Source organism: Cotesia typhae, unplaced genomic scaffold (assembly GCF_013202065.1).
Source record: "Cotesia typhae breed Kobodo isofemale line unplaced genomic scaffold, CoteBio_Ctyphae contig_4, whole genome shotgun sequence".
In the NCBI taxonomy this organism is placed as follows: Eukaryota; Metazoa; Arthropoda; class Insecta; order Hymenoptera; family Braconidae; genus Cotesia; species Cotesia typhae.
The window spans coordinates 7,742,973-8,865,050 of record NW_027423748.1 but is presented as its reverse complement, the minus strand read 5'-3'; the positions used below and the strand labels follow the sequence as shown (position 1 = coordinate 8,865,050).

Genomic DNA, 1,122,078 nt, shown 5'->3' with positions numbered 1-1,122,078 from the left:
GGTTAATTTTAATTTTATTCTGTCTTAGAAACGGAATACTTGTGGGTAATAAATATTTGGTAATTACGGATATTTCAAGTTTGAACTTTAATTATAATTCTAGTCCAAAATATTAATTTTTTATAATCAAATTAAAATGATTATAAAAAATCTTTAATTTTTTTTTCAAGCAAATTTTTTGTACGTTCTTTTGGAATTTGAGAAGTGAATTATCTAAAATAAATTTAACGTTGTCTATAAAATTCGTCAATAAAGTTAAAAAATTTCTTACAAAAGTAATAAATCTTAAATATAATTCAAAATAATAAAAATTGGCCCTAAAAAATGTAAATAAAAATTAAAAAAATATTCTGGGCATCAGAGCGACGCACAAAGTTGTACAAATGGGCATGCCTACAACAGAACACTCGGCTGTGTGTCCAGTTAATTACTCACGCAGTAAATTATCTGGTAATGAGGTGCCGGGTTGAGGCCCGAGGCATAACTATCCGCTCGTCACTGGGAATGTTCTCGCTGCTAACTGAGTATTATATTCCGAGTATAGGCCCGTAGTCCTATCTCCTGGTGATGGTGGTGTGCAGTCAGCGTCGAGATAGGGCACCCCCGAAGAGAGGAGAACCAATAAATCCGCCAGCACCTAAGAAAGGGATATTGTTAGTTGTAAGGTAAATCATTTCTCGGGTCGAATGCAATGTGCCACCTTCCACCCGTCCACCACCACCTTCCAACACGTTCGTCTGCTCTTTTATTTATATTTTATATTTTTTATTTCGCATCACTTTAACCTTCTCACTTCTGTTCCTCTTGCTCTTGTTGTCCGGGCCATCTCCATCTCCTTATTATTCTTGTACTTCATCTACTTTTACTTTTATTTTTCCTTTTTATTCCCTTCACCGTCTTCACCTCTCTCCAAAGCTCTCAGACGTTTGTTATCTTCTCAGTACCACGAACATCACCTTACGGCTTCCTAGTGGTCGGTCCAGTTAGCGTCAATAACCAGACACATGACTTGGTCATTAAAGACCGAGATATCCTTTAAACTTTACACGATATCATTTATTTTATTCATTTTCTCCTATTTATTTTTTAATAATAATAAAAATACTTTCAGTGGTCAATTTTAAGTTTATTCATTAATTTTTTCTTGGTAAAAATTTTTTATCAAGCTTTAATGTTTAATTTTATGTAAATTTCTCTGAAAATTACAATCAATTATTATCTTAATTTATACTCTAGATTTTAGCTTTTAAATTATGTTAATTTTTTTATTAGTAAATAATTATTTTAAATGTATAAAAGAAATTGTGTAACATTTATAATCTTTAATGAAATAATCAATAAAAATTGTTTTTAAAAAAATGAATAATTTTTTTCAGACTAAAAAAAAAAATATTTTTTTTACATTTTAAGCAAAACTAAATATTATTATTGCTTAAAAAAAATATGTAAAGGCCTTATAATTTCCTTAAGTTAGTAAATAAATTGATTAATTACTAAATATAAATTTTTTCAGTGGAGTAAAAAATTAATTGAGAGGAAAAATACTTTTTTTAGATTAAAAAAAAGTAATTTTATTACTTGTATCGATAAAAAAAACAATTAATTAAAAGAAGGCAGCGACTAATGCAATGAAAAGACAGAAAGTTGCCAGGTGAGGATTGAGGATTGAAGATTGAAGCCTGAGTAATAAGTAACGAGTGTGTTATTAACGGGTACGGATAAAAAACAGTAGCCAAGATGTAGAAGCGAAGAAATGATAACTCGGATATTTTGTGAATAGAATTGAATAAGGAGAGAAAAATAATATAAAAAAAGCGAGAAAAGGTTGCTCGTTATACGGTAGCCAGTAACCACCAGCTACAACGCTAATGACCCTGAGGAACAGAGAGAGTGTTGTGCCCGTGTCTGTAGTCGGAATAAGAATCGAGCCAGAGGTTCCACTGTAGTACTGAGCCGGCCATACAGGCATTACATTAGTACGTCAAGGAACCCGTGACTGGTGACCTGAGGAGGAGCCACAGCCACGTCAGTCATTAATAATAATACACCAGAACCTACAAATATATATATATATTTATATTTATATATATAAGGAGAGATAGGTGTCTCTCTGGCGCCCCATGATGAAATTGATTAGTCAACGTTTTTAAGATCGTTTATTTAACCGAAAATATTTAGTGAGAGACAGGTAGACAAAGATCAGTCAAACATCATCAGTCTAAATGTTTTTCCAGAGAATCGCCATGGGAACTTGAATTATAAATGTTAAATGTTAATTTCGTTGTATTGTTAAAATAAAATGCTTTATTTATATTAGGCCGCTGGCTGGGTAGAAATATCCGTCCTTTTTTTTTTTTTTTTGGCCCTCGATTAACAAATTTTTTTTTTTTTACAGATACTTTATCGTGAAAATCTTAGAACGTTGCTTGATACCAATTATTTATTTATTTTTTTAACATTAAGCATACATTTTAAAAAAACATTTATGAATGAAATAGTATTTAAATTATTTTTATCAAATTAAATTTATTCAAGAGAAAAATTCTTTAATTAAGAAATTTATTTTAAAGATGATTGATTTTTTTTTTAAATCAAAAAAAATAATTAGTTTACTTAAAAATAATGTAGTAACTTTGTACTATTTTGTACAAATTAAACTCTATTGTACTTTAAAAATCTACATTTACAAAATCAATAGACACATTCAGAAAAAATAAATTTTTGGTTAAAAAAAAATATAAATAAATATAAAAGATTGAATTTTACGTAAAAATCACTTGAAATAATAATTTAAAATTTTTCCACAATTTATTAGCAATAACTCATTGGTAGTTTAATTTTTCCCATTCCAATTCAAAGCTTTCCATTTAAAAGCCAATAAAAATTTAAAAGTCAAAATTTCGTTCCGCGCCATTAATTTGTTAGCAATACAGTAAATAACTCCCAGCGATTTATCCTGTGGATGATGAGCTCCTGAACGTTTACGGATAGATGGCCGATAAAATTGGGTTAGTTTAACTTTCTTGAAGCTGTGAGAAGTTATAAAATAAGCAGTTAGAAGTAGCAAGTTCGTGGGAATCTTTAAAAATATGTATGGACACTGACAATTGGCTTGAAGGCGGAATGAAAATCGGGAGAATAAATTCCAGCGAATAATTTTAATGCCGAGTAGTATAGAGGCGATAAAAATTTTAAATGCCTGTTTGATCGGAATTGGCTCGTTTCCTGATTTTTAAAATAAGTCCATTTAATCATCTGAGAGCCAAGTCTGCAAGGTCTGACTTAGCTTTCAGCAAATAATAGACTGGTTTATTCTCCACTGTCTATCGTCTATCGCAGTATTCATGAGCAGTATGAATACTGAGCGGATTATTAAATTGGTGGGTTAACACTTTACTTAGTAAGTGAGCTTACCTGTTTTTTCCATTCTGATCTATTCTGGTTGTGTTAAATGGCCTCAACATATTATATTGACCACACACGAGTCACTTGTGGGCTTATGTTGAGGATACCGAGTTACTTTTATGATAAAACCATGATATGATATTCCAGTCAGCCGATGTGAGCGCTGGACAACGAGCGGTGTAGTGTCACGACGCCTCCGCGCTGAATGACAAACGCCAGATACCCAGGTTATTATTATATTTTATGGGTATTTCCATACTGTGTCGACGCTCAACCTGGGTAATTGCCAAAGAAACATTTCATCCGACTCTCTTCTCTTATTTTTTATTTATTTTTTTTTTATTATTTTTTTATGAATTATAAATTATAAATTATTAATACTTTAAAATTTTTATCTTTTATTGCTGGCTCATTCGACCGTGCTTGAAGTAGTTAAGCAGGTATTAGCCATTAGCGATTTGTGTTGAAAATTCAAAGAAGCTATTGAGTCGTTAAAATAATTGGAAAAAATTTTTATTATTCATTTTAAATTAAAAATTTTTTTTTGGCTATGAAAAAATTAAAAAAATTAATTATGAAATGTAATTCATTTACTGACTGTAGGACAACGTCCCCTAACAGCCAAAAATGACATAAAGTGTTACAGAGTGTGTGAAAAAATCAAATATTAATTAAAATATAAAATTTTTATAAAAAATAATTAGAAATGACAATTATTATATGGTCTCTTATCATTAGAATGCACGTAAAGTTATAACCTAACAAGAAAAAAAAATAATAATAATTATTTAGCATTAAAAAGAATATTTTTATATGAGTAACATTAACCTCTTGAAATAATTTAAAAACGAACAATTATTGATAAACAATGAGCGATAAATAACGTAAAAAAAAGCGCCGTAAATTCTTAGTAGATAATTCTAGAGCAGTCAACATTATTGGTTATTGTTCCTCAGAATAATTAAGGCGAGAAAAGTGGGTGGATCCGTAAAAATGATTATTATTAACATTACATTTATTACAAGTCTATTGTAAGGGATAATTCGAGTTCTTTCATTCCGCAGCATGAGCGAGGACAAAAAATCGAGAGTTTATTTTCAACAAATTGTACTTTTTCCAACAGTCGGTGATTTTCAATGGCATCAATTATTACAAAATTATTTCTTGAGAATAATGTGCGAAGCATTCGAGCAATGACTTTAAGTGTATCATTGACAAGAACAAAGATAAACTCCGGATCGAGCAGATCGTTATTACGCCTCTTAGCGGGCCAGTGTATACAGAGTATACAGAGTTGCAACTTGCAAGTAAGTTTCTCGTACTGGAGAATAATACACCCAAAGAGCAGAGACCAAAGAAAATAAAATAAAGGAAAAAAATGATAAAAAAGCCGAGAGGCGGGAAAGTAATGCCATAACGTCGGTCAAACGGATACCGCCCTTGAGGTCTACATTTACTGGTGAATTTTATAGGCAGGAGGTGTAGCGAGCACCACCTTGAGATGATGATCGGCTCCTGGCCTGATGCTCCGGCAGAAGCCTCAGATCCGCTTTCGTTTGCTTTAGTTGTGTTTTGCAGCTAAGCCGAGAGTTGTTGCTGTTGTTGTTGTTGTTGTTGTTGTTGTTGTTGTTGGGTGTCTTGATGGCCATTCCAGTAACAGTTAATGTGCGAGAGCTAACGCGAAACAGATTGCACGAGTTTTATACTTGCACAGAGCCTTTTTTTGCGCATCAATTACAATAGCTTTACGATAGTTAGTCAACAGTTCTTACGATCGTAAACCGACATTAAATCTTTCGGCCTCTTCTTACTTTCGACCGATTTCTCGCTTCGTCTGTATATGCATGTCGATATGGATGAACACATTTAAGCCAATTATATTTGTATCAAGGTATTAAAATACTTTTATTGTTTGGCCCAAGATTTACACCAACTGAGTAAATTTATGTCGCGGTTTATTGCTCAGCTTTGACAGGAAAACTTACTCAGACAGATAGTGCTTATTTTGATCCAACGAATTTTTGGGTTAATGATTTTAAGAGACAGAACTTCAATTATTGTGATTAAAATGTCAATTTGATTTTTTTTTTAATAAATTGCTTTAGTAAATTAAAAGTTTTGAAATAGCAAAAAATTCTTTGGAAGAATTTTAATCTAACAAAACATTTAAATATTATAAAAATGGACCATATTAAAACATATATATATATTTACCAAAAAAAAAAAAAAAAAGTTAATCATGACAGGACATAAATAAAGCAAAGGAAACAAAACTACCTTGATAATTGTAGCAGTGATAAACCAGTCGGCTGGCAATTTACCATTCACCCGCATATTCCTCGCAATAATCCCTTTTATTTGTTGTCTTACCAACTCGCCGACGCTTTAAGTGTCTCAGCTATAATTGGAGCAGCCTTACTACTGCATTATACTTTTGCTCGCATGTAAAGGTACCCACAGATAAAGAATAGAGGTAGATAAATAAACCGTGATTCCAAGGTAAGGGCTCGTGGCAACTTTTATTGAGGAACACCGCTTCGAGTTCAATATCTTTTATGCAACTCATAATAGACAGAGCGGTAGTTTGTTCTCCACAATGTGCAGTGAAAGTGTAACTTGTGTGCGTAGGCAGCACTTGCACTTATCCACTTACGAGTAAATGATTCAAGTAATCCCTTTAAACTTTTCCTTTTTTCAGGAGTTCAAAAGGGGAGGCTGGAAGAATGATCGGTTGGCGTTACTCAGAGATCAAGGTAAGAAATTGATGGACAATACTCTTGAGAAAAACAAAGTACAGGTTAATTTAAGCGCTAATCTTACCGAACAATTTACTTGAAACTCCTACTGGGAACTTCAAACAGCAGTAGAATGAGTAAGAGTAATATTACCTGTAACCTGCGAATACCGACGGGGTACTTACTCGCTCAACTCAACTATCAGTAGTTGGTTTAAAACTCCGCTTATTTTTACCAAGTTATAACCTCCCGGGTACAACATTCAGTTATCTATATCTGTATCTGTATCTATGAAGATGGTTAAGTGTACGATAACTTTGGTACTGGACTGTTTTTCCAGACTGTTTGCTGCGTCGTCAGCAAGGCGTAACACTTTACTACGCAATCAACAACTCAGGCATCTGATTATTCTCGCACGCTTGTAACTTATAGCGCTTATTCTCTTCTTCTCAGCTCAGTAATTCAAACAAACAAAATTGCTTTATGACCGATCTATTGGAAAAATTATCATTCTTTGTTTTACGGAATATATACTGCTCAAGTTTTGTTTTACAATTGTGTAAAAATCAACAAAGTGCCTACTGTTTTAAAAAAAAATTTTTTTAAGACCTTTTTTTGCAAGGTTCATTGGGAATACATCAAGGTACTAAATACTTTTGTAAAAAAAAATTTATAAAAGGTATCCGACAATTTTTTAGATTTTTAAAACAATTATTATCAAAAAAATTCCACTTGTAGAAATTAGACGAAAAAATATCAAGATTTAATGATTAATTTAATTTTTTTAAAAATATGAGCATTGAATTTATACATACTTGATGATATTAATAATAATAATTATTATATTGATCAGTTAAAATTAGTTTAGCAATAAAAACTAACAATAATAATAAAAAGAAGACAAAGGAAGAAAGAAAGAAAGAAAGAAAGGATGGAATTTTTATTATTTTCTTTCTCATTGTTTCATTCAGTCTAAACTGCTGATGAGTTCTCGATGACGTGGTCACACCCGGTGAACTCTCAGTGCTCGAGGCGAGAGAGTAGATACATACGTGGTATGTATGTATGTGGGGGCTACTATTGTACATACAAGATACCTTGGTATGCCATCACAGCGTGGGAGTTAAACTTGACGGTGGAATAAATTACGCACGTACTCGGTTTGGGCGTGCGTGGATGTGGATATGTGTTATGGGTAGAGCAGCGTATAGTAGTGTAAGATGCCCGGGGAGTAGAGCGGGAAGCCAGTTCGCGACATAACAGTATGACAGTTGAGTTGGCACTCTGAGAAATGACAGAGACGGAGATTTAAATGATGAGAGAGCTACTCTCTGATGATTAACTTTAAATATTTACACACATCGTATGGACAGGATCACATGGATGACCCTTATCCCGAGGATCTGCGGGGACGATGGCTGATGATATGAGTTAGGCTGTTCACGTACCCGCTGGTAATTATGGATGCGTTTAAGCAGCGGCAGTTTCGGAAACTAAATAAAATAATCTACGTGAGTGGAGCTTTTTATTGCCGGATTAAAGTCAAACCTGAAATTACCCCGCGGCCCCCAACTATCTCCATCTCCTCCTGGATAATCTCGTGTCACTGGTGTCTTTACAAGGAGAAACAACAAACTCGATTAAATAAAAGTTATAAAACTGCTGACCATTGTTCTGACGTGGTTTTCGGGTTTTAGAATTTTTAAGAGGTTCTATTGCTCCCAACTTGCAAAAAGTTTGATCGAAAAATTTAATTGAACCCGCGAATAATGCTCTATTTAAAATTTTTCTCTTAAATTGTCTAATAAAAATTTAAATGAAGAATTAATTTTAATAATTGAGTTTTATTCTTAAAACTCAATAGTTTTAAGACTTGAAATTTAATTAGAGTATTAAAAGTATCACAACAGGTACTGTTAAAATACTTTTGAAATAAATTTTAGGGATAATTTTTTTTGTAAGGGTCAAATATCAAAAATTTATTTAAAAATGGAGTAGATAAAGAAATTTAATTAAGAAAAATTGATCAACTTAAGAAATAAACATTTCTAAACAATTAATTGGATTAAAAAAAAAAATTCTTAAATCTAAGAAGCTTGATCACGTTGAATCAAGCAGAAAATTTTTTAATCAAATAAAATTACGTAGAACCAAAAATAATTTTTAAATTAAGAATTTTCATAAATAATAATTTTATTTTTGATTCTAAGGCTTGATATTTCTTATTATCTGTCGCAAGGTCAAAAAACGATAACAACAACCATTTTTTATATCCACATTACAATATTATTATTTATTTACTTATTTTGTAATTTTAAAGATGAAAGAATGCTGGAGCGAGTACATTCGAGAGGTAGTTATTTTTAAAATGTTAAAACAGAGTCGAGGAAAACGAGGCATGAAAGCTCTTTAGACGGTATTTACTGCCAGTAAGTTACTCTATTGGCTTTTTTTTTCTTATTTCATTACTCTCTTTTTACTATCATTATTATTCTTATTCTTCCAAGCTGTCTTCTCTTAACATCAATGATTCGGAAATTCCATACATAAGAAATATCCTTGTTCATACATTTTAATCCTGTATAATATATCCTCCAAAAACTAATAGTTAATTAAAAGCCTCACAAATCCTCCCGCTGTAAACTAGATCGAATAATTAAATTTACAATCATAACCACAATCAAGGTTGTCTTAAAAAAATAGGAAAAAAAAATTTTTTTTAGATGTAGATGAGTATCAGCAAATCGAAGTTGTGCCCTTCGGCACGTTCCTTTAAGCGATGAATCTCCAGCATAGTCTCTTCTGGGCACGGCCGTCACCGCAGCGATAATTCAATACGACAACACGACTTGTACGACAATAATTCAGGTAGCCTTGGGTTGCCTCGAAGAGTGCAGGATCAACCCGGTTGACTTATTCTCAGTATTGCTCTTGCTCTCCCTTTAAGTTTAACTTTAAGTTAAGCCCGGCTCTAGACCAGTTGGTACAAGTACAAGTATAAGTACCTACCAAAGGACTGCAAACTGCAAACTCCAGACTGGACTGCTCGTGTCGTGTAGAGTGTACAGCTGAATGCTGAATGCTGCTGGTGAATCCAATGGGAATAATGTATAAATAAAAAGGAGCAGAGAACCAAAAAAAAAAAAAGGAGAAAAGTGAACGGGTGAAGTGAAGAGAAAGAGAGGAAAGAGTCACGCCCGCGTTACTATGTGGTTGGTAATTTATTCGTGCGTTTACAACGTCGGTGGCAAAGAGGAATAAAGCTAAATAAAAAATAAAAAATAAAAAATAAAAGTATGGAAGTAAGCATACTATAGTAGTGTAGAATTCTACTGCACAACGATAAGAAGGGCAAGAGAATGAATAAGAATCTTGAGCTTCTTATTCTTATTTTTTTATTCTTATTATTATTATTATTATTATTATTATTTATCTCTGTTGTTGCTTTTATTTTTGTTTTCTAGTGATTTTTTTTTTTTTTGGTTTGTTGGTGCTGGTGCTTTTTCCTCCTTATGCTTACTTTCACTCTCGATGGACCCTGCAGGGTGTCCAGAGTCTCCAGAGTTCGTCCTGGTGGTATTGGTATTGCAAAATGAACAGGAAAGATACCCAACCCGCGCCAGACCAAAGACCAGAGACCGGTGGTTATTATAAAACAAAAGACGATGCTTGATGTCGATAATAAAGAAGAGGTACGTACGCCGTTTGCCGAGGGCACAAGTTAAGGCTAAGGCTAAGCTACGACGACATGGTTAAATATTAAACAGAAAATAAAATAATGAAATAATAATAAAAAGAGTCGAAAATGCACCTCGACAAAACTTTATAAAAAAGGGCGTCAAGCTGACAAAAGAAAACCGATCTTGCTGGATCGAGGATGTGGTTCCACGCACTGCGATCAACTTAATTCGTTTTATTATTACCTTCGCACTATCTTTTTCCCGGGAATTTTATTGTTGTTGTTACGCACTTTTTTAAGAATAAGGCTTCTGCTTATGGGAATTTCTGGGATTATAATTTTTTATACTTTTCAAATGGAGAAATTGTTTTTATTGATTGCGTGGGAGATGTATAGTTTTTTTTAAATTGGAAGTTAGGACTTTTTTGGTTTAAGAAAAAAATTGATTGGATTTATTGATTTGAAATAAGCTACAACTCTTCAAATCGTGACTCTGTATCACAACAGTAACTATTGAAACAAATGATCAGAGAATCAAAAGCCGAAAGACCGAAATATTGCATCGTAAGCTCAAAGAGTAGTGTCTAATCAATTGAACCCAACATTTCAGCCCCTTATTTTACAACCCTTGGTACTCACTCGTAAGTACCCACACAGTACAGTAAGGACTAGGAACTCTAGCTCCTGTACAATGTTATGTAAGGCCCATTGTTTCTCGATATAACTGGCACTCGACAATACAATGTTGAATCACTCACTCATTCTTTTACTTACTCTTTATCCAGCACTCAGCTACTGTGGTTGTACTTATATTATACCAGTGTACTAGCACTACTCACTACTGTTTCTCGTTACGCGGGTAACCGGACAAGAAAGCTGCCACGCGCTCCAAACAATACTCACCAGTCAAAACATTGTTATTTCAAATTTTCCCACTTCGCGGCGCTTAATCGGGCTCTCATGATCATGACACTTGACTTTCTTTGGCTGTAAATACACTTAAATTGTCATGCAATTGTTTACTTTTTTCTTTATGTCGCTTTTGTTGAGCCTTAATCATCTCTCATTAAAAAAAGTCCGATTTTTTTTTAAATCACATAAATTATTAATTCAAATTTTAATTATCTTGAAATTTTTCTTTATTCAAATTTTTTTTTTTTTCAAATTTTTTAAGAACAAAATATTCAAAATTTTATAATTATCTCTTCAATTTTTTATCGCCAAAAAAAAAACAACAAATTTAAACTTCTATAAAATTATAAAAATGACTTACTCCACTTCCTTCTCCAAAATTCCTCTCACCATTTCTAAAAATCGACCCAAAAAAAAAAAAAAAGTTAACAAGTGAACAAACAACTCAGTCATTGGCCAAAAAAATTAATAAGACACTTAAAAATCGAGTAAAACAACCCACAAAAAAGGCGTTGCAGATAAAATAAAATAAATTAAATTAAATTAAATTAACCATTATCATAGTTATTGTATTGTGAGAAATGATTAATAGATTAGGAGATAAATTACCGAAAGTAATTCATTACCAGCAACAATAACAAGGATCGGTATTAACAACAGTAATAGCAACAGAGGTTCATTTGTTCTCTTTAAATCACGGCATGGACAGTCGAGGTCAAGATGATATTATACGTGTAGTCCTCCCTTTACTCTTTGCTTTTAGATCGTGCATAGAGCGGTCTACACTTCCACAGTATACTCCAGCATGACCTGGCATTTATACATTTATACATTTGTACCTTGTGTGCATTCGTGCCTCTTAACAATTGTTCATCAACATCCCTTAAATCAGTTGATTTCAATTTTTCGTCAGCCTTGTTCCTCGTCAGAACTGTGCTTGCGTGTACACAGTAAAAATTTTTTCTCAAACTAGTTTGGGTTTTTTTCGATGTTAAAATTTAACAAAAAAACTAATAATGTGTACACATAACACATATGTATCGCTGATTGTATAATTGGGTGGTAAACTTACGATATATGCGTCACTCATCGATGCGATGATTTAGTCCCATCTTCCATCACATATGATCACATATGAACATGTATCGCTCACATTAGTAGGACGTATAAGTAATACAAGTAATACAAGTAGAAGCAACTTCGGTCAATCACGTCGTAATTACTTTAAATGCTGCGACTCGCTCGACACAATATCTAACCCGTCAACGAGTAACATTTAACATCTCACGTCTCCATATAATACCTCGTCTCGCGACTCATCATCATCTTACAAAAGTTACTGGTTCGTTAAAATAACGAGTTGCGTATCTGTATATTTACACTTACACTTACACTTAATCTTGAGTCAGAGGAGGGGGAGGGGGAGGAGCACAGCATACTTGTCTCGATAAAATTAATTGGTAATAGACTGGCTCGTACTTATATTAACAGGCGAATATTACGATTAATATTGACTGGACCACTTTGCCACGAGATCTCTGCACACGTATCGTGTACAATTAAATCTTCATCATCACTATTAATAATCTTTTATACATTCTATTAGACTTCTCATCGTTCATCGTTCATTAGCTTTTAGCTTCTTTTTTATTTTCATTATCATTTTTATTGCCCGAGGTGAATTAGCTGGCTTTAATTAATTAAAATTCTCCGCTTTCATTTTTATTTTTTGCTTCGACATTTTTTGTTGGGACAGAAATTTTTTTTTTAATTAATTTTGAAGATTGTAGACTATATTTGACAATAATAAAAAGCTTAAGCCAATGAGCGTAACGACATTAATAACAAAACGATCGACAAAACGTGTAGTTGCACTGGCTATCTCCCCATAAATCTCCAAGCCCAAGGTCTCTTCGAAATTGGTTCCTGCACAACCTACAAACTACAAGTTATACTACAAGTTGGGCTGTTTCGAACGAATATAGGGTGACGATCATGACCTGCACTACTTATCGTGGTTAGTGAGCTCAGCTGGACGTTCACATACCCTATATTTCTAGTTTGATGTAAACTTTAAGTATTAAATTTCATACATTTACACATTTTTTATTTTTATTATTGTTATTAATGTGTGTGTTATTGGAAAAAAATTTACTTGATTGAAGAGAAATATTATTGAGCCAAGAGTGTTATTTTTAATAATTTAACTATTAAAAAAATTATTGAATCAAGAAAAATTTATTAATTAACAAAATTCACTGCCTGTTTTTGAATATTAATATTATTTTCTTAGCTTAAAAAAATTTTTTTTTGGACCAAATTAATTTTTTTATTATTGTAGTATACTTATTTCAATTTTAAATTATTATGCTTAAAAAAAACAAAGATTTAATATTTTTTAATAAATTTAACTTTAACAATTTTATTAAAAAATAAATTTAAAAATTTTTCAATAATTAAAAAAAAAAATATTATTAAAAAGCACAAAAAAGGACTTAATTCGCAATCTTATTATCTAAAAAACAAAGTCAAGGTAACTCGAGCTCCCTGAGTATAAAAAAAGAAATAATAAAATTTATTTCAGTCCTGAAGTTAATTAAGTGAGTGAATTATTTGATTATATTGACATTATGGAGTTGGAATAACATATTTAAATATAATTTATAAAACTACTGAGAACCGACAGTCGACAGTAGTTTGTTGGGGTATACCCGAGGAGGTAAAAATAAGGTAGAGGAGAGGTAGAGGAGAGCTCAGGCCCTTAGGAGAGACAAAGAGAGAGTGATACGGTTGGGCGATCGTTCTCGGAATATCCATATGTATATAAATATACAAATGTGAGAGAAAGAGCCTCGGCCGTATCGGGTTCGCGAAGGTGAAGCGCGAGGACAGGGGGAGGACGGAACGGTGACAGGGGATAAGGTGGAAGCATATAGATATATAATGTGAATATGTATTTTATAACAACAATAATAATAATAATAATAATAATAATAATAACAATAATAATCATAATCATAGCATTATACATCTAAATATAAATATAAATATAAATATAAACTAGCCGTATAAGCGAGCAAGTCTGTCTGCGTTGGAGTGTAGACTGGTGCAGAGTGAACGGTCTCCAGTTGAATTAGTGAACGAGCCGCTGGAGTGTGGCTGGCGGAAGGGAGTCCATGGCATGTCCCCCGTAATTATATCAACAATAAAACAATTTTGATAATTATCTCAACTAGTGTATGGGAACACGCGGCATGATGGTCGCTGCGTCTAGTCTGGCTGGGCCTATGTTTTGCTGGTTGCTGGTTGCTATTTACTGTGAGGTCGCGCAAGCGCACTGTCCTTCGCTTTTAATCCGCTGCATTACATATTTTTATTTTATTTAAAAAAAAAAAAGAAATAAATTAATGATCCTCTTAGTAGAGGACGGGTTGACAGAAAAGACTCGGTCGTGGAATCGTCTAGGGCCTGGGCAGTCACAGTCGCACACACGGTTCCGAGCTCACAATTACTTGGTCAGAATAATGACAATAATTACCATTTATATGCAAGTGCCGTCATTATCTGCACACGAGCAGAGCACGCATTCAATTTTATATCTAATTTGAATAATTCAAACAAATCTCTCCTTCCTGTATAGTACGGTATAGTACAGAGAGCCACTCGCCTTCCTTTTTCCTTCGGTGTCTACTGAGCACGGTGGAGCAAACTCAATGAGCGGGACACGATCCCGCTGTTTATTTTGTTTTATAAATAAGCTTGTAAATTAATATTTGTCGGGTGTTATCATCTTAGATACAACACGGAGATTAGTTATTTTTGTGGAGATTTTTTTATGGATGTTTTATTTAAGTATTAAAGTAAAAAATTAAATTTTTAATCGAGAAATTTATTTGGAAAGATTTTATTGATTTTAATCGAAGAGAAAAATTTTTTTTAAATCAATTTCTCTATTTAAAATTTAATTTTTTTGAACAAATTTTTGGGTGTATAATTGAAAAATTAAAATTTATTACAAATTACACAAAAAAAATTTTTTAATTCCGTCAAAATTGTTTCAAACTACTCCACAAAATTATTAATGGTTTAATAAAAATTAAAAAATTTTTAATTACCGAAAATTTTAAGTTTGAAAATCAAATCTTTAGAATTTGATAAAAAATAAGCCAGCGTTCTTATGTCTTGCATTACCAATCAACGAGCGTATTTAAATTTATCAAAAAAAAAAAAAAATCATCACCAAGTCCAGAAATTTCTCCAGTAGTTAGTACTTAGTACTTAGCAATTGTATTATTTAATTATATGTGAAAGAAACTCGCATGTTGCAAACGTTTAAACGTTTTACGTATGAGAGTGTACGCCAACATATATTTGTAAACCATCAGCAGAGCAAGTAGGCATTAACATAAATTGCCCGTTGAGTTTTTAATACCCAGCTTGTGTTATATTTCATAATTCGCGTTAATACAAGGCTGATAATTTTAACGTCACCATACGTGGTGCAGTAATTATTGTTGGAAAAATTTAAGCGCCTGACTTAGACATTTAAGAAAAAAAAAAAATTAGTGGTCTTAAGATTTGCTAGCTGAAAGCCAAAATCAGGAATTAGAGGGTAGCGCTAACGCGACAGAGAGCCTGGATAAATAAATAAACGAAAATAAAGAAAGAGGAAGGAAAAAAGTTTAGCGAGTGAGTCGATACTCGACCCTCGAAATTAATAACGAAACGCCAGGCTAGAAGGCATTGAGCTCTAAGGACTCTCATCGCGGATTTAATAAGGGCAAGTGCGAGAAAGCCAACGATATGAAGTACTCTTGGTCAGATAGAGACCGCTTCTGTTCGGGGTATCGCGAAGATTCGATGGTGATGGAAAAAAAAAAATAAAAAGAGAGAATCAACACAAAAGCGTGTCCTCTAGACTCTTTTTCATGGTTAGACCAGAGCACAGTGGGTATAAGGTATACAGGAACCACCACTATCACCGAGATCCCCGCTGCCTCGACAATGAAAATGACTAAAACCAACTAAGGACAAAATGATAATAAAGCCAATAATTAAGCTTCGATATAGATATTAAGAGCGAACAAAGAGGAAATAAGAAATAATAAGCAGAAGGAATAAAAAGTAAAGATAGGAAAATATAAATAAAAGAGAAATAGTTAATATATATGAGGGAAGTTCAGAACAGCTTTCATTGTACGGTCAGTTGAAAAGAAACCACCAGTCATCGAGGATTTTCATCGAGTGTACTTGCTCACCAGACTCCAGGGAAACAATAACTTCAATAATATCGTAATAATACTACTCCTACTACCGTTGAATTATTAGCTTTTTGTTATTGGATTAATAATTTTTTTTTTAGTCATTTTTTTTTTGGTCGGAAATTGAGAAATTTTGACATTCTTTAAGATCTAAGCTCATCCTGATGTTACGCTCATCAAGACCTTTCATTTGAATACCCACACGAATTTTTTATATATTTCATATATTTCACAAATATGAGAAATATCATATATATAAAATATATGAAAAAAATCGTGTGGGTATTCAAATGAAAGGTTTCGATAAGTGTAACTCTAAAATGAGCTTATATCGTTAAAAATATCATCAGTGGACAAAATACAACGGCATTTCTTAATTATTAATTTTTTTTACAAACAAATTTAAATTATATTATTTTTTGAAAATTAAAAAATTAAATATTTTATTCCTCCATAACTTCAATTATAAAATATCTTTTTGATATAAATAATAAAATAATTACTGTTATAAATATTAAAAAAATTTTTTTTTATTATTAATAAAAATTCAGAGCAACTACCGACAACCGCAAAAAGGTATGCAAATCAGAAGGTAATTTTTTACATATCCCGTTTTAAAATTTCAACAGTAGTCGAAAAAATAGTTAAATAAAATCTGTAGATAAGGATCGACATGTAGTGTCTAGGCGATATAAAAATAAAAGTATAATAAAAATGGTTATAAACGTATGCAGACTTTTAATAAACGAAATACCAGAACATAAAACGTCAGTCTGAGCATGTCTAAATAGAGAAAGCAATTGATATCAATCAGAAAATGTGATCGGCGTTAATAAAAAATAAATCCAGCAGCAGCAACAGCAGCAGCAATGAGTAACCAGATATAATCAGCGGAGTTAAATGAAATGAAAATTAAATAAACGGAACCTCTTAAACTCTTTGATGTAAATAATAATTATTTATTTTGGTACGACCTACATTGATTAATGTGAATAATAAAACCTAGTCGCGTAACTAAACTCCGAGTTGAGTAATATAAAATATAAAATATCTAAAACGTAAAACGTCAACGAGGAGTAAATTAAAAAATCACTGAGAGGTTTATTTAAAATATTATTCTTAATAAGTTACAATTCCATTACTCTTGAGTTTATTTTTTACACTCAGAGGAATTTTATTGGCCGAATAAAAAATAAGAAGCAATAACACACTGAATAAAACATAAAATAAAAACTAGTTGAGTTCGGTACTAAACGGTAGTCGGGCTTGGAGCCGAGGCCGGATCGGAAGGAGTCGGAAAGGAGAAACAAAAGGCGATCGCGTATGAACGGCAATTAGTTCCTCTAATGGGGAGTGAAACAAAACAAAAGAGCTGAAGGGTTTCGAGGTGAGACTCAAGACTGGAGACGGAGGCTGTGCAAGGGAATGAGAAATAATAAAATAAAATAAAGTTAAGAGAGTAGTATAGAGGAAACAGCTAAAACAGAACAAGTAGAAGAAAGCGACGAAAAATAAATAAAATAAAACCAGAAAGGGAAATAAAACAAAAAACAAAAAGAATAAAGAAGCCAGAGGAACAATGGTCGAGGGCCACCTTACCGGCCAAACACGCCAAGGCTTTCTTTAGCTTTAGCCTTAGCTTGCGACACCACCGAGCTCTGCTCTTATGAGAGCCCAGAGGTGTGAGAGACTCCTGGAATGGCTAATAATGAGTCGCCGAGGGCCGATACGAGGGGACCCGGCTGCAATATCGTCCCGGATTACCCCGATCGTCATGACAAAAAATCCCCCTTTTCTTCGTTCTCTCTTCGAGACATCGGCAAACATTCGGCTCTTTTATTCATAATTACAATTTTTTTTTCTTTCGTCGTTTTGACGGAACAGGCGAGGAATTGAATTAATCTATATTATTAATTCAAGAGAATAAGAAAAATTTTGTTTCCAGAATTTATAGAAAAAATTACAGTGTTTTAAAACTATTTTGATGATTTTTTTCGCTTTTATGGCACTTAAAAAATTTTTTAAAAGTATGAAATTAATCTCTATTAAATTATCTTGACAATAATACGCTAAATATTTTGATTCTGTGAATTAACAAGGCTATAATAATAAAAACAGCTGCCGAAATGAGGCGAAAAAAATTTTTCGATGATAAAGCACTCTCTGATGCTTCGCTTCATGAGTCGTGCAATAGGAATTTTATAAAAATAGCAAAATTTTTCAAATACTCAATAGTTAGACATCTATAAAATGTTTTAAAAGAACTGAATAATTTTTCAGTATGTGACAAAAAAAATTGCGACCTTTGAAAAATAGTTTTAGAGCGAATAGAAATTTAAAAAATTTTCTAGTCACATTTTTTCGATGAAAAATCTTAAAATTTCTCTGGTGGGGAAAAGTCAAAAGCCGAAATAAAATATTTGGACGGCTTTGAGGGGGAAGGATGCGTCGATAAAAAAAAAAGTTATGAGTGATGTTGCAGAGCGGAGTACAATGCACTTGAGAATAGTCGAACAGTGCGTCTTATTTCCGCGTTTTTCTCCCGGTTCTTAACACGTTCTTTCGGCACACCGACCTCAGGCACGCGCGAGTCCACAAATCAATATTTTCTACATATTTCTATTTTTTAGCCATCATTTGGCATGTGTGGTAGCCACACTTCGGGTTAAACGCTAGAGTTCCTCTTAATCGCGGCGAAAATTCACCGCAGAAGAAAATCAAGTGGGTAAGAATAAAAATTTAATTCTTAAATAAAAGCTAAGCAGCAAGACAGTGGAAAAACTTGGTAGCGTCTCTGACCACTGTAGATGGTAGTTGGTATTATGAAATAAATCTCGTTATTGCACGAGGAGAGAAGAAGCGGGTGGTCACTTTTAATTAAAGAACTCCGAGCGTCAGCTGCTTCTTCCATCCAAGATTCCGTGGCAAAACACTACGACCACTGTACACTACTTTTCTTTGCTACCTTCACTTGTTTACTTCTATATGTCTGCACATTTTCCTTATTCTGCTTTTTTATTTTTCTCTTATTCTCGTATACAGGGGTTTATTTTTTCATACTCCTTTTCTTTGTTTTGATAAGTGTCATCTTTAACCATCCTCACCGGCAATTATCACGGAATTTTATAAGTTTAATTAATTACGGCTGATTTAATTAGAAATTGAAATTTATTTTTGATAAAAATTGAAAAATTTATTATTGTTGAATAATTATTCTATTTTTTTATACATTTGCTTGTATTTTTTCTACAGGGGGTAGAATAATTAAAAAAAAAAAAAAATATGTAGTTGTTAAAAAAAAGAAGTTAAATTATGAAACTAAATATTTATAGAAAAAAATATCTTAAGATCTGATTTTATCCTAGAGTTTTAATTTAAAATTCTAGAAATTTAATTCCGAGAAATATGTCACTTCTTAAAATAGAGAGAAATTTTCTAAAAAATGTTGAAAAAAATTTTTGAACCAAGAAAATAATTTTGAAGAGTTTAATTATTTTGAATCAAGACGAAAAATTCTTAAATAAAAAAAAATTTCTTGTTTTAAAAATTTTTCTACTCAAATTGGGAAAATGAAATTTTTCAAAATTATTCACTCAATTTTTTTTTCTGTGTACTAGAATGAAATTTTATCGATTGAAAAAATAGAACATATAATTTTTCACAACATAAATCGAGCGTGTAAACATAAAAATGTAAGTACAAAGTATAACCCCAGCGCGTGCTGTGAAAAATAATGGTCTCGCTAATTGATTTGCAGGTAGAGCTCGATGAGGGAACAAGTGCCGCGATCCTGAATCAGACTCTGAATCGTGGGATCGATTGATACCGAGCCGTAAGATACTGTCGGTGGTCAATGCACCCGGCATTAATGCATACATATATACATACACCAGATTTGCATATTCATAATGCTCTATGCCCGCGGTGCTATGCAGCGAGAATGTAGAAATGCCAGCGCTGGTCTTGGCTGCGGACCTTCCAGTGCTATTGCATTGCCATTATATTGAGTACCCGAGTACAGAACTTGGGAGTGACCGGTATATAACTTACCAGAGATTCATCGGCTTAACGGTTCCGTACAGTACCAACACTTTTTATTTTTCATCTCTATTCCCTTCGTAGACGGATAATACACACAGCATATGCATAGAATTTTCAGAGGACGATTACATCTCATTACGGCCTCGGAATTCCCCATTTGTCTCTAACTAATCGTTCATGTTCTCTCTTTTTATTTCCGTCTGAGTCTTCTTATTCTTCGTTGTTTTTGCGAGGAACTCTTGGCATTAATAATTAAACCCTAAGAAAGTAATTAAGCCGCGAATTGGCTTCTACTTAATCAGCTCTCGTCTGCAGCGTTAACCTCGCTGAGTAGTTCACCCCCCGGAGTGTTTCGACGCTAAGTTTGCACTCGGATACGATTATTGGTCTGTTGCTTATTTTTATTTTTATTTGATTAGAAGTATTTATTTTAATGAAAAGTGAACAATTTTCTATTTTCGTTCATTTTTAAATCATGAAAATTTTACAGTTATTTTTTTTTTTTTTATAAAAAGATGTTTATAATTAAGAATTTTACTTTGTCTAATTTATTTTTTTTAAGTAGGAAATTTTTAGAATTTTTGATTAAAAAAAAAAAAAAATTAATAAGAAGGTAAAAAAATTCTAAATTTTTATAAAATATTATTAATTATTGATACAATCAATAATATTCAAAATTTTGATTTTACTTTTAAAGATTTTTTTAATCTGATCATATATGAATTCATCACACTATGCCATAAAATTACCCTCCCTCTAGTTCTCCAAAACGAATCCTCCTCTCTAATTACCAACCAACGGACAAAATTAAAATTTTCCTTAAAGAGAGCATCAAAACTAAACACGATATGATACTCTTCTTGATATTTGGTCTCCTCGTGCTGTTCTCAGCTGTTCTGCGCGTAAACACGTGCGCGCCGAGGGGGGGTGTTCTCGTGTGTGCGCGTGCGACTGGCGCGTGTGCGAATGTACGTACACGACACACACACACACACTCAGAAGCTCGCTGGGTGGTGGATGTCAGTGTTTTATGCGCTATATATACACACATCCACTATCCAACGATCCATCCATACATGCATACATCCGTGCTTCTACGATGTGCGATCTACAATGTACGATGTACGTGTGAGTAACGCGCGTGTGAAATTAGTGGTATGTGTGGAGACCAAAACGAGGGAGGCAAGCCAGTAGCTCAGACGCGCCGGAGCGGCTAGCAGCCATTTTACTCGATCCCTGTAACCAGCTATCCATACTTAAAATAAATGCTATTTATTATTTTATATAATTAATCCATTAGATATTGACGTATGTTAATGTACATACGATCAAGTAGGCAACATCGACCGCATGCACCGTATTTTTATTCAACGTGTTATCTACCGTCGTCAGTGCCGGGTGTAGTTATGTTTCTACTACTGCCTTATAACTGTCAAACTAAACCGCAGTGACAGTTTTTATTAATGATTGTCATTGTTCATGATTTTTTTTACTCAGAGCTTTAGTTTAGCTTATGCATTAATTATTTTTATATTTTATTTTACACTGCAAGGATAATTGATCAAGGATTATATAATCAAGTGGATTTATATAATTTAAATATTAAGTTGAAAAATAAAAATTTTTATTCAAGTGTGACTGGCTCACGTGTTCTTGTTCTTGTTCTTGTTCTTGTTTTTGGTCTTCTCTGTACTTTGTACTCAGGTACTTTGTACACAGGATTAAGTGCAGGATTGGGCGGGGTGTGTGTCACAGTTCACGAGGGATTAAATTTTTGGTGATAGAAGATCCAAGCTTGAGAGAAGAGGAGCACGCAAACGGCGAGCACGAGGTGAGCATATCTCTGCGCAAGCTCGGGGAAATTCACCGCCTGCTTTGCATACCGCCACCACCGGCCTGGTAGCTCTCCAGGCAGCCACCTATCCCAAAGTGCGAGCCTCATCCCGAGAGTCGCCTCGCGGATCCTGGAACCACCGCCCCCGCGGTCCACCTCCCACCTCACGATAGGTGTTTTGCGAATCAAGCTTTGATTATTAAGCTCTTTGTATTGTTTTTTTTTTTTTTTTTTAGGGTCGCAATTTTTTAGTTGGAAAGATATGAATTTGTTTTTATATACTTGAGGCTTGTTGGGAGGAGGAGGGAATATAGGATGCAGTTTGGAGAGTTTTTTACTGAAGCGCCTCAATGGGGACGATGTTGACCTACTATTAGGTCAGACTAACTGTCGCCTTTGGGAGCTTTTTTTTAAATAGAGGAATTTTTTTGTGAAATAGGAAAAAATTTATGAATTTTAATTACTTATTCTTTAATTTAATGTTTTTTTTGGACGAAATTTTAATTTTTTAGCTAAAATTTTTTTATTCAAGAATTGGAACCTAATTTTTCAGCTTAAAAATTTTTAAGATGAAATTAAGATTGATTAATATTTATTTTTTAAATAATTTTTACCAGCAAAAAGCTCTAAGTTAATTTTATATTATTAATAACAAAATTTTTAATTGATTTTTATTAAATATTAAAATATTAAACAAGAGATTGACTTTTTAAAAAATTTGAACCGTCAAAAAAATCTTAAAAATAAATTTTTTACAGAATTATTTCTTCAATTTATGACTCGACTATATTTTATCATTTTTTTCGCGCATATTGCTGGGATTCAAAACCAAATAGGAAGTTATTGAAGATCCTTACTAAAAAAAAAAAAAAATAAATAAAGAATAAAAGCAATTGCTAATTCGCGATTCTATGCATAGCATAGTCTTAGGTTCTATGCATAGGTTCTATGCTTAGGTTCTATGCATAGCATAGTCTTAGGTTCAAAAGCAAGCACAAAATAATATCCCCTAAGCGTATAAACATAAGCATGAGTATATATGAGCTTGACTATATAATAGCGCAAGTATAAAGCGAGTAGAGTGTAAAATATACATGGAGATATATATATTAAAGCTGTAACGCGCGTTCACCCGCACTAATGCTGTCTCACGTAATGAGCGACTTGGCTCCAATGAGCACATATTTTCTTTTACGATGCCTAAATATAATCCTGACGATGCCACAACTGCCTGGAACCATCGCGCTAACCTGATATCCAAAATTTTATTCGCCTTAGTCATTTATTCGCAATATTTTCATTATTATCATTCTTTTTTTTTGCATAGAAATAAAATTAATGAATAATTGAAAAAATGTATCATGTCAGAGCTGAAAGTGATTAAGAACAAGTAAAGGGGCCGCGTGCACTTTCGTGTCGATCGTCTTGCCGACAATTTTTTTACTTATTTCTATTCAGTTTACAAGTAGTAGCGTTTTATTTTTATTATTATTTAGTTTTTTTGGCGGTCAGCGACCGAAAATAAATGAACGCCCTGATGTCGTGGCACGGATGCATTATTTCACTCTATTCCGCCTCCATCAGTCTAAAGGTAAACGTAATTACTGCGAATGCTACTGAACTAAATAACCTACACACTATATAAGATACTTTATATTTGTATGTGTGTACAGTAAACACTGTCTTACACGAGCACCTGTCTCGAGATACTCTCTAATTAAATCTTGCAATATTTATGAGTTTCGCGGATATGATATGACATGCTCATTTTATTTTGGCACTACATTGCTTATTTATTTAATTGCAATAATTTGTTTAACTTTTAATTCATTAAAACTTTTAGTCGATGCGACTTGCAAACTTTTGGCTTCGTATTTATATTTATTTTTGGTCTATCGAACGCCAAGACTTATTTTCATTAAGATCGAAAATTAAGATACTCAATACTGGATTACTAATTTAATTAACGAAAGTTTTACTTTGAATTCAGAGCTCAATTATTATTATTTATTATTGAATGGAAATTTTAATTTAATATTTCATTTTTATCATTTTTTTTTTTTTTTATTAAAATTTTTTTTTATTTTAAATTATTTTGAATATAATAAAAAATTATTTAATAAAAACATCATTTAAAAAATTTTTTATGTCAATTTAGCAAACAAAAATTTTATCAAATAAAATTTTTTCACTCAAAAAAATTTTTTTTTAATCAAGTCAATTTTATCAGTTGAAAAATTAAATTTAAATAAAATCTTTTACCATTTTTTAATCTCTCCAATTTTTTGCCTAAAATTTAAAAATTCAATCAACTAAAATAATTTTTTTTTTTAAATGCAAAAAAAAATCCAAAAACAGTCTAGTAATCTTTTCCATCAAAGATATCAATCAGCCATCTAAACAAAGCCGAGACAATTACCGATACTCTTGAAGCTCATTTTTAATAAGAATAAATATATTTTTCGTGCCTCCCGGTGACATTTGCGTGTACCCCTGGCTCGCGAGGCTCGATCCTGACACGCCAGACGACAATTAACCCGACAAACCGAGCGACCAAACGTCGTGCTCGCGGGCACCTTCTCTTCCCTGTAACCCTTGCCACCGTAAGTAGCCGTAGGGTGTAAGTCCATTGTTATCTCGATTATTATTCCGGTGCCTTAATTACACCTTGTCCGGCTAGACCGTGTCATTGTTTCCTAAGAATCATTAATTTTTATTTTTATCATTATTATTATCCAAATGATTCCGCCGAAATAATTCCTTAAATGTTGAACCTTAGACTGAAGCTCAACCCCGAGTTTGTTCTATCTCAACTTTTTTATTATCGGTTTCTCCGAACTCGGGTGTTTTATTTAGTTTTCTTGGCGAACAATGTCCTTGGAGGTTTTTTTTTTCAGCCCCTCATTAAAAGCACCACCGCATTCGTGCGGCTAATTACTAGCCCCTCCACCGTATTCCGATCAAAGCGAGCCGTTACTGGCACCTCCGAGTACCAGTAATTTAGAGACTAATCACCGCTATTTTTTTAGTTTTCTTTCCTATTCCACTCGACTAAGACTACTCTATTCTGTTCCTCGCTCGCTCCTCATTCTTTCATCATGGCTCTCGGCTCTTAGTCCGGCGAGATCCTTCGGGCTTGATTTGCTGCTTCAATTACACTCCTTGGATTGAAAACAAAAACAGAAAAAAAAAACTATGAGAAAGTGGATTAACTATATGAAAGTGGTAAAAGTCATTCTTCTATGCTGTAGACCCAACAATAAATAATTACCAGTGATAAAATTCCTCTTTCGCGAGCCAAACCAACCAAAAATACTACCAATGAATAAAAATAGTTAATGGATTTAATTAAAGTACTTGTTTTATTCAATTAAAGAGTGAAATGTTGAAATTGATTTTTTTTTAACACAAAATTATTTTAATTTAAATAATTTTTTTTTTAGTTGAAAAAAATTAAGAAAAATTCAAAATTTTGTTTTTGATCCAATAAAAATTTTTTCCAAAAATTTAAAATCAATATTCTGAGTCAAATGTTGGATTTAAAAAATTTTAATTATAAAATTCCTAAAAAATAAACTAAATTTTATTTTACCCCCAAAAAAATTTTTTTTTCTTCTCAATAAATAAAACAAATAAAAAAATGACCTCCGTTTTGCGAACGGTACAATTAAGTGACATGTAAATTAAAATTGTTTAGACATCGCGCCATTTTTTTTTTATTTACGAGCATGTGTATATTTATAAGCTTTTAATATATTTACAAGTCCATTACAGCCCACCCGTTATTTTTATTGAAGGTTAATTCGGTCTATCGACAACAAATACCAAAGTAAATAAATATAATTCTCACGATTAATAACCAAAATTAATATCCAACCTGGAATATTAATAAACCTTAATTAATAACCGCGTAATTAGAGACGACGTGACTTTGGACAGAAATCTAGTGTCGCCTTTCGTCTCTACTCTACTTATACTGCGATCGGCTTGAATGACGGTATAAAAGAAAGACGCGACAAAGGATATGTGTAGATAAAATAGCACTAGAGCATAATATAATATAATTTAATATAATATAATACAGTAAGAGCGTGCCAGTTAGATAGAATATATGCTCTAATTTTAGGCGATTGCCTCGCTCCCTCATACTCACCAAGGGATTATAATTAGATACAGAAATACCCGAGTAGTATTATATAGCATATATATATAATATAGTATAGAAGAATGCCACCCACTTAAACTTGTACGTACTCTTTCTTACTGTACGCTCTTTCATCCTCTTTTATTCTTCTGTTTTATTATATTAGTGTACGTCCGATGTGTATGTATGTATGTATATACATACATATACATATAACAGTAATGTACACACACGTTATAACCGAGCCGCGTACCATCTATGCACATACATATTGCTATTTTATCTTAAATTACCGCCATTTGTCCACCGGTAAATTGCCGCATTAACTCTGCCGAATTCTAGCCATACAATATTCATAAATCGATTCATTCATTCTCTTGTTCATTTCATTTTTATTTATTTATTTTTTTTTTTATTTTTAAGTGTACTTGTACTTGATTTTCCCATCAAGCACTTAGATTTTAGATTTTTATATTTAAATTTTTTTATTGCCCAGCCACTACTTACTAAAGTAAGACGGTTCTGATGTTACGTGAATTAATGATGACCCGATGGAGTTTGAGTTTATAAATTGGAAAAGTGAGACTAGTTAAAGTTACCGGCTTATATAAGTCCTCGGTATTATATTTTTAAATTTGGGGGTTGCAATTTATTCGCGGATTAGTTTTTCAGGCTGTTAAATCGATCGCCGGAGGCTGATACGTTACCGAAATAAAAATTTTATTTAAGCCGGTGTATTAATGAGAAACGACGGAGCGGGAGTTAAACTTTGTGCTGAGAATTTTTAGATGAATTAATTATCATCTTTAAAATTAATATCAATATTTTTAAGAAAATATTTGATTACTTTTTTTGGTAAAGTATATAGAAAAAAAAATATTTCAAAAAAAAAAAATTTATCATCCATTGAATAAATTTATTTTCTTAGTTAAAATTTTTTTAATGCTATTAATTTAAAAAAATTATTCTGAAGTGAAAAAAATAATTTTTTTCAATTAAACAAAATTTTTTTTTTGTCTGTTATTATTTTATACACACATACAAATCTATAAAATGAAAATAATAAAAATATAGACGTAAAAGTGAGTAACTTTATGGCTAAAGAACTTGGCAAATATTTATTTACTGGATGGCCGGGTAATTAATCAAAGAAACGTGATAGAAAGGAACGATGTGCCAGCGACGGTTATATTAGAGCGAGCCAGGACTATCACCGGCACCATTACCACCCTCTTTTGTCTAGAGCTGAGCACAGCACGGGGAGAAGCCAAAAAGACATGAGATAGATGTATTAGGGCACCCAGTTTTCGGAGCAGCCCCCTCGCTATAATGTCGGAGAGGTAATTATTATTCGAGCCAATCGATACGCCGTCATAGTAGTAGTAGTAGTAGTAGTAGTAGTAGTAGTAGTCGAGTGCAGCGATGAGCCTAGATCAAAAAAATAATGATAATGATAATGATAATACATTATGAAGAAATAAAAGAAGTTTGGCAGAGTCGAGCGTGCATTCGCTACCCCTGATGCCCTCCACTCGACCCTTTATGCCGTAATGTACCGCTATACCGTTGGTTATTCGCATATCTCTATACACACGTCTATATATACACATATCTACGCCTGTCTTTATAGATCTGTATGTGTAAAAATATATTTATTTATTAATATACATGTATTATACAGAACCAGTAATTTCCACCGGTTTTTTACCACTCGAGTAGCGGCTCTCACTTTCGGGCCCTCCCCCGAGCGAGATGAATCGAGCCGGAAGAAGTTGCGTAAGAATAAGTGTACCACCCGGTCTGCGAGAAGTTCAAACCCGTATAGTTCGTATATGTTAGAAAAAAGGAACAGAGAGAGAGAGAGACAAGGAAAGTTTGACTTCCGTTGGCAGTTGTTGGCTAGCGGAATTATTCTTATTAAACTCATCTGTTTCTTTATTTCATACATCACACATAACACCAATATTTTTAGGTGGACTTTTATTTATTCACCAATGGAAACGGCATTCCGGTGGAGGCAAAATAAGAGGAACTGTACTTTATTGTGAAGTAATTGAATATTCGATTTTTTTCTTTAAATAACTGTTTTTTAAATATGAATTTTTTTTTGGAAAAAAAAAAAAAAAAAAAAAAATTTACTTGATTTAAGAAAAATTTTTGGGAATTTTAATTTTAGAATTATTTTAAGTAAAAAAATTTTTTTTTTCAACAAAAATTTGAAGACAAAAAATTCTTGAATTAATTCATCGAGCTTTTCATAATAATATTTCTTTTTAATTAATAGAGCATGGGTCCGCAAGTTAATAATTATTAGTTTGTAAATGTAAATGATAAAAATTAATAACGAGATTATAAGAGTGAGAAATAATCCCAGCAACAGTTTGTTAACTTATAAATAATTCCAATGAAATTCCTCCAATCTATTTATTATTTTTTAAGCAGCGAAATAACAAGATCCTTGAAGTGTGTTAATGTTAAATAATGCTGATGACAACGATAAAAATAAATCTGAAAAGCACTAGACGACGATGAGATTTCACTGACGGTGATTTATTTCCTTACTGTTGCTGTTAATGCCACCCCACTTCCTTCATATTTATTTTTTATCCCCCTCTCCACCTCAGAGCTCACACTCGCGACTCCCAACTCGCGAATTCGACATGAATCGTGCAGAATATTATTTTCTCTTTGTCCGCGCTAGATGAAATACTACGCTATTAATAATCCAATAGCCGAAGCTTTAAATTTATTAAAAATAAAATACGAAACGAGTTCACGCGCCTGGACGCTCCCTGTTGACTGACGTTAGAATACACACATACACAACACTTACACACACATACCAGGGGATAAGAGATTAACCATGTGTGTTACACATCCACATCAACACTAAAATACGTAGTCGAAAATATTTAGTAGGTTTATGCCGCCGACACTCGAGTTGCCAAATGTACAGCTTTGAACGAATAGTTTTATGTGTGCCAGGGGATTTAATTATTCTTGCTTACTATTTTCGCGTACGTCAGCTCACATCTACACACATGCACCCAATATTACCCGGTAAATAATTAACATCGTAAGTTGCTCATGTTTATGAGAAATTCGCCGGCGTTGTCGTTGCCAGTAACATCCGCTACACCTCCACCTTTTTCTTCTTCTTCTTCATCATCATCATCATCATCATCAGCATCATCAGCATCGTCTTCCTCATGTTCTTTTTATTCTTATTCTTGATAATAATGAAATGAACATTAACTGCAAATGCAGAAGCCACTCTCAATCACTGTACAAAAGTTGGTCGGTTATTCAGAGTAGTTGTCATCGAACTCATCGTATATGTGCCTGGTAACCGTATGAAATTAAATTTGAAATCTGAGCGAGTAGATGAAACGCATTTCTTATTCCATCTGTTTACAAGCTTCTGCAGCAATAACTAAGACTACAACAACTACAACTTCAAATACAACTAAAACTACTTAAATTACAACTACATCGACACTAAGAACTACATCTGCACCTACAACTATAATTAAAACTATTAAAATTACAATTAAAACTACAGCTTAAACTACTTAAACTACAACTACAACTACAGCTTAAATTACTCAAACTACAGCTGTAACTACTAAAGTTACAACTACAACAACAAGAACAACTACAACTAATAAGAACGAAGACAAGCCTGAGGACACTTGTTAAAGTATCTTTAACTGGTATTTTCCATCTTCCTCTTCAATATTCCCTTCATCTGGCTATTAGGTTCTCTCATATTATGGCACTACTCTTAACATACATAAAAGTACATACTCGAGAGCACGCAGATGTACCCAGCGGGCAACGTACTACGTAAAACCCTGACAATAAGATCCTGGGCCGGTCCCACAGCTCGCCGAGTGATTGCCGGTTAAAGGATCACCCGAGTGTAACCGGCTTGCTCTTGCTCTCTTACATATTTATATTTATGTATTATTTTTAATATCATTTCTCCGGCTGTCTGTCGTGTAGAAAACCTCCACCTCCACCTCCACCCACAACTCCCACATCGGAGTTGACCATCTCCACCTCCAGGAGCAGGAGGGGCGAAGACAGGAGACAGGAGACACTCGTTGGAGTCATGGTCTCTAATTTTTACGGTCCACCTTATGTTATACTATATATGTCGTATGTTATATTATATATATGTATATGTGTGTCTCGTTTCCCCCTTGGGTATATTTACAACTATGTCGACCGGTCATTAAATCCGATAATTAATCATAATCACAATTGTTGTCCATTAACCGACGGCTTAATTGCTGTTATCCTACTGTACTGCTCTGTGCGGACTCGAGAAGCAAGAACTCGGTTTAGTTGGCCACCTAGACACGCTTCCTCGAGAAAAATAGTAAATTCAAGCGTCAGTGAGTCCCCAACATCTAACATGGCGCCGGTTGTCGCTAAACTGTAAGAGTACATGTATTTCATTACATTACATTACGTTACTTAGTATAGGAGTATTGTAATGTAATATAATATAATAATATAAGATAATATAATGCCAGAGACAATTAAGGAGGGGTCGATTCACGTGGAAACGTTACCCAACCGAATCGTCTAGCCTAAACACAAGTAATTACCTCATTCCGTTGAAGGATCGTGTAATTATTATTAATTATCTCGGTTATTTATTATTTTATTCTACTTTCCCAACGATCAAATTCGAGTATATATAAGATTTCTGTTTACTTCGCGGTGGGATTTCATTGCCGGGTTTGCTAAAATTTAACAATTGGCAGGCTGAGATCGGAAGTAGTTTGAAATTTTTTCGAGATTAACAAGTTCAAGTATAAATTATCCAGACTGAAAATGGAATGTATATATTAATGGAGGTTGATAAAAAAATTTTGATTTATATATTTTTCTTTAGAGTGTATAAAAAAAATTTACAAATATTTTTATTCAAAAATAATTGACTCCCAATTAAAATTTCCAAAAATAATAAATCTTTAATTAAATTTCATTTTCTCTAATAAATAAACTTCTCTATCCCATAAATCTGAATTTTTCTACCTCGACGTCATTACTAACTAAATGAAAGCATATCAGACACACTATATATCCAACCCTTATCAATTTCCGTCTCATCATGGCTCGCAATCCCAGTAAAAGAAAAAAAAAAATTATAATTTATCAGTCGTTTGAAAAAATCTCGTTGATTTTTAATATCGAGTTTTTAAATAAAATATTTCGGGGTGACTGACATCATCCTGAGCTGATTGTAGCATATTAGAGACTCGGCTAATTTCGTTCTCGGTCTCTATCTTTATTTAATCGGTGGTCTCTTTCTCGGGCGCCCAACCACCCCGTGACCGTAGAAAGAAATAAAATAAAAGTAAGAGAAAGAGTAAGGGGTGCGAGTCTTGGTCTTGCCGGTGACTGTGTGTGTACAGAAGATGCGGGAAGAGAACAAGGTTGGCTGTTCGTAAGACCAAGACCACCTTAGGAAGTTCATGCACACGAGTAATGGCAACAGTAACAGTAACAGCGAAAGTATTAGCGGGAAAAGTAGTGGTGAGCAATAGTGTAGGAGAAAGACGACCCGGTTGGTCAGTAGCTCCTTACTTAAGGGGGTGGCGAGTCTGTTCTTAATTAACGCTCGCCTCTTCTGCTCGATCCCCTGGCCGCCGTTTTCCGGTAATGAGGGTGCTCCTCTGTGTGGGTGAGACTCGTGGCCAGTGAACGTACACTCACGGGCTCTGTGTAAGGGTGACCTAGATGAGACGGGCTCGTCTAGCTAATTCTTTTCTTCCTTACTTCTTACTGACCACTAAAGTAAGTAGATGGCCATGTGCCACCCTCCGAGGCTCCCATCCGCTACAAAGAGTTTGTACCCGCAGCTTATATCGACGCCACACAGCACATACCAACACAGACCATTAATGAGTATCTTCTCGTGTACGCTCTTAGCGAAAGAGCCAGAGAAAGAAGCATATCCCATCACCGATAGTCTAGACTAGTTGCTTTCCTTCCTATCATTTCTCTAAAATAAAAACTAACACCGTTTGCTACATTTTTTACTCCTACCGCTCTGGAATTCTAAGCGATCCTGAATACTGGAAGGATGGAGAACTTTGCTGGGTCACTGTTTTTGTCCCGGATGTTTTTCAGTTTTGGGAAAAAGGGGAGGAATTGTTTTTTAACTAGTTTGTTGAATTTTGGGAGATTCATTTTAAAATTATTTTCTTGGTTCAAAAATTTTTCTCTTAATTCAAGTTAATTTTCTTTCTGTAACTAAACTGATTTAGTAACAAAATTTTTAGTCATTTATTTAGGAAAAAAAAAATTTTTTTACCTGTCAAATATTATTTGTTATAGTTTAATAAATGATTTTTTTTTCTAAATAAATTATATTAATATAAACAAAGCCTTAGTACATAGAAATAAATATTTCATTAAATTAACACATAAAAGTGTTAAATATTTTTACCACAAAATTTTTTGACGCAAAATTTTTTACTGTGTACTAAATCATTAAGTAACTATTACTAAACCTTATTAAATATAACTAAATCCTTCTATGAGTAATAAGTTTAAAAATAACCTAAATTTAATTAAAAATATTAAATGCTGAAAAGATCACCCGAGCAAAAATGATCACAAGCGTCCTGGCATACAATATATAACCACACTAAAGTGATAATTTATTCGCCGGTATAATCTCCCAATCTGCAAGATAATGAGAGCGAAGATAAAAGAAACTTAAATATTCAATGCGATTAATTCGCGTCACCCGATGAACAGGATTTAAACGTGACACGTACCCACTGTCCCGATGATCAAAGAGAGAGGAGAGAGATAAAAAAGAGAAGGAGCATTTAACTAAAGAGGGCACACATGTTGCGATTCCCGAGCACAATAGGCGCACACCGAGGAAGCGAGAGCAAAAAAAGCCACCCAACTGTTCATCCCCCCGGGCAATCCATATATATATATATATAACTGTACACTACCACAGTGAGATACTCACAACACAGAACGCGAGAAAGTCCCGGTGGTTGGAACACAAGGGGGTTGTTGAGCCGTTCGCGGGCCGATTGTTTCCAACAGGTTTCCAGGGCTTTTGTTTCAGCACGTTCTCATGCGCGTAGGAACTGGTCATTGCTCGACCCCGAAAACGGTTAAACAATCACTGAAAGACCGTTACACTTATGTCTCCTTTTCCTGTACTCGGGCTTTCGCACATGACACCACATGACCATCCCCCGGTGTCAAGGTACTCAATACAAGTGCTATCCTTACCAATACAACCTTTATATTCAATTGGACGCTTCAATGAATTCCTAATTATTGAATTTTTTCACATTTCCCTTTTTAAAATATTAAAATTTTTTTTTTAATTTATTTTAATAATATCAAAATAAATATTTATCTTGGGATTTTTGTCTTGAGATTACCTTTATTTATTGTTATTTTTTTTTCCAAACTTTTCTGATTAATAAATAAATAAAAAATATTAAAATAAACATAATAAAATCTCAGAATTGTTTTGAAAAAATAAATTAGTATAAAAAAAATTTTTTAAAACTGCACCATAATTTTTTTTAAATATTTTCTTGCTACTAATTAATTTTTTGGACAAAAAAAAATTATTATTTGTCAGCTGATTTTATTATTATTTATTTTCATGGATTAAAAAAATGTTTTTTTCTCTAAAAACTAATAAATAAATAATTAAACTCTTAATTTTTCAAGTATATTTATAAAAAAATAACAAATCTCTCGATTTAAATAAACTTTGACTAATAAATACTTTGATTTTTAAACTTTAAAATTTTTTCAGTACTCCAAAAAAAAAAAAAAAATGTACATCAATGTTTAATGTTGAAGAACGACTCGGATGCATCGTTACCTCGAGTGCATGTAATCCTTACCCTCATCCTCGAACCGTAAATCCATCACTGTCGATACTCGAAACTAAGGATCGGAAATACGTGTACGTTATTATGATACGTGTAATATCGGGAGAAATCAACGTGTCAGCCAGTTTATATTTACAACGACACCGCGGTGTTATTGACTATACGTTAGTTACTTCTATTTTAAATGTCAGTAGTAAAACTAAAAATAAAAACAATAGCCAAGCTAAAGGGAAACAATTCTTATTGCTATTATTATTATCATCACACAAATAAATTTATTTGAAATCTTAGTAAAGAAAGAAAAGGGTTGTTTACCCTTTCGTACGCTTGTCAATATATAATAAATAATAGTAGACCTGTTCCTAGACAATGACGTCAGAGAAGTAACATTAAATGTTGAATATAAATAAAATAAATCGTTATCGCGATAAACTTTTGCAGAGTTGAGTACCTCTGGCGACAGACGGGCGACTTTAGCGATGTTCCAATGGTGTGGTGGCGGTTCATCCACAAATTAAACAAACACTTCATTGACGCGTTGATCCTTCGGTAACCTCAGTGCTATTTAGAGGCTGCTGAGATCGAACCAGATGAAGATACAGATACTCATCCCGGGAGTTATATTGAGAATAAGGGTGAGGGTGAAAAGTAAAGAATAAGACGCAACACTAAAGACGAAAGACCAAAGACTAAAGACTAGAAGTGAATTCTTAAACAAAGAGACAGATACCGAGGGAGCTCGAAATGACCCGACTACTGTACACAGCATACAAGGTCTTAGTAAGACTTAACGAATATTGCCGTCGATATCCCGGTGCTCCCTCGTCGCTTTAACCACCGGCAACCCCGGAGCTTTTGTCTTTCGCGAGTCACGTGACCACGGGTTTTCGCTCCCTTCATTTACTCTACAGCTACTACTATTTTTATTATTTTCTCTCGGTCTTTCTTTCTTTCTTTCTTTTTGTCACTACGCTCCTCTGATGTCATCGAATTTATTTTAATCCCGACTGTGTATCCACTCCTCTGATCACTCAGGCTACTCTTAAATGCTTCCTTCACCGGCGCTTAATTTGTCATTTAATCCAATTGCCTTGTAGTACTACCGCTGCTATTAATTGACAAATTATTTAATCCTCCGAGAATTGATTGTTACTAATTTTAGGCATGTATTTTTACGTTTCTAAATTAATAATATTTTTATCGGTCCTCAATTGTGATAAAAATAATTCTTCTATAAAAATAAAAATATTTTATTTATAGGAATTTTTTTTTATTTTAAGTATGAATTTTTTTTTCTTGTTATTTATTTTTAGATACGCTTATCATTGAGATCAAATTTCTTACAATGAATAAAGAGGATTCTTAAATGAAAAATAAATTTTTAGACAAAATATTTGTAAATAAACATTTTTTTTAATTTATTTAAAATTTTTTTCTTATTTAAAAAAAATTTATTGAGTAATAATTTATCTTAAAAATTTATTTAAAAAAATTTATCCTGAAAATTTCTGCAGTTAAATTAATAATTATAATATTTATTTATTTTATCAAAGTTTAATAATTTTTTCAATTTTTGGATGAATTTAATTTAAAAATAAAAATTTGTAATTTTTTTAAATGAAGTATAGAGAAGTGTAAATGTAATTTAAGAACAAGTGTAATTAAAGGAGAAAGAAAGCTTGATGTAATAAACCGAAGTTCTAATTGTGACAGTGGCGGTCAGGGTAGAATGAAGAGAGGAGAGAAAAAAAAATAAACTGCAAGAATCGTCGAAGGCGTCTTGTCGCAAAGCTCGACTCTCGGTTAATTAGAGCTGTTACAGAGCAAGCGAACGTGTGCGTCGAAAGAAGAATTACAGTACGTCTCACGTTTCTTCTTTTATTCCATCCTTCAATATCACCTCGACTCTTCTTTATTTTCATTCTTACTCTTCGGGATTTTTTTATCCTTGCACCTCTGCTCGCCCTATTTTATTTTTCCTTACTTTCGCAAAGTTTCTTTAATGGTACAGTGTCCACTCTCAACACGCTCACCGACAGCCCAGCAGCCCATTTGTGTTCGGGTGTGTTTGTTTAATCAGACTTGAAGCTCAGTCTTCATTACCCGTACTAATTTATCTGGCCTGTCGCCCGATTCCTGCTGGACTGTATCGTCTCTTCCTCTGCTCTCGACGAAACCACCCACTACTGGTCTTTACTTTCAGTCGGGTTTAATTGTCCAAATTTTAATTATAAATAATCTTATGATTTCCCATGAGAAATAGAAGTAATTTCATCACAAATCTAAAATTTAAATAGTAATTTGATTATTAATATAGTATATTGAAAAAATAATTACCAAAAAATATTTATTTCTTTATTAATTTATTTATAATTATTAATTTTAATTTTTATATTAATTTATTTATAGAAGCTTTTAAAAATTGTTCTCTTGGTTCAAAAATTAATTTAATTTTTTTTTAGAGTAATAATTAGTTTCTAAACTGTTAAAAAAATTAATTTAGTTGTAAATCTATACTTATTGATAAATATGACAATTTTTTCATAAATTAAACGAAACTTATTTAGTTATAAATAAGTTAATAAAAATTTTTAATCAGAGTTTCCTTGGGATAAAACGAAGGAGCTTTCTTGGAATTTCATAACCGGCAGCTGACTTTGAGTACACTAAAAGTAATAACAAAAATAAAAATCAAAGTAATATGCAAGTATATAAGTTAGACTATTAACCAGTACACGCATTAGGTTGCGGGTGCATGTGGAAATGTGTTGGGTGTAGAAGCAGTTGTGGGAGTATCAGTAATTTGAACGACGTTGTTGCGCCACATCGGAGCCGCTCTATAATTAGTACAGAGACCGGACGATTTTTATTTTCGGTTAAACTTGAACGTCCTTGCTAAATGCCACGGTGACTTTTTCGTACATTTTGTATATTTAATGCTCTCCTTTTTTTTTATTCGAGCAGTCATCGTCGATTTTTATTTTAAAGATAATAAAGTAGGTTTCATGAAATGCTCGCTCGTATCTTTAAATATAAATAATAATATAATAAAATAACAGGTACGGTTATTTAAAACTTTATAAGCTTAAGCTTAGGAGTTTTTATATTTAATTTATTAAATTTTTAAAAATGCAGGCTTTTAAAAAAAAATTAATTAATAATAATTTTTTTTGTTTACAAATTTTTCAAGACCCTTGCAATGACACTAAATTTATTAATTTAATAATATAAATTAAAAATTGACGTCAAATAATTTTTATAAAAATTTAAATAAAAAATCTCTTAAAATTTTATGTACATAAATTGTATTAAAATTAAAAAAAATTTTCTATAAATTATAATGAAAGTAATTATTTTTTTTTGCAGCTTCTGGACCGAATTCAAAGGATGTGACGTCAGGAGAAAGGACTCCGGATCTGTGGTGAGTAAACTGATGAAGAATAAGCACGCTGTTACTAAGCTTTTAGATAGGTCGTTACCTTGGAGTATGAGGATGAGGCTTAGGGTGAGGGGTTAACTCATAGAAGCTAAGGAGTAGGCAAAAAGTAAAATGGAATGAAAGCATAAAATCGAAGAAGGCCTGCAGCGACTCGGAATCACTCAGAGGAACCATTCCAGCGTAACTTTATTTTTATCCGGTATATATATACGGTTTACAACGTCTCGTCCACTCGCGTGGCATCTTAGCTGGCATTTCGATGCATAATAAACGACCAGTTAGCCGTAGGTACCTATACACATATATATAATGTACTCACACCTTGCTGCTGGCCTCTCGACATCTCCGTGCCCTCTTTCAGATTTTCTCACTTCGACGCCTCCGCATCTAAACCCCTTTTTACTTTTTTAACCATCTTTTGTTTTGACTCGTCAGTTTATTATTCCCACTTTTATTTTTTTTTATTTATTTACATTCAAGGCAGTACATCTGGAGTCTCCTCTTTTCAGTCTCAGTCTTTAGTCAGTCAAAGTTAATATTTTATTTATTTTTTTTTATTTCAAAGCTGAAAATAGCGAGGGTCTGACATTTTTAGAATTCATTTCAGTGCAATTTAAAAAATTCACAAATTTTGTTGGACATTAAGAGAGTCTCGGCTCAGAAATAATTTACGAGGCACTTGGTCCCGATTAACAAGCCGAAAAATGACGAGCTGAAGCTTGATTCGCGACTGAGAGATAGACTAAATCTCTCGCGGACTTACTGTCATCAAATAAAAATAAAAAATAAAATTTCTAACAATGATAATGACAAAATATAAATATAATTTATTTCTGGTTCTCAGAACGGATGGAATAAGCTCGGACTCGAGAGAAATCTTCTGAAACTCCATCATAATATGTCCGTTTTTGAATCACGACGGACTTATTGCTCAACTGGATGGATATATATATATAGATATATATAGGGAAATAAACGTATACATTTGCGAGTAAAGCGTCTTACGCTTATGCTTATGCAAGAACAATATCCTACTCATTTAGCCCGACATGTACATGCACATGAATATAAATCTCCTTTTATAGATTCCTTTTCACTGGAATTGTCCAGGTATCGTTACAATGGACCAAATCCGATTTGAGATCGTTAGTGTCCAGTTTAAAATTTTTTTAAAGGTTTCCTATCCCTCTTTTTAAGTCGCGTACTCGCTTGAGATAGATTTTACCAAAGAAACTAGAATTTAGGATGGACTGGAGCTCAGTGAGTTAGTATTTTCGGGATTGATATTTAAATTTCTTACAGTGATGATTTTAAAAATTTTGTATTAAAAAATTTAAAAATATGTATCAAAATCAAACCAAAAACTAAAAAACGAACTGATTTTTAACCTCTTAACTTCAACTTTCTAAAAAAAAAAATCAAAGTACAATTTACCACCCTGAAATCTCCTAATCTAGATCAAAAGCAGCCAATGGCTATTATTAACTCAATCGCCGTTAAGTAACCTCCTTGGCGAAAGTAATCCCACAATATTCATCGGACAAGAACGGAAGTAAGAATAAGAGCAGACCTCATAACTTCCGAGTCATCTGGCGTGTCAGATGCACCCAACACCCGTTACATAAACTTGCACACGAGAGGCGGCATATTTCATAACAACGTACGCCAATATATTTATATCCGGAGAACAAAAAGGCCAAAACAAAATAACTCTACACGTGTGTAATGTATGACTGTAGGTATAAGTACGTTTCTCTTGACTGGTTAGACGAGAGTGCAACATCCTCGCTCATTACACCCCCCAATTAAGCCCCAATTCGCAATAATAACCGAGTGCCCATCCGGTCCAAAAAACTCGCAGGCTCTTGAACCGAAGTAACTATACGCAGCTCCCTACAGGATGGATTTTTTGCCGGTCCTCATCCGCAATGAATTTGTATCAAGGGTTATTTCATTTGTCGGTTTTTCATCAGCGGATAACTAATCAAACGAATTCCCGGGCGTCCGAAATTTTTCCAGAGAGAAGCCGGCTATTTTTCATAGACAGTCAAAAGCTTTATGCAGAGGCTGATCCTGGCATCCAGACGGGGTTAGGATCCGTCGAAATGAATGTAAAATAAAAAAATAAAATTCTGGTTAAATAAAATGCCGGCAAATTGCAACGGGACGTTTGCATCAACGATCGGGCCAATTGCGTAAGCGCAAATTTGTCCATCTAACTCTTGTTGGGTATGTGCATGCATGAGTGTAGACAAAATGAGTTTTGGTGGAGGTGCGAGGCCAGGATCTAGATGCAGTTGTGTGTTATACAATGCACACACTAGGCTTATATGTTGATGTGTTATATATTGGGGAAATATGCGAAAGCACGGAAACTACTGCAGTAGCCAGGAGAGGTCCCAAACGCGTTACAACGAACAATATACGACAATGGGATCGCATCCGATTTTTGCATGCCAATTTCGCTCGGCTGCATTGTGCTGTAGACAATGCGCCAATAATTGCGCTAAACGGTTACCATTCATAAGCCCATTCGACTGAATTCAAACCACCTTTATCGTATCCATTATCGCAGCAGCCTCGTGGCCCAAAATATAATCGCTCGAGCTCTCTCTCTCTCTCGCGCTGTCACTGTCTGTCTCGCTCAAGGCAATATCACTGTGTAGATAGATATAAATATGGACTTCTAAAGGTCTGTTTTTTTTTTTTTTATTTTTAACGATTCGTGTTTTTAACCAATATACTCTGGCTTATCACGCGGACAAAAGGCTCGCATTGGACGCGAGAAATTTTATTTTTAAAAGCCCTCCAACGCTCGATTGACAAATACTTTAATGCTTCAAATGGCTGGCAATTTTTTGAGGGGATTTTTGGGGAATTTAACAAACATATTGTAAATAATTTTCTTTGTTTGTAGAAGTTATTTTTTTTTTTTACTTACTCTGATTAGAAAAAAAATCGTGAATTAAAAATTTTATTTTTATTAAGAATTTTATTTCCAGATTAATTTAAAAAAAAAGAAATTCTTCCAAATTACTCAAATTTAATAAAAGTATCTCAATTTAAGTCAACATTTTTTTTTATTTTTGTATAATTATTAATAATAATTCTGTTGACGTCCATAAAATAATAATTGGTTTGAGATAATTAGTGTTTGGTCATAAAAAAAGTATTCAAGCGTGATTCATGGAGTTGTTAACTGACGGTTACAAAGATTTTTGTTGAATTACTGGATGATCCTTGATTATTTGTGATTAATTGGGGTCACGGTGAGGTTTCAGATCGATTGATCGATCGTATGGTTTAATATTTTTACCACCTCGTATCTTATTCCCCTTTTATTTCTCGCTGACCAAAACTTGTCTCTAATAATAGTAGACGCCTAAAACTAAAAAGTTCCACACATGTATGAATGTGTAAGCAATCTACGTAGGCATTAACACAAACTTTCACGGCCGCGGCGATAGAGGAACAAAATAAAACAATTCCGGCTATTTCTGGTCGTGCGTTCTACGTTCTACCTGGAGGCAACCGCGAGAATAAACCGTCTTAATGTTAGTTTGTGTACGTGCGAGTCCTCGGGCGAAAGGTTCTTCGATGCGATGAGAGACCCAAAAACCGATTCAAGTTAATTGGACGCTATAGGTAATTACGCGCAATTAGGAGTTGCTCCGGCGAAAACGTCCCTTTGCAGAGTTAAAACGTACTCCATATCCTTGACTTAAAGTCCATCGGGCCCCAAATAAAAGCTGAGAGCCATAAATCCGAGAGTGAGAACTGAATTGAAATTAATACTGACGAGACTGAGACAGCGATCTGGTGAGAAGAATTTCAGATAGAGAGGGTTGACGATCTACAGTGTATTTTAAGAAATTAGACGCAGCTCGAGATACTTTTCGGAGGATCCTCAGGTACAAAAATTATCTGGCGACGAAAAAACAACAGAGAAGCAATTAATAATATTGTATATGCTGTTATTATATTCCGACTTTGTTTAATATTACCAAGCGCTTTTAGTTTGTTTCGCAAAGCCGCCCTCTATTTATATTTCATGGTGGCCGGTTTCCGATTATTTTCTCTGCCTGTTAATTGCCTTAATTACTTGATTTTGTTTCGGCTTTCGCGTTCTTGGAAAGTATTAATAGCAGTTTTGTAACTATAACTTATTCTTAAAAGGTCACAAGTTATTTTTTGATAAAAAAAAGCTTGTATATTAAATATTGATTTTTTAACGATTAAAACTTTAAAGTTATAATTTTTTTAGCAATTTTTTGATTTTTATTTTTATTAATTAACAATAAAAAAAATTTTTTTTTAGATATTAATATAAAAATTCAATAAAAAATAATTATATTGACAGTAAAAATACCTTGCTTGCTTTAAAAACTAATTTTATGCCTGGTATAAATTATAAATTTAAAATTCGGTCTTAATAGTTTTTTTCTTCCCCGAAAGAATAATAAAAATTGTATTGATAGGTTTTTTATTTCCAAGACACAATGCAGGAAAATGAAAATGAAGGAAGGAATAAATTTTTATAATACATAATAATAATAATAATAATAATAATAATAATAATAATAATAATAATAATAATAATAATAATAATAATAATAATAATAATAATAATAATAATAATAATAATAATAATAATAATAATAATAATAATAATAAAAAAATAAGGAAAAATGGATGAATATGGATTCGGGTGAGAAAGAAAAGAATAAGATAAAAGAGGGTGAGTTAAGACGGACCGCTGGGCCAGGACAATCCGTCATTAGTAAACAAATAGTTTAGCGAACGAGCAGGAACTACAGTAGGCTCTTGCCTACATAAACTTTAAACAACAATGAGTTTTAAAAAAGAATCGATGTACACCTGGCCGATGTTGATGCCGATCATCTCGATGCTGATGATGATGATGATGATGATGATGAGTGTAGGTGTAGGTCCAGAGAGTATACAAGTGAGCATATGTTCTTCTTCCATATACCTGCCCAAAGAATGCCTTGAGAAAATTACCTCGAAAAATGGGCCCAATCAAGTCTTTGATTTTGAGCCCGTATTTTCTCGACACATTTATATTTAACATTAACATGTACATAATTAATAATGTCTTAAGTCTCAACAATGACAATTATTTATTAATACTCACGTTCGTTTCTTTCATTATTTATCGAAGCCAAGAATTCCTTTCCTTTGTTCGGGTCCTATCACTTTTATTTACTCTTCTAACGAAGCATTGATGCTTCATTTTTTAACCTAAATGATTCGAGCTTACACGAGAGGCATAACAATAAATTTCGAGGTCAAGTGAAATATTTGGATAAGGTTAATATAACATTTTTTTATTTCAATTAAAATTCTTAAATTCTAAAAATATCATAAACTTTTTTTTGGTAGGATTTAATTTGAATTTTTAATTGGAACAAAAATTACGTAGCTAAATTTTGATTATAACTGTGAAAAATTAATTAATCAACAGATAAACTTCTTAAAAAAGTAAAAAAAAAAATATTATTATTTCATTACTTAATTTTTTTTAAATTTAACTTCCTGCTAACGAGAAAATTAAACGATCATACGCCACCTATTGGAAATTTTCGGAACTAATTTCGTTAAAAAATTAAATATGGATGTACATGACTATATTAGACCTTATATGGTTCATTTTTGTATCAAGCCATGTATGAATGTATCATATTGTATGATATAGGCACATGAGGCAACTTATGGGGCATAAAATATTTTTTCCGGGATATTTTCATAAGAATATTGATAAGTAGTCAGATAATTAGGCTAACTGTTTGCAGAGACACAATGTAGATGTAGATAGCAAAAAGCTAAAGCGAAACAAACGAATAGAAGCAAAGGAAGGATCTTTAGTAGGGGTCAACGTCCATTTGGTAGTATACAATTAACGCGGCACCCGTCAGTTACGCCCTTCCGCGGGCATCCAGCTCCACAAACCGTGCTGCAGTATTTAATCTATGGATATATATTTAAATGTAAATGTAAATGTGTACAAATAAAACGAGTGGCAAATGAATCTGAGAAAATTCCACTGCAGTACGATCAGTTACGCTTCGCTGGCGAACTGTTTGATCTAATTCGACCGTGACACTCTCATGAAAACGATCAAAATCGCATGAATTTCATTTGCCTGGCACTTTTTATTTCATACTCTGCAAATTACGTAAGAGATACTTATTTATTATAACTGTTATTATACTGTTTTATTATCCATTTAATTAATTTATTTTACTCACATATGCCTTCATTAATTTTTAAAATAATTTTTAAGAAAAAAATTGAACAATATTTATTTTTCAAAAAAATTCTCACAAAATTTTTTAACTTTAAAATTTAAAAAAAAATTCCACCGAATCATTAAAAAAGAAATTCCAAATATCTAAGGCACTAAGTACTAAGATCAACTCACCATATTGAGATTAGTTGGTATATAATCCTTCTAAGCATGTAAACTGAGGACAAGGATATAAATAGTTATTTACTTGGAAAAATGTAAAGATTATAATATTATTGTAATATCTCCTGTCCCCCGAGGATGACATTTAATTTTTTTCACTAGACACACACACATATTTAATGTAACTGACAATTGAAAAAAATCTGTTCGTACGTTAATAGTTAAATAACAATAGCGGCTATTGATGAGCGATAATTTTAAAAATACAATAATATTCAGTAAGTACTATTGAAAATACTTGTCAGTCATCGTAAAATCAAATGGAGTGAAGAATAGGACCACCGATCATCATCATCATCATCATCATCATTACCATTGTTATTATTTATTATTATTATTCCCCGAAATATTCACATGGTCGTTATTATTCGTTAATCATCTATAAGAATCCTCGAGCACAACTAGGAATAATTAAAACGAATGATTCATCAACCGTTAGATATGTGATGAGATTAAAAAAATTAATGACTCTTTGTCATCAGGCGTTTGGTCACATTCACATCGACGAAGCCCGAGAGAGATAAATATATAAATATATAAATGTATAGAGAGGGTGTGGATTGTGGATTATGGATGTAAAGGCCCTATCTGTTCATTGCGAACGTCCAGAAAATACCGGTCGTCCCTTTGTCCTCCATCTTACACCACATGTGTGTCTTATATATTATTGTGTATGTTGTGTGTATATATTACGCACCAAACTACACTTAAATAGACAGAGAGAGGGAAAAAAAATACCGAAGCAACCCAGTTAGACAGAGATCTCGAAATTTAAGTTGAAAAAATAGTCGAGAATAAAGAAGTTGGACCTGAAGTTAGATTAGCATGACAATGTGCTCACCGGCCACTCATTATGGCCGCCAATTCTGAGCCCGTCTTTTGATTTTATTATTATTCTATATAAATATCAGTCTCTTTTTTATTTACCGACCTTTTTTATATTTTTTTAAATATATATTGTAATTATAATTATAATGTTCTAATGAATGGATAAAGCAAACATTTTGGAGGGAATTAAGAAAATTATACGAAATTCAGTGGTTGGTTTTATTGTTAAAAATTGTAATTATTAGTTTTTTTTTTTTATTAATCATTTAAAGTTAATTTACATTGATTGTGAATAGCATGAAGTCACTTATAGATAATTTTGATGATTGAATTAAATTTTTCTGGGAAAATTAGACCCGTTGGAATTAATTATAGCTTGGGATACTTCTTTTTTTATTTTTATGTTGTGTAAATAAGGTTTTTCTTTGTGATTAATTATAATTCTTCGGGGTATTAATGAAATTTAAGCTGATCTTGGATTTAGAAGGTAATTTTTTTAATAAAATTAGAATTTAGATTAGAATGGTATTTAAATTTAGGAAATATATTTGGTTGGTGTGTCATTGAATTTCTGACGCATAGAATCTGACATGTGGACGTAAATTTATTTATCGGAGTTGTAAAATAAATAGTTTTTGACATTAAGTTTTTAATGATCGGTATATTCATTGAAATTTGAATTAATAAATAGAAATAAGGAATTGTATCTTAATTGAAATAGTCACTAATGGAAAGAATTAAAAATTAATAACACAAAATTTTATTTAGATGTTCTAACTTTTTGTTTAAAAAATTAAAAATAATTAAAAGTTTTAAAAATCATTGAATTCGATAAAAATTTTTAAATTGTTTTTTTTTTAATTTATTTCAATTTCGAAGTTTTAGCCTTCTAAAAATTATTTTTAATTTCAAAATTTTTATGGCCAGAATTAAAAATTAAAAAATAGAAAGTTGGACAATAAAATTCAAATTTTTTAAGTAAATATTTATCCGCAGTCAATAAATTTTTTTTTATCGATAAAAAAAAATATTTATTTATTATTTATATTCGATAAACGACGAAATTGTTTCAAAATAAATGAATTTATTACCAATTAATGTTAATAAATTCTTCTATTACTAATTTCTAAGTAAGATGACGTATTATTAAAAAGAATTCTCGGTACTAAAAATTTGAAAGTGATGTTGAGAGACTCGACAAACCTAATAGCGTGTTACCCAATAACGTTTTTTAAAAATTACACCTAATTAACTGATCAAGTTATGAAAAATGTACCATGAAATGGTCTGTCTTCGATGAAGAGTTGTCGAAAGAAGAAATTATGATTGAGTCGTTAATTAGTGAGGTTCACTATACAAAAGCTATGAGCTATGAGATATGAGATAGGAGATTAATGTCGAAATTAACTGTTGAAAAAGAATGATTCATCAGAGAGATGATGGCCGAACAAATATTAAAATTGAAAATTTCTTGTAAGATTTTCTTTATTTAATTTTTTTAATATAACTGAGTAGAGTTCGTTAACGAGTCGAAGTAAATCGTGAAGAAAAAGGGAAAGCGATCGATCACCAATGAAACGAGCTCCAGCTCTGGAGTAGCTTAAGTCTGCTCCGTTTTCTTTTCTCTTTGGGCTCCTCTACTCTAAAGTACAAGCTATATACGTAGAACGTCTAATATAAATGAATGTATTTCTTTGGTTTGGTCTACCTTAAAGAGTAAGTCATTGTGCGTCTCTTCTGAGCCGATAAAATGCGTGAATTCGAAGAAATCGTACCAAATCTTTCGGTAACAATAACGTTTCAAGGTTTATAAAAGATGTGGGAGACTATCCATCTTTGACATTCATTCACCGAATGAGTGAGTCGTAGGTGGGGTTATCTAAGCATATACATATACATACTGAGGGTGGAACGGCTGACGCTGATGCTGATGTCGATCAAAAGGGGGTGAGACATTCCAACTTCTCAAAAATCAAAATTGTTATTGTTATTCTTTAAATTTATCACATCGATTATCTGATGGCTTGTTTTTTTCGTTATTTAGTATTTTATTTTATTAATAAATTTTTTTTTGCAGTAAACTGATTTTTTTTATTGAATAAACTGATTTAGTTTATTCTCTTAATAATGAAGATTTTCAAAATTTTTTTTAATTAAATTTTTTGATTAGTTTTAAAGATTTTAATCTTAAAAAAAAAATTAAATAACTAAAAATTGTGAATCAATAATTTAGAAAGAAAAATCTAAAAAATTTCATTTTTTTATATGAATTTTTCAATTTATAATTTAAAAAAAATTATTCAAAGAAAAATTTAAATTTTCCTAAATTATTATATTCTTAACGAATAAAAAAAATTTTTCTATGAATTTTTTAAGGGTTAAAATTTAATGGAGTAAATTTTTTTTTTTTTTTTTTTTTTATCAATTTAATATTCATGAATATTGATAAATAAATAAATAAATAAATAGACAGAACAGAGTATTAAAAATAATAAATGCGTCATTACTGGTTGAATATTGTAACCAGCTCGTCATTCGTGCATTATTATTTCAACGCAATGATGCATTATTATAGTAGTAATGCATATAATTCAAGGAATATTAATATTAAGTAGGAGCCTTTCGTGCATGTAAGTTGTATCATTAACTCATATCGAGTATTTTTCGTTTCGACTCTAATAATATATATTGTTAATAGATAAATATATCAATTGCAAGAATACGAGAACAATGTTTCCTTTATTTTATTTTTTTAATGAGTTTAATTGACATAGTCATAGTCATTGTTTTTTTTTTTTTTATTCACAAACAAAAATAAAAAGAGTAATAGAATTTTATTGCACGAATTTTACCTCGGGAAATTATGTAATTGAATTTTATTTGAAAAATAAACCTTCGACAATAATCCATTGACATTTTAATAGTAAAAATTTCCGACTAATAATAAAATAAAAAATCAAATCACCGAAAATCTCCAGCGGAGTCAGATCTGATTTTTTATTTTTTATTATTTTTTTCCCGAGTCATAACTATAGAATTTTTTAGTTGTCACTGGTCGAACGATACTTATATTGCCAGTAAGGCTGGGGCAAAATGAAACACAATAAAAGGTATAGATAGAAAAGGAGAAAAAAAAAGAGGGATCACCTGGCGGAGCCTCAATGTCTCGGCAAACTAAAATACAAATACAAATGAAACGCTTTTGTCAAAACGGGAAACTTAACGATTTCCGAGTACCAGAAACTCCAAAGTTCTTCTAATGACTATGACCGTGTGTACACACAGAACAAGAACATTGATGGTTTAGGATCAAGCATTCAGCGCTGGGCATTGAGCATTCCACCTTTTGAATTCTTGGAAACACCGCGATCCCGGATCCAGCCAATAATCTTTCAATGGTTCATGCAAGAACGGACATCCAAGAGAATAGAACGATCGTTTTATTACAACAATAATCAATAATAATGAATATAATAATGGAGATAATAAAATTAAGATTCTAGATCTATAAATAAAGAAAAGAATTTTCTTTAGAAATTCTGAAATTTTTTTTCTAATTATTCACCAATCTAATAAAAAAAAAAAAAAAATATAGAAAAATACTATTAATTTTTACGGTAATATTATTGAAGTAAAAAATAATAAACTTGAAAAATTCATAAGATGAATAATTATTTTTGATTATTTTAATATTAAATAACAGTAAAATAAAATGTTCTTACTGAAACTGCCAAAAAATTTCTTTCCATGTAAGTTCTAATTCCTATTTGAAGCCTGTCCGTTATTGCACCCTTATTCTGGGCTAGTTAACTCCCCGAAGTCCAAAGTAAAAAAAAAAAAAATAAACGGAACTAAAATAGCCGAAAAATGAAAGAAATAAAAATAGCCACCCGCTTTATTTCACGCGTGGTCACTTGCTACTCTTCTCTTTTCATCTTGTTATTTTCCGGCAGTTTTTCCATTTCACTTACTCATCGTTCGTTTCTTTAGCGTTGAGGCGGTCCACCAGTGCGTCTATTAATCTGTAGCACAATATATAATGTATAATGTAACTGGTATGGTGTGTAAGTAATTCTCTTTCTCACGGTTTGCCAAAAAGAACCTACGCCGTGCTGGCAGGTAGTACTATTGTCACAGCATAAATACTTTTACTTACTTCTTAATGCTTTGCATTTGTTTGGGTGGGTGTTGTTCATTCTCTATTCGCATTTATTTGATGTTTACTGGCAGTCCGACCAGTCCACGGATATTACTATGAAACATTTATCTTTTCAAATTTAGAATAGTGTTTTGCTCTGCACACCTGCAGGCTGCTGGAAATTAAAGTGATGCCTGTAAAACGACTTTGGGGAATTTTAGTGACAGTACAAAGATTTTAAGGTTCAATGTTAAATATCATTTTTTTTTGTTATTGATGAATTTTAAGCATTGAATTCAGAGAATTTATTTGAATTGGAAATTTTTTAGCTGTGTGATTAATTGAAGTTTTTTTTTTTTTAGTTAAACAAATTTGAAAAAAAATTTAGTAATTTTTTTTTTTAATAATAAAAATGACTAATATATTTTTTTGAAAATTTAATGAAAATTATTATTGAATAAGTAAAAAAAATTTTTTGTTAAATTAAAAAAAAAAATTGATTAAAAAGTAATTTATTTTTTAAATAAAATCAAAAAATTGTCAGACATCTTCTGATTAAAGTATATAATTAAATAGATTAATTTTTTAATTTAAATGTAAAAATTTAATTTTTTTTTATACAAAAACAAATTTACTCATGAAAATTCGGACGGTAATTAAATACAAAGATGACAGATTTTTAGTTAGTCCAGCTGCTCTTCAGCTGGCCTGAAGTACCTGCGCCGTAGCGATGACCCACGTGAGAAGTGATGGAGCGCGTATACTGTCCTGCATTAATTTATGCGAGCGACATAATATAAAAGCGCAGTTAAATACAATGCCAAAAAAATAATGGCGAGTAATGAAAAGAAGAAGCCCAACCGAAGACAGAAAACAGATATAATATAATATAAGATAAGTAGAACAGTCGAATCTTTGGCCAGGTGATGACCGAGTGGATCTCGATGATCTTGGGGTAAACTACCCCTGGATACATATATAAATGTATATGCTCGACGCGAGACCCTGGGGCGTGTGAAAACACGAAGTCCTTTGTCTTGGAGTTCTCAGGATAGGACTCTTACTCTTCATTCCCGTGACCACTCTTCTATTTGGACACTCGCTTCATATTTAGACTTTCAATCTACCGTATGTTATTATTATAATTATTTGCTGTTTTTTTGGGCGTCGTTGTCATTTCTACGAATAATACCACCCGTATAGAATTATATAGATCCAAAAATGAAAATAAGTATAATAATGTTTAAGTAAACTAAAGTGAAAAAAGTTTGAAGTTGTAAAGAATCAGGGACCGATGGAAAACTCTTCGGATGTCTTTCTAGTCAAAGGCAAATTGTATTCATCCGAAACTCTTTATATTTGTGTCAAAAATAAGAAAAGCGCGGCTTTGAGTCTGGAGAATTTAGTGCAATAAAAAAATAATGTATTTTAAGAAAAATATTTAGTTTTTTAAATTAAAAACCAAAAAATTAGATTATACAAATTTTTATTTTAATTATCAAAATATCAAATAATTATATAAAAATTTAATATTAATTTTTTTACATTAAAAAAAAAATTTTATTTTAAAAAGTTTGATTATTTTTAATTAAAAATAAAATTTACTATTATAATAAAAATTATCAAACACTAGTTTTATAATTTTTAGCAAAATTTATTGTAATTAGTTGATTTAATTAGGCATTTAAATTAAATAAATAAAGATTAAAAAATTATTTCCGTAAAATTCAATTAAAAAAATAAATTAATAAAATTAACCATAGAAGTAGATTATAATTTACCATAAATAAAAAAAAAATCTTGAGTAGAATAATAGGAAGCCTGGGAAGCGGGAAACCTGTGTTCAAGTGAATTTACCCCGGGGCTGGGTGACCCGAGACAATGAGTCCATTGTCACAGATACTTTTTGGACATTGAGACAGCAGATCACCGTCATCAGACTCCTATCCAGGACCGTGGGTATTATGTACTTCGACATAATTCTCTGCTATGCCTCTGCCCTGGTCCCTCTTACATTAGTCCCTCGGGAGTTTCAGAAGCGAAAAGAAAAGAGATTAACGAATTCGGAAGCGCCCCAGCATTTTTACGGTCGATTACGACGCCAGGACATCACCATCGCCATTGTACGTGCGCAAATAGTGAACCAAGAGCGAAGAGCTCCTCACAGAAACAGAGATAAACAAATGTGGAAAGACTGAGACTGAGATGCCTCGGCGTAAATAAGACAACGGAGATCGGTATCGAGATTACGCGCCCCAGGTACCGGGTTTAGGTGTCACAAATTTTCTGCTCCTCGGCGGCTCATTGGCTCGTCATCCGCCTTACTGACAACATACTGAGTTTATTTTTCTACACAATCGCTGGCGTTATTTATTTCGAATTAATAAACTTTCATTTTATTTTTACTAGTTTTGCCAACATGTTTATTATCAATAATTTAATTTATCAATATTCTTACAAATTTTTGATAAATTATTAATTATTGACAGTTTTTAGAATATAAGCTTATCCTGATGTTACGCTCATTGAGACCTTTTATTTGAGTACCCACACGAATTTTTTCATATATTTTATTTATATATATATATATATATATATATATATATATATATATATATATATATATATATATATAATATTTCTCATATTTATGAAATATATAAAATATATAAAAAAATTCACGTGGGTATTCAAATGAAAGGTCTTGATGTATGCAATTTCAGGATGAGCTTATATCTCAAAAAATGTCAATAATTAAGAAATGAATTTGTATTTTGTCTACTGTAGATATTTTTAACGATACAAGCTCATCCTGAAGTTTTCCACAACATATATCTAATCCGTGTAAAATATTTAACCGACAACTGAAAGAAGCATGACGTAAAAACACGTGGTTCCATTCATGATCGAGCTTGTCGACTTGCCAGTACATGACGACACTGTACTACGGCACGAGCGCGTGTCAGTACCAGAGATCGCCGAGATGGATGTTACACTACATAATATACGATATATATATATATATATATATATATATATATATATATATATATATATATACATATCATATGTTATATGTTATGTGTCGTCTGTCGTGTCGCACCCACTCTACTGTACACTTCTATTCTAAAAGAGCCACTGACATTGCACGGCACAACGCGGGGTGAAACGTCGAAGGGGTTGAGAGAAAGAGCACGCGTGTGTGGATGAATCACTAGCTCGTGCATCGGACCACCCTCGCAGCTCCTACTCGCCGAACCCATAACCTAAGCTGTAAAATTCTGCTCAAATTCACCCGGAGATCTATCCACATACCACACACTGGCCTCCTCTACTTCCTACTTCTAGTCTTCACTTCACCACACATGTGTATCATATATACTTATATATGTATGCTCGAACGTCCTTGCTGGCTATACAGTAGTGAATACTGCTATACACACATGTTATTGACCTTATACTCACCAGTTATGACCTCGTATCACATGTCGTACCAATGTCAACTTGGTAACTCTCAGTCTCTATCTCAATAGGCTAGTACTAGACAGTGTTATGTTTCGACGATCTCTGACTGGATGTCCCGTCAATGTCCAACATACATACAGTGAAAGTCATACATTATATATATTTATTTTTGAATATATAAATATAAATATATTTTTGGGAATGTTTAGAAAAATTTTGAAAAAAATTTACGATTTTTGAAGTTTAATTTTTTGGTTGACTATTAAGGTCGTTCTTTCCCACCCATAGCTTATGTACAGAAAAAAAAATTTACTTGAATCAAGTAAATAATTTTGAAGAATTTCATCTTCTTGATTTGAGTAAAAAAAATTCTTAAACTAAGAAATTTTTCTTGGTTTAAATAAATTTTACTTAGTTCAAGAATTTTTTTTTTATTCAAGTTAATTTTTTTTTATAAAAATAAAAATTTTTTTTTTATAAAAATAAACTATCTTAGAATTTTTGCTTTGACAGATGTTCAGTCATCAAATTGATAATAAACCATCTAATGCGTAGCATCTAAAATTACATTCTTTAATTGTTAAATAAATTAATCATCAATAAAATATTCGTATGTGGTAATTTAAGTTAGTTAAAACTATATATAAATCGTCAGACTAACAAATTACGGAGTTTACTAAGAAATAATTGAATTAAGAAAAAAAAATCCTTATAGTCTTAAATAATTAATAAATTACTAAATAATTTTGAGGATTAATCGCTAATATTTTAGATTGTGAAAAATAATTTTTTTTGTATAAATTTATGAACGTATTCTCAAATAAACTTAACTTGGAGTCGTTAAGATTCTCGAATTTAAAATCCGGCAAAAATCTAAACGACGAGTTTTTACTAGAGCATTTTTTACCCACTAGGCTCCGGATTGTCGATCTGAATTAGAATAGGCCATAAAACAAGAAGCCAGGCTACTTGTCGATCCAGTGTCGAATAAGGGAACAAAAAAATGATTATAGTATCGAAGGTAGGAATTTTTAACGGGAGAATTCCATTCTCTTTGATATATATTATATAAAGTATTATAAAGTTTTAAAAAATTGAAATAAAATTTTTATTTTTGTTCAGTCCCCTGTCGAGCTCAGGTATGACTATTTTATTTTTTTTATTGTTTATAATTTTATTTTGGCGTGGACAGAGGACAACGGAGGATAAATACACGCGGGTTATAACTCAATATCGGGTATATATATATATATATATATATATATATATATATATATATATATATATATATAGCGAGGAGAGAGATTGGACGTCCGAGAGCTCCAAACGGAGAAAAGGGAAAGGGAGCATTGGCAAAAATGTTTTAGATCGACCTCGAGGGCAGAGAAGAACATTAAAAGGGAGAAGACATTAAGAACCGCCACAGATCTTGTATAAGGACCGAGGATGAGGATGAGGATCCTGGACCGAGAGAGAGGCACCTCGGGAGACGGAGCAACGTCTCTCAAGAGAAGGAGAGATGGCTAGAGGTGACAAAGAGGGCACGGTACTGAGCTGAGTATGAGTACGGGCACTCACGTATGAACCAGGAGCTCATAATTTCTTATAATGTCCTCTTCTAAGGATGCCTAGTGTATACACCCTCCGGCAAGCTGTGCTCTTGTCTGGATGGGCTTGCAGGACACTGCAGACAGTCACTACCAGATAGCTGGGACATCGTTAAACCGCTCCAAATCTGTCCAGACATGTTTATACTACCCGGTTTTTAATTCCTTTTTGGTTAAGATTTTTTATTTGCTTGTTTACTGTTCCGGGTTTGGAGTTAAGGATTTAAATATTCTTTTGGAAAATTTTAAAAAGTCTGGAAAAATTATTTTAATCTGAATATTCATATCGGTCCATGAAGCCATAAAAAAATACAAATATTACAAATAAAAAAATAAATTTTATTAAAAAAAAAACAAATTTGATTAAAAAAATTTTTAAATCATTAAATTCAAAAAATTACAGACAATAAGAACAAAATAATTTATCACAAAACATCCCTAAAGTAAAATCTCTTTCTGTAATCCAAGCATATTTTCTTATGATATATTTATTCACCTAAAAAACATCCATAAATAATCCAGCAAAGTATTTAATTTAAGAATTCACTTGACAATTTTTTTAGCGAATTTCCTCGAGCTAACAAGTCGCAACAAGGGAATTTCGCGTGCACTTGTTACTTTTTATGAATCTCAAGAGTTCGACAAAGCATACTTATGTACACCCTCACTCTATATACGTCTAAGTATGTGAATATTCCCATGTGCTCCCATCCTCGCCTCGGATCTGCACCTTGTACGTGGATGAGGCTTGAAAACGACAAAGAGTATCTTTTCTTTCTTGTCCGGGTGGGTCTCCTTGTCTCCGCAGTTGCTCCTCCTCTCCTTCCTCTCCTCAGCTGCATATCCTCCGATTCAGCTCCTCCGTACATATATATATAAGAGTTAATCTTGATATAATGGCCACGACTGTCGCGCGGTATCCGCAAGACAATAGTCCCCGAGATATATCGTTAGTCCTCGGCCTCTCTCGCGCGCCCTCTCAACCGACTCGAGCCATTAGAAGGCGGGACTCTTTATTTACCTCGCGGGGTGTCGAGCGCGATCTGCACAAAACACTGCTGCAAATATATACATATATACTAGGGTGGGTCAAAAAAATCGAATAATTTATTTTTGATTTTATACTTTGAAAAATAGGTTCATAGACACCTAAAAAGAATTCTCTCCAAGTATAAGCTCTTAATTATAACGGGAAGGTCCTCCGCTTTGCGGGTTTCTATTTTTTTCGAATAATCAGATAAAAAAATTTATATCTCGCTTCCAACTGCTTGGAAAAATATTCCGTGGCATAGATTTTGTGAGAAATTGAATGCTTTACAAAAAAGGTCTCTTATGACTTATTCAAAAACTCAACCGATTAAAAGATATTCATAGTTGAAGTTTGGCTATTTTAAGGAAAATATTCGTTTTTATTATGAATTTTATAAGTCGATGAAAAAAAATTATTTCGGATTGCGGAACTCATGATTTTGTAGGAAATTTACTGTTCTACAAAAATGGTCTCTTATGATTTTTTGATTAAGTGAAGCCGTTACGAGATATTCATCGTCAAACATTAACGAATATCAATATTTCCAGTTTTTGATCAATAATTCGATAAATTTTAATTTAAACTATGAGTTTCAGGAAAATTTACATAAATTTGAGTTTCGATATAATATATAATATATATTATATACTCTAGACTGCACACGCGAGTGGTACTTTTATTTCCAGCTACGCTGAGCTATCCTCGTCCTCTTTCCTCCTCTGCATATAAGTTCATGTGTGTTTGTGTGTTTGTGTGTGTACATCGCTGGAGCTGGACTACGACAATGACCGTGGGTTTAAAATAAAATCAACACTTATACACACCGCTGCGTTCTGATATGTTCCAAGAGCCGAGGGCTGAGGATTTAACACACTCCCGACTCACTACTGCTTCTCGGGAATCCTTGTCGTTAAATCTTGTCCTTATTTTATTTTTTACATTCATATATAGATAAATATAAATAAATACATACAATATACAAGGATATACTCCTTGGATGTAAATTTACAATGGAAAAATTTATAAGATATATTGTTCACATAAAAGTTTGGTTAATCCAATCCAAATATGTCTTGAGTCTTTTAATTTTTTTAAAGGAAAAAAATTCGTTTATTTAGTCCTCTAAATTAAAATACATGAAAGTCTTGAAGTTCGTCAAAGATCGAAACTCGCAAAAAACGGGCCACGATTCATTATTGGTTAAAATTTAGGCCCGCGCGTAGCGCGCTATTCAAATTTCTAGTGTTATAAAAAAATCATATTTATAATAAGAAAAAAGTTTCTATAAATATAATATCTTCAATTAACCTGAATTGTTTTCATCACAAATTAACGCTCATTGAACCCTTATAAAAATAGTATCCTTAAAAAATATTATTAACTTATAGTATAAAAATACTCACCTAAAATTAGCAATAATTAAGCCTTGGTATTAATACAAGACAATTCAATTAAATTGAGTGCCGGTGGAGAAGGCATTTAAAATTAGTCTGAAAAGCAAAACATTTAATATTAGAAAAATTAGAGCAATTCTTTATAAAAAAATACAAATATCAATTTATTTCTACCTAAAGAATCAATTAATACTAAAAAAATTTTCTTAAAATTCCACTTGAACAAATTTAGAGGTGACTTTTAACGAATCATCAATGACCTCGGGTGATAAATTAATTAATTACAGACTTGGTGCTGACTAGCGGAAAAAATCAAACGGCGGAAAAACCTTACTGGCAATCAACGAAAACAGATGAATTAATGGCCGCCCCTATCACTCTATTCTATAAATGTGTAGAGAGTATGAAGCATCCCTCGAGATAATACTGTCTATATATCTCGGATCTTATGAGGGACCCGCAATTGTATTAACCAACATACGAAATACACTTTATTTATATATGTACATATATGTTCCACACACTACGACCTATATTGATATATAGCCGGCAAATGTACTCGCAAAAAAGTAAATAACCATCGCTATTGCTGTACCACCACTACACCCAATTTATACTAATCCAAACTGAGAATCGGGCAGTCGATCGCTCGATTTTCCATTTGAACTTTTGTCGATTATCTTTTCATCATTTTCTCTATTACTCAACGAATAGAGGAGGTAATTTATATTGGAGTTATTGAATTATTTCTTGAGATAAAAAATTAACAAAAAAAAATGCTATTAATTTATTTTTTTTTTAATGAAAAATATTTATTAAAAAAAAATTGATTAATTTATTTTAATTAATAAAAAAAATTTTGTTTTAATTAATTAATGCTTTTTAATACAAAAATAAAATTCTTAATTAATTTTATTTAATGAAAAATATTTATTAAAAAAAAAAAAAAATTAAATTAATAAAAAAAAAATTAGTCGGCATAAAGTACGGTTGCCAATTGGAACATGAGGGTTGAATGCCCAGTATTCTTCAATATTTCACGGATAATTTTTATCTCCGTACAAAGCGAGAGAAAAGATGGAAATAAAGGTAGAAATAAAAAAATAAAAAAAAAAGAATGAAATAAAGTAAAGAAAGATATAAGGGAGTGTATAAGGTATAAGAGAGAATAGTAACTACCGGCGATGGTTTGGGCAAGATCCCGAAGGCACAATACCGAAAAATTCTTACATGTCGGTCGCTCGGCTCATGAGCAGACTACCCTGCCATCACACCCTCATTTTTGGCTTAACGGAGACCCTCGGGCGGGTTAATTCATTATTAAATAGCACAAACGTGCATTCAACGCAATTCTCGTGCTCATACACATCTTGCTCGTACGTTCGACTATATACTGCCATAACGACCTACGGCTGACGATAAATAAAGATATGCCTCGCCAAAATAATCTGAGCCGAGGTAGGGGGCAAGAGGTGGTACAAGATTCTATTGCTATTGAGGAAACTCTTGTTATATTTATAAAAACTCGGAAAATATTTTTATTTATTTTTGTTATTTAATGGACTAGAGAGAGTTCAATGACAATTATTTTTATTAATTGTCATTTAAACTTAAAAAAAAAAAATGATTTTATTTAAAAGAAAAATTTTTCTTGATTAAAGAATTTGCGGTAATTAATTTTTTTTTTTATCAAATTAATCAATTTTTTTTTTAAATTGTTTTGTAAAATGTTGTATAGATAAATAACTTAATCAAAAAATTATTTTATAGATAATTATCAATTGTAATTCTGTTCTGAACTTTTGATTAAATACTAACTCATAGATATGAATATAAATATAAATATAAATAAAGATAAAGATAAGGATAGAGAAAAATTAGTGTTGGTCCCGATCGGACCAGAGGACGGAGCGGACATATGGTCGGCTGGTTCGACCGATTAGACACATTTGCATCACAATGCTAAAGTCTGCAGCTACCATGCTCGGGCTTTATTACGACCACCGCGGTCCATAGTCTGCTACATGTACACCAACATATATTTATATCTGTATGAATGTATGTGGTATATGAACAGGGTTAATGTGAATTCGAGCTAAGGCTAAGGCGACGCCATGCCACTGACATAATGGTACTTAACCTGGTAAGCACACTAGCATAGTATGGTTTAGTGGTTGTCGACTTGTGTGTGTGATAAAAAAACAATTTTTTTCGAATTTTTTAATCTTGTTTCCCTTGGCACCCGCTGGGCCTTTTGTTTAAGCGTATACTTAAATGCTCTACTCTGCATTGTGTTATTTAGATTCTTTTTAAAACCTCTATACAAATACACCACCGAAATAAAAGCTAAAGGGGGACTAGTTTTGTCATTGTAACGATCGCTTTTTTTACGCACTGATAAAGTGCTTTTGCTTTGGTTAGATCGATATTTTTAGATAAATAAAGAGTCCAAAAAAAAAAAAATTATTGTAAAATTCACTATTGTTAATTAAATTAAAAAAAAAATTTACATGCATAATAATAAAAATCAAAACTAATTGATTGAAAAATTAAAAGATTGAAAATATTTTTAATTAAATTTTTTTTTATTTTTTAAAAAATTTATTTTTAAATTAAAAATGGTTAAAAACGGTAATAAAAATAGTATCCATTAAAATATGGACTAATTATTGACTATAAAAATTTTTATAAATATTTCTCGAGTAATTTATTTTATATCGAAAATGAATAAAAAAGAATGCAATGTAGATGTTATGAAAAGAGATGAATGAAACGGGGAATAAAAAAACTAAAGAGTGTTACAGAAGCGTATGAGGTTCAATTATTGTAGACGATACATTACGTAGCCGGGAGTGTAGCATAAGCAGTTGGTACGCGAGAAAACAGAAACTAAACTCTCAACATACAACCAGTCAGCTAGACATATATATTTAGTCTCGATTATTTATGATTACGATTATTTCGGTCGAGTTTCGAGCGCTTTATTGAATGTTTAGCATGTGTCTATGCTCACCACACTGCACACCGCTAATTCTGACCGGTATTAAACTCTAGATGCGAGATCACCAAAAGCACATTTTTTAGCTTCCGAGCCACCACATTGAATCGCAAATCAAACATACTAAAGTTATGTCGATAAAAATAGATAGTATAATTTACAGCCGGCGTTAATGTGGAAAATAAAAGTAAAAAGGTAATAGTAATAGTTTTCTATTACCTCAAGCCTTAGCTCAGAAATATTGCTGACTAAAATTACCTGAGCACAATGAGCGCCTTAAGTAATTCCAATAATTGTCCACCCGCACAGATGAAAGCTATAAAACTCTCGATAAATTTATTTCTAATGATCATTATATACCAATCGAATGGTTTTTGCATCTTCTACAATGTCTTTAGGCTGATCTCGTTTGTTGGATAAAATTTACAATAGTAGATCGTAAAAATTACTAAATAAGAAGTATAGTCCACTGTTACTATTTTATGAAATAAAAATTACGATGGTAAAATAGTAAAAATTCCTTCAATTTTTTTCCCGTGTACTTAAACGTGAGAGACCTTTTAGTGTCGTCTATTAAACGTCGTCATAATGTTCCGAACCAATCTGCGGTTGAGTCGCGTGAAAGGTATCTCTTTACTCGAGGCATTTTCCAATCAGGATATTCTTAAGTTAAATATCTCCGCATGCCAAATAAAAATTTATTCTCATTTAAATTAAAGGTTATCGTAATTACCCTTTAGTCCTTAATTTATTTATCTGCCTAAGGAGATTTTAAGTTCGGGTGAAGTTTGGAAATTCTTGGCTGTTTATCTCAATACAATAACGAAACAGAAAAAAAATTTTTTTTTTCTATAATTTATTAAAGTAATTAATTAATAAAGGATGAAATATTAAAAATTAAATGCTTAGGACAGTTGTCTCATTTTCAAACCCAATAATCAGATTATTGAGTTCAATTATAAAAATTTCAACAATACTGGAAAGAACCAGGTCTCAAAAATTGAAATTCTTATACCCTACTAGGTCCAAAAAATTTTTTGGAAAAATTCTAGCTCATTAAAAATTAACCAAAAATCTAAAAAGAAATTGAGCATAAAATAAAATTGATCAGCTTAAAATGACAATTCGAAAATAGCCATAGATACTCGGATGTATTGCATGCGTCTTGATATTGCTCGGAGTAGGCTCGCGTAATATAAAATCCGCGAGTTGGAGGGGGAGGGTGTGGGTGGGATTGAAGTTAGTGAGTGAAAGAATAAAGAAGACAGGAACAGCGCGTGCGAGTGAGAAAAGAAGTGTGAGGTAGTATCGCTTTGGACGCTGGACGAGGCGCACGCTCCATAAGATCCAACTGTACCACGCGGTTTTCACGCGTTACCAATATAACTGCAAAAGTTTAACGTGTGTGCCTATGTGTGCCTATGTGTGTCTATGTGTGCGTATGCACAGAGACATATGTGAAGATATTGGATGTTCACAAAAGCCGGGCGAAATGTGAGTGACTGAAAAGCGCCAAGCCGGTACAATACTAAATACTCCTGCGTGTTGTATCCGTAATTCTCCAGACACACCGTTCATCGTGGATCGTTGATCGTTTTTGAATGAATGAACGGTGATGAATTAACGGGAAGTCTTTTGAGGAAAACTTATAAATTATTGATCCGTTTAATAATTTACATTTCATTATTCCTCTCGAGTGATCCGTCTTTATCATCTTCTTTATTTGTGGTGTGAATTCTCCAGGCTCTGTAACGGTTTCATTTACACTGGCAATTGTAAGTGTAAACTGTAAACTGTATGCAGCCTAACGAATAAAAGGTGACGACATGTATTAGGAAGGAAGTGGTTCACCGCGAGGATGATATGAAAGCAATAACGGAGCCCTGCTAAACAGAAAACATAAAACAGAAAACAGAAAACGGAGATGAGAATTATTTAAATGCCGGTATTGAATTATTTTATTGTTGGTAATGATAATGAAAATTATGAATTGAGGCCCTGAGATCGACAAGAAGTCCTTGATAAAAATCATCTGTTAGGCTAAGCATGCTCGTGAATTCCTTTGCTTGAATGAGACAAACTTTTGGAAGGCTGACGTGTGGGAAATCAGGGTAAATGCTGATGTTGGTGGACCCGATGCTGGTACTCATCAACATCAACCGGTGTCTGGTGAAGTCGAGTGGAAGCGGGGATTTATAACCTCTACGGGATGGAAAATGATGCACCGATCGTGGATTAGTGAAGATTGCTTTATTAAAGGAAGATAGTGATGGTTTGTAGATAAGAAGCACAGCTTTGGAATTTGATTGGAGAAAAGGAAGTGGTTAGGCGGACAGACACGTGGTGGCAATTTTTGTTTTTAGTTTAGAACTCGTTGATTAGTGGGCTTCAAGCTTTGTGGAGTGATTGTTTATGATAATGTGCTAATTAAGCAGTGGGTTATTTTTGGAGATATGATTTTGAAATTGGAGGTATTTAATTATTTTATTTTTCTAATGTAATTGAAGATGTCTTTGCACATTCGAGAAAAAAATGATAAAGACGCCATCTATCGATCTTCGGTAAAACTAAAAATTTATTGACGATAATTCTGTCATTATCTAACAAATAATAATAAAAAATATTTGACTTGGAAAATAATAATTTTATTTTGTTTAATATTTAATTACATTGATTAATAATTTGATTAATAATTATAAATAAAAAATGAAATTTGTAATGAAGTATGATGGGTTAGAAATTGAAACAGAAACATCTTGGAGTATTTTTCCGAGTATTATCAAATATAAGAAATATTATGACTGAATAGTTGGTTTTAATTAACAAAAATGACAATAAATTTAAATGTTGACTGAAGTGTTGAAAAACTTAATCGTATCAAACGTACTAGTATCATTGAATGTATTTATAGATAAATCCATTCAATGTTTAGATAGAATATTTTATTATATATAAATGTTAGTAATCAAATACTTGCAGATGATAATTAATGAGGGTGTTTATTTAACGAAACGCCGTTGAAATAAAAGCAAAACACTTAAACTGAAATTGAACGTAAAAATGATGTTGATTTAATTTGTCGTGATCTTGATTTGTTTTTATACAATTTTTAACGGCCTATTAAATTTTTATCATCGACACACATCAGTTATACTCAACTGCACACTATACTGCGTACACAAATAACTTTCTATCCAACTAAACCAAGAATCGTAAATAACAATACCAATAAATACCAGAATCAAGCTTTAACTATCGAGAACTTTGAAAACTTTCGAGTTTTTTAAAATCAAATATTAACGTAACTCGTATCCATATTTAATTTAGTCTAAGTAACATCGGTCTGGAAATATGGAAAAAATTATAAAGTTTAATGTGTAATTTGATACGTTAAATAAAAGGTCGGATCTATAAAACCGTCAGAATTCGTTGTGGGAATTAATAATATAAAAAAAAAAAAAAAGTAATAATAAACACTAAAGAGATAAATGCATCGATTTGAACGGTCTTGGCACGCGTTTCTGATGACGGGCCAACTCGAAAATTCTTCATACACACTTCACCTCAATTTCCCACTTTTTATAATACAATCATCAACATCATTATTATTATAATTATCATTATACGCATTTCTTGTGTTTTTTTAAACCGTCAATATTTTACTGCTTATTAATTTCTTTATTTACATTTTTATTCCTTGGATTATTTTTACTTACATGAATATTCTGCTCTAAAGCAGTACCACGTACATTCCTCAAATACTCTTTTGGATTACCCGTAGGTCGGACAGTAGGACGAGTCATTTATATTTTTTATTTTTCCTAGAAATTCAAATCTCGATCCGTCTGCTGATAATTACTGTTTATTATAAATATTTATAGCGTGATCACACTTTTGGTGTGATAATGACGTATTTATTTTGGAATTAACAAAAAAATTGAATTTTTTCTTTTCTAGTCATCGTTTTTTTTTTTTCTCAGTGGAACTTTAAAAATAATCAATTGATTTATTTAACTTAATAATAAATAAACTGTGTACAATTTTAAATTAAAAATTTGGACATCTAATTTATAAAATTTTAATAAATTTTACTGTAATTTAATTCTAAAAATTTTCTACGATTTTATTGGTTAAATAAAAATAGTCGATGATATTAATAAATAAAATTTAATGAATTTTCCGCATAAAATTTCAAAAAAATTTCATTGCAAACTTGTAAACTCAAAAAAAAAAAATTAAAATTAATTTAAAAAATTACTTACGATGATTGAAATAAAATTAATTTCCGTCGCCATGACGAGCACTTTAAACATTCAATTACAATTAGTAACCTGATTATACGACAAGCGATGACGTAAATATGTATAAATAATAATTTTATTCATAATTGTGTAATTACCGCGCAATTAAGAGGCGTTAGGAGTCTATCAGACTAAAAATCATCAACAAAAATTACATAGTCCTCTTTCTGTTCGTATTTTCCAGCTCTTACCATATGATACATAAATATTAATTCCCGAGTTTTCGAAAGAATAACAGTTTCCATGGATTATGTAATATTTAATCTCCCCGAACTTTTTTCAATTTAACTAATGCAGCGTACTCGTACTCGTACGTTCCTAGTCCATCAATCCCCGTACATTTTACCGCGATTACTTTAATATTCTTGCAACGGGAATTATTCTAAAGGGCACCTGAACCCTCGCGTGGAACCTACACTACTAATACTCATACTTATTTTTTTTTTTCTATATGTATTTATGTGTAGATATAAAAGTAGACGAGCAATCCGATCGGATCGAATCGCGAAGCTCACGCGTGCATCTGCATTCCAATAGGCTGCCGCGACGAATCAACATCGGTTAATTATCATTACAATACTGTTTGTGGATGTAATAAAAAAAATTATTAAGTAATTTATTTAATAAGAAGATAAGATTAAAATTAATGGACTATTTAAATTAAATATTTCTTTTTTTTTTTTTAAATCATTCAAGGATTTTAATTGTAAATTATCGATTTCCGTAAGAATAATTGTTTTATTCGCCTTGCAAGTGAATTAATTACGATGTAAAATAATTATTTAATATTTATTGATTATTTGAATAAATAAATAAATAAATCAAATAATTTTACACTGTAAAATGTTTTCAATCTAACATATTAAAGGCAAGTGAGCAATCAGTCAAACAAACTAATGAGTGACCGGCATTGTTCGGTTAAATTCTTTAATTCCCGGCAATTATATGCGCAGGAACAGTAATTAGCACGCTCAGTTTTAGCGCAGTCACATGCCCATTCATCATTCACAGGATGTTAAATATTATTTTATTAAATAATTATCGCACGACAAAGTTTATTAAAAAAGAACACTTGGCTATCTATTATTATTTTTTTTTCTTAATTTTATTTTATTATTATTAACATCTTTTAAAAATAATTACTTGCAATTATAAAATTAATTACCGCAATTTATAACCCCTACTTACGACGTATAATTATTTTATTTTAAGCCGTGTTCTTATCTAAATGAAAATAATGATAATTATAATTATTATTATTATAATTACCCGAAAATTATAATTAAATATAGCGGCCTCAATTAAACGAGATTCATTGAAATAATTCCTTTAGCAAAAAAATTAAGCCAAAATATAAGTATAAGTATAAGAAAAAAAATAAATAAACTCAGGTTGAACACGCGAGGATACCAAATGATAATTCGCCGAACGATTAATCATATTAATTGCGACAAGAACTGTTCAAGCAGAAGGGACGTGAATATTGAGATTGAGGATGAGGATGTGCCCCTCAGAGTTAAAAAAGTTTTTTTTTTTCTTTTTTTTTTAATAACGCGAGACGCTTAATTATAAATTGTAATTAACGCTAAGCCAGCAAACACTCACACATACACACGGGTATATAGGCTCAGGAATTAATTAATGCCTCACCCTGCCGACAATTAATAACTTTTATTTGCTGACAAAAAAACACTTGATTAAATAAATAATTTTTTATTCTGTTTTTTAATATCAAATATTATTGATTTTTTTTTATTTTATTATTATTATTATTGTCTATATTATTAGAAGAATAAGAAAAACTTTATGTCCAGGATATAGTCATATGATAAAATAGTTTTCTTTCAAGGTTTCATATTATTCTCAGCGATAGTCAATTTATTATGATAAGTATTTAGGCGGCAATCAAAAATTTTTTATCCCTAGATACATAATTTAGAAATGACCTTGTATCTTGTGAACTGTTGACATTTTTAAAGATATAAGCTCATCCTGACATTACACTCATTGAGAGCTTTCATTTGAGTACCCACATCAATTTTTCATATATTTTATATATTTACTTATATGAATATATGAAAAATATATCAAAATGCATATGGGTACTCAAATGAAAGCTCTTGATGAGTGTGACATCGGGATGAGCTTTTATTTTTTAAAATGTCAATAATTAAGAAAGTACGGTGCAATTTAACAAAAATCATTATTTTTAAACATTATAATTTGTAAACAAAAAAAAATTATTATTAATTAATTTATTATGACATGATATTAAAAAATTTTTAATTTGTGTAATAATAATATACTCACTTTCAAAATTATTACATTTATTATTATTATTATTATTATTATTATTATTATTATTATTATTATTATTAATATTATTATTCAAAAATAAAGAAAAGTAACAAGAGTAGTTGATAAAGTAGACTTGCGTGATGAATTTAATCCACACACATTTAATATATTAGCAACATCACTAGTGTAATCACAATTGTATCTTCCTACGTCAAAAAATTTTATTATTACTAATTACTTGAGTGGTCGTGTGTTTGTAAAGGGAAGATGAGCTAAATTCGCTGACAATTCATGATCTAAAAAGGCTAATTAGAACGACAATCGCAATCACAATCACAATCACAATCACTATCCAGCATCTAACATCCACCTCGATCTCTATTAACGTATGTACAGCATTGTAACGTATTGTATTATTAAAAATTCGTATAGGTACCTGCCTTAAATATCTTACATACACAAGAAAGCAACCTAACCACACGGCTTGACACCACCCACGTGACTTAATTTTGCCCGGGCAAATATATATCCTGTTGCAGGTGATAAAAGATCATAAATGTTTTACGACGTTAAATAATAGCTTCAATAATAGCCATCCAATCGACATCGAGTTCGCCAGACATTTCTCGGAATTACTTCAGAGCATGATATGGATCACACTCTCACGACATAATCCCGATCAATTAATGGCCTATAATTAATCTAGTTAACTGGTTTACGAGTGATGTGACACCGTAATAAACATTACTTTTATTTATTAATCAAATATATATAAATTTGTATTTCTATCTCTATCGTTATTTTTATCTATACATATATACTTAACTAACAGCTCGACAGTTAATAACATTTAATTGGTCAATTATTTTACTCTATATTTTAATGTAATATTTTTATATTAATTCCACTTATCATACCCGCAGTAATAATAATTGATAAATGTCCGGCGTAATAAATGACCAGTATAAAAATAGAGGAGCAAAAAAATAAAATACCAATTGTCATAAATATTGTTAATGATTCGAGCCGAGATTAGAAAAATCCCCAGCCCTTCCTTTACTCTGATATACAGGTCGGTGGCCTCAGAAAAATATAAAACCCATTAACCAACCGCTGAAAGGGCTGTGCTCAAAAGTTATTTATATGTGCGACATTTATTTCCTCGAATAAAATGCCCGTTTATTTATTTGTCTAGGGGTGGGTTTATCGGGGGAACTTCTCGGTAATTATCTGGTCTAGTCTAGTAGAGTCTGTTGAACTCTACTTTGATAATTATATGTTTAAAATTAAATAAAGAGATAAAATAGAAGCAAAGTATGCTGTAGTAGTCATTGGGGCCGTGCGCGAAGGACTCCGGTGGTGTTACGAGTAAATCCGTTCTCGAGTGCCGAAAGAAGGTGGAGTTGGATCACATGTAGCGTGGGAGAATGTGTTGAAGGGTGGTTTAGCGCTACTAGAAAAAACACCAGAGTAATGAAATGATAAATCTATCGGGTGTACTGTGAGGTCGAAAAGCAAAACATTAGTGTGTAAATGAGGAGAGAAATCGCTTCGCTGGTGAGGAGATTCGGGATTGAGGGAAGATATAAATTGATATAAATAGAAATAGAAATATAAAGAAGAAATAGAAAAAATATAGATTTTATTTTACGGAAAAGTCCGGTAAATTTCATTTCCATGAATTTAAAAAAAAATTACTATTTTTAATAAATAATAAAGCAGCCCCCTAGGTTATAATACACTCCGGTAATTTTTCTCCTGAATTCAGCAATAAATTAAAAATAAAATTTCTTTCCATATATTAATAAGAAATTGAACTTGTAATTTAATTTCGCTTGGAATAGATGTGATGGATTCAGCTTGACACGTGCAAAAATGACTCACACACATGCGGAGTATGTGGTGTGTAGTACATAGCAGGGAGAGATTTCCTATTCCAGCACATTCCGTTTTGTGGTTGCCTCCAGGTATGTAGCGATATATTTACCAAGTGGGATGAAGGATGGAGGATGTAGGAAAGAAATGGAAGTTATCCACATCAAGCACATACTGGCAATTGCGAATAGGAGTGCTGCAGATACTCCAAGCAGTTGATAGTTGATTGTATTTTTCCGAATCAATATCATTAATGTAATACAGCGAGGATGCCTGATGAGGACGCGATTACGCCCGCGGAAAATTCCAGAGCTTCGTGCTCGGTCTTTCTCCTAATCGCGATCTCGTATATTAATAATACACACCCGGCGCTCTTACGTATTTCTCTTTTCTTATTTGCTTCATTTATTTTATTTCGTTTCCATTGCTTTTTATTTTTTTTTCTTTATTTTCTTCTTTTGTGTTATTTCCTTCAGGTACTGATAATTAATGAGTTATCCTCCGAATTATTTTACGAAAAACATTTCTAATTAAAATCAGTGAGAAAAAATTACAAAAAAAAAAAAATTTTATTTAATTTAATTAAATTAAAGCAAAAGTGTAATCAAATTTATGTAGAATAAAATTCAATTGACAATTTGCACATTAAAGATGACTATTATTCGAAAGCGACATCCGCTGTTTCATAAATTAAAATGAATAAAATTATCAATGAGTTTCAGCAATCTGTAACGATTAACATATCCACACTTGTTAATCACTTATCGCCTGGTAATTCAATTAATGTAATTAATTACGCTCCGCTTATCCAAGACGCAAATATTAATACTTCATTAATATTTCGAACGATGCGTCAAAACTGTTCACTGACTGTGGGCAAAAAGCTGATATAATCGTCAAAACAAAATAAAAAAAATTATAATAGAATAGAATAGTAGATATTCGCGTATGTGAATCGTTATTACTGTTACTGTTACTTCCTCAAAGTTGATTGGTAATGAGATCTCTAGATAAATTTAATCAGTTGATTTTAATCAAAGACTCTCTACCTCAACCTCTAGATCACCGTAAGCTAAAGTTGTACTGATTGTACCAAGAGGCACGCGCATTTAATTCTTACTTCTTACCACATGTACACAGATTCATTCTTTAGTCGCTCCGGGCGACATATATATTTTATTATCATGATTATTCATTTTTTATCTATTTATTAAAAATTTTTTTTCATTACATTATTATTATTATTATTATTATTATTATTATTATTATTATTATTATTAAAAAATAAAAATATTTTTACACGTTACAAGTTTAAAAGGCATGCATAATAAATATAATTGTTATAGTAATAGTGAATATAAAATAATAAAGTAAGATCGGCATGAGTAAGAATAATTTACGTTAAAATCGACGTGCGACACATTGCAAGTACGACTGCGATCTAATCGTGATTAGAGTTCACGGACGTGTGTATAGTACAGTACAATATACACATATGTGTCATGTTATAAGGTATATCTCACGTTCGATACGCGTCACAATCCTCTGGGTTCTGTCCGCGGCCGCAGCGAGTGTGACGATGATATTAATTAACGTCCTCAAGATACGATCAATGGAAACTTTACGACTGCGACTTTGACTGCGATGAGTTAAGTAGTATAGAAAGAGCCTTATCTGTACGGTAAATGCATTAAAAGGCCTCCTAGCTACTCTTACTTATTTTATTTACTCTTTTACTTAATACAGTATATAGTTCTGTACTTGTATTTGATAATCGTGATCTCTGATGAGCTCCACGAGCTAGTATAAATAGGTTACGTCCTATCGGGTACATCTCGGCTTTCTCTATTCTATGGATAAGTCTTAGTCTGAAAAGGCTCTAACCAATTTCCAATTAAACCATTTCTTATTTTTTATTTTTATTCTTTTATTGATAATTGATAATGATAATATTCCTTTTTATAATTAACAAAACAAAAAAAAATCTTAAAAAATTTAATAAAAAATTCCAATATCCATTTAAAAATTTTTTTAAATTAATAAAGGTAACTTTAATAAATTTTAAAGCTCTAAAAAATAATTAAAAAAATTTTCCTTTAATAATTTAATACTAAAAAAAAAAATTCCCTTCTTAATTAAATAAAAAATGTCAATATAAAATTAAAAAATAAATATTAATAAGCAACTCGGTAAATAAAGAGGGACGTAAGTTAATTACAGCTGTATACAACGGATCACCTTGAGCGTATCAGTAAGCCAGGTCTTACTGTACGTCTTGTGGGCAAAGGCCAGGTTTGAGATCGGGCGTTTAATTTAAAAAAAAAAAAAAAAAATAAAAATAAAAATAAAAATCAAGACTGAAGTTTAAGGGTTAAGAGTTAAGGGTTGAGGTGGCAGTGTCATGATATTGTTCCGTGGTTAATATCTTCCGAGCTACGAACTACAAGTTCGGTAATAATATATTAAATACACAAATAAAAGCTCACGTATGTACGTACAATACAGTTCGCAATTTTCCGTTGCTTATTCTTATTATCGCAGCTCTTCTCCTCTTCAGAGGATAAAAATGCCGGCTAAAACCAAGCCAAGACTCGCCCCAGGGGATTATTGAATTTTGAAATTTTATATTACGCACCTCAGCCCTGTAATTGTATTAAAGGCAGCCCCCGTCGAATTTCTCTTTGGGAAAAGAAAAAGAGTGAGGAATAAAAAACTATATAGGTATTTAGATGCCGTGCTGGCGAATCGAACGTGAGTGAATTAAAGGGAAAAAAATAATTTGAGACTTGGGTTTTTCTTTGTGTGTTCGAGTTTCGAGCTCGAGTACGTCCCTTCTGACAATGAGGTTCTCTTTTACTCTTCGCCCGTACCCGGGATGCTATATAGATATGAATAAGGATATAGATATAGATATAGATGTGTCGAGGTAAGGGGCCGGTATTCTGTACGGTAACGAGATGTCATAAGGCTGCATAATTGCGTCACAGACGGATAATAGAGTAATCGCATGAGCTTCAACGTCTGTAGCGAGTACCGAGGGATTATTTTGTGCTTTAAGGAATAAATTTGTGGATATTAATATTAATATTAATATGTAATTAAATTACCGAGTCAGATAATTGCTGAGAAACACTTTCTTCAAATTGACCATGCGGTGCATTACTTAATACAGCTGTCGAGGTTTATGTGTGTGTAGAGGTCGCCCCTCGATGCCTACTAGCCCGAAAGCTCTACTTGCTCCCACTCTGAGGGGAAGATTACGCTGGACATGTGTCGATAGCCAAGCACGCGGAAAAGCACACACTGAAGCTCATTCTACTCACCTCATCCGATCCAGTTCTCTGCTCGACCGGATCCGGAACCGTTTCTAATAGCGCCGGATCCCGACTATTGCGTGTTCATCGCTCGACGATAATTCTATTGATCAACTCGCCCTAATAAAAATTACTTTTAATCGTTTTATTATTACATTTTTTTAAATAAATAAATAATAATTATTTAAGGATTTATTTTTATTAATAATATTTATTAAAAATTTTATGACATAAAATTAATTAAAAAAAATTATTAAAGGATATCAAGTCTTAATTAAATGAATATTTTACTAATAAAAAATTACTTTAAGTACAGTGCTATAATTGTATTTATAAAAATCAATAATTATTTTTATTTAAATTTATGTTAAGTAAATTAAAAATAAAAAGAAAAAGAAATTTTTTTTACAAATTATAAAACCAGTAATTAAAAAAAATTTATCACTTAATACTAAGTATCACAATAATCAGTGAGCCCAGCAAAGCAATCTCTCTAAAAATCTTTACTACCTAGTACCGCGTAAAGAAGCTTTTTAACCACCGAGTACACTGCAATGAGTTGTTTAAAGAGCCATACAAAAAGTTTATTGCATCGAGTGGCAAAGTGTAGGCATGATATTATGACAAATGACTTCTCCGAAGCAAAATAAAAAAATGTGTAAACAAGTAGCTGGCTCTTGGAACCACCACTTCAACTCTTCGTACAGCTAACTCTGAATACTCCTCTAATATAACCGCCCTTGCGAGCCACCCGCGTCAATTACTTCACGCTCGTCACGCGTCCACTACCCGTTCTTGCTCCGCAATAATATTGCAGGCCATCCTACAAACCGTCTAGCCATAAATATATGCAATTCTCCGTCCTCGTCCCCATCTACATAAATGTATAAATATATAAATATATAAATGGACAGACAGGCGAGCGAGCTAGAGCATTACGAATATAAATTGAGAATGGGTATTCGTAAAAGCTCGCCACCGATGGACCTTACTTGTATTACCTTAGACATGACGAACGAATAAGAAACGTTACTTGTATAGTAATGTTGCAGACCTCCCTTTAATATCTGCATATATATTCACATATATCGACATCAGAAATAGGAATAAGGAGCAAGAAGACTGAATTGTATGTTAGAAGATGGGCTCGAGAACGAGGAGTTCAAGCGTACATGCTGGATGTACAATGTACGGAGTATACATATGTATATGTGGGCAATGTTATGAATACATTACGCTGGGGGTGTTACGAGATGCTGTACTGGCACATGCGCTCAGTATGCATCTACCTACTCTGTCCTCGGGCATATAGACTAATGATAAGTCAAGCATTTTAACTATTGATGGTCTAGAATTTTGGTGGAATTATAATACAATATTTACATTTTATTTAATAAAAACTTTTTATTAGTTTTCGGAATTTAATCAAAATAATATAATTTTTTTTTTTTTTGTTTTATTAAAGATCATTTTATAGGAATTTTACTTGAATCAAGCAAATCATGTAGACTCCCTGAGCACGGGCTCATGCAGATGAATATCCTCCCGTGATATAATAGGAGGAGCTGAGCCCCTCTGCAGCTCCTGTTTTGCTTAATTACTTGGAGGCGTTAACTAACTTTCCCACCCGGATTTTGAAAGCTGCAACCCTTTGACACAAACCTCCGCCGTATCATTGGCTGACTGATCCGCGAATGCTGGACCGTTTTAATTTAACTTCTCAATTAAATTTAGATGCTGGAGAGTTTTCTGCTTAATTTTTTTACCTTGAAATTCAAAAAATAAATTATCATTTTTTTATTGCTAGAATTAGAAGTAACATTATTATGATTATGAAATAAAGGACCTGCAAGGTGAGCTTTTTTGTAACAACGTCGAGACAGTTTCTCAGTGTCTCCGCGCAGGCCCTATGCAAAACAGTCGGTGGGAGGCCGAAGAGAACCCCGGAGCACTGTGATCAGGCAAACAACCCCTTAGTTCTGGCGTAGCCGGCCGCAGACGCCCCCACCACGGATTCGCGCACCGTCGCGACTAGAGCGCCTCTATCTCTCTCCCGCGGCGAGTTACCCGCGACTTTAACAAGTCTGACGTGTACTTTCTATTATTTCAATTAATTGGATTTTATTTACTGTCATTATCAAATTAATTATATAAACAATACACATTTAAAAAAAAAAAAATAAAAAATAGAGTTCCTTAAATTTATTTTTTGTGGAATTTAAAAAGTTTTCAAAAATGGATTTTTTTATCAAAAAGTGACGAGGTACTTATTTTTTTTTGCCGCTAATTAATAAATAACACCAAAGTTTTTTTTTTATGAAAAAAAAATATTTTTTTTAATTTTTTTGAAAATAATAAAAATTATTAAAAAAAATTTTTTTTTCTCCAATAATTCTTGAATTTTATTTATTTTGACTAAAAAAAAAAATTACCTGCTATTTTAATTATGATTAATAAAAATCCACGGAATGTTGAATGTATCCCCGCGAGCGAGCGGAAACACGTGTGCCACCACGCGGTCGCGTAAAAAAAATAAAAAAATGTTAGATTGAAAATAACAATACAAATAGATAAAATCCAATAACATTATTAACTAAAAAGTAATTAAATATTGTGCAGTAACACGCTTTCGGCGCCTTGACAGTTAATCCAATCATACAAAACTAATTACTTGATAATTATTTTTGTAATTAAATATTTAATTACCCTGTGCTGCTGTCATGATTATAACTCTATTATTATTTTTTATTCCTTGGCTCTCGACTCTCGAGTACCAGTATCGCTATTTTAATTCCTACTTAAGTTAACTTAATTATTGTTATTATTATTATTGAATAAAATGCCAGTGGTTGAGCGATGTCTCAATAGTAAACACCTCGCAGTAAAGTACAGGCTCAGCGATCGGAGATAAAAATCAAAATTGATAAATTTTTTAATTATCATTAAAGTAATTTATAATAAAGTCAGGCTTTGCTTGGTGTATTATTGTATTTTATATAAATATATATGTATATACTGAGGCGTTGTAATTAAATTTAAATTTATGTACTTTTAATCGTTAAATTTTATCGAGAGATAAAAAGTTAATTTATTACGGACACTGTAGTATATGTGTACGATGTGTATTTGATGAATGATTAGTATTTTAAAGGCAGATGACACCAAAAACAGAAATAAACGAAACTAAGTGTATTTATATATACGTATGGATGTGTGGATGTAGGTATTAACACAAAGAACCGGAAATTCGACAATGTTAAAGACAATAAATTTGTCTTATTAATTCTACTCGAGTATCACGTGACAGTGTTTGCCTACCATTGAATTCTAATGTCATGTAGTAATGTCACGGTGTACATAAGCTATTTTAATGTACCAATCATACACCCATACGCCAAATATCTTAGTATGTATCGATGTGTGTTTATGTCTAGTCTGTAATTATTAATTGGTAAAGACGCTGGATCGTAATTATAAATGTAAATTAGTCGCCAGTAATTCAAAGACGTCATTTTAATACCGCCTAGTGTTGGACGATTATTATGATTATTGTTATTATTATTTTATTGAAGTAATGAGTGTATGAGGCATGAGGTATGATAGATGGATAATAAGTTTCACAATTCCGCCTTCGTCTTCTCTGCTCGGGTAGAAACTACTCCATCATCGGTAATCAAACAGTAGGATCGTCACTCATTGTCATTTAAAACCGCTATTTTAATTACTAGTTTATTAATTTGCTCGGTTATTTGTGTCAATCTTCTCAAGGTTGAGGAGGTTTTAAAAAAATTTTTTTAGGACAAGTTTGCTTAAATGTTATTTGAATAAAATTTAACAATAAATAATTCTATTGAAAATTTTTTTAATTATTTTTTTTACTAAAAAATAAAAATGGTATTAAAATTTTTTATCAATAAAATGAATAAAAAATTTCCTTGAATTTTCTTAAAAATTCTCCGACCTTATTAGGTCGCAATAAAACCCCAATAATCAATCTCTAATTAATTAAAGCTCCCAGTAAAAGTACCCAACCAACAAGATAATTAAAACAAAAGCAAATAACGAAAAAAAAAAAAGTCGACCGTCGACAAGAAATGTAATAATTGGAATTTAAAAAAACTGACAGGAACTGATTGGAGTGAATGATACACATAAATCTAACTCCGTTTGGCAATAAACGTTCCATCGGTTGTTCACATATGTACCTCGAATCCTTGTAAACTTACACGTACGTTCAACATATAATACTATTGGTATCAGAATAAGCCAAGCCCTGGGCTGTGAGGAACATAGACGCAGACAGTTGATTATAAATACTAATAACAGCGAAACCAAAAAAAAAAAAAAAAAACAACAAGGAAGAGAGAAAACCGAAATGAAGGAGGACAGAAGAGGAAGAATATCGCACCAACACCATACCAGTGTCATACAATCGCAAGGCGAGAACCAGCCACGAAGAAAAGATAAAGAAGAAGAAGAAGAAGAAGAAGATGTAGTAGAGGAGTTTAAGTAGAAGAACTACAAGTAAAAGTGGGACGCGACGAGTTACAGGCACTCATTTGTTGCTGTTTATTAATTCGAGGCGAGGCAGGAGACATCCACTCTAGCACGCATTCAAACACGTATACATACATTCTTTCACTCACTCACTCCCTCTACATCAACACAAACTCATCCTTTTTTTACTCTTTCACTCACTGTTTAGTCGTGTTACTATACCACCGAGTACAGCCTCTACTCCACTCGTTTTAGAGGTTCGCCCACGCTTAGCTTCACTTATAAGAAAAACACCGTCTTTATCTCAGCTCCGGGCTCCGATTGACATATACTTCACCACTACATACTTATATATTTATTCATTTATTTATAAATTTATAAATTGAGTATTCATACCCGGGATTAATTTACGAAATTTTACGGATTTTATTAATTGTCGCGGACAATTTTGTTGTTTTACTATAAATCTCACATCAAATTAAATTTTATAGACACTATTAATTATATTTTTATTATATTTAATAAAAATTTTCAGGCCTTTATTATTTATTTTATATTATTAATGATTTAATTACAATATATAATTTTTAATTATTTTTTTAATAATAATTTAAGATAATTTATAAACTATTTAAAAATAACAATAAGAATAAAGTACTCTGGAATTCTGGCACACTCGCTGTTTATAATAATCGGGACAATTATAATGATGACGATAGTCCATACTACATCATTGTTTTCTTAATAATATATATGTACAATATAATATACTTGAAGCATCTCTTGATCTCCGTTATGTCAGTAAGCTAGTGTGGTGTGTAAAGCTCCACCCTAGTCGCGATCGCGAGAACACTTGTAATTGTCGACGCGGATAATTACCGTGATTGGATCTCAGCCGAGTGTGTAAGATGAAATAGAAGCTCATATGTGTGTTATGACATACACAATTCTAAGTGTGTAACGTTTGTTTTACACACATTTGCCCACATGGTTATTCACACACACATTAGCTCAGACAATTATACATTTCTTGTAAGTGGTATCGTCTACAAAATGCGGTCGAGTGCGATCATAGCTAAGGATAAAAATAAATGCCTTGTCGTCCAATAGACATTATAAAATTATTAAATATCATTCGGTATTATAATTTATTTGTGGATTTTAAATTATTTTCTGGCTGCTAGAGGACCGCGATAAACTCATTTATATTTTTTGCCTGCTTGACAAGTTTACTTTTTTTTTTTTTTTATTAATGTAGAAAGTAAGCAGCTGAAAAAATTTTATTAATAAAATTTTAATTTTTTTATTAAAATTTTAATTTTGTTATTTTACTTAAATTAACAGATCTGTCAGAAATTAAGAACTGACATTGTTATTTTGTCAACTAATGACATTTTTAAAGATATAAGCTCATTTTGACATTAAACTCATCAAGAGCTTTCTTTTAAAACCTTTAAAACATTTATTATTAAATTTCCCTTTTAATAATAACATTTTTTCTCAAAAAACAATCATCAAACTTCTGTTATTTTTAGTACCACATTTTATTTAGTTATAACTCATAACGTTCACATTAATACACACATATTCATTAAAAAAAAAATGTATACTTACTTATCGGATTATCGTGAGGAATTCCGAAATCGAAATTTATGAGAGACCACGACGGGAGATAAAAATATGCCCGGTGGCTAATTGATTCACAGCGTTGATGGAGGTCCAGTGTATGACATTTCTTCGGAGACAAGTTATTATTATAATGTGTATATTTATTTATTTATACACATGCACATTGCCCATCTGTATACGTCCATACATCTAAATATAAATATAAATATAATATGCACATGCGTTCATGTAGCGGGCGCTAAAAATTATGTGCAAAAAGAAAAGGAAGATAAATATTATTATGTAGTAAAAGAGTGAGGCGGTAACGAGGCGTCTCTTACCTTACTGAGACATTCGCTTGGTTATTACGAGCAACACCACGGGAACTATCTGGTTTGGTGGCAAGGAATAAAAAGACCGCGTAACTGTCCGCTGTGGGTCCACGGGTTCACTTCTGCAGTGAATAACTCTTATGTATATAATATATAATATATGTACCTATAGACGGGATAAAAAATTATTCTCGCGCCCAAAGACATGCAAATTTATAAAGACCCGAGACCGCGGATAGGACGGAGGACACTCCACTGGGTCTTAGTTATACTATATATGGTTTATGGTATATAGTGTAACGCATCATTCACTCTTACTGGCACGCCGAGCTACACATTGTCGAGGGGCTATTAATTAATGGCCGCTTAATTGCACCGTCCGTCGAGGAGAAATGTCAAATTTTCTCCATTAGGCGGGCACTCTTGTAATCTTTATTTTTTTATTTTTTTTTTTTTTTTTTTTTTTTCGTTATTTTTTAGTTGCCGACCGCAATGACGATTCGCCACGCCAGCTTTAAACACTTCTAATCTAAATGGGCTATTTTAGGATTCATAATTTTAATATTTATCGCGTCTTTATGTCTATAGGTCATTCCACGGCGGATCTGATTTTTAATTTCTTTTTTATTAATTAAAAATTCCTTCAATTTTTTGTATTTTAATTTTCTCCTGGAATCAATGATTAAAAAAAAAACGAAATTTTTATATAAATTTAAAATTTTAATAATTAATTTTATTATTAACTTTAAATCAAAAATTTTTCACCAAAAAAATTAAAAAAACTACCCTTTTGATTTTGTCTAAAAAATTAAAGTTTTTTCATCGATAAAATTAATAAAAAATTTCCTTGAATTTTTTTTTAAATTCTGCGACTTTATTAGGCCACAATAAAACCCCAATAATCAATCTCTAATTAATTAAAGCTTCTAAAAAAGTAATCAACCAACAAGGCAATTAAACCAGAAGATTATATTTTTAAAAATGACAATTTAGATTAATTATCTCTTAATATTATTTTATATTAAAAAATTTCCTATGAAATAAAATAATAAAATTAATTTTACTTCTGTGCACAAATTTATTAAATATAAAAAATACAATAATGTTTTGTATGACACAAAACAGAAGAGTAGCAATCGTAACAGTGTACAGAAAGGATGAAATTCTCGAGCTGCAGTTGAAGACGTATACGTATGGATGGTTATATATTGTACGTATATCATACGTATTGCTGGGGGTGCATCACTTCCCCGGGATATTTATGAAAAATTTAAAAAGTTTTTACCGGTTGAGATTTATGCTCGATGTATTTATTGTTAGTGAGATATCAGACGCGTAGGCAATCCACTTTTTCGCGGTTCAATAAAGTTCCGATCGATCTTTGAGTCGAACTATTCCTTTCCGTAGGCGTGGCGTTTCGGGCCTGGATTTCCATATATCTGTATGAATGTGTGTAAATAAATACACATCAATACTAAACACGTACACTGGATGTCTACTAATGTACCGTGTATGTGCTGTAGATGTTTATACATGCAGCCCGCTCGAAGGGAATTGCTTTTGACGTCAAGGAAGATCTTTTTATCCCGCGAATCGTGACCTGAAAATTTCAACTCCCAAGCATGCATTATTTCCACCGGCTGATCGAGCTCTTATCTCTTCTGTTGCAGGACGTGAGGGTGTCGAAGGATCGTAGATGTGTTTTGCAGTATCCTCTACTGGTGAGTTTGATAAAAAATAAAAATAAGTCTTTACATTTATTTATTCTTGCTGTGCATTCATTTTTTGTCACACAAAAAAAAATTAATTTAAATCAAAAAGAAATAATTTTTTCTTTTGAATCAAGACTCTGATAATTTTTCTCATTTATAAATTTAACTATAAAAAAATTTTTCTAAAAACACAAACTAAAATTTTTCTACAATTCGCTCCAATATTTATCTCTTATTAATTAATATTTATGCTCCACATTTGCGGGAAATAAAAAAAATCGACTAGTCCTGTAATGTCAAGAGATAGGACATATATATGTACATAAAGATGCGATGAGAAAAAGGTCAAGAAACCCTTGTTCGACCCTCAACTCTGGTACTTGGCTTACCACACCCCGAAAAAATAACGTGGTTTTTCTTGGACAAACGTTTTATTTGCACGTACAACAGCAAAGCATCCACACATGCTCATACTTACTCTCAACTCTTCAGAGATTATTACAGACATTCTGAATAAAATATTTTACGGGCCGTAAAAAATAATTTTAATCAAAATCAATAAAATAAATTCATAAATATTCAACTACTGATTTACAGCTGACTCCTAAAAAGTAGATTTGAATAATTATTTTAATTACTCGTCTCAAAATCGCTTTTAGGGTCATCAAAAAAAAAAAATAGTCTGACTATACTGTAATATACACAGCCTGTGGCATAGGTACGATCGACTGGAATCGGATGTAAAATATAATACAATAAATAAAAAGGCAAAAGAAGAAATTAAAAAAATAAAAGTAAAGTGGTAGAAGGTGGCTGGTGGATGCAGAGGGTCCAGCTACCTTTTCTTTCCCATAAATACGGATTTAGTCAGCGGTTTACGAGCCAAAACGTGTCGAGCGTCGCGTCCGAGCTGCGCCTAAATTATTAAAGTCGTAAACGATCGAAATCGTCGTTAAACGGCGAGCATCCACACACACAGAGACACACTAACAATTTAAGAACAGTATCCAGTATCTTTCCAGACTCCTATCCGACACGTCGTTTTTCTTCGGGTTTCATTGTTAGATCCGAGTAGGCCGCTTGGCTACCACGCTCAAGTACTATACGTAGGACGTACGGTCTCAAGACTTACACATAATAATAACACCGTCTTTTATTTTGTTATTGTACATAAATACACACACATGGTACATTAAAAATATCATCACACATCCCTGCGCAAAGCTGTTAATTTAAATTTCGCGGCAGTTCACCTTCAAATTAATATAAATTAATTTTTTTACGATGTTCCGTTTTATTTAAAACATTCATTTCGCGGTCAATAAAGTTGCCATTGACGTTAATAATTAATTTTTTTAATAAATTAATGAAAAAAAATTTTTTTAATACGAAATTTTGAGAGAAAAAAATTTTTGTTTGTTTAAAATCAGTTGAGCTGCGCGTTTTTTATCTAGTCTCGTTTATTTTTCTACGACTCGCGACTAATGCTACACATCTACCACACCACGTCTGGGCGCCCCAAAAAGCTGCGTTAGCTTGTCACGTATCGGGAGATAGCTGATGTGTTGCCGTTTCCCTCCTTGGGTGGCTAAAAAGAAGCAAAATTGATTTGCAATTTAAATCGATTCGCGACGTGCCAACCTGAGAAATCAATACGGGATTTTTTTTTTTAAATTGCGCTAATTTTTTTAACCCTTTAGCGGAGAATGATGAAAAACAGGGAAGAATAAAGCCATATCATTGGGTTTAGAGCCTTAAGATATTGTCCTTTACCTTGGATATACTCTCAGTCAATCTGGAGTCTAGTTTGGAGGGCCAAGAGCGAAGTTAGGGGTGAATCTGCTTAACCCACCTGATGTATTGCGTGGGTGCATATCTAAACTGGGTGAATTAAATGATAACGTAGTTTCTGTTCAATCAGATCACTTTCTACAGTACTCTCTTCTCTCGAGGATATATTTTGTGGGGATTTATTTCAGCGTGGGTGTGGAGTGTCAAATCAATTTATATTAGGATGAGTTTTCTTTCTTTATACATTGTATATACATTTGGGTAGAAATTTTCGATGTAATTTGAGGAAAAAAACGAGAATGTGGATCAAAATTTGTTGATAAAACTACGTCGACTATGTTTAAGGCAAAACATTTTTTTATTGAAGAATTTTTCAATTTATTTGAAGATATTATTTTTCAAAGTGATAATCTTGGATCAAAATTTTTTTTCTTTAACCCAGACAATTTTTACCAGTGCATATATGATCATATATGACCTCACATCATCACCAATAGTCATATATAGATATACATACCCATATATAATTTTTTTATAAATTTAGTTTCAGAAAATTTCCACAGATGGCGCATGGTCGCTTAATCTTCTCCTTACTAGAGAGTTAATTTTTTAAAATTAAGTAAAAAAATAAAAATTCTTATTTTTCTCTCTCTTAAGAAGCTTATCTGACATTTTTTAGATTAAGCAAATGTTAAATCAATTTTTAATTAAGTCGACTTACTAATAGAAGCACACTATTGGCCATATACGGTTATATCATGTCCTATACAGCCTTATATCGACAAAAAACTCTTGAAAATTGTCTGAATCCTAACAAAACTAAACCCCAAGTCAATAAAACCTTTAAAATTCGTCAATATCTCCTTCATCCTCTCCTCGGATCGTTAACGCGTAGCGTTACATAATCTCCGGGCTCCCACCACTCAGCAGTATAAGCAATAGCAATAGCAATATCTACGGGGATTTAAACGATAAAAGAGACGTATCGAGTGTACACTGGGGGTGTCTTCCACAAAGCCGAGCTGTTTTAATTGAGTTTATCACGAAGGGCGATAATAAGGAATAATCATCGGAGGGTCATAACCGCGAATTTTCGGTATAAGATCTTGATGAGGGCCTCCTCTTAAATAATTACACCCTCGGCTCGAACACCCGTCAATTACCACGCCGAAGTACTACTGATGATCTTGAATCGTCAAAGAACAATCGATTTAATTATCTCTTTGAACACACATAAATATTCCGGGTTCCATTGTAATGTTTAGGGGAAGGAAGGAAGCATTTGAATAAATCTTTAGATCGATAAAAAGACCTCGGGAAGATGTTTAAATAAAAAGTGTCTCATTTTATTTTTTTTCCGCCCCCGCGACGCACCAGTGGTAGTGGTAGTGGTAGCGGTAGTGCTATGTGCTATTACAATGTATGTGTATATCCTCAAATGGTATCCAAATGTGTGGAGATCTCGAGAGTCCTCCTATGAAGAAAGAAAAATAAAAGAAACACTCAACCGTCCAGGTCGAGATCGTAGACAACGGCATAGACACACACACACACACACACACACACACACACACACACACACACACACACACACACACACACACACACACACACACACACACACACACACACACACACACACACACACACACACACACACACACACACACAGACACACACATATATATATATATATATATATATATATATATATATATATATATATATATATATATATATATATATATATATATATATATATATATATATATATATATATATATCTCACATACTCACATATGCAAACACATCTACGTCTACATCTACATTTAGAAGAAGAAAAAGAAGCGAGGATTCCCGGGCGAACAAAGAAGCTGCAGCTCAGTACGATTTTCCTTGGAAGCCGCCTTTCGCCTCTCGTCGACTAATGCCACCCCCTGTGCATCCGTAACGCCACCCTCTCCTCTCCACATACGTGGAATCCTGGTTAAGTCTCCCTCCCAATCACCGTACACACATACATCTCTTCTCTTCTTCTTCTTGTGCTTTCCTTTCTTTTCTCATTCTTACCCTGGAACTCTTACTAGAGCTCTTACTGGTCGGTTGTAAAGACAGAAGTAGGGGTAGACTAGGAGCACTCATCCTTAAACTACCCATCCTCACCCTCGCTCCGATATTTCCCTATCGATTGAGACTGCTGGACTTGCTCTTTATTTCCTTACACCGCCTGACCTTATACCCGAGGAGCTTCATCCCCTTCATCCTCGGCTGTCCCGGCCACCTGAGCTCATCCTACACCCTTCGCTCCTTCACTCCACCCACCCTCTCAATTCTGATTTCTCAAAGTTTATTCACATTCATCCGTCTTTATATTTTCGGCTTTTTGTTCTTTTATATTCGCAGAGATCCTCTGTCCGTCTTTCATTTTCTACCAGGCTTTATTACCAAGTGTCCGATCTTGATTTAGCCGCACAAATCCGATCGATATTTTAGAAATTTTTTGGTATAGTTATTCTTATTTTCTCGCGGTTCGAAGGATCCGTTCTAAAGAGCTGTCAAAGTAATCAGACACGGAATTTTTATTTTATTTTATAGTAATGAAAAGTTTTTAGATATTTATTTGAATTTTTTTATTTTAGATGACTTTAAAATTATTTAAAAAAAAAAAATATTGGAGCTCTTAATTTTTTTTTTTAATTTTAAAAATTTTTTAAGTCACTAAAATAAAATTTTTTATAAATAAAAATTTATTAAAATAAATTTAAAAACTTCTGCATAATTTTTTTAGATATAATTTTATTTAAAACTCTTCTTTTTTTAAATTTTATTTAAAATAAAATGGCATTTAATTTATTTACAAGTAATAGAGTAAGAAACGGTGATTGGGTAGCATGTGAAAAAAAAATGAGTTTAGTTTGATTGGAACAAGGCCGAACCACGCGACGGTAGATCGCTCGTGTACATCTATATGACAACGCGGTAATGTAATTATGGTAATGACTTGTCGTTCGTTACGTGAATAATCCATCTATCGCATCGCCCGCTGATAGAAAATAATAAAACCTCTGCAAGCTGTATTAACTTACTGGCGACATAATATTATACTAAGTGAAATATCTCCAGATTGTTGTTAAAGAATAATAACAATAACCGTAATAGTAACAATAATAGTAATAGCAATGGCAATAATAAAATAACCAGCTACTGAATTTTATTATTATATTATAAATTCACATTGTAAACTAAATTAGAGACGTAATAATGGAAAGAATATAAGCTTACACGCGTTTCGTGAGAATCGACGTTTTAAAGTCGCTGTACTTCCCCGTGTTCTCTTGTGTCTGTGCTATATAATATGTAACGAGAAGAAGAGCGTCTTGTGTCTTATCTTGTGCATTGCCCTGACGCAGCTTAGCATCGGCGTATACTTACACTCGTTACTTAAAATAAAAAATCAGGCAGCTAAGCCGAACAAGCTCGAGCCACGCGACCATTACTGCATCGCGAGTAATCAAATTATGGTAATCACCGCTCCAACATTGCTTACAGTGTTCGGCGTAGGCTATACGTCTATGCATCGATCATTACTCAACACGACCACGAGATTGTTAATTCTGCCTTTACTTACCTTGCTGATATTTTTCTTTTTATTGCCGCTCTAAAATTAGGCTTTTATTGTCATTAGTCATTAGGAATAAACAACCCCTTAGCCTGGTCGCTAATGAATTATTCAGCTGGTTTGTTTTATTTAAATCCTGGAGAATTATTAGTGGAATTACATAAGCATAACTTTTTTTTTTAATGGTTAATTAATTTGGACAAAATTTGATTTTTTTTTTTAATTATTTATTCATTTTTAATCTTTCATTATCAAGTCAAATTTTTTTTAATTGTTAATCATTACAATAATCATATATACTATTTTTTGTAATATAGTTAAGGAGATCTAAGTACCCTCCAATGTAAAGAATTAATAATAAATTTTTTAATTAAAAAATTAATTGTTAAAAAAATTTATAAAAAAGATATTAAAATATTTTTGATAAATTTGAACATTGCGCCCAATATCGAGCCTCCTATTAATTAATAATTTAAAATTTAAATTTTAAAAATAAATTTTGGGCCTGAAGGTTCAAAATTAATTCCGGAAAAAAAAGAAAATATCAAATATCTAAAGGTGTCAAAATTTTGACATGCAGATATCAAAATGTCACCTATTTGTGGGCTCAATCGGTTGAGCTCGATCAGATCAATCGAAGCACCCCCGTTGTTATAATATTGGCAGCTCACACAAAGTTCTCACGTGACAGACAAAGGTCTAGTAATGTGAAATGAAAATCCTTTCTCTCTTGCTCTTGTTCTTGCCGCCGATGTATCCTTATATACAGAAGAAAAAAAATATAATATATAATAATATAATAAAATATAATCCATATAGATGCATAGAGAAAGAATACGTCAAATGTATAAGAATAGGAGAAATGAAATGAAAAGAGGAAAGAAGTGGAGAAAGAAAGAGTACTTATAACTTATAACAAATAACAAATATCTGAAAGGTTTTCACACTCAAACCTTCAGTACACATACATACACATTCGTGAAATCAGTTACCGAATCACGGGTTTCCATTCTTGTAATAAGAATGCAAGGGAATAACTCTACCCTCGGGTTGGCTCTTAATTTTTGAGTGAGGCCCAAACTCAGAGCAAGAGCAAGAGCAAAAATCAGAGCCCCTTTCCCCGTCCCCCGCGTGGAGATCATTAATTTGTAACGAACCGGCGCCGCCTGTTATTATCGTACGTTACGCGATCACGCACATCAACCATCCAAGAGCAACATTTACTTCAAGTGTTAGTTATTATATTCAAAATAATAATATAATATGTAATGTTTAACATGGACTATTAATTTTATATTGTATTTGCTTGGGAGTTCACTTACGTGTGAAATATGCATTACTGCTCTACTTTCGTCAATATTATAATTATTATTGATTTTATATTTGCTAAAAATAAATCAGATTATCTAATGATATTTTTTTAATTTTAAAATTAATAATTAAATTTTAAATAAATTTATTTTCTTAAAAAAAAAAAAAAAAATAAATAATTGTTTAAAAACGTCAATAGTTAAAAAAGCACAGTGCAATTTAACAAAAGTCATTATCACTATTATTATTATTATATTCATAAAATTATTAGTTGTAGATAAAGAAAATTTAAATAGAAATAAAAAAAAAAATTTAGAATAAAAATTATTAGAAATCCCTGAGGCAGACGCACTTCCATGCGGGTGATTTCGATCGAATCTCATTATGACACCACGAGATTTTTACGCCTCATATTTTTTATCATCTCGTCCCCTTTCTAAAAAGAGGGTTTGAGGGTTTGCGCCGTCGAGTCATGAACCGGTGAGTGTTTATAAGTTTCTTTTTTTGGTAGCTCAGGTTCATACCAAAGAAGTATACAAGTGGCGGTAGGGTGAAGATGGAGGTGAAGGGGATGAGCCGGAATTCGTTCGATCTCATTTCGCGGATTTCCAAGTTTCGGACAGACCCCTACCGGATAGGTCGTTCAAGATTTATGACGGAAAAGATAATTAAAAAAAGGACGCTTTTATCATGACTACAGCAGCCGTCGCTGGCTACTGGATTAGACGAAATTAATTACCGATTGAATTCTATCGTCTGCTAGTAATTCTCTTTTATTTTCACTAAGATTTTTTACAGGAATGAAACAGAAAATTCCAAAAAATGTGAATTTAGCTTATATGAATTTTTTTTATCATAATATATTGTAGGACTCTATGACTCTCGATACATCAGAGATCAAAGAACTGATGTAAAAATAAACCCTAGAAATAGCCCCAGGGATCGAAGCTCAAGCTTCGTTCAAATTTATTTATTGTAGAAAAATCCATTCCTTGGGTTTTAATTTTTATTGCCGATTCTGGAAGTGATGCAAGGACAATCCAACAAAGCAAAGGGCATTACAGGCGAGATAAGATACTTTACAGGCTGTTTAGTAGGACAATTAAGCGCCGAAGATACCTCTCACCGAGTAAAGAAGAGAAAAAAGGAGAGGAGCACTAGACTACTCCAGCGAGAGTTTGAGCGCTTAAAAGTTTGAGCCCCAAATAAAAGTAGAAGCGTCCTGGCCGCGAGGGTGCGTTAATCGAAATGAAACCGTGCGAATGAAAATTGTATGGTACCCGAATAGATTATCCCACGAGTTTAACGGCTCTTGCATTATTTTTAAAGTTTATATTTTATTTTATTTCTCATCTTTCTTGGTGGGTATACACTCTGTAGTCTTTTATACTCTTTATTCGTTTTACACTTACCACGAGGGTAAAAAAGAGTGTTCAATCTGCAATCAAGAATTCTTTCAGCCGAGCGGCGTTGATTGCGAGCCGTTAATTACAAGACATTTTTTCTCGGTCTCCTCCTCCTTGTTCGACGAGAGAACCGAGGTACGGGTCTTCTCTGCTTATCTGCTCGGAGAAGTCGCCCCAACGCAATTTCAATTTACCAAATGCCGCCCAAGGGGGACATCAACCGACCGAGAGATATCTGCGTCTTAGTCAACATCCTAAGATCTTGTGACTGACACCCATCACTGGGTCAAGAATCGTTTTTGGTCTTCTCGAATCATTAGTGAATCAAATGTTGATCAACTTTTTTTTTTTCACACAAAAAATCGTCTATCAAAATTATTAAAAATTACGCTGATAAAAAAATTTCTTTGATTGAAGAAAAAAAATTAATTTCAATGAATTAAAATTTAATTAAATTAAAAAAAATTTCAGTTTAATTACATTATTTAAAAAAAAAAATTTATTTTCAATCCTAAAATAATTTATTTATTTCTAACTAAAAAATAAATTATCTAATTTTTTATTTAACATAAAATTTTGAATATAAATAAATTTTATCAAAATTAAATAAAAATAAAAAGTGAATAAATTATTTAAAATAATTATCCAGACAAAACAGTAGTTCTATTCTCTCCCGGAAGTTCGTTATTTTTTTCATTGACCCGCGAGTGCCGGGCCTAAAGCTTCTGGAGGTAAAGGGGATGAAGGAGGTGAAGCTTTGGGGGGTGGCCCGGCAAGAAGCTCCGTAGAATTAACCGAAAGAATAAGGGCTGGTTAGTTTGCTATTTTAGCCTGCACGCTTGTAATTATGCCGGCGCAGTGATTGGCGTGGTTCGTGGAGTCAGCGGATGGGGTTAGTGAGCTGCTGGCTGCTGGTTGTGTTTAAAGCGTGTGTTTAAATGCGGGGGTGTGAGCCATCAGTCGGCCGCCCGAAAAAAGTATAAGAATAAAATACAGAGGAGTTTTTTTTGTTAGCTCGAATTCATTAAGGCTGAAAATCAATAGACGTTTTCTTCGCTGGCGTCTGCAGCTGAAAAAAAATTAAGAAACCAGCAACTAAACTCGGTATAGAACAGAACGAGCGAGAAAATAAAAACCGAATGAACGAATAGAGTATCTATGTATATAAACTCTCTCGATGGAGGAGCGTTCGCCGCGTAGAAAATAATCCACCCCTTTAAGACTGTTTTTCCCTTATTTATTTTTTTTATGCTCCTCTTTTTTGGCTGATAAAAATCTCTCGGTATTGGTCGTAGTGCACACATATACACACTTATATATACACTCAAATTGCACCTACATTCTTGTAAAAATCGAGGGGAAATTAGAGTTAAAACGAGTCATTCTATACCAAATCATTAAACTTTTTTTGCTACGGTATTAAAAGTTTTATTTTTGAGCAAATAAATTGTTTAAAAATGTTCAAACTTTTTTTTTTTAATTTTTTGGACTAAATTTATTTATTTTAATTAATTAAATTTAAAAATTAAAGTTTTTAATAATAAATTAATAATTGCGTAAAAAATTTAATTAATTTCAAAAATTTTCAAACTTAGTTTTGAATTTTTTACCCCAAAAATATTTTTTTTAAATTAAGCACACCAAATTTACACAATAAAAATTTTTGTGTCAAATATTGAACACTTTAAAACATTAACTTAACATTAAAAAAGTGTTAAATATTTCACCCAAAATTTATTTGACTTAAAATTTTTTACAGTGTTTAAATCTTAAAAATTATAATTCATTAAAAATCTTAAACAGCAGTTATATAATAAAAAAAAAGAAATTCCCTCCATAAATCTACACGCATAAACATCGACATAATAATAATAATAATAGCAAGTTGTATAAGTACAAGCAGTAAAGTACGTAGTGGTTAAAATGTGACTTTGGCGTATTATTACGTGAATCTGATTCTTATCCCACGACTGAGACTGAAAGTTTAAGTACACGAGGGAGTAATTAGGTCAGAAGTATTATATGCGTTTTTAATTCGACACTTAGTACAAATCGATGTTAGCAATGGTGCAGTGCACCCTCTATATAGATATACGGAGACATGTTATTAATGAAATGCCGTGTTGTAATGCCCTGTCCGCAAAACTGGGTAAAACTTGTCTTGCCGCGTTAAATAACTTGACGTTAAATAACATGAGCGTGTAAGTGAGTTGTACATGAACATTATTACAAGAGGGAGGCCAGTCTGTATGTGACTCTGTATCTGTATATTTATTGTAAGAACGAGCGCTCGTGGGGGAGGGGGGAGGGGGATCGCCGCTAGGTGCAATTACCATTGATTACGCGCGAATAACGGGGTCGTGAGCCTATGGTTTATCCATCGTCGTTGGGCTCACACACATGCTCACACTCCCATCACTCGCTAAACCTTATTTTCCCCCTTCCCCTTTTTATCCTTTATTATTATAATAATAATTATTATTATATTACTATAGTTTGAATTTTTATTTTCTTTTCCGCGTTGGAGTATTTTATAACGACCAGTTGCTCTTATTCTCTTACTCCGAGGTGCATTTAGAGTCCGAGATACCATCTTCGGGATAATATATGTTGCGGAGAACTAAGTACGAGCAAGACTGAGTTGACTAGACTGGAGGAAAAGATTCTAATGAAATTGCTCTATTCCGTTTAATGGAATAGAAGATATAATTAAATAGTTTATTGTCGTTGAGACACACGACAATCTTTCCACGCTGGCATCGAGGATCGATCAATCTCCAGCTCGGTTCCGCGAATCAAACCACTTGATTGTCTGTCACAAGTCCAATCGTTACTTCTGTTACGGTAAAATATTTCAGTGTGAAATTTTGTTGGTAGCTTTGAAATTAAAATTATGAGCTTAATATTAAAAATATGAAAAAATTATTAGACATTTTTTTTTAGATAATTTAATTTTATTTAATGTAGATCCACAGATTAGAATTTTTTTCTCGATATAAAAATTTTACATAGATATTTTTACCACAAGAATATTTTAATATAAAATTTTATCTATAACTTCAAAATTAAAATAATGATTTAAATATCAAAAATATGAAAAATTTACATGCGACATTTCCTGTAGAGAATTAAAAAGAAAGATCTACAGATTATAATTTTTGTCCAGAGAAGAGTTTCACAAAAAAATTTCCACCAATGATAATTTTAAAAATAGAGTAAATCCAGAATCTCAAGTACTGAATTAAAACCCAGGGAGCGGTGAAACGACAAAGGGCTGAAGAGTGAGTTGAATTAACGGTAAACCACTCGGATGAGGTCATTAGTATATGGTATAGGGAAGAAATAAAAGTTTTTTCTGTCGCGGGCAATCGTCGGAGGGAATTTTCAATCGCGAGCCCCTAGGGAACGTCTTCCCTCGAATATACGCATAATACATACATGTATTAAGTGTAACGAGGCCCGAGCGAAGCCTTCCACCCCAAGAAATTTTCCTTGTAAAAAAGTTCGACGGAAAAAGAATGCCGCGAAAAAATTTCTTAATCAATTATTCGCACTCGGTGACCGCCTGAGTGAATTCTCAACTCGGTTTGGTTATTTGTCAGAATTTTTAAAATTACCCTTCGCTCAGCAGAGCCTTTTTTTCCATCGAAATTTAATTTTCGAGTTAACAGAAAAAAAAATCCAATTTTTTTATTTTATTTTAATAATTTAGAGGAGTTTTGGGAGTGAGTGACAAAAAGGAGGGAAGCCTTGAGGCGAGTAAGCTTGTGGAGGTATATTTACCTCATGCTCATGCTCACACACATGCAAAAGAGAGTAGCGCCGGCGGCGAGGGTAATTAGAGTGAGGTTGTGTCTATCGAGAGGGTAGAGGACGGAAGATAGAGTCAGTCCGGCCGTCGAGGTGGAACGGCGCCAGATAAGACTTAATATTTGATCGTAAGCCCGGCTCTTGGCTCACCACGAACCACCCCCAGCTTCCAGGCACCCCTACCTCCTTCTCCTTCTTCTCCCACACCCTGACTTCCTTATTTTTCTTTTATTTCTCCACATCTTTTATTTTATTTCGGGGGTTTTTTTTCTCTATTTCTCCGTCTCGATTCCGGGCGATCGATGACTCCTTACGGTCCGCTTGTCCACCCCTTGACCATTCATCGACCTGACTACGACTCACTGCCGGTGCTAAATCTGTTGACACTTCACTCCGTCGCCCTCGATGCTATATGTACTTTACTTACTTTATTTAACTTTCTCTTTCGCTTTATCTTTCTCACATTCGCTGCTGAGAACTCAACCGAATTCCGATTCTGACCACGAGCGACTATCATCGGCTCGTTTCGTTCCAGCCACCGATTCTGTACTGTCTTTCACATAACACTTTTGCTTCCAATTATCACTCTATCGAAATCATTTCTTACTTTTTTTTTTAAATTTTTTTACAAAAAAATTAAATAAATTTATTATTTAATTATTTTTGTAATTTATTTTTTTTTTCTGGACGTATTATCATTTAATTCCATAAAAAATGAAGCTAATCAGTATGTACACTGTTAAAAAAATAAACTTGATTAAAAAAAAATTTTTTGCACCAAGAATAATTTTTTTTTTAAAGAATTTATTTTTTTTCAGTCTAGAATAAAAAATATTACTATTGAGATTTTCTGTTCCATGTAAAATGGAATTCTAAGAGTAAAAACAGCAAACAGGACATCACATCGGCGGATAATGATCGAGTCGGTCGAGTAGCTTTCGGTGGCCGGGGGCTTGAGCATGAAAATCGTATGGTAATGGCAACGGTGAATGCGAATAGATCGAGTAGAGTATATAGCATATAGACACGCGTATGAGTGTATGAGTCCGGAGTAGTGCCCTGGTCTATCCATCTTGGCGATGGCGTGTAAGGAGGATACGGAGAGAATCTTAAACATTCTGTGGTATGCCTTTACGTCAGTTGTATCCTATTAATCGGAATATCGACGTCTGGGTGTGTGTCTTAAGACTGTATTAGAGGGAAGAAGCGCCCGAACGAACGCAAGGGTATAATGTTGCGAGTCTGAAGTTGAAGGAGGAGTGGAATGAGGTGGTGGAGAACTCGAGGCACTCCGAGCTCTACTCCAGACTTGAGCTCGCGTGCCTCTGATAATTATACGCTCGAGCCGACTCGAGACTGGAGAATCAAGTCTAAGGTTCTCTGGCTCTGGCTCTGGTTATTCGACAGGGTCGGAGTTGACCGGCGTCTAATCGATTCACCGCTTCGACATGGAAATCCTCGAGTGTCCCCAGGGCAATCGATACAACTTTCCTTCTTTTCCATTCCGAGACTAAACAATTATTTTTTTTTTTTTTTTTTTTTTTAATCGAATGAATTTATTTTAAATTTAATTATCAATTTAAAATATTTAAAAATATCATCGGTAGACAAAATACAACTTCATTTCTTAATTATTGACATTTTTTAAGATATAAGCTCATCCTGAAGTTATACTCATCAAGACCTTTCATTTGAATACCCACACGATTTTTTTTATATATTTTATATATATGATATTTCTCATATTTGTGAAATAAATAAAATATATAAAAAAATTCGTGTGGGTATTCAAACGAAAGATCTCGATAAGTGTAACTCTAGGATGAGCTTATATCATTAAAAATAATAGCAGAAAAATAATTATAAAAATAAAAATTAAAAATAGTAAAAAAAAAAAAACTTTTAATCTAAAATAAAATAACTGAAATGCAATAAAAATTCTTCAAGTCTTTAGACAAAAGCTAATGAAAAAAATGTGGATAAATACTTAGAAATGCACCGACTATTTTATTCAACACTAATCCGATTTATTTGCGCAATTATCGGATTTACTTAACTCGATCCATAATATGCGGACTATGCAGCCCACACACACTCACATGCAATCTATAGATTAGAGAGTAGAGTAAAGAGCCTTTTTATAAATACATACAATATATATTGAACTTTCTTTACCTTCAGCACTAGCTAAAAGCTACTAAAAGTATCATTATGCAGTTTGAATAATTTCTTTCATGTGTATCATCATTATCAACTCTACATACTTCATAATTATTCATCATATTCTATTATATTCATTCCGAGACAATTCTTACAGACATTCCAAATTAATTTACTCCGTATAATTTATTACAGCAGCTTTTTTATTAAATTTTTCATTAATTTAAAAAAACAGATCACTAATTCGACATTATTACATTTTTGCAATAAAACGGAGGGAGGATTATTATTAAAATTTTTTTTTTCTGAAAGTTAACAACATATATTTTTTTTTTTGAAAATAATTTAATGCATCATAAATAAACATAAATATTTAAATATTTGGCAAATTGAATAAAAGGTTTAATATATGGAGGATGTAATATTACGAAAGAGAGTGAGCTCGCCATCTGTCAAGCGACCGAACTGGATTTTAAGTTTGCCGTTCGAGTTAACAATCAGCCGATACGATGATAAAATTAATAAAAAAAAAAAAATAATAATAATAATGAAGGAAAAGATCAGGAGAAAGCGATAAAGAATAAAGCCTAATTTTACAGTCACGATAATGAATTCGATTGGTTAACTTAAAAGTATCGGGGTATCGACACTTTAAACTCCGTCAAGTGAACCGTTTCTGTTCATGTATATATATATGATACTACTATTGTATGCTGTAATACAATCGGGTATATTAAATATTCATCGAGTACGATGTACGATGCCAAGGGATAAGGATGCTAAAAGAAATGGTTGCAATTACGTAACGACATCCGGCACGATAATAAATTTTTTAAGAAACACCGACGCCAATAATATCACGACTTCACTGCTGATGTTCACAGGCGTGTAAAATCGCCGCTTATGAACCTTCACTAATGTTCAAATTTTTTTCTTTCATATTCTAGATCTTTATTTGAATAATAAGATGGGATTTTTTTTTAAATCGATGTTCAAATTTTGTTAATTAAAATTAAAAAATAATTTTTACAAGTCAAATAATTTATTGATGTGGTCATATGTATTTTTAGGGAAAATAAAAAATTGTAAAAAATTTTTTTCCTATTTGTTTGTAGCTTGATATGGCCATATATGGTCATATAAGGTCATATATGGAAATTTTCTTTATATGGCCATGTCAAAAAAAAAATTTTACCAGTATAATTAAAAAAAAAAAATAAACACAAAGGAAACTAGATTACTCAAGACTTGAGAATAATGATTGATTGGATTGTCGGGATTATTTGCATGGGTAGTATGTCCATACATTTGGTTAATTTGCACAAGGTACATAGTATAAGTATAACTCGGTTGATAATAATCATGGAAACTTGGCAAACACTTAATATCAGTGTTCGCGGAATTCTTATACGTGACGTAAATCTCTTCATGTCATCATCAGTCATCATAATCACTCATCACTTACTCTTATACTGTATTATAATATACTTATACTTATATTATAATTGATTTAATTATGTAACTGAAGATAACATAACGATCCTTGCTCGTTCTCATTAGATTTTTCTGTTTACTTTCGAGTAGAGTGTCGTTGTTGATATTTATACTGATAACGATACTGTTTGGTAAAGATCTCGGCGCTAAATTCAAATTGACATTGATGTGAAGATTCTATCATCTTATAAACGGATCGGCAATAAAATAGTCAGGTTACCGCCCACGCCTGACAATTCACGTCACCGTTTTATCAGCCATCATTTACCGGGCATTTTACTATATACCCGAGTGGAACTGAGAGTTGAGATATTGCAAGTTTGTTGCAACTATTGGGAACTTTATGATTGTACATGCGTATGTCCAAGTTTATGCGATAAAACGCACATTATTTCGTTGACAATGTAATGAGTTAAGGGAAATTTAGTGACGATTAAGTCTTTCTAAGTACATAAACATAAAGTTAACATTTATACAAGGATTTTATTTTTATTTATTTAGATACGTGGGTGGTGATTTTTTTTTTTTTTTTTTTTCGTATTATTACAGTTGAAAATTTCTTTAAAAAAATTTTTCTTTCCTTATTTTCAAAAAAGAAATTTTTTCTAACAATTTCCTCTGATAAAAAAATTTACCCTGTTTGTATTAAGTTCCAAAAGTAAATACCACATTTGCCTCCTTGTGTTGACAATCCCAATTAAATTAAATCCCATTCCTGCGGCAAAAATTTCAAACGCGTGACATGTAAAATAATCTCAACAACTGACTGTAAAAAAATGTAAATAAATTAAAATAAAATCACCCGACGAATTTACCAACCAAAAATATCATTAAATTCAGTCGCGTGTCGGATTTTCACTTGTAGCAAGTGAAAAGATCACCTCGCGCAATAATATGCACCCATCCACCGAAAACTAATAAGCCGACACTTATATACAAATATACAAATACATAAATACATTAATGACTCCTGGAGGTTGAGCCGAGGACCTTGAAGGATATTAGAATGATAATCGTCGGACGCGTGCTCGCGCATCAAAATCGCCGCACGGGCTTCAAGAAAAGAATAATAAATAATATCGGTGAGAAAAATAAGGGACTGTATTTTTATAACATTTAAGATCCTTTCCGACACGAGCCGGAAGCTGGCCAACCCGAGGACTAGATCTGCAAGACTGGGGTCGCCTAAATTTATTCCCGAGCTTCTGTCCAAAATTAAGGGTCCCATGAATAATATTCGCTCATACATTTATACATACATACCTACATCTATCTACTGCATATGTGAGGCTAAAAAACGCCGTAATAAATGATGAGACAATTTCGTAAAAGTAAAATCGATTTTACCCACCAACAATGGAGTTAATCAAACGGGTGAAATTGATTTTGATCGATGGTGGTTCGTGGTTATTGAAATTAAATCGTGTAGAATTTAGAACCGAGTCGTTTAACATGTACATGACAATGCTGCATCATAAACTTTATTCAAAAGTACAGAGTGTACTACCCAAAAAATTTAATAGTAATAATAACGGCTGCTATACATTAGGGTCGATCAAAAAAAATTATTGGGGGTAGAATTTGTGCCTTAAAAAAAAAAAAAAAAAAAAAATTTCTGATTTTTTTTTAAACACGCTGATTTTCTAAATAATCAATTAATTTAATTTTTCAGCTTTAACATAAAATTTTTAACATTGTATTTATCTACATAACTAAAGGTACTACCGTATAAAAAAAAATAATAATAATACAATACTTATAACGATGATCCCCGTTTACTTACAATCAAATTTAACCTCCATTCTACGTCAAATAAGAGAACTATCTTCGTAAATTCGTTAAAATATAATGTAACAATATTGCAGATGGGATGTAGTATGTAGTATGTAATGTATTGATAGTATTGAGATATATAACGTGTAGCACGTGACCTTTGGATAAATTCAAATTTAAATTACAATATTTTTATTTAACTTCTTTCTAACATAAAGCATCGCTCGATCTACCACCGAAAATTGAATATTTATGCGAGCACGTGGTATATATAAGAATACAAGCACTTTTTTGGCGCATTCGGGACTCTCACGCGAAGAGCTAAGAGCTCGTTTGCATCTAATCGCTAATTCACTTTTTTACCGGCGAATTTTGCATACCTGGCTCGGGATGAGTTTAGGGTAAGTCCTCACAATAGAATTTTTCGGTGGATTCAATTCTTGGTGCACTTGTCGCGAGATGCTATCGCTGAACCCTTCGGTGCAAGGAATTGAACATATTGTACATTAATATGAATGCGTGGAGGACAATGAAAGATTACAATGAGGAAATAAAGTTGAGTGAATGATTATTTTTGATATTGTACCTGGTGTAGCGTTATCGAGCATCGGAAGTAACGTTATAAGTGAAGATTCTTTCGTGGTTTGCTTCTTTTGAAAGTTCTTGGTGGGTTTGGAAATTACGGTGTTCAGTTTTGGAGAATGGATTTTAGGATAAGTGTTTTATTTAATTTTTAGAAGGACTTCTGTTGAAAAAATATCCAGAGGTGATCTTTCAGCATTTTTTTTTTTTTTTTTAATAATAATCAAAAGCCAAAAATACCTATCTATCGGTGCGTCATTGGCACACAATTAAAGTAGCATAAAAACCAAATAGATTTAACGATTTTTATAGAGCGTTTCACACTCCCGACTCAGTGTGATGTTAATGCCATAAAAGAAGGATTGAATGATGTGTAACTATAACTATAAAAGAAAAGTAAATTGGGTGACTAGAAATAGAGAATTCGATCGTTAAACGCCTCTCGGAGGGTCGTAACGGGCCAAATTCTAACCGATTCGTCCCGATAATCGGCGATTGGATCCTCGTCCCCACACACCGACATTATTCCATTACATAACATACAAATGAATAAATATAAATACGGATTGCAGTCGAACAAAGAAAACAAAATTTACCCTGAGATTTGGGCAAGGCATTAGTCTGTCACCTTTTTGCTTCTGGGTTCCCTTTCCCCGGAGCCGCCCCCGGATCCCCCCTGTACTGTACTACTACACAACCGGGTACTTTATGACTGGCACGTTCATTTGAGCCGGAGACGAGGTTCATTTGAAGCCTGCCCCAGATATCTAACGAACCCCAAAGGTGAAGACTTCTTGGGCCAAAGCCTCAGACATTTGCCATCGAGTACCCGAGTCCTGTGCATTTGCAGAACAAAAATAATAAAGGGGAGGAACTGAAGGATCGAGGGTCCTATTCCTCGAGAGCTGAACACCGCAACGTACTTTAATTGTATCAGGATGTCGAAGGGTCTTCATCACATCACACATAACAGCGGTCTCGGAATTTGGGTCGATAGGTCTCTCGGTGTATTAAGACCAACGAGGATGCACTGTTTCTATTATTGTCTCACGGGTGATCTCTCTTAAAGATCCCATTCCTATTTCGGGATTTGGAGTCGCTCTGAATGGTGACGAGCTCACGGGCCCGTACATGTTTCTTTGTCCTCAGATATTGGCTTATTCGCTCGTTGTTACTTGCTTCCTTATGTCTATTATATCTCCTTGTCCAGCAGATATAATATAATAATATAATATAATATAATATTGTATGTGGATGTGGAGCACCATCAGATCAGTCGCTGCGACTTTTAGACTAGTTGCAGGGTGGATTATAATGCCGAGTGTTTCTGGGAGGGGAATAAATGAATCTTCCGGGGGATAAAGAAAGTTAAGTTAAATAAAATTATTTTTTTTTTTTATGTTTCTTGTCTATTCATATGTATGTGTGTGAGGTACACGGGCATTATATTTGTCTCTTGAGGACAATGAAGGTGAATTAAGGATTAAGGACATGGAGCAGTGTGGGAATATAGAATGACAGGAGAATATTATTTGAGTGTTTTTGTCTGGGATTTTGTCATGTTCGTACACAAGGTACTGTATATCTGCAGACCAAATTGTTATTTTTCACTAAGAGTGAGGAAGAATAAGGGATGATGGAATTTAAATTAAGGGTCGTTTGGTAACGATTTTGGCAGAAATTTTTTTGATTAAACAGCAAAAAATTTCAGAAAAAATTTTTTAATTGAGGAATTTTTTTTATTAAATAAATTGCATTTATAATTTTTTAAAATTTAATTAATAATAATTTATTAATTGAAAAAAAAAAAAATCCCTGAATTTTTGTTAGCTGTCTATTAATTCAAACATAATTTTACTATAAAATTTTTGAACCTAAATTTTTATTTTAAAACGATAATTTTCATGTTTAACAAAGACCTTCATTAAAATTTTTATCCATAAAACCTCAAAGAAAGTAAATTTTGAACATAATAGCATTCCAAGCTAATTATCCCTCTGTTTTATAAAATAAAAATTTCTCCTCACAGTATATCACGCTAAAGTGTGAACCTCAGACAAAATCTCAAAACGACAAAATAATTTTTTTTTATATGACTTTAATTGTATGTCGATGACACGCCGATACAAATATTTTATGTCCTAGCTTACACTTATACTCAGAACCACGATAATTTTATTCAACTTTTTAACCAGCATGTATATATATAGATATGTGGACATTGCGATGAGCGTGTCTTTGATCGGCGGATCTAATCTAGCGATATCGGCGCGGACGATCAAATCATTCAGATCCTGTCCTCATCATCCTCGTGTTTATGTATATTTATATACATTTATATATTTAGGAGTTAATTTATTGGATATTTAAATGTCACGCAACGTGGTTATACACTTTTGGAATGCGTGTGATTATGTTGTTTAGTGTTTTGTTGGTATGTGGAAACTCCCAGGTACAATACACATTCATAAAACATAAAACAAGTACAGGAATTAAATTATGTCTTGATTTCGAACCTGGATATTATATCACTTGATTATTTATTTTTATCAACTGTACTGTACCTACTAATTTAAAAAATATAAAATAATAATAATAATAATTTATACTGTAAAAAAAGTATGGAGAATAATCGAGCTATCGATCGCAGTTAAACATCACCGATCTGTCAGTTTGTACCGGTAGATCCGAATGATTCGCGAGTTCGTATTGGTAAAGAGAAACTACTTTTCAATATAATAGTCTTTATCAGACAAGCGTGAGAATAAAATCAGTTAACGGCAAAGAACGCTCGGTTTTTAATTAAATCAATTCATTTTTTACAGATAACCGTTTCCGAGATTCCTTTCATCGGAAAAAAAAAACAAATAAAATACTTTAATTTTTTTTTAGACACTTACTCTGATAAAAGTTTCAATTAAATCTGAATATTTCATTTTCTATGCCTGAAAATTTTAATAATAAATCAATTTTTTTTTTTTTTGACTTTTTTATTAACACTCAAGACAGAAAAAGTTTATTTTTTCTGTGGTGAATTGAATTAAAAATAAATAATTATTATTTGAGAAGTAACTAGTTAATAATTGCCTAAATTTCAACAGGTTATAGGCTTGGAAAAATTTTTTAATTTTTTAAAGAAGAAAAAAATAATTTAAGTATTAAATTTTTATATGAAAAATTTTTTTAAATAGAAAATTATTATTCAAAAACTTCCCGAGGTATAATTGACTGAAATAAATTCCCGATGCGTCGAATTTAAACGTGAGAAACCGGAATTACTTTGCGCAATAAACCTGTAAGCCGATGATAAAATATGATGGTTCTTTGAAAGTAAACAAATAATTTTAAAAAAAGGCATCTCATTTTGAATTTAAATCTTCTCCCGGTAGCCCAACGAGAGTAATAGTAAAAATAATAATAATGACAATAATAACAATAACAACCACAGTAATAAAAAAAGCAGTTGCAGTAACGCGTTGTTTCCTAGGAGGTTTATTCATTCGCATTCCACAAAGGTTCTGAACTGGACTCACCTCCGGTATGTGCATCAAGCAGAGAATCGGGTTTTTACTTGTATTAGAAAGAGAGAGTGAAAAAAAAAAGAGAGAAGGAATAGATCCTTGGATTGATTTTCCTGAAGACTGAGGACTAGGGTTTAAATTATAAATGATTCTCATGTCAATTCAAATTAAAATCCACGCATTTAATTTGTGTGTGTCTATCTACCTATTTATCAAACGGCTTACGGGTTAATGACGAAGCGGTTTATAAATTCATTTCTTGTGTTATTAAAGATGTCACTTTTGGTTTTGATTTTTTGGAAGTAGATTAAGGGCGAAATATGCTATCGAGATTTTGTTTGCAATTATAATCACGTTGTTTAAAAAATGACTTTTGTTAAATTGCACTGTACTTCGTTTAATATTGACGTTTTTGAAGATATAAGCTCATCCCGATGGTACACTCATCAAGAGCTTTCATTTGAGTACCCGCATGCATTTTGATATATTTTTCATATATACACACATATATATATATATATATATATATATATATATATATATATATATATATATATATATATATTATATATATAATATATATTTTTTTTATATATTTATACATATTATATAATATATATATATTATATATATATTATATAATATGTATAAATATATAAAAAATTGATGTGGGTAGTCAAATGAAAGGTCTTGATGAGTGTAATGTCAGAATGAGCTTATATTTTGAAAAATATCAATATTAAGGCACAAATTCAAGTCAAGACCTTTGCAATGACACTAAATTTCATTAAAAAAAAAAAAAAAAAAAAAAAAAAACAGATTTTATTTTACGACTATCCTAGAAATAAAATAATAATATCGATAATAATAATAACTTATGTTCAAAAAATTTTTTGAAATTGTTATTATTTCGAAATTTACATTTTTTTTAATTTGTATATGTTTTAGAATTTTGTTAAATTTTACAAAACCAAAAAATGGTATCGCATAAAATCAAAATACTAAAGTTAGACATACGATACACGGATGCGTCGCATAAGGTCGCATGATTTTTCTAGGTGTAGTTTCCGGTGTGACGTCATAATTAGGGTAATTACAATTACGGGTATATGAGCGAGTAAGAGATACGCGACACAATGACCGTAGCGATAGATGTGAATATGTGAAGCACATAGCATGTACGTATACGGCAATATAATAATATCGTGCATCAACCGCGGATGGACAGTCGGACAAGCGAGATAATTAGGCGGGACGAGACAGGACGTGCGCATTAATTAATTAGCTCAATCTAAGTCCACTTCATTTATTGTACCATCTTTAACGCTCATACGTCTTAATAGTTTTATTATTTTTTCATCGCAGAATAACATTCCACGTCACGACTAGACTGATATTTACTTTTACTGCTATGCTTTCCAACAGAAATAGGTCGCTTGTATTTTTTATTATCATTGCATTACAATAAATAAATTTAAACGATGGACAATAATATCATCCACAGATTTATTGATAGTTTTAATTTAAATTTAACTTCTATTTAAAAAAAAAAAAAATCAACTCGATTTAAAAAAGAAAATTTTAATCTAAAATAATTTTTAGAAAATTAAAATCAACTATTCAACAATTTATTCATTTATATTAATTAATTAAAATGTTGAAATTTTTTTTTTGAATTTTTGATAACTAAAAAAAAATATAATTTTATTAAAATTTGAATTTTAATAATTTTTACTAAAAAATTAACATATTAAATTTATTTTTCCATCAAATTTAAATAAAAAATTAAACCAATTTTCTTAATTCGCGTCGACATAATAATTGAGTAAAAAAAAATTTAATTACAATAATTTATGGAAGAATGTAACGATATTCAGAACCAAGTCATCCGATCAGCCATCTAATTTATCCACTGCAAGATTATTCGGCTACTCACCATCACAAAATATATAATATGTATAAGAAAAACGTCAATAATGAAAGCCGTCTAATTAATTACCGAGTTTAAGACCCAAGGAATAGTCGTAGTTCAGAGTACAGTACAGTCTATGCGATTGTAATCTCCTCAACTGGAATTCAAATTTGATTAATGATCTTCTGTTTTTTTTTTCTCATCGTCCATATCAATCGTCTGTTTTTTCTGTTATTTTCTCGTTTGATTTTAATTCCACATACACAAGTTTCATAAATTTTCCCACAGTCGGACAAAAATTGCTCCTCAATTTTATCGGAATAATTAATAATTAATAATTATAATTAATGAATAGAAGACGAGGAATTTATATTTTTATGCTAACATTAAGAGTAAAGTGCCGGTGAAAAATAAATAAAAATGAAATGAATTAGTCGGTGACATCAGCTGGCTCCGGGTGAGTATCGGTGGGCTGGTGAGCAGAAGGATCCCTGAAAAATAATTAATTTATGCTAACGAATGAGAAGCGTAACGGCTGCGCTCTTAAATTCGCGCCATTGAGCGTCCAAGTGTCTGTAAATCCCTCTTATCTCTGCTGTACTAATACTAATGCTATCACTAATACTAATACTGATACAAGAGCGCGGTTTTTATTTTTATTCCTCAGTAAATATCTGGCTGTTGGCTGGTTCTGGGCCAGATTTTTATATTATATGTATATAACACTCATACGCAGTTCACTGGTTATATCCGTCGTCGAACATGTTCGACAAAATCCTCAGCTCTCACTAATACGACGTCCTATTCGTTGTCTGAGAAAAAACCCGTAAATTAAACCGAGCAAGGATGTAATAGATTTTAAATCCCCTGGGTATTTTTTGCCCTTTCATTTACTGGTGACGGTAATTAATTTTGTTACTTCTGGGTTTATAATTGTGGATAATAAGTCCTAAGAACTGCGTGAGGGGCAATAAATCTTTTTTTTTTTCAATATTTCTAAATATTAAATTAATTTTTGATTGAAAAAAAATGTTTAAATTAAAAATTTTGTTTGTAAAAAAAAATCAAATTTCAGGATTGATTGGTTAACATTGATTAGAATGTATTCAATGATTTAAAAGTAAACAAACGAAGAAAGGTTGTGTACTTAAAGAGTAATACACTTAATAAGAAATGAATTTTGTAAAATACAACAGGGGTTTTTATGTAGGTTTTTATTTTTTACCTCTAGGAAGAGGAACAGAGTGATACGCGAACGAGGAGTTTTATAAGGTTAATAAAATTGTAAGTGTGTTATAAAACTTGGCAAGTAGCTGTATCGGATACTATTCTCCACGTCATAGTGACACTAAATCTGGTGAACCTTTATGTACTGACTATACTTTTTTACATATATTATACTTATATACATTTATATATTTGTTGCATAATCATTAAAGTCAATGTTGATTTACTAAATCATTTAAATTTTTATTTTTAATCTTCAAAATTTGTAAAAATTAATCTTTAAATTATTTAATTTTTTTTAGCATTCATTTCATTTTTTATTAATTAAATAAATAAATATTTTCATAATTAAAAAAAAAAAAAATTTTTTTTCGCATTGAAAAAATCATGTAAATATTTTAAAGAACTCTAAAAAAAATAAATTGAATTCTTAAATAATTAAAATTAAAAATTATCAATTTTTAACAACTTAAATTGTTTTTTCAAATCCTCAACAAAGGGTTGGAATAAAAGCTAATTAGCCTGATTGTATTAGGAATAATAATTGAATTGACTGGTGTTAATGAGGGTATGAAGACACGTCTAATAACAGAGATGCGTCACCGCGGAAACCGACGATTATATACTTAACTACGATTTCTTAATTCACATCTTAGTACAGTACAGTACAAATGAAGTAGTAAGCGACTGATTACACTGGCACTGATCGAGCACACGTGGATTGACTGAATTAGTTAATTGTTATCAAGTTTATTACTTCATGTAGAATAATAATAATAATAATAATAATAATAATAATAATAATAATAATAATAATAATAATAATAATAATAATAATAGTAATATAATTTATATTGTGTTAAGACTGGATAAGATTATTACATTATTAAAACACATTGAATTGAATATTGGATGATCAAATCGATTACGATGGCGAGAATCCCGAGTCAGTATTGTGGGGGTAAGGTCGAAGAATCCCCGAGAAGAGATAAGGATCAACGACGTTTGTAATTCTTCGACTCGATGTAATTAATTATCTTAAGGCTGTGGATCGTGGATAGAGATTTACCCCCCGCGGAAAACCTGCACGAATTGCTCATAACTCCTAGATATATATATTTATATACTTATGCTTATACTTGCGTCCCACATGTTGTATTATGTGCTTAAAAAAAAAAAAAAAAAAAAAACAAATTTAACGTAAGAACGACAGACGTTTATCCTTCACATTTTATCTAGATTTTTTGAGTAATATCGTTGAATAATAATTCATTAATAATTAATTATAATTATTTAAAATATTTAAATTATTTTAATGACTTTTTTATTTGGGTATGATAACAATTTGATTGATGATCTTTGGGGAATAGTCATAAATATTATTTTTATTGTATTTATTCCCGAGTATTAATGACTGGGGATTTGATTGGTAGTAAAGTTACTTTTTAATGGGAAATATTGTCTTGGATGAGGATGAGGACCATTTAAATTTTTTAGTAATTACGACAGTGACTCAATTAACATTAACATTAAATAGTCTCGCCGAAAAACTTACTTTTTATTACTTATACTCCAAGCGGTAATTAAAATCCACATTAAAATTTTATTTTTTAGTGTTTTTAGTGTTTAGTGTTTGTTAATTTTACTTTAATATTATAAATTCTTGAGTTTATACTTAAAAATTTTAAGCGTCTATTATTCATTTGAGTCATAAAATTCAACAGTTAAGTACATTAAATTTTTTTTGTCGGTTCTGGTTGTTTAAATATTTTTGAAAATATTTCTTAATTTTCAGTTTTTATTTATTGAATTAATTTTATTAAATTTGAATAAAAAAAAAATTAAATTTTGAAGTCCAAATTTTTATAAAAAATTTTCTTAACTATTTTACGCTTCAATTAAAAAAAAAAAAAAAAAATTATCCTAAATTCCATTAATTTTTTTTTAATAAAACAATAAAATTTTTCAATTTCTTATTTTCAAAACCAAAAAATGTATTTTTTTAAATTAAGAAATTAAAAACAAAAAACTAACTTTCTTTCTAAGTCTTAATCATCACATATCAAAGTACATGCCTCAAACGACTAATAAAAAAATAAAAAATAATGATTAAATCAAAGACAGCCTCGAAAGAAGCCATAAAATAATTTCCCAAATAAATAATCTTAACTGGAATGGATGTTTAATGTTGGGAAACTATCGATCCTTATCACAATATTTATCGAATATTGAATGTATTAGTTGACTGAAAGAGCAACAATGACCCGTAACTCGGCTAACAGTACCCACAAGTCAGAGATATATGTAAATGAATTCTCGATATAGTATTATAGATATTACAAGCCCGGAAAAAGGAATCTGTCCTCACGGAATGGTGAACTAAGTAAATCTTTCGAATTTATATTACAGATATAATATATAATACAGGAAAGATGATCCCGTTCGGATTGTCAATACAGCCGAGTCCGAGTCGGTCCCATCTAAATAGAGCCTAGAGTAGATCCATGTTGCCTCTATCTGTGTCTATTTTCTATCCACTCTATTTAAATGTATAAGAAAATACATACACACATTTAAATTTTCGGTCTCGCTCTAGCATACTCAGTCACTCGAGCATGTTTATGTTTCACCGGGTTATTTTCTCGCATCACCAAGTCCAAAGATGTTTCACTGCGACGTATTCTCGAATATAGGATACCTGGATCCATTCAGGTATTTATATTACGCCGTGGTTGTGTTGTAGAGCTCCACCACCAGTAAAGACTTTGGATCAAAGCAGGACACCAGCTAGAAATAGAGCAAGATAAAGATAAAGACGCGGTTACAGTCATAATGCATCTCCTCAGCTCCCTTCAGCATCCGCTTTATATTTTAAAGACCAGATATGTCACTCGGATAGAAAATATAAAATAATCTCGGCTCTGGGTTTATATTGGGGTGAGTTTTTATGCTTCAGTTATTGTTGTGAAATAAAAATTTATGTAAAGAAATAAATTCTTTTAATTCAATTGGTACTTTGTCCTTGTGAATGTATTTTAGTTTTGATTTTTTTGAGTATAAATTAATATATGATATTAAATTAAAAAAAAATTATATTTTTTATTTAGTTAAACAAAAAAAATTTTAAAAAGTTTCAGTAAAACATTTTTAATAGGATACAAAAAATTATAATAAAATTTCAGGGTTTAAAAATTGTCAATTAAAGATTAATCGATCTATTTACTCTTAATACTTTATAAAAAAAAAATTCCTTGACTTAAGAACTAGCCACAATAATTTTTCCAAAATTTTATTAATAAAATACTTTTACAAACTAAAAAAATTGTTTAAAAATTAGCAGCAATTTTTTTCACCTCCCAAGAAGGCCCAAAATTAAAATAAAGCAATTTAAAAATCCTCTTCGTCCCAAAAATGACAATTTCAAATCCATTTTTTAGCAGGAAAAAAATAAAACCACTTCTTATATTTCTGCAGGTATAGTCTTAACAATCCAAACACCTAAAAGTCTAAAAATAGTCTGACCTTGTAGCAGCCCGAGCATTCCAAAAACTAAATAAAATAAAAGTACTTTCACTGGGAATCTCTTGACAAATTTTGAAGTTTAAAGTAGAGGTGAAGAACCATGACCTTCTTGATGAATATCCGCAAAGTTTCATCGCAAAACTCTCCACAATCTAAACCATCATTATCACTATAAATGTTATCTAAACCCACACCGTTTCTGGTTTTCTTGGCAGAGTATAGCTAGTGTTACAAATGCGGAGGCCGAGGAAGGGCGGGATGTCGGCTGTCTTGTCGGTGCTACCAACTCGTGCTCTAAAGAACCCATCTTCAATCTCCTGCGGGCCCTCCCGGTTGCTGTGTACATTTTTTAACTAAAATACACATCCCTCTCTCGCTCACCTGCAATATATGGACACATAAAATACACATCTACGTATTTATTATATCCGTATTATTTATATTCACATCCACATAAAAAATAAAAAAATAAAAAAAACTGTTGGTTCGCTCGTGGATCATCACTTCTCATTTCTCATATATATATATATATATATATATATATATATATATATATATATATATATATATATATATATATATATATATATATAAATATGATAATAATAATAATAATAATAATAATAATAATATTCTCCAGTTCAGGTAGAAAAGACCGTGAAGGTGGCTCACGCGTGCGCGTATCATTGACACACACATACTTTAGAGCCCACGATTTAGATCGCGCTTCCAAGTATTATATTCGCCATATATAACATAACTATATAACTATAACTATAACTATACCGATACCTCACGGGTTTTTTCTCTCAACACCCAGCTGGTTTGTGTACGTCCTGTATTATGCTATACTCTCTGGCTCTATCTGGCTGTGGTGTGTATATATGATTCATTTTTCAACCGATTACGGGCTATGGGGCGTTAGATACGTCACAAATCTGTTAATTTTTTATCCTTTTTCTGGCAAACTCACTCCAGAGGTCAACAACAGGTGGGACCAACAAATTTATTAACTTATTTTTATTATTATAGTTTTATCCTCGGTATATAAGAGTCTACTTTTGGGTTTAATTCAATAATTCATTAAATATAGATTTTTTTTTTTTAAATAAACACGTTAATATATTATATTATTTATAAATATCATTGTGAATATAAATATGAATAATAATGTCTGATCGGAGAAAGAACCTGGAATTAATTGTCACTTTGAAAGAGGACGTTGTTTATGTCGATTTTTTATTGGAGAAGGATAAATAATTCAAGCTGTTAAAGAGTTTCATTTTTATTTTTTGATATAAATTTTCAATTCAATTATTTTTAGAAAAATTATATTGAAAAAAAATTTATTTATTTCAAATTGAGAATTTTTTTATAAATTATATTAAAAAAATTGATTTAAAATTTGAAGCTTTTAATTTTAAAGTTTGAAAAATTTTTTAAAGGGGTCTTCTGTTTGGATGCTCTGATTTTAGAGCATCTAGTAGGGATTTTTTTATAAAGACCTTTTTAAAACCTTTTACGAAATTAAATTAACGTAAAAAAAAAAATTGTAATATTAATTTATAATTTGAAATATTTGATCTATTATTTTTTAATAAAAATTACAAAGCATTTATACAATAAAATCAGTCATTAAATATATATTGATCGGGAATTTATTACGACAAAGTGGAACTGAGTGGGAGTTGCAGAATTCCAAGTTACCGATAATCGAATTTTTCCGGCGCATCTGACGCGTACACTCTCCGTGCCGGTTAGGTCGTTAGATTGATTCAATTGAAGACACTTTGCTCGAACTAAGCGGCTTCAAACTTCTTTAGACCGACAAACAACACATAGACTTAATCTCAGAGTTACCGCAGTTACAAAAAATAAACAACTACAAATACTAAATACTCTGAATCGCGGCAATTAGCTCTCGGCCAATTAAATTTCACTAAAAAAACTTATTTTATCATATAAATACAATGGCCACAAGATTTTGCTTATTCTCTTAATAATATAGATAATCTTGAAAAAAAATTAAATTTTTTTTGACAACATATTAAAAGCTCTTTTTCATCATTATCATTATTTTTAAAAGTAAAGCGATAAGTCAGTAAGCTCAAATGCTTTTCCACAAGACCATTGTCATGTTTGGTATCTTGAAAAATAAAAGAGTCACCTCGGAGTGACTGAAGAAGACCTTGAGGGTGGAAAAAGTTCTTGAGCGAAAGCCAAAGGGACGTGGACATGTTGTTATTTTTTTTTTGTATCCATGTAACCCAGCTGTGGGAGTAGGTATTATATTGATTGGCGGAAGTGTGTTACGGGACGTGACCCTGGCCTACCACAAAACGCGTGCAGGGTAGGTAGGGCCGGTCCGGGTTGAGTCGGACAAAAAGAGCAGAGCCGGTGCAAGACGTGCGGGCTCTCCCAATGGGCCACAGAGTGCCCATCAGCGCTCGATATATCGATTCTGAGTCGAGCAAAGAACCACTTCACTCGTATACTTGTACTTTCATCCCTTACATGGACATGAAACTTCCCTTGCACGTCTACGTATGTGGTATGTGGTATTGATATGTGGAATGTGTGTGTGTGTAGGCTCGACCACTCGATATTTCAGTGGTGGCTATAGATAGTGCAGAACGGAGGGCTAATGGAGCTTCCGTGTGGTCACTTGTTGCCTCAGCCACCCCTCAGACTCGCCATGTCCCCTATGTACTACATGTATGTTTGGGAAACGCCGCTTTGGTTGTCTGCCGCAGACTTGCCCGACAAATACGTCAAGGACGGGGTTATTGGCTGGAGAAACAAATTTATCCTTTTTCGTAGTTTGTCTTTCGTTTTTTTTTTTTGTTTGGCTCTGAGCTTACTTTTAAAGGATCTAGAGATCAAATTATTGACTAAAATTTTTATTTAAATTTTTGATTAAAAAATTGAAGGAAAAAATTAAATTTTAATTTTAAATTCAAAGCGCACTAATAGAAGGATAGATTAAGTATTAATAATTTAATTTATTTGAAGACAATTATTTAATTTATTAAATTTTAATAAATATTTTTCAACATTCAATAAATATTTATTTAAGAGAAAAAAATTATATTCTCAAAAATTAGACTGGAAAATAAAACCCAACTCGAATTCCAGCTAAAATTTTTACATACAAAGACTAAGACTGAGGTCAGTCGGTTTACGAGCGATCAAAGCGAGATAAAATTTTCGAAAGCGATTTAATTTAAAGTTGTATTATACTTGTAAATAAAAATATCAGGCGTCGTTAATGGAAAATTTTAATGCCGGGCCACTAATTGTCAGATAACTGTACAGTAATTTTACGGTGTAAATAGAGGCCGTAGCTGAGTGAGACATGGTACAGCTGATAAAAATTAGTCATGTCTCATGTATAGTTTGAGTTCAAGGTTTTATTTGCTCCAGCCCAATAAGAGGTATTATATACAGTAAGGGGCTTGTATATTGTATTTGAGTGATCCAAGAAACAAAAAAGATAATAGAGACGAAACAAAAATATGTTTCAACTCTGTATCTGGTCTCTATCTCTACCTGTGTCTTGAGATGATAGTACGAGTCTATTAGTCGGCTCTGGATGCTTAGGGATTTAAATAACTAAAAGACAAGATGACAAATTCTTCGAGATATTTAGTGTTTTGGCCTTCTTTGAGGTAACATTATTATGTATTATAATTATCTTTGGTTGAAGGTATGTTTAGTTAAATGTACCAAATTTTAAATTAAAAAAAATTTTATCGATGGGCTTATACAATCAACGTGTCACATTAAATTAAAATTGAATAAAAATGTTTAAGAAACTTTTTAGAGGAGTTAAAAAAAAGAATTTTTATTTTGTAACTTATTTCCTTGGACTGAACTTTCCTATAGTGAGAATATTCGGCGGCTATGCGCCACCTGGTGGATTTTTTCAATACTAACTTCGTCAAAAATTATATATTGATATATTTGACAATATTAGAGCATATATGGGAATATAAGACTGTATATGAATTGATAAAAAAATATTTTGACTTAAAGAAAATTTTTAATCAAGGATTTTTTATTTTGAAAAATTTTTTTTAGAACAAGTTAATTTTATGTCAGTGTGGGCACTTTTAAAAATTTTTTCACGGACATTAGGATTAATATTAAAGACAAAAGATAACGAATGACAGGCTGAAAATATCTGTGAAAATTTCACAAAATTTAGAGATTAAATTTCTCAATTAATTTGAAGTAAAATAAAAAAAAAAAGTCGAAGAATAAGATGGCGGTAAAAGAGGATAATGCACGTGTGACGGTATAAGTGGTATGAAGAAAGCTTTTTCTCGGGCTTTCACATGCGGGCAGTTACGTCCCGACGTGGCGATGTTTTAGCGTATTGATCCACCAGTAAGGGGGCTTTCGGGGTTTTTGTGTGCAAGTGTAAGTGTAATATAAGAATAAGATGGAGTGTAGAGTGTAGAATGCTCGCCGCAATGTGGTTAAGCGCATTAGACTGTTTATATGAGAGAGTAAGAGGGTTTAGAATTAGATATACGTATATAATAGAAGAGTTGAAAAACTGGACGGTTGCACTTACGCTCATAATCATTCCTTTCTTTGGTACAACACAAATCCTCGTTACTTTTACACTTATGTGGAATACATGTTTGTGTTCAAAGAAATTTTATTTGCAATTTGTCCTGATAATTATTATATTTTATAATTAGTCTTGTTAAAAATATGAACATATGCTGATTAATTCACCGTTCTTCAGCAGAAATTTAAAGTTTAAACTTTCATAGACTGAACGTACCCTCGAGGCAAGTGTATTATAAATTATAACATTAACTGAGAATAATTTCCACAGCGAAACTATACGGAATAATAATTTAAATAGAGACCCGAAGGATAATTATACGTCCGCGTAACTCTGTCGCAGACTTGATATGAGGGACTTGTCTTCAGAGCCTCTCCCGCCCTGTAAGTCTCGAGCCTAAACTTCGCGAATTATGAATCTATACTATGCAGTTAATGAATATAGATATTTAAAGTTTAAAGAAGGCGTATTATACTTCTAATTCTACTTCACCAACTTGGTTATCGATTAAATAATTGCTTTGTAATTCCTGTCACAGTCGACCTCTCGTCGACTTTTCATATCACATGCATTATTTGTGCAGTAATTATATTTCTCTACACTGCTAATAACTTCTATCTATCTCCTATCCTTTATGTTACACTACAAATTTACGTACCGGGTATAATTATTTACATTTATTATTTATTCATTTTATTTTTAGTTAATTGATTACTTTGTGTTTGGTAACACGGTTGCATGTCCTATTTTAAAATTTTACTGCTATTCAAATAATTTATTTTTAGTTAATTATATTTTAATTTTGCTTTATTAACTTGTACAAAATTTTATGCATTGCATGTTTTCATATATGACATCATGCATTAACTTATATGTTACATGGATAATCAGATATGATCAATGATTATGTAAAAAACTAATTTTTTTAACATGTGTTAATACATTAAACAGATAAATTTTTATTTATGTTTCAGGGTTAATTTCTATGCTGTCAAATTTTATCGGTGAGTGAAAATTATAAAATTCTTAAATTTATTCAAATAGAATACAATTAAGCAAACAAGCGTAAGGGTATCTTAGTCGCGAGTTAAATTAACAAGAGTGGAGATAAAAAAATTGAATTAAATTTATTTAAATAAAACAAATGTTTAGAGCAGGAATGTACAACCGTATACACATCTGTGGACCGAGACACGCATTATAAATTGCTCGTAAAAATTCCGGGATCAAAAAAAGTCGCTCTTTCCCGGATAATTCACGCTTGTCTCCCGGTTTTTGTTGGATATCAGTTGACACCTCTCGATTCGCTCTCGTCGGGTTTGACGCGCTCGTCGTCACTTTAATGACCGGCACAATCATACCATACAGCCAACTAAGTGTACATCCATATAATGCCGTGTGTACCGAGAAGGTACTTCTTTCTATACGATGCAGTCTCTACATAACACGGTATCGATACCAACGATTACTTACTCGACTGCGAGACTCATGTGTGTAACAACTACTCTTATAACTAGCGAATTAACAACGAATAAATGTTTAAACCGGTTAGTTAAAGTGTGTGGCATGCAGTTAACGACATTCTTTTACGCCCTCGATTTTTTTTTATTTTTTTTTAAATATATAATTATTGCTATTTTTAATTAGAACGAAAAAATAAAGCAAAGAATGCTTTGGCTTAATAAAACGAGACTTTAGAATTTTTATTGCATATCCTTTAAAAAAAAAAAAAAATAAATAAATAAATAAATAAATAAAATAATTCAAATAAATTTTTTGAATTTATTTCAAGTGAAAAAAATTTGATTAATTTTTTAGAAATAAAAAGTGAGAAAAATAAATAAAGTATAAATATGTGTGAGTGAGTGTGTGTATTATGAATAAGTAACCTAGGATGTGGCGGGTACCGGGTACGTACTGATAAAAAGTATCGTAAAACCACTCTATCCTTATTTTATATATCCTCGTGGATCGTTATATATTTTATTTAGTAGAGTATACCTAGAGATGTGTGAATGTGTGGATATGATATCTACGCATCAGCAGCTTAAGCGAAAAAAACGTTATTATATATACACAACGGCAGGGAAGCGTCTTTATCGTTGAAATTACGCTATTCGATATATATTTAAGCGAGTTTATAGTCAGCGGACGATCCTCTCGGCGTCTTTCAGCATCGCCGTGGAAATTGTATCATCGACGCGACCGGGGATGAGAAATAAAATAATAAAACCCGCGAGAAAAGAAGAAAAGATGAGCTGCCGGCAGAGTGTGCTAAATCGAATAAGAGATGCAATCTTCCTCAGATAAGAAACGTGCATGTGAGAAATCAATTGTACGCCGTAATGGATGAATTTAAATAAATCGACGTCACGTTTATACACACTCTCTATTTACATCAATGCCTATTCCATATATTTTGTTAAATCTCATTTTTTTTCGCCGACTCACTCATCTTCACTCGGTTAGTCAAATACTTTAAGGTTTATTTAAAAAAAAAAAAAAAAAAAAAAAAAAAAATTAATCATCAATGAAAACCTGAATTTTCTTAAGTAGCTTCAATATGAGCAGATGATATTAGACATAAATTAGCAAACATATGACATAAACATAGGCTCATACATTAATAATGAATGTAAAGAGTATGAATCACAAAAAGGTACGTACGTTAATCCCGATGTATTGTTTCACTGACGGAAGTTAGTCTTTTATTACTCCACTTCCGGCAGTCACTTGACACACGGATGTACCAGTTCGCCGTACACATAAGCCACGCGCAAGTTTTGATTATATCTACAATCCACCATCCACCATCCACCAGCCGACGACGATGACGACGAAAAGCATTATTTAGTAGTAATATTTCCGATGAAAAATGTTTATCTAGCTGCAGACTGGCAATCTTTGATCATCAAATAAAACCTGTAGGTACAAATAAATATGCATGCATTAAATTGTTTGGATAGAAAGTACATATCGCGAAATGCAAGCGTTAATTTACTAAAATTAAAAACAAAAAACCCGAACTAAATTGAGGACTAAGGGGAGTGATTATATCTTTGGGTTATAAATGTACATGGTTAGATTACGCGTGTGAGTGCATGAGTAAATGGCAAAATGGATGTAAACGTAAATGTAAATGTAAATGTAAATGTATGCCGGTGAAATTAAAATTGTAAGAAATAAAATAAAAGAACAGAATCAACGTATGTTATATGTATGGATATATAAAACACTGTATATTTTCTGCCGCTTCGTTGATCCCGATTGCGTCCCTCGAATTCCGGTAATTATCATAATTGCCCCTCGACTCCGCGCCCAAATCGCCGCTCCTGCTTCTTCGTACACTTGATTCTAGTGGAAACTTTCATGTGAACTCAAATAAATTATTTTTAACTTTTGCTTTTTTAAATAAAATAATAAAATAAAAAAAACTAATCCTCAATTAAAGAAGGATAATTACTTTAATCAGACTTTTATTGCACGAGGTAATTCGCATTCATAACTCCACATCCGGTTACAAAGAATTCCATTCGATAAATTGTTCGAAGAAAATATTGGTATCGAGGAGCTAATTTATAATTAATAATTACTTATTACTTATTACTAATATCAGGTGTGTCAAATAATTGTTATAAAAATATCTCGGGAAACATTTTTTATAATTATGTCAATTCAATTATATGTTACCTTATTTAGCAAAAAAAAAAAATATTCTTAAATTTAAAATGTCACAATTTTTTTTTTTTAATTAAAAATATTTTAAAAAACAATCTAATGTTTTTTTTATTAATTTTTAATAAATATAATTTTGCTATGTATTTAAAAAAAAATTTTATTAAGAGTTTCCAATGAGGCAAATTTAAAATGTCAATTACTCTGTACTAAAATAATATAGTCGTAATAATATCAAAGTATTGATCTCGTAACTGAAATTAATTAAAAATAAAAAAAAAGCCTCATTAATTAAACCCGTAAATTAAACTCATATGTGCCAGCTTGTCGTCCAGCGAAGCAACCAGCGGCGATATAATTCTCTTCGCAACAAGACGCATTATAAGTTTTTCACGAAAGTTAATTTCGCAAGATAGCGAGCACACACATATATAGACATAAATAGATATCCACACACGAACACCCTCATAGACACATACAGACACCGAGCTAACGATCTTGCGGTATCTTTTCTTATTCTTGGAAGCTAAAGACCCAGCATATATCTGGGGTCTATACATCGGGTGTCTCCCTCTTCTCGGACATCGGGCTCTTTCTACCGCGGTAGCGGGTGAAAACCACCCTTAATTCTTTCCAACAGTCTCGCTCCAACTAACAACAGTTAAGAGTTTGTGGAAGCGTCTCTATGGTTAATTAAACGCATAGATCACCTCTAACTCCCTTTTCACCCTTCACCCTCCCTTCGACTTTATATTAAACTCCAGTGTCGTGCCAAGCTTCTGGACTCCCTTAATAATCTACTAGATTTTAAATAATTATTATTTTGTTCAAAATAATTAATGATGATTAATTATTAATAGTAATTAATTTTTTTTTATTGTGGGAGGTGAATAGTCTCAAATAAAAAGGACAATAATCCGCCCGGTTAACATTTAAACACTATTCAATATTTTATTTTGAAAATAATCTGAGGTTGATGTCGCTTGCCTCCTGTTCACGCCCACGTGTCCTCTTCAAGTGTATTTGTATGGATGTATGAATGTATGTAGATATCGAGAGAGGAGAGGAGAGAAGAGACAAGTTTAAAAAATACCGGTTTGTTTTTTCTTAAGACAAGCTAAGGTATGACCCCACATTAAACTGGCTCATTAACTTACGCATCCAAAATATATTTAGTAAAGTGCATTCAAATTGTTGTAGGTAAATATTTTTGAGTTACTATAATTGATTTTTTATTAGCAAGCTGATAACTAAGTAATTAATCCAGAAATAATCTACTGAAAAAATTATTTATCAAATTAATAATTCAAAAATTTTTTCTCTTGATAAAAAAATTAATTTAATTCAAAAGTAAAAATTTTAATTCAAGAAAATTATTTTAAAATTAAATTTACATGAATTATGAATAATTTTTTAATTAAATTAATAACAATTTTGTAAGTTGAAAATTTAGTTTTAAAATTAATTGAATTTTTTTATTCGAGGATTAAAAATAAAAAATCAAACAATTTACAAAAAAAGCGTTAAATACATACGGCACTGGGATAAGAAAAACACACAAGATAGGATATTCTTATATGAATCGATGAAAGAACCGCGAGCATGCGCATTATGTCTTAATAACTCATACGTTACCACCCTCATGTGGTCCATCCCCGAGGGGTTGAGAGGATAGAAACCCCTTGTTCCTTGCTCCTTGCTCCTTGCTCCTTGCTCCTTGCATTACTCTTGAGCTCAAGTATGTAGATGTAGATAGAGCCAGAGCTAGCTCGGAGATGGAGATGGAGATTGAAAGCTTGGATCTGAGATCTGGGCTCTGGGCATGGCCAAGGATCGCAATATGCATACACGACCCTCAGCCTCTCGAAATGCGAATAAGAAATAAGAAACATATATATCTCGGTATGGATTCTTTAAATTTTTAAACGGGTTCACACCTCGCCTCTCGCCTCCTGCTTCTCCGGCCTCTCGCCTGGTACTCTCGTGTGTGTCTAGTGTGTCAGATGAGTAACCCGATACCGTGTGTGTTAATTAAAAACTCGGTATTGAGGAGATTTATTCCCCGAGATAACTATTACTTTTAAATTTGTTTAATTTTTGTTGAATGTTTTTTTGGTTCATGTGATAATTAATTTTTTTTACGAGGTTCCGATATAATTCTCTGGGTTCCCAGTGCGTGGATCCTCGGCTCGGGTTCTCTATACTATACACTATACACTCGACGAATCTATAAACCGTATCTTTGGTTTCGAAACTTAAACGTGCCAGCTTGAACAAATTAGCTCCCTATCTGAAACAACTTCTCGGAATAGCCGTTACTCAGGACGAGTTAACCGGCCCACATCCCAGGTAAAATAACATTCTGCTGGTGTGTAAACCAAAAAAATAATCTCACATGTGATTATGATTCCTTTTTTACACTCTGTGATTTGTGACGAAGGTTAAATAGAGACGCCGTAAGTCCTTTGAAAATTTTGATACAAATTTTTATATGGGCATATATGGCTAAGTCAATATTTCTAATGTCTATATATGGTCTGATATGGTTTGATGTACCTATATATAATGTTTTTTATATGATCAAACATATCCTGAGACAAAAATTCATCAGTCTTACATTTATTATTATCATTCTAAATTTTTTTTTTGCATTAAAAAAATTCCAATAATTAAAAATAAACATAATTCATAAATATATTCATACATTCTAAAAAAAAAAAAAACGAAATCCAATATTTTATTCTTAACAAAACATCGAATAAATAATTTTTTGCTATAAATTCCACTGGTCCGGTTAATTCTGGCCAATTTAGATCTCCAATAATATAACACAAACATACAATACATTTTTTTGGGCTGTACAAACACAAATATTTGCGTGTAGACACACATCAGACACGGAGTTTGGACGTCAAGTTAACACAGAAGCGCGAGTACATGCGTGAGTTTACGCGTAGGCGTTTATTCTTACCTCTTAGACTTCTTATGTGTATAAGTACTTTATGCTATCTCTCTTCTGGCAGCGAAACTCGCCCTAGGTCACGGTCATTGCGAATTTTCCCGAAAATTGCAAATTTAACAGTCATTTACAAAAAAGTCTAATTTAGCAAAAAAGCCTTATATGGCATTTGGCAATATATATGGCAACTTGCCATATATATGGCCAATTGCCATATAAAAAAATTTTTTTCACGGGTTACTTAAGCTTTTTTTATCGATGGGTAAAATTTTATTGCTACCAGTGAAAATCAATGATTCACTTAGTATGCAAATAAAACAGCCAATCCAATTAAATTTAAATTTGAATTTAAATTAAAAACCGTAGTGATAAGTAATTCTTCAATCACGTCGTTTTAATCGTTAGGAGAATTAGATAGGCGAGTACAGTAGTATGGGCCCGGTACATACAGATATAGATGTAGAGTAATAGAGGGGCTACTAAATGCCGTTCAAATCAAACTAAACGTAGTATGTACTACGATATGTATCAAACGTATTGTATGTACGTAAGTTTTCTTGCTCTGTTGCTCTGGTCAGCTTGTCGCTAAAAGTTCCATCCGTCTTTGTCCCTCTAGCGGTGGCGGACGATTGTATTGGGCTATTATGTATCAGGCATATACCGTCTATTCTATTGGTACGTTAGATGTACTTGATACACCGAGCACGATCTTGCGAATCAACAGATACAATTAATAGCTTGCTCTACGTGTATGTACGGTCCCTTTGGTATTATATATAAAATCATCGATGTATTTCTCGAAAATGTGAGGACAACACATGTGTAATATGTCTGTTAAATTAAATGTTTAATGCTGAATGCATGAAATTGGTGGCAAAAAATAATAATGAAGCATTTAAACCCAAAATGAAATAATAGTCTAATAAAGTAATAATAGAGCAATTAAAACCTGTTGAATTGGCTCATCAGCCAGATTACTGCCGAGAGTACATCTCGAATACCGCAAAGCGTTGTTATGGCGAGAGAAGGGTTACTGATGAATATTCTCCGCAGAAATTTGTTAACGAGCTGGAGAATGAGGCTGGGGAAGAAGGACGACTCTCTAACCGGGGCTAATGAAAAGCACATTATTACCCTGGGCGGGATGAGCGGGTTAAACGCGTTAATTTGCGTGGGAGGATGATAGGGTTGAGATCTACAGCCTGCGACCCTCTTCGCGTTTAATTATCCATGAAACATGCCTTAAATATTGTCAGAGGCTTCTGGCTCTGATAAACGTCAACATCAAAGGGGTTCAACCCTCTCGAGCCATGATTTAGAGACTCTCAAGTGATACCAGATTTATTTGGATTTTTAGTATTCATTTTTTGTATTAGAAAAAAAATTTTTTTTTAATTGATTTCAATTTTTTTTCATTTAATTGAATAAAAAAATTAAAAATTGTTTTAAAAATAATTTTTATTGATTATATAAAATTGAATAAATTTTCAAAAAATGATTTTTGAATTTTAATTTCTAAAAACTAAAATAAATTTCCAAAAATAGCTACCAAATATTCACAAAAAAAAACCACTTTCATAAACAGTATTTCCACAAAAAAAAAAAAAATAAACGCTATGAATACTAAAAAGTATAAATTGACGAGATTGTTTTTCAATGAAACGGCGGACAAAAAGCAGTAAAAGACTTGGGAGCGTTCACCCTTTTTCAGCAAACTCTTCTGTCAAGCAATATCTGAACAGAGCCCGGATAGGAGGATAGGAAATAACCCTTGCTTTGCATCTCACCTGTTGCGCATCGCCCTCGACACCTTGTACTCGATCTTTCAGCTCCCCTAGCTCTCATCAGCCAACACTAGCTTCTACTTTTTCCTCTCCACTCACTTTGGGGTTAATTAAAGCCTTAAGACAGACATTGTTTTTGCTCCCAGTAACGAGTGCTAATAGCCGCAGAAGAACCACCAGCCTTAGCAATAGCAGTAATAGTAAACGAGTCTTTTAAATACTTGCATCCAGAATCGGGCCGTTTCACCCTTCTTATCCTTATCCCTGTTCCAGCCGCTGGAATTAATTAACTGAGATTCCAAGCGGACTCATTTACAAGGGGATGTTTATTTTAATTTAAATCGGACTACAGTAATAACAAGACCGAGAAAATGTAAACGACCACTCAGCTCTGAATTCTTGATTCTTATTCTCAGAGACTTTTTATTACTTAATTAACTTTTTTTCGGTTATTGTCTTCATTTTCCTCTTGTTCTTGTACTTACTCTTATTACTCATTCTTAATTTACCCGAGAGTAGCAAAACCACTTGACTGTCTGCGAGATAAAAAGACCTTTTTACTTTTTTTCATTTCACCAAAATTTCTGAATTATTTATTTTTAATTTTCTGGTCTTTTTTAAAGATATAAGCTTATCCCGACATTACACTCATCAAGAGCTTTCATTTGAGTACCCACATCAATTTTTCATATATCTATATATATTATATATATAGATATATATGTATATATGAAAAATATATCAAAATGCATGTGGGTACTTAAATGGAAGCTCTTGAAGAGTATGACATCAGGATGAGCTTATATTTTTAAAAATGTCAATCTTTAAAAAAATTTATTATTTAATAAATAAAAATTTTATTTATTTATAGTTCACAAGTTACGTAAGTTATTATGTGAATGCAAGGTTGCTAGTTTTTAATTAAATAATTTTCAGAAATAAAATAATTAATTATTCATAATAAAAAGTGCAGAGGAATTTTTTTAACATCTTTTTTTTTCAAGAAAAACAATAAGAAGATGCAATAAATTGTTAAATTGTGTATAAAGTTTGTGGTAATTGCGAATAAAGGACGAGAGAAAGAAATCTTAAGGAAGAAATAGTAAGAGAAGAAAGGAGAAAAGATATCTAAGCAAGTGTATATTGTATATTGCTCAGCAGAGAATGGATTCCCGCGGGTTGCAATTATTTTCTCGTTATTTACCTGCGCGAACGACCGGCACGACGTCTAATTATCGCGGCACAAAATAATCGGTGCCACTAGCTCTCTGTTATTAACTTACACCAAATAGCCGCGGTGTATATATGGCAGCCCTGCATCAAACGAATATATATGTGTGTTGGTGTACGAAAAAAGATGAGGATAAATAAGAAAAAAATAATGAGTGAAATGAAGTGAGAGAGGGCATGGAGGATAACATTAACTACTTCGACTCGTTGAATGCCGAATGAATCGTTTCACGTGAAACCGCTTTGGGCATCATGCATTTCTGCACGAGATCGAGTATTAACTGTAAAATAACCAAATTATAAAAAGTTAATTGACGTAAATTAACGAATAAATTAAAAGTATCGTTAAGGTTGTTGGGATTAAGGACTTTTGTAATTACATATGAGGATTATTGTTCTTCAATTATTATTGTTATTTTTTATTTATTCAATTATTATTATTATCATTAAAAATTTTTTTTAAATGATAAATTAAATAAAATTAGGAAAATTAATTGAATTATTTAATCAACTTTAATTAAAATTTAAAATGAGCTTTAATATAACTAACGAAAGTCCTTAAATTATAATTTTTCGACGATAAATTCCAGGAAAGTAATTAATTTTCCATCTGAAACGAGATTAATAATCTTATTTTAGACGAGACTAACTGAACGTCAACAGAGAAGAGCGTGGAGGAAAAATTAAAAAGTTTAACAGCATCAGCCAGGAGGATAAGTAAGGAAAAAATTAAGTTATGAAAGCTGGCGAAAAAATTGAAGCGGGAACAAAAACACAAGCATCCGGCGTGCAATTAGCCATTGTATAATTATCTTTTCCCCAGCCGAATATAACTCGCTATTATATATATTCCAACCAAAAATGTGGAGACGTATATCTATATCTATATATATAGTGAGAGCAAAGTGGACTAGCTCTTTCTTCGAGACTCGGTTCTTTTATACGTTCTTTGGTATTTCTGGTGCGCTATCATCGGGATGAGTTAGTTTGTGTTATTCAAGGGTGATATCGAAACAAAGTAATTCCATTACGCGAGAAAACTTTAGCCCCATTTGTTTCAATCTTCGTTTTGGGTTAAATGAAAAAATAAGGAAAAGGAAAAAATTCTTCGTTAACGACCGAAATAAATGAGGATGATAAGGAACAAAAAGGGTATTATATAAATATAAATATAAATAATAAAATAAATAAATGGAAGATAAACAAAGGCTGTAATGGCGCATCGATGACGAAGGAAAAGTCATTTATTTATCCATTCATTTATTCTGTTAATTGCTGACGAGCGTTTAATTTATACAAGCATTTTAAGTGCTGACTTTTAATGAATAATAACAATAGCCCGAGGAAATTATAAGAAGGGAATGAATTTTTATAATAGAAAGTAAGACCGAGAACAATTCAAGGAGCGGAACTCGAGCAAAAGGAGACGCATTGTCTTGGATTCAAGATCGAACTTTTTCATTAGATCCCTGGATTTTTATTTCTTATCTGTGTTAATTATCCTTATGGCTAAATTATTTATACTCCAAAGACTCTGGTATCTATACTAGATCATTCTTTTAATTTATTCACGGTCCAAATATATTTAGACTTATAGCTTAAATAATGAAAAAATCTTAAGTTTAAGTGAACAATAGGACGCGACCTCTAACCCTACTTTATAAAAAAAATGTTGACACTTATCACAAGGCTCTATTTTTTTTTTTATTTTTTACAATTAATTTTATTTTAAAATTCAAATCATTAATTTTTTTACACCATAAATTTTGGAACATTTTAATCAAGTATCAATTGTAAATATAATTGTTAAAAATGACAAACTGAAAATTTTTTTTAAAAAAAATTTTTTATGAAAATAATATTGATTTTTTTTATTAAATTTCAAAAAAAAAAAATTAAAATAATTTATTAAAAATTTTGTCAAAAAAAAAATTACTTGTCGAAATATTGATATTTTTTTTTCAACTGATGTTCATTTGAAGATCTAAAGAAGCTTACACGCGGATATAACACTTTATAATGTACTGGCTGACGGAAAAAATAAACCGAGATCGGAGATCCGAAACCGGGCTCCAGACTCTGAGTAATAGTGTAAGTAAGTAAGAGTAAGAGTAAGAGTAAGAGTACATTACAAATCTTACGCGTGTGTTCGTGAAGCGAGAGGGGGCTCGCATGCTCGTTCACTTAACGAAGATTAATTGCGCTTAAACCAACTGCGCGGAAAGCGTACCGACGTTGAGTTCTCACGTGACACCCATTACCCTTTCGGATTCGCTAATGCAAACGAAAAAATTTTTCTTATTACATTAATTTGGCTTTTGAAAAAAAAAAGCCCGAAAATTAACATCGAGAGTGAGTAAAAAAAAAAATAGTTTGAACTGTCAGCTCGATAACGATCGATGATTATATTATTGAATAATTATTTTCATTATTAACCAATAACTTGTAACTTGTAGTTGTATTAATAATAATTTCCGATGGCCGATAAAAAATCAAATAATTAAGGTCTATTTGGTATTCAAATAGACCTAATGAGCGGCCAAATTTCGAGGCTCCGAACTCGAGATTGTTGATTAGAGTGACTGTCAAAATTAAAGTTAAATATCAAGTCTAAACTGACAGACTCAAATATCGGGCTGTAGCAGCCAATAGAATGATAATTCAATTAAATAAAATGATCGACGCTGACACACTTTTAAAAGTTCGTTAGATCTTTTTATACAACTTCCAGGTTGCTCAGCAGGTTAAAAAAATATTCGCTAAGAATTCGGTATTTATTCACGCTTTTGTTGCTATAATAGTCCAGTCAATTAAAGTGTATTTAAAATTTTTTCGATCGCTGATAATTTAACCGGATGTTTATCATATTATATTATGAATTGTGATTAATTGTATCCGAGTGATAAGATAAATTTTGAGGTTCAAATTTTAGGCTAGTAAATTTTTTAATTTTAATTAAAAAATTGATTAGTCAAAAAATAAACTAATTGGCTTTTTTTGACTTTTATATTGAGAAAAAAAATTAATTTAAAATTCATTGCTTTAAAATAAGAAAAATATTTTTTACGAACAACATTTATATAATTTTGTTATTTTGTACACTAAAAATAACAATTTCATTTTTAAATTTTTAAAAATAATAATAAACATAAATATTTTTCATTTAATTTAAAAAAATTTTAAACCAAGCTTCATCACCCACAAGTACCTCAATAAATGACTAAAAATGACAATAAATGACTTAAACTAAAAAAGCGTGATGTTGATGGAAGCAGGAAGGTGTAAGGTAACGTGATCTTGAATGTTGAATGGTGAATCCTGAATCCAGAATCCTATTCTTGCTGCCTGGCTTTCCCATGAACGATGTATCATCGCCCACGGGTCTATTACATTTCTAAGCGATACAAGAGACGCACAATGCACCAGCAACAACATATCGCGCTCTTTTTTACATATCACATCACACAGAGCAGAGGCTCTGCTCGACGTAGTAAATCCACGTGGGCTGAGGCTAATTATGCGGCGCACCTTCGGGCATCTCTTCTTATTCGTTATTCGGCTCCCCTCGAACAACATTTAACACAAACATTCTCTTGTGTTGTGTACTAATGTACTCTGCATTCCATATAATACTTAATGGTTTATACACTCAATATTAGTCCGAGTACTAGTATTAGTATCCTACATTGCCATACAGTCAACAGTAGAATAGAGCCGAACGTGCTCGGGCACTTTTCACCAGTCGTTTAATTTACATAACAAATTGCACTCGTAATTAAGCAGCGGACGTGGAAGAACGAGCCAGAGTAAAGGTAGAGAGGTGCGAGGTAACCAAGAGTGGATAAGGTATACCCGCCAGACGTTGATGGAGGAGTTGACTCTACATTCTTAAAGGCAAAAATAAAATCGCTGTAGTGATTCTCTATTTTTTTGTTTTAAAAATCACTTTACTTGGAAATCTTTATTACTTTACTCAACAATATATGTATATTGTGTATTATATATCTTTTACAATAAAGTACCTGCGTAAACGGCGCAAAGGGGTGGGCAAGCGGGCGTGACTGTGTTAACTTGGGTGATGTTTATAAGAGTAGGCTTGCTCCCTTAATTACTTAGATTTAATCAACGGCTCTGATGCTAATGTGTTGTACATGAGCATGTAAATTATTTATTTATGACAGCTACTTTTTTTATCTTTTAAATGTCTTTATGTTGTACTGACAAGCTTAATTTTTTCGATATCAAATCTTTTTACCTACAAATATTTTTTTAATAAATTTTTTATGGATAAAAAATTGCATTTGATTCAAAAATTAAATCTTGAAAAAATTTTTAAATTTTTTAACCACGTTAACAAACGAATAATTTTATTTTAATTAAATAAAAAAAAATATTTAATGTCATTTTTATTGTTAATAAAATCAAAAATTTTTTTTTCTCTATTAAAAAAATAAATTACTTGAGAAATAAATTATTGCTAAAAAAGTAAAATAAAAAAATAAAATTATACCATCTGAAAATAAGCCAAAATTCATTTTGTAAAGTAAAAACAATATTAATAAAGTAATTTTCTACATAATACACAACTTAAATTCACTTGGCAGCAATCCTCCCTTAATTTTGTTTAAAGTATGAAATATAAATCATTAACTTTGGAGAAACAAAGCAATTTAACGGTAAATAATCTGAGTTAAATAGTTGAGATTAATATAAGCCGTGATTGTGAATCTGGATTCAGAGTTTAGAACTCTGACTAAAGCACACATGTGTGTGTGTCAGTCTAAGTAATGAGGCTGAGTGATTGCGTCGTCTTAGCAAATTCATATCAAAGGTAGCGTCTATCGTCTCTCGCCTAATATATATAATACAATACAGTAGCAATAAAATATGCTTGAGTTTTAGTATAAGTAAAGTTTAAAGTATAATACACATGTTTTAGAATTAATAATAATAAGTGTGTGTTTAAGCTTGTAGAATATATTATAATTCTCCGGGGGCCTCCGGCGTGGCTAATTGTGTTGCGTGGGTGCGAATATGGTTTATAGTTCGGCGGAAAAGCTGGCCCACAGCCAGGCAAACGAGCTCACGTGACGTCACGCAACGGAAATAGCTACGCAGGCTAATTAGGCGAGCCAACTACACTGTACATACAATAATACATACACATTACACATTACACTTGTATGTATGGAGATTTTATTTTATGGTACGCTCCAATGCTGGGGGAATTCATGCGTCTCCTCATTTGCGGATTGCACTCGTCTCGAATGCTCAAATGTGTGTATATGTAGATTTGTTATTACTCTTAGTTCTCTCTCTCACACACACACGCTCGTGTAATTACAAATGCACACACAGTGTATCCCAACTTGTACATGGATATCTAAGAACATTGTATACAATTGTTTTGACAGTCAATTGTAAACGCGTGGAGTTACAGAAATAAAAATCACGAGATCAAAGCTCGCTGGACAGTGAGTTAAATTTCCGGTGATGCCTCAAGCAACTGCATACTACTTTTAATACCATCAAAATACGGTTTATTATGTTTATTATTACTATTTAAAACAATAATAAACCTACTCCTTAAATAATAAAAAATGTAAATTAAATTTTCAGAATAAAAATTATGATGAACCCTTAAAAATATTTCTAAATTAAAACCAAAAAAAAAAAAAAATTCACAATCCCAAAAAACAGACATTAAAGAGAAAAGTGCCCCAAGATTTACTTTAAATTTTATATTGATTCAAACTCAGCTAGTTAGCGATGCTTTATACGAACTCGAGAATTTATTTTAAAAAAACACTTCTATTCCTTTTTCCCACTATTACTCTTGCTGTTACTCTCCAAAGACGGTATATCTTAAAGAGTCACGTTATACTCCTACACATATGTTGATACATTGATAGATTCTTATGTGGATGTGTGTGACATTTTGTCAAGTGTGTAAAAGTGTAATGGGGCCGTAGGTGACAACCCTCTCAGAACTCTCTTTGTAACTCACTTTTTTTCTCACCAACACACTAAATTTTTTCTTATATGCTTGTATCGTACTCCTTGTGCCCTCCACCCTCCTCCCCTTTCCCTCGAATGTTAACGTTATTTTCACAGGGCTATACCGCGCACTTTATTTACGAACATCGAAAGGGAAATATGTAGTCAAACGCGAAACATATTGAACTTGGGACACTTTTTACTCGGTAGTTTACGTTTATGCAGTGTATTTTTATCGAGTGTATATTATTTTCTTTCTTCTTAAACTTTTTATATTTATTCATCGTTTTTTGCCTACTAGTTATCGGGGGCACAGAGCTCTACGCGATTTTAAAATAGAATTGCAATTTTAATATTATTTTTATTTTTATAACGTGTTTACAGTTCCGAGCTAGTATTTAATCGCCGGCTCGGGAACTAAATAAAACACCTTTATACTTTACTTTCCTTGCATTCAACTGATAAGTGTACTCGCTGTAGCTATATTTATAGTTGTATTTACACGACAATAAAATCGCTCGAACCATAACCGTTCGTTTAATATTTTATCCATTTAAAGTGCAAAAAATATTCTTATTCTATAAACGTAATATAAGTTTTATACTTTATATATATTTATAAGAAGCTGCGTTATCCACCCGCGTCGACATCTCGCGGATTTTTCTCAAACCGAGGTCGTCGCGACGCCTTAGCGGCTAAGATTTCTCACGTGGTCGCCTAGATTTTTTACAAATATCTTTCTGTCGTGCGATATTGATGTCAGACGGGGAAATATTTTAGGCTTTAACTCTTCTGGTTGATTTTTATCAATATAAAATTTTCCTTAAATTTTTTTTAATTAAAAAATTTAAATTACTTTTAAAAAAATGAGTTTGTAAATTAATACTTGAACCAGCAAGCATTTAAATATTTTATTTTCAAATTTAGTTGGCCAAAAGCGGTAGTATCATCAACCATCATACACGACACAGGACAGTAAATGCCAAAAAGACGCGACAGCCTGCCCGGTAATATCTGCCGTGAGGTATATATGCCTGAACGGCCCGCTCTTATGAATAAATATCACCATTCCTGCGGGGATCAGTCTTATAGCTCCTACAACTACAAGTGTACTAACTATAAGTGTACAACTATGCTCCTCTCGAGTCTGAAGGACATGGACGCGGCACAACAGATCGATAAAAATTCGTCTCGTACCTGGCTCCCATAAATATTCCAATAAAGCCTTAACTTATCCTTCCAGAGCACACACACACACACACACACACACACACACACACACACACAACTTCCTACTCGTTCATCGTCTCCAGCCTTCTTCTATTTCTATTCCTATTTTATATATTTTATATATCTATATATACTACCGCCTCGAAATTTTTATTCGCAAACGCAGAAGTCGTCACATCACATCACATATCCGAATCCTTAGCGCGTGGCCCACTATTTTATTTATTTTATTCTATTTTATCATCCTCGCCGTCACCGAAATCCCTCGATATGACTTTGCTTATTCTCAGATCAAGTAATATGAATTTTTTCGCGGAATTTTCACGACTTGTCGAGATGAAAAATTCACAATATTTTGTACTTTAAATTTATTTATGAAAATTCTTTTAATAATTATTCCTAATTACAATGGAAAAAAATATAGAAAAGTATTATTAATTTTTACTGCAGTATTATTGAAGTAAAAAATAATAAATGTGAAAAATTAATAAGATGAATAATTATTTTTTACTATTTTAATATTAAAAATTACAATAAAATAAAATTGTTTTTATTTATTTATTTATTTAAAATTTTATTTATTTATTGATTTTAAAATTATTTTTTTATTAGCTGTATAAAAAATTACACCGAAAAAAAAAAAATTAATTAAACATTCAATCTTATTAATCTAAAATCTAGTTTTTCCAAAATATGAAACCTATAAATAAATAATAATATTCCATTAAATTAAATTAAATTAATGGTAAAACAGCCCCCTAGATACACTTCCCCAATTTTTTTCATCAATTTAATAGTAAATTTTAAAGTTTTTTTTTTTTTCCGTGTAGATAAATTGAATATGGGCAATTTTAGTGGAGTTACTTTGTCAGTGCTCATTAAAATTTTATTTATTTATGCGACATTCGTGGGTACTTGGGGCTCAATACTTGATAATACATTGTAAGAACTTTCTGTACTCTCGGTTGTTTTCCCGACCCGGCCTCACGATACCAGTTTGTAAGAGCATATCATTTGCTAAATCGTTTTTTATTCGATGACGGTAATATGTAACACGCAACATATGTAATACTTTGTCAATAATGGCGACTATCAGGATCATGATGTCTAATGTATAATGACAATCCCAGTAATCATCATCATCATCATCATAATCATAATCACAATCATAGACAAGATCTCAGCAATTTTTAGAACTAGAATCGTCTATACCCGGTCATTCTCGATAAGTTGCTGCAATTTGGCACAAACTACAAAGTCTAGAGTTTAAAGACGATTGTTATTGTTATATTGGAGTTGGAGAACTTAAACTTAACTCAAAAAATCATTAAATTGATCCACCAGCGGTCGTTGACTTTACTCTAATTTAATTCGCCGGCTATGAGAATGAGAGGTCATTAAAAAAACATACATCAACTCCGATCTTCTTCTGCATTATTTAGTTAGTCTAGTTTTACTTTTAATTTGTTATTTATTTACTAAATCTGTTGATCATTTTTTTATTAGTTACTTTTATTTCACTAAAAAATGTTCGATTAAAATTCAAGTAATAAAAAAATTAATTTGAATAAAAATAATCAATTCAAAAAATTATTAAATTAAAAAAAATTTCTTTAAAAATTCTACAATTTCTGATTTAATAAAAATTTTATCAATTATTATTTACAAATAAAATTAAGAAAAATGTTTTTCATTAAAATATTATTAAATTAAATAAATTAATAAAATGAATAATTATTATTGACTATTTTGATGTGAAAAATTATATTAAAAGTTGTAAGTAATTATCTGGCGCCATCGAACTATTGAAATTAAACATAAAAGGATGTCCTGTCCGGCAGACAAACACACGTAATACAAAAAACGACGGGCATAATAAACCCGGGCCTGTAATTTTTTAATTACGTTGGCACCTCGTTCGGATTCGAAACTGGGCAGGCGACCTAACAAGCAACAGAGCCCGAGGGTTGAAGTTACTCAAGCCCGGTGACTTGCAGACCCAAATATCCTTCAGCTTTATTTTTAATAACACCTCCTCTTCCTTCTTTTTCTACGCACGGTGTTATTATAATGTACACACAGTTGCTCACCACTCGGCATCATGATTAGTGATTGTGATTATGATTATCATTATAATTGCTCTACCTACTATGCTTTGTTAGTGAATGTAAACAGATGTTCCCGTCGAGCGTTACTTTTACTTTTTACCGAGAACCGAACGGGAAATGGAAAACTAATTAGTCAGGTAGAAAAATCTTTTACTGGCTTTTTTTTTAGAATTTTTTTAACATTTGTAATTATCTACTAGGCTATTTCATTTGTGGAGTTCAAGGTAGCGACAGGCAGCAAATTAAAATAATGTAAAAACAAATTTAATTATTAAAAAAAAAAATAATTTTTAACTAAAATAATTATTTAAAATTTTATAAATTTTTTTTAATAAAAAATTCATTTTTAAAAATAAGAAAATTAAAATTTGTCTGAAAAATAAATCATAAACAAACAATCAGCAAATTAAAAATAAAAGGTCATAAACAATGAAAGCAACATGAAGATTATTATTGCATTAGCGTAGGCTGGATCAGCAGATGTTAATTGTAAGTGCGCGATAAAACGATTTAACCGTCGATTTGGGATTTAACGTACCTGAAAGCGCACGAGGGTATTACAAGTATATTACACATATGTACAAGCTTACACATTAAATGCTCGCGTGCCAGGAAAAGGCGCGAAGGACGTAACGGAGATACAACCTCGATATGCCATAGGTACAGACCGATCCGCTCGATAAGGTAATTACTAAATGCTAATATACTGACCATTTAGTATTTGTTCTCTATTACACACATGTGCTTCATCGTCCAGCTAGAACACACTACCCCGCCCGCTTATGTTCTCTGCACGGAACATAAACATAAACTGTGTGCGATGATTTCGCTGGATCACTATCGCGCTTTAGTTGTCTCTTTAATATTTTTTCTCATAACTCGTACATACTAATAACATCAACAATAACAAAAAAAAAATAATAATAAAAATTTTTTAAGTTAAAAAATTTATTGTTCTATTTAAAAAATTTTTTTTAATCCAAATTGATAATAATAATAATAATTTCTACGGCATAAAAGTTAACATGCGTACAAACATAAACATAAACATAAACATGAACGATTAGCCGTGTCCTCCGTCACTAATGTTCTGCTTTATAATACATGTGCTCTACATACGTACTGAAAAAAAAAAAAAAAAAAAAAAAAAAAAAAATGATTATTGATTGTATAAGTTGTTAATTCCTCCGATTTGTCGACACTTATTTCCGCTAATTACTCCGCCATTGCTTTGAAAATAAAAATCGCTGTGTGAATATGCATAAATGTAAGTGTGCTTACAAGAGAGTAATAAACACAATCATATACACACTAAAAACTCGTTATCATAGACTTGTATCACGTGATTGTTGCATGTTATTCCCATTGAGTGTTATTAAATACGATTTCCACTATTAGTCACGCATTTATTTGCATCCCCTTGTACGATATACTTATTTAAGCAGTGTGGGTTCGTGTCCAGCTGAAAAAAACCGACGCATCTATCGTCTAGAGCTCTACACTATCATACCCTAGACCTTCCTCGTGAACGTCTGCTCAAAAAACAATTTATTTCAGCGAAATGAATTGTGTGTTTCGAAGAGACGAACAAATATTCACTTGTGACAAATAATGGGAGGAGTAAATGCGGTAAATTTTATTGATAATTCAAAAATAAATAATTTTTTAGTCGACTAAATGATATTTATTAATATCATAGATATTATCGAGGATTTTTAGCGATGAGTCATTCATTTTTGACAGAGTAATTTTTTTTTTTTTGGTAAAAAAATTAAATTACAATTATTAAGGTTTTTTAATTGAATAAAATTTATTTAATAATTTTTTTATTTTATTTATAAATAACTATTTGTTTGACTAAAAATTATCTAAAAGATTTAGAACAAAATTTACCGGTGTTTCATAACTACAGTAGTGACATCGAACACAAGTTATATTGAGCAGTGATACAAGATATAAGGTTCAACAAAACGCACAATAGAGTAAGGTCATGGGCACAACTCCCTCTGTGGATATATACGATATCATACACAAGACACGCGTGTTCCAGCTAAGCCATATGTAGTGCGACCTACGTACGGCGAGTTGTCGACCGCCGTCCCAGGGTGTCAGCACGCTCTACTGTCTGCCATCTACTATCTCCTGTTTGCTGTCTGCTGTCTACTGTCGTCTATACACCACAATAGACAGCTAAGCGGTCTTCTATTGCTGTTGCTGTTACTATATATTCACACATAGCACATATAACATACCTCGAGAACCTCCATCGCATACAATACTAAGAGTCAGAGTAGAGAGTGAATGGAGGACGATCAATGACCTCCTATTTTACTATTTACTATGTACTAATATAATCCCAAGTCTAGTCTGTCCAATTTGCGATTTAATGTTGAACTAGCAACCTTGCAGTCACTATGTGACTGCCGAGACGTGTACTTTCTTAAATATTGACGTTTTTAAATATATAAGCTCATCCTGATGTTACAATCATCAAAAGCTTTCATTTGAGTACCCACATCAATTTTTCATATATTTTTCATATATACATATATATAAATATATGAAAAATTGATGTGGGTACTCAAATGAAAGGTCTTGATGAGTGTAACATCGGGATGTGCTTATATTTTTAAAAATGTCAATAGTTGACAAGATACAAGGTCGAAAAAATTTTTTTCTTCTTTAAAATTTTTTTAGAAAAAATAAAAATAAAGAGTGAGAATTGTCAATAGATATATGAATTAGGATTACACGGTTGCGAATAATAATGGCGTGAGGCGTGACATGGCCCGGGATGGACAATGGTCACGCGGGTGACGGGTGGTTGCATTGTCCTGTCAGTTACTTTATATGTATTTCAGTTACACTGGCTGTGGCCTTGACAGAAGAAATGGGTTTAAGCAGGTGTGTGGTGTGTCCTCTATCCTATACTCTGCTTGCTGGTACTATTGCCCTGGGGTTAGTAGTGTGTCGTGTTGTTAAATTTACCCCAGTGTGATATGTGCGAAGCAGGAGCAACCACTTCACTTTTTTTTTGCCCCAAAGCCCACGGCGAACTTGACCCTCGATTTAAACTTTCACATACGTTATTACAAACGGGGAAATTACTGAATTTTTAGGGCATTTTTGATGGATGAGTGAATTGGGTTAAGGAATTGGGTTAATAATTCGCGAGTGATGTTTTTGTGATGAGTAGTAAATATTTTAGAGTTTTAAAAAGTTTTTTTTTTTATTTAAAAATCAAAATTTTGGGTTAAATATTGAAGATACAAAAAATTAAATTTTTTACAAAAACAGTCATCTATTTTTTCATAATTTTGATCTTTTGGACAGAAAACGACTTAAGAGTAGAAATATCTTACAAAAATAAAATAAAAAAAATTTTTTTCTGAATCTAAATTTTTATTTTTAGCGAATTAAAAAAAATAATATTATTGGTCCCATAATTTAGGGATCGGCGTTGCCGGACATTAGGACCGCGAGTGTCTTTTTGTACTTTATTCCCACTTACTAATACATTATATCAGCTGCTATGCATTAATCTACGTACGGACGTGAGCGTGAATGCCCATGGACAAGGATGTGTCCCAAGACGAGTGATCATTACTCTCAAAATAAGAGCGAGAGAGAAAGTATTAGAGACACGCGGTCGTCGCAGCACTCTAATTACGGCTAATTTTGTTAATTACCGTGAGGTACAAGAGACCCCCTCATTTCTCGAGCTCGACTAATTCGGGGGTCCAACATTGTGTCTAGACTTTAAACAACATCCTCATCCGTGCGTCCCACGGTCATGGACAATGTTAAGCTCAGGACAGTAAAATAACTCCCAAAAAATAAAATATTTAGAAATAAAAATGAACCGCCGGTTGCTCTGAAAAATTTATTCGCTAATTTATCCACCAGCTTTCTCTTTCTTGCTCTTGCTCTTGGACTTGTATCAGCAAATTAGCCAACTGAACCAGACAAAGATGAAGACTGAGCCGATAATACCAGCTCCCTTGAGCATGATATTTATTTCTTCCACCCTCGGTCATTTTGCATCCGTTAGAAAAAAATTCGCGTGCCGAAATCACCGCGTTAATTTGACTGTTGCCTAGAGGTTTAGTTTCAACTCTTATATACAATTCTTAACTATAATTTTCTCGTCTACTTCTACATCTCTAGCTCATCAGCTATTGGTTATCCCGGTTTTATTCTGCTGGGAACAATTACCGAGGGATTATGCTTCCAAGAATTGTTTAGCATAACTCATTTATTTAGCAAACTCTTCCTCAAATCCTCTTCTTTGCTTTTCTTATTCTCATTTTTTATAACTCGCTCGAAGAATTTTCTTTTCAATTTTCAAAGCTATTTTTACAGATGACTCGCTCTACGACTCAAAATTCAGGGTTCATTTTCTATGAATTTTAAAACCGAGCACAAATTTTGGTCATTCATTTCAATAACAGCTAAATCACGTTTGGAGGATATTAATCTTTTGAGGAAGTATTTTTCAAAGTTTATGCAAATTTTTAAGTGAATATAATCGATTATGATAATTATTTTAAAAAAAAAAACCTTCACTAGGTAGCTGTTGAAAATTAAAAATTATAGATAATTTTTATCACAATTTATAAATTATAGTTTGGGTAATTTTGAAAACAATTTTACATTAATATTTGCCATTGATATGTACAAAAAAAAATTAACAAATTTTATTTAGAGCAAAATTTGAATAAATTTAATATTGTCAAAAAAAATTTGAAAATATAATAAAATCCATAATGTGAGTGACTGTTTTTCAATAAAAACAATTTTTACCAGCGACCTTCAATAACAAAAACAAAAAATAAAAACCTAACACGAAAAACAACCTCAAGGACTGTCTTTAACTCAAAACTATAACGAGAAAAATTTATTTGCAATAGAAATAGACTAAGAAAGACTGGCTGGTACCAGCGGCGACAGCGGGTGTGACGAAAAAATAAAAAATTAAAAAAAAGGCGACTAATATAAATTGAGAAAGGAAAATTTTTTTTTTAGTTTTGAGCAAAGTTACAGACGAAGACAAAGGCTGGATCATCAACGGTACCAGCAGAATTTTCCCAGGTAAATTTCAGGCCCGACACAAAGAAACTCCATCGGCAGTTTGGAGTAAAGTGTAAAGTGAAGATTAAAAGGCTTATTCTCTTTCCATAATTCTCCTCCGGTAGGGGTTTTCTGCCAACGTGTTGCTGTGTATGGTGACAGGAGTCTCGTGAAAAGCCGCGGTGTCAAGCTAAAGAGACCCCGGCATTGAAAAATACGGCGGGGGGCTTACGCTCAGAAGACAATGACGATTCGTGAAACACCGGAGGATCGAGGGTGCAAGAACAATATTGTTGCTTAGTTTGAAAGATCGAGGGGAAGCATCACCTGTTGGTGTTATGTTGGAGCTGATGGACCTGAGTGTGAGCAGGCTGTCCATCTCTCCATGGAAATCTGGTTGGTGGCTTCCGCATTGTACCTGACATTCCATTCTCTTTGAGAATCCAGAATAAGAATAATAAAATAAAAACGTCCGTGGGACAATCTCGTTCCGTTCACGTGCATCAGGATCTATATTGTCACCTTTCCTTCCAAATAAAAGATATTTTGTTAGTTATTCTTTTTCTTTGTGTCTTTTCTCGAAAGTGCCCAAAGACACAATGAAAAAATATTCGTTAATGTAATACTTTTGCTAAACAAAATAATAACCGCCGTAAATGTGAGTCTGAATTATCCAAAATGGATCGTTTTTTTTTTTTTACATTTTTTAAATTTACAATTCCTCATTCTTTTTATTCACATCAAATTTAAACGCTTCTCACGATTCTTTCATTGACTATTTCTATGAAAATTCATTTCCTACGAAATTTTTTTAAATCCATCTTTTATTATGTCTTTTATTTTTTTTTTATATATATATATTATGAAAAATTACAAAAAGTCAATTTCAATGCCGATTTCTCACTCGTAATTCTCCGGAATATTACGAAATTTTTTTCAACCTTCATTCACAGTACACGCTTTTGTCGATTTAATTAAACATCAATGCCCAATGCCCGTCATAAATATTATTTCTTTCTTATGTAATTTTTATTTTATTACAAAAACTACTCTGTTGTAATTTACGCCCAAAAAAAAATTTTTTTAATTAAAATTAACATTTTTTTTTTTAAATTATAAATTTTTTCAACATCAAAAATTTTAACTACCCTCCTAATAAAAGCCCCAATAAAATTCACACTCGTCATAAAAACGAAAACCTAAAATAACGGTCATGATTGTTCGTTACAATTAATATTCAAGGGTGATCACAATAGCCGCTCTGAAAGGTCAGTGTGTACTTTAACAAATAAAAAAAAAGCTCACCTCCAGGCCTTATATTGGGGTCCGCATGATGCCCCAACAAAATTCTATCACTGCATAACATAACTACACTCCCAATACAACTTATGTATAGTATGAGACCGCGTATTAGTAGTACTATGCCCGTATGCCGACAGCCGCATGGATATGAGAGTAAAAAAGGCGCCCAGCAGTCTGGCCAGTCCGGTTTTCTCTATCTCGGGTAACTTGTATGTATATATACTTTATACAATGTATTTATACATACCAGGTACCAAGTGCAAGTTCAAAAGTTGCTTTTTATTTAACTTACTGACGTAACATGTCACTGTTTATAAATATACGCCGCGCACAACAATTGAATGAGAGTTTTTGTGGAAATTCGAGGCAACTGAATCTACAAAACCCTTTTTTATCGGATCGAAATCAGTAGAGGCTACTTGTGTTACCTTTACCTGCCTCAAGTTCTAATTCTCATTGTTGTAATAATAACAATAAAAAATAATTACAATTAAAATGTCTTTAAAAGTTGGCAAATTCGCGAATTTTTAGTACCTCCATAATTTTTTAATTTAAAATTTTTTACTACACAAAATTTGAATTTATTTTCATTATTTGATACAAATTTATTTTGTAAATAAATATTTAATAACTTCAACAACATATTACTCATTGAATATTTCAGATCGCGTGCATAAGCGAGAGCCGACGTCGAATTTTTCACCCCACGGAATACGAATATTATCGAAAAAATTTAGCGATACGATTCCCTTAGTCATGCGTAACACTAGCTAACAGTAATGTGTACAAGTAGAGGAGCCGCTAAATTATTATTAGAATGTGTAATAACTGGAATAAAAAAAAATCATACCCTTTGGTACACGCAACTGAGTGAGTGACTCGTAACTCGAGTGAAATGTGTGTAATTTTGACAAGTCACATTGGGGATTGGGGTAACTCAGGTTTTTAGTGCGGAAGGTTATGAACTATTATATTATTAATACTTCTAGAAAAAATTCTATTTTTATCCAATCTTTTATTTATATTTAACGTTCTTGCTGATATGTCATGTCTCAAAACTTTTTTCCACTCTCTTACATGTGTTTTTTATTTTTAAATTTTATGCCGGACGAGTTTGAAAACACGGGAAAATTTAAACCCTTCGTAACTATTAAATCGATTGTTTGTTGCACAACAAACTACAGAACTCTTTTTTTAATCGTTTATTATTCATATAGCGAAGGGAAAGAAAGTTGTTGACAATAGAGGTTATAATTGTCCTTGTAGAGGGTAATTAGTAAACAAATTATTTATAAACATTTTACATTTATCTTTTAAGCTTGCAGTGAGGAAATTTTTTTTTTTTTAAAACTGTTAATTTAGTTTTTAAAAGGGTTAGTAATATTGAAAGTAAATTTTTTTTTGCTTTGTAATATAAAAAATAAAGAAAAGGATTTATTAAATTTTTCAATAATTAGGAATTTCATCAATTAAATAATAAAATATTCTAAAAAATTTAATTTTAAAACAAGACAAAAAATTCTCAACTAAATAAAAATTTTTTTGGTAAATTCAAAAGTGATTAAAAGTATTTTAATATAAACTTTATTCTCACGATTTAAATAAATTTTTTTTAATGTATAAATTAATACACAAAAAAAAAAAAATATTTACTCAAACCAAAAAAAATTTTCTCCATCCGCAAAGCATGAAAAAAAATTTTTTTCCATGTCTCCATTTATCAAAAAGTTAATAACTAAAACAATTTTTCTCCTAAAAAAATTCCTACCTCAATACTAAAGAAAAAAAAAAAGTACCTGAGCATCTCGAGATCTACCTGGTCCATTCAAGTTTAAAATCTCAGGATACTTTAATTCTCGAAGCTTAGTTTGTCTCACTGTAGCGAGAATCCAGGATCGAGGATCTGGCATCCCTGTCCCACACCTGAAAAGTCCTTTATTACTGCTCGAATCCTACTCTGCTCTAGCATAGTTCAATTCTGGTAGAGTCCAGTCGAATTAACCCGGAATTCTTTGCGTTAGTTTAATGGGCCCGTTCACTCCAGACCCAGCACCTCTTTACAAAATTTTTTAGCTAACTCCGATGCCCAGTCGTCAGAGATCCTCGATCCGAATAATCAGCCGGCTACTGTAGTACTGTATAGTGTCGTCACAGTTTAAAACTTTTTAGCGATAGTAATAATTGATCAGGCCGGTATATTTTATATGTAATAGTAATAGTGTGTTGTTTGTTAAAACTCACTCCCTGAGTTGTCTACAGCACATCGGCATCTCCATATCCATCCATCTCTCCGTCCACGTCTATCCGTCTCCCATAACTACGTCCTTACATATACATATACATATATTTTTAAAAATATATACATCCAACAGTTAAAGTGGGCCTCTACTCAGCTGAGCTGAAATCCCTCAAAAGAATGCAGCGTCCTCGACGCATACCGGCCAACAGAATATCGCGGAGCGTTTTGAAGCCCCATAAAACCAAACGGACAGACAAACCGTCGTACTTTTATACTCTCATCTCCTCATCCTCCTTCTCTATACATATATACGCTTATTCGCCACTTAAATGCTATTATACACATCAACATCAACGCATACACGAGGAACGCAGCAATGCCCATCGCGTTCGGCACACAAAGCGTTACCATCGCATCAGGTTATTTTATTTTATTTTATTTTATTTTATTTTATTTGGATGCTCCTCGCCACCAGAGTTGCAGCTAGAGAATTAGCATATTTCAAAATATATACCTCGCACGTCGTCCTCTATCCTCATCTCGCCATTACTATATACTCTATACTATTTTCGAGTGTATTTTATTGACAAACTGATTTGTGACGTCGTAACCCATCACCGTACAGCCAGTTTTGACGGCCAGCCTTTGTACCTATTCACATTTTCTGTTGTACTCACTTTTTACTCATTTTTATTAGACCAACTAAGCTCGAAATTTATTTTTAATTTTTTGAGTAGGATTATGGCTCATAGACAGATAAATATATGTATTTTGTAATTGATGCAAACATTTTTGAAAACAAATTCCTGATTTCTTCTAATTTGATAATTTTTATTTTTAATTAAAAACAATAAAATTCTTCAAAATTTTATTCTTTGTCCAAGATTATTTCTTTTAATAAAAAAAAAAAATTTATTACATATTTCTTCACTTGAATATTATTCCAACAAGATCCGAGCATAAATAATAAATAAAATCTATTAAATATCCGAGATTTATTTCCTTTATCAATAAAATATAGGATATAAATTGCGTTTCCTAATTTTTTAACCGTTTTATTTTCCTCGCCATGGGCGTCCGTGGACGGATAGTAAACTTTATTTGTTCATAATGGTCTATGATTGTAATACATACTCCGGTTCCCGTTGTTATTTCATCCTGGAGTCTAATATGGGTATGGGTTAGTGTATCACAAAGTATAAGTAATATAAATAGGGAAAATAAGTTAGACAGCTCGACACCTGGCCGAAGGCATTCTTACCCGGAATCCTCACCAGCATATCCAGATCCAGATCTCGATAGAGACTGTCTTCCTTCAACTTCACTCGAATCCATATCCTGTCTGCGCAGTGACGTTCATTCACGTAAAGACTTTCACTCTTACTCACAAATAAAAAAAAACCCTCTGGTCTCTGGTCTCTGCTTTTTATCTTTCTCTTTCTCTCTTTCTGTATTACTATACTCTTACTATACTACTGTACGGGGGAATTTTGTACTCACTTCGCCTTGACCTCGCCATCTGATCGTAAACAATGAAATAAATTTCGGTATCCCCGAAATTCTCGTACGATGCGACCTAGACTGCGCTACTTGCCGGCTTGTTTTCCGTCGATGGTATTTACATTTTATTTATATTGTGAACCCAAGACGCGGGAAAATGGAGTAGAGGTTAGAGAAGAAGAGACGCCAAAGTGTCTATCACACCAGTATTCTAAAAGGAAAAGGGAAAGCCGAGCTGATATTATATCTCGTACTTATACTCGGTCCCTTACATGGATAAAGTCAAGACACTTCTTCGTCCCTTTTTACTACTTCGTATGTGTATTGTTGTATTGACGCTGTGGGAGATATATAATTTGATATCAACGAAAGTGAGTAAAAGCACTATTAAAATAACAATAGGAAAAACCTCCTTGACTAAATCAAAACTTTTTCAATTTGGATTTTTGAATTTAATGTACTTGCGGTTTTAGAAAAAAATTACTTTTATTTTTTTAGAAATATTGAAAGATTTTTTTATGCAATTTTAAGAAATTTTTTTTGTTTGAATTTGTGGTTTTAAATTATTTAGATACTTTATTTTATAATAATTAGCAGCAATTTTTAAGTTTTAAGCAAAAAAATACGTTTTAAAATAGTAATAGCTATGTAAACGACAAAAAAAGTTAAAATGCCACTTTAAAGTTCGAGTTATAATTTAAAAAATTAAAAATTAACCCTAATTACAATTACCCCTTCACCAGCTTCTCACTTAAAAAATTTATATAAGCGAAAAATCTACGCGGCATCTATGTAACATATAAGGTGACATAGAAGTTACAATAAGGTACCGGTGGGTAATAATTGAAATGTATCATTAATTTTTATATTAATATATTAGCCATAAAATATTATGGAGTAATGGTAATTTTCACCATAAACGAACACAAAATTATATTTTTTCAAAAAACTTGCGAGTAGGTCTTATATTTTATACGAAAAAAAAAAAAAATAAATAAATGTCAACATACATGTTCGAATATATCTTATCCTATATTTGGGCTATTTATACTATAGAAATGTCATCAATAGAGTCAGGAAGTTGGCGTTTTTACTTTACTCAAATTTGAGGTTAAACATATGAATGCTCATTAAAACAACTGCGAAATTCCTGACCCTAATTATCAATAATCGATCAAAAACAGGGAAAACTAGCCGGCGGATCTCTTCCTCTCTTATCCGGAGTCCGCGGGGGTGAGGACCATTACCGGCGATATCCGTCGCGAGAGCTTTGATTCCGAACCAAAGCATAAGCATCAAGAACCTTATCATACCAGCTGCTTATTCCGATGATCAGCGTTAGCATAACTGGAGTAGAGCCTCGACCAGATCTAGCTCCAGATCCAGATCTCCTCTTCCTCTTTCTCAGTCCCGAGTCTAGTCCGGCAAAGCCTCATCCTCATCTCTCGTCTTGAGGTAGGAAAAATTCCTCCTCTCTCTCGACATTACCATTACATTGTGATAGTGATTGTGATTGTGATTGTAAGCATTGTCCACCCCCACTGTCATCTCAATCTTATCGCCGCTTGGCGCAGCATCTCTGCTCCTCTCACACAGATAACAACCAAAACATATATATATATATATATATATATAAACACCGACACATCTCGGTCCCCGCTACTTGGCTCACACATTCGCGAGGTACTTGCGCGAGTTTTCCCCGCCCACCGCGAGTTATTAACTCCGCCCCTTGATCTCCCACCCGATCTGCGCTGGGGCTTCGCGGCCGCAGCGCAGTTCGGCTTGGAGGGGCTTTAAGCGTGTCTGAGGGTGGTGGAAACCCGGTACGGAGGGGCGGGGAGCTGTCAGTTCAGCGGTGCGACCCGATGTGGGCACTTCGCCGTCCGACCTTTCTTCATTATAATATAATATTATACACTAATATTTCGTGTACACGTATTTATAAATCCAGTACGTTTTTTAGTGCTCCGAAAGAACAACAACGCAAGCCAGTGTATTTTTAAATTATTTTATTAATCAACACGCATATTAATTGTTTTTTATTTAAATTATTATTCATTATTAATTATCACATAAAATAAAATAAAATATTTAAAACAAAACGTACGTCGATTTTAATTAATATATTACGCGCGCGGTTAATATAAATTACTTAGCCAATAATTTTAATTGATAATAAACTGTGTCATACATTCAGGAGTTTTAATTATCATTTTATTAGATTGATATATTTATTTTTAAATAAATATTAATTGTAAGTGTAATATTATTTACCGGCAAGTTTTTACGAGTTACGTGATTTAGTTTTCCGTGGGACTGAATAATTATTATTAATTATTAATTATTAATTATTATTATTATTATTATTAATTGATGGACTGACTGGAAAAATTGTTACTGTGAGGAACGAGTGGATTACTGTTTTAATTAACCTGATATTTATTTATTAATAATAAAAATATTAAATTAGTGTGTGACACTATTTTAAAATAATTATAAAAATAATTGTGATTGCGAATTTAGCGGTAATTCTGGTTCCTATTGTCACCGGGGTCCTCGGTAGTGATCCTCGTGAGTGATCTGATTGTTGAAATGGCGAGATGTGTCGAAATGTTTAATTGGGAATAAACGGAGTAGAAATAATAAATATTAAAGAGTGGTTTGTTATTTGGCTATACTCTGGATACTCGTTCTTCACTTCATTAGTTATTATCACTGATTACTATTGTATTTATGCTCATGATATATACTTGTTAAAAAAGTATTGTAGTTAACAATTAATATTGGAGGACTGTGTTGTGCGCGTCGTGCCAGTGCGAGACTCAAGGGAGCTTGAGATATTTTTATTTTTATTGATGATCATTTTTTAAATTTTATTTTTTTTAATTAAACCGTGGTTTTTTTGTTGGTGGTTTGTTTAGTGCGATTGTTTATCGCTGCCGATTTTGGAGCTTACGGGATATGAACCCAGGTATGTGAAGTGGTTATCAGTGGGTTTTATCTATTTGTTGCTTTTTAGAGGAGTATTTTTGTGTGAGTCGGAAATTTTTGAGTGAATATTAGGCCGGGTTTCGAAAATTATTCAGCCGCGAAATTTTCGAGTTGAGATTTTTAAAGTGATACTTTATTGTTGATGACACTGAAATCTGAAGACGAACTTTGGAATTTTTTTAATGGACAAATTACAATTATTTAAAAAAAATTTATGATGCAGAAATTTAAAAATATCCAAAAATTTTTGTAATAAATTAATTGTGAAAAAAAAATCATTTCTAAAAAATTGAACTTGTAATTTTTTTTTGATTATTTCTACAAGTGAAATTTTTGACTGAATTTTTTTCATGATTAATTTTTATTTAAATCTGAAAAAATTGTTGGTTGTTTTTTAATTTCATTTTACATGTGGATTTTTTTGAATGTAATTTGTTCTGTAAAAAATCCTAAAAATTGTCTAATTGATTTCAGTATATAACAGAAAAATTAAGAAACACTTCAAACAAATTTCAAGAACATGAAACTGACTTTAGTTGATTTTTTTCAATGAAAATTGAATTAAAAGTGCTTAGAAAATTTTTTAAGTGTTTTTTCTATTTTATTTTGTTGTAAATTGGAAATTTTCCGAAGTCTGTAACCATCACGTTCTTTAATTGCTCGATACTAAATTATTTGGGAATTAATAGTTGAAAAATTTTCGGTGCTAATTTTTCAAATGAGTTTTTATAATTTATTAAAAAAATTCTGAGATTTTCCAAAAATGAACATGAAGAAATTTTTAAGTTTTTCTTTTTATTGAAAATAAAATTCCCGTTTTTTTAGTTTGTCAGTGAATAATAATTTTATACATAATTCTTTTTGAAACTAACAAAATTTTTTATTCAATCTTAAACTCGGATAATTTTTTATTGTTTAAAATTTTTTTTCAAGTAAAATTCAGTTCTTTTTACTTGCAACTATAAATTTATAATTTTCAAATAAAATTAAAATAAAAGAACACACTTAACAATTTACTTTAATTTAAAGTTTTCTTTATCAAAGTTTTCAATTAAAAAATCAAAAAGTTCATTACAATTTTTTACAACATTAAAAATTGACATTTGAAATTTATTTTCATAAAAATATTAAAAAATTTTAATTAATTTTTTCTTCAACATTAATTTCAATTTTATTAATTTTCTTTTATAAAAGAAAAGCATACGATTGTTTAAAAAATTAATAAAAATAAAAATCACACGAATATTTTACTCAAAAAAAAAAATTCCGTCAGTGATTAAAAGAAGCAAGAGAAAATCATGTAAGCTTAAAGCACATATGATAACATGTTAATAATCGTTAGTTTACTCAAAACATCTCGTACTCGGTCCGCAAGATCTGTCTCTTATAAATATGCGATATCTCGTTGAGCCGTGAGATATAAACCGTCAGTCAGTACATACATACACTTATAATAGAGCTTATAGTAGAGCACATAAGTACAAGTACATCAACATCAACATCAACATAGCGTTCACGTACGTGCATATACATTATATAGGATGTGTGATGTGTGTACCCGTGGGTGCCTCGCGGAAGTCGTGAAACGCGTGCGGCACGTCAGATTTTGATCTGAACGAGATAAGGAAACCGGTAGGTCGGTAGGTAGCCAACTCTCCCTCTTTCTCTTTACTCAACTCACCTCAACTTAAACTCAAACCTCTGCTCGTGTGCAGGCACGTGATTTCTATGATTGACTTCACTTCTACTCCACTCGCCAGCCCTCATATCGTCCGCACTCCAAACATTGCATTCTGCATAAGTACAATTTATTACCATAAGTACTATTTTTTTTTTTTTTTTTATTTTACAAAATAGTACCTGCAGGTCTAGTCAACTCCAAAATCAGAACTTACTTTTATTATTATTCGGCAGCTGTCTGTTGGCCGTAATATTATTACTTGTTACTTATTACATCGTATGTGTAACGCTAATTGATAAAACACTCATATCGCCAAACCGCGGACTTGCTAATAAATGTTGCGGTAATTTTAAACGCTAAAATTGTGATTTAATTAACAAAATATTTTTTAGTTTTTAAATGTGTCATTTTTTTTATTGGAATAAATTTTTTATTGATTAAAAAACTTTTATAATTATTTAGCTGATAATTTTTGACTTTATTATAAAATAAATTTGTTAAAAAAAAATTTGAATGTTGAATAATTTAATTAAATAAAAATTAACAGAAAAATTTTGTTTTTAATTTTTTTGGACAGTAATTGAATGGAATAAAAAAATTTTTTTTGACATAACAAAAATAGTCTACCTGAGAATGTTGATAAATATTAAACGCAAAGTTATTCGGTAAAGATTTAAGCCACGCGTGAGTTGCAAATGAGCCGATGCACGCGCAGAAACGTTGGACCCTTATGCATAATATAACTTATATAAATATTATATATAAGCAGTGAATTAATTTATCCAAGAGTGAAAACGTAAAAATTAATGCACATGTGCTTAAGTACTGAATGAGAATAAGAATAACTAAACCCTTTTTGTCGCACGCGCCAAAATGTTTTATTTAAATATAAATAAAATAATGAAAACATTATTGAGTGATGAAGAATATTTCAGAGTCTCAAATTCAAGTCTTATATTATATATTCAAGCTGTACTCTATTAATATTATTATTACTATTGCGATTGATACGGCGGGTTATTGGCTATTGCACAAATAAAGTAGCTCACCGGAGATAATAATGCATAAATACAACCGTAAAGCCTTTTTAAATCGTAAAACAATATTTATCGGGACTTTTTGTATCGCGAGTGACTGATGCTCGTCGCGGAGTGGAGACTTTAACGCCAATGCCGAGTCCCGACGGATAGGATGTTAAGGAAAATATTATATTAAGTTTATCGTGGATTTCACTTTGAAGCTTCTGACTTATTTATCACTATCGCGGGTAATTACTGTTTTACTTTTTACGCCGTTAAAAAATTACCGATTATTAGTTTTTAACTACTAAGTGTTACTTGAATTTAATGGCTTTAAAGTAAAGAAAAAAAAATATTTTTTTTTTTATTTAGAATAAATTTGAGTAAATATTTAAAAAAAAAAAAAATTACTCCAAAAATTAAAATTAATTTTTTTCAACAAAAAAATTTATTTTTATTCAAAACAAATTATTGTATTTTTAAAATCATAAAATAAAAAATTTTTACAGATAAAAAATGAAATAATCAATAATTAATTATTAAAAAATTTGACAGATATTAAAATAATTAAAAAAAAAAATGAAAAATTTAATGTAAAAAGAATGGAATAATCAATAGTTAATTATATCAACTTATTACAAATGTCTGCTAATTTACTTTCAAAGCAAAAAAAAATTTCATAAATTAATAATACATAATAAGGGTAAATATTCCTTCTCAAGAACAAACAAAACGAATAACCAAAAAAAAATTCGAGTTACTTATTAATTATTAAGAGGATATATGTGCAGACAATTTCTCCGACAAAAAGTATCCGCATGTACGAAAATAAAAGTCTCGCGGTATCTAAAAGAAATATTTGACTGATAAATATTAATGACGCAAGTCGGGATATTTGTGCTTAATTAAGACCATATATATATATATATACGGAATTTATTACTGAAAAAATATGAAATATTTAGAGTATGTACTAATATAAGTATAGTCCTGTGACCGGTTTGGTGTTGACACAATGCCGTATATTATCGTAATCTATTATCGTAGCGCACAAGCGCGTGCATTTTTATTTAAGCGGTCTTAAACTAGACTCTTTAGCCTCCTTCTGGTATATAGTCTCAACTCTTAAATTATTATTGTATATTGTATATCAAGCCGAAAGCTGAGAGCCAGATCTATTTGACATAATATTTCATTCTTGTCTATATAAATTATTTAAATACACACCGTTAAAAAAGGTTTTTATTGTTGCGCTCTACGTAAACCTATTTTTTTATTGCCTCGTTTCGTTTAAATATTTCCTTACGGTTTACCGTAAAACAACGATAAATACAAATATAAATATAAAAATTTTAATGGATGAGTTTTAGATGAGTGGAATAAATTTTTTGTGTATCAATTAAACATTTAAGCAAGTAAATATTTTATTAAAAATTTATTCTGCACTCCAAAATTTTTTCTAAGTTCAATTTTAAAAAAAAAAAAAAAAAAAAAAAAAAATTAATTAAAGTAAAAATAAATAAAACTCTTTATTACGAACAAAATAATTTCTTTTAGCTGTTAATAGATAGTGTTGATAATTTCTTCTGGTTCAATAAAAAAGATAAATTTTTTATCGCCACTCATAAAATTTTCACGCGTGAAATTATATCTAATTTTTATTTTAAATTAATTTAAAGGGATGTTACCGCAATTATTGAATAAATAATCTTACTAATGTCTAGCAGAGCAGTTAAATATTTCGCGATGAATTTTATTATTCTTGGAGCATTTGAGTGCACCGGAATAATATGTACCGATTATACTGGTTTACTTATTACATTATATTATATTATTATTTAAACCAGTGTACAAGCATTAATAAAGAGTAATAAGCATTTTTAAACGTAACTGTTTCTTATTGACAATTAACCCTCTTTTCCGCGATCCGCGATCTCTCTACTTGCTCGCCTCAGCAATAATAATATCGCATCGTACACCGATCATTAGCAGGCTTAATTACAGCACGTCGATGATTATTGTACACTGGCATTCCATCGCGAAATGACGACCTATACACTGAGAACTTTTACATTTATACATACGTTTATAGATTACTTACACTTACACTTAGACTTATTGAACCGCTTATGTGTGTATTAATGTAATGTGTATAGTATAGACTGAGACGTTTGTGGAAGCACATAATCCGAGAAAGGCGAAAAGACGAGTGCCTATACACTATATTAATCGGCCCCTCTCCTCCGTAATGCCTATATGTCTATAAATATTTTCTCTTTCTTTTTATCACTCTCTGTTAGATCCGAAAGAGCAAACAGTTAAGTCTGTCTTTGATGCTATAGTAATATAGTGATAGCTAAGCTATATTACTTCTGATCGTAAACATCGACTTTGTCGTTAGAAACTGGTTTACTTCTCTGGTATCTCCAATAATGTCAACGACATCCTATTTTATAAATCACTAAACAGCCAGCTCACTCATGCCGATCAAAAAATATTTTAATTATTTGCCGAAGAACTAATTCACTCATTAGTATCTAATAAAACTTCATGTACGCTAGTTTTTGTATGAAAATTTTTCCGATAGAATTTTCTTGAAAAAAATTTGACATTTTATTTTTTTTTTAATCATTAATTTTTTTTTTAAATTGTAATAAAATTTAGTCTTTAAAAGCTTAAAAAAAATTTTTTAAATACTTCTGTCTCAACAAATTAAAATAATTAATTTATTTTTTAAAATTAATATTGTAAAAAAATGTGATCATTAAAATTAAAAAAAAAAAAATATTTAAAACTATTGTTTGTCCTTGTTCCTTTGAACAAAAATTTTTTTTCATAAATTTTTGCTCCAATTTAAAAAAAAAATGAGACCTTAAAATTATATTTCAACACCTAATAATTTATTTAAAAATTAATAAGTTGGTCTTTAAAATCTTGAAGAAATAATTTTTACCTTGAAAATATTTGAAACTTTTGTTTGTCCTTCAGAAAAATATTTTTTCTTTGTTACAAATAATTTTTCTGGTTTTACCTTGAACATAAATTAGTTCAGTTTAAGAATTTTAACCTAATGGAATTGTCGTGTTCAATTATAAAAATAAATGAATAAATTACTGGAAAAAAATTTTCCGGATAATTAAAAAAAAAAATTTATTTACTCCAAACTATAATTTTGTAACAGATGACCCGATGAATTGTCTCTTTGTAATAATAGTAATAATATATAATATAATAAAAATAAAATAAGTAAAGCGGTTTATTGTATATATAATATATTATTCATTTATCCCTGTGGACATAATCAGTACCCTTTTGAGAGATATTAGCCACTATTGTGAATCGACAATCCCACTAGATTTTCATTTAACTTTCTTCAAATCTCATTGTCTATTACATTGTGCATTACCCCACTACCGAGGACAATACGGACCAAAGTAGATAAAATAATAACCCATTATCATCCGAGTAATGAATTAACCGGGTTTGACAGGTTCAAATCATCCGAACTAATAGTTAAGCCCGGATGTGGAGACTGTCACGATTTTTTACAACTAAGCGGTTAAATTAACCGTGGGAATATTTGTTAGGTAATAGTTTAATAGTTTATAGTTAATATATAATAAATAGTTGTTCCTAACAACAATAAAAATTTATTCAAATTAGCGAGCCCGCGGCAACCTCTACTCGAAACTCATTTAACTTCACCAAAGCAAATCTCAAACGGCATTCTCCATAATAGAATAATTCAAACATATTTTATCTATTTTTTCTGTCAATCAGACATCAACCTTCTATTCTATTTTATACAAAATTCCATACTATTTATTTCCACCTTTACTTTATTTCACTTTTGCACAATGCAATGCTCACACGTAAATAGTAATCACGGTGACTTATAACTGCAAGCTTCCAATTGACAATAATGTTTCTTGTTAAAATATAAAATTACGTTTTTTATTTTTAAAATACCGGATCATAAATTAACTTAATTTTCCCTTCTCTTGTTTGTAATAAAATAAATATTTTTTATTTTTAATACCTCAATAAATATTCTCAAAATATTCATTATAAATGCTTTGAATTTAATTTATTTTCCCTCCAATATTTTGCTCATAATTTTAATTCTAAATTTTAGTAACCAATATTTTCAATTTTTTTGTCAAAATCCTCAATTTCTCTTTCATAATCACTCACAATTCATCAAACAAAATAAAAATGACTAATTTATACTCATTTGAAAGGGCACAATATAAATAATATAAATTCCCTGGTCCCATTACAAACAACTCGACCAGTAACAGTACCAACAACAATAAATAATAGCCCAGTAGCTCTCTCCGATAATATCTCAAGTCACACACGGTTGTAGAACACCTTGCCAGAGAATCGTAGCTCTCACGACGACAGTCCTAATGAATACTTCTCTCAGTTCGCCAAACAAGCACCAGAGCTGCTCTTTCAAGCCCAATAAAAAAAAAACCATCCAGCAAATTAATCCCACTGAATTTTACACTTAAAAATTAAATTTTAAACCTCTCTACAAAAAAAAAAAAAAAAAAAAAAAAAAAACCTGACACGTGTGTTTAAAATTTCTTTCCCGTCAAACATCCTATCCGCGGTCTTGATTACTGTCCAAATACGAGGTGTGGCAGCCTCCCACGCGAAATCACTATCCGGGGCTTGAGTGTTAGCCTCCACTCGTTTAGTCAACAAAAAACCGGGCAATAACTCATCGGTGACGTTATTAGTGAAACTGATAATGAGAAATCGAATAAATAAATGACCTTTGTGTCAGTCGAGAGGAAAGAAGGGGAAGGGGAGGAGGACGGAGCAATAACTAATAGCCATATGAAACAAAACAAAACAGAGGACAATTATTAAAAAAAAAAAAATATATGTAAAAAAAATAAGGGGGTAGAGTTCTGGACATCACACATGTATTGCAGCAGCACTGATGGTCGTCCAATGGCTATCTAACAACTGGACACATCTTATCGGGAATCTGATCTCTCTTCACCCGGTTACGAACTAACACGCAGGCTTATTGTCGCACAGACACCACAAAATGGACGTGTGTGAGCTTTAGGTTATACTTATGCTTGGCGTGAGGCACTACCGTGTCTCTCGGCGAAGATATTTATGTATGATTCGCCCGGACGTGTTGGTATGTGTGTCTTACCACCAGCGACGAATCTGAGCAGCCCTTTAGCTTTTATTAACACCCCTCGCGGTATTTTTTCACAATCAGGACAAATAAATAATAATGCACACGTTCATTGAGTTTGAGGTGAGGTGCAAAAGGCATAATTCTCGACGCGACATAATTCATCGACGTAAACTCTGTTATCAATTAAAAAAATCTCGTGTGAGAGCACCACCCGCGAGTGAATAATATTCAAGGGAATAATGATGATAATAATGACGATGATAATGAAATAAGAAAAAAATATAAATGTGTGGTAGGCTTCGTATGGATGTGTGTATGTATAATAACTGGTACAAAAGGAAAAATAAAAATAAAGGGAAAAAGAGACAAAAGAATGATCGAGGCCCGCTGGCGTTTTTATTTATTTACGAAAGTGTACTACCTTGGGGTCTTAGGCCTACCTTCTTTGTCTCTTAATCCCTAATCCGCAATCAGGGCCCATTGTTCGGATCAACGAGATACAGGGGCCTCATATTGTTGTAGAACACACCGGCAGGCTCACCGATATTTAGTGCGCGCGCATATTCCGCGTGACTTCGCGAGGACCGGCTCATCACGGGTTTCCGAGGTATGTTATAATACGGGGACCCGTCCAGAGGATTATCTGAGGTTTCAATTCAATTGGGAGCTAAGTTTTACTTCAACTGCTTGAATAATTATTGTTAGATTTTTTTTTTAATCTTTACAAAAAATTATTATTAAAATTAAAATTATTATTATTATTATTATTATTTTTTTATTTATTTTTTTTTTCTCAGTGTACATCAAAAAAATAAATTTTCTCAATTAAACTAAACTTTTTTCCTATGAGAAAATCTCAACAATTTCTTTAAAAAAAAATTCTAAACCCCATTAAACATCCGCTGATTTAAATGTTATTAAAAATTTCACACCACATTAATAAAGTAATTTTACAAAATTCACCATATCTACCCACGAGCTTACAGACTTCCATTGCCTTCAACTCCATAAGAAAACTTCGACAGCGTAAAATAATGGATGAGTATGCATAGACATATGATTATTTTAACTATTACGATGCGTTGGCAGTAGATGAGCCGAAAATAACTCTTCCTTAAACGACAAAATGCTTACAACCCTGCAGATAAAACACAGGGTGCTTTAATAATCAAATTACTCTCAAAGACGCGACAAGATATTAAAATCTTCTCTGTCCAATTAATAATCTCGGAGGAAGTACTAACTAAAGTGGATGACATGAGGACTGACCAGATTTATAACTCGCGGATTAGATTTTATGTTATACGGACATAAATATAGAGCGGAGCAGAGTGAGTATATCACTTAGGGATCACTATATCACCCTTAAACACATATCCGAGATTACTAGACACGTAATTCGCGACACACGTGTGTTATGGGTGGATGGTACCTGCTGCTGGGTATGGACATGATATAGATGTGTTATTCATGGATCGAGGGTACAAATTATTTATATTTATACTTATATATTTTTACAACATGTATTTTCGAGGGCTAGCTGTTGACCCGTCAAGTATTATGTGTAGTCAGTTCACTGTAGCGAGTGCTTGGTTCCGAGAGCGGCAGCATGGCTGGCGTGATTGCGTGCCGGGATGCAGGGGGATGATTGAGCGTATTTTTGCACTCTATAAAGTGCACAAATTGAAAGTTAACCGACACGCGACTACCCACTGTATGTACGCTCTGCACCAAGTCAGTAAGACTATTTTGTTGTTTTATTTCTTTTTTTTATTTAGTATGTATTGAGATATACAACCTCTGTAGAGTGCTAATAATGAGAGTAAGAGTAACAGCCAGTAGGTTCAAATAAACACGTATGTTATCATAATTACCGAGCTAAGAGGATAAATTACCCAAATTTACTTTAAATTATATATTCACTTAACCATTGACATGTACATTGTAGATATTTTTTACTTTGTTAGATTTAATACTTCCAAACATATTTACGTACTTTTGGGAGTTTTATTTTTGAGGCGTTTGCTTGGTTTTTTAAATTAGTTGAATGAAATTTTTACTTTGTAGCTGATTTATTTTAATGAATTCTTATTATTTGTATGCGTGAAAATTTTGGGAGTAATTTAAATAAATATTTCATAAAATTCAACGTTAAATTATGGAGTAATTTTTTTATGAAAAATTTTTTTACTTCTTTGCTTAAAAAAAAAAAATAGCAAAAAAATTTTTTTTGCTTAAAAAATTTAAATTTAATTTTAAAAAATAATTTTTTTAACAATTTTTAAGTACAAAAAAAAAGCTTAATAATTATCTCAATTATTTAATAAAGTTTAAAATTAATTTCCAAAGTTATTTTTTGATAAAAAAATTTTTTTTTAATAATTTTTCATATAATTTATTTTCTAAAAAATTATAAAATAATTTTTTTTTTCAATTTTGAAAGTATAATTATTCCTCAAAAATTTCATTTTAAATATTGTACCAAATTTTACCGTAAAACTCACAAATCATTAAAAAAAAAAAAAAAAAAAATAGAAAGTGAAGATGATTAGACAGTAGAGAGTGTAATTTTAAGAAAACTGTATCCATGCAGTGTTTAACTTGAGCAGAGATAAAGTTGACGTGGCGCGAGTTATCGATAGCCTTGAGGTGTCCGTCGGTGATTTAAAAGACGACGAGCTTGCGACGTGTCGCCGGTATGCCAATCGCGGTGTGTGTATGTTCGCCTGGTTGCCGAACTAGTTTTTGCCCCCCTGAGCGACAACGTGCTCCCACCACGGCCAATCGGGGCTCCGAACCCCGGCGACCGCCACCATGCTGTCCTCGTGTCGTGGGCTTTGACTTTGGCTTTTACATCCTACTGCCGTACATATAATACAAACACATACACACGAATACTTCCTTCGCGAACATTTATTCCGTGTTTGATATTGTGTGCTCTTATTTTTATTTTTCATTATTCCCTCTGCACTTTGTTTCAATAAATTACGCTTTTTATTTCAGTTAAATTTCACTTTAATTTAGTAAAGCCTCCAGATTGATTCAGTAGAAAACACAAAACAGTGCAGGGGAGTCGCCAGTATACTTGTATGTTGTATACAATGTCTATAATACATATATATATATACGATGTACGAAGTGAATCGGTGGGTCAAGAGACCCCCTATACGACTATCCGACCCGCCCACTAAATTCCTACGATTACTGTAAATAGACGACTATCAAATCGGGTTTACAAATCTCCGGTGTAGTACTATTACACAAATCTGTAATCTATCGAAGGACATTAATTATCGGGATGTCAAAATAAACAATTATTTATCCTAAATCTTGCCATTTATTTTTATTTTATTCAATTAGCAATGATTAATTTTGACATTTATTTTTAAATAACATTTTTTATAGTGAATTTTATTTTTTTTATTTATTTATAATTATATTATTTACGGTAAGGAAAATTTTTAATTTTAATTAGTACTTTTATCGATTTATTAAGATCAAATTTTATTTAAAATATTCTTTTATATTATTGTATTAAAAATGACTTCTAAATTGTAAAGAAAAAAATTTTTTTGAACTGGAAAAATTAATTAGAAAAATTTATTTTAATTGAGAAAATTAATTTTTTTTTGTATAAAATTTAGACTTAAAATTTCTACAATTAAAATTTAATACAATGCAATATTTAAAAATTTTGAGAAAATTTGTAAAATTAACAAAACTAATAAAGATTGCTAATAAAATATCAATTAAAATAAATTCAAAGTTTACGAAACAAAAATAAAAAAAAATAAAACAGATTTATTACCAACTCATCGAGTTAGTTATTCCGAACAATCAAACAGTTATAAAACCTAGTCGATCTGTCATGCGTAAAGATGTGTCCTCAATACAATACTAATACTAATACCACAGGGACCGAATAATTGAGTTGCTGTGTAATTATCTTTCGACAATTAACCATTAATCGAGTCTACAGAACTATCGACCACATATATATATTCAATCAACCTTCTCAAGCTTAAATTATCCCTAAAAGCTATTTTAATTGACACCGTTTCCAAACTCACACTCAAAATAATTAATTAAAACTGTCGATTCATTTATTTATCAATCATTCTTTTAAATTGCGCTCGGTAGGCTTGCGCAACCGTTATTAATGGCCTGAGTTAATTAAAAAACCCACTGTTATGTTAACTCTACTAAAAAATAGTCGAGATTATAATCAACTCCGAAAAAATAATAATAACAACGATTTCCTTAATTAATTTAATTTCTTTTCCCTTTTTCTTCTCTTCTTTTTATGAATATTTTTTTTTTAAATTTATATAATTACTCAACTTCTCGCCAGATGTTTCTCCGGACCAAGGTCCCCAGAAAACCCGAATACGAGCCTAAATCGTCTGTACCTTAGTTTTAGAACTTAATAAGTCTTTTGTTGTAAATTCTTTTCTCATCCTCGTCGTAAAAATAAATGTTACGTCTCAATATTACACTAATAATAACAAAAGCAATAAAATGTTATTTATTGTCTTTAAAATAAAATTGCGGACAAAATAATTCTCACTGTTCCCACTAGATGTCGCTGGCCGGCTTTTTTCTCGTTTGTTAAGTTAACCGGCGGCTTATTTTATACTAAATAAATTTTTAAAATAAAAAAATTTCACACAGTGAGCATTAAAATTAACCGAAGTAATTCTTGAGAATGTTAGAAAATATTTTCGAAGATATAATTAATGATGTTGAGGTTTGAATGGTATTAATTGAAGTTGGCTGTCTGTTATTGTTGATCTTGATCTTGTATGGGATACGCCAGCGGAATAATATTATATTAGTATTAGTATTAGTTGAGTGTTGGTGTGTGTGTGTATGGATATGTACATTCATTCTGTTTAGTTTCTCATTCTTTATTCTCGCTGTGCTGATGGACATTGTTCCAATCTGGCAGGTAGAATTTAAAATAAAAATAAAAGGAAAATTGAAAACACGGTTTATAGGTATTTTAAGAAAAACCATGCTGGTACTATAAAATTCTTTTGACGCTGGTAGTATGCACTTCAGAGAGAAAAATAGTGCTTAGGATCCTTGGTAATATACTCCCACGCCGGGTGAATCTCTTCACAATAGAATCAGATGGAGAATTTTAGATTTTTTTCTTTTCTTTTCGGGTTTCTTCGGATAATATAACTTTTCTTTTTCGAGGATTAAGGCAATTTTGAATTTGAAATTTTAATAAGGTATTGTGTTAATTTTGGAATTTTAAACCCCACTAAAAAAATATTTACTCATCTGGTAAATTTTTAAGCTACCTAATGAAATAAAATAAAATAAAATTATGGGTTAAAATTTTTTTTTTTTTGGGGATTGAAATAAAAAATATTGTAAAAAATTAATTGATTAAAATAATTGGAGTTTTAGAGAAATATTGGGGGTAGAATTGAAATTATTTAAGGCGATGAAAAGTGTAACTACAGATGTAATTCCATGGCAGGTAAATAAATATGTCAAGAATTAGTTGACTAGTGTAGCGAAAATTGTTTCGTAAAGATTTTTAAAATTCATTAGGGATAATTTATTCATACTTTGACAAGATGGTGGGGGTCCTTTTTTGTCTATAAGAAAACCTCACTGCAATGAACTCGAGTTAGAACAGGTAGGATGAATAAATTAAGTATTGCTGTTAGCAATAGCGATGGTCAATTTATCCGCTTTGGGAAGTTTAACCTGGAGACCGTAGAATTTATTCAGGTACTCCAAACCGAGATGAGAAGAATTTTTCACTTTGGATGTACTTGTCAGAGTAATTTTGAAATTTACAGAATCTTAAAATTTTATTTATTATTAAATAATTTGTATAAAAAATTTTTAAAATCAAGGATGTGTGAAAAAAAAAATTATTTTTAATTTTTGGTTAAATTTTAAATATACTTTTTTTTTATTTCATTGATAAAAAAATAGCTATTAAAATTTATATATTTTATAAAAATTATTTATTTATTAAAAAAAAATTTTATAAGAGTTTTTCCTGTAAAATTATATTTTCCCATGGCTCTAACGGAGGCGATCCCAGGAGAAAAAAACCATCAAATGTTTAAACTCCGACCCAGTTAACAGTTAAGTTAGTAGGGATGAAAAACCGGCCAACATTGTCAGTATAATTAACAATACGGTTTTAACATTGTTTGTACATACATATGTATGTTAAAAATATGTAGATGGATTTTAGGTGAATACCACGCACCTGGTGATATGACTGCCTGCGCATTTTAGGGTTTGTCAATATAATACCAACGGCACCTGAAAAAGTCCGAAGTTACCCCCCCGACTGCACACCTGTTTCGCCTTTGCCACACAACAAACTTGAGCAAACTTTTGCTGAAATGAAGTTTCGACTTTATACACACGGAATACAGAATATGACTATAGTTCCAGAATTGTAAACTATCGATGCAATATGTATACACAAATACTTTATTGTTGCTCGCAAGTTTATGCACACACCTAATCACATATGCTTTTGTGTGTATTTATATATTTAAGTTAATATTTTATCAGGCAACTTAAATAGAATCTTCAATAGTTTTGTTTGTGTTTAATAGTAATCAAGTAAATTTTATTTTTATTTTTAAAGTTAAAACTTGTGTGTTATGTATTTAGTATTAATTTATGGCCTGCTATGATCTGGTGTGGAAATTTAAAACACCCGTGGTGTGAAAGTGGGTAAATAACAATTTAGACCACCCATTGTAGCTATTGGAAATAAAATAAAGTGCTTTTCCGGAGAAAATTATGTTGTGAAGTTCTTATCTAATCCATCTTTGAGGTTTAACGTTTTAGGGAAATATTTGGGTTCAAGTTCAGAATAAGATCGAAAGAGATGTTTCTTTTCTTAAGATATTTTATCGATAATTTAACGTTTTTTAGAAACTCATTTTTTTTTGTGTAAATTAAAGAGGCTTTAAATGTTTTAACCACTTTTTTTTTTTTTTTTTTAATTTAGAAAAAATAATTTTTTTTAAATAGTAGAAAAATTTTGTTGAAGATTTTTTTTATCAAATTTAAAAATTATCTTAAATAAAAATTTTTTTTTGCATTTCTTAAAAATTAATCATTCAAAAATTCTTCAAATTCATCTTAAATAATCTATAAATAATAAATAAAAGCTACTAAAGATTTATCTAGAGAACGTCAAAGATTTCAGTGATTAAAATTTCACCTTGTAGGCGATTATAATGATTACTTCACAATTAATCATTCAGAGGATTTATCGAGTGTCTGAAAACAAAGCTCGTGATTGTGTGAAAGAGAGAAATTAGTTTTACAACCGGTCTGAAAAATGATAATAAATTCATCTGATTAGCGATTAAGCCTCAGATAAATTAAGTAATAAATATAAAAGTCAACAAAATGTGATAAATAACCCCCGAGAATAGTAGTGTCTAATGTCTGTGGAAATTCCATAATTCCATGCATCCCTCGGCTAATTTAAACTTCCTGTCTACAGCATTTTATTCACTTTAAACACGATTTCGTGTCTTAAGAACTTATTATTGTTCTTATTCTCCAGCGAAACCTTCGTTCCTTCGTATTGCTTGTTCTCTCTGCTTACCTCCAAATACAAACATAAATATCTATGTAAATAAGGCCGTATTTTGGTATCCATGCACACACTAACACAGATGGGCCACAATCAAGACAATTTTCGGCCATGAACAATATTATACACAAGAACAAGATAAAAAATGCTATTACTAGCAGACATTCTTTGAATAGTTAAACTTTGAATAGATGGACGATGGACAGAGACAAGGACGAGGAGGGGGCTAGGGTTGTGTAGATCCTCCTTTACATGAGTTTGAGTTTTAGCTGACTGGTTAGCTTATATTATATTATATTATATTATATTATATTATATTATAGTTTATAGTTATAAGCGCGACTAGCACAGCCCGAGTAGGCACGTGTACCGTGATTAATCATTCAACGTGTGAGTCATTGGATTCGCTTACCGACGGCTCGAGAGTAATGCGCCTAAGCGAAAAGACTTAACTATTACGTATTATACACACGGATATAATACCACTCACCGCGTAGTGAGTGAGATGAAGACGGCAACCTTCTCTCTACTCTGTCTTACTTCCCCCTCAACGCTTTAGACTTGCCGCGATAGACTTTTCTATCAATTGCACTCCTAAAGGCAATTATCGCCGCGAACCCGGATAATAAACACCTTTTGTTTATTAAACTCGAAGAATTTTTGTTTTAAGATTATTATTAGTACAAAAGAGATATTAATTATTGGCTTGAGTGGGAGTTATCGCCCACGAATCCTAGTTGTTATTTCTTACAATTGAACATAGGTATAATTTTTTTTTTTTTTTTTTTTGGATTTGTGGGTATTGAGTCGCGGGCCATTTTTGGATATTTTTGGGTGGTCTTTTATCGGGTGACGAAGCTTAATTTTTATATCCAGAAAAATTTTTTTAACTTATAAAACACATAAAAAAAAATTAATTTGAATTAAGTAAATAAATGTGAAGAATTACATCTTCTTGATTTTAGTAAAAAAAAATTCTTAAAAAAATTTTTCTTGGTTTAAATAAATTTTATTTGATTCAAGAATCTTTCGTCTTAATTCAAGACAATGAAACTCATCAAAATTATTTTCTTGGCTCAAGAATTTTTTTCTTGAATCAAATTATTTTTTTTTTATTTTAACGAAAAAACTTTATAAAAAATAAATTAAAAAAATATATAAGTGAAGATCATTTCGCCACAATTTCAACAAAAATTTTGAAGTTACATATTAAATTTTTTTAATAATTCCTTTGAAAAGCTTCAATTGACTATATAGCGGCATAATTCGTTAAATGAATTAATTAACAATTGAAAAATTTAAATAACACATAATTAGATGTGATTGGCGTGATATTTTCCTGAGTAATATAATGAAATAATAAAAAGCAGACTCTGGAGTAGCTGCCGATTCTTAATGAACTAAAATTGAATAAGTGAGACATTTTAAAATAAAATCAGAGTAGTAGTCATATCAGTGGCAAGTGAATCGTAGCAAGGAAGCGAATTATTTCATTATATTTTATGATGTGAGCTGCGAGCTTTGTATAATATACGAAGCCCGTAGAATCCGGTATTAGCACAACACATATGACAGAGGTACGACACATAACATACTAGATATAATAGTAATAGGTGGAATGTCGACTCGACATATTATGTACTGGATTGGTATTGCAGATACCGGCGTATAGACAACACAAATAGAGTTTCAGTGAATAAGCTTATAAATGAGCCAGTCGACGTAATAACTGAACGTGTAGGGACAAAAGACAAAGATAAAGATGATTATATTAGTGCTACTGCACGCCGAATGTACAGCATATAAGTTATAGACTGAGCTCGCTAGGTAAAAGTATTTTTTGCTTTGACGTACGAACTAAATATCGCCGCGGCGAGCGGTCGAGAGGGTCGCTAATGACAAAATCAATGCGACATAATTAGACATGGCTGCTCAGCTACTATTACATTATATTATATGTATTATATTGTACTTGCTCGTTCATACACACATTTATACCTTGCATGCATTTATGTGAATTTATGTGTTTATATGGACGTGGATGTCGTGAATTTATAAAGCCTCGTCGCACCTGGAAATTATTGCAAAAACATCCCTTAATGTGCTCGACAAAAAAATTTACTAGATTTAATATCTTTAATTATTATTATTATTATTATTATTGAAATTATAAATTATTTTTGGCTTGAAGAAAATTTATTTATTTAATTTAAAATTGATAAAATTTAAAAATTCTGAAAAATTATCGATTTAAAAATTCAGTCCTAATTTTTTTGAACAATACAGAGACGGTTTAATTTTATAAATAATATAGTAAGATACTGATAAAAGGGTTGTGATACAAGAAACAATTTTCCCACGGGAAAATGAAAAGCTTGATAACACGTTGATTTGAATGGTTAACACTTGCATTGTATTTCGTTGAATTAAACTCCACAAAAAGGTAAATTACAATGTTTAACCGACTCTCAAGCTCGAGTTAAATTAAATACAAATATACAAATATAAATATAAAAAATGAAAATAATAAAAAGATAATGGACAATATATACATTTAATACATACAGTGGGACGTGCATTCATTAGTGTAGAGCGAGTAAACAGCCGGTGATTTAATAACACGTGTACGTTTTTTCCACCCTCGTCGCGGCGCTATTCAAATAATAAATACATAAAATGCAATAGAACCGCAATCGTGAAATAATAATAGATAACACTATTTCATACTGCATCGATTGTTGTTTGAATTATTTTCCCACCCGAGAAAAAGCCGCTGTATGCATTAAATATATCTTTGTTAAATAAATTTTAAAGAGAATATTAAATATAAAGTTTGAGGCGCAATTAATCGATGAAGCCAATGAGGTCGCTTTAAATTGCCAATATAAAAACCAAGCATTTTATTATTATTTATTTAATGAGCGGAGTGTAAAATCGGTTTGCTGGTTAGTTAGAAAAAATAAAACGCGTCAAGTATTATGTGTCAATATTAATGTTTATAAAAGAGACGTTTATAAGGTTTTAACATTTTTATTTATCGCGATTACGAGATGACAATATTGACCCCTGACGATTATTATCTCCACTTGATTGCCATTAGTCACTGCATACGAATCGTACAGTGTGTGTTTTAGTTGTAAGCGGGCATTTTATCTGTATTGTATATAAATATATATGTATCTATCTATGTACTAATAAGTAATGCATAATACCTGCACGGGATTACTTCATCATGCAAAGCGTTTTTTAGCGCTACGAAGATCTTTCTCACACTGTAGATTTTAAATTGTTGATTGTACCCTGTATTGCATAGGTGAATTACGGTGATATGTGTGTATTTATACCAAATACAAGTTGATTATAAGTAAAAATAACCGTTGTACTGCAAATATGAGGGTTAAAAATACAATAGACCACCCCCGGTTGGTTTACTTTAGTCCGCGCCCTTCTAATCTTAATTCCAATGACAATTACTATGTCCGAGTTAGAAGTAACATATGAGGAAGTCAAAATATTAAATACACTATAATTAATTATAATGACATTGTTTAATTTTGTTAAAAACAAAATACATTGAATTGTTATTATTATTATCATTATTATTCATTTGGAGTCAATACTGCTGCAAGGTTGCTAATAATAATAACAAAAATTTTAAACTGTTTGAAAAAATTTTAAAATAAAAAATGTATTTTTTTTTTATCATTATTATTATTCAAAAATTTTTTTAATTTAAAAATTCACAATAATAATAATTAAAAAAAATTGTACAATGACTAGTATAACAAACTTGTTGATTAAATTAATATTTTGTTTAAAAATTGTCATGTCAAGATGTTGTTAATTTGACCGTTGAAATCACTCGTACAATTAACGGGATAATGAGACAGGAATAATGAAAAGAGTGACCGAGCGTGTCCTGCTGGGTCGTGGACTTGGAACGATAATTTATTAACGATGACGCGGAAGAAAATATTACATACATTGCCCAATAACATTATACATACATACATTCAAACATTCATGCATAATCGCCATACAAGACAAGTAGAATGTTCACTTAAAAAAAAAAAAAAAAATACAATTATCACGACAGGAGCATTTATAACAAACAATAATTATTATTTTGATTTTTGACCGGCGTAAAATCAATCGGTAATAGTTTATTCGTGTTCATCCATTAAATTAAATCTATGTAGACATATAAATCTGTTATTGTCTGGAGCCTGAGATCAGATGCGGGCTCATTGTCTGCAAAATTATTACTAATTGCTAGTCGTCCTTCGTGTGGTCCGCGCCGGTCATATTTATGCACACATACGCTGCGCGAAATGTCTTACTGTCCTCCAGATAATGCGCAAGACTGCAGCTAGACCATTTTAAATTTAAATGCATTAATTCGATATTACAATTCCTGTTTAATGTCTATTTTTATTTATACTTATCAGCAAGCAAAGACAATAAAAATAACCATATTATTATTTTTATTTTTATTTTTACTTTTATATATATACATACTAAATAAAATCCGCGTGTGTGATTCGTCGAATGACCGCGACTCGCTGAGACGCGACCTCTATGGCGAAAAACAGAACCACGCCTCGGCATCAATCAGGCGCCTCGAATAACTCATCATTTATCAATTCGTTATTTTGCTACAATATTAATTTAATATTGAAATAAAAATTTCTGTATCAATTTGTAAAATTCATTTCAAATCGCTTGAATTTTTTAACAATTACCCATTAATAAAATTATCCATAAAAATATTTAATTGATCTTTGTTCCCATTTTAAAAATCAATAAACTTATAAATATCTAAAGTATCTTACGCGTAATGAAAATTAAAATAAATAAATTTTTTACTCCAATATAAATTTTAATTAAACTCCGACGTAATGTTAAAACAAATGGCAAAATCATGTTCCCATTTAATAAGTATTTTTTATCGTAATAATATTTAATGTAAATTAAAAAATTTACACGAAAATTCTCTCTCCAGTATATTTATTAATATTAACGCTTTTATGCTATGGGTTTACCTTCTTGAGTCTAGTTAAAAAAAGGGGAATTAAATTTAACGGGCCTCGAAATTAATATTTCAAAAATGAACTTTCATATTTATAATCAAAATAAATAATGATAATGATAATGAGCGCCGTCGGGATGATTGGCACATTAGACCGTCACATACTCACACATTGATACATTTATACAACATATAAAAGTTAACATCCATCGAAGAGTATTTTATGAGCAAGAGAATGATGTGGAACGGTTAAAAGACACTCTACTGGGTGTACCACACCTAGATACACCGCACCGAGGATAATTATTAATTAACGATCGTTTAGTGCCCATTCGGTCTCTTGTACTCGAGTCTTATGAGTTTGTTGAGATTGCAGTCTGCAGTGTGCTCTGTCCTTATATTATTATATATTATGTTACTACTCCTACATAATCAATGTTAAGTTCTGGGTGTATAAGTGACAGCATAATGGACCAGACGCCATTAAAGGTTTATGTTGCTGTTTTGCACATGTGCAGGACATTAATACCGTATGCAGCTCGCTCTGTCTTATCTCTACACATTCAAGAGTAAGCGATAATCTCGACCCCTTTCTTTAAATTCATCTCGCATTTATTTATTTACTTGTTTTTTTCTTGTTGTTGGAATTTTTAGCGATTTAACTGGAGGAAAGTGCGTGAGCGCGAAAGTGATACAGGAATAAATCGGTATCAACATCAATATAGCTATCGGTATCGGTTTAAGACTGTCTTTGCTTGTGTTTGCTGTTGTATTTATATTTTGTATCGTGTAATGAATCACGCCTCGCTCGATACACCTATAGTGTAATTTAATTTACCACGCGGTCGGCAAAAGTATCCAGTCGACTCCAGTTGGTATTGGGATCGAGATCAGGACACTAATGACCGTTTCCTGAGCATTGTTCGACACTAACTTTTAACTCATGAATATTTTAATAGATAAACGAGCTTTAACGCGTATAATCTCTTTAGAATTGTATGGAGATATTATTATCATTATTATTATTTTAATTATTATCATTATCAATTTTCAAGCTAGCTAAAAAAAAAATAATAATATTAATAACTAGCAACCTAGCAGTCACTATGTGACTGCCGTGGCTTTTGAACTATAAAAAATTTTAATGTTGCTTCATTAAATAGTGAATTTTGTTAAATTACTCTGTACTTTCGTAATTACTGACATTTTTTAAGATATAAGCTCATTCCGGTGTTACACTCATCAAGAGCTTTCATTTGAGCACCCACATGCATTTTGATATATTTTTCATATATTCATATATCCAAATATATAAAATATATGAAAAATTGATGTGGGTACTCAAATGAAAGGTCTCGGCGAGTCTAACATCGGGATGAGCTTATATTTTTAATTTTAATAATATACATAATACTGGCTTAAAAATTTTTTATATTTATTACTATTATTTTTTTTCAAGTATTATGTGTATATATAATAATACAAAGTGAAGATTAGGGTAAAATGGGCCTTACTTCATTACATATGATAAGGAGTAAAACATAAAACATAAAAATATTTTTATGTTTTATTTTATCGGTGAACAAATATTTGAAGGCTTATTATTAAAAGAAAAATATGAGTTTGAGTTGATGTTAAAAATGTTAATAATAATAATAAGTGGGTAAACAATAGAAAATACAATAAATAAAAAGTACTTTTGAGGTTTTAGTTGGTTGGTTTGTTGGTTGGTTGGAATGACTAATTACTCTGTTGAAAATAGTTATTGTTATAGTTATTTGGATGGTTTAGTTTACATAAATTTATTTTTTTTGTGTTTATGTTGATTTAAATGTCAATTGATAAAGATTATTATTAATAACAGTCACGGCAAATATTTGTAGACAATACAGCTGTTATGTATGATTTCAAAATTGTTTTGTATGCGTAAACTAATTTTTGGTTTGTTCTTATTCTTAAAGTTTACAAAACTATCAGAATTATAAATAACGCGGTGCAAATTATCAAGATTATAAATTAAAAAAATTTTAATCAAAAGCAAAAATTTATTTGTAACATAAAAATAAATGAAAGCAATTATTAAACGGGTGTTTCCTGGAATGACATGCACTCCAGACATACTAAACTCTGAAGTAGATCAAAGTATTATGTATACCGTAAATAAAACAAATGTAAGAGTTTGAACAAACAAGTGATCGATTAAAAATTGAACGACACGAATTAGTAACCGAAGGCGAAACCAATGATAGCCACCCCTACTACCACCCCCACAAAATACAAAAAGAATACTAATATATAATATTATTATATAAGGAAAGTTTAACTCAAAGTATCCGTGGCTGTATTTAAGCTTTAAATATTACTTCCAGGGAATATCCATGCACGTACACACAAGCTATAGTAATAGTTGTAATGTACAAGTAAAGTACACATACAAAAGTTTATTCTTTACTAATTCGGTTCAGTCTATCGCGTGCTCCGTTTGTTTGTCGAATGTCGGGCAACCTCTGATGGTACGGTTCCTGGTAATACGGAAATGTCAGATAAGACACTACAAGACTGCTTGTATTTCACAATCCACCTGTTTATATATTTATTACTATATCAATGAATAATAATGAATAATTAACAGCGAGCAATAAATCACTATCTCAATAATCAAACTAATTATTTTTATTTTTATGTTTATTATTGTTGATATTAATTACAACCGTTAATCGATTTATTTAGGAGATATATTTATTTATACTTATTCATTTATTTTCATAGATAATAGCCGATATCTTTACCGGATTTATCGATTGTTGTTTTATCTAATGACTCGATAAGAATGTTACATAAAAATATTTTTTTTTTTCTAATAAGTGTAAGCAAATATATATTAATTATTTTCATTTAATATTTTTTTTTTTTTAATTAATGAAGAAATTATTTAAAATTTATTGATAATTTTTATTCATTAATTTAAATAATTTATTTCTTTAATTTTTAAAATTAAAATTTTATTCAATTTTATTTTATTATTTTAATATTTTCAAAAATAGTTAATAAGTCAAATAAAATAAAAAATTAAAAATTAATTGAATAAAACAATTATTAAATTTTATTTTAAATAAAAATTTTTCTCGATTTAATAATTATAAAAAAAAGCCAAAAAAAATTTTAATAAATTTGAAATTAACAAATCAAAATTGAAAGATTATTTAAGAAATTATTATTTAAGAAACTGGTTACAAGAAAAAAAAGAAAACTCCAAAACCATAATAACCAAGTATCCGCTACAAAGTACAACAAAGTAACATTGATTCATTGCAAAAAAATTTTTTTATGAATAAAACCACTTTGCGTGGTAATATGTTCAATGAAAGTTCTACTTTTCTTTGTACAAAAAGATGAAAGAAAGAATAAACAATGCAACATAATAAACCCGAAAAATCTAGACGGAAAAAGACAAGCCACGAAAGCGGAAGACCGACGCCGATATGTTTTTAACCACCGCGACTGTTATTATATTCTTTCGCGTATTGTAGTGTCTTACTTTAGAACGAGGGTGTTTTTTGTTGAAAGAAGACAATAAAGGGTTATATTAGTCGAGGGCGTCAAAGGGTTCCAGTTAAAGTTGTGTTTTGATAAAAGCTTCTTTACTTTTGACTGTTCCTTTTAACAGCACTAAATTAGCCGATTCATTTAATTTATAAAGTCTAGAATAAAATAAAAAAAAATTGTAATTTTTACTCCAAAAATTCGGAGATTTATAAGTTAAATATTTGATAATTTTTTTGGAGTAAAAATGTAAATGATCCGAGAATGAATAAAAGGCGAAGTAAAGCAAGAGCGTTTAAAAACACACCCCCGCAGTTTGAAGCCTTGGATCCGTATTCTCCCTTATAATTTCCTGGGATGATGCTCCTTATTTCTTATCCTGGTGCATATTGCACCGTGAGAAACATCGGATCGCCCGCAACACGCATGCAACCTAACCCGTTCGTCTGAAGCCGCCTTGAGCTCATACCATACCTCCGTAACATTATTTTCTGCTCTTTCGCGGTCGCCGATTATTAGACATATCATCGGTACACACATACACATACACATGCATCTATATTACTACACACTACATACTTAATACTTTATACTACATCGGCTCAATGTCTGACGATTACATTTTCATGTTTTTATTTCTTCAGGATCCATAACAACTTTAAAGATTGGGGCTTAAATATCTGTGTGGCTAACGTTTAATCATTATTAGTTCTTATTACTTATTACTCTTACAACTCTCTTTACTCTTAACTCTTTACTCCTTTTTCTTATTATTATTTTATTTTATCCAGTGTGCAGTATTGTATACCGCGTTCGAAGTAATTACTCCCGTTTACCTTAACATTATAAATAAAATAAAATAATAAATTATTTTTAAAGTTTTCCATTATGAATAAATTTTTTTTAATTTATTTAAAAAGTACCCAAACTACTAGTGTAATTATAAATATAAAAAAAATCATTAAGTCAAAGTTTTCTCATTCATAATTCGCAATTTCGGCAGCTTGCTAGTTATTAATTAATTTACAAAATTTTAAAAACCGTCAGTTGTTTAAAATTTCGAGCACCAAGTTAACTATTCGACCGTTAAAAATTGAAAAGAAAGTCCATTAATAAATGAAATGAAATTTCCTCGACTCTAAAATTAAATACTTGTGAATATAAAAAAAATAAAAAATAAAAAAAAGTCATATGGCAAAAAAATGTGGATAAAGATATCATTTATCCACATGTTACATCTTACATAGTAACATAGTAGCTGGACATAAAATTATTGAGAGTCTGTCGATTGGTCTGGCTTCCGGCTTGGTTTTCCACAGCACCATTATTACTAACAGTAATAATATAATAGTAGCAGAGGACAATGGTTTGACAAAGTAATATGCCGATATACCGCCGGCAATTGTCAGTAATTCTTATTAAATAAAGCATTTAGCATTTCTTTTTTTACGCAACGGCAATCTCGGTATTGGCCATCGACATCGGTCACTCCACGACCGCTAGCCTGGCTCAAAAGCTTTGGCTTCGATGGGACTTATCGAGCACCTGTGCTTCTGACTGTCGTTTCTTTTTCCGGCTTTCACTAATAAAACTCGAGGAATAAATACCGGACGCACCTCCACTCGAACCTCCAAAGCCAATCCACAATTACATGCAACCCGAGTAAAGTGAGCCTCACACTATGGTTCATATACGCTATACATAATACATAAGGAACAAAAAGCCTCGTATCGCTACGGATTCAATCGATTTATTTTATTCGGGCTCTCGATATCGTGAGAGTCTGGCATCCATCACGCGAGCTCTCCGAATGACGGGGACAATGACAACCGCCCAATTTCGTACAAAAAAAACCAACCACCCCTTCATGCTAAGATATATACCACGCACGAATCTCTATTTGTTGCTGTCCTGGACACGAAACTCTGCATTCACTGAGAAACTTTATTTCAACGATTCTTTCCTTAAAACTCTCCGGTTTATTTTCTTACAAATTATTCATCATTATCATTATGATTGTGATTATGATGCATGAAAACCCCCTCGATTTTTTCGGGTAACCTTCACTGTCTCTATTTCGAGTGTCTCCGCTTTATTACGCTAATCGATACCGGCTTAATGAATAGTACGACCAAAGTTTCAAGTCATCCGACAAAGTCACGATAGTCTTGGTCTATTGATTAGTCGAGTCGATACCGATTGTCCAGACTTTTGTCAAAAAAATTTAATAAATTTCATCTTTAAAAAGTGAGAAAATTATTGCAAAAAAAAATTTAATTTAAATGCCGCTCTTCATTTAATAGTTTAATAATTATTTAATTAATTTTTAATAAAAAAAAAACATCAAAAAATAAAAAAAAACAATTTTTTTTATTAAATTTTAACGTCAATTTAAATAAAAAATCATTATTTAGCAGCAAGAAAAAAAAATATAGATTTTTTGAATAAAATGAATCCAAAAAATATATAATTTAATAAGCATAATAGAATAAAAAAAAATCCCTTAAAATGAAAGGTCCAATGAAGCTTGTAAATATTTTATAAAGTAGGAAAAAGATCGCCAGGTGTCTCAGCAGATGTTTTGGGTCCTTCAGGCACTCTGGCTCTATACTAAACTAGGTAACAAACCCAGTATACAGTATCTAAATTCTCCCTCTTTACTTTCATTATCCTCATAGCTTGCACTGTTCCTTAAACCTTAAAACTCGGTATACCTTGATAGAGGAAAGAGTATCTGGCAGAATCATAAAGACTCGATCAGACCCGTGATCGACTGCTTTCACAAAAATAAAAGACCGTATGGGGATCGGGTGCCGTTGATTATTAGCTAGATGGTGGTAGAAAAAGCCGATAAAAAATCTAACAATACAATAACGGCATGTCCAGAACAAATCTTATAATCGTGACAAATCGCTTGACTAAAAGTTAAAATAAATTAACAAAATGTGTTCACGTAAACATAAGCTTTTTGCCGGGAGTTTTTTTTTTTTTTGTCAACTTTAGTACAAATACTTCAATACACACCGGAACAACTTTCTATGTGTTGGTGATTAATATGATCCAACTGAACCTAACAGTGTGTACCAAAACCGATGAAAGCTGATGGGCAAATGGCGGTTGGAAAGCCGAGAAGAAAGGCGTTAAATAGTTAATTACCGGATTTAGAACGCGATTAGCTTTTTAGAGTCGTTATTTCTTATAATTATATATAATATATATATAGTATAGGTGTATCAGTATAAAAAAGTTTTAACAAAGTTGATCGAAAAGTTGATCTGCCCGTACTTACCATCGCCAGTTAACAGCAAAAATGCGATGACAACGCAGCATGTTGTCTCCCAGTGGACCGCTAATTTCTCCGTTGATCCAGTGAAATCACGTCAGCCTTTTTGATCATCGTCGTTCATTTCTGGATTTAATTGCTTGTCTTTAGAACAGTTCTCAGCATCATACCATTACACAGTTTTACTCTATATAAGTACAGTTTTACTTCTTGCATCAAGTTCAACAATCAGCAATATTTTCATTTAAAAAATTCTTAACATCACTTTGATGCAAAACACATCTTCAAAGTCGCTTGGTCACGCTCGGTGCCTAGAACATAAAGATATAAAAAAGTTGGATAATTTTTCAAGCCTTCACCATCAATCTCAGTTAATTTTTATCCCGAATTCCAGAAAAACCAGCTAAAATCAGTGCATACCACCGATTCATGACTGATGATTAATGATTGCTGGTAAATGCAACAATTATTAGCCTATGTTGCATTACAAGACATTAAAGATGTATTCTTGAGATAAATAATGTAGCATTAGGCCTGGGACGACATAAGTCTGAGTCTAGAGTTCTGGAGTTCTGGAGTTCTGGAGTACGCTGGAAGATCCTCATGAGAGATTGATCTGAGATGAAAGCAGCTCAAGAGAGCTGAAAACAGTGATCAGGCATAGCAAATGAGGGACAAGAGGGATAAAGACAGATTAAAAGAGAGGATATGGTTATGGCATGGTAGATAAAGAGCCCTGGAGCCGTCACGGTGCTCTACACCACCCCCACGTGCATCCTATTCCAGTATTTCTACTTGAACAGCCTCAGTAAAGTGAGATACGCTTACACCTACTTATATGTACCAGTATTTTGATCCGTTAGATTCCACGGATACCAACAACCTCCTCCCACCCTTTCCTCCTACTCCTCCAGCCTTACTCTCACTCCTGCTGAGGAGCAAGAGTATCCACGTCTCACTCTGGTCCAGGGGAAGGGGAAGGAGGAATGGAAGTTAAGATGATCCCTCGACTTGATTTCACGTAATTGGGATGCAATTATAAAATGGCCGGGCGCTCCCGGCGCTTTTACACCGTTCGCTTCGAAGAAAAACCACACGGAATATTATCCATCTCTCAAATTATATATATATATCCTCCTCTTCCTTTTATTTTGTTTTATTATCTTGGCTCATTCTCCACTACCACGCTCGTTCTTCATTTTTAAATTTCATAAAAACACATTTTTAGGTACTTAGGCGTTTGGAAAATTTGCATACTCAATAATTTACAATCCAATCTTTTACTATAATTATACAGATGGAATAAATTTTTTCGTTTTAAACCAATAATAGTCGAGATTTTTTTTTTTTTGATTACCTGGTTTTACTAATCTGCTGTAACTCTAAGCAAAACTTGGTTATCAATTATTGCAATGATAAAAATTACAAGTCAATTAAAAATATTTTTATCATTTTTTAACCTTGAGAATTTTTAATTGAAAATTCCAATTATGTTAATTTCATATATTACAGCTATTTTTTTTTTTAAACAATTTTTATTTATGTATTTTCTGCACGGAAAAAAAATGGAAAATTACAATTTTTGAAAAATTAAAAAAATTGTAATTTAAAAAATTTATGACTCGTAAACTGTATCTCCGTTAAAATTTTCCTCTTTTATTTTATTATTTCTTTTTTTTTTTATAATTGTTGTTATTATGAGTATTATCCATAGAGAACATACAACTAGTCTCTTTATACTCAATATTAGCTATCTATCTGTTCTATGTTTGAAACTTGGAGGGTCGAGGAACCTATCGATACAGAATCGATAGATAAGTCGGGTCGATGGGTCGCAAACACAGCTGTGCTTTACATCAGGTATCCACACACACAGGCATACGTGGACATAGATGTGTATCACGCGGTACAGTACAAAGCGTTGTTACATTACCTGAGAGCTCCTCTCTCAGGCTTTGTGTTTGGCTATTATGTCGTATAACTAAACCAAACCAAACGAAACCGTTTCCTTGCTCATCGTCACACACACACACACACACACACACACACACACACACACACACACACACACACACACACACACACACACACACACACACACACACACACACACACACACACACACACACACACACACACACACACACACACACACACACACACACACACATCGCGCGCGCGCGCGTATGCAAACAAAAGTATGAGTATTATTACAGTGTGTGTAATTATACTAGTCTGTTTGTATTTCTAATTGTGTGCCCAGCTTGCCACATTTCTGCGTATTTCACTATCTTTCGGTCTGGCCCACTCTTCATCACCTCCGTATCTTTGTTGTTTGTTCGGATTAACGGACTTTCTAAAAAAAGTACAAATATATAGATATAGAGCACAGAGTTTGTCACTGATGATTTAACAACGAATGCTTTTTATCAATATACGTATAATACGCATTTACATAATATGTATGTACATACGTGGATAAATGAATGAGCGGGCTGTCTATTAATAGTAAAATATTGATAACATGTATATGTATCTATTGATAATTGATAATCTTTTATATTTAATCAATCTATGGAGCATTTTAATGCTTATGAAATCATACGTGTATGCTAATACGGATTAACAATAACACTGATATTTATTTAGTGCAATCAAATTTACGATAAAAACTAAATTTTATATTTAGATAATATTTCAATATTTTTAAAAATAAAAATCTTCAATATTGAATACTCGTAATTATTTTTACTTTAATTTGAATGACATTTAAAATAAAAAAAATCTAATAAAAATATTTTTTTAATTGTTTCAGGCACGACCTGGGGTTGCGACGGGGTAGCTCATAAATCTACCTTGGTCACCGAAGAAAAACCAGGACAATCATCGTCAACTTCATCTTCCTTAGTAGAAGACTCATCATCATCAAAAATTTTGTACTCTCTGGCTGTTGAACTAAACGCAGCCGAATGCGCGGTTGGTGATGTGAGGCTGGAGTTCGCCTCACGCCTGGGGTGATGCCCTCCAGTGAGCCCCATCCCCCTCAGTACCACCTGCCGCACCACACGATTCCGCCGTCCCTCCAGCACTCGTCAACCTCCTCAGTCCTCGAGCAGCACCAGCAGCTCTATCAGCAACTAGTGGCGGCCCACCACCAGAGCCACCAAGCCCAGCAGAGTTCTCAAAATCAGCAACACGGCGTTACTTTTCAAAATTCCGCGTTCCCGCACTCGAAACAGGAGATGAGCCCGGAGGAGGAGGGCGGCCGAGGCGCCGGGTCCCCTCCGGCGGCCGGGGCTGCGCTTCAGCAACCCCACCACCCGCGAACAGCCAGTCCGCCTTCCGGAACCGAGCCCTGCACTCGGGACGCGATCCCTACCCCTACACCCACCGCAGACACCACCAACTCTACCTCCACGGTACAACTAACCGGAACTGGGACCGCGACCTCCGGGTCCACCATGACACTCCAGTCCCAGTCGCAGGGGCTGAGTCCGAGCCCCAGTCCCACTGGCGGCGACGTCGAGAAGTTCGACGGGAAGATCGTCTACAACCCAGACGGCTCTGCTTACATTATCGAGGGCGAGAGCGAGCTCAGCGAGGACGAGTCTCTTCCTGACGGATGCATCGTCGACGGCCGGGGAATTTCCGTCTCCCACTCCCTGGTCTTTCCGCAAATCGCGAGCGCCTTCTACGTCTCCAGGCTGTACGCCCACCAGGCCTACCAGCAGCAGCAGCAACAGCAGCAACAAAGGACCCAGTCCTCGCACAATCCTGACCTCCCGGTGATGCACAGTTACCGAGTCATCAGCTACAGAAGCGCGGAAGGGACCAAGCAGACGATACAGACGCCAGCTCCGCCTCCACCCTCAACTTCGGTTCCAGTAAAGCCGATCCTGATGTGCTTCATCTGCAAGCTGAGCTTCGGGTACGCCAAAAGCTTCGTTGCTCACGCCCAGGGCGAGCACCAGTTGACAATGACTGACGATGAAAGGCAGGTGCTTTCCCATGCCACCACTTCCGCGATTATCCAAGCAGTGGGAAGAGGAAAGCAGCCGGTGGTGAGCTTTCTTGAACCGGTCACCAGTGCCCAGACCTCTGCAGTGACCTCCTCTTCGCAAACCGCGCCAAGAATCAGCGCTATCGCAAGCAATAGCACCACCACCACCACCAGCAACAACGATAACAACGACGAAACGCAGACGACGACGAGCACACCTGCAAGCACACCAGGCATTCCCAGCAGTCCCCAGGCTCAGCAAAGGCCGTCTCCCAGCACCCCAACGACTCCCACGTCGCATTCTTCGCTGAACTTCAACCACCAGCAGTCCCACACGTGGACTGGAGGTCAAGTCAGCGCAGCTTCCTGGGCGAAAGCTCCCGACGCAATGCACTATACTTCTCCGCCGCCGCCTCCACCTTCTTCGACCAAAGGCTCGCCGTCCTCTTACGCCGCGTTGACTCAGCAGCCTCCGAACTTCTTAACTGGTACGACGATCGGTGTGTGTCCTGAGCACATGCAAGGCAGGCCCAGCGGTGTCGAGTGTCCCAAGTGCGAGCTTATCTTGGCGAGCAGTAGGCTTGCAGGTCCAGGTGGTCCTCTTGCGGGTATTCACAGCAGAAACTCCTGCAAGACTCTTAAATGTCCCAAGTGTAATTGGCACTACAAGTACCAAGAGACTCTTGAGATCCACATGAAGGAAAAGCACCCTGAAAGCGAGACTTCCTGCATCTACTGTATTGCCGGTCAGCCTCATCCCAGATTAGCCCGCGGAGAAACCTACACCTGCGGGTACAAGCCCTACAGGTGTGAAGTCTGCAATTATTCCACCACCACCAAGGGGAATCTGAGCATCCACATGCAGAGCGACAAGCATCTCAATAACATGCAGGAGCTCCAGCAGGGAGGCGGAGCTGTTGCAGCTGCTGCAGCCACTAGCAATCCTTCCTCGTCTCAGGACGCGCCGATGCCCACGCGGAGTCCGCACCATCAGAACCACAGTCCCCATTTGAGCGGGCCTGCTGCCACCCAGGGCAAGCCCAAGCCCACTTTCAGGTGCGACGTCTGTAATTATGAGACTAATGTAGCCAGGAATCTCAGGATACACATGACCAGTGAGAAACACACGCACAATATGTTAGTGTTGCAGCAGAATGTCAAGCACATGCAGACTCTTTCTGCGCTCCAGTCCCACCATCAGCAGCAGCAGCAGCAGCAGCAACAGCAGCACCATCAGCAGCAGCAGCAACAACAACAACAGCAGCAGCAACAGCAACAGCAGCAGCAGCAGTTGGAGCAGTTATTGCATCTGGGAGGGCTTGACAAGCCCCAACATGCTGAAGCTGCGCTTGCGGACATGGCTTACAACCAGGCGCTGCTGATCCAGATGATGACTGGAGGACAACTGCCCCCTCAGCTCCCTCCCGAGCTTATGGGAGGCATGGCCAGCATGTCTGCGATGGGAAACTTGGGAGGCGATGTTGGATTGTCTCCCGAGAGCATGGAACCTCCTCCAGAGACTGCGGACCCAGATCCTGCTCAACTTTATCAGTGCTGCGTCTGCAATAACTTCAGCACAGACTCCCTGGAGGCCCTGGGGCACCATCTGGCGGTCGACAGGACCAGGACCAGGGAGGGGGAGATTCTGGCTCTGGTGTCCGGAAACTTTGTGTGCAAGCTCTGTAATTACAAGACTAACTTGAAGGCGAACTTCCAGCTGCACTGCAAGACGGATAAACATCTCCAGCGGCTGCAGCACGTTAACCATGTCAAGGAGGGCGGGATCAGAAACGAGTGGAAGTTGAAGTACTTGGCCTCTCCCACCAGCACGGCACAGTTGAGGTGTCATGCTTGTGACTATTACACCAACAGTGCGCATAAGTTGGCTCTTCATGCATCCTCGCCAAGACATGAAGCTGCCGCGCTGCTGCTCAGACACCTTGTTGAAGCCAGCTCCGGGGTTCAGTCGGTCGGCAAGATCTACCACTGCGCCTTGTGCGGGTTCAACGCGAGACATAGACTGCATTTACTCCAACATGTCAGGTCTTTTAAGCACTTGCATATGGAGCAGCTTCATCAGATGCACAGGAGGAATACTATTCAGAGCAACGATCCCCCGCATACTGATATTGGGGATGTTTTTCAAGTTGTTGCTGATCCTGATGCACCTGCTAATCAGCAAACTAGTCCCACTACTCCTACTACACCGAATCCCAGCATTAATCATGGTAAGTTGGTGTTTTTTTTTTTTTTAAATACAACCAAATATTAATCTTTTAATTGAAAAAATCTGTACACGTATTGTCTAAATGGCGGCATTTTTTTTTATTAGATTTAAAATCATTGATTTGAATAGTACGTCATTAACTTGAAAAACTAAACAGTTGTCGGAATTAGAGATGATTATTTATTATAACGAATAGTTAATACAAAGACGCTTGAATTAGAAACAATAAAACGACAATTATGATGGTCAAATAGAACAAATAAAAAGATGTTTATTGCAATACAAGGATGTCTATTTATTTTAATATGCAAATTCAGACTATTTGTCTATTATTGTATTATTAAAACAAGCAAAAGCAGAGTTTAAAATTTTTTTTCGTCATATAAATTCAAATTATCATTAAATTTAATAATCCAAAAATATCAAACGCTTTTAACTTTAATATTTTTTATTTATCAAAGCAAATTAATTCTTTTATCGCTTGTAATTAATTTTGCCTAAAAAATTAATGCTAAATTTCATAAAAACGAGAGTGAATTTTTTAACTAGAGAATTTCTTCGAAAATTGTAACAATAAATTCAGATTTATAAGAAAAAAAAAAAGTGGCCTATAATTATAAAAAATGATTTGTATTCTTTGTCCGGTAACAAAGCACACGTGTTTCGTGGTTGACTTATAGAAAACAGAAATAAAATTACAAAATTCCCCGTGCAATTAACTCATGACGAAACGAGCTGACTACACCATACATATAATACAACAAAAACTAATAACATATCGCGATTGTTATGATAAGTGCCACGTGGTAGAGTCGATACTCACCCGAAGACAGTCTTTCATTGAAGACTGTGCTCTTCTTATATTATATTTGTCGGCCATCTGACGTTATTGTGAATTGAAAATAATCAACGTGTGTGCGATTGGCGACAATAAGGGAATTAAAATTCATTATTACAAATAACAATAATTAATAACACCACTGCTCCTCCTATTCTCATCGATTACATTCTAAGCAATTAATTCTGACTCGGTAAATAACGGTTATTAATTTTTTGTGCCCTTGTGTGCTCAATAATGGCATATGGCGCCGTCGTGTGCCATCATCTTCCTTTTTCTTCGGATTACTACCGCAGTCTATTGTAATATTTCCATAGGAAACAAATGCTAAGTAAAAAATATTAAATTTAAAATATCCTCTTTGTACTTTTTACGCAGACTATCGATATGAAAATAAATATAAATACAATTACAATAATAAAAATACGAAAACAAGGCCAGAGAATGAGAGCACGCGCTGTCTCTCGGGTCATTCCTCGGCAACTGACGTTCGTGTGGATTTGGTTTAAAAAATTGTCTAAAATTTGATTTTTTAACAAAAATTGTTAAAAAGAAAATAAAAAAATTTTTTTAAAGGAAATTTATAAAATTTCTCAATTTAAAAATAAATTTTATATTAAAAAAAAATGATGTATAATTCCTCAAAAGATGTCTGTTAGTCTCAATAAGATACATCTGGTCATTAATAAAGTCTTTATAAATTTAAAATTTTTTCTATTCGTTTATACTTCTTCTTTTAAAAAAAAAAAAAAAAAAAAAAAAAAAAATTATTTTCATTGTTTCTTTGTATTGTTTGCGTTCGATATCTTACAGCCCATTTCCTTTCATTACCAATATTTACATATTTATTTTCACAATCGCTTAGTACAACTTTCTCTTGAATTAATAAAACGAAAAATAAAAAAGTAAAATGCCAGTTGCATCGATGTTATTCTTCGGTACATGCGTGTTATTTATTTATTAAAAATTTTATTTTATTGGAAACAAAACACCTGAGCGGCCGGACGAGGGCGTACCTAACGGTATTTAATTTTATTGTATTTTTTGGAAATAGTACACCGAAATAATCCATTAATTTTTAATTAAAGTTCTAAATTTAGAAATTTCGAGATTTTAGTTTTTACTTTAAAATGTTTCGTTATCCTACCAGTATAACTTTAATGTCCTATGGTTGTTTCAGTGCACCATGTTTAACAATACAATTGACGTCCTCTCTTTCGAGATTTGAAATTTAAGATTGTTTAATACCTTTACCTGCTCGAATGGGTCGGAAGCGTCATCACCGGTGGGCACAGTACTTAGAAAAGGTTTAGTGTCAAATAACTGGGGGAGAGGAGGGGATTTACCTCTGAATTTTCTGAACTAGCTTTAATTTTTCCGACGACTCAGTGTCCGGGCGACTTTGGGTATTTACAGATCGTACCTTCGCTTCAATTTTTATATTTTATTTTATTTTATTTTTATGTGACAAAGGGGATCAGATACTCCGGTATTGAAAATGTTACTTTTTTACGGTCAAATTTTTTTTAGTTATAATATTTATTTTAACAATAGCTTTTAGCTATTTATTAGATAAGTAGAAAAATGAATGATGAAGTGGCTAAAGAGACTAGACAAATACAAACTTTATTACTTAAATCTAGAACTAAAAAAAGGCCGATTAAAATGAGTGAGTTTCAAAATTTTTGAGTGAATTTTATTGGTGTGAAATTTAAAAAAAAAAAACTTTATTTTATCGTGAAAAAGTTTTAAGTTCAATTTTTTTAGGAAATTATTTTTATTTAAGTGTGAAAAAATTTTTCATCGCTTTTTTTTTATGCAATAAAATAAAAGGAAAAATTTCAACGTGGAATTTTTTAAATTTGATGGACAATTTTCGATAAAAAGTTAAAAAAAAATCAAATAATTTTTATAAGTTTGATTTTAAGTTCAAAAATTGTGTTTAAGAAGTTAAATTATTTAAATAAAAATTTATCTACGTTATATACGCGATAATTGATGTTATATGATGGATACAAAAATGACACGTAGATATAAAATGATGATGGATATAAATTTGACACGTGGCTTTTGGATTACGGTTCTTCAAAATATACAAATTCGTTTTTTTTTTTTAATTATTTAATCGGTTACAAAAATTAAAATAATAATTTTTGTGTGCTTCTAACGCGATTCGACTTTAAAAATAAAACTTAAATATTAGTATTGGTGATCTAATCCGTAGAGTTCAATACATTCCACAAAGATAATTTTTCCTTGAGAAAAAAAACCCGAACATTTATCTTAATCCATTGTTTACGTTGATTTTAAATTCTTAAAATAACCTAGAATTTTTCTAAAATTTTATTCTCTATCCATTTAAAGATTATTAGTCACTTTATTTATTTTTCTCAATTTTTAAATATTTTAATAAAGTTTTTCTAATAAATCATTAATAAAAATTAAATTATTAATAAAAAATTTTTCTTCGAAGTTCTACCAACGGAAGTGACTCATTTAAAAAAAATAAATAAATTTTATAATTAAAGTAAATTAACCGCAAAGAAAAATCAGTGACAACCATTATGATAATCAAAGTTAATTTGACTAGATAATTATAACAAGAAAAATAAATTCGATATTAAAAAAAAAAGATAGATAAAAAAGAAAATTGGATAAATGTATGAAAGTTTTATTTGTTAGAGTATTTATGAAGATTTGTTGCGAGTAAGCTAATCATAAATTACGATCTTAGCTGTCCGTGACTCCGTCATTAACGACACGACGCCCTGGAGCACTCGCAACATGTAGCGGTTATTGAAAAACTGCCGTTTATCCTCCACCGAGTAGAGTTAAGAGTAGAGAGCATAAGTGTACTACTATATACTACATTTTAATTTTATTTTATTTCAATATATATTTATACATTAGTTTGTTAGTTAGTTATTTTCATTTTTTAACAATCGCGTAAGTCTATTTAGAATTTTTTACTCCGGTACGTCGCCTTTGCTTGTCATTAGTCGTTCGTGATTCTCGGCGTGAAAATTAACATTAAAACGGTCAAACGGATACCGGTTTTTAACAAACCCAGCCAACAGGATTATAAATAATTCGTAAGACTCGGGTTTATTTAATATTTATATCCATATCCATACCCATAGACAATACGCTGCAGATATTGTACACGGTGACTGTTGAAATTATTTTACACACTTTAATTTTTAAAATATTCTAATGAAAATTAATTGAACTGAATCTTCTGTGTGAATTTTATTCCAAACTGATAAATTGATTTAAAAAAAAAAATTATTTTTAAGAATTTTAATGTCTTAAATTAAGCAGAAAAATTTGCACTAAGATTCTTCAAAATAGTTTTCTTGCTTGAAAAAATTTTTTTTATTCAATTTTCATTTTTTCATCAATCTACTTAGACGATCAAAGTTTAAAAAAAATTAAGCATTAACAACAACAAAAAAATTCACCAAAACTCCCCAAATTTTTGTTACAGAACGACAAGAAGGCAGTGAGTGCGACAGCGAAGTAAAACAAGAGCCAGACAACGACCATGACCCGGACCAAGATCAAGAAAACGAACCGGACGAGGTGGTGTGTCCCTTGTGCACGTACCAACCGACCTCGAAAGAAGAGTTGAAGCAGCACTTGCAAATAGCGCATATGCAAGACTCGGACGAAAAAATGGAAGTGAAAGAAGAGCCTAGCCAAGACTTTATCTGTCCTCTGTGCCAGGACGGCTTCAAAGACCGACCAGCTTTGGAGAAACACGTGATGCAAATCCACTCGGTAAACGCGGACGGTCTTGCGCGACTGCTTCTGCTGGTAGACCAGAGCCACTGGCTGAACAACAACCCAAGAAACACATCTACCCCCGCAATACCTCCGACGTCTCCGTCAACCGCCAAGCAGAACGTTGCATCCGAGGAAGAGAACGACCGAGCTCCAGAAGAAGTTGACGAGCTGACCCGTTGCAGCATTTGCGGGCGCTTGTGTCGTTCCTTGGAAGAACTCCAGCAGCACCACCGAGAATCTCACCCCGCTGCCACACCAGCGCTGGCAGTCAGCGAGAAACACGTCTATAAATACCGGTGCGGACAATGCAGCCTGGCGTTCAAAACCTTGGACAAGCTGCAGCAGCACGCTCAGTACCACGCAATCAGAGACTCAACCAAGTGCGCCCTCTGCGGACGTTCCTTTCGTTCCATTCAAGCTCTGCAGAAGCATATTGAAGCAGCTCACGGGGACTTGCAAGAAGACGCGATCAACCAGTACAAACAAAGTCTTCTACAAGCTCACCCTCTTCTCCAAGCCATCACCGAGGAAGCCCTCAGGCGTCAGGTCAGTCTAGCAGAGGAGCAAAACGCCGAAGAAGAAACTCGCGGGAGCGTCAGCGGAGTCGGAAATGCCAGCGCTACCGGCGGAGATGAAGACGAGAGTGATGCCAGCGACTCGTCCTCCATGCACAAAGACCAGAGACTTATGGAAGATTACTTGAACAGCCAAGCGATGGCTGAAGACTCCTACCAATCGAATGACGCAGGTCGTAAATTCAAGTGCCATCGTTGCAAAGTAGCCTTCACTAGACAAAGCTACCTCACTGGACACAACAAGACTCTTCTTCATCGCAAGGGCGAGAAGATGACCTACCCGATGGAGAAATACCTCGACCCCAACAGACCCTACAAGTGCGACGTCTGCAAGGAAAGCTTCACGCAAAAGAATATCTTGCTGGTTCACTACAACAGTGTCAGCCACTTGCATAAATTGAAACGCGCTGTGCAAGAACAGGGTAATAATAACACGATATCAGTTCCGCCATCGAGTCCCACTGACACACCAGATTCTCAGGTTGATCAGGACAAAAAGCCCTACAAGTGTAATATTTGCAAGGTTTCATACACCCAAAGCAGTACTTTGGACATTCACATGCGAAGTGTGCTACACCAAACGCGGACCAGTAAGATTCCTGATCTCGCGGCCAGTGGGCAGCTGGATTTAGCGAGGCCTTTGATTGAACAGCCGAGTTTGAGTCCTGAAAGTCCGCCTTATAATGTGAATAATAATTCCGGGACTAACAACAGCAATGTCATTTCTTGTGGAAGGTGTAATGCTTCGTTTGTGAATCAAGAACAATTAGTGACACATCAGCAGCTGTATTGTATGTTTAGCAGTCCTTTGGCGCTATTTCAGCAACTGGCAGCGACTCAACAATTGGCTGAAAATGCGCAAAATGCCGCGGGGCAGCAAATTGTGCAGCAGGTCGCCCAGCAGCAGCATCAGAATCAGGCTCAGGATATTCTCTCGCAGCCTAGACACAAGACTTCGCAGATGTACAAGCATTTGTTGGAGAGTTTCGGATTTGACTTGGTGATGCAGTTCAATGAGAACCACCAGAGAAGACAGAGGAAAGAGGAGGAGGCCGCTGCTGCGCTACAGGCTCAGCAGGAGCAGCAAAAACAGGAACAACAGAAGCAGGCGCTTGCTGCTCAGCAACAAATGCAGCAGGCTAGTGCTCAGGAAAGGGATGAAGATGAAGATGGGGAAGAAGAAGCGATACCCGAACTGACTCGCAGCACTTGTCAGCATTGCAATAAAGAGTTCAGCAGTGTCTGGGTGCTGAAGGCCCATTGTGAAGAAGTACACAGAGATCTGGTGCCTAGAGAATTCCTGGAGAAGTACGCACAGCAGTTCAAGTGTGAATATGAGAAAAAAAGCGTTGTTGTGACTGCTGCGACGTCCTCGTCGACAAACACTGCGCCTAGAAGTTCAACACCTGCCAATGTGAACAATCAGGGCCAGCAACTGCCGCAGGATTTGAGCTCTGACAAAGAAAAAGACAAGAAAGACAAAGAGAGGGAGAAAGACAAGGACAAGGAGGACAGAGAGAAGGACAAGGAGGAAAAAGAAAGAGGTAGAGGAACTCCTGAAGCTTCTTCAACGACTCCAGCGACTACACCTGCGCTGTCAAACACTCCCGTCTCCAGTACTGACTCAACGGGACAAGCCAATGCGCACCATGGAGTTCAGCAGCATCCTCAATTACAATTGTCTCAGCAACAGCTCAATGACATGCAAGCAGCAGCTTTCATGGCAGCCTCCCAACTTCAACATTTACAACAGTATCCACAATTGATGATGGGTATGATGGGATTGCCGTTCAATCTAGCAGCGATGAATTTACAACCACCACTAGTACCCATGATGCTTCCCCCACCGCCGTATGATGGCGCTGCGCCGCCATATCCGGCGATTAATCCACAAGCTGATATTCTTGCCAAGCAGCATTTACTACAGCAGCAGCAGCAGCAACAACAAGCTGCGGTAAGTTTTAATTTTTTTTTCTTCAACTTGTTTACTTGGAAAAAATTTTTTTTTTCTTTAAATAGAATTTTGATATTTTTTGCTAAAAATTCTTTTAATAATTCACTTTAAAAATTGGTTTCATTTTAAACAATTATGATCAAAGCTAAAAATTTTTTTATTTATATTTACAGGCAAACGCAGCATCTCAAAAGCGTGCCCGAACCCGAATTACCGACGACCAACTGAAGATCCTTCGAGCTCACTTCGACATAAACAACTCCCCCGGTGAAGAACAAATAATGGAGATGGCTGCTCAGAGTGGGCTTCTACCAAAAGTAATCAAGCACTGGTTCCGTAACACGCTCTTCAAAGAGCGACAGCGCAACAAAGACAGTCCCTACAACTTCAACAACCCGCCGTGTACAACTTTGAACCTGGAAGAGTACGAAAAAACCGGTGAAGCCAAAGTAACTCCCTTGAACTCCAGCGGAAACTCTGGAGCGAGTTCCTCTGACGATAAAAGCCCGAACAAGCAATCAGCATCACCACCAGCGATCTCTATTCCGTCTACCGCGACATCAACTGCTACCTCGACAGCACCCATTACCGAGATAAAGCAGGAGCCAATCAGCGAGCCGATGCTCAGTCACCAACTGCATCAACAATTGCAGGCTCAACAGCTGGACGAGTCCCATCATTCTCCAGGGAGTTCCGGGGACCAACAGTCAAGGCCTCACTCTCCAGCCCTCAGCATGAGCTCAGTGTTTTCTGGTCTTCACCACGATCTGTCCTCGCACATGCCTTCGACAACCAGCGCGTCAAGCGCCCCGATGCTCCCGCCAAAGTTAACGCCGCAGAACTTCACCAGCCCAAACTCTGGGCTCGCGGGAACTATTCCGACCTCAATGGCCGGCGCCCTCTCTTTGACACCTCAGCGATCGATCAGCCCCGGGCGTAATCCCACGGATTTTTCCTTTAGCGGCAACAGCAACGGCAGCAATTCCTCAAGCAGCTCTGGAAAAAGAGCAAACCGAACTAGGTTCACCGACTACCAGATAAAAGTCCTCCAGGAGTTCTTTGAGAACAATGCTTACCCCAAGGACGACGACCTGGAGTATCTCAGCAAGCTCCTGGGTCTCAGTCCCCGAGTAATCGTCGTTTGGTTCCAGAACGCCCGACAGAAGGCCCGCAAGGTCTACGAAAACCAGCCGGCGACCGAGCCAGTCTCTTCAGGTGGAAACCGTGAGGTCGATGACGGTTCCGGGAGGTTCCAACGCACTCCCGGGCTCAACTACCAGTGCAAAAAGTGTCTGCTAGTGTTCCAGAGATACTACGAACTGATTCGTCATCAAAAGACCCACTGCTTTAAAGAGGAAGATGCTAAAAGAAGTGCCCAGGCTCAAGCAGCCGCTGCTCAAGTTGCCGCAGTTCTAAGTTCTGAAGATAGTAATAGCAGTTCCACCACGACGACAAACACCGTTCCAAACAACCCATTCAACGTTCCGGTCCTAACCGACCAGCTCCAACAGCCTCTCAATACTCCCACACCCCCGCATCTGCAGCCGACTCAACCGGTTCAAATTCCGCCGAGTCAGCAACAGCAAAACCAAAACCAAAACCAGCAGCCAAACCCCCAAGTAGAAGTCAAGGAGGAAAATTTTCAGTGCGACAAGTGTAATCTGATGTTCAGTCGGTTTGAACTTTGGCGCGAGCACCAGTTGGTACATATCATGAACCCATCCCTTTTTCCGGCCTCTTACGCGCCTGACTCAGCCTTTGGGATCCTTCAACAGCAAGCTCTGAACGCCACCACCGGATCTGATCTACAGCAGCATCCACTGTTGGCGATGATGCAAGACCGGAAAAGGAAGTTTGACGACTATGACGACAGTATTGTTGGAAATGAGAGCCGCAGCAACTCTGAGCACAGTGAGCAGCCTAAAGACAAGCGGCTGAGAACGACCATCTTGCCGGAACAGCTGGACTACCTTTACCAGAAATACCAGATCGAGTCAAACCCCTCGAGGAAGATGCTAGAGACGATAGCCCGCGAGGTGAATCTCAAGAAACGCGTCGTCCAGGTGTGGTTTCAGAACACTCGCGCTCGAGAACGCAAAGGCCAGTTCCGAGCTCACAGCCAGGTCATCAACAAACGGTGTCCCTTTTGTCCCGCGCTTTTCAAAGTAAAGTCCGCGCTTGAGTCCCATCTGAGTAGCAAGCACGCCGACCAAGTCGCGAGGGGCGAAGTTAACATTGACAACATTCCCGATGAAGAACTCTCGATGGACTCGGCTCCTTCGAACCCAAGCACTCCCAGCCTGATGCCGCCGCTGTTCTCGGCGTTCAACAACGAGCTCGACACCTCGATAATCAAGAGGCTCTACGAGGAGTCCATGAAGAGCTACATGAGCGAACTCACAGCTCACACCTCAAACGGCCGCCCTGAAACTGCTGCCACCCAGGGAATGAGCAACAGCAACGCCAATACTACCACCGGGGAATCCCCTTTGGATCTGAGCAAGCCCGTCGACCTAAGCAGGTCCATGAAATTCAGTCTCACTGGGCTGAGCAGTCTTTTGGAGGAGCAGCAGAGTGTTCCTCAGCACTTTCGCGGTGGAAGCGACTGCGGGCCTCTGACGGACTTGTCCGAGCGCAGCATTTGTGACGACGACAGCATGAGCGAGACCACCGAGTTCCTGGATGACGAAAGCGGGCCTCCCAGCCCCGCGTCCAGCACTCAAAGCTCGAGACACGGCGCCGCTACGACACCTAGCGGAATTACCACTCCCACCGGTCTGCCTGGGAGTGGGGGAAATGCCAGCGGAGGGAACGGAGCCGGAAGCAACTCTAACGCCGGCGGGCAATCTGGGGGAAAGCGGTACCGCACTCAAATGTCCGCGACTCAAGTAAAAGTAATGAAGTCCCTGTTTTCGGACTACAAAACTCCGACGATGGCCGAGTGCGAGATGCTGGGACGCGAGATCGGGCTTCCAAAGCGTGTGGTCCAGGTGAGCTTCATTGGCGCTGCTACTGGTCAACAACGCATTTAATGTACAAATTAATTAATAATAATTAATATTAATATTAATATATTTAAAGTATTTCGAGCAAATGAATTAATATTTTAATATTTGAGTTAGATTTTGAAATAATTAAATAAATTAATTTATTTTAAGCAAAATGAGATAGACAATTTTGACTAACATCAAGGGAGTTTTAGGTATGGTTCCAGAACGCACGCGCAAAAGAGAAGAAAGCTCGCCTCGCGGCCGGCCTCCCGGCAGAGGGATCTACCGTCCAGCCGCACCGCGGCCCGACTGGCCCTGACGAATGCAGACTATGTTCTGTAAGGTACTCACCCAAGTCACCACTCCAAGAGCACGTATTTTCAAAGCGCCACATCGAAGCCGTCAGGCTCGCTGTTGAAGATGGCTCTCTGGTCCCGCCCACACCCGGCGCTCCGATCAACCTCGGGAATATCGCGGCCTCCGCACAACACACCGCCGGACAGAATCAGCCGACCAGCGAGGAGAACATGATGTACGGAGCCCTGTTTCTCCATCCTACGGCGATGTTTCAGGGGCAGCAACACCAGGCCACTACTACCGGGGCCAACACCGCTACCACCACCCCCGGTGAGTGTCTGGCTGACCTCTTAGACTCCTAAAAAATTTAATATTTATATTACATGCATATATTAATTCGATTATTATCATTACTATTATTATTAATGAGTAAACAAATAGTTAGTTTATTATTATCATTATTATTGAGTAATTAATATTTAATATAAGATGATAATTATAATTATAATTGTCGCAGTCATCGCGTGCACGCCCAATGCTTTTTATTCAGCATTTTTATTTTCAAAGATTTTATTATTATTTTTATTTTTAATTTAAAAAATTTTTGACGCGATTTTTGGTTAAAAAAAGTGTGCGCGCGGTTACTTGCATCCGCATTATTATGCACGTATAAATATATATGAATCGTTATTATTCATTGTCTGACTATTATTATTATTATTATTATTATTATTATTATTTTGAAAAATGTATACTAATTACTACATTTATTTATTGGACCCGTGTGATAATCTAGTGGGTCCAATTTTTTGGTTAATAATTAGACTCAGCTCATTTATTATAATAATAATTATTATATATAACTACAACTATAGATAAATAATTAATGTATAACGAGTGATTTATTTATACGAGTGCTTAAGAGCAATAATTATAAAAACTATTTTAAATATATATATATATATATATATATATATATATATATATATATATATATATATATATATATATATATATATATATATATATATATATTATGATTAAAAGAAAAAAAAATTTTTTTTGGTGTAATTAAATAAGTTTAATTACATGAATATAAATAATTTGAGAGTTTATTAACTCTGATGGTCGCTGCCGATTTTTAGAGCTTAGATAATTACGCAAGTTTATTAAGTATCGCCTGTACAGTAAAGACTTTTAAGTAGGACTAGATAATTATAAATTTATTGATTAATTATTAATTAGCGATTTTTATTAACGCGGCTTTAGGCGACCGTGAAACTTTTTTTTTTTAAATAAATTTATAAACAAATATATAAATATAAATAAATAAATAAATATATATATATATATATATATATATATATATATATATATATATATATATATATATATATATGAACATGAATATGAGTATGATTATTATTATTATTATTATATAGTATAGCGAATAAATAAATATAAAGAACTGGAGAACGGACTAGATTGCCTTTGTTTAATTTTATTATTAATTTTTAATTTTTAATTTTTAATTTTTAAGTAGCAAAAATATTTCTTTTTTCATCTCATCACTGTCACAATAACTCAAGCCATTCCAATGAATGTGTCTCTCTGCTGGTTTTTGTAGAGACCCTTTACACACATGGAATAAACGAGACACTGTAAATACCTCGTAACCTTCTCATTTTTATTATTTTTATTTTTTATTATTATTTTATTTTGTTTTATTTTATTAAACTTAGTCAGTTCTTTATCGCAGATTCCTCCTCTTTCTCTCTCTCTCTCTCTCTCTCTCTCTCTCTCTCTCTCTCGATTTATTTTTATGTATCAGGGTTACTTGAGAGCCGGGCCCATCGCCGCATTCGATTGGGCCGATAAAATCCCCACATAGCACACAGCACACATGAACACACCCCCCAGTGTGCACCAGTATGTGTGAATCGACTCCAGTCCGCCCACGGGGGTACGCGACCCTCAGTATTTAAATCCGCGATCCAAGAGAGAGAAAGAGAGAGAGAGCCTGCTCACTATAAATATGCGCACGCGTCTAAGTACTACATTCTACAATCTTAAATTTAAAATCGACAATCTGTATTTTACATTACTGCATTACATTTTAATAAAATAATAATAACAAACAAACTTATTGATTAATAAATAATACAATAAACATTACTTTTTCCGCCATTACAATTTATTAGCACTCCCAATAGACTTTTAATCATCATCATTATTCATTATTTTATTAGTTACATGTCTTGTGATTATTATTAACTCAAGTGCCTCATATTTTATTATTATCAGTCGACATTTATTCAATTTTTTAATGTAAAAAAAATTTTTTTTTCCTTTTTAAATCGCAAATGAGCAATTGAGAGTATAAAGTTCAGATTTAATTAACAAGTTTGACATATCGATACTGCTATTCTAATACGTCGTATTCCAAGAAATTTGACAAATTGACTTTTTTTAAAAAATAGAATCATAACAATATTATACAAGTCATACTAAAATTTTAAAGATCGAATTAATCAAATTAATTACTATTTTTAAATAAATATTTTCGTCAGTAGAATCCCATTTAATCAATGTTAAAAATGAAGAGTTTTTATTGTCTGCTGTAAAATTTTCTAAATGTGAAATACGACGTATTAGAATGGCAGTATCGATATTAAGACTATGAAAAAGTACAGATACATTTTTACAGACTTATTTTTGTCATCTCAGCACATTTTTGTGACAAAAAATACATTCATTATTATAAATGTTATGTATGTTGGTCCTATTACTCCTCTGTACATAGTCTATTATTATTATTATTATTATTATTATTATTATTATTATTATTATTATTATTATTATTATTATTATTATTATTATTATTATTATTATTATTATTATTATTATTATTATTATTATTATTATTATTATTATTATTATTATTATTATTATTATTATTATTATTATTTTTTCCGTTCTAGTCTAAAATAAAGCTATACTATCGAACGATTAATTTTATTGGTTTTATTATTTTATTTAAATTTTATAAATTAAGTTCCAAGTTTTAAACCGTTCCTAATTCCTAATTCCTAATTAACGTAACGAGAGAAAATAAGCTTAAGAGAAAATTAGCATAGCAAGAGCAAAAGAGATTAAATAAATAACTGAATTGAAAATAGAGTTATTGATATGTTGTATGATGATTGATAGATGATAGTTGTAATTGAGTGTTTATTGTTTGCATGTATGTCGATAACAATTGATACAATTGATTGATTTTTAAATAATTATCTATGTGATTAATTATTGAGAAATAAATTTTAATTAGTTGCAATGGTGTCTTGTTAAACTTTAAATACATATTTACTTCTTCTCCCTTTTTATTTATTTATTTATTTATTTATTTTTTTATTATAATTCGATAGATTTTTAAATCATATAAGTCGCATGATTTCATACGAGTTACGAGTATCAAGAATTTTTTTTTCTTCAGTTTATTATTTGGACCACGGTAGGTTATTTTATGTTTTTATTATTTATTTGTTTTTCACACACTTGAAATATTTTTTTTCTAATTATTATTAATAGTAAATTAATTTTTAAAAATATTAAAAGTGTGGAATTTTCTTTGACTAAAGAAAAATAATTTTTATTAAGAGTTAAGAGTAAAGATAAAAAGCAGCAATAAACGTAAAAAGTGCAGTATAGTTTGTATTTATCGTAAAGTACGGGTGGCCGTATAGTAGAGGTGCAACGAGTACTAAACAATGATCTCGCATTTCAAGGATCGAGTATTTTAAAACCAAAAGTTATTTATTTAATATTTTCTCCGGGTTTTATTTATGAAACTAAAAAATGAGGGAGGATGATTCGCGAAGCATAGAACTACCATCATTACGCCAGTTTAATATTGTGCCGCTGGCCTTCGTGGAACTTGAGGATTGAGGATGGAACTACGCTCAGCTCGTGTCTCTCTACTCTGTATCTGGTACTGGTACTTTTATCTTAGAGCTCTAATAACGTCGTGCAGCCACCGATTAACAACCACTGAGTTCCGCCTCCGAGATTCCTTATTCCTTCCACTCGGACTTTTACTCCCTCGCAATTAACCTGTACCTGTGCCTGTTGGGTAATTAACCGCAGTATTTTCTTTTTATACTAGATATATATACTGCATCGTTTTGCCTCCTACGATGTAATTTAAGCTCGATGATTTTTTTTATAAAAAAATAAAGTTATAATTAACAAATTTATTTATTTAATTGTATCCGTAATTTATTTTTTAAATTTAAATTAAAAAATTTTATAAATTAAAATTTCGTAGAAATTTAAATTTAATAAATTCAATTTTTCATTAAAATTTTAAATTTTTTTAAAAGAAAAACAAAATTTTTAATCAACTTTTGACTTTAAATTTTACCCTAAAATTGACAGAAAATAAAAATAATTATTATGAGTTGAATTTGCGTCTTTTTTTAATTAAAAAATCTACTAATTATTTTATTAATTTCTCTTTTAATTAAATAAAAAATCCCAAATTAAAAAATTAAATGATAATATAATTTATATCAATTAATTCTCAATATTTTTATAATTTACTCAAATAAAAAATTAATTAGCTGAATTTTACTCCAAAAAATTAATTATATTTTTATCCAGTTTTCTTCTTCTGACAAAAAAAATCTAAATTAATAATTCTCCCGACTAAACACAAATTAAATTATCCTTTTCTATAAAATTCATAAATTCCAAGTCAACAAGTTGCACCGCGGCACGTGACCTTCTTCGAACTTGAAACCCTTTCCCTCAGAAGAGCCAACTAAACTAATACAACACATCCGAAGAATTTTCAAATGCAAATTCGCGTCGCACGCGAGTCCTGTCCCTTGTCCCGCGGTTGCACTGTACTCAGTACTTAGCATAATTTGGAATCGCTGAAACCCTCGACAATACAATATAATATAGCATACATAACTGAGCACAAAAGTGTATAAGTACGCAGAGCAGTACGGGCGGAAAATATATCCCGATAATATTATTCTACATACATAACAGCATAATATGGAAGTAGATCCCTAGCTGGTATCAAACTCTTACAACTCGACGCCCTAGCGATCACACATTAGCATAGGTTTTCAAAATAGGAGCCTAAACGCGGGCACGTGGCCTACACGGACGAATTCGTTGCACGTTTGTTATACATTTTATATTATATATTATACATTACATATTATATAATATTATACCATACTATATGTCTGGTATATTCAACAATAATAATAAAAACATACATCCAAAGGGTTGCAGATTTACTAACGTTATGTTACATTATATCACGAATTACGAATTACGGCATTATGAATATACGAATTGAGGCTGAATATTTTTTCATATCGTTACAACTGTAAATTCAGGGGCTGCTGCATATATTGTATATTGTGTATATCGCACTCGACGCAGCGCGTGTCGGGGACGATAGAATTCACCGGACAAATTCCTCCCGTATATTTATTTGTCAAATTCAAATTTCTTTGGCCCTTTCTCGCCTCAAATGCTATATAGTTATAACTTATCACTACCGATTGAACTTTTACTTGAAAACGAGGAACCAACTGATGGAGCGCACCATGTACATATTCAATAAGGCTCACGAGCCATCAGGCGTGTGCCGTTATTTTGCAAGGGCCAATAAATTGTATTTATGTCTTTTTGAATAAATTTTTTGAGATTTATTAAAACGTCACTTTTTTTTAGAAACAATTTTTTTGTACAAATTAATATACTTAAAGAGAAAAAATAATTAATTAATAGTGCTCAAATAAATTATCTCTAAAAATCTGCCCTGATTTAAAAAAAAATTTAAATATACGCAGGTATTTTCTCGTGATCTAACCAAAAAAAAATCTTGATAAATGGGCGTCCGAATAATTAAAAATCGACCCAATTTTACGTAATCACAAAACCCTGGTCAGGAGCGATTTTGATCAGGGTTAGGAATTAATTAAGCGGCGCTTTTAAAGGACACTGGTGTGTGGATTCAACTGACCGATATCCAGATTAAAATAGCATTAACTTCTAACTTATCCTGAAAATAAAACCTCCTCGCCCATAGACTAAAGACTAAAGACTAAAGACCAAAGACCAAAGACCAAAGACTATACACAGATAAGTAGACGACTTACGGATCGGTCTTTTGAGATCGGATCTTTTTCGCGGTATCCAAATAAAATGGAGGTTGAGAAAGGCCGCTGACTACGAATTAGCATGCCCGGACTATTATTTTACTTTTCATATCCACTGTCTTGTTATTTATTTTGGCTGGTGTCGCTTTGGTTCTCGCTATTCAGCGAATCCTTTATTCAATCCTTTATCCCTTTGGTTTGAGCTGCTGCCGCCGGGTCACCTCCGTTTTAGTTTTAGTTTTAGGTGACGGCAATTCTAACTCCTAGCTCGTCTTCTCGACAAATAAACCAAAACAAAATAAAATAAAATAAAATAAAAAAGTTAAGGACATGATGAGAAGTTGTTGAGCCATATGTTGCCCAATTCTCTTCCCCGCACTATTAATTACATCGATCTCTTATATTTTTTATTTTATTATATTCTATGATGATATATTATATCACAGAAGAAATAGATCCTCGTCGTTGTTGTTGTTATTATTATTACATTAGTTTGCTACTCATGATCGTTAATAACTCCCCTAGTTTTTTAACGCTACTGTTTTTTATGTTTTCTGTAAATCGGGCACGCCGGCTTTGCCTATTACTATTATTATCACCATATATGCTAGAATAGATCCGAGATATTTGGGGATACTACTAGGTACACTCGCTTAATATCATCAAGGGTGAGAACTAAACCTAAAAAATAAAAAGGCCACGCGTCAATATGTGTAACGACCTTCTCTATGTACTGAAAAATTTATTTTTTATTTATATATTCTATATTATATATTATATAAAAGCCGAAACATTATAAATCATTAGTGTCGCGAAGAAGCCATTATGACTCACAACCGCTGGGGGATTTACTAAATGGATAAAAAAATAATGCTCAAGGGTTTACGTGTGAGTGAAAGTGAGAGTGGTAGCACATGTGTGAGTTGCATTATGTTGGGAAAAATTTATCGAGACAGAATGTGTTTTTTGGTAATAATGTTTAATGCTTAATGTGCTTAATGGTTAATACTTCTCGGGACTTGGGATGAAATCTTAAATATATTGAATGAAAGTTTTTTATAGGGTTCTTTTATTCGTACGATGACCTTATGCTCTTTTTTTTTATCAATTGTTTGGAAATCTTCGATTTATAAAATTTGAAATATTTTTATCATTAATTTTCTTTATTATTAAAATTTTTTTTTTAATTCAATTAGTCATATTATTAATATTCGTAATCATTGATATTATTAAATATTTAATAAATAAATATATTAATAAATAATAAATATTTTTTTTTTATTTAAAATTTTTTTACGAAAAAGAAAAACATTTTAGTGATAAAAAATTGAATTGACTAATAATGAGAAACTTATTAAGCCTTTAAAATATCGTAGTATTTATATTATGCAGAGGAATTTATTGTGCTATTTAGTATTAAGTAAATTTTATTGTATAGTACACGCATTAAAATATCAATGGAAGCCCATTAAATTAACGTGAAAATATTTATTCCGGAGATAAAGATTTTTAAAATGGTAATTTATGAATAATTTGTATGTAAATAAAAGTATTTCCGTTTATCTAATATAATCTTGTAGATCGATCGATAATTTCTATCGACTATTAAATGATAATATAAAGATACTATTTTACTTTTCCGAATAGTACATGAATCGCTTAAAATTATTGAATAAAAAAGTTTATAAAATGGATAAATATTTAAGATTGCACTAAAGATTGGAATGTGTTAAAAGTCGGCACGCGACGATGGAGAAAGGAATCGAACGAGTTTTCAACCGATCAACATCGACGCCTTTAAATTATCCAGAAAAAAAAAAACATTCCGTATTCACACCGAAAAATATTTTTTTTTTACTCTATGCTACTTCAAGTTTTTTTTTTTTTTTTTTCCCCATAAAAATAACAATAATTATAATTACAAGTGAGTTTAAAATTTAGTTGGACAGTAAAGTTGGATATTGCCGGAAAAAATGAGAACAGATAACAATAAAAATAAAATAATGCTCGAACTCCCACAATGCTCCTCACTTATTTCCAAGACATTTTCTTTTACACTCTAACAACAACTCGGTGTCGTAAAATATCGATTTAATATCACCTGGACTCGTATACCGGATGTAGCAGTAGATGCTTTTTACTTTTATTTTTAAAACTAACTCTTTAACTTCTCATTCAAAGCCCAGGCTTGCTATACATTCTTAAGTATTTAAAGTCGCGATTATTTAAATCATTTTTTGAAAATATTATTATTATTTTCAAAATAAAATCGAATTTTATCTAAGCTTTAACTAGTTAAAAAAAAAGAATAATAATAATAATTTTAATGAAACAGAAAAAAAAATAAAATGATTTAAATTATTAAAATTAAAATTATTATTTTTTTTTATTTTTATTTTTATTATATAAAATAATAATACAACTAAAATACATAATAATAATTCAGTACATAAACAATAATAATAATAATAATAATAATAATAAATAAAAAGAAAATAAAAATGAGTAAGAGCAAGGTAAAGAGGTACACGTACACCTCACGGCGCGTCTCGCGTCTCGGGGGCTTGAACCCGCGACCGCAGATCGGGGAGCGCGTCGGCGGCCGGTGGTTCAAGTTGTTGTCTGAATTATACTCTGATTATACTCCGGGTATGATTAAACATTAAACAACGCCATTACAGACAGAGAGAATATAAGTAAAGTACGTGGCTGGAATCGCGGAGAAACGAGCAGTGCAGAATTGAGACTTGGACCTCAACCAGAGATAGAGATAGAGACCAGAGAGACCAGAGGAGCAATATAAAGACCAACCTGCAAAATAAGCCTCCTTTTTTATCCTCCAAGGGTGTTTAGTATTATCTCGGTGGTGTACGACCTGTACGGGAGAGGCTCGCTTCTCAATAGTGGGGATTATTTGATGTTGAGATTTTATATTGAGGGGAAAAGGTGACCGCGAACTGAAACGCGAATCCCGTGTCCTCCTACAAACTCAACTTGTTCTTTCTATTATAGTGTTTTCATTGGTCTTCCGTCTCTCTTCCTATTCCGTCGTCAGGAGCCGAGCATAAAGAGGCTTCAGACTCTGGATTAGTTTGTAATCCCACTACCGAGCAAAGCAGTTACCAGAAACAAGAATCCGGCGTAATTAGTTATTCGTGAGTAGTATAGAGCTGAACCTGAGGCAAAACCCTATTTGCTTTACTGCATTCCAAGCGCCATTAAACATTTACATTGCTCATTTATTTTACTCGGCATTATATTACAAGGGATTTATTTTTTATTATAATCTCCGTTGATAATTCAAAATTTTCTAGTTTTAAATTTATAATTTTACTTTTATTGCTTGTAATTGTGATTACAATTATAATTATAATTATAATTGCAGAGATGACTAATTTATAATGAGGACGAGGAGTAGAGTAATATAAAGCAAATAACTCGTATTTAGTATACCTTATTCTGATGGGGCTGGTCTTAACTCTGGTGTAATCATCATCTCGAGTATAATTGTCTCCGTGGTTCAGAACAAATTTTTTCCTTTAGTTATTATTTTTTTTTTTTTCGCTTATAGCTGTTTTTTTATCTCTCGTGCTTTACACTGTAATTATTTACGTATAATTTAGGTTGAGAAAAAATATCTGGATACAAGGACGCGGAGATTGCATTCGTGAGAAATGAAATAACGAGTTAAATGTATTTATAAATAATTAAAGTTCATTATAAAACTCTCTTTTATTTTTTCACTTTGTTTAATTATTTTTTTATCAATTTTATGGTTTATGGAATATTATACGCATTGAAAAATTTCATTTATTATTTTTTTAATAATTAAAATTTTAAGTAATAAAAATTATAATTTAATTTTTTTGCCCTAAAAAAATTTTCAATTAAAATTATTTGAAAAAATTCTTGATCAAATTTTTGGTATTAAATTTATTTAAATAATTTTATTACCAAACAAAATTTTAATATAAAATATTTTTAAATTAATTACTTTAATAAAATTAAATAAATTAAAATTCGAATCAAAAATTTGAATTCAAAATTAAAACAATCAAATTCTATTCCCAAAAAAAAAGTCGAGTTGGTTGCGTGTGAATGATACCTTCTATTTGGATTAGATATTTGATGTCTACAAGCCATAAAGCATATCGGCCCTTAGCACTGCATGCTACGCTATATACTACTCTAGAATGCAAACTTCCTATCCCGTGTCTCTTCCTATGTATATAGTACGACTGGGCATTACCAAGATTACAGACGAGAGCCGTACATAGTAGGCGTAAGACGTAATAACCCTTGTGCTATTCTGCCCTCGACAATTCGCGGATATGGGGAGTTCTAGCCGTTGGCCGTGGCTCTTAGCTCTTGTCTCAACTCCACTCGTACTCACAATCAGTCTACGGTCTGACTCTAGCTCTATTAAAACCGTAGGAGATAATCGAGACCGTAATACGCCGCAAACCCGCGAACCTGGCAAACCACCGCAATTTTCTTCTTATGCACTCTTTTTTTATTTTATTTCCACACTTCAATACTTTTATTTGCCTTCAATTATTTACTTATTTAGTTAAAGCTCAAGGTTTACATTTTTTTTGTTTTAATATTAATTAATTAATTATAATTTTATATTTATAACACAATAAATGTTAAATTTAGACATAAAAGTGTTAAATATTCAACACAAAAATTTTTAACACAAAATTTTTTGACGCAATGACGCAAAATTTTTTACTGTGTAAATTTCACTAAAAAAAAACCGATTTTATAAGACTATCCTGGAGGCAACATTTTTCTTATTCTTTTAATAATATATGTAATCAAAAAAAAATTTTTTTATTATTAATTAAAATAATTTAGAAGTAAAAAAAAATTTTTTTAAGCATAAAAAAATTTTTTTTTACTTGTATGATAATTTATAATTAAAAAAAAAAAAAAAAGTTGGATATGTACACTTTGACATTGCGGGGGTTGATATAAAAACGCTCAAGTGGCCAAGAAAGAATATAAGTAGAAAAAGTATAAAGCAAAGATTGAAGATTGGGAACAAGATGTTGGAACGAAGGAAAATATAAACATACTTATATATTTATATTTAATGTATATACACTTATTATCAAGAAAATGTACAGAAGGAGTAAGAAGAGAAGGGGGAGGAAGATATAACTCCTAGTTTCTCCCTAATAAGCTCACTGCAAGCTCCTACCCGTTAGTCATACATTTATACGGGGATGTATCTATCGTCTTGCTCCAGTATAGTACTCGGTTACTTTCTTACTCCGCCTCGAGGGTAAATTCTCTGAGATACGTATCCTTGGTTATTAATGTACGTCTGCTACCACCCCCGGCAACTCACCCTTTTACCCCATATGAGTATATAAATATACATAGGCATAGATGAAGATGTACAAGTATGTGGAGGGAAATAAAAGATAACGCGGGTAGATGAACTGCCAAACTGTGAAACATGGAAAGTACGTGAAAAATATCTGTCTGGAGAGGTTTAAACTTTTTTTTGATTGAAGAATTATGATTTTCTGACTTAAATCTAAAATTAGATTCGGAATTATTGATCTGGCTGGAGATATATAGAGAGACATTCTTAAGATGTGAATTTTTGTTATTGTGCTCCGCAATAACAACCCTTGTAGTCAACAATCCGATACTTTATATATTATTGTACGGAGTAATTTTGTTATTGATCGGCGATCATCCAGTGATTCTACATACGAGAAATAATAAGAGTCTTGAGATTTTTTGGAGAGAAATTCAATTATGTAAAAATTATTCAGTTCAATTATTCAAGATTTTAAACAAAATAATACAAACAATTTAAGGCTTGAATTAATGAATTAAAAATTTTTAAAAATATGATGATTAATTTTGTATTGAAGAATTTAGAGAAAAATAATCAAAATTGAGGGCTAAAAAAAATTTATAAGAATTTAAAAGGAGCAAAAAAAATTTTGCTTGTATTAAATAGAGAATCTCTGAGCAAAAAACTGTCAAATAAATTTTATTTGACAAGAAATTTATTAAATTGAAAAAAATTCAATTAAATTATTGTTTTAAAAATTTATTCATAAATTTTACTTTGAACTGCAATTTTTTTTATCCAGATATTAACTGATTTAAGTTATTAATCGGCTAATTATTGAATTAATGACTTTTTTTAATTATTTAAGAACGTTCTAAAGAAATAACAAATTTTTTTTAACTTCGTTATTATTATAAGATTTTTATGAATAATCTAAAATAATTAATTTAAAATCAACTTCTTTAAAATTATAAAATTCCTTGAATATATTAACAATAAATTTTTTAAACATGACAAAAAGTCGAAAGGAGACAAAAAAATATTTTTGTTTATGAATAAAATAAAGTGCATAATGAATACAAAAATGGAATATGTAACGAAGCCAGGGAGCTAAAAAATGTTTTATATATATAAATAAAAAATAAAAATAAAATAATGAAGAATGAGAGTTAAATCAATGAATTCTCGTCCGCCGCCTCTCCAACATTATGCGCATTCCGTAAAAAAGGGCGCCGTCATGATGCGACGGTTTGAGGTACGGTTGTATCTCTTCTATACATAACAACAAATACACTGTATATACATATACATATACATAGACAATCGACAATCGAGAGGACGCCCGCGCGGATCAAAAAGACGACGCGATCGCTAATAATATCGGCGGATGCCAGGGAATCCGCGGAGGGACGCTCGTCTGCGTGGCGAGTCGACCGTAAATCTGCCACCGTCACCCTGCTGTCCAGAGTACTAGCGCGTCTTTCTCTCTTTTTATCGCTCTCTCACTCCAATCCCTCTGTCCGCTGGTTGCTGTACTGGCTGATGACGGGCTGCCTTTATCTTGTCTCCCTCGCGGACCGATACTATAAGCTACAAGTATAAGTATAAGATATACATATATTATACGCTCTCTTTCGTATATTGTATTATATTATATTCTTACATCTCTTTCTTTCGCTCAATCTTCTCTTACGGATGTTTTCTCCGTTAAACTTTACAGCCCACATTATTACACGTCAAGTTGTTGCTATTATTCCACAACGAGAGCGCGAAACTCCCGGATTTTACTTTTGTCCTCAACTTTCCACTTTTACTAGATTTACATTTTTTTATTTTATTATTTTACCTATTATTGATGTAACAATTTAAAAAAAGTTTCCAAAATATGAAAATTTGATACAAAGATTTTTTTTTTTAATTTTAAATAATTTAACTTTGAATATAATTTTAATTTCATGCTTTTTTGATGTATTACTGTTGCCGCTAGACTCTTCTTATAAGTATTAATATTTTATTAGTGTATTAATTTTAATGATATTAGGTATTAGGCGATAAAAGATGATTTAGCGCGAAAAAAACACATTGTCTCTGCAAAAGCCAGAGAAGAAAAGAAAAAATAAAATAATGGCTCTTAGAGTGTCTCATACATGTATAGAGAGGAACCAAACGTCTAGAGGGTCTAGAGTCTAGATAGAGTTCAGAAGAGGGTCTGGAGCATAAATACAATCCTGATTTATGGTCTGTCTGAAATATACTTATATACGAGCTGAATATTAGCTCCGCGAATAGTAGAAATATACTCTACTGCATATAATATTATGAAAGGCTCGATTATTATAAAACCACTTAACTGCGCCGCGTAATGTGGGATTGTATATGTTATAGATTAAAAACAATAGATTCAATTCAAAATTAATCTATGAACTTTGAAGTAACTGAAAATTAGACGTGGGACTGACAAAAAAAATCAATTTGATTCAATAAAATTTGAATCAAAAAAATAATTTAGAAGAATTTCATTTTTTTTTCAATAAAAAATTATTTTTTGAACCAAGAAATTTTAAAATTTCACATTGTTCTAGAATTTTTTTGCTTCATATTCAAAATATTGTTTTTCAAAATTTGTTTAAAAATTCTATTCTTTAATCAGCTTTATTTTTCTGTCAGTGTAAGATAATTTTTATTTATTCTTCAAATAAAAATTCTATTGGATGAAAAGAAGCTTTTAAATAGAAATTAGAATGTAAAAAAAAATAAAAAATTCAACCAATTTAAACAAATAACAAAATTACAATATTTTATTGACCTAACTGATCCTTTAGGGTGTAAAATAGCGAGAGTAACTTCAATAAAGACGATTAATAAAATAAAAACAATAAAAGAGTTTCTTAAAAAGCTGGATAGCGTTCGAGGAGTTAATATATATGAGCATAAATAATATAAAGAGGAAAGAGGAATGGTAGGCGAGACAACGACGGTTACGCCCCTGCAAAAGAGGTGGTCGCGATCCGCGGTAGGAAGGAAGCGCAAATACCCGGGATTGGTTCTCTCGCTCCCGAGTAAAGACAACTGAGATCTGAGAGTGTCTTTGAGCATACTCTGCTCATTGCTGTCCATTTCAGTCTAAGGAGCACGTGTGTGTCCATGTGTAGGTGTGTATGTGTGTGGGTGTGAGCATGTGTGTGCATGTATGTCCCGCTTGCACCCACAGCCGGCAGCATCCGAGCAAGAAGATGCAGCCTCATTTTAATCTCGACTTGGAACTACCCATTACCATTACCCAGCTGCACGTATGTAGACTGTAACATTCTGGAAGTGGGGGTGGACTCACTCTCCTCACCCTCCGATGTTATTTCATCTGAGGATGAGTGTGAGTGTGAGGAACTGGACCAGATATAAGATATAAGGCCGCGTTGATGAGTCTGCATTCTGTTTTATGCTCTCTGCTCGCATCTGCATCTATATAAATACACATAACTGAGTAGACGGATGAGACATTAACCTCCGTGACCTTATGTCAACCCCTATCAAAGTTGTTCCCGATCTAGATACTCAAGAGTTGATTTATAAATATTTCTTCTGACCTCTCTTATAATCGATCACTTTGCTTGCTCATTTTTATTATAATTATTTATTCGCTTCTTTTGATTTATTGTTTGTTAGCATAGAATTTTTTTAATTTAATTTTATGAAATTTTTTAAGGGGGTTTTCTGGTCTAGAATAATTTAAAAAATTAGCAGCTGATGAAGTGGGGAAGTCTCAAAAATTTCAATCTATTTTGAAGATCGATAAAAAGAAAATTTACACTTTTTTTTTTTTAATTTAAATTATCCTTAAATAGTAAAACCTAAAAAATTGATAAAAAAATTTTTTGTAGAGAATTAAATTTCCTGAAAAAAAAAAATTCACCAATGATTTTTTCGTATTTTTGATATTTTACTCAGAAATTTGATTCCAAACTTTTGATTGATTAAAATTTATATTTTAATTCCTTTAAAATATTTTAAAACTTTAGAATTAAAATTCTGACTGTAATGGGAAATTTGGAAAAATTGATAAAGAATTTATGTGAAGGAAAATAGATTTCCAATAAAAATTGTCCAAAAATTTAAATATAAATCTTTAATTCAAGGAATTAAAAGAATAGAAAAATGAAAATGATAATATCTGGGATTATTGTGGCAAAGTGAAGATAAAATTCCAGAGATCCGGGGACTTATAGGGTCCAGAGTAGGGAGAAGGTTACACCTTTGGGGCATTGTTCGGCTCGGGGTTACAATGAGGAAACGAAAGATTCCTGGATGCTGTAACGTCTGTAAATCCATGCAGCGACACACCTGGCTGGGTGGCAAAGCATACTTTTATTCTTGTTTTCGTCTTCGGGTCTATTCTCTTTTCTCTGGTACACTTTAGATCTTAAATTTAACATTTAACAATCCTCATTTTGGAGTTTCATTATCTATGGGCTCTATTCTTCGTAAGTAGTGTGTGTGAGTTGTGAGCAAAGACACCCCCGAAAGGAAACATAAATGACAAAGACTATTCTCTTTTGCGACAAAAAGATCCTGGATCTGCTCTGTATAGTTTTCAGCTGATAAAAAATAAACTAAAGCAAAAGCAACCAAACTAATAATAATAATAATGAAAAGATGACGGAGGATTTAGAATCGGGGGTGTCGAGTTTATAACCTTACATTGGGCTGATTATGCGCATTGATTAAGGGCTGGGAACAGAGACTTGAAATATTAGACCCTGAGAATTTTAAATTCCGCTGGAGATTGCACGCCCACTTGTTAAATTTCTTTGATTAAAAAAAAAAAAAAATAGAATTAATTTTTTTTTTTTTTTTTTTATTATAAAATTTACTAAAAATTTTTCAACTGTGTAAAATTGAAAAAAACTCGAGTTTCATATCCAGTTTGTATTTCGCGGACTACCGATGGCCTTCGATCCTGATACAGATGATCCGGCGAGTTGCTTTTCACCGGTGTCCATTTACCAGGACAACAAGGGGCTAAAATTTTAAATCCCGTTCTTAGAACACGGAATCTGAGTAGAGTAGACTATAAAATAATAAAACAGTAGATCCTTAATATAATACATATACATATTACTTTTTTCGCGTCGGTTGCAGCCATAGTAAGGATCTCAGGAGTAGAAATTTAAATTTAAATACCACACGTTCTTTAAATTATACTTAACTATAATTTAAAAGTGTTAATATTTTATTAAGTGCAATCACTTAAATTTATCACTGAACAGTAATTTAGGAACTAAAACCGGTTTTTAATTTAAACGTCTACGTAATCATACGTGAGTATTTATAAATATCTAGATATATATTTTTATTTTGTCAATTCTTAATAACTTCCTAAGGCGAAGGAGGGTGACGTCACTCTAAATACCAATAACACGATATACTGGATTTGTTTTCATTTATTTTAATAAAAATTCTTTTAGAGAAAAAAATTCGTCTGTATTATCATTTTTTATTTTTAATCAATCATTTATTTTAATGGATTAATAAAGAAAATATTTAATTGACACAATCGATCATTTAAATTTTTTAAACGATCCATTTTTCAAAAATCTCTTATCATTTAGTCAGAATTTTAATTTTAAAGTTATAAAATGTTTAAAATAAATAAAAAATGTGGATTTTTATCAGTTCAAAATTTAAAATCAAAATTCTGAGTAAAACTTAAAAAATATAAAAAAATCATAAGATACCTTTTTTATAGAAAATTAAATTTTCTTTAAAAAATGTCATGTAAATTTTTCCATATCTCTTATCATTTCCTCAGAATTTTAATTTTAAAATAAAGTGCAATTTATAAAATTACAATTAAATTTTTTTTTTGAAAAAATTAAAAAAGGAAATTGTAATGCTTCGAACAATTGAAGTTCCTCGCGTAAGTACACTCTCAAAAGAAAAACAATCGGTTTCATTTAGAAAAAAAAAAAAAAAACAAAAACAGCGACGATCCCCTGGCTAATCACGTTGATTTACGTGGTGTTTATACTTATTTATATTTCGAACGTTTAGTGCAGCGGTCGAGTGATCTATGACTCTTATTAACTGGTCTTGTTAAATGCGGCCTGAGGCCGTGAGAGTAAGAAGGTCCTTAAACAAATCCGCGAGCGAATATTGAGCGTAGTAGTCTGCTCTTGTTATTCTGTCCTCTTGCTCTGCGGGTTCATAGTTGTCATCTTTTTACTTTGGCAAACTAAATAGTTGTTGTTAGACTATTATATTATGCTTGCCGGTGCACCAGCACTTAAAACTTTTCTCGTCCAATCTACTCCCCGTGCTTCTATTCTAATCCTCGAGATAGCTGAGCTTCAGGCGAGCCCGTGCCGTGTCCGTGCCCGTGATCCGAGCCTTCATAAACTAGGACCTCACTGCCATATTTTAAATGCACATAACCCAGTACAACCAAGAAGGCGTGTATGTACTCCGATCCGATGTAGTCATGACGAGAAATAACTGCGACATACTTTTTTATCTATACTAACAAGTTACTTGCAAAAAATCCTCGTTACTCTGATTAAAATGTGAAAAATTTGAGGAGTGGATCGTGGATCACTTTTAATTAATTTAATTCCTCCGGAGTAAATTTTTTATTTTTTATTTGATAAAAAAAAAAAATTGCATCAATATTTTTAAAAAAATTCTTACCAGTTGGATTTTTTAATAATTTTGCTGTAAAAAAATTTTTTTGTCAAAAAATCCTTAAAGTTGACATAAAAAAGTTAATTTCATTAACATTAAACTAATTTAAATAAATTAAGTATTTTATTTAAATTAATTTTATTTAATTGAACGTATTAATGTTAATAATTAATTATTTCTTACTTTTTATTTTAAGATTATTATAAAATAAATAAAATAATCTTTATTAAAATTTTTTTTCAATTTTCCAAAGTCAAATTTTTCACAAAATATAATTAATATTTATTTTACTCTAAAAACTCCAAATTGACTCTCGATTTTTTACAGTGTCTTATTTTTGTTCCAATAACTAATTTTGTTTCCATTTGAGTGTAAATTGTAACGCGCCTAGCGGATAGGGCCATAAAATATCCGATAAAAGTTAAAAGGGTCTTTAGCAGCAACGAAATGGAAATGAGAATGAAAAATTTCTCGGTCGAGAAATAAGTGCGTGGTTTTAAATAAGATAAAGGCATTAGTTTCTAATACTGCTTATGTTACTTAGTTTGCGTCTGACTGGCAATAGTTAAGTACCGATCGCGGGTCATGGAGAACGGTCGTCTTCTCTGACACCTCATTCGGGGTAATAAAAAGAGAGAATAAGTGCTAGGAGGAATGAGTGTGTTCGAAGCTCGTATAACGCCTCTTTCATTGCTCTTACAGGCCCGACAGTGTACATATATACATGTGTGTGGATATAAAGAGAAAAGTTACGGGCATTCCCGAATGGACTGTAATCATCCTTTCAAAAATAAGGCCCGAGAGCTGGATTGAGAACGAAAGTAACGATGTAAAATTAAAAGTGTAGCAGTGATATTTTAAAAAAAATCTAGGATGAAAATTTATTTAATTTTGACTTTAAATAGAATTAATAATTTTTTAATTGTATTATTAATATCCTGGTAGCGTAAGGAGAAGAGCATCTGACATTTATAACAGAAGATCTAGGTTCGATTCCTGGCTTAGTATTGTTTCTCAAATTTTTTTCCGAATCAAGTTTTAATTAAATTTAAATTATTCAATAAATATAAATTAATTTCTAATTAATAATTTCTAATAAATAAAAATATATTTAAAATTTTTTTTTTTTTTTTTTAAGATAGTGATTCTGTAAAATTTACTTCGGAAATTAAATAAAGAAAAGATTTTTTTGCAAATTTTTCACTTGAAAAAAAATTTTTTTCAAAAAATTTTTTCGCATATTTTTAAAGATAATTAAATTACATGGCTACTTTCATGATATTTTCCACACACAGAGAGCTTTCAACACTCTACAGTCGGGACCCAACAAACAGAGATCGCGATACACAAAGCGAAAAATTACGGGCATTCCCGAAGGGAGTGTAATCATCCTTTCAGAAATAAGACCCACAAGGACAGAATAAAAGAGAATAATAATAATAATAATAATAAAAATAAAAATAATAAGTAGCAGTGGTGTTTAAAACCGGAGCTAAAGGTTTTTAGCTTAACAAAACTCACGAATTTAAGTATTTTTGTTTTATTTGTTGGTTTATTTTGAAAACAATTGTTTACGGACTCTGGAGATTTGCAAGAGTCGCGAAGCCGAGGACGAGGAAGAAAAGAAGCCGGGAGGAGAGGGAGAGACCGAGGCAGAAGGCTTTGAATCACTCGTGACTCCAAGCTGTCTGGGCTCAGCTCGGGCCTCTACTCGTTCGTGCAGAGCCTCTTCCTCTTGATTCTCCTTATTCCTTATTCCTTATGCCTTCTTAATCTTATTTTCCTCCTTACTCCTTTTCCTTTTTATTTATAACAGGCGAGCGGTCGCGGTCTTGGCCCGCTCTGCATCCTTGTCTTATTAACTGCTCCGGGTTATTGGATCCGAGGATCGCGGTGTTACTTTTATTTTATTGTTTTCTATTCGCCGAGCGGGCACGGATACCGGGGAGCAAAAACTCACAGCCGACCACCTAGTTCTCGCCGACCGAGTCCACTCTAGTTAAATAAAACCACTGCTGTTACTCCTCGGCCCAGAGGACTGCTGGATACTGGACCTCGATCCTGGACCCTGCTATAGTACTTTGCGCTTCTACTCGACTGGGGACTCGCCATCGATTTTATTTCTTACCCGATCGCTCTCGCCGATTGCATCGACGCGCTATCGATCCTCCAAATTGAAAGCCACCGCTTGACAGTCCAATATTTACTATTATTATTCCTTTAGTAGCTAAAAAACATCTATACACATTTTTATTGCCCCTATTTCACAATTAAGTATGCCTTTTAATTTTTGAGGATCATTGTAGAATTAAATTATAAATATTTCTATTTTTATTTTATTTTAGACAACTTTTAAAATTTTGTAAAATAGCGCAAAAAAAAAATAATCTAGATAATAAAACAATAAATTAAAATCTGTATTAAGAAATGGCCTTGTATCTTGTAAACTATTGACATTTTTAACGATATAAGCTCATCTCGACATTACATTCATCGAGACCTTTCATTTGAGTACCCACATCAATTTTTCATATATTTATATATATTATATATATATATATATATATATATATATATATATATATATTAAAAATATATCAAAATGCATGTGAGTACTTAAATGAAAGCTCTTGATGAGTGTAACATCGGGATGAGCTTATATCTTTGAAAATGTCAATAGTTAAGATAGTACAGTGCAATTTTTCAAAATTTTCTAAAATTCTTTCACAATTTATCTATTGATTAAAAACCATCCAAAAATGTCCAAGAATTCTCTTTCTTTCTCTCTAAAATCCTTTTCATTAGAAAAAAAAAAAAAAATAAAAGAAAATCCCTCGATATGTTTGCATTAAAATAAAGTGACTTTTTTTCCTTTAGGAACCTTCAGCCCTCCATAAATATAAAATACAAAGATATAAATAGAGTTAAGTTTTGTTTGAAAGCCCATAAAACAGTATGAGTAAATAATTTACCAAAGATCATGGCAGGGAGAGATTTGTGTTATCAAAAGCACAAGAAACATCGCAATGTATAAATGGATCGTAGGCAGCTCCTGCGCAGGAGGTAACTCGATTAAAGTCTCTGTTATTGCACACAGATACAAGCAAATACGAATACACACATATGAGGCTGATAGCAATAGCAAATGGTGAAGAGACACGAATATACGGTGGTTGTGCTCCTGCAAGCTGCATACGGCACTCAGGATTGAGGATCCAGCATCCAGCATAAGGCACCGAGGTAGAGCATACAACCAAGTAGAGAACAGACAACACATAGCTACACCGGAGTTATTTATTGTTATGACTGCGTCTCGTGCATTCCTCCACCTCCCCCCGCGTGGGTGTCTGGGAGCAAAAAGACCGCTCTTCGGTCTACGGTCTTCCTTGCTCGTATATATATCGTGTATCTCCAACATACGTGGATACAGATAGCGCTATAATACTCGGTATCCCGTCAAGGATTCGCGCCCTTCTTACTTACTTATTATTATTTTTAGCTTCACCAGCATACAGCATGTCCTCCTCCTCTACTATCACTCGCGAACAACACCGCCTACTCCCGCTGCACCCCGCTGGGCCTCGACACCTTTCAGCCCACGTAAGAATTCGAGCTCAAAAAATACAACACTTTATAATTATCATTTATAATATAACGATTCAATAACTTTATTACCCAGGTATTTTTCATTTTTTTTTTTTATTCACGGCAAGAAGTCGGGAGTAAATTTTTAATTCCTTTGAGTTACGGAGTTTTAATAAAAGTAAAAAATAAAGTTTTAATGGAAATATGAATTTAAAAAATTTTTAAATATTCTGACTAAAATTTGACAAATTTTTTTATCAAAAAATTGACTTTTAAAAGTTTTTTTTCGTTCAATCAAAAATTTCAAAAATCATTTTTATGAGTTGAAATTTGATACACCGTAAAATTAAACAATTACGAAATTATTTTTGACAATAATTGATCTGAAAAATAAAAAAATTATCTAATGACTGATTTTTATTATCACAAAAAATTTGAATTTTTAAAAAATAATTATTCATAAAAAAAAATCAACTAAATCCTTGATTTTTCCCCATTGCTATATTTACGTACCTCAGTAACATAAATTACAATAATGATTAGTAGAATAATATAAAAATAAAAAGTAAAAAAATGAAAATCACACGTATGACGGGACATAAATAGAATGCAGTGAGTAAAAAACTAAAAAAAATTGAAATGAAAAAAATAAATGCCACCGGATTGACGACGAGTCTCGACCGCAGACTAATATATTCGCACTCACAAACACTTAACTCTCAGTCTTCTGTCTTCTGTCTCATATCGCGTTCTCTTGGTCTTGCTAACCAAACGCATTTCCGTTAACATTTACAATATACATGCAGTAAGCAGTCATCCCTCAAGTAACTCGCTGGTTGCTCCAGACTCCTGCCAATCTGCATAAGCATTTAACCTCCCGTGAATCTCTTTTCAACAGCAACAAAACATTCAATTTTAATACCTAAATCGCCAATAAAAATTTAACGGCTAATTTATAAACATTTTTTTTATTCCGTCGAGGCAAGAATAAATAAATAAAATAAAATAACTTAAATGAGGAATTGAGTATAAGTAGATACAGTATTGAGAAGAAGGCGAAAGTTTACGACAGTTCCAACGCTACCAGACTTTTATTTTTATTATTCTTGATCTCGTACTTCTGGTACAGCCCAAAGAATAAGTCCGAGAGACATCAAGTTCATCCCACACTTACTCGAATTCTCGCGACATATATTTGTAAATAAATTTATATAAAGCATGTAGTCTGATTAATTCTCCATAGAGCGATTGCAACTTGTCTGGAATAGCGATACACCGGGAAATTAAACATCAATTGTGAACTACTGGTAAATAAATAACAAATAAACCAGACATTTTATTTAAGATTCAACTCAACTAGAGTACTGAGAGAAGAGTAAGTGCTCGAGTAACTATAACAGCCCACGTTGCACTGCTGACCAGAGCCAAGAAATTGGTAAAGTCTGATACAAGAACCAGTAACGTGTTGGACAGTTACTACAGAGTGTATTGTGTGTGTGTATGAATATGCTGGGAGGGCTGTAAATTATAAGACCGCGAGCAGTCGAACCTGGACCTCGAGAGTCGAGGACTTAACCTCAGACAGACTCGTAAAAATAGCGTTCTTGCTTGTATTCTTTTGAATATTTTATTTTATTTGTTATTTTTTTTTCTGCTGAGAATTCTTGCTTTGGTGCTTGGAAACTTTTAATTTTTAATTAAACTCTAAATTTTTAGAGTAATTAAAAAAATTTGTGGTTTACTCATCGAAGAATTTATTATTAACTTGATAAATTAATTTGTTTATTAAGAATAAATTATTTGTCTTATTTTTTGTCTATTGGAATTTTTTTAGTGGAGGTAGTTTGAAAAATTTACAACAGATGGCGCATGATCGTTAAATTATCTCCTTAAAAGAGAGTTAAGTTCGAGGTATAAAGATATAAAATAAAATTAATTTTTTCAATTTTTTTTAAGAAGCATATCTGACATGACGAAAATTTTCCACCAAATGATTATCATTATTTTGATTATTATTCATTATACATACATGCATATATTGTATCGAGTAACGTCAATCAGAATCATGGTATACGGGATATAATTTATTCCGATGGACGATACGTTAAAGTGATCGATTGAGTTTACTTACAGGGTGATATGTTTTTTCAGTTCTCTTTATGCGATCGTACTGTGTATTTGCTACGTAATGCCAACATAATACCGATCCTTTTTGTCTATTCCACACCCTCTTTGTGTATTTTATTTATCATCATTATAATGAAATAAAAATAATAATAAACACAATACCACTAAATCGCGGGAATGGGAATCCGGTGTCAGATCTCACAGATTTCGGTTTACAATAACTAAACGAATTTTTTTTATTTTTTATTTTATATATTTTCTATGAATAAGAAAGACAACTCACGTTAACACAACACAAGGGGAATAAATTAAGAGGGGGCCACCTCGCATCCATCATTTGATAAATTTACAAAGCCACGGGCTATGAATAATTAAAAAAGCGAACATATTTATAAATCTATGTGTATTTTTTTCTGTTATATAACAAATAAAATTGTAAGAAATAACAAATAAAAAACTGGGCTTAATATTTGAATAAATAAAACAAGACGGACGATAATGAGCGGGAGTTAATTGAATAAGTAATGAGTACATAATAATTCAAGAGCATAACTAAAAAAATAAACTTGAGAAAATAACGTACAAACAACGTACAACGAGCTAGCGATGCGATGAGAAAGAGGCTCTAATTGAGTCGCGCCCTCTACTCCGAGAAGACACTCATAATCGGTGGCTCGCTAACACCCCGTGTCAACAATCAGCGCCCGGTTTAATTATGCACGCCTCTAATTACCGAGCTGGGAGTTGTGGATGTTGGCCCGGTGATATGCTAAATAAAGTAGTTGTAGTTGTCGTAATACACCAAGTAGAGGGCTTGTTTCAACCAGGTGTACACACATTTTTTGCTCATTCCGACTCAACTCTTTTATTTATATATTAACTCCTGGGCTCTTGACGTTGTCCGCCTACCGGTAGACACTTAACAATTTTCTCCGTCAACTTATTCATGCTTTTCTACGTTTAACAACGAGTAATATAATGCTTGATGTCTGTCCAGAGTAATGTGTAAGTTTAAGTGTGTAATTTGTTCTGTTAATTCAATCTGTGTTAACCGTTTAATTACACACCGGCGAGCACTAAAATTGTTAGTTATATTGATTAACTTATTATTATTTCGTTTGCGTTTAAAATATGACGATTTTTAAATTAGCTAATTTTTTAGACAATTTTGGATGGGTAAATAATTATTTTAATAAATTATCAGATTTTAAGGTCGTGAGATACTAATTGCAATTGATTAGTTAAGATTTTATTGCACAAAAAAAATTAGCGATTCAAGGCAAAAAATTTGATTTAAGATAAAAATTTTTGAATTAAAATCATCATTTTCGAATACTTGATAATTTTTAATCAAAAAAAAAGCAAAATTTTATTCATTTATAGTTGACAAGTCACAGTAGTCACATAGTGACTGCAAGGTTGCTAGTTTTATTTTCATAAAAAATTTCTCTCTTTAATTAAATTTATTTAGCAGTATACATTTTTTTTCGAAATAATTTTTTGGATCAAGTAGTATTTTTTCGGTGTGACAATAAAATTTTCAACATTATGATATGATAAATTAAATATTCACAGAACTACAAGCTAGGTATGACAGAAAAAAAAAATTTTTTTTAGGGGACCATATAAAGAAGACATTTAGTTGTAACGTGTAGTGTACCCCTGAGGACAGTAATGTAAGATAAGATACGAAGGAAGGAACGGTAAGGACGAACGCATCTGACCAAGCATACCGAGTAGGCATTACCTGATTGTTTTAAGACGATCAAGTCGAGGTTCACGTAGTACATTCCACTACTTAGTCTTTTTCATTATTCTTTCCTACAATGTACCAGTTGTTTATTATTTTCCTTGTTATTATTGTTAGTACTGCTGTGTATAACTTTGATCTTGGGCTGTGGTCTTGTTACGGACAGTGCATTAGTGTTTAAAAAAGTAACGAGAGTAGGTCTAGTCCCGGGATCTGGAGTCACCACGTACTCGCGGAAATTGGCCGGCCGGGAATTACTGATAAACGGTCGGCTGGTTGGTTGGTTGGCAGCAAGGGCTGCGAATAGAAGAATAAACTGATGATGTCGTGGTGGAACTCCAGTAGAAGCAAACGAGGAGAAACGACCGCTTATAAGAGCACGTAGGATCGTGGCTTCAATTTTCCGGCATTTCTATTCCAGGTTGATACTGAGAACGAGAACGAGACTGAGACTGAGACTGAAACTGACTGAAAATACACTGCTACTCTCTTTGCTTGCTCACAGATCCATGTTAAATTATTACTCTACATTTTGTCTAGTTATTGCGCTGCGCGGTTCCGAGTATATTAAATTCATTGCCCAGAGGAATTTTAAATTTATGCTACCTGAGTTTAGATGTTTTCATTTTTTAAACACTCTTTTGTTATTATTTTATAAATTACGTTTTATTATTTTACTTATTAAATTACTGAATAAAAAATACTGGAAAAATTTTTAAATTCAAGTATTCTAAGAATAAGATTACTTGTTATAAAAAAATTCAAGAGTGTTATATCAAATAAAAATTGATTAAAATAAAAACCAATGTTAGATAAGCTTCTTAGAAAAATCAAAATATAATTTTTATTTTATTACTTAATGTCTCAAACTTAACTCTCTTATAACGAGACAATTCAGCAACCATGCGCCATCTGTTGGAGATTATTTAAACTATCTATACTAAAAATGATTATGATTATTTTCTGTCAATTGAATCTTTTAACTAAAAGAAATTTGAACTAACTGTATCAAAAAATTAAAAAAAAGTAATTTTTCAACATTTTAGCACATAATTTTTATATACTCAATTTTCTGTCTAAACTATTACTGCTACTCTGACCGCAGTAGTGATAGGTTGTCCAAATGAAATAAAGAGTAATCGTAAATCTCAGATCATTTTGTCCGAAGCAGTCATGCAAGCATTCAACAAGCTAAGTCTCTTTGAGCGAGGTGTAATGAATATTTTTTAGCCTGGCGGACGCGAGTGTCAAATAGGCTTGACACGGAATGAAAAACCCCGATGCAGTTATAGGGAGTCTCTCTTCTATACACAACAGTAGACTCAACTCACCGTTTTGTAGACTCCGATGAGTCAGGATTTTTATTTCATTTTATTCTTTCTCGATTCGAGAGTACAGATAATCATTCACGCTGCCCGAGGGGCTCAATAACGCTATTAACAATCGATATGTCGGGGGCTAAATATATTACACCTCATACTCATCCTCTCAAAGCAACAATGACCGATTTTAATTATTTTATTTTTTATTTATCATCTTTCTGGTACTTATTTTAATGACTAACAAGCAATGTCACTGCTCGTGAGAATCAAAAGACACTACATAGAAAATTTGAGATCATTTTTAAATGATTGAGTTATAAATTTGTTTAAAGGTGGAGACTTTAATCACGCTTGTCGCTTCCAATTTAAGTATAACTGCAAAAAAGATAATAAAAGTCCGCGTGTATGTGTATGTGTATGTGTATGTGTTTGCTTAAGGAATCGCTTCGGATTCCTATCCATGCCAGACTCCTAATGACATTCTCGATTCTCGATCAAAGGAAAACCAAGTATATAAGTAGATGTATAAGGCGCCAAGCCACCCTTTAATAAGATATACGCTGATGAGGATACGGAAAATTTAAAGCTCTTTTAAGAGTTTTTGCACTTATCTTAAAACGAAGGATCATTCCGACCACGTATTCAGCGAATCTATCGTATCATCGAACCCTCATTTGCTCTGGTACCAATAATTTCATTAAAATTACATTTTTTATCTAATTTTTTTTTGTAACATTTGCTCGATAATTGAACAACAGTCGAAAATTATAGAAGAAAAATTAAAATAAAAATTTTAGTCGTGTCAGTAAAATATATAAAAATTAACATAGTTGTAAAAATAATTTAATTTTGATTTTTCATTTGGAATGTTCGAAATTTTAATTAAACAATTCTAATTTTAGGTAAAAAATGTTAAAAATTTATAAATTAAAAAAAATAATTTTTTCTTCATAATTATTGAGGTAAATAAAAATTTCAAATTTAAACAAAAAAATGACTAAATTTTTAGAAATGATTATTTAAAAAAATATTTATTTAAAGAAATATTTTTGTTTTTTATAATTCAAAAAAAAAATCAAAAATTTTAATTTCGATTAAAAAATGTAAATAAATTTTTCCTCTAACTTTATAATAAAATAAAAATTAGTACGCTAACTAAGTAGTACAGATCAGAGTCGTCTTTTGGCTGATGATACAAACGCAGAAGCTCCGCTGGCCAATAATGAATACGTATAAGGACATACACGTCCAAGTAGACTTATTTGAAATGTAAAGAGTGTGTTCATTCCTCCTCTTTCTTCTCATTTTCCTCACAGTATTATCCGTCCTCTTCTACATCTACTCCCAGTTAAAAGTTGTCCTCTTTGTAGAGTAACTCTCATTTGATCTCTTTTATTATTATTTAAGCTGTTGACTGTTGCCCGGGCAGGACATTCCGATGCACGTGAACATAGGTATTGCGTGGCATACATGCATAATTGTATATAAAATAAAATTATTTATATGCGGAGAAGAATAAGGTATCTCGGTATTATATCTGTGAGTCGTAAGTGTGGCTGGTCGTTGTCTCATCGCGGATAGCAAGGAGTTTCAGCTCGAGAGTAGCCAGTATGTGTGTGTTTGTGTGTGTGTGTGTGCAGTAAAATAAACAAAACACAAAGTAAAATAAAAATAATAATGTAAACCGGAGATCTGTAAGACGGAGGAAAGAGAATAAGCAATGAGAATAATAAGAGTAAGAGTTGAACTAACAATAAGAATAAGAACAAGTTAAAATAAGAACAAGTTATTTGGTCCGTCTGCTACTTGACAATCTGTCCTCTGTTCTCTGGGCATTCGTCCTTTCATTCTACTTTTGTATATAGTACCATCACCGTGAATTCTTACTCCGTGTTTGTTGCTCACCGCTTAGTTTAGTTTCAGTATAAGTATAATATAAGTATGCAGGCGAATGTGGAGAGGATCTGAGGACCTCACGAGAAATAAATACACACTAAAGGGCACCTCACAATGAAAGAGAGTGATGGCTGTCCGCGTACTCGTTGGAATTTAAACTTATTTTCTTTTGATTTTATTTTATTTTGGCCAACAGATGCTGCTACGCTTTTCTGACAGTCTGATTACTCATCCGCGATTTTTAATTAAGAACAGTATTAGGATATATGTGTTTTACTTGGCTACTATTAATTATTTTTAAGCAATTCAAGAGATTATTTTTGAATTATTTAATGAAGAAAATTTCTTAAATTTTTAAATATGATCAAATATTTGTTAAATAAAATTATGAAAATTATTTTTAATTAAAAAATATTTATTGTTTATTTTATGGATTTTTGATAAATTTTATTTGATTTAAAAATTTTTAGTTTTGATTCAAAACACCGAAAGAAAACTTAATTTTTTAAATTCCAGTAATTTATTTTTATTTATTTTTTTATTTATTTATTTTTAATTTAATTTTTATAGAAAATAAGTCTTTAATTTTTATAAATTTTGAAAAAATATTTAAGCTAAAAAACAAATTCATATCTTTTATTTTTGATCCAAAATTTGAGTTAAAAGTCAGAAAAAAAAAATAGAATGACAAAAATTTCTAACAGTAATAATCAAAAAAAAAAAAGAATCAATGGCTCCTTTGATGGCGCTGGATCCCTTCCAGGGGGAGCAGAAGAACCAGCAAAATTATAAAACTAAGGATAAGGATGTGTGAAACTGAAACTTTGCGCAGGAGCTAAAGCTGGAGTGAAATAAGAGCAGGCAACGAGGGTGAGAATCGGGGGCGGGATTACCGGCACGGGTCCACGACCGCCTTGCAGGGGGTTAAAGTCCGGCTACGCCTCCTCTATGTAACCACCCTCTATAAATGAACACACGCGCAAGTAGCGTTTAACGCGTACATGTCGTATGTGAGACTACCACCCACCCTCATCTCATCTCATCTCATCTTGTTCAAGCGCGAATAAGCAAACTGCACTCACTCGATCTGGGCAGCTCCGAATAGATTGTGAGCGGTATTATAGAAAGCAAAGGAGGTAAAGGGAATCATGCTGAGCTTAAGCAAATCCGAGACGAAACGCTAAAGATTCTGGGCTATTTGAATAGGATCGATTCTCAATAAATAAGGATTCTCATGATAATAGCTACCGTTTGAAAAACCAAATCTAACTTTGAGTTTTCCCATTTCCACCCAGATAACGAGACGTCCCACGTCGCGTACGTATATTTATCTCCCCCTCAGACACGCCGTTTCGAACCGTCGCTATTACTTCTCTCTTCTAGTCGTCACAAGATTTTTCCATAGTTCGAGCTAGAACTTCCCGCTCTCTTCAAAGCTTTTTCGATCACCGAAAATTCAAAATACGCTTACTGAGAAATCTACTAAGCCGAAGGGAGAAAATTTACCCTTGGCAATTTATCTCGAGTGTATATTTTATTTACTGCAAATATACGACACTAAAAAAGAGTTTATGTCAATCGAAAGTGTTTTTCAAAATTCTTATTAAATTTTCAATCTAAACTTTCAATTTCAAGTGAAAAGAAAATTTTTTATTCTTTATATATCGAAAAAAAATTTATTCAAGCCAAAACTATTAGGATCTTTCTCATTAATTTTTTCTTTAAAAGAAATTAAATTTCCTGTAAAAAAAAAAATCTCATCATATTTTCCAATTTCGTTATTTCAAAAACGTTATAAGTTTTTGAAAATTAAATTAAAAATTTTCTAAAGAGCTTTCGAGTGCGGAGGATATTAAAAAAGTAGAGGAAATATTATATGGACTTGTTACTCTTACGGAGATACGAAAGTTGAATATGTGTGAGTTGAATATGAGCTTGGAGTTTGGGGAAGAAAGAAAATTGAGTGAGGTTCCCCTCTCGGCTCTGGCTCGTGTGTAAACTTCGTGTGCAAGAATTTCCTTAGGCAAATATTGCCCGGGTTCGCGAGTTCTAGTCCGGGGTTTCGTGAGTAGATGTGGAAGAGCGTTGAGGGTTTCTCCATGCTCAACTCATGTGTAGACATACGTGACACACAGGTGAACTGCTCAGCTCCGGATGAGCTGGCGAGGGAGGGAAAGATGAAGGGCGGAGGGCGCGGAGGGAGGATGTGGGTCGCGAAGCGCTAGAGTGGCTGCGACCCTTAGGGCAAAGAAAATGAGATTTTTCTACGAGCGAGCGAGCCGGACGAGCCCGACTGCCGACTGGAGAATGAATTTGAAATTAGTTCGTGCCGCCCAACTTATTTTCTTCTCTCTCGCTCATATGTGCTCGCATGGGTGCCTTGTCTTAGCACACAGTATTACCTGAGAGTATAAAGCCAATCTCCACGTACGAGAACATTTCGCTCATGAAAGTTGTTTTTACAGTTTCTGCGGAGCGGAACCGAAAACCCGACGGCGCTCTACTCGGTAACTATTTAACTCCCCAACCCCAACTTTGGATCTACTTTAATTTCTCCTTCGCGAGTTCTTTTCTGGGCGAAAAAGCTCCAGACTCCCACGTCACACATCCCACATGCATAAGCGACTTTTAATAACGTCGGAGCTGAATCACATACGAAAAAATGGAAATATGTAATCATCTTTGCGCATGCATTAGTTTTTATAACTTTATAATTTTTTTTTAATATTTAATTTATGATGGAAAGTTTTATATTTGCAATTTTTTTTTATAAAAAGTAAATTTGATTTTTAATCATAGATAATTTTATAAAAAAATTGAGTTGAAGGTTAAAAAATTGCATGCGAAAAATCTATTAGATAATTTTTTGTAATAATCATTTTATGTATAAAAATCAGTTCATTTAATTTTACTACAAGCCTATAAGTACACATGAGCATAAGTAGTTGCGGTTAATAAAATTAACAGTCCATATAACATTAATGATAGTCGCGTGGACAGTGACGTTAATTATTCACCTACACTAGAACAAATAAATCTAGCAATAATAATAATAAGACGGTAGTTTGTTGTTCATAAAAGCTTTCAAGTTGCCATCGATATAAGACAGATAATTCTTTCTGTAAATTTTAGCCAGTAAAATATAAAATGGATAAAATTAATGACAGAGACAATGAATGTATCATTGTGAGATAAATGCTCTTGATAAAGCGTAAGTTTACTAAAAATATTTTTAACAATCAGCATAAAAGTTTTAAAAAAGTTTATTTAACTTACTACCGCAGTATCATGAATCTTAAGTGTGTTTTTATTTATATTGTCTCTCATGATTCCATTGTTGTTTTTAACGAGTTATCCTTTCATAAAAAACTACTTGTCTATTTACTTTAACAAACATACTTTATCACGTATATTATATCACAATCATTTTTATTGTTATTATTTTATTTTATTTTTTCTTTTATATACTGAGAAAAGTTACAGACCTAAAAAATCCAAGAACGGTAAAATAAATGTACTTTTTTGATGAGATATAGGGTGAGTTGCATTTAAAAAAAATAATAAATAAATAAATGAATAAATGTGGATCGAGGGAGAGAGAACCTGACATGTCAACGTGCTGTTACGTATAGTATACGCGCTATGAAAAAATAAATATCTAAACAGAGTCTCGAGATCTCTGAAATAAAATTTACTTTATTATTATAGACATAGACGCGCTTCCACTCGCGAATAAAAATAAACAAGGGAAAAATTAAATAAATAAATGCAATAAAGAAGGTCTAAGATAGTAGGTAGAGGGTAGAGGGTAGTCGAAATAAATCCGCGGTAATCGCGGTGGCGGGACTTGCATGCCAAACGCCCGTTTTTAATACTCCGCTGGGAAAATAAGAAAAACTCATCAAGTTAGGACGATTGGCTCTCTTTTGTGTGTCTGTGTGTGTGTTTTCGGTGCTCGGTACTCGGTACTCGATGGGCTTCTGCACCCTCCGAGGGATCATCGTAATTTCTCTTGTAATAAAACCGCTGTGTACTTTGCTGTTATGTATTTCGGTATATAATAGTTTGAATTTTTTTTTTTTTTTTTTTGACAATCTTTTAAATGTGTACAATTTTTTTTTCGGGGAAAGTTTGGATAAAATATCAAGGAAAATTTATCGATGAATTTGGATGGTAATTATGAGTGTAGGTAATGTCGGTTATTAGTTGATTAGCGCAAGGGGTTGGGGCCGGAGTTGGCGACTGAGCTAGTAAATTTTTCGAGGCCGCGCAATCATCGCGCATTGAAGGGAATATCGTATTAGTGATAAGCCATTGATATTGCTTGAATCAAAGAAATCTAAGAGTGGGGATAGTAGGGCGAAATCCCCGGGGACTCCAATCAAGACGGAGAATAATAATTTCTCCCTGATTTGGATCCTCGTTCCTTGGGAACTATTTTTCTACGTCAAATCAACCGCTTATAACTACATTTATTCGGAGCTGAAATCTTTCCATCTCTTTAACCACGACAAATAATTTTTCTTATACTTCAAAGCCATTTATCTAGTCACTTATTCAAATTTTATTTTACAGTTTTATTTTAATCAATATTTATAACCAGTAAAATCGTTTGTTATCTTTTTTATTCATGGGCTTACGGCAATTTTATCTCTAATGAAAAATTAACTTTCACAAAATGAGTTTTTCTTTTTTTTTTCTGCAATTATCTTTTGAAAAATTACTGTCAAGAAATGTTTTTTTTTTGCAGTGGAAAATTTTTTATAAATAATTGACGAGTTTTTTAGTGGCACTTAAATATTTTAATAAATTAAAAATTAATTGCTTCTCAAGCTGGAATTTATCGAGCTGTTGATGGAAGCGAACCCGATAATTACTATTTAAAATAACAAAAAGATAAAATTTAATTAAGAAAGATAATGAAATTAATTATTTGAAACGAAATAATAATTTGTTATTTTTATTATAAACTTGAATAGACATACAAGGTCGACGTGGTATTTCGTCACACCTCCGTCATCTTGCCTTTGTTTTAGCCGCCTCTCACACCAGCTTAACATCAAACCTTTTTTTTTTTTATTCAAAACTTTTTGTTTTGTCCATCTTAGCATCTTATACACGGCCTACCTATACAACTTCTTGCCCGCATTTCGCCACTTAACTCCAGTAGTGTCACGTCATTCCATCTATACATGTACCCACACTCTATACAATAGAGAGAAGAGAGATGTATAGATCTATAGCTATACTTGAACGGCATATATTGAAAGATGCAAGTTCTGGTTCTTCAATTTCAGCTTCAGCTCTCAGGCTTCTTCTCAGCTTTGTCTTTTCACATTTCACATTAAACACATTTTTTTACTTTTAATTAACCCGAACTTCACTCGACCGAATCTAATTCTTCAGGACAATGAAGCTGGATAGTTTTTAACTTTCAACAGTTTTTAGATCTTGAAGAATTTTATTCATTGAATTAAAAAAATTTTTTGTCAAATTCAAATAAATGAAAAATTAAGAAAAAATCTTAAATTAAAAAGAAAAATTAATAAATCCCGTAAAATTTACTTGAACATTAAAAATTCTTAGTGGAAAATTTTTTTTGCTTGATTCAAGATCATCAAGGTCTTTAAAATTATTTTCTTAGTTCAAAATATTTTTTCTTCAATTAATTTAATTTTTCATCAGTAAAATACTAGACTTTTATCCATAAAAACAGTTTTAATTGAAGACCGAATTTTTTTTTGGAGCAAAAATAAATTTTCTTATCTCTAATCCTTGTATTACAATTTAAATCTAAAATACAAGATTACTTTACATCAAACACGAAAAAAATTCTTCGATTATCAATATAAAGTTGAATAAAATATTTTATCATGTGAATAGAGATTAAAAATCTAGATTTACAAATGAGGAATGCATTGACCCGATTGGAAGAGTAGACGCTCGTCGGGCGTCTGCCTGTCTGTGAGTATGTCTGACAACGGCTAGCAGAAAGAGGATAGTCGTCTGAATGGACCGTGGAATGTGCCGTCACACACCCCCTCTAATATATATACAGATACAATATACATCGACATATTCTTGTTCTTGAATACGCAACATAGACTCCTCTCACCCGTTGGCTCTCTTAATCTCTCCCTTTTTTACACACACCGCATGTTAGTATACATATATAAATATATAGATAACTGCTTCACCCACATAGTGAATAAAACTCGGACCTCGCGATGGCTAGCAATCAATAAATTCAATCAAATGTCCTTCTGCTCTCCTCTTCGTCTACTTATTCTCATTCTTATTCTTATTCTTCTTCTTAGCAATCTCTATAAATTCAATTGAGTTTCAATCAACCGGCTCTTATTATTCTACCAGTCGAGTCCCCGATGCATTTGATTAGAAATTTATTAAAAGACGAATGGCGATCAAATATTTTGTAATTAATTTTGTGTCAAGTCTTTATTCCACAAATTTATATTTTATTTCAATTCAATTTAAAAAAATGAAAAAATTTATTTCATTTTTTTTTACAAACTTACAAACAGAATTAAATACAAAGGCGTGTAAAAAAAAAGAAAAGGATGAACAAAAACCGGTGGTTGAACTTATAGAAGCGACAACTTCTCGCTCGAGATCGGTAAAAAATAATAAAAATCCAGCAGGACCTTTGTAGTCCGTGGTGATAATTTTTAATCAGTTCGTCGGTTTTTGCCGCGTGAAAAAGACACGGAATGAATCAGGAGACAGAGGACGAAAGCGAGAGAGACAGAGAGAAAGAGGTAGAAAAAGGGAAGACGAGTAATAGAGAGAAAAGTGCTCTTTTGTGTTAATACTGTTGATCTCTGCACCGTCGGGTGAATAAGAACAATAAGAGGACTATCGAGTACTCGGTACTGAGGATTGACTCTGGAAGATCGCGATCAAGGTGGAGAGAGACAAACTTGAGATAATTGGCGGCCGAGACTCTGAATCTCTCTTTAGTTAGAGTAACTGCTTAAAACATTCAGTAAGACACTTGCTCGGTCTACTCAACCACAATGTTCGCAACCTTTATTTACATTTAACTTGTTGTCACTCTGGTCCCTCACGTCACCGGTGAATTGTTATTCTAGTTTATTATCGGTTTTTCATTTTTATTTGTCGGTAATTAAAATTTTAAATTACGAAAATGTTTAATAATTTTTTAATATTAAAAAATTAGAGTAAAAAATTTTTTTTTTTTTTAATTTTAATCTAAATTTTCAAATGAAAAAAAAAATAATTAAATTTAAATAAATCCAGTCATATCTAATTCAATTTAGAATCTGATTTAATACTTTACTAAAAGATGCACACAATCCTCTTCTCTATCTACTACATACTACATCATACCACATTATATATTTATGGGTGTATATATGTGTACTCAAGAGTAGAGAAAAGTCCATTTATTCTTCCCATTAAATTTCCACGAGCCAATTACTTTTTATGATACCGCTTTGACAAATGGAGTAACGTTTCTCTAATTTTATTTATTCTTTTTTCACTCGATATCAAATGATACATTATACTCACTAAAATAATCATAAATCAGAGATTATAAACCACTGAAACAAGATTTAAATATTTTTCCTCATTTTTTAAGAATATTGCAATAAATTCTTAATTAATAATACCGAAAAAATAATTTTGACTTTATAAATATTTTTTTCTGTCGTTTAAAAAAATTATTGTTTTAAAATTAATTCCTAATTTCGTATGCAAAGGTCGTAAATTAAGGATTGTTATATTATTATATGTGTATAAAAAATAGAATAAAAGTAAAAGTGGTTTATTGGGTCATATTTATCATGAAGAGTTTTATAAAGTTAATAAACCTCTACTGACTCCTTTACTTCAGTCGGTAGATCCTTTATTCTCATCTATACTATCTGCTTGGGTAGGGGGGGTTTAACTAAATTCGTAGCAGCGACGATTTACGATGTTAACACTCGACCGACAAGAGTATACCACTCTCAGATCTGTACAAAGTGAATAAAAAGATCAATAAATATAAAACCGACACTAACAACTGCCCGAATATAAAACCGAGTGAAAAATAAAGTTTACTTGTGTGAGTACTAGTCTCATGCACATTTATATATATAAAAGGAAAGAGAAAAAGGAGGAAGAGGAAGAGGGTAACAAGAAAAAAATCCTTGGAGACTAAAGCGAGATAAACGAGTCGCCACATTTTACCATCCGGTAAATTAAGAGAGCGCTTTTCGACGCCTTACAGCCTTCCTCCCAATCCCCGAGCTCTTTACTCACTCACACTTACTCCTCCACTCCATCCATGCTGATTACAAGCACACGAGTTGAGAGTGGTGTTGCGAATCGCCCGACGTCCGATCGAGAGAGATAAATATAGGGAGCAAATAGAAGAAAAAGTCAAAAAACAAAAAAAAGATCGGGATTTTCGCAGCAGAAAGCTTTTCCGCAGATATCTTACCCTTTGGTCCGTCGAGAAGCTAAATATCCTTGCCCAGAGTCCACCCTCTCTAATGTATTCACAAATCTTATTCTAACGCGCCGTTATCATTCTTTCTACAGACTCCCTCTTGCTCTTTAGACTGAGAAGAGAAGACGGAGAATATTCACCCCCTTCCGTCTTCAAGAAACGGTCTCGGCGAGGAAAAATTCATTTCGCGGCTCGACGCCCTCGGATATAACAGCCTACTGTTCAATTGCATCGATTATCCTTTCTTTTGATTTTTTTATTACATTCAGAGAATTTTAGATGATTGTAATTGAATGAAAAAATTTTATAATGCCCGCGAAAAAATTTTCTTATATGATTTGTCTATATTAAAAAATAATGGACTGACATATTAGACTTAGTATGGTTTAAAATATTTTTATACGATTTAATATATCCATGCATAATTTTTTTTTATTAAAGTTAGTGTTTTTCTCAAATGATTATTTTATAACGATCAACGAGGAGTATTTCAGTAGAGACTCTTAATAAATAATTTTCCTTATCAAAGGCACGAAAAAAATTCCAACAGCTTTGAGTTGTCTTCATAACTCTCGAGAGTATAAAAACGCGTGGAAGACAAAGAATAAAAATCCGATTACGAGGTATATACAGTGTCGAACGATAAAAACATCCGAGTTGTAAGTAGAGGTGAGTCGGGATAAGGCGGGGGGTGGGTGATATAGAAAGTCTTCGGGATAGGATATATTCGAGGAGGAAGAAAACGAGTCGAAGACTCGCGTCGTCATTTCGGAATATGAGATTTCCACGGGGTTCGCGACACGGAAAATCCGAGGGTCTCGACATGCGAGCTACATATGGTGTATACATGTGCGGAAATGTGTGAGTGAGCTTGAAGTAAATTTCCGGGCTGGATAAAGAACGAATAAGAAGTTGGAAGTACAGCAAAGGCATCACATGCGAGTGAGAGTACACGCATACGTATATGGAATGACTACCGCGTCCGCGCATCAACAGACGAAAGGACATTATTGGATTCTGAGCATTCCCGGAGTTATTAAAATTCGTAGCTCGACACGAGTAGAAGGGGCTGATGCTGATGCTGATGCTGATGCTGATGCTGGAGCTGGAGCTGGAGCTAGGGGTGGGATCAAGTCGATAGGGGCTAAGGAATCCCGAGGGGGGGTAAGACCTTCTCTGGAATATTAAAGTCCTTCGGATACTCTTTTGCTTCCATTCCTTTTTCTTTAAACTTTTATTTTTCTTTTTGCTTATCATATCGGGGTATAGCTTATTCTTTTTCGAGATTCAAACCCAACTTATATTCGGTGTATTTTTTATCCTTCGTACCGTATGCATGTGCTCTGCCGGAGCTCCACGAGGATACACTCTTCTTTGTCTCTCATATCATTACATAGCAAAGTGGAGGAGTCGGCTCGTTAACAACCTGGGGTTGTAAAGTAAAATCGAAAAAATCACTGGGGCTGTTGATGATGACGAAGTTCCGTTTTTAAATTCACGCGAGTAATAAAGAATACGGGCGGTGGAAAATTCGGGGATAAATATACGGATCCCCTTTTCATTTGAATTATCTTCGAGATGATGGCGAGCGGAATTTTTTATTTTTAAATTGATTTCACAGTCGTGTTTCTTTTTTTAGATTAAAAATACTGGGGTGCACTTTTGAGTTTAATTTTTTTTTTTGGTGAAAAAAATTTATGTAATTTTAAATTATATTCAATGTGAATATATTTCACGTTCGAATTATTACTAATCAAGAAAATATTTTTCAAGATAAATTTTTTTTTCTGTGTATAGACAATAAAAATTATCAAAAAAAAAAATAAATATTTTCTAAGAAAAGAATTGGAGAAAATTAAATTAAACTCACCATTATCACGCCTGAATAATCATTACATACCGGACGACAACTTGAAACCTGAAACAAAAAAAATTTTATTTTATAAATTTTATTACATCCGGATAAAATAAATGTGGATCGAAGCGAGGACCAATCGCTGTTTAAAGATAAAAAGAAACTTATATTGAATGAAAGGTTTTTTATTTGTAGTGCATATGTAAAGCCGGGTAATGCATGACCTGAAAGAGATGATACGGGACCTTTGGGATGGCAGAGCAGCAGAATGCCGGGATGGTTTGATATTTGGTTAGCATTGCTATCCACTGGACCGGAAATAACCTTTAGAGAGTTTTTCTGGGCGGGGTAACCGGACCGGAATATTCGCTCTTTGGAGTGAGCCTAGGCCCGGCAGTGCATCGCCCGAGTTTTAAAGAGCGCTTTCATTTGGTAATTGCTGTTCTAAATGATTGCCATTCCCGAGCACTGTCTACTCCTGTATGCCAGTAATAGTGCCGACCAGTGATAAAGGTAAAAACTACCCATTTTAATCTCCCGTCTCTCTTTTTCACTCTCTGGCTCCCTGAGCGCTTTATTTCTCATTTTTTAGCGCTTTTGTATCCCACTCAAGTTGAAACCGTTGAAAAGCTTCCACGTGACCTCGATATCCGATCCCGATGGCGATGGATAGATAATTAATCAAGATATGGAGGCATTACATGATGAATGTGTAAAATTTTTGTTTGGGTTTACATATTTTTAGTTGGCACGAGTTTAAAAGCCAATTTTTTTTACTTCCGTTATTGGCTTGTGCTTTTATATTTTATGTTATAAATAAAAGCACAACCGTTGGTATTGATGATTGATGCTGGTCAGTCTGCTGACACTATTTAAATAAAAATGGCTTTGCTGATTATCGTATAAAATAGAACTCGCGATTCTGCCAAAAGATAACTGACATTTCCTCATTCTGTAGTGCATTATAATGATAAAAAATGTGAACTTAATTTAAGAAAAAATAAGCAAAAAATTTATTGAATTAACCATTTGATGAACGAACTAATAATCAAAACAATTTAACTTCGTATTAATTTTGGATAAAAAAAATTTTTCCTGTGATTGTTACTCAATATAAAAAAAATTACAAATTAATGAATAATTAGATAAAAAAATTAATAAAAAATATCACCAATTTTTTTTTTAGAAATTAATAATTTGGGAAAAATTTCCAAATACTTCTCAATTATAAAAAAAAATTAAAACTTAAAAAATTAATTTTCTAACTGCAATTTTCTTGGGATATAACCAATGAAAAAATTTCCATCAATCAAACAGCCTGAAGACTCAATTCCAAAATAAACTTCTCGACCATTTTAGGGGTTGATAACTTTCTTTTCTAAAAAAAAATCCATAGCGGTAATTTACAACCTAATAAATAACCGATGTATCTTACCATCCACCGAGACCAGATGTTCTAATAAAAAGTTAAATCGTAACTCAAAAATCGCGAGGAGTCGATACGAGAGAGATTGAACCGTAACAATCGCCGAATTTTCTCCTCATTTGCCGTCTAAGCACATAAAGAAAAATGGCTTATGTATGGTGCGAATCATAAATTTAAAATTACCAAAGGAAAGGACGATGGGGAGTTCGATCCCGGGACTAATTCACGTCCATTCTTCGCAACCCTTCAGCGGGTTCTTCTCCGCCTATTCTATATTTTTAAAAATCAACTTCTTACTTTTTGGTCTGTCTCTCCACCCATTGCATTTGTTCGCAACCATTCAGTGGGTTAACTTAACTTGTAGACTATGATACTCTTGGACCCTTGCATAAATTCGGCAAGTCTTTCTCCTTCTTTTTATGACTTTATGCTTGTACTTGCACAGTCGTACATCGTATATAAATTTATAGGTTACGTCTATATTATATATCAGTATCTGTGCATGCCCATGCCGATATTTCAGTCCCTCAGCAATCCGTTTCTATATTTTTCATTTTGTCGACCCTTTTTCCCGATATCATTGTCCGGGCTCGCGTTTGTAACCCAGAGCTCGTAAATAAGGATCGAATGCTTTGGGATAAGTCGAACACACCCCTTGAGGGTACACACTGCTCTACATACAACACATAACATTCTACATGTATGCTTTGCTTTACTTTACTTTGAGCTTTGGGCTGTACCCCACTATAACCACTCAGTGGTTGAAATCGAGTGACCCGTTAACGGCGGAACATTAATTTTATAATGGAATATCGATTCGACAGTATGTCGATTAAATGTACACAATCTTTTACCTCCAGCAATACACATGTCAACTTATACTGAATGTACTTTTATTAATAAAAAAATTTTGCTAATGGGAATTGATACAAGATACAAGTGTTTTTTATTTTTTAATTTTATCAAATAGTTTATTATTAATTTTCTATTACTTGTTCACTCTATTAAACTAAATTAGTCAAAAGCTAATATCATAAAGTCAATAATTATTTTTTTAAAATATCTAAAGTACACTACTTTAGATATTGAGCCTGATATGCCCATATATAATTTTTCAATAAAATAGTGTCAAAAGTCTCCAACAGGTGGCGCATGATCGAATAATTTTCTCAATATAAGAGAGTTCAGTTTTAAAATCTAACCAAATTTTTTTTCAATCTCCTAAAAATCTAATTTGAAATCTATTTTTAATTCAATTGGCTACTAAAAAAATTTTTAACCAATATTCATAAAATATTCTGAGAATTTTTCTATAAATTTTTTTATCACGACACGTTTTTTAGTAACTTCTATTTATGTTATTTTTACCCTCGTCTGCAATATAATTCGATCTTCATTCGATCTCGTGGTAACCAATCGCAAGAGAACTGAATCGCATCACGTTCGCGGCTCCAAGAAAAGACGATCATATATATAAAAGCGTGTGTCTGTATCCTTACATGCAATGTATTCGTATTTGTATTATATCTCGAGTAGTACGAATACCCGAACATATATATCTGTATCTGTATCTGTACTCTTGTGTGCGATCCACGAAGAAACCCCGGACTTTTTCTGGGGTCGAAAGTCGCAGAGGTTACAGTCACGTATATCAAGTGAAAGAAAACGAAAATAAATTTAAAATGTATATTGAAAATAAAAATATAAGTTGCAATAATAATAATAATAATTATAATCAGAAGAATAACTGAGTAGAGATAAAACCAGAATTTAAAAAACAGTTACGCTTAAAACGTATAATTTTTTTCTTGAAATATCTCAGAAGATCGTTCAACCCTCATTGACACCCTCTCCGCGACTTACAACAAAACTCGAGATCGATCGTCTTAAACCACCCTCTATTGTTCCCGACACCCCCGGGACACTTTTAGGACGTGGACCTTCCGCCGGAATTTACATCTCCGCAGCGACCCTCTACTTAGTCCCTTCAACTTTTCATCCGAGGTAGTCTTCTTAACAGCTCGCGAGAGTTTTTAAACATTTTTATCTAACCCCCGACAGCGAGTTGTCGTTAGTACTTAAAAAAAAAAATTTCAGGTGTGAAAATTTTATTTATTAAAGTTGATAAAAAATTTTTTATAATTTTTCTTTGAGACTTGAGGTAGATCGGACAGTTAGATGATTTAAATATGAAAATATTAGTCGATATTAAACATATATAAAATAATTTTTTTTTTTAATTCTGACCAAGAGGTTTTCTGCAATTAATTTTTAAATTAAGTTCTGTTATTTTCTACAAACATTTTTTTATAGTTAATTTTGTTTTCTTTATCTTGTTTCTAATGAAATTTTTTTTATTGAAAATTAAAGTAATAAGAAGTGTCAAAGTCGAATTTTTATACTCATTTTCCATTCAAAGGTCTAACAAATATTTTTTCACGGTTAATAAACATTTAATAAATATTTGTTACGATTTGTTAAATGTTAATAAATATTTATTAAATCATCATGTTAAAAAAATACGCTAGTAATCGTTAATAAATCTTAAACTGAAAAAAAAAAAAAATTAATGTCTATTAAATTAAAATAGATAAAAGTCTTGAAGAAAAATTGTATTTGATTTATGAATTTTTTGCCGCAATTAAAGTTCAAAATTTTTTTTCATGGTAAAGAATAATAAAAAATTTTTTCATCAATGCAACAGTAGCGTGTAAAAACCATAAATTTGCTATAGTCAATCTTCAGTGAAGTTCATTCGCTCTCGCTGTGAAGTTCAGCGCGAACATATCAACTATCCGCGCATGAGCAAGGGAGCTAAAGTAAATTGATCAGTTGACTATTAGAAGCAAGCGAAGTACCAGAAAGACACTGGTCTATAAATTTCTTGCGAATTAGATAGAATTGAGGAGTTAGGAGTTAGAAGTTATAAGTTATAAGTAATGGGATGGACGACTCGGTGTCTGTTGGTCTGGGTCGTCACGGAGGTGGGCGAGTGGATGGAGGGCAGGGGCAGACCAGACTGAAAACTAAACCCGAGACCAAGAAACGAAAAATCCGCGAGACCGAGAAACCAGGAGACTCCTAACCAGTACAGAGAAAGAAAGAAAGAAAGGTTTTATCTGCTAGCCAGTTATTTATCGCTTTCCGTTGTAGCGCTGGCGTCGGCGCTCGGCCAATCACAAGTTAGTGTACCCCAGTACCAGTCCGCGCCATCCGCATACATTATCGTGCTGCTAGCTGCTCAGAGTTCTCTCGCTCAAGTTAAACTCGCGGGCCCGCTTGGCCATTGTCTTTCCTGCGTTGTAAATCACATTTTATTCCCTCGCTTTAGGTCTTATTTTATTTATTTGTCGGGAAGGGAAACGGATCGCTACCGTGCCCCCGCCCTTCGTCCCTAAGCCGGAGCCTATACCCTAACCCGCACTCTATACCTTTACTTGCAGTATCCTTAATATAATGTAAGCCTTAAACCTTAAAGCTTGAGGTGGTACGGAGTTCGGCCACTGAGCATCGATATCTGCTTCCTTGGTGTTACACCGACGCGCGAACACAGACCGAGATTTGCTGCCCCGCGAGACTATCCACGCGAACTCCAAACACGGGCTAATGTAATTTAACTGAAACTTGAACTTTTACTAAAAAGGATCATTTTTTTTTTTGAATCTTGAAGTCTATCCTCATGAAAAAAATTTTTAAAACATTCAAAGCGACTAAAATATTCATAAAAAATTGACTTTTAATATAATTAACTTTTAGCTGATATTTTTATATATTTTAAATGTAATTTAAATATTAAAAATATATCTTACACCATAAAAAATTTTTTTTCTTTTAATTGATTTATATTTCAACATATATATTTTTTTTATAGGCATGTAGTGCTTTTTTTGGTTTAAAATACTCGCTAGAATTCTAATTTCATCTTACATCTTATATATTTTATATGAAATTGGAGTAATAATATTTTTATTGAATATAAAATATTTTTTAAAAATTAAAATATTTTTTTTTACGTTTATATAATTAATTATTTATTTTTTTAAAGGTAGAACAGTTATTTGACTGTAGTTTTTGTAAATGTGTTTTGTATACACTGACAGAAAATAATAATCTTATAATTAAAAAAAAAAATTTTAATAATCTTATTGATTAAAAAATGATTCACAATTTTTTCTATCAGTGTAAAATGTAATGAAGTAAATGTGTAGGTATTTCAGCTTGCAGTAGCCTAAATACAATATACGTCGTTCGTTAAAGAATTCTACAAATTATCGTTGAAGGCACCGCCGGTAATTTGTCGAGGGAGTTTGGCCTGATTCTTCAGTAAAATAAAATAAAGTTCTAACAAAATAGCGAGTCTGATTAATAAAAACTTGTGTCACTTCGACACTGGTTAACTAAATTAGCATTGCCTGCTTCGAAATTCGTAGAGTTCACACCGAATGTATTCTATTGGTCATGCTAAATAACCGCTTGTTGTATTGTTAGATGAATAAATTAAATTGTATAACTTTTACGTAGAGTCCTCGTGACGGAATAAAGAAAATGCTTGTGATAGTTTCAGTGATGCAAGTTAACCATGCAGGCCAGGCTCTCTCCCAGTCTCAGTCGCGTCCTGGCCACCAACAGGTCAGTAACAACGAGACTAATTACCTTAACTATACCTATTAGATTATTAAATAATTATTTTTATCCAATTTTACGAATGAATCTTCAAAATTGAAAAAAAATTATTTTCTAATTTTTAAATATTTTCTTTGTTTAAATTAAAAATATCGAAGATACAAAAAAAAAAGCATATGGAGCTTATTAAATTTTCTACAAAAAATGTATCTTGTAAATTTTCCGTACCTCTAAAATTTAAGCCAAAATTTGAATTTAAAATTTTCATAAAAAATTGACTTTTGATAAATATTAAAATTAAGAATAAAAAAAAAATAATTAGACTATCAAGTGACCTAATTGCCGGCTTAATGACACAAATGACAGGTTTAGCAGGGATAAAATTTTTTTACGTCTCACTGTTCTAGTATCCCGTTGACTTAGTACCCGCAGAAATTTTTTGCCGTTATTTTTTGCAACACTTTTTGTAACAGCAGCCCTCGAATTACGCCGTGGGGTCCTGGCAGGGATCTCTTTTTTTTTTTCCCGTGGAGTGATCCATGCACTCGAGGCTCATTTGCATGTCGAGGGGAGAAAGAACCGCTTAGAATAAAAATAAAAAAAAGAAACACATAATGAAAAAAGCCCGCAAAAAAAAGTAACGAACGCGAGCCGACTGAAAACAAACCCCGAGCAGAGAACAAGGGATGCTGACGGTTTGACTAATTTGAGGTTTGACTAATTTAGCACTTGACTAAAAGTTGGTGAAAAAAACTTAACACCGAGTAGGGGCCGGGCTATTCGAAATCTAATCCTCGACAGGGGTATCAGGGGTAGTTAAAACTCACTCTCGACTCATCAAAATGAATTACCCGATTTAAACCAGTATTTCAAACAGACCTTTGCTTTTTTTATCTTTTATTTATTTTATCTGGCCACCTTGCACTTTCATTACATTTGTTTTCACGCATTGATATTATTATTACACAAGGGGAATTTTTTTTCTATGGATAAACTGTAATACATGCAAAACACTTTACTGCAGGTTAACAAAAAATTCAAACCCTACTCAAAAACAAAAACGACAATTAAATAAATAATGAATAAAAAAAACACAATTATTTGTGAGTGACATATGACGCAACAAATTAGTGAACTATTTTTGTTGATGATAATGAACTCGTCGTTATAAATGTAATTATCTTAATTTGGTCCCCTGACCCTCTGACAGTTGTGTGCAGGTGTCACTAATTATTTTTTCCCGGGTAATTTTATAGGATTAATATTGGTCTAGTATATGTATGTGTGTGTATGTGGAGCACCGTAATGTTTGTTCACATAAATATATAAATAACAAAAGAACTAGAGGAAGTAGAGTGCGAAGAAATGAGGAGGGCGGAAAAGTCATCAGAACAGAGTGTAAGTGCTCGGCAAGTAGTGTATGTGTATACACTAGGGGACAGACAGCTGCTGGATCAATTAGTGGTTAACGATAAAAAATTAACCGCGATAATTACAAATACAGTCCACTTCCTTAATCACAATGTTTCGTAAATATTATTACTTTTTAATGATGGGGGTGGAGGACATTTCTTGGGGTACTTTGATAATTGATTTTTTTTAATAGTTAAAATATTAATGGTAATATTGTTTAATAATCACAGTTAAACCCAATTTTCGAGTGAATTAAATAAATTAAAAATCTTTTTTTTGGCTCAGTAATTTTTGTCTCATATTTTTTCGATGTAATTTTTTCATTCAAACAAATTAAATATCTATTCAATTTATTCAAAATTGAGTTTAATTAAATTAACTGTAATAATTGTTAAAAAAATTCACAACTTTGAAATTTACGAACATTGTGATAAATAATAAATAGTAAAAATGTAGGAATTTATTAATTAATTTTTATTGACAATAGAATTTGTATTAACCTCATAAAAATTAACTCGACCACGGATTGCGGTTTAAAAAAAATTTATTACAGATAACATGTGATAAAATAATTCAGAACAAGTAATAAAATAATTTATGTATAGAAGGATAAATTTATAATGGATTAAAAGTGTCGGTTTGTGTATAATTAGCATAGTAAAATAAAAAAAGTAAGCATGTTAGCGTCAGGAAGAAAAAAAGATAATAACGCGATGATATTCACTTGTGATAGAGTTTTATCTCGTTAACTCGCGTGAGCATGAAACAGATCTGCAGGGCGTCACCCAGACCCCTGACCCATAGAAATATTGTCGAGAACAAAACAAAAAATGGTAACAACTAACAACTTTAAATCCATTGTCATGCAGAGCGCCCTCTCGTCTCTCGTGCTCGCTGCATATACACACTCTCTGTATACTGTATACATATTTTAAAGACTCATTGTGTCTGGTGTTTGTAACAACGGTATAAAACAGCCACAAGAATCATCATAATACACATAATAATAATATAATATATAATATAATATCAAGCGTGCATATTACGCCGCCACACGCTTCTGTAAACAGACACATTTTTTTCTCACAGTCTTATTCTCTTCACTCTATTGTCATTCATAAGCCGCGATTATTGTCATTTCATAGAACGTTTAACGTCCCCTTGTCCTCAACTCCCCGCCCAACCCCCGTTACCTACCGTCCAAAATTAAAGGTGTTGAATAATGATAAATGATAATAGTTTTGATTTTTTCTTATTATCTTATCTTATTTTTATTTTTAAGTTTATTTAAAAATTTTATAATTTTAAAATCTTTTGACTTAAAAAAAAATCAAAATATTTGATAAATTTTTTGAATGTTTGGCTAATTAATTGCTCCAAAAATTAATAAATGTCAATTTTCATTTCTTAAAAATCCAAATCTCTCAAAATTTAAATAACCAATTGATTTCCATAAAAAAAAAAAAAAAAAAAAAAAAAAAAAATTTTTTTTTCTCTACGAAACTTCCCATTTTTTCCTATTCTATCTACAATAATACAAAGATGCGGAGAAATAGAGTCAGAGCAGGAGTAAAAAAGCTGAAATGAAACGATAGAAGTGTATCGACTAAACAAAGTGTCACGGACAAAGCAAAGTGACAAGTCGCTCAGATGGCGTGGCGTGAAAACGATCGGCTGGTAATCGAAATTCTCTCGTTCCAAACACCAACCACCAACCACCACCACCTACACCTATTCCTCACCAGTCTTCGTCTTGGTTTTCGTTTATTAGATCGACTGTCTCGTGGTCGTTTACAATGTTATTTATATACGCTTTTAGAGAGCCCGATATACTTATACTTCTGCACAGCTGAACTAAACTGAACGACTAGTGCAATACCAGGACTATCTATACATTGGGACTCTTTTATTTCCCGCTATCACGCCTTTAGTTATTTATTTATTTATTTTTATTTTTTTATTTATTTATTTATTTTTTTTTATTACGAGGATAGAAGTTGTCTTATTTGCTATCACTATCACGTGAATATTCATTGCTACTTGCCACCAAAATTAAAATTTTATTCAATTTCTTGTCTTTTTCTCATTCTCACATGACTTATGAATATATAAAATGTCTGTCAAGCTAGGGAGTCTTAGTCAAGTCTATTCACTTCAATCTTCAATCTTATTTATTATTATTATTATTATTATTGTTATTATTATTATTGAGCCAACATGTTAAAATTTATAGAAAAAAAAAAATAATAATAATTCAAATTACTAAAAAAGGAATAAGATGAGTTTTTTGTTTATGGATTTTTAAAAATTATTATTATTATTATTAGTCCTATTACCAGAATAATGAATAAGTATTGATAGCTTTTTCGCGATTTTATTCACACTCTATCATTTTGTACTCGACGTGACACTTATCAATGACTATGGAAAATTTATCCCTAGTAAATGCCCACTTAAATAGTTTTTTTTTTCTTTATTTATATATTTTTTTATTCCTTAGTCCTTATTCTTCTTCATTATTTTATTATTCAATTGTGGTTTTATTTCTAGTCAATGATTACGTGCACGAACGAAAAAAGTTACCAGGGAAAATAAAATTGCACGCACCACATTGAATGATTCCAATGAATTTTTAATCAGTCAATGAAAGTCTCCCCTAAAAATTACTTATTTCACTTTTTGTTCTTTTTTTACGCATCAATAAACTTTCTCTGCTTTTCCGTTTCTTTTAAAATGATCCTTGAAAAAATTTGTAACATTGACCACTTCCAATGAAACTTATTGTTACAACCTGGTTAATAATATGGCGAAAAGGGTTAGGGAAAAATTCTGCCGGTAAAAAAAGTGGAAGGTAAAAATAAAGAAAAATTTTGTTTTACTATTATTCAAATTTCAATGAAAAATGGGACGTTAATGTTCATTTTTTAACCGACAATATAAAAAACATTATGTCAAAAATTATTGAGCAAGTGAAAAGTGATCACTTGTCAGAAGTGATGATTTTTAAAAGTTCAAGTAAATAGATAAAAAGTTATAATAAAATTGTCTTGATAGGCCTCGCGATTTCCATAAATTATCTTTTTTATAAAACACGCAAAAATAAAAAATTCATGCCAACAAAACGTAATTGCTACGACAGCACTGACGGATGATAAAATAAAAGGTCATACAAGTAAAGAGAGAGAGATAGAGACCGCGAGAGTCTTTTATAGACATATATCATATGTGAAAAGGAAATAATGAGTGTCATTAAAAAACTTTCTACTCTACTGTCATCGAGCCGCCCGTCTAATAGACGTCGTGCAAAACCTGTCATCGAACTATAATCACCGGCCATGCACTCATAACACGGTACATGGTGCACGGTGGCTCACCCCAAGAAAAAATAGCCATCGATTCATCGCCACATTTATAGACAATACTTTACTCAAAAACAGCATTCACTTCGAAAAAATAATTTTGCCACTAAAATTTATTTGTACAGTGTAGAGTTTGATTTTAAATTGATTTAATCTTTCTTAGTGCATTATTCACTCTGAAAAAAATTTTATTAAATTTATTAGTGATAAAAATATAATTAAAATTTACAATACTTGGATAATTTTCGTATTAAAGTTTATATTTTCAAGAGAAAAAAAAAAAAAAGAAAAAATTATTTACTGGCGATTTTTACCAAGTAGTACCCTCGAGTTTTTTTATCGTTATTTTTTCTTTCCCCTAGACAAAACTTCACACCCGTCAAGTTATTAACGTAAAAAATAACCGACATTAATACCGAGACCATAAATATAAATAAGCGTTTTCCTCCCCGTGCAGTGTATAGTTTAGAATATAGTAACATAAGTAACGAAAGGAAAAAAATAATAACCAACTCCACACTCGACATTCGACTACTGCCATGAAGGGCCTAATATTTTCCAGACGAACCGAAAGGGCTCTTCTAATTCTATTCTGTGTTACATTATTTCACTTTGTTCCGCGCTTAGTATTAGACAAAAGTTTACTCCTGACGGGTGTTGTGCGGTAAACTGACATATGGGTCCATCATAATGATCATAATATAGAATAAAAAATAAAAATAATAATGATGATGATGATGATGATGATCAACCCATTGGTTGATTGGTACTCAAGCGAAGCGTACTCGTTAAAATTCCGCGTGACAAGAGTGCCATTGAATAAAAAATAAAGTAAAAGTAACAAAGTGAGAACGATAGATATAGATAGATAGATAGATAGATAGGTACAGGGGTGCTATGTTGATAGAGGTTTTTTTATCTCACCGTCATACAAAGATGATGGATGTCCCCCGGTAATAAAGGAAAGGAGGGTAAGGGCTAAAAGCTTTCCGGTTGACTCCACAATTTAAGAATAAAATTAACGAAAATAATGATATAAAGAGAATCATAAATTAATTTTTCAAATTAAGAGGACGCCGTTTATTACATTTTTCTTTTTTTTTATTAATAGTTATTACGTGTAGGAGGGAATTTTTGAATTATACTTCAAGGGAATATTTTGAAGGAAAAATTGGAATAGAAGATGAAAAAAATTTGATAAAATTTTTAAGAAGAAAATTAAATTGATGAAAAAATTGAGAATTAAAATGAAAAAATTTTGAATTAAATATATTATTTCAAAAGAATTTTATATTAAAGGAAAAAACAATTATTTTGCGGAAAAGAATTTTTTTAAATTAAATATTTCAATTTTTTGACGAAAAAATTTCAATGTCTGCATAGATAAAAAAAATTAACGAAAAAAAAATCATATTTAAGAGCTTTAAGATAAAGCTCTTAAATATGATTTTTTTTTCGTTAATTTTTTTTATCTTCTTGATTTGGTTAGAAAAATTTTTAAACTAAGAAATTTTAATTCAAAATTTTCAAATTTAATTTATGTCACCTAAAATTCGGAAAAAATGACAAAGGCAGGTTTGGGAAGGTGATAAAAAAAGATTTGTAGAGTAGAATAGAATGATTTATGGTTTACCCTGGGGTTAGAAAGAGGCTAAAGGCTGCTAATGTACCTCGGAAAAAGCTGAGCCCCCTCAGTCGGACCTTTTTGGTCTTGTGAGCTGTAGGTCTAGATTTGGCTCGGGCTGATAGGTGGATAGAGATATAAAATGAGGAGAAGAGAGAATATATTTGTATTTATATATATTTTTCTATATATAGAGGGAAAGATAATCAAGTATCCGTCCTAACAGCAAGATCTATGAGCTAGGATGTACATAATCCACACTTTTTGTTTCTCACGCGAGAACAAACTCAAGCTGTGGCTGCACGGTGTTGGCTGCACGTTCTTCGTGACGTTTAGTTGAGTTCGACGAACTTGATACAAGAAACTCTGGCTCAAGCCTTGTGGTAGCTATTCAAATCATTTTAACAATGAGATTTTATCAGAAGGTCAAGAATTACATATTTTATCTTGAATATGTTTGATGAATAAAATTTATAATTTTAGTTCGACTGAAAAAAGGAAACTTCTTGAACAACTCTTGAGTTGTTTTCAATAAATATACTCAAATTATTTTTATTTTAATAGCTTAAAATTTTTAAGCAAGGATAAAAATATTTTGTAAAATAAATTGAATTAAAATTCTACAAATTAAATTAATTTTATCTGTTCATAGAAATAAAAATGTCAATTGATATTTTAAAAATATATATCGTGTGTATTAAAAATTTTGATTAAATTTTTTCCAAAAAAAAAAAAATGTCTTAATATTTTTTTTACTGCAGTCTCTTTAAAAATTCAAAGTAAAAAATGAAATTTAGATTGAAAATAAAAAAAATAAAATAGTTATACATGTGTAAATTAGAATGGCGAATTTCCAGAAATAAAGAATAGAACAAGACAACAGAATAAGACATGAGCTTTTCTGACGCTGGTCTGGACGTGTGTCCGTATATTACTTACTCCTGTATGTAGGTAATATAGCCAGAGAAAAATAAAATCCACATATAAATGTTGTGTAAGGAGAAGAGGAATAAACGCGGATGAAAATGGGCAGGGAGAAGAGGGCTTGCGTGTGCAGCGGTAGCAATGAGACTGTAGCATATTTCGCGCTAGTAGACCCGAGAACCGAGACTACGACCCTACTGTGTAAGGGGTGCCATCAGATGATTTAGTAATGAAGATATTAACGGCGAGCTCGAGAGTTTAACCACAGAATACTGAGATTCAACTATCTAGCGGCCGACATAACTCACATTTATTACTTCTCTATCTCTCACAAGTCCTCCTTAACCTCCACTTGTATTCCTCCCTCTGAGTCCGTATTCTTATGCCGTTATGCTGGTAATTAACATTAAGATTGAGATTGCCCGGACAAAACTCGGCCAATATTTTATTTCCTCGACTCCCAAATACTATTTTAGTTATTGTATCTTTGAGTATTTGTACTTTGATATTATATTAGGGCTCTGTGGTTTTGTGTGTTGTGTAATAAAAGATTTCATATCACTGGTTATTTTCGCAGTGTGCCAAAAACTACGGCAATTTAGTAACAACTTGATGATATTTTTATGATTATCCGCTTCCTTATTGTCTACTTGTTTCTTCATTTTTTTTTATTTGTGATTGTTAGTTTTGTATTTAGGTCGTTAGTCGATGGTCATTAGAATTCGAATCAGGGTTAATATTCTTTTAATGTTAACAAATATTTATGTTTGATATAATCTATTACAAATAATCTTAATTTATATTTGTTGATTGAAAGAAAAGAAAAAATTTTTTTTATTTGACAATTTTTTTGATCATTATTGTTATTATTATTATTTTATTTTCATTGATTTAATTTGAAACTTGAATTCTCAAGAATAATAAACATTCTCCAAAAATAAAATTAACTGTTATTACTTCCTGTAAATAATAATTCATCACATTATTACTTTTAAAAATTTTATTTTAAGTGTTAACTAAAAAAAATAAATATAATGAATTGTAAAAAAAAAATGTAGTATATAAAAAAGCAAGTGGTTATTATTTACAAATAATATGACTTTCTACCAGGAATTAAAAATATACATGACCTTAAATTAAACTGTTGATCCTGATGGGCAACAAAGGTCGAGCCTCGGCGCTGACACTCGCGATAATTCACGAGAGACAGCCACCACGGTGAGCATACCAATAAGCAAAAATTCACGTACCGATCGTTATGCCTCCGGCAGGTACAAAATAAATAAAACTCTGGATGGAAATAAAATTATAAACTGAGTTAAATAAAATAAAGTATTAAAAGTAAACTCCCTGCGTTGGCCCGGACATTGTTGGTATGCAACAAGATTTAGCGAGGCGATGCACTTTGTGGATTAAATCATAATGCACGATACTAATGTAATGTTAAATATTTATATGTATAATACTTGAATTTGGACAGGTGGCGCTTTGGATCGGTATTCATCCGTGGTTCTCTCGGTTCACCACATTCATGCGAATACTCTATGGTAGTTGCTAATTTTGGTACGCTTTAAACATTTGTCATGACGCGAATAAAATAACAAGTTATCATTTTTTTTTTTTTTGAATTCTTTTGTGATGAGTTCGCTTGAATTTGCATGATTTACTGAAGGAATTTTCGTATAAATTGATAATCCAATGATTTAAAGTCATTTGATTTATAAAAAGTTACAATGAAATATTTAATTTAAAAATTTTGGGTAAATTATTAAATATACAAAAAAATTTCTATAAAATTTTATCAGACAAAAATTTTATTTTAAGTTCAAAATTATTATTGAATCAATAGAATTAATTATGACTTTTAAAAAATCAAAATAAAAATTCAGAATGAATTTTTAAGGATAAAAAAATTTCTTCAAAATTTTTTTTTAATTAATTGAATCAATTATAACTTATGAAAGTTGAAAATAAAAATTATGAGTAAGTTAAGGCATAAAAAAATTTTATTACAAGTTTTTTTTATCAAATAAACTTATAATTTTGAATAAAAAATTATTTTTGAATCAACTGAGTCAATAAAAAGCTTTAAAAGCTCAAAATAAAAAATAAATAGTCCAACAAACGTTCTAGAAGCCCCCAGGAATATTAACTTACACTTGATCGATCGTCGCGATTTAATTGCATTAGATTAAGCTCTGAATGTGTCAGAAAGTCATTAGGTCAGTAGATATCACAGAAAACAAGTCAATTAAATCCCAAAAGACTTTTAAAAATAGCGATAAAATTGTTAACATGAAACCCGAAGCCCTGAAAAAAAAAAAAAAAAAAAAAAAAGAGAGAGAACAAAGAAAGGCAGATTGTTTGAAGGGTAAATCATTTAAGTTATTTTCGTTCCATAAACTAAATGAGTCTCTAACGGGCCTTGAGCTTTAAGCCTTTAAGCACCTGCCGTAAAGTCTGATAATTGTCTCAGCGAATCACGGAAAGAGGAAGAGGAACGAGCAGGTCGCGGCGCACCCTACTCCCTTCTACATAGTAAGCCATTCAGGGTTGGACATGCAAATAACTCGGGGTTAGTTAGCTAATATAATGGGAATGGGGTCGGCTCCTATCGTATCGCTGATTCATTAATTACGAGGGAAAGAGTTGAAGGGTTGATGGCTTAATTGCCGGCTCGCACAGCGTCAACATCAGCATTAAACCCGAGAGTGTGAGTGAGTGTTGGCATGTTATACCCTCAAACAATATTTACCCACCGCTTGCTCTTTTAACTCGTCCACTCACACTCGCGTCATCTTTTGTCTCTCAATCCGTATCTTCATCCTCTACCCTTCAGCTCTTCAACCCTTGAATCGGCTACTGGCACCTCACCTCACCTCGTCTCTCCTCTGCCCTGATACGAACAAGGAGCAACAGGTCACCGTATCTCTCGAGCTCTGATACTGTGTTGGTCTGTTGGTGGAAACACCAAACCTTTTATTATTCCCTTTATTTCGCCCTCTCTCCTCCAAAGTCATTATCACGCTTCTTTTTTAATTTTACTAAACTCCGAGCTCAAACCCGGCTCTTGGCTTCAACTCGTTTACCCCTAAATTAAATGTTAACTCGCGCTAATTAATTACCGCTCGTTTCAGCTCGCACCCTCCGCCGGACTCAGACGAGACTAAGACACTGTTTCCCGGCGAGGGAAACCTTAATTGCGTAGCTGACGCTCCATTAACGCCTCATTTTCATCTTTTTTATCACCTGCTGAGAATTGGTTTAGTTTTATGGTGACAATTAGAATAATTAATTGAATTTTCAATGCAAATTGAAGAAATTTGTTGTTTAAATTGTAATTTTGTGCAAAGAGTCTCAATTCCGGATTTTTAAATTTTGCGTAATTTTTTTTCATAAATAAAATTCATTAATAGTAACATAAAAAAATAGTTTTACATATTTCAACTGCTATTTTGTCTGTAATTTTATTTCAAGAACTAAACAACAAATTTTTTATTAAAAAAATAGCTTTAAAAATGACAAAATTCTTATTTAGCCATTTTAAAAATTAATTTGATGTTTTTCTTTAGCAAATAAACTTTAATATTAAAAAAAAATTGCATTTTTTGCAAAATAACATTCCCGCCCCAGAGAATAAAACAGATAAAAGAGCGATTGAATAAAGAAAATAATAAAAACTATAAGACCAAGGATAGCATCAGTGACCAAGTGTTTCCGGTTAGGCTTAAAGAGCGTTTAATTAGTACAAGTTGCTCGTACCGACAGCCTTTTCTCAATCGGTTCTATCGTCTAATCTTGTATCTTCCCCTGTATACTTTACAGTAACTATAGCGCAACACCTTCAACTGTGTCTTAGTTCTTTCACACATGTGTTACAAGTTACAAGTTATATCATCCACTCTCACACAGATAGAATAGGTGTCGTGTCCGGGTGTGAAGAGCGATGAGATAGTCAAGCTTCTTGACCACGTAGATTTCGCCCGTCCCAGTTTAATCTCCCCTAACAATCTTCACACTTACTAAATTTTATTTCGTCGTTTAATGTAATAAATTGTTTATTAACCCGACCGGCTAGTGGTATAATATTATAAACGTAATATGTACTGAGTAATAATAAAGATGAAAAAATGCTTTTGAGCTTTATCGAGTATGAATGATAAAATGTATAATATTCGTGATTAAATGAATAACTTTTTGGAAGGATTCTCCCCTTTACTCTTTACTTAACGTTATAATAAAGTTTTAAACCCGAGTAAAGGATTGAATAATCAGCGAGTGAGTAGAGCTGTAGTGATGTAGACAGAAAGGCGTCGTGTTAACCCACGTAGTGTAGGATCGCGTGCTACCACGCACTTTGTTCCCCTAACTCTTATTCACGCCTTATACAGTTCTCAATGTGAATACGTTAATTCGCTGATTGCCTTAATTACTTATTAACTTAATCATTTTCCAATAAAAATTTATGACTACACTTATAATTTTAACTTTATTATTATTTAAAAAATAATAATAATAATTGATTTATTAGAAATAAATTTAACTATCAATAACATAAAACTAATAAATAATTTATAATTAATTTAATAAAAGTGAAAGCTCTTGAATAAAATAAATTATAAAATTCCAACAGATGAATTGTCGTCATGATGATTCTACCTCTGATTGATAACTAGAGCAATTACGTTTTCCCGAGCATAACAACCACGTTGTAGAGTTAAATTACTCGTTAATTTATTTCTCCATTTATATTTTATATGTATATATGTAAAGCCCTCACGGCAAATATATAAAACGATTTCACTTTATTCGCGGATAATTCAGCTCCACCTCCACTTTATTATTTATTATTTTTTATCATTTGAATTTTATTTTATTAATTTGCACACAAGCTACATATACATTTATATACTTCAACATTCCACATTCACATTATAATACTGTATAAGTATTAGAATGTACAATGTATAATGTCGAGACTAGACATTTGTATCGATTCAACTCAACTCAACTCGAATGGTGCGGAACTTTGCCGATTCTAATGACCATTTGTCACACAAGCCGTACGGGAAATAAAATTATACCGTGATTTCTAATCGAGTTACGAAAACCCGTCTGTCCATCACGTATCTGACTTTAGTGACTCAAACTTTCGAGATAAATAATGTGTTTTGGAAAAAAAAAAAAAATATTCAATCAAATTTACCGGCCTCAAGCATTTTTGCATTGATAGAAGGATTTGTTTATATTTAATAATCTTTATTAATTGTTAATAAATTATTTTTTACATCATAGGATTTAATAAATTATTTATTAAACATTAATTGAATGTTAAAAAATATTTATTAAGATTTAATAAATTAAATAATTAAATAATAAGTTGATAAATGTGAAAAATAAAATTTTTTATTAAAAATTTTATTTTTTAAATAATTATTTCAAAAACAAAAGTTAAAAAAAAAATAACAAGCAAATGATTCTCACGATATAATACCACACATCTATTATTATTAACTTAAGTGTGTGTCTAAAAGTGCATATAGATAATTGGCCGATAATGACCGCCTAATATCGCCCGAGGAAGACTATCAAAAAATTCTTAACAATTTAAAAAAGTAATCTTTGGGCTTAGGTATGAGATGATCTTCGGTAAAATGAGGTGAAGTGAGGTGAGGCAGAGTTTTGAGCAGTCGGATTATTTAAGTTATAAACTGACTGGGAAATAATTTAACGGTGCGCTGGCGGTTGAGTAATTGACGAGGTAGGCAGCAGTATAATGCCGGTAAAGTTGGTTACGAATATAAATTACACGTAGAGCGAGAGAGAAGTCGCATTCGAGTTAATACGTCCGATAAGGCTTCTTAATCCCTCGCAAAACGGTCTCGGCCTAGTTCTTCTTTCTTCGGCAGTGGCAGAACATTGAACATACCCACCCTCAATACTACCGTCTAGCCCTGAGTACACAACAGCGACGTTAATTACTCTAATCACGTGCTGGCGTGATATTCGTTACGTCGTGAATTACTATGAGTTTAATGCGGAACTAAATATTAACGGGTGAGCTTAGAGGTCAGGGGTCACTAAGAAGACCCTAATGTGTAATGTCTAATATGTCATGCCCTATATATATTTCTGATATAAATAATTACAATTGCTTTTTTTATTTTGTTCAAAAAAATATTCGCTGTTAATTATTTGGATATTTTTTTTAATTCGCGAGAAAATTTTTAGCCGTAAATTCTTGATCAATAATTTTATAAATTAATTGCACTGTCAAAAATAAAATGAAACAATTAAAATGATGAATAAAAATTCATTTAGAATTTTTAAGATCTTTTTTTAAATTAAATATTTGGCTTAATGATTTTTTTATATTTATAATCACACTGTGCATAGTTTTGGTCCTTTTAAATAAATTAAAAAAATAATTTAATGGAAAAAGGGACTGAAAAAATTTATAGAACCAAAAAACTATTAAAAACTCCTCCAAAAACTTAACATAAAAAATTAAACTATAAAAATTTCTTTAAAAATAATAATATGCTCGTCACAAAATTTTCCTTTCTCTCTCAATTATTTAAATCATAAATAACTATCGCTAAAAAATATCAAACTCAATTTACGATAAAAAAAATACCCGTTACTAAATTTTTCTTAATAAAATTAAAAAACAAAACTTTTGTCGTGAAACAAATAATTCACCACTAATTAAAACTCAATACTTTTCCTCGGAATTGTTTGCCTCAAATAAAGGATAAATCCGTAATAATTCCAGTCCAATTAAAAACAAAGATAATTAAATCCATTATGGCCGTTAATAAAGAAAACGAGCTACAAAGAAGTGTCCCGAGTGGAGGTGAATATTAAAATATTCATTGGGATCTCTGTAAACTTTATCGAGTTATTAAATATTTTATTTAAAACTTACTTATTTACAATAATAATAATTATGATTATTATTATTTTGTTAGACTTTTATTTATCTGGTCTTTCGTTTTTTGCCCGGAAAAAAAGTGGCAAAGTCTTATTGTTTGCTCGCTTTGTCCGGATCTTTCTAATTATAAAATTCCTCGCGACCCTTACGTCTTACTTAAGAATTAATTTTTACTTGTGATCCCCCCTCCCCGCCCCCACGGGTCTAAGATAGTAAGATAGACCGCGTAGACCGAGGAAAACCCAGGAACGAAGATCCAGGAAGCTAAAATAAAGAAATTAGAAACAAAAAGAACGAAAATAAATAAAAAAGAAGAAAGTGAAGCTTTTTATTATACTAGAGACGTAACAAGGGCAGATCAGGACGAGGATGAGGGTGCCGCGGTAATTATTATTCAAATATTTTCCTTTGGCATAGCCCGGCCGCATTAATATTTACAATGCTCCCCTCGCGTTCCCAGCCGCCCCTCAGATTCACGGTATCAAGGCACTATAGAGTACTACTGTACCAGCGGGATCGCAATCGCGAGAGAAAAGAGTCGAGTCGATGCTGAAAAAATTAAAATCCGAGCGAGAATAAGCGAAGAAGGTACACACTGGGGCTTGAGATTCCGAGATGCGAAGCCAAATAAAGCTAAACATTTCTCTATCTCGTATCCACGCAAAATAATACAAGCCTCGAGTCTTCGATTTCGCGTTTAATACTATCCACTTATGCAAACGAGTCCTGAGAGATCGACTTGCGTTCTCTATCTCGTATAGACATGTATACTTGTATTGGGCTCGTTTATAGTGTTCTACCCACTCGCGATCGCGATCTAAGGGTTTCAGAGTAAGAGTAAGAACAAGATTCACCACAAATAACTAAACTTTAGTATATAGTGAAGTAACTATACTACACGTGGAATTGAAGATTCGCGGTGAGCTGAGACTACTCTCAATGCTCTCAATGCTCTACTCAGATTGGATCGATTATTGACTATTGATTCTCAGACTGATCTCTGTTCTTAGCTGTCAGATTCGAGGCTCGTGGTTTGGGGATTGTCGATAAATAAAATGGCTTTGTTGAGAGAAATTGTAGCTGGAGATTTGTGGATGAGATAATTTTAACTTGGATTTGTGGTAGGAGGTTGCAATTTTTAAGAAAATTATTGACATTGATTTTTATTTTAATTAATTATTGAAGAAATAAAAATTTATTTTTTTATTCTTCAAGGCCATATATATAAAAATTTTTTATCAAAAAAGCAACAAAAAACATCAATCTAAAAAAGTAGCGAAGGCATCTCAGACTATTCCAGTAGAATAAACGTCAAGTAGACGTTAGATGTTAGAGCCCGTTGACGTCGAGCATGTAAATAAACGAGCTCACTCTTCGCTCACAGCACAAGTATATAATACTCCATAGCATATGAGAGAAGAATACGTAAAGTAGAAAAATAGGTAAAGATTTGAGTATAAAATTCGATTTTAGTGACTGCGTCTGATCTGCGTAACAAGCTGATAGGAGTTCACTCGAACAGATTAAATTGGCATCTACATGCAGAGTACTGTAGGACTTTCCCGCATGATCAACCCCCAAGTTTGCTTTCTACTTTCTTTCGACATGGTAAAAATTGAAAATAAAAAGTTGAAATTTGAGGCGCCCTAACGATGTACCAACAAACACACACACATACACACAGTAAAGGTCGATGAATATGAGGTACTGCTGTACTAAGCAGATTGGGGCAACGGGTCGTGGTGGTACAAAGTAAAGAGAAAGAAAAAGAGTGGAAAAAATAGAGTAGAGCAGATATGACATGGGGGAAGGTGGTTAAAGAGCAGAATATAAAAATAAAAAAAGTTTAGCTAAGAAAAGAAAGCTCAGGAATGATCCGTCGTCTCCGGAGTATTTCTTTTTACCCCGAAGGGGTTTCACCCCTTAATTATCCGGCTGACAATTATTTTTAACGATTCCGCGATATCTTAACGAGCCTCGATCCGCTAACTTGGTAGGCGGGGAGCAGCACAATGGTGTCTTTTCTTCATTTCTTTTACGCTTTCTTATTTCCTCGTTTCTCTGTTTATTTTTTCTTGGTCGGATGGTTGGTATTTTTTTTGCCTTTACAATCTACTGAAAGAGAGAAGAAGGGCTTTAAAATCTAGCACTGCTCACTGCTCTTTCACGTGTTCTCTCCTGTCGAGGATACCATGTAATGAGAGCAGAGCTCAAGCAGTTACTTGTCTGGTGTAGTGGTCTTGGTCGAGGTCTTGCTCAGCTCACCGAAACCAGCTGATTCTTCTTTTACTTAGCGACTTTAAATCCTCGGGGATAATGATCATGCTAAAGGGGCAAATTACTCGCCTGCTTTTTGCCCCAATCAATTTTTATCGAGTGACCTCGTGGATTTTTTTTTTTAATTATTTTTATCTACTATTTATATACCGATCTGTCCCAGAAATTAATATTTTTTTTTTATTAAAAATTCTACCTAATTATTATTTTTATTATTCATAATTACAAGTGTGAAGAACTAATTTTTTATTAAAAAAAAAATTTTATTTATTCTCAATTTTCGATTGCATTAAAAAAATATTTTTATCAGACTTATCATATTATTTTATTTTTACCTTTAAGTGATAGAATAAAATAATCTTTATTGACAATTGTATTAAAGTAAATTAATATCAGTAGTTATTTTGTCTACATTCCTGAGAATATTTTACTATCTTTAAACCTTGATCTCTTATTTACAAAATAAAATTTATCCAAAATATATGACAAGAAAAAAAATTTAATCTGTTATTGTTGTTTATTAATCAATAAAAATTATTGTAATAATCTAATTTAGTTGTAAATAGTCAATGACCATAAATAACCGCTTGGTATTTAATTTAAAAATCCGGGACTTAAATATAAGCAGTAAGTGTCAATAAATAAATAAATAAACAAGCGACCGGAAAATGAAATTCTGAATGAGTGAATTAAAAGTAATTTATAGCGTTAGAAAAAAATTAAAAGTTATTTAAGATGGGTTTTATCGTTAGAATTTTTATTAATGGCTACAAGTGGATATTAGAAAGACATTTATCCACAACGGTATTATATGTAAACTCGGAACTTGGTGTCGAGATGAATATTTATACCGGGATAATGGTAAAAAATAAATAAATAAGATAAAAACAAATGGAGGAGCACTGTTAATGAATGGAAGAGAGACGACGAGGAGAAAAAAAAAGAGGGAGAGAGAGAGAGAGGGAGAGGAAAGACTAGAAAGAGATTGCCCGTAGCCAGTCAACGTTGGTTGATTGTCATTATCATTAAATGACGATTTAATGATTAAGGCGCGCCGGACGTGGGACGTACTGGCTACATATTATATCCTCGTGTAATTACCTCGCTTCGATTATTAGACGATTAGACCTCGGCCAGTGGTAATGGACAGTCTTGATGCTCGTGTTACCAGCACCGAGCATCGAGCATCACAGATTTTCACTCGACTGCGACGACCACTACATTTATGTAATTTCATAGTCTCTGATGATGCTTTTATGTTACTCTACACTATATATTATGCGTCAAGGGGACGACTAGTCATTCTGATTTTATTTATATGTCTTTTATGCTCACTGTTATTCTATTTGGACTTAGTCTATTCAATTTTCTTAATTATTATTATCTATTAAACATTTTTTTCCATAACTCTATTTTATGACACTAAACCCCATCTTTATAAATATCAACAAGTGACAATTAAAAATCTTCTACCTTTGATAATAATTTTTTATGGCCTGTTAATTATTATTATTTTTATTACAAGCCAATATAAAAATTTTTAAATATTTTTTGCACGCCTCATATCGTGAATTTAAAATTTTTCTTGCAATAAAAAAAAAATGTATCCTTTAAATTAATAAAAAATTCACTTTTATAAAAGATATATTAAAAAAAAAATTTTAATTGTTAATTTAAAGTAAAAAAATTTAATTTCTGAATTATTATTATTATTTAAATGAATTAATTCTTTATCACATAAATTTTTCCCTTCATAATAATTTATAAGTTTACACTGGCTTTAGCCTTCTCCCATAAGATAATTTTTTGTTATCAAAAACAGTTAATTTACTTCTACTCCAAATTCTTTTCTAATCTCTAACAAATATTATTCCTGATCATTTTTCCGATAGAAAAATCTATTTTTATTCTCTGATGTATTTTTTTATTTTTTATACACTGAAAAAAAAAAAAATTCTTGAATTAAGTAAAATTTATTTAAACGAAGAAAAATTTCCTAGTTGAAGAATTTTTCTACTCAAATCAAGAAGATGAAATTTTTCAAAATTATTTACTTGATTAAAGTAAATTTTTTTTCTGTGTAAAACTTCCTTATAAATCACAGAGAGCCTAAATCTCAATAAATAACAATTCCGACAAAAACAAAGCTTAATACAAATTACAACAATTATTAATAATTAATGTCAATTATTAATTTATGGATAATAATTATCAATACATTCACAACTTAGCTGATGGCAACGTACGTCCTTGATCGAAGTACTTATATCAAAGTTAATTTAGTATTATAAATATATATGTGTATATTTAAGCCCTCTTTGAATGGACGCTCCAGGCGTGTATTTACATCCGTGCAAGTGTCCATACTAATACAAAGATATCATACTGATTGCGTTGTTTTATTATCATCATCATCATCATAAGTCCTCTATTAGATCCTATCCCTCATCTTTTTTATTTAGAGTGTGGTCTCTGGCGATCGCATTTAAATAATTAAAGAATAAACCAGTGTTCTAACTCGGAGCTGCTAGCTCGCCGACAGATGATAATATGACAATATGACAACTAACAGTGAGAGTTTTATTCGGATCGGGATTAATGGAATAATCGGTGGTGCTTATTATTGGCATTAGCCATGCAGTATGTACAGTACAGAACAACACAAGTTTAAGTGACAGTAACATCACTAACCAGATATTAATAAGAGCAGAGACTGGCCAGGGTGCGGGTGGCCGAGTGATAATGATTAACTACACGGCACACATACATAACTAATAACTAAAACACATAAATACATGCTGACTCTTCTCTCTCTCTCTCTACTCCGGATTATTCAGATAATGTCTCTGATGATGTGATGTGTCTCGGATGATGCTTATACTCGTTACAACACGCACAGCGTTGCTCTGGGCTCCGATGACGGGCGGGGTGAGACAATTGCTCCGATAATACGGGCCTTCCTGCCTGGCACTCGGTGATACCGACGGCAAATCAAGTGCGACTAACTACCGACTACCACGGGGACGGATTATTTATGATTTAGCTTAGATTTTAATATTAATCATTTAATTGCCCTCTCGCTCGGAGCTTTAGTACAGACAAGAAGAACAGAAAAAAAATCATTTGGAATTTTTAGACACCTTAAGAGTCATAAACTGTTAAGTAAAAATTTTGACTCGTGGTTTTTTGTTTTTTTTTGTAGCAGTAGAAATTACTTGGGTACTTTTGGAATAAATATCACCGATTAATCGAAAGATTAAAAAGTGCTCCAATAATATGACACAAAAATCAAGATTGAATGTTTTTTAATTTAGAAATTTTTCAAGTTAATTTAACTGAGTTCAAAAATTTTTTTGCGTGAAATTCTTAAAAATTATTTTATTGGTTAATGATAATTTTTTAACTCAAATATATTTTTGAAATTAGTAAATTAAAATCTTATATTAATAAGAATGTACCATAGTAAAATGTTAAATTAAAAAATTCTAAATTTCACAACTTAGAACTAGAAAAATAATTCTCATCACTGAAAAATTCTCTATACCATCTAGCATAGTAATTATCATTATTATGATAATTAGAAAAAATTAACTATCCTCTCGAAAATAATTAAAAGACACCTTTTCAATTAATCTTTCCTCGAAATCTCGGTCCCACAATATTTATCCTCATAATTTCGGAAAAAGTTCGAAGTGAAGTACACATTGATCAATAAATGAAAAAAAGCCGTATCCTCAGATTAGGTTATCCATATTTATAACCTGTGCGCTGGAGAGTTCGCTGAGGGATTTCCACCTAAAATAGCCCACCACTTATTGGCTTTATTTTATTTATGTCTTACTGGGCCTCGGAATTTGTTTACGGCCGGCCCCGGGATCTTTATCTTCCTCGTGTAGACAACCATCGAGATTAGTTTTTTCGAGTTATTATACAGCTTTATCGAGACACTTACGATATAAATTACTAATTAATTAGTCGCCGTTGTCGCAAGTATCATTTTTTTATCTCTACTGAAACAAAACATATAGACGGAGGGGATAAGTGATGACTTTATGCTTGACTCATCAGGAATAAATTATGACACACCTTAAAATCCGATGGGACATATTTTTTTTCTCTAGTAAATACAATATCCAAATAATTAATCAATATCAATTAAACATTCAAGGCAATCCAAAAATAACCACTCTGGTTCAAAATTTGAATAAAAAAAAATAAAAAACGGAGCAGGATAATAACGTAATTGTCGCACAGAGAAAGTAAAAAATCTCAGCGGCGGTCGAAGATATTTACTTGCGGTCAAAAGTGCCTACTTCATGGAACTGGTTCCTCGGGCGGTCGGCATTGACGACATCTCTGATTGTACATATCATCCTGTATAGAACAGCATAGCACGACATGGTAGAAGAAAAAAAAATTAAGGAGAAGAGAGAGAAAAGTGTCGTCGCCGCGAGCCGAGAGCATCGACGAGATAACGAAATTAGTCTCGCACTAATTTATTTCCTAATTCTCGGGGCTCGCAGAGGTGTGAAACAGTCGTTCCGAAGCAAGAATTCACGATAACGGGTCTGCTCGAGACAACAAGAAGCACAAGCCCATGCCTCTTCTGCTGTAGACGTATATATATATATATATATATATATATATATATATATATATATATATATATATATATATATATATATATATAAAAACAAAAATAATAAAATTAACAAAAATAAATAAAGGCAAATAAAAGGTATCTTTTACAAGTGAAAGGGATTAAGAAGTGGAAAAGTCGTTTAACGAGCATGCAAACGAGACAGAAAGTCACGAACCATCGGAAATATCTTTACTATATTCTTTTTCTTGTTCTTATAGATGAGTTTTGTTTAAAATAAGTTAAATAAACCCGAGAAAGAGAGAAAAGAAGAGAAGAGAAGAGCAAGGGTTAAGGAATTCAAGCCTACGCCTACGCCGCACTGTGTTTTCCTCATGAGTTGAGGCCAGCAGCGACCGCATGCGGACGGAGCTCGCCCTCTGCCTCACGACTCTGGAATTTCCCTGTTTAAGCTCTCGCTTTACTTATGAGGAGATACGGCACCGAGAAATTCAAGACGAGAATCTAGGCTCTTTATTGATACTCTTTTTACTTTTTTAGTGTGTAATTCTATCGGGGTCTATGTCTCTATTTGAAGCTATTACTTGCAGAGGTACCAGTTGAGCTTGTTTATCTCTTAATAATACTTTATCGGCGTATTGAAATACGTATTAATCTTTTATTAAAATAAATAATTTATTAGATAATGGTTATTATCTGGACTCATGACCGTCAATTTTTATCTTTGATTCTTAATGTGTTAATATTTGACTCTGATAATTTTAAAAGGTGTATGTTGAGAATATATGCTTCCAAATCTTTGGGCTTTGTGTATCGGGGTTCAAAAAAAATATTTTATAAATAAATATGTATTTTTTTAAGATCATTAATGTTAATTATTTTTTTGGAGACTTTCATGATTAATAAAAAAAATTTTTAATGATGATAAAAAATTTTTTTATGATAATTAAAAAATTTTTTATAAATAAAAATGAATTTTTTAATTATTTTTTTAAGATTAATAAAAAAATTTTTAAATGATAATTAGTTTGTGTAAAATTTTGAACAATTAAAAAAAAAAAATTAATGAATTCACCTAATTTTTTTTTGCAAATTAATATTTATAAAATATTAATTTAGTTACTCATAAATTTAATTTGTGATCATCTTTATAATTATTCAATAAATCATTTAATGTAATTTTAATGATTAGCATTAAAAATAAAAATTGATCATAAATAAATCAAGTAATTATAATAAGTGATAATTAAACTGAGAATCACTGCACTGGGAGGGGCAATAAGAATCTCCAGCCGCACATTTAAGAAAAACACATAACGCAGACTTAAACCTGACGTATATAGTATTACTATCTCAATCCATACGCAAATGAGTCTTGTATTATTATTACTCTCTTCCCTTGTGCTTGGTACATTAAAAATAAAATAATGTAAGCGCAATCTCGTGTTAATTCAAACATTATAACCTTATTTTACACGCTCGTATGCATTACTAGCATCCAACGTCTACCATATACAATATAATACAATATAAAGTATAAATATACACATAATTTATATAATACACTCGCGAGTGTGAAGTATCATGTACTGAGTGTGTGTGAGTGTGTTGTGAGAAATGAGCGTGGGGCGTGGGGTGGCGTTGATGGGCAAGCAAATCAAAGCCACTCAAAGAAATAACCAGTGCTCATTAAGAGCAATAATCCATGATGATCTTCTTCTTTCTTCGCCTCTCGGTTCTTCCATACTCATTTCATTTCATTAACGTCATTATACATTCACACAGATGTGTATGTTCATACGCTCGATTCATGTTTCTCTTATTAAGCCGATTGTTTCAAGGGTGTCACACACAAATTGCCAAGTGTATTCTATTAACTCTATCACCAATCATCATCGCTAATCTTCCTGATTATATTTCGCCTAGTTAATCTTCACATTCTCACGTTAAGCTCTTTTATAAAGAAACAACTTTTTATTTTAATAAATTATAGCTTGAAAAAGTAAGAAATACTATTTAAATTAAAATCAAGCCAAATTAAAATAATTTTTAATAAATTAAAAATAAGAATTGTGATTAATTAAAAATTCATTTTTAATTCACTTAACAGAGAAAAAAAAATCCTGTCAAAAATACAGAAAAATTTTTTAAATTTAAATTTTTGGAAATGAAATTTTTACATTTCAAAAAATATAAAAATGTGGAAAAAAATTTTAATTTTAAAAAATTATGAAATTTTTTAAACTAAAAATTAATTTTCAAATTTTTTAGAATCCTCTTAAATACAGTAAAAACGACAAAAGATTTTTTTATTTCTAATCCCGAGTAAAAATGTCGTAGTCTTTGAATTCAAGTTTAAATTATTACAACCAAGTAAACACGTTAGGTATAAATCTACTTCATTAATTAACTACTTATAAATTATTTCAGATAAGAAAGTAATATAACATCCTCAAATATTGTTATTTTTTACTTTAATAAAAGACTCGAGTACTTTTAATTAGTCATTCCAAAAACAAGTCAAACATTAAGATCATTCACAACAACATAAAACCCAGAAATGTTCTTTATTTTTTCAAGGCTTTCGTGACCTTAGTTTCTCTTACAAATTATCGGAATCGATAATTCTATGTACAAATAATTTAAAAGATAGAGATGTTATTCACTAAAAAAATACGTTATCTCCCAGCCAACGATGTTTGCTTCCAGTGGATTCGATTCTAGGTGTTGGTGCTCGGTATACTCGCGTAAAGATCGTATGTTATGGCGATGGCATGGGATATGCGTGCAATGTTATTGTATATTCTCCGTAGCGCATAATCTCTTATGAGTAATGTATGATATGTAATAATGTGCAAAATCGTTTATAGAGTAAGAGATCTCGAGACTCGAGGCTCGAGCACTAAGCAGACGGGAAATAAAATTAAAGGTTTTTTTTAAAATATGAGAATTGTTGACACGAGAGGCGCGATCGAGCAAAGACGGATAAACGCGTCCGTGGGAAGAACGTTGGTCAAATAAAAGATTGCGAGTTTGAACAGTGGTTCTCACTTTCATACCCATATACATATATACACACATACACACATGTATATATTAGACCATTAAATAAACACGGAAGTGATGTATATGTATTTTTAATAGTTTTATCTCCTTTAATATTATTACACACTTATTCATAATTATAGACTCATGACATCTTTATTCATGTTTACTGTTATTAAATCATTAACTATTTTACGGAATTCCCAGTACTGGAAATTTTTTTGCCTGTAAATTCTTTAGTGAAAAGGCTGTAATTAAAAATCCATTTGTTATTTCTATTTTTTTTTTGCAAGAATATGAAATTATTTTTTTTTTTTAATTATTTGATCGAACAAATTTAAATTAAACAATCGTAAAAATTTTGTAATTATTACAAATTATTCTTTAATTGTTCATTCAGAAAAAAAAATAGTATTCAAGTCGAAAAATTGATATTTGAAAAATATCAAGTGACGAGATATTTTTTTTAATTTTTGCAAAACAAAAATAGGGTAAAAGTACCAATTTTGGACAACTTATGATCATTTTTGGCCACTTGATATTTTACCCAACACTAGTTAATTTTTTTATCAGTGTAAATATCGAGTTTTGTTAATTTTTAATGTCACGATTCGTAAATTTGCCTTTGAAATTTTTCAATCTTTTTTTTTTTTTAATCTATTACGACTGACAGTATGAGTTAAAGAAAATAAAAAAAAAATATAAGTTGTATTGAAAAGATAGCAACATAAGAAAAGTAGAAGGCAGAGGCATGTTCGATTAAACTCTCATCTAGAATCTAGAATTGATTTGTACTGACTTAGTTGTCATAATATGGTAGATGTAGATGTATCTGTATGATATTAATATATGTGTTTGTATGTATGGGAGGATGTATAGAGGTATATAGCCGGGTTATAGGTATGTAGGTATAGTATAGACATGATCGAGGTAGAATTTATGTGAAACCTGTTTCGCCTTGGGACAGGTAAATTGGCAGTTATTAGCCTGCCCGTGGGGCCGAGATACATTGATGGGATAATTTCTCTCTATCGTTGTCTACTCACACTCGAACACGTTTCTTTATTTTTTATCGTTCAGAGAAATTATAAAAAATACTTAATATGACGGATTAGCGGGTAATCGACTATTAGGGCTGGTGTTTGTTTTTTAAGAAATTTTTCATTTTAAAAGATAAGTAAATTGTTAAAATAATAAATAAATAGATGCTAAACATTTTACTCTGGATTTTTCAAGTTTAAACGCACATTTTGGTACAATGTACGCCTGATGATTTCATTTCATGTTTGTTGATTCGGCTAATCAAATGGGTGACAGGTTTATGGGATGACGCGCGTGGGTAACGTAGCTTGTACTTGATACCAGATGAGAGTCGTTACGAGGCAGGAAGTGTTAATGATACCCCTGGTTATTCACCGAACACTCTCCTGTAATTATTGTACGATAGCCGTGGTTTAGTAAAGATGGAACAGGAGTTTGATGCGATGAATCGAGACTCAACAGAATGCTTTAATATTTTTATTAAAAATGGGGGTTTTTTATTTTTTGTTTTTGATAGGCTTTTATGTATAATCGATACTTGAATTTTCCTAGATATTTATTAAATAATTATTATCAATAATTTTACGATTTAATTATATTTTTTCATAAATATTTTTTATGGAAAAAATTTTTTGACAAAAATTAAATATGAAAAATTTTATCTCCTGTTTACATTTTTGACATTTTTTAAGATATAAGCTCATCCTGATGTTACGCTCATCGAGACCTTTCATTTAAGTACGCACATGATTTTTTTCATATATTTTATATATATAATATTTCCCATATTTGTGAAATATATAAAATATATAAAAAATTCGTGTGGGTATTCAAATGAAAGGTCTCGATGAGTGTAACTCCAGAATGAGCTTATATTTTAAAAAATATCTTAAAATTTCTTAATTATTGATTTTTGTTTTAAATTTAAGTTCATCAATAATTATAAAAATTGTTAAAAAATATTTACAACAAAAAATTAATAAAAAAAAATATTATTTGGTTTCAGTAGCGACTACAAGCCTAAACCCGAGCATAGGACTGATGTCGCTGCCAGTGGAGAACGGTCCATCTGTCCAGGTGCCGCGTTCGCTGATGCAAGCCTTCTTGAAGCAGGACCCGAACCACCCCGGCCTGGAAACCGTGCGTCTGCCGAACCCGCTGGTCGGTAATGAAGAGCCGTGCACACTTCCGTCATACTGCCGCGAAATAGAATCCGAAGTTTGTCTGGTCTGTCGGCGCTGCGGTCGCGCGTATCCTCAAGAATCCTCCCTGTTAACGCACCAGCGGTCCTGTTATTTGGGCAACCAACAGCGCCGAGGGGCCTTGCGTCTAGTTCAGGCCCGCTTCAGCTGTAGTTTGTGCGATACCGCGGCCTCTACTCGGACTTACGGCACCCTGAGCGAGTGGCGCCGCCACGCGGAGACCGTACAACACCGCGCGAGGCTCGAGTCTCTTCAAATTCAGCAGCGAACTTCAGGGTCTTCAAACTTCGGTCAATTTTCCGGCTCGGACTTCAATTTGGGACTCAATCTCGACCAAGACGCTAATGATGAAGAAGCCAACCCTCTTGTCGATGAAATGGAGGACGTTGTAAACCAAATCACGCTTCTTGCGGCCCGCGCAGCCGCAGAAAGCACGTCCACGAGCACTCAGAGCGCGGTTGTTTCTCAGGACAACAATAATGGAGAAGCTAAGCGGCAAAAGTTGGTCCAGGAAGTCGCGGCCTTGGCTGGAGCACGTTAAGTTTTTTTTTTTTCATCATCAAAGAGCTCAATTTACCGATTAAAGACTTTTACGAGGGAATGATTTTTTTATTTATCGGTTAATTAAATAATTGACCAATTAATTAGGGATAAACTGGTTACTTGGGTGGTAAAGAATTATTAATTAATTGCTAATAATAATTATCATCAAGTATTTAAATGATGATGATTGTTATTACTCAATTTATGGGGCTACGGTGCGAAGGTGATAGTGATAATGATAAAGATAAGTGTACGGACTTAAATAAAAAGACAAGAATTGTAACGACCGAATATGAGTGATTTGTAAACAGGCTTTAATGTTAATTAAAGAAAACGAAAATAAACTAATGTACTGATTTTTTATTTAAATAGTACATTACTCTAGTTTCGTTGTACTGTGTGTATTATTTTAGTAGGCAAGACGCGTCTCGATGCGCGCACTCAACGAAGTTCCTCTAAGTTAACTATTAATTATATTTATATGGTGATTATTTTCAGTTATTAGTTATTAATTATTAATTATTGTGAAATGGTAAATATTGATATTGTAATTTAGTTGAGCGAAAACGTATGGGGTTGAAAATTTCGGAAATGGGATGTAATGAGAGAAATGGCACGACGACGGCGTCGTGATGGTCTGACTAACGTTCCTATGTAAAGTTTTATTATTATTAATAATTTAAGGGATGGAATAGAAGTTAATTGGAGGTTGTTTTTAGGTAGGGATATCATTTTGTTGTCACATTCTTTCTATTCACTTGCTCTCTCTCTTTCTCTCTCTCTCTGACACTTTCATCTACAGACTCTGACATTGGAAATACACGGAAAATTTTTTTTATAAATATTTTCAAGTTGAAGTGATTGTTGAATCTTTTCAAGAGAATATTAGTCTAGTATTTACTTGTGAAAATAAATTATTTATTGACTAACAATAAAAAATTAAGAAGTTAGATTTGATGAAAATTAGGAAAAATTTTTTCCGTGTATTTTAAATAATTTTTCGGCTGTTTTATATTAAAATTCAAAGAGAATTGTTTTTAATTAATATTTTTTAAGTTTGTAAAAAAATTTTTTAATTTAATAAATGATAAAATAAAATGCATCATTTATTAAAAAAATGCAATAAATTTCTTCACGTAAGAAAAATTAACAACGAAGAACTTAAAAACATTGATAATATTTTTTTTTTAATAAAAATTCAATGAATTTTGATTAAAAACAGTCACTACTTTTTCAAACATAAAAAAAAAAACAAGGTTCCCAGCGTTAATGCGCGCGCATCAAGACACTTAAATTTATTTGCAACAATAAAATTTAAGCTTCTTATAATAAAATAAAATAGAAAAGAGTAGCGATTTAAAAATAAAACAAATCACTGTCACCCACCACTCGAATGTGACTTTAAATAAAAACAAAAGCTGGAACTGACACTAGGATATCAATACACACATAATCTTGTATTATCAACAATCACAATAAAATAAAAAATAAAATCGACACGGACTAGGAGTTTTAACGCACGGTTTTTATGCTGGGACGCGAGTTGTATTAATATATAAGTGAATTTTTAAAATTCAAACTCGCGGGGAGATACGCGATTACCTAATAAAAGGAAATGACAATGATTGATCATAATCATTAACACAAGACTTGACAATTCGAGCACCAATTGCACTGAGTGCGATTACAAATGACGGAATAAAGTTGAGAATAAAAGAAGAATTAAAAAAACAAAAAAAAAAAAATACGAATAATAAATTGATGAAATGAAAACCCAGCAACATGGTTCCTATATTTAATAAATTATATTTAATAATGGTGAATAAAATGAAGAAAAAAATGATTAATATTAAATATAGTAAGAGTAATAATTATAACAATAATAAACAATATTTATAGTTGTTAATAGTAACGGTTTCGATTAATGATAATGATAATTATCGATAATTATTGCGGATGCGAATGAAGTTTTTAAAAAATAATTATTTTCAAATTTTACAAGGGGTCGACTAATAAATAAAAGTGATTATCAGTTTTTATGTTTGAGCGTAGAGTTGTTGGGCGCCATTAAATGATACGAGTAAGCCGAGTACATCAGTCGCTTTTTTAACACCATTTTTAATTCAGAGGTACTTTTTTTTTTTTAATGAAAAACTATGATTAATATAAAAAAAAAAAATAATAACAATAAAAGACTTGGAGTGAGCAGTCATACACTTAATAAAAACCACTAATAGATTTAATTAATAAATATATAAGAATAAATCACTATGATGGAATTAAGTTGAAGAATATAAATATAAATAAAAATATATTATATATATTTAAGTAGATAAATATATAAATATATATAAATATATAATAATGTTGTGACGTATAGAAACTGCGGATATATAAATAGAACTTTTTTTACACACGTACGTAAGTAATTTAATTATTATAATTATTGATAATTGATGAGCTTTAGAATTTGATTCTCAGGCGGAAGTTTTAAATAATTGAGGGTCGGATTTTAAAGCATTTGTTTTTCTCTAAGAATGAAAATGCGTTTGTATTTGCAATCATTCGCCCAATGGGATTGAAACAGTATGATTTTAGGTAAAGATAATTATAATTGTAATTGAATATACAAATTAATTTATTTATTAACGAAGCGGAAAAGTAATAATATTTTTAAGATTAAGTAACTCGAGTTCCTGTCGCTAAATAAATGCTTTTCTATATTATATGTAACGTTGGTGACGAATATTTATTATTATTATTATATTATTAATTATTAATTATTAATTATTATATTTGAATTATTGATACTATATTTACATGAGTGTATAGTGAGGAATCGGAAGGTTTATGAAGTGCTTCTTTTACTCAGTAGTGCGGGGGATTTCGATTTATTGTGAATTATTAATTTTTAATAATCTGATATCTAAACGGGTAGTCGCCCATCGAAGGTTAGTCAAGTACCTCGTGATTATTAGTGATCGATTTCTAAGGGTAATTATTAAGCGTAAGAATTAGTTTTGGGTTTTTACGAACGAATCTCATTTGATTTGTAATTGTAATGTGAAAGTATAGGGTTATATTTATTTTTTAGGATGGCTAATATACGATTTAACTTTGTAAAGTAACAAGCAATTGAAGGAATTGGGGGATGTTAAGATTAAAAAGCTGCCCGGTTGGTTTTTCTGCTGATGGAAATTTTATTTTTATCGAAAATTAATGCAATTAACTATTTCTTTTGAAATTTTATTAAATTTTTGATGTAAAAAAATTTAATAATAAATTTTAATATTTCTTGTTTCAAAAATTGTTTTTTAAAATTTTTGATCCAGAAAAATTAAATGAATTTAGATTTAATTCATTAAAAAAATTATTTTTAATTTGACGAAAGGTTTAATTAATTTAAAAAGTGATTTTTAATTTTTTAAAAAATTTTTAAAATTAGAGGATCAAAAAATCATTTTTTACGAAAAAAAAATTTTTTGGAATATAAAATAAACTTAATAACGATTTAATAAAAATATTTGGACTTATAAAAAAATTTGTATATTCTGACTGTACATAGAAGACATTATTTTGTTTCACAAAAAAAAAATCAATGTCAATAAAAATAATTGTTTCCGTCAGCGTATCGGCAATTTAGTTCAGTACCATATTATTTACCATCTATTTATATCGGGTATTTTTTACAAAGAAAAGTTGTAAAGAGTAATCAATAAAGCTTTTCGTGTACATGGCGGTGACAATCGTCCTACAATGTAATCTAATAAATGAAGTGCATATTAAAGAATAAAAATGTATATTTTTTCCGAGAATCATCGAGGCTTGGCAACAACGAATTGTATTCCAGGTTTAAAGAAAAATAGACAGAAAAGATAAAGGGTGAATAGAAAAATACAGATATTAAATTAATAATAAATAAGTCAGGTTCTGGTTAACAGTAAAGTGTACAGAGTACAGAGCACAAGGGGAATAGGAACCCGGGCAGCAATTTAAATGCATATTATATTATGTCATCGTTTAGAAGTTAAATACGTACGTGTGCTCGCGGATTCTTCGCCGGAGAGAAATATAATATGATATTATTATTAAAATATAAAAATAAATAAATAACGAGTTATATTTTCATCGGGAGGGAATCGACTGTAACTAGACGAGTATTAATATTTAATAAACTTTATTATTTTGACTTTTGTACTCGTACGAACAAATAAGTGATAGAGTTACCGAACCTCGCTACTAGCTGTTCCTAAAGCAACAATGAATGAGTGATAATGGATTTTAAGGATAAGATGCTGTTTATTATTATTGATTAATTATCAATTACTAATTATTAATTATTAACTATTAATTATAACATTTTAAGTAAAAAAAAAAAAAAAAAACGACTGCTGCTCCTTTATTTATAATTTCATATTTTTTTACCGTGTGCTTAAATAAAAATCTCTGAAAATTTGACATTTATTTATAAATAAATAATTATAGTTTTTCGATCACCTCTGAATTTCTCCACCTCAGCTTTGGCAAAAAATAAACAATTGTTTATTGATAAAAAATCAATAGACGTTAACTTTTATTATCGTTGAAATTTTCAACGAGTTAAAAAAAGTTAAATTTCTAGATAAAAATATTTGGGAATTTATTAATGAGTAATTAATAAATTCCCATATAAAATGTTATGCGACTGAGTACTCAAAAGTAAGAAAGCGACTAAAAAGGAGAATAAAAAATGAGATGCAGGTAAAATTAAACGAAGGGAAGGGGTTTTGGTTTTAAATCGTTGAGTTTTTTGATATTTTTATGTCTTATTATTGAAATACCTCATTAATTGATTAATTTATTACTATTTATTATTACAATTATTAACTAAGTTATTAATTAATTAATTATTGTGAATTATTAATATTGAAGAATTAAGTTATGAATTTTTATCACCAATATAAGTGATTAATTATTGAGTCGTTTGCGACAAAGTATTTTGTTCATTTATAAATTTTTTCAGATCTAAATCTGTCTTTTTTTTAAAAAAAAGTAAAAAAAAATTGACTATTAAATGATACTATTGATATGGTAGCGACTAATTCTTGTGAGAGATTGCCATGTGTATATCTAATTAATGTAATCGCTAAAAAATATTAAAAAATAATATAAAATAAAATAAAAAAAAAAAAACTAGGGTTCCCGGGGAGCCTTTGGGGGCAACCCCGAGGCACGGGGCCCGAACACTGGCTCCCAGTTGCGTGGACGAAGGCACCGTTGGCACTTTTTTCAGCACTTGTTTAAGCGTTTACCCGGTTACGCGCATTTTTCACCAATTAGCCAAAAGCACTTTTTTTTTTAATACTTTTTTTCACGCATTCACATTTTTGTTTCGCACTTTTTTTTTTTTTTTTTTGTCAACAAGTTTGTGATTAGTTGCAGTGTATGGTACATAATTTTGTGGACACGTTGGGCGCCATACTGCCTCCCGGTTTTAAAATCGGGCTAAGTATAATGATAATAATTATAATCATAATAATATTTGTATTGCAGACTAATTATTTTGATTAAACTGTACAAATGGTGAAAGTGAACGAGATTATTGAATTTTTCCGGGTTGGCAGAATTTTAAAAATGACCGAAAAATGTCATGTTTCATATTAACTATACGTAGAAGCGCAAATGAAAATTTGAATAATAATAATGATGATGATAATATTGAGCGATAAACAAGAGAGAGAAAGAGCGCCAACGCGATGGCCCGACTCCGAAAAAAACGGGCTGCTGGAGCGGTGCAATCATGTTCCTACTAGATTTCATATCTAAGCAAGTAATTTATTGTACTACTTAATTATAATGATAATGATGAATGATACGATGATATTATATATATATATATATATATATATATATATATATATATATATATATATATATATATATATATATATTATTGGATATATATATAAATATATATTATAAAAATATATATAAATATACATAATGGTATGACTAGCTGTAGTCCGTAAAGTAAAGACACTGCAGACGTTTTTCCCTTTATACACGAAAAGTTTAAATAAAAATAATAAATAAAAAGTAATAATACACACACGATTAATAATACACTGAGGGTGAGACCGATTGACAGGTATACGTACACCTCCCCGTAATTAAAGTAAATATGATTAATAAAGAATAATTAAATAAATAAAAGTTAAAGTTAAAGTAAAAGCAGTAATAAAATAAACCGGGTGGTTGGGCGCCATCACCCGCCGCTCGGTTTATTTAATATGTCATAGTAATAATAGGTAATGTTAATTTTTTTCATAAGAGCTTTAATAAAATACGAGCTCCGACTACATACATTCCTACAAATCTTGTACACATTTAATATCTAATATTGTTCAATAAAATATTGTTGACTAACTAAAACTTCAAAATTGTTCCAATTTTATTAAATTGGCAATCACGTCCAGGGTTTTGTTTGTCTTGTCATTTTCATACATACATGCCACTGATATAAATGTCACATTTAAAATAAAATTGTTTTTAGTATAGACAAATGGGAGTTTTGTGTGAAAATTCCAATTCCACGTGCCATATCTTAAGCTGTAATTTGTTAATTTTTTGGATTTTGTTTCAAATGTACCAAAGATGTTTTTGATCATATGTAAAAAATTTTTGTTGTTATTATTATTATTGTTATTATTGTTTCGTTATTTAAAATGAGTTAAAGTATCATTTTTGTAACTCACATATCAATTATTTGGAATATTTATTTGCAGAATTGTTATTTTGTGGTAGATTATTTTTTGTTCAAATTTAAATGGGTGTAATCGAAAAAATTCAAAATAAAATTTATTACAATACGCTTGAATAAATATTCAAACAAAAGTCATTTAGTTTCCGGTGAATTCAAATAGTGAAAATGAAATATCAAAAATGTAAAACACAGAGGCCATTGGACTCGATTACTCTTACAAATTTGAACTTATTGGAACGAGAATTGACAGCTGGTATGTGATGGTGGTTGAATTAAATTAAAATGAGAGTGATTTTGGAAATAAATATCTATAATCTACCACAAAACGCCTTATCATCTGTGAAAGCTGCGAGTTGTTTATTAATATCCTGAGTTATGATACCGATCCTCAAATCACATTCCCGATAATAAAATAATAAAACAAAAATATTGTAAATGATTATACTGATACTGATACTGTTACTGATATATATGTATGTATGTATATGTATATGTATGCATAAAATTGATTTGGATACTCTCCTTTTTCTTCCCCAGCCCTGCGTGCCACTCCCTACTGTAATACAGTATCGCAAGCTCATCTGGTTTACGTATAATATAATACTAATAATATTAATAAATAATAATAATAATAACAATAATAATAATAATATGATTAATATTAATATTAATAATGATAATGATAAGAATAATAATGAAGATAATGATTAAATAAATAAAATAAATAACAACTCAAATAAGATGAAACAAACTAAAACTGTACTAAACCTCGACGTATTCTATTAAACGCTAGTTTATCAGAAAATTGAATCATTGTCTTATCAATTACCCTGACCTATTTAGTTTTTAGACTGTAGTTAATTGAATAATTCTTTTCGATTTTATATTTGTAGAATGATTTGAAAATTATTTATTGATTTTGATTAATTGATTTCCAAAAAACTCATTTTCAAGATTAATGATGCCGTTAGTTAAAAATTTTTTTTTAAATTGATTGGTTCAGAATTAAAGCAGCGTATTTGTTAATTTTTAATGATATGAACCTTCAAATTAATAAAAATTAATATCATAAAACTAATGTTATTTTTTATAATATATTTGACAACATTTAGTAAAAATTATAATTTTTTCGTCATTGGAAGCAAAAATCTTGAAAAAATATGGATTTTTTTTATTTACTTAAATTTCTTGACTTTTTGATGAAATTTTCTATCTCTGATAGACTATAAAAATTAAAAAATGAAAATTTTTTTGTAATTTGAAGACTTTGGTGTCTTTATTTTCATAATTTATAGAAAGTTCAATTTTTCAATTTTTTTCATGGTAAGTAATAATTTGAAAAATTTTTTTAACGAAAAATTTTTCATAAAAAGTCGAGATTGAAAGTTAAAAAAAACTATTAGATTGATTTTATAATACAAAGTTTAAAGAGTCTGGTAAATTATTTTTATTCGATCTTATTTTATAATTTTCTGGTCCATAAAGCCGCGGATAAATTGGAGAATCCGTAGAAAGCAATAAAAAAGTATTGGGATACACCTGGATGATGAAGAGCCAATAGGTCGTGGTGAAGTATGAGGGTGAGTATCATCTTATGGGGAGTGCGAGTGGGGTGTGAGCTTGAGGCTGAGGCTGATCCGAACTGTATGTATATTACTCGGGATAGGAATAGAGACGGTAGCGGCAATATACCATCGCCAGTGGCATTAGATCCACACTACATACTACACACAAGAGTAAAAGCCAGCTAGTGTTTGCTCGCGAGATGGAACGCAAATTAGGTTTGTACTGGGATCGAACTTTACTCGAGTCGTATCGAAATAAAGGCGACACATAAAATGTATATACGGTCCCGTATCGACCTCGCGATAACCTTTGGGGTTTCCTAGTGCTCCGGTACTTTTTTTTCTCTTTTCTCTCACCCCTAAGAGCTCAAAGAGACCAAGAACTCGAGAACACTTTCAACTCCATCTTCCGTCTATAACACACCAAGATGTACGATCTAGATACGTATTTATTCGCTATATATCTCCCGTGTGAGTTCGTGTGTGTGACATGAGTTCACGTTTCAAAGTTGATGTTCTATCTGAGCTCTTTGTAAAATTGAAATTGAAACATCTATTCTGTAATAAAAAGAATACAAAACAACCGGATATATTTTTTACGTGATCGAGTTTGCATTTTAAATATTTTTTAAGTTTTACGCCAAGAGATGTACATTAAAAAGAAACAATACTTAATGTTAGAAAAATATCGTTTTCTTAAAAAAATTTTATTCTACACTGATAAAATTTTTTTTTTAATTTTATAAGCGTGAATAAAATTTTTGATAAATAATTTTAAATTTTTCATTTAAAAAATAAACTGTAATTATTTACAAGTGGGGTCCACCTAATTTTTGGCCATCTCTGAGAGAAAAATTAATATTTTTTAATTTTCTTGTTCTGCTCGGTTTTACGATAGCTTTTTTTCCTTCAAAAGTTGGAAGAAATAGCTTTCATGTTTTTGGATAAAATTTCTATTTTGTCTTTTTTGATGTTCTTAATATATTTTTTTCAAACGTACATTAAAAAAAAAAAAAAAAAAAAAAAAAAACCAAGTTTCAGGACCTTCGAGTAAGTAACCGTATTTTCAATTTATTTTAAACCTTTAATTCAAACCGTGGGACGTTAAAAATTTGAGCATATGGCTGGAGTAAGTTAAACTAATCCAAATGTACGAGGTACGTGTGAATAAAAGGCTGGAAAAAAATCCAGGCGTGTTCATAAATTAAAAATAAATAAATAAATAAAATAAAATGAAATGAAAAAGGGCAGGCTGAGGTATAAGGCTTAACTCTCAGCCTCTGCTCGGATAGGATGGGATGAGAGACGTAACTTATGTCCAGCAACGAGTTATTATTTACTTATTAGACGTCGGACGTAACACACGGTGGGGGTGTGAAAATGAGCTAAGACCTGCCGGAGGAGAAATTAAAAACGTGACTCTACTGAACGGGTAGCATTGCAGACAGAGCCGACTCCAAGAGTGGTATTAAGAGCGGGAGGGAGACCCGCGAGCACTAACGAGAAGATACGACCGGACCAGCCACCACAGTCAAACACCATACCTAACATACTGGCACGCCGCAACTGCCACGCTGTCTTATTATATGTAGTTGTTCTTCTGTACTGTGTACTGTATACTGTACTTGAGCTGTACACTATTATACACAATATACACCCAGTACTGAAAGCAAAAAGCACTCCTCTCTTTTTCTCCTCACCTCCTCTCGCTGCTCCTGCTGTTGTAGTATTATGTACTGTGTTATGTTGCGTTATTAGTGGCGAACGCGCGCAGCTTACGACGAGAAACTGTTACGCTCGAAAAGTGATTTAGATGATCCTCGTTATCCTTTTCATATTTTATTTTTCTCTTACGACTTAACTCTAATTTATAGATTACATTTCTTTAATGCCTTTTCATTCTTTTTTTTTTTTTTAATATTCTTAAGTGATATTTATTGCTAAAAATTCAAATCTCAAATTAATGGATCAAGGATCTAATTCTGAATGTCTCATGTAAATTCTTTGCCTAATTTCTGGACTGAGAAAATTTTTTTGAGTCAAGTAAAATCATCAAAAATAAAGACTCCACTTGTAAAAAAATTTCTTTTCATGTAAAAGGCTCATTAAATTTAATTTCAACATAAATGGAAATTAAATATTGTCAACTAAAAATTACAATAATTTTCTGTCAGTGGATTAATGTCACCATTCTTACATTAATGATCAGCCATAATTCAAAAGTCACGCGTAATAACTTAAAGCGTACATGTTTAAACTCATAACAATCGTTCTTACTGCACCTATCCAGTGTCTAGCTGACACGAAAAGCGCATAAGAGTATTTATAAAACATAGTCGGCAATGCATTTCAGGAGCCGAGTTGTAGCTGACAAGAAAGAGCCAACAACCATTAGAATAATTTATGCAAAGCAATAACACGGAAACGCAAATTGCTACACTAATCCCCTTCATGGCGTGTAGAAATTCCAGGAATACCCACCACCCGCGTGCATCAACATTTTCGTTTTCCCAACTAAAGGCTAGGCTAGATACTATAGACCGGTTACGTGTGTTTTTGGATCCTGTAATAAGTGAAGATTATTATATGTGCGCCTTACACCAATGGAAATAACGAAATAACACACACGCGGGTTAAATTTAACCAACGCCCTTCCCCCGTTGCTCTAGCCAATAGTAGTCTCGTGAAAAGTCTCGGGGAAAATAAGTAAAAATAAATTTAACCCCTAACGCTCGTCACCGTACAATTTTACATATTAAGTAAAACATACAACCCCAAGGATCTAATGTTGGGAAAATATCTCGTATGAGTTTATGAATATGTAGACTTTATACCTTGTACACGTGTGGCGATGGTGATGAAGAAAAAGCGAGGCGATACGAGAAGAAAAGAGAGGAAGGGCAACGTAAGAGGATCAAATAAAATGATGATGATAATAATAATAGTAATGAAAATAATGATAATAAAGTACATAAAGTAAGAAAGGTCTTATATATAAGCAAGAGTATGAGTATGAGTATGAGCATGAGCATGAGCATGAGCATGCCGGGGTAGTTTGACTTTGTGTAATATAAGTAAAGGGAAAGAAGAGAAGGGACGAGAAAGAAAGTAGTCTCATATCATTATGAACACATCACCATGTTTGCCTTTAATACTTTTTGGTCCTTTATTCCCCATCCTCATTTTATTTTAAACACTGTCCGGTGTCACGTGTGTTTGAAAGCCCTCGCCTTGGCATCATCGACGAGTCCTGTCGATAACAGAATTCATTTAAAATATGAGATAAAAGCCTCACGAGAAAATATATAAAAAAAGGACGATGCCAATGACGGGGACGGGAATCGAAGAGTGGGTACTCTAAGAGCTCTCTAATCAGGGACAATGTCAACAGAATTAAAGATAATGTTTGCTCGACTACTAACGTTTGCACCAGGGCGAGTCCTGTACTCTCAAGAGGAGGTATTACCTTATGCACACATTTTTATATGGTTGAGTAATTTCATTTCTTGAGCATCTTCCTTTTCAAGTTTAAATTTCCAATCATAAATTATAATTTACATCATGTAATTTTGAATTTAAGATCGTGAAAAAATTTTTCGTGGATTTTAATAATTTTTTTATGTTTATCTGAGACTTTAATTGTTCTAAAACCGACCTCTATATTTTAAATCAAGAGAAAAAATTTACTTAAATAAAAAAAAAATTTCTCAAAATTATTTTCTTGGTTCAAAAATTTCTCTCTTGAATAAAATTAATTTATTTGTAACTATTGTTATTATTTTTTTAATAGAAGAAGTAGCCATTATTCAAATGATGATTAAATAACTTAATTATAATTCAATAGATTTAAAATTGATTTATCTCCAATTTAAAACCCCTGAAGATTAAAAATAACAATTAAATAATCCCTGTTATAATCATTAATTATAAATCCACAACAAAATTACCTAAAACTCAAAGAAACATCCTAAATTTAATTACTCCTTCTGTTGACATGTGCTCAATAAACAAATCGAAAAGCAAATGACATTTAAAAATAAAATATAAAAATAAACAAATAAATATAATGACATTGCTGAAGCGAGGAAGACAAAGAGGATCGAGGATAAAAGACCTGGAGGCGGAGAGGGAGCAGAGAGCCTCAGATCATCCTAGAGTGTTTGTCCAAGAGGAACTGGAAACTGGAGAAGAATATAACGTAGTATGTTCTCAGTGAGCTGTGCAGCGTGAGTGCGGGCTCAGGGTTGAGAGTGGTAGTGCCTTGGGGGATGAGAATTGAATGATGGAGGGATGAGACGGCGTCCTCTTAGCGCATTTCAATATATGGAAAAGGCCTTTGAGGTTGTGGGTCGCCGATGCTTGTACAAGAGGAAGAGGAAGAGGAACAACTCAAGCTCGAGCTAGAAAAAGAAGAACAACAAGTTTAAGAAGTAGGAGCTTAAAAGAAGGGGTGCGGGGTGCTATTGATTCTTCTTTTAATCTCGTCGTCGTGACCCACCCCATTAGGGGTTGGAGGTGGAGGCAGGACGTTCGCCTGAAAGAAACGATGGCGCTAGTAGTGATGGTGATGCTGCTGGTTACCCTGAGTATAATGTATCAGGACAAGAACGAGGATAGGAACGAGGGATGAAGATAAGAAGAGTAAGGATGAAAAAGAACGACGGAAGAGGTGATGGTCGCTCGAGATCCTGCTGGTGGGTTTACTTATTTGAATGTGTTGTCGCGCGTGCCGAGACAAAAACAGCTCCCAAGAATAGAAGTATAGATAAGAGTTAGAGTAGAAGAGGAAGAAAATAAAGAAAGAATTCGTTAAATCGATGTATCCTCCTTGCTGTCCACCCACAACTTGCTCAGCCACCCTCTTATTCACGCTCTGTAACCTACCGCGGATTCTTATAAGAGGAACTTCTTATTCTTGCAACTTTTGGTTTGGTCTTTTTGGCTAGACGCCGTTTATCCCTCTCTTCGGTTTTCTCTTCACTTTTACATTCGGGCTACGGGTAACCGCATACTCTTGCACACGTATATTATTTATATCCCACAACTCACATTTAAATGACGGTTGTGTTACTGTGTGTATACACTTTATTTTTATATATATATTTATATGACTATCTCTTACCCGGTGTCCACGATATTTATCGCTCAGTGTTTATCCGAGCGAATCGATCTGCCAGAGGCGTTGAGTTCATATGAGGGAAAATGATAGTAAGTTTAGGGATAGCGTTATTTTTAACTTTTTTATGATACTTCGATGGCTGACGATCTTCTAGTGGCTTCCAAGACTGGGTTCATTATGAGTCTGGTCCGATCGGGATAAATTTTAAATCTATGTATTTTTGTATGCTTTAGATTTATATCGCGGGGTGTTTAAATAGATTTGCGCGAGGTTTTTATCGATAGTTTATCTGGGAGGTGTTTCTAGTGCAAAAAAAATTTTAATAATAGTTGTTTTTGTCCTGCGGAATTTTGTAATTTACAGAAAAAAATTACTATAAATTATTTAAAACCGGAATATGTTTTTTGATTTATTTAAACTGTAAATATTTTAAATAGTATTTATTTATTCAGTTAGTTTGAAGAAAAGTTTGTAAATTTACAGAAATCTAAAGCTTAAGCATAAGAAATGTTTTTAGTTTTAATTCAACAAAACAGTAAAGTTTTATTTATCTAGACGGATTTGCTTAAGAGTTTAAGAATAACAAGATATATATGAGATTGCAGTAGAGTATTAAAACTCGATTTATAAAAGGGAGTGAGTATGTAAGTATAAAATGCGGGAAACGCAATAAGCGTAACGCAATAAAATTGCACCGAGTCTTTTCCGTTATCCGTGGACTTTTCCCAGCTATATCTTCCCAGTAACATCCCCATATATTTACTCACATCGTCTCCTACTCCCCCTCAATATATGGCAACATACTTGGCATATTTGTCCCTCTTTATTCATCTTGGGTCTTTGTCTCTCCCGTATAATACAAAACCGTACGCTGCGATTGCGACTGTCGCGGGTGGAAAAAAAAAAAAAAAAAAAATAAAAAAATATCAGCAGTGTAGTATATAGTATACAGAATACAGTATGTAGTATATTTCCGTGTGTGGAAAGACGTCGTGCCCTGTGAGCTGAGGGGTGGCAATGATGGAAAAACGGGGCGAGTAGCGAGTAGAGAGAGTCACCCCGGTTATTTTTTATTTTACTTTCCTTCTTCACTTTCGACTACTCCCAAGCAGTTGACGACTGGCTCCATTCGACGAATAGAAAGTCCCTTAAAGGCACCGACTACCGCCAAAGTGAGAAAATGTTACTAAACATGAGACACGAGAGAGAGCAAAAGCAAACTAAGCGTGGGGTAGGCTATTGATTTTTTTTATTTTATAATTAGGGGCGCGCACCCCTTGGCTGCCAGAAAAACACGTCACCCATACCCGAACGCAAAAAATAAAGTAAAAAAAAATATATAATGTGAGCACCCCCTTTTCCCTGCCCTGATCCTGGCATGCCGGAAAGTACTTTTTAAAAGTTCCAACTCGGGTGAGAGTGTGACAGACGTCCTATCTCCAACCTCTGTCTTTTTTCAGATTCTCAGGACCCTGCTGTAAGTTCTGTACCCCTTTTTTCCTGACAGCCGATACCCTCACCCCCCGAGCGATCGACATTCGTCAATCGCAATAAGGGGACCAAGTTCCTGAGGGGTTAAAAAAAACCAGTCACCGTCATCAAAGTGCCGGATGAGCACGCTCGAGATCGCGCGCTAACTAAATATAAATATAAATAAAATAAAATTGTTAAATATTTATTCGAATTTTATTGGACTTTAGACGGATAGTTTATGTTTGATATTGTTTTTGGGATTAAGAAAAATTTTTTAGGCCTGAAAAATTGAAGACTTGGAAGAAAATTATTTAAAGAGTATTAAAATGTAAAGAAGTTAGAAATAAAGTATGGAGATTTCGAAGGGTGACTATAAATGCCCGGTAAATAATGAAGGCGCTGGCCAACAATTTCAAGCAAAGTATTGTAGAAATCACGCTACCTGCACAATTGAGACATAAACATCGTTAATTCTAGGTATTGTGTACTGCAGTTACTGTTTTTTATTAATTTTAATGGTAATTTTTTCTGAAACTTTTATCGACAGAACTAATTATTAAAATTTTTTTCAATTTAAAATTATTTTTTTGAAATTTACACGCTACTTTTTTAACCTTGATAAGATATTAGTCTTTAATAATATTTACCAATAAAAAAATGAAAATTTATCAACTCAACAAATACATTAAATCGCCTTTAACAATAACTATTTCTATTCAATAATAAAAATTTCTGAATACGACAAATATTTTGATTTAACAACCTCGCACTTAAAAAGTGACACTGTCAGTAGCCATCATGTTCCATTGAGCCGACCTACGAGCTACCAGGCTCAAACAGCCTCGATAAAATCTCTCCAAAAAATTTTTTTACAAAAAAAGAATCTTAAAAATCAAAAACAAAATTTTCTCTGGCATCCGATTTTTCAAGCCGCTGCATATTTATCTCCAACCATTTTCCTATCCCGCGGCTGCGAGCTCGCGACATGTCGATAAAGAACCCGCGAGACGTTTCAGGGAGAAAACGCACGAGATTTCGGCATCCTTGACTCTAGAAAATAAAAAAGCGCGATAGAAGCTGAGAACCTTGTAGAAAGGGAGACAGAGATTTCCTTTTCCCTCAGTTTCTTTATCTCCCTCCATTCATACTCAGAAAAGGCTCTCTCATTCGTAGGTGAGGTGACAATTCCTCATCTGCCTTCGGCGACTCTTTTTCCCGCAATTCCTTTTCTCACCCACCCACTTTCTTACATCTCACATTACACATACGCAGAAATATAAGTCGGGAGGGGTGAGCACTCTACATACATGTCCTCACGTCATTCGAAGTACTGTATACACATATAGCAGAAAAGTCACAACGATTGATCGCGAAATTTCTCACACATGGAAATTACATATAAGCCGCACACCAGCAGATAGAGCATGTAGTGTGTGGTACATACAGCACATAACATATAGCAGTCCTGTGTGTCACACAGAAGAGTGTAATATGCAAAGACCCGCCCCCGGTTGCCATGGCTACGTGGTGGAAGCTCCTAGCTCCTTCAACTCGGTCTCTTTCTCAGGGAGTAGGTGGCCCCCCTTTTAGCGGGATGTTGAAAGAAGAGACGAGAAAAGTAAAACGAGTATAAGTGAACCCAAGTATTTGGGGGCTGCTACTCGGTACCAGAAGCCAGTAGCACACATACTGTTATGTAGAAAAGGGAATAAGGATAAGGGGAAGCTAGACACTCTGGGAAATTTGTATAACTACCCCCACAAGGGGGAACTCGGGGTGCACCTCGGCCTTTGGGAAGAAGAAGAAGACGCAGAAGAAGCTGGAATCGGAGTTAGGAGTTTCTGTTCCCTATCCCGGCCCGGGGAGAAGAATGGGGGGGGGGGATTCTAAGAGGGCAAAGAGGCACACATCGATCGCATCTTTTTAAAGCCGTATGTGTTCTTTCTTATTCACAACCGTAGCTTTATAAAATCGCCAGTTCTCCCTACCCGCCCTCGCCTCCTACTCGAGTTCGTTCTTCTGGTGCTTACCCAACCCCAGTCTACCGGTTCTTCTTTCCACCCTATCAGCCTAACTCCAATTCGAATCCCAACCCAATTCCATCCCCATGCTCCAGCCAGCTTTCATGTGTTGAGTCTTATTTTCTGTCTGTGTAACTGAGTAATGCCGGACTCTGAATAATGTTTATGCCTCCATTAAAATCCTCCACCAAGGGTTTGTTTATCGCTACCCAATGGGATCAAACTTTCCAAGAGACACACACACACACACATACGCATTAAGATTTATGTACTTAGCATTATTTGTACCTCACTTTATGCGTTCCCGAATCTTTTAGAGCCTTTATTTTCCTACCGCGAAAGAGAAATAATAATAAGGCTAATGTGATGATGCTTTGTATAAGAATAAGGAGACGTAAATTCTCGACGAGCAGCTATAAGATAGATCTAATGTAAGCTACTGAATGTTATATATCGTAACGGGTAGGAGAAAGAAAGAAGCTGAGGATTTTACTGTTGAGTTAACTATTTTTGTGTTTGCTTCTATTGCATTTTTAAATTCTCGAGAGCTGAATTGTAAAAGCGTCCTCCTAGGCACGCCGTTAACTCGTTAAGTACAACACGAATGTGCTATTCCGGAGTAAGAGACTTCGGGGAATGTCGTGATGTAAGCTCGTCAAGTGGCAAAGTTGATGGGAGCTTTCAGCTCGAGTATGTCTTCGGCTGTTAGTTTACTGGATGGTAATTTTCAAAATGCTCTTGTAAGCTCAGCTCTACTGCTTTTAAATTGTTGGTAAATAAAACGGCAAGCTATTATTCTATAAACCGAAATGAGCTAAAGATGATAATTTTGTATTAATCGCTTTTGCTAGACTCTTCATTCTAATTGTAGTTATTTTGCTGATTGGCTGAGTAGAGACTTGTGCCTTTATGATTGTGTGTCAGGTAGTGGCATGTTAAAGAAATGAATTGAGAATTTGGGATTATTGTTATTAATTTTTGGGTAATAATTATTGGGTTGTTAGGTTCGTGTGCTTTTTAGGAAACTCGTTTTTGAGGAATATTGATTTGTAACGTCCTTCTATTGTATATGAAACTCAATTTTATGTCATACAAATAATTTATTGCCCATAAAATGATTATTTACTGATAAGAAATTGAAAATTAATATAGTTTCAAATTATAAAATTAATAAAATCGATTAAAGAGTCTAATTTACCGTAAATTCAATTAATAAATTCTTTAAAGGAGTTCCAAGTCTATTATAATAGAATGGCGTCGATAATTTGACAAAATGTCGCCTTGGATGCGCGCACATACTGATCCACGTTTATTTTTGATATTTTCTTAATCAACATGCCTTATTTTGTTCAACATTACAGTTACTGATGAGTTATTAAAATTAAAATAAAATTTTTCATGTAACGTGAATTAAGAAGAAATCGAGCTTCTCACAACGAACTGATAAAGGATGCTTCGATACAAGATAACAGTGTGGTTGGTCTCCGATGGCCAGTGGATTAAAATAAGAGCAAATGTATTTGAACTCGAAAACATTGAGCATATCTCGAGCACTTGGAGATATAATAATCATACCGATAATTATGTAGGTAAATGTAGGTACGGAGTATATATACCTCCGCGCCGGCCAGCTGCCTTATTCGAACCTTCTTCCACTAATTATCATCGTAAGCATCGGCTTAATTGCTATACACTCCTCGGACTCGCCTCTTTCTCTCCGATCTTAAGACTTAAAACCGTTTATTTATATTTATTTTCATTACTCATATCTTTCTCATATTTACAGCCTCTTCTTCTCCTTATACATCTACATGCACACAGGATATAATATCTAACAATATGAGTATGTATATCTATAATTGAACTAAAAACAAAAAATGGTTATCTTATTGTGCTAAAACACAAAAATATAACGTGAAGCGATATAATTCTTGGTTGGTGCTTCGATCGTGAGTATTGGCCTTTTCTCGTGATAGCTACCAGCACTTCGGGCATTAATCTCCACACCGGTAAAATCCAGTAATCGTGATGAGTTGAGGGCAAAAATAGCGGATAAATTTCAAGTTTTATATATAATAGTTTTACTTTTGTTTCCGTATTTAGAATCATTATCATTACTCTAAATCCATGCATAATGCTCTATTTTAATCGATAAATTTTATTTCAAAGTTTCACTTTAACATTCCATTTTTTCATCTACCTAATGTGTAATAAATTAAATTTTATAAACCTTGTTGAACCTGTCTATGACCTGACATATCTACTTGTCTAATTTTTATGTTTATAAAAAAATATAATTAAAAAAAAAAATTTATTTATTCATCAAATTGAGCTGATTGTTTGAAATTTCCTTGTCTCATATCATACATTATCCTGACGTTAAATCAGAACTCCTTACAGTAAACCAGGCGCGAATTTTGCCGGACGTTTAGGTATGTCGCGACTAAATAACACCGCGTAGTGGATGATTACAACGTATGCCGCGAGATCAAACCAATTGGTTGATGCCGGAGATGAAAAAAAAAAAAAGAAAGTAATGTTTCGGAAAAAAGGATAAATATACAAGTATAGTGCAGTGTATATTCTTCGGAATAAGTTGTGGTGTACCTCGTACCAGGTACTTGTAGAAGGGTGCTTGTGGTGTGTGTGCGTGGGTGGAGCATGGACTGGACCGTGGACTCCTCGAGGGCAGAATTATCATACCCACACACCGACACCGCGGTCTGATCTAATCACACTGGCATATACATTAAATAAGCGCTCTCTACTTGGGACCCTATGGGGCATGATGCTGCCCGCGAAACACCGTCAAGATATGTGTGTATGTGTGTCTATCTATGTGTGAGTGATGTGGGACTAAATAAAGGACTGAAAGAGAGAAGGAGTGAAAGGGATCGCGATTGAGAGAGACAGCCGGATTGTTTTCAGCTGGAACTCGAGTATAAATTGGCCAATTATTCGGAAATAAGGTAATTATATAAGAAGGGGAGTGATGATCGATACCAAATGAAGAGAGAAGAGAGAAGAGAGAAGAGAACGCGAGATACTACACTGAGCAAGGTGAGGCCGGAGTGAGAATAAGAGCTGACCAGGTGAACGGGGTGAAGGATGAGGGGAGGGAAGGAATCGAAGAGAGAAATCAAACCGATTATCTTACTATGAATATAACCAGCTCAGCCAGAAATCGGTATCGCCTGGTTGTATGAAAAGATTACAAGTAAGAAAGAGATGATGATGAGGGATGGAATGGAAAATCGGCTATTCTCACTCACCCCGAGGAGGTGCCGGACCACCAGATTTTTATGCTACGATTTTGATGGCTCGACGGAGCATCACGGCAGATGTTGAGGACTGACTAAACGCCTGGCCGAGAAATTAGCCAATGAGTAATGACGCGAGTATCAACTCGATGTATAAACTGAAATCAAGGTTTTGATCGCGATTTATTTTTTATCTCCCTTTTTTTTCTGGTGGCTGGAGAACGCCGATGGAATTATTGGTACTGGAATGCCGGAGAGAGATGAAATTATCGAGCAAAATTGCGAGGAGCAGGTGTCTTATGGACAAATCGATTTCAAAATAGTCTTACTTGGGTATAAGTGATTTGTAAATAAGGATTTATTGGGCATCGGGTGATAATTTTATCATTTGAAAATTAACACGGTGGAAATTGTTACTTTTGGTGGAGGAATCAAGGTCATTAAGAGGTAATACTCGCGATGTATGTAATTTTCCAACAATAATCCATTGGTTCACTCTCTATATCTTGAATTATTACCATTAGAGATTTTTTTATTAAAAAATCACGTGATACATAAGACAAATGTTTAACATCTAATTATTAATTCGAAAAAATTTCAATTAAATTGTTGAAAAAAAATGAAATAATTTGATTAAATTCCACAGACGAAAAATAACAAGATCCGTGAGGTCTTGATAGATCATACAAGATGAATAAAAATATTAAAAAAGCCGACGTTAAACCTCGAGTATGAATAATTGAACTTGACACTGAAGTTATCACCAGACCGTGACGAAGGAGTTTTGAGTTGTAGGAACGGATAGATGGATGTAACGCTAGTACAGCAAGAGTCGAGTTTCGAAGAGGTAACAGTTAACTTTATGGTATAAAACTATTGGTATCTTGAGAAAAGAACCGAGAGGGATTAAGCTGGAGCCATTAAGGGCTGCGTGGTGGCCCGAGGCCGGAATTAGCATACTCTCGAAGTGACTCCACCTCCGCTGGAACGATCCCAATGCCCAAGGAATATAACTTAAGTTCAAGCGGATATTATGCCACCATTCTTACCTCCATAATGTGCGCTTAACTACAGGTAGGGGGTTGATGCCCAGCTCGAGGGAGAGCTCCATCAAAGGTCGAGTGCCCGAGAAGGATGAGCTATCGGATACTGCCTCTTGTTCGAGGTTCCTCTCCAAAGAAGCAAAGACCGTCCAGGAGACGGGGGAAATCAAGGAGGATATGAAGCCCCGAGCACTCCGCTTGCAGTACTATCAGCTTGATCACTTTTAATTATAATTATATGCAGTCCCGGATCCGATAAAAATCGGGCAGGGGAAAGAATCGAACCAAAGCAAGGGCCCCCTTGAATAATACCGAACAAGACGCGAGAGTCCCACCCAAGCGCGTGCCGTTGACGCCCAACATTTTGGATACTTTGCTGATCTCTTCTCCGTCTAGTTATTTTTTAGTGTCTCTGCATTCTTCGGCTCTTTGTTCTTGTTCTTCATCGAGCTATTCTTTTCAATCACCTCAACTCGGTGTGGGGTTCATTTAAAGCAGATAGATACGTTAAATCCTAACACTGTTTTCCGGCAGTTATCAAATACGATATATTTCAAATATTAGCTTTGTTCATATGCATATTATTATACGGCAAATAAATAAATTTCTAAATCATCGTGTAATGACCTCTAAGTGTGACGTGGAATCACTGTCGGCATCTAATGCAACCAACCAAGGAAGAGCTTCAACTCAACTAAACTCTACCCCGAGAGAATAAACGAGAATAAAAAGATTTGCACGATCGTGAATAAGTATAAATTGAAGATATCTCGCAAAGTCAACGTTACGTTACGTTACCGCGGTCTCTAGTCTCTCTCTCTCTCTCTCTCTCTCTCTCTCTGCTCTCTCTATCTTTCTTTATATATATATATATATATATATATATATATATATATATATATATATATATATATATATATATATATATATATATAGTATTATTCAGAGTCGTTGGCTGGTTGTACTGGATGGTGAAGAAAAGCGATTCCGATTAACCTGGCGCCAGAGGCCTCGATGTGATGCTAAGCCTAATAATTGGTTGTTGCAAATAAAATCCTATACTCTGTACTTGTTGAGGAAGATGAGCTTTCTTAGTCTTCAAATTTTGGGTAAAAAGTAATTATAATTTTTGATTGATTTAATCCCTTCAGAATAAAATTTATTCCGAGAAGGACTTTTTGATATTTAATTAAAAAAATCTGCAGAATTTATTTTTTTTTATCCAAATGAAATAAAAAAATTGTTATTCATTTAAAAACTGAGAAATTAAATTTTTCAAAATTTCCACATATAAAAACATAATTATCATCATTAATAACTATCAATTATACGCGATTGCGGTAATCTGGTTTACTTTCAAATATGTATTTCAAATTATACTTAATAACATCCACTTAAGAGTAGCGATTATTTAAAAAAAATTTTTATGGTATTATTTAGAACATTATAATGAATCTAATTAATACAATGTTGAGTCTTAAACTTTTTTTTACGAGTCAGGTTGTTGCATTTTATCGCCAATTAAAGTTTGCGAGCATATTTTTTCGCTCTTGACTACAACGGAGAAAGAGTTTTAGTGCAAGCAAGATGAAATAATGTTTCAGAATCCGCGCTGAGGAGTTTTAAACAATGAATAAAAAAGGTATTAGCTACATTACATTATATTCTATTGTACAATGTCTAATTGTGCTTTTAACCAGCCGCATTTTGATAAGCTCTGAATGTCATTGCAATGTTAGCTCGTTACCGTATAAAATAAAATTTCTTTGGGGCAAAAGAGATTGAATTGGAGTTAAAAAAAAATAGTTCGTGATTCTAGTAAATATATTATGAGAGTAAATATATATCAAGTCACGACGTAAGTTTATATAATTTTATATGAAGAAATAAAAAAAAGTCCCAACTCTCACTAAAACTTTTTTAATAACAACATTCTTGGTGTATCCCTTTGGCATAAATTACCCGTGGTGATATTCTCGCGTCGTTATGTGCCGCTGCACGTTCCACCGCGGATAATCGTTGTTCCCTTGCAAATAAAAATTCCCCCTAATAAAAATAAGAAACAAACTAAGAGGAACAATAATAATAAAAATAATAAAAATGAGGCTGAAGAATAAAAAATGAATAAAGAAAATATGAACACGAGGAAAAAAAAAATAAAATACAAATTACAAATAGAGGCATGCCCTCATACGCGATATATACCAGCACAATATTTCGATCTCCACACTTTCTTCGGCTCTCCCTACTAATCGAACAGACCATCCGATATTCCATCGTGGAATTGATTTCCTCCTCATCTGAATATAATTTTCCTCGGACTTGATCTCGCCACGGTAGAGAGAGATAGATATAATGATTATAATAATAATAATAATAATAATAATAATAATAATAATAATAATAATAATAATAATAATAATAATAATAATAATAATAATAATAATAATAATAATAATGATGATAATAATAACAGTAACAGTAACAATAACGATATTAAATAAAAATAAATAAATAAAAACAGTAAAGGAGAAACAATATACATATAATGATGGAGTTATGCCGTAACACCTTCCAGGCATATTGAAACTCTCTTTTAATGCTCTGCTGGTGTAGGTGAATTCGATGAGGACGGACGTAACAATAAATGAAATATTAAATTGTAAAACAATGAGAGTCCGAACAAAGCATTGTTTTAAATATAGTGAATTTTTAGAGAAAATAATGAAAGAGTTTATAAATTATGAAAATTTTTTAACTCAGATTTGAATTTTTGTAGAATTTGTTTCTGCACAAAAATGTTATAAAAATGATTGCATAAGAATTTTATGTCATCATTATTTATAAATTTATATTTAATTATATAAAATTATAAATAAGTGTTTATGTAAACTTATATAAGAGTTTCGACCATATGAAATTTTATGCAGTTTTATATAATGCATTTTTCAAATGAAAAATTTACGAAATCTTCTAATGCTAAATTTACATTTTTTCCATATAAATTTAAAAGATTTTTCTACAATTTTCAAAAGATTTTTTTATCAAAAATTTTCACTTGTAAATTATTAAAAAAAATCACAAGATTTAAATAATAACAAATAGTAAAAATATTTTAAAATAAAACAATAATAACAGTTGAGTTAAACTGAGGACACGATAAAATTGGAGCCTCGTAGTGATACATTTAGTGTAGAGATTTATAGTTATTATTATCCTAATAGACTAGGCGCGATTTGCAACAGACAAAATGATGAACAAGACGGTATTAAAAATAAATAATAAAACAACTAAAATGAGAATGGTGTACATAAAAGAGCAGATGACGAGCAGAGGTAAGGCACAAGGGGAAGTAAAAGAAATCAGATGGGGTATTCCCAATCATTTCGATGATTGCCGTTCGAACAATCCTCAAGTCCCCCGTACCCGAACCGTACTTCTCTTCTCTTTTCTTCTCCTTATCTACATCCACATTTACATCAACATTAGTATACTCTCTTGTTCTTTTCTCAGTAGAGTAGTAACTAAAGAGGGACGCTTCTTATTTTCTTTCACCCGCACAATCGATACCGAGAATATGCATTCGTGCAAGAGTATTGTAAATGCCGGTAAAGGAATGGGGTAAAGTAAAAAAATAAATCAACATTTATGGATAAGAATTTATAGAGTAAGGCAAATCAAAATCAATTTTCGTTCTTTAATATGCCGAAGCATTACCTCGTCCACATCTTGGTACTTAATATTTTATTTTTATTTATATTTGTTTTTAATTTTTTTAGTGTTTGTTCTGGTTGCAGCTCGTAGACAAGCAATTTACTTTATGGATGAGTTTACAATTGTATCAGAATAATTCTCAGAACAAAATAAACAAAAGTGATACGACAGCGATCTCGGGAGGAATGAGAATGATGAAATTGTCGAGTAATCAAAGTTTTCTCACTTTAACAAAAGCTGTGTGTTAAATCACGGTGATGAGCTTCAAGTTATGTATATTTATGTATGGGTGTACCCATCCTCATCTTCTACCAACACAAATATAAGTATAATGGCAAATGTTGGACGTGCGGACGTACATAAGGATGCAGATAGTTAAGAGAATGAGGGAGGCGCGGGTGAGGGACTGAAATGAGGATTGAGAAGCGAATTATGAGGACCTGAAAGTATACACACAGCATACATATTTATATATATACATTCTGAAAGAAAACAACGGGCTCGAAAACTAAGAGCAACATTGGCAGCAGTTTGAAATACACTTGACTGAATTATGAACCGTAAAAACTCCCAGTATAGTAAAGCCCAACTAAACCGACTTACGATACTTATAACTATAACTATAACCGTATAGTAGTACTCACTCTCAGCTTGAAGCACTGGGTTATTATCGTGCGTGGCTCGGTGTGGTCTGCGGTCCAAACGCCTCTGCATACTCTATCTTCAATGTAAGATGCAAGATGCGAGGAGTTACCAGCGGCCTGGAAAATTATAAAAATTCTAAAATAAATATAAATATAAATAATATATTTTTGAGGGAGGAAAAATGGTTTGTAGTTTAAGGTGGACTTATATTATTTTCTCGCGATATTACGAGCGTTTTACTTTTTTCTTTTGCAAACAGTTCTCGGAGTAGTAGTCAGGTCTCGTTAACGCGTATGTTTTTTAAAAGAGTATTACGATAAATGACTGGCCCTTGGGACCTTATGCTCGTAACCAAGTTTAACTATTTGAGTCAATAGTATAATAAACAATACTTGTAAATATTTGCTGGGATTTATTGGAGGAAAAATTATTGAGGGTGTAATTAAGGGACTTGTTATTATTACTGTTAAATATAGGAAATATTTTTAATATTTTTAAATATTTTTATGAAATTGCATTGAAAAAAAAATTATAGCGACGATTTTTGATCTCATTTCTAATCGAATGAAAAGTAAAAATTTTGGAGCATAAAAAACTGTCATAAATGATAAATGTGTATTCATATTCATATTAAGTAAATACAAATATAAAAGTTTGGTGTATTATATGAAAAATAAAATCCAGCAAGTAAAGACAAAAGTTTAAAGTTAAACTTATAACGTCAGCCATTCACTTAGCGATGGTAATTGTGCGCACGCGCGAATCATCGAAAGTCACGGGAGGACGCACCTGTGATACGCAAACCCAAGTCGAGCAAAAATCAACGATGTATATATAGATATATGCATATATGTATGAAAACACCTGGTTTTTTTCTCATACCTCCCGCGAAGCACTTTACTCTCTTCTTCATCCCCCAGGCATGCAACCGCCACCGTTCCCTTTCACAAGCAACGCGAGTCTATTCTATATATGTAGTGTAGTATAATGTGTACGATACACTTCTGTGATATGTACTCATGTATTCACATCCACAGATTCGCGAATGATGTATATGCGTAATGTATAAATCTCGCATTTCGACTCCTCTCAGTACAACTTAAAATTTCATGAGAGTCTGAGCACTTTCCAGCATCTTTAAAAGTTCATATGTGCTGTGTGTGCTGAGTTAAAGGGCACACTGAGATATCTCATTTTAAAGTTTAATCGATAAGATCCGCGGATTTTTTAAAAGTTATTTAAATTGACAGTTTGTTTGTTTTAGAATCAATAATAGCAAACATAAATAAAATGTTACGAAAATTTTTTGTAAGATTTACTTCTTTATTCTTTGTAGAAAAAAAAAGTCATGCATTAAAATTACTGAAAATTTTATTGAATTTATGGTTTTATTTTAAATTTCTATAAATGTAATTTTTACATAATTGAAAAAAAAAATTATTTTCATTCAAGACAAAGAATTCTAAAATTAAGTAAAATTGACTTGAATCAAAAAGAAAATTTTATTCAACCATTTCAGCAATTTTTTCCTGTATTCTAAAAAATTATTTCCTACATTTAAAATTCATAGGAAAAAAACAAAGATCTTAATCATAAAAAGTACGACTTGTAAACAAAAATAATAAATACAAGATAACTTATATTAATTCAATCAAAAGTTAAATCAACTCTAAAATGAAATTTTTTGTATCAGATCACCAGCATTATTACTTATACAGAAATAAAAATATTTGAATAATAAAACAACATCAGATAAAAGTGGTTAAGAAGCGGCCGTTATACATTTCGATTATTCAAGATCGGCTGGGCTGGCTTGGCCTCCCTGGGCACGGAGTGGCCGCTCCAAGAAGAAGTACCCAGAAATACCGGGCACAACCAATGATAATTCATGGTGAATTCAATTTGAATAATTCCACCGCGTGCGGTTTATACTCCTGGCATCGGCATCGGCATTCCCCGCTACACCATCGAGTACCAGCACACCTTATTATCTCACGTACCTCTGGTACCACCAGTCTGATACTCTGCTTGAGTCCAACAGCGAGCAACAAAGCTACACTCACCTACAACTTACAACAAACCTTAATCCTATCATATCAATACCGATACCAATCCAGCATCCAGCATCTAGCATATCCACCAATCGACGTACCCCATTACCATCTTTACCCAGGATATTTTCCATTACTCGCTTTATATATTATTTATATTTATATAATTTATTTAACAACCACACTCGACTTTATATTCTCTGTTGAAGATATCCAATCCACCCCCACCGTTTAAATCTAAATATTTCAATGAGATCTCTTTGTTTCATCCAGATCGGTTCTTAACTCTGCTGTTAACTCATAGCGCGAGACCAATTCCACTCGGGCCTGGGGGCTCATTATGCCGTCCAGCATAAAAATATTCTTCGGCAGCAAGTATTTCTTAAAGCACACGTCTTCTTCTTTCTCGTATTTTTCTTCTTTCAACAGAGAGGTATGTGCCATATTGAGGAAGGTATGCGCCTCGTCATGCCAAGATTAAAGATCTTCTTCAACTAAAACTTATTCTCATTTCTTCTCGATTCTTAAAGCCATCTTATTCCCTTTGGCCGTAACCTCTTATCGTCTTTATGAACACAAGTCCGCTGACATCGCTCAGATCATCAGCGCCATCCACTCAAGGCAAGGGTGGAGGAATATTCTTAATAAAAAGTGTTATCGCCTCTTACAGAGAAGCACTCGATTGATACCTCCTGCGTACCGATCTTGACATAAATTTATACCTTCTTTAGTTCATTTATCCTCCACCTGACTAGTAAACTCTACTTATGTTCTACACAATAACTTACTTCTTGTCGTTTAGTTAGCCTAACCTTTGAGAAAACATTTTTGAACATACTGTCAATTATTTGAGCAAAGTGATTGTTATTTTTTGCTAACCAGATTCTTTAATTTTTTACTGAATAAAAAAAAAATTGGTTTTATTTGTTTAAAAATAACAAAATAAATTGTTAGCGTAAGTGAAATTTGGAGAGCACACGTAATAGAAGCCCGGATGTCTCATTGTGACTTTTCTAAAAATTTATATAAAGATAGAAATATATAGATACAGATATAGTGATATGAAATGTGTAATACATAAATACATATATATATATGTATATATATATATATATATATATATATATATATATATATATATATCGAGTTGTAAAAGAAAACTAAGTTGCTTCAAGGGGTTACTCTTGTCATGCGTTGCCTTTCGTGAAATACGTGATCGACATAAAGAAATAATCAGAGTCAACATATCCCACTAGGAATTCTTCCCGTGAAAAACCGCGTAAATGCTTCATGCATAAAATATATGTATGTACATATATTTATTGTACACATATACATATGTATGTATACAGAAGATATTATATTATACGGCTAATACATAGACATCCGAATATGTGTGTTTTTTCTTCAACTTCTACTTCTGGGCTTTCACAAATCATTCGTTTGATATATATAATACTGTATGTATACACACAGCCCACCCTCTCAATTCTCGATTCTATTTTAGTAACGATACCTCGGAGGACATGTGTTCCACTCGGTGCGGGGATGGGAATCAGTAAAAAATATAAAAAGAAGTAAAGAAACAAGTCAGGCAATTGGCGATTATCGATTACCTGTCGCGGGAATTCAACGAGGGCTAACTTGATGCGCGCGACCCCGAAACGAGCCTCGGGATAATGTATAAGTAGTCTTTTAACGTTATTTTTTCTTACTTTCATAAGTCTTTGTTCGGGAAATCCTAGTTTTTAGAGTGGTACGGCTTTTTGTTTAAAATTAAAGGGGATGCTTTTTCTCGCGCTCTTTCTGTCAATTTTTGCTTTGAGTTTTGGTTATTTTGATTTTTTTAAACTCTAGCATTATTGAGGCTTCATTTGTGAATTTAAGTTTCAAGTTCGAAACTTTTATTTGGGGTAAAAAGTTTATGCAATGTTGCAGTTTTATCGAGTTTTAAGTTGACTTAGTGTATGGATAATTTTAATCAAATAATTTGGGCTTTAAAAATAGGTACCCATGAAAATTTTTTTATAATAAAAATTATTAATGATTTTATACTAAGTTAAAAAAAAAAAAATTATCAAACCTTTCAATTAAATACAAAATTTTTTTATGAAACAGAAAAATTTTCTCATAAATAATTTATTTTATCGGTCAATAAAATACTAAAGCAATTAAATTGTTAATGAGAAGTTTTTTAATTAATAATTATTTCGGTCAACGAACTCGAAGATTAATAATAAAATTAATGAAACTAAAGATTGTATAAATGATTTTTTTTTCTTTTCTACAGCAAGTTCCGTGGTCTCAAAGTTTCTTGTCTGATTCGTGATTCAGTTAGACTTTGAGGTTTGAGGTCGAGCAATCGTCATTATGTCGCCCTGGCATCGGCGCCGTCGTCAGCCGCTGCGTTAGTCCGAATGAAAGAACAAACGCATCAGCAGAAGCCACGAGGTAAGTTGAAGAGTAAAAATGGATAAAATAAAAATAAATGAAAATGAAAATAAAAATAAGTAAAAAAGGAGCAAGAGCCAGAGTGGTGAACTGGGAGGGTGAGGGGTGAAGGAACATAGCAGTTGCGTGGAGAATGAAAAAAAATATAATAAAAATTGAGGTAGTGAGGGACAAAAACGAGGCATTAGCGCTGTCGAGCTACCGTGTGGCGTTGGTACTTAAACTCACTCTCGGCCTACTACTCAGAGGTTCTTATTTGACCGCCTGCTGGTGCATCTCCGCCAGCTCCTCACTGATGTCCACTTCTACTTACCAAATTAACATTATTACGACGCTCTCTCGCAATCAGTCTACCAGGGATATAATCAATGTATAACCGAGTCTTAGCAGTAATTTAAGAATAATGAAAAAACTATAATGATAAAAATATTAAATTAAACTACTTCAATCTTCATTTCTCGACGCTCAAAGCTATACTACCTATCCTCCTTATTCTTATTCTCGGTTCCATTATTATCACTATTGAAATTAACATTTATCATTGAATTTTATTTATTGGAGGTCATACTGGATAATTAAATTCCACATTATGCAGTCGGTTAATTATTGTAAGTTATCACGACCAATTAGTTGATTCAAAAAAATTTTTTCTTCAAAATTTCAATCTTGTTTTAAGATATTCAGCTTTTTTTAATTTTTACTAGCAATGTTTTTAAAGATATAAGCTCATCCCGATGTTACACTCACCAAGAGCTTTCATTTAAGTACCCACATGCATTTTTATATATTTTTAATATATACATATATATAATATATATAAATATATGAAAAATTGATGTGGGTACTTAAATGAAAGGTCTCGATGAGTGTAACATCAGGATGAACTTATATCTTTAAAAATGTCAATAGTTCACAAGATACAAGATAGAGTATTTTCGAATGCAGCCTAAATACTTATCAATTTTAGTAATAGTAAAAAAAAAAGAATGATAATTTACAATAAGAATTTAAATTTCCGACAACCATGTAGTAAAAAGTTTGCGATATTAAATTCAAACATAACAATAGAACAAATAAATGCACGGAACACGTTATACAATGAATGTAGTTTGCGACGAGCAAAGTGCTTTTGGTGTCGTGTCTTGAGTGTAAGACCCAACACATGAAGTAAGTACTCGAACTCGGCGACGATCATGACAAGAGACTCAATGGGTTTAGGTGATATTTATGTGTATAAATACATTTAAATATAGAAAGCTATGACTAAAGTTTAAGTTTACGTTAGCAAAGACTGCAGACTAAATAGAGTGTCCTTTTCTGGAAGGAAAGGATCAGTCTCGGTCTTGACAACTCTAACTGTCCTTTGCTACTCATCTTACGCGTTCCTCACTGGAGTGTGTACCCTTACAACGACTTAACTCGACATCGCTAATATAACATGAGTTGACGTGTAAACATGCACGCGATGAAAAATAATACCCGAAAAAAATAAAAAATTAGTTTTGGCTCTGGTGGTAATTACTGGCAAGACGATAGACGATGCCAGATGCTTATTGACAGACACAACCATGAATAAGGATAAGTTTGAATAAGGCTGAAGTTATTTTATTGAATAAATTTAACGTAGTACTTGATGTTTTCTCTGTGATCAGGAAAAAAGTTGCGCAGTGTGTACTCAGTATTGACGTGTGTGAATAAGAATAATAATAGAAGATGAGAATAAAATAATTTTAGTGAGACAAGTTTGGTAGGGAGTAGAGATAAGAGGGAAAAAGCACGTTCAGTTGTCCTTAAATTTTATTCTCACTCGAAGTCGTCAATACGAATGAACAATTTGACGAATCTCCTGGTTGGATCGGGCGTTGGATCCGATTCAAAATAGGATACATTTTGTCGCACGATACGTGGGTTTCCAGTGCACGGTTGAGCAACTCCCGCTGATGATATTCGCGAGGGAGTGACGGAGAGTGTGTGGAATATAATATATGTAATGGTAATGCCAGGGTGGGAGGGTGAAAGGGAAGTAGAGCGTTATCGAAGGGAGCAAACGGTAGGAAAGTAGGAGAGACGACTAAGAGAGTGCCTCCTTTGTACCTTTGAACTCGTTTCCGCAGACGGTTTTATTTTTTAGATTTTTTTAACGAAAACGTTTCTTTGAAGTGGAAAAGTTTTCGGCGAGAAGAAAGAAAACTACAAGAAGATGACTCCCGGGCACGTTTTAGTTTGTACGACTCCTTTTCCTTTCCTTTATTCATTTTTTTTTCTCCACGCAAAGTACGCGGGCTCGCATTTTTTACCGGTAATTTACTGGGGAATTTGTTTATGACCTCACGATGAGTAAATAATGCGGTTTAATTTTTTTTTTTTTTTTTTTTTTTTTATAGTTAATTATGGAGCATTTTTAATGATATTTTAGTGGTTTGAATCGTGTGTCCATAATTAATTATTAAGAATTATAATGCAAATGTTAATTCATACTCAGATTATAATTAAGATGAAATCTAAAAAATTAAAATAATGCATGCGTTGAATTTTTTTTTAAATATTTACACACAGAAAAAAAATTAAATTTAATCAAATAAATAATTTTGAAGGATTTCATCTTTTTGATTCGTCAATTTTTTTTTTCTGTGCAGAATTGAAATAAAATTTTGTATTAAATAAAAACAATTAAAATATAATTGCATTTTATTTTTAACTGATTATTAAACATGAAAAAAAATTAATCAAACATTATTTAAAGAAAATAAGCTGGTATATAATTAATTACCCCAAAAAAGTAATTTATAAATGCCAGTCGAATCATTATAAATGCATTATTTTTCAAAGTACCCTCTCAGCCCGGCTCCATTATTTTCCTCGACTTTATGGTAAGGTATTTAGAATTTCCAGTATATAAAATAGTAGGATCGATATATGCAGAGAGTCGATGACTCCCGAGAGACACGACGAGAAATTTTATTCATCAACTGCGTTCTCAGCTCGCACACTCGCGATCTGACTCTGGTGTACATCCCTCCACGAGAGAAGACGTATATGCGGGTGCTGAGCAAAAGGACCAAGACGTCCAAAGGCGTATTAGGTATAGGTATATTACACACATTTAAGCTCACTAATACCAATAGCAAGATGAAGTTTAAAAAAGGAGAGGTGTCGCGGTGTCAGCGACAGTGAAAAATTCGCCAATTAAAAAAATCTCATTTCTTTGGGTAACGAGGGGTGCCGCGCAATTAACGTCAAGGCCGAAAATGATTTATAAGCGGGCGGGTGTTTGGCGTATGCTCGCCCTGGGGTAGCTTATCATAAATTAATGAATTATCAGAAAGAACCTATGTATATACTATACATATATATGTATACATGAAGAGCATAGAACCTAGCCCCGCGGGTAATGCTAAAATAAAATATAAAAAAGTGGCTATATACTCTTCTCTCAACTCGGGCTGTATATTAAAAAATATATACATATATATTTTTAATATTCAAGAGTCGCAGAACCATCTATATAAAACGTCAAATATTCATAAACGTGAACCTGGTGTTATGTGTATACTAAAGGTGTTAACAGGGACGGATCTCAGTACCTTGTTAACGTAATTTGAATTTATAAAATATTTAAGAGGATAAAAGTTTGTGTACGCCGATGTACATAATGTAAAGAGTATCGGCTTCGTTACATAGAATACTATATAATATAATATACTTGAAACAAAATAATAATAATGATGATGATGATAATGATAATGGTGATAAAGATACCTAAGAACGAGTACTTACTAAATGTACAATGTATGTACTAGCTAGATATTTATCAATTTTTTTTTTTTTTTTTTTTTGGTCACTCACCCGTCAAGCGGCCTCGAACACATCACACTAAGGTACCGTGGAATCGCTGGACTCTGGAGCGGGAGTAGTATTGAGAGTGATCAGGTAGACTGGATCTGTTGGATGAAATAAAGTGTAAGTGTATAAGGAATTATATCAAGGTTGGAGATAAATAAAAGCACATGCCAAAGCCAAACCCGGTGACTTTTGTTTAATCACCGGTGTTTTTGCTTTTAATGTACTTGTTGTTTCATGTAGGACGATAGGTACTATAGGTATGGGTATTTATTATTGTGTTATGGTGTTGGGTGGGTCCAAGCTCAAGTATTATGGGTGTTTTATGTTGACCAAGCAAATGTTTTTGAGACCCTGAAACAGTACACGCCACTCTCAATCAATTTCACGGAGCCCGAACTGTTAATTATACAGTGAGACCGAGTACCAGGTTGTAAGAACAACCATTGTCATGATTTTAAAACATTCGATGACTTTCATTACATGCTTTTAACACGATCGCTTGTTAAGCCCAGCTTCTCGGACAAAAAAATTCATATTATATTATTTAGTATACGTGTAATTAAATGTAAGGCTTTGGTTTAGCTTTAGTTCAATCTTTTCTGAGCGGTTTTTTTTTAGTCGGGATAAACTTCCTTGAAAAACATAAATTTAAGCCATAAATTTAATTGGTCGTGATATGGGAAATTGCAGACTTACAATTTTTGTTTTTTTGATTGATTTTTGTTTTTTAGGGCAGTTTTTAATTAAAAAATGACCTTGTATCTCGTGAACTATTGATATTTTTAGAGATATAAGCTCATCCCGATGTTACACTCATCAAGAGCTTTCATTTGAGTACCCACATGCATTTTTGATATATTTTTCATTTATAAATATATATAATATATATAAATAAATGAAAAAATGATGTGGGTGCTTAAATGAAAATAAAATAATTCCAAGTAAAATAATTATCAACTTTTAAAAAAAAATAATAGACTCTTCATTTAAAATAAATAAATTTAATGAAGAATTTGATTATGTTTTTTATAAAAAAAAATCTACTGCTATCTTATAATATTGAATTCATGTCAAAAAATTTTCTGGTTGATAATTAAATTAATTTTTAATTAAATAAAAATACATTAAAATGATGGTGAAAGTATCAGACATCCCATAAATTTTTTATTTAATTCACAAAATTGTGAAAAAAAAAATCAAATAATTAATTTAAAATTGAGAAATTATTTTTAAAATAATTTATATCAAAAAAGCGAAAAAAAAAAAAAAAAGATGGCTGCTACTATCAACATCGTTGCATGTATTTTCTCAAATCTATATAATTTTCGTTGAGACAAATGCAAAGCATTTAATCCATCCCATGTTATACTTCTATTCTGAAAAAAAAACATACAAAAATAATTATTTACCATCAAATATAAAATAATTCTTCAATAAATATATAAAAAAAAAGTGATATTGTTGACGAAAAATAATGAGTTGACTCCAATACGAAATTTTACATGTCCGACAATGACCTTGTAGGTTAAAATTTAATAAAAAAAAAAAAATAAATAAATAAATAACCGACGCGAATACTTTTAATATTTACCGAAAATCGATCGCGCGCGAGTTTAAATAAATACTGAATAACAAAAAGAATTATTAATTACTTAATTAATTAATTAAAACATTAATTACAACCGCGAAATGTCATCCTGAAGCTTGCCGTGACTGTTCTGAGGTGAGAATGATGCGCACGACGCAATGACGTTGCAAATAATGGCGGCGTAAAAGCGCGCGATTTTAAAAACTGTCAAATCTGCATTATCGATTGGCTGTTTTTAATTAGTGCGCTTCCAGGCCACTAGCAGCGCCACTGGCGCAATATGGCCATGTGCTGGAAGTGGTTACGTATTTAATGGGAATAAAAAATATGTAATTGAAAATTTATAACAAGTTAATGTTAAATACCGCGGCCACTGATTATTATTAGTCATTCTTATTGCCGTTCTTTCCGTGTTCTGACGCAATTTAAATACGTGTAATGTAAACGCGTTGTTTAACAAGTGTCCAATTAAAAAAAACTCGGTGGCATGTGTTAAAAATTTATTTACGTGGACACTAAGTTATTATTTATTGATAAAGTTCATTTGACGATCAGTAAAAATTAAAGAATAATTAATTATTTAAATATTTTTGAATTATAACAATGACATTCTGTCCCGCTGCGTCGTCTTCTATGTCAACTGTCAGGCCTAGATGCAGTTGTCAATCTCGTAATGTTAACCAAGGTTGTTTTTCAACAGTACCAGGTGGTGTTGGTGTTACTGGATGTGTTATCAAAAATTATCAACCTCATGGGAATCTTGCTAGAATTTTATGGGAAAAACAGAAAGCTGATGAAAGATTGCGCACTTATGACAAGACACGTGTATGTATTTATTTATTTATTTATTTATCCAGACATATGAATATGAAATTAGCATAAAAATTAATTTAATGACATTAAACTCAGCTGTCACTTGACAAATTTTTAAATTTTGTTTAACAATTAAATTAATTCTAATGAATTATTTTTAAAAAATTGCATTTTTAATGTTTTAAAATTTTTACATGTCAATTTTTTCTTTTTATTTTTTTTTGCCATAATTTATTTGTTAAAAAAAGTTCTAAAAATTATTAAATATCTGCTAAATTAATTTTTGTATTAATTTAACAGAAATTCCATAATTTTAAGAATTTTTCTAACAAATAAATTATGGCAAAAAAACATAAGATTTATTTTAAATAAATTAATTGTTATAAAAAAATTTTACATTTACAAATTAAAAAAAATTAGGAATTAAATTTTTTTTTTTTTTAATTTTAATATTTCTAATTTTTTTTTAAATAATATACAAATAGGTCGTGTTTGCTCGTTTCAGAATTAAAAAAAAAATTTTTTTTATTTAATATTCAACTCATTATTTATTTATAATTGAAAAATTCTCTCATATCTGCTTTCGTCATTATAAAAATCCATTTATATATTTTTTCCAATAATTTTATTTAATTACACATAATTATCGCTTCAAAATTATCTATTTACGGATTCAATTACGCAACTATGATTATTTTTTTACCATAAATGAATGCTTTAAAAAAGAAAGGATAATTCTTATTGAAAGAGCGTAGGAGTGCGAGGAAATAAATAAACCGCTGAGCTGAATGAAAAATTGTAAACTCTGAATGGAGCGAAGATTAAAATGAAAAATGAAGCGTCAATAATATCGATGTAATATGTAGTGATTTATTAAAAATATTGAGTGGGTAATTTGCTGGCTAAGACATTGAGTCAAATGAGGCCGTACCCAAGTTGGCGCCACGACTATTGGCGCGAATTTAATTGTAAACGAACTCAATGTATGTTATATTTGAATACTTTTGATCGGAATGGGGCAGTATAGAGAGTAGAGGGTGCAGTGGGGGGTATGTAGTAATGAAGAGAAAAGAGTTAGCGAGTGGAGATAAAATGAAGGACCGGGATTGGCAATGCTCCATTGTGGTGATGCTGCTAGCTGGTATGTTGCTATTATATGTATGGATGTATCAATTACTCGTGAGCATCGTCAAATGACTTGGTGATTATAGTTACTGGCTCGCTTTGTAAAGCTAAGCGTCTGTGATGATGATATTATTAATTGGAACAATCAATTGTGAATTGACTCCATGAGTTATAATATGCTTCATTTTGCGTGTCTTGTATAATAATTATTTACAATGAGGTCACGGTTGTATTATGTTACAGGGACGTATTCATTTATTTTTAATCTTTAATAATTAATATTCATTATTAATATTTAATAATAGTTATAAATTATTTATGCAATTTTTACATTGTACGTGATTTATCTGCCGAGTCTGGATTTAGTAAATATTTGCTATTTTTATAATAGATTTTTTTTTATTGTAAATTAATTCCATTCTTATCTTAAATTATGTAATGATTTTTATTTTACTTCAATAATTTTTTTATATAATCCAAAGATTTTTTACTATTTAAAATTTATCATAAAAATACAAATTTTTTAAATTCATAAATTCCCAAAAAAAATATTCCATTTTTAAATTAAAATTAAATGATTAATTAATTAAAAAAAAAAAATTAGTTTTTAAACTTTTTGAATTAGAAAATAAAAAAAAGATTGTTTAAGAAAAAATATTGAATTAAAATTATAAATTATATTTCTTGTACAAATAAAATAAAAATTTCTAATCCACAGGAAATAATTAAAGATAAGATAAATTGAAGCGACTAATAACTCGCAATTAGCACGTGGACCTGTTGCGTGTACTTTTAAGTAGCAAGTAGAATAATATTTTAGTAGTCATACTGTTGTTGAACAAGCACTAAAATCGGGCACGATAATATGAATAAAATAAAAAGAAAGACGGGCATTACATTCCTCGGTAATGTAAGCGGATTGAGACGGATCGCGGACTGCGGGAATAATATCAGCAATCCATATGAAGAAGAAAGAGAAATGAGGGATCCTGGACAGGACTCAAGGAAGGGCGGGGAGGGAGAGAGAGGGCCAATAATAATTAGTACAATTACCACGCAAGGCCAACCACTGCAGGCAATACCCCCCACCGACACTGGAGGCCTAACTGAGAGCTCTGGTCAAGATTCAAGCCTGTGCTCGGTAATTATGGATAATTACGTCCTCGATATTCCTGAAAACATCGCCCGCGCGCGTACCGGTGGCCTGCGTTCCTCTGGCTCTTACTCTCCACCGGGATATTGCTCTTTATTATCGGTTATCCCTTTCTCTCACTCTCGTTCGTTAAGTTTTAGCTGAGACCTCCGAACCCGGGATGCTATTTTCTCACGTGAACGTTTATTCTTTCAGTTATTTATAATTACTGACCGTCAATACTTTTCCGTTCCGCTCAGTTGTCCGTTGTTGGAGGTAAGGGGATTCAACTCACAAAAAACCTACCATTTTGCTGTATTTTATGCACTTATTATTTTTTATGCACTCGGTAATATTTATTATTTTTGAAACAACAAACCCTCTAAGACCGTGTTATTAGCTCCAATCATTTAAAGAATTTTAAATCGTTTGTTTTTGTTTATACAGTTTGTACACTGGAATGAGGAACAAATTAGAGATATTATTTTGGTAATAATTACTTTGCTGGTTTTAAAAATTTTTTTTATCAGTTATTAGACTTCAGATATTTATCATTAGACAAAAAAAAAGTTTACTTTAATAATTAAGAATAATTGAGAAATATTAGTGAATTAAAAACAGTAATCCTTAATTTAACAGAGAAATATCGAATCAAAGGTCCTCAAAAACGTGGACTGCCAAAAAAAGGGCGCGGCCGAGTATAGGATCCTCAGAATAAAATATTCCTCCATACCACAATCCAGCCTGCCAGATACAGATAGAAATACAGATGAAAGGTTTAACGGATAAAAAATAAAAGGGCTCTCCTCCTCTCCTTATAACACAACAACAAACGAATATACGAAACCGTAAGAAAAGTATTTTTAAGTATGAGTATTAAGTGACTGATGGATGAGGCTCTGGAGACCGACCCGGGCTTACTTACAGCCGAAGAATGGCCAAAAAACAATAGGCTATTCATAAATTTTGATTTTGTTTCTTAAAAATAAGAAATATCATTTTTAAATTTTGCGGTGAGAGTTTTCTCTAAGGAGGACCTCAGCTCAGACGCAAAAGCGTCATCACGCGAGGGGTCTTCGGTCTCAATCTGAAAGGCTGTACTTATACTTAGTCACTTGCTTCTATTAGAGACTTTTCGTACATTACGTGGTGCCTATAGAGAGATTACGAATAATGATAAAAATGCAAATGCAAATGGTGGTTTTAGCGGTTCCGCCCGGTATAATTGTTGATTGTTGCCCTGTATAACTTTTGTAATATAAACAGCTATAAAGTGCCTCCATACATTGAAAACATTTCCTTATTTATTGCACACATGTAATGCCAAAAGTCTAATATAAGTAAAGTGTCTTTAAAAGTGGAGGACAAAGTGCGGCATTGATGGCATGTCATTCACCTGAGTCATTATGCCAATCTGTGGGCAACATTATATTCCCGAATATAACGGTATAATTTACCAAACCCTTGCCTCTACTCGTACTCGACAGGGTTCTATACCTTATATATCTTATATATGTATATATTGATGGATATAGATATAGATATGTATGTATCAAGGAAACCGACAGGTCTCTGCGCCTGCGATTAATAACAATAGTCTTACCATTATCATTATATTGTTTCCCATCACGCGATAGCCGTTGGAAAGCGTCCGGAGAGAAAATTGTTTCACATTATATGTATAGTCGAGCGACCACGATCGTCAAACAATATTTTTTTTTGAAACAATGTAACCCATAATTATTCATGTCATTACAATCATAATCACACTTTAGCTCACTCCTCACTCATAGTGCCTTTACTTTTTCGTGGCTTTATTTGAAAATTACTGGCTCGTATTCTCCTGTTATTATTTGGAAATTTGTATGCATTAAATAAATAAGCGTTGTTAAAAAACAATAAATTTATTACTGCAATTAAATATTTTATTTTACGCTCATTACATCCAATTGCTTCGATTTAAGACATATTTTCCTTAAAGGCCTTTTATCGCCCGTTTTTTACACTTTTATTTTGCTTTTCTTTTTAAATAAAAGTCCAATAAAATATTTAATAATTCAGGGTTATTAAAAATTTCTTTTTTTTTCCAGCGATATTAAGTTTACTAATTTTATTAAATGAATAACTGATTTTCGTTCCTTCTTTACATGGATGTATTATAAAATTGTGTTTTGAAAAATTTTTTAAGCTATGTAATTTTTTCAAAAAAGTCAGAATTTTTTTTTTTTTCCAAAATAAGGATAAAAATTTTTCTTCATACTTAAATGATAAATGAAAAATTTTCCTTTAATTCTAATCTTCAATTTTCTAACGAAATAAATACCTCCCGAATAAAATATAAAAAAAAAATTCTTAGGCGGCAAACGAAATTACCTATAAAAACGTTTAGAAAAATTTCCTTTAAATTGTGAATATTTAAGTAGAGTAAAAAAATAATATATATCTTTGCAATCAAGCATCAGATATTCGCCCTTCGGGATCATCTCGGGTGGATGGTGGATTTGGATTGAGAGCGAGAAAGACGGTGGTGGGTGAATATATTGGGGGTGTGAGAATGAGGAGGTTGATTGGAAAAGCGACCGGTTTAACTAACCGTGAGCGCTTTTAACCCAAAGCAATCGACTAACGAACGCGTTCATTCGCGCTGCGCCGAGAATATCGGTCTTGATGCATCGCTGTCGAATGCGCCGAATACCTTTCTCACCTTCTCCATACCCATCATAGCTCACCATACATCTTTACTCATCGTTTCTTCACTTATTCATTTCCCCGCACCTTCACCCTTACTCTTACCCAAGGTCTCTCCAGTCCCAGCCCCAGCCCCAGAACCTCCATCACGTTCCACACTTACTCAAGTCCACCCGGCGCATTTATTCCACCTTCTCCTCTCCAGTTCTACACCCAACCAGATCCGTAACGTTATTTCCGCAAAGTGTTCGCCACCTATCACCTACCACCCGCTACTTTGGATCGTTATCAGTCGGCTCATCGATACACTCACCCGAACCGAATCTAATGCTCAGACTCAACTGTTATGTACGTACTACAGATATGAGAAATCAATCATGCGTTAAACTCATCGTTAAGATCTTTACCACCATCTTCAATCTAATATATTAAATTTATATATTTATACACTATATATTATATAGGATTTATATTCAAGTATATGTTAGTAAAGTAGAAAGAAATTTAAACTTCTCGCTTTGAAAATTAATAATTTAAAAAATATCAAGTTATTGATTTTTCTTCAGATTTTTATAAAATTAATATTTTTACCTTAAAAAAAAGTAATAATTAAATTAAATGTTGGAAAAAAAAAAAAAAACGTACACTCAAAGAAAAAATTATTAAATTCAAAAGAAAATCATTTTAAAGCGCTTCATTATCATAATTTAAGCATATAAATTTTTTTTCGAATTTTTAATATTTTTTTCTTACTCTAAAGTATGTTTATTAATGATGTAGGTCCATCTTGAGGAAGACTCTACCTTCAAAGATAAATTTTAAGCCCTATAAAGATTAAAAATTCGATAAATTTATAAGATTTTCCATAACTTTCTCTCTACTCATATTAAAAATTTTTTCTTGATATTTATTTAATATAAATATTTTAAAAAAAAAAAAAAAATTGTTAGATATTTTTTATTTAAAAAATTACAAAAGAATTGAAAAATATAATTTTTAAATTATTACAGTAAATTTTCTGTTCGATTTATTCTTAAATACTTTCCCAAGAGTCCAGTTTTTCTCAACAAAAAACATTAACCATACTCTAATTATGTTTTTATCCGATAAATTTTTTTTTCCAAACAAAACTTCCGCAAAAAAGGGAATCTTAGTAAAAAAAAGTGGTGAAAAAATACTCAGTACAAGAGAAAGAGTTGATTAAAGAATAATTACTAAAATAAAAAATAATTATCATTCGATCTAAATCAATTAAACACACGTCCTAGTTTTCAGTAAAATTTAGTTCAAACGTAGAAAGCAAATAAATAATATTTTTTGAGTTAACTAACAGAAATAATAACTGGCAGTAAATAATTATCAAGATCTGGGAATAATGAAGCTATAACATGCGTGACAAATTTAAAAAATCGCGAAGAAAAAAAAATAATTGTGTGTAAAAAAAATAAAAAGCTGTTTGTAATCATAACTCGATCTTCAGTGATAAGATCGGGCAGTAGGTTTAAGCGAGAAAAAGATATCACGCACGAATAACTCGTCACGATACATAGTTTATACAGACAGACATATATACGACATAGCAATAGAGGGTAATATTGTATTATAATACCGTGGTATGGTGTGTATTTGTCGAATATGAATATGTGGAAAGAGCAATAATGAAATCATGAACTAAGTAGTATAACTAGTTCAGCGGTTACTTTATTTTTATTAGTCGACAGGACTGAATCCGCGACCAAATGTTGAGGAGAATGTGGTATGTGGTGTGTGATAAGATTTTTATTATTTATTCGCGTTAAGTGTATACATCTGTATTCATTATTTATTATTACTTATTACTTATTACATTCGTGATGACGCGTCGCGGTCACGCATTCTCGTTTCACACATGGCGTCAGTTGGAGATGAAGAAAAGAAGAAGAGTAATAATAATGATAATGATAATAAGAAGAAGAACCAGAACCAGAAACAGAAGCAGAAGCTAAAGCTAAAGAAGTATAATGAAAAATAAAAATAAAAAAAAACAGCAGGACATCTGAGCAATACTTAATAGCACAGGAAGGGAATGCGTTTGTCTTGCAATCCAACACGCTTGTGGAATTCTGAGAACGTATGCACCAACAGGACACTCAAAATAAGTTTCAAAAATTCTTTTGTACATCTCAGCTCTAATTAAAAGTGAATATTAATTTTTATTTAAAATATTTCGGGTGGAGTAAACATGTGTATAGAAAAAGAAGGATTTATTTTTGTTGGAGAGAAATTTAAGGGCAATTTTTGGTGAATTGAAAAATATTTTTAAAGGTAATTATTGGTTTTTATTTTGGACGTCGGTTAAATACCATATACGTCTTTAAAATGCTGCTGCTGGTCTTTGTCAACATGATACGCCAGATATAGAATATACAGAACATAACAGAGGAGAAGAGAGAAAAGGTGGAGAATATACCCAACAGGATACTTTTGAGCGCCACAGAAGTCACCACTAATGACACCAAAAGGAATGCTGTCCGGCAACGCGCGACCGCACGCTACTCCAGTAGCCATTTGTAATTCTGATAAAAAAAATTTATTAAATCAAAGTACGCTTTACCTGCAAAATTACTTTGCTGAAAGAACAAACTATTCTATCGACAGTTTTAACATTTATATTTTAAAAATTCATTCGAAGAATTTAAGACAAAATGTCAATTAATTTTTTTTTTTAGTTTTGGGTTGAAAAATTAAAATATAACCAACCATAAGTAGCCGATCACCCGTTGAAAGAGCTAGGCATTATCAACCCAAGTTAATTGTGCAATAAAAACGGATCGATAAATCATGGATGAAAAAAAGAGCCTAGTTTGCTAATAAATTAGCATTAAACACAAGAAAGTTGGTGGAGAATAAGTATGAGAGTAAGAATACTGGCTGAAAGACTGAAACTGCAAGAGTAGTAGACTTAACTGTCAATCGAAAAGTCAAGACCGTGATATGCGAGACATGTCGTTAATATTGTACGTATTGTATATTATAAATTTTATTATTGTCGTTTTTATGTCGAATAAACCGACGTTCGACCTTCACTCACATTACAAGTAACGTAACCTCTATTAAATCAATCATAAATGTGTACAATATAGATATAGATGCGTGTGTGGAGAGATCTGTCTCGGGTGTACAAATTAAATCGTTTATATTTATACTATTTTATTATCCAACAATTTAATTAATGATGACAGTAGGAGAGTAGTAATAGCAATACTAATACTAATACTAATGATAATAGTAATAGTATAAGTATTGGTTGTTGTAGGGCTGTCTAGACTAAAGAAACCTAATGGATTTCACCCATGCAATTGCTTGATGGATATCGATTTGATATCTCTCAAATGTCGCTGCTTTAATTAGAGAAATCAATTAACGTCAACGTCCAACCGGATACATATATTGATCCAACTTGATTTCATTTGTACATTTATAACTTTACTGTTTATCTAGCTTAATATTGTGAATAAAAGTCAACACTTTGATTACAATTTTCTATTGAGAAGTAATGATCACTCTACCACTTGTATTAATCAATTTTAAAGAATAATAAGTGGCATTTAATAAATTTTACCGAGTAAAATATTGCTTGAAAAACAATCCACTCAATTTATTTTTAATTAAAACGTCATTTGAAAGTCTTCAGTCCAGCATAATTCAAGAAATGTAATTACCATTTCTGAATTGACTCATCTAGGATATTGTGGGTTAATTACCGCATTCATAAGCTTTCTTTAAAGTGTCACTGGTAGCTAATAAAAATTTTTTGTTCAATTAGAATTTGTTTTATTTGGCTTGAATCGTATAATTTTTTGTCTCGCGTTAACCGCGGAGGCTTAAGGCTTTGAGGCTGACGAATCACCGGGAAGCAAAAAGTCAGGAGAAATGCGCGTGAATGAGAATGAAAAAGCGACTAGTGTCCCCCGTTGAGACGTTAAAGTATCCGTAATTATCTTTCCAACTACGTTTATTATTTTGTCATTGGCCATGAGAAAAATCCGACAAAAACCCGCTGATTCAATTTTTCGTACAAATGGCCTCTTCATTTTAATTTATTTTATTTTAAAATTACTATTAATAAAATTTAGATTAGAGTACGAGGCGTGGTATACTAATTTAGATGGAAATATATTTTTTATTCTGTTACAGTGGTACAGGGTAGACAAAACCAAAATTCGGGAGGATATTCTTAAGCTCTGGAAGCCATTAGGAGTTGGAGAACGCAAAGATCAGCCGGACAAAAGCGCTGAAGATTTTTTGGCAAGGTCCGCCAATAAATCCGACTCACTTTTGCTTCAAGTTTGGCACTCATTAGCGACATCTGCTTTGTCTAGGTTTATTACTCGAACTTCAATAAATGGGTGAGTCTCTTTTCACAAAATTATTTTTTCCAAATTCAATAAAGTATTAAGAAAATTTTTGAGCTAAGTAAAATTTACTAAAATTAAAATAAATATTTATAATGCTCTTCTCTCCGTGTGATAAGACTTTTGTGTACAAAATCACATATTTTGATTTTCCTATGAAAAAATCAAATCCCAAAACTGTCTATATCCTTAGTGCATCAGCCAGTGTAAAAATATTCACACGAAATAATTTACAGCGGCGTCGAGCGTAATTTTTTACAGTGCAAATCCCGAGGGCCTAAGGTTGTACCAACAACGGATACACGGTGCGATCATAATTCTCATATCTAGCGGTCCAGGTTCTCTTAAGATCCTCTCGCGGCACTTTTGATGAAGGACATCTCGCCGCTAATTATGATTAATTTGCGGGGCGAACTCGGCCTCCTGTACGAGTAGCCACTGAAAGATCACTGATCTCGCTCTACTGGTTCACGGAATGTAATTAATATTCTCAGCAGGACACTTAACTCATCCAAGTATTCGCTATTCGCTTCTTCAGCATCATCAGCTGGCATTTATTTTAATCATCCCAACACACCGTAACTTTACATTTATTATTTTTAATTTTAATTATAATTACAACTTTAATTATAATCAGGATCACGGTCATTATTATTATCATCTTATAATACTTAATACGGTACATATTTTATTTTCCGAGAGATTTTTCTCCCCGAGATTGAACCAGTAGCAAAAAACATCTATCTAATCACTCTCAATTTTAATAAACGGTTCCAAGCGTAGCAGCTAACGTGGAGATGCACATTTCGGCTGAGGTTTATCTCTTCTTCTTTTTTGACGTGAAGGTGGAGCTCTGGAAGCTGGCCATCAATAACCTGTGCAGTCCTCAACTCGAGAGCATAGGTGTTCTAGGTTGATGACTGATGGCTGATGGTTGATTGCACACCGAACCAGAGTGCAGCCACGGAAGCAGGCTTGCAATGTGCTGGAGAGCCACCGCTTGTCGAGGAGACGAGAAGGCGGAGATCCTATCTCCCGGTTATTAATTAACCGTTCAGATGGTAAAACCTCTTTTCATCACCTACCAAACGATCTACCATAGCCGAGGATAGACAGATCGTGCTATTTAACCTCCACTCTCCTTCTATTCGCTGTAATATACATACCATATATATATATATACTACAGCAATCTCTTATTTCGATAATTGGCTAATGATACTTATCGAACGGCTTTCACTTTGATTGTTTATATTATTTTGCACGGAAGACATTCTTCTGAGATTGCGGTATTTGCATTACATCTCAACTTTTGATATGTGTATTTGCGGTGATTGACGATGGCTGCTTGACCTGAGTCTGAGATTTGAGGAACTTTGGGAAATTTTATTGATTTTAGAATCAATTTTGAAACTTTAGAGGTTTTAGACGGGAAATTTTTTTATTTCAATTTTAAAACGTAGATTTTTAGAGCTAAAAAAATTTACAGAATCATTAAAGTTAATCGAATGGGAAATTTTCAGTTCACAGAAAAAAAAAAAACTTGAATCAAATAAAATTTACTTAATTTTTAGCCACCGACTATTTTCCACTAAACTCATCCCTTAGTTTGTCTCCATCATTGTCCTCTCGTTCTTGTCTATCTCAGCTACTTTCCATGGTATCTGCGCGACTGATTGCTTTTTAGTAATTTTTTGTCTCATCATCGCAACTTCACGCGCAATTTCGACGGATTGACGAGCAGGTGACGTTCGAGGGCCGTTCACTCGCTGCTTTTTCAGTCAATTAAGATTGATTTTACTCGCTCGTTCCATTTATTCTCAACTACATTTAATTTAAATAGAATGAGCGACAAAAAATGAACTATTGAATCAAACAAATAATTTGACCGCGATTGATTTTAAAAATTTAGCTCGGTGTTGAAAACTCTGGAAACTGAGCGAGATAAAAATATCAATCGTCTGAAGGAACATGACAAAGAAAGTCGGGATAAGAGTTTAGTGTCTGGCTGGATGGAACAGGCGGTGAAGTCCGGCATTAAGTACCTGGTAGCAAGTTTTTGCTCGGGTTTGAGCATTGGAGACTAAAGCTAAAGCTAAAGATGAGTCCACGCGTTTATTCTGGAGTATTCAGTACGAGAGATAAAGAGTAAAAAATTTTTAAAATAAGTAGAGTGATTGAGGGAGAGGAGGGAAAAAGAAGTGTTTAGTTCCGCGCGCCACCTGTTACCTCCCTCATGTCTTCTCTTATTCTCCCGGCTCGTCTCTTTATTCTATCTTTTATATAATGTGATGTGATGAGACGAGTAGGGAGAGAGTAAGGGTTAAGGTAAAGTATTTGGACCCCCGAGGTTTATTTCTTCAACTACGGAATCTTTTGATCTTTAAATTCAATTTTAACGTCACCGTCAGATTTATACTGATGATACCTTCTTTAATCCATTCATCTTTACCAACATACGTGCTTTGTATTTTATATTTTATCCGCTAATTACCTTTTACGTATAAGGCCAAAAATTTTGGTCTTTGTTGATATTTTTACTCAATCTTGCTCAAGTTTTAAAATTAAATTTTTTAATTTTAATTCAAATTCAGTTTGATATAAAATTAAAATATACATTAAATTTTATTGATAAAATGGAAAAATTAAATTTTAATTGAAAGTATATGCATTAATATAATAGATAATATTAAATTTTTAAAGGACGTAAAGGATCATAAAATTTTATTATTCCATACAAGATAAATAGAGTACTTTTCTTTAGTGCAAATTAATGGAGGGATTTGGTTAAATATTATTTTTATGGTTGAATAAAAAAATTTTATAGTTAGTTGGAAAACAATTACTAGTAAAATTGTCGCATTTATTACTATGTATTAAAGGTATAGATAATTTTTTTTATGGATTTTCTTGGTTACATACGAATGTATGTATGTATACGTATATATTTGTTTACTTCTCGCTCATCGACATTAAACTAATAATGTTTCCGTTCTGAGGAAGCTCTTAATGTCACTTTACATTATTTTTTACTACCAATGGCATAATAATATTCTTGGGAATACTTATGCTTATTTGCATGTGAGGAGTTTTGTATTAAAGTACACTTATATGGATATGGATATAGTAGTATAGATGTTTGTAAATACATACATGTGGTTGAGTGGATGTGGGGTTCTATATATAATATACCGAATGAAAACGTACTTAGGTGGCGGCATTTCTGCAGAATTACCAATTTCAAAGTTTGCAATTATGGAAGAACGTAAGTACACGAATATATATTCACGTTAGATCCAGGTACTGTATAGTATATACCGACCTGATATCACTCCGACGTAATGTAATGTGATGTGATGTATTTACTACTATGCACTGTGTTATATGTTGACGACCTGGTTTGTGACCTAAGTTTATTTCTCATGGGAATTGCTGCAAGACGAGTTATCTCATTAAAATCATATCTATCTGCAGAAACTCAATGACATATTCCTTGATTATACATCTGAGAATCGGTTTTCTTTAAAGATACATTTACTCTTTTTTAGTCATTTATTTATTTACATTTTTCTGTAATTAACATCATTAAAAATATAATAATAATAATAACTAGCAACTCACTATATGACTGCTGCGACTTGTGAAAAAAAAAAAAAATTAAAATTTTGCTTTATTGAATAATGACTTTTCTAAATTGCACTGTACTTTCTTAAATATTGACGTTTTTAAAGGTACAAGCTCATTCTGATGTTACACTCATCAAGAGCTTTCATTTGAGTACCCACATGCATTTTTGATATATTTTTTATATATACATATATATAAATATATAAAATATATGAAAAATTGATGTGGGTACTCAAATGAAAGATCTCGATGAGTATAACATTAGGATGAGCTTATATTTTTAAAAATGTCAATAGTTCACAAGATACAAGATCATTTCTTAATTATCTATCTAGAGATAAAGCATTTTTGAATGCAGCCTATATAATTTGACTATTGGCTAGAATGTAATGAAACCTTGAAAAGGCATCAATTTAAGTCAAGACTTTTGCAATGACACTAAATTTCACAAAAAAAAAGTGACTTTATCATATGACTATCCTAGAAACAAAATTTTCCTTATTCTCTTGAAAATATTAATATTATTATTATTATCATGCAAGTAATATTTAATAAAAAAAAAAATTTAATTTAAAATGGATTTACTGCCAAAGGCAACAATAAAGTCGTATAGCTTCTCTTAAATATACACATATACATAAATACATATATCTTCTCCGTAGTAAAAGCAGACTCGATATCGGACGGCCATTATTCTCACACGGTTGATGATAGTGTGTGCGACAACGCCCGGATCTTTTTCCACCCCCTGTTATATATTCACGCGCAAACATATACCTCGACACATGCATATATATAAATACATACGTATATGTAGTCACATATAGAGAACAAGAGACGAGAAAAGAAGCAAGTAAAAGCAACCAAGCGCGAGTAGCTAATATATATAGAATCGTCGTCTTATGTGGCAAAGGCAGCAGTGGCCATCCTTTCTACAACTCCGGGGGATCTTACTCTCATGTACATATCACACATATGAGGGCATGGCTTTCAAGTACACACATAAGGATACAGACACTTTGTATTTGTGTAACTATGTACGTGGATGTGGAGGTTATCGCGAGAGGGTTCTCGCTTCTCATTCCCGCCCCTTGCCTCTCGCCGAGAAAAAATTTTCCTTTTTCTCAATTCTTTTTTTTTCTTGTTGGTTGCCGCAGCTACTGCTTTTCTCAATCTCTCCTCTTTTATTTTATTTTATTTATCTTTTTATTTTTTATCGTCATCACCTCACCGCTCCTCTCCTCTTCTCTACGCGTTTCTTTCTTCTCTATAAAGAGTACGTCCCTCGACCCGGTTTTTCCTCGGTAAGGATCAGAAAAACCCGGGCTCCCGATTGGTTCCTCGCAGGGTGTGCAGACTAGTTGGTCAGTAATTATCATTAGCGCGTTTGCGCAATAACGAAAGCCACGCCAAGACCCCTAGGATATATACCTTAGGGTGTTTCCACGATTGGCAACCCTCTTTGTAATTAAACAGAACCAGCGCAAGCGCAATTTAAATTTCTCACACTTACTTTTATTTATTCATTTCTCTCTTTGCTTCTATATGTGTATTTTAAATTAAAATTACTTTGTGTTATCTCGTCAGACCGTCAGACAGAGACCGCGGAATAAGAAAAGCTCCTATACCAACCGGTCCCCTTCTCCACTGTTCGCTGTTATTACCATTCTAAAACTCAAACCCCCACGAATAGAAACTCTCTTATTCTGCGACGAGTCCTTTGGCTTCAGACTTCCCATTGCCATTAGTAATTATGATTTTCGGGTGACGCCCTTTATTAAACTATTCAGAGTTTTTTTTACCCCAGAGCAGAGCTTGCGCAGTTTTTAATTACTAATTATCAATATCTACGCTCATGCTCAGATTATTTTTTCAATTTTGCTGATGTTAAAATTTTTCTCTCTAAAATTAAACGAATAAAATTTTTAATTATTGAAATTATTAGTGTTAAAATTACCACTAATAAGTCTATATATTGAAAAAAAATTACTTGAATTAATACAAAAATTCTTCAACTGCCAAAATCATTTTGAAGAGTTTCATTGTCTTGGATTAAATGAATGTTATGAAAATTTAATTAAATGAAAAATTCTCGAATCAATAAAAATTTTTTAGTTCAAGAATTTTTCTACTTAGTTATTTTTTATTAATTTAAAATTAAAAAAAAAAATCAAATACAATCAAGAGAAAAATACAAAAACTGAAAAAATTTTTAATTTGCATATCTTTTAAAGAAATTTTTTTATTTTTTATCTTTTGGTAAAACTTCGTTATATGATTAAAAAAAAATTTCTGACCACAATTTGTCCAAATCGTAAGGGGTTGATTCCAACTATTTGTCGATTTGACATGGAATTACCTAAATATAAGTCTATTTATTGGCTTATGTGCTGCAAGTACTTCCCCCGCATAAAAAATGCCTTTGCCTTTACCTTTGGTTTAGCTTCGCTTTCAACAAACGGGTTTGAAAACAATAATGCAGGGGTAAAAATGCGCTTGGCATTTTTTCAAGTGTGAAAAGGGAATTTAATGATATAGTCTAAAAAACACGTGTTTTTATTTCATAAATGTTATTTATAGGAAAACGGTGTTCTGGGTAAAGTTAATTATAGATTCCGTAAGGGTAGGTGTCAATTTATATGAATTATGTAGTAGTTTGTGGTGATAACAATGGAACATATAGATTGAAGTGTGAAACAAGGAGTATAAAAAACGAACGATAGTTGAATAAAAAATTTATTTATTTTATTCGATAGACGTTTTTTTTTTTGGACATTTATAAATTATAGGGCTTTAAATGATTTGAGCGATTTGAAATTACTCTTATTTATTTTAATATTGTAAGAAGTTTTTTTTTTTTTTTTTATCTTTTATACAAGATAACATTGAGCTTTAGATATACTTCTGATCAATGGGTTCGAATAAATATTGAAAATACAAGAGTAAATACAAATAATGTAAATAATTTATAAAAAAAAAATTAAGTTTCAAATTGAAAGAAAATCAAAATATTTCATTCATTTTAAATGTTAAAAAATTATTTCTTCTATTAATTAAAAATTTATTAAATTAATTGAAAATTTATTTTGTTGATAAAATAAGATAATTAAAAAAAAAAATCAGACTCAATTTTTTTATAAAAAATTTTTTTTCTTCTAAATTATTTATTTTTACTTATTAAATATTAAAAAAAAACACAAGAAATCATATATAATATATCAAAAGCTTTAAAGCTAATTGAACATTTTATTTTTACAAAATTTAATAATAAAAATCAAAATTTGACCGTAAAAAAAAAATCTTTTAAAATTGATACAAAAAAAAATCAGGTGACCATTTTACTAAACAATTGCCCAAAAATCAATTTCAAATCTCCTCAAACTCCCTTTTTTATTTTATTTTAAACCGCTAAAACTGCTTCTCCCTTGAATTAACCTCAAAGACACACTCCATCTCTCCAATTGATCTCAACTTATTCTCTCCAGTCTCTCACAAAAATATCAAGTGTAGATTTTATTTTTCAGCCCTTAAACTTTAGCGCAAATAAAGAAACGTCGTAATCATCTTGTGGAGGTGGAGTTAGTTCTTCTGTCGTGTATGTGTATGTGGAGTCTGGTTCGCGGGGGTGAGTTGATAGTATAAAGAGAGGATGGCGAATGTGGATGATGATAAAATCTCGCACGTTCTTGACGTTTTATCTGTCTTGCATATAATACTGGCTCTTTGTTGGTATTAAAAGAGCTAGTACTTTAAGTAAAAATGGGCTGTGCGATGAGTTTTTTCTCGCGAGCCATGATAATGGGATCCTTCTGAGTAGAGCTGGGGATTACTTTACGGCTTCTATCCCTAGCCCTCCTACACAGCAGACTCTAGCTGTACGGGGATGTTTCGTAAGGACGTAGGATCCCTTAGGATCCCGATTCATCAGCTCAATAATAATTATTATGTCTTTTTTATTTATTTTTACCACTACAGAGTATTACTCGCGGTGAAAAATTATAAAAAAACATTCATATTTATTTTTAAATGATACAGACTAATATTGGGCATAAATTCGAAGATGGACGATGGAATGTGGGAAATTTAAAGATTAAAATTTCTAGATACTTTAGTCGCATTAAAAAATTTAACATATCATTTCGACGTTGTGATTTTATTTAAATTCCAGCGAGCATTAGAGCAAGACTAACAACTATTCTTCCGTGATATACATCCGTCTTTATCTCTTTATATTTACGGTATATGTATGCATAATAATATGGACGTATATATAAGTAAAAAATATTCTTGGGTTTATATATGCCAACGTGCCGAGTCATAGAAGATTCTGCCGTGCACAAGTACGTTTTTTACGATAATGTTTTTTTTCTCTATTAATCTTTCGGAAACAAAATACCTTGAATTTTATCATTTATTACATTTATTGTTGTAGAAAATTTATAAAAATACTAGCATGGAATAATAGAGAAGGAAAAAAAATATTATTAAAGTTTCTGAATTTTTTATCCAAGTTATTTATAAATTTTTTTGGTATAGTATTCTATTTTTTAATAGACATCAAACTTCATATTTAATATTAAACAGTGGATTTTTATTGACGGACATAATTTATCATTTTTTTTTATTAATTATAATATATAAATAGTAAAAATTTCAATAAAAAAATTTTCAATAATTTTTTTGGTCCTAGTAGAATTTTTTTTTGTCTAAATATTTAATTAAAAAATTCACAATTTTAATTGTTCATAAATTACACTATTTAATTTAAAAAAAATTTTTTTTTGCACTAAAAAAATAAAGTAAAATTAATTTTAAAAAAAAAAAAAAAACTTTTGAACCAAGAAAATTATTTTAAAGAATTAAATCAATAAAAATTCTTGAACCAACTAAAATTTTTTCAAATCAAAAACAATTTCTCAGTCTAAAAATTTTTCTCCATAAAAATCAAGTCTCAATTTTTGCTCAGAAAATTTAAATTATATTGGATTTAAAATTTTTAATTTTTCTCCGTGCAATATTCTTCTCGCAATAAATAATCCAACTTTTACCTTCCCTAATCCGGAAAGTATCACCAACCCCTGAAAGCTTTCTACCAGCAGGTAAACCACCCCAAGGAGCCAAACCTGTCCAAAAGCCCCTGAAACCTCTAGCTAACCAAAGAAGAGATAATTGTCCTCTCAAATCTATTCAGAAGAATAAAACTCGCACTCATCTGAGCTCATACAAATACTCAATGCAGGTTGTTTAAAGTTCTTCCCCTGAGTCTTGGATCCCACCACAGTAACAAAGAGGAGTGGCTTGTCTCACTTCTCTCCTCGGTCCATCGACACGCCTGCCCAGGATCCCCTTATCCAGCATCCGCGTGGACCCGAGCCGTTATATCTTAAGTCTCCCACTCAGTGTGTATAATAGAACATACACCGAGATCCCCACTATTAGCGACCACCTCTTAATGCCTGGCTGCAACACAGTCAAGTAAAGTCTAGGATCTAGCATCCAGTACTAGTCACATCACCTTCTACTTACTCACACTCTTGAAGACGAGACTCCCCCTTCCTCCTACTCTTATTTCAGCCTCCTACCCCTATTATGCCCAGCTGGAGAAAGAAAGACTTATTCTTATTATATATATTATATATTACGTAGTTTAGTTCAGCACGGATAGGAGTTCGAGAGCTAGCTAAGGTAAGGCTAACAAGACTCTGTTAGTGTCTTTGTCTAGATAATAGCAATATCAATAGTAATAGTAAGAGTCTAGCAATAGTAGGTGCAGTATAAGTACAGAGAGGGACAGAAATAAGTATAAGGGGCGATACCAGGCTAAATACAACCACTTTTCCACCACCTACTACATTTTCTCCTTATCCTCACTCAGTATCTGTACTGTCTTATTCCCCCCCCCCTCTCTTAACTTCTACTTGGTTTATTTATTTTCAGTCGTTCAATGTCCTCAAGCCAAATAAAACTATCCCTACTCCTCCTGCTCCTACCCCGTTCTTAGACCCGCCAAGATCCACATGTGCCAATACATTCGATCCATATATGGCTGGAATTTAATGCTAGATCGTAGCCGGGTGATGCTGATGGCGAGAGGGTTCGCTGCTCGGAATACCGCTGCATACATTGTCACTTTCAACAAACTAACACACGGTACGCAAATAAGTTCTAGTTCAGCTTAATATCTTCCTGGGTGCTGCTGCTAAGGATTCTAATGGAGTTTGAGTTGAGAGATGGTACTAGAGGAAAATAGACAGAACTTTGGAGAGATAAGAACTGCTGATGATTCAATAAATGAAACTTTTTGGTCAAATAGGCTATTTGCAGCGAACTTGATGGTTGATAAGTCCGGATGATTGTTAATTAATTTATTGATGAGCTATTATCTTAAAATAAAAAAAAAAATATTACTAATTTTTATAGAAAAATTTAAAAATCCGCGAAGAAAAAAATCAGAAAAAAAATATTGACATCTAACTTATTTTTAATATTTTTTAAATAAAGAAATTTCTTCCTTAAAAAATTTTTCTACACGATTAAAAATAATCAAATTTGTTCTCTTAAATCCAACAAATTATTTCCAAACACAAAAAATGAAACATTTAAAGCAAAATTATTTATTCACTTGAAAAAAAAAAATTTTTTTTTCTCGATCTCCGTACAAGAATCGCGATATAATTCACTTATTTCCTCGATATCGCCAATAAAGAGGGTGTCATGTCAATAGTACCTCCGATCGGCGATTGAATTAACAGAGGAACTCTCGGCGGCATTATATACCCGGGTGTCCCGGCGCAAGTAAAAAAGCCGGCCCGTTTTTGCTGTGAACCACCGCAAAAAGGTAACAAAAATAAAAAGTAAGCTCAGCGGCATTAGCAAGTCCGCGGCAATCCATCAATGCCGCGGTATTTTGATCGTGAATTCAGTTAGTAAGCTTAAAGATATAAATAAGGCCGGTAGAGTATAGCAGTAAGGAGTAAGGAGTAACGAGTGTAGTAGCCGGTCGGTTTATTTAGGGATAAGAGAGGCTGGTGGACAATCAGGTGGTGCCACCCCAAGGAGCCACCAAACTCTGGAGGGCTCGGTAACTCCGTCGGTTTTAAACTTGTAGAGTCCTCTCCTCGCACCACCCGGGTGCCTAGTCCCATCGCCCCTGCCATCAATTAACGAGCACCAAGGGTCTATTGAATAATAAACAAAATAAAAAGTAAACTTTATGGAGTTGAATCAGCGAAATAAAGAGAAAGGACCGAGAAGAAGAGGACAAGAACGAAAGTATAAAAAACGAACAAAAAAAAAATTATTTTAAAGTTTGCGGATAAGAGAGCAAGCTCTCATTGTTCAATGTTCGATGGCTCCTCAGCTCCTGGGTCCTCAGGTTCTCTGCTCCAGATCCTTATTTCCATCTCCATCTCCATCTCGGGAATCGTTCGAGATCGTTTTATTATTCTCCATGTCATCAGATTCATTTTCAGATTCAATATTATTTATTTTATTTTGGCAAAGTTTGCTTTGTCTTTAATTCGGGGCTTGGCGAATCGCGAAACAACTTTTATTTAACTTTGAATCGATGAACAAGGAACAAGGAACAAGGAGGAGAGACGTACACACGTGCGGGCCACAAATCAGACGTGCGGATCGCTATAGTCCCTAGCGGCGCGAGCGACAATTAATTCACCGCTTTTGCTCTTCGCTACCTATCCCTCGTCTTCTCTTCTTATTCTATATAATGCGGCATTGTGTTGCATCTACGCCTCGTCGTGCCCTTATGTATAAACATCCATGTGTAGTCCTTTGCCTTTGCCTTTGCCTTTATCTTATATTTTTTTTTTTTTTTTTTTTTTTTTCTGGGTTGTTTTGCTCAACTGGAAACTGGACGTGTATATGTAGTACCTTCAGCGCATCCTTTAATTTGGAGAACGGCGGCACGCGGTCTAGAGCTTAAGCTCGAGGTGCGCTAAGATCTTCCGCGCGAGATACCTTTTTTATACTATCCGTTGGTTCTTAATCGGGTATTAACATTTTTTATAATAATGCGAGAACGATGTATGCTTTTTAAGAGAAAAATTTTCATAGAAAATTAACTGAACACAAAAAAGTGTTAAATTTAAACATAAAAATTTTTTGGCGCAATGACGCAAAATTTTCATTGTGTATATTTTGATAAGTTTCATTGTTTTTAATTGGGCAAAAAAATTTTTTAATTGAAAAAATTATCTTCATAATTCAAAATTATTTATTTTACATTAAATTACAAATTAATGAGCAAAAATTTGAATGAAAAACTGAAAAAATCAAATTTTTTTAATTTTTAAATTATAAAAAAAAAAAAATGTAAATTTTTAAATTATAAAAAAAAATGTAAATTTTTTTTTCAAAAAAAAAAAAATTCTGCTCAATTTAAAATGATCTTTTTGACTAAAAGATTTCTCTTTTTTAACCAACCAAATTTCTCATGTTAAATTTTAGAATTGAAAAAAAAAAAAATTCTTAAAAAATTATTAAAATAATTTAAAAAAAATATTTCCATAACAAAAATTCGTGAAACAAGATAAAAAATAATCGTACATATATGTATACCCTATTAATAAACTTGCTTATTAAAATAAAAGCACGACATCTCCGATTCTCCACTAAAAACTGTCTCGTAGAATTACAACTATAAAAAAAATAAGTACTCGTGCCTTGGACACGCCAAAAAAATCCGAGATCAAAGGAAGTAAGTAAATGGAATATTCCAACTTTTTAATGGAATACCAGAGCTAATTTAACGCTTGCGACGGATTAAGACAATCTATATCTAGAACTATACATTAATAACAACTAGTGACTAGCTATGATAAAAGACAAGGATGTAATAGTTAACAGCAGAAGCAGAGCCGGAGGTCGAAGTTGATGTAGCATCAACACATAGCCCAGAAAAAGAGTTGTTAACTATACTTTTTAGTCCTCCGCATACTTAGTACTTAGTACTTAGTACTTAGTACCTATAGTACCCAGTCAAGTACTTGGACTGCATCAACTAAGGCGGCACGCTGTCTAGTAACTTTTATCATGACCATGGTCACGTTCAACGCTTGCTTTTCATCACAGCAGAGGCCAGCTTAATCATTATATGTTATTCTGATAATGATTATGACCATCATGACTGTTTATGTCTAGTCATTAAACTAGACTGTGATAACTTGAAACTGCCTTTACAGTTTATTTTTGTTGTATTCTCAGGGCAAAAGTGTTGGGAAAATTAGGGGGCTACCCATAATTGAACGCGCCGCGTCGGTTGTTATTGCCCTATCGTGATACTTATCACTAGTAAGTACTTATCACTGGTAATATAGATAGTATAGAGTCTCACAAACTAGAATCGACCTAAAGTTTAGAGTTTTAAGTCTTAGGTTAGGTCTTAAGTCTAAAGTCCAGAGTCGAAGATCCGTTGTCAGGATTTACCACCCATATTGGACTCTACATAAAATATAATGTACAATGTATAATCTTATATCATATCATGCTACACCTGTATATTCACCATCGCCTATGCTTTTTTTTATTTTTTTTTTTGACTCGCGGCTAAAGTTTCTATTGTAAAGTTGGAACCGTAAAGAAGAAACATGCATGGAAAAAAAATTTTTTTCTTAATTCATTGGTAAATTCTGGACAAAATACAACGTAATTTCTTAATTATTGACATTTTTTAAGATATAAGCCCATCCTGATGTTACGCTCGTCAAGACCTTTCATTTGAATACCCACACGAATTTTTGATATATTTTATATTTTATATATTTCACAAATATGAGAAATATCATATATATATAAAATATATGAAAAAATTCGTGTAGGTATTCAAATGAAAGGTCTCGATAAGGGTAACATCAGAATAAGCTTATTATATCTCAAAAAATGTCAACAATTAAGAAATTTTGAATTTTTAGGAATTTTTTAACTCAAACCAAGAAAATTAAATTCTTCAAAATTATTTACTTGATTCAAGTAAATTTTTTTTCTGTGTAATAAAATTATTTTCACGGTAATTTTTAAAGAAAATTCTTTCTTGTTCAAAAACAATTTCGGTCTTCTTTACAATTTTCTCGATTCAAGTAATCTTTTTTTTTCCTGTATATATCTTGTGCAGAAGAATGAGATGGTAAAATGTGTTAAGAATGATGTATAAAATGTGTTATGTAGTGGATAGTGGACAGTATATGTAGGGAGTTGTAGGTAGTGTTAAAGAGCAGCGACCATGGAGAACCGTTTACCTAATAATAGCAATAATATGTTAATGGGATGCGTATCGAGGATCTTAAGAATCCGAACTGGGGTGCAGGCTATTGTTTGCAAATATCTCTTTAAAAATGTTTACTTGTGTGCCGAGTGGATCAACGATAACCAAGTAAAGAGTCTGTCACGATACCCGCCTACTAAAATGATAATGAAAATAAATTTACCAAATTATCAATTTTTTTTTTTTTTTTTTTTTTTTTAATTAAAATTTTTAATAATTTGTCAAAAAATTTTGAATTTTGCTTGCAGCTTACTGGGACGAGGTTCCATGCATGTTTTTTCGACGGAGCAATTTTTGGAACTGATGAACGCGAGTGGATTCAGAGGACCCTGGGACACTGTAGTCGATCTTGGGGCTGGAGACGGTACTACTACAGCACACATTTCTCATCTTTTTAAAAAAGTTTACGCGACTGATGTATCAGCGCCTATGAGATGGGCATTAGCTAGGCGTAAATTTACGTGAGTTTTATTTATTAAAAATATTTTATTTTATTTAAATTCATTAAATTGAATAAAAACAGAGTCCTGAATGTGAATGACTGGGACAAAACGGGGCCATTCAACGTGATCCTGTGCCTAAACCTCCTGGACCGCTGCGACAGGCCTAACACCCTCCTGAATCAACTGCGAGACACACTAGCCCCCGGAGGACGTCTCGTAGTAGCACTGGTGCTTCCCTTCAGCCCCTACGTCGAGACAGGAGAGCGTGGGGACCATAAGCCTATGGAGTACTTGCCTATCAGAGGATTCGGCCTAGAAGAGCAGGTCGCGACAGTTATTGACCGCGTCTTTAAACCCGTTGGCCTAAAATGCTTAGTTTGGAGCAAACTTCCTTATCTCTGTGAGGGAGATTTAAGACAGTCCTATTGTTTTTTGGAGGACGTTATTTTTATACTTGAAGCTGAGGTAATTTTTTTTTTTTTATTTTTAATTTATAATTTATTTTTAATTAATTAATTTATTTATAATAATTTAATTTATTATTAATTCATAATTAAATAATTTATTTATAATTAATTTATTTTATTTTATTTTTAATTTATAATTAAATTTTTATTTATAATAAATTAATTTAATTTTAGGAAGGAACAGAACAACGAATAAAAGAGCCAATAAAAGAAAATAAAATGACTGATTGTGATAAAAAGGATTGACGATTAAAAAAAAAAGAAAAAAAAATAAATCCAGGTAAATCACACTTGTAAAAATGTATTTTTATTAATAATCAATACGTTGAATCGATAAGTGCAGGATAAGAATACAGGATATAGTAATACTGGCAAGCGACGTCATTTTTTTTTTTAGCGGTGCAGACACATCAGTAGCATTATTGGTGTATAATATTATTAATTATTCGTTACAAAGACTGAATTAACAACGGATTAACTTAATAGCCTCGCTATCGATTATATTTAAATAAAACCGTAATTGTCAATCAATTAATTGTTATAAAAAAGATTTTAGTTTAAATTATCGGTAGTGAGACTAAGTTATTAAATTAATACATGATTGATAATTTATGTTATGTTAAATTATTACGGTATATATTATTGTATATTATTAACAGATAATTGTAATTGTACATTGTAAATTGATACAGTCATATTGTAATTGTCGATATTGCAATTAATATTGTTATTATTGCAGCTGATTAATTAATAATCAATAATTGTAAATGTTAATTAATAACAGATAATTTTTTATAAAACAAATTTACAGCGAGTCTACCGCGCTAAAAACATATCAAACAAACATTCGATAACTATAAAATATCAATAATCATTTAAATAATAATAATAATGATAATAATAATAATAATATATACATATAAAATTTTTTAAAACGTACAAACTCGTGTGAAAAAATCATTAGACATTTCATAGCCAAAAAAAAAATAACAATCTTTAACTTTAGATTATTTTTTTTTTCTTTTATATATATAATATATAAATATAAATAAAACATATAAAAATGCTGCATTACTTTACAATTCTAATTCTAATTATTATTAGTTATTAGTTTAGATAAAATAGTTGTTATTTTAGGCGTTTAGTATCAAAATCAGTTTTGTTAATTTATTTTTGTAGAGTCATGGATAGCGCCAACATTTTTGCCAAAATTTTAAAATTATAAGAAATTTTTTTCTAAGATTCAATTTTTACCAACTGATATTGAAGATATTTTTTTATACGACCAATACTTTCACCATAATATCATTAATTAAAAATTTTCCTTTTTAAATTAAGACAAAAATGCTGGCAGCAGTCATGGATTAAATCAGACGTCTGATAACTTTCGTATCATTGGATTATAAATAATTAACAAATTATATTATTTGTTATTAATATATATGTTTATACATTAATTAATTTTATTTTTTTTAATTTTAAAAGAAAGTGTAATTAATAACTTCGCTTTAAATTAAAACTTAATTTAAATAACTAGTTTTGATACTCGGTGCCTTATCGAAAGAAAACCTGCCTGTGGAGCTTACTTTTATTTAATTATCAATATTTTTTTATTAATTATTAATTTTTGATTATTATAAATAATAAAATTCAATTACTTCCATAACAGATACCCTAGTAATCTCTTTCTTAATTTAAATAAATAAATTAAAAATACTTAATAAATTTTGGCAATTATTACAATACATCGGACGAATTTTAACCATTTCAATCTTAATCAATACAAATTTATATTTTTAAAGCCTGAATAATTTGTCCAATAAATTCATCCATTTATTCATTTATTAATTATTTTTTTTTTCTGTCTAAAAATATATATTATAAATACTGATCATTATTATATATTATATTACTAATTTTTTTTTTCTTCTTAATATCAGTACATTGCCAGTAGCAAGATATATAATAGTAATAAGTAATAATAAATTACTTATACAGCAATACGCACCAATAAGCACCACTGGCAGGGTGAAACTTAAAAATTTATGGTATTTACTTAATATATAACCAACAAAGACCGGAAAAAAAAAATCGCGTTACTAATGCCGTATAAATTTTTTTTTTTTTTTTTTTTTTTTTAGCGTAGGTGTTGAAATGCTTCCTTTTGGCATTAGTAACGCGATATTTATTCCCGATCTTTGATAACCAGACTCAATCATCATTCGCTTTTCCTCAATTATTAATTTTATTTATCAATTAATTATTTAATTTATTGTTTTCACTCTTTTATCATTAATTTACTTTATTAATTTTATTAATTAAAATTCGAGACAGACCTAGATAATAATTTCTTTGACTACCGACTTTATCACAGTCCACGCATGACTTATTTTTGCCACCGTCACATCAAAAAGCCTAAACGCCAACGCTTTTTTGAGCAAACTAATCATTTATTTATTTTTTTTTTTTTTTATTATTATTTTATTCGTCAATTAAAAAATTACCGAGTTTTTTTTATTATTTATCTTTACTATTAAAGTTGATTCGATGACTCTTCGTGTGACTAGAACACATTTAGTACAAACGAGTACTAAATTATAGTGATGATCTTTAATAATTTTAACTTTAATTTAATAAAAAACATATTTATAAAATTTTTTAAAGAAAAATTAATCCAATTTACGAGCTTTGCATAATTCTTCACGTACTCCCGCAGCTTTTCTATTGCATACATCAATATTTATTACCATTTTTAGCTTAAATAATGATAATCAAAAAACTTTTCACTGTTATACACAATTTGAGTCTAAATATTTTTTTTTTTTTTTTTTTTTTAAATTTGTTACAATCGTGCAGATAATATTTTGACTCAAATAATAAAATCTCAATTAAAAAAAAAAAAAAAAAAAAAGATTATAAACTTACAATGAAGTTGATAAATATGAAGAAGTATGATCTAATCTATGTTTATCTTCATTTTTCCAGCTGGAAACCGGAAAATGAGGCGGTGGAAGAAAACTTCTGAGCGACTGCACCAATTGTATTGTATCAACAAGCGCTGGAACAACAAATACAATTAACTTCTGATTAATAAATATCAATATCAAATATCAACATAGTATAAAAAAGAAAACCAAAAATATTAATTGATAGTCTTAAACATTCAACGAATTATTAGCGTCCAATTAACAAATTTTAAATTACTACGTAATATAAAAAAAAAAACACCAATTCACCCTACCTCTAAATGTATTATAATTATTAATTATTTCAAATCTTTATTTTTTTCACTGACTGATTTAACAATCTTAAGAAATCAAAGTTTCTTCCGTTATAATCTACACTTATATTTTTTTAACGTCATTTATTTTTATTAAAATGGAACTTACTGTTATAAAATAACTTTTGAATATTGTTTAATCAAATGTTATATATTAATATATTAAATTAAGTGTTAATTGTTTAAATAAATTAACTTTAATGTATACTTACTTTTTTGTAGAGCTTCTGATTGTTTTCCGTAGGGCTTGCACATCGCAGGACGTACGCATGCTTTCATTCTTGACATATTTTTCATGACTTCTGTGAATGCTCGTACTATTTTTCCTCCACCAGCTAAGTAATTAATTAATTAATTTAAATTAATAATCTAGATTATTTATTTAGTAATTATTTAATAAAATAAAATTTTAATTTGTTATATTTTATAAGTCACGGCAGTCACATAGTGACTGCAAGTTTGTTGTTAAATCTTAATTAAGAAATTACGGTGAAAATATTAATGGTATAAAAAAATATAAAAAAGATTTTTGATAGAAACTTAAATTTTTTTTATAATAAATAAAAACAATTTTTTTAATTGAAACTTACTGTCTGGATTAGAAGAATTAGGACGCGAATTTTTGTCATCATTAGCCCAAGCGCCGTTGTGTAACGCAAGTAAATCCTTATTAGCATTACTGAGTCCCTGGAGATTGCCAAGGCCCAGATTATTGAGTCCTTCGATGCTGTCAATATTATTAGACCTCAAAAAATCCGTGAGTTTATGATCATTCATCGCAGCAGCAGCGACTGCTGCAGCATTATTGTTAGCCATGATAGACTCGTAGTGATGCTTCCCTAGAGACTGCTTGCGTTCCTGAGAAGAAGCTGGTCTGTGGGGAATATTGAGTGAAGGACGACCTGGAGGCCGCTGCTGGAGATTCATCTGGGTGGTGTTCCTCTGTTGAAGCTCCGACAAGTCGCTGGAAGAGGACCCAGCGACAGGCATGTGGCTGCTGTTGGACTGGGAGTTGCTCATTCCGAAGTCAGAGTTGTGCGAGAAGCTGGACCTGAGTAGCGAGGCAGCAGCTTCGCTGTCCTGGATGTAAGTCGGAGCCATGTGGCCCATTTTCTGGGTCAACTCCATCTGGTTCTTGTAGTACCGACACGCCGGGTTGGGACAGTTTTGGACCACTTCGATTATAAACTCCTTCTCCATGCCGAAACACTCACGGCCGATAGTGTAAGATTCCATCACAGCTCTCACGGTCCCTTCAAGACCCAAGTGCAATCCCGTAGGCCCGTTCATGTGCTTCAGCATCACTGCGTTTGCAAAATGCTCGTAGGGAAGTATTATTTTACCATTTTCTCGTAATATCAAACGGCCGTGGGCGTCCAATGCTACTCTAGATGCCATCATTCTGAAAAATAAATTTATTTCCCCTGCAATTTGGGACTTTCCCAAAAATTGATAAAGAATTGATAAAACTTATTCAGTTTTATTAAGACATGTCTGTTAATTTGAATGTAATTAATTTTGTTAATAATTAACGAGAAATTTTCTATTTTAAAAAAGCTTGATCGCTAATTATTCATTAAAGTGCGCGCGCATGTAATGTTATCAAACTTTTAACTTAATTTTTTTAATAATATTACTAAAATCAGCAGACATTTCACAATTTTTTATACTTTTATAAAAATTATATTATAATAAAAATAATTTAGCAAAAAATTCCTTGTAAAAATTTTTTAAAATATTATAAAAATATATATTTTTTTTTAATTGTCAGATACTTATTTCAGTATGTTATAAATTGTAATTAAAAAAATTTTTAATTACTGTAAGTATGCAGCACTGGGTAACATGGAAGCCTCTTTCAATTCCGTAAAACACTGGAGCAATTCGATACTAGGATTCCATCCTTTGTTTTGTAAATACAATTGCAAAAGCATGTACATCTTCTCAGTAATATACCCAGCACCGCTGGGTGAACCTTGTGGGTATCCGGAGCTATTGCCTCCGCCTCCAGCTCCTCCAGTTCCTGTTGGTGGACCCATCTCTGTTTGCATTCCTTTAGCGACGATATTTTTCATTGTTTCTGCCAGGTCCATGCTGAAATAATGAAAACTTAATTTTTTTATTGAAAAAATTATTACAAAAAAATAAAAAAATCTGAAAAACTATTGTAAAAAAAAATTAGCAAAAAAAATTGACATGTTAAAAAATTTCACACATTATTTTTTAAGTTTTTTACAATTGAATTTTTTTGTCATCATTTTTTTAGGAAAAAAATAAAATTCTAAATATTTTTAGATGTCGGCTAATTTAATGTTCATAATAATTTAAATGATTATTAATCATATTAAATAAAATCTAAAATTTCTAAATTTCTCTAGATAGTCATGCAGTAATTATTAACAAGAAATAAAATAATAATAAAATCACCATGTTGATTCCGTAGAAGTTGCGGATTTACATTTTCCGGAAACTATTTATATTTGTTAATCTTATTAACATTATTACCATTAACATTGCTATCACCATCGCTATCACTGTTAAAAAATGTGCGTAATGGTCATGTTGCGTGTTGGTTATATGTAATTCCAATTATATTTATTGTTTTAAATATATATATCAGCCAGTGATTTATGGGTGTGATTTTTTGCCCGTACTTTCTACGGCCATTGTTGTTTTTTGGCGATGTAGGATGTAATGCACAAATTCGCGTTCACTAACCACGGAATTGAGAGAGAGAATAATAGAAATAATAATAATCATAATAATAAAATAAAAAAGAAAAGAACGATTTTAATTTCGCGAGCCACCGCGCCCCTTTGTTCAGATCTCCCATCAATTATTTTCTCAAATAAATAAATAAATTGTTGTTGTAAATACTTACCCCGGGTTTTTTATTTTGCTTTTTATTTATTTATATATTATTGTTTATTCCTACGCTGCTCATTCTTGTAATTTATCTCTACTTTTTTATTAAATTGCAAATATTCGCGAATATTTATTTCTTGAAACTCCCGGCAGGGGTCACTTTTTTGAATTTGAATTTTGGCGCGAATTTTATCGCAAAGATTGTCGCGGCTTTTTTATGCTTTTAAATCAATAAATCTTATGTTTAAAATTAAATAAAGTTTTAAATTAGCATTTAAATAGATAAACGAAAAGTTTAAAAATAATAAATAATAAAAATCATATAAAAAAAAAATTAATTTTCATGAATAAATACAATATAAAGAAATAATTGTTTTAATTTGCTTTAACAAATAAATTATAGCAAAAAAAATCATTAAAAAAATGGACTTGTAGAAATTTTAATAAATTAAAAATGCAATTTTTTTTTAAATAATCTTTTAGAACAAATTTTTTGTTGAAGAAGATTAAAAAATTATAAAGTAACAGCTAAGTTTAATTTCACATATTTTAATCATTTGAATTTAGCGCTCTTTTTTTTTAAACCAATCAGCGCGTAAGTACTTTACCGACTGCTGATTTGTAAATAACTATATTTTGTTTGTAAACGAGCTTAAAAAAAAATTAATTTGAATTTACATTTTCACACTTATTCCCTTAATTATTATTATTATTATAGAAGTTAATAAATTTATCGTGTAATTTTCCAGTGCCTGTTGAAAATTTGCAAGCCTTTCAATACGTAAAAAAATTGTCAGTGTATGCGTTGATCTGGGAGCGAGTTCGACAATCCAATAAAATTTTTAGTATAGTAAAATAAAGTCAGGACAGTATATCTATATTTAACATCGACAATAAACATACAGTACATACAAACAGTAAAAAGTATGTGTACAATCTACAATGTAATAAGTATGAAAATAATTCTTTTTTTCATAAACTTTTGACGCGTTGCAGTGTTATTTTTCTAAAAATTAGAAAATTAAACACTCGTGCTCATTTCTGGTGTGGTATTGTAGCTTGTAATAAGTTTATTTGAATTTTCTGGTGATTTATAAATTCACGTAGTTAAATACCGTCACACAACTTTATTCTATACGATATATGTATAGATTATTCACATACACGCAGTCTACATACTGTAATAATTGCAAAAAGGATTTTAAAAGTACAAACGATTGCGTGTATTGTATATTGTGTATCGAACAAAAAATTAACGGACAATAAAACACGTAAACTGTAAACTGGCATTGTTTTAATTAATCGCGAAGCATATACCAGCGAGCAAGTAAACCTTAGCGCATACATAAACTTATTACACGCTAATAATATCTAATAATAATAATTTACGTGTGCTTTTAAAAATAACAATTGTTTAATTATATAAAAAATAAATTAAAAAATGATTAATTATTTTTCAGTTGCTGAAAGTGTGTGAATTGGTAATAGTTGTGTAAAAAAAAAATAAATCAATCGAAAAAAAATCTTATTTTATTGAAGGAATAATTATATCATCATCTGGAGTTATGTCGCTTTATTTATCATCGTGTAATGAGGACTCTTGCGCAATTAACTGACACCAAGAGTGGTCAGTGCAATAGCGATTGCGATGATATGAATTCGCTATGGAAATCATGATACAATAACCTCCAACTATTTTTTTGTTGTTACGATTGGAACTGCCTGCTATCCAGTCGAGTTTCGTTGCTGTCAAACCAACATCCAAGACTTGTTGAGGTTCACTTTAGTTTGCCGCTGTTTATTATGTTTATTTAATATAAAGTATTTGTGTTGTTTTAATGTATATAGTTATATCTATGGTGTGTCACGTGAAATTTTTACCATCGACGTACCCGTTGTCATCCTTAATGTATCGTTTAAATTCATCTGGTTATAAAAAATCCTCGGAATTAGAATCGATAGCTTATAAAAATTACATTCGTCCGTTTCATTGAAATTCAATGAAAATATTAGGACTTTGGTTATTCTTTTGTTTTGTTCAGTTATTTATTTAATTATTGGAGCTAATTTTATGGTAAGTTTTCTTATATTTTTTTTTTTCATAGTTATTTATTATGATATGAAAATAAATTCAGTTTTTGACTTTTTTTTTAATTTATTAAATTAGAACTAAAAATTATTTTTAAAAAATTAAACTTATAGTTTTTTAAATTATTTATAAATGAAATTTTTTTTTTATTGATTTGTAATAATTTTTTCAATGAAAAAAAAATTCAAAAAATTTTTACATGTGTTTATAAACTCAGTATTATTTATTTATTTATTATTATGATATTAAAATTATTTATAAATGAGCGAAAAAACAATATACATAAAAGCTGGGCGTTGTTTGTTCGCTTACCATTTATCAACTTCACCAAATATTTCATTTAATAATTAAATGTCAATATTAATTTAATCAATTCTACTGATTGTTTCAGATTTAAATAAAAGGATCAATTAAAAACTCAGGAGTTATAAATTAAGGAATAAAAAAGGGTCTGAAAATAAATCATAAGACAAAAAAAAAAAAAAAAAACCAGAAGATGTCTCAGTTGAATATAAGCAGCGGAAAACGTGGCCGAGGAGTAGCAAGTACTTCTGCAGCAGCAGTTTCTGCATCCAACAGCTCGACGGACTTGGCGAGCTTGTTCGAGTGCCCAGTCTGCTTTGAATATGTTTTGCCTCCTATTTTGCAGTGTCAGAGTGGTCACTTGGTTTGCAGTAATTGCAGACCCAAATTAACTTGTTGTCCTACTTGTCGAGGTCCATTAGGTCAGTATCAGTATTAGCATTAGTATTTGCAGAGAAATAATAGTTGCGCGTAAGAGTTAAAAACAAATGACCGTGAACTTGTCGTGTTAATTAAATTTGGTTATTTGTTTAGGTAACATTCGTAACCTTGCGATGGAAAAAGTTGCGAGTAACGTCATGTTTCCGTGCAAGTATTCAACGAGCGGATGCACAGTGTCGATGGTACATATAGAGAAGCCGGACCACGAAGATGCATGCGAATTCCGTCCTTACAGTTGTCCGTGTCCTGGTGCTTCATGCAAGTGGCAAGGCTCATTAGAGGAAGTCATGCCTCATCTTGTTATGAGTCATAAAAGTATTACTACATTACAAGGTGATTTTACTGGATTCACTGGATTTTATTAATTATTTATTTTATTAAAAAAATAGGTTCATTATTATTTTTTTTTTTTTAAAGGTGAAGATATTGTATTTTTGGCTACTGACATAAATCTCCCTGGTGCTGTCGATTGGGTTATGATGCAGTCATGTTTTGGTCATCACTTTATGCTTGTGCTAGAAAAGCAAGAAAAGTATGATGGCCATCAACAATTTTTTGCTATTGCACAGTTAATTGGATCTCGTAAACAAGCTGAAAATTTTTCATACAGGTATTTTTTTATCGTTTAATTTTTTTTTTTTATTTAATTAATTTTTAATTAAAGTTTAAGTTTTAAGATAAATTTTTTTTTTATTTTAATTATCATTATAATTAAAAAATAAAAAAAAAATAATTAATGTCATTCAGATTGGAACTTAATGGTAATCGACGACGATTGACATGGGAAGCGATGCCGAGATCGATTCATGAAGGTGTCTGTTGTGCGATTCTCGCTTCCGACTGCCTCGTTTTCGATACATCAATAGCACGACGTTTCGCTGACAACGGAAATTTAGCAATCAACGTTACGATATCCATGGTATAGATCGAAAATAATTAAAAATTAACAAAAAAAAAAACAAAACAAATAACTTTTACTCTCTCAGTAATAACAATAATAAGCGTTTAAACTTTAGTGAAATCTTTGGATGGAAATTATCCATATAATTATATTTCATACTTTTTACTAATAAAAATTTGAACATACTGGCAAAAAATAATTTTTAAAGTCTAAAAATTTTGAATCGCAAAAAAATTAATCTATTTTTTTTTTTTTTTTTCCCAAACCAACTAATGGATTTTAAATACTCAAATCGAGCTACTAGTTCTGCTGAAGAACAACGAAAAGTAAATTAAATTAATTTTGATTTATAAACAAGATATTAATTTAATTATTAAATATATTATTTACTATTATTATTGCTGTGAGTGTTACTGATAAAAGTCTAGACTGAATTGTACATTGTGGTTACAATAATACCAATAGTAATAGTCTATTATAACAATTACGATTATTATTATTTTTTTTATTACTACACTTTATTATTTTAATATTTTTTTCATTAAATTGAGTAATTTATAAATTATTCAATGTATTTAATTTAAAATTATGACACTTGAACTAGAACAAATATTTTGAATTTCTATGCATTGAAAATTAAATTATTAAAAATAAAACAAAACGCTTGTTTTAATAATTACCTAATTTAAGTTTAAAATTATTGTCGATAATTATTTAATTTAATTGTAGATTTAATTGTAACTGAATTGAACCAGCAGCTTATCGTACGAATAAATCACAGGTTAAATAATAATTAATAATTGTAATGATACATAAAATTTATATTTTTATTTTGATTGTGTAGATCTAGGTACGATGTGATAAATATTAATTATTAGCTAATTACAACGTCAACACTAAATTAGATAACGTAATCTGCTGTAATGTCTGATAGTTTTTTTTTAGCTTATCATTATTATTATTATTATTATTACACAAATAATTCAATAATTATTATTAATTAAATGACAAATATTATTTGTTTCAATATTTTGTTAATTATTCAACAGTTACACTTAATGATAAATGAATAGTTATTAATGTATGTTCATAGTATTTTGTAATTGTCTTGAAAATAATTTTTTGAACCCATATGAGTTGGTTATCAATTACTATTATTATTAATTAATTTATATAAAAAATAAAATGAAATAAAAGGTTGTAAAGACAATTGTTAGCATCGATTGTTATTTTTTTCCTTCATAATTTTAAATTTTTATTTGTGTGAATATTTTATTTTTTATTTTTTTTAGTGATTAGTAATTGTAAATACTCATTAATAATAAAACTGCAAATTAATGAATAGTTTTAGCCGATAAATTTATTTAATGTTTTATTTAGTATTGCATTTTTGAAAAATATATAAAAAAAATTAACAATTGAAAAAAAAATTAATTATCACAATTTTAAGAAATTTTCAAAAAAATTTATAAATTAAAAAATCCTTTCATGAAAATTAATGTAGCACATATTAAATAATTTAAAAAATTTTAAACAAATAAATTATTGCCAAAAATAATTTTTCAAACCAAATTTGTTAGTAAAAAAAAAAATTAAAAAATGGTCAAGACTTAACTTAAATGTCATACTAAATTAATATAAAAATACAGATTGTTTGTTAAAATTATAATAATACTGAAATAAACAGACATCTGTCAATTTCAGAATTTTTTTAACCAACAAATTTTCACAAAAAAAAAATCCACATGTCAAAATAAAAAAAAAAAAAAAAAAAAAAACAGTTTTTTTTTTAAATATTTTTTTGCACTAATTTATTTTTAAATTCACCAAAAATTTGACAGATGTCAGCTGATTTCATAAAAATTTAAATTGCAAATAAATTAATTAGAATAAAAATAATAGAATTGAAAGAGTTGATAAAAATGACTTAACTTTTTTACACTGACAATAATTGGTCGATTCTCATGTCGACGACAATGACAACCAATGAAAATGTTATAAAAGAAACGGCGGCAAGAATCGGACCAATAGGAGTCGTAATAGTAACCCATTTTCAATATTAAAGTATGACCTGTAGGTATTTGTAGAAACTAAACGGTGGTTATGAAAAGTAAAGGCAGCAGCAGTAGCGGACATAGCACACAGCAGCAAATCAAGATGGCATCCAAAGAGAGTACGAGTACCGTGTCAAAGGAGCAGCACGATGTCAATAGTGACTCCAAACAACACGTCAATCAGTTTATTAGCAATAAAGTGATATTTAACAAGACAGAGCTACACGACAAATTAATAAGTGACATAACTGACAAGTGTATTAGTGATGATTTAAATGTTAATAATAACAGTGTAATAACATCGTTGTCGAGCGGGACGCCCACGGAATTAACATTGGCGTCATCAACAACTACTAGACTATTTTCTTCCCAGCGCAATGACAGTGGATTTGTAAATTCACCTCCACGTAATTCCCAGTACAATTATCCCGATAATGATGAAGGCCCTGATCATCGAGATCTGCCTGATGGGACTGTCAACATTGCCGTAATGCCTCAGTTGCCGTTTGATACATCATCTCCCAACATTATGTCCGGTAATAGGAATCTTAAGGACGCAAATATATCTACGTCCCTTTCGCGTGCTAATACTACCGATTCTGATGGTAACTCTTTGTTTTTTTAATTCTACTTTGCTTTGCTTTACCACTAAACCTCTTTTTTACTCGATTTAGATTTTTGTATTATATATATATATATATATATATATATATATATATATATATATATATATATATATATATATATATATATATATTTTAGTTTTATAAATAATTCCCGTGTGTTGTTACTTGTTAGTTGGACTGTGTCTAATTTATCTACCTTATTATATTGTTTTATAGAACTTTAAGGAACTATTCGTTTGTTAATTATTTTATTTTTTTCACAGAATCCAATTGTGGAACTCCAAGAGAACCTGTTAAAACTTCACGAGATATTATTAATATACATGTGAGTAATTAATTTATTATTTTATTATTTTATAGTGTATTATACTACAATACACTATTTTTGATCTTCTTTATATTATTATGAAACCCTATTTTTACTGGATACAAACTTTAATTCATTTTTAATATTTTTAGACTTAACATATTATTAAAAAAATTACATGTAGAAAATAAAATTAAACATGTGCAATTTTAAAATTATTTATATATGTTTTTTTTAGTTAATTTATTAGAAAAATATCAAAAATTTTTATGAAAATTAAGTTAGCCAACATCCAAAAATGTTTAGAATTTTTTTTATTAATAAATTTATTACCAAATAATAAAAAAAAATTTTTTCCTCGGAAAAAATATTTCTGATCAAATTTTAAAAATAATAAATTAATAATTAAAAATATTCATTTATAATTTTGGATAAATTCCAATTCGTTATTTATTTTTTAATATTTAAAAAAAATATTTACATATATTTTTATTATTTAGAACAAATAATAATAAATAATCAATTAGTATTAAAAATTCATTTAAATAATTTTTAATTTCTGTACAATTTATTTTCGAATTCTTAATAATTTTATTATCAAATAAATTATAATTAAATAATAATTTGTAGAATTTACTACTTTTTTTTTTTCTTCAATAAATTTATTTCTAATAGCAAAAATATTAACCATATATTGTTTGATTGCATCATTACAGGTTGATACGACATTCAACGAACCGATGCCAGAAACAAGCATCCTCAGCAGCAAGCTTCCCACCGCGAAACCCTTGGAAAAAGACTGTGGAAACGTATCCAGCAAAACTCCGCAAATCGGCGAGAGTCCTCACAGCAGCGGAAACAACATCCTAACCAGCCCGCGAAGCCCCGACTACCCTCCTCGAGTACCAGCAAACCCACTTTCACCCGACACAACTTTCACATCAACCGAGAACTCAGTCCCAAGAACTCCAGTCGCCATGGAAGCCAAATACGCGACTAGTTCTCCAGAAAACCCTCCCTTAAAATCATCCGCCGAGCTTCCGAAGATCGACGAAAGTCCGCCGATTCCTCCAGAGAGTAAGATAAAAACCGAGCCTCCGGACTTGACCCCAAGAAATATCGACGAGGAAAAACCAGCGGTAGGACTTGACCAGAAAATAAAAGTAACCTGCGAGTCTCGTCCACCAGTGTCTTCATCTCCAACCTCGACAACGACCCTCACGCACCAGTCTCACCCTGAAAAAAGTTCGAGCGAGAAACGCAGCCGCAGCAGCGACAGACATCGCTGTTCCCGGTGCTACAAGCGCAGCAAAATAAAGCGAGCCAGCATTGGCGTGCAGTGTCGACGCGATCGCAACGCGACTCCGCTTCAGCTCCAGCGCAAAGATTCAGAATTCACTCACCCAGCCAACGTGAACCTTCGCCTCCATCTCGAGACAAAGAGCTGCAAATTACTGCAGCAGATAACCGGGATCGCGTCGATCAAGTACAATGAGGAGCTGGAAGGTCTCAAGTACCGAAAGTTCATTCACATAGAGCCTTATCCTAACGGAGGCGCTACCGTCGTTCATATGTACCAAGACGAGATCGACGGCTTGTCAAAGGAGCAAATGGACGAGCTCACCCAGGAGTTCTTCAAAGTAGTCTTCGGAGAGGATGAAAACGGCAATGCGCATCACGTTATGGGAATAGTTCACAATTCCGCAGCGTATTTGCCAGACTTGCTGGACCACATGGCGTACAATTACCCGACACTGACCGTAAAAAATGGAGTGCTTGGTCGCAACAGCGACATTGAGACCACGACTATGTTACAGTACAAAGAGCACGTGTACAAAGCCTACAACAACGGGACCGTGAGGTACGGACCGCTGCACCAGATCAGTCTCGTCGGGACCGTCCACGAGGAAGTCGGCGGATATTTTCCCGACTTGCTCCGAAGATTGGAGGAGAATCCCTTTCTAAGACTAACGATGCCCTGGGGCGCGATGTCGGTGGTAAAAATGGAGACTCCCCAAGAGTCCAATGATGGTCCGATTCTGTGGATCCGTCCGGGCGAGCAGCTAGTCCCTACCGCGGACATAAACAAGAGTCCGTGTAAAAGACGTAGAACGGGAATCAACGAACTGAGGAATCTCCAGTACTTGCCGAGGTTAAGCGAAGCAAGGGAGTACATGTTCGAAGACCGGACTCGTGCTCACGCGGATCATGTAGGTCATGGACTCGACCGGATGACCACCGCCGCGGTGGGAGTTCTAAAGGCTATCCACGGTGGCCAGCCCTCGGAGTACAACAGAATAACTAAAGACGTCGTCGCGTTTTACGCTGGAGACTTTCCGGAGCTGGTGGAACAGCTGCAGCTAGACTTGCACGAGCCTCCGATTTCGCAGTGCGTCCAGTGGATTGAAGACGCTAAATTGAATCAATTGAGAAGACAAGGCATTCGCTACGCTCGGATTAATTTGTATGACAATGATATTTATTTTTTACCGAGGAATATCATCCATCAGTTTCGCACCGTTTCCGCGGTGTCCAGCATCGCCTGGCATGTTAGGTTAAAACAGTATTACCCTGATGCAGTTACTAACTCCAGTGTGAGACACAATCGCTCGATACCGGAAAATAGCAGTCAATTTAAAGAAAAAACTGATTTGGTTGATGAGCAGAAGGAGAATGCTGATAGGCAGCACATGGCTGAAAAGAAGGCCAAGGAGAGGGCTGCTGAGTATCAAGGGAATCTTAAGAAGTCTGATCAGCATGGCAGGAAGCGTAATAAGAGTCGCGAAAGGCGCAGTCAGGATTGCAAGAGAAAGGAACGGAGAAATTCGACCAGTAAATTGGAGAAAGTTGGAGGCAAAGGTGATGATATTTCTATTTCTAGCAAAAGGAAGTCTACTGATGATGACAGGAGGTCTAGTAAGAAACACGATGACCGGCACCGACGGAGGTCGCTTAGTAAATCACGAAGGCGGAGTAGGTCTAGTGAGAAAAAGAAGAAAGAAGAGGGGAATAATTCTGGGAGTGAGGTCAAACCTTGCTTGCCTGAGCCTAAAGAGACGGAGACGAAAGAGAGGGAGGTTAAAGATGAAGAAGTTATTCAGCAAAGATGTGAGGCTGAAGATGTCAGGCTCGATGAAGAAACTAAGACCGCGAGACGCTCCGCGGGGAAGGAATACGCGACTGATGTTGTTGACGAAGCGTTGGAGATCGCTGTGTACAAATCTAAAACCGATGTTGAAGAAGTCTGCCAGTCGCTGAGGGACGGGGTCGCGGAGGCTTCCAAGGAAGTCGCTGAGAGAATTAAAAAGGAGTGTGCTGAGTTGGCGAAAAAGTCATATGAGGACAAGGAGAAGTTTGAGGAGCTCGAGAGGCTGCTGGTTGAAGAAACTATGACGGCGTTTACTTCCGAGAGGGAGTGTGCGACGGAAAACGCGCTCAAAGCGCTGGTAGAGATGGCCGAGGAGGAGGCCAAGGAACGGAATCGAGAAGTCGAGCCTGAAGTTGTTAAGAAGGTAGAGGAGAAGCAGGAAGTCAACCTTGAGTGGCGGCTGGAGAAACACAGGACCAAGGAGAACTCCAGGAAGTATGACAGGGACTCCAGGGACCGGCATAGAGAGAAAGATAGGGATAAAGAACGGAAGAGTAAGTCTACTAGCAACTCTCATACTTCTTCCTCTTCCTCGCCTTCTTCGTCGTCCAGCTCTTCGGTGACTAAGTCTAAAGACGACTCCAGGAGTTCTAAGGATAAAAAGCGCGAATCTCATCGGCATGAGAAGGATTATCACAGGAAGAGCTCCCACAGAAGCTCTACATTGCAGTCGAATTCCAGTCACAAGAGGAAACAGAGCTCCAGAGATGGACACAAGGATTCTAAAAGGATTTGCACTGAGTCTGATAGGCAGGCTAGTGTCATTGGTGTTAATAATAGTACCAGCGGTAGTGGGAATGTTAGTACTACCACCAGTTTAACGATGTCTTCGGTTACTTTATCTTCGGGGGGAAAAGAAGATGCTCCGAGTGCTAGTAGCAATGGTAATTTTAATGCTACGTGAATTTTTACAAGTTTTGTGGAATTAATTATTTTTAATTATTTTGAGCGATCAAAGTTTATTGTGACGAATTTTCACTTGTGTGGTTATTGTTGAACAATAAAAAAACACAATTGTGATGATTATTAATTACAATTAAAAATTATTATTTATTAGATTAAGGGGATCTGGTGGTCTAGCGGCCAAAAATTTAAGATATTTTAAAAAATTGTATTTTTATATCAAGTTTATGACTTAATGATTTCAAATTTTTATTACACTTATTCTATGACTTATCAATTACACAGAAAGAACAAGATAACACTGGGTATCATCCCAGATTAAAATTAGTATAATCCAGATATCATTCAGTATAATCTAGATTACAATGAATATTATCCAGATATCACCCAGTATAATCTGGATTATACTAGCTGCTATATGATATTTCTTTTTTTTTTCACCTCAAATATCACTGAGTATAATCTGGGATGATATCCAGTGTTATCTTGTTCTTTCCGTGTAGTTGATAAGTAATAGAATAAGTGTAATAAAAATTTGAAAGCATTAGTCATTACCTTCATGGCGAAATAAAATTTTTAAAATAGTTTAAATAAAAGGTTTTTAGACCACCAGGGTTCCCTTAAGTTATGATTGAAAAGTATTGATTGGAAATACATTTATTTTATTAATATTATTATTTTAATGATAAATATTATTGAAATTAATATTTTTCGTTTGTAAATATTTGAATTATTGGTGTGATTAATATGTTTCTTAAATATTTAATATTTATTTGATCTATTTAGTAGAAAGTCATAAATTGTTTATTTTCATGATATTAATATTTTGAGGCTTTATTATTACTATTATTATTATTATCATTAATTATTACTTAACGTTAACTATGTGGGATTTAATTTATATATTATATATTATTATTTTATTTTATTTTATTTTATAAGCTTAATAATTAATTTGAATTATTAAAAATCAAAAATTTTAATTAAATAAAAATTATAATATCAAAATTTATTAAATTAGTTGAAATAAAAATTAAAGATCAATGAGAAGAAAAAAAAATTATCTGAGAGAAAAATATATCAAAGTACGAGTACACGCACCAATAAACTTTATAATTAAAAAAAAAAAAAAAAAAAAGTAATAATAATTGAGGTAAAAGACTCAGTTATTGATACTTGCAATTTTATTTTAATTAAAAAAAAAAAAACAAATCAAATTTAATAAATTAATAAATCTAATTTTTGAATTACAAATTTTTAAATAATTGGTTTTTTAAAAAAATTTTATTTTTTTAATTAGAAAAAAAATTGCAAGTGTCTAACAACTAGGCCAGTGTCAATAACTGGGTCTTTTAATTTAGTAAAAAATATAATAACTCATAATTTTATTTAAATAAATAAATATGAGAGTTGTTATTAATGTTTACTTATTTGAAAATTAATTTAGAAGTTTTGAGTGAATTTATTATTGTATTGTAGATAGTATATATAAGATATATTTGCACATGTAATACACTCAACAATAATTGTAATAATTTTAAGGTAAATAATAATGAGAAAAAGCGGAAGGGAGGAAGGTTTAAAGGGGGAAAAAAAAAAAAAAAAAAAAAAAAAAAAACTAATTATCAATTGGAATTGAATTAGCGTGTATATTTTTGTAAATATAATTATAGACTACGATGTTGAGTACCCAGATAAAAAAAAATATATATATATTGATTAAAATAAAAATATATATATTGAAAAATAGACAGAACTTGGATACTGAAATAAAAAGAGATATATTATTGAAAATAAGCGCGACAGCGCTACATCTTGCTTAATGAATTATTTTTCATTTAACATTTATTACTTAACTTTAATTAGTTTATCGGTTTTATTTCAAATAGAAAGTACGATAGTATAAATACTATTTAAAAATACAATAATACAAAACGTTTAAGTGAACGTGGATCTACGTGTTGTGTTATGACAATTAAAATTGTAATAATTGATAATTATAAGATTATAGAGATTGTAAGTAGTTTTACATATTGTACTCTTTCAACACCATATTTAGATGACACGCATTCCACCATCTAAGTTTTTAATAAAACAAATAAAAATATAAATTACTTTATCATATAATTTTTGTATTTATTTCACCTAAACCTTTTATATGATAAGAATAATTAGCTAGAAAAAAAAAATTTCCGTTTTTATTAAATAATAAATTTTGTTAAATTGCTCTGTACTTTTTTAAATATTGACGTTTTTAAAGATATAAGCCCATCCTGATGTTACAATCATCAAGAGCTTTCATTAGAGTACCCACATGCATTTTTGATATATTTTTCATATATACATATATATAATATATATAAATATATAAAAAATTGATGTGGGTACTCAAATGAAAGGTCTCGATGCGTGTAACATTGGGATGAGCTTATATCTTTAAAAATGTCAATAATTCACAAGATTAACCATAAACTCCCATTTTATCATATAAATACACTGACCAAAAAATTTTGCTTATTTTCTTAATAATATAAATAAATATTTAAAAAAAGTAACTTACCTTTAAAATTAGCCGCACTTAATCAATTTTTTTCTTCCATTAAATACTCTTAAAAAAATTCTAAAATAATAAGATAGAATTGTAATTGAACCTCGATTTTTATTAGTTAAATTATTACAGTTTATGATTTATAAAATACAAAAAAAAAACAACAGTATGCATTTTATCAGTATAATTGTCAATTACAATGAAAATTTAGAAAAAAAAAAAAAAAACTAACTATAACTAGCCTTATTATATTAATCATATTCCTTTAATTAAATCACTTGGATTTCTATTTGAAATTAATTTACAAAATCAATATTTATTTTATCTATTATTTAGTAATTATTACATAAATGAAATACATTATAAACATTAGATTTCAATTATACTTAATATTTGTTTTTGTTTTATAAAAAGTTTACATAAATGTTTCTCCCGTACAATTAATAAATAAACTAATACAAAATATATGATAATTATCGTAATCATTATTATTATTTATATTATTATTATCATCAATATTTAAATTCAAGGTTGCTGAAAATTGCGATATAAAATTCAAATAATTACATTTTAATCTTTTTTATTTTATTTTATTTATTACATAATAATAATAAATATAATAATAATAATAATAATAATAATAATAATAATAATAATAATAATAATAATTACAATTGATAATAAATATCCGCTGATTAAATTCTTGTAAATAATTAGCGTGAGGTCATATAATATAATTAGGCCATTATAATAACGAAATTAGGACAAAATAATAACGAGAAATAATAACTGATCATGCAAAAAAAAAACTAGTAATTAAAGAGCAAATTCATGCCACTATTACTTCAAATAATTTATTTAAACTCAATTGAAAAAAAAATCTAGTACCTAACAATTATTACTTGTTATTATAATTATTATTGAAATCATCAGACAAAATCAAATGACTATATAATTATTTTCCGTAAATTATCATGGAAAAAAAAAGGTTTAAGATCACTTGACTAGTGAGCGCAGGCCCTAAATACGTACGGAAGAAATAATTATTAGTTTTTTTTTTTTTTTATTTTTTAGTTTTTTATAGAACATCTCTATAAGTTTTTATTTAAACTTTAAATGGACACAATATAAGTTGCTATTAGACATTACTTCCACATTTAATATCTAAACAATTTTTTTTTTTAATGATAAATTTATTTTATTTTATTAATTATTATTATAGCTGATACAATGAAAGTCATGATTAATTGTGCAATGTTGTGTGAAATTATTTGGCTAACAATTTTTTTTTTTTTCTTCAATTATTTCAAATAAGCTTTCACAAAAATTAATAATTATGACAAACAATTAGACAATTAATAAACCTGAAATAACATTTATTTTTATACACTAAAATACAGATTTATTTACTGATGATTTTTAATTATTAATATCTAAATATATTTTTTAATAATTTTTATTTTTATTATTATTATATAAATAGACGTATTTTTTCGAAATTAAAAAAATAGGAACAAACAAATAAATTTATCTAGTTAGTGTGTCATTAAGCATACAATAATATAACGAGTTGTTTTTTTTTTTTTTTTTTTTTTTTTTTTTTCCAAACTATTTTGCCACTTATACAATAATTAATAATTAATAATTAATAATATTTGTTTTAATTAACGTTAAATATTATTTTACATATCTTCATTACCATTAAATATATATTTTAATCGCATGATCGTGTTATTGTAATAGTAATTCAATTTTAGTTATATATTCCAGGAGGGCAACTGCTTGCAAGGCTTCATTCATCGTATTTATTATTATTTTTCATTTTTCTTCGGCTGGACCCCGTCAAACTGGCTAAAATTCTATCATTTATTTACATCTATATTTTATTCACTCTCTTTTTCTATTAATATTAGTTGTTATTTATCATTTATTATTTAGTAGTAGTATCTTTATTTGCTCTGTCGCTCTGCAAGAGTCTTATAATTATCTTCCGTTCTTTCTTCTTTGTTTTTTTATTCTTCTTTCACCTTTGTATTCAGTTAATACCTAATGCTTGCTTTGTAGCAAGCTGGTAATTTTACTTTTTAATTGATCTTAGACTTATTTTAGGAGAGAAGATCTGTAACAGAAAAATCATTATTTTTTTTTTATATACTTTAATTTTTAAATTAATTAATTACTAGCAATAATGACATTTTATAAGATATAAGCTCATCCGGATGTTACACTCATCAAGAGCTTTCATTTGAGTACCCACATGCATTTTTGATATATTTTTTATATATACATATATATAAATATATAAATATATGAAATATATGAAAAATTGATGTGGGTACTCAAATGAAAGCTCTTGATGAGTGTAACATCCCGATGAGCTTATATCTTAAAAAATGTCAGTAGTTGACAAAATACAAGGTCAGTTCTTAATCATTGACATTTTTAAAGATATAAGCTCATCCCGATGTTACACACACCAAGACGTTTCATTTGAGTACCCACATGCATTTTTGATATATTTTTCATATATACATATATATAATATATATAAATATATGAAAAATTGATGTGGGTATTCAAATGAAAGGTCTCGATGAGTGTAATGTCAGTGTGAGTTTATATCTTTAAAAATGTCAATAGTTCACAAGATACAAGGTCATTTCTTAATTATTTAAAATAATATATTTTTAATTGATTAAAATTTTTTTGATAAATTTTTCTTCTTAATTAATTTAAATTTAAAATTAAAAAAATTATAAATTTACCTGGTAGTTGATTATCCTGGGTCTTATTATTGGTGAAAGCATCTGAGAACGGATTGGTATTGGCATTATTAGGAGATACAGGCATAAATGGATTGACGACCATCGGCGTGAATGGCATTGCCGTTGGGTTCAAATTAGAATTAAGTGTATCTTCATTTGAAATATTTGAAGTTAAATCAAATATTGTTCCGGCACTGTTATTACTCAGAGTGTCAAACTCTGATAAGTCTAACAGGTTGTTCGTGACGTTGTTCTGCTTTCTATAATAAAAATAGTTACCAAAAAATAGTAATAGTAATAATTATATTAACAATAACAAAACTTCACTATGTACAGCCTTTTTCAATACTTACTAATTCTAATTTCATTTTAATTTTATTTTTTATTTTACCTTTTATATCTTTAGAAAATTTTCCAGACATTAATCGTCAAATGTGTACACGGCAAAAGTAGACAGAAGTTGACAAAATTAAAAAAAAATAACTATTTTTCCAGTTAATGACCAATAGTCCCAATTTATTAATTAAAATTTTTCTATTTTACGGCTGTACAATCTGGTTTGTTAATTTAAATTAGATTTACAGTTTAAAAATTAATAGTAATATTTTTTTTTTAATTAATAATAATTGTACAGTTTCAACCAAAACCAATTTTAGTAATTAATTATTAATAAAAAAAAAAAAAAATCTTATTTATAAATAATTAAAATTACAATCTAAAATACAAGAGAATAAATTACAGTAGGCATAAATTTTATGATAATAAAAATAATAGACACCTTAAAATTAAAAAAAATTAAAAAAATTTATCGGAACGTGGTCAATAAGTAGAACGTTTATTCAAAAATAGACAAATTTCGAATAAGAAAATAGTAGCAAAAACTACAAAAAAAATTGATTAATATTAATAGTAATAATAATAATAATAATAGTATTATTGCATGCAATTATGAGCAAAGCATTAAGGCATTTAAAGGCTCAAAGCATCGAGGAAAAAGAGTACTCAGTAAAATCAATCAATTAAATATTTATCCAAGCGCTAGAAAAATTGGAAAAATCTAAAGACTGATTTTAAAATTATAACTTAAATAAATAAAAATTAACTTTACTGAGTTATCGTGAAATTATATACAATTTATTTGTAATTAACTTGTTTATGCTATTCATCTCTCTTTACATTATTTACATTATTATTTGTCAAGTTCAACATTAAACCATTGTTAGCAATATATTTTAAATAATTATTTAATTAATCGCTTGCTAGAAAATTATCGACAGACATTAATAAACATTTCTTTAATTCAACCGTAACTACACAAAATTATTTTTTTCTTCAGATACTTTACCTAATTCGCAGATAAATATAAATTATAAAATATATATTGTAATGTATTTATATTTATAATTGTTAATGTTAGTTTAATTTTTATAATATAGTAATTATAATAATTATTCTTTACAATGGCATTAAAGTAACACACACACTCGAAAATTTTTGATTTTTCAACATCATTCATGCTCGTCAACTCCCCCACTACTTTTGCAATGTACTCTCGCTTTTTATATTTATTTATTCTATAAAGTAACGAGCCACTCATATATTAATCAATAAATAGGCAGTTATTATTATTATATTTATATATTTTGAACATAAACAAATGTTCATTATTTTTCGAGCATGAAAACTCTTAATAAATGATTGTATACGGAAAAAATAAGATGACACTTGATATCATCCCAGATTATACTCAATGATATCTGGATTATACTCATTATAATCTGGATTATACTCATTGTAATCTGGGATGATATTCAGTGTTATTTTGTTTTTACCGTGTACTGCAAATTAGCCGACATTTAACTTTTTTTCTACAAATTATAAAAAAAAAAAATTCAATTAAATTAAATCAAACTGAAAAGATTGAAAAAAAATTTTTTTTTTTTGGAAAATAATGAAAAAAAAAAAAAAAATTAAATGTCGGCTTATTTAAAATTACTAAAAATAGCAGACACTTGAAAATTTAAAGAAATTTTGAAAGAATTTACATGAATTTAAAAAAAATGAAAATATAAAAAAATAAGTCTGCTATTTAAAGTTTTTTTTAATTTGGCTCGATTAACTATCATAAATATTTATATGCTAACTTACATTTATTCAATAAACACAATAATAAATATTAAATGAACACAAATAACCGTGAGTTTAGCAGTGAAGTGTAAGCTCAATTAATAATTAATAATAAAACCTGTGCGCAATAATAATAATAATAATAATAATAATAATAATAATAATAATAATAAGAATTTAAATTGAAATTTTAGCATAGAGCAGGAACTATCGCGACAATAAAGTGCCATTATATTTACTCATTACTCATTATTCCAATAATATATCCAGTATTATATTAGCAATTAAAAATAATCGATAGCCTAATTAATACAGAATCGCCAAAAAATTATTTCGGTAGTGATTGACTCGTATACAAATGAATTAGCGGTTTGATAATTAATAAAAAATATAAGTGTGTGTTAGTAAACACTTGTTACTAAAAAAAAAGCGCGGAAATATTTTTTTTTATACATATTATTAATTGTGATAGTAATAATTAATAATTTTAGAATGTATAATAACACTGTTGTATGTTTTTAATAGAAATAATTTAGTATTTAGTATGATCTGTGAAAGGTATTTGTTTTGTCCTGTTAAATACTTACACAGTAGCATTGTCGAGAGTAATCTGGGAGTTGATGCCATTGCCGTGGTTATTCGTATGATGGCCGTTTAATTCTTCGACGTTGCCCTGATTGTTTTCTAAGAGCGTCGCTGTCTTGTTGTTTGAATTATTAATGCCATTGCTGTGTGTGCCATTGCGCACAATATTGTCTGGTGGAGCTGTTGGGCTATTGTTACCAGAACGATGATCTTGCTGCTCGGAGGTGATAAACTGCTGAGTTGCCTCTGAGATAAGACTCGCGGTCATGACGTCCTCAACTTTGTTGCCTGGTACTGCTTTGTTTTCCTCGTTAGGGCTGTCGTCCTTTGATTTATCTCCATCCTGTGTAATAAAATATGTTTGTATTAAATAGTATCTAATTTCATCTTTTAGGAGAGACTTTTAGGCAAAAAAATTTTTTTTTATTTTTGAAAATAAAAAAAAAAATAATTTTAAGTCTTTATAACTTTTTCTCTAATTCTCTTCTTCAGTATAGAAAAAACAAATCATTACCTTAGTAGGAGTGTTTGCTTGATTATTCCCTCCACGTGTTCGTTTCATAATAGCTTCGACTCGTTTGCGTCTCGCAATTCTCTCCTCCTCTTCTTTTTTAAGCCGCTCGACCATTTCAAGTCTTTGTCTAAAGAAGAAAAAAAAAAAAAACAATCAAATTAGCTCTAAATGTATTCCAAGAAAGACCTAGACAAAAAAAAAAGCAATTACTTTTCCGCTTCCTCGCGAGCTTTGCGATCAGCTTCTTCTTTCTCGAGCTTCTGACGAGCCTCTTCCTCACGCCTCTTGCGCTCCTCTTCTTCACGCCTCTGGGCGTCCTCGATGGCCTGTTGAAGCCGAAGTTCCTCAGCAAGACGAGCTTCGTTCGCAAGACGAGTAGCTTCTTCCTCTAGACGTCGCTGCTCCTCTTCTTCAGCACGCAATCGTTCCTCTTCAAGTCTCGCCTCTTCTTCCAGTCGTTGACGCTCGAGTTCAGCCTCGCGCTCAGCCTGTTCACGTGCCAGTCTTCTGCGTTCAGCCAGCGCAGCCTTAGCTTCGTCCTCGGTGGTGATACGGATCTTGGCAATCATCGAAGCGGACATGTCAACAGCTTCCTCACTCAGTCCCTCGTCAGCGGACTTCTTATCAGCGACTTCGTGGTTATCTTTCTTCTCTTTCTCCTTTTCTTCCTTGAGAGAAATGTTTCCATTAGAAGCCGGCTCTGCTTTTTGGGCTGGACTGACAGAGTTGGACTGGCTGAGCTCCGGCTGCCGGATTGTTTCAATAACTTTGCCTGTCATCTCGGTGACACCTTGGGATTTTTCATTTCCCATGTCCTTCTTCTCCTCCTCGTGCTCCATCTCAGACCGAAGCTCCAGCTCCGGTTGTTTGTCTTCAGCGGTTTTAATCACTGCGATCTCATGTTGAACAAGCTGTTCTTCCTTACTGTCGTTTATTTTTATTATCTCCTGAGTGTCTTGTCTTATCAGAGACAGAGGCGGTTGCTCAGCACCAGGACTCTGGAGCGGTGTTGCCTTCGGAGTTATGCGTGGTGACGCACGAGCGCTCTTAATCAATCTGTCACCGGGCTTCTTTATTATTTCTTTCTCGGTGCTACTTGCACGAGGAGTTGAAGATGACGACGGTTTCTTTGGAGTTGAGTGGACCTTTGGCAGTGGTGGCTTTGAATCTTTAGATTTTGCTTCACCTGATACATCTGAAAAAAATTTTTTTTTTTTATTAATTGATTGTTTAGTTTTTGGTTTTGATTAAAATTATTATTTTGCTGGTCTGATTCCAAACAGGCTTGATATTTTTTTTTTCTTATTAAATCCAAAAAGATTTTTTAAAATAATGTGAAGAATAATAATTCTATATAGAATTTCGATATAAATTTTAAGCATAATTTTTTTGAAAAATTTGATATTAAATTAAAGAAGAAATAAATTTTTTCCTAATATTCTTAAAAATAAAAAACTAAAGGTATTTTTTTTTAATATTAAATTTTCTTTAAAAAAAAAAAAAAAAAAAAAAATAATTTTTTTTTGGTTTTAAAATTTCCAAAAAAATATTAAAAAATAAATTTACCTGTTTGGTATCAAACTTAATTTGTATTTACATGTGCAATAGCTCGAAGTAAATAATCAAAAAAATTATATAAAGATTAAATAGCAAAAATAAATTGTAATTTAATAAATAATTAAATGAAATAAATATTTAATTGTCGTGTGATGTATCTATAAAATCAGTGTAATAGATTTATATTTATCTATGTATTTTTTTTTTTTTTTTTTTTTTTTTGTTATAAAAGCCATGCTCACTGTGTCGATCTGTGACAGTAACGCCAGTTCCGGCAATAGAAGCGGGTCGCGGACGTCGCGGAGTTGATGTGCGAGGACGTAGATTGACGTTACTACTGGCCACGCTGCTGTTGCTCTGTTGGCTCATGGAACTGTGAGGTCGTGATGGACTGTTTGGTGTCACTTCACCGCTGCGGATACCTATGCAACCCATTTTTCATTCCCGATAAAGATTTTATTTTATTTTATTTATTTTAGTTTTGTTAATTTAATTTAGTCACCCTCAAGTAAATTGAGGCATCCAAAAATCGAAAACATTTTAGTAGATTTATTATTGATACTCTATTTTATAATAATAATAATAATTATAATAATAATGATGATGATGATGATGATGATAATAGTAATGAAAATGAGGATGAGAATGCGAATAAAATCCATCACCAATAGCGACTATGAACGAGTTAAAAAATTTGGCAACTCGCCCGCTCCAATAAAAATGTCACCGTATAATGTGAAGCAATTATTGAAATTATATTACTTGTAGAAGACTGTGTAAAATAATAAGTTTTTTCAAAAATAAAAAAAAAATAAAATAAGTTTTTTTGTAAAATAATTAATAGAAATAAATAAATGATAATAGTAATACAGATTGCACATCAAATACAAGTATATAATTTCAGTTTGTTTTATTTTATTTCTTATTAATTATTTACAGTTACATGTACAGCTTACCGGATGCAGTTGGGTTTTTATTACCGTGTCCTTCACCGTAGAAAAGCACGTCTTGATGAGTCAAGAGCATTGGTGCTAAGTTTTTTTGTTAGTCAATTATTTAAAGCATGATTAGTGGGGTTTTAATATCTTATAAATTCCAAGTCTTATTTATAATTATAATAATTAATTTTTTTTTTGTTAGAAAAGTTTGAAAGAAATTAGTAGTAAAGTGCATTAATTTATTTTAATTAATATTTTTTTTTATGAAAAAAGAGAAAGTAGATTTAGATTATTATAAAGAAGAAATAATTTAAAATATTTAGAAATTTTTTGTTGGGGAATTTTTTATTAAAAATTATTTTATTTATTTAAAACAAAATTTTAATTTTTTGTTTTTGCAAAAATTAAAAAAAAAATCCCGATTAATCATTTTTAACTCTAATTGACAAACAAATAATAAAATAAATAAATAATATGATATGATGCATGCATAAGTACTTGCGTTCCCAACTCCTCGGTGTTATTTACCATAAAATTAATTAATAAATTTAACATTATATACATCAATAATTAATGAATTAACAACTTAACAATAATAAGTAGCTTTTATAGCAATAATAGCAATTAATGAATAATTAACATCGGTAATTAAAAATTTAATTACTGTCTATTTAGTGTAGGATTTAATAGCCTAGCTGGCCGGCAGTAGCTGGGGTATTTACAAAAGCGTAAATATTAAAACTCAAATATTGAAAATTAGAATTTAAATTACAAGAGGGAAGAGTTGAGGACACGAGAACTAATCAAATCATACCTTGTTGATGCTGCTGAGCATACTGCTCACGTGCCTTTCTGCGGAGTTTCTCAGCCCGAGTCTGCCTTGGAGTAGGAACTGCACCGGGTAAAGTGCCCATGCTACGCGAGTTATCAGACCGTTTAAGACTCAAACTGGCCTTGCTAATGGACCCGGGCGCAGCCAAATGCGACATGCTGCGACTCATGCTGGAAGCGCCCAGGGTCTGAGCAGAGTGCCGGTCTGGATTGTGCTGGGGATTGCTCTGCTGCTCGCTCAGAGTCCCGAGCTCGCCCACGCGCGGCTTCCTCGGCTGCGCAAGCTGATCCAGCCTCGACATTGAGTAAGTCCTACCTGGAGAGCGTGTGAAGGCCTTGGCGCTCGAACTCCGACCCGATATCGGTGGTGTGTCCCTTGGCGACGGCATCGTCGGCATCAGGTCCGTTCGGCGGCGGTTTACGCGGAGGTACACTGCGTTCGGGGTTCCTGCTGGACCATCGTTCTCCTCACCTGCAATAGTTTTTGCTTAAGAAGCTACCACTAAGCAACTTTTGACATTTCAAACTTTTATCGTTACTATCAACTCTTTTTAACTAGTTTGTTCTCTTGGTTTTAGTTTTCTGGCCTTTTTTTTATACTCAAGATTATTTTAACTATTTTTTTTTGTAGAAAAAAATATTGACATGTATGAAAAAAAAAAAAAAAATTTTTTCAGTTTAAAGTGTAAATTTTTATAGTCAAGTATTTTAAGCAGAAAAAAAAAAGAAAAAATAAAATTTCAAATACTATTTTTATAAAATTTAATTGAGAGTATTAATTTTAATCATTTGTGTAAAAAATAAAGTTGTAAATATTTTATATTATTAAGAGCATAAGAAAAATTTAGTGTTCTATTTTTTTTTGCTCAAAATACTTGACTGTTAATATTTACACTATAAATTTAAAAATTCTATTATTTTCCTTACAGACAATTTAAAAAAGCATCTATACAATTTTCAATAATTTATCTATCTAAAAACAAAATAAAAAATTGTTAAATTATTTTTAATTATTAGTATCTTTTTTCGGTAATTATACAACAGAATTTATTGATTTTAAATTATGAATTATGAATTAATAAATATCGAAAGCAAATTGACAGTTTTTTTTTTAACAAAACTATAAGAATTTAATTTAAGTTAAAGAAGTTTAAAAAATTCTAAAGAATTTTTTTCTAAAAAAAAACTAGCTCATACTTTGAAATTTATCGGTGACATCTTCAAAACTTATTAAAAAAAAGTTTATTAAATAAAATTCATAAAAAAAATTCATAAAGTATAATTACCAACAACTTCTGGCCACACAAAAATAAATCTAAACTTAAAACTAAGGAAAGAGGAGTAAAATAGGACAGCACAAGAATCCAATAATAAAAACAACAATAAAAAAAAAAAAAAAAAAACCAAATAGCTAGAATGCATGAAAACAAAAATATTTGATCGAACGTGAAGAAATATATGCGCCATTAGAAACGGTGAAGACATACCAAACAAAAAAGACATGCTCTGCAGACAACGGTAACAAAGTATAGAACATTTAGCATAGAACTTGTTATAATTTATATAATAACAATAAAAAAAAATCCGCTAATAAATATTAAAAAAATAAAACGTGAGTATGTAGTTTGAATGTTGCTGGTGATTAATGTTTGCGGAGACGGAGGTGAGTCATGCGTAAGGATTAGGACGTGAAACAAACAAAATCAATAATTATAATAAATAACAAATAAAAGATGAAAACAGACGGTTTATCCCGGATGCATCGTCTATCAGCCCTCCTCAAAACCTCACTCATATAATTGTCAGAATTTTTTTCTTGTACGGTTGGAACTCACCACTGGCCTGCTGGATTGGCGCACGTCTAGAGTCACTATCCGACTTATCATCGATGGCAAAGATGTCGGTCGAATGAGGCAGCGAGAGGCTGGCTCTTTTATTTTTCACGTGGGTTAGACAAGGATCAGGACTAGAATTCCAATTAAACACTTCGTACATAGACGAGGACATTCTCATATCTGTAAAAAATCAGGCAACCAAAATCCTTCCTTTTATTCACGAGATAAGAATTTTAAATCCAGGGTTTATTATTTTATTGTAAAATAAAAATTAATTAATTTTGAAAATTTAACTCCAATTAATTTAATTTAATTTAATTAATAAAAATTTCAATTGAAAAAGAATCTCTGCAATTTAATATTGAAATTAAAAAATTTTTAAGTTTAAAGTAAAATTTAAATGACAATGGGGTGTATGAGGATGGAGTGACATGAGTGTGTGCATCGATGCGCAACTAAAGGAAGCAAAGAGAGGAGTGCTCGTGAAGGAAACTCAATTGGTACATGTCGTATGCTCCGAATATAATATAAATAAAATCACTTTGCTTCTCTGTGTACTCGGAAAAAAAAAAAAATAAACACTTGATTAATCATAAATCATAATATAATAATTAAGGACGTAAATAAAATAAAATAGACAGTTTTGGGGCAGGGTAGACATAACATCTAATGAATTTCATGCCTGACACTTAACGGATTTATCAAAGTTGAGCATAATGTAACTTATCATAAGTATCGCTAAGTAACTGAGAATTTTTATAGTTCATAAGTAATAAGTAATAATGATGGGAAACTTTTGATGAAATTACTGAGCCGAATTTAAAACATTGATTGATGATTTAGATACTGATTACTGATTTTATTGCGATATAAAACTAACGAATGAAGGGTCTCTTTGTCTGAGACAAAGTTTAATGGAAGTAATGTATAGTACAGCTTATTTATACATACATACTACTTGCAAAGCATTACTATCACTTGAGAATCGTACCTGTGATGCCGGACATCCGGTTCTCTACGACGTTAGTTGTCGATTGTGGTACATAATTTACGATTCAAGTTTTTTAGATGGAAGCTAGGTATATATATATATATATATATATATATATATATATATATATATATATATATATATATATATATATATTTTTTTTTTTTTTTTTTTTTTTTAATTTACGAGTGCGAATTTTTAAATTAAATAAAAAATTTTTAATTTCTAATTTAAATAAAAAATAAAAAATTTTTTTAATTAAATTTTTTGAGATGTTTAAATTTTTGTTTTAATATTCACTCAAATAAAATCTTTCACATACATTTTAATCCAATGGACTAATATGTCTACAATTTAAAAATTCGGCATTTATAGGTAGAAATAAATTTTATTTCTAAAAACTTAAATTTTGGGTTTGAAAATTCTTCAAAATAAAATTTCGACTTTTAATGAACATAAAAAAAAATTTGTTGATAGATAAGTTAATTAATTTTGCTTTTATATAATTATAATTGAAAAATTTCAACAGCAATAAGGCAATTATAAATTATAATGACATAAAAGGAAATTTAGACACTAGATAAATTTTATTAAATTTTCAACGACTTTTATCAGCAGATTTAATTGTTTCTCAGGTCGTTAACTTTTACCAGGTTGTTTAAACTTTTTTATCGAGTAATTGGATGTAATCACTCATTAAAATTCTGAGCAACATTTACAATCAATAAAAATGGGCCGCTTGTACTTGAATCGTAAAATATAAAACTAATAATTAGATAAAAATTCAATAAATTGTTTGCAATAACCAACAACACAACTGAACAATTGTGGGTGAAAAACTTAAGCTAGTTTTAATAATAACAATTATAATATAATATAATATAATAGAAAGAACAAAGCTTGAAAGTTGATACGAAGATCTTAATTGGTGATGTTGTTATTCTAAGTGAAGAATAAACTGATAAAATTAATGGTTAGAGGCCTGACCTTCACCGAAGTTTCTGGAGCAGAAGTGTCCTAAATTCGGCCCAGCAGCAACAATAAAGCCTCGATACGAAAAAAGTATCTCTACTCCACCATTTGATTATAAAATTATAAAAAATAAGTTTGTAAATAATTTGTAATCACCTTCGCCGGGCTTGCGATCAAGTCCACCGGCGGATGTTGCGCGCTTTTTGCTCCCGTCGAGCTCACGCTCGGAGGATCGCCTGGTGAGGGGCTGGGCTGCGGGGAACATCATCACGTTGGTGGTTGAGGTCGCTCTGCGCGTGGCCCAGTAGGAAGAGCCGCCCGTGTCCGCGGGCTCCAGCATCCTCGGGGTCGAGCTCCCGAACGCAAACACGATATGTGATCTCTCGTTTTTCTTCTTGGCTTCGATGCGTGCTTCGCGCTCCTGGTTTTTCCGGAGGATCGCTTCGCGTCGTTCTCTTTCTGCTTCCCATATCATGCGCTTTCTTTCCTCGACTTGAGTTCGTCTGAAATTTTTACAATTTTTTTCAAGTATTAGTAATTTTTTTAAACAACATTAATCTAAAATTGTATCAATTTTTTTTTTTTAAGCTTATAAAGTGAAATTAAAAAAAAAAATATTCATTTTATTTAAAAAAAATTAAAAAATTAAAAAATTAAGCTCATCCTGATGTTACGCTCATCGAGATCTTTTATTCTCGAATAAGTACCCACATGATTTTTTCCATATATTTTATATATATGATATTTATCATATTTGTGGAATATATAAAATATATGGAAAAAATCGTGTTGGTATTTAAATGAAAGGTCTCGATGAGTGTAACTCCAGGATGAACTTATATCGTTCAAAATATCATCAGTAGACAAAATACCACGTAAAATTTTAATAAAGGATTAATCATAAATTAATAAAAAAAAAAAAATTACCTATCACTATCCCTCAATCTAAGTTCATCAATTCGTCTTCTCCGTTCTTCATCCCTTTGCTCGCGGAACTTTTGAGCGGAAAGAGCTTGCATTTTCAACTCCTCGAGCTTTCGTTGTCTCTCCTCATTTTGTCTTTCACGCACAAGCTTTGCCCTGTCCAGCTCTTTTAGACTTCCAGTCGACTCTCGTCCTGCAACAACGTCCATACAAACTTTGTCAGTTCCTAACAAGATATAACTTCAACCAACTTTTATAATAATAATAATAATAATAATAATAATAATAATAATAAGCAACAACACAAAATAACACATAATATACAAGTACAGGTACACTATGCAGTGTAAAGTGCACTTTGTATTTAAGTGAGGAACTTCCGACGTCTTGATGACGCATGAAAGATACTTTTAGTTAGTACTGTGAAAATAACGGTGGTAAAATGTTAGTGAAAGGACAGTTAAATAATGCACTAAATAAACTCAGTACAGGTTAATGTTTTTATTTTATTTAATAATATATACCTTGCTTGCCACTTTCATGATCGCCATCTAGGGAGTCTTCGTCGTAGAGACTCCGACGCTTCGAATCTGTCGATTTTTAAAATAATGATTGATGATATTAAAAAAAATAACATAAATATTCAATGTATGATTGATTACATACAGTTGGTAAAAATAATAAATGATAAATAATAAAAAATATTATTGATGAGATGTCATTTAAACTCAAAATCAGCCAGGCAATCGTTAGTGTCAATTTTTTACCGTACTATAAAAAATGTTAATTAAAAACTCAAAGCATATTATTAATACTAAACTTAATTTATATAATTAATGCACAAATATTTAAATTCTCAGCGGAAGAATAAAAGTTTGTTTAGCCGCAGAACGGAGTCTACAGTCTGTACATTGTACATGTATAATCATATTTGTTGGTGTGAAGACTACTGTATTTCAACAGAATATTCAACTTGTACATTTGTTCAATGAATGCTCGTTACGTCAGTTTCTACGTGAGTTTCATGTAGCATGTGGTTTTGCTTTTAAATTAAACATGATCAACTTCTCGTTATTCTTTGTGTCTATGCTTCTCTATGTTTGCTTTTTCATTATAAAAATACAAAAAAAAAATTTTACTGGTAATCATTTGTATTAATTTAATTGTTTGTCAATTTTTTACTGTAGAAAATTTATGGAGTAAAAAAAAGATTCAATTTTCTAAGAGAAATAAATTTTTATTTCTTCACTTAAAAATAACAAAAAATAAAGGCAGTCAGTAAAATTTAAACACCATGCATAATTGTTAATTTTTTAGGGTAAACAATTATTTTATCCAGCAATTATTTTACCTGGGTTCAGCGAATCTCGGCTGTGTCCGATATCGGCAAACCAATGAATCGTTTGTTCTAAGAAAAATTAATTTAAAAGGTTTTTTATCTCGGTAATTTTTTTTTTTTATTTGTCATTGTAATTGCATTACATAACGATCGGCAGTTAATTGTGTAACTATATTTAGCAACGAGATTGGGCTGGATTATTTAGTGTTAGGTAATTGTGAGACTAGATACAGTAAGGTAGACTCTTTTAGTAACAGACAAATTTGTTGAATTATTTCCGTCGGTTGATTACAAGTGTCAAAAGCAAAACTAGCTCTGTTGGGAACTCGGTATCTGTACCACCCACTGTCTTATACTTTATAACACCAACGGTAATAGACTACTCGCTTCGAGTCTAGTAGGTGAAATTAAAAGGCGTTAGTTTGGTAATTGGGATGTGCTGTTAATAATGACAACGAAAATCGAAATTTCACAGATGCATTCAAGCTTATACTCAATGATTAATTGTTCTATCCGATTTCTAATTTGCTTCGGTGATTTCTATCTTTCAAACGTCACGTCTTTAATAATGAGAAATAAATTTAATTGCTAATTTGCAGAAGAGAAAAAAAATTTCAACTCTTCAAAATTAAAAGCAAAAAAATAAATTAGGAGTGAATTTATTTCAATAAAAAAAAATTAGATTAAATAATTTGATACCGCCGCTGGGAATTGAACCCCGACTTTCTGCGTACGAGTTATGCTACTCAACTCCTTCGCCACAGTAAAATTGTCAAGGTATTCCGATCGGAAAAAAATTGATGAAAATCAATTAATATTGACACTGTCGATCTAGAAATCGCAGACTTAATTAAATTTATCATATTCTCCGGGAAAAAAATTATAAAACAAACTTGAAAAATTGTTGATTGAAATAATAATTAAATTTATATAATTAAAAAAAAATAATAATAACCGCAAGCTTGACTGAATGTAGCAAACGTACAAACTTGAGAAGCGAAAATGATTAATCAGTGAGACGTCAATTACGAGCAGTTGCTATGTGTTCGACAATTGGATTTGCGCGATATACGCGGTAACAACGAGGAGAAAGTCGGGAGTGGAATGAAGGACGAAGGCTTCAGGGTGAGTGAGTAGTTGCTTTATTTCCTGCGTCCTCCGTGCGAATTCCCTCGGTGTTGTTACGTGTAGGGTAGTAGTAGAGACAGAAACATGAAATTGAATTTTGTTGTGAATATCGAGTGATCGAGACCGACAGTTCAGCAGTTTTGCTTCTGCTGATACAGCTGACGTGATATTTCTCCTGCTTCTTACACGGTGATATGTTTTTTAATGTAATCTTAAAATTAAAAATTCTTTTTTCTTTTATTTCTTAATTACGTGTTTTGTCGCAGCAATTTTTTAAATTTCTTTCCCTCGGCTGTTTTTTTTTTTTTTTTTTTTTTTTTTTCGTCCACGTATGTTCATTACTCTTATTAGGATTCTGTAAGTAGGTCACCGAGACAATAGAAAAATGTCTCTGGAACTTTTGTTGGTTTGTCTGAAAAATTTTTTTCTTAGTACGTTTTTAATTGTCATTTTTTGAATTTTTACTTCATCAAATTACACTTTACTCTCAACTACTAATTATTCACTTTTTTTATACTTCAATGTGCAATAGAGTATTTTAATTCAAAAATTGCTTTTTTAATTAATGTTTGATACTCAATCGATCAAATTTCAATTTTTTTATTTTTTACTCCAATAATAATCTTGTAACAATTATTTTTAGTAAATAAAATAACAAAATTTCCAGGTAATTATTTTTATTAAAGACAATAATGAAACTCTTGTATTTTAAACAGTAAAAATCAACAACTTGCATTTCACAACTTTTGAACATTATTAAATTATGCAAAGAGAGTTGCTCTGAAAAAGTATATCACAGTACTTTCAAATATAATTAAGATTGTTTGTGCGAGAAAATAGCTCTTTGGTGTTACTTTTATTCTTTACCCCAATTGGAAAGTTATCTGAAGGGCGTAATGTTCTTGGTATAAATATTCGCTCAAAAGAATTTTAACGAAGTAATTTAAATACAAAATCTTTTTATGTACACGTACCAGGTTAAGAAGACGAGAAAACAAAGTAAATTTGCATTGGATAAGCCGGGAATAAATTTGCTTTTGACAGAGTTTCTAAATTTTACATCAAAAAACAAATAAATAAAATAAATACGATGTTTAAACTGAAGGGTTTAGCGTTGTTTTATTTTATTTTTTGGACTACCACTACTACTATTACTGGTGGTGCCACTAGAGAAGAACAGAGATCAGATACTGACCCAAGAAATATATCGTGAAGTACGTAGGCGTTTATCGTATTTTATCGAATGTCTATCGCTGAACACTTTAAATCGTGGAGTATTGCATCTGGCGACCAGAAACCACATCTTTACTTTTTTTGTTATTTTTATTTGTCTCTATCTTTTGTTACAGATAGGATAGGGTGTACTTTTCTATACCCTGGAGATCTACTGGCAGTAACGTTAAAATCGATAGGAACTATTTGTCTCTGAGTAAATCCTCAGAGATTCACTATTATACATTTTTTATAAAATAAGATTCTTCAAGATATAAATAAATATTTACATTTTTATCAATTGTCACCGGAGTAAATTTTTTTTTAGTTTTCTTACAATATCATTCTGTTATTCTAGATTTTTATTTTCTATTTTCTATTTTTATTGTGACAATTTGCAAAAATGAAAGATCCAGAGGGATTTCAAACCTCTGTTGGCTTCAAGAACCTCAATAATTTTTTTTTTGTATGTATGTATTATTATTTAGTGAATAGTTGTTCATATCCATCATTAATCAGATAAATATTTTCATTAAACTGTGAACTATCATTTATTAAATTATTATTCGTAAAAAAAATAATAAATTAATAAGTTTGAACTAAAAAAATAAAAGTCAATTTTATTTTTTTTTTTTTATTGACAATAAATCACAACAATTGTATTATTAAAAAAAAAATTCTAAATAAATTTATTGAATTTACTTCGTCTAAAAAAATAAAAAAAAAAAAAAAAAAAAGATTGTAATTTAATGATGCGTTAAGAGAAAGTTTTGGCAGTAATTAAATATTTGTCTGGAAATAAAATATAGGAATAGTTTGATACATTTTTTATGTGACATATATATATATATATATATATATATATATATATATATATATATATATATATATATATATATATATATATATCGCGGTGAATGTATGTATTATGTTTATGTGTTATGTACAAAGTAGTATAAAGTACAAGGAACAATAAAAGAGAAAATAAAAGACATATGTACTTTGAAACAGATAAAAGACACGATACGGCCAAACTTTTATTTGTTTGATCTCGTGAAAATACTGTGGATTAATGTTTGAAACCTTTTAATGTGGGATGTGGATTTCAATCGTCCAATTGCCGGACCAAAAGACAAGACTTTTGTCCTCTAGGACTAAAACTATCTCAACAATTTATAAATTTATAAAGTTCTGCATCGAAGCGACTGAAAATTACTGTCGGAAGTTAACTAAACAGTAAGTAGTAAGTAGCGAGCTTAATAAAAAAAGTTTATAAAAAATATAAAACGAAATAAAATAAACTGGAAAACTCTTAAGAACGTAATCATTTTTTGAACTTATCTGGTAAAGTTTATAAAAGTTAATAACGATACATCCCAACGAATTATCTTTGAGTTTTATAATTAAACTTTGTAACAAGATTATGATACGATAATTTAATTTTTTATAATAAAATGTTGGATTTAAAAGATTGAATTTAGGGCTTTCATGTATCAAAAGCTTTTTCTGAAATAGAATACACTGTAAAATGTAGCACGTACGATTCAAATGGTTTCGCGGCGTCAATAGCAACAACGGCTATTGAAGTTGCTGCTCTAAACAACAAAAAAGTACTCAAGTAAATTGAACCCGGTATTATTTTAGCTGAGAAAAATACTGAGCGATCTAAACAGTGATTTCGCTCACGTAGCATTTCTTTTATTTTTGCACTTCTTAACTTGGAAATCATTTAATTGAATGGCGAGCTTTTACTTGTGAATTATTTTTTAAATTACACTCGCTTTAATTTTTGGTTGAAACAAAAGACATTGTTGCATTGAAAACAATTTATGGTAGTACCAAAAAAAAAAAAGGAATAAAAAATTTACAGTGATAATTTGATCATTAAATTTGGTACACAAAAAAATAAAGTTCAAATGAAAACTCTTTGACTTTTTCTAACGACGTTGGCTTGATTTTGAGATTAATTAAAAAATGATGTGGTATACTTCAAACATCAACGGAGATTACATTAAAGTAAAGGAAACGAGTAACGAATGTTCATATATTATTTTTAAGGATTTAGATCCAGCCGTAACACTTTAAATTCCGGAATTAAATTTCAAGCAAATAAGCTCGCTGGGACCTTGCTGTTTGTGTAAATAAATTTTTAATTTCACTCGGTAATTTACTCACCTTTCGTGAGAGAGTGGCGATGGTGTGCAGAACTGGACCTTTGGTTTGATTCCTCAGGAGCGGCTCCGGCTGGAAAAAAAAACTACAAATTAATTTTATTTATTTTAAAATTAATGAAATTAAGAAATGATCCTTATAGCTCACAAATAGTGACTGCAAGGTTGCTAGTAAGAAATTAATTTGTTAAAAAATTAAAATTTTTCTTACAGTAACTTTCTTGTTGAAAAAAAAAAATTGTTGATTTATTTTTAAATAATTTTTTTCTCTCAGTGTTCAAAATGATTTTTTTTTTTATCAAATAGCAACTGAACAGAAGTAGTTAAAATTGGTATTTTTTTGATAAAATAGAAACTTTTCTTGCTAACGAGACATCGTTATCGCGAGAACGCGAGTGATATAAAGGGAGGTGTGGATCGCGATGATGAACAAGGATATTGTAATACGAAACAAGCGATAAAGCTGAAAGTGTCGGCTGGACAATTGCCCGTAACCTTCTATTGAATGTGTGGTATATGTACATACACTGGTTCTATTGCCGATGATGCGAATGGGAGGACGGTAATGGATCAATATATTGAGGCTACGCCATCCAGCATTGATCGGTGAATCTCGAGATGCTGGATACTCGATGGTGGATGATGATGCGAATCGGAGCTAAATGGCCCATAATATCTTTAACATAATCGTGATCACGTCAACAAGCGATCGAGAACATCATTTGGTACATGACGTTTATCGCGATCTGGCACATGACATTCTCGTTATTTGAAACTCTGTCTATGAAATTTTGCTGAAATTATGAAATAATAATTCTTGGAGCAAAAGGACGGTAGGCTTGCAATAATTTTGGAATTATTGTCAATACATTAAATGATAATTTATTGTCAAGTAAAAAACACATTGATAAATGTTTATGTGTTTTTAAATGAAGCAGCTGAATATATCTCTAAATCAAGGGAGAATATTTGACCCGAATCGACAGCGATAATTATTTAACTAAATCATTGATGTGAACTGGAAATTTACCTCTAATATAATAAATTTCCCTAAATAAATTGACCCTTTTATTTATTTTATTTGTATAAAAAATTATTTTAAATTTAATAATTAATAATCGATGAAAATTTTTATCGAGACAGAGATCTGATTGATAATTTATAAAATGAATTAATAATTAATTTAAAATCATTAAAATTTAATAAATTCATTTTTTTAATTTATAAAAAAAACTTTATTTTATTTGAGGCTGATGATCGGAGCTTTAAAATACTTCTAATAATTAAAAAAAGGTTTTGTTTAATAAATTTGGATCGCGATTGATTTTTCAAATTAATAAAGTTTGATTGAAATAAAATAAAATGAAATACGAAGCAAACTTGAAATTAAATTCTGAATGAGCTGCTCAAAATTTCGGTGAATAAATGTCAAATAGAGATTAAAAATCCATCGAGCCGAAGTTTTGCTCGGTATCGTGAGTCAGTGCTATTTATTCCTGTTATGTGCATGTGAAAGACCCCAGCCCGAGCATATGTAAGTCTCAATATTAAGAGGGTGGAAATAAAAACGAATGCTAGTTCTAGATCTTGGAAAAAAGAAATAAGAAATAAGAAAGAGGGTAGGTTTGAGCTTGAGACATCTAGACATGTTCGGTTTATCGGGAGAGTATTCGCATGCTTGCATTTAATCCAGCAACCTGGTACATATGTATATATGTACATATCTGTCTATATATAGGCAAGTAAGAGAGTGCTGCAGAGGAGTTGGAGCGAGTAAGAACGAGAAGATTGTGCATGCATATCCATACAGGTGCCTTGGAGGGTAAGTAATTTCACAGAAGCAAGTTAGCACGATATATACCTATATCTATACCCTCACATATATGTATAGTATATATTGCGGAAGATATTAGTTATACTGAGATGAAGCGACTAAATTAAGTCACGATTATTAATGTCGTTTTTACGCTGTTATGAATATATTTTATACTTTTAAGCCTTTTGGTAATAAGAATATTTATTTAAATTAAATTTATGACTATTCTTTGTGGAATAAAATTTTTATTGAAGAAGTTTTAAATTTTTCTTTTGAAGTTATTTGGAAATTTTTGTTCAACTGTTTAGAAGTTTCTTTGATGTAATATAAGGGTTGGAGGGTTATTTTTATCTTCCGTGAAAAATTTTTCAGGCATTGCCTTATATAACCTATTTTCATTTATGATCATGTCAGGTTTTTTTTTGTAAATTTTTTTTTTTTTTTTTTTAGAAATATATACGTCAAATTAAAAAAAAATTGGTTTAATAGTTAATTAAACTCAAAACCAATTACAGATAAACTCTCCAGAAGAGTCAAAAAATTTATTTTTATTTTAGAAATTAATACTTTCAAATTAAACTCTCTTGTAAGGAGACAATTCAGCGACTATGCGCCACCTATTGGATATTTTCAACACTATCTTTAGTTAAAAAATTACCCATAAATATATATGATTATTTAAGGCTTCATATGGGTATATTAAGCGAGATATGACTTAATGTGACCATATATAGCTTAATATAACCAATTTTCATGTCAAACTATGTGTTAAAAAATTTTTTCACGGACCGTTTGAATATTAAGGATTTTAATTTAATAATTTTTAGTATTTAATGATGATAGTAATGAAAATAATTGTAATAATTATTTTGAATATATGTATTGAGGTATTTACCGATAATTAAGAGTGTAATTTATGGAAATAGAAAACAATTTCCGCTTTTAATTTATCAAAACTCGAACAATCGTTGTACCTTTATGATCACATCGATTAACGCACTAAAATAAATTGAAAATCCATTTGTTTACACTGAACATCCGTATAATCGTATTATTGCGTGTAAACTATGGTCCTACGTCTACACAAGGGGCAGTGCCAGTGTATTTACCGAGCAATTTCCCGTACGTGACGAATTGTCGCGATGGATTTGGCCACCAATCGTTGAAACACAAGTTAGGGAGAAAAGAACAGAAGAACTAATGTAGAACATAAAATAAAAAGAAGATGTCGTCCTTCTTGAATAAATTTCCAGTAAAAAGTACAAAATGTCACAGTGGAAAATCCGAAGCTCCGATTTAAAACAATTGTTAATCTCATCTGAGTTTAACGACGCGTAATAACAGTAAAACAGTAAAATAAACATCAACTTTATGGCTTCGTTTAACTTTGTGTGTCGCGTCTGCATATTTCTCTTGTCGATATCAAATGAGTGTCAGATTAAAACAAAAGGAAAATTTTGATTTTTTATTTAATTTGATACTTTTATTTAGTTAGAGCTGTTATCCGTCATCTTAAATTCCGCAAGTTCTTTCCATTTGTGGAAAACAAAGTTTTTGAGCAATTACACAACTTCTCTATTTTTTTTTCTGTTCTTTGGTTGTTCCTGTTAAATAAAAAAAACTGTGTAGCTTATATACATCCCAGTATATAGCGCAAGCACCAGCATATTGTATTTCACATATAATATATAATATATTATTGCAAGCAACCGTTTCTACTAGCAGAAATAAAATAATAAAACGGTCTTAAGGATAATGAGACGTAAGCGTGTAGCACGATAAAGCTGTTTTCTGCCCGCCTCCCACCTCCCACTATTATTATTAAAAGGTCGAGAAAGAAGTTTTTTTTTTTAATAATAATAATAATAATACATTTTTCGTCATCGTTATGATCCTTGGCACTTGGTTTTTTAAACATCGTTAATTACTCAGGTACTCCAGCTCACGATGGAAACTCTTTTTTATTCTTTAGAATGACGGACAAAAGTGTTTTTACTAAAATGTCAAGTTTTTTAATATTTTTCATCTACTTAATTCTTTCAAAGACTTTTTTCATTCACTGTATACTCTACTGTATTTTTATATGCTTTAAGTTTTCATTGTTTTTTATTTAACAATAAATCTTTTGTGAAAAATCAAAATATCACTTTTAATGATAAGTTTTTGATTGAATTTTTTATTTTTGAAATTTTTTGTAACTTTTTAAAGATTACAAAAATTATTGAATTTATTGATAGTTCACAAAATTAAAAAAAAAAAATTATTTAGTTAATGAATATTAATTAATGACCATTACAATCCCAAAATAGCTTGAAATTCTCATCCAGATCCTTGCATAGATCTCGGAATAATGTCAAAATGATCAAACTAGACATAAAGTTTAATTTACACTAAATTGAGTATTCAACAAATTTGAATGGATAATTAATGGTAATACTTGTTTGGACATTAATTAATTCCCCTTCCGCGCGAAGGAGTTCTTGAGGTTTAACCGAGGGTATGTTAGATATCAGACGAGATCAACTTTGACGTTAACTATTCCTGTTTTGGCAACGTTATGTATTATAAACTTTGATATATGTCAGAGATGCCTTAAGAGTTGAGTCTAGGCTAAGTCAAATTTACACACTTGAGATATTTCTAACACGTGAACACATCTTATCATATTGAAAATAAAATATCAAATGTATTATTTTAATATTTATTCGAATTTAAAATACGAGTGATGGATGTTTGAAAAATGAATATTGAAAAATAAATAAAAGCTTTTTTTTAATGTTTATCCAAGAGATTGATCAAAATAATTGGAAATGTGTCCAATGAAAATTCAAAATCCATTTATTTAAATTAAAAAAAATATTCGATTGGATGATTGCCAGTTCCGTAGACATAAAAGATTATTTTATTTATTTATTTTTTTTATTTAATAATAATAATAATTGTTATTATTATTATTATTATGTATCCTTTGAATATTAAGAGAGATTAAAGGGCTGTAACACTCTCCGAGTTGTATCGGAGAATAAAACAAAGCTTTGAAGTGGACGTTGAGGAAAAGCTGGTACACCAACAGATTACAGTCTAGTTTTAGTTCGAGAAAGACAAGTAATGAAATTCTATTGCGTCATAATTCATGCGAGGCCACAAATTCACTAGAGGTATCCTGGAATTCAGGATCCCAAGGGTGGGTTCTGGGGTATATGGCACACAAAACCGATATACCCAACTATACAACAGTACAACAACTATTCACTTGAACACTAAATCCCACAGACTCGTGATAGAGCATTCACAGTCTCGTAGCTACCTCATCATTTTTTATCTAATTAATCATGTCATCTCATAATCCATCTTGTTCCCTTTTCATTGGACTCTTTACTCTCTAATTTAATATTTAATATTTAATATTTAATATTTTGTATAAATAGTCTGCTGCAGGCATTAATTTTTTACACTCGCTATTGTGTCAAATGAAACTTTTTTAATAAAACCAAATATCGAGTAAATGTTACTGTGCCATGGAAACTTTTCATTCCGAATTTAGTTAGAAATTTTTTTAACGCCGTGAATTCTCAATTAATTAAAGAGAGAAATTCGAACAAGCTATAATTATAATTTTAATTACAATTATAAAATAAATGAATGCGTAAGCACTTTTATTCAAAATAAAATATCACTAGTACCAGCACGAGCACCTGGAAAAGTCTAACAAGTGAAATAGAAAATGCGAGGAATGAAACAGATCCAATTGAAGCAGTTGAATGTAAATGTAAATTGATTACGCAATCGCGTTATATGATAATCTTTAAGCGCTTTCACGTTCACCTTCTACGCTCAAGAATGTGAGCTACTTATCAACAAGACACTGATGGAATTACACTCAGTAGTTTGTTATTATCCGGTGCCGATAAAAACTCCATCTCACTGAATTTATATCGGTTTTACTTCAAATTTTTGAGTTAATATTTACGTAACAATCGATAAAAAGCATGCTATTAAATTTAATAAAAAATCAGAGGGTTGCTGAAATTTTTTTTCATGCTTTTATTAGCATTGTGTAACTAAATTTTTTTTTTTCATAGATTTTATGATTTAAATAAAAGTTATGAATATTTTTAAAGCTTTGTTTGCAGAAAAAACGTTTGTAATTTTGGTAAATTTAAAGCTCTATTATGTTTGCCCTAAAAAGCTTTGTAAGGGCTTTAAAAATTTTATTTATGATTTTTAGGGCTTGTTCAACTGAATCGAACAATTTTGATAGACATTTTCAGTGAATAGTTAAAAAAATAGACCATAAAAAAATTTTTTTTTGAATAAACGTTTGGATTTGGATTTTTGACCGCGACCTTTGACCCAGAGATCGATGATTTTCATTCAAGATAACATCTTTATATGTTGAATGTTATTTTTCGTTCATTTTAAAATTTTTTGCAGCAATAAATATTTTTAAAAATTCGTAAAAAAATTGATTTTTTTTTTTTTTTTAATGAAAAAGTCGATAAAATTGAATGAAAAAAATTAAAAATTAACTTTCGTTGGTATTAGTAGTATCATTAATTAGAACTTTCGGTTCTTTCTAAAGATAAATGTTTTTTGAAACGATTAAAAGTATTAAAGCAGAATGAAATAACTTGAACAATAGTCTGAAACTTATTGTCTCTTTTCCATTGTTAAAGACTTAATCTCTATAAATCCGATAAGCTTGATCCGACTCTGAGTTAACGATCTGAATTATCAAAACGTTTGCATGCATATGCTTTAACACTTTTATGCATTGTAGTCATGTACAACGATGGAAAATAAAAAAAAAATGATTTTTCTCGAAATAGAATAACTGAAAAATAAAGGTAAAAATACAAAATATCTTCTACAATCCGGAATCCAATAGTCGCCGGAGGGTTATTCTGTTTTGTAATATAATCGATTCAAAATGTTCGTGAGAAAACAGCACAGCACTGAGAAAATTCATTCACCACAATACCGAGACAAACTTGCTTCAGGCAACAAAGACTTTCAAAGATCACTTCAGAAATAATAAATTTTAACAATAACAATAGGAAAAACATTACTAGAGTCTATAATTCTAAAGTTTAGAGTGCAGAAAAAAATGTTTTTTTGCTGCTGAAAATTTTTTTTAATTCAATTAAATTTATAAATTTTTATTTCTAAAGATAATTATTTTTTTTTTTTTTTTTTTTTTTTTGGGTAAATTTCAAGTTGCAATTGATTTATTCTCAAGCCGATTGAATGCACTTGAGCACAAGCTTTTCTGCTTCACTAGCGGAAAGTCCGATTGACATTTACAGTGAAATGAAGAAGACTTCAGAGATTTTTTTCGTCCTTTTTGTTTTTAGATCCGTACTCTATTTTCATTTTGCATTTGAATAATGCCATTCTACTGAATTAAATAAAAGCTTTATACAATCCTCTAGTACTTTTGAAAATATTGAAATTTCTGCGTTTAAAACAGTCGCAATTTTTAAATATTTTACATATAAAGGAAGCAACTATTATCATTTAAATTCTAACATCATTAGTTTCTCTAAAATTCCGCTCAAACTTTTAATAAATTCAAAATGTAAAAAATGACATCTGGCTAAAATAAAAAATTAAATTTTCCTTTTTTTTTTTCATAAAAAAAAAAATATCGCTTAAATTTCTTTTAAAAAAAAAAATATAATTTTTTCTAAATTGTCAATAAAAATGAAAATGGCCTTCATCAAAAGCAAGATAAAAATAAATTTTTATTTAATATAAAAAATAGAAACGTTGATTGAGTATATATTTCTATCAAAAGAATTTCATGAAAGAAAAAAGTATATTGTATGTAATACATGATATTGGGTATAAGAAATAAAAACAAGTAAAGAGGAAGAAGAAGATTTCTCTTAGAGCCTCTATAAGTCAGAAGAGCAAATTAGATTTGCTTTCGCTTCTATACCATCACCTAGGTTTTGTGTCTCTGCTTAACCCCTCAGTGCTTCGCCAGATATCTTCTCTGTGAACTCTACAGATAATAGTAATAGTGTATGCAATATAATAGTAAATGTTCCCTCATATTTGCCAACCACTCTCTTCGCAACCCTTTTGTTGAGTATATAGTACACAACCCTAGCACATACTTGATGAAACTTCTGCCTAACTCTATTGGTGCTCGAGTGCGTTCTTCTGTGTCGTGCATTCGACTCGGATTTCAGGTCGAACTAGATATTGTGTAACACAACGACCGGCGCTATCTGTTGGCGAATATCTAAAAAGCACTAAATAAAGAGTTAATTACCAATTTAACTGGGCTCGCTTTACTCATTTCCAATTAATTTTCTGGAAAGTTTGTTAGGTCTAATGCAGTTTGCTAATGACAGGGTAACTTTTTATCAACTCCACCTATCAACTACTTTAATGGACTTTGAAGAGAAAATATTTCCTAAGAGTGTCCTTCTATTCGCTTCTCACTTCACTCTCTATGTCTCGGATTGTTCTGTTCTAACTGATGGGTCTTGTCGTCGGTTCTTCTTGTGACAATGCCAGTTTCTATCTTAGACACCTGGAATTTAATCACTGACAACTTCAATCCCTTTTTAAATTACTTGAGGACTCTGGAGTCCTTTCTAAACTTTTTTATATTTTCTCAAGGGATATTAATAATATTGTTTTGCATTAAAATGATAAATTGTCGTTTTAACTATTAATGTTTTTATCATCAGGAATATTTTATGGAAAAAGTTTACTCATTTCACAAAAATTGTAAACATTATTTTTAATTATTAAATTTTTTATAATTAATTTTTAATGTTAAAAAATTAATTCGTTTTGTCAAACCAATTTTTATCCTTAATTTTTAAAAAAGAGAAAAATAATTGTAGAATAAATTTTATTGACTCAAAAAAATTTTTTTCTAGAATAAACCAAAGTTTTTTTGATCCAAATAAATTTTTTTTGTGTGTATAATTGTAATTACCAAATTTTAAAACAGTTTTGTAAAATTTATTGGGCTATAAAATAGCTAAAATCACAATTACTTATTTCAAATTTAAAGCAACAAACTTATGTGAATTTAATAGAAACATTAGAATTGCTAAGACTCAATAAATTTGTTTTGACCTAAATTTACTCAAGTTTAGTGAACCAGCAAATTTCAAAGTATTAAAGCTAAAGCTAGAAATCAGATGACATTTCAAACTTTTTAGAATACAAAAAAACTAACTCGAAACATTGAATTTCAAAATAACGATGTAGCTTATAACTCAGCTTATATTCGTGAGCTTTGACATTTAAAATATTTTATTAAAGGCAATATGAAGCTTGAAGGTATTTTGTAAGTTTAAATTTTCTTGGTTAATTCTAAAGTTATTATGATAATAATCCAAGTCTAGTACAAGTTCATTAAGTTGGAATTGCAATCTAAGCCCTGTAAGTTCACGGTTGGCGAATAGATTAATAATATTTCGAGTTGAAACTTCAAACATAACTATCAAGAAAATCTTATTACATTTGTGATTATTTCTTTCTAAGAAATAGCACCAATTTCATCGCATAAATAATAAAAATATAGCGTCTGGATTTTCCCTTCTGTCTTTTCTCAACCTCTACGCCAATACTAAGTGAAGGTTTTTTTTTTTTTAAATAACTAATAAAGATATTATTTAAATAACTGCGGTTTTCATTCAGCGAGGATTAATTAAGAAGAGTGTTTTACCAAAGCTCGGATATTAAATGGATTATCGACTTGATTAAAATTTTAAATTAACCTGCAAACAATACCGAACTTTTATTCAAACAGAAAAAGCTTGGACTTAACTCCCCAGATTTACATAAAATTATTTTATTTTCATTTTCATTTTCATAAAACATAACAAAGAGTAAGAGATTAAAAATCGGGTGCGGTTTTGGCAAAGATATGAACAAGTCATAAAGTCATAGAGCACTTGGGAGCCTCTGTTACACTTGTGAGGGAATTAAGCGTCAGCAATTTGTGGTGTAGAACACCAACCTTTGGCTAAATTTCTCATGTCCTTTACAAGCGTCTAGATCAATTACGAACATCTATAGGCACACCTTACATCTTTACAAAAACATAAAAAACTCTTGAATTTATTTTGACAAAAACAAAAAATTCTTTTTCATAAAATAAAGTTCTATTAAATTAAGACAAAAAATTTTTTTGCAAAAAAAAAACGGGTCTAAATAATTTTTAGTTAAAAAAACCTTTTTTCTGTACAAAAAATGTCTTTTCAAATCTTTCAATAGTTATTATGTGTTACACACAAAAAAATATGTATTTATGTTATATATTTGTAGTTTCTGCCTTGAGATTTACAGAATTTATTGTCGCTGACTCGAAACATTCAGAGAAGTAGACATATTATTTTTATTGGAAGGAAAACGATCGGATCGACGCCTCCGAGTCTTTTATAAGTTATTTCAAGTGATCGAAAAAAAAGTAGGTTAGTAAATTCTGTAGTCTGCCTATTATTTTTTATTTTTTAATTTTTTCAACTGTCCTACATATCCTACGTCGTACTTACTTACGTCGTTATTGAATAAAAGGTTTATATTTTATGGAAAATGGAAAATACGATTCTATTCGCGGAGACAACTTTTAGATTTTTTATCAGAATTTTATCTTCTATTCATTTTTCCGACTGATTAATAAAATTTAAGTATTTTTTAGCATTATCCATTAAAAAAAAAAAAAATATGCATTAATAAATTTCAATACAATTTAATTTTTAATAATTTGACCAAGTGAAAAAAATAAATCAACACTATTCGTTTTTCATGAAAATTTTACCTTCATCTCCCGAGGTCGAGGAGTCATCTTGATCGGTCGAAGACCCTGAGGAGTCCCTACGGTACCTGCCGTACTCTCGACGGTGGTACTCATAGTTAATGTTTTGATTTTGGCAATAATACATTTGGTCTCTGTCTCTGTCTCTGTCACAGGACACGGATCTGCACTCGCGGATATCGTCCGGATACGAGTAGTACCTGCGGCGATCGCGTCGCGATTTTCTGCTGAAATCCGTGGGCATCGCAGCTCGCTTTCTATTCAATAATTTCAATTTAAATTTCGATAAATTTGTCTTTACCAAAAATTGATAAAAACAAATTTATCGCTAAAATGAAAAACCTACTCGACATATTCGTAGCTAGGCCTCTTGTTAGGGACTTCCCGCGCGTCCTTAGTCGTGGATGGCTCGCTTCCTTGGTGAAGATGTTGTCTGCTGACGTGTGTGTTGGCCGATGATGGTGTCGATAGAGATGACTCTCCGACTTGGTCATTGGGAGAGTTGAGGTTGACATTTGCCAATTCAGCGTTGGCAGAAGTTTTTGCTTCTTTAGCGGGTGAGGACGGCGGTGACGTTGGTGGCGATGAGCTGGGACTTCCTGACCGACCAGAACTGTAGCAGACAGCGGCCTTCCGGAGAGTCTCCCTGCACAGCTCAGAGAACATTCTGTCTCATCCCCCATGGCCCTTCCCAGGACCCTTATGCGTCCACAATTCCCAGTCCAATTCAACAATTCTCAGCTTTATTTTTTTTTTTATTTTTCTTTTCCACAATTACTGATTATAATTGAACGAAATTCTCCGCCCCCGCTGCCTCCGACACATTTTCTGGCTTTCAAAAAAATTTTCCGATGCTCCACTTTGGATTTAATGTCAACCGTCATCATTTTTATTTTATTAAACACCCTATTTTATTTTTATTTTATAATTTTCTCACTCAACTACAATGAGATAATTCCGCATTAATTGTACTCGTTTGATTGATTCACGTCTAGCCGCGCAATTGTAAAAGCGTGACGGCCTGATTTGCATTTGAGTTGATGTAATGTTAATGAAAAGTATTATCACTGAATAAATTTATATTTTTCACTCAATGTATGTTAATTATTATTTGCTAAAAGTCAGTCTGGTATCTATGAAGATTGTTGTGTTTACTATCGACTAATCGAAGCCCACCCGACATTTAGTGAAGGTCATTTTGATGAAACCCTTTGATTTTTGGCAAAGAGCCAGGCTGAGAAAAATAATGTTATATCTGATTTTCTGTTGTGTTGAAAGCTTTTTATTTTAAAAATAAGAAAATCTTTTATTTTCCGGTGACAAATTTTAATACTGTTGATGGGAAGATTAATTGAATTTTTTAGAACAGATTGAGGAAAATTTTTTAGTAAGTGGTAGTGGATTACGTAATTTGTTTTATAACGTAAAATTTTATTGAAGCGATATATGGAATTTAAATTTGGGACAAGTTATATAAAAGCTGGACGAAATATAAAAATGTAAAATTTAATTTTAAAAAATCGAATTATATTAACGAGAAAATTATTTAAATTTTGTGTAAGAAGTAAGAACTAATTTGATTAATTTGTAATACGATTACTCCCTCGTTGAATATAATTGTAAAATAACGTTACAAGAGAATCTTAAATGAAGTTATTTTTTTCTGTTCCAAGTAATGTGTGAGAAATGTATGAGTAGAGGTTAAGAGTTAGTTATAAGTTGAGGATGGGAATAAAGATGTAAATCCTCTACTTTACTCCGGAATAGGTTAATGGATAAGTTGATAGATGAAGAGAGAATGCAGCTAAAGTAAAATAAAAGAGAAAAGATAATAGTTATCATTGATCTGACTTAGCCGAGCAAAATTTGTCTATAAAGTTTGCTTAGTATGGAGTGGCGGATGGTTTGAGTTATTCGATGAATTGATGGTTCAGTTGGATTCAAGTCAAATCCATTTCTCAATACTCTTTTAATTTAATAGTTATTTATTTTTATGCAGAACTATTTCAATGCAGTTTATCGTGTCGTTAAATATAATATTTATAAAAACACGCGAATTGTTAATTTTTATTGTTGCTAGATTTTTTAATGCCGTACTGCAGGTTTTATGACAGTCTTCAGAAATGGAATCACGCGAATTGCTAAGGCTGCAAGTATATGACGATAAAATAATAATAATAATAATAATAATAATAATAATAATAATAATAATAATAATAATAGTGCATATGTGTGTAAATGGAGATTCGGGAATAAAAGATTAGAAGTTGAGTAAAAAATAAAAGTAGCTTTAGCTTAACTTGTATTAGTGGAGGTCAGATGCTAAACGATAGGGTTTTATGGCGCGATGACGATGACGATGAGAATTTAATGACGGTGATCGTTAAGCCGGTGAGGTTTAGTTTTGTTCCCAGGGAACTTGGAAACTTGTAGACGAGGATAGCAACTGGGTTGGAATGGAATTTAGTATGGAATGCCGGTCCTATTGTTCAGACTTTTGTCTTATTTCTGTTTCTTTAAAAAATATGCTAGTAAATTATCTAATTGCTAATGTAAAAAAATCTGGGGATCACTTTTGGATAATTATGGTCATTTTTGTAATATTTGTTTCTCTGCAATTAAGATTCGAGGAAGTTTATGTTTGTTCTATTCTGTCGAGTTTATGTTTATGGTAATTAAATATTTACAGAGCTAATTGGTTAGTGAGATGCATGCTTCGGAGTAGGAGAAATTGTTTGAGCACTACTAAATTGATAGACAATTACTTTGAAGAAACTTTAAATTGGATCATTTTTAGTAACTTAAAGTGATAAGTTTGGTTGTGAGTTAATAAATTTTTATTTATTATTGGTAAAATGATTTTTATTTTACGTAAAAAAAATTTATTTAAATTTAGGAACAATTATTATTTTTTTTTAATAATCACTTAACAAATCATTTGATTTAATGTTGAGAAAAAATAAATATTTTACTTGAAAATTTACATTTATTTTTTTACAAGTAAAAATAAAATAATTTTTTTCACTGAAAAATCACTTTAAACAATAAAAAGTAAAAGATTTATTTTTACATAAAAATCACTTAAAAATAAATTAAATAAATCACATATTGAAGAGTTTGTTCATAAAAGTAATGAAAAATGTTGAATCCATTAAAAATATTAAAGGCATGTTCAATACAAAGGATTCTATGGTAAGAAAAGCCATTGAAGGAAAAGATCTTTGAAAACTGAAGGATTTAGAATTTTCAGAATATTTAAAAGTGAAAATAAAATAAAAAAGCATGGGACGGAATAAAATAAAAAAAAATTAATCCCAGCGATGTATTATGAAAAAGGTCAAAGGATAACGATCCGTTACCACTTATAAATATTTAAATAAATATTTTTCACCGTACAAGTGACAAAGTTCAAGGGAGCCTCGGACACGAGGATTTTTGGTCCTCGTGGTGTTTAAATTCACGATCCAACCGGGCAGATGTATTATGTGTGATATATAAACATACGTGTGTATATGTATACGTATGTGATAAAGATACGTGTCGAGGAGAAAGCCGGTTGGTCTCCGGGCGAGAACTGCTGGAACTGAAAGGGCAAAATCGCGAGAACGTTAAAGAGGACGTGCGCGAATGTCTCGAGAGAGGGATGACTACCAGCAGTGAGAGCATAAACAGGGTGGGAGGACATTCCCACTCTCGGCCAGAGGAACTTTCTCTCTCCCTCGCTCTCACCCCTGGAGTACCTCCTCGTGTATCCAAGATCGACGCACGTACCAGGGGTAGTACGTGATATTCTCAAACCATGGAATTTATCATTTTATTTTAGTTAACATTTTTTTCTTCCGCCAGATATCTTATAAGTAGGAAAGAAATAAGGGCGCAGGTGATACGTCACAAATTTTTTTGAAGTTATACTTCTTTTGGCGCGTTGGAGAAAATTGATGAGGGTGAATTTTTACGATGCGCGCGCACACCGACTCCCAAATTTAACAGTATGAAATTAGTTCTAGGTGGCATGAAAGTCGATAGCTATGTTCAAGTTGTATATTCTAGTATTTTTGTACTTAGAAGTTCTAAGTTAGAATAGGGATGCACGATTCCAAAAGAAAAATCGATCTCGAGAATCGCGATAAATTTTATCGAAAGAATTGATCCTTGATAAAATTGAGTGTGAAAGAATCGATTCACTGATAATCGATCGTTTGAATGAAGGCGTAATTTTCAAGTTTAAAGAATTCCATATCATTATAATGAACTAATTTAAAAATTAATATGGCTTATACTAATGCATTTTCAATTATTAAAATAGACATTTCTTCTAGATTGAAAATAATATTTTATTGCACTTAATAACAGTGAATTATAATTTTTTTACTAAATGCTTTCTAATATTTAAATGAGTTAATTAATTATTAATTAAATTGATTTAATTAAATATTAATACTGCTATTAAATATTAATCAAATAAAAAGTATTATTAGTTAAATGTATATTTTAATAAAAAAATAAATATTTTTTTCTAGTTTCAAAAAGAATAATAAAATTATTAAAAGAAAGTAAAATTAAGTTCTTCTTATTAGAAATACCATTCCGCTGTTGGTAGGGATTTAAGGAACAATATTTGCTGTAAATGGTCAGCACTTAATCGATTTCTGATAGCATTTCCAATATGACTAGTAATAGAAAAAAGTCTTTCACACGGGACAGAAGTTGCAGGAATCGTGAGGTGTTCTAAGGCTATCGATGATAAAACTGGTGCAGATTTTTTTTTCTCGGTTCAAAACTCAATTGCGTTTTCATCTTCTTGAGAAGGACTATCGATAAATTTTTTTTTCTAATACGATTATAAAAATTTTCAATGACACAGAATTTATTAGATACTTCACCATATTTGTATTTTATTTATATAGTAAATGAGTTAAAAAATTACACTTGTTGATTTGAATAATTTCTATAAGTGGGATTTTTTCTCATTTTAACTGCTACAATTAATTTGTTATAATATTTAAAAAAAATTTATCTCAATTTTAGAATCAAGTTTTTAAATTACTTAAAAAATACTTTCTTTCAAAATTTCCGGTCATCGTCACCATTTTATTTTTAGACGATCGATTCCGACTCTGAAGAATCGATCTAAATAATCGAATCGACAACAGGAAAAGATCGATTCTAGTAAGAATCGATTTTGAATCGTGCATCCCTAAGTTAGAACACGTGTTTCGTTACAGTATAATCAAACAGTGTGAATAAATAAACGTTATTTTGGTGTTTTTATTAAATCAATTTTATACACGACGGTGATAGTATATACTAATAATTTATTAGTATACATGTATATATATATATATATATATATATATATATATATATATATATATATATATATATATAAATTGAATATTAGTGATAAAACTGATTTAAATAAACTATTTTGAGTGCATTTATAAATTTAAGGTTGATTGTCGGTATGTATAATTAATTTATATCATTAATAAAAAATTATTACGTTATTATTATTTAAAAAATAATTTTTTTATGTTTTGTTTTATTTCTGATACATTAATAAATTTTAAGTATAAATAAAAAAAATTAATTTATTTTCTATACATGTTTATATAAACCCTAAATACTGAGTGTTCATACTATTTTTGATCTTAACTATTCGTTAAATTTGATTTATTGATATTTTAATTATTTTTTTTATATTCTTATTATAACAAACAAATTTTATTAAGTAACTCTAAAAATTACGAGCACTCAGCTTAACATGAGATATTTATATAAACATATATTTTCAATTTATTCAAGTAGTAGTTGAAATAATCGAAAATAAATTCTAATAAATAAACTTAAATGAATTTTAATAAATAAATTTAAAATTTAAATCAACTTATAAAAAACATTATAATTAATTTTCTGTACGAATTCATATCTATCTACCTATTATCTTTTGCAGGTTTCTCTGAAACTAATAGTACTATATCGTTAAATTTCAATTTCTGTTTAAGTAATATATTTAATGTAGTCATATTTTCACGTAAATAAAACGTTTTTCATTTAAATGTAATCTTTTTAATTAATTTTAGTATAATATTTATCGTTAATCACCACTGAATTTTAGTTATTTTTTTTTCTATACGCCAAAGAAGTATAACTTCTAACGCGTGTACATGAGTACACACACTCTTTTCTTTTCTTTCTTAAGGAACAATTTTTTTTTTTTTTTTATATAGAGCTAAAACCTCAACTCTGTGATTTTATTTCTATATCTTTCATAATAATTCTCCTCTTATCTCAATCCTTAAATGCCTGAAAAATTATCTGGCTTCAGACATAAATTTTTTATTGACTTTAATATTTTTTTTAGTTATAAAAAATTTATTCGCTTGCCGCAATTTTTCTTTTAAGCAAAAAAAAAATTTTTATATACTCAAATAATAATTTATTTTAAAATTGACTATTAAAAATTTCTAATTTACTGAAAAAAATTTTTTTTATGTTAAAAATAATTTAAATAATATTTCTAATAATTATTTTTAAATAAAAAAATTTTTAACTTCTTTATAAAATATTTTTTTTTGTCAAATTAAGATTTTTTGAGACTTAAAAAAATTAATGTCTCGTAAAAATGTTTTTCTGATTAAGATTTAATTTATTTACTGTGTATTATAAAAATAAATGACAGATCAAGGTACGCATGAGGGTTAGTACACGGCGACCCGCCATTTTCGCAAGCTCTTTCCTCTCTCTCTTCTCCCAACATGTTCGCAATGGCGCTGTTGCATCGATCAGTTGCGTCGCCATAGCACATCCTATCCTTTATACCCTCAACTTATTTTCCGGATTAGTCCTGAAGTTCGACACAAAAGTCGAAACACTCAAAAGCGTAAAAAGTACTCAAAACCTTCCTTTTATTTCTATTCACCCATTTATTTTCCCTCTGCGGACCTCGTTCCCCTTCCAGATCCAGATCTTTTCCACGCGGGTGACTGTCCGCAATTTCCCGTAATCTAAGTTCTGACCCGCATCCTATCTCATCCTGTCTCGGTCGTATATAAGACAGAAACCGCGTAGGAGTTACTGCTAGAAGACAAAGCTCCCAAGATGGACACCGGTCACGTGGGCGCAATATAATATTGATGGCCCGCTTAATCCCATCGAGCTTTTCCTCTTGAAGTGGAAATAAAATAAAACCTATGACCTTGGAAAAAACATTAAAACTCCTGACCCAATAATATATTTTTATAATATTTAGTCCTCGCGGCACACGACAGATAAAAGCGCTGCTTTTTTATTTTTTCATTTTCCCAAAACTCGCGTTTGCTGATACGTTATCAGGCATAAAAATCACGGGCTCTATTTTCCTATTTTCCGGGATATTTTACTCGAGAGAGAGCAAGGACTCGAGTTTTTAGTCCAGGTCGTGTCCTCAAACACTTTCTATTCCACAGAATCGATTCAAACTTTTCCTCCAGGCTTTCACTGCTTTTTTATTATTTTTTACCAAAAACTATCCAGATTGAATTATTATTAAATGCCAAGGATGTTTTTTACTTTGAATTAATTTTATTAGTTCTATTGAAAATTCAAGTTATCAAGGATATTATACGTCCAAAGTAAAAATAATAAAAAATACTACATTGAAAAAAAAAACTTTAGTAACTTTGCAGAGTTTACCTGAAAAAAATTTTGTTTACAAATTCAAAATAATTTTTTTTTTTGGTTCAAGAATTTTTCTCTTGAAACAATTTTTTTTTCTCGAGGTGTAGCAAGTTTAAAAAAAATTTTCATCGCAGGATTTAATACCAGGATTTTTTAGAGAATTGTATCGTAAACCTAATATCCGTTATTATAGCTTCTTTTAACTGCATTTAACTTCCGACAGTTGCATCGCGTGTTCTCTTGTCACTCGAGCATTGTACTTTACATCATCATGGCGACTGCACTATTAGTAGTACATACTGTGGCATATAATACAGAGACACACACCAGTACACAGTTCACAATATGTATATAACAATATAATACCAGCAGACAGACAAAGAATACCAGAATAAGAGTACAAGTGTCTAGAATCTCGTCTACAAACTATAACTATAATCATTCTATGGATATTCATGTAATGTATCGCTGAGTTTCTCAAACAACGTCATTCCATCAAGAGTTTAATGGAATTCCCACCCGCTTTTACTTGTTTTTTTAAAAACTTTGAATTTCATCGCGATTCGCTTCTTCTATTCATTGCAGTTCTTCCTTCTGAAATTTATGTTTTAATTATAATAATTATTCATATTCATTTCTGTCACTTATAAAGACAGACTAAGAGAAGAACCAAATTTTAACTTTTTAAATAAAATTAACTTTAATTAATATAAATAATTTTTAAAAGTGGGAATTTTATCATCGGATTACGGGTGATATCCCACATCTGCGCAAGCTCGGTGGAAATATCGAGGGATGATGAGCTTTTAAAAATAAACTTCCATGTTAATAATAAATTACATGCCCAGATAAATCCGTGATTCAAATAAACAAGATACAATATTTGATTATTAATTATTAATCTATCTAAAATTAAGTGAAATTTAATAAAATATTAACCGGGTGCAATCACTCAATTAACTGATAAAATATTTGAACAATTTTAATCATAAGTTGTAATTTTAAAAACAATTAATATCAGATAAAGGGTTTGTACTTTCAGGTCATGGAAAAAACTCTCGTAACTTTATTTTTCCTTAACTTAACCCAACAAAGCTTTTATCTATTCAAGAATTTATGTCAAGGAGTTGCTTTTTCTATCACGAGAACCGTGTTCGACACTTCCATTATTCATTACATCTCAAGTTTTAATATAATGATATAACAATAACGTCTTACTTAATTTACTCTTAAAAAAATAAATTATAAATTACAAGTCCGAAAAAAAAAAAAAAAAAAAAATCCCAAGTTGATAAAATTTGTTGATAGTTTTTTTTTCTCAAACTTCGTCAGCCTTGAGCGTTTGAAGCGTGAGCTGTTAATCTGTCTGTTAATTAAAATTTTTTAATGAGGTCTTTCAGAGGAGAATTAGCAACGGTCGTACAACTTTAGGGACTGGTTCGGAAATGATAACGACAGTTAAAGCCTCAGCTTGTCAATTATCCAGCTTGAGTTTGTATGAATTGAAGTCGCTTTTAACCTAAAGCCGGCCATAATACCGCGGAGCGTCGAGCGCCGTCTACACAGCAGCGTCTGGTACTAGTACTCTGCATAATAGTAAATTAGTGACAGTCCGATAGATGGATAAGGTATGAAGCAGTCATATCCGGATTTAATGTGTCACGTTAAATTCTATATTTTGTAAAGATAAATTCATACCAACTAAAATCAGCTCGTGAATGTGAGCTGCCGATCTAATCCCTCCATTGTCCTCACGTCGACCAGTATTTCACCGTCGGCCCTTTAGTATAAATGTACCACCGAATTGGACGTTTTTTAATTCGCTCCTCCGGGGTACTCGGAAGCTCTCTATTAAAAAAAGATATTAAAACTGCTCTAATTTCACTTTGCTCTAATTTTCCGCGGCCTGACGTTTAAAAAATTTTTTTAATATTCAAATTTATAACCCATTAGTTGTGAAATAAAATTTTTGGAAATATTTTAAGTAATTGGAGATGATACACGAGTAATGGGAAAGAATGTAAACAAGTAAAGGGTATTACGCAAAATGGATGATCAGATATTGGCTCGAACGGTAGTTACAGCTTATTTTAGTTTATTTTATTACTTTTTCATAACCGAACCACTGCTGGGATCGAACTTGACAGATAGAAATATGTAAGGTTGGTTCCTTTCCAAGTGCCAAGTAAAAACACGGCGAGACAAACTCGGCAATTCGGCAATGAAATTTTTCAACGACGCCATCCTTCTCAAACTCTACTACTCTGTATTATTGCATTATATGTGGTTTTATTGTGAGAATAAGTGTATTTCGTCTGGTGACTCTCGAGATCTGGAGTAGATTCTTGAAAACTTATGCTTGCTATCCTTATGTAACTTGCTTGCCCATACCCATGTTAATATGTCTATTTAGAGGGGAAACTTTTTTGTTTATTCTGCAGAAAGTACGAACAAGAACAAAATATTTCCAAGGGGATGTTTCATTAAGTAATAAAATTGAAATTGAAATTTTTATCAGTTAGAATAGTTTTTGTATTGATTCGAGGGAAAAATTTTTGAACCAAAATCATTATTTTGAAGAGTTTGATCATTTTTAATCAAACAGAAAAATTTTTGAACTAAGAAATTTTTAATAAAATATTTCAGTAAGAAAAATACTCAAGATAAAATCCAAGAATTTTTTTTTATCAAAATAATAGCTACAAGCAATGATGAAAGAGGGAAAACGGTAATATTTACTGGCAAAGCCTCGAAGGAAGCCACAAAAAGTACAGAATAATATCGAGCATGTCGAAATATACCTCGAAGCAGTGGTCACTGTTTTTTATCACCGTTTTTGGACGACGGGCAAATAATATTTATTGCTAAAATTTTGGTGTAGTACTTTATGTCCCTAAATAAGATATTATAGATTATATTATATTTCATATAAGGTGAGTGTGTTATATAAATATAAATATAAATATGTTACGAAGCTGAAAATGAGGGAAAAAGTATCACGACGAAAAAAATGGTATGCCTGAATATGGACGAGAACGTGCTCGCTCCTAATATAGCGATGGATCTCCACTCTCTTGAACGTCGACGGTGAGAGCGATCGACATCGAAGTAATATCAGCTATATCGCACGTATTGAATGTGCCAACGTGAATCATTTCCAATCAAAGAAGACACAAAGCGTTCGAGATTAGTCAATGGAAAATGATAAAATGTTATCTGATATAATATAAAGATTCTGCTTTTTGTATCGCAGAGTAAAGAATTTTTTAATTAAAACATTAAATTCCTTATTGGTACTTATATTTATCTCATAAAATATATTATTTTGTTTTTCATATTACGTTCAAGGCAATCTATATAAATTAAAGTTCTTCTTCTCGTTGTTCTGTTCAATAAATTTTGTGTAATTGAGGGTAAAAATGATTTTTATAAAAGTAAAATATTATATCAATTTGTTATTTTTTAGGGATTTCATAATTACTGTTAAATATTTATGGATATGTTGAAATTATATTATTATCACGAATAAGAAAGTTTGTCAGTTTTATTCACTGTGAATTTAATTTTAATTTGTCGAAGAAAAGAGAAGAGAATTTTCAGTCCAGATGTAGACCTATTTTAACTGTAATAAAAACTAGCCCTAGGCGTTCCTTATCAACTTAAGCCATTTTTCTGCCTACCGGTATTCTCAATTTATGAGATCAGCAGAATCGTATTTTTGAACTGTTGTTTTATTGGAAGTCCTAAAAAGGTTCGAGTTATAAGATATTGAGGGTTTTTATCACATCAACGAAAGAAGAAACTTCATAAAACATCGTAAAATTTTATTTGAAAAAATCCGTAATTTCAAGGATCGTATGACGATTTTTTCAAAATATCAAAATACTTTTTTTTTAAAAAAAATTATATTTGTTTTTTATTTTTAAAGTTGAAGATTTAAGAAAAAGCACATTAAAAAAAAATTAACTTAAAGTAGAATTTAAATGCAGAAATTTTGAGTTAAGAAAATAATTTTAAAGAATTTTTTTTTTTAATTAAGCTGAAAACTTTTTGAACCGTCAAATTTGCTAAAATCAAAAAAATTTCTTAATTCAACAATTTTAATTAATAAATAATTTTTTCAAAATGATTTTTCTGATTCAAAAATTTTTCAACTTGAATTAAATTAATTTTTCTCATCAGCGCGTCTTAAAAAAAATTTAATAGAAAATTAAAAATTCTAATAAAATAACCGAGAATTTATGGAGATAAATAATGATATAATATCAACTAATTATCGATAACAGGCATTAATTGATAATAGTTATCTATTAAATTCTAATTGTTACGACTCTAAAAAACATTAATGATAATTTAGCGATAATGATAACGACTGACGACCAATAGACAAGATACCTTGTCTAAAATTAAAACGTTGATAAAACAAAATTAAAATAACATTGATTTTCTACAAACCAAAACAAACTGTCAACATTTTAAATTCTTACTAAAATATAAAGTTCGAATGTAAACATCAATAGTTAGTAAAATTTACCTTGACTCAACAACCTCTGTTAAATTTTAAACCGATTAAAAATTAACGGCAAAGTATTTTAACGTTTCACGCTGTAATTGTAAAGTCTAGAATTTTTATATCAACTGTAATAATTTAATAATAATTAATAATTGAAGAGTCTTCAGGATAAAATGTTAAATTTTTCTATATATATATATATATATATATATATATATATATATATATATATATATATATATATATATATATATTCTTTAATTGGATCGATACTTAGTACGCATCATACAATTTGGTCGTTATCGACAGGAAAATTTAAAATCACATCGCTTGCAGAGCTGCAATTTGCTCATCAAATTTTCATGCACGTACCCTAACTAACTAAATTCAAATTTACTTTCTATGTAATATTAACTGATTAAAGTAATTAAATTGTTAATATAATCAATAGGATAAGCTTAAGCCTTGAATTTAAAAAAATTTTAATCAGAAGTACTTTGCATTAATTATTGAATTAATATTATTTAATGTTTTAAAGTGAATGACTGATTTAAGTAAGTAACTCTTATCACAAATAAATGATTTATTACATACTTATAAGTACTCTATGATTAGCTCCATTTAGAGTGGATGAGTGGTCTCGATACTCACCTGCAACATAAAAAAAAAAAAAAAAAAATAATTAATTGAATGAAATTATTTTATACAATTGAAACAAAACAAACAAATAATTTTATTTATTTTTAGTTTACAATGTTACGGTAAACAGCGCAGTTGATTGTTGATAGTTAATTGTTTAATTATCAAGTAAATTAAAATGATTGACTAGTGATTTATAATAGAGTGATTGCAATGCCAGAAGTTTTCGCTCTCGCGTTTAGTCTCATCTCGTCTATTAATTAGCAGATCTGCAAGGTTGGAAGTACAGCTCGATTGTTTGTATTTCATGGAAATAGTTTATTATTATCTTGTTAGAATAAGCTTTTAGATTCTAGAGTGATATACATCTGTATCAAGATATTCCTGCATTTTCTCGGGGGTTTCACGTTTAGTACATTTAATTTAATAATTAATCAAGTTCTGTGAATTTATCAAGTAATTAGAATTGGAATTGAGTTTCTTTAGAGAAAAATGGTTGGATAGTTTAACAGAAAATTTTTTTTTTATTTTATCTGTTAATTAGTGATTGAGGATTGATATAAATAATTATTTCTTCATGAAATAAATTTGTTTTTAAAATAAAAAATTAATTTATAAAATTATATAAACATTTTTTTAATAGCTTATTTTTGTACATACTTAATATATTTTAACATTAATTAAAATACATTAACAAATATACAAAATTTATGTATGTAAATATATAAAAATTTATAAATTTCCATACGTAAATTTTATAAATATTATTCATATGTTTTTTTATAAATTTTGTAATATAATAAATGTTAAAATATATACAAAAATTGACCAAAAGTTAACTATTAAAAATACATTTTTCATAGTCTTATTTATCATTCATATATTTATATCTTATCACATATTTTTGCTATAAATTTTTAAAATGATTAACTGCCTGTTGTTTATTTCAAAATTCGCCCTTGAGCTCATAAATGTTAACCAAAAATAAAAACAAAGAAAAGCACCTTCTCTAAAATGAACTTTTCTGCTGATGCGATGCCGCAAAATTTGTTCAACTTGAGTAATATCATGTGGACCGAGATTTTCCCTCGACAAAGAGCTCACGAGGATTCCTCTCAAGGTCGCAAGCGTGCTACTTGGTATTCCCCGATCCATCTCGCCAATTCCCATATCCTTTTCCTCCTTTTCACCTTCTCACTATTTATTATTACACCCGTTATCCGTCATTTGACTTCGGCTTATAATATATTTTTCCCATCATTATCACTAACATTAACTTTAAACAGAAATCATTTGACTTAGCTCCGTATTTTCACTTTTACAGGAGAATATTACACTCCCTTATCAGTAATCACTATCTATTCTTCATTCATCAAGTTTTAAAATAATATTTTTATCAGATTAACTTATCACTCAAAATTCTTCACTAAAATTTATTTTATTAACATTTATTATTATTCTCAAATATTTAATTATAATTTTCGTCAACCCTTCAACACGTGGGTAGGTTAGTCGACTAACTTTCTTTACTCTAGCCTTGAAATTAAAACCACATGGTTTTTGCACATGCGCATGCGCATTAGATCATTAAAATAAAATTTTCCTATAATAATCATAATTCATTTAAAATTTTAAATATTATTTAATGATCTTAATTATTTTATTATAATTAAAAAAAATTATATAATATTTAATATTGAATAAATTATTATGATTTTTTAATTAAGAAAGATTTTATATATAAATGGTAATAATAATAATAATAATTATATGCCGTATGGCGGAATTAGCCGAACTATGCCGAATATGTACAACCACTGAAATTTCCAATTCTTCAATACTATAGCTATGATATGAAAAATGATTTTAATGATTTAATGATTTTCAATTTAATGATTTTCAAAAAAAATTTTTTCAATTATTTCTAAACGAAAAAAATAAATTTATATTGCACATATTGCAAGAATAGTAAATTATATAAAGATAAAAGAAATTAACTAGTGTAATATTTGAGATAAAACTTGAGCGAAAAAAAAATCTCATAACCCACGTGTTTAAGGGTTAACTTGCATTCTTTCTAACTGACAAGAAGTCAAAACCACTTTATCAAACGTTGAAAAAATTCACAATTATTTTCCGTAAATAAAAAAAATTAATAGTAAAAATAATAAATTTAATTTATAGTTAAAAATTTATTTTTAAACGTCAACTTTGTTCAATAATTAAAATTGATCGAGTACTTGTCGCAATGATCAACAAATAGTAACTAAACCTCTAATAAGAAACGAGCATTATCTGCTACGTCTATACACTCAGTAAAATACGTGAAAGGAAATATTATTCGAAATATAAAATAAAATTTTTGTAAGTATAAAATAGTTAATAGTTATAATGATTATTATTATTGTTATTTGGCAGCCGTAAGTTTTCAATGAATCAAATAAATGAGTTTGAAAGATAAATAATGTGGCTGTAGTTGTATTTGATACTATTGATATTCTATTTAACTGAAAATAGTTGTAATTGGCAAACGATCAACAATGACTATTGCTGGTATGTGAAGTGACTGAAACCTGTCTCCCACCAAATAACAAAGCTACGTCACGCAATGATTCAAGATCTTTTACGTCATTGACTATAAATGCATCAAGGCAAAATAAAAACCGAGATAACGAGTTGACTTATATTATATCATTTTATTATTTTGAAAACTTTATTTATCAAGTATTTTTGTCTTAAAAATTTTTTTGAATTGAAAAATAATTTTTTTTCTACATTTATTATTATTATTATAAAAAATATTAAAAGATAATCTGAGTAATTTCTTTGTAAATAACTGTAAAACATGAAATTAATAATGATAATGAGCGTAGATAATAAATTTTAAGAGATTACACACTTTCGACCTAATTAATTTCCCCGTCATAACAATAATTAAATTCCAGATGTAATAGTCTATTAAATTAACAAATTTTAATTCACTCTACCGTATAAATACCAACTACCAACTGTAATACATTATCTGTCCAAAAATTACACACTTATAGGGACTATCCATCATTAAATTTAAAGGGAACTTCCACCAGTTTTAATTACACTCACTTTGGAGCAAATTTCTCCAAAAAGTCAAACTCTGCGGCAATTTTTGACGCATATGTTTCACGACACTGGCGTGTTCGAGTATACCGGCCGCAATAAAAACTAAAACATTGTATTGTTATACTATATTTTGCAGACTATGTAGATTGAAGCAGCAGTAAGTAAATGAACCGCTTGTGCTTGTTATGTTAAGAATATATAAACTAAACTGGTGTGGGCACTTGGCGATATCTGAGTCTTGGCTGCACCTTAGTCAGCTACCACAACACTCTGGCAATGTGCTTTCGCACTCCCGTTTGTCGCTCATCGAATATTAAGGTGGGGAAAGGAAAGTCACGACGAGACCAAGTGAGATTATATTAAAAAAAAAAATATTTATATAATATATCTCTGAATTTTGGCCGTAATAATTATTTAACTTTACGGAGAATTAAAAGATTAATTTTCTGAATTGGAAAAAATTTCTTTTCAATTTTGATTTTTTAAATATTTATTCTAATATACAATGAATAAAATTTTAAACACACATGTGTATTTAAATGGAGAGTTCTATAAATACAACAATTATCTAAGCGATGAATCAAACACGCACTTGTAAAGATAAAAATTATCATTTAAATTTTCTTTTCCTATGAATAAAGTCCCGGAGAATTCAAATGAAATATTTAAACTTCCGGTTTCACTTTCAAAAATTATTAAAAATAAACATGAGTAGTTGTTAACTATTTATTTGTTGTTTGTAATTAAAGCGATAATCAACATAAAAAACAAGTTTAAAGTTAATTATCATTGTTTCTATTTCTTCTCTAGTTAACGGCAATTGTTTGAAACTGCGGATGCGTGAGGTAATAATTAAAGATAATATAATTTACACAATATAATACCCGGAAAAAAACATAAATTTTGAAATAATATTGACATTGAGCCAGTGGAGTAAAATGAAATAGATAAGTATGTTGGGTGATTTTTTTTTTTAAGTTGAAAAATTATAAATGCAATGTAAATACTGCATTAAAGATTTATTTAAATTTTAGAATAAAGGGCCATTAGGAAAATTTCAAGGGATGAGTACGTGTGTTATGTTAACTTTTCTTTCAGGATTTTGAGTTATGAGAAAATTTGTTCTTGGTTGGGGTTTTTTTTTTTTTTTTTTTTTACAAGGAAAATCGCAGCACTCGCGAAGAATAGTCGCGGTTGTAATAACTCGATTTGAATAAATCATTTTTATTTCAGTTTAATGATCTGTAAAGTTGCTCTCTATTGAGAGATAACTCGGAAAAATAATTCCAAGAAAATTTTGTTCTCTTCGAGTTTTCAGTCCGAAGTTTTAATGGCGTAAATCAATTAAAAGAAAATTTGTTCGAGTTAAATTTAAGTGAAAAGTTTTAATTATTTTTTTTTTCTATTAAATAAATTATCAAGTATTTGTTAATTTTACTGTCATAATTAATTATACTCACATAAAATATTGCAAAAATTAACTCGATGCAATAAATAGTTAACAGATTTATTTTCAAGAGTGAAACTTGTTTACAGATCTAGTTAATTTTATTACAATGTAATAAAACATTTTATTGTACTGTAATAATTATTTTAATTAAAGTAATGGCGTGAAAATATTTGAATAATAAATTGTTTGCCTTGCAGTGGAATAATAATGTTACTGTGTGAGTTATTTTTATTATTGTCTATTGTAACTTCTACTTGTTAATAAATTAACATTTTCAATAGTCGTAGTTAACATTCAAATTTTTTTTTATCAAGTTATGAAAGTAACAAATGGTTTTTATGAAACTTTTTTTTAAAATGAGATATTGGAATGTTGAAAAAAAATTGAAAATGAAAGTAATAATGTTTGGATAAAAAGTTATGAATAAAATATTATTTATTCACAGTTAATTATCCAATGAAATTACGAGGTGAAATACAATAAACAGTCTGTGAAATAACAAGAGTATATTTTATTTATTATAACCGGAAAGGAAAAAAATTTATATTATTTACATGAGAAAATTTAGCGTTTAGTTCAATGTAAAGAAAATAGAATAATTCATCATCAAATTTAAATTTAAATTCGAATTTATCTGCAAAACACAGTAAATATTCTCGGAAATTAAGAATTCAATTTATTTTACCGGATAAATATTAATGCGAATTAAAAATCTGCTGGACGGTCATTTTACTGAAATCTATTTTTCAAATGTTTAAATAGTAAATACGATTAAAATAATGGCAGACCAAGCCAGAAAAGTAATTACCATAAAATAAAACAAAACTGGATAGACATTTGAAGTAGGCGCTGCGGAAATGCAGACGTAGGAGCCTTGAAGCACCAGGAAGTGAGAAATAATTACGTGAGAGCCTAAATGAAAAGCATTAGCTACAAGAGTGATTTGTATTTCCAGTTAAGTGAAAAATCAGAAAGATAGTGAATTAAATTAATAACGAAACATCATTTTAGTTTGCGGGCGTTTAATTTACACCGGTATTGTGATTTAAGATGCGTAGTTTTAATATAGAAATAATGTTAATGCGTTTATAACAACGAGAGCGTAAACTTGTTACTTTTCTCACGAGGAATACTGAATGTCGACTGTGGGATTTTACTGGACTAACGTAGTGTAGGCCTTGACATTACAAAAAAAAAAAAAAAAAAACAAGTCCAAGTTAAAGTATAAGTACACGTAAACTAAAAGTCTGTCTTAGTCTTGTCTTATCTTCTCAGCGATTGAGTGGTGTATGAAAGGGAAAATAATGTTAAATGTACTAAGACAAGACTATACTAGTATTTTATACATATAATGTAAGTAAAACATGATTGAGTTTAGAAGAAACAGCTTTTACCGCACGCGACGACAAGGTCGAAAAGAGTCGACGACTTAATTCTTATTATTATTATTATTATTGCTGGAAATATTAATAATAATAAATTAATTATTGTAGTTAATATTTTTACAACAATAAAAATATTTCTAAAGTGTTTTATTGAATTGTTTTAAAGGAACACAACCAACCATTTTATTATGTCACACTTTTAATATTTTAGTAAGAATGTCAAGGAAATGAAGGCCATAAAATAAATTATTCAAACTAGAAAAACATCCGAAATATAAAAATACAAAATTGATAACTTCTGATAATTTAGTTAAATAATTTTTGATTGAATTAATAGAGGTTAAAGTTTAAATAGATATTGTATATTATTTGTAATTGTAATTGTGATTAAAAGAAAATAAATAAATTTAAAATTCTGTAAGCGATGACGAATATGGTGTGATCAAGTGTATAAGAGACTGAATTATGTTAATTATTCTTTCTATTTAAATATTACGTAGGAGGTATTTTGAAATAATGATTTAATTTTACTTCAATGCAGACGGCATTCCAAGATGGTAATTAATTTTTTAAAACGATGAGCATGAAAAGATGTTTTTTTTTTTTTTTAAAGAAAATCAATATGAAAATAACTAATATGATAGCCAATTAGATTTAATGGACGGTTGGATGCTGATTGTTAGGCAATAGCGTTTATTAAAATTAATATCAATGGAATAGAATAATAGATTTGATGCTTGTGATAAATATCAGGCAGATTTCAATTATTTTTTAATAATTTTAATTAAATTTTTGACATTTTAATATTGTAATTTGTTCAAAATGTCATGGAATTAATTTTTATTTAATTATGGAAAAATGCACATAGTAATTGGAATGTCAATAGTTTTTATAATTCTCGTACTCGTTGAAAAAAAATTCATTAACAACTAAATATTTACACGTTTGTATAAAAACTACCCTTTACTAACATCTGTAACGCTCAAGTAAATAAATATCCAAAAAAGAAAGCAAACAATTGATAACACCGCTAACATAAATCCGTCGAATTTTTCCAGTAGAAAAAATTTTCACCAAAAAATTCTTTACTTTTCCACTAATGAATTCTCCCTTTAAAGCAAAAAGCGCCTACTTACACTCTTACACTCGAGGGAAACAAGCCAAAGCAAAAGGGAGCGCTAAGCGTGGGAGTAAAAAAATATAAATGGCTCGGAAATTAAGTCTGTGCGCTGTCACGTCGCAAATCATTAAAATTTAACTCTCTGCCCCGTTAATCGCCAACTTTTGGCACTCTTTTGGCCTCTACATAAACTTCTTTCTTCTATTTTACTCATTTCTTTTTATTTACTACAAACTCTTTCTTAAAACAAGAAGAAAACTAAAACAAAAACTATTGTTGTTAAAAATAAAATACTTCTAACCGAAAAAAGCCCTTAAAACAAAAAAAAATACAATACAATTCTTGTTACCACAAAAAATGTGTATTTTAATTTTTTCCGTCTAAAAAAGAACAAACGCCGCCAACAAATATGAAAAATCACCCCAATTATCAGTAATTAAATATCTAATTAAATTTTGAGGTTTAATATGGCAATAAACAACGCGAGTAATCGTCTCAACGCGTTACTAACGGTTTATCCTCGCTCCTCGCTAATTAACAAACTTTTTGGTTCAGCAAATATGAGACTGATTATAAGCACTAACATGCCATCTGCCTTGTAATAATTCAGTATTAGTACTAGACTAGCGGTTTACAACCAAGTGTAAAGGATAAATTAATAACAATAACAATAACGAGTCTCAAAGGATCTATATCAGACAGAAAGCACGTGGCTGTAATTCCCACTTAATTGCTTTAATTTTTACGGTGAAAACACTGATTTAATTATTATGTTAGCATACAAGTTAATACAGGTTTCAATTATTAATAAAATAAAATAAAATCATTAATTACGTACAACAACTCTTAATCACCGGAGTTGACAAAGTAGAACTGGTTTTAATTCAAATAATCCGTAATTATAATTATAATTTATTTTATTTGTGCAGTACAGGTGCAAGAGTAAGAGAACGTGAATATAGGTCAAGTAATATAATGTGTGTAGGCTTGGTTGGTTGAATCGTGTGTCAAGTAGGTTTAGTTTTGCTTAAAAGGAATTACATACATGAATTATTATCAAACATGTGTCTTTATATTTCATATTTTTTATTTATAGTAAATTCCACGTTATATTTCTTTAGAGATGGAAAAAGATAATGCATTGCATCTGCAGTGAACTCGTTTGGTATCAAGGTGAATAATATATGTAGGATAGGATGAAATTTCTAAATTTTCAAAGTGTTATCAGCGGTGAAAGTCGGTAAGAGATACCGACTACCGTCAATTCTGTTTTATCAAGGACAGAATCCGTGATGGTAACTTAGAGAAAATCTAATGCTGCAATTTGGAGGTAACTTTACAGCAAAAATTGTAGAGATTAAATTAGAAATAAATTTCTATTCAACTTGACTTTAAAAATTACGAAGAAGTTGAGCGAAAGTAATTTTTATTTTTTATCGTAAGTTCAAATATCGTTAGCAGTAAATTTGCCGGTAACTTAACGTCAAATTGACGCAACTACTGATGGAAAACTTTTTGCCGAGAAAGCTTATATACTTATCGGGGTATATATCAGTTGAACAAGTTCGGACTGTTTTACCGAGCGCAAGAAAGATAAGACTAAGATAATGAGATTGATTTATTCGGAGATTGGAGGGTTATAAATAAATATAACCTTGGCAAAGGGATATTGATCTTGTAGAGAAAACTAAAGCGATGTAATATTGTATAAGCGAGTAGACGGATTTGATTAATGCGACTTGGCCGGGAAGATTTTAATAAAAGAGATGAAGATTTTAATATAATGTAAGATAAAGGTATATTTTGATGGTACAAAAATAATGAAAGAAGAAAGAAGATAAAAGATGGAGGATGACGATTGATGGGCGTAGTGTCTCGCCCCCGCAATATAAATAAGATGATACTGAGACGATGCAAACCGGGAGATTAACGTCAAGTGTCCATGGCACTCCTCAAAAATAATTTTTCAATTATTATACGGGGAACCGGCTGGATAATTGTGGCTAATACTAAACTATTATACTCGCGGTGTGAGCTGTAATTTTCAGGACAATTTTATATTTTTTATTTAAATATTAATAAGTGGTGTTATATTTGTATTAAAATTATATTGGTATTTGTTGCTTAAGGTTACTGAGAAAATAGACGGTGTTTAAGTGCAATATAGTCGATTTCTGAAATGGATCTGTGAATTGCATTATTGTCGGGTGAATATTTAGAAGCTCAGAGTCTACTCGATTATTGAGTTTATCTGCTACGGCGTATTTTATAGTTGCATGTATGCAATATCGAATTTAGCAACATAAAAAATTCACACTCTGTGAGTATGAGAGCGAAAAATTGTTTAACTGGAATTAGATCCGTGTTTTTGGGTCATGAGATCATTTTCAGGTGTATCGGGATTAAATGCAAATATTTCGGATCTACATTTGATTTATGAAGTTCGATTGAGTACATAAAGCGAAAAATCTACTGACCGATTTTTTCCAAGCTTCATTTGTTGTGAAATAAAATAGTTTGTATTGATTATTGATTATGATTCATGACTAATCATATTCAAAAATGATTATGCAAACACATTCCATAATAGCTAGAAGATTGTATTCAACGATTTGTTTTTTCTTTTTTTTTAATTAGACTTTTAGGTCTTATTTTTCCCATTGTTTTCTCGTTTGGAGCTCTACACTGAGAAAAGACTATTCTTGAGTGATTTTTTGTTTGGATAGTACCGAGTAAATATTATCTAACTTCACGTAGAGATTCTGGTTATTTCAACGTTTTTTTTTTTTTATCTTCAAGAGAATTTTTTTTTAAATTTCATTTTTTTTTTATTAAGAATCACTAAAATCAAGTTAATTTATAGCGTCGGTAGAATATGTACATTCATTTAAGTAAATTTATTCTAGTTCCTCAGTAAAAGATTATGATTTATCACATTCGGAATATATTTTTAAGTATTTAAAATTTTTAAAAAGTTCTCATGAGTTATACTCATAAATTTTTCTACATTTGTATTAATATTTCATTAGATTCAGATTTATCTAATCCTATAAGATGGATGGTGAAAAGATAAAAGTACGTGATCAGAATATTAACAATCCCAAGGGGCAAAAAAACTATATTTAAGTTTACAACTAAACTACACAGAAAAAAAAGTTTACTTGAGCAAAGAAAATTAATGAGGAAAAATTTTTTTTATCTAAGAAAATTTGATTTTTTTATCAATATTTTCTTCAACTTTTTTCCTATTCAAAGATTTATTTTTTTTGTGTTTAGTAGGTAATTTTTAAATTTGATATTTTTCTTAGGAATATACTGACATATTTTCCGATCCTATCACTTTCAATTTACCGGTAAAGTGAAGTATAAATTTGATTCTCGATAATAACATCGATTAAGTACAATAATAATAATAATAATAATAATAATAAAAAAAAAAAAAAAAAAAAAAAAAAAAAAAAAAAAGATAAACTGCCTATCAAACTTGTTAACTTCAATGACTACAGCGAACCCTTTTAATGTGAACAAATTTACACTGTCGGATTGTCTAAATATAATATTTGACATAGTTTCGGCAAATATTTCATCCGAAATATTTTTAGCGAACGCTATTACGGCCAATGAATAATAAATGTAAAGAGAAAATAAAATAGACAAGAGGGAAGTCGCAATAATTGTTGGACATAAAATCCAGAGGTGTAAATTTCTATTGTCGGAAAAGAGGACAAAGTATAGAGGAAAGTAAATAATAAAAAAGTTAGTACTTCGCCGAAAAATAGTAAAAATTGTAAACTATCCGAAGGGCATTTGCGTGATGCACGCGATGGACATTGCGATTGAATCAACATAACACATAACATTTATTTTAACACTATGTACACATTTATATATGTAAAAGTATGTAAAACTGAACTGACAAGAGCAAGACTGTGACTTTGGTTAAGGACGTCAACCCGGTATCGATTCTTGGCCAGGACACGCGCGCGTCAATTATGTCTCATTAAGTTATTTACGTATTTCGAATTCAAAAGGAGCTAAGTGGATTAGATTGAAAAATAATAAAATTTAATGCCAACTTTAGCATGTAATACTAATGTGTCGTGAATAAATTAGCTGTCGGGTGTTGATGTCGATGTAGATGATGATCTACATGTGTTCTGTTCAAACGACACCTTGATATTTCCGTAATTTGTGTGAATGCCTTCATGACAACTCACACCTCAGAACACGTGTCTATTATCAGGCTACTTATATTTAGAATACCTCCATAATACATAATAGTAATAATAGTTCATAATTTAATTAAGGATATCGAAGGATATTAAATTTGTGTGACCTGTATTATTTAATTAAAAACACTTGACCTAAAATTTTAGCTCTGGGGTTTCGTTTCTGTTTATTTTTAATGAGTCTTAAAATTTACCCATTGATTTTTACTTATTTAATTTTCTGTTATGAATTTATCAGCTTTGGTGTAGAATTAAAATGATTTGTGTAAATTATAAAAATCAACCGAAATATTTACCAAAAACAAAAAAAATTACCGTTACTTATTACGTTTTTTTTACGTTAGAACATACATGATAATAAAACGTCGAAAAACACACAAGCCATTAAAGTCGTACCCATGAAATAATATTTGTATAATTACAACATTTAGTTTATATATTATAGATAATTATACAGCTCACATTGCACTCCGAGATTTATTAATAATAACAGAGTTGAATTTTTGGAATAATTTCTTGGTAGTTAAAGTGTAATTAATGATCTACCGAACGTTTTAAATTTGACAAATTGGGTATTTTTTCAGTTTTCATCGGGTGTCTTGAGACAGTGATAAATGTGAATTGAAGATGAGAATTTAATGATTTTTATTGTTATTAATTTGTATTAGAATCAAAAAATTTAATATTGTATTTAAGAAAAAAATAAAAAATATATCGAATTTTATTATTTGGTTTTTTTGACATAAAAAATCAAAAAATTAATATTTTATTAATGTAATTTTTGAAGAAAAAAAATAATTTTGAAAAAAATTCATTTTTTTTCATTAAAACAACAAATAAAATTTTTTTTTCAAATATTCTATTTTTTAAAATTTAAAAAAAAATTGATGCGATTGTTAAAAAAATATTCTTAATAAAATTTTTACAGGTTAAAGTATTGTAGACCGTGAAACTAAAAAATTACCGTAATTACAACTTCTGATGTAATTTTTACAGCGAATTACAGTTTACGCAAACAAAATTTCAAAAGTCCGAATATAAACGTCTAATGTTTAATGTATCCGTGGTTGAAGTTAGTACAGTATGGCAATACAAGTAAGCCGGTGGGTTATTTAATGGTCATTATAATAGTAATTATAATGAGGGGGACCAAAGCAGAGTCTGAGGCTGAGTTTGAGCCTGAGCCGAGAGAATAAGGGTCAGAGAGAATAATAGACAGTAGAAGTTATTAGGCAGATAATAAGATGAGGTAAATGTAAAGGTAAAGAGTGTAATGTAAGATTAAAACGAAAGCTTAAGCCGTGAATCACGCATCACGCCTTCTATTCCTTAACTTGTAAGTATTATAAGTAATATAAGTATAAAGACCCACTATACAGCTATTAAATCTCTCCCCCTCTACTCCTTCTCTTTTCTCAGTACAGTAGTTAAACTGTACAAGTTAGAGGACTACACTGATAGACCACGAGTTCTATTTCTATTCGTTTTATATTATTTATATATTAGTAAAGTAACGTAAAGGTACCAAACGGTAGTCACGGCGTGACTGCATGCAACTGGCCTTTGCACCTGCGGCGCCGTTTCAAACGCTAACGCGAATGCGACCAAGATTTACTCTAGACGATAACGACCCTCGTTTCTTGGTCGCTCATCGCCATCGCCATCGCTATTGCTATTACTATCGTAAGAGTAATAGTACTTGTACTTGTACCTGTTTTAGTATAGGACTACTGTTTAGTTGTACTTATATTAATGTACCAGTGTATGCTAGTAGTTCCTGTGGTTTAGTAGATATGGAGGAGTAGTCCGCTCTTTTTTACCCCTTTTTATTACACACTCTTTGTTTACTTCCTACACATTTACCGTTATATGCGATATTTAAATGTCAATACTTTCCGTGATTAAGTATGTTTATATTTTATTTTATTTTTTTTTTTTATAACAAGATGAAGGGGGAAAAATTGCTTTAATATTTTTATAATGACTAGCGAGTTTTTTATCTGAATAATTTTTTTATGGTAATTTTTGAGTAATTTATTTTTTAATAGGTTTGGAAAATAAAATGGTAAATGATAAATTTTTTTAGTAGAAATTTAAAAGGCTAATTATTTAATTACTATTGTTTAATAAATTAAGTATGATCATAAATTAAACGTTTGAAGTTTTTGACAAAAATTAGAGTAATAAAATAAGAAATAAATTTTTAATAAAATTAATTATTAGTAAAATTGTGCTAATAAAGTTAGTATTTGCTTTTATGGACATGAATTAATAATTTCCTGAGTTATAAAAGCGTAAATCATTTTCTATAATTAATATAAATATATTGTCAAATTAATTATCACTTTAATAAGTCATGTAACAAGAATACTCACATAAAAAATATTTATACTCGGATAATAAATCAAAGAATTTAATTTAGCAAATAAATATTACTGCTCGTTAAATAATTGCAACTTATAAATAATATTTAATTAGAGTGTTGGGCATTGATATAGTGATTATAAATTTGAAAGTTAAAAAAAGTTAAAGTGATAGAATATTTATTAAATAACTCGAGAAAAATTTAAACTTTGTTCTAAATTGACAATTTTTTTATTCATCAAATTAATAAAATTTGACAATTTTATTTTTAAATTGAAATGTAATTTAAAATCAAGACAAGAAATTTATTTGAATAAAAATGCATGAATTTTCTAAATAAATAAATAGTTACAATGAAAAAAGAAACGATTAATAAAAATAAAAATGATATTGTTATGAATTGGTTTCATGATACTGCTCTTGAATAATGCAGTAGTCTGTTGGGATTTAATTGACGACAAGGAGCAATTGAGGCTAAATCTGATTCTGAATAAGAGAGAGGTATTCTACATCTCCGAAGGCATGAAATTGTGCATCGCAAGTCTAAGTGTTGTAGACTAATAGTGTACACTGTTAAAGATATAATTGTGTATATATTACATAGTAGGATATACCCAAAGATTCAAATAAAGAGATTAGATAGTTAAAAAAAAAAAAGAATTATGTCAGGAAGCTAATAATTTCGCAGCTGACATTTCCCGTCGTACATTTAATTATAAATTTTGTGGTTAGCTACGTTAATCGGTTTAATTTTCTGACACTTATCTTTATAGTATGTAGTATACACAGTAGATAGCTTTTATAGGCATGTAATAGTTTAAATAATAGCCGCACCTTACTTGTTACAATTATATTAGTCTTTACAAATGAAACAGCTCTCGTTCCATCTGATTGATTACTCTAATTCTAAATCACGCGGATTACGAAATTAATTCATACTGACTCTATACTTTAACTTATTATGCATTCGATTGAATATTTATTTTCAAATAAATTTTGCTTGAAGCTCTTTACTGTAATTTTGAATAATTATTCATCAATTACTTCACAGTTTTTTAAAATAAATATTCATTATAAAAAATTAGGGCCCTAGCATATTTTTACGCATGAAAAATTAAGAATAAAATATTTTTAAAAAGTCTTATAAAAACAATTAAAGTCTTAATTACTCGAAATTTTATATTTGAATTTCAAAATAAGTAAACAAATTTTTAATTACCACAACCCTGAAGCCGGTTAATAAAAACAGAGTACTCACCTGTAACAAAAAAAAAAAAAGAAACATTAAATCAGTAAATATTAAATAACGCAAAAACTAATAAATAAAGAGAAACCATTATTATACGAAGTATAAAAAATATACCTCGGGTCTATTTACCATCTGTTGGTTAATTTTATCGTGCTTCTTATTTACAATGTCATTTCAAAGGACCTGACATTAATAAAGGCATAAACGCTTTGATGTAACCACTATTTTATTAAATCTAATTTACGAAAAACAAAGTTCACGTTTTATAATTTATTTTTTCCTTTGAAACAAATTAATGACGCCCTAGATAATTTTAATACCTGTAAAATGACCTTCTCTTTCTATCTTTTTATAACAAGGTCAGTTAATTTTCTGGGTGATTTACCTGAACAATCGATTAACATACCATCAAATAAAATAATTGTCCGGGCAATACAAACAGTCCGTTCTCTTACAATTTATAATTTAAATTGAACTATACACTGCTAATTTTTTTTATAAATTAAAATTTTCAATGAAATTTATCTGATGATTTTCAGAGTGACCGAGTGTCTGAGCATGACAATTATTATCATTGTATTCATTATTGTATTAGATAGAAACAAGTTATTTAGTCATATAAAGCTTGTTGGCAGGACTTGATGAGTGGTTACTCTGTGGTGCGCGAATTATCGTGGTACTGTGTACTGTGTGTGGTGTGACACACAAAGAACAACCGAGACCGCGTTTAAGAGGAGAGTTAATACTCACTCATGTTCACATTCTTCTTCTTTCAGACCAACGAACTGTAAATAATTTGTTAAGATGACTGGAAAAGTAATTATTTATTTATCTATTTATTTATTTTAATTCAAATAAATTCATCCCCGATAAAAGATAAAATAAAACTTTTAGCTTTGTTCTTAACATTTTTTTTTATGACGTAATTTAAATCAAATAGTTGCCGAGTTTTGTAAAACTGAAGGGTCAGCGACCCGGAATTAACTCCGAGGATCGATAAATCTTATCATTGCTTAATTAATTATTCTGAAGACTCATTTCGGGCTAATCAATCCTCAAGAGCTGAGTTTTTATGTTTTAACTTTACTCTTTTTTTTTTTGGATTGGCTTAAAGTTTGGATTAATTAAAAAAATGTAACAGACATGTAACCGGGTCGGTCAAAGTTTTGACATTATCTGGTTAAATTTATTTTAATCCGCAGATTTAAGAGTTTTTTGATACGAAACTGAATAATGGATAATAGAATAGAAAGTTACATCAACATCAGTCGGTTTTTTGAGCGAGGATTTTATGTGAAGAAAGTAATTACCCATTGAATAATGGGTGGCGAAAAAATAATTTAAACTTTCTTTTCTAGGCGCTAAATGCACAAATTTACTTCTCATGTTTGTGATTAATATTTGTGAGGTTCTTAATATATAAAATTACCACGTCTTTTTAGAATAGAGAAGACTATAGTGATAAGGCCTTTTATTATTTGGATACTAGAAAAAAAGCTGCTGGGAAAATTTGGCACGAGTTTATGTGTGCTCGGAATAAGTTAGGAGGCTTACGCTCGGCTGGAAGAAGATAAGAAATTTTTTGCATGAAGGATAACTGTTACTTTGGTTTTTATTGTGCTTTCAAGTAAATTATGTGTATTGTCATTTTTTTAGTTTTATTTTAGTAGAGTACAGAAGAATGGAGAATTGTGAGAATTTTTGAAGCGAGTAATAATGTAAAAAAAATTAACTATAATAATGATTATTATATTTTTGGATGGAGAGTAAGACTTATTACGACAAAATAATAATTTTAAAAAATATATTTTGATAAAAACTAGGGGAGGTTTTTTTATAACAATTTTTACGGGTATAAAAAAATATGAGATTTAATTTAATAAAAATTTGACTAAAATAAAAGAAGTTATTCTTAAATAAAATATAGATCAAAATTATAAGAGGTATTTTTAATTCCATTCAGAAATTTTTAAATTAAAATATTAAAAAATATAAAAATGTGAACAATTATATTTTTCCAACAAATAAAATTGAATAAAGATAATTTTAAACTAAAGAACAATATAACTTAACTCACTTGTTTCTCTTTCTATGCAAAATCCCGAGATTTCTGGTTAGTCAGGCGCATATAAAAAGTTTTAACGTAAAGAGAAACTGCAGTTTATTTTTTATTGTGCTTTTGAGTAAATTATTGTCGGTATTTATTGAATAACTTCCTTAATTACCTTCTTAGAAAACGTGTCACTGTGACTCATGAGAAAACGAATAGTAAAAAGCTAATTGTCAGTTTAGTCTGACAATTATTTCGAGAGTCAATTATTAAAAAAAAAAAAAAAATCAATTTTAAAATTAAATTAAAGTGTAAATGAATAAAAATGTACTCAGTTGATAACGAGATTAATCAACGATGAGGCGTTTATTATTAAAGTGATCGGAGTGACGTCAGCTAAAGGAGATCCATCTATCTCTAATATATAGATGCGATCCAGTAATAAATTTATCTCGAGCAGTGTGTCATCGTAAAACGTGCATTACACACATTATGTTGGAATACAAAGGCTGCACTTAAGACTATATATAGTATGAAATGCAATATAACATAACATATGAGTGATGAGTCGAGCAGAGTAGTAAGTTCAGCACAGGTCAATCACTATCGTATACTAAGACAAAGCTACAACTCATTAACTCTCAACTCACAGTAGAAATTTATTTTTACCGTCACAGAGTGAAGGTGTAATTGCAATTGGTAATTAGTAATTAGTAATAACTAATAACTATTGTCAAAAATGATTTACAGTAAAAATTTTTAAAAAAACTTACAAAGCCAAACGTTTCCACGTGGCGCGGTGTGCAGCCGATTAAAGTGAAGATTGAAATCTAGTCCAGCTAGATCTTGCTTCAACTGAGCACTATCCATTACAAGAGCTCTTTCAGGTAACAAAAAAAGATGATCACTACCTTCGGCAGGCCCCAAAGTTCTAGGCAATCTACCGATCCCGAGTAGGCCCGATCGTGCCGTCAACATTCTCGATAAATTGTTATTATTAATCCCGATTTCTTTACTGACACGCGATGACGATGACGAGACATTATTTCGCCCCGGGCTCGTCACTTTGGGCCTAACAAATTTTTTTTTCCTTCCTTCCACTCTTACACTAAAAAAAAAAAACGACTATTTTTTGGGTTCTTGTTTGCAGAAATTGACAATTTTTTTTTTTTTTACAATAAATATTGTCTTTAAAAATTCGTCTCAATTGATTCAGTTAAAAAATTGTCAATTTGTGATTTTTTAAATTGATTTATGACTGTGAATGTAGCATACACTTGTTAATTTTTTTTTTGGAGTTAAAAAAAATAATAAATCAAATTTTATTTAACTGTTGACGAAAAATGCGCTTATAGAGAATGTTAGAAACTATTTATCTTTAATTTTTAAATGTTAAATAATTCTTACAAACAAAAAAAATTTTCTTTGTTATTTTAACACCTGTAAATATCAGTTTGACATTAGTTTGATATTTTAAAGATCGAAAGTATTATAAATAATTGTTAACAAACAATTCAAAAAATATTTTCAAAATGTCACGAATGATTTTTAATAAATTTTTTTTTCTATTGAATTGACGTTAATTAATTTATAAACGTCACAAATTGTACTGCTACTTTCACTGTCATCGAATGTCAGCTATCACGAGTATTATTTAATTTTCACTAAAATTTAATTACACTTAAAAATATCCATAATTTTTACCTCAAAAAATTAAAATTTAAAACGAACACTTTTTCACTGAATAATTATGTAAATAAGCTGTAAGTATTTTTGAATGTAAACAAACGCACGATAACACTAAAATTTTTATCTTTCTTCAACAGACAATGTCTGAGATTTTAATGTCAAATGAAAAATTTAGCCATTGAGTCATATTGTTATTATTATTAATACTTTTATTACGAGTGTGAGTTTACGTCCAATAATTGATAATCCAATACTATTTTTAACGTAAGGTTTCGTTGACGAAATCCACAATCGGCTCAATGCTGAATGGTTGAATGCTATTTTACATAAATTTTTAAATTTAAACGATCCCACGGTTTTTAATTTATAACTAGTTTAGTTTGTTTTTTAGCAGATTAATTTATCACAATTAGGAGTAAATTTTAAACTAATAAAGTTAAGTATGTTTAAATTAATTAAATAAAATGAAATGAGATGGAGGATTTAAATAGAGTGCAATTATATGCAAATTATACAAGTGTCATTAATTGATTAACAGCCGGCAACTCGTGGGATATATACATATATGAAAGGCAATATATAAAGTGAGTCCACTCAGAACGACGCCCGCATTGAGACTGAATGATCGCAACATATTGAGAGCGACGAGGACTCCCGAGTTTCAGCCGAGAAAGGCCGAGGTATTTAACAACTCCATTCAATGGACACAATTTACAATAGAAGACTAACAATAATTATGATACTAATTACGTTAATAACTAATAATAATTGTTATTATTATTTAAAATGAAAAGTTCAAAAATGAAAAATTGTCTGTCAATTTATAAAATGTACAAATCGTAATAGACATGATATAAGCATAGTATTGCTATAATAATCACAATATAAAAATTTAATTTGAAAAGTATGAATAAAATTTGGAGCAAAAAATTTATGTTTGACAAATTTTCTAATAAAATAATAAATTCATGAACTATTGTTAAAAAACTAAAAAAAATAACGCCCGAACAGGGACTTGAACCCTGGACCCTCAGATTAAAAGTCTGATGCTCTACCGGCTGAGCTATCCGGGCCTGGTCATGAAGAGATTCTCTGTTTTATTTGAATCTAATAACGTGCTAAAGGAATGACAGTGTTTTTTTTACTCAAAAACCCAAAAAAAAAATTTTTTTTAACTTCCCGCTACGAAAATCAATGATTTTTTTTATCTAAAACATTTTTTTAGTTTGCTTTTTAGCATCTTTTATTGAGGAAACTTAATTGTTATAATCATTTAAAGAGACATAAATACCTAAAGTTTCTGCCCCATCAAAGTTGATGTAGTTAATTACAGTGCAATTAATGAAACACTTACTCTCAACTGCCAAGAATTCCTTTGTTATTAAAATACTCTAAATTCTTGATAAAAAAAGCTATAAATAAATTATCGCCAAAATAACCTTGGTAAATAAAGCCGCTGAAAAGGCGCCAAGTTAAATTGTCTGGGAGCCATAAAGTATTTCCTCAACCTATGTATACAACTATCATATCACATTATACTGTTCCGAGTAAAAGTAGCATCGTATTAGATATATTGGTATAGGGTAAAGTTGAGGTAATGCGCGTAAAAGCGTGTTTAGAGGCAACCTTTAAGTCGCGTTGCATCTGATGGTATATCAAGAATTTCATTTAATATATAAGATGAAATGAAGCCTTACGCAAGGATGCATAACCATCAGTTACTCATTATACTCAATCGGGACTTCTGTTTAATGTTTTTTTTTTTTTTTTTTTTTTTCCCCAATGCACCCCTTTTGATCTACCAACAATGAGCTGGCACTTATCGACAAATTAAACCGACAAAAAATTTAAAAGGAAAATATAATCAAGTGGAAAGAAACTTTTTCCAATTCTCCTTTCTATTCAATTAATTTACTCTCATTAATTTACTCTTTTACCTTTTAATAATTACAACAATTGTAGTATCAGTGGAAATAATTAATCAACTTGTCAAGCAGTCTTGGATATTTATAACATGATATGTGCTAGACCAAGTTAATGTAATGAATATGGACGATATAACATCCAAAGTACCATGGGATTTTTTATGGCTAGCTCTTTATCTAGTATCTCAAGAAGTTTTCAGCTTAAGGTTGCAGGGGTTGGTTTTAGAGATATGAGGGTTGAAAGAGGGTTCCAAGTAGATGAACAAGTTTCTATGATAAAGATTGGGGTTCTTTTAAAAGGTTACAGATTTTTCAGAAAGCTCCAAAATGAGCAAAATTTTTTCAAAAAGAAAAATTTTTCAATAGCTTTTTTTTTCTTAATTATGCAAAATTTAATTATTTTCTGAAAGCAATCACCGATAATTTAATTAAAAATTCGCTCGAAATGATTAATGAGAATTTTTGAAGGAACCATTAAATCTCGGTCACTATGTCGATAGTCGTAGTATCAAAAAGTTATAAAATAATCAGTTAATTAATGATTCGAATAATAAAACAACCTAATTTTCTAATCAATAACAAACGATAATTTTAAACAATCAAAAGCCTAGAAACAGAGTACGTACAATGGAAAAAAATTTTCTAATCGAGAAAATGATTTTGAAGGGATTTATCTTCTTCATTTTAATAGAAAAATTCTTGAACTAAGTAATTTTCCACGATTTTAGTAAATTTTATTTTCAAAAAAAAAATTCTTGAATCAAGTAAATTTTTTTTTAAACGTAGAATAGAATGTAAGCTTCATTAAAACTTTAATGGAGGACTACTAGTAAATAAACGAATAAAATTAATAAAACTAATATAGACTTCAATGAAAAAATTAAAATGACGAAGTTAATAGTGTTTTATAGCTCGGTCTTCCGCGTGCGTGTTTAGAGTTTAAAGCACTGAGGAGACTCTAAATAAAATGACTAATGAGTAATAAGTATTTATAAATGATATTATATCTTGAAGCAGCATGAGGTCTGAAGCATGGAACTTCCGTTTGCAACAAACATAATTCACAACAATGTACAGTATACAATACAATAGTACTTAAATCCATTACATCTCGATGTCACGACGGGGTATTCAATTCACTTCTTTATAATCAACTGACCGCGATGGCAATTCCCTAAATTGAATTTTAATTACTTATTAAATTTCTAATGAAAAGTTCATCTCGCTCTCACTGGAAATTAAAATTATACTAATATTATTAAATTACTCTGTTTAATTTAATTAAATGAAAATAAAAATGTGACGTTGGTGAGCGATGGAGATTTTCCTTTACTCTGGCTTGCGATACCAGCAAAGTAGATGGATAAAATTTATCTTTTAATAAAGAAATGAAGTCGAGTACGTTCGATAGTACGTCGTACTAGTATTCAACCGTCGAGGTACGAGTATATTTGTGTAGATTGGAAGCCACACGTCACCTGGAAGCCTCATATCATGCCTTATATAGAGATAAACACCGTTGCCTTGCATGAAGAAAAATCCCTCATAAAGACATTTAATTATTGGTTTTATTTATTTTAAAAATTTTATATAACAGTTATGTCGCAGACTTTTGATAAAAAGTAAAAATAACTCATGATTCATGAATTATGAGCAATTTATTTTGGGATTGAAGAAATTTCAAGTCCATTTTTTACCGAAAATTCTATTCATTGAATTTTTATTTTCGTTGTATAGAAAATATTGTGGAAATGATAAATGACAATAGTATAAGTAGTTGAAAATGAAAGGACGAAAGGTATGTGTGAGTCATCAAAAAAATAGATGTAGCGTTAACAGCGTATGATATGAGCGATATGATGTATTGAGTGCGAGTTTTGATGAATTGGAAGTGTTGGATGTATATATTTATCCGTTACTTTTTATTATTTTATTGGCTGCGTTACTCTCAATATAATAATATAATAATACACTACACTCTGTAGTGATACTTATTATACGACAAAGTCACGGCTACTTTAAAACCGTTCGTTTATATCAGTGTATTATGCCGAGGATATACACACTGTCAGTCAAGGATGTTGATAGTTGATAATAAATTCCAGAGGGTTTTGTCTTTTTATTACATTGAATATTAATCGGTTTTATTTACATGACACTCAACAGTGTAGTGAGCTCTTTCATTCAATGTCAGTGTTCTTATGTGATTAATTGTAAGGTTCGACTCAATGTCAATTATCAAGATCAAATATGTTAAGTTTGTAATTGGAAAGCTTAAGACTTTAAGTTCAACAGTAAATTTTAGAATTTTCTATGATAGGATTATTATTATTATTATTATTATTATTATTATTATTATTATTATTATTATTATATCAAACATGAATGAACGCAGATTTAAATAAGCTGACGAAAAAACATGAAACTTAATAATGTTTCATGTCTGGGTTACGGGACAATTGACCCTTGTTACAAAATAACCTTGTCACGGGATAAACTAGAGTAAAATAACCTTATTATTCAATAACCTACGGATATACAGTACAGTATTAGCATAAGAGGACAAATTTAGTATTTAGTATAAACAGTGACTTTAATTGTCGGACGAATATAAAGTTATTACAAAGCTTTATTTACCGCGGGAAGTTATCTGAAATTACTGAAGGGATAGAATTAAATCCAGGCATTCTAATCTTGTATCTTTAACTTTTCATGTGTAAAATGTGGGGATATATGTTTGGGGATTTGCGTCGGATTATTGTGGATAGGAATTAATTGCTGGGTTAACAATTTCTGCTACTAAATCGATAGAGCATAGAAAACAGAAATAATTAGTGAAAGACTGAAAAAAAAAATAATCTCTTTTTTCGATGAATTTGATAACGAAAATATAATATGAATAATGAAATATCAAACAAAACAAATAAATGATATTAAGTTTTAAGATAGATATCCTGTGCTGCACCTGTGGGTACTTGTGATCCGTAACAACCTAATCGGTCAATTCTCTGAGGATTAGATGGGTTGGGTAGGTATCGTAGAATTTCTCGAGACAAAAAACAGACGGAAGTTATTGAGCTGATTGTTAAGATAAATATGCAAATTGCATTTCTTTCATCTCAATTAAATGAAATAATACTCTGCTACACGACATACATTTACTGTTTCTATTCTCTGTAATTTTAATCGAACAAGAAAATAAGAACTTACTTAGAAACTATAGAGAGAATTTCTAAAATTACTTTCAAACACTCTTAATTATCCATTTTTATCAAAGATTAAATTAACCCAAGGTTGCTGTATGAAAAGTTGACTAACTGCCAAAGATCATGCGATGATTCACGTAGATCTAGGATCTGTGGGCGATAGAAACTGCGCGTAAATCTTCACCCGATGAGGTCAGAGATAACTAAGGAATGCAGCCTTACCAATTTTCAGTGCCTCACCACTGATGGGAAAATTACTAAAAGGAGAAGAAGGCAAAGATGGAGTTCGAATACAGGGATGTGTCATTCAAAGGAGAATAGAAAATAAAGAAAAGCGATTACAATTGCGTCCAGGGTTGTCGTTTTGTCGAAGGGGTCGTATCGACCCTCCGTACTGGCGCCGTCACACGTTTCCTTGGCAACCTAACCATTTTCCGTCATATTACATATATATATATTTTTTTAGTCTCACAGAAAACTATTTTTTATTTTTCACTTTAACTTTAATCATTATAAATAATTACCGTCAAGTTTTTTCAAGAAAAACTTTTTTAATTTTGCTTGCTTGTAATTTTTTAATGTAAGAAAATTTAATAAAGTTAAAAAAATGTTTCTTTCAATTTCTGTAATATTTATATTTTTAATTTTAGTTATTAATTAAAAATGAACGTTTATAAATTTGAATTTTAATAAAAATTGTTTTCAGAGAGAATTTTATAAGACTTCAATATTTATTGAAATAATTTTTATAAATGAAAAATAATTTTCCTCGAGACTGCGGAGGCATTTGAAGTGTTGAATGGCATTATTGATCAAGTAGTTTATATCAAGGTTGTTTCAAAATAAATATCCATGTGATTTATGTATGATAAATGAGTAGATTAATTTTTTTCGGATTAAAAATCATTTCTGCTGATTAATGGCCCGAAAAAAAAACCATAAAAAAATTCCTTTAATGCATGGATAACTTTTTTTATCGACTTAAAATTATAGATCGTAGGCAAGAGTCGTATCGGTATAAAATAAAATAAAATAAGCGGACAAACGAGACAAGACAGGTCTCTGAGAAAAGGAAAAAAAAAAAATATTAGAGAGCAAAAAAATAAATTTTTTTATTATCGTCATTATATATTTGCTAAAAATTAACGTCCGAGTAGTGAAGTTATACCGGGAGATGTAATAGGTGGTGGTTCATTGGTGCATAACGACAGAGTATAAGTAGAGGTAGAGGAACGGCATAAAACATGAAATCTCAGTGTTTATTCCTAGATTCGATGATCGTGACGACCCCTTTTAGAGTGAAATTGCGGTCTACGCCCTGGATGTCAGGAGCTGCTGTGAAACGTGGTTATTCTACGCACAAAATGTACGTATGTACGTGATATGACTTCCGGGTGGTTATAGCGTAAAGGTAGGTATATAAGCGGCATTTTATTTTATATTAAATGATCACGAGGAGACGATATTACCTGATAGATCAAGAGAGCAAAAGAGAGAAAGAAGACAAGATGTTGAGAGTACTTGATGGCTAACAGAGGATAATTTTCTTCCAAGGCGGAACGATTAGCAGAGATGATTAGATGGGACGAGAGCATGAGATTAATAGTCGACGGATCAAATGATAGAAAAGATCAACGGATCAGTTTCGTGTTGTAATAAAATCTTTACACTTTAATTGCATCTTTCATATTCTGATCTACGATTTATATTTATTTTCAATACTCACTTTTTATTCGGATTATTATCGAGTCTTTTCTTCAACTTCCCGAGATGGAAAAATTTTTTTTAATTCAGGAATTTATTATTTTTTTCTAGTTTTCTGATATTGTACTCGTACACAGAAAAAAAAACTTCTTGCACCAAAAGAATTTTTTTTTTTTTTTTTTTCAGTGTAAATTCTTAAATAAAATTTCATCACTAAGTAACAATATAAAAAACTTTTGACTTTTAAAATTTTATTGTTTCTACTTTTAAAAAAATTCAGTGAAATTACAAAAAAATTAACTGGTATTTATTTTCCAATTGCGCAAATTCAAACCAAGTCTTCTTCCTCAATAGAAATGTTAAAAAGGCTTACCTTTACCGATCGATAATAAAAGATAAAACGATACACGAAACCCCATACTGATATACTAATACCAATGAAACCCAATATCTTAGCCCCCACGTTGCGGAATTCACGTCAATTTATCACAAAACTTTTATGTCGGTTAATGTATAAAGTCAAACGCGAAACGCGATAGAGTATAAATTATCGCGCTTTTAGAAAGATAAATGTATGACTAATTTCGCTGTTATTTACCCAAAGTTTAACTATTAACAATTACACAAACTGTTTAAAATCTCACGCATAGACATATATGGTGTACAAGACTTATGGTATGTTATATAGGGAAAGGGAGAAGCTGATTGCGAGGGTGTAAATTTAAGGATTAGTCACGCACAATACCCTGACGAGTGACCTACCTCAAATGACACATTTTATCTCAACTCTCTGCAAAAATTAGCATACAATAGGTGTGAAAATTCATTGAACATTTGAATAAATTCAATAAATTTAATGAAACATCTCTGTAAAATTACATGTATTAAATATTTTTTGCTGAGCTACGGATTGCGGAGGTATCGAGAATTATAATAATAATAAAAATTTAATAATCGTAGATCATATGTAATTATTTGAAAAATTGCAGATAATTTATAGAAAATGTCTATGATCAATGATTGACTTTCATCAGCTGATAATAGTCTTCTCACGATAAATTTTGCCGGTGTGTAGATAAATATGTGTATGCATAACTGTTATTTGAATTAACCGAGAATAAAAGGCAGGTTTAATAGCAAATGGCAAATAAATATATTACAATGTATCAATATGTACATTTCAAATGAAACATTTACATCGACAACGAACACACAAAAGGTGGATATATGAAATCAAATGTGTAATAACAAATAGTAGTAGTGAGCTGTAAATAATGTTAGTCAACAGTTTAGTTATGGGTATCAAGAATCGCGTACAACGATTATTCAATGTTAAGAAAATAAAGATGAGATGTGGGTCATTTATTGTGAAGTACGGTTGTTCGATTCAAGATAATGCTCGTGTTTAATAAAAGGAATTTTTAATGTATATTATTAATTTCATTTTCGATCTAGTTTTAATACGAATTTAGATTGATTCAATGATTGATCTTTTGATCATAATAATTATTTTAAATCGATCATAAATTTTTTTTTTAAATAAATGTTCTTCGGATAATAAAAAAAAATTGTTAAAATTATTTCAGTCATTTTAATGCTACTGGGGATCGAACCCGGCACTTCAATCTTTCAAGCGCATGATCGTAGCGTCTGATTACGGTTGAATTTATTTAGTTAAAAAAATTATTTTTAATTTAAAAAAGCTACCAAAATATTCTTCTAAAAATTGAGATTATTTTTCAAGTATTTGAACAAGGCTAAAATTGACCTAATTAGTGATACCGTTAACCTAGTAAATTTAACCCTACTTGAGCAATATTTATCCATAAAAAATAATCCATCATGCCTCGAAATTCTAGACAAAGTGTTTACTTAAAAATTTTCTATTACTTTTTCTAGCGTGTACTCAACCTCACTTCTACACACAATATATTAATATCATATCATATATTTGATGGGAATTCAAACGGATAGACCATTTTTTATGTCAATGACTGGAAAGTTTTTCTCAAATCATATTTCTTATTTCTTTTTATAATTCTAATATTAATACTACTTAATATATTTTTTTTTTTTTATTTAAATACTCTACTCTACTATTTTTTATTACAATCTTCGTACGTTCTTTACGTGAAAGTTCGGACATAAAGCATATAATAACAACAATAATATCTAGTTGTTTTAAATATCCTAAGAAAATGACTGGTTTTAAAAACAACATCGAGGCATTTACTTCTCTGCTATCTTAATTTTCTTTCACTTTAAGTTATGAAAATTTTTTACGGGCATTTTGTGCCGGGCACTTAAATATTTAAACTATTTAAACCTGCAAAATCTAGGTCGTACTCAAAATACATAAACTTTATATCTTACAATTTATATATTTCAGCATAAAAAAATTCGAAAACCAGCACATTTTTTTTATCGCGTATTATTGTAATCCATCCATCCATCATTTTATTGTTAACTTAAAAAAAAAAAAAAAATTGACATTTTATTAGCTGAAGTGAAACTTTAATTTAAAAATAACTTAATGTTTCATCGATAAAGTGGGTATTGAAATTTTTTAACTGACAATTATTATTATTGTCGAATTAAAGGTAATGTGAGCAAAAGAAATATAAGTGTAAGTAAAATAAAATAAAAAAAAAAAAAGGTTTAAGTATAAAAGAGAGATAATTTTAACGGTATTCATCTATTGAGCCTGGTTTTTCTGCGGTTCGGTTAGTTCTCAAGTTTTTTGCTACATACAATACTACGATGCCCATCAAAACGGGTGAAGAACCGTGAGATAAACAAAGCGGGTAACCTGCTCTGTCTTTAGTGCTATTATTCTCTTTCTTGGTCTAATCGACGCTCAACAATGTCAATTGGGCCGAGTTATGCAATTGCACCTACAGTGATGGCCTGCATTGGGGTTCGTCGAATCTTCTCTCATCTCTTTTTACCACTAAAATCCCCTTTTTTACACACATACCCGTTGCTGTACTCACTGCTTACTACCGTTAGCTTATATGCAATTAAATGATCCAAAGTAGCCAGTCATTCAACAGTAATAGTAATAGTCATAGTATTAGTAATATAATAATACAAATTTGAATTTGAATATTTTTATAAGATTACTAAACTGTTCGGTTAATTGTAATTTGATTATAGTATTTAACACTCAGAAGCGTTACTAAATATTTTTAATATTAAGGGCCTTTTTATTATCAATACAGCTTTTACTTTCTAGAGAAATTATTTTCACTCACCCATTTTTTAATTTAACCTTAATCTCGAATTATAGAATTAGTTTTTGGACTCACCTGTAACAAAAAAATTTTATTTATTAATACAAGGTTTTTTTTTTTAATATTAAAATTTATTTATTACCAAGAATTATTTTCAAGTCATAATTACATTAAAAAAAAATTAAACTTTTAGCAGAACAATTTAAATGTAACAAGCAAAAGCCTCTTTATCAAAGAAGGAAAAAAGTAATTCTCAACAAATATCAACAGCTTCACCTTCTTTACCTGCGATCAACAGAAATATCTTGACGAGCGATGGTAAAGAAGAATGCATCCAGTATCATCAGACGTATACACAACATAATAAATATAAACTTATCAAAGTTTACTGCGATTCCACAGTATGACTTGTTTAAAAGCTATTTATTGATTTTTGCGGTAATTAGTAATGCTGCAGTATTTTATAAGTCATAAGTCATGAGTTACATAATATAAATAATATAATCATATAACAAAAGTTGGAAAATCTGAAGAAATATTGCTTCCCATGCATACAATACTCGACTGTTTGAAAATAGAGATAATTATCACTATCACTATCACATAGTTTGATCATTTTTATATTGTGCGATATTACGACATGTTAAGTGATTGCATGTCACTGGGTTTTCTAGTAACCTGGAAATATAAATATAATATCAAAGAGATAAAATAGACAGATCACGATTATATCGACCTGGACTTGTTTGACCTTCTAGATTCCCCAGCAAATATATATTCAGCTTGTTGTTGTTATTATTATTATTATTATTATTATTATCATCACTATATTTTACCGAAGTAAATTTACAGTAGTCTAAAAACTTAGTAAATAATAATAACATAAAGCTCACGACTCACGAATAAAATTTTATAGTACTGCAAGATAAGAGAGCTTGGAATCCAGGCGATCGATCCAAGTAAATTTAGAATTGCCAAAATGCCACACGAACCGACGTTCCATTTAGCGTTTCATACTCACAATCATTAAAAAACGATCTATTACATCGATTAGGCATAAATTAAGGAAATTTGAGTGCTTGAAAAGAGTTCAATTCTATAAAATGTCAAATTTACTTCATATAAATCAATTGATCTCATAAATCATAAGAATTAATAACCAACTTTTCCTTACTCTAATCCAGTAAATAAAATGCATTGGTCCTATCCTTGACACTCGCAATCAAGGGCCGTGACACTTTTCTTTCAGAGATCGATACTTCACTCTACTTATCGCACTGCTCTAATTCCTACTCATTATTATTAACATTAAAATTTCGCTAATATTATTATGTTAAACGTCTCAATGCATAAACAACGGAGAAAATATAATTTATTAAAAATGAAACCTCCAATAACCGTAAATCGAAATTTTTATCTCACATATTAACAATCAAAACCGAGACAATCTAATCTCAATGTCCATGTTAAGAATTTAATTGCCTGTGGTACTTTCTCTATCCGCGTAATCGCCCGACTAATGCAAACATGAAATATATATCCACAACCTGGCAGTACATATTTACACGTTTAATAGAAACAGAATAGGTGATTAATCGGCTGACCTCATAGTTTCTTTCATCCAGTAAAAATTTGTTGCTTGTTCAGCAAGTTTCAAGCACATTCATTCCTTTACATTCATTTATTTTCATTCTTTCTCTTGTCACTGCTATCAGTAAGATTTTATTTATTTATTTATGCTGCAGTTTAACGGTATTGCAGTAGTATAGGTCAATTTGTGATTATTTTATCAGTAGCTTAAAAAATTAATATTGAGTCTTAAGGAGACCCAATCATTGATGTGATATAAAATACACTGACAAAAAAATAATCTTGTTTCAAACAAACTTTTCTTGGCTAGATTTTTTTCTTGACTCAATTTTTTTTTTCTCAGCTTATTAGCATTAAATCTTGACATAAATAGGAACAATTTTAAAAAGTGGTGTAATTATCTTTTAAAATTTTAATTTCACGATAAAGTGGCAAGTGAAGTGTGGTAAGTGATATGAATGAACATGAAAACATATAAGTTATTACTGTGACCCTCTACTTTCTACCGGGGATTAAATATGCAAGTATGAAGAATTAATTGATGTGATAAGATGGGAATTGAGGGAGTTATCGTGAAAAACAAGCCTACGCAACGATATAACATGGCATATACATGTAATGTAGGCTGGAAACATCAAAACTAGTGTTCTGTCTAAGCAGAGCTCTATGATATCCATATAATAAGTCTTGTCTTATTACTCAAGTTAAATGTCTTCATCCAATTACCTTCGATGCCGAGGAGGCATACTGAGGATTTAATGGTGTGCCGAGAATTTCAAAGAGAAAATTTAACGAGCCGACTTATAAATGGCTAGTCTCTACTCCCTTCACACTATTTTTCACCTCAGGCATTTTTGTTTTAATCTAACTTTCGGCTCGCTTCATATATTATATTATTATTTATTATACATTGAGACTTGTGTTTTGATCCCTAGTATATAAGTATTTACTATGGTTATTATTTTATTTTACGATCGATTTTTTATGATACTGAATATTTTACAAGGTTTTAGATTGCTAGAATGTTTGTGAATTTTTTTTTTCAATCCAACTATTTGAAATTATTTTTTTTTTAGTTTTTTAAATGTTTGAAAATTATTTTTTTGACACAATTAATATTTTAACAGCTATCTAAAATATTTAAATAGAAAAAAAAAATCATAAATAAGAGAATAAACTCCAAAAATAATATTGTGTGTTATTAAAAAAAAAAAAAGTAAAAAATCTTGGCGATAATTTTAGCATTCTTGGCTGGCACGAGGAACAATCTTCAAGAACGAGATTCTTCTTTAATCGGCGCTGGCCAACATAAAATAAAAAAGTTTAGAAGAAACACACGAGGCTACTTCTCAATCTTATAATTAAAATCGAGTTAAAAAATCTAAACATTTTTTTTTTTTCAAGCTTAAATATTTTTAAAATGATATTGATAATAAATGATTAATAACAATAAAAAATGACAATTGGCATTGACGTTAGGTAAAAATATTTCGTAGTAACGATAAATAACTCGGTTGCGAGGTCAGATCGATGGATAAATCGTGTATGATGGGATCGAGGATGTGAAATGAGAGTAAAAAAGAAAATAAACTAAACGAAAGGTAGGGAATAAAAATCAATGAATGTCGGACACGTGGGTTTAGTTACTACTCGGTGTACAGTGTACACTTACTCTAGTACTAGTGCTCGTACATTTACTCTTTCACTGTACACCAGTTTAGTTAATTTGCATCACAAATCACGAGTAATATATACAATGCGATATAATATGATACAATATAAGTGGTGTGATTGTGTCAAATCGAATAATACTACCGGGCAATTCGATTAAACGTTCCGTTTGTGAGCTCTTTTGAGGTTTCGCGACATCGATGCGCCCGCTTTTTTTTTTTTTTACTAAGATATTTCAATCATAATAATTGTCAATTTAGAGTCCATTTAAGTACCATTTAAACTTTTTTAAGCACACTTTATTTTGTTTGATGATAAAAAAAAATTTTAAAGATAAAAAAATTAATGAGTAATTAATTTAAAAATAGATATGACGTAAAGTTGATTAGAAAAATATCGACTGATGGAAGAATTTATGTTTTTTCGTAAAATAAAAAACAGAAAAAAATTTTTTTTTTGGAGTATGAATATATATGAGAGTGTTTGTTTACCTCGAGTGATTGGCCAGTCTGAAGTACTCAATTTTTTGCGACACCACATGGTTCATAATAATAAATTGTTTCGATATTAATTATAAATAAATAATTGAGAAAATATAATCCAAAAAATTTTTTCACTTTACTTGTACTGACAGAAGTTTGCTTGAATTTAAAATTTATAACAGTGATTTTTATTATTGTTAAAGATATATTTATTTATTTATTTATTTTTTTTTTTTTTTTTTTCAATGTTTTAAGTAAGGATGAAAATGTCAAGAATAGAGAACATAGCAGTGAGCAATAGAGCGGTGAAATACCACGAGCTTTTCAAGTAGACTAGACATACATGAGAGACGCAGTTGTTGAACTTGGCGTCGCGACGGTACGTCGGCAAATGGCGCCCCCTTTTTCTCGGTCGATATAGCGATTTTTAACGGGAAACTTACGTTAAAATTGTGTAATTTAAAATAATTTCTTCATTTTTTTTTTTTTTTTTTTTTATGAAATAAATAAATAAATTTAATTAAGAAAATAATATTTTTAGAAACTAGCCAATGTCAAAAAATTTAAATATTAAATTTCGCGGTTAATTTTATACAATTAACATATTAAGTCAATGACCGCAATTATTTAAGTATATAAATGGATATTTGTTTGTAAATGATTGCCAGGTAAATAAGAAAGAATAAATGATAATAATAATAATAATAATAAGAGTAAGGGAATCACAGAAACTCGTTCTGCCAGACAGAGTGAATTATATAATTATATTTACATTCTAGAGTTGTGTAAATTTAAAAATAAATAATTGAAGATGACGCTTGAAATTAAATGTGACATCAACGTAAGCGAATTAAGAAAACTAATATTGACAGAAAACGATAGTAATTTGTTTTTATCGATAAATCTAAGTATTCTAGAAATAAAGAGCAAAAAATAGAGTGTTGAGAATGCCGCGATTATTCATATTGTTTAACTAGCCGCGGTACCGATAACCTTTGATATAAAGAACGCGGATAATGATATTAAGATTAATACAAGGTTGAATCTCTGTTCCCAGTTGGGGATAGCCATTTTGCGGGACATGTTTCGTCCATTTAAAGTTAATTGCTGCGAGTAAACATTATCGTTATTCAAATCGGACGGTCATTTAAATACTCGGCGTACGCGTTTAAACATCTTATTCGGTTCTTGTTTGTTGAGAAGTGAAGATCTTTTATTATAAGTTTTGTAGTTACAAGTTTCAATATGATTATACGTGAGTAGTTTGTGGTCAATAATTATTATCAATTATTTTTATTCAAATTTAAATGATTAAAAAAATATTTTTCAATGTTATGTTGATATTTTTAATTGTTTCGATAGATAAAATTAGAGCGAATTTTTATTTGATATAAAAAGATTTGTAATGACTTGAAAATTGAATTTATTACAGTTTGTTTTTTGAAATAACGTTCTAAATTGTTTACTAATTTTAATTGCTTAAACCATTTGACAATAAATTTTCAACAAGTAATGAAATTTGAAAATTTAAACGCGGACTTGTGAATTGATGACTAAATTTGAATTTATTTTGCAGAATTATTCAGCGCGTTGTTATTAGCAGTGAGTGTTACAAATACACAGGCCCAATGCGTTCAATCCAATGAGCCAGCTCTCAAAGCTGTTTCTGATGGCGCAAATCGATTTGCCAATAATTTTTTCAAGGTACAATTTAATTCGAAGCAAAATTAATTTTTTTTCTACTTAAATTCTTTTTAAATATCAAAGCTGACAAATCTTTAAACTTTTTCAGGTTTTGGCAAAAAGTGAACCTGGAAATTTCGTTTGTTCGCCGGTTGGTGTCAATGTCGTCTTGTCAATGGCTAATTTTGGAGCTCGTGGTCCTACAGAGAAGCAAATGGAGTCGGCACTAAGCTTGCCCTGTGATAAAAGTGTCACCAAAAGCGGATTCCAAGAACTTATTGATTCATTGAATGTAAGCGATTCAATATTAATTAACAAGTGAGCTTTAAAGCTTTAAATTGTAAACCTTGTTGTAGAATGTCAAAGGAGCTGAATTAAGGCTGGCTAATAAAATATTCACGACAAACAAATACGAACTGCAACCGGAATTTGAAGATATTATGATAAAACACTTTAAATCAAAAACTCAACCTGTTGATTTCGATAAGCCTGAAAATGCTGCGAAGATAATTAACAATTGGTCTGCGAATAAAACAAACAATCGTATTACCGAAATTTTTAAGGCTGGTACGCTTCAGTTTTTAAATACTTAGTTTGAAATTAAATTTTAAAAAAATTAATTAATTAAGTTTGCGTTTAATGCAGACGATCTTCGAGATGTGTCAGTGGTGTTGGTTAACGCAGTTTACTTCAAAGGTAAATGGGCGAATAAATTCAATCCTGAATTTACAAAACTCGCGCCTTTTTACACTGACGAGAAAAATTGGAAAAATGTGTCAATGATGCAGAGACACGGAAGCTTTTATTGGGGTAGAATACGCGAATTTAGTGCTCAATTTATTGAGCTACCCTACGAGGTAAATATTCATAGACTTGGCAATAAATTTTCGTGTCTGAAAATTATTAATTTAAATTGTATCAAATTGTATTTTTTGATTAAAATTCTTTCACTTTAGAGCGAAAATCCTGAAGAAACATTAAGTATGTTCGTAATTCTTCCCGATGAAATAAACGAGCTATCAAAAATTGAAAACGATATAGAAAAGATAAATTTCACTCAATTGCCTGGTCATAGAAGCTATGTCAGCCTCTCCATGCCGAAATTCGAAAGCGAAAGCTTTTTTGACTTGAAGTCAACCTTGCAAAAGGTTTTTATCAATCAAAATATTTTAAATTATTTTTATGATTATTATTATTAACAATTGTTTCACTTGAAGATGGGTATAACCGAGATCTTCAAAAACACCGCCGATTTGCCAGGTATCCTCAAAGGCCCTCCCATCAAAGTAAATAAGATTGTTCAAAAATCTTACATCGAAGTAAACGAAGAAGGTAGTGAAGCAGCTGCGACGACAGGTAAATTATATTCACATTATAATCATCAACATTTTCATCATGTGCTTGATTGCTCATTGCTAATCAACAAATTTCCGATTTCCTTTAAACATCTATTTTACTTATTTTCTATTTTACACAGTAATAATTTTTTACTTTTAATTGTTACTACACTTTAGGAATTCTTATGGGCGAATCTGGACGACCGGGACCACCACAACTCCCGGAGATTTTTCAAATAAACAGACCTTTTATTTACACAATTATCCACCGAAATAGCAACACAGTTCTATTTCAAGGGCACATAAGCAGTCCAGTTTAAAGTAAAAAAAATTATTTTTAACGAAAAAATTATTCTATAACGATTTATAGAATCATTAGTCATGGAAATCGTCTTTAAAACATTTTTTTTGAAAAGCTTATTATCGTCGCATTCTTTTCATTATTAGTTATGGCTTATGAGAGTTTTTTTCTCATACGTTAACTATAAATAATAAAGGAATTGAAATATTTTGTCACAAATTTAAAATAAATTTAAAACATTTAGAATTTCCATCAGAATATGTCGACTGGCACAACTAACGGAATATTTAGTAGAGAGACGAACCAAACATGTGATGAAAATATAAAATCATTAACAAATATTCAAATTGCTTGGTTGATTTAATTGCAGGTTTGGATCTTATATCAGTATCAGCACCACTTGAATTTCTGATTAACACTCCATTTATCGCGAAAATAGTATCAAAAACCACTGGAACAGTAATTTTTAGCGCACGAATAACCAGTCCTGAGGCATAATACAACTAACACGGGAATCACACACACACACACACACACACACACACACACACACACACACACACACACACACACACACACACACACACACACACACACACACACACATGATCGTGAATTCAAAAATGCTTTGTATAGTTGCTGTAAAACCATTCTTTGATTTCAGGCGCCGGATTTGTCACTTTGTCATTACCACCGCAATTCAATGTTAATAGGGCATTTTTGTATGTGATTGTGAAGAAAAATTCTCAAACCCAACTTTTCAGTGGTCGTGTGAATTTTTGAATGCCTGTTAAGTCCTTTTTGTAATGGAATTAATTTTTTGCACTGAATTATCTTTTTAGGAATTGAGATGGGAATTAGAAAACTTATTCTACAACCACGTCGGAAAATTATTAAATTTGATAGGCCTTTTGTTTATGCAATTGTTTGTAGAAGCAGCAAAACAATGCTTTTTCAAGGACATGTCATTCTTCCAAACTGAATATTGATAATGAAAATTTTATTATACTTATTGGGTAATAAAAAAGTTACTTTTTAAAACAACGAGCTCTTATTTATTCCCGAATGATTGATTCATTTAAAAAATAATAGGTAATTTTAGGATTTTTGACTCACCCATTTGAAGCAATTTAAGAAACTTAGAATCATTATTTTTTAAAGTCAAGTTGAGTTTTAGTGATTCACACTTACCCGAAACAAGAAAAAATAAACAAATTATTAATTGAGATACTAAAAAAAAAATTAACTACATTGTTTATTATTATAAATTATATTTATAGTTAGATCATAGATTCAAATAAAAATAAAAAAGTGCACAAATTTCCAATTAAGATTTATTTTATTATTAATCCTACTAATGAAAGGAAGCAAGCTTGTCAATAAATAAATATGTGATCATTTTTGAATCTTTTAATCAACAGTTAATAGGAAAAGTAATTAGAGTTAATCAAAAGTATGTCATGACTAATGTCATATCAAAAACATCGTATGAATCACACAAGATAAGAACGATAACACCGTTACTTCATTTTTCAATAGTTTAGACTTAAAAAAAAATTCCATTCTCAAGCATCCACGTAAAAAAATGATCTAAGAAGTAGAAAACTTAGCATCTGCCGGTATTGAATAAAAGGTGGTTGATTTTTCGATATTAAAATATTGGGGACTAACCAGAAATTCATATTTGGTTATTAAATTTAACTGCTGTACTAAAACAAATAATTTAAGCTCATTTTTTCGACTCAGATTCGTCAAAATAATTCCTTAGTCGACAACCTTATAAGTGATAAATATATGTTAAAGCATTAAAAAGTTGCTCTCTTTTAACATGGTTTTTATTACGTAAACAATAATGATTAACTATGAGTCATAGATTAGACAAAAGAACTAAGTTGTTTTTGACCAATAGGAATTTTAATGCGAGTTAAAAAAAAAAGATATTTCTCCGGAAAAACGGTGAAACTTTAGCTGAGTGAATTTGTAATTGTGAAAACTATCGCACTCAATATAATGACAAGTAAGTAAAATTGGAACAATTAATTATAAAATCAACATTAGAAATTAATCACAACATTAAATTGATTCTAGAGTTGATATTAATCGCCACAATAGTGGTTTTGACTATTCCCGATTCCTCCTGCTATTCAAAATGTATTGCATCAAAATCTATAAAATATCCTCAGAGATTTGTTTTCACAATGACTGATTTATTCCTGAGTGATATTTATAAAGTAAGACCCCAAATCTCTTTTATTATAAAGAAAAAAAATCTTAAATTATTGAGCATAGATATTTTTTAGATTCTAGCGAGGTATGAAAAAGGTAATATAATTTTTTCGCCACTTAGTTTAAACGCCGTACTGACTATGGTTAGTTTGGGCGCAAGAGGGAAGACTTCTTCAGAACTAAGTACATCCTTGCGACTGTCTTGTAATAAGAATATCGCTGGAGAAGGATACCGACAACTTATTCATTTTCTACTCGTAAGTTTTAAGTCTATTATTTTGACAATACACTCGGGATTCGACTACATTTAGTTTTAATGATAGAAAATCGAAGGGGTCAAGCTTAAGTTTGCCAATAAAATTTTCGTACCACAAACGTCAGTACTAAAGAACAGCTTTAGGAGTAAAATGACATGGTTTTTCAATTCCGATACATCCATAATTGATCCAACGAGACCAGAAAAAGCTGCTGAAGATATTAATCGTTGGTATGCCAAGGAAACTGAAAATCATATAACGAATTTATACGAGCCCAGTAAGTTTAAAATTTTCGATAAGCATCAGTTCAGGGAAATTAATTATTAATTTTATTGATTTTAAAATTTTCAATCGCAGGTGATATTGAAAACGCGAAAATCTTGTTGGCTAATGCCGTTTACTTCAAAGGCAGCTGGGCTAATAAGTTCAACCCTCGATGGACGCAACCATATCCTTTCTATGTTAATGGTAATAGAAAATCAATAAAAGATGTACCGATGATGTTTTTAGACGCCGAGTTCTACTGGGGCTATATTCAAGATTTAAAGTCTGGTTTTATTGAACTTCCATATGACAGTCAAACGAATCCGGCGATGAAAATGACGATCATTCTTCCAAATCTAGGAGTTGACATTAGAGATGTTGAGAGGAATATTAGCAAATTACCTAGGATTCAGTATCGCGGAGCTACAAGCAAGATTGCTTTGCATTTGCCAAAATTCAAAATCGAGAGCAAATTTGATCTAAAACCGATTCTAAAAAAAGTAACTATAAAATTTGAATTTTTTATTTGATTACTTTGATTTGGTGATATTTTTATTTATGTATGTTTAAAGATAGGGATTAATGATATGTTTGAGAACACGGCTGATTTCCAAAATATGACCGAGAATTCTGGGTTAAAAGTTACCAAAGTCGTCCAGAAAGTTGTCATTGAAGTCAATGAAGAGGGTAGTGAAGCCGTTGTTGCTTCAGGTAGCCCAAAATTTTTGTTGAATTTATTGTTAAAACCAATTTTGATATCATTATTCATTTAATTTAGGAATGACAATGGAATCAAGAGATGCTAGTCCAGTTTTCACTGTAAACAGACCATTTTTATGTGTTATTTCTATGGAAAGAATGAAATGGATATTATTTTTCGCTCGTGTAATGGACCCGACTGCAGTTTGATTTCATTTGCATCATCTTAAAAATTTTTCTAAGAACCAAAATTTTGAATAATTCTAAAAGAAGACAACATGAGGCAGTTTTTATGAATTTGGAAATTTGTACTAAATATTGAATAATGCATAATAAAATAAAATACAGAAAAATAATCATTAAATTTTTGTGATTCTTTCAAAACCGAAGTATAATCATTATATTAAAAAGATATTGCTTCAACGTTGAAGAGATTTTTTTTATGTGAATCACATGACAAAGCAATAATTTTTTGTAAAAAGTTTGATAACGATAACAAACATTTTTTATGTAAGTTAAGCTTTTTTTTTTATATATTGAATCTAATGAAAAAAAAATAGGTTGTTTAAAAACTTTTTCACAATAACACAGTAATTAACGAAATAATTCCATGATGTTATGATAACTAGAAACGTTTTATAATTTATTTAATTGCCGTCAATTTTTTAAAATTAAAAATAAATCCAACAGCGATAATTTGTAATTGTTTTTTTATAGAAACTAATTTTACTCACCTATATTTTTATTAAACCTTATTCCTAATTTAAGCATCAATTAATGGACTCACCTAAAACATAAAAAAAAAATTTATTAAATAATGCAAAGTTTACTTTTCATTTTTTTTTATATTTAAAAATTTTAAGATTTTTCAAGTAAAATCAACGTAAAGAGATTTATTAATAGAACAATTTTATCATTAGAAAAAAATGTTTAATAGCAATCCGTTCAGTTTCAAATTATAAAAGTGGGGAGTTATCAGTTTTATCTTCTACGAATCAGAAGACCGACATTGAATAAACGAAATTCTTTTTTCAGGGATTGGCGTGTAAAAATATGGGAACTAGTTCAAATTTTCCTGAGGCATTTTTTAATTGATATATAAACTCTGGTCTATAAAATTATAGACTCGCATTAATTGTCTTGCTGGAGGTCGTTAATCAACTCAAATTAACAAGATCAACTGATTAAACTGAAGATCTGTGAGTATTTTGAAAACAATTTATTTTTAACACACTATAATATGAATATTAAATTGAAATTCAACAATTTTATCATTGATCAGCGATCCTAGGTGTTTTCTTCGGTGTCGTAGTATTAGCTTTGATTGCACCGGGCTCATGGTCAGCAGCGGTTAAATCAGAAGTTGAAAGCTCAAGCTCGTATGAATTTAAGCCAATTGGCTCGATCTTACTGCATCAACTTGTTTTAATTATCAACTATATTAATGGTCATCTTTTGAACGTAAGAAAAAAATTGCAAAAACTATACAGAGAAAGTATTCTACTCACAAATGTCATTCTTTTTACTGAAATTTTAGGTTGCAGCGAGCAACGAATTAGATAACATGGCTTTCTGTCCCTTCAGCCTTGATATTTTACTTGCGATGTTGGATTTTGGAGTCCAACCTATTGTTCATCAACAATTAAACGCATCTTTATTCTTTCCGACTGATAACCTCATAGGCAAAGAAGTACTTCATCAACTCATCCACAACGTTACCGTAATATCGAGCTCTTGTTTCAAAATAGGCTTTCTAAGACTTTCTAATCAATATTTTATGTGAGAACTCCTTTTGATTTTCAGAAACTTCCAAAGGATAAATTTAAAGTTGAGACCAATATCTACAATCAAAAAGACCTAAACTTGAACCTAGATTTTCTGGGAATAGTAACAAATGACTTAGAAGCAAATCAACCTCATCCAGTCAACTTCAGCAACACTGAAGAAGTTGCCTTAAAATTCAACAAATGGACTTCTGACAATACAGGAGGATTTGTTCATGACTTGATTAAACCTGGTAAGTATTTTTTTCTTTAAAATTATTGGAATCTTAGAATACCAATTAGGAAATAGTTTTAGAACTTTATTTTATGATCTTTGTAATGTTGACAGACGATCTCGGAAGAAGTTTACTAGTATTTGCAAACATTAGTGACATGGATATAGAATTTAAAAACGCGTTTATCACATCGTACCGTCCAGGAGTTTTTAGAACTAATTTTTTTTTTTTGGCTAGATGATCTTTTTTTGATTTTTATTTAATTTATGTTTGGGTAGCATTATGTTACTTTGGAAATTTATGATGAAAATAAATTTAATGCTACATTACTGTTTAATGTAAAAAATTTATCGACATTGAACTTATCGATTTGATAACACTTTGCCTTTTAAAGAAAAAAAAAAAAAAAATGAATAGACATTTAAAACAAAATATGACATTACGTAAATGGCACATTAAATAGCCGAGATCAAAACTAGAACTCAGACTTATAAACTGCAACTAATATCGACTAAGAGGTTAGATACTGCATCAATAATGAGATATCGTAAGTAACAGAACATAATTTCTATAATACAACATGTTTTTTTATTAACATTAATTAACGCTGTTTGTTCTTCAGAACTAACATGGCTTGGAGCTATTTTAGTAATTTCAAATTTTGCGACCATAATCGCTGATGGCCCGGAAAATAAGGATTCTCTAATGGCAGTTGCTAATGGAATGAACCAATTTGCTACTGAATTTTATCAAGTACGATTCTGCTATTCTTTATAATTTCGGTTATTAAACAAAAAATTTACTATTTAGAAATCATCGGAGAACAATCCGAATAATCTAATCTGTTCACCAATAAGTGCCGGCGTAGTTCTGGCAATGGCAACTTACGGCGCTCGAGGGAATACGGAGAAACAAATGCGAGCAAGTTTACGTATGCCTGAAGATAACGCCGTTGGTAAAAACGGTTTCCAATCGTTGCTTGACAGTCTACATGTGAGCTTGATTAATTTTTCTTCAAATATTCTCGAAAGAGTTTAAACAATTTCTTGATACAGAATAATTTTTCGTTATGCTAGGGTATCAATAGCGTTGATCTTAAATTGGCTCAAAAAATTTTTACGGCAATAGGTTTTGAAGTAAAACAAGACTTCAAAGATATTACTGAAAAAAACTTTTACTCAGTTGCAGAGAGTTTGGATTTTGATAACAAAGCAGAAGACGCTAGCCGGACAATTAATAATTGGTGCTCACAACAAACAAATGATCATATTAAGAACCTTCTCAGTGAAGGTAGTCTAGTAGAATTTATTTTGTTTATTATTTACTTATCTCATTATAATCGAGCTTAATTTCGAGCATTTTTAATTTTTATAGATGATGTTAAAGGAGCTTCAATAGTTTTGGTAAATGCCGTTTATTTCAAAGGCAATTGGGAAGAAAAATTTGAAAAATACCTTTCAGAACCGATACCGTTCCATATAGATGAAAAAACTACTAAAGATGCTGACATGATGTTCAAACGAAAGAACTTTAATTACGGAAAACTTTCTGATCTCGATGCTATTTTTGTTGAACTTCCGTACAAAGTAACTTATTACTCACAATTTATTCCTGTAAAAAGTATCTCATCTGAATTTATTTGTGTATGTGTTTCCATAAAAATTTGCATTTCAGAAAACTACCGAAAACGACGCAACAAGTATGTTCATAATTCTACCAAATCAAATTACTGGTTTAAAGAAAGCTGAAGAGTCATTGAATAAAGTTAACTTCAAAGAACTTCACGACAATCAACATTCAACCCTTTTGCAGTTATCACTGCCTAAATTCAAAGTAGAAAGCACGCTTCAACTACAACCGATACTCGAAAAAATGGGAATGACCGATATGTTTCAAAATTCAGCTGATTTTGGAGGAATAACGGAAGCTCCACCACTAACAATCAGTAAAGTTGTTCAGAAAGCTTTCATTGAAGTTAACGAAGAGGGAAGCGAAGCAGCTGCAGCTACTGGTAATTGAAATTACTGTTAATAATTTTTTTTTTATTGTTTGAAGACGCTAAAAGTTTGTAACTTGTAAAATTTGTGATTACAGGGATGGTTGGGATGGCGAGATCTGGAAATTTCCACGGTCCGAAACATATATCAGTTATTATTGACAGACCGTTTATTTTTACAATTGTCCATCCTGCAACAAATACTATTCTGTCCCAAGGACACATTACTGATCCAATGATATAATAAAATTTGTTTTTTTGATCTAATAAAACATTTTATAATTTGATTATTGTAATAAAAAAGACACAAATGAATGAAAAATATTGATAAGTATTTGCTTAAAAATAATCAAGTGTAATGTAAATATTATTTCCACAAATAAGCTAATTTATATGTAGAGCCTTATGTAATAGAGACTATCTCTTGACACTGACGCTAATGATACAAATAATAGTTGACACAAATACAGATACTGTATTTAAATCATTATGTTGATAACTTTATTGATCTTTCGTCTTTGAAGTATCATTATAAATTATATTAAATAGGAAAAATAAAAAATCTATTAAAAATTATTAATAAGTACCGACAAAAAGAAGAGGAAATTCGTAACACTAGCTTACTTGTTGATTTATTTTCGAGAGATTTATTATAAACTTTTATGATCTCGATATTTTGTCATCCGGTTGTTTTATTACTTGGTTATTTTGTTACATGGTAATAATTTCATTAAAACAGGAAATACATTAAAAATTAATAATAAGTACCAATAAAAAGAAGGGGAAATCCCTAATACTAACTCAGTCTTTATAAGCTAAGATAGCGGCTTCAGTAATTATTCAGCGGTTGTACTCCGATTTGTTTAGAACGCGGTGATTACGTTGCGATATTCACTGCGATGGCTTACTGTGAGTAACAAAATTTACTTCGAATAAGAATCTTAGAAAGTTATTTATTTAACGATAAATTATTCTAGATATTACTTGGATTGTTGGAGCCATTCTGATAGTTCACAATTTCGGGAATATTTTGACAGCTTCAGTTCCTGAAACCGAGGAAATTTCGAGACATGTATTCCAAGGAATAAGACAATTTTCTCAGGAATTCTATCATGTATGCACTAAAATAAATATTAATTTAATAAAAAAGTAAATTTGTTATTGATTCTAATGAAATGAAATTATTTAGAAAGTAAATGATGGATCAGATAATCTTATATGCTCACCAATGAGCGCGAACATGATTTTAGCAATGGCTGCGTACGGGGCTCGAGGAAATACGGCTAAGCAAATGCGAGCAGGTTTACACCTGTCCGAAGACGATTCAGCTGGTAGAAACAGCTATCGAAAATTAATGGATACTTTTGCTGTAAGTAATCTTGTGATAAATCTTGTGGTAATTATTACTCAAAGTATTATTTTCTCTTGTAGAACGTAAAAGCGATAGAGCTTAAATTAGCCAATAAAATATTTTTGGGAAAAGGTGTCGAATTGAAACCTGATTACAAAGATATGACTGAAAAAGATTTTGGATCGACTGCAGAGATTGTGGATTTCAGTAAAGGGGCTGAAGCTGCAGCAACTATCAACAATTGGTCTGCTGAAAAAACTAACAATCGTATCAAAGACGTCGTTAGTCCAGGTAACTATTAAAATGAATCGATGTAATAGATTGTCATGTCGGAAGCATGGCTAATATATTTTTGAACAATTTTAGACGACGTTAAAGATGCAAGTCTCGTATTGGTTAATGCATTGTACTTCAAAGGAGATTGGGTTTCACCTTTTAAATCTTATATGACTCGATCGAAGCCTTTCAATGTTGATAAAAAAACTACAAAAGAAGTCGACATGATGTTCCAACAAAAACGCTTCAATTATGGAACTCTTCCTGAACTTGACGCTATTTATGTGGAGCTTCCTTACATTGTATTTATTTTTACACGTTAAATTTTGATTTGCATTATGTTTAAAAATTTTTTGAATATAATTAACATCATTTGATTTTTTTCAGTCAAGTACAGACAGCGATTCAACTACTATGTTTATCATTCTTCCCAATACGGTAGGTGGCCTGCCGAAAGCTGAAGAATCAATTCCCAAACTGAACATCAAAGGGCTTTTCGAAAACCAACATGAAACGTTAGTGAATCTCTGGTTGCCTAAATTCAAAATAGAAAGTACCATCAATGTTAACGATGTTCTCGAGAAATTGGGAATGACTGACATGTTTACAAATGACGCTAATTTTACGGGAATTACCGAAAAACCAAAACTGAAGGTCAGCAAAGTAATCCAAAAGGCATTTATCGAAGTTAACGAGAAAGGAAGTGAAGCCGCGGCTGTTACTGGTAAAATATTTTCACTAATTTTTTGTAATTATTTATCGCAAATTGATCTGTTTTGTTGATATTTGAATTTTTTTTTTTTATTTTAGCCATGGTAGCAATGCCAATGTCAGCACCAATTTTTCCTACTCCACCAATTGATGTCAAAGTTGATCATCCTTTCGCATTTATACTCTACCACCATGAAACCGATACTATTTTATTCCAAGGACATGTAACATCACCGTCCAAATAATTAACATACTTGACCTGGAATTTTTGTGAAGATTTTTAAAAAATATCTACTTCGATTTTTTTGAATAAATATTTACAGACATAAAAATAAATAATTTTCGTTTTTAAATTAGATTTAAAGCAAATGAAGAGTAAATATAAAAAAAAATTTTTTACTGAGAAACGATCGTATATTATATCAAGTGTCGATCAAAATGAAATATTTGAGATAAAAAAAATGAAAAAATAACATTAATGTACGAAAGTCAATTGTATTATATAATTTAACAAGCAAAAGAGAAAAACACAGATGAATATTTTACAATAAAAATATTTTTTCCAAGAATTATTAATCCTTCCAATATGGCTGACTCGATAAGCAATCATTGCTATTTCCATCCATATGGCGACAATCAGCCTAAAGAAGGAGTAAAAATAAAATAATGTTTTTACCAAGAAACGTTCATACATTATGTTAATATTGATTGTCAGTAAATAAATTATTTGATAATGAAAAACGGGGAAAAACAATATCGATGTACAAGACAATAAATTACATAATGTAATTTGACAAACGAGACAGAAAAACCCAGATGACTAACTCAGTGTACATAGTGTATACAATGTTGTATCAGTATAAAAAAATTTTATGTTGAATAACCAACAATTACTCTATAAACAGTTGATAGTTAAGAGAAGCTCGTTGGAATCACTAGTAAGAAAATCATAACATAAACATAAGTTATCAGCGATAACTTACTCGCCTATGGCCTCTCAACATTAAAACTAATAAAAGATTTTTTCAAGTGCTTTTATATCCAGTTCAGAAATGTTTAAGTGAGAAAAGGGGGGAATTTCTTTGTAATCAGCCTTTAAATAACGACGACATTTTTATACGTTATCATTCACAACTCGTATTGCGGCCAACGTAGATCATCGAGTATTTTATACTTTTTAAACAAAAATGATTCACCGTAAGTACACTTTTATTTTTGCACATACACGTCAAATAACAAAAAATTAATGACAATCGATAAAAGCCGTGATAATGTGTATAATTGATAAATAAAATAATTTATTGTAGAAACGAAATGGCTGATAGGATCCGTTTTAATATTGACAATGTTAAACTGCGAAAATTCGTTGGCATCGCCGGAAAATGAAGAAAATTTAAGAGCAGTTTCCGGTGGAATGAACCAATTTTCGGCAGATTTTTACAAAGTGAGTATATTAATGTAATCTTTTATGGAATTTAGTTTGTAAAAATATTTGATTGCTACTTTTAGCAAAAAGTATTTTATTACGATTATTTCTTTAAATATTGATTTGATAATTGTTTAATTCACTCAGACGTCATCGGAAAGCACAAAAGATAATCTTATCTGCTCACCACTAAGTGCTGGTATTGTATTGTCTATGGCAGCGTACGGCGCTCGTGGAAACACGGAAAAACAAATGCGAACGAGTTTACGTATGCCTGAGAACGACGCTGTCGGTAAGAGCGGTATCCAGTCTCTTATTGATACCCTCAATGTAAGTATACTATTTTATTACTTTAGAAAAATTTTTTTCAGAATTTTAATGGACATAAATATACAATATAGAATTTTTTATACACCGACGTATTAAGAAATTAAAGAATTATTTTTTATGGAATAATTGAATTAAATTATTTAAATAATTTTATCTATTTATTTAAAATTAAGATTTCATTATATTTATAAAAAATACTTCTTAAAATTTTTTTGATATTATAGAGTGTGAAGAAAGTTCAGCTAAAACTAGCGCAAAAAATTTTCACAACTACGGGCTTCGAAATGAAACCTGATTTCAAAGCTATAACCGAAAACAACTTCCGATCAACTGCACAAAGTTTAGATTTTACTAAAGCTGTCGAGTCTTCACAAACGATAAATAAATGGTGCGAAGAACAAACGAACAGCAGGATTAAAGAGATCATCCAACCAGGTTAGCAACTTGTGGAAAATTGAATCCTTAAAAAATGAATTAGTAAATTTTATAAAAAATATTCAAACATTAACAGATGACTTGAATGGAGCTGCGATGGTTTTGCTAAACGCAGTTTATTTCAAAGGTAACTGGCTGTCAAAGTTTAAAGGCGAACAAACTTTACGACAGCCATTCCATGTCGATGAAAAAACCACGAAAGACGTTGATATGATGCATCAAAAACACGCGTTCAATTATGGAGAGCTGCCTGAACTTGATGCTATTTTTGTAGAACTTCCATACGAGGTACATTTCTATTGAGTGATTTCTTAATTAAGAGAATCCGCCTAATCCGTTTGATTTTATAGAAAGAAGACGAAAATGATGCAATCAGTATGTTTATAATTCTGCCTAACAATGTTAATGGTCTTTCAAAATCTGAAAATTCTTTGCACACCCTCAACTTCAAAAACATGCATGACAATCAAAGAATGACTGATATGCACTTGTACATGCCTAAATTCAAAATTGAGAGCACACTTCAGCTCCAGCCGATTTTGGAGAAGGTGGGAATGACTGATATGTTCTCAGACAGCGCTGATTTCACGGGTATAACAGATTCTCCGCCCTTAAAAGTGAGCAAAGTAATTCAAAAGGCATTCATTGAAGTAAATGAAGAAGGAAGTGAAGCTTCAGCAGTTACAGGTGATTATTCTATTATATTATTGAAGTATCTGGCTCGACTGGTGTCAGCAAAAGTATCTTTTATTCTAGCGGGGGTGATATCGTTTAGATCGTCTAAAATTCCACACCCTACACCGATAACAGTGATGATTGACAGACCCTTTATCTATACGATTGTCCATTCTGCAGCGAATGCTGTTTTGTTCCAAGGACATATTTCCGAGCCGGTTTTCTAATTTTGTTTGATATAAATTAGATTATAAAAAATAGATATATTTTAAACTGATTTTACGACAATAAAGAGTATTGATTGGAAAGAATCAAATTTTTGATCCTTTAATTTGGAAATTAAAAATACTTTTTTTCAGCTATTGTTGCAGTTCCCATGTCTGCCTTGATAGATTACCCAGAACCGATTGCTGTTGAAATTAATCGACCTTTTATATACGTTATTCATCACAGTGGTACTAATTCTGTTCTGTTCCAAGGTCATGTTACTTTGCCTACCATGGATTAAAGAACATTGTTGCAAAATATTTTTGTAATTAGAAATATGTTTCCAATAAAAACTTTGAAAAATATTATTTTAATCTGGTTTCTAATTTTGATTATTTCCTTAAAAAAATTTTAGAACATGTAAAATAATTTTTATTTATTTTTTTTTAAACAAAAATTGTATATAATGCTGGTCCTACGAACTGAGTTCAAGCACAACAGTTCAAGTTGTGAATTTTGACGACCCTACAATAGTTAATTAGACAATTAATTATTAGTGCTTCGAAAAAAATCAAAGATTTTTATCAAAATTTGACAAGCGGGTAGATAGATATAGAACAGACTAATATAGTAGCACGATTCTGCAGTAATATTATTGGAGCCAGTGAGCAGTCACCCGAACTTGATGAATAAAAAAACGTACGCAGGCGCACAAAAAATTTCCTAGTGCATGGATTCCGATACAATCATAGTAAAGTGTTCACCACTCCTACAATTGTATCAGTTGCGTAGTAAGTAGCCAGTAAAAATTTCTAGAATTTATTTGTCAACAAAACTGTGAAAATTGTGAGTTATTAAGGCTGATAATTTTTAAATAAATTGATTTATTTGTAACACTAACATGGGATATGAATGTTCGTCCGATGGCACGGAACACAGGACTATGCATAGACTATATCCTTACTGAGGCTTCACACTTACATACACGAAACAGACATAGTGTAGGCTTATTCACGTGCCACTGAACGAATATTCACACCCCGCTTCTATTTAAACTTTCAATACATTACTATTAATATTTTTCTAATATAAAATTTATGGTGATTGAATTGAAGTTAATTAGCCTCGAAATATATCGATTATCGAGTAATATGGCCACTTATTTCTTATTGGTTGAAATTAAGCCGCGAGCGCAATTTAAATGTCTAGTCTAATACAATTTTTAAAGTATTACTGTCAATATTGTAAGTGTCAAATATTAAATAAAAAATCTCATTTGATTTACATCATAAATTTACTTGTACGACATCGCTTTGGAGAAAAAAAGAGAGAGAAAATTTTTAATGTTTTTATCCATCATTGTTTAAATTTAAAGAATTTTTATTTTATTGTAAAAATCTCTAAAAACTGGTTTGTCGAATTCTACATTACAACATTTTTGCCTTCAGAATGTTAGACACACATTATTTTAATCCTTAATTAAAAAACAAACGGAAAATACAATACCCGATTGGTATTATCGTTTTCTGTGTTGTTGGCCTCCATAGACAGTAGAATAAAGCAGGAATTCTAATAATTGTAGAAATATCTACGATATAAAAATGTCAATACGCACTGCAAATTCATACTATCAACATACATACATAAACTATAGCATGACTTAGCGCTATTATATCTAACACTAATACTAACACGAACATCTATTGAGTTAGCGCATGGACCGTATTGCCCCACCATCAATTCAAAGCGAATCTCTCAGTAGCTCCACAATAGTTGTTACTTACTCTTCGTGCAGTGAGACAGTTGCAGACAAAGTCACTTTTCTTTGACACTTTGTCGAAAATAAGACTAATAATAATAAATACAAGTGATCATAATTGATACTAACTAACAGTTATTGAGTTAATACATTTGTTCATTAAAATACTAGTGAGTACACACGTTATTTATATTATTGATTACCTAAGTGAATTACCTTCAATTCAAGACTTGTTATTTTATCATTCACGATAAATACTAACTTCATATCGTTAATTGAACGATTATGGATACGTGCAAATTTTTTATTAAAATTTATTTAATTTTTTGTATAAGTTTATGTAAAACATATTTTACTTAAAAACAGTTTAAAGTCCGATTAGTTTTATCAGACTTTTTTAAATTTTGGTTATTAAAAATGTTTAGGCTATGTTTCTTATAACTTTTTTGTTAATTAAAGATATTTATGAATTTAAAAAAAAAAAAAAAAGTGATTTAGAAAAATTTAGACTGCAAATAAGCGGTGAGTAGTTTTGATAGTAAAATTGACGTCTACATTTATTTAATTGAGAAAGACTACAAATTTTAATTAATTTATCATTCAATGAGCATTAGTTAATTGTAAAATTTTTGGGTTTAAAAAATTATTTTCTCATTTGTCGAAAAGATATTAATAATTGATAACATTAAGATAGCGTTTAATCAACAAACAAACAGACATACGCAAATAAATTTGATTGTATGGTTGTAAAATTATTTTTTACGGGAGTCAAATCTAAATTTACTTAATGTCAAAAATAAAATTATTTCAATCAATAACAATAAAAATTATCTTTCATTGACTAAATCAGCTCTGGGAATCTTTTAATAAAAAAAGCAAACGCATCCCGAAAAAATGACCGAAGATCGCCCGGAAATAAAAAACATGCATGCAGTTTTAAGCGGAATAGGAAAATTTTCAACGGATTTTCACAAGGTAAGTAGAAAAAAAATTTTTTATCTATAATACATACTAATGATTATGATTTTTAATCGTATATTCAGACGATATCGGGTTATAATAAAGATAATATAATTTATTCGCCTCTAAGTATCGGAATCATGTTATCTATGGCAGCTTATGGGGCAAACGAAACAACAGAACAACAGTTGATATCTGGTCTACATCTGCCTGACGATAAAGAAGCTAACAAAAACGGATTTCAGAAGCTTGTTGATACTTTCAACGTAAGATTACATTCAATTTTATAGCTTTGAGGTTTATCATACTATACGATCTATTGCATGCCAAACTTTTGTCTTGTATGTAGAAAATGGAAAAAGTAAGACTTAACTTGAGTCAAAAAGTTTTCGTCTCAGAAAGTTATGAAGTTAAACACGACTTCAAGCATACCACCAAGAACGTCTTTGGGTCATCGACTAGACACGTGAATTTTAAGCACTCATCAGAGGCGGTTAAAGCGATCAATAAGTGGTGTGCCAAAAAAACTAACGACGCTATCACTAGGATAATCGATTCTCGTAGGTTATCGTTGATAAATTTGATATTTATAAACAGATTTGTTAAATTTAAGTTTACCTAAACGTTTTATATGTGGGTATAGTAATAATGTCTTCTATAATTATTTTTGATTCATACAGATGACATCAATGACGCAATAATGATTTTGGCAAGTGTCGCTTATTTTACTGGTCCATGGTTATTAAAATTCGATTCTGAAAATACCCGACCTAGGCTGTTCAATATTGATGAAAAAACCACAAAGCATGTCGACGTAATGTACCAGCTTAATTCCTTCAATTATGGAACATTGCCAGATTTGGATGCCATATATATTGAACTTCCTTACGAGGTAAGAAATAAATAAAAAAAAAATTTTTAAACTCCAGATAAAATCCTTATTTCCGAAGGATTAAATGATAATAATTTAAAAAATTAACAGAAACTTCACAGAGAAGACGCTACAAGTATGTTTGTAATTTTACCAAATCAAATTGAAGGTCTCAGTAAAGTTGAAGAAAATCTAGATCAGATAAACTTTGCGTCGTTGGTAGACCATCACTTAAAGACTGAAATATATTTGCACATGCCAAAGTTCAAAGTTGAAAGTAACCTGAACCTTGAACCGTTTCTTGAAAAAATAGAAATGAGTAATATGTTTCGTGATGACGCTAATTTCTCGGGCATTTCCGAGCGTCAGCCACTTAAGATCAGTAAAATAATCCAAAAGGCTTTGATAGAAGTTCATGAACATGGTACTGAGGCGGCAACTACTACTGGTAATTATTTTTTTTTGTCTGGAAATAAATTTGTCTAGATTGCATTACTTCTGCTTCTATTTCATTCTACTCTCATACATATTTGTTATAAACTGGACTTTGAATCGCTTAACAATATAATTTATCATACATTATTATTTTACTTATTTTTCAGATAATAATGTGCTTTTTGAATCATCAAGGAGTTGGCACACGATACCAATCACCGTTGATGTAAATCGTCCTTTTGTTTTTGTTATTTATCACAACGCTACAAATAGTATTTTACTTCAAGGACACGTTAAGTCGCCAATGAAGGACTGAGTGATAATTTTTATTATTGTTTCAATTATTACGATTATGAATCATAAATTGGGTTGATGAAACACTAATTTAGAATGCAAATGACTAATTAGAATAATTTAAATTTAAATAGTGGGAACGGTAACTTGGTTCTTTAAATCAAGTTGAAACTTAATACATGTTAAAATTGAAAATGATTTTATTGTAATTTGCATACCACAGCATTAAAATTAATAAAGAATGACTTATTTCATTGTCAAAAATATGTATACATTCGTTATGTAATTTTAAGATTTATCTTTTATTTAATCAATCGTCACGTCAATGTCTTATTAAAAAATAAATATGTACAGATTAATATCTTCAATAAAATTCTAATTTAATAATACAATCTGTGTTTTATTTTTAATTAATGGTGTAGAAAGTATTATAATGTTATTTGGGTTTTAATTAACAGTTCAAGATCATTTACGTTACGGTGAATTTATCCGAGATCATTTTGGTATTTAAAAAGCTTCCGCTGTCATCATGTCATCTGTATCCTCGCCAACATCATGAACTTCAGTAAGTAAAAAATATTTTTAATTTCCATGTAAATAAATTTTGATTTAATATTTAAAAAATTTTGAAACTTGAATAGGACAAAGTTAATCTCAAAATCTTTCGAAGTTACTGAAAAAATTAATTTTCTTAGAAATATGGTTTATTTTTGGAGCAATTTTGGCTTGCACGTCAGCAAAAGCTGTTTCGAGACGAAAAAAAAATGGTCTTTATCAAACAACTAAAGGAATGAACCAATTCGCGGTAGAATTATACAAGGTAGAAACATTATTAACCCGTCTAACTAAAAAAACAATTATTTTTACACCCATTTAATTTGTAACTTTAGAAAACGGCTAAATTACACAAGGATAACTTGATAAGTTCACCCTTGAGTACAGGCATTGCATTATCAATGGTAGCTTATGGCGCCCGGGGTGCCACGGAATATGAAATGAAGTCTAATTTACATTTGCCAGTAGACGATAAGCTTGGGCAAAAGGGTTTCCTGTCACTTATCACGACATTGCATGTAAGAACTAGCAACTAACTAACGATAAGGATTAGTTACAGCTGGCGCTTAATGAAAAATTTTTGTTAAACAGAAAATAAAAAAGGTTAATTTCAAGTTAGTGCAAGGATTGTTTATCGACTATCACTTGAAAGTCAAGGGAGAATTTAGTAATATGACCAAAAACGTCTTTAAGTCGCCTACAAGAAGACTCAAGTTTGAAGACCCCGAGAATACAGCTCAGTTTATTAATGACTGGTGCAAAGGACGCACCAGAAACCTGATCAAAGATATCGTTCAACCTGGTACTCTATCATCAGTCATGTTTTTACTGTACTGTACATTTATTAGAGTTTTTAACTTAAAATTTTCATTATGATTCCCCAAAAAATAGAAGACATCAAAGAAGGCTTTTCAGTCCTCGTAAGCGGAGTCTATTTCAAAGGATCTTGGAAGTCGCCGTTCAAAACCGAACACACCAGTCTGCAACCATTTTTCGTTAATTCAGAAGCTTACAAGTACGTTCCAATGATGTATCAAAAAAGTAGGCTTCGTTATGGATTTCTCGCTGAAGGAGAAGCTGTTTACGCCGAACTTCCTTATGATGTATGAAAAATTTTACTATTTTTACAATGCTCAAGTAATTAAAAAACTAATAATTGTGAAACAGACTAGAGGTTCCCGCCATTCTTTGATTATGTTTGTGATTCTACCGATAAAAGAAGACGGTCTGGAAAAAATCGAGCAAACTCTAGGGTATATAGACTACAGAAAACTTCATCTCGAAGGTCATGAGGACAACATAGAGCTCTACATGTCTAAATTTAAAATCGAGAGCACAATTGACTTTCAACCAATTTTGGATAAGATGGGAATGCGGAGAATGTTTCGTGATCGCGCCGATTTCAGCGGAATCACTAAAAAACCTATGAAAATCACTAAAGCGGTGCAGAAAGCTATCATTGAAGTTGACGAAGCTGGAAGCGAAACCACAGCTTCTACTGGTGAGTAAAAATGAGTAAATTGTTGAAAGTTATTGAAGAACTAATCGTAAGTGAATTTCATTAAAGGACTGGCGAGAAAAATAACATCTGGAATAAATTCTTCACGCATAGTCCTCAACAGGCCGTTTATCGTCAAGATTGTCCATATTCCAACGAATACAATACTTTTTCAAGGACACGTCGTTGATCCATCAAAGTAGACCAATAAAAATACGATATCAATAACGATTTATTTACATTCAATTGTACATTTTGTAATTATAATAATGTAAATGCTAGAAAAATAAATATTTTGTACAATGAAATGAGCAATGATGATAGTTGATTTATGCTTTGAGGGTAAACAAGACGCAAGTGTAGTCAATAAAAATCTAAAAACAACACATGCGTGCAGCCCACGTGACATTACGTCATCCCTATTGCAGATGTAAGCATCCACTTGCTTCCTGTATGAACACGCCAATTCGCGGTTAATTTTTGCATTTTAAACAGACAAGTTTGCAAGATGTCTGAAGAGAATAAAGCTCTGCATATCGTAGCCTCTGGTATCAATCAGTTGTCGACCAATTTTTACAAAGTATTTGCCTAATTTTAAAAATAATAATTTATAATTGCAACGACAAATAAACAATATTGGTAATAATAATTTTTAATATTGAATTTAGGCACTGGCAGGAGATGAAAGTTCAAACTTTATCTGCTCGCCGATTAGTGTGTCGATGGTGTTATCGATGGTCACCTATGGGGCTCGCGAAAACACGGAGAAAGAACTGAGAAACGCCTTGAGATTTTCCGAAGACGATCAAGTTAACAAGAACGGCTTTCAATTGCTCGTTGACTCTCTGAACGTAAGTTTTTTTAATGATGTTTGTTGGCTATCTCTGCAAGTACTTGACTGAGCTGTTTTGACAGGCTGTCGAGAAAGTGGAGCTTTGTTTGGCCAACAAAATTTACTTCAATGTAGGATTTAACGTGAAGACAGAATTTAAAGAGCTGACGGAAAAAACATTCCGATCTGTGTCGGAAGTTATCGATTTTGGAAAATCTGCAGAAGCCGCTGGGACTATTAATGCTTGGTGTGGAGAAAAGACTAATAATTTTATAAAAGACGTTGTTAAACCAGGCAAGTTATTCTTATCAATTTATTAATAGATCTTGTTAAAGAGCCTTCAATAATAGTCTTATGCAATGGAAAATGAATTAATTTTCTTAGCTGATTTATGCGACTCGCAAATCGTTCTGATAAATGCGGTGTACTTTAAAGGCAAATGGAAGTGGAAATTTAATCCTAAGTATACAGAACCCGAGCCGTTTCATATTGATGAGAATACTGTTAAGGACGTGCCGATGATGCGGAAAAAAGCCAGATATAACTACAACGAGCTGCCTGATCTTGACACTAAAATTATCGAGCTTCTTTATAAAGTATTTATTCATTGTTTCGAGAAACAATTTCAATCAGTATACTATTTTTCATTGTTATTGATATTTATACTTGTCGATAGAGCGGTGATGGAAACCATCCTGTCACGATGTTTATTATCTTACCCAATGAGGTCAATAGTGCTAATAAAATCGAGGTCAATTTACATGATGTTAACTTCAAGGATTTACATGAAAATTCTGGAGAGCATATGAAAGAATGCGAATTACAACTTCCTAGGTTCAAAGTCGAGAGCACGTTGAATTTAAAAAATATTTTGACGAAAGTAAATAATTTTTTTTTTTTAATTAATAATTCAATTTTGAAGAAAACATTTTTTTTAACTGTGTTTTTTTTTTTTTTATATTTTCATTAGTTGGGTTTGAAAGAAATTTTTGAACCGTCTGCAAACTTTAGTGGAATTTCCGAATCGTCGCAATTGAGCGTCAGTAAAGTGATACAAAAAACTATTTTAGAAGTTAACGAAATAGGAAGTGTAGCCGCTTCAGCAACGGGTAAAATTTTTGCTTTCTCCAAAAATAGCTGCTAGTCGCTTTAAGCTATTCAATTTTTTATTTTTGACCTATTTAGTATCACATTATTTTATCATTAAAACTAATTAAATTTTTTTTCTTTCTAGTTATAATATTTATAATTAATCGTATTGAAATTTGACTAACTAAATTTTAAAATAGCTCAAAAATTAAAAACTAGATGGGCTTACGAAAAATTTAATGAACAAATATTTCTCTGCAATAATTGAAATTATTCAATTTGAAATTTAAATGATTACTCATAGCTAAATTGTAGATTTAAATATTATCAAGCCATTGTTATTTAAATGTAAATTCATCAAGTTAAATATTTAATCAAATTTATAAAAATCTTTTATTTTTCGAGCAGCATTGTTAATGCCAAAGAAAGCATCCTTCATGGAACCCACACCGTTCATCGTAAACAGACCATTTGTGTGTGTAATAGTCGCCACAGAAACTGGGGCACCACTTTTCAATGCCCGTATCATCGATCCGACTGCTGGATAAATTAAGACTGACAATAAATAATTCACGGCTTAATTTCAATCTAACATAAGCATTTAAACTATTTCTGAATAATTACACAACATTGCGCGCGAGTCATTGACCTCTGTATTGACTAACCTTCAGACGACGAAGACTCATTCATAAAAAAAATAAATAAAGTATTTAACTAAAACCCTATGGAGTAATTCAGCTTTAAAAGAACACGATAATTATATTGATGATTCAACGCGGAAATCCTTAAATTTCATTAGTCATGAGATAAAAATAACCATTGTAATTACTTAGAGTGTTGTTGAATATGTAACTTATAATTTTCAGTAAATAATAGAAATAATATATAAAATGTTTAATAAAAAACAAAAAAAAATTAAATAACCCGCTTAAGTTAGCAGCAGATAAAATAAATAAATGACTGAGCTAAATTAAGAGAAATATTATGAAAATTTCCTACGAACTTATTTATTCAATATACCTTTAAAATTAATTTAACGATAATACCAAGATTAAAATTAAAAGATTGCACGGTATCTCGAAGATTAATATTTTAGCAAAAAGTCGAGTGAGCATAACCGGGAATACAAATAAACATAACAATCACGTGACTTTGCGTCATCGCGCAATAGTCTAGTAGCAGGCGTTGTCTTCGCTATACTAACGAAAAGGCGCCAGTTCGTCGCATTTACTCGCAGGGAGACCTTCTATTCAATCGATCGCGGGTCTACGCTTAACTAGCATACCACAGTTTACGTTGAGCATTTATTCACGAAAAAAAATCTATTCGCGATGACTACACCTGTGAACGAAGCTTTACACACCGTAGCAACAAGTCTGGATAAATTTTCTACCAATTTTTACCAGGTATGTACCTAATTTAAAATATAATAACAGATAATTGTGATTACAAATAAACAACATTGGAAATAATAATTTGTAATATTAAATTTAGGCACTGGGAGGAGATGAAAGTTCAAACTTCATCTGCTCGCCGGTCAGTGTGTCGATGGTGTTATCGATGGTCACCTATGGGGCTCGCGGAAACACGGAGAAAGAACTGAGAAATGCCTTGAGATTGTCCGAAGACGATCAAGTTAACAAGAATGGCTTTCAATCGCTTGTTGACTCTCTGAATGTAAGTTTTTTTTAATGATGTTTGTTGGCTACCTCTGCAAGTACTTGACTGAGTTTCTTGACAGGCTGTCAAAAAAGTGGAGCTCCGTTTGGCCAACAAAATTTACTTCAATGTGGGATTTAATGTGAAGACAGAATTTAAAGAGCTGACGGAAAAAACATTCCGATCTGTGTCGGAAGTTATCGATTTTGGAAAATCTACAGAAGCCGCTGGGACTATTAATGCTTGGTGTGAAGAGAAGACTAATAATCGCATCAAAGATGTCATAAAATCAGGCAAGTACTTCTGTACAATTATTATTTATAAATCACACAATTGGAGCTCACAAGTAGATTACATCAGCGGATGTGATCAGAAGCGAAATACGCGATAATTTTTTACTTGTATTGAACTAAAAATGAACAGGTAATTCTGCTACGGGTATTGTCTTTCCGATAACGCTGCTGATTGAAAGATATGACTCGTTACTTCAGAATAAATATACTGTTGTATGTGATAAATCTTGATAATTTAATTTATTACTTTATATAATATAATAAAATACGTTCCAGATGACCTGGATGGAGATACGAGGCTCGTTTTGATCAACGCGGTCTATTTCAAAGGAAATTGGAAACAAAAGTTCGATCCTGAGCTAACGGAACCCATGCCGTTCCATGTCGACGAAAATACTACCAAACAAGTTCCGATGATGTTCAGGAAAGGATACTATAATTTCGGCCATATTCCGGAGTTTGAAGCTACTTATGTTGAACTTCCTTACGAGGTATCTATTTTTTATTCTGAATCTTTAATGTTTATATTTTTGATTGTCTACATTGGTAGACTTTTAGCTAACTTAATTTTTGACTCACTGTTTTTCAGAGCACTGATTCCAGCGATTCAATCAGTATGTTCATTATCTTGCCGACTGAAATGAATGGACTGAAGGTATGTGAGAGACATTTGCATGAAATAAACTTCAAAGATCTTCACAGGGATAGCGCTCGCATAGAAGTTGAGCTAAGGCTTCCAAAATTTAAAATCGAAAGTGAATTCCAGCTTAAAGACACTCTTGTTAAGGTAAGCTGTGCTCGTTAGCCGCAGGAGTAAGATAATAATTTTTTAAATGGCTCCTAATGTCCAAATTATTTAAATTGATTATTTTAGATGGGAGTGAAGGACATTTTTGAAAATTCAGCTGATTTTGGAAATATCACCGATTCTGAACGATTAAAAGTCAGTAAAGTTATTCAGAAAGGATTTATTGAAGTTAATGAAGAAGGCAGTGAAGCTGCAGCAGTAACTGGTAAGTTTCACTTTCTTGAATGTATTTTTTTTTTCCTATGTGTTATAAAATTTTTGAATGATTGTTTTTATCATCATTGAATCATTTTCTCGTAAATAATCGTGTATTGTTGTTTTTGTTGGAGCTATGTTAATGATGAAATGCAGTTTACCGATGACAGTTAATTTCACCGTGGATAGACCATTTATCTGTGCTATTGTGGCCACTCAAACTGGAGCACAACTTTTCAACGTCCGTGTCGTCGATCCTATTCAAGCTTAATTCATTTATCGTCACGGCTTTTCATTTTCATTTTATTTCAGTCACTGAATGAAAACTTTACTATTATTTTAGCTTTGTTTTAATCTAACGAAACTTCACTGTTTGTAATAAATAATTTTTGTAAATAACTATTAACTATTTATGGAAAAAAATGATTTTCAATATCAATTAACTTTACTTGTTATTTATTTTTAATTGTAAATGAATTGTATTTTGACAAGAAGCTATTACTGCAAAATAAAAAATAATAAAATAAATCTCTGTAATTATTATGAAATCAGATAAAAAGATAAATTAGCCATCGCGAATCAGACTGTGAATAATTATAACGTAAATATTGAATATGTAAGTTAATGAAATAATTTATTACATGAAAAATAATGAGTTTTTGATTTGAATTTTATGTTGCAGCTATGATGGCGGTTACTTACAGTATGATACTATCGACACCATCAATTACAGTCGACAAACCTTTTATCTGCGCAATAGTGGCAACTGATACGGGATTTCAACTTTTCAATGCACGCATTAATGACCCGACGTTAATTTAAATTTTATAATGTCATGTTGTAATTAAGACTAATAATAACTGGCTAATAGTGAGTCTAATTTAAAAAAAAAAAAAAAAAAAAAAGCTATGTAATAAATATAGGGTATGCATAGGTTACGTTCTTATGCTATGGTTCTCTCACGTTCTATTCCACCTACTCAAGACTGCTGTTTGACTTGAATCTAATTAAAATTATAATACACCTTTATGTATATGTCGTACATAGTGTATAACCGATACCGTGGATACACAGCTATTTTTATTATTTTAAAATCGAGGAACACCAGATCGATGACGGTGCATCTTGCGCACCAAGAATTATCGGCATGAAAGTTTACGTGTGTTTAATAACGGAGCTTAGAGACGCTTTCAAGATAGTCGAGGCCTAGCAAGTGCGACTGTATCACGACTATCTTCTGGTATTGTTTCCCAGTGAATTAATAGTAATTAAACTTATTTGTAATATTGTTTCTAGTTTTTTGTTAATCATTTTTTTTACTCGAGCACACTAAGAGACAAATTTATTTGCTGATAGGAAAAATTAACTTGTGTTTAATAAAACGCTTATTTAGCTTCTTTCTTTGATTATTATTTAATTTAGTATAGATGGAAATGTTATTTAAATCCTGGTCAAAGTTTTATTTAAATAAAATCGCTGTTTATTGATATTCAATACATGTGTTGTTTGTATGCTCCACAGATTCAATTATGAATTTAATTTGATACGTTAATTAATTTAATTTAATATAAATTTCATTCATTTAATAAATAAAATTCACATTAATACACTGCAATGTTCAACAATACAAAGTAAGAATTTTTACTAAAATCCAAAGACGTTTTTATTCGTGATGAATAAATTTGTCTCTAAGCACACCAGCGAGCGAATCTCTGATTCATTTATTAATCGCTCTAATTTTTAAATAAACAATTTCATTACTTATTCAGATATTAAAATGTCTTTGACTCACCCACTCGATGCGATTTTTAAAATTCACCGGCAATATTAAGAAAAACAAAAATATCCAGCTTTAATGACAAACACTTACCTGAAACAGAAAGAAATAAATAAATTATTATCTATCTTAAATTTTAAAACAATAATTCTTCAAGTAAATATTTCAAGTTTTGAGATAAGGTATTACTTAACTCTCTAATAAAATTATTTAAACTCAAAATTAAATAAAATGGCCTGATTATTGTCTGTATTACTACCTAAAGCTTACAAATTTTAATACTATCTTAGTACTCCGATTTCAAATGTTTAACTTAAAGGTAGTAATTAATCTATGCCGAAATAACAATCACACCTGATAATAAATTAATCCGGTAATTAAGCGTATATAGCAATCTATTATCACACTCTAGCTCGTGCTGATGCGATTAAATGACCAAACATTACAAGACAGCACACATAATAACACACCAACACGATAGTAATCTATCTCATAAAGTTGAGCCTAATGACCTAGCCAGAACCTTAGACTTGATGACCTTCCGAAGCAATTTGTTGAAATAAAAATTATCTACACCATGTTAATAACCTGACACTTTTTATTTTCAGTCACCATGTGGTTACTTGGTAATTCGACGAATTAAATTTTAATTAACTTCTTATCTAAATTAATATTTGTTATAATTAAGAATTATTTAAAATAATTTTCAAAACAATTGTCATAGTCACGAATTATTTTTTTTAATAAGAATATAAGGTGACATTTAAAAGGTTTATTATTTTTTTTAATGAGTTAAGTATTTAAAAGAAACTATTGTTATTTTTCACAGCTCATGTTATTTCATTCAAACTTCGTTGGATGTAATAAAAAGGGTTTAATTTTTTTGTAAAAAAGGAAAAAAAAAAAAATTAATTATACCTAGCTCACACTGATCGTAGCCAGAAATCATGACGACAACCATGATGAACAAGTAAAAATCTGGACACTTTTTATAAATCCAAATTGGCAATCACACGCGATAAAAGTTTATTAATCAAAATAAAACGATAAAAATAAAAGATATAAAACTTTAGAATTTTAATTGTTACAGTTAATTACGTAGTATGTAGTGTGCAGTGCGATCGCATGAAACCTAGTGAGAAGTGAGCGGATAAGAATGAATCAACCCCCTACCAGTAGAGCTAACTTTCCGATAACAATCACCCCCACTAAAAAACCCCGAGTTAAATGAGGTGTAATATATGTACCTGCTGTATTTATTTATTATCTATTATCTATTATTTTTAAAAAAATTTCTTATCACTTGGTTTATCTGGTCGCGATTTAACTGTCTAGTATTTTTAAAGTAGACATAAAAATTTAGTATACATTGTACATTGTCTGGATTAATATACTTCGCTTATATTTTATATTTAACTTCTATTCATTGTGTTGTATTGTGATGTGTTGAAAGTTTACGTGACGTGACATGATGACATGTAAAAAATGAGCGTACCGGTGATTGCATTTAAAAGGATGAAATGGTTAAAATTATAATTAAAATAAAAAACTCTCTTCTCATTACTATAAATATAGTAAAAATAATAAAAATAAAAAATAGTAAATCTCTGAGTAAGTAAAGAGTGGAAAGTGCAGTTAGTCACGTTTAACAAATGTACTAATGACGCACGCGCCAATTTGAGTTGATTCAACACATGTATTAAGAATATAAGATACAAGAACTACCAGCTAGAATTGTCTCTCTGTGTCACGCCGTTATAATCAAACTTTAACTCAAACGCTATTACTACGTCAACAGTATATCTAGCTATGTATCTGTATCTAATATGTATTTTTATATTTTTACAGTATGCCTACTTAATAATTCTATACTACTATACTACTTCTTGTACTGAAAGCGACATACAACGTTACTGCATTAAACTCGGACTACACTAGTTTACTTATATTAATATAACCATATTTATTATTCCGAGCCGACTATCTTTTTAAGTTGATCGTAATGTGTAATGCAAGGCCTTACTTACTTTATACACTAAACTAGAATTAAATTATATCAAAGCATATATGAGAAAGTAGGGTTTCTTTACAAGATAGCAATTATAAAAAAAAATTGGAGTTTAAAAAAAAATAAACAATTAAATTTAAGAGTAGAAAATATTTTTAAGAATATTTAATTGATTTTATTGTAAAAAAAAAAGCATGAAATTTTTGTTTATATTAAAAGTATATTTTTTTTACAATAAAATTAATTTTTTTTTAATTACTCTTCTTCTTTTTTTTTAGTTGAAAATTATTTTCTACTTTTAAATTTGTTTTTCTATGTAAAACTAATCAATTTTTTATCATCATAATCCTAATAAGGACACTAGAAGAAAATAATTAAATTATTTTGTCATCGGTCCTAGATACGTGTAAAAATTTTCAAGTTAATCAGACGTTTCAAAGGCGGTAAAAATGACGTTGAAAGATTCCGTTACATAAATACATACATACAGGTCAAGCTAATGAAATCAACATAAAAAAACGAATCATCAGTAAGTTTGACCCTTTAACACCCAATACATTACATTATTTATTTATAGAAAAATAAATTCTTCTTGATTTAGAAATTTTACTTGATTCAAAAATTTTTCGTCTTGATTCAAGACAATTACTCTCTTCATAATTATTTTCTTGGTTCAAGAATTTGTCTCTCGAATCAAGTTAATTTTTTTTTTCAGTTTAGTAACAGGTTTTTTTATCTAAGTTATTTTATCTGAGAAATTTTTGACATAAAATTCAAAACCGAACGGCGTAAATAAAATATTCAAAGCAGTAAAACTTCAAATTTCCTGACTGAGCCCTTAATTGTGTCGATAAAAACTTAATAATAAATTTCCAAAAAATAAGAAAAAAAAAAAAACTTTCTAAATTGGAAACAATCTTAAACATATGCAGGTGAAATTGTCAATTGCGGTCAATAACACCTGCGTGAGGCCCACGCTGGTAGCGTTCAGTTGCATTCCACCTGCGTCCTTCTGACCAATATATCCTATCCTATATTACAATATACCTACTGCAGTAATATTAATACACACTGTCCTATTCTATGCAATTCATACACGAACACACCCTTCATACTCACGTTACAATTTACATGAACACGCCGCGCCCTTTTATTTATTTTATTTTCCATCTCTATCTTTATCTTACATCCCATAGATCCGAGATATATCTTTATAAATATATAAATAAATAATAAGCATAGACAATATGACTTTTATTTATTCTATAAGCAGCCATAGCCTTTCTCCAATCTTCCATCATTAGATTCTCGGTTTAAAAAACGCCTACGAGACGTCTTTTCTTATTCTTGTCCTAAAGAAAAGAGGTGGAAGCGAAAAAAATCAATAACTATCTTCTTACCGTGTTTTACTCGTTACTTATTTATTTTTTTTTTCTGCAAGACTTAAATTGCCGGTTAGATTTTCTGTTTGCTATTTAGAGGAGCGCAGATCGAGCTTGCGGTTATCCTCCGTTACGCGAAATAAACGCACGTGATGTGGTGCATGTACGTCTTATTATTATTTGGTTGTATTGCCGCGGTTGACGGAAATTACGGAAATATTAATATAACTTGAGTAAAAACGTTTTGTGAAATAAATATTACAGGAAATAAGAGAGAATTATTTTATGTGAAATAATTAAATTTTAAAAATATTTTTATATGTTTATGAATGTTAAAACGGAGCATCAAGAAATTAGAAATATTAATTTGTTAATAAACAGTCTAATAATTAACTCACTTGTTAACTATTAAAAACTTTCACGGTAATTAGTTGTGCTTTATTAAATTTCTTTTTATCAATTTAATCTTGGGTACTTTCGACGCGCATGCTAACAGGCTCACTTAATTGTCAACAACAGAGTAATCTAATAAAATTTAAGATTTTTATTGTTTATAATTTACAGCGAAATGCGTTTTAATATTAGGTTAATTTTGATGTTGATATAAATTAGGAGAATAGTGTCGTGAAACTTTCCCAAGATTTACCGGAAACACCAAACCCAGCAACCGTAACCTTATATATGTATACTAATAAACTATACTTCTATGGTCACAGACTGGTGATTACGCCCTTTTATGCTACACACTCCTTAAATTTTCTTCTGATTATGATTGATTGTTTTTTAACTTGGCTTTAAACTTTTGTTGAATTTTATTTTTTATTTAAATTAGCTTCAAGCTACGTCTTTGAGCAACGTAATGTCTTGTTATATTAAATGTTAAATCATGATGAGACCAGTCAAGTTTTTTTGGATAAATATCAAGTCAATGATTGTATGAAACATATGGACAATTGCGTAAGAAAAAGTTTTAAATACTTTGGAATTTTTTTTTTTTTTAATAATTATTTTTGTAATGAAATTATAGAAAATTTATTTAATTTTTTATTATGATTTTTTTAGTGAAATTATTAAACTGTTGAGATTTTTAAAGATATAAGCTCACTCCGGCATTATACTCATCAAGACCTTTCATTTGGGTACCCACATCAATTTTTCATATATTTTATATACTTATATATTTCACAAATACCATAAATATAAAATATATAAAAAATGCCATGTGGGTACTCAAATGAAAGCTCCTGATGAGAGTAACATTGGGATGAGCTTATATCTTTAAAAACGTCAATATGTAAGAAAGTACAGTGCAATTTAACAAGTCATTATTTAATAAAGCAAAATTTTGATCATTTATAGTTCACAAATCAGGGCAATCACATAGTGATTGCAAGATTGCTAGTATTTTAATTGTTGATCTAAAAAATTTCCTCTGAAAAATTTATTATATAAAAATGACTAAAAATATCAACTCCAAAAGCCTGACCTTACATCATCAATCTAAATAAATACATTTTGAAATAAGTAAAATCTCTCTCAAAAAAAAATAAAATCCAGGCAATAAATCAAATTAGAATAGTACTGAGTAAAGTATATCTATGCAGTAAATTATTTGCATGAATCACGCGAGGGCGCACTCTTGCAAACAGAATTAATTACCAGAAATTAAAATACAAATATATGCCGAAAGAAAAACAAACTCCGCAGAGTTTTTAAAAGTAACTCATATACTGATGAATGGTGGCCGAGCTAAGTACGACCGTGAGCTAATGTTAGTTTCATTTTGAAATAATTACAAACAATCGCACTAACAATCCCAGTCCAGTAGTTAGTAATAAGTTCACATGTGTACTACACAATAAACCAACAGCAGAACTGCGAATTATTAATATAAATATAATTTTTTTTAGTTTGCATTGTCATCGTTCTCGTACTCTCATACTAGAAATAAACAAACTAAAAAATATAAATGTGTCATGATACGATAAATTGATTCTAAGACTCGACAATTGCTCGAATCAATTGTCAAATTTAATTTATTAAAAAATAAATACGACTAAACATCGTCAATAAATTTACTATTCATTTATGGTAACATTTTTTGATTTATAAAAAGAATTTTAATTTTTTTATAATGTTCATTGTAATTACAATTGCTTATGATTTTTTTATTGACACTTCAATTTAGTTGAAAATTAATAATTTTGTTTAAAAATAATTTTTTTTTAATTAACTTGTAGAATTTTATTTTTTTAAAATGTATTTTAATATTTATTTAGTTGAAGTAATAAAAATATAATGGTAATAATTTATTTTAGAGTCATATCTATTGATTAAGGTTTCATATCAGTAAATATATTATTTGGAGTGAAAAAAAAAATCTTTGATAAAAAATTTTTAATAAATAGCTAAGACATTAAACTATTTCTTAAAAATTTATCAAGAAATTATTCATTTTTAAAAATATCATTTTTAATTATATAAATAATTTTTTTTACCTTTTAATAGAAAATTATTGAACGATATATAAAAAAAATTATTTTTTCACCATAAAATAAAATCTTTATAAACACAAAAATGATGGAAGGTCTAATCTATTTATAGAATAAATTTGTGACCAAGAATTTTAGCACTTTGAAGCAACTTACTCCAAACAATAAAGTGTAGACACGTTAACTTAAACTCTTATACTTTACTAAAGTATACTAACTATTACACTTGTTATTTTTTTAGCACATTCTTTTTTCACACCCGGTTCTTTTTTTCTCAGTTTAATTCACGAGGGAGGATAAAAATACGGCAGCCAGGACCAGGACAGCCATAATACCTCGACGCGGTTTATGAACACATGTGTCGGCTTGTTAACGCTAAATAGTACGATACTATATAATATATTTATAGAGAATTCGGGCATCGAATTGAATTTAATTATCAAAAAGAGAAAGAATAAAAGTTACCTCCGAAAACCATCATTATAATCATAAATTACATTAAAGTTAGCTTATTTTTTATTTATTTTTAACTGTAAATAAATAAATAAATAAATTTGTTCCTAAAAATAATTTTTAAAAAATTGGATTTTTTATTTTTGTAAATTTCTACATGTCAATTTTTTTTAACCATAATTTGTTTGTTAAAAAAATTCTTAAAATTAATAATGCTGAAGTTAGCCGTCAGCTGTCAATTTTAAAAATTTTAATAACAAATCAATTATATTAAAAAAAAATGCTTCTAAAAATTTTCACTTGTAATTTTTATTAATTTTCACATGTGGAATTTTTTAATTTAATTTTTTTTTAGAATAATTGCATTATTATAAAATTTTAAAATAATTCTTAATGTCTGCCAATTTCAGTGTCATTAAAATTATCAAATATTTGCTAAATTAATTTTCATTGATTATAATTACTATCTTGACGATGACAGTTATGTCCGAAAATTTGTTTAAAAAAACAAATCAAATTTTTAAAATTTCCAACAATCATTCATACCAAGTAAAACTTTAAGAACTTGGTTCTATTCTCTGTCAACTTAATTAAATTTCCATTGTTGATAAATAAATTCACTTTTAAAAATAGAAAAATGAGTAAAGAATTGCTAAAAAATTTTTTTTTGTATGAAATTAAAAAAAAAATATAATTACAATGAAATAGTAGTAGCAATGATAGACAGAGGGTGGTGATATGTTCATCTGGCTACAACATTCCCCCACATTGATCTAGGGCTGTCAAAAAAAAAGTCTCCCACGTTCAACGACCTGACAGACAATAATCCTGCATAAAACCTGTCACTCTAAATAAATAACTTGTAATTTTTTAAGCTACTGTACAAGATTGATTAGCGGGAAAAATATAGCTCTAATAACTTGATATAAAATCGGCGAGGCTCCATGCCCGTTGACCCGGAGATCAAACGTGCAGATGGCGATATTTTTTATCAGACAATGCACCACCTCAGAGCTGTTGTTTTATTATATAACGGGTGATTGGTGATCGGGCGATTGTTTCTGATAGTCATTTGTTACAAACGTGTGATTATTTTATAAATTACCTCGATTATTGGCGAGCTCGTTATTTTCCTCCTTATTGTCAGCCATCTTAGCACCAGTCACTGGTTGGTCACACAATTCTACTAACCACTGTTAAACTACCAATGCACGACGGGTAAAAACAAACCGAGAAGTTTCATTTGCAACACGCACTGGCTGCCGCGACGCATGCGCCACCTGCGGGGAATATTTTGGTACTAATTTTCAGGGATGTAACGGACAATTTTTTCACCCAGAGTTTTGGAAATAATTTGTAAATAAAATATTTTGTGGTTGTGAGTAAACAATTTGATTATCAATTAGATGATGTATTAAATTATTTTTTAAAATACTGAAGTTAGCCGTCAGCTGTTAATTTAAAAAATTTTTTTATTAAATCTATTACAATAAAAAAAAAGTGCTTGTAAAAATTTTCACTTAATTATTTTTATTAATTTTCACATGTGAAACTTTTTAATTTATTTTTTTTTATAATAACACTAAAGTTGACAGATTTAAAAAATTTTTTTTAAATCCTACAGCAATTTAATTATTAAAAAGTTTCATGAAAATTAATTTAGCAGATATTTGATAATTTTTAGAACTTTTGTTTACAAACAAATTGTGGCAAAAGAATGAGGAAAGAAAATTGACATCTAGAAATTTTAAAAACAACGAAATTCAATTTTTTAAAAATAATTTTTCATATTTAATTTAATTGTTTAATAAAATTAAAAATTAATCTGGTAACAGCTAAATGATGTTAAAGTTAGCAGCCACTTGAGAATTTTTTAATTTTATTTAACAAATAAATCTTTCCTGAAAAACTATTTTTTATTTTTTTCCAATTTCTAAACTTCAATTTTTTTTTCTCATTTATTTTTGCTATAATTTATTTGTTAAAAAATTTTAAAAATTAATAAATAGCTGCTAAATTAATTTATGTCGCTCATTTTCAGTGTCATATATTTTATTGTAATAAAATAAATGAAACATTCATGGAAAAAAAAATTGTTTTTAAAAGTGAAAAATTTTTTTAAATATATGTGTTAATTTTTATTTTTTTTTACATGCAAATTATTTTTATAAATAAAAAATTATGCATTTGTTATTAGTACTTTAATTAGTAGTTTTTTTTTTTGTGTGAATTAAAAAAAAAAATACTATTAAATTTGCTTACATAAAAAAAAATTTAATGAAAAAAGTAAATTAATTAATTAAAATTAAAAAAAAAAATTTAAGTAAATTTTATGTTTTAATTTTTTATAACAATTTAAATTTTTCAATAAAAATCAACGTCAATTTTTAATAATCTACAAAAAAATTTCTTACATGAAAATCTTATCAACTCTAAAATATCTAACGCAATAGTTGAGTATTATTCTACAAAAAAAAATGTATGTATAATATATTGATATTTATATGTGTGTATATATTGTAGGAACGAATGATGGAGATGGAGACAAGGTAGACGTGGTTGGTGTAAAATAATCAGTTGCGTTAGATCCAGCGAGCCAAACGTTGACGTTAACGTGGCTTCCGCTATTTATCGGCGGTACATCGCTTCAATATAAATAAATAATCCAAGAAAAGTAAACCAACTTTGTTAATCACCTTAAGTAATTATTTTTTTGATTAACAATAAAGACACCAACAATGTCTGGAAGACAAGTGGTTATTGTGTCTGCTGTTAGAACTCCAATAGGTAAATAAATTACTCTATTAAGTTGAAAAAATTTTTTAAAAATTATATTAGCAAGTTAAAATTTAAATGCTGATTATTCCTGTAACGAGATAGGAATTCTAATTTTAACCATAATTAAACGGAGATTTTTAAAAATATTTTTTATCTGAGTTAATGATTATTTGACAGATAAATAACCTGGTGCTACTTTCGAAAATACCGTTAGGGCAAATTAACTACCCATTTTTGTGGATGAAAAATTATAAAAATAAGTAGCAATTAAATTTGACTCATTTATTTTTTATTGATTGATTGATTGATTGCAGGATCGTTTTGCGGTGGACTGTCGACACTTAAAGCCTCTGATTTAGGCAGTATTGTCATAAAAGAAAGTTTAGCGAGGGCTAATCTTAAACCTTCTGATGTTTCTGAAGTTATTATGGGTCAAGTATGTTATTTTAATTATAATTTTTTTTTTATTTCAATTATAAATAACTAGCAATCTTGCAGTCACTATGTGACTTCTGTGACTTGTGAAGTATAAATAAATAAAATTTTGCTTTATTAAATAATTATTTTTGTTAAATTGTACGATATTTTCTTAACTAATGACATTTTTAAAGATACAAGCTCATCGTGATGTTACACTCATCAAGAGCTTTCATTTGAGTACCCACATGAATTTTTCATATATTTTTCATATATACATATATATAATATATATAAATATATGAAAAATTGATGTGGGTACTCAAATGAAAGGTCTTGATGAGTGTAACATCGGGATGAGCTTATATCTTTAAAAATGTCAATATTTTACAAGATACAAAGTCATTTCTTATCATATGACTATCCTGGAAACAAAATTTTTCTAATTCTCTTTTAATAATAAAAATAATTAAAATTTCAGGCATTGCCAGCAGGACAAGGTCAAAATCCAGCACGTCAAGCTTCTATGAAAGCTGGTCTCCCAATATCCGTACCTGCATACCTGATAAATATGCTCTGTGGCTCTGGTCTCAAGTATGAAAAAAAAAAAAAAAAAAAAAAAAAAAAGAAGAAAAAAAAAAGATGAATTATTTATATTACACATAAATAATTTTTTCAGATCAGTTACCAATGGATATGTATCCATCAAAGCAGGCGAGTGCGAAGTTGTAGTCGCTGGAGGTCAAGAAAGCATGAGCCAGGCACCTCACGCAATTCATCTTAGAAACGGTGTTAAAATGGGGGATGCCACAATGGTTGACACGATGACGTTTGACGGATTGACTGACGCATTCACTGGGATCCATATGGGAAATACAGGTTCTTACAATTATTATTTTTCTGTCGCGCTTTACTGAATCTATGATTTATTGGAAAATAAATTTTTTTTAGCTGAAAATATCGCCAAGAGATTTAAAATATGTCGCGAAGATCAAGATACATTAGCAGCACAATCTCAACAAAGAGCAGAAACTGCTATAGCTGCTGGGTACTTTAAAAAAGAAATTGTAACTGTCGAAGTTCCTGGCAGGAAACAGTCGACTTTTCTTTCTCAAGACGAGTATCCTAAAGCTGGAACTACTGCTGAAAATCTTGGAAAATTACGTCCTGTTTTTGATAAAGTATGTAAAGAATAATTATTCTTGACATTAACAAGTATAATTCTTTATTTGATTTAAATTTATTATTTCGGAGTAATTCTAAATTAGTTAGAATTGCGCGTTAGATAAAATTTGTTTGTTTAGCTATTTTTTTTGTACATGTAAATGCCGTGATATGTCAAATATGAATTCATATAATTAAGAGATTGAGATAAATTTTGTGACGTGAATCGATTTTTAGAAAAAAAATAATTGTAAGAAATTCTAAATAATATTTCAATATGAAATAATAAAAATAAATTTACTTAATAAAAAAAAATAAAAAATACAGACAGAAGGAACCGTGACAGCTGGCAATGCATCAGGAATAAATGACGGTGCAGCGGCAGTTGTACTTATGTCAGCAGAAGCCGCTAAAGCAAGAGGAATTCCAGCACTTGCTCGAATAGTTGCTATTGCTGAGGGAGGCGTTGAGCCTGATGTTATGGGTCTAGGCCCGGTACCAACTGTTGAATTGGTGGTAAGTGCCACACAATTATCATTACATACTACTAGACTATTTCGACATAATTGTCCACTTATGTACTTACGAATGACAATCATAATCGTACTCTAGTTGAAAAAAGCCAACTGGACAAAGGACCAGGTTGATTTGTATGAATTAAACGAAGCGTTTGCTGTTCAGTCAATTGCTTGCATGAAAGAGCTAGGGCTAGATCCTGAAAAGGTTAATATCAACGGTGGAGCTATTGCTCTAGGTCATCCTCTAGGCGCTTCTGGTAAATATTTATTTTGTAAATTATATTGTATTTAAAAAAAAAATAATTCTTTAAATTCTTGTTTCAGGAACAAGAGTTCTAGTTACGCTGTTACACTTGTTAGAAAGAACTGGAGGCAAAAAAGGTGTTGCTTCATTGTGTATTGGAGGTGGAATGGGCATCGCAATCGCTGTCGAAAGAGATTAATCAGCAGTTTCAAGTATTCACAATTCAAATGAATTTAAATGGTCGTATTGCAAAAAAAAAAGAACAGTTTTTAGTTAAATTAGATATTCCCTAAATGTATTATATTTTATCAGCATTAGCTGGCTGTTGAGTTCTTGTTACGTTTTGAGTATTTTATATTTTATAATTCAACTTAATATTTATCCTGATACTAATACGATGAAACTCATTTATGCTGGATGCATTAGTACCTGTATAATTCTGTTACATGTTTTTTTTTGTGACATAAAAATATCACTTTTATTGAAATAAAGTATCATTTAATGATCAAATAAAATATATTTCAATACTTGAAAAAATGATATATCTCAAGGCAGAATTGTACGTACCAACTCAGGAACTAAAAAATACACTGTTAAAAAATTTTGCAAATTTTAGTATAAAGTAAAAGACCCGGTTATTGATACTAGCCTAGTTATTGACACTTGCAATTTTATTTTAATTAAAGAAAAAACAAATTAACTCTAATAAATTAATAAATATAATTTTTGAATTATAAATTTTAAGATAATTGATTTTTTAAGAACATTTAATTTTTTTTAATTAGAATAAAATTACTGAGTCTTTTACTTTACTAGATTTTATAGTATTAAAAATATACAATATCGTCACGGAAATTGACTTCTAAAATATTTTTATAAAAAAATTTTTTTTTTCTTTAACAGTATAGTAAAACTTTAAAATCTCAGATTTTTATGTCCACCAGTATTTTTATATAAAATTTATTACCGTTGTGTATTGTTATGCTGATTAATAAATAACTAAGAATCAATTAAACCATGCTGATATTTATTGAGCCACAAAAATAATTTTTTTTTATAAAAAAATATGTAATACTGCTATTTGCTAGTAGAAGGCACGGCCAAGTCTTTATTTCGGAGTTGCTCACGCAAATCATCATCTTCAGCTTGTTTATCCAACATTTTTTTCATTTTAAATGTGCGATGACGTTGTTCCTTTAATGACTGCTGCTTTGGTTCTCTTAGTAACGATAACTGTCGGCTAATTGCTGGAACTATGGATATCTGTAACAAAACTTACTCCTTATAATTTTCTTCAAAAATAAAAAAAAAATATACAAACCAAATATATTTATTTACGCTAAAACTTATTGATGAAATTACCTGGAGTCAAGTATAATTCAAGAAATCAAAAAAGACCATTAGGCTTAGCCGGATAATATCCGTGTCTAGTCAAATCATTTTTATCAAAACTCTCATAAATTTTATCCAACGGATTGCGCGCAATAAGTTTAATAGAAGGAATACAGAGCTTTGAATAATTTTCAATCAAAAAACTCCAGTAGCTTTTCTCATATTTTTCTTCTCCACTATTATTATTAACCTTAACAGAAAAATAAGAGCCCCAATAATTAGACACCATAGTTTCAGCATCTGAGTGAGGAAGAGTGATATGATCCATGCCCTCATCATGCATCTCTTCACTGACAACGACAGAATCTAAGCCAGCGTGTCCAGCAGGCACAAAGACGTCTTGAATCAAATTATCTCCCAAGTACAAGCACTTCGGCTCTGATTTTCCGGTAATTTTACCAAACAAGCTCTTTAATTCCTTCCAATTTCCTTGAGAATAAATTCCTCCCCGAGTCAACTCATCGCCTTTTACTTCCTGGGCTTCTTCATACCCTTCTAGAGCTAGAAACGGTCTTGAGGCGGTAAAAAATCCCGGCTTTTTGGCAAAACATACCACAACATCCAACAAAGACCTCCAGTCCTCCCCGATCGTGTGCGTGGCCGTAAAATCAGCAAAGTCTAAATTAGATCCAGTCACCAGAAAAGTAACTCTCGTTTTTTTTCAACTCCTTCAGCCAGCTCACGATTTCTTGGCTGCATTTTCTGAGATATTTATCGGGATTAGTCTTTAAATTAACAAAATACTCTCCAAGATTTTTTTTAAATTGTCCTCTCTCGTACATGTTCATCAAAGCTTCAGTAACATCGTTCCATGCTTCGTACTTTTCTGTTTTTCCGCCACTTCTGCTGTCTATGTCATCAACAGCTCTTGCGAACGTCAAAGAAGCCGGCATGTCGTAGTAATCCATCAGAGCTCTCATCATCTTGGAGTGAGGTCCTTTCCAGACATCCAGGGGGTTGCTGATAAACACATCGAGACTCCCAACGTTGGTTCGGGTAGATCGAGTTTATTTGGTCTAACGAGAGTGAAGCTATTCCGTGATTCACGCGTTGGATTACTCCTTTGAAGTCGGGCTTCAGGATGTTCCCGCGGTCGAAGTCTAAAACTAGTCCTTTTTGCATAAAATCAATGTCCTTTGGTGTCAGCGGCTTTTGTAAAAATTCCGGGTTGTAGTTCTTTTTGGTCACCAGGTACTTCGAGAGGACTTGGTACTCCATTTCTATCATGTTGGTTACGTTGTACCAGAGTAGTGTGTGGTCTAGGTCGAAGCCGATGCAGTCGTAGTCGCTCAGTTTGAAAGTACTCATTTTTTTTTAGTAGGTCGTGGATTTAAAGTGTTTTTTAAAAAATTTGCGTTGAAATCTGGTGATTTTTGAAATTTATTTTTATGATATTGAAAATAGCAGACTTTTTATTTTTTTTTTTTTTTTTTTATTGTAAATAAATAAATTTTAATTTATTTAATAGAATTTTTAAAAATTTATAATTTTATAAAACTACATTTTTATTTTTTAAATTTAAATTAAATTTACTTTAAATTAAAAATTTTTTTATGTAAATATTATAAAAAATAAATTTTTTCAATAATTAAATTAATATATAATAAAATTGTAAATTTTAAAATTTAAAAACAATATTCAATTTAAATTATATAAATTTTTGAATTTTCTATATTACAAAATATTTTAAATTACTATAAGAATTTTTTTTTTTAAGTTTGATATTTTCATTAGCATAAAATTTGAATTTTTCAATCACTGAACTTAAACTCACTTTTCTTTAATTTGTTACAATAAATTACAGAAAATTTAGAAACAGACTTTAAACCAAAATAAGGTTAGAAAAGATAAAGAATTTTGTCCAATAATCTGTATCTAGGTACATGTGATGTAAAAACGAGTAATAAGGGTTTTGAATCTAAATAGCACGTGGGTTTTATATACTTCCCGTCATATAAACTTCGAATAAAAAATTTTAATTTATAAACAAATTTAATATTTTCTTACATTAGCAGGGATGTGGACACATCGAATATTCCTCGACTGAACGAATAACGTGTCAAACTTGACAGTTTCACCATTTGAGTTCGTGAAAAAACTGTTTTTCATTGTCACGTTCATGAACCTAAAAAAACAACATGAGGGATGAAATTTTTTTAAAAAATTAAAAAAATTTTATAAAAAAAATACTTACGCGTCTGTTTCTTCTACAGTTCCATAAACGTAAGATTCATTTCGTAAATCAATTGTTGTTTTGTAACCTTTTACAGCTTGTAATAAAATTGATAAATTATTATAAAGTGCAAACTTTTCAGCTTTTGATATGCGTACTCGCGGATTCATGTTTGGATTTATAAACGCGCAGATTTTTTCACGCATAGGGAGCGCTTTTAAAACATGACGAGCGGCTTTTTACGATGAGAAAATGAGATTTAAAATTCTTTAGAAAAAGAATTCAATTTTTCTTAAGTTTTAAAAACTGACACAGTTAAAATTATAAACTTCAAATAATTTATAATTAAAAAATTGAAAAAAAAAAAATTAATCTTGTAATTTTTAAACATTTTAATTGCTAAAAAGTTTTTGACTTTTTAAAAAACAACAAACACTTAATTTTTTCATAAATTTATTTAAAAATATTTTATAAAAAAAAATTTAAGTTTTTGGTATTAAATTTCAATAATTTAAAACTAGCAACCTTTTGCAGTTACTATGTGACTGCCGTGACTAGTGAATTATAAATAAATAAAATTTTGCTTTATTAAATAATAACTTTTGATAAATTGCACCGTACTTTCTTAATTATTGACGTTTTTAAAGATATAAGCTCATCCCGATGTTACTGTCATCAGGAGCTTTCATTTGAGTACCCACATGCATTTTTATATATTTTTCATATATACATATATATAAATATATAAAATATATGAAAAAATGATGTGGATACTCAAATGAAAGCTCTCGATGAGTGTAATGTCGGAGTGAGCTTATATCTTTAAAAATGCCAATAGTTCACGAGATACAAGGTCATTTCTTAATTATGTATCAAGAGATAGAGTATTTTCGAATGCAGCCTAAATAAATTGACTATCGGTGAGAATGATATAAAACCTTGAAAAGGCACAAATTTAAATCAAAACTTTTGCAATGACACTAAATTTCACTAAAAAAACCGATTTCATTATATAACTGTCCTGGAAACAAAATTTTTCTTATTATCTTTTAATAATATAGATTAAAGAATCTGTAGAAATTAAAAAAAATACTTTTTTATAATGAAAGTGGATGATAACAATTTAATGGATAAATTTGATGTGTCTGGTGCTACCGTGTCCTAGATTTGATCCAATGTCAATAAATAGACATTACTATACTACAATATTATTAATGGGGATTTGATGATATTTATAGGCTTGGAGATAAAATGTCCTATTTAACAGGCTGTTTATTTTTATTGCAATAAGAGACGATACCCAGCCACCTGATTTATGGCATAATTCAATAAATGACGTTTTCCTGTGAGTCCCTTCTCCACGACGATGACCCCCTCGTAAAATCCCGGCCCCTTTGCTCCGCATCCTGGATGAACCACTTTAGCTGACTGATTGAACATCCAAACGACACGATAAGCTTTTTTGTCTCAGCTTAGGTACTTTAAGTATTAAATATTAACTCAGATGAGCTATTTTTATTCTAAATTAAAAGTTACCTCAAGTCTTTAATTTTTTATTAAGTTTTGTTGGAATTGCATCGGTATCAGACATGAGTGAGTTTTTCAGTTTTTATCAAAAATTTTCTGCGAAAAAAGTTTATTTCAAGTAGTAACAGCAATCTTAAAGTTTTGAGAAATTATAATTAATTTCCACATGTTTTAAAATAAATTATAAAAATTTTTAATTAAATTTCAAAAGTTACTACTTAAAATAATTTTTTTTATAATCAAATCAATTCGTTAATTTATTAAAAATTAATTGAATTTTAGGATGTGATTCTGTTAAAACTGGTCTAAAATGTTCATTAATTTTGTGCGATAACAAAAACACTCGATTTTTCTTCTAAAAATATAAAAAATAAAATAAAAATAAAAAATGTCTTTGAAGCAAAGAATTACTGGAGCAGTTGCTGTTTTACGAGGTGCATCTATTCCAGAACCGCAGTATGTAATTACAAAAAAATATAATTATTTACTTGATTTATATTTAAGTAATCAAACTTGTTAACTTCAGACAAAATGTTGAAGCAGGGGAGAAAGAAAAAAAAAATCCTGATTCGGATGAATCTAAGTCCAATAAATACCAAGCAGTTAGTAAAATAAATTTATAATTATAAACTATAACTTAAAAATTACAATAATAAATCATTTCAGTTAAAAAAATGGTTTTCGATGAATTTATTGCTGGTGCTGACAGTAATTGGAGTTTTTAGCGGGCTGGGACTGGGATTTCTCGGTCGTCTAGCCAATTTATCGCCAGACACAATTATGCTTGTAAATTATCCCGGAGAAATTTTGATGCGTCTGCTAAAAATGTTCATTTTGCCACTGATTATTTCTTCATTAATTACTGGTAATAATTCAATCTTCTATTACTTCATTAAATAAGTAATTTTTTAATAAAAAATTTACAAATTTACTGATTAAAGGAATGGCTCACATGGATCCTAGGAGTTCTGGACGAATGGGGTACAGAGCGCTGACTTATTATACAGTGACAACATTGTTAGCAGCTATAGTTGGTATCGCCGTGGTCCTTGCAATTCATCCTGGAGACCCGCTGATAAAAAATTCCGTATCAACAACTTCTGCCTTTTCAGATGCTTCTAAAGTTTCAACTCTAGACGCTCTTTTAGACATTGGACGGTATTAATTGCATAAAAAAGAGTTTTTTTTAATTATTTAACAATTAAAAACATTAATTGTGATGACAAGACCAAATGATTGTAAGTATATTATTTTTTTTCAGAAACATGGTCCCAGAAAATTTAATCCAAGCGAGTTTTCAACAAGCCCAGACTACGTATATAAAAAAACCAGTGATCGTAGTTTTCGGTCGAATGAACAACAGCGAAACTGTAATCGAACGGACACTAATTTACAAAGACGGTACCAATGTCTTGGGGATGATTGTCTTTTGCATAACTTTTGGTGTCTTAGTTGGCCAACTGGGGCCCAAAGCCCAGATTATGGTTGACTTTTTCGGCGCGCTAAATGAGATAATCATGAAAATCGTTCATCTTGTCATAATCTGGTAATCTATTTTATTACTTGAAATGACCTTGTATCTCGTGAACTATTGACATTTTTAAAGATATAAGCTCACCCCGACATTATACTCATCGAGAGCTTTCATTTGAGTATCCACATCATTTTTTCATATATTTTATATATATATATATATATATATATATATATATATATATATATATATATATATATATATATATATATATATATATGAAAAAATATCAAAATGCATGTGGGTACTCAAATGAAAGCTCTTGATGAGTGTGACATCGGGATGAGCTTATATCTTTAAGAAGTTTGTTATATCTTTAAAAACTCTGAAAATTAAATCAAACATCATTAGGTACTCGCCTTTCGGAATAATGTGTCTGATAGCCGGCAAAGTGATGTCTATAGACAACATAGTATCCACTGCCCAAATGCTGGGATTTTACATGATCACTGTCGCGATTGGTTTGTCAATTCACGGTCTCATTACTCTGCCGTTGATTTTCTGGATCATTACGAGAAGAAATCCAGCGACTTATTTTAAGGGAATGATCCAAGCTTGGATTACTGCTGCCGCGACTGCTTCTAGGTATTAAAATCACAATTTATAAATAAATAAAGCTTTATTTTACTAAATAAATAATCGTATGAACAACTTACAGTGCAGCTGCATTGCCAATAACATTCAGATGTCTGGAAGAAAATAATAAAATAGACGCTCGCGTTACACGATTCGTTGTTTCTGTGGGAGCTACCGTAAACATGGACGGCACAGCATTGTACGAAGCGATCGCTGCTATTTTTATTGCCCAGTTAAACGGAATTTCTCTGAGCTTTGGAGACATTATCACCGTTAGGTATATTAACTTTTCAGTTGTGAATTTAATGAGAAATAAAATGAATTTTATGTTTGATTTTAAAGTTTCACCGCTACGCTGGCGAGTATTGGAGCTGCTAGTATTCCAAGTTCTGCTCTGGTGACCATGTTGTTGGTATTAGGAGCACTCGGACTCCCGACAAATGATGTTTCTCTTCTATTTGCTGTTGATTGGTTACTGTAAATAATTATGTTATCTGTTTTATTTTAAAAAAAATTGTTGGAAAAATTATTTGAAAAATTTTACTTATCTTCAAATTTTTATGATCTTGATTTTTTTTTTTCACATTTTTTATCATAAATTATGGCCGAGAATGGTATTGACCCCACGTGTAAATAATTACCATTTTTTTCAACACTTTTTTAAAAACTTTTTATATAAATTATTGAATCAATAAATTTTTTATTTCAGAGACCGACTGAGGACTTCGGTAAATGTCCTCGGAGACGGATTCGGCGCGGGGATAGTTTATCATTTGAGCAAAGACGAGCTTGATCTTGTGGACCAAGCTAAAAAAATAGACACCATTGAATTAGGCGACCCGGAAGCTGAAAATTCAGGTGTAAATCAAGTTGCTGAAGTTTCAGAAACAAAAATTTAAATAAAAAAAATTTTTATAATCATTGGAATATTTTTTTATAAATTGTCACTAAAAAAAGCTGCCATGACATTCAAACATTTAGATATTTATTAACTGTATTACATGCATGCCAAGTACAAAGCTTCAAATTGAACATTAAATTAAATTTGTCATATTGACGTGTTTGATTGACTTTCTTTGATAATAAATTAATAATTACAAACATATTAACTGTAAATTTGATGTATTATAATGAAAATAATTAATAATTTTATAATTAACTAATAAATAGTATGCTATTCAATAGTTTTTAAATATATTATTTTCTTATACATCAACATCGATAATTCAAAATGTGTAAAAGTGTAAAGTCACTCATAATAACATCGTTATAAGTGCGATTTATTTACAAAATTTATCTAGGGTTCAATAGACGTGGACCATGCCGTACAGGAATCTGTTTAAATAATTTTAATTAAGGAAAATAATTTTTAATTAATAAGATAAAAAAATAATTAGAATTAATTAATAAATATTAGAAAGGATACGTCCAGAATAAAATGTACGTCTGCAGATGATAATAAATTTGTTAAGGAAAATATTTAAAGCTGTAAAAAAAATTTTATTATTGATAAATATTGTTTAATTAATTTTTTTATTAAGGATACAAATAGACCGCCGAAAAATCCATTTGTCAGCAAACTGTAACGACTGATAAAATATTTCTTCCAATTTCCTCTAGCTTTAAATAATAACATTCCCTAAAAAATTAAATTTTTATTAGTTTATTGATAATTAAAAATAATAATAAGAAATAAAACTTACCCATAAACTTACTACAGCAAAGATATAAAAACCAAAACCATAAAGACCAGTTAGTCCCAATAAACCAGCAGTTCCACCGGATAACGCGGACATTGATATTTTGCAGTATTCAACAACTGCTGCATTATTTCTTACAGCACCTTCGCTGTATGCTATGACATCTAAAAAATTAAATTAAATTAATTAATGAAAATTAGATTCTATCAGCTGACATCTGACACATTTTTTGTTTTATTTAAAAAATAAATTAGTACTAAGAAAATATTTTTAAAAAATTACACTTAGGGTCAGTTTTTCAATTTAAGATAAAATTTTATCCAATGATAAAATATATCTATAATTTATAAATGTTGTCAAATATCAATTACTTTCAATATTATAATAAAAAAAAAAATAATTATAATAAATATGTGAATAAAAAATACATGAGTAACATGAGAAAAAAAATTGAAGTTAAATAATATTGATTTGATAGTTGTTTACAAAAGAGTGTCAATAATTGTGACATTAATAATTCATCTGACATTTTGACAGAATCAACCTGACAAGAATAATAATTAGTCCTTATTTTTTAACTTTTCAGTAGTTAAAATTATTCTTTATCATCAAAATTTTATAAATATGTTAAAATAATTTTTTATTAATTGAAGTTTGAAAAATTACTTGGAATAAAAAAATCTGTCATTAGCACATGCTTCAAAAGATTTGATATTTTTTTTTAATATTAAAGTTTAAAAAAATAATAATGAAAATAGTTAATGCAATAACAATTTATTTAATTTTTTCTCTTTAATAATTAATAACTGTATAAATTTACTGTAACCTAGAACCACAGTAAACAATTAAAATAAAAATTTAATAAATAATAACTTACCTTCAGATTTTTCTTGTTTAGTTCTGTTTTTAGCAGACATTTTAAGCGCGTAAATAAATTATTTATTTAATTAACAACAATAACTGGCATAATAAAACTAGCCAAAATGATTATAAACAATTTTTCGTCGACGTGTGTTTTGTGTCACAAATCACAATTCACTGAGAGTTGGAAGACATTTGTTTGTCATCCGAAGACATGGTAAATTTCTATATTACCAATTTAAAAAGCGCGGGAAATTTAAAATTTTTAAAAACAATATTTTAAGTTATTGTAAATTTATAAATACATGACTTGGATTTTTCTCAAGGCGACACTTGAGTATTATTTTATTTTTACCTAACTATTGTTTTGTCATGTTACGTTTTTCTCGCATATGTATAGAGATACATTTATGCGTGTAAAAGCAATTTCTTTTATTAATTAAAGAAAAAAATATAAACAAAAAAAAATTTTTGTAATATTTTTTAAATTAGCACGTAAAAATATTATTAATGACCTATTTTTCAAAAACTACCAAACTTGTGCTATATTTAAAAAAATCAAAAATATCGATCTTAAACTTTAAGCACAAAGTCAATTTTTTAATTGATATTAGAAAAATTTTTATCAGCAGAAATTGTCTGCTTTAAAATAAAAAATAAAAAAATCGAAAAAGCGCGTAGGGTTTTTGATAAAAATGTAAACTATGAGACGAGGGTTCTCAAAAATCATCCTGGGAGTAGTTCAGGGCGTCGTGGAACGTCGCGGCTCAATTGCTCAAAATAGCCGAGAGCCACTTGGTCTACTCCCATCCTTGTTCTCTTCTCTTATTTACGAAGCACACATCTTGATCTTTTTATGCCGAGACACCTCCGTGGTATCCAACTTAAATTTTCAGCCGGGTTATTTTTCGGCCAGGCGGAGTACTCTAACCACCTCTGTCTTCTGTGGACAAATATATTACATATTGGCTCCTATATTTATATTTATACCTATATCCATCTGTTCAAACCTAAAAACTCAGTACACGATCTTCAAAAATAATAATTCAATAAAAATAATAATAAGTTCAGTGCATTTCTAAATTAATTTTATTTGTTAAAAGTGTGTCAGTGCTCAGTGAAATTTATTTTCTTTCAAACTTGTATTGTAAGAATTTTAAATTTTACTCACTCTAAACATTATTGAATATTATTCACGATTTATTATCATAAAATCTTATGCAAATAGTTCCTCTTAGATAAATCAATCAACAGTTATATATATATATATATATATATATATATATATATATATATATATATATATATATATATATATATATATATATATATATATATTGCTCGGATAAATAAGTAAATTCGATTGACATGTCATCGTTTTCGTAAATTCTAGACTCGGCTGTACGGAAGTTCCAAAAATAAAATTCATTTTAGGTGATTCATTCTTGAATCAAGAATTTATTAACATCTTTCGTGGAGTAGAAATAACTAATTTATTTCATTCAATTTACAATATTTATTTAAATAATTTAAACACTCAGTTTTTTAAAATTACTTCAAATATTATTGAATTCAATAAAAATTTCAAAGAGAAATTTAAAAATTTTAATCGATAGTTTTTAAATAAATAAATAAATAAAAATCAATAGACTTATAAATTAATGAAACTATTGAAATTTCAATCAACTATTTTAACCATAATAATAATAAAAAAAAATAATAAACAATTATAGCCGATTGCTAACCCACTTAACTTTCGGGAGCTTTCGAGTAGAAAAAGTCTAAATACCATTAGCATAATAAATTTTATTAATGTTTTATAAATTTGGGCCACTGCCAATTTTATGTAAACGTTTTCACGTTGCGTACCGTTGCGTAAAACAGGAAGCGCTTTAGTTAAGAGAAAGCCGGCACATCAATACCTAAATAAAGATAAAAAGCTTGAATATATGTTAAAATTCTTGAATCATTGACTCATCAATTAAATTCGAGCTTTGTATCAATCAAAATTTCGATAAAAAATTTCCAACTTTTATTCAAAGTAGAAATTATTTATCCCCTTTATTTAGCCAAGAAATTTATTGAGATTAGTCGTGAATAAAATAGAGGAGTAAAATTTAAAACAAAAATGTTAAATTGTAGCAAAAATAACGCCGCATGCGCGAGCTACCTGAAGGGGTTGAATTCCACAGAAGACTAACACTAGTGTAGCTTTTTTATCCCTCTACCCTACAGCACTACGTTCGTCGAGTTTGCAGATCGTTTGAGGTCCGAGGGGGGAAAAAGGGTAGAAGTGCGATCCTTGTGTATGTGATCACATCATCGTATCGGGAAATTTAGCGAAGAGTTGGGTGTTCAGTCGTCAAACGGACGCTTGGACTGTACTGTTGCACCCGCGTTTATCTAAATCAGGTGTAACACGGAGCCATGCAGACACGCGGTTGGCTCACTTTTGAGTGACTTGTTATTATTGTTGGATTGTGATTGTTTGGTTTTTTTTTTTTTTTTTTGGTTTTATTGGCACACGCTCGACAAGTGTGTGTTGTTCATTATTATTACTATTATTATTGTTGTTGATACATGATTGCTGTGGTACAGTCATCAGAAACTAGAGCTAATTGGATTATTGCGACGGTAGATGCAGATACAGTTGTCTTGAGTCGTGGAGGGAGACAAAGACCAGAGGAAACGTCATCGGAGTCAGACCTACTCTCTGATCTCTATAGGATACACGAGGTCTGAGGATGGCTGACAGCGAGGGTGGATCCGAACAGGATGATGTTTCATTTCTCCGCACGGTGAGCTTTTATTCAGTTTTTTATTTTCACTACTCCTTCCTATCTCCTTACTCAGAAGATTTTTATTTTATCACACGAAATAGCAAGCCTCGTTTATGATGAATTTTTTTAGGCAATGAAATTAAAAAAAAAATCATTATTCAATAATTTAATAATTTTTTTATGTGGATGAAATATTAGAAAAACAAAATATCAGATGTAAAAAAAAAAAAAAACATTTTTTAGTATTTATGAATTTTTTCAATAAAATATTTTTATTTTTCTACATTTCAGCATCATAAAAAAAGTTTTGATAATTTTTGTATTTTTTTTTTTGCAGAAAAATAATGAAAGTTTTAAAGAGTCATTAGATAATTTTTATAATTAAAAAAAAAAAATGAATTTGATATCAACAGAGAAAAATGTTAAATTTAATTTTTTTTTCAGTTTTGATGGTTTTTATATTCATAATTATTAATTATATAATTTACGCGTATAAAATAAAAAAAATTTATGACAAATATTTTGATAAGAAAATTTTCAAAAATAAGGAATAATTTTCAGTAAAATAAAATACCTGTCATGTAAAAAGAGTATTTTAAAATAATAATATTGAGTAAAAATATTATGAATGATCTAATAATTATGAGAAAGTGGTGAGAAGCATCGAGAGGCTTCGAATCGACCCTGACCCTTAAAGAAAGTGATAACGAGGGATTTGAATATTCGTTTATGTTAGTTGGAGGTTGGACTTATTTATATTTATGATTATACCTTTTATTGGAAAGTGCAGAGAGGTGTTATGTGTATGTGGGGTAATACGCATGCTAGAGAAGAGACAACCGAGTATAATTGTATCGTCAGTGTAATGTGAGTGGGCCTCTTAGACATCCTCCTATATATCCTTATCATAACTTTACTTGTTATAGTTTCAATAGCTCTAAACTTTATAATTAAATGATATATTGCGTATAGAAATATATAATATAAATACATATATGTGACGTGAACAAGTGCAGGGTGGATTATCTGGTACACAGGTGAATATAATGGGATCCATGTGTATCGGTCTGGTTTGGTTCACTTTCTGCTCAAGATAATATGATAGATATATATCGACCCCATTAAAGAAAGATGATAAAGCTGGTACAGTATGGAGAGAGATGTATATCAGATAAAGCACACACGTCGCTGCTCATGAGGGCCGATAAGTCACTTTTTATAGAACACTTTTTTCAATATTCTGTTTAAATTTGTTTCAGAAATTCGTTTGAGTTTCGCTTTTTCCGAGCTAGATTGCTGAGTTTATGGTTATCATACATCAGGTGCCAAACGCGTTGAATTTCGTCCTTCTATTGTAGTATTATCCGCCGAATTACTATATACCGAGCGCAACTATTAATTGCCACCGCAGTTCTACTGCAGTAATGAATTCCTAATTCCCTTAAATGTTTTTCTGGAATTTTTTACGTTTATTAAGTCAAGTACTTTTTGTTTATATATTCTATTTGCGTTCAACTCTGATGTTTTGTGATCTACAATGAAAAGTTTTAATAATTTGAGTGATGTAAGTCTAAGTAGCTTGAAAAAACTTTGAAATTTGAAATTTTTTAATTTCTAAAATTCTTTGAGATAAAAAAAAATTATCATTGTTTTGAAAAATAAATTTTTTTAAATTCATATCAAATTTCAACGTTCATCATAATAAATTACCAATTTTTAATTAAAAAATATTTACCATTTTTCAAATCAACAATCCTTCCTCTTTTTCTTAACTTCCTTTTTAATTTTTTTATCTTCAGACTTCATCTTCTTCCCTTTCCTCCCCTTTCCTTTTTTGCCACCATCTTCAGTCTTGAAAGCTTTTCCATTACGAGATTTGGCTTTTTTGATATATTCCTCCTTTTGCTGCCTGGTCATGCTGCTCCAAATTTTTCCAGCCTGACAGGCGACCTCGGTAATGCACTTACTCGGGTTTTTATAATACATTTGCAGATAGAATATAATAAAGGGATTAAGCGAGCGGCGTTTACAGGAATTCCGCTTGAATTTTCTCTTACGATGTTTAACGCCCTTCATCTTCCTTTTGCATACGCAGGGTCCTTTGGACATAGTCGCGGGCTTCACTATTTCTGTTTTTATTTTACTGTCTTTGTCAGGCTCCTCATCTTTATTCGGGTCTTTCTTATCTGAGGTGAAAAAGCCCTCGGTTTCGACGTTACTGGTTGGTCCTTCATCGATATTTTCACTGCAAGTTAAAATTTATTTATTCTGATGCTAAACACTAAACAACGTTGGTATTATTCTAGACCAGTTGACAATTGGCAGCTCGCCAAAATTTACTTCGCCTCAGAGACATTCCCGCCGAATTTATTTTGTGTTGCTCTGTTATTTTTTATTGCGGTAAGCTCGTCAGTTGATTGATCGATCCGATCGAATGCACTTTCAGCGTGACCTTGATATTTATTTTAGACTTCATCGGATCAATGCTCTTTCTAATTTTCAAGTGTTTGATACTTTGTTTAATTGTTCAAAACTGATCGAGAGTATTTTAAAAATTATTTCAATTTAATAATTTACCTGCAAGCTTTTTTTTTTTTTTTTCGAAAAAAATTAGTTATTGCCTAATTGCTCAGAAGCTTTAGCTTCATTCATCATTCATCAGGTCATGCAATCTAGAGCACCTGAATTTTAGAGGCAATAAATAAAATATCTTTTTAAGAGATGCGATAAAATTTTATAGTTTTTTAAAAACGTAAACTGATGAAAATTTTATTTTATTTAAGAGAGAAAATTTTGATTAAAGAAAAATTAATTTATAAAAAAAATTATTGTCAAATATTTAACTAAGAACTTTTTTTCTCAACAAAATGTTAAAATTTGAAAATGTTTTTAATATACGATATATTTACAGTTTCTTGACTCTATAAAAGTCTAAGCAAAAGAAAAATAAACAAACTTTTAAAAACTTTAAAGCTTTTAATCTCCGGTAATACTATTATAATTAAAGTGATTACTAATCTCACCAATTGACTAGATCAGATACATATAGTAGAATAATTTACAGGCACTTTACTAACAATTTATTCAGCGCAGTATTGAATAAAGCTTAAGCTTAAATTGATCTTATAAAGTAGAGAAAAAAGACCAGCAACTCTCAATCTATAAAACGCTACAGGTGTCTTTAATTAATATTTAAATTTCACTCCCTTGGCGTAACTTTTTTTTATTGAAAAGCGCATCATAATCTGACAGCACGAGGTTATTAAAAGTGACAAAACTGTTTGTTTCTGTTATTAATTAAGTAACTAATAAACTTGCCTGTAATCTCGGCCGTCATTTTCCGCATCGTCCATGCTCCAAAGAACTTTGTCTTTTTACGGTTGATTTAATTTTTTATTTTTATAAATTTTTAGTGGTTAATTGGGCGAAAAAATACTTGAAAAATTTTTAAAACTAACTTTAATACGTGCCCATAATTTACGGTGAAACAAATGAGTGTTATTATATACGTGTGTGTTTCGCTAACCTTGACCGTATATGACTAATAATGTTGTTGCAATAAATAATATGAATAGTAGGTTTTTAAAAATCGATATACCGTTATTAAATTTTATGGCTTTTGACACGGACTTATTATTAAATTTATGAATATTCAACGTTAGTTTAAATTCATTTTTTTATTTTTATCCGGAGAAAATTTTATTATTGAAAGACCAATTAAAAATTTTCGACTTAAAAAAAAAAGTATGTGTGGTTAAAAATGAAAAAACTATTTTTATTTTATCAATAAGTCAAGTGGAATTTTTGAATAAATGGTTAACACTTTTGTTCTACATTCAAGCGGATTTACGAAAATATATTTTTAATAATAATAATAGCAGTATTGTATCAACACAATACGAAATGATGAAGTACACGCGACGTTTTATATAAATTTAGGTCAATACTCTGTCACACAATTGTCGTACATATATCTAGCTGAGATAATGTGATGTACCCCCGAGACTCTTCCATAAATTAACTCTCTTATTACATTTTACTGTAATAATTTCATTAATGTACATTTGTACTGTTGATGTTAATTAAACTTTCTTCAGTTCATAAAAGTATTTTATGATTTTATTTGAACTCGTGAAATATAGAATATACACAAATAAAAAATTAATTCTTGATTAGACAGAATAATTTTCTCAACTCAAGAAAATATTTTTAAAGACAATAATTATTTTGAGATAAATCAAATTTTATCGAGCGAAGAAAAATTTCTTGCTTCAAGAAAAATTTTACTTGAGCTAAGACTATTTTAATCTCTGTCATTAAATTTTCATGGTTCAAATAAATCTTTTTTTGTGTATTCTTCATTAAAAATCATTTGAAATTTAAAAAAAAATTTTCTAAGTATTGAAAAAATTTTCTTTTTTTTTCCAATCTCTATTTCAGTCGACTATAAATTTTAATAAATTTGTAAGTTTTTCAACTTCAATCTTTTCTAAATGTGGCTGCAGTGTTTAAATGAAGTTTTAGGATAAAAATAAATCTATTTTATTTTCAACACTTGATTTTAAAAAAGTTCAAACACTTAAGAATATTTAATGGAATTTTGAGTGCATTTTTTTTTTTTTTTTTTTAAATAGAAATATTCAGAAAAAAAAAAAATTTTTTCAACGTCCTTGACCCGCATTTATATAGTCTCGGAAGTTCCCCCTGAGTTTCATCGCCTTATCATAGTCTATTTTACTCTTACCTGTCGTCAATTGAATTATTAACGTTTCATTCTCTCTACTCCGTTTAACTGCATACACAATCGGGTGAAATAAATCCCGTTTGTATGCATTTATATAACACAAATACACATTACCCACTACACTTGTAATGTCTATATTACATCTCTGTGTATATATACAAATAATTAATCTTATAACTTTTGGCTAGATCAACCCATTCATGAATTTATTTCCATTCCAAATGAATAAAGCGCTAATTAAAATGTTTAATTATCATCAACGCTAAATTACAACTATTATTGCAATTAATTTATCATGATATCATCATAGAGCGTAGTACTCAAAATTCAACGCGTTTAGTTTGAATCAAGCAAAGTACTGAAAAAGAAGATTCTTTTCAATGAAAAATAGTTTTAACTTGAGTAATTTTTATTAATATAACAATAAAGTTCTAGCGGTTTATAAACCTGCCAAGAAATCGCGTGCCATTGACAATTTCCGACCCTGGTTATGCTAATGTGTCCTTTTCTTACAATATTTATTAATGCATGCTCTGTATCAATTGATTTTACGGCAAATCCTTAAATGCAATTATCGATTTTATTGCAATTTTTTTTTTATTTAATTCAGAAGATTGATATTATAAATTTTAAATGGCTCGTTTAAATAAACATTAGTTTTTTCAATTGGCATTATTGTGCGATGAATAACTCACTTAATAAATATATTTATAAATAATAGTAGCATTCTTTGGGAATAGTGTCATTAGAGCCAAATTTATTTTGGCAACGAGCTCACACAAGTTCATTTATGACTTCAAAGTATTCTAGTAATTTCTGACAATTTTTGTTAATAATAAATAACATCAATAATTGTTAATCAAATTAATTTTTTATTAAATCCTTAGATTATTTTAGGAAGAAAGTATATAATGACCTTGTATCTCGTGAACTATTGACATTTTTAAAGATATAAGCTCACCCCGACATTACACTCATCGAGAGCTTTCATTTGAGTACCCACATCAATTTTTCATATATTTATTTATATATATATATATATATATATATATATATATATATATATATATATATATATATATATATATATATATATATATATATAATATATATAATATATATAATATATATATATATATATATATATATATATATATATATATATATATATATATATATATATATATATATATATATATATATATATATATATATATATATATATATATATATATATATATATATATATATATATATATATATATATATATATGTATATATGAAAATATATGAAAATGCATGTGGGTACTCAAATGAAAGCTCTTGATGAGTGTAACGTCGGGATGAGCTTATATATTTAAAAACGTCAATATTTAAGAAAGTACAGTGTAATTTAACAAAAGTCTGAATGAAATAAATATTTTCTACTTTTGAATGACGAACTAACCTTGATAAAAATTTAAATTTTACAGGAGGATATGGTATGTCTATCCTGTACGGCTACAGGTGAGCGAGTTTGTCTAGCAGCTGAGGGATTTGGTAATCGTCACTGTTTTCTAGAAAATATCGCAGACAAGGTGAGTATCATCATATCAATTATTTATTGCATATTAAAAGCGTCAGGACCATTTGAGGTAAAAACTTTTACCCGTAACTTCATTTCACAATCCATTCTTTATACATCGTGTGAAAAACTGTAAAAACCGCTGTGAAGAGAAATTTTCTCTCAAACAAGTTTAAAATGCAGTTTCAGAATAATTGATTTAGAGTAAGCTCTCGGAAAAGTTTTACATTTTTTATTATTTTTGATTGAAAACTTCTATACCAATATTATATAGCTAACACGTTTTTATTAGTTTGCATACGACGGAAGGTTGATACTCAATTAATCTAAAGTACATACACTATTAATTGACCCAGTTTCTTTTGTAACTTTGAATTACATCAGTGAATATACATAACAGTGTAATACATAACACGTGGAAAATTATTAACCGGATATTTATGACTCAGGAATAATTATATGATCAACTAATTAATAAATTGCTAATTCAATTTGACGGGTGAACTTTGATACTCTCCATAGTAATTTTGAACTGTTAATTATTTGAATTAATAACCTACTTATTTATTAGATCAAGAATGATATTAATGACCCTATATAAATTTAAATCCGAAATTAAAAATTGTCAGAAAAAATATTAATAGTTTAGTGGAATATTTTCAAATTTTTAGGTCATCATTATTAATTATTAATTATTTCTGAGTCATAATTACAAAAGAAGTTGACCTATTTTGCGATAAAAAATTTGAATTGATAAAAACAAGAAAATCAATCAATTTATCGTTAAAAATACTTTGTCTCAATTCTAAAATAGTGCAAATTTTTTTTTCTTTCAAGTTACGTAATAAAAAAATTTTTAACCTATCAAAATAACTTGCTGAATTACAGAACATACCACCAGACCTCTCTCAATGTGTCTTTGTGATAGAACAAGCTCTCTCGGTGCGAGCTTTGCAGGAATTAGTGACAGCAGCTGGTTCAGAGACGGTAACGTAACTAAAAAAAACCTTAGAATTACTTTTAATTTTAAAAATCATCGCATCAAACATTCTTTAATCCCCATTACACATTTTATTGTTTTTCTATCTCGGAGCTTTCGAGACCGCGGATTTAAAAAGCTTATAGTCATGGACTTTGCTGATATAGAGTTAACGCACCCTTTTTTGTAAACAAATACCTCAAACAAGTACATTTAAAATAATGCTCAGAAAAATTGCATGTGTCAATGTTAATGTTAATGTAATTCCCTTTGTAATTTAAGCAAAATAAATTATTAAGAATCCAAATACTTTACTACATATTAATTACACTTGATTTTTGTATTTTACATCCCCCCATAAATGCATCAATTCCTTTTAATAAATAAAAATATTCCATTTGTAAGTAACTCATTTCGATTTGTGTTTTTTTTTTTCATTTGCAGCAGCAAGACACACTTGTAAGTACCTAATAATTTGCGATTTTTTTTCCTAATTAATTTAATACTAATAGTAAATAATAATTAAGCTCGTGGTTTATTTAATATTCAGTATTGCTTGTGATAAATCTATTTAGTTGACTAAAATGCTTACTATCAGCTTGATTTTGACGTTAAAAAAAATTAGAATAGGAAATTTGGACTTTTTATTGTTTACAAGAAAATATGCGGGAAAAATAGTCACTAGAAAAAATGAAAAATAAATCATAACTTTTAATAACAATTAAATCATAATAACCTTTCAAAATTTTAATTGGCTTTAACTTGTAAATATTTTCAAAATTACTAACCATGAAAATTTAAATAAATCTTATAAAATATCAAGATCTTAGTACTTTTTTTATTAATTTATCTTATAATAGTATTATTTAATTGGATTAAATGGTAAAAAACTCAATTTTCAGTTTTAAATTTATTATTTTGCAAAATTAAATTTTATGTCAAATTTACACCGATAGCGTAAAAAATAAAGACTAACAACTTTTTAGGGCAAAGGTACAGGATCAGGACATCGTACGCTCCTCTACGGAAATGCTATTTTACTCAGGCATCAAAACAGCGATATGGTATGCATAAAAATATAAAATAGCTAAAAAAAACTAATGAATTTTATTAGCCGTAAGATAATTAATAATTAAAAAAATTTCAGTACCTCGCCTGTTTGTCAACAAGCTCATCAAATGACAAATTGTCGTTTGATGTGGGTCTACAAGAGCACTCTCAAGGTTCGTTTAGCTAATTACTCTAGTTTATAACACGAAATCCATATATAGTTCAAGCTATCAAGCAAAGGGCTGAGCAATCCTTTTAATTATTTTCTACTTGGGTCTGTCAAACAGGAGAGGCTTGTTGGTGGACAGTGCATCCAGCTTCCAAACAAAGATCTGAAGGAGAAAAAGTCAGAGTCGGTGACGACCTTATTCTTGTATCCGTCGCTACCGAAAGATACTTGGTAATTATTTGTCAAGAATTATTAAAAAAAAGAAATTTGAAAAACAAATAATACATTTTTAATTCTAGTTCTCTAATTAATTTTCAATTGTACTTTATTGAATATCTCAATCAACCTTCAATTATACCGACAATTTATCCCGGACAATTTTCTCGAGTTGACATTACTCAAATAATTAGCATATAAACACAAAACAAGTGCTGCATTGCTAATTATTATTATTAGTATTTTATATAACAGGCCTAGACGATTGGAAAATAGAACTAGATCATTTAATCATTTATGTGGTATTTTATTTATAATCGCAGTTCAATCATTGCATACTAATCACAGATTAGAACTAAATATTTACAAATCACCGGTTTGTCTATTTATTGTATCACGAGGCTTGATTAAATGCTTAGCAATGATTTAAATAGATCAATAAATCTAAAGATAAAAAATTTAAGTGTCAAATATTTATAATTAAAATTTTAAAACCTCAAAAATTAACGAATTTCTTTCAGTGTTTTGAATAATTAAAACATCAAAGAAAGACTCTTAAGAGTTCAAAGATTAAAAATAAATCACAGGATGACAGAAAACTAAAAAACTTTTTATTTTCCCCTATTGACGTCATAAATTGTTTGGTATCATACAAAAAAAGCGTCACAATTTTCTATTTTTTCAATTTTCTATTTCGTCATACACTTCTACCGAAATGTTGAAAAAACAATTTATAAAATTAGATCACGCTAACTTCCGTGAGCGTTTTTTTTTTTGTCGATATTAAATCTTCTCAAATAAAAAAATACCAAATGTATAAATAAACAATTTAAAAGTGAATTGAACTATTTTCTAGCACACGACGAAAGAAAATAATTTATCGGTAGTAAATGCATCATTTCACGTGACACACTGGTCAGTTCAGCCCTATGGGACCGGAATCAGCAGGATGAAATACGTCGGCTACGTGTTTGGAGGGGATGTACTTAGATTTTTCCACGGAGGCGACGAGTGCTTAACTATTCCATCTACTTGGAGTACTTCACCTGGTCAAAAGTACTTGTCAATTGTTTTACTATCTACACTGTAAAAAATCGGGAGTGAATTTAAAGTTAATTTAAACTTTTATTAATTTTTAAAACTCCTAAATGCTTATTTTGAAATTTTTAAATAAATAAAAACTATTTTTTTATTTTTATTCAATAAAAAAACACTTTTTTTTCTTAATAAAATTTACTCCAGAGAGATTTAATCAATTAAAAATAATTTATTTCGTTTTCACTCCGTAAATTATTTACAGTATACTTCGATTTAATCGAGAAAAAAAGCCGAGAGTTGATATTGATTGTTCACTTATTATTTATTGTTTACAGCATTGTTATTTACGAAGGAGGTAGCGTTATGAGTCAAGCACGATCACTCTGGCGCTTAGAACTGGCACGTACCAAATGGGCCGGTGGTTTTATCAATTGGTTGCACCCAATGCGAATAAGACATTTAACAACGGGCCGTTATCTCGGCGTTAAAGAGAATAACGAACTATATTTAGTCCATAGGTAAAAATATTTTCCTCATATAATTATAAAGTTCATGAGTCACGGAATTGTCAGCACTTTTATTTAATGTTGATAGTGCATTACTATCTATCAGCAAACATCAGAAAAGTATTATATTATATGAAAGCTTAAGCGTGAGGAATTTGATACATAATACAAAATCAATAGACAGTAAAAATATATGACACAAAGTGTACAAAACGACTTTAAATGAAAAATTTATTTATAGAAATGAAGCTACGATTGAGACTTCGACCTTCTGGCTACGTCAGGAGAAGGACGACCAAAAAATAGTCCTTGAGGATAAGGATCTTGAAGTCATTGGAATGCCTATTATTAAGTATGGTGATTCTACGGTCATCATGCAGCATTCTACGACATGTCTTTGGGTTTCTTATAAGGTATAAAAGATGAAATTAGATAAAATTTTGTCCTTATTTTTGAAATTATTGATTGAGTTTTTTTATATAAAAAAGGTCACCGTAATTTCATCTCTGCTTATTTTTACAGTCCTACGAGACAAAGAAGAAGGGTGTCGGCAAAGTAGAAGAAAAACAGGCAGTTTTGCATGAGGAAGGTAAGATGGACGACGGGTTAGACTTTTCGAGGTCGCAAGAAGAAGAATCAAGGACCGCGAGAGTCATACGTAAATGCAGCAGCCTTTTTACTCAATTCATCACGTAAATATTTTTATTTATTCCCAAAAAAAATAAAGTAACAAATTTTTAACTGTTTTTTTTTTTTTTTTTTTAAATCTAATAATTTATTAAAATTTTTAGAGGCCTAGAAACGTTACAGGTTGACCGAAGAGCGTCAATGTTTTTTCAAAATGTCAATCTTAATGAAATGGTCATGTGTTTGGAGGATTTGATTAATTACTTCGCCCAGCCTGAGGATGATATGGGTACAGATATTGATTTATAAAAAAAAAAACAAATATTATAAGTGTCACGATATGAGTGATCAATTATTATTGATTATGATTTTGATGAATTACAGAACACGAAGAGAAACAAAACCGATTCCGAGCTTTGAGAAACCGCCAGGATTTATTCCAAGAAGAAGGAATTCTGAACTTGATACTGGAGGCTATTGACAAGATAAACGTAATAACATCTCAGGGGTTTTTGGTCGCGATGTTTGGGGATGAGAGCGGACAGGCGTGGGATCAAATTTCAGGATACTTATATCAATTACTGGCAGCAATAATAAAGGGAAACCATACCAACTGTGCTCAATTCGCGAATAGCAATCGTTTAAATTGGTTGTTCAGTCGATTGGGGTCACAGGCCTCCAGTGAAGGCACTGGAATGCTTGACGTGCTTCATTGTGTCCTCATCGACTCACCAGAAGCGCTGAATATGATGAGGGTAATTACATTACTTGTTTTATAATCAATTATTTGATAAGAGGTTGAAAATCAAAACAATCAATTGGATTTTATAGGACGAACATATTAAAGTTATAATATCACTCTTGGAAAAACACGGTCGCGACCCAAAAGTCCTGGATGTCCTCTGCTCCCTCTGCGTGGGAAATGGTGTCGCAGTTCGGTCGTCCCAGAACAATATCTGCGATTTTCTTCTTCCTGGGAAAAATTTACTTCTTCAAACGCAATTGGTGGACCACGTGGCCAGTGTAAGACCTAATATTTTTGTTGGTAGAGTCGAGGGCTCTGCGGTCTACCAGAAGTGGTACTTTGAAGTTACGGTGGATCATATCGAACAAACGACACATATGATGCCACACTTGAGGATTGGCTGGGCCAACACTACTGGGTAAGTTTCAATTAAAGTAGCAGAAAAGGAAAGAAATAGCAAAAATTACATATGCCGAATGAACTACCTTAAACTCAAAAATTTTTAACTCGGTTAAATTTGGATAGTTTTAATTTGATGTAATTTAATTTAATGATAAATTCTTTAAATTTTCTATAATTTTATCATTTTTTTTTTTCTGAAAATTTCCATCTGTTTACGATTACATCGGACCTAAACGAACTGTCAATCGTTTGAAAACAAACAAAATAAAAATATATTCATGAAATGTATCGTGAATCATGATATAGTATGATAAAATTGATTTATTCGACTGCAGGTACGTTCCATATCCAGGAGGCGGTGAAAAATGGGGTGGCAACGGTGTTGGGGATGATTTATACTCATTCGGATTTGACGGGGCATTCCTGTGGACCGGAGGTAGAAAGACACCAGTACTAAACAACGCTACGGAGCCGTATATCAGAAAAGGTGACGTGGTTGGGTGCGCGCTGGATTTGACCGTCCCCGTAATAACATTCACGTTCAACGGATCAAACATTTCCGGGTCCTTTAGGAATTTCAATCTTGACGGGATGTTTTTCCCAGTGATAAGTTGCTCTTCAAAATTGTCCTGCCGATTTTTGCTTGGAGGTGACCAAGGAAGGATGAAGTTCCAGCCACCTGAAGAATTTTCTCCGTTGGTTGAGAGCTTATTACCGCAGCAAATTCTTTCCCTCGACCCGTGCTTCTACTTCGGAAACATGAACAAGGTAGTCTTGGCCGGTCCTTGGTCCGTCGAAGACGATACAGCTTTTGTTCCTGCTCCAGTGGACACCAGCATGGTCAATCTCCCGGCTTATGTCGAACAAATACGCGACAAATTGGCGGAAAACATCCACGAGATGTGGGCGATGAACAAAATTGAAGCGGGATGGATATTTGGAGAACAGCGCGATGATATGAGGAAGATTCACCCTTGTATTGTTCAATTTGAAAAACTACCGGCTGCTGAAAAAAGATACGACACGCAGCTGGCTGTCCAGACGTTGAAGACAATTTTAGCGTTGGGTTACTATATCACGGTAGATAAGCCGGAGCAAAGGATCAAGACTCTGAGGCTCCCGAATGAACCGTTTTTGCAGAGTAGTGGGTATAAACCCGCGCCTCTAGATTTGACCGCGATTACCCTGACGCCAAAAATGGAAGAACTGGTGGACCAATTGGCGGAGAATACTCACAATTTGTGGGCTAAAGAGAGGATCAGTCAAGGGTGGACCTACGGGCTTAACGAGGATTCGGAGATGAGACGCAGTCCGCATTTAGTGCCTTATCCAAAAGTCGACGAAGCTATCAAAAAGGCTAACAGAGACACTGCTAGTGAAACTGTTAGAACGCTTTTAGTTTATGGATATATGTTGGATCCGCCTACTGGGGAACAGCATGAAGGTAAATTTTTTTTTATAAAATATTATAATATATTTCAGCTGCATTAATATAATTTTATCTTTGATAAAATACGTGGGTCATTAGTTTCAGGATTTTAATTGCTGGGTAAAAGTAACAGTTGAAATTATTGAGTTCAAAGTTAAATTTGATCAAAGAGAAGAGATTGTCTTTTTTAAGAAAAATTAATGAACATAACGCGACTTTACATTATTAAAAATATTTTTTGATTCAAAAATTGATGGGTCATTATTCTTTTTAAAAGAATCAATCTAATTTAAAGTGAATTTTTGAAATTGTTTTTTATATGATGATTGATGATTTATTTATATATTTTTTTTTTTAGCATTACTTCTAGAAGCAAGCAGACTACGTCAATTATGTTTTAGAACATACAGAGTAGAGAAGCACTACGCAGTAACCAGTGGAAAATGGTACTTTGAGTTTGAAGTACTGACTGCAGGACCGATGCGCGTAGGGTGGGCAAAGGCCGATTGCACGCCTGGAAACATGCTCGGAAGTGACGACTGCACTTGGGCTTTTGATGGGTATAACGTATGTCATTATCAAAATAAACAGAAAAAAAATTTTTTTATATCATTAAAATTATTCATCACTCATAATCTCTCGTTATAAATGATTTATAAGTTTAGTCTATAAAAATAAAACGTCAAATATTTAATCAATTACCTACAATAGTCAAATATCATGATAATAAAAATAGTCGTAAATATCAGGTGACCAAAGTACACGGTGGTAGCAGCGATTCTTTCGGTTACAAATATCAAGTGGGTGACGTAGTCGGCTGTTTCATAGACATCACGGACAGAACGATCAGTAAGAGTCCCTACTAAACCACAACAAATTTACCATTTTCTGCCGTACAATCTTTTTTTGATCGATAATACTAAGTAGAGTAATTTTCTGCTCACTTTACTGAAGTTTTATAGTAAAAAAATTGTGTACAATCAGATTGTACTGCAGTTAAATGTCCCAATAGACGAACCTCTGTTTAAAATAGCGTCGTTGTTTTTTTTTTTTTTTTTTTTTAATTAAAATTTTATGTTCATTTCATCATTACTGTATATTTTGCTTTTTATGTTCTCACTACATTTTATGTTGATTGAGTTGTTTTTTGCATCTTGTCTTGTAAAACAATTTTATTGAGGATTCAAAGACATCCGGCAGAGTTTAGGGGTTCTAAAAAAATTATATGACGCCTTAGTCTTTTCTAGGACTTATTGAACATTTTCATCTGGAGTTTACATTTTTTATTTTTTTATCCCGAAATTTACTATAATTTTTTTTTCTTTTAATTATTCAATCTTATGTCCAAGAATTTATTTTATTTCAAAAATTTTTATTGAAATTCATCGACGGAAATTAATTATTATCAGAGAATTTATTTTAATCCACGGTGTGGTCTATTTGAAAACCTATCGAAGAATTTTTCAAAATTTACGACCGGAGTTTAGTTTAAAATTAAAATTCAATCCACAAGGACTCAAAAAGACGGTAATAAAAAATATTCAAGTATCAACAAAACAAAAACAATAAAATACACATAGACGGTAATTAACAGTGAAACTAAATAACAAATAATAAATGAGGTGTAAGTCAAGGCACAAATGTTAATACATGGTCCTTGAATTGTTTATAAATTTTTATTTTAAAGGAGGAAAAAGTATTCTCGGGCAACGCCGAAACGTTTGGCAAACAATGGCAAGTTGGAGATGTTGTTGGTGTATTCCTGGATCTTATTGACCGAACAATTAGTAAGACGGAGTCTTTTAACCAACGCTTCAGCTGCCATTACAAGCTACATTTATATATATTTACAAATATATATCTGAGTGTAGAGTTAGACTATTGGATATTTTGATTCTTATACAAATTTTACAATTTTAATGAATTTTTAAAAATATAAAAATTTTTTATTCCAAATTTTTAATAAATTTATTTTTCTACTTTTACTAATAAAAATATTTATTCAAATTTAAATCTCATTTTTTGATGTCCAGTATTCTACTCAGCCTTTACACTGTTCAACATTAACCAATAATGAGTGGACCCTTTTTTTTTACTGTATATAAAAAAAAAATACATCAATCATTATTGAAATACAAACATTGGTCATTTCATTAAACCAATATCAAAATCTAACAGTTTCAAATAAAAATGTAATTAACTATACCACTTATTAACATTTATAAATTTTTTACCAATGATATTCTACAATATTAATGCATGCTGATAATTTTTTACCCTCTATTAAAATAAATAACAATTCATCATTAAAAAACAATAAATTGTAAATATTTAGAAACTCAAAAACTAAAATTTCGCTGATGTAGTGGCTTGTTCCCAATTATTTTTATTAAAATTTGTTTCTTACTAATTAATTTTCTGTATTTTATTGTTAATTATATATAGCTTGATTGTCAAAAGACTTGACTTTTAAAAAGTCAAGTTTTTACTGAGCTCAATAGATAATTTTTATTGAAAAGTTGTATTGAAGTGAAAAATTAATTTGGTTTTCTATATCAGGTTTTTCGTTGAATGGAGAGCTTCTTATGGACGCGCTCGGAGGAGAAACATCATTCGCTGATGTTCAAGGTGACTCTTTTGTACCAGCTTTTACATTGGGAGTAGGTCAAAGAGCTAAATTAACATTTGGGCAGGATGTTAATACTTTGAGGTACTTTACAACTTGTGGTCTTCAGGAAGGATATGAACCTTTTTGTGTGTAAGTTATTTATTTGAGTAATTAATTCGAAGAAATTTATTTAATGGTAATATTATCTATAAATTACAAACTTGTAATTAAATAAGAGAAATAATTTTGAACATAAATATTTAGTAAAATATTGAAATTAAAATAAAAAGAAATTAAAGAAAAACTATTTTAAAAATATGTCACTTTTTTTTTTTTCATTTCTTTACATGGAATTTTTTTAGTAAATTTTTTTTACGATAATTTAATTTTTATAAAAATCTAAAAAATTGTTAGATGTCTATTAATTTCAGAGAATTAAATTTCTCATAAAACTTTTTGATTTTAGAAACATGAATAGAGCAGTGACATATTGGTACACAAAAGATCAACCGATTTTTGAAAACACCGACGACATGATTGACGGGAGAATTGATGTCGCGAGAATTCCCGCGGGGTCTGACAGTCCACCGTGTCTCAAAATATCACACAATACATTTGAGACCATGGAGAAGGCTAATTGGGAATTTCTCCGTCTGTCTTTGCCCGTTATCTGTCAATCATCTTTCATAACGGAGAACGAGAAAGCGAGACGATGGCAAGAGATTAAAATGCGCCAAAATAGATTGTTGATTGAACAAAATGAACAATACCACGCGGCCACACCGTCAGCTCATATGGAGCAGATTATGAAGTCTGGATTTAGTATGAGTGATATTAAAGGTTTGTTAAAAATTATTTATCAATAATTAAATTTCAGTAGTAAAAAATTAAATGGTTAATTATTGATCAGATCGATTTAGAATTTTGACCAATTAAAATATCAAATTATAATTATAATTGACAAATCTTTGAATAATAATAGTCGTTTATCCAGAGTACGGTTTAAGTAATTCAATCTGTATCATGCTCGTGTGTTTAAATTTATATGACGCTTATGTTAATGAACTATTGAATTATTGATATGTAATCACAATCAGTGTTCTAGTAACCTAATGTCAATACTATAATGTCCTACTGTCTGATCAATAATAATTGACTATTATTTAAAGATATCTAGACTAGGGTGGGTCAAAAAAATCGAATAATTTATTTTTGACTTTATACTCTGAAAAATAGGTTCGTAGACACCTAAAAAGAATTCTCTCCAAGTATAAGCTCTTAATTATAACGGGAAGGTCCTCCGCTTTGCGGGTTTCTATTTTTTTCGAATAATCAGATAAAAAAATTTATATCTCGCTTCCAACTGCTTGGAAAAATATTCCGTGGCATAGATTTTGTGAGAAATTGAATGCTTTACAAAAAAGGTCTCTTATGACTTTTTCAAAAACTCAACCGATTAAAAGATATTCATAGTTGAAGTTTGGCTATTTTAAGGAAAATATTCGTTTTTATTATGAATTTTATAAGTCGATGAAAAAAATTATTTCGGATTGCGGAACTCATGATTTTGTAGGAAATTTACTGCTCTACAAAAATGGTCTCTTATGATTTTTTGATTAAGTGAAGCCGTTACGAGATATTCATCGTCAAACATTAACGAATATCAATATTTCCAGTTTTTGATCAATAATTCGATAAATTTTAATTTAAACTATGAGTTTCAGGAAAATTTACATAAATTTGAGTTTCGATCGATAAAGAAATGTTATAAACAATTTTTTTAATATTGTTTTCAGTCTTGAGCTTGTTTGATTGCATTAAAACAAGAAATTAGAGCATTTTTTCGACATATAGCCAATGATTAGTTTAATTTGAAGTGAATGACATATTTCTTTGTCAAATTTAATATGAAAAGTATTGAATCAAGTGAGAAACAACCAGTATTTAACTTTTTTATAGATAAATTTTTTATTGAATTATCAATTGCAATATAATTGTCTATATTTTTAACATAACAGTACGCTATTACTATAAATAATTTCTTTTTATTACAATTTGGGAATGTTTTTGATGTTCTTTGACAACTTGCAATAAGTACTGGAATTGTTCTTCATTTTTGTCAAGCATTGATTATATTCACTGACTAATGCAACAGCTCGCTCTGCTGAATCATTGACAACTTTTAGTTGTTGAAAGTATTCTTTATTTTCGAGATAACTCTCATTAGTAGGCCATAATTCAACATCGACATCAAGAAAGTCATACGGTAGATCGAAGATTTTGAAAAGATTTAATGACTTTTTAGACACAAAGTCACTCAGAGTTCTCTGCGCCAATGAATTCAAATCTTTTTAGCAATTACAAATCTTTTAGCTTTAGAATCTGTACCTTCACGAGTATTAACAGCTTCAACAATACTTTTTTTTCCTTCTAATGGAACGCCATCGTCAAACAGTGATAAAATGGCAAGTTCATCGCTCAAATACCATAAGTGCGAAATCATTTTTTCACACGTAGCTGAAGAAATCAAAGGATTGATATGTTTGTACTCCAATAAATTTTTCATAAACTGCAAGTCATGATAAGCAGCAGTTGTTGCAGAAGTTGATGAAAACCAAGCTTTTAAATACAATGTGACTATAAAAATACAGAAATGACGAAGACCATGCAATTCTTTCTGAGAGAGTTTGAATTCATCTCTGAATAGATACATTTTCAAACTATAAATGGCCTTAGCCATCCATCTAGCATGATGAACAGTACCAGGACGTTTGAAAGAAATCTTTTCTTGAGGCATTTCTCCAAGGAAAATCAATGATAATTCCAATAATTCTTTATCTAACTTATTATAACATTTCTTTATCGATCGAAACTCAAATTTATGTAAATTTTCCTGAAACTCATAGTTTAAATTAAAATTTATCGAATTATTGATCAAAAACTGGAAATATTGATATTCGTTAATGTTTGACGATGAATATCTCGTAACGGCTTCACTTAATCAAAAAATCATAAGAGACCATTTTTGTAGAGCAGTAAATTTCCTACAAAATCATGAGTTCCGCAATCCGAAATAATTTTTTTCATCGACTTATAAAATTCATAATAAAAACGAATATTTTCCTTAAAATAGCCAAACTTCAACTATGAATATCTTTTAATCGGTTGAGTTTTTGAAAAAGTCATAAGAGACCTTTTTTGTAAAGCATTCAATTTCTCACAAAATCTATGCCACGGAATATTTTTCCAAGCAGTTGGAAGCGAGATATAAATTTTTTTATCTGATTATTCGAAAAAAATAGAAACCCGCAAAGCGGAGGACCTTCCCGTTATAATTAAGAGCTTATACTTGGAGAGAATTCTTTTTAGGTGTCTACGAACCTATTTTTCAGAGTATAAAATCAAAAATAAATTATTCGATTTTTTTGACCCACCCTAATCTAGACAGTAAATTGTTGAATAAAAATCATTAAAATTTTATACACAGAAAAAAAAAATTTCTTGCACCCAGAAAATTTTACCCTCTAGTCAAGAATTTTTATTTTTGATGTATTTTTTAGTAAAACAAAAAAATATCAAATTTTTAAAATATCAAATACAGGATTACAAAGAAATTACTCAGAAGATGCTGTCGAAGATGCTATTGAAATGATGAAAGAATCACCTTTACCTCAAAGAAGCAAACCAGCAAGACCTCCCCGCAAAAATTCTCTCTACGAATCTCATAATTTAAATCACGACAGCGGTAATGAGGGCGAGATAAATGGATTTGAGGAGATGAACGGAGACGCAAAGGATGATAAAAAATTAAAACGTGGCAGATCACCGTTCAGGTAAATTAAATCTCTTAATTTTACACTGAATTATTATTATTATTATTATTATTATTATTATTATTATTATTATTATTATTATTACGATAAAAATTAAATTGTCAGTACGCTTAAAGAAGAAGTGGAGGAGAGTCCGTAAGTCCGTGTTTTAATCATTTAGTTAATTTTAGAAAATTTACTTCACAAATCAACCCAGCGTATTTTATTAAAATTTTTCTAAATTTGTTTACAGATTTTTTTCGCGCAAAGCCAAGTCTCCGGATGCAAAGTCAAGGACTCCAGAACCGGGTATGCTCGATATGACGGACAAAGCGGCTAGAGGTGTTTCTGCGTCGAGACTTTCTAACAAATCGCCTCAAATTCGCGTATCGACGGTAAGTTAAGCTCTAATGTATTAAATAAAGTTTCACTAGTGCTATACTGTTCGGATTGAATATAATAAAGAGCTTAAAAGTTAATTCCAAGGGATAAATATTAAAATTTATTCCAGACTGACTTGAAAGTAGTCCCGCCCCAAATCCCGGAACGCAATGCGCCAAAAGCGATGTCTGTAAACTTGACTGGAACAGGAGTAGAAGCTATTGGAAATGAACTTTTCGACGCAGATTGTTTGAAATTGATGAATGAATATTTTTACGGAGTAAGAGTATTCCCTGGGCAGGATCCAACTCATGTTTATGTAGGTTGGGTCACATCACAATATCATCTACATACCAAGGACTTTAATCTCTCACGTGTTAGGAAATCCTCCGTTGTTATTGTTGATGAATATGACCGTGTTGTTGAACAGTAAGTGACCGATTTTCCGACGAAATATTCTCTTTAAATTCTTCGAATCAGACATAAAAATTGAATCCAATAATAAATTACAGAGTAGACAGACAAAGTTGCTACATGGTTCGAGCAGACGAGCTCTACAACGAAGTCACTCAAGATGCGTCTGGAAAAGGAGCTTCTCAAGGAATGTTCGTCGGCTGCTTCGTAGACACAGTGACTGGTCTCGTATCTTTTACCTGCGAGGGAAAAGAAACCAGTCACAAATTCAAAATGGAGCCTGATACAAAACTCTTCCCCGCGATTTTCGTCGAAGCTACCAGCAAAGAAATCCTCCAGATTGAATTGGGCCGCACGTCAACGACTCTCCCACTCTCAGCGGCTGTTCTTCAAAACTCCGAACGTCACGTGACTCCGCAGTTTCCTCCGCGTCTGAAAGTCCAGTGCTTGAAACCCCATCAGTGGGCAAGAGTCCCCAATCAATCTCTCCAGGTGCATGCTTTAAAGCTTTCTGACATTAGAGGGTGGTCTATGCTTTGCGAGGACGCAATTTCAATGCTGGCCTTGCATATTCCTGAAGAGGATCGATGCATTGACATTCTGGAGCTTATCGAGATGGATAAGCTTTTAAGGTAAACAGCAAACTGTCTGATGAATGATTTTTTTAAGAGAAATGAAAGTTTGTGATTATAAAAAAAAATTTATTCCAGTTTCCATGCACATACTTTGATTTTGTACGCTGCATTGTGTTATCAATCAAACTATAGAGCAGCCCACGCGCTTTGTCTCCACGTCGATCAGAAACAATTGTTGTATGCGATACGCGCTGAATACATGTCAGGTCCGCTACGTCAAGGATTTTATGACCTCCTCATTGCTCTTCATCTCGAGTCACATGCAACGACCATGGAAACTTGCAAAAATGAATTCATTATCCCTCTTGGTATTATTATTATTATTTTTTTTTTTTTTTAATAAAATTCTGACTTTTACTTGAATTAATTTTAGGACAAGAATTGAAAGATCTTTACGAAAACGAGGAAATGTGTCACAGCTTGAGATACCTAGAAACAGAATCTGTAAGACCACAGATGAAAATGACCGACATCAGGTAAGTTTTTAATTCCCCATGCAGTTACGACTCCCTTTACTAATCAATCGGCATCAAGGGTATTTCCTTCCAGCGAAAACCAAAATATTGAGAACATCCGCAGTCTCTACAGCCCGTTCTTTCCTCTGGATATCGTAAGGGATTACGTTATGATGGCGCTCAATGAAGCCGTGGAAATAAACCAAGTCCACAATCGCGATCCCATTGGTGGCAGCAACGAGAATCTCTTTTTGTATGTCTAAAAAAATAGCAGCTTCAAAGAGTTATTTTGTTTAAACTCTACTCTGCTTTTTTTTTTTATAATTGATATTTTTTAGATTGCTAATTAATTTTTTTATAGAATTATTTATGTGCAATTTTATTTTTAGACCTTTATTGAAACTTACGGATCGGTTACTTTTGGTTGGAAAACTGAGAAATGAAGACATTGCAAAACTTCTAATAATGATCAATCCAGAAACTTGGGACCCAACTTTTGATAAAGGTAAAAATTTAATTACATAAATTTTTGTTTTACTCCTTAAAATATTTAAAAATTATTATTCAATACTTTGTATGTTTAGAAGGAAAAGATGAGCACAAAAAAGGATTACTACATATGAAAATGGCCGAAGGAGCAAAGCTTCAGATGTGTTACCTCCTCCACCACTTATGCGACATCCAACTCCGTCACAGAGTAGAATCAATAATCGCGTTTAGTCACGACTTCGTCGGAGAGCTCCAAGCGGATCAATTGCGGCGTTACATAGACATAAAGCAATCGGATTTGCCTTCAGCGGTTGCTGCCAAAAAGACCAAAGAGTACCGTTGTCCACCCCGCGAGCAAATGAACTCTATCCTAAGTTTCAAAAGCTTGGAGGATGACGATCCCGATAATATTCCCTGTGGAGAAGATTTAATAGCAAAGATGAACGAGTTTCACGGTAAACTCATGTCCTACGTTTCCCTTCAAGCCATCGAGGAATCTTCAGATACTACTGACGAATTTGCCGAGCCTCTGAAACCAGAAGGCTGGAAGAAAGTTTTCTCCATTATTCCCTTCAAGTCACAGGCGCTGATGATAAAAGAAGTCGAGGAGGAGCAGAAACCAGAGGAGGAACCTGTTAAGAAAACTCCTGAAGAAGTATTCCGCAAGGTTTTGATCTCGACAATTGTCAGTTGGGCCGAAGAAACCCAAATTGAAACTCCGAAACTCGTTAGAGAGATGTTCAGTCTCTTGGTGAGACAGTATGACACAGTAGGCGAGTTGATAAGAGCTTTGGAAAAGACTTACGTAATCAACAGCAAGACCAAAGATGATGTGGCTGGAATGTGGGTCGGGTTGGTCCAAATTCGCGCACTGCTCCCTGTCCAGATGTCTCAGGAAGAAGAAGAACTGGTAAGAGAAAGATTGTGGAAACTTGTCAACAATCACACTTTCTTCCAGCACCCAGATTTGATCCGTGTGCTGAGAATCCACGAGAACGTGATGGCTATTATGATCAACACGCTGGGTCGTAGGTCCCAAGCTCAATCAGACACCCAAACTCAGGCCCAAGTCACAGAAGGCGAGGCTCCTTCAAAGGAAAAAGACACCTCGCATGAAATGGTCGTCGCTTGTTGCAGATTTTTGTGTTACTTCTGCAGAACTTCTAGGCAGAATCAGAAAGCTATGTTCGACCACTTCAACTTCTTGTTAGAAAACAGTAATATTTTGCTGTCAAGGCCTTCGTTGAGAGGTTCCACGCCGCTGGATGTTGCTTACTCAAGTCTGATGGAAAATACTGAGCTTGCTCTGGCTTTGAGGGAACATTATTTGGAGAAAATTGCTGTTTACTTGTCGCGCTGCGGCTTGCAATCTAATTCAGAGCTTGTAGAAAAGGGATATCCTGATCTTGGGTGGGATCCGGTTGAAGGAGAACGTTATCTTGATTTCTTGAGATTCTGCGTTTGGGTTAATGGTAAATCTTTTAAATTCATTGCTTTCTGGATAATTAAACAATAAATGAATTTCATATACATGATTTTGTTTATTGTCCAGGTGAAAGTGTTGAAGAAAATGCAAACTTAGTTATCCGCTTGCTGATTCGTCGACCAGAATGTCTTGGACCAGCTTTACGTGGTGAAGGCGAGGGACTTCTGCAAGCTATTATTGAAGCTAACAAAATGTCTGAACGAATCGCGGACCGGCGAAAAGTAAGTTAGAATAGAGTAATTAATAGTTTTTAGAAATCAATCAGAAATCATCGATAATTTAATCGGTTAATTCGTGAGTAAGATGATCAAATTATTAGAATTGTCGATCGTGTTTTTCCCTTTAGTCTTATAGTTTTTTATTAACTGTTTTTTTTTTTTTTTTTTTTTAGTCTTTTAATTTAGTTGTCGGTTTGGATAAAAATTACTCAGATAAAATAGTGGTGGTCATTTTGAATTAATGTGTAACATATCATACACTTATTACAGCGATACAAAATTTATTCTACACTGAAATACAAAATTAACAGCACTATTTTTTAATATAGTCGTTTTTAAAAATTAGTATTTAAAAAAAAATAATTGGATGATGCACGAAGCATGATTATCAAAGTCGTGATTAATAAATTTCCTGATTAAAAATTTAAATTTTTACAAAAAATAATTACTGATAGGTAGTTAATAATCAACCAAGCATGATTGATGTGTCTGAGACTAATAGATTGTCAATATAGCGTTTTAAACAGGTCCACGATGAAGCCGAGGGCAATGCGATAATCGCCCAATTTGAACACCCACTTCCCGAATCGGATGACGATGAAGATTACATCGACACTGGAGCTGCTATTTTAAACTTCTACTGTACGCTTGTCGACTTATTGGGCCGCTGTGCTCCAGATGCTTCAGTTATCGAGCAAGGTAGTAAAAAAATTAATAAAACAATGAATCAAATCAATTGACAAATAAATTAATATTTTGATAAATTTTCAGGCAAAAATGAATCACTGAGAGCCCGAGCAATCTTGAGATCTCTCGTTCCGCTGGATGATCTTCAAGGAGTGTTATCTCTGCGCTTTACTCTTCTGAATCCTGCAGCTGGTCAGGAAAGACCAAAAAGCGACACACCGTCAGGATTGATTCCAGGCCACAAGCAGAGTGTTGTGTTGTTCTTGGAGCGGGTCTACGGTATCGAGACTAAAGAACTATTCTTCAAGATTCTAGAAGAAGCTTTTCTGCCCGACTTGCGTGCTGCTACGATGCTGGACAGAAACGATGGCTATGAATCAGACATGGCTCTCGCGATGAATCGTTACATTGGAAATAGTATTCTTCCTTTGTTGATCAATTTATCGAAATTTTATAACGAAGCTGATAATTACGCTAGCTTGCTTGATGCAACTCTGCATACTGTCTATCGACTCAGTAAGAACAGGATGTTGACCAAAGGACAACGTGAAGCTGTATCAGACTTCTTGGTAGCATTGACTAGGTATTTTTTAATATTAATATTTTCAAGTGCAGTACCGACAGTACTACCTTAATATTTACTAGCAATCTTGCAAAATTTTGCTTCATTAAATAATGATTTTTTTCAATTATTACGTTTTAAATATAAATGAATTGAAAATGGTTCCAAAGCAATAAATTAATTTTTAATTTCAGTCAAATGCAACCGAGTATGCTGCTAAAACTTCTTCGTAAGCTCACTATTGATGTCTCCCAATTATCAGAGTACACTACAGTCGCTTTACGAGTACGTAAAATATGATTTACATTAAAAATCATAAATTAAAATACAAGAGACTAATTAAAAAAATTTTTGTAGCTTCTCACACTGCATTACGATCGTTGCGCTAAATATTACGGCTCGACGGGTGGTCAAGGTTCCAGTGACGAAGAAAAGCGGCTGACAATGGTATTATTCAGCAATATATTCGATTCACTGTCCAAGATGGACTACGATCCCGAACTATTCGGTAAAGCATTGCCGTGTCTCACAGCGATCGGTTGTGCTTTACCACCAGATTATTCTCTCTCCAAGAATTACGACGATGAGTGGTACAGCAGCAAATCGGCTTCAACACAGTCTCCAGATGGACCTTACAACCCCGCACCTATCAACACCACGAGCGTCGTTCTCAACAATGATTTGAATCAAATAGTCCAAAAGTTTTCCGAACATTATCACGACGCTTGGGCTAATCGTAAGCTTGAAAACGGCTGGACTTACGGAGAGTCATGGTCTGATGCCAATAAAACTCATCCCAGGTTGAAGCCCTACAATATGCTGAATGATTACGAGAAAGAACGGTACAAAGAACCGGTAAGGGAGAGCTTGAAAGCTCTGCTTGCAATTGGGTGGAGTGTCGAACATGCTGAAGTTGATGTTCCTTCAACGAACCGTAGTTCTTTGAGACGATCTTCCAAGAGTCAGGTACTTGTTATAGTACTTTTATTAAATATTAAATTGTTTTTTAAAGTGATGATAAATTTTAAACTAATTGTATTTCCTTACAAGTGGAAGATTCTCCAAAATAGAGTTAGACAATTTGTTAATTAGAGTGTTGAAATTATTTTTTATAAAACATTCATTAACTTTTATCCATTAATTATTAATTCTTTCAGAGTGATGCGGCGAATCCGTTTAATTACAATCCACATCCAGTTGATATGACCAACCTTACATTGAGCAGAGAAATGCAAAATATGGCTGAAAGATTAGCCGACAATGCTCACGACATTTGGGCAAAGAAGAAAAAAGAAGAATTGATAACTTCAGGAGGTGGAATTCACCCTCAATTAGTTCCCTATGATTTACTGACAGACAAGGAAAAACGCAAAGACCGCGAACGTTCTCAGGAATTTTTAAAGTATCTTCAGTACCAAGGTTACAAATTGCACAAACCAAACCGCGGTGGCGAAACAGAAGTCGCGGGAGCTGGAGCTGCTGTTGAACTTAGATTCGCGTATTCGCTTCTGGAGAAATTGATCGCGTATTTGGACAAGGCGACTATCAACATGAAGCTTTTGAAGCCTTCAGACACATACAGCAGAAGAAACAGTTTTAAAACGTCAACACGAGATATTAAATTCTTCAGCAAAGTCGTGTTACCTTTGATGGAAAAATACTTCAGTACTCATAGAAATTACTTTATTGCTGTTGCAACGGCGACTAATAATGTTGGTGCAGCTTCGCTTAAAGAAAAAGAAATGGTTGCTGCGTTGTTTTGTAAATTAGCGAGCTTGTTGCGCTCAAGACTCGCGGCTTTTGGCGCGGATGTAAGAATCACTGTACGATGTCTTCAGGTACTTGTTAAAGGAATTGACGCGAAATCGCTGGTTAAAAATTGTCCTGAGTTTATTAGAACTTCTATGCTGACTTTCTTTAATAACACTGCGGATGATCTTGGTCACATGATTTTGAATCTTCAGGAGGGAAGGTATAGTCATCTTCGTGGGACACATTTGAAGACTTCCACGTCTTTGTTTTATATCAATAGTGTTGTTTTGCCAACACTCACTGCTATGTTCGATCATCTTGCTGTTTGTGAATACGGCAGTGATCTTTTGCGTAAGTAACAGTTAATAATTTTTTTCATACTTAAATTTTATTTTTTCAAATATTTATTTGATTAAACATTTATTCCAAATAAAAAAGTATCAAATGTTAAAGTAAAAGACTACAATTATTCAATAAAACAAAATAAATGTTTGAAAAAAATTGGGATATAAAAAAAATTTGTAATAGTTAAATCAGAAATTAAAAGATTTATGTTTACACATTGCAGTTGATCAAATTCAAGTAGCATCATACAAAATGCTGGCGTCACTCTACACCCTAGGAACTGATGCAACATTGACCCACGACCGCAAGTACCTAAAGACTGAAATCGAACGAAACAAACCAAATTTGGGATCCTGCCTCGGCGCATTCTCCAGTTGTTTCCCGGTAGCTTTTCTCGAGCCTCACCTCAACAAACATAATCAATTTTCCTTACTAAACCGCATCGCCGATAATTCTCTCGAAGCCCAAGATATAATGACGCGAATGGACTCAAGTATGCCGACTCTGGAAACGATTCTCGCAGAAGTTGACGCTTTCGTCGAGTCCGAACAAACTTACAACGACGCGCCGCATATCGTCGACGTGATACTACCTCTTCTGTGTTCTTATCTACCATTCTGGTGGGCTCAGGGTCCAGATAATGTTAATCCTACCGAAGGTACCTACGTCAGTATGGTAACTAGCGACCACATGAACCAGTTGCTTAAAAATGTATTGAAGTTAATTAAAAAAAATATCGGAAACGAAAATGCTCCATGGATGACCCGCATCGCAGCTTACACTCAACAGATTATCATCAACTCCTCAGAGGAATTGTTGAAAGATCCATTTTTGCCGCTTGCTGAAAGGGTCAGGAAACGGACTGACAATATGTTCCACAAAGAAGAATCACTTCGCGGGTTCATTAAGTCGTCAACTGACGATACTTCACAAGTGGAAGCTCAGATTCAAGAAGATTGGCAGCTTCTTGTACGAGATATTTACGCTTTCTATCCATTATTGATTAAGTACGTTGACTTGCAACGTAATCATTGGTTGAGAAATAATATTCCTGAGGCTGAAGACTTGTATAATCATGTAGCAGCTATTTTTAACATCTGGTCAAAATCTCAATACTTCCTTAAAGAAGAACAAAACTTTATTTCGGCAAATGAAATTGATAATATGGTTCTTATTATGCCTACTGCGATTCGAAGGACTGCTACTGTTACAGATGGATCTGCTCCTGCTCCCGGAAAGGTTTTAATTTATTTTTTTTTATACGAATTTTTTATATATTTCATAAATATGAGAAATATCATATATATAAAATATATAAAAAAAATCGTGTGCGTACTCAAATGTAAGGTCTCGATGAGCGTAACATCAGAATGAGCTTATACTTAGAAAAAACTCATTCTGGAGTTACACTCCATCAATTTTTTATTGATTAGTCAATCGTATTCAATTTTATAATCCATTAAAATTACATTAATAATTTTTTCTAACAGAAAAAGAAGAAGAACCGTGACAAAAAACGTGACAAAGACAAAGAAGTCCAGGCATCATTAATGGTAGCCTGTCTGAAACGTTTATTACCAGTGGGACTTAATTTATTCGCTGGGCGAGAGCAAGAGTTAGTTCAACACTGCAAAGACCGTTTTCTCAAGAAGCTTCCGGAAGCAGATATCGCGGAGTTCGCTAAAATACAACTGACTCTACCCGATAAAATAGACCCCGCGGACGAAATGTCTTGGCAGCATTACTTGTACTCGAAGTTGGGGCAAAAGAAGGATATTGTTGAACCAGGGAAGCCACCACAAACCGAGGATGTCGTTATGAGAATCACCGACATGGCCAAAGTTCTCTACGGACTTCATATGGTAAATTATTTTTATTATATTGTTTAAACATAACTCGATCACGATTAATTTCATCAATTTTTGTGGTATAAGTTTTTCGAGATGTTTATTTACAATTTATGAATTGTTTTTTGAGTAGATTGATCATCCTCAGCAGCAAGGCAAGAGTAGTTACAAATCCGTGGTCTCTATTCAACGGAAACGAGCGGTTATCGCTTGTTTCCGTCAGAATCCCTTACATTCCTTACCCAGGTATCCTTATTTTTATTTATGTGTGGTCCTTTATGGTTAATTTTATTCATTTAATTTAATTATTAATTGATTTTTTGATAATTTGTTGTGATTTTGGATTTGCTAATCAATCATTTTTATTTTTAACATTAACATCAAAATTTTGATCACGTCATTAAAAATTAAATAATCTTTATTATATACAATAATTACTAATAAAATGAGTTGTGTGTGCATGTTAAACTAATAGGCTACTAAACCAATGCCATCAAGAGACGGATGGAAACGCGTGTTGTGTGCCGCAAGAAAACGCGCTGCTGTTGCATGTCTTCGTAGTGAGCCTTTGTATAAATTGAGGAGGTAAATTACTCAATTATTTATTTAATACATTGAATAATTTTTTTAACGCGAATAAATAATTAAAATAATTATGATGATAATATTAAAAATTTATGAATGAATTATTTTAGACATCGGGCCATAAATATATTTGCAAGAACTTATTACGAACTATGGCTCCAAGATGAAAATGTTGGACAGGAAAAAATGATTGAAGATTTAACGGTAATTTTTAATAACTCAAAACTAAATGAGATAAATTTTTTTAAATTAAATTATTTATTTTGGATCCAGCAATCTTTTGAAGACGCAGAACTTAAAAAAGTAGACTCCGCGGAAGACGAAGGAAAACCCGATCCCCTAACACAATTGGTAACAACTTTCTGTCGTGGCGCGATGACCGAGCGCACTGGTGCACTTCAGGAAGACCCTCTGTATATGAGTTACGCGCAAATTATTTCAAAGTCCTGCGGGGAAGAAGAAGAAGAGGGTGAAGATGAAGAGGGTGGTGGTGGCGAAGAAGAGGGTCAGGCTTCTATTCATGTAAGTTTTTTAAAAATTTATAAGTAAATAAAAATAATATAACAATAGTACTAGCTTTTTGTGGCTTAAGTTTTGAGGATTGAAATTCATTTAATTCATTGAATTGAATCATGAATGCTATATAAAATAAAAAATTGAGAATATTAATGCATGTATTCTCTTTTTTTAAATCATAACACTTCGGCCAGCAGAATAAAGAAGTATTGGTAAGATTGGGTAGTTTGAATTAACGTCGTTGTTGTTATTTATCGATTGTATTGATGTCAGTCGTATTCTTTGTGATTTATCATTAACCAATGTTTATCTTTCATTGTATTTATCATTAATATTTATTTTTGAAAACTGTTCAAATTATTGTCATGTATTTTGGATTGTAATTATAATTTTTTGCAATGTCTCTTTGTAATTTGTCATTAATTTTTTTTTTAATTGATTTAATAATTTTAATGTGTGATTTTTTGCTAACTTAAGAGGCCAATGTATAAATTAATGGTAAGATTATTCAATTACGTTTAGGCAAAGCTATTCCATTTTAACTAATAATAAATATTTATTATCTGTTTAAAATAAATTTAGGAACAAGAAATGGAAAAACAAAAATTGCTATTCCACCAAGCACGGCTTGCAAATCGAGGTGTCGCGGAAATGGTTCTCCTTCACATATCAGCATGCAAAGGAGTACCCAGTGAAATGGTAATGAAAACTCTTGAGCTGGGAATATCGATCCTCCGCGGCGGTAATATTGATATCCAGCATGGAATGTTGAATCACTTAAAAGAGAAAAAAGACGTCGGATTTTTCACTTCAATCGCGGGGCTCATGAATTCCTGCAGCGTGTTAGATCTCGATGCCTTTGAGAGGAACACCAAAGCCGAGGGGTTGGGTGTGGGATCTGACGGAGCTGCCGGTGAAAAAAATATGCATGACGCTGAATTTACATGCGCTTTATTCAGGTTTATTCAATTGACTTGTGAAGGTCACAATTTAGGTAGGCGAATGTTTAAATTTATTTTCCGTTTTTTTACTGAACACTTTTTGAATTTTAATTCAACTTTTTTTCATTCATAGACTGGCAAAATTATTTGAGAACGCAGGCTGGAAACACGACGACTGTAAACGTGGTAATTTGTACAGTAGATTACCTACTGCGATTACAAGAGTCAATAATGGACTTTTACTGGCATTACTCGAGTAAAGAATTGATAGATCCCGCAGGTAAAGCTAATTTCTTCAAAGCAATCAGTGTTGCTAGTCAAGTATTTAACACATTGACTGAAGTAATCCAAGGTCCTTGCGCTCAAAATCAACAAGCGCTTGCTCACTCCCGTTTATGGGACGCTGTCGGTGGTTTCTTGTTTTTGTTCTCTCATATGCAGGATAAATTGTCGAAACATTCAAGTCAAGTCGATTTATTGAAAGAGTTGCTAAATCTTCAGAAAGATATGATTACTATGATGTTGTCTATGTTGGAAGGTAATTATTATTTTTTTTGTAACTCTTAATATAGATTTAATTTTTTTTCTAATGTATGACAATTTTTTTTCATCAGGAAATGTTGTAAATGGTACAATTGGTAAACAGATGGTTGATACATTGGTAGAGTCTGCGAGTAATGTTGAATTGATCCTCAAGTACTTTGACATGTTTTTGAAATTGAAAGATCTCGTGTCCTCGCCAAGTTTCCTTGAAGTTGATCTCAATAAAGACGGATGGGTGTATCCAAAAGACTTTAAAGAGAAAATGGAGCAGCAGAAAAGTTATACACCGTAAGTTTATCAACTATATATCCAAACTAATATTTAGAAGATTAAATTGAATGAAACTCTTAAACTTGAACCTTTTAATGTTTAGAGAGGAAATAGATTTCTTGTTGGCGTGTTGTGAGATAAATCATGACGGGAAAATAGATTACGTCGCTTTTATGAATCGATTCCACGAGCCAGCCAAAGAAATAGGATTCAACTTAGCGGTGTTGCTAACGAATTTATCAGAGCATATGCCAAATGAACCCCGTCTGGCGCGCTTCCTCGAGACGGCGGGCTCTGTTCTCAATTACTTTGAGCCATTCCTCGGTAGAATTGAAATCCTCGGCGGAAATAGGAAAATAGAACGCGTTTACTTTGAGATAAAGGAGTCGAATATTGAGCAGTGGGAGAAACCACAGATTAAAGAATCCAAGCGGTCGTATTTCTATAGCACGGTGGTTGAAGCGGGAGACAAAGAGAAGCTTGAGACGTTTATTAACTTCTGCGAAGACGCTATTTTTGAAATGCAACATGCGAGCGCGCTTATGGCTGTTGAAGAGAGCGGAGGAATCGGCAAAGCCAGAGAATCCTCTTACACTTATATTACCGAGGACGATGAGGAAAAAAATAAAGATCCAATTAGACGAGGGATCCAAGCGTTCAAAGACGGAATTTCATGTTTTTTTGCAATGTTCTCGATTGCTAATATTAAGAACAAAATTGCGGAAATGCAGCAAATGACGATACCTGAGCTAATTGTTGGATTTTTCAAAATGATATTTTACGCGTTTTATTACTCTGGATTTGGGGTTGGAATTGTTATTAATTACTTTTTGCAATTTTTATTGGCTTTGATGCGCGGTCCCCATGTCGAAGAACTTGTTGTTGAAGTTAAGGAAGAGGAAGAAAAATATTCACGGCATTTACCTACACTACCACCGACTCCTGATGAATCTAATTTACAAGTAATATTTTTTTTTTATATTTCAAAGTTATTTTATGTTTTTAATTATTTAAATAAAATTTTAACAGACCCTTTAAATTTTTTAGAAAATATAAAAGTAATCCAAAAAATTATAAAAATTATTTTTACATAAATTTTTTGAATAAATTAATTAAAAAATAAATTAAATCAGGTACAAGCATTTGGTATGGACATAACTAAAGAAGAAGGTGGTCAAATAAAAATAGCCGCTCACGAATCGAATCCCTCGTCTCCCCAATCCAGCATAGATGAACCAGGAGAAAGTACTCCTGAAGAAGGTTTAGTTGACGGCGCTAGTAAAGCTGACGGTGAATCTGAAGGACCTGTTACCTTGGCTGATCTTCTAGGGTATGCCATTTTTATCATCCGCTTTATGCGTGAAGCTAATCATCGCCATTTTTTTAAATATTCAATTTTATTCACAAAATAATAATATAATTTTCCAGCGGTGAACAAGCAAGAGCTCAAGCCGCTGCAACAGCAGAAGCAGCAGCAGCCCAACAAGCCGCAATGGCTGCAGTTGAAGCTGAAGCTAAGCAAGACGTCGCTGTAGAGCCATCAGCCGGTTACACAATTGACTTTTCAGCTTACACTCATAGATTCCTTTCGATGTTGGCTAGAAATTTCTACTATCTTAAATATGCAGCACTAGGTCTTGCTTTTGCGATCAACATTATCCTTCTGTTCTACCGAGTAATACAACATTATTGATAAAATTAATTTAAATGATTAGTTAATTTTAATTATAGTGTGAACTATTAACAAATTTTTAATCATCAGGTATCATCTGCATTGGACCAAGATGACGGCAGTGGAGATTCTATCGATGATATCTTGTCAGAAATGTCGGGAGCAAGTGGTTCGGGTTCGGGTTCAGGAAGCGGTTTCGCGGAAACTGCGAGCAGTGGTGACGATGAAGACGGCTCTGAAGAAGAAGAAGATGATCTGCTTGAATATGTCTCTGTTCCAGAAGACTATTTTTGGCTAGCTCACTTGATGAGACTAATGGCCGGTTTACACTCTCTAGTATCTTTGGCAATGCTTGTCGCTTACTACCACCTCAAAGTACCGCTTGCTATTTTTAAACGTGAAAAAGAAGTCGCCCGTCGAGTTGAATTCGACGGTTTGTATATTATGGAGAACACTTCTATCGAGGGTGAAGAACTTAAAGAAAAATGGGATAAAATAGTTATATCTGCCAAGACTTTTCCTGTTAACTATTGGGATAAGTTTGTTAAGAAAAAAGTCAGACAAAAATACAGCGAAACTTATGACTTCGATGCTATTAGTAATCTTTTGGGGATGGAGAAAACTTCGTTTAGTCAACAAGAAGACGAAGGATCTGGGATTATACATTTGTAAGTTTTCATTATTATACTTCAATTTTTTTTTTTAAATATTATAAAATCATTCTGACCAATCTGATGATTATGTAATAATTTTTTCAGCTTCTTTAGCATCGATTGGAGGTATCAATTATGGAAAGCTGGTGTCACAATAACAGATCAAGTAATATATTAATTACTAGTACTATAACCGATTTGTCTAAAGGACTTCATCAATAACTAACTAACTTTCTCACTTTCAGTCGTTCTTGTACAGTTTGTGGTACTTTACATTCTCAATTCTCGGCAATTACAACAACTTCTTCTTCGCGGCTCATTTACTGGACGTCGCGGTTGGATTCAAAACACTGAGAACTATTTTAGAGTCTGTCACGCACAATGGAAAACAATTAGTATTAACAGTCATGCTGCTCACTATTATCGTGTATATTTACACAGTCATAGCCTTTAATTTCTTCCGTAAATTTTACATACAAGATGAAGACGAAGAGATCGACAAAAAATGTCACGACATGTTAACGGTTGGTATTTTCAATTAATACATTAAAGTTGAATAACTTTTTCCACAATATTTTATCATAAAAAGTCATTTTATCATATAAATACACTGGCCACAAAATTTTGCTCATTCTCTTAATAATATAGATATAATTATCTTCTTCCACAGTGTTTCGTTTTCCATCTTTATAAAGGAGTAAGAGCTGGAGGTGGTATCGGTGATGAAATTGGTGAACCCGACGGCGATGATTATGAAGCTTACCGAATTATGTTTGACATTACATTTTTCTTTTTTGTAATTGTTATCCTTCTTGCTATTATTCAAGGTAATATTTATTTCAAACTCAATATTTATTTTAAAAAATTCATATTTAAATTTGTAGATAAAGTGATAATAAATTAATTTTAATTAAAAATTTCTATCAACAGTTTTTAATTACTTTTCATTAGCGGGTTTCATTTAATCCCTAATTGAATTGCGCTGTTTATTATTTATTTTATTTTTTAATTAACTGAAGCCGTGAATAATTACAGGTTTGATCATTGATGCATTCGGAGAGCTTCGTGATCAATTAGAAAGTGTTAAAACAAATATGGAAAGTAATTGCTTTATATGCGGATTGGGGAAAGAATATTTTGATGCTGTTCCTCGTGGATTTGAAACGCACGTTACACAAGAGCATAATTTAGCAAATTACATGTAAGTATTTTTTTTTAAATTTAATTATCAATTCAATTAATAATTATAAATACTATTAACTCGATGTTATTTTTTAAGGTTCTTCCTCATGCATCTCATTAATAAGCCAGACACCGAGTACACAGGTCAAGAGACTTATGTATGGAACATGTATCAACAGCGTCAGTGGGACTTTTTCCCGGTTGGTGACTGCTTTAGAAAACAGAACGAAGCCGTAGAGGAAGAAGTCAAGAAAAAATAATTTTAAGTGTTTCTTTTTTTTTTTTTTTTTTTTTTTTTTTTTTTTTTCATTCAATTGATTATTTAATAAATTAAATAAAATATTATTTACTTACAGACGACTAAATATAAAGACAACCGACAGTAATGAATTGACAGAAAAAATTATTAAATCAATGACAATCTCATATCGTAGCGGGCTTTGAGTTTTTCGCAAACTCGTCTGTCGCACTGAATCAAAATTTTAAACAATTACAATTATTAAAAAGAAATACTAGTACTAGTAATTAATAATTTTTGTTTTATCACAACTAGTGACTATTGAACGCGAATACGTACGTGATAATAATAAAGTGCTTAAAATTGAGGCTTTTTAAATTTATAAAATTGGCTTCAAATTACATTAGATTACGATAAATAATAATATTAATAATTAAAAGTAATAAGCATTGAACCAAAATTTTTAAATAATAAGTAATGATGATAAAAATAAAAATTTAACTAATTTTTCATAGCCATGAAATTTAAAATATTAATAATAATTCCAAAACTTGCAATTAAATTTCACCTATTTTTTCAACTTTATAATAGCTTAATATTCAAACCAATAGTTAATTACTAGACTATTAAAATTAGTACGTACGATTAATAAAGTAAAAAATCAACTATAGATTTTAAAACTAAAGAATGCACAAATTAATTATTTTAAATGATAAATGAAAAAAAAAAATCTCATTATTTTCTACAATACTTTATCGAGTGCGACATTACACACAAATAACAATCAATATTATTAAGAATTAATAATTATTTATATCTAATGTGCGTTAAAAATATTTAAAATATTTATATTGTTACATGAATGGAAGTGTGTTTATCCTATTAAATAATTTATCTGTTGTTTTTGATTGTTATCCATGACTGAACTCATTAAGAATCATCTTTAATTATTAAAAATCCATAACATATATATAAATATATTATAATATATTTGAGATTGTCAATATATTTGTAAATAAAACAAAAAATGATAAATCTTCGGCAGGGCTATCCGAATAAAAATAAAATATCATTCTATAAAAACCACATATTGATCTTTTTAATTATAAATATTATAAAAAATTGGTGTTTTAATTTTTAAATCAAAATTCTATTTAAAAATAAAATTATTTACCATCATTGATATTTAAGTCAGGATTTTTATATATTACTTCTGATGTAACTTTACTTGAAACACACGGCCAATTTTTTATAATAAATAAATTAACTCACGAAAAGATTGCTAGATTGAAAAGGATGTAAGAGTTATTTTAAAAATTCATAATGTCATATAATCAATGAGAAATGTCACGTGTGAAGTAGGATTTATTTACGAAAGTGGATGCTGTTGTGCAGCAATAGTTTTCAACTAACATACATACATCCATAAATACATATGTGTATGTGTACTTTATTTTTAGTCTATGGTGTGTGGTGCGGAGTGTAAATGTAATGGAGAAAGAGTGATGAACAAGGGTGAAAAGATATAATAGAAGATGGGAGTAGAGAGAAAGAGCATCAGCTTCTGTTCAGGTTTAGCCGCAGTAGCGGTGGCTGGAATTATGCGGGGGATGAAAGAGGAAATAGTAGTAGTAGTAGTAGTAGTAGGAGTAGTAGTAGTAGTAGCAGTAGGGTTTTGAAGTAAGGGAAGAAATGGGGTCGCGCAGGCGTAAGTTACGGACGCCGGTGTTGTACGAGACAGGGTGAAAATGCACCCTTGCATGGGAGTGTCATCGGGCGCTCGTAATTGTCATAAAAACGTAAATATGCAGCCTAGAAATGGTATTTGTGACAAAATCGAAAACTACATATCGGAGTTGAGTCAGTGGTGAGTGATTATCCTCAGCATATTGTTAGCTTATTGCTATTATTAAAAGTGCTTGTTTTCCTTTATTTTATTTTGGTCACATGATTTTATGTTGATGGAAAGGAAAGATCGGTGCTTCCGGCATCGTAAGGGAGGTTCCTGGGTTAAAGTGGCGGGTGTTTATTACTCGCGTCCCTCTTTAATGCTCTCATTTTACCGTACCGGCTTTAATATAGTGCAAAACGTACAACGTTGAATTCAGAATCAGAATATATGTTGTATGTAGTATGTATTCCTATGCAATGTACATACTACTTTGTTCGACTGTGCTATGTTTTAGCTGAGAGCTGACTAAAGATCTATGAGAGTTTTTAAAGTCTACTTTATTTACATTTTTTGTCACTCAGTTTGTTCATGTTTTTATCCTCTATTGACTTTATTTCTTTTGTATTATTTACTCAAATTCTATTATTTTTATTCTACTCTTTATCGTGGTATAAATGTTTATAAAAGTTTTGCTTTGAATAATATTTAAACGCGGTTTCATTTTATTTTTTGCTTCTCATATTTTTCCTCGTTAAGCAGATAAAAAAAAAATTTAACATCATTAATTTCTCTAAAAAGTCTCTTTAAAAAATTCAATTAAAAATGTTTTCTTCATAAAGAACATCAAAAACTCAATAATACATTTGAAATATTATTCTCGCTATCATTAATTAATTTCTCAAAATGAGGAGCTTGAAGTTAAAAAAAAAAAAAAAAACTAGAGTTTATATAAATAAAAATATTAGAGATTTTCTCACCCAGAAAATATTAATCAAAGAAAAAAAAACATTTTCCTATAAAATTTCCAGGTCAGTATGGAGGACAATAATACTCGGACAATTTTTGTCAATAGTCCTCTACTGGATGACTCAATTAAATCATCACATTAACACCGTGTCATTACCAAAACTCAGTATTCCAACAGGTAAAATAAATTCGCTTTTATCGAAAGATATTTAAGCATCAACTTGAATGAATAATAAAATTAAATTCCAAAAAAAATAGGTCAAAATCTTCCGCATTATGTAATGCTGTGTCTGGTGTACACGACGTGGATGTCCTGCCGAGGAGCTGGTAATGGTTTAATTTCTGTATTAAGAGCCCGAGGATGGAGGTATTTATTGCTTGCATTTATTGACGTCGAGGCTAATACTCTCATAACTTCTTCTCACCAATTCACGAGTTTGGCAAGTATCCAGGTACACTTTAAAATTTAAATCAACTTTTACTTTTTTTTTTTATATCATTTATGATACAACTATTTAATTACTCAGCTCTCAATCGCACTACTTATACATATATATTTTTAAAGTAATGTAAATTACATTGCTGAAGAAAACTAACGAGCAATTTGAATATTAAACTTGACTTTATATTTCTATTGCATATATACCTCTTTATTTGTTAAAGTTACTCGACTGCGTAGCAATTCCGGTGGCTCTGGCACTTTCATGTCTGGTTTTGGGGGTTCGATATCGAATTGTTCATATTGTCGGTATTTCCGTTTGTTTAATGGGAGTTGGGTGTCTCGTTTGGGCTGGTATTGATGACAATAAAGACATCGGAATTAATGGTAAACTATTGAATTTTATTATCGCGTAATTGAATCACTTTGATAGTGCAAAACTTTTAATTTAAATTAATTATTCAATCTTTCAGGCAAAAATCAACTAGTCGGCGATATGTTGTGTCTTGGAGGTGCTGTACTATTCTCAGTAACAACTGTCCTTCAAGAATTAGCCGTTAAGACAGTGGATATTATCGAGTACTTGGGAATGATTGGATTCTTTGGAACTATTCTAAGCTGTATTCAAATGTAAGTATTTATTCCGTATACATTTTATGATATGGAATATTATAAGTGTGCAATAAATTATAAATTTTTTAATGTTAATCGATTTTATTGCTATTTCAGTGCTGTGTTAGAAAGACTACAAATAGAATCGGCGTCTTGGAGTACTGCGACACCGGTTGTAATAACCGCGTTAATATTTTACTGTATAACTCAGTTTGTATTTTTTTCACTTGTTCCGGTTATTTTATTCGAATCTGGAGCTACTGCGTTACAATTATTCCTCCTTACTGCCGATTTCTTTAATGTACTTTTGGGAATGCTTACACATCAATACAAGGTAAGATTTTTAACTATTTATAAAGAGATAATAGCGTTTTTAAAGAAGTATTTAAAAATTTTTTTGTTAAAATTAAAAATTTTATTTATTTACTCAGTTATTCATTTATTATTCATTATTCATTGGAATAGAAGTTAACGAAATTGCAAGTACAGACAGAGCTTTAGAATGCACTCTATGTTGACATTTAATGAATGTCACGAGACAATTTGGGATTGAAATTCCTTGCATTATTGATTTTCAGTAATGTAATAAATTAAAGTGCAAAGTAAATACTGTTGTTGTTCTTTAATTCATTTACACTTTTTATTTTACTGATTGAACTTTTGAGTTGAATAATTTATGCTATAAAAGGTTTCAGTTATTTTAAAGTTATTTAAATTTTATTACAACATAAAAATGCAATTTTTTTTGAAAAAGTACGTCAGAGTTTTTTTTTTTTTAAGACGAATAACTTCAAAAATACTTCAAGATAAAAAAATTGTTAGTTTATTATAATTTTAGAAAACTCAAGATGAAGTTTTGTATTTTATTTCTAACTTTACTTTAATTTATTGCAGTTCCATACGTTATATTTTCTCTCATACACATTGACAATGACCGGGATATTTATTTACGCAATAAAAAGGACACCCATGTCATCAAATTCACGCAGACAGCAACAATTAGAAACACCGGCGCCGGATTATAGGTAAAACTATTTTATAAAAAATTTTTATTGCTATTATTTATAAGCAATAAATAAATTATCAGAATAATAAAATATTAATTGACTTAAAGTGACGTGATTTTAAGACGCATGTCGCACCCGGATGGTGGAGAAGTAGAAATGGCCACAAGCTCAGGTATGTCAGTGGTTAGCGGCCCTTTGGACGGAATTGATGTCAAAGTACCATCAATTATTGAAAGTGAACGAGAGACAATGGATGCTGGCAGTTTGCCTATAAGTGTAAGCTCCGATACGGCCTTTACGTCTTTTTACGGAAGCCAGTCTAACTTATAATTTTATATAAATAAGTTTTTATTTTATTTATATTATATATTGCATTACTCATTGTCTCATTACTTCACCAAAATACATTAAGTCATGATACTCAACTTCATTAACAATAATACTAATATTTATCACTCATAATTCATAATTAATTAATTATCGTAACAATAATTAGTTAAAAAGATAATGAAAATAAAATAATATAATATATCAATCAAAATAAATAAAATGAGATCAAACAATTTTAATAATTAGAACGTTCATAATGAATGTATTGACAATTATCTTAAGGGAACACAATTTGAAAAGGAATATTGTTTGTCTATTATTATTTTCAGTAGTTATTTACGAATTCTAATACCGTTCATTCATTTGAATTATTATTATTAGTATTATTAAATCGAGTAGTTAAGTAATAATGTAATGATTAATGATAATAATTATTCTTCCGAAATGATTTGACGTTTAAATATTAAACGTTTAATCGTGATTGATACGTAAACGAATGAAGGGGTATTACTATACATAGGAAATTAATTAGAAATTTAAAATAGATTATGTAATAATTAATAATTAGTACTGGTAATCTTATTAACCCATTTGATGACACTTTTTATAAAAAAAAAAAAAAAAAAAAAAAAAAAACTTTCGGAGATCTTTAAAGATTTAATAATAATACGACTATTTATTAATGTTAGTACGCATAAACTTGTAGTGAAGAAAGAATAGTGACAATAGATAAAATAACTAACGAAAAAAATTTTAACTGTAAGAAAATAATAATGTACAATAATTTATAATTGTGACAATCTCACATGAGACAGCTTGTAGCAGCACAATTTGAAATTTTTTTTTTAACATTGTACATTTAAGTAATATTCAAGTATAATTATTTGCTTGGGCTGTGCATAAATCTCCCGGGAATCGTAACTTTAAAATCAAACGAGTGAATTATGAGACAATTTTTGATGTGCCAAATATTTTTTTATGAATTTGTAATATACTTTTGTTATGAAAGAACACGGGTTTTATTTGAGTATTGTTATTAGTCCGGATATACTTGTAATTTAATTTTTTGTGAAGTTATTTCATACAAATGATTGTATAAATTAAAATATGTATACGTGTAATAATCCATCGATTTAATGTTAATTGCTCAAAAATATATTGAGCATATAAATTTTTTTTATATTTTTTATTTATAAGTATATAATTTTTGTATTCTTGTATTAAATTTATTTGGAGTATGTATTTTTTTTTAATTTTTTGTTTTTAAATAAATTATTTAAAGAAAAACAAAAAAAAATCATTTTCAAATAGTAGAAAATAATTCTATTAATTTTTCCTAACAAAGTTTTAGATTCAATTAGATTAAAAAATTTGTGACTTGCTATTTGTGGTAATAATCAGCTCATTAGAAGTTAAAAAAAAATTTATATTAGTAATAATTTTCACTCACCACATCAGAAGAATGCTAGGCCTGCAGTCATCAACCAACATTTTCTGAAATAAATTAATAAAATTATATATATATATATATTTTACTCTCTTCATGACTTTAATATTTAATTTAATATCTTACCCTGATGGACGTATTTCTGCTTTAGGACACCTAACAGGACTCCACACCTCAGATAATTTTGGACTCATCATCACTATTTACTTTGTAACACTCACTACATCACTTACATCACTACATCACTTACATCGCTTACATCACTTTATAACTATATATAGTATACATACTCACACTCACTTTCACAATATTAAAACAAAACTTATTTTAAATTAATTATCAACATGAAATACTTGCTCATTCCAATCAAAACGACTGACTCAATAAATTAATCCGTCAACTTCATGACTCTACAAGGTTAGCAGTCATTAGAGAATTTTTTAATTAACAAATAAATTAGTTCCAAAAAATTATTTTAAAAAATTGCATTTTTTATTTACTTAAATTCCTACATGTCAATTTTTTTTTTTTTTTTATTTTTTTTTGATGACATTAGAGTTAGCTGACACTTGACAATTTTTTAGTTTTGTTTTTAACAAAAAAATTTGCTCCAAAAAATTATTTTAAAAAATTGCATTTGTAGTTTTTTAAAATTTTTTGATGTCAATTTTTTTTATAATTTTTTTTTGCCATAATTTATTTGGTACAAAAATTCTTAAAATTGTTAACTATCTGCTTAGTTAATTTTTATTTTTTTTTGCCATATATTCTTTGTTAAAAAAAAATTCTAAAAATTATTTAATATCTACTGGGCTCATTTTCATATCAATTTTAGCTTAGAAAAAGTTAAGTGAATTGTTATATACCTTCTTTTATACTGTTGATGCCAAAAGTCAACTAACAATGATAAAAAAATTCGTTTTATTTTACATCAGACATTATTTGCTACTATTAATATCTAATACTACTGAATAATTATTTTTGGGACGAAATTTCATATACCGAATGTCAAGTGAAGTTAATTAATTATTACTTTAATAATTGAAAGATTGACGAACTTACTTACTGTTGGAGCTTGATGCTTTGTTCGGGTAGAGCCGGTTGTGTTGCGTGAAATGGCGTCGTTCTAATTGTAACGGTTTCTGCGCGAGCGCAACTATGATACTGCGCATGCGCGAAATTTGAAATTAACCAATAGGAAACTCGAAAAAAAACTGGTGAGAATTTCTTGGAATTTTGTAGTAATTAAATTATTAAAAAAAAATTAATTAAAAAGTTTTACATGTGAAAATTAATAAAAATTACAAGTGAAAATTTTTCGAAGCATTTTTTTATTATGATTGATTTATTAAAAAAATTTTTAAAATTGACAATTGACTGCTTCAGTATTATAATTTCACTCGTAATGGCGGTTGATCCGCGAGTCACGGCGTCGTCACGACACTCGGAACACACCACCGATCCGAACAGGCAACGGAAGCGCCAATGCTGAGTTCAGACTCTCTACTTCAGTTGTAATTTATGACAAATGAGTTTATTAATTAAATAATTATTTAAGAATAAGTATTTTTTTTTTTAATGCTGTGTAAATTAAAGTGTGTATGTAGTTGTGAAGTAATAGTTGTAAAGAATGAGTGTTTTAAAGTGAATATTGGTGAATGTCAACGATGGATCCGAAGTCATCCGAGCTGAGAGGACCTGCTGGGTGTCCTATAGCAGTAGTACGTCCACCAAGGTAAAGTATTAATTAAATTAAATAGTAACTATTAAAAGTAATTTTATAAATTTAACATGAAAATAAAGTTGGCCGACATCTTAAAATTTTTATACTTTTTTTTATTAAAAAAATGATGAAAAAAATTTTTTTTTGATTATATTTAATAAATTAATCAAAATCAAAAAATTAAAAATGTCGGCTAACTTAATTGTTATAATTTAATAGAAATAAAATTTATATTTTGATTTTTTTATTTCAGAAAAATCTAGTTGATGACTGCAGGCTTAGTATTTTTCTTGGTGAGGTAAATAAAGATATTTCATACATTATTTTTTATGATTTAAAAATTTTTAAATTATATTTATTATGAATTTAGAAACATTTTTTTTTATTTTATGGAAATTTTCTTAGTATGATAATTAATTCAAAATTTTTTGATTGATTCGTGCTCTAGAGACAAAGTTGAGCTATTTTTTAATTTAGTTAAGATATCATTATATTAAACATCGTTCATCGTTTAATTTACTTGATAATTTTGATATTTTTAATAAATATCAATTTTTTATTAATATTTTATTTTAATAATTAATAAATTACATTGAAAAAATATGGTAATAGTTGTTACTCTTATTGTAAGATGTAAAGGTAAGAATCTTTCTTATCAACGAAATAAAAATAGCTACAACGCGGAGCTGTTTTTTGTTGCGTTTTTAGTTTGCGTCTTCATGCACTTTGTATGAGTAACGTTGTGATTGTTGTTTGAGAATGTCGTAATTAAACTTGTGTAATAGTGAATAAAATATAAATAAGTGCATTAATTCAAAACAATGGCGACTTCCATTGAAATTCCCCTCAAGGATACTGACGAGGTATGTACCAGAGTAATTATATTTTTCAGTGAAAGATTTTTAGTCAAACAACTGGATTTAACCTTTAAAAATGTAACCTTAGATTCTATACGATGCACTTAATTTAATTTATTAATATATAATCTTAATTATAACATTTGTAATAAAAAATTATATTTTTTAGGTTATTGAGCTTAGTGTACAACAACTACCAGACGGAGATGAAGTTCTCACGATTTTGCGTCAAGAATCAGCTAAACTGCACATCTGGGTCGATTTGGCTGTAAATAATTTTTTTATTTAATATTTTTGGACTTACAGTATCAGGAACAATTGTCAGGAAATTTTTGAGAAGATAATAGAAATTTTTAAATATTGAAATTTTGAAACCACAACAATATTAGTCGTATTAAAATTTCAAAGGTCAAACTGATAAAATTAAAAAAAAAAATTTTTTTTGAAAATTTCCACATTGGTGTCACTATCATCTTCTGAAAATTGTTGTAAATTATTGAAAAAAAAAAAATTAAACTAAATCAACGAAGTTTTATTCATATAATTTTTTTTTTACTTAGCTCGCATACTACAAACAAAAAAATATCGATGACTTTATCAAGATCCTGGAGTCTTCGCGCAATGACGCAAACACCGAATACAAAGAATTCGAAAAAGATCAAATGCGTGCCCTGGACATGTTGGCAGCATACTACGTCCAGGAGGCAAACCGCGAGAAGAACAAAGACAAAAAGCGTGACTTGTTCACCAAAGCCACGCTGCTGTACACTACTGCTGACAAAATAATAATGTACGATCAGAACCACTTGCTGGGACGAGCTTACTTCTGTTTACTCGAAGGCGACAAGCTAGATCAAGCGGACGCGCAGTTCAATTTCGTGCTGAACCAGTCGCAAAACAACATTCCGTCTCTCCTTGGAAAAGCTTGCATCGCCTTCAATAAAAAAGATTATCGAGGCGCGTTAGCCTTTTATAAAAAAGCCCTCAGGACAAATCCTAACTGTCCTGCAGCAGTTCGCTTGGGAATGGGTCACTGTTTCATGAAATTAAACAACCAAGACAAGGCCCGATTGGCATTCGAACGTGCTCTTGATCTTGATCCACAGTGTGTCGGTGCTCTAGTTGGATTGTCTGTGTTAAAATTGAACCTTCAGCAGTCTGACGACATAAGAAGTGGAGTCCAAATGCTTTCCAAGGCTTACACCATCGACTCTACAAACCCGATGGTGCTGAATCATCTCGCGAATCACTTTTTCTTCAAAAAGGATTACAACAAAGTCCAACATCTGGCATTACACGCTTTCCACAACACAGAAAACGAAGCAATGCGCGCTGAAAGTTGTTACCAACTAGCACGAGCGTTCCACGTCCAGAGAGACTATGATCAAGCCTTTCAATATTACTATCAAGCGACTCAGTTTGCACCATCAGCATTTGTTCTTCCGCATTTCGGTCTCGGTCAAATGTACGTCTACCGTGGAGACTCGGAAAACGCAGCTCAGTGCTTCGAAAAGGTCCTCAAAGTCCAGCCAGGCAATTACGAAACCATGAAGATCTTGGGATCGCTATACGCAAACTCACCATCGCAGTCAAAGCGTGATATCGCCAGAAATCATCTGAGAAAAGTAACTGAGCAGTTTCCCGACGACGTGGAAGCTTGGATAGAGCTTGCTCAGATTCTCGAGCAGAGCGACTTGAATGGTGCTCTAAATGCATACGGAACAGCCACAAAAATATTAAAAGAAAAAGTTGAAGCTGATATTCCTCCAGAGATTTTAAATAACGTTGGAGCGCTGCATTATCGTCTCGGTAATTTAGAAGAAGCGCGTAAGAATCTTGAAGAATCGTTGGCTCGTTCTAGAGCAGACGCTCAGGATGATCCTAATTACTACAATTCAATTGCTGTGACAACTACTTATAATTTAGCACGACTTAACGAAGCGCTATGTGTTTTTGATCGCGCTGAAAAATTGTATAAGGATATTCTTAAAGAGCATCCTAATTACATGGACTGTTACTTGAGATTAGGCTGCATGGCGAGAGATAAGGGACAAATTTATGAAGCTTCTGATTGGTTCAAGGACGCGTTGAGGATAAATAATGAGCACCCAGACGCTTGGTCTCTGCTGGGTAATTTGCATCTTGCAAAAATGGAGTGGGGGCCTGGTCAAAAGAAATTTGAAAGAATTCTCAAGAATCCATCGACTAGTACTGATGCGTATTCGCTGATTGCGCTGGGTAATATTTGGTTACAGACTTTGCACCAGAGTGGCAAAGATAAAGAGCGCGAGAAGCGTCACCAAGATCGTGCTTTGATGATGTACAAGCAGGTGTTGCGCAATGATCCGAAGAATATTTGGGCTGCTAATGGAATTGGTGCAGTTTTGGCTCATAAAGGCTGTGTTAATGAAGCGCGAGATATATTTGCGCAAGTTAGAGAAGCTACTGCGGAATTCTGTGATGTTTGGTTGAATATAGCACACATTTATGTTGAACAGAAACAATTTGTCAGCGCGATTCAGATGTATGAGAATTGTTTGAGAAAGTTTTACAAGTATCATCACGTTGAGGTGCTGCAGTATCTTGCACGAGCGTATTTCAAGGCTGGAAAATTGAAGGAAGCCAAGATGACGTTGCTGAAAGCAAGACGAGTCGCTCCACAAGATACTATTTTGCTTTACAATATTGCGTTGGTGCTTCAGCGATTAGCTACGCAGATTCTCAAGGATGAAAAATCAACACTGACAACTGTACTTCAAGCAGTTCACGAATTGGGATTGTCACATAAATACTTCCAATATTTGGCGGCTCATGGTGACAGAATGGAACAATTGGCGGAAGCTGAGGCTCGCAGGTGCCAAGATCTTCTTTCGCAAGCTCAATACCACGTTGCTAGGGCACGTAGATTGGATGAAGAAGAAAAGATGCTCCGTAAGAAGCAAGAGGAGGAGAGGTTAGCGTTCAAGTTGAAGCAGAATGAAGAAAAGAAGATAATTGAAGAGATGAAACGGCAAAAGGAGGAAGAGATGTTGCAAAAGCGACAAGAGTATGTAGAAAAAACAAAAAATGTCATTGTTTTTGGAGACATGCCGTCAGAAAAAGCTACAAAGAAAGGAAAGCGAGGAAGATCTGACCAATATGTTAGTGACAGTGGAGGTTCAGGTGGTGAAGAGCGAAGGCCTGACGATGCACCGAGAGAGAAGAAAAAGAAGAGGAAAGTCAGCGGTGATCGAAAAGAGCGCAGAAGTAGGAAGTCGGACAGTGATAAACCCAAAGGTCTGCGAGGCAGAAAACTTGGCAGTGGGAAGAAACCAAAGAAACCGGCACCAGAGGTCATCAGGAACTCCAAGTTTCTGTCTAAAGAGACTATCTCGACGAGTGAGTCGGAAAGCGAGGACGAAAGAAAGAAAGACCAGCCAGGCAGCAACAAAAGCAAAAAGCGGATCCGATCTGAATCGGAAGGCTCTCGGTCCCGTTCACGATCCAGAAGCGGCTCGAGAAGTTCATCGCGTTCAAAGTCCAGATCCAAGTCTAGATCTCGATCCAAGAGTGGCTCGAGATCAAGGACCAGATCCGGATCTCGTTCCAGGTCTAGGTCTCGTTCAAAGAGTGGCTCACGCTCGAGGTCTGGATCTCGACACAGTGGAAGTAGATCGAGATCTCGATCAAGGTCAAAATCGAGATCACGATCAAGATCAAAGTCTGGGTCACCAGCTAGGTCTAGGTCTAGATCGGGGTCCAGGAAAAGCGGCTCCAGAAGCAGATCAAGATCTAGGTCCAGATCTGCCAGTGGGTCAAGAAAAAGCGGTTCAAGGTCCAGGTCACAATCACGATCCAAAAGTCGTTCGAGGTCCAAGTCTAGAAGCCGCTCTCGCAGTAGATCTCGCAGCGCGAGTGGTTCAGCTAGGTAATTCAAATTGTTGATGATTTTATTTCAATTTATTGCTAAAAATGGCTAAACTCTGTATTTAATTAGTACAACATTAAATTTCAATAAATATATTAAGCAGTAATGAATGATTTATTACAGGTCTGCTTCACCGGTGTCAAGAAAATCAGTTTCAGAGAGCGATGGTTAATCTACAGGCTGTCATCCAGTGTAATACACTAATATCATTTTTTATACATATTGTAACTTTGTAAATAAGTCAAAACAACTAGACATTATTGAAATATAATAGGACTTGTAAAATAAAATGTGTATTGACTTAAAAAAGACATGTATGTACTTGTTAATTATTTTAATAAAAAAGACGTTTCATAAATAATAAAAATCAAATAGCTACTACTCATATTATTTATTCATTAAATTACAAGTTCATCAGATTTTCAAGCTGGCTTCAAGTGTTGAAGATAATCTGTCTTTATTAATTCAATCACTTGAGCTCATCTTTAGGTGACCTTATTATTTAGTTATTAATTTTGTATAATACTCAGCAATCGATTCGAGTCCCACCCTGTCTACATCTACTGTTTACTTTGAGTCTATAAACTATGCAAATAAATTACTGATTAATCAGTATCCCACTTCATAAATTATGCTTCGATAATTTCATTGACATTTAACCGTAATCAACATCATCTACTTTTATTTTTTCACATAAATTACATTAAAAAAAAAAAGTAATTTATTTTATTTTAATAATTTATTATTTTTCAAAACAATAATAATTATTAAAATTGTTTGATAAACTCTCGAATAAATATTGATAAATTTATAAAGTTTTTAAATAAATCAATCGCTGCTAATACTTTCATAGAACTTAAGAATATTTAAGTTGACTTTTGAATTTTCTAAAACTTTACATCATAAATTTTTTTCTAAAACTAAACTTATTTATTTTTTAAAGATATTCTATTAGTTTTTATTCAATTTTAAACGATTAATTTATTTAATTTATTAAATAAAAGTTAACTTTATACAAAATTTAATTTATTTAATAACTTTATTACGGTTTATCAAATTAGAAATCTTCATTTATTCAAATTTTATTCTACTAATGTCTTAATAAACTCTTGCAGCATACTTACTTTTAATAAAACCAACAAGAATATTCTCAATTTAAACTTTGCTGATTAACATGTGTCTTAACGTCTGAGAGTACATCTGAAATAAATTTTCTTGATGCTTTTTATGTAGACTAGTATACAAACAAGTTTCAGCATGAGTTTTGATGTCAACAGAAATTAAATTGACCAGTTCCAGACTTTTCATATTTATTTCTAAATTACAAATAATAAATAAAAAACCATAAAAACTTGAAAAAATAATTATATTTTATTAACTTGTACTACAAATATGTTTTCACCGGCTATTGCATCTGGCAATTTAGACAGTACATATCCTTTACACTGACATTGATTTTTCGTGTCAGGTAGAACGTGCCAACTCGTTTAACTGGAGTTTTCTGAGAGAAAAATAGCCGGAAAATTTTTATAAATATTAAAGTAGTTAGATGATATATTAAAGTACTTTAAAAATTTTATTATCATGCACAACATTTACTCTTATGTTTTTTTCAAGCCAACTTTTTCTTTATCTTATATTTTATGAGAGGTACTGCGGATTTGTATTATTGCTTTGTAAATTTATAAATATCACTGCGGATTCGGACCCAGCCTAATGGATTCCCTGGGAAATATTATTTACTAGCCCGTTGGGAGAATAGATATCGCGAAGAATTATTTATCTCGGCGTTCTGATAAGACCAGGACAGACAAACTCTCTAGAGCTTCAAGTCCTGCGGTTAACTCTTGCATATTCAGATATTTTACGGTATTAATTTTTTTTACGGTATTAATTTAATTAGTATAGATAAATAAATTAAAAAACTCTTATACTTCATTATAATGAAAAATTTTTCATTATGACAACTTTTGACAAAATAATATTTTAATCAAAAGTTAAATCGAAAATTCAACTCATAAAAGAGTGCTCATTTAATTTCAAAACTATCTAGTCCCAGACGTTAAATCAAGTTCGAAAAATTCATCACAAAACTCACTCTGATTGAGTAAGAGTAAGAATTCAAGTCAAAGCAAAAAATAAAGGTAAAAAAGTTCGAGAGTTGAATATGAATGTGGTTCACTCGGGCAAGTTTGGCTATTTCTCAAAGTTTCTCGAGCACACCAGAGTAGTTAGTAGTTATACGAGTACGAAAGTATAAGTATAAGTATAAGTTGAAGTAATAGAAGAAAATAAAGGAAAAACGAAAGCTAGACTGTATTTTAATCCTCAAGCTGTCTTCATTCCAAATACTTTAGAAGCTCTCGAATAATTTTTGGCTGTTATTATAAGGACTTAAGAAACTAATGACTCCACTAAATCCACCAGCTGTATTAAGCTCACTTTTGTTTTTGACTTGTGTTTTTTATGGTAAAGATGACACATTCGAGTAATCAATAGAACAGTGAATAGACTCTGTCAATCATTCGCGTCAATTGCTCGCAACTCACCTGTTAGCGTTTTATTTCGGTAATTGGTCTATTGAAGAAAGTGTTTAACTTATGATAGTTAAATCGAAAACTTGCCGGTAAACATATTGTGTGCATTGCGCGGACGCGTTGCCCATGGTGAGTACTCTAGATTCAGTAAGGTTCAAGCCGCATCGTAGTACGGTTCGCCAATAAAAAGTTATAACCACTAACTAGCTGTCTTACTTCCTCGAGCTTTTAATTTACTGTTTAATCCTACCGCGAATAGCGAGATTTCTTACTTTTTTTTGAACTTATTTAGCTTCCTTTTTCTATACTTGATCCAGCCGCTAGTTTTTAATGGCCTGGGTAAGTGCTTTTTTTATTTAAATTAATTTTTTTAAAACCGCTACAAAAAGTTTTTTTATCTTAACACTTGAATTGATTTTTAATTTTATTACTCGAGTTACTTTTGTAAATAATTTTTTTTTAATTCTCACAAAATATTAAAAAAAAATTACACTCAAAACTTTTATAAAGAATTAATTCGACAAATTTTTCACATTAATTTCTATAAAAAATTTATAGAACAAAAAAAATATTTTTATTTTTATTATTGAGGTTGAATAATAATTTGTCAGTATTGACGTATAAAAAAATAATAACAATAACACGTGATACCAAGTATGAAATTAAATCGATAGATTGCTATATAATGCCGTCAATCTGTGTCTTACAATTCTGACATTTTATTAATGATTTAACAAAGTAAAAAGCGTGGGACAAGGATAATAATAATGAGAAAAAAAAATTTTTTTCAAAGCAAAATAAAATTTTATCGAGTAATTTTCAATTACACGTCAGACTCGTTAATTGCGCTTCTCTTATCGAGATTCAATTAAGATATCCAGTTACCGGCAGCTTGTCTTGAAACATTTATACATTATAAAACTCTTTGATAGTTATTAAAAATGGAACATCTTTCAAAGTTTCTATCTGCAAAAAGTTCCTTTTTTATGGCTTACATTATGATTATTGAATTTAAAAAATATCTGAATAATGTGAGGTATCTCGGTAAATTTTTTATTCATTGAATGTATAATTTTTCTTTGAGGTTTGTAAAAACAGGATAATTAATGAATAGAGCAAATGGTAAATTTAATGGTTTAATTTACAAACGGATAGAACAGAGTATATAATGAGGGAAAATGAAAAGCAAATACAACAAAGGGATATGTTGTTTAATTAACACTGCAAAAAGTATTAAAATTTCGACGTATATCTTTGTTATTTACAGTTTTATTATTTCTTGTATACAATGATAATTAGTATCTATAAAAATGTAGATGAAAAAAAGCGAAAATTTTGGTTGATTGCAAAAAAAATTAATTTATAATTTATAATTAAATCAATCAAGTACGATTTAATAAATTTAAAGGTTCTTTAAATTTAATCCTTTGAAACACTTTACTAATCATATAAGAAATATTGCTAATTATTTTTGATAAGCTTTTACAATCATAAAATTTATTTCTATATATAGATTTTTTAAGGTTTCACATTTTTTTAATTTATTAAATTATTAAGCTTTTTGGAAGTAAAGATCATCTTGATTTACTCTTCTATTTACTTAAATTTCATCGTATTTACGTAAGCGCGAGTAGGTCGAGTTAAACTTGAGAAATTAGACAAATTAGTAAAATAGACATAAACTTCAGATGTGTATATAAACTTAATGTAATTACCTAAAATAATTAACTTCCATCAAATGAATAAGGCCACCCATAAAGTTCATCATTTATAAAACTAACTAAGCATATTTTTACGAGACATACAAATTTATAAGCAATTAAATAGAAATAGAATTATTGAAATCCAGCAAAATTAGTTTAAATTTTAATTAAATCCTATTTACAAGTCTGGCAATAGAAGCTTGAAGCTTGCAGCTCGTATGAATGCAATGCAAAAGTACCTGGACAGTGTATGATTGCAAGCAAAGTGAGTAATTTCTTGTGTAATGTATTGTCCATTGTTAAAATTGATTGTCGTGGTATAGGATGCAGTAGTTCATTCAAGTCGGCAACATAGAAGCTTTAACGAATGCACCTACGACCTCGATCGCTGCAACGAGTCCCATATCGTCAGAGTTAGTTTAGTTCTTCAGCACGCGTTCTGGTGATAATTATTCCCGCACGTATTCTTTTGTTAGAAATTTATCTTTTTTTCTTTCTCGAAACACTTTGAATTTCAATACTGTATACAGCTGTTTGTTAACGTTGTTCTATTGATTAATCAGGCGATCGGGAAAATTGTGTCAAGTTGTTTTCAGATAATTGAACTTTACTTATTTTTTATTGTCAATCGTTAATCGATTCTGTAAATTACAAATTCCAAGCTTCAATTCTCTAGTGTTGACAACTTTTCAAAGATTTAACGGTTTTGATTTTTAATTGAAATTCTACAAATAAAAAAAAAAAAAATGCTAACTGATCTTTTTAAAATTTACTTTTTAATTATTATCATCTTTATTTTTTTTTTAAATTAATAATCCACAAAAATTTTAATAATATTTGTTAGAGGGTAAAATGAAGGAGATTGATTTATAAAATCCTCTTTGATATTAAATTGTCTATATCATGTCACATAAATTAATTGATCAGCCGTAAGCAGGCGAGATTGTTACAACGTGAAGACTATCACATGCTGTGGTCTACTTGTGGCAATCTATCGGGGGAAAAATATGTGACCGGTACAGAATTTAATGTTGAAAGGCAACCAACCTTGCCACTTCGATTGATCCAAGAGTTAATCTTGATGTGTGCTCGAAACCCTCTAGAGGCTGAAATGGCTAGTAATCAGTTACTAGACACACCAGGGCTAGCTCGAGTAATTAGTTTAGCTTTTACTATACACACAAATCTTAATTAGTTGTTGTTAAATATTTTTTTTTTCTAAAAAGATAATTATTTTAGAATTTTTAAATAATTGTAATTAGTAGAAAAAAAAAAAAATTGTGAAATTGTTTTTGTATCTCAGAGCCTCGATATTGATACAAGTGTTAAAGCTTTTTATATTCTTATCACAGTAGCTAAAAATCTTTAGCTAAAGGCACGATCAGAACTCTAGATAGAGATAGCCATAATTGCTTAGATGTATACTCGAGAATCCGTGATGCATACAAGGTGATCTCAAGGCTATTTGTTTATCGATTATAGTTAAAAAATAATCGTAAATTATTTTATTTATTATTTTTCAAGATTGATGAGGAGTAAAATTCTTTAATAGGACAGAATTGACTAATTAAAATTTTTTTAATTTTTATTTCTGAAGTTTTTTACTAATTTTACTCTTAAAATAAAATTATAATTTAATTATCAAAGTTTGTAGTAAGCAAACATTAAAATTAAAAAATTACAAAGATTGTTGAATTTTTATGAATTGATTATATAGTGTTATCGTCAAAAAAAAATTAGAAAAATTAACTTATGACCTTTATTATAAAATTTAACAAAATAATAATAATAATAATAATGCTCAATTTAAATAAACGATTTTACCTAATATATGTTAATTCTAAGGTGAAAATTCATCACCAGTCGCTTCATCAATTTTGATAGGTAAATAAATTACTAACTTAAGATAATTGTATGCGTGTCTTAATTGTGGAAGTTGAGAGTGCTGTAGAATCGACGTATAGAAGTATAGATGGTTAGAAATTAACGATAATTGAAGGGTGGTCATTAAAGTTTCAGAAGTTTACTCTTTAAGTTTCTTACACTGATGAGGAAAATAGAGGGTGTACTCGTGGTAATTGACTGCTAAGGAGGAAAAACTTTGTGTTGAAACTATTTCACTATTTTATCGATAAACTCAAAAGCTCGCTGGTCATGTAACCAAATAAGCTCATATCTATAGTACATAGTTGTTTGTATCTTTTATATTTTATTTCATTTTCAAAAACTATTACTAATATATTGTACTCAGTAAATACATAAAAAAAAAAAAAAAAAAAAAAAAAATTACTACTGTCCAGTGAAATTTAATTTTGAGCATCAAAAAATTTTCTATTCAAATCCGAACAAATAAAATTTCTCGTGTATTAGATTTCTTTTTTATAGATAAAATGGAATATTTCTATGAAATATGAGATATCCGTTGAATTTTACGAGAAAAAAATATGATTGAAAAATAAACTAAAGATAATATATTTATTTATACACAAGTCGAAAAAAAAATTTTTATATTCAATTTACGATAAATGAAAAGTTGGGTAGGATTGTTTTAAAAATGTATATTCTAATTTAATTATAAATACATGAGATATTGCGTTAAGAACTGCAACAGTTATGGTATTTTTTAATTACTTACTTTTATTTTCTGTAATTATTAAATCCCATGATATAGAAAGTTATTGTTTGTTAAATTTATGACTAGTGAGAGTTTAAGTCAATATTATTTATTTAAGCAAAAATGACAAAGTAACTTGTAAATAATTATATTGTACATAGAGGTATAATTGAAACATTTAATTGTAGTTTGTGACAACTTTCCAATCTCAAATGAATACATATTAGTGCTTATATTTACTTTAAGAACAGAAACAAGTTAGTTCTTGTAAATAATTCATGTTATAGTACTGTTGAGATTATTTAACTTCGTTAAACTATTGTTATATTAATACAGTGGAAAAATATGGCTTTTAAACTTAGTTTGAAATAAAAGCTGTTAATTAGAAAAAATATTTAATTGAAAAAAAAATTTTTTACACAGTAGTATTAAATAAAAAAGAAAACATCAGCATTAACATTTGTTTTAATAATATAAAATTATTATTTAAATAAAATTTGTAGAAAGAGGATAAAATTCAATAAATTTGAAATTAAAATTTTATTCAATTTATCAAATGTAATTTTTTACGTCAATTTAATTCACAATAAAAAAATAGATATTTTGCGGGATAGAAATGTGTGGGGCATGAAAATTTATTTATTTGGATTTAATTCGTTCAATTAATTTTTTTTTCATGGATTTAATGAGCTGAGTATTTTTCAAGCGACAAAAAAGAGATTTTCTCCGGAAAAAAAGCGGTGAATATCGGAAAAGTTGAGGTCAGAGTTTCCGATCGTGTGGAGTAAGATGGGAAAGAAAAATAAAATGAGGAAAAGTAAAAAAGGAAATAAAAGGGATGAGTTGGTGTGTAGGAGAGATGAAAAACTTTCCAGTTTGTTCGCAATGGAATAAATTTCAGCTGAGTATAGATTGAAAAGAGACCGATAGAGAATGTAAGGAAAGAGAAAAAATAAAAAGACCCGTTTGAATAGGGGTCTGAGGTTAGTGATTCTCTTTCTACTTGAATTGTCGGACTCAATAGTTTCAACTTGATATACTGTTACGAAAATTTTTACTGGCTGTCGTTAGTTTATATAAATAGTTACCAGTGACCAGTGACCGGTAGCTACTCACTGGCAATCGATCACCAAAGCCTATTTGTCGGATAAATGTTCGAGCATGAGTCAGCTTATTTTTATGTTATTTCTCTAAATATTTCATTTGTAATAAACTTTGTGCTTTTAACTCAAATTTTGACATTTTCATGCTTTGTAAATATGAAAAAATATTTATTAATCGCTGTCATAAACATTCCACATTCTCGTTTGATTGTTAATCAGAGCCAGTTTTTGCTTTGTGAAGTGTAGATTTGATTTGTTAATTTTACAAAGCAAATCAATAGTAAACAATTGGATAATAACGTCCATTAAAGTATTTTATTTCTTTATATTAAATTGATACAAAAAATTAATTGCTAAATTAATGAGTGCATACTAAACTAAACTTTACAAGAAATATATTAATCTTTATTTTAATGCCAGTTGTTTCATTTTTATTCGTGAATAAATTTTGAAATACTCAAAGCTTTGAATAGAGTAATTAGCTTGCTTCATAAAATGCTTCCTTAATTTATTAAATTCTTCATTTGTAACTGTACGTCAATGATTACAATGAAGGTAATTGCAAGTAAAAAAGAGAAGTAAGACTAAATGATAGAAAAAAATTTAATCGGATTTGTTAGAATATAAAATTCGTACAATCACTTAGGAAATTTTATAATTTAATAAAAAATTTAAAAAGAGAAATTAAAAATATCTTCCGATTGTGAGGTTAAACTTTTGTTAATTATCTAAACGCATAGAACTCAAAGTTTTTAAGTAGCCAGTATATTTAGGACAATAGATAAGTCGATTTTTTTATAAAAAACATTATTCACATCCCGACGAAATACCAAATCCTTTCGCTTAATAGAAGCAGAGAGTTTCTAAGCCGAGGCGCTATTAATTCTCCAGAGCTTGAGATACATATTCATGTTTCTGTAAGGATCTGAAATTACTGAGCGATTCACTTTAAAATGCAGTTTAACTTTCGGCATACATTTTCCTCTGATTTTGAGTTTATAATCTTTTTGTCATATGTGCGTTCAATACACAAATGCAATAAAATATTTCATTTGTATAATCAAAAAAACGAATGAATTTTTTAAAATTATTTATGCCGTAAAAAATATATAAAAAGTACCAGAATTTTCAATTTTCTATCTCTTTGAAATGAATATTCAATGAAAATAGTATCGAGAAATAATTTAAATGTTCGAGATTTGAAATAATTATTTGGGTGAATTTGACAAATAAATATTGAATAAATTATAAATTTATAAAATCGTAGAAACGTCGAGAAAATGAATGCATTTTAATTCGTGAATATATGGCGGTATAATGGAATTGTAAATGTGAGAAGTTTTCGAATTGATTGTGTAAGCCATGTGTGTGAGTGTGTAAGTGTATAAATTCAGCTAGTGTAGTATGCACGGAAAACAAGCCAGGGAAAAGCACGTTGTATGAACATATGCTTTGAGAAAATGAATGAGTAGGTCGGTATGTTATAAATCATCAAAATATTTGTTTGATGTCAACCTGTCATCAAATAAGACGGAATATAAAACGTAAAATCCCAACTTAACAATTTTCTTGTGTTTTAACAGTCTGTCACTAGCAAAACGTGACTTGGATCAACTCCATTTTACATTCCTCCGACCTCGTATTTTTTTAACGTCAAATTAGCTTCAGGGGAGAAAACTTTTCTGGATCATATTTCACTTCAGTTATGCAACAAATCTGTTTATTCGGTTCGTTTTACTTTTTATACAGAACACTAATTTACATCTTACATATTATACAGTTCCAAAAATGACTAATATCAAATTATGAATCTTTCAAAAAATAGTTTTTTATTTTTTTAGATTGTGTGAAGGTTAAAATTTTTTGAAAAATTAGTACTTTTTAGTATATTTAATAATATTATGTGTCCTCTGATTAAAAATTTCGTTAAAAAACTCGGTAATATTAATTAAACTGCTTTTATGTACATAATTAATTTTGTAATACATATTGTCTCACAAAGATAATGAAAGATACTAGATGCGATTAAGCTATGTACCGAGACTAGAGTCAGCTTTGTTCTTTCCAAAAGAAAATAGCTCGTATCATCTACACGGTTTATTTTATAACAGATAATATTATTTTATCAAAGTCCGTAGGCGCCTTTAAAATAATAATGAAAATCATATTATCTCTATATATATAATTTAATATACCTTTTTTCAAATTTTTGAATCATAATTTAATCGAGTGCAATTGTTCGTTTGATGTTATTGTTCAAACAAAAAATAACATGTGCACATTCATGAAATGCAATAAATAATAGAAGAAGAATAGAACTTTTTTATTACTGTCGAGGAAATTGATAAGGGTGTGGTACTGTTTTATACAGGAGAATTTGGAAACGGGAACTGGGAAAATCAACAGCTTGTACAGACATTTGGTTAACCGCCGCGAGTCTCCAGTAGCTGTATACCAAACTATTTCACGTATATATTTTTACGTTCTCGTTTCCCTCGAGACTGTTTTTATTTTCTTTCATTTTATTTTCCATTTTACCTCATCCGGCTATTTTTCACTCTACACTTCCTATTTTATTCGTTTATTTTCATTATATATAAACTATTTTATTTATCTATTTTTTAACGGTACCGCATAACGTGAGCAATTAACACAAACTGACAGTTTTTGCGTGAATATCTAGTGTGAAATCAATCATTTTTAAATATTTCATCAATAACGTTTCATTTCTGTTTTTATTACCACACTGTGAGTATGCAAAATACGACCGAATTGTATAACCAGTTAATAAGTGATAAATTATAGCCGCAGAATAGACTGCGCAAGCTATAATAGTCTCTATACCTTTGTTAATTTGAAATCTATATTTATATTTCTAGATTTCTTAAATTTATGAATTTTTATATAATTACTTTTTTGTCTTGCTCAGTTCTGTTTCTTCAGAATAAATTAGTTTAACTAATAGAATTACTTTATAAATATTCTCTTACACGAAATTTTTTTTTTTTCGAACCTCTTTCCAGTCACCTGACGAAGATTGTAAAACTTTTTAGCTTTTTTCTCAGATCGCTTATGCATTACCTCAAAAACCTTTCATCCACCTTTTTTTCTTTAAAAAATTTATCTAAAATTCACTTTTTACAAAGAGGCTAAATAAAATTTTCTTATAGAGTTATATTTTTTTATTTGAATTTTATTCATTTTATAAGCGATCATTTTATAATCAAGTCAGGTGGTAGCGTTTCGGCACGACCCTTATCCATAATAAAAATAATAAAATAAAAAATAGGTAACATCAGGCATGCATAAGTCTACCATTTAAGAGGCGCAACGCTTTCTGCGAGAAATATGATGATCTCATCAAAAAATTCAAGGGTTTTACGAGAATAATTTATCTGTCACATTACACTTTATTTTTCTGCACATATGTCTTCGTTATTATGAAAAATGCTTATGTTTGCTCGAGCGTAGGTTTTTGCAGTTTTTCTAAAGTTTTTCCGTTTTTATCCATGTGTTTATAGTAATTCACCTTTGAAGCTCGCCACAAATTTTTTAATGAGACACATCAATTGATTACCGCCAATTAGATTTTGTCTATTCAGCCTATTCAGCGGGTTCTATTATATAGGATGAATGAAGAAAATAAATAAATGGATCGGTGCTCTGAATAATTGATGAAAATGCATGAGACTTATGTGAAATAAACCAGTGGCGTACATCGATGCTTGCGTACACCTACTATATGCAAATTGAAATGCATACCACAGAGTGAGAAGCGACAATTGAATCATGAAAAGAGATTTAACGAATAAATATACAGACCATCGCTGTAAATGAATGTTCTTTATTTTTAATAATAATTTACACAGACCGTTCTCATGAGAATTTTAATTCAATGAGCGGTTATCCATGCGAGCATTTGATAATTGTGTGTAACATTATTTTGATAGGCCCAATTTCTTACGTAAAATATTCTATGCAAATCTTACTTGAAAATTTGTAATTTAAAATTTTTTTAAAAAATTAATAAATAGAAAATTAATTCAAAAGAAAAAATCTTGAACTACAGAAAACATTTTGAAGAATTTTATTATCGTAAATCAATTAAGAAAAATTTTGAACTCAAAATGTTTTGTTTGAATCAAAATAAATTTTTTTTTAAATTAATTTCAAATGCAAAAAAATGAATGGTTACCATAACTGAGTCATCAATAATTATTACAAATTATTATCGCCCTCATTCTCTTGAGAATTAGTCGTGCGTACAGAATGCCTAGTGACTTTCGAGTCTGACAATGAGTATGAGGGGTTAACTTGATCGATTTTGCCCACGAATAATACAAAAATAAAATAATTTATTCCTTTAGCCACTAAAACAACAAACATCACATACGACTCTTTTAAACTTTATTTAATAAACAAAATTTGTAAATATTTGTTTTCATATCAATATTCGGCTGGAAATAACTCGATATATTTTTAGTGATAAATTTGATCATGAAAATGATAACGGGTTTGCTTTTAGAGACATTAAAAAGTTATCTACGGTTGAAAGTTAGTTGATAGCTCGCTTGCATAGACATTTTATTTTTAAAGGTTTTTAATTTCGTAACCAATCATTCAATTTGTTATCGAGTTTTTTACTCTTTTACTCAAATCATAAATAAATTTGAGTATCAGTGGAGTCATGCCATCACTCACTTTCATTATTATACTTTACTACTCAGAACTATCGACTAAATTCAATATTTTAGTCTACTGTTCAGAGCTTTTGCTGAAAGAAAGCTACTCCAGAAATAAAAGTAATTTTATACTGAAAGACGAAAGACGAATATACTTTTGAAGGATGAAAGCCAAAATTCAGTGAACAAAAGTTAAATTGTGAGTTTTAGAAGAATGTCAGGGAAATAAATGCGTGTTTGGTCGTACAATCAATAAAAATAATTTCCATTTTATTATTTCGAGATTTTTTCCAAAAATATTTCATTATAATCAACTTTCGTTTCATGCATGTACTTGACTATATTTTCGTGTTATTTACTCTAATCTAGAGATTAATCGTGTGATTAAAATAAAAAATTACAGGATAAAAATAATTTGTTTTCTTCATTCTAATAGTCTGATTAAATATTTTATTTTCGCGGTTCCTCTTAAATTTTGCACTGTAATATTTTCTCATGAACTTTGAATATCTTTCCCTATTACGGAAGTACGTAAAATCGATTGCAATATAAATGCTAATAAGGATTAAACGAAAATCAGATCATATATTTCGGAAAATTAGATCCTTAAATCCAGATTATTTTTCACATTCAATAGCTTACATTTATACTTGTTTGAAATCTGCAATTTATTAATTAATTCAAGTTCATTTTTTAAAACTAGCTGATGTAAATGAATAATGATAATGATTCAAGTCGTAAGCTGCAACTCGTTACAGTGTTTGGGTCAAGAGGACAAGGCTAAAATAAAGTTTCAAGAGTAACTAAGATACTGAAGTTGGTAAAAAGTTTTAACGTCATACTAAGTTTCCGTTATTATATTAGTTGCTTCATTACTGTTTTTTATGGTTAACTTTTACTTTTAGATAAATAAGTACGATGACTTTTTTTTGCTCGAACAACCTCTTCTGCATACTAATTGCTTTTGGTAATGTCAATTGAAATTCATTAGAAATTTGTAATAAATTAAGAGTTTTGACATTTTTAATACATGCAAATTTTGTGATAATAATAAAATGGATCAGACAATTTTTTACAGAAATTTTATAGAATTTTAGACACATTTGAGTGCTTTATGAGGTAAGGCGTTTACAGAACCAAAATAAGATTTAGAAGAGAGATAAATAAAACCATTAGCTCGTAAAGACTAAGAGGAGATTAAAAGTAGGGGTATGAAAAAAAAAAAATAGAATTCCGGTAATGAAATATACACAATAAGCTTCTTTACAACGCTGTGTATCTGTTAATCCAAACCCTGTATAAAAAATACTCTAACGCCCAAAAATTATCAACAAAAATCGACAATGTGATTTGTTTATCCATAATTTTGTAACCGGGGGGTTTAGCCCAGATCCAGTTAGCTACCCCTTTCCTCTTTAGAAAGGGCGCCACTGGGATTTTAGACACGGTGTCCCAGAAACCGGGGAAGCATGAGAGGGAAAAGACAGGGTCGTGAGAAGTCCGAGAAAGGCTGTAAATAAAACTGAGAAAAAATTATTTATAACAATTTAAAATGATTTATTCAATCAATCTACAAACTTGACAATTTCCTTATAACTAACTTAATTGTGAGAACCTCTTACCTACGTTGGCTCTTGCCAATTATTCTTACAACTTAAACTAACTTAATCGTGAGAACCTCGTCACTCCGACGGAATACCTTAAAATCTAAATTTTCCCTCGTCAACCTGACGGAATACCATAAAATACCAATTAATTACCTCGTCAACCTGACGGAATACCAATTAACATTATTTACCTCGTCAACCTGACGGAATACCGATTAAAACCTATTCCCGACTGCGCCCCCGACTCGGGCGTTTACGCAGCGGTTTCCTAACTTAATCCGTTGTACCCCCGATTCGGGCGTCTATACAACGTTTCTAAATACTCACTAAATTCCATACAGAAATCGTCCACCGGACGCTAACTTAATACCCACTTTATCCGAATTACTAATTATCTAAATTCCTTGAATTTTACGCTCAACATTTCTTTAATACCCAATACCAAATTCGCTAATTTAATTCATTACCAAAATTTCTCAGCTAAATTCATTAACAATTTTCTCAATAGATTAATTCACTAAATTTACTAAATTAATTAAATTCAGCCCAACGGCCTAGAATAAATTTTACAAAATTTCAAATTTCAAATTCTACAAATTTAACAAGCCTCATTAAATATTCAAACTGCATATATTCCAAAGTGACCTTGACTATCTAAATTACACAAATGCTTCTACTATTCCAACTTAATCAAATAATTTTAACTAAATAATTTCCCATAACTAAAAGACTTGTAACAAACTAATTAATTGACGTTTATGAATAATTTACTTATAAAAGAATCTACTAAATTAAAAGTGACATCTGAGACAATAGCGATCATTAATTGACAAAATTTTATTACAGTTAGTTCGGCCTCTCAATTTTCAAATTCAAGCTTGGCCTGAAATAATTGTAATAATAATACCTGACTTAACTTTTACAACTCTCCTAACGTTGAGTGAAGTCCTGGTGGAAACTGGCGAAATCAGCGGCTGGTTGGTCTCTCTCTCTCGTCTTCAATGAACTATCTGACTCCAAGTAAAGGGTTCACAATCCCGGATCGTCCATTGACTTCCTTCTTGATGGTCCCAGATCTTGATGACAGAATTTACTACACAGCACTACACTGACTCACTGTTTTGCCAAAAGCCTCACTGTCTCAAAGCGTCACTGGCTCAAAAGCCTGGCTCAAAAGGTGTTACTTGTTCCAAGAGCTGGCTCAAAAAGCGTTACTTGTTCCAGGGCCTGGCTCAAAAAGCCTCGATGTTTCTTTTGTCGGCTCTTTTATAACCCTTGACTCCGAGTTCTCGAACTTTCCTATTGTCAACCCCGCTTCGTTTTTGGGGACTTTCGATTTGCACGCCCGGTGACAAGTCTGAACTACTTGTCAAAAATCGAACGGTAAGGGAAAACCCTCATTTATCGTGGCGTCAATAAAGTGGTCGATAACGACCATGGGAAGTTCAGTTTTCCCTGTCACAATTTATTTACTCGACTGAATCCGACTACCAGAAAGTCCGGAAAAATTTTAACAGCTAGTTATAAAAATAAATATAAGTTAAAAAATGGCGCAGAAAAAAAGGAGATGAAATAATAATATTCTATCTCGTATTTTCTTGAGAGTAGGCCAACTCTCTGGAGTCCTAGTATCTATTACACCCTCACAAACACCTTCTTCCCTACATTTTCTTTCTATTTCACCCTGATCTCCCATCCGTTCTTTTTTTTTGTTATATATCTTCTGCTCTGTTCTATTCCTGCGGCATATAACTGTACTGTCAGTCGACAGCACACTTATACTGTCTACAATATCCCTCAACCCATGACAAAAAAACAGCTTTGGCCTGAACTCCTCAGAACTCACTCATTTCACGGTACGGAATACGGGAACTACGGCTTTTACTCTACCGTAGGAAATCCCTCTTCTCTCTTTACTTCTGCTTTTCTTTCTCGCTGTATTTTATATTTTTTCTTTTTTCACAGTAGAAGCAGAACTCCTTTTTACTTTTCTCTCCTTCGATAAAATATATAATATTTAAACTAATTTAATAAAAAATAATATGATATAAAAAAGTACACATTTTAGTCTTTTGGTCGGAGTGTTACTTTTTACGTCAAAGTAAAATTAATCCACTTTAAAACTTCAAGTATTTGTTTTTTGTTCCATTAAAGAGATAATGATGAGATGATACTTTTATTGAATTATATATATATATTACTCGGCTTGGATATATATTTTTTAGCATTAAACATTGAACGGCGGTGAAAATGTTATTGATATGGTACACAGTATTTTTAATAGCCTAGCTACATATATGAAATATATAAATTTAATGAAGAAATAAATTTTGACTGAAGTGTGAGAATATTAAATAAAAAAATTTGACTTGATAGTCAATGTATTATTCAAGTAAATTATTGAAATTAAAGTCATTTTTGACATCATCACAAATATGGCAGGTATGTCAGGTTATGAACGAACTGAGCGAGTTTACAGAGGTAGACCGCTAGATCCAAAACAATTTGAAGATGATCCAGAAAAAGATTATAATCGTGATATGTTAAGACCATTACCATTAGAAACATCATTACCTCTTATAATTGAAGATGTATCAACTGACAATGATATTTCAATAAAAAAATCTATAGGAGCTGGCTGTGGCTTAGTAAGTTTAATAACAGAGAATCTTTTGATTCATCCCTTTATTGTTTTAAGAAGACAATGTCAAGTAAATCCCAGATCGTCAACTTACCACTTAGTGCCAATAATCTTGATACCTGTGATAGTGAGATTACATCAAACGCAAGGTTTGAGTACGCTCTCGAAAGGTATTGGTTCAGTTTTGTTGGTACGAGGTTTATCAGCAGCTGTTGAAGATGTTATTTCTAAACTTACTCCTTGGCCAAAAGAAATCAACAGAGAGAGCTCTATGAAAGCTTTTGGACAACATTTACTACTTAAATGTGTTTCAATTGGAATAGTCGCTCCGTTTTATTCAGCATCTCTGGTAGAAACAGTGCAATCGGAGATAGCATCTGAGAAACCTGGGGTACTCGACATATTTCGAGATGGAGCTATTAGATTATTAGAAGTAGGATCTAAAGGCAGGCTTATTCCAATTTATGCACTTCTTACTCCACACGTTACTTATGGAGTTGCTAAATATTTATTTGCATTGATTGTAAGGAGTGTTGTTAGTCGAGTGATGTGGTTAAGAGATAGAAAATTGCAAGAAAGAACTGGAGCTTATAGTCGAGACATAGTTTCTGAAGGAATAATGCAAGATATTGAATTACATTCAACATTAATATCTATGTGTGCAGCAGACGTAATATTTTATCCACTTGAAACTATTGTACATCGACTTCATCTACAAGGCACTCGAACTATTATTGATAATCTTAATAACGGACGAAGTGTTATGCCCCTTTTAACGGGATACAGTGGAGCTATTGATTGTTATCGTACAATTGTAAGTACTGAGGGGGCATTAGGTTTATATAAAGGATTTGGTGCTCTTGTATTACAATTTGGTATAAATTTTTTAGTCCTAAAAGCAACTAAATATATCCTCACAGAAATTGGAACAATGTTTAAGAGCAAACCAAAAGTAGTTAAAACTCCACAAAATATTTATTATGGTGAAATTTATTTTATAGAAAATGCTGTGTATAGATTGATTGATAACTAATGATAATATTTGATTTTTTTTTCTAATAGCAATTAAAAATTAAATTTTTTGAAAAACATTTTTGTATTTTAATTAACTTAATAATGAAATGAGTTTAAAAAGAAAATAATAATAATTGGGGTAAAAATACTAATTCAGACGAATTAAATTCGCGTTCAAAAACTTAAAAATTTCTTATAAAAAAAAACACTTTTAATTAAAAATATTGAATATTTACCATTTTTTCTACTGTATGAAAAAAATACTTGAATTATAAATATAATTAATAATATTTAATTATACGACTTTTGCTTTTATATTTTATTTATTAAAATAAAGTAAAAAAATTCCAAAAATAGCGTCTGAAATCAGTATTTTTACTTTAAGATTTTATGATAGTAACACATATACTTCGAATGATATTTATAACATAAACTTTCAGTATAAAAATCTTTAAAACTAGTTCATTTATGGAAATTTTAATAACTTAGACAAAAAAGGAATATGTTTTAAATCTACTTTCTATTCTGATGTAATTTTTTCATAATCATTTATTATAAATATACGATTATATATATATTACTCGGCTTGGATATATATTTTTTATTTTGTATGAAAGGAGTATAATTTAGTAAGAGTAGCTAAATCCTGAAAAGAGAAGCGAAAAAAAATTTCTAAGGATACCGTAGTGTCATGGGTGATACCTAGTGATCAGAGTAAATCCCAAAGAAAGTAGATAGAAAGATGTTAGTAGTATAAGATCCTCTCTATCTTATATATTTTTCTTTTCAAGGTTAAATTCCACTTTAACCTTTTTTTATCAATACTGTAAATAATAAAAGACTGAGATTTATAGTTTAGATTTCTGGAGATTTATTCTCAAGCCTTATAGTCAAATTTTCATTTATCTTAAGCGATTTTTTTCCTTGCTATACATATAACCACAATCAAGGGATGATGATTTGATCTTTCAACGAAAAAATTTAAAAAATGATCAGTAAATTTATTCAAAAAAAATTAAAATAAAATTAATGACACAAATACTCAGACAAATTCGCTCTTTTTGCGATAAAAGTAATCGTTTTACTGCGGGAAACTTTTATTTGCGTTCTGTCTCATTTTACCCTGGGGACCACTAGTATATATTACACGATTGTTTTATATTGCGACGTAGAAAATATGGAGAATTTCCTCGACTTGATGGATGAGTTAGAAGAGTGTGTTTCTTTTGTCCACGATGTAAGATCGATATTTTGTTTATTCTAGTGGTGTTTTCCGAGTTTCTAGTCCTCGGGCTAGGAGATCTAGGATTACGTTATCATCAATCACTTCAACGTGTCACTGAGTCGTTTAATGCACTCTAATTTACAACTGGACATGTTGAGTGGTAGTCGAGTCACTAGCTGTATTTTTCAATTAATTTTTAAGGGTTAATTATGTATGTAAATATAACTAGTGTATTTTTAATTACTCTTCAACCGATAATTACCTCAACATGTTGCCAAACAACAAACTTAGTTATTTTTTAAAAAACTCAAAGTCATTAAATGAAATTTTATTAAATTTTACACAATTGAATTTTTCTAATTTTGAAATATTTAATAACATTGCCATGAGTGCTTTGCTTTGTATTCAATTCGAACAAAGCTTCATTAGATTTAGGTCATACGCTCAATTTCAAATCACTTATTACATCATCAATAATAAGCAATTAATAATAAATGCTCAATAATTGCTGCGTAATTAATAATGAGTCGATGCATTATATGAAATTATTATAAGTCTGATTGAACCTAACTTTGAGGGTAATAATAAGTTAAATGACTCGTGACAAATTAATCCATAACCTCATTTAACCTTGACCATATAATGGTTTGTGTCTTTAGGCTTGTTGGGGTGGGAGTCTGGGTCTAAGTAATATTTATTACCCTGAAATTTTTGTTTTATTTATCGAAATAATCCTGAGTGTTTTTTAAAGACAAACTTATACAGGTATATGAGTAATTAGTCATTAGTCGTTAAGTTAGTAATTAAGGTTTTTTTTTTTTAAAAAAAAAAAAAAAAGAATAAACAGTCTAGGCATTCTAAAAAAAAGTGAGAGCAAAAGTTAAACAAAGTAAAATTTTATTAAAAGAAACATGAGCCATAATCACATCAAAGATATAATGGGAATAGGTTGCATTTAGTAATGAAATTAACGTCACTCTGCTTTCAGACAATATAACCCACGCATGTCAACCTGTTAAATTTACAGTTTCGACGATGAAGCTCGTTTAAAGCTCATGATATTACGCATGAAAAAGTTGTAAAATTAGATTTGTTGGGAACTGGTGGAAAAGCTGTGTGAGTACCACAAGTAACTCTATTTCCGAATATATGAGGCTGTCAAAGTATGCTAGTGTAGAGCGGGGAGTAAAATGTTGTATCGCCGAGTGGGAAATATAATGGGTTTGCTTTTATACAACCAATGCACGAGACATGTTCGTAACACCTACGTAAATTAAATCACGTAATTAACACTTGCATGAATGAAGTTTGAGAAAATTTAACGCTATTATAGACTTACTCAAATAAACTTATACAGGTATTAGACTTAACTTTTATCATAATACATAACTGGTGATCATTATGTGGATAATCATTTGATAGAATTATTAGAAATTTAGTACTTGATCATTTGTGCTGTTATTGTAAATAATTTTTTTTTTTTTTTTTTTATTAAAAATTTAAAGTTTATTACTTTTGATATTAGCAAAAACATCTTTTAATATAAATCCAAATCACGTATTTCTACCGTACTTCAGGCAATTCATTTACTACCAACCCACGTGCGAGATACTGGAACGGTCGCTCAAAATTATCTCAGCATAAAAAAATATTTTGAAAACTAAAATAAAATATTTTAAACATTTTTAAAAAATTGTTAGATAAAAAGAAAAAGAAGCATTAGTTCTTATTAGCATGTTAAAAATTGATGAAAACTTATCTCTACTTAAATTTTAAATCAATCAAAAAAATTATTGAATAAAATAATTTTTTTATTTCGGTTAAGTAAATTACTTAATTCAAGAATTTTTTTTTCTTAAATCAAGTCAAATTTTTATCAATGTATGGCTGAAAATAAATGAATATAATTCCAAATATTCAAGGCATTTATAATTTTCACAAGTGGTGATAAAATTAAGTTAGATAACTTGTATTTGGATATCTTGAATTCCCTCTAAACTTAAAGGAATATCATCCGAGAGTTGTTAGTTGGTTTAGTCGAGCTCATCTCTATCCGCAAACGAACATTATGTTAGTTTGAACATGGAAATTCGCGGAACCTCTGTCAGAGATCTTAACTAAGTTACAAACCTTGAGAATCTGGTGATTTTAAATAAGATTATCCACATGCTTAGTTTTATCTACATTTATGTAGATACTAGCCTTTTGTACAATCTAATAAAAAAAATTTTTTTATTTCAATTACTAAATGGCATCCTGTAGTTTTTCCGAAATTTATACCGACTATACATAAATTTTCTGTATTGGAATATGTCGAGGTAAATATCATCAATACATATACTTATACATTTTTTTCTGTAAAAAAAATTTTTACTTATATTTCTCTATATGCATTTGCTTCGACGGTTTTACCTTTTCAAACACATTGAGAAGATAGCGCAGCATTAAAATAAGAAAAATTTGTCAGAGATATGAAAGCTTTCCGTTTTCTTTAGACGAAATCGTCGTAGACGATTGACGTCTCTCCTCTTTCTTGCATTGCTCTCTATAATCCACCGTCTTGCTGTCTTCAATGCCTCATACATCATTTACTAAGTAAATTTATCTTATTCCATCTTTCCAACCTCCGTAAGTTTATACCAAACTTCTTTTTTAAAAATTTAATCTCAAACCTCTCAACTATTTTTTTCTCTTTATACTTCAACCAAAATAAACTTTCAATTCATAAATAAAATCACGTACATTAAAAAATTTTATAATTTATAAATATAATCATTATTTATAAGATTAAAAAAAAACAAAAACTTCCCATTTTTTTGAAAATCATTAATTTTCTTAGCGAGAAGTTAAAACATCTTATGAATATTTTCCTCCATATTTATAAAAAAAAGAAAATTAAATAAAAAACAATATTATTAATAACGGAAGTACTTTTATTTCCAATCAAATTGGACAAAGTTTCTTAAAGTTATTTCCACTTGTGACTTTTCCATATTTCCACTTTAATCTTTGTCGTTTCCTACGTGCTTACATTCTGATCAATTTATCATGAGTAAGCCGTGTATTCAGTGCCTTTAATATCAAGTTATTTCTATGAGAATCCATTAAAAAAATTTATTCATCTTGCTTATTTATTTTTAATTTTTTTTTTTATCATATTTTGTTATTAACCTTGATATAGTCTAGTCTCGATCTTCAATCCTCCATTTGCTAAGAACTAATCACAGACATTCACAAAATAAATCTCTGCGAATTCATATCTCAAAGCTTTCTATTATATGCATATGGAATATCATATTTTTCTTTATATACTGAAATTATTTTTACATTCAAATAAAATCCAAATATTTTCTATCATTAAACTCGATCTACTTCCGCAGATCTCAGATTATCTCTCGGATTATATTTATTGATTGTGAGAGTGCTTTTATAAAGAAAAAAGATTTCTGCTTTGCATTTTAGATAAATATTATTTTATTGTTGTATACACAAGTAACCTGTATGAGAACTGAAAACCCATCAGTTTATTTTATGTTATGTAATATAAATTTCATGGCATAAAAAATGATTTGAGATATTTATATTTTTACCTCAAATTGGATACACAAGTACTCAACTTTATGTTGGATATTTTTTGTGATTCATGAAAACTTTGAAGGTATATATTGTACAAAAACTTGTGTGGCAAATGTAAGCGATAAATTCAGAATAAGCATGTCAATTATTTTTTAAATGGAGCTGTAAAAATGTCACGAGTAATACTTGTGATAAATCATTCTGACATTTATTATTTATCAAATTTTTATGAGATTAGGTATTCATATTGATGATTGATTTTCCTGGTAAATTATTCTACTGTCCATTCGAATATCATGTCGTTAAATTGCTTACGGAATTTTTTTTTATATAGTAGTAGGTTAATTAAAACATATTAATTTATAATAAAATATTTTTCTTATGTTTTAACAGAAAAGACTTGATAATAATTTTTATTATAATTTGTTTAAATGCGAATAAATTAATAAAAAATTATAAAAGTATACTGAGGTAAGAACAGGGTGATTAGTAAACTAAATCGGTTAGTAAAAATGATTATAAAATTAGCAAGTGCTTATTTTTACTGGGTACTAAACACTTTAATTTTTGCATTGCGAGAAGTTGTTAATACTGCGACAATTTTCGTAACACGAACAACTTGAGCAAACGACACGCTAAACTCCTCTTAAACTTGCATTAACGCAACAAATGGGCAACCAACCTAGTGCTATAATTATTTTTGAGTCCTCAAATTAGTGAAAAATAAATACTGAACATTTTCTATGAAATATTATTCTTCTAGTTTAAATTGTAAATGTTTAATTAACGTGAAAGTATTAAGTTAAAAAAAAAAACTTTTCTTGCTTTTATGAGTGCGATTATTGACACTTTGTCTATCTGACATTGTTATTAAATTCATTTCAAAATGTTTTCTGAGAAATCACTTGCCTTTCCCAGGTATGGAATTCCTAACCTTTATTCAGCGCTCCAGGCAACAAGCTGATAAAGGATTCTTTGGATGACAGGCGTTGTTTATAAATGAAAATACGACTAGACAAAATGAGATATTAATTATTATTGTTATTCATTTATGAACTATAAGATAGGGATTATAAGTCTCAAACTGATTTTGTAAATTTTTAATTTAAAAATTTTATAATTAAGAAAAATTTAATTTAATTAAAATAATTTTGGTTTATATTGTAAATTTTAATAATTAGGCGCTCGAAAAAAAAAAATGCCAAAGTAACAATTTCAAAATATAATTTTTACAAATTTTGAAAAAAATTAATTTTAAAACTAAAAATCAATATTTAGAATTTTTATAATATTAAAAATTTATTTTTTTATAACCTAGTATTTAATAGACAATAATTTTCCCATAAAGCTCAATTAAGTGCAATGAAATAATTGCTTACAAGCAAAGAACAATGATTTAACATTTAACAAAGAACAACAATTTATATGACAAGCATTTAATAATTTTTGACAAGCTGTTAAAAAAGAGAATAAATGAAACGAGGTTGACCGTTAAAAATAATGAAAGTATTAAACCCAGGAGTCATAGACTATACAATGCCCAGTGGTGCATTTATCTATGTAAATAAGCGTAGGAAAATAGAAGTAATTTAAAAAAGTATTTAAAAATTTAGCTTGATTTAATTAATAAAAGTTTTTCTGGGTAAACAGAGACCTAAGAATTTTTCCATTAAATTTAAAAACAGCGGGACTATTTAAATTCACAAATTAACTTGGTTTCGTTTTACACATGTATAGTGTAGTGAATATAATAGAATGAAGATGTTGATGAGAAGAAATGGGTGAAGGAAGACCGGGAAGGATTAAATAAATAATGAAAAAATAAAATTAAGTAAAAAATAATAATAGAATAAAAGTCGCGTTTGCGGACTCGAGATCGGGATGGAAACGCAAAAGTAGATGAAATCTGTGCGCTGACGCCAACTCCCTTGTTTCTATACGTCTGACGGGCTCAGTAACGACGGGGCTGGCGACTGGAGTAGTACAGCAACTCCTGCGCGCAGCCAGTCCATCTCTGGCGAACGAAAAGCCCGCGTCAAATATTTATACCTATCACTTACTTTATCGCGGACATCCCTTTATTTTATTTTTTTTTTATAATTTATTATGAACTTATTATTCATTAAATTATATTTATAAAAAAATTTAACAATTGTTGATGCTGTATTTACATAAGATTAATATTATATATTATTAATGTTAATTATTAAATATATTTATTAATAAATTTATTGAGTATTGTGTGGTAGTGGTAATTAATTATTAAATTAGTAATCGTTTATTATTAAATTAAACTATCGATAAATTAATTAATCCATTAGATAATATAAATAAAAATAATAATAATAATAATTATAATTATAATTATAAATGTGAGTAAATAATTTAGTGGTGTGCTTTATTATTTATTTATAAATTTCAATATTATAAATAATTATAAGAGCTGGTTTGGCGGGCCAACGATAATATTTTGTGCAACATGTGCACATTTAATTACTTATTGGGGTGAGTTCATCATTCACATTATTAAGAGGGAAATTAAATGTTTTTTTTAAGTTGTATGCACAAGATAAATTGGGTTAATGTCGTTAATTTTATATTAAAGCGGTCGAGACGTGAATTTCCGCTTTTTCATGTTTTCACGATAATTTATATAATGTACGAAAAGGTTAGAACTTGAATGGTATAAAAAATCCAACCAAAAAAATGAATTATAAAGTATGAGAGTTATTACGTTTTAAAAATTCAAAAAATAATTTTCTATGAATTGTTTTCATATTTTTTTAATTTCTATTATATTTTTATAAATTCATAAATAATTAATTTTTTTTAAGACTGAGTTATTGAGATGTTCTAAAAATTTATGATTACTGAGCAATCAATTAATTTTAGTTCAAACAATAATTAATCAAATAATTATTTATTACAAAGCAAACTTATTAATAAAAAACTTTTTTAAAAATTAAATAAAAAATATTTTTTAAAAACAAATTTAATTGTCTGTAAAAAATCTTTGATGTGTTTTTATCGTAATCTCAGTGAGTATAAAGGTACAAAGCTTCAAACACTCGTGCCAGATTAAGTTCAAGTATCCATGGTTATAAAGTTTTTTGTTTTAATTTAATGGGTATCATTATGGAACACGATTTGTTACAGTGATTAATTTAATCCCCAGACTTTTAAAAAACCGCAATAATTTTCTTTTAAAAAAATTACGTAATAATTTAATTACTTAATAAATCATTTTATAATAAATTTATTTTATCATTGAAAGTAATTTCTTTAAATTAAAATTGCTTGGTAGTTTTAATCACTTAAGAATTTTTTTGTTATTATTAAAGCATTAGTACAAAGTAAATACAAAGATATTGTTCTTGATTTATTTCGTAGATTTATTTCGTAGATTGAAAAAAAGCTGATGACTTTGTGGCGAGCTAGTAACAGGCAATTTTTTATAAAATTACCAGTGAATTTTTTTATCTGATTTTATTTGACTTTGAATTTTGTTGATTATTAGCAAAAAGTTTGCGGCAGTTAGTCAGTTTGTCTAGTAATTTGCCTAATTAGGTAGCATGTCCTATATAGTTCGATATTAGAGGGTCTTAGAGTATCAGAGTATCAATAGTTAATTAGACTTACTGGGTTCAATTCCCAGAGGAAATCTTAGTCGGAAATAGCGTCTTGGGATCGACTTGAGTTTAAACTACGCTACTAAAATGTCGATGCTCATTAGCATGGATTAATAATTCAAAATTACGCTTCTGTGCTTGTGATCTGTTGACATGTGCTTCACTGTAGTAAGATGAATAATTTTTAATAACTAATTTAATTTATTTAAAAACATACTTTTTTTTTTTTTATTAAAAATAAATTTTTTTTCTTGAGAAATATTTTTAAGTAAAATTACATTAAATATTTATTCATGTTCTATTTGTACATTATAAAAAAAAAAATGTTTCCTGGATAAATAAATTTTTTTTTTCAATAGCTCTGAATCTGCAAATAAATTAAACATGGGTATGATTTATATGCGAGGAAAATATAGAATAGAATAGAATAAAAAAGTAAAAAATGTTTTAGAGCAACAATGAAATGAAATCCATTCATATAATTTAATACACATTACAATCGCAGTATAAAAATAATATAATATCATGCAGAAGTAAAATAGATATTATGTTCAGAAGATGAAATAAAAAAAAAGAGTCAAGGTAAAATAATAATTAAGTGAATAAAGGAAATTAATTCACATTTTCAACGGAATTTACTTTTTATGTTTTATAAAAATAGTTTGAGATTAATTAAATTAAATTTTTGTAAATATCATGGAATTGTTGTCTGGAATTTTTATATCAAGCTGGAAGCCAAAGTTAATATTTAATATTTTATTTTCAACTTGTGTCCCGAAGGATAAAATTAATAAAATGAAAAAAATTAAATTAATAAATATTAATAGTTCTTAGAATAATTAATAATTTTTATTAGTTTAATTAAAAGATAATTTTAATTTGAAAAATAAATTTTTAAGCTCCGTAAGATACTGAAAGTACTCTAAGCAAGTGAAAAAATTTTTACACCAGCTTTCTTTGCTGCTGTAAAATAATAAAGAAACATTCTTGTGAAATAAAAGATCCAGCGAGAAATAAAATAATTTAATTGTGACATTTTTTCCCGCGCAAAAAAAGTTAAAGCGACATTTATGAGGTACTGAGACAACAGTAACTATTACAAGCATCACTTGCTCACAGTCAGTACACACAGTTTACACGTCTTCAATTGCAGAAACAATGAACCACCTACCTGAAAGCTTTATTGCTGTGAAATAGCGACACTGCGCGTGATATGTCCCGCAGCAATCTTTCTTTTCAGCTGTCTGATTACTAGTATATTTTATTCTTGTGCAGGTGAGAGAGGGAATTATCTAGTTACACTGAACAGTAAAAATTTATACCTATATATTTTAGTAATGAAATTAAAAAAAACTTTGAGAGGGTATTGATTTTGCGTAGTCGGGTATTTTTTAAGCAAAGTTTATTAAAAGCGAAATAGTTTGGTTTAAAAATCCAATTTATATTCCAAAAATTTCATCAAAGCTTTGGGATCTATCTGTGAAAAAACTTGTAAAAAAAAAGTGGATATATGTGGTCCTACTACACTTCATCTTGATCGTTTGACGTTCACGAATAATTTTCCTGATGGCGCATTAAAACCCGTAACGCCAATATTTTTTACTTGAGAAAAATTATTCGCTCAGCTATCGAACACTAAAAGCCTTGTGAGAATAATTCGATTCCCATCAAATAGTAACGAAATATGAATTTTATCTTGTTACATGTGGGATGGAAGGATCTTTTTTTTTTTCATATCATTCAATAAAAAATGTTAGGGGTGAAAAATAAATAAAATACTTTGAAACAATAATCATTTTTCAACTTTGGAGTATTTTGAAGGGGAAAAATTAATAATTAATCATAAAAACCCATTTTATCATATAAATACACGGGTCACAAAATTTTGTGTATTCTCTTAACGATATAGATTATGTCAAAAACTGTATGTTTAAAATTTAATTTAAAAATTTGGACCCAAACATTTTTTTAACAAAATTTTTCACTGTATAATTTTTCAAAAAATTCGTGTTTTCTACATCGTGATTAAAAATCGCAAAGACATTTTTTTTATTATCAATTTCAAATTTTTAATTCAGTAACTACAGTTCAAATGGGTTATATAGTTTAAATATTGTTTCAACAGCTTGGGGACCTATCATAAAATTCAGCAGTACACAGACACACAGTACAGTTACAGATGTTTATTCGCCTACGACAATGAATAAATGTATCCACGCATATGTATGTGAATTATAAAATAAAGTAAAACTCATATAACAAAACAATAAAGTTTAATCCTTTATGGAGCTTTTGTGAATTTAGTTAGTGTATAAATGTTAAAATTAATACTCTTGATAACAGACACAATCTGCGTATGTGTTAGATTTATAACAGTTATATTTGTCGAAAGTTTGACTGAATTACATACTAAACCAAACTACAATCTAAAACTTTTGTTATAAATTCAAAATTTTATTATACCCTCAAAAAGTTATTAGACATTTTCATTTCCATAAATGTTTTTTTTTTTATCTATGATAATATTTTTACTGTAATAAATTTATTAGTGATGGTGATGGTGATAGTGATAAAAATAATGATAATAATAATAATATTATAATATAACGATAATGATAATACAGCTTTAATTATCAGATAAAGTAGCTTGGCTTCGGTAATGACTAGATAAAAATTATTAAATTCAACGTCTTAAGTGCGCAGGTTTAATTAATTTTTTTTTTTTTTTTTTTCTAGAATTATGGAGAGTGAACTTTTTTTTACTCTAATAAGAAACAGCGATAGAGATTGAATTATTTAATTAAATTAGTGCTTGATAGTTGCAATTATAATTTTATTCAAACAAATGACTAAAGTTTGTTGTATGCATTATAAATTCGGTGAAATATTTGAACGATGTATGAATTAAATTCATTCATTTTCAAAAATAATTAATAACATAACTAATAACACTCAGGAGCTAAAATACGTAGCGGGATTTTATGAAATAAAAGTTGTACATAAATTTCAGCAAAACTTTCGTGTGCCTTCATCCCCATTCAAACAAGTATTTTATCTTTTATTTAATTTGTATTACATAAAATTTAACAAGAAACTTTTCATCATACAACTTTAATATTTTACTGTTCTTGTAATGGCTCAAGAAAAAAAATTTTTTCTTATAATTTATATTCTTATGAGTTGAGACAGATTTTTCATAAAAATTTTAATTAAAGATTCACTTTATTCTCAACGACAATAATAATAATAAATAATAATAACATAGCCACTGAAAAATACGTTATTTTAAAATTAAAATTGAGAAATAAAAAATTTATTTATTTATTTATAATTAAGAAAATATTAGTAATAAATATAAAATTAATAATTATTCATTTAATGAAATGAAAAATTTATAAAAAAAACCCGAATTTTTCTAATTTCTACACGAAAAAATTTTCTAACTTTAGAAATAATATTCTGCCTCAAGGGTGAGAGATACAAGTAAATTTATAAGGACTTATTTTATAGAACACTAAATTTCCTACAAAAAAGTGCTCGAACAATTTTCTCGTATCTTCAAAATTTAACCCACAATTCAAAACGCAAATTTTAACAAATTATTGTCACACTAATTTATTCTGTTCAATGTTTCATATTATGTCACAGCAATTTGTTGAATAAAAAATGAGTGTGGAACAATATAACTCTTTTCATTGACCAATTGACGAGAGAATACATAAATCTTTCAATCTAGTAAAATAAATAGGTACAGTAAAAAACATAGATATATCTTTTTAAAAAGAGAGATGAAAAATAGCGTTAATCAATAGAGTACAGCGTAAAGGATGTGGAATCAGAAAGCTGATATTCATCTTCTTACACCCACAGTTCATTTTTCAAATTTATTTTCACCAAATATAGATTGTATAGTTCCTATCACCTTCGCTCTATTACACTCGATACTCCCACATGTCTACTTTCATCAATTTATCATCCATCATCATTATCTTTTTCTTTCGCTGCTTTGAACTAAACTCACTTTTGCTTTTATACTTTTTCACGCTTTTTCTATCCTCGCTATTCTTTAAAAAACAGCCTTCATTAGAGGTGACTTTAAATTACACACTAGAACACTGGAAAATGTGATCTTTAAATGTATTTACTTCCTTTGACTGAACTTTTCAACTATAATAACGTTCGAGATATTACAAAAACAAAATTGAAAAATTGCGAAATTATGAATTTGTATATCCTTTGAAAAAAGAAATTTTTTGTAAAATATAAACAATTTTTCAAAATTATTTTTCTTCCAAAATGATTTCTTTTTTATCACTGTTATTTCAGAATTAAAACAATGCCGTGATGCTTTTAAGGAGTACTTCGTCCCGACGCAGAAGGGCGTCGAGGAGCGTCGCTAGTTCGCCCCAATCCGGGAGCGCACCTGGGGCCACCCCCGTCCCGAGGGCTCGAAGGGCCTCCGTAGCAACTGACAAGGCGATATCATTAACATTAAACACCTCCAGTTCCGGCACTAACGAAATGGACAGACAACGTTCGCCTCGCGGCAGCGTAGTTCCGAACATTGCGTTTGAAGCCGAGGACTTTCACGATGAGGTAATTTACACTGTTTGCATTTGGCATCCAATAATGTCAACCAGAAATTAATGCAAACGTTAGTTACTATTGTATCATTAACTACAATCTTAATTAGTACATGCATTATTAAATTTACCTTTTATATATATTATCAGATCAGTAAATTATTGAACGCCTAATTAAATATTTTATATTCTATTTTTTTTAAGAAGTAAAAAAAAATCTAGATTTATTTTTTTGACTGCTTGCAGCCAATTAGTCGGAGAATTCTACCAGACCCCGAGCTCTGCGGATCGCGAGGCCTACTACCGGACCCCAACAGAAGTTCCCGAAATTCACTAGTCCCTGACGATTACATGAGGTCACCTCGTGGATCATTAGTTCCCGACTCCGCGCGGAGTCCTAGAAATAGTTTGGTACCTGACGGCTCTAGGAGTCCTCGGCACTCGTTGGTTCCCGACGGGCCCCACAGCCCGAGGAACATCTACGGCGTGGGAGGGTCCGAGCCTGCCTACAATCGGAGTCCCAGAGGCAGCATAGTCCCCGGGTCCGCGGCAGCCTTGTCCACGGCCCGGAATAGCCTGATGCCTGACAACGGGGGGATCAGAAGCTCGAGGCATTCGCTGCTCCCGGAAAGTACATCTCGAAGCCCGAGAGGCAGCATCGCCAACATCGAGTTCGACAGAACCCCGCGGGGGTCAATTTGTCCGGATGTCCCGAGGTCACTGAGAGGGAACGCCAGCACGCCTATCGACCAGGAGAGAAGTCCTCGCGGGTCCATCTGTCCGGAAATGATCGAGAGAGGCGCCCTGAGGTCTCCCAGAGGCAGCATCGCGCCTAACATCGACCAAGAGCGGAGTCCGCGAGGGTCCATCAGCTCGGAGTACCACAACCCGAGTCCGCGGGACTCCATAATGCCCGAGGTCAGCAAGTCCCCTCGAGGGTCCATCGCACCAGATCCTAATCGCTCGCCCAGAGGATCCATCTATCCCGAACCCGCGAGGAGCCCCAGAGGATCGATAGTCCCTCAGGAAGCGGGAAATAGGTCGCCCAGGGGCTCTGTTGCTGTTGTTCCTGACTTGGATCGCAATCAGAGAGGATCTATTGGTGGCGCGCCTGATCAGGACAATCCTAGTCGCAGTCCGAGGGGCAGCATTGGGCCGGAAATCGATCATAGTCCCAGAGGAAGTCTTGGTGGCTATGAGAAGCGAAATCATCGGGGCAATAATCTTGCGTTTCAAGAACCTCGGAGAGCTTCTGCTGATCAAGGTATACTCATTAGGGTGGGTCAAAAAAATCGAATAATTTATTTTTGACTTTATACTCTGAAAAATAGGTTCGTAGACACCTAAAAAGAATTCTCTCCAAGTATAAGCTCTTAATTATAACGGGAAGGTCCTCCGCTTTGCGAGCTGTTGCATTAGTCAGTGAATATAATCAATGCTTGACAAAAAATGAAGAACAATTCCAGTACTTATTGCAAGTTGTCAAAGAACATCAAAAAACATTCCCAAATTGTAATAAAAGAAATTATTTATAGTAATAGCGTACTGTTATGTTAAAAATATAGACAATTATATTGCAATTGATAATTCAATAAAAAATTTATCTATAAAAAAGTTAAATACTGGTTGTTTCTCACTTGATTCAATACTTTTCATATTAAATTTGACAAAGAAATATGTCATTCACTTCAAATTAAACTAATCATTGGCTATATGTCGAAAAAAATGCTCTAATTTCTTGTTTTAATGCAATCAAACAAGCTCAAGACTGAAAACAATATTAAAAAAATTGTTTATAACATTTCTTTATCGATCGAAACTCAAATTTATGTAAATTTTCCTGAAACTCATAGTTTAAATTAAAATTTATCGAATTATTGATCAAAAACTGGAAATATTGATATTCGTTAATGTTTGACGATGAATATCTCGTAACGGCTTCACTTAATCAAAAAATTATAAGAGACCATTTTTGTAGAGCAGTAAATTTCCTACAAAATCATGAGTTCCGCAATCAGAAATAATTTTTTTTCATCGACTTATAAAATTCATAATAAAAACGAATATTTTCCTTAAAATAGCCAAACTTCAACTATGAATATCTTTTAATCGGTTGAGTTTTTGAAAAAGTCATAAGAGACCTTTTTTGTAAAGCATTCAATTTCTCACAAAATCTATGCCACGGAATATTTTTCCAAGCAGTTGGAAGCGAGATATACATTTTTTTATCTGATTATTCGAAAAAAATAGAAACCCGCAAAGCGGAGGACCTTCCCGTTATAATTAAGAGCTTATACTTGGAGAGAATTCTTTTTAGGTGTCTACGAACCTATTTTTCAGAGTATAAAGTCAAAAATAAATTATTCGATTTTTTTGACCCACCCTAATACTCATGGATTTATTTTTATATTTCGACGTTCTAATTAACAATTCTTCCAACTCCTTATTTTTTAGAAGGTGATTTTTTTCCATATTGATGGAGCAATAGTCTAATTATAAATTATTTAAATGATTTAAACCAAAATATTATACCTCTATTAGATATTAAATTGTTTTTTAAAATGATAATGATAATAAATTTTGAATTAATTATTTTTTCTTACAAATGAAAGATTTTCTAAAATGGAGTTAGACAATTTGCTAATTAGAACGTCGATTGTTATCTTACATTGTGAGGAAGTTTTGTTAATTTACATCATACATTTTTTTCGTCAACTTGACATTTAATTTTAATGTATTTTTGTATACTAAAATATTATTAAATTTACAAATTTTTTTTCAGTGGAGAGAAAAAAATAATATAAAATGAAAATTTAACTTTTAGAGTTTTTATGTTCGACTAAAAAAAAAAAAAGGAAAGTCTTACAAGAAATTTTCTTGGCTTAAGAAATAAAAAAAATTTTCTTGGGACAAAAAATTAGTTCACCAAAGAATTTTTTTTCCGTGTACTTTTTCTAAACTCAACTTAATTCTTTTTAACATTGTTCTTAAATATAACCTTGTACTTCATAATTTAGAACATAAATAAATTAGGTTTCATATATATTATTTATTTAAAAAATGATAAGTAAAAATCACTTATGATAGGGCCGTAAATACACGTTCGCGTGTATTTCAAGGGACATAAAACTAGATCGTAAAGTACACCCGATTCTCATTAAATCGCAGCTACTTGGATGTTTATGAGAAAAAACGAATGTGAAAAAAGGTTGTAAAAATGTAAGTCGTGAGATAGCTCGAAGATCTTAACGTGTATTTCTCTTAGTCTACTGGTACTTTTGCTGATGTTACTGCAGATACTGTGACGCTACTACTTGCACTCGATAAGACACGATCACTCGATATACTATCATGAGAATAACGCCATTTCCAATTGCAGATCAAAAAAAAAAATGTAACGTATAAGTTACATGATTTCAGATGGGGGTGTAAAAAATGTGATTTATTAAATCGAGTCGAGAGTTAACAAGATATCGAGATTTTTTTATCGTCTCAATTTTCTTTCACTGGACATTACTTAAAAGTCTATTGAACTTTTTTTTTTTTATTTTGGGTCATAAAGTACCGACATTTTAACTGACTAAAGACAAAATCATTGATTTTTCGATAAATAAATTAAATATTAACATTTTATCCGCTTAGAGCAAAATTATTAAAACTTAATGAAAACTGTAATCTAAAATCTCTTGATAATTTCATATAATTACAATTTTTTTTCCATTAATTAAATGATATGGTAATTCTGAAATAATTTACCTCGGTAATTAACAACGACAATTAACCCTAATTTCGTACCGCTGTCGCTTATTTATATCCAGAATTTTTTATTAAATGTCTCAAGTAATTAATGTTATTAAATTTTCACTAAAAAAAATAAAACAACTAAAAATATTTTTCTATTTTATTAGTCATTAAAACCTAATTAATTAAAAAATTGTGGTTAGATTTTAAATTAATAATAAATTTCTAGCAATAGTAATGTAATGTATTAAATAATAACCATAAAAAAAAAAAGAAAATTTTTTTGAAGCATAAAATAGTGAGTGAAAAAAGGGTAATTTATTTTAAAGGTACGTCAGCAAATCGCAGTGGGTCACCTTATCGTTATCGTGACGGTAACACAAGTAGCGTGAGATCTGGTCCAGGTCATGGAACACAAACGAATTTAGGGTATGGAACAAATGCTTGGGCTGAATCTAGACGAGCCAGCAGTTCGGTCTCACAGGTAAAATCACAAAAATAATCATTTATATCTTATATCTACCGTAAGAAAATTGATATTGCTCCTCCTCCTTCCTATTCATTCTTTTCTCTTTCGGTATGTAGTAGTAAATTACATGAAAAAATTTCCAGATAGAATATAAAAAAGCCCAATGTGTAGTCAACATTTTTTGGTCTTCCATTTTTCATTATTCTTCGTAAAAATAATAATATTGACAACATATCACGCGGAAAATTTATTTCTTTTTTACCCCATCAATTTTAATTTCGTATCTTAAAAATCGAGATTAATTATTGTCGACTTTGAGTAATAATAATTTTCATAAATTATAAATTAATTCTTTTATCATTTATTTGAAATAAAAATAAAAATTCAGACTACAATTATTTATAAAACTCTTTAAAAACATAATTGAATTAGACGTTAATTTAAAGTTCAAAAATAGTTTGATTAAAATACATAAATGATTTTCAACTCACGTTCAGCAAGCGATTGACAGCTAGTATTATATATTTAGCGCGACCACATATTCGCCAGGTAATTACTTTGCCCAAGTATACTCATGAACTAGTTACTTAGTTGTTCAATCGCACCTTTATTGTATTGGCGTTTATTGCTTTACTTGAACTACAATTACCACAAGTGAAAGTTTTAACCCTCAACTTGACCATAACTTGATCTTACAGCAATCAAAATAATCTTAGTTACAAGCTACAATATTTATTATTTTATCAAATAAGTAAAGAAGCGTCAAATTCTTGAATGATTAAAACTTTTCAAACAGTTTAGAAGCGTTCAAAGTTTAATATACAAACGAAAGTTTGCCTTAAATAATTAAAATAAATAACTGAATTCAAGAAAAAGATGCTTTTAATTAAGCAAAGAATTTCATTTATGTTTAAAATAATCCCTAAGTTTTATGAAACTTCTCAATTCATGCGAAACAATAGAAAAAAAAATATACTTGAGCTGTTGTGACATTGGAATTCCAGGAATCTCTGCAAAATACATTTTTATCTTCTTGAGTACCTCCTAACACGATAGTATAGCTCTGAAAATGAGTAAGACAATCAAAGTAAACGAGCTTTATTATTCTCAATGTCTGCTTTATACTTAACGGCAAGCGTTGGGGAAAAAGTAAAATAAGACTACGTGACCCGAGTTTCAGAAAAACTAGAATAAAATAAAATTCCAGCGGTGCACTTAAGCTTCGTAATTTTTTTTTACGAAAGAGTGTTTTTTATCGACATTAAATTCTCTTATATATATCTATATATACGTTTTATCTGAATGGTATTGTGTCTTTCACTTAAATATTTAAACTCTTAAACTCTTTCATCTCAGTTCCGTTTCTATTTAATTGTCTTTAAATAGTAGCTTCCTCTATCTAAATTTTTTTTACTCATGATTTACTTGTCTATTTTTTTTTACTTAACTTTCTTTTAGCTACTTCGGGTTAATGAACATTTTAAATGACACGTTAATTGCTCAGAAATTAAAATGACATAATCGCTTCTATATTAACATGTATATTTTTTTTTAATTTTAAAATCTGGAAGTAAATTTAACATTTATTAAAATTTTTTTTGCTGCCATTTCAACCATCATGATTTAAGAATTTTTGAGAATTACTAATTATCATTGAAAAAAAATTGGTTCAATGATTTTTCATCACAATAAATTTAGTTTGGTAGAATTTTTTTGTTAAAAAAAAATGATTTATATTTATTAATTTATTCGTATTATTTTTTGTAGTAAAAATATTTTTTTTTGTCATTAATAAATCTTATTTTATTTTTAATTTTACGATAAAAAAATAATAAATTCATGAAGAATTAATTTTTAATAATTAAAATATTAAGTCAATGCCAAAAAAATATACATACTAAATTTTTCATGATTTTATAAAGCTCAAATATTTGTTATAAATTTTTAAAATAAATTTCAAAGATTCACAGTCTTCATTTTCATCGAAATGATTTTTATCAGTTCAATCTATAAAGTAAAAGCCCGTATTTACGTATCGTGTTAGCAAACTACTTGACTTTACTCTACATACAGTAAGAAACTCTAAAAGTAAATGCACTTACTAGCATTGCTCTAAAAAATAACTCTGAGTACACAAAGCAGCTTTCAAAGTAAATCAGTTGATTTTGCAGGTACAAAGCAACAAGCAACAAAGGAAAATATTGTCGAGCTGTTCTGACTACGCTCTTTTGTGTTGTTTAATAAACTGAAAAACGCTATAAATTAATAAATCTAATAAATGAAAAAGTAAGTCAGCTTTTCAGAGTCATGAATTTTCATTTGCATAAAACAGTAATTTAATAAAAAAAAAAAAAATAATAATTGACGACAATAATAATATTTTCATGTGTCTTATGCCCTGCTGGATTGCTGGAAGGCTTATTATATTTTGTACCGAAGATATTGCATATGAGGACATATCTTACATACAATAGCTGTTCGAGTACACTCAAGTAGTTATCGATAGATTGTGTGTTGATACTCGACTATATTGGAAATGATCTGGGTATATATAACCTGAGAAGTTTACTCTAGAGCACCCAATCAAGTGGCAATGTCAAGACTCAATTTGTCTTGAAATTTCCATCATTATTGATTCAGTAATTAGCTAACAATTCGTGATTGTTGTCTCTAATTTGCAATTAATAATTTATCATTTCATCAATAAAATAAATTTGTTTTACTGTTGTTATTTTATAGAGCATCTTTTTGAAGAGTTTAATCATCTTAAATAGAACAAAAAAATTTTTAAACTAAAAATTATTCTTCGTTAAAAATAAAATTAAGATTAATTGGCTTGGAACTAAATTTTAGTTGATTCAAGCTAACCTAATTCTTCAAAATAATTTTTTTTCGTCCAAAATTTTTAATTTTTAAGAAAACAATTTTTTTGCCAGTGTGTTAATTAACAAAATATTTATACACATCAAACTGTAAGAGGAAAATTTTAAAAAATTTTTATTTTCTTCAACTGTTGACTAGGAGCTTAATTATATAATTAAAAATGATCATAAGACTTTTCTATTTGGGTAGTCTGTAAAAATTTCAATACGATTGAAAAATATGATAAAATTTATAATTTCTTGACGTAATCTCGTAACTTGGGATTTTAATTTTACTACAGCGAAAAATAATGAAACTTTTATAAAAAATAAAAATATTTAATAATTTCTCATACGAATTTTCAAAACACGAAATTTAATCCTAAACTATTTAATAACTTTTGCACGATGCATATTTACAAACCACAATTATTTTGAACGCTAAATTACAATCATAATTATTGTAATAAAAGTATCAAATAACTTCGTTATAATGATGATAAGTCACGATGTTATGGAATTAAAATAAAATTAAGATTTTTTTTTCACCGACCTTATTTCACGGAAAGTAATAAAAATTAAAAATAATTAAATCGATGTTAAAGTATAAGAAAATGAAGAATTTTTGATTAAATTAGTTTTCAGGAGACGAATCACGTCGGCTTTGTATGAGAACGGTAAATTCAACAGAAAAGGGAACAACCGCTTCAAGTGGATTGGGAGTTGCGACGTACGGATCTTTAGTATTTCAACTAAAAGACGCCCACAGAGAAGCTAGTGGCATCTGTGACTTTGTGTTCCGGGCGATGGGGGTTGTCAGCAAAACTATGTTTGTCACTATCTGCCTCGCATGTCTTTCAACTGTCCCCATTATCATGCTCATTATGGGTAATTATTATCTTTATTATTATCATTATTATTATTATTATTATTATTATTATTTTGTTATTAAATGCTCAGGGGGGTTATCCCCGGAGTCCGATTCTCCGAGGGCCCAGCCTGAGCTCCATCCGTTACTGCTGGACCACTCCGCACAACAAGGCGGCTAGTGATCACAGCAGGCCAAAGTCATTTCCCTTAAGAGACGGAGAGAACCAAGTAAAACAGCCTTCTGCATCCTAACTGCCAAGAACTCAGCTTTTGATGAGCAAGCTGGAACTTTGGCAAGTGAGGATACAAAAGACTGTTTCATCCCTCCTAGGACGCCAACAATCAGGACGACAAGCTTGACACGGTAACCTGGGTAAAGTTTGCCAATTTCAAACAGGAGATCCTGATATATTTGTCTTTTGTGCTCTTCTTTGGCTGAGATGTTGTATTCAGCCGGGGCCGAGAACTCAATGACATAAATGTCACGAGTGGCCTTGTCGAAGAGCACAATATCAGGTTTATTGTGATCTATCCGCCGGGTTGTTGCAAATGGCATGTTCCAATAAATTTTGCAACTGTCATTCTCAACAACCTGGGGAATATCTCCTGGCAAATAAGGCAGCACTGGTGTCACGTCAATACCGTAGCAATGACGAAGATAGTAGTACAGTACTCTCAGGGCAGCATTGTGACGCTGGATATATGCACCTCTCGCCAGCACTGGACATGCCGACAAAAGGTGCATAAGCGTCTCCGGATGTTGTCTACACCTCCTACAGGACGTGTCCGGAAGCTGCACCTGGAGCACCTTGCTACGGTACTCAAGAGTGTTAATGACACCATCTTGGCAGGCAAATATGAACCCTTCAGTCTCGGACATCAGGCCCGCTGACTTTAAGAAGGAAAACGTCAGCTGGATGGACAAGCCATGATCACGCACGTGTTTAAAGAACACGCTGTGCATGGACTTGTCCATCAGTTCGCCAAGGAGTAGTTTTTCCTCGGCGTTCCTGATGACGCTCTTAAATTCCTCCTTTCGGAGTTCCATAAGAGCGTTTATTTCTCCAAGACCAAGGGTTCTTGCCGCATATATTGCTGCCTTATACAAGAATGACCCCTTATGCGCATTTTCATGTTTATGTACAATTTGCATAAGAAAGTCATCCTCGTCTGCAGTGAAATTGACAACTTCGTGAGTTAAACCCAGGACCAAACGGTCGTGAAGCCGCTCCAAACTCTGCAAACCTCTCCCACCGATGGACCGGGAGAGGTATAATCTGGCGACTGATGAATTGGGGTGCATGCTCCGATTCATATTAATGATCTTACGGGTTTTGATGTCGAGATCTCGTAAATCCTTTCGGGTCCATTTCAGGACACCGAAAGAGTATAGTAAGACTGGGACAGCGAGCATGTTAGTAGCTGAGACTTTGTTTTTGCCGGAAAGTTCGGAGGACCAAATTTTCCGGAGTCTCCTAACATACTCGCTCTGGAGAGTTGTTCGGACTTCAGAGACCGCATGCATGCGGTGCTCTTCCATTCCTAGATATCTATACAACTCCCCGGCGTCTAATTGGCTTAAGACGCTCCCATCCACTAATTCGACATCATCACCAGTATCAGAGCACTTACCCCTCGCCAGATGTACGACCGCACACTTGTCCAACCCAAAAGACATTCCGACATCTCGTGTGTACTCTGCTACGATGTTGAGGGCCGCTTGTAGATGATCTTTATCAGCGCTATACAACTTCAGATCATCCATGTAAAGCAGATGGGTAATCGAATAGTTTCGATCACCCGGAGGCCCCACAGAGTACCCATGAGTTTTACGGAGAACAACAGATATAGGCAGCAGTGAAATGCAAAACAGCAGAGGGCTCAAGGAATCGCCTTGGAAGACCCCTCGTTTGTACTCTACAACTCCGGTTACGTGCAATGCGTTTCCACTTCCAATGTGAAATCGCGTTCGCCAGAGCTGCATTGTACGCCGAATACATTCCACTATTTCGGGATTGACTCCCAGGCATTTGAGTAGATATAAAATCAACTCATGTGGAGTTGAGTCAAATGCCTTGCGATAGTCAATCCAAGCCATTGACAGGTTGCGTTGATAGTAGATCGCATCTTGTAAGACGCATCGATCCACTATCAGGTTCTCCTTGCAACCTGACAGGCCTCTTTACTGCCACGTTGTTCATATATCTGTTGCCATACAGGCTCTATCTGCTGCAAGATACGGTTATTTAAAATTTTTGTAAAAATTTTATAAACCGCATTCAAGCAGGTGATAGGCCTGAAATTCTTAGGGTCAGACAAGTCACCTTTTTTAGGTATCAGTACGGTTCGCCCTTCTACAAGCCAGTCCGGAATCGGATCGTCAGCTCTAATGTATGATGTAAATATGCGGGCCAGATGGAGGTGGGTAGAAGTAAACTTCTTCCACCAACAGACATTAATGCCGTCTGGTCCCGGGGCAGCCCAATTTTTGCTGCCATTTAGAGCTGAACGAACTTCATCCACACTGACTGCAGGGCTCTCTTCATCAGCATTCTGTCGACGGTGTTCCCGACAGAATATTTTGAAGTCGTGCAGAGCTGGAGTGTTGGCGTTCACGTTTGGTTGATCTCCATACAACTCAGTCCAAAAGCTTCCACCCGCTCAGGTGTTGGATAATTCCCGGTAACATCGGTCTTTGGTGTCAGAAACCGTGAAGGGCTGGATTGAAACAACGAGTTGTCGACCAACCGCTTCAGCCTTTTCTCTAATGACTTTTTAGCAGCCACTAGAGCCCGCAATTTATTAAGAGACTCTTCCTTGATGACATGAAGAGTACTCTTGTTCAGTGTGTGATGACGCCACCGAAGTTCAGCAGCAATGCGCCGAATTCGGGGCGTGTATGGTGTTTGAGTTGTGTCGTACTCAATCACACACTGAATGCGGGAGACCATTATTATTATTATTATTATTATTATTATTATTATTATTATTATTATTATTTGTTATTAATTGCTCAGGGGGGTTTTCCCCGGAGTCCGACTCTCCGAGGGCCCAGCCTGAGCGCCATCCATTACTGCTGCACCACTCCACACAACAAGGCGGTTAGTGAGTGCAGCAGGCCAAATTCATTTGCCTAAGTAGACGCAGGGATCCCAAAATGACAGCCTTTTGCATCCGCACTGCTAGAGACACGGCTGCTGAACTGCAAGCCGGTATCTTCGCAAGTGAAGACACAAAAGACTGTTTCATCCCTCCAAGGACGCCGACAACCAAAACGACGAGCTTGACACGGTAACCTGGGTACAGTTTGCCAATTTCAAACAGGAGATCCTGATATATCTGGTGTTTGTGCTCTTCTTTGGCCGAGATATTGTATTCGGCTGGGGCCGAAAACTCAATGACATAAATGTCACGAGTAGCCTTGTCAAAGAGCACAATATCAGGTTTGTTGTGGTCAATCCGCCGGGTTGTTGCGAATGGTATGTTCCAATAAATTTTGGAACTGTCATTCTCAACAACCTGCGGAATATCTCCTGGCAGATAAGGCAACACTGGTGTCTCATCGATACCGCAGCTATATCTGAGATGATAATAGAGTACTCGCAGGGCAGCATTGTGACGCTGTATGTAGGCACCTCTTGCCAGCACAGGACATGCCGACAAAAGGTGCATCAGCGTCTCCGGATGTTGTTTACACGTCCGACAGGACGTGTCCGGAAGCTGCGCCTGGAGCACCTTGCTACGGTATTCGAGAGTGTTGATAACACCATCTTGGCAGGCAAATATAAACCCTTCGGTCTCGGACATCAGGCCAGCTGACTTCAAGAAGGAGAATGTCAGCTGGGTGGACAAGCCATGGTCACGGACGTGTTTGAAATACACGCTGTGCATGGACTTGTCCATGTGTTCACCGAGGAGTTTTTTTCCTCGGCTATCCTGACGACGCTCTTGAACTCCTTTTTCGGGAGTTCAATGAGAGCGTTTATTTCTCCGAGACCTAAGGTATTTGCCGCGTAGATTGCTGCCTTATACAAGAACGACCCCTTCCGCGCATTTTCATGACTATGAACAAATTGCATCAGGAAGTCGTCCTCGTCTGCTGTGAAATTGGCAACCTCGTATGTTAAACCCAGAACCAAACGATCGTGAAGCCGCTCCAAGCTCTGCAATCCTCTCCCTCCGATGTTCCGGGAGAGGTACATCCTGGCGACTGATGAATTAGGGTGCATGCTCTGATTCATATTGATGACTTTACGGGTTTTGATGTCGAGATCTTTCAACTCATTTCGAGGCCATTTCAGGATCCCAAAAGAGTAAAGTAGGACCGGGACAGCGAGCATGTTAGTAGCTGAGACTTTGTTCTTGCCGGAAAGTTCTGATGACCAGATCTTCCGGAGTCTCCTAACATACTCACTGCGAAGAGTTGTTCGGACTTCAGAGACGGCATGCATTTGCCGCTCTTCAATCCCTAGATATCTGTACAACTCTCCGGCGTCTAATTCTCTTAAGACGCTCCCATCCACTAATTCGACATCTCCACCCGTATCAGAGCACTTACCCTTCGCCAGGTGTACGACCGCACACTTGTCCAACCCAAAAGACATTCCGACATCTCGTGTGTACTCTGCTACGATGTTGATGGCCGTTTGTAGATGATCTTTGTTGGCACTGTATATCTTTAGATCATCCATAAACAGTTGGTGAGTGATCGAGTATACTCGATCACTCGGTAGCCCCGCAGAGTACCCACGAGTTTGTCGGAGGGCAACAGATATTGGCAGCAGTGAGATGCAAAACAACAGAGGGCTCAGAGAATCTCCCTGAAAGACGCCTCTCTTGTACTGAACAGTTCCGGTTACGTGCAATGCATTTCCACTTCCTATGTGAAAACGCGTTCGCCAGAGCTGCATCGTACGTTGTATGCATCCCACTGTTTGGCGATTGATTCCGAGGCATTTGAGCAGATAGAGAATCAACTCATGTGAAGTTGAGTCAAATGCCTTACGGTAGTCAATCCAGGCCATAGACAGGTTGCGTTGGTAGTAGATTGCGTCTTGAATGACGCATCTATCTACCAACAAGTTGATCTTGCAACCTGACACGCCCTGTTTACTGCCACGTTGTTCGTATATCTGTTGCCACACAGGCTCTATCTCCTGCAAGATACGGTTATTTAAGATTTTTGTAAAAATCTGTAAACTGCATTCAAGCAAGTGATAGGCCTGTAGTTCTTTGGGTCGGACAAGTCACCCTTTTTAGGGATGAGTACGGTTCGCCCTTCTACCAGCCAGTCTGGAATTGGTTCGTCGCCCTGAATGTATGATGTAAAAATCCGGGCCAGATGAGCATGTGTAGAAGAAAATTTCTTCCACCAGAAGATGTTTATGCCATCTGGACCCGGGGCAGCCCAGTTCTTGCTGCCATTCAGGGCTTTACGAACCTCTTCCACACTGACTGCAGGGCTCTCTTCGGCGATATCCTGCCGTCGGTGTTCTCGACAGAATGCCTCGAAGTCGTGCAGAGCTGGAGTATCCGGGTTGACGTTTGGTTGATCTCCGTACAATTCACTCCAAAAGGCTTCCACTCGCTCAGATGATGGATAATTCTCGGGAACAGCGGTCTTAGGTGACAGAAAGCGTGAAGGGTTGGATCGAAACAAAGAGTTGTCGATCAACCGCTTCAGCCTTTTCTCTGTGACTTTTTGGAAGCCACCAGAGCCCGCAACCTGTTAAGAGACTCTTCTTTGATGACAAGAAGAGTACTCTTGTTCAGTGTGTGATGTCGCCTTCGAAGTTCTGCCGCCAGGCGACGAACTTTGGCGTGTACGGTCTTTGAGTACTAACATACTCTATCACACACTGAATGCGGGAGACTTGTTTCCGAGAAATGTCAATTTTGTGTCCAAGTTGAGCGATGCGCAGCTTCAACTTCGCCTCGAAAGAGAGAGAATGTCTTCTCTCTATCGGCAGAAGCGAAGCCGCGGCACCGTAGACAACTTGGTTGACAGTGAGCAGAGTGGAGTCCTCTTGAAGCTGTGTGGGGAGATCTTCGTTCACCGTGTCGAGCTGTTGTTTTGAGTGAGTCATCTTTTTGGAGATGCTCACTTGTCGACCTGTAAAGAGGTTGTCGTTGTCCTCGGAGAAACGGTGCCGTTCTTGGTGTAGCGGTGCTGGAAATGAAGGCCGATTAGACTGCCTTCTATTTGGCAGCAGCGATCGTCGATTATGCCGAAGGTATGAGGCGTAATTACGCAGGTGTTTGGGCGTAAAATGTCTGTGCTCCGGATGCATGCCACACCAAAGTGTGTGCATCCGGGCCATATACCCTGATACCTCCGGCTCGCTGTTCTGCCAGCACACCAAGAGATCGGCGCGAAGCTCCTCCGTCCACTTAAACTTAATCCTATAAGCGCCGGGGTCGTCATAAGTCATCGGGTCCGGTGTGCTCCTCCCACCTGATGACTGGTCCTCATCCGAAGAGGACCGGTTGTGGGGAGCACTTCTGAGATTATACTGTTTTGGAACTCAGATATTACGGTGCAACGGGTAGTTGGCCCGTTGCTCCGGTTACGTTGTTAGCCTACAGACCAGATGTTGCGGTCTGCGTTTCCCGCGGTGCGCCACTAGGAGGCCACGTAACAAGCACCGTTATTATTATTATTATTATTATTATTATTATTATTATTATTATTATTATTATTATTATTATTATTATTATTATTATTAACGCAAATATCATTATTATATACTCATCAAATAACTAATTTCTTATCTCTGAGGTTAAAATGTACTTCAAAGGTATTCGAGGCATTCAAAGATATGAATTTCATCACAAGTTTTGTTTCAGATGCTTTTAGATAGATTATTACCTCTATCAAGTTCAGAATTCATAAAAATTTTTAAATTATTCGAAATCTTACAACAATCCTTATACTTTTCTTCCTTAATAATTTAACTTATAATTTATCAGACAGAAAAAATATTTCGATTTTTTATCACTTTAATACACAAATTAATTTTGAAAAATTTTTCCAGAGGATAGATATTATCAATTAAAAATTTTTTTAACGAAGGATTTTTAAAAATAATCATAAAAATTCATAAAATAAATTTTTTACCTAGATTGAAGTTTTTAATTATCAGAAAAAATTCTAAATATCATTTTTATGCCCAGAAAAAAAAAATTAACTTGAATCAAATGAAAAATTCTTGAACCAAAAAAATAATTTTGAAAAGTTTTATTGTCTTGAATCAAGACAAAAAATTTTTCAATCTTTCATTCTTCAATTTTTTAATTTTTCTACTCAAATCTATTTAATACTCTTCAAAATTATTTACTTCATTCCAGTAAATTTTCTTTTCTGTATGGATTAAAGTATTGCAGACCGTGAAACAAAGCAATTCCTTAAAACTAAATTATTTTTTAAATTCTAAATCTCCCTTAATACTCGGCGTATATTTTAAAAAATTTCTAAAAGTCCCTTAAAAAATTTACAAATTTAAAATTAATCAAATTTTTTATTCAAGCCGAAAAAACTCGTTCTAATTAAAACAACTCACCCTCAAAGACCCAAAAATACTCGAGTATTTTTGAAGCAACATTAATCCTCGAATTGAATATCATAAAAATAAATAAAACATATAAAATATAACACAGTGTGTAAAATACAATACAACAAAGTAACATAAAAAGCATATAATTAACAGTAGCTTAGTCGAAATATATAATACATGATATCGACCGCAGATAATCGACTAGTAGGTTATGACACGCGAGGCTCCTATCCGAGAGACCGAGCACCGGGTTAGCAAAGCAAGCTCTTCTCGACATGCAAGCCCACTTAATTTCACTTGTGCCACTGGCCTCTGCTGTATAATGTTGAATATCTACATACATACATATTACAACATTATATAACTATCAGCATTACATATACGAGCTGAAATAAACGATCGATATATCCGGGTAGTATATTATATATTTATACATATACATATATATGAACGATATTACATAGTATGCTACTGTCTATATTTATACAGACTTCATATTTGTATCTACTGTTCTAAGTATGTGTAAAACATGAACACCTAATGTGAATAATTATATACGAAATATTTATATTATATAGATTGTACAGTAATGTAAATTCATGTGAATGTTCATATGTCCTTTGACGAGCTTTTACACGTCCATTTAGATCGCGAGTACTTGTGATGTTGATTAAGAGATGTTTGTTATTATGAACGCAGTATCAACATTTTCCTATTTGTCCGTGGCCACATAGTTTGACGTTGGTTTTCATGATAATTATCTGATCAATGATAGTTTGTACAATGTTTAATGGGTAAATATTTCATATCTGGTTATTAATTATCACAGTCATTTATAATTCTATTACATATTATATAATCAATATTAAATTTAAATGATAATACTATTACATAGACACTAATAATTAAGCTACTATCATCATTTAAATTTTAATTAGAGCCTGAAAAATTTGGAAATTATTATCGCGGTATTGTTCATAAAAAACTGGGTTTCATGTTTTGAAAAAATTCTCAGCGTGGAAAAACAACAGGATGCAATCTAGTAGTTGAAATAATTTTTTTTTTTTTTTAATTAAAAAAAAATAATTAATTAAATTTTTTTATAAAAATATTTACTTTATTTCAGTTCTTATTCACTTACTTGTTTACTAAAAAAATATTCCTAGAGAGCTTGAAATATATTGTCCTAGTAACTTTATTTATTTATATAGCTACGCTATAAATTATAGGATACTTTTTTTAATTTTCTATATGTAGTTGAAAATTTTTTAACTCTACAATTTAAGTGTCAAAGTTGTTATTTTCATAAAATGACATAAAAAAATTAAAGAAACTGTATACTGGGACTATAGTAAGTATATTTGTGCACGAATCAATGAATAGGCTGACCCCCCATTGTGAGGCTCCACGTCTCCTCAGTGAGAGAGGGGATGAAAGATAAATCTTAAAATTAAGCAAATACTCTTCCGTTCAAATAATAATGGTTGTGTTAACCTTAAAGTGAACATATTTACTTCAGCATACAAAAACTTGAAAAAGAGTGAGTTTTTTAAAAGTTACTAGTAACATTTAAAAGTCTTGTTAAAAATGGAGTTAATTACTGTGGAAGAATATAATAAAGTTACAAAACAAATTGAAGACGGTCACGTAAATGTGAATTCGAGGTATGTGTTGGGAGAATACGGAGAAGTCTCGATCCTCCATATTGCTGTACATATGAAGGACTATAAATTTATCAGCCATCTTTTAAATGAACGCGTAGACGTGACCATCAACGAGGCGAGCTGCGGTACAGTTTTACATCTCGCAGTTTTCGAGAAACTGAAGAATTTGGTGATATTCAGGATTCTTGATTCAGGTGCAGATATCAACGCCCAGGATTCCGCCGGGAACACTGCGCTCCATCTAGCAGTCAAAGGAAACCAAGTCAAAATCGCCAAGATGCTACTGGAACATGGAGCCGACGTGGACGTGACTTGTTTTCCAACGAGGGAGATTGATTGTTGGAGTCCTCTAGACCTTGCTATCATCGGGAACAATTTGGAGCTCATTGAAGTGCTTTTGACTAACGAGTTAGATATCGACTGCAGGTCAAAAGTGAGATACTCTCCTTTGGTGATAGCGAGTCTCTATGGGTCTGACACAGCCGTGGAGATGATTCTACGAAGAAGAGCAGACGTCAACTACTGCAAGGAGGAAGGTCTGATAACAGAGTTTCCACTGCAAGCTGCTGTCATTTCTGGGGACCTGAGCAAGGTCAAGATTCTACTGAGGAGTGTCAATATCCAGGTTAACAAAAAAAACCTGGGTGGAGAGACTTCTCTTCATTATGCCATGAGCTCTCCGAAGAAGAGCTGTCTCCAATGCCTCCTGGACGCGGGAGCTGATGTCAACTTGCTGAACAATCGCGGTCAATTGCCTCTTGAGTCAAATGATCGGAAAAGTGCAGCACGCAAAAGGCTCTTACTCAAACATCATCTGGTGAAATTGGACACAGCTGGATGTCGGCTTGCCGAAGGGAACTTGAAGGCCATCCAAGGGAAGGAGTTCGAAGATTTGAGGTTAAAGTGCGCCATGGAAGTGAAGGAACTGAAGCAGACATTCGTTGGATCGAGCAATTTCAATCTGTTCTCGGTTCTTCATAAAAACGCGCATTGGTTGGCAAGAAGGCTGAAGCGGATCGACGAAGGAGATATTTTAAATTCAAACATCCGTGAGCGCTTTCCGCTCTATGGAAATATGCTACATTATAAGTTAAAGATGGGAGCTAATAGAAAACAGTTGTTGATCAATGTTGAAGAGTTGATCAACGATATTTTTCTACATGAACTCCCATATACGTTTGTGAGAAATATAAGTAGTTATTTAACCAATGAGGATTTGGAGATAATCAATGAAGACAAATCAAGCTACAGCCTTTGGGTATAATTATTCAATTTTTATTTTTTGAAAGAAAATGTAAATTTTTTTATTCTTGAGTTTTTTTTTTTTAATTGTTATTAAAAATGTAGCTGTGATTAATTTTTAAATTATGTAAAGATTTTTTTTTTCTTATTATATTTATTGATTTTTAATAAATGTCTAGTGTTATTATATTAAATTTAAATTAAACGAAAAATTATAAATTAATAGTAGTTAAAAATTTTCAAAAAATAATTTTGTATCTGTGAACTTAGTTTATTATTAAATGTAAATCTTATCTTAAAAATGTGTATAAACCTTTTCACTTTGAAAAAAAATTGTAATAATTCTGACTCTCTTTTTTTTTTAATTAATTTTTTTTATTTTATTTCAAACATTGTAAAAATTTTTAAGTAAACTCAATTGTTTCTATTATATTCATAAATTATATTTATTTCAATAATAAAGGTCTCAAATTGAAAATAAACTCAAGTTTATCCCTAACAAAGTCTCAGGACTTCCATGAATAAAACAAATCAAATGTATTAGATAATACTTAGGCCCAGACGCCTCGTAGTGACCGAGCCTCAAGACACAAGCCATAATATGGTCAAGGCTAATTGAGGTTATAGATCAAGTTATCACGAGTCAATGACCTTATTTAATAGTATTAATTTTTATTTTAAAAATTAACTCAGATATTTTAGGGCTTTTTAGACAATTTTTTTGTGATCGTTCTTTAAAAATTAATGCATTTATATTATAAAAAATAATTTAAAAAAATTTTTCAATTTTATTAACGTAAAAATTAAGTTTGATAAACTTTTATTTAAACGACGGGAAAAGTAATGCGCAAGTTATAACCCGCGCCTGACTATTGAAGTGCTCCATCACTGAATTAAGAGCTGACAGAAGCTATTCGCCTGGCGTAGATAATTTAACTAAATTTTGTAAGATAAATACTGAGTAATTGTTTATTTTTCTTCAAATTAATTTCACAATAAAATTTAGTGTCAGCAGTAATTTAAATTTAATAAATTTGTGATAAAATTACCGATAAAAAATAAACGATTTAGGATTCGGGAATATTGAGCGGTGTATTAAAAACGACGACAGTCGAATTATAGGATAAAAAAGTAAATTATTAAAAAAAAAAAAAAAAAAAAAATCAGAATCAATTTGGCGTTAATCCAAAGCGATTTGAATAGGATATATTGACATCTAAAATTGCCTAGTTGACAATTGTTATGCGGATTGGTATCCTCTCTCTCTCTCTCCTACTTCCGTTTCCTCTTTAGACGTAGACGAATCCTGTCGCTAGGCTGTCAATTATAATCGAAACTTAATTTACTGTTGACAGTCAGCGTGAACTTGTGCTATTGATTCTCCTTTATCTGATATTGCTTGGACATGACAAAAGCAATTTCTCTTTTAGCCACAGGGTGTTGCAGGGAATGAGGATGAACCATTAAATGGCTATCACTTATCTTATAAGTCACTTTTTATTTGTTTTATCTAATTATAAATTTTTTTTATTTTCATTATTTTTTTAATAATAATAACAATCATCAATATTATTAAGAGAATAAGAAAAATTTTGTGTCCAGAATATAGTCATATGATAAAATTGATTTTTTTTAATGAAATTTAGTGTCATTGCAAAAGTCTTGATTTGAATTTGTGCCTTTTTAAGATTTCATATCATTCTCACCGATAGTCAATTTATTATGATAAGCAATTAGACTTTATTTTAAAATGCTCTATCTCTAGATACATAATTAAGAAATGACTTTGTATCTTGTGAACTACTAACATTTTTAAAGATATAAGCTCATCCTGATGTGGCACTCATCAAGAGCTTTCATTTGAGTACCCACATCAATTTTTCATATATTTATATATGTTATATATATGTATATATGAAATATATATTAAAAATCCATGTGGGTACTCAAATGAAAGCTCTTGATAAGTGTAACATCAGAATGAGCTTATATCTTTAAAAACGTCAATATTTAAGAAAGTAAAGTGCAATTTAACAAAAGTCATTAATTAATAAAGCATAATTTTATTTATTTATAGTTCACAAGTTACAGCAGTCAGATAATGACTGCAAGGTTACTGGTAATAATAACAATAATAACTTACGTTTAAAATTTTGTAAGAAATTATTATTATTATTATCATTATTGTTATTATAATTATTATTAAATGATCATTATGCTTGATGCGTAGGATTACAATTCATCAAAGACTGTCCAAAGGAACCTCACATACCGGTTTACATGATAGTAGGTGGAACATTGGGAGGAGTGAGAATGTTCTGGGCCTTGTACTCGCAAATTCGATCAAGGCGGCTTGAAATCCTGAGTGTTCCGAACGCAAGCCCGCACATATCACCCATGCAATTGGTCTCTATAGCTCTGACGTGCTTCCTAACCGTCTGGTTCGTATTAGGTGAGACTCTCTATGCCATTACTCAGATATATATCTCCGATATCGACCTCAAGTTATTTATGTCCTCATAACTCATTTTACATTTATTCTCATTATTTATAGTTACTCTTTTATTATTGAGCAATCACACACTGGTAGAGAATTTTTAAACTCGTTATTAGATAGTAATAAGTAATAACATTTTAATTTATTTTATTTTATAATAAATAATAATAAATTGATTGAAAAGAATTATAAAATCAGTAGACAAAATCCACTTTACTGAAAGTAATTATTTAAAAAAAAAAAAAACAATCAAATAATCTAATCATTAATCGGGATATTTATCTTCCAAGACCTTAATAACATCGCGCTTAATTTAATTGCTCGTAGAGTAGAGTCGATTTATCTTAGCAGTTCTTTACGTTCGAGTCGTTACTCCAACACTTTCTAAGTTTATCTAATTAATTTTATTTTCATTAATTTTACTCAAAAATCTTCTTTATTTATTATAAATTATCACTGTCCTCTTTCTCTCAATCATTAATTCCCGGTGGACTCAGGTAATTATTGGATTCTGAAGATCAGATGGCCGGACTTTGAAGCTAAAATGTTCGACCCGGATCATTGGTGCGCCAAGACTCTCTACATCTTTGCGGTGGTCCATCTTGGCGTGATATACGCAGTAATTGGCGTCAGTATCGTCACAGCTCTGGGATTGGCCGTTTGTAGAGTCCTGGCTTGTCCTTGGTTCGAGAGGTAAGTTTTTTTTTTTTAATATATATAATAATTTTTAAATAAAAATAACCCGATGAAAAAATATTTAAAACTTTGAAGAATGTGGTCTGTAAAGTTCAAGTAAATTTATGAAGCTCAGGCCTGTTTAAGTTCAAAAGTTATCGTCATACATTACGTTATTTGATAATAAAAGTGAGACATTTTTTAGAATCTGAATCTTAAGTTGAATTTTCATAAACTACTTTATAAGTACGCTTTACTTTCCGAGTTTTAGAGAGGTTGCAACGAGTGTGCATTCAAATTCATATATATATAAAATTCTTTTATGGTTTCTTGGATCATCTGAGATATTTATTGGATTTTTATGAAAGTAAAAATAATTAAGGAAAAAAAAATAGATTTAAATATTGTTTAACGAAAATTCAATTTGAAGATTGGGACAAAATTAAATTTTTAATAAAAATTTTTAATTATCTGAGTGAATTTTAAAGTTTCTTTTTTTTTCGTGTAATAATAAAATTTAATTAGAATTTTTTTAAAGATCTAATTACTTATATCTTCCCATAAATTATCATCAATAAATTTATTTCTAAAAATTATCAGATCACTTCAAGGTTAATTTATTGAAAAAAATTATACTGAAATTCAAAGATATTAATAATTAAAAAAATTGATATAAAAAAAAAATTTACATGCAAATTTTTTTCATGTGAAAATTGTAAATTTTTGGAGGTAATTGAATATTAAAAAAAAAAAAAAAAAAAAAAATGAAAAAAATGTCTGATGTTACTAAATGACACTTCTCTTTAAAATAAAGAGCCTTAGTTATTGTAGACTTTGAAACTAAAAGAATTGAGGTATAAGATATAATATAATGAATGAACCTGAGGCATGCATTATTTTTATTTTTTTATTGATGATATAGATATAAATAACCACGGCAGTCGGTTCGCTTGAGGGAATGTATTGGCGAAAGAGCAGCTGGTGCGACTACCAGCGATAGTGGCTCGACTAGACGACTAAAAAGAATCTCTTTAGACGGTAGAATCATTCGGGAAGTTAACGAGGACGATGAAGAGGAAACTCTCTGTAAAAAACACGACCTGGAAAATGATCTCGTAGTCGTAGTCAACCCTGGGAATGACAAAGTCGTTGAAATTGTCCCAGAGATTAAATTTTCTAGTCGGGTGCAATTTCGCGCCCCTGAAATCATTGAATTATAATAATATAAATAATAAATAAATAAATAATCGTAACAAACAATAAGTGACTAGTAAGTATGTAACAATAAGCTTAATAATACATTTTTTTTAATATTAATATTTAAAAATATATTGATATAATTAATAGTAATTGTAAGTTCTTAATATTAAAATTAATTAGCTTAAGTAAATTTTTTTTTTTACTAAAAAAATAAATTTTTGATTTAAAAAAAAAAATTGTAAAATGTAATTAAATTTCTGACTGATTCTCTTATTAATCTGACTTTGTGCTTTTGTTATATTATGTTTATTTAGAATATAGTATAAATTCATAAATGTGAAGATATATATAGACGTGCAGCGCTTAAAAGGTATGCTGTGAACTGCATTGTTTTACATATTTCCACAAGTGTAAAGATGCTTTAGATTTTCTTTACAATTGTAATCGCGAGTTGAGATTTATTATTATTATTATTATTATTATTATTATTATTATACTGTATTATATACATCCGTAATACGTATTCCGTTTGATCTGATGACCATATGCGCTTTTTAATCTAACTTCTTACTCGCGCTAGCTTTTTACGATTGACCTTTTACAATGTATATTATTATTATTATTATTGTGTATAGATGTGTAACTTTTACGGGTGATGTAGATGCTAATGATATGATATCTATATTTATCTACACACAAAAAATATAACAGGAGCTATTGTGGTTTGAAATACAGTCAAACAAAAATTTTTAAACAAAAAAATTAATTAGAAAAAAATTTTTTTTTTTATTTGAAACTGTTAATTTTTTTTTATAATTTCAAACTGTAATAGTTCGTCTCATATTTTTCTTTTTTGGGTATTTATGGTATTTTAAGTCTTTAGAAATTTTGAGGAATTTTAAATTGATACTAAGGCGGAAATTTTTTAAAATTTTATTTTGTAATTTTAAAAATTTTTCAATATTTAAAATGCTAAATAATTTAAATTTATAATAAAAATTTAACACAGGTGGAATTGAAATTTTATTTTTTATTTAAAGTCGACAGAAAAAAAATTCTTCAATGCGGGTCTCGTCTTGGTATCAATAAAATATATATTGTATGGAGAAAAAAAATTTTATTACATCAAAATTTACCAACTTAATTGTAATAGTTTTGATAAAATTAAATTATTCGCGATGATTAGTTGACGAAATTTTTTTATGAATTTTACAAAAAAAAGCAACGAATTTTTCTTTTAGCTTTGATTAATTTTTTTCTAATGATTGTTGGTAAATTTACCAAACACTTCAGCAAAAAAAGTTTAAAAACAAAGAACCCTATGATATAATAACGTCCAAATGTGTTATCAAAGTAAAAGAGTCAATTAAACGTAAATAATCCAGTAACATAGAATAAAATATATACATGTAAATTAAAAACTAAAGATATTTTACCAAGCTTCACTAAAAAAGTAGCTCATTGAAAATATATCGAAAAAATAAATCATCAACTACTGATAATTATAAATTATAATAAATGGATGAATGATGAATATTGAATAGTAAATAATTAATTTTAAGGAAATATTTATATGTACAAAAAAAAAAACTCTTTCATCTCGTAGGAACCTGACCAAAATGTCTTACGCTAATAATTTATTTTTATCGTGCAAGTAAATAATTGTTTTGGATTGACGGTATTTGTGTAAAAAATTCTTTTTGAAACATTTTTATTCTTATTTTTTTTTTTTTTTTATATTGGATCTTTTCTTTTAGAAAAAAATTTTTAATCATAATAATTTTAATATAAAAAATTTATATCCACACATATATATTTTTGCCGAAGATGTATATGTGGTCAATTTGTTAAACTTAGAAAAAATAATTAAATTGGTTTAAAAAAAAATTTTTTTTTTTAGCCACGAAAATTATTTTGACTCTTTAAAATAATTTTCTTGACTTGAAAAATTTTTTTCTGAATTAAGTTAATTTTTTTAAATTTCTAAATTTCATTGAAAAAACCGATTTTATCATATGACTATTCTGGACACAAAATTTTCGGGAAAAATATAAAATATGTGAGGACATATTTTTTTTTTTTTATTGTCTGCATTTTTTTATACATGTTAACATAAAAATTTTTCCCTAGCGAAATAAATAATAAAAATTCACATTAAAAATAATAAATACCACGAAAACAACTTAATTTTTTCAGAATCCCTCGAGATTTATTTCTCATTACAAACGGCTCAATTTAATTCTCAGTAAGACTTAACACGAAGCAAAATAAAAGTATATCTGCTATAAAAGTGTACAGAAACTCTACTTGGTTCTATTTTATAGTAAATGATGAAATGAGAATCCCGATAAGCCGCTCACGAGAACCCGCACAGTAGTGTCGGCGTCTACGATAAAAATAAAACTTAAATTTTAAATAAAAAACAAAAAAAAAATGTACAGACGACTTTACTTTCAAATACTCTGTTTATTCTAGATTCTCGATAATCGTGGGCGTTTGCCCTACTTACCCCTCAGTCTGAACACATGTAAACTCAATAAAATGCACATACATACACACTTGATCACACAAACATTCACAAACTGACTCAATAGAACACGTGATGTTAATTTTTTATGACTTTTAATTTACTAAAAAATTCTGTGATTTAAATTTTTTATGCTTGAATAAATTTATTCGTGAAAATAGTTGATGATTATTCACAAAAATTCTTTCGGTAAATTTTCGTCCATAAATTTATTAAAAAGTATGACTGGATTCATATTTAATAAAAATAATTACAAAAAAATGAATTAATAATGTGACTAACAATGAACGGTGCTAATGAAAAATTTAATTAAATAAAATAAAATAAGTAAAAAAAAAAAAAAAAAAAAAAAAAAAAATAACAATTTACCACTGTTACCTTGTCCTATAGTTTAATTAGTGTAAGAATTTTGAAATTATAAAAAAACGTTGCGTGACAAAAAAATTAACGATATAATTAATTTAACCGCATTGTTACTGTCATTCTGCGAAAAAAAAATTGAATTATTTTTATACAGTAATTATTGAAAAAAAAAAAAATATATATTAATAATAATTAATTAAAACTAACGTGATCTTTGAATTTATTTGGACAAAAAATGAGCATTGATATTATTATTAATAATATTTATTAAAGAGTGAAAGAAAAAAAATTGACATGCCGCGTATGAGGGTTTGGAGTTCAGATGCTCGCTTTATATTTTTTAGATGTTATAAATATATACATATGTGGTGGATAATTCTATTTGTGGTGTTTAAAGTTATAGATATATTATATCATAAATAATATATTATGTATTAACAATAATAATAATTATAATAATAGTAATAATAACGAAGGCCCGTTGACCGTAAACACAATTGGTGAAATACTAACGGGCCTCGGAAGTAATTATGGTCCGGGCTTTAATCGTAATGCACGCGACGAGCTGACATATTTAATTAAAATGTTTTACACTCGTTCGTTCATTTATTATTAATTCATTCATTAAATGTCGACTTGACGAGTGCAATTATCAATTATATATTAACATTATACATACAAGTTGGTTTTGGGTTTATTTATCGTTATATAGAGATTATAAATGTCGATTATAATTAAAATTTTAGAGTAAATGATAATGATGGTATTGAATGATATTAAATAAAAAAAAAATTTATTGTTTTCATTAATTAATATAATTAGTAAAGATTTTAGAGGTAATTTTTTATATTTTAAATTTAATCAAGTTTTTTTTTTTTTTTTTTTTAAATAAAATTGTAGAAATTAAAAATAAGAAGGCTTGAGTGTAATTTATTAGTTAAAAATTTATTTTAAAAAATTCCTCAATTTTTAGTTATTCAAATTAGCGCGCGAAAAATAATAATAAGCTTAAAGAATTTTTTTTATCAATCAATTTTTGAATTTTCATAAAAACTCCGCCATTATTTAATTTAAAAAAAAATTGCTGTTATTTTTAAAAATGAAATTAAAAAAATTACGTAAAATTTTTTAAATGGGTCCAACCATAAAAAAAAAACTCATTGAAATTTCAAATTAATAGAATTCGTCTGTAGTAAAAATTGTTTTAAATTTTTTCAATTCAGTTAAACTAAAATATTAACTGTAAAAAAGTAAAACTTTTATATTTTCATTGAATAATTTATCATTAAAAAAAAAAATAAAATTGTAAACATATATATAAATATATATTTACTGTCTTTTAAATCGTAAGGTGAAATGTGTAACGAGTTGATTAACAATGACATTGATAATCCATTCAACGTACACCACACATTAACATATATCATACGTCATATAATAAATAATGTAATATTGTACTGGAATTAACAGACATTCGACATAACGAAGTGTAGTTTGAAGTGTATATGCTACTGTTTTCATTAAAAAAATTGTACAAGAAAAAAAAATAATAATTGTAATATCAATAATAATTAATAATTCACATACATACTACCACAGGAATATTATAATTAAATAATAAATTAAGCAAACAACAATAATTGTAATTATTTAAAGCATCCAATGGCCATCTGATAAATTATAAATTATTAAATTATAAATTGTAAACTGTGACCTATTTGTAATGCAAATAATGGTAAATAAATCTTATTACTTATTATTATTAATTATTACTATAGAAAATATTTATTAATTATGCCTACAATAAATAAAGTAAAATTGTCATTACTATTTATTTTGTTATTTATTTCATTAATAACCCTTTATTAATTAACATTTTCCTTATCCATAAATTTTTGTATTTATTTTTAGTTATCATTTGTGAACTATAAATAAATAAAATATTGTTTTATTAAATAATGACTTTTGTTAAATTGCACTGTAGTTTCTTAAATATTGACGTTTTTAAAGATATAAGCTCATTCTGATGTTACACTCATCAAGAGCTTTCATTTGAGTACCTACATCAATTTTTCATATATTTTATATATATTATATATATGTATATATGAAAAATATATCAAAAATTCATGTGGGTACTCAAATGAAAGCTCTTGATGAGTGTAACATCGGTATGAGCTTAGATCTTTACAAATGTCAATAGTTGACCAGATATAAGGTCATTTCTTAAAGTCTCGATTAAGCATAAGCTTTAATAGTTATTATCACTATTAAAAAAAATAATGTATTTAATTATTAAAATTGCTTCACAGTTACTTTTACATAAATGAAAACAATATTTAACGCATTAATGTGGAAGCAAAAATATTTGTGGTTGTGAGCCAGTAACTAAATTACCAGACTGGTCGATCGATAACGACATAAACCGGGTTTAAACTCAAACGCGCAAAGTTGAAAAAGCCATAAACGAAATAATGTCCCAATGGTTGAATTTTGGTTAAGCGAAATATAATGAAATTACTGGTTAGCCGCGTCGCATATAATGTAAAAAATATGAAATTCTATTTAAATGCAAATACACAAAGGATATGTGTGTTACCTAACAGCGGTGAAAAAAAGCATATGCTAAAGCACACGTGTCGCGAACCCAAAGATTTGCCATTATATTGAAACTTATTTAAACTATGCTCGAAAACTTTTTGCTTCTTTTGAATAAATTTTATTTCAATATTTAACCTTCGTTTTATTGAGAAAATTTTAATAAAAAAAAAAAAAAAAAAAAAAACCTCCGATTTAAGAACTGGTTCTTATCACATATAATTTCTAGAGCCAAGAAAATTTACACTCCAGTCAAAAAAAATTTTTTTTCAGTGTATTTGAGAAGTGCAAATTGAAGCTACGTCACCACAAGAAGAAATCGTTTGCTTGAATAAATTAGTAATTATATAATTTTTAAAAGTTAGTATGCTGATTTCATTTAACCACTTTTAATAACCCCACACTGTCCACAAAATGTTAAAATTGTTTTATTAAAATGTCAATAACTTAATATAATTTAAAATGTAATCGGATAAAGCTTAACCCGCCTGGCTGATTTGATTCCAATAGAATCTGGTTAGAGCAATAATTCGGTGTTTTCTTTCTCAGCAATTCGAGTACTTTTTTGGGTTAGCTATCTGACACTCGAGTCGAGATTATATTGGGGCTTCGGGTCGATTAATATACATATACACTTGTGTTACATACGTGTGTAGCCACGTAGAAGTGAAATATGTAAGGACACAAAAGCAAAATAAAGAGACGGTGAAAAAAATGTCACATGACACTGACGTAACAGTCCGAAAGGGATTTTTTTATTAAGACCGCGCTCTAAAGAGAACAATTGAAAGGAACTATTTAGAGCTTGGCAACTCGAGGTGCCTTTTTAATCGGTCAGATCAAGTGGCTCGTGTTGTGACAGCAATTGTAAAATTATATCAACCAACTTTCAATCCGTTTTATTCGCTGTACTGTGGGAACTGTTAACTCTTTTCACTTAGTTATATTTTGTCGATAGTTTTCATTATTTTATTTGCATTTTTTTTCAATTGTACAATCCACACATTTTATCGGAGTTTCTTTATTTTATTAAGATTCGCCGCATTGATTTTTAGTAACATATGTTACATTCAAAGGAAGAAAGTTATTTAAGTAGAAAATTGTATACTTGTAATATAGATGACCTGGTCAACTAGAATTGACAAAATAATTCTGAGGGTATGACGCATTTAGCCTTCACTTCAATGAAATTAAACGCAAGTAATAGTTATCGATTGAATTTTACGATAATTCCAGAAGATGATGTTAGTACATCATGTATATACTAATTCTAAAATTATATTTTAAAATAATGTTGTTTTAGTTAAAAAAGCGGGATTTTTTTTTAACTTTAACTTTTTGGTAAATTTTATTTAATAAGAAGTCAAAAATTAATAAATGTCAACTTAAATGAATTAATTATAAAAAATAATTTTTTTATAATTGCACTTTACATTTTCTACGTAAGAAATTTTTATCTTACATATTTTTTTTTCATTATTTATCTGTTAAAAAAAAAACCCTAAAATTTTTTAAATATTTTATTTTTGATAAAATTTTATAAATTGGATAATTTTTCTAAGTAAAAATGTGACTTTAATTAAAAATGCAAGAACTTATAAAAAATGTGACTTTATAATTTATTTAATAATCAATTAATAACTATACTTAACTGTTAATAAGGTAAAAAAATAATGGATAGTGATCAAAATCATAAATCAGTATCAAATCTTTGATCACTGCCCCCAGTCCTGAATAAACATGACAATAAATGTTTAATAAAGATAATAGGTACTAAATCAAAATTTTTTTATCTATTGATAAATTATACAGTACCTCCATGAAAAGTGACTGCATAAAAACCATTTTTATTTATGAATTTAAATGACAGCAGTAATCTGATACAAAGTAAAGTATAGCAATCACTGATCAGCAATCGCTGTTCGGTTATACCATTACCATAACATCAACATCACCAAAGTGACTCTAAAACACTTAGGCGCAATTGATTTCTAGATTACAGAGTACCAAAGCTCTTCTGGCGCTTTGAGCTAAGAACTGCAAGCAAAGGCTAAAATTAAAAAGCCAAGAGTCAAAGATAAAATGGGGTAGGCGTTAGCAATTTAAACACAAGGGTCCTACTTACAGTTCCTGCTTATATTCTGTATGTGGGGAATTTTTTAAGTGTAAGAGAATAAATAAAGTTTAAAGACCTGATCTTATCTCGGTCGTGTCAAATTACCAACATGCTGGACAGCACTCTACTCAGACCTATTTTTATTGTTATTAGTTAATAGTGTATTGGTAGAGGGTTGAAATAAAAAAAATATACGGGTATAAATAAATGAGCTTTTTTTATTTATATATTTTATATTACGGAGAGTATAGGTATGTACCATACAGACCTCGCGTGTTTCGATTATCCACTATTTTATGGGCTATTAAAGTCAACTGTAATACTGTAGCGAGTGTAAAAATCGTACCCAAGAAAAACGATATTTGCTCGCCGATAATATCCTTGAGACTTTAATCATCCATTAAAAATTTTTTTTTTACTTAGATTACATGAATAAAAAATTATTTTACCGCTTTTTTTATCAATGTAAAATTTTTTATTGAACTTAAGGGTGCTTTATGATTTGGTAAATAATTTCATGACTTTTTTTAGTACGCTTTAATACATTTAAATAATATTTTTAACTTCCTGAAGATTTTCAAAAATCGGGAAGTTATTTTTTTCACCCCGTTTTGCAAAAATCAAGCTTTCATCAGATTTTTCCTAATTTATTTAATTTTAAGTAGATGTCACGACAAGAAAAGACACCAACAGGTTATGGGTTTGTTTTTTTCGCACGCACCAGTGCTGCCTCTCTTTACAGACTATCGCTCACTTACTTCCACTCACGTAAATTATCGAAAGTCACTAACTTTAAATATTTTGTATAAAAAAATTAATACCGCTCATTTATGTTATTTTTGATAAAAAATACTTGTTATAACTTCAATTAAATATTTTTAATTTAAAAAAAAAAAATTCTAAGAGAAGTATAAAATTCTAAGAAAACATGTTAAATGTACGATTTTTAATTGCTAATATTTTTAATGCTAATACAATATTTTTTAATGCTTAATATTTTAATTGCTAAAATTTCTAATGCTTTAAGAGGACACTTAAAAGTAAGTGTATTTAAAAATTGAATAATATTTTAAGACAAATGATTTATGACGATACCTTTTCAAAAAAATAAATTTAAAACATTTCTGAGCTAATTTTTGAACATATTGATCGTAAAATCGATTGATATCTTCTTACGGATGAAATATTAAATTAAAATAATTTTAATTGTGTCTCAGAGATGGCGCTATTGTGATTATCTAAGACAAATTTTTTTTTATAATTAAATAAATCAGTAAAAAAGACGAATCGATTTTATAATTATTTGTTGTCAATTATTATTTGAAAGGCCGGCGGAAAATGAGTTAAAAGAGTAACAGAATAATTTAGTTTATTATCACATCATCTAGCATCTGCTGTCGCGAAAAAAGGACACAATAATTGAAGGCAAAAAGAAAAGGAGTACAAAAGAAGATAAAGAGATGTAGATGTATATACACGTAAAATAAAGAGTGAGGAAGTAGCTTTGAAAGTAATAATAATAATAGAGAGTAGGATTGAATTGACGTCAAATTGAATTATGTTGTCCCGGCAAAGCGTGTGCCACCAGCTTCTGCCCTCGCTACAATCTTTTCATTACATTTAACGACGCTTAGGTATACTTTTTTTATATAATACAATAATATAATGTTATATTTTATATTAAAAGCAAGAGTTGCTTCGTTACATAATACACTGCACCGTAGATTGTAAACTGAAGGCTATTATCGTCTTTGTTATAGATAAACAGATAAAGGGGGCTTGGTATTATTTATTCGATATTTTGGGCCGAAAGTTGTCAAAGGTGGATATCAACCGTGATGCGTATTTACATTCTTGTTCAATAACCGCAGATAAAAATCGATTTATTTATTGCTTTCATCACATCACCTGGTTTTTTTGTAGAAAAATATTTTTTTGTTCTTTGGAAAGATATATTACTCTATGGAAAAAATTGGTCATTCTCTAATTATTAAGTTAGCCGTCAGCTGTTAATTTTAAAAATTTTTTTAATAAATTTTATTAATTTTAACATGTGAAACTTTTTAATTAAATTTTTTTTTATAATAATTTAATTGCTATAAAATTCTAAAAAAATTTTTAATATCTGTCAACTTCTATAATAAGCTTAAATTAGGAATTAATAAAGGTAAAATGATGAAGACAACTCTTGCAACATGCATTGCACCCATTCGCAGTTTTTCTGCAAAATTTATCATGATCATGACCACGAAAATAAAAATTAATATTTTATTTTGCAGAATATTTGATTAATTAATTGAAATTTAGGATCTAAATATAGACAATTACATTTATGGACAACACATGATATGAGACGACATACAACACGTTACTCGCAAGTATTATCTCCATTTTGGTCCAGACAAGGTATCAATATAATTAATAAGCCCGATACTACAGTGCTTTGTGGTAGCTTCCAGATAATCCCAGTCTATAGAGAACAATGTTTTACTATATATGTAATTACATCTTCTCCTATAAGCTTAATTCGTGTCACGTGTCGTGGTCGAGATCTGTCAACAGAAGTAATCTCACCGACGGATGCTTCTGAATTAGGTTTATACAGAATACCGTATATAGTATGCACTAAAACTCACGTAAAGGATGGTGAAATGTTTCATGTCGAATACTTGAGTTATATATTAACTTGAGACATTTTCCCAAGAAACTTGAAACTCTCTGTCATTCGTTAGAAAATTTATTTTGGATTAAAAAAAAAAATAGAACCTCTATAACTTTTTGGAAAAAATTAAATTGAGGCACATTTCTTTTTTCAAAAATTTTTCACTCGATTTTAGACAAATAAAAATATGTATTTAAATTTTTTTTACAGTGTTTACTTTTTACAAGAAAAAAATCATCAAGTTATTCGTTGTCAAATTATAAAATTATAAAGTTAAATAGAACTTCCTTAATTAATTAAAATTTGAACTTTTCAAATTAAAAAATTCTATAACATCTCAATCGATTTAAAAAAATTTTTTTATATATTTACATTATTTAATTTTTTCATTGAACTTTAGCTTATCGAGGTTCTACTGTAATAAATTTTCAATTACATACCCAACAATTTTAAGAGACTGTTAAACAACGGTAAAATTAACGATAAGAATTAATAAGTAAAACATCTAATAAATCTTGCGGTCTTAAATCAAACCACCTCATGACTTGATCATCCCTTAGACGTTAATATAAACATACATTTATGTAAGTTCTTTATGTTTATATTGTACCAAAAGCAGCATAAGCAGTTTTAATTTGAAATCTAGTCGAATAACTTAGCTCTGCACGCGATGGGACCAACGCTCATGTGCTGAAGTATAACTGGGTGTGGCTAATGCAAATCGTTCTTCAATGTATGCTTGAGTGGTTTCGAATTAAATAAAGAATATTATATTATATTACATTATATTATTATGTAACCAAACGTGAGAGATGATGTGTAATGTATATAAAAGGGAATTATCGCGGTCGCCGGTAGCTTCCGACAGCCGGAGTTGCGAAACCGGATGAAGATACCACCAGCCGTCACAAAATGGCCGATTGTTTATTATTTTCAACATGCTTTGTATTATTCTCCACACTTTCTTGATCAGAAATTTGCTGAGTTATTTTCTTGTGATTAGATCTTTGATTAAGACTAATTATTTCGTTATGATGAATCAGAATTGTCGTTTGATAGTTGGTTCTATTTATTGAGTCAAAAATAATTTGATTTTTTTACGTTTAAATGATTCATGGTAATTAATTTTTGGTAAAAAAATCTTCCACTAATTTTCAGTGGTGAAATCTGATTCCCTAAAAAAAAATGATTTTGATACGCTCTCACGCTACTTCAACAGTATCTTTTGCCACTGTACACCCTAATGGAATTCGTAATGCAAATTATCAATAACCGTCTAAAAAATGATAATAAGCGTTAATTTCTTAATGGATCAAAACCACAATTTACGTCACATAGATAATGTACTGTAGTAAGGAAGCAGATTTCTCCAATCCAAGTACATTGCTGGATTAATTAGTAAGCTCTTGATGCACCGAGCTTCCATGTCTCTTTCAAGCCATCAAATTTTAAACCAATAATCCGCTCCCTCATCTGCTTCTAAAGTAATACCCCTACCGTAAATTTATAACTAATAACTAATTAGATTATCCAATGTACCACCAAAATCTTGCAAATAATTCAACACATTCTCTTCTTCTATCAAAATGAAATCCGACAGCCAGAAATGAAGCCATTGTTGAATATTAATTACAACACTTTCGCAGGAAAATGACAAATACAATCCGTCGAGTTTGTTCAGTATGAATCGCATCAAGAATAACGATGCAAAAATCTCATAATTAATTAAAGTACACCGGCATAATAACAGTTTTAAATAAGTCAGCGTTTAATTTGTGAAACAGTTAATTCAAATTTGCGAGACGTGAGATAATTACCATGGGACAAAAGTACCATGATCCGTCCATTATATTCGTGGAATGTATTGTATATATTTATATATATATATATATATATATATATATATATATATATATATATATATATATATATATATATATATATATATATATTTATTTATTTATTTCATTTAATTGAAACTTGGATTTGAATTCAGATATTTCTCGTTGTCAGCTCAATCCATAAAATGTTACTTTTTCTTCTTCTTCTTGGTGGTTCTCTGTTAATACAACGACGCACGGCGTGTCAATCCCACATGAATCTATTTGTCTTTATTCAAAGTTCCTCGGTAGCTTTTAATTGTCGGACATTTCTCGAGATGAGTTTCGTTGTACAAACTCCAGCTTGAGAACTTTGTTGAGATGAATTGTGTGCAGGGTAAGTCTGCAGCTACGTTAGTGTCTTTACTTTAACCCTCTTCTACCTTCTACCTTCTACCTTCTATTTTGTACCTTCTACCCACGTCAATTTCAAGTCACTGATTTCTGTATACTGAATTACGCCTCTCGAAATCTTGTTGCATAATAAAATGTGTACTGTGCATGTTTGCCACCATAATTACCCGAGTGAATTCTAATTACCACCAAATTCTCACATGATTTATCTTATAGATCCTCATCTGCGGAGGATATATTTGCATAAAAGTTTATACATTTAAGCTGCGATTGACGCTCATTATATAACTTTGTGGGATAATAAATATGGGGTTGTTTAATTTTTTTAATATTTATTTTCGAAATTTAATAATGCCTTGATTTAATTATTAATTAATTTAAATTACAGGCTAAGAATACTCTCTATCCTTTGAGAATTTTTTTTTTTTTTTTTTTTTTTTTCATTAGTTAGTAATTAATAATTTTGTTTTAAGCGATGTGGTTTTACCTCACCACCTTGACTTCCAGAGACGAGCTGTTGATTTGAGTGAAAAATTGTAAAATCCAGCAATCAAGAGCGACAACAATTTCCCTCGAGGGTTCTTTTAGGTCAATCATGATTGCAATCGATGAGAATTTCTGTTTTAATAAATTTTATTTTGTGATGGGCATGGAGAGAATTTTTTAGATAAAAATCATCGATTAATTTAATTTAAGCGGTCAAGTGTATTATGCTTGAGAAAAATGTTTGTGCTTTTGGTTGATGAAAAAAAAATTTTTTTTTTTAAAGAAATCGGATTGAAAAATAAAAAATATTGGAACTAGGGATATGTATGAATTAAAAGAGTTTAAAAATATTGAATAAGCATTTTTGGTTTGAGATTCAATTTACAGAATGCGTGGATAATAAAATGTATGATAAAAAAAAATAAAATTTACTATTTATAGAATTGAAGTTCTGCTCTGCATTTGATTAAAAATCAATTATAAAATAATAAAAAATTTTCATCAATATCTGAAATAATTTCTTTCAGTTGAAAAAAAATTTATATTTATTTTTGTCTAATAAAAAAAAAAATGTTTCAAAGGTTCTCATGTAATTATTTATTTTTAAACTTATTTAAGAAATAAAGTAAAATAAAGTAAAAGTATTTATTTTTAAACTTATTTAAGAAATAAAGTAAAATAAAGTAAAAGTCCATTTAAATTAAAACTAAACTCTAAAGTTAAATTATATCTTACTAAATCTTTTAATTATTACATCAAAATAATTAAATAAATTTGTATTTTAAATAAATTAACCGATAAATAAATGAGTTCTGTGAAAAGAAAGTAATTACGCTCGATATTGACTGTCGACACGAATTGTTGTTAAATTACAAAAATAAATCCAATGAAATAAAAGAGAATATGGTAGAATTAAGAATAAATCAATTAATTTCCGTAGTAAAAGTCTACGTCGGGAGGAATAGAAAAGGGAGATAAAGTTGAGCGAGTTTGATGAATGAAGACTTACAAGATTTTTATCTCTTCTTTACGTGAATTTAAGTACTTTGTTAAATTTATGTAGGTTATCTCCCAGCATTTATGTAATTGATATGAAGCCTTACGAAATTAGCCGACATCAATCAAACAAACGCCCAATTATTTCCTGCTGTTTGCGTTCGATTTACGATTCTCAATTCACAATTATAAGCCTATAGCTTATAAAGCTTCGGACGTATTGTACTAAATTTGAAGCAAAAGTTTGAAGTGAGTTAATAATGTTTAGCACTATATAAATTATATATCGCAAAAATAATTATTGTTTGTCGTATAGTACAAAAAAAAAAAAAACTTCAAATATGAGTAAACATTTAACTTCTACTTGAATTATTTTTATCATATATAAACGTTTAAATTTATGAGAAAAGTTTTTCCACTCTTGGTTACTCGCGTCGCGAAAAAGCAGTGTGGGAGCATATGGAAATAAACTCAATAGGGGAATTCAAATAAGTATTTGTTCAGTAGCTTACTTTGCCAAATCAGAGATAATGATGAGAGAATTGATGAAACAGAGGGTGCTTGGATAAATATTTCACCAGTAGTTGAGTAATAATTATATTTATTATGCCGATAGCTAAATAAATATTTGAAAGTTCAGCTTTGCTTCATCGTCATTAATTACGCTCTTTACAAACTGTTTATAAATATTAACTATAATTTTTATTTGTTTTATTTTTTTACTATTAATTTATTCTTCTTCAAATTCAATGCAATTATAAAAAATTTTTTTATTCAATCAATATAATATTAAATAATGTAGATTATACTTTGAAATTATTTCAAATAATTTTTTTTTTGTATAAAAATAAAATTAATAATCATAATTAAATGGCTGTAAATTTTTTTTAAGTTAAATTGTTTCTAAATAAATAAATTTATAAATAGTAAATAAATTTTTCTTTCAGAGTAATTTTTGAAAATTGTTGATTATCATAAAAAAATTTTCTTCGATCCAAGATACAAGACTATTCCTATCGCTATTGACAAAACAAATTATATCAAATGAATCTCAATATTTTTCCAACAATTCCAAACAAATAAAAAAAAAAAGGTAAAGTCAAATAGCTACTAATAACATCTGATGATAATATTTTTTTACCCAAAGCGTAAAAGTACGGTCAGTATTAAGGGATCATCAACAAAAGTTGTATAAAGTAGTTTTCTCTGGACACAATAGCCAGTGAGTAGCAGTCATACACACATGGTTGTCCACGAGCCAAGATAACTTTTCCTGGCAGCTGTTATGTCTTTTACGGCAGACACTACACACCCAATCCCAATTCCTTGTTCAGAATAAAGTGTAGAGAATAGATCCAAGAGAGATCTGGGACAAAAGTATCATGCAGGACGTATTTCTCTCTAGGACATATTCTCGTGCTCTTTTCTTATACGAGGATCAACGACCAAGGAGGTTCAGTGAGTAATTTTCCAGGACATCGATTCCCAATAACGAGCTCAGAGCTCAGGGGGTGGATTGTCGAGGCCACCAGTGTCTGGTTGTACGCCTATTTCCAAGAGTCACATGTACACGCTACTGTCTCCAGAAAAATCGTGCTCGACTTGTTCGTATGCTCTTCTATTCTATTAAACTTTTTTTCATCTACTGTGGCTTAGCTCTCATCAACACCACAACGATCTTCTTCATTTTTTATCCCCTTTCTCGCTCAGGCTCAGCGATACCCTTTTTACACCAATACACGCCCGTCCCAGAAATCCTCTTTGTTAAACTTGGGCAAGACATTTACCCCCCCCCTACCCCCCTACTCTCTACTTACTCCCCTTTTTCCTTCTCTTCAGAGTGGATCAGTAAATAGTACACAGTATATGCCAGAGTAAATATTGAAGCCACCACGTACCACGTAGGCACTGAAACCAATCCGCTGTACGTCTATTCGCGCGTGGTCAATTGTTATTAATGATCTTGAGTGGCTTTTAGTCTTTATCCTCATCTCCATCGTTCCAACCAGAACAAACCTTTCGACCTTTGAAGGTTACAATTACAATTATTAATTTTTATACCAAGATATTATAATCATTAATTATTTATTATTATTATTATTATATCTTTTGCCATCAGAAATTTTAAACGCTGGTGATTTAAAAGTTCAAAAAAATTTTACAAAAATGATTTTTTCACGGAAGGTCCTTAAATATTCAAATTATCAAAATGAAGATAATTTTTGGAACTCTATTTTTAATCTAAAACCTTCCACTGAAATATTGAAAGAAAATTTATAAAAAAAAAAAAAACTATAAATTATTTATAATTCACGATATATATAGTAGATATGTATAGACTTCGATTTGAAGTATTATAAAGCGTCTGGCATAGTAAACCGCACGAACGAACGCTCAAGAGGTTGGAGGTTGGAGTCGTCGCGTGGCTTTTAGTTATATCAAATTATACGGCTCGGTGATTCCACATCGACAATATGCTACTTGTTTATTTACCGAATCAGTTCTCAATGACTGCATTCGTACTGCAAAGAGTGTACCATGTAAGGAATAAGAATTTACATCGAACTTCTCTTTCTCTCCATCTAATCCGACTGGGTAACTGCGCACAAAGAGACCTACAGATCAATGTTATTTATATAAAATTTATACATAGACTTTGTTTATTGTTCGATCGAATAAACGGAAGTATACAAACAGTAACGTTAACGACGCCTCCAATTGAATGACGATGTGCGAAAATACTCGAGGGAGAAATATCCATTACTATACAAAAGAGACAGAGTCTCATTATCGTCATGATACTTCAATCTTTGCTTCGCTTGTTATATGGGTTCCTCCATATGTGTAAGGTCCCGTGGGATAAAAGTCACGCGGCTACTTTTAATAACACACTTATCAATTATTATACCGTGATATTCATTTTTTATAATTGTATATAAGCTTTTTTTATATGTATGCAATTTTTATTTAAAAAAAAAAAAAAAATAATAATAATAATAATAATTTATATTCAACAAATACCTCAACATATTGTTCTCATATTACGTGCATTAAATTAATAATTTTTAATGCTTGACCAGCCTACTGAAAACAGGTGAAAGCAAATGAATTAATCCAAACAAAAATGATAAATTGCATTTCCCTGAGAATAGAATTGCAAAGCTTTACTTATTCCAAAATGCTTTTAAAACGAGTAAAGTACGATTAAATGCTACAATAAACAGCCATTTTATAGAATAATATCTTTAGTGATTTAGTACAAAACTTTTAGAGCTGATTAATGAACCCTCTTGTTTGTTTTTCTGTTTTTATTATTATTAATTTTAATTATCAAACATTTAGACAATTCATGAAAATTTGAATAAAAAATCAAAAAGCTTACATATCATCCAAACTTTTTTCAATAAATTTCAAACAAAAAATTTAATAATTAAATAAAAAAAAAATGATAGATTGCCATTTATTAATATTTGTCATGATAATTAAATTTCAGTTTGAATAAATTATCTGATAAAATATAATATAGAAGAATTAATTAAATGTTATAGATTAAAATTATGAATATTGAAAATGAAAGATATAAATACTGGTATTTATTATAAAATCCATATTATTTAAAATATCATCGACTCATGGGCCTCCAATCACACTCAATGAATAATAATTAATTCAAATCGGCAAGTCCATTATTCAATTTACGGCTTACGGATATTGATATCAAGCACATTTTCACTTGACAATCAACAATCAAAACACTCTTATGTACTTCACACAACTCAAATATTGCGGTGCATATTCCTTTTCCTCTTTCTCTCATTTATATAAATATATATTGTACAATATTAATTTAACCGACTACCACTTTTTGTATCCGAACACACACACACAAATACAAAGTATCGTCTAGCTGTCAATTTAGTGGCTCGACTCAACCAATTGCTGGTCCTCGACAATGAGAGAAACTATATTCTTCTTCAGTGCACTCACATTCATCCATTTCAATAAAATACATGCTTCTCTACCCTCTTCACTCTAACCAACTGTTACCTCAAGCATTTCATTATATCCTGCAGGATATCCAATCCAATCGAATATTTTTTTCTTTTTTTTCAGACTATTCATTCTCATCCGAACGAACAATTGCCAGACAGAAGAAAGTTGCCATGTCATTAATACGAATTTCGTTTCGATGTATTGTGTATTTACAATTATACACATAATTATGTAATTGCATTATTTCATCAATTGCTATCCAAAGTTATATCAATAACGATTAATAAAAACAACTGGAACTAAAATAGATTCCGAATATTAATTCTCATATTTCCCTAAAGAGTTCCAAGTGATTTTAATGAATAACTTTAAGCATCAGCGCTTTGAGCGAGATAAATATTTGTCTATTTAAATTTTAAATCCAATCAGAAGGTTTAGAATAAAAGCAATCAATCAATCTACTTCGTAAATCATCGCGTGTTTCTTAATGTCTAATTTATACTTCTCGTTACTATCACAGAGATCATTTATATCCTAACAAGAGCTTTTAATTTATTGTCTCAGTGTTTTGCTTCTAAGAATTGGCTGACATTTGAATAAATCTTCCTTTAAAATGTATCAGTTAACAGAAATTAAAAATTAGTGACTTAAAAATTGGAAAATTTATATTTATATAATAGTAATAATATTTATTACCAGTTAAAAAAATAGATGCATAGAATACTTAACAAAAAGAAATAAATGTACACAATATCTGTCCTATAGAGGTGTTTTACATCTGTACATACGACTGGAACAGTATAGATCCAAGAAAGCGTATAAGTAAATTACAAAGAGATATTTTTGAATAACGATAGACTTTTTTATTGCAAACTTCGCGAAATTCATCTAAATTTTGTAATATGATTCGAGATAGTTTAAGAACAATTCTGAGCTTATGTACAACGCAACTATACCAAGTGCTCTTTTTACGAGACAATTTTCCGGGAAAATATCAGCAATCAGAGTCCAGCTCGTATTTCTTGATGCTATCGTCTCAATTGCGTCTTGTATTGTGTATATTGCTGTTACGTGAAACTGAGACGTTTTATGTCAAGGAAATAAATTTTCCGGCTCAGTTATAAAGTAAAAAATTTGGCAATTAGCTTTGGAATAAATTATTAAATTTTACAAAAAAAAATAAAAATACTAAATTTAGTTAGATTGATTTTATAAATAAAAATTGTGGTGTGAATAGCATAAAGCGTGTGTTAAAATTTTTTATATCATGAAATATTGCAAACATATACGTTTGTATATGTATTGATGCTCGTATATACTTTATCGAAAATATATATATTATAAAATATACAACATATATGAGGACGTGTTTTAGTATCTCAAGAATAAATCGATCGACCTAGGTCACCCTTTCTCTAAAAAAACTGCGCAGTTTTCTTTCATTCCAAAGTATTTTCACTTCCTTACTTTCCTTGTATCATAAATTATATTAAAAAATATAAATCTAAAAAAAAGTTACAACTCTCCTGAAAAAAAATTTACATACATATGTCGTTAGTTTTAGCTTAAAAAAATCCACCGTGTTTTTTTTCAACATACATTTGCAATATTAAAAAGTTATCGGTTAAAAATTTCGAATCGCAAATAAATGAAAACAAAGGATCGGGCAGTTTTGTTACAAGATGAAAAAAAAAAAAGTTTCCTCCGGACTCTGGACACTGGAGCAGTAAATATACACCCCATATCGGTGGAATATCAACACTGATATTGATGTGCAAATAACACACGCTAACGACTGTCACCGAGCACATAACTAGGAGTTCAGGAACCGTAACGAAAGGTCCGTTGCACGTGTCCTTCTGGAAAATAATGTAATAAAAAAAAAAAACGTTCTGGATAATAGATATACTAAATAAAGAGGGTCAAGCTGTGATATCTATTCGTATTTATACCCCACAATATCTTTCGCTCTACTGATGCGGTCCCGTAAATTTTTTAGGTGTAGATAATTATGAATTATTTTTACATTATAATTATCAATATTGTTGATTATAAATAATAATTTTATTTTTATAAAATGTAAAAAATGTGGTCATTGTTCTCTTCTTTTGTAATCAAAAGAAAAAAAATTGTTTTGTTTTAGCTAATGAGCGTAAAGTTAGGAAATAATAACGATGTGATCGTGAAACTCTATTTGGCTTTCACAATAGAGGCATGCAATGAATAGATTATTTTGAATAGTAGAAATTGCGATATAATAATAGTATTGTAGGAAGATTGTTTTTTTTTTTTTTAATTTACATTATAAAAATTATTAACATCGGTTAATAGACAAACAATGTTTGTGTCAATGTAATTCTAAAAAAAAAAAAATTAACTAGATTCAAGAAAAAATTTCTTTAACTAAAAAGAATATTTTGAATATCGACGTTCTAATAAATTTTATTTGATTCAAGAATTTATTGTCTTGGTTTAAGACAATAAACTTCTCCAAAATTTTTTCTTGATTCAAGAATTTTACTCTTGATTCAAGTAAATTTTTTTTTTCAGTGCTAGTTGTCTGACTCCATTTTAGAGAATCTTCCATTTGTACGAAAATAAAATTAGTTCGAAATTTATAATCACTTTAAAAAATCATTTAATATTTAATCGCGGTATAATATTTTGATTAGGACCATTCAAATAATTTATAATTGGACTATCACTATATTTTATTGAAAATTTACAATATTAAATAATCGTTTAAAATTACGCTGATATTTGAGAAGTTTATTTCTTCCGTGGATCGATTTCAAATCATTTATTATAAAATATATAATACAAAACAGCAAATATGAATGCAGTGCAAAAAGAGTAAAATAAAAAAGCTGAAATCACCTTTGGCATTATTGATGAGTCAGCAAATAAAATAACTATCTTAAAACTCGAGTTCATGGACTGAACTTTTTATAAATTATATAAATTTACTCTAGTACTTTATAACCGAATAAAAATGATAGTTTATATATTTATTAAATAGGAAACAGCGCATCGTTTATTTTATAATTTTCCGGCGGCTAAATTGCATAGGTTATGAATTTTTTAATTAGCCTAAAGATTCGTTGAGTGAATATATATTTAATTACGCTTAGTTCGCATTATAATTACGATTTCTGTGTGCAGAGCGCCAAATTGTCGATAATTAAAAAAGATAATACTTCATTACGAATTTTATTTGTTGGGTTTTACGGGGATGATTAAAACTTTTGTTTAGAGTTTCTACCAGAGATAAAAATTTTATGGGAAAAAATTTTTAAGAAAATTAAATTTTTCATTAAGATTAAAACAAAAAAAAATAATAAATTATAAAAATAACAATACATTTTTTATTTTAATTCAATTAATTAAAGATAAATAGAATGATGATAAGTCCGGACGTTTTATAATCAGTAAAACGTTTAAATTTGATTTTACTTCAATAGATAGCAGCAATTTTAATTACCATGAAAATTAGCGAAGAATACTTCAAAAGGTTATAATAGATAAATGATTAAAAAAGATTAATTATGTAAACGAAATTAAATTTAGGAATATATGATCCACTTCATGGTCAATTAGCCGAGTCCTATTGTCACACTAGGTACACCTGCATGACATTATCCTCGGTATGCGACCCCGCATGCATGAATGTATGCCAAATCATTGGTGGATGTCATTGGTCGTTTGCTCGTTTGGAAGCGAGCGGCCTAGGGATAGCCACGTTTACCCAAAACAAATACCGAGCTCTTCAACCACCCTCTATTTCATACTGCCTACTGCTCCACGTCACACATTCACATCATTTATTTGTCCGGACAATTACATACATGCAGTTACACCGTCACCCTTCATCCCTAATTGAATGCCATCGAATTATAATAAAACCGAGCCTATATATATATATATATATATATATATATATATATATATATATATATATATATATATATATATATATATATATATATATATATCGCTAAATCATTATGTACCAAAGACACTCACTATATTCATATGGGTGATTGTAATAAAATTTTTAAATTAATACTTATTGTAATTTGCAATAGAGGAAGGTAGAAAAAAAAGTATTGTCAATTGAAATTTGCATTTTTAAGCGCATTAACTTACAGAGTAAAAGGAATATATTTTTATGAAAAAGATCTAGAATTTATTGTTAAACTCACTGAAAGCTCAAAAAAATTTTGACATTTTTTTTGAAATTTTTAATTCAATTATCTATCGAAGAGCGAAGCGTTTTTTTTTAATTTTATCTTGTATATGAGCAAAACACGTTTGAAAATAAACTATCAACCGTTCTTAAGGGTAGAAAAAATCTCCCATGCTCTGAATAATAATAAAAAAATTAATTTGTCGTAATACCGTTGATCAATTTATTGCTAATTACAGTAATAGTCTCTAGAACGTCAAAAATTGATTTATTTTAGCCGCAAAATTATTTTAAAAAAAAGTTTGTTGAGTTTACAATGAAAAAAAAAATTTATTCAAGAGAAAAATTCTCAAACTGAAAAAATTTTAAAGAGCTTCATTCTGTTGAATCATAAAGAAAAATTCTTGAAGTGAGAAATTTTTTCTGGGTTGAAGTTAATTTTAATCTATTCAAAAATTTTTTTCTGCTTGATCAAAGATGATTATAATTTTACACATTGAATAAAAAATTTAGAAATAACTTATTAAAGAATAATTCATTATTAAAAAAAAAATGTTAAGCGAAAATTGATCAAAAATACTCAACATTAACTAATAAAAACATCAAGAGAGAAAGGTAATATTAAAAAAAAAATTAAAGATACCCCGATGTGCCCTATTTCCATTTTACCCGCCCGTGCCCTAAATAAATACTACCGTGACTTTCAAATCCATCTAATAATAAAAATGTCAATTAAAATAGAATTTTAAAGTCAATTCTTCAGACCACAAACAATAAAAACCGCAATATCATCCCTAAATTATATTTTTTACCTCATATATATATATATATATATATATATATATATATATATATATAGGATAGGCTGTATACAATGTGTCTATGTCTAGATTGGGTGGTAAAATCATCACTCAGCAAATATAATTAAATTACAAGACCACACGCGTCTATATCTGGAGTATATCTAGTATTTGGTACTCTCGGCAATTCTTCAATAACATATACGATACAATAGGAACCCCGTCGATCGATCGCATTTAAAATAACATGACGATCAAAATTTGAATTTGATTAATATACATCCGAAACAGACATTACCCATCACAATTTATTCTTGAAATGTAATTGAAATTAACTCTGGATTTTATTTAGAGCTTTGTTAAAATAATTCTGAAGCTAAAGTTTAAAATAAATTTAGCAAGTGTCAAAATCCAAAGGATATTATTTTAGTGTTAATTTCCCCTGATAAATATTCAAAGTGTCAATTAAAATAATGATAACTCAAGTATTCATGAGATACGAGATGCGATATGAGCTAAAATCGGGTGCTCAAATTACTTATATATACATTTAATGCGGAAAGAGCTTGCTCGAGAGAGTTTGCGCGGGTGTAAATATATTAAAAGTGGTGCGAAAGCGGAGATACCGAGTCAGAGTCAGTCTTTTAGGTCAAAGGGGTTCATGACCCTATCACTGTCTCACTCCTCCGGTTAAATTATTCTATAACTATATAACTATTTTGCTTATTTACGTCCCACTGGTAAGTATAGATGTCATGAGTCACGACTCTCAATATGTCACGTCCTAGAAGGTGAAATTATCATTGATATTGATATTGATATTGATGTTACTTCTTTTTTTTTTTTTCCTTTTTTAGTTTTTATAATTCCCAGGCACATTTTTTATTTTTACTATTTCATTTGGATATCAGTTTAACAAAAGCGAAAAATGTCGATATTATACAGGCAAAATAGGAATAAATTCCAGACTTAAATCAGTACAGAGAGGGAATAGAATTTTTTAGTGAATATTTTCTCTATCATTTGTGAAATACTATGCTCAAGTAAAGCTCCCCTATGATAGATTTTTTTTTGTTTTATTGTTTTAGAAAAATATTTTCTGTTTACTATTGTAACCATTTTCATTGAACAAAAATTTTTTAAAAAAATTTTACAAGAATTAAAATTTTTTAATTTTATGAATATTTCCAAGATTTAAATCATCGTGAATATTTTTTTAATTTGTATTTTTACCGAAAAATATTTAATATTTTTTTTTTTTTACTAAAATTTTTAATTAAAAAAATTTTTTTTAAAAATCATTTTTAGTATTTTACAAATTTTTAATTTAAAAAAAAAAAAATATTTTACACCCCTTTTTATTTGGATAAACCCGTGAAATTTAGAAAACATCGATGAGCATGTGGGAGGAGGACATAAGTGAACCAAATCAAAATCAAAGTGTCAAAATAAAATCCATAGAATTGAGATTAACGAAAATAATAACGAGTGTAAAGTTGAAATGTATTTTCATTAGAACGAATTAACGATAGGACTTGAAGAGGATGACGATTCTCGAGGGGGTGAGAGTTAGCGTAACTAATTATAACATCCAGCAGGGAGCTGAGAGATCATAGACGGTTGTACAGAACAGTGTAGGGCAGATATCAAGGATACATACAACACACAACAAGCCTAACAGGCTTCTGGTATTTGAGATTCGTATAACAACACACGTGGGTCCAGATGTTTCACCCTCGATATTCTGTCAACAGAAACGCCTCGTCACATATACACTTATACATACATATAATATAATATGTAATATATATAATATATATAATATATATCTCTGCATCAATGTATGATATTATATGTTTGCCCTTCAATTTTATCCTCTAACAATCCCACAATGACATGCCAAGTATCTTTCATTTTATTTTTATTTTCAAATACACTTCAAATTTATATTGATGTATTCGTTTCATACTTTGAATTCTAAAATTTATTATTATAATTCTAAATTTTTAAAAATATTCTAAACTAATAGAAAAGTTTCTTTCTATTGATAATCTTTTTATCAGTGAATTTTTCTAAATTAAATTTTCAATTTTTACTACTCACCATTTGATAATTCTTTGTAGTAACGAAATATCGTCTTAATATGAAATTGCACTATTTAAATCCATAAAAATTCCTAAAAAAATTAAAAAAAATTTTGTCAATCATTTTAATTTTTTTAACAATCTAATATAGTAAAACAGATAAAAAAGACATAACTTTTGACAACTGAAGTTATTTAAACTTTTAACATAACATAAAACAGTCGTATAATAAATGTGACTATTTCCTTTAAAAAAAAAAAAGTGATACATAAATTCAAACTTTTGGGTATAACAGGCGGAGATTATCAAATGAAGACTGTTATCTATTACAGAGAATGCATATGCGACGGATATTACACGGAAATTAAGTGCAGTGAGATTTGCTGCAGAAGTGGGACACGATATTTAAAATGTCGGGTTTTGTTAATGCCAAAAGAGGTTTTGCCGATTTTTTTTTTTTTTTATAAACCATCAGCTAATGAGAAATGCTTAAAGATAAAATCGTTGCAATTAGTGTAAAATCATATAAACTACACCATAACTCAAAGCTTCCGAGTATCCGAGGGTTGTCCTTCTGCTTACGCCCTCTTTTGACGTTATCGGAAAGTAATCTCCGTATATAAAATGGCTTTCTAATACGATTTCTATTTTTACTTTCACAATATAATATGTGGAGACATAAATTTAATTTATTACTTTAAATCCCAGTTAATTAACCGAAATTTATAAAATAAAATTAAAAGCAACAATAAATAGTTGATAGCTTCATTTATTGCCAAACGCAATACCAATTTCTCAGCTATTTTAATTCGATCATTTTTCTATCACGTCCATAAAAGAAGAATAAAACTTTCTCACGTCTCTTCGATAGAATAGTGAATTCAATTGCTACACGTGTAAGATTTAACGGCAGAGTTTTTTATTCTTTAAATTCATCTTCAACTACATACAGCCATATATATATATATATAAATTTTTATTTCCGACTTCATCGTAGATATCTATAAACTATAAACTATGAAATATGAACCATGGACCAGTTGGAATTTTTAAGGAATTTCATAACATCTAAGCGTCTCATTGTTTTTATTTTATAAAAAAAAAAAACGATAAGCGATCTTGATGTTCAATATTTTATATTTTATAAGGGATAACTTGCTGCTGAAAAATTCACCCGATTATCCGATCCCAAAAATGCAATATAAAATTATAATTACCCTTAATTATTGTTTCTCATTTTTTATCAAATTATCTCTAGTGATTTGCTTCCAAAAGAAATAAAAATAAAAATAATCTAATGAAATGAGTTTTGTCTGAGCAATAAAATTAAGTGTTACAAAGTGAGTAATTCCATAAATTATTAAAAATTAAAAAAAGTATTTAAATACAACTGTCAATAATTATCCAAAATAATAATAAAAAAAAAAAAAAAAAAAAAACTCTAAAATATTAATACGAAATTTATAATTAATGACTCATGTCAGATATTTTCATTGGTCTTTAGGCAAAGTGTCGGACGCATGGAGCTACCAGTGTCGGAAAGTACCCGTAGATGTCCAAAGAATCTTAAAACATGGCCAGCCCCCGAGGGAATGAAACAGTTGCATCACGCCTTAGAAGTACCAACCAGGTATCTGGTATCTACCAGGTGTTTCTGCTGGTACGTTTTGTGTTTAATGTTGTATATTGGCATCGGCAGGTCCGATGGTCCCATGATCATTTCGTCTCTGTTACTCCCTTGGATTGTTACTCTAGCTCAAGTAGAGACCAAAGAACCAAATACAAAGTCAACCTTTCTTTAACAATTATTCAACAAGCGTGACCATCCTCTATTATAATTTTCTCGGGTTTGTAGTGTTACATTGAGCCTCTTTCCTATACTATCCATATTATTTTTCCTTTCTTATTATTCTCTATTCGTTACACACCGATTACAATGAGCATAAACTCGGCTCGGCTGCATTTGCTATTATCTATTATCTATTATCTGTTATTATACACACTTAACAGAAAATATGTATATACTTTTAACATTATTAGTCAACATAAACTTGTCGAGTCTAATAGTCCGTACGAGCTGGGCGCTATTATCAGTGCAGCTGAGAGGCTGCAGCATCTGATAAATTAGGACCAGAGGACACCAGTTGAGGAACATTGCCATCAGGTGAAGTGGAATCTATAGGCGCGAAAACAAATTTGTCTTTCACTTAAGTGCCTTCGTACAATATTCAATGACTGTAGCCAGGTGGCTCTCAAGATGTTCCTTCAAATACTCGGTCATTTCAATACTTATTCTTCGACTTATTATTCTGAATCGTCAGAGTACAAATGGACACTTTGAGTACTTGACATTCAAGTGGTTAATGGTATGTCGCCTTACATTACTTTAGAAGTAACCTCAGTTATAATGATTCTAGTAAATATTTATTGGTAACATCAGTACGATTTTCTAATTTTTTTTTTTTTAAATCCACGGATTAATATTAATTATTTTTATTTTTTTTTTTATATTTTTTTTATACAGAAAAAAAATGTCTTTATTAAAAAAATATTAATTTAATAATTACTTATAAATATTTCGCACAAAAAATTTTTTTAGCGAAGAAATTTACGTAAAAATTAATATTTATTAATGCCTAAACTGATATAGTAAAACAATTTTGTTATAATTTTACAAATTTAGTCAGCAAAATTATAAACACATTTGATAAAGCTAATAAAAAAATTGCCAAAGTTGATTTTAATTAAATTTATTAACAGATAATAAATTTATCCAATCATGATGCATAAAATTGAATTTTAATTAATTAAAAAAGTACTTCGCGGTATCACTTACCCATACATTTATTAATTAATTGTGAATCAAAATACATCCATAAAATATACGATACTACAGCCTCCCTATAAAACGGATATTTCAAAATAAGTGAGAAATAGGAGGTTATTAAATTTGACAAATTAGTCATTTGAAAAATTTTATTTCTATACTGCAGTTTTTTATTGAATAAATACACAGACGATTTACCACAAAATTTATTGATGCGGTTGCAGCTGTTTTCTCTTCAATATACTGTACAAAATATGAAAATAGTGAAGTATTTTTATAATATATATGTACTTTATTCTTTGGTGTTCGGCCGTCTTGGACAAATAGGGGACATGTTTATTGAATAAGAAATATCCTTGAACAGTAAACCCCTATAATTCGACACGCGTCATCTTTAGCGGCACTTTATAATATTCTCGCGAGTTTTACCGATTCTCTATAGCACTCGAAGATACTTGGGCAAGTTGACATTACGTGCGAGTTTCCGTATCCGAAAAATTTAAAGAAGTGTCAAAGAGGAGGGCTTGTAAACGAGTAAGAAGTTATGTATTGAATAAAGAGAATCATAACAATAAAAGCCAGTACTAAGCTGCTACTTCGTCTTGTCGACGTATTGAAGTATCGAAGTATTGAAGTTGCGACAATTCGCCTCGAATTTAAGAACAGCAGATATCTTTCTAGTTTCATGGTCACTCAAGTTACACTCTAACTTGTGTATTTATTCATCCTATTCTCACTGTCGAGCTTCTTCGCTTTTTTTTCTCCTCTTTTTCTCGCCTATTGTCGCACCAAACTCATATTTTGTGCAACGAAAAATTTATTCCTGGCTTTTATGCTTTTTCAAAAGTTTTAAACCGCCGACAAATTTGCGTCGGTGACAATTTTTACTGTATTATTTATTATCATTATTTTGTTGCCGGGGACATTATGTGCTTTGATTTCCGTGCAATTTGTTAATAAAAGAATGCTGATTTCGTGAATGAGAATTAAGATTTCACTTGTGCAAAAATTTGTTTTTAATTTTTGGTTCTTTTAAATTTTTGACTTATTGCTGGATTGTCGGCTTTGCTTTTTAAAAGATAATTAAATTTGAAGGAAAATTTAATTAAAATCTTATGAATTATAATGACTAAAATTTCAAAAAAAATTTTTTTCTTTATAATTTGTATCATGGAAATATTTTTCTTATATTATTTGTATCATAGAACTATTTGCTATAACCATACGTGTACTTATATTTATATTTAAATAGTTTGTAACTTTGCCGTTCGGCTTGCTGCATTTAAATAAAATAAATAAATAAATAATCGTGATCCAATCCTTTAATACTAAAAAAAAATTTTTTTTCATGTGTCAAAATATAAAATTCAAATTGAAAATAAATATTTTAGTCAATATACTTTAAAATCATATTTACGTCAATCTCCAAAAAAAATTTTTTTATTCCTTTTCAATGGTATTCTTTGCCGGTAACACTGTAATGACATCTATAATGCGATATAATCAATAGATCTAATAATAAAAAAAAAAAAAAAAAAAAAAAAAAATTCAATTTGTAAAATCTACATACCGTGTAGTATGCACAAAATAAAACAATTATTTTAATTTGAATTTTAGTGTTTCCATCAGCAGAAAATTAAACCTAGTCAAGATGTAATTTTCTAACTCCTGTTACACAAATAAAAAAGAATAAACACAAATGAAAATAAATATACAAATAAAAGAGAGCAATTTACACATTTGTAAAATTCATCAAAGAGTTAATCTTAAAAATAATTTACTTTGGGTATTTTCCCACAAGCTGAATTTCATTTCAATTATGTTTCATCTGTTTATTTATTTTTCAATTGCAACTGCATCAATCGTATGATTTTCTCACACAAACCTTGATGATATACATACACCTACATACCCGCTATGAATTTAAAGTTTATACATACTATATACAGTACACTGTAGCGTTTTCATGCTCATACAGAAGAGATAGGTATTGATTATATAATATATATATATTTAGTTAAAAGAGGACAGAGAGAAAAGGACGTCGAATAAATTCGTCTGGTCGAGCTTTTGGGATCAATGGACTTTACAGTACTCCTGTCCCGCATAAATGTTTTATTTTTATTTAAAAAAATTTTTCAAGAGTTAAAGTGCATTTGATTAAACGCGATAATTAAGTTTTGTTTGCATTAAATCCGACCCGTTAAATTTGCTCTTACAAATATTTATTCACACATACGTCCTATGATACTCAGTTCATTATTTTTTTATTTTCAATTATCACCCTCATACATTCCTAAAACTCTTTTAAATTTTAACTAACTTAAATCATTCGCTGTTTCCCATTTACTCAATTAATTACTTAAAATGCTCACGCTCACGTTCAAATTAAGTTAATTAATATAAATATCGTATTTTGCGATCAAAATTAAATTATCAAACAGATAACTTCTCGGTTGTTTATTCCATTAGACTAATTAATAAAACTTTTAATTACAAACTCAAATTTTTATCGAATTAAACCTCGTAAATTTTGTATCTAATTTATCAACAAATTTTCGATAATTAATGATTTAATTTTAAGTTGAAAAAAACTGAAAAAGTTTAACTTCCATATTTTATCTATACTTGTGAGTATAAGTACTCAAAATTTCAAAAAAATTTTAAGAAAACAATTTTTTCTCGAAAGTCAAAGCTTTCCGACGTTTTCTTCTAAAAAGACAAGAAATAAAAATCCAAAGAGCGAAAGCTAATTACCAAAGATCAACTTGTTTGCAAAAACACTGCGGTTGAACAAAAAGCGACTTGTGAAGAAGACCTTTGTGCAGTTAATAAGAAATCGATAAATTGTAGCAGGTACGTGTCTCATACAATGAATCCCTCGATCTTTAGACTTGTAATTTTCCTATTTTCGAGTCGGGTCCATTTTCGCTCTATTGACATCAGCAACTGTTAAGGTAGGCCTTCGTTTACCGGCAATTTGAACACGTGTCACGTGAAAAAATCTTCTAAGACTTTTCGTATGATATATACTATCAAAAATGTACGAAAAAAAAAGTAAAGAATTGAATATAATATAATAGAGTAGAGTATGAATAAGTTTAAAGACAAGCTCAGCAAGCCAACTTGAATTTAAGCACACAGTCATTGACTGTTCGGAATGTAACCCAGGAGTCTTTTTAACCTCCACTTTGAGCCTTTGATAGTTCTTTAAAAATGACCTATCATAAACCACCGTAGAGTGCATCTATGTTCATCTTATTTCATAGTAAGACTAACTCTTATAAGACTTTGGACAATGATCTCTCTCGTCGCTTAATATAAAAGAAAGGTCACGACTTTTATTTGAGCTGAGAAAAAATATCTAAAAGGTATTTCACCCGAAGTATGGAGGATCTATGAAAAAACGTCCAAATAAAGGAAAGGAAAAAATAGCGAGTCCATTCAAGAGTCGTTCATAGTAAAGTTAACTGACCAGATGTGTCCACTTACAAGTGCAAAGTAACAGTGTGTACGTGGATATAATGCACCAGTCACCAGACACTGGAGTGCCCGTATAGTATCCTATGTAGTATGGATTTCATTTCATTCACAAATTTCGAGGATACTCTACACGACACACTGACATATTGTTAGCTGGAGTACCTGTAAGATAGCTTCACGATTTTTCAATATACGCACACTTTCCGTACAAAGAATTAATGTATTATGCCAGGAAGGAAAAGGTCTTATTGTCATTTTGTCTGGTCAATAGCAGGGCACCAGAATAACAGTTTGGAACGTAAAATTCAAATTTTTCGGGCCTACTGCCTTTGCCTACATTTACTATAAATGACTCCCTAAAAGTCATTTCGCACTAACAATAATAAGAAAAATGGATATCTATTGATCTTTTTAAACTTATACAAACTATCACTAGGATACTTTTCATGCATATACATGTATACCCACTTGTGTATGTTGAGGACTCGGACCGTGGGTATGCCACTTCATTCACAAAACACTCTACCCGATAAACTTTTAAAAACGAATGAATGAATCGAAGAATTTTAAAATTACAATGCTGACAGCGGGAGATTTCTCAAGAATCTCGAGTCAAGTACATTCTTAAAAAACTATTTTTCGAGGAAATTACCTGGTTGTTTATTCATTAATGGTCTTTTGTGAAAAGTTTTACTACGCCATTCAAGATCGATGATCACGATAAATGTTTCTTTTTTATTATTGTTCCTTATTTATAGTAGGTGGGTGGGTTTTTATGTGTCGTTATTTAATAGAGATGGAATCTGGAATTTTTTAATCACTTTTTTATGGGTTGTTAAAATAATTCGGTTATTTTTTGGTCTTATATATCTGGTTGATGATGGACCTAAAATAGCTGATAGTTAACAATTGGGGTCGCCTGCGGTTTAATGTCCTCTGTTTATGATCATCAGCGTGTAGTTGTTGTTCATATTATATTATATGTCATATATATAATACAGTGCGGTCTTTTTCACATTTGTAAGGGGTTATGCTTGCAAACTATACCTAAATGTCGGGGAAATATGGCGCGGAACTGTGTTCTGCTATGATTTTAGTGGTGATAGTAAATTACGAATTTATGGAGGTCTTAAAATTAAAGACCAGTTATGATAAGACTGGTTATGAAAACCCGAGAGTTTATTGGGCGAGATATCCGGAGAATAATAATTTCGCGATATTTTTAGAAGATATCTAAAAACTCAAGTTATTGTATAATTGTCGTCTGAATAATTTACTGTTTGAAAAAAAAAAAAAAAGGAACAATTTATTTTTTCCTTAAATAGAAATCAAAAAAGTTCTTCAAACTTTTGATGATAAATAAAATATTTCATCAGGATGCAAAAATTACTTTGACATTTTTCATCAATTAAAAATTAAAAGGGGATGGTTATTATTAAAGTTTCTAGCCAATATCGATTGCGGACGGTAGAAGTTAAGATTAAACATTTGTTCTAATAGAAATGTATATTTAACTAATTTTATAAATAATTTTTTTCTATTGATCACTTCCTAATAAAAAGTTAAATTTAATTTTTATCTAGTCATTCACCGCGGATACTATTCTAATAAAATTTCAATTGATATTAATGTATTAATAACATTTTTAATTTTGAGCTATATAAATGTAACATGTGATGTGTTTTTTCTTCATTCTTAATTTTTGTTCAAGACAGCAACTGAATTGCATTTAAAATAAAAAAAAAAAAAAATGAAGTTAATATCAGTGTTACTAGTTTTTGAAATTGTAACGATTCTCGCAATTTTTTTTCCGGTGAGTATTTAGTTCTTTCCCGACCTAACTACCTTAACCAAATTAATCATACACAAAAAATAAATTTTTTAACAAGATAAAAAATTTTTTTTGACTGAAATATTTATGAAAAGAATATTTTCAGTGCAAAAAAAAATTTCTTGAATGAAGAATAGTTTCTTCCTTGCTAATGTTTTATTTTAAGTAACGTAATAGCCAAATATTTTGTTTCATCTCAGGCAAGTTCAAAAGCAGATACAAATTTCCAATCGTATGGTATTTTGATTGGTCCAAATATTCCAGTTTATCATGTAAATTACAAAATTAAGCGGTATAATCGTTTGAGAGTCCAAAAATCTAGGCAAGTGAGCCGATTAAATAATTAAGTGATAAATAAATTAATTGAATAAATTATTAAATTAAATAAATTAATAATAAATAGATTAAATAAATTAAATGATAAATAAATAAATAAATAAATAAATAAAAATTAAATAAATTCATTAGTATAATAAAAAAATTATTTATCGGTTCATTTTAATAAAAAAAAAAAATTTTAATTATTTTTCTTCTGACGGACAAATGCGTCTAGATTTTCGTCACTTCCCCCGCCACATAAAATCTTCTGCCCACCCATAAAAATTGACTGTTTCCCCACTCCCTTACGTATACTTCTCCAAGTATCTAAACTTAGATTTATCTTTTATAATAAAACAACATTCAAAAATGAAACGTCAGTATTTATGACCCATTAAATATTTTATTACTGATGTTAATCATCGATCAATAATTTAATAAAAATGTATCAAAAGATGATGTCAAAAATGAATTTTCTTTATTACAGAAAATCTAATAATTGAAGCGATAAAGCACATATACGATAGCCGATAAACAATTGGTAATAGTAATAAGTAACAATAACAAGTGTATGTATTGATGTATTGATATTGTGGCGAAGAACATGAAATTTAATGATCTAAAATAATGCAAAACAGATATAGGATTATAACCATCAGCATTAGTTGGATATCGGTTAACTTTGGTATCAGTTCCCGTCAATTTTTCCAATACAATCATCACATCGATTGGATTCTATTGTACGTAGGTATCAATATACATCCCTACATGTATATATGTTAATGGAAGAGCAAGATCAAGCGTCTGTATGCCTGGTTTTCCAATGGCCAAGCAATTAAATGTCAGCCGTACTCCTCTATAGCCGTTAATTACGCGAGCAAGGTACTGAACTGATCAGACTCTCCATATAAGTGACCTCTTCCTGTCAGTGGGCGGTATACTATACCATGGTAATGCTCTGACAGGCATATAGAGGGCGTTTTATCTTGTCGACGGGATAAGGACTAAGATCAACATGATTTGGGAAAATTGGTTAGCTGTTACTAATTCCATCAGCTTTTCAATTAATCTTATCTACTCGAGAGTCTTCAGCGTTTATGTTCAAGTCTAGATACTTTTCCTCCCCAAAAAACCTACCATTATCAATTATAATCAATCGTATGTTGCGCTAAAGTAATCTATTATTAATTATTTTACGGAATCGAGTCCAATTGGAGTTGAAATAAAATTACCAATCTCTGATAATCTTTTTATTTTGCCGCGAGCTTGGAAAAACACCGCGATGTGATGCATTAAACTAAACGCTCTTGATAATAATGCCGGGATACCATTAGCAGGATATTGGCAATTATTGTGCAGACAATCACCCGGCAAAAAAAAAATTTGTATTGTATTATCGGGATGATTGGCGCTTGATAAAGTTTTGGGTAAACATTAAAATGTATATAAACATTTTTTTGTATTTTATTGTATTCAATATTGATGAAAAATAAACTGGGCAATTTATTAAAGAGTTTTTTTGAAAATTAGATAAAAATTGCATGCTTATTTGATCGAGACAGAGCAATTAAAAGATTAAAGAATTGCTTGTGAATTTTTATTTGCCTTTAGACATTTTTATAGTTAATTTTTTTTTTTTTTTAATTAAATTTACAAAAATTGTCTGGCTCATTACAATGCAATGTTTTTATCATTTTATCCGTAAATCAATAATTGATGTATAAATTTTCTCAAAAAAAAAAAAATTGCAAAAAATTGGACAGAAACTCTTGCTCCAACTGGGAATCCCGCGAGTGCAAAAATATAAGGCCTTAAATTTTAATCTTTAATAATGTCGCTTGGGAACATGAACGTTATATTGCACACCGTTTCCATTTAACTTATTTAAACTCTTGGCTCTGCAGTTTTCATTTTGTATGTACCAACCAAGTTGACTGTCCGTTATATGACGATACTGCTCGCTTTCATTCTCCTCAGGTTTTAGATTAAAAATTAATGCACCTCAAGAGAATGCATCTGTGGCGGAAACTCTTCCTCTGTTTGAACTTTAATTTATTCTAAAATTTTTTTCTATATTTATAAACTCGTGCATTAGTTGTCTATTATTGTCAAACCGTTTGATTCATTTTTTATCGCGTACCCAGTTCCACGCTCTTGTTCCACTGAGTTTGTTAGTATAGTTGTATTGTGTTCATCCGTGGGTCAAGAGGGCCGTGTAACTGGCCTGAAAATTTTCTGACCTCATCTCTTATCTTTTGCTAAAATAAAATTCAGAGAAATATTCTCGGAGATTTTTTATATATGGTCATATCAAGCTATGAATGAGAGTAAGACGATAATTTGCTGTGATTTTTTCTAAAAATGTATACGTCAATCAACATGTCGAATTAAACAGAAATTGGTTTAGTATTCGATCAAACTAAAATGTTTGATAAGCTTCTTATAAAAATAAAAATGGATATAAAAAAATATATACATATATAATTCATATTTTTTGACTTTCTGAAAATTGAAAATGTGAAAAGTTAAATTTTTATAAATGAAATTTTTTTTTTAATTTCAACGTTTAGTATTCCAAGAGTATTATATTTTTTCATTTTCAATTTTTCGTAGTCAGAAATTTTAAAACAAAACTTTAGAAAATAAAACAAAAATTTTTTTTATAAACACCATTTTGCACGGAAGAAAAAAAAATGGAAAAATTTTAATTATTACAGATTTTATAAGAATTAAATTGTAGAATGTAATATTTACATTTAAATGTAATAATTACAATCTGAAACTGTAATTTTTCCATTTTTCTTTTTTCCGTGTGGCTTTAAAAATTTTTTTTTCTTAAAGCTAAGAGCGCGTGTTACAAAAACATAATTCATTTCTCATATTTTCAATAAAATCATACATTTCTAATATTTTTAGAATTATTAGAGCCAAAAAAAAAATGATCTACAATATTATGATTATTATATTCAAATAATAATAATAACTATTATTATAAATGCGTTATGAATATCCGGTCCTCGTTAATATATGCTCCTCGAAGTTTAATACCCTAAAAAAAAGATCGACAAATAACACATACCCTATAAAGGATGGGAATTCATTCATCCTCATTTTATTATAAATGTCGACTCTCTGAATTTCCTGTGGCCGCAATCCAACCCCGTGTATTTTTATCTCTTGGTCCCCATGGCGTATAATGTATAATATATGTACACTGTACATACCACGTCCCGTTTTTATTGGGTGTAAGTACTTGAGCACACATTTGAGGATCACGCGCATCGCTTGCCCATACCGTCTGTAATGCCAACAACCAAGGGTCGAAAAACTTTAAACGATACACGATTGTACATTATATGTATTCAAGCTGGCATCATGGCTGCAGACACAATAAATGTTTGTTGGTAATATAACATAATATAATGTATTGAATGACTTGGCTTCCAATATCTCTTTACCAAAAGTTCAAATTTTCTAGGAATTCTTGTTTGAGTAGACTTTTTTTTTTTTTGTTAAAAGCGACAAGTTTGCTTAGGTTCTTTTTTTAGCTAATATTAATATATATTTCACAGATAAATGGGGTTGGATATTTTTTTTTCTTAGGGTATAGGTACGTTATGTATGTAGAAAAATTGCTTTATATTGTTGGCAGGATTATAAGCGAAAAATTATAACCGTATTCTTTTCGCCGCTGGCAACATATAATGTATAACATATTGGGGCAGGAGATATTGAAAAGTATTAAAAATGTTTTCGGTAAACAATAAATTTTTTCTGACATTGTATGATGTTTCATTTCATTTTTAAATGTACCAAAAAATTAAAAAAAAATTATGAAATTTTTTTCTCTAAAAAAAATCTTTGAATGATCAAAAAATTCCAATATATCATAAAAATCAATTTTAGTTAAATTAATATTTAACTCAGCACTTGAAATTTTGTATCATAAGCAATTTTATATCATACAATTCAAATTCATGTGTCAGTGACATTTATTTTTAAATTAAAAAGTATATTGCATCATATTTCATATTTGATTTTTTATAAACGGCAACAGTAACTTTGTGGTGCAGAGTGTCATATGTATATAAATTTGGAGGGACATATTTACATGACCTCGTTGAAATAAATGAAGATGAAGATGACTCTCTGTCTATTTATGCTGGTAAACCGGTGGGTGTGGATCATAAAGCTACTTATCACAAAGGGACAACAAAGAACAGAAGAGTTTAGTGATTCAGCATATTACCACTGACATTGAGTAAGCTCTTGAACCCCCAGTGTCTGGCTCTATGAGGTCGAGAGGAATCTACGCAAGCTCGATTGTTCTCGCGAATTATCGAGGGAGCTCGTAACTTGTTCAATAGAGTTTGCTTTTTTATCAGATCACTAAATAATTTAAAACAAAGCGCCTGATAATTTTTCAATGTAACACAAATCCTTATCTTAAAAATTTTTCGAAAAATTTTTTTCGATACTTGTAAAAATCAAAAAAAAATATTGATGCAATTTTTTTCAAGTACGCATTTTAATTTTTTTTATTTAATGAATTAATTAACAAAAGTAAAATCCTTCTCTACAAAAATTCCACTTTAGAGAGATTAAGTCAATTAAAAATCATCCGTGAATTTTTTAGTGTATGAGGGATTATTATTTGTGATTATCGGATGGAAAAAAAAAAAACAATTCTATTAATGAGAAGTTTAAAAGAAAAATAAGTAATTTTGATTTGAAAAAATGAATAAAAGGCTTCGACAACCTGCAGGATTAAATTGTTATACAGATTTAGGATTTTACTTAAAGTGGCTTGGGGGTAAACTCTAGTTTATAAGTACAAGTATACAACTATAGCTATAAGGATCTCTTTGATCAAAAGCGACAATGTCGAATTGTCCAACTGATGTGGTTCTCCCATGTCATTCTAACCTAAACCGTTGACGCGTGTGCTACCGTGTATGCACCAGAAACCTCTAATCTGTTCCTAAAGCTCCTCTTAAAACGTTGCTCTCAAGTCGCGTCGGTCGACCATGGCGTTGTTGTCATTGTCAGTTTGTGATTGTCGTCCGTCGAATAAAGTGATGATTGAAAATATCAATACGAGAAAAAATAAAATAAAAAAGGACTGAATAAATATAATATAATAAAATGAAATATAAAAGATTATATGTTATATGATTGAAGAGTTTTCTATTTTTTTTTTTTTTTGGGCAGGGAGAAGGGGGCGAGTAAATTTTGAGATCTCTTTACCGATCGCGTGCCCCTGGATATTTGTTGAATTCCATTGAAATAGTTGTGTACCTGGGGTTTACATTTTATTCTCTACATCCTTTTGCTCCTCAATTTGTCTGATCGATTGGGCACTGACACCGTGCATCAGCTCAGGACAATACTATTTTTAGATCTATAATGCCTATGTTGCTCTGATCCTTAAGATCAAATCTGTGCTCTTGGAAAAGAAAAGAAAATATTTTTAGAAATTAAACTCTTCCTGATTTTGAATACTGATTTCTTATCTTTATCGAGTTTTTTAGCATTAACCTAAGTAGGTTAAGTGGATGGATTTTTTTTTATTTATTGCTTGAGAAAATTTTATTTCTCAGTTTTATTACAAGAGAATTTTTATATTGAAGATTTTGCTAGACAATTCAATTTTTTTTTTTTTTTTTTTTTTTGATTTGTCATTGGTCATTTATGATTGAAAAGAAAATCGTTTTATCTAAAAACAGTACTAAAATAAGTTATTGAATTCCGAAACTTCACTTAGGGTTGAAATTTCCGAACTATACTTTAAGTATCTTAAGAATTCTTTTTTATGCTTGCTATTCTATAAATCTTTATAAGTCACATTCAATTATAAAAAAACGACGAATTTTTTACAAATATATTTTGTGTAAAAATTATATAGTAAAGTAGTAAAAAAAAATTTTATCTCATGAATTTTATTATATTTGAACTCTATAAGTATTTCGTCAAATATTAAAAAAAAAAATTTTTTTTTAGTTAAATATGACACAATTATTGATATAACATTTACATAAAATTTTATTTTTATCAAAATATGATATTCATATTATGGACATCATAATAAATGATGTAATTTAATTCAAAGTTTTCACAACAAAACCCTAAAAAATAATGATTATATCAAAGGTATTTTAAATTGAATATCGACGAACCAAATCCAAGAACATTGCGGTTGATAGAAGTAGCTTCATATTATATGTGCATACTGGAGTCCCGAATTTCAATCAAGTCCGAGTTTCCATCTTCCATCTTAGAATTATAAACTCAATAGAGCATCAAGGAGCGTTTAAACTCAGCGAACCTCAAATAGAGCAAATCAATTATATAAATTTCTAACATTTGGATCCTTGTTCGCCATTTCAATTCATCAATTTCCTGTGTCAGTGATCAACAACTTCCGAAGCAATCACGACGACAGGAGGTACGAGGTAAGAGTTGCCAACTTTTAGTATGCAAACAATGAACTCTTGTAATTGTGTAACAACCAATGTAACCGTCTACCAAGAGAACCTTTGAAAAGTGGATTTATTCGACCCTCTATACTCGTGATCCATCCAGATTTGCGTTTGCAAAGTAGCTGCTCTTTATTGTTTCTTGTTAGAGCCAAAGTATAGCGCATAATTCTGGTGCATTCCGTACTCTACTGCATTTACTGGCACCAGTACATGCTAAATGGTAAATTATAGATGTAGAGATGGTAGACGGTAGCTTTTTTGCTGGCCATACTTGGGTTCTAGCTTCAGGTCGTCGACTTGTAAGACAGATGTAGGCCACCCTGTTCACGTTTCTCTCTTGGTTTCACACGACACCCAATATATACTTAGCGGTCGGAATAATAGCGAGCATGAATAATAGACACTGCTGAATATAAATACTTTCAAACACTTTCAATAATTGATCACTTCCGATGAGCCAAGTGAAAATTGCTGTCTTATTATTGTCTTTAAAATGTCTATGTAAATTAAAAATTCATTTGACACGGAAATGAAATGTCGCAGTCATAGAACACAAAAAAAAGCCGACTTTTATATATTTAGATGCTTGCTGTAAGCGCAAACGGATATAACAAGGAAATGCAATAATAAAAATTACTGTCAGTTCAAGAATGCTTCACTCGAACGAGGGTGGAGTACAAGGAGAACAAACATTTATTTGAGGATGAGAAATGAAAACTACTTAAATATCACAATATCAAAATAACCTTTGAATTTTAACTGAAAATGTCAAGCTTGAGATTATCCGTTTTTTTTTTTTTTTTTTTTTTTTTTTTTTAGAGTAAACAAAGAATATTTTATGAGATTTTAAATGCCGTAATTTGTAGTTGCTTTGATGTAATGATTAATGATTAATACCATTTGTTGAATATTGAAGGCAGTGGTTGAATAAAAAGATTAAATTTTAATAAAAGAGTTTTCATTAATATGAAGTGGATTTTGAAATTAAAATTGTGGTTGATACTTTTCATTATTTTAAATTCAATTGTCGAAAAATCGGGAAAGCTTATCGTTGACGAGATGTAACTGGATATTATTTCATCATCGTTTTTATTTTCATATTGTGGAGAGCGTAAAAATATGTGATTGTATAGACGGATTAATTAAAATTTCAATTTTAATTATTAATGGACATATCCATGCAAGGCATTGTACATTATTTAATTATCATCCAATTTTACATCGCTTGGAGTATTTTATCTGAATAATAGAATTCATTTTTTCGAGCGGATTGTTTCGGTAGAAAATCGTTATTCAAATAAATGAATTAAAAAAATTTTTTTAATAACTCAAAAAAGCATTTGAGGTATAAATTTTTTATACTTTCTTCTTTTAATAATCTTATTTATGCAAGTATAAAAATTTACTAGAGATAACGAATAATAAAAGTAAAAAATTAGATATTGAAATGTCAATTGGCAAAAGTGTAAAGTGTACAGTTAGTTTAAGGGCGTGATAGTTGTACAAAGTAAAGTACTCAGTGAATTCGATTTCCGCAGATATCACGAATATTGAATGAGAAGTGAGTCGCGACCGCTGTATATTTTTCTTCCTTTTTCCAATTTCCCTTTCTCACGGTGATTTCCAGTAGGTAAACTTAAAAAATCGAGTATAATTTCGATTAAAATTTCATTCCTTTCATTTCCTATTTATACATCTGATCGTTCACGGGTTACCCATCACAAAACGATTATATATACATACACACTGTCATCTCCATCGTGACAACGATAACGATTTTATATCGAATATATACTTGAATTTTCTCCCACGAGATTAAATTATGGAATTGCTTGTTGATACACTTTGACTACCTCGCGTTTATATTTACTAAAGTTTGTATTGAATTGAATTTATATAAACAGACAATTAGTTATTTCGCAATCCGGTCTTCTATTTATATAATAAGTAAATACCTTGTATTGATATTTATATTTCATTTTTGAAACTCCGTTCAATAAAATTCTTCAATTTGTTCGACAAATTAAATTACAAAATTTTTCCTTTTACTAAAAAATAAAAAAAAGCAACTTGTATTAATTGCTATTCAAATATTAATTAATTATTTAAATTAACTAAATTGACTTTACATTAAAAAAGAAAACACAACAGCATGTCAGTCATTATATTTCCAGTAATTTATATTTATTGCCTTTTTTTGACGCTTCAAGTTCGTTAGTGAGATATTTGCATAATTTTTCACCGGTCGCCCCTCGGGTTTACTTTTTTCAAATGTACAACCGGGTGTGGGGCTCAAAAGAAACCGATAACTGCTTGCCAAGCCCAAACGCTAATAAAAAATTTCATCCACTTATGTTTATGTTAATTTTATCTTGTCACCGCGACTAATTGTGCCGCTAAATCAAAAAGTTTTTGTACATGTACGTTTTATGAGAAGCGAAGAAATATGACGAGTAAAAAAAAAAATAAATATTATTTTTATAACAATGGTTGTTTTTTAAATGCAATCAAGAATTATTGTATGGAGTTTATCGCGTAATAAAGTGATTCGTTGAGTTAATATTTATTTAATAATATTTTTAAGTAAGTTAATTTAAATTGAATATTGAATATTTAAATTAAATAGAATAATTCTGAAATTTGTTTTCAAAGCTTTCAACGTTTAGTTTATAAACTCAATTTTAAATAAATTAATTTAAATGTAATATTTTAGAGATCAATTCTATAATTTATTTTGGAGCTTTTAATTTCATCCATACATTTAAATTGTTTGAATATGCGTCATCATTTAGATACCAGAGTTCAATTAAATAAATTTCTTTATTTTTTTAAAAATAATGCACCCATAATCCAATGTAAATAATTAATACTTCAAAAGTAAAATTAAAAGAAAAAAGAAAATTAATTCTTGTAAAAATCAATTTTTCACAATACAAAAATCCCAAGTAATCTGTCAAATATTCTTTCGCTATAGATGTTAATAAAAGAGGTTGAAATCTAGGTCGATATACACAGACATCCACAATCACCCATTCCTGTACATGTAGCGAGAAATTGCGTTGATATACTATATAATATATAGTCCGCCGACAAAGTTCTCATCCACCTCACTCAATTTCCATTACAAAGCTGTGCAAGGTGCAAAGTCTGAGAGAGCCCACGTCTACCCTGTCATACCTTTATTATTTGAACGTGTGTGTATATATATAAAGTGTATACATAGTTACCACCATAAAATCTAAAGTGAAAGACGTAAAGACAAGCCATTGAGGGTAAAATGACGTGGAAAAAGTTTAAGAACGAAAACATATCAGTAACGCAATATTATTTTTAGTAAAAAAGGTGAAGAACTGAAAATGAAAATTCTGTTAAGTGTATAAGTATATTATAGAATACAATACTTAATACCAAAAGTTATTTTAAAACGATTGTTGTTAAAATACCGATCATCTGATAAAAGATAATAGTTTAAGGTTTTAGGTAATGGACTAAATGACGCGGCTGTCAATTTTATAGACATTTACTCGCATCTGTTCACAATCCTGAGGACAACAAAGCTGGTTAATCTTTAACACGGATCACTTCTCGATAATGCCTAATACTCAAAACTCAAATTTGAATAAGGATTTGTAGAATGACTTGACGCAAGTCGTTTTGTCCCCATCTTCACTATGTGTGTTTAACTTGTGTTTAACTTACATTTTTTAGCTCTGTTTAACACCTAAGGTGTATCAAAACTAATGGAGAAAAAGTTACCGAGAAGACTCGAACAAAGAGATTTTATCGCTAAATATGTTAACCTGAGGATAGAAGTTGTTTCAGGTTGGGATGATTCAGAGTTCGACTTTGGTAGGTGTCCATGCAATACAAATTTTCTTTACCTGATGCACTTTTGATCGCGAGTAAGGGTACGATGGTGATAATTGATAAATGATAAAAGAAATGTGTTTTGATCTTTACGTTTAACGTTAGGTGAATTTATGGAGAAAGAACTTTTTAAAAGCTCGATCTAGACCAGGACCTTTTTTGTCTTAGCGAGAATTAGAAAGTATAAGTGCCACTCAAAAGGTATTTTGGAGAGAGGCCAAGTGCCAAGAGTTGCTAAGACTTTTCCGAGTGAGGGTGATGAAGTGCTTCTTTTTTTTTTTTTTATTATCGCTACATCGGTGTAAAAAAGTATATTTATGTTTTTTGTTTAAGGCCTCCCTATATGTCGTACGTCGTCTGTTGTAAGGCGAAATTTTTTCGACAGAGTAAGAGGGTTAGAAGGCTAGGGAACCGAATCTGAGAATAAACTGGTGATTTCACGGTGCTGATTGTGATAAATTGGGATCGGAAGTAGGGTACAAGGTATCAAACTGATGTGTGATTTTCTGTCTTTATGGAGGGATGCTAAGTGCTAAACTTTTGAAATTACGTAATTATAAACTTGTTTTTAATTATTTGAATCACCACATGTTGTTTCATTTTTAAAATGATCGACAAAAAAGAAAAAAATTCGTGATTGATTGTTTTTTATTTAGTTAATAAAATTTCAAAGTTTTCATTTTGTGGGGATTTTTGTTTTATTAACTATCGAATAAATGACAGGCAGAGATTTTTATATCGGTGCAAAAAGTTTTATGTTTGGGAAAATATTTGTCGTAAAAAAGTGGACGCTTTTTTTACTGCGGCTGACGCAAATAAAAGAATGGCTGTGAAGTTATGATGTACCAATTTCAGCTGCGTTAAATTTTTTTGAAGTTACTAAAAAAACAATGAAGAAAAAAAAAGGTAACTTTAAGTAAAAATGGCAAATGCTCCATACAAATATAAAATTCTCTCAGAGAAATCTCAAAGTGACTGACTATATAATTAAAAAAAAAAACGTGGAAAGTAGGAAAAAGCGAAACTAACAATTTATTTATTATGACCTAATTCTTTCCGTACTTTAAACCCGGAATTTTTTGCTCATTAGCTAACGTTAATTTTATATCATTATCATTGCAATTGAGCAACAAATATACTTATTAGATCTACTTTGTATGCATTACAAGTATAAAAATAAAATGTGAATGTATGTAGCACCAAACGATGCATTTATCACAATTTTCGCTTACAGCTATCAGCTGCTCGCCATACATCATATAAAACCAGCAATTTTTTATTTACACGCTGACAAATGTCGATAATAAAAAAATGGATATGTACAACATAGCATTTTATGCATCATAGACAGCAGTAAAACGAATGCGTGACATGAACATTAAATTATTTACAATAATATAAAAGATTATCATTCAACTTTGAATTACAACATAATATTAATGTGAAAGACAATTACATAGCGACGTGACACGCTACTTTTTCACTTTTAATAGATGATAATGTTATCGCGTTGATAAGTTACTCAATATAGGTTTTATCAACTAGATAAAGCATTGAAATATACTAATAAAAAGAAATATTATGGATTCTCGAGGTTATACATCATCATTAAGGAATTATGACGACTTTACAACGTAGATAACTTCATTTTATTTACAGCTTCGTGGTAACACAATTCGTGTGCGAAGCAGTACTACCATGTGATCTTTTCGAACGAAACAATCAATATAATTACGATCGAGCATCGCCCGCCTTCGGTGGGCCCGCTCGATTATACAGTTTTTCGTATCAAATATGAAACTATCAATTTTTCAAGGTTTCTACACAAGGCCAATGCTAAAAATGCTTACTACCAGAGTAAGTTAATCAATTGGTCATTAACAGAAACTGCTGCAATGCTAGTATATCGTTGAATACACAATATCACTTTTTCAGGTTTTTCGTATAAACGGTATATAAATTAAAGTATCAACGTGTTAGTTGTTCCAAAACTTGATGATTCGTAAATAAAATGGCAAGGAAGTCCAAAACCATTATTTTTCTGGTTTTCTGTCTAAAAAAAATCGAATAAACCGGTATTTTTCTATCTTCTAGCAGCTCCATTCACAATTGTCCTAACGATGTAACTGGATGCCTTGGCTCAATGGTCTAGGGGTATGATTCTCGCTTTGGGTGCGAGAGGTCCCGGGTTCAAATCCCGGTTGAGCCCGATTTTTGAAAATTTTTGCCGCAGTTCAATTTGAAAGTAAAAAAAAAAAGCCATATGATAAAGTTATAATTTTTGTTTCATGAATATGCAAGAACCTTTATCGCATGAGCTTATTTCGTGAAACAATATAATTTTTCTGCGCATAATATACGAAATTGTTGTAATTATTACACGAGTAAATGTCATAAATCCTATTGCGGGTTAATAATAACAATAAAGTTTAATTAAGAACAAATCACTGTCAACTCTGTCGCGCACGCTAAACCGACAAACCAACTAAATTTATATTTAAATTTATGCAAGCTAACTAAACCATCGCTGGTATATTGGTCTTGTGAAAGTATAAGCACCTATATATATGTCGGTGTATACATGTATAAGGACCAAGAATTTCACGGTTACGATTCGCTGACCCGATTAATACGTGTACACTAGAATGAATCACTGGAATCACTTATAGAGAGACTAAGAAACACTTTCCTGGCGTGCAAGTGATAGAGCGTGATGTGTACAATCGATATTGTCATAGGTCAAACGAATCTTGATTCAATAGAGATCTAAATTTCAATTCAGGCACTTTAAATTTACAACGATCTGAATTTTTTCTTTTCCAAATGTTAATCAAAGCTGCATATCTATTAGTTGGGATGAGTAGTCATGGAAATTCTAGTCTAATATTGATGCATCAAACCACCTACCTAATAGTCCTAGCTGGTCAAAACGATGCTGTATTGGCCCGATGCTGCCGAGAGGCCAATCAAATTGTTTCATTTATCCATGCAAGTTTACGAACTGTCTGCCAAATAGTAGCTTTAATAAAATCATATAGTTGTTGCAAAAAATTATATGACATGTAACATATGTTCATAATTTTTATTGAAATTGTTTAATTCTCCGTAGAAAAATTAATCTTGGTTTATAATTCTTTGTTTTTTTATTTTAGTTTTACGTTTAGATATCAAGTTACTCTAAAATTTTATATTAAACATTGATGGCAAAAGAACCTCCGTAAAAAAGGACTCAAATAAAATGATTTATATTTTGTGATAAATATTTTTTTTTACACCCATCAAATTTTTTGTTTTCAAAATTGCAAAGATCAAATACTCTCTCATTTGTCCATGAACTATAATTTATTGACAGATTCCTCACGTATATTCTCGAGCTCTAGGTCTACCAATAAACTTTGACGTTGATACACCCTTTGCTGACCTAAAGCCCAACGGAGGCATAAAATTTTATTACCCCGTTCTTTTTCGTCAGCCCCAAACCCCTAAACATGAAAAATCAACGTTGATCGTAAAAAAAGTTATTAAAAGTAACTGAGCAGAAAGAGAAGTTCCGGCTTCCAAACGAAGTACCTGATAAAACTATTAAAATAATTAAAATTAATCCACCTCAAAGCTTATTAGGATTAGCGAGTAATTAATTCGCAAATGAGTATTTTAAATAATCCAATATAATAACGGTAATTAAAAGAGATGAATATTAAATAAAGTCACGTTTAACTTGAGCTAGAGTTTTCCGCCCGGACAAACAACTCATATAATATAACAGGATGATGAGGATCTAGAGTCTTTCCAAGTTGTATACAGCTTCATTAAGATTTATGGGAAATTTTGAACAATAATATACAATTCGAAGGGAAATCACAAAACTACCCTCAAACTTTGATTCAAGATAGCACAACCTCATTAATGCAAATAATATCCCGCTGATTATGCAAATATACATTATTCTAATATAAATTTTCTTTCTTTATATACACATTTAATAAATGGTTATTTTAAGATTAAAAATAAACATATTATATTTTTATATTTCATATGTATATTGTGTAAGCTTGCACGTTATAAATCGATAAAAATTACAATTATTAAGGTTCGTTGACGTTTTCGCGTACATAATTACCCTCTGTACTCTCAATCGCACGCGAAAGGCTAAAGTTGCGCATTGCTAATTCTTTTAATATTTTTTTTTTTCATCTAGCGTGCGAGCTTAAATTTATCTGATAAGAGAATACTACCCGAGAAAGTATAACTTTAATAGCTTCTTCTATTATTCGTTTAAACATAACCCCGTTTTCCGGATTAACCTACTCCACAAGAGTATACCCTTGGACTGTTAAAAATTTACAGAGTGAATAGAGATATCATTTTTTAATTATTTAAGCTTGATATTTTTTTATACTTCTTTACTGCAAAAGTTCAATTTTTTTTTTAATTATATAAACTTTCATTTCTAAAATATGCAAAGAATTTTTATCAATTTTTTACAATCATATCCTTTAATTAATTAAACTAACAAATAAACAAACTTTTTTTTTTTAATGCCTATATTTTAATTTTTTACTAAAAAAATTTAGTATTAAAAAATTAATTGAAATTACATTTTGTTCCTAAAACCAGCCGAACATTTCAAAGAAAAAAAATAACAAAAATATCGTAAAATTGTAAGTAGCGCTTTTACAATCAAAATATATATACCACGGACACATTGACGTATTGTATAAAAGTGATTCGTCATCGAAAGCATCATCACATCAGTACAGCGGTACGTCAGCGCAAAATACCCGTCCAACCGCCGACGAATTGTTAGAAAATATTCCGTGGCAATATAACAAATATATTATAATAATACCGAAGCACAACAACAGCCCCTGTTGTTAATCCATGGGTGAGAATGAGTACCGAAAAAGAAAAAAAAATAATAAAAAAAAAAACTACACATAATATATACCATAGTATAGTATATAATAATGAAATAAAAAGGAGAACAGCAAACCAGCCGGTGCTAACTCATTTGATCTTATGCACTTTGAAGAGGCGCTCGATCAAATTTTAAAAAAGCTAAATGACAGCCAGGAGTGAAAGAGTGCTAAAGAATGTTAAATAAGAGAGCAAATGACGTCGAGTGTAACGACAAAATTTTACAATCTAGAGCTAAACATTTACAAGACCGGAGCCCGAGAGGCGGATACTCTTGTATATACATTATTCTCTTTTACATGTTACCAGCTACCTTTTTTCTTCATTTTATTTTTATTTTTAAGGTACGTGCGGGCACTTTAAGTCTTGAAAAACCGTTTTATTTTCTTCCCCGGTTGACACGACGAATGACAATAATGTGCCTCGATATACATCCGCCATATTATAGATCGTTTCACGACTCTCCGGGGTTGTTTTTACAAAATGCCCGTAAAACTTGTATTGCGTAGTTATATGCAAACTCTTCATCCTCATCCTGAATGTACAACATTCTGCAGAATATTGTGCTGGTGATGTACTCAAACGAGACTGGAGACTGAAGACTCCCAGCGAACGCCTACTGAATATTGGATACAATGCTGCTCTCTTGGAAGAAAATGCCACGGGTGATATGTTTTATACATCTGTCTCTTGCTAGCCTATTACATTTCAGTCTTCTTATTTTCTCGGCTGTGTTTTCTTCCAACTTCCAACAGTCAGGATTTGTATGAATGGGCAACGTGTATACACAAATATAGTCCAGCTAGCCTTTACTCCTTGGAACTTTGGGCACGATTCATGTTATATATAGAGCAGAAATACTTACTTTTGTGTCCATAATGCACACTTAGATATTTTAGCCTTTGTTAATAGGCTCGACATTGTCAAGGTCCAGCTTCGTCTCCATAAAATTTAAATTGACAATTCACAAGGAAAGCAAAAAGCTACAGTTCATTTTATCTAAAGTCCTTTCAGTGCAATTTTTCGAGCAATATGTCCTCTATTTGATTTTATTACATTAGTTTGATATATTTATTCAATTGTCGTGCTTCAGATACAATAACCTTTTATTCATTTCGACGGACATATATTTTATGGAGCTGAGTGCATGGTCAAGATCATTCAGTAGCTCGACACTGGACACAAATATTTTTTAGAATTCGACGATATAAAAAAAATTTAGATCGATAAATTTTTAAGTATTTGATTTTTTTTTTATTTTTTAAAAAGTCAAGAGTTGATTTCTAACCAAAATTTAAACTTATAAATTGTGACTTTAAATTAAAAACTTTAATTAATCCCGATCTAATAATTCAAAAATATAATTTTTATTAGAAGTTTCCTTTTCATTTTTCTAAAGTATTAATTATAATAATTTATACTTTAAAAGGTTCAAAACCGAAATTAGAATATTATCAAGAAAAAAAAATCGTATATCAATTAATCAATGTTGAATACTGTTAAAATAAAAAAATTTGTAAAAAGTACCAAGCCAGGAATCGAACTTAGATCTTCCCGATTACATGCCAGATGCTCTATTAGCTCTTTACTCGTTTCGAGAACAAAATATAATATATTTAAATTTAAGCAATAAGTTTTCAAAAGTGAATAAAAATTCTCTGCATATTTTAGCAGCAGAAGTTTCTAAAATTATCTTAAAAAAAAAAAAAAATTATAAAATGAAAGCGAAAATATTAGTTTGGTAAAACCGAAGTTTAAACATTCAGTCGATTCAATGTCATCAGTGAAAGTCTATAGTCATCAAAACCCCAGAATTGGCAAAACTAAAAGACTCTTTCTTAGAAAAATTTTTTCACCACTTTCGAAGTAAAGCTTGTAAAGGATTTCTTATAAAAACTTTTTATCCCTTAACCACAACCGAATTAATCAAATATATCTCTTGTAATTAAATTTCCAGGATTTATTCGTGTAACCAAATTTAAAATCTAATCAAGGATTATAATCCGGGCTTGAACTTTCCGATAGACAATAATCTATAGAGAGGATTATAAGTGTAACAAAGGATTACGACAATAATTAGTCAGATATCCGATCGAGGAAAACGCGAAACTTAAATCTCCCAAGGAATACATCAAGCTGGTGGGACAGAGCTGTCTAATTGGCAGACAGATGTATACCCATATTACATTCGTGGATAACAGTAGTAAGTGCAGCACAAACTGTCTCAAGTCCCAAGTATCCGTGTACCACAGCGATGCAGTATATATACCTTGAGTATACAACAATACACAGATACTCAAACTTGATAAAGCCTGAAGGATAAGAGAAGTTTGTGGAGATGTTTCGAGGATATTATGTATACCAGGAGCGGCGTCAGAGAAGAGTGCCTGGATACTGATAACAATACAGTTTAAATAAACTCCGGCATTCAAAATACTTTAATTAAAATCATCACTTTAAAGTCCGTCACTGCAGCTGACATTGAAAACTCACATCAACCACCTCATGGCTGAATTATAAACTTCGTAATTTATACTTTATACTTTTAGTAATATTCATTATAATATACATTACATAAATCTATGCGTGAGTTATAAAAAGTAAATACCTGGGTATTTATACTGAAAGGTTTTGTTAAAGACTCCACCTGATCTTGTAATCCTGAAAAGAATTCCCGGGTGTATTTGGCTGATCGTCAGCTACTTGAAACTAAATGTCATTTAAACATCGATACCGAATGATTGAAAAGACGAGACGAATCAAACAGAAACCGACCGCAACAACAGTAATCCGAGAATTTTCATAATACATATTATTATTATAGATACCTGCTACATATCCAAGAATATCTTTTTAAAAGTATAATTCACGCACATATTTAGTTCTTTCCTCTCCTTTTTTTGTGTATTAACCTCTCAGTCCTCAGTTACAGGGATTGAAAAGGTGAAAATATATTTAGCGCTTCATACAAAACATCAGTTTGTCGTTTGTCGAGTTTCCACTTGTGTTAAATTGTGATTCCACGAATAAGCCACATCCCATTCACGGTATAATTTTATTTTATGAATGGAATAGAATACGATGATGGTCGCCATCCAAAACGACCAAAACGAGTGACCTACCACCATCAGAAGCAACAGTTACTCTGTTATATTATGTCTATGTGATCTTTCCTATTCCCTCATGTATATATGTATACATAGATCGGTATGAATGGCCATGAAAAACCAGCGAAAGAAGAATAAAAGATCCTGAGAGACCAAAAGTCACATTTAACTATAAACTGACTGGCTCTGGCCCATAACCTGGAGTACTCCAGTATGAGTATAGTTATAGTTAGAAATAAATAACAGAAGAAAGAAAAGGAAAAAGTGGGAAGTGGTGCCTCCAAGTCTGGCCAGAAAATCTTATAGTAAAAGACGCTGCAGTATATGTAGTATACAGTAGGTACTATATATACTATAAAGAATGAAAAAAAGTTAAAATACCGCCTGCTAGGTATTTTGCGACACAATGGCACACTTGTATCCCATCGAAGTGTCGAGAGTCTCTTTGGCATTGTCGGTCGCTCTTCTTTAACGCCATTAACAACGTTTTACCTTAAATTTGACCGACGTGCGAGGGGCCTCTTGACAAATTTAGGGAATCTAAATGCTGCTTTTCCAATCGCTTGACAAACATAATACACAAATTTAAAAACCGTGAGAGAAAACCCGTACTACAATAAAATAAAATATATATAATATACAATATAATACAATTCCGTTGACTTATTAAGCAGCTTCTTGGCTTGAGGACAAACCCAAACTCAATGGAATCATGTTAGGTTGGATGTGACACCAACTTTTTAAATCTTTTTGTATATATACTTATTTGTCAAGTTCTTGGAAAAGAAAAATCTTTTGCAAAGACCTAGACTATGTGTGTTTATAATACAGGAGCCAATTTTCCACCGTGAACGTGTGAATGGAAAACAATTGCTTTTTATTTTCTACTTTCTGCTGGAGTATAAACTCAAGAACTATAATATGGACGGCGTTTTACACTCAGAATGTTATCAAAAACTTCCGACGGAACGATTTTGATATAACATTTATATGCGTGAATAAATATTTTTGGTTTTAATAAAAATATTTTGCGAAAGAATACGGTCAATTAAAACTTGATAAATATTTAATGCAGCCGTTTGTATTTTAAAGATCTGTTAATATGTGTTATGAAATATTTAACGCACATTCTGCTGTTCAGATACTTTAAAAAATAATATACTCAAATGTTCATACGAAAAAGTATGTCTGAAAATAAATATTTAATATAATAAAACAAAGATTGTTAATTTAAAAATTTTTTCATAAGCTAAAAATTCTTGGCAAAGTAAAACACGAGTGATATGATTTCAAGCCATGCAAACTTTAAAAATATCAAAAATTTTCATGCATCTTTCGTTTAAGTATGTGAGATATTTATTCATTAGATTTATATACTGCAAGATAGAGTGAGTAGAATATTAAAACACAAAAAGGTACAAGTTATTTCTTCATTCGATTTAAAATAATATTTATTTTTCATGAACATTAATTTCATTATTATACAAATGTATAAACATTATTTAATTAAAAAATTGCAAATGTACACTGTTTATAAAAAATATTTACAGTATTTACATAAATTTATCCAAAATCTTTACTTATTTTACAAAATTCAATCAATCAATAAATTCTACAGTCTTTCAAGGTAGTAAAAATTTTTTAAAAAACTTCTACGAATTCACAATACTCTCGACGGTGTATTTAGTGTGAGTATTAGTTCTCACAATAATCGGACCCTCTTTGATAGAAGTTATGTACGGATCAACAGACATCATTCTTTTTTTCACTATTTCCGAATCTTGAAAAGTGTCATAAGAACGTTTCCGACTTTCTGAACCAATCACATCACAACCATTAATATTTTCTCGGCGATCCCGATCCTGGTAATCAAAGAACGAAGGAAACCTTGAGTAGTCATTAGAAGTTCTAAGATCTTGAACAATGTCAGAGGATGAGTCTTTGCATTCCTCTTTAATGCCTTGTTTGTCGTTCTCGGGTGTTGATGCTCGTATTTTGTCCTCACAGCTTTTATCTTTGTCCTCTTCAGAAAGTTCCTCTTCAACAGAAGCAGATGTGCTGCACTTTTTGTCATCGCAGTCCTCTTTTTTCTTTCCACAGGTCCTCAGGCAGCAGCACTTGGCACTTTGACCTGCAGGGAGATCTTCTTTCTTGTACTTGACCCGACGGTTCTGAAACCAGATTTTCACTTGCTTTTCGGATAAGCGCAAGTTTTTCGCGATTTCTATCCTGCGAAGACGAGACAAGTACATATTGGCTGCGAATTCGCGCTCTAATTCTAGAAGCTGAGTGCTGGTGAATGCAGTACGAATCCTTTTTGAACTGTTGCTCAATGAATTTGGTGATTTCGGGGGTGGGGTTGGAGTAGTGCTGCGTGTTGGTGATTCGTTAGCTCCTGAAAAGTCTATAATCCAAAAGTAAGACAATTAATATCAAAGATCAAATTCTAATGTAATAATTAAAAATCTTCAAAGTTTGAACCAAAATAGTTGAAATAAAAAGTAAGTCCATAATTACCTGATAAGCGACTTGCTGAAGAATTGAGAGGCGATGGAGGGCTCTGCCTGTTAAGAGGCATTCCCATTATCGCAGGCGGAGTCAGTGGAACAGGGCCAGGCAAAGTTGGCTGTCTTGGAACCGGCCTTACTGGCTGATATCCCAGTCCAAAATTGAAGAAATTGAACATGTAGTTCGGCAACTGACTTCCGTAGTACGGAAGTGGATAACTTGGCGGCGAATTGTCGCCAATAAGCGAATCCACCAAAAAACTTCGCGACATTGTAAGTTTAAGTATAAAAACACAGAATCACTGAAGCACAAACACTTAATCCAATTAATGAGAGACGGAAAATACGAAAACTGGTGAGTTTTTAAAAAGAAGTTCACAACTCGGAGTTTGAGCGTGTTGTGAGATAATCAGGTTTGGTGGTTCTATTTAAAAGCTAGTGACTCCACCCAGGGGTTGGTTTTAATTTGGGGGTCCTTTGTCCCCCGTGCTCCGCCCTTCGTTCAGATTTTTTCAACAGGGCACACAAGTAGTTTCTCTACATCTATTCCCTATTCTACTACGTCCCTTCCTCCAGCAGAGAGGGCTCGTCTCTCAAGGGACGGCTGGCAATGATCCGTAGCATTTTCCAGCGTGCTAATTCCAACCAATCTCGTTCTCTGCTCGTGCCTTCTAAGGCATCATTACCTATCGGGTTTTTGGAGTGGGATGACCAACTATACACTGAATAGATCGATTGATCTCGGCACACGCTTTTAAGGTTTTTCTCATTAAGTGATGCCTAATGCTTTAACCTGACTGGGTTATCTACCTAATGCATATCCGATCTATAAATAACAATTTGTGGTGAGTTTTTCGGTATATATTTATTTATTTATTTTATTTGTTTAAATAGTTTTTAGGATAATGCATTATTAATTTTTCATTTAGAAAAACGTGTCTTAAGTGCTTACGTGATGGAAGCTTGACATAAATTATCAAGGATCGACGGATTTAACAAAACCCAGAAATCTGATGCTCTTCACTGAGGAGTTTATGCAATATTCAAGAATTTACTGAAGTTATCAAGCAAAAAGCAAGAGATGTCTGCTTTTATCACTGGACATTTTTTATTCATTAAACTTCTATCAAGCTTTCGTGTCTGAAGAATTTTATTGCTTGTTTTTAATCAAAAATAAATTATTGTTCAACAATGGTACTAAAAAATTGATTAAAGTATAACATGAATTTTAGATAAAAAATTTCCTTTGTTTGTGATTATTCTAAAACAATATTATTATTAATTGCTCTTACATTTTTTATGATTAAACATTTCCCCACAGAAAAGGATTATTTCCGCCGTTTCTCTATTTTACATGCAAATTAATGTTAAAAAATGACTTGGTATCTCAGAATATTAAGATTAATAGTTCAGATATTTATTTCAGGGTTTTAAATTAAATTTTATTTCCCGCTAAAACGTTTGTTATCTCTAGTAAATTTGTATGGGTTAATTCAATTTAACACGTTGCACTGCAGTAATGTATATTTATATATGAGACTTGTATGACTACATCAGAGTTGTAATTAAGCAAAGGCTGCATTATCCGGAAAAGCTGACGAAGATATGCGGAAGTGTTTCAGACGAAACAGCGGAAAGCATTGCTATCATATGTTTATTTTTGTTATGAAATTAAATCCTCTGCTTTTATAGCGATCTTCTACCGTCTGATAATGAATGATAAGGTTACAGTATAATGTAGAATAAATCACGCTGAGTAAAGAAGAGAGAAGGTAAAAAATGAAAAGTTTAAGCGAAAAAAAAAAAAAAATTCTGTCTCAAGTCTTAAGAGGTTTGAAAAATGACAGTAATCAACTTTCCTGAATAACTTAAACTATTTTTAAGTCACGCTCAATTGAATTTTATTACCAACATATTATTCAAATATCGAGTAATTTATTTAATGGTTGGTTTTTTTTAATAAAACGAAAAAAATAACACCACTAATACCTACAAATTTACAACTATTTAATTTGCATTGAGGGGCCTCAAAAGCAACCCCTCTTATTTTATAATACTTCCTTGAACTTTTATCTTGATGAATATATTATAAAAAAATAAGCACGCTTCATTCGTTACATTAATCATCAATGAATTATTTTAATATCTTTCAAATTATTATCTTTGTAATAAATTAAAAAAAAAAAAATTTCTTCTGTAGAAATTTCATGGAAAATTTTTTGAAGTACATCTTGATGAAATAATATCAATAACAATTTTAGGAAATTCAATAAAATCTACTGACATTTAGATACCAACCATAATACCGCGAGAAAAATATAATTCGATAGAGAGTATAACGTAGTTAAATTTACCAGTAACATTAAACGGACAGCTAACATACAGATGAAAAAATAAAATCTGATATATTTTATATGTATATAACACCAAAAGTTAAATGTTACTGACAGACAGTATGAAGTTTTCTTTTAATTTTGACTCTTCAAAATTGAGCTTTAACGAAAAAAACTGACATTCTCTAAAGCTTTACGCTCCCAACAAAAATATAACTGAATAAATTGAAACAAAAAGAGGCTTTAAAACTTTTTAAATATTCACCGACTCATTAAAAACAAAACACCCTGGAACTTTGTCAGAGAACCCCGAACTGTCTGCAGACAGATACTTTTTCCGTAGTTTATAGTATTGCAAAAAAAGCATAAATAAAATAAAAAAATAATGAACGAAAAAAATCGCGTCATTAAAATAATTCAAAATAATTATAATAAAACAAATAAAACTTAATGACGCAATTACAAGGGTTAACTCGTATTATATCCACATCTATTCTACATACGTATATACAGTAGCATAGAGGACAAAATAACAACGAAATGTTAACTGGCAATTTCGAGTCCCTAATAACACGACTAATCCCATTAAAAGAGGAAACCGGGTGCCCCAAGTAGTACCAACGTCGATCAACCCTCGTAGGCATTAAAAATCATGGTAACGTTATCTTACCGGTGGAATAATGCAGGTCCAAATATATTAGGCTGTATACACAGAAGATACAAGCATGGCATATGCCCATCGGCATAGCTAAGTATGATGACGCTTTTTGCGAGGGGTGTCTATAGGATATGAATCCCCAACAAGGGGTTGAAGAGCGAATATGCTTCAAGAGAGTACAGTAGGGAACGCATTATCATTTCTCCCTTGCCCTTTCCCTGCTCCCTTCCTAGGATAGCTTGCTCCCCATCTTATTACTATATACACCAGACTAAAATTTCGCATCATTGCTCAAAAAGGATATTTTAATTTCGGAACAACCCTCGGGTACCATATACACAGACCCCATTGGTCTCATTCTTCATCGGGGCGGGTCTGGACATCTTTGGGGTGACGCTTCTTTTGGTTGCTACGGGGGAAACTAAAATGAATGCACTTTTTTATAAGTATTAGCTTGCATAAATCAAAAATTCCTATTTCTTTATAGAGTTTTAATTTTAGTAGCAATTTTAAATTATTTTTTAGTTTTTTTATTTTAAATGGAAAAAAAAAAAAAAAAAGTTGCAAATACGAGGTCATTTATGAAAAATATAAGCCATCATAATTGCCGTCTGTATAAATATTGAAATTGAAACTTAACCTCGGGAGTAAGTTTGAAGGATTTTGCCATTTACGTCGCTATTGTTTGCACAGCCATTTAGAAGCCGAGTGAAGTGAAAAGTATTATATGAAGCTTGCAATGGAACACTTTGAAAACGGAAAGAAAACTTGGAAAATAATAAGACTTCGAGTTACTTCGTGTGTGAGTTGGTTTGTTGTGGAGTTTAGAAATATTTGTGTATATTTTTTTAATGCTTTTGAAGTATCACTTATTGATGAAAATGTTGGTTAAGAAATTTTATAAAAAGTACAATATTTGATATGAAAAAATTTGTATGAAAATTTTGATCAATATCAAAAAAATTTTGTTTAAATTTTAATTCAAAAACGATTTTTTAATTCAGTAAAACATGTGTCCAATGCTTAGTAAAATTTTCCTTGGGCTTGGAAAGGATAATATCGGATATATAAGATAAAACTCGAAAATTGGATCGAGATAACACCAAAAGTTTACTTAAGGATAAGCCCCTATGTAAACAAACGTCACTTTCTAATCAAACTAACTTTGATGAGTTTTTAAATAATCTTAAAATGTAATGAAAAACCTGTTGAAAATTCCATCGAACTGAAAGTGATTAATTACATCCTTAAATATACAATGAGCAATGAGAAAGTTTAATTTTATGAATTAATAATATTATCTTATTGAAGAAAAAAGAAGATAAAATATATATCCATTAAAAATAATCGTCGAGAATAAAGCGAGTAGTAATATGTAAGAAGAAGAAAAGTGTAAGTAAGAAAGTGAAGAAGGATAAAAATAAAAAGTCGGATAGTAAAGGAAGTAAAGGGGAATTTCGGGTTGGGTTTTAAAAAAAGGCAAGTCACGAACTAAACCGTATCCTAGCTTTGCGTTACTCCTTTGAATTCCCAATAGAAATCCTTTTTCCCTACGGCGAGGAATGGCCCTCACTGTTCTACTGTGCTCGTATTTGGTAGAAATTAGCTTGGCTCATTTCATCTTACAAACGCACAAGAAAAAAGTGGACTCTCTTTCCAAATAATCCTAAAAGAGCACAATGAATTTTCTATCTTACTTCTGGTTTTTCGACTCTTTTAGAAGTGAATCTTACGGAGCTCTCCAATAAAGGAGGATGAATTAGATCTCGTGTGTGTAATACAGTCTATAAATAGTACGGGGTTTTAATTTGTGTGGAAGATCCATATCCATTGAGAAAAACCGATCGGTCAGTCATGAAAAAATTCAAAAGCATACTAGACATAAAGAAGCTCAAGAAAATGATCATGGGAATAGCAAATACGATTTTGGTTTATTTATTTTTTAATCTTCAGCTACTTATTTTTAAGTCGTTTTGTTACATCACTCTCGACTCTCGGTATAATATGTAATTCCTGCTTTTCAAAATAATATAAAGCGCGGATTTTATTTTTATTTGGATACACTTACAATGTTTGTATATTTATATGTTTATATAATTTACACAAAAGTTGTACAAATTGATCACCAAAAAAATGAGTGGTTATGTGAATGCATATAAAAAAAAAAAATAAACTATAAAGATGAGATAGTCGCGAAAATCCTTTCATTTTTCATCGAAGCGTGAAGCGCCTTCATTGTACTTATATTTCCAATACAAAAAGATGTGTCTATGTCGATTGACGTAGAGCAATAATCGACATATCAACAACTCTTGGGTTACTCTTGGATCCGAAAAAACCTGCTGTCCAATCCCCTTTTTCATATTATATCTCCTATCTCGAGACGAAAACGGTAAAGGATTTTGTGTTCAAACACCCAACTTTCTGCTTTATGTGTACACTTATTTTATTTTATTACGATGTTTTTGTGTGTGTACCCTAATCTATTTTCATTTTCAATCTACTTTTGTATTTTTATTCGATATGTACATCGATAAGTTTTGTTTGTTTATCAAATAAATATATTTTTTTTTTTTTTAAGACATTGAAGCCAAAAAATCAAAATTATTTTTAAAGGTGTAATATTTTTGTGTGAAAAAAATTTAACTGTTTCATGAAATTCATTAAATTACATTGAAAATTTTTCTTTTGATCTCGACTCGTGGTATCAAATAGCGAAAGCAACATTAACATTTATCATATATCACAAATTGCTGACCAACCCACTGAATTATTTTCAACAAATTACACAAATAAATACCACTCGTACTTGAAAATATATCTGATCTATTATTATTATAATGACAAATGGAAACTCAAAAATAACAAAAAAAAAAAAAAAAAAAAAGTAAAATTTATGAATCACTGATGTTCTCGGAAAAACATATAAATATAAAATATATATGAATGAAAATCCAGGAGTATAATATAACTATGTGTATGAATAAAGTAGCAAGCTGATGATGATAATAATAAGATGGGCGGCATAGCCATTCCCATTGATGGAAAGATTTTGGGTCAGTCTACCGATATTCATTGTTCGTAACAATAGGTTGGCAACTCAAAAGTAGCAACTTAGGATCATCCTACCGTGGATCATTCGATAATTTCAGAGTTTAGCCGTGGACCCCAGAGCCACCCCTCTTTAGCATTATCCGGCGTGATACTTGATGATGTTTTGACACGCGCGAAAGAGGCCTTGTAACGTAACGCGAGCTCCATATATACCTCACGGCTTGTTAACCACGATGAATTAAATGGCCCCTGCACTGTCTATTGACTAGATCATACTTTATACATTCATAATATAATGTACTTATACTTATGTACTTTTGAACCTCAAAGCCGTGAGAATATCATATCATGGGACGTAATGACTCGTCCGTGAAACGCTAAGTGACGCTCATTTCATTCTTTCTTAGACTTATATTCTTACTTACTTACTTATTTCTTTTATTTATCTTTTTCTTTCTATTCCTTATTTTACTATTACTATACCTTTTTATTCAGTAAGAACTCATCTTCATCTTCTTAAATATATATATATATATATATATATATATATATATATATATATATATATATATATATATATATATATATATATTATAACTCCCGTCTTTTCCCAGTCACTTTACAGCCTAAGCTCATTTTACGTCTCATTCTCTAACTACTCAACTTTAAAAATACGCCTCGCGAAGCAACACTAAGATATCCGCGTTTTAGTATAATGTGCTCTTTAGTTTAAAATTTTTATTCATCATATTCTTTTTTTACTCAACAACTCTAAGTCTAATTTTCGTCTTACGACTTTATATTAGAAGCTCTCTTTTACATATTCTCACTCTTAAATGTATTCCGTATTATTTCAGCATAAAATTGTGATTGGATTAATTATTCAAATTTTGTATGCCTGAAAAATTTTTCATCAGAAATTATAATCCAAAAATAATGTGTAAAATTTTTTTTTTTATTTTTGGAAGTAATAAACAACCCCCCCCCCCCAACAACAACTGAAATATATTATTGAAAATTTAATAAGCTTTAACATAAAAAAATTTTTTTACTAAATTTTTAGAACACTCCATTTTGCCCCTCCTACTCTAAATTTTTTACATGTTTCTATATACTTATTAAACATATATATTTATTTCGTAATATCAAATTTTTCTATTAGAAAAAATAGCAACATAACGTCAGCATAAACCAATAACTAAAATAACTCGTTCATCATAAAATTACATCGTCTGATAATTGAAAATTTCCCGGGAAAAATTTAATAAACAAAGCCGAACCGGAAAAATAAAACAAGAACGCACAATCGGTCCCTAAGGACACACACCCCTATTATTCATAGACAACTCTGCGAAGTCTGGCTAGCTCTTCTATCCTATTACAGCATATATGTTTCACACTCTGCAAGCTGAACCTCTACTCCTATCCTCTATATCCAATGTAACAACATAGTTATACTGTATATTATGTATTATATATTAAATGTATACATATATCTTCCGCGTATCCAGGATAGATATAATATATATGTAGACATGTGTACACAGGCTTTACCTTGATATCGAAACCCTCGCCACCACATACTCTACTCTATGCTCCTGATGCGAACATTTTATAAATTCATCAAGTCCCACGGGAAATCCTGACAACCAAAGTCATTAATGAACGTCCAACCCTCTTCCACAAATACTATTCTCAAGATAAAAAAAACTACTATCTTTATTGCTATATCGGTTATCACCTTATTTATTAATTGTTTCACTTAGCGTCAAATTTATATGCAAAATATATTTTTTTTTAAAGAGTAGATACATGAAAAAAAATTGTAGTGTCCTTAATTTTTTGTAAATAAAATTGTAGCTGACAAGAATAAGAATTATTTTATAAAAAAAAAAAAATATTCGTTAAATAAAAACTTTTCTATCAAATTCTGTTGCATAATAGATTGTTTTTAACAGATGTAAATATTATTAAAAGATATCTACAAATTACGAGGGACATTGAGAGGGACAGGGGGATGATATATCAGATTCATGACAAAATTTGATAGGAGGGTCGGGGGATTTTAAATATTGTGATGTCACAAAGTCAAATAACATTATCTTTAAGCAATTTATTGATTGATCGTTTTTCACGAGTGATAAATGATTTTGAAAATTCTAATGCTGTAAAAAATTAAAATTATCCGCGATTTAGACAGAAAAAAAAATTATCTCAAACCAAAAAAATTTTCTAGAAGACCTAAGTCATTTTTAAGCAAACAGAAATTTTTTTTAGCCAAGAAAAAAATTTTTTTCTTGGATAAAAAAAATTTTTTTTCCTTTGAAAGCTTTCTTGATAAAAAAAGAATTTCATTTGAATGTCAAAAAAAAAAAATACTAGAAGTGTTTACAAAATAAAAACCGTTTAGTAAAATTTTTCACTCTATAAAAACAGAATCGGCATTTCGGCGTCCAACAATAGCAAGTAAATTGCGACATTGACGTTACTTTGGCTACATACATAAACTGCAAACTATTCGTGCTGGCATCGTCGCGGTGTTGCGAATTTCAAACCAGTTTGTTCCGATAACTACATGTCCATTGATTCTCCGTACTATAAATTCATAATATAATATAATACAATATAATACACACATATGGAATCAATCATCGCCAACAAAATACACTAATATATACTAACGTAACTAAGTTACACGAAGGGTCGCGTGAGTGTACGCGTGCCATGATAATAAGGATTTTTCATTCGTAGAGAGTCTACGCGTGCTTATTAAACTTGTGCATTAGGAGTTGATGGGCTTTATTGTCGAAAAGTTCGATCCACCCTTTCCAAAACCCATAAGAGGCTTACAAGGCGTCCTAAATCCCGTAAAAGATTACGCTTTTTCCGTATAAATAAAAAAGAGTATCAAAAATTAAGTATCCAGAGACTCGGCGCTACTAAAAAACCGAATGATAAAAAAAATGTCACAGTTCACAGCTTAGAGAGCTCAGAGTAGAAACTGGACGATAGATTTTTATTTATTCCGATGCTCTTTTCAATACCAGGTGTCATTTTTATGCTATAACATAAGCCCCGAGGTAGTTTAGTCCATAAAATCCCATAAACACGCTACTAAAAGTACTAAAGAATCTCAAAAAAGAATAGAATATCGGTCTTGCTGTAATTTTACGGCAATTTTCCAACCGAATGATCATCACAAGAGACATGATAGATCCAGGTGGCGCTGTTACCTTCTCTATTGCTCTTTTAACGTTTTTCTCTCAATACTAATATATCTTCTTCGTCTATAAAACATTTATGTTTTTTTATTTTTTTTCGATACTCATTTTCATTTTCATTTTTATTTTATTTCTTTTCATTCATTCTTCAAGAGCACACCAGTATAAACTTCAGTCGTCAAGATGGTGTTCCAGAACCTCCCTCGCTTCTTTTTTATAGATTGGGTCCTACCGAATGCGCCTCGGCAACAGAAGCTCAAGTTAAAGAAGAAACGGCGGCAAAAGCGAATGACAATACATTACGCACTCAACTAAACTAAATCCATGAGTGGAGAAAAGAAAAAGGACACAAATTATTTTATTTGTAGGGTTTGCACGAGTAGAGGAAAAACACCAACCAGTAATATAACGTCAGTGGTCAATGGACTGTAATCGTATTATTCATCACGTGCTACGCACCATTCTTTATTGGTTTTTTTTTTTTTATGTCATTGTCGTTGTCATTTACATTGTTATTGTTATTACTGTTAGTATTAGTATTATTATTGTGGTTACATTTGATATTGAATTCTTTTGTATTCAATAGACACTCTGACACATACTAATGCTTTATAGCGTATATATTTGATTGGAATTCCATGTGTGATTTATACTCAATTCATTTGTCAAGAGCCAAAACCCCTCGTCTAGACTTTTTTATTATGTTATTCTTAAACAAATTATTTTAACATATAAACTTGTTTGTAAATTCATAAATGAACGATTTTATTACGAGAAAATTTTTTTTAAAAAGAAATCAAATGTCAAGTTTTTTTTTACGATACTAATATTACATTATTTTTTATTTTTTGACTTTTTACACCGTAAGAAAAAAATCTTCATTGGAAAAATAAATTCTGTTGTTATCAAAATTTTAATAAAAAAAATTAGACGATAGAAAAAAATTAATTTTAATAAAAAAAAAAAACAAACAAACGTTTGTTGATAATAATAAAGGAGTATAATCGAGCCATTGAGTGTTCCATTACAGGTTCACATAAAAAAGAAAAAAAAATTAAAAGCCGATGGTTTTTGTTATAGAAAAGACTTTTCCTAACTTTTTCTCAGAGATGTCGAAAACTCGGTGAGATTAAATGATGACTTTGATGAAGGATGAACCTGTATAGAGATAAGTAAAAGAATATTTTTTGTTGCAACCTACACTACCCGATACGAGCTGTCTACTCCACTTCCGGCTGATGAGGATGAGTTTTATCCGAGAAAAGGTATTGGAATTAGCAGCCGAAACTCATCCTACCCTCCTATCCTTCTATCCGATAATTTATTATTACTTGAACCTCGAACCAACAAATTTCCTCAAGTGGGAAGTGGGTGGCTATAACAAAAGTTGGTGAAAAGTGCCTCGAGATGAACAAAAGCGAATAAAATGACGATAAAAAAATTATTAAGAATAAGATAAAAGCAGAACTTTTTTACTGCCAAGACATACTTGAGGAAATTGAAAAATCGATAGTCGTAAGCTGATCTAAACTTTCCTGATAAATTATTAATACACTTACTTATGAATTTTTACAATACCAGAGTAATATAATATTTTATTTTATTTTAATAAATAAATAGTAAATACTCTGAATATTATTTAAATATTTAAAGATTAAATTTGTATTTTTTGTTTATTAATAAAAATAAGAGCTTTAATAATTCGCACAAACTTAATGAAAAATTTGGAGTCAGTAACAGAATAAACACAAGCTGTAAGCTCTATAAAAAATCGTATCATCTTCATGACTACATCTGGTAAATACACTCCAGAATAAAGCCCATCGAAAAAAGAGGCAAGTTAACGCGTATCGAATTGTCTGAAGAGCTTGCTTCTAATAATATTCCGTTGGTAGCTCCACTGCCATCTAAATGCAAACTAATCCCAATAAAAACAGCCCTTCAGACGATGATACAAAAGAAGACACTAAAAAAAAAATAGTGTTCTTATTCGTCACACTATTATCGAATTATCTTTATAACTCTAGACCGAGAGATATAATTAATATAATAATATTCTTATAGAATAAAGTAAACTAGTGAAAAAAAAAATTAATTGGATAAAATTGATGTTCAATAAAACTCCTGAAACTTTTAATAACTTAATAATAAAAATACTTTAATAAAAAATGATTGAAAAGCCAATTAAAATTTATTTTATAGTAAAATATAGATAAAAAGTTTGGCTAAATAAACTAGACAACTGAGAAGTATAAAAAAATATAAATTTTAACTATAAAATCTAATAAAACTAACGCGAAACTCGAGGGAGAGACAATAGATGATCAGTGATAAAAAGCAAACATAAAATCTCACTATAACTTTAATATAGAAATTCAACAAATAATTCTTAATAAAAAATTGCGTTATCTCGGTGACTCGTGTCAGGTATTTTTTAGTTTCCTGTGGATGGGCGGCAGCACGCGTCGCAATCCACGCCGAGAATTGGCTATTGACTGAATTACATTCACATTGAAGCGGCCAGAATTTGATTACAAAAAATATTTATGGTTGCACACGCGCCTCTGGAGTACTATCAACTTAATATCGCATTTATCATGTACATATATTGCATCTACATGCAATTTACTCATACATCTAAAATGTACTTCTGGCTCCTTTTAATGTTTAATAGCATTAATACACTCCTTTTATGTGAAATTACACACTCGGAGATTCGTAACTTCAACAGCACCGTTCTTTGTACTTAATTATTAAAACTAAAGTTAACATTTAAACTTTTCGCTTTGTAAGCTCTAATGAACTTTTAAATTCAATTAATATCGAGTGCTTTTTGCGCGAGTTTAATATTACAAACTAAATTTTTAAAAAACATAAAAGCACTAATAACATTTTTTTCCGCTATAGAAATTACATAAAAATTAAATGACTCGAGTATTAATTTTTAAAGTAGAGAAAAAAATACAATTGGAATAGACTTTTTTTTTTTTTTTTTTTTTTTTTTTATAAGTATATATTTGTATTATATAATCTATACACTCGAGGGTTTGGCTCTTTAGAATATGTCTATAATGTAACATTTGAATGGACACGTGTGTTAAACAAGAAAGATGCTAAAAGTTATTTTATTTTATTTATTTCTTCCTCTTGATCGTACACGGATGCTAGAAATTCGAATTCGAATTCGAATGGGACATAATTTATTATCTAAAGGTATAGTGCTTTTGTGTATATGTATATACACCGGAGTACTAATCCTTATAACGTGTAAGTCATAGAATGAGAAGCTTCTCCATGACTAAATTGCCGTGTCTAAATCTAAAGTTCCCCAACTGTATATACAAATGACAACTATGACAACTACCAGGCTGGGTGCAATGAGGACGAGGATGACAAGCGACTGATGTAGATGGTGTTGAGAATAATATCAAATAGATGGTTAGCTTAGATGGCTGAGAGTCTGAATTTCAGACTGCTAAAAGACAGGCTAAACATTACAGCAGCTATGTAATATACAATGAGCAAGTCCGTCCATAAACTATTATTTCATGTCAGTTAAAGTGATGGAAAATTTACTTGAAATAGACAATAATAATGTCCTATGTAGTTCCGATGATTTAATACCTGAACGACAAAACAAATGATGGATTAAACCAAATTTTAGAGGCTCTTCTGTTACTACTAGCTTTGAGTTAATTACTCAGCAAGTTAATGGAATATGAATTAATATTTAATCAAAGTTATTAGTAGTTAATATATAATAAATCAGCACTAATTATCTATAATTCTGTAATATTATCCATTGGAAATATTTGAACTTATTCAACATTGATGGAATTATGTTGGTTAATAATTTAAATGTTAATTAATGATATTACAGGATTACAGAAAATTAATCATTATTATTTATACTTGCAAACTTAGCAACCTTACTTCGCTATGTGACTGCCGTGACTTGTGAACAAAATTTTTCACTAAAAAAAAAAAACCGATTTTAGCATATGACTATTCTGGAGAGAAAAATTTTTCTTATTCTCTTAATAATATAAATAATTTTACTAATTAACAGTTAAATAATAAATTAAAAGAATTGTATTACTATTTTAGATGTGAATAAGTTGAAAAAAAAATTTAATAAAATAACCCGTCGCTAAATGAAAAATTTTCTGCAGATGGTATTCTACCCAGCTTAACCAATTCAAAAACCCTGATCTAAAAATCAACATATTTGAATTTCCGAGTCTCCTAAATCAGTATTAAAAATTAAAAAATGATATTAAATATATATATAAATTTAGGTGAATTATGAGTAAGGATCCTTAAAGCATATGGTTTGGCTCATATTCACATGAGTTAAACCCTGGGCATGGATGTTTGCACAAGATATGAAAGCTAAACTAAATCGCTGATGTATAAGTACGGTCAAACGAATGAAAATTTTCTCAATGCTTTTATTAGCTAAACCCTCTTTCTTCTCTTCTCACTCCTTCAATTTTACATCTATCCTATATGTGTCGTTATACCTATAATAACATTTAACAAACGTATATCCGAACCCGACCGCATGTATGTACGCCAGGTTCGATATAATCCGAGAATATATGAGGCTAATTTGTAACTTGTAATCTCTTGGTAAAAGCCTCGATTGCAGCTCTAAGAGTAATGTTCTATTCATCGCTGAGCTCAAATAATCATAACAATAATGCTTTAATATTAATAAATTTATCCTCATGCAGCGCTATTTTTCGCGTCATTTAACAATTCAATATTATCGGAAATCCGAATTCGTTCGTGCAACAATATACACAATGAAAATAATAATTCAAAGGCTAATAGAGTCTTTGTATGCAAAAATAGTTTAAACTGTTTTACTCAAACTTACCCCAAGCCTCCAGTCTCCAGTTTTCAGTCTACGGTCGATCCTATTCGGTACATTCGCCGACTTACAGTTTACAGAGAGCATATTCACAATTCAATTCAAAATACGTTTAATTCTCTCAGTTGAACTGTTCAATTTCCAAACTTGTATATAATACGTAGGATCTCGAATTCTCGGCGAAGCCTATATGTGTATATACACATTTATAAGCACTGCAAACTATCTGTAACACATATAATAAAACGGAGTTTGATTTGTCTTGAAATTCGCAATAAGCTGAGTTTAGTTAGTTTTTAATTTAAATTGAATCGCTTTACTATCAACGATCACAAATTAGAATTTAGTGAGAAAAACAAGTAAAACTTTATTTTTAAAGCAAAAAAAATTTATTTATTTAATTTTTAGCGACGTAATATTGTATATATACCTCTAAAAGGAATACGGCGATCGAATGATCGGAAGACAAGCAGAAATAGAATAAAAATCTGAAAATAAATAGACAGATATAAAAATACATATTTAACTTATATAATATCGATCTCTCCAGCTTAGGTGCATTATGCTGTGCTATATATTTATATATGTATTATGTAGCTGATGTGTGATGATGATAGGCGAGGTATTTAGCGAACGTGAATGCTTCGGATTAAATCGGCCCTTACTTTCCAAAAAAGCGCAAAAATTATAGACATTAACATAATCGGCTTACCTCCCGTACATAAATGGGGGGTAGAACTTTGTTCGACATACATTCTGTGCATCCTGTGTCGTTTAGATTCACAGTACAACTAGTCTGTAGACTAACCTAGACTAGAGACCAGAATATGGAATTAATATTAACACGGGAGATAGCACAGATAGTTTATACGTTGCAAAATTTGCAGCTGGATGTCGATTATATCGTTGCCGACTCTGTGTCTACTTATTCCTTTTGTTCATAACAACGGAATTAATCTCCCTAAACACCTAAATTATAATCGCTGTTTAAATGACTATGATTATGTATTGTGTATTTCCGGTACAAAGATACATGGCAAAGGAGATAACGATGTTAATACATAAATATATATATATATATATATATATATATATATATATATATATATATATATATATATATATATTTATTTACACGTAAAAGAAAATAGCTAAATAGCAAATATATTTAGTACATATTACCAAAGCAGCAATAAATTGGGACATTAGTTTAATTTTAGATACCTTGATAATTACCGCTTACTGTTTTATTAAATAATTTTCCTGTAAAAAAATTTTTTAATTTATTTTTTTGATAAAATAGAAATTAATTTTTAATTAATTAATTAAAAAAAAAAAGTCAAAATTATACCTTCAAAAAATAATAAATCATCTGTTGCTGTCATTTATATGAAAAGTTAATGCGTGATAGAATTGACGGCTTTTATAAAAGTAGTTGATATTCAGATAAAATTCATCAAATAATTTACCTTTAAAAAAATTAATAACACGTATCAATCTTGAAAAGTTTTGTTTTTTAATTAATTAAAAAAAAAATACTTGTCAGAATCATACCATAAAGAAAATAATAAATCATCTGTTACTGTCATTTATATAAAAAGTTAATGAGTGCTAAAATTGACGGCTTTTAAAGAAGTTACAATTTTTTTTTTTTTTTTTAGCATCACTTTTCTAACTTTTTAACTTTAATACAAATATTTGACAGGCCATTCTTTAATAATCTTCAGAAACGTACTGTCATAATAATTTAGAAAAAGATTTAACTTTTTCAATGATATAAACTTTGGCTACTTTTGATGGCACGTTAAACGATAATGAATTAATAAACAACTGTACCTTTATTACGTCTTGTCAGTAAAAGTTTCTGGTTCACACTATTCTTTTTAATTTATTTTTTTTTAAATAATTTAATTACTATAAAATTCCAAAAAAATTTTTAATATCTGTCAACTTCAGTGTTATTATTTAATTGCTAAAAAAATGTTTATATCTGTCAACTTCAGGTCATAAAAATGTTTAAAATCAACAGCTGACGGCTAACTTCAGTGTTTTCTTTCAAAATAATATTTTTAATGTATCAACAATCGTTATTTATTTAATTTAATTAATTTATTTAATTAATAATATTTTTCATTTTCTTTTCACGTATTTCGCGAACAGCCGGTAAGTAAATCCCGAATTCCCATCAATAAAATAGTTTCCACAAGACAACTGCGCAGTAGCGCTGCCGTCGTTTTCTTTAGCCAGTAAGTCTGCGACTGTAGATTACTAGACTGAAACTATACACTTATAAAGGGCGCTGTATAAAACCTAGTTGCCGTAGAGGGGACAAGTCTCTTTGGATCTTCTCGTCAAAGTGTTCGTTTGGAAAGTGCTTGGTGTAGTTACAACGGCCATATTGTCGATTGTGAGATAAATCCAAAGTCGTGTCAGTGAAACATTTTAACAAAATACTAAATAATCTTTTTATAAAACTTTGCAATTTTTTTTTTAAATTGTCAAGTGATAAAAAAAACAATAATAATCAACGCAATTATTAATAAAAAACAATTAGTTGTAGTATTATACATCGAAGTTAATAAATTAGTATTTCGAGGTTAGTAAAAAAATTATTATACTTTCAGGTCAGCCATTGTATTGTGATAAAAGTCTTTCGTCTTAAATTTGTAAATTTTATTTAATTTATGTGTTTTTTTAGCTTTTTAGAAACTATAATTAAAAATGCCGAGAAAGCCGATAAACAACCGCTTCAACAAACAGAACAAACATTTTTTCAGTAAGTATTTAATTTTTAATTAGTTTTTTTCGTGAAAAAAATTTTTTTACTTAGTTACAAGACTTATTTCGTCATCATTTTTTTTTACAGACCATGACGATAGAACAGCCCGCATGGATGACGACCATCCCATGGAATTCGGCGGTGTCAAACCCCGAGTATCCTTCAAGAATCCACGATTTGGAAGAGATCGTGTGCGGCATGTTAATTCAGTATCCAAAGATCAAATAGCAGAAGCTATGTCCTCGAGTACAAGTGTTCGACAAGTTATATTCAAACCCAGGAGTAAAGGCAAAGGTGGGCGGCTCAGCCCCATGGTGAATCAAGACCCAAGGTTAAATATTAAAAGTAGAGTTAACCTTAATGGCGAAGCTCAGTGGTATAAAATAATGGTTAGAATTTTTTTTTTTTAATTTATTTTACGCTTCCAGGTGATTTATTGATAATCGATTGATTTGTTTCAGATTTATTATGGTGATAAATACAATAAAGAATTTATCCTGACTAGCCTACTCAGCTACATGGCTCCTCATACATTCATACCAATAATGGTAAGTAATCAATATTTTAATTTTCATTTTTTTGAATGAAATTTGTTAAATTTGTGATAATTAATTTTTTTTTTAATTGTACATTTTTTTAATGTATTTTTTAAAAATGCAATGCAATACATGGATAGAAAATATTTAAGAAAAAAAATTTTAATTTAAAATTAAAATTTTAAATATTTAAAAAAAAAAATTTATTTGTGATTTCAGTACAAAGTGATTGGACAAGAAGCTATTTTCTACGTCGACAGCCAGGAAACTGCTTACAAACTGGCTGAGTGTCACAAAAAAATTACCACGCCCGACAATCACAAGCTCCAAGTACGCGTACGTCCTGGTTTTCCAAAATGTGAAGCCGATGCTATGCTGAAGGAGAAATTAAAGGCAGCTATGGCGAAGAGATACAATCAACAAAATAATGCTCTGGACCTTTCTTGCTTTCACCACGATCCTGATCTCGTTCAAGATTACTTCTGCGCTTTATTCAGACCTGGAATGTTGATGTCAGTACTGGAGATTGTTGCTGATGCAATTCCGAACCTGGAAGCATTAAATCTTGAAAATAATAAATTATCTATTATTGAAAAGCTTAGTTTTTTGGGAAAAAAACTTAGGCATTTAAAAATTTTATACATTGGCGACAACAAAGTAAGCTATTTTTATTAATTATCATAATTATTAAATAAATAAAAAATTATTAGAATTTATTAATTTTTTTTCTATTTATTTCTAGATCAGAGAAATGCATCAGATGGATGTTATCAAAGATTTACCACTCGAAGAACTACGTCTTGCCGGTAACCCTCTTGTACTACATAAGTACAAAAAACGCACAGATGACTATATCAGGTATTTCATTCGTTTTCTTACACTAAATTTTAAAAATCCCAAGCAGATCTTTTTACAGGAGATTAGTTAACATTTTTTTTTTTTATTTTTTTTTATCCAATACTGGAATTATTGGAATTATATAAACATCCTTGAGTTAAAAAAAAATCTGTTAAATCTCCTTCAATAATAAGATGTAATTTTTGTTTTAATACAATTAATCTGGAGCATCCGCTTATGGCTTTTTCTTCCACGACAGCGACGTGAGGAAAAAATTCCCCAAGCTTCTCCGACTGGTGAGTCAATTATAACATTAAATTATTTTCTCAAATACGTCAATATTAATATTTTTTTTTTTTATCAATAATTACAGGATGGCATGGAATTACCCAAACCAATAGTGTTTGATGTCGCAGAAGAAGATACCCAACTACCTCCTACGCAAAAAGCATTTGCAAAGAATGGCGAAGCTCTGAAAGTAGCAGAACAATTTATGCTTCAATACTTCACCATTTTCGATTCTGAATCTCGGCAACCTTTGCTTGATGCTTATCACGAGCATGCATTTTTGAGTCTTAATGTTGCTCAAAGCCCGACGATACAAAAGTAAGTCTTTAATTTTTTTTTTTTTTTTTTTTTTTTTTTTTTTCTCTTCAACTCCATGCCTTAATATCTTAACTATTGACATTTTTGTTATAGATTCAACAAATATATATCAGACAACCGAAATTTATTCCGGTGTGTTGATACAAATCGCCGCTTGAAATTGTTGAAACAAGGAAGACTGCCAGTTGTGTCATTTATCTCGGAATTGCCGAAGACTCAGCACTTCTTGAATTCATTCACCATGGACACTACAGCGATATCTCAATCGACGATAGTGATCACCGTGACTGGTTTATTTAAAGAAGTAGGAGCAAAGGATCAGCCGATCCGTTACTTCGACCGGACGTTTGTAATCGTTAAATATGGTAATGGTTACTGTATAAAAAACGAGCAGCTGAGCTTGGCCCACCCAACTCCGTCTCAAGAACGCCAAGTCATGAACGGTCCGCAGGCTACGATAGCTGAGCAAGCAGCAGCAGCTATTCAGGCCCAACAAGTTCCGGAACAGCCTCAAGCTCAGCCTCAACCTCAATCTCAGCCTCAACCTCAACCTCAACCTCAGCCTCAACCTCAACCTCAGCCGTCAACTTTAGGAGGGCCTTCTCAACCTAATGAGGAGCTCCAACGTCAAATGACTGTTGCTCTCAGCGATCAAACCAAAATGAACCTGGAGTGGAGTTTCAAATGCTTACAAGAGGTACAGTGGAACTTCGAAACTGCTCTTCGCGCGTTCAATGAATTCTTTCAAGCTGGAAGAATTCCAGCTGAGGCATTTAATCGATAATTCGTTCTGTTTGTATTAAAAAAATTAGATTTCAATTTTAAAGTTTCAAGTTTAGAGTCTCATATCGTGGAAAATTAATTTGCTGACACGAATTCGGTGATTATTTATTTTTTTTTTTTTTTTAATATGTAAGATCTACCTACATATTCCGTTAGTTTAGTAATTTTTATTTATTATTACTAATACATTTGATATTCTAGTAATTTTTCTAGAAATGAATCTTGATTTTATAACCGAATTCGTGACATACTAATTAAAAAAAAAAAAAAAAATAGCTGCAATAATTATGATAATAATTTTCTATTCATAAAACATTTACTTGACTGCCAAAAATAATTAACTAAATTGCATTGACTAATAATTATAAATTTATGAAATTCAAAGATAAAGTCTACATGGACATAAAAAAAAATCATTTGGAAAAAAATTCTTGCTATAAAAAGTGATTTAGAAAAAAAAAAATATTTGGTGTGCATTCGAAAAATATTAATTTATTTATTTTTTTTTTTTTCTAGAATAATTGCAGTAATTAACATTGAATAATTACTGTGTAGATTTAATTTTTCTAAGGCACACTTAGTAACTATATCACTCAATATTTTTTTCTTTTTTAATTTCTAAAAATTTAAATGAGGATAAATAATTAAGAATGAAGAATGATAATTTTTTAATAAATCTAAAATTAATTTTTTTTAACTCAAATTTTAAATTTTCACTTTTTATTTATTTTTTTTTTTTTTTTTGGCTCTTTATTCTTATAGTTAGGAAAAAATTGACTTGTTTAAATTTATAAACAAAATTACAAAAAGTGAATATTCTTGCGAGAAATAATTAAAACTAGGTGTAGTTGTTGAAACGTAAAAGTAGTATTGAATTTAAAAAAAAAAAATGGTAATTAAAAAAAAAACTGTTGTAAGAAAAAACAATATTGCAATGCACAATTGGGGTAGACTGTCAGAAAAACAAAAAAAAACCAAATTTTTGAAAGTGTTTTGAAGCAATCCTACAAAATCAACTGACATGCTGAAAATGTACTCTAAACATATTAACAGAGTACCGAGGATGCAGTGTCCTCTCTGGCTTCGGTTTGCTCAAGTTTATCTTGTGTGAGCTATGAAGGGAAGCTTGAGGTCAAATATTTTGTTATGGTGTCTAGAAATTTATTTCTAGAGTAAACATGGGTTTATTCAATGCTACAGCCACTTGTTCTTCTGTTAAATTTGTGTCGCTTGTAGAACACAAAGGCACAATTGCAGAATTATCCATCAAACAACTGCTAAAATAATTTTCAAGAGGAGCGACGATGCACCCAAGCTTCAGACCGGTCTTACTCACGATTGTGCATCAATAATTTTGTTAATAATCCACGTAATGCAATTTTTAATCATGCCATGAAAAAAAAAAAAAATTTAATTAGACTAAATTACGTTTGGACAATATCATCTAGAATTAATATTATCTCGACAGAATATTTGCATATTATATTTCGATAATTCTATTTTTTTTCAAATAAATTTGTATTAAGTTAATTTAAAGCTACAAAGATAAAATTAATTATGAATTATTTTAATTATGTATTATGTAATGAATGCATCGGTATATTTTATTTTGATAAAACTTTATTACATTCTTAGATAATAATTTTAATCGTACGTTTGTTTTTCATGCGCAATGAAAATACTTATATGCTCAAAATATTGAAATTATAAATATATTTATAAGTATTGAATGAGGTAGAATAAATGAAATGTAAATAGAACTTAAAAAAATAAGTTTTTGTATCTAATTATAGTTTAAGTTTATTTAGCTATTAAGTATTTAATGTTAAAGAAAAATATGAATGTATAGACTAATATTTAATGTACATTATTTATTAAAATTATCATCAAAAAATTAAAATTATTGTAAAATGGAAAAAATGACATTTTTTTATGACGTAGTTATGATTATAACAATTTGTGTATCTATAAAATGAAAATAAATTCAAAATATATTTCAATAAATTTTGAATTTTTTTATTAATACACATAACCTTCTTTTATCACTTTTTACATCTAAGATTATCTATTAAGTTATTACTTACAATTTATTTATAAATAAATTAATTATATCTCCTTAAAATTTTTTCAACAAGGAAATGTTTAAAAATTCTCAAGTGTCTTATAATTTTACTTTAATTTAAATTAAAAATTAAAAATCCAATTTTTTTGGAACAAATTTGTTTGTTAAGAAAAATTAAAAATGGTTCAAGTGACTGCTAACTTTAATGTCACTATAACTTTTAGTTAAGCTATAACATGAAAAAAAAAAAATAAATAAATAATTTTAATACTACATAAAAGACAATTATTAAATATTTAAGTTTTTCATTTTGAAATACGATATGATTTGACCGGACAAACGACGACCTCACAGCCCTGCAGCATCAGATCTCAATTTTACCAACCTCAAAATACCAAAGAAAAATTAACCAAGCATGTGATTAACATTAACTTGTGTCAGTAAAAATTATAAAAAAAATATATTTTTAATTAAATTCAACAATTTAGGTTATAATAAAAAAAAAAAAAAACAAAAGTACCAGTTGAATTAAAAAGTTTTTAACAACAATTTAAATCAACTTAACCTACGATCAATTTCATCCAGCGTCAATTCAAATGGTAAGTACAAATTAAAATTATTAATCTTTGCTCATTATAACATTAAAATTAGCAGTCACTATTTTTGAATTTTATATAACAAACAAATTTGTTCCAAAAAATTATTTTTTAAAATTGCTTGATGTCAATTTTTTTTTGCAATAATATACTTGTTACAAAATTATCAAATATTTGCCAAATTAATTTTTTACGTCATTAAAGTTAGCTGTCACTTGACAATTTTTTAATTTTCTTCAACAAAAAAATTATTTTTAAAAAATTTCATTTTTAATTTATTAAAATTTCTATGTCCATTTTTTTAATAATTTTTTTTGCTATAATTTAGTTGTTAAAAAAAAATTAAAACAATTGTGAAGTGACAGCTAAATTTAATGTCATTAATTTTTTTTATTAATTTCTATTAAATTGACGCTATATAAATTTATCTAAATAAATAACAATTATTTATAGAGCAGCAAAAAATAGAAATGCCAAAATTTACAACGTCAATAAAGTCACGACGCGGATTCCATTCGAAGGAAGAAAAATCGGAGGAGCTCGACTGGAAGTCAAAAATTCAATCCAGGCCTTTGTTTAATTTTTCCAATAATCACAATAATAATCATAATAGTAATAGTAATAGTAATAATAATGATGATGATGATGATTACGTTGAAGACCATGACAGTAATGACACAAGTAAGAGAAAATGCCTGCCATTATTCACCCGAAAGAATAGATCAAAAAGAGAACCTTATAATGTGTCAGAGAGATCCAAGCTTTCCGTTTGGCAGAGACTAAATTTCCACCCAAGTGACCCGAACTGGTTTCAAATAGTGCTGCCAGGTGTAGACAGGTTTGACAAGAGCCTGATAATCGGTGCTCTGACAGATCATATAAAACCGCATACCTTCGCTCCAATAATGTACAAAATAATTCACAAAAAGGCTGTTTTTTACGTAGACAACCAAGAGGCTGCTGAAAATTTACGCAGATGCCATAAAAACATAATAATTGATGATTATTTCAACCTGATAGTTGACGTATGTACCTCAAGGTTTCCCGCCTCTGAGTTTAACGAATTCTTCAAAATGAGAGTTCAACAAGCCATGTCAAGCAGATACGTCGAAGAAACAAAATCTCTGGACTTGTCTTGCTTCCACCGTGACCCGAGCTTAATCGATTACTATTTCTGCGCTTTATTCAGACCTGAAATACTTGTTTACATTCTAGAAATTGCCAGTGAAGCTGTGCCTCATTTAGAAGCACTCAATCTGGACAACAATCAACTGGCGAAGTTAGAAAATTTGACAATGTTGAGCACGTGTTTCAAAAACTTGAAAATTTTGAGCCTTGCTAACAATAAAATCAAGCATGAATCAAATTTAAATTTTTTGAAAGAATTACAGCTGCAGGAGCTGCGCTTGAAGGGAAATGAGCTCATCACAGGGCTGCAGAAAATGAGGTTGAATTACTCTTCAATGATAAGAGAAAAGTTTCCGACTTTGGTCCGCCTGGATGGCAAGCAGCTGCCCAAAATAATCGGGTTTGACATCGAAGACTCATCACTGTCTCTGCCGAGTGCTGTGAAAATTTTTTCTACTAACCAACAGGTCCTGGAAATTGCCCAGCAGTTTGTCCAGCTTTATTTCAACGTCTATGACAGCGGTTCTCGGCAGCCGCTGCTGGATGCGTACTTGGACAACGCGGTCTTCACGATGACCATTGGACCCGAGGTTTTGATTGATAACAGCAGCGATTACGCCTCGAGAAACAGGAACTTACTTTGCATTCAAAATTCAAGGAGAGTTAAATTGCTGAACAAAGGTCGACTGCATGTCGTTGGTTCCTTGTCCGGGTTCCCGAAAACCCAGCACCTGGCTGGTAGCTTCACGCTGGATGTAAAAGCTCTCACTGGTTCTATGATGATCATCACCGTGACCGGGCTGTTCAAAGAACTGAGCAATAAAGGTGAAATTCTTCGGCAATTTTGCAGGACATTTATTATTGAACAGTTTGGAACCGGGTACTGCATTGGAAACGAACAATTCCACCTTGCAAATGCTACTGCCAATCAAGTTAAGCTCGTCTTGCAGCAAATGGATGCTCCTGCTTGTAGTCAGAATCAAGATGATACCAAGCTGATTGTTCCAGAGAATCCTACTCAGCTTCCGGAGAGTATTAGAGAACAAATGACCAGAGCGTTGAGTGAGAGGACTAAGATGAACCACAAGTGGAGTTACAAGTGCTTGTCGGATGTCAATTGGATCTACGACGTCGCTATTAAGGCCTTTGAAGAGCACAACAAACACGGATCTATTCCGCCAGAAGCTTTTGGGTAGATATTTGTTGATTGTTTCTTACTTTTATCTCGCGATTATTTTCAGGAGAAATTATTTTAATTATTTATGGTATAAAAAATATTTCTTTGATTATTAAGATTAACTATTTAGTATTAAACTTAAATATTTATAAGCTACCAAAGTACCATTTGAATACTCTAATGTAAGTTGTAATTATATTTTTTATTATGGAGTTTAAAATACTTAATACAGTTGAGACTACTGGAGACCGTATGTACCATTTAGTGTAAGAGTAATTAAGGAGATGTAATGGAAAAATGTATTATTTTTAGTTAAAATTCATTTATTTTAAATGAAAAGTTGATTATTAAACTTAGTTTAAATTCATGGGCTCATGAATTTTTTCAATTTTCTACTTAAGTTGTTAATTATAATATGAAATTTTATTATTTCATTAAGTTAAGAACCAGTTAAGATAATTCTATCAATAAATTATCGACTTGATAAGACTAAAGCTAGTGATTTAAAGAGTAACAGAAGAAAAAATTTTTATAAATTTGTAATAAAAAACTTACAAGAAAAAATAAATACTAGTTTTTTTTTTGTTAATTTATATTAGTCATATATATAGTCAGACAGTCACATAGTGATTGCAAAGTTGCTAATAATTATAATTCTGATGGCTCTGATATACTATCGGTCTGAAACAAAAGATCATTCATTAGTATAAAATGATATTTTTATAAATAATTTGAACTTACTTCATCTTTAAGGGCTGCAAGTTCTTCTTTTTTACTACGTTTAAAAAATCCGTACTAAAATAATAATAAATAAATTAAATAAATAAATAAAAAGAAGATTTAAAGTAAAAATTAATTACCTTGTATAGAATAAATGAAAATAAAAGTACAGCAAGTAGCCCTAGAAATACAGAGCCAACAATAATCCAAATGCTGGCTAATTTATTTTTATTACTATCAATTTTATAAATATTTGTGCTTGTGTAAGCGATTAAATTCAAACCACTGACTGTTTCTATTTCATGTAATGTTGGTTTAATAACATCAATCCAAGCATCTGTTGTAAAAATTACTTGTGCTTCTGTATTTTGAGTATAATTCCACAAGACAGGATTGATTGAAAAATCTAACTGCAGTCCCCCGGTATCTTGATCATTGTTCAGAGAACCTATTTCACAAGTTATTTTTCCGCATTCAACATCTATTGAAGTGCAATTTAAGAATATTCTTGGGGCATTGACATCGATCATTATTTCCGGCTGGGATTGGAAATTTGAGATCATCATTGGTACCAACTTCTCGGGAGACTGATCTATGTCGCGCTTTAAATTCAACGGTTTACTTTCATTGACGTTTAAATGATATGTTTCTTTTTCTTCTTTTAAAATCACAGGAGTGTAATTTACTAATTTCTTCATCAGTGTTATTTTGTGTGTAGAGCATTTATATAACTTTCCTGAGATGAAAATCTGCAAAGAAATCAACGTCCATTTTTAATAAAAAGCCCAGAATATTTTTTTTTTTTTAATATGACAATAAAATTAACAGAGGCTTGACAATTTTTTTATTTTTCTTGAAAAAAAAAACTAAGTCTAAAAAATTATTTTTAAAAAATTGCATTTATAATTTTTAAATGAATTTTTCTTGCTATAAATTATTTGCTAAAAAAATTCTTCGGTCACATTTTTTAATCAGTAAAATACTTAATTTAAATTACAATTTTTTGAATTGTAAAAAATTCAATTATTCAAGCTTTAATTAATCAATCTATAATATAATTAATAAATATATAAAAAATTGATTTTTACTTAAAAAAAAAAAAAAAAAAAAAAAAACGGTTCTATCCTGGAGACAAAATTTTTCTTACTCTCTTAATAATATAAATTACCCGTGGTTGATTCGTCAGTGTAACAATTTCTTCACCTTGAAATCTTACAGGTACATTAATATTAAGTGTTGATAGCAACACCGGAGTTTCACCAATTTTTTTAAGCTGATAAGCATGCTGAAAGCTTATATTTGATGATGATTTATCTTCATTCAAATAAAAATAATTTTTATCATGTGCGTTTCTGAAAATAAAACATTATTAAAAAAATAATGCAACATATACACAAAATTTTTATAATAAATAAATACCCCTGTAAATCAAAAACAAATTCGCTTAACAACAAAATTGATCGCGACAAATGTTGATCTCCATTATTTTGACTTCGTGTATTTACTTTTATATTAAAGTCCAAAGTAGTTCCATTCAAACCTCCATCATTTAATTGACTCATATCCAAGTCAATTTTAATTATTCTCTAAAATAAATTTTATACTTATAATTTAATATATTCAATCAAAGCTTGTGAAGAAATGAATTAATTAAAGTACCAGAGTTCCAGTTAACGGGTTGCCTGCATCACAAGTTACTTTAACAAATTCACCAGCAGTATTTTCGTTACAAAAAGGTAATACACTACTTAAATAAATATTATGAGGTAAGTCAATACTAATAGTCGTTAAATAAGCCGGTTCAGCTTCATTTTTTAAAATTATCTCCAAGCTTATGTCTTTAGATCCTATTATCCAAGTTGATTGGTCACTTACTCTAGAAAATTTTACAATAAATGTATTATATTTTACGCAATTAAATCCAAGTTAATTAATATTTTTTACCCAGTAAAATTAGCAGACAAAGATATTGAAGAAGTACAAACTTCATCTAATCCACATTCGGTGTTAAATGGAATATTCAATTCTTTAGTAATTGATTCTACTCCTTTGTATTCAATCGGACATAAATCACACATAACTTCACCTGAGAAGAATTAATTAATAATTATTAATAAAAATTAATGATTTAAATTAAAATTAAAATCAGTCAATAGTTATGAACAAAAATTAACAATATTAATTTTAAAAATATAAATTATAAATTAAAATTTACCTTCATTTTTTAAAATTGTTTTATTATTAAATTCATGAGTAACTTTAACTTCAATAGAATCAACAAAATTTTTATTACTTTCCTTAGAAAAAAAAAATTACCAAAAATTAAAATTCATGATGAATTTATTTAATTTATTTAATAAAATAAATTAAATAAAATTTAATAAAATAAAAATTTAATAAAATTTTTAATAACTAAAAAACTTACGAGTAAGTAAAAAAATTTATCAAAGCAAACAGTAAGTAATGTATCGTTCCACTTAGAAATATGCTCCAGGAAATTTTGAGTTTCGTTGACCCGTTCGAAAGTTTCATCAACATTGATCTTGAGATTAAAGCTTTCCAAAGTCGGTTTGCCAATCTGGACATGTCCCACACAGATCGTCAGCATGAAACTCGTGGTATTGCGGTCTAGAGTTCGAGGCCGTGAAGTGATTAAAATTATTGTTTTCAGAACAGGCCTGCTTTTAAGTACTAAAGCATGTCCAGTTAAGTAAGCTCCGATAGCAATGTCAGGGAATCCATTGTCGTCGATGTCAACCGGGTTGGACAGTGAAAATCCGAAGGTTTTTATTGTTGATTTAACTCTGACGTCTTGTACTTTTATATTTATTTCCAGGTTTGAAATTATGTCACCACTGTAGATGTATATTGCGCCGTTGTCGTCCCAAGGTGCGCCTACTATTACATCTGATTATAAAATTAATGAAAATAAATTAATTACATACTTGAAAAGCAATAAAAAAATTATTATAAAAAGTATGAAAATTAAATATTTTGGTGATTTTTTTTTTTTTGTATTTGAAGTTCAAAAATTTATGATTTTTGGTGTTTTTCAATTAAATGGTGACGATGCTATTTTTTCCGGCTATTGAAATATTTTTTTTCTTAAAAAGTGATAAAATTAGAATAAATTAGAAAAAAAAAATTCAGAATATCATAATTTGAAAATTTTGTAACTTCGAATGAAAAAAAAATCACCAAAATATTCCATTTTCATATTTTTTATTATTTTTATTATAAATGCGCCGAGAAGAAAAAAAATTTGAAAGAAAATAAATATTAAAAAAAATCAATTTTTCGATTTTTTATTTTATTTCAATTTCATCTAAAATGAGAAAAGAATCTAAAAAGAAAAAGAGATTTGAAAAGATTAAAAAATATTTTTTTTTTAATAATATATAAATTTTCATTTCGCATTGAAGAAATATTTCCAAATCCCTTTTTCTAATTAGAGAGGGTATACTTTTTAAAAAATGAAGCTGACTTATTTATAAATATTACCATAGTATCCATCTAAATCAACATCACCACTAGTTACAGAATATCCAAAGCAGCTGTCTTCTTTTGGTCCATTAATAATAATCGGTGGTTCTAAAAACCTCTAGCGCGCCAAAAATTAATTTATAAAAATTACTCAGTAGCTTTAATATAATTACTTACATTGTTACTTCCAAAATAAATATAAATTCTTCCATTATCATTTCCCCAATGAGGCGAGCCAATAATAAGGTCATCGTACCCATCATTATTTACATCTCCAACCGCTAAGCTTCCTCCGAAGTATTCACCGACTATTTGTCCTTTTATACTCATTATTAATTTTAATGAATCCACTTCTGAGTTCAAAATTCCCACCTGCTCAGTAAAAAATTAATTTTACCCAATTAATAATTTGAAAATTACAATTAACACTTTACTTGGCCGATTAGGTTCCATCCAGGAGCACCCGCGGCAAAAAGAATTTTGCTCTTGTCAAAAAATCTTCCTGAAGTGACAGAATAGCCTTGAAGAAATTTAATGTATTGATAAAAATAATATATACGGCAAAAGGTCCCGGTGAAAAGCCATAAGGGCGTAGAATAAAAATTCTGTTTTTTTTTTTCAAACTAAAAATTTTTTTGAACTTAGAAAAAAAAAACAACAGAATTTTTATTCTACGCCCTTATAGCATCTGTAAAGCGATATTAAGTTATAAATAATTAAAATACCAAATTGAGTTAAATCATCAGTTGTCGGAAGCGTTGCGCTTGTTTTTTGACCTTTGATTTGGACCGTGCCGATGACTTCATGCTTTGGCGCTCCAATAATCATTCTTACTTTTTCTTTGTTGTTGATGGCCTTTGAATAGTGGATAGAAAATCCGTGCAAAGAATTGTACCAGAAAGTAGATAAAAAATCTAGAAAAAAATTAAAAATTAAAAATGATGTTAAAAATAAAATAAAATTAATTTTAATAACACACCGTGAGATTTAAAGTTATCTTCAAGCTGCAAATTTCCCGAAGATATTTTTCCACTGTAACAAACGCCATGCATGCTAATATGTTTGTCAAGAATTGAAAAAATTGATAGAAGTGTCCTAGGTGCGCAAACCTGTCATTTTTTTCTAGAATAAGAATCTGGGTGTAAAAATATTTTACTGAGAGTAACAGTAACTTACTGTGATAAGATCATCATTTTCATCCAACGCCATTGAGGCGCCAAACCAACCGTACGCTTTTTTAACTAAACTGTTGTAATTAACTTGAGTTATAAATCCTGATTCATCATTTACGTCACTTGGTCTAAATTGTTCACATTTTATACTCTTTAAATTGCACCTATAAGAGGCTCCTGGTTCTCTGGGAGCTTGCGAACCTTTTGGTATTGAAGTAAAATTAGCTTTTGGCGCTCCGACAATCATCCTTAAAAAAAAAAAAAATTTTAGCAAAAATTTTTAATTAAAAATAGTAAAATAATTACCAAGGCTTTCGAAGCAAAACAGTGTATCCAAAATATGAAAAATCCCGATTTCGAGCAACAATTGCATTTTTCACAACAATGTTGTAAGAAAAAACTATTGAAGTGTGAGTAAAAAATATAACTAGTAGTGTTAATAAATTAATTGCATGCATGGTTGAAAAAATATTTGTTAATTGTGAGAAATTTACAGTGATCAAGTCCGCGGATGACTCGCAAGTGAAACCTTCAATAATTTAAGTACAGGAAGAGTAAAAAGAGATAAGACAATCGTTTTCTCACTAAGTTGTGTCCGTTAATGATATTTATTATAATTGAATACATGAAATCATCGGATATCATTATTATTATTATTATAATAAGTGAATATAAATAATTGAAAAGGATGGTTGGCATTTTTTAAAAATAAATTTTCCATCTTGTAATTTTTAGAATATTTTTATTGCTTTTCGAAAAATAATTGTCACATTCAAGATAAAATATTCGTCATTGAAATAAATAAAATTAAAATAATTAATAAATGATATTTTTGCAAACTTAAAACTACTTTGCAATAAATATTAATGAAAGTAAAATTTTATAAATTAATTATTGAACTATGATAATTAAATAATAAATAATCAATGATAATATTCGCTTTTATAACATTATCTTTGATTGCACGAAACCTCTTCGTTCCATTTTTATTTCTCGCTCTTTAAGACTGAGTGAATTAAAGTATTTTATTGGATCAGCTGGATTCAGCATTGGACACTGTAAAATAGATAGTTAGAGTTAGTTTAAAAAATTTGTACATGAAAAACGAACACTTAATCAACTTTTTTTCAAAAAAAAAAGTAAAAAGAAAAAAAAATTACTCTTGACTGCTGTCTGGTGGCAATTGCTAGAGGTAATTGCTTAGTCAAATTTTTCTCTCGGTCCTCATGATTAGGATGCGTATTAAGCCAAGGAACAACTTCAGGGTTTATTTTTAATTCCGCAAGCGTCCTCATTATTCCCCACAATACAACAGCGTGTCGTACATCATAACAAGCTTTGGCAGCTAACTGCAGTCCGATGTTATCAGCTTCATTTTCTAGCTTTCTGCTGTATGGATACGTTACGAGGATATCAAACATATTTATTCCAAATGCTTGGAGTAACAATGCCAATAGATCAGGGAACAGTGCCCATACTACAGCGATGGGCACAGCCATCAGAATATCTTGGAGAAAATTCCTAGAAATTTGTTCAATCTGAAATTTATAAAATTAATTTTTTTTTTTTATTAATATTTCATCAGTTAAAAAAATATTTCTTTTTTTATTAATTTCTTCAATAAAAAAATTAGAATATTTGTGGATTTATTAGCAAACTTACGGGATGTTGTAGAAGAACATGAGCGACCTCGTGAGCTATTATAATTGCCAGTTGATCATCATTTTCAGTTAATTTTAATGATCCTATGTGAACAAAAATATTTCCACCCTAAAATAAAGTAAATAATTAATAAAATATATTAAAAAAAAAAAAAAAAAAAAAATTTGAGTAATTTACTGGCAAGACATAAGCGTTTGGATCATCCTTATCAATTACAGATAACGTCCATTCTCTTTCTTTAACTTGAGGTAAATCTTGATTAGCTTCTAATATTCTATTTACTACTCTTAACAATCTTTTGTACGCTGGATGCGTGGTAGGTACTATAAAGTCTTTGAAGTTCTCCAAATACTATTTCAACAAAAAATTATTTAATTAATAAAAAAATTTTTTTTTAATTAAAATAAAACATCTTTACGTTTTCAAAAGTAAGCCTTCCGAGGACTTTCTGTTGATTGGAAGTCATAATAATAAATCTGGATCTTCCCGTCAATGGATCAACCTCAATATTCATTATGTAGAACATAAAAAGAATGGCCATAAAAAATCCTAGGGCCCCTAGAAAAATTTTAAGAAAAAAAAATTAACATTAAATTATAATAAAGTTAAATAATAAAAAAATCAAATAAATTACCGTATATTTTTTGCCGCTGCTTCGATACCCAGTCCATGTATAATTTTTTTTCCTCTGGAGTTTTCTTGGCCCACCATCTTCTGAAGAATCTTCCAAACAACAATGCGCCAATTCTCGTGAGCGGTCTTATCAATAAGGCGACTGTCGGTGAAATTTGTCGGCAAGGTGTTTTATTTAAAACGCTATTATTTATCCTGAGCAATCTACGCTGACTAATTTTAGCTAATGATGACGATGATTCATTGCATAATGACCGTGACAAATGAAACTGGTAACAATTATTTCCTAGAGTGCTGGTACGGTGAACTGTCAATTTCACCGTACTTTGTTTAACAATTTGTTTTCTATTTATCGATAACACCCTTCTTAATGTCAACATTTTGATTTATTTTATTCTTATTACTAATTTATTTAAAATTATTATTTTTATTTTATGTAATACCCGCCTGTTAATATTTAACTTTAATTAAGCAAGCTAAAATAGTAACAGACAATAAAATAAAATTTTTTTACCAACTCTAAATAATTTAAAAGCATTGAATGTTTTTTAGTAAATTAAATCAATTAAAAACTTAACAATTATAATTATAATAATGGCGAGTGTTGACAAGAATTTATAATTTAATTATTTCCATAGTGCTGTATGCATGCAGCAAGTAGAAACAAATGAAAACCTAAACGTGTGTGATAATGAAGCATCACACCAAATGAAATTCCATATTGAGCAGCAGCATACAGCATTCGTTTTGAAAAAAATATCACAATTAATTGCAACCAAAATGGACGTTGACGTTCTTTTATTAATTTGTAATCAGTGTTTGTTGTTGTTACTGCTGTTGAAGGTTTTGGTGTTGATGTGGAAGAGGACGATAACACTGATGCTCTTGCAGGTATAAATGAAACTAAATTTGATGAGCCTCCGTACAAATTGAATTTGTAATGCCAGGACATGTCTAGTCACCTCCGAAAAATCCTGTTTTTATTTCAATAAATATATTATTTATCTGTTTAATTTATTTCCACGTGATTCAAATAAACTAATGAAATATATAATACTAAAGTTAGCTGACGTTTTTAATTAAAAAAAATTTTTTTTGTTGACTGAATTGGAACAAAAAAATATTTTTATAAAAATTGCATTTGTAATTTTGTAAAATTTCTAAATGTCAATTTTTTTCTCATTTATTTTTGCCATAATTTATATGATAATTAATTTAGCAGATATTTTATAACTTTTAGAATTTTTTTGACAAATTCTAAAAATTAATAAATATCTGCTAAATTAATTCTCATTTTTTACAAATGAAATTTTTTTTTTGGGATAATTTTGTGAATAAACAAAATTAAAATTTTTTTAGATTTCGACTAACTTAATTTTCATATAAAATATTAATCATAACCTATACTCACGAGGAAAGTGAAGTATCACTCATCCACTGGTTTTTGTTGTCAACAGTTATATATCAATGAATACAATTTCCGGCTTTTTTAATACGATTAATTATTAACACTATTATTATTGACAGCTGAGCTTTTTGAAACTATGACATTGTTTAAGGCTAAATAATTATTAATGGGCAAAATAAAAGTTGCGTATGACTATTGTTGAAAATATTCGAACGGAAAACGTCATTCGCTGTTCTTGATCGAACGTTTTTTGAATTATATCATATCATTGCTGCCAAATTTTTTTTTTCAATTTATTTTTACTTATAAATTAAAAATAATTTTTTATTAATATTTTATCAAAGTCAATTATAGAATTAAAAATGACATTAAATTTAGCTGTCACGATTTTTTAAATTTTCTTTAATAAGTAAATTGTGTCAAAAAATTATTAAAAAAATAGAATTGTAGAAATTTAATAAAATTAAAAATGCAATTTTAAAACATGAAAATTAATGTCACACATATTTCATAATTTTAAAAAATAAATTATGGCAAAAAAAAAATTGACATTTAGAAATTAAAAAAATAAAAAATGCATTTTTTTTAATGGAAATTAATTTAGCAGATATTTAATAATTTTTATAACTTTTATTAACAAATAAATTGTGGCAAAAAAATAAGAAAAGAAAATTGACATCTAAAAATTTTAAAAACAAAAAAATGCAATTTTTTAAAAATAATTTTTTATACTTAATTTAATTGTTAAATAAAATTAAAAATTAATCAGGTGACAGCTAACTTGAATGCACTATTATAATTTGGATGAAAAATATAAAAATATATCAGTATTATGGAAACAAACTATTTGTAACGTGATTGGTCAAATATATCACAAACAAGCATGAAAATATATACAAACTCTAAACTTAAGCGCGCGCAAATTTGAATTCTAGTATCATTTTTGAAACATGAAATTGTTCAACAAGAGAGATATTATTTTTACCGACACGACAAATGTATATATTCTTCTTACCAACCGAGCGGATCAAAATAAAAGTGTAAGAAAGAAAAAAACTGTATGTATATCCTTTTCCAATAATCCAGGTCCTAAACATGAGCAACACGAGTAGTATAGATTACTAGAATTCAAATTTGCGCGCGCATGAATTTAGGATTTGCATATATTTTTATGCTTTGATATATTTGACCAATCACGTTACGAATGGTTTGCTTACATGATATATTTTTATATTTTTCATCTAAATTATAAAAGTGGATAGACTACTAACCCGCCTGAAACATACAGAATATCATTAGGTGTGACTTGGCACACACTGACTAACTCCAGTGTACGTACACACCGTGTGTGTACCCAGCACCCAGCAACTAGCAAGCAGTAAATACGTGGGTATTGGATGTGCGCCTGTGTTCTGTATTCTGTCGCTGTCGCTGGCTAGCCGCATTCGTTCCGTCCGTCATGAGTCAGAGCACAGAGGAACCCATGGCCGAGTGGTACGTTTCGTAATTAATTTCCCTCTCGAACGTTTGGTTAAACGCGATGCGATCTATCGTCGATCGTAGTCGTCGCACAACAACCCGGGTCACGGTTGCACGTCAATACAAATAACAATTGTCGAGTTTCTCTAAACAGTCCACGAGGATGCCACTTAGACTCGTCAGGTTTATCGTGTACCGTCGTCCTCCCAATTCACCTACACTCATTCCTCCGAGAGTTTAATTCAATACAAACACGTCAAATCATCATCATCAGGGTTATTATTTACTTCAAAAAAATTAAGGACTATAATATTGAATAATTGGTGTGATAAATTAATATTTTATTATTTATTCATCCATAAAAATTTTACACATAAAAATAACACATTGATATCAAAAGGAGTCGACTCGCTAAATTTTTCACGGTAATATTTTTTTTTTTAATTATTAATATTTATTAAGTGTAATAATTAATGAGAGTGAGCCAGTTGTTGTGTTATCTTTTAAGTGAGTTATTAAATAAAAGTTTTTCCGTGTTTTCAGAGTGAACGAAAAAATATTTTATTTTATACATTTTTTTTTTCATCGCTACCTTCTGCAGACTGATGTTTATTATTTCCCGGATATTCAAGGGTTTTTTTACAAGGTACATTGATTATTTATTTTTTTTTTTTTTCTTTTTCCCATTATTTATTCATACATTTAAAAGAACTTAGTTTTTATTTTCTTTTAAATTTTATTAATTTTAATTAAAATGTGTAAAAATTTTTTATTACTTAATTTTTTAACTTTTAATAAATAAAAAGTAACTTGATAATTTTTTTTTTTTTAAACTTAATATATTTATTTAATTATCAAGTGATAATTGATAATGAACATTATTGTTAATTAACTGGAGTAGACTTACGTTGTAGAAAATTAAGTAATAAAAAAACAATGATAATTGGTGGATTTAAAAGTGATATGAGATATGTTAATCTTAAAATAATTATTTGTTTAGTATTTCTGTGATAAATCTAAAAGAAGAACTTGAATAAATACATAAAAAAATAGCTGAGGCAGAATAAATAGCATTGCTGGAGTTTAAAAGGAATAAAATAGCCAGCGTGAATAGTATAAATAAAATAAATAATCAAAAAAATGGATCCTGGACGGAATAGACCAAGTCGACCGCGGCTAAGGTCACATGGAAATCCCTCACGGGTTCTTGTATTCGATCAAGCTGAGTCTGAGGATCATAAAAATAATCCAATGGAACCAGAGACTACTCGGAGATCACTGCCAGCGAAAGTTGAGAGCAAAGAGGCACCAGTTCGTGCTTGTAAGTATTAAACATACTTTATGTATATATATATTGACATTTTATTATGTACACATGCTCTTTGCCTGTTGATTAAAACTATTTGTTGTATGTCATAACTTGGTACCTTTTGCATAACTAATAAAATCAATTGATGACAGATATATTTTGTTATTTATACTTGCAGCTGGCAACGAATTGTCTAACCTTGTAAGAATGCGTAATTCTGCTATCGGTAAATCTGCGCCATCACTCTCAGTTCACATGGTAAGTCATTGAAACTCTTAATTAATTTTAATGTTAATTTATAATTAATATTAATAATAATTGAAGAAGATTTATTATTTTTAAGCCAACTTATCCGATCCACTTAGAGATTATTCAATTTTTATTTATTAATTATTTCACCACTATATTGTCGGTATGAGCACTCATGCCATCCTCGGGTGAAGATATAATAATTAAAAATTAAAAAAATTATGATATTCAACTTTTTTAATTTGTTTTGAAAATTTGTTAAATTTGATAAATTTGTAATAATAAATTTTTTTTTTTTAATTGTTCATTTTTTTATGGATTTTTCAAAAATGCAATGCAATGCATGGATAGAAAATATTTAAGGATCATTTAAGCACAATTTTTCCGATAATTTGGGATTGAAAAATTTTTAGTAAATATTTTCAAGTGGGGTCACTATTTTAATTTTATTGATATATTAAAAAAAAAAATGCACAATTAAAAAAAATTGTAGTGAAATAATTGATAAATAAAAATTGAATAGTCTCCTAGTGGATCGGGTAAGTTGGCTTAAATATAATAATTCCTCTTTAATAAGTAAAATCACCGATTTTAGTATTTTTTTTAACATTATTAATAATAATAATTGATTAAAATTTTAGCGCGAATTTAATATTCCTCGACGGGCAGCTAAAGCAGCACAACGTAAATCCTTTATCGCGACAACTTCACCCACTCTACCTCGATGTCACTCTCCAATGTCTGGTAAAATATTATTATATTATATTATGATATTTACTCAACTTTATTTCTACAATGATGTACATTATTTATGACAATTACGAGGGATCGTGTAACTTTAAGATAAATAGGTTAATTTAGATCATAAAACAATAAACAATAATATCAACAGTACTCAGTATAACTATAACCGTTGGCACTGTTTAATAAGGTGTAGCCATGTATCGTATTGAGAGTGACGAAATATCTTTAGGATTTTTTGGCACGCGATAGATTTTATCGCAAATTATATATACGTGTCGTAAGAGTCAAATAGACGATGAGGTTGCAATAGCTTTTCAGTATGGATCGTCAATCACAGTATTGTTGCTACATTTATTTAACAATAACAACACTTAACACTTTTAACTCAGTACAAAGAGATTAAAAAAAAAAAAAAACTTTGTACAAAGCTAAAGTCGAAATGCTAAAGATTTAAATGATTAAAAGCATTAATAAATTCGCCAGTAACATCACGAATAAATTATTCAAATAAACAAACACAACCGATATAATAGTTATTATAAATATTTAAATGTTTTAGCTTTTGTTCCTATTGTGGGCAGTCCGCTTGAAAGTCCACGCATGTCATCAAGTCCTCATTTTGCATTTGCTCCAATCAAAAGGTAATTTTATTTTTTTTATTGTTAGTTCAATAAAAGATTTATCGATAATTTTATTTTATTATTTTTTTTTTTTTAAACAATAGAATTGGCTGCGGAGCAGGAACTGCTGATGGTAGACGGTGGTCAGTTGCAAGCTTGCCTTCGAGTGGTTACGGAACAACTCCTGGTTCCAGCAACGTATCGGTGATTATAAATAATTTACTGAGTAATTTCCTGTTGGCTTAGTTTAACAACTAAGTTAACAAGTATATTATATTATTTTTAAAATAACTAATCTACATATATATATATATATATATATATATATATATATATATATATATATATATATATATATATATATATTTTTTTTTTTTTTTCTTTTAAATTTGACATAACAGTCACAATGTTCGAGTCAGGAACGTTTACATCAGTTGCCAAACATTCCAACAAAGGATGAATTACGTATGCTGTCTTGTCACTTCTCCAAGCCCGGGACTCCTTGTTCTTCGCATCCAGGATTCCCGGGCACAAGTATATCTAGCATTCCTGGTAGTATACCATTTAGTCTTGAAGAAGAAGGAAGAAGATCACCATTACATCGTCCAAGATCTCGCAGTTTGAGGCAAGTTTAGTACAATAATTCATTTTTAAAGAATAACAAAAGTTTGTTCTTAAGAACATAAAAAAAAAATTTCTTTTTTAAATTTAAATAATTCATTGTTAAAATTTACTTATACTTTTATCTTTGCACTTTTTATTTAATTAAATATTTAATTATTAAATAAATTTCTCTTTATGCTTTACAGTAGTCCAAGCCGATCGCCAGTTCTCGACAATGAAATCGTTATGATGAATACACTCTACAAAGAACGTTTTCCGAAGGTATTATTTTATCTATTTGCCGTTAATAAATAATTATCTTAATAATCTAAAGTATAAGTAAATAGTAATAAAAAGTATTATGAAAATATATAAGTGATATACAATGGTTGTATTGCTTATACTGGCAGTGCGCCAGTATGCCAAGTTATAAAGACAAATGAGTTTGATTCATTCAAAAATAACGACAAATCTCATGTGGTTGTTACTCTATAATTTCTTCGCCTTCTGCTTCTTCTTGTTCTTCCACAACTTCTACTATTATTGTGACTACTACGTCGATTCTTGTGTTCATTTTATTTTACGAGGTCATCTGTCTGACCCAAATACCGCGGGGTTCCGTAAACCCGGAGGGCAACATGCTTTTTTACACTATCATGACGTCCTATCTGTCTACTTTTTATTACTCAAAAACAACTTTGGATAAGTTATTACCCAACATGATTCATTATACTATTTGTTGTTGGGTTTTTTTTTTTTTTTTTTTAAATTTATGTTAATAATAATCATCTTATTAATCATATAATTCTGAAAAATTTTTGTTATCTATATTATTAAGAGAAAAAAAAATTTTGTGTTCAGAATAGTCATACGATAAAATCGGTTTTTTAAGTAAAATTTAGTGTCATTGCAAGGGTCTTAATTTGAATTTGTGCCTTTTCAAGGTTTTATATCAATCTCACCAATAGTCAATTTATTATGATAAGTATTTAAGCTGCATTCGAAAATGCTCTATCTCTAGATAGATAATTAAGAAATGACCTTGTATCTTGTGAACTATTGACATTTTTAAAGATATAAGCTCATTCTGATGTTACACTCATCAAGAGCTTTCATTTGAGTACCCACATCAATTTTTCATATATTTATATATATATATATATATATATATATATATATATATATATATATATATATATATATATATATATATATATGTATATATGAAAAATATATCAAAAATTCATGTGGATACTCAAATGAAAGCTCTTGATGAGAATAACTTCGCAATGAGCTTATATTTTTAAAAAAGTGAATATTTAAGAAAATACAGTGCAATTTAACAAAAGCCGTAATTTAATAAAGTAAAATTTTATTTATTTATTTTTTTTTATTGTTATTAGGCAACACAACAAATGGAGGAACGCCTTACAAATTTTATAAACGAAAACAAAGAGATAGATGAATACGAGGTGGTTTCACATGTGGCTCAAGACTCGTTACCAATTATAAGATTTGTTCATCACCAAATAATAGAGATGGCACGCGACTGTTTACAAAAGTCACAAGAGAAACTTATTACATCTCGTTATTTTTACGAGATGACTGAAAGCCTTGAGCACTTGTTGATGGAGGTTCATATTTTTTGTCACCTTATAATATGAAATGTTATTTAACTCAAGCTATAATTATTTTATCATTATATTTAAAATCCATTATACGATTTATTTTAGACGAAGGATAAATCTTTAGAGGCAGCGACACATTTAACTGGGTTAATTAAGAAATTATTGTTGATAATTTCGCGGCCAGCTAGACTACTAGAGTGCCTAGAATTTGATCCTGAAGAATTTTATCATTTACTAGAACAAGCTGAGGGTCAAGCTAAAATAAATAATGGCATAAAGGCAGACATTCCTCAATATATTATTAGTAAATTATCACTTAATCGAGATCCCATATCTGGTGAGTTAAAAATACATTAGTTTGTTTATTAAAAGTCCATTAATTAACTTTAAAGATATATATTTATACATTACTGTTATCTTAACTCTCGATATATTTTATGAAAGTTAAAAGTGTATGCATACCGTGTAATAAAAATAACAAATTTATGATAATCGTATCTTAAAATATGTTTTTAGATCTCCAAGAAGATATAAATAAACTCGAAGATTCGGCAAGTTTAAATAGCAGTAATTTAGATTTAGCGTCATCGAGTCCACACAAAGACGATGATAATAAATCACAACGTGTGCCATGTGAAAGTGATTACGAGGTTGTAAAATTGATAAGTAATGGTGCTTATGGTGCGGTATATTTAGTTAAAGAAAAAACAACACGCCAACGTTTTGCGCTTAAAAAAATAAATAAAAATAATTTAATGCTACGTAATCAGGTCGATCAAGTGTTTGCTGAACGTGATATTATGAGTTTTACAGATAATCCATTTGTCGTATCAATGTACTGCAGTTTTGAGACTAAAAAACACTTGTGTTTAGTTATGGAGTACGTTGAGGGTGGTGATTGCGCGAGTTTACTCAAAAATATTGGCCCATTACCGCCAGATATGGCACGATTTTATTTTGCCGAGACAGTACTTGCTGTTGAGTACTTACACAGCTACGGAATAGTTCATCGTGATTTGAAACCCGATAATTTATTAATAACTGCTCTTGGTCACATTAAATTGACTGATTTTGGGCTGAGTAAAATGGGTTTGATGTCACTTGCGACAAATTTGTACGAGGGCTATATTGATCGCGACACCCGGCAATTTTCTGACAAACAAGTCTTTGGTACGCCCGAGTACATTGCCCCAGAAGTTATTTTGCGTCAAGGATACGGCAAGCCGGTTGATTGGTGGTCTATGGGAATAATTCTCTACGAATTTTTGATTGGGTGTGTTCCATTTTTCGGCGAAACGCCTGAAGAACTGTTCGCCCACACGGTCAATGATGACATCGAGTGGCCAGATGAGGAGGACTGGCTGGTACAACCAGAGGCTAAAGATATTATAACTAATTTACTGCAGCAGAATCCGCGAGAGCGGTTAGGTACTGGCGGTGCTCACGAAGTAAAAGAGCATTTGTACTTTTTTAACGTTAACTGGAACACACTTTTGCGGCAGAAAGCTGAATTTGTGCCACAATTGACTAACGAGGAAGACACCAGTTATTTTGACACACGGATGGATCGTTACAGTCACGATTTTGGTGAGGACACTGACGATACTGATGATTCACCTTTGTTCGGAAGTTTTTCTTCTTATTCACCTCAATCACGGAAAATATCCCAGTCACGTCCGCCAGTTCTTGTCAATGATAATAATGAACTTGATTTTACCAAGAAACAACTTTTCCGCAATGAACTTGAACGCAACGTATCGCAATTATCACCGAGCTCTTCCTACTCACCCCCATTGAGATTAAACCCCGAAAAAACTCATCCGTTATCCTCGTTGACTATCGATAAAAATCGCTTTCCTCTGCCACCCACTGCCAAAAATACTCAGGACAGTAGTAATGAAGCTAACAGTAAAAGCTTGGATAGTACCAAGAGTCTCGACAGTAGCGATAGTCTTAACAAAAGCTTGGACTTGACTGTTTCATTAAATAGCAGTCTAGCGTCAACTTTAAGCGGAAATAGTATCAGTAGCAGTAGTGACGAATCGCGTAATACTGTTATTAAGAAACCAACGACTGAATCTTTAAGTACTGTTAATACTTCATCTGTTAGTGCTGCAAGTGTTAATCTCAGTACTCCAGAGTCCTCGCAAACTGAATCAGATGACATTAGTCCACAGATTCATAGACGAAGACATAATCATGCGCGTGATAAGCTGCCCAGGTTCAGTATTTCCATTGATGGTGATCACATGTGAGTCATTTTGCCTTAGCTGGCAAGTTTTTTTTTTTTTATTTTATTATTTACAAGTGGGGTCAATTTTGGGCCATAATTAGGTGAATAATTAACATTTTCAATTTTTTTTATTCTGTTTGTTTTTACGGCTCATTTATGACCGAAATTTTTTTTTAATTTAATTTATAAGCAAGGTCATATAAAAGGTGATGAAAAAAAATGTCATGAAAGAAAAAAATTAAGCAGAAATTTCGTTTAAAAAAATAAAAATTAAAGACCCCACTTGTAAATACTTAAAAAATTTTTTTATTTTATTTTTTTTTTTTTTTTTGTTTAAATTAGATGAATATTTTATTATCATTTAAATGTACTCGCACGTGATTATAAAAAATGATTAGAATTACTTGAAACACGGAGTTATTTTAATTGAATTATTTTCTTATCTCAGGATTGATTTAGCAGCAGCTAATAAAGAAATAGCGGCAGATAAACATAATTCAAGTACAGATTCATTTGAATCGTTGAACACAGCACCGCTTCCGTTCACCACCAAACAAAAATCACGTTCTGTTATTAAATCAGCATCAACCAGCGGACTTTCTCTCGTTATTCCTACAAATGATTTTTCATGTGAGTATCAATTAATTATTAAATTAAACACGATTGAGATCGGTTAATTATTTTTTACGTGCAAAAAATAATTAGTTAATTAATTGGCAAAGATTTGTATTAAAAAATTATAATTATGATTTAGACGATCCATCTATGTGCCAGTCGATAGAATCTCCTGGTGGTTCATCGACAGCTTCATCCAGAGATACATCACCGTGTCGTGAATTAAGTCCACTTGTTACGAGTTTGAAACCTCCGATAATTATCCGTCGTGGTCCGAATGGTTTTGGTTTCACTGTTCATACTATAAGAGTTTATTATGGAGATAGTGATTTTTACACAATGCATCATTTAGTTATGGTAATTTTTCATTTATTAATATTTATTTTTATCATTTTTTTAATTTAAGTTAATTACTTTAAGGAAGTAAAAGTTTTGATCTATCTTATTAAAAGAATAATCATTATTTAATAAAGCAAAGATATATTTTTGCTGATAGTTTAAAAGTAAATATTAATTATTAAACTAAAGTTTCTTTTTATGTTAAAAAAAAAATCCTTGAAAAATTATCAAGAGTCTGAGAAAGTTAAAATAATTTATATAATTTTATAATTTCTTAATTATTATCGTAATTAATCTAAATGAATTTAATTTTAAAAAAGGCTGTAGATCAATCGAGCCCTGCATTTGAAGCTGGTTTAAGACCAGGTGATCTGATAACACATATCAATGGCGAACCAGTACAAGGTCTATATCATACGCAAGTGTTACAATTAATGCTCAGCGGTGGAGATCACGTAACACTTCGTAGCACACCCCTGGAGAATACAAGTATTAAGACTGGCGGCCGGAAGCGCGAGCTCGCACAAAGTAAAATGGCCCGCAGGACATTGCACCGGCAGCGTAAACAAAAACGCGATCATTCAGATAAGAAAAGGAAGACGTCACTTTTCCGGAGAATAAGCTCCAAACGTGCGAGCGTTGAAATGCAGCAGGTATTTAATAAGCTACTCTTGATCATTAAAACACTTATATTTTAAATACAATAATCATAATTCATAATAATACTTGTCACTGATTTATTATGATATTTTTTACGCACGTTCGCGACAACACTTGCTCTATTCACTCTCAGCATGTTATTCAAAATTTTCTTTCAATTTATTTTATAAAATAATTTTTTTATTTTATAATTAACTGTAAATATATATTTAATAAAAGCAGATCATGGTGACGTGTGTAATAAGGTAAATCAGAAGCAGCATCAGTGCTAAGCAACACTTTGTATTCTTATTATTTTCAGCCATTAACTATCAGTTGCCCATTGTCGGCACCCATTCTACCCAGCGACAGCAAACCTCCACTTATGGTATGATTTTATTATTTTTATTTTATTGTTTATCCTTAATATATTCTTTTAATAATTTTATTATTCAGTACGTGATGCTTTTTTGTTGTTTTTTATTTAAAACACTAGCACGCTTTAAACTTTTGTCGTGATAAATTATTTATTTAATTAATTATTTCAATTTATTCATATTTAAAGGGCACAATCAGAGTGACAGCTTAAATAAAAGGTGATTTTTGGGAATTAAAATAAAAAAAAGTTCTTTATGAATTGTTTGAAAATTTTAAGGGTATATTAATACATATTTTAAGAATATACAATAAAATTTTTGAAGAAAAAAATTAAATATTTTCCGAGTTACACCCCATCTCCGACGGTGCTAAAAAAAAAAAAAAGGTCCTCCACTGTTGGAATGAAACCAAAAAAAAAAAAAAAAAAATTCTCGTTTAACTAGAAAATATCGGCTGCCCAATTTCGAAACACACTAACTGACAATTTTAAGATTTTAAAAAATTTTTCTTATTAAAAAAAGGTTTTTTAAAAATTTAACACTGGTTGTGCCTCTTAATACAATCAAGGAGTAAATTACATCGTTAGTTATAATTTAAACTAACAACTGAATTTATAAATTTTTACTACTAATTATTAATAATTAATTTTAAATTAATTTAAAATAGATGGCCGCAGGAATATGTTCTCCGTCCATGGTAACACCGAGCCGTTCATTTCAGTCGTTCACTCGATCTTTACCACCTCAACAAGAGTCCTCGGCATATTTCGCTGGTCTACCTAAGTCTGTATGTACTCCGTCCGCATCGACGTCAAACCGTCCTAGCGTAGATTCTTATCATTCACCTGGAGGGAACTCAAGTCCCTGCTCGAGCCCGAATTCGTCTTCGTCACCAGGCTCAAGTACTTCTGTAGGCGCTGGTATCAGCACGATTGCTAATCAATCGCCTCATTATCAGCGACCAAGTACACTGCACGGATTGAAACACAAATTACACTCGGCTGCTAAAAATATACATTCGCCTAATCGCAGAAAGTCCGTCGGTCACATTCCACTGTCACCGTTGGCAAGGACTCCCAGTCCTTCGCCAATTCCTGCCAGTCCTACGCGAAGTCCAAGTCCTCTGGCCTTCCCTACTGGACACCAACCTGGCAGTTCTAACACTACACAGTCATACAGTCCAGGTAAATAAAACTTTAATGCTTATATCAGTTTTGGGTAAAGTTTAAATTATTTTTACAATTATCAAATTTTTTATTTTATTTTATTCGATAAAAAATCTTTTTTTTATTTTATTTTATTTTTTTTTTATTTTACTGCTTAGTTATTGAATTTTTTGACTTTTTCCAGATTTAAACCAAAGAATAATTAAATTAAAAATTTAATTAATACCCACCACTGATAAATATTTAAACCCATGTAATTACCCGTATTATTTTGGATAATAGGAACTTCTTTGTCTACTCCAGCGAGCTCCAAAAAAAGTTACGGCCGTCCAAAGTCAGCAGAGCCAGGTTCACCTTTACTGCGTCGCGCTTTGAGTCCCGACAGATTACACCCACGTTCAGCGGAAAATAAAACTTCAATATCACCGCTGGCAAACAGCGTAGTGCGTGTAACTCCCAGAATGACGATCGCTCAGACATCACATCCGGAATCCAGCGACGATAACAGCGACGCGTCCAAAGACAATGACAAGAATGATATAAAAAAATCAGTAGAAAAATCCAGTGAGTACTCCAAGATATCACACACGATTCCTATGTCTATAAACATCCCCATGGGTGGTGTAGGATTGTCCAACTCTTGCGGAGGGACTCAGTTGCCGCGAATCGCCGAGGAAAAGGACTCTCCTACTGGATGCAAGAGCGACGATTATTGCAAGGATATCAGCGAGTCCACTTCAATCAGCGATAAAGTTACTTCTGGGCTGGACAAAAATGACGACAGTAAAATAAGCTCCAACTCGGAGAGCAGCGCGTCTTCAGATTCCGTCAGGACTGTGATACCTTGCGTCAGTGAAGGCGGCAAATCATCACTGTCATCGATGTCTTCTTTGTCATCATCAACTTCGTCGATATCCACAACTTCTTTTACTTCAACTTCTGTGTCGATGTCTACTGCGTCTTTAGCTGCCAACCAATGCTTGAAAAATCCAACTTCAACAGCTTCTGCTACAGCTTGCAATGAGTTCGACGCCGCGACTCCTAAAATTATTGAGTGTAAAATGTTTAATAAAAGTAAAATGGAAACAAGTCCAGATACGCGTAAAATTTTAAAGAGATACAAAGTTGACAGCACAGATTCGTCGACTTCTGGATCTTCTAAAACGGAGACTAGTGCAGCTGAGGATAAAAAAAATAAGTAAAGTTAATTATTTTTATTTATTATTATTATTTTTGTCAGTTATTTATTTTTAGTAATACAAATAAATTGAGTAGTCGGAAGCATACTTTTATTCATATTTTGTTAATTTGATTAGTTGCTTTCTTTACAAAAATTTATAGAAAATCATCAAAGATAATTTTAATCCAACGCCCTTTTGATTGTAAATAATTAAAATTATAGATGATTGTAAGTGTAAATAGCGGAAAAAAAATTATTTGTCAGGCTTTTGTGTCAAATATTTAAAATACATCACAGCATACGCATTCCTTTTTTGGTCATTATGTAAATTAACAATTAAAATTAAATAATATTAATTTAAAATATTAACCAGAATTTATTCATATAAATTATGTACACTCGACTGAAACACTAATCGTCATATTAAGTATTTAATCAATCTCATTTTCATTCACATTTTAAATTTAATAATATTATTTTTGTCATTTCAATAGACAAGCATGTTTGAATTTAAAAAAAAAAATCGGCTAAATTTTTTTTTAAATTATTTGAATTAATTACTGTCAATAGACTGTGTCACTGAAAAAAAATTTTTTTATCAATTATTATTATTATTATATCTTAAAAGTTTAAATTAAAAATTTACATCCTAATTTTTTAATTAACTTTTAAGGTAGTTATTGAAAAAAAAAAAATTATTTCTGACACAGCCTAACAGTCAAGCTGCCATTTCATCGCCGATATTATCAAATTTATGAGAAAAAAAAATTATAAATAATAATGGAATTGATTTTCATAGATTTAAATGCGTAAAATCTTAATGTGCACGAGCTACTTTTTTTTTTTTTTTTTTTTTTTTTTTTAATAACTTAAAGTCACATATAAATATATAAAAATTTAATAATCATGTATGATGAATGATAATATAAATCTAAATAGATTGATAATAATTGTCTTATTAATATTTAAAACAATCGAATAAAATATTTAGATAATATAAGCATCGCTCACTCTGGAAGCTTATAACTATAAAAAATAAAAATTAAATTTAAATTTTCAATATACCAGTAAAATAAATATGTCACGTATTCACGAAAAAATAATTTATTAACACCAACATCGAAGAAATAAAACATAATTATTGTGACATTAAATGTCTTTTGTATTACAATTTTGTTATTAATAATGTTTGCGAGCAATCGTTTACTGATTAATATAAGCAATGTGTGTTTAATATTTAATTAGATATTTTAAATTTTAATTGTCATTTTTCTTACTTTTTCTTCATTAGAAAGTTTAGTTAAAGTTATTAACATTTATTGATGTTCATTGTTTCAATTGTAGTTACATTTTTTTATACTGAAAGTAACAGAAGCCCGACAGTTTATTTAAAAAAATAAAAATTTTTTAAAATTACTGTTATTTTTTTTATATTCTTATTAAAATTTTTATATCTAAAAAAATAAATTGCTGGAAGACTGTTATGTTAAGGGAAGAAATATGTGTAGAAGGATATTTTCATGGTGACCTTTATTAATTTTTTTAAGATATAAAAATTATTGTAACTATCAGGTTATTTTATATATACACGGAAAGAATAAGATAACACTGAATATCATCCCAGATTATACTCAGTGATATCTATGGTAAAAAAAAAAATTTCAGATAGTAGCTAGTATAATCTAGATTATACTGCGTGATATCTGGATTATACTCATTATAATCTGGATTATACTCATTATAATCTAGATTATACTCATTATAATTTGGATTATACTCATTGTAATCTGGATTATTATCTAAAAAATGCAAATTTTTACTTTTTTTTTTTTTTTGGAATTGAAATTCATGAAAAATTAATAAAAATCAGCATGAAAACGGCCTTCTACACGTATTTCTTCCCTTAAGTATTAATTTCTTAATAAAAAAATAATTTGTTATAATAATTGATAAAATATTAATTATTAATATTAAATGTTGACAATTTAATTGACGGACGAAAAAGTTTGAAAATAAAAAACTAGCTTTAAATAGTTATTGTAATTTTTAAATTAAAAAAATGTTAAGTTTAATTATTAATTATTACGTTTAAGTTTGTCAACATTATTTTTTTAAAATTGTCAATTTTTCATCATATTCTTTGTAAATATTATTTGGATTGTGCCAAGTAAGGTGAAGTTGTATTTAACTGCAATCAAAAAAATCGGTACAAGATACAAAAGAAGAATTTAAAAAGCTAGATTTAAATTAATCCAAGTATGGAATAAGAAGAAAGAGATAGGTTATTAAAACTTGAAGCTAACTTATAAGTTAGCTAACAAACCGTTGAATGTCTTATACTATTGGTAAAAAAAAAGTTTTTTCGCTTGCTATAGAATTTTCGTGCTATAAAACATAAAATTATCGTGTTTATGTGTTGTAAACATTTAAATTGTTATTAAATTAGAATTAAAAGACTAGTTGTCTTAGTATATTCACATTTAATCGCTGATCAAAAGATATTTTAAATCTTAAAGTTAATAAAGTACAATAGGTAAATCAATAGCTTAGGTAAATTTTAAATTTATTTGTTATTGTTTCTTTATCACTAATGATATTATAATTATTATTATCATTTATTTCCATTTGTATTTAGTGAAACTGTAAAAGCAAATAGACAAGCTTTTTTTTACATCAGCTTTTTTTATTTAAATTTAGGTTGTGACTTTTTTTTTTTTTTTTTTTTTTTTTTTTTTTTTATCAATCGTATAAAAATAAAAATTAATTTTTTTTTTTTTTTTTTTATTGAAACACATATCTTAAATCTGCACTTACATTTCTTCTTTTTTGTAAATCGAAAGTACTTTTTGATCATTTATCACAGAATTAAGGGAACCGATTTATAAAACGATACAGTTTGAAAATAATCAGTAGAAAAGGGCAATCGATCGGGGTGGGGGGGGGGGGGTTATTCGGAAGAAATAAAAAACTATAATTAATAAAACTTGCTTAAATAAATAGAGTCTTTTTTATAGACTCTATATAAAATGATCGATGTGTGTGTTTGCTGAACTAGTAATAATATATGAGATATAAAAACCGAATTAAAATGTGTATAGTAAAAAAATATAATGTGATTGTAAAAGTTTATAATTGTATCGATCATTTGAAAATTATTATTTTTTAAATTGATATTACAGATATACATTAATACACTTGATATACCGGATTTATAATCTGATTGAAATGTATTATCTTTTATCTATAATAGATCAATAAGTTCTGTGATTTAAATAATTCATATTGGTAAATAAAAATAATAAGATTCAATTACCAATTATTTATGTTATAAATTTATTTATTTGTATCCTTATTAATTAGAAAAATTTTTATTATTAAATAGCAATACTAGCTAGATGTTCAAAATGTTTGTAAGCATTTACTTTGTAAGTATTTACTTAATTAATAATTATTAGGCAAGGTTGCTAGTAAATTTTTAATAAATTTATTTTTATTTAAGTAATTTAAAATTTTTTTGTCAATAATTTTTTTAATCAGTAAAATTATTAAACAATTATTTTTAAAAAATATGACATGGCTAATTTAAACAATTACAATAAAATAATTTAAATATTTATTTACTTTGATTTTAAAGTATCATTAATTGATTTAAACAAAAATTTTTAACAGATAAAATTAATAGCTAAATATTTAAAGTTATTATTTTATAAAAAATAGAGATTTGTGTTTATATCTTTTATTTTTTGTCTAATAACTAGCAATAATAAAAAATTACTGAAATTAGCAGATATTTAAAAATTTTTGGAATTTTTGCAATCAATTAATTATTGCAAAAAAAAATATTTAAAAAAATTTCGCGCTAATAATTTTAAATAATTTTTAAATGTGAATTTTTTTCATTATAATTTAATTGTTATGAAAATTTTTAAAATTGTTAAATGTCTGTTAAATTCAGTGTAATTAATTAAAATGATCAATATATATTTATTCATAATTTTTATCCTGTAAAAAAATTTATCTTATTCTTTCTTATTCTCCTTCTCTGCTTAATTCTTATTCTCACTCAGATTTCTTCCTTGTTTTCTTTATTACCTTCCGTTAAAGCTTCTCACTCTTGTCCACACATATATCGCAAACTGTGTAGGAGTGAAGCTGATTCTTGTCCCCGCTGTTGCATGTGTGGACTCTATATAATATTTACTACCACTATAAATACATATATATATATACATATATATATATATACATACAAATACTTCTACTGAAGCAAATCCCCAACTAAACTTGGTACACATGACACATGTGCGATGTATATGTCCATGCAGCCTCCAACTCCAAAGCAAAGTTAAACTACAGTGCAGTTGATAGTCAAAGTCGAGTGGTAGAGTCACCATCACCAGTCAGCCGGATAAAATTTTTACAGCGACCAGCTAACGCAGTAAAAAAATGCGTTGGCCACTAGTGTTTATACTGTCATTATTTATTGTTGCTGCAACAATCGCCTCCGATGATAAAATTGACAACGAGATTGATGTCGATGATGATGAACTTCTTCATAAAAAGTCTGAAGATCAAGAACAAGTTGAGGAAGAAATCACCGTAGGCGATGATGATGATTTAAAATCTAAAGATGGTGCTATCAATCACGAGGGACATAATTTCGATGATGACCAAGAAGATGATGAACGCGATGCTGTGATCGTTGAAGCTGAGTGGAAGGCTGCTGAATCCAATGATGATATTAGAGAAATTAAGCTGGAAGAAGCCTATGAACGTGCTGTGCAAAGTTATTTGGATGATAATTTTGAAAAATGTATTGTGGAATTTAATCTTGTTATTCAAAGGTATTTTTTCTTTTTTAATTAATTAATTTATTTTTTTAAATAATTTATTTCTTCAAATAATTTATTTTTTTAAATAATTTATTTTTTTTAAATAATTCATTTCTTCAAATAATTTATTTTTTTAAATAATTTATTTCTTCAAATAATTTATTTTTTTTAAATAATTCATTTCTTCAAATAATTTATTTTTTAAATAATTTATTTTATAAATTTTTTTCAAATAATTTACTGGCTTCTTTCAGATACAAAGAGTACAAAAACGCGGTAATTAATTGCCGTATAAAATGCCGTGATAGTGTATCGTACTTTACACCGATATTTTTTGAGAACATAGAAGATCTCCATTTTTACGAAAAAAAAGTCAAAGAAACACTCTGTCTTTTGAGATGCAATCAGGATTATCGAGATGTAGCAGGAAGTCAGGCGCTCAAACGCTTGCCGTCGAGTATAGAGCAGAAGATAATTGATTTGAAGCCATATGAGTATCTTCACATTTGTTATTATCAGGTAAATTTTTTTATTTTTAAGAAGAAAACAAAAATCATTGAAAAATTCATTTTCTTTAATAATTTTTATTGCTAAAGTTTCAAATAGTTTTTTAATAAAAATAAAGCCCAGAAACTATTTATTTACATAAGGAACCCTAAAAGTGATTTTCGTGATGTTAAATATTTAATATTACTTCAAATAAATATTTATAATTATAAAAAACATTTCATTGAATTGTGATAAATTGAAACATAAATATTTTTGGTGGGTCTACTAGCTTAATTTAATTTTTTGTAGATAAAGCCTTGAAGTTATTAATAGCTTCTTCTACGATAAAAAAATGCAAAAAAAAATCTAGAAAACAAACATTTAAAATTAAGATTAAAACTATGAAAAAAAAAAAATTTATCTTTTATTATGGTGTTATAAATTAAGTTAAGTTATAAGTTATGGATTGTAGTGACGGCATTAATAGCTAATCGCAATCGTTTAATTGATAAGCTTGAGACCGTAACAGCGTAGAAAAGTATATTTTTTATAGTTAAGTATTACAAGTATATCGCTGTTAGAAATTATTACAGACCGTGAGAAATGATTACTTTAAATATTTAATGTAAGCGCATTGTTTGAGCACATTGACTAACTTGCCCATTAAAATTAGCATCACCATAAAACAATTCAATAATAGTCAGTATTTTATTTTTGCGTACAAATACAAACATCATATTATATATTTAACATTTAATGGTAAATAAATGATCCAAGATTTAGGTTTACGATCCACGCGCGGATACTTTCATACGAGACATGTTGTTTCAGAAAAGCATAAGCCCGTTCTGGGCTAAACATTAGTTTTATTAATACATAATATTTTTAAAAGATTAAAATAATCATTTCCGCGTTTAAAACCCTTTTATTTTTTTTTATTTCACAGTTCGGAAGTTTGAAAGTCTAAATTTTATCGCTCCCTTCGTATCACTTGACCTCTAAATACTGTAGTTACCCAACACTTTAATAAAATAAATAAATTTTAATTATTTACTATTTTTAATAATTTTTTTATGTATATTAAAAAAAAATCGATTAGAAATTTCATTCAAAAAAATTTGGGAAAAAAATTTTGGCTTTCATGTTTTTGGATAAAATTTTTATTTTATCTTTTTTTGATATTTTTTTCTCAAAAAGTACATAAAAAAATGAATAATAAAAAAAAAGTTAAATATTAAAAGTTTTTTTTTTAAATTTATAAATTTTTTTGAAAATTGTGATAATCAATTTTTTTTTAATACTGTTCATTTTTTTTTATGTATTTAAAAAATAAATATATCAATGAAATCAATTAGAAAAAATGAAAATTAAAATAGTTGACTCAACTTGAAAATATTTACCAAAAATTTTTTTTAATTTTTATTTTAATTTTCATACTTTTTACATTTTAATCCTACAAAGAGATAGTAATTCAATTTCTTATTTAATTTAAAAATAACTTAAAAAAAAAATTAATTAATACGCGATACAATAAAAATGATTACGAAAACAGTTATCCGATGCGCGCTCTAATGAAATAATTTTATATTTAAGTTTTATAGCTGTAAAGTTTCAAATGAAATGAATTTTTGATGACCAAATGAAGGATCTAGAAAGCCGGAAAGAGTTTAAAAATTTTGTTGACGAAGGAAGAAAAACGTCATTCATTTAATATTTAATTTAACTGACATTGGACCCATCATTGTGGGAAGTGTCTGGTATTTTATGATAAAAAAATACTGATTTGATTTTCTGACAGTATCTTTGTTTTTATCGAATTTTAGTAATTACAAAAGTTGTTTTTTTTTTTTTTTTTTTTTCATTTATCAAAGTCTCAATTGTTTGAGAAATAAATCTTTTTTCTTTTATTACTCAACTCGGCTGTAAACTTAATTTTATTTATAGACTAATTTTTCGATAAGGTGAATTATAAAATTAATTTAAAATTAAAATATTTTTTATTTATTTTAGAGAAGCCGCTACCAAGAAGCAGCGAACGCAGTTTTTACGTATCTAGCTCAGCATTCAGATCATAAAATGAGTATAGACAATCTTCGGTACTATTTATCGCTTCCTGAAGTTAAAGAAACTGAAGTTTCAAATCTCGAAGCTGCAGAGTTTATAAAATTTTACGTCGAAGGAGTGAAAGCTTATGAAGAAGAATACTTTGAAGAAGCGATAGAAAATCTTGAAAAATCACTAAAATTTTATTTAAAGGCCGAAGAAGACTGCAGACTTTATTGCGAAGGACCTTTTGACCAAGGATGGCATCCTGAGTTTACTTCTTCGATTGCCAGTAAGCTTAATACCTTAATAATTATTTATTGTAAGACTAAAATAAATTTTTTTTTGTCAACAGATCATTTTACATATTGCTTAAAATGCAAGCGTGGGTGTTCGAGATTTTTAAACAGGATAAATGGAGATTATCAAAAAGATTTACTAGCAAGTCACTATAACTACTTGCAATTCGCCTATTACAAAAGTAAGTAATCCAAGGTCATGATATAAACTTCAATTTGCTTATTAGTTTTTATTATGATTACACTTTGTAATTTGTTAGCATATCATTTTATTTTGGCCTGGTTTTCATTTCATTTATCATAATTTCTTTATTGATAATGTCATATTAGTCATTTAAATTTTTCACTAAGAAATTCATATAATTCATTTAATTCGATCCAATTTTTTTTAAATTATTACGTCAGCTTCTTTAAATAATTAATGAAAACTTTGTTGTTGTAATATGAGATATTTTGATAACAATAATAATAATTAACTTTATGTTTATTTTATTTTAGCGGGAAATATTAAAAAAACTTGTCAAGCAGTAGAGAGTTATTTATTATTCTTCCCAGCAGATGAAACTATGAATTACAACAAGGAATATTATAAAAATTTGCCTAAAGTTCAAGAAGAATATTTTGAACCACGTCCAGTAAGTCGAAATATTTATTTTAAATCAATAAATATATTTTTAAAAATAATATTCAACTATTTAAAAATTTTTAAAAATTTTTAAATAATTATTTTACTTAAAAATTTAAATAATTTTTTTACTTAAAAATGTTTTATTTTTTTATTTTCAGGAAGCTTTTGAGTATGTTAAGCGCCAAGAATATGAACTAAGAATTCTTTCATTTATCTCTCAAGAATTTTCAGCAATCGACATAAAATTAAACGAAAAAAAAAAAGATAAAAAACAAGAAGAGGAGAAGGTAAAATATGAATAATAAAAAAAATGAATATAATTGTTTATCATTATAAAAATAATTATATATTGTAAAATTATTTTTATTATTACGATTAATTTTTGAAGATACGTAAAAAAATACTCAATTTTATATGAAATGTAAAATGTATAATAATAATAAAAGCAGCAATAGAAATAAAATAAATAAATTTTTATTAAAAAGTAACTAGATTATTAATGAATAAATATACAAGCATTAAAATGAATGAAAATTTGGATGCAGTGATGCATCGCGTTGGTCTAAAGAAAATAAAAGCTCTAGAATTCTATCAGAGACAACGTTCACGCAATACAACGCGATTCAATGCAATATCTATTTTTATAATGATAATAATTACATCAACAATATTAATCATAAAAATAATTAAGAAATAAGATATTTAATAATAAATAAATGAAAGTTAAAATAGAATTTAATTTTTCAGTTGATGGACCACCCGCCTCCAGGTCACTCACCTGCAGTACAAGCGATAATTAACAATCAGTCTCTACTGTACGAGCAAGAAGAAACTGCAAGGCGGGAATCACAAATTTTAGATTCGTTAGAAAACGTCAGAGTTGTTTTTAATGAAAAAGAACTTAATGGAACATTTCGTTATCTAGCTGATGGATTTGTCACCAAATTTCAGTGTAATTCACTTATAAAATTAGCTCAGGTGAATTTTTATTAAAATTTTCTTTCAATTTTAATATTTCTTCTGGGAAAAAAAAAAAATGAATAAATAAAATAAATAATTACAGACGGCTGCCGTCGTAGGCGATGGATATGAAAATAATAAAAGCCCTCATTCAAAGTACGAACTCTTTGAAGGGCTAACTGTCGGAAGAGCAGCTTTGGTATTTATATTCTTCTTTTTAATTAAAATTAATTTAAAATAATCTGAAGAAGTTATCTGAAAAGTAGAAAATTAATTTATTTATTTATATTAATCCAGATGGTTTACTTCGGTCTGTTGACTCCAGACTACTTAGAACTATTCCTAAAGTCATCAGAAAAAGCTCGCAGTCATGTGGAAAGGTATTTCAATCTTCACCAACACCTGTACTTTACTTACACTCACCTGGTCTGCCGTTCAGCTCTTCCCGGTAATTTTTCCATGCAGGTCCTAAAATTCCTCCTTTCCATAAATTTATCCATCAATTTAACATCGAACATTAAACTATTCAGTAGTTTATAAATATAAGCAGAAAAAAAAATACTTATTTTATTATTTTTAATTATTCATTTCTTAAGAAAAAAACATCGACATATTTTTTTATTATAGACATTTTTTATTACATTAACCACGGAAAGAACAAGATGATACTGGATATCATCCCAGATTATACTCAGTGATATCTGGATTATACTGAGTGATATCTGGATTATACTCATTGTAATCTGGATTACACTCATTATAATCTGGGATGATATTCAGTGTCATCTTATTTTTTCCATGTGGGTAAAAAAAAAATAGCTTAACTTGAATTTTATTAAAAATAATTTCTATTCAACTAATTTTTGAGACAAAATTATATAAAATTTTAAAAAATGTAATATATTTTTATATAAAGAAATTTTCTTACTAAAAGTATTTTTTTTCTTAATATAATAATAAAATTTCTAACTAAATAATAATTTTAATAACAGGTTCGCCAGTAAACCAACAAGTATTCAGCCACGATATCCACGCAGACAACTGCCTGGCGATTAAAGAAGGCGTTTGCCTGCACGAGAGTCCTGCATACACCTGGCGAGATTACTCTGCAATCGTTTACCTAAACGACGACTTTGAAGGCGGAGAATTTATCTTTGCAGCGGATCCCAAGGCGAGGAACATTCAGAGTGTCGTTGATCCGCACTGCGGCCGCATGGTAGCGTTTTCTGGAGATGAGAGAAATTTACACGGCGTGAAAGGTGTTCACAGAGGCCAGAGATGCGCTCTTGCTCTTTGGTTCACGCTAGATAAGAGGTACGACGAGCTGGAGAGGAAACTAGCTTGGATTATTTTGGACAGAGTTAAATTGAAAGGTCCTGTGAGCGTTGATGTTCAAAATATGAGTATTCCTCTGAATTATGATAAGTTACTCAGCAAACGGTTTAAAGAAGACGATCTGTTGAAACTTTTATTACAAATTTCTAGACATTAAGTCTTGTACTTCTTCTTTTCTGCAGTATTTTTTTGATTGTTGATTTTTATTTAGAATTTTATTTTTTAAGGCCAGTATACAAATTTTTTTTTAGAATAAATGAGACTGTTTATTAAGTTGAAGCTAAAAAGTAATTTTTAACTTTTTATTTTTTTATCTGATTATTAAAAAATAATTGATAATTATTTACAAGTGGGGTCAACCTAATTTTGGGCCATAATTAGGTGAAAAATTAACATTTTCAATAATTTGGTGGTTAAAACTATGGAAAACTGCTTAAAACTATCTACCTCAGTTTTAACTTCAATAGATGTAACATATTCATAAATAATTAACAAATCATTTATATAAAATATCCTAGATAAAGATCTTTATTAACACAAAACATTACATTCTATTATTGTTTTGTAATTTTTTTTTTTTTTTTTTTTTTTTTTTACAATATTTCTATTGTAACATGCGTTTATTGCATCCTTTTTTTTTTTTTTTTTTTTTTACTTAAAATTTAATTTTTCATTAAGTTATTATTACTTATTTCTTATATTTTTAATTATGCAGGCGCACTGTGTGTGTTGTTATTATTACTTTATTTTTTTACAATGTACACGGTTTATATTTATTTATTTACATGTAACCATTTATTTATAATGCAGATGCTGTATTAAATTTAAAAAAATTTAATCAATTCAATTTCGCATTTTTAAATAACAATCGAACATGTTTAATATCAATTCGCTAATTTTCTTACAAAGACAAACATTTATGCTGGACAAATATTTTTATTATTATGTAATTTTAATTTTAAGGTAAAAATTATTTCAAACGTAAATTTTTTTTTTATCGGTAAATACTGTACGAAATGGAAAAATGAAAATTTTTTTTTCTTCTATCAATTATAGAGTTTAATTATGATCTTCGAGTATCACAGAGTGCTCTCAGTCAATTTAAATTAAAAAAAAAAAAAAAAAAAAAAACAATTCACCAATTAACGCTAAGAAATTTTTTATAATTAATTATTCGGTCAATTTGAATAAAGTCAGGAGTATTAATTGTTTAATTAAAATAAAAAAATATTAAATACCACAAATACTATTTTTTGATATAAATTAATAATAAACTTCGAAGACAATCACGTAGATATGTTATTAATTCCAAAATAATTATAAACGTCGATATCGACTTGATAAATTTTAAAATATTATTTAAAAACATATTTCAATTTTTAAAAAAAATACTAATTAGATATAAAAATTATATTAATTTAAAAAAATTTTTAATTTTTAAAATTAAAAACATTTTTTATATTTTCGTACAACAAATTATCAATTAAATTAGAATTAATTATTCTGCACCCAGAGTTCATTTCAAATATTAATTTTTTTTTTCTATTTATTTATTATATAAAAAAAAAGAAAAAAATGTTGTCGAATAAATTCCTTAAAAATTACGTAAACAACAAATATTCAATGCAATAAAGATATTTACATTCACATAATATATACCATAATTATCAATAATATTCATTGACAATAATAATATTAATAGTTGACTTATAATCAACATTTACGGCTTTAGCCTTTGGTGTTAAACATTAAATCTTAATTAATATTAAATGATAATATCAATAATTATTTTTGATTCTAGTTTTTCATAATATAAATGCCCTTCGACTAATTTAAATCAACGAGACCAATTAGATCCTAAAAAACCGATTATCTTTGGTATCCAATGGCCTTAATCCCTTAATCGTTATTTTAATCAATCAATTACCGGGAAAAAAAAAAAAAAAAAAAAAAAAAAAAAAAAAACTTTTATTAATCGGCAGTGAATAAACAGGCAAATATTTAAATAATAAACATCGGTATTTTTTATTAGTTATTACTGATGTTATTATATTGGTGAATTACCCGATCTTGGGGTCCACTGAGGCGAGGGTCAGTTGCTGGCAGAAGGAGGCGCAGCGTATCGTGATCGTGGATCTGAGTCGCCATCGCAAATGTATTTACCTGTTGTTAAAAATTTTATATGAAAATTAATTTAACATTTATTTAAGAATTTTTTTTAATAAATCAATTATGGCAAAAAAAAAATTATAAAAAAAATTGACACATAGAAAATTGTAATAAGGTAAAAGACAAATCAATTCTAAAAAAATTAATAAATATAATTAAAACAAAAAAATGGTTTTTTTAAAAAAATATTTGATTTTTTTTAATTAGAATAAAATTGCAAGTGTCAATCAACCAGACCAGTGTCAATAGCTGGGTCTTTTTTACCTTAATAACCTTTAAAAATACCAATTTGTAATTTAATAATACGTTGTATAAAATTTAATAAATTATTTGAGTTAAAATTAAATTTACCGGAAACAAATCGACGCTTGACCAAACTCAATCTATATCCGGGGCCAACTAATTCGAATTCAACTCCCGACAGAGTTGTGCCTTCGCAATTAAATTGCGTGAATATAGTTCCTTGAGTGCCGGGACCGCGATCAATTTCAACTCGAGCTTTTAACGATCCCACTCCATTAGACTCACTGTGCTGTGAAAGCTCTGTGAACTTCCAGAGTAGACGATTTGTGTCTGGTAGCCATTGGGCGGAGGGTTTACTGTGCATACTCTTGAATCCCCCGTCGATCGGCGCGGCTACATGAAGATTTAGTAGCGGACTTGGGGATGCCATCGCACGGCTGTTGTATTTGTAGTCAATCTGGAATAATAAATATTAATGTCTTACGTCTTTATTTCTTTTAAATAATTTTTAAATCTCCGAAACTTTATTAAATTTATAAGTTAGTTTATATAAAATGTATAGAAATAAATTAAATGAATAATCAATAGATCCTTGGCCCAAATACGCCCTAAAAATCTTAAGTACTTAACGTTAATATATTGGACGTGGATAGATTAACTGCTTAGCATATATACGAGGGCAATATTTCGCAAAAGATATCGATTTACGATTATCAAATAATTCTGTACCTTCAAGTCAGTATGTGTCGGTTCACATTTCCAGTAGGCAACAATCTGAAACGGACATGATGCCGCGCCTTCTTTAGCCTTAATTTGATATTTAAGAATATCGACATTGAAGTACGACGCTGTGGGATTTTGCTCAGCTTGACGACGTAATAACGTAGTTAAGGCACTCATATTAAAATCAAATATTGTCGTTTCTGTTGTTGTGTGGGTTGGATCTCTATTTGGACATAAGTATCAATTAAATTAATAATAACAATAATTTATAATTCAATAGTTATATCATAAGTCAAATTTTTTATCAATTTGGCGTGCAAATTTTTTTTTAATAAAAAAAATTTTTTTAAATCTTAAGAATTTTTTTTTTTATAAAATTAAATTTTAAAAAACTTTTACTTAAAAAAATTTTTTAATAAAACTAATATTTAGGGTAAAAAAAAATATAAATATTATAAACAAAAAAAAAAATCTACATACATGCTGACAAGTTGAGTATTAGGAATAAGTCGTTCCAGTCGATTAGTATTTCTCATTCTAAAAGTCAGTTTAGCTGGACTCGGATTATTAGCAAGTACAGCAACAATCCCAGCAGGAAATGAGAGCATCATATCCCCGCTGAGCTTGACCTGACAGCGAGTCTCATCAGTACCGCGGAAGTACGAATGAACGATCTCGTGAAAAGCAACAGCCAGTGGAATAGTATCAGCAAGCCCGATGGTAAGCGGAGAAGGGCCACGGGATGATCCAACCCCAACTCCAGCAGTGCGAAATTCGAGACTCGCGACACTATCAGCTCTGGATATCGTAGCTGGGGACATCCTCCCACGTGGACCTCCTTCGCTGCGACGTGATGGGGGTCGTGGGATTATTATTGAGCCTGTTGGAGTTGATGACGCCGATTGCTTGGGCGGCAAGGCTGGCGTGATGTCACCTACTTCGGAGAACAAATCTCCTTCTGTGGAAGAAATAAACTATTATTAGCAGAGATTATTTATTAATAATATCAAAAGACTGTATGGCAAGTTTATTTATCTTTCTTCTTATCTCTTATCGGAGGATTAATCACCTGGAAAACGTGTGTGAGATTGAATGGGAGGTGCTGACTGTGGAGGCGCAGGTTGCGGAACCGGTGAAGTAGAAAGCGGAGGTGGACTCTGCAACGGTGCGTAAGGATGACTTGCCGTGGGCGTTGATGCACTGGACGGCGTACTGCTTGGATTAAAAAGATTAAGACCAAGTAAATCGGAGCTAGGTTTTCCACCTAGCTGTTGTGATACTGACTGAGAACGTTTCATATGGTGATCTGAGTCATTGTTTGATCCTCTTCGACCCTGCAATTTATTTCATTATTTTTTTAATTATTTACTTCTACATAATTAAAACATTTTTATGAATATAAATTCAAAAATAAAAATTATTTCTAGATACATAATTAAAAAATAACCTTGTATCTTGTGAACTATTGACATTTTTGAAGATATAAGCTCATCCCGATGTTACACTCATCAAAACCTTTCATTTGAGTACCCACATCAATTTTTCATATATTTTATATATTTATATATATTTGTATATATGAAAAATATATGAAATTACATGTGGGTACTCAAATGAAAGCTCTTGATGAGTGTAACATCACGATGAGCTTGTATCTTTAAAAATTTCATTAGTTAAGAAAATATCCTACAATTTAACAAAAATTATTATTTAATAAAGCAAAATTTTATTTATTTATAGTTCACAAGTCACATAGTGACTGCAACGTTCCTAGTAAATAATTAATTTTACCGTTGGAGCTGGTGACAATGAAAGATTTTCCACAGTAGCACGTAACTCATCGACACTAGCACTCATTGGTGCTCCGCCATTACTCAAAGGTTTTATTTCCACCCTAATTTTACGCTCCCTCTCATCATCAGACTCAGTGTCAGAACTCGAGTAAAATCCTTTTTCATTCTCCCAAGGATCTGGCTTCGGACGAATGCAGTATCCATCTTCGTCCACCTCTGGCGTTGGAGTTTCTGATTTTCTGCTCTCGTCTTTTTCTTCTCTGTTTAAAAAAAAAAAAAAAAAAAAATTAATAAATTTATCAACAAGCTCAATAGCACGCCCAGTGCACTATTAAATAAATAAATAAAAAATCTCTTCACTTATTTATTTATATTATTTTAATAATCATAAATAGTTAGTAGATTATGTGTAACTCTTTAATTTGTTGCACTGGGACTGCTGATAATTTAGATACTGACAGGTCTGACTTTTCTTCCTTGTTACTGTTAGTATCCACAGAATCCTTTTTCTTCTTAGCTTTCTTTTCTTTTCGCTTTTCACGTCTGCTTCGCAGAAACCCTGTCGATTTATTTACAATAACAAAAATTAATATTGCTTATTAAGTTATTTTATTTTTAAACATAGTAATAGTAAATTTATAATTAATGATTACAGAAAAGAAAATAATAAATAAAATATTATTACTAAATCATTAATTATTGCAATCAGTTGAAACCATAATAGAAACCAACTGCGTCAGTAAGAATTGAATACGTACGACTGTTTTTTACAAAAAAAAAAATTTTTTTTTTTTTTTTTCAATCAATCGAATCCCAATTCATTCAAGTCCCTCACAAACTTCTACTAGTTTTACTTATTTTTTTTAGATTTCAGATAAGTGCAATGATATCTATGAGAAGAAGTTATTAGGCTTTCTACACGCACTACAATTTTCTAAAATACTAAATTTATTTTAAAAAAAAAAAAAAAAAAAAAAAAAAAAAAAAACTACTGTTTACAATAAAAATAGCAATAATTATAGTAATAATAATAATAATAATAATAATAATAATAATAAAAATAATAATACTTATAATAAAAAAAATTTAACCATCACCATTTTTTAAGTCAGACGTGAAAAGATTGTGATAAATTGTTTTTCTAACATATAATTAATTAATTTTTTTTTTTTTTTATAAAAAAAAATCATGCTAAATTTAAAAAAATTAAATTTTTTTTTTTTTAAATAAAAATAATAAAATAATGTATAACCATGCACTATAATTGAAGTTGTTGGAGTAATTTGTAATTAGACGGCTCACCTGAGGCATCCCCGTCAGTAGCCGCCTGTTCTCAACTTAAACGTCCATCTCCCTTTAACTTATCTTACATCTTTTTTATTTAAAGTAAAAATAGTAACAATTAATCATAATTAACGTAAAACATGTGCTCAGTGACAGAAATTTGTAGATATTTATAAAAAAAAAAAACAATTATAGACGAACTTAATGATTATTTTTGAAGAGGTAAGACATTGAATGAAATTTATTGGTACTGAAAATAAGAAATTTAATTTTCTTAAACAAAAAAAAAAAAAAAAATTTTAATCTGCCAGATGTCTTTTAATTTCAGTACGACATTGAACGTATTATCTAATTAAATTCGAGTCTTACATCTTCTGTCAGACGGAACTAGATTATATGCTTGTAAGTGCACACACCGATGATTAGCATGTAAACCTCATTTATTTTAAACATATTTATGTGTAATATATGTATACTGGTTTTTAAATCTAACGTCCAGGCATTAATAACGTGAGTTATTTTAAATAATAATTTATGAGGAATTGACAAACAAAAACCAAATAATAAAACTGATTTTTTTTTTTTGACGGTGAATACGATTATGAAGTTTTAATTATTCAATGATTATAGAATATATATATATATATATATATATATATATATATATATATATATATATATATATATATTTTTTAGTTAAATAATTTGACCCTTCAATAATAGCCGTAATGATTGTTAGAAAAACAATTTAAGAAAACTGTTAATTTAAATATTAAATATAATTTTGAATATTTTGTTATTTGTTAGTATTTTTAGTCTACAAGCATTTGTTAGTAATAATAATATAATAAAAGCATGAGTTAGTTCCTAAGGCATTATGATAGTGCTTTGGTGATTTATATTTTGTGTAGAATCCGGAATCAAAAGTCTGTGACAAAGCTTTTCAACAAAGACAGACAGGCAGACAGACAGAGAGGCAGATCACCTTTGATAGATTATATCATCGACTATTTTGTAGTAAGCAACGGATAATAGTCAATAATTAATAATTAACTATTATAACTAGCAGAAAAAAGCCGTAATATATAATAAATTTGACTGTATATATTTGATCAGAATTTTTTAAAAATTAAAATTCTAAAGCCTGATATAAATATACACAGATCAGATAAATAAAAAATGGCAAAATTAAATAAATATTATTGCTCTAATCAGGTCTAAATTTTTTTATAATTAATTTAAATCAGAATGTTGTGGACCAAAATGATGTTATATTTTTTATTTAATCTTCGAAAACATTAAATTGCTAAAAAAAAATTGTGGCAATTCGCGGGGGTTTCCTCATTACTTGACGAGAGTCGTAAGTTTTTATTTTTATTTTTTAATTTTTTTCTGTATTCTTGTAATGATAATAAATAACTTATAAAAAAATGTATAGTAAAAATATTGATTGCCTTTTTTTATGGCACTTCAAAAAATTACCTGAAATTCATGCTTCCAGACTAGAATACCCCCTCCCTTAAGGACTATGTGTTTTTATATTGTAAAATTTTAAGGTGCCTGATGATGTCAGAATATAAAACTGATGAAACGTCGCATGTTAAAATAAATGAAATAAAATATATAACATCATTTAGGTCCACAATATCCTGATTTAAATGAATTATAAAATAAATAGCGATAGATTAAAAATTAATAGACGTTTGAATAAATATTAAATTATCGCAACCGTAAAATTACGTAATTTAATATCCGTGAGAGTAAATTTTATAAAAGCTTGAGCATTAATAGAACAGCTACATCTGCATCTAATTTTGTTGATCAATAGATCCTGTATGCATTTATAAATAGTTGATGGTTGATAGTAAATAGTCGATAGTTGGTAGCTTTGTTTAGACAAACTAATAGCAAATAAGCTTTTGAAAACATTTGCTAGTAGCAGATGTAGCTGTTTTACGAAATAAAATGGTCTGAACAAAGTCAAAGTGTTGGTAAATGATAAAGCAGTTACATTTAGATCCTCTGAGAGGGTTCCTGGAGATGCTGGAAGGTGGATTGTCACCTTGAGGAGTGACAGGTGCCGAACCGGAACCTGCTTGCCTCTGCCTCTCTGAAACAATCACTCATCGCTCATATTTTTCAGCCGCGTCCCGGACTAACTTATCGTTAGCTTTTATATTCTACCATCATTATTTTAACAGTAATCCTCCATTAATCTGTTTCAATTTCTCTTTGATTAATTATACATAAAATTTATTCTGGCAATTGAATTTTCTTTTACGGTTAAAACAATCGTGACGTACACGTACAAATGACACGCCTGAATTCCTATTTAAATTCCAGGTATTTGATTAATTCGATCGTGCCGGACTAGCTATAAGCCATTCAAAGTGCCTTCGGCATTCACCCGCACCTTGATTAAAAATACACACACACGTCAACACATATATACATATACATACACATGTTATGTAATATATTGATGAATATAAAACTATTGATAGTTTTAAACTTTTTTATAAATTCGTTTTCCAAACATCCAAAGTTTTATATTGAATTCAATTTTAATTAAACACCCCATACTCATTTTCTTGTTTTTACTACTACTGTATAAATATATATTACATGGAAATTGTTAAAGCAAAACAATACGTTTGTGCATCATCCTTCCTCAGCTGCCAATGACTCACAAAGTAGCGTGACTAGACCACAAAAGCATGATGATTGTCAAATAATAAATAAAAATTTATATTATTAAGGGAATAAAAAAAATTTTGTATCTAGAATAGTCACATGATAAAATCGATTTTTTTTTTTTTTTTTTAAAAGTGAAATTTAGTGTAATTGGAAATATCTTGACTTGAATTTGTGCCTTTTCAAGATTTCATATAATTTTCACCGACAGTCAATTTATTATGACAAGTATTTAGGCTGCATTCGAAAATACTCTATCTCTAGATATATAATTAATAAATGCAGCTATGTGCTAAAATCACATCAGTCTTATTTTGTTTTAAGAAAACCATTAAATATATATGTATTTTTAATTTATATTAAGATGATTGATAAAAATTATTTTTCTTAGGTTTTTTTTTTTTACTAAAAAAATTTTTAAAAAAACGCATTTGTAAAAATTAAATTTTTAACGACCACCTTAATATAAAAGACTTTGCCTCAACACAAAAAATGTAAATTCCAAGTAAGAGTATTTATCTCTAAGCCAGATGTTTGACGATGACAAGGTCAAGTGTTAAAAATATATGTCAGTAAATTAAAAGCATTCCATGTTAAAGTTTACACTTTTACACTAAATTTGTGTTGAGGCAAATGCGAGGGTAGCGCGGTAAATAATAATTTTGTTTAATTTAGTGTTTCGTAGTAATAGACCTACCCTGGGAGTTGGACATAAACAGGTTGAGAAGCGAGGTGGTACGACGAGAGCCTTTGGTTGGAGCGTCTTTATCTGTATTTTTATCCTTAATCTTGTACTTTTTATTATTATCTTTAATATCCTTGTCGTGATTATAATCTATAGCAATGTCCCCGTGATAATCACCAACCACAACCTTAGCCGTCTGACTTTGGTTTTTCTTAGTTGTGTTGTTGTTTTGTTTGTTACCGGCAACGCCTGTTTCCCCGTTGGTGCCTTTGGAACTCGGAGGATCCTTTATGGCTGCTGTTGTTCCCGTGGTATCGGCAGTTACGCCACCACTTCCGATGCTACCACCAGCACTGCCGCTCTCCGGTTGGTGGGTTGAATTCGCCATCTCAGCAAGGCTCGTCATCACCTCGTCGTACTCTACCACCCCTAATTAATTCATAATTATTTTATTATACATCATAGTGGCCAGAATTTCACCTTAATTTCTAAATAACAATTAATAATGAATTGTGTCAAATTTTTAATTTTGAAATTTTTAAATTTTCATTGAATCAAAAATTAAATTTTCTAAAACTTTTGTTGTATATACATCATGGATCATATTGTTATCATTATTTTACTATAATTACCTGGTCTTTCAAATCCTGTGTATTTAGATTGGACAAATTGTTCCAATAGTTTGTCTACCGTCATATCAAGACACTGTCGTTTAAAGTCAATGTGAACTTGACCAACTTGTTCGTGATTTGTTTGAAGAACATCTGCGTATGTGTTTAAAAATTCTTTCATTTGACGTAAATGTGTTTCTTCAACATCTTGAAATCTCTGTAAAAAATAATTTTTTAGTACTTCAATAAATATTTTTTTTTTAAACTAGTTAAAAAAATTAATCTAAATAATTTGAATAAGAAAAGCTTAGTCGCCATATAATTTGTCAATAATTTCAACATTTTTTTGACATGTCAGAAATATTGATACTGATACAAGTATCAATACAGATAAACTATTTTTGAATACTATCAGAATATTTATGACACATTTATCAAAATTTAGAAAATTACTATAACAAAACTGTATTTGACATATCTATCTCCAGTAATTTTATCTTACGCGTAAAATTAAGAAAGATAAATAATAATAATAAAAATAAAATTACCCTGCAGGCTTGAGACATTTTAGTTTCAAAGTCATTTCTAACAATGGTATATTTATCTACAAGAACTTTATAATCATCTTGAGCTTTTTTAAACTTAGCCTCAGCTTTTTCAAGTTCCCGCTGGCTCGCATTATCCTTTCGCAACTTCTCCAATTCGAGCCCTTTTTGCTGACACATGTCCTTAGCTTTTTGTAGTGTCACCGTAATACTCTGGATATTCTGAACGACCTCGAGGGTCGACGACTCTTCCTCTTTCACCTGAAATTCATCATTTCGTTATATATACACACACATACTTACTATTACACACAATTCATTTTTTTTAACGACAGTTGAAACTTTTCATAGCTTTTTTTTTTATTTATTCTATAAAGTACTCTACCAAGTGGGCGTATACTGATAAGCGTGTGTGCGAGATAAGCGGAGAGATTTATCTTGAAAGCCAGGAACTGTGTTTTAAGAGATATTTAAATATCAATGGATGTTTACGAGTTTACAAATACTTACAGCTTTGTGTCTTTTGTGGAGCTCATCGGCGTACTTGGAAACATCTTTTATCAACTCCGACACCCGCTGGGCCATCTGCAGATGCAGACTTGCCAATTTTTCTGCAGCTCCACGTAAGGCTGCCCATACTGGAGCAAATGTTCCCTGTATGCTGCTGCTATTGCTCGCTTGTTTTGCAACTTTGCTTAATAATTTGTAGTTATTCTCTTCGATCGCCGAGCGCTCTCGCAGAAAATCCGCAAGCTCTTTACTTGCCACCACACCATGCTTCATATTATGATACAACACGTCAAATCCATTATTCTTTTCACCCTGTAACAAAAAATCAATTATTTATTTATTTATTTATTTTTTTTAATTTTATTTATCGGAGATTGTTTTTAATCTCAGAAAATGGCTTGATTTTTTTTCAAGACAACTTTTGGAGGTCATAATGTTCAATTATAACCCCGTAAATAAAAATTTAAATCATAAATTATATTCATTTATTTTTTTTTTCATTTGAAATATGAATGAGTTTGTTTTTATGAATAAATAAAAAGTGAATGAATTATTTATCAGAAAAATTGAAGATAAAAAAAATGTTTTTAATGAGTAATTTTTTTTTTTAAAAACGATGTTATATTTTTTTTTTTTTTTTTTTTTTTTTTTCATAATATTAAAATCAACAGACATCTGAGAATTTTTTAAATTATAGCAAAGAAAAAAAAATAAAATTGTAATTTTTTAATACTAATTTTTTTTTGCAAAAGTAATATTATTTGTTGCTAGAATTACGCATTTATAAATTCTATAATAATAATATTATTAGAATGACATAATTATTAAATCGACCGGATAATTGGGTATAATTCAAGTAATTATTAAAAATAAAAAACAATAATATCTATAAATAAAGACAAAATATTAAAACGAGAAATAATATTATTCGAGCAAATAATTAAAGTTAAAAATAAAAATTTCATCTAATAAAAAAGACAATTGTACAATACAACTCTATTATACAGTAGACTGTGACGCACAAGGTATACATATAAACATATAATATCACGGGATATGATTGATAAAGAATTCAAGAGACAAGCATCCAGACGACGTTGAGTAGTCACATAGCACACACATTGTCGGAGTACAATATATAGTAGGCAGTATGTAGTATGTAATATGTAACCAAGAAGTAGCCTCATGGGTATAAATTTCTTTCAACTGACTTTAATTTTTTTGTTTATTTCTTTTCCACGCGCTCTTTTACCTTTTCCCTTTTATTTAACATTATAGTCAATCCCATTACCCATGATTTACAGGTCTTACCCTTATCCATACTCTTACCCTTCTATTGTAAGAGTATCGGGTAAAAACTCATAATAATACCAACTCGAAAAGTGACTTTGTACTGCTATGCGCTCTTCTCGTCAACCTGGTGGTTTTTCTTTCCAGACCAATAGAAGGTCAACTGGCTCAACCGGTTTTCATAGATTTTCTTTTTCTTCATCCTCATCCTCATCATCATCATCATCATCATCATTATCATAGACCAAAAAATAGCAAGTAATTTCAATAATTTTTTCATTTTTAGATTCAAACTCAAAGGAAGCACAAATAATCAATTATTACCGGTTGAATTTGCCTCATTTATTCGACAGGCTTTAAATTGAAGCTTTGCTGATATGATAAAAAAATAAACTTCAAGGTAAAGCCTGGTACTCGAGAAAATAATTTACAAAAAGAAATATAATTATCCAATTATCCAAAAAAAAAAAAAAAAAAAAAAAAAAAAATTTACAAACGCTAGAGTTATTTGTAGCATAAATGACAAGCTGACGAGAAACTTGAAATATATTAAAGCCATTTAGCTTTTTAACATTGATCGGCCTACAAATTATTTCTTTGTGTACTTCATATGTCTGCGTACATATAATTCGTATGTGCTTGTGCGAGTATGAGTATATCTTTTATCATCAATCTTTTTTTCTCTCCATATATTATGCTTTTAATATGTACCCACTTGTTCGCAAATTATGATATTAACGACAATAGATTCTCATTAATCTCGTCATTGTTTTTTATGTGTATGTACAGGCTGCTGATCTAATATAATATATTCTAATCTAATAATATATTCGATGCTGGGTAGTAATTTAAATTTAAATACATAAACATATTTTTTAGATAGTATACAACTATCGACTATTTAAATACTTATGTAAGAAAGTGTTTAGCATACACATTTTAAACACTTGAAGAGAATAATTTTTATTAAAATATACTTCAATAAATTTTTTACAAATTTAATTTAGGTTTCATACTTGGATTTTTTTTTTAAATGTTTGAAAAATTTTATTAAAATAATTGAATAAAAATATTATTTAATGAATTATTCAGAAAAATTTTTAATATTCCATTTTTTTCTGATGTTTTATGAAGCTCAGTAATTCAAATTTAAGACAAATATTTTAAAGTAATATTTATTCATCAGAATAGACATGAATAAAATTTTAAAAAATGAATTGTCAATAATTTTCAATAAAGAATTTTTTTTTTTGTAAATATTGGCGTAAAATAAATTTTACGAGTACATTTTTAATCGTTTATGCAATAAATTTTTAAAAAATGAATTAAAGTATCAATTTATAAAAAGTATTTAAATAACAAATTTTTTAAATGACTTCATTGAAACTTCTTAAAAGTATTTTCACCAGGTATGTATAAATTATAATAAAAAATATATCACTAAAATGTTACTATGGTATTTTATCATTACCCATTACTCTTTATTACTCTTAACTTTTTCCCTCTACTTTAAATTTTACACCCAGTGCACCTGTAAAAAAGCAAGAGCTCTAAGCCATGCAAATGGTCTTTGTTTTATGGATATTAATGCCTGGCTTAAAGCACCCAGCATCAAGTGAACTAAATAAAATATTTATTTTGTTAAATAAAAAGCTTAATTTACAATAATTTGTAAATTTTAATTATTAATTAATAAGTATCAATTGTGTTTATAAATATAATTATTCACAGCCACTGCAAATATAATATAATACATTTTTTCTCTTCAATATGATGAAATATATACACACAATTTTTATCAGTCCTCGTGTATCTCTGATTACACGTGATAAATTAAAAACAAATACTTAAATATTTTAATAGATATATGAAAATGTTTGCTCAACCGTACATATCACTGTTATGTGTTTTATTCATTATTTAAATATATTCTAAGTAAGTACGCACTCGCTCATAACGAAAGGATGTTTAAACAAAAAGATCTGTAACGTTTACATTTCTACTTCCTTTAATTTAATATTGTAATTTTTTAATCCAAAATTTTGTTTATTTTTTTTTTGCAAATTTAATATTTATTTTATTAAAATTTTTAATAATAAATTAAAGAATTTGTATCAGTAGATATGAACATTTAATTTTTCTTAAATAATTAATTTTTCTACATTGATATTAAAATTTTTTCAATTAAAAATTTTAGTTTATAATTTTTTGCAAATTAAAATATTATAAAATAGCAAACAAGAATTTATAATAATTTTTAAGTACAAATTTCAATAATTAATTTTTTTTAACATTAAAAATTTTATTGTCACAATTTTTTTTTTTTAATCAAAAATTTTAGAACTAATAAGCTGATGTTTTCTTTTTACAATAACAAATTATGAAAATTAATGTGACAGATATTTATCAAATTTAATTAATTTTTGTAACAAATAAATTGTGGCGAAAAAAAAAAATACAATTTTTTAAAAATTTATTTGTTAAAAAAAAATTAAAAATTTTTCAAGTGATTGCTAAATTTAATATCAATAATAAATTCAAAGTTACATAGTAAAAAATTTAATAAATTAAAAAAAAATTATTAAAATATAAAACCAACTTTTTGAATAGATAAAATCTGAAATAATTTACAAATAAAAATAAAACATAAAATTTTGAAATTTTGAATAATATTACAAGACTCGCATGTACATGTACTCGTTACAAAAACGCTTACTATACGTATAGTCAATTTTATTCAGTAGTAAGTAGTAACGGTCTGAAAGATGTAACGTATTTACTCATTCTCTCTCTTGCTCTCTCGCGCCTCTTTTTGTATCTCATAACACCCGACGCGAGTAGCAAACGTAAGAGAGAGACCGCAAAAAATAAAATACGTGAGAAAAAGAGAAGGTGAAAGATCGTGAAGAGAAAGGATAAGCCGACAGTTTGGGTTGAGAAAGAGAAATAAACAAAAGCATCGAAGGACACTAACTATCCTTATCCTTTTTCCTCTCTAGCTTCGTAGATATTTCGTCTCTTTTATCGTTTACGTCCAACCCAATATAAAATGCCTAATATAACGTAATGTAATGTAATATAATATATAATATGTATATAAAATCCACTTGATACTTATTAAATAGCCTACGTTAAAAAATATACAGGTTTTTACATTAATTTTAAATTAACATTTATATTTATTTACATACATAGCACCTTTATATCAATTCATTATTACTATTCGATTGTCTTTTTATCTACGACATTCTTATAACTTAACTCACTTATCACTTTCATTTTTCTTATCATTTATACAACACATCCGACGTCAGATTTAAATATTTGATTATTTTAATTATTAATTAGCCATGAAATTAATTAAAAAAAAAATTTTTTTTAATTTGAAAGAGCCGGCAAACAATTAAAAAAAATTTAGAAAATATTAGAAAATTTTTTACTATTTATTATTTTGGTATTTTGTAAAATAAATAATTATACAAAATATTTTGCGCAAATTAAAACAATTTATTTTTTAAAAAAAATTTTTTAATATCTGTCAACTTCAGTGACATAAAATAAAAACGTTTTAATTTTGCTAACCAGTATTATAAGAAAGGTTAATTTTAACTAGTAACGAGTGTCAATTGTTTTTCTGTGTTGATAATTGACTTCCTTACAAAAACAAAAAATAGTCTGCTGTTATTTTATGTTTCAATTAACAATAATACTGAAAAGATCAAACACCTGACAGTAATTTTTATAAAGTGAAAATAAAATAATTAACAATTTTTAAAATAAAACCAAAAAAATATGTGATACTGAAGTTAGCTGACAGCTGTAAATTTTTAAAATTTTTATAACAAATCAATTACAACACTAAAAGTGCTTCTAAACAATTTCACTGCTAATTTTCTTTAATTTTAACATGTGAAATTTTTTTCATAACAATTTAATTGTTATAAAATTCTTAAAAAAATTTATAATTTCTGTCAACTTCAGTATTATAAAAAATATTAGTGTCGGTTGATCAATTAAATTTATTTTAAATTAAAAAAAAAAACATTTTAATATCATTATAATAAAGTTAGCCGACATTTTTGATTTTTTGACTGCTTAATTTATTAAATTAGAACTAAAAAACTGCACTTCTAGTTTTTTAACTTTTTCACAAATAAAATTTTTTTTTCTATTTTTTTTGATAAAAAAAAAATATATATATAAAAATTTTTAGATGTCAGCTAACTTTATTTTCATTTTAATATCACAATAAAAAAATAAAAAACTTACCCAAAAATAATCAGCAAAATCTACAGTCATGATGAGCAATCAGATCATCCTCAGCAATATCATTAATTATTATAAAAATCACGTTTTTTGTAATTAACTAATTATATATAAAAGTAATAATAACTATAATTTTATATTTGAAATATTATGGTCTACGCCCGGGAAGTCTTGGTCTAGGTACCGTTGTACTGTATTCTATTGTCTGTCATTCAGCATATATATGGTAATCTAAAGTATAAAACACCGGGATTAAAAATAATCCATATATTAAAATAAAATAAAGTACTTTTAATATTAATAGTTAAAGTAAATGATAAATGATTATTAAAATAATGTTTACGGGCAGATAAATAAATTACTAATGTATAATTAAATTTGCGTGATTGTAATAACACTAAAACATATTATAATCTTATTGCAATATTGCACCGCACTGCACCACTGACTGTTATTTAATTTATTCAGCTGTACTTGGGTAATAAGATATATAGGATGTGATTGAATGCGATGAGGATGATAATTGGCGATAATACTGGCTCGGGTTCTGGTCTAGTGTTATGCACATTTAATTTCAAGTAGCACTGAGCAGCGGCGATGGTGACTGTGCAAAAGCGACAGAAGGGTCAACTTTTATGTATTACTTGTGTATATATTGCTGTCTATGTTCCAGCACTTGTTCTTTTCCTAGACTGGGTACTGAGTACTGAGTACTGAGTAACTAGACTGACGGCTGAAAGACTAAGACACTCAACTCGATATTACTGGAGTTGCTCGAGGCTTCAAGCTTCCTAGTTTTATGTTTTATGTATATAGATTAGACGTTGATGTTATGTAGACTGACGACGAGGTTTCACGTTTTACGTACCCGTTTGCCGATCGTTTATTCTCTACTGCCGTGCTCTGTGCTCGACTCGTCTGCTCTTGCAACCGTGTTGTCATTTCAGCTCTAAGTATCACTACTAGCGACATCTTGTGTGTGATCTTAACTACTGAGAGCTTGGCGGATAAATGAGAGAGTGGAAAAATTTTTTTTTGAAAATCCCGCGATTTTTAAATTCAAATTTAATTCCCGCCTTTTTTAAAAATATTTTTTTAAATTAATTTATTACAAAAAGTAAAAATATTCTTATCTAAAAAATTAATAAAACTGTAAATTTAATTTTTTTTAATATTTTATTTTTTTATTTATAAAGTTTAATTATAACAAAATTTAAAAAGCGCGAAAATGTGATATAAAAGTACTGACTTACCGTATTTTAAAAATTTATTAAGTATTTTTTAAATCGTTAATTATAAAAAAAATATTTAATATCTTCTTCAAAATAAAATTGCAAGTGTCAATCTGGGCTTTTTACCTTAGAAGTTAAGTACTTTTACTTACATTAAAATCCTTTGCATTATCTGGTATCATCATAAAAATGTATCAAATAATAAAATAAAAGTAGATTCTTTTCTGATTCTGAAATTAAAACAAAATTAAATATTGATTAAAAAATTTTTAACAAACTTACCATTTCTCTGAATTTTTTTCAATTTGTAATCAAACTATTTAATTTTTTACTTATACATTTCAATTTTTCCAAAATAAAAATTGGTGAATTATTGTCATAAGTCATAAAATGTTCTAAGAAACAAATCACGTCTTAATTCCTTCAAAGTAAAATCTTCAGTGAATTTATTAAAACACAAGTCTTGAATTTTATAAAGTAAATCCATAGTGATACCAAGTTATTATATAGATGCTAGTACTTTGAAGTTCTGTGAGCAACTGAAGCCTGTTACTTTGTTGCAACTGAGGGATATCGACCGTCTCTATATTATATAAAATAAAATTTCTCTTCCCCAGAATTTAATTTATTTATAATAATTGCGCAGTTATTATCTGCTATCAAAATGATTAAAGACATTAATAAATTAACTGCATTTCAATTTTCTGTCATTATAATATTTACGACAACTTAGCATAGTTGATTAGACGATTAGAGTACCAGACCCACTGGCGTCTTCTTGATAAAGAAAGATTGAAAAGTTCATTGTTCGATTCGAATTTATAATCCGCTCAAACATTTTAGACATTGCAAATATTACTCTACTTTTTAAACTAAAAACATATCACAAACAAAATGGGTTTATTAACCATTTACTGGAATTTTTTTATGGCTGTTGGACTCTGGAGACCAATTAAATGGACGGGCTTTAAAGCAATTTTATACAATTGCTACACTTTCTTCGTTGTATTGATGAATAATTTATTTTTTATAACCGGAGTGATGGATATTGATTTTTTACATCTGGATTTTTTTGGCTCTATTGACATAATCACTCTGATGCTTCAATCTATTGAAAATTTTGCCAAAATATTTTGTTTGGTAAAAAAAAGAAATGACCTGTTAAACTTTAATATTTATCTTCATAGCGAGCCATTTGATTTGAGGAATGAAGATGAAATATTGATACAAAAGAAGTATGATGACATCAATAGGTATAAAATTAATTAATAGTGCTTAACATAATTTATAATTTAATTGTTTCAATTATTGATTTATTAATTTTAGGTAAAATAAATAAAACAAATTGTGAATATTTTTAATAAATTCAAAAGTTGAAGTTTGAAAAATTATTTTACAGACTTGTCAATTTTGTTTGCCTGACGTTGGGTCTTTTATCTACCCTATGGTACACAGGCTTCAATGCTTTTCAAACGAGTATGCCCACAGTATTGCCATACAGAAGTAAAATGTCATTTAATTACTCGGCGCCGAAAATTTTTTGGATAACTGCGGCAAGTCAATCTTACACTGTTGTAACCATTGGAATTGTAAATACAACTTTTGGAGTTCTGTTTCCAAGCATGATGTTGCAAATTTGCGCTAAAATTCGTCTACTTCAGTATCGTTTTAATGTGATCATTGAAAAATTACAAGAAACTGATGATGACAGTTCAATTGATAAAAAATCAAATGAAAATTCTGGGAAATATTTAATCGCTCGATGGGTTGAAAGTCATATAGCACTTTTGCAGTTGAGTTAAATTTATTTTTTTAATTTTTTTCAACTGACAATATATGATAAATATTTATTTGTTTGTTTAATATTTTTAGTTTATTTAAATCAGCTAATAGATTGTTTGCAGAAACTGTTTTTATTCATTATGTCATTAATTCTTTCGTTATGTGTACATTGACATTATTATTAAGCCGATCTGGCTTTGATATTTCACTTGTAGTCAATGCCTTTTATTTTATTCTTAAATGCGTTCAACAATTCGGACAGTGCGCTTCTGCACATCAAATTACTGTTGAGGTAAAATTATTTGTTTTACTGATTTTATTTGTTTAAAAATATTTACTTCTTTTCTAATATAAAAATAGTTACATTTTTAATCTTTATTTAAAAACATTTTTTGTTTAAATTAAAAAATTGTTTAAAATTTTTTAATTTTTAAATTTAAATATTATTTTAAAATTAAAAAAGACATTGTATTAATTATATTGTTTTTTAACTTTGTAAACTTTAAATTTTTAGATTAAAAAATTTTTTTTTCATTAAAAAAAAAATATGTTAAATATAATTTACTAATTTCAATTTTCATACATGCATTAATTCACATCAACAGTTTGAAAATCTTCGTCATAAAATTTTTTCAACTAATTGGTATCTTGTTGATGTCCAAGTTCAAAAATTGCTCACGATAATTATGTCGAACACTGTAAAAGATGTCATTTTTGTCAGTGGATATTTTGTTGATTTATCATTAGATTCCTTCAAAAAAGTTAGTATACATTTTTTATTTATAAATTTTAATGACACTGAAATCAGTAAATAGCTAAAAAAATTTACGCTGTATTTTCATTTGCATATAATTTTTGTTATCAATTTTAACTGAGAGAATTATATTTTTATTTTTCAGATCATGAAATTGTCATACACTATTTTCAATGTCATTGATTCAAGTTAATTGAAATAATTATAAAAAACACTCAACCAGACAAATGTATTTATGCAATAATATAGTAGAATATTTTCTTCGTAAAATTATTCAGAAAATATCACAAAATTTTTTGTTCTATATCTATATTCACTGTTAAATAAAATCATTAGCTTTATAAATTTTTATTTTTTTCAGTTTTTAATTTTAGATTATTTTTTAAATAAATTTTAGGTTGAATTTCATAAATAGAAAAATTAGTTTAGAGGGCAGCATGAATCAGGAAACACAACTAGCGGTCACGCAGCAATCGCGATTCGACGCTTCTTTTCATACTTCACACTGTGAAGTTCAGTGTCGAGTCGGCTGTGAGAGAAGCAACTTCGGAATGTTGCTGCGCTTTGTTTTATATTACAATCAGCGTGATTGTTTAATAATTAAAGAAAGTTAATCATTAAATTATTGAATTAAATATAATAATAATTACTAAACAAAATAAAAATTAGTTGCAAAAAAAACGAACAATTAATATTTTAAAAAAATGACTGCGCAATTGTTTAAGTACAGTAGAATGCAACAAGTGTGTCGATTTTTGTTGAATTAATTATTTTTTTAACAAGCGAGTATTAATTATTAATTTTTGTGTCATTAAAATGTTTTTAAGTGGGAATTAACATATAATACTTAAAGAAAATATGAAGTGTTACAAGTGCCGGACAAAATTTAAGCTGACAAAGAAATTCAGCCAATGGTCGATCAACAATGGCTGAAGATAAAATTTTTTAGATAAATATCGAACAAAATGAAACTAAGGTAAATGTTTCAATACCATTTTTGTGTGTTTATTATCCACGAGACAAAAAAATGTTGAATTTGTTTGTGTGAAGGATCGAATTTCCATTCAGTTAAAGTTGAACGAATAAAGCGCGTCGGCGCTTGTTTGATGTAGTGAATTAAAAAGAGAGACAAAGAGAGGTCTCGTTATGAGAAATCTAGTGTCGTTTGTTATATTGATACATTACTTTGAGTCGAGATCTTACTAACACCTGATGGGGATTAGTCAATAAAGAAGAAACTTGGTCGAGATATTTTTCTGTAATAGTCGTGAGATGGCGACACTATTCAAAAGAAGAGGTGGAATGAATTGGATTTATGATAAGCCTATCGTTAAATTAACCCTGATAGCCAGCGCTTTCTCAGTAAGTGTTGACTCCCAGCAGTTACGGTTAAGTTATACATCAAGTTGGCGGTAATTCTTCACTCAACAACAGTTGTAAGCAAATTGACAGAAATCTACGGCCGCAACTTGAATACAAGTTAACAATCAAACTTGTAGTTAAATTTCCTTTCAACTTTACTACAATTTGAAGGAAATACTTGTACAGCAAGTTTTGACGTCTATTTGCAGAGTAAGTTATAGGTAACTAATAGGTAATCGCTCGCTTTGCCAACTCTTTCCGTCAAGTTTGCTTCAAATTGCGGACGTAGATTGACAGTAAGTTATAGGTAAGGTGGCTATCAGGGAATACATAATGAAAATTTGTAAAAGTTGGCTGCATTGGCTTAACCAAGGCCTTATTTTCGATAAGAAAGAGAATTACTTGGATAATATTGATGTTAATATATTAATATAAATAAAATATTACATGGACAAACATTATATCAATTTTTACAGAATTTTGCAGCAAACACTTAACACTTTATAACTTTGAAGAACAGTGTAGAATTGTGAATTTTAACAACACTGAAATCGAATAAAATTTGATCATTTACAGGATTTTTTTAACAAATAAATTATCATAAGAAAAATTAAAAAAAATTATATACTTATAATTTTGCAAAGTTGAAAAAACGTAATAAATATATTTTTTTTTTCTAAATGTCAAGTGTTTCGTAATTTTAGTGTAGTAAATTCTATGAGTAAAGTTCAAGGTTACAATTCGTTAGTCACAGCGTGCAAGGTATGAGGGTTTAAGTGTATAAGAAAATATATTTATTCGATGGAAAAAGATAAAATCTTGAGATAAGTTTTAGTTATCAAGAAATATGGAAAAATTCTGAAAAGTTTAAAGGATTAAAGAATAAAGTTGAATGTAAACAGGAACAATGTACTTAAGAAAGACTTATAATAAAAATACTGATAATAAAAAGGAATATGAAATCGGAATAAAAAAAAAAAGGTCAATTGTTGGTTGACAAAAAAAAGGTCGACAGTAAATAGTGTTTCAAGCTGTTACCCATCCGAGTGTCATATGTTTTTACGATAACAAGAACTGGTAAGCGATGGTTTTAAAAACTAAAACTGTAAGCTTTCAGTAATAGATAATAAAACTGAATAATAATACGGAAACTTTGAGGAATCATTACAAGATATTTATTATGCAAATAAACGGATTAAAAAAGACAACGAAATTGAAACTAAATTGAAACTAAGTTGTCCTTAGCTTAAATAATATATAGCTTTTTAAACCCGCATGGCTCGGATAGCTCAGTCGGTAGAGCATCAGACTTTTAATCTGAGGGTCCAGGGTTCAAGTCCCTGTTCGAGCGATTCTTTTTGAATTTTTTTTTATATCAATGTGTGAAAATGGTATTTTTAAGCTGCCATTGAATTTGAAGGTTCATAAAGCTTTTTTTTTTGTGATTGTACGATAGATAAATATTTTTAAGGGTTACTCTACACTACATCATAGAGGCGTTGAATTTACAACATTCGGTATCTTAAACATCTACTTTAACTACGCTTGTCACAGTAGGTACATTACTTTGTAGGTGATAAGTTCTATTCGTAGTTGGATCTATAATTATACAACCTTGCGCATAGCATGTCTATACATTACACATGTAAATAATTGAAACGTGATTTATTAAGTGAACAATATTGGATGCAAGCGATGAACTTTGTTATTACGGAAGAGTTTCTTGATGCATGACATCACGTAAACAATTATCATGTCTATGAAAGATGTTTCCGTGAAACTTCAAGTTTTTATCTATCATAGAAATTTAGATCCTTCATGCTCGGATAGCTCAGTCGGTAGAGCATCAGACTTTTAATCTGAGGGTCCAGGGTTCAAGTCCCTGTTCGAGCGATATTTTTTGTTTTTGTTTATAAATTGAAAAAAAAGTGTGCATGTATTTCCGTGAAGATATGCAAAATTGACGACAAAAATCCCTGTTAATAAATTACTTTTCTTGTTTTAGCTATCATAATTCTGTAGTGACGATCTTGATGATAAAAATATCACCAGATAATGTAAATTTGTAAAGTTTAAAAAAACGAATTGAATAAAATATAATTATAATGATGTGAATTGACTTCTTTCTTTTTTAATTCTTTTTAGGTTGTACATTTTACATAAAGTTCATTCATTTTTCAATTAATTAGTAGTGAAGAAAAAAAAGGATAAACTCTATTAATACATTTCACAAAAAGAAACTGGCCCATGGGGGGATCGAACCCGCGACCTTCGCGTTATTAGCACGACGCTCTAACCATCTGAGCTAATGGGCCTTGTAGAACACGGTGCGTTCAGCGTGATATGGGCATTGACAATCCAACACGCTTTTACAAAGTATATGAATGAAGTGATCAACTTAATTATATGACAAATGTAATTCAACTTTTTGGTCAAATATTATGAAGAGACTTAAGGTTAAGTAAGTAGCAGCTTTACGATCGAGAAAATTTAGCGTTGAAGAATAATAAAAACATCTCAGCGTTGAAAATATGGGGACATGACATACTCTCTACTAAGAACTACGAAATGAAAGTAATCGAATGAAAAGAAAAGTAAATTTATTGAATATTACACAGTTCGATGGATGATATCGATTATCAATTACGCAACACAAGTTGAAATAATTTCCACCTTAATATCTAAAACAGGTTGTGGAACCACATTTGCCGAAATGATAGAGTTAACTTGATATGGAGTTAGTAGCAGTAGTTTGTATCTAATCATGCCACTCAAGTTGGCTCAATTGTAGGCAAAGGGGTTAGGACGTCAGGGTGTATATTGGGCTGCTCGTAGGAGAACAACGGATGAAGAGAAAAGCAAACTTTGTAGGTGCAGTTTACAAAACTGTTTCCCGCCTCCAAACAAGAAATAATGGCTATAAAGACAATCTAATTTCGACTTGATATTTATCTCTTGATTAATTATACATTAAATAGAGAATTCACTTGGGTGAAAAATTTAATACTAATAGATTACTAATGTTTTTTCAGTATCATAATTCATTAATTATTAATCTTAATGAATATAATGAAGGTTCATGAGAAATGTTGATTAAATTATCTTTTTGAATACTTTTAAATTGTTCGAATAAGTTAAAGATCTTAAGAATTAAAAAACGAATAAGAATGGCAAAGTGAAAATCTGAGTTGTATATTATAAAATCTGTGGGCTAAACAAAAAAAGTTAGGCGTTTATTGACGGTGCAGTAGACACGGCACAGCCCTTGGAATATAGAGAAGATAATATAAAACTTTCGCGAAACATCGGGACTTCAATGTTACCAGGAAACTTTAAAATACATACAACTAGTAAAGGAGTTCAATACTGCCAACATTTTTCTTTAAATTATTTCTGGTAACCCCAGCAGTTTTATTTCTTGATCATACGGTTTTTTAACTTTTATAATCTTGTGTATTACTGTTTTTATTTCGACGTTTCAATTTATACTTTTTTTCTGCTTATTTTAACGATTTAAGTTCGGCGATAAATTTAAATAAAAGTAAATATTTAAGCAAAGTTTTTATTTCTCAATCATACACTTTGTCGTATACGCGTTGTAATCTGTTTTTCATTTTACTAATAAATTTCAAAAAATGATAATTTAAAATACGTTGACGTGATGGATTTTGTTATACCAGATTCCAATTTATCCGATGTTTTTGATTGCCAGCAATACGTCCAGGATTTACATAATGAACTGCCGATAATCCGGGGTTCAAGTTTCGGACATTGACAGTGATAAATTAAAAAAGCCAAAGATAAAGGTAGAGCTTAATTCACGAACATTACTCAAGGCGTCACAACTCATGAGTTATAAATAAGTTATAATTTGTTTGATAAAAATAATACCAGTTCCTAATTTAAATAAGTTTTTTAATTAATTTCAAATTTAACTCATTTAGATGTGAATTTATTTAGTGTATATTAAAAGTTTTGTTGAATTATAATAGGATCGTGGGGAAAGTATTAATAACAACTTTTTAAAGTGCAAAGATGTACTATGCATATGAATTTGTTGAGTTAAAAAAATGCTAGATTGCTGGTGTGTGAAAATTAATACAAAACTAAGGAAGAAGAAGAAAAAAATAATCCAGACAATCTATGTTATTAATGTATATAATTACTTATTTATAGAATGAATTTATTGTTGGATAGTATTTTTTTTTTTTTGGAGTTTGCAATTCTAGTGAATTATTTATCAGAGGTGTATTATTGCGGATACCAAAGCTGTATACAAAATTAGTGAGCACCAGAGGAGGGATGATATTGTTTGCTCGGTATATATCCCCCGCAGAGGTACATTCAGTAGCCATCGAAACATAGTAGAGCAAGCGCGAGTCAGACGCAGTTCGAGGCGAGACTTCGCCCGCGCAACTTCAACCCTTGAATTTATATCTGCTTCGAGGCTTATTTGTGCCGCGAAAAGTTTTCGTAACTTGTGGTTTTCATTAAATAAATAAATAATTCGTTTTTTAATGACAATTTCACGGAATTTTATCATTTTTTTCGGATAATATTGTGATCGAAATTTGTTTACTAAATTATTTAAATATTTTATTATTTTAAGTTTTAAAAGTTTCAATAAACTTTTGATGTAGATTTAATTCTTCATCATGCATCAAATAATTTTCCTGCTACTCCTACTACTCTTCAAAGGTAAGTGGAGGTTTTTTACCGCGAAAAAATTAAGGTGTTATAATTGTAAGCAGTCATCTAAAACTTTTTTTTAATTAATTATGTATGATTTTTTTGTCGTTTCAAAATTAATTATGAAAACATAAAAGTCACTTGCTTAAAAAAAAATTTTAATTAAATATTGGAAAAATTTTTCTACATTTTTTTTTTATAAAAAAAAAAAGTTTTAAACACGAATTTAACGTTTCATTTTATTATATTTTTTTTTCCTAATTAAAACATTTGACTTTTATGTTAAAAACTAAATTCGGTTAATTGCTCTGATGTTAATGTCAGCGGCATGCGGTGAGTAATTGAAAAGTTGAACAGTACGGAAGTTCGTTTGAAAGGTCAAGCGTGGGGATTTTAAAAATTATGATAGACGTGCGAGGCTCAAAAAATCCAGGACCAACTGATGAGTGCCGTACAGTAAAATACAAGCGCTGAATGAAAGAGAGAAAAATATTTCAACAAAGAGAGTAAATTAAATTGTACGACCTACAGAGACATGTATAAACTGACAGAAATTAAAGAGGAAGTAAAAAAGAAGAGCACAAGTGAAGGAGGGACGGAGGGAAAGATGTGAGCACTTTGCTGATTGCGAAATTCACCTAACTCGTTTGGATCCTCTGACACGTGTTTTCTCGGCCGGCTGAATTAGCTGCGATTCGCAACGAACTCGAATAATCCCAATCACTTCCCGTTTTACCCAACTCCGGGGTTTCGACTTTCTGTCTCACTTTTGTTCTCATTTACTTTATTATAGTCATGTCTCATACACACATGCATGCAGGTTACTATCATCATACTATAAATACGAGAATGGTGCATGAAAACAATGCACCTCGTTCGGATCGTGTTTTGAATCGGCAAAATTACTCAATAGCTCGCTAGATATGCTCCGACAACTTTGAATATCAATGTATCAAGTCACTGCTCTATACAGAATTTTAATTTACCTAATTTTTTGTTTGTTAATTAACTATTTCAAAATCACGGATTCAACTAATGGTTGATTTTATTTTATCTCCGTAGCATCAAAAAGAATTTACTTTTTATTCATGACGCTGGATAAATTTTCACGATATAAGAGCTTTTTTTTTTTTTTTTTTTTTTTTTTTTTTTTTTTTTTAATTAATACAGTTTTAAAACTAGCAAACTCATTCATTTATTGAAAAATATTCACTCGAATAAACTGAATTCTATAGAAATCATTTACGAAACACTTTAATTTTATATTAAAAAAAAAAAAAAAAAAATGGTTCAGTGTTTCAAAATATATCTATTTACACAATTTGTTTCATTTTCAATAGAGAATTTAGGATCGAGATATTCTGAAATTTGAAACAAAAAAATTAAATATTTGTGTTCTTTAAAATACAGTAACTAATTTGTGTTTGTTTTAAATAAATTCTAAAATTAACATTTTAATTATTAAATTTTAATATTACCATAACTTCATTGAAGTATTGAGAGCGGAAGATTGATGTAAATTAATAAAACATCAAATATAGGTCATTGATAATAAAAAAAAAAAGCTTTTAACGTTCGACAAACAGCATGAAAACTAAATTGAAAATTATGTTTCTGTATAATGTAATTGATGTTTCCACTTCATAACCATTGCAATTATAACCAAATCAAATGCTTTAGTTCATTAATTGAAACAATGTAATAAACATTACCATGATTGAATATAAATTTAATATAATTCTCTCTATTAACTGCAACATCGACTATTTGAACCGCAGAGGGGAATTTAAATACAGAACAATAATTTCATTATTTAAACTACCTCTCGATTCAATAAAACTAACACTTTGATATTTCGATGAACAAAGCTTATTCTTAATTTTTACGTTCTTCAAACATTTTTAGTTTTAATTAATTGTTAATTGTATTGAAAAGAAAATTGCAGTGCAGACTGTACAACAAATATAATTAAATCTGTAATTGTAATTCATCAAATTTTACTTGAATTATGTTTAATAACAACTTGATATTGCTTACAATAGATGCTATTACTTTTAATAATAATATTTCGGCTGATTGAAATTTACAGTAGAAATACCAATGATGATGCTCGAAAAAAAAAATGAAAATGAAATTGTAATAAAAAGTTTTAAAATTAAATTATAACTTAAATTGAAGTCAATTGATATTCGAAAACCGTGATAGTTTATTTTTTCCTCAACTAAACTACGCCTCTAAAACTTGATCTCGAAAACTTTGGCACGACCTACAAATCTTAGTGGAGGCCTGCTGCTTCAACGGAGTTTCGGTTAAGACGATGATTCAAGCACTCGGTATAGTGAAAATTTCAGCACTAGTACAACCACTTAAATACTCATTTGCTTCTGTACATATCTATATATTAGCGAACAAAGTTTATCAAAATGAGAAAATTTACCAAAGTTATGATTAAAATCTTGTTTTTAAATGCTTTACATCCTTACGAAACACTATACAACTTTTTATGCTTCCACGTCCGAAGGAATATCCGAGGAATAAAATAAAAAAGTTAACGGGAAAAATTCTTATGGAATACCGGTGCTCTTGCTACTGCGACACAAAACTTTGTGAGTCTATTGTAAAATGACTGAGGGTAAAATTAAAAGGACAAAATTTTTAAGTACAAAATACATGGATAAGAAAAAGAATAAAATTTTTCTTTGCGTTCGTCAAGACTTGGCTATTAAATGAAGCGTGTCGTCAAGCTTGATGAAATGGCCGCACTTTTGTAAGCAGTTTGGTTCTACCATTTTATTCTTTATGATAGTACTAAAGAAAGTGGAAAAGAGGAGAAGAGTGAAAGACTTAGAAGAGATATAAAGTTTAATGGAATTACTGAAGACTAATACTTTTTCTTCGAACGTATATACTTTGCAAGAAATTACTAAAATAACAAAATATTCCAAAAGTCAAAAATTCCACAATTTGGCACCTCAGTTATAATTAACAAGAATAATAATTCTAAAAAAATAAATAATAATCGCTTGAATAAAGTTGGCATGGACTAAAAATTTTTTAGACGAGCGAATTTGGCAAAAGTGATGCAATTGAAGCTTTCACGCTTGAGGCGTGGAAAAAATATTGAAAGGCATGATGACTAGTGACTTAGCAATGGTGGATTTAGTATGTGGTTTAAGCGTAATCTTGTACTTTATACAGTTGAGCTTTAACCTCAAAATCTTTCTCAAAAACTGTACATAGCAATCTACTCCCTTCTTTGGTATTCGTTTGCAGATTAACTTGTCTGGGGGGACATTTAAAGTCCAACGGATAAAGTCTGCTCAACGAACTGTGCTTTCTGGATTTTACCTTTCAACGAGACTTGATTATTAAAGTACGTCTCATCTGATTTCTTCAAAAGGAATTAAAATTAACTAACTGTCTAGTCCCTTTTTAAAATTAATTTTTTATAACTTTGTCGGTGGGAAATCAAATTTAATTACACGTCTCCATTTTTATTGTCAAGTAATTTATAACAGTATTTATTGTCGACAAGGACCTCAATTCTTTATATTTAAATTAAATGATTGTATTAAGGTACTGTTGAAATTGAATTTAAAGAAGATTTGCAATTTTAAAATATTTATCGTTTCGTAAAAGTTTAAATGAAACTTTTTATTTTAAATTGCAATCAAGAACGGAGGATTATATCGAAAAATAATTTGCAGAGAGAGAGGATTTATTGATGAACTTTCTATAATTATATTTCCAAAGACTTAATTTTTTCAATTTAGATAAAACAGTTTGATAGAAAACAGCTTTTATGTTAATAGAATTAAGCAATCAATGTTCTTCCGAGTGGTTTAGCTGAGTGTGTTGTAAAGTTTATCAGGATTATTTGTTCAGATAGTGGGATATAATACAGCGAAGTTACCACTGCTGTTCTACCAGGATTGCAATGTAGCCAACGAAGCATATTTTCCGTAGCATTGCAAATCCCAGTGGTCTAAAGACCTCGTTTACCCTCTATATAATACAGAACGACACGACTAGACCATTCTTATGGCACTCGCCCGGTGCATCTCCAATGTCGTCTAGTCCTCGCCTAGAGGTTCATCCGACAACACTACACTGGCACTATGCACTCCTCGAAAACTCATTTCGTTATGTTAATTAACTTGGTCTAGTCTACCTGGAAACTTTTCCGAGCACAAAGTGCCTGTTATTGTGTTGTTATTTATTTCATCTTAAATTCCGAGTTATTCTATCTCACTGTAGAGATAGTGTTTGTTGTTTAAAAAAAATTTTTTTTCTTGGTTATGCCTCACTACTGTCTACGATCTAAGTTAAGTAAAGATTAAATTTATTTGCCATATATACAAGGTGTTTGTTGGCTTTATACATTTGGTCATCTGAGGAAGCTAAGGATAGTTTGTCTTTTAAATTCTACTAGAAATTTGAATTGCGCGCCTAAATTTTAATCAATAATGAATCATCAATTCTGACGCGTCATTAAAGACTCAGGGTAAAAAAATAGACCCGCAACTTTAACGAATGTATCATGTAACTTTTAGAGGAAGCATACTCTGAGAAAATATTGTAGAAGAGAATGACATTTATTGACCAGAAATTATTTATGACGATTAAAATTAAGTTGGATTTTATAACTACTAAAGATGTAGGAAAAATAAAATGAATTCAAATGTAAATCGCGTAAAAAGATAAATGTTTATACACTGACAGATTTTATGGCTTTCACCTTTATGTTATATCTGTACCCATCTTTTCTTCTGTTGAATTTAGTGTGCTTTATATATCAGAAAGATAGTATTACAGAAAGATATAACAGCAAAACAGCGAATCAGGTGTCAACATCAAAAATCACCCATTGTGGTTTTTATGGTATAAAGCAGTATCATTTTTTTCCCCTTTTCTGCTCTACTTGACGTCGGTTCTTAAAATTATATTATGTAACTGCAAATAACATTTGGTTTGCTATAATACCTTTTTATGCGTTGTGTAAAATGTTCTCTTTGTTTGAAGTTTATAGTTCATCAAGAAGATGAGTAAGCATGGAGTTTTAATCTAGTAATTAAGATTAATTTAATATAAACAAGAGCGAAATATTAGTTTCTGAATAACAAACGTTGAAATACGTAACACTGATAACACAAAGGGATACAAAGTCATAAGTTTTTCATTTGACTCCAAGTTAATTACATTTCTCTAAATGAAAAAGTAAAAAAGCTTTTTTATTCATTCTTTAAAGAGGCTACTTCATTGGGGCACAAACCCGTTCCATACTTTTTTTTAAACAGTCCGACCTTTCTTTCTCTTTTCGTTCTGTTTTAATTTTTTTTTCTCCTCGATATATACGGCTAAATTGCGGGGACAAGAACCTGAACAATGGAACTGTGAGAATAGAGGAAAGAAAGATAAAGGTCGCTTATATAACTGAAAAAATTAAAAGGAAAAAAATTTATTAAAATGAATATGGTTAAGTTCTGCAGCTGACTTTATGCTCGTTTTTTTTTTTTTTTTTTTTTTTTTATAAACAATGTAGAGAGGCGAGAACGAGGAGAAATCTGCTGGCGAAATAATTATGAAATCGATGGTGTATCGGCATAATTTATTTTTATTTTAATATTTATGAATGCATACATCATTTTTGAAGGGCGAAATATTTTTAAATATACCGAAGTTTAATAACAAAGTTCACTAATTTTAATTCCGAGTATAATTTGAATATGGTGGAAGAAAAATATTGATCATGGTTTTTAAATTGTATGGTGTTAAGGGTGTGCAAAAATATTTAGAAGTAAGTGAAAGTCATTGTGTGATTACCGGAAAAACACCAAAGACTTTTTCAAGCGTGTTTTCAATTTCAGTTCGTAAGTACTTTTCTCTTGAGTTAATTGAACTAAACGATAAGATGATTAAAAATTATACAAGCTCGCATAATGATGTATTAAGTAATATATTAACGAAAACTTGAGAGACAAAAGTGTCTAATGACAGAGTTTAGTTGATAAAATGCCGTAGCTATGATAATTCAGTCTACATAAATGTCAGATTCAAAGCATAAACTTTATACGTAAATGAACTTATTACGAGAAGTTTAATAAGTCAAGAACTGTTGTCTAAACTTGGGCGGTGATAAACAACACGAGCTAGGAAATAGTCAAATGACAAAGATAACTGATTAATAAGACGAGAAAATTTGTGTTCGAGATTAGATAACAATTATATAATTACAATTAAAGTAAATTTTTAAGATTTTGACATTTAAATTATAAAGATTCATTTAAAACTATCATTTTAATTGTATTTTAATGCTGTAAACTTGCATAAAAAATGTATTACTTATTGATGGCCTTGAGGGAGCTTTAGCTCTATATCTAAGGTCAAATAATTATATTTATCTCTCTAACTTATCTGTAAAACTATGCAAAAAATAATGCTTCAACCCAATTAAGTTTCTTTTTTATCATCAAAGTTTCTCCAATATATTTTTTGTTTACCGTAATTGTTTAATTTAGTGTTTCTACTGGTTGTTTTAAATTTGAAACAAAATTTATTTTCATTCAGTTCAACGATCGTAAAGTTACAGTTACACATTGTGTTGCACAATGCTATGTACATGCGAATATAACTTGGTTGTTCGAAGTTTCGTGGTACATACGCTCCACTGTACACGCAGATATACAGATATAGATGAAGATATAATATAAATATGGGAATATAGGTACAGTATGTGATGTATATATGTATATAATGGCGGATGGCCCACTAGGAAACTTGATGAATCAGTGCAGTATAACTTCGCTCACCAATAAATAGATGGTTGTTTTGTGTACCGGCAGAAAACAATGAGCAAACAACTACGATACGAAACTCAGTTATGTATCTTGTTGATTCAATAGAGTTGTTTGTTTTTCAGAATTATAAATTGAGAAACTAAAATTGATGATATAATATTTGTTCATTTGCCATGGAATTTAAATATGCAGAATTGCATATTCATTTTTTTTTTTCTTCCGGTTCGAGGTATATCACTAATTGAATATAGGCGGTTGTTTTAATTGAAACGAGTTTAATTTATACTAATTAGCGAAATGAATAAGGATTAATTGAATGTGAATTGAAAAACAATGATCTACTATAAATGTTGATAATAAATGTTTTTGTTGGCAATTGGGTTATATATTGTTCGAACCGATCACTCACTTAACATAATATCTCTAAAAAATACTTAAGCTTAATTAAGTAATAGCTAACTAATTCTAAATAATTATATTATATTTCCCAAAAAGTTGTTTGTCAGTTGCCAGATGCCAAAATTCCCAGATTGTAAACTCATAAAACTTAAGTGAATTATAACTTAAGTAGTAGTAAAAAAAAAAAAAAAACTTAGACCTTTGAATAATTTTTAGATTGTTGGGACTTTTCGCAGCCCAAATGTCTCGGCATTTTTTACAATTAAGTACAAGGTTATTCGTCCCAGAATTTTCCCAACCTTTCCTTTTATTACTTAATCCTGTCAAACAGCGTAATTGCACTCTAGGGTAATTTTTTTTGTAATAATTTTGTAATCTTAGTCCGACCAACATCTGCCCATCCTAACTCTTGTTCTCATCCTATACCTGACCGGGCCTCAACTCTGACCCTACCACGCGTCCGTCAGGGCCCGTAATGATCCTCCCACGACGAGGCTAATTGCCCAATGGCTTGCCAAATTTTCCTTCTTGTCCTCTGCATTTTCCTGAGGACCTATGAAATGCCTAATTTCCTTTCCTTCCAATTTTGCACTCTCTGCTTCCACGCCTTCCCTTAGCTTTAATTATTTTTAAGAAACTTGTAAAAGTTCAGTTCGCTTACAACTCATGTACCAATCACCCGTATTTTGTTAAATAAACCAGCATAAACGTACTTTGCTGTATTTCCTAGTTATTTCAAGGAATCATCAACCAACATCATAATAATTAATAAAAATAGTTGCGATAAACTAATCGCGGCTTAAACATATATTGTCGGATGTAACTAGATCAGGGTCTGATATGGATTTTATGAAATGAAGTATTGAAGTTTAATTACGAAAAAATTCAATTAACTTCAGTTAAAAATAAAAAATGATTTCGCAAAAATAACAACTTGAAATTTTGAATAAAATATTTTTGATACAAATTACAAAAGAAGTTTTTTGTAAAGAACTTTTAAAAAAGTGAATTCCACTGTCTATTTAATGAAATTCCTGAAAACACATTAAGGAATAATTTAGAATCCTATTTAGAATAAAATGAATTCAAGTTTAAATTTAAAATGAAAAACATATATACTGAGTTTGGATCCGTTTTACGAAAACGGATCTCCTGCATTTTCCATCATCTTTTCAAATGAAACGGATCACGAGCGAAACGAAAACTCTTGCAACTCGTCCAATTCTTAAAAAAAAAAAATAAAGTAAAGTTAGAGCTTGGTGGCCTCTTTGGATTCCAAGTGTCTCTCTGAGAGCTCGGGCTTCGTACCGGTGGAAGTGTGCAGGAAATAAAACAAGATAAAGCACAAAAAAGTTCAAGAATGCAATAAAGAAAGTGAGAAATAGTCTTAGAGGTGATATATTGCATTGAAAATCTGCGATCGCTTGCTCGGGTAAATTTTTAATCATACTCTGTTTCGTTGTTGTTAGTTGGACAAATTTTAGCTGCTAACACTTCTTACTCTGTTATTCATTAAAATATTTTTGTTCTGTTTCATAGCTTTGCTTCCGAGCTTATGCAAGATGATAAAAAAAACGTCAAAAAGTTTTATGGTGTTTTTTTATTATTTAATATAACGCGGAAAAGCCAGTAGAGCTATTATGTAATATAGTTGTTTTATTAAACAAATTTTAAAAGCTTTTATGAACAAAATAATGACGATAGTATATCTACATTTATAAACCGTACGTCTTTGTGTATCAAAAATCCGTCGATTAATTTTTCAATTTATTTTCATAAGCTTTGTAAAATTTAAAATTTATTTAAATTCAAAATTATTATTGTTTTATTCTTAACTTTCTTTTTGAAAATAGAACAAATGGATGAATTTTGTTTTCAATAATAGTCACTCAACTAAACTATTGATACGAATTCGATAACGATAAATAAATAAAAGTTTTATAAAATATTGATGATTACCCACTTTTTTGGTCCACGAATATGAAAAGTAAACAGAATAAATACAGTAGAACGTATATTTATTCACGAAACGTGAGCTAATCTGGTAAAATAAAGCGCCAATAAATAAATCCGACCATAAACACGAATATAAATACGGTGATTGTGATTATGTCATTATTTATAATAGATGATTTGATAATAATACGTGGGAATAATTAAATAAAATTTAGTGAGGTGTAATTTTACGTGATTATGTCTCTTGCTTAGTAATGATTTGCGTACCAATATACATGTTTGCATTCATATACATTGTACATATCACATGCAAACAAAACATATTGTACAAGCTACAAATAAAGCGCTAGGCAATTGGTCAGTGTACAAACATTAACATTGCAGTCATTATTCAGAGATTGATGTCATTAGAAAAATTTATAGCAATTCAAATTTTGGATTTTGCAATTATATTAATACATTTTTTTCAATTAAAAAAAAAAAAAAAAAAATAGATCATTCGTTTACGAAGAATGGAAAAATTGAATAAACTATTTGCTATTCTGTTTTTAACTTGAAAAGTGAGTATGTAGGCTGCACTCAAGCTAATTGACATCGAGTAAATCTAAAAGAGTTCCAAGTTTAGAATTCATTGAATTGTAACATCGAATCGGTCGATTAGAAAAATTGATAATTGTTTGAAATCATATATATATAATAGATCATATGGATATAAATTTTAGGATGTGTGTAATCGGACTAAAGGACCTTTGAAAAGCTCTTTTAACCGTTTGGAATCGAGTATTGGGTTTAGTATAGGGTGAAATAGCTTATAGCGTGCATTATTGTAGACTGAAGTGGTATGGAGTTTTCGCTACCACTGTAATCGCTTTCAAACTGAGCAACTGCAGAGCAAAAGAGACGTGGGAGTCAAACGATGAAGAGTGTACACACGCGAGTGACCTGAGATACATCGGAAAATCCACGAGACCGTGAAAAAAAAAATTATACCAAAGTCTACTTGATTCTCTTTCATGTAATCGCTACTTGCTGCATGTGTAACTAGACATTTTTTTAGCTCTCGGAAAAAATAAAATTTTTTTTTTTTTTTTTTTTTCGTAGCATTGTTTTTAAATCAGAACTCGAACCACTATTGCAGTTGAGTTGCATAAGGATGGAAAAATTTATCTTTATTTTTATTTCATTTTTATTTTATGTAAGCCTCCAGTGTATATATGTACGTGTTTAAGATAAAAGTTTGACAGACCATTGAAGAGGAAAATACTTTGGAAATATTTATGTGAATATCGCTTAAAGGGCCATGTTATCAAAAAAATATGGGTTTTGCGTTATCCTCGGGTGTTACCCGAAATAAATTCAAAAATCGTTGGTACAAATCGTAGCCTCGAGCATTTGTCGCTCGACGGCTCGTTGAATCAGCAAGGAAAAAAAGCTTATGTCGCGAAAGACGTATAAATGTCGCACGAAATGAAAAGAAGTTAAGGAAAAAAAAAAAATTATTTATGTAGAGGATTGACTAAATAGGCTTTAGACAGCCCTCAGCATGCCCTATAAACATTTTTGCACCCTTCAGACCTCTAACGTGAAATAGGCGTGATCGATTATCATGTGGGTTCATCTTACATCATCCTTATATCGTTTAGTACCGTATTAAAAAGCTCACCGATATTACTACCTACTCTAACCGAGAAAAAAAATTTTTCATGGTAATTATTTTGTGTTAATGCAAATTTATTTTATAAACAATGCCGGATAAAAAATGATTTTAGAGAAAAATAAATTTTAATTTTACTGAAAACATTTGCAGGAGAGATTGATATCATCCAAACATTTTACACATCGACTTCATTTCGTTTATATTGAAAAATATATTTCTGGTATGTTCGTAAATATATTCGAATCTACATAACACAATATTTTATATTATTTTTACTTTCTTTCATATTTATCGTTAAAATATATAGCGAGTGTGAATATGTTTGCGTGGAAACGGCGAACGTCGCAGACAGGAAGATAAAAAGTATAAAGGAAGAAATAGATAAAAGTAATATTATGGAATGAAATAATAATAATAATAAAAATAAAAAAAAAATTACAAATCGTTTACTCATCTCTGTACAAAAACATTGGTGATATTTTTCTTGGGAATAAGGTTTGCTCGGTAGTCATCGCCGCGAGTTGATACCTATTTTTTTTCAATATTATTTTGCTAGTCGATAGCATAAACATTTCAGACTGCATTCACGTTATACATAGTAATACCATATATTTATGTACGACAGGACGATAAATTTCATCGGAACGCACTGCGCAGAAATGTCACAGGATAAACAGAATAAAATTATTCCATCTATATTATATTACTTATATTATACATATATAAAGGAAACGTAGCGCACACGAAATCTGCTTATAGATTGAGTTAAAATCCTCGTTTGCAAAACACACCCGTATTTTGAAATGCATGCATGTGCTGCAGAAATATAGGTAAGGTTTGGACGGTTGGCAAGTAGGTGTATTCTGCGATATCCAAATACATTATTTTGGACAGGAATTTTATTTTCCACGGTTGGGAGTAGTGAAAACGAGGTTAATGGAATTTTAGTATTATATATAGCGATTCCTCTTTACCTCCACTAGGACCACTCCAAGCAAACCTACTGAAAGAGAATAAATGTGTGAATATGCTTTCGAAACATGATTTACATAACCCTAGATAAAGAATTCAGCACATTTATATACTTTATTAATTTCATCCGCGTATATTTTTCATTTAAAACTTTTTACAATAATATTTTCGTGTTTTGAGCGCCAAAGAAATCCTCTGCTCTCGTTTACACATCAAGTTTTTGGTTTTGTTATTTTTTATGTATCTAAAAACATAGAAATAATTTGAAAAAACATTTACTAAGATAAATGATTAATTTACAAACCGAAAATATTTTTATTTAAAATTGAAACTACGTAAAAACATTTACACTTTATCAGTTAAAAAATTACTTGCATTGGCGGAAAAAATTGGAGGATATAAATTCGTCTAGCTTGGAGGTTTTCAAAAATAAGATGTTTGATTATTTATTTAATCTTTATGTGTAATCCTAAACTGTTAGTCAATTTTCTTATTTTTTTTTTTTTTTTTTTTTGTTATTAGTCTTCAAACTCTTAGTAAACTTTCATGATATAGCTTCTTTATAATTCAAATTTTCTTATCTGTCTTTATCGTTGCATCAAAAATTCTTAAATTTGTTGGTTAATTCATTATAAATTAAATTTTTATACTCACTCATAATTTTATATAAATTCGATATTATCCTAAAAAATTCTTATGTATGTTTTTTCTTTGGCACGCAGCATTAATCTTGGCATAATTGTTAATAAACTAAACCAAATTTTGAGTTTTTTGACTATTGTTCGAAATCGCCAGAAGATGGCGCGGTTGTATACTTCTACAAGAATATACAGTTCGCGCAAGTAAAGGCGGGCTTTCAAAACTATTTTATAGACTTTTTACACTCAGATAATCATACAAACTTTTTATACGTGCATATAAGGTATGAAAATTTCGATTATCCAAACTTTTTCACTTACAACTTGCAAAAGTGAATAGTTCTCCTTACTAGACAATATTAGAGATTTATCAGTGACTTACAGGCTCATTGATATCGACTGTGACAGTTTATATCCATTTTCGTCATTTGTAAAGCAAAAATGAAAGAATATCTATATCTAAATTTATTATTATATAAAAAAAAAGAAAGTGAATAAAAGTAAACGAGTTTAGAGTTGCCCCCTGAGGGTACACTGATTCGTTTTACCGCTAGATGTGGTGCGCGTCTTATTTCTTCTCGGTTAAGAATTCTCGGGACTCCCGAGACAGCTCGACTGGGTGGTGAGTGAACGCAAAGGGCGTAACAGGAAAAAAGTGAACTTGAAGCGATGGAAATAAACGTCTGGATTTATATGTCAAGTCATTGTATAAGCGTTTATAAAATGTTTTGGACGTGTGTTCAACATATATTTGCTTTAAGTATGTGTTGAGGATGATAAAAGAGTTTATCGCTTAGTTGGAACATTGCGGGTATACTTGCTCGAGAGCCATCTTTGAGCTATTGTTTCCACAAAATATGTTTATTTATTGTGTGTCTGAGGAATAATGCTTGAATGCTTATGTTTGTATAAAGTATTACTTTCAAAGTTTCTTTTAAAGAAAATTTATAAGCCGAGAGATTTTTATTTACTGATGTCTATTTGGGAATAAATGTAAAGCAAAATATTTAGGATTTACAGATATTTACGTCTTTAGTTTATTAATTTTTTTTTTTAACATTTGCATACTCTGAGTTTTAAATTGATAATAATTCAATGTATATATTTAACGCTTAAATATTTGACAAAAGTTTTGGTAAATTTATGACAGTAATATTTTTCTTCTTAATTGGATCGTTTATCTTCTGCTCTAGTTTCCATTTTCTGGCCACTATTCTGTACTGTAATAAATATTGATGAAATTCAACTCATTATTATAGCTCCCGTATTTTAAATTAGTGCTGAATAAATATCATTTCTTTCATAAATAAAAAATGTTTACAATCTAGTTTTCGACGTATTGATAAACGATAAAATTGTTCTTTTAAAAAATTTATAAAAAGACAATTTTCTATACGTTAATTTCCAATAATATTTAATTTATAGTTTTTTATAAGAATTACAGTCTTAATCCATTGTGTAAATAGGATTGTGGAAGGTATTTATAGACCCCATTTAAATAATGCGCAGTTATTAAGTTACTAAGCTCTTATTAAAGTTCATTAAAAAATACTAAATTACACTCATAAAAGAGTAAGTCACGTGCGAAGATAATTGCATTGCACCATTAATAAAACCAAATATTTCGACAATGGACGCTTTAGTTATCTTATAAACTTGCTAATTAATGTAATAATTTTACTTTATCTTTTTACAAAATTTCGCTTATTTTCTTAATAATAAAGATAATTTGTTTTTTCAATTACATTTTATGTATTTAAAATTTTTATTTCAAAGATATATTGTTTCACTAAAAAAATCATAAATTTTCCATTTTCACGATGATTTATATAAAATATTTAAAATCCAACGAAGGAAAAACTTTATCGAAAAACTGGCTTTAATTTATCCATGAGAATGTACATAAATTAAGTGTTTTGCTTAAAAATTTAATTAAAAGAAAATGAAAACGAAGTTTGTTTAATGATACCAGTATTTCACCGTAACATAATGAATGATAATGCCTCGCTATAAAAATATCAACTGGGAGTGCGTAGATTTATTTATTTACTGCTCGGAATAGTGTAAGGCGTGTGTAGAAAAGAAAATAAAAAATATATAAAGTCTGATAGCTAGGCAAAGATGAGTTTACTCTATCGCGCCTCATTATTTGCAGCGGAAAAGCTTTCATAAAATCTTCCTACCACTTGGTTGGTCTAAAACGTCGTTAACTTGCTCCATCTATAAGCTTTCGTAATTGTTTGTAATCTTCTTAAAAATGTCAGCTCAAAAGAAGGACATCCTATTTAATTGTTTCTCATTTCCTCCTATTTATATTTATTCAGTGTTATCAAAAGATTGCTTATAAACATCTATATTTATATTTTGTCTCACAACTCGTTATCATTTTTATTTATTTATTTATATTTACATTTTAATTGACCATTATTCCGAAGGATTTACTTCTTGTTAAGCGGCTTTCAATCTGCACTATTTATTTTTCATGAAAAATTCAAAACAAACTCTTTTTTTATTAAACAAACTGATGGCTTCATTGCTGAGAAAGTGTTAATAATAACTTTTTTATACAATTTTTTTTTTGAAATATAATTTAATATTTTTATTATATTAGAGCATTTTATAGTTTAGGTAATTATTTACAAGTGGGGTCACCCCAATTTTGGGCTATAACTTAATAAACTATAAAGGAATGGAAAAAAAAAAAAAAAAAAAAAAACAAATACTGAAATTTTTACAGATATTAAAATAAATATAGTAGTAGTAGTAGTATTGTGCTTTATTTGTATAACTTTACAGTTTTATACAATTTTTTTTTTTTTTTTTTTTTTAAATAATTATTAAATAAATAAATGTTAAATATTTCAAGGATTTTTAACTAATTTAAACATTTAAAATTTTAAAATATTATTAGTTGATAACACTTAATATTAAAATAAATATAATACAATATTAATTAAATAATAATTACAATATATAATAATTAACTAAAGATATTTGACTAAAAATTTGATCAATAAAAAATCAAATTTAACATGGGCTAGCACGGGTTGACTCCACTTGTAAATAATTACCGTAGTTTGTTCAAAAATACACTTATCAGGTGTAATAATGTACTATAATGAGTGAAACTGAATAGAATAGTCAATGAACATAAGCTTGTAATTAATTGGAATTGAGGTACCATTAAAATCAAAATACAAAATTACTGAAACTGATCTCTGCTGCACTGATAGTAGAAATCATCAATCATGTTGCGTAATTACTATAATAACTTTTGAACTGAAGTTAATGTTTCAGAAATAAACTCCTAAATTTAATCAAACAAAGTGGTTTCTCTCATTGAAGCTTCCTTTGATTACATGAAATAAAAAAGCGCATCGAATAATAAAGATCCAACGGATTTGTTGGGTTAAAAATGAATCGAATGAAGGTTTACTACCGCAGTGATGTAGTATAGAGGGAAATAGAATTTAAATTTGGGTTGTATGTATATACTTTCTCAATGCGTTTTGTCTCGTGAAAAATATATTAAAGCAAACATAAAAGGCTGAGATAGAATAAACTAGAGTGAATAAAAACATGAAAACAAATAGTGAGAATATAATCAGCGAAAGAGAAAGAGAAAGAGAGTGCTTAACCGCAGGACTCGGCGCGTTACTTGTTGGAAGCTTTTCGTTCTTCCGCCCTTCGATTTATGGCCTTGCTTGAAAGCTCTCCTAGCACATTTCTCTCTTACTACCCTCATCCCCATCCTCACCCCTTCGCTCCATTACATTTCTCTGACGTTCGAACGCAAAATGAGGAAATCGAACGAATCGTAATACTGATAGTTCAAACGCTTTTTGCAAATTTAATCTATAAAAACATTTAAAATTTATTTAAGTATAAATCGTATATTTTTGTGCTTTTTCGATTTAAACTCGACATATTTCTATTTATTTTTTTTTATTTTAATAATAATAATAATAATAATAATAATAATAATAATAATAAATAGGAGATTAACGAATTTATAATTAGATTAAATGTGTTGCCGCGTTAGTTAAATCCAGTCAATTAAATTGACTCAATAATCCTTGAGTGCCGAGTGATATAAATATATGATTACATCGTGAATTTATCGTAAACTACCAGTGGTACAGGTTCGAAAGTTAGGTATTATAATAGAGTTGATCGACAATTAAATTATCGACCACAAGTTTACATACCCAGCGATCACTAATCTCGTGATTTAATTCAGATAACACCAATTATTTACGTTTCGATAAACTTTGGAGTTAATAAACTTTTTTTTTTTTTTTATTTTTCTGACAGTGCAATTTCATTAAAAAATAATAATTACCTAAAACTTTATTAACATTAAAATATTTGTAAATTTATAACTTTTTTCTTAACGATAAAACCGATAATTATGCATTTTACCATAAAAAACACCATTATCATCTTGTCGTAATTTTAATGGAAATAATTTGACAAGTGATTAAAAAATGTTAAAAAATTAATTAACAGCGAGTTTAAGTACCGGTGAATAATAAAAGCTCACTGATTATTGATTAGTTCTGTTTCTGATTTAACATCAACACGCTGTGAATGAAAGTTCAATATTAAAAAGATATTTTTTTGCTCGACGGGCAGAAAGTGTCAACTTTCGGCCCGCTGCGCTAAACGAAGTTGCCACTTTCTGCCTTCGTCGAGCAAAAAAATAGCATACACTCCTCGGGAAGTAAGTAAGAAAGCCTCAGATCACATGTTTGTTGACCTCGGCTTCGCCTCGGCCAACAATTACATGTGATCTGAGACATTTCTTACTTTACTTCCCTCGGTGTGTAATATACTATTTAACGACGACGGAAGTAAAAATAATTAACAACCCTTTACTTTTTCCCGATTTATAATTAAAGAACCTGGAATAATACCTAGGATGTTTAAAAATTAAAATGATGGTAGTAAAGACTGAGAGATTAATTGCAATTGTTATGTCCAACAAGGCGAGATAATCCCAAGGGAGTTAACTATCCGAAGAGCTGCTTAAAGAGTTTGCTTTTTGAATTCATAATTTCGATCAAATAAAAAGTCCTTTGTCGCTTTTGGCTAGATAAATATTATCTTTACCATAGGTAACTTTGTGCAAAGGATTTTTTTTTTCTTTAAATATGTGCCATATACCTGGCTTGGTTATATATTCAAGCTCAATATTGATTCATGTAATATTTTTCATTGGCAATCTGAAACTTTTATTTGAACATTTAGATAAATAAAGTTACGGAAAAATTTTTGTTAAATGATTTGATCAAAGATTGTGCAGGAACATGCTGCATATTTTTTGATACAAATTTTGATCCAATTTCTACTGTATTGATACTGCTGACATTATTGAAAAATTATTAATGCCACACTGAAACGGAAATTATATACTGAAACTGCAGTTTTTACTGTTTGAAACTGTAATTTTTTAAGATAAGCGAATTGTTATTTATTATAGTGACATTTTCCAAACAAAAAATTTTTTGATTAAAAAATCATTGATTTTTTAGAATGTAAAAAATTAAGATTTGAAAACAATAGCTGACGGAACAAAATAATTTTGTAGGAGTTCGGAAAACTGAACAATACAAATTGCAATGTGAAGAAAAAAAAATAAAACATAATAAAAGTCGAGTGATGCGAGCTGTCACAACTCATCAGAGCTGAGAACGGAAGTGCCTCAGTGATTTCGCGAGGTGAAAAAGTCACTGTTCGCGAAATCATATGCACATGTTACACAGCAATAGCAATACGCAACAATAGCGCCCGCAGTAGAATCAACAAGACAAAACTTCATCTCTGCACAACACTACCCTCTTTCATTTCTCTTTTCATCGACTCTCCTTTCCTCCCTTTTTTCATAAATTTTTTTTTCTCTTTTTTTACATCCACACACACAGATACAGACACAGACACTAGTATATAGTCTACATAGAGTGTCAACTTTTTTCACCTTCAACTTGGTTCGTACGTGACGGCGCATTTCCATAACGCCACTGCAAATTGTCAATGCGGGCAGCTTTGAAAATAAAATATGCACTGCTGTTCCCTTTTCGAGCTCTCCACCGTATATATAGGTATATATAAGTGAGCAAAGGCCCAGCACAAGGCTGGGGTGGTGAGGACGCACCGTGATTTAAGGGGCTGTGCAGACGAATAAATTTCCCCAGTCCGAGCAGAGTTCGGGGGTAGCTGCGCCGATCAGGAGAAAAAGGACGTTCTCCAAAGGGTAAATGGGCTAGCAGAGTTGTTAAAGGAATCGGGACTTGACTGCAGAAAGGTGGAACGTTGGAATATACTGGCGCCCAAAAAAAAAAAAAAAAAAAAAAATCGAGATAAAGAGTGACTTGTATTTTTAAAATTTCATTCCCACCTTTTCCAGCTGGATTTTCGTCCACGCCTTTTGCTATTTATTTTTTTTCGTCTCTATTTAACTTTTTTACGCGGTTTTTACAATCGCATTTGCCTGACACCGTCAAACCTTTTTTGCGTAACCTCGCTTTTAAAGCGCAACATTTTTTGTCTGCATTATTTTATTTACCTTTGCCATCTATTTATTTTCCCTTTTTATTCAATTTTTGTTAAGCCCAGAACTATTTTCACATTTTCTCTCCGGTTTCTTCTATTCATTGGTTACAACAACACACAACGGCAGGCTCTGTTTATTCATGTTTTTCCTGGATTTTTCCTGGATGTACCTTTCCCATTCATTGAAAAAAGCCGTAAAAAGTGTTACATATTTTCCTAAATACGATTTTTTTTATTTTTATTATTTTCCCCGGAAATATAAATAAACTCAGTATGTTTCTGTTTGAAGAGACGTTTTTAGTAAACATTCAGCTGCCAGAAATAACGTCACGAATTGTAAGTAGAGGCTTGCTTGATTTCAATAGTTGAAGTAGTAATTAATTGAATTTTATTTTTTGAGTTTTGTCGAATAAATAAATAAAATTATCGTCAGATGATACAGAAAAACTGCAAATTGAAATTTATAGATAGCTTTGGGTCAGTGGGCGCAAGGGACTAAATGAAATTGTCAAGTTATTGGGTCAAATAAACACATATGGACGTAATCGTGTTGAATATAGTTTTTTTTTCGCTCGAAAAACTTTTAAATCCGTTTGAGTAAGCAACTGAAAAATAGATCAAATAAATGTTGAGGTTTTTTTTACTCTCTTTGGATTTCATTTTATCGGAGTGAATTGATAATACGGTTTATAATTTTTTTTTTTTTTTTAACATTACTTCTGTTTGAAATAAATTTTCGAGAGTAAAACTGGATAGATAATTTAGTTTTTTTGAGCTTTCAGCAAAGAGATTTAATGGAATGACTTGTTTTTTAGTACTTGAACTATTTTCAGATTTTGAAATATTGGTCCTTTAAAGATATCTCTTTTTGAGGATTAATCGATGTAATTAATGCAAGTGTTATTTTTCCTTTTTTTTAAGGAAACCATATGTAATGCCACATATCTTTTTAATGCTAATATTTATTATAACACTGCCATAACAAGAATAATTAAACATATCAATGTTAAAATGAAATATTGATTTTACAAAAAGTGTTATTGCGTGTTTACAATTTTCTATATAAATAGACGGTACATGTTTATTTACGGGCGTATCAGTTACATTTGAACATCAAACGAGTCAATAAATAACACGTATCTCAAAGTGTATTTATTTAAATAATATCATGTATCAAATGTACATAGTTACGTTGTAGAAAACTATTTTACTACCCGTAAACAGGGCGGGTAAACACCATATCAAAATATTGTCACCAAATATTCACTGATACGTATACTAATATTGCACGCCTCAAAGAGGATGCTCTTTATCAAAAAATCATAAATATTTTCATCTTGAATCATTTCTATCAAAGTAAAATTTTGTGTATGTAACAAAGTGCATAAAATCGTAAATTTTTCTACTTAATCATCTAATAGTGGCTGCAAAATATTTATCAAAATTTTTTTATCTTCAAAAATAAACAATTCTCTTTTGCATCGTTAGCTCATGCGCTATCGTCACAAAATTAGCAAAAAACTAGATCCTTAGTAAGCGATTTCAACGTTACCATTTTGCCGTCGCACATCTTTTTTATTTACTCGTAGGGCCGTATGAGCACGCGTGACTCGTCATCCGTTGTACAATAGCTGAAACAATGACGAGAGCCGTTGTCAGTAAATAAAATGCATATGGGCACACGTCATGCGTGCAGCTCACGTCAAATCACATATGTAGAGAGAAAGAGCAGTACAGCTACATTTACATCTGCATCTACATGTTCCCATGGCTTGGACCATAGACTCTTGCAATACAAGGCTGACGATGCGTTTAATTAAACTGGCTGTCGCCCATCTCTTTTCATCGTTTTGTTTCTCTACTTTTCATCCCTCGGTAACAACTACTCGTTCGTTCTCTCTTTTCCTCGATCTATGTACATTCTATTCATTTCATTCTTTCACGAACACACTTACACACTTTCCTGAAAATTCACAGTGGGAAGTATTGTCCGAGACTACTCAACACGTATGCACAAAACACATAAAGAAATCGTATGTAGTGTGCATGTATCCTCATTGTCGCGTATAAATCATTGTTTATATTTTCAGCATGATATATAGCTGAATAAATGTTTTTTTTTTTTGTTTTTCATCTGATGGACATTTTTCAGCTGAACTACAGCTTGATCATTAATCACACCTTTATTAATAAATTTTGTATAAAAATTTAATACTTCAGATCAGATTAATGAAATCGTTTTTAATTAAAAATAAGTGTTAGTATACAGAAACAATTTAATAGAAGCTTGACGAAATTGTTTTCAACGGCAAGGGGTTGATTGTATGTACCGAGAATAGTGGATGATCCTTTGTCAAGTGACAAACGGTGATGATGCGTAAGGAGGTCAAATTACCCAGCTTGTCTCTTGCATGTATTCTATGCTCGGATTGACAGCACACACACCGCATCATTTGTCTATTGAGATAGTATTGGCCCAATTTCACAATTTCACATCTCTGTTAACTCATTATTACTCTTTTAATATATAAGCTCGCTGATCGTCGCCCAATTATTAATTTATTGTTCGTTCAATAAGCTAACAATATCTTTTGATTGATTAATTAATCTCTATCCACTCCATAAAATATCATCCAATTACCGAAAATAATTATCAGTGTCTGTTTATATATATATATATTTTTTTTTTTTTTTTTTCGTAGTAAAATATTATAAAGTTGGGAAGAAGAAATGACGTTTTGTTGGCTTTGCGGGAGCAAATGTTTGACTTAGTAAAACTCTCTGAGAAATACGAGGTAGAAAATTTGCGTTAATATTTCTGAGTGAGAGTGAGGGTGAAAATTACCCGTTAATGATATACTTTGTGAATATAATTAAATTTCAAATATAATAAGTCTTGACATTAATTACCATCAGCTTCTCAGTTTGAGTAAATATTTATAATTATAATTATAATTTGAATTATATTGGGCTTTTATGAGACAGTTGACTTTTTATTAGCATTAATCGCCTATTTGCAGCATATAAACTTTTATTTTCATTTTATCCAAGACGTGAGAGTACCAAAATTCCCTTTACAACTTCCGTAGTTCTTGTATATTCCATTCGAAAGATAACAGGTTAATAAAAGTTTCGTTTTATAGTTGAGCGCATATAAATACTCCTTATGTACACTTGGATTGTTGCAAATTTTATAAACTCGTATCTTTGAAATTATTAAAATTTTCTTAATTTTACTCTTTTTATTAACGAAACTGTTTTTGACACAATTATTTTCATCCAAGTACTAAATTAAATAACTGAGTTAGTAAATTTCCCTAATCGAATCATAGTTGGTACAAATTTATAACGTGTTTATTAATTACTAGAGTGTCTGACGAATTTGCATACAAAGAACCCGAAACAAAGATGTCGGATAACATACTTAATAACACACTACAATAGGACTCAATCTTATACAGCACATTTGCAATTGTTACCCTAGTCACATGCAGAAATATCATCTTTCGTAACTGTATTCACCAAATCATGAATTCTGGATTCGTACCCGTGAACTTTCCTGAAAATCACAATGTACCAATGAGCAAGACATGGAACTCACCTCACACCAGTCACAAAACTTTCTCAAAGACGTATTTCTCAAACTGAAACAAACTTTCCATCATTTTTGCATCCTTCATTTCTTCATTACCCTCTGCTTCATCGATGTCAGCATCGAAGCTTAACTCGGACCATCGACGGAACAGAGTTTTGGAAATCTTGGACCGTTTCAAGGATACTCTACCCAGTTTCTGTGCCTAATACCATCATAGTCTCCTGCGTAAGCAACAAACCGTGGCAGAACGAAGAAGGAAACTGGATAGTAACGAGAGAAGGTGGATGCATGGATTCTACATACTAGGATGCTTACATGGACACACGTCCGTGTAGCGACGTCAGAGTAAATGCAATTACCCCGACCTAGGAAGCAAACTAAGTTAAACTTGTGACTGGGTGGGTGAGGAAGAGGAAGAGGAAGAGGATGAGGATGGTATGGTCCAAACTGTTTGCATTATGTATCTACCACGGTGTCGTCCCTTTGCGTTGCCCTGTGGGTGTCTCCCTTGCCCTCAATAGTTTACCCGTTACTGTGTTCCTCCTACTGCTCACTCTATTGCATTCTCCTTATTCATGCGAATGTATGTATTAGTGTTTGTATATTATACAGTTATAGTTGGCGAGTCAGGATATCTATGTTGAGGATGGAAGAGGAAGAGGAAAGCAAAGATGTATGTCGCTGTACATTTACGACGAGTTTGGTGGGTGTATGCCAGAACTATACTAGATTTTGCGGCTCCTGGAATTCGATCGAGATTGTGTACCGTCAAAGTTTCAAAGTCCCTCTCAGTCTATTCAGTTTCTGCAAAGCACTAACCGCTATCAACTTTAGTCACTCACACCAGGGCCACTTCTTCGCAGTCGGACCCTATCGAAGACAAGATTTACCACTTAACCAAGAGACGCCAAATAAGAGTTTCTGGAGGAAGATCGCTTACGTTTAACTGTCAATAAATTTTAGTGGGTTCAAGATAAGTTGCTGCTTGGAAAATTCACCAGCTTTGAACGATCGATTCTATTGGCTGTGTTGCTTGTTATTATGATAATGAAAAAAAAAAAAAATGGAATTAGAAAATAAAGAAATTGAGATGGAAGAGAGACTTTCAAAAATTTTATACAATTTTCTAGGATGGAAAAATATTTGGTACAAAGCTTGCATTCCAGCACCGTTTTCAGAGAACGTTCATTTTTAATGATTATCTATCCTCGCATATTGCGTCGTTTGATGAATTTTATATAAACTAGAGGTTGTGTGGAAAAGCTTTTATGACTCGTTTTTCTGTTCTGATGGATTGCATGTGTTTGTTCATTTATTTTTTATAAAACAATCCGGTGTAAGCCCTGGACTTTTTTCGGGTAATTGCGCCATAGAACAAGTGGATTTTATGAAATTAAAAATTTTACGGGAATAATATTTGAAGCTATTGCACTTTTGGTCTAGAATAATCTGAAAAGTGCAATAATAATTATTATTTTTGTGACTTGTACAATTGTAAAAAAAAAAAATGGAAAAGTGGACGAGAACAGGTTGATTTCTTGCCGCAAAATGTCATGTCCTAATTGACCAATTCTCAATTCGCTGAAAAATTAGTGAGCCGAAATGAGAAGACGAATAACAAACCATTAACATTGTGCATGTTTATTTTTAAAATTATTTCCTATTATTTAGTTCGGGTTGCTAATGAACTTTATTTTTTTTACTTCATTGAACTATAATTCAATTATATGGCAAACCATGCATGATTGATATCCGTAAACACAGCAGATATGTGTGCCTTCACAATCAGTCAAAATTAGATCGTATGCTTGCCTAACTTCTGAGTTGAATAACCTTATTAGTGCGTAGTACTTATGGGCACAGCAGTAGATAGTTGTATCTGCAGCAATAGACCATGATCTGTGATATTGGCAGTCATAGCGCAGTTTAGTTCTAGCAATACTACTGATATGATTACTATTCCGTACCTAAACTATCAAATAAGCTGCAATTTAACACACAATGTTTAGCTTAATATCCGGTAAAACAAACCTTATATTAAATTGAAACAGACAGATAAATAATCAAGTTATCAAAAACTAAAATAGTGTAAAATTTTTCTTGCTTCAAGCAAATTTGCTCAAAAAATTCTAAAAATTATTTAGATGCCTCATATCGTAAAACAAACAAAGCGAGTCAAAATTTGAATTCCTGGAGAGATATTAGCTCGAAATCGGACTGAATTAACGTGTACAAGTCAATTGCGACTTGATGTTGAACCAGCAAACGTAACGTTCAGTTTAGTTGGTATTGCCAATAGACGATGGGTTGCTATACAGTTTGATCAAACTATGTGGCCTCGTATGTGGTCGCGTCTGTCTTTATCTCTCGGACACACATACAAACAAATCCACCTATATAGTTATGTATAACATATACAACCCCATTTAAACTCCCAAAGTCCCGACGGTAGCTAGGACCTCTTTCTCCTTCCTCTTCTATCCTCTATTGTGTTAATTTCGGACTGGCATTTTAAATGCACAAGTCAATATTGAGTACCATAGAGTGCTCGGGAATTGGTATAATTTCGGCTGGTTATCACCGCGGGCATATGGAATTTTTACTCTGTATATAATGATACATGCATATGTATGCACGCATTATTACTATTTACTTTCACTTATTGATCGCTCAGCATACGGTCTTGTTTATACACTTGAATCTACATTATTCTGTAATATCATCATTTAAGCGTGATTGCTGATAATTTTGTTAATTACTGTTTATTCTTTCGTCATTATCATTAATATCAATAATAATAACAATTGTTACTATTCTGTCAACACTAGGCCATCAAATATTTAATTTATTCATTTATTTATTTATTTATTTACATTGTCTATCAATTTAGCGTCAACAATTTTTTCTCCATCAAAAAAAAAATTCTGTATTATTTTAATTTAATTATCCAAAAATTTTGAAATTCCAGAGAATATTAAATAAAAAATAATAATAAAAAAAAAAGTTATAAAATATTTAAATTAATTGAAAATTCCGATATTAAATATTTTTGAGATTTAATTCCCGGATTGGAATTTTCTCATATTATATATGATAAAAAAAAATGGATAAATAATAAAAATAAAAAAAAAAAATATTAACAGAGATAGCGGGAAATATTTAACTGTCATTATCGGACTCAAATCGCGACAATTGTGTGAATCCATAAAGGTTCGAAGCTTTGGCTCCAGGCACACTGCCCGCGCCTCTGATAATGCGACAATACTGTCGGCCGTGGTCCATAATTCTGCAATTTCACGTCAACCGCTTTATCGCTTCAATAATAGAGACCTACGACCGCCGTAATATCGATTGACTAAATTTTCATTCATTGTCATTTGATTTATAGTTTTTTTTTTTTTTTCTTACACCTCTATTTTCAGTTCACCATAATCCCAATTATAATCATGATCATAATCGGGACCAACGATAATTATATAATAAAGCATCAATTATTTTTTTTTTCTGTTTGATTTATTACTGCTATTGTTTAAAAACACTTTATTTTGTAAGTTATTGATTTTTATGTAGTTAAAAAATTTTTTTATAGTCAAATAAAAAATTGTATAATTGCTAAATAATAAAAAAAATTTTATTGATAATTTAAAATATTAAAAAATTGTTTTTACTCCGAGATTTTTAAATAAAATTTATTAATATAGTCAATTGTTTGAATTGTCAAGTATTTTAGTAGAAAAGAAAAAATTCAAAGATTTAAATTGCAATATAAATAAAAGGTAAGTGGTATAAGTCAGACAAGTGTCAGCCGCATTCCTAGTAGTCTAAGTACACTCGAGTCAGACGTCGGAAACTCAAAAATTTCTTTAGACCATTCTTTATTTATCTTTTCTTTACTGTCTGAATCAACGTCTAAACTTGACTTTGCGCTGTACTATTTTTTTTTATAAAAAATTACAGTAACTGTAAAAAATTTAAAGAATAAATCTAAAAAAGTTTTAATCGAATAATTACAGTTTTCTTTATCGAATTTTCCATCAGTTTCTTTAAAAGATTATGGAGTAGACGGCAAATATTAAAATTGGTCGTGGCAGCTCTTTGTAATTTATTCAAAGAAACCGCTACCTTGCCTTTTTCTACCATTAATAAAATATAATGTCTTTATTATTATTGTTTCTGGGAGTGTAGCGTCAGAATAAAAATAATAATGAAATAAAAATAAAAATAAAAATATGTGATAAAGATGATAAAGAGCTCGAAACAGAAAGAATAAAAGTAAAAGTAAATTTGTGACGCGACGTCAGTGCAACGTGTATTAAAAGCTCAGGTAAAAAGCATAATTTATTCTCGGCATTTCTCTTGCTTTTTTCTGCTAAATTTCATTTCAGCCTTTTCTGCGCCGTATACCTACAGTGGTCATCCACAAAAATTGCATACTGCTGTGATGTATCACCTACGAAATTATTTTTCACCTCTTTTTTCTCCGAATTTTTTGTCATAACCATAACTTTAACATAACATTATGCCTCGCTGCGGAAATACCTACCATGAATCCCATGTGGATTTAGCTGCAATGTACACGTTATTTTTTACGTTATTCACTTACAGTATTATTTATTGTAGTGTTTAATGCAAATGATTTCATTTTTAGAAACTATTTTTTTTTTCATTTTCATTTTAAAGCTATTATTCTGGAAATTTTTGCTCTAGTTCTTTATAAGTTTTCGTTTTAGTTTTCATAATTAATTAATTTTATTTTTTATTTTTATTTATTTTTAATCAATTGAAAATTCATTAACAGTTTTAAATTTTTACTAAAAGATGAAATAAAATTTTTTTAAAATGAATGAACCAAAAAAATCATTAAGAAAAGCTTCATCGTCTTGATTTAAGTATAAAAATTTTTTGACCGAAAAATTTGACTTAATTTAAGAATTTTTTTATTGAATTAAGTAAGTTTTGTTTTTTTTTTTAGTGAGAGAGTCATAAAAATTTTCAATTTCAGAGGTAAAATTTTTTTTTAAGTAAATTTTTACTCAAAAAATTAACAGCCAAAATTTTTCGATATTAAAAAAAAAAAATTATTGAAAATCGAGAAAAAATATTCAATGATTTTTTGCACAAAAATAATTGCATCAGTAAATAATTCTATGTATCCGTTTCTTTTAAAAAAAAAATTGAAATGAAAGGAAATTTATTTTTCTATGGGGAAAAATAAATATAAGTTATGTGATTATTTTCGTCACTTTCCCTACCCCCTCGCTTCTATTTCCCCAACTCGGCGCAAAATTTAAACGATTTTACTTTAATAACCTTTTAAATTTATCAAAATAGAATAATAAATGACAATTAACACTTTCACTTAATCTTAAATGCACTTTCCTGTATTCTCTTTAAAATATAAAAGCGTTATGCCTTGATTATATTAATTAATTCTCGTTTATTTCTTTGCAACATAACTAATTTCTTATGAAATATAAGGGTGACTCAACCCGAGATAGTCGTCGGCAATTAAGACACCTTTTGTCTTTGGATGCAAAGAGATATATTATACAGAAAGTTGAGTAAAGGTGTATATTCGTATACATATATACACAAACTTGTACATAGACAGAACCGAAAGAGGAGATGAGAAAAGCGTACTGCCGGCCTATTTTGCTTGAGGCTACAAGATTTACAGTGTAGAACCTACAATATTCTCTTTGTATACTGTGCTAACTAATTAGACACTTAAATTTTTGCTTGCGCTTTAAATTAGTCTGTTATTGCCGCTCATATTTCAACAGCACTCAATTGTTATTGTTAATTTTATCAGTGTTTGCTTGTGCGGTCTAGTCTATTATTCTTGATCATGTCGTTGGTTTCGTTACAAAACCAATCACATAAAACACTCGGTAATATTTACACATAAAATCTATTTTTTAACAGATAAGATTATGAAAAAAATTACATGATTTTTCTGTAGATTTTTTATTAACATTTTGCGTAAAATTTACAGATAAAATATTCATATTTTTATTAAATCAAAACTCTAAATTAAATCATCAAAAAAAAAATTTCTGGGATTATAAAAAAATTTTTTTTATAAAAAATTAAAATTTGATAATTCTGATTTATCTTAAAAATAATGATCCAATTTTTGGAAAAATATCAGACATTTATTTTGCAGCGAAAAAATTATTCTTTGCAGTAAAATTTTAATTTTAATTTTTAATAATAATTATAGACGAATAAAAAAATGAAATATTAATAAATTAAATCGAGAAGGAGAGAAAGAATGAAATAAAAATTGATTGCTGCTGATTCAGATAATCGAAGCGAGCAGTAAGCTGAAAACTCTGGTTGGTTTAACTTGAATGTTAAACATTTTAACTCCTCCAATTAGTGAGATGTAACTAGGGTTAAACACACCGTGTGGTATATTTGTGAGAATAGAGGCGCGGGCTTGGTCGTGAAGCGACCGGTGCGCACACACTGGAAGCGACTAAATGTTTAAATATAATTGAAACTGAAGAACAATTGATATGTACATTTTTAAAGCCCATTTAACGATAAAGATTTTAATTTGTTATTTTCAGGTCGAGTTAAAATGGTAATTTAGATTTTTTTTTTTTTTTTTTTTATTTATTTTATTCGGGGCTTGAATACTTAAATACTCAGCAGATTGTGGAGATTTCAGCACGCCAGGGGTTACCGTTTTATCAAGATTCGAGAAATTACGAGTATTGCCGGTAAATTGAATGTCATTATGATAAATTTAAGATTTATTAATTTCAAGGTTTTTAATTTATTCTATTACTTAATTGAATTTTTTTTAAACGGAATCCAGTCGAGGTTCTACTTCTGATGCTAATGTTTTAATTAACGTTATTATCTTATCTCTTGGTAGTTTAATTATATTATTAACGGGGTTTATTAACGAATGCTAATTTTTAGTAAAATGAAGTGATTCATTCATGAAGTTCGGGAATTGTAATGTTTTTTTTAAGTCAATTAAAAATTAAAATATTTAATTTACTATAATCTATTGTTTCACTTTTTTAAGTTTTTCCTGTAAAAATTCAACAAAGTAATAAATTTAATTTAAAAAAAAAAATACTCCGTATTATTTCGGGCGGATAGAATTTTTGATAGAGATTCCACTGTACTTTCTTAAGTATTGACTTTATTAAAGATTTAAGCTCATCTCGATGTTACACTCATCAAAAGCTTTCATTTGAGTATCCACATGCATTTTTATATTTTTTTTCATATATTTATATATATAATATATATAAATATATGAAAAATTGATGTGGGTACTCAAATGAAAGGTTTCGATGAGTGTAAAGTCGGGATGAGCTTATATCTTTGAAAATGTTGATAGTTGTACAAGATATGAGGTAATTTCTTAATTATATGACTATCCTACAGACAAAATTTTTCCTATTCTCTTAATAATATAAATTAATTGATGATAAAAATAAAATGATTTTTATTTTATTAAATTTATTATAAAAATAAAAAAAAAAAATAAATGGTATAAAAAAATTAGTAAAATTCCAGACTGATAAAAAAAGTTCATTAAAGCTTTCTTATAAATTCTTAAAATGCTCAAGTATATAATAGTTAAAATAATTTGTAGCTTCTCGGCAACTTAAGCTCTTAAATAATTCAATCATTACGAAGCGCAACGAAAATAAATATTTAAAATATTAAAACTATTTACTTGAAATAGATTTATAATTAAATGAACTTGCAAACTTGAATGTACTCGCGTATTGAATAGCAATGAATTTCATTGGTCTACGGTTAGTATTAGAAAATTAATAGCATTAAGCAATATTGATTTATTAATAGATGTTATGTAGCAAGAATATAACAGTATTACTGAAATACTAGATATAAAAAAGGCAATTGAGGAAGTGAATTTGTATACTCGTTGAAAGTAAAGTTTTCAATGCGGTTTCGATAAACTCGGGAGAAGCTTAAAATCCATTTCAAACTAAAACTTTCTGATGCTGGTCTATATATATATATATATATATATATATATATATATATATATATATATATATATATATATATATATATATATATATATATATATATATATATATATATATATATATATATATATATATATATCGATCTATATTTATCTAAAAGCCATAAAAATAAGTTTTGTAATATACATCACATTTTACGTCGTAAAAATATACCAATTAAAAGTTTTTATGAAATTTAAATATAAATATAAATAATTTCTAAAATAATCATCAATTCTTGTTTAACTCTTGTTCTTTAAAAGTAACAAGATAGAAAATAATTAACATTGATTTTATAAAGACTGAGTGATGAATAAATTTCGTAATAAATATAAAATTAATCCGAGAACTTCAGATAGAACTTTGCAAAAAAAAGATCAGCCACTTGGTGAAGGTTTTGTAGCGTTATTAATTGAAGAAAAAAATTCTCGGCTGCAGCAACTGCGAGAGGGCGGCTCCAGGTGGCCTGAGATCTGGAAAAGCGAACTCATTAAAGCGATAAAATTAATTTAAACTCTCTAAGCCACCCTCTCTTGCACTACACACCTTTTTCGATATTTTTCTTTATTTTCCTTTTCCCACAATCTTAGTCTTTTTGCTCTCTTCGACCCGATCCACACTCTACTTTCTTCCTCTCGAGTCGAGTTTCCTTTTATCCCACTTGTAAGCGGAATCTAATTATTTTCACCGGCTCAACAAATCGTAACGTAATTACGATTATTGTACACTTGTAATCAGGTTATTTGCATCGACTATGCCAATTGCAACTAATTATTGTGCTTTATAATCATTTTCATGTTTTTCAAGCTTTAATTAATCCTTATTTAATTTGTCGCCATTATTAATAAGCTTCAGTCGCTATTATACCAGAAAGCCATCTTCATCTTGAAGCTTGATTTTTATTTTTATTTTTATAAGACCGCTTTATTACTTTTTTCCGCTTGAGTTAATTGCGTTATTAATAAAATAGAAAAATTGATTCTAGTTATTTATTTTTAATAAAAAGTTGTTTAAAAATTTTTGAAGCACAAATTTTTTTTTTTTTAATCAATTGCTTAATAAATGCATTTATTCATGTATTTTATGATAATTTAATCTAAAATTAATCAATATAATTAACAATCTCAAAAAATCATTTTAAATATCAAGCTAAAATTAAATAAAAAACTTCACGATTTTTCATGATATTATTTTAATTTATAAATAAGCTGTCTTAAAAATAATCTAAATGGTGTAAAGTTAAAAAATTAATTAACCAAAAAATCTACACAAATTTAAACTCAAGCCCAGTGTCAAAATAACTCTCTAAAAAGTTGACAGAAATCGATGAAATACAAATAAAGAAACATAAAATAAACATTTGATAGTAACAGATCATTATTTCGCAACATTTTGTAATAATATATCACTCACAACTCTCCATTAACTGTCACCACTAAAATACTACCTTGCCAAAATATAATTACATTAATCTACCCCGTGATAAACAGTGATCTGTGATTTCCATCTAAATTACCCATAATATCGTCAAATAAAACATATTTTTTTGAATTACCACAATTTCATTTAAATTTAATCGCTTTAAAATAATTATTCTAAATACTGAATAAAATAAAACTTAGAATTAAAGATAAAATTTTGAAAAAAGTTAGTGACATGAATGTCCGTTTATTTTTTGATATTTTATCGAGATTGGTGTATGCCAAAACACTTTAGTAGTATTCTGGCCACGTCTGTGTCATTTGGTGTAGTTCTAATCTTGGTATTCGATTGTCATAGGCTAGCCCGCGAACAGGAATGAATATAGTACATATGTGCATGCAGCTGAGCTGTATATATCCAAATATATGTATATACATTTATATGGCTTTGAACAAGTGCAGACAGTAGCAATTATCGGGCAATTAAGTCTTCTCCACTGGTATTTCAGTAGCTTTACTTGTTCCTGCCGCCCCTTCCTCCCGGACTTTGCTATTCTGCTTCTACGTTTCCTGCATTTCTGTCCAGTTGGACCTTTACTAACTAAACCATTCTACAGCCTTATAATTTTATTTGGGGCCTTTAAACTGCCGATGACACTGCCCTGGGTCATTTAAGGAGGAAAGGAACAAAAAAAGAGGGAAGAAAAAAATTAAAAAAGAACAATCAGTAACCTCAACTTCTATTCATTAATTTCCTTCTTAACTTCCCTCCTTATAGCTTCCCTGTTTTTCATTATTCAGTTCATTCTTTTTGACTCATTTAGTCTGGACTTGTGTCTCGTTCTTTAGAGAGTATGAAAAAATAATTCAAGCATATTTATCGTGGTGGAGACACGTTGAAATATGCTCCCGGCAAAGCGCAATACTCTCGAGATATTTCTATTTAGTACTGCTAAAAGAATAGAAACAAAAAAAAAATAAAAAAGAAGATACAAGGAAATAAAGAGAAGATGGAGAGGGAAAAAACAATCGTGCCCCGGCATTCCCATCGTCCACTCTTTGGCCTCGAGGGATTAAAGCCTCGTAAAACGACAATGGCCAGCTCGATAGTGTAGACAGAAAGAGGAACAAAAATAACCGAACGTCTCGATTAATTTATACCTTATGGACGTTATCAAAGAAATTTTTTTTTTGCTTTTGATAATTAACAAAAAACACTATCGATAATGTGTATTTTTCTGTGATACTTTTTTTTCGTTTGAAAATATTTATTTACGGTTGAAAAGTAGATTAGATTCACTTTTATTTATATCAAAGCCTAACGGCCAGATGGCAATTTTTAATTAAAAAAAAATTCAAAATACAATTATTCAATACATTAGAATTATAATGGAGTAAGATGTACTACATTGAGACACAGTAAAAAATTTTATGTTAAAAATTTTTGTTTAATATTTGACACTTTTTTGTATTAAAACAATTTAGTGTAAACAATATATATGCTACATATTGATCAAAAATAAAAAAAAAAGTGTCAAATAATTGTTCAATAAAAGCTTCAGATTATTGCTTTTTAAAAGTACAAATTTTTGAAGTTGTTTCATTATTTTTTTAATTAAAAAGAAGTAAAAATTGATGACCGACAAAATTTATTATCGCAAAAAAATTTCGTTCAGTTCATTAATTATTATTAATCAAATTATTGAGAACTGATGTACAACCATGAATTGAATGGGCACTCGATAATTAATTTATTAACAAATAATGTACTGGGCATATCAATTTATCGAGGAGCAAATGAGAGATTCCGCTTTTGAATAAACCACTCCAATTGATGATAAAATTTTGATAAATTAAATTGCTCTACACCAATGGAAGTTAAAAGTTATTAATACTGTTATTATTATGGTACACTGATTTTTGTATCCAGCGATAATTGTTACTTTCATTTATTCATGTTTGTTCGGATGTTATATAAACGGCATGGAAAAACTGATAAAATAGTTGAAATCCTTTTGATATAAAAACAAATTATTTATTCCACATTTTAATGAATTTTTAACTATGTTTACAATCGAACTATTTTTTTAATTATATTATTCCAAACAGAAAAATTAGTTAATTTATAGATCATATTGAGTATAATTGATCGCTGTCTATAAATGGGGTATTTTTGAAAGAAAACGTTTCCGGGTATTAATTGAACCATTGTCAATTTATTATTTTTGACATTGTTCTACTCACCGGATATTTTATCGATTTGTGTAGGAAGTAAAAAGTGATTTATCATTTTTTCATTAATCATCCTTCATGTTTTTGCCACACATACCATCAATCACATCAAATTAAATCCACGCATTATTTGCGAAATCCATTCACATGACATAGACTAATAGACGAATGTATGTCATGGAAATTTATGGTTTCTGAAGAAATCTAAGATATAATTGTATAAATGATAATTCTAAAAGAATTCAAAATTTTTTATAGAATTTTAAATTCAATTAATTAATTTTTAATTTCAAATTATTAACAATTTTACATTGTAATAAATTTTAGCAATTTTAAGAAGGTTAAAAATGATTTAGAATTGTATTTGTCATTATGAGAGAGTTTACTTCAAATTTTTCCACATTATATTCCAAATATATTTTTTTTAATCATCTTGCACTCGCAATTTAACTTTTAGCTTTTGGACACTTGAACCCGAGAAATGTTCTACAAATTTAATCAAATATCCTATTAGAATATTTGCTTTAATGAAAAAAAATTTTAAGGGGTTCCTCTGGTTTGATGCCCTGATTTTTGAGCATTTTTTTGTAAAGACCAATAAAGAGATAGACCTTAGAATTTTTTTTATCATTTATTTATATATATTTTAAGAGCATACAGTTCAATTTTCAGCTAAAAATATTCAGTGAAAAATTTTTAATGCAACGAATTATCATCCGATAAATCAAGACAAAATTAAATCGGAGATCGTCTGGAAGCAAATGAGAAACATCAAAGCTTGCCCTGGATTCGATATAATCCAAGCGAATCAGTATCTCGGAATATTTTGAGCAATGTTTCGTCTAATTAACCATCTGGGAATGGGACAAGGTGCATCCACATATCAACCCATACTCTCAAACCCATACATGTATTGTATAAGTGAAATATGCTTGCGATGTACTATCACCCAGCAGCGCTAAATAGAGCACATAGACCTAACCGGGTACTAATTTAAGCATGGAGATAGTTGCCCAAATTAGCAAGTAGGATCGTCCACTCTCGGAAGATAATCATCGGTTATTTCGTTCCTGCTGGATCATCAGCCACTCAAACCATGTATATATTTATATACAGCAAAGTTAATTCTCAACGGCCGCCTCGTAAAGTCTTGCTCGAGGCGATTTCTTCCAGTGCAATAGAGGCTCTCTCTGATTCCAAAGCCACCAACTCTAACTCCGAACAGAGTGCAGTGCAAACGATAAAATACTGTGGCGGACCAGAGAATTCGCTGGTGGCTCATTAACCCTCATTTGGACTAAAGTACACACCTTCACCCCGTTCAACGTCTGTATTTCATATCTCGCGTTTCCACGAATACCCTCAACTCAACTGAACTCATTTCTGTCTCTTACTACCACTTACTTTCCATCCTGTCGACGTCTTTATACCCTTTATTTTAAAGAGACAAGAGATCTTCTCAGTAGTGAACCTCAACCACAAGAACTCGTTGCTGAATACCGAGCTCGTTTTACAGTACCATAAAATATACTTATACTTTTCCAATTCGGTATAATATTTTTTTTTTTTTTTATCGATAAAATCAACCTTAAGCGCTTTTCTGAAAAGATAAATTTTTTTCTTGAACGCAGGTGTTATGCTAAGCTCTAGCCTAATAATTTCAAAATCAATTCTTTGGAAAAGTTGACATCGGTAAAATTTAAATATAGATATTCTTTTTTAAATTTTTTATTTTGTCGCATTTAATCGTTACTGAAACTTATAAAATAATGTAAATTTTTGGACAAAATATTTTTGAACTACTCATGACCCCTTTAATCAAATAAAATGTACTTAAACCAAAATGAAATTCTTCAAAATTATTTACTTGGTTAACGTAAATTTTTTTTTCTGTGGATAACTTCAAAAAATTCAATTTTTAAAGTTTAATTTTTATAATCGATATATAAAATTGCACTGAAAATTTCAACTAAATGTTGACATATTTCAATTATAAATTATTCCCAATGTTCTATCCTTTAGTCAGCCATATTATAATTTTTTTCATTGTATTTGAAACGAGATGAATTTTTATAAATTTCAGATGAGCAATTTGTGTGATAATAACTTGCTACTAATTTATTAATTTATTTATGACAGTATTAATATTTAAATTTGAATTTTAATTTTCTAAATTTATTACAGATTCTTTATACATTTTTTTTTTTTATTTATTTAAAATATTATCTTCTTTATAGAATGAACACCCAAGACCAAACTTATTTTTTCTTCTAAATTCTGCGTAGCTGTATAATTAAATAAACGCCTACCCTGTCAGATTAATTAAACAATAGGAATATAAACTAGGTCGGAGCCGGCGGTAGATTGTATATTCCATAAATGACAGCATGATAATGTGTACCTTATATTAATATTAATATTAAATTCGTGAATGTAATTAACGAGAAGTGACATTAAGTGTGACGAGCTGCGTATGACAAGTTACGGTATAACGTATAGAACTATACGCTGTACATCATTCGATGTTAAAACGTGGGTATGTATGCAGTAGAGTTATGCATATCTGAGTGTGCGAGCTCGCTGTTATGTTGTTATGTATCAAGCTCAACCATCGGGCATCCATCGTCTCTCATGTGTCTCTCTGGGGAGGCACATCAGTATGCATATACGGGCTCTGGGGCATTTCAGCTTTCAACCGAAAGTTCCAAGATCAAAGCAATTGCTACTCCTATACGTTTCGCTGATTAATGATGTGACACTGTGACGGTGTGTTGATTCTGGTAATAGGATTAATCAACTTCACTGATTCACGTTTCTCTGCTACCTCATAAATTATCCAAATTATATTCTTGACAAAAATAAAATAGCAAAAAAAAAAATAAACATGGAAAAAATATATATTTTAACAGTAGAATTTTTTTCTGTGCAAGAATTTAATTTTCAAACTTATAATCCCAAATGTACAGAACACCAGATTGCATTTATAAAACCACCTTGTTTGATTAAAAATAATTTACAAAAAAAGTGTGAAAAAATTTTACTTACATTTTGCTAAAATTTATTTTAATAAAAGCAACATCTCAGAAAAATGAATATGAAAAAAAAAATACAAATGTAATCTTATAACACCCAAGTGACAAAAAGTTTAAAATATTATTTCGGAAATAAAAAAAACAAAACAAATTTCGTTAAGTGTTTCATATAATATTTCTTACTATAAAAGTATAGAAAAAAAAAAAAAAAAAAAAAAAACAGCACCCACAAAGATAAAAATGAAGTTAATATTCAGAGTCACATAAAATATTTCCGTACATATTTAATGAAAAAAATTCCATCTCTGTATGAAATATTTGAATATTTCTACTATCTGTTATTCCTGGGAACCGTCACCCTTGTTATTTTTTTCCCAATACTTTTATTATTTATATATTTATATATTTACCGATAACTATAACTATAACGTTCGACTATTGCACTGTTTTTAGCTTTCAATATCGAAGAAATGGCAGAAAATCGTGATAATCTTCGGCTTTACCAACTTTTGAATATTATAAACAAAAAAACGGTTATTTTGAATAATATAATCACAATCACAAATATAAAAGACGAGTACTTTAGCATTTACACTGATAATGCTTTTAGTAATTCGTCTATTAAAAATTTTCTCGGGGATAATTTTAAAAATTGTGGGTGTGAATGCTAATCTCAACTTAATTGAACGTATGAATTAATCATGAATGAGTGAATGAATGAATAATTAACGACGCAAGAAGCGAGTAAGGAACAAAAGAAGTTTGTACTTTTTTATCGGAAGTATAGGAGAATTTGCTCATGGTTATTAAATTTAATTACGCATGATTAATTTAATTCAGTTTCTGATTGAATATTAAGCTCTGAAGTTTTTTTTAGTTCCAATAAAAACTGATTTTTTATTAGAATTTTTCCAACTTTATTTTTTTAAATGGATCTTCCCGTTGGCTATCAATATCTCAGTGAATTATGAGTGGATAAAAAAATTAGGGTGGGTTTTTAAATTTTAATGAATTTTTTACAAAAATCTTTTTTTTTTTTCGTGAAAAAATCTCCTTAAATTCCAATTTTTTACCATGTATAATTTTTTTATATGTCCTAGTTTATATGCTCAATTTTTCTAGACTGATAAAAAAAATTTCTAAGTTCAGAACGACATTTTGAAAATTTTTGACAAACTTCGGAATAGAAAATCCTGAACTTCAGATTTTTTTTGTCAACTTTTTAGTAAAAAAAAAAAAAAAAAAAAAAAAATAAATATAAATTTTTTAAATTTTGAATTATTAATTATTATTAGAGAAGCTTTGTATAAGAAAAAAAATTTTTAAGTAAATTTTTTAGATACTCCTTCCCTTCTTTATAGAAGAAATTAGTTCTTAGTGATTATAAACATGAATATGAAATTTAATTACACACATAAATTAAATTGATAAAGAAAATCCCGAGAATAGTCGTCTTGGTAATGAACACATTAAACCGATCGATCATTCATTATACGATATCACTTATACACAGACTGTTTTAATTATAATCCGCGAAAGAGCTAGTTACAATCCTCCTATGTATTTCTCCTATATGCACATAATTATATTCATATCCACGTATATAAACCTCGCTCTATATACTTCTTACTACTTACTACTTACTAGTTACTGTTATACGTATACGGGAAGCTGAATTTAGCACACTGTCATATTCATAGCCGTAGTCGTAAATTATATTATTAATTTCTTCTCATTACTCCAAATGATTACACGTAAAGATCAAACTTTTAAAACATATCAAGTGATAATTATCTAAGCTTTTGGGTTAATTGCTTTTGAATAATATTTTTCTTAATTAAAATGTGTTCAATTTTCCTGCCTCGGAGGCTGCGATTATTTTATCCACTCAGCCTTGAATAATTTTCTCATATTATTTTTCATAATAATTATAATAATTTTTATTTACTAATTTCTTAATTATTTATCTAGAGATAAAGCCTAAATACTTATCATCATAAATTGACTATCGGCTAGAATAATATGAAACCTTGAAAAAGAATAAATTCAAGTCAAAGAATAATTTCACTAAAAAAAACTAAAAAATTTTATCATCTGACTATCCTGGCCACAAAATTTCGCTTATTCTCTTAAATTAATAATATATATTTAAAAAGTAAGAAAAATACTTAATTAAAGATATAAAATTTTTTTTATAATTATTAGTAGCAATTTCTAAATAATTAAATGGTAAATAAAAGAAAGAGTAAAAACAAAACCACACTAAGGGTAAATAAAAATAAATTTAAGTTTATATATAAACCTACGAAACGTAGATTTAACAATCACACTAAATACTCTCAGTTGCAGTAAAAATAAAAATAAAAATAAAGTATAATATGAGTTAAGTGTTTATAAGGTTTATGTGTATTGATACGTCTATGTAGGTATATATGTACATAAAAACCCCTTTAGTTTTCTCCCAATCGTTTATTCTTGAGTAAGGGTTTCGTGGCAAAAATTGCAGCAATATCGTTGGTTGGATACCCGACTCTGCACCCTGCACACTACTTTACTCTGTGTACTATCGCTGTATATGTACTTCCTTGTATATGTAGAGTAGTGACAACAGTATGGTCTCTGGTGAGGATACGGGCCGTACAGTGGTGAAATTTTCGTTGAAATAACAGTTGAAAGCACACAAGCCGCAGCAGGTACTGCTGTGTGCTAGTCCAGACTCCCAATGAAAAATATCTCTTTCTATTCTACTTTCTACTAGCGTTTTTCCACGGTTTTCATTTTTACTCACTCACAATTGTATATATATATTTTTTTTTTTTACTCTGAGCTGTACAGCTGTGTATATATTAGAGCACTACAACAGTATTGCAAAATAAATAAAGTACAGAGTAACAAAAGGTTTATTTGTTGAAGCCCAACATGCGTTTTGGTACTCTAAGTTAGAACTCCGTGTTGAATTACATTCTCTTCTTTTTCCAAAGATTAGATTAATTTCGCCATTCGGACTTTAATAAACAATACACTGAAAAAATCGGCAGTGAATTCGGAATACCGGAGTAAAAAAATATAGCAATCTAGGTATGGAGTAAATTTGAAGTTTCTTGTCAGCGGGGTGAACTCCGGAAAATATTCAGTATGGAGTTATAGACTAAAATAAATTTTCACTACCTAGATTCTACTGTTAAATTAATAATAAATACTTTAATAATTTTATTTTGAATTTAAATTTATAAATATTTATTATAATTTTGGAATTTTTTAACAAATCAATTATTATTGAAAGAATTTATTAAAAAATGCTACTGTTAGAAATTGAAATAAAAAATTTTTTGTCCAATTAAATTCACATTTTAAAACAAATATGTCTTCCTAATGAATTAAAAAAAATTGAATAATATTATTGACAAGGGTTTCCACTTTTTTCGTTCGCATTTTAAAATAATTGATGTCAATTAATAGAATAATAATCAATGAATAAAAAACAAAAACATGCGTATAAGTGAGTCCAGTCAGATATTTTTTATAAAAAAATGTAAAACACATAAGCACACATTTTTTCCAGGATTTTCTTTTATGTCATCTCGAGGAAATTCTGTGTGTAGCACCAGATGAGTGACAACGCTTTTTACATGTGCGGTCACTGCGTAAATGTAGATACCAGATCTTTTATTTTTATTCATATGCACGTATTAACATGAATATACATTGTCTCTTTTATTTTTTTTATTATCTCATATGTGTTTGCATCGCGAGTAAAAAAACCTTTGAACTTTCTTTCCTAATTTATGTCATCATATTTTTTTAGCGAAATCGCTGAAATGCAAGTTTGTAATTATTCATGAAAAATTTTCATGAATATAAATTGTTAAAACTCAAATTTATTATTCATTATTTCATGGTCATTTTGACTATTAAGTATCATGAAAATAGTAGCGAAAAATTATGTATAATTCTGCTTCTCAAAAAAAAAAAAAAAATTGCACGCCTCATAACGCGAAGCGTTTTATTCTAAATTAATCAAAGTCCGATTTTGTCTTTTGTCAGTACTATTTTTTTTTCAAGCTTCAAAATTAAAATTAGAGCTTGTGGATTGAATATGACTGTACTTTTAATTAATAATAATAATTTAAAAAAAAATTAAAATTAGCTTGACCAGAATTTTCCTTGTAATTTTTGTAATTTTTTTTTTTTTGTAATTAGCAGCATTTATATTTATTGTAATAAATGAAAGAAAAGCAACAAAAAGACATACATGGAATTGTAATCAACGCATTGTAATTACTGGATTTGTGCAGATGTACATGCAAATCTTGTTGCTCTACATTGGATAGTAAATAACTATTTATGTGTTTATATTTATATGAACTGGATTATGGTTAACTCCCAGGTTGTTTGCCAAAGCTACAAGTTATAACGCGAGGAAGCTTTCATTTACCACGCATGGGTGAACGTGTATGTACAGTGTAAGAAGATATGTGCAAGGAAAGGGATCAACCTTCTGGTTTTCCTCTCTCAGCACTCTGCTCTTCTGTTCTCGTGTACCGAGGATCGGTTTTATTACGCCAGTTGAGTGCTAAATATCCGATTTTTTTTTCTCCATACAAAATGGAAGTTTGTTTTGTAACCACTTAAAGGTTTACCTTTAGGTAAAATGGCTTAAAATTTACTTTTAGATTTTTGTAATAAATTTTTAGCAATTTAATTTTGTAAAATATAAAGTGTAGAAAAATATTTTATAAAATTAATTATTTAAAATAATATCATTTATCTTTTACGAGTAACTGTACTATGACATTTTTTTGTAGCGAGTTTCATGTGACATTAAATGATCTATTTTTTTTTTTTTTTTTTTTTTTACTTTAATGCTGCGGAGTGATAATAAACGCTGACAATTTTTCTATTTTTCAATTTGATTTTTTTTTTTCAATTGTAATAAATTAAATTTAAAAAAATATAGGTCACTGTTAATAAAAAATAGAATAATTTATTAATCAGATGAAACAATCTGATGATAATTACAATTATCTATATTATTAAGAAAATAAGCAAAATTTTGTGGCTCTGATAAAAACATTAACTTTTCTTTATTAAATAAGTAAATTAATAAAAAAAATTTTAGTAACTTTTTAATATAAAAAACTCTTAAATCTCGTACTAAAAAACTTCACCTTTTACAAACGAGCTAAAAATTTATCACGAACGATAAAAGATCGCGCAGTTAAATTTTATATTTATTAAGCCTAATTTAATGAATAATCTGACTGCATAATATTATCCATAGACACACAAGTCGTTGCATAATCTATTAGAATAGAATAAAAAGGAGGAATTTAAAATTCAAGTAGCAATTTCATCTTTTATTCAATATACAGCGGGATGATATCCCACAGGTGCAAGACACGCGATACAAAATGTCTTCCCGCTATTGGGTCCTGTTTCTTCACCGTCATATCGTCCGAGTACACTGAGTACAACTACTTTTTCTCCATTCTCTATTCACCCATTTCCAAACCTGATATTTTACTGTACGTAAAAAAGCCAGTGGATAGAAATAGGACCAAAGTAAAAACCCTTCTCTGAATATATCGACTGGAATTCACTTCCTGCCCTTAGTACTTACCAGCAATGGCAGAAGAGGGCATACATTTGTAAACATTCCAAACACGTTCTGGTCAACATCGGATGCACATCACAATATTTTCGAGTGTTAGTACAAAGATGAAAGTTTTAAATCCGAATTTTCTTTGAAATTTAAAATTTTTTTTATCAATTTAATTTTTTATAAACAAAAAAAAAATTTTAATTTTTGATTAATAATTTTCATACGTTTGTATGTGCCTCGATCGAAGGATTTTTTAAAAATTGATTTTTCCCAGTTATTAAATTTTTTTTACATCTTTTTTTTTTTTTTAAATAAAATCGACAAAAACTCACTTTATTTGAAGAATATTAATGAAAACAGTGATTAATTTTCTTTACGTGAAATCAAAGGTAGTAATTACATCCATCATACACATACTCGCATTTTTTGTTCAAACATCCCCTAAATTAAACTTTTTCATTAAAAAAAAAAAAAAATATGTTGACATTACACGGAATTTTTCGCATTAAAATTATTTTAGCATAAAATGGAAATTTTCTCATAAAATTATATTAATAATATTTGAGTTAAATTCAACAACTCGCGTTTTCCATTATACTGTTATTTATTTATTTATTTATTTATGTATTTACTTCTATCACGTGATACTTTCGGTCCGTATTTCTCTCTGTTCGCAAAACGAGGATTTTTATTCCATTAGGAAACTTTGATATTCTCAGCCGGACTTTGTAACACAACGCTGGAAAATGGAACCCAGAAACAACATTATCAGTTATGACGCCCAACTGGATAAAAAATAATAAAATAAAGTATAAAACGAAAAAACATAAAAAATGTATTAAAGTAAGAAAAGTATAAATATAAAAATAATAAAATGAAGAATCCATCAACACTGCTATGCATTGAAATTTTTTTTTTATGTTTTCATCCACAGTAACAGTAACTGAACTCCGCAAAAAGTACACTAGGACAGAATCGTCTGGTGTAATGTAGTAGTGTCGGTACACGCAGATAGAAGGGTGCTGTTGAAAACGCGACTGGAATAAATATCCGGGTTTTTCAGACACGTCAACCAGGATGGCTGCATCCTCGTGCGATGAAGTGTTGGGGAATGCGAGTCAGATGCTAAATTCAACGAAAAATAAGAAATAAAACGAGAGAAAAATAGTTTCATCTGAATTTTAGACGTCAATAAGATTTTTTTCCGTCAACCAGTAACCGTTATTCTTAATATCTTTATGTTAATTTTTCTTGTTAACTTTCCAATTTAATACTGAAACTTTTTTGAGAGTTTTTTGAATTAAGAGTAATTTTCTAAGGAATTTACCTGTTGTGGTTGGTCTTGAATCTAATTTTAAATAAATTTTGTTGTAATCTGTTTTATTTTTTTTTTTTTTTAAATAATATCGATAAATAATATTTGCTCAAAAGTTTATTTAACGCCCAAAATTGCGCCCATAATTTTCAACCAATTTTTATAAAATTTCATGAATTTATTTTACAAACAATTACCTTGATCAACTTCAATGTCTAAAATTATTTAGTCAGTTTGCGAGCATTGAGTATTTATAAATTTCTTATTTTCAAAAATTTCTAAAACAGTTTAAGTTCAATTTTAATTTTATTAAAATAATTTTGCAGCCGAAAAAAATATCTCAAGTTTGATAAATTTATTTTAATGTTTACCCGAATATCTTTAAAGCAAATATTTGTCTTTTTTTTTTTTAGTTTTTTATTTTTTTTCGTGGCTTAAAAAATTTGAAAAAATTTTTCAAAAAATGATTTTTGGGCCTGTATTTTAATACATTTTTTATATTAATTATCTTTGTCAGAAGTGGCTCAAATTATTGAATTATTTCAATATTTTCCGCCGAAAATTAGGAAAACTCAAAAGTTTCCATGAATATGTATTTATAGAAGTACTTTTGGTCTATTATATAAATTATTTTGAATAATAATTCTATTGTTGTACAATTACATTGTTAAACTTTCGTCGAATACAACAATAAAATAACAAGTTAATGCAAACTTGTTTGAATGCACGGAATATAATTGGTATTATGCGAGGCTAAGTTAGCTGTAAGCCGTAGGAAAGCTATCAAAGCTGACATTAAATGTTAAATGTTACTAGTTTGCCCTACCTCGTATTCTGCATCACACAAATTATCCTCGAGTCAAACCTTACGTACGAATGTAGCTTAAGAATAAGGATAGAAATCTGCTAGTTTATCTGTCTGGTTCCTTTCAGTTTTCGAAATTATATTAAACAATATCGGATACGTACAGAAGTTGAATATTACTGAGCTCCAATGTTTGCTCAATTTATTTAAAAAGTTTCACCTTGAATGCACGGACTTGTATAAAAAAAAAAAAAAAAAAAAAAAAAAAAAAAAAAAAAAAAAAAAAAAAGGAGACATAAGGTGAATAAAAGATCAGTTTAATATGGTTAGAATGATGTAAGCTGAATGAAAACGGCTCTTATACACAAGGTTTAAAGTTGGAAAAGGGTAGATTGAATGAATTCAACTGAAACAGGAATGAATATCAGACGGAAAGAAATGAGATATTTTCATTGAAAGGGGCTTAAGAACTTTAATTTGAAGCTTCCTCGTCAAGTACTTTCTTTTACTTTTTCTCCGTCTGGTAAAGTTTAATGAAGTGCGCCCGCGGTGTTTATTTTTCTTTTTCCATTCCGTAATTAAATAATATTATCCTGAATTTTTTCGCCCACGATGAATTCAGTTATGACTAAATAGTAATTACGAAAACTTTATTTTCCGAGAATTTTTATACCCGTAATAATAATTTCAATTTAAAAATAGTTCAAGATTTAAGTAATAAATATTTAAATATTTTTTCGTAAATAAAAAAAAAAACAAATGTGTGCGTGTACTAGCGTACACTCGTAAGAAGTGAAACTTCTTTATGACGTTATTTTTCAAAAAATAATTTACTATATGCAACTTTAGAGAAATTGGTTAAATAAAGTTAAATTAGATAAAGTTTAATACAAGGCTTTTATTATCATAGATACAAGGCTTTTATTATCATAAATACAAATTTTACAATTATTTCATTTTAGCTTATTACTACAAAAATTATTATTGAATTTCATTAATTGTAATAGCATTATTACTATTATTGATGTCGTTATTATATATTTGTGTTATTAATGGCTTATGGTAACTGAAATACGAAATATATTGTTTACATTCCACAAAATTTAATAACTGAGTGAAAACTCCATTAATTGTAGTGCCGGATCTCGTTGTCGACGTTTGAGAATTGTTTTTCATGGATAAATTCAGTTTATCTTTCAGAAATTCAATTATAAATACATATATATATATATGACAGAGGTTAAGCTTAAATAACTTGAAAACTTGAAAAATAAAATAAAAAACATGATCACGCCCACGTGTTAGTATTTTGAAAAATGCAATCAAAAACTGAGGTTGACTTTGATTATTTTAGAAAAATAAATACCATACTTACACCTAAGTATTAGAAAAAGAGATGTAATTACTTACTTTTTTCATAAATTCACTTGAATTAGAATTAAAATAAACCCTTTGATTTTGCTGATCACTTCAATATAACATATATATATATATATATATATATATATATATATATATATATATATATATATATATATATATATATATATATATATATTTATCACGTCACTATAGAGCGTTGGGAATAAAATAAGCGTGCAATAGAAAAACGGTCAAGTATAGTGGTAGGAGTAAGTCCGTTAAAACGATATGCTATTGGTAAATGGCAATTGCACGACACCAACTAGTGGTCAAAGTCATCACTACTCAAAGCGGGTCATGGGCTCTTATGGAAGTCGATGCAATCGCCAGCTGGATTTAAAAAATGTAACTACTCAAAACTGGCCGCAAAATACATCGGAGACATTTCCCAACCCCTACTCCGCTGGAGAAAGTATACTTCGAATCACGCGTGGTAGGGATAAAAAAAAGATGGCGCGTAACGGAAAAATGTGACGCGTTACGAAAAAACTATACTAAATTTTTATCGAACCTCGATAAAGAAGTTTCACTTCAAAAAAATTTAACAATTACAAGAATGAAAAAGAGCGATGAGAAAAACTAAAAGTTAAGCTCGATAAATAAAAAACTTTTTACACTTTAAACTTGTTAAATTCAACAGAGGCGTACAGAGTTTTATACAATACTATACTTGAGTGGCTTTGTTAAACGAACGGGTTTAACATTGTTATTGTTACTAGTAATAAATCAGTAAGAAACCTCATTAGCGATCTTAAAGGCCAATACCGTATAGGAAGTACATGCATCTACAACACACCGAAGCTATGACCACTATCCGTTTCCTGGTGTCGAGTTGTAATGTCACAGTTATTGTTACAGGTATACACACTATACCTTGTGTACTATACTAACGTCATAGCTCATACGTCGGAGTCACGTGACAATGTGACGCCAGCGAATTTATGGCGCCCAACTCACCTGTACCATAGTGTATATAATATTATATAGTACGCAACCGACTAAAATATATCTGAAGAGTTCATGTTCACGTTCGTGCCGACATTTATAATCCCCATATAGCGGAACATACACTCGCAAGCCATTACTCCACAATAATTAATATCGAGTATCGAAAATCGAGTCTTGTGACGCTCCATGCAAGCGTAAGGGCAAATTGTCAAATCCATTAAGCACTAACAGTGTTACTAAACATTTATCACTTGTCATTAAATGATAAATATTTTTTTTTTTTTGTAATTTATTTGTTTAAAACTAGCAACCTTGCGGTCATTTTGTGATTGTCGTGACTTGTGAACCATAAAAATAAATATTTTGCTTTATTGAAATAATAACTTTTGTTAAATTGCACTGTACTTTCTTAGATATTGACATTTTTAAAGATATAAGCTTGTCCCGATGTTACACTCATCAAAAGCGTTAATTTGAATACCCACATGCATTTTTATATATTTTTCATATATACATATATGTAATATATATAAATATATGAAAAATTGATGTGGGTACTCAAATGAAAGGTCTCGATGAGTGTAACATCGGGATGAACTTATATCTCTAAAAATTTCAATAGTTCACGAGATACAGGGTTATTTCTTAATTATTTATTTAGAAATAAAGCATTTTCGAATGTAGCCTAAATACATATCAATATAAACTTTGAAAAGGCACAAATTAAAGTCAAGACTTTTGCAATGATACTAAACTTCACTATTCTCTTAATAATATAAATTATTGTTGATAAATTCATGATCATAATCATATGAGAAAATATTTGATTTATAATTTATGAAAAAGTGAAAAAACCAGCGGAAATATTTTCGAGTGCAGTTCAAAGTTTGCGTAGCGAACCGAGCGATTCCAGTATTGCACGGTTCGTTGGCCAGCGAGTAGTACAGCCCGTATTAGAGCAGACGGCTGGACGGTACTCCAAGAAAGAACAAGCTTTTCGGTCAAGTGAGCAACCATTTGACAGTCCGTTTATTCTACGTTAATTTAATCAACATTAATTTATATATATATATATATATATATATATATATATATATATATATATATATGTATATATATGTATATATATTTGGTTCACTCATGCAAGAAACTCCACATTTTAAAAACATTTTTGATATATTTTATGTTGTGTGTATGTTTAATTAGCTTACTCAGCATCGTAATATCGAGCTGATATACAAGCTTAATTAAGTTCAATCGTTGATTAATTTAATGTCTCATTGCCGTGAAAAACTCGCTAATTACATTGACATTACATTCATTTATATGAGTTTATAAAATTGTGGAACATAATTAGTCAACCGTTTTAGTTTATGCAATTACGAAAATTAATTTTGTTCGAATTATTCATTTATTTACATTTTTGTTTTTTTTTGTTGAGAATTGAAAAATTAATGACAATAATTCAGCTGATTAATTTAAAAACTAAATAATTTATAAATCGCATTGTAAAACTTTTCAACCACCATCAATTACAAAAATTTCCAAAAATGTTTAATATCAAAAAATACTGAGGCGCTTTAATTAACAATCTTTTGGAAATAACATAAATTAAATAAAGTTACGCGAGTAGCAGCTGCAAAAAAGTTTTCTTATAAACAAATCCCTCAGTTATTTATTTGTACAATATATCAAAGAAATACATACTAATACATGATTTATAAATAATCCCCCTCCCCCTGTCTCTACATTTTTTCTTCTTCCGAAAACTCCAAGAAATTAACAAGGTTTCGACAAAACTTTTCAATTAATTTAACAGAGAACACTAACCTCGTATGATACATTGTGATAATAATAAAAATTTCATTTTCGCCCTAAAGTATTTTATATTCTTGTTATTAAAAAAAATAGTGCTTGAGCTATAAAAATTTTCACGTACATGAAAAAGTTTTTCGCATTGCGGCGGTATTTGTATGAAAACACGTACACGTTGTATCTTTTGGTAGCACACTCGGTAGTTTTCTTATCAGAGACCCGCGACAGTCGGAAACATACACTAAAGTTGTATTTCGAGAATATTATCCTTTTATATATATTATATAAATGATAAATGGAAGGCGCTTTTTTTTCTTGACCGTGCATAACACAAAGTTAAAAAAAATTTATAAGTTTCTCTCTAAAATTGAAACAATCTTTTTTATTTATTGGAAATTATTTTTTTTTAACAAAAAACTAAAGACGCCTGTCAATTTTAATTTGTGATATTTTAAATAAAAACAGTTAATTGAAATTGTAAGAATAGAGAATAGAGAAAAATTCAGAGGCTACTTTTTGACTCATTAATTACGCTTGAACCTCCTTAGCTCGTGAAAGAATGAATAAAAATTTTTTTCTTGACCCTAATGCCCCCCTGAGCTCTAGATTTATTTGTAACATTAAAAAAAAAAAAAAAAAATACAAACAAACAAAAATAATTTCCGGTAGTATCGTCCCTTTGTTCTTAAAATAAACGAGCGTAATTTTTCAGGCGTGTATAATACGATTTTAAAAATTTCCAGGAAACATTTGAATTTATTTAGATGTCCCTTTATATTTGTTAATTCATCACCATCACCGTGAAGCATAGAATTTTTTACCCAGTTAATTTATTACCCAACTTTTTCACGGCAAGGCGCGGGGTAATAAAAAAGTTGGTCAATACATTTTCTCGAAAAGTTTAGCCCGGGAATTGTCGAAACGAGCAAAAACATGGAAGCATTTTTAGTAGGATCAAACGAAGTTGAGCTGCTCCTTGACGACGTGGTTCAGGCTGATAAAGAGAGAGAGAGAGAGAGAGAGAGAGAGAGAGAGAGAGAGAGAGAGAGAGAGAGAGAGAGAGAGAGAGAGAGAGAGAGAGAGAGAGAGAGAGAGAGCTTGCTGAGTTAGTTTTGAAATAAAAAATTTTAAGTACAGTCTAGTGTACATATATATATTATACAGTATATATAGCTTGGTCTGAAATAAATAAAGAAAACTAAAGCTAAAGCAAAGAGATTTTTATACTCAGTACTTTTACCCCTGATCCTTTTACTACTCCGTTCTGTTGCAAAGTCTGCGGTCGTGGTGCGCAGAATAGTTCAAACCTACACGAGGGCTGAGTACACCGGCTGTGGTTATGAAAGCGCAACTTGGTTTTACTGAGTCAGGCATAGAAAAAATTTTCGAGACCTTCTGCTGCTCGTTAGCGAGAATTGTGAGTCCTTTGTATTAATGAGACAAGTCATTTTGATGTAAGGATTCGACTCGGGATTTATTATCCTTGATTATGTTGGAAAAAAAGGAACATTTTTTTTAAAGGGACTTAAGATTTAATTTTTTTTTCCAAATTACAAAACTTCAAAATTATTCTCCATTTAAATATAATTATTGTCAATACAATTGATTGAATTTTTATAGAAAAAAATCATTTTGAAAATTTAGAAATGGAATATTAATTTGTATTTATAAAAAATCAAGTGAAATAATTTTTTTAATTAAAAAAAAATTGTTGGAAAAATAGAAAAAAAATTAGTTTGTAAGAATTTAACAAAAATTGTAATTATTAATTTTTTTTTTCTTACAAATTAATTTATTAAAAAATGTCTGTGAATTTTATATCAGTATGATAAAAAAAAAATTTTTTTTAATGATTTCCCAAATGCCTATTACAAGTTTCTAACAGCTATAACTAACATCAGTTTGACACTTAATAAAAGTTCAACCATACATATTAATGTAAAGCAAAAGCTTAAAAAGATTACCAAAACTCTAAATCTAAAAACCAAAGCGGGTGATTTAACTTCAAATAAATCAATATCTAATAAAAGAACGATAAAATTTTAAATAACTCTGGCAAACCCTAATGCATATATCATCAAAAATGGTTACGTAAATCCCACATCCAATAATTTATCCACGTCTCTGTAAAAAAATTTCACATGTATCATTTTAAAGCGTTTCAACAAAATTACTTTTACAAGTACAATGTATATACTTAACTATACGTCTTTGTAGCCAGAAAAAAAGTGAAATTAAAAAATTAAAACAAAAAAGTCGCCTTAATTTTGTATGCAAGGATAATTAACTCGATTTGAAGCGACGAATGCTAAAAATTCAGGGAAATCTAAAAATAGTTTAAAAATAAAGACAAATTTAATGAACATACACGTATGCACATATGCACGTAAAATGTGACAACACGAGAATGAGAGAGAGAGAGAGAGAGCGAGCGATAATTCTGCACTTGTGTGGGTCCTTTTACAGGGAAATAGAGTCAGCGGCACAAGCTAAATAGGTTTGTATCCTCGATGAAGAGCAAATTAGATTACCGCGGAACAACCTACGCGACCTCACCCGTTTGTACGCGACAACTATGTTATATGTTGTAAATACATTGATATTGTGTATGTTCGTATAAATTTAATGCGTATGTATATGCGGGCATTTGAGGGTGTGTAGAAGTTATTCACGAAAATGTCAGGTACATATGTATAAATTTAAGGGCCTCAAAAACATATAGATTGCTCTTGGCGTCATAAACGAGAATATATGCCTTCTAGAATATCATCTATGGAATATGAAATACTGAAAATTTGTTCACTAGACTAGAATTATGTCAAAACCTTGAGCGTTAAATATTTATGAAATATAAAATTATCTTTTATTTTTCCGGGGATCCAGTCATGATTTTTATTTTTTTAGCCTGATTCTACTCACTTTAAATATAGAGATTTTGCAATTTTTTTAACAGTTTTTGATTGTTTTTGGGTGAAAAAATTTTTTGTAAATTTATTTGAGAGGAAAAAAAGTGAAATTTCATTACACTAACTAGTCAAATTTTTTAATCAGTAAAAAAATTAGGAAAAATAAGTTTCTATCCAAACATAGAAAATTGAAATTGAATTTTTTGTTTAACAATAAAAATAAATTTAGCGAATAAAAATTGATTCTTTAAGTTTTTTATGCCCGAAAATTACTTGTAAATAATTTCACACAAAATTTAGTAAATTCAAATGTGAAATTGATCAAAATAAAATTAAAAAAAAAAAACGAAAAAATGTTTATTAATAATTTTAATAACATTTGCAGTTTAATCGGAAACTTTTTATAGAATATTATTCAAGTGTTTTTCACTCCAAAAATTTTAAAACAAAAAAAAAATTAAATAAAATTCTTAATTTATTTCTGTAATTAAAATATAATTACCACTGCTATTAATAAACCAGCATCATCTGTAATAATTAATTAATGGTTAATTCATCAGTCAATTATTTAAAGATCGCTCACCGAATGTGTGCGTATTAAATTAAATAATTCAGGTTTAATTCCACATTTTACCGTAATTAATATCTTCATGTAATTATCCATTATCATTCCACACACATTTAATAAATCAAAGTAACTCAACATCACTGATATAAATACTTGAACTAATTAAATTTTTAACTAACAAATAACTTGCTTATATAACAACAATTTATATTAATTAATTACGAAAGTTACTCATCACTCACGACGAAATTAGTTTAATAAATAAAATCTCAGGGTTTATATTTACTATCGAGTAATTTCGAGTTTTATACCAGTCTCTCCCTTTCTCTTTGCTTTAATCCTCTTTCGCGTCCACAGTTACTCACCCCATCTTTCTCGCGTATAGAGGTCATTTCTCGTCGTTTCCGCCCTGAGGACATCTAACCGAACCACACGGTGAACACAGAACAGAGAAGCTCGTTCCTCGCTCTGGATACCAACAACGTGTCCAGGTCATAAAGCAGATTAATTTGCTTGTTTATACTACCGTCCACTGCTATGCGGCGTATGACCGCTCTTGTGTCGGTTATATTAATGCAACACTGAGAAAAATATTTTTTATATAAATATATACATGTATATATTTACAAGAAATTTAATACACTATTCGTGTATTATTTTTTTCACGGATAAAAAATTTTAGAAGTTTTTAATTAAAAAATTGGTTGAAGTTGTTAAAGTTTCATTTTCATCTCAAATCTCTATTGGAGTTAAATTATTATAATGGATTTATAATTTCGAAAATATTTTTCGTAAGTTACTTTTGAATTTGTAGTTATTAATATATTATTTAATTAAAAATTAACATTCGAAGGGATTGATTTAAGTATTTTTTTTTATTTTTAGGAAAGTAACTCCGTTAGAGTTTTCCAAAGTTTAAAATTAACTTAATACAAGTTCAGATTTTTTTGAATGTAATTTCTCATTAAAATATTACAAAAAATTAATTTATGATTTTCAATTGATTTTTTTTAAACATCAAATAATATTGTAAACTATTGACATTTTTAAAGATATAAGCTCATCCTGAGGTTACACTCATCGAGACCTTTCATTTGAGTACCTACATCAATTTTTCATATATTTATATATATTATATATATGTATATATGAAAAATATATAAAAATGCATGTGGGTACTCAAATGAAAGCTCTTGATGAGTGTAACGTCGGGATGAGCTTATATTTTTAAAAACGTCAATAATTAAAAAGGTTTTGACCTAAATTTGTGTATTTTCAAGGTTTCATATAATTTTGAATAGATTCTAAATAGATAAAAATTTAGCGCTGGATAAAATTTTTTAAAATTTTATTTTAAGAGAATAAAAAAAAATATTATGTCAGGCGTATCTTTATTATAAAACAATAATAATAAATATTGTAAGTGATCAATGATTTTAAGAAGCAATTAAAATTCGTATTAATATCTTTCCATCAAAAGCCATTTGTATTTAGTATTTTCTTCGTGACGTTCTAAGAAATATGAAAGATTGCGACAGGCTTTAATGAATATTTAAGAAGACTGAGTAAAGTCGAAAAAAATGACAGTAAACACGAGAGGGTTAAAAGTACGTATGAAATATGATGAAAGTGGTTATGGAGAGAACAGAGAAGACGGACGTGTCACTTCCCCAGAGAGTTGAGCAGACGACCCGCAAAAGCTCTCACATTCATTCAAGTTCCACGATTAAAGTTGGGTTAAGCTCGTCCATACTCGGTGCTCCTCATTCTGCACGGTCCTTTTTTCCATTGGCAACCCCGAGTTTTTTAACTCGCGACCTGATTTCATTGTTGGACGGTGATGGCTGCCTAGTGGGAATCCCTCGTTAGACAGCCTACGATTAAATCCCCAGTGAACCGATCGAACATGCTGACTCTTTCTAGCCGTCGTGTGTAATGACGTAATAACGAGTTGAGCTAGACAATGCTGAAAAGCTCCAATGGATTATTCACCCGGGCTAATTGTCCCGTTTGATAAATCTCTGCAGCGTCGACTCTGAACGAATGGATTCCCAAATGAACTGAGGTCATACTTTATGAACGAATATGCCAACAACGACCACTATGCGACTGCTGCGAATGAACCCCTCAATGCATCTCCATATATGTCGATAAATATGGATATATTGCAATACATGTGTATTTCGATCGCATATTGACGGTCAGTACATGGGAAATAGAAAAGGTTGATGTGCGAATGGGCGCCACAGGGCTGGAATGTGGATATATGAAGTCAATGAACGGTATTAAGTGCTCATAGAGTGCTTTCGAATGTCCTAGATCGAGTTCAGTTATGAGTATGACCGATTTCGAGAAAATTTTTAAACTTTTTTTGACAAGTCACAAAAAAGTTGGCGAATTTTAAAGTTTATAACTGATGCTATGTGTTTTTAAGATAAAAAATAACCTGTCGTCACTAGGAGACTGCCGAGAATTAAAAATTGAGGATGAAAAATTTTGGCTTAATGATTTTTCAATATTGCACACTTCATAGCGCGAAGCTCATAAAAAAAACAGGCACTGATGTTTGAAAAAAAAATAAAAAAATGCTCTGTAAGAAATTACTTAGTTATTATTTTTTTTATATAAATTAAATATTCTTATACTCTTAATTTTTTAAATAATAAATTGTCTATCGACGTTTGAATTTTAATTTTTTTTCATTAAATTTTAGTCTCTGTTAGTAAATTTCCATATGACGGATTTAAATTGCATTATTCATGTCCTACTTTTACAGATTTAATTATCGATGCTCCATCAATGTTTGTCAGTTGTAATTCATGAGCTTTTATTGAATTTACTTTTACATACGTCGAATATTCAAATAGCAAAAAAGTTATTTTATCTTTGGAATACCGCGAATTTTAGTTCATTGGATCAGTCTTTTGATTAAAAACGACAGAAATTCCTATGATGGATTCCAATGAATCGTTTGACAAATTGCATTAAATTTTAATAATTCCGACTCATCCTTTGTAAAATAAAATTATCAAAGTGAAATAAAATTTTTCAACCTATGATTTATTTTATTATTTCAAATTTTATTGAATTAAATTTTTCGTTAAAGTAAAATGAACAATATAAATTAAACCAAAATATTTTGACATTCTTTGAAGTGAAATTGCTATCCAGAAGCTTAATAAAAATGTAGTGATAGTTTTTTTAGACGTTGTCTCGTAGTCATGACAGTGACGGATTTTTTTTTTTATAGAATCTAATGAGTAGATGTATGCAAGGAAAATATTTTCACGGCGTATAAAAAATCAGTTTGGTAGTAAACCAGTGAGGAAAACTTCCTAAACTAATTTAAAGTAGACGTGAAGGCATGTCATTTATGATTGACATTTCATAAACCTTCACATTGAATAAAAAAATTTTTATCCCATTTTTTTTTCTTTTTAAACTTTCAAATAAATTTTTATAGTTATTGTGAGTTTTTTATTATAATAAAAAATCAACGTTTATTATCTGGCAATTTTATTTTTTGTGAACTATAAATAGCCAAATTTTGATCTTGACCGCAATAAAAAATTCTACATTTAAAATTATAATTTTTTTTTTATTTTATTAAATAAATTTAATGAAAAATATTGATAACTTTTTAAAGTTTCAGAACAATTTTTTATAATTAATAAAAAAAATTTTTTTAATTGTTCTTTTTTATTTATGCTAACTTGCAATTAATTTAAAGTAGCACTTAGGTTAATGAATGCATAAAATAAAAAATCAAAAATAACAATAACAATTAAGAAAATTGAAGTGGTATCTTGATTAGAGCTTTTTCATTCTCAAATAATCCTTAACTCGTTTCTATTTAACCCTCGGATTGAGCCTTATCACAAGGCTCCTCAATGAGCTGAGGCTCTTGAAAGTTCAAGTGACTAGGGAAACAAAATCTTGACAAACGCGACCCTCACGCTTTTTAAATCCGGCCGAAGTCTCTAAGTCTCGCATGTCAGAATATACAGAACACATCCTCCTGATTCTCTCTTTCTCTTTTGCTCTCGCTTTTTTTTCCAATCTGTCTCTGTCGCTCCAACAGCTGTCCCTTTTATCCTCATCTCATAGTTTAGCTTCTGCGGAAGCTAGTAATTCCCTCCGTCGGATTGTTAGATGGAAAACGTAATTGTAAAATTTTTTTCTAGTTTTTTATTCGTTAGAAAGTTCCATGCATTTTTATGACGATGGAATTATGAATTTATGAAATTATTTTTCTGCATAAAATTTTTCTAGAACCTAAGTTATATATTTCAATTATTTTATTTATATTTTATGATAATAAAATTATGTTAATTATTGAGAAAGTTTTGACAGTTAGAAACATGGAACTATAGAGTAAGTCAATTTTTGTTCTAGTTTAACTTCATGATTCGCTTCTTACAAAAAAAATCTAGTAGTTATAAAATGAATAATTTTTTAAAATATTGGATTTTCATATTTTTCAAAAATTATTAGTTGTAGATTTTGATTACAGGAAAAAAATTAATATTAGAAAAAAATGGAGTGTCAAAAAATATTTGACCGTGAGAAAATGTTTATTTAAACTCCTTGCGAAGAAGCTTAAAGAAAAATAAGAGTAAAAAAAATAAAGAAGATGTAAGAGAGATCGATATATATTCGTCCACTTCTCTAAGGACGCTCTCGGCTCTCGAACGGCTTTTTCCGACATCTCGAGACCGCCTCTCTTACTCTCGGCTCTCATCGCAACTGAAGCACGAACTCTGCTCTTAAGGTGAACCAACTGAGGATGAAGGAAATATCCTGCGGAGTAAGAAGGTGAGAACTGCAAAGGGTTTAAAGGCGAAAATGCAGAGAGTAATTCCTTGGATCTTCCACATGACACGTGCGAGTGACTGTCGAGGGCTTTCTAACCATCACACTCAGCTCACTCTTCCCTTGTCCCCTTTCTCCCTTTTTTCTTTTTACTATTTGTTGTTTTTATTTGGAAAAGATGCTTTTAGCATCGAGTGTTTATTGTTGTTTTAAATAAATAAAACCAGCCACTTTTTTTGCTTTCGAGTTCTCTGCAAACATTTTTCGATAAGTGTTCAAATATTTTTATTTGCTGGTATCTACTTTCATTTTATTGTATTGGCGGTGATTTTACAAAAATGGTTGGCAAAAATATTGCTTTATTATAAACCTGCAGTTAACACAAAAAATTGATTATCTCCAAAAAAATTATTTAAAGACACAAATTTACATCAAAATATTTTTGATATTAAATTAAACTATAAAAAGTTACTTTTAAAAAATATATATGCCCGTCATAAAATTTTTTTTACTCTCTTAATTAATTATATAAATTAAAATTAAATAAATAAAAAATTTTATCTGGCGTAAAATTTGAATCTATTCAGAACTACTCTGAAAACTCATCATAATAAATTACTTGTGTGACAAAAAAATATGAAACTTTGAAAAGACACAAATTTAGATAATAATATTTTCAATGATACTTAATTCAACTTTAAAAAACCATTTTATCATAAAAATACACTAGATAAATTTTTTATACTCTCTTAATGAGATATATAATATTTTAAAATTCTCTTTATTCAGAGATCTTTATCAAAAAAAAAAAAATAATAATAATTTTGCCTCAAGCTAATCTCTTCAATCCATTATCAAATATTTTTATAAATAATTTTAATACAACACTGGGACACAATGCAACACATACAACACCACATTTTCAAATTATCAAATGAACGGATTTAATAAAATTCTCCACCGAGAATTAAAAGGTTATACAGTGAAGAAAAAATAAAGAAAAAAAAACAAGTATAAAAGATGTCGACTTTTGTGGACGAATAATCCCCAGCTCACTATCTTACTTGAGTGCACAGACTCGTCGTCCTTCCAATTAGCCAAAGACCTTTGATTAAAGTTACTTCGCACGAGGTTCTCTCACCCCAGTACCCACAGAATTTCTCTCCTTTCTTCTCCTTCCTTTTTATTTTTCGGAGGTTCTTTTCTGTTCCTTAAACCCTGAACTCTCTCTTGGCCTGCAACCCCAACCCAAACCCTGACTACGACTACGACTGGCAAACCAGAGTTTTCATCCTCAGCTAATCCCTTTCTTCATTCTCCTTTAGTCACTCGCGTTTCATTAATCAACAACTTTACAGCCAATGCCGCATTATCTTAATGTATTACCCTGTAACCGTATAGCACTTTGCATTACTGTTTAATTTTATGTGGCTGGGATGAGAAAAAAGAAGTAAAATAAAATTTAATTTTAGTAAAATTGAATTAAAGTTAATGGGATAGTTCCTTAGAAAATAATAAAATCAATTTTTTTTTAATTGTACGGAGTTTTTTTAAATGCCAGTCAGCAAACAATTAATTTGAAGTAAAATGATTAACTGCTGCTGTTGTTTTTTTTTTTTTTTTTTTTTTTTTTATGAGAGAAGGGAAAAAAGTGAACCGATGACCGAAATGCGAATCAGCGGCGTATATGTATGTCTGATTTAATTTACATAAAGCAAAATCTGATGGTATAAATAATGGATAAAAATAAAAATAAAAGTAAAAAAAGGAATAAATAAAACGAACGAAAATATAAATACAGGGAAGATATCGAGAAGAGAGAAACGAAAAATATGAATATCTGAATAATCTTGATAACGGAGTGGAATATATGTGCATATGTGAAAAATGCCGATTAAAATTGGTAGCCTACATATTCCATTTAGCAATGCCAAATGTCACGGTGTTGTTTTTTGGATACTTGTTTGCGAATACGTTTATTACCATTTACGTTGCGCTTCGCTGATTTTTCACCAAGTTTATCACCTGCAGCTGTTTTTTCTTACACATCACTGCATTTACACTTTTTATTATTTTCATAACTGACTTCCTCGATTTATATATCTATTTTATCTCTATAAATATACATATAAATATAAATATGATAACTTTATATTAATATTACTCTCATAATCTCTTTTTGTATTAGTGTAATACAATAAGTAGAGAGCATGGAAATTCTGAGTTGCTTGTGTAAAATATTGTATTTTAATTTTAAGAGTTTAAATTTTGAGGTTCACAATTTTAGTTATTTTCCTTACTCTTAGCAGAGCTACAAATTAATTATTAAATAGTTGCCAAAATTTTACACTTTTAATTTTTTTTAGTAATTTAAAAATTGAAAAATTTTTTTATTTTTTTTCATTGATATTTTTTTAATTAAAATTTTTACAGTATTATATTTTTTTTTAAATAGCATGAAAAAAATCATGCAAGTAAAAAAAAAGTCATAAAATGATGATTTAAATATTTTTTAAAAATTTAACATTCAATTAATTATTTAAAGGCAATCCGTCAATGTTTAATTATAAATTTTTTTTTATATTCTGAATCAGAAACAGAAAAATTAAAAAAATACCAACATCAAAATTTTTTATCGCGAATTCCAGATCGAAACAATTATTCACTTGATTTACGGAAAAAAATAACTAAATATTTTACAAAAAATTACCATTGCATATTTACAAAAAAAAAAAGAGCTAAAATTCGGTAAAAAAAAAAATATAGAAAGGCTAAAAATGCTGGAGAGTGATTTTGTTGGTAATTTTTCACTGAAGGTAATGAAGCGTCGTAACGGACGTCAATTACGTTGTGTCCGGAATTTATCGGATTCTTGGAATGCTCTTTCAACCGAAGACGTGAAACTCGATTACTAAGAAACGGAACCTCGACGCTGGGTACTGGAAAAGGTATCTGGTATATAGTTCATACCTTAGCTGTCGATTTGTGTGCAGAAAGGATTTTACTGAGTTATTGCCTTCGCTGCTTTTACATTGTAGGCAGAGCCTCTTTTTTTTTTTATTTATTTTTCACTATTTTTATCTTGCGAAATTGTAAGACCGAAGTTGAATTAATGGCGCACAAAAATATTTAAACATCTAACGTGCGCTAAATAGTAAGCAAAGAAAGCTTGCAGATCCGTAATCGCATTGTATAAAGTATATATATGTAATATGTATGTATAATATAAACTCGTGACTACCGATTGAACAGCAAACTCTATTATTAAGTTCTATTGACCGTATAAATTAATTCGGTATCCACATCAAGTATCGTAAAACCAATGTTGATTACATTACTAGCGTTCAAAAGAAAAAGGGGAGGTTGAGGTATCTCAATACTTAATCCAAACTTTTCGACTTCTTTCAGTCTTAAGCTCCGAGTATTTTTTTTTTTTTTTATTTGTACTCTGAGAACTTACGTCTAATCGAAATGGATACTTGTACAACTGTTATTTTTTTTTTGGCGGACTTTTTGTGCAAAAATAAACTAAACTTTTAGGTAAATTCAAACTTAAAAGCTGAAAAAAGTAAACAGTGAGTTTTTAGTTTTTTAGTTTTTCATAGGCGATTTTTATTTTTGTTACAGTGTGTTACGGCATTCAGATGTTTGAAGAGACACCGAGGTACACGGAAATAAATCCGGGGGAAGATGCTAAGCTTATTTGCCGTGTTTCTGGCAAACGCGGATTATGTATATGGCAGAAGGATCAAAAGGTATGCTAGTCATTTATTTAACTCCATTATAAAATAATTTACTTTAACAAAATTTTTTGTTAAATTTAATCCCTGTGTCTAACGACTTTAATAATTTTATTTATTTAATAAAAATAAAACTGTAAATTGTAGAATGTCCAAAAAATTCTACGTAAGTTTTTTTCCAGCATTAAAAGTTTTATTTTCTGACCCAAGCTGAAAAAGTTAGTTATTCGGAAAGTAATTAAACGAAATAATTATCTCTGTAAAGCAAAAATGAGTTAGCAAAGTTAAATTGAAGATCAAAATTACTACTTTCACATAAAACATGCATTACGAAAGTCTTAAACAGTATTTAAAAGCAACTAAACTTTGAAAATCTCTTCAAGGATTTCATATATATATATATATTTTAGTAACCACACACGTACAATGCTTAAAACATTGGTCATGAAACTGTTTCCACTCTACTTACTCTGGCATTCTATTCAGTATCCATTTAAGTTTAAGCCCTTCACACAAACTTCAAACTCTAAACTACTGTACTGAGCAACGACATAATAAATAACATAAACAATTCCACGCTCTTCATTTTAAAATTAATTTAAAATTACTGTTCTCTAAAACTTTCATCGCAAACATTATCAACTAAATGATAAAATAATTTATCAACTGTTCGTAAAATATATGGGTGTTTATTTAAACTAACTTTTGATCTATAAATTATGCGGCATAAATATTTTATTTTATAAAGTATCACATGTTATATAATTTTATTATCATCATTCAATTCAGTAAAAAAAGTCTATAAAATTAAGAAAATTAAGCTGCATTTGAAAATCCTCTATCTCTAGATAAATAATTGAAAAATGACCCTATATCTCGTGAACTATTGACATTTTTGAAGATATAAGCTCATCCCGATATGACTCTCATCGAGACCTTTCATTTGAGTATCCATATCAATTTTTCATATATTTTATATATTTATATATATTATATATGAAAAATATATAAAAATGCATGTGGATACTCAAATGAAAGCTCTTGATGAGTGTAAAGTCAAGATGAGCTTATATCTTTATAAAATTGAATATTTAAGAAAGTACTATCTAAAAATCTAAAAATTTTTTTTAAATTAAATTTTTCAAGTACATAAAATTCCTCATATTAAAATTCACTTGAACATGCGCAGTTACAATAAATATATATGAATAAATTCCTCGACAGTAATGCAAAAAAAAGAATTTTAAATATTTAAAATAACATCAAAAGTTTTATATTCCCAAATCTATTTATTATAAATTGAATCCTATTGACATTCTATCAATAATTTATTTTATAAAGTCATAATCCGTATTATAACAATTTATCATCATTCATCGATTTTCCACCAAAAATAAGAAGTTTAAGTTAAGTAGATATTAAAAGAGTTGATTTAATTTTTTCGAGGTAAGTTGACACTCAAGAAGTCAATTAGAAACAGAAACAAGATTTATAAATGAGAAAACTCGAGACAATAACATCAAACGCACTTGATTAAATAACAAATAAAAGTACCCGAGAAAAGTCTTGGGTATTATCTTTAAGACCATCTTCTTATTGAATTCTAAATACAAAGAAAGTGAATGACTCGATGGGGTTTTCCGTAGGAGGGTTGAAGATAAGGCTGAGTATTGGATTTACTTCAAAGATATTTATCGCCACAAGATGAAGAAAATAAATAAAAAAAAAAAAAGTAACTCAAAGTCGAACTCTTTATCCAGAGCCTCTGATCTGTTTTATCTTCTTCTTATTATTTTCTGTCTCTTCTCCAATCAACCCCTGTCTGATGAGGATGAGAAAACTAAATATATATATGCTATGCCGACAATAAAGAAAACGCGAAGATGAGAAAGGTTAAAAATACTTGTAGTCGAAAACATGCACTGTATTTTTTTCTTTTTCAATTTACGAGCGTCTATCTCTTCTTATTCACGCTTTTGAATGCCCGAACTCGGTTTTTCTTCTTTTATCTGTCATCCATTTCTGAATAATTCTAGCTGAGAATTTACGAGACCTTACGGCGATGTAAGCTTCCGTATCATCCCAGATTGAACCTTTGAGCTTTTAAGCGACTGTTTTATCATTTTCATACGATACAGATGATATTGCTCTGACTGGAATTCAAATTTCTTCGATAAAAAATTTTTTTTAATTTACTTCAGTCGGAGAAAATCCAGTCTTAAATTTTTCGTTATGCTGTTGACTGGTCCCCAAAGCCAAAGTGAGCACAAGCAGTTTCAATTTTTAATTTTTTGGTAAATTAATTTTTTATAAAAACGAATTACTTAAATAAAAAATTTATCCGTAAAAAAATTCTATTTATGTTGTTCATATTTGCATAGAAAAATTTTATAGCCCTTCTTTTGATTAGTAAAATATATCTTTCAACAGAAAAGGAAAAAAAATAGCGTAAACATTATTTCGTCATCAAATAAAATTATTTACCAGTTTCACTCTTATGAATTTTAATTAAAAAATTAATAGTCTATTCAGAGCCATAAAAAAATATTCAAAGCGTTGGGTACTAAATTTTTGATATCCATTTTCATTAGCTCTTTCACGTCGGTATCACTTAATAAAGCTACACTGCAATCAATCGGATGCACAGTTATGCGCCTATTCAGATGAAATTAAAAAAATAAACCCCGCATATTCATTTTACGTTCCACGCGTATTTGTTTATTCATTTAAGGTTTACTAGCAACCTTGCGGTCATTATGTGACTTCCGTGACTTGTGAAAAATAAATAAATAAAATTTTGGTTTATTAAATAATGACACTGTAAATTGTTAAATTGCACTGCACTTTCTTAACTATTGACGTTTTTAAAGATATAAGCTCATCCCGATGTTACACTCATCGAGACCTTTCATTTGAGTACCCACATGGCAATTTTTATATATTTTATATATATATGGTATTTGTGAAATATATAAATATATAAAATATATGAAAAATTGATGTGGGTATTCAAATGAAAGGTCTCGATGAGTGTAACATTGAGGTGAACTTATATCTTTAAAAATGTCAATAGTTCACAAGATGCAAGGTCATTTTTTAATTATGTATCTAGAGATAGAGAACAAAATTTTGCTTATTCTCTTAATAATAGTTTCTTGATATTATTTATTGTTATTTAGAATACATTCTGTTAAATGTGAATAAACCTTTAGCCCTAACATAAATTTAACATTTAAAAAATTTATCCCCAATTTACGTCACTTCGGATTTGAACAGTGATTTTATTCGTGAGTTACATTTTTCATAATCGGCTTTTCAACGCGAACTTCATTTATTCATCAACGTCTACTTCGAAAGTTGACGTTACATTGATCGACATTATTCTTTAAAAGTATGAAGTATAAAATGAAAGAAAAAAAAAAAAAAAAGAAAGTAACTTTTCTATCTTTTATCAACTTCATTTTACTTCGGCCTTTTTTATTATTTCTTACTTCTAGATTTACTCCCCGGCATTTTATCAGACAATAAAAAAAGTAAACTCTTATAATAACGGAATTATATATCCAGTAGTCTTGATCCCTTTTGTATTTCCTTACTCTGTCATTCACCGATAAAAATTTATTGCTCTTATATTAACAGGATATTCAAACTTTAACTCTTTATCAATACTTAAATATTCGGAATTGTTATTTTCCGTGTGATTAAACTGCTTTGAAGCGCGAAACTGTGGGTGACAAAGTGGATATTCGTAGCGAGTATCATAAAAAAAAATAAAAAAAGAATGTGGGAGAAAAGGTGAATTGAATAGTTGCAGATAGAATGGGTGGAAATTTTGAAATATAGAGAAAGTGAAGGGTTGGATGCCGTGTTGTATACATACAAAAGCTTAAGCATTAGTAGAGTGTAGGGTGGAGGTTGATGTACGGAACAATTGGCCCTCGTAATATGCGTCAAACTAAAAGATCGACGATCCGTCGGGTTTAAATTGAATGCTCGTTAATCAACGTTACTTCCAGTACAAACACGTAAATAAAATTCTGGTGTAAGTTTTGAATGAAGTGGGCGAGTGCGAATATGGGGCATCGATTTTTAGTGTAGTATAAATTTTGTTTTTATCTGGGAATATCATATTTAATTACGACAAATGGTTATCGTTTATTTTAATTAATTGGGCTGAATATTTATGGGTACTTGGGAATGCATTTTTTAACTGCGCTGCTGGTTATAATTGTTATTGATTATTTATTATTATTATTATTAATTTTTTTCCCCTTAATTTCAAATTTTTTCCTATTTATTAATTTGACATTATCTTTATTGAAATTTTTGATCTCAATTTTTGCTATTTCAGTCATTTTTTTTTTTTAATTAAAAATGGAAATTAGGACATAAATTTTTATTTATTAAATAATTGAAATAAATTTTATTGTTTAATAATGACTATGTACTATTTTAAAAAAACTGTGAAAAAATTTTTTTCCGTGTAATTTAACAAAATCAAAAAAATAGTAAAAATTTTTTGTAAAATTTGTAATTTAAATTTTCAATAAATTAAAAAATTGAAAAGCCCGTAAAATTAATATTACACAACATCATCATTATTTATCATGTAATTTTTAATTTCAACGAATATTAAAATCCTGATGATGTTATACTAAAATATTCAACAAAAAAAATTCCAATATACACCAACCTTTTAGTTAACAACAGCGTAAAATCCTGTATAATATGTAAATTCATTCAACGACGAGCTAAATTTAAAATGTTATTCAACACGATCCTAAAAGTACCAGGTTAACATATTCAGCATTATTAAAAATAAAACTAATTCACAATATAAACATTGAAAAATTTTTTTCAATACTAAATTTATCCTCCAGACCGAAATTTTTTTTATTATGATTAGGATTAACTGTCGGGCTTGGTACAAAAACATTTTTGTAAATATAGGGGAAGGAAATTTTACGGCACTTAAACTTTTGGCACCGACTCCCGGTTCTTTGGCATCAGTTAGCCGTGGGTTGGGAATCAAGAATCGAAGTTGGCTCAGTTCATGACCAAGCGCTATCAATTTTACCAGTGGGCGTTCCCAATTGTCGATTTGAGGTTTCACCAATTTTTGCGGATACTTATCTAACTAATAAAAATACGTATCTCTTCTTTTGTTTTCCCAGATAAATTATTGATCAATACCTCTCTAGAGCTTCTGATAGAAGAGATAACTCCTGCTCAACTTCTTTTTGGGTATCGAAAACTTTTTCCGTAAAAAGTTTCTTCTATAAATTCCTTAAATCTTTCTTAATTTTCGTGTCACTTAATGAAAATTAGCAACCTTGTAGTTACTATGTGGCTACCGTGAATTGTGAACTATAAATGAATAAAATTTTGCTTTATTAAATAATGACTTTTGTTAAATTGCACTGTACTTTCTTAAATATTTAATTTTATAAAGATATAAGTTCATCTCGACGTTACACTCATCGAGAGCTTTCATTTGAGTACCCACATGCATTTTGATATATTTTTCATATATACATATATATAATATATATAAATATATGAAAAATTGATGTGGGTACTCAAATGAAAGGTCTCGATGAATGTAATGTCAGAGTGAGCTTATATCTTTAAAAATGTCAATAGTTCACGAAAGAAAAAAAAAAAAAAAAAAAAAAAAAAAACCTGATTTTATCATATGACTATCCTTGAGACAAAACTTTACTTTTTCTCTTAATAAGATAAGCAATATAGATGAATGAGTAAAATCATGTACCTCCTGCTTACGTAAACATCCAAATCTCTTGCGAGTGTTTGAATACTTTGTGATTGTGATTGTACGCATAAATTTTCATTTTAAAGTTGTTTGTTAATGTAACTAACGTACATCAAAATGCATTAATTAACAGTTATATACACAAGTTAACATCTAACTTTATGTTCTGGTAACTACATGCTAAGTAACATCTACATTATTCTATTTATACGTTCACTCCTACCCTGTAAATACACATATATTTATGTTTCCCGGCAAAGATATGTATATCTGGAACAGATACGACTTTCCATTGATGGGGTAGTCAAACTAAATTCACGACTAACTATCGTCACCTATATGTATACATCAGCTCTTGAATTTATGGAACAGAACTTTGGGAAAACTTCCGATCTTGGAGTTGATATAGTGGCATACTTGATCACCGTCCCGCATCCCGGGTCTCACGTTCCACCCTCTCTTCTCAAACCGAAAAGCTAAGTGATTTATAATGGAAATATAATTAAATCTAAAGTTTTATCAAATTAACTCTATCCGATTCAATTCAATCGATAATTAATGTTATAATTATGTACAACACTTCAATTTAATTTCATTCATTTGATTCAAGATTACTGACAATTACTCTTCAGTGATTTCATCAAACGTTATTTAATTTTGGATTCACAACTAATTTACGGGGTAATTGTATTCTCTTTCATGACATCGATACCTTGCAAATTTGTAATTAGGACAAAAATCAATTAATCATTTAGTTAGTGGGTATATATTTATGTATTTAAGTTTAGTTGATTTTTGAAAATATTGAATCTTGGTTTCGCGTATAAAGAAAAGTTAGCTGAGCTTTTAAAGGACTTTTAGGAAAGCAAAACACCCGTTTGTTGATTAATACTCACTTTTTCTCGGAAATTACACTCACTTAGTAAAAGAACGACGATTGCCTTTTTCTTATTGAAAATTTCAAGCTGTGGTAATTATTTGTGTTTGTAACTTCTGATAGAATAATAAATTTATTTCTTATTAGTTGAGAGAAGACTGAAGAATTTTTTGATAATGAAAAATTTATTATTTAATGAGGCTAAATTTCCTTTTTACTCATTAAACGAAAAGTTTAAAATGTTTCATATCTAAAGAAAAAAAATTATGCTTTATAACATTAAAATTAATGATATTTAATATTTAATATTTTAATGTTTAATATTTGATGTTTGATATTTAAAATTAAACTTGATGAAAAATTTAATATTTAAAATCGGAAATTAAATTTTATATGCGGTCTGCTAAAAATATATTACAATTTTCATTAGAATAAAGACTAAATAGTCAAATAAAAAAAAATTTATAATAGTTAAATGTTTTTTCAACTAATGTTAAATGTTTTATTAATTTTTTTAATGAAAATAATTTTCTTTTAATGACGTAGAAAATTATTAGTATTTTTTAAAAAATATTCTGACAAAATTTCAGCAATTATTATTTATTATTATTAATTTTCATTGTTACGGTAGTAGCCCGTTAAATAAAAAATATTTTTCATTCAAAAAAAAAAAAGCGTTAATTAATTAATTAATTATTAAAATCTTTCCCACATAAATTTTCTCAATAACTGAAAAAAAATACTGTTTTATTATAAAAAATATAAAATAACATTGCCTAAGTTAAAAAAATAAGTACATGATGGTCAAAAGCGCAAAAAATAAAAGTAAAATTGCCCCTATCCTCTACGCGTCAATTATATTATCATGAATAAATAAAATAAAGACAAACATGAAAGATGAAGAGCACAAAGGCCGTGTAAATAATGCCGGAGAAAAGCAAGTATATAAAGTACGAGTATAATTATATTTTTCCCCATATGTAGGGGTAGGCAGCATTGTTGTGTGCTTGCTTTTAAAAACTAATTTGTAAAATATATCATCTATACCGGGGTTGTTATTTTATAAAAAATTTTTCCATGATATCTACTTAGCGATGATTCAAATAAAACGTGGGCCATCGACCGTAGCGTTATCTCTTTGTTTGATACTCAAAACAAAACCCAAGTACATTTGTATATTTTGAATAAATATAAATTTGAATACGTGTATGATATGTTGCATTATGTGGCTCTGTGAAGTTGAGTAAAGCATATTTACTCAGTATTCAAGCAAGTATGAGTGTATGTACATTGTACATCCACATATTATATATATATTGAAAAATAAAACATGAGTGCAGAAGTGCATGGCAAGGAACAAAAAGAATATTGAGAACAAAACGGACTCGAGAGAAGTTAAACTAAAAATGTTAAAGTAACTAAAATTGCGTCGCGAGTCGTGAACTCGCGTTTCAACAAGTTTCAACTCAAGTTGGGTCAAAAGAATTTTTTTATAAAAAATATATATATTACGTAAAACATAGTTGTTGTGCTCAACACTTGTATGATAGACTTGTAACCTTATAGTTTTTCTTTTTCGCGGTAACACAACATTTTAAGCTTGCTGTAGGTTTCTTGAAGCTCATGTAAGTCTTTACAAGTAATGAGAGCATTTACAGAGTTCTAAAGAAAAATTATGTCGGGTTTCTCGACATAGTGAGCACTTTTGTTTTGGAAAAAAATTGTTCAGAATTGAGAATTCGTGTTTTGTGTTTACGCGTAACAGTAAAAAGTTAAACGCCCTCGTTTTTATCAAGATTTCTTTACATTTAAGCGTCTTTTATATTTATACACTCGGTTACCTCTTCTTGGTTTACTTTACATATATTTTATTTTTGACCAAATTTTAGAATTTTTTTTTTTTAGGGCCAGTTTTTCAGTCCGAGATAAAATTTTATCCAGGATGAAATTATCATTGCCAGTATATTTATATATTAAATAAAATTTTGATTATTCTTTAATCAAACAAAAAACCCAAAATTTTTCTCTGACACACACTTGCCATATTTTCTTACTTACATAATATTCAACGGAATAAATTATCAGATAAATGAAGTATGACTCTCAACAGTAATTAAGTCGCGACAATTAATTTTTCCTGACAATCTCACCGTAATTTAATTCATACCAACACAATACTAACTTATAATTTTAATTGAGCAACAAATTATTATCGGGATGTAATTAGCGTAATTTACAAATCGCTTTCCCGCTAATCGACTGCGATACAATATTCTCACTTTAATAATAGCCCGGTATACGTTAATTATGCAATCAAAAAACCACAATACCCATCGTCCATTACATTACCATAAACAGCACATCCATCCATACATACCCACATTGATATTAACAAAGCGCGTAATAATATATACCATAATGGAGATAAAGTATAAACCAACCAGCGAATGTGCTTTGTGTCATACCAGAATACTTGTCAAATATGCTTAATGCACAATTTAAATCTTGATTATTTGAATAAATTCCCAAAACTTTTTTTCCACATTTTTAAAAAACAAAACTCTCTATAATTAAATTTAATTATTTTTACGAACTAAATTCTTCCGTTAAAATTTTTTTATCCAAAAAAAAACTCTTAAATTAACCACGAGATTATTATTTGTTCTTAAATTCGTTAAAATAAAATTTCGCCGCTATATAATATCTACTAGCGCATTAATTTTCATTTTACTATGCACAAGTAATCTATTTTAATGACGCCCCTGGATTGGAGAATTTCAGATATAAAACAGCGCTATAATATATTTTACCTTCAACTGAGAAAAAATAACAAAATAATCCAAGAAAAAACAAGCCGGGCAAGTGAAAAACTTTTTCCTTGTACTAAACTCCAAGAAAATTTACAAATAATTAAAAAAGTTGACGGATGATTAAAAAAAGTTTTCTCCGTCGTGATTATTATAAACTGCCTAGCGCGAAATAAAATAAAAAAAATCCACGTACATGATATTGATAAAACATATTACTCAAGTTTTGTTGTGTGGTAAGCTTATCAGAATTTTTGCTTATATTATTTAATATTTTTTGCTACACGTTTCGTAACAGTGAATATTTATGAAAGATGTAAATAACCAGAGGATCATTCTCTTACTCAGCATCTACCTGACGCTGCATTGGGCGCCAGAGGGGACTCCTTGGTTAACCAACCGCAGTAAGCCTCTAGCTCCAAGCTCTAGTATCTTTCTTTCCCTCATTTTCTATCCCGGTCTCGCTTGTGGAGGAAAACACGCAAGGAAACCCCCTTCTGGGATCCACAACATCGTTGTCTCTGATTCAAAGCAAGTCGCTGGCAGCAGCCTCCAGAGCAAAGAACCTCGGGCTTTTGATTTAATTTTAAATATCTATCTCCGTTATTTTATTTTTTTTCCTCACTCCATCCTCGAACTTTGTTATTATTATCGCAATAATTCGCGCCTGGTTGCTCGCTCAAATATCGACCGATTGTTTTTATTTCTCATAAATCTCTGTTACTTTCATTCGACATATATTATATTAGAAATAAAATAAAAAATTGCACGATAAATTGTGTAGTACATTTTTAAAATTATTTACCTTGCAATTGCTATTAAATTAAATTTTTTAATAAACGTTCCATTTTGTGATTAAAAATGTAATTACTTTAGTTAATTAATTTAACTACAGAATTAGAAAATAATATAACATTAATATTATTAGGCAGTTGGAAAATATATTGGATATTATTTTATTTAAATTAATCACCGCTTTGATCAAATAGAAGTACACGGAAAAATATAAATTGAAGAAAAACATTTTTAGAGGTCAAAATAATAAACATACTTTGTCGTTCAACGTAAATATAATATTTATGGGAATGTTTATTTTTATTTTTTCCTTTTTTTACTGCAGATGAAAACACGGTTAAGTAAAACAATAGGATCCTGAGGTAAAAGGAAAAAATTGTTTGTTCTTTTATTTAAACAAAAGGATTCCAATGGGTGGAATATAATTGAATAAAATAATTGGTTATTAAATTTCAATGTTATGCTTTATATGGAAGTTAAAATTGAAACTTTAAATTTCAGTCATGACATAGGTATCATTTCACACAGGGTTTCGTTTCAACTGTAATTTTTAATAATAAAAAATTCAATGCTTGGAAATGAAGATATTGTAAATTTTTTGACAAAAGTTAGTTTTATTCGAAATAAATTGCCCGAGAATTGTCAAATTTTTTAGTTTAAGGGCCACAACTAGTGTGAAATTTAAATACTCTTAATTAAAAATTCTTAATTTCAAAACTTAATTAATTAAAAAAATTTAATATTTAGCTATTGTAATTTTTGAAAGTTTTATTGATTATAATTAATATTAAAAATTAATTGAAACTTAATTACAAAGTTTTAGTAATTAATTATTGTAATCGTTAAAAATTTTATTAATTAAAAAATTATAATTAATTTTTCCCAAAAATTTAAACTTTTTAAAAATGAAAATTCAATATTGATTTTTTAAAAAACAATTCGTGGAATTTGTAAAATTTTTTTGAACAGAAAAGCGCTTTTTAATGAACGCTTAACTGTAAATATTTATTAAAACTGATTTAATAAACGATTAATTGCCAAAAGTTCTCCATTTGAAAAATTCAAAAGCTTCTCTATTAAACCGAATTACGCTTCCATAAATCATCAACCATCAACAAACTAAATCTTCTAAAAAGCCAAAAAAAATCACTCAGTATCCCTGAAAGCATGAAAATCGATTCATACAAAATTCAATCCCCGGTTTATTTTATTGAACGTCGGGCAACGATCTGAAGGCTCTTCTAGTGAACGAAATACAGATGCGTGATGTATTCGGGAGCTCTCAGTGTGATTGCCCTGTTCTGCAAGTGCGATGCATTCGGCATGTGTATGTGGCACCTTGAAACTCGACTTTGCTAAAAAACTAGTACTTATACATACATCCAGAGCCAGAAAAAGTAATAGAAATGGAAATAGGTGTCGGCGCAAGGACAGAAGTGAGAGAAAATCTAGTGTGATACCAAGAGACTTATTCCTTTACTTCTCCTTGCACTGGTGTTTTATTTCTAACGAGTAGTAGTAGTATGTACGGCACACAAGTACAGAGTGAGTATGCAGAGAACGCCAATAGAAGGAGAAGGGATTACTGGAGTTCCCAAGAGGGCTGAGCGGTATGTCTGCGGCGGGTACATTACGCTGATTGCTGCTCGCGGCCTTACTCTATACTTCGGAGAATACACTCAAGTGGGGGTCTATGAAACTCCTTTCTTCTCCTGCTTTTGCATGATCTCACTCTTGCTCTAGTGAAGGGAGGAATAAACAAAAAAAGCAAAAGAAAAGGGAAAACAAGAGAGAGAGAGAGAGAGAGGTTTTATTCTTCTTGCCATTAGTTTTCACGTGACAAGCTTGACTGTACTCGTACTGCTTCACTTAATATTAAGTAAGTGTACCATGAGTAGACTCGTGCCCCGAGCATGCCTTGATTTTAATCCCTTAAATGAATGACGCGAGCTCTTGTCCCCTCAAACATCTCCGAGGCTCTTTCTGCACCAAATAAAATTATAGTTTTTATTTTTTCGACACTTTATTATCCAATTTGCCAGACTTGAGGGTCCGTATCTTGAGACTGATGGTCGAGGGAATTTTATTAGATGTATATGGTCTATGGTATGTGAGGGAAAGAAATGTTAAGGTAGAAAAATATCGCTGAGGGTAAGTGAGAAAGATCGAGTTTTACGATCGGTTTTAGATACGGAAACTGATGAAAGATGTATCAAAAGAGTCGGATTAACTTGCTTCCGTTTTATGATCTTGGACTGGGAATTTTAACTTTTTCTGGTGAAGGATAATTTTTTTTAAGAGTTACAATTTAATACTTTTTGTATAATTTGTTTTTTAAACATAAAAAATTCTTTTTAAAATTTATAATTGTAAGTGAAAATAAAATTTATTAGAGAATTTTTTTGTAATTTTAAAATAACAAAAAAATTCATTATTTTAATGTTAAAAAATAATGATTAAATTCTTTGAAAAATCTAGAATACTTTTATTCAAATAAAATAAATAGGTCACTATAAATTAAATTTGTTAAATTTTTTTTTTTTTAACCGTGTGTTGTTCAATTACTCAATTTAATTATTAACCATTAATTAGTCGAGCAAAATTAATGATAATAATTACCCTACAATATTTATTTTCCGTCGTGGCGTTTTTAAAGCACCGACATATAATGAAACTTTATAAAATTAATCTTCATACATAATGAAATTATTTTTACCAGCATATTACATTAGCGCGTGTAATTAAAACCCATTTATAAAAGCTAATTTTACAAATTTTGTAGAGTATACAAAAACGATGTACAATATAGTTGAGAAATTTATTTGAAATTCGAATTATTTGAGGAAATATAAAAAATATTCAATAAAATATCCGAAACAGTTGGTATATATATATATATATATATATATATATATATATATATATATATATATATATATATATATATATATAGATTTAATGGGAATACCAGGTACTAGATACTAAATGCCAGTAACATAATTGTGCAGCAAAGGTTGAGGTCTGGAGGAAAGAGTAGAAGCAGTATTTAGAGGAAGTATAGGTCTGACCACAGGGGAATTTATCTACTGAGATATTCGGCAAGTTTCTCTATCGTTTCTACACGTCTGTACTCACTACCAGACTCTGTGCAGTAACAAGTGATTATTATACTCATACTCATCCTCATACTAATACTGGTAGTTATTCTGACACGTCTGACTGTTATGTTGCTCTACTACATTTACCGTCACATCATACCGCGCTGCATAATATAACAGCACACCAATCCACGTAGAAATAGTTACACTACACCGTTCCTGAATGTTACTTAGGCAATCCAGCTACTGCGACATGTTGGTTAACCCAAAGTATGCCTGACTGAAAATTTAACTATCACTGCAGTGCTCCGGTATTACTATCAGAGTTACAAAACTATCCAGTGTATTAATTTCAATTTAATTATATTTCGTAAATCCAGAATTTCATTTCTCAAATGTAACACATTGCTGTGAATGTGTATTAGTGATATGTTCTGTCACAGTTTCTAATTCCATGAATTATTTAGCTGTAATAATAATTATTATTATTATTATTATTATTATTATTATTATTATTATTTTAATGAAAATTGCACTGATAGAAGAATTTATTAACTATTAATAATTTAATTTATTTAAAAACAATTATTTAATTTAATAAATATTTTTAAATAAAATCTTCGTAGTTATTTAAAAAGAAAAGTTCGTAAAAAAAAAATTAAATTTTTAAAATCAAGTCAGTTTTTAATTAACATAAAAAATTTTCCAACTAACCGTAATTTCATTTTTAAAAATTAATATTAATTTAGACCGCAAAAAATTAGCCACCAGCAAAATTAGGTCTGAACCTTGTGACCTCGTTTAAATATTCACTGTAGCGAATTCGCTGGAGAATCGAGTGAATTTTCGCTCTAAAAATCTTCAAAAGAATAAATAAAAGTAAAAAATTTAGTGAAAAATGAAATAGAAAAAAAAATAGGGAACCCATTTGCGAGATTGAAGTTCAATCATTTATTCGCAGAGCTTTCTGTGCATATAACACCCACATACGCGGTACACATACGCGATACCCATATATTTTCGGAAACAAAAAAAGTAGATATAAATATATAGAGTAAAGTAAAAAAAATTTTTTGGTTTAGTTGTGCGGTAGCCTTGGTTTGCTGTCAGGACGCGGAAATTCAATACGAAACAGGACTGTTTCTATTGTCGAAGAAACGGTTGGTATGGAATGCTAATACTTCAATACCATAACCTCTTGAGTAGTGTGTTATGTGTTGTGTGGAGGCACGTAAATCCTTATTCGATTTGAATGTACTACTTTTAAACTCACACAACTATACACTCGCGTTACAAATGGAGGGATTTTTTTTTGTTTTTGCAGAGCTTTTATTTTTATTTTTTTGATTTACGAATACGTTTGTAAGCTAGATGAATCCATTGGTTCAATGACGTTTTTCCATAAACGTTTCAAACGTGATTCAATCTTGTTCGAGTACATTATTCTGTCGTGCAGTTTGTTTTATCCATTCAACAGCAATACGTCCTGAAATGTTTGCATCAATCTTTCTGACGCATCATAATTTCACGTTTGTGTTTACTTTAGTAAATAACATTTGATTAAACTAGCAATATCGTTATCAAGAAATCCTTTTTCCTTTTTAATTAAAATTTATGACTGTTTATTCTAATTTTAATTAATAAAATATTATTATTATAATTATTATCTATATTATTAATAAGAAAAATTTTGCCTCCAGGATAGTCATATGATAAAATTTCTTAATTATTGACATTTTTAAAGATATAAGCTCATCCCGATGTTACACTCATCGAGACCTTTCATTTGAGTACCCACATCAATTTTTCATATATTTTATATATTTATATATATATATATATATATATATGTATATATGAATATATGAAAAATATATCAAAATGCATGTGGGTACTCAAACGAAAGCTCTTGATGAGTGTAACGTCGAGATGAGCTTATATCTTTAAAAACGTTAATGGTTAAAAAACTACAGTACATTTTAACAAAATATTGTTATTGTTAAAAAATAAAATATTATTTTTCAGCCAATTGGAATGCATTTAAAAAAATATGAATGGGTCGCCTCGCCAGATTTGGGTGACTGCTCGCTTTGGGTAAGATCAGCAACCCTAGAATTTGACGACGGATTATGGCAGTGTCAAGTCACCGCCAGTGATTTTACAACGCAAGATGCGCTGGCGTCAGAACCAGCCCGATTAGTAGTCAGAGGTAAAATTAAAAAAAAAAAAAAAAATAATAATAATAATAATAACAATGACAAAATAAATTTCCTAAAACTTTTTTAATGAAAATATAATCCGCTTATTTCACTTTTACTTTTAATTGAATATTTTTCATCCTCTCTCGCATATCTTTTAGTTATCTGTTATCTGTCCGCAAAAAGCTTGCTTGCATTTTCCTATTATACATAATTGCAATCCTACAATACCACAATTTCACAATCCAATACAATATACAATAATAATGAAAATACCCGATTCACGGAACGTAAATAACAATACCGGATTCAGTAGTCAACAATAAAAACTAAATATTCTCAAGCCCATTAAAATAATTCATTGATCTGAAAAAAAAAAAAGTAAAAAAAATTCACGAAAAAAAAATTGACGATCTCATCAGTTATGCGCCCGGATTTTCCGGGTCGTAAAACTGGCTCGACATTGATCGATAGCCAGGATCTCGTTCGCGAGTACCCGTCCTTGATGTTGTCAATAAATCATTAATTATTCATTATGTATTGCGCACACAATGTTATACATATTTTCCTCTCTCTTAATCCCTTGTCTTCGCAATATCAATATCATCCTGCAAACTTGTATACGTTACACTGATTCAAGAAGTTGTTAACTTTTGACAGATACATTTTTCTAAATTACTTAATTTATTAAATTTTCGTTCTAAATAATTACACAACTTTGAATTTTACAAATTAAGTAACTTAAAATGTACAAGGATTAAAAACTTAATTCTAAAATATGTAATAAAATTGAGATAAACATTTGTAACTTTGAAATTTTAATTATTTAAATATTTCAATTGATTGCTAAATTTTTTTATTGGAACAAATATTTAAACTAATTTTTTTTTTTACTAAAAATTTTTATTATTCAATTCTTTTTTTTTAATGAAAAATTTTTTTGACTATTACTTATCAAATGGATTTTCTTAAATCCCAAATATTTCTCCTAAAAAATAAACCAAAATAACTGCATACGTAATCTCTTGAATAAAAATTTTTCAACCGGTCTATTTATTTATTAAATTACATTCTATGCCTGAATAAATAAAATGTACATGAATAAATCTCATTAAATACAAACAAATCATCCTATAAGTGTACGACTGTACATACTTGTGTGAGTATGTTGATGATGAATGAACAAGATAGTAGGTTAGTTACGCGATCAAATGGATCAACCATAGTCTAGCCTTAATCTGTAGCCTTGCATGTGCCAAGTATAGCATCGGACTTTTATTATCAATCCCAACAGCGTAATTTGACTCCTATCCGTCCCTATCCTTCTAATCCAAGCGTACATGTATACAAGTGTACAAACAATGGAGTGTATCATAGTATACAATAAACTATAGTATATATTAACCAAAGTGAGCGCCACGCAGCGGAGGCGTCCTGAAGTAGACGCGATGGCGGCCACAGGATGAACGACAGAATTACGAATTAATCTTCGCTAATTGTCTCATTCTAGTCAGCCCTCAGCGGCCGCAGATAGAGTATGCTGGTGGTGTAATTCTACCGGGTGGCAACGTGACAGCCCGAGCAGGTGAGATTGCTACGCTCACTTGCACTGCTCGCTATGGGAATCCTCCGCCTCTAATTAAATGGTTCGTAATTGTTACACGTAGATACACGTCTTACTATTTATTTTGTTAATGGATCTATCATTTATCGGTTTTTTATTCCTCTATTATTTTGTTTACAATTACTTGTATTGTTTATCCTGTCATTTTTAATTTTTTTCCTCTTCCGTATCAATACGTACTAATTAAGTGTTTCGTCCACAAATGTCCATTAGACCGCTATTGGACAAATAAATGAGGAGATTCTTTTAGTGTTCTGTTCTTAATTAAATTCCGTATTTTTGCTGGAAGAATCTCTGCGTAATACCGTCCAAGGCACGTGGAAAGCTCTACTTCTCCTTCACGCCGGTCATGAATAATCATGATCTATTCTGCATCTTGTATAATAAACCTCTATTCCGAGAACAAGCAGTTGAAGGAAGCCTACGGGAATAAATGTGTGTATCTTGGAAAAATCATGCGCGTCACGAATTTTAATCATGGCTCATAGTTTCCATGAATTTTTAATTTGTTTATCTTGTTAATTAAAACCAAATCAAACACACAAGTCCTGATGATAAATTTATGTGATTTTCGAGAGGTCAAGTTTTGTGTGTATGAACAAAGTTTTAATTATTTATTTATTAATTAATTTTTTGGTCTTGATAAAATATTATTAAGACTAAAAATTGGTAATTAAAAGCTTCCTTTAATTTTTTTTTAATTTTGAAAAATATTTTTAAAAAAATTCTTTTACAATGCAGCCTGAATTTAATTGAATAAATAATTAACCAGTGGGCAGTGATTAAATAAACAATTATAGTTCCCATTTAAATTCTTATCGAAACTTTTTAACTCTAGTATATTATCGAAGCAATTTTCCTTTCCAACTTCACACAGTTGTTACGTTAATTCGCAGCATTTTTCGTGGTGCATGTCCACAGAATACTGAATATTTTTGGCAGGCGATTCCAGCATACTATATACAATCCACAATATACTATACAGTACATACTACATACTATTTATAGATATATATTTGAATAGTATACATATACAGCGTAGTTATACACAACAGGAGTTGTGCAATGCACAGTCGCGCTTTTAAATTCGAATTCCAGGCGACAGAAAAAAAATATAAAAGTTTAACATCAACCCTCGTAGTTTCACTCAGCCCACGATACAGTGAGCTCGCTACGTGAATGCAAAAACAGCTCACCTCGGTACATACAAAGATACTGCAAAATATATCTACAGTACAGTAACATCCACACATAAATTCTTTTACAAAGAAATAAAAGAGTTTCTACAATCGAACTCGTCCATCCTGCAAAATCGACTCTTGACGGTTTCGTATAAAAATCGCATTTGTTTGTTACGGAAATCTCACTCGATCTCTACCATCTATACTATCTACTATCTGCTATCAAACTCATTCCTCTACTCATTTTACTATCAATGAACGAAACAACAAAATACACTTTAAATATTTTATTTCAAAGAACAAAACTTTTATTGTTTTTAGTTTTCAAAAAAATATTTCATTTCATTCTATTTTATTTATCATTGAAATCAAAAAAATTTGATGATAGAAAAATTCTGTTGGTTTAAAATTTGAACCTTTTATAGTTCCCGAGCAGCAAAAAAATTTATATTCAATTCAAATTGACGATAATTAATTTTTAAGATGTTGAATAAAATTTTTCAGAAGTCAAAATTTTTTTGGGCCGCTTGGGAAATTTTAAACTAATTTAATTTTTTGGATTGATTTAAAATTTGTATTTGTGTATTTTTGAATCCTTCAGTTAATTATAATTTTGTAAGTAAATATTTTAAAAATTTTAGTTTGAATTTTTATTGAACATAAAAAAATTAAATTTAATCACTAAATTTGCAGTTCTAAAAAAAATTACAGTTCTCTTAAAATCAACTTTACTGTCACCTGAGGTGTAATTTTGAATTTTTTTTTTTTTTTTAGAATGTCATTTATTTTCAATTTATTTAAATCGCATGCTATAAGAAAAGAACTTAAATTACTGTGTTCGATCAGGTCTAAATGAAAAGAAATTTAAAAAATATTAAAAAAGCTATCGGTCTATTCTTTCCGCTAATGGATGTAACGTACAAATTGTAAATGCAAGTGGAGATCGAGTTCCGAGTAGTCTAGGTCTAAAGTTAGAGCTACGGGAAATACTTTGAAATCCTGAAAATTACTTGAGGTTTTCAGGGCAAGTAGCTGAAAGGTAAGTGGGTTACGGATCGGAGGATCTCAAGATTTAAAGCTCTAGCTTGAGAGATATAAGAAAAATACGGAACGATGTTATTCGATACTTCAGCTGCCCAATTTTAAAATGTAGTAACTGATATTTCTTTAACTTTTTAAAATAAAAATGTCAGGCTGTTTATTTAAAGTACCAAAAAAATTTGCATGAAAAAAAAAAAAGTTCTGTAAAAAATACAGAAAAATCTTTTAAATTTAGTTTTATTTCTGTCATGATATTATCAAATTTATTTTTTTAGAAATACCATTTTTCATTGTAAAAATTGTTAATTTGAATTTTATTTAGGAAAAAAATTTTAATTTCATTTTCCAAAAAATAAAAATTTAAAATTAAAAAAAAAAAAGGATATCTAGCATGTAGAAAAATTAAAATTTTATATTCAAAAAAATTTAGCATGTAGAAATTTGTAAATTTAATTTTGGAAATAAAATAAAATTATCTATGGCCAAAACTTTTATACAATTACATAGCATTACTTAACCATGGTTAGACCAATTGATAATTAGATCGTCGATTTGATTTTTTTCTTTGGTATAATACAAGAAAAAAAAATATTTTACAAATTTTACAGTTACTATATTTTAAAAAAAGGACAGTCGATTTATTATATATCATAAATTTCAACTGATTTTACTTATAAACGTAAATATGTACGTATTGTACTGATTTGGTACTGAAGCATCTAGAATGTGGATTTGATAATGAAAGTGTGGGTGTACGTGCAGGTATCTGAGGGACACGGAGCTGAGAACCACGAGGCCGCAAGTAAATGCCACGGAGATTGATAACCCACGAACGTGGTCCACCAGGAGTGTTTGCGATATCGAGGCAGATCGCTCCAGATATGGACACCTCATTCGATGCGAAGCCAATCATCCGGCGTATCCTACGAAAACTTCTAACGTTGAAGTGCGGTTTGATGTTACATGTAAGTCAACAAATTTTATTTATTTCTATAAAAATTATTTAATTATTAATATTTAATGTTCACCTACTAAAATTGCAAGCATGAACATTTTTATTAAGAAAAAAAAAAAATAATATGAAATGACCAATAAAATAAATCGAAAAAAAAGCAACGTTACTCAAAAAACACTCGGGACAAAAAGCACTCTACTCGAATAATATTTATATTCTTTCTCGGAAAACTTTTATTCTCTTCTCATTCTTATTGGTTCGGTTTTTTTGACCCCTCTTCTATTTCAGTGGCTCAACATGTCCAATCCTTTCATATATACCAGCGTCGTATTTCAACCACCTTGTGATCCTGTATAGGATATCTACTTCACTTTAATCGGCATCGATCTCGGGTCCACTACGTGACCACTGACCGGGATTCATGCTACCCGGAGGTTGATTTACTGAAAAACCAACTGAATAAACGATTCACTGAATTAATTTAGATACCGGAGATTCCAAATTTCAATTTGGACTTTATCATTCTACACAAATTCATTATGTTTATCAACAAATAAAATCTATCTATGTAAATAAAAATTAAATGCTGTTCGTTATATTGGAGAGTGTATCGATTGAGAACAACTCGACCGATTCGGGATTTGTGGATTTTTATTTTAATGTTCGTAACAATTGGAAATAGGTTGTTGTACTCGAAACATTAAAAATGTTACTTAAAAAATTAATAAATTCGAGATAAAACTTCAAGAACTTGTTCATTTTGTAGAATAAACTTAAGACTATTTTTTAAATAAAAAAAAATATAAAAAAATTTATTAAATTTAACTTAAAAAAAAAAAAAAAAAATTATATAAATATGCTGAAGACAAAATTTTCCTTATTCTTTTAATTACATAAATTACAATTCCTTAAATTTTGATTTCTTTTTGGCAATATTTAATTTTGTGATTATTAATATTTTTTTTTTTTTTTTTATTGATAAAAAAAAGTGATTAAAAAATTATTTGAAATTTCTATCATCAATTCAACAGTTGCCCGATCAGTTAATTAATAATGAAACATAAAATATTGGTGTTAATAATTTTTTAAAGATAACTCAATATACGGAACACATGAAAGTGACGTAAATTCAAACAGATGACCTAAAAAAAAGGTGAATAATTTGCGGATAGTTCTTGAGCGATTGAAGTATGAAAAATATAAAAAATCAAGAGTGCCGATGACGGTAGTTACATTTCATTTTTGCTGACGTATTTCACACGTTTGAGTCGTCAAAAAATTCGAGAAAAAAAGCGGGTCATGTTGGCACTTTCAGCTGTGTATGTATGAATTTATACTTTTCGCGTATAATACAGTTTTAGCCCGCAGTCAATCCTCAGCTCTTTTAATACGACTACAATTGTCCCTCATATTCGGAAAGCTGCGTATGCACGCACGCCCAACTATTTGGTATGTGACACGTTGTATAAGCCTGGATATAATAATGGAGAATGGAAAACTAAAATTGGGAATGGGTCAGCAGGTATTCGTTCGTGCGTATTTTGAAATCATTGTTACGTGAAATGGACAGCTGCGCAAGCTATCCGCTCGATTTTATTCCTCCTCAAACCCCACCCCCACATACCACACACCCCTCATAACCGGCACAAACGACAAAAAATTTAATTGGAGTATCATGTGACTAACTTACTTTCGGAGGCTTACGCTTTATATATTTCATCTACTTTTTCTAATTCGTTTATTTTTTTATTTTTTTTTTTTTCTGTAATTTAGATCTCTAGTTAATTTTCTTTCTTTTTTATTATTTATAGTCTTGCAATTTAATAAAAAATTTACTTTAATTATAAATGTATAAAATATTTTTACAAGATGTTTAATTTTATGAAAAGATAACTTTATTAATTTTTAAAATAATAAAAAAAATTTTTTTTAATAAATGAAATAAAAATTTTTAAATTATAGAACTTTAAAATTTTTTTAATACTCAAAAAAATTTGGATTAAATTTTTGTTCAAAAATTAAAAATTGAAAAAATTTTTCAAGTAACAGAAATTACAAATTTTACTGTAAGATTTTCAAATTTCATTGATAAAATTTTTTATTTTGTGATTATTAATAATATCGGTATACTAAAAAAAAAAATTAATAATTTTCAGAGCCTCATCTAATTTTTTTGAACTATTTTTAATTATCAAAAATTATTCCTGGCATTAATTTAAATTTCAAGACAAATTTTACGATTTGTTTAAAATCATTTAACTGCAATAAAAAATCAGTGTAAAGCACACATGATTGCTGCTCACTAATTAAACGTTAAATTTGTTCAGATGCGCCAGAAACTCGGCTTGTCGGAGTGCCAGTAGGGCCATTAGAAGAAGGCCGGGATAAATTAGAAATCCGATGCCTTGCAAATGCAAATCCAACAGCATCAATTCTATGGAAGCGGATAAAAGGCGCAGACATGGAAGTTGTCGGTATTGGGGAAGCTTTGATGTATTCACCAGTCCATAGAAATCACGCCGCGACCTACGTCTGCTCGGCATCCAATACTGAGGGTGAAAGTAGCCCAGTTTCCGTTCAGATATCCATTAATTGTAATTATTCCATCTGTATTTAAAACAATACCCATTCCAAGTTCAAATTCAAATTCAATTTACTTTATTAATTATAATTGCTATCAGTTCCGCCGAAAATAGACTCTGTTGGACCAGATCGATTGTCAACCGCGCTCCTCTACTCCGGGGCTTCTTTTGAGTGCAATGCCGACGCTATGCCACCTGCTGAATACAGGTAAACATTATTTCAATAAACCTAATTTTATTTTTTTATTTCAATCATCAATTATTTTTTAAATTTAATTTAATTCAATGTGAAGCGATAAAAACGACATTACGGTTTCAACGCCAAATAAATTGAGAGAAAATGTTTTTACAGATGGGAACAAGTGTTTACTGATGGAAGACCTCCAGCTGAGTGTGGGAAAGGTCAACGTCTAATTCTTACAAATGTTACTTATGAGCAACAGGGTCAATATATATGTCTAGCGTCCAACACGATAAATGGAAAAGTTCGTGAAGTTAAGAGCATTCCAGTATCTCTGGAAGTTGTTGGAGCTCCGAGGGTAAAAATTCATTAACTTTAGCAATTATTTTTATTTTTTTACTTTTTTTTTTTTTTAATCATTATTAAAACTGATAATTGATTTAGTTTTGAGCTTCGATGTAACAAAAATTGAACCAGTTATCTAGTTACTTAAAAGAGCGTATAAAAAAAATTTTACCTCCAATCAATTTAAAAAATGAGAGGATTGTTAGAGTTTAGGAAAAAAAAATGAAAAAGAGGAATTTTTTTGATACTCTTTTGCGCTTAAAAAATAAAAATTTTTTCCAAAAAACAATTTTTAAAAATAACGACAAAATACACTGTTATTTCTTTATTATTGACATTTTTTAAGATATAAGCTCATCCTGAAGTTAAGCTCATCGAGACCTTTCATTTAAATACCCACACGATTTTTTTCATATATTATATATATATATATATATATATATATATATATATATATATATATATATATATATGATATTTCTCATATTTATGAAATATATAAAATATATAAAAAAAATCGAGTGGGTATTCAAATGAAAGGTCTCGATAAGTGTAACTCCAGGATGAGCTTATATTGTTAAAAATAATATCAGATGACAAAATACCTCATTTTTTAATTATTGACATTTATCAAGATATAAGCTCTCCTCTCCATAACGGGCCTTTTAAATTTACTAACGCGATATATTGATTGATTGAATTTGAAGCGAACTAAATTACAATTATAATTTATAAACGAATAAACAATTGACCATAAAGGATCTGTTTGTGATTAAAGATAGTGAAGCCATTAAGCACCGAGAAATACATTGTATCTACAACAGAAGGAAGTCCCGCCAGATTGGAAATCAGATTGTGCTCGAATCCAAAGCCGCGACTGGTCGCCTGGGAGTGGGGCAGCACGAGACTCCATGCCGGTTAGATCCATCGATTTTCCAGTTTAGAGTCTTCGTAATCTATTTGGTTTGCCTTTTTGTTTTATTTGTTTTATTTTTCCAATAATTTTATATTATTTTGCTGCAAAAATTTTTTTTTAGACATTTAAATTTCAGTTTTCCTCACCTGCGACTTTTTAAGTTGATGCACGAAATAGTTTGAAGTGTTAACAAAAATATCAATTGATAATAATTTTTTTTTTTAATTAAAAAAAATAACTGATCAACAGGTGAAGTGTTGGAGTCGCGATACCGAGCATTAGACTTAGAACCACTGCCATTAGAAGATTGTTTTGTTGCAACTTTAGAGTTAACTAGTACTGTTAAAGAGGACCAAAGACTTTATTACGTAATTGTTGAAAATGACCGCGGGAGCGATAGGCGAACATTGATGCTGCGAGTAGACGAGCCAGGCCAGGTAAATTATATAAAAAAAAATTTTTTTTAATTGCATTTAAAATAAAATGATAATTATAAATAATTTCTAGATACCGCTGGTTATTGGAGCAGTGGCGGGATTCACCGTCCTCTCGGTTTTGATAATGGGTTTCATTTGTTTTCTCCGTTCAGACAGATGTTGCGTCTCCAGAAACACTGGCCCGACGCTTCAGCAAGTTCACTGGTAAGATTTATATTTATTCATGAGTACACTTTACAGGCGAAACTTTAAGTGTGACAATTCTATTCCTATCTAAATGCTTTTAACCGGCTACATACCGCACTCCATTTACAAATTGTTCTTCTTTATATTATAATTCCTTTATTGTGTTGTATTATTATTTGATTCAAATATTCTTATTTAAAAATTCGTAATTTTTTAATTTATTTAATTAAAAAAATTTAATATTTAGCGAAAAATAAAAATTCAATAAATAAAAAAATTTGATGATAAATTAATAATTTTCATGATATTTTTTCACTCATAAAATAATATAAAATTCTGACAAAGAAGATTAGTCCCTACCAAGAAGTTAATAATTCAACTGGTCTCATTACACTGCTTGCGCAGCAAAAGCACTCATAAATTGAATTATTAATTTAAGATAACTCGACGGAATAATAAATCACATTAATGCATATACCTTGAACTGTAAATGTTTCACAAAATAAAAAACAACACTTGTGCAAAATAAAATTTTAAATTAATAATCTATAATATTAAGAGAATAAGAAAAATTTTGTCTCCAGGATAGTCAAATTAAGAAATGACCTGGTATCTCGTGAATTATTGACATTTTTAAAGATATAAGCTCATCCCGATGTTACACTCATCGAGACCTTTCATTTGAGTACCCACATCAATTTTTCATATATTTATATATATTATATATATATGTAAATATGAAAAATATATCAAAATGCATGTGGGTACTCAAAGGAAAGCTCTTAAAGAGTGTAATGTCAGGATGAGTTTATATTTTAAAAAATGTCAATAGTTAAGAAAGTACAGAGCAGTTTAACAATAGTCATTATTTAATAAAGCAAAATTTTCTTTATTTCTAAAAATTTCAAACCACCCCTTCCCCGATTGTTAACATTACGTAATCCGTGAAACTCAGTCGAGCTATTTCCATGTAACTAAATTGAATGATTTCCAGTACGAAAGCGTCAAATGCAATGATAGAAGATCCAAGACTGAGCGTAGAGCCAATGGAGCGAGCGAGAGAACAATTTACATCAGAGAAACGTCAAAATCACGTGCTGAAGCCAGTACCGACTCAACAATACCAACAAGACTGTTATCAACTAAATCGGCATGAGCCTCTGCACGAGCCACACTACCAGAGGCATCATCACCACACCCAACAACTTCACGGACCTCAGTACACACTTCAGGTCAGATTTAACGCATAAAGTTGGTTGTAGAGGATTCGAGTCCAAGTCCATGATGGAGAACTTGGATGGATGCTAGACTTTTCACCCCCACCCCTTGTTTAAATAGATGTAGTCAATTTGTTGATTGTCTTGTTAGCGCTTCGGCAAAATCACTTCAATTAGTCTCTTTCTTTTTTCTCAAAAATTCATTACTAAATTTTAATTACTTTAAAAAATTTCATGTTTTACTTTTTTTATTCATTTTTGAGAAAGAGACTAAATTATTATATTTTTTGAGCCGATTAGACTCAATATTTGCACCGTTTTTAGTAGATTCCCAAGCATGCTAGCAAGATGATCCTTCTCCATACCTGGACCTACCACCAACTTCTCAATGTCAATAAATATCTGGGGATACTTTCTTTTTTTTTTTTTTTTTTTTTTCAAGTTTATATTTTTGGTTTTTTCAAAAATTAATTAATTAAAGAAAAAATTACCAGCGTTAATATTTTTGATAATTTTTACTGAATAATTTTATGACAAAAAAAAATATCTTGGATCAAAATTTTAATGAAAAATTAATTTCAAATTTTTTAAGGACGTTTCGAAAATATTTAGTATTAAAAAGAAAAATAAATTTTGAATATTGTTGCAATTAAAAATTATCAAATAATAATTTTATTGTTAAATAAAATTTTATATTGCTAAAAAATTAATTCAAAAGCAAAAAAAATTGTACCAAAAAAAAAAAATTTTTCAGAATTTAGTTTCTTGAGTATAGAAAAAAAGAATTTTTACTGTGTAACCTATTGGCGTCTTTTTCTTGTCTAGGAGCGTCCTTAATCTATTTTTGATTAAAAAAATGACTTGAAAAATTTTTCTTAAAATTTATATAAAAGCTAATTAAAATTTACGTGAACTAACTCAATTTAAAATTTAATGCAACAAAAAAATTATTTAGAATTTTAATTTTATTAAAAGATATTTTTTTATAAATTATAAAAATATCAAATTAGAATATATTAACGCAAATAACAAGAAAAAAGCAATATTTAATAATATTGAAGACGAAAAAAAAAAAAATTATTTTGTCGCGATACCTGGAAGTAGGAATTTTTTGGTTACAGCGTGGAACTGGGCTGAAGACCGAAAGACTGAACGATTCTAATTCAATCCGGAATGTTTCGCGACCTCGTTACAGGACCTAGATGAACGTGTCTCTTAAGGGTAGCCCCAAAATACTATGAACAATGAGATTGCCAAACTCAGAAGCTATATAGGTATTGTTGTTTAAGGGATGAACGCTCAAGCCTGCCTGTGACGCTCACCGAATAAGTGTGATTCACCAATACAATGACTAATTATTACAATGTAATAAATAATCAAATTTTAAAACTGATGATTTAATAAATTTAAATTACTTATATAATAAATTATAAATCATAAATATAAATATATATTAATATTAAAGTTTAAATATAAATATAAATATTAATTAATCGTGAAGAGTGATATGGTATTATATAAATTTAAATATATTTGCGGGAACATTAAAAGCTTTGTATTTGAGCAATTACTAAATTAGTTGCCGACTAAATAAATTTATTATTATCTTTTTGTATATTGTATTAATATTTAATTACCAATGCTTGAAGTCGCTTGTTGTCTGTACTGTTTTAATTTACTTAATATTGTATTTAAATAGCAAAAGGGTGGATAAAAAATTTTTTTCTTCTATTGACATATAAAAATTTACTTAAATAATGAAAAATAAATTTTTTTTCATAAAACTACAACGAAAAAATTTATTTTCATTTTTATTTTTGAAATTTTTGCTTCAGAATTTAAATATTTTCATTATTTATGAAATTTTCAATTTATAAAATAAGAAATTCAAAAATAAAAATAAAATTTTTTTTATGTACGCCTTTTTGGTTCTGAGATTTTTTTTTTACATAAAAAAATGTCCTATAATTATTTCAGTAACAGTTCTAAGGTCAATAAAAGAAAAAAATTTATTTTTATACGCCCTTTTGTTAATGCAAATTATTTATAACAATTGACTTAATTAAAATAAGATGCATTAAAAAGTACAGATTACTTGACAAGCTTCAAGCCGTTATTGTGTTCATAAAAAAAATCTATGTATTAATTTACAATCAAATATGTGCACATATTGAATGAAATAAAAAATGTGAGAGGGGTTTGAAAATAAGGATGTAATTATAATTATATTTGTTGATAATTCTTTAACCTCGATATTTTAAATCCTTCGATCAAAAACTCCTAAACTCCTTTATTTTTCTTAATGCTTTTTAAATTCCCCATCACGTAATTTTTTTTTTTTTTTTTTTTTTTTTATTGATTAGTTTTGAGATTTTGTGGAAAAATTTATCCCGAATGTGCATTACCCTGCAAAATTTAGTTTGATCCTTTAGAAATAAATTAAGCAAACCAAAAAAAAATTTTTTTTTTATTTTTCAATTTAAAAAAAAATTTATAGATAAAACTATGATTTGTTCTATAAATTTGTCTTATAAAAAGAGTAAACAAATTGGTTTGTTTAGTTTGATTTATTTATGATTTTATCGGAATAATCCTTTCTGCCTTAAGATTAGTAGAATGTGTAGTAGCCTGTTGTAAATAAAAGAGATAGTGTAATATAAAGTACAAAAAATAAAAGAGACGGTAATAAATGTAAAGATAGTAAAAAATATAAATGATGATGACTCTAAGATAGTAGTTGACGATAAATGTGCAGGCGGAGCAGCTGTTTCTCAAGCCAGAACGTCTAGCCACCTTGAAGTCACACAACAAGAAGGAAAAACCGCCCCAATATACAACCTTCAAGCCGAGTATCAATCATTAAAAAATTTGTTATCTATTTTATATTAATACGCTTAGGAAAATAAAAATAAAAATAAATATAAATATAGTAAAAGTGGCATTCAATCAAAACTTATTGATGAGGGTGTTTTTATTTTTTTATTTTACCTATCCGGTTTTTTTCTATCTATTAATAGAATAAAATGAATTTAGTCAAAATTTATCTATAATATTAATAATAGTCATATGAGAATTGTTTTTTTTTTAGTCAAATTTAGTGTCATTGCAAAGATTTTGACTTGAATTTGTGCCTTTGCAAGGTTTCATATTATTCTCACAGATAGTCAATTTATTATGATAAGTACTTAAGCTGCATTCGAAAATTCTCCATCTCAAGATACGTAATTAAGAAATTACCTTATATCTTGTTAACCATTGACATTTTTAAAGATCTAAGCTCATCCCGATGTTACACTCATCAAGACCTTTCATTTGAGTACCCACATCAATTTTTCATATATTTATATATATCATATATATGTATATATGAAAAATATATCAAATACATGTGGGTACTCAAATGAAAGCTCTTGATGAGTTTAACATCGGAATGAGTTTGTATCTTTAAAAATGTCAATATTTAAGAAAGTTCAGTGCATTTTATCAAAAGTCATTATTTAATCAAGCAAAATTTCATTTATATATAATTCACAAGTCACGGCAATCACATAGCGACTGCAAGGTTGCTAGTTAAATTTTAATAATCGTTTTAACAAATAAATTATGACAAAAATATAAAACAAAGTAACGTAGATATTTTAAAAAGTTCAAAATTCAATTGTTAAAAATTATTTTTCGGAACAAATTTGTTTGTTGAAAAAAGTAACTGCTCATTTTAATGTTATAAACAAAAAAAACTTACCCCAAGCTGCAAAACAAAAATTTTTCTTTTCACTCCATGGATTTTGCACACTCAAAACACTCACAATTATTACACAAATTCACCACTTGAATTCAAATTTTAGTTTTAACACTACAGTTTTTTTTTTAAAAAACACATTCTGAACTAACACTACATTTCCAACCGCAGGAGCACTTTTATTAAACACACTTAACTTATCCGCACAACATAACATAACTTACAAATTCTCCACTGCGAGCTTCACAACCCGACCACTGGCGCTGGTGTTTCTTTTTTCACCTCCCACCATTTTGGCTATTCCAACAATCCAACGGTCACACAAGCAGATTCATACCACGCAAGTTAACCGTTTACGTTTATTTCTCCTGCATTAAAAGCTCGTGTTTTTTGGCGCCAACCACCATTAATCCCATAAAGTGAATTTTAATTACCAATAAACAAACAAACAAGTGAGTAACTGATTAATTTTTGCTGCATTACCCTTTATTTAATATACCCAGCTATTTAATATTCACCAAAATAATTATTTACTTTTCAATGTGTCTATTATTTATATTTATAAACTTTCAAGCTAACCTGAAAATTATTTGTAGTGCCGCCAAGGAGAGGAACTAAACGCACAGCAACTCCTGTTCAAGAGGAAGAAGTTCATGAGCCTAAACAGATGAAAAAAAAAGGTAAATTTTATTTTTTTTATATTTATTATTTATTTTTACTTTTAATTATTTTAATTCACGCTGCAGTCGCACTGCAGTTAGGTTAAGACTCAAAACATTGAATTTTATTTTTTTTTGTCAATGTAAATTATATAAATTGCAATTAAATTTTATAAATTCAATGTTTTGTTTTAAATTGAGTAAATAAATTATAATTATTTATTTATTTATTTATTTGTGCAGAAATAAATATTTTTTTTATTGTAACTGTAATTATAATTTATAATAAAATAAATTAACCGACTTGTGTATTACAGAAAAGATTGTAGAACCAGATCTACGAGGTATTATGACACCAGGTGTTGCGCTCACATTCGGTCAAGGTGATGTGGGACAATTGGGCCTCGGCGAAGATGTTATGGAGAAAACGCGGCCAGCTGTCATTCCCGGACACAATGACATAGTGGCAATAGCCGCTGGAGGTATGCACAACGTCTGTCTGACCATGTCGGGCAAGGTATTGACCTTCGGGTGCAATGACGAAGGCGCTCTAGGACGTGACACTTCTGTAGAGGGCTCAGAGACTACACCTAGATTGGTAGAATTGGATGGTACTGTTGTTCAAGTGACTGCAGGTGACTCCCACAGCGCTGCCTTATTAGATGATGGTCGAGTGTTTGCCTGGGGATCTTTTAGGGTAATTTTTTTTTATTATTTAATTAATTTTTAATCATATCTTTTATCAATTAAATTTTTTAATCAATGTGGAGTATAAATCTCTTATAAAAAAAAAAAAAAAGAAATTTTTTTTTAATCAAAAAATTATTTTTTGCAAGTAGAAAAATTAAAAAAAAATCAATTGAAAAATATTAATATAACAACTTTAATTAATGGTAATTTTTATATTTTAATAATTTTATATGAAAGCAAAAAAAAAATACCAAAATTAGCATTAATTTTTTATTCACCAGGATTCACACGGAGGTATGGGCTTGACACCTCGAGGCAAAGAGAGCCTACCGATAGAAGTATTGCCGACGGTAAAGATAGTAAAAATAGCGTCTGGTGCTGATCATTTGGTGATGCTGACAGACCGCGGTCGTGTCTACACTTGTGGATGCGCTGAGCAAGGACAGCTTGGACGTATTCCGCCAAGATCAGTAGACCGACACTCCCGTAATGCCTTGTTACACGTACTTACACCAGGACTAGTTGGTTTTAAAGTTTCCCGCAACTTGGTGTTCGATGACATCTGGGCTGGCCAGTATTGCACTTTGACCAGAGATCGCAAGACTGGTGATATTTGGGCGTTTGGATTGAATAACTATCACCAAATAGGTAAAAAATTTTCAACTTGATTTTTTTTAGTTTAAAAATTTTTCTCTTAATTAATATTAATTTCAATTATTTTTTCAGGTCTCAAAGACACTGTACCATATTTCCAGCCTAATTTATCAAAAACGTTTAGTAATAAACAATGGAAACATATCAGCAGCGGTCAACATCATACAATAGCCCTTGATGATCTTGGTTGTGTTTATGTTTTGGGGCGTAAAGAATACGGTCGACTTGGTCTAGGTTCTAATTGTAATGATGCCACAGAATTGACAAAAGTTGAAAGCTTAGAAAAGAAGAAAATTATTGATGTTGCTGCTGGTAGTGCGCAATCTTTTGCTATTACTGATTCTGGTAATTTTATATTTTTATTTAGTTAATATTAATAATATCGCGTTCCAGATGTCACAAGGGTGTATAATAAAAATTCTATTATTTTTTCTAAGTCCAAAAAAAATTTTTAGTTTGAAGAAAAATTTTTTTTTTTTGTATTTCTGCACATTTCTCGAAAAAATACGTCAGTTACAAATTTTTTTTTTTTAAAGATATTTATTGACATTTAAATTTGTATGTTATTTTTATAGGAGAACTATATGCTTGGGGCATGGGATCAAGCAACCAACTGGGTACTGGTAATGAAGACGATGTCGACACTCCAGTGCTAATAAAAAGCAAACAATTAGAAGGCAAAAATGTTGTCAGAGTTTCTGGCGGAGGACAACACACAATAATCCTCGCTCAATCTCATCCTTCGAAGGAAAAAACTACTGGTTAATATATAGCCAGTTTCTTTTTAGTAACAATTAAAAAAAAAAAAAAAAATCGGTGCACAGAAATTTTTCAATAAAAATTAATTGCAACTTACTTTTTTAATCAAAGCTCAGTGCCGTATTTACATAATTTTTTTTTTGTTTGTTTCTATCTAAATGAAAATAGTTAAGAATCCTTTACTTAAAATATTTATAATTGACAATTAATAAATTACTGTGGTAACTACCAACACACGTCAGTACAAATCATGTCGCGACGTAGACGCAAGTTATCTTGCGTAATTTAAATAACAATTATTTAGATTATTAAATGAATAATTCCAAGAAATTGTAAGACGTATAATTAGTGTATAAATTTGATAAAAGAAAATCTAATTAAGTAAAGACAGATATACTTAATTTATTTTCTCATGAAAGTAATTAATAATAAGTCAATAATATTTGACTCTCTGTTATTGTTGGTAAATATTCTTAAAACTAGAATAATTATTAATTTAATTTTTGTTCAGCTATTATTTTTTTTTTGTTTATTTTTCAGCTTTTCAATTATTCGTTTCGTTTGATATTTAATTAATTCTGTAAACTTTGTTTGATTAATGATTACGAATGATTTAATTGTAAAATATAATAGTTTTTTTTTTATGCAATTTATTGCATTTATTAATTTATAAATATAAGTATTGAATAAAATTTGAAATTTTCTATTAAATTGTGTTTTTATTTAAATATTTATTAATTTAAATAATATATAAGCTCATCCCAATGTTACACTCATCAAGAGCTTTCATTTGAGTACCCACATGCATTTTGATATATTTTTCATATATACATATATATATAAATATATAAAATATATGAAAAATTGATGTGGGTAGTCAAATGAAAGCTCTTGATGAGTGTAACATCAGGATGAGTTCATATCTTTAAAAGTGTCAATAGTTCACAAGATACAATAATAATAATAGTAGACTTAAATTGCTTTTTAAAAAAATTTTTCATTAAAATCAATTAAATAAATTTTCTACATTTTATTTTCAAAATAATCTAAATACAATAATGTATCTACATTTGAATGATATAAACAACTAAACATACACATCAAAAGCCCACCAGCCTCTAAAATGTATTTTATGTATTCAACAAAAGAAAAATACCATAAAATAAATTTTTACATCATCCAATGAAATAAAATGCATGTCCCATTAATAATTATCAATATCAAATTTAATTTTAAGACGAAGCCGCGTTTCCTTCAACTTGTTGCTGCTCGTTCATAGAAATTTGGGTAAGTTTTTTACCAATCCTCTCGTGAACATCAAGGTACTTAGCGACGCACCTATCTATGCACACAGACTCTCCTTTGCCCAAGTCGGGTTCGTTGTAAGAGGGAAGGATGCACTTCCGATGACAGGCGGCTGTCATTCTGTTGTACATGTCAGACATCATCTCTATCTCCAGCTGCTGGACCAGCTTCAACTTTGCTTCATCCAACTCCGGTAGCCCAGCCATTTTTTTTTCTCACCTTAATTTCTTTTTTTTTAATTACAACCGATTGTTAAAATAGTAATAATAATTAATATTATTTTTTACAACTTAAATATTAAAATAATAATTATTATTAATATATAAATTAATTATTGATTAGAAGAGAAATAATTTTTAATTATTTTCAGATTGAAGGGCAGCCAGACGTGCTCTTTTTCTCTGTAGCATTTCCTCAGTTCTACGAGCTGTGATTGATCTTTTGGAGGCCACGAACGATGACAATCCAACAACTGTTATGACAAGCCTGAAAAATATTTATTTATTTAATTTTTATGCCAAGGCATTAAGATTGATGACAAGTACAAAATATGAACAGCAAATAATAATAATTAGTAAATAATATTGTCAAAATTTTATTTTAAAATGAATTTAGTAGATGCTTAATTATTTTAAGAATTTTTTTAACGAAGAAAATATTATAAACAAAAATTAGAAAATAAATTGGCATGTAAAACTAAAAAAAAATTTTAAATGCAATTTTTTTTAAATAAAATTTTTTGTTGTTAAAGTTTTTTAGTTTTAAAAAACTATACAACTATTAAAAAGTTAAAAGTTAATGATTAATGATTGATAAAAATGAAAAAAATTAAGCGATAATTTGGAGGTTAGGAACTAAATTTAAAAAAATATCAATATTTTTTTGGCGAATGTTAATAGTGGGTGCGATAACAAATTACATACCTACCATCCAGTTATTATTTTACTCAGTTGTGATTTGAACATGTTATGTTAACTAATGCACTTGGATAATTAAAAATCACTCGTTTTGCTTAGTGCTCAATAAAGGTTACGGCAGACCATAGACCATGTGAGAATGAACACATGCGCAAATCAAATTTTTGACGGAAGCGCTGTAGTTGCTTTTATTTAAATTTTCGCGGGAAAAATTTAAGATGTTCTCGAAAATTACAATTATTACAAATATATACAAATATATACAAATATTAATTAAATATATAATTTTTTTTTACTAAATAAATTATAATAAAAAATTATGATACTGAGATTGACAGGCATTAAGAATTTTTTTAGAATTTTATAGCAATTAAATTATTATTAAAAAATTCCATATGGGGAAATTAATAAAAATTACAAGTGAAAATTTTTAAAAGCTTTTTTTTATTGTAATTGATTTGTTAAAAAAATTTTTTTTAAATAAAATCTGACGGCTAACTTCAGTTCGATTAAAAAATAACATTAATAGTTTTTATAAATTTCTTAATGTGAAATTAAAAAAAAAAAAGTTTTAATTACAAAAATTGAATTATTAAAAAAATTCTTAAAATTATTAACTTGAAAATCGTTCTCAGGAATTCACTTTACCCTAAAAATACTTAACAAGAGTTAAATTCACAAAAAATAAATAATTTATTTTTCCATTTCCTCACTGTAATTTCCATTAAAAAATGTTCTCAAGTATCTTTAAATCCTCCGAACTTGTTTTCCTTTTTCCATCAGCCTTCCATTTTCTGCGAATTACATCGTTCTATTTTGCTCTAGTAGTCTTCCTATCTTTGTTCCGGGTCCTCTATCAGATGTTTACTCTCGACTCGAAACATAATTTCTTCAAATAACCACTTTTTCTCAATTTCTTCTTCTTTTTATATTCTTTTATCACTCAAAATATCTCCTTAAGATCATCAAAAATTGTAGTAAAAAAAAAAATTTTTTTTTCTGTGTACAAAATAGATTCTCCAGTTAGGTACAATAGCTTTTGATTAAAGTAAAATATATTTAGTGATTAACATTTCTGAGGAGTATTGCGAACTTGTAAATTATTAAAATTATGTATTGTTGATAGTCTTGAAGGATCTTATAACTCCAGGAACAAAAAAAAAATTTTTTATTCATCTATTTATTCAAAAAAAAACTCCGCGTTAAATTTCTTTACCCCAGAACTAAGTGAAAATTTACTCGAATTTTTTCTCGCATTGAAACTCGATAGAGCTTTCTTGGAAGCTCGCTCGCCCATCCATCTATCGAAGCGTTCATTCGTTAAAATAATGGAAACAGACAAACAAGGGTCTTTGAATTCGGTGCTCATCCTCGCAGCAATAGTAATAGTTAAAGTCCTGTAGCGTCTAGATCTCTGAACAGAGTTTATCGTCGCAGCAGCCACTCCCGTCGCAAAGCGACGTGATTCGTGGAAAGCATGATGGGGAAAATGCAATCCCTCACACAGACACAGGCAGAGAGAGCCTAGAAATTAAACAAGGGGATGAAAGGCAATTCGAGGCATCAGCTGAAGCGAGACAGACTGATAAATTGCTGGAGGATATAATACACGCTCAGGACATGATGGAAGCGCTCATTCAGACCGCCATAGGATATATACAATATACAATATACAATATAGAATATATAATATATATATAAAACCGGAATCGGGAATTCGCGCATCGAGATCCACGCAGATACTCGTTGCTATATATACCTTGGTTCAACGACCACCGCCCTGCTCTCGGCCAACCCCAACACGTCCCAGGACTATCGAGGGTGTCCGAGTACTCGAGGGTGGTGGCACTCGTAGTGGATCGTAGTGGATCACTTTTGCATCTCCGGGATCCCAGAGGGAGCCACACGCTCGCCGCACTGGAAAAGGAAAAAATACAAGCACACTTCATCCCCATCTGTAGCACGGGAGTAGAGCCACACACGGGATAGGAGTCTGGGCTGGAGAGAGAGAGCTAGAAGGGCGGATGGTGGATGGTGGATGGTGGATGAAAGCCACCCCTTTCGCGATGATCGAGAACCAGCAGCATCGAGCATCGAGCCCAGTTTCGTCGAGTCCAGGGATAGAAGCTACTGGCCGCTTGTCTGCTCCCTTCTTTCGCTAGTTTCATTTATTTACGTTTTTATTTCATTTTTGATTACATATTACATTACGGATTACATTGTATTACGTTGTATTAATAATTCGTGTTGATTATTGTTATATAATCACCGGTACATTAATATTATAGTACTTACATTGACATAGCTAGATAATTGATAGTTAATAAATAAATTCGTGTAATTCGATAATAATTATAATTATAAATTATAAATAATAAAAGGCGGCTTTCGTCGGGTTTTTTTAATCGCACCTTTTAGTGCTCATTATTGTATTAGTTTATACATATGTATGTGTACTTAAACTAGTTACTTATAGTCAACGTAGTTGCGCTTGCAGGTATCTACTCTAGAGTGTAAATATCAAGTCTTACGTACTTTGTTGAATTAATAATAATAATTATCATTAAAATAATTAAAAAAAAAAAAAAAAAAAAAAAAAAAAAACCAGATAAGCTGGTTTTAACCCTCTTTACTTACGAGGGTGTCTGGCCGCGCGATTAAGTTTGAACAGGTGTAAATTATTTTATTTACACTCTCTGCACGTGCCATCAACTTTCTACGGTTTCATACAGGTATGATTTTTTTAAATTAAAAATTTGAAAATTATTTCAGTTTTTATTTGTTGTTTATATTATTATAATTAATTTACAATATGGTTTTGTTTTGATAAGAGCCGGTAAGTGAATTTATTTTATTTTTTTTATGTTTAATTAATTTATAGAAGTTTGTTGGGAGGGGTTGAGTACGGGTGTAAGTGAATTAAAAATAGTTGATAATAAACGGGTGAGGTACATCGTAATCGAGTGCAGCGGAAGTTTAAAGGGGTGGGGCTCAGCGTGTATTTTATCATGTGAATTATTATGGCCTGCTAAGGCGTGGCAGTAAATTTTGAATTGCTGATTTGTTTTGTTTTGTTTTCGTGGGATCAGTTTTGCTTTGTTGGGAGGTTTCGAGGAGGAGGGAAAGGGTTAAAGGTAGAGGGTTTGGGGTTGAGATTTTTGGAATTTTGTAAAAGGTAAAAAAATTTTTTGATGGTTAAAAATTGATTGTACTTTGTAAGAATTTGGACAGTTTAAATTAATTAATTTTTGGAAGGAAATTAAAAAATTATTTAAATTAATTTTAATACTTTAAAAAATTAATAAATAATTCATATTTCAAAAAGAATTTTGAAAAAATTTTATTTTGATTTTTTAATTAAGCAAAAAAATTTATTAACCAAAAATTTGATTTTGATCAAAATAAATTTAAAAATTTTTTGCTTGATTCAAAACAAATTTCATTTTGTTTTTATTGAATCATTTTATCAATTTTTTTAATCAATTTAAAATTTTAAATAGAAATTTTTGATTATAAATTTTGAAATAAAAAAAAAAAAATTTTTATAAAAAAAAAAATTTTGACCAATTTTAATGTATCTTTGTTGTTTTTTCAAAATTTGACCCCTAAAGCTTTGAATTGAAGTTTTTAGTAAAGTAATTGTATTTTAATTGATACTTCAAAAAATTGAGAGCAAAGCTTATGTACAAAAATTCAATTTAAAACCCAAAATTATCGCCTAAATTTGGTAAAACGATCGGGCGACTTTCTTGGAATTTTAGCGCGATTTTTTCCGGTCGCGCGGTCCAGACCACCTCTGGTCAGCTGGTTAAAGTCAATGATAGCCAGTCTCGGCTCAGCATGTCCTTGCATCATCAAGAGCCCGTTAGACTTGCCGGCGTCGAGTGGTCCTGCCCCCGGGCTGCGATACCTGTAGCTCGGGTTTTTGACACTGGTCGTGCCGATCGCACTGGCAGTACCCGCCCCCAGGTTCATTCTGGTCCCGCTCATTGATCGGTACCGAGATCCCGTGGGTAATTCCGGTATGTCTTCCTTGAAGTACCTGGTTAGCAAATTGAGACAAGATGCGTTAATAGACTTGAGAGACTATTGACTAAAAGTCAAAAATTGATCAATCTAAAAATCAATAATTTTTAGGAATTTTTTTTTGAAAAAATTATTAAAAGAAAAAGGCAATTCTTACAATTTTTTAAAAATATTGTTTTTTTTTTTAATCCGATTTAATTGATTGAAAAAAATTTTTTTTTTCAAAAATTTGCTAATGTCTGTATCAGTCCAATTTTAGATTAGATTTATTGAAGAAAAAAAGTAAATTATTGTTCTGAAAAAAAAAAATTCTTAAATTTTTTTAAATTTATTAATTTTTTGACAAGCTTATTTTTTATTTCAATTAAATAAAAATTAATTCAACAAATTATTCAGACAAGAAAATATTATGTAAAAATTTTTCATAGACGTATTTTATTTTTTTTTTTTCAGTGTAAAACACTTCAAAGTTGACAAAGTATTTTTAATTTTAACAGTTAAAAAAATGTCTTAAAAATTGATTTAAATATTATAAATTAAATATGTAGAATTTTCCTAAAAAATACTAAAAATTCTACGATTTAGTAAAAGTCAACAGGACTTAGATAAAATTTAAAGCTGAGAGTTTTTAATCCGTTGTACGTCATACTAAAGTTGATTGAATGTCTGGGGATTTAAGAGCAGAATAGACGTAGGAAGCATAAAGGGTTTTAAAATACGAGTGAGTAATAATAATGAGGAGTGGTATTAGGATTGTAGGACTGTAGTAAATAAACTAAGAAAGATAAAGGTGGATGGAAGATGTAGAGGTAGGTAAAGTATCCAGGAGAAAAGATGGAAAATATATAATGGGATGCGATACGATGTGATGGTTGAAATACTAACTCATGAATGCTTGCGAGATGTAAGGGCGCAGGCGTCCTGGCTGTCCGGGGTCGTGGATCCCGGGGTTGCCGATACCTCTGTCTGGACTGACGGCCCCGTTTGTTCGACGGCTGGTCGGGTAGTCCCGAGGGTATCAATCCTGTCAGCTTGTAATACTCCATCAGGACTCGGGCTAGGTTTCGTCCTACTCTGTAATCTAAATCCCAAATTTACCAGCTAAGGAATTCATTTTTTCCAAATTTATTTCATTATTTCATTATTTATTTAAAATAAAATAAAATACAAGGGAGCTTTATATTTAAAAAAAAAAAGGATACAGCTTTCCTCAGTATAAGGAAGAAGCTCAGGAGATCCTTTACGGTAATAGCCATACATAGAAACTTGAATCGTGTAGCAATTGACATGCTCACTGAGAATAGAGCACAAAAAACGACGTGCTGTTCCAGCTTTATGAGGATCCTGGTTGTACATTGTATTGTCTGGATTGTAGTCTTCTGTGTGCTGAGCCAAGAGCTTTGGGAGAACAATGTGTCTTTCGTACCTGAAAGGCTGGCAGCTCTAGTTTACATACTTTTGTTTTTACTTAACAAATTTGTGTGATTTTTATTCAATTATCCTTTTTATCTTATTTTATTTGCGGCTTTTATCTATAGACGCTTTTTTTTTTTTTTTTTGGCTGGTGATCAAAAATGTCGGATGTTGAATTGTGATACAAAGTAATTTTATTTGTAAATAGAGATGTTGTGAAACACAGTGATGAGTTATTGATTTTAACAAACAGCAATTAAATTTTGCGAATTGAATTTCGTGATTAAATATTTATTTAAGTACTTGATGATTTATTTTTTTTAATTGAATGCTTGATAAAAAGCTTTGTAAAATTTTTTTCTTCAATCAAAAATTAAATAATTAAAAACTTTAAAATTCATTAAAAAAATTTTTTTTTTTATTTTTTTAATTTTAGATAAAGAAACTTTGGCTTTAGGAGTCAAACGTATAAAATTTATGAATCATTATTAAAACTTTCATCAATAGTGCGGGAATAAAATGCAATTTTTTAAAAAATAGAGTTTCAAAAAATTAAAAAAAAAATATAAAGCAAAAGGTCATTTGATCTTACCTATATACGTCGTCGTAAGTATTTCCATAAACAAATAACCCATTGGCATTAGTATGAGCGTGTAAATCAATAACACAATCGAGAGGCGCATTTGCATTCTTATCCAAACCCTCTAAGAGTGTTCGTGTCGCAAACAAAGTTGGGTGAATCCATTCCGAAATTCTATTCCAAGCCCGATTCAGATCTACACCCATCAGCGTTGATCTAGTGTAAACAACGCTCTTAAATTATTCTGCTGAAGATATCATTCCGTCGATTGTATAATTTTGTAAAAGTCAACTTTCAATTTAACTTTTACAATTTTACGGCGAGCCAAAAGTTATTTTAACTCGAGCGAATTTTTTTTTTTTCTATTCGAGAGAATTTTTAATGGAAAATGTTTTTAAATAATTTTCTTCTTGCAAATTTTTTTTTTTTTAATATTAAATCTTTGCTGACAAAAAATTAATTAAATTCAAGATAAAAAATTTTGTATCAAGTAAAATTTAGTCAAGTTAAATAGAAAATTTTTTCACACAAATTTTTCTGCTTGATTTAAGATTAAGAAATTTTTCAGAATAATTTTTTTTGTTCAAGATTTTTTCAATAATTTAAAATAACAATTTAAGATGCACAAGAATTATCATCACATAAATTGTAAAAACTACAATACAAAAATTATTGACGCATTATAAAATCCTCTCTATACAGAAAGAAAAATTTCTTGGCTGGAGAACAAAATTCTTGGGTCAAGAAAAAATGAGCATGTGCGTTTTTTTTTTTTTTTTTTTATTACAACACTTTTTTTTTTTAATTAAAAACTAAAATTTACAATAAAAAAAATTACCTGTAATTCCCTAAAAAGACTCCGTCAGGATTGAGCATCGGAACAATTTTAAACACAACATAATCACGGAGAACTTGAGCAATAGGATGCGTACTGACCAAAAAATCCATCAGCCCCTGACATACAAACGAAGAAGGAGACTCTCCAGGATGGACTCTGCTCAAAACAGCCACAACTCTCCTCTGTTTTTCTTCAGCATTGGATCCAATAGTGACGAGCTCAACTTTGCGCTTCTGAATGGAGGAAGCCAAGGTTTCGCGCTTCACCGAGGAGCACTTGGTGCAGAGATTGTCAAGATGGCCGAGGTACCTGGAGTATGAATAGGGGTACGAGAGGGAAAACTGATAAACGTCGTCCTCGCGATCAAAATTGAAGGCAAAAGTTAGCACGTGATGATTCTGGTGCTGGGGTGATCTGTAGTAATAAACTTGCCGACGAGGGATCCTTTGCCACCTTGGCTTGCTGGTGCTCTTCACCAGCGGGGTCATGCCTTCACGGAATAAATTCCGGGTTTTTGATATGTTAACGATGTTAAATATCACGCGCTGGTCCAGGCGAACGTTGTCCACTGTAAAATTAAACCACAGACGCAGACGCGGACTGCATGTATCCGGCCTGATGAAGAGGTCATACTCGTACTCCGAAACTAGGTCCACCCGTCCGAGGTTTCCGGTTTCAAAGGCTGCGTCAAAGCACAAATGACCTTTTTTTGCTTTGCCGCTGTGTCCTGGCGGACGTATAATCAGTCGGCTGACATTTCCAAGTCCTCCTTCTGCATCGCTATCATCGCTGTCTGCAAAAGAGACTTTTTTATTTTCAATTCTCTTTGATAAAATTGTGTTAAATATTTTATCATATTTTCTTTTTTTTTATTCAACTATCAAAAATTAGATTTTATGATGAGATTTATGAATTTTTTTATGAAAATTATCACAATTTATTTTATTTGATTTTATTTGGAATTAAGTGACAAGTAGAAGAAATAAAAGGCTTAGATTTAAGTGAAAAAAAAATTACTTAAAATGAACATAAAAAATTAACTTGATTCAAGATAAAAAATAATTAACCATTAAACAATTTTTAAAGAAAATTTATTTTTATTTTTGATAATAAATATTTAAATATTTGAAAATTACTTGTTAAAAAAATATATTTTTTACGATAAAAAAAAATAAGATAAATTTTCATACGAAAAATTAAACAGTCAAAATAATTGTAAGAAAAATTAATAAAATGATCAAATCCTTGCATATGAATAATGAATAATGAATATCGATGATTAAAACGTGGTCCGGGCTTTAGGATGAATAGATACTTATTGGTAAATGAATTCACGTTGTAATGAGAATCGAGGGGTGTTCGATTAAACGTCAGTTGCGTGAGAAAATTTTAAAAATCCAATTCGTTTCACCAAAGTAAATACTGAAAAGGGACAATAGGAATCGGCATGCGTTGTGCGGCTGTACAGACTCCAGACTAATATATTTATATACATATCTCTATACATATATAGAAATACTAATTCATTCGGATGGAAGAGACCAAATGAAGAGGACCGCATGCAAAAGTGGATTAAACGCGCAGAAGAATAATTGCTTTACCGATGCACGACAGAATCTGTTGAAAGTTTTGTCACGGTAAAAGGGAGCTTGGAGCTTGGCTTCACCCCAAATTGCCTCCAACTTTTGTAAAAATTTAATCAAGGAGAAAAATTCCTCGGTTTCATTTTAAATTATGTACTGCTATTTAAATTTTTAACAATGAAATTCCATTTCACTATTTTTGTATTATATTTTTATCATTTATCTCTACCAAGAATTAATTACATGAAAAAAAAATGTTTTTTTTCTTATCGACAAATTAAAAATAATTCAAAAAATTCAATTTTTTTAGTTTCTTAAAATTTTTAAAATTTCAATATTAAATTCATGTTGAATCAGAATTTTTTTGTACGAGAAATTTCAAGGGAAAAAATTCTTGAATCAAAAAAAATTTTCTTCTCTGTAATTAATTTTTTTTTATTTTTTTTTTTTTAAGTACATATCTTTTAAAGCTCTTCTAAATATTACCAAAAAATCATCAATGACTTTTCCAGAAAAATTAATTTTCTCTCCATCTTTTGTATATCTTTGTGCTAGTAACATCAATATATATTTTTGTCTATTCATATTTAAAAAAAAAAAAAAAAAAACTAACAAAGATATAAAATACTTTTATGTGGAAAAATAAAAAAGTACCAGCACGTTGATAAAGACTAGTATGCTCCAGCGCATCTCTGCCGTGCATTATAAAGAACAACAATAAACAGTATCACACAGAATTGTTCCACCCGGTGGAAAATACGGCACAAGACTGATAGCAAAAGCCAGAGGTCGACTTTTGCCAACCCATCGCACGTTAATGCACCGACGTGCACAACACTTTGAAGCATAGTTCTAAGCATGAACTAGAGGATCGCGTTTCGGTCAATCTCACCACGTCGCTCACTGTTCGTGCTTGTGTTTGACACCTTTCTGCTCCTGGTAACTGCTTATTATTATATTCTACTCTATTCTGTGTTTGTTTTAAAAAATCAAAATTCTTAAAATAAACTCATCAATCAAAAGTTGGACCAAACTTAACCATTATTGAATTAATCCACAATTCAGAGCTCAAGCGTGAGCTGAATAATTAAAAAAACTGCCTTGATGCAAAACCTGTTGATTGGAATTTATAATTATGATTATGACTTTTTAATCAAATAAAATTTGGTTGTGCCCAATAAAGAGCAAGACATATTATATCACATAATAATAACCTCGTTGATATTATGGCTCCTCTTTATGCTTCGGCAATTGAAAGCCCTTTCGTGATGGCATGCAATCTCTGGTTATATTAACCGATCGCGTTACTCAAACGATCTTCCTGTTCCATCATTCCATCACTTTTTTTTCGCTACTTGGAGCAGCAGCTAAAGTACTCGCGTGAAAATTCGCGTCTAATAGACTCGAATTATATTATAAAAAAATTGCAATTTTGTGATTAAAGTAACAGTTTAATTTCCTGAACTCAAGTGAAAATTTTTATTTTTATTTTTAAAAATAATTACATGACTAGAAAGGTTTAAATTTAATTTTTTACACTGAAAAAAAAAAATTAACTTGATTCAAGAGAAAAATTTTTGAACCAAGAAAATAATTTTTAAGAGTTTCATTGTCTTGAATTAAGGCGAAAAATTTTTGAATTCACTTAAAGAAAAATTTCTTAGTTTAAAAATTTTTTTACTGAAATCAAGAAGATAAAATTCTTCAAAATTATTTACTTGATTCAAAAAAAAATTTTTTTTTTTATGTATTTATATCCTTTGGGGGGGTTTCATGATTCTTGATCCCCTGACAAAATATCGATAAAAAAGTTTTGATATTAAATTTTTAACCGGCAGTTTTAAAAAATTTTATTTATGAATAATAGAGATCAATATAATTTTTTTATTAAAAAAAAAAATAAATAAAATAACTTTATTGACATGAATTATTAATAAAAACTTTTACATAACAATTCGCGGTTTTTTTGTGGCTCAATAAAATTGTTTATCTGCGATGGACTTCGTGATTTTAGTTGAATTGTTTAAATTATTATTATTATATTTAACCTGGTACAAGTTGAAGCTCGTTAACAGAATCGATGTGGGCGGGGTTGATGAGTTTCATGAAAGCGATAAATAGAAACTCTGAGTCGAGAATTGGGAAAAACTTTTTTGCGAGCCGTAAATTTACCTGTGTATTACAATGTATCTATATCGCGGTGTTGTACATAAAAAGGTACATGAATATATATATATATATATATATATTATCTATGTATGTATGTGTTTAATGTTTTTATTCTATACATATTTATAAATAGGATGGAGTGTACTCGATTATAATTAACAAAGAGTACAAAAGCGAGTGAAAATTAGAGAGGAGAAAAAGCAGAGCAGAGCTAAAAATTTATTCCGACGTACTTTGAAGAGATTAACGAGGATAAATCCTATGTACAATAATTCGCATCAGTAAATTTCTCTTGTTTTCGGATTTTGTGAGTACCAATGCCGGCGATGATGGTAATAAAAGTTAGGGGAATTTTAAAGTTTGTGTAGTTTTAATTGATATTGGACTGTAAACTATTTAATGAGATTTTATTATTATTATTATTATTATTATTATTATTATTGAATTTTTTTAAACCAAAAAATTATACAAGTTCAAAAATTATCAATCAAAATTCAAAATTAATTATAAAATTAAATTGAACGGCTTGAAAGTTCAATAATCGAACTAATAAGTGCCTGAAAATGACACACCCTAAATTTTCCTAGCGTGTTATCGCAGCAGCGTATTACCTTTTGTTGATACAAACTTCCCTGTACTGTTCGATAATTCAAAATTTAGCTCTTTTGTTCACTCAGAGTTCACTCGATTTCCGTTCATGATTATTAATTATCGCTTTTAATTGGCTATTGACACTTCAACCTTATCTATAATCACTGAAAATTTTTTTTAAAAATATAATTTTAACCAATTATCAATCATTTTTTTATTTCTATTTAATTTTTCAAAAAAAAAAAGTTTAATTTACACTAAATAATTTTTTACAGACAAATTATCATTTATTTATTACTTATAATTTCGCAAATTACCTAAATCAAAATAAAATTCACAATAATAAATTATAGTCTTGGTTGCAAAACATCCACACGCGATATTTAAAACGTGATCAGCTTCAATTTACCGTAAATTTTTTTATCTGAAGACTGATAAGGATAACTTTTATCAAAGATCAAGTTAAACGGAGATTTAATCAAGGATCCTGGTAATTTAATTTAAAATCCTTTTTATGTTAGTTTGTATTGTTTATTTTTTATAAATATAAATAGAGAGGACAAATTTATAAAAGATCTATTTATACACTTGCTTATTTATTCATTAGTTAATTAATTGAGATTAAAGCGGATTTTATGGGCAGATCGAGGATAAAAGTAGTACGTGTTGTTATTTTCAGCATTGTACATCGATATCGCAAAAGGTTGACGTGCATCTAAATTAATTACGAAATGTCTCTCAAAGGTAGACTGATAATGAATGATCCACCTGGATCATCACATCGCATGTAGAAAAAAAAAAAATGATTTCATTGTTAAATAAATTATAAGCGCTAGTATTAAATGAAGAAATTGCTATTTATGTCAAGCCTTTCAGCAGAGAAATATTATAAAAGTAACATCCTATTTCTATACTGGGATTTATTAAAATTAATATTATCCTTTGGCTTAATTAGCTGCAGAGATTATTGATTAAATTCGCGGTGATGTGAAATATTTAAATTATTTAAATCTGTTGAATAATTGAATAATTGAATTTTTTAATAAGCCCGACGATTCAATTTCGTGAGATGAAGAATTTTTTTTTTTTTTTTTTTTTTTTTTAATGAATTGAATTTAATTATGCATAAAGTTTATAATTTTTGATAAATTGAGGGTAAAAAATTGGAATTTTTAATAATTGAGAAATATTGAGTAAATATTAAAAATATTGCAAAGCGCGTGAAATTTGACTCGTACTAAAATGATATTGCAGCGAACAATAAACCTGCAATTGGTATCTATTGTTGCATTTTCATTGACAAAGTAAGCTTTCATTGTGGAGAGGATGAAGGATCGGATTCCGGTCTGTTTCGTATTCAAGCCCGATTCACTTGGTTACACTTGTAACGAGGCTTTGATTCATATCGCTTTTTTAAAATCAAGGTACGCAGAAATAAATTTTTTTAAATGGAATGAAAATAAATTATTGACTCGTAAGCAATAAAAGTCGATTAAAAAAAAATTTTTTTTTTTATTTGTCGGTTGAAAAACTCAATCAATATCCATGCATACTCGCTTTCTCGGTATTGCGTTCGATTAGTGACAACTGTAATTACGGAGTACGGGAATGGGGATGGAATTGTCCGATAGAGTCTCTACTCGCCAAACTCATGTTCCAGAAAATAAAATATTAGCTTTCATATTATATATGCAATGGAAAAAAGAGTACTTGACTGAGGAAAAATATTTTTTTCAAAAATAATACAAATGGTTTGGAAAAAAAGTCCTTAAAAATTTGAATTTTAATGGGACAGATCTACTTATATTATTAAGTCAATGAAATAGTTGTAATTTTTTAAGTAATTTAAACTTTGAAAAATTCTTAAGGAAATATATTCTTGAATATTAAAATTTTTAAACCATATAACAAAAATTGGGATTTTTTTTTTTTTAAATTATAAATAAATAAAATTTTGGTTTATTAAATAATGACTTTTGTTAAGTTGCCCTGTACTTTTGTAACTATTGACGTTTTTAAAGATATAAGCTCATCCCGATATTACACTCATCAAGAGCTTTCATTTGAGTACCCACATGCATTTTTATATATTTTTCATAAATACATATATATATATAATATATAAATATATGAAAAATTGATATGGGTACTCAAATGAAAGCTCTTGATGAGTGTAACATCGGGATGAGCTTATATCTTTAAAAATGTCAATAGTTCACGAGATACAAGGTCATTTCTCAATTATGTATCTAGAGATAGAGCATTTTCAAATTCAGCCCAAATACTTATTATAATAATTTACTATCGGTGAGAATGATATGAAACCTTGAAAAGGCACAAATTCTAGACTTTTGCAATGACACTAAATTTCACTAAAAAAATCCCATTTTATCATATGACTATCCTGGAGACAAAATTTTTATTATTCTGTTAAAAATCTAGATAATAATAATAAAAGTGATAAATCTAAAAAATTTGTCACCGTAAAATAAAATGTTTAATATCATCGATCAAACCAGACATCCATCTAATTCAATCCACACTGCGGATATTCATAAAACAATAAATAATAAAATAAATATCTCGGCTAAAAGATTCAATTTTGATGAAAATATTTCGTGACTGTTTAAATAAACGAATTCGCCATATGGACGTAAATATTACAATATAATACCTATAACCATAACACTTCTCGTGTCATAATCATACGAGCGAACAATTCAACGCCTGTCTCTTTCTTTCTCTGGTTCATATATTTATATACATATATAGTTAAATATAAATACACATTCTCGCAATAGCTTTCAGTCATGTATGACAATAACAACTAAACGCACGTCAACTCAGTACGGTAAAATTGCTTTCACGCTTACTATTTACCACTTTTGTCATTCTAGTTCTTTTATCTTCTATCTACGTTTCTCCGATAACAGAAATAACAGCATGATAATGATAACAGTGATGATAATAACATACAACAATCATAATCCACCGGTTTAAAATTAATTTAAGTACTTAGAGTAGGAAATAAATAACGTACCAGAATCTGCATCTGACATATTTAATAAACGTAAATAGACTTAGCACAACACACTGACGTACCAGAAAAAGAACGTTCAACTTGGCGACACTTTGGCCAGTCTCCTCAGCTTCAACCCCCTCGCCGTTACCCTGGGTTTGTTGAATCGATATATGGAATATATTTGTGACTGGACTCGTCCAAAATGCAAAAACTTTTTTTCTTTTAAAAAATTTCTTCATTTTATCTCTTAAAAAATTTTGTGTGTATTTTTTCTTTTTTTTTCTCAACCATCATTTATGAGTCTAAGACTTAGCAGTCGCTTAAAAAAAATTCAGAGCAAAAATTTTAAACAATAATTGCATCAAATAATTTTACAATTCAAAAAAAAAATAGTAATTTAATGTAAAAATTTTTTTTCAAAATTAAAATTCAAAATTCCGGACAAAATATTAAATATACAAAAAATTCATGATACTTTTTTTTATAGAAAATAAAATTTGATATGACAAAAAATTTTTATAACTTTTAATATCTTCAATCTTTGAGCCACAATATTATTTTAAAGTATAAAATGATTTTTCAGAATTATTTTATCAATCATTTAACACAAAAATTTTTAACACTAAATTTTTTGACGCAAAATTTTTTACTGTGTAATAAATGAAAAAAACTTAGAAAAAAAAAAAATACTCGGCGATTTAAATTTAATATTTTTTGGAAAAAAAATTACATTAAAAAATATTTATAACGACTAGATAAATAAGAATGAATGTCCGTCCGCCTAGATCTGGTTTTTTCTACTTCAAACTCCCGGCAACTTTCTCGAGCCATTGATTTTTTACGCTCTACTCTTACTGCTGTTTTTTTTTTTTTTTTTTATCCCCGATACAGGTTTCTCGGACATTCTATTATAAGCTCTCGTATCTTCAATCATTATTATTATTATTATTATTATTATTATAATAACTCTGAAAAGAAAACAGAGTAAATATCAATATAAATATATAAACATAAAAAAAGTGAAACAAACAGAGTAGTATCGTTGTTTTTTAAAAAAAGCGTGTATAATTTTATTTAAAAATCCTTTGTATTGTCTTCAGAGGAACTCTTTATGGCCGTTTAATTATTTCTAATCCAGTGAATTTCATCGCGCATTAAGTCCTCCGTCAACCCGGATATTTTCGGATGTAGAGGGTACAGCAGAGCACTCAGCTCGACTCTTTTCCTTACCCTTTTTTAAGGAGAGTTAAAAATGCCTGAAGAGGGTTTTAACGCTGGAGGGTCACAAATGAGCTTGTTATTTTGTTTTTTCATCCATTTATTTATTTTTATTCCATTTCTATTCAAAATGTCAGCTTGAAATTGTTTATATTTTATTTTATTTGCATCTCCGTAGTTTTATTTTATTTTATTTTATTTCCCTGAGAGAATGTGGAATGTAACGAGATATCGAATCGCATGCGCTGAAATCGTGGAAAGCGAGGGCGTGTTTGTGCGATGGAAGGCGGATGTTCTCTACTTGACTCTACTCACTTTGTGAAGCGGGTAGAAGGAAGAAAGGAGGGATGATTATGGTTGCGAACTTCCCCATTGTGATACGAGGGTTCCTATGTATTTATATGTATGTATTTATGTATGTAGAGTACTTACGGGCTGTAAACTCTGTTAGATAGCGATAGCAGGGATTTAGATCTATAGATTGTGTTACATAATATGTATGTGTGATCGTGAAATGGAGGCGAGCTAGTGGTAGTCGGCGGTGGTGAGAAATTTGTTAGATGAATGACTAGAAGCACGCGAGGATCGATAATCAAAATCGACTGATAGCTGCTTAGTTCTATGTATTATGCATATATATATATATATATATATGTATGCCGGGTTTTACTCCTTTTCTCCCGGCGTCTCTCTTTGCACCCTTGATTGCGACCCCACCCATTTGTACTTGTCGTGACAGTACCGTAGCTAAATAAATCGTAACCTTGTAGAACATTTTTGCAATGCAAAAAATAGTTTTTTGGTTTAGAGAAAAATTTGCGAATCTAAAAAATTATTTTGAAGAGTTTTTACTGTCGTGAAAATTCTTGAGGCACACAGTAATAAATTTTGAGTTATTGCGTTAATAAATTTTGTGTTAAAAATTTTTATGTTAAGTATTTAACATTTTTTTGTATTGATTTAAATGGATAAATGTTAAATTTACACTTAAAAGTGTTAAAGTGGTGCAAAATAATTTTTTAAAGGGATAATTCAGAAAAAAAAATTTTTTTGAATCAAATACATACACAGTAAAAAATTATGCGTCAAAAAATTTTGTGTTAAATATTTAACACTTTTATGTGTTAATTTAACACAATAAATTTAAAATTTTCACATAAAAGTGTTAAATATTGAACAAAAAAATTTTTAACACAAAATTTTTTACTGCGTAATTTTGAAGAACTTAATTTTCTTGATTTGAGTAGAAAAATTTTTGAACAAATAAATTTTTCTTAATTTAAGGAAATATTTCTTTATTCAAGAATTTTTCGTCTTGATCCGAGACAATAAAACTCTTCAAAATTGTTTTATTGGTTTAAGAATTTTTCTCTTGATTCAAGTTAATTTTTTTTCTATTTTTAAATTTACCAAGCATTAAATTTATTTTCCAAATAATAAAACAACATAAAAAGACAATAAAAAAAAAAAGAATAACATCTTACTGTTGACAATAAACGTAACTTATGTCATCAATTAACGAACGATTATTCGTATCAATTACAACATTTTTATAGCTCAGTCATTTTACAACCTTACTGTTGATCATGGACTGTAGTCATAAGTTATAAGTTACAACTCAATTGGGTTACTCTCGTAAATTAATTGTAATAAGAAAGATAACAAAGTTTCCGAATGGCCATCTATCACCCTACTACTTAGCCGCTGCCCAAACACCATAAAATGCAGAAGATCTGAAAGATATATAATATTGTAAAGGAAACTCAGTCTTGGGTTTAATAGAAGCTATCACGTCTTATCGTTGTCGGCAGCTTAGAGTCAACTACCAGTTAATAGAATCTCGTGGAAATCTGCCAAAATACTTCAGCATAATTTTATTCTGCATATTATAATATATAAACTTTAGTTTTATTGACGATAAAACTCAGACTATAGTTACACTTACTCGTCATTTTATTGAACATGATAATTTTAGGGTTTGTTAGGGAATCAAAAATATTTATCAAAAAATTTTTATCGCGTTATTTAAAAAATTATGTTCTCGTTAAAAGTTTATTGTCCATATGGCAACGTTAATTTTATCGAAAATTTTCATTAAAAACGATTTAAAATTTACCCTAAGCGTAAAAAGGTTTGAGATTTTTCATAAAAATCCGTAGAGGCTTTAGGATTGTTTAATAATTTGAAAATATTCGGGAATATAACATTTGAAAGGTAGGTCGATGAAGAAACGATGGAGGAAAATTTTGAATAAAAAATTATTTTAATTTTTAATTTTTTGTATTTTTCATCAAAATTATAAAAGTAAAATTTTAATTATTTTTACTACAAAATTTAAATCAATTTACTCTATGAAGATAGGCACAAAAATAAAAATAATTTCAAGTGTAAAATTTGAGATTTGATTAAAAAAAACTCAAAATATGTTATAGTTCAAAAATATTTTTTTCATCAAAAAAAAAAAAAAAAGGAAAATTACTAATAAAAAATTTTGAACTAAAAAAAAAATAATTTTGAAGAGTTTAATGGTCTTGAATCAATTGCAAACATTTTTGAATTGAAATTTTTTTTTTATTTAACTAAAATTCAAAATATAACTAAATATCAAAATTTTGGCCAAAATATCGGATGTAAAAAAATCACAAGAAACTTTTTTTATAAAGAATAAAATTTGCTAAAAAATATTTTTAACAATTTTAACATATCTTTAACTCTTTATCTATAATTCAAGAATTTTTTATATTGATTCAAAACGAAAAAATTCTTTAATACAATTTTTTTGATTCAAGAATTTTTTTCTATAATCAAGATAATTTTTTATCAATATAAATTAAAAAATAAAAATTTACATCTTCACTTATCCCAATAAAATTTTTCCTATAATCAAAAGCAATGAACGTAAAATGAAATTACGTGAGCATTTCAATCAATTAATGAAGCAAAATACCTTGATCCTTGATCACCCTTTTAAAAAATCTTAACATAAAAGCAAAGTTAGTAATTGAATATCCGACGAATGTAATTATCCAACCCGATGTAACAGACTAAAAAACTCCCAAAATTTATCTTTACTTCAAGCCCTAATAATTAAATAAAAATGAGACAACAAACAACGATTTAAATCTAAAAAGATTTAAAGTAAAAGATAGCGATATCACGCTTACTGAAATTTTTAAAAGCGTAATATTAGTCCCGCATGTTCATCATGCAGGCAGCTGTTATATAAAAGACGATCATTTATCAGTTGCACTCTCGACTCAGTGTTCAGTTGTGTAGATGTAGTAAAAGGGTAAAAGGTCGGGGATGGAGATAATGTTAGAAAGCGATTATCCGTACGTGGCTTGCAGAGAACCTGACCTTACCCAGTCCAGTTAGTCTCCTCCTCTACTCTCGATTATCCCTCTTGCTCCCTTTTACACATAACACCAGGAGTAGAAAAGGGAAGTAAAGTAGCGGCTGCCAGACGGAGATAAAAGACAGACAGGATAAACACCCTTGGAGATTTGCTCAAAAAACTCACCTCTATTCGATCTATTCCTTGCTCGTGTGTGCACGTCACTGCACCCTTGTCTTTTTCTGGGCGCTGGCACGCTCAAGATAAAAAAAAACGTACTTATATTTATTTTATTTTTTTACTCATTACTCCTTGGGCTGTCTCGAATAAGAACGCTTGACGGTATCACAGTTCCATCTAAAACGCAAATGACATTTTACGACTTACACGTACGGTATGTCGTTATGCTCTCCAAACAAATTGTTATCGCTGAATCGATTTTTGTTTATTTTCTACCTGCATAATATTTCTTTTATTATCTAGGGGTTCGTTATCGAGATATATCATCTTCCGATGAAATTACTCTTTATTTTCCTTTCACATTTCATATAATCCGCTTATGTTGTAGTATAAATAATATTTGTGTAATGGATGCTTTTTATTCTTTTCTACGAACGGTGGGTAGTAAAAAAGGTATTACTCTTTTCACACCCTTTTTTTTTAGATAAAGATATATATATATATATATATATATATATATATATATATATATATATATTTTTTTTAATTAGTCATAACTCATTATGTTATTAAAAAATTTACAAGTGCGAAAAATTTATTCCCAGAAGTGCAAATAAATTATTTTATAGTTTTATGGAGAAATCTGTAATATTAAGAGAACTATTAACATTTTTAAAGATATAAGCTCATCCCGACATTACACTCATCGAGACCTTTCATTTGAATACCCACATCAATTTTTCATATATTTTATATATTTATATATATTATATATATGTATATATCAAAAATATATCAAAAATGCATGTGGGTACTCAAATGAAAGCTCTTGATGAGTGTAAGGGATGAGCGCAAGTATTTAATTTGTCAGTTTTATTATTAATAAATCCTCTGGGTAAAAAATAATTTCAAATTTTATAGTTGTAATTTCCGGGTGATTAGTCTCAGTTTCATTAATCGATTAAGCTGAATTATTAATCCACTTTTACTGAATACTTGTTTGACCGAATTGCAGCCGATCAATTATACAATAAATTACTGTCAGAATTTTCCTTCTTTGCACAGAACTTTGTAATGCAAGCTATGAATTATTAACAATATTATACAATATATTTCAAATTTATACTAAAATCCATCCCTCAATTATTCTCGAACTTTATTCCACGTAAAACTTTTATAATTCCATTATCCCAACAAAAATTCTAAAGCCCTCGTTATTATTTTTCTTACTCGTCAGTTTCTTAAAAAAAAAAAAAAAAAAAAATTCTCCCTAGAGACGTCAATTGTCCCAGACTCAGAAAGGCTCGCAGAAAAAGTTTCCCCAATTAGGTAACAGCCTTTTGAAAATGATAGCTGATCAAGCTGAAATAATTTCACTTTATATACTTAAAAAAAAAAAAATTGCGTTTTTTAGCATTTTTAGCATTTTTTCAAGCAATTCATGTGTCAAAAAATGTATTTTGTTTATTCTCTTAATAATATAGATTATTGATTTAAATTTAATATAAATTAAAATTTTTCAAAAATATTTTTCTTATTTTTTTGTCATCAAACTTCAAAAATAAGTATTAAGTAATAAAATTCAAATTAAATTTCTTGTTTTTTAAAATTATTAATTTTGACATCAATTAAAACATTTTAAAAAAGGTTTTTTAAATTTACTGATTTTTTTTTGTCACCAAATTTATAGAAAAATTAATAAATTTCCCCCTGAAAAATCCAATTGTTATAAAAAAAATTTTTTTTTTCAAAATTCTAACTAAATTTCGTTATTTAAAAAAAAAAAAACAAATTCAAACTATAAAAAAAAATTTTCCAAATTTACTAATATTTTTTTTATCATCCATAAAAATAAAAAAAAAACCCAATAATCTACAGATGAGAATTCATCCAAAAAAATCAAGAACGACAGTATAAAATCCCGCGAATTTTCACACGACCTCACCTCAAAACTTTGTTTTTTTTAGGGGCCGCGCCTGCGTGAAAATTTCCTCCATCCTCAGTTTCCTGATATTCTCCGAGAGAGTACACTCTGTCTATCTATGTATATAGAAGTTGCTTAACCACCCCTCATCCGAATCCCATGCCCATTCCACCCCCTACCACCTACGCGTGCGCAGATCTTGAGCCTTCCCCACCCCTCCTTCCACCCCCAGCAGAGAAGACACACAATAATTGACAGTCAAATCTACACACATATACATATAATAAATATGACAGAAGAGAAGAGATGCAGCACTACCACTAATATTACGAATGTAAGTGGACGTATTGGACGTATATATGTAGACAGTATAGTAGGTCTCTGGCGGTTCTTTCCGGTGGTTTGTAACCCCTAACGGGACTCCTCGGAGGGTTGAAACTAAAACCCACTCTTCCTTGTATCGCTCGGAACCGGCGCGTTAGCTCGCTCTAGGTGCAGCCGCTGGGTAATGTGCTCCACCCGTCAGTTTAGTTACCGCACCACATAAGGCATTGCGTTGTAGACACCGTTACCCGCAATATTATTATTATACCTTATTACTTATACTTGTATTCATTAATTGGTTAATTCATTCATTCGTTATATATATATATATATATATATATATATATATATATATATATATATATATATATATATATATATTCGTTATCGTACGTTGAGCCCTTCCCGAAGACAGCTGAGACTTAACAACAATCACACCATCAAAAATAATTACTTACACATTATATCAGCCATCACTATCCACAATCACACTTATTTAATTCTCACAATAATTATTTTATATAAATTAAGTCTCTTAATCCCTCTCGCGAGTTCCCTTCCTATCCCACCAATACCAAAGTATCCTTAAAAGTTGTTAAAATTACTTATATTAATTAAACTAAAAATTAATTAATGCAACAGAATTATAATTTCGATTATTTCGATTTGTTCTGTTTTTATTAAACTTTAAATTAAAAATAAGTTTCGGGAGTTATCATTTTGACAAACGGTGCTTATGAGATGAGACTTTTATAAAAAAAAAAAAAAAAAAAACATAAATTAATAATTAAATATCAGTTGTTTTAAAATAATTAAAAATATATATCTAACTACCTACAACTGGAAGATTTCATTGGATTTAATGAATACTTTGTTCATTTTTAATAATTAGTACATACTATTTATTTTTGACGAAACGTTATTATTTAACAATTAATAATATTTATAACCCATCACTGCGTTTTGTTCTGCGCTAGTCAGCATCCTCCAACCACTGATTTTCATCGTTAACCGGTATGTTCATTTATTTCTTTACTTTTTAATTTATGTTCTGTACTGCCTGTCAATATTTTATTATCATTTATTATTATTATTAATTATAATTATTTATTATTATTATTATTATTATTATTATTATTATTATTATTATTATTATTATTATTATTATTATTATTATTTATTGTTATTATACCAATTGCTATTATAAGTTTAGTTCATTAATTTTATTATTAATTAATTATTATTGAAATCCTGTAACCTATTTGGGATAATTTTGAGCTTTAAATTAAAATTTATTTTATATTTTTTTTTCCCTTCATTATTTCTACGGTGCGCTCGCCACATCCAAGTTTTTTTTTTATGGTAATTATTTTATTATTAAAACGGAAGTTTAAGCTGATAATTATTTTTTCGATTTAACGACCCGTAAACCAGCCAGCTGGTTAGTATTTTAATTTTTTATTTAAATAAAAACAATTTTTCGTATTTTTTTTTTTTTTGTGGAATTAAAAATTTTTTTTAAATAAAAAAAAAATATTTTGTTAACTTGGGTGTGGCTTGATTTAGCGCACCGCGACGACGCCGACTCCGACGTCGACGAAGAAGCTTGGGTTATCGACATCGACGAACCCCTAAGAATTAAGCTCTATATTTTTAGAGTGATTATTATTTAATAAAAATAAAAAATTAAAAAATCAAAGGTGAAGATGAAGATGGCGGACATTGCTATGGGAAAATCGATACTTGGAGACGGATACTGTTGTTGCTGTTGTTGTTGTTATTATTATTGCTACTCTGTAAAACATTGTAAGGATAAGAAAGAAAATGGATAATGTAGGAATGAGTTTGAGTTTGAGTTTGAGTATTGAAAGAATAAACGGAAGATGATGTGGAGAAATAATGTTTCGCGACGCATCGGGGTCGGCAACCCCACATTTTCCATTCCCTATTCCCCAAGCATTGTCTCAAGGGACGATGGGTATGGCCACGAGGGTGCGAGATCAAGGGCAGTCCAAATATGAAAGGAGTCCAAAATACTAACGTAAGTAGTTACTCGCATAAGCCCGCTTTGCTTTTTAATCATTTCTACTTAAGTATCTACAAGGAGTATTCTCTTTATTATGCATATTTAAAAAAAAAAAAAAATAATAATAATAATAATAATTTCTAACAAAAATTGTCAAAATAAATTTTGATTGTTATATTTTTTACTTGAGAATTTTTTAATGGTATGAGACCTCATACCGAAAAATATTATGGTGAAAAATAATAATAAAAAATTGAAGATTCTTCAAGAATTAGATCGGATAACAGGCTTAAAATAATACCTATCTATCTCTATTAATAATAATAATAATAATAATAGTAATAATAATAATAATCATTTTGATATTTATTTTTTATAATACTTTATATTTTTAGTTTTTATTGGCTGTCTAGTCTAAGACAATAATTTTGTCCTCGTCTGGGCTATCCGAATTATTTTTTAGTCAAATTTATCTTTAATGACAAATTTAAATATGAATTGACGATAAATTGTTTAAGCCTGGAGGGAAATACAGGCTAACAATATTACGAAAAATTAGAGAAAAAAATTGATGTATTAGACTAGACATCCAATAAAAAATGAAAATATAAAATAATAATAGTGATAATAATTATTATATCAATTAAATTTGATCTGTACTTTAATAAATTAAAATATTTAATGAAACGAACGTTTAATCTATTTTAATATTAATTTATTTAATGATAAAAATTTTTAAGATTTTGAATTAAGAAATTTTTTAAGATTTTTTGCATCAATTGCTCAAAAAATAAACCCAAAAAATGCAAATTATTGATCCGAAAACGCTAGTTCACGGAAAAATGGAAAAATTACATTATGTAATGTAAACGTCGCCCGTCGTAAAAAAAATTGGAAAAATTACAGTTTTAGATTTTAATTTGAATTTAAATTTAAATTTATCTCTACTCAAATTTGTCCATCAATCAAACACTTTTGTTAATTGTCATCATAAAATAGCCTCGGTCAATGGTCATGAAGTCAATTGTACTGTTAATCAATGATAATAAATTTATAAACTTCCAACCGAAAAATTTTTTAATAATTTCTCTAAAATTTTCGTTTCAATTTTAATAAAATTCTCAAAAGAAATCTGCGTAACTTTAAAATAAAAATTGGCATAACAATAATTATAAATAAAAAATTGAGCATGAAGCGTAACGATTTATCGCGTACCGTAGAATACAATGTACGTTATATTGTGTATGAGATTGCATTGTTTTAGGGAGAAAACAACGGGAGCGAGGGAGAGAGATTAAGAAGAATAAGGGGTGAATTTTGTTCTTTATTTCTTAGGCTTTGGGGTCTTTCTTTTTGGCGAGGGTTCGAGAGAGACTATCTATAGTGGTGGTGTGTTGGGGTGAAGGTGGCGGCAGACTCGCTCGTTCAGTATTGATCGGTTTGGGTCCATGTGTCGCGCGTGCGTTTATAGAGGGTGAACCTGCGATGGGGTGAGTTCCGAGTTTGCCAGCAAGCTGTAGAGAGCCAGTCGGGATAGGGTGGCGCATCGTGGATTCAATAAAGATAGAGATAGAGGGTGAGGGTGGGGAGTTATCGAGTGAGATAGTGAGAGTTGAGGTAACTGGGGTTCATATACCCCCGGGTTAGCTCCGAACGTCGACTACAACCGTGGCACATCGACCAATCAATGGAGCCCTTCGGACACTACTCTGTTCGCTTACACTCACTCTCACTGCCAAAAGACGACTTTCTTTTTTTAGTTTCATTATTATTATTCTTATATATGTGTTTATTATGCGCTTGTACTGTCCACTGTGACAAGAATAACGGTGATTCATGTTTTATATTATATTTTTTTTTTGCCGTGTCATAAATTATTGACAAACAATGTTTTGTCGTAATAGACGCGTTATTTATTTAAATTTAATATTCTCTTTTTTTTTTTTCTTATTGAAAATTGATTATTTTTTTAACATACTTTTTTAGTTGAAAATTCCGTTTTTTTATCTAAATAATTTTTAATAAATTATTGCTAGTAATTTTTTTGAAATTTTTAAAGAAAAATTTACTGCCACTTACACAGTAAGAAATTTTGCGTCAAAAAATTTTGTGTTAAAAATTTTTATGTTAAATATTTAACACTTTTTTGTGTTTATTTAACAGAATAAATGTTAAATTTATAAATAAAAGTGTTAAATATTTAACACAAAATTTTTGACAAAATGACACAAAATTTTTTATATTTCATCCTTTCAAACAGTAATGTAAAGAAAATAAAAATGTATTTGTTCAGCGGATGAAAATTTGAACCCAATTTTTCCCAGAAAAATTCTGCCCTTTGATATGAGTACACTTAACTTATTCGAAAAAAAAATAAATATAGAATTGACATATTGAGGGTTTTTGGACTCAACCAGGTATCTCCTTTTAGGGGCGGTAGAAAGTGATTTATTTAAAATTTATGGTCCTTTGAAATCGATATTCCTAAATTATAGGATGGATATTTTGTCAAATAACTATTACCTTCAATGATGAAATTAATTCGTGAGTTAATATTTTTGATGAAATTTGTTAAAATAAATTATATACTGTTGAAAAAAGAAGCAATTTTTAATCAAAAAATTCCAATTGTTTAGACACTTATTTTACTTACATACTAAAAAAATTCGTTTGATATTTCTATTTTTTATACTCCATATATTACATATTCTATTTTACAACTTTTCCCGGCACAAACCATTTCAATTAAATAGAGGCAGAAAGGTTCAGTCTTTCTTATCGATCCGAAGATAAAAATCTTAATTTTACGGCCGGTGTAAAAAATAACATCTTATTTTTACTGCTAAAGTTATAACTCACGTTGCATATGTATAAAATCCACCTTTATATTTTCTTTTAAACCATTTAAGCCCATCTCGTTATTACGTGTGTGCATCTACACATATCTATATGTATATCTCTACCAAAAAAAAAAAAAAAAAAAAAAAAACCGTATATACTTCGCTGGGGAGATAATAGTTTCAAGACCTTAGACCTCCCTCAATACCTTTCTATTCAAAATAAAAGTTAAGATCTTTGCTTGCCATTTCTCTTGACTCGCGCTTAGTGTCAAGCCGTTGAAAAAATATTTACTTTGGAAAGCGCATCTGCTACCAAAATCAAAATCTCTTTAAAAAATCTTTAGCATATTTTATTATTATTATTTTTTTAAATATTGCGCGTTCCCATAGACTGATATATGATAAATGATATTTATTGCATATCACGTTGAGTTTGGGCCAAAAGGGCTTGGGCCCAACATGCCGTTTGAGGTCAATAACACCGTAACACATAATACATAGGATAGGCAGCCAAAGCGATCAAAAACGTTAAAAATCGGTATTGTATACATAAATATAAATATAAATATATGTGCCAACTGGCAGCATTGCATGATACAGTGGGCGTTACGTAGCAGCATATGACGCCAAACTGTATAATGTTAAATGTATAATATATAATATAATATAATACAAGGGGAGACTTTTCATTCTTTTCTTTTCATTCATTTTCTCTTCCTAGCCATTTGGTGTATCTAATATTAGTCCTTGCCTTACCTTAACATACTTTAATATTACAAGAGGTAGAGGTAAAGGTACAAGGTACGTCTGAACCCTCAGCTCTGAGGAAACAGGAAAGGTGCATGGAAAAATAATAAAATTAACGTTTAAATTTCCCGCAGATGCCACCAATTGACATACATTTTTAGCCCCCTGCTATTTGGTCATCATTTTTTTAGTTTTTTTATTGATATTATCAATTTACCGAAGAAGTTTTTTTTTTTTTTTTTTTCCGGAAAAAATTTTGGGTTTTTAATCGGTTTTACTTGCTTAAGGATGTTCTTAGACAAGAAAAAGACACCAATAGGTTATGGATATTGGTTTCTTTCTCACGCACTAGTTCTTCCTCTCTTTACAGACTATTGCTCACTTACTTCCACTCACATAAAATATCGAAAGTCACTAACTTCAAACATTTTTTATAAAAAAATTAATACCACTCGTGTATGTTATTTTTGATTAAAAATACTTTTTATACCTTCAATATTAATATTAATATTATTCATCATAATTTTGGTACACACAAACTGTCATTTCTGACGATTTTTTTGTTTATAAATAAAGAAGAAGCCTAGGGAAGAAAAATATAATAGTCGGAAAATTGACGGATCGATTAACTGCCACTTCAGTAACTATTTTTTGTTTTTGCTCCAATTTAGTCTGTTATTACACCGACTGACGTCTATTAGAGTTGATTGAATTAACGTTTTTATCTTTTCGTAATTTACAATTCGTCAAAAATAATTTTAGTAAAAAATAATAGATTTTTATCAAGGATTTTCTTAGACAATTTTTTTTATGTCGAATTAAAAATTTTTAAAATAAAAAATAAATTTTTTTTTCAACAAGTTAAATAAATAATTTTTCCCTAAAAGACTTAAATAAAATAAAAAGACAATAATTGTCAATATAATTGAGTGTGAATTAGACATTTGAAAGCTTTCAAGCCCGAAGCATTTACGATTAAATTGATCGTACAATAAATAAAGTAGTGACTAAGTAAAATGTGCAATAGCCCATAAAATACAGACGTCTTTTCTAAGCAATTTTAGCCCGACAATTACAATCTAAATCGGACAATATATCAATAGACATAAAGTATGGGAGCGTATAGCACTCTTGCAGTCTACCAGTAGACCTATAGGCTTACTAGCGTCTAGCATGTCCATCTAATCTACTATGAACTATGTATGGATCCAATTCCAATAGCAGAGACTGTAAAGTAAAAATCGTCTGCATAGTTTATTGTATTGGCAGATACAATTGGGTGAGATACACCAATTCGAGCTAATGTAAGTAAAGTAATAAAAGTAAAGAGCTTGGCACACACACTGCATACGTATAAAACATCAAAATTGCCAGCTGTGTTGGTCGCAAAGGAGGGTTGCTCATTTGTCAAGCCCCGTTGGCATCGTCTGCTACTCTTCCCTGTTATGTTTAAGTTACTGCTATGTGTAGTATTGAAGAATCATTCATATTTCTACACTTTGGCCTTTGGGATCCATAACAAGCTTACATACATATATATGTAGCCCAATGGGTGGATCTATGTATGTATATAAGGTCTTAGAGTTGAATTTTATTTCAATTCAGAGATATTTTAGGTACTAACAGCCCACGTATGCCCAATAAGGGGCTAATAATCCCAGACGTCACCATTTGGTTAAGTTCAGCAAATCCTATAACAAACTTTTGTAAACATACGCTAATTACTTTAAATTTATTTCTTTATTTTGTTATACATTTTTTGGGATTTAATTTAATTCTTTTTTATTCAATTATTGATATTTAAATATTTTTTGTTAACACCAAATTATTTAAATAATTTTTAGACGTAAAAAAAGATTATTTGAATAAAAAAAATTAGTGAAAAAAATAATTGTCTATTTTAAATAAAATTTTTGAAGCAAAAAACTTTTGTTCGCTTGAAAAAATTTTATTTCAATTTTTCATATATTTCATAATTGTCAATAATTAAGAAATGACCTTGTATCTTGTGAACTATTGACGTTTTTGAAGATATAAGATCATCCCGAGGTTGTACTCATCGAGACCTTTCATTTGAGTACCCACATCAATTTTTTATATATTTTTATATATGTATATATGAAAAATATATCAAAATGCATGTGGGTACTCAAATGAAAGCTCTTGATGAGTATGACATCGGGATGAGCTTATATTTTTAAAAATGTCAATAGTTAAAAAAGTACAGTGCAATTTCACAAAATTTCAATTTTTTTTTTTTTTTATTAAAAAAAAAAACAAATTTTTTTATTTAATTTTTTAAATGAAAAAAATTAAAAACTAACTTGATTGCAAAGAAAAATTTTGAACTATTAACTCCAAAACACCGCGTAATATTTATGCAGCTTAATTTTTATAGGAAGTAACCCTGACCTTTTTTATATTATGCCACCGACCGGAGTATAAAGAATGAAAACAAAATAAAAAAATTAAAAAATGAAAAAAAATTTATTATAAATAAAAGAGTGTGATTTTCGGGAGATAATAATGATGACAAGAAGAAATTATGTGAGTCTGACGAAACAAACTGAGTAAGACTTGGCCACGGAGCCAATATCACAACAAGCTGTACTGTACCAACTATATATACAAATATATATATATGCGTGTGTGTATATATGTGTATATGTGGTATTACTAAACGCATACGCGCCAATATCGTTTCCAAGAATCACACTTGAATGTATATATAAATATATATACATATATTCTTCTCTATTATACTTGAGAGTGTGAGGAGTAAGTACTGTCTTAGAAATACCGTAAAGTGAAAATAAAAAAAAAGGCGGATTTTGTCAAAATAAAAGAGTTGTCTTGAGTAAATAAGAAACAAAAATGTTTACGCGCACATACTTTCGGAGAACTCCGGAATGGTATGCATTATATATTTTGAATTATTTATTATTATTATTATTATTATTATTATTATTATTATTATTATTATTATCATTGTTATGTATATAATAGAATTATAAATAGAAGGATTACTCTATTTTAGAATAGAGTAGGCTCTGGCTCAAAGAGTCGATGGAATTTTTTTTATTTACGTAAAAACTAAACGTGTTGTGCAAAAGTTATCCCAAGTTAATTTATAAATATATATCGTACTTCTGGTATAAACACTATAAATATACGCGGGTTCGTGCGGTTGCATATGAAAGATAGTTCGGTTTGGTTTTCACTGTTTGGTTCTATACGGCTACTTTATATATAATGTATGAGTATAATTGTCGGTTTAAATAAATCATAGTATTATCAAGTTTGTTAATTTAGATTGTGGAAAATTTTTTTGTTCATTATTAAAATTATTGAAGTAAGAGAATTAAATTTTGTAAAAAAAAATTCTTCAATTTTTGTACAAAATTTTGACTCGAAAATTTTTGGAGAAAACTTTCTTAGCTTGCTCCAAAAATATTTATTTTTAGCATGAAGATAGAAAATTAATGAAAAACATTTTTGGTAAAAAATTAAATTTCTTACAAAAAAAGTCTATCATTCTTTTTTATTTTTGATATTTTATCCATAATTTTGATTTTAACATTTTTGTAGATGACAACTTTTTTAATTTATTGCAAAACATTTTTTAGCATAAAGATAAAAGATACTAAAAAAATTAATGAAGATTTTTTGGATAGAAAATTAAATTATCTTCAGGAAAAATTTCTTATCATTTTTTTGTCTCTAATATTTCGCTTAGAATATTGATTCAAACTTTTGAGCGCAATTTTTCAAATTTATTAGCTTGGTTTCTTTTTTTTTCAATGCAATCTAATAAATTTATCGATTAAGCACATTTTCTTTTGATAAAAGCTCATTAAAAACGTTTTATTAGCAAAAGAAAGCATTTTAATTTTAAAAGGAAATTAAAAGAAAGCGGTAGAGTAAAGTACATAGTACAATGAGCAGAGAATAAAGAATGGGAACACATATAACAAGTATTCTTGTTTCAATAACGGAGAACAAGTATCAGTATACATTATATTATACCGTACATATATAAGTAATGTGTAAAATAAAAGGGAATTTGATACTCGGGCTAAATGTATGGGAAGATTATTTGTACATAGGTGCGACACAGGAAGTTAAGGCCAGTGAACTGTTTAAGACATTATTCCAATACTTTCAATGATTTTCGATTGAAAAAATTTTATTTAGTTCATTTTATCTTTCTGTTAGAGGTTCAGGGGGCTTACGTTAAGCACTGACGCTAATTAGCGCTTATTCGGTGTAATTTGCACGGTTTTTTCTTGCTCCGAAAATTCGCATCTTCATCTGCAATTATTTTGAAATTTTTTCTACTTTTTAGAGAAAGAAATTTTGAAAAATTTTTCTGCTTAAAAATTTAAACAATTTTTTTTTTATTTAAAATAAATAGTTAAAGTTTATAAAAAAATTTTTTTAATTTGACACAAATATTAAAATTCAATTAATTATTCGAATTGCCCGAATTAAATCACTCGTAATTAAAATTACCGGTACGCTGTTTAATTAATTAGAACAAAATTAAAACCTCGCTGTTTAAACAACAAGTATTTACAGATCGATATCTCATCTCTATTTACTACAAGTACTAACTACAAACCCACTTGACATTTAATCTGTTGACCTTTAAAGGCTCTTATCACTCGGTGTTAAAATTTATACAAAAATAAAAATAAAAATTTAATTGTATTTTTTTGTACTCTATTTTCTGTAAAATTCTCTCTGAAAAATTAAATCACAAATCGATCTTGACGCGGACTTGGAGCGTGTGTAGCCTCGCGGCGTCGCGAAATTTCCGACCGCCGTGTCAGGAACCAGGAGCGTGCAGATTCACTCATAACCCGGCGTACCTAATCTCAATCTATAGTAGAATTAATTAATATATTATACATGCGTGTATAAATATCACACATGTTTATTTTTTTTTTTTTATTTTTAAAAAATTCAAACTTTTTATACAAAAAAAAACTTTAGAAATTATTTTTACATTCAATTTATTTTTTTTTTATATTTACTATTTGATAAATAGTTAATTAAAAATTATTTTTTGAATATTTTTGGCAATTAATTTTATCAAAATAATTTTTTATTTATTTTTAATATTTAAAATTCTTTGGTAATTATTTACAAGTGGGGTCAATTGAACATTTTTTTTTAATTGTTCTTTTTTTTATGTAATTTACAAAAGAAATATGCCAAAAACATGAAAGCAAATTTTTTTTCCAACTTTTGAAGGCAAAAAAAAGCTATCAAAATTTTTATGTTTTTCTTTTACGACATTTTTTATCATAAATGCTCCGTAAAAATAAGCTGAATAAAAAAAAATTGGAAAATGTTAATTTTTCACCTAGTTTCAAAACTTTTCTTTTCAATTATTCAATAGAATTAATAAAATAAGAATCAATAATTACCAATTAAATAAATTTTCTTCTAACTTTTTATTAATGTAAATTTTGAAAATAATTTTCTTGAAAAAAAATTATTAAAATAAAAAAAAAATACATACCTAACAAAATTTTCTGTTAATAAACCTATGCATAATTAATATAAATACTCCATTAAAAATCTGTTAAATTTTCCCAAGCTCAGTTAGAAACTTTCTGTCATAAAAAGCAAACAATTTCTGGTCCGCGAATTTGCGAGCGGACTTACATTAACTCGGCAAAAGCTACGCCGGCAAAACTAGGGGATATGCGCGGCAAGACTCGATCCTTGTGTGTATAATATCACACACACATTATTATTCTTATTATTATCATCATCATCATCATCATCATCATCACTATTATTATTATAATACATACATATATATGTATTAACTAAAAGCCGAAGCGGCGAATACGAAGTTTACCGAGTATTGACTCGCAGCTCGGGCCGTGGTGGGGCTTGAGGGGAGCGAGCAGCGAGGGTCGTCGGCGTTACACCGAGTGCCCGGTGTCTCGCGTGTAGTGACTTCCAATCCCAATAGAACAGAACCTCAAACTCGGAACTGAAACTGAACTCGGAGTTGGCTTGAGTCTTATTTCGTTTTTCGCTCAGTCTCTAGGCAGCCTCCGCCCGTAACGTTGTTTCTTTGTTTCCTTAGTCTAGTTACCGTCTTATATTATTTTACGCCTGTCACGCGTGTGTCGCGGCTCCACCAAATATTTATTTACACGATTACTTATTAATAAATAAATAAATAAGTGTAAGTGGCAGTTTATTTAAAAAAATAAATGAAAAATAAATAAATAAAATAAAATAAAAAAAAAAAAAACGGCATGGATTACAGAGCCGGATGACGGGTTTAGATATTTTTTCGTTCGGTTGTTAATAATTACTCTCAAGAGTTTATCTTTTTTATTAAAATTAATCGATTAAATAATATATTTAATTTATTTACTCACCCACTGATCACTGATCTCTCTCTCTCTCTCTCTCTCTCTCTCTCTCTCTCTCTCTCTCTCTCTCTCTCTCTCTCTGAATTAATTAATTAAATTAATAATTGTGGTTTTAACTGGTGACAAGTTTGTTGTGCAAATGTCTACTTATTTATTTCTAAATAATTGTAACTATAAAAAACAGCAAGTTGCAGTTTAGTTGGAGTTAGAGTTGTAGTTGACTTTTATTGATTTTTTCGTTTAGTTTCGGGCGGCGGTGAGAGCGTGACGCGTCTAACGCGGTGGGGGGTCATTCGATCTCGCGTTTACCTTTAAATTTTCGTACTTTTTTATTATATTTTATTATTTATTATTTAAAACTTTTATAAACTATTTTTATAAGTGTGATTTTGTAAACGGAGTTGCTGTGATTGAGGTAAGATTAATATCAATTAGTTGTGCTATGAAAACGACATTAAAATTTGCAGTCATTAGAGAATTTTTTTAATTTTATTTAACAAAAAAATTATTTTTAAAAAATTGCATTTTTTATTTTTTTTAATTTATAAATGTCAATTTTTTTTTTCCAAAAAATTTTTGTTTAAACTAAAAATTTAAAACGTCGGCTAACTTTAGTAATATTGTTAAAAATTGTATTCTTCAAGTATTTTCTTTTTTTAAATGTTAATTCATTCACTTTTTGTTTGTTTTACAAAAAGACCGGTTGTAATATTAATGCCGAAAATAGACATTTTTTTTTTGGAGGAGGAAATAAAATCAAGAGTTATAAATTGGCGTTTTTTAATTTTTAGGTTAAATTGTTTTATGGAAGAAATTTTTTTGTTGAAAAATAAAAATTTAATAAATTATGATAATAAAGATTAAGTATTTTAATTAAAAAAATTTAAGAAGCTTTAAAATATTTTTTTAATTTACTTCAAATGTCAAAAAAAATTTTCAATTTAAAAATACTCATTTTTTTTTTTTTTTAAATAAATTAAATTATTTAAAAAAAATAAGAAGGATTAGAAAGTTAAAAAATTAATTTATTTAAAAAATAAATGATCAATTTTTACTCCAATATTTTAAAAATAATTTTATTTGATAAAAAAAAAATTACCTTGAATTTTTTTTATGCTTCGAAATTCTTTAATAATTAATTTCTTAAACAAGCAAATATAAAATGTCTGATATTTAAGGTATTTCTAAAACACGTGTAGTCTAAATGAATTTAAAACTAATTTACAATATTATTATTTTTTTTTTTTTATAAGGAGAAATAATGCAAGTATTTATCCCGAATTTAATAAATGAAATTACCAATAAAAAAATATTTTTAAAAAATTGCACGTCCAGTTTTTCAAATTTTTTACTTGTGGAATTTTTCCATTTAATTTTTTTTTTTAATAAAAATAATTAATATTCATAAAATGAAAATTAAGTTAGATTAAAAAATTTTTAGATTTTTTTTTTTATTGAAAAAATGATTAAAAAAAAATAAAAAGCAAATTTTTACTTGTAAAAAATTTTTAAAATTGTAAGTGCAATTTTTTAAAAATATTTTTTTGTTCTAATTTAATTATAAAAAAAAAAAAATCAAAAAATTAAAAACGTCGGCTAACTTTAGTATTATATTCATAAATATACACATATATGTAGACGAAATATTCGTGGATGGATGGATGTATGAAGATATTTCATTTGTGTTGGTAAACCGGCGCGGACGTCATATGTAAGCGACACAAGTAGAGAGCCGAGAGCGTGCGTGGCTCCTGTCTCTGTCGGTTCGCGGAAAGGGGCGTATGAGATAGAGGGGTTTCCCTTGGAAATTATTTGCGAGTGGAGCTACCATAGACTCGTATGTGTGCATGCATGTAATATACGCAAGAATGTATGAGTAGTACATGTATTTTGGTGTAGCAACGGCGGATTGTGTGGATAGAGTCGGTGACGGCGAGAGAAAGCAAGAGCGAGGGCGCGCGATGTATTGATCGTCTGTGGCCACGCGATTTTCATGATTCGTCGCCATGACCACCTGGCTGGTGTTTAAAGATTATCTTTTTTAGGTTTGAACTTGCAAAAGTTTTAAGAGACTTTTATATTTAAATAAAACCTCCGCAAGGATTAAAATTATAACGAGAATAATTATATTTTTTGTAGGATAGAGAATAGAGAAAAGAACTGACTGCTTTTTTTGTTTTAGAGAAAAGGCACGCGAAAAAGGATGCCTGAGAAAATAAGTTTATGAAAAGAGGATACGAGCAGAGAAGAATTAAAATTTCGAGTGGATGTGGAAAGAATAAAAGAGTAGAGTGGCTTCCTTGCGGGGGTGAATGATATCATGGGTTTCTCTTTATTAAAGGATAACAATGGGATTGCCAGGGTTGCATTGTCATGTCCAAAATCCCGAGCGTTGAGTATGAGCTGATCGATAACGCCTTTTCTGTCTTCTTCTTTCTTTAACGCTCACTTTAATTATCGTTGGGGATGTATATATGCATACAGGATGTGTCAAAAAGTATGAATGATAAGATATGAATTTTTAGGGTGCTATGAAATTTATTAGAAATTTCGGTTCTAATTACTTAAAAATTTATTAAGTATTTTAGTCTGTAATATTTTATTTTTTGATTACGTTTTAGTTCATTTTACAAGCCATAAAATCTACAAAAATTCCTTTTATTTTCTTTAAAATAAAAAATAGAGCTTTAATAATTAAGAACTAAACTTGTATCTTGTGAACTATTGACATTTTTAAAGATATAAGCTCATCCCGAGATTACACTCATCGAGACCTTTCATTTGAGTACCTACATCAATTTTTCATATATTTTATATATATATATATATATATATATATATATATATATATATATATATATATATATATATATATATATATATGAAAAATATATCAAAATACATGTGGGTACTCAAATGAAAGCTCTTGATGCGTGTATTATCGGGATGAGCTTATATCTTTAAAAACGTCAGTATTTAAGAAAGTACAGTGTAATATGACAAAATTCATTATTTAATAAAGCAAAATAAAAATTTTTTATAGTTCACAAATCACAGCAGTGACATAGAGACTGCAAGGTTGCTAGTATTTAATTATCAAGATTCATGACAATTAATTTAATTTTTTTTTTTAAATCATACTCCATAAAAAATTACTCAAATTTTTAATTAAAATTTAAAATTAATTTTAGATAAAAATAAATTTATAATAATATTTTAGATTCATTTTCAAGTAAATTGCTTTAAAATAAAATAACAATTCTTTAAAGTGAAGATAAGAAGCCGCGATATGAAAAAATTTTAACGTAACTCCATTTATTCAAAATAGAAGTAAAGTCGTAGAAGGTTTAGAACGCCGGTAAGACACGCGACAGTTAATATACAATATCTTGACTTGCTGGTAAAAAGCTAAACCAGATATTTGGTAATATAAGGGCAGTGTAGCAGTGAGGGATAATCAATAAAGCGTGAAAAGGTAGATCCATAGATGAAAACATCTGTAGAGAAGATCTATAGATCGTAAGACGATTAATTTAAAATTTAAAAGCCGGAATGAATATCAGAGTGTTGGATCTTGGGCACGAGGTTGGAGGGTGCTCTAGGTGTCGGTAGGTCGACAGCTGATACGTGTCCTCAGGTTTGGCTCGCCGAGTGGTCGTAGGTAAAGGTAGCAATATTTAAAAAAGCCGAGTTTAAAATTACGTAAGGGAGCATTAAAACCGTCTCGTGCCGGCTGATGGATGTTGTAATGCATGTAGCAGATATATGAATGTGTATATTATATATATTATATGTATTGAAAGGGACAGCTTATTCGTAGATGGTGTACCGTATACCGGGCACGATTGAACCACCCCAGCCAGACGTTCCCCCTTGTATTTTTTCCCGCGGCCCCGGTTATCTCTCTCTTCCTTTTCTGTCTGTCTTTCGACAAGTTACTCCACTAACTCTACTCCTACTATGATAAATCTATATGTATATTATATATATGTCCCTACGGCACGCATCGCATGTATATGCAGCTCTTGGTAGTTCCGCTGTTACCGGGGGTTCTATAATTCGCTACCATGGGAGCCTTTTAAACGGCTTGGCTTGCCCAGTGACTAGGGGTTCTTCGCCCTTTTAAATTTAACCATGTACTCTCAGTGATTCTCATTTTTTAGTTTTATCATTTTATCATTAGAACGGTAAATTACTTATAGCTAATATTTTTTTTAACTTTTATTTTTATTTTTGCTGAAATTAATTTTTATTTATTTATTTGAACCTCAATCGGCATTATACAACAATTAGCATATTTCTTAAATTATAAAATATAAAATTTTTAATTTTTTAGTTCTAAAATTTTGGAGAAAAAAAGAAGTTTATTTTTTAAAATATAAATTTCAGGATTTTTTTATTTTATTAAAAATTTTTGATTTTTTTTTAAAACTAACTCGAAATAATCTTAATTTTTTAGAAAAAATTGAAAATTTATTTTTGGCACATATAATTTTTTTAAATAAAATTTTTAGTTCGTTTTTTATTTTATTAGAAATTTATTATTAAAAATAATTTTTATTTAAAAATATGGTCCATATACTTTTTTATTGAAAATTAATAATTGCTTATTAATTAATTTCTAATTTAAAAAATTGAAAATTGTGTTAAAAAATTTAAATTAGCAATATTTACTCCCAAAAACTTTTACTAAAAATTTGAGGTATAATAATAAAAAACTAACTTGAAAATTTTGAACAGCAAAACATATTCGGGTGTTGGCAGTCACTGACCCACCCTTCAGACGGTCAGACAAGGAAGTTAAGGGGGTCGAGAGTAGGATTGTTAAGGGTGGTTGGTGTTGTATCGTCAGCAGCGCAATCCCCAGTAATTTCGATCGCTAGACTATAGGGCTGCCGGTATTACCAATACAGTAGTCACTCAACATTCTACATTCTACATTACACGTACACATACATGTAGCTTATGCAATTTTATAACCCAGACATGTTTGTACCGACGACAATGAGTAGGGTGATCATCCGATTGGTTCTTTCATCTCTTGCTATGGCTTTATGACGTTCCATTATTGCTTGTATGTCCATTCTGGTTTAACATAAAGCTCATATACATATACATGTGCTTATACATATTCGGGTATAACAAGGGGATGGACAAGAACATTCGCAAATATTTAATGATTCCATCAAGTCCTTTTCCCTAACCAATCTCTAGTCTCGAGTCTCTAGTCTATACCAAGAATAAATATTATAAAAATTTACTTACCATAATGGATTACATCCAATCAATGCGGCTATTTTTGACACATTGATCTACAGAAATATATTTAATCAATTTATATTCTATAGACTTATTAATATATTATTTACCACTTATAGACGTCTATACCCTATTGAATATTTATATAAAAAAATTGATGGCTATTTTTGGATCAATTCTGCGTCCGATAAATCTATATTATTAAGAGAATAAGAAAAATTTTATCTCCAGAATAATTATTTGATAAAATCGGTTTTTTTAAGTAAAATTTAGTGTCATTGCAAAGGTCTTGACTTGAATTTGCTTTATCTCTAAATACATAATTAAGAAATTACCTTTTATCTTGTGAACTATTGACATTTTTAAAGATTTAAGCTCATCCTGAGGTTACACTCATCGAGACCTTTCATTTGAGTACCCACATCAATTTTTCATATATTTATATATTTATGTATATGTGTATATATGTATATATGAAAAATATATCAAAAATGCATGTGGGTACTCAAATGAAAGCTCTTGATGAGTGTAACATCGGGATGACCTTATATCTCTAAAATTGTCAATAGTCAAGAGAGTACAGTGCAATTTAACAAAAATCATCTTTTAATAAAGTAAAATTATATTTATAGTGATTGCAAGGTTGCTAGTAATTAAAAAAATGTACCAAGAATTTATTCCGTTTCTTGTGATCAATTGATTAATTTTAATTCATGGACAAATTTTTAATTGGTATAAAAAAATTTTTTTTTAACTGAATTTAAATAAATATATGTTTAATAATAAATTTTAACTTGTTTGATTCCAGATTTCGTACGTAGTTATAGACGGCGTGTATTAAAACGAGTGCAATGATGGCAAACGGAATGGACACGGTTGTGCAACAGAATGGAGGCTCGAACCTCGGTCAGTCCTCCCAAGAGGAGTCCAAGACGAATCTTATCGTCAACTACCTCCCACAGACGATGACACAGGAGGAAATTCGCTCTCTGTTCTCCAGCATTGGAGAGGTCGAGAGTTGCAAGCTCATCCGCGACAAAGTCACCGGTGAGCACATTTGTTTATTTAAGTGTTAAATGTTATATATATTTATTTATTTATTTATTTTTCAAACAAACTCCTTCACATCCTCACCTGTTTACTCACTTTAAATAAAATCCATTCATCGTTTTTTTATTTTCACTTGTTGACACATTTATTTTATTTTCTTATTACATTGATTTAGTTTATTTTGGGTTCTTGTAAGCAAAAAGAGCGAGACAAATCTCTCACTTAAATATATATAAACTCATATATTTATATATATTTTTGTAAATATTTACCCAGAGGCTTGACGTGCCGTCATTTTCCGGCAAACTGGAATTTTTCATCGATGGAGTTTCTATTTTTTTTTTTTTTTTTTTTTTTTTTTTTTTAAATTGTATTCTTTTTTATCAAATTTTCTTATTTTTTTTTTTTTTTAATTATTTTTATTTGAGTGGCTCAAAAAAAAAAATTATTTTTTCCCTACAAATTTTTCTAAGAATCTTTTAAGAATATTTATTAAAAATTAATTTGTCAAAAAATTCTAAAAGTTATTTCAAAATTAAAAATTAAAAAATTGAATTTTTTTAATAAAAAAATTTTTTTGTAATAAAAATTAAAAATTATCAATATAAAAAATTTTAGCAGTTAATTTATAATGTTTAATATTTTTAATTAAATTTTGGATTTTTTAAATTAATAATTTATTTTTTTTTTTATCTAAAAAATTCCAAAAACAAAATTTTTTAATTTTAAATTAAAAAATTGTAAATTTTCTTTAAAAATAACTTTTATAAATTTTTAACAATTCTCAAAAAATAAAAAGTAAAAAAACAATTTTTTTGTGCCACTCTTATAAACGATTATTGCCTCGATCTTCAGCTTACCCATTAGATTTATTCCGACAATTATTTTTAGTAAGTTTGTATTAATTATTTTGCAAATGAATATTTTTTTAATGTCAGATATTTTTACTTAAATAATGACCTTCACCTTTTGAACACGCTACATAGTGATCGATCGTCGATTTATAAATACAATGAGACCTTATAAATATAAATATCTCATAAAAGTATGGCTGGTAGAAAATTCACGAGAATAAAGCTATCATACTGTTGCTAAAGTATAGCCATTAAATAACTTTACCAAAATCGAGGAACCAAAAATCGGCAGAATAAAAATAAAAATAAAATAATAAATAAATTTAATCTTAAAACCGCGCTTTCATTGCTTTTACTCTATCATCATTATTATAATAATTATTATTTAAAATAATCTCTATAATATTTTTTATCTAAAAATTCTATAGCGTTTTTATATAAAAGCTTTTATGAATTGTTAAATTTTTATGTCTCTGTTTTCTTTTTTTCTCATACATTATAGACTCCACTGCGGCTTTATCGCTTGCCGGAGATATGTTATCCCCGGGACAATTTTCTTTTGGTAAGGATAAACATTTTTTATCATGGGAAAAATCAAAATTTTTTTTTCTCTAATTATTAAACAAAAAAAAAAAAAAATTAGTAAAATTTAACTCAAATAAAAAAATGTATAGACAACATTGATCAAATCCAATCTTATATATTTTAATTCCTCCATTATTAAATTAGTTAAAAATTTATTATTTTATTATTATTTGTCAAAAAAATTTTTTATTTCTGTATTTTATTAATTTTTTTTTTTTTTTCACTCATCTCTACTTTCAATCGTAGTTCGTTCGTGATAACTTCATGTAAATATTATTTTAATTAATAAATTAAGATAAATAAAATTAATTCAGCATATTTTTTGAGGTAAATGTTAAATTTACAAAATATATTTTAAAATTTCCAGCTTTTGCCAAATAATATACGTAAGTGCGCTAGTGTATAAATTATCAGTACAACCTACACCTATCTTCTGACGGATTTTCACTTGGAAAATATTTATGTGTATATTAAATATTTGGATACATTTACAAATATATTCATGAATATATTTAACAAGAGAGAAAGGGTAAAATAAGTGAGTGAGCGATAGCGAGGCTTAAGTAGCGTGAGTGTATATATGTATGTATAAATATGTATATATATGTATATATATATTACATAAAAAAAAATATATATATATATATATATATATATATATATATATATATATATATATATATATATATATATATATATATATATATATATATATATATATATATATATATATATATATACATGCATACAAAATTTAACTTGTAAAAGTGGTGGGTCTATTTTTGTCTAGAATAAGCGGGGGCGTTGCTTGGATTAAAGCTTCCTCGCTTAATATTTTATATTTAATATTTAATATTTAATATTACACACATCGGTCTTTTGTAATAGTTATGTTGCCAAATAAAAGTTTAATTGAGGCGAATATATGCATGTATTTTACAGGATAACCAGCTTGTTGTTTAAATTGTTTGTATTGATTATGAATTATCATTATTGTTAATTTTTAAACGAGTTTATATAATTAATTCTTTTTTATTTAGGAGTTCAAGTTTAAATGATTTGATATTTTAATGATTGATACTTTCAAGGTAGGATTTTATATCTGTAATGTTATAGTGTAGAAAACTAAAGTTTGCTGTTAATTGTGTTCGTGATTGGCGAACAAAAGCGCGAACAAACGCTAAGATAGTTTGCCAAGTGAGATTGTCAGCACGTCAATCCGTCAAGTTCATCTATTTCATTAAATACATTTAACTTTTAATCATCAAGGTCGATAATGATTATTGATTTAATTTTATAATGTTAAATTTTAAGATATAAGGATGTTTTTTTATATTTTGATGATCTGGTATTTTAAAATTTAAACAATATTTAATTTTTTTTAGTTTGCGTTTTTTAAAACTTACTGCCTAAAAATCTTTTTAAAAAATTATTTTTAAAAATTTTTTTTATAATTTTTTAAATAAAAATTTCTTTTAAAATAATAAAAAAAAATTTTTTTTAATTGTTAATTGAAACAGTCATTTAAAATTACCATAATCTTGAATTTATTAAGAAAAAAAAAGCCTTTAATACTTAATTTAAATCACAAAAAATCTAATTAAAATAATTTCCATCATAACAGTTATCTCCAAGTATTTTTCTTTCATAAAAATTTCCATAAACTTAAATTTAAACTGCAATACAAAACTTAATATTTACTTTATAAATTCATTTTACTTCAAAACTGTCGAGTAAACTCTCAACTTTCTTCATTCCACGGAATTTTCTTACTAATAAAAAATAAATCTTATAATCTGTATAAAAAAACTTCCTAATTGTAATTTAAATACTTCATAAAAAAAAAAAAAAAAAAAAAAAAACTGGATATAAATCACAGTAGAATATTTAATTTAAAAATACTAGAGCATTGAAATTATAAATACATAACTATCCTCACCTTCACATCACTCATTTCCAATTAAATAATTGATAAAAATAAATATAAATCCAGTTTTAGAAAAAAAAAAAAAATAAATAAAAGCTCAAAATATTTACTGGTTATTAAATATGATTTTAGGACAAAGTTTGGGGTATGGATTTGTTAATTACCATCGGCCGGAGGATGCTGAGAAAGCGATCAACACTCTAAATGGTCTTCGACTACAAAATAAAACAATCAAGGTAAATAATGATTAATTATCAATAATTTAATTTGATTGTTTTGATGGAAAATGAATAAATTTAAACGGAAATAATTTTTTAATCACATGCTGACATAATTAATCATAGGTGTCGTACGCAAGGCCGAGTAGCGAAGCAATTAAGGGTGCAAATTTGTACGTCAGCGGTTTACCAAAAAATATGGCGCAGCAGGACCTCGAAAACTTGTTCAGTCCTTACGGAAGAATAATAACGTCGCGAATCCTTTGCGATAACATCACTGGTAAGTTTTTCTCAAAGAGACCAAACGAAAAAAAAAAAAAAAAAAAAAAAAAAAAAAAGTTTGAAATAAAAAACAAGTAATAATTTAATTAAAAGATCTGTAAAAATCATCAAGATGGCGTTGAGTATTCTCTCTGATAAACGATTAAACCGATAACCGATTAACCGAGCCCTTTGCATGTGTTACCTGATCAATAAGCTCTCAGACACCCAGTACACAATTTCCGCTGTCTGAGACGAGTCCTTTACCCTCGTTCCGATCACGATAATCCCCGAGACTCGATTCGGGAAAACCAATTTCACTTTTCAGGAATTCCCAGCTGTTGTACTGTATTTTATTAATTGGGTTCCTTTGAGATTGATGTGATAAAACTATTTTCACGAGAATAGCTTTTATTGGACAATCTTTTGGGCCACGTAACTTGTTTCGTTTACAACAATGATAATTAAAATGTAAATATTTTATTTTTTTGGTAATTTACAAATAAAATGGTTTTAATTTTAATAACAAGAGAATTGCAATCAAGGCAGGGTGGATCGGTGCGCCTTTTTCGAAATTTATCGCTTTAAATATGGCCAACAAATTAGGATTGTCGACGAATTTTATTCAAAAAATTATTATTTACATGCTTTGTGTTTTTGGTTTCATTTTTTTATTAATTATTGCATATTTAGGGGTTGTAAAATTTTTTATATAAAAAATTTAATTAAATTTAATTTAACTTGATTGATAGTGAGCAAATTTTTAGGAATCATTTTATTTTAAAACACTTAAAAGTAAACTAATTTTGTAATTTCCGTGTATCACCGTTTAAAAATTTTTTAAAAATTCAATAATTAAAAAAAAAAAAATTTGCAACCTTACTAATTTTTTATTTAAAAAAATAGTTAATAATAATTATAATTTATTATTATTATTATTTATCTCCTACTCCTGACAAGTAACTTAAAAGCTTTAAAATAACTAAAACCAAAAATAGCACTAAAAATATCCTAAACTACCAGTACATCTATAAAATTATACGCAGACGCATCGATATTTTTAAAATTATATTATAATTTATTTTTACAAAATTTTTAGTTGCCTCTGATTCGCGGCTGATTTATTATTATTTTAATTAATTTTATTTTATTATTAATTACTAGAATCAAAATTAGAAAAAAAAAAAAAAAAAAAAAAAAAGCTGCGAATGAGAGGCTATTCTGGCTATTATTTGATATAATTTTTTAACGAGAATATGATTTTTTTCGTTTCTGTTTAGTACGACAGTTTGTGACTGGCGGTGGAGACAATTTACCCGGTACGTAAATATCATTTATAATTTCATTCTTGATGCACACTTAGTTGAGCATAAAGATAAAAAGTAAGATTTTGAAAATTCAAAAAGATTAAGGATTTTTTGTTAATGGGGTAAAAAAATTATTATTACAATTATTTATATTTATATTAAAAATTATAAATAAAAAAATTTATAACTCGCGTTCTGCGCGTTGAAAGAATAACGCACACGCATACCATACATACAATTGACATCCACATCACACATATCATATCCTTTCCATCCACAAATTCATTGTTATCATCATTATCATAAACGTTTTCATTATTTGTTATATTGAATAATCATTTTTATTGTTCTTATGTTAAATTATCATTTTCAATTATTACCAATTTATAATTATCAATTTTATCATTATCATTGATTATTTAATTAATTAATTGATTAATTGATTTTATATTTCATTTCATTTAAAATTTCTTTTGAATTTAATTATCTGAAATATATTTTTGAAATTGCGCAAATTTTTTAAATTTTTGTTGAATATTTATCGTTCTTTTTTTTTTTAATTAATTAAATGTATAAAATATGTAAAATATAAAATTAAACCCAAAATTATTCATAATCTCGTTTGAGAACGAATGAGTTGCGCACCGAGCCACTCGCTCGGACACCCTTTAAAATTCGTGTATCATCATCACAGTCATTACTATTAATCATCGATATCATCGAAATCAATATTATATGTCTCAAATTTATAAATATAAATCAATATATATATTTATATGAATACAATGATCATTATCAATCACATCGGGTCTCACCATGCATTATCCTTATCATATATTAAAACTGCTGCCTAATTTTATAGCCGGTGAGTGATAACTGATAAAGTTTTAAATCAGGTAATAGATTGTTTTATCAAGATGAGTTAAGCTAAGTCATTTATTTTTCATAGATTGTAATACTTGTAATTTTATAAATTGGAAAAAAAAATTTGAAATTTAATTTTTTTAGGTCAAGGAAAATTCTTGAACTACAAAATTTTTCTTGGTTTAATAATTTTTCTCTTGAATTAAAGTAATTTTTTTTTGTGCAATGATGTAAGCTCATTGATCGGTAAGTCATCTACACAAAAAAAAATTTATTTGAATCAAAAAATTAATAAAGAATTTTATTCCTTATTTGAGGAATTTTTTGTACAATTTGTAAATTATTTTGACAATAATAATTATAAAAAAAGCTAAACTCAAAAGTTTGATAAAATAATTAAATTTTACTTGGCTAGTAATTCATAGATTCATTGAAATAACAATAAAAAAAATTTTGGTAATTATTTACAAGTGAGGTCAACTCTATTTTGGGTCATAAGTAGATAAAAAATTAATTTTTTTTTATTCTGTTTGTTTTTACGGCGCATTTATGACAAAAAATGTCGTGAAAGAAAAGAATAAAGTGGAAAAAATTTTAGTTCTCATTTTTTTTAATAAAATTTTATATTTATTTTTTTGAAAAATAAAAAAAAACAAACAAATTAAAAAAAAAAATTTTTAACATGGACCAACATGGGTTGATCCAACTTGTAAATAATTACCAAATTTTTTGTTTCAGTAGTAAGTTTTTAATTATTTTTAAAAAAATTATAAAAGGATAAATTGTTTTTATCATGATTATAAAGTTTGTTGACTTTTCGGTACTATTTAATCCCTCGGAGGGACAATAGCCATTGAAGGATAAAAACTGTTGGCGCTGAGCACACATAATAATGTTTTCGCTTTGATGAATTATTAAAATCACCCTTGAATAAGGAGTTCATTAGAATGTCTAAAAAATTTAATTTGCTTCAGAGGACAGAAATTAGAGCTCGTTAACTTTCTTTTAAAATAACTTTTTTTTTTACTAAATGCGAGAATAAAACAAATTAGTTAAATTCTTTCTCTTAAATTACAAAGTTTATTTAAAAAAATAACGTGAGTTTAAAAAAAAAAAAAAAAGTAAGAGTTTATAGCAAATAATGGAGTAAAATAAGGGCAGCAGTTTTATCCATGAATCACGTGGCATCTTTCCCCAGTGACCAAAGTAGAAATACCCTCGCTTAACGCCTTAATCTTAATGAAAAAAAAATCCATATTGGTTTGGCACGGGATGAAATTGGCAGGCCTTTCGAAAGGTGTCGGCTTCATAAGATTCGACCAACGTGTGGAGGCTGAGCGTGCGATCCAGGAGCTCAACGGGACCATCCCCAAGGGGTCAACCGAGCCGATCACTGTCAAGTTCGCCAACAACCCGAGCAACAACAACAAGGCCATTCCACCGATCGCAGCCTACCTGGCGCCACAAGCGAGTCGCCGTTTCGGCGGCCCTATCCACCATCCGACCGGCCGCTTCAGGTACATTCCACTGTCGCCACTATCCAGGTACCTACTCGCCTCTACTCGCTCTGCCCAAGAAAAAACAGTTATTCTATTCTAAAGAATACTGATTGATTAACAGTTCATTAATTAACAAGTTTCAATTTTTCGAACTTGAGATTTTATTAGAAAAAATTTAGTCACTCAAGTTCTAGTTTCAAATTTTTCATTTTACATGTCCGGATCATATGTTGATATATATTTGTCAAATATATATCAACGATCCAACTCAGCTGCCTATTTAGAGACAAAACACCCCTTTCTTTGAATTTTTTCTTTTAAACTCACCACCTATTTTTATGACCTCTTTGCACGGCTAAAACTTAATCAAACTAAAACATAATCTTACTCTATCTTACTCTATCTACTTTTCTTCTTTCTATTCTTCATTATTTAAAAAAAAACTCTGATATTAAATTGGAATTTTATTCAAATAAAATTTATTTATTTTATTTTTATTTAAAATTTAATATTAGTTAAAAATTATTAAATTTTTTTAACATGTACAAAAATTAAATAAAAATTATTCAAGTTAAAAAAATTAATAATTTAAAAAAATAAAAAAATATTGAAATAAGAATATTGATAATTCCTAAAAAATTTGTTTTAATCAAAAAATCTTGATCTTTTGTCAAAAAATAATTTTTTTTTTTTAAATTTGATTTTTTTTTTTTTAAAATTCACTATTTTAAAATCAAAAATCAAAAATTAAAAATATTTTTAAATTTCTTTAAAAAAAAAAAAAATTTCTTTCTTTTTTCTACTATAACCCACGTCGCTATTCAGGCAGCCTGAGTTACCAGGGCATTATTGTGTACGAGCGAATCCTAACACAACGCAAAAGTTATTAAAAAAAAAAAATTTATTTACTATTATTTTTAGTTAAACACAGCACACACAATTTTTTTTATTTAAATACATTAAAAACTTAAATTACATTTTATTTACTTAAATATTTATTTATTATTTAATTTTAATTATTATTTACTACAGCGCGAATTTTTTTTTTAAAAATCCTTGTCCTTTCTCTCACACCAAAAATCCGCTTAAATAATATCCAGCTGTTGGCATAAATATTAAAATTAAATACTTAAAAGTTCAAAAAATTATTGTTTTTGTTTTCTGATAAATAAGAAAACACCGTAGTCGAAAAAAGAATGCTTTTAAAAATATAATTTATCCTTTTTCGGCCCGGCTTTCGAAAATATAATTTTCTCTTATGTTGTCCTCTTGTGTTTTTTGTTTTAGCACTGGCAAGGCCATGCTTGCCATTAACAAAGGCTTACAGAGGTCAGTATTTTTTTTTTGTTAATATTTTCATACTTTCATTGGCTTCTTTACCTCGTCACACTCTATATATTTATTTTACTTTTTTTTTTATCATTATTTTCATGATTTAATTATTATCATTATAACTATTATTATTATTATCATTATATTTATTATTATTATTACGATATAAATTTTTTTTCAACAGTATACCCTACTCTAATAATTTGTGTGGCTTCTCTGCTTCCTCACTTTGGAAACCTCTGAATTGTATCAGTAGTTTGCTTTATAGTTTATCCCGTCCCCAATAATGCGCACTTTATTTAATTATTTTTTTATTTAATTATAATTATTTATTTAATTAATTAGTTATCATTTTTTCGAGCTTTTTTATTTTGTTTTTATACACAACACAACAAATAGTCTCGGTAATGCGTAATATTATTTTTTCTACTACTATTATATACTTTTTTTTTTTTCTTCAATTAATAAAATCAATATTATATAACACAGTATAGAGTAACTAGAGATAATATAAGTAAAGTAAACTCTCCTATTACTTTTATAAAATTTATATCCAATAATATTAATAATTATTGTTATAATATAACTGATAATTCACCGAAATATGCCTTATTTTAACGCGGCTTGTGATGTCAAGTAGGTATGTACATTAATAATTGAATTTAATTCCATGCACGGAAAAAAGTTAACTGTAATAAATAATAGTCGATTTGTAATAAGTTATTATCAATTCAAACAGAAAAATCGTGATTTTAATAATCACTATCTAATATTTATCATTTAAATACTAAAATTTATTCTTTACTTATTTATTTATTTATTTTTATAAAAAAATTTTTTTTTTGGGAATCGACGTATTTTTGTCCGAAATGTACAGAAATACAAAAAAAAATTTTTTTTGGCTCCCGAGACCCACCTCGGATGCTATAAAGGCTTATAATAAAAATTTTATTTTTTTTTTCTAAGTCCAAAAAAATTTTTAGTTTGAAGAAAAATTTTTTTTTGCATTTCTGCACATTTTATAAAAAAATACGTCGGTTTCCAAAAAAAAATTTTTATAACACTTTACTGTTTGAAACTATAAAAATTAACCGGAGTCCGAGTGAATTTTACAGTTTACTTTTTTCCGTGTGTCGTTTTCTTTTTTTTTTTTTTTTCATCTAAAATATTTTTTTTTTTTTTTTTTTTTTTTTTTATGGTAAAAATTAAAAAATGTGCATGGTTGCATTTGTTGGACTATTTATTCTTGCATTAAATACTTTAAAAAATACTTAAAATTTAAATAATTGAAGAAAAATTTTTTAAAAATTTAACTGTAAAAATTGATATTAGAAATTCTTATTTTTTGTGGATAAAACTTTAAAAGCGGAAGAATGATAAATAATGATGCGTTATGAATTAATATCTTGGCACTGAATTTGAAAAGTGGCTCTAATAAATGTCAGAGTAGTAGGTATTCAACAACGTTGTACTTGCTAAAAATAATTAAATAGTGAGAAAGACAGGAGTAGACACTCAGTTTAATTTCAATCGTCATTCTGCTCAAGTTCGCTCAAACTTTAGACTAACACGTTTCCGGATTCTTTCGCTTTTACATTATTTTACATCTGGTGTTAACTTTACAGATTTATTAATATTTAGAAAATTAAATTCAATCATTTTATTAGTCATGTAATAAATAGAAAGTGAAAAAAAAACATCAGTTAAAAATAAAAAAAAATAAAATAAAGTTTAGTTTGATTACTCATGTATTGTTATATTAATTTAGAACAGAGAGATAAAATAGCTTTCGTCAACTTACTTATAAAATAAATATATAAATATACTCTGGACACTTGAACATATTATTGCGATTGTACTCATTTTATTAACGATTTAAACTGGTGGTTACTTTTATTCAAGTAACGTTTACATTTATTACATCTATTACTCACAAAATATGAACATTAAATCTTGGAGTTTATCTTTAAATCAACAAAAATTTTTTTTTACATATTTATTCAGATTTATTTTTAAAAAATTCCAGTTATTTTTATTTCTATATAAAGAAATTTTTTTATAAAAATAAAATTTATTTAAAAACAAAAATTAGTTAATTGTTGGCCAAAAATTTGAATTAATTTCATTGATTTTTTTTTTTTTAGGCAGCTATATTTTTTTTTAAAGCCATCCATAATAATAACAATAATCTAAATTATTAAGAGAATGAGTGAAATTTTGTGGCCAGTGTATTTATATGATAAAATAGGTTTTTATGGTTAAAGCATTGAAAAAGTCTCTAGATACATAATTAAGAAATGAACTTGTATCTTGTGAAATATTGACATTTTTAAAGATATAAGCTCATCCTGATATTACCCTCATCGAGACCTTTCATTTGAATACCCACATTAATTTTTCATATATTTTATATATTTATATATGAAAAATATATCAAAATGCATGTGGGTACTCAAACGAAAGCTCTTGATGAGTGTAACATCGGGATGAGCTTATATCTTTAAAAATATCAATAGTTAAGAAATTACAGTACAATTTACCAAAAGACATTATTTAATAAAGCATAATTCAATTTATTCTTAGTCCACAAATTAAAGCAGTCACATAGTGACTGCAAGGTTGCTAATAATAATAATAATAATAATAATAAAATTTCTGAAAATATAAATAAATTTTTAATATTAAAAAAAAAATATTGTAACCAAAAACCCGAAATGTTCCAGGTACAGTCCCTTGGCAGGAGACCTTTTGACGAACTCGATGCTACCAGGGAACCCAATAAACGGTAGCGGATGGTGTATCTTCGTGTACAACCTAGCTCCAGAAACCGAGGAGAACGTGCTTTGGCAATTATTCGGGCCATTCGGCGCCGTGCAGTCCGTGAAAGTGATCCGCGATCTACAGACCAACAAGTGCAAGGGCTTCGGATTCGTCACCATGACGAACTACGAGGAAGCGGTGGTGGCAATTCAGAGCCTGAACGGCTATAACCTGGGCACCCGCGTGCTCCAAGTAAGTTTCAAGACCAACAAGAGCAAGACGGCGTAGGACCCGGGTCACCGTCAGTATCAGCATCAAAGTCTAAATCACAATCATCAGCACATCATCAACATCACCAATAACAACAGCATCAGCAGTATAAACATAAATAACAACATTAACCAGCATCAACATCAACATCTGGTCTCGTTGGCCTTCTCCCAGAGTAAATTACGCCGGCAGTTCGACTTGGTAAAGGCCTACTGGGGCGACAATTTACCAGGGCGTAATTGTCGGTATATTGATCCGCTTCTCACAGCGTCACAATTGGTACATCTGCATCAGCACGTCTATCAGCAGTTGCACAATAAAAGGAATAATAATAATAATAATATTATTATTAGCAGCAGCAGCAACAACAATAATAACAACAACAGCAAAAAAAATAATCAGAATCCGCGACAGAAAGTCGGCTTGCTTTATTCTAAAAGCAAGCCCTTAGGGACAGCACAAGCCAGTAAAAAAGTCCAACAGCAATTACTGAGGACGAATAATAAGGTGTAGTTTATTTGGATAAGGATTATGATAATTATAATTAAATAATTATCAAGTATTAGGTGTGAATGATTGTAATTTATTTATTTTTTTCTCTTTTTTTAAAACGGTTTGAGCGTATGCTTATTAGGAGTTTATCTAATTGATTAATATCTATTGTGGATAAATGGTACTCAATTATTGATGATGAAAAAAATTAAGAGTATCATTTGTTCCGCTAATAAAAAGATGATCAGCATTGCTAACATCGGGAACGGAAAAAAAATTTTTTTCAATAAATTAAAATTGATGGATTTTTAGCGTTAGATTATGTGTATGTAAGATAATGAGTATGCTATAGAAAAATAATAAACGCGTGCTGTGAGTCTTGGACTGTGAGTACTGAGAATAATGAAAGAAGAAAAAAAAAAAAAATTAAACCGGGCCAGTTTGAAAGAGAAAAAATTAAATATTTAATATGTTAGGGGTTGAAAGAAAGAAAAAAAATCCCGATAAATAAAATAAAATAATGATTATGATTATTAAATTACAACAATAACAAATGGATTAATTAGTATGATACTAATATGAAAATTTGAAGGGTTATTAAATAATCTTGTGGTTATTTACCAGCTGCGTATTATACTGTATATACTATTATTTATGTATTATTATTGGTAATAGTAATAGAGATGAGTAAAAAATTTTTTGAGGTAAAGAAGAAATAAAATAAAATAATAAAACGCGGGGGCTGGGGTTAGGAATATTATTAACGATAATAATTATTATTATTATTATCGTTTTAAGAAGATGATGATGATGAAAGAAAACCAAAAAAAAAAAAAACTAAAGCAACAATTGTAGCCGTGATCTTTCTTGTAACATATATAATACTAGTATTATACGCTAGCTTAAGGATGTACAGAGTATGCTTTTGATTTATTCTTTAAAAAAGAATAAATGAAGATAATAAAAGTATAACAGATAAATTAAAAGACTTCATTATTAAATAAATATTATTAATAAATAATAATAATAATAAATAATAAAATAAATAAATAAATGACTCTATGACTCGATAATATTTATATTATATATTATTTTACTATTTAAAGATGTAATACATTAGCATTTACTGTACTTCCTTTTACACAAGCGTAATACCCAACGTTATACATACTCGTCTGTGTATAAGTTTTAGATTATTATTATTATTATTATTATTATTTATTATCATTATTATTATTATATTTGTCTTTATTATACTGTTGTACACGGAGAGAAAAGGATAGTACTTATTACTGTGTAGAATAGTAACCATTACTATGCTACATGGTAACGGGAAATTTTTTTGAGAACTCTGTGTAAAATTGCTGATAAAAATCTTAGAAATTGTAATAAAAAAAAAATATCAACAATCAATCATTTTAAGAGGAATTAAATTCTGAAGATAATTTTTTTTTATTTTTTTTTAATGAAAATTTAAACTTATTAAAAAAACAAAATAAAACATCTCAGTTTTTGTAAAAAATTCAATTACTATTTTTCTGCTATTTATAATAATTATTATTATAATTTCAGAAAAAAAAAAAAATTATTTTGAATAAAAATAATTTTCAGAAAAAATTTCTTAAACAAATTTTATTTTGTTTAATCAATAATTATTGGTGATATTAAAAATTGGAAAAAAGATCCTTAAAGATAAGGAAATTTCTGAAAAATATTCTCGACTCTCGAAACTCTAGCTTGAAAAACAATAATTTTTATTTAATGTTGAAAATAGAGTTTCGCGCGAATGAAAATTAAGTTAGCCGATATTTAAAAATTTTTAGAATTTTTTTTTTAGTGAAAAAATTATTACAAAAAAATAAAAAAAATTCAGTTGTAAAAAACATGAAAAACTGTAAGTGCAATTAAAAAAAAATTTTTTTTTGTTTTAATTTAATTATTAAAAAAAAAAAAAAAAACAAAAATTAAAAACGTCGGCTGATTTTTAAAAAATTGAAATTTTCATTAAAAAAATTCTATGTTCATATTTTTATCACAATTTCTAAGATTTTTATTAGGAAATTTCCACAAAATTCTCATAAAAATTTTCCGTTACTATGCAGCATGGTAATGATTACTATTCTACATAGAAGTAAATTCTATTCTTTTCATTCCGTGTACTATTATTGTGGTTATTATTATTATTGATTTGTAATTGATAATAATAATAATAATAAGAGTGAGAAAGAATTTTTAGCGAAAGTGATGAGAATTGAATGAAGAAAAAAAAATTAAATTATAAGAACAATCTAAATTAATAAATAAATAAAAAATTTAAGAGACACTTATGAAAAAATAATTCAAAATAATAAGTAAATGATTTTTTTAAATTTAATACGTAATGAGAGAGTTTAAAGTAAGTTTAAATTCAATAAAATTAGAGGAATAATAATAATTGAATGATTTTTTCATGTGTAAAAATAAATTATTTAAAATAGACGTCTGATGTTATTCACAGGCGCTATTTTATTATAATAATAATTAATAATAAATAATAAACATTATGGTGTATATATATATATATATATATATATATATATATATATATATATATATATATATATATATATATATATATATATATATATATATATATTTATATATATTGTAATTGTAATAATAATTAAGTAATTTAGGGAACGAAATAATGCTGAAATAGATTATTAATTATTTTAAAGTACTATTGTAGAATCAACTCCGTATAGGCCGTGAATAAATAATTGAACAATGTTTTTGGGTCGGGGCTCGCACATAAATTTAATTAATTATAAATTATAATAATAATAATAGACATTTTTAGTAAGAATATATTAATAATTGAAATGAGATAAAAATGATAATTATCAACTGATTTGAGGCAACCAAGCGGCCGATTTGTACTTAATTATTGTACTAATTAACATAATGCGCGTTTTTTATAATCTTGTGACTTATGACAACAAAATCGCCGTCGATGGTACGCTAACTCCGGTAAATATTTACAAGTGAGGTCCAAGATATTAAGTTTCATTTTTTTTAACGAAATTTTTATTTGATTTTTTTGATATATATATTTTTTTTTTTTTCGGAAAATAAATAAAAAAATGAAAAATTTTCAAAAAAATTTATACATTTTTTTTTCAAAAAAAAATATCAAAAAAAATAAAATAGAAATTTTTTCCATATATATATTTTTTTTTTAAATAAATAAAAAAATAAACAATTAAAAAAAAATTGATCATCACAATTTTAACAAATTTTCAAAAAAAATTATTTATTTTTTTGAAAATTGTAAAATTCAACATTTAAAAAAAAAAATAAAATTTAAATTTCATCCAAAAACATGAGCCAAAATTTTTTCCCACTTTTGGAAAAAAAATTGCCGTAAAAACAAGCCGAATAAAAAAAAATTAAAAAATACTAATTTTTCACCTAAATTTAAGGCAAAAAATAGAGTGGACCCCACTTGTAAACAATTACCCTAACTCCTTACCTGCAAGCGCACCGGTATCAGCCCAGATATTTTAAATCGATAAATTTTTTATCTACTTTACTGATAAATATTTATTAATTTTTTTTCATCAAATAGTCATAAAATAAAAATTGACAATGTTGCAAATAATTTGTCTCTAGTCACGTTAATTATTTCATTTCTCAGAGCGTTCGCGGAAGTTTAAAAAAAAAAATAGGTTGAGTACTTTAGTGCATTTAGAATTATTATAATTGCGAGTAAGTTAAACGAGGGGTTTAATTATTAATTAATATTTAATATTTAATCAAATGAATCATTATCACGGTTGAGTCAACTTGATTTTTAGAGGCCGCTTGCAATAAGAATTATATTTAATTATTTTCTTAGCGCTATTCGTATTTATTAAAATATATATTAATTAATTCATATTTATACATTATATTATTATTATTATTATTAAATATTATACACATATACATTATTATAATTATAATTACAGTTATAAATTTTATATTAACATTAATTGTTAAAAAAAAAAAACGTCGTACAATTACGAGAATTAAATGTATTTTAAATTACATTTATTTGATATATATATATCGTGTAAGTTAAAATATAAATTATATAATTTGCTATATTTTTTAGATCGCATCGATCACAATATTTATATTTTAACGCAAATATTGCAAGAATCTCTATTTTAAGCCCACGCGTATTTATTAGTAGTGATATAGTTCAATTAATTAATTATTACAATTATTCATTATTATTTAGTACTGATGAATTAACGTTTAGGTAGTAGTAAAACACAAGATGAGCTTTCGACGTGAGTTGACTCAATCGTGGGGGTGAATAAAAAAAAAAAAAAAATAAGTAAACCGCGAGCAAGATGTCTAGTCTACGTGCAACGTGACCGCGTCACAAGACAAACAAACAAATAAATAGTTTAATTTTAAATTAGTGGATTTATTGATAGACGGACGTAGTCGATAGGTTATAAGTTGAGGAACAAAAGTGAGGTGATCTAATAAAATCTCATCTTTTATATTTACTATTTTATTTAATGTAAATCGCGTTACAGATTCCCTAAAGGCGTATAAAAAAAAATTCTAAGTCCAAAAAAATTCTTAGTATGAAAAAATAAATATTTATTTTCAAATTAAAAATTTTTTTGGACTTAAAAAAAAAAATAGAATTTTTTTTATACGCTCTTATGGCATTTGGAAAGTGAAATATTAAGGTGAGAATTATTTAATCGTGTCCTATTAAATATATGTACCTCGATGTGTCTAGTCGTCGTGTGCGAATTATAAGCCTCGATTTATAAATAAATTACTCACTTTTTTTTTTTAGTGAGCGGCGGTATCCACTGGGACGCTTGATCTCCCTTATAATTAATTTATATTATTAATTACTACTTAATATTAATTATTTACTTTTTTTTTTTTTTTTCTTCATATTTATCGGTATTTTTTGCTTAGAATTTTTTTTTAAACCAGAGATTTAAGAAGAAAGAGAAAAAAGTGCAAATGATAATATTTAAAAGGTTTAATGAATAACTAAATAAAATTTTACATTAAAAGTTAGATTTTTTAATTATTGACGACACATTTTTTTTTTTTTTAATCGTCGATAACTTTTTTTGTCATTATTATTTACTTTTATTCTTTATTACTCCTTTCTCTGGTTATTCTATTATTATTATTATTATTATTATTATTATTATTAATTATAATTATAATTATACTATTGCCATCTATCATAATTTTTCTTACGTACTTATTAAAAAAAATTAGATAACTGTCGCAATTATATTATTATTATTATTATTATTTTTTGTGTCTCTCTTGTAGTAATATTTAGTTAATAACACTTAGAATTTTTATTGCTTTACTTACACACAAATTCTACACCTCAAAAAAAAAAAAAATAAAAAAAATTAGCTTGAAAAAATAAAAAAAAAAGTGAAAAATAAAAAAAAACTCAACGCCTACTAACGACTAGCCGATGAAAATAAAAACAACTAATAAAATAAACTATTGATTTATAAAATAATAAAATTATAAAGAAAAGAAAAAAAAAAGCTTGCCATTACTATGATACTGAAAATAGCATTTTCACTCACCTACGTAACAATCACCGTTACAACGCTACTACTACCACCGATTATTTATTTATTTATTTAATTATTATAACATAACTACAACAACAAAAAATTATGTTTTATTTGAGGATTAAACTGATTTGTGTTTGGTTCAATGGTCGTTTTATTTTTATTTATTTATTTATCTATTTATTTTGCTACCCTCCTTTAACCACTATCCTTTATTTACATTTTAATTATTTATATTTATCATTTTTTTTCAGTACAGATCCAGTTATTCATACTTAAGTAAAATCAGCGCTTTCAAGAAATTATTTTTTTATTTATTTAAATTGTGATACTGAAATTAAAAAAAAAAAAAATTGCACATAAATTTTTTTCAATTTTTTACTTTTTTAATTTAAAAATAAAAAAAAATATTTTTCAGTATCATACAGAAAAAAATTTTCGAAATTCGGTACTTTAATTTTTTTGTAAAAAAAGTTAAAAATTGATTGAAAAAAAAAAAAAAAAAAGCGTACACTCGGCGCCCAAAGGTAAAAAAAAACGCACATGTAAAGGGAATAAAAGCAAGCACGAATGTGATAAACGATGAGTGAAGATCGATTGTTATTTAAAAAATAAATTAAAAAAAAAAAAAAAAAAAAAGATTATCAGCCCGCGGGCAACCCACCGGGCATCGCACAAACTAAGAAAGTAGGGGTTGAAATCTTAATTAGAGAAATGTCGAAGGACACAAATCTCAAGCAATTTTCTCGCTAATTCCAGAGCTCTCCGTATCTTCCTTAAAAAAAAAAAAAAAAATTTATTAAGAGCAAAACGGTGAGCGCCTGGAATAAGACTGCAGGTTTTTCTTTAATGTTCAAAGCGAGAAAATTGTTTTTCTTATATAACGACGGTGTATGGGTTTTTGAATTTAAGTGTGAGCCCAGACCCCCGGAAAGCCTCGGCCCTACGCACACGCAACACATGCACGTGAGTGAGATTTTAGATTAGATTTATTTTGGGGGATGATTTTATAAAATTCGGCAAAATTTTTTTTTTTTTTAAATCATTAAAAAAATTTATAAAAAAAAAAATTAAAAAATTCTTTTAATGTAAAAAAAAAAATTAAAAATACTGTCGGATTTTTGGTAAAAATAATTTATAATTCCAATTATTTAAAAAATTTTGATTAAAATAATTATTAATTATAAAATTATATTACTGAGATAAATACTCTTGCTAAGACGAGAGTAAACTAACCAAACGTACGTGCAGTTATTTTGTATTAATTATATTATAATTAATTAATTTAATTAAAGAAAGCCACGCTAATTAATTAATTGAAATTAAACGATAGAAATCGTTATCTTATTAATTATTACGTTAGATAAAAAAAAAACATTATTATCTGTATGTATTTATGTCTTAATAATCGTTGTTAGTTATTATATCGCTACGATGATATTTATTATGTCGATATTATTATAAACATTTTAATGAAAAGTAAAAGTAATTTTAAATTAACAAAAAAAAATAATTAAGGAATCGATCCATTGATAACATTTTTAATGTTTGGATGAATTTTTGGTACGGATGCGCGTGTTTTTCACGATTAATGTGTAATTGATTGAATTTTCGGGGTTTGAAAAAAAAAAAAAATGGATCGATTTTAATTAAAGAAAAAAATCATTACACAAACAGGGACAACACTGAAACCGTAATTAATTATATTTAAAAAAAATGAAAATAAAAAAAAATCTAAAAAAATGAAAAAAAATTTTTAAAAACACGGACACGGGTTTTTTAGCTTTTGTCTTTATAAACCATATGATATTATATTATTATATTTATTGATTATTATATTAATCACTAGAATCTCATTAATTATTGTATTTATTGTACTACTTACTTAGTACTACATTATTGTATTTACACATTACAGCATAAACTAAAGTTTATTGATGATATTTAATTAAAGCGTACAACATAATAATGGGTATGGTTATTATTATATTGATAATTGTCAGTGGCGCGAAACAATTAATTATTCATTATAATTATAATTATAATTACAATTAATATTATAATTATTGATATTTATATTTATATTAGCTCAGCGTGGTCTTCGAAGGATTGATGGAGGGCAGTCGCTTTTTTTATACCCTATTTTTGAGAAAAAAAAAATCGGTTGTTTTGATTTCATTTTGAGATTTCAATTATTTTTGGGGTAATTTTTTTTTTCTTAAAATTTTAAAAGTTACAAAAATTGATTCTTTAAATTCTTTTGAATTTTATTGAATTAATTTTTGGAATAATTATTAAAATTTTTTAAATTTGAAACTTGTTCAAAAATTACAAAGTTTTGAATTTTTCAAAATAAAAAAAAAAATTTTTGGAAAATTTCAAATTCTAAATTTTAGTAAAAAAAATTTTTTTTTTTTTTTTTTATTTTAAGAAGAAAAAATTATTCCCAAAAATTACCGACTAAAATAAACGGTCCAAATTTTTAACTCTTACAAAAAAAAAATATAATAATAATTAAATAAAAAATTTGTTTTTCTCTTAATGTTTATTAATTTGTTCCACGAGATATTTAGCGGGCTTTTCGGGGGAATTCAAATGGTGCTGTAGACAGATTCATTTTCCCCTTGGGTCGTGAATCTTCGTCGATAAACTTAATTATTAAAATAATAAATAATAAAACCGAAAAGTAAACCTAACTTAACGTAAAATAATAGAAAAAACTAAAAAAAAAAAAAAAAAATGTATATGTAAATGCGCTGGGGTCAGGATTTAATAAGCTATGATTTGTAATCCGTACGATGATTTAGATTAATGACTTTAATTTTATTATTTTTTTTAATTAAGAGTATCGATGAAACAGATTAACTTACGGCTGACAACTCTAGCTCACTGTAGGCCTAATTAAGCGAGAGACAAGTTAATAATAAAGAATAAAACAAATATTCTACTTATTACAGTTAAAAGTATCAAAGTTGTCACGAATACGAAAGGTTTACTCTACTAATTACAATTACTGAAAGCGGTAGAACAAATGGACTTAATTAATTAATAATTAATGGAAAAAAAAAATAAAAAAACCTCTTACGACTTAATTAATTATTAATTGATGGAAAAAAAAAAAAAAAAAAAAAAAAACGTCTAAAGATAACGAATGGAAGAGGGTGCGATAGTGTGAGTGATAGGAACTCGGACAAGTTTCGATAATCTTAGTAAAAGGACTCTTCGTAAACGAGATAAAAATAAGTTAAACTCCAAGTAAATTTAATAAAAGTAAAGCGAGCCACAACGATCAACAATTTTAAAAATATAAATAATGAATTATTATTGTTTGAATCCAAATCATGCGACGCGATTGATTGATTGAAGAAATAAAAAAAAATATAAATCAAGGGAATTTTACATTTAAAAACGATCTATAATCTTCTTTACATGTTTTAATTATTAATTATTATATAAATTATACTTATTGTAATGAACTATTGATTATAATTAATTAACGAATTAATTGAATACATTTATCTATTTAAAGCAAATAAAAAAAAAATATATTTAAACGAAAAAAGAAGTAATTAACGTGGTAGTTAGTCTGTCAATGGGTGTTTATAATATTTATTATATTTATTAATTATTAATGAGTATAATAGTTCGACACGCGACGGGGACGCGACTACGGTTCGGGGGTTGTTTAGAAGTTATTAATGATAATTAAGGTGTCAGAAAACCAAGAGGCTTCCGATTTTTGATCATTAATTTAGAGGTTCAGTTGTTGACAATCTATTTGAGTTTTTTTTTTTTTTTTTGGGAGGTACTGAAATTACAAAGTAAAAAATTTTGCGTCAATGTGTCAAAAATTTTGTGTTAAAAATTTAACACAAAATTTTTTTTAGTAAAAAATTTATTTACTGAAAAAAAAAAAAAATAAAAATTTGCTAATTTTGGTGCCGCCAAAAAAAGAACCATTTTTTTTCTCATAAAAAAATTGAAAAAAATATTTTAAAATTTTTGAAATATTTTTTTTCAATAAATTTTGAAGAAAAAAAATTTTTTAGGTCATACAATAATGATTTGGGGGTAAATAAATAATTGCACGAACGAATAAGACTGCTAATGATGGAAGTTTAACAAATAAAAATAAAAAGATAACAAATAAACATTCCGATATTTTATAATGAACAAACACTCACATTCCTTTGAACATTTCCATACAAACATTTTTATTTAATATTATATCGAGTGCAAAAGTCCACCCTGAGAGCAACCCATGACTACACTTTCGAATAAGTAAATAATTGTGTTTAATTAAACTAACCGATATTTAAGTAATGTTTTAATAAATGAGAATACTACTGAAAACTGATATAGAGTAATAAAAATAATGTATGTGTACATATGTGTACGTTTATATGTACATTTTATAAAAAATTAATCCATTCGTATACATCATTACCGATTGCTACAAAATGTCCTTTAATCCAGACTTTTGAATAATAAAATCTTTTATAAAATCGAAAAAAAATTTGCTGAAGCGAGTGTGATTATTATTTTAAATGATAGCGGTATGGGGGTGCAAGTGACAAGTGAGTGAAAGTCTTTTAGTATTTCATAATCCACGAGCTATCGACAATTGGTATTAATTCGTGAAAAAAACCAATTTTTTCTTATTTTTTTTTCTAATTGAGATATTTTAAATTTTGGGGAAATTTAATTTTTTAAAAAATAATTTTTATTGAAGAATTTGAGAGAAAAACTCTTAAAAGTGTTAAAAAAAAAAAAAAAAATTCAAAATAATCAAATTTTTTAATTTTACGCGCGAAATATTTAAAATCCAATTTTTCAAAAATTAAATTTGTCTATTTAAAAATTTTTAATCAAAAAAATTAGTAAGAAAAAAATTTTTTTTCACGGGTAAAAAATTGGGGGTGCGGATTCAAAGTATCAAGGATTCGCTTGACTGAAAATAAGTTTAAAAAAAAAAACTCAAAAAGTCCACGATAAGACCTTTGAAAAAAAAAAAAGAGAAAAAAAAACTAAAAAAAATCGCTATTGTAATAACAAGGATATTAAGAAAAAAAAATAAAAATAAATAACAAAGTTATGTATTTTATGACGGTTTATAAGTAAGGTTACGCTATTGCTATTATATAACGATAACGATAATGATAAAACGACCTGTGGTATAAAAACTACGTTAAGTAGGCTGTAAAAATACTAATGAGAGAATTTTTAGGGAGATAACTCGGCGTAAAAGAACTTCGCTGGACGATGTTTAAATTAATTAATATTTCAATTATCAATTATCAATTTATTCGTTTGAATAATCGATTTAATTGGGTTCATTGAGTATAAATTTGGTAGCACTATTTAAAATAGATAAAAAGAGAACGGACAATCCTAAATAAAAAAAAGTCTCTATATATTACCAAACCCGGTCGCGTGCTTCCAAAAAAACCAAACAGCGATCGGGGGTTAAAAAAAATTTTTATAACAATATATTCTCTTTTTATCTTAATCAGACTGTCGAACGACAAATGACAAATCGAATTATACTAAAGTCCAGGTTAAAAATCGATCGCGTAAAAACGGAGGCATTACCCGAATTATTTTCTTAGTTTGGATATTCTTAATCCCGGGACAAAAGTAACTAAGTAATAAAATTAATATCGAGTCGGGCCGCACCCCGAGCACCCTGGTCATAACCCCGCAGTGTCGAGGCGGTTCCGAATCTACCGATATATGTTGAATAATTAATTAATAATAATAATAAATACATATGTTAATGTAAATTAATAAACGACAAAATATCAATGATTATCGATATTCGATAACGAATAATAATAATAATAATAATAATAATAATAATAATAATTAATAAATGCCACTAATATATAACTATAAATCATAATATACAAAACCAACTAGAGATTTACAATTTAAATAAATTTTAACATAACAAAAATCGAAAATTGTCAGTACCTATATACATATATATATATATATATATATATATATATATATATATATATATATATATATATATATATATATATATATATTTAAAGATAAATATTTAATTAAATATTGTAGTATGCCGCAATTTTTTAACACGGGATATTTGGACATAATTTTAATCTTTATTCGAAAAGTTGATGTTAGTTATGTCACCGCTTATAGTTGTCGTGGTAATGGTTGCTATGATTTTTTTTCCCCTTAACAACTGTTGCTATGGTAAAATTTTCATTCTTTTTTTTTTTTTTTATTTTACACTGAAAAATTTCAGATTAAAATTAAAATAACGCAGTTATTGGATCTGGTGCAGTAGCCTGTTGGATCTGGCCCTTACTTTAAAAAAAAAAAATTCACCGAAAAAAAATTTTAAATTATCAATCAAAAAAAAAAAAATTATTTTGAACTAAGAAAAAAAAATTCTTGGTTCAAAATAGCTAGCAAGATTTTTTTTTTAACGTTAGCAACCGTTGCTATGCAAAAACTCTTCCTAGCAACCGTTACCAAGGACAACTGTAATCATAGCAATCGTTACCAAGACGATAGTAGCTCCTAGAAAAACAAAAAAAAAACACTCGTGTACACATGAGAATTCTTCACGCACTCAACGGCAGACTACACACGGGTTAAAGTATTTAAAAATAATTAAAAAAAAAAAATAAAAAATAAAAAATAAAATAAAACTACAAAACAAACAAACAATAAAACGCACACAGTGAAGTTGATAAGGTGATACAACTAAAACTTAAAAGTTATAAAATGATATTATATATTATATATTATAAATATACGTATAATACAACACACGGGAATAGGATAAACAAAATAAAAGTAAAAAGGAAGAATCACGTAACGCGCAATTAGGGTAATATTTTCCGAACATTAACTACAAAAAGAAGAAACACAATAACACAAAAAACAAAAAAAAAAAAAACGCGCCATTATATTGTTCACATAAATTGCGATCCATGATTATTAATATTTACGATATAATTATTATCTTGCATTGTCTAGTCATACGTTATTATTATATACTAACGATATTAATTATTAATTATTAACCTGTACTACCTAGTCGCATTATGTGTTGCATAAAAACTAATTAATTATTGAATTATGAGTATGAGGATGAGAAGAGATTATTTCCGAGCGCTGATTCACCAAAAAGGAGAACAATTAATATTAATTATTATTAATTGAAATAATAAAAAAAAAAAAAAAAGTTCTCGTGGATTTAGCGAGAGACGCATCACGCAGCGTTATTTTATTTTTTCTGGTCTACCTACATATATATTGTCTAGTCGGGTTTTAAAAATAATTTTCATAAAATTCGGCTTGTTTTATTAAAATAGCGCTGCGTAAGGGTGGGTTTGTCTTTGCGCGCTCGAGGTATCTCCGATTTACAATATGTATAAATAAATATTATAAATATATATATATATATATATATATATATATATATATATATATATATATATATATATATATATATATATATTGGTACGATTTATGTCGATTCCTTACTCCTCTATTGAGGCACCTTTAAGTAGGCGGGAAGAAATACAGAGTAAAATTTAGACACTAAAAAATGAAGAAATTGTAATGAGAAATAATTAAATAAAAAAAAAATATTAAGAAAAAAGAAGAAGAAATAAAAAATATAAATTAAAATCTCGAGATAAGGACGAGCGCGCGAAGGCCGAAGTAATTAATGAGTATTAAATATATGCGGGGGCCATGGAGAGGAGGGAACCTCTTCCTTGAATCAACCTGATATTATTAATATAATAATAAACTAATATAAAAGTTTTAAAAATATTAATTTAAAATAAAAAACAATGATTGAGTGACATGTTCACGTAATGTCGTCCAAAGTTCTCATGCGCAAGATGGCGATGCTTTACTTACTATATTATATTACATGCATTATATTACATAGACTATACTTTTGATCTTATATATTATATTACATAATCCGCATCGCGTCTCTGGGCATGTACTATTTACAATTACTAAAAACTAAACTATATAATAATAATGAAGAAGATAAAGAAGAAGATGATGATGATGATGATTAATAATAAATATTGTCCACACCTCCTCCTGCTGTCCCCGACCCCTCACAAAAAAAAAAAAACAAATACAGAGTTATTTAAATAACAGTAATATTATCGACTCTCGCACGTGCGTCTCTCGTCCCTCTGTTTAAAATGATGAATTTAAAATAAATAAAACGAATAATAATGAATAATAAATGATTATTTAATAAAGGAAGGTTTATTTGAAGGTAAATTATTTTACAAAAAGTGATACATTATGATAAAGGATTAAAAGGTGTTTACCTCGTTTATCATATACTTCCTTGTGCAATTGTACCGCAAACATCCCTCCCTCCCTCCCACCCTCCCGAGGAGAGCTCGCGGGCCCTATATTGCAATATTTGTACTTTTCCATGTTGAAACCTCGATATACAATAAATTATATTAACAAAATTACTGTTGTCGTTATTTATTTTTTTTTAATTCCTTGGATAATTGTTTTATTTTTTTAATTCAGTTATGTAACTACCCTCCATTTAAATTTGATATATCAAACTGAAATTAACGATGATAATAACTTTTTTAGTTCATCTCTTGGGTCAAATTTGATTGTCAGGTAAATATTACAAAATTTTTAATTATAAATTAAATTTATGAAATTTTTCAATCAGCTAAATTAAGAAAGTAAAATTCTTTTAAAAAAAAATAGACATTTTTACGGAAACGCGAATAAGTAGAATAAAAAATTCTAAATTTCTAAAAAAATAATAAACTAATCAACTGTTTGGCCTAAGAGAGATTAAAATTTAATTTTCAAATTTAAATTTAGTAACTTTTCCCGCGCCTAAAATATCTGACTTGTGCGCATGCGCAATTAAACTAACAAACATGGCGGCACGCTCCGGTCGTATTTCACAGCATTTACTTTTGGAGGGAAAGTTTCAAGTTATTTTTTTAACATTCATGATCATAACCTTAAAAGTGAACTTTTGTTATTGTTATTGTTTTTTTTATTGCCGAAATATGTTTAATTAAAAATGGAAGAAATTGAAAAATTAAAGCGTTCATTATTAATTTTAAACGCAAGTGTCACGGGTTTCCCTGTTGCCGCAGTAACCCTTGATGATTATAAACCAATTAATGAAAAAATTAAAGAATTACGTGAATCATTAAATTGTTTAACTGCTAGGATAAAAACATTGAAAATTAAATTGAATTTGGGTAAAATTGAAATGATTTTCTTGCCTTTATTAGATAAAAATATTTAGAAAATATTTTTTTTTTTTTAATTTGCGGATGCCTGCTACTGTCAAAATTATATCATTTTAATTTTTATTAAATTATTTTTTTTTCACTTTAGATTCAATAGAAAATCCAACAGATGATGAAGCGCCAAGACTTGTTAAAAATTTACAAAATAATTTAACAAATTGGGTAATTAATGATAATGCTGTGATAGCTTGTCATCAATCTTATGCTGTTCAACAAGCATTGTATAATAAAAATGTTGATCCGGCTACTCATAAGTAAGTTGACGTCCATGCTTTTAAAAAATGTCAATATTTCACAAGATACAAGGTCATTTCTTAATTATTGACATTTCTAAAGATACAAGCTCATAATTTTTTTTTTTATTTTAATTTTAGTCGAGTAAAATTACTCATGGCAAATTTATACAATCTAAATGATTCCATACTAAAGTACAAAAAAGAAATATCTATGAATTTACTCGAACAAGAATTGAGTTTGAAAGATGAGATGTATCAATTATTGATGGATTATCGCGAATTTTTAAAAGTCCAGGAAGCAATACGGAATGAAAAATTAGCTGAATCAAATCCAGAAGTAGCTCAGTAAGTTAAATAAAATATACAAACATACCTTTTTTTTTTTTTTTCATCGTTTTAATTACACAAAAATAATTTTTATATCCAAATTTTATTTACAGAAAAAAAGCAAGAGCGTTAAAATTAATAACAAAAATAAATATGATGAAACGACTGATAACTAATTTTATAAGTGTGGCTTCTCATTTGGTAAGAGAAAACCCAGATCTCAAAGTTATTTTGAAAAGACACAGAAATTTAATTGATTTGGATTCAATAATCGATGCGAAACATCAAGAACGCATCGAAGAGCCAGAAGATTAATTTTGACAGTATTTAAAATAACATTAATTTAACTAATATAATATTTTCCTACAATACTATTAATAATAATAAATTTTTTTTTTATACATTAATTACCTAAGTTAAAAAAAAAAATATTTCCTATCAAAATAAATTAAATACATAGCTAAGTGAATTAAAAGTCAGTTTGAGTAGATCGATTGACTTGAGCGCGATCAGGTAGAGGTAGAATGGCGTCTTTGGTGCTCAAAGCGCCTTGTTGGAAGCACTGAGTCTCAAGAGACACACCTCGAGGCAATGGAGTTGAGGACAAGCTGCTTTTCATTCGTGAAATAGGTTCACGAGGTCGGATTTGTTTGTACCACCCGCGTGCTTTCTTTACAACCGGACTGCGAATATCGTTCGGAGTAGATTTTTTATCTTCATCATCTTTAGTTGTACTTCCTCTTCTAATATCAATTGATGAGTCTAATGAATAAGACGAAGATGAAGACGGTAGAAATTCTATTTCTTCACGCGGACGTTTTGATGCTCGAGATAAAGATGTTATAGCGCTTTCACATGAATCTATTGATGACCAATCTTGAAGGATACTTTCAGGTGAATTTGGTTCAACGGCTCTGGTATTTTTAGATGAGCCTGAAATTTGTTATTTTATAATTAATCATATTAATTTTATAACATACTGAGAAAAAAACATTATTTTAAAATTTTCAACAATTTTATTTTTTGGCTGAATAAAAATTTTTTTTGTTGGAAAAAAAATTTTTAGATTAAAAAAAAAAACAATTAAAAATTTTTCCAAACTAAAAAATCAAATTTCATTTAAATTTCCAAAAAATTAATTTTTTTCCCAAAAATATTCATTTTTTTTTTTCAATTTTTTTTTCACTTCAGTTTAATAATAATTAAAAAAAAAAAAAAAAAAATTACCTGATATATTTTTGAAGACACTTTTAACAGCATTAGCAACTGAAGCAAAAATCCCCTTAGTATTATTCCCTTTAACCGCCGGCTGATTTTTCTGCAAGCAACTGGAGTAGCTGGAAGACGAATCAGTTTTCTTAACACACTCCAGAGTAGATACTTTGGTATAACTATCAACCGAAAGCATAGTAAACCCACTCTCGCAATTTTCAATACCCCTCTGATTAGCAGAAACTAACTCAGCATGAGATCCAGTAATAGCAGTCTTCAATTTCTCCAAGCTCGAGTCAATAATCGGCGCCAGATCTCTTGGGTAAATTTCACCCGACTTCTCCAGAAGAACCATCACCACAACTCTGGAAGACGAACCAGAGCTACCGGGCTGCGGAATATTCTCCAGATTTTCTTTAGTTGCATTTTCATCTCCAAAAAATTTATTATCGCTAGTAGCTTGAATTTTTTCCGTGGAGCTTATAGAAGTGTCCGAAAAGCTCTGACAAGATTCAAAAAATTCTTCCTTTTCATTATCATCATTTAAATTGTCATCTTCTGGCTTGAAATTAAATTCATCAGAAAATCTTACACGCTTGTTAGAATCTTTGCTGTCTCTTCTTTTTTTATTTTTTGAGGACTGTAAAGAATCAGCTTCCTGATGCAGTGATCCTCCAACACTATCAGGCGTTTCTTTATTATTATTATTATTATCAGATTCATCATTCAACTCCATCATCGCTTCTAATCTACGCTCAGACAAATTTTTAAATAAACTTCCGCTTTGATTATTTGAATCTTTATTAAATGATTTTGAAGACAAAATAGATCTCAGTGGCGTGCGTTCAGTAATTGATAAATTAGATTTTTTAATATTATCTTTATAAATAATTTCCGGAGAATTAAAATTATTTAAATTAATACTACTACTATTATTATTGATTGACTTATCACTGCTGCTCGTAATACTTATTGAAGGAACAACAGGCCGCTTGAGAGCTTTAAAAAAAAAATTACCGCTTTTACCACTTACATTATTAATATTTGATAAATTAAGCTGCTTTGTAAAGCCGACGTGCATCGGAGTACTGGTGTGTCGGGTAAATTCGCGTGGTGAGTCTTCAAATTGTTGATAGTCGCCGCTGAACGACAAGGATTTACGCTTGATTGAAGAGTTCGACGGCGTTTTAGTGACTCCTGATGAAGAAGCTAGATCCAAGCTTGATGAAGACAACGACGTGACACATAATTCCGTCAACGTTGGCGGCTCTATCCGTATAATCGGGTGCCGGTCACATGTGCCGATAAATTTTAAATCTTCGTGCTTTTCAAACAACTCACCACACTTGAGACACTGCAGCGGCAGGTGATTGAATACCACGTGGTTTTTCAGCTGCTCGTGATCAAAATTACGTACTGTCAATGGCTCTCTGCGGCACAGAGGACACTCGGTGAGGGTATGACGAGTACTGTGTTTTTTCTTTATGTGCTCTTCACAACAATCTACACAGCAAAATATTTTATCGCACGCGTAACAACGTCTTGGCTGTAAAAATAAAAAATTAAATTATTTTTAGGTATATTAACAACCTTGCAGTCCAAATTTTTATTATTCTCTTAATTATACATAGACTAAATAAAATTTAGGTAAATATTTTAATGTATATATTTATTAATACATTAATACCTGATAGGAATTTTCCGTACCTCGTAGGTTGCCATGTTTGGTCATTAGATCATTGTCGGTGGACTTCTTATTTACTATGGAGGGTAGTGGTACTCTCCTTCCCCTTCCCCTTCCTCTACCCTCCATAAATTGAACTAACAAGTGACTGTGTTTATAGTGTTTATTATCCAGCAAATACTGGAAAAGAGCGGGAAGAAATAAACGATTTGAACTTGTAGTGTTGCATTACAAAAAATTTATTTTCTTTTTATTCATTTTATTTTTTTAGTATTTATAATATAAATTTTTATGATAACGAAAATTACAAACCCGACAACTTTTTTTAATTTTTAATTTAAATAAATAAATATGTAAAATATATTAAAGAAAAATGTATGCAGGAAATTATAAAAAATCTATAAACAAGGGGGGGGGGGAATTTAAAATATAATAATAGTCTATTATATTTTATTTGTTTACAAAAGCAAAAAAATTGTTGTGTCTGCAGTTTTCAGAATCGTATATTTTTTCTTGCAAATAATGTGACTGTACAAATATTATTTAGCATACATAGAATTGCAGCATGAGATTCCCATCGATATTAATTAATCTCTTAAAATTATATAAAAATTATTTTTTAATAGCTATTTGTGCGAATTAATCTCATGAACGGAAAAAACAAGATGACACTGGATATCATCCCAGATTATACTCAATGATATATCTGTGGCAAAAAAAATTTCAGATAGTAGCTAAAACAAAAATTCCAGATTATACTGAGTGATATCTCGATTATACTCATTATAATCTGGATTATAGTCATTATAATCCAGATTATACTCATTATAATCTAGATTATACTCACTATAATCTAGATTATACTCATTGTTATCTGGGTTATACTCATTATAATCTAGATTATACACATTGTAATCTGGATTATACTAGTTACTATCTGAAATTTTTTTTTTTTTTTTTTTTCACTCAGTATAATCTGGGATGATATCCAGTGTCATCTTGTTTTTTCTGTGTGGTTCAAGATAATTTAGGATCATATAAAAGTAAATTAATTTTTAATAAAAGTCTAATCAGATTCAATTACTGCTTTGTTTAATTTTAAATTTTAATTGTGTGTTTGGTACAGTTACTTCTATATAGTATCTGATTAATTGAATGATCTACATTTCAATTTTAAATTTATTAAAAATGAAAAAAAAAAAAAAAAAAAAAAAAATTATAAACGTACTTTTCATGTAATAATTTAACAGTAATTCTCAAATAATAATTATTATTAACCATAAATTATCATTTACAATCATATTTAATTAATAAATTTAATTGAATTTCATCCAATAAAATTCATAAATTGAAAATATTTCAAAAGTCGATTTCTCTAATTATAAAGAAAATTTTACTCACTGGAATGATAAATGGAATTTAAAATAAAAACTTTTTTTGATCCTAAATTTTTGTAAAAAAAAATTAAATAATTGAGCTTGTCACATTAAACTACAAAATCACATCACACGCACACATAAATAAAATACAAAAGTATAAAAATTCTTATCAATAAAATTTAATAACAAAAATTACTTAAAATCTACATGAGTATTATGAAAAAAGTAAATTCGACTAAAAACTTAAATTTTTTATAAAAATAAGTCTAGATAGTCTGAATGGAAGATTAAAAATTATAAAAATATAATGCACCGTCTTTGACAATAAAATTGTAATGATAAAAGTAAAAAAAAATTTTTACAATTAGTTTGATATGTTATTAATTTAAAATTACTATTTGAACGTAAATATAATTTTACTGTGTACTGTTAGCAATAGCAAGTTCATGATTATTCAAACAAATGTATTGACAAAGCTTACTACTCTGATATTATAATAAATTCAGTACAATTGATCAATACATACTATTAAATATTATTAATTAATAATAAAAAAATTCATCCAAATGTCCATACTTTGGCAAGTAATAAATAAGCGTAGTACTCTATAAAATGCATATTAAAACATATTTTTGTTCTTCATATAAAATACTAAGTACTAAATTCCGTTGGGAATGTCATGTGTTTGCAGCAAAATTGTCTATCGTACAATCAAAATTAATAATAATTATTTCATAATTTTTTACGAATTTTAAAATATTTTATTTTTATTTTTTTTTTTTAGCAAAATTTAAAGCTACTTTTGATTGTACGTAGAAAAGGCAAAGTACGGTATTTTTGGCTGATGCATAACACCATATAATAATGATATTTTATTTTTCATTAAGAATCTTTGTTACTCATGAAAATAAATCTATCAATAACGACTATTGATTAATTTTCAATAATTATCAAACTTATGACATGACGTTAAACCTACAGTGATGATCAAAATATATATTATAAAATAATGCTGCCAAAGTTTTGTTAACTTTTATCTTATAATCTTAATATCATGTGAGCTGTCAAATTTTCCAATACATTAGCATCACGTCAGTCAACGTTAAAAAGTTCATAAACATGTAACCCATAAGTTATAATAATAAATAAAATAAACTTTAATCTGTAAAAAATAAATAAAATAAAACAAAATATAATAACGTTGCTTTTATGTTAGTGATAGATTAGTTTCCTGTTAACTTAGATTCATCAATGCTTATCAATTTAACATTTCACTTATACGCTTTTGATCATCTATCTATCTATCTAGAGACTGTACTCGACAGTAGTCTTTCTTTTTTTCAAGTTTTTCATTTCATAATTTCCATTTAAAAATTTATTATTATTTAAATATTTTTTTAACGTGAATGAACACGAGATATTGATAGTTAAAGGGGCACAGCTAGTGTGAAATTGTACGGACAATATCTTCTAGTTTAACGAGAATTTTTTTTTTACGTTTCATCCACGAAAAAGGCCGGGATCACTCCAGCAATAGAGGACCTCTTTTTTTAGCGCCTTTGGAGATCGCGTGTAACTCGAAAAATATTTAATTTTTTTTTTTTTTTTTTTTTTTTTTTTTAATTCCCAAAAATCGTCTTCTTTTAAGCTGTCACACTAGTTATGCCCCTTAATAGTAATAGTGTAATAATAATAATAATAAAATAACTGACGGCCGTTAAACAGACGTCTCAGAGTTGAGTCTCAGTAAAAATTTGTTTGATTTTGGATGTGCTAGTTGTTCGGTGAGTGTAAAATGCGGCAATCTGTATGCCGTACAGAGCAGAGCAACTTCACCTTGCCGCAATTGAAATTCACAGCCAGAAGCAAGTGGTCTTGATGGTAATTCTCCCTCGCAAACTAATGCCCAATTGTGTGAACCTCTCTGACGTTCTTTTTCATTCGACAGTACGGGACTCGCGGAGAAGAAAGGTTCCAGGAAAGCTTTCGGCGCGGCATCCTGCGCTAAACAGCGCGCTAGCCGTCCCAGAATCGACTCCACTGAATGTCTCGGCTGCTGTCTGGTGACCCTCAGGTATTTTTGTAGCGCGCGGGCCATCGAGGGAAAAACGGCTTGTGCAGCCTCCATGGGATCCATCGGACCGGGGTTTGGTGCCAGCTCAGATTCCGAGTGCAGTCTTTTTATGTGCGCAAAAGCTTCTTCGGCAGCGGTGATTAATCTCGCACGACGTTTTCTCACTCGCCTGTCATAGTCGTGTTCCTCGTAGAACCTCTCGTTGTGACTTGAGTCTCTTCTCCGAGCTTGAGCGGCCAGCATTGCCCTGTCACCACCACCTCCACGTTGCTGCTGTCCTGGCGTCATATTAACTCCACCATCAACGTCGTAAAATTTAAAACTCGACGGCTTTCGTCCTGATTTTGATACTGGTAATCGATCCAAGTAAGGGTTATAAATAGGAAACTCGGAATAATATCTCTCAAGCACCCAGACCGCAGCACGTTGAATTGATAATTGCCCGATAGCGTAAGAACGCGATTCACCATCTGGTGATCTTACAACTTTCAAGTAGTAAGTTGGTTGAAGATGACGAATTTCGATCAAAAGTACTGCTATATAATGAATAAATAAAAGAGTATCTGCAAAAGTTCCTGCATAATTAACTAGACTTTTGTACTCTGTTTTTTCTCCATTAGCAGCTGTCTTGGCACTTTCTGTTACCTGAAAATCATCAAATTAATTATTACAACTTCCGGACATTAAATTATTATTAGTAATTCAAGAAATGAGAGAATGAGAATGATATGAATTAATGTGACAATACATTGCACTTTCCAAGATAAAATTACATTAAACTTCAATCCTTTTATTTAATTATATATAAATACTTTCAATTAAAAAAAAATATTTAAAATTAAAACATAATATGATTAAATTTTTTATAAAAATTACAAATTTACATTAAAAAATTTTTCTATTATATAATAGCACTTTTATCGACTTATTTCTCATTCCTAGTAAAAAAAAAAAAAAAAATCAATGCTCACCTGAACGACATAGAACAACCAGTAAGTACAGATACAAAGTAGTGTCAAAACTAATACTCCAGCCCTGAAGAGAAACACCCGAGGCATAGTGGCGTTCTGTGGTCGTAAGAATACAGCCCAGCTTCCGATAGCCAGGAAAATTAATTTAAAAGCTAAGCCTAGTAATTGGCCTTTACACTCAGCGTTGCATGACAGTAATTCAAGCCTCTGTTGCATTGTTAGTACCGTTGTGGAGTCGGGGAAAAAACCTAATTTAGGCAGCACGACCATTGCTATTGGACTTAAAAAAGCACCAATGCCCAGAGTCATAGCAATTACCGGTCCGAGGTATCGATTACACGTAAAATTAAAGGCTCCGTCTGTTTCACTAGGCCAATTGCTAACATCTTCTGTTGATTCAGAACGGTCGGAGGTATTCCCCGTGATAGCTGTCGTATTTTCACCCCAATTTTCATCTTGAGGAAGGATTTGTACTTCTATCACTTCTTGACCGACATTCTCGACACTATTCCCTCTGACATTGACTGTCGTTTGAAAGGGTGCCATCTCGCAGACATCCAGGTTGGATCGCTCTTTTCTCTGACTTCTATTATTCCTATCATTAAAATCAACCATCACATTTAAATTAATAACAAACTTTCCGGTGAATTTTCAATGGTATAGTCTCTATGATTAGGATTTATGATTAGCAATATGATTGAAAAAATTACCTAGAGCTTCTGTGGGAATGTTGTCGATGATGAGGTGATTTATTCGCGTGTGACCGATGGTGTTTCGAGGAGCTCCGATTATGGTGACTATGGCTATGCTCACTAGCCCCAGACTTTATACTCTCTGTCTCCATACCATAGAAAAGGCTATCGCCCTTTTACTACCCCATATAATCATTCCCCCAATTATCTCGTTCTCTCTTTCTCACTTATTATTGTTGTCGTTGTTATTGTTGTTGTTGTTGTTGTTGTTGTTGTTGTTGTTGTTATTTATAAAACATCCACAACTGTACAGGGGGTTGACTCAGACCTATGACATCTAAAATAAGTTATGTGTGCTGCGAGTATCGAGAGTGACAATCCAGTTCAGTCAGCTGCACTCGTCAAGTCAAGCGTCTTCTTGACATTCCCTCCTCTCACTCCGGTTACTTTGACGTTAAAGACGCTCCGCAACTTTTTGCCGATTAAACTCACTCACTAAACTGTGCTACAAACAATAATTAACTTAAGTTCAACTGGTGATCAATAAAAATAACAGCTAATTATTAAATAAAATTATTAAAACAGACGCCGACACGCCTTACGTTTATGACCCTCACCCTCTCGTCAGTTCACGTTCACGGGATCGGGATTCTTCTTATAATTTAACAGGGAGAAAATAATAACAACAGTATCAACAGTTAAAAAAAAAACACTTATACATCAAGGTCTAGGGGATTCTTAGGACTCTTGGCCTAATTTTCATTCAGCTATAGTCTTTTACTTGCCGCTCATTTAAAACTGCTTCAGGATGTATAGGCAGGTTCACCTAAATTCAACCAGGCGTCGCTATTAATTCTTTTTAAATTTTCCGCCTTTTATTTTTTTTTTTTTTTTTTTTTTTTTTAGTACATTTTTTATAATACTGAAGTTAACGGTCAGCTGTCAATTTAAAAAATTTTTTTAACAAATTAATTACATTAAAAAAATGCTTCTAAAAATTTTCATTTGTATAAATAAATGATTATAAATTAAGAATATTATCCAAGTATTAAAAAAAATTCGTCGGTAGATATAATAATTATTCTGACAGCGCTTTATTTAATAAGAAATGTCAAACAAGAAAAATATTTAATATGAAGACAGTTTAATAAAAAATGTGACAGCATGTTCGAAAATTTTGTAAGTACATAATTGTCTTGCAATTGACTTATTTTAGTTTATAATTATTAAAAATTAATAAATTTTTAATAATTTAATGACTTTTGGATTTCACTTACTTATTTTTAATTGAATTATGAATTCGACTAAATGCAAATTATGATAAACACATGACATTCAAATTAACAATCACTTAACCTTTTTTTAATTTTTTTAACAAATAAATTTTTTCCAAAAAATTGTTTTTAAAAAATTACATTTTTTATTTTTTTAAATTTCTACATGTCAATTATTTTTTACCATTTTTTAAAATTGTAAATAAATATATTAAATATTACTAATAACAATTTTCCATTACATAAATCTTTTTTTTTTAATACTATAAATAATAAAGAAGAAATTTAACGCAAATATTTAACTATCAGAAATAATATTTTATAATATAAATTATAAATATATTTTATTTTCTCTTATCTTGTCGATAAAATACCATTCTTCTTTATCAATCCATTTCTTTTTACGTATTAATTATTATTTTTATGTTCAATTAATAATCTCTAATTATTGATTAAATGAAACTAAAATAATCAACAAATCAATACGCTTTTTAATAAACAATGATAATAACCAACAATCATAAAATACATCATATGCATATTATAAATAAATCTAAAAAAATGTGTTATAGGTGGCGCTCAGATTGGGCGGGGATGCGCACGCACTCTAAAAATCCGTTACATACACACTGAAGAATTACACCAGAGGGTTACAGATGTACAACACACAAATATAGATTTAAAAGTGTATTGGTGACCGTACAAGGTGATGTCGTCACAATCCCAAGTCACAGTGACGCCAGCATTGCCTAGTCTACTTGGAATTAAGTCTTTTCGATTTAGGAATGGCGTAAATGGCGTTGGTACCTCGTTTTCAAGTCAAAGTTTAACGACTAACTCATCATTAGCAACATCCACCATACCCAACATTACTGCTTGCTGCCAATCGTTCTGAAAAGCAAAAGGAAATTTTCAAGTCAGTGCTGACAACTCTTTATTAATTAATTTTATTTTCCGCTTCTTTTTATTTGCAAAACATCAATATGATTAACTTTTATTATTTATTTATTATTTCTGTCTGTTTATTAATTTTTAAACTTTGATATTTCTGGTCCAAGATGTAACCACATTTTGGCTCCAATACTTGTCGTTTATTTGCATATTTTACAATATTTACAATCGTTCTGATTCACTTCGAATATTTAAACAAATAATGTGTGCTTTCTTACAGGTATTTTTTTTTGTTCTAATTTATTTAATTTTTCTATTTTTTCAAATCAAATTTTACAATTTTTAGGTTAAGTTTCTCTGGATTTTAATTTTGTTTACTAATTTTAAATTTTAAATTTCTCTAGATGTAAAATGACAGAGTCCGTCAAGGAAATGCTGTACTGTTTGATATGTAATATCAAATTTAGCACGTCCACGAGAAATAGCATTAAAATATTTGATAAAAATTCACTATGTGATTCGCAAAAAACTCTTTTATCAGCACTAAATCTCGTATTGGAGACCGAAGTTACTGAAGACAATGTTCACTCAGATGTCATCTGTAAAAAATGTTTTAAATTATTTAATGAGGTATGTATAATTTAATATATATCATTATTTATGTGAGAAGTTTGAGATTAAAGGTAAAATTAGGATAAACTCCGAAATTATTTATTTGTTAAATATAAAACAAATTTAAAAAATACATTTAAGTAAAGTACCCAGTAGTTGAACAGGTTTCAAAGTAAAACGTATTTGATCCGACTTTTAATATATAGAGATGTAATTGTTAGTTCAAGTTAGTGAATTTCTCATAATAAATATACAGATTTTGTATAACAACAATTCGAAAAGTCTGTTTAAGTACTGGGCACTTTACCTTAGTATGATTTTCCATCAATCAAGAACAAATTGACATTTATTTTTATTTTAAGCTTTTCATATATTATTAATTTTTTATTATCTTCAATAATTTAATTTATTTGATTTACAGTACGATGAATTAACCAATAGATTAGCCGAAATCAAGAACGATATTTTTGAAAATTACCGAAAGACAGTCAAAAAGCTGACTGATATTGTGGAAGAGGAATATAATGATCACGATTATGTAGATCATGAAAACCACGTCTTAGAAGAATTTTCCCCACATGCTATCGATGAAGAGTCAAACAAAACCAAGGACCTTCTGCTCGCCAAAGAAGAGCATGTTGACATCGAATATCTACAAGAAGATGACTCGGAGAATATAATTAATGAAGAGTACATCGACGATCCAGGTCCTGCAAAAATTATATTAGTAAAAGCAGAACAGACTAAAAATAAGGAAGTTTCTAAAAGAGGTAAAAGTGCTCGAGGCGAAGATGAACCTCTATTATATCGTGATAAAAATACTAATACCTACACATGCTTACTTTGCCCGGACGATGATCAAATTGCGGGAGACACTCGTGAGATAGTTGCGCATTTAAAAGCTTCTCATGATATCCGGCTTTACGTTTGCGATATGTGTGGTGCAGAGTTTAAAAAGCGGAATGAACTGTCTTCGCACATGGACGAGCATATCGCCAAAGAGGACGGAGACTTCCAGTGTGAGTACTGCAATAGAATTTTCTCAAATTTAAGATTGTTTAGAATTCACAAGCGTGTCCATTACCCCCAAGCTAAATCGTGGACATGTGATCAATGTGGAAAGAAATACAGCTCTAAAAATTTGTTGGAAGAGCATCGTAACACTCATACCGGAAACAGGCCTTACGTTTGTCAAATTTGTAAAAAAGATTTTGCTTCTAAGTACACGTTCAAAGCTCATGAAAAAACTCACGAGATTCGACCGCGGCCATTCGAATGCAAGGAGTGTAATAAAACTTTTTTGAGCCAACAAAATCTTACTCAACATGAACGGACCCACTTGGGCATCAAAGAATTTGTCTGCCAACACTGTGGTAAAGCTTTTGGCTCCCAACACAACCTAGAAGTCCACAATATTGTGCACACTGGTCACAAGCCCTATGTCTGCGACCAGTGTGGTAAAGCGTTTGCCAGGAAAGCCGAGATAAGAGACCACGAAAGAACACACACTGGAGAAAAACCTTATCAGTGTGAGTTTTGCGGTGCGACTTTTAGTCAACGCTCCAATTTGCAGTCCCATAAGCGCGCCACTCACTACAATGATAAGCGTTACAAGTGCGATGATTGTGGAAAAGGTTTCAAGCGAAGAAGACTACTGGACTATCACATTAAAGCTCAGCATACCGGTGAAAGACCGTTCAAGTGTGAAACTTGTTCAGCGACATTTGTTTACCCAGAACACTTTAAAAAACACATGCGTATCCACACCGGAGAGAAGCCATATCTTTGCGAAGTATGCGGAAAAGCTTTTAACAGTCGCGATAATCGTAACTCGCATCGTTTCATTCACAGCGATAAAAAACCTTACGAGTGTTTGGTTTGCGGAATGGGATTCATGAGAAAACCACTTCTTTATACTCATATGCAGAACTTGGGACATCTAAATGATACTATTGTCGTTAATCAACCGAGATTAACTACTACTGAAGAACGAGTTATAACTATTCCTGAAGGGACTCAGTTATTGATTGACGGCGAACAAGAAGAACATGTAAGATTTTATTTTTCTGTGACTTATTATTTATTCATTACTATTATTCTTATTATTAATTTTTTCTAGCTATCAATTTACTTATTTTTTTACTAACAAAAAAAATTTTTTTTTTTAAGATGGAAGATACTGAATTATATGTAACAGATTTAAAAGATCATGTTATTATTCAAGAAGATGAAAATATTTATCAACATGAAGATGGTCTTGACATTCCTTCAGATGAAAATATTGCTGCAGATCAAATTGAACATATTGTAGTTAATAATCAGGTAATTTATTTTAATTACTTATTTCATATAATTTGTACTTATTTACATTGATTTCAGAATTTTTATGACACTGAACTTGACAGACATTAATTTTTTTTTTTTTTTTTTTTTTTTTTTTTCCATTTCACAGTGGCTATAATAATTATAAGTGAAAATTTTTAGAAAAATTTTTTATTGTAATTGATTTGTTATTAAAATTTTTAAAATTAGCAGCTGACGGCTAACTTCAACATTATATTTTTATACTAATATTTTAAATTATTTTAATTTCTAGATTGCATTTGCTGACGGCAGTATGATTGAATGTAAAACAGAAGACGCTGAAGAAGATTCAGAGATGTATAGTTACACTGACGACGGCGAAACAATGGTTGTACCTGCTAGTGAATACAAAAACCTTATCGGCAACAGCAAAGGTCCGGTGCGATTAGTCCAGATGAGAATTTTGAACCCCGGAAGTGATGGCAAAAGCTATGTCAGCCTTGTCCAGCAGGACTCATAATATAATTTTTATGTACATAAATAATTATTGGTTTTAATTATTAATTCTAGTAAACTAAAATATTAAGACTTTTTTTTTTTTTTTTTTTAATAAATACTATAAATAAATTATAATATTTTTTTTTTTTACCTAAAATATTTTTGTATTTATTTAATTAGATAATATATTTATATATCAAACTGTAATAAAAATTAGAAAACTATGTTTACTTGAATTTGGTATACTTTTTTTCCGATGCCGTAGAATGCGCGCGCGTTAGCGCATGCTCATAAATAAGACGCTAAAAAACCGCGTAAATTTCTCGCGTTCTTCCAACCTCCAAGCATCACTATTCACAACACAAAGAACAAATACTTAACTCGAGTATCCTCATTTTTTTTCAAGACGGGGAATTTAGCGTCGAAGCGTCAGCGGATAATAATTGTTAATATTTATTGTCAATTTATAAAATTTACGTCAAAATGACGGAACAAAAGACTATTTTTGGAATGGGTATGTAGTGATAAATTATTTCAATCAACAAATAGTATTTTTTTTATAAATTTAACAAGATAGAGTACAAGACAATGTTGGTTGTTACAGATCCTAATGGACAACAAACGTTCGTGAGATTTTACAAAACTCTTCCTGAGGTAATGTTTTTTTTTTTTTTTTTTTTTTTTTTTTACAATTTAAAAAATAATCGCAAGTCAAGAATTTTATTTACACAATTTTATTTTATTATTTTTTTACATGGAAATTATTTAAAAAAAACAACCTAAATTATCGGGTATGTTATTTATAAAATCATACATTTATTGGTTTTTTATTTTATAAATGCGAAATTTCTAAACAGCTGATTTTATGAAAATTAAATTAGCCAACATTTGAAAATTTTTGTAATTATTTTTATTAAAAAAATTGTTACAATAAAATTGAAAGAAAAAATTTCACATGTGGAAAATTAAAAAAATTTTTAAAAATTAAAATTGCAATTTTTTTTTTTCTAAATATTTTTTTAAAACAAATTTGTTTGACAATACTTAAGTTAGCCAACGTTTTTAATTTTTTAATTTTTTTTTTCATTTGTTAAATTGGTACAAAAAAATATTTAAAAAAAATTGCACTTAAAGTTATTTAAGTTTACAAATGAAATTTTTTTTTCTAATTTTTTGAGAATAATTTTTTCAATAACAAAAATTATAAAAATTTTTAGATATCTGCTAACTTAATTTTCATATTTGTTTGTTAAATAAAATAAAAAAATTATTAAGACTGCTAACTTCACTATCATCATTTTTATACTATTTTTAATTAATTTATATTTAATTACATATAATACTAAACGTCCATTAAAATGAATCTAATGAACTGAAGAGTGTTACTTAACCAGTTCTAATTTAAAACATAAGAAACAGATATAATAAATTTACGCAATTAATAATATCAAAATAAATTAATGAAAACGTTAACCGAAGGTATTAGATAGTTTGTCTTTAGCCTTCTCATAAGAGGTAGTGATTTTGTCGCCTAATTTCTTCCAAAATCCAGGAGATGGTGTAGTTTCGGGTAATGGAGTTGTAGATTCAGGTACTATGTCAAGAGGTGCTGCACTGCGAGCAGAAAATTTTTCAGAAGCAACTTCACGGATTTCCCAGGGTTCGTTGCCGTAGTACTGAGGCTCTAGAGTTGCTGAAGGATTGGGCTTGACACCAGAGTAGTCTCCCTGAATACCAGCTTCGTAGGAACCTTTACCACCATAAACTTGCAAAATTCTTGACTGCAAGGTAACTGAGTCAATTTGAGATAGCTGCTCTTGATTGTCATTCGTCAAGTCACCTGGGTGATGAGACTGATGCCAAGAGTTACCTGATTCTTGAGCAAGCGACTGTTCCTCAAGACTCAAGACGCCAGTAGATGGGATTTCACTTTGGTACAGAGCTGGTCGTACTCGAGGAGTATAAGCTCGGCCTCCTTTGACTGGTCTTACTGAAATTACAGGTTTCACTGGACTTACCGGGCCTTCTGAACCTACTAACTCCGGCTCAATGTCGGCTCGTTGATTTCCGATTCTTAGAGGTCGTGAAGTTGGCTTAGGCGCTGGTTTGAATTCTCGAGGATAATTTGTAGATGGATTGAAGCCAGTTTGTTGACCAAATTCTAAGTTTCCGGTTTGTAAATGATTATCGTGTTGACCAAGATTATGATTTCCGGATTGATGCTGACTGAACTCATCAAATTTATGAGTTTGTTGCGATAAATCTTCAGTTTTTTGGCCAAATTCTAAGTTACCTGTATGTAACTGATTATGATGTTGTGCAAACTCATGATTTTCTGATTGGTGTTGGCTGAAGTCATCAAGCTTATGCGTCTGCTGAGACAAATCCTCTGTGTGCTGACCAAATTCAAAATTATGCGTCTGTTGAGACAAATCTTCCGTTTGTTGACCGAATTCCAAATTACCAGATTCTAATTCATGATGATGCTGACCAAATTCATGAGTTCTTACTCTATGGTGGTTAAAATTGTCAAGCTTATGCGTCTGTTGAGATAAATCCTCCGTTTGTTGACCAAATTTCAAGTTACCAGTCTCTAATTCATGATGATGCTGAGCAAATTCATGAGTTCCTGCTTGATGGTGGTTAAAATCGTCAAGCTTATGCGTCTGCTGAGACAAATCCTCTGTGTGCTGACCAAATTCAAAATTATGCGTCTGTTGAGATAAATCCTCTGCTTGTTGACCAAACTCTAAGTTTCCAGTTTCTAATTTATGATGATGGTGATCAAATTCATGAGTACCGGATTGATGATGGCTCAAATCATCAAATTTATGCGTCTGTTGAGACAAATCCTCTGTTTGTTGACCAAATTCCAAATTTCCAGTCTCTAATTCATGATGATGCTGACCTAATTCATGACCTCCTACTGGACGAAGGGGAAGATGAAAATCATCGAATTTATGAGATTGTTGTGACGAATCTTGTGTTTGTTGCCCAAACTCTAAGTTTCCTATCTCTAATTTATGGTAACGACGATCAAACTCATGACTATTCGATTGATGGTGGCTCAAATCATCAAATTTATGCGCCTGTTGAGACAAATCCTCTGTTTGCTGACCAAAATCAAAGTTATGCGTCTGTTGAGATAAATCCTCTGTTTGTTGACCAAATTCCAAATTCGCCGCCTGTTTATGCCACAAATCAACTCCTTGAGCCTCTTGATTTAAATTTTCGATAGTCTGCTTTCCAAGCGTCAATTTTTCGGTATTCTGTCCAAAGTCAAACTCTCCTGTCGTCTGCTGACTCAAATCTCCAAATCCAGCATTGGTTTGCTGGTCAAAATTTTCATATCGCTTTTCTCTTTTGTAACGGTGTTCTCCTTCAGAGTGTCTGTGATGATCATTATCTTGATGAGAGTTTCCGTCATGACTTCGGTGGTCATGACTATGACCTCCATTTTTATCAAAGTCATTATCACGGGTCAAATGTCTATGACTGTCATCGTCTTGATGTGGGTGTCCTTCGTGACTCTTGTGATCATGATCTTGATGATGATACTCGTCTCTGCGATACCTCTGACTGTAATCCTGACCATAATGTTTGTGACGATGATCATCTCGATGAGACTGTTGCTCATAATTCTGTTGTTCATATCCTGAATATTCACGTCCTCTTTCCTGATTATACTGACTATAATCTTGACCATGATGTCTATGATCCTGATGAGAATGTTCCTGATTCTGGTAATAATTATCTATTCCACTGTTTTGTTCAAACCCATCACCATGATGTCTATGACGATCGTTATCTTGATAAGGATGTCTCTCATGACTCTGCCCATATCCCGAATATGGATAGCCCCCAATACTTTCCCTCTGCTGTTCAAACTCAATGTCTCTCTTATGTCTCTTTGAGGCCTGAACAAACTCTCTACCAGGTGTACTACAATCAGTATGCTGATGTCCCTGATCGATAGCTCCAACACGATAACTTCCACTGCTTCCAAACTGCTCATGGTGTTGATACGTAGACGAAGATCCACCTGGCACATGGGTAGCCTGGTTTGAATAACCTAAACCTTGGCTAATTCTCTGATGAGTTAGGTCGCCTCCAATCGGGACAGTTTCAATGTGATGTGGGATAGTCGACTCGACTCTGTGTCTAGAATTAGACTCCCAGTGCTCTTCGACGTGCCTTCCTGAATGCGTTGGAACATCTTGAACGGCTGCATACTGAATATTATCCCTTAGCTGATTGCGCAGAGCTTGTTCTGCAGTTAATGTCTCTTGTCTTCTAGAATCTTCCCTGTAAGTATTTGAATTGCTGCCGTAATTATTGCGGTGCAGCGGAACTCGAACGATACCTCCTACTTGCTGATTATGATGTGTCTCATCAATCTCAGTTCGATGCGTCTGCTGTGTTTGTACCGTCTGCTGATTGGTAAGCTGACTTGTCCCAACATTCTCAAGCTCAGTATCTGGGATTACATAATTAAAGTGTGTTACAGGTTGTACAGGAATGTAGCCACTGCCTCCGGATTTAACAGTCTGTTGTTGTCGAGAAGAATGCTCGTACCTCTGCTCTGTTGTTAGTGGACGGTCGTAATGCTGGGGATAATTATTTTGGGTGTAAACTTGCCCGTATCCAGTCTGTCGGGCTGAATTATCGCTGTGAATACTCTGAGAATGCTGGGAGTCTCTGCTGAGTTGGTTCAACTGAGATTCAAGTTGTTGAGCTTGAGATTCAAGATTTGTCACGTCAGTTATTATTGGAACGACCAATGGTGTTCCACTTCCTGTGGCAGAGTAACTAGACGTGTAATTTTTTTTGTAGTACCGGACTTTAGCAGGTCCTTGAGTGTACTGGCCCTCTTCTTCGTATACTTTACCACGACCGCCATCGACACCGTAGGTATTAAACCTGCTCCAGTTGTCATTACTTGCACCATTGACACGATCATTGTACAACTGAGTGTTGCTAGATTCTTGGAATCTTGAAGAGTCTAAATGACTTTGCTCGTGTCCGTAATTCTGAACTGACTGAACTCCAAGATTACGAGAGTGTAACAGATCATCTCGCAGTAAACTCTCGCTGTTTAAATTGTGGTCGAGTCCTAAATTATTGGACCCGGTGCCGTAGGTAGCGGCGTAATTTTTTTTGTAGTAACGAACTTGAGCACCACCGTTTACCAGTTGGCCAGCTTCCTCGTGAACTTGTCCAGCTCCGTCGGGGGTTCGGTAATCTTTGTGATCAGTCCAGTTTCCAGGGTGGTCGAAGTTTACGTTAAGTCGCGAAGACTGAAGCTGGTCTGTTAAAGATTGATGAAGCTCACGCAGAGTATTCTGCTGCTGGGCTAAAGAACTGTGAGTTCCGAATGCTGTCAGTGATTCTGATGTGTGGGTATTTAGCGATGGGCTGCACAAATCTATGCAGCGAGGCGCTGCTGATCCGTAAACGATTGCGCAGAAAATTATTAACAGTTTTGTTAACATTCTGGTCTGAAACAATTAATTATTTATTTATCGTTAAATTTTAAATACTTTTTTTTTTTATTAGTCAAAATAGAAACTTTAATTTTTGCATTTCTTGCCATATTTTTACAATCGCATTAAAAAAAAAAAAAAAAAAAAAAAAAAAAAAAAAAAAAAAACATTAAAAAATATTCAATATTCTTTGAGTTTTTAATAAATTATTTGTTATTGTAAATAATAGTCAAAATTTAAAATCAATTGCAGTAGAACCTCGACAAAGTACACGGAAAGAACAAGATGACCCTGAATATCATCCCAGATTATACTGGGTAAAAAAAATTTTTAGATCGTAGCTAGTATAATCCAGATTACAATGAATGTAATCCAGATTATAATGAGTATAATCCAAATATCACGCAATATAATCTGGATTTTTCTAGCTACTATCTGAAATTTTTTTTCACCACAGATATCACTGAGTATAATCTGGGATGATATCCAGTGTCATCTGAAAGATTAGAAAATTCAAGTTATCAAATTTTTAATTACTAAACACTTCTATTTATAAAAAAAAAAAATTTGTTCAAACGTTGCTAATAAGAATTTTATAACTCAAAAACGATTTCACTTCACACAGGGGATCAAAGCATTTTTTTTTTATAGAAAATTGAACACTTTACAAAAAAAATTTGAGTAAAAATTTCCGTTTGTTTAGAATAAAGCAAAAAAATTCTTAAAGTAAGAAATTTCTCTTGGCTTAAGTTAATTTTATTTCTTTCAGAAATTTTTTTGTTTCTTATTGAAAGTCAATCTTCAAATTATTAGTTTAAATTATAGAGGTTTCAGGCTTTAAAAAAAAATAAAATATAACAATTTATTTAGTTTTTGAGGTCTTGCATAATTAAAAGATTAAAATTCATTTAAATTTGATAAATAGATTACTGAAAGAATATTGATTATAAATATTTATCCTAAAATTATTAATATTTTATGTTACTACTAAATACAGTAAACCCTTGAAAAATTTTTTATTTTTAAATGAACAAATTAAAATTATATAAAAAAAAAAAAAAAAATTAAAAGAAGAAACTTGCAGATATTTTCTTCTAATTTTTTGTTTTTAATTAAATTGTTCATAAAAATATAAAAGTATTAAAAGTAATAAATTAAAAAAGAATTTTATTAAAATTTGTAACAAAAGTATATCCAGAGAAAATTTTAATTAACCGAGATATTGAGTAATTAGAATTACAATAACAATAAAAAATTAAAATTTACCTTAATTACAGATGACCAATAAAGAAAACAGTTATATTGTTTAGCTGCTGACCGTTTAAATAATAACTAACGTATTAAATGTTTCGATGACTGGTGATTCAATTTATGTTTTCTGCCCCTCTACTTTATTTTTGTGATGACATCCAAGAGCATACTCGATCTTTTAAATACTCATCTCCACTCTGACGTTTTATCACATCTCCGTGGCACGGGGTTTTATCAGCATTCTCAGTAATTAAATTTCTCAAGACAATTATTAATAAGAATACCCCGACATATCAGAACTATTATCGAAAATAATTAATTTGTTTATGTAAATAAATTTTTATCTGAGCCATTTTTCACTTTCGAATCATTGAGGTAATTAATAAATAACAGCAAGAATAAATTTATATGGCTACGATGTGTCACACATTGCAATAATCTTGTTTAAAGATTTAATGAACTGAGAGTATTTCCAGGTACTCAAGGATGTCGAGGTACTTATGTCAGACAGATGTATTCATAATATTCCATTTGATTTTTTTTTTTAATTTTTAATTTGTTTTTCTTATTATTTATTATTATATTAACAAATATAAATGTGATACAGTTATCATTTTATTAGACCTTGAAATCCATAAAAAAATATTTGTTTTAAATAAATAGCGTGCACATGAGAAATTGATACCCCAATTAAGATAAAATTGACCTTCCCTGTGTGAACTCAGTTTATCAGATCAAGGGATTTTTTTTTTAATTTTATTAATACATGGTAATCTAAATTTCACAATCGATTCAACCGCATTGAATGACGTAATACTTATTTTGTAATTAATAAATTATTCTAAAGTTATACTAATATATTATGAGTATGAATTAAAATTATAATTATAATTTAGTTGTCAGTAGAGTACTGTCAGGAATATTAAAAGATCTGGAGGCGCGGAAGTGATCTCATGGCTACATAATAATTATTAATAACTAAAAATAATAATACTTAATTATTATTTGATTTTATAATCGATTTTCTGTGAATTTATGTGCGTATGTAACCCCTGATCCGAAGACCTACTGATAGATAATGACCTTAAGATTTATTTAATAATAAAATTCAATAAAATTTATTAATGGAACGATGAATCATTATTTGGGGCTTCCTATAAATTAACCAAGATTGCACTAATTGAAAATGTATTTATTAAAATTGATCGAATAAGTGGGTCAAGAATCCTTATATTTAAATGGGCATTGTTTGTCTGTTGTATGAAGAGGTCAAGGCATTTGATATTGTTTTGATTGTGTATTTTCGTCGGGGGAAAATGTTATTGGAAATACCCAACTGTCAAACTGGACTGACTGATTAAATTTATATTTATTTTATATTGTTATTTATTTACTTTTAATATCTTTGTTACAGAAATCCAGCAGCACGATACAATTTTTTAAGAGGAGTGATTATTACACGTGCCATGGTGAAGATGCCTTGTTTGTTGCTAATGAAGTTTTTAAAACAACCTCTTCTTACAAAATGATTGGAACTGGTAAATTGATTTTTTTTTTTTTTTTTATTTGATTAATAGCAAACCCATTATAATTTTTTAATTGAAAAAAATTTTGATGTTCAGTGGGTGTATAAAGATTTTATTTTCAACACATGAAAAGGCACAACTCCACTTCAAGACTTACAAACATTTTACTTAAAAATTCATTTTATTGTATAAATACACTGGCCACACTATTTTACTTATTCTCTTAATAATATAAATGATTAAATTATATTAATAATAATTAATGATAAATTATTAATTTTTCCAGAACCGAATAAGCTAGAAAGTATACTGGTCAACAAAGCCAACTTTGAAAATCTGATTAAAGATTTATTATTAGTTAGAAGATACCGAGTTGAAGTATATGAAGATAAAGGTACAGGACGTAATCGTAACTGGGTTGTTGAATACAAAGGATCACCGGGAAATTTAAGTCAATTTGAAGAAATACTTTTTGATTCTGGAGACATTGAAGCTGATGTAATTGCAAGTGGAGCTATTATGGCTGTCATTATGGGAATGGATGGAAAATCTAAAGTATAATATATATTATTTTTTTTTGGTAATTATTTACAAGTCGAGTCAATATCATTTTAGGCCATAACTAGGTGAAAAAGTAACATTTAAAAATTTTTTTTTTATTCTGTTTGTTTTTACGGTGCATATGTGAGAAAAAATAAAGATTTCGATAGCTTTTTTGCCTTTAAAAGTTGGAAAAAATTTTGCCTTTCATGTTATTGGATAAAATTTCTATTTGATATTTTTTTGATGTTTTTGATATATTTCTTTTTTGAAAATTACATAAAAAAAAAAAAAATGATCAGTTTGATAAAAAAAAAAAAATTTATCATGGGTTGACCCCACTTGTAAATAATTACCATTTGTTTTATTAAAAATCTGGAAAAAAAAAAAAAAAAAAAAAAAAAAAAATTTTAATTATAAATTTTAGGTTGTAGGATTGAGTTGCATTGACACAATGTCATCAGTAATTCGCGTGGCTCAATTTATGGACGATGAAGCATTCTCAAACTTAGAAGCTCTGACAGTGTCCAACTCGCCTAAAGAATGTCTATTGATCCAGAACGAAAACAGCCAAGACTTTGAAACAATTAAAGGCATAATTGAGCGTAATAATGTCATGATTACTTTAAAGAAGAAAAAAGACTTTGAGAAGGAGTCTCTGATACAGGATCTGGATAAACTTTTAAAGTTCAAAAAAGGTGAGATGGAAAGTGCCCACATTTATCCAGAAACTAATTTAGAACATGCGATGTCGGCAACCGCTGGCATTATCAAGTATCTGGATTTACTTTCGGACGAAGGAAACTTGGGTCAGTATAAAATCGAAGATCTCAAGCAATATCACTTCTTGAAACTTGATTCCGCGGCCACAAGAGCTCTAAACATCGATCCACCACCCGAGTACCGGCTGGGAGGTAACAGGGGTGCTGCTACAAGCATCCACGAGTTGCTGGATAAATGTAAAACTCCCCAAGGTCATCGTCTTCTGAGTCTCTGGTTAAAACAGCCTTTACAAGATCTTGCACACATCAAAGAGCGTCATGATATCGTCGAATATTTTGTTAATAATTCTAGCGTTCGTTCGGAAGTTAGTAATGACTACCTGAGACAAATTCCTGACTTGGAGCAGCTAGTTAAAAAATTACTGCGTAAAAAAGCGCGTCTACGTGATGTTTATAAGTAAGTGAATTCATTTTTTTACTGTTTAAGTAAGTAATTTATTTATTCATTTATTTGAATTACTTTGATGCTAAGTGTAACGTTCCCGTTAAATTAATAATATTTAATTAAATTTTTAAGGGGGGGGGGGCGATACATGTAAACGCCTTAGTTTTTACCGTTTTCTGAGGATTTTTTTAACTGGGAAAGAATGAATGAATCATTTTGAAATTTTGTAGGGTTATTTTATTATATATTAAAGTACAGAAAAAAAATTTTTTGAATGAATTTTTATTGCAGGATCTACGACTGTGTGAACCGCTTACCTCAGCTGGTCGAAGCTTTGAGCGACGACAGTACTCCAGCAGCATTAAAATCAATGATATTAGAGCCACTGAAAGAAAATGTTGCTGACATGGAGAAATATCAGCAGATGGTCGAAGAGACTATTGACTTTGATGCTGTAGAAACTGGAGAGTATTTTATTAAACCATCTTACAGCAGTGATTTAACTGGTAAATATATTTTTAAAAATTTTGTTAATTTGAACTATTAAAATTAAAAGTTGCTGTAATAATTAACTAAATAAAATTTTTTTTTGGTAGAATTAAACGAGTCGATAGAAAAATTGAAGAAGAAAATGAAATCGCAATTGAGCAAAGCCGCTGAAGATCTAGGACTTGAAGCAGAAAAGTCAATAAAATTAGAATGTACGTCCCAGCAAGGCTACTTTTTCCGTGTTACAATGAAGGAAGAAAAAATAGTAAGTCGCAGTAAGAATTACACAGTGTTTGATTCGATAAAAAGCGGAGTTAAATTCCGTAACGGTACATTGGAAGCTCTAAATCAAGAGTACATGGACGACAAAGAAAAGTACGAAGCCGAGCAAAGAGTAATTGTGACAGAAGTAATAAACCTTGCGATTGGGTATTGCTCGACGATTAAAAACATCGCTGCTGTTGCTGCTGTATTGGATGTACTCTGTGCCTTTGCAGTTGCTGCTACTAATACTCAGAAAACGTATGTACGTCCGAAAATGCTGCCTAGTGACGCTGGAGTGATGAAGTTCATTCAGGCGAGACACCCATGCGTCGAGGGACAAGAGGATGTTCATTATATCGCCAATGATATTGAATTCAAACGTGGAGAATCGGAGTTTCATATAATTACCGGTCCTAACATGGGTGGTAAAAGTACGCATTTGAAAACAGCTGGTATAGTTGTTCTTCTTGCTCATATTGGTAGCTTTGTTCCTTGCGACGAAGCCTCTATGTCTATGGTTGACTGTATCTTTGCTCGAATCGGTGCCGAAGATTCGCCTTTCAAAGGATTGTCCACTTTTATGGCCGAGATGATTGAAATGGCTTACATTATGAGGGTAATTTTTTTTATTTTATAAATAATAATTAAATAATCATAACTAGCGACCTTGCAGTCACTATGTGGCTGCCGTAACTTTTATAACTATAAAACTATAAATAATTAAAATTTAGCTTTATTAAATAATGATTTTTGTTAAATTGTACTGTACTTTCTTAAATATTGACATTTTTAAATATATAAGCTCATCTCGATATTACACTCATCAAGAGCTTTCATTTGAGTACCCACATGCATTTTTATATATTTTTCATATATACATATATATAATATATATAAATATATGAAAAATTGATGTGGGTACTCAAATAAAAGGTCTCGATGAGTGTAACATCGGGATGAGCTTATATCTTTAAAAATCTCAATAGTTCACAAGATACAAGGTCATTTCTTAATTATGTATCTAGAGATAGAACATTTTTGAATGCAGCCTAAATACTTATAATAATAAATTGACTATCGGTGAGAATTAAATGAAACTTTGAAAAGGCACTAATTCAAGTCAAGACCTTTGCAATTACACTAAATTTCACTAAAAAAACATCCGATTTTATGATATGACTATCCTGGAAACAAAATTTTTCTTATTTTCTTAATAACATAAATAATAAAAAAATTTTTTTTTATAGACTGCAACATCAAATTCACTTATTTTAATCGATGAACTCGGCAGAGGAACGTCAACATACGACGGTCGAGGTCTAGCGTGGGCGATAGCTGAAGACTTGGCCAAAAATGTCCGAGCTTTTACATTTTTTGCGACTCACTTCCACGAGATAACGATCCTCGCTGAAAATATACCAACGGTAAAAAATTACCACGTAACAGCTCTGGTAAAAGGTGAAGACGTAATTTTCTTGTACGCCGTCAAGGAAGGAGTCAGCGACCAAAGTTTTGGTATTAACGTCGCTCGTATGGTCAATCTACCCCCAGAAGTTATTGAATACGCGGAAAAGAAGCTTACAGATCTCGAAGAAAATCAGCACATTTATGAAGGATACTTCGAGGGTCCTTACAGCGCAGCTGAGAAAAGGAAGTTTGTGGTTGAAGCTGACGCACTCATTGAAGAATTTACTAGCAAATGCAAGGCTCTGGATTCGTCTCTGCCAGAAGACGAACTCATGAAAAAAATTAACGAGTACAAAGAAGAAATAGTCGGTCACAAAAATCCTTATATTGAGGCCTTATTGAAGAAATCCAAGCCGTCCATTTCTTAAGATTTTATGACGTTAAAGTTAGCTGTCACTTGACAATTTTTTAATTGTTTTTTACAAAAAAATTTATTTTTAAAAAATTGCATTTTTAATTTATTAAAATTTCTGCAAGTCCATTTTTTTAATAATTTTTTTTTTTTGCTATAATTTGTTGGTTAAAAAAAATTAAAACAATTGTGACGTGACAGCTAAATTTAATGTCATTAAAATTTTTAATTTTTCAATAAAATTTTATTGTAAGCGTACGCGATAGATGATAAGAATTTTTATATTTGTCAATGTTTAATAAGGCTATTGAGTAGTACTCAATTACCATATTTTTTGCTCAAGTTTATTTCATAATTTATTACTTGAAAAATTATTGACGCGAAATAAAACAGCGCTGGATTAAAATCAATTATTTATAATTAAAGTATATTACTTCTAAAAATAAAGCATGTACATCAGTTTTATATTTATAAATTCAAATAGCCATGTTATTTGCAGTATTAAAAAAACCAAATGTTAAAATAAATAATTTCCGTTATAAATTAAAGATTTTTTTTCATTATTCTTCCACATAACCAAATAATTATTTATTTTTTTTATTTACAATTAATTTAAGCCGTAAAATAATAATAATTCTAAAACAATTAATTAAAGAAAAAACGTAGCCTTGAACTTGACTAGCGTATTGGTTCTTCAGGGAGTGTCAATTTTCCGCTCATTCGCTAACGTCGTCGCAAATAGAACACTCATAGAGCTACGAACGTTCTCACGATTGTTACTACATACTGATAATAAATTTATCAATTAACGAGTTTAGTGTGTATTTATTTAACTAAAATGGATCCAGCAGTGTTCCCCGAGGAGATATGGATAAAAATATTGTTATATTGTGATGTACCTGACATTATTGCATTCGGGAGTACCTGCAAATATTTAAGAAAAACATCTGACACCGACTATCTCTGGTAAGTTAGGTTAACTTTTATTTTTTATCTCTATCTTTAACAATTACTAACAATCAACGTGCGGTAATTATTATTTCAGTAATAATTTATCTAAATGATAATTGTTGAATAAAAATTTCATGTGTCAAAATATTATTTGACGTTTAATTTTTATTTTGATGAAAATAAACGAAAGATAATTTTATGACATAAAAGTCAAGTTAGCTGTCACTTGACAATTTTTTTAATTTTCTTTAACAAAAATATTTTTTCTAAAAAATTACTTTTTTTAATTTATTAAAATTACTACAAGTCCATTTTTTTAATAATTTTTTTTTTTTGCTGTAATTTATTTGTAAAAGAAAATTAAAAATGACAGCAAAATTTAATGTCAGATAATTTTTATACTTTTATAAACTAATTTAATATTATTAAAATTTATTTTTAAAATAAATAAATTTTTAATTAATTTTAAAATATTTAAAAATTTTTTTTACATTCGCTTTCTTTTTTTACAAGTAAATACGTTATCGGGTGTCGGCCAGTTATGAAATTTAAAGATCAGATTAAAGTTAGCAGTCACTAGAGAATTTTTTATATTTTTTTTTTAACAAGCAAATCTGTTAAAAAATTACATTTTTTATTTATGACACTGAAATTAGCAGATGTCTAAAAAATTTTTATTTTTTTTTTTAATTAAATTACAACTAAAAAAATATTTCTAAAAAATTACACTTGTAGTTTTTCAAGTTTTTTATACGTGAAATTCTTTTTTTTTAAATTGTTTAATTGAAATTTCTTCATTAAAAAATTTCTAAGAATTTTGAAATGTCAGCTAACTTAATTTTGATTTTAATTTTTTTAAATTTCTACATCACTTTTTTTTTGCCATAATTCATTTGTTAAAAATAATTCTAAAAATGATTAAATATCTGCTAAATTAATGAAAATTAATTTTAAGAAATTAAAAATGCAATTTTTTAAAAATAATTTTTGGGAACAAATTTTTTTGTTAAATAAAATTAAAAAATGGTCAAGTGACATCTAACTTTAATATCATGCAAAATTTATTTGCATAATTTAAAATAACAGATATTTTATAATTTCTGTATTTATAGAAAAATTAAAAAAAAAGTCGTTTTTAATTTTTAATTTTTAATAAAAGTCGTTTTAATTTTATTAAAAATATTTTTTTTATTATCATATTTTTAACTTTTATTTTTTATAAATATTTAATTTTTCATTAGAAATAAAAACGTCAGATTTTAAAATGATAATTTTGTTTTTTTTTCTAGGAAAATGAAATGGCTACAATTACTATCAAAGGTACATTTTAAATTTCCTGATATAAAATGTCTCCAATTGCTCAGTGTAAGTTTCAAAGCAATGTGTTACCGCCTGCATATGGTGATTACTCTAAATGAAAACGTAAACGGAGGGACGTTTCCAAAATGCTACCACTGCAGCGGGTACACATGTCAGCGTAACTGCGTGGAGGGTTCTAGCGCAAAAGTTGTAATTGAGATCGGCAATAAATACACGTGGGTGATAACGCCGCATTCTGGACTACGTAGGCACTTTTCGCTGTTCGGAATCCCCAAGTGCGACAGTAAAACTCACGTTCAAAACACGCATCCACCACCGGCTGATAAACTAAATGCAGGAGGAGGAACAAGTACGAGTAGTCGCATAAAGTCTGATTATAAATCTATAGCCAAGAAACTTAAATCGTTGAAACTGTCAGAGCTGACGACGACGAAGATACCGCGTCCAAGCGGGCCTTTCTGCGTTTTCTGCAATTCTGTTAAACTTTATAGGGAAAAAAAGAGGTTGATAACACACCCGCTGGAAGCAATGTGTTACACCCGGGCTAATCCACTTTACCAGAAACTAGTAAATGGATATTGCACGGACACCATTGAGGTCCTTGGAATTCCCAATGTTGACGTGGTTAGTCCAGCAGAGGCATTACTCAGCGACGGGTCTTTTTCAGTTTTAAGGACATTTGTTGATCACTTGTTCCACCAAATGGAATTGACGGCTACGTTGCGGAAACCAAACGCTGTATTGATGTTTTGCGAACCGCTGGCAATGCAGCCAGTGCTGAGAAAACAGCTGCTGCACTATCTTTTCCAAGAAGTTAAAGTAGCGAGGTAATTTCTTAATTATAATTAAATATTTACTAGCAACCTTGCAGTCACTATGTGACTGCCGTGACTTGTGAACTATAAATAATTAAAATTTAGCTTTATTAAATAATGACTTTTGTTAAATTGCACTGTACTTTTTTAATTATTGACGTTTTTCAAAATATAAGCTCCTCCTGATGTTACACTCATCAAGAGCTTTCATTTGAGTACCCACATGTATTTTGACATATTTTTCATATATACATATATATATAATATATATATAAATATATGAAAAAATGATGTGGGTACTCAAATGAAAGGTCTTGATGAATGTAGCATCGGGATGAGCTTATATCTTTAAAAATGTTAATAGTTCACCAGATACAAGGTAATTTCTTAATTATATACTCTTAATAATATAGATGAGTAAAATGTAAAAGATATAGTTTTCCAGCTATTGATTGATTGCTCTGATTTTAATTCCAGAGTATGCTTAGTTCCAAAGCCATTAGCGGCTTGTGCGATGCTAGACGTCGAGACGTGTGTGGTGGTTGACAGCGGAGCACTCAGCACGACTGTCGCGGTGGTTATTGGAGGACGAGTGATTCCGCATCGCTGGCGATTGCTTCCAGTTGGCGGATGGCACGTTGCTTATCATCTCAAACAGACAATGCACTGGCAACCTAAAGAGTATCACCAGATACCGATTTCTCATCTTGACACCATGGCGGTCAAGGAGAGGTGTAGGTTGAGTTATAATATTGAGAGCGAGGAACTCAGGAAGGGGCCTACCAAAAGGGAGCATATTAATTTGAGAGTTGATAGTTATGCTGAGTATAAACAGTTTTGGGTAAATATTTTAGTTTTATTTATTTACTTTTTTTTTTTTTTCCAGACAATGTTTTTGTTGAAGTTTTAGAGTAAATTCTATGATAGTGTACAAGATTGAAGTATAATTATGTAATTCAGAAGTTATATTTTGTGCAGTAATTGAAAGTTGCGGTGTAGAATATTCAATTGCGAAATAGCGGATAACTAATTCAGTAACGGTAGAAAATATTTAAGCTTAAAACAATTCAATCAATAATGATTGTTGATTTAAGACAGCTCGGTATAATTTTTTATTCAAATATTGATTTTATAGTAATAACTACACTTAAATTAATTTTTTTTTTCAATTCGTGGTAGTATCAATTAAAAAACATTGTCTGAAATTATTAAAAAAAAAAAAAAAAAAAAAAAAATTAATTAATTACTAATATAAATAAAAATTTTTAGAAAGTGTCATTAGGTCCAGAGTTATATGTAGCGCCAGAGATGATGTACATCAGTCTAGGTCTACCACAAATAATAAAAGATGTAACAGCCGGCTTATCAGAAAATACAATGCAAGATTGTTTATCGCACATCCTTCTCACAGGTGGTAATACTGATCTAGCAGGCTTTGCATTGAGATTAAAAAAAGATTTACGCGAGACATTACCCGAGTACGAGTCTGTTCTCGAAGTAAGAAGCTGTCCCGGTACACACAGTTGGAATGTCGCTATGGGCTCCACATATGTTCCGTTAGCAGTACATCCCGGTAATTATTTTTGTCACCACCACTTGCTTTTAACATAATTACTTTGTTGTTTATTATTATGTACATATTTATTTTTAGATAAAACACCACCTGAGTATGTTGAAGGTAATCCATTTTGGTTATCCCGCGAAGAATATGTTCTCTTTGGTTGTCAATCATTGGAATAAGTATTTACTCAATTAAAAGCAATTTATTATTAAGAATTGAACAATTCACAAATCATCTCATTGAAAATGAATCGGCTAATAAAAACGATTAATAAAGTAGTCGTGTAATTGAAAAAAAAAAATTCGTCCTAAAGGAATACGATTTTTCTATTTAAAAATTTTTAAAATCGTATAATGTTAAACCGACTAAATATAGTTTATCTCACGTTACAAATTAACTAAAATAAACTATGTTTATTAATCAATTTAAAAAATTAATCATAAATTAAAAATTAAATTTAGTCATTGATACATATGACAGTAATATCGCGTTACTAATGTCAAAAGGGTGTATAGAAAAAAAATTTTTTTCCTCCAACCAACCTAAAAATGTTTGCCACATTCAAATCTGTAAAAAAAGTGAATAAAAAAATTTTTTTTGTATACGTCCTTTTGGCTCTAAGACAAAAAAATTTTAAACCCAAAAGGACGTATCATTTTTTTTTAATCACAATTAATTATTAGCCTTAAAAAAAAAAAAAAAAAGGTTTTTTTTTTTTTAAATATATAAAAAAAATGAACAATTAAAAAAAAAAATTGATCATCACAATTTTTACAAATTTTCAAAAAAATTTATAAATTTACAAATTAAAAAAGAAAAAAGTTAAACGTCACAATTTTCGAAAAAATAATTGATACGCCCTTTTGGCTTTAGAATTTTTTTGTCTTAGAGCCAAAAGGGCGTATCAAAAAAAATTTTTTTATTCATTTTTTTACAGATTTAAACGTTATAAACATTTTCGGGCTAGTTGGAGTGAAAAAAATTTTTTTATATGCCCTTTTTAGCTCTGTAGAGCCAAAAATTATTAACGCGATATATTTAGCACTTGAAACTGATTTAAATAATTTATAAACGCGAAACGCGAATTGATAATTGATAATTGAAGTAATGTATATGATGATCGTTAAACTATAAGTAAAAGTAATTAATAGATTTTGTTATTTTATTTTTGAATTTTGTTGAATATTTAGAGTATATTATTAGAAATTAATATATTGAAGAACCAAATGACTTATATATTATAAATTTTTTTGTTTGTTTACTGCTGATACGTTCGATCTGTACATAAATAATTTATTGTATATGGTCTACAAAACTTACTCAGTGGCAAAGCGAACAAATTTAGACTTTTATTTTTACTTTTCAAATTAAGTTGACATAATTATTAGTGTAAATTATTTTAAAGAACATTTCTTTGTTATTGTAAAGGGTCAACATAAATTTGAAATTACTAGATAGGTAAATAAATTTTTATAAAAATTATAGCCTATTGTATTGTTTAGATATTTTTTGGTTTAATATGAACCTGTAAACTGGCGAGTTTTGTAAATCGAATACGGTAGTTCTTAATCGACATGTAAATAAATAAGATGATATGTATGCTTATCGCGAGAAAAAATAAAAAGAAGTAATAAAAAATAGAGAATCCAATAATGTAGATTGAAAGCTTAATCAAAACGAGTATTAGTGTCGACTTTTCGTCTACTTTGTAAATTTATATGAGAAACTTCTTGCCAAACAATAAAGACAATTATATATTATAGTTTCAATTATAAGTAATAAAAATACATAATATATAAACAAATGAATAATAGGGATCCTTCTAGTCAAACGCGCTTGACGTTGTTTATTAATTAATAATTACTATTATTGAATATTAATAATTTAAATTAAATTGTTTTCTCGATGTGTAAAAAATTAAAATAGTTTTATTGTGATTTTACATACATATTCACCAAATTAGGTATGTTATCGATATATATATTCTATGAAAAAAAAAAAATATTTTAATATTATTGTTTATTATATTTATAATTACGTTGAATCTTATCGACATTTTAATATTCCATCCACATTCCATTAAAATCATTTTGTTTTTTTATTTTTAAAGATTATCAATATTTTTGTTTTATTTTATTTTACTGTAAATAAATAATATACTATATTAATTGATTTTATTTTTACAATATTTATTTAATAGAAACATCAGAGTACATATTATATATATATATATATAATATAAACTACATGAGGTATATACACACATACATGCACGCATGTATTTTTATTAAAACTTGAATTTGCTCTATATGTTAATTAATTAATTAATGATAATTAATTACTTATTACAAGATTGAATGTTTTGTGAATAAAAATCTTTTTCATTTATATCTTTAATTATAACATTTGTAACAGATGTACGTAATAAAGTAATAAATCATTGGTTTTTAAAACTTGGTAATTTTTCGTTTTTTTTTTTTTTTTCTTTTTCCCTTTAATAATTAAGCTCAAAATAATTTCAACGGAGTTTATTTTTTTCTGTACATTAACTACGATAGTAAGAAAAGATTATTATAAATTCACTTCTATGGCGTAGATTGTATTTACAATTTTTTATGGTATATTCTTAATTACTAAAATTCCACATGAAAATTTATAAAATTGGTGTGTTGGTTATTTAATTTTAATTCATAGATCGAAGCGTGAATTTAATAGTGCTTAAATAATATCTAATTACGGACTGCGTCAGAAAAAAATAGTTTTGTTTTATTCATACCAAATATATATTTTAGTTTTCATCATAAAAAATAGAATAATACTGAAGTTAGCGGTCAGCTGTCAATTAAAAAAATTTTTTAAAAAATTAATTAGAATAAAAAAATGCTTCTAAAAATTTTCACTTGTAATTTTTATTAATTTTCACATGTGAAACTTTTTAAAAAAATTTTTTTTAATAATTTAATTGCTATAAAATGTATTGTAAATTTTATAATGGATATTAAAAAAAATTGTTAAAATTTTTTTTAAACTTTTGAAATATCTTACTGAATTTTCATTTTTCACTTAACAGACTTTTGGGATATATTTAATATAATATAAAAAGAATTTTTTTCTGATACAGCCAAATGTAATCTAACTTTAATAATTATAATATAGATTTTTAAAATTATTTTTCGCAATTATATTGAAGAAATAAATTTCTAATCTAGAAGGCACAATTGTATCCTTCAAATAAAATTTAAATTAAAATGTATGTAATTACTAAAGTACGTATCCTATAATTTATATTATTTTGGAACCAATTATCAAAAAATTTTCTGTTATCATAACAAAATACGTACAAAAAATGTAGAGATTGTATAAAACGTTGGTTTCACCCTAAAAATTTTAACAGCGCCAAAAAAATAGTAAAAAGTTTAAAATCTTTATAAATTCAATTAATCAATAATTGACAACAATAATTATAATCAGTACTTACACGATCATAATGATAAAAATAATTAGACTTAAACATAATATGAAGGAGCTAGATGCAGACGTAGATGATGAAATAAATGATTTGTGATCGAATAAACTAAAAAACCTCAACAACAAGAGGATTTGGTGGGTTCACCTTCGGCAAGATTGAAATCTAAGCCACCGGGGCGTGCAAATCCAGTCTTAATTCCGTCCCAGCCATCTTCGATCTTGTATTCGCCGGTTTTGATTCTGTTGTAGACTTCTTGGGTCACGGCGCGAAACGCTTCAGTAACATTTACTCCGGTCTTGGCGCTCGTTTCAACATGATGAACGCCGTGTTGATCAGCAAAGGCCCGGGCTTCTTCCTTAGATACCTCACGTCTACCTCCATTAGTAACTAGATCTAATTTGCAACCCACCAGAGCAAATACTGGGCGATGAGGTTCGATATGACGACGCGCTTCCATCATCCATTGGGGAATGTGCTCGAAGCTTGCTCTATTACAAACATCATACACCAATAATGCTCCAACTGAGTTACGGTAATATGATTTTGTTATTGACCTGAAAAAATTCATTTTTTAATATTTATTATTACTTATATTTTAAAACAATTAACGATTACTTAGGTACTGCTGTAATTTAAGAGTGAATTTTTTTAATTGCAAAAATTAAACATTGTACAGGAAATATGTGATATAATGCAATATAATATTTTTCATTTTATAATTATCTATTTTATATAGAAGATAATAATTGCGATATCTGATAATTGCAATAGAATGTACCATTGATAAAAAAATTAATTTATATTCTATTTTTATTTGAAAGTTGTAACTACTAATTATTTAAGAAATTAAATCACTGCTATTGAATAACAAAAAAAAGGTAATTATTTACAAGTAGGGTCCACCCTATTTTTGGCCATATCTAGGTGAAAAATTAACATTTTGCATTTTTTTTTATTCTGCCTGTTTTTACGGCACTTTTTAATAAAAAATATCGTGAAAGAAAAAAAATAAAGATTTTGATAGCTTTTTTCTCTTCAGAAGTTGGAAAAAATTTTGGCTCTCGTGTTTTTGGATAAAATTTCTATTTTATATTTTTTTGATGTTTTGGATATATTTTTTTTTTTTTTTTTGTTAAAAGTATAAAAAAAAGAGCAATAAAAAAATTTGTAAAATTATGATAATCAACTTTTTTTTTAACTGTTCGTTTTTTGTGTATTTAAAAAAAAAAAAAAAATATCAAAATTAAAAAAAAAAAAAAATTCGTTCAAAAAAATGAAAATTAAAATGTTGGAACCCAATTGTAAATAATTACCAAAAAAAAAACAACCCACTTTAATTAATCAGTAATCAAAACTGTGTCTTGCAATAAATTACCTAAAACGTTCCTGGCCAGCTGTATCCCACAGTTGTAATTTGATCCTTGTACCATCATCGACGTCTATCAGTCGTGCAAAAAAATCAACACCCACAGTTGGATCTGAAAGCTACAAAAAAAAATAAATAAAATTATTTACATTAATTACTTCAATATTTTTATACATGAAATAATAAATAATTTAACATACATATTTTTACTTTAGTTAATATAAATTACTAAATAAAAATTTTCTGTATAAATATTTGTTATAAACAAAATAAAGATAAAAATAACAGCTGATAAAAATAAAACAATGACTTGTTGAATTAGAAGATAATGCTAATTAGTGTATAAGTAAAACCAGCAAGTACATGTATTGAGAATAAAAATGGAAAAAATGATAACTACGCATTAATAACAAAGCTAACCTTTAAAACACAGAATCTAGGTGGACATTTTATATTTATACACAAAATTGCACAATTGACAATTGGAATAAATTCTTAAAATAGACTGACAACGTCGTACTGAATTTCTGGGGAATTAATTACTTCATAAAAAGTAAATAAATAAAAATTTAATGTCTATCAAAATCAACTTTTATTGTATAACACTGAAGTTGACAGACATTAAAAATTTTTTTATAATTTTATGACAATTAAATTATTAGAAAAAAAAATTGATTAAAAAATTTTACAAGTGAAAATTTTTAGAACTATTTTTTTTTATAATTGATTTTTTATATAAATTTTTAAAATTAACAGCTGAAAGCTAACTTCACTATCATTTTATTGTCATAGCTCTAACTCGTAGCGTTAAAAAACAAACATCGTAAATTTAAAGCTAAAAATAATAATAAAATTAATGAAATTAAATGCGTAATCACCTCTGCAAATTTTCCATCCGTAAAATATTTAAGCAAGGAGCTTTTTCCAACAGTACTGTCACCAATGAGTATTAGTCGAAATTGATAATCAAAAATAGGCTCCACCATATTGGTAATTTTCTAAAATTTAAGGAAAATTTCAAGTCGATTCAATAAGTAGCAATTTCATGCGTCTTCAATTAATCCCAACAACAACAACAATTACAATGACAGTAGGTAGTTTAAATTTATTAATTATAATTCAACTTGAAACATTAAAAGTTTTTTTTTTTTTTTCTTTTTTCTTTTTTCTACACCAGCATCATCACCAGCTAAATAAGAAGCAGATCACAGTAATACTCAGAGTCTCAGCTGACCGTAACATATTAATAGGTTTTACACATTCTAACTCACAATAGCAACTGATGACTAAAAGAAAATTGAGAGAGATAAATATATACAGTGATGATATACATAATATGAATTTACTGACTTGCGCATTCAGGAGTATTGACAGCGGGATAACTTAATATTTACATAAAATATACTATTACAATACTTACACTTACTACTACTTTTGATACTTGATACTTTATTTTATATTTATTTGTACAGATACATTACATGTTATTTCCACTTCGTTATCAAATCTAATTTATTATATTTAAAGCATCAATTATCAATCTTGTCATTATTTCATTCTATTTTGTAATTTAATATTCTTTGTGTTGTCATACAAGAGTTAATTCACTTAAATGCACAATTGTATTTAGATTAGAATGACTTAAAAAATTACTTATAGGTATATAAAAATTCTTTCATAATATTTCATAGAAATTTTTTTAATTAATTATTAATTATGAATAAAAAAAAGATCATAATTTTTACACATAGATCAAAAACTTCATTCAATTTTTTGTGATACTAAAATTAACCGACACTCAATGATATTTTTTATTAATTAACTTAGAATTAAAAAAATATTTTTAGAAAATTGCGCGCTTAATTTTAAAAATTTTTTACAGGTGAAAATTTTTTTTTTAATTTTTAAAAATTTCTAAATGTCAATTTTTTTGCCATAATTTATTGGTTAGAAAAAATTATTAAACATCTACTAAATTTATTTCCATTAATTTCATTTTCATCATCTTTCTTTTGAGTCACTTATGAATTATTCAAAAAATTATTTTCAAATACTTTGAGGGGCACACCTAGTGTGAAATTTTTGAAAAATCGATTTTTTTTTAGTCTGCCACTAGTTTCAATTAAAAACAAATAATTAAGTTTATTTTATAGTTTATTGTTAATTTTAACAAAATAGTTGCTACATTCCGCGAAGTTTTTTTTTTACAGTATGTACAAAATATTTTTTTCAAATACAAAAACATATTTATGTAAAGAGATTATAAAAAGATTGAACGTGTAAAATTACTGAAGACATGATAGTTTATAAACAAAGTCAAAAATCTGTTTATTTCTAATCACTACTTAAGGCGGCTTTCAATTTTTCCTCCAACAATTGACTAGATAACGAGTGTTGGGACAACAAAGCTTCTAACTTCATAGAAGCATTATCGATATCTTCAGTATCAATTTCGGGTTTATCTTCTTCGATTGAACAGAAACTTTCATACTTCTGAATCTCCGCCATAGTCTCAGCTCTGTTTTCAGTCAGCCGCTGCTTTTTGTTCACTGGTTCAACGAATGCGTGTTCGCTGAATTTGGGTTTGACGTTCATCAAGATACTGGATTTTAACCACCAGGGTAATGTACAAAAATGCTTGAAATGATTTCTATTGAAAACCACTCGTACTTCTGGATTGATATTTTTTATTTTTTGCTTTGTTATTTCAATAACAATCTGGATGAAGTTTAACGTTTCGTTTCTGTCGATCATGAGAAATAGTCTGTTCATTATATTTGATGATGAATAATTTTCCTTAAGAGCTTTTTTACTGTAGCTCAAGATTGATTTGTAAAATTGGGTTGGATCGCTGATAGGCCACTCGAATCTAAGACAAAATAAAATTTATAAGAAATTAAATTTTACTGCGTAGGTAGTTAAATTACGTCACAAGTATAGTAATCAAATTTCTAATAAAAACTACTGCCTTATTTGGAATGGAAAGGTCGTTTGGTATTTCGATTAAAAGGTTATTTTAAAATAAATTTGATCACTGAATTTTTAAATAAATTCTAAAGAATCATTAAAAATTTTTTTTTAATTAAGTAGAAGAAATCAACTCTGATAAATTAAGAAATATAATTTTTGAATTATAAATTTTACGATAATTGGTTATTTGAGAACATTTAATTGTTTTAATTAGAATACAATTGCAAGTGTCAAAAACTAAGCCAGTATCAATAACTGGGTCATTTACCTTAGTAAAAAATAAATACTTACGGCCAAGGTGGTAAAGATAAATTATTAATAGTCCGCTCAATAACAATCCGTTGTTCTTCATTCTTCCAGTCGTCATTAAAATACTCATAAGTACAAGGCAATATAAATTCCTTCGGCAAAAAGGGTTTCAACTCATCAGGAAAGCTGGTATGCAGCGTGTTCTCCGGATCCAGTACAATATCAATCAAATGACTGATAGTTTCATTATGAAGATCAACCACAAACTGGGGGTCCTCCAATGCTGTCGACAAGATAGAACTATACGAAGCATGTCCAGTTATCCTGAGCCACAATTCTTCCGTCAAGCAAGTATCAACAACTTGATAAAGCGAGTCCATTTCCAGAGGCACCGGCGGTGATTTATTCATAGTCAGCCAGCGTACCGCAGTCTGAGTCAGTTTCAACAAAATACTCTCGTCGATAACTTTCTCACGATGTATCACGTACTCTGATAAATAACCAGATTTAACAAGACTTTTAAGCTCCGCCGTAGGCTCGACATTGATACTGGATTCAGCATCGGCTCCAATTATGACTAAAACTAAGGGGATCGCCATTAATTTTTGTCTTGCTAATACAGATTTAGTCAGTCTTCGAGCGACAACTTTCGCATCTTCATCCACCGTAGAGATAATAAATAATCCGTCATTTCCCGTGTAGTGATGATCCTCGAGAACACCTTCCACATTTTTTATACACATCGCCAGAGTTTCATATGGATTTGGCTGATAAATTTTTACAATCGGATCCATGGAAGGGTCCCGTGGACACAGATACTCTGTCATTATTTTCTGATACCTACGAAGAAGAGGTCGCTGATCTAACAAAGGCCACGAGATAATCATCTTCCAGTAAGAGATGGGTGTTGTTTCAATGTCGAGTGTCTTCGCATTCTCTTTTATTCCCAGGTAAGCCGTCACCTCCACTGGATCAATAAATTTTCTACTGTCACCAGACTCTTTAGATGTATACCGGTTTCGCATAAGTTCAATGACTAATTTTTGCTCTTTACTGAACATACTCTTTGCACATTGATTCAAACTCTGATGCGATAGCCAAACCGGAGTATTTTCCAGAGCTCGATATTGAACTCTATTTCTTATAACTTTTTTTCGCCAGATTTTTACATACTTACAAACGATTTTTTTCTTCACGCGTTTACTCAATTCTTCAACTTTTTTTTCAATGTACAATTCATTGTCTAAAATCGACCTACAGTTATCGTTGGTCACGTGGTCGAGTATGTTTTCAAAAATTTTCTCACAATTCCTTTCAAGAATTTTCGATTCCTCAATCACTTCTTTCAAAACAGCGGCACTCAGAGTATCAATAACATCTTGTTCCAATTCTTTGGCTATGCATTCAGAAGTTTCCTCAACTTTTCTCAAAAATTCGGCTCTATCTTTTTCTTCATTTTCTTTCTTCTTTCCTTCTATCGCTACGTCTTCTGAAACAACAGGAACTGGTGTGGAGCTTAATTTAAAATTACTTGAGCTGTTACCGAATATTGATGAAGTCACTGGTATAGTAGCTGGCTGACTTGTTGAAGATTGTCCAAAAAGTAACGATCGTGGCTCAGAAAATCCCGACTCGGGTTTTGAAAATATACTTTTCAGAGGATATAAATCCTCTACGAATTCATAGGGATCAGTTTTTTCAATTTCGTCAGCATCTTCAATTTCTTCCTCTTCTCTAACCTCCTCCTCCTCTTCCTCTTCCTCTTCTTCAACTTCCTCTTTCTGCTCTTCTTCCATCTCCTCATCCTCAACTTCTCCTTCATCTTTATCAATTCCTTCTTCCGGCTTTTCCTCAAAATTTTCTTCTATATCCACTTCAATAACTTCCTCCGCTTCACCATTTTGATCAGAAGCATTTATCGCCTCCGCTTTGAGATAACCGTGCTGATCAAAGCTGCAATGTGGCCTGTGATTTAGGTACAACTGCTCAGGTATGGTGTCTCCGGCGATACACTGTCCTATTGAATAATTAATTTTAATTCTCTTGGATTGAACAAGGCTTTTAGCCCTCAGCTGGCAAGAAACTGGTGGCGGCAAACAAATATTTTTTCTATCTATCAAAATGTACATCTCGTCCTCAGTGATACTGAGCCCGGCTTGCTCACAGAAGTCAATGGCCTCGTTCTCGTCCTCGAACCCCAGCATGTCAATAAACTCGTACAACGGAAACGAAGTAGAGGAAGTTCTGCAAAAAGCTTTTATCATTACGGACAGCGCTTCAATTCTGACCTGTAAAAAGTATCTAATTAGTATAGAAGCATTCAAATACGTGGTACTTTTCACGAGCTTAAAAAACTTTATCCAATTTTTGGCCTGAATCGAGCCATGAACTCTTATAGCAAAATTAACTTGCGGCGACTTCCTTATTGATTCCGGTAACGTCTGCAAATCCCACATGAAATTCGAGTTATTTAAATTAAGCAAAATGATATACGCGCGAAACTCCGCTTCATTCTTACAGACTACTCCCTTTTCTCTCAAATCAGCATACATGTACTTGAGAGTCTGCAAGCACTTGGTCAAATTCTCAGTGTTGATTTTCTCGTCGAAGACAGACAATTCTTCTGCGCAAAGCCGCTCGCTGGATACAATATGAAACCTGGCGCACTGCTCCACCAGAGCCACTGACTCCAGACAGCAAAGTTCTTGCTGGGTGATGTCCTTCCTGATACCGCGGGTCCTGTCCCACATAAAGTGATACCACTCGGCGAGATTGGTGCCATTCTCCTCACATAAATCCGCAATCTCGTGCAACAGGTAACTCATAGTCATCTTGAGGATGTTAACGGGTCGTAAATCCTGGGGCATCGGTTCCTCCTGGTCCGCAGAGGACCTCGAGTACTGTTTCACCGCAACCTGATGGTCGATTTTATATTCATTGCCTTCGATCAATTCGTAAGCCGAAACCTGCCGCTGGAATTCTCTCATAAGTCTCTCTTTCTCTGGACACATGTCAGGACAGGTTCCTCGCGTGACTTTGGCCATCGAGAGCGTGTGAATTTTGGCTTTCTTCAACCGCATCAACCGGTCCCGGGCTTCCAATATCTTGTACCGATCCTCGGAGGTGTTACCTGCTTGAGTTATTATTTTTCTGAGCTCTGTCACGGAAACATTAGAGGACATGTACGAGGGAATCTGAGACTCGACCTCTTTTTTCTCTTTCGATGATTTTACGTTTTCCATATTTTTTTCATTTAATTTACTGGATTCTTTACCTGAATTTACTTTTGTTTTTTTATTTGTACTTGTAGAAAAAACAACACCTTCGGAATTTTTTTCTCTAGGCAGGTTATATTCTAACCCCGACATCGCCTCCAATTCTGATTTTACCTCATCATCCTCAATTTTTGATAAATATGAGGCTATTATTTTGTTAATATCTTTTTTCTTCACCACACCTTTGGCAAACATTTTTTTTTATTTTGTCAACTTATTGTATTTGTTATTATTACATTTGATAGCACTCAATCACTTTCAAATCAACGTATTTATTTTAAACAACAACAATTTCTTTGCTCTGAAGTTACTTGATGTTTAATTTCAAAACTACTGCCCTCTAGTTTAAAAGCGCGGGGTTTTTTAAATTTAAAAAATTTTTTTGGAATTAAAATTTTTTTTTGAATTTTATAGCAATTAAATTATTAAAAAAAATATTAATTAAAAATCTTACATATGAAAATTAATTAAAATTACAAGTGAAAATTTTTAGAAGCATTTCTTTATTGTAATTGATTTATTAGAAAAATTATTAAACATCTGTTAAATTAATTTTCATCAAAATTTTGATGACATTAAAGTTAGCTGTCACTTGATAATTTTTTAATTTTCTTTAACAAAAAAATTATTTTTAAAAAATTACATTTTTAGTTTATAAAAATTTCTAAAAGTCCATTTTTTTAATCATTTTTTTTGCTATAATTTCTTTGTTAAAAAAAATTAAAACAATTGTGAAGTGACAGCTAAATTTAATGTCATAAATTTTGACAGCTGCGCAATTTTGACTGAATGTAATCTACTACGAAAAAAATTATAAAAAAAAAAATTATTTTTAAAAGAATCTATATTATCGACTATGACAATGACGTCATCGTAATAATTTTCATGCTCACGCTTTCTCTCTCATTCGTCATTATTTATCTTTTATGTATAAGTGATGTAAGTGTATACACACTGAAAAATATTAAGTAATTGTTGATATAAAAATAATAATTAACAATGTTTAAGTAATCAAAGATTTTAACTGAATGTTAACAAGTGGAATTGACTTTTAATTGCAAAAGATCAAAACAATTCACTAGTATTATTTATTATTATTATTATTGTAGCATCATTATCGTATGTAATAGTGATATTTAAAAGGTATTGAATTGTTGATTGTTAAATACGAGTATATATCAAAAGGTAATAACAATAACAGTAGCAGTAAAAAAATTATTTATTACAGACTACCTCAGTAACCAGTCAATTAAAATGTTTTAACTCTTTTACAATTATTTGTTTTAAATTTAGGCATTTAATTGTACGTCTTTGTTGATAAATGAGGAGTTAAAAATAATTTTTTTACGCGTGTTAGTTTATTTTTAGCCTTATTCAGATTCAGCATTTGTTTACAAACAACTTCCATTTTTTCTGACAGCTTGATATTGTTTTCTTTGAATAGTGCAATCAATATTTTTGTGTAGATTTATTTGTTGACAAGTAAAATATGGATCAGCGTGAACCAGCTTTGGGGGACGAGGAAGAAAAATATGAAAATATAATTATCAATAAAGTCGATGGTCTACCAAATTTACACCCCAACTATCAGCAACTGGAACTCGAGTTCGAAGAAGATAAAGATCGGACGAATACAAGGTCTCTTGATGAGCTGGTGCACGATGAAGATTTACCTATGTCTGTTATTGTAACAAATGTCGATCCACGTGTGTTTAAATCTAATGAACTTAAGGTAACTGTTTATTTATTTTATAATACTGAAGTTAGCGATCAGCTGTCAATTTAAAAATTTTTTTAACAAATTAATTACAATAAAAAAAATGCTTTTAAAAATTTTCACTTGTAATTTTTATTAATTTTCACATGTGAAACTTTTTAATTAAATTTTATTTTAATAATTTAATTGCTATAAAATTCCAAAAAAATTTTTAATATCTGTCAACTTTAGTGTTATTATTTATTTATGACATTAAAGTTAACAGCCACTGTAGAATTTTTAAATTTTATTTAACAAAAAAATTATTTTTAAAAAATTGGATTTTTAATTTTTTTTAATTATTAAATATCTGCTAAATTTATTGTCATATTTATTTTATAATATTCACTAACTAACACTGAGATAAAAAATATGTGATTTTTATTTAATTTTATCATTATGTACTCACAGGCTGAAATTGAAGAATTGTTTAAACAGTTTGGCGAAAACGCATCGTTTCAATATTTCAAATCATTCAGAAGAATGAGGGTGAATTACAATTTACCTAGTGCTGCTGCTCATGCGAGGATACAGTTACACCAAGCTAAATTTGGGGATACAAATATAAATTGTTATTTTGCTCAGCCTGTTACGCCAATAGGTTTGTAATTGTCCTTGAAATTATGATTTTTACTAATGAAAAAAAAGTTAATCATTACTCCATTTATTAAAATGGTTAATTTTGTATAGATATCGAAGATCGGCATCTTCATCCACCAGCATTAACAAAACAGTTCTTAATTTCGCCTCCAGCATCACCACCTGTTGGTTGGGAACCTAGACCTGAGGATGAACCACTAGTTAATCATGATTTATTAGCAGCTATTGCAAATTTATCACCAGGTATTAATTAATTTGTTAGTTTTTTATTTCATTATTAATTGACTCAATAGTTGAAGTCATAAAAGTACAAATTAATTTGTTATCGATAATTATTGTTGTATTTTTTTTTTGAGCTATAAGATATTTTAGAGCTTAAAATATGAAATGGAAAAAAAAAAAAAAGTAATTTTTTACAAATGGGGTCCACTTTATTTTTAGCTATATCTAGGTAAAAAATTAACATTTTTTCATTTTTTTTTATTCTGCTTGAAATTAAAATTAAAATGGTGACTCCACTTGTAAATAATTACCAAAAAAAAATTAATATACAGTAGAAAGTAAAAATAAAAAAAATATTTGCAGGAGGAGCTCATGAATTACATCCAGGTGGATCCGGACAACCAGGAATAGTCGTGCACGTATGTGAAAATTCCTCTGAAAATCCAATAAAAAAACTCCCTATACAACATACACGTTGTCCGGAACATTAAATAATAATCAAAGGGTAAGTGTCGTCCACGATGGCTATAAATTGTTAACAATCCATCCAAGTGATATTATAAAAAAGAAACTACAAGATATCATGCATAAAAATAGTTAACAAGCCACGATAAATTGTTAATTGTTCGATACAACAACAAATAAATTCCACTAAATAATAAATGCTGTTAATTCACAAATAAATTTTTATGTGAGTGTGTGGACACGTCTCAGTATTCAAATAAGGTAAATCAATTAAAACTATTTAAAAAAATGAGATAAGTCAATTCAACTATCAGCTATATCTACTTGTTTTTTCTTCGTTTAAAAATGATAATACGGTGTCTCAATGAAAGAATCTCTTATGCTCATTATTGTAACTTACAACTGTAACTTATAACTACGCTAAAGTAACAGTCAATTTTATGACTAATGTTCGTAAATAGGAATCAAACATGCAACAAAATAATAATAAAGTAGGCTACTGAGTTTATGAAAAAAGATAAAATAATAATGAGACCAAAGATTTGATCATAAAATACTATATCAAAATTCCGATGGTATTCATTATAAATATTTATTGATGAAAAAATTAATTGAACAAAGAAATAAAAATGTAAGCATAATTATGATAAGATCTTTGATGTTTTGTGCTTAAAATCATAACATTTTGGCTGTAATCAGGAACCCCAATTAAAGGACATTCACTGTTATGCTTCTAATTATCTCTAGCATTAGCTCTATGTAAATCTATGTAAAATTTTAAATGATCACTTAAAAATTTAAAAAAAAAAAAAAAACATATGTAGAGGAAAAATTATCAAGCTTATGCTCAAGACATCGAATTGAAAAGGCTAATTGTAACTTAATAAATTATCATAAAATTATGTGAGTACTGCATAATTTATAATTACTCAGAGATCAAGAAATTATTCGCATACTCAAGCATTGAAGTAAAGATTTTCGTGTAATAATATCATCAAATTGATATCAAAGTTCGCTATAACTACTGCTAAATTTTGATGATCTACTTTTTAAAATTATCAATGTTGACTGTATCTTAAATCTTAAATAAATCTAAATACAGAAATAAAAATAAAATTAAAAACTCTAAATATAATAGATAGTTTACAATCTATTTATCTACTTAAATAGGCATTGATGTTAATGTGAATTCAAGCAAAATGTGTGATTTGGATGTCTGGTACATCCTGAATGAAAATAATTTCTTTCAAAAAAATATACACTCAAAATGTTAAGACAAAATGAAGATTTATGTAATTATATGTATGCGTGTGTGAAATGTGTACATATTTATTTATGTACACACGTGTAAGTTAACATGATTATGTACAAACAAAAAGGCATCATAAATTATTTATTCTTGAAAAAAAGATGCACTGAATTTAAAATCATCAATTATTAAATTGATTGTTTTTTTTTCAAGTCGTTAAGAACCAGTCCATTTGAGTGGATTTATTGTTATCAGAAGATTATCGACTGTTGAAATTGTAATTAAATGAAATCAAATATAAAGTGTATAAGAAATCTAATTGTTTGATAATTTATTTATAAACTAGCAACCTTGCAGTCACTATGTAACTGCTGTGACTTGTTAAATATAAAAAATTAAAATTTTGCTTTATTAAATTATAAATTTTGTTAAATTTCACTGTATTTTTTTTACCATTGACATTTTTTAAGATATAAGCTCATCTCGATGTCATACTCATCAAGAGCTTTCATTTGAGTACCCACATGCATTTTTATATATTTTTCATATATACATATATATAATATATATAAATATATGAAAAATTGATGTGGGTACTCAAATGAAAGGTCTTGATGAGTGTAACATCGGGATGAGCTTGTATCTTTAAAAATGTCAATAGTTCATGAGATACAAATTACATTTTCAATCATTTATCACCATGAACAATTTGATGCTTACTGGAAAACTTATCCTACGTTTTACTCTGATGTTCTAAAAGGGAGTTATTAATGCAAAGTAATTACGACGAATATTAGAATGACAAAAAGAAATTTATTTTTATCTTGACAATTATTTTATCCAAAATGTTACATTTTTATAAATAAGTTAGACCGTCTTCATTTTATCTAAATTGACGACACTGGAAGGCCTGAGTACTGTCGGTTGACAAATTTATCAAGAAAATGTTTAAAATTATCAAAAGATTCAATTTAATTAATTCAAAATTTTAACAACATGTTAATGCGATTGTTGTAACCACAACACGTATTTTTTTTTATTTACGACAAGTTTTCTCCCAAAAATTGAATTTCAGATCTAAAAAATTTGATCGTTTTTTTTTTTTTTTTTTTTTTATCAACCTAGTATGATATGATCTGACATTAATTAGTAAAATAAAAATAAAAATAATTAAAGAAAATTAACTTCATTATTTTTATACAAATATTTAACAGACGAATCGGTTAAATTATTATCTAAACATTGCTATCGTTTGTTTTACTCACCGAGCTTTGTTTTATTATTTATCATCTTTGTTTCGTATTAATATTATAAAAATATATATAATTCATTACAGAAATAATAGAAAAAATGAATTATTGAGTTATGCCATGTACACGAATGTGTTGATATCATCTTCGTGTCTCTTGATGTACTTATGCTCGATAAGCCATTCGATTTGTTCTTTAATCATTTTTTTACTCGGCAAAAACATATTTTTTAGAATATCTACTAATTCTGTTTGTAACTGAGCGTTTGTTATTTTTTTTCTCATCTTTAGAATTTTAATTATAGCTTCCTGCAATTTTTAAATAATAATTAATTATCTCGTAACTTCTAAATTTAAACTATAAATAAATTTTAATATTTTATAATAGGGAAAAAAAAAAAAAAAAAAAATTACCTGAACTCGTAATATCCTAAGTTGAACAATACATTGATTATCTTCTTCTTTACTTCGTTCCGTAGACAATTGTAATCTTCCAATTAAATTTATTCTCCCTCTTTTTTGAAGCTTACCATTTTTTCTACCATTTGAATAAATAAATTAATATATTATGTGAGTATCAATTGAATAAATTAATTATAAAACTTACATAATAGCAAATTCCTGATTAACCCAAAATTTAGAATTGTGAGAAAAATCTTTAGGGCTGCAAGCTGGCGGGTCAACTAACACTAATTGCCTTTTTAATTTCGGAAAAGCGCAAAGTGACCACAATGTACGCCTTAATTCTGGATCAGGTAACTCTGTTGCTAGTTGAAGATTTTCATAAGATACTTTATCCCTTGGACGTTGATTCCAGGCAAAAAGGACGGCCATTTGAAATGTCGTAACGTCAACATCAAAACGTCCGACTTCATTTGAAAATGTTAACTAAAATAATATAAACCCATAATTTATTCTATTATAAAATATAAAACTTATTTTGTATTAAATTTCTATTTGATTTTATTGATATTTTTTTTTAAAAATACATAAAATAAATAAACAATTAAAAAAAAAAAAAAAAAAAAAAAAAAGTTGATTACCACAATTTTAACAAATTTTCAAAAAATTTATCAATTTCATAGAAAATTGTGATATTAAACTTTTTTTTTTATATTGTTCATTTTTTTATGTACTATAAAAAAAATACATCAAAAACATTAAAAAAAGATAAAATAGAAATTTGATCCAAAAACATGAGAGCCAAAATTTTTTCCAGCTTCTGAAGGCAAAAAAAAATGATCGAAATCTTTATTTTTAGTAGATTTGCGCTTTTAATTAATTTTAATAATTAATTTTTCACCTAGATACAGCCAAAAATAGGGTGAACCCTACTTGTAAATAATTACCAAAATTACTTACAGTGCCATTAGACATGTGGTGGTACCACTGAAGTTTTCTTCCATTGTGTTTTTTCTTATAAAACTCCTCAACTTCAGGAATATAATCTTCTAGTTGTAATGGCAAGCTGACGGTTACTCTTTCACTGCCTCTCGCCCACGCCCCAGCATTTAATATTTTAATGTTTATACTGTCAGCAATAGCTGCACGACACTGCTCTTTAAACTGCTGATTAAGATCCTGAGACACCTTTATATCCTGGAACATTCTCGCTAATTTGTTAACATAATCTGCAGGCATTCCAACTTCTCGCAACCACTCAACCATATTTTCTTCTTTTTCAGAATCCGCTGATGTGTCGAGAATTAATCTGCGCGTTAAATGTGCTTTGTGATAGCGCATAAATACGTCTTTGTTTTGAACATACTTCAACACTAATAACTAGAATTAAAATTAAAAGTATTAAATATTATAAAATTTGAGAATTAATTCAACAGTATATTAATCTTAAAAAATTAATAAAACTTACCACATCACGTAGTTTACTTTCAATTTCATCAGACGTGAGCTTTTTACTAAGTGGAGTTTTTCTAAGTAACATATCACAGTAATTAGCCAACAACTCTGGACACTTTGACTCCGGCAGCCCGCTGTTATTATTATTGGGTTTACTGTTTACAACAACGGTAGTCGCTCCTGGGGGCTGCTTTGACGGCAATTCTAGTCTAAACACTGTCGCATCGTTTACAACCAGTTTGTAAGCTTTATCTCTAGCTGTCAAAAAGCGCGGATCATCGTCAAAAGCTTCTTTAACTAGTTTTGAAAATCTACGAAACTGTTCTAATAATCTCTCGACATATTTTTCCGAGTCCTGAGTAATTACGTCGACAGCTGCCATCATGTCTGCAAGTCCTGCACTCGAAATATGATCCTCCAGATCTTTCAACATCGGTCCAACTCCATCAGGTACTCGGTCCATCAATTTCAACATCAAATGCAACTCTAAAAAACAATACAGATAATATTTAATCATTAGTAAAAATTAAAAAGTTTGGAAAATCCAAAAGTGCACGCCGCATAATCTCATTTTCTACAATAACATTGATTTAAATAAAATACAAACAAAATAATAAAAAACAGAAAACTCTGCTATGGTTTAGTAGAGCCATAATTCTAAGAGGAGGAAAAAAACTATTTACTCTCTGTTTGATGAGTACGGATCATTCGCGGGCATTCCCCTAAAATGGCAGCTTTAAAAGTCGCTACGAGTACTATAACACAGCAGTCTGTCAATAATTGTACACTGGAACTATTGGGCTCTAAATATTTTTGTGCACGTAGTTCTTCTTCCCGAAGTTTAGCTTCCGCGTAACGCATGTAGTGCTCGACACCGTGTGCGTGTAATTGTTCTGGTGCTTTTATCCAGTAAAATGACTGAGTAGTTTCGATGTACGCAGCTTCAAAATTTTCCCGATAAATCTGCAATTTATCGTTGGGATTCGAACAGAGATTTACATACGACTCACGTACACCTATTACTAATTGCGAGTCAAATGCTTCTCCATTTCTTTCAGCTCGCACTAATTTCATCGCTGAGTCTTGTAGTCTCTGTTTTATATCGTTGAATATGCTTTGATTCCAACTATCTAACATCATCTGTTAAAAATAATTATAATTATTTTATTTTGTTAATTAGCAAATTAAAAAAATGGTTCCACGACAAAATCTTCCCGACAAAATACACTTGTACATCAAAATCTCGTTGTGCATCACAACTGTCAGGGATAACAATATTATAATTTAAAATTAGATTTTAAAATTTGTAAAATTAATTATTTTAAATTACATTTTACATTAACTTTTCAAGTTTTAGTAATTTATTAATTCGGAATGTTTTCAGTCTGACTAGTTGACTGCAACCCATTTTGTCGTGTCACCAAAAACATATATGGATAGTTGAATATTTAATTACTTTTCTAACGAGGCTTTCCTCAGCTTGAGCTTTTTTCTGCACGCCAGAACCACCACTACTAGTTTTTCCAGCTAATGATGATTCCAATTGACGAAAAGGTGTCGGTAGATAATTACACTGGGTGAAAAATTTTCTCCACTCTTGTATGTAGGCTTTTAGCAGTGCTTGTTCTTCCTGATGCGCTAAGACTCGCTGTAAAAAATTTAATATTGAATAAATGAGTAAAATTTTCTTAACTTAAGATTTTTAAATATATTTTAATTATAACTTCAAATGCTGTCTAATATTTTAATTACTCCAATGTTTTACTCAGTACTTAGCGTTCTACACCACCCCAAAGACTGGTAATTTTTTTAATTAATTTTTTTTGCTAACATCGAGTAATTAGAAGTTTAAAAAACGACTTACTTGTTGTGCTTGTTTTATAAAGTCCATAATATCTTCTTTTAAAGCATCTCGCATTTTTTGAGCGCCTTTTTCGTCCCAAAGACAGACCGTGTAAATGGAATAAAATAAATCCTGCCATTCTCCTTGCGTTACTGGCTCTTGTTTCAATAATTTCAATATTATTGGCCGCATAGATGGCCATTTTTCTTCGAATGGTAACTGACTTTTGGGATCCTGAAAAATTAATCATTTAATAAAATGTTTTATCAGTCAATTGTTATTTACAACAACAATAAGGATGAACAATTGAAAAGTTTACATTATTAACACTATGCATAGAATTTTGATGTATGAAAAATAAAATTATACCACTGTAATTAAATATAGTTTTTTTTTATACTCTAAAAATTATAAAACAATTCAATTACTTTTATTAAAAAAATTTATAAGTTAATTTTTTTAACAATCTCAAATGAAATGGATAAATTCCGGATAAACATTAAGATTTTTATGATGATCAATGTTTGTTAAATATTTAATAAATTAAATACAAAATTAAATATTTACCATATTTTTGCTAATTTTCGTCGATTAGTTATTTATCGCAGAACATGTTTATTTAATTACAAACTAACCTTTAATCCGGCCATCGCAAAATTTTTGACATGTCCTATTCCTACTAAGGCATATATTTCTATTTTTATATATACATCTGTGATATATATGTAATGTGTTTAACACAAAATATATATGTACCATAAATTTAAGGTTATGAACTGAGGAATAGAATTGGGAATTTTAATTTTTACGCAATTGGATGGGTTGCAGTCAACTAGTCAGACTGAGAATATTCCGAATTAATAAATTACTAGAACTTGGAAAGTAAATATAAAATGTAATTTAAAATAATTAATTTTATGACGCTGAAGTTGAGAGATATCTGATTTTAGATTTTTAGAATTTTTTTAACAAACAAATCACAGCAAGAAAATTTTATTTCAAAATTTCATCTTTAGAAGCTCTGAAAAATTATAAATGATATTTTTATAAATAATTTTCTATTTTCACATGTAAAACTTTTTAATTAATTTTTTTTTTTTTTTTTTTTTTTTTTTAATAATTTAAGTGCTGTAAAATTCTAAAAAAATTTTTAATATCTGTCAACTTCAGTGTTATGTAGAATTTAAAATTTTCTAGAGTTTTGATAATTCCAAATGATCTAACTAGTTGACCGCAACCCCCAATTGGATGATGAATAAAAAATGCGGCAAAAATTGAAAAATTACATGTTTAATTATTAAAACAAACTATATTACAATCAAGAATTATTGTTGTCATTAAAATTATTTTTCAAGAATTTTTTTTAATAATATATTGTATGATTTTTTTTAATTACAATATTATAAGATATATTTTAATAATCTGACATTAATAAATTAATTCTTTAAAACTTAAACAAAGAGAAAATAATAACAAAAAATATATGAATTGTGTATAAATATTGTACCGATAATTAGACAGCGATGATTTAAAATACATTGTTTGAAATGTATTAGAATTAAATAAATAAAGAAAAAAATTAAATTAAAATTCTACCTGTAATAGAAACCTATACGTACTTATTGTTACATCAAAAAACACAAATCTATTGGACAAACAAATTACTTATCACAGATAGAATCAGTAGTTACAATAATAAATTTACTTAGAAATAATGTAAACGTTGAGATAAATATTTAAGATCAATTACACTGTAATTATCCCAAGTTACTGCAATTATTATTAATAATATCTGTTCCTTTGTTATTAAGAAACTTATTGTTATTGTATTTATGTATAAAAATAAATTTGTGTAAAGATTTTGGTATCAAAAGATTTAAATCGGAAGAGTGTAGTTTTATACATTCAGTAGATATAGTATGATAATAATTATACGAAAAATAATTAATTTAATTAAATTGTTTCTTTTAAAAATCCTCAAAATTTTGTATTGTGTTCAAAAAAATATCTCTTTTCATTAATTTAAAAATACTAATTAAAGATTTTTAAATTAAATCCTGACAGTTAATGTTATTATAACTTATCGTATATTAAATAAATGATTTTTTATATTTGTATATTAATATAACTTAATTACTATGGATTTGATTTAATATCTTTCTTGTGTATTTTTATGTGATGTATTTTTTACTAGGCTATGGAAATATTTTTCTCTCTTGGATGGAATTATCTCATCATTTTTCGGAAGTTCTCCAATTCAAATATACTCTCGGACAATCTGAAAAATAAAATGTTATTATTACCAGAAAATTTAACGCGCATTCCACGCTTCTGTTACAATTTTTATTATCGACAATTAAATTAATCAATATTTTATCCAAGTAATAATAAATAGTATTTACCTTCCAAAACCATTAATTAAAGCAACTATTTCACTTCTATCAAGATAAAATTGTTTTCTATCTATATTGTTTAGCGTAGACGACCACATGTCAAATTTTCCGGAAAACAATATTTTTAATGCAGTCCCAACGCCGTGTACTTGTAATTTACCCCATAATTTACATTTATCGCACCCTACACAGTCCATTATACGGGATATATTTCTAAAATGCTGCCTGAATTCTTCTTTTAACACCTGCGCTTCAGACCCGCCATTGAACATAAGACTTTCATCAAAATGATCCGGAAATGATCTAAAAAAAAATACGTTTTATCATTCCAATAAATCAAATTATCAAAAGTATGACAATAAAAACAATTAGAAAAGTTAAACTCACTTTACGACTTGCAAAATATCCATTACTGCCATTTTAGTATCAACATCCTCAGCTTCATTGCCAGTGTAATATTTTTCCTGCTCTAAATAAGGCGCAGCTTTATAAAGCGCACGTAGTTCTAATAGATACAAAAAATATAAATTTTTCAACCATCCAGGCCCTTCATTTCCGGTAGTCTCCGGCGAGAAACGTCGTTGGAATTCCGGAAGATTAGGCCCCCATTCACTACTCTCGCGGACAAATGCCATGCCTTCTTGACTAGACAATAAATACTTAGCAGACAAATGTATATTTATACTAGCATGTAATCCAGATATTGCTCGATAAAATGCACGTTTTTCTAAACACATTCCTAAAAAAAAAAAAAAAAATACAATAATTTTATTTGAAAAAGAGATATATAAAATAAATAAAATAAAACTAACAACCTTGCAGTCACTATATGACTGCCGTGACTTGTCAAGACTTTTCCAACAATATCAAATTTTATTAAATATAATATCAATAAAATAACATTGAAAAAAATTACCATCTATTTTAGAGCTCTGTATAAAATTATGTGGCGAAGAATCAGGTCGGAAACAATTTTCCATGTAAATAGTTCTCCATATTCTATGAGCACTGGGTCCTTTGTATCCAGTATACCTTTCAGGATTGAGCAGCAAGTCGACATATTCACCAGGGCTCGTTTCTTTGATACAAAAATTGTCCAAGTTATCATCATGGTATTGCCATCGCTCAAACTCTTTGTAATTCTTTGAGCTAATTGTTCTATTCAAGTATCCGAGCTCCTTATTATGATCCCTAGCAGTTTGTTCACAGTCATTCAGTTGATTTTCAGCTAAATATTTATCATACGGACTTTCTTCATCATGATGATGGAGATCTCTCGGTAAGTCTCCTTGTAATCCAACCGGTATGTCATTCTGGGTTCATAAATATTTAAATTTATGCAAATCATTAATATTAATAAAGATTTATGAATTATAAAATTATAAACAAAAAAACTTACAGCTTGACAAGGTTGAACATGACAATATCTTATTGCACATTTACTATCATCAGCCCAGAATGGGCATTCTTTCTTCAAATTAACTTTATAAAAACGGAAGTAATCCCTTAATAGAAGACTCTGCAGTCTTGGATATATCTTCATATTATTGAAATAATCAACAGTATCGACATTGCAGCTACAATCATCAATTGATCCTTTTAACTGCGAAAAAGTTTTTTAGGATTATTAATAATAATAAATTTAATTTAATTATTTATTTTCATCAGACTCAAATCAGCAAACATCAGACAACTTTTGAAATTTTTATAATAAATCAATTATGATAAAAAAAAAATTTTTTTAAATTCGCACTTATAATTTTTTTTTAATTTCTACATGTAAACTGTTTTCCATAATTATGTATTACTTATTTGAAAACTTGTTTGAAACAAATTAATAATTCAATTGTTAATATAATCTGAAGAATTTTAAGATGTTTGTTGATATCAGAGTCATTTATTTTCATAGTATTGAAATGAATAGACATTTGACAGTTTTTACTGATTTAATAATTAAACTAGCAAAAACAATTTTAAGTATCGCAAAATAAAAACAAATAACTCTGAAGTTGACAGATATTAAAAATTATTTTGGAATTTTACTGCAATTAAATTATTAAAAAAAAAAAAAAATTTATTAAAAAGTTTCACATGTGAAAAATAATAAAAATTACAAGTGAAAATTTTTAGAAGCATTTTTTTAATGTAATTAATTTGTTAAAAAAATTTTTTTAATTGACATCTAACCACTAACTTCAATATTATCTTTTAGATGCATTTTTTTATTATAATCAATTTGTTAAAAAAATTTTTAAAATTGACAGCTGACCGCTAACTTCAGTATTATATAAACAACAATTATTTACAAACATACCTTGCAAAAACACTGATCATTTTTATGACTATGGGACCCAAAATAATTGGCCAGCGTCAAATTAACAATTGATATAAATATTAAAAAAATTAATCGTGGCATTTTAACAACCAACAATTAAAATTATTATTGCATTTAAAATACATATGCTACTATTGCAACGTCACTATATTCTAGCATATAATAGCGATAGTCGAACAATTAAAACTTTAAACTTATTTTCCGCCAACATTTGACTTACAACAAAAATAACGACTAAAATTGTTTATTTAAACCTTGATTATCATTATCATTATAAAAACTGTCGACAATCATCAGTGCAATTTGTATGCAATTAAGTCACGTACACAATCAGCCTCTTATCTTTCTTTACAAAACACATGTGAAACTTCCCGTTGCACCGCAAGTAATCATTTATTCAGTCTTATCAATTATTCAAACTAATAAATCCACCGAGTAATAATAGTTGTCATAATATAATCGTGAATCATCTGTTATCTGTCAGCCGTCACTAGGATTTAGCATCTAGAACAAGTAGAAAAATATCAACTGATTAATCTCTAGCAAACCTTGACCTTTTTATAAACAAACTCCCACTTACTGTCCGAGTTATCTCCAAAGTATCAAAATTTTTTGAATGCCCAGTATAGGCTGAAACTTAAATTACTATGTGACAACTATCACCTATGCGGTTCGCTTACGTGGGTTTTGGATTTTTTACCACGTAGGTTTACATTTTTAAAAATAATTTCATCATTTATTTTTGTTTGACAGATAATTTTAAATTACTTCCATTGAATATGACATTTGTGAATTATTTAGTAAATTCATGTCAATAATCTATTTTCAATCTTCTAATTAATTATTTAGAACTGCAAAGTCTGAGCGATTTATTTTTTTATTTTTATACTAAAAAAAAAATGTCGATAAACTCAAATGATAAATTAAATTAAAGTTTTCTTTATTGTCGATAGACTTTCCACAATGACACGGAAGTTGACAGACATTAAACTTTTTCTAGTGGTTTTTTTCAAATTTTTGCCGCGCAAATTAAAATATAAACAATTTCAAAACTAAAAGAATGTAACGTTAAAATAAGTAACTTAAAAACACTTTGAAGGGTTCCAAAATGGAACGGAAAAAATTAATTAATAAGAAAGAAAATATATACCACTTTATTTTTTTACTATGATGAAATGATAAATAAAGAACTTTTAAAATTGAACTGAAAATTGACAAACATTAAAAATTTTTTTAGAATTCTATGGCAATTTAATTATTATAAAAAAAATTTAATTAAAAAATTCCACATTTGAAAATTAATAAAAATTACAAGTGAAAATTTTTAGAAGTCTTTTTTTATTGTAATTGATTTATAATTAAAGTTTTTAAAATTAACAGCTGACAGCTAACTTCAGCATTATGAAAATGAATAAAAATTACAAGTAAAAATTTTTAGAAGCATTTTTTTATTATGATTGATTTGTAATATAAATTAAAAAAAAAAAATTGACAGCTGACAGCTAACTTCAGTATCACAAAAATTAATGACATTTAATTTAACTATCACTTGACAATTTTTTAATTTTCTTTAAGAAAAAAATTTTTTTTAAAAAATTATTTTTAAAAATTGCATTTTAAATTTATTGAAATTCCTCTAAGTCCATTTTCTTAATAATTTCTTTTTACTATAATTTATTTATTAAAGAAAATTAAAAAAATTGTGAAGTGACAGCTAAATTTAATGTCATAAAAATTATAAAAATTACCAGTGAAAATTTTTAGAAGCATTTTTTTGTTGTAATTGATTTGTAAAAAAATTTTTTTAAATTGACAGCTGACCGCTACCTTCGGTATATATATATATATATATATATATCGTACAATCGTGTATATGTATAGGTGCGTGTATATTTAAAAAACGACGTAATGCACTACTATGAATTCTAATAATGTGTGTAAAAATGAAAGCTAAACGTGTTTCTACGTGTCGATTCTTGTGTAAAGAATTTACTACAGTGCGTCCACAAACGTGTACGAGAATGAGAACTAAAAACCGCTGAGAAGAGACTGAGTATAGCGTAAAACAGAAGGAGTGAAGCAGTCTAAAGGCGTGTGTAACGTAGAGTATGAATGTATAGTTACAACCGGGTGTAAACTTGTAGACTAGACTGTTGGTTTGGAGTACGAAAGACCTTGAGTATTTTTTTGGACGCGGTTTTAGGCGTTCTTTAATTCTTCTTTAGTTTAAATTTATTTTTTTTAATTTCCAATGGATTTAAATTGACAATTATGAGCCTCTTGAATTCAATCCAACCACCGCCAGCTGGTAAGCATTGTTTTTATCATTTATTTATTTATGATCTAGCTTTATTAATTGATAATGTGATTCCCCACACCGTTACGTTTTATTTTATTTTTTTATCGTATAATATTCATTCAAATGTGTGCGTAGGTCCGTTGAATCAAGCTGGCTCTTCATCGTGGAAAAGAAAAGGATCAGATGATGGTAATTATAAATATGTTTGGTTATTGATAAGCTGTTATGAATTATTTATAGATAATCAATGACATGATTTAAAACAATGCATGTTTTGTTTTATTATATTTCAATGTCATAGCGTGGATTAATATTACGATCAAAAAAAAATTTTTTTATTGTTTTATATAAAGTAATTAATTTTTTTTGTATTTTTTAGAAAATGAAGATCATGATTCGAATGTCAAAAAACCAAGATATTCTTGGTACGTTACATTGGAGAGCGAATCGCCATTAAGAACTAATGAAAGTGATACTGAATCTATGTACAGTGTACAAGATCAAGAGACTGGTACGTATTTATTTAATGATACGGAAATTGAGAGACATCTGATTATTTTTAGAATTTTTTTAACAACCAAATTATAGCAAGAGAATTTTATTGAAAAATTTCATCTTTAGAAACTTTAAAAAATTATAAATGAAATTTTTATGAATAATTTTTCTATGTCTAGTTTATTTTTCAAGCAAAATCAAAAGATTGTCAAGTGTCCGCTAACTTCAGCCTCATTTTATTTATCATTCAAATTTTCTGTATTTTTACTTTTCAGTCAAGCAATCAATTTATAAAAAATCTATTTTATTAATTTTATATTTATTTATTTAAAAATTTTTATCAGATTTTACATCCTAGTAATTTTTAATCTGTCTAAAATAAAAAAAAACCTGAAAAAAATCAGTTAAAATTTTGATGTAAAAAAAAGGCCATTTAGCAGCTAAAATGGAAGTAGATTTCATAATAAATAATAAAAAAAATAATAGGATTGCATGTAAGAAAAAAAAACTTTCTAGAATGAATGCAATAGCAAATTTCATAATCGGCATAGAAAAATATGACTTAATTCTAATACTAATTAATTTTTGAATTTTTTTTTGCTCAGAATATGCACGAGATACTTCAGATACCTCTACTACATGGATCAGTACCTCCAATGATAACGCAAACATATCAGTTGCAGTCGAATTTGAATTAGAAGCATCTGAAACTGAATCTGATAACCCATACTATGATCGAATATCATCATCTGATCCCGAGGTATGTAAATGTTTCAACGATTAATCTCTTGTAATTTTTTTTTCTTGTTAATCCAAACTAATTTTATGAAATAAAACCAGGATGTATCTGCAATTGAAGTAATGTTATCTCGGAATAGCTTAAGTAGTTCGATCTCTGACTACTCCGAAGAAACTGATGAGTCAATCGCGTCTGTAGACAGTGACTTTGGACGTCTTTATTTCTATCGATGCATACAGTGCCGTGAGGAAAAAGCAAATCCTCAATTCACGCACTGCGAAAAATGTTTCCAAGTAAGTTATTGTCGTTTTGACTATTACAAAACTAATAGTAATAGTAAATCAGTAATAATCAATGAATAAATAATATTGATTATTGTGGTGATAGCAATAATGCAGTTAATTAATTTGTATGAATATATAGCTCAAAAAAAATTTCTTTCCACCACGACCGAAACGGAAACGACGTAAGAAAAAATTAGACGGTTTGAAAAGCACTGAGGAGAGTGGTGAATCATCGTCAGTGGCAACGTCTTCCCATGTACAGTCAATTACCCATTTTGACTCGGGTTTGGGAATGAGTCAAAGCGATTCCGTAAACGGGAGTCAATGCGAGTCAATAATCGCTAGTAATGATTCGGCTATCGGTAGCCATAGTCAGTATGACTCGGCGACCGGTAGTCAAAGTCAAAGTGATACGGCCTCATTTATTGACAGCCAGCAATCAATTTCTGAAGTAGATAACGATAATCAAAGCTCATCAGACTTATTGTTTAATGTCGATACAGTTGATTACAATAAATCTTCGACTTCAGTATGGCTAAAATCTTGCTCACCAAATACTTGTTATAAAAGTAGCAGCAATGAAATCAATATAATTGATGACAGTAAGAAAAACGATAAGTCTGATGATACCGATAGCAAACTATGTCATGTTTGCACTGTTAAGCCAAAAGACGGAGCTTTTGTACATGGAAAAATATTGCATATATTCAGCTGTTATACATGTGCGATTAAAACTTGGAAGCGCACTAGGCGTTGTCCAATTTGTCAGCGTCAAGTTAAAAATGTATCTAAGTTAATTTTTTCTTGACCGAATCCATTGCGAGATGAATAAAAAAAATAAATTTAAACAAATCGAGATTAATTTAAATTATTTTTTTCTATAATAATAATAATAATTATTATTATTATTTTTGTAACTATTAAATAACATGTTTATTTTTTGATAATTATAATACAGAAAAAAATGTTTATATGTTATGTAAAAAATATTTATTGTGTGAAATGTAACCTTAACAGAATCCTAGAAAATAAATTTATTTTTGGGCTTCTCAGAAGATTTACGACTCAAGGGTGGTTGAGGTTCTAAACTAAATGAATTTATAATTCATGGAAAGGTAAAAATAAAAAAAAAATGAAAAATCCTTTAAGGGGGAACACCACTGTGACGATCGAAAAAAAGAGGTGATTTTCGGGAATTTTTTGACAGGGAAAATAAAGGAATTTAGAGATTGGATTTTTTTTATTTTATTAAGGGTACATTAAAGATTATCACCCTAAATTTTTATTAAAAAATATTTAATTACTACTGTCAAAAAAATTCCCAAAAATCATCTCTTTTTTTCAATTGTCACAGTGGTGTTCTTCCTTAATTAGTTCAAAGGATATATACATACCTTTTATGACAATAAAGTTAGCCGACATCTAAAAATTTTTAGAATTTCTTTTTACTGAAAAAATTATTACAAAAAAATTAAAAAAAAAAATTTCCACGTGTAAAAAACTTCAAAAACTGCAAGTGCAATTTTTTTTATTTTTAATTTAATTATTAAAAAAGAATCAAAAAATTTAGAACGTCGGCTAACTTTAATGACATATACCTTTTAGTAAGGTCAGATTTTTAAATCTTGCAGTAATAACCCGCCAAGTGTGTAACCAACAGCGTGGTTACGGTTGAGCTTGGAAATATTTTTAGTACGTGAAATTACCACGGCAGTGTAGTAGTGCTTCTGTGTAAAGTGATTGAACATGTGCATCATGTCATAGAGTAAAAAAGCATAATACCATCCAAGAACAGCTGAAATTAAAATCATAATTATATATTTACACCGTTGCTTTCTATATCGATCACCAAGACTCGGACGCTGTGTTTTGTACTCGGCGTTTTTTTTTTTTTTTAACAATAAATACCGCAATTGTTTATTAAATTCTTATTAAAATGGCGGTATTTACGGACAATGAAGAGTACATACGTTATTCAATATTAGGTGTCATTTGGCTTATTTATTTCTGGGAACTTTATTTAAGTTTACGGCAGGTTAGTATTTAATATTTTCCACGTGGCATTTTGACGATTTGTAAAAAATTAATTTGTTTAATAAATTTTTACTTGCAGAGAAAATTGATGCAAAAATTGACATCGCTGCCTGCGTCGTTAGGCGGCTTGATGACTGAAGACTTGTATCAAAAAGCCAGAATTTATGCGCTTGATAAAAATGCTTACAGCAATATTCATGATCTTTTTGCAACGGTTGTTAATACGGTAAATTTATTTAATTAGATATTTACGTAAGAACACAAATTTTTTTTTTATTTTTACAATTGAAAATAATTTTGAAAATTAATTCTATTTTGTCCGAAAATACGGAGACATTTTGTATTTTGCCTGATTAATTATTAATTTAATCTTTCAATAATCAATTAACTGGTGCACGGTATTGACAATTCTATTCAAAGATTAATATATAGCTTTCATGTCAAGTTACTTTGCTTCTTCACTTGAAGTTTATGTTTGATTTTAAGTTGATTAATAATTTATTTATCACGCCACTTGACATTTCATGCGATAATGTTAAGAATAATTTATACATAAAATTGGCTTTTCTTTGGATTAAAATAATAACAACATTATGATGAGTTCAAACTTAGACCTCTTACAATTTTAAGAATTTTATAACAATTAAATTATTAAACGGAAAAAAGTAAACTGCAAAAATTATTCGGATTTCGGTTTATTTTTATAGTTTCAAACAGTAAAGCGGACGTCGGGATGGCAAAAATATAAATATTACAGAAATATAAATGTAGAAAGTGTAAAAGCTATAATTTATAATTTAAAATCTAAAATAAGTGATTAGTAGCTGTCACTGCTGTAAATAACGACTCTCTCATCTTAAAAAATTACAGTTTCAAACAGTAAAAATTTCTGTTTCAATATATGATCAATACAGTCGAAAAAATATCAATAATTTAAAAAAAAAAAAAAATTGAATTTTACCCAAAATTTTGGTCGTTTTTGGCCTGCCAAAATTTGATTTTTGATCAGATAAAAAAACTGAAGGGTCATTGTATGGAGAATTATATACAGAACATGCAGAAAAAAATTTGATAGTTAACTTATCGAAATATGAAAAAAATTGATTTTTTTTAAATTTCACACTGGTTGTGCCTCTAAAAAAAATTTTTTTAAATTGTCAAAAGTTTACTTATTTCAGTAACATTTAGACTTGATCAAAATAGAAAATGTCACTGAACCACGGCTGTTCACAATAAATTGTTTTTTTTTTTTATGTTTTTTAGATAGCTCATACATATCAATAAATAACTTCTCCGTTATTTTGCCTAAGAATAAAATTAATATTGTTTTTATTTGTATCATTTTTTACATATAGTGTTTTACAAAGTATGGTTAATAATTTTTTTTATGCAGTAAAAAAATAAAAAATAGAATTAGTTCATTTTAGCTCACAATCTGTGTCTAAAAATAATATTTTTAACATGCTTATAAATATAAGCATGAAGAAATTTTTTAATATTTAACAAAAAATATTATATTTATTTTATAGGTTGTCGTACTTACATACGCATTTTATTACTATTGGCAATGGGGTCTCATGATGACAAAATTTATTGGATTAGATACATCTAATGAAATAATAGTTAGCGCCTGTGTATTAATCATCATGAACACAGTATCAACAGTTATTGATATGCCATTTAAAGTATACAATGTATTTGTACTTGAAGAAAAACATGGTTTCAATAAACAGGTAATTTGAATATTGAATTAAATAAAAAAATTTTTAAAAACTAATAATAAACATTAATACATCGATTTAATTATCCTCATAGACGGTGAAATTTTTCATAAGAGACCAGTTTCTCAAATTCCTGGTCGGCCAAGTGATCGGGCCGCCATTGTTATGTGGCTTAGTATGGATAATCAAAAACGGTGGTGACTATTTCTTCTTCTACGTCTGGATATTCACGGTTGCTGTCACGCTCTTCATGTCAATCATTTATCCCGAAGTGATTGCGCCACTGTTTGACAAGTACTCGCCACTGCCGGAAGGCGAGCTGAAGCAGAAGATTGAAGCACTCGCAGCTTCGTTGAACTTCCCGCTGTACAAGCTGTACATCGTAGAAGGCTCCAAGAGATCATCTCACAGTAATGCTTACATGTACGGGTTCTACAAGCACAAGAGAATCGTTCTCTTCGACACTCTCGTCAAAGAGTACTCTCAGGCAAACGTTAATCCTGATGGAAAAGGTAAAGAGGACTACGGCTGTGAAGTTGACGAGGTCCTTGCTATTTTAGTTCATGAGTTGGGTCATTGGCAATTTAGTCATACTCTTAAAGGCTTAGCGTTAGCTCAGGTAATGTTTTTTTGTCTTTTTAACGTAGTTGGCACCTGTAAGGCATATTTCAAGAAAATTATAAAAATTTTCTGTAGAACTCCTAGCAGTTCTCCTAGAATCATTTGAAGTGGAAAAAAAAAAAAAAAAAAAAAAAAAAATTGAAAATTGGATTTTTGGCAGAGGTTTTTACAAAAAAAAATTTTTAATTTGGCTAAAATTTCGCGGAATTTTTTTTTTTTTTAAATAGTTGTAATTGAAAAAAAAAAATATTCCGTTCAAGACCTTGTAAATTATATCTCGAATACTTGTATGAAATTTCATCAAGATCGGTTGAGTAGTTCTCGAGGAATCGTGGGTGAATTATTAATATATTTATTTTTCGATAAAAAAAAAATTTTATAATTTCCTTGAAATATGCCTTACAGGCCCCAACTACCTTAATAATAAGTATCTACTATAAAAAATCAATAGTATAATATAATTAAGTATAAGTATGATTAAAAACAAAATTGAAATAATTAATTTACTAAATTATTTACAGATAAGTTTTGTAATGAATTTTATTCCATTTGCAAAACTATTAAATTACCAGCCAATTTACACAGCTTTTGGGTTCACTGATTACCAGCCAATTTTCATTGGACTTATTATTGTTATGATGTATATTTTAACTCCTCTAAATACGGTAATTATAAAAATCATTATTAAAAAATTTATATTCAGACAATTTTAATAAAAAAGGAAAAAAAAAAATTGTATTTTCAGTTGTTCGGATTTTTAATGACTGTAAACTCCCGGCGTTTTGAATTCCAAGCGGACGCTTTTGGCAAAAAGCTTGGTCACGCAGCAGCATTGAAACGTGCATTAGTAAAATTACACAAGGATAACTTATCATTCCCGTTATATGACAAGCTCTACTCGGGCTGGCACCACAGCCACCCGCCTCTACTCGAGCGTCTTGAAGCACTCGACAAATACGAGTAGACGCTAAAATATTGAATTAACAAAAAATCGGGCATAATTACTACAATTATTCTGTAACCACATCAATCATACATTTTAAATCATCATTGTCATATATCATGTGTGCGTGAGTTATGTAACTATTCAAATATTTTTTTCTTCCAAAATATTTATCGACGCGATAAAGTGTCTTTAAAATTATTTGGTTTTTTTTTAATATATTGAAATATGACTTTATTAATACAACAACAACAATTACTTATATTAATATAAAAATATTGGTCCACGCGTTATTAAAATTAATGTACCAAAGATTTTATATATCTAAATGCTTGTTCGTACATTTTTACGTTCTGTTTTAATTTTAACAATTTTTTGTTATTTATTGAAAATATAAGTGGGTGAAAAAACGTGTATTTTAAACCTCAATAATTAATTGAAATATTTCACATTTTTAACAAAAGATTCATCCACTTACGTCTTCAATCTTTACTTATTCGCGTGCCTAAAGGTAAAAGGGCGTATAAAAATTTATGTACCTTTTTACCTCCAGGCACGCGAGTTAAATTTGTTTATCCTTTCATCAAAATTTCAGCTACCGCACTAATCCAAATAACAACTCCAAATGCTCCTGCATCAACATCGTTTAAAAATTTCGACTGCTTTACATACGCAGCACGTCCAGCTCTAAAACAAACATTGAAAATCATAATCATAATAAATAATCACATCACTAACAATAACAACGATTAATCAAAACATTTAGCTACTTAGGAATCATTTGTTTGGTCAAATTGCACCCCAATTTCGCCGCATCGACTGTTTTTTTAACAACGACGTTAAACTCTGCATGATTTAGCTGTTCGTTGAATGCCGTGCAAGCGGGGTCTAGTGCGTCCAACTAAAAAAATTAATTTTTTAATTAACATTTAAGGCTGCTTATTAAAATTATAGATTTATCATTGTAAAACCATTGTTCTGTCGCCTGGCTGTGCTTTGCTGTACTTGGTAACGCCGTTAATGGCAGACTTCCAAGCTCGCCCCCAATCAGCAGCTTTAATTTCTGTATTTGGTAATGCTGAAGCTGCTGTTGTGAACATCAGGCTGTAAACAGCACCTGAAGTACCTCCCATGCAGTCCTCAGCTATTTCGGATAATTCAGTGAGCAATGATACGGGGTGCGTCGTACTTAGAGTATCCAGCGATTTTACAATACCTGTTTAAGTTGAACAATAAGTTTAGCAACAAGTGTTCAAGTGGTGTGTAAGTTAATTTTCAAAAGTTTTAAACACCAGAAATTTTTTAAAAATCCGTATTGAGGAGCAAAGTTTAAATTGAAATTTTTTATCTTATTTTATTAGCAATAGTAAAAAAAATTAAATCTTGCTTTTGAAGGCTGCTTAGATAATACTTGAACACTTTCTTTATTAAGTGTAAGCTCTGTAAAACTGATACAGTTCTTCTATTAGCAAAATTATAAAATTAATATTTATTGCCAAAAAAATATTTGAGGTTCTGTGATAAGTCCATTTTTCCGCCCTAAATATTAAGTAAAACTTTATAATTTTGCTTATTAGATTACCTGTCTCACAGATCTTGTAAAATTAAATAGCCCACAGAAATTAGTCAATTTTGCAAAACTAACTAGAAAGCAGTAAATTGCTCAATTTCTTTAGTTTTATGCGAGGTCTGTAATTTAATTAATTACCAAGAGATATCGGCCTTCTAAGCAAAATCGGTTTTGTAGCTTTGACAAATCGATTTTTTGAGATAAACACTTCATTAAAATTTAAAAATGTTCATTTTAATGTCAGAAATCTATGAAAAAAAAAAAAAAAAAAAAAAAAAAAAAAAAAAACGATTGGATAATTTTTCTGCTCGCAAAATTTATTTGTTTATAAAACTTCGATTGTTTATAACTAATGATCTATCGGTCAAAAAAAGATTTAAAAAGAAAAGAACTATAGCTTTTTTCAAGCTCTAGAATTTGCTAGTATAAATTTTACACATCAAATTAATAATTTGCAATACCAGGTAAAATTAATTAGATTTTCGGCTGCCCAAATTTCAAAATACAGTGACTGACAATTTTAAGATTTTTAAAAATTTTTTTTATTAAAAAAAAGTTTGCGCGCAAAATTGATAAAAAATTTGATTTATAAATAGAAAATACTTGAATATAAATATTTTTAAGAAAAATTACTTGAAATTAAGGTCTGAAAGTTATAAATAAAAAAAAATGCAGCAATACTAAAAAAAATCAGGTATAAAATTTTTGCAGTTACTGAGTTTTAAAATTGGGCAGCTGTTCTGTGGGCTAAAATGCTTATTTGCTACATAATTATATATAAATCTAAACAAAATTTACTGTCAGCTAATTTTTTATGTGTGGATCCGCAATCGCCATCACCACAGCCACGGTCCAATGTGTTGAGTGTCTCCTCATTGTTAATAATCGCTTTACATGCATTCAGTAAACATTCCTTCAAAATATTAGCGTTTCGATTGCTTATTTTTGGATCAATTAATTTCTTAGATATACTTGTAGTCCTTTCAACGCCGGGTATTTTATTGTCAACGAATTTATTTTTACAATCTAGTGTAGGTAGAGTGTAAGCACATCCTGGCCAGCAGGGTGCGTCTGTTTTGTCGTCGAGACAGTCGAGGTATATTTTTTTAAATTCTTCTGGTAATTTTAGAACAGATACATGAACTCCCGCACTGTCTAACGATGTCATCAGTACTCCAGAGTAAACTCTACATACATTTATATTTTTATTTCCTGCAATTAATCATTAGATTAGTTAAGTGTTTCATGTAATATAATAATTTATGATTCTACTTACTCAATTGTGTGACTATTTCATTAATAATAATTCCCTGTTCTAGTTGACTCATACCGCCAAAATTGTTCACTAGAACTGCTACTGAGTCGTCAGTATTTAGTGACAATGTTTCAGATATTGTTTCCAGTAAAATGGTGATTACTTCAGATGCACTTTTTATTTTTATTCTATGGTATCCTGCTTCTCCGTGGATACCAAGTCCTATTTCTATTTCATCCGCTGGCATCTCCATCATCAGTCCTTGGCCTTAAAAAATAAAATTACAAATTTTAGGAAAATGTAAATATTAAAAAACATTTTAATGACAAATTTAGATACAAATTGTTAATGCCGGGAAGAAAATTATTGCATTAGACTGGATAGTCAATAAACTGAAAAAAATCTAAAAAGATTAAGAAACAAGGTTCATAATTTTACTAATTATTTAGATTGAAGATTTTACAGCTTTCTGACTATATTGAGAGAAAAAATGAGCAGTATTGTAACAAAAAAATCAATTTGTTGAAAATTAAAAAAAATTTTATTTTTTTGCTGAAGAAATAAAAATTTCTTTCACAGTAACTTCTTATTGAAAAAAAGTTTTCTAGATTTGGGAAAAAACAATTTTGGATGAAAATTTTCAAGTTGTCTATCTAAAATTTTTTTTTCCAATTAAAAAAAATTTTTTATTTTCACAAGAAAGTTACTGAGAGAAAAATTTTAATTTCTTCAGCTAAGAAATAAAATTGCTTAAAAATTTTTTAATCATCAACTTTTAGTGGACCTTTTGTTAAATTTGTAAATTTTGACATTCAATTAATAATTTAAAAATAATATAATGTTCAAATATTACAAATTTTTTTTTTTATATTCTGCATCAAAAATAAAATCCACATCCAAATAATTACCGAAATTTTGTTTATATTTTATAAATTTCTAAATAATCTTTTAGTTACGATTATAACGCAATATCAGTATAAATATTTTTTATCATTGTCAATAAATCGACATGATGATTAAATACTAAAAAATGATGCAGTTTATAAAAAAATCAGTACTGATACTTAAAAATTTTAATTCTTTTGTAACTGCGTAGCTTACAAGTTACTATTATTACCAGTCGTTGTTATTATTATTATTAGTCATCCAAGATAAGTAAAAAAAAAAAAAAAAAAAAAAAATGACAAACCAGGTAAAGAACATGAACGTAAACCAACTCCATAAGTTGCTATACAATCCGCAACTACTTTAGCATGGTATAATATTTCATCGATACTATTTCCTCGTTCAGACATTGCTCCAGTTATCTTTATAACAAATAAAAGACCAACTAGCCCTCGTTTTCCAGCGCGGCCTTGATCTGACGCAGGAATACTGCAATCGTCTCCAATAATTATTTCTGCAATCTTTATAAATATATAAAAAATTATTTTATCTTAAATTATTGAAAGAAAAATAAGAAAAAAGATAACCTTAAGATTTTTCTGTCTCGCTTTTTCGATCGTGATTCCGAAGTTCAAACAATCACCAGTGTAATTTGGTATCACAACCAGAGTACCGGCTAAAAAAAAAAATTGTTTATCAAAATCTAATAAAGAGTAATTTAAAATATTATTTTCTAGTAGGTTACCATCATTTGAAACACAATTTAAAGTGTGAAGAATATTGTTTGGCGGCGGGGCTGCAAAAACTGAGCCAGCTATTGAAGCAGTTAGCATCCCTGCACCTACAAATCCTGCAGCAAATGGTTCATGTCCACTACCTCCACCGCAAATTATTGATACTTTGTTTTTGCGATTTTTGTACTAGTATAAATACAATAAATTAAATATTTAAATAATTTATTTTTTTTTTTCTTTATTTTTTTTAGTATTCAAAATTTTTTATTTTACACTTAAAAAAAAATATATTTTTATCAAGAAAATTTTTTTGGAGCAAGATTATATATTTTTTATAATTATCAAGAATTTATTTTTTGAAAATTAATTTAGCAGATATTTTGATCATTTAAAAAATTTTTTTTGTCAAATAAATTATAGCAAAAAAAAATGACGTAGAAAAAAAAAATAAAATATGTAATTTTTTTAACAATAATTTTTTTGAACAAATCTTTTTGTTAAATAAAAAAAAATAGTTAAGTAACTGCTAACTTTAATGGCATATATATTTTTTGATCCGAATTGATTGAAATTATTTTTTTTTTTCTTGCATAATATTAAAATAAAACAAAATTTTTGGGATTTATATTCTTCTACTTTGAAGGACTCTAAATTTTCATAAGTATTATAATTAAATTAATGCTGTTAATGTTTGATGACACTTATATAAATTATGAGACGCATATATTGACAATTTTTTAAACTCAGCTGTTTGTGACGATTGAAAAGATATTAATTCAGCTCAAGAACAACAGATTAACCCGAAAGTTGCAATTAGAGAACAAAGAAGATATTTTAGAAATTTTTTTTCAACTCTCTTGTTATAAATCATCAAATAATCATCGGTTAGTAGTTCGGATGTTATTTTCTGGACTTTTTATGGATAATTTTGAATAAATTGAAAATCTTTTTCCAAAAAAAACCTGGCCCGTTAATTAATAAATTAAAATATTTCAAATAACCTAATCTTGGGAATTTTTGGGAATTGAAGATGTTAGATTATAAAATTTGTATTTTATTATTTTAGCAAATTTTATAACATAACATCTTATAATACTAAAGTTAGCCGACTTTTTAAAATTTTTGATTTTCTTTTAATTATTAAATTAGAACTAAAAAATATTTTTACAAAATTTCACGCATTGTTTTTCAAGTTTTTTACAATTGAAATTTTTTTTTTTTTTTATTATTTTCGAGTCATTTTTTCAGTAAAAAAAAAATTTTAAACATTTTTAAATGTCGGCTAACTTAATTTACATTGACATATCTTCACTTATTGTCAAAAATTCATGAAAATTAATTTAACAGACATTTAATAATTTTAATAATTTTTTTAATAAATAACTGCATTAAAAAAATGGACATTTATAAATGATAATAAATTAAAAATGCAATTTTTTAAAAATAATTTTTTGGAACAAATTTTTTTGTTAAATAAAATTAAAAAAGGGTCAAGTGACAGCTAACTTAAACATCATCAAAAATTCTCAAGATAAGGTTATTTGAAAAATTTTTATTATGGACTAGAAATTAAATATTAATAAATTAAATGACACTGAATTTGACAGATATAAAATTTTTTTTTAGATATTTATAGCAATTACATTATTATAAAAAAATTTAATTAAAAAGTTTCACATGTAAAAACTAATAAAAATTATACGTGAAAATTTTTAGAAGTATTTTTTTATTGTAATTGATTTATTAAAAAAATTTTTAAAATTAACAGCTGACTGCTAACTTCAGTATTATTAAATTAAATATTTACGTACATTTGCCGCAAGAACAACTCTCTTTGACGGATGATATTCCAACTGCGGATATGCACAACAAAGTCCCGCCAAAGTTTCTTCGACAGCAGTGTCAACAGAGTTGATCAACTGTTTACTTGCCATTCCGCCGAAAATTAACTAGACCACGGTGAAATTAAAAGCAAATACAAAGTGAAAAAAAAATTCAAATTTAAAAGTCGCGTGAAGAGAAGAACGTTATTGCGCGGGCGTTAATAATTTGATTGTCCATTGAATAAACAGCTGAGCTTACTATATATAGTCATGATCTTTGACCTTGAACGTCGAAGCCGAGGAAAGATTTAGTGATCTGCCGGGGCAGTTTAGTTGCGTTCATTTAATTGGACTTGCACTGAAATTACGTCGCATCACATAAGTTTAAGACTATGTTAAGTAAGTAATGTCAATATGTACATTAACACGCATTATATATTATATTTTTGTACTTATATAAATATATTAAATATATATTGCAATAATAGGTCATCATGTATCACAATTCAACTTTGATATCATGTACTCAATATACGATAAAACATTTTATTAAATCGTTATCATTAAATCCCTTCCATCATTAAAATCTACTAAATTTAAGTTATAGTTCCTAATAATAATCATTAATCAATTATTATCATTATGATTAATTATTTTCAAATAATTTTAGTTGGGTAAAGGTAAGTACCTGTCGTCGACGAGCATGTACACTATCAATTTTCCCGGTGCGCATGCGGTTATAGAAAGAACAAACATGCGGAAATTATTTATAATCAACAGTAGTTTTAATTTCTGTTTATTTATTTTTTTTTTTTTTAATTAATTATGTGTTGACTGGTAATTTATAAATAAATATAATGCGATAAGTGATACTAAATATAATTGATTAATTTTTTTTTAACAAATAAATTTTTAAATTAAAAAAAAAAAAAAAAAAAAATTAGAAAATTGAATAAGAAATAAATTTTTGGAATTTTACTTTGAGATAATTTTTCTTTTAGTAAAAATTAATAGTTATGTAAAATTTCATGAAAATGAAGTTAGCCGACATTTCAAAATTTTTAGAAATTTTCTATTGAAAAAATTTTGATTAAAAATTAAAAAAAAAATGTCACATGTAAAAAACTTGAAAAACTGTAAGTGCAATTTTTTATAAATATCTTTTAAGTTGTAATTTAATTAATAAAAAAAAAAAAAATCAAAAATGTTTAGACGTCTGCTAATTTCAGTTTCATAACATTTTATTATTATTATTGTTGTTGTTGTTGTTTTTTTTTTTTTTTTTTTAGATCTGTAATTAAATAATAAACTATTTGAAAGAGTGATAAGAAATAATAAAGGTAGGTAGTTAGTTTATTTATAAATCTAAAGTGTTAAATGTAATTGAATGTAAGTATAAGTGTTGAGGATGTGCGTAGACTTTAGTAGTAAGTTTTATTTACGATGTATTACGTGTAATTGTAGTATAACGGGAGTAGACGTGTACAATGTCAACATATGTTGATTAGGGTGACAGACCGCGGGAAATTACTTCAAAGAGTTTAAATCGTTTTTAACTGTGAAGCATACGTGGACACTCTGGTATCAGTGATTATGATTAGGGTGAGCGGGGATTTTTTAATAGTCAATATGAAGTAATGAGAGTATAGACTAGTAAAGTTGCTTTATATTAAATAGAACTGGGGATAGAAGACGAGCAATATATAATAAGAGACTAAAGAAGAAAAGAAGAAAAATAAGTTGAGGCTGGGTAAGAGAGACGGGGTTATATTTGGTTACTTGGGGAAGAATAAAGATATAAAGAGACAGAGATCATGGTAGCATTACTAATATAAAACGTCTTGTATATGTATATATAAATAATACACATGTGCGTAGTAGATATATAATAATACTGTGTGGTCTTATTTAATAGTATTAGTTTTCAAACGACAATACATGTCGCGGTTAGTTCACCGCAGCAGTAGCATCTCACAAGCCAGTCTGAAATAATCCTCTACGTGTGAATGTTCCGTTGTGAGTCAAATAATATTTATATTTATATTTGTACTTATTTTTTTTGTTTTTTGTATTAAATTTGCAGTCATTTTTTTAGTTTAGTTTGTCAGATATTTTTTTGTTGAGATAGTGATGCTAAAAATAGCAATCATTTAACAATTTTGTAGTTTTTTTTTTTTTTTTTAAATAAATTTAGAGTAAAAAAAAAATGAAAAAAAAAAAAAATATGCAAGAGTCGAAAATTGAAGAAACTATTTATGTAAATAATTATAATATTTTTCTTGATAATTGATGATTAAAAAGTAAATAAAAGTTTAAAATGTTTGATGGTTTATAATTTAAATTTTGTGGAATTTCTTTTTATATATTTGTGTAAATAATTAATGGATATAATTTGTTTGATATTTTTGAATTTTTATTTCTTCAAGTTATAATTTTTTGTTATTTATGAAATTAACATTTTTCAATTAATTTTTTTTTTTAATTTTGCGAGTCACATTGTTTTTTTGATGGCAATTAAAAATTTTTGAAACTATAATTTTTAGATTATTTATACATAGATCCAATTAAAAAATTTATCAATTCACTATACTAAACGTTACTATTGATTATAAAATCATTAGTGATTACTCTTTTTATTGGCATTATCCAGCTGACACGTGCACTGATATTGCCTTTGTATTTATGAATTTTTCAGATTAGAATTATTTATTTTTTTTTTTTTGTTCAAGTGTTTGGCGGTTGTCGAGTGATATTTAAATTCATTTGTATTGTAGCTTCATTAATTTACGGTGAAAATCGTCTAACTCAATTACTATAAATTTTACATAAAAATCCAAACTAATAATGAAATTTTCCTTTCTAAGATTAAATTCAATTAATGATAAATAAATTGTACAATTTTTTCATTTGAGTAAGATAGTAAAAATTATGGTAAAGTACTTGGATTAAAATGATTGCTAATTAAACTTAAAAAAAAAAAAAAAAAATAAATTTCTAAATAAAGTAGAGTCCAGTAGTATTAAAAATTTTCCTATTAAGAACAACGATGTTTATTCTATCCTGAAGTCGCTTAGCAATTAGGACAGTTTGTTTCATCATCTATAAACGCTTTCGTGAATTGAAAGGAATTTGTACACCAATAAAAAAAAACTTCTTACTATTTATTGAATGATTTATTAATCTTATTAAAAAATCTATTAAACTGCAATTAAATACTTTGACAATTTACCAAATTTTTTTGTATATTTAATAAGAAACTCTTTTGATGCAAATTTGAATCACTAGTTAATAATCGAGGCACTCGCTATGCCCTTTTATCATGGATTTTATGTGTGCTTATTTAATTTTTTTCCCCAAAAATATCCCTGATAAAAAAAAAGTATTGAGACAATATTTGTCAAGGATAAAGAGCAATTATAACTTTATAGCCCAATTAATTTTTATTTCCAATTTTATTAGAGCTATTTGTTTGTTAATTAAAGTTGTCATTTACTCGAAAAACCAAATTATAAAATACACTGATTCAATGAGCGGGTTCAATAATTGATAATTTTTTTTTGTGACCAATTATAAACATTAATTGCTTAAAAAATTTTGTTTTGTTTCAAATTATCGACTAATTAAAGACGTTATCAATAATTGTAACGAAATAAATCCATAATACATTTTTTTATCATTTATAGTAATTACTTCTCAATTAATCATCGATTTTTTTATTTGATACTCCCAAAAAGTAATTTATGGCGAATTTAAAATAATTGCTTAAAATTTTTAACAAGGAATAATTTTATTTTTATTTTTTTAATCCTAATTCCATCAATTAATTAATTTTAGCTACCAAATAAGAAATCAAGATTTTATTTTTTTATTAAAAGGTGTGTTTTTTTTTTTTTTTTTTTTTTTTTTTTTATATTAATATTATTATTTTATTGTTAATCCCAAAGAAAATTAAAGAATAAATAGATTAAAAAATTAAAGAATAAAATAAATTTTCTACAACAATTTTTCTAACATTTTTTTTTATAACTTTAATATTTTCCTCAAAATATTTTTCTTAAATTTTTTCTATAACTTTTTTCGAGCTATATTATTCATTGTAATTTTTTTAGAAAAAAATAGTAATTAATAAAAATAAAAAGAAAAAATGATAATAATAATTATAAAAATTATAATAATGACATAATTAACGCCATTTAGTTGCTATTATAAAAAACTACAGAGAAAAAAAAAAATTTCTTGAACCAAGAAATTTATAAGGAAGACCGAAGTTATTTTGGAGCAAGAATAAATTTTCTTGGATTAAAAAAATTTTAACTTTATTCAAGAAATTTTCAGTCTTCCTTAAGATTTTCTTAATTAAAAAAATTTTAGGCTTAACTCAAGACTTTTTCTTTTTGTATAAATACAGAAAAAATTAATTTTTAACTAAAGAAAATATTTATTAGGACAATAATTATCTTGAATAAAATAAAATAAAATTTTTTTATTTTCAAGAAGAAATTTACTTTATCAGACTATTTTAATTTTTCTCACCACTTTCATTGTTTAAAATAATTTTTTTGTTCAGCGTACTAATTTTCTAGTTCATGATAACTCTATTAATTCACAAAAATAGAAGTTAGTAAACAAATAACTGAATAAAGAATCATTTCTCTAGAAATTAATCTAAGAAATTCCTTCCCAACATTCATTGTATTCGATAAGTCAATCAATCAATCAATCAATCAGTGTATGAATTAATAAGAGGCGTTGACTTGATACAGTCATAGCTTATTATTTATTACCCCGATAAAAGACTTGAGCCCTTGACTGGAGTTTAACTTTAATAAAAACAAATCCATAGTAAATAAAAAAATAGCTTAACAATAACCACAAATTATTTGCAGGCCTCCGCAGCAGATAGGACAGAATTCGTGAAGATAAATTTTTATCAGTTATGTATACAGCGTGCCATGACAGCCACCGACTACAATGAATTAAATGCTGATGGAGACAGCGCGATGGCCCAAGAAGACAACACTAAACGCTTATTGGTAACTGGAGTGCCCAATAATAAAGATGGATCGGACAAATTTTGTAATCACCCGGAAGAACTCAATCCGTTCATTGAGCAGCAGTCAGTTGTTTTTGTCCCAGATGAATATAAGTCGTCGAATTATTTTTACAATGAAGAGAATTTAAAGCTCAAGGATGGATCTAGAGAAAATAAGCTTTTGGTTACGGCTAATAATCAAAATCCTCCTGATGGTGGAGTTCGTGCTTGGATGATTCTACTGGGGAGTTTTATTATCAATGGGGTTTTATTCAGTATTATTAATTCGTACTCGTTGATGCAAGTACAGCTTACTGAGAAATTGAAGGATCTTGGAGAAACCAGCGCGGACGCTAAAGCATGTAAGCCTAAAGCATGTATTCCTTTATTTTGAGTTTATTTTAAGATTTAAAAAATTTTTTCATAGTTATTTCTCTTATTAATTCTGTCAAAACTGTGATTCCTTCATTTATTAGTTGCTTACATAAACAAATAAAAATTTCCATGATAAAATTTTGATGAAATTGTTGCATAAATTATCAATGATTACTCTTCATTTTTAATTAGCTTGTTTGCTTTTAATTTTTGTGTTTATAAATAGAATCAATCATTTTTTAGTTTTACTGATTATTTTATGAAGTGATTATAAATTATTTATTCATTAATGTAATAGTAATTTGGTTTATTTGTCGGTTGATTGAAAATTTTTTTATTTTTATCATTTTTACGAGATACATTTAGAGAAAAAATTTCTTTTGAAAAAAACGAGTATTGTTGTGACAGAATATTTATTTGAAAACAATTTTTGAACAAGAAATTTTTTCTCTCTATGTATTTAAAGGCAGTTATGGTATCTACAGGTAATAAAGCTTACCTTGATTAAAAAACTAACTTGGTTCAAGAGAAAAATTTTGAACAAAGAATATAATTTTTAAGAGTTTGATCATTTTAAGTCAAATTAAAAATTTTTAAAATGGTAATTTTTATTAAAAATGAAAACATAATTAAATATTTTAAGTTTTTTAGAGTAAATTTACTCTTAAGACTTATGAATTTAGAATACATACTTAAATAATTTAACTATTGTTATTATCTTATCATATATTGTTATTAGAAATCAGTAATCTTGTTAGCTTATAGATATTATTGTAATAATTAATCTAAATACTAAAAATTTTTAATAATTTTCATGAAAACTTGTTAATTGAATCAAATATTTTTTATTTTATTACAAATATCCTGTTAATAGGTCTTATTATCTGCCAGTACCGTAAAATAGAATTTTAATTTCAAATTTGAGATTATACACGGAAAGAACAAGATGACACTGGATATCATCCTAGATTATACTGAGTGAAAAAAATTTTCAGATAGTAGCTAGTATAATCCAGATTAAACTGAGTATAATCCAGATATCACTCATTATAATCCATATATCATCCAATATAATCTGGATTATACTAGCTACTATCTGAAAATTTTTTTCACCACAGATATCACTGAGTATAATCTGGGATGATATTCAGTGTCATCTTGTTCTTTCCGTGTATGATCAAGAATTAGAAAAAAACAATATCTGAATTTAATTTTTCATAAAATTGTAAATTAAAATCGAAAATTTCATCAATTAAAACTCTAATGGGTTACATACATTTTTTGCGCCAATTGAAGAAATATTTAAAAATATTGAGGAAATAAATTTAAATTAACTTCAATTTTTAAAACATAATAAATGCGAAGAAATAATTAATATACTTGCACCTGATTAGAAAATAAAATTTTTTACAAAACTACTTAGTAATTTACTTAAATATAAAATTACATAATTGTTTATTTAAACTCAAATAATTACCATTAAGTGATATTGTTTTTAAGATATTGTCATGAATTTATCAATAGGCAATAAGACTAGTGCAATAAAATACGATAAAACGTGTGTAAATTGGTCACTGAACTGCGCTCGGGGATATCTCGAATTTTTTTTCAATTGGCAACAATAGAAATTTTTAAAACTACAGTATAGAATTATAATAAAATATTAATAATAAATTATAGTGTTCGATAGCAGAATATCGGAGTGTTTTGACCTCTCCAACGTTAAGTTTATTGTGATGTGACGGATGTATAATACATATCTCTGAAGTGTCTAAGCAGACACATAATTTGTCTTTGAATATATATAACCACTGCTGTATTATTATTATTAATAATTCCCGGCATTAGTCCAGAATTATTAGACAATTGTGATCAATTAATCTGATGACTGATGACTTATTTTAAAATTAATATAGAGGGATTAACGTTAACGACTCGGAACACGGGTTAATAGGACCCACCTACTTACATATTGTACGCGAATATAAATACATTATTATTATTTATTTTTTTAAATAAATATGTTTATATTGAAAGACCTAATGACCTGTAACACGATTTGACATGCCTGAGATAAAATATGAGCTATGTCATCACTAATCACTAAGGTTATTGATTTAATGATATCGTCTTATTAAATTAATCTCATTAATAAATACTTTAATGTTAGAAAATTTAACTAATAATATATATATATATATATATATATATATATATATATATATATATATATTTTTTTTTTTTCAGCACTTGTTGGGTCATTAACTATTGGAACGACATTTTTTTTATCACCAATTGCTGGTATTTTAACTGATAAAATAGGTATACAAGTAACGACATTTATTGGTGGATTATTAGCGTTCGGTGGAATGTTATTATCGTCAATATTTTGCGATGATGTAATTATGTCTATTAAATATACATTGTAACTTTTTTAAGAAATTACTAGCTTTATCTGCAGTTATAATCAATTTAATTCAAATATTATTAAGAAACTTCAAAGTATCAATTTTATAAAAACATTTTAAAGAAACTAGGATTTTTTTGAAAATATCCAGTAGTTGAAAAGTTTGAAAATTGAAACGTATTCAACCCTACTTTTAATAAATGAAAATGTATTTATTAGTTAAAAGAAGCGTTTCTCATGAAAATATTAACAATTTTGAATCTAATAATCAATTAAAAAAAAAAAAAAAAAAAAAAAAAAAAAAACATAAATGATTTAATATTTATATTTTTGTAAGGTTTTAAAGATATACTACTAAAGTAGTAGTTGAAATAGCATTTCAGATAACATAGCACAAAGCTAATAATTTTATCTTTTATTGATATATTACAAGATTGTTATAAATAATTTAAGATGAATAATATCTACACAGAAAAAAATTGGTTGTTTGTAAAGTCGGTTTGTAACGTCATAAAGAAACATTGATAAAAAATTGCATACTTTTATAAATTGAATTAAATTTAAAGATTATTTTTATAAAGAAAAAGTACTTATTAATACATTGATAATTAAAAATTGATATAATAATTTGATAATTGATATAATTATTATTATTACCAAAAATGTAAATGGGTGAAAAAAAAATTTTGATTTCTTGAGTTAAGAAATAAAATTATTGAAAATTTTTTTAATTAATTTCTTGCCAGAAAAATATTCATTTTTTTTTTTTTAAATAAATTTTTTCTCTCATTCTATTAACTATGTCTTCTATCATATTCAAAAGCTGGTGATTACTTAGAAAAAAAAAAAAAAAAAAAAAAAGAAAATCAAATAAATTTTAATTATCAGATAATAATGTAATTTCAGGTGATAATATTATGTTTAACTTACGGTATTATGTATGGAACGGGCGCAAGTTTAGCATACACGCCAAGTCTAGTGATTTTGGGTCACTACTTCAAGCGCCGATTGGGTTTTGCCAATGGAATAGTTACTGCTGGAAGCTCGGTATTCACATCGATAATGCCGTATGTAATGAGCGCTTTTCTAGAGCGATTTGGGATGGTTGGAGCTTTGAGATGCCTGGCAATACTTACTCTTATAATACTGGTGTGTGCCATTCTTTTCAAGCCAATAGCCATCAGTACGTTATTCACTTTATTTCTCTTTTATTTGAAATTATTCCACGAGTAACTACATATTTTAATTTGTATTACAGTAAAAGAGACGACTATCATTAAAGACAAGTCTAATTGCCAAAGTGTCAATAAATCAAAACAAGCTACAATTAATTTGTCAATTTGGAAAAAAAAACGTTATGTTGTTTGGGCGAGTGCTATTCCGTTAGCATTATTTGGGTAAATTTTCTAATTAAAATTAAATAAAATTTTTCAATTTTTTTCACTGCCGTCTTTATGTTAATTGAAATTCTTTTATCATCTAAAAATTTTATTATGTAATTAATAAGTTTTTTATTTTTTGGTCTGTAAAGATAATAGCATCAAAAATTTTTTCTTTTATCTTAAAGTCAAGTTTAAAAATGAGAACACTTCACAATTGTTTTAACAAATTTTCTTTAACAAATAAATTATAGCAAAAAAAAAAAAAAATTATTAAAAAAATGAATTTGTAGGAATTTTAATAAATTAAAAATGCAATTTTTTAAAAATAATTTTTTAGTTAAAGAAAATCAGAAAATTGTCAAGTGACAGCTAACTTTAATGTTATAATTTTCCATAATAATTTCTTTTCTTGAATTAATAATTTTCTTATTTTTCTATTTATTTGATGAAATTTGACTAATTTTATTGGATTTCAAGTGTCACAAAAAAAATTTGACTTTTTGGAAGATTTTCTTCAACAAAAAGTAAAAAATTAATAACCGTGAACTTAAATTCAACAAAATATTATCAAAAAAATGTTTATGTACCGAAAAATCTACTTTCATTTCGCCTGTTGAATGATAATTTCTTAATTAATCAATTTAATATTTGTTTAGATATTTTGTACCATATGTTTACATTGGATCATTTGTAATAAAGAGTTTTGGGAAAGAATTCAACAGAAAGATACCGGTAATGTGTATTGGAATCACATCAGGAATCGGTCGGTTAGTTTTTGGTTACATAGCCGATTTGCCACGAGTTAATAGAATTTTATTACAGCAGGTAATTAATTATTATAAGTATAAATAATAAATTGATAATTATTGATGAAAATAATTAAAAAATGAATTTTCAGATATCATTTATCAGTATTGGAATACTCACGATGCTTTTACCATTAACTCCTCCATATTATTCAGCTTTGGTGATAATAGCGCTTTTATTTGGATTATTTGATGGATGTTTTATATCATTATTAGGACCAATAGCATTCGATATTTGTGGTAAAAGTGGCGCGACCCAGGCCATTGGATTTTTACTGGGAATATGTTCTATTCCGTTGACTGTCGGTCCGCCAGTCGGTGGTTTATTAACTGAATATACAGGTACGTTATTTGTCAACTTATTTACAAATAAAATAAAAAATACAACATTAATATTTATTGTTACTGTTATTGTAACTAGATTCATTTACCATGACATTTGTGGTTGCGGGTATTCCCCCAATAATCGGAGCGATTGTTATGTTTGCCATAAATTGCGTGGAAGAGGACAAAATAGAAGAAGATCCTGAAAAAATAGACGATGGAGCTGTTAATGCGGATTGTTGTCTTGATGGTAATTATTTTGTTTGTTTTCAGTGGGTAGTTGATAGATTAACTATTATTTTAAGGATATCTATCCAAAATTGTCAGGTGAAAAATAATCAATTTATCAATTAATAATTATGAAACTATAATTTTCGTATTATCATTTTTTTTTCATTCAAACGCGCTTTGCGCGCTTCTTTCAAAATTTTTATTATCGACAATTTAATTAGTCAATATTTTTACAAATTTTACTCATTAATATGTAATCGTTGCTATGGTAACCATTTCCATAGATAAAGTTGTTACACGTTCTGTACAGAAAGAAAAATTTCTTGACTGGAGAACAAAATTCAGAAGTAAAAATTTTTCTTAAAATTCTATTCTTGATAGAACTTATTTTTTTTAAATTCAAATTATCATAAATACTTGATATAATAAATTTTTATATTTGATCAAGATTTTTAAATACTTTAGGAAAGCAGCGCCGAATACTTGAGCTGAGAAAAAAATTTTTTCACCTTGAGAAAATTTTTTTCTTGAATATTTGATACATTTTATATTATTTTAGCGTGAAATTATAAATATCGAATAAAAAAAATGATTCAATAATATTTGACATGATAATCAATAAAAATATTAATGAAAATTTTCTTCTATCTTTATATTTAATTTTTTGGAGCAAGAGAGAAATTTTTTCAAGACAAAAAAATTTACTTTTATCAAGAACTAAATTTTCTTGGATTAAGATACGTATTTCTTAAACCAAGAGAATTAATTTTATTGGAATAAGTGAAATTTCTTGTATAATATATTCAAGTAACTTGCAAAAATTAATAAATATATTTTTAACAACAGGAATAGCAAAAAAAAGATTGGGTTCTCTATCAAGACTCAGCGGTGGCGGCAGCGTTCAATCGGAAGGTAGGTCATATCGTCATTCAAAAGGACTAGTACGAGCAACTGCAAAATGCAATGCTAGTTTGTATAACTCTATCCATATAATTCGCTCTTCTGACTATCATTATTCGTCAGCGGCTAATAACTCATCGATCTTCAATACCTATCAAAACTGTTACTCGTTTAAACAATACAGTGATTATTTTCCTCCCGCGGCTGGCACGTACTCTGAAAGTCTGCCGTTATTAAATCAAGATTTTAGACATACAAGAAAGTTATAACTGCAATATAATAATAACTATTTCTATTTGTGATTATTAATTTTAACTAGATAGATTTATTAATTTCAGTTATTAATCTTAAAAAAAAAAATTTTTTAAACTTTTGTTCTCTACACTAATTTTATAAAGCTATTGCTTTTTTTTATACTCAATTTACTACTTTTTAAACCTTCAATTGTTCATATTTATTTTCTTTTTTAATATTTCTTTTATAATAAACAATCTTTCTTACTTTTGTATTTTATTAGAGTTATTATTCTTTTCTCCTTTCCTCTAATTATTTTTAAAGCCTCTTATTATTTTTATTGTTAATTATATTATTTTTTTTCAGAAAATTAACGATTGGATTTATTATCATGTTAAGAAGTTACGGCACACGGAACCTGCTGCACCTTGCGATCGATTAATGTCTACAACTATATAATACGCGAGGATACTTAATGCTATTTTTCACCGTTTGCTCAATATTTTAAATTCCATACTAATTGCCGCATTTATTTTCATTACTTTCGTATAAATTACTCAAATCAAGTTTACTTTTTTTTTTTTTTTAATCTTTTATCACATAAGTTTACCGCGCACAGTAAAAAATTTTGCGTCAATGCGAAAAAAAAAATTTTTTATTAAATATTTAACACTTTTTTGTATTAATTTAACACAATAAATGTTAAATTTAAACATAAAAGTGTTAAATATTTAACAGAAAAATTTTTAATGCCGCATAATTTTTTACTGTGTAAAATTTAAATCATTTCAAATATTCAGGGTAAAAAAAAATTATCTCTACTATATATATATACACATATATCTATTGTTATTGAAATTTTTGGAAGCTTCAAATTTTTTAAAACTATTCATAAATATATTTATTAGTTAATTGCCGTAAATAGTTAAGTCGTCTGTTTGGCAATTCGGAAAAAATATGTAATTATTCGACCTAAAATAAGTATATGAAATGAAAATTTTAGAAAGAAAATGTAGAAAACAATTAAAACAAATATGAAGTACCTACCAAGTCGAATTATCGGAGTTTACATGAAAATTAAAAAAAAAAAAAAACTAAATTCCATTAAAAAAATTTTAAGAGTTTAAAGTGTCAATTAGAAATAATTTTTTAGTTAGTAATTAAATAATAATCTAAATTATATAACAGAAAGATAAACTAATGTAAATTTTTATTTTTCATAAATTCTATTAGTTATAAATTTTATTAATAATTAAATGTATACGTGTAGTCTATGCGCAAAAATTACAAATGAGAAAAAATCAAAGTACAAATATATTTTCATCAAAAAATTGTTATTTTTGTAGAATGAAATCTATAAAATATTATTGATTAAAGAAGAGAAATTTAAAAAGAACGAATATCATAATAATAAATAATAATTATAAATGGGGGTATAATTTAAGTACTTAAATGTAATTGAAATGCATGTAATTTTTTATTTTAATTAAAGTTTATAATTAACGCTTTATAAAAAAAAATAATAAAATAAAATAACTTTGTTATAATGCGTTTTTAATAATTTAAGTTTTTAAGAAAATGATCTCTCTTTTTGGGTATAAAACATTTAATTAAAATGACATATTTTGACAATAATTCGAAAAAATAATTCCGAAAGAAGAAATCTATGTACACAAAAATTTTATTTGTATGACTTTCTTCTTTTACAAAGTTTTACATTTAGTTTAGATTATATCTTTTTATCTAATTTCTATTATCCCTATTAATCCAATGAATATTTTCCCTCCCTTTCTTCTTAATTTATTGTTCATTAGTCCGTTTAGCGTAAAAATTTGATCTCTCGGTTCTCTTTTCATTCTGAATCAAGCTTAACTTTTTTTTTATCTTTTCCTTATCGATATTATTCATGATAAACCTACGGATTTTGTATTACAACAATTCTAAAAGTCTGGTCAAGTACTGTACTGATAGAAGGATTTCTTAGCATTTAAGAAGATTTATTTGTATTTAAGAAATCATTTCTTACAAAATATTTTTTAGTATTTAACCAAAGAAGATGTATGAACTAAAAGAAACTTATAAATGTTTAATTATTTATAAAAAAGTGTATTTTATGAGTATATTTATATTTACATATTTAAAATATTTAAAATGTTGTCTTTTAAAAATTTATTAGATTTAAGAGAAAAATGTAAAAGAGTCTTGCTAACAGCAAACTGTACTACTGGTAATAATAAAAATAAAAAATACTAAGAAATATTTCTTAAATACTAAGAAATCTTCTTAAATACTAAGAATTCTATCAGTGTGGTCCCATTTTTATTAGTGTTTAAGTAAGGTAAAAAAACCCAGTTATTGACACTTGCAATTTTATTTTAATTAAAAAAAAAAAAAAAAAAAAAAAAAATTTTTAAATTAATGAATATTTAATGAACATTTAATTTTTTTTTTAATTAGAATAAAATTGCAAGTGTCAAACAACTAAGCCAGTGTCAATAACTGGGTCTTTTACCTTATTCTTACTGAATTTTTTCAGATTTTTCCATACTAAAAGAAGAAATATATTAAAAAATCAAATGAAGCGGCTACGAAAGCTCACATGTTCAACTCCCAATAAATATAAACCCTCAACTCGGTAAAAATCGTGAGCTTTCGCAGTAGAGAGGTCTCTTAGTAGCGTCGCGACGCCTGGTCACACAGCGGCGGGTGAAGCGGCAAATAGTCGGTCACAATCTGCCGACGCGTTAAAACATATATCTCGTATCGGTCTCGGCATCGTATCGCGCGTTTCTTAATATACGCAACTACACACTTGGCGGCGTGCTCTCCCCTGGGTTTGAATTTATAAATGTATATAATACACATGCATATACATTTACTTATACATATAAAATACTTCTAAAATAAAGTTAGGACTTAACATATAATTCTCACGCGTGGTTATTTTTACCCAGATTCCTCATGTTTAAATCAACCAACTAACCAGTTAAATACAAATTTAAAATCATCCCACCTCTCGCAATAATGAATTTATTAATAATTTTACAAACTTTATTTATTAAAAATCTTTAAATAAATATTTACTAAAATGTATATATATGTCATTCGGATTTAAATTCAAAAAGTGCGCGCTTATTTTAAGAAATTTTGAATTTTAAATATTCCAAGTGTATTTTTTATTTATTTTCAATTAATTAATTTATTATTATTTACCACTAGTTCTAGCACAGTGTGCAAAATATTTCAAATGCAAGTGCTTTGAGTGATGAATAAACAATCACCTTTTTCATTTTCCAGTGCAAATACTATCGATAAAAATAAAATTAAAGTAAATAATAATAATTTTAATGATTCGACGATTAAAATTAAAAAAGAACCAACTGAAGATGAAATTAAGGTAAAAATTTTATTTGATTGATTAATTTAATAATTAGTTTGAATTTTTAAATTATAAAATTATTGTTTAAATATATTTTGCGCAAAGTACGACGTAATGCATCTGAGAAGTGTGTTTCCTATTCATATGCAAAATATGTAAATATGTGTCCATTTATATGAGAATGTAAATGTATATATTGTTTGTAGGGGGTAGTATATCTATGTCTGTGTATATGTATACCTATGTGAGAAGAGAGAAGCAGAGTCTCGTATTACACTTCTCCTTCGCCTGATTTATTCGGAATCATAATAGGCTGAAACGCAACACCAACGGCTTGCCTCTCATCATTATATACCTTTTACCTTGTATGTTCACCTGAGCGTGTTTGGTTTCTTATACTCATGTGTCTATATCGCCTCAATTTTTTTCGTACCGCATGACATATTTCCAACTCATAATACACGTTTTTCTCCAACTTTTAATTATCTCGCTAATTAGCATCGATTATTCGATAGTTATTTCGATAATTAGAGTTTTAATGGGGTCTAATGTAACTTTGAGAGCTAATTTTTAGGTAACTCAAGTTACATTCAAGGCTATAATGTTAATTTATAGGAAAAATAAACGATACCTATTTGTACATACACAGAAAGAAAGGAAGTCTTGAGTTAAGCGTAAATTTTTTTAAATCAAGAAAATCTTAAAGAAGATTGAAAATTTTTTGAATTAAATTTAAATTTTTTCAACGAAGTTAAATTTTTTTAAGCCAAGAAAATTTCTTCTTGCTATAAAATAATTTCGGTCTTCCTAATAATTTTCTTGGTTCAAGAAATTTTTTTTTTTTCTGTGTAGAAAAAAATTAGAGAAAATTTCAACGATTTATCGCAGGTTAAAATATTGATGTAAAAAATTTTTTATTTAATTTCATTTCAAAATTTTTATTATTATTATTATTATTATTATTATTATTATTATTATTTTTTTTTTTAAATATATTTTTAAATCGATGGTAGACTTAATAATTTATTTTATCCTAAATACTAGCTTACAATTTATCCACAATTTATATATTTATCCATAATGCCATATTTAATGACACGATTATTGATTACAATGAACTTCGATCTAAATTTTATAAGTTTTTTGTAGATAAAGATGATGAATAACTGTAATTACTATATATTCAAATTCATATTTTTTTTATTCTTTGGTTTATTAGCTAAAGTCATTAGATGGTAACTAAGATAGACTTTGCTTTGAGACAACGTTACTTTTCTTGCTTTTCTATACTGTCTTATTATTATTTCCATTACTGTTTAATTACTACTATTATTACGATGTATTCATTTATATGTAAAGCCCTTAGAGAGCTAAGGCTTCAGGGTCTAAAAATTTTGATAAATAAGGAGCTGATTTTCAAAAGGGTATCTTTTCATTTTTTATTAATCGAGACAAAAAAACTGGTTATCTTCAATTCTAAATATTTTTATCGAACTTTTTTAATTTTGCTATAAAGTGCTATCGGTTATGAAGCTACAATTCGATTTTCATTTAGGAATCTTTATAATTCTCGAAGCTCCTCAAATAAATAAAATAAATAAATAATGACAAATTTAGATATAAATTGTGGCTAAATTGTTTATTAAGAAAAATAAAAAATTGTATTAGACTGAATAGCTAATTAATTGAAAAAGCTAAAATTTCAATGTTTAATACGATAAAAGTAACCAATTAGTAAACTAATAATTGAAATAATTAATACATCAGAGCTTTGTGCTTAAAATCTGTTTTTTTTTTTTTTAAATTTAAAAAAAAATTTTTTTTTATAGACCAAACACGTGCTGACGCAAAGTTTTAAATAAACTCGCCTGCCAACGTACGAGAATAGCCGCTTACCTTTGAACCTCTAAATACCGTATTTAATATTTAATATTCAATATTTATATAATTTACACTGTTATTTGATTTAATTAAAAAAAAATTTATCGAAATTAAATTTGAAATTTAAAAGTAAAAAAATTTTTCTTAGTTTTGTTGAAACAAAAAGAAATAATTTGAGCATGCTAAATATCCGTACAAAAAGCTTTCCGTGCTTGAAAAGTTTTCGAAATTACAGTGTATGGGACTTCTCGTGTATACTTTCGTGGCATCACCACTGTACACCATCAGCCGCAATGCAGCGTGTTCGATTGCTCGTTAACGCGGGCAATACTACATACTACTTATCTACATACTAACATTTATTTTTGCTTAATGTCTTCCAGTAATTAGTTTACGGCAATAAACTTTATTATGATTTTAATAAAAGTTTCGTTTATTTCAAGGTGACCTTTAAGGACAATTTAAATAATGTAACGTGGCGCTTTATATAAAAAAAACTAGAAAAATTAAAGTTTCAGATTGTAATTATTACAGATTTTGTAAGAATTACATTCTAAAATGTAAATATTACTTTAAAAGCTCTGAAAATTAATATTCAAAGTTTGAATTTATAAAAATATTATTTTAAACTGCATTTTTTATAGTTTTTTATACAAAGCGACGCTTATTATTTATTTATAATGTAATTTTTACATTTTTATTTTTTGCGTGTTATCAAGCATGTGATAATAAGAAAGAAAAATTACAATTTAACTTTTACAATAAAAAATTAATTATTGAATATTACACAGAAAAAAAAATTTACTTGAATCAAGTAAATAATTTTTAAGAATAAAAAATTTTTAAGAGTAAAAAAAAAATTCTTAAACTAAGAAATTATTTAGGGTCTAAGTAAATTTTACTTGATTCAAGAATTTTTCTTTTGATTCAAGTAAATTTTTTTTTCTGTGCAAAAACAACAAAAGAAAACCAGATTGATTTAAATTCAAATGCATTAAGAATAATAATACAATAATACAAAAGATTTAAAAAGAGAGTAAATCACAGTCGCTTTGAGGCGTGCAAAAAATAAAAATAAACATTTATTTACGTTAATCGAGTACAAGTCAAGTGTATCATACCGAGTAACCTAACCCGCCTTCAGCGTAAATCAGTAATTCAAGATCTTGCAAATGATCCTTTGGAAACTATAACATCGCCCGCAATTGTATTATAATCTGTATAAACATACATGAAATAAATTGCATGATATGAAACAACCGGGTCATATGTATACTTGTAGGATCCACCTAAGTTCCATTTTTTTAATATATGAATCTGCCTGTAATTATCCAGTTACAAATTACAAGTACAAATGAACACGAGTTAAGTACTGGGACAGATATTAAATCTTCGTAACTCGATATACTGTTGCGTCTCTTATTTTGACAGTTGATAAATTAAAATATTATTAACGTAAGCAAAAGTGTATTTAATATTTTTTGATTATACATACATTATGAGAAATTTATTTTAAAAAAAGATAATTATTTTTTTACCAGTTCATCTCGAATAACAAACTATGATATAGACAGCCGGTTATCTCGGATTTCCTGTGCATCATATATGCGTAATATGACACTTTATTCTGTTGTATAATAATAATAATAATAATAATATATAATTATGTATGTAGTTATAATTATTCATTAATTTATTTGAAAGTAATTAAAATGTTCTAAAAACTATTACTCAGCCTTGTAAAAAAATTATTGTTAAATTAGAAAGATACTAAGAATTATTTTAAAAGCTCAGTTTTTTTTAATCAACACTTATTAGCATAATTTTTTATATATTTAATAAATAAATAAAAAATTACAAAAAAAATTTTTTTTTTTATATTTTTTTAATCTATGATTATTGATGAATTAAAAAAAAAATATGTGTGATGATTAAAAAAAAAAAAAAATCATTAATTTAATATAAATAAGCAATTACCATAAATTTAATGAACATTCTGGTACACAATTTTATGATTAATTTTAATGATCATTTTTAATTAAAATAAAATAATTTAATGATATTCCAACAGGTATTATTATTAAATAACATACACAATGTTATTTATGTAATTACGTAAATAATACCAGTATTGGAGAATTTATGAAAATATATTCGACAAAAATGAAGTACAATGGGCGCGTATTAATCATTTTTAATTGTACATAAAAAAGCGCCATTTGGCAGTCGAAATAGAAGTAGATTTCATTAACAGCTACATTTATTTTTAATAACAATAATAAATAAATGAACTGAATTTTTTAATGAAAAATCTAAAATTAATTGCATAAAAAATAAAACAATGTTTATAAATTCATTTTTTAAACATCAATGATTTAAATATCGATAGATGAAGTATGTTGAGTTTAAAAAGGGTACATTAAAGATTATTACCCTAAATTTTTATTAAAAAATATTTAATTATTACAAAGTTATTAACAATCTCGTAGAGCACTAGAAAAAATTTCCCTCTCTACAGTCGGTTCGATAACTCAAAAATGGATCATCCGAAATTAATAACCCAATTTGCTTTTTAATCAGTAAGGATGTAGTTATCGTCGCATGTACGGAATTTTTAAAATTTTCATTTAAAAAAAAATGGCGACTGATTGAAAATTTTCTCATTATTTTTACTGTTTTTTTTTTTGTTTTAACCCGGCGAAAAAAATCTTTACAATAAAAATTTTTTAAATTCCGTTCGTGCGACGATAACTATATCCTTACTGATTAAAAAGCAATTTAGGTTTTTATTTTCGGATGATCCTTTTTTGAGTTATCGAACCGACTGTGGAGAGGGAAATTTTTTCTAGTGCTCTACGAGATTGTTAATAACTTTGTAATAATTAAATATTTTTTAATAAAAATTTAGGGTAATAATCTTTAATGTACCTTTAATAAAATACAAAAAATCCGATCCCCAAATTCTTTTATTTTCCCTGTCAAAAAAATTCCCAAAAATCACCTCTTTTTTTCGATCGTCACAGTGGTGTTCTCCCTTAAAATTTCGCTATGAGAACAAATACAATGATTAGATTTTTATGAAATCTACTAAAAAGTACGTAAATACATAAAAAAAAAAAAAAAAAAATATACAGGGGTATACGGATAGAACCGACTGATACGAAAGGATGCGATGAGTAAAAATGGCCCGTTGCACGCGCTGTAATCGAAACCGCTCGTCATCGACTAATTGATTGATCCGAACGTTATACGGGATATTCCTGATGATACCTGTATCTGTTTCATATTTGAATCCCTCTCGCTCTCGCTGCTTGTTCCGCGGAAATATTATCCACGTATGTATACGGATCACGGCAGTGTATATTCCATTAAGGTGGAGCAAACAATCCGATATGTAAAATAAAAATAATTAATATGCAGCTGAATATAAACACAAGTACAAATGTAAAATAAATGAATAATATTTATTTTTATTGTAAATTATTAATTTGCTACAGGATTATGCTGCTAAGGCAATGAGCGAATTATTGGGCTGGTACGGATACGGCAAAGTAGACAGCAGATGCACACGTGGTCTTAATTTAGATCATTTCGCTTCAAGACCGCGGGGAATTTATCAATCAATATCCCGGCAATCACCGTTGGATAATCACAGACCGAGTAATTATACTGATGACAAAGGATCAAGTAGTTCGTCTATTAATTTACAAAAGAGGTCATCACAGTCACCCCAGTCGCGAATGTCACGGTCGCCGGTTGATAAAACTTGTACTAATTCCAAAGATAATCAAGGAGCTAGCGCTGGAACAAGCCCCAAAATCGTTGAAAATAGTGACTCTGCTTCGGATACTCCTGGTAATTATTTATTTATTTATTTATCATTTTTCACAATCACTAACAATTATATTATCAATAATTTATGATTTAGTAACAATTTTATTTTTAACATTTAAAATATTTAGCTAATTTAAATATATAATATTAAACTTAAGATCGTTGCGTTAATTATTTATTTATTTCAAAAATTTTTTTTTGAGCCAATCATATTTTAAATCTTAAGATTTTTTTTCTATGTTTTTAAGACCTTTTTAATTTTTTTGTCTGATTTTAATAATTTAAATTAAGTTTAAAAATTTTTTTTAATGCTTTTAGTAAATATAAAAACATTTCGAGGATTTTTTAATTTTACCGCCACCGGGAATCGAACTCAGGACCGCTGAATTATCAGTTGTATTGTTTTCTTACATTTTAACGAATAAAGTAAGACATTTTTTTGTGGTATTTTCAAATTATCATCCTTAAAAATTTTGATAGTGCTACACTAAGATCATCTATTTAATTTCTTTTAATCTAATTTAGTTTAATCAAACTATTGTAATTTAATTCTAAAGATTTTTACAACTCAAAAAGACTTCAACGTACCACTCTTAACAGTTAAAATCGGCGATATGACTACAGGCAATTTAAACCGACTCGAAATACAAATGAACTTAAAAAAAAAAAAAAAAAAAAAAAAAAAAATTAAATTCTACCTTTGTAATGTAACTTCGTAATAAATAATTAAAAGACGCACTGAGAAAAAAATGTATTTTGAAAAAAAAAAAAAAAAAAAAATTGTAACAAGAAATTATTTTGTTAAAATTTTGAACAATTGGATTTTTTAGCGGGAAAAATCAAAATCTTTCTCACAATAATTTTTTTGTTAAAAAAAAATTTTTTTTTAATTTTGAAAAAAAAAAAATTTTAGATAGACAAATTGTGAATTTTCATCCAAAATTATTTTTCCCAAAATCTAGAAAACTTTTTCTCAACAAGAAAATTCCTGTGAAAAAAACTTTTATTTCTTCAGTTAAAAAATAAAATTGTTGAAATTTTACAACAAAATGATTTCTTGTTACAAAAATATTTCTTTTTTATTTTATTTTTTGTTTTTTTTTTTGTATCAGTTATTTTAATTTTATCTTACATCAAGCCTCCGTTTATGCTACAAATGTATTTTTATGCAAGCGACCCTATTACTGGCAATAATAAATAATAAATAAATTTCATCTACATCGTTGAATAAAATACTAAAAATTTAGCTTAAAAAATGAACGAGCTTCTGAGTAATAGCAATAATTATCGTAATCAGATTACATGAAAGTTGTTAGGCAAGTAGACATAGTAGTCTAGTCTTAAGAAGCTAGTAAGTTAGATAATAACACATCGCAAGGTAAGGGGCGTAAGCTCGTCATCCTTGCTCTTCGTCGGTTAGGTGTTTATAACATCGTACACTACTAAAGTGTGAAACCTGGCAAGTGCTCAATTAATATCCCGGTATCTTGCTTAACGAACGAGCTTTTGCGTTAAATATCTAACTTTCAAGGACCACAACACACTACACTCTTTGTCCGCTATAACTATAGTTATATAGTTTATATTACTACGTTACTTTAGGCAAACTTTGTATGTCAAGTTATGGGTGATTAATTACACTGTCTTGTATAACAACTTTATACTTTATCTCAATCCTTTTATTATTATAGTTCAAACATGACCCTTACTTTAAATTTATAATTGTTTCATCACTCTTAAATTTATCTACGCTTAAAAAAACTTAAAAAAATCTTAAAAAATTAGTTTAAATTAGTTTCAGAAATTTTTTTTTTTTAACAAAATTAATTTAATTAAAAAAAACATTCAATTACTTTATAAATAAAATTTTTTTTCAGAGTTCTATTATTTTTCTTTTCTATAATTAAATATATTAAATTATTCTGAAGGCTAATAAAAAATAATTTTTCCAAATTAATCATTTAATTAAAAATCAAAAAATAAATAAGCATATCTTGATACATAAATAAATACCTTGATACATCAGAAATAGCATTCAGGTAATTTGATACCGTTTTCTGAGCTAAGAATTTAAATACCCAGGTTGGCTGTAATCTGAATGAATATTTATTATAACTCTTACGATTTAAAACACGAAACAATTTTTTTATTTAAACGGACAAATTTTAGCGGCTAGATTATAATATTTAAATTATTTTTGTAAAATCAAGTTTAGTTTAAAAATTGAAGTAAATGTACTGTAAAAAAATCTATTGGTTACTAATATAACTGAAATATGTAATCGAAGAACGTGAGTACAAAAATTATTTTTAGAGTTCCGTAACTGTTCTGGTACTGTCAGCATCAGTACACCAGACGTGTGTTATGTGTATTCTGAGTAGTAATTCAAAGAAGCAATGCTATGCTTCAAGAGCTTAGCCAGCGTAACAGTACCCGATAATTTGTATATTTTCCTAAGCTTTTTAAATTATCATGTGTATCAATCCAAATTAACTCCCGTTTACTTCTATTGATAATTTTATGTTACATATGACTGATATTTTAGATGAATTTTTTTTTTTAAATTATTCATTCGGTTTGAAAATAGCAAGACTTTTGCGCTAAAACACTTGAATGATCATAAAAAAATCGAAATTAAATTATCAAGTTAAATGGCGTTTACGTTAAAGGCGGGAAATGACAAAAATAACTCTCTATAAAACTGAATTTGTGAAAAATCATTAATTGATACACTGAGAGAAGAAAAATTAACATTTTCAATTGTTTTTTTTTTTTAATCTGCTTGTTTTTACGGCGCATTTATGATAAAAAATGTCGTGAAAGTAAAAAATAAAAATTTCGATAGCTTTTTTGTTTTCAAAAGTTGGAAAAAATTTTGGATCTCATGTTATTGGATAAAATTGGATCTAAAAAAACGAACAATTTAAAAAAAAAAAAGTTGAATATCGCAATTTTTTTTTTAATTAATAAATTTTTTGAAAATTTGTTAAAATTGTGATAATCTCTTTTTTTTTTTTTTTTTTATCAATTTTTTTTTTTTTTTTTTTTTTTTTTCACAAAAAAATAAATCAATAAAATTAAATAGAAATTTTGTTCAAAAAAATGAAAATTAAAATGGTTTCACTTTTAAATATTTACTAAATCAATTTGTTGAAAATTTTATTTTTTAGCTGAAGAAATAAAAATTTTTTTTATAGTAACTTCTTGTTAAAAAAAAGTTTTCTAGATTTGGAAAAAAAAATTTTTGGATGAACATTCGTAAGTTTTCTATTCAAAATTGTTTTTTTCCAAATCAAAAAAAATTTTTTTTTTTTTTAAATAAAGTAATTGAGAGAAAGATTTTGGTTTATTGAGCTATGAAACAAAATTATTGAAAATTTTCAAGAAATTAATTTCTTGTTATAACGATGCCCATTTTTTTCAAAAGAAATTTTTTCTCTCAGATTAGTTGTTACTTTTTTAAAATATCCAAAGTATTCCACTAGTAATTAGTCGTTAGTAATTTTTTCAACTAATGAAAATGTTCACATTTTGAGTAAGAAAATTTTTCTCTAATTAGAAAGTTAAATTCGACAAATAAATAAATTTAATTTTTTACTAATTTTGCTGTGAATTAAAATCTCTTGACTTTTTAAATGAATAAAAAATAACTAAATTTATTTTAAAATTACTAATTTTTCAGGCTTACTGTTTTAATAAAAAAAAAAATTACAAAGATTTATTTCTAGAGAGAGTAATACTTACACTTTTTATCTTAATTAGACAAAGTTAAAAAATATTATTTTATTTTATTTTTTTTTTTTTTTCTGAAAATGAGTTTTAAAAGTAATCAATTGCAGTTAGTATATACATTAGTTTATAGAATATGAGAGAGTAATAATTAAATGAAATGAAATGTCGGGAATCGGAGCCAGAGTTGGTAAATTTGAGTCCAGCTTTGTTTTCTATCAACTTATGCTCCAGGTACCGATATATACTGGTACGATACACTATATATCTATATAACTATATATTTTGTACTGGATACGATAGATAGATGATAGAAGATAAATCAACAGAAGATGTTCTATCTAGTTCTAGAGCTGGCAGTGCTTGAAATTCTAGAAGCTCCAGGTCTTTGGTGTACTGGAAAATGGTTCGGATAAGCAAAAGGAGTAGAGACGATAACGTATCATTTCTACTGAACTCTCATCTAGTTGACGATGACTAGGAGGACACAGGAGACAAGAATACCTGTAATTATTTACAGAAGAGTATAGAATAATCATGTAACTGGATATCGTCGAGTGTAAAATTTGTTTTTGGTTTAAATTTGATTTTTGTTTTTAATTTTTAATACTTTGAATAGTATTAAATATCATTTATAAATGTATAAATATATATCGTTATTTCATGAGTGGAATCGTATTATTCACATGAAATGCGGTACTATTGAACTAACAAACTCAAAATATATGAGTGTATAACAGCTGAGAGAGAGGGTCGGGTATGGGTTCGTGTTGCGACGTGACTCGTTAAGTAATGCGATATGACGCGAAACAAGATCGCGCATGCACTTGAATTTCATCATGCCAAATCTTCCCCATATTCTATTATATATATTTATATTTTAATGTAATGATTCACTCGATTATTTTTTCATTTTATCAATTTATCATTGATTGATTGATTGATTGATTGATTCATTGATTGATTTGATTGATTGATTAATTGATGTTCCAGAACGCTCGACATCATGTTCGTGGTGTGGAAGGACTGGTGGAACCTGGGAACCAGTAAGTGCTTGTGAAGGCACCAGCAACCCCGGGTTGACCAATTCCAATAGCTTCTGTAGTGAGGCTTGCTTTGCTGCTGGTAGACGGGCAGCTTTCAAACGGGCGAGAACTTGCGATTGGTGCCGGCATGTTAGACATTCCGTTAGCTATGTGGATTTTCATGTAAGCACTCGATTATTCTTCTTAAAATAATCGAAGATAATAAATGTTTTTTTTTTTTTTTTTTTATTATTTTATTTTATTGAAAAGTTGAAAGTTTAAAATTTTTTTTCAATTGATAAAAATTTTTCAATTTTGGTCTAAAAATTTAAAAAGGGATCTAATAAATTATCACTATCGAGTTCTTTTTTATAAAAATTGTCGGTAATTATATATAAGTAGAGTTCCACCTATTTTAAGTCATAAAAAATTTTAAACTTGAAAATAAAAAAAAAAAAAAAAAAAAAAAAAAAAATTGAAATTTCATGAAGATTTTTTGGTTTGAAAAATTTTTATTTTTGATTGAAAATCGTCGGAAAAGTATTGATCTGGAGTTGTGCTTTTTCAAGGTTTCATATCATTCGTACCAATAGTCAATTTATAATGATAAGTACTTAGGTTGCTCTATCTCTAGATACATTATTAAGAAATGACTTTGTATCTTGTGAACTATTGACATTTTTAAAGATATAAACTCATCCCGATGTTACACTCAACAAGACTTTTCATTTGAGTACCCACATCAATTTTTCATATATTTATATATAATATATATATGTATATATGAAAAATATATAAAAATGCATGTGGGTACTCAAATGAAAGCTCTTGATGAGCGTAACATCGAGATGAGCTTATATCTTTAAAAATGTCAATATTTAAGAAAGTACAGATAATTACAAAATTTTCATACCAAATAATAAATCAGCATAAAAAAAAATAATAAATTTGAATCTTGCAGGATGGCGAAAGTCAACTTCAATTCTGCAGTGATAAGTGTTTAAACCAGTATAAAATGAATATATTCTGCCGCGAAACCCAGGCCCACTTGGCGTTGCACGGAATAGCAAGCGTATCACCAACCAGCCCCAGTAGTGGTGGATTGATAACACCGGAACTGTGGCTGAGAGACTGCAGATCCGCTCCACCTAGTCCCGACGAGGAAGCACTGATCGTCGACGATGAGCCGAGCGACTGGCCAAGTTCCGACAGACCAGACGACGAATCTCGGGATCTATCCAAGAAAATTACCAATGACTGCTTGCAGTCTGACAATAGCATAAATAATAATAATAATAATAATAATAATAATAATAATAATAGTAATAGTAAACAAAATGTACAGTACTTCGACGACGATGAGGATGAAAACATTGAAAAAGCTATTAAAGAATCACTGAAAGAAGAGGAGAATCGCAGATCACAGGAACGTATCACTGCGTCATCTAAATCATTATCAAGTACAGAGTCATCTCACGTTTCAATTACGCCGGGTAGTTTATTGAATATCAACAACAGCGCAGCGATAAAAGTTTGCAGAAGGTCAACGAGTTCCTCGCCTGAAAGTTGTAAAGAGTCGCCACCCACGAATTGCTCGCGCGAAGGAACTATTTTCATAAAAGACGTAAGAAAGTTGTTGGTAAGAGATACTACGGTTAAACGTCACAGTCAGCCGAGCTATCGATCACGCAGAGTCTCCGGGAAATCTATGTGGCTTCCAAAAGCTCATCATCACAATTATACTCACTATCCGATGACATTTCCAGAGAAAGGTTTCCCCAATCCTCCTTCCCACCCAATACCTCTGCAATTTATCAGAAAAAATTACCCAGACAATTCTTCACCGCCGCCGCAAGTTGGATCTCCTCCGTCTCCATTGCATTCGGGAGCCTCCAAGGTTTTGAATAATCCTGCGGGACTGTTACCGCCGGTGACTGTTCTGGTTCCTTATCCGATTCCCATACCGATACCTCTGCCAATTCCAATCCCCATTCCGCTATTTGCTAAATTTTTCAACTCAAATTCTGAAACTAAAAAATCTGAAAAAACAAATTTGTGTAGTAATGGTGAAACTACAGTTCCTCAAGACCTTTCACGAAGAAGCCAGCCGATCCAGGCCAAAAGTCCGTGTTTAGCAAATTCGTCCAGTGAAAAACTTATTAATCTGTCGGATTCATCTACCTCGTCATCGCCGGTGTTGTCCACGACTTCCACGGGTGCGAGCTTCTTCGCAGTCGGAAATAAAACCCAGGCGAGAAACAACAGCCCCAGGCCTCTCAGAAAACGGAGACGTCTTACATCTGGGTCTGATCAGGTCATCAGGCTCAAACGACGGAATAAATTTGTACACGTTTAAATTATTATTTGTTATTTATAGACTTATCTTTTTTTAATGTTACTCGTGCTGTTTTCAATTTAAGCACAAGTTGTTTGTTTTTTTATTTTTATCTAGTGCATGGAAATAAATATACGTGATGCTCTGTAAAAATTAGTTATGTTTAATAATTTTATGTTTAACTATTGTAGATGTTTTGATGTGAAAAAGAATAATTTTAATTATAAATAATCAGTAAAAACTAGTGATTATTTGGAAATTATTATACCGTTGTCATTATTTGTTACACAGAAAGAAAAATTTTTTGATCGAAGTAAAAATTTTTTCTTGAAATTCTATTCTTGGTGGAAGTAATTTTTTCTTAATTCAAATTATCATAAATAATTTTTTTAACTTCCCGCTAAGAGAATTCAAAATTTTCAAAAATCGGGAAGTTATTGGTTTTACCCCTTTTTACACTTTTTTTTTGTGTAGTCACCTGTATTGATATAATATTCTTGACGAAAAAAAATTAATAAGTGTCAATTGTATTTTTGGTAATTTAAAAGAAAATATTTTATTAGTCAATAATTACTTACATCGTTCATGTGCCAGGTACTTGATTAAATAATAAATTATCAAGAATGTCCAGTTGTTAATTTTTTTTTTTTTAATATTACAAACTAATCTCGAACGATTAGGCTGAGTTTAAATAAATATTTATACAAAACATTATTAACACAAATCAGTTAATTAATGATTTTGTGTTAAATAATTTTATAAAACGCAAGTTGAGACTGATTGTAGATTTTAGTCGACAATTTTATTGATTATAGAGATCCCAGAGTGAGACTGTACCGTCTTTGCCAGCTGCAGCCATTAGATTCTTATTGTTAAACGCTTGGACTTTTTCCTTTGAATAAATAATATCAAAAATATTAGATCTATGTTGATTAAGGACAGCAAGGGGCCGAAGCGTTTTCCACGAAAATATGCGGACTCGTCCGTCCCAACCGCCAGCAGCAAAAACTTTCGAGTCTGATCGAGATGCAATTACAGATGTTCCGCTGTTTTTAAGAGTTATCGATGTTTTATGGACCAGCTGGTTGCTTTTGTTCAGATCAAAAACCTGTCGGTTTAAAAATTATTTTTAAGTTAACATTGATAATTATAAAAAAATAATAACTATTACCTCTAATTTGTCTGTTGGGTTACCGATAATACCTCGCATCCAATAGTTATCAAAATTAATAGTCATCGGGCAAGAGTCAGTATTTAACCAACTGACAATAACGCGGTCTTTGATGTTCCACGCTGCAATGTCACCACTTTCGTACGCAATAAGTATAATATTGTTTTCAAGTGAGCAATTTTTAATCGCCATAACTTCACCAAGAGGTTTAGGTACTTTAGATACCATTGGATCCAATTTATAAACAAATTCTTGAGTAGTCAAAGACAAGGCTCCGACCTGCGAGTTTGGTAGGGGAAGAAGAATTATATCATCAGTCAAAATCTGGTATCTGAAAAATATTTAATCTATATTATTAAACAGGCTTTTTTTTTTTAAACAGTGAGAACTTAATTAATAAAAATTATGTAAATAAATAATAAACCTAGAAAATCCGCAGTAATCGGTATCAATAGTCTTATCAAGTATCCAATTAGATCCATCAGCATTCCAAATGTCAACACAACCGTCTTTTCTTTGAATAATCAAATACTCATCATCCAGTGTATGTAAAGCTAGACACTGTTTTTTAATAGCATTCAATTTACAAATTTCTCGATGTCGCTGAAAAAATAATTTTGATATCGGTAACAATTAAATTTAAAAATTGTAATTTTAATTATCTACCTATAATTATAAATAATACTGAAATTTTTTAATTTTATTTAACAAAAAGTTTTGTTCTAAAAAATTATTTTTAAAAAATTGCATTTTTTATTTTTTTAAATTTCTAGATGTCAATTTTTTTTTTGGCTATAATTTATTTGTTTAAAATTTTGTAAATTATTAAATATGTGCTACATTAAATGACATTAAAGTTAGCTGTCACTTGACAATTTTTTAATTTTTTTTAACAAATAAATTTGCTCCAAAAAATTATTTTAAAAAAAATGCATTTGTAGTTTTTTTAAATTTCTAAATGTCAATTTTTTTTATACATTTTTTTTGCCATAATTTATTTGTTAAAAAAATTCTTAAAATTATCAACTATCTACTAAGTTAAATGAGAATCAATTTAGCAGATAATAATTAAATTAAAAAATTTTTTTAACAAATAAATTATGGCAAAAAAAATAAGAACAAATATTGACATCTAGATAATTAAAAAATTAAAAAATGCAATTTTTCGGAGCAAATTTATTTAATAAAAAAACTAAAACAATTATAATAGTGACAGCTAACTTTAATGTCATCTAAGTTAATTTTTAAAAAATTCTCAGATGTCAGCTAATTTCAGTATAAAATTAAGTTAGCCGGCATATAAAAATTTTTATAATTTTTTTGATTGAAAAAGTTATTACAAAAAATAAAAAAAAAATTTCATTTGTAAAAAATTAAATTATGATTTCAGTATTATTAATTATAATAGTAATTGTACTGAAGAAATAAATAAATAATTACTTGAAGGTCCCAAATATGAATATTTCCACTTTCAGCGCCAGCGTAAAGGTGCTCAACGTAGGGAGAAATTCTAAAATCAAGACAGTAAACAGGACCCATGTCCCCACGTAAAACGTAAATTGGATCAGGTGGTAGTATTGCCATTTTACAATGCCTTATTTATTGTTATTAAAAACAATAAACAAATGGTGTCGGTAAAAATGATGACGTTTAAAATTTTTGTAATTGCAATCGCGGAGTAAAGACACTGTTGTTGTGTTGTAAATATAAATTTTATCGATAAATTTAATAGAAGACGGGAGGCACACAGCTACGACGTATCGAAAACAATGAGACTAGTTTATTATAGAATTAATTGATAATGTTTAAATCACAGGCTGCACCTCTGTGATGATTATCGAAAACCACCGACAAATCAGTTGAGACCGTTTACAAATAAAAACGGTTGTTTGTTTCAATTTCACATATTGTCTAAATAATTAATTGTTCAGACGCGCCGATGAACCTCCCGTCTTCCTTACTTTCGGTTTTCGGCCACCAACTACAACGCAAAAATGGATTTGTGTTCTCATTTCTTATTTGCAAAATCTCAAAGTGTCGTTCGACCATGGAGAACCGCTGCGCACAGGTCTAGAGACTTTTTCGGTTGTAAATTGACAGATAAATTCTCTAGTAAAAACACTAGACACAAAGACCGCGAAAATTCAAATTTCATAAATATTAATTTATTTGAAATAATACATAAAAATTAATGCAGCACATATTTAATCATTTTTAAAATTTTATAACAAATGAATTATGGCAAAAAAAAAAAAAAAAAAAAAAAAAACAAGAAAAAAAATTAGACATCTAGAAATTAAAAAAAAATAAAAAATATAATTTTTTTAAAATAAATTTGTTTGTTAAATAAAATAAAAAATTGTCAAGTTAGCTTTAATGTTATAAATTTTTATTTTTATGATTTTGAAAAATCATTATTAACAAATATTTCAACTTCGTAGAATTACAACACAGAAATTAGAACATAAACAAAAATAATTTTTCTTTAAATTTCTTTAAAAAATTCTAAAAATTATCAAATATCTGATACTTTAAGTTTTATTAAAATTTTCATTTTTTAGACGCATGTATAATTTATAAATTACAAGCAAAAACTTTATTAAAAATAGTAATTATTTTTATGACACTGAAGTTGACAGATATTAAAAATATTTTTAGAATTTTATAGCAAATTAATTATTATAAAAAAATTTAATTAAAAAGTTTCACATGTGAAAATTAATAAAAATTTTTAGAAGCATTTTTTTATTGTGATTGATGAGTTAAAAAAATTTTTTTAATTGACAGCTCATCGCTAACTTCAGTATAATTTATTTTTTTTGTCTAAAAATGAATATTCTTAAAATTTTCTAACTTTATACCTTATTTATATTTAAAACTTAAAAAAATTCGACTATCGATTATTTAATTCGATTGTAAATAAAATGACAGAAAAAAAAATATTTCATGAACACAAGACTTAAAAGAAAAGATAAGTAAAATTTCTTCATATCCAACCCAGTCTTGATGCATTTTCTCATTGAACCCGCACATAATACCTAACTCATCAGTCTAAATACATGCATACATTTGTACCATAAAATCAACGTTGAGTACTGAGTGTAACCTAAAGTTTTAATTTTTTACACATACTAATTATAAAATTTTTTTAGTACTAAATAAATAGTCTATCTACTCTCAACAAAGTAGCCTCTCAACAACAACAACAACAACAACAACAACAACAACAACAACAACAACAACAACAACAACAACAACAACAACAACAATCAACCAAATAACGCTTTCAAAAAAAAATAATGAGATGCGTAATTGTAATGCAAGTAAGATGAATTAGTAATGCTTCCATCGACTGGTTATTTTAAATCGATTACTTGTCCATTTTATGACAACGGTTCTTGTGATAGACCCTATTGTCACTTTAAGCACCTGCGTCGAGGTAATATCAAATATCGCTACTATATTAATTAAAAAAAAAAAAAAAAAAAAAAAAAAAAAAAAAAAAAAAAAAAACCCACCCGACTAATCATTTTATTTTACGTCAGAAGATGCCTCATCAGTATCAGCATCAGTGGTACCCAGCGTGTCAGTGGATTCACAGTCAGAGAGGAATCAAAAAAGAGGAGCCGCCACCAGCACCTCCACCACCGCCGTCACAATAAACTCTAGCACAACCGCTTTGCAATTAAGTAGCACTATTTCCGCGACTGATTCTCAGACAATCCAGCAGCTTGTCACTGAAGCGGTGACTAAAGTTCTAGCAGACCAGAATGTCACCAACAAGGAGCAAGTATCGGAGACAATAGTCTCAAAAGTAGTGGAGGGTCTCAAGCCGACTTTGACGTCGTCGACGATAGGAAAACACGTTGGCGTACCGCAGCTGATATCAAAACCTTCGTGTGTTTACAATCCTACTCCAATAGCCGAATTGAAGAAACGTCATATAGCAGTGCCGGTTTATATGCCCACCAGAGAAAGTAAAGTCGCTGTTAAAAGAAAAACCTCCGACGATGGAGTCAAACCTTGGCTAAGTTGTCTGCCTGATTCTATAAAAACAAAACCCTCTGAGATAACATACAAACCTACGGCTATTAATACAATAAATGCACTTAATGATAGTAATAAAAATAAATCTTCTGAGAATTGTTATGTACCGACAGCTAAAGGGGATTCTTCGACGCTTAACTATGATGATCGTTCCAGTGAGTATGTTGTCAATTCTAAGAGCAAAAAAGAAGCTTACTGTCCGAAGCCGAAGAAGCGGAGGGAAGAATATGTTCCTAAGATGGTTAAAGCTCCTCTTAAGTCATTGGAACAGCTCGATGATTGCGCGATGGATGACTTTGAACCGGAGTTTAATATGCTGGATGAAATTTTGGTGTCTTCTAGTACCAATGCTCATCAACTAGACTATAATCCTATAAAGAGTTACTATACGGTCGAGCCTAAGTTTTCAGATGACGAAAATGAGGATCTTGGTGCCGCTGACGCTGCTAGTGCTAGGGTAGTAGATAATTCAACCAAAGAAGTACAAAAATCATCGATTAAGACTATTTGTAAAGATAAAACAGTTGTTATTGAAAATAATTTAAAAAATAAATTGGACGAGTTAAATAGTAAAGATGGTAATAAGAAGGATGATGATGATGATGATGATGATGATGATGATGGAGGTAATGATGTTGAATCACATAAAGATTGTGATGGAAAAAAAATTGTTAATAAAAAAGATGATGAAAGAAGCAAAGAGCGTAGTAGTCATAGTAAAAGTAGCAGTAGAAGTAAGAGTCGTAGTAGCAGTAGTAGTAAAACTAGTAGTAGTAAGAGTAGTAAGGACAGAAATGATAAAAAAGATGAGAAAAAAAGTTCGAATTCGAGTGACCGGCATAGATCCTCGAGTAAGCGCAGTGACAAATCCAAGGACAGTAAGGAGAAAAGTTCTTCCAGGAGCAAAGATAAGTCAAGATCACATCGTGATCGTGAAAAAAGTTCGAGCTCGAAGGAGAATGACAGGCATCATAAGTCTAGTAGACATAAACACGAGTCTTCCAAGTCTGCAGATAAAAAGTCCAGTAAAAGCAATAGTAAAAATAATGACGCCGATAATCACAAAAAAAATGAAGCTGATAAAAAAATGGATGTTGATTCGGATAACGATGTTGGCACCGGTGAATTTGAGTATGCTGGCTTTATTAATGAAGATGAGCTGATGGAAACAAGCGACTCTGATCATGACGTCGAGGAGGAATGTCTTAAAATTTTTCAGGTAATTTTTATTTTATTTATTTAATTTAGTTAATTCAATCGATCCTAGAACAAGTATTCCCTAAGGGCCGTAAAGTACACAGAGTATTACATTAATGGTGAAAAATTTTTATTAAATAAAGTAAAACATTTTTTAATTAGTTTTTTATAAATTAAAGTAAAAAATTTTAGAATTTGTTAATATAATTATAAAGTAATTATAATTGTGCATTTTTTTAAAATATATTTTTTATTTATTTATTAAATAATTTAGACCCTGAAGCCAAAGCTCCCTAAGGGCCTTACAATATATATACATTTGATTAATTAATTTTTTTAACAATTAACAATAAAAATATATCAATAAAATCAAATAGAAATTTCATTCAAAAAAATAAAAAATAAAATGGTGACTCCACTTGAAAATATTTACCAAAAAAATTGTCCTTAAGTGATCTTTAAATATTTTCAATCAAAGGTTCCTGTTTTTTCTTTAGTTGTTTGCTTATTGATATTTAAAATTTTTGTTATTAAAAATGTGATTTACTATTTTTAGGAGTATCAGGAAAGTGATCATCCCAAAGGAGTCACAAGTAAATGTGAATCGAAACCAGATACTGAAGTTGAAGCTGAGGATGTTGGAAAAAAACGTGTCGCTCATGCCCTGGCTGCAAGTACCGTTGCCCGAAGTCACCTACCAAGTCAACCATTAAAACGATTGCCCAATCCTCAGCAACGAATGTATGAGCGCTGGAAACTGACCCGTGAAGCTACGTCTGACAAAACTAAACCTCAGGTTACAGGTGACAAGAACGTCTTCAGTTCTGTGGTAGAAAAGCCACATGTTAATGGCACTGGTAACATGTTTGTTTAATAATAAATTCTTATTGTTATTTAAGTATCGAGTATTGATTAACAATAATAATTATGTTAATAATAACTTACAGGTCGTGTAAGAATAGCGCCAGTACCTTACGCAAAATCTTTGGAGCAAGCTAAGAAAAAAGTGCTAGAATCTGTAGCTAAAGTACCTGCGGAACCTAAAACAGTAGCTCAGACTCGAAAAGGCACACGTGTCGCTCATATTCCACAGACAGTAAGTATATTACACAATAAATATATAAATATAAATTTATTACAAAATTTAATAGCTGTAATGAAATTTTTTTAATATTGTTTTTAATTGATTTATTTAAATCAGCATAAAATATTATTTCATAATATTGAAAACATTTTTAAATTTATAGGTGCCTCAACTGATTCGTTCAGAGCCGCTGCAAGTGACGACCCAGAAATTTCCCCTTAATATTCGTCAGTATTACGTGAATCTTATGCATGATATTTGTATACAAATATATACGAGTGGTGAGGACGCAGTACAACGTGCATTACGTGAGGAGCTCAACTGTCACAATCGTTGTAAAGCCTTAACGGTTTACAAAAGTTCTTGTATGGTAGCTGCGCACAGGTTGAGAAAGGAAGTAGAACAAAATACGTGTGCTGGCGACGATGATTCGATGCCATCGGGCAGTGGAACTGTTTCGCATGATGCCGTACTTGCTGGTAAAAGTAAAGGGTCGTGGAGTGTTGTTAAATCCAAAAAAGTAATTACTGATTTTAAAGGATCTGCGCTTTATAATGTCCTTAAAAAGTGGATTATGAATGAACAACAGCTTAGAGACAATGGGTTTCCACGACCTCATCCTGATAAGACTAAGGTAAATTATAAACTTGTTTATTTACTCTATCAATATCAATATCAATTATAAATAACAAATTATTGTTTTTTTATTTTTTTGTTTATGTTCTAGGGAAGAGCTAAAATTTATACAATAAATACACGCAATCAGTCGATTGTATCTAAAGTGCCTAATGAAAGATATTGCAGTCGCTGCAATAAGCCTTACATGGTAGATAAATTTGGGTTTGCTGTGCAAAAACAAAATTGTATTTATCATTGGGGACGTAAGTTTACTATCCGCGGTGAGGGCAAATACAGTTGCTGTCAACAATATGGTTCGGCAACTGGTTGTGCTGATGCTCAAAACCACGTCTGGGATAAAGTTGACTATGAAAATTTACGCGGTTACGTTCAAACTTTACCCAGAGGTAAAAATTTAATTTTTTTATTAAAATCTTTTTTTTATTTTTATGTTAATAATTTTTAAATATTTTTCTTTAGATATTCCAGATGAAAATCAGGGAGTTTATGCACTAGATTGTGAAATGTGTTACACGACACAAGGTCTAGAGTTGACGCGAGTAACCGTTATTAACGATGACTGTAAAACTATATACGAAACACTTGTTAAGCCTGATAATCGTATCATTGATTATAATACAAGGTAATTTTAGTCCTGATTTTTTTTCAGGTATTCTGACAAGTTTATTGTTGTTATTACTATTATTATTTCTTTTATTAAAACCCAACAGCTCAATAACAGGGTTGCTCAATTGATACAGAGTTGAAAATAGTAACAGAGCATAAACAATATTTGATATCTTAGTTTATTTATATTTTACTAAGAGTTTGATATTTCATTTTTCACACTATTATATTGATTCATTATATTACATTATTACTTTAATTTTTTTTATATGCAATTTGCAATGAGGTTGAGTGATGTACGTTGATTGAATTCTTCAAACATAATTTGGACTTTAATAACATATTCAAACTTTTAATTTTTATTTTTACATCTATTTTTCTTTAATAATAATAATTATTATTATATAAATTAAAGCTTTAATTTTTAAATGCTAATTATTCCCTTAAATTAATTAGTTAATCAATGTTTATCTAGTTATTTAATTTTATTATGTATTAATATAAAGATTAGTGATAAATTTTATTTTTAAAATTATTACTTTGTTTGTTTAGATTCTCTGGAATAACGGAAGAAAATATGGTAGGAGTAACTACAACAATTCTTGACGTACAAGCTACGTTACTATCAATGTTTTCCGAGAAAACAATACTGATAGGCCACAGTTTAGAGAGTGATTTTAAAGCTCTTAAACTTATTCACAATACTGTTGTGGATACCAGTGTCGTATTTCCACACAAAAATGGTTATCCTCAGAAACGTGCTCTAAAGAACTTGTGCTCTGAGTATCTTCGTAAAATAATCCAAAATGACGGTAAGTTATTCAGAGAAAAAGATATATTAAATATAATTTTTAATGAAAACTAAATTTGATAATTATTTAATTATTTATTAATATCCTTTTACAGTCGGGGGTCATGACTCCAGTGAAGACGCGATAGCTTGTATGGAACTCATGCAATGGAAAGTTAAAGAAGACGCTAAGTTACTTTAAAAATAAAAAAGTTTACAAGTAAAAATAAAAATAAAATGGACAAGTGAAAATAAACAATTGAATTTAAAATAAACAACTAAAGATAATATCGTGGATTTGATAAATAAGAGTTTATGTATAATGTATTATTTAAACTGCCGCACGTATTATAATTACCTGTATAAATATGTAATATACGCATTGAATCATCATTCATCTCGTGAACAAAACCGACATTACAACAAAAATAGATTATTTATGGGATAGACAGCACGTAATATTTAAATTTTATATTATGTAAGTTTTAATATAATCATTATTATTACTTTTAATAATACGTTTTTTTTTTTTTTTTTTTATTATTAATTTATCAGTGTTAATACACAATACTTATCAAGTGAATTCATTCGAAAGGTTGATATAATTATTAATTATTAATATAATTATTAATTGATATTAACAACCATAGCTCCTCTGATAATTCAATTAATATTTTTGTACTTCGTTGCTTATTTATATTCTAAAAATTATTAAAATTACCTCATAAATTAATACGATGCATTGATTAACTCCTCTCCATTTATTTATTTATGTTTAAATTAACTTCGCGTTACAGATGCCATAAGGGCGTATAATAAAAATTCTGTTTTTTTTCTGTCCAAAAAAATTTTTAGTTTGAAAAAAAAATTTTTTTTTTGCATTTATGCACATTTCATATAAAAATAAGTAAATCCCGAAAAAAAATTTTTTTTTTCAAACTAAAAATTTTTTTGGACTTAGAAAAAAAACAGAATTTTTATTATCCGCCCTTATGGCTTCTGGAACGCAAATTGCTATCATTCATACATTAATAAAATTAATTAAATGGTGAAATAATAATTTTTTTTTATTTACTTTGTTTTTGTACAATTTTACAATTTTTTATTTAAATTACACTTATCAAAATTAAAGTTTGATTTTTATATTTATATATATATATATTTTTTTTTATAGAAATACATTTCTTTGGGTTTTGTGATTCTTTGGATTTGTGTTCAAATCGAGTACCCGGTTATTTAAAAATCTAAAATTAATGATTCTCATGTAAATTGAAAAGTTAATTAATACAGTTATTGAATAATACTGCAATTATGTTTAAAAAAAAGTATTTTAAATATCTAACCGGGAAAACTCGTGTATAAATATGTATATAGTTTATATATTCACTTATGATGACTTCCGTATTGTCAAGGACTAAATATTAGTCCTTAAATAAAAATTGACTTATATATCATTTAATATTTATAATATGTACATTGCATTTATAACAATTTTATTAATTAACTTAACAAATTAATCAATTAATAACAATATTTAATTAAAATTTTTAAAATATTATTTATACAATTTATCATTTCAAACTCGTTTTGTTTTCTGATTCCGAGATTCGTTTTTTTAATTGAAAAAAAAAAAAAAAAAAAAAATATAATAATTTTTTTACTTGCATAATTAAAAGCAATTAAATGTTAATAATTTTCTTAATATTAAATAGCCTGAGTAACTGCAGTTGATAACGATATAAATCCAATTCCACATTTACAATTTTTTTGATATCAATTTAAGCTAATAAATTGTCTAAATTTCATAATTATTCTCATTTAAATTCCATTAACAATTGTCTAGTGAAATTTTGCTAATTTTCATTTAAAATTTACCTACAAGCATTTCAATAATTTTCATTCTTCAATTATTTATTAATTTATTAGTAATTAATTAATACTAGTTAACATTCATTCTAAAAAAAACATACGATCTATGCTTTTAAATTAACGGAAGGCCTTTTCATTATTTATTTTTATTAATCAAGTTCTTTTATTTATGAAGGCAACTATTCGAAGGCATACTTTTATTGTATCAGCTTCGAATTAATCTACTTTTTTAGTATTAGCAGATTAAAGGTTGTTTTTTTAATGTTTGTTGTTATTAATCATTTTAATGACTTCATTTTTTAATTTATTTATTAATATTATTATTATCATCATTTAAAGAGTTTATTTGCAAATTTTTATTTTTATTAACAGTCGAACTAAAATTTACAAAGAAGAAATTTGACAATTTTCAATTTTAAATATTAGAAAAATATTTAAAAAAAATTTTATGTGCGTATTTTTTTTAAATTTCTAGATAAAAATTACCGCAATATTGTAATTATTAAAGGGGGCGATAAATGTAAAAAAAAAAAAAAAAAATTGATTTTTTTTTTTTTATAAATTATTAAATGATTATCTCAAAAATATGCCTGTAAATTTTCAAAAAAAAAATTATCATTATTTATATATGAAAAACTCATTTAAGTGCTTCACCTTAACTCGGCGCTTGAGCGTGTGTCAAAACTTTAAGCGCGTTTTTCTTGAAACGACTTTTTTGAAATTTGTGGGCGGAATGACTCAAAAAGTTCTCAACCGATTCCAATGAAATTTTTTACACGTCTACTTTATAGTAATAGCTTCTAGTTAAACCTCTAACATTCCAAAAAAATTTTCAAAAATTAACCCCTTTTACCAAAGAACCATCGAAAAAAAGCATAAAAAATCGAACTTTTTTTCTGAGGTGTTCCAAATTACGATTTTTTGACTTTTTTGATTTTTTTTATTGGTTTAACTAGAAGATATATGTTTTATTAACACGTAGAAACTAATTTTTTTAATTTCCGATCACCGTACAAAAAGTGAGAGCGCCCGCAAATTGATGTTTTTTTTTTCCGAGCGGGTCTCGGCAGATTCATTTTTACGGTGGCTATTTTGAAAAAAAAATTTTTTTCTGTACTTCAATATATAATAAATAACCGTACAAAATTTTAAAATGATTCATTCATTTTTTCCGAGTTAAAAAAAATCCTGAAAAAACGGTAAAAATTAAGGCGTTTACATGTATCGCCCCCCTTAAAAGCGCAAAAATGAAAAAATTGGCAAATAGACTCTTAAAAAAAAAGTCAGTCATTAAAAGAATTAATATCAGATCATTAATATCAAAAATATAAAAAATAAAAATCTTTAATCTACTTCTCTATCAAAACATCTCGGAAGGCCATTGCGTCTTACTTTTATCTTTAATAATTCATCATCAAGCATGGAAGATCTTCCTAGATAACAAAATACTCATACATAAAAAAACTAACTGTTAATTAATAAAAAAAATCTATTGTCTGAACCAGCGCCGGTTGATTAAAAAATAAGAAAAACTCGAATCATTCATTCATTAAATCAATATAAACTCTTTAATAATTTAAATTGACTGAATATTTTGATTTAAAAAAATAAATATTGAAAGAAATAGAGGCTCTAAATGGCACCGTCGTAGTCTTGATCTCCAACGAGATACAAAAATTGGAAGGCTATGGCTAGCAAGCTGATACCTAGAAGATCTCCCATGGCCGTCAAATAAGGAATCGCTGAGTTGTCAGGATCTATTTTCCGCTTCCACATCCAGTGAATCATGATATACGCGATGTAGAGCAACGCCGCGACTTGTAGCATCGCCGCACATAGGTAAACAAATACAAAGAGCGGTGTCAAAGCAGTGTCACCGTCTTTCATGTATTTAATCATGTAAATAAATATAATATGACCGGGAATGACCATCGCCATCAGCACCCGTGTCGTTCTTGAGTGATGTCCTTTGCCAAAAAAATTAGCGATTGGCGTGATGAATATAACTGGATGAGTGTGTCCAGGTGGTATCAATAGCGTGCCAAGGTCGGCTTGCTTGTGCAAAGCAGTCGATATTCTCGAGGCCTGGACCGCAACAAGATTACCACCTACACCATTAATCACCGGCTGAAAGACAGTCAGTGTCTCGAATCTTGAGACCATAAAATCTAGGATCAAGCCTCCGCAACTGCTGATCAGCATTGCCACCATCACCGGTGTCCATCCGGAGTACAGCACGTCGTTGGTGTATTTATTGCGCTTGGCTATCCACACCCAGAGCGGCGTTACCAGGATATAGCACGCGATTATCAAAGGTGCTAACCAGTCCTGCTTACCGATTGCCTCGTACAGAATCGTCGAAATCCAGGACAGCAGTGCTAACGACGTTATGTCGCCTAGACTGGCTGCTATCGGCGTGGCTACGTTGTCAGGATTTATGTTGCAGTGACGAGAGAAGACTATTACTCCAGCTGTTATTAATCCCAGGACAAATGATGCCAGGGATGCGGTGACTAAACTGCTTGCACATAGAAGATACACGTGATCTAATGATACTGTTCCATTCTTCACTGCTCCCATTAGAATTGCTACGACTGATCCCAGGAAACCGACTACGATTGCTTGACACTGAAAAGTATAATTGTTGTGTTGATAAAAAAGTTTTTATGCAGGTGAATAGATTATTGTTATGAATTATTTATTTTAAAAAATAAGGAAATTGGTTATTCAATCATCTTGCAATTTTACATGTCATTTCTGAAAAGAAACTGGCAACTTGCATGTTAGTTCTTTTTTATCTCTTAAAGTTTACAATGTCTAATTATTTTTCATTTTATTCGTAAAAAAAATTTGGATAAGTTTTTTCTAGTTTGAGATTTTTTTAGAAATTAAAATTTCTTGAACGAAGTTAAATTTTTTTAAGTTAAGAAAATTTCTTCTTGTTCCAAAATAACCTCGGTCTTTCTTACAATTTTCTTGGTTCAAGAAATTTTTTTTTTCTCTGTAGAAACACGGAAAGAACAAGATGACACTGGATATCATCCCAGATTATACTGAGTGAAAAAAAAATTTCAGATAGTAACTGGTATTATCCAGATTACAATGAGTATAATCTAGATTAAAATGACTATAATCCAGATTACAATGACTATAATCCAGATTACAATGAGTATAATCAAGATTACAATGAGTATAATCCAGATTACAATGAGTATAATCTGGATTTTTCTAGTTAGTATCTGAAATTTTTTTTTCACCATTGATATCACTGGTTATAATACCACAATTAACAACAAATCTTAATAAACTTCAGAAATTTATTACGTTAACTTCTAGGTCAAGTTTAAAAATCAACCAAATTAGTCAATTAGTTTAAAAATGATCTAATTTTTTTTTTTTTTTTTTTTTTAATTTAAATAAAAATTTTTATTTTTATAAAAATCAAAATTTAGCGAATTTTTTCCAAATGGCTGAAACTATTAATGATAATTTAATTTTATCAATTTTATATTAAATCCCATAAAATTGGCTTCAATTTACATTATTTTAATTTCATATTAAATCATTTTTTCTATTTTTCCGACAGCTTACAAAATATGAAAAATTACTTCAATAGCATTATCCTTCAAAAAGTTCATATTGTAGCTCATAAAATAAGCTAGAATTTCAACTATTAAATGCATAATTTTCTTTAATTTAATAAATTTTATAATTATTTATTAAACAAGTATATGTTTATATAATTTTTTTATAAGTCTTTAAAAAATTTCATATCCTAAAGTTTATTTTAAAATTAGAGTTAAACTTCATTCGAAAACTTTGCAGTTTGCATTTATTATTTAAATACCTCAATCCATTAAATACTTTTATAAAATTTTAGAAATGTCAGGCATCTTCTATTTTTAGTGAGTCAGAAACAACTATAAACTGTAATTATTGATTTGTGATTAAGTATTTTTTTAACTTTCATTCATGAATAAGTTCTATTTTTATTCTAACAAAAAAAATATGATAAATGAAGTAAAAAGATATTTTTTTAACATAAAAAAAAAAAAAAATTCTACATTTAGAAATTATAATAAGCTAAAAAATTTTAATTTTTTAAAATAATTTTATTTGTTAATATAAATAAGATCTAAAAAATTAAACTCGATAATATTTTTAAATCGTCTAAAAAATTTTTTCAAATTAATACAAAAGCGTCTGTAATAAAAAAAGAAGTTTTAATAACTAATATCAATGCAAATTGAATTTATAATTTCAGTACAATCGGTTTTTTTCTTTATATACAATTCCATATTCATGAAGCCGTAAAAGCGCGTGAAAAAGTTAATTGACTTGGCTTCTTTGACAACATTTAGATCATAACAAAGATTTATATTCAAAATAATTAAATTAAAAAAAAAAAAGATTGATGAAAAATACTTTTATTTTTTCTGCTATGCAAATAACACGCTCGTCAGTATAATTTACTATCCAAAAAGTAATTAAATGAATATATATTTTAAAAATTATTTATTGGTTTAAAAATTTCAAAAATTTACATTTTATAAGAGAAAAAATTTTTTTTGTAGAAACAATACAATTAAAAAATTTATCAAATGTATGTTAACTTTATTATTAATAATTTTTACATAATTTAAAAATATACGCGGTAGTAAAATGTTAACTGGTAGGATTTTAAAGATTGATTGTCTAGAATTTAACAAGATTGTCTTCTAAAAAATATTATTTAATTTAAAAAAAAAAAAAAAAAAAAAAGTTGGTAAATATACATTAACGTCATAGGCCATGAATACATAGTAAAACAGCGGCGCTGGTGATAAGGATATTTTTAGAATGATTACGGAAATTTACATAAACGTGAATTTTTATTAACAAGCTAAGTAGAAAAATTAACAAATAAAATTAAATTGCTGCAAAATTACCTGAATTAATACTAAGTTCCCGACTATCATGTACCACTGCTGCTTAGGCGCGTCCATGTGACCAAGATTGGCTTGAGTTGAAAGTCGCGAAGCGAGAGTCATCTCCAAATTTCCTTTAAGCCCCAGCAGCGCAGGTACCAGGATCATGAGTTCGTTTACTTTTTCAAACACTATCCAATGCTAAAATTTTATTTTAAAAATAAAATATCTTTACAGGTAGATTAATTATGAAATATAAAATATACAATAAAAATATTTATTGGCATTCACCTGAACAAGGTCAAGAACAAGACCAGCTCCGACCATACCAAGACCAGCGACAAGAAAAGGAATAAAAACTTGAATTGTAATGGCAAGATAAGATTCAAGTGGTTCTTCATCGCTATCATCACGAAATCTGCTTTCAGCGACGACGTCCGGCAAACGTCCGGCTTCCGTGGCTTCGTCCAAGATTGTTATTTCATGACAGTCATCAACTGATTCTGTCAAGGGTATTGATACCGCGGTCGCGTTTGTCTCCGAAACTGTGCGGGATCTTCCACCGGTGGGCGTCATCCTGTATGAATTTCTTTTACTTGATGGCAAGAGCGGCTCTTTACATGGTCCACTGTTGAAAAAAAAAATTTGAATTATAAATTAATAACTTTGTGGGTAAAAAATTTTAGAGTATCATTTTTTATTAAATTTTAATCATTAAAAAAAAAATAATAAATTTTCTTAAAAATATTTATTTAATTTTTATGGAAATAAAATTAATTAATGTTTAATTATTCATTAAAAAATAATTTCACTTAATAGATTTATTATTTTTAATTAAAAAAAAAATTGAACAGTTTTAAAAAAAATTGAAATTTATTAAAAAAAAATTTCAACTATTTTTTTTAAAAGTTCAAGAAATTTTTCCCATGATTAAAAACTTTTCACAAAAAATGACCACTATTATTCACTCTTAAGTCTATAAAACAGAAAGAAAACTCTATACTCTTCAACATCGAATTTAACAGAATTATAAATAACAGGCTGCACAGGTTGCTTATCAAAATATTGCCGTGTTAATTGTTGATCTTCCTGACTCGACTCAAACATTTTACAAACAGAGAGCTCCCGATTCACGCATCTCAATTATATAGCAATTGAGAATTCTTGAGAAGTTGATAAGATACTCGATGACAATAACGATACAATTCGTAAGCCGTCATTATACATTTAATATTTATATATTTGATAATAATATTAAATACAAACGTTACATAATTATTTCTACTATATTTTACGTTTTTTCTCGCATCAGTAAAACTTTTCCGGAAACAACATTAATTACTCTAATAAAACGTATTTGTCTAGTGTGAATGTAAACAGTAATTAATGTCATATTAGTAATTACAAGTCAGTTAAATTAGATGAGAATTAGAATTAGAAGAATAGCAAAATACAAAATCAATGGAACGCTAAATGTTGATGTTGATAAATGTCAAGGTACAACTCAAGGATAAATTCTGTCTTATTGTCAATGCCAGCATAGTTTATAGTTAGCTGTTAGACTAGATAGACCAGTGCATCTTACATTACTTTAGCGTAACATACTTGCTTTATATATCATTTAATATATAGATTATAATAACTGTGTGTGCACTGGCATGAGACTCGAGACTTTAAATTGACCATGCGGTAAGCTTAGACACGTGCTATACGATATACAATTGCACTCTTTTTTGTAATCACTATTTATTTATCGCGTTCCTAATTTTATGGATACAAATAATTTATATTACTCTTTAAAAAAAAAAAAAAAAAATATTTTCAAGTCGTGTTTATTTTATAAAGAATTACTTTTGAGCGAAGTAAAAAACTTACTAATTAATAAAGCTAAAAATAAATTTTATAACTTAATTGTGTGTTTACTTTTAAAAAGATATTCTTATTAAGATTTTTTTTGTTAAAGTTGTCATTGGGAATTTTTTATATTTATAAATTGTACAGAAATTTTAAAAATGTATTCTTAAAAAATATTATTTCGTAGCTAAAACTAAAAATAAAGTAAAAAAATTTGATTATTTATAAAGCAATTTTAATAAATAAATTTTCAAATATTTTAACTAAAAATTAAAAAAATTCTTTTAAATTTATTTTACACTTAGATTTTTCAATTTATTGCTTCAAAAAATTTTAACGACACAAACTCACAAATTGCTGTAACTTTAACTAAATTTTGTACAATTATAAATTAAACTTTCCACAAAAATTTGATAATTTTTCTCATAAAAAATAAATTTTTTTATTTTAACTAAAAAGTGTCTATTCACGCGTAAAAAAGTCCTGATAAATCCACTCCACGTAAAGATAAGGACCTTTACATTCACGCGGTCTAGATATATCAGACTTTTTTACGTTTGAATAGAAATGTCCAAAAAAAAAAAAAATATTCCAATCAACAATTTAAAAAATTTCTAATAAAAAAAATTTTTTTTGATGTAATTATAATCAAAAGCTTAATAATTACTATCATTAAAAAAAATCATAAAATCTCACCTCAGTCAAGCAACGTTAATTTTTTTATGTAGCAATATCAAACATTAAAATTTAGTGTCGAAAACTGAGAAAGAACGAATTGAATCTATTATTTGTCAATGTTATTAAGTACTGAAAAATGAACGTTTATTAACGCTTTATAGTGATTTATAAACATTGGTAAAACTTCCCCGTAGGCCTCTCGCGGGGCCGCTTCATGATACGGTTACATCGCGACTGACGGCGAATTGTCGGAAGCATCCACAAGTCATATAAAATCCTCTCTATATATACGGAAGGAGTAATATAAGTAATGTAAATGCTATTGGGCAGGCGCACTGTTATCGATTCATTTTACTTATTATTGTCATATTATATATATTTATATTCTAGATATAGATAGATACACCGGTTTATCATATATCCATAATACTATCGCGACTAGCCACCTACGAACTAATCCGTGAATACGATCAACAACGATGACGCAATAACATCCTTTAAAACTCTTGCGTCTCGTATTTTATTAAATCCGCTGAAATGTCAAAGTACCAAACATTGTCTCGCTAAAGAAAACAATTTCCATAAGTAATTGTATTTTTTAGAAATCATTTTTCCGATCAGATTTTAATAAAAATTGATAGTTGCTATTAGTCTGAAAATACTTGACCTTGTTTCCAGAAGCAATGTAAATAAAGGTCTGCGAGCCGGTTTAATTAGTAAAGTAATCATTAGTTATGATTATTACTTGTAAGTATAACTACAGAATTTTATTGGATAATTTTAAAAAGGTAATAACTTAACTGGTTGGTTATACCGTTGAGAAGAATAGTACCACGTTTTACTTGTGAGTTATGGGACTTTAAATGTCTTACTTGTAATTTTAAATAAAATAAAAGGTCGACTCAAGTTCATCCGTTTTATTTATTTTTCTTCTGTTATTGTTTAGTGTCACGATAGAGCTAAATTTACGTGTTATTATATATAATTCATTATTGAATTACGCAAACTGTCACATGGTGAATAACGATGCCCTTAATACTACTCACGTTTCAATTAGAATGAAAATAATTTATCGTTTTTAGGTTTCATTTATAAAATATCGTTTTACTTTAAATTTCTGATCTTTACATAACGATCTTCCGATTTCAATTTGTAATTTTGTTTAAGCGTTTTATTGATAATTATTTACTATTGCTATTAGTATCTTATATTTTACATTTACATTCGTATTAGCATTAAAAATCATAAGGTTTTTTTTTTGCGGTTGAATTGATGATTCATTATTTATCATGTTTTTGCTATTGTACGTTTTTTTTTTTTTTTTTTTTTTTTTTTTTTTTTTTTTTTTCACGTTCATTAGTTTGATATTTTTTGTAAGACTTACTTGGAAAAAGGAATTTTAAATTCAGACTTTCAACAGGCTTTTATTGAAAGTTTATGACAATTTTTATTTATTAATGTTTTAATTTTTAATGAAAAAAATTTAATTTAAAAATTTTCAAAATTTTATAAAATTCATAAAGCTTAACTAAAATAAAAAAAAATTTGAAAAAAAGACCAAATAATTTTTAATTTAATTAAATTATTGATGCAAAATATAAAAAAATTTTGGCAAATTTTGATCAAACGTCAAAATTTATAAATTTTCTAAAAACAAAAAAAGTTTCAAATCATTTTCGTATTTTTTTTTTTTAATTTGTAGTTTTTCGCGCCCTTTAAGGAAAAAATAATACAGTACTCTAAAAATTTTACTAAAAAAAAAAAAAGTATACATTTTTTTGACTTTTGAAATTGAAAAATTTAGTCAAAAAAATTTTTAAACCAAATTGATCGATAATTTACTGGATTGAAAAATTTTTAGATTTTATCCAAGCTATTCGTGGGGGAACCCCAAACATTCCCGCATAATGACGAGCTATCATCAGAATGTTGTTTTAACTTTCGAATTGACGATCTCATTAATAAATAGGAATTCCCATATTATTTAATTATTGTTTTGCGCCGAACAGTCAAAAGTCCATTGAGGACAACCTTGGTAAAAATAACACCCGGTCAAAAGTTCATTCAATTTTTAAATTTTGACATTAACTACTGACGTTTAACCTATTAGACATGATTCGGCGGGTCAATTTTATAACTAGTAAGAACCACTTAGTCCTTGTACTTTGTTCTAAATTTGTCTTATTCTTATTATAAAAGAGAAGTCAACATACTAAAGTTCAGCAAAAAATGATTTTTTAAACATCTTTTTTTCTCAATAAAATCTCAAGAAAAAAAAACCAATCATCTTAATTTTTTTAATTTCTGCGTGAATAATATTAATTAATAAATTATAGCAAAAAAAAAGTCAATATCTCTATCCCTAATTTTTTAAATATAAATTATAATATTGCCGAGACAAGTCATGACAATAAATATTAATCAGTCGTACAATTACAATTTTTTGACTTTAATTAATGGATAAAAAGTAAAGTCTGAGTAAAGCGGTTCTTTTATCACTGAATCTCGGCAAGCATATTTACTACTTGGTAGCACAGTAGTACAATCATACATAAATAAACATCCACATATACATTTATAACAACAAAAGTTACAAGTGATGTGATATGATTTGATATAACATTGCAATGCAGCTCCGTACATTCGCATTTGTAGCACTTGTGTATATTATCTACGTATAACAACGACAAGTAAAGTACAGATGTGGCCAGTTAATATTATAATAATGTGCAATGTGTATCATACATATATACATATTCATAACTCTCATCTCCGATCTCTCAACAGTAGTGATACGGGCAATTTTTATTCTAGTAACTTCTGGACTAGGTCACATTTATGGAGGCCCACTTTTCTGATTACTCAGTTTAGTTGACTGTAACAACCGTTTACATTTCGCTCTCATCGTCAACGACCCGCGAATAATATATAGACACGTGTTCTACATATATATATATATATATATATATATATATATATATATATATATATATATATATATATATATATATATATATATATATATATATATATTAGGTGGGTCAAAAAAATCGAATAATTTATTTTTGACTTTATACTCTGAAAAATAGGTTCGTAGACACCTAAAAAGAATTCTCTCCAAGTATAAGCTCTTAATTATAACGGGAAGGTCCTCCGCTTTGCGGGTTTCTAATTTTTCGAATAATCAGATAAAAAAATTTATATCTCGCTTCCAACTGCTTGGAAAAATATTCCGTGGCATAGATTTTGTGAAAAATTGAATGCTTTACAAAAAGGTCTCTTATGACTTTTTCAAAAACTCAACCGATTAAAAGATATTCATAGTTGAAGTTTGGCTATTTTAAGGAAAATATTCGTTTTTATTATGAATTTTATAAGTCGATGAAAAAAATTATTTCGGATTGCGGAACTCATGATTTTGTAGGAAATTTACTGCTCTACAAAAATGGTCTCTTATGATTTTTGATTAAGTGAAGCCGTTACGAGATATTCATCGTCAAACATTAACGAATATCAATATTTCCAGTTTTTGATCAATAATTCGATAAATTTTAATTTAAACTATGAGTTTCAGGAAAATTTACATAAATTTGAGTTTCGATCGATAAAGAAATGTTATAAACAATTTTTTTAATATTGTTTTCAGTCTTGAGCTTGTTTGATTGCATTAAAACAAGAAATTAGAGCATTTTTTCGACATATAGCCAATGATTAGTTTAATTTGAAGTGAATGACATATTTCTTTGTCAAATTTAATATGAAAAGTATTGAATCAAGTGAGAAACAACCAGTATTTAACTTTTTATAGATAAATTTTTTATTGAATTATCAATTGCAATATAATTGTCTATATTTTTAACATAACAGTACGCTATTACTATAAATAATTTCTTTTATTACAATTTGGGAATGTTTTTGATGTTCTTTGACAACTTGCAATAAGTACTGGAATTGTTCTTCATTTTTGTCAAGCATTGATTATATTCACTGACTAATGCAACAGCTCGCTCTGCTGAATCATTGACAACTTTTAGTTGTTGAAAGTATTCTTTATTTTCGAGATAACTCTCATTAGTAGGCCATAATTCAACATCGACATCAAGAAAGTCATACGGTAGATCGAAGATTTTGAAAAGATTTAATGACTTTTTAGACACAAAGTCACTCAGAGTTCTCTGCGCCAATGAATTCAAATCTTTTTAGCAATTACAAATCATTTAGCTTTAGAATCTGTACCTTCACGAGTATTAACAGCTTCAACAATACTTTTTTTACTTCTAATGGAACGCCATCGTCAAACAGTGATAAAATGGCAAGTTCATCGCTCAAATACCATAAGTGCGAAATCATTTTTTCACACGTAGCTGAAGAAATCAAAGGATTGATATGTTTGTACTCCAATAAATTTTTCATAAACTGCAAGTCATGATAAGCAGCAGTTGTTGCAGAAGTTGATGAAAACCAAGCTTTTAAATACAATGTGACTATAAAAATACAGAAATGACGAAGACCATGCAATTCTTTCTGAGAGAGTTTGAATTCATCTCTGAATAGATACATTTTCAAACTATAAATGGCCTTAGCCATCCATCTAGCATGATGAACAGCACCAGGACGTTTGAAAGAAATCTTTTCTTGAGGCATTTCTCCAAGGAAAATCAATGATAATTCCAATAATTCTTTATCTAACTTATTATAACATTTCTTTATCGATCGAAACTCAAATTTATGTAAATTTTCCTGAAACTCATAGTTTAAATTAAAATTTATCGAATTATTGATCAAAAACTGGAAATATTGATATTCGTTAATGTTTGACGATGAATATCTCGTAACGGCTTCACTTAATCAAAAAATCATAAGAGACCATTTTTGTAGAGCAGTAAATTTCCTACAAAATCATGAGTTCCGCAATCCGAAATAATTTTTTTCATCGACTTATAAAATTCATAATAAAAACGAATATTTTCCTTAAAATAGCCAAACTTCAACTATGAATATCTTTTAATCGGTTGAGTTTTTGAAAAAGTCATAAGAGACCTTTTTTGTAAAGCATTCAATTTCTCACAAAATCTATGCCACGGAATATTTTTCCAAGCAGTTGGAAGCGAGATATAAATTTTTTTATCTGATTATTCGAAAAAAATAGAAACCCGCAAAGCGGAGGACCTTCCCGTTATAATTAAGAGCTTATACTTGGAGAGAATTCTTTTTAGGTGTCTACGAACCTATTTTTCAGAGTATAAAATCAAAAATAAATTATTCGATTTTTTTGACCCACCCTAATATATATTGTTAAATATACATAGAAGTAGAATTACAAGAATTGGAACGATCAAATCCGATAGAAGGTTGTGGCCCTTACATTGTGACCCACTACCGTTTGTCTTTGACCTGAGAACTCGATCAATGTTTTTTCTGTCTATCGAGTTACTTTGATTTATTATATTTAAAGTAATTATGATTTAATGCAATTATCAAGGTGACTCTGGTTGCACTGCAATATCAGGAGCAAGCTTCCGAGTTCCGTCTGGTTTCAAAAATCAGGTTAGATAGGAGCAGATTAAAGTTTTTTTATTGAAATAATCAATAAACATATTGTGTTCTAGATGCCATACACGGAAAGAACAAGATGACACTGAATATCATCTTAGATTATACTGGGTGAAAAAAATTCAGATTATAATGAGTATAATCTGGATTATAATGAGTATAATCTGGATCACAATGAGTATAATCCAGATATCACTCAGTATATTCTGAATTATACTAGCTACTATCTGACATTTTTTCCACCACAGATATCACTCAGTATAATCTGGAATGATATACAGTGTGATCTTGTTCTTTCTGTGTAAAGGCGTATAAAATTTTTTTTTGTTCGGTAATCGACGTAGTTTCGTCCGAAATGTGCAGAAATGCAAAAAAAAAATTTTACACGCCCTTATGGCTCCCGGGACCCACCTCGGATGCCATAAGGGCGTATAACAAAAATTCTGTTATTTTTTTTAAGTCTAAAAAAATTTTTATTTTGAAGAAAAATTTTTTTTTGCATTTTTGCAAGTTTCATACGAAAATACGTTGATTTCCGAAAAAAAAAATTTTTTTATACGCCCTCATAGCTCCCGGCAACCACCTCTATAATAACTGTGGAAGGATAGGCCCATCCCAGGTTTTACATTGGTATCAATAATACAGTTAATTTTTTATTTATTTAATTTTTTAATTCAATATTAAAGAGGGCACTATCTCCCTTGTGTCATTTCTCGCACTCACTCAAATATTTCTCAAAAATATCATAAATTGAATTTACAAGCCCAATAAAATGGTGTGATGATAATTTCTTTCCTGATTGCGACATGTTTTTAATTATAGTATTGCGTCACGAAAATTAATGTTGTTAATACACATCTCATTGTAATTACGCCTTATAATTAGTTACTAGTTATCAACTATTAACTATCAGTATTTAACTACTATAAATTATTTATTTATTTTTTATTACAATGATAACGTCAATTATTCCCACTCTCTCTTTGTAACTGTCAAAGATTTACACGTGCAAAGCGAAATATAAATATTTATATTCTTTTAATAATAATATTTGTAAAAATTCATATTTATCAACCTTGGCTCATTGTATACATTCTACATGATATAACATATTTTTTCACAATCTGCCAGATTGATATCGACTATTAAAATTACGATCTCCGATACCTGACACATCGAATCAATTTTTAAATATCAATCATTATTAAGGCCGTATTGTACATATGTATTTCAATAATCATTATCATTGTCAAGCTAAAACATCTATGTAGAGCATCAAATATGTAATGGTTAAATTTAATTTTTCAATTGTAGGATTGTTAACACATAAACATCTGATTTAGTAGTGCATTCATTTTTTCTTTTTTTATTCATGATGTAATAAGGGTTATATCTTGATAATTTTGCAAATTTCGTGTAAGTGTTTGCGAAATTAAGTTCATCAGTATTTTTAAGGATAAATAATAAAAATTAAATTATTGAATTTTTTTGTCAAATATCTCCATTAATATGCTGTAAAAATTTGCGGAGTTAATAATTTTCACCTAAGTGAATTATTTATTTTTTTCACTGAATAAAAAAGAAATAGTTGTTCATTTAAAAATTTATAAAGCGTATACTTGAAGATTTTTAAATTTAATGTGAATGAAAAATGAAATTTTTTCAAGATTTGAATTTTTTTATACTGATAAAAAAAAAATTTTAATTTTGAAAATTTGAATTCTTTCCTACACGGTAAGAACAAGATTACACTGGATATCATCCTAGATTATACCGAGTGAAAAAAAAATTCAGATCGTAGCTAGTATAATCCAGATTATAATGAGTATAATCTGGATTATAATGAGTATAATCCAGATATCACCCAGTATAATCTGGATTATACTAGCTACTATCTGAAATTTTTTTTCACCACAGATATCACTGAGTATAATCTGGCATGATATCCAGTGTCATCTTGTTCTTTCCGTGTACCCTGATAAAAAAAGTTTTTCAATTTTTTTTTTTGTGATAAAAAAATTTTTTTTTATACCTCCGAAAAAAAAATTGATATAAAACTTGTTTCAGCTAAATAAAAGTCAATTTTAGTCTAAAAACTTCGTACTCAGATTTTTTCCGGAGTAAAATTCAGATTCACTCTAGAATTATTCCGCTAAAAAAATTCTAAATCTACTCTATCAGTTTTTCAACAAATGAATTAAAAAAATCACGTTTTCTTCTTAATATATTCATCAACACGTTAAAGAATCAATTAAAAATTTTTTTATCTTAAATTAATGCGGTTATCGACATTTAACGACTTGGATAAAAAAATAAATTTCTTTTTTAGTAATATGTTGATCAGAATATTATGAAATAGTCTAAAACAATTAATTGATTTTTTTTTCAATACACCCACCGACATAGTAAGGACTGAATAAAGTAAAATTAAATTTTTTTCTGAATTTACCAAAATATATATATATATATATATATATATATATATATATATATATATATATATATATATATATATATATATATATATATATATATAAATAGATAAAAACTTCAAAATATAATATTGACATTGAGAATTTGACATTGTCTAGTTTAATGTCTTGTAAAATAGAATTGTGTAATCAAAATTTATAAATCATGCATTTAAATCTAAGCAATTTTCTTCGGGTAATTTGACTCTAAGACTATATATAACTGCAATACTACCACATAAATTTAAATTTGCATGCGATTACTATCAAACTAGATAAATAAAATATATCGATTAAAAATTAAAATAGAAAATAAATTTTTAAACCGGTTGGTTTAAACACTACATATATTATTATTATTATTATTATTATTATTATTATTATTAATATCATTGCAGAGGCGATTTTTTCGTCAAGCTAAGTTTAAATGACAGGGTACGAAGGGAAGAGAAGGCAGTTAGCTCACCGATGATTACTTAAATGCCTCTAAACTGTACGTGGTGCACAATACTCTAGCATTCGTGGCAGCGAGACTTGCGGCCTCGTTTAATTGACATTGTCACTGTATTCAGGGCCGTTTGTAAGCCACCGTAACTCCAAGTATGTAGTATTTTACTTGCTAGCACGTGCAGTGGTACTATTACTTTTATTTTAATCGTCTTTATCATTGATAATTTTTTTAAAAATTAATTTCTTTAATTAAGTGTGTAATTTATGAATTTACCTCAATGATTGACTCCTGCCACGGTTTTTAGCGTAAGGATTAAGCACATCCTTCTCCATTCTCAAAGCCGTCGTTGATATATACACATATATATCAGCCAGCTAAATGAAAATAAAATTATATCAATACTTGGATCTTAATTTGTGACTAAATGAGGAATTTAGACTAAAGTATTAAAAACTCTTGATATTTATATTAATCCATTCGCTAATATGTATATTTAAACAGAATAGTATGTTGACTTATTCTATATCTCAAATTTTATTCACGTTTTTTTTTTTTTTTATATTTATGTCTACTGTCACATACTGATACCAAAAAATATGTATTATGTTTTTATTTTAAAGTGTTTAAATATTTTAATATTCTATTTGGGTTTTAAAGTGACTTTAATTTTTAATCTGATAAATATTCAACGATAATAATAACTTTTAGATAAATGTATACACAGAAAGAAAAAAAGTCTTGAGTCAAGCGTAAATTTTCTTAAATCAAGAAAATTTTAAGGAAGACTGAAAATTTCTTGAATGAAGTTAAAATTTTTTAAACGAAGTTAAATTTTTTTAAGCTAAGAAAATTTCTTCTTGCTTCAAAATAACTTCAGTCTTCCTTATAATTTTCTTGGTTCAAGAAATTTTTTTTTCTGTGTAGAGAATTTAAAAAAAATACCCTAAATATTTTTAAAAATATTTTTTTTTATTATTAACGGATAAGAAGAAAGGAATGTGTTATTGAATTAACAAAAATAATTTTTAATTTAAAACTGAAAATATTTAAAGAAAATTACTCAATTAAAAGTGAATATTTTTTTCATTAAAAATTAATTTTCAATATTAGAAGAATAAAAAATTTTTTAAAAAGTATAAATGAATTTTTTAAAAGTTTAGTTTATCAATAATCATTTTTATAATTGTCAATATAATGTTAATAATTGAATTAATTTTTTTGTCATCAATTTTAATTCTTTTTTTAAATCGTCTTGTTTAATTTCTTATTTTTCTGTAAAGTTTGTATTTTACAATTTAAAATAAAAAATTTTCATTGAAATTTCAAATTATTCGATAAAAAGAAATCATATTATAAAATATTAGTTACAATAAAAGATTTTGAAAGAACTTTTTACAAAATTTTTGATGGACCATTTTGCCCCATATCGTCACTAATTAAAAAATTGACTCGATTCAAGAGAACAATCTTGAATCAAGAAAACCATTTTAAAAAATTCGTTGAATAATCAAGCAGAAAAATTCTTGAAAAAAGGAAAGAAATTTTTAACTTCATTCAAGACAAAGTTTTCAAAATGATTTTTTGACTTAAAATTTTTTTTATTAATTCTTTATCAGTTTCGTGATAGATAATTGTCTTTTACAATTATAACTCAAAATTTCAAATTATTTTCCATTGATACAAATTTTAACGGCCCGTTTTACCCATTTTCATCCTTTCTTCTCTTATAATCCATGTTTCAAATTACGAAAGTAAAATTAACTAAAATTAGCCGACGTTTTTAATTTTTTAATTTTTTTTTTTTCCATTTATTCAATTATTATAAAAAAAAATTTTTTTTTTTAAATTACATGTGTAATTTTAAAAATTTTCTACATATGAAATTTTTTGTTTTAATTTTTTTTTTAAATAATTTTTCAATAAAATAAATTATTAAAATTTGTAGATCTCGGCTAACTTAATTTTCATAGTTTTGTTTGTATTTATAATATTAATAAATCATAATTTTAACTTAAAAAAAAAAAAAAATAGATAATTTGTTTATTTACAAGATTACTTACTGACTAGTAGTCAGCTTCTTGAGACTTTAAATCCCGGTGGCTCCATTTTAAAACTTAAAAATGATATCACTTAATAATTTACAGAGCAAATAGAGTAATAAAATAAAAAAAAAACCATTTTAAAAAAAAAACTATAAATATAAATGTGATTTAAAAATATCTTGCCGTTTTTATAAAATATATTATAATATCTTATATTTATAAAAATAAAAAACACAAATAAGACACTTGGTGTTAACTGTACGACAAAGAAGTACCACTTGGTGATCACTTGTTGCTTCAACACTAAATTTACTGCGCACCATTGCTAAATTAGTATAACAAATTAATAAATCTTTAGAATCATCATCGGTCCTGCATTTCCTGCGACATTTTTTTTTTTTTTTTTTTTTTTATTTAATATTAATTATTAATTTGTAGAAATAACTTCGATTGATAGAATGAAATGTTAAGTACTGGGTATTTTTGAAGTAATCTATCTATTTTAGATGTACGAAATGGAAAATAAAATGTACAATAGGTAGATATGAGTGTAGTTACTCTAGCTTGATGGCAGGGTTACTTGGCACTGACAGATCTAACTATTTCATTCACAGTTAGTCTGTGGTTTAGTTGTGCTACACATAACCGGTGTGTTATTATGTTATGTACTTGGTACACGCATCAATGGAGTACGTATAGATTAATGTACGTGTATGATCACAACGATATGAACGAGTGAAATAACAGCTGCGACGGGGATGTAGGTGGTAGCATGATATGCTCGTGTTAGAGAACAACTAAAGCTTCACTTCATATGCTGATAATGATAATACATATATCTGTTTGCATGAGCTTTCAAGAGTTGTTGCTCGTAAAGCTTATACGGATATGCAATGAATTATTTAGTCAGCTAAAATATCTATTTTATTATTTATTCGTTATAAATTTTATAATTTTAGATTATTTATTTTATTTTTTTTTTTTTAATAAATTATGATCAAAATTTTTATTAATAATTATTAGTTATTTTTATGAAATTTTTATTTTAAGAATCATTACACAGAAAGAAAAAAATTACACTGCATATCCTCCCATATTATACTCAGTGTAATCTCCGATTTGACCAAGTAATTTTTCTGGTTATGCCGTCCGAGATTACACTGGATATAATCCGAAAAAATATCCCTTTTAATTTGAATTATACTCAGTAGAATATTGGATTTTATAATTTTTTCAAAAATTGTGATATTTAACTTTTTTCTTTTTTAATTTATAAATTTTTTTGAAAATTTGTTAAATTTGTGATAATTAATTTTTTTTTTTTAATTGTTCATTTTTTTTTATGTATTTTTAAAAAATGCAATGCAATGTATGGATAGAAAATATTTAAGGATCATTTAAGCACAATTTTTCCGATAATATGAGGTTGAAAAAATTTTTGTTAAATATTTTCAAGTGCACGAAAAAAACAAAATGACACTGGATATCATCCTAGATAATACTCAGTGATATCTGTGGCGAAAAAAAATTTCAGATAGTAGCTAAAAAAAATTCGAGATTACACTGAGTGATATCTGGATTATACTCATTATAATCTAGATTATACTCATTGTAATCTGGGATGATATTCAGTGTCATCTTGTTCTTTCTGTGTGGGTCACCATTTTAATTTTTATTTTTTTGAACGAAATTTCTATTTGATTTTATTGATACATTAAAAAAAAAAAAAAAATGCACAATTAAAAAAAAAATTGATTGCCACAATTTTCAAAAATTGTAAAAATTTTCAAAAAAATTCATAAATTAAAAAAGAAAAAAGTTGAGAGCTATTAATTTTATATTTAATATTTTATAAACAAATAATTAATTATATAAAATGTCAAATGCTTACTCTGGTGACGTAATAATTAATTGAAAATCCAACAATTAATAGCCCGTCGTGATAACGCCGATAATTGAAAATCAAAGTTTTAATTATTACTTATAAAAGAATTAATTTTTTTTTTTGTAAAACTTTTTTTTAAGACTAATTTTACAATCAAGAAAGACTGAGGTAATGAAATGCAATCGCTAATTAGAAGCGATGAATAAAATGGAAAATTAATGAATCATTTAATTTTTTATATTATAATTTATAATCGTAAGAAAATAAAATGATCTATAATTGTATAATGGAATTTAATTACACATTAAACTCAATTAGCTAATTTACTTGCACGGTAGAAAACTGACTAGGTGATAAAAATAATATACATTATCAATAATGCTTTTTATCGCGATTACTTTGAACTCTGAGTGATGTGATGGAAAAAATTTACAAAGCTGATTTTTATAAAGCTATCTTATCGTTTTATTTGTAAAATGATGTTCAAGGCTAATTTCATTGTTGGAAATTTCTTTTTGTAGAAAAAAAAAGTCAAATATTTATTAATTTTTCATATCATATTTGTTTTTGAAATATTCCAACTGATTGAAAGAACTTATTTATCAATTTATAAATTTTTTAATTAAATGACAAATTTAATTAAAAAATTTTTTTTTTATTAATTTATAAGAGGGATAAATTATAAATTTTTTTATGTTATTAATTCTCTATCTTGAATAACAGTAGTTAAAATTTTTTTTACAATAATTATTTAAAAAAATCTTAATGAATATTAAGAACATTTAAATTGTTCAATAAAAAATTGTACTTAAAAATTTTCTTTCTTCTCTTAATAAACAATTGAACAAAAAGGTTTTATGATGAAGAAATAGCCTTGAAGTAAACTAAATAATTAATATAAATAAAATTTTGACAATATATTTAAATAAAATAATTATTTTCCATGTAAAAAAAAAATAATAATAGTTGTCGTTGTTTGATTAATTCAGTAGAATAAATTTTGATTGATGTATTTTTGTGTCCTCTTAAAAATAAGTAGGGTATTTTTAAAATAATTCGATGACGAACATCTCAGTGGTACATCATTATTGATGTACACATCATTATTGTCAAGTGTATACTATACATGTGGTGCATATTAACTTGAATAGTATATACGCGTGACACGTTAAACTGGAGGTGTTAAAAGAACCCTTACGACTTACTTGACGTACGTCTATTAAACAGTTAAAGAGTTTCATTGTGTATAATAACAATAATAGCTGCGACTGGGAAGATAACGTGATCAACGTATATTTATCGTGTGTTTTTTTATATATACACGCATAAACATGCGTTAGCTTATAGAATAAAAATTATTTATAAAAATACAAAAATTAATAATTACAGACAGTATAATAATTAAAGGTACAAATTTATCTTCAATTACACTTTTTATGTAATAATACAATTATGTATATTTTTTGTCTTAATTTAATGGCATCATTAAATTTATTTATTTATTTATTTATTACAGTACTGACTATCTATTAAAAAAATCTTTTCATTTTTTAATAATGTTTTGATTATTAAATAACAAATACCGAAATTACAATTGATACAAAAAAAAATTTTGATAATTAAAATACACTTTTATTGAAATTAATATACACTACTGTATATATAATAGTTCTTAAAATACTGGCCTAAATTGTTAAATATATAAAGTAAGAATCACAGTATAATATCCGATGTTTTTAGTACAAGGACTATTTTATAAGCTCGATATTGATTTATTTGCGTGCAAAAACTATTTTATTTATTGTTTATATTAAAAAAAGTGTATATAACTTTAAAAATTTTATAAAAAAAATCAATTTGAATATCAAATTTTAAGTATCAATAATTATTATTTTATAAGTGGGAATATATTTCAAAAGTACAAATTTTTTAAATATTTTAAACTTAATAATGCATTTCAATTTTGGTGATTTTTAAAATATTTTTTTAATAATTTATTTTCTTTCATCTCTTAATTACATTAAGGGAAGCAATAGACGTATAAAAAAAAAATTGATTTTTTTTTTTTTTTTTTTTTCATAAATCATTAGAATATCATTTCAAAAATATGCCTGTATATTTTCAAAACAAAATTATCATTATTTATATATTAAAAACTCATTTAAGTGCTTCGCCTTAACTCGGCGCTTGAGCGTGTGTTAAAACTTCAAACGCGTTTTTCTCGAAACGACTTTTTTGAAATTTGCGGGCGGAATGACTCAAAAAGTTCTAGACCGATTCCAATAAAATTTTTTACACGTGTACTTTATAGTAATAGCTTCTAGTTAAACCTCTAACATTCCAAAAAAATTTTCAAAAATTAACCCCTTTTACCAAAGAACCATCGAAAAAAAGCATAAAAAATCGAACTTTTTTTTCTGAGGTGTTCCAATTTACGATTTTTTGACTTTTTTAATTTTTTTTATTGGTTTAACTAGAAGATATATGTTTTATTAACACATACAAACTAATTTTTTTAATTTTCGATCACCGTACAAAAAGTGAGAGCGCCCGCAAATTTATGATTTTTTTCCGAGCGTGTCTCGGCAGATTCATTTTTACGGCGGCTATTTTGAAAAAAAAAATTAAAAAAAAATTTTTTTCTGCACTTCAATATATAATAAATAATCCAACAAAATTTCAAAATGATTCATCCATTCTTTTCCATTAAAAAAAAAATCTTCAGAAAACGGTAAAAATTAAGGCGTTTACGTGTATCGCCCCCCCCCCCTCCCTTAAGTATTTTCCAAATATAAATCCTTCAAGTTTAAAATTTGTACTTATGATTAATTAACCCACATAAAATTTAACACTACGAATTAGCACCTCATTTAGATATCAATTTCTGAATAAACTGACATGTTTATTACTCCAAAATTTTACGGATTTTTAATCCTGATATTTAAAAATTAAGTAAATTTAATTATACTTATAATTACAATAAAATACTGTTGAAAAATTTTATAAAAGGTGATTTTAAATTCCAGGCCACTGTTTAATTTTTAAAATATTCTTAGGTCCCGAAAATTATGACTATTAATAATAATTTCAGGTACAAATAGTTTGGAGCCTGAATTATACAATAAAAACTCGACGTATGTCTTTTCTATTAAGGTGAAAAAATAAGTGAAGTTACTTGCCAATTAATCTCCGACATCTGAATCTTTATCACCGATTTCGTAAAGAATATAGAAAGCGATACCTAACAATGCTGTTCCCAATAAATCACCAGCAGCCGTAAGATACGGGATCGCTGAGCTATCAGGATCCATGCCGCGTGACCACATCCAAACAACCATCAATTGAGCGAGGTATAAAAGTAAAATTACCTTGAAAAAAATATTTTCATGTTAATTAATTTATAAGTAATAATTAATCAATTTTTGTGACAGTCAATTTAACTTACTTGTAAAAGTGCCGCTAATAGATACACGACAATAAATGTCGCCGTAAAGGAAGTATGTCCTGCTCGGAGATAACTTATAGTATAACTAAATATTAAGTGACCAGGTATTACCATCATTAGTAAAATTCTGGCAATTCTTGAATGCCCACCTGAAATAATTTTTTTAAACAATTAATTTGAACTAACAACCTTGCAGTTACTATGTGACTGCCGTGATTTGTGAACTATAAATAAATAAAATGTTGTTTTATTAAATAATGACTTTTGTTAAATATTGATTACTTTCTTAACTATTGATGTTTTTAAAGATATAAGCTCATTCCAATGTTACACTTATCAAGAGCTTTCATTTGAATACCCACATATATTTTTATATATTTTTCATATATATACATCAGGGTGGCCCAAAAAAACCGACTATTTTTTTTTTTTTGAGTCTCCAGTGAAAAAATGTTATTTTTTGATGTTTTAAGAGCCTTCTCCGAAGGACAGCTCAAAAAAAATTTTTAAGAGTTCGCGCCAAATTTTTTTAAATTTCAAAAATCGTCAAAAATCGAATTTTTTTTTTTTTTCTCGTTACGATATAATTTTATAGACAAAAAAAAATAAGTTTCTGAAAGTTTCAGTTCAAAATTTAAATTAAGGATAGAATAAAAAATAAAAATTTAAATTACCAGGAGATAAAAATGCATCAATAGGGCTAATACAAATTTTCAAAGGTTTTTCCACTTTTCCATTGTGTTGTTCTAGATGAAGAGATGTCGATATTCTTGATGCTTGGACAGCAACTAAATTTCCTCCAACCCCATTAATTACCAATTGAAAAACAGCTATACCTTTGTAATTAGATATTGTAAAGTCTAATATCAATCCACCGATGCTAAAATAACAATAAAAAAAAATTAATTGTGATAAAATAATTAATAAAACTGAAATATAAATGGTAGATGATTACCTGCTGATTAACATAGCTGAAATAACAGGACTCCAACCATAATTAAGCACTTCTTTGGTAAAAGGATTCTTGGCAGCAATATATCCCCAAACGGGCGTCGCTAATAGACAGCAGACAATCATAGTCGGTGCAATCCATGGTTGATTGTCGATAGATCGATACAACAGAGAAGCTACCCATGACAGTAATGCGAGTGTTGTCAAATCACCAAGCGATGCAGCAATTGGCGTGGCAACATTGTCAGGGTTAATGTTCATCCGTTTAGAGAGCAATATAACCGCGACCATTACAAGACCAAGCAGGAAACTGGCAACAGAAGCTGTGACAAGTGCACTGGCACACAATAATAGTCCATGGTGAATATTAAAGTGAGCCTCTGGTATCCATCCGAAGATCACTGCTGCCAAGGACGCCAATAAGCCAACCACCATCGACTGGCATTGGATCAACGCTAGATTACCAATTATTAACGTCCACTGCTGCTTCTCTGTGTCCATGTGACCCAGATTCGCGTGGGTAGACAGCCGAGAGGCCAGAGTCATTTCGAGGTTTCCTTTCAACCCCAATAATGCCGGTACCAGAATATACACCTCTGATACTACTTGATATACTGGCCAGTGCTGAAATTAATATTTATTTAATTCTTAAATTGGTGCTTCAGATAAGTGCTTTGGAGTTCATCAAAACAAACACTGGCATTTTAGTGTTTGATAATGATTATATATATATATATATATATATATATATATATATATATATATATATATATATATAATACATGTAATCAAAAGTTAACAAATAAGTAAATTTAATATTTCGTAAGTTCCATAGTTAATGTACTTAATAATTATTTACAAGTGGGGTCCACTCTATTTTTGGTCATATCTAGGTGAAAAATTAACATTTTCAAATTTTTTTTTTGTATTCTGCTTGTTTTTACGGCGCATTTATGATAAAAAATATTGTGAAAGAAAAAAATAAAGATTTCGATAGTTTTTTTGCCTTAAAGAATTGGAAAAAATTTTGGCTCTTATGTTTTTGGATAAAATTTCTATTTTATCTTTTTTTAATATATATTTTTTTTGGAAAAGTACATAAAAAAACGAACAATTAAAAAAAAAAGTTGAATATCACAATTTTCAAAAAAAAAAAAATATATCAAAATTTTATTCAAAAAAATGAAAATTAAAATGATGGACTCCACTTGTAAATATTTACCACGTACTTGAGTAGCTAAAAATAATTTTTGAGTTGTAATTTTTTTTTTAATCATTGAAAAATAAATGTTGATATTTTTTTTAATTATTCAAAATTAAGCAAATAAATTTTTTCTTAATCATTTATTTCCAGATTATTACCGGATATCCGTAACTCTCTTAATTGAATTTGAAATTAAAAATAAAAATGTATTTATTACTTATAAAAGTATAATATTTATTTTTAAACTCCAATAATTGATACTAAAATAATCATATCAACAAATTTATAAAGTGTTGCAAGTTAAAACATTTAAAGACTAAGTAAACTTGCAGTTACTAAAAGAAAATAAATTACTCAGAAGATTTCGAAATAATTAACAAATTAGTTTTGTCCCCTTTGAAGTGTAATAAATAAGCGTTTAATTATACATACTTGGACGACATCAAGTAAAAGACTCGCTGCGACCATCCCGAATCCAGCAAGTAAAAAAGGAATAAACATCTGGACAGAAATAGTCCAAACATTTTCACTTTCTCTTTCAATCTCCGTACGCTTGGTTTTTATTCCATTTTTTTTGGATTCCTCAAAGCTAACACGTGGCTGCAAATTCAGCGGCGAAGAAGAAATAAGACGACTGGTATCTTGATCATCATCATCCGAATCTTCTGAATAAACGGTGAGCTCCGTCGTCACATCAGCAAGTGCTTTGCTAAGTGACTCTCCATGTCCAAAACCCACCATCTCTGCTCTAGGATTATTCTTGTCTTTAGTTTTTTTTCTGTATCGCAATGGAATTTTCTCCGGATCACAAGTTCCAAGCTTTGGATCGCTCATTCTCTTTGACAAGATACTTGTAAATCACCACAAAACACTGAAATTTAAAAAATTCTTAATTAGTATTATAGTTTTAAGCACTTAACTCAAGCAAATTCACTAATTATACTGATGAGGTGGTTTTGATGTCCATAAAATTATTATTATACTTAAAGATTATAAATATTAGTCAAGCAGGGGCTCAAAAACCAACTAACGTTAAGATGATATTAATGCACATTGTCTACTATTAGAATAAGTGATGCCACTTGACCCCAAGTGCTAATCTCAGTTGAATTCATTTATAGAACAAAACGTTTGCTCGCTTTAACTGTCTAACTATGCCAATTTTATTTTTCTCTTCAATTTTATTACCTATAAAAATTTTTTTATTAGCTGAACTAAAGATGTACTTCAATAATTGTTACTAGCAAAATTTCAGTCACTATGTGACTACCGTGACTTGTGAACTATAAATAAATAAAATTTTTCTTTATTAAATAATAAATTTTGTTAAATTGCTCTGTACTTTCTTAACTATTGACATTTTTAAAGATATAAGCTCATCCCGATGTTACACTCGCCAAGGGCTTTAATTTGAGTACCCACATGCATTTTTATATATTTTTCATATATACATATATATAATATATATGAAAAATTGATGTGGGTACTCAAATGAAAGGTCTTGATGAATGTAACATCGGGATGAGCTTATATCTTTAAAAATGTCAATAGTTTACGAGATACAAGGTAATTTCTTGATTGTGTATCTAGAGATAGAGCATTTTTGAATGCAATCTAAATACTTATCATTAAAAAAAACTTTTTTGTACAGTGTAGATCAATAAAAAGTGTGACAAATAATTTACATTGAAATAAATAAATCTATTATCAAAAAAGTACAATTTTAAAAAATTGTAAATAAATATATTTTCATGAATTCAGCAGACACCTGATAATTTTTTAATAATTTATTAACAATTTATTTGTTAAAGAAGAAATAGTATAAAAAATGCATATGCAAATTTTCACAAGTTTTTTCTGTGCAATTTTTTAGATTTTTTTTACAACCATTCAGTTAAAATTAATTTAAAAACTCTCCAAAATTAGCTGGCTGCTGAATTCACCCTCATATAAATATATCTTGGTAATCTTCATGTTTATAGTTAAAAAATTTTTTTTTCTGATTATGTATATTGTTTAGTAAATTTAATTATTGTTTGTAAATTGTAAAAGCACCAAAAATGTCGGGTGTCTTGTTTTTTTTGTAAAATTCAACAATATTACGAATAAATAAATGACGTGCCCAAATGAAAACTAAAAAAAAATAGAAAATGATTTTTTTGTAAAGCTGTAGATTAAAAAAAAAAAAAATTGCTAGGTAATAAATATGAAAGGATGAATTTAATAAAACAAGTTTTTTAGAACCACTTACCATTTTCATGCTGTTCCCACATTATTTATCTAAACAATTAACAATAACAATAAATATAGTTAGTGTTGATTGTATAAATTACGGGGTTATAATTATGTACTATTTTTAATTATTTAAAAAAAGAATATTTAGGTAATTTATGCTTTGTAGCATATTGTCAACTATGAAACGTAGTCTAGAGTCTAGAGATAAGATAAAAGTTGATTGTTTAAAATATATATATATATATGTGCTGATAAAATATAACCTTAAAATAAAATTTACCTTTATTTAAAATTAGAGCAAATTCGGCAGATATTCATTTAAAAATGACCAGTTATTTTTTTCAGGTGAAAAGATGACAATGTAATTTAAGTGTTGTCGATGATTGAGTAAATGGTGGATAATATAAGGCTGAAAAATTAAATTGAATGTCAAAGTGATTAACCACACGTCAATGGAAACCAGCATATATCAGCACCACTGATATGATGAATGTGCTCGCTGAGCGTTTGCGCTCTTACTGAACGGAAAATAAACAAAATAATATATATAATACTGCCGCAAGTTTGTTTCTTGCAGACGCGGGTGCTTATTTTATTGTTAAATTAATGAAATTATTTAAAAACAATTAATAAAATAGAAAGCAGGAATGTCAGAGAACATGTCAGAGCAGAGGCAAAAAAGTTTTAAAAATTGATGATACTGAAATTGAGAGACATCTGATAATTTTAAGAATTTTTTTAATCAAAAAAATTATTGCAAGAAAATTTTAATTAAAAATTTCATCTTTAGAAGCTCTGAAAAATTATAAATAACATTTTGATAAATTGTTTTCTATGCCTAGTTTATTTTTCAAGAAAAATCAAAAAATTGTCAAGTGTCTGCTAACCAACTTCATTGATTAATGACACTAAAATCAACTTTAAATCAAATTTTTTTAATAATTAAATTATTATAAAAAAATTTAATAACAAAAAATTATAAGTGCGAATTGATTTTTATGAAAATTGTCAGATATTTGATGATTTTAGTTTCAGGATAATCATAATAAAGTTAGCCGACGTTTTTAATTTTTTGATTTTTTTTTAATAATTAAATTGGAACAAAAATATATTTTTTTTTTTTTAATTTCACTGAGAATTTTTAAAGTTTTTTACAAATTAAAATTTAAAAAAAATTTTTTTTTGTAATCATTTTTTCAATAAAAATAATTCTAAAAATTTTTAGATGTCGGCTAACTTAATTTTTATTTCATGATATTATTTTGTAGATATACTGTATATATATTGTAGATTTTTATGATAATTATTAATTTAATTATTTATTTAATCATATGTTTAATTATATAATTATTTAATTAATCTAAAAAAATCTAAATATTAAATTTTGAATAAAAGAAGAAATATAATTAATTAAAAAATGATTCATAATTATAAGAAGCTAAAAAAAAAAAAATAAAATAAAATGAAGAATATTTTATAATACAAAATTTTTTACAATCCAAAAATTTTATAAGAATATTTTACAATACAAAATCATTAATGCTATTCATATATAAATATCTTCTAAAACTCAAAAAGAAAAACATCAGATGTTATAAATAAGTCTCATTTTTTAAGTCATTAATCTATAAATAACGTAAGTTTGTATTTTACAGAAATAATGTACACCAGTTCAAAGTTTTACAGGCTCTTGTACTTCCTAGCTTTTAAAACAAAAAAAAAAAAAAATTTACAGAGTCTAAGAAGTATATGATTGACATTTACACATGTATGTATTCTCAAAATATACCAGTCGTCTCCCGTCCGAAATAACCTTTGTTCCCGTTTGGATCTCTTCAGAGGTTGCCTACAGACACGAGAATAATCCAAGCTTTTCACAAAACTATTAGTACTGCTGTGATCACTCTCACTAGGCATTTAAGCCGAGAGGTAACTACTCTTCAAGTTAGAAAAATAAATAATTTAGTCTTCACAAAATATACCAGTCAAGGTAATAAAAATCTATTTAACAAATTAATTAAAATTAAACTTTTTGAAATATTAAAATAATTTTTTGTTACATAACAGAAAAACAGAATGGGCCGAAACAAGAAGAAAAACAAGAAAATAAATTCCCCTGAAGAAAACACAATTGCCGACAAAATAAAAAATGAATTAAATTTAAACAATGACAATAATAACAAATTATCATTATCATTGTCATCAGCGTCGGGTTCGCCGTCAGGAATTTCTATATTGGACATTTACGAACGATTAAATCTTCCGTTGAAGCCATCGGGAGTTGATTTGTCAGTTGACAGTGATGATGAAGAAACGCTTGAGTTTCACATCAGACCTCGTGTTTTTTACGTGTGCAATTTATGTTTGGTTTGCATGAACATCTGTACCACAGGTGTTAAGTGTAATAACTGTGGGATGGTTTTTTATTGCACGGAAAATCATCGAGAAGAAGATAAATCCAAGCACAGTGAACTTTGTTGCGCGTTATCGCGAGTCTGCAAAGGAATGGAAGGATTTTCATTGGCAAAAAGCCTTCCTCCAGATTTGTACCGGTCTTTTCGCATGAAAACAATAGACGTTGTTGAAAGATTGATCCGCAGGCGCCTAGATTTGTGGGAACGTGAAATATTGCTGTATCCAAAAATTTGCAGGTCGTGCAAAAAAATAGAAACTGATTTAACTTGCTGCTGTAATTGTGGGATAGATTTTTACTGCAGCAACCACAAAGACACGCATGACAAGTGGTGCAAAGACTTCCAGGTATTTAGAAAAATTTTGTGGATGCAGCATCAGCATGGTTACGTCGATCCTGATGTTCCGGTTGTCTTCTACAAGGAGCCTCATATTCTTCCGGATAATTTTGACCTGCTGATGTACCAGATGCACGACAACAGTCCGGTTTACAGGCGCATCGATTGCTACACTTATGCAAGCTTGTCTTACATTTCTACTGCACCTTTGACGGCTTTGTTTGCGATGCAGAGGTCCATCGATGGCTGGCAGTCGAAAGAAGAAATGGTTATCCATATAATCGGGGCTGAATTTCAGTTTGAGTGCGCGGCTTTAAGAGTCTGGGAGAAATTATTCCTTCATTTTTTGCCAAAGCTGAAGAAATTACACCTCGAGTTCACGGGACCTGAGCTATATTTACCACCTCAATTGCCCTGTGAATTGTTGGGTAAAATAAAAATGTGCAGACGTTGCAAACTGGCGAAACGGAAAATTTATATTTCTTTTAATGATCAAAAATTGTATCATAATACTGAAGACAAAAAACCTGCGGATCTTATTTGTCTCTTCAATCCGGGACTTTATCGAGAGACTGGCTACGATGGCACGGACACTTGGCCATTGACTATTAAAAAATTCTGTCAAGCTAAAGTTCCAGTTGTTATCACTTCTTATACCGAGTTTGAAATTCCTCATGATATTCAGAGGATTAAATCGATTTGTGGAGTTAAAATTCTACTGGAGCCACAGAGGAATCCTTTTGCTGCAGTCAAACCTGATCGGAATTTTGTTAGTGATGATGTTGCGCCTTTGATGTATAAAAATTATTGTATAAGTATTGTTAAAGGATTATAATTAATTAAGTGTTATTGATTTTATACTTACAAATATCGTATCCCGAAAAAAAATACTCTTGAAAAGGTATAAGGGCGTATAAAAAAATTTTTTTCATGAAACAATGTATGTTTACTTTAAATCCATAGAAATGATCAAAAAAATTTTTTTTTCAAATTTGAAATTAACTTTGATCAAAATTTTTTGGAATTTGAAACTTGTAATAATTTCTTTATTTAATAAAAAAAATTTTTCATTACTTCTATGCATTTAAAGTAAAAATACGTTGTTTCCCGAAAAAAAAAATTTTTTGGTACGCCCTTATACAGACCCCATTTTCCATACAGCCATAAAAATAGTTTTACATTATTAGAATTGAGTGAAATTTGTGAATGTAAAAAAAGTTTTCTTTCTTGTATAATTTTTTTTAAAAAAAAAAAAAAAAAATTTAATAAATAATTTTTATAGTTGAAAAATTAATTATAATGTAAATTATTTTATTGTAAAAATTACAAAAATTTACACAACTGATTATTTTAAATATATGTTACTTGTGACCGCAACTATTTTACAGTACAGTTAGCACATCCTGTTTAAAACAAAGAATGCAATAGAGGTCACCAAATGCAATTTTATACCTAAAAATTATATGCAGTATGTTTAAAAAATCTAATGTGATATTTAAATATTTTTTTTTTTAACCAGGGCAATAACGTAAGTTTTGAAAAATAAAGTCACAAAAAAAAAAAAAAAAATTAAACTAAATCTTAATTTCGAATAAATCATTTCTTAATACAATTTCAAGCGTATTAAATATCTGCCTAATTTAAAAAAAAAAAAAAGCTAAGATTATTTACATTGTTTTCACAATTTAAATCTATTGTTACAACTATTAATTATCTATCGGTATAGTTTCTTCTTTAACGAAGAATTCAACAACTTCTTCTTCAACATTTTTAGTATCCGACTCAAGACTGTCAGTATCAACATAACAACGGAGATCCATACGACGTTTCTTCTGGCCCTTCCATTCCTCAATACGCTTCTCACGGTATTCATTAAATGCCTCCATAAGAGCACGCCGTTTATCAATAACTTCCTTAGAAGCTTTAGTCATACGCATCTTGTCCTTGCTCTCGAATTGAGACGAGTACTTCTTAAGATTTTTCTTAATTTCCTTTATCTGGTCAGCAGTCAACAAAGTAGGCGGGCGAGGTCTCCAGAGTAGTTGATTAAATGCGTTAAGATTCACGCGCTTGAGAATACGGCCTTGGAATGTCCAAATCCAGTAAGCGTTATCAACGCTTGTTTTCCAGCTTGATACAGCTGTGACAACATATCTGCCAGTGGGGTCCCACTCGATGTCAGAAACTTGATAATGATCAGTGGTGTTCATAATACTGAAGTCCTTAGTGTCAACAAATTCCAGAGCACCAGCCATAGAAGTCATTCCAGCTAAAACGATGAATTGTCCCGCGGGTGACCAGAACAAGTGGTTGCAAGCTCTCTTTTCCAGCTTCTTGAGCAGAGCCGGCTGGTGTCCGCAACGTACTTCGTAAAAACTAACGCTGACATTCGGAACTTCACCGTGGATGATTGCAAACTTGGATCCAATTGGTTCCCAAGCGAATGCGTGAATCGGCTCTTTCATCTCAACACTGTCAACAGGAATTTGTTTTTCACGCATGTGGAAAATTTCAAAATTGTACGACATTCCAGTGTACTTTTGCTCAGTTTTCTCCTTCTTTTTGGAAAATCGATCAACTTTAACACAAAGATAATCTCCGGATTTTTGCCAGAAAATTTTGCAGTCAGCGACGTTGAATAAGTTTTTGTTTCTCAATTCAGAACGGCTGGGTATCTCTAGAAGAGTTACACGGGCGGGAACATCTTTGTCCTCTGGTACCCAGTAAGCGATTACGTTGTCAGTTGGTGACCAGCTGAAGTCACGGATTGCGGGAGTCTTGATACTCTTCTTGTCCAAGAGACCAAATGACGGTGTTTCGTAGACACTGAGAATGTCTTCACCCATGCAAGCCAAGTACTTGTCATCGTGAGACCAACGGAAGATTGGCCAAGTGGACATACCGTCGGTGACGAATGAACGCTTCTCCTGTCCTGTGAGGATATCCCAGATAACAAGACGTTTAGCGTCAGCTCCACCGTCCATTCGAGGTGAGAAAGTTACGATGTAACGTTCGCGAGGTGAGAAATCAATGCATTCCACGCCTATCTGACTAAAACGAGCTAGTCGATCGAATTTAGCGCCTCCCCAGAGAGCGACTCCTTGAGAGTGGAACGTCGCCATGTAAGTTCCCAATGGTGACCATTTGAAGTAAGTTTCGGTCCACTGGGCACGTTCTTGAATAAGAGTCGGCTCCGGTGCTGAGTTCAGCCATACTTGGATTGACACTGCCAATCCGTTACCTGAAAGAACAGCGAACTGATCGTACGCATCTGGTTCGAGTAAGTTGTAATGCAAATCTTGAACAGCGTTGTACGGTTGGGGCGCTGGTGGCTCCCATTCTTCAGGGATTTTCTCGTATTTTTTGAAATCTGTGAAGTGATTCACTTTGAAAGTGTGCAACTTATCAATTTTATAGTTGTTTCGAGCTTTAATAGCTGCTGCTGCACTCATTTTGTTGGTGTACTCCAAGAAGATGTACCTAGACAAATAATTAATAACTTAGTTTTAGGTTTCAAATTTTTTTAGTAGATAGAATAAGTCTTCAAACTTAATTTTTTTGCACAATTTAAATTTTAAAATGTAATCTTTGATTATTTTAATTTTTATACACGGAGAGAAAATAATAGAACTTATTCCTATGTAGAATGGTAACCATTACCATGTTACATAGAAACGAAAATTTTTATAAGAAACCTGTGTAAATTTGCTAATAAAAATCTTTGAAATTGCGATAAAAATATGAATAATCACTCATTCGATGCAGAATTAAATTCTGAAAACAATGTAGTTGTTTTTTTATTTTTTTGATAAAAAATTTCAATTTGTTATCAACAAAAAACATAACAAAAATAAAAAAATCTCAGTTTTTTGTAAATAACTCAATAACTATTGGTGATATTGAAAATCAGAAAAAAGAACCTTAAAAAGGAGGAAATTTTTGTAAAAAAGTCTTGACTCCCGGAACTCCAGGACTTGAGTAGTAAATTATTTTTAAGTTAAAAAATTTTTTTCGGATATCTATTAATAACATTATGTTATTGAATGAAAAATAATTACCCTTTAGTAATTCCTTGTTCATTTTTAGGGTAGTGTTTATTGACAATAGTTCCAAATTTAGAGAAAAGCTTGTTGATCAAGTTGTTGAATTTTTCAAAACGCTCTGGCTCAACTTGTGGTGTTCCATCAACAATAATAACTGACTCAATGCCATCAGTCTCCTGGGGTTTTTGTGCTAGTATGTCCGGTAGTAAATCTGTTTAAAAATAAAAAACAAATTTTAGAACATAAATAGTTACAAAAAAATATTATGCAGATGCTGACAAACATATAAAATTTAAGTTGGCCGGCGTTTGTATTTTTTTAATTTTTTTAAATTAAATTAGAACAAAAAAAAAATTTTTTAAAAATTCCACTTACAATTTTTCAAGTTTTTTACAAATGAAATTTTTTTTAAATAATTTTTTCAATAAAAAAAAATTCTGAAAATCTTTAGATGTCGGCTACTTAATTGTCATAACAAACGTGACTTTTTAACATCATATGATAAGTCAGTAAACTGTCAGTAGTTACTTTATCCCCGGCAAGCATACAGTGACAATAAATAAAACGTGGCTCAGTACAGGTTATACCGCATATACATACAATGCACTATGATATTTTCAATAATAGTAATTAGTTTCATAACTATCTATGAAAAAAATAAAAAAATTAATCAATTTGATTGATAAGTAATAAACTATACCTTCATCATCAATATCATCAACAAAATCCTCAGGATCACCAAAGTCGGGCTGGGCACCATTGAAGTCCTTGTCGTTTGCTGAATCCTCAGGATTCAGTTTCATTTTTGTTTCAACCGCCATTTTTAATCCACTCGTAATTTATTTTATTATATACTTTAATTTATATTTTTATCATAATATTTATCATAAAACTGAATGATTTTTGTGAACGAGTATTTAATTAGACACGCAGAGCAAGCAAGCCAAAAGTACTCACAGATCCAAGCACGTCCAAGTTCGAGGTTCGAGAACTCGATTACTCGACTTGGCGTCGATTCTCCCACTCTAATTTATAATTTTCAAGCATCTGCGCATTCTACTCTCCAATAACGAAACCTCTGATTTACTGATTAGTGGCGCCCTCTTTAAAACTGTCACAATGACATTACATTTAGCTGTCACTTGACAATTTTTAAAATTTTCTCTAATTATTAAATTATAGCAAAAAAAAAAAATTATTAAAAAAATAGACTTATAGAAATTTTAATAAATTAAAAATGCAATTTTATAATACTGAAATTAGCGGTCAGCTGTCAATTTAAAAAATTTTTTTAATAAATTAATTACAATAAAAAAATGCTTCTAAAAATTTTCACGTGTCAAACTTTTTAATTAATTTTTTTTTTTAATAATTTAATTGCTATAAAATTTTTAAAATTGTCAAGTGACAGCTGAGTTTAATGTCATACTGTAACACTAAAGTTAGCCGACGTTTTTAATTTTTTGATTTTTTTTTTTTATTATTAAATTAGAACTAAAAAAAATTTTTTTTTTAAATTGCACTTACAATTTTTCAAGTTTTTTACAAATAAAATTTTTTTTTTATTATTTTGGAATAATTTATTTAATAAAGAAATTCTAAAAATTTTTAGATGTCGAGTAACTTAATTTTCATTTTAAACTTCACAATGTGTAAACATCAAGAGTTTGAAAAGAAATTTTAGAAATTAGTATATTTTATAATAACCGAATTAGCGGACACTTGAAGATTTTTTTGTTTTTCTTAAAAAATAAACTAGATCTAGAAAATTATTTTTAAAAAACTATAATTTTTTAAAGCTTCTGAGGGAATTTTTTAATAAATTTTTTTTGCTATAATTTATTTGTTAAAAAAATTTCAAAAATGATCAGATGTCTTTCAATTTAAGTACAATTATATTTCGTTTTAAAAGACTTATGGGTCAATTTTTAAATTTGTAAAAAAATCATTAAATCCGTTTATAAACGAGTCAAGAAATTTGTTAAAGAAATAATTTTTTTTTTTTTTTCAAATTATTCATGGTTAAAGTAAAAAATTCGTCGGCAAAATAATACAAAATGATTTTTTTCAGTATTGCTGCATTTCTTAAAACTTTTAGACCTTAATTTCAAATGATTTTTCTTAAAAATACTTTCTATTCATAAATCAAATTTTTTATCAATTTAGCTTGCAAACTTTTTTTTAATAAGAAAAATTAAAAAAAAATGGTCAATTACTGTGATTTGAAATTGGGCAGCCGAAGTAAAAAAATTAATATGTTCCTCGAATAAAAAATTAATATGTTTTTTGAAAATAGTTCTTAAAAAATGATTCTTAATCATAATAATAAAAAAAAAAAAAATGTAGATTGTTACAAGTATAATTATCCACACATTTATAAGTGGCTTTGACACAAGACCCAAGACTATCTCTTACTTTCTAGGTATCTTTTTCCTCTGTCAGACACTCAGAGAGGGTTTTAAAATCACCCGGCCGACATCGCACCGTAGAGGTTTTACCCTTCGGAAAGACGAGCACATAATCCCTTTGACACATTTCATGCAACAATGACTTACGTCAAGATATTTCTCGTTGTTTAAAAGCTGCTTTATCGTTAAAGCCATCAGATTATTATCAAAATACACCTCTATAAAATCGGGTTATATATTCATTCGCGTTTCCATTTAATCATATTCATTCTTATCATGTCTTACGTAAGTTCCTTGCACATAAATATGGAATATTACATAGACGAAAAACATGAGAATTATTAAAAATAAAAATAAAATTTTTTGTATTTATTTTTTATTAATATTTCTTCTTGCTTTAAAATTTTCTTCTTAACCCTGTTTAGGAAGAATTAAATTAAAGTTGAACGTCGAATAGCAACGATAAACTCGTTAGAGCGTTGCTTATTGATTTTTCGAGTGCAAGCGAATGGCGAGAGGAAAATAATCCGTGAGGGCACAGTAGTACAAAGTAGTAGTACATATCGATATTGCAGGAGCCGAAAACCGATTACAGAAACTTTATGATGTCCTCTACCGCAATAGATCACAGTGCGTTTCGTTAAATTGGATTATTGCTGACGAACGTGAATGAACCCCACAAAAAATAAATAAGATGAATAAATTTATGTTGTAGTATTGCTTTCACATTCGCATTCGGATTGTAAACTTTAAATAGAGATCATTATTTACCCTTTGTGGAGATCTGCGAATAGACTGCCGACCTTTTTTCATCATTTTATGTATTAAACCCGAACGGTCTCTTGTCGGAGTAATCTTCAAGATTACGTGACGCGAAAATATTATTCTTCTGCTGTCTACAAGCATCTATAATGTGTATAAAATATTTTCCCTTGGGAATTTAAATATTTGTTTTCATAAACTTGTCAACTTCTTGGGTTATTTTGAAATAAATTTAAATTTCGATTCAATTTTTATTATTCTGTTGCTGACAAATTCGAAATTTTGAATTTCTTTAACTTTTTTTAAACAAGTTCTTCTTTATATTTAATCGGCAACTCGAATCTTTAAAAATTGAGGTAGTTTTTTTTACTTTCATGGTTATTGAGTTTTTTTTTTTTTTTTTAAATAAAAAATCGAAAATTTATTTTTTTTTTATTTATAAAAATAAATTTTTCAATCAATTTTAAAATTTTCAGTTTTAAAAAAATTTTTTTTCAGTTAAAAATCGTTAATGCAAATTATCTAGATCAATTTGGCGATTTCTAGTATTTTTTTCCCGATTCTCCGAGTAAAAAAAATTTTTCATATTTTTTCATTTTTCTAAAATTTTTTTTTTTTATTGAAATTTCGATATTTGATAAAAAAAAGTGTAATTATTTAAAAAAAATTCTCAATATTATTTTTACGAATTGAAGTATTGTGAACCGTAAAATTAAACAAATACTGAAATTTAGTCTCTCCCAAGCAGCTCAAAAATATTTTTGATAATTTTTTATTTAATTTAAATCAATAACCATTAATTTTTGATTTTTTGTTGAATAAAATCTTCCAAAAAGTGAAAAATTTTTTTTGACTAAGATTTGAACTAATTATCAAAATTGAAAATTTTTTTTAGGATTGTAACACCAACAACTACGAATTTTCCAAGCTCAGTAAAAAAAAAAACAGAGCAATTAATTAAAACGTAAAAAAAAAGCATACAAATGTAACTAAATGCATTCATTTTCACTTTAAAAAGAGCAAAATTCGATTCTATTGAACGCGTTGGTATGATAATGTAATAAAATAAATGGAGGCACTGGTTGACAGTGATAATACAGCCCTCGCTTTTCATCTGCGCACATTTACCTCTTCATATTCTACATGTACTTCGATCAGTGATGTGTGGTAGTATTTGCGTATTTGTGTAGATCCATATAAATGAACCCCTACTAGTAGGTACTATAACTATCCTTATTTATCACGATTTAACGATTCGCATTTGCTCGTTATTCTGTACGCGGATATACCCAGGTATTATCCATGGAGGGCTGGGTGTGTGTTGGTTTGACTGGGAGCCTGGGTTAAAACGGGAGTCGGGAAACCAGCGGCTAGGAAGGGATTTATGGAGTAAGAGAGCGAGAGAGCTTACTTCGAAAAGCGAAATACAACAAACCCCGACTCGACGCCATTGCTGAATCGTTGCTCCTACAGCTTCTGCCTCTTCCTCTTGCTACTCTATTATATAGGGTGGCTGTGGTGATCCTTTCCGCGAAATCCCTTCATCGGGAATTTTGTTCTGTGACCAGAGTGAGAGCGAAAAAAGCCCCAGATAAAGTTAACAATAAAAAAGGTAAAAATAAAAGTTAACACAGAAGCATCACTGGGAAATACGCTTTTCAATTTTTATTTTTTTTTATCTTTTATACTTCTATCGCGGTACTTTTTACTCTTATATTTGGAATATGTACTTTCAGGGGGTTTAGAAGGTTCGTGGGAGGTCGAAAACTCCGCCTCCGTACCGCAAAATCGAGTCAATACTACCCGACCATCCCACTTGCTTTTATGCTCACTTCCATCGACCACCACCTACACATTTTCCTTCCATGCTCGCATTACCCATTTATCCATCCGAATTCTGTCTTCATTACACCACTTATTGCTTATTATAACAAGAGAAAAGTAATAAAAATAAAAAAATAAAATACTTTTTTTTTACCGAAGGTTTAAAATTTATCAAACGGTTTTTGATCATTGATTTCAAATTTTCAAGTACAATTACGCGTTTATAATCTTTAAAATTTAAAACTTTGCTGGCAGAAATTAAGCTATACACAGTAAAAAATTTTACGTCAAAAAATTTTGTGTTAAAAACATTTACTGTGTTAAATTAATACCAAAAAGTGTTAAATATTTAACACAAAATTTTTTAATGCATTGATTTAATGCAAAATTTTTTACTGTGTAGTTTAAGGAGTAATTAGTAATTTTGTCAAGCGCGCTTGACGATAAATTGAAAGTTAAGACACTTTTGTACATTAACTTAGAAATTGCAATGGTAATGATGAATGTATTTTATTACAAAATCATTAAAACATTGAAAAAAGTATCATTATAATGACAAAAATTAATTTTTTTTTTTTTTTTTTTTTTTTAATGTAATTTTTTAGTCTAAAAGCAAAAAAAATCAGACTAAAGTTAAAAAATATTTTATCAAATAACTATAAAAAATTAATTTAATAAAAAATGACCGAAAAAAAAACTCTTGAAAAAGTTTGACAAATTAAGCAGCCTGCCTAAAGTCTCATCGATAAACTTGGTATAATGTATTAGACATTAAATACGCGTGCATCATATCACCGGGGATTGGTAGGACAAGATGCCATATGTGACAGCCCCGTAGGGCAAAGTCAAGGATTATGTTTGATAAATACAAATATTTATTCTAAGTAAATTACCATAAGTCAAACAAACATAAAACTATTTTAGTGTAAATATTTGGTATTTAAATAAATAAATAAATTTGGAATGTACTTGTTATATTTTATTACATTTACGTAATTATAACATTGTCGCGTAGTAACGATCCAATTTTATTCAATGTATTTTATTGAATATATATATATATATATATGTATATTATATACAACGACAATTATATCACAACATAAATTTCAAAAAACTTGGATTAATTTTCCTTTAAATACTATGATTCTTATATAATAGTATTTAATTATATCATATTCATTTATAAATGAGAATATTACGATTCAAGATGAATCAATTTTACTCTACTCTCTAATAGCACAATAAATAAATATGTTCTATATTAATATTAAACTAGATATAGTATTGCATTTATGTACAGCATCGTGATCTAGTAATTTTATATCATTGTAATTGAATGTATTTATAATTATATTATATTATATTACTAATTATACTTTATTTATAATTTTAATTGTAATAATAATTAAAAAAAGCCTCGTTAACTTAAATTATCTATCGTTAATAATAATTATTTTTTTTTTATTATACATTTATACGAGTATGAGGCCAGATTTTCATAGAAAATGAATTAGGCTATTCAATGATTATGAGATTAGATACTTTACGTAAAAACATTAGCTTCAATTAATCAATCAGTTTTGTGGCAATCATAATCATTAATTTTTATACATGTCACACAAAACTTTTTCCATTCGTGTATTTCCAATAGTTCGGTGGAAGTAAATAAGCTCAACTCGCGATGCTGGTATGCTTCTCAGCAGTGATAGCATCAACAAAAGTCTGCCGAATCTTTCAGGTCTACCGGGTTGCTGAGCACGCGCATGTTGTCCTAACATTACTTGTGCTTGGTCTTGAAGATTTTCTATTTGACTTGAATCTTTCAGTCCTCGGGTTTCTATTTTATCAAAATATTCAATTATTATTTTTTAAAATTAATAATTAAAAATAACAAAAATTTTTAAATAAAATTTTAGTAATTATTTAAAAGTGGAGTCTACCATTTTCATTTTCATTTTTTTGAAAGAAAATTTTTTTTGAAAATTTTGGTATATTTTTTTTTTTAAAATTCATAAAAAAATAAAAAATTAAAAAAAAAAAAGTTAATTTTCATAATTTTAACAAATTTATAAATTTTTGATATTTAACTTTTTTTTTAATTGTTCGTTTTTTTTTTTTTATGAATTTTTAAAAAAAAAAAAAAAAAAATAATTAAAAACATCAAAAAAGATAAAATAGAAATTTTATCTAAAAACATGAGAGTCAAAATTTTTTCCAATTTTTAAAGGCAAAAAAGCTATCGAAATCTTAATTGTTTTTTTTTTTTTCACAATATTGTAGTGTAAAAATGGATATATTAAGATATTTATTCACTTCTCGCTATTTGGCTTTAGGCCTTGGCATTTAAATTCAATAAATAAATAAATAAATAAATAAAATATTTTGTATTATAAAAAAAAAAAAATTAAAAAATGTTAATTTTTCACCTAAATGTGGCTAAAAATAAAATGGACCGCACTTGTAAATAATTACCAAAATTTCTTAATTCATCAACAATTAAAAATGAAAAATTAATATAAATAATTAAATAGTTACCGGGTCTAAAGAGAACAATAGCTTTCATACAAGCAAACTCGGCAGGATCAACCATTATATTTTTGTATCTCTGCAAAGTATCGTGAAGATGTCGAATATCAGCGGCTACTTGACTAGGCTTGTCTTCGTTGGGTAAGTGCATTCCTGAGTGCGAATGATTGTGTGGCGATAGAGTAAGCGCGGTTAATTCCGCGGCATTGAAGAGTGAAGATGATTCGAGAGGTAGACACCATTGCACGGCATTGAGAAGAAACAACTCAGACCAGGCTTCTTCAAGGAGTATCACTTGGTCGCGGAACGGCAAGCTGGCGAACGAAGGCAGGTTTTTCGCCCATTTTACAGCCATGAATAATAATCTTGCACTAGTTTCGTAAACTGTTTCTGCGCTTGCGGGCGAGTAGAGTGATGTCATCATCGGAGGCAATTGGGAACAAAGATTCCTCTGGGCAGTGAGTGGTTCTTCGTTGGTCACATCTATACTGTCTTCAGATGCGTTTCCTATTTTTATTGATTAAATTTTATTTTATTGGTAATTTTTTTTACATAAAATTTTGTAATATAAAAAATTGATATAATTTTTTTTTTTTTTTGACGTCTTCAATTTTTATTTAGTCTTCATTAAGTTCATAAAAAACCATGACAGTATGTCAAGAATATTATGTTTAAATCCGAAAAATTGCACTGAAAAAAAGTTAACTTGGTTAAAAAAAAAAAAAAAATACCTTTTTGAAGAAATTAATTATCTTGAATCAAGAAAAAAAAATCGAACTAAAAAATATTTATTTTAATTGAGAATAATTTTTTGGATCAAGAATTTTTTCTTAATTTAAGGAAATCCACGCAAAGTAGTCAAATTTTTAAAACTTCCTGAAAATTTGTAAATTCTATCTATGTAGCCTAATAATTAATAAAACAAATTTTTAATTTAATATCCGGGATATTTAATGAAATAATTGAGTTTGAAAATTGTAATTTTTACATGTAGGTAAATGGAGATGCCACCAGCCGTGTATTTGGTTGAGAATTTAATGCAATTAACGATTCAAAAAAAATTTTATTTTCATTGAATTTGATTGAAAAAATAATAAGCTTTCGATTAAAATAATAAAAAAAAGTAGATTTCCGACCGTATTATGGAGATATTTTATATTTTTTACGAAAAATCACAAGGAATTTCCGTTCTTTTAAATCTTGCATTTGACTTAGCAACACCGCTTGCGCAGTTAATCGGCGCATAAGTAACCGCGGTTTTTTAAATGCTAGAAGACCTTAGTCATTTTCTTCTTCTTCTTCTTCTTCTTCTTTTTGACTTGCAGTAGTAGTTTTGATGAACCTGACGAAGACCAACTAAATAATCGAAGCGTCGTGCATTAAAGATCAACATAATAGTCCATTTAATTGTTTAATTACTTTGTATCAATTTTTTATGTAACTGATTATACTTGGAAGAAATTATTATTGATATTGTTTAATTACCATCGGGGTCGTCGCGTTGCGGTAGGGGTGTTGGTACAGGTGGTGGATTTGCAGTCGACGTTGGGGCTATTGCTGATAATGGCATCGGTGCTCCATATCTGGCCATCGCTAATGATACTGGTGGTCTGTAAAATAGAAAAATAAATATTTAGGTAAAATCAACGTCAATATCAATTTTTTAATAAAATTATTATTTCTTCTTTGATTTTTTCCCCTATGATCTTCATCGCTGATAGGTTATGCTATTTGAATAAAATAATTCAAAAAAAGTCGATAGTATTTTGTTTTAATGATTTAATTGCCGCATAAAATCGCGTGACGTATTACACATGTCATTATTTGATTAACAATAATTTTTTTATAATTATTTTACATCCGTATTGTGTTTTTTCTTGGCTGTACAAGTGGTTCCACCAAACAATAATATTTAACAACCGCAAATGACGTCTCCGAGCCACTCACCGAGAAGAATAATAAACAAGGTTATAAATATAACTTCAAAAAAATCAAAATATCATCGGAACTAGCGGGTTGCGTTATCAGAAGATGACGGCACTACCACCAAAAGGACAAAATTTTTCGGCCTGTTATCTCGAGTTATGTAAGCAGCACCGAGTGCGCCCCCTGCCAATTATCTGCCTTTCGTTGCCTCATAGATTAGACTTCACGACCGACCGCGTGAAAATGGACGACTGGATTCCGATCTTAAATTCTCTCTCTCTTGACCGTTCCCTCAAGTCCGTCAGCGTCCGGAACAAGTGCCACCTGCGTAAGCCACTAGAAGAACTAAATTCCGAAGGTAAAGTTCGCGCAGCAAATTCAACCGGGATCAGAAAAACTCCAGCAGTTCTCACGCGATATTTGCTCGAGTGTCTCAGCCACAGTGTAGCGCAGTGCATAAGAAATTCCACGGCCTTAACCTGCTTGGAACTCGAAGGAGTTCCTCTGCCCACTGATTGTCTTGCCGCATTGTGCGTAGGGCTTGCAAGCACGGTAACTCTTGAATATTTGTCTCTAGAACGCTGCTACATCGGCGACAACAGTTGTGCAATGATTTGCCGAACAATCGCTGATGTCCAGAGCATCAGATCGCTTAATTTGAGCCACTGCGATCTGAGTTCCGGCGCCGGGCCAGCGCTGGCTTCTGCTTTGAGTCGTCAAAAGTTGGTTCTGTATCACGAAACTTGGAAGAACTCGCTGAGATATCGGCAGCCTAATCTCGACGTGATGCCGGGATTAAGACGTCTGACGCTGAATGGAAACCCGTCTTTAGGCGACTTGGCAGTTGCCCAAGTTATCGACGCGATCACAGACAGTTTGTGGCTGAAAGCCCTGGATTTACAGAGCTGCGGATTGACTGACGCTATTGGTAATAAAATGCTTGATTTGCTTGATCATAATAAAACATTGCAAGTTATTGATGTTAGATCTAATTGTCTTCTGAGCCAAGATATTGTAAGGGACATTGAAAACCGGCTGGATCGCAACAACAAGGGCTGCAATCGCGAGTACAGATTCTTGGCTATCAAGGAGAGCCACCACAAAAAAGTCACTGGGGACAAAAAGGAAAAGAATGATGAGAATAATGTTAAAATACGGCCGAAGACTCTGATTAGAAACAAACGCGCTGTTAAGGTGAGATTCAATCGGGTGGTTAGCAAGCCTGTCACGAGGTCGCTGCCGGTTATCAAGAAAAATTCTGCGCAGGAGAAGAATATGGAGATCAAGCAGGAGAAAGCAAAGCAAAGGTTACACCTAGATCTGAACTCACACATCAGGCCAACTACGTGCCAGGTTGAGGAGGTTGATGACGAGTACCAAAGTGTTTTGATGCAGCTTTCAGAGGCGAAGGCTAAAATTAACAAACTGGAGATGCAGCTGGAAAAGGAACGGACTTGCAGGCACGTTATTCAGCGCTTGTGGTCTCTGAGCAAGGTTGTCCAGAAGGAAAAGTCTGAGGAACAAGCCAGAGAGGCTGAAGTTAAGCCCCAAGTAGATCTGCTGATCAAGAAGATTAAATCCGAGAAGATTTATCGCGAACAAAAGTCGCCCAGCAAGATGACCAAGTCGGAAAATGATATCAATATTTATTTGCCGATCCAGCAGCCGATTCCCGTGGAGAAGAATATTGGGGATCATCTTAAAAATTCACTGATGATAAGCTTGCCTTGTTCGTCTTCTTCTTCTTCTTCTTCTTCTTCTTCTGGTTCATCGGCGTCTTCGACGGCTTCTTCCTCGTATGAGAAAAATTATCGGAAGAAAGGGTTGAAAACTCCGTCGTCGGCCTGCGAGCGCGCAAGAGCGATTTTCGCAGAGATTATAAAGAGCGACGTGGCTTTAAACTTGGATACCAACACGAGCTAACACTTTGGCGGCTTATCCATCAATCAATGTGTATTTTTATCAAGAGTAAAACATCGTGCAAAAGAGTATAATAATAGCCAATGATGTGAGTAAGAACGGTCAAAGACAAAGAGTTTTAAATTATAACCCAGTATAGAAGTTTAAGACTCGGTGCTGGATTTTAGTACTGTTATAAATATATCATGCTTGTAGATTTTATATTTAAGAGAAAAAAATTAATTTGTAAAATGTTTAATGATTTATTATTTTGATACTCAACTCTGTATTACGTGATTCAATATATACCGCTGATACTTTATATGTCATCATACATCCACAGCTTTATATGTCATTATTATGTTATTTAAATATTGATATTTATGTTTATAGATGTAGATGTGTTGTATATAATTGTCGGCTCGACATTGATTTTGAGTTACTAACGGTTCAAAAGGCATTACCTGAAGTATTTGAACGGTCAAGTAGTCAAAGGTAATTTTTCATGATAGATCACGCTCGATGTGGCAAGCAACTCGTGTTGTTCGCGATGTTGAAGATAACGCTGCCAAGATCAAACGTGCTAACGGCATCCTCTCTGCTGTGTTTATATTATATTATTTGTTGTTTATGCTTTTCCTGTTACTCTACACTCTAGTCTGTTTCATGACCGGGTTTGTCATTACTATTTTTATGTTGAAAGATTTTTTCAACCACTTTTTGCTATTTACGTCCGATCAAATAAAATGTTGGGGTACTTATTTATGTTGTGATGTATATAAGTTAATTTTATGTAAATAGTACACAGAAAAAAAAATTTAATTGAATCAAGTAAATTATTTTGAAGAACTTTATATTCTTTTTGATCAAAGAAGAAAAATTCTTAAACTAAAAAATTTGTATGGCTTTAAATGAATTTAACTTAATTCAAAAATTCTTCGTTTTGATTCAAAGCAATGAAAATTTTCAAAATTATTTTCTTGGTTCAAGAATTTTTTTTTTAATTCAAGTTAATTTTTTTTTTCAATGTTCATGTAGTTTCTAATTAATAATTTAATGTGTTTATTTATTTTGATTCATTAAAATATCAATATTGTTTGCAATTGATGCTTACCCAAAAACTCCAACAGCGACGGCAGCTTCCCTCAGCGCTCGTTCCTGATCCATCTCGACTAAAGCTTCAGGTCTTATGGTTGCCGTGTTCCTGGGCTGCCTTTCATTTTGCACGGCTGCAACAATCCAACGAGTTTCCTCTTGATTATTCATCATCAGGCAATCCTTCCATGCAGCGCGAGTTAGTTGTATCGCTGCAGGACGACATGTCCAAATAATAATTCATGAGGGAGAATAATGGATTCACGCGATGATTTTAAGGTACAAGGTTTTTAATTGGGGTATGTTTGAAACTTTTTCGGGGTTTGTTAAGGAATTATTACCCGGGTAAATTAACCGGTGGTAAAATAACCGGGGAATATTTTGGCGGTATAATTCCTCAAGTGTAAATTAAGTTTAATAAATTCAACGGCTTGCATCAACAAAATCATATATTAGATGGTAAATTTTTTAATCCAAAAGTCGGAATTCATAAATAAAACGCTTATGAATAAATGTCAGAAAAAAAATGTAGAAAATATAATTTTGCTAAAAGGAGTAACATTTATTTCTGATAAGAACGAAATGTTTAAAAAATTTTTAAAATTTTAAGATACATCAGATCTTTTTGTCATGTTGAAAGATACTCCCAAAAAGTACGGGAATAGTATCATGTCAATTTTTATTTAAAAAAAAAATCAATTCTGGAGTAAAGAAAAAATTTCCTTAACACAAAAAAAAAAAACATATGCTATGTTATAAAAATTAATTTGATTCAAAATTAATTGTTATTGCATTGAAATGATTTTAAGATCGTTTCAAAAAACTGATACCTGTTAGAATAATGTACTTAATTGGATTATTTCCAGAGAAATTTTGAAAATTTTTACCATAAAGTTTTTTATAAATTATAAATAAACTGGCTAGTTAAACAAAAATAATTATTAGTAAAATCGAATAAGAGATAACTCGTGAGAAAGGCAGCACTAGCGAGTGAAAGGGGAAGAAATAGCACAAACTATCTGTCCCGAGTGAATTACCTTAAAAGAAATTTTAATTTTCTATTCGAAGAAATATTTCCACGCTAAATCACAGTTTCATCTAATTATGTAATAAAACAGATTATCATCTTTATCCGGAAAATTAAATAGAGCACCAATAATAACCAATAAGAATTATCCAATTCTTTAGTAAATAGATATAACTTTTCAATAAATAAAAATTTTGGTTTGAAAGTGGCATGTCCATGACCGAAGGATTTAATTTATGAAATTTATTACCCATCATCCTGCAATCTCTAACTGACTGCGTTTTCTCAGAGCCTGTCTGAGCCTTATTGTCTTCCGCCGTCGGACCCTTGCCATGTCAATTTTACGTAACGCAATTATATCAGACAGTATCTGGATTTGACAGCATCAATATGACGAGCGTACCAGCTTCATAGCTGTTAGAGTTATCTAACTTTCATATTAACTTGTTAAACTCAAAACCATGAATTATTAAAATTTCCATAAAAAATAACAAAATAAAACGTTGTCTGACGTCATTAAAACACACAAAGTAAAATAAAGTAAAGTGAAGTAAAAAAAAAAAAAAAAAAAAAAAAGGTAGAGACTAGATTTAAAAATGCTCGCGGTTTAACGTTAAGTAATTCTGCATAATAACGAAAACGTGGCAATTTTTCCTGTGGGTAGTTGCCGTGGCCTGCTGAGCGGCTTAATGGGGTCCTCCTACTATTCCACGGCCCTTTGGAACTTTATTCTCTCAGTTATTTAACTTTTTTTTTTTATCCACTATTTTTATTATTTTTATCTCTCTTTAGCTCTTAGTTTAATTTTTAAAGCAACCCTCACACCCGATTCCAGTGAATCCGTGCATGTGTGTAGTCTCTCACTCATATTAGCAGTCCTGGAGGTGGACGGTGCGACCAACGAGATAAACGTCCCGTCAGTAGGCTCTCATTTGCATGAACCCGGCGGGTGGTAGCACCGAAATGCACGCGGATTTCTCTTGTCGCACTTGCTACCACATATGAGCATGTATAGAGCTATAGAGATACAGATATGTAGAGAAGATGTGATGTCCTGCGTCAGCAACCACTAATACAACAACGAACCCTGTTGGCTGTCGTACTCTGCTTAGCTCGTCGTTTGGTTGTCCTGCATACGTTTATTTCCTCCAATTAACCCTTCAGGCATCGGGCCACGTGACCGTTACGTTACTAACGACCGTACCAGTGTTTATGGAGCGAATAGCGCGTCATGGTGAACCAACTAACGCTGCTACTAAGTCATACTACCTACTACATCATATGCATTATAACCATAGTAATAATAATTATAATAATAATAATAATAATAATAACAATAATAATAATAATACAAGTAGTTTACTCTCTGTATACTGTGTCATTATTTTGTCTATGTATTTTAGATGAGATACGAGAGATCCCAGTGCAGTTATGTACATTGATCAGCGCTATGATGTGCATGTTGTATTAAATCCACAGTGTACACTGTTATGTTCAGCACATGAGTCATATTATACGGTAAATGATTACTGTAAGCACTCAACTGGATATACTCCTGGTATGTGTAATTTTCATCGTGTTATGGTTCAATTAAATTATCTACGAGTATCAGAGAAAATTATTTTTTCGATAATCCTTTTTTCATTATTATTATTTTGTTAGATTGGAAATTATAAGTAATTACTTTGTGCAAAGAAATAACAAGATGACACTGGATATCATCCCAGATTATACTCAGTGATATCTGTGGTAAAAAAAAATTTCAGATAGTAGCTAAAAAAAAAAATCCAGATTATACTGTGTGATATCTGGATTATATTCATTATAATCCAGATTATACTCATTATAATCTAGATTATACTCATTATAATCTGGATTATATTCATTATAATCCAGATTATACTCATTATAATCCAGATTATACTCCTTATAATCTGGATTATACTAGTTATTATCCGAAATTTTTTTTTACTCAGTATAATCTAGGATGATATCCAGTGTAATCTTGTTCTTACCGTGTGGGGGCTGATTATACTTTTGATAAATTTTTTTTATTATTTAGTGAGCTTGATTTTATTTTATTTTTGGGTATTTAAAAGAAAGAAATAATTCACTGTTTATTTTACTGTAAAAAATATACCAGTTTTGTTTCTGTGGCTATTAAAAAATAGAAAATTAAGTTTTTGACAATTATTTTTTTTTATTTCTCCATCTCCATCGCGGAATTACGAATCATTCATTAAAAGTTTACAATTTTCTATATTATCTAAATTATCATAACTAAAAATAGAAATTTATGAATGTTTTATGTATGCAATAAATAAATAAATAATCATATAGTTAAAAAAAAAAAAATTACTTAATAATTTCAATTTTTAAAAATGATTTCTTGAATCAAAAATATTTACATAGTTAAAAAATTTATTTTCCAGACAAAAAAAATTTCTTCTTAAAATAATTTCTGCTTATAAAATTGTAAAACTGATTGTAATATTCAATTTTTTTTTACCATAAAAATGTAATATTACAAATATTATTTTAATTACAACTCCACTTAAATCTTGAGACGGTCAAAAATAATGTTATGAAGTAAAATAAAAAATTTCTTTAGATTATTCAACTAAAAATAAACTAATAATTACTCTATATTATTTATTATTTTTTTTTATTATCTTTATAATATATGCGGGTCGTCTAAATAAGGGCTTAATGAAAGAAATTTGATTCAAAAATGATAGATTGGTACTGTGAGAGATTTGTACTGTCACCGAGAATAAAGGCAATAAAAAAGTTTCCAGATATTTAGGGGCTGGATAAGAAAAGAAATGGGAAATTTAGCGATTGTATGTTATTGGTTTTGGTAGATGAATAAAGGGATATCAGGTGTTACGAAGAACAAAAAGTATTAAGAGTTGGATCGAAAACTTACGCCAAACTTCTCTATTCTGTTCTGCCTTTGAGTCAATTTACGTCGTAGAGACTTTTATATTATTTTTTTATCATTTAAGAATAAAATATTTAAAAATATTAATGTATACATTTGTTGTTGTTAAATAAAAAAATTTTTAATTATTAATTTAAATGACTTACCATCTTTGTTCATCCCCATGGCCATGCACTTTTTGAGACGGCAAGCTTGACACTGGTTGCGGTGAGCCTTGTCGACGATGCATCTGCCGGTTCCTGCTTGGCACCTGGAATTAAACGGAACAATTTCAAATTATTAAAAAAAAATTCCTTGTATTGATTTAAAGGAGAATATTTTTTTGGGGGATAGAAGAAAATTTTCTGGTGATCATTTGGTTCTCTCGAGACAGTCTGAAGTGCACTTACTCCTAAATCGGGTGTACGAGGAAAATGGCGTTAAATTTGATTTACTTTCATTGTTAGGACTAATTCCGTTATCCCCGATCGCGAGTAGATGGCATCGTCAAAGTTGCTGAGGGGTTCTGCACGTAGTCTTCTTATCCCTTAGTAATCCTAGTGAATTCTGAGGCTCGAAAAGAGCCTCACGACTCTCGAGTAATGACAATAAACCTTTTTTGCTTTTTTAAAGTCTCTTGTATAAATACCTTCACCCTTAAGTGAGGATATCAATAAAAATATATGTGCGTATAAAAAAAATTTATGACAAAACTTTGAAAATAAAGGAAGAGTTAAAAAATAAAATTTTGAAAAATTAAATCGAAGAAGCGGTCAATTTAAAAATTTTAAATTATCACCACAGTAACCAAGCAGCAAAAATCTGTTTATTTTTTGGTTAATTTGATTTAATAACCAGTCAAACGATTAATTATTAATGATTATTGACTTTAATTTATCAAAATGTTAACAAATCTTTTTTGTATTACTTGAGGAAATCTTTCTTCTGAATGATATGTCAATAATATTTTGACATTAAAAATTAATGTAAATGACTTTTAGGTTTATTTTTCTGGACTTAAAATCAGTCAATCAATTAAAATTGATTCATTTAACTGTGATAAATTTATAAAAAGAGATTTATTTCATTATAAGAGCTAACTGTGATGGAAAAAAAAAGTTATATTTATAAATTTTTATGTCGTTATTTGAGGGATTTTCTGTGAAGTAAAAAATGGTCACCTCTACTGTGAACAGCAACAGAATTTAATATTTAAAAAATCATAGAGTAGTAAAGCCTATAGATTTAGCATGCTTACTCAAGTAATTATAATTTACTGGTTATATTTGCAATTTAATTATGTTAAAGTAATAATTATTTTCTTCAATCAACAAAATTTTATTTTCTGTTCAAGAATTGATTTTTATCTTGAATAAAATAAAATTACCTTAATCTCAGAAAACAAATCTTAGTTCAATAATTTTTCTTATCAGTTTAGTAGAACAAGGTTTAATTGTTACAAGTTTTCAAGGTATTGCCATTTTTTGGTTCATATATTTTAAAGAAAATTAATATAATAATAATCATAAATTATAATTAACATTTGAACTTATTGATTAAATTTGATAGTTTTTATTTTATCACAACTATTCCTTAGCTCGGTCTTATTATCCACCTGTACCTTTTTACAGAAATTTTTTCTTAATTCATGAATATTTTGTCTTAATTTCAAATCACATGATCACATTTAACATTTAATAATAAAAAAATGAATAAATAAATTTACCCATTAAAAATGAAATAACTAAATATAAACTTTTACACAGAAAGAAAGAAAGTCTTAAGTCAAGCGTAAAATTTTTTTAATGAAGAAAATCTTAAGCAAGATTGAAAATTTCTTAAATGAAGTTAAAATTTATCGAACGAAATTAAATTTTTTTAAGCCTAGAAAATTTCTTCTTGCTCCAAAATAACTTTTGGAGCAATCAATCTTCCTTATAATTTTTTTGATTCAAGAAATTTTTTTTTTTCTGTGTACTTTTTTTTCCTCTATACATAGAAATAACTTGACTGTAAATTAGAAGCACATCTATTAATAGTAGACAGTAGAATAGTTATAAAAAGCAATGAATAAGAAGAGCTATTAGCGAGATTTGAATACCCGTCAGTCACGTAAAAAGACAGAATATGTGTAAACGACAGGAGGCTTGTTGCATATCAGTCAGTCAGTAGTCACGCAGTGAGTTAGTATCTTGTCCTGAGGGCTAGGAGCGACCGCTGCAGTGAATACACACACGCGTAACAGGAACGTGTGGCAGCGGCAGGGGTCACACACAAATTGATTTGCGTTCACACCCCACTGGAGAAGACTGCTCGTCCTCGTGCCCTTTTTGGATTCACCCTTCAGAACCACATCATACATTTATTTACGTATCTTTCACTTTCCAATTCAATATACACTTTCCATATCTCTGCGCTCGGTTTATCCATAGTTTATTATACAAATTTACATTGTTTGTTGTTTTGTCGAGTCGCACCTCGTAATCGAACGCACAAAGCCTCGATAAAATAATTACTACCCTTATTATTGTTTTACATTATCATTATAAATTACTGTTTTTATTAATTTATTAATAGAATTGCAATGGATCATGTCCGATGGATATTTAATTGCATCTGGCTCTGGTGGATGCCAGGATCTTCAGTCTTTTATTTACGCGGTAATCCCGCAATTGTGGGCGCACTGTGGGACGCATCTGTCACAAAGTATAAGGCGTTAGTGGTATAATTCCGTATATATATATATAGATGGATGAGAGGATAATGCGAGTATAGAGAGAAAGAGAGATAGAAAGAAAGTCGAATGAGTTCTATACTTGAACTAAAACCCTCGCGGAATAATTGGTTATCTGTGCGAAGGCTCTTCAGCTTTGATCGCATTACAATCGTTTCAACTATCTCACGGCCATCTGATGATACACAAAAAAACTCGAGTTAAGATAGATAGTTTAAAAAATTTCATCATCACTGACTTTTGTTTGATTTTAATTTATTCAAAAATTGTTTTTAAATTAATATACTTAAACATTACAAGTAAGCAATTACAATTTTTGACTTTAATATAATTTTTATCTACTCTAAAAAAAAAAAAAAAAAAAAAAAAAAAAATTATCTTTATTCAAAAGAAAAATTCTTAAACCACAAAGGGAAAAATTACTGTTTCAGATTGTAATTATTACAGTTTTTGTAAAAATTACATTGTAAAATGTTAATATTACATTGAAAGCTCCGAAAATTAACATTCAAAGTTTGAATTTATAAAAATGTTATTTCGGACTGCAATTTTTTTAGTTTTTTATAATGTAATTTTCATTTTTCTTTTTTGAGTGCAATAATATTATTTTAAAGAATTTTATTGTCTTGAATCAAAACGAGAAATTTTTAAATTAACAAAAATTTCTCAGTTCAAGGATTTTTCTAAGTCAAAAGAAACAAAATTATCTTCTGAGTTCAATAATTTTTTTCTTGAATCAAATTAATTTTTTTTTTTCAGAGTATTAAAAAATATTAAAAAAAATTAAATTTATAATTTTTTTAAATTTCTATCCATGAATTTTTTTTTTATGATTCATTTGTATGAAAAATACTAAAAATGATCAGACGTCTGGTAATATCAATATCGCAATAATAATAATAATAATAATTTAATTTACGAATTTAGTTAAATCACTTTCAGCTCAAACAGTTTCATTAAAAATTCATAATGCAATATGTAATATATAATCTAAAGCTTTGAGTCATATTGATTTTGATAATTAATCATTATTTGAATCAAAATAATTATTTATCCATGTAATGATCTCATTAATTTAATTTATATATATATATTATATATTTTTTTTATATATGACAAAATTAAAAATATATTCTATTTAAAATTTACAATACCATTTTTTTAGAAAATTAAAATTTTAATGATAAAAAGAATTGATTTTACATTTTTTAATTTTCGATATTTTATTGAGAATTTAAATTTAGAATTTTTGAAAATTATTTCTTGAAATTTTTCAAACTAAAATATTTCCACCACATTGGAGATAAATTATTTTTTCAGTACATCTTTGCAAAAAAATGATAAACTTACTATTTTAAAATATAGTTACGACAAACTCGGGAACAATACATTCCAAAAAAATTTTACATTCTTTTTAAAAAAAATTTTTTATGATTTAAAAGTTATAGAATTATATATTTTTTTCAATTTTTTTCTTAGAGCGCTAAGCAATAAAAATTCAACTGTGCTTTTTTCCGTGTTATCAGATCTCCAAAAAATGAACAAATCATAACTCAAAAAATTAAAAAATGAACAGTAAAATTATATAAAAATGAATGATTAATCTTTTGCAAAAAAAAAAGAAAACATCTGAATCCAAGTCACGATCAAGTGACAGCTATTTTTCAATCGGTTCATCTGACAGGTCAATATTGCGTGTGTGTATTTTTCAACAATGGGATGATGGAAAAAAATAGTAGTCAAGAGAAAATAAAATATAAAATGTGAAAAAAAAAAAATTTGTACGGTACCGAGCATAGAATAAAAGCAACAACAAGTGATTTTGGCCCTGACAAGAATTGGATGGAGATAGATGGTAGGTCTCTGGGGGTAGTGTAATAGTTTCACCCATGCCGGGAGTCTACAGTTATATATATGCAGAGCTTTACTTACACATATATTACAATACACATGTGTAGTTGAGTATGTAGTTGAGCCTGGAGTAAAGGAACATAATGTTATGTGGGGATGGCTGGTATTGTCATGCCTACTGATATTATGTGTATAATAGGTTCGTAGATCCAAGATGAGCCTACTCGACCTGGACACATTTAATGCACACATGGCACGCTACGCATATTATTATAATATATCAATTGCTGGTATAACTTTCAACGCGTCGACGAGCCGTGTACACTTGTCCTTTGCTCCTGGGTCTGGGGGATCACCTCGCAAATGTTTACTACTCTCGGGTTAGATTAAAAAATACATTTTGTGGGTATTAGCGACGATGGGGATCGCCGACGGGGCCCTGCTCTTGTACATGATACGGTTTACTTGATTATCTACGGCCAAGGGATGCATTTATAATAGAATCATTTATAATATTTCACGGCTGTTGAGTTTTATATTGTAATCTCAGTAATATTAGCTATCTTGGGAATAATTATTCTGATATTCGTTCTAATTTATCAAATTTGTTATTTTTTTAATACACATTTTAATACATTTTTAATTTTTAAAAATTTTTATTCTAAATCTTAATCAATTTTTAAATAAAAAAGTATGATAATTCCTTAGATAGGGAGCTATCTCCCTTCCATTTTTTTTTTACTATAAATAATTTTAAAATAAACTTATATGTTTTTTTTCGATTTTATTCGATGCGACAGATTCGTGAGTGTAACTTGGAAAAAAAGTTTTTCGATTAAATTATTCAATTTTAAAGTCAAAAAAATGAATACTTGTCTTATTTTTCATTGAAATTTTTTTGACATTAATGTGTACAGTGCAATACTGTTTTTTTTTTTTTTTTTTTTTTTTTTAAAGAGTAGGAACGAAAAAATATGTAAATTTTTTTAAAATTCATAAAAAAATTTTAAATCTTAGTATTAGAATATATTTTTTTCTAAAATTTATTTTTTTCAATTTTTTTCAATTTATAAATTAATATTTGAAAAATATAAATGAAAAACAAGACAATTGAGAATTTTTTTGATTATTAAACCTCAAAAATAATTAAATATTTCTAAATTTAATCAATTATTTCTAAATTTATAAAAATTTTACAATCCTCAGATAATAAAAAGTTTATAATGCATTAATTAACTTTAATATTATATTATATAATTTATTTGGCGCCAATTCATTTCACCACCAAAAATCTAAAAAGCTTTTGAACTTTCCATACTTTTAAAAATATATTTTTGTAAATTATTTGAATAAATGTAACAATTTAATTTTTTTTCGATTCTTAATAAATTTAATTCGACTTATTCTCTTTTTATTTATATTTGTATTCAATTTTATTTTTTCAGTTACTCCGATTTCTTATATTTGTATTTTTCAACAAACATACTTTTTTTATACTCGATTCATCATTTTATTATATTATTTACCAATTAATCAAACTATTCCAAAATACTCGATATCAAAATACAAATAAAAAATTATAAAACTTGTGTAATTTGAATTATTTTGCAATATTTTATTTTTACTTAACTCGGTATTTATATCCAGCCTTGAAAGCACACGTGCTTTGATTTTTAAAAATATTTGAACATAAAATTAAGAACCCGCACAGGAGAGTAAGAATCAAAAATTGACTCACATTAAATAAAATTACATCAATCCTCAAATAAAAAAAATCACAAGTTCTAAATTTAACCCAAAGCAAAGATTAATTAGTGACTAAAAATAAATTATTAATGCCTAATGAATAAAAAAAAAAATAAAGATTTACAAACCGGTAGATTAATTTTCTCCGAACACTCCGCTTGAAAAATCCGCTGCAGCCATTGCAAGCAAGAATTCCGTAGTGTTTTCCGGAGCTAGTGTCTCCGCAAACGACACAGATGAGTCCCAAGCTTCTCGAGGGCTTGTTATTATGTTGGGACTGCTGGAGTTGATGCGGTGACTGCTGCAGTTGCTGAGGCTGCTGATGCTGAGAATGCTGGTGCTGATGTTGCTGGACCTGGAGCAAGTGCGGATGCCCGTTTGACAACGCGGACATGTACGGTGATCGAGCCAGTGGGAATTCCGACGGCAACGGACGGCACAGCGGAACAGGACAATCTTGGACCGAACGCGAAGCGTAAGGATCATGGCTTGATGTTGATTCAGTAGCTCCCAGCGGGCTATAACGCTCTGGAAGTCCTGGAGAAATTATACTGGACTCTCCGGAATCTAAAATCAAAAAATTTATTAATTTAATTGTTAATTTTTTTTATTTTTTTATACACAAAAAATTCCTTGTTGAAAAAAAAAATTTTTTTGTGGCCCAAGAAAAAATTTAAAAAAATTTTAATTAATATTTAAAAAAATTAAAAAAAAAAAAAATTTTTTTTAATTTCAAAAAAATTTTCAAATAATTTTTATGTTCAAAAAATTTTTCATGGTCATAATAAATTTTTTTTCTTATACTGAGTTGTAAAATGATTAAGTCAAAAAATATTTTACTTAGAAATAACTAATATCAATTAATCATTGACAATTATTCAATTATTTATAAAATAATAAAAAAATTTTATTATGAATTATGATGATTAATAATTGTTATTTTTTTTATTAATATTATTTTTTAAAATTACTTATTTAGTTGTTACAGACAGACGAAATAAATAATAATGGAATTCAATAAATGTTTAGCATACAAGTATCATATGTATATAGGTATATAATTCGAATGAAGTTTATTATGATTATTGATATATCATACGCCAGACTTTACACAAATGTCGTGCTGATACGCGAAAGAGCAGTGACCGAGTAAAGGTATTAGTACATAAAATTAATGTAACGCATCTTAATATGTGTAATGCGTAATGTGTATTGAACACAATACAACAAAGTACCACACAATAATAAAATAAAATATATAGGTATAATGTAATAAAGCATCGTCTACACATTGCCGGAGTAGGTACGTACACGACTGCTAAAATAATTTAAAATTATTAAAAGTATTTGTACAATTGTCATCCTGACGACAGCTAAATAAATTTTGTTTTTATCTTTAATATTATTGTTTGATGTTTAAATTAATAACATCAAACAAATGTTACTGACCACGGTTCAACTGGAATATTCTATTTATTCGTCATTTTATTGTAATTAATGTGTATTATAAATTTTATTATTCTTGTTTTTTAGAGTGCTTAAATTTACCAGAAAGTTTTAAAGCCCGGGATTTATATTTGCACTCGATTGAACAAACAGTATTTTCTTTTACGGAATTTGAATCTCTTTAAAGACAGCATTTTATTTTATTTGTTTTTTTTTTTTTTTTTTTTTGGTCCGGGTCTTGTTCTTGTTCTTGTTATTTATTTTTTCATTCAAGAAGCTTAGAGGGATACTGAGGTTCTTTGGTCCTTGGTAAACAGAATTTACATCGAGAAATGAGTTTTGAAAAAGCTCAGAAAGTGTCGAAATTGCAGAAATGTTATTCGGATTCTTTTTCGGCCCGCCGTAATTACATATTTATGAACTACAAGGGGCTAAAAATAAAATAATCTTTTTGCTGTGGGAGTCAAAATGTTTAACTTGATCGATTTAGATTGAAAATACATTATAATTAATTTAAACTTATACGCAATAACAATTCTCTTAAAAGTAATTTATTAATTTAATATTTTAATAAAAAAAAAATTCAAATATATTTTTTGTAAATTTTAATTTAAAAAATTTGATTTAATTATTTTAACTTTGCGTTAAAAATTGAAAATTTTAAATAATTTAATTTTTAATTGAATAAATTTAAATTTTATAACTCATAATTCTTTAATAAAAAATTTTTAAAAAACCAAATAATAATATTACTCAGAAATAAGTTATGTAATTTAAATAATTGTTTTTAAATTGATACAAGAAAAGTTGTAGTAATTTTCAAATAAAAGGGACATAAATAACAAGAATGAATAATAAAATAAAATAGGGGTGATGCCGTTATATAAAGCGATACTCGTCGCATTATTTAACTACTCTATATACATATAAAGCATCTGATGGTAGTCAACGAATACGAAAATGTGATTTTGTCGTACTGGTTCACAAGGGTCGTGCAATTTAATTTGAATTACTTTTACTCTTACTCTCTCAGTATTACTAGCAGAACAACCCGAAAGCCCACTTAGATTATTAGTCACGCTTTTCATCAGATCGTGATTTTATGGGATTATATTTATCGCTTCAAGTGTTGCGACACCATGCAATCACTCAATCAATATTAACAAATCTTGAGTTAATTTTTCCCAATAATTGATCATTCAGATCCGGAGTTATAACCATCAGAGTCGAAAATTCAGACCTGTTTGAAATTTATTTTTTTATAACAATTCCTAAAAAAATTGAGTGGTCAGGAAAAAAAATAGAAATTGAAAAAACACCATTCTGAAATTTTCAAGATATTTGTAGAAAATGTCAAAGTTTCATATGAAAGAAAGAAAAAAGAAATTAAAAATGTTTATCATTGAAAAATTCGGAAGTTTTTTGGAAAATCTAAAAAATAACGATGGAGATAGGTTCGAATAATTTTTTTCTATTTTTTCCCAAAGAGAATATTTAATAAAAACAATTTCCTCAAATTTTTTTATCATAAACCGACTGTATATCAATGTTTTACTTGTAAATTATCTGAAATTGCTCGAATGAGGAAATTGTTATGTAAATTTGTAATTTTTAAACTAAGTTACATAAATGAATTTTTTCTATGTCACATGGATATTTCTATCATGTAAATAAAGAAAAAATTCCCATGTTAACATTGGAAAAATAGGAAAAATTCCTACGTTCTTTTCGCCGTGTGCACAGAAAAAAAAATTTATTTGAATCAAATAAATAATTTTGAAGAATTTAATCTTTTTGATTTGAGTAGAAAAATTCTTAAACTAAGAAATTTTTCTTGGTTTAAGTAAATTTTACTTGATTTAAAAATTTTCCATCTTAATCGAAGTTAATTTTTTTTTTCTGTGTGTCAAAATAGACGTCTTCTAAGGCTGAAAATCGAACTATAAAAAATTTGTAAACTTTTACAGCTAAAATGGGTTTGATATTTCGACTCGGGCGAAAAATAAATGAAAACTCCAAATCAGTGAACAATAAAACACGAATAAAAATAAAAGGATATTTGGTCTTGAAAAATAACTGGGGATTTGAGGGCTGTAGACCGTTTAGCAATTTCTCATCAAAATTTACTCTCGCCACACCCCTGGGGAGCACGCTGTATAGTAATACATAATACAGAAGCGGTACCCGAGTAGTTGGCGAGGCAACGCGCAATGATCCCATAATACCGGGCGCAGGTGGCGCCCGGCGAGTCCGTGCCATCCACCAGCATTGATATGCTAATGAAATTTGACGCCCTCGGTGCAGAGCCAAATACAACTGAACCAAGAGGGTCACAGAATAAGAAGGAACTGTTACAAATCCGTCACCTTCAATCTCTTTCTCTAGTACCCTTGTCTTTTCCACCCTTCTCGTTTCTTCTTATTCTTGCTCAATTCATTTATTCATTTTTCGATGCTCTTTCGCAACTTTCTTTGTCGCAAAACTAAACCCTGGACTGGGATTGTGGCATTCCTACATCGTTTCACCCGACGGAACTGGGATTTGATTACTCTAATGGCATACAGCACTCACATACACGGATTTACTTTATTGCGCCCACTTATTATGTCAATGGGGTAAAAATTATTATTCCGATTGCGGGGTAATATTTACTGCTGTAATAAATATTTAATTTATAGGATTAAAGTTTTTTTTTCTTTTTTATTATCTTTCAGTAAAATAATGTCTTGAATGTTTGCTTATTAATTTATTAAGTTAATACAGAAAAATAAATATTTGCAACGCGATTTAATTTTAATTAAAATGGAAGTTAATTGAGTATTATTAATAGGCTAAACAAATAATTGTACTTTAAATATTTATTTTACTGTAATAAGCTTAAAAATTATAAATTAATTTTTTTAATTTTAAATATTTGATTATATTTTATTATTTACCATGGCGAATACTTAGAGGACTTCCAGGACTACGAGGATGTTCAGAGCTGGTGTCATTTTGCGAAGATTGTCTTTGAAGATTGTCAGGAGTTCCAATTGCAGTTCCATTCATGATTAAAAAACTTTTTTTTAAATTAAACTAATTATCAGAATTTTTTTCTTTTTGTTTTATAAATCACAGAGTTTTTTTTTTTTTTTTTTTTTTTTTTTTCACTTGATAAAATTCACTGCAAACTCAAAAAATAAATGTTTAGTTAAAAATATAATAATTATTATATTTATTTTTATTTTAAAATTGAATAATTAGAATCTATAATAATTCGAAAGAACCGAAACTGATCTGTTGACAATCGTCGACTGGTATCTGCCGTGGTTTCTCGTGGTTGTGGTGGATCTCTACGTGCTGATATAATGTCGAGTATCCCGATCTCAGACTCTGACGTTAGTTGGTTTTCATACACGACGCGATTGGTCCGCTGATACTTTTGAAGGCGGGATCAGGAGGCAACGCGAGAAAAACAACAAAAACGTATACGAGGATTTAACCTATAGCCGCTACGTTTGACTCGACGTCAAGGCGCAAGCGCCGTTCTTGGAACCCGATACTACCGTTCACCCTTCTGTAGGAGAATCATCCCTCCTGATATCCTTGCTACCTTGCGTTTGCTATTTTTTCTCCCTCTCTTAGTTATTTTTATTTTTAAATCCACCTTGCTTACTGGATTTTCCTTCATCATATACATCACACTCTCTCTCTCTCTCTCTCTCTCTCTCTCTCTCTATATATATATATATATATATATATATATACATACCTGTTATTGTGTACTTTTATAAGTTTGTGTAATACGTGGATCATGAACCACACGTCGGAAATTGTTCGTCATTGCCGGCATCAATATTGTCTTATAATACACATAACAAGATATTTATAAACAGATGTGTTTATTATCATGGATAATTTATAAAATTATTTTTACATCATAAGCATAATCTTATAACTTTTTTTTTATTATTCCAAGTACTTTAATTCATGATCCTTTAAAATGAAAAATTATCGTCATCTGTAAATAAATAAATAAATAAAAATTATTGATTCATTTTTTTAAACATAAATAAATTGATTTCTTCAGGGTTGCAAAAATATATTTAGTTTATCTATAACTGATAAATTAACTTCAAATAATTATTATTGTTATTCTTTATTGATATTATTTATTTATTTTACTCCTAAAGCTTAGCTTACAGTAATTAATATCAGTTTTTACAAAGTAAGTTTCAAATTAAAAATTAAATTAGATTATCATTAACAGTAAAATAAATAACTGACTAAATTATGAAAATAAATTTAGCAGATATTTAATCATTTTTAGAATTTTTTTTAACAAATAAATTATGACAAAAAAAAAATTAGGAAAAAAAATTGTCATTTAGAAATTTAAAAAAATTAAAAATTCAATTTTTTTTTAATTATTTTTTTGTTAAATACAATTTAAAAATTCTTTAATGTCATGACTAAATATTTTTCTTCCTAATTATTTTCTTGAGCGAAAAAAATTTTTTTGACAAGAAATTTCACTTATTCCTACAAAATTAATTCTTTTGCTTTAAGAAATACGTATCTTGATCCAAGAAAATTTATTTAAGTCAAGAAAATCTTGTTTTGAGAAAATTCAGCCTCTTGATCCAAAAAATTTAGTTCTTGATAGAAGTAAATTTTCTTGTCGTGAGAAAATTTCTCTCTTATTCCAAAAAATTAAATTTCTCGATAGAAGTAAATTTTCGTTAATATTTTTATTGATTAACATGTCAAATGGGAAGATCAAATAATATTGAAACTTTTTTTTTTTCATTCAATATTTATAATTGCACGCTAAAATAATATTAAGGTGAGAAAAATTTGTACTTCGGCCAACACAACTTCGGTCTTCCTTCAGGTACCCGAAAATTTTCTTGAGCCAAAAAAACTCGGAATCCAAACAAATTAAAAAAAAAAAGAATAGTTTAACATAATTAATATTGATACCAGAAATATCATTTCAAGATAGCCCGTTTGGCTTCTCTTTTAATCCTTTCCATGGTTGCATCAAAAAAATTCACAATTTGTAAAAATTTATAATTTACAAAAAAAAAAAATTTCTCTTTATTGATATTAAGAATTAAAAAAGAAGTAAATTAAAATTTTCAAAAAAAAAAAAAAATCATTTGAAATAATTTAAATTATTTCTTCTGTAAAGAAGAAATTAAAATTTTAAAATAAAAAAATTTGTAATCCTGGATAAAGCGAATAAAAAAATAAAATTTACGGCTGACTATAATATTTCAATCTACTGTTAAGAGTAGACAAGATATAGTAGTAGATGAATAGTAAAACTAAGTAGAATATCCATTGCAAGGGTAGACACATTAAACTCTTGACAGTTAGCTTTCTACGATTACGATTATTGCCGAGGAATTAATTTGTTTTTGTACATAGGTATGTAACACAGGCTACATGTAGCCATTTGGAAGGTGGTGAAAGAAAGCAGGAGGGTTGAAACTCCTCCACAATCTCCAAGACTCGTTATCATGCTGTAGCAATTAATTACTTGGTTCAACTGGCGACTGTTCAGGTCAAGTAGCGCTGACCGGAAGCCGCAAGGATATAATCAATTTTAGAACGGCAGGATGTCGAGGGCGAAAACTTGAAAGTAAGGGAGCAAGTGGGGACAATAGCAAGCAACTTGGATATGTGTCCGCCATGCTGAATTTCCGGATGTATAAATGTATAAATGTATAAAACCAGAAAATGACATTGACAACGACAACTACATCCGCGGAAAGTAACAGAGTCCTGGTAAAATGTCATACAAGGGATGGAGATGCTCTTTTCCTCTCTACTCCACCACTCTGGTCCCCACTTTCAAATACCATACGACCACGCCCCGGCGTTTAAATACAAGCCAATGGCATCCCGACATTGTAACGCTGACGTCCACCAATAGGATTACCCTCTGACACGGTTTTTCGCTCTCCTGAGTTATCACCGATTGCACAACGGAAAAGCAACCCCGTCGCCCCGCTGTGACCGATACCCACGATTTCACCAGTGGAGACTACAAACCCATCCAAATCCGTGGCCTCTTTTGTTTTGTAGCTTTATATTTATATTTATATTTCTCTCACTCTCTCCTACTCTGCTACTCTGCAACTCCACTCAGCTCAATCTCCATCGGCATTAATTCTCTACGCGCGTGTCATCAGTCTCTCTTCCATACTCTTTCAATTCCGCTGATGTTGCACACTTACAATCAAGACCTGAAATCAAATTGCACTTTTCATTTCTGAACATCTACTCTCTTTTAATTTACATTTATATTTATTTATTTATATACTTATTTTTACTTAATACATAATTATTAAAAATCAGAATTCTGTAAATTAATATGTAAAAATAATTTAATGTAAGATACTATTAAATTTATCTTATTGTCTTAATTAAGCTGTAGACTAATTTTCAATTTCTTTGTTCATGTTTTAAAAATATTTTTTTTTTTTTTTTTTTTTTTTTTTACTTGATAATGTCTTTGTTTATTTTTATTTAATATTATTTTATTATATCTAAATAATTTGCACGCATGTCGCTCATTCATACATTTTAAGCTCATGGTTTTAAAGTTATATTTCGCAGCATGCACAGATCATGAGCCGTAGCCTTTCTACCAGGAGTTGTCTGTATGTCGTACAGACGAAGTAGCAAGTCTGTTGTAAATAATTCGGGAAGCGCTTTCAGCAAACAAGGCACCTATAATAAAACAACAAAAAAATTTTTACAATAAATTAATTTTAAAACTGAAATTTAATTTTAAAATTAAAAAATAATTTACAATCATAAATATAAATAAAACTTACGAGAGTTTGTGGCATTCCTTGAAGAACAACACGCGTCCTATCTTTCCCGCATTGCACCATAATTTTAAGGAACTGCAGAATAAAGTGCGTCTGCTGCGACACTTGGCCGTCGCGAGCCGCGAGGTAGTTGAAAGTTTTAAAAAGTCCATTGAGTGTGCTCAGAAGAGGATCTCGTAGGAGCAAAGATTTTTGAGAGCCATTGGTAGGCCCCGAAGCTTGCGGTGAGTTAGATCCAAAAATAGCGTTTGAATCACCAGTCTCATTTAGCCTTAACAATTTATTAGCAGGCCCGCAAATCGCTTCCATGTCTTCCGATTCGAGATCACGCCTCGTTCTCTTTCTGTTGTTGCCCTTCTGTGGATTAGAATTGTTAAACTCCAGGGTAGAGAGTATGCAGTAGACACACAATTTCGCTAGCTCAGACGACTGAGGTTCCACCAACTGTTCGCTTTGCTGTGAGTTGTACAGATACTGCGAAAGAACGTGGTTCAGAAGATCCAGAGTGCAATTTTCAATGTCTAAATGAAATATCGCAAATATTAAATCAATAGCTTGATCCAATTGCTCCTGATAGCGATATTTGAGCGCTTCTTTAATGAGATTTGAAACAAACCACAAAGACCCGCCGGTATTGAGCAAAGACTCGAGAGTGTGCGTCGCATTAATATTAACCCAGCCTTTCTGGTGAATTTCCTGCCACACAGACTCCAGTTGCTCGAGTATCGGCTGCTTAGAGATTACATTGTGATACATCGACACCACCTTGGTCTTGGACTGCGTCGGTGGATGAACGTTGTACTGCATTTTTCTGATAATCTGAAACATAAGAGCACTGGTGTCGTGCTTGAAATTATTATCCTGGACCTCATCCGGCGGGAGAGGAGTCACAAACTGCTGGACCATATTCATTGGCTTCAACAATGCGTCTTGGTGCGTGATACTCATGTGAGCGCACAGCCAGGCCGCTGCACAAACGGGAAGACAGTAAGCGGTTGACCTCAACCCATCCAGTGCGCGTTTTACGTCAGTTGCACCAAGAACACCAGACTCCCAAGCACAAAGCAGTTCTTTCACCGCTCCCATGGCGCTTTGACACTGCACGTGCCATTTTACATTGCTGCTCTTCAAATCTGGCTCCGGAGAATTTATCTGCGCAAGCAGCGCGTCTACTCTAGCGCTGTCAATATTCTGCAGCATTTTGTGCGGAGATTTAGGCTTGTCGCGCTCGGGCATGCACTCACGCACCCACTGCTCAAAGAAAGAGTCTCCGCCTTCTTCGAGGACGATATCCGAGCCGTATGTCTGGACAATGAAGCAAAGAATCAAAAATGATATGTCGAAGAGCATTGCTCGTGTAGCTGCTGTCTTACCAGGTACTGGATCGTTCATCTGTTTACTGCACTCGTTGAATTTAATCAACTTGGTGACAAAATTTTTTAATTGTCCTTCAACAGTAGCGACTGCTAGCATCAAATCGAGACTCTTGCCGTTTAAGACTTGGCAAAGCATGCTCAGCAGCGCTTCTTGAATTTTTGTATAATCAGCAGACAAAGTTTTCAGAATACCCGCCAGGGTGGGCTCAGCTCGGACGATAACTTTCATTATTGGTGAAGTTGGCGAGCTAGAAGACTCTAACTTCTGTAAAGCAGCGACAATACCTTCACGTCTACTGCTCAATTGCTTTACTTGTTTTTCCGTCACCAGATTCACCTTCTGAAACTCGTTCAAAAGACACTCGACACTGTTGCACGAACACGTCGCGTCCATGATGTCCAACAACGGAGCGAACTGCAGCAGCAATTCAAAAGCGTCAATTATATCCTGAGAGTACTCCAGCTTTTCTTCAGGGCTGCCTGGAGTTACTGTTGTTGCGTGGAGTTCTTTGAGGATAAATGGTACCTTGAGGAAAGTAACTGCACCCCACTGAGACTCTTTCACGGTTCCTGTGACGTTGTGCAAGCACAAGAGACACGCTCTCATTATTTCGCAGTAGAGCCGTGGGTTGGAGTAACCTTTCAGGCGCTTTATCATCAATAGTTGATTGACGAAGACCGCAGTCTCGGTACTGGGGTTCAGAAGCACCTGGACTGCAAAGAGCGGCTGCAAGCAGTAAGTTATTGATTCAACAGTGGAATTAGTCGAGTTTGGGGCGACTGTTTCTATTTCTAAATTACATAATTTTTTTAACGAGTCGTCGATAGGCGAGGGTGACTTTTGACCACTTGCTTTGTACAGTGCCTCGATTTCTTGGCACTTTTTAACAACTTCGAGGTAGAGATCTTTATCGTCGTATTTTGCTAGATACATCATCGCACACAGAAAGTCTGAGCTCAGCATCTGCTTTAAAATACTTGCCGGTTTCTCGATAAGCTCCGCCATTTGTGGATTAACCAGGGCATTGTTTTGAGGCATCTTAAGGGTATTCAAATAACACTGAAGCAGCCAGTCGACTATAGACAGCACAGCAGCCGCCAGCAAATCTTCTTCGGGCTTTCCGCGACAAGTTATCCCCACCTGGATCGACTCGAGGAACTCCAGCAGACAGACGATGCAGTGCGGTTTTTGGAAAGCGTCATACTTACTTATTCTTTGGAGTACGGCCGCATATGAGACCAACTGAGAGCTCAGCGAGTGCTTCAAGTATGATAATACTAACTGGTTTGGTCCTGGGCCCACCAGAGCTTGCTGTAGAATACAATCAGCAAGATTGTACACATCTCCACTTACTCCTCGAGGTAGAATTGTTTTTATATTTATTCCCCACTGCAGATCGCTCCAACGTTCACGCCAAGCCCGCAGTATCAACGCCTTCAAACTACTTGTTTTACTTGTCACTTTGGTCTCCATTGTTGAGTTTAGTACTAATGAACACATTGTTCACATTCAATTACTTTCCTGTAAATTCAAAAAAATTTTTTTAGTTAGAAAAAATAAATATTTTTTACAGACATTAGAAATTTTTTTTAGAAATTTATAATAATTAAATTATTGTAAAAAAAATTTAATTTAAAAATTCCACATGTTAATATTAATAAAAATTGTAAGTGAACATTTTTAGAAGCATTTTTTTATTGTCATTGATTTTTTTTTTTAATTGACAGCTGACGGCTAAGTCCAGTAACATTATTTATGAAAATTAAATTTAACTTTTTTAGAATTTTTTTTATCAATAAAATTATTACAAAAAAATTCCACATGTAAATAATTTAAAAAACTATACGTGCAATTTTTTTTAAATATTTTTTTTATTGCTAATTCAATTAATAATAATAATAATTAAAAAAAAAAAAAAAAAAAAAAATTTGTTGTCAGCTAATTTTAATTTCATTCGTTATTTTTTAAAAATTAAAATAAAAATAAAAATAACTATAAATGCAATAATAATAATTATTATCATGAATATATAACCTAATAATTTTAAGCTGTATGCTTTTAGAGTTGAATTAAAAAATTTTTCACAATAATGACAGGAATAAAAATCCGGTAATTATTAAATGCATTTTAAAATAATTAAGGTATAATTGAGAAAAATTTTAATATAGTAAAATAAAATTAAGTATTTTATTAAGTGCAAAAAATTATTAGATATTTATAATTTTGATTATCTATAATTTCATTAAAATTTCTAATAGTTTTGTTATTTTTACGACATAAAAAATTTCTAACCCATAAAATTATCACCATGAATAATATAACCTATTTGTCAGTGCCTATTTTTAAAAACTTAAAATAAATCTAGTTATAAAATAAACCATAAAATATAAATTAAACATACCTGATATTTTTGACATTATTAAATTTTTGTTATTTAAGTAACTGATCTCCGTAATAAAGATGCAAAAAACCAAAACATTTCAACGTTATCGTTTATACAACTCTTGGCATCTTGTATGTAAGTGGTTCGATTGTTGTTAGAAATGAACTGATGACGTGCAGCGACGTTACCAACTGTAGAATCAGAAAAATTTACGAAATTTGCAAATATTTTACTGAGAAAATGATAAAATGAAAGCATCAGTAATGAAACAATTAAACTTATCAATGACAGTTAATCAAAAGTTTTGAAAATGAAAATGAGTTCATCGGAAACTCGAAAGATGTCAAAAAACTTTATCTATATTTACCTTTTAAAGTGCTCTGTAATGAATTTGTGGGTTAAAAATATTTATCATGTTTAAAAGTTGTAAGTTAAAATAATTAAACATTTATATGAATTATTTATCAATTAAAAATATCAAATCATTGGATAATAAAATTTAAAATCCATGACAGTTACAAAATTATTAAAATCTAATTTATTAATATTAAAAAATAATTATTTAGTTGATTTTAACTAGCCTATAATAATTTGCTGTAAAATAAAAGATCTCACAATCATGCCTTCGTTGTGTTATATTCTGTTTCCAATAATTGTAATAATGGGACTGCTGAGAAAATGCCGTGAGCGTACTTGGGGAAAATGTAAAGACACAAGCAGCTTACAGGGAAAAGTTTTCCTGGTGACCGGTGCTAATTCTGGCATTGGTAAGGAAACTGTTCGCGAACTCGCCAGAAGGCAAGCTCGTGTTATTTTGGCTTGTAGAGACATGGACAATGCACGTAATGCTATTTTGCAAATACGTAAGGATGTATCCACTGGTGAAATGGTAATTTTATTTAAATACTATGATTGTTAAGTTAGCGGTCAGCTGTTAATTTAAAAAATTTTTTTAACAAAATTACAATGAAAAATTGTTTAAAAAAATTTTCACTTGTATGACATTAAAATTAGCAGTTACTAAAGAATTTTTAAATTTTATTTAACAAAAAAATTAGTTCCAAAAAATTGGATTTTTAATTTTTTTTTTTTAATTTCTAAATGTCAATTTTTTTTCCTAATTATTTTTGCCATAATTTATTTGTTAAATAAAATTCTAAAAATTATTAAATATCTGCTAAATTTATTTTCATTTACATTCCAATAGAATTGAATCAATGTGATTCTAATTTTTTTATCTTTTGTAAAAAATAAATTTTTGTTTTTCAATAAAAAGTATATCATACTAAAGTTAGCGTTCAGCTGTCAATTTTAAAAATTTTTTTAACAAATCAATTGCAATAAAAAAAAAAAAAACTTCCAAAAATTTTCACTTGTAATTTTTATTAATTTTCACATGTGAAACTTAATAATATTTTTTATAATAATTTAATTGCTATAAAATTCTAAAAAAATTTTTAATTGTGTTAAATTTACATTTATTACATTCATTGTGTTAAATTAACGCAAAAAAGTGTTAAATATTTAACATAAAAATTTTTAACAAAACTTTTTCACGCACTGACGCAAAATTTTTTACTGTGCATTTATGATATTAGTAAAAACACTGAAGTTGATGGATAGTAAAAATTTTTTTAGAATTTTATAGCAATTAAATTATAAAAAAAAAAAAAAAAAAAAAAAAAAATTAATTAAAAAGTTTCACATGTAAAAATTAACAAAAATTACAAGTGAAAATTTTTAGAAGCATTTTTTTATTGTAATTAATTTATTAAAAAAATTTTTAAAATTGATAACTGACCGTTAACTTCAGTATTATTATTAGTAGGGATATCTTATGACTAGAAATTAAGAAAAAGTAATAAATAATTTAATTATTTTTTAGATTCCCATGGAATTGGATCTAGCTTCTTTGGTCTCAATCCGCAAATTTGCTCAACAAGTACTTAATAACTTTCCAGAAATTCATTGCTTAATAAATAATGCCGGGGTTTATGTACCATTAAAAAACAGCTCGATGACGAGAGATGGTTTTGAAATTCATTTTGGTGTCAATCATTTAGGACACTTTTTATTAACTAATTTACTCTTGGACAGGCTTAAAGTTTCAGCACCCAGCAGGTATTTTCAACAATTCTCAAAGTTAAAAATTAATTTATTAAACATGAAAAATTTATTTTAGGATTGTAATTGTTACATCAAAATTGATGTCCGGAGTAATTGACTTTTCGAATTTAAATGGTGAAAAAGGGCTACCTGCAAAAGGCCGTATGAATCCTGGGTACTGTAATTCGAAATTAGCCAATGTATACTTTGGTACAGAACTAGCTAAGCGCTTAAAAGATTCAGGCGTCAATGTTTATATGGTTTGTCCTGGATTTGCTTATACTGGACTGTTTCGAAATGTCAAACGCAGTTGGTTCCATTACATATTATTTTCGCCAGTTGCTCTCCTATTTTTACGTACAGCTCATCAGGTAATTCCTTATTACCGATAATTTACCAAATTAAAAATAATCAGTCTTTGTCATTATATTAATTATGAATATTTAATTTAATTAGGGCGCTCAAACAGTTTTACACTGCGCAACAGATGCTTCTTTGTCTGAAGAATCAGGACTTATTTACCGTGACTGCAAAATTTATGATTCGAAAGTAGAATTGAAGGATGATGTTGCCGAAAATTTGTGGGCCGTAAGTGCCAATCTTGTGGGAGTTGATACTATTAAATAGATATAATTTTAATTATTGATACTCAATCAGATAATTATTGATAAGGTTTGAAGTGAGAAGTTTGAAATAAATTAGAATAAGATTTTTTTTTAAGTTACAAATAAGTAGATGTTGTTTTAGAATCAATTTTTTACAATCTTAATTCACGGCTGTCCAATTTCAAAACACAGTAACTGACAATTTAAAAATTTTTCTTATTAAAAAAAAATTTGTGAAGTAAAAATTTATTAGTGGCGATAAAAAAGTATTTAATTGATTATTAATACAATAATTAAAGAGATTTTAAATAAAAAATTTTTTACAGCCAATCAAATAAGAACGAGCACAGTTAAGTTTTTTTTTTAGAATACTTAGTAGATACTAAAAAAAAAATGACTCAATGAAAAATCGAAGTAAAATGTCAGAAAATAGTTTTAGTAATTAAAAACCACACATTAGAAATAATAATTATAAATCAATGAATTAATTGTATTGATAATAATTATTTATAAATAATTATACAACAGGATAAATTAAAGACACGTTATTAATTATTTAATGTGTCTGTACAACACAAAATAATTTATATTTACATAAACTCGAATAATAATTTTCTTACATGTTGCTATTAAAAAAATTTTAAGTCGTTGACAATTAAATCACTCATAACTACGTGCTTTTAATATTTTTTGAAATTAATAAATATATATATATATATATATATATATATATATATATATATATATATATATATATATATATATATATATATATAGATTTATAACATAGTGACCTGCATAATACAAAATAATAAATTTTTAATTTAAAATAACAATGAAAATAACACAACTAAATATAGGCTTTTATTGTTGTTGTTGTTATTATTATTATTATTATCATTATTATTATTATTATTGTTTTAGTAACTAAATATTGCTAGAATGAATGCATTTGAAAATGTATCTACGAACGTGGTTTCATAACTTTAAAACTTGTTTTTTTACTTGCTAACGCTTCTGTTCTTGCAAAAACATTTTCCGAGCTTCGCCGTATCGAGTCTATAAATTCTGAAGACGTTCGATAATCGTTTATCACTTCTTGCACTTTATTTGGCTGAGATTGAGATGTAACTGTTACAGTTTCTCTCTTTTTAACCTAAATACCATTAATAATTATCATCAAGTTTTAGTAAAATATAATTGACATCGATACTGCCATTATAATACGTTGTATCCCATAAAATTTGAGATATTGACTTTTTTTGGTAAATAGAATCACAAAAATATTATACAAGTCATATTAAGGAGGTATTCTCGTTTAGAAGGCAGAATTTCAGGTGTTTTTTCGGTCGCAAAAAAAAAAAAAAAAAATATTTTTACCATCCATTTTTTTATAAGTTTTTGATTGGTATTTGAAGAGTACATAACATTAATAAAATTAAAAAAAAAAATTAAATTTCCAAAAACTACAGACCGTCAAGATGAGGACTGGTGAAAAAATGGCAGGATATCAATCTTTCCAGTGACCTGATATGGAATACAATTAATAATTCTTAAAGAGGAAGGGTGTAGTTATCACACTACCAAATGTTTTAAAATAAAAAAAAATTTTTTCACAAAATGACGGCTGTTTGAAAAATATATTTTGTTTTTTAGCTGTTCGGAATTTTTTAGAAATATAAAAAATTTTTTTTTTTTTTTAAGACGCTTCGTAGTGCAAAAAAAAATCGATTTTTTCGAATTTCTAAACGAGAAAACCCCCTTAAGAATTTAAAGGTCAAACAGTTTAATAATAATTTTTAAATAAATATTTTCATCCGTTGAGTCCCATTTAATCAAAATTTTTTTATCGTCTGCTGTAAAATTTTTTAAATGTGGGATACGACGTATTAGAATGACAGTATCTATATATAAAAGAAAACTAAAAAAAAAAAAAAACTTACTTGTTCATACCCTGTTAATGTTTCTATGCTAGGATTTGACTCAGTTCTCCAATTTTTCTGAGTCACAACATCGCTGAAATTTATAAAAAAATCAATAAATTTATTCATCAAAAATTTATAAATAATAATTGATTAAATCAATAGTTTACCTGTCATCATAGAAAGATTTGGCACTTTCCGGACAACTAGAAGCAATGTCAGACCTAGTTTGAGCTCTCTGACACGAGTTCCCAGAGTCAACCAGCGACACAACGGAACTAGATAGTGTCTCACTACTATTAATATCACCAACAGAACCATTGACACTCTTTTTATCATTCAAGTACGTCAAAGTTTCTTGACTTCTCTCATTTTCAGTCTTCTCTAACGCCGAGCTTGAACTATCACTCGACATTGCACTGTTTGAATGTTCGTCGTCAGCACGCCGATACTGCTGATAATTATGCTGATGAGTCAAACTATTATTAACAGATCGCATTAAAGTAGCCTCGAGCACCTCGACCAGCGAGGGATACTCTCCGCCATTAACTTTATCACCAGGATTATTGCTGCGTCTATCAACGTCTGTCGTCGAGCTACTCAAAGCCATTTCACAGCTGCTGATAGAATTCGAGCTTCTCTGCCTTGAATTAGAGTCATCGTACTTTGGATTGCAACAAATAGACGTGGGTATCGTTATCTCGATATCAGTTTCAATAGTCCCAGGCGTTGATAAAGATTCTTTATTAAACCTTCTGCCTTTCTCACCCATGAAAACATTCTCCTCGCTGCTGTTACTCAGCCTGTCGCGAAACAGCGATATCGTTTTGTCATCAATAGCACTTTCTTCTGACTTGCAAATCCGCTTGGTTTCCGTACCCAACACCAGAGCAACCGAGGGTTTATCTAATCCTTGGTCCAAAGACGAACCCAGAGTTGTTTTAGAATTTTTCAACTGGCTCATGGTCCTCATTGGTCGATGCAGCTTCAACTCTTTGTCAATAATTATTTTCTGAAACGGCGGAGTCAGTGATATATTGTGTTGCTTACCATTACTATTATCAGTGTCCAATGATGAGCCCGAGAAAGTTCTCTTGGAATTGTCCAGCGACTGACTTGGCTTCAAATTCATCAGAGAAGCTAGATTAGACAGTGTAGTGCGTAAATCAGAGGTAGGAAGACCGCAGTACCATCTTAGTTGAGCAATATTTTTGTTCAACAAATAAACTCCATAGTTGAATTGAACTTTGTCTTTACTCCTCGCGAATAAAGGCGATCGCCGATCTTTAGATGGATAATTCTCGGTAATATGATCTAGTATTCTGCTGCGCGAGCCGCTGTGGATAATTGGATACCTTGTGGGAACATTGAGTATGTTGGCGATGATCTGAGTTGCATGACAGACGTAACCAAGCGCGACAGCCGTCTGAGTATCGTTTACAGTATCCAATTCTTCACTATCTGGTAAATGTACATTACTAATGGTAAACTTACGCTCCGACTCTTGTCTTATTGGATAAATAAAATTCAAATCAGACATAAGTTGACGTTTACGGTACGCTAGCTGGGCTGATGTTTGAACAAAACATTCGCGCATCTGTATGTGGTTTTGCTTCCATTCACGCAGCCGTTCCATGTCTTTATGGAGCTCGCGATAACGCTCCATCAGCAGTGACCCCAGATCTTGATTCTCTTCCATAATACTCAGATGTCGCTGGTTGAGCGCTCTCAGCTCTCCAGCCTTTCTAATTCTCTCTTGTTCTAATAATTTTGTTCTAAATTTGGCAATCTCCAATTCTTTACGGATCTTAAGAATTTCCGCCTTCTTCTCCTTGCTCATTCGCTTCGGTTGGAGCAGCCGGCTCAACGTCGTCTGTTTGAACTTGGGCTCTAAGCTCTCTCCAGAAGCTATTCTGTCACGCAAAGTTTGAGCACTTTCAGTTCGCTGCTTCAGCGACTGCATCAAACTTCGTAGATTACTCAACTTGCCTACTGTGTAACTGTCACAAATCTCCGAGTTATTGACACTCATATACAAATATCTACGAAATTCTGGTGGATGGAAAAGGCAGTAAGATGGTACAAAAAATCCACCATACAGGTGGAAGATTAATGAATTGTGTCTTAACATTGATTCTAAATTGTTAGAGAGCTTAGGTCCCATATAAACTAAACCTGTGAATGATATTCCCCAGGTGAATACTGTAACGTCGGTTGTCGGATCATTGGCTACTGTTCTTCTCCACAGTCGTAAGACTATTTCTATTTTAGAAAAAATAAATTAAAATCAGTATGTTGTTATACGAGTATAAAAAAATTTTTAAATAATAGATGTTTAGATAGTACAAACTTTTTTTTATACGATATTTATAAATGATTAATTTTTAAATTCAAATACAAGTTCATTTTATTTATTAAATCATTTTTGTAAAATCTAGTATATTCATTTTTCTTTTATATTCCAATTAAATTTCATTTCATAATAAATTTTAATTAACAACCTTGACATATGTTAATATACTAGCGTATGGTTTCGTCCCAAATACTTTATACGGTAAGTATGATTATGCACTAAATTATTTAAATAAAATTTTTACGATAAAGAGACATTAAGTACATGACAATTTATAGGTAGATTTCATAGAAATTAATCTTTTGCATTGGTCCTCATGTCGGAATTTTGTCGTAATATCTCTTAATTAATAAATAGCATTAGTTAAAAAATTTATATATGCATTTAAAAATTTTTTATTTTAAAGATTTTTTTTAGCCGGGTTTAAAAAAAAAAAAAAAAAAAAAAAAAAAAAAAAAAAAAAAAACAGTAAGAATAGTGAGAAAATTTTCAATTAGTCGCCACGACTGATAACTACATCCTGACATTAAAAAGCAATTTGGATTTTTATTTTCAGATGATCCGTTTTTGAGTTATCGAACCGACCATGGAGAGGGAATTTTTTTTTCGTGCTCTACGAGATTGTTAATAACTTTGTAGTAATTAAATATTTTTTAATAAAAATTTAGGGTAATAATCTTCAATGTACTCTTAATAAAATAAAAAAAATCCGATCCTCAAATTCCTTTATTTTCCCTGTCAAAAAAATTCCCGAAAGTCACCTCTTTTTTTCGATCTTTTTTTTTTTTTTTTTTTTAATTTTATTTTATTCGAATGACAAAAATGATTCTTGTAAAAATAAAAGTCAATCCTGTTCTTAATTTTCAAGTAAAGCTGAGTTGAAGTTACCGTATGGATTGTCTAAAATATCTAGTATTTAACCTAATTCTTAAAAAAATGATTGATAAAAAAATACCATTGGCAGTAGAGAGACCAGTAGCATGTAAAGTAGGCACTTCTAAAGATGACCATTTTGGACTAACATGGTCAATTGGTTCACTAGTATACAAAGGTGAAGACATACTCGAACGATGTAATGTAAAATAGAACCAGCATGTTTCAAAACTTTTATCTGTCTCTAAATTGTAGCCAATTATTTGATAAAGGCTTCTCAGCCGTAGCTGCAATCATACACAGATTAGTCATTAACGTTGTTAATAAATAAACAAACAATAAACAATGAAATGTGACGTATTAAATTACCTGTTGAGTAGCCAGAGGCAGCCAAACTTTGTAACGTGGTATCGGGCGAGGTTGAAGAGTTAAATCCAAGTCTCTTACGAGACCTTGTTTCGCTTTCATCTCCATCGTCCTCTTCACTCATGGCATCACGCAATTACTGAGACTGTCCGAGGTGACAAATCCTCGTACTCTCTGTCGCTGTCGCTCTTGAATTTAAACTGCACCAACAATGGTTGCTGATACAATTGAAACTATAATTACAACAACAATAACAATAGCTAAAAGTTTTTAAGTTCAAACAACTGTGACAAATAATGGATAATTCCTTATTGTTAAGGTTATCCAGATTACAAGTGTTTGTCATTGATCACCAATTGACATTCAATATCACGGTTACAAATTCAATCGTGTGTTTTTGTTCACGCCCCTGTTCTGTTAATTATGATTTATGCTGCATAATATTATTATTATTATTATTACTATTACTACACAATGAGTACTGTTATCAATATTTATGACTGTCAGCACCAGTACACCAACTGATCCTCTGACAAGTAAATTTAATATCAAGAATTGACAGCTCCTTTTTCCACGAGCTAAATGTACATATTTATTAAGATATGTACTTTACTTGACATTTATACATATTTTCTGAATCTCTTTGTGTTTTAATTCGTTAATCGCTAATAAAATAGAAAGTCATTTTATTTGTCAGCGAGTTATTTTTATTAAATACAGATGGCGTTAGTTTTATCTTCCAATTTTCAAATCTGTCGTACCATCGGGTATTGATTTTTAAAAATTAATTATTGGCGCCACGTAACGATGAATTATTTCAACTTTCTCGTCAGCTGACGACTGAAAACAGAATAGTAAATTATTCTGTTTCTGTTTTAATTTAACAGTTTACACATCACCTTCATTTAATAAACTCTTGTATATTTACATATATGCAAACAACATATAAAACCACGCACACATACATTTTACAGAGATAAAATGTCTAATTAAGTGTTTTTTAACAAAAAAATGCTTTGTAGTATTGATAAATAATTGACTGATTTAACTTTAAATAATTACTCTTTGTTACTTGTACAGTTTTAAAATAAAATTTTAATAATGGCTATGAAAATATTGCTGCGGTTGGAAATTAGAAAATTATCTGGAGCTCAAGTAAGTTTAATTACTTTTAATTTAATTATTTTGATTTTTTTTTTATCTCAATTGGAGTTAAAATATTTCTCAATTCTATTACACAAAAAATTAATTAATAGACGTGGTAATTTTTCTTATGTAAAAAATTTAACAATTATTTTCTGTGAAAAAATTATCAATTATTTTCTATTATTACATGACAAAAATTAAAATTTTTTTATGTCAGAACTGTTGTTTTATTTATTTATCTCAACTCATGTCAAAAATATTTATTTTTAATGTCTTGGTAGAAAGTGGGCCAAGGTTAATACAAAAATACTTTCGCCTTGTCTATTATTCGCCACGTGCGATTAGTTAATGATTGATACAAATAAAAAAAAGCAAATAAATTTCAAGCCAAGATCAATTAAGTACACGGAAAGAACAAGATGACACTGAATATCATCCCAGATTATACTCATTATAATCCATATTATACTCATTATAATCCAGATTATATTCATTATAACCCCGATTATATTAATTATAATCCAGATTATACTAGATACTATCTGAAATTTTTTTTCACTCATTATAATCTAGGATGATATCCAGTGTAATCTTGTTCTTACCGTGTATAATTAATCTTCTTTCTTCTTTAATATAAAATTGAGATGAAATGTATGTGGCATCAATTTATTCGTGATGTGATTGGTCGAATATATCATAAATATGAAAATATATGCAAACTCTATATTTAGGCGCGCGTTTGCGCGCGCAAATTCAAATTCTAGTTAATAAAAAAAATAATTAATTTTATTTATTTTTTTCAGCATTTTAGTACAAAGCCGAAACAGAAGTTCGGTTTGATATTCGACATAGACGGTGTCATAGTCCGTGGTAAAAGTGTACTGCCACCAGTACCAGAGGCTTTCAAGCGTTTAAAAGATAGCAATGGAAAATTCCGAATCCCAACGATATTTGTTACAAACAGCGGGAACGCATTGCGGTCGGAAAAAGCTGCGGATCTATCAAAATGGATCGGCTACGAAATAACCGAAGATCAAGTGGTTCTGGCTCACTCACCTTTTACTTTGTTCAAGCAGTTTCACGATAAGCGAGTTCTCATTTCCGGACAGGGTCCTATAAAACAAATTGCCAAGGAGTTAGGATTCCATAAAACAGTTACGATTGACGAGTTAGTTAAGAATTTTCCGAGTTTAGATTACGTTAATAAAGACCGTAGAAATCCTACATGCGGGCCAGTAGATCGTAATTTTAAACCGATCGAAGGAATTGTTTTGCTGAGCGAGCCCACAACTTGGGAGACACCCTTGCAATTGATGGTCGATCTATTGATGACTCAAGGAATGCCCTCTGCACTGCCATCGGTAATTCCTTATCCTCATATTCCCGTGCTTGCTTGCAATATGGACTTACTTTGGGTCTCAGAGGCTCCGATTCCTCGTTATGGACATGGAGCTTTTCTGGTTTGTCTTGAGTCTTTGTATAAAAAAGTTACTGGCAAAGATTTAATTTACACCGCACTTATTGGCAAACCTAGCGAAATTACTTATTATCACGCCAATCATATGATTATGAATCATGCTAAGAAAATTGGAATCGATCATAATATTGACACTATTTATGCTGTTGGGTAAGTTATTTAATTTTTATAAGCATAATTTATAATTAGAACTAATAAAGTTATAAAAAACTTTTGGGTTTAAAAATATAAATTCATTTGAAAATGTTGAATGTAATTTTAAAACAAGTTTAGATATTTATCATCTATGTCATTATCGTTGATATTCAATTTGTAAACTTGTATCTTGTAAACTATTGACATTTTTAAAGATATAAGGTTATCCCGATATTACATTCATCGAGACCTTTCATTTGAGTACCCACATCAATTTTTCATATATTTATATATATTATATATTATATATATGTATATATGAAAAATATATCAAAAATGCATGTGGGTACTCAAATGAAAGCTCTTGATGAGTGTAACATCGGGATGAGCTTATATATTTATCAATGTTAATAGTTAAGAAAGTACAGTACACTTCAACAAAACTCATTACATAATTAAACAAAATTTTATTTGTTATAATTCGTAATTCTTGACAGTCACATAGTGACTGCAGGTTGCTAGTATTTTATTATCTTGTTATGCAAAGAAGTATATTAAAAATTGAGACTAATATATCGAGTTATTTATATTATAAAATAATTTATTGTTTCAGTGACAATATAAATACTGACGTATTTGGTGCTAATTTGTATGACAAATTCTTGGCAAGATATTCAAAAGGAAAAGCAACAAAGTCTCGTGGCCTAGAATCGTTGCTTGGAACAAATTTAGTGTCACCAAATGTAAAAGCATGCATCAGTATTCTAGTTGAGACTGGAGTCCATAGAAGGGATTCTGAATTCATCGCTGAGCATTGTCCGCGGGACTTTTTACCACTTGAGAGTGGACTAGCTCGTCCAGCCTTCGTTGTCAAAGACGTAGGTGAGGCTATCGATCTCGTATTGAAAGAAGAAAAAATGGATCAAGATTAATTTTAAAAACAGCAATTTGTATAATATTTTAACAAAGAATTTTTTAGAATCAAATGTTTATAATATTCTATTTTTTTTTTTTTTAATATTTTTTTTTCATCGAATTCGAGTGTTCAAAAAGTACAAACTTTCGTACACCGTTTATCTGACATCGAATCGACAGGTGCAAATATACAAGTTTACTAGGGCTTATTGAAATTTATGAAAATTTTAAATACAATTGTTTTTAAACAATAATTAATGGATGTTTAGTAAAAATAATCGTTGATTATAATTGAATAGCCATTTATAAGCAAGTAATCAACGTCCAATTAGTCACATGAAGTAGAATTGTGTGTAAACAATTAAAAAAAAAAAAATATTGAAGTAACTACGCTTTAGTAGTATGTCTTTCAATTAGATTTTTTTTTTGCAATTTAAATGCGAGTTTATTTAAATTACAAACGGACAACTATACATTATATACAGAATACATATATTTTTTATTTAAAAAAAAAAAAAAAAAAAAAAGTAATAAATAATAATAATAATCATTAAAGTTGTAAAATATTTTTAGTAGACTGTATATAATTGACGGGATGTAGAGCATCCCTTGTCTTGCCGTAAACAATTAGAATACCTCATTGTTATATTAATGAACAAACTGTTTTAATTAATTAATTAGAGAGTCAGCAAAAGCAAATGTAAATTAAAACGAAAAAAAATTAAAAACCATATCGAACTCGCTAAATATATTTTTTTGTATTTTTTAAGTCCCTTGTCAATGTTATCTAAAAATAGATGAAAAAAAAAAAAAAAAAAAAAAAAAAAAAAATTACAATTCAAAGCCGCGTAGTTAATTGTAGCTAGAATAGAGGTAATGTCTGGATCTCATGACCCATAGGTTAGGCTTTAAATTGTCTAATTAAAATAATTTTATAATAATTGATTCGTGAACAGTCTGCAATTTAAATGGCGCCGAATTGACCACAAGGTTTACGACCCTGAACCTCTCTGTCTTTAATCAGTACTCAGATGCGTTATTTAAACTTAGTCATTCATTTACTCAATAGCTTTATCTACCATCCAATCCACAGAATATTAAAATAAAATACATCCACAAATAATAAAATTTCACTCTAGTGACATTGCAAAGGTTTTGACTTGAATTTATGCCTTTTCAAGATTTTATACCATTCTTATTGATATTGAATTTGTAAATTTGTATCTTGTAAACTATTGACATATTTAAAGATATAACCTCATCCTGATATTATACTCATCGAGACCTTTCATTTGAGTACCCACATCAATTTTTCATATATTTTATATATTTATATATATGTATATATGAAAAATATATCACAAATGCATGTGGGTACTCATATGAAAGCTCTTGATGAGTGTAACATGAGGATGAGCTTATATCTTAAAAAATGTGAATAATAAAGCAATGACGTTGTATTTTGTCCAATGATGATATTTTTAACGATATAAGCTCATCCCGATGTTATACTCATCGAGACCATTCATTCACTCAATAGCGTTATCTACCATCCAATCCACAGAATATTAAAATAAATTACATCCACAAGTAATAAAAAATAATAAAATTTCACTTTCGCGTTAGTAGAACACAATAGTTTGCAATAATCCGTAATTCTGTAATCACAATTAACAATAATCATTTTATAGCAACTATGTAAACTGTAGCATGGATATTTTGTATGAGGTACTTGCTAGTAGCGAAATCCATTGAATATGTGATCCGATTGATCGAGTTAATGTGATGAGAGACGAAATTCAAAGATACTAATAAAAATTGCACTTAAAATTCACAATAAATAATTAATAAATTAGTTAATTAATACATATAAAAAAAAAAAAAAAAAACTACCAACAATTACTTTTGTCACTTAATTTATTACTCTCGTAGCACTTGACAGCTTTGCGTACTCTCTCCGCAAGCTCATTTATCTTTTCTTCAGTTAAATAATCCCCGTAATTATTCGAGGATCTACCAAAAGAGCGCTTAGGCACTATCGCTGACAGCATAAGCGTAATTGCGGGTATAGAGAGCCCCAGAAGAAACATTGGATTCATCATATTTTTCATTCCATGTTTCATAAAACTTTGAAATAATTCACCCCAAAAACTTGTCTCTTCCGGTTGGCGACCGAGCTTACCATAAAGCCAGGGTTTTATTTTTCCCGTCTTAGCGATGTAGTTGTAATAATGCGGGTCATAGGACTGGGCATAGAGCTGAGAGTAATAAACATTGTCTTTGGGTGGAGGTGGATGACTTAGAGCTGAGAAATGAGCACTTGCATCTTCATAAGGAAGATTATTAACTGGTCCGGGTGGATACGCCGCGAGACTAGCTCCGGGTGGTTTTGTATAAATTATTTCTGGTTTAGAAGCATAAGGCACTGGACCGGGCCCAGAGTTTAATCCTACTGGACCAGGACCTAGACCCATAGGAGCTGGACCTAATCCAACTGGTACCGGTGGAGGACCTAGTCCTGGTCCTTTTCCCACGTAACCATGGCTAAGACGTGGTTGTATGCGCTGCCGATATCTGCCCATTCCTCCGCGGTAGTAAGGCCGACGTCTTTGAATATAATCATGCCGATTTTGCAGGGCCGGTTGATGCCACAGCGGATATGTTTGGTAGACTTGAGGGTCTGGTTGTACATCGGTAATTGCAGCCATTGTTACGGGCTGGAAATTAGACACAGCATTGTCCACCTGTCCGGTATTCAATTGCTGATCAACGGCGACTAAGGACGATGATGGCAAAACTTCATAAAATTTAACGTTGTTGTTGCTGTTGCTGTTGTTATCAACGTTTACATTAACGGAACGGACTTCTTGTGCATCAACTTGTGACGAAGTTAATTGCAAGTAATTATCCAAAGCAAACTGAGATTCCGCGGGAGTTCGTGAATTCAAAAAATTATTAAGCGCTTCATTGGAGATGACTGATGAGGATGACCCGATTTGTCTAGACGTGACTTGGACTTTATTGAAATTTCTACTTTGATCGGGCGGATATTGCCGCGCTTTCATTTGCATACTACCCGTAGAATCGTGTACTTTGATTGACGGGTTTACAAGCGACACTTGAAGCTTCAATGTACCTGCGGGGCTTGGATTTAAATTACTAGCCGCTTTTGGTAATTGATCGTCATTATTGTCAGTGGATCCCGGTTTAATTAAAATACTTGATGTGTTTTTGGTGTTATTTTCCGCATGAATTCCTGTCGTGACATTTATGTCTGCTGTATTGTTATTTAATTGTTTTATTAATTTTCTCTTGTCATAATTTGCATGGTAATGTGTCTCATCAGCGGTGTACTCTGTATTTTCAGTTAATGGATTTCCTTCGTAATTTAATTGCCCTTGACAAACGCCGATCCAAAAAATCAAATAAATTATCTTTCGCATTGTACCTGAAATATAAAATACATACAGTAATTTTATAATTAATCCAATAATAATATTAATAATAATTTTTTATGTGACTGTAATACGGTGCATGTTTATTTGGACTTTGACGTCTGTATGAATTTATTCGAAGGTATTTTGTTTTATTTATTTATTGTAAATTAAATTTATTTAATTTTCATCTATTAATTTTTTAAACGTAATTTTTTTTATAGAAATTTTATTTATGTACTGTAAATTAATTTTTATGGAATTTAATTTTTATAAAAAATTATGATGTATTCAGTAATTTTATATAGTCTGAGATTGTAAAATAATTCAAATAAATTACGGATCTTAAATAACCTGAGCATTTATTTATTGGCTGAGATCTGAAGAATATTACCTTCAATATTAATAATTATTAAGTTAATTAATCATCTCTGTTGAGAATCAGATCGAGACCAAAAAATTTTATTTTAATGAACGAAAAAAAAAAAAAAATTTTTTTTATAATTAAGAAGAAAAATTAATGTTTATTTTTTGCTTTTCAATTCTACGAAGCTTGTAATATTTTACTCAACCCATTTACGCTTAGATTTTAAGATTTGCTTGAAAAAATTTATATTATATTATAATCGAACCGTAACGGCAGTGTTAGCGCTAAACTTATTCGTTATAATCATTACCGCACTTAGACTTTGAGCATTGAGTTCATTACGGTAAATTATTTATGTAAACCAAAAATACTTATTTGTAAATTAAAAATAAACTAATCTTAAATCTATCTCACGACTTTAACATAGCAATTTATTTGATTAGTTTTTATTTTCTTTACTGTAACTCTAACAAATGTTTAATTATTTTACCGCTAAATCTTTGTGAGTGACAAAATAATAATAATAATAATAATAATAATAATAATAATAATAATAATAAATAATGATATAAAAAAAAAAAACACGTAATTAAATAATTAAATAAAAACAAAAGCAACAATGAAATCCCGTTATCGCGTGATTAAAGCGCGCACATTTGGCATGACAAGTATACGTAACATTTAATCTACCTATTATAAGTTCCTATATGTCCTCATACTTTTTTAGAGGCCTAGAAATGTTAAACCAATGACCCAGAGCTAAAGCGAACTTGAGCGACCTGTAAGAAGACGTCGCCCAGTCAATGACTTTCTAAAACCGTTATATTTAATCATCAGATATGTACATAAAAAACCTAATACAATTATTATTCGGAAAATCTATCGTCTTTATTAACTTACTATCAGTCTTCCCCGGTTTTGCACGGGTATTTAATAAAAATTTCAAAATTAAAATTAATATAATATAGCCATATATATATGTACCAAAAATTAATTTCATTTATTACTTGACAGAAAAAAAAATTTACTTGAATTAAGGAAATAATTTTGAAGAATTTCATCTTCTTGGTTTGAATAGAAAAATTGTTAAACTAAGAAATTTTTCTTGGTTTAAGTAAATTTTACTTGATTCAAAACAATGAGCTTCTTCAAAATTATTTTCTTGGTTCAAAAATTTTACTTTTGATTCAAGTTAACTTTTTTTTTTTCAGTGTATGTAAACCATATAAACTAAGTTAAATAGAATGACTACGCTGCTTATTTTTCTACTTGAAAAATATTTTTGTAAAACACTGTCAATGTGATACAAATAAAATCATTATTATTTTTATAATGTAGCCTATGTTACCCGGGGATAGTGTAGCTTCCCAACAGTTAAAGAATTCTGCAAATCGGTTGAATAGTTTCAGAGCCTATTCGATGCAAACAATCAAATCTCTCCTCTTTATAATATTAGTATTTTCACAAAATAAAATAAATTTCACAGGTTGAAGGAAATATGATGTGATTAGGTCATTACTGTGCATAGTTGGAGCAATTTCTCAAATGTCTACCCGTGTCAGAGTGTCGAGAAGAGCACGTGAATCAGATATTGAGTATCAATCAATAACAGCGACTGACTAAACGTGGATTGTTTAATGTAATCGCGTAATAAATCAGTAATCAAGTGAACATGAGCGTGTATGAACTAGATGTCCGCTCGTAATTCGTTCTATCAGGGCATCACGGACGAGCGAATGATCACCATCACTATTACCATCACCATCACACTTACCGTACTGTTAAATTATCGCAAACGTCAGCTCTTCAATAAACTAAATCTAATCAATCACGCACGTTTGATGAGACACTTGGATGCTCCGTTTACTTAACTTCCATACAATCAATTGTAATCCCAGTTGTTTCTACTCCAGTAGAAATACTTTATTATTCCTGATTATTGATATTGATGAGATTTGTCCTGTAAGTATAAGTATCACGTATTAGTTGTTATTCAATCAATCAATCAATCAATTTGTTTGCAGATTATATTACGCGAATTAATCTTTGAGTAAAACGAACGAGTTTGCGAGAACACGTCCATCGGGGAGAGAGATGTCTGAAACACTGATGGGATGGATCATGTTCCGGAATGATGAGAAAGGCGTACAAGTTTTATTACGTTATTCTTGATATATACTTATATACACTACCTTATGAACTCCCTACTTTTATTAAACTTGTTATTATATTCTCTAATTCAACATTCAACTCAGTATTAGCGCTTTATCTTATGCTTGACACACGTTTATTGTACTTACAACAAACCACCGGCACTGCCAGTTCTCCTTGATCACCTCAAACTCTTCTCCTACTATTTATTTCCATCGTAACGCCGGTCACCGTGTCTTTCTTATTAGTTCAGCTTACTTGATGCTTACCTACATAAAAAAAAAACATACATACTTTTAATAATACCGGACTTTATTTATACTCTTGGTCACTTTCGAATTACCCGAATAATTTTGTCGAAGAAAGTTTTTTCTTTAGGTCAAGTGTATCAACACCGGGTTTCTTTTATTTAATTGGATTTTTAATTCCTCTTAATTTTTTTTTTTTTGTTAAGAAAACTAGACAATAGTTTAATTTAAGAATAAAACGTATAGATTTCAGATTTAAAAAATTTTTAAATAAAATTTACTCAGACGCGTGCCGTTCGCAGTTGTTACCGTTAGTTAGTCTTCCTCTTTAGCTCAACTTGCTTTTTAAATATTTTCTTTTAGAACGCGTGTGTCTACGACACACAAACTGGGTAATTGCAGCATGACCGCAATTACCGAGGCGTTAAAATGCTCATAAAAAAAAGTTAAAAGCTTTTTGGATAATGAAATTCATAATTGTTTGATTGGTTAAGTGGATTTTATTAAATCCTTTATGATTTTTTAATTACAATAATAAAAGATTTATCCGAATTCACTTAGAGGCAATTTTAGCTTAAAGCTATGATATTAAATAATAATTTATGATATTGAAATGAAACGAATTCCGATCTGAATTTCATAACAAAAAAATATTTTTTTTTGTTAAGAGTTTTTTTTTTCTAGTTTAAAGAAATTTTACATTAGAACAATAAAATGTGGTAATTAGTTTTATTTACAAGTGGGCGGCCTGCCCAATTTCAAAAAATTGTAACTGACAATTTTAAGATTTTCTTACATTTTTTTTTAATTCTTAAAATTTTTCTTAAATTTTTCAAAAGTTGGAAAAAATTTCTATTTAATCTTTTTTTGATATTTTTAATTTATATATATATATATATATATATATATATATATATATATATATATATATATATATATATATATATATATATATATATATATTTTTTTTTAAGTACATAAAAAAACGAACAATTTCCAAAAAAATTTATAAATTTTTTTTGAAAATTTGTTAAAATTGTGATAATTAATTTTTTAAAATTTTAATTGACTTTTTTATGGATTTAAAAAAAAAAAATATCAAAATTTTCAAGAAAAAAAATTTTGTTTAAAAAAATGAAAATTAAAATAGTGGATCCTACTTGTAAATAATGACCTATAATTTTACTTAAAATTAAAATTTTATTTATAAAAATCGTTTTTAAAAATAATTTTAAATAAAAAAATGATAAAAGTGTAAATAAATAAATTGATAAATAAAAATTAGAACGAACAAAGCTTATTGATGGTTGAGAAGAAACGCCCACGTTTTTTAGTCGGCTTTAAATCGTAACGTGTGATCACCGTGACAATGAATGTTATATAATTACTTTAGATTACGTTTAATAAATGATCTTGGAACAGGGTTTGAAACACTCTGAAACTCTTGTACGTTCAGTCTACATTTGGTTATCGAGCCCTGTGCTATAATGATGGAGAGCCCGCGCGAATCGCCGACTTCCACGTGGAGAACTTATCGCGATTCGGTAGTTAATTTTAAATTCAACTATGACCAAATATTTTATCGGTAATTTATCCTGAAAATAATATAATAAACAGTTAATTTTTATTACCACGAAAGTTAGCTAATTATTGTTTAATTTAATATTTATGGAAAGACAGTTAAGATAAAGTAAGTAAGTTTTTTTTTTTTTTTTTAATTTTCAGAATAGGCTTGAGCATAGGAAATAAACCTTGGGTTTGGTTAATAACTTCCTTGTGTATAAGTGGAGTTTGCGGTCCCGGATTATCGTTCTGGCGCGAAGAAATCGATGAAGTTAAATCCTTCATTCCTGTGGACTCTATTGTACGGAAAGATGCTGCCTGGGTCAAGGAACACTTCAACGAGGACCTTAGATACGAAAGTATCATTATTACTGCTCCAAATGTTTTAGACCCTCAAGTACTTCAAGCGGTAATTTTTTTTTTTTTTTTTTTTTTTCAATAACGAAGATAACTTTTGGCTGAAAAAAAAAAAAAAAATAATTTATTACTGCAGATAGATGAAATTGAAATGAGTGTAAAGAGTATTGTTGTCCAGAATCAAACGTGGCATGATGTATGTGCAGAGTAAGAATCTAATATATTTATTTTTATAAATTTTATAGCAGAATAATTAAATTTTAATTAATTAGATATCTTACCTGGTTTGAAAACGGAGATAAAAAATTAAAAAATGAAACAGATGAACTTTTAATTGAAGCATTTCAACCTTTGAAAGCTGTTCTATCAGGCGATAGTTGTATTTACCAATCGATATTAAAAGTTTGGAAAAAAAATGAAAGTGACGTCTTGGGTCAATTGACAAAAGATAAAATTCTTGAAGATGTGACTGCTGCTTTACGTGAAACGTAATTATAATTATTATGAATTATAAGTAATATAATTATCCATTGAAGGAAAAAAAAATATTTCTTATTCAAGAACTTGTTTTTAGATGAAAGATGAAGAATATTAATTATTAATTTTCTTTTTATTTTATTTTTATTTACTTAAGCCCGTAATAAGTAATAAATTTAATTAAAAAGTTCATTTTAATAAAAGAAGATATATTTTTTTCTCCAGTGTAATGGATAAAAAAAAAATAATTTAATAATATTGATTAAAAAAATGTAATATTTCAGAGATAAAGGTAATATCCTAACGGATATATCACCATTGCTATCAAAAGTAGAGTACGATGAGAACGGGCGAGTAATTGGAGCAAAAGCAACAATTTTAAATTGGATTTTAAAAAAGTCAAACATACATTCTCCAGAATGGGAGCTGGAGTTCATTTCAAGAACTTTATATTCAAATCGCACCTTGCCGGCAGGCATGAAAATTTATGCTGTTGCAAAAAGAAGTTTTATCGATTGTTTAAACGATGTTATGAGAAATAACATAAGTATACTGTGCTACGGTTTATTTATTATTGTTGGGTACGTTGTAATAATGATAGGAAAATGTAATCCCGTAGAGCAGCGAATTTATCTGTCATTGCTGGGAGTATCGGTAGTGGGTCAAGCCATTTTATCGGCTTTCGGTGTTTGTTTTTACTTAGGATATATGTACGGACCAATACACTCTGTTCTGCCATTTGTGTTGCTGGGTATAGGTGTCGATGACATGTTTGTCATTATTCAAAGTCTCGACAGCTTAACTGAGAGCGAAAAAAATGTAACAATACCCGAACGTATTGCTCGAGCACTCCAGCAATCCGGTATGTCGATAACCACAACGTCATTGACAAATATAATAGCATTTGCCATTGGAATGACCACAGTTATGCCGTTTTTATCATCATTTTGTATGTTTGCCACAATGGGAATTTTATTTCTTTTTATATTTGAGATAATGTTTTTTGTCAGTTGCCTTGTGTTGGATGAAAGACGTTTAGCTATGACCAGAGACGGATGTTTCTGTCAATCTAAAACCGATTGGAAACCCAATGAATGCAGCCAGAAGAATTTACAGAAAATAATATTTGAAAAATTCATCGGACCCTTCATTATGAGACCTAAAATAAAAATATTTATTATTTTAATAACTATTGTTATGATTATTATAAATACCTGGGGTATTCACAATCTAGGACAACACTATGATCCATTATTGTACTTAAATCAAGAGTCTTATCCGCTTAAATTTAATAATAAACTTATTGAGTATTTTCCTAAGTACGGCAAGAGAGCTAGTATTTATTTAGCTGGAGTTGATTACTACGAGGACCGTGAAGCGCTTGGTAAATTAATTAACGTACTTGCTAAAAATCGATTTATCAATAACAAAACTCTGGATCCATGGTTCATTGCTTACGGCAAGTGGTTAAATAATAAAACACATGGTTAATTTTTTTTATTTTTTAATTTAATTTTAATACTATTTATTTATATAGTTTAATTAAATTATTTTTTAATTATTATTTTAATGCAGAAATTGACAGAGATGAATTTTACGGGTCATTATCTGAGTATTTATTAACGAGAAAAGGACAGTCTTATGTTAAAGATATGAAATTTAGTAGATTGCCAACAGTTGATTATAATATTACGGTAAAAATTAATTTATTTAAGAAATTTGGTTATTTATAATAATAGTAAATAGGTTAATGATTTTTTAATATTATTGCTTTTTTTAAAGACTTCGAAATTCCAAATTCAACATATTCATATTAATACAACGGTTGAACAGTTACAAGCAATGCGGTCTATACGTGAGACCATTAAATCTGTTGATTTCACGCGAGGCATCGAACACGCTGCAATATTTTCACAGGAATATATTTCTTGGACTACAAATAAGGTAAAAAAATCTGACAATTAACTGAATCTACTAGTCTTATAGCCTATTTTCACTTAAATTTATCTTAAAGCCTAAAATTTACGACCTTTAATCATTAATTTATCTGTAACTAATACTTATAAAAATATATTTTTTTTTACAGATAATTGGAGATGAGTTGATTAGAAATTTGTGTTTGGAACTTTTAGCAGTGAGTTTAGTAACTCTAATACTGTTGCGTGACATAAAAGTATCCTTCTGGGTAATTTGTTGTGTTGCATTTACCCTAATCGACCTATTGGGATCATTGTATTATTTAGGATTGACTGTCGAAATTTCATCGAGTATTATAATACTAATGTGCGCTGGATTAGCTGTTGACTATGCGGCTCATGTTGGACTAGAATTTACCCGTGTTACTGGCACTAGAAATGGTAATTAAAATGATAATTTTAATGTTATACATTAAGCAATTATAAAATAAATTATTGCCAATTATATGCATTGTTTTTTTTTTTTTTTTTTTTTTTTTTTAAGAGATCTATAGCTACACTTGGGGCAATAGGTCCTGCAGTGTTTAATGGCGGTTTAAGTACCTTCTTGGCCTTTGTTTTACTCGGAGCGAGTAGAGCTTATTTATTCAGCACATTTTTCAAAGTAGGTTTTATTTATAAATCCTAAGTATTTAAAATAATTGTATTACTCAAGTTTACACTGAATCTTTTTTAAAATTAAATTTTTAATATTTTTTTACAAAAGTTAAGTTCAAGTACTAATATTAAATAATTATTGTTTTAGCTTTTTACATCAGTAGTAGTGTTTGGATTATTTCATGGATTATTATTTTTACCAGTGGTATTGAGCATTTGTGGATCAAACGAAAAACAAAAAGAATCAGATGTGAAAGTTGAGACAGTATGGGAGCCAAATAAATTTTGTACCATTCCTCTTTCATCTACTGCTACTAATATTAATAATATTAATAATAATAATAATAATAATAATAATAATAATAATAATAATAAATAAATTACAATTTATTAAAAATAAAAAAAAAAATCGAGTGTTCAATAGTAAATTAAAAATTTTTTCATAATAAAAAATACTTATTTATTTTTTCCGCCTCGAAATTGTAGTCCACTCATCGTCACTGCCTGCAGCAACACTAGCTTCATCGGTTTCCATTTTTTGTTCAACTGTGCTACTATTATGCAATTGGTTTCTTTGGATCAGGACTTCTTCTCGTGACAAAATCCACGGCTTTAAATCTGGCAATTTATCTACAGTTGACTGAGCTAATTCAATATTTTGGCAGCAACATTGATAAAGCTCCAACAACTTGCTGGCTATTTGTTTTTCACTCTCATCTTCTAATGAGAGGTTGAATTCATCAGACATGTAATCAGCTAGTTCCTCGGCCACTTCATCAGTCGATAGGTCCTCTAAATATAAATAATAATTATCATTAGTATTTTTTAGTCTAATTAATTTGAAGTAATATTACATTGACAGAAGATTTAACCATTGTCGTAAATGAAATTGGTAATGTAAGTTATTAATTCACTGGCATTGTCTTGAGATCCATGACCATGTTCAATAGCCATCTGAAAAAATAAATCAATTGTTAAATTAAATACTGCTGATGAAGAACAATGTTATTGTCTAGTTTTAACACTTGCAATCAAATAGTCACATTTATAATAAGTGATATTGACTCAGCTTTATTTTTATTCGGTAATAAATGAAGTTACTTTAATCACTTCTCGTTTCTAGCTGTTTTCGACATAATTAAAACGTGAGGACGCTTTTATACTTGATTCAAACGTGGCTTCAAGATTATCTGCGTGACTAATAAAGTAAGGCATTTTATAGAGACTTTATTAATTAGTTTTAAAGATGAGTAAAATAATTATTGAGTTGAGTTGAAATCCAATAAAGATGTAACTATTTCAAGTAGACTTTCTCATTTTAAATAGATAATTTAATTATTGTTTTAATTAAAAAATTGGCAATGTTACAATTCTATTTCTGGCGTCAAGTAAGCAATTCTTGTTTTACTATATTTTTATTCAGCTTGTTTGTTCAATAAAATTTTATTGTAAGTATAACTGAGAATTGACAATTAATTTTTTAAATTTATTATTGAGGAAGTTTTATTTTTTATTAATTTAAAAAATAAGAAACATAAAATTATTAGATTGAATATTACTGTACCATAAATTTTCTTAATAAATATTGGAAAATATTAATAACAATTTTTTTATGAAGTTGATGTTAGGAGACAATTTTTTGATTTTTCTGGAAAATAAACTATTTATAAAAATCTCATTTTTATTTTTTTAGAGCTTCGAAAGATGAAATTTTTAATTAAAATTTTCTTGCAATAATTTGTTTGTTAAAAAAAATTCTTAAAATTATCAGATGTCTCTCAATTTCAGTATCATATTTTTTTTTAAAAATAACAAGCAGTTTATAAAAAAAAAAAAATAATAACTCTGGTGCATGAAATCCATAAAAATTCAACCGAGAAAATCACGTGTTTATAAATCAGGTGTTTTGATAAACCAACTGTTAAAAAATGAAAAATAAATTAATTAAGCAATAAAACCACAAAAAAAATAAACTGAAAAAAATTTCTTACCCGCAATGCTGTCCAATTACTAAATAATCGTTGCGTAGCATTAGAAAAAAACTGTTTTGTTTCAGCCATGCTTACAACTTGTTATTTTTGAAGTTTTAAGGTTAATACTACCAGAACATTGATGCACAGAAATAATAATAAAAATAAAATAATAAAACAGTGATTACCTCAGTAGGTGCTGCTCTCTATCAGACGTCATCGAACTAAATCTTATTTGCATCAATAATTTTAAAGAACCCGCGCTTAATAGCCAATGAAATTTAAATTTTCCGTCCAATCAGGCGCTCGCGCTATCATCTTGAGACAATTACGCAGCAGTTTGCGCATTGTCGTTAGTCTATCACCGGTCTCTAATTCGTATGCGTGCTAGTGTTGTTTCAATTGTTTTCAGTACTTAGTTAAGAGTAATAATAGATTTTAATTATTCTGATAATCCACTCAATTACTGAGTAATAAACGAGTTTTGAGTATTATGCAGTCGTTTAGTGTCAAGTGATGATAAATTTTTTATTTCAGCTCTTCTTGGTTATACTGCTCAGATGCAACCCGGTAAGGTTAATAAAATAAAATTATACTAATTAAAATTAAATGAGTTTTCAATACGGTACTTTTCAAGTAATTTGCATGCTTAAATAAATTTTAATTAATTATTTTTTAAATGCGGGATTTTATCTTTATCCGGCAGTGAAGAAACAATTTAGATGAATAATCAAAATTTTGATCAACATGGAAGGTAAATTTTTTATGAAAGTCAAAAAAAGCAATTTTTTTATGCCATTAAATTTAGCTGTCACTTCACAATTGTTTTAATTTTTTTTAACAAACTAATTATGGCAAAAAAAATTATTAAAAAAATGGACTTGTAGAAATTTTAATAAATTAAAAATGTGATTTTTTAAAATAATTTTTTAAAACAAATTTTTTTGTTAAAGAAAATTAAAAAATTGTCATGTGACAGCTAACTTCAATGTCACTTTTTTTTATAATGTTAAAATAAATAAACTAAATTTTGATTAATCAAAAAATAGCAAAAAATATTAAATGATTTTGAAGATCAATATTTTTTTTTTATTTATGATTGTCTCATAAGTTTAGAATCTGAAAATTATAATTAAAAATTTTTGATCCATTAATAAATATAGTATATTTAATAATACTGAAGTTGACAGAAATTAGAAATTTTTTTACAATTTTCTAACAATTAAATTGTTTTGAAAAAAATTAAAAAAAAAATTCCATATGTTAAAATTAAAGAAAATTATCAGTGAAAATTTTTAGAAGCACTTTCAGTATTGTGACTTGTTAAAAGAATTTAAAAAATTGACAGCTGTCAGCTAATTTCAATATCATTATATTTATCAGATATATTAAAAATACATTCGTATAATGAAAATAAGTAACCTCGACATCAATAAAATTGAAAAATGATTTATAAAGCCAAAAAACTTGGCGCATTAAAATAAGCTAGATAGATAGAAAATAAATACAACAAATGTTAAACGTTGGACATTCGATTTATTAGATAAGAGTACACTGTTTTTTATTTCTTTTTATGTTCATTTGACTTGAATAGGGAAAATACATATCACTATTATAAATTTATTATTATAATTTTCTATACTTATATTTTTTTTTTGTATATATTCATATTTATACATAATATAGACATCATGGCACTCTTATCGATTCGCAGGATATAAAAAGGCCTAGATTATTTTTTCAACTACTAAAAATTATAGTTAATTATTTGCTACGAGTGAGAAGTATCGAATCAAAAGAGAACATTTATGATTTTTTGTTTGATATTTCTGAATTTTAAATAAAATTTTTGTTAACTTGCAAAACAGATGACTGAAACGTTGACATTAATTAATTTTTTTTTGCAAGAAAGTGACAAGGTCACGTGTAATTATTTATTCCACAATTATAATTTCAGCACAACGTTTCGATTTTTTTAGTCACACTTTACTCATATTACAAAATTAATCGAGTTGATGCTCATTAATTCATTAATTTAAATAAATTATTCCCCTAGATCAAATAACATATGTTTATATAAACACCTATTAATTTAGTATGTGCAAATAAATAATAATTGGGGAATAAATTATAAAACACGATCTTATCCACTTTCCTGCAAAAAAAAAAAAAATTTAATATTATAATAGTATGGAGGCGAATAATAATATTGTTGACATTTATTCTTTGTGAGTTTGAAAGAAAATCAATTGCATATATTGTATATCATATTTATAAATTTTTTTTTTTTCAATAAAATGACAACCGACAAGCTCAAAGTATCTTCAATATTTTCTAAAATATACATATATAATATATACATACGTATATATTATATATTTATAAATATATAAAAATATATATATGTGATGAAGATTTGAAGATAAATCCAGCTTGCCATAAAACATTTTTAAGCATTTAATTCTTTATCTCTTATCTCATAATTGTTCTAAATGTCAATAAACTGAATATTGGAAAAAATTAATCTCGAATATTAATGTATCTTTGTATTTACAGGATTGAACAAAACGAGAAGTCTGATAAATGTAATCTCTTGATTATAAGCTTCTCAAATTATACAGACACAAACTGAGTGAGTAAAAAATGGATTCTAGGCATGTAAATTTAAGTTAAAAGTTAAATTAATATCACCTATATTGACATATACGTTAAACTCTGAATGCTTTTGAATGAATTATAAAATCAACAGTCGCAGTCATTAATCATCAATTATTTATAAATCACGATTAATGACATTATTTATTCTCTCTGTAACATCTCTTTATTTATTCAATTGATTTTATTATTTTCTCTTAATCGGTAAAAACCAATAAGAACATTCATCATTCAACATTTATAAATATCCAAATATTTAATACTGAAACACTCGTTAAATTATTGTTATATTTTTTTAATTGTTTATAATAATAATAATAGTTATCATTATTCTTAATATAAATAATTTCTACAAATAATTTTGTGCCATCAAAGGCAGACTTGCATACAACACACAAAATTTATTATTTATATATTTATTTACGTACAGACTAATATAGAATTTGTTATAATCACGACGTTAATGTTATTTATACACAAAATTAATTATTTTTATATCTATATATTTATATATATTCATATTTATAATTAATAACTCTTTATTATTATCATGTGTAAACATTGATAATTATTACAATTTTTTAATTTAATAATTAATCTATTACAATTGTATACAACAATATAAAATTAAAAGATTTTCGATGTTGAATACAATCAGAAATCACCATATTATCAGCACACATTATCGTTAATGATTCGATAAAATAGCTCATATATAACATTCAACTATTAATTATTTTATTAATGAGAATTTAAAAAATCACTGTAATATTAAAAAAGTAACTTAATCAATATTCATTTATTATTAGTAATTGTAATTATAATTAATATTACAGTTATAAAATAAAAACATAAGCTACATTAGGCCGAGAATAAACCGTAAAATTTTAATAATTAAAAATTTTAAAAATACATATGGTCTCAGATAAAAAAATTTGTCTATTAAAAAATTAAAGTTTGCTGCAGAATTTATTTTACATTAATTAAAGTAACCTGTTGGAATGCTTTTATTACATTTATCTATTTTTTTATACATATATAAATATTTTTTGTGGATTGTTAAAAAATAATTGTTACAGTACAAGCAAGTCCAAAAAAAAAAAAAATAAATAAATAAATTTTTTAAAAGACAAATTTTTTTAATGAGAAATATATTGATTTGTATTTTTTTTTTTTTATATTATTAAGATTGTTTATTTTATAATATAGAATATAATTTATTTTTTAATTACTTAATATATTTTAATGCAGTGCAATATAAAAAACTTATAGAAGTCTACAAAACGATTAACGGACGAGAACGCCTAGAGCTATTAGCCGTTCCAGTGAAATTACAGTCTTTTATTATTATTATTATTATTATTATTTATTAAAATAATGGTTACGTACCCGGGTCATTTGGTTATCCGGGTTCGTGCTCTGGGATGGTAGAAACATCGGAGTGACCCGATGGGGCCGAATGCTAGACCCAGTACTGATTTCTCCTGAGCAAGGGAGCCGTTCTGCGGGTAGTTGTCGGCAAAGGAGGCAACTCTGAGGTATCGAAGCTACTCCATTCATCAGCATCCACGACTCCGTAAGGATACCGCGCAGAAATATCAGCATCTGAACCGGCGATACTGTCCAGCGGGTTCAAAGGAATGACTTTGCACTGGGGCAGGGATGAGGTGATGGATGAATGCATAGAAGGAAGAGGCGTACTCGACGTGATGTCCATGTGATCGTGCTCATATCTCTTTAAATGCGGAGTAACAGGCATTAGATGATCAGGGGGTCGAGGCAACGGTATTACCCCGACAGTAGGAGTTGTTTCATTTGTTTTGTTCTCTTGATTACCTTTGTACCTTTTATGTCGACAGCGTATCAAAATAATGGTCAATATTCCGAGGACAAATACCCCTAATAGCATTCCCAGAATGAGAATATAGTCGTGATTAATATTGGGAGCAAGTGCCATTTCACCTTCGTGTCCCACCGGGTCCATCGGTCCTCCAAGTGTGCTATTAGACACCTCAGGATCCGATTTAATCTTCATCTCCAGCACACCATCTGCTGGCTGATATGTCGAGGCAGTGAGAGTAAAGTTGAAGCTATCACGAAATCCTCCAGAGGCATTACCACTGCTAGCGGTACTTCCAGAGTCTGTAGTATGTTTTCTGCGGCAAACAACATAAATAACACCGAGTATGATATCACGATGAGAAAATCTCGATATTTCACGTTCTCTGGTGGTGCGTTTGTCACCAGAATTTCTTATAATACGCTTTAATTTGCAATTTTGTGATTTACCAGTTATGCGGTAAATTGGATTTCCATTAGTCGCCTCGGCTAATGGGGTTGCGTCCATTGATTTCAATGTTATCTGATTTTTATCACCGGCAAACGCCAGCATAGGTCGTATTATCATCAACGGTACAACTTTTATGGTTACTTGAATTCCCCATACCTCGTAATCACTTAATCGAGCTGAAAGTATAAAACTGTCGTTAGATGCGGTCATATCTGTTTGCACAAATACTACGCTTTTTGATAATAAATCCGGATGTTTAAATTTTATCGCAGCAATATCTCTAACATATAGAGTGCCGTGTCGAGGTGGGCTTGTTATTTCATATGTTACGTGTTCATGCCGGGCATTTGTGTCCAGTCTGATATTTTCTTCGGTAACGATCCCCATGTTGAACCCCTGCTGGAGCGTCACGGGATTGGGCGTTGTGATATTTAATTTTATTGGTAGGACATGAACATTGAATAATGTGTAAACGGGCGTAAATCGGCCATCAGATACCCGGAAATAAAATACTACCGGTTGGGAAGAGCCATTGTGCTCGTAAACTAGTCTGTTTGAGTCAACGTCCTGTTGAGTGAATTTGTTAACTTGTCGTATTTCTGATGAATTTTGCTCAAAGGTAAATAGTAAAAGACGCCCCGCAGTTGGCGCTGATATCACATCGTATACCAGTTCTTCGGGTGGTGTATCTGCATCTGTAGTCAGCAGACTTTCACGGTCTATTGTCTGGGTTTGATTCTGCACAACTGTGATAAATGGGTTCTTTGTTACCAGCTTGAATGGTTGGTCATTTACCGGTGAGATAATCACGGGAATAGTTGCGTTGCACAGCATTACGTGTCCTGGTGTAAGATACACTGAGAAGTTTATGTTGTCTTCGATACTGTCTGAATGATCATGATAGTAGGCCACTCTTCCGTCCTCTATCTGAGGCTGAGTAAATGTTGTTATATTTAAATCTGGTAATAACATTACGTGTCCATATGTTGGTTGATTTGTTAAGCGTGATAATACTGCTGGATTTTCTATCCCGGTTTTCGTCCGTAGGTATTTAATAATCCCGGTTATATTCATTGATACTGATGCTGTACCTCCCTCCTCAACGTGAACTGGATTTATAGTAATATAGCGGCCTAAACCTCCACTTGATACGGAAACATCTATTTGAAATATCTGAAACATATATTATAAATTATAGATATAATTATAATAAATAATGCAGAATGAATGATAATAATAATTATTATTTAATTAAATTAATGAAATTTTCATTTGCTAATTGGAATCCAATAGGATATAATTGAAAAATTGTTAATTAAAAATTAAATGCCCGTGAATTTAAATTCATATATTTGTTAATTATGTCAAATTGATTAAAAATAAATAACCGGTTCAAAAGTTAATTATTTAGATTGAAGTTTTTTTTTTTTTTTTTTTTTTTTAATTATTTGACAGCAAAATGGACCTTTGTTTGAAAGTAATTAAAAATAAATTAATTACGTTCGCTCTAAAAAATTTTTATTAACAGAATAAAAAAAAATTAACCGCATTGTAATTTATTATGACAATAAATAATTTACCTGATTCTTGATAATTTCAGCGAAGGGTGTTTCCACATCAAAAACAAATGAATCATTGGTCGATAAATCCATAAATTGTTTAGTGTGCTCATAGGTAACTTTGCTATTATTTAAATCTTGTTGTGTAAATCTGTCAACTTCTTGCCAGGTCCCCTCATTTGTCTCCATTATTATTTTTCCCAGATGCGGACCACGGCGTACAATGTATTTTATTTCACGTTGTTTATCAGTACACATTACCAGCAGTAGTTTATCCGTAATTGGTTTTCTCGTTAGGGGAAAAATATTGAGCCCATCATTTCTATAAATACTCAATTTAACTGGCATTGTTTCTACAGTGATATTGTACTGTTGTGTAGTGTGTAGACTATCAAACAATGTAAAAGTAAAGTATCCATCTGTGCCGTTGGTATGGGTTATTAATACCGCCGATTGATTAATTTGCTTCTGGGTGAAATTGTAAATATCAACGTTCGATAAATTAACCAACGATAAATAAACATTTTTCGTTCTCGTAACATTATAAACGATATCAGATGGCTGGGTATCATTATCAAAGGCTGAAAGATTACTGCTGGTAATAATACTGCTCCCGCCTTGCCATAATTTTATAACAGATTGATTGAACAAAACCGGAATTTGATCATTCACTGGTTGTATATTAACCCAAACATCAACAGGTTGACTTGTTTTGTCACCGGCAGTTATTGTAACTTGAAAATAATCGGTGTAACTTTCGTCTCCATTGTGTTTGTAATAAATAATTCCCGCATCCAAATGTTTTTGAGAAAACTTTTTAACTTGATTTTGCTTAACTGAGTCCATTATCAAGCCATGCTTTGGTTTATCAACAATACGGTAGTCTGTGAGCTTACCGGAGTAGTATATCGTAATAACATGAAAATTAGAGGGTTCAATTATTGAATTTTTACCCTCAACAACACTTAAATTCCCGGCTTTAATGTAAAGTTTGTCGGGAATAATTATAAAATCAATAACGAGACCCCGCATCCAGGTAATTCCATTGGTAACATCCACAACGAAACTATCCTCAGTTTGATTGGCAACCGACTGAACGTAGTAAACACGACCCTCGTTAATTACACTCTGATCAAAGTGCCTCACGAGATTTGCCTCGTAGTCATCTTTAGCCTCTTCACTACTACCACCACCGCTGCTGGTATGCCCATCGCTCGGTGTTTGAATTTCTAAATACCCATTTCTCGGCCACTCACGTATCAAATAAGTTATCTCCGCCGAGGGAATTTTCGGGTGGCCTATTTCCAAATTTTTACGGCCAATCAAAACACTGGTTGCCTCTTCTACCAAAATAACACGATTATTATGGACAATAAGCGGCTCCCAGTACCCTTTGGGATAAACTTTTATTATAACTCTGGTTTCGGTTGAGACACTTCCTTCCCCGTTTAGGATAACATTAACCCGGAATTCGTCTTTGGTCATCGAGCCGCCCAAATGACGGTAGGACACCAGTTTTTGCGCAAGCTCTTCCCGAGTAAATGAACTTGTTTCGAGATTATTTTTTAGTATAACGCCGTGCTTTGATCGACTTGATATAGTAAACTTAACGTCTTTATCACTGATGTCGACATTAGTGGCAATATCAAAGTCCTTTGTCGTTAGCACTAGAGAGCTGTTGTACTGAACGACCGATGCATTAGTTTCAACGAACCTTACGTAAGGCGCACTTGCTTGAATTCTTAAGCTTCCTGGCGTACGTAAATTACCATCGCTAACGTAATAATCTAAATATCCTTTATCATCGCCGTGGTGTTTGAATAAAACACGTCGGTAATTTATATCCTGTTGAGTAAACTCTTGCAGACGTTGAGCGGTGTTTGAAGGATGATCACCTGATGAATAAATTTCCCCGTTGGTGACGTTACGAATAATATAAATCAAGTCTTCGGGACGTGTTCCCTCGTCCCGATCAATGTACATCAGATCCTTACTTGTTATCACACGTTCTCCGTTAATGACAACATCAAAGACTCTAGTTGCTGACAATTCTGGTGGATTGTCATTTATCAGAGTAATATCGATATTAAATGTACCGACGTACATGAAATCTGTGTTGTCGGTAGATACTGCAAAATATTGAAATGAATCTTTTGTAGATTCACTATCGTCGTGAACATAAAAAACTGATTGACTTGCCAGTTCTTCTGAAGTAAAGGATATTATGTTTGATCTGGCTGTTTGATTTGAAATACATTGTATCGACAATGATCCGTGCTGTGGTACTTGGGATATATTGTAAAGCAGTCCATTCACATTATAATCTTTCGGATTTATTCGAGTGATACTCAAAGCTACTTGTGATCCTTCTTTTACATTTAACCTCTCCTTAGTTGCTGTCATTGTGAGCGGGTGAAATGGTAACGCTGACGATGAAGAGAAGGACAAGGATGGCTTTGAACTTGCGCCAATCGAATATTTAATTGAGAGACTTGAACTCAAGGGTTGACATTGTGGTGCACTCACTTGGAATAATATTTCATCGTCAATAGACGAATATGCTCTCTTGAATAATCGATACGTTAATTTACCCATATCAATGTCTTCTTGAGTAAATTTATCGCCTTTAACCAAATAACGATCATTATTATCGTTATTATTATCATCACTGACAATAATATTACCGAAATTTGTTGGCTTAAGTATTTTAAACTCTATATTCGACGTCGGAGTCATCAACGGATTTGTTTGATACTTTAAATTCTCATTACTTATTCTTATTTCTTTGGCATTGGCATTGGCTGTGAATTCAACGGGAGTTTGCTTAATTTCTTTCAACTCCATATCAATAAACGTTATTTTAAAGTCGAAAGTTTGTTGTGTTTTAACGTCACGAACACTCGCTTGAAATTTAAATACGTCTTGAGCCGGACTTGCCGCATTGTGCAGATATCTTATGATATGAGCTTCAATGTCTTTGTTGGTGAAATTTTCAACGTTTGTCCAATAATTGGCTTGTGGTATTAATTTTTGTACCACTCCGTACTGCGGTGATACTATTATGCTGTATAAAATTTCAACGGTCTTGTCGTCTGAGTTAGTAGCAAAAGATAAGTTCCCTGGTGTTAAATATGAAAATGACTGATGGACTACTACCAGCCCGGTGTTGTGTGTTAATTTTATCTGTAGTGGATACGCAGATATTCTTAGAAAAGACTGTTTACTCATCTTTTGCCCGTCTGTTACTCGTAGACCCAGCATGGCGTTTGATTTGGCTATAAAACAATTTAATTATAATTATAAATATTAGAGTGCCGCAAAAAAACTTGAAAATAGCTTATCATGTTTTAAGAACCTTCTTCAATGATCAGCTAAAATAATTTTTTTAGGGGTGGCTTAAGATTTAAAAAATTTTTTAGTAAATCTAAAATAAATATTAATATTAACGAACTTGTAGTTTTTTTTGGCTAAAATTGACATACTAAAAAAAAAAAAAAAAAAAAATTAAGCCCAAGAATTAATAAATAAATAAATTAATTTTATAATCTTTTATTGTTTTAATTTTATGTAAAAAATTCGAGAAAATTTGAAGAATGATCTTCAATATTTTTTTTTTAATGACAAAAATTATAAAAAAAATACAATGATGAGAAAAAATTAAAAAAAAATAAAAAAGTTTAATTTGTGATGACTTTAAAAATATTTAAGAATTTTTTAAAATTAAAAAAAAATTTTTAAGCTGATCTTTGAAGAGGGCTTTTTAAACATGATAAACTAACATATTGTCATAGACGACGATGCATAAAAAAACTTCGATTTTTTGCGTCACTCTAATAAACATGCATAAATAATAATTAAATACGTCAATCAAATTCATTGATTAATTTATTGTTTAGTTAATTTCCAGATATTAATAATAAACTAAATTATAAAATCGATTATTAACTAATATAAGTAAATTTATTTATAAACAAAATTGACAATAATAAATAATGTTTGACATAAATCGGTTAGAAAAATAACATTGTTAACGTTTAATAAAACTTACTGTTTCCATGATGAACATAGGAGATGAGTCCGTGAGCTAACTCACTCTGAGTGAAAGTCTCAATGGGACCGACCGATGATTGATTGACTTTTTCAACGTGACCAGCATCAATGTCAGTACGTAACACTGTGTAAACTAACATATCTGCCGGCGTATCCGGATCCACTGTCCATACCAACTCTTTGTTCAGCGTTTTTCGCGTTCCCTAGACACATTAATAACCACATAAACGTTATTACATGAATATTGAATAAATACAAGCTAGACCCTTAATTACTGCTAAAAATATCTATTTTTATTTTACTTTTGTGGTCGTGATTTAATTAACAAATTAATTTCACACTCACAAAGTGTCACCGAGTGTCTTTGTGTTTATTAAATGCGAGTTTCGGTCCGGTTAAGCCAATGGATAGGTCAGCAAAGCCGACTTGACTTGTTCAGACCAAGACTACCTTCTCTATTAGTACGAGCAGCGTTCTACTAAGCTTCAGCCCTATGGTAAATGGAGGTAGATAGTTTGTACTCTGGTTGTGCGATTCTATATGGTTTCGAGTTGTAAATAAATTTTCGACTGATAGAATTACTAAAGAATGTACATTTTATGTCCTTTAAAGTTTACAGATCGAAAAACTTTAAATTGGCTTTTTGAATATTCTGTATCTTATGACTTGAAATGAATTATTTTCTAGACATACAATGTATGATAAATGAAATATTTTCAAATTAACATTAAAGCTTCTATTTTAAAGAAATTTTCGTAACAATTTACTATAAAATTAATTAGAAAAATTGTAGTTCACTTTTTATGAAAAAAATTTTTTAACTGGAAACAGGTTCAATAAAAGCTCGAAAGGTGGATTCAGAATGTAGAATCGGATAATAATATTAAATTCTGGAAAGTTGTAGAAGCCGCTTTCAAATATTGTTTGTAAATTACAAGTGATGAAATAAATACAAATTAAAAAATTTTACCGTCAAAAGCTATTGATTTGACGTTTTTATTGTCAACAGATTTAATGTAGAGCTTACAAAAAACCTCAATTCTGTTTTTTAATCTCTGTTACAAATTCGTTTAAGGTGTCAAAATTTTTTTTTTTTTTTTTTCAAATGTAATAAACAATCAAAACTTCAAAACGATTCGATCATTTATTAGTTAACAACACTTGTTTATAATATTGTTAATAACTTATTGTAAGCTCTAAATTTTATTTGCTGAAACTGAAAAAATTACACTAATAGTTCCTTAGAAAAAAACTTTTTTAATCAGCTTTCATTTTTATAGAATTTAATATTATCCGATTCCGTATCCCAAAATCCCGTTCCAAGCTTTTTATGATTTTTCATTTGTACGAGTAGAATTGGACTTTTTTGTGGATTATAATCAGATTGTAATTTTTGATAAAAACATTTGGTTCTTCTACAGTTTTTTTTTTTAAATAGTAATAAAAATTAGTCTCGCTGAGCTTTTCCCATATTTTTTACATTAAATTAATGAATAATTGACGAAAATAAATTATTGTACTTCTTACGATAATTTACCGATAAAATTTTTTTCTATTCAACATTTTGGGACAATTTTCCCCATAAAATTCAAATTTATCAGTCTGTTAATACTTATAGTTTTCCCTTGACACAGTAATAATCTCATTATCGTCCGAAATATCTCAACGTAAACAATAAATGTATACAGATATGTCCATCTATAGATTGTCATATTGATTAATTAGAAACATACAATTTACGTGACCGCCGTGTGATTCAAGTAATTTAGTTAATTTGTCAAACGGGAATAGTTACTACAGAATACGTTTAAACGCTTGGTTAAAGTGGTTTTAACGTTCTTTAGCTCCCGTTATTCCAATTATAAACACGATATGCGCTGGGTTTTAATTCATGGCTAAAGTATAATTCACCATTTTATGGGTTTACTTAGTACTTAACCCTACTGAATTTACGCTAAATAAACATTTATACACTTATTACACGCCACATTATAAAGAGTTTATTTTAATAATTCTTTTTTTTTCCCTTTTTATTAGTCTAATTGAAATTTTTTTTAACACTAACTCCTTTGAGGAGAACTCGTGCGGAAAAAATGTGAATGACGGAGAGTTAATCGCAAGCCACGTGGAAAATAACTAAAAGCTTTTTTGTTTTCGTATATATGTAGGTATATACATAAATGAATGTACATATATCTATATCTATATTAGTTTTATTTAAACTTCTAAAAGTAATATTTTTGTGACTCGTTTACTTACTTGCGCAAGTCTGAGGACCTTGGTGGTCGGTATTTCAAGAACCGGCGGGTCGTTCACCGGTGTTACATTGACATTAAGGGGGAACCTCAGACGGCTCTGTAGATATCCAGGAACCGTAAAGCCAATTCCCGCCGTCAGCTTCAACTCCAATATCATGGAATCCTCCGGGCTTTCGTTACCGTCATGTACGTACTGGATCTGTGATTCAATTTGTAATCTCTTTCAGCGTTACTCCAAAAAATAAATCAATAAAGATAAAAAATAAAATAAAAAGTGATGAATGCTCCGTCACTAATGAAGACATTGAAAAAAAAGAAAAATAACGTTTTATTTTATAGCAATAATTATAATAATAAACATTCAAATTTTATCAACTTCTCCAATCATGAGCCACTTAAAACAAAGTCGTGGTTCATTAAAAATGCGACAATTAGCATATATACCACCACCTCCGACGTTTCTGCTGCCGCGAGGGTTGTCAGACTCAATTATATTGTAAAAAGTAGTCCACTAGGAAAAATAAAGCTGAGAGAAATTAATTCAAAAGTCGACGGTACCACCAAGTTGCCAGACAAGATAAGACCTGCGAGTGTGTAAGGAGCATACGCTACTCACTTTAATTTATTTTATTTTATGAAGAAATGTTTGAATTTATTTTATTTTAGTTTTATTCCATTAATTAGAAGAAAAAAAAAATTTGATTAGTTTTTTGCTAAAATCATCAAGTATTTGAAATATTACTTTATTACTGTTCCTTTACTGTTAGTAAAGGACAGAAAATAATTTTCTCGATAAATTTAAGTTCTTGATATTAATAGTTAGAGGTCCCGAGCCGAAATATCAAACTTATGTGAGCTTAATTGACTTAAATTGAAATTATTACGAGTTCAAGAACTCATATTTAGCTTGAATCTAATGTAATTAATAATTTGTTTCAAACTAAATTTAATAACACATCAAGGAGAATAAAGTATATTTAAATTTAACCTGAAAATAAATTCATTAAATATCAATAATAAGTAAAACTACAAATCGAAGTTATCACCGAAGAATTCATTTACATTAACTTCCTGAAATTAAAACCGCTAAATATTATGACGGATGTAAAATGATACTTGCCTTGTAGAGCTCAAGAATTTTTGTTTCTTTTAACGTTTATTTTGACTTCTTAAATCCTATTTATAGTCTAATGAGTTAACATATTTTCTACTTAATTTAAACACGTACACCGAGATAAAACTTTAACTCGAATTATTTAAAGCTTCATTAAAAAAAATTTTTTTTAACAGCAAGTTAATTAACTAGAGTTGTCTCTATTAAAAAAATTAACTTTACAATTAAAGTTATTAAAGTAATAATTTTTAATGATTTTTTCTTGGAAAAATACCGTCGTAAAATTTTTTATTTTTTCCTCTAAAGCGACGTAGAGAAACTTTTGCTGGCTTCGATTAAACTTTATCTCGGCAACGGTTTAGTGTACAAGAATGAACAAGACACATTCTTGTAAGGATTGAAATTTTCTATAAAAAAAGGTCTTCAATTGTCAAGTTATAATTTTACCAGAAGTTAAACAAGGTCGAGTATTCAACTGAATTTACCGATGAACAGTGAAAATATTTTTTAAACAAACAATTTCCGTATATAGATAAATTTTGTTTTCGTAGAAGAGTCTGAAGTAATATTTCTATTTCTAAATGTCTTTCTTCTTGAGACAGAAAAAAAAGTTTCTTGCTCTGACTAGTATATATAGTTATTTGATATTGATAATAGCAGTGACAATATAATAAATAGTAAAGAAAGAAGAGATTAAATGTAAGTTTTTTCATATATATATGGTTACCCATGTAAAGAATATATGTGAGATATATATAGAAACGCTTAGTCGTCGGGAAAGTCGGTTCGAGTATATAAAACCGTCGACAAACGCGGGTGTGCTCCTCAACTCGGCAGCCACCCATTTTCTCTCTCCCCAATGGTTCTAAAGATAGTCCTCCTCACGTCCTATCTATAGACTATCCTCAGAGACTATTAGAAGACGAACACGTGATTGCTCAGCCGACGCTTACAAACCCATCGCTTCACTTTCTTCCACTGATCCACAAGATTAGCCGAGAGACTGTCAAACTCCAGTCTGGATATACCACTTTAATTTTTTTTATCTTCCTCTATTCGAGGAACTTATTTTTTTACCAACTTTTATTCCTACTTTTTTATTCGCTTCGCATTGCTGTGCGACACTTTTATTGCTGCATTTTGACTTTGTCGATTTTTTACAAATACGGATGAGATACTAAACAAAAAAAGAGCAAGCATCCACAAAAAATAAGATAAAATAAAAGTTCAAAGGACGTAAAGGTACAAATATTAGTTAACTTTGGCCAATGTAAAAGTGTCGACTCAATCGATGACTCGAGAAAGTTCTTGCGGACAGTTGAACGATATCCGATATCGGCAATGTTATTCAAAGTTTCTCCATACCGAGTCTGTGACAATACTCGAGGTGATGCTGCTATTGCATTCATGTCTATGTATATATATATACTTATCTACGGGTGGAAAGTATTGAGAGCAGTGAAGAGGTGGGAATATATACTCTCGCGGAATGCAACTTTAGTTTTCACGTAAAGTTTAAAGAGCCAACCGCGAAACCAGTGACCGGGTAAAATTGGAAACTTTGCATATCTAACATCCGACTGTATGTGTATATATTTGTATTACACATACATGAATTTATTTATCAGTATTAATACCATCATAGATAGATACATGTAGGAAATAGAGTAAGTTATATGATTTTTTAAAAAGATTACTTCATAAAACATTCAGAGACATATTTACATTGGTGACATTATAAATTATTTACCTACAAATAATATTTGATGTTGGAAAACATATCAGCAAACAGATATCTAGGGGAAAAGTATTAACTCAAATGAACGTTCTTTTTGATATTGTGATAATAAGTAGAAAAAAATTTTTGATTGAAATTACCCTGCAGTAACTGTACAGTAAATATGAAGTTGTCATGAAAAAAATTTTCTCTTTTTTTTTTTTTTTTTTTTAAAACAGAGGAAATATTAATTAGTATTTCAAAGTAAACATCACAATTGGATCAGTTTGTAGAATTGGAAATGTTTATTGAAATCTAGATCTGATTTGGTTTCAGAGTGGATCTTTGAAATTATTTAACTCATCAATTTTGAAATTTAATCAAATATACTTTCGAGATTAAACTGCGAGCTCATTAGAAATCGATTGATTTATCTAATGTAATACGAAATTAGTAAATATCACCGATTATCATTTTAAAAAAAGAAATTGATTAGTAAAAACATTACTTGAGACATTAACACAAACAAAATTAAACGATATTGAAATTTAATTGCTTAAAAAAAATGAAATCATAACTTTGTCTTTTATAATGTCAATAATTGGGACTTTTACCTTATATTGAAAATTAAAAAAGAAGCAGTTTTTTCATACATAGAAAAAAAGTTGTAGGAAAAATTACAATAGTAAAATTTATGATTTCATATCGTAAAAATGCTTATAAAAGTAGTAAATATTCGAATTTTTACGATGTCGTAAATTTTAAAATGTAAAATTATCAAAGTGACATTTTTGAAAGTTTAGTCTTGGATTATGATGCTACCGTGGTACTTTTTTCTCGTGTATTTTTTTAGAACTAATTTGTTTTTTAAATAATACCAAATAATGATCAACGATTATAATATCCGGAAAAACAACATAGTGCTATTGAATTTTCCGATAATTTTCAGTAAAATCTTGCCGTCACATGTCTCAGTAACTTAATGTTTAATTTTCTCCTGAAATTAAAGTAATTTTCTACTTTTAATATAATCACAAGGAAATTAGGTTTAAGAACAACTTACGAGGATCATTTATTGTCAATTAAACGTGTAGATGCATACCTTATTTCGGTAAACGTCGTGTAATGTGAAGGAACGTACGGACACTGCGGTTGAATCTTGGGTCAGCCTACCGTGTTCCGGTGGTATGGCTAGACTGAAAATTATCCCGTCCTCATTTACGCCGTACTTGGCAATGTCCAGTACCATTGCAATAGTGTCCCTGGTAACAAATGCATGTTCACCTTCTGCTACCACAATGCTCTTCACCGCCAAGATCTCCAGATCTAGAGCTAAACTCCCATTTTCCTGGAATGAACAACATTGTTATTGTACTAATTACCTAGGATGATAATACAATGAATGCACCCGAGATAGATATTTGTTGTCGTTATTTATTTTATTTTACTTTATTTTCTACTTGTACGCTAATTATGTACTTGTTGTTGCGTCTTGCTGTTCTTTTGTACTGTGGTTTGATGTTAGTTGTTTGTTTGTTGCTGTTGTTCTTGTTGATTCGCCATTGTTGTTGTTATTATACTGCATATTATCCGTAAGCTAGTTGTGGATATATGTATATGTATATGTATATATATGTAGAAGCTTTGAGAGTAGTTGTTGGCAAGTTGAATTATTTTGTACAAGAAAAGATCAAAGTTGTTAAACTAACCCGCTTGAAAGAACCCCGTGCGTTGTTGATACTCCGGGGAATCGTATGAAATAGCTTGATTTCCTGCGAGACGAGCATCGTACATCGCGGGATAACAGCTTACAAAGAAACGATTTCTGTCTCCGACGGGAGTTATTCCAATCTACCCAATAGACTTTTCAATACTCGATACCTTTATTTATATATCTATATAAGTTTATATGTCTAACTTGATGTTGATATTCTTGTACGATGAACGATACAATATACTAGTACACTCAATAAATTTTCCCATTGTCGTAATGTTCTTTACTATTTTATCGATTTATAGATATCTGTATTATATATAATAAACTCAAAAGCTCAAATGATGTTTTTATGATACGTTTTCATCATACAGCTACACGATAAATATCAAGTATCAAATAATAATACAAATGTTTGTTCATTCAAGATTAATAGGTTTTATTTTTTCTATTTTAAGCTAGTTCACTCATAGCACTAAATTATAAGAACTTTTAGAGATTTCAAATATACTGAAGGTCATTCTAGTATAGATATTAGAAAAAAGTCAAAAATTTTTTTTACATATTTTCAAAATTTATACATTCAAAAATATTTCTTCATAAGAATTTTAAAAATTTTCAATAATTAACGAAATTCTAGTGACTTGGCAAGTAGACTGGCCCAACTGAAGCCTTAATCTTTGTGTTTAACAGAGTTTTTTTTCCTAAACTACTTTTTTCAACACTGTTTCATTGAATCTTACATTTGAATCAATTGATTTACTTGAAATTTGGGTTAAATCTTCTCATTATATTTTTTGGTAGCCCCCATTAGAATGGAATCCAAATTTAAATTTTTACAATTCAAAAAAAATCACGAAAAGTTAAAAAAATTGATTTCTTTTTTCAAACATTCACCATTTGAAAAAAAAAAATTTTTTTTTTTCTCTAAAGACTATCACGACGTCCCTACTGATTAAGAATTTTTTTTTTTACTTTGTCCACGATAACTAGAAAAGCCAGATCGTGTCAACTGGGGCTCGTTATTTTTTTGACCCTACACTTTACCTATAAGTAACTTTTTTAATTTTTATTTTTTGAATATTTTTTTTTGATGTTTTTAAAATATGAATAAAGAAAAATGAATAGTAAAATAATAGATGAAAAAATATTTAATATTTTTTATCGAGCCGCGAGACTAGAGTACCATACCCTTTTACAAAATATATAATAGATAAGCTTTTAAAATTTGAAATCAATGGTCCGTACCAAACATGAGATAATTGTAATTAAAAATCACATTTTTGTCCTTCCATTATGAGAGAAGAGAGCCAAAAAAAATTTTTTTTACATATTTTCATCTACGGAGTTTAAAGATCGTTTGAAAAAACTGATTTCCGTCAGAATAATATGCTTAGATTAAGCTTAAAAAATTTAGAAACTTCTGACAGTATAGTTTGATAAATATTATCAATAAATTAACCAAGTTAACAGAAATAACCATTAATTAAAGAGAATAAGAGATAGACTAGACTGTGAGAAAGGTAACGCTAACAAGTGAAAAAGAAAACAATAGCACAATATATTACGAGATAACTATCTTAAATTTAAATTAAAATTAAAATTATTAGCACGAAAAAATTTATTACAAACAACGCGGTATTATTCATCACAGTGGTATGTGACGAATAAATTTTTTTTAGTTTAGGACCATGATACGTATGGTTATGGCAAACGGGTGACGAGTAGATCGCTATAAGCTATAATTAGCCGTATGAATTGCTACTAAAACTATTCATCAGATCGCTATTTTGTACCGTGTAAAAAACGGAGATAATTTAATAGTGATTTAAAAGTTAAAATAGATTTGAATGAAAAAAAATTGAGCTGGGGTGCGATAAAAACTTGACAGCTAAGCGTTAATTGCTGTTGAAAGTGAATTGGATAGGTTAAGCACCATAACTCGGGAAAATTGTAATTTATGGTTCACGGTTACGGTGATGGGTAATTTTCATTTAGAAACTTTGAAGAGAATGAAATAAACTAAAAAATTGAAATGAAAAAAAAATTTAGTAAAAATATTAATTTTCGTTTCTGTTTCATTTTGCCCGGATATTCCCTTTTAACCCGGACTCTATAAAGTCGATCAGGCGACATGGTTTCTATTTCAATAATGTATAATATCTTTTAATATACTTCATAGAGTACCACCAAAGGTACAGATATGAAACTAATTTTCCGAAACCCGGCGGACAGTTTTTTTTTTTTTTTTTTAATTCAATAAATTACTAATATTTTATAGTGGCCACTTATTCCGAGTAAAAGAATTTTTTTCATTAAAGCATGAGAGGATTACATAGAAGCTTGTGAATCATAGATTAGTGATGTGCTAAAAAAAAATAATATATATATATACTATGTATTTTAGTAAAGATGCTTAAAGGTATTTTTGCTCTGATTGATCTTTGTAGATATGTGTTCCGAAAATCTCGAAAAATGTTATTGGAACAAATCATTTATCCTCGTTTTCTTCAAATGTAGAATTAAGTCGTTTGTAAAAGAAATGAAGAAATTTTTTACGTTTAGATTTATGAAAAATGCTGTGCAAATATCGATTCAAATTTAATTTTCAGTTGTTGAATTTTTGAATGAGCGAATAAAATTAATATTTATTCATGTTTCAAAAGTGATTTCATTTTTTTTTTCGAAGCTCAGATAAGCTTTTATTAATTGAAAATAAATAAATGAAATGAATTAATAATAAAAAAAAAAATTTGAAATATTTAAATAATAATATAGAATGTATAAAATATAACAAAGAAGATTATGTGAATTTTTGATTGTGGGTAACAAATATATTCATGTAAAATTTTTAGTATAGAAACGAGCAAATATGTTTATATATTGACTGAGAGCTAATAAAAATGCATGAACCAGTACAAAATAAATATGAGAAATGGGGTTATTGAATGACGTGAATGATAAAATGATCAGTGAAATAATAATAAAGAAAGCTATATTGAAAGGTAAAATATTCAAAAAGTTTTGAAATTCGTAAACGGAAGATTAAAAACAATCATAACTCTCTAAAGCAGATGAATTATTATTATTTGAAATGTTTTATTGAAACGGTCGAAAAAAGCTGGGGTTTTTTATTCATTCAGTTGAAAAGTAATCAGTTTGAATACGTCAAAAGGTCACGTCATAGGTAGTTGATTATAAAACGGACTGTCAAACTTATCAGACGGTGGCCAAAAAACGTGAACTTTAAATTTCGGAAATGATTAATCAAGTTAGTGGGAGTCAAAGGTCAGTTAATTAATTTTTCTTAACAGACTATGGGATTACACAAATCGGTCAATAAACAGGAGTTACGAACTCGTTAGCTCTTGCACATCGGGTTCCGCAAATCAGCACTCTCGTTCAATGACAACCGCAAACCGCGTGCCGAGTAAACAGGATGCCTATTGTGAAATACACCCATTTCAAACACTATCCACGAGAAAATTATCCCTAAGCCCGAGTATCATCACTAATTAGTATCACATCCAATTTCGATCATCGTGTATCTCACTATCTACCCGTATACACCAAAGCAATATGTACTTTCCTAATATACCTACACGTCCTCTATACCTGTCTATTAACTAACATATCTGATAATTCACCATCACCATTCCTCCTTTATTTCAGATTTGCATTATCTCATTAAAATCACCATTATTGCTCGATCTGTTATTATTATCGTCATCATCATCGTCTATTGTAAGAGAGATAATAGGAAAATTTATTCAACCAACATGTAACCTAATTCGTACCATGGAATGTAATTTTGAGTTTATATGCTCCCATATCCTTGAAAAAAATTTTTACCTGACCTTTTTTGGTCATAACAGGTTATATACATAAATAAAAAAGTTAATTTGACTCAAGAGGAAAAATCTTGAACCAAGAAAATCAAATTAAAGAACTAGATGATCTTCAGTCAAGCTGAAAAATTTTTGAACCAAGACATTCTTCTTGATTTAAGTATATTTTACTTAGCTCAATAATTTTTCTGCATTAAAAATCATCAACAATTACTTCAAATTAATTTTCTTAGTTCAAGATTTTTTCTGTTGACCTATTTTTTTTTTAAATGAGTACGTCAATTAACACGTTTAATTAAATAAAAATTGATTTAATCGTTGGTTGAACTATATAATTCAGCGATAGATAAGTTCCTTAGAGGAGTAAATTAAAACTATTTTTATTTTAGGACTTAACTGTTTGAAATTCAACTCTCTCGCAAAGAGAATATTCAGCGATCATGCGCCCGTCATCGAAGATTTTCTACAAGGTAAAATACCCAGTGTAGTTGAACAGGTTTTAAAGTAATACGTATTTGACCCTACTTTTGATGTATAAAGATCTAATTATTAGTTCAAATTAGTGATTTTCATGAAAATATAAACAATTTTAAATTGATTGAAATGCAAAACGACGCAGATAATTGAATATTTTGACACAGTAAAAATTTTCAACGTTTTATTGAAATATCAAAAGAATTATAACATATTGTTGAATAATATTTAAAATAATACTATGAATATTTAATATGTTTATTTAAAAATGAAAAATATATGTATTTAATTTGTTAATTACATTTTCTATGAATGACAAAGCAAATTTTCAATTATAAATCAAAACATTCAATGATTTTTAACTACACTTAACTTTTAGCTGTAAAACTTATTTAATTTGCAGTAATTAGTACAAATCATAATGCTGATCACTAGTCTCTAAACCTATTAGAAGTTAGAGTACTGTTAAAATTAAACGGCCCCAGCTTGTTCAAGTTCTGGGTTCCGGTTCCGCTTTAAAAATTTGGAGGTATAGTTAGACGTTAAAATTTAATATAAAGATTACAGTTTATGTTTTTGCAAAAAATATGTATTATTTATAAAAGACTATTTAATTGGGTGGTACAATTTTTTTTTTACTTAAAATGATGATACACCATTTTTTTTACTGATTGTTCGGTTTACAGTTGAGCACCTTTTTCATATTACAACAAATATAATTCTTTTGATTTATAATTGAAAAAACTTATAGAAATCAATTACTATATCATTTAATAATTATTTTGTATACAATAATTCAATTTTGTATTACAATAATTCGAAAAGTCTGTTCAATTACTGGTCCCATTTTTATAAGAGTTCAAGTACTGGGTACTTTACCTTATTACCTTTGGTAAAAAAATTATATATGAGCATATCAAATCATATCAGGAAGACATACCGAAATGTTTTACCTCAAATTTGAATTAAAAAAAAAACGCAAACTTCCTGACTCTAATGATCAATTTTCATATGATATGAAGGCCATAAATGGCGGGTATATTGAAAATAATATATGGACACATAAAATTAAATCAAAAAATTTTATCGTAGATAGTTTTCGCAATTAGAATATATTATCCATTTTTAAGCATCGATTACGTTTTCCTTTATTGCATCAATATAAATAACATCAAAAGCCTTCCTGAGATTTTAAATAAAATTTCTGTCAGTTGATTAAATAACTCGCCGTCATAAAATAAAAATAATTTCTCTTTTAATAGATATCAAGAAGAAATATAAAAGATTTATTGATAAAAGATTCACACAATATTAAAAATGTATATAGATAAATGGAAGAAGGATCGAATATTTAATATCAACTACTTCTTTGTCTAAGAGGAATTGAATTATTAACGTTTAATGCAATCGCATTGGATTCGATAAACATTACTTTTATAAGAACTCAATTTTATCTACTAGTAATTCCGAAATTTATCCTGAAATTAATTTTATAAAGAGCAAAAAATTTGTTACACAATTATTCGAGTTTATTTAATTAATGCTGTAAATAATTGGCATTTAATAAAGTTAATTGTTAAAAAAATAGAGGATACATACATATCAGTCTTGTCTAAATGTCAGAACATTTTAATTACCCTTACCACAGTATAATTTGCTAATTTAAAAAAAAAAAAAAAAAAAAAAAAAAAAACGAATTTCAATTCACTATTATTTTTTTTTAACAAACAATGATAAAATTTTTATCAAAAAAAAAAAATTTACTCTTAAGAGTAAAAATAAATCAAAAATAAAAATCACCTACTCAAGGTTTACTTAGTGAATATTTAACTAGTATTATTAATAATAAAATTAACGATAAACCCAGAGAGATAATCCGCTAAAACATAAATTAAACGTAATTATAACAATTAAAAATTTAGTGTCACGTCTTGTTCCAGGTAGTGTCTGAGGGTCTTAATAGTGTAACAGTTAGCAAAGTTACAGATGCATTAATAATTAAATAAATGACATGTCAACTCACCGTAGTGCTCTCGGCGTAATTAGACGTGACGCAATGGGGTTGATCACAGGTACACTCAAACGAATTGACTCCGACTTGTGAACAGGTTGCTGATGGTATGCACGGGCGCTTTTCGAAACACGGATAAGACCATATACACCCAGCGACAATCCCCTGACTTATTTTGACGTCAGGCAAACCGATCTCCGAGGAATCGAGGAGCATGTTTCTGAGACAGCCCTTGTAACTCCGATCGCCGGATTTAATGCCGCGTGCAATGGCCCGTGCCCGTTTATTGAGCTCAGTCCCACCGATATACAATGTTTCGGCCAAGTCCAGGTATCGATTTCCGCCGGACGGTAAATTCAGCCGCTCTGCAGGCTCCTCATCGATACTGATACCAATAATTGTTGGACTAAAATCTATTATTACTTTATGCCATTTTCCATCTTTCACAGTCAGAGAGTGAATCAGCTCGGTTGCGCCGTTCCCTTTGTTCATTAACAGTCGCACTTTGCCTTCATGCAATTCAATCCCCAAATAATCAGCGTGAGATGCCTGGCCTGCGTTATACAGCAGTAGTCCCATCTCGGAGGTCGTTTTCAACTCGAATTCCCATCTGCAATGCGGTGACACGATGTTCACAATGGAATACTCCAATATCATATCAGTGTTGCTTACTCTATACTCCACACTCTCCATACTCCACTCTGTACCCTACACTACACTCTATATCATTGCTCGTCTAGTCATATGACAACTAATATGATGTTAAACGTATATATCCTTTCTACCAAATCTCTGTTTACGTTTATGCTCCTGAGAAAACGTTATTACCAATAATACCCAACTTCTACACGTACTTTATTTGCTATTCATTAACTAATTGCCTCGGCTAATTAATTATTTCTCTTCTGTTAATACCGACACCGGTTAATTGAATCACTATTGACTGAAATAAAAGTCCTTTATTGGATTTACCATTGGGCTTATATTTGAAATAAATTAATACTCAGATTCTAAGCGATGCTAATGATAAATGTTTGAGTAAAAAAGTTTTTTGAATTACGCCATTAAATTCTACAGATCATAGATTTAATGTTCAGTCCTCTAAACTGAACTATGGAATAAAAGTTCGACAAATTCCGATTGCGAAACTGGCTTTGACTAAATTTACAAATAAAATTTCTCAAATATCGAGACCCCTGGGTTCGATGATTAGTATTTCGAATATTTTAGCGAGGCTTTTAAAAAATTCTATCCTTTGTAAATATTCACTCGTTGATAATTTTTTTTTTTTACTTCTTTGTAGCTGATAGTATACATACTTGACTCGATAAATTAAATTCCTTTGATAATTTACATCGTTTGGGATGTATATACCGTAAAAATTTATCATGTAAAAATATATAGAGCTCATAAACAATCGACAATAGGATTATTCAACTGTGAATGATAAAAATTTTTTTAGAAAAAAGTTCTATACTGTAAAATACGAATATAAAGTGCACTCGTTTATGTACATATATGATACCTTTTTTATAATCCTATATCAATTTATATTTTTCTTTTTTCTTTATCATGGGTATAATTCAACATCGTTATAAGAGATATGATCTGTCGGCCTTACTTCAACGACCTAGACAGTCATGTCTACTTTTATTTCTTTTCATAAACGTGAGACAAGGGCCTTATAACGAGGTTGTACTGTGCATGACAAAAGTTATAGACGTCAAGACTATCATAAAAATAAATTTCTAAAAAATTATTACAACAATAGTAGTAATAATGATAATAATAGTAATGAAAATATTTCCTGTGGTGAAAATAAATAACAAGATTGCAAATACCAATGAAATTTTTTTGTGTACATTCTTAAAAATTTTATTTATAAATATTGAAGTAAAATGTTAATTGTTTACTTGTTATTTTTACAAGAAACTTCATATTTTTCTATATTTATACGACAATTCAACACTTTTAAAGGATTAAAAACATCAATAATAAAATATTTATTTTTTTATTTAATATACCGAAAAAAATATTGAGGAAAAAGTTTTTCCGCTTCGGGAAAATTATTAATTAAAATTGCTGAAGATATTTTTTAAGCTCTTATAATTGAAAATGTTTCAAAGTTTGTCTTTAATTTTAAATTCTGTCTAATGAATGCGAAATAGAATGAAATTGACAAAAATTTTTTTCACGTAGAAAATTAAATTTTTACAAAAAAGTATTAAATAATTTTCGATATAGAATTAAAAATTTTAATTTCTGAAAAAAAAATTTATTCATTTAATCACCCAAATAATCCTTCAGAGTCGAATATGTTTTTTAAAAAATTAATTAGTTTTTTCTCGATTCCGGTTTTTGAAGTTTCTTGACTCGAGATAAAAAATTCAATTTCAATCGCAACTGTTTCTATTAAAAATTACTCGTCTTCAATAATTGAAATACAAACAATAATAACGCATTTTAATCTCTGGAGTATGAAATGTAAATAGATCTTATGTAATAAAAATATTTACCTAGAGCCTGTACGGGATATCGGCCGTGAAATCGATAGAAATGCGCCTTCTTCGAGGAAGCTTATTTCTGTTTTTTTTGTTGCGTCAAATACCCTTGAGCAGCCCCACGTTACTGCACTAGCTTCAGATTTTCCTTGTCGTGACTTTGTATATTCTATTACGTTTGCTCCATTGTAAATAATATCCGCCATACATCCGCGCATATATTCCGTATGACCTGTATATACATATTTATATTTATTTACAGTTAAAATAAAAATATATATAATAATAAACATCACGTATTATAATACGGGCTTCCGAGGTATAACATAAAAAGGGGTTTATCACTAAAAGTATTACATTATTCTATGCATATAATAAAAATATGAAGATATATTAGAGTGAAAAAAGTTGGTGGCAAGTCGGAAGTAGAAAAGGATATTCATTTATTTATAAAATCTTTCAAATAACTTTTTTCCGATATGACATTAGTGTAACATTGTGAAATGTTTATTTTACAGTTTATAAGTTTTGAGTTATTCCGGAATAAAAATAGATGGAAATAATATTTAAGCTTAAAAAAATCGAATGTTATTCATTCCAATGTTTTTTTTTTTTTTTTTAACTTTATTTACCAAAAAAATATTACTTGATTCAAGAAAAATATTTTCTACAGCCCCCATAAAAAGAATTTATATTAAAAATATATATTGAAATACAACGTACATATTTTTAATAGCTAAATTTTGACTGATATTCGTATATATTTAAGCTATAATTGAACTTAAAAATATATCGGATAATATATATATAAAAAAAAAAAAACATGTCTAAAAATAGATGTAAAGTGTAAAAAAAAATTTATTTCAAATTATACACACTGAAAAAATACTCTTAAAAATTATTTTTTTACTTTAAAAAATTTTTCTTTTTAATCAAGTTAATTTTTTTTTCAGTGTATAATATTCTCAATATATTTTTATATTTTCATCCGTGTATTTTTTATACATTTTAAGATATATTTCAAATTAATTTCGATTGTAGTTAGAAATAATAAAATACATACGAAAATCGGTCAAAAATTAGTTGTTGAAAATAATTTTTTCATACATACTTTATATAGCTTTATGAATTATTTTTATTAATTTACTTTCAACATATATTTTTGACTCAAATTTTTTTCACGGCAAAAAGCATCAAGATATTAAGTTCTTTCAATTCATAAAATTAACTCTTGAATCAATGAATTAAAGCTCTTGGATAAAGCGTAAAAAGGTCTTAAAAGAAAATGAAATTTGGATGGAAGATAATATACTCTTGAATCAAGTGACAATAGTTATCAATCGATATCTATTGGTCCCTTAAAAGCCAAAATGACGCGATTCAAGACAAGAAATTCTTCAGTGAAACAACCAGGAATCTTAAAAATAACTTTCTTGGATCAACATAATTATTCTATCATCAGTGTACTGATAAAATTATTCCAATTGTAATTTTAATTTTTTTTATTGACTTTGAATTTTGAAACAGCGAGAAATTCCAGATTTATCCCGCAGCGTTCAGTTTTTTTTATCAGATTTCCATTCGAATAAATAAAATGTCTCCATTACCTAATGAATTGAAGCCAGTACAAAAAACAGCGATAAAAAATTAGATAGCGATGCAATGCAAACAATTTATGTTACAACAAAGCGTGAGCAGAGTATGGAAAAATTTAAGCGGTTGATTCACGTAGACGCAGATAGTTGGTTGTATAGTATGCATCACGGAAAAGATAGCATGTTTCATCCAAAAGTTTCTTAAATATTTATTTATGCAAATTAGAAAGTACATGCATAAGAGGGTGGGCTTGCGCTTTAAAGTATGCAAGTCGTCTGATAAAACATCCAACAGTGGTTTATCATTACTCGAAACAAGGAAAAATTGTAAATATATAAATCGAGTTATTCATTTTTCTAAAGTTATTTACATTTCATATTTTTTAGTTAAAAATAGATAAAAAAAATATTTCAACCGGATTTTAATTAATATTGTTAAATTTGATACGAGTTTTACTTAATGCCTAACTATCACTTGATATTTAAACGAGTTATTTTATAAATAAACGTCAGTTAATTTAAAATAAAATCCGTAAAAAATGTTCCCGTCATTAGAATTAAAGGCTGAAATAAAATAAGAAATAAAATGTCGTTTCTCGTATGGAAAAAAATAAAGTAATTTATTTCTTACGTACATGAAAATTAATGCAGAAATGAAATACGCTTTGAAAAGAGTAAAAAAAAATTTGATTAAAAAAATGTACGGGATAAAGGGTAAAGAAGCGTAGAGTTTTTTAATCTGTACCTATGTACTATACAGAGCTTGCATTATTGACTCTAGTGTGTTTTTTGTTGTAAGGTAAATTTTTGGAAAAGAAACTCGGGTATAATCTTATATAGTTTCTCGGATGAATTTTATCTATATAACCATAGCTCGAGAGGAACAAATGAATTGTCATGAATATGTAAATTGAATTTCGCCGGTTAGCCCCGGGAATATTGTTCCAGGAAAGTTGCTGTTTGCGCTGATCGTATTCAATTTGGTGACCTGGGTTGTTTGAAAGAGAGTTAGACGACGAAAGCGAGAAACACCTTATTCTTTATATATTGCTTTATTTTTATCATTACTTTGTCGTTTTTCTCTTTTTTTTATTATTTTTCCTTTTGTCTTATCTACGAAGATTACTTCTTCCATTGTTGGTTAAAGCTTAAACTATGTGGCCTTCATTCCCATATACATTCATAAATTAAAACGAAAACGAAAACTAACACGAAAAAGTAAAGTATTAAAATAAAAAAAAAGACCAAAGGACTATATACATATATATATATATATATATATATATATATATATAAACATATAGAGGTAATAGGGAAAAGCGGGAATTTAAAAAACCCTCGGCATACATATTATAAAATATATATAAATATACTTGAATAGATGTGCTTTAAAGAAGACTAAAGTAGTATTTACGCGATTAAAAAGCGTGAAAGAAATTCCGTAAGAATAAAATAAAGGATAGACTACAATTCATAAGAATAATCTTGGTGACTCTCAAGTGTGTTTATTACAGAAGAGTATAAGTAAGAGTATAAAATATAAAGTAAGAGTTATAGAGTTATACGCTTACCGAGAAACAGCTCGTGAAATTCTCCTTGTCCTCCAATAAAAACGCCGTAGACTATATTTAAAACAAAAAATTTTCCAGGCAATAATGTTCTCGTGATATGAATACCATCTATTTGTAAGGTCATATTGGCCTCCTGGCGCACTAAATGGATTTCGTGCCAACTGAGGTCGTTCAGTGTTAATCCACGCGGACTGGCAATTTCGCTCTCACCAGCCCCCAAATTAATATGTACCTAAGGATAAAACATAATAAAAGTAAATGTAACTGTGAGTAAAGATAAAGCTTAATAAATTGTTGGCACTTTTAAAGAGCATAAAATCTGCATTTATAATGTCGAGTTTCCTAGGGGTAGGTGCTCCCTTCTGATAGTGCTCCATAGCTTCGGATACAGAACTATTACGGCTGGTGGTCTCGCGCGTATATCAAAATGTTTCGAGACCTTGAGGGGCGTCTACTCCGGGGCCTGGGAAGCTGAAAAGTGCGGTGTCTTGAGAGACGACCTTATTTTCCGAGCTTAAATCCCGACCTCTACTCGGAAACTCGCTCGAATAGTTATGCAGATTTAACATAAACGGTGGAGAAACTTCAGCAGGAGGCAACCGGGCTCCCGAGCACCCGAGCACTCAGGCTCCTTCTACGCTTTACACAAACGCCAACGTTAACGTTGCCAAATCCTTTTCCCACCAGGCATAAAGGTTAATACAAATGTTACTTTAGCTCGAGGAGAAGCAACAGAATATAAGTATACGGATCCTGGGTTTCTGCCCGCGTCTGTGTGAGTCTCGGGGTGAGAGGTATACACAACGGAGGTAATTTCCGCTAAATATTTGCTCTCTGTGTCCATGTTGTGGTTAATTCACGTGAACAAATTCACAAATTGCGGTTTAACCATCATAAATTAATTCTCTGTTGACCCATTTAATAATCAATATCACGTATTAATTGTTATTTATTAATGGGTTTTACTTAATAATCATGATACTGAACAATGAGGAATAATGATTGGTACTATATGTGACTAAATGCATCCGGAAAAATTTCCTCCGGAAATATTCATGACATGGAAAGCAGTCACCGACAATATTTTTCGGTTAGATTTAAAATGTTGTTTTAGTCCCTGTAATACCGAAATTGCTTGAATTTTATAAAGCTCTTAGATAGTAATCTTTATTTTTATCGAGCGAGAAAAAAAAATATTATTTCAAATTATATTATACGTATTTAGAAAAAATGTCAAGGAAATTGAAAATTTTATTAGCTAACAAGAAATAGTCAAATCAAGTTTTAAGTTCAATTTTTACCAAGCTTTATATTTATGGTAAATATTTTCTAAGAATTTCATTTTAAATATTTATTTTGTATGTCATAAGTTATTTTAAGATTTATACACTTCATTTCACGCATACGCAATGATTGGACCTCCTTAAAATTTTTATTAAATAAATATAAACTAGTCATATATTTATTTAGTAGTATGTCATGTAAAATGAATTTTTCTCATTCGGTTTTTTTTTTCTCTATTAAAGTGAATGAAAAAAAATTCATTTATTGAAAAACAATTCTATAAATAAATACTTTCGCTTTCTTTTTCATTCATTTTTTTTTAATACAACAAAAAAATTAATTTACTTTAAAATCAAAATCAAAGTTACAAAACAAAAATTTAATTAAATTAATGATTTTTTTTGTAATAATTCCATTAGAGAAATTAAAAATGTATTTTGAATTTGAAATAAATTATTAAATAAAATCTCGATGTTTATAATGCGTTCTATAAGTAGATAACGGGTTCCGATCGAGCCCATCAATGATTCAAAATAATTGGCTTAAAATGTTTTCAATTTCACGGTTAAATCAAAAGAAAAAAAATTCATAAATAAATTTGTAGCCATTAAAAATTCATGTAGAGTTAAAAAGTCACTCTCTTCTCAGAATAATTTTTTAAACTTAAAATATTCATGACTTGTACGAATAGAAAGGAAGGTTGTTTAAGGGCTCATTTTAAAAGTAAAACTCGAGGGTATATTTTTTGTTTATAAATAAATATATATGTATTAGAATTTTTAATAACTTTTTAAGAGGATCATTCTAAGAACTATAATTTTTGTTTACGACTTTGAAATTGTAATTCGTTGTAAATTTCAGAATAATTGGCATAAAGGGTCGTTCAATTTTACCCGTCTCTGGTTAAGTACCGGACTAGCAATGAAATCCCGGGTCCCGCTGGTACTAGTAGGAAAGGTACTCAAGGGAGAGTACATCAACATTAGTCTTACTGATAAATCCGCTGTTGTACTCTCGACAAACTAACACATCACATCCGAAAATAAATCGAAAATTTATTCTTTCTCTGAGTAACACAATAAATACTCTGTCATGTTATTTAACACACATACAGAGATTAAATTATTAATTAAATCATTCCGTGATTAACCTACGAATTAATTTTGCATAAAATATCAAAATATGTTTAACTTAGCCCTCGGGTTAGTTATTATTAAACTTCAGGGAGAAAATCGGGAAAAACTCTATTGATTATAGTCCCTTGGGCTTGAACAGCAGTTGACAATCTACCAGGCTATGCGAGGGTTTTCATTCAAAAGTTTCGGTGTATAGAAAGATTTATAAGAGGATTTGACAGGAAAAAAAAAATAATTTTGTAATAAATTAGCTGATAGAACATCGAACGTTTGAACTCTTTCCGGGCATCGACATCGCCATTTGGAAGTTAAGTTTACCGTAGTCGATAATGATCAATTTGCTCTTTGACGATTTAAGTTTAAGAAAAAGTGTAATTTTTGAATCACGGTATCTTCCGGACGAGTTAACCGAATAATTGATCAAGAAGTTTTGGTCTTCTCTAACGGAAATTAAGAGAAAAATTATTTTTAGATCTAATTAGTTTCGAGTCTTGTTAAATCATGATAATGATAATCTTTGACAAATTTTTTCCACCTGAAAGTGGTGAAATCTGCTGCAGAACGAACTTAAAGATTTTAATTAAAGACAGTTACGACTATTTCTTCTAAAAGTCTTCATTTCAAAAGACAGTGAAAATATTTTTAATGAAGTTATGATTTTCTTTTTCAAAAGGTAACATCGCAATAAAAACTTTTTTAACCGGTATCTTTAACGTACACATTTATTTCACATTTAATTACATAAGAAAAATAGATTCACGAATAAGTACAAATATAAAAACTGAAATTAAATTGCGATACAGTTTCTTTATTTATATTTGGTTTTTTTTTTTTTTTTTTTTTTCACTCCTTCAAAACATTTTACAGCGACAGATCGAGTGAAGCAACTGGGCAAATTTAATCGTAAAATGTAAATTAAAATAAAACAGGGTCCTAGAAGTTTTATTATTAAAAATTTTATTTGTCATTTCATAACGACAAACATGAAAAGAACCCGAGTAAAAATAAAATAAGTATTATATATCAAATTCGTAATAAATGGGATATCTGTTACTGTTACGACTCTAACGCCTCAAGCTTCCAACAAACTGGTATGAATTTCTCTCACAAATGGTAATAACAACTTTATGATGATTATCATTATCATCATCATGATCATTGATAAAGATATATAAAGTACATTTGATAAAACTTCCAGGAGGTATATATTGTCCAGTAATGGATGAACAGACTGGTTCATTGAATGCGTTTTTACGGGATACACCACCATTGTGGCGGCAAAGGAAATCGCTCGGAATCGATTTGATCTGGCATATACCATCGAAATGCGATGACCTGGCTGGCCAACTGGAAATGCTGGTTTTTTAGTACTTAGATCACTAGTTCTCTCTGAAATCGAGTAAATACACTGGAGGATAGTTATATACATAAATATATATCTCTCTATCTATACACTCGAGGATCGGATTGAGTGGGTGTGTGCAAAGATATACAAACACAAGTAAGCAGACATTTCCTCACAGTTTTACACAATCACGAAAATTTATGGCGAGGATGTTAAAGCATACATTGTCGGTTATAAGAAAATCCAAAAGGGTAGCTTTAATGTGTACGTAGATAGTAGTTATATATAATATGAACGCACACACAGAGAAGGGTGGAGGTTGGAGGATAGAGGGCAAATGTTCCTTAGAGTTGGCAAAGATTCAGCAGCCGTGTCATTACGCGAGATCTCGGGTTCGAGTAGGAGCTAGCTTGATTAATTATCCGAGTAGCGGGGAAGATCTTCGTCGAGGGATTACGTCAATTTGCAACGTGATATTCGTTTTAGAACCGCGCCGGCTTGACCCCGTGCCAAGTCAGATCGTTAAGAGTTAATTATCACGTACCGAGAAATTTGCCGGTTTCATCCCCTAGCTTGCTCCTGAATACCCTCTGATATCGACTTTCCTTGGGCTTAAAGGATCTCCCTAACACCATGGTAACCCGACGTGCCCCGCTTGTGAAAAATATAAAACCACTGAATGGATGCTACGATATAAATAAAGAAAGCTCCAAAATATATACTGAGCTGCTTCAAAAAAGTTACGATTTTTTTATCTTGAGATATTTTTGGGAAGATGGGAGAAGATTACTTTGAGGTTTGAAGAGCTCAACAGATTTAAAGAAATTCTGTATTAATAAAATAAGATTTTTTGGATGAAATTATATCGTTATCGTACTATTGAAATAATCTTAGAGTTTCAAACAGACAATTTAGAGCTAAAATTCGTAATTAGTCCAATAAGTTTACAAAAAAAAAACCTTCAAAGTTCTTGGAAATTCAACTTGAACCTTAGATAATTATTAGAGGAGTGAATTTATCGAGAAATCATATGAGACTTTTTTTGTAGAACATTCAATCCCCTACAAAAATATTAAAAGATCGGTCAGGATGACAGTCCATTAATAAGTTGAAAAATTTAGAAAAATATTTTTTTCATGTTAATTAAAATTAGTGATATTAATATTATGAGCTATAATTTTTACAATATTTTTTTTATCATCGTGTAAGAAAAAAAAAAAGAGTTGATTTTTTTAAAACAGTCTATATATTTATCTGGGAGCTAGTATAAATAAAGAGGATGAAAAATTCTAAACGAATGTCTATTTAGACAAACATTTTTAGTTATCGTTGATCCAATTGGATTCCATCAATTACCTACGGAGTTAGTTTATGGCCATTTATTTAGCGCCTTTGTATTCGTTCATTCTCGGTATTTCCTATTCTACTTGTTTTTAATTCTTTTTATTTTATTCTGCCATAGTAAACCCACTGGTATTGGATTTCGTGAGTGTGGGTGTACGTGGGTAGGAGTATAGATGTACGATCTGTATGCTATACGGATATACATATATATATATATATATATATATATATATATATATATATATATATATATATATATATATATATATATATATGGAGGATGAATAGAAGAGAGAAGCTAGAGAGCTATGCACCAGTGGTGAGTTTCAACGTCGACCAAATATCGATTACTATGGACCAACGGCTAATTCCCGACCTCTTGAATTTACGTTTTAGCTAACTTGCTTATCGTGCGATTTTCCTGGGAATCTATATATCTGTAACGATGTTTGTAATTACTAAATATTTGTCTGAAATGTTTGGTAAAGTAAATAAGAGTTTACTAAATTAAAAGTAGAATATTCCAGCATGGAACTTTAATAATATATGATGTTGTTATAAGCCCGGAGCCCGGAAATAAAATACAATTATAATGCTAAGCAGTTGAATCATTATCAAACTTTAGAATTATCTTGACTAGAGAGCAAACCGAAACATTAAAAACTACTATCTGGATGGCACCTCGTTTTAACCGAACTCTTTGTTGTGTTTTATTTTATTTTATATATATTTTTTTTATTTTCTTTGGGGTTTTTTTATCGTTATAAAAAGACCACTGATGTGGGAAGCTTCGTCTAAAATGGAGGCCGAATCCCTGCGGCACTCGAACCAGCTCTAGTAGCGGATATAGTACCTCTACTTTGACTTATACTGGTCTAGTTGAGTAGTATAGTAGACAATGGAATGTCGAAAAGATAGGAAAAAAAAAAAAGCACTATGCTGCACACACAAACCTTGAGTCTTGCAGCTTCGAGCTTGATCAAACAGTAGTCCGTTTTTCCAGCTGCCAATAATAGGATTGCATCGGATAGATGTGTTCGGAAACGAAAACTTATATTGGTACTGCCTTTGGCTTCTTGTACCGGAAAGTGGATGTAACTCGAACCATAAAATGATACTGCAATCAAATGAAAAAAACGTTATATTGAAGTAAATGAGGGAAATAGATTTTTTTTTTTTTTTTTTTTTTTTCAAGGATTAACTGTTAATCTGCCGTGTAGAATTCATGTTTCAAAAATGCTATTATCACCCGGTTCTTTTAATCTTTTTTTTTCTTCTTCCTGTTTTTGTAGAGTACAATCGTAAAATAATGGACTGCACGGATATACATTTGTGTGTATAAAATAAAAAAACTCTCGTGGATTCAATTACTTGGTAAAAAACAAAAATATTTATTTTACGAGTGTGCATTATTGCCGATTAATATTATGCGAGTAATTCAATACCAATTTTGTTCATTCAAATGAACTTAATTCTGAACATCAACCATGACATATGATAAAAAGTTTCCGAGTTGAAAAATAACGGCATAAAAATAAAAATAAAAAATAAAAAGCTCCACTCGGCATAATGAATATAATGGATGAATGTGTAATACGTCATGTTGATTTTCCGTGCGGTTTTGCATTTAAAAGTGTAAAAATAAACATGAGAGAATAATTAATTGAGATTGAAAGCTGTATCATGTATATTCTTATTGTATGTAGTAAAAAAAACCCAAGCCCAAGTGTGTATGTATAATATGTTAGTACTGTGTGTTAAAGCTAGAATACAAACGGTTCTTGTATATGTATATATATGCGTTCATCGATAAATAAACTACCGCGAAACTCGAATGAGACAATCAAACAGTTGAAACACGAACTCAATAAATACATGTACGTATATATATGTATACTAGCGACCCGGCCACGCGTTGCTGTGGCTGAGTGATTTAGAAAACGTGCATAATAACACTGAGAAAATTTGAATTAAAATGTACCGTCATCTATGATATATTTATATCAAGCAGTACTACAGTTAACTAAAAGGCGCCATCTATTTCAGACTTATGAAACTTACAATTAATAACAATGATCAACATAAGTAATCATTTTATTGTTAATTAATAAATATTGCGACCATGAATTAAAATGAAAACTATCCTATCTCTCAAGTTGGAACAAAACACACATTTAAAAGAAAAAATAACTAAAATCGGTTAAGTAGTTTAGGAGTCCATCGCGGACAAATATCGTGACAGGAGATTTATATATATTAAGAATATATCTCTATACATTATAGGATGAGTAAATGAAGAGACTACATGAATGAAACTTTTATGTTTTCATCGAATACAAGGTTTAAAATTGAATTTAACGTTGGTTTAAAAGGTACATTCCACAAATATCCATTTGTTTGCTTACACAGCAAACTCGCGTCTGTTTGAAGCTTTAAGCTTTTGAGCTTAGTGATGGTACTTTGCTTGGTTGCATCTGTTATCCTAACAACAAGCTTCAACGCGGTGTACCAATAAGTATCCCCGGGTAGAGCTCACTCTAATATCATTAGATTATATATACACAAATTTTCATAAGGAAAATCCTTTACTGTAAAGTTAAATAAAAACAACAAAGTCTCATTAATTTCTTACATCATGTTTCCAAATAGAAATACCGAAAGTAATGCTTCAAGGCGCTTCTTCTTTCCCCTTTACTTGTCTTGGCTTCCCACTAAATTTTTTTATCGATGGAATAAATTTAACTTTATATTTTCACTCTAACATTTTCAGCTTAATGATAGTTTTTTACTGTTTTCATTATCATTTTTTTTTCTCATACTTTATTTTCAAAGCTAACAAAATTTGAACTACTTACGGCAGAAGCTATAAATCAATCTCCTTTTAATTTAGTTTTTTAATATTATTATTATACATTTTTATGGATTTAATTTTTTCATTCGACACACTTTATTTGAGCAATAAAAACAAAAAAAAAAAATAAAAATAAAATCTGCCGCTTGGCTTATAAATATTCAAATATTTATAACGCTAATTTATACGCTATTATAATTTTATAAATTGACCTAACCCAACTTTTAATACTGAACACATTTTGTTCATTATATACCCACCCCGACACATCAAATATTTAAAATTTCTTACCCTTTTTATACACCCCGGGATTAAAGTATTCTCACTATTCAGATCACTTATTTTTTTTTTGTTACGAAAAAGGTAAATAAATAATTTAAATTACTCCTCATTTTATTTTTTTTTCTTTCATTTTTAAACAACTTCAACCTACAATAGATTTAAAATAATACTTTATTTCTCTTCCACGCAATTAAAAATGCTGCAAAAATTTTGTTATTATTATTATTATTATTATGATAAAATAATAATATAACGCAAATAACATACAACATTAATAGTATAAAAGCACAGAACTTGAATATCTCATTCAACGATTCATTATTTCATAAACAAAAAAATTAACAAAAGTTAAACAACGCCGCGCATAATTATAATACTTGATATATTTTTATTTTTAAACCAGATCTTATTTTATTGTAAAAACTAATAAACTTTTTTTTATTTAATCTTTACAGTAAATTTTTCTCTGCTGACTCTATAATTGGGTGTTGCCCGGGGGATTTTCATAATAAATAGAATAAACAAGGAAAAAGTGAACGAACCGAAGAAAAATGGAGAAAATATTCAAGAATCGTCAGTATTATTAATGTTTGTTCTTCAATTGCATCATAAATTTATCGCGAAGTAAAAACAAGGTACGTAGATATATGTATGTGTTTTGTATGAAATATATTTATTATTTACAATCTCTCGTCACGTTTCGTCGAATAGTGGAAGTGAACCAGTCTAGTATAAAATTTAATGTATGAGAGAATATCTTGAGGACATAAGCAAGCAAAGTCGAAAAGACAGTACAAGGTAGAGATCTACAGTGGCGTCCATTCATCCATCCATACGTTACCTTTTTCATCTGTCTGGCAGTAGCCCAAGAAGATGGCTGCAGCAGCCAGCAACATCAACAGTTCCATGTCGACAAAGTTTAGGCTTTTCCCTCCGGTGTCTCGGTTCGTTTCTTTCCCGTATTTTCTTTTTCTTATTTATTCTTCATACAGATCCAGAAAGAGATACTGATATTTCTTATAATTTTTCTCTTATTTTTTTTAAAAACTTTCGGTTTTTTTTGCCATCTAACCAGCAAGAAGCTCTTTTATTATCTCTTATTTCCTTTCCTTTTCTTTTCTTGCCGGGTGTATAGAGAAAAGTAGTCTGCTCGGGACTAGTCTGGCTGGTATCTTATAGTCTTGCCTGATTTGAGATGATGCCGGTCGGGCTCGGTTCGCTTTCCTTGTAATATTCTTCAGCTCTTTCGTTCTTTGGCTGTTGTTCGGATAAACGGGGCTCACCAGAGTGAACGAAAATCTAAAGCGGCATCGATCCCTGGTTGGTTATACCAGCTCAACGGTGTTATTTATGCGAGGCCATAAGTTACGTACTTTCGTGGCGTCATGTTTTTCGCGGCTTTTCCTTCTATTCGCTCCCGTGGCGGCTTTTACTGCGCTCCTTTACTCCTGTAATGCTATATATCTCCTCCTCGGTAGTTTCTTCACTCTTTCTTAGCTGATATAAATCTATATTCGTTTTTACTTTACTAAATTTTTTTTTTCTTTTATTATTATTTTTTATTTTATTTTTACTTATTTTACTTTTCTTTCTTTGCCTCTTATCCTCCTTATATACTTTTTCTTATTCCTCTTTACTCATACTTCTCTGGCTTTCACAGTGTATAGCCTCAAGAATACCAATAGCGCGTTTCAAGTTAAACGGCTGAATCGCGTGAACGATTGGCCGATTTCCTCGGGAAATCACAACAAAATTCCCTTGTACGTCATTTTATTTTTTTAAATCACATTATCGGTATTTAAATTCGTTGTGATTTTAAAATTATTTTATTATTATACTATTTACATTGTTTGTAATTTCATTGTATCAATTAATCAAGTTATTTCATTTCATTTCAATTCGTCAATTAATTACACAAATCTAATAGTCGGTACGGGTACGATGGATTAATTTCCCAGTTAGTTAATTCTGTCCCTTATTACTGAATTATTTGACGTTGTCGATCTGTGCCAGAGTCTGTGAAATAAAAGAAAATTAACTGAATTTAACTTTATACACTTCTTTTTATTTTATTATTTTTTTCTTTCCTATTCTTTATTATTTCAGTGTCTTTTTTTTTTTTTTTTTTGTGTGTGCTGTGTCATCGAGTTTTTTTTTAACGTAATTACCGAGAGCCAGTTTTTAGTTTGAATTTTAATTTTAGCTTCATTTTTTATAAGTTTAATAAAAAATGTGACGCAAATTTGAATAAAAAAAAAAAACGTTGAAAGTAAAAGAGAAAATTTTATTATTCGTATTTATAGAACCGCGAAAAAATAAATTGATTTATGAATGGTATATTTTTGATAAATATATAATATGTATAAGGTGAATTATATAGCATACTATTTTTCAGTTAAATGTATGAGGGAGTAAAATATCTGATAGATCTGAATAAAATAGCTGAGGCATGATTAATGTAATCTCGTTTTATTTGATTCTATGAGCAATGTGACCTTTGGGTGGTTATATTCACGAGTGGCTGTAGTACCGGTGCTAGTTCATAGCATAGTAGTTTTACTAGTAGTTATAGTAGTAGTGAAGTAGCAGCCTCGCAAAAACTATTTTACCAACTATATACCCTCTTTCTCTCCTTTTTAAGCGTCAAAAAGCATTCCAACAGTAGCTCGATCCAATTCACCATTTTACCGAGTGGGAAAATGAAACAATGGTCGGTTTTCTCCCTTTCAATTTACATTTCGAACTATTTGTTCTATTTTTTTTTTCCATTTTCATTTTCATTTTTATTTTTATTTTTTACTCTATTCTTTTAACTTTTTTATCTTTAAAAATCTAAAAAAACATTTTTTTCTCCTTTTTTATCATAAAAATAAAAAGGACAAATAAAAGACCAAAGAAATACATCAAAACAAATCCCCTGGCTCTCTGGCAGTTTAAAGCGTACAATTTGCAAACGAAAAAAAGTGAACAAATTTTCTATTATTACTATATTCTTTTATGTGAATTTAACAGTCTAAAGAAAATAAAAAAAAAAATAATAATAATTCGTACAATTCAGTGTCATCCGACCGTGAAGATTGTAATTTTACGGCTGTCATTTTGACTCGTTTATAAATCAGCATCTAAAATTGGTTTAAAAGAAAAAAAATAAATAAATAGTCCAACATTGAAGATAAATTAGCATTAGCATTAGTATCGATCTTGATGCCAGTTACGTGTTCAAAAAAATCCAAGGAGATTTAGAATATCACAAAGTAGAATATAAATCCATTAAAAGTCAATCGTATCACTGATATCGTATATTGATAAAACAATAAAATAAAAACTTGACTTTATCATTTCAACTATTATTCCGCGTACAAAGCACCTGCACTAGCTTTGTTCTCCGTGACATTTGTCCGTACTTTTTAAAACTCGATCATGCAAACACATGGACACTTCACGGTTTAAAAATCTCGTCCCGCAGACAAAGGATCCGTGGTTCGAAAAAAATGATTTAATGATAAAAAAATTTTTTTTATTGATAAAAAATTTTTTTTAATCACACAAAATCCGCTGGCTAGAGAAAATTTTCTAGAGGTCCTTTTAGGGTCTGTAAAAAAACTCGGACAGAAATCCACATCACAGCACTAAAAAGCGAGACAGAACGCACGTTATGCCGTGGATCGGTGTAAGCGACTAGCGTTCGAAGAAGTGCTTTTGCCTGTCAGTAGTACGATGAGCTTTGCGCCGTCGCTCCAGAGGGTACAGAGCTACCAGCAGCATCCACGGCCTTTACTCATCACATCTCCTCTTCTCTTCTCTGGTCTTTAGTGGTGTCTCCTCTCTCGATACCACACCGACACTGGCATACACTGTACCACTGTACCATCATATTATATTCTATTCCATAGCGATAGCACATCGCACACACAACAACCTCAGTGTGTGTCTTGGCGAGCGATGATATGAAGCTGATGTGCCATGCGCACAGTGCGCCACGGCCGAACGACCTGGTACACCAAAAAGCACTGAGCAAGAAGGAAAAATAGTATTAAAGGCCCGGAGGCTGACAGAGACGGGAAAAGAGAATGAAAGTTGGGAGAGGAGCGAACAGAAGAGAAAGCATAGCAGAGTTAGGAGTTTAGAGTGTTAGCTAGCTACCCTGTATGTGTCTCGTTCCGTTCGTCTCTACTCGCGCCGTCGCGGCTCCACAGTGGCGGTGAGGAGAGCTTTTTTTGTCATGTTCGTACACACGACCAGTTATACTTCCCTGAGTTGAGTGGATCTCTGCTCCTCTGTATTAGTATGGCTAAAAATGCATCGGACACTGACTAAATTCTGTTAACAAAAACAAGAAAAAAAAATTATAACATTTTTTATAAATATAATAACATGACAACTGGATAAATGAAGAAAAATTTAATGGTCAAATTTGCGATAAAAAAAATATACATATATTTTTATAGAAAAATAAAAGATTTTTCTTTACAACAAATGTTTTATTACTTTTTCCCATTTCACTTGGGTACTTTAGTCGTAAAGCTTGAAATTTATTAAAAATTAAAAGGCACGGAAAAAGGTTTTTAATTAAAGCGGATGGTCTTAATTGATCTTTTTCCACTTGCTGGTTGTCTGTGTATGTGTTACGGGGACGTACATTATAGATGGATACTGTCCGTGTGGATAGAGCAAAAAATTATGCGTAAATTTTTTTATAATTAGTGATGTTTGTAATTGGATTTTTATAAACATGTTTTGTGCGCTTTTAAGGTGAGAATCACTTGGATTTTGAATTTAAAGCAAAATTCTGTGTATGCGAGATGTATAGAGATTTTTTTTATTTAAAATTTATTTTAAAAAATTTCTATGATTATTTTCAAAAGTCGAAGAAAAAAAAATTTTTAGAAAAAGTTAATTTTTCAATTTTGTAAGCCTAAAAATCCGGTGACCGTGAAACTAAACAATGACCTCAAATATTAAGATTTTTTTTCTTAGAGTCCAGAAATAAAATTTTTTCTAATCAGTTATCTTATTAAATTTCGTGATAACTTCCAACTACTCAAATGATAAGAGATGCAATAAAATTGATAAGAATCATTTCTATGAAAATTAAATTTCTGACGATAAAAAGTCTTCCAAAAATTTATGACGCAGAAAAAAATGAAGATTTAAAACTCCAACTGCACATAATTTTATCATTAAAATTCATTTAATGTGTAACACCATTGGTGTCGGAATTTCCTCTAAAATCATAGACTTGAGATGGAAAACCAGTAATTCAGAATGTTGATATACAGCCGCGGATATATGGGCTCTGAGACCTCCTGAATAGATCACATCAACTGATTGAGTACGTGAATATATAAATTTAAAGTTAATGTATGTAAACGCAGGACGATAAATGGCGAATGAAAGGCTGCCGGTAGTGGAGAGAATCGATCCCCATTTCGTTTGCCAGTAAAACCCATACCCATACTCTTACCCTTTTACGGATGAATCCGTAAGATTGCCTCCAGCTAAAGCCGTTTTAGCTGCCCCCACATGCCTATTTTATATCCTCAAGAGAACGATTAAACGGCGTGCTGGAAGAAAAACGTTTATAAATATTTTCCGGGACTCCGGCGAGCCCTCGACTGTATACCATTCAAAAAGATTCTCATCCTCTCTTAATATACATAGACACATGTAAAGGGATGATTGTGAGTGTGTACATGTATACTTAAAACCTCAACTTCTCGGCTGGGGCTACTCACCGCGGCACGGGCTCTTTCCAACACAGCTGTCGCTCTTATTTTCTATCTGGCTTTCAACTCTATATGTGCTTGACACTTTGCCCCTGCCCGCTGAGTATTCACGTGTATATATTTTATGTGTGGATGTAGATGAAGATCTAGATGTATAAAGAGCTACATAAAAGATTCAGATGTGTCCGTGAGAGGAGGCCGTG

General features: G+C 29.9%; 69 protein-coding genes, 2 long non-coding RNA genes, 5 other non-coding genes and 1 pseudogene across 173 annotated transcripts; 45 read left to right on the top strand and 32 right to left on the bottom strand.

Moving 5' to 3' along the window:
• Nucleotides 1-21,844: 21,844 nt before the first annotated feature.
• Zfh2 (Zn finger homeodomain 2) lies at nucleotides 21,845-188,688 on the top strand. 4 transcript variants are annotated; one of them, XM_074242056.1, is made up of 8 exons: nucleotides 21,845-21,864; nucleotides 37,276-37,330; nucleotides 79,194-79,244; nucleotides 112,917-112,946; nucleotides 174,165-177,577; nucleotides 181,902-184,729; nucleotides 184,903-187,719; nucleotides 187,932-188,688. In XM_074242056.1, exons 5-8 carry the CDS (start codon nucleotides 174,367-174,369, stop codon nucleotides 188,376-188,378), a joined length of 9,303 nt encoding a protein of 3,100 aa, XP_074098157.1. In that variant the 5' UTR covers nucleotides 21,845-21,864; nucleotides 37,276-37,330; nucleotides 79,194-79,244; nucleotides 112,917-112,946; nucleotides 174,165-174,366; the 3' UTR covers nucleotides 188,379-188,688. The 4 variants fall into 4 exon arrangements, with proteins under 4 accessions (XP_074098157.1, XP_074098159.1, XP_074098156.1 ...); XM_074242058.1 differs by lacking the exons at nucleotides 21,845-21,864; nucleotides 37,276-37,330 and adding an exon at nucleotides 60,671-61,769 and having other exon boundaries at nucleotides 184,903-187,762; nucleotides 187,932-188,073; XM_074242055.1 differs by lacking the exons at nucleotides 21,845-21,864; nucleotides 37,276-37,330 and adding an exon at nucleotides 60,687-61,769.
• A 70,820-nt stretch (nucleotides 188,689-259,508) lies between these two features.
• On the top strand, nucleotides 259,509-260,249 carry LOC141526908 (uncharacterized). The gene has a single exon (XM_074242059.1). The coding sequence runs from the start codon at nucleotides 259,509-259,511 to the stop codon at nucleotides 260,208-260,210; it is 702 nt and encodes a 233-aa protein (XP_074098160.1). The 3' UTR covers nucleotides 260,211-260,249.
• A 35,758-nt stretch (nucleotides 260,250-296,007) lies between these two features.
• Nucleotides 296,008-323,810, top strand: LOC141527053 (protein-L-histidine N-pros-methyltransferase). Its single transcript, XM_074242308.1, has 6 exons — nucleotides 296,008-296,552; nucleotides 305,662-305,873; nucleotides 320,033-320,245; nucleotides 320,308-320,692; nucleotides 320,869-320,974; nucleotides 323,680-323,810. Exons 1-5 carry the CDS (start codon nucleotides 296,331-296,333, stop codon nucleotides 320,938-320,940), a joined length of 1,104 nt encoding a protein of 367 aa, XP_074098409.1. The 5' UTR covers nucleotides 296,008-296,330; the 3' UTR covers nucleotides 320,941-320,974; nucleotides 323,680-323,810.
• On the bottom strand, nucleotides 323,364-326,767 carry LOC141527640 (uncharacterized). Its single transcript, XM_074243210.1, has 6 exons — nucleotides 326,402-326,767; nucleotides 325,796-326,068; nucleotides 324,565-325,376; nucleotides 324,187-324,309; nucleotides 323,620-323,752; nucleotides 323,364-323,415 (listed from the first exon to the last, which is right to left on the bottom strand). Exons 2-6 carry the CDS (start codon nucleotides 326,065-326,067, stop codon nucleotides 323,364-323,366), a joined length of 1,392 nt encoding a protein of 463 aa, XP_074099311.1. The 5' UTR covers nucleotide 326,068; nucleotides 326,402-326,767.
• A 1,050-nt stretch (nucleotides 326,768-327,817) lies between these two features.
• Nucleotides 327,818-330,748, top strand: LOC141527054 (E3 ubiquitin-protein ligase SIAH1). Its single transcript, XM_074242310.1, has 5 exons — nucleotides 327,818-328,913; nucleotides 329,320-329,653; nucleotides 329,766-330,005; nucleotides 330,090-330,282; nucleotides 330,420-330,748. Exons 2-5 carry the CDS (start codon nucleotides 329,425-329,427, stop codon nucleotides 330,595-330,597), a joined length of 840 nt encoding a protein of 279 aa, XP_074098411.1. The 5' UTR covers nucleotides 327,818-328,913; nucleotides 329,320-329,424; the 3' UTR covers nucleotides 330,598-330,748.
• A 1,815-nt stretch (nucleotides 330,749-332,563) lies between these two features.
• On the top strand, nucleotides 332,564-338,823 carry LOC141527398 (uncharacterized). The gene is made up of 3 exons (XM_074242837.1): nucleotides 332,564-333,232; nucleotides 333,517-333,578; nucleotides 334,277-338,823. The coding sequence occupies exons 1-3, from the start codon at nucleotides 332,677-332,679 to the stop codon at nucleotides 337,610-337,612; spliced, it is 3,954 nt and encodes a 1,317-aa protein (XP_074098938.1). The 5' UTR covers nucleotides 332,564-332,676; the 3' UTR covers nucleotides 337,613-338,823.
• Nucleotides 338,824-341,170: 2,347 nt separating this feature from the next.
• On the bottom strand, nucleotides 341,171-452,689 carry LOC141527399 (uncharacterized). 34 transcript variants are annotated; one of them, XM_074242842.1, is made up of 17 exons: nucleotides 402,114-402,698; nucleotides 401,183-401,517; nucleotides 398,330-398,368; nucleotides 383,419-383,475; nucleotides 360,053-360,121; nucleotides 355,550-355,606; nucleotides 354,723-354,788; nucleotides 354,202-354,391; nucleotides 353,431-353,777; nucleotides 351,312-351,491; nucleotides 349,460-349,948; nucleotides 347,950-348,129; nucleotides 346,361-347,345; nucleotides 346,151-346,277; nucleotides 345,639-345,979; nucleotides 342,925-343,184; nucleotides 341,171-342,278 (listed from the first exon to the last, which is right to left on the bottom strand). In XM_074242842.1, exons 2-17 carry the CDS (start codon nucleotides 401,385-401,387, stop codon nucleotides 342,265-342,267), a joined length of 3,606 nt encoding a protein of 1,201 aa, XP_074098943.1. In that variant the 5' UTR covers nucleotides 401,388-401,517; nucleotides 402,114-402,698; the 3' UTR covers nucleotides 341,171-342,264. The 34 variants fall into 34 exon arrangements, with proteins under 34 accessions (XP_074098943.1, XP_074098944.1, XP_074098945.1 ...); XM_074242843.1 differs by lacking the exon at nucleotides 398,330-398,368; XM_074242844.1 differs by lacking the exon at nucleotides 355,550-355,606 and having other exon boundaries at nucleotides 402,114-402,697.
• Nucleotides 403,099-403,171, bottom strand: Trnak-uuu (transfer RNA lysine (anticodon UUU)). Its single transcript has one exon. It is a non-coding gene; the product is annotated as a tRNA-Lys (tRNA).
• LOC141527347 (uncharacterized) lies at nucleotides 417,012-422,900 on the top strand. Its single transcript, XM_074242769.1, has 15 exons — nucleotides 417,012-417,164; nucleotides 417,486-417,613; nucleotides 417,702-417,884; nucleotides 417,949-418,159; nucleotides 418,238-418,449; nucleotides 418,549-418,740; nucleotides 418,810-418,948; nucleotides 419,107-419,243; nucleotides 421,199-421,247; nucleotides 421,319-421,461; nucleotides 421,531-421,713; nucleotides 421,780-421,990; nucleotides 422,071-422,477; nucleotides 422,550-422,688; nucleotides 422,756-422,900. The coding sequence occupies exons 1-15, from the start codon at nucleotides 417,155-417,157 to the stop codon at nucleotides 422,884-422,886; spliced, it is 2,475 nt and encodes an 824-aa protein (XP_074098870.1). The 5' UTR covers nucleotides 417,012-417,154; the 3' UTR covers nucleotides 422,887-422,900.
• Nucleotides 424,004-424,926, top strand: LOC141527409 (alaserpin-like). Its single transcript, XM_074242886.1, has 4 exons — nucleotides 424,004-424,137; nucleotides 424,214-424,396; nucleotides 424,480-424,693; nucleotides 424,789-424,926. The coding sequence occupies exons 2-4, from the start codon at nucleotides 424,241-424,243 to the stop codon at nucleotides 424,914-424,916; spliced, it is 498 nt and encodes a 165-aa protein (XP_074098987.1). The 5' UTR covers nucleotides 424,004-424,137; nucleotides 424,214-424,240; the 3' UTR covers nucleotides 424,917-424,926.
• Nucleotides 425,198-429,348, top strand: LOC141527345 (uncharacterized). The gene is made up of 14 exons (XM_074242765.1): nucleotides 425,198-425,222; nucleotides 425,298-425,428; nucleotides 425,486-425,668; nucleotides 425,752-425,965; nucleotides 426,050-426,261; nucleotides 426,350-426,686; nucleotides 426,770-426,914; nucleotides 427,516-427,580; nucleotides 427,649-427,785; nucleotides 427,861-428,040; nucleotides 428,103-428,313; nucleotides 428,389-428,600; nucleotides 428,686-429,022; nucleotides 429,109-429,348. The coding sequence occupies exons 1-14, from the start codon at nucleotides 425,213-425,215 to the stop codon at nucleotides 429,252-429,254; spliced, it is 2,520 nt and encodes an 839-aa protein (XP_074098866.1). The 5' UTR covers nucleotides 425,198-425,212; the 3' UTR covers nucleotides 429,255-429,348.
• On the top strand, nucleotides 430,052-440,938 carry LOC141527344 (uncharacterized). Its single transcript, XM_074242764.1, has 15 exons — nucleotides 430,052-430,206; nucleotides 430,317-430,453; nucleotides 430,583-430,765; nucleotides 430,990-431,200; nucleotides 431,277-431,488; nucleotides 431,551-431,887; nucleotides 432,235-432,381; nucleotides 438,779-438,884; nucleotides 438,950-439,034; nucleotides 439,123-439,305; nucleotides 439,370-439,580; nucleotides 439,671-439,882; nucleotides 439,963-440,166; nucleotides 440,257-440,395; nucleotides 440,784-440,938. The coding sequence occupies exons 1-15, from the start codon at nucleotides 430,197-430,199 to the stop codon at nucleotides 440,921-440,923; spliced, it is 2,517 nt and encodes an 838-aa protein (XP_074098865.1). The 5' UTR covers nucleotides 430,052-430,196; the 3' UTR covers nucleotides 440,924-440,938.
• LOC141527407 (serpin B4-like) lies at nucleotides 433,852-436,793 on the top strand. 2 transcript variants are annotated; one of them, XM_074242881.1, is made up of 7 exons: nucleotides 433,852-434,011; nucleotides 434,692-434,816; nucleotides 434,885-435,067; nucleotides 435,151-435,361; nucleotides 435,482-435,693; nucleotides 435,784-436,120; nucleotides 436,275-436,793. In XM_074242881.1, the coding sequence occupies exons 2-7, from the start codon at nucleotides 434,736-434,738 to the stop codon at nucleotides 436,421-436,423; spliced, it is 1,173 nt and encodes a 390-aa protein (XP_074098982.1). In that variant the 5' UTR covers nucleotides 433,852-434,011; nucleotides 434,692-434,735; the 3' UTR covers nucleotides 436,424-436,793. The 2 variants fall into 2 exon arrangements, with proteins under 2 accessions (XP_074098982.1, XP_074098983.1); XM_074242882.1 differs by lacking the exon at nucleotides 433,852-434,011 and adding an exon at nucleotides 434,345-434,363.
• Nucleotides 436,942-438,749, top strand: LOC141527405 (serpin I2-like). The gene is made up of 7 exons (XM_074242879.1): nucleotides 436,942-436,966; nucleotides 437,097-437,221; nucleotides 437,292-437,474; nucleotides 437,548-437,758; nucleotides 437,848-438,059; nucleotides 438,124-438,457; nucleotides 438,524-438,749. The coding sequence occupies exons 1-7, from the start codon at nucleotides 436,957-436,959 to the stop codon at nucleotides 438,655-438,657; spliced, it is 1,209 nt and encodes a 402-aa protein (XP_074098980.1). The 5' UTR covers nucleotides 436,942-436,956; the 3' UTR covers nucleotides 438,658-438,749.
• LOC141527408 (iris-like) lies at nucleotides 441,615-444,742 on the top strand. 2 transcript variants are annotated; one of them, XM_074242883.1, is made up of 7 exons: nucleotides 441,615-441,781; nucleotides 441,870-442,052; nucleotides 442,117-442,327; nucleotides 442,604-442,818; nucleotides 442,917-443,114; nucleotides 443,202-443,340; nucleotides 444,013-444,742. In XM_074242883.1, exons 1-7 carry the CDS (start codon nucleotides 441,707-441,709, stop codon nucleotides 444,150-444,152), a joined length of 1,161 nt encoding a protein of 386 aa, XP_074098984.1. In that variant the 5' UTR covers nucleotides 441,615-441,706; the 3' UTR covers nucleotides 444,153-444,742. The 2 variants fall into 2 exon arrangements, with proteins under 2 accessions (XP_074098984.1, XP_074098985.1); XM_074242884.1 differs by lacking the exon at nucleotides 444,013-444,742 and adding an exon at nucleotides 443,465-443,858 and having other exon boundaries at nucleotides 441,616-441,781.
• A 1,048-nt stretch (nucleotides 452,690-453,737) lies between the features above and the next one.
• Acat2 (Acetyl-CoA acetyltransferase 2) lies at nucleotides 453,738-457,559 on the top strand. Its single transcript, XM_074242880.1, has 9 exons — nucleotides 453,738-453,894; nucleotides 453,966-454,229; nucleotides 454,535-454,656; nucleotides 455,119-455,231; nucleotides 455,317-455,516; nucleotides 455,589-455,818; nucleotides 456,129-456,317; nucleotides 456,414-456,576; nucleotides 456,644-457,559. Exons 2-9 carry the CDS (start codon nucleotides 454,181-454,183, stop codon nucleotides 456,760-456,762), a joined length of 1,185 nt encoding a protein of 394 aa, XP_074098981.1. The 5' UTR covers nucleotides 453,738-453,894; nucleotides 453,966-454,180; the 3' UTR covers nucleotides 456,763-457,559.
• A 76-nt stretch (nucleotides 457,560-457,635) lies between these two features.
• Nt5a (5' nucleotidase A) lies at nucleotides 457,636-459,408 on the bottom strand. The gene is given in 4 exon segments (XM_074242878.1): nucleotides 457,636-457,826; nucleotides 457,926-458,601; nucleotides 458,603-458,933; nucleotides 458,935-459,408. Coding segments are annotated over 3 exon segments (1,311 nt in total). The 5' UTR covers nucleotides 459,264-459,408; the 3' UTR covers nucleotides 457,636-457,826; nucleotides 457,926-457,950.
• A 2,088-nt stretch (nucleotides 459,409-461,496) lies between these two features.
• Nucleotides 461,497-464,949, top strand: Eaat-2 (excitatory amino acid transporter 2). The gene is made up of 10 exons (XM_074242874.1): nucleotides 461,497-461,721; nucleotides 461,938-462,111; nucleotides 462,182-462,257; nucleotides 462,322-462,520; nucleotides 462,597-462,813; nucleotides 462,917-463,201; nucleotides 463,541-463,774; nucleotides 463,848-464,042; nucleotides 464,108-464,242; nucleotides 464,475-464,949. Exons 2-10 carry the CDS (start codon nucleotides 462,044-462,046, stop codon nucleotides 464,662-464,664), a joined length of 1,599 nt encoding a protein of 532 aa, XP_074098975.1. The 5' UTR covers nucleotides 461,497-461,721; nucleotides 461,938-462,043; the 3' UTR covers nucleotides 464,665-464,949.
• On the bottom strand, nucleotides 464,729-466,484 carry Emc6 (ER membrane protein complex subunit 6). The gene is made up of 5 exons (XM_074242887.1): nucleotides 466,343-466,484; nucleotides 465,469-465,629; nucleotides 465,312-465,404; nucleotides 465,192-465,211; nucleotides 464,729-465,100 (listed from the first exon to the last, which is right to left on the bottom strand). The coding sequence occupies exons 1-5, from the start codon at nucleotides 466,380-466,382 to the stop codon at nucleotides 465,070-465,072; spliced, it is 345 nt and encodes a 114-aa protein (XP_074098988.1). The 5' UTR covers nucleotides 466,383-466,484; the 3' UTR covers nucleotides 464,729-465,069.
• Nucleotides 466,485-467,239: 755 nt separating this feature from the next.
• Ryr (Ryanodine receptor) lies at nucleotides 467,240-505,964 on the top strand. Of its 13 annotated transcripts, none has more exons than XM_074242826.1 (54): nucleotides 467,240-467,473; nucleotides 468,469-469,124; nucleotides 475,323-475,427; nucleotides 476,303-476,401; nucleotides 476,838-476,852; nucleotides 477,380-477,457; nucleotides 477,541-477,616; nucleotides 477,731-477,843; nucleotides 478,685-478,884; nucleotides 479,202-479,384; nucleotides 479,614-479,785; nucleotides 479,895-480,064; nucleotides 480,164-480,288; nucleotides 480,384-480,754; nucleotides 480,831-481,162; nucleotides 481,482-482,590; nucleotides 482,934-483,142; nucleotides 484,263-484,362; nucleotides 485,135-485,333; nucleotides 485,650-486,023; nucleotides 488,785-489,016; nucleotides 489,122-489,151; nucleotides 489,249-489,390; nucleotides 489,507-489,805; nucleotides 489,889-490,422; nucleotides 490,501-490,733; nucleotides 490,799-490,901; nucleotides 490,975-491,133; nucleotides 491,270-491,385; nucleotides 491,465-492,841; nucleotides 492,922-493,076; nucleotides 493,601-493,772; nucleotides 493,845-494,343; nucleotides 494,517-494,607; nucleotides 494,680-495,288; nucleotides 495,480-496,425; nucleotides 496,643-497,658; nucleotides 497,910-498,281; nucleotides 498,742-498,851; nucleotides 498,962-499,055; nucleotides 499,125-499,373; nucleotides 499,845-499,865; nucleotides 499,950-500,361; nucleotides 500,442-500,846; nucleotides 500,923-501,139; nucleotides 501,225-502,083; nucleotides 502,255-502,451; nucleotides 502,550-502,796; nucleotides 502,884-503,461; nucleotides 503,552-503,612; nucleotides 503,692-503,970; nucleotides 504,117-504,273; nucleotides 504,482-504,647; nucleotides 504,726-505,964. In XM_074242826.1, the coding sequence occupies exons 2-54, from the start codon at nucleotides 469,071-469,073 to the stop codon at nucleotides 504,886-504,888; spliced, it is 15,384 nt and encodes a 5,127-aa protein (XP_074098927.1). In that variant the 5' UTR covers nucleotides 467,240-467,473; nucleotides 468,469-469,070; the 3' UTR covers nucleotides 504,889-505,964. The 13 variants fall into 13 exon arrangements, with proteins under 13 accessions (XP_074098927.1, XP_074098925.1, XP_074098924.1 ...); XM_074242824.1 differs by having other exon boundaries at nucleotides 490,960-491,133; nucleotides 493,589-493,772; XM_074242823.1 differs by lacking the exon at nucleotides 498,742-498,851 and adding an exon at nucleotides 498,400-498,512 and having other exon boundaries at nucleotides 490,960-491,133; nucleotides 493,589-493,772.
• On the bottom strand, nucleotides 469,951-472,459 carry LOC141527343 (uncharacterized). The gene is made up of 3 exons (XM_074242763.1): nucleotides 472,425-472,459; nucleotides 470,842-471,351; nucleotides 469,951-470,638 (listed from the first exon to the last, which is right to left on the bottom strand). The coding sequence occupies exons 1-2, from the start codon at nucleotides 472,457-472,459 to the stop codon at nucleotides 470,853-470,855; spliced, it is 534 nt and encodes a 177-aa protein (XP_074098864.1). The 3' UTR covers nucleotides 469,951-470,638; nucleotides 470,842-470,852.
• A 389-nt stretch (nucleotides 505,965-506,353) lies between the features above and the next one.
• Nucleotides 506,354-511,146, top strand: LOC141527403 (solute carrier family 35 member F2). Of its 2 annotated transcripts, none has more exons than XM_074242877.1 (8): nucleotides 506,354-506,733; nucleotides 507,567-507,682; nucleotides 507,763-507,956; nucleotides 508,168-508,330; nucleotides 508,417-508,573; nucleotides 508,673-508,889; nucleotides 509,450-509,580; nucleotides 509,685-511,146. In XM_074242877.1, the coding sequence occupies exons 1-8, from the start codon at nucleotides 506,615-506,617 to the stop codon at nucleotides 509,890-509,892; spliced, it is 1,305 nt and encodes a 434-aa protein (XP_074098978.1). In that variant the 5' UTR covers nucleotides 506,354-506,614; the 3' UTR covers nucleotides 509,893-511,146. The 2 variants fall into 2 exon arrangements, with proteins under 2 accessions (XP_074098978.1, XP_074098976.1); XM_074242875.1 differs by having other exon boundaries at nucleotides 509,670-511,146.
• Nucleotides 511,147-512,935: 1,789 nt separating this feature from the next.
• Nucleotides 512,936-571,371, top strand: LOC141527202 (uncharacterized). The gene is made up of 9 exons (XM_074242557.1): nucleotides 512,936-513,074; nucleotides 513,316-513,360; nucleotides 548,484-548,753; nucleotides 548,987-550,004; nucleotides 552,811-552,965; nucleotides 556,450-556,699; nucleotides 569,371-569,592; nucleotides 570,135-570,330; nucleotides 571,235-571,371. The coding sequence occupies exons 3-9, from the start codon at nucleotides 548,502-548,504 to the stop codon at nucleotides 571,242-571,244; spliced, it is 2,103 nt and encodes a 700-aa protein (XP_074098658.1). The 5' UTR covers nucleotides 512,936-513,074; nucleotides 513,316-513,360; nucleotides 548,484-548,501; the 3' UTR covers nucleotides 571,245-571,371.
• Nucleotides 513,790-518,198, top strand: Ctr9 (RNA polymerase-associated protein Ctr9). The gene is made up of 4 exons (XM_074242610.1): nucleotides 513,790-513,925; nucleotides 514,089-514,187; nucleotides 514,480-517,826; nucleotides 517,950-518,198. Exons 1-4 carry the CDS (start codon nucleotides 513,884-513,886, stop codon nucleotides 517,996-517,998), a joined length of 3,537 nt encoding a protein of 1,178 aa, XP_074098711.1. The 5' UTR covers nucleotides 513,790-513,883; the 3' UTR covers nucleotides 517,999-518,198.
• LOC141527639 (mitochondrial outer membrane protein SLC25A46 pseudogene) lies at nucleotides 534,443-535,746 on the top strand (annotated as a pseudogene).
• Nucleotides 571,372-571,399: 28 nt separating the features above from the next.
• Nucleotides 571,400-641,450, bottom strand: LOC141527203 (uncharacterized). The gene is made up of 5 exons (XR_012479157.1): nucleotides 641,387-641,450; nucleotides 641,260-641,298; nucleotides 640,466-640,523; nucleotides 640,042-640,261; nucleotides 571,400-571,512 (listed from the first exon to the last, which is right to left on the bottom strand). It is a non-coding gene; the product is annotated as an uncharacterized LOC141527203 (long non-coding RNA).
• Nucleotides 616,654-626,176, bottom strand: LOC141527231 (uncharacterized). Its single transcript, XM_074242590.1, has 2 exons — nucleotides 625,904-626,176; nucleotides 616,654-625,790 (listed from the first exon to the last, which is right to left on the bottom strand). The coding sequence occupies exons 1-2, from the start codon at nucleotides 626,163-626,165 to the stop codon at nucleotides 625,039-625,041; spliced, it is 1,014 nt and encodes a 337-aa protein (XP_074098691.1). The 5' UTR covers nucleotides 626,166-626,176; the 3' UTR covers nucleotides 616,654-625,038.
• Trnap-ugg (transfer RNA proline (anticodon UGG)) lies at nucleotides 617,500-617,571 on the top strand. The gene has a single exon. It is a non-coding gene; the product is annotated as a tRNA-Pro (tRNA).
• Nucleotides 641,451-642,370: 920 nt separating the features above from the next.
• LOC141527390 (nuclear RNA export factor 1) lies at nucleotides 642,371-646,771 on the top strand. Its single transcript, XM_074242814.1, has 9 exons — nucleotides 642,371-642,631; nucleotides 642,734-642,811; nucleotides 642,902-643,203; nucleotides 643,276-643,362; nucleotides 643,570-644,007; nucleotides 644,093-644,208; nucleotides 644,447-644,483; nucleotides 644,561-644,793; nucleotides 644,887-646,771. The coding sequence occupies exons 2-9, from the start codon at nucleotides 642,757-642,759 to the stop codon at nucleotides 645,575-645,577; spliced, it is 1,959 nt and encodes a 652-aa protein (XP_074098915.1). The 5' UTR covers nucleotides 642,371-642,631; nucleotides 642,734-642,756; the 3' UTR covers nucleotides 645,578-646,771.
• A 1,235-nt stretch (nucleotides 646,772-648,006) lies between these two features.
• On the top strand, nucleotides 648,007-651,162 carry LOC141527184 (nuclear RNA export factor 1-like). Its single transcript, XM_074242526.1, has 2 exons — nucleotides 648,007-648,237; nucleotides 648,688-651,162. The coding sequence occupies exon 2, from the start codon at nucleotides 648,705-648,707 to the stop codon at nucleotides 650,556-650,558; it is 1,854 nt and encodes a 617-aa protein (XP_074098627.1). The 5' UTR covers nucleotides 648,007-648,237; nucleotides 648,688-648,704; the 3' UTR covers nucleotides 650,559-651,162.
• LOC141527183 (integrin alpha-4-like) lies at nucleotides 650,723-656,524 on the bottom strand. 4 transcript variants are annotated; one of them, XM_074242522.1, is made up of 16 exons: nucleotides 656,221-656,524; nucleotides 655,919-656,162; nucleotides 655,722-655,851; nucleotides 655,468-655,656; nucleotides 655,177-655,262; nucleotides 654,920-655,114; nucleotides 654,761-654,860; nucleotides 653,685-654,166; nucleotides 653,475-653,556; nucleotides 653,204-653,345; nucleotides 652,919-653,135; nucleotides 652,679-652,845; nucleotides 652,407-652,611; nucleotides 651,400-652,008; nucleotides 651,281-651,334; nucleotides 650,723-651,220 (listed from the first exon to the last, which is right to left on the bottom strand). In XM_074242522.1, the coding sequence occupies exons 1-16, from the start codon at nucleotides 656,370-656,372 to the stop codon at nucleotides 651,188-651,190; spliced, it is 3,087 nt and encodes a 1,028-aa protein (XP_074098623.1). In that variant the 5' UTR covers nucleotides 656,373-656,524; the 3' UTR covers nucleotides 650,723-651,187. The 4 variants fall into 4 exon arrangements, with proteins under 4 accessions (XP_074098623.1, XP_074098624.1, XP_074098625.1 ...); XM_074242523.1 differs by having other exon boundaries at nucleotides 652,428-652,611; XM_074242524.1 differs by lacking the exon at nucleotides 656,221-656,524 and having other exon boundaries at nucleotides 655,722-655,864; nucleotides 655,919-656,022.
• Nucleotides 656,525-656,636: 112 nt separating this feature from the next.
• Nucleotides 656,637-659,830, bottom strand: LOC141527185 (metalloendopeptidase OMA1, mitochondrial-like). 2 transcript variants are annotated; one of them, XM_074242528.1, is made up of 7 exons: nucleotides 659,611-659,830; nucleotides 658,211-659,183; nucleotides 657,995-658,134; nucleotides 657,754-657,927; nucleotides 657,577-657,684; nucleotides 657,075-657,452; nucleotides 656,637-656,970 (listed from the first exon to the last, which is right to left on the bottom strand). In XM_074242528.1, exons 2-7 carry the CDS (start codon nucleotides 658,587-658,589, stop codon nucleotides 656,857-656,859), a joined length of 1,293 nt encoding a protein of 430 aa, XP_074098629.1. In that variant the 5' UTR covers nucleotides 658,590-659,183; nucleotides 659,611-659,830; the 3' UTR covers nucleotides 656,637-656,856. The 2 variants fall into 2 exon arrangements, with proteins under 2 accessions (XP_074098629.1, XP_074098628.1); XM_074242527.1 differs by having other exon boundaries at nucleotides 659,621-659,830.
• Nucleotides 659,831-660,923: 1,093 nt separating this feature from the next.
• On the top strand, nucleotides 660,924-675,529 carry Dop (microtubule-associated serine/threonine (MAST) protein kinase dop). 6 transcript variants are annotated; one of them, XM_074242438.1, is made up of 19 exons: nucleotides 660,933-661,111; nucleotides 661,251-661,521; nucleotides 661,640-661,742; nucleotides 662,097-662,417; nucleotides 662,584-662,663; nucleotides 663,296-663,398; nucleotides 663,958-664,039; nucleotides 664,123-664,222; nucleotides 664,420-664,643; nucleotides 664,828-664,903; nucleotides 666,025-666,255; nucleotides 666,355-666,586; nucleotides 666,766-668,500; nucleotides 668,931-669,112; nucleotides 669,237-669,454; nucleotides 669,757-670,089; nucleotides 670,398-670,463; nucleotides 671,120-671,636; nucleotides 671,901-675,529. In XM_074242438.1, exons 4-19 carry the CDS (start codon nucleotides 662,237-662,239, stop codon nucleotides 672,818-672,820), a joined length of 5,280 nt encoding a protein of 1,759 aa, XP_074098539.1. In that variant the 5' UTR covers nucleotides 660,933-661,111; nucleotides 661,251-661,521; nucleotides 661,640-661,742; nucleotides 662,097-662,236; the 3' UTR covers nucleotides 672,821-675,529. The 6 variants fall into 6 exon arrangements, with proteins under 6 accessions (XP_074098544.1, XP_074098543.1, XP_074098539.1 ...); XM_074242443.1 differs by having other exon boundaries at nucleotides 660,924-661,521; nucleotides 671,803-671,939; XM_074242442.1 differs by having other exon boundaries at nucleotides 660,932-661,521; nucleotides 666,766-668,470.
• A 1,620-nt stretch (nucleotides 675,530-677,149) lies between these two features.
• On the top strand, nucleotides 677,150-684,518 carry LOC141527073 (prolyl 3-hydroxylase 2). The gene is made up of 10 exons (XM_074242337.1): nucleotides 677,150-677,642; nucleotides 677,885-678,149; nucleotides 680,130-680,454; nucleotides 680,518-680,643; nucleotides 680,960-681,096; nucleotides 681,248-681,376; nucleotides 681,837-682,067; nucleotides 682,153-682,248; nucleotides 682,347-682,497; nucleotides 683,042-684,518. Exons 1-10 carry the CDS (start codon nucleotides 677,245-677,247, stop codon nucleotides 683,539-683,541), a joined length of 2,358 nt encoding a protein of 785 aa, XP_074098438.1. The 5' UTR covers nucleotides 677,150-677,244; the 3' UTR covers nucleotides 683,542-684,518.
• LOC141527071 (F-BAR domain only protein 2) lies at nucleotides 684,016-701,090 on the bottom strand. Of its 8 annotated transcripts, none has more exons than XM_074242331.1 (14): nucleotides 700,201-701,090; nucleotides 694,642-694,953; nucleotides 694,135-694,392; nucleotides 693,608-693,803; nucleotides 692,988-693,404; nucleotides 691,608-691,706; nucleotides 688,727-688,871; nucleotides 688,311-688,572; nucleotides 687,804-687,853; nucleotides 687,589-687,731; nucleotides 687,000-687,477; nucleotides 686,526-686,742; nucleotides 685,905-686,253; nucleotides 684,016-685,547 (listed from the first exon to the last, which is right to left on the bottom strand). In XM_074242331.1, exons 1-14 carry the CDS (start codon nucleotides 700,228-700,230, stop codon nucleotides 685,477-685,479), a joined length of 3,027 nt encoding a protein of 1,008 aa, XP_074098432.1. In that variant the 5' UTR covers nucleotides 700,231-701,090; the 3' UTR covers nucleotides 684,016-685,476. The 8 variants fall into 8 exon arrangements, with proteins under 8 accessions (XP_074098432.1, XP_074098429.1, XP_074098430.1 ...); XM_074242328.1 differs by having other exon boundaries at nucleotides 687,589-687,853; nucleotides 700,201-700,428; nucleotides 700,541-701,090; XM_074242329.1 differs by having other exon boundaries at nucleotides 687,589-687,853; nucleotides 700,201-700,428; nucleotides 700,842-701,090.
• Nucleotides 701,091-702,323: 1,233 nt separating this feature from the next.
• Nucleotides 702,324-704,158, top strand: LOC141527638 (putative odorant receptor 92a). Its single transcript, XM_074243209.1, has 5 exons — nucleotides 702,324-702,682; nucleotides 702,829-703,221; nucleotides 703,302-703,503; nucleotides 703,817-703,972; nucleotides 704,111-704,158. The coding sequence occupies exons 1-5, from the start codon at nucleotides 702,324-702,326 to the stop codon at nucleotides 704,156-704,158; spliced, it is 1,158 nt and encodes a 385-aa protein (XP_074099310.1).
• Nucleotides 704,159-706,605: 2,447 nt separating this feature from the next.
• Trnak-uuu (transfer RNA lysine (anticodon UUU)) lies at nucleotides 706,606-706,678 on the top strand. Its single transcript has one exon. It is a non-coding gene; the product is annotated as a tRNA-Lys (tRNA).
• Nucleotides 706,679-707,147: 469 nt separating this feature from the next.
• On the top strand, nucleotides 707,148-707,220 carry Trnak-uuu (transfer RNA lysine (anticodon UUU)). Its single transcript has one exon. It is a non-coding gene; the product is annotated as a tRNA-Lys (tRNA).
• Nucleotides 707,221-707,568: 348 nt separating this feature from the next.
• Trnai-aau (transfer RNA isoleucine (anticodon AAU)) lies at nucleotides 707,569-707,642 on the bottom strand. Its single transcript has one exon. It is a non-coding gene; the product is annotated as a tRNA-Ile (tRNA).
• Nucleotides 707,643-709,748: 2,106 nt separating this feature from the next.
• On the top strand, nucleotides 709,749-800,387 carry LOC141527149 (kin of IRRE-like protein 2). Of its 2 annotated transcripts, none has more exons than XM_074242466.1 (13): nucleotides 709,749-710,025; nucleotides 771,112-771,239; nucleotides 786,600-786,783; nucleotides 788,283-788,418; nucleotides 791,381-791,583; nucleotides 793,901-794,167; nucleotides 794,255-794,363; nucleotides 794,508-794,694; nucleotides 795,460-795,598; nucleotides 795,847-796,034; nucleotides 796,105-796,238; nucleotides 797,215-797,452; nucleotides 800,193-800,387. In XM_074242466.1, the coding sequence occupies exons 1-13, from the start codon at nucleotides 709,983-709,985 to the stop codon at nucleotides 800,298-800,300; spliced, it is 2,064 nt and encodes a 687-aa protein (XP_074098567.1). In that variant the 5' UTR covers nucleotides 709,749-709,982; the 3' UTR covers nucleotides 800,301-800,387. The 2 variants fall into 2 exon arrangements, with proteins under 2 accessions (XP_074098567.1, XP_074098569.1); XM_074242468.1 differs by lacking the exon at nucleotides 800,193-800,387 and adding an exon at nucleotides 798,559-799,198 and having other exon boundaries at nucleotides 709,751-710,025.
• Nucleotides 800,388-801,480: 1,093 nt separating this feature from the next.
• Nucleotides 801,481-804,544, top strand: Rcc1 (Regulator of chromosome condensation 1). The gene is made up of 6 exons (XM_074242094.1): nucleotides 801,481-801,628; nucleotides 801,773-801,856; nucleotides 802,153-802,532; nucleotides 802,807-803,173; nucleotides 803,252-803,524; nucleotides 803,755-804,544. Coding segments are annotated over exons 1-6 (1,296 nt in total). The 5' UTR covers nucleotides 801,481-801,627; the 3' UTR covers nucleotides 803,946-804,544.
• A 409-nt stretch (nucleotides 804,545-804,953) lies between these two features.
• Nucleotides 804,954-806,286, bottom strand: Tim10 (translocase of inner membrane 10). Of its 2 annotated transcripts, none has more exons than XM_074242424.1 (2): nucleotides 806,167-806,286; nucleotides 804,954-805,729 (listed from the first exon to the last, which is right to left on the bottom strand). In XM_074242424.1, the coding sequence occupies exon 2, from the start codon at nucleotides 805,447-805,449 to the stop codon at nucleotides 805,171-805,173; it is 279 nt and encodes a 92-aa protein (XP_074098525.1). In that variant the 5' UTR covers nucleotides 805,450-805,729; nucleotides 806,167-806,286; the 3' UTR covers nucleotides 804,954-805,170. The 2 variants fall into 2 exon arrangements, with proteins under 2 accessions (XP_074098525.1, XP_074098526.1); XM_074242425.1 differs by having other exon boundaries at nucleotides 806,171-806,283.
• A 2,463-nt stretch (nucleotides 806,287-808,749) lies between these two features.
• Nucleotides 808,750-859,040, top strand: LOC141527235 (ELAV-like protein 1). 8 transcript variants are annotated; one of them, XM_074242596.1, is made up of 10 exons: nucleotides 838,923-839,183; nucleotides 839,621-839,791; nucleotides 845,444-845,682; nucleotides 847,042-847,101; nucleotides 849,184-849,287; nucleotides 849,396-849,549; nucleotides 850,811-850,849; nucleotides 852,987-853,245; nucleotides 854,488-854,529; nucleotides 857,256-859,040. In XM_074242596.1, the coding sequence occupies exons 3-10, from the start codon at nucleotides 845,487-845,489 to the stop codon at nucleotides 857,578-857,580; spliced, it is 1,179 nt and encodes a 392-aa protein (XP_074098697.1). In that variant the 5' UTR covers nucleotides 838,923-839,183; nucleotides 839,621-839,791; nucleotides 845,444-845,486; the 3' UTR covers nucleotides 857,581-859,040. The 8 variants fall into 8 exon arrangements, with proteins under 8 accessions (XP_074098700.1, XP_074098699.1, XP_074098701.1 ...); XM_074242599.1 differs by lacking the exons at nucleotides 838,923-839,183; nucleotides 839,621-839,791 and adding an exon at nucleotides 808,750-808,892; XM_074242598.1 differs by lacking the exon at nucleotides 839,621-839,791 and having other exon boundaries at nucleotides 838,922-839,183.
• LOC141527458 (cytosolic carboxypeptidase 6) lies at nucleotides 809,759-820,419 on the bottom strand. Its single transcript, XM_074242958.1, has 6 exons — nucleotides 820,401-820,419; nucleotides 813,018-813,810; nucleotides 812,192-812,395; nucleotides 811,389-811,612; nucleotides 811,072-811,267; nucleotides 809,759-810,202 (listed from the first exon to the last, which is right to left on the bottom strand). The coding sequence occupies exons 1-6, from the start codon at nucleotides 820,417-820,419 to the stop codon at nucleotides 809,872-809,874; spliced, it is 1,767 nt and encodes a 588-aa protein (XP_074099059.1). The 3' UTR covers nucleotides 809,759-809,871.
• A 13,589-nt stretch (nucleotides 859,041-872,629) lies between the features above and the next one.
• LOC141527079 (uncharacterized) lies at nucleotides 872,630-873,941 on the top strand. Its single transcript, XM_074242351.1, has 4 exons — nucleotides 872,630-872,920; nucleotides 873,060-873,225; nucleotides 873,346-873,552; nucleotides 873,648-873,941. The coding sequence occupies exons 1-4, from the start codon at nucleotides 872,737-872,739 to the stop codon at nucleotides 873,847-873,849; spliced, it is 759 nt and encodes a 252-aa protein (XP_074098452.1). The 5' UTR covers nucleotides 872,630-872,736; the 3' UTR covers nucleotides 873,850-873,941.
• On the bottom strand, nucleotides 873,863-876,609 carry LOC141527077 (uncharacterized). 2 transcript variants are annotated; one of them, XM_074242348.1, is made up of 3 exons: nucleotides 876,454-876,609; nucleotides 874,762-876,292; nucleotides 873,863-874,467 (listed from the first exon to the last, which is right to left on the bottom strand). In XM_074242348.1, exons 1-3 carry the CDS (start codon nucleotides 876,466-876,468, stop codon nucleotides 874,004-874,006), a joined length of 2,010 nt encoding a protein of 669 aa, XP_074098449.1. In that variant the 5' UTR covers nucleotides 876,469-876,609; the 3' UTR covers nucleotides 873,863-874,003. The 2 variants fall into 2 exon arrangements, with proteins under 2 accessions (XP_074098449.1, XP_074098448.1); XM_074242347.1 differs by having other exon boundaries at nucleotides 876,434-876,553.
• Nucleotides 876,610-877,683: 1,074 nt separating this feature from the next.
• On the bottom strand, nucleotides 877,684-882,208 carry Vang (Strabismus domain-containing protein Vang). The gene is made up of 3 exons (XM_074242350.1): nucleotides 881,565-882,208; nucleotides 880,855-881,449; nucleotides 877,684-880,528 (listed from the first exon to the last, which is right to left on the bottom strand). Exons 1-3 carry the CDS (start codon nucleotides 881,696-881,698, stop codon nucleotides 879,527-879,529), a joined length of 1,731 nt encoding a protein of 576 aa, XP_074098451.1. The 5' UTR covers nucleotides 881,699-882,208; the 3' UTR covers nucleotides 877,684-879,526.
• A 1,160-nt stretch (nucleotides 882,209-883,368) lies between these two features.
• Nucleotides 883,369-900,212, top strand: LOC141527637 (DNA mismatch repair protein Msh2-like). Its single transcript, XM_074243208.1, has 12 exons — nucleotides 883,369-883,736; nucleotides 884,116-884,341; nucleotides 884,745-886,373; nucleotides 886,493-886,645; nucleotides 886,920-887,144; nucleotides 887,699-887,779; nucleotides 895,274-895,397; nucleotides 895,672-895,940; nucleotides 896,353-897,104; nucleotides 897,384-897,598; nucleotides 897,689-898,461; nucleotides 899,093-900,212. Exons 2-12 carry the CDS (start codon nucleotides 884,123-884,125, stop codon nucleotides 899,678-899,680), a joined length of 5,028 nt encoding a protein of 1,675 aa, XP_074099309.1. The 5' UTR covers nucleotides 883,369-883,736; nucleotides 884,116-884,122; the 3' UTR covers nucleotides 899,681-900,212.
• On the bottom strand, nucleotides 888,419-894,006 carry LOC141527736 (uncharacterized). The gene is made up of 2 exons (XM_074243362.1): nucleotides 893,875-894,006; nucleotides 888,419-892,623 (listed from the first exon to the last, which is right to left on the bottom strand). The coding sequence occupies exon 2, from the start codon at nucleotides 892,615-892,617 to the stop codon at nucleotides 888,595-888,597; it is 4,023 nt and encodes a 1,340-aa protein (XP_074099463.1). The 5' UTR covers nucleotides 892,618-892,623; nucleotides 893,875-894,006; the 3' UTR covers nucleotides 888,419-888,594.
• A 182-nt stretch (nucleotides 900,213-900,394) lies between the features above and the next one.
• Nucleotides 900,395-906,177, top strand: LOC141526912 (uncharacterized). Its single transcript, XM_074242061.1, has 5 exons — nucleotides 900,395-900,630; nucleotides 901,905-902,762; nucleotides 903,228-903,591; nucleotides 904,020-904,323; nucleotides 904,402-906,177. The coding sequence occupies exons 1-5, from the start codon at nucleotides 900,503-900,505 to the stop codon at nucleotides 904,488-904,490; spliced, it is 1,743 nt and encodes a 580-aa protein (XP_074098162.1). The 5' UTR covers nucleotides 900,395-900,502; the 3' UTR covers nucleotides 904,491-906,177.
• A 503-nt stretch (nucleotides 906,178-906,680) lies between these two features.
• LOC141526913 (ras-related protein Rab-39B-like) lies at nucleotides 906,681-910,379 on the bottom strand. Its single transcript, XM_074242062.1, has 3 exons — nucleotides 910,025-910,379; nucleotides 909,156-909,265; nucleotides 906,681-908,334 (listed from the first exon to the last, which is right to left on the bottom strand). Exons 1-3 carry the CDS (start codon nucleotides 910,130-910,132, stop codon nucleotides 907,896-907,898), a joined length of 657 nt encoding a protein of 218 aa, XP_074098163.1. The 5' UTR covers nucleotides 910,133-910,379; the 3' UTR covers nucleotides 906,681-907,895.
• Nucleotides 910,380-911,282: 903 nt separating this feature from the next.
• Nucleotides 911,283-915,900, bottom strand: Xmas (RRM_XMAS2 and SAC3_GANP domain-containing protein xmas). The gene is made up of 2 exons (XM_074242060.1): nucleotides 912,408-915,900; nucleotides 911,283-912,015 (listed from the first exon to the last, which is right to left on the bottom strand). The coding sequence occupies exons 1-2, from the start codon at nucleotides 915,833-915,835 to the stop codon at nucleotides 911,481-911,483; spliced, it is 3,963 nt and encodes a 1,320-aa protein (XP_074098161.1). The 5' UTR covers nucleotides 915,836-915,900; the 3' UTR covers nucleotides 911,283-911,480.
• A 671-nt stretch (nucleotides 915,901-916,571) lies between these two features.
• Nucleotides 916,572-920,251, top strand: Sra (RRM_RCAN_like domain containing protein Sra). Of its 3 annotated transcripts, none has more exons than XM_074242120.1 (5): nucleotides 916,572-916,783; nucleotides 917,107-917,372; nucleotides 917,808-917,997; nucleotides 918,087-918,239; nucleotides 918,582-920,251. In XM_074242120.1, the coding sequence occupies exons 2-5, from the start codon at nucleotides 917,130-917,132 to the stop codon at nucleotides 918,707-918,709; spliced, it is 714 nt and encodes a 237-aa protein (XP_074098221.1). In that variant the 5' UTR covers nucleotides 916,572-916,783; nucleotides 917,107-917,129; the 3' UTR covers nucleotides 918,710-920,251. The 3 variants fall into 3 exon arrangements, with proteins under 3 accessions (XP_074098221.1, XP_074098222.1, XP_074098220.1); XM_074242121.1 differs by having other exon boundaries at nucleotides 916,572-916,825; nucleotides 917,085-917,372; XM_074242119.1 differs by having other exon boundaries at nucleotides 916,573-916,825.
• Nucleotides 920,252-920,725: 474 nt separating this feature from the next.
• Nucleotides 920,726-925,634, bottom strand: Cul5 (cullin 5). Of its 2 annotated transcripts, none has more exons than XM_074242789.1 (9): nucleotides 925,517-925,634; nucleotides 924,903-925,115; nucleotides 924,495-924,686; nucleotides 923,722-924,178; nucleotides 923,052-923,524; nucleotides 922,544-922,963; nucleotides 921,789-922,069; nucleotides 921,596-921,719; nucleotides 920,726-921,490 (listed from the first exon to the last, which is right to left on the bottom strand). In XM_074242789.1, exons 1-9 carry the CDS (start codon nucleotides 925,529-925,531, stop codon nucleotides 921,296-921,298), a joined length of 2,370 nt encoding a protein of 789 aa, XP_074098890.1. In that variant the 5' UTR covers nucleotides 925,532-925,634; the 3' UTR covers nucleotides 920,726-921,295. The 2 variants fall into 2 exon arrangements, with proteins under 2 accessions (XP_074098890.1, XP_074098891.1); XM_074242790.1 differs by having other exon boundaries at nucleotides 925,449-925,605.
• A 611-nt stretch (nucleotides 925,635-926,245) lies between these two features.
• On the bottom strand, nucleotides 926,246-930,346 carry Ero1l (endoplasmic reticulum oxidoreductin-1-like protein). The gene is made up of 7 exons (XM_074243233.1): nucleotides 930,190-930,346; nucleotides 929,589-930,113; nucleotides 928,674-928,877; nucleotides 928,191-928,587; nucleotides 927,662-928,013; nucleotides 927,284-927,577; nucleotides 926,246-927,159 (listed from the first exon to the last, which is right to left on the bottom strand). The coding sequence occupies exons 2-7, from the start codon at nucleotides 929,688-929,690 to the stop codon at nucleotides 927,108-927,110; spliced, it is 1,401 nt and encodes a 466-aa protein (XP_074099334.1). The 5' UTR covers nucleotides 929,691-930,113; nucleotides 930,190-930,346; the 3' UTR covers nucleotides 926,246-927,107.
• Nucleotides 930,347-931,608: 1,262 nt separating this feature from the next.
• LOC141527658 (uncharacterized) lies at nucleotides 931,609-935,331 on the top strand. Its single transcript, XM_074243235.1, has 6 exons — nucleotides 931,609-931,917; nucleotides 932,044-932,097; nucleotides 932,288-932,419; nucleotides 933,009-933,163; nucleotides 933,244-933,435; nucleotides 933,566-935,331. Exons 1-6 carry the CDS (start codon nucleotides 931,881-931,883, stop codon nucleotides 934,232-934,234), a joined length of 1,239 nt encoding a protein of 412 aa, XP_074099336.1. The 5' UTR covers nucleotides 931,609-931,880; the 3' UTR covers nucleotides 934,235-935,331.
• LOC141527657 (CAAX prenyl protease 1 homolog) lies at nucleotides 935,323-938,946 on the top strand. Its single transcript, XM_074243234.1, has 6 exons — nucleotides 935,323-935,461; nucleotides 935,540-935,686; nucleotides 936,990-937,193; nucleotides 937,276-937,800; nucleotides 938,324-938,467; nucleotides 938,548-938,946. Exons 1-6 carry the CDS (start codon nucleotides 935,363-935,365, stop codon nucleotides 938,764-938,766), a joined length of 1,338 nt encoding a protein of 445 aa, XP_074099335.1. The 5' UTR covers nucleotides 935,323-935,362; the 3' UTR covers nucleotides 938,767-938,946.
• On the bottom strand, nucleotides 938,947-945,252 carry LOC141527655 (triokinase/FMN cyclase). Of its 2 annotated transcripts, XM_074243231.1 has the most exons (9): nucleotides 945,001-945,252; nucleotides 943,201-943,375; nucleotides 943,043-943,131; nucleotides 942,760-942,976; nucleotides 941,592-941,837; nucleotides 941,114-941,527; nucleotides 939,717-939,961; nucleotides 939,516-939,646; nucleotides 938,947-939,432 (listed from the first exon to the last, which is right to left on the bottom strand). In XM_074243231.1, exons 1-9 carry the CDS (start codon nucleotides 945,121-945,123, stop codon nucleotides 939,318-939,320), a joined length of 1,755 nt encoding a protein of 584 aa, XP_074099332.1. In that variant the 5' UTR covers nucleotides 945,124-945,252; the 3' UTR covers nucleotides 938,947-939,317. The 2 variants fall into 2 exon arrangements, with proteins under 2 accessions (XP_074099332.1, XP_074099331.1); XM_074243230.1 differs by having other exon boundaries at nucleotides 943,043-943,375.
• A 30-nt stretch (nucleotides 945,253-945,282) lies between these two features.
• Kar (monocarboxylate transporter 10-like protein kar) lies at nucleotides 945,283-958,155 on the top strand. Of its 6 annotated transcripts, none has more exons than XM_074243225.1 (10): nucleotides 946,815-947,028; nucleotides 948,847-948,887; nucleotides 949,899-950,406; nucleotides 952,667-952,818; nucleotides 953,733-954,009; nucleotides 954,085-954,223; nucleotides 954,865-955,033; nucleotides 955,107-955,356; nucleotides 955,436-955,588; nucleotides 956,416-956,964. In XM_074243225.1, the coding sequence occupies exons 3-10, from the start codon at nucleotides 949,965-949,967 to the stop codon at nucleotides 956,736-956,738; spliced, it is 1,905 nt and encodes a 634-aa protein (XP_074099326.1). In that variant the 5' UTR covers nucleotides 946,815-947,028; nucleotides 948,847-948,887; nucleotides 949,899-949,964; the 3' UTR covers nucleotides 956,739-956,964. The 6 variants fall into 6 exon arrangements, with proteins under 6 accessions (XP_074099328.1, XP_074099329.1, XP_074099326.1 ...); XM_074243229.1 differs by lacking the exon at nucleotides 948,847-948,887 and adding an exon at nucleotides 957,070-958,155 and having other exon boundaries at nucleotides 946,819-947,028; nucleotides 956,416-956,481; XM_074243227.1 differs by lacking the exons at nucleotides 946,815-947,028; nucleotides 948,847-948,887 and adding an exon at nucleotides 945,283-945,411.
• Nucleotides 958,156-959,394: 1,239 nt separating this feature from the next.
• Sobp (Sine oculis-binding protein) lies at nucleotides 959,395-973,512 on the top strand. The gene is made up of 4 exons (XM_074243019.1): nucleotides 959,395-960,100; nucleotides 965,461-965,818; nucleotides 970,520-970,734; nucleotides 971,513-973,512. Exons 1-4 carry the CDS (start codon nucleotides 959,969-959,971, stop codon nucleotides 972,905-972,907), a joined length of 2,100 nt encoding a protein of 699 aa, XP_074099120.1. The 5' UTR covers nucleotides 959,395-959,968; the 3' UTR covers nucleotides 972,908-973,512.
• Nucleotides 973,513-976,052, bottom strand: LOC141527497 (guanine nucleotide-binding protein subunit beta-like protein 1). The gene is made up of 4 exons (XM_074243027.1): nucleotides 975,498-976,052; nucleotides 974,482-974,660; nucleotides 974,058-974,388; nucleotides 973,513-973,994 (listed from the first exon to the last, which is right to left on the bottom strand). Exons 1-4 carry the CDS (start codon nucleotides 975,639-975,641, stop codon nucleotides 973,689-973,691), a joined length of 960 nt encoding a protein of 319 aa, XP_074099128.1. The 5' UTR covers nucleotides 975,642-976,052; the 3' UTR covers nucleotides 973,513-973,688.
• A 1,050-nt stretch (nucleotides 976,053-977,102) lies between these two features.
• Nucleotides 977,103-982,936, top strand: LOC141527493 (uncharacterized). 2 transcript variants are annotated; one of them, XM_074243018.1, is made up of 9 exons: nucleotides 977,103-977,496; nucleotides 977,606-979,323; nucleotides 979,858-980,158; nucleotides 980,249-980,397; nucleotides 980,549-981,019; nucleotides 981,113-981,410; nucleotides 981,484-981,646; nucleotides 982,183-982,442; nucleotides 982,537-982,936. In XM_074243018.1, the coding sequence occupies exons 1-9, from the start codon at nucleotides 977,397-977,399 to the stop codon at nucleotides 982,620-982,622; spliced, it is 3,546 nt and encodes a 1,181-aa protein (XP_074099119.1). In that variant the 5' UTR covers nucleotides 977,103-977,396; the 3' UTR covers nucleotides 982,623-982,936. The 2 variants fall into 2 exon arrangements, with proteins under 2 accessions (XP_074099119.1, XP_074099117.1); XM_074243016.1 differs by having other exon boundaries at nucleotides 977,603-979,323.
• Nucleotides 982,937-983,461: 525 nt separating this feature from the next.
• On the bottom strand, nucleotides 983,462-1,003,080 carry LOC141527495 (solute carrier family 41 member 1-like). 3 transcript variants are annotated; one of them, XM_074243021.1, is made up of 5 exons: nucleotides 1,002,264-1,003,080; nucleotides 1,000,477-1,000,577; nucleotides 989,488-989,824; nucleotides 989,218-989,397; nucleotides 983,462-986,917 (listed from the first exon to the last, which is right to left on the bottom strand). In XM_074243021.1, exons 2-5 carry the CDS (start codon nucleotides 1,000,533-1,000,535, stop codon nucleotides 985,922-985,924), a joined length of 1,572 nt encoding a protein of 523 aa, XP_074099122.1. In that variant the 5' UTR covers nucleotides 1,000,536-1,000,577; nucleotides 1,002,264-1,003,080; the 3' UTR covers nucleotides 983,462-985,921. The 3 variants fall into 3 exon arrangements, with proteins under 3 accessions (XP_074099122.1, XP_074099123.1, XP_074099121.1); XM_074243022.1 differs by lacking the exons at nucleotides 1,000,477-1,000,577; nucleotides 1,002,264-1,003,080 and adding an exon at nucleotides 991,747-992,898; XM_074243020.1 differs by lacking the exons at nucleotides 1,000,477-1,000,577; nucleotides 1,002,264-1,003,080 and adding an exon at nucleotides 990,200-990,863.
• On the top strand, nucleotides 986,843-989,574 carry LOC141527498 (uncharacterized). The gene is made up of 3 exons (XR_012479206.1): nucleotides 986,843-986,961; nucleotides 989,265-989,366; nucleotides 989,434-989,574. It is a non-coding gene; the product is annotated as an uncharacterized LOC141527498 (long non-coding RNA).
• A 2,487-nt stretch (nucleotides 1,003,081-1,005,567) lies between the features above and the next one.
• LOC141527496 (solute carrier family 41 member 1-like) lies at nucleotides 1,005,568-1,012,471 on the bottom strand. Of its 3 annotated transcripts, none has more exons than XM_074243024.1 (7): nucleotides 1,012,246-1,012,471; nucleotides 1,011,982-1,012,163; nucleotides 1,010,163-1,010,601; nucleotides 1,008,531-1,009,150; nucleotides 1,008,250-1,008,455; nucleotides 1,007,576-1,007,724; nucleotides 1,005,568-1,007,498 (listed from the first exon to the last, which is right to left on the bottom strand). In XM_074243024.1, exons 3-7 carry the CDS (start codon nucleotides 1,010,562-1,010,564, stop codon nucleotides 1,007,313-1,007,315), a joined length of 1,563 nt encoding a protein of 520 aa, XP_074099125.1. In that variant the 5' UTR covers nucleotides 1,010,565-1,010,601; nucleotides 1,011,982-1,012,163; nucleotides 1,012,246-1,012,471; the 3' UTR covers nucleotides 1,005,568-1,007,312. The 3 variants fall into 3 exon arrangements, with proteins under 3 accessions (XP_074099125.1, XP_074099124.1, XP_074099126.1); XM_074243023.1 differs by having other exon boundaries at nucleotides 1,011,982-1,012,010; XM_074243025.1 differs by lacking the exon at nucleotides 1,011,982-1,012,163.
• Nucleotides 1,012,472-1,013,525: 1,054 nt separating this feature from the next.
• Nucleotides 1,013,526-1,016,371, top strand: LOC141527290 (uncharacterized). Its single transcript, XM_074242698.1, has 2 exons — nucleotides 1,013,526-1,013,955; nucleotides 1,014,033-1,016,371. Exon 2 carries the CDS (start codon nucleotides 1,014,042-1,014,044, stop codon nucleotides 1,015,548-1,015,550), a length of 1,509 nt encoding a protein of 502 aa, XP_074098799.1. The 5' UTR covers nucleotides 1,013,526-1,013,955; nucleotides 1,014,033-1,014,041; the 3' UTR covers nucleotides 1,015,551-1,016,371.
• On the bottom strand, nucleotides 1,016,006-1,019,748 carry LOC141527289 (eukaryotic translation initiation factor 3 subunit B-like). Its single transcript, XM_074242696.1, has 3 exons — nucleotides 1,019,459-1,019,748; nucleotides 1,018,774-1,018,969; nucleotides 1,016,006-1,018,195 (listed from the first exon to the last, which is right to left on the bottom strand). The coding sequence occupies exons 1-3, from the start codon at nucleotides 1,019,577-1,019,579 to the stop codon at nucleotides 1,016,422-1,016,424; spliced, it is 2,091 nt and encodes a 696-aa protein (XP_074098797.1). The 5' UTR covers nucleotides 1,019,580-1,019,748; the 3' UTR covers nucleotides 1,016,006-1,016,421.
• A 5,314-nt stretch (nucleotides 1,019,749-1,025,062) lies between these two features.
• LOC141527164 (photoreceptor-specific nuclear receptor) lies at nucleotides 1,025,063-1,046,052 on the bottom strand. Its single transcript, XM_074242489.1, has 7 exons — nucleotides 1,045,865-1,046,052; nucleotides 1,041,611-1,042,049; nucleotides 1,035,319-1,035,422; nucleotides 1,031,221-1,031,335; nucleotides 1,027,767-1,027,891; nucleotides 1,026,291-1,026,788; nucleotides 1,025,063-1,025,592 (listed from the first exon to the last, which is right to left on the bottom strand). The coding sequence occupies exons 1-7, from the start codon at nucleotides 1,045,974-1,045,976 to the stop codon at nucleotides 1,025,354-1,025,356; spliced, it is 1,632 nt and encodes a 543-aa protein (XP_074098590.1). The 5' UTR covers nucleotides 1,045,977-1,046,052; the 3' UTR covers nucleotides 1,025,063-1,025,353.
• LOC141527163 (centrosomal protein of 78 kDa) lies at nucleotides 1,028,435-1,030,260 on the top strand. The gene has a single exon (XM_074242488.1). The coding sequence runs from the start codon at nucleotides 1,028,451-1,028,453 to the stop codon at nucleotides 1,030,128-1,030,130; it is 1,680 nt and encodes a 559-aa protein (XP_074098589.1). The 5' UTR covers nucleotides 1,028,435-1,028,450; the 3' UTR covers nucleotides 1,030,131-1,030,260.
• Nucleotides 1,046,053-1,047,375: 1,323 nt separating the features above from the next.
• Med24 (mediator complex subunit 24) lies at nucleotides 1,047,376-1,053,652 on the bottom strand. 2 transcript variants are annotated; one of them, XM_074242724.1, is made up of 4 exons: nucleotides 1,053,531-1,053,652; nucleotides 1,049,756-1,052,650; nucleotides 1,049,499-1,049,648; nucleotides 1,047,376-1,049,161 (listed from the first exon to the last, which is right to left on the bottom strand). In XM_074242724.1, the coding sequence occupies exons 2-3, from the start codon at nucleotides 1,052,627-1,052,629 to the stop codon at nucleotides 1,049,508-1,049,510; spliced, it is 3,015 nt and encodes a 1,004-aa protein (XP_074098825.1). In that variant the 5' UTR covers nucleotides 1,052,630-1,052,650; nucleotides 1,053,531-1,053,652; the 3' UTR covers nucleotides 1,047,376-1,049,161; nucleotides 1,049,499-1,049,507. The 2 variants fall into 2 exon arrangements, with proteins under 2 accessions (XP_074098825.1, XP_074098824.1); XM_074242723.1 differs by lacking the exon at nucleotides 1,047,376-1,049,161 and having other exon boundaries at nucleotides 1,049,285-1,049,648.
• Nucleotides 1,053,653-1,053,905: 253 nt separating this feature from the next.
• Nucleotides 1,053,906-1,056,711, top strand: LOC141527205 (retinol dehydrogenase 12). The gene is made up of 4 exons (XM_074242560.1): nucleotides 1,053,906-1,054,401; nucleotides 1,055,398-1,055,633; nucleotides 1,055,695-1,055,989; nucleotides 1,056,075-1,056,711. The coding sequence occupies exons 1-4, from the start codon at nucleotides 1,054,132-1,054,134 to the stop codon at nucleotides 1,056,243-1,056,245; spliced, it is 972 nt and encodes a 323-aa protein (XP_074098661.1). The 5' UTR covers nucleotides 1,053,906-1,054,131; the 3' UTR covers nucleotides 1,056,246-1,056,711.
• A 291-nt stretch (nucleotides 1,056,712-1,057,002) lies between these two features.
• Nucleotides 1,057,003-1,062,293, bottom strand: Uvrag (UV-resistance associated gene). Its single transcript, XM_074242559.1, has 5 exons — nucleotides 1,061,741-1,062,293; nucleotides 1,061,454-1,061,658; nucleotides 1,058,316-1,060,407; nucleotides 1,058,167-1,058,239; nucleotides 1,057,003-1,057,379 (listed from the first exon to the last, which is right to left on the bottom strand). Exons 1-5 carry the CDS (start codon nucleotides 1,061,843-1,061,845, stop codon nucleotides 1,057,188-1,057,190), a joined length of 2,667 nt encoding a protein of 888 aa, XP_074098660.1. The 5' UTR covers nucleotides 1,061,846-1,062,293; the 3' UTR covers nucleotides 1,057,003-1,057,187.
• Nucleotides 1,062,294-1,062,610: 317 nt separating this feature from the next.
• Nucleotides 1,062,611-1,066,157, top strand: LOC141527234 (haloacid dehalogenase-like hydrolase domain-containing 5). The gene is made up of 3 exons (XM_074242594.1): nucleotides 1,062,611-1,062,892; nucleotides 1,063,687-1,064,510; nucleotides 1,065,109-1,066,157. The coding sequence occupies exons 1-3, from the start codon at nucleotides 1,062,839-1,062,841 to the stop codon at nucleotides 1,065,425-1,065,427; spliced, it is 1,197 nt and encodes a 398-aa protein (XP_074098695.1). The 5' UTR covers nucleotides 1,062,611-1,062,838; the 3' UTR covers nucleotides 1,065,428-1,066,157.
• A 306-nt stretch (nucleotides 1,066,158-1,066,463) lies between these two features.
• LOC141527232 (uncharacterized) lies at nucleotides 1,066,464-1,071,657 on the bottom strand. 3 transcript variants are annotated; one of them, XM_074242591.1, is made up of 3 exons: nucleotides 1,071,512-1,071,657; nucleotides 1,070,986-1,071,171; nucleotides 1,066,464-1,068,858 (listed from the first exon to the last, which is right to left on the bottom strand). In XM_074242591.1, exon 3 carries the CDS (start codon nucleotides 1,068,851-1,068,853, stop codon nucleotides 1,067,300-1,067,302), a length of 1,554 nt encoding a protein of 517 aa, XP_074098692.1. In that variant the 5' UTR covers nucleotides 1,068,854-1,068,858; nucleotides 1,070,986-1,071,171; nucleotides 1,071,512-1,071,657; the 3' UTR covers nucleotides 1,066,464-1,067,299. The 3 variants fall into 3 exon arrangements, with proteins under 3 accessions (XP_074098692.1, XP_074098693.1, XP_074098694.1); XM_074242592.1 differs by lacking the exon at nucleotides 1,071,512-1,071,657 and adding an exon at nucleotides 1,071,404-1,071,436; XM_074242593.1 differs by lacking the exon at nucleotides 1,071,512-1,071,657 and adding an exon at nucleotides 1,071,273-1,071,291.
• A 1,160-nt stretch (nucleotides 1,071,658-1,072,817) lies between these two features.
• On the top strand, nucleotides 1,072,818-1,076,961 carry LOC141526961 (patched domain-containing protein 3). 3 transcript variants are annotated; one of them, XM_074242134.1, is made up of 10 exons: nucleotides 1,072,818-1,073,195; nucleotides 1,073,336-1,073,582; nucleotides 1,073,667-1,073,737; nucleotides 1,073,803-1,074,018; nucleotides 1,074,292-1,075,493; nucleotides 1,075,583-1,075,701; nucleotides 1,075,790-1,075,951; nucleotides 1,076,094-1,076,364; nucleotides 1,076,466-1,076,587; nucleotides 1,076,729-1,076,961. In XM_074242134.1, exons 1-10 carry the CDS (start codon nucleotides 1,073,098-1,073,100, stop codon nucleotides 1,076,957-1,076,959), a joined length of 2,739 nt encoding a protein of 912 aa, XP_074098235.1. In that variant the 5' UTR covers nucleotides 1,072,818-1,073,097; the 3' UTR covers nucleotides 1,076,960-1,076,961. The 3 variants fall into 3 exon arrangements, with proteins under 3 accessions (XP_074098235.1, XP_074098236.1, XP_074098237.1); XM_074242135.1 differs by having other exon boundaries at nucleotides 1,073,139-1,073,195; nucleotides 1,073,341-1,073,582; XM_074242136.1 differs by lacking the exon at nucleotides 1,072,818-1,073,195 and having other exon boundaries at nucleotides 1,073,529-1,073,582; nucleotides 1,073,667-1,073,726.
• On the bottom strand, nucleotides 1,076,950-1,078,692 carry LOC141527475 (pre-rRNA-processing protein TSR2 homolog). Its single transcript, XM_074242987.1, has 3 exons — nucleotides 1,078,572-1,078,692; nucleotides 1,077,453-1,077,534; nucleotides 1,076,950-1,077,372 (listed from the first exon to the last, which is right to left on the bottom strand). The coding sequence occupies exons 1-3, from the start codon at nucleotides 1,078,638-1,078,640 to the stop codon at nucleotides 1,077,041-1,077,043; spliced, it is 483 nt and encodes a 160-aa protein (XP_074099088.1). The 5' UTR covers nucleotides 1,078,641-1,078,692; the 3' UTR covers nucleotides 1,076,950-1,077,040.
• Nucleotides 1,078,693-1,082,138: 3,446 nt separating this feature from the next.
• Kon (chondroitin sulfate proteoglycan 4-like protein) lies at nucleotides 1,082,139-1,119,896 on the bottom strand. 2 transcript variants are annotated; one of them, XM_074243015.1, is made up of 12 exons: nucleotides 1,119,201-1,119,896; nucleotides 1,116,991-1,118,165; nucleotides 1,113,970-1,114,133; nucleotides 1,107,908-1,108,139; nucleotides 1,104,757-1,104,973; nucleotides 1,102,253-1,102,850; nucleotides 1,095,296-1,095,541; nucleotides 1,091,364-1,091,561; nucleotides 1,089,103-1,089,307; nucleotides 1,085,076-1,088,329; nucleotides 1,083,495-1,084,668; nucleotides 1,083,098-1,083,361 (listed from the first exon to the last, which is right to left on the bottom strand). In XM_074243015.1, exons 2-12 carry the CDS (start codon nucleotides 1,117,055-1,117,057, stop codon nucleotides 1,083,237-1,083,239), a joined length of 6,480 nt encoding a protein of 2,159 aa, XP_074099116.1. In that variant the 5' UTR covers nucleotides 1,117,058-1,118,165; nucleotides 1,119,201-1,119,896; the 3' UTR covers nucleotides 1,083,098-1,083,236. The 2 variants fall into 2 exon arrangements, with proteins under 2 accessions (XP_074099115.1, XP_074099116.1); XM_074243014.1 differs by having other exon boundaries at nucleotides 1,082,139-1,084,668.
• Nucleotides 1,119,897-1,122,078: the final 2,182 nt, after the last annotated feature.

What these genes read in the sequence shown, in the direction of transcription:
- LOC141527495 (XM_074243020.1), bottom strand. Translation starts at nt 990,303, where the DNA reads ATGTTTGAGTCGAGTCAGGAAGATCAACAATTAACACGGCAATATTTT. An exon ending in TTGTTCTTGACCTTGTTCAG is followed by an intron (nt 989,398 to 989,487) that starts GTGAATGCCAAT and finishes ATAAAATTTTAG; the next exon opens with CATTGGATAGTGTTTGAAAA. An exon ending in GGAACTTAGTATTAATTCAG is followed by an intron (nt 986,918 to 989,217) that starts GTAATTTTGCAG and finishes TATACTTTTCAG; the next exon opens with TGTCAAGCAATCGTAGTCGG.
- LOC141527053 (XM_074242308.1), top strand. Translation starts at nt 296,331, where the DNA reads ATGACATTCTGTCCCGCTGCGTCGTCTTCTATGTCAACTGTCAGGCCT. An exon ending in GCACTTATGACAAGACACGT is followed by an intron (nt 296,553 to 305,661) that starts GTATGTATTTAT and finishes ATTCTGTTACAG; the next exon opens with TGGTACAGGGTAGACAAAAC. An exon ending in TTAGCTAGGCGTAAATTTAC is followed by an intron (nt 320,246 to 320,307) that starts GTGAGTTTTATT and finishes GAATAAAAACAG; the next exon opens with AGTCCTGAATGTGAATGACT.
- LOC141527347 (XM_074242769.1), top strand. An exon ending in TTGCCAATAATTTTTTCAAG is followed by an intron (nt 417,614 to 417,701) that starts GTACAATTTAAT and finishes AAACTTTTTCAG; the next exon opens with GTTTTGGCAAAAAGTGAACC. An exon ending in TTATTGAGCTACCCTACGAG is followed by an intron (nt 418,450 to 418,548) that starts GTAAATATTCAT and finishes CTTTCACTTTAG; the next exon opens with AGCGAAAATCCTGAAGAAAC.
- LOC141526912 (XM_074242061.1), top strand. Translation starts at nt 900,503, where the DNA reads ATGGATCCAGCAGTGTTCCCCGAGGAGATATGGATAAAAATATTGTTA. An exon ending in TCTGACACCGACTATCTCTG is followed by an intron (nt 900,631 to 901,904) that starts GTAAGTTAGGTT and finishes TTTTTTTTCTAG; the next exon opens with GAAAATGAAATGGCTACAAT. An exon ending in CAAGAAGTTAAAGTAGCGAG is followed by an intron (nt 902,763 to 903,227) that starts GTAATTTCTTAA and finishes TTTTAATTCCAG; the next exon opens with AGTATGCTTAGTTCCAAAGC.
- LOC141527344 (XM_074242764.1), top strand. An exon ending in TGTCGACCAATTTTTACAAA is followed by an intron (nt 439,035 to 439,122) that starts GTATTTGCCTAA and finishes TATTGAATTTAG; the next exon opens with GCACTGGCAGGAGATGAAAG. An exon ending in TGCTCGTTGACTCTCTGAAC is followed by an intron (nt 439,306 to 439,369) that starts GTAAGTTTTTTT and finishes CTGTTTTGACAG; the next exon opens with GCTGTCGAGAAAGTGGAGCT.
- Zfh2 (XM_074242056.1), top strand. Translation starts at nt 174,367, where the DNA reads ATGCCCTCCAGTGAGCCCCATCCCCCTCAGTACCACCTGCCGCACCAC. An exon ending in AGCAGCAACAACAAGCTGCG is followed by an intron (nt 184,730 to 184,902) that starts GTAAGTTTTAAT and finishes TTATATTTACAG; the next exon opens with GCAAACGCAGCATCTCAAAA. An exon ending in TTCCAAAGCGTGTGGTCCAG is followed by an intron (nt 187,720 to 187,931) that starts GTGAGCTTCATT and finishes AGGGAGTTTTAG; the next exon opens with GTATGGTTCCAGAACGCACG.
- Kon (XM_074243014.1), bottom strand. Translation starts at nt 1,117,057, where the DNA reads ATGGAACTGTTGATGTTGCTGGCTGCTGCAGCCATCTTCTTGGGCTAC. An exon ending in ATATCCCGTACAGGCTCTAG is followed by an intron (nt 1,102,851 to 1,104,756) that starts GTAAATATTTTT and finishes ACCGCATTGCAG; the next exon opens with ATGGGAATTCGAGTTGAAAA. An exon ending in CTATGTTCATCATGGAAACA is followed by an intron (nt 1,088,330 to 1,089,102) that starts GTAAGTTTTATT and finishes ATTGTTTTATAG; the next exon opens with CCAAATCAAACGCCATGCTG.
- Dop (XM_074242438.1), top strand. Translation starts at nt 662,237, where the DNA reads ATGGATCCTGGACGGAATAGACCAAGTCGACCGCGGCTAAGGTCACAT. An exon ending in CATCACTCTCAGTTCACATG is followed by an intron (nt 662,664 to 663,295) that starts GTAAGTCATTGA and finishes TTAAAATTTTAG; the next exon opens with CGCGAATTTAATATTCCTCG. An exon ending in CTGGTTCCAGCAACGTATCG is followed by an intron (nt 664,223 to 664,419) that starts GTGATTATAAAT and finishes TTGACATAACAG; the next exon opens with TCACAATGTTCGAGTCAGGA.
- Ctr9 (XM_074242610.1), top strand. Translation starts at nt 513,884, where the DNA reads ATGGCGACTTCCATTGAAATTCCCCTCAAGGATACTGACGAG. An exon ending in CCCTCAAGGATACTGACGAG is followed by an intron (nt 513,926 to 514,088) that starts GTATGTACCAGA and finishes TATATTTTTTAG; the next exon opens with GTTATTGAGCTTAGTGTACA. An exon ending in AGCGCGAGTGGTTCAGCTAG is followed by an intron (nt 517,827 to 517,949) that starts GTAATTCAAATT and finishes GATTTATTACAG; the next exon opens with GTCTGCTTCACCGGTGTCAA.
- LOC141527345 (XM_074242765.1), top strand. An exon ending in CGTTGCTTGACAGTCTACAT is followed by an intron (nt 425,669 to 425,751) that starts GTGAGCTTGATT and finishes TCGTTATGCTAG; the next exon opens with GGTATCAATAGCGTTGATCT. An exon ending in TTGTTGAACTTCCGTACAAA is followed by an intron (nt 426,262 to 426,349) that starts GTAACTTATTAC and finishes TTTGCATTTCAG; the next exon opens with AAAACTACCGAAAACGACGC.
- LOC141527655 (XM_074243230.1), bottom strand. Translation starts at nt 945,123, where the DNA reads ATGGCAAGTAAACAGTTGATCAACTCTGTTGACACTGCTGTCGAAGAA. An exon ending in ACATAAAAAATTAGCTGACA is followed by an intron (nt 939,962 to 941,113) that starts GTAAATTTTGTT and finishes CAACTTAAACAG; the next exon opens with GTATTGTAAAATCGCTGGAT. An exon ending in AGCCAGGCGACAGAACAATG is followed by an intron (nt 939,647 to 939,716) that starts GTTTTACAATGA and finishes TAATTTTTTTAG; the next exon opens with TTGGACGCACTAGACCCCGC.
- Med24 (XM_074242724.1), bottom strand. Translation starts at nt 1,052,629, where the DNA reads ATGTGTTCATTAGTACTAAACTCAACAATGGAGACCAAAGTGACAAGT. An exon ending in AAGGAATGCCACAAACTCTC is followed by an intron (nt 1,049,649 to 1,049,755) that starts GTAAGTTTTATT and finishes GTTTTATTATAG; the next exon opens with GTGCCTTGTTTGCTGAAAGC.
- LOC141527185 (XM_074242528.1), bottom strand. Translation starts at nt 658,589, where the DNA reads ATGTTGACATTAAGAAGGGTGTTATCGATAAATAGAAAACAAATTGTT. An exon ending in GAAGGCTTACTTTTGAAAAC is followed by an intron (nt 657,928 to 657,994) that starts GTAAAGATGTTT and finishes TTGTTGAAATAG; the next exon opens with TATTTGGAGAACTTCAAAGA. An exon ending in ATGTTCTTCTACAACATCCC is followed by an intron (nt 657,453 to 657,576) that starts GTAAGTTTGCTA and finishes TATAAATTTCAG; the next exon opens with ATTGAACAAATTTCTAGGAA.
- LOC141527077 (XM_074242347.1), bottom strand. Translation starts at nt 876,478, where the DNA reads ATGACCAAACATGGCAACCTACGAGGTACGGAAAATTCCTATCAG. An exon ending in GTACGGAAAATTCCTATCAG is followed by an intron (nt 876,293 to 876,433) that starts GTATTAATGTAT and finishes TTATTTTTACAG; the next exon opens with CCAAGACGTTGTTACGCGTG. An exon ending in TGTCTTCAAAAATATATCAG is followed by an intron (nt 874,468 to 874,761) that starts GTAATTTTTTTT and finishes AACAAATTTCAG; the next exon opens with GCTCATCTAAAAATACCAGA.
- Tim10 (XM_074242424.1), bottom strand. Translation starts at nt 805,449, where the DNA reads ATGGCTGGGCTACCGGAGTTGGATGAAGCAAAGTTGAAGCTGGTCCAG.
- LOC141527736 (XM_074243362.1), bottom strand. Translation starts at nt 892,617, where the DNA reads ATGTTAACAAAACTGTTAATAATTTTCTGCGCAATCGTTTACGGATCA.
- LOC141527408 (XM_074242883.1), top strand. Translation starts at nt 441,707, where the DNA reads ATGACTACACCTGTGAACGAAGCTTTACACACCGTAGCAACAAGTCTG. An exon ending in CGCTTGTTGACTCTCTGAAT is followed by an intron (nt 442,053 to 442,116) that starts GTAAGTTTTTTT and finishes GTTTCTTGACAG; the next exon opens with GCTGTCAAAAAAGTGGAGCT. An exon ending in TGAAGCTGCAGCAGTAACTG is followed by an intron (nt 443,341 to 444,012) that starts GTAAGTTTCACT and finishes TTTATGTTGCAG; the next exon opens with CTATGATGGCGGTTACTTAC.
- Ryr (XM_074242823.1), top strand. Translation starts at nt 469,071, where the DNA reads ATGGCTGACAGCGAGGGTGGATCCGAACAGGATGATGTTTCATTTCTC. An exon ending in ATGAAAATGACCGACATCAG is followed by an intron (nt 490,902 to 490,959) that starts GTAAGTTTTTAA and finishes ATCGGCATCAAG; the next exon opens with GGTATTTCCTTCCAGCGAAA. An exon ending in CTGATGAATCTAATTTACAA is followed by an intron (nt 502,084 to 502,254) that starts GTAATATTTTTT and finishes AAATTAAATCAG; the next exon opens with GTACAAGCATTTGGTATGGA.
- LOC141527497 (XM_074243027.1), bottom strand. Translation starts at nt 975,641, where the DNA reads ATGGCAATACTACCACCTGATCCAATTTACGTTTTACGTGGGGACATG. An exon ending in TTCATATTTGGGACCTTCAA is followed by an intron (nt 974,661 to 975,497) that starts GTAATTATTTAT and finishes TTATTTTTTCAG; the next exon opens with CGACATCGAGAAATTTGTAA. An exon ending in ACCCAACAGACAAATTAGAG is followed by an intron (nt 973,995 to 974,057) that starts GTAATAGTTATT and finishes TTAAACCGACAG; the next exon opens with GTTTTTGATCTGAACAAAAG.
- LOC141527149 (XM_074242466.1), top strand. Translation starts at nt 709,983, where the DNA reads ATGCATCAAATAATTTTCCTGCTACTCCTACTACTCTTCAAAG. An exon ending in ACTCCTACTACTCTTCAAAG is followed by an intron (nt 710,026 to 771,111) that starts GTAAGTGGAGGT and finishes TTTTTGTTACAG; the next exon opens with TGTGTTACGGCATTCAGATG. An exon ending in ATGCCACCTGCTGAATACAG is followed by an intron (nt 794,364 to 794,507) that starts GTAAACATTATT and finishes ATGTTTTTACAG; the next exon opens with ATGGGAACAAGTGTTTACTG.
- Cul5 (XM_074242789.1), bottom strand. An exon ending in AAAGTAAACTACGTGATGTG is followed by an intron (nt 922,964 to 923,051) that starts GTAAGTTTTATT and finishes TTTTAATTCTAG; the next exon opens with TTATTAGTGTTGAAGTATGT. An exon ending in AATCAGGAATTTGCTATTAT is followed by an intron (nt 921,720 to 921,788) that starts GTAAGTTTTATA and finishes TTCAAATGGTAG; the next exon opens with AAAAAATGGTAAGCTTCAAA.
- LOC141527458 (XM_074242958.1), bottom strand. An exon ending in ACTTACGACGACGTATATAG is followed by an intron (nt 811,613 to 812,191) that starts GTAAGATCAAAT and finishes CCAGCCTTTCAG; the next exon opens with GTACGAAAGACACATTGTTC. An exon ending in CATCTCGCAAGCATTCATGA is followed by an intron (nt 810,203 to 811,071) that starts GTTAGTATTTCA and finishes TTTGCTAACCAG; the next exon opens with GTACTTCAAGGAAGACATAC.
- LOC141527407 (XM_074242881.1), top strand. Translation starts at nt 434,736, where the DNA reads ATGACCGAAGATCGCCCGGAAATAAAAAACATGCATGCAGTTTTAAGC. An exon ending in CACTAGGATAATCGATTCTC is followed by an intron (nt 435,362 to 435,481) that starts GTAGGTTATCGT and finishes TGATTCATACAG; the next exon opens with ATGACATCAATGACGCAATA. An exon ending in ATATTGAACTTCCTTACGAG is followed by an intron (nt 435,694 to 435,783) that starts GTAAGAAATAAA and finishes AAAAATTAACAG; the next exon opens with AAACTTCACAGAGAAGACGC.
- Ero1l (XM_074243233.1), bottom strand. Translation starts at nt 929,690, where the DNA reads ATGCCACGATTAATTTTTTTAATATTTATATCAATTGTTAATTTGACG. An exon ending in ATGATCAGTGTTTTTGCAAG is followed by an intron (nt 928,878 to 929,588) that starts GTATGTTTGTAA and finishes ACTTTTTCGCAG; the next exon opens with TTAAAAGGATCAATTGATGA. An exon ending in TTAATTAATGGTTTTGGAAG is followed by an intron (nt 927,160 to 927,283) that starts GTAAATACTATT and finishes TTTATTTTTCAG; the next exon opens with ATTGTCCGAGAGTATATTTG.
- LOC141527496 (XM_074243024.1), bottom strand. Translation starts at nt 1,010,564, where the DNA reads ATGAGCGATCCAAAGCTTGGAACTTGTGATCCGGAGAAAATTCCATTG. An exon ending in TTTTACTTGATGTCGTCCAA is followed by an intron (nt 1,009,151 to 1,010,162) that starts GTATGTATAATT and finishes TATTAATTTCAG; the next exon opens with CACTGGCCAGTATATCAAGT. An exon ending in TCAGCTATGTTAATCAGCAG is followed by an intron (nt 1,008,456 to 1,008,530) that starts GTAATCATCTAC and finishes TTGTTATTTTAG; the next exon opens with CATCGGTGGATTGATATTAG.
- LOC141527234 (XM_074242594.1), top strand. Translation starts at nt 1,062,839, where the DNA reads ATGGCTATGAAAATATTGCTGCGGTTGGAAATTAGAAAATTATCTGGA. An exon ending in GAAAATTATCTGGAGCTCAA is followed by an intron (nt 1,062,893 to 1,063,686) that starts GTAAGTTTAATT and finishes TATTTTTTTCAG; the next exon opens with CATTTTAGTACAAAGCCGAA. An exon ending in GACACTATTTATGCTGTTGG is followed by an intron (nt 1,064,511 to 1,065,108) that starts GTAAGTTATTTA and finishes TTATTGTTTCAG; the next exon opens with TGACAATATAAATACTGACG.
- LOC141527658 (XM_074243235.1), top strand. Translation starts at nt 931,881, where the DNA reads ATGAGCCTCTTGAATTCAATCCAACCACCGCCAGCTG. An exon ending in AAGAAAAGGATCAGATGATG is followed by an intron (nt 932,098 to 932,287) that starts GTAATTATAAAT and finishes TGTATTTTTTAG; the next exon opens with AAAATGAAGATCATGATTCG. An exon ending in TATCATCATCTGATCCCGAG is followed by an intron (nt 933,164 to 933,243) that starts GTATGTAAATGT and finishes AAATAAAACCAG; the next exon opens with GATGTATCTGCAATTGAAGT.
- LOC141527405 (XM_074242879.1), top strand. An exon ending in ACGCCGAACTTCCTTATGAT is followed by an intron (nt 438,060 to 438,123) that starts GTATGAAAAATT and finishes ATTGTGAAACAG; the next exon opens with ACTAGAGGTTCCCGCCATTC. An exon ending in CGAAACCACAGCTTCTACTG is followed by an intron (nt 438,458 to 438,523) that starts GTGAGTAAAAAT and finishes ATTTCATTAAAG; the next exon opens with GACTGGCGAGAAAAATAACA.
- Acat2 (XM_074242880.1), top strand. Translation starts at nt 454,181, where the DNA reads ATGTCTGGAAGACAAGTGGTTATTGTGTCTGCTGTTAGAACTCCAATA. An exon ending in GATCCATATGGGAAATACAG is followed by an intron (nt 455,517 to 455,588) that starts GTTCTTACAATT and finishes AATTTTTTTTAG; the next exon opens with CTGAAAATATCGCCAAGAGA. An exon ending in TCATCCTCTAGGCGCTTCTG is followed by an intron (nt 456,577 to 456,643) that starts GTAAATATTTAT and finishes TTCTTGTTTCAG; the next exon opens with GAACAAGAGTTCTAGTTACG.
- LOC141527232 (XM_074242591.1), bottom strand. Translation starts at nt 1,068,853, where the DNA reads ATGCGAAAGATAATTTATTTGATTTTTTGGATCGGCGTTTGTCAAGGG.
- LOC141527399 (XM_074242838.1), bottom strand. Translation starts at nt 371,318, where the DNA reads ATGTTCTCTGAGCTGTGCAGGGAGACTCTCCGGAAGGCCGCTGTCTGC. An exon ending in CCTAGCTACGAATATGTCGA is followed by an intron (nt 370,910 to 370,998) that starts GTAGGTTTTTCA and finishes ATTATTGAATAG; the next exon opens with AAAGCGAGCTGCGATGCCCA. An exon ending in CCGAGATTCGCTGAACCCAG is followed by an intron (nt 354,789 to 355,549) that starts GTAAAATAATTG and finishes AAAAATCGACAG; the next exon opens with ATTCGAAGCGTCGGAGTCTC.
- LOC141527205 (XM_074242560.1), top strand. Translation starts at nt 1,054,132, where the DNA reads ATGCCTTCGTTGTGTTATATTCTGTTTCCAATAATTGTAATAATGGGA. An exon ending in ATGTATCCACTGGTGAAATG is followed by an intron (nt 1,054,402 to 1,055,397) that starts GTAATTTTATTT and finishes ATTATTTTTTAG; the next exon opens with ATTCCCATGGAATTGGATCT. An exon ending in TTTTACGTACAGCTCATCAG is followed by an intron (nt 1,055,990 to 1,056,074) that starts GTAATTCCTTAT and finishes TAATTTAATTAG; the next exon opens with GGCGCTCAAACAGTTTTACA.
- LOC141526961 (XM_074242134.1), top strand. Translation starts at nt 1,073,098, where the DNA reads ATGATGGAGAGCCCGCGCGAATCGCCGACTTCCACGTGGAGAACTTAT. An exon ending in TATGACCAAATATTTTATCG is followed by an intron (nt 1,073,196 to 1,073,335) that starts GTAATTTATCCT and finishes TTTAATTTTCAG; the next exon opens with AATAGGCTTGAGCATAGGAA. An exon ending in GTTAAATAATAAAACACATG is followed by an intron (nt 1,075,494 to 1,075,582) that starts GTTAATTTTTTT and finishes ATTTTAATGCAG; the next exon opens with AAATTGACAGAGATGAATTT.
- LOC141527054 (XM_074242310.1), top strand. Translation starts at nt 329,425, where the DNA reads ATGTCTCAGTTGAATATAAGCAGCGGAAAACGTGGCCGAGGAGTAGCA. An exon ending in TACTTGTCGAGGTCCATTAG is followed by an intron (nt 329,654 to 329,765) that starts GTCAGTATCAGT and finishes TTATTTGTTTAG; the next exon opens with GTAACATTCGTAACCTTGCG. An exon ending in GCTGAAAATTTTTCATACAG is followed by an intron (nt 330,283 to 330,419) that starts GTATTTTTTTAT and finishes AATGTCATTCAG; the next exon opens with ATTGGAACTTAATGGTAATC.
- Uvrag (XM_074242559.1), bottom strand. Translation starts at nt 1,061,845, where the DNA reads ATGGAGATGAAAGCGAAACAAGGTCTCGTAAGAGACTTGGATTTAACT. An exon ending in TGGTCTCTCTACTGCCAATG is followed by an intron (nt 1,060,408 to 1,061,453) that starts GTATTTTTTTAT and finishes TTTCTAAAATAG; the next exon opens with AAATAGTCTTACGACTGTGG. An exon ending in AAATCTTTCTATGATGACAG is followed by an intron (nt 1,058,240 to 1,058,315) that starts GTAAACTATTGA and finishes TATAAATTTCAG; the next exon opens with CGATGTTGTGACTCAGAAAA.
- LOC141527184 (XM_074242526.1), top strand. Translation starts at nt 648,705, where the DNA reads ATGCCAAAATTTACAACGTCAATAAAGTCACGACGCGGATTCCATTCG.
- LOC141527289 (XM_074242696.1), bottom strand. Translation starts at nt 1,019,579, where the DNA reads ATGGCGGTTGAAACAAAAATGAAACTGAATCCTGAGGATTCAGCAAAC. An exon ending in TGATGATATTGATGATGAAG is followed by an intron (nt 1,018,970 to 1,019,458) that starts GTATAGTTTATT and finishes ATTTTTAAACAG; the next exon opens with ATTTACTACCGGACATACTA. An exon ending in GAACAAGGAATTACTAAAGG is followed by an intron (nt 1,018,196 to 1,018,773) that starts GTAATTATTTTT and finishes TTATTTGTCTAG; the next exon opens with GTACATCTTCTTGGAGTACA.
- LOC141527638 (XM_074243209.1), top strand. Translation starts at nt 702,324, where the DNA reads ATGGGTTTATTAACCATTTACTGGAATTTTTTTATGGCTGTTGGACTC. An exon ending in AAGTATGATGACATCAATAG is followed by an intron (nt 702,683 to 702,828) that starts GTATAAAATTAA and finishes ATTATTTTACAG; the next exon opens with ACTTGTCAATTTTGTTTGCC. An exon ending in CATTAGATTCCTTCAAAAAA is followed by an intron (nt 703,973 to 704,110) that starts GTTAGTATACAT and finishes TTTATTTTTCAG; the next exon opens with ATCATGAAATTGTCATACAC.
- LOC141527398 (XM_074242837.1), top strand. Translation starts at nt 332,677, where the DNA reads ATGAAAAGTAAAGGCAGCAGCAGTAGCGGACATAGCACACAGCAGCAA. An exon ending in TAATACTACCGATTCTGATG is followed by an intron (nt 333,233 to 333,516) that starts GTAACTCTTTGT and finishes TTTTTTTCACAG; the next exon opens with AATCCAATTGTGGAACTCCA. An exon ending in GAGATATTATTAATATACAT is followed by an intron (nt 333,579 to 334,276) that starts GTGAGTAATTAA and finishes GCATCATTACAG; the next exon opens with GTTGATACGACATTCAACGA.
- Vang (XM_074242350.1), bottom strand. Translation starts at nt 881,698, where the DNA reads ATGGAGACAGAGAGTATAAAGTCTGGGGCTAGTGAGCATAGCCATAGT. An exon ending in CATTCCCACAGAAGCTCTAG is followed by an intron (nt 881,450 to 881,564) that starts GTAATTTTTTCA and finishes TTTTAATGATAG; the next exon opens with GAATAATAGAAGTCAGAGAA. An exon ending in GGTTGTTCTATGTCGTTCAG is followed by an intron (nt 880,529 to 880,854) that starts GTGAGCATTGAT and finishes GATGATTTTCAG; the next exon opens with GTAACAGAAAGTGCCAAGAC.
- LOC141527183 (XM_074242522.1), bottom strand. Translation starts at nt 656,372, where the DNA reads ATGCATGCAATTAATTTATTAACACTACTAGTTATATTTTTTACTCAC. An exon ending in TGATTTAGATGGATACTATG is followed by an intron (nt 654,167 to 654,760) that starts GTAATATTTATA and finishes TTTTATAATCAG; the next exon opens with ATGTAATAGTAGGCGCACCT. An exon ending in TTGTCTGCTAATTTTACTGG is followed by an intron (nt 653,136 to 653,203) that starts GTAAAAAATATT and finishes AAAATTTTCTAG; the next exon opens with AGTAAGTGACCAATCAACTT.
- Sra (XM_074242120.1), top strand. Translation starts at nt 917,130, where the DNA reads ATGGATCAGCGTGAACCAGCTTTGGGGGACGAGGAAGAAAAATATGAA. An exon ending in TTAAATCTAATGAACTTAAG is followed by an intron (nt 917,373 to 917,807) that starts GTAACTGTTTAT and finishes ATGTACTCACAG; the next exon opens with GCTGAAATTGAAGAATTGTT. An exon ending in TCAGCCTGTTACGCCAATAG is followed by an intron (nt 917,998 to 918,086) that starts GTTTGTAATTGT and finishes AATTTTGTATAG; the next exon opens with ATATCGAAGATCGGCATCTT.
- LOC141527290 (XM_074242698.1), top strand. Translation starts at nt 1,014,042, where the DNA reads ATGGGCCGAAACAAGAAGAAAAACAAGAAAATAAATTCCCCTGAAGAA.
- LOC141527493 (XM_074243016.1), top strand. Translation starts at nt 977,397, where the DNA reads ATGCTTCCATCGACTGGTTATTTTAAATCGATTACTTGTCCATTTTAT. An exon ending in CTTTAAGCACCTGCGTCGAG is followed by an intron (nt 977,497 to 977,602) that starts GTAATATCAAAT and finishes ATTTTACGTCAG; the next exon opens with AAGATGCCTCATCAGTATCA. An exon ending in TCGCTCATATTCCACAGACA is followed by an intron (nt 980,398 to 980,548) that starts GTAAGTATATTA and finishes TTAAATTTATAG; the next exon opens with GTGCCTCAACTGATTCGTTC.
- LOC141527657 (XM_074243234.1), top strand. Translation starts at nt 935,363, where the DNA reads ATGGCGGTATTTACGGACAATGAAGAGTACATACGTTATTCAATATTA. An exon ending in TTTATTTAAGTTTACGGCAG is followed by an intron (nt 935,462 to 935,539) that starts GTTAGTATTTAA and finishes TTTTACTTGCAG; the next exon opens with AGAAAATTGATGCAAAAATT. An exon ending in TTGCAACGGTTGTTAATACG is followed by an intron (nt 935,687 to 936,989) that starts GTAAATTTATTT and finishes TTTATTTTATAG; the next exon opens with GTTGTCGTACTTACATACGC.
- LOC141527231 (XM_074242590.1), bottom strand. Translation starts at nt 626,165, where the DNA reads ATGTCGCGAAGTTTTTTGGTGGATTCGCTTATTGGCGACAATTCGCCG. An exon ending in TTCAGCAAGTCGCTTATCAG is followed by an intron (nt 625,791 to 625,903) that starts GTAATTATGGAC and finishes TTTGGATTATAG; the next exon opens with ACTTTTCAGGAGCTAACGAA.
- Emc6 (XM_074242887.1), bottom strand. Translation starts at nt 466,382, where the DNA reads ATGTCTGCTAAAAACAGAACTAAACAAGAAAAATCTGAAG. An exon ending in TTGCTGTAGTAAGTTTATGG is followed by an intron (nt 465,405 to 465,468) that starts GTAAGTTTTATT and finishes TTAATTTTTTAG; the next exon opens with GGAATGTTATTATTTAAAGC. An exon ending in ACGTACATTTTATTCTGGAC is followed by an intron (nt 465,101 to 465,191) that starts GTATCCTTTCTA and finishes TTATTTAAACAG; the next exon opens with ATTCCTGTACGGCATGGTCC.
- LOC141527235 (XM_074242599.1), top strand. Translation starts at nt 845,487, where the DNA reads ATGATGGCAAACGGAATGGACACGGTTGTGCAACAGAATGGAGGCTCG. An exon ending in CATCCGCGACAAAGTCACCG is followed by an intron (nt 845,683 to 847,041) that starts GTGAGCACATTT and finishes CATACATTATAG; the next exon opens with ACTCCACTGCGGCTTTATCG. An exon ending in CCTTTGCGATAACATCACTG is followed by an intron (nt 849,550 to 850,810) that starts GTAAGTTTTTCT and finishes GTTTCTGTTTAG; the next exon opens with TACGACAGTTTGTGACTGGC.
- Rcc1 (XM_074242094.1), top strand. An exon ending in TTGCCTGGGGATCTTTTAGG is followed by an intron (nt 802,533 to 802,806) that starts GTAATTTTTTTT and finishes TTTATTCACCAG; the next exon opens with GATTCACACGGAGGTATGGG. An exon ending in GAATAACTATCACCAAATAG is followed by an intron (nt 803,174 to 803,251) that starts GTAAAAAATTTT and finishes TTATTTTTTCAG; the next exon opens with GTCTCAAAGACACTGTACCA.
- LOC141527403 (XM_074242875.1), top strand. Translation starts at nt 506,615, where the DNA reads ATGCACCCTTGCATGGGAGTGTCATCGGGCGCTCGTAATTGTCATAAA. An exon ending in TAAAGACATCGGAATTAATG is followed by an intron (nt 508,331 to 508,416) that starts GTAAACTATTGA and finishes TCAATCTTTCAG; the next exon opens with GCAAAAATCAACTAGTCGGC. An exon ending in ATTCTAAGCTGTATTCAAAT is followed by an intron (nt 508,574 to 508,672) that starts GTAAGTATTTAT and finishes TTGCTATTTCAG; the next exon opens with TGCTGTGTTAGAAAGACTAC.
- LOC141527640 (XM_074243210.1), bottom strand. Translation starts at nt 326,067, where the DNA reads ATGGACCTGGCAGAAACAATGAAAAATATCGTCGCTAAAGGAATGCAA. An exon ending in CCCAGTGCTGCATACTTACA is followed by an intron (nt 325,377 to 325,795) that starts GTAATTAAAAAT and finishes TTTATTTTTCAG; the next exon opens with AATGATGGCATCTAGAGTAG. An exon ending in TAATTCTTCTAATCCAGACA is followed by an intron (nt 324,310 to 324,564) that starts GTAAGTTTCAAT and finishes TTAATTACTTAG; the next exon opens with CTGGTGGAGGAAAAATAGTA.
- LOC141527637 (XM_074243208.1), top strand. Translation starts at nt 884,123, where the DNA reads ATGACAGAGTCCGTCAAGGAAATGCTGTACTGTTTGATATGTAATATC. An exon ending in ACGGCGAACAAGAAGAACAT is followed by an intron (nt 886,374 to 886,492) that starts GTAAGATTTTAT and finishes TTTTTTTTTAAG; the next exon opens with ATGGAAGATACTGAATTATA. An exon ending in ATATTGTAGTTAATAATCAG is followed by an intron (nt 886,646 to 886,919) that starts GTAATTTATTTT and finishes TTTAATTTCTAG; the next exon opens with ATTGCATTTGCTGACGGCAG.
- LOC141527409 (XM_074242886.1), top strand. Translation starts at nt 424,241, where the DNA reads ATGGCTTTCTGTCCCTTCAGCCTTGATATTTTACTTGCGATGTTGGAT. An exon ending in AACTCATCCACAACGTTACC is followed by an intron (nt 424,397 to 424,479) that starts GTAATATCGAGC and finishes TTTGATTTTCAG; the next exon opens with AAACTTCCAAAGGATAAATT. An exon ending in TCATGACTTGATTAAACCTG is followed by an intron (nt 424,694 to 424,788) that starts GTAAGTATTTTT and finishes TAATGTTGACAG; the next exon opens with ACGATCTCGGAAGAAGTTTA.
- Eaat-2 (XM_074242874.1), top strand. Translation starts at nt 462,044, where the DNA reads ATGTCTTTGAAGCAAAGAATTACTGGAGCAGTTGCTGTTTTACGAGGT. An exon ending in GCTCTTTTAGACATTGGACG is followed by an intron (nt 462,814 to 462,916) that starts GTATTAATTGCA and finishes ATTTTTTTTCAG; the next exon opens with AAACATGGTCCCAGAAAATT. An exon ending in GGAGACATTATCACCGTTAG is followed by an intron (nt 464,043 to 464,107) that starts GTATATTAACTT and finishes TTGATTTTAAAG; the next exon opens with TTTCACCGCTACGCTGGCGA.
- Kar (XM_074243227.1), top strand. Translation starts at nt 949,965, where the DNA reads ATGACAGCCACCGACTACAATGAATTAAATGCTGATGGAGACAGCGCG. An exon ending in ATTCCGTTAGCATTATTTGG is followed by an intron (nt 954,224 to 954,864) that starts GTAAATTTTCTA and finishes ATATTTGTTTAG; the next exon opens with ATATTTTGTACCATATGTTT. An exon ending in TTTATTAACTGAATATACAG is followed by an intron (nt 955,357 to 955,435) that starts GTACGTTATTTG and finishes TATTGTAACTAG; the next exon opens with ATTCATTTACCATGACATTT.
- Xmas (XM_074242060.1), bottom strand. Translation starts at nt 915,835, where the DNA reads ATGTTTGCCAAAGGTGTGGTGAAGAAAAAAGATATTAACAAAATAATA. An exon ending in TTATCTTTACCACCTTGGCC is followed by an intron (nt 912,016 to 912,407) that starts GTAAGTATTTAT and finishes ATTTTGTCTTAG; the next exon opens with ATTCGAGTGGCCTATCAGCG.
- LOC141527163 (XM_074242488.1), top strand. Translation starts at nt 1,028,451, where the DNA reads ATGGACGACTGGATTCCGATCTTAAATTCTCTCTCTCTTGACCGTTCC.
- LOC141527475 (XM_074242987.1), bottom strand. Translation starts at nt 1,078,640, where the DNA reads ATGGCTGAAACAAAACAGTTTTTTTCTAATGCTACGCAACGATTATTT. An exon ending in GTAATTGGACAGCATTGCGG is followed by an intron (nt 1,077,535 to 1,078,571) that starts GTAAGAAATTTT and finishes TTATTTTTTCAG; the next exon opens with ATGGCTATTGAACATGGTCA. An exon ending in CAATTTCATTTACGACAATG is followed by an intron (nt 1,077,373 to 1,077,452) that starts GTTAAATCTTCT and finishes ATTTATATTTAG; the next exon opens with AGGACCTATCGACTGATGAA.
- LOC141527079 (XM_074242351.1), top strand. Translation starts at nt 872,737, where the DNA reads ATGGAAGAAATTGAAAAATTAAAGCGTTCATTATTAATTTTAAACGCA. An exon ending in GAAAATTAAATTGAATTTGG is followed by an intron (nt 872,921 to 873,059) that starts GTAAAATTGAAA and finishes TTTTCACTTTAG; the next exon opens with ATTCAATAGAAAATCCAACA. An exon ending in GTTGATCCGGCTACTCATAA is followed by an intron (nt 873,226 to 873,345) that starts GTAAGTTGACGT and finishes TTTTAATTTTAG; the next exon opens with TCGAGTAAAATTACTCATGG.
- LOC141527164 (XM_074242489.1), bottom strand. Translation starts at nt 1,045,976, where the DNA reads ATGAATGGAACTGCAATTGGAACTCCTGACAATCTTCAAAGACAATCT. An exon ending in TCCTCTAAGTATTCGCCATG is followed by an intron (nt 1,042,050 to 1,045,864) that starts GTAAATAATAAA and finishes TTTTGATTTTAG; the next exon opens with ATTCCGGAGAGTCCAGTATA. An exon ending in GCAACGCGACGACCCCGATG is followed by an intron (nt 1,026,789 to 1,027,766) that starts GTAATTAAACAA and finishes CAATAAAAATAG; the next exon opens with GAAACGCATCTGAAGACAGT.
- LOC141527071 (XM_074242328.1), bottom strand. Translation starts at nt 700,230, where the DNA reads ATGACTGTAGATTTTGCTGATTATTTTTGG. An exon ending in TCCACAAAAGACACAAAGCT is followed by an intron (nt 694,393 to 694,641) that starts GTAAGTATTTGT and finishes GATGAATTTCAG; the next exon opens with GTGAAAGAGGAAGAGTCGTC. An exon ending in AAATGTCTCAAGCCTGCAGG is followed by an intron (nt 693,804 to 694,134) that starts GTAATTTTATTT and finishes TATTTTTTACAG; the next exon opens with AGATTTCAAGATGTTGAAGA.
- Sobp (XM_074243019.1), top strand. Translation starts at nt 959,969, where the DNA reads ATGAATAAACAATCACCTTTTTCATTTTCCAGTGCAAATACTATCGAT. An exon ending in CAACTGAAGATGAAATTAAG is followed by an intron (nt 960,101 to 965,460) that starts GTAAAAATTTTA and finishes AATTTGCTACAG; the next exon opens with GATTATGCTGCTAAGGCAAT. An exon ending in CTCTGCTTCGGATACTCCTG is followed by an intron (nt 965,819 to 970,519) that starts GTAATTATTTAT and finishes TTGATGTTCCAG; the next exon opens with AACGCTCGACATCATGTTCG.
- LOC141527073 (XM_074242337.1), top strand. Translation starts at nt 677,245, where the DNA reads ATGCGTTGGCCACTAGTGTTTATACTGTCATTATTTATTGTTGCTGCA. An exon ending in TTTAATCTTGTTATTCAAAG is followed by an intron (nt 677,643 to 677,884) that starts GTATTTTTTCTT and finishes GGCTTCTTTCAG; the next exon opens with ATACAAAGAGTACAAAAACG. An exon ending in CTGTCGGAAGAGCAGCTTTG is followed by an intron (nt 682,249 to 682,346) that starts GTATTTATATTC and finishes ATATTAATCCAG; the next exon opens with ATGGTTTACTTCGGTCTGTT.
- LOC141526913 (XM_074242062.1), bottom strand. Translation starts at nt 910,132, where the DNA reads ATGGTGGAGCCTATTTTTGATTATCAATTTCGACTAATACTCATTGGT. An exon ending in CGGATGGAAAATTTGCAGAG is followed by an intron (nt 909,266 to 910,024) that starts GTGATTACGCAT and finishes TTTTTTTTGTAG; the next exon opens with CTTTCAGATCCAACTGTGGG. An exon ending in GCTGGCCAGGAACGTTTTAG is followed by an intron (nt 908,335 to 909,155) that starts GTAATTTATTGC and finishes GAATTTTTTCAG; the next exon opens with GTCAATAACAAAATCATATT.
- LOC141526908 (XM_074242059.1), top strand. Translation starts at nt 259,509, where the DNA reads ATGTCGCTGCCAGTGGAGAACGGTCCATCTGTCCAGGTGCCGCGTTCG.
- LOC141527343 (XM_074242763.1), bottom strand. Translation starts at nt 472,459, where the DNA reads ATGGACGATGCGGAAAATGACGGCCGAGATTACAG. An exon ending in AATGACGGCCGAGATTACAG is followed by an intron (nt 471,352 to 472,424) that starts GCAAGTTTATTA and finishes TTTAACTTGCAG; the next exon opens with TGAAAATATCGATGAAGGAC.
- LOC141527202 (XM_074242557.1), top strand. Translation starts at nt 548,502, where the DNA reads ATGCTTTTAAGGAGTACTTCGTCCCGACGCAGAAGGGCGTCGAGGAGC. An exon ending in CATTATCATGCTCATTATGG is followed by an intron (nt 556,700 to 569,370) that starts GTAATTATTATC and finishes CTTGATGCGTAG; the next exon opens with GATTACAATTCATCAAAGAC. An exon ending in AACCGTCTGGTTCGTATTAG is followed by an intron (nt 569,593 to 570,134) that starts GTGAGACTCTCT and finishes CGGTGGACTCAG; the next exon opens with GTAATTATTGGATTCTGAAG.
- LOC141527390 (XM_074242814.1), top strand. Translation starts at nt 642,757, where the DNA reads ATGCCGAGAAAGCCGATAAACAACCGCTTCAACAAACAGAACAAACAT. An exon ending in ACAGAACAAACATTTTTTCA is followed by an intron (nt 642,812 to 642,901) that starts GTAAGTATTTAA and finishes TTTTTTTTACAG; the next exon opens with ACCATGACGATAGAACAGCC. An exon ending in CGCACAGATGACTATATCAG is followed by an intron (nt 644,209 to 644,446) that starts GTATTTCATTCG and finishes CTTCCACGACAG; the next exon opens with CGACGTGAGGAAAAAATTCC.